The 1,153,433-nt window shown below is 44.5% G+C and overlaps 7 protein-coding genes, 2 long non-coding RNA genes, 9 other non-coding genes and 1 pseudogene across 25 annotated transcripts; 4 read left to right on the forward strand and 15 right to left on the reverse strand.

The window, feature by feature from the left end:
• Positions 1-82,285: 82,285 nt before the first annotated feature.
• Positions 82,286-637,250, reverse strand: MCF2L2 (MCF.2 cell line derived transforming sequence-like 2). Its single transcript, XM_040428287.1, is given in 33 exon segments — positions 82,286-82,733; positions 97,615-97,715; positions 100,386-100,498; positions 108,846-108,958; positions 116,723-116,794; positions 127,372-127,458; positions 143,146-143,243; positions 144,385-144,454; positions 166,069-166,147; positions 168,113-168,205; positions 168,393-168,614; positions 185,356-185,481; positions 212,772-212,864; positions 214,298-214,390; positions 225,208-225,277; positions 270,857-270,972; positions 302,970-303,036; positions 391,466-391,554; positions 393,626-393,706; positions 393,708-393,733; positions 408,236-408,413; positions 410,161-410,352; positions 415,158-415,349; positions 420,858-420,977; positions 438,580-438,694; positions 442,376-442,500; positions 445,929-446,078; positions 455,947-456,063; positions 463,362-463,481; positions 472,737-472,827; positions 537,480-537,594; positions 561,612-561,695; positions 637,172-637,250. Coding segments are annotated over 33 exon segments (3,591 nt in total). The 3' UTR covers positions 82,286-82,629.
• On the forward strand, positions 367,437-368,966 carry B3GNT5 (UDP-GlcNAc:betaGal beta-1,3-N-acetylglucosaminyltransferase 5). The gene has a single exon (XM_040428300.1). It carries the CDS (start codon positions 367,561-367,563, stop codon positions 368,686-368,688), a length of 1,128 nt encoding a protein of 375 aa, XP_040284234.1. The 5' UTR covers positions 367,437-367,560; the 3' UTR covers positions 368,689-368,966.
• On the forward strand, positions 531,318-534,738 carry LOC120997931. The gene is made up of 3 exons (XR_005778261.1): positions 531,318-531,446; positions 531,514-531,515; positions 534,610-534,738. It is a non-coding gene; the product is annotated as an uncharacterized LOC120997931 (long non-coding RNA).
• A 50,140-nt stretch (positions 637,251-687,390) lies between the features above and the next one.
• RFC4 (replication factor C subunit 4) lies at positions 687,391-729,813 on the forward strand. Of its 2 annotated transcripts, none has more exons than XM_040428301.1 (11): positions 687,391-687,531; positions 687,644-687,781; positions 690,108-690,186; positions 705,284-705,363; positions 705,860-705,979; positions 714,347-714,490; positions 723,357-723,477; positions 726,159-726,284; positions 726,610-726,690; positions 727,420-727,536; positions 729,516-729,813. In XM_040428301.1, exons 2-11 carry the CDS (start codon positions 687,654-687,656, stop codon positions 729,609-729,611), a joined length of 1,092 nt encoding a protein of 363 aa, XP_040284235.1. In that variant the 5' UTR covers positions 687,391-687,531; positions 687,644-687,653; the 3' UTR covers positions 729,612-729,813. The 2 variants fall into 2 exon arrangements, with proteins under 2 accessions (XP_040284235.1, XP_040284237.1); XM_040428303.1 differs by having other exon boundaries at positions 687,438-687,522.
• A 23,756-nt stretch (positions 729,814-753,569) lies between these two features.
• Positions 753,570-764,984, reverse strand: EIF4A2 (eukaryotic translation initiation factor 4A2). Of its 3 annotated transcripts, XR_005778260.1 has the most exons (12): positions 764,874-764,984; positions 762,835-762,880; positions 762,630-762,762; positions 762,276-762,415; positions 759,324-759,492; positions 759,127-759,236; positions 758,119-758,262; positions 757,904-758,041; positions 757,616-757,705; positions 757,302-757,381; positions 756,794-756,931; positions 754,146-754,285 (listed from the first exon to the last, which is right to left on the reverse strand). XR_005778260.1 is itself a non-coding variant. In XM_040428298.1 (11 exons), the coding sequence occupies exons 1-11, from the start codon at positions 764,900-764,902 to the stop codon at positions 754,141-754,143; spliced, it is 1,224 nt and encodes a 407-aa protein (XP_040284232.1). In that variant the 5' UTR covers positions 764,903-764,984; the 3' UTR covers positions 753,570-754,140. The 3 variants fall into 3 exon arrangements, 2 of the variants coding, with proteins under 2 accessions (XP_040284232.1, XP_040284233.1); XM_040428298.1 differs by lacking the exon at positions 756,794-756,931 and having other exon boundaries at positions 753,570-754,285; XM_040428299.1 differs by lacking the exons at positions 756,794-756,931; positions 758,119-758,262 and having other exon boundaries at positions 753,570-754,285.
• LOC121000190 lies at positions 757,002-757,130 on the reverse strand. Its single transcript, XR_005778816.1, has one exon. It is a non-coding gene; the product is annotated as a small nucleolar RNA SNORA63 (small nucleolar RNA).
• On the reverse strand, positions 757,757-757,880 carry LOC121000187. Its single transcript, XR_005778813.1, has one exon. It is a non-coding gene; the product is annotated as a small nucleolar RNA SNORA63 (small nucleolar RNA).
• LOC121000189 lies at positions 758,551-758,679 on the reverse strand. The gene has a single exon (XR_005778815.1). It is a non-coding gene; the product is annotated as a small nucleolar RNA SNORA63 (small nucleolar RNA).
• Positions 762,486-762,553, reverse strand: LOC121000224. Its single transcript, XR_005778848.1, has one exon. It is a non-coding gene; the product is annotated as a small nucleolar RNA SNORD2 (small nucleolar RNA).
• Positions 764,393-764,462, reverse strand: LOC121000222. Its single transcript, XR_005778846.1, has one exon. It is a non-coding gene; the product is annotated as a small nucleolar RNA SNORD2 (small nucleolar RNA).
• A 44,538-nt stretch (positions 764,985-809,522) lies between the features above and the next one.
• On the reverse strand, positions 809,523-820,244 carry LOC120999116 (eukaryotic initiation factor 4A-II-like). The gene is made up of 10 exons (XM_040429987.1): positions 820,178-820,244; positions 818,171-818,216; positions 817,966-818,098; positions 817,601-817,751; positions 816,450-816,522; positions 814,579-814,755; positions 814,362-814,499; positions 814,074-814,163; positions 813,760-813,839; positions 809,523-809,952 (listed from the first exon to the last, which is right to left on the reverse strand). The coding sequence occupies exons 1-10, from the start codon at positions 820,204-820,206 to the stop codon at positions 809,784-809,786; spliced, it is 1,086 nt and encodes a 361-aa protein (XP_040285921.1). The 5' UTR covers positions 820,207-820,244; the 3' UTR covers positions 809,523-809,783.
• Positions 813,462-813,590, reverse strand: LOC121000191. Its single transcript, XR_005778817.1, has one exon. It is a non-coding gene; the product is annotated as a small nucleolar RNA SNORA63 (small nucleolar RNA).
• Positions 814,215-814,338, reverse strand: LOC121000188. Its single transcript, XR_005778814.1, has one exon. It is a non-coding gene; the product is annotated as a small nucleolar RNA SNORA63 (small nucleolar RNA).
• On the reverse strand, positions 817,822-817,889 carry LOC121000225. The gene has a single exon (XR_005778849.1). It is a non-coding gene; the product is annotated as a small nucleolar RNA SNORD2 (small nucleolar RNA).
• On the reverse strand, positions 818,961-819,030 carry LOC121000223. Its single transcript, XR_005778847.1, has one exon. It is a non-coding gene; the product is annotated as a small nucleolar RNA SNORD2 (small nucleolar RNA).
• Positions 820,245-834,314: 14,070 nt separating the features above from the next.
• Positions 834,315-838,794, reverse strand: LOC120999117 (annotated as a pseudogene).
• A 41,891-nt stretch (positions 838,795-880,685) lies between these two features.
• Positions 880,686-976,220, reverse strand: LOC120997925 (T-kininogen 1-like). Of its 3 annotated transcripts, XM_040428291.1 has the most exons (11): positions 975,941-976,219; positions 966,965-967,072; positions 957,698-957,785; positions 951,703-951,872; positions 942,410-942,520; positions 926,074-926,161; positions 918,414-918,559; positions 900,978-901,082; positions 898,768-898,846; positions 892,843-892,852; positions 880,686-881,377 (listed from the first exon to the last, which is right to left on the reverse strand). In XM_040428291.1, the coding sequence occupies exons 1-11, from the start codon at positions 976,124-976,126 to the stop codon at positions 880,861-880,863; spliced, it is 1,608 nt and encodes a 535-aa protein (XP_040284225.1). In that variant the 5' UTR covers positions 976,127-976,219; the 3' UTR covers positions 880,686-880,860. The 3 variants fall into 3 exon arrangements, with proteins under 3 accessions (XP_040284225.1, XP_040284227.1, XP_040284226.1); XM_040428293.1 differs by lacking the exon at positions 966,965-967,072 and having other exon boundaries at positions 975,941-976,220; XM_040428292.1 differs by lacking the exon at positions 892,843-892,852 and having other exon boundaries at positions 880,686-881,376; positions 898,757-898,846; positions 975,941-976,220.
• Positions 953,806-965,392, forward strand: LOC120997932. The gene is made up of 3 exons (XR_005778262.1): positions 953,806-954,218; positions 954,905-954,907; positions 965,380-965,392. It is a non-coding gene; the product is annotated as an uncharacterized LOC120997932 (long non-coding RNA).
• Positions 976,221-1,041,922: 65,702 nt separating the features above from the next.
• Positions 1,041,923-1,112,150, reverse strand: LOC120997924 (T-kininogen 2-like). Of its 3 annotated transcripts, XM_040428289.1 has the most exons (12): positions 1,111,900-1,112,149; positions 1,080,130-1,080,240; positions 1,078,498-1,078,585; positions 1,076,545-1,076,574; positions 1,072,864-1,073,039; positions 1,071,181-1,071,291; positions 1,066,466-1,066,550; positions 1,059,016-1,059,164; positions 1,055,685-1,055,792; positions 1,048,379-1,048,468; positions 1,042,054-1,042,633; positions 1,041,923-1,042,018 (listed from the first exon to the last, which is right to left on the reverse strand). In XM_040428289.1, the coding sequence occupies exons 1-11, from the start codon at positions 1,112,092-1,112,094 to the stop codon at positions 1,042,097-1,042,099; spliced, it is 1,680 nt and encodes a 559-aa protein (XP_040284223.1). In that variant the 5' UTR covers positions 1,112,095-1,112,149; the 3' UTR covers positions 1,041,923-1,042,018; positions 1,042,054-1,042,096. The 3 variants fall into 3 exon arrangements, with proteins under 3 accessions (XP_040284223.1, XP_040284222.1, XP_040284224.1); XM_040428288.1 differs by having other exon boundaries at positions 1,041,925-1,042,633; positions 1,111,900-1,112,148; XM_040428290.1 differs by lacking the exon at positions 1,076,545-1,076,574 and having other exon boundaries at positions 1,041,925-1,042,633; positions 1,111,900-1,112,150.
• Positions 1,112,151-1,153,433: the final 41,283 nt, after the last annotated feature.

Here is a 1,153,433-nt window from a genome sequence, read left to right on the forward strand (position 1 = left end):
CATTATAATTGAAAAAAAACGGTGTCTGTTTTATTTCCGACACAATGATGTTCCAGACCTTATTTGAAAGTATTTGTATAATTTCATTTTGTATTCTAGGACTTAAGTATTTTACTGATTTTTGGGGTAACTGGAGGAGTTGCTTTAAAACAGGGTCATACTCTGCGAGCAGCTCTATAATGGAGAGAAAATTCCCATTGTTGACCTCTGCAATTTTTTCTCTATGACCGCGGAAGGCAAGATTAGCCATTGACATTGTCAATGTTACATTAATAATTCTATGTAATACTTGCCTCCAATAGTTTTTTTCCTGTCGAATTTGCTTTTTATTTTCCTCATCTATTGTTTTGTTCTTCCTCCACTGTTCATACACTACACAGGCTTCTATATGAGTTTTGGAAGACTCATGAACCAGAATTCTTGCAGAAAGCCTTTGCCATTTCTGAATTCCTTTTGCCCATGCAGAATCAAATCCTGCCTTTTTACGGTCCCCAAACAGCCAGCATGGTTCACAGTATGCTACATTCAGTTTAGCATAGCCACATCACAGGGATCTTAGGCTGGGTTCAGACCTGAGCGTTTTGGATATGCGTGTTTTACGCGCGTTTTTGACGCGCGTTTTAGGCGCGTTTTTGTGAGCGTTTTTGCCCATAGCCAACGTTTTACGCGCGTTTGTATGATGGACAGCAGTGTTGACCTCTGAAAATCAGGCCCTGGCTATATGAAGAAAGGTGTCTAATGATAGAGATATGCAGCTGTGGAATTTCATGGGTTTTGGGAGAGTGGATTGTTTGCAGTCATGGAATTTTCCCAAAGGCGACCAATTGCGGCAATTGTTGCAGCAATACATCTTGGACGTTTGCGGCGAAGGAGAGAGAGCAGGAGACGCTTCTGGGTCCATCCTGTCATTGCCAATCGAACTGAAAGGGGACAGTTTTGGGCACTGTACGTGGGCCTCCGGGCCCATGAGGACAAATTTTTTTCATACACGCGGATGTCCATCACCAGGTTTGTACATATACAATACTTATAGTAGTGTGGTTGCAATTGTGAAGGTACCAGTTGTAGTATTTTGTGAATGTTAACCCTCGCCATTTGGGTTTGGAACAGCTTTGATGAGCTCCTGGGGTTGTTGGGCACCCATTTAGAACGTGAGGACACCTTCATGCTGGACAGTATCCCACCCGCGGAAAGACTGAATATTACTTTGCGGTAAGTAGACTCTAATAATAGTGGCTTTATAAAAGCATTTGCATTGTGTGGTGCCTGGATATTAGTGTGGCCTTTGTTTTTTTCCACGGTTGGTTGTGACGTTTGTTTGTTTTAACGGGGGGTGGATTTGATGTGTATGCTTTTGAAATTTGACATATAGATACCATACTTACCTAGTTTACGCACATTTTCCCATACGGACCCACTCCCTTCAAAATAAGAGTCACACAAACTTGGCAAATGAATTTAATTTTGGAAAATGGTACCAAACATGGTCCCGTTCCTCAAATAATGCACATAGTGTGTTTTAACAGAAACCACAAAACTGTTTGGCTAACGACCGTCAAATTAGTCGGCAAGTTTCAAACACCACAAAAAAAAGGCCAACAAACCCGACCCACAAAATCATGACCGAACAAATTTACAAATTGTGGTAATGGGGAAAGCTCAAATGTGGCTCCGGATCCCGCATGGCCTCTCTGAGTCCACCCGAATGCTGGCCAGATAGCATTGGAGCGGTGGTGGAGGGGTTGTTGCCCATGCTGGTGGAGGGATAGCTGTAAGAGGAGTGGGGTTGTGTGTGCCATGTGTCGTGAGGGTGTGGGATGTTAGTTTGGGGGTATGTTTGTGAGGTGTATGTGTGAGTGGGTGGTGGATGTTGTGGTGGATGTTGTGGTGGATGTTGTGGGGCATTGCTGGCCTGTGTGATCTCTGAACCTGGGATGAAGCTGTCAAGCACCCGAGTTAATGTGGCCCTAGCTTCGCTGATGCGATTTCTGGGGACTTGCAGCATTTTCTCCTCCAAACTCAAGAGGAAAAGCTCATCACACGAGAGTTTGGGGGCAGGATGGGCAAGCGCATCCAGGCAAGCTATCAGCCGGTCCTCCTGGCGTGATGGTCTTCTCCGTTTTTGGCGGTGAACCCTGATGTTTTCCGGTTCCGCGACAGGTGGTGCAGGCTGTGTGGGGGTTTGGAATGTAGGGGTGGGATCGGGTGGTGGAGGACTTAGTGGCCCCGTTGATGCACAGGCCTCACTGTCTCGGTTGCCCTCACCGGCTTCCTCCTCCTGCTGTTGTGGCTGGGACCAGCTACTATCGGTGCTGTGAACATGAAAATATACATAAGTATGTGCAAGATTTGAAAGTGAATGCATGTCATACCACACCCTCTCCTGCATGTGTATGCACTGGACTCACCTACGCATTTCTGTGCATGGGATCAGAAACGACATTTGGTCGGCGTGCACATAGCTCGACCGTGCACCTGGCGAAGCTCCACTCCTCTGCTCCCTCTCCTTTCGCCGATGGCGAACAAAAGCATCTTTTAGGCTCTTCCACTTGCTTTTCAACAGGTTGACTATATTAAAAAAAAATGCATCATACTTTATTTTAAATACATTTTAACTACCTTTTTTTTACAGCTATCTAGCTACTGGCCACTCTTTGATCAGTCTTCACTACACCTTCCTGATTGGGAAATCCACAGCCAGTGTAATCGTGAAGGAAACCTGCATCGCCATTTGGCATGTCCTACATGCTGCTGTCATGGGCCAACCAAACAAGGAGGAGTGGCTGAAAATTGCGGAAACTTTTCAGCTAACATGCAATTTCCCAAACTGTGTAGGAGCAATTGACGGCAAACACATCCGCGTTCTGAAGCCAATGAAGAGTGGCAGTCAGTTCTTTAATTAGTGGCAGTCAGTTCTTTAATTATAAAAAATACTTTTCTATAGTTCTTTTTGCAGTATGTGATGCTAACTATTGTTTCCGTTACATCGATGTGGGTTCCTATGGCAGCAGCTCGGACTTCCCGGGAACACCACACTGCCTGGCACCACTTCTCCGTCTATGCCATTTGTTTTTGTTGGGGATGAGGCATTTGCTCCCTCATGAGGCCATACTCCAGCCGTGGTCTCTCCATTGTGCGCCGTGTTTTTAATTATCGTCTGACAAGAGCACGCAGGGTGGTGGAATGTGCATTCGGTATCTTAGCCAACAAATGGCGAGTTCTGCACTCACCCATACATCTTAAATTGGAGACCGCCATCTCGGCTGTGAAGGCAGCATGTGCTCTTCACAATTTTGTCAGACAAAGGGATGGCTTCAATTTTGAGCATTCTTTGAGCCATTCCATGGAGAGTACTATTCGCAGCGGTGTTCGTGGGACCACACATGGTGCTGCTATTCGGGACCAGTTCACTGCATATTTCATGTCACCACAGGGGGAGTTACCTTGGCAAATGCAAGCCATATAATGTTCAAATATGTTGTTTTATCACCCAGCAAAGACTGATTCGTTTTCAGTTATTATTCCATTTTAGTTTATTGGATTAGTGTAATGCCTGCATTAAAAAATTTGAAGAGTGAATGTGTGCAATGCCCTTTTTTGACCTATATAGTGGCCCTTGTAGAAGCCCCAATAGTGCCCACCAATACTCCTACATTAACAAGGGAAATCAATGTGGGCGGAATTAGGGGTCCCATTTATGGGCCCAATACTCGGCCATTAACAAGGGAAAACAATGTGGGCGGAATTAGGGGTCCCATTTATGGGCCCAATACTCGGCCATTAACCAGGGAAATCAATGTGGGCGGAATTAGGGGTCCCATTTATGGGCCCAATACTCGGCCATTAACCAGGGAAATCAATGTGGGCGGAATTAGGGGTCCCATTTATGTGGCCAATACTGGGACTGAACACATACACTCACCTATAATGTGCCAGTGCTGCAATAGCCCACAAGCACAATAATGTGTAACCGGCGACAATATCCATATCAAATTTATACCACCAATCCGACCCACAAATGTAGGCCACAATTTGATTTTCCAATACATTTCCAGATTGGAACAGCACCATCTGGCGAAACACAGTGGAACAAGTGCAAATTGAGCATACTGCCCCACTACATTGTGCCAGAATGTGGGTGACGGGAAACATTGACTGCCCATATACTAGAACAGGGAGGGTGAAGCTGCAGCCCTCCAGCTGTAGCAAAACTACAACTCCATGCATGCCTGGACAGGCTACAGCAAGTCAAATACAGCACAGCATATTGGGAGTTGTAGTTAGACCACAGCTGGAGGGCTGCAGGTAGAGCTGGGCTGGACTATTACATATATAGTTTTTACACCAGTGCACACAAGGAGTTCCTTTTTACACTCCGAACACACATGTCAATACCTTGCCCTTCTTTTGCAGTTTTTGATAAGCTCATCCACTGTGGCCAGATGGTACGGCCAATGTCCTCCCATGCCCGTTTCCTGCTTATCCTGTTTTTGAAATTGGCATCCTGGATGTCATACAGGCAGCGTTTGGAACGTACAAGCCTGATCACAGTCTCACTATCACAGCCTGCTTCCTCCATGTTGCTCATGCTGCACATTAGCCTCTCACTAGGGGGTGTGTCCTTTTATGGCCTGTTGCTATGTGCCAAACGCGCGTTCGTAGGCGCGTTTGTATGGTCACAAACGCTCAAAATAGCATATATGCGCGTTCCTATGCTATCCTATGGGCGCAAACGCGCGACAAACGCTGTAAAACGCCCCAAAGAAGCTCAAGTACTTGTTTGAGCGTAGGGCGTTTTACAGCGCGTTTTTCAGCGCTGTAAAACGCTCAAGTGAGAACCAGGGCCATAGGGAAGCATTGGTTTTCATGTGTTGAGCGTTTTACAGCGCGTTTGAACGCGCTGTAAAACGCTCAAGTGTAAACCCAGCCTTAAGGTCTGTTTATGTAATTTGTTCATAATAGCTTTCAGAAAAGCACCTTCTCACTTTAGCTTGCGGAAAAGGTCCTGGAGGTCGGCACGGGCTATGAGCTATTATACATCTCTTTATATTGAAATCCATGATTGTGACAGGTAAATGTCCCCTATCAGTAACATGTTTCTCTCCCACAACACTACTTTCTAGAGAAGCCTCTGTAGATTTCAACAATTCAAAATCATCACCTGATTTGGTGCTTTCGGTTGACTGAACAATTTCTTTAGTTAGTAGACTTGTGCTACTACCTTCATCAGGGTTATCATCGCTCGCTATATCTAAAGAACTGTAGTAAGTGCACTCTCTGATTTTCACCTCTGTGACATCAACAGCACTTTCCACAGACATTTCACTTTCAGTGTTACTCTGTACAGGAGGAACACTAGCAGCTGTTGGAGTGGAAAAGTAGCTGCTAATCTTTGGAAGTTTCCCAGTTTTCAAATTCTCTTCCCTTTTCTGTTTACGTTTCTGAGCACCACTCTTATGTTGATAGGATGACATACTTGGAAAAGCTATTTTTCTGTAAATAAAGTACAAAAAAAACTTAACCTAACATTACATGCAAATTTTTCTTATATTTCCACCATAAACTACAGCCCTGAATTTGCGTCCCCAGCTCCTCCATGTGTCTCTCCACCCTCCCCTACGGCTCCAACTTTTTGTAGCATGGCCGAGCAGACTGATGTACGCGGTCTAAAAGGAAGTGCTTGTTGCTCTCAGTGAGCACTTCCAGTCAGACCACGGTCTACTTTGCCAATCTACATGCAGTAACTAGCAAGAGGGGAGCATTGTGCCATGTGGTCCCCTACTGTCGGTCACCTACCGACTGCTCATCCCCACCTGTTGCGGCTGAGAACCAGCCCTGAAGTTATGCAGGCCTACCGGGATTTCTGGCCCTGTGCATCGGCATCACCGCCGCCAGCAAAAAAGGTTCGTGCAACTTCCTGCTGGGGGAGGGAGGGGCTTATTTACATTTTTATAAAACTAATCTGTATACCCTAGTATGTACACTCCTACTATATACACTATATACATGGGGGTATGTGCAAACTGGGAAGAGCATTGTATTATAGTGTCTGTAGTACAGACTCTGTACTACAGACACTAAGGTGCAATGCTTTGCACATACCCCCATGTGTATAGCAATGTGCAAAGTCCGGGGACACTGTGGCAATGCGGCAGTAACAGTGGCAGCATGAGCCCTAAGCAGGGCACATTATACAGCGGGCAACTGGCCTCCCGACAGCAGGTGGGCTTAGCGTCGTACGGGTGAGGTCCTCCAGGGCAGGCTGAGGCTTCATAAACGTACGCACGACGTAGCATTATGCACAATGTAGAGTGCCAGGTGCCGGGGGGGGGATTGGTGAGCGGAGGGTCAGAGGAAGGTGGGACTGAAAGTCAGGGGTCAGGCACTTAACCATAGGTGTGCGCAACCTATTGCACTAGGGTGTGCACCCTAAAGCACAAACACACATGCCGTGCGCGTGCATTTATGTATGTATACACTATATACAAGATGATGATATACAGTATAACATCTTCTTGTATATAGTGGACCACGCTGATGATATAACCTGGTTATCTCCTTTATATAATTATATATGTACAGCTGGTATAAGTTATACATCTTCTTATATATAGTGATATGGACCATGCTGGTATAACCTGGGTATCTCCTGTATTTCATTATATATGTACTGCTAGTATAAGTTATACATCTTCTTATATATAGTGATATGGACCATGCTGGTATAACCTGGGTATGTCCTGTATATCATTACGGTATATATGTACAGCTGGTATAACCTGGGTATCTCCTGTATATAATTATATATGTGCAGCTGGTATAAGTTATACATCTTCTGTATACAGTGATATGGACCATGCTGGTATAACCTGGGTATCTCCTGTATAAATTTATATATGTACAGCTGGTATAAGTTATACATCTTAATATACCAGAAGATGTATAACTTATACCAGGCCAGCTCACATATAATAATATACAGAACATACCAAAGTCAGATAGTAACTCTTACCTGAGCTGGCTCTGGCTGAAAGCTGCTGAATCGACCGGCTGAAAGTCAGTGGCAACTTGCAAGGCTGAATGCTGGAGACTGGCTGGGCTCAGTGTGGGCTCTGGCTGGCTGAATTAGTGCTTCTCCTGGGCCTTGCTCAGGCTGGCAGAAATGTCTGGCAGAGAGAGAGAGAGAGAGAGAGACACCATTTTGGAAAGAAGACACCCCAAGGTATTCCGTGAGGGGCATGGCGAGTTCATAGAAGATTTTTTTTTTTGGCACAAGTTAGCGGAAATAGATTTTATTTAGTTTTTTCTCACAAAGTCTCCCTTTCCGCTAACTTGTGACAAAAAGTTCAATCTTTCATGAACTCAATATGCCCCTCAGCGAATACCTTGGGGTGTCTTCTTTCCAAAATAAGGTCATTTGTGGGGTGTTTGTACTGCCCTGGCATTTGAGGGTCTCCACAATCATTACATGTATGGCCAGCATTAGGAGTTTCTGCTATTCTCCTTATATTGAGCATACGGGTAATGAGATTATTTTTTTTTTCGTTCAGTCTCTGGGCTGAAAGAAAAAATGAACGGCACAGATTTCTTCATTCGCATCGATCAATGTGGATTAAAAAATCTCTGCCAAAAAATGTGCAAAAAAAAATAAAAGAGGGGAAAGGCGTCTGCCAGGACATAGGAGCTCCGCCCAACATCCAAACCCACTCAGCTCGTATGCCCTGGCAAACCTGATTTCTCCATTCACATCAATCGATGTGGATGAATAAATCATTGCCAGAATTTTATTTATTTTTCATAAAAAATGTTTGCCAAAGCATATGAACACCGCCCCTCAGCTCATAAGCCTCGCCAAACGTATCTTTTTTACTGCAGAGGAGAAATCTCTTCTTGCAGCGCCGCATACACCGACCTTGTGTAATCTGACAGCAGCGCAATGCTTCTGTCAGAATGCACATCAGTGCTGCAGCTGGTTGATCGCTTGGTCCACCTAGAAGGTAAAAAAAAAAACAGGCCGCAACGCAATAAATTTATTAACATTAACTTTTATAAACTTTATATAACATTTGAAACAGAACATTAACTTTTTCGCTTACCTGTGATTTATTTTTATTTTTTTTACCTTTAGAGAACAAACCTCTCCTTCCCCATGGGACAATGTGCAAAGCGCAAATCGCCCAGAGATGTGGCGAAGTACATTATGCACTTTGTCCCAGGTGAAAGGAGAGGTTTGTGGCAGCTCTGTGTGAAAGGGCCCTAAGATCCCTGTGTGCCTGTCCTGTGTCACGCAATCCCTACACTAATAGTGTACCTGTGTGTGGTACTTGCGGAAACACTCCCCTATGCATAGGGCAGGCTGGTCAGGACAATCAGGACAAAAAAAGGTGGTGTCACGCCTTATTCCAGCCCTGCTACAGACACGACATCTTTTTCTTGGGGAACGCTGAGTTGGGGTACCAGGATAGACACTCGGGAAGTGACTGCCATGTAGCCGGCTAACTACATCAGGAACTTGGGGCACGGACCCTCCTGGATACAGGAGTTCCGAAATGATCTCTTCCTGGAATTTTAGGAAGGATCTCGTTCTCCCAGCCTTACTGTAGAGAACAAAACTATTATAGGCAGCCAATTGAATTAAATAAACAGACACCTTCTTATACCAGCGTCTGGTGCGGCGGGACACCAAATAGGGAGCCAACATCTGGTCATTGAAGTCCACCCCTCCCATGTGAAGGTTATAGTCGTGGACAGAGAGTGGTTTCTCAATGACTCTAGTTGCCCTTTCAATTTGTACTGTCGTGTCTGCGTGAATGGTGGACAGAAGGTAAACGTCCCTCTTGTCCCTCCACTTCACCGCGAGCAGTTCTTGGTCACACAAGGCAGCCCTCTCCCCCCGTGCAAGTCGGGTATTAACTAGTGATGAGCGGCAGGGGTCATATTCGAATTCGTGATATTTCGCGAATATTTTGTACAATATTCGTTGAATATTCGCAAATTCGAATATTCGTTATATTCAACGATTTTTTTACTCGGAAAATCGGCAAGGTAATGATCGTGTAATATGCGAATTTTCGTAATGCGAATTTTTATTGCGAATTTTTCAACTTACAACTATTAGACAAAGAAGATTATAGCACTATATTAGCTAAATTGCTCTATATTCTTTTTTTTTTTAATATTCGCTATATTGCTATAACTTCATTTTTTCGAATATTCGTAAAATATTCTAAAACAAGAATATATAGCAATATAGCGAATATTCGAGAAAAAAAGAATATAGAGCAATTTAGCTAATATAGTGCTATAATCTTTGTCTAATAGTTGTAATTTTTTTCTCATCTGAAGTTCAGATTGGAAAAAAACTACAACTATTAAAAAAAAACATTATAGCACTATATTAGCTAAATTGCTCTATATTCGTTTTTTTTTCGCATTCCGAAAATTCGAAGCACCTATATTCGCGATAAAAATTTGAAATTCGAATATTCGTGATCAACACTAGTATTAACGAGCCGTTGGGGGAAGCCCCGGCGACTAGGTCGCGCGGTGCCACAGCATTGAATTCCGACTAGAAGTGCCAAAAGAGGGCCACGCTTGTGTAAAAATTGTCCACGTATAAGTGGTACCCCTTGTGGAGTAAGGGTGACACCAAGTCCCAGACAATCTTGCCACTGCTCCCCAGGTAGTCAGGACATCCGACCGGCTCAAGTTTTGAGTCTTTTCCCTCATAGACCCTAAAACGATATGTATAGCCTGTGGCCCTTTCACAGAGCTTATACAGTTTGACCCCCATACCGGGCGCGCTTGCTGGGGATGTACTGTTTGATGCCAAGGCGCCCGGTAAAATGTACTAGGGACTCGTCTATGCAGATGTTCTGATTGGGGGTATACACATCTGCAAACCTGAATGACAAACGGTCTATGAGGGGCCGAATTTTGTGGAGCCGGTCATAAGCAGGGTGGCCTCTTGGATGACAGGTTTTATTGTCAGTAAAATGCATAAAGTGCATGATGCCCTCAAAATGTGCCCTGGACATAGCAGCAGAGAACATGGGCATGTAATGTATTGGGTCTTTAGACCAATAGGACCGCAATACATTTTTTTTAGTTAGACCCATGCTGAGGATAAGGCCCAAAAATAATTTAAATTCGGAAACTGTGACTGGTTTCCACCGGAAAGGCTGGGCATAGAAGCTTTCCGGATTGGCGGTTATATACTGTGTGGCATAGCGGTTGGTTTCTGCCACAACTAAGTCATAGAGATCCGCGGTGAAGAACAGCTCAAAAAACTCGAGGGCTGATCCTAAATGAGCTGTCTCCACGTGAACTCCAGACTGGGCGGTGAAAGGGGGCAATACGGGTGCGGCGGAAGCAGGGGAGTGCCAATTTGGGTTTGCCAGCACCTCTGGGAGACTAAGGGCTCTACGGGCCTGTGAACGTGGTGGCTGCGACGGGGGAGTTACTGCACGTGCCACCGTACCAGCTTGAACTGCCTTTCTGGTGCTCCCCACTTCACCAGGGAATACGGCAGTGCTGGTAGAAGGTCCAGGATGTGCTGCGCTGCTGGTGTATGCTGCACCATAAAAAAGTTCAGCGCTAGCACCACTCTGCTGCAAATGAGGCTCATCACGCGGGGTATGCAGAACACTGACATGGGATCGGGTACGCCTGACCATAGCAGGGACCTCAACCTCGTCATCTTCACTAGCGGTTAGAGTGCCACTGCTGTCTACGGGTTCATATTCTGAACCACTGGATTCAGCGGGTGAGGCGTCCCCATCGCTTTCATCCATCACGGCCAGAAATCTGTAGGCCTCTTCAGCGGAATACCCCTTGTTTGACATTTTGGGCTAACTAAATTTATGGGGTATTCCTCTGAGACTACCCAGGAAAAAGAGCAAACCTGCCTAGTAAAAAGGAGTGCTTGCGAAGTAAATCTGCGATCGCTAATAAAGATCCAAAAAGCTCAAAAGTGATCTTTATAGCGGCGTAGCGATTTTACAGTGTTTTTGCAGTGATCAGAAAAAAAAAATTCTGTCACTGCTGTGGGGCGGACTGAACGCAAGTGTGCGCACAAGATCAGGCCTGATCGGGCGAACACTGCGTTTTTTGTAGAGCCTAAGGTGACCCTAATGTACTGTCACTTACAGATACTATATAGTACTAGTGCTGTTTAGCGACAGCGATGACGCTAATCAGCGACTAATCAGTGACTGCGGTGGGCTGGGCGCTAACTACCTAACAAGTAGCTAAGTAACTGGCGGTGATAAGGGACCCTTACAGGGGGGTGACAGGGGTGTGATCAGGGAGTCTAATATGGGGTGATCAGGGGTTAATAAGTGACAGGGGGGGTGTAATGTGTGTGTGTGGTGATTGGTGCTACTTACAGAGCTGCCTGTGTCCTCTGGTGGTCGATCCAAGCAAAAGGGACTACCAGAGGACCAGGTAGCAGGTATATCAGACGCTATTTACAAAATAGCGTCGGACATACCCATTTCATTGGTTATTTTAAAAATCTACAGCCTGCCAGCCAATGACAGGCTGTAGTTGAACTTCTGAACTGCGCGATCCTGTGAACGCGCACTCCTGTGAACGTGCGTTCACAGGAAATCCCGGCTCACACGAGATGACGCCAAAAAAGTTACATTTTGAAATTGTTTTGAATACCTTGAGGGGTGTAGTTTCTTAGATGGGGTCACTTTTATGGAGTTTCTACTCTAGAGGTGCATCAGGGGGGCTTCAAATGGGACATGGTGTAAAAAAAAAACAGTCCAGCAAAACCTGCCTTCCAAAAACCGTATGGCATTCCTTTCCTTCTGCGCCCTGCCGTGTGCCCGTACAGCGGTTTACGACCACATATGGGGTGTTTCTGTAAATGACAGAATCAGGGCCATAAATATTGAGTTTGGTTTGGCTGTTAACCCTTGCTTTGAAACTGGAAAAAAATTATTAAAATGGTAAATCTGCCAAAAAAGTGAAATTTTGAAATTGTATCTCTATATTCCATAAATTCTTGTGGAACACCTAAAGGGTTAACGACATTTGTAAAATCAGTTTTGAATACCTTGAGGGGTGTAGTTTCTAGAATGGGGTCATTTTTGGGTGGTTTCTATTATGTAAGCCTCGCAAAGTGACTTCAGACCTGAACTGGTCCCTAAAAATTGGGTTTTTGAAAATTTCAGAAAAATTTCAAGATTTGCTTCTAAACTTTCAAGCCTTGTAACATCCCCAAAAAATAAAATATCATTCCCAAAATGATCCAAACATGAAGTAGACATATGGGGAATGTAAAGTAATAACTATTTTTGGAGGTATTACTATGTATTAAAAAAGTAGAGAAATTGAAACTTGGAAATTTGCAATTTTTTGCAAATTTTTCGTAAATTTGGTATTTTTTTATAAATAAAAATGAATTTTTTTTACTTCATTTTACCAGTGTCATGAAGTACAATATGTGACGAGAAAACAATCTCAGAATGGCCTGGATAAGTCAAAGCGTTTTAAGGTTATCAGCACTTAAAGTGACACTGGTCAGATTTGCAAAAAATGGCTAAGTCCTTAAGGGGTTAATGTGCTCATTAAAACTAATAACTGGTTGTGTGTTATTAGATTAGTTAGATTGTGTTTGTCTATAAATATGAAATAGATAAAAATCTGATCACATTTTATTATTAATTAATTCAGAAATCCAGGAAATTCCAATGTGTTTGCTTTCTTTTTCTTGCAACTATATAGTATGTACAGAATGTATGCACCAAATGCATACCTCCCAACCCTCCCAGATCCGGCGGGACAGTCCCGGATTTCAGTGGCTGTCTCGCTATCCCAGTACAGGGGAGGTATATCCGCTTTCTGGCAGCTGTCTCTGCATCCATAGGAAGCAGAGACAGTTGCCCCTTAGTAGATGCCCCCATAGTGCTCCTCTCCCCCATGTGTGCCAGTATAATGCCCCCTAGTAGATGCCAAAATACAATGAGCATTGTCTGAGACGCAATTAACTAACACACTGGCATTGTCTGAGACGCAATCAACAAAATAACTTATATCACTCACAGACAGAAAACACACATTTTTCCCCAAAACACAGAAAACACCCGAAAACCCCACATATCCCCATAATGTATACATCCATGGATAGCTCTGATCTGGGTGAACAACATATCCAAAAATCACCCAGATCCGAGCAGGGGTTCCCGAATTCCATGGAAGTCACATTTGGCCGGCCGCAAGCATGGCTTTCCTGCCCAAAACAGTTCCACAGATTTAAGCTGTGCGGCCGGTCTGTCTTCTCCTTCAAAGTTAGTATGGGCCATAATCCTGGGGCAGGAGGCTGACAAACAGCCCCCTCCAAAACACTGTGGCGAGGTTGGTTTCGCCACACATCTCCCCCTCCCAGGGAAGACTAACCAGATACCTGACCTTACGGTCAGTACCTGAGTTAGTCTGGCAGTCCAACCACAACCCAATACTGGACCTGTTGAATTTTGGGGCCTGGCTCTGTTCTGTATGTCCCCAGCTGTTGAGTGGGCATCTGCGACTCCTTGCTTCCTTGTGGTTCTCTAGCTTGGAGCTGTAGGTACTTGGTGGGCAGAGGCCGACTGCGATCTGCCCAGATGCCAGCTCTTCCGCTGGGGTAGCCTGTGGGAAGTCCGGCTCTGAAGAAGAGGATAGGGGAGGGCAGAGGCCAGCGGCGCTCTGACCTGATGCCAGCGCTTCAGCTGGGGTGCATGGTGCCAACTCCTGCTGGGTAGTAAATGAACGGTTAGGGCAGAGGCCAGCGGCGCTCTGCTCTGATGCCAGCTCTTCTGCTGGAGAGGGGTCAGTGGGGTTTAAAACCTTACCCACTACCCTCAGTATTGGGCTGGGAGATAGCTGTGGAGGGGGGCTATCACTTACCCCCTCCTCTGGATACCCCATCTGCCTCTGGGGAGAAAGACCAACTATCTCCTCTCCCTGTAGAGTATACTGCCGCTGGGTAGTGAGACCGACTGTCTCCACTACCAGTGATTCTGGTTGTTGCAGAGATGAGGGACCGACAATCTCCTCTCCCTGTACTCCCAGTGGCAGTTGGGGATCTGCGCCGCCTGCCCAGCCACCCTGTTGGGCCGGTGGAGTGACTACAGTCCCATCTCCACCTGGCGACTGGGGTTCCTCCCAGTACCAGTCTATGAAGTCCCCTTCCTCCACAGTTGGTGAGGAAGTAGGGGATACCTCAGCTGTGACTTGCCAGGGGAAGGGATGCAGGTCTGGGCCTGGTATCCAACTGTCTTGTATCTTGCGCTGGGCTTGAATGGAGCGAAACAACTGTTGATAATCCTGCTCCAGCTCCCACTCCCTTTGGACCAGAAAGGTCAGATCTGCCCTCACCCCACTAGTTGTAGGCCAATTGTGCAAGTCCCCCCTGTAGTCAGTAATGTCCCAAAATCTAGACTCTTCTGTGCTCCCAAAGTCAATGTCTTCAAAAGACTCCCACAATAAACCAGGGCAATTATATTCCTCACCTTCGGGCTTGGCGTACTCCTCCATCCATGGAGACTGTTGTACTGTGTCCCACCGTAGTGCTTGGTAAGCGTCATCCAGCCAGGTTTCCTGCCATACCAGTGTCTCAAGCTCTGACACCCACTCCATCAATGGTTGCTCTCCCAGTAGAGGTAGTCGCAGCGCCAATCGCATTCGTAATCTCTGCTCCTCACTGGGAAGACTCTCACCCCTCCGATGCTGCACGTCCTCCAGGGACTGGTGCCATACGCCTTTCTGCTCGGCATCCCTGTAATCCGGGTGATCTTCCTCATGGAATGCTGTGCAGGAACCAACGGCATCCATATTGCTGTAGCCAGGGGCGCTGTACGGATACTAGCGTTGCCCTCAATTGTAAAATCCACGAACGGTGTCTCCGAGCTGCTTCTCCTCTCACTATGATGCCATCCCACTGCTTGCCACCAATGTAACGGAACGCCTAGCACCCCGACCGGGTACCTCCGTTGATAGATGCTCCTAGTGCTTCCAGAGGACTCCAAGCACTCCACTTGACACCGGCAGCACTGCAGACCCCACGAACCGCCGAAGCTTGGTGGAGGTCTCGCCGTCTCCTACCCACCCTGGACCTACAACAAGGCTCCAGGCTCCAGTGGGTGAACCTCTCCTAAATGCAGAGAGCAGGAACCATGAACAAGCTCTTACAAGAGCTTATACTCAGGGGAGTATTGTGATATAGCAATCCCCAAGAGTGTAGTTATCCCATTCCCCAAACATGAGCCAAAACTTCATGAAGGTATAAAAACAGGAACTCTCTTTATTTGAACACACAAGCATTGATTTATACACATCTTCCAACAAGGTTACCACCCACAGGGTTTTGTAAAAACAGCCAATCACATGCATTTACAGTATTCAAACCTTCCCAGCAATTGTACACAAAATCCCCTTCCCTCTGTCTGTAACGCAATCAACAAAATACAATGAGCATTGTCTGAGACGCAATTAACTAACACACTGGCATTGTCTAAGACGCAATCAACAAAATACAATTACCAAACGTAATGGGCTAACTAAATCACTCACAGACAGAAAACACAAATTTTTCCCCAAAACACAGAAAACACCCCAAAACCCCACATATCCCCATAATGTATACACACAGGGGTTCCCGAATTCCATGGAAGTCACATTTGGCCGTCCGCAAGCATGGCTTTCCTGCCCAAAACAGTTCCACAGATTTAAGCTGTGCGGCCGGTCTGTCTTCTCCTTCAAAGTTAGTATGTGCCATAATCCTGGGGCAGGAGGCTGGCAAACAGCCCCCTCCAAAACACCGTGGCGAGGTTGGTTTCGCCACAGGCACAATGTGGGCATATTACTGAGGGGCACAATGTGGGCATATTACCGTGGGCACAAATAAGGCATATTACTGGGGAGCGCAATGTGGGCATATTACTGGCAGGCACAGTGTGGGCATATTACTGGGGGCACAATGAGGGCATATTACTGGGGGGCACAGCTGGGCATATTACTGGGGGCACAGCTGGGCATATTACTGGGGGGCACAGCTGGGCATATTACTCAGGGAACAATGTGGGCATATTACTGGGGGAACAGCTGGGCATATTACTGAGGGCACAGCTTGGCATATTACTGGGGGCACATAACTGGGTATAGTGCTGGGGCACATAATTGGGCATATTACTGGGGGAACTGCTGGGCATAATTCTGTGAAGAGAATGAAGGGGGAATAATGACTATGTGGGGGCATTAAGGGGACTGGGTGGGATTAGGTGTATATTTATGTTTTGGGCGGAGTTAGAGGCGTGGCCTAGTGCAGAAAAATGTGGAGCAAATCACGCCGCACAATGTGTCACTCTTTGTTCGTTTACAAAGTTGGGAGGTATGCAAATATCTCCATTACACCTCTGCAGAGGTTGTTACCAGCTTTCCCAAAATGCTGAACTGAAAAGTTGCCGAGATAAGTAGGGTAGATGTAAATAAGTAGTTTAAAATGTTTATAAAAAGTTCAGTTTACTGCTGCAGCAATCACTCGTCTCAGGGATTTCGGGCTGTACACTATGGAGGCCTGTAATATGGCATGCCACCACTTCAGCTACAACAATATGTCACTGGCCGCAGCTCGGGGAAGAGGAAGGAACGGAGGCAGTAGCTCAGAGGGGCTGGTGAAGGTAAGTTAATTTGATTATTTTACCGTCCTCACAGCAGTTTTCATTTTAAAAATTAAATTCGGAAAACCCCATTAAAACACATGTTACAGTTATGTACTAATAAATTCTCCATACTGTAGCAAAGCTATACAGGGTAATGGGTAAAAATGGTGCCCGCATTGTAATTAGGACTTTATAGAACACTAGACCCATACCCCAGGGAAAGGTTCGGTGTGGGGTCGCCCCTGTCGGGGCGGGTGCTCCATGTGTGGTAGGCAGGTCCATTTTACAGCCCCCTACCCCTAGACAGGCAGGAAAGCCATTATAGGGTGGCGTAGGAGTGGATGTAATGCCAATACAACACAAGCACCCTGGTCACACCGGTCATAGGCACAACTGCCAGGACCTACCTCCACGGATGTGGATCCAGCTCGGACGAGGTGAGATCTACCCTTTTTGCATTTTTTCTATGACCGTATATAATGTGATATAGTGGAGGTAATTTACTGTTACTGTCGTCTCCCACCCAGTGTGAAACAATATTTTAAATGACCTAGTAAAGGTTACGTTTTAACTAGTCCCACTCTATTGAGTGGTCCCTAACACTAGTTCCTACCTGTTCATGGGCCATGACAGCCACACAAAGTCCAGGGAATGCAGGTCAGCATGCACGCCAAGCACACTCTGCTTTTAACCCTGTCCGGTGCCATTACAGTTTTCATCGGATCCAGGGATGCAAGTACCAACATGCACGCTGAGCCCACCATATACTTCTCCTGGAGCCAAATGGCTACTGGTAGGTTCTATATAAGCAGACTCAGTTTTATACTGACTTTAAAACCCGCCTCCAGGACAGATTGACTGGTCAGGTGTGCATGACTCCAAGGAGATCGCCACGCCTCCAATATATACTACAAAGAAAAAATGTGGGGGATTGAGTCAGCACAACCTGTATGTAGGTGCACATCACTATGGTGAAATACATATACAAACGGAAAATACAAATGTGATAGCACTCTGCATCCAGCATTCTGCCCTGCCTCCATGCTGGATGAGGCATTGGTGTACATTTTGGCCAAAGCGTAATAAGCCACTCACCACGTCAAGGTTGCCTCTATTGAGTGGTCCCTAACACTAGTTCCTACCTGTTCATGGGCCATGACAGCCACACAAAGTCCAGGGAATGCAGGTCAGCATGCACGCCAAGCACACTCTGCTTTTAATCCCGTCCGGTGCCATTACAGCTTTCATCGGATCCAGGGATGCAAGTACCAACATGCACGCTGAGCCCACCATATACTTCTCCTGGAGCCAAATGGCTACTGGTAGGTTCTATATAAGCAGACTCAGTTTTATACTGACTTTAAAACCAGCCTCCAGGACAGATTGACTGGTCAGGTGTGCATGACTCCAAGGAGATCGCCATGCCTCCAATATATACTACAAAGAAAAAATGTGGGGGATTGAGTCAGCACAACCTGTACGTAGGTGCACATCACTATGGCGAAATACATATACAAACAGAAAATACAAATGTGATAGCACTCTGCATCCAGCATTCTGCCCTGCCTCCATGCTGGATGAGGCATTGGTGTACATTTTGGCCAAAGCATAATAAGCCACTCACCACGTCAAGGTCGCCTCTATTGAGTGGTCCCACAGAATTATGCCCAGCAGTTCCCCCAGTAATATGCCCAATTATGTGCCCCAGCACTATACCCAGTTATGTGCCCCCAGTAATATGCCAAGCTGTGCCCTCAGTAATATGCCCAGCTGTTCCCTCAGTAATATGCCCACACTGTTCCCCCAGTAATATGCCCAGCTGTGCCCCCACTAATATGCCCACATTGTGCCCCCAGTAATATGCTCACATTGAGCCCCCCAGTAATACGCCCATATTGTGCCCCCAGTAATATGCCCACATTGTGCCTGCAGTTATATTCTCACATTGTGTCCCCCAGTAATATGCCCACATTGTGCCCCCTCCGTAATATGCCCACATTGTGTCCCCCAGTAATATACCCACATTGTGTCCCCAGTAATATGCCCAGCTGTGCTCCCAGTAATATGCTCAGCTGTGCCCCCAGTAATATGCCCACATTGTGCTCCCAGTAATATGCCCAGCTGTGCCCGCAGTAATATGCCCACATTGTGCCCCCCAGTAATATGCCCATATTGTGCCCCCAGTAATATGCCCACATTGAGGCCCACATTAATATGCCCGCATAGTGCCCCCAGTAATATGCTTACATTGAGCCCCCCAGTAATATGCCCATATTGTGCCCCCAGTAATATGCCTACATTGTGCCCCCAGTTATATGCTCACATTGTGTCCCCCAGTAATATGCCCACATTGTGCCCCCCAGTAATATGCCCAAATTGTGCCCCCAGTAATATGCCCAGCTGTGCCCCCAGTAATATGTCCACATTGTGCCCCCCAGTAATATGCCCAGCTGTGCCCCCCAGTAATATGCCCACATTGTGCCCCCCAGTAATATGCCTACATTGTGCCCCCCAGTAATATGCCTACATTGTGCCCCCAGTAATATGCCCACAATGTGCCTCCTAGTATTATGCCCACATTGTGCCCCCCAGTAATATGCCTACATTGTGCCCCCCAGTAATATGCCTACATTGTGCCCCCCAGTAATATGCCCACATTGTGCCTCCTAGTATTATGCCCACATTGTGCCCCCCAGTAATATGCCCACATTGTTCCCCCCAGTAATATGCCCACATTGTTCCCCCCAGTAATATGCCCACATTGTGCTTCTCACAGAAAGTAAAAAAAATAGACACCACATACTTACCTTCTTCCAAGCAGCAGCAGGACATCGGCTGCTCTAGTATGTGAAGGAGGCGAAGCCGAGGCTGACTGCCGTCCGGCCCCACCCCCCGCACAGACCAGAGGAGTGGAGAGTCGGCAGGGGGGAGGGATGATGAAGCAGGGAGCCGATGCCGGTGTTCTGTCAGAAAACCTTAAATCGTCAGATTCCCTTACCCCACGTGACTTCCGGGGGTGTGCGCCTCCGCACAAGCACAGTACCATGGCACGGCGCCTCCATGCACGTGCAGTACCAGGGCATGGGTAAGGTAAATTTACAGTGAGCGTTGACTCATGGACGCACGACTTGCCCAACCACACGTGCGCTCCCAGGGGTAAGGAGATCTGACGGTCTTTTGTCTTGTTAAATCTCCTTACCCCCTTGGCGCATGCGCGAGGCTCGCATGGCGGACGTGTTCCCCTGAGCTCCGCTCCTAGCGCCGAACTTTTCCCACATTTAGCGCTGATTCGTCAGCTCCACGGGCCTGATTCTACATGAAAGGGACCCCTATGAAGACCCGCAACAAAGGGAGGACAAAATCGATGGGAACACCCATGCTTTCCCAAACCTTGCCGGAACTATTCAGAAACTCCGGCCGAAGCAATATGGCGGACTCTGCTCCCACACCCAGAAGTCCAGCGTCCTCAGAGGTCAGCACTGCCTCACAGCCGCCGGAGATACATGATCCAGGTCAGGCTGAGCTGTATAAGAACATTGCATCCCTGTTCCGCTCAGAACTGTCCCAAGCTGTGGACGAGTTTTCCCGCCAGATTAACGACCTGGGCGCACGGGTCTCAGACTTGGAGACACGCACCGATGATTTGGCGGACGCCCTACATGCTGACAAGGCGGATATCTCAGCGCAAGCTGCCCAGATTACAGCTCTGGAACTCAAATTAGAGGATCTGGAAAATAGAACCAGGAGGGGCAATCTCCGGGTCAAGGGCCTACCTGAAATTTTCACTGATCTCCAGGTCACTTTGATGGATCTGTTCCAGGCCCTGCTGCCGCAAATAGAACCAGCAAAACTCCTGATGGATAGGGTTCACAGAGCCCTAGGGAGACCTCGTTCTGATGCCTTACCGAGGGACGTTATACTAAAATTCCACCACCCAGGTACTCGGGACTTAATTTTGGCGGCCGCCCGCAACCTTACTGAACTCCCTGGTGTACCCTCATCAGTTCACCTATACGCCGACCTGGCCCCCTCCACTCTCCGCAGACGCAGGGACATGAAACCGGTGACTTCGGCTTTACAAAATGCGCAGGTGCGATATAAATGGGGGTTCCCTTTTTCCCTCTCATTCCGATTGAATTCGCGGGATCATACAATCCACTCACCAAAAGAAGGATTTGAGATCCTCCGGAAAGCGGGAATTCCATGCGACCATGATCCTGCCCCAGAAGCCGTCCCGGAGCCGCAGCGTCCGGCCAGGATCTGGACGAAGGTACCTTCATCCTCGCGGAAACCGGCCTCACCACCATCTGTTTAGATTTGGGACTTATGTTCCTGATCTTCAGGCCTGCTATAAGGCCCAACCTGTTGTTATTCCCCCAACAACTTTGCTCCATACTAATTACTCTGTCCCTAATGTTGCAGAACACTTCTCTACCTTTATGGCCCCTTCACTACTGGCTGATATTTTCACATCATTGTCTTTTAACAGGGAATCGGCGTGAAGGACTGTCATGTTAGACCCCATGTTTGGGTTCTTTGGGTTGGGTTGGGTGACTTTGTCCTCTCCCCACCCTACAGCACCCACCTACTCTTCTCAAGCCTATTTAGGCTTTATTTCATTTTGTTTAATGTGTTTGAAATTTTTTGTTATTTTCACTTCTTTTACCCTTTTTGTCTTTATCATTATATGTGTCAGGGGAATTGAATATGCTGCATTGGTGTTCAGGAGGCGACCTGAGGTGGCATTCCTGTGGCGGATCGCATGGGCTAATTCCATACCCTTCTGGTTATACTGACATGTGTAAGTTACTTTCACATAATGTGAGGGGATTTAACTCCCCCAGAAAACGTAAGTCAGCCTTTTCCACCTATGTTAAACATACACCTGATGTGATCTGCCTGCAGGAATCCCACTTCACGCCCACCTCCCATCCCAAATATTTCCATCCACAATATTCACGTTTCTATTCATCTACTTATGTTTCTAAGAGTAGGGGGGCTATAATACTATTGCGTAATTCCTTCCCTTTTACATTGCAGAGTTCTATGGCTGACCCCAATGGAAGATATGTCATTCTTCTAGGCACCTATAGGGAGGAAATCCTATGTATAGTGAATGTATATGCACCCACTGAAGACCCTATTCAGTTTTTTGCTACTATGCATTCTATTATTGAACCCCTCACCTTCCACAAGATACTATGGTGTGGTGACTTCAATTTTGTACCCAACCCGGTTCTCGACAGATCCGCCCCCCCCGGCCCAATCGCGCCCATTATCCCATAATGTCAAAATTAAACAGGTGATGGAATCTCTGTCCTTGGCGGATTCCTGGAGGGAGCACAATGGCCCACAAAGGGGATACACCTACTATTCTCCTTCTCATCAACTCTACTCCCGGATTGATTTAATCCTAGCTTCCTCTTCATGTCTCCCTTCACTAACCCACTCCAGACATATTGTGTCCTCTCTATCGGACCATGATATGGTTTTAGCAGACTTTGCATTCAACAATAACCCTAGTACTCCCCCTGCCTGGCGCCTGAATGAGTCATTACTGACCCGTCCGGCTGTGTTTGATTCACTATTAGATGAACTTAAACAGTTCTTTTTGCTGAATGACACGCCAGATACTGACCCTATGAACCTGTGGTTGACTCACAAGGCTGTCATGCGGGGTAAGCTCATTCAGGTGGCATCGCGGCTTAAAAAGGACAGGTCTTCAGCTCAGACTACCCTGGAGTCTAAATTGGCTAAACTAGTAAGAGCTCATCAACAAACCCCATCCCTATATTTACTGAAGGAAATAAGGGACGCTAAGTCACAACTGAATACCATACTTTCTAACAATACAGAAAAAGCACTCCGCTGGACCTCCTCCTATTACTATAGGTATGCCAACAAACCAGATAAAATGTTAGCTCGCCAACTTAAGGCTAAGCAGAAAGTAAATCTAGTCTACCAGATCCGTACACGATCTGGTAGAACTACTACTCACCCGGACATCATTTATGACACTTTCCAATCCTACTATAAACAGCTATACTCAGACCACAATAATAGCCCCAGCAATAGGACTGATAACTTCCTTTCATCCATTCCTCTCCCTAAGGTCTCTCCTACTGCACTAGTAGAACTTAATAACCCCATTACAATGGAAGAAGTGACCTATTCAATCAAAGCCCTAAAACTGGGAAAAGCCCCAGGCCCAGACGGCTACACAGCACTTTATTTTAAAAAATTCTCAGACCAATTAATCCCTTTCATCACTAAATATTGTAACCATTTGCTGCAGGGCTCCACACCCCCAGCCGAGTTCCTAGAGGCCAAAATCACAGTAATTCCCAAACCACACAAAGATCCTCTTCTCCCTTCTAACTATAGGCCCATCTCACTCCTGAATATAGATAACAAACTATTTACTTCCATCCTGGCGCGTAGACTAAATAGACTTCTCCCTGATCTGATTCACAAAGACCAGGTTGGTTTTATCCCGGGCAGGGAGGCTCCAGATAATATAAGAAAAGTGTTGGGTCTTGTCCAAGAGGCAAACAGAACCGTAACCCCAATTGCTCTATTAGCTTTGGATATAGAGAAGGCATTTGATACGGTGTCTTGGACCTACCTCTGGCAGACTCTTTCCCATTTTAACATTAAAGGTCCCTTCCTTTCTGCCATCCAAACTTTATACTCTTCACCACAGGCTAGCCTCAAATTACCCTCATCACATTCGTCATCTATCCCAATCTTTAGGGGAACACGTCAAGGATGCCCCCTATCCCCAGCCCTCTTCGCCTTAGCCATGGAACCGCTAGCAATTAAGATCAGATCTCATCCGGATATAAAAGGGATCTCGGTTGGGGGTGTGGAATATAAACTAAGCCTTTTTGCTGACGACTTTTTGTTGACACTCACCAACCCTGTCATTTCATTCCCCTGCCTTTTATCAGCTCTCAAGTCCTTCTCGACCACATCTGGCCTACTAGTTAACCAGTCCAAATCTGAACTTTTGTTAAGTAATGTCCCCACTAGAGATTCCGAAATTCTCCAAAGAGGATTCCCATTTCAACACAATCCACATCTCCTCTCATACTTAGGTATATCACTGACCAAAACGCTCGACACCCTATATAAGCACAACTATCTCCCCATGTTTGCTCGGATACGGAAAGACCTACAGTCATGGGAATCCCTTCCAGTGTCCTGGGTGGGTAAGATACACATAGTACGAATGGTAGTCCTCCCTCGACTTTTATACATGTTCCGTGCCCTCCCTGTATCAATCCCAGCGTCTGATCTGAGGGCTCTTCAGGCGGACATCCTTAAATTTATTTGGGCCCATAAACGTGCCCGTATTTCAAAACTGGTAATGTGCCGTCACAAGGCTCACGGAGGCCTTTCAGTACCAAATTTAGCTCAATACTACAAGGCAGCCAGATTAGCGCAACTGTTCCTGACACATCTATCCGAGCAAGCTCAACCTATATGGGTCACCCTTGAGCAGTCGCTGTTTGGCCCGTTCTCCTGGAGAGCCCTCATTTGGACCACATCCACCCTGCCCTCGTCTCTCCGCTCCAAATCCCAACTCTCATACTATGCTTTACTCCTATGGAGATCCATCAGATTCAAATGTATTCTCCAATCCAAACCATCCCCCTTAGAATACATGTGGGGCAATCCTGCCTTCCCCCCTGGACTTCAATCTAGGACCTTCTCATGGTGGGTTGGGAAAAAATTGTGCTCCCTCCGGGACTTCCTAGAGCGGGGTAAACTACTGACTATGTCAGCCTTTATTGAGAAATACTCCCCCCCAGCTTGTGAACAATTCAATGTCCGGAGAGTATTCTCCTTCCTTCACTCCCTGAAGACTAGCCTCCATAAAGTTGAATATACACCTTTTGAAAGAACAATGTCCTTCTCTCTATATAAACAGGGTCTATTATCCCGGATATACTCCATCCTCACTGCACCTCCAGAGGACACCAAACTCCACTATATGTTGGAGTGGGAGGCGGATCTGTCGGAAGAATCAAGCGTATCTAGGTGGCACCAGCGCTCCCAGACATTAACCAAAGGGTCATGGCAAACTACCTTGGCTGAGGCTTCTATTAAAATACTCCACCGGACGTATTTAGTACCAGCCAAATTACATCGCTTTTACCCAGAGGTTCCCTCTACTTGCTTTCAAGGATGTGATGAGGAGGGCACGATGCTCCATACCTGGTGGACTTGCCCAGTGGTGGCCAGGCTATGGGGTCGCATCTGTGACCTGCTCTCTTCTCTGCTGGGGTACGTCCTCCTCCCCACACCCTCGGTCTTGCTACTTGGCGACAAGCCGTCGAAATTAACAAATGCCAAATTCAAATTGACCCAATTTATCCTGCTTGCGGCTAGAATCTACATTGCCTCCCAGTGGCGTTCCTTGTCACTAAGCTATCAAGCAGTAATTGATAGAGTCAACAAGATATACCAATCTGAAAGGATGTCGGCAACCCGCTCAGATACATTTGCTTTGTTTGAAATAGTCTGGGAGCCCTGGTCGTCCTCTTCACACTCTATTGACCTCTCCCTTTACAGGGGGCTCTGATAATTTGTCATGGATGTACTGCACACTGAAGGGGGGTTATGCAGTTATGAACCTTTCTACTCTTGATCGCCTCCTGACACCAGACCTATGTACCTTGTAAGTATAAGTCTAATACCCCTGATTTCCTGACGCTTCCCTTTTATTTAAATCTTATTTTATGTATGTCTTTTTGTTCTATTTATTTCTTATTTTATTTTATATGTTTGGAATGTACAAATAACTGGACTCCAAGTCCCCTGTATTAAGTACATTTTACTGTACACCTTATTATTGAAAAAAAAAATCCAATAAATACTATTGAAACATAAATCTCCTTACCCTTACACTGCGCATGCGCGGATTGAAGCCAGCCAGCAATGAATCTGAAGCACGCTGTAAGAAGATTTTACAATCCGCGCATGCGCAGTGTGAGGGCAAGGAGATTTAACAAGACAAAAGACCGTCAGATCTCCTTACCCCTGAGAGTACACGCGCGGTGTCCCATTAAAAGCATTTTCCAAGATTTTGATATTGATGACCTATCCTGAGAATAGCTCAATCAATTTCAGATCTGTGGGAGTTAGATTCCACAGATCAACTGTTTGAAGATGCCACAGGGCTCCGTTGAGTGCTGCAGACTCTCCCTAGGCCATTGATGTCACATTCCTGGTCACATGACCTAGGCACAGCACAGTCCCATTCAAGTGAATGCGATATCAAGCACAACCACTATCCGCAAACAGCAGATCGGCGGAGGTTCCAGGTGTCGGACCCCTGCAGTCTGATATTAATGACTTATCCTGAGAATTGGTTATCAATATCAGAATCTCGTAGAGCCCCTTTAAGCTGTCATGTGATGCAACAAATCTGGAGCCTCAGTCTGGTTCAAGTTGTTACATGTAAGTTCGTTCAGATCTACATTTTGTAATGCTCCTCTGCTGGAACAGACTATGGGATTTTTAAAAAATGTAAATGTGATTCTAGCATCAACCAAGTGTTTGACCACTTCTACATTTTTTATAAAAAATAAAAATAAATTACTCTACATGCAAGGTATTTTGCTGACATCTGCTGGTAAAATATGTTATTACAGCGTTGTTGCAGATTTTGAAGATAAAAACAATGTAAAAAGGAGGGGTCCAATGAGTAGTTAAGAATAGCATTGACAGTGTTACAAAAAGTTGTTTTCAGATTTTAATGAACAAAATGGCTTAAAGATCTAAGCAGCATGGTTTGATTAGGGCAGTACAGTGGTTAATACTTTTGCCTTGCAGTGCTGGGGTTATGGGTTGGGCTCATCGGCATAGAGTTTGTACATTCTCCACTTGTTTGCATGGATTTGTTCCCACAATCCAAAAAAACTATATTGACAGGTTCATTTGGAATTAAGATTGTGAGCCCCAATCGGGAGAGTGAACATTGACAATCGGTATACTGTGCTGTGGACTATGTTGGTGCTATTTAAATAAAAACATTACAGAAGCCCTCACAACTAAAAGAGCTGCCATTCTGTAAGTTATGCATTGCATATATTTACCTCTTATAAGTAATTAAAGGGACAGTAAAAATTTCCCACTGCAACTTGTATTGTATTAAGGGCATATTTTAGAGCATTTCCATTTTGTAAGCCAAAGCCAGGAGTGGGTTCAAAACATGGAAGAGGTAAAAATCTTTCCATTATATATTTTATCTGCATAAAATACAACAGCAACTCTTTAACCCCTTAAGGGCTGTGTCAATCTTCATTTTTTTGTTTTATTCCCTGCATTTCCAGAGCCATAACATTTTTACTTTTCTATTCACATAGCTGTATAAGTTGTACTTTCTGATGGAACAATTTAATATGATTCCATACAGCTTATTGAGAAAAAATTATTAATGGAGTGGAATTTGAAAAAACTAAAAAAAATATCAATTCTGCCATTGTTCTACAGGTTTCGTATTTATTGCATTCACTGAGCAGTACAAATGACACGTTACCTTCATACACCAGTTCACTATGTAGAAAGCGATACCAAATTTATGTTGTTTTTGTTATGTTTTAATGCTTTAAAAATGTCTTTGAATTACAATATTCTTTTTTTTATCAATTGTCTTTTTATTGACGATTTTTACAAGAATAAACATGTACATACATAAAAGAAAACATGACTTTGGTGTACATTATTCCTGATATAAAGATATAACTGAAGTCATTTGAACAGAAAAGAAAAGATTAGCATACATCATATTTTTGTGTATGTATATCTCTATATTGAGTAGTTTTGAAAAAGTACACACACGGTGATCATAGATATACTAAAAGCCTATAGGCTACTAAAGTAGCAAAGTTTCTATTTTTCACTTTAACTATGCAAAGCTATATAAAATTTACTATATAAAGGATTCAGACATACAAAGGGGAATGACAAGACTTGACACATTAGGGTTAGGATGGGTAAGGTAAGGTATAGATTTATTCAATTTGAGACATCAAACACCATGTCCCACTGCCTCCAAACCCGGTCAAACTTGTCAACCGAGGCAAGCAATGTAGCCGACATATGTTCTAGGCGTCTAACTTCTAATACACCATTCATGAGTTCAACCCGTGATGGGCAATCTATTCTTTTCCAGAATCTTGCCAACAAACGTCTAGCCGCAGTCAGGACGTATAACATTAGCTTTAATAAATGTTTCTTCAAAGGTATGTGTGGAACATTTAATAAGTATATGTAAGGGTCCAAGGGAAATCTTATTTCAAACAAGCTGTATAGAATTTCCTGTACCATACTCCAGAATCGATTTAAAATCTGGCATTCCCAAAAAATATGGATATGTGACCCCACCTCCGCGCTACATCTCCAGCAACGATCCGAAATATCAGGGTTAAACTTATGTAATAACTGGGGGGTGTGGTACCAAAACATCATTGTTTTGTAAGTATTTTCCCTATGAATAGCACACGTTGATGTCATCGCAGCTCTTTGCCAAATTATCCTCCATTCATCTACTGAAATAGAACGGTGCAAGAGCGATTCCCACTTAGACATATATGAGTGACGTATAGATGCTGGAGAGGCCGGGGAGGAGAGGAGCACATATATTTCACATATAAGACCTTTAGTAGACTCCGAAAGTTTACATGTCTTCTCAAAAGACGTGGGGACAGATACCTGTTTTGAGTGAAACAATGTAGTGAACAAATGTTGGATCTGCAAGTATTGATACTCAGTGACTTCCGTAAGTGACCTAGAACTTCTAAGCTCATCTAGTGAAAGTAGTTGTAACGTTCTATAGTCGATCATATCCGCAAACCTAAATATCTTCTTGGAAAACCAAGGTTTAAAAAAGGAGACTTGCAATCCAGCATCGAAAAGCGGTGTAAACAGAAAAGATGTCATGGAGGATTTCTCAGAAACCAAGGAGAAACGGTGTTTACAATGCTGCCATATTTTGTATGTATGTAACATTGGTCCTAATAACTCTGGTAATTGAGTGTGTGGAATTGGAGACCATAACAAAGAGTTAGGATGTAACGGAGCAATCCACAATTTTTCAATTTCCATCCACCTAGAATAGGCATAGAGTTTAGACCATGCTGGTATCCGTCAATAATATTTGGTAATGTCCGGAACTGCCAACCCCCCTTGAGATTTCAGGGCCATAAGGGTACTACTAGCTATCCTATGTCTCTTCCCATTCCATATGAATTTAAATATACCAGCCTGTAATGCTCGCAATTCCGTCCTTGGCACATGTACCAGGAGGGTCTCAAATAGGTAGAGTAATTTTGGCAAAATGGACATTTTAACTGCCGCTATGCGGCCAAACATGGATATGGGGAGAGACATCCATTTAGCCATCAGACGCCTAAGCTCTCGAAAAAGGGCGGGGAAGTTATGGGAATATGTAGAAGAATATGTTGCTGCTAAATTCACACCTAAATAATGCAGGGCAGCATCTTTCCAACGAAAGTGGTAGTTAGATCGTAACGGAGCTAATACATCTACTGGTAAGTTTAAGGGAAGAGCTTCTGTTTTCGAGGAATTAATCTTATATCCGGAAAGTCGACTATACAGTGTCAACATGTTAAATAAGTTGGGCAGAGTAATATGTAGGTCTGATAAGGTAAGCAAAACATCATCCGCAAATAATGATATCTTATATTCCACTTGGTTAACCATGATTCCATGAATATCCGGGTGGGACCTAATTGCTGCGGCTAAGGGTTCAATGCAAAGCACAAACAGGAGAGGGGAGAGCGGACATCCCTGCCTGGTGCCGTTTTTAATCGGGAAAGGAGCTGAATTTGCATATGGTAATTTAATTGTCGCTGTAGGATGGCTATATAACGAGTGAAGGGCTGAGATAAAGGGAACAGAGAATCCAAAGGCCCGCAGAGTGGAAAACATAAACGGCCAGCTTAAGCGATCAAACGCTTTTTCAGCGTCTAAACTCAATAGTAGTGCCTGTTGATGTTTCCTATTGACAATATCTATCAGATTAATAAGTCTTCTCGTGTTATCCCCACCCTGCCGGCCCCTCACAAAGCCAACCTGATCCGAGTGTATCAATCGCGGGAGCCAATACGCCAACCTATCCGCCAATATCTTGGTGAATATTTTTAAATCAGAGTTTAGAAGAGCAATAGGGCGGTAATTTGCGCAGTCTAGGGGATCTCTTCCCGGTTTCGGAATGAGAGTTATATGGGAATGGAGCATGGTCTCTGGTATAGCTGAACCTTGTAGAGTTAAAAAGTGTACATAAATGAGGTGTAAGTAGAGATGAGAAAGTCTTATAATAAGAATAGGGTAACCCATCTGGCCCAGGCGACTTGCCATTAGGTAATTGGGAAATTACACCCTGAATCTCCTCAGCCGTGATCTGAGCATTAAGTGCAGACCCTGCCTCTGGTGATAATTTGGGTATATTACTTTGAGCCAAAAAAGAGTCAAATCGTGCTTGGCGGTCGACTGGGTCAGAGGGTGCCTGTGGTGTAAGGGAATATAAGGAAGCATAGTATTGCTGAAATTGGTCAAGTATCGCTTTGGGGTCATATACCATGTCTCCACTGCTCATTCTCAGAGACATTGGAGTAGTAGTCGCGGTTGACTCCCGCAACTGGCGAGCTAAAATAGTATGTGATTTATTCCCCCACATATAAAACCGTTGGCGTGAGTACAATAGGAGTTTACCAGTTTTTTCAAAAGCCATTTCACGTAAACGGGCACGGATAAGTACTATACGTCGTAATAAGTGACAGGAGCGATGAGTCCCTAAACGGGTTTCTAACTGTTTTAATTGGGCAAGGGTGTTATTATATCGGAGATTGTAATCCCTTTTCAATCTAGTGCTAACACTAATACATTTGCCTCTGAAAACGGCCTTATGCGCCTCCCACAATATAGCTACAGATGGGGCCGAGGGTTGATTAAAGGTAAAATATTCCTCCAAGGAACCTCCCAACTCCTGTCTGGTCGGTAATTTAGTTAATAAAGATTCATTAAGTCGCCAGTGGCATATCCTAGGACGAGCACTCTTTGGGTTAAACGTGACCGAAATTGGCGCGTGGTCTGACCACGTGATATTTCCTAATTCCGCATCTGTCAGCATCCTAAGGGCAGGTGTATTCCCAAAGAAATAATCTATGCGAGTATGAGTTCTGTGAGGGTTTGAATAAAACGAATACGTCCTAGCCGAAGGATTATTGACCCTCCACAGATCATACAGGGCATATTGTCTAATGAGCTTTCTAAAGAGACGTGATAATTTTCGCTGGGCTCTAGACGGTGGCACTTCTCCGAGGGTCAATCTATCCCAATACTCTGAAAAAGCGACATTAAAATCTCTGCCTATAACAAGCGCTGCCGGTAAGTATTTTTCCAATTCTCGAAAGACCTTCTTCAGGAATGGAATCTGGTTTGAATTTGGGGCATAAATATTGCATAAAATAAGTGGAGCACCATGGAGAGAGGCCTGAAGTATTACATATCTACCATGATCATCAATCTGTGCAGATTCCACTTGTACAGGACATGTAGTAGATAAAAGGATAGCAACTCCAGCAGTTTTTGTATCAGCACTAGCTGAATATATTCGTGGATAGGATCTAGCCGCAAACTTAAAGGAGCCCTCTCTGTCAAAATGTGTCTCCTGCAGGAAAACAACGTCCGCTCTGTGAGATTTACACTCAGTGAGAGCTAGATGTCGCTTTGCGTTAGAGTTGAGTTCTTTAACGTTCAAGGAAATGCACTTAATCATGAGTGTATGTGGTGTAACAGTACTTGCCAATGACCAGAGAGGTATCCCCTAACGAACATCCTTCTCCATATACTGAAATTCGTCCCAGTACAACAGCAGTAAGGAACCTAAGAGGAAGATACATAAGGGAAAAGGGGAAGACAAAGGACAACATATACGACAAAGAACATGATATACAATTCTGAACAATGGGTGTGATCACCCAGTCAAGACTCAATATAACGTGAGCAGAAATGAAAAGTAAAGCCCACGTCTGTCCCACCTCAAGATCTAGAGTGAGGGATAGAGAGAGCGCAACAAATAGAGCCCTGTTGGTAGGGACCTGACTGGACGCCATAGCAGGCGAGGCCAGAATGGTAACTCAGAGAATATCTGAGACAAGAAAGATCAAATAAAAGAGAGAAATAATGCAATTAAAACAATTGCACCAATTGTAAGAGCTGCTGCTCAAAAAAATAGTTATCTGAAGGCCTCAGAGGGATTCAATCCCTCAAATATAAACTTTCAAGGAGGCGCGTCACGTAGGGGAGATCCATATGCTCCCGGTTGGGATGGAGGTCGGTTTCTTTTCCGCTGGACTGTGTGCCATGATGGAGCTGGAGCTGAGGGAGGGTCTGAGATCTCCCAATTATCAAGGGCCGGAGTGTTAAGGCCCAAAGAGGAACAAAAACGGGATAAGTCCGCGTGTGTGCGTAATATAGAGGTCTTGCCATTCTTCGTAGCAATCAAGGCAAAGAGGAAGCCCCAACGATATGGGATTTTGAGATCCTTCAAACATGCTAATAGAGGTTGAAGGCTTCTCCTTTTCTGTAGGGTCAGCCAAGATAAGTCCTGGTACAGGTGGACACTTGAGCCTTTAAAAGAAATCGTACGTAAGGTACGCGCCTTGGCCATAATGGATTCTTTCAGGCGGAAGTCATGCAGACAACAAATCACATCTCGTGGTTGTGACGTAGTATTTTTCGGCCTAAGCGCTTTGTGGGCCCTATCAAGTTTGATGGCCAGTGGTGTTTGGGGCGCCAAAATCAGATTAAACAGTTCGTTCAATATAATGTCCAAATCCTCATCAGACTCCGATTCTAGCAGACCCCTAACCCGTATATTATTACGGCGTCCTCTGTTGTCCAAATCCTCCAGATGATTAGTATTTTCTTTAATAGCTTGGGATTGAGTGGCTATAATAGACTGTAATTTGGACACATATCTTCTGGTGTCATCATGCTCCGTTTCAATCTGATCTACTCGGGCAGACACTTGTTGAAAGTCCACTCTTAGAGAGGAAATTTCAGCTTTAAAGGCATCATGTAACCCGGCTACCATTACTTTAAAATCTTCTTTTGTGGGCATCTGCTGCAATGCTTGCTGTAAGGATTTCATATCCTGGGAGGCACAAGGGGGCTCATCCCCATTCTCATCCCCTGACACTGAGCGTTGGCTCCATATATTTATTTCTTCAGGGGGGTGCAAAGTGGCAGAAGCTGTGTCTGCCTCAACTTCAGGGCTGTCTCCCCACTCACGGCGGCGTGCCGGTGTAGCCGCAGGGTGTTTAGCCTGTTTAGGTGCCATTTTAGGCGGCATGTTAATGCGTATACCCTGGGAGCCCTGTAGCCAGCAAGGGAACTTCAGGCCTAGGTCAGGGGTGTCTGTGGGCCGCTCCGGTATGAAATCTGCAGCCAGGGGGCAAAGACAGGGTTCCCCTGCTATCTTGTTGCTGCGCTCACCTGCTGTGGCAGAAGATTCAGGGGCCGTCTGCACTGTAATGGCACCTGTTGCTGACCGTTGGAGAAGGCCGCTCTGGGAGGACGGAAGCTGGGAGCCGCGAGTAAGGTAGGTGTCCAGTGTTCTTTCCCCTCGGGAGGACGGGTGGGTAATGGGCTTCTTTAGGGGTATCTTTTTCCCCATGTGACGCGCCGCTGTTAGCTGAATCGGCCTGATTTAGTGGCAAGAGCAGCGGAGCTCAGGGATCACGCCGCCATCTCTGCAGACGTCCAGGCCACGCCCCCGAATTATAATATTCTAACACCCATCTGCATATATTTTTATATTTTCATCTGCAGAATTATCTAAGGGCTTATTTTTGTGGGGTGATCTGTGGTCTTTAATGATACCATTTTTGTTATGTACAGCATAGCTTTTTGATCTCTTTTTGTTAATTTTTTTTGGGGGGTACAAAGCGATCAAGTTACAGTGCTAAGGCCTTTTTTCATTACACCTTTTATTTTATGGGATAAAACATACCTCCCAACCTTTCTGGATCCGGCGCAACAGTCCAGAGAGGGCAGTTTTCTTTGTATCCTAAGAACGCAGAAGCAATTGATTGCAATAGTGATGCAGGGAGCTGTTTGCTTCCTGCTTCACCATTCAACTGCTGGTGTTCTCCCCAGAATTCGGTAACATCATCATGTCTACAGGACTGAATAACAGGGAGCTGAGGAATGATGATCATTCCCTGGTAAAAGAACAATAAAAAAGCCAGGTTCACAGCTCACCTTCTCAGTCAGCACTCCCTGTGTAATGCACCACTGCACGGCAACTCTGAGCTGACTCCCAGATGCAGCGGATCCAATAGTTGCACAGGCAAAAGATCCAGGCATCAGTAGTAGTAAAATCAAGTAAGGGTGGGTTCAGACTAGCGTTATGGCTTTCCGTTATAACAGGGTTATAACGGACCATAACGGAATCCATGGGATGGAATGCAAAACGGAAACCTTAACCCCTTAAGGACCTATTTCCCCTTAAAGAGAACCTGGCACCAGGATTTTGTGCATAGAGCTGGGGACATGGGCTGCTAGATGGCCGCTAGCACATCTGCAATACCCAGTCCCCACAGCTCTCTGCGCTTTTATTGTGTTAAAAAACCGTTTTGATCAATATGCAAATGAACCTGATATGTGTCCTGTATCCGGAGATGAGTCCAGCGGAAAGGAGCCCAGCACCGCCCCGCGTCCTCCGAATCTCCTCCTTGCTGGCTGACGTCACAGAGCTGGAGCGCCAAAATCTCGCGATGCGCGAGCTAGCGCATGCGCAGTGTCGGCATCATGTTCATTCCCTGTGCTGGCATCAGCACAGGGAACGAACTACGCATGCGCTAGCTCGCGCATCGCGAGATTTCGGCGCTCCAGCTCTGTGACGTCAGCCAGCAAGGAAGAGATTCGGAGGACGCGGGGCGGTGCTGGGCTCCTTTCCGCTGGACTCATCTCCGGATACAGGACACATATCAGGTTCATTTGCATATTGATCAAAACTTTTTTTAACACAATAAAAGCGCAGAGAGCTGTGGGGACTGGGTATTGCAGATGTGCTAGCGGCCATCTAGCAGCCCACGTCCCCAGCTCTAATCACAAAATCCTGGTGACAGGTTTCCTTTAAGGACTTGGCCATTTTTTGCAAATCTGACCAGTGTCACTTTAAGTGCTGATAACTTTAAAACGCTTTGACTTATCCAGGCCATTCTGAGATAGTTTTTTCGTCACATATTGTACTTCATGACACTGGTAAAATGAAGTAAAAAAAATAATAATTTATTTATGAAAAAATACCAAATTTACCAAAAATTTGTAAATAATTGCAAATTTCCAAGTTTCAATTTCTCTACTTCTATACTATATAGTAATACCTCCAAAAATAGTTATTACTTTACATTCCCCATATGTCTATTTCATGTTTGGATCATTTTGGGAATGATATTTTATTTTTTGGGGATGTTACAAGGCTTAGAAGTTTAGAAGCAAATCTTGAAATTTTTAAGAAATTTTTAAAAACCCAATTTTTAGGGACCAGTTCAGATCTGAAGTCACTTTGCGAGGCTTACATAATAGAAACCACCCAAAAATGACCCCATTCTAGAAACTACACCCCTCAAGGTATTCAAAACAGATTTTACAAATGTCGTTAACCCTTTAGGTGTTCTACAAGAATTTATGGAAAATAGAGATACAATTTCTAAATTTCACTTTTTTGGCAGATTTTCCATTTTAATAATTTTTTTCCAGTTACAAAGCAAGGGTTAACAGCCAAACCAAACTCAACATTTATGACCCTGATTCTGTAGTTTACATAAACACCCCATATGTGGTCGTAAACCGCTGTACGGGCACACGGCAGGGCGCACAAGGAAAGGAATGCCATATACGGTTTTTGGAAGGCAGATTTTGCTGGACTGGTTTTTTTGACACCATGTCCCATTTGAAGCCCCCCTGATGCCCCCCTAGAGTAGAAACACCATCAAAGTGACCCCCATCTAAGAAACTACACCCCTCAAGGTATTAAAAACAGATTTTACAAACGTTGTTAACCCTTTAGGTGTTCCACAAGAAATAATGGAAAATAGAGATACAATTTCTAAATTTCACTTTTTGGCAGATTTTCCATTTTAATATTTTTTTGACTTTTACAAAGCAAGGGTTAACAGCCAAACAAAACTCAATATTTATGGCCCTGATTCTGTAGTTTACAGAAACACCCCATATGTGGTCGTAAACAGCTGTACGGGCACACGGCAGGGCGCAGAAGGAAAGGAATGCCATACGGTTTTTGGAAGGCAGATTTTGCTAGACTGTTTTTTTTGACACCATGTCCCATTTGAAGCCCCCCTGATGCACCCCTAGTGTAGAAACTCCAAAAAAGTGGCCCCATTTTAGAAACTACGGGATAGGGATAGGGTTTTGGCACCGTTTTTATTTTTTGTTATTTACAACATTCATCTGACAGGTTAGATCATGTGATATTTTTATAGACCAGGTTGTCACGGATGCGGCGATACCTAATATGTATACTTATTTTTTATTTACGTAAGTTTTACACAATGATTTCTTTTTTGAAACAAAAAAAATCATGTTTTAGTGTTTCCACAGTCTGAGAGCCATAATTTTTTCAGTTTTTGGGCGATTACCTTGGGTAGGGTATGATTTTTGCGGGTTGAGATGACGGTTTTATTGGCACTATTTTGGGGTGCGTGTGACTTTTTAAACGCTTGCTATTACACTTTTTGTGATGTAAGGTGACAAAAAATGGCCTTTTTTACACAGTTTTTATTTTTATTTTTTTACGGTATTCACCTGAAGGGTTAGGTCATGTGATATTTTTATAGAGCAAGTTATTACGGACGCTGCGATGCCTAATATGTATACTTTTTTTTATTTATTTAAGTTTTACACAATGAATTCATTTTTGAAGCAAAAAAAATCATGTTTTAGTGTTTCCATAGTCTGAGAGCCATAATTTTTTCAGTTTATGGGCGATTACCTTGGATAGGGTCTTATTTTTTGTGAGATGATGGTTTTATTGGCACTATTTTGGGGAGCGTGTGACTTTTTTATCGCTTGCTATTACACTTTTTGTGATGTAAGGTGACAAAAAATTGTTTATTTAGCACAGTTTTTATTTTTTATTTTTTTACGGTGTTCATCTGAGGGGTTAGGTCATGTGTTATTTTTATAGAGCCGGTCGATACGACGTGGCGATACCAAAAATGTCAACTTTTTATTTATTTATGTAAGTTTTACACAATAACAGCTTTTTTAAAACAAAAAAAATGATGTTTTAGTGTCTCCATATTCTGAGCCATAGTTTTTTTTATTTTTTGGGCGATTGTCTCCTATAATCGATAATTTTTTGCGGGATGAGGTGACGGTTAGATTGGTACTATTTTGGTGGGCAAACGCCTTTTTGATCGCTTGCTGTTGTACTTTGTGTGATGTAAAGTGACAAAAAAATAGTTTATTTAGCACAGTTTTAATTTTTAATTTTTTACGGTGTTCATCTGAGGGGGTTAGGTCATGTGATATGTTTATAGAGCAGGTCGATACGGACGCGGCGATACCTAATATGTGTACTTTTTTTTCCCCCCTATTTTTCCCCAATTTTTTTTTTTTACTTTATTTGGGGAAAATGACGTTTTTGTTTATTTTTACTTAAAACTTTTAATTCTTTTTGGGGAAAACTTTTTCTTTTAAGCTTTTTTTTTCACTTTATTTTTAATCCCACTTTGGGACTTCAACTTTTGGGGGTCTAATCCTTTACAATGCATTCCAATACTTCTGTATTGGAATGCATTGGCTGTATGAGTAATACTGTGTGTATTACTCATACAGCTTCTGGCCTGTGAGATCCAGGGGGCTGGATCTCACAGGCTCTTCACCGGAAGGCAGCACGATGCCTTCCTTAGGCATTGCGCTGCCTTCCATGCCATCGGGTCCCCTCTACAGTCCATGGGGACCCGATGGCACCGCCGCACAGCCGCCGCAACCGCAGGTAAAAGCCGCAAACTGCAGGTCTGAATTGACCTGCGGTTTGCGGCGATCGCCGATACGGGGGGGTCACATGACCTCCCCCGGCGTTGTGACAGGATGCCCGCTGAATGATTTCAGCGGGCATCAGGTTACTATTAACCCCCGCCGCGCCGCAATGTCTGTTTAAAGTTAGGACGTACCGGTACGCCCTGAGTCCTTAAGGACTCGGGAAACAGGGCGTACCGGTACGCCCTAAGTCCCTAAGGGGTTAAAGAGGCTTTCCATTTTGCTCAGTCCTAATAGAAGTCTATGGGGAAACATAACGGATCCGTCTGGGTCTCGTTATGCAAGACGGCAGGCAAAGTCCTGTCGACAGAACTTTGTTTTCCGTCTTGCATAACGGGAACCAGATGGATCCGTTATGCTTTCTCATAGCCTTTTATTAGGACGGAGAGCAAAAAGAATGCCTTTTAAAGGCGTCCGTTTTGCAGTCCATCATAATGCAAGTCTATGGGCAGCAAAACGGATCCGTCCTTCCGTCTTAAGGATTCCGTTATGTTTCGTTATAACCCTGTTATAACGGAAAGCCATAACGGACTCCATAACTCTAGTGTGAACCCACCCTAAGCTTTATTTCTCCCATAATTCAAATCCAGATCTGCCTATTGGTTAACAGTGATGCGTTTTGGCCTGTAGCGTAGTTCTTAGGCCAAGTTCACACTTCAGTTATTTGATCAGTTATTTCCATCAGTTAGACCTCATGCACGCGACCGTACCGCTTTTTGCGGTCCGCAAAAAATGGAAGCCGCCCGTGTGCCTTCCGCAATTTGCGGAACGGAACGCGCGGCCCATTGTAGACATGCCTATTCTTGTCCGCAAAACGGACAAGAATAGGACATGCTATATTTTTTTTGCGGGGCCTCGGAACGGAACAACGGATGAGAACAGCACACTGTGTGCTGTCCGCATCTTTTGCGGCCCCATTGAAGTGAATGAGTCCGCATCCGAGCCCCAAAAACTGCGGCTCGGATGCGGACCGTAACTACGGTTGTGTGCATGAGGCCTTATTGTGAGCAAAAACCAGGTGCGGGTCAAAAACACAGAGCTGGTGCAGATCTTTCCTTTATACCTGATCTCTGTGTAGGCTTCACTACTGGTTCTGGCTCACAATAAGGGCTCATGCATATGAACGTGCCGTGTTTTGCGGTCCGCAAATTGCGGATCCGGAAAACACAGATGCCGCCCGTGTGCCTTCCGCAATTTGCAGAATGGAATGGGCGGCCCCTTATAGAAATGTCCATTCTTGTCCGCAAAATGGACAAGAATAGGACATGATCTATAATTTTTGTGGAGCCACGGAACGGAGCAATAGATGCGGACAGCACACGGAGTGCTGTCCACATCTTTTGTGGCCCCATTGAAGTGACTGGGTCCGCATCCGAGCCACAAAAAATGCGGAACCACACGTTTGTGTGAATGCGCCCTAATTCCTCTTGCACACGAAAGTATTTTTTTTCCGTTTCCGTGCCCTTTTTTGTGTTGCGTATACGGTCCGTATACGGAACCATTCATTTCAATATGTGCGCAAAAAAAATGGAATATACTCCACATTCATTCTGTTTCCATATTTCCGTTTTTCCGTTCGATTCAAAGATAGAACATGTCCTATTATTGCCCGCAAATCACGTTGCGTGGCTCCATTCAAGTCAATGGAGCTGTAAAAAAAATGGAACGGATACGGAATGCATCTGTATGTCTTCCGTATCCGTTCCGTTTTTGCGGAACATCCACTGAAAATTTTATTCCCAGCCCAATTTTTTTATGTAATTACTGTATACTGTATATGCTAGGCTTCCGTTTCCGTTTGTGATCCGCAAAAAATGGAAACCAAACGGAAAAACTGAACTGAAGCGGAACGGAAATGGAAACACTACTGAAACAAAAAACTGATCCGTTTAAAACGGAGCGCAAAACACAGAAAAAGCCATACGGTCGTGTGCAAGAGGCCTAACTGATGGAAATAACTGACCAAATAACTGAAGTGTGAACTTGGCCTTAGGCTTCATGCACACGGCCATTGTGCGGCCGTTCCATGCAATGGGGACCGCAATTTGCGGTCCCCAATGCACGGGCAACGTCCGTGTGGCAGCCGGGACTGACCGGAAACAGTTTAAATAAAGGCCATATCTGTCCGAAACGTCACTGTATGTAAAGCCCGCACTTTTATAAAAGATTCACCTTTTTGCATCATAACTGCTGGAGTTCTCTTCATGTATATACACATAGGATAATTGGTGAACCACATCACATGTGAGCATCTGGGGAATACTGAATAATAATAATTGCACCAGATGCCACAGCAGGGAAGGAGTTAAAAAAAACAAAGCAGGATATTAAAATAAAAACACAGAAGCAAGGAGGCTCAGGAAAGTGAAGTAGCTAGCTGGGTAACAGTTAGAAAGCGGGGTAGAGGGAAGAGTGCCAAGGAAGCTAGCCCTGATCTGTCACACCCCAAGTTTGCACGGTTGGCAGATGAGGGGGATGTCAGTCCAGGGACGGCACTGCTGCAGCCGGACACTTCCTCTGCCAGTCAGGGGAATGTCAGCTCCAGTAAGCAGGGGACCAGGAGAGCAGGACAATGCAGACAGGTGCTGGTAGTGGGAGACTCTATTATTAGGGGTACAGATAGGGCGATCTGTAAAAAAGACCGGGATCGTCGAATGGTTGTCTTCCTGGCACTCGAGTTTGACACATCGATGATCGGATTGACAGATTACTGGGAGGGGCTGGAGAAGATCCAGCAGTCATGGTCCATATCGTAACCAATGACAGTTAGAGGTAGGTGGAGCGTACTTAAAAATTACTGGGTCGACTTCTCTCTTGGCTACAGGCTCTATCGTAGGGATAGGCTGCACCTCAATGGGGAAGGGGCAGCTGTGTTGGGGGAGAAGATGGCTAGAAGGTTGGAGGAGTGTTTAAACTAAGGACTGGGGGGGAGGGTAACTACGTTATAGGAGGGGAAGATAGTGCAGATAGAGACCGGGGGCAAGGTAGTGGGACTGGGGGAGGAATGGAAGGAGGGACTAGAATAGCTCAGAAGGAAAAGTGTAGGGTAAAAAATATACATGAACCTCTTCAATGTATGTATACTAATGCCAGAAGCCTGACTAATAAAACTGGTGACCTGGAATTAGTGATGTGTGAGGAGGACTATGACATAGTGGGAATAACTGAGACATGGTTGGATGATAGCTATGACTGGTCAGTACAGGGTTACAGTCTGTTTAGAAAGGATCGCCAAAACCGGAGAGGGGGAGGGGTCTTCCTTTATGTAAAGTCCTGTCTAAAGCCCACACTCCGTGAAGATATAAGTGAGGTACATGAACATGTGGAGTCACTGTGGGTAGAAATACATGGAGGCAAAAACAATAATAAATGACTAATAGGAGTTTATTATAAACCACCTAATATACCACAGAGTCCACAGAAAATCTACTACTAAACCAGATAGACCAGGAGGCAAATCATAATGAGTTGGTTATTATGGGGGACTTCAACTACCCAGATATAGACTGGGAAACTGAAAGCTGTACATCTCATAAAGGAAACAGGTTCTTGGTAATAACAAAAGACAATTACCTTTACCAACTGGTTCAGGACCCGACTAGAGGGACGGCCATACTGGACTTACTCTATTCGAAGTAGGACCCTTTAAAATATACCTTTTATTATTTATCCTTAAAATATATGCCCCATTTAGGTGACTGATAACATACAAAAGTGCAGACCTAGGACTGGCTACTTAATACTACACATATAGCAACCACCACGTTTGTGACCTATATACACAATACACATATAGATAGAGGGAAAGGTCATCGGCTAGTATCCTTATATGTGGGGAGTCTTTCTCTAATGCAGTCCTCCTCTAGCCTTTACCCAGGGACCACCCCTGATGGTAGGGTTTCCCTGTCCTCGTACCTTCCCTACTTTCCCTATATCACCCTAACAGTGAAAGTGAACAGTGAAACAATTAACATATAGCAATGATACTGCCGCAACAAAGATAGATGTTGCCCATAAGTCAGGTAACAATGAAGTACCCCACAACACAATACCCCATATTGGACTTAGTATTACATAGTAACATAATACATAAGGCCGAAAAAATCCTGCAAGTTGATCCAGAGGAAGGCAAAAAAAAACTGTGAGGTAGAAGCCAATAAAAAATTCCTTCCCGACTCCAATCAGGCAATCAGAATAACTCCCTGGATCAACGACCCCTCTCTAGTAGCTATAGCCTGTAATATTATTACACTCCAGAAATTCATCCAGGCCCCTTTTGAACTCTTTTAGTGAACTCCCCATCACCACCACCACAGTTCCATAGTCTCACTGCTCTTACAGTAAAGAATCCTTTTCTATGTTTGTGTACAAACCTTCTTTCCTCCAGATGCAGAGGATGTCGCCTTGTCACAGTCACAGTCCTGGGGATAAATAGATGATGGAGGAGATCTCTGTACTGACCCCTGATATATTTATACATATTAATTAGATCTCCCCTCAGTCTTCTTTTTTCTAAAGTGAATAACCCTAATTTTGATAATCTTTCAGGGTACTGTAGTTGCCCCATTCCAGTTATTACTTTAGTTGCCCTCCTCTGTACCCTCTCCAGCTCTGCTATGTCTGCCTTGTTCACAGGAGCCCAGAATTGTACACAGTACTCCATGTGTGGTCTGACTAGTGATTTGTAAAGTGGTAGGACTATGTTCTTATCACGGGCATCTATGCCCCTTTTGATGCAACCCATTATCTTATTGGCAGCAGCTGCCTGACACTGGTTTTTGCAGCTTAGCTTGCTGTTTATTAACATTCCTAGATCCTTTTCCATGTCAGTGTTACTGAGTGTTTTACCATTTAGTATGTACGGGTGACTTGCATTATCCCTTCCCATGTGCATAACTTTACATTTGTCAGTGTTAAACCTCATCTACCACTTATCTGCCCAAGCCTCCAATCTATCCAGATCCCTCTGTAGTAGTATACTGTCCTCTTCAGTGTTAATTACTTTACACAGTTTAGTGTCATCTGCGAAAATTGATACTTTACTATGCAACCAATAGACCTGACAGAACAACAGATGTGCAGGTTGGGGGACACCTGGGAAATAGTGACCACAAAGTAATAACCTTCCAATTATTATTCAAAAGAGTGTTTCTTCATGGAGGAACAAAAAATACCAAACTTCAAAAAAGCTAAATTTAGCCAACTGAGGCCATAGGCCTAACTAACTGGGGCAAAGTCCTCAAAAATAAAAATACAGCCACAAAATGGGATATTTTTACAAGCATCCTAAAATCTAATTGTGAGAGGTACATACCTTATGGGAATAAAAGGTTAAGGAACAAGAAAAAAACAATGTGGATAAATAGAACTTGTAAAAAAGAAAGCATTTAAATCACTAAAACCGGAGGAAGCGAGGAAGCACTGAAAATCTATAGGGAAAAAAATTGAATATGTAAAAAACAAATAAAAGCAGCCAAACTAGAGACGAGAAATTAATTGCCAAAGAGAGCAAAAATTACCCTAAAATGTTTTTCAATTATATAAATAGTAAAACGTATAAATCTGAAGGTGTCTGCCCTTTACAGAGTAATGAGGGGGGAGTTGCAGAGAGCGATGAGGAGAAAGCAAAGCTATTAATATTTTTTTTCTCCACTGTATTCACTGAAGAAAATAAACTGTCAAATGAAATGCAGAATGTAAAAGTTAATTCCTCATTAAAAGTGCCCTGTCTGACCCAGGAAGAAGTACAGCGGCGTCTTAAAAAGATTAAAATAGACAAATCGCCACGACCAGATGGCATACAACCCACTGTATCCTAAGAGAATTAAGTAATGTCATAGCCAGACCCTTATTTCTGATATTTAAGGACTCTATACTGACGTAGTAGGAGTATTCCACAGGATTGGCGCATAGCAAATGTAGTGCCAATATTCAAAAAGTACAAACTGAAAGAATGGTGTGGTATTAAACAGTCAGGAAGTGCTCAAACCCACATGCAGTTGTGCATATATATACAGGGGAGCAAATCCTGCACTTGTGGCCCGTTGCTAATGACGATCCCCAGCAAAAATGCATACAGTGGAGGATGCCCGCAGCGAACCACAATAGACATCCTACACAAGATAGCAATTATGTGGATCTGATAATCAATATAACAATATAATAATAGCAAAGACAGGTGCACTCTGCGGTCTTACTAAACCCTCAAACTGATTTTAAAATTGAGAGATTAGCCAACATGTCCTACGGTGTAGGACATGTCTGAGCCCGAGCACCGCGTCAAGGTTTCTCAAGTAGCTCGGGACCTAACACTCACCTACCTGTGCCGTATGGGCAATACCAGGGGCCAGTGGGCAAATTACAGGAGCATGGGGTCCGACTCACAGACAACTCACCAGTTACCTCCAGCATGTAACCATGCTAGCAATGGGAGGAGGGAGGAGTCTGCGAGTCCCACTCAAGGCTGGCTGATATGGCCCAGGCCTCGCAGGTGCACCTAAATGTAACCTGTGGATGTAAAGCAAGCACATTTAAATTGGAGTTTATACACCTCCAGGCATCTCTATATATACAAACTGAAAAGAATGGCGTGGTATTAAACAGGCAGGAAGTGCTCAAACCCACATGCAGTTGTACATATATATACAGGGGAGCAAATCCTGCACTTGTGGCCCGTTGCTAATGACGATCCCCAGCAAAAATGCATACAGTGGTGGATGCCCGCAGTGAACCACAAGCACCACAATAGACATCCTACACAAGATAGCAATTATGTGGATGTGATAATATTCAAAGAGGGTCCAAAAACAAAGCCCGGAAACTATAGGCCAGTAAGTTTAACATCTGTCATGGGTAAACTGTTTAAAGGTTTTCTAAGAGATGCTATCAATGAAAATAAGCAAATAGCACCATATCAGCATGGCTTCATGAGGGATCGGTCATGTCAAACTTATTTAATCAGTTTCTAATAGGAGGTAAGTTCTAGACTTGACAGCCGCGAATCAATGGATGTCGTATATCTGGACTTCTCCAAAGCATTTGACACTGTACCGCATAAAAGGTTAGTATATGAAATGTGAATGCTTGGACTGGGAGAAAATGTCTGTATGTGGGTAAGTAACTGGCTCAGTGATAGAAAACAGAGGGTGGTTATTAACGGTATACACTCAGATTGGGTCACTGTCACTAGTGGGGTACCTCAGGGGTCAGTATTGGGCCCTATTCTCTTCAATATATTTATTAATGATCTGATGCACATGGGAAGGAATAATGCAAGTCACCTGTACATACTAAATGGGTACTGACATGGAAAAGGCCCTCAGAATTTTAGTTAACAGCAAACTAAGCTGTAAAAACCAGTGTCAGGCAGCTGCGGCCAAGGCCAATAAGATAATGGGTTGCATCAAAAGGGGCATAGATGCCCGTGATGAGAACATAGTCCTACCACTTTACAAATCACTAGTCAGACCACACATGGAGTACTGTGTACAGTTATGGTCTCCTGTGAACAAGGCAGACATAGCAGAGCTGGAGAGGGTTCAGAGGAGGGCAACTAAAGTAATAACTGGAATGAGGAAACTACAGTACCCTAAAAGATTATCAACATTAGGGTTATTCACTTTAGAAAAAAGACGACTGAGGGGAGATCTAATTACTACGTATAAATATATCAGGGGTCAGTACAGAGATCTCTCCCATCATCTATTTATCCCCAGGACTGTGACTGTGACAAGGGGACATCCTCTGCGTCTGGAGGAAAGAAGGTTTGTACAGAAACATGGAAGAGGATTCTTTACGGTAAGAGCAGTGAGACTATGGAACTCTCTGCCTGAGGAGGTGGTGATGGTGAGTTCACTAAAAGAGTTCAAGAGGGGCCTGGATGTATTTCTGGAGTGTAATAATATTACAGGCTATAGCTACTAGAGAGGGGTCGTTGATCCAGGGAGTTATTCTGATTGCCTGATTGGAGTCGGGAAGGAATTTTTTCCCCCTAAATAGGAAAAATTGGCTTCTACCTCAGTTTTTTGCCTTCCTCTGGATCAACTTGCAGGATAACAGGCCTTATACAGTGGGATGCAAAAGTTTGGGCAACCTTGTTAATCGTCATGATTTTCCTGTATAAACCGTTGGTTGTTACAATAAAAAATGTCAGTTAAATATATCATATAGGAGACACACACAGTGATATTTGTGAAATGAAATGAAGTTTATTGGATTTACAGAAAGTGTGCTATAATTGTTTAAACAAAATTAGGTAGGTGCATAAATTTGGGCACCACAAAAAAGAAATGAAATCAATATTTAGTAGATCCTCCTTTTGCAGAAATTACAGCCTCTAAACGCTTCCTGTAGGTTCCAATGAGAGTCTGGATTCTGGTTGAAGGTATTTTGGACCATTCCTCTTTACAAAACATCTTTAGTTCATTCAGGTTTGATGGCTTCCGACAGCTTTGACAGCTCTCTTTAAGTCACACTACAGATTTTCAATTATTTTTAGGTCTGGGGACTGAGATGGCCATTCCAGAACGTTGTACTTGTTCCTCTGCATAAATGCCTTAGTGGATTTTGAGCAGTGTTTAGGGTCGTTGTCTTGTTGAAAGATCCAGCCCCGACGCAGCTTCAGCTTTGTCACTGATTCCTGGACATTGGTCTCCAGAATCTGCTGATACTGAGTGGAATCCATGCGTCCCTCAACTTTGACAAGATTCCCAGTCCCTGCACTGGCCACACAGCTCCACAGCATGATGGAACCATGGAACCACCACCATATTTTACTGTAGGTAGCAGGTGTTTTTCTTGGAATGCTGTGTTCTTTTTCCTCCATGCTTAACACCCCTTGTTATGGCCAAATAACTAAATTTTAGTTTCATCAGTCCACAGCACCTTATTCCAAAATGAAGCTGGCTTGTCCAAATGTGCTTTAGCCCACCTGAAGCGGCACTTTTTATGCTGTGGGCGGAGAAAAGGCTTCCTCTGCATCACTCTCGCATACAGTATCTCCTTGTGTAAAGTGCGCCGAATGGTTGAACGATGCACAGTGACTCTATCTGCAGCAAGATGATGTTGTAGGTCTTTGGTGCTGGTCTGTGGGTTGACTCTGACTGTTCTCACCATTTGTCGCTTCTGTCTATCCGAGATTTTTCTTGGTCTGCCACTTCGAGCCTTAACTTGAACTGAGCCTGTGGTCTTCCATTTCCTCAATATGTTCCTAACTGTGAAAAAAGACGGCTAAAATCTCTGAGACAGCTTTCTGAATCCTTCCCCTAAACCATGATGGTGAACAATCTTTGTCTTCAGGTCATTTGAGAGTTGTTTTGAGACCCCCATGTTGCTACTCTTCAGAGAAAATAAAAAGAGGAGGGAAACTTACAATTGACCCCCTTAAATACTCTTTCTCATAATTGGATTCACCTGTGTATGTAGGTCAGGGGTCACTGAGCTTACCAAGCCAATTTGAGTTCCAATAATTAGTTCTAAAGGTTTTGGAATCAATAAAATGACAACAGTGCCCAAATTTATGCACCTGCCTAATTTTGTTTAAACAATTATAGCACACTTTCTGTAAATCCAATAAACTTCATTATACTTCTCAAATATCACTGTGTGTGTCTCCTATATGATATATTTAACTGACATTTTTTATCGTAACAACCAACGATTTATACAGGAAAATCATGACGATTTACAAGGTTGCCCAAACTTTCGCATCCCACTGTATACTATGTTACTATATATCATAGGCTACTTTCACACTAGCGTTTTTGCTGGATCTGGCAGGGCTCAGTAAAAACACTTCCGTTACTGATAATACAACCATCTGCATCCGTTATGAACGGATCCGGTTGTATTATCTTTAACATTGCCAAGACGTGATGAACTCTATTGAAAGTCAATGGGGGATGGATCCGTTTTCTATTGTGTCAGATTGTGTCAGAGAAAACGGATCGGTCCCCATTGACTTGCATTGGGGGTCATGCCGGATCCGTCTTGCTCCGCATCCCAGGACGGAAAGCTAGCTACAACATGTTGCTGTTTGTCTATGAACAATGAATTGGGGGGAACACTGCAAGTAAAGTGGAGTGCACTGGCGGTTCAAATCTAGTGTTGATCGCGAATATTCTAATTGCAAATTTTTTGCACGAATATCGGCACTTCGAGAATTCGTGAAGGTGTAGAATATAGTGCTATATATTCGTAATCACGAATATTCTAGATTTGTTTTCATCATTAACCTCCCTTCTTTCTTGTGGGCTAATGAGAAGGCTACAATATCATTGTCAGAGCTTAGCATTGGAATCTCGTAGTGATCACAGCACTCTATCTATTCTGACTGGTTCGGGTGCACGTCCTGGTATGTTCCTAGCTCCACCTCTTGGAACTATAAATATTCATCAATTTAGACAGCACTCCAGATTTTGCTTAGATGATTTTTATTTGCTTAGCCGGACATAGTGGTCCTTTTGATAACAACGTTTCGGGCAGGTAGAATGCCCTTCATCAGGCTAGTCGTATACACATGGGAATGTTTCCCATGTGTATACGACTAGCCTGATGAAGGGCATTCTCCCTGCCCGAAACGTTATTATCAAAAGGACCACTATGTCCGGCTAAGCAAATAAAAATCTGGAGTGCTGTCTAAATTGATGAATATTGTCAGAGCTTAGCAACATCCCTAGCAACCAATAGGAAAGTTGCCTACCCCTTACTATATAAGAACCTCCCCAGCACAGCAGACATTTTCTGCAGTTTTTTTGCAGTTCTGAGAGAGAGAGAGCAGTGTCATTGCTGTGCTCTGTGCTTTCACCTGGATCCTATTCCTTATCCAATTACATTAGATAGATAGTTAGTTAGCTGATATATATATAAAATACAGATAGTTAGTGGGAGCTAGTTAGTGTAGGTTAGATAGTAGTGATGATCGAGCATGCTCGGCTAAACACCTGTTCGGCTCGAGCATCTCGATGCTCGGCACATGGCGGTACTCAGCCGAATACCGCATGTGCTCGAGCGAGATGCTCAAGTCTCCTCCCCGCACGTTTCTTGGCTGCTATGCAGCCAATAAACGTGCGGGTGAGTGCTGCCCTCACTGTAATGCCAGTAGCCATGTTGGCTACTGGCATTACAGTGATTGGCTGGACAGAACGCATCATCGGGTGCTATATAGCACCCGATGACGCATGTTCGGCTCATTTGTAGTCAGGGAGAGCTGAGCATAGGAAGGGACAGAGAGAGTAGGGAGTGTAATTGAATATTTTTTTCGTACCAAAACGTTTCAGAGACCCAAAAGTCCTTGTAAGGACTATTGTGTGTGACAGCAGCAATATATGTTTGTAGCACAACCTGCGCTAAATTGCTCAGTGTTAGGGCTTGTTCACACGACCGTGTGAAGCCCGTGCTGTGGACCGCAAATTGTGGTCCGCTAAGCACGGGCACCTGCCGTGTGTCAGCCGCATAGGGATCGCGGCACCATTCACTTGAATGGGTCCGCGATCCCTCCGTTCCGCAAAAAGATAGAGCAAGCTTCTGCTAAAGCAAGGATTTGTGGACCCATTGAAATGAATGGGTCCGCATCCGTGATGCGGAATGGCCACGGAAAAGGGACACGTGTATCCCGGATCCGGAAATGCGGTCTGCAATACGGGCACAGGCTTCACACCGTCGTGTGAACTAGCCCTTAGGGAGAGCTGTGCATAGGAAGGGGCAGAAAGTGTAGGGAGTGTAATAGGAAGATTTTTATACAAAAAACTTTTCAGAGACCCAAAAGTCCTTTTAAGAACTATTGTGTGTGACAGCAGCAATATATATTTTTAAAATGTGAAGAAAAAGAGATGGGAGGGGCACTCTCTACATATGGGATCACATGAAGAGTTAAAATGACCCAATTGGAGGGAAATACATTTTATTAAGAAATAATATAGACTCTAAAATACAATTCCATAAATGGCATAAAATGGAATAAAATAAACTTATCCTAAAAATATATTCACTAGAGAGGAAAACGTCCAGTATATCTATCTACTCCTTTGGATCGGATGTTTCAATACAGTTCCACAATACAGTTCAGTATTTTTGGTACCAAATGGATTGATAAAGTGCAATAGTGCAATTGTACAATGTGCAATCCAGACAAATTCAGGTGAACAGTCCGGCCATAGTTAATAATTGCCAGGATATACTGCTCAATTCCACAGCCAACTGGATACTATTACAATTGCACCAACCTGGTGGCCGCACGGTATGCTGGATGTCCGGGCCTGAAAGGTAAGTGGAGCGTCTCTTACCGGACTCTCGATGTGCTGCGTCTCCTACCAGCCCCCCAATGCACAGCGTCCCTTGCCGGCCTCCCGATGTACAGCGTTCCCCGCTGTCATGCGCCTCACCATTCACGCGGCGTCCCACGTGGTGTTACGGACATCAGCGCGGCGTCTCACATGACCCGGAAGGGGAGTTACTCGCCGGTCTGTTGATAGCGCTGGTAATGATAAGGGTCCTGGTGTCCGGATTGTACTGTAGTCGTTCACGAACAGGCCTGTCGTTTTATGTTATATATGATAATCTTTAGGTGTACATCAGTAGAATTGACTCACTAGCTGGGACCAAACGCGTTTCGGGGACAACCCCCTTCTTCAGTGGATATCAGTAGTGAGCATTAGTTCCGTTTTTTTTATAGGCTGTTGCCTGTCAATCAACCATATTGAGAATCTAATAAAGCTATTTTTGGAGACTGGTTTGAAAGGAGTACTACAGGTTAATTTGTTCCCATCAACTTTTATGTCCAAATCTAGGAATTCTACTTCCTTTAGACTTGCAATGGGGGAAAATACAAGATTCTTATCATTTTCATTGATCTGCTTTAGGAAGCTATCAAGTGCCCTCCGTTGCCCATTTACAAACACACCCTCGCCTTATATAATGTCTATGTTATAATGTCTATGGGGTAAAAAAATCCTCTTTATGATGAATTGCCACCAATGTCATTATAATGGTCTACGTATATATATATTTTTAAAATAATATATTTTTAAGGATTTTTTAACTATTTATTAAGTATTTTTAGTATGATGTCTATACAGTATTATATGCAATATCCTCTAAGGAGATTGAATGAGAAGTGATTTAATAGAGGAAAATATATTGCCAAGGGTTCCAGTCCGGACTTTGGATGTGAACCATCAATATGGTTGATTGACAGTCAACAGCCTATAAAAAAACGGAACTAATGCTCACTACTGATATCCACTGAAGAAGGGGGTTGTCCCCGAAACGCGTTTGGTCCCAGCTAGTGAGTCAATTCTACTGATGTACACCTAAAGATTATGATATATAACATAAAACGACAGGCCTGTTCGTGAACAACTACAGTACAATCCGGAAACCAGGACCCCTATCATTACCAGCGCTATCAACAGACCGGCGAGTAACTCCCCTTCCGGGTAACGTGAGACGCCGCGCTGATGCCCGTAACACCACGTGGGACGCCACGTGAATGGTAAGGCGCATGACAGCGGGGAACGCTGTACATTGGGAGGCCGGCAAGGGACGCTGTGCATCGGGGGGCTGGTAGGAGACGCAGCACATCGAGAGTCCGGTAAGAGACGCTCCACTTACCTTTCAGGCCCGGACATCCAGCATACTGTGCGGCCACCAGGTTGGTGCAATTGTAATAGTATCCAGTTGGCTGTGGAATTGAGCAGTATATCCTGGCAATTATTAACTATGGCTGGACTGTTCACCTGAATTTGTCTGGATTGCACATTGCACAATTGCACTATTGCACTTTATCAATCCATTTGGTACCAAAAATACTGAACTGTATTGTGGAACTGTATTGAAACATCCGATCCAAAGGAGTAGATAGATATACTGGACGTTTTCCTCTCTAGTGAATATATTTTTAGGATAAGTTTATTTTATTCCATTTTATGCCATTTATGGAATTGTATTTTAGAGTCTATAGTATTTCTTAATAAAATGTATTTCCCTCCAATTGGGTCATTTTAACTCTTCATGTGATCCCATATGTAGAGAGTGCCCCTCCCATCTCTTTTTCTTCACATTTTGCAACACAGGCCTAGGGTGAGGCCTATAGAGGTAAGCACCTCATATCTATAGCCGATTGGTGGGTGTAGCCGCTGTTTCCTCCTTTTTTTAATATATGTTTTTAGCGCATCCTGCGCTAAATACTGTGTAATAGGCCGTTGCGGACAGTTAAATTATTTGCGCCACATCTCCTGTGTAAAGTGTGCGCATCAATAAAATATCACTGACATCCAGTGTACTTTTTCCGTAGATGGTGTCCGCTGCGGACAGTTAAATTATCCGTGCCAGATCTCCTGTGTAAAGTGTGCGCATCCCTAAAATATCAGTGATATCCAGTGTACTTTTTCCGTAGATGGTATCCGCTGTGGAAAGTTAAATTATCCGTGCCACATCTCCAGTATAAAGTGTGCCCATCCAAAAAATATCAGTGACATCCAGTGTACTTTTTCATTAGGCGGTGTCCGCTGCGGACAGTGAGATTAGCTGTGCCACATCTCCAGTATAAAGTGTGCGCATCCCTAAAATATCAGTGACATCCAGTGTACTTTTTCCGTAGACGGTGTCCGCTTCTGACAGTGACCTTACCAGGGCCACATCTGCAGTGTAACGTTTATGCTTCAAAAAAAATTCTGTGACATACATTGTACTTTTTCCGTAGACGGTGTCCGCTGCGGACAGTTTAATTATCTGCGCCACATCTCCTGTGTAAAGTGTGCGCATCCCTAAAATATCAGTGATATCCAGTGTACTTTTTCCGTAGATGGTGTCCGCTGCGGACAGTTAGGCCTCTTTCACACGAGCGTGTCCAGATAAGGTCTGGATGCGTTGCGGCAAACCCACGCTAGTAGGTACGCAATTGCAGTCAGTTTTGACTGCGATTGCGTTCCGTTGTTCAGTTTTTATCGCGCGGGTGCAATGCGTTTTGCACGCGCGTGATAAAAAACTGAATGTGGTACCCAGACCCGAACTTCTTCACAGAAGTTCAGGTTTGGGTTCAAGGTTGTGTAGATTGTATTATTTTCCCTTATAACATGGTTATAAGGGAAAATAATAGCATTCTGAATACAGAATGCATAGTACAATAGGGCTTGAGGGGTTAAAAAATAAATAAATAATAATTTACCTCACCTTAATCCACTTGTTCGCGCAGCCAGCATCTCTTCTGTCTTGTTCTGTGAGGAATAGGACCTTTGATGACGTCACTACTCTCATCACATGGTCTGTCACATGATCTTTTACCATGGTGATGGATCATGTGACGGACCATGTGATAAACGTAGTGACGTCATCAAAGATCCTATTCCTCACAGAACAAGACAGAAGAGAAGCCGGGCTGCGCGAACAAGTAGATTAAGGTGAGTTAAATATTTATTTATTTTTTTAACCCCTCAAGCCCTATTGTACTATGCATTCTGTATTCGGAATGCTATTATTTTCCCTTATAACCATGTTATAAGGGAAAATAATAATGATCGGGTCTCCAACCCGATCGTCTCCTAGCAACCGTACGTGAAAATCGCACCGCATCCGCACTTGCTTGCGGATGCTGGCGATTTTCACGCAACCCCATTCACTTCTATGGGGCCTGCGTTGCGTGAAAAATGCACAAAATAGTGCTTGCTTCGATTTTCATGCAACGCACAAGTGATGCGTGAAAATCACCACTCATGTGCACAGCCCCATAGAAATAAATGGGTCCGGATTCAGTGCGGGTGCAATGCGTTCAACTCACGCATTGAACCCGCGCGGAAAACTCGCCTGTGTGAAAGGGGCCTTAAATTATCCGTGCCACATCTCCAGTGTAAAGTGTGCCCATCCAAAAAATATCTGTGACATCCAGTGTACTTTTTCAATAGACGGTGTCCGCTGCGGACAGTGAGATTAGCTGCGCCACATCTCCTGTGTAAAGTGTGCGCATCCCTAAAATATCAGTGACATCCAGTGTACTTTTTCCATAGACATTGTCTACTTCTGACAGTGACCTTACCAGGGTCACATCTGCAGTGTAACGTGTGCGCTTCAAAAAAAATTCTGTGACATACATTGTACTTTTTCCGTACATGGTGTCCGCTGCGGACAGTTAAATTATCCACGCCACATCTCCTACATTAGTGGCTGCAACCCCCCTCCCCCTTCTCCTCCTCTTCCACCTATGAAATTCTCATCTTGCAGCACCAGTCAGCCATCAGTCAGTAGCTGGAAGCAGTGTAGTACTGCAGTGGGGAAGCGACAACAGGCCGTGCTGAAACTAATTTGCTTAGGTGACAAACAGCACAGCGCCGCAGAGCTGTGGCAGGGTATAAGGGACCAGAGTCAGACTGAGCTGTGGCTCTCGCCACTCAACCTACAACCAGGCATCGTTGTGTCTGATAATGGCTGCAACTTGGTGGCGGCTTTGGAGCTCAGCAAGCTCACACACATATCATGCCTAGCCCACGTGTTCAACTTAGTGGTTCAGCGGTTTCTCAAAACCTACCCCAATTTGCCTGAGCTACTGGTGAAGGTGTGCCACGTGTGCCCATTTCTGAAAGTCATCTACAGCTGCCGCCGGTCTGGCAATGCTGCAGCAGCGCTTGCAATTGCCAGCTCACTGACTGTTGTGCGACATGAGTACGCACTGGAACTCGACATTCCACATGTTGGCCAGTCTTTGCGAGCAGCAGAGGGTAGTAGTGGAATACCAGCTGCAATATGGTCGTCGCCTTTCCAGTCAGCTTCCGCTCTTCACAAGCGATGAGTGAGCATGGATGTCTAACCTCTGTGAGGTTTCATGCAACTTTGAGGAATCAACACAGATGGTGAGCGGCGATGCTGCTATTATCAGCGTCACCATTCCACTTCTGTGTCTACTGAAATGCCCACTACTCACAATGAAGGCGGACGCTTTGCATGTGGAAGAGGTGGAAATGGGGGAAGACAGGGTGATAGCCAGACTACCCTCAGTTCATCTTCTCAGCACGAATTGGATGATGATGATGAGGAGGAGCAGGAGACGGTTGCCTCCGCTACAGAGGGTAGTACCCATAGCAGGTTTATTCCATCTGTTCAGCGTGGATGGGCCGAAGAGGAGGAAGAGGATTAGGAGATTGAGTCATCCTCCTGATGAGGACAGCAAAGTCTTGTCTGTTGGGACTCTGGCCAGGGGCGTAACTAGAAGTGACTGGGCCCCACAGCAAATATTTGTAAGGGCCCCCCAGCTCGCTTCGCACCTCCCTCCTCCTGTGTAAACCCCACTCCTTTGGCACAGTGTAGCGGTATACTGTATATTGTGGGGCACAGTGTAGCGGTTTACTGTATATTGTGTGGCACAGTGTATGCTATATGTGTATAACATAAACATATTTCATATGAAAACTTACAGTTACTTGACTTGGCCCTTGGGGATCTCGGACGCCACTTCCACACTTTGGTCGGGGGCTCGGCGGAGCTGATGTTGTGCTTTATCCTAATGAGAAAGATTTCATAATAAGGATTTGGAGAAGGGGCAGAGGAATAGCAGAGCAGGGAGAGGCTGGTGCTGCTACTAGGGGCTCATACCATGGGGGAGAAATAAAGCCCACCATAATGCCCCCCCCCAGTAGAAATAATTTTCCTTATAATGTGACAGTGCAAAAATCCCCCCTTGTAATGCCCCCAGTTGAGCTAATGTCCCCATAGTGCCCCCATAATGTCCCAGTATAAAATACCCCTATATAGTGCACCCAGTAAATTCCCCCATAGTGCTCCTCTCCCCCCTTCCTGCTAGTGCCCCCCATAATGTGCCAGTATAAAATGCCCCATATATTGTGCCCCAGTAGATGCCCCTCAGTGTCCGGCCTCTAATAGGCTGCCGGCCTAGTGTCCCCCATAATGCCCCCAAATATTGTGCCACTAAGTGTCCCCATAGATGCCCCCCCATCATGTGCCAGTATCAAGTGCCTCTCTCCCCCCCCACATGTCCCAGTATCATAGTGCCATCTCCCACCCCCCCAATGTGCCAGTATCAAGTGCTTCTCTCCTTCCCACCCCCCATGTGCCAGTATCATAGTGCCAAACCCCCCATGTGCCAGTATCAAGTGCCTCTCTTTCCCCCCCATGTTCCAGTATCATAGTGCCATCTCCCCCCCAAAAAGTGCCAGTATCAAGTGCCTCTCTCCCCCCATGTGCCAGTATCAAGTGCCAAACCCCCCTCCCACGTGCCAGTATCAAGTGCCTCTCTCCTCCCCCCATGTCCCAGTATCATAGTGCCATCTTCCCCCCCCCCCAAAAAAAAGTGCCAGTATCAAGTGCCTCTCTCTCCCCCCCCCCATGTGCCAGTATCAGGTGCCAGCCAACCCCTCTCCCCCCCCATGTGCCAGTATCAGGTGCCTCTCTCGCCCCCCATGTGCCAGTATCAGGCGCCAACCCCCCTCCCCATGTGCCAGTATCAAGTGCCTCCCGCTACCCCCATGGCAGTAACAGTCGGGTATTAACAGTAAAAAATTATAAACACTTACCTCCATGTCAGCGATGCGATGCAGCCTCTTCCTGTGTCCCGCCCTGTATGTCCATATATGGAGTCAGTGCTTGCATTTCAGAAAAGTTTCTGCTGGGATTCGAACCCACGACCTTCTGTATCAGAGGCAAAGCACCTAACCACATGGCCACAAGAGCTGCTTTGCTGCTGAATGAAAAAATATGAGACTTCTACTGTTATAGCTGGCTAAGTCTACATCTATACACAACACACCCAGCTGCCCCAACACACCCAGCACTGCTATATATGACAGCTGTCCCAGCACACTCAGCTCTGCTATATCTCTATATATGATAGCTGCCCCAGCACACCCAGCTCATCTACATCTAATACACGACAGCTGCACCAGCACACTCCGCTCTACTATATCTCTATATATGACAGCTGCCCCAGCACACCCAGCTCTGCTACATCTATATATCTCTAAGTACTACAGTAGATAGATATATAGAGATATAGCAAAGCTGAGTGTGCTGGGGCAGCTGTCATGTGTATAGATGTAGCAGTGCTGGGTGTGTTTGGGCAGCTGTCATGTGTATAGTTGTAGCAGATCTGGGTTTGCTGGTCAGCTGTCATATATAGAGATATAGCAGAGCTGAGTGTGCTGGGACAGCTGTCATATAGAGATATAGCAGTGCTGGGTATATTGGGGCAGCTGTCATGTGTATAGATGTACACTTAGCCAGCTATAACAGTAGAAGTCTCATATTTTTTCAATCAGTATCAATGCAGCCCTTATGGCTGTGTGGATAAATGCTTTGCCTCTGATACATGGTACATGGAGGTTGTGGGTTTGAATCCCAGACACTTCAGGAGACAGTAAGATTAGATCACATTAGCGAGGGGGCCTGGTCCGCTGCTGTGAAGGGGCCCTGAACATTAAGACAAGAATCGATCATATTTAACTAACTTGAAAATAAACTGTCACACACGCTGCCGAGGCCCCGAAGAAGCCGCTTCCCCGGTAGTTACGCCACTGACTCTGGCACACATGGCTGACTTTATGTTATGCTGCCTTTCCCATGACCCTCGCGTTATACGCATTTTGGCCAACACCAATTACTGGTCGTTCACCCTTCTCGACCCCTCTACAAAGAGAACTTCTCATCTCTCATTCCTCTGGTGGAGAGGACTAGCAAAATGGTGCAATACCAGAAGGTCCTTGTGGAAAAATTGATCCAGAAATTTCCAGCTGACAACGCTGGCGGAAGAGTACGTAGTTCCTTGGGCAACCGAGGAGGGGAGATGAGTGGAACACACAGCAGTTCCAACAGAGGCAGGGCAACACTCTCCAAGTCCTGGGACAGTTTCATGAAACCCCGCCAGCACCCTCACCCTGATGCGAGGCCTAGTGTCACAAGGAGGGAAAAGTTTTGGAAGATGGTCAAGGAGTACGTAGCAGACCGTGTCAGCGTCCTCAGTGATCCCTCTGTGCCTTACAACTATTGGGTGTCCAACCTGGACACGTGGCACGAACTGGCGCTCTACACCTCGGAGATGCTGGCCTGCCCTGCCGCCAGCGTTTTGTCTGAGTGGGTATTTAGTGCTGCTGGGGGCATAATAACTGATAAGCGTATCTGCCTGTCAACAGAAAATGCTGACAGCTGAAAATGAACAAGGCCTGGATTGCCCCTGACTTTTCTACTCCACCAGAGGGAAGCGGCTGAACATTAAGGCACTTTAAATGTGGCTTTTATGGTGTATTGAATACACTGTATTCCCATGCACCCCTTCAACCACAAAAAGAGTATATGGTTTAATCTTCCTTTTCTCGTCCTCCTCCTCCATCATATCAACATGCTTATTAGGCTGCCCTCGCTCCTAATGTTTTAGAGGGCCAGCTCAGCAGCAGACCCTCACCCCTAATGTTTTAGATGGTCAGATCAGCAGCAGGCCCTCGTCCCTAATGTTTTAGAGGGTCAGCTCAGCAGCAGACCCTCACCCCTAATGTTTTAGATAATCAGATCAGCAGCAGGCCCTCGCTCTAATGTTTTAGAGGGTCAGCTCAGCAGCAGACCCTCACCCCAGTTTTTTTGGAGGGTCACCAGCAGGCCCTTGCTCCTAATGCTTTTGAGGGTCACCAGTAGGCCATCAATCATAATTTGTCAAGGGTGTGTATGATGCCCTCCTTTATGTGTAACAAAGGGTGTATTGGAGTGCCGATTCCTTGTAATTTTTGGCATCCCTTTCACTTAGTGCATAGGCTTTATGAGTGTAGGAGTCCCACTACCTGAACAATTGTACCACAATGTGAATGAGGCCCTCCTTTATGTGATATACAGGAAAGAAGGTTTCCTATCAATGTTTCCTCTAAAATTGATTTTATCTTCGGTTTTGTGCGTATTATTGTCAGTCTGTAAAAGTGGCGTACTATTCGGACAACATCGTTCCCAGCAGCGACCTGGGAGTCCAAGATGCATCCAGACATCCTCCCCATGCTGTTACCGAACCATTTCAGTGGTGTTTCCATCAATTTATGACCTTTTCCTGTGAACCAGACACAGGGCCGGTGCCACCCATAAGCAAAGTAGGCCACCGCATAGAGCACACTCTTGCTGGGGGCGCCCACGGTTGCCTACTTTGCTTATGGGTGGCGCCGGCCCTGCCCGCCGCCCACCCCCTGCAACCTGTGGCATCCCCGTATTTATGGGGTACGGACTGCTGGCTGCACTAGGAAGGGACAGGGAAGTTGTCTCCTAGGCACAGTATGGGCTTTGTCCAGTAGAGGTCACTGTTTCTTCTCGTGTCGCACTATACATGCCTATCTGCCCGCAGCCAGCTCTCTCTGCTGTGTGAGGACTCGGAGATACTTCTGCAGCGCAGCCAGCAGTCCGTACCCCATAAGATGGGGATGCCACAGGTTGCAGGGGGTGAGCGGCGGGCACCATGGCAGGGGAGTGCACCAGAGCGTTCATGTCGTGTTCGTGTTTGGCGCCCTCGCCTTTCAGCATGTGAGCTCTGGCTCGGACACGGTAAGTAAGGCAGCAGGCTCCTGTGACAGGGGGAATAGGAGAGGACCCCTACTACTGATTGTGAGTGTAGTGTGCCACCACATGTGCCATGGAGACCATGGTCAGTTCTTCTATGTGCAGCTTAGTATGGTGCCCTACGCCTGGCTTCACCAGGATTACATTGCCAGCTCAGTCCCTGTACACTGGGGATGAAGGGGCACATTCCTGTCCCATGGAAAAGGGGCGGATCAAAGGGCGTGGTCAATAGGCGGAATCAAGGGGGTGGCAAAATTAGCTTTTGCCTAGGGTGGCAAAAATCCTTGCACCAGCCCTGACCAGACACCCTTCCCTCTTCAGAGCAGGAGGTGCCTGGTTTAATGCTCGGGTTCTCCCATTGACTTCCTTTGTGCTCTGGTGCTCTGTAGAGCACCCGAGCATCCCCGAGGTGTTCTACTCGAGCAACCGAGCACTTTGATGCTCGATCAACGCTAGTGCAGATCTTTCCATTATACCTGATTTCTGAGTAGTCCTCACCACGGGTTTTGGCTCACAATAAGGCCTCTTGCACACGACCATATGGCATTTTCTGCGGTTCGTTTTAAACGGATCAAATTTTTTTTGTTTCAGTACTGTCTTTCCTTCCGTTCCATTCTTACATTTGGTTTTCGTTTGTGATTCCTTTTTTGCGGAAACGGAAGCATACAATAATGTTTAAACAGTAAGTACATCAAAAAATTGGGATGGGCATAAAATTTTGAATAGATGGTTCTGCAAAAACGGAACGGATACAGAAGACATACAGATGAATTCCGTATGCATTCGTTTTTTTTTGTGGAACCATTGACTTGAATGGAACCACGGAACATGATTTGTGGGCAATAAAAGGACATGTTCTATCTTTGAACTGAACGGAAATACGGAAACGTAATGCATACAGAGTACCTTCCATTATTTTTGCGGACCTATTAAAGTGAATGGTTCTGCATACGGACCGCAAACAGAACACAAAAAAACTTGCAAGAGGCCTAACTGATGTAAATAACCGACTTAATAACTGAAGTGTGAACTTAGCCTTAGCCTACATGCACATGAACGTTTGTGTTTTGCGGTCCCGCAAAAAAAAAGGATGACGTCCGTATGGCATCCTTTTTTTTGTGGATCCATTGTAACAATGCCTATCCTTGTCTGCAAAACAAACAAGAATAGGATGTCAATTTTTTTTGCGGAGCTACGGAACGGAGCTGTCCGCATCTTTTGCAGCCCTATTGAAGTGAATGCGGCTCGGATGCGGAACCAAACAACGTTCGTGTGCATGTAATCTTACATGAATTTGGGATAGCAGTAGCCTGTTTGGATAGATGAGAATGGCAGTTTTTATCACGTGAGTGCATAAATTGCAGCGGACACCTCCACATCAATAAGAGTGGGTTCACATCACATTTTTCCCATCCGTTTAACACATACATAAAACGTATACATTAAACGGACGCCTCAGACTGATGCCAGACAGTGGCAACCGTCAACATAGAGTTCCACTGTAAAAAAAAAAAAAAGGTATACGTTTATTTTTACCATTGTAAAAAAAAAAAGGTATACCGGTACTTTTTTTTTTACTGGACTGTGTAGGATACAAGAACGTGATGTGCTGTATTTTTGTATCCTTTTTTTCTAACGTATACATGAAACCCAGCCTAATTACCTACATAATTTTGCCACTTCAGTTTTTTGTGTGTTGCTGGCGCACATGCTGGGAGACAAAATATTACCCAGGGAGACTCCCTTTTTTTAGCCCTGAAGCGGTGCCCTTCCGGTAGAAATCTGAAAAGATTCAGGTCTTGGTATAAAATTGCTAGACACTGGCGTCATTTATCAAACTAGTGTAAAGTAGAACTGGCTTAGTTGCCCATAGCAACCAATAAGATTCCACCTTTCATTTTGAAAAGCTCCATTGGAAAATGAAAGGTAGGCTGGTTGCTATGGGCAACTAAGCCAGTATTCCTTTACACCAGTTTGATAAAGGAGCCCAGTGTCTAACAATTTTATACCAAGACCTTCATCTTTACAGATTTCTACAGGAAGGGCGCCGCTTCAGGGATAAAAAAAAGGAGTCTCCCTGGGTAACATTTTGTCTCCCAGCATGTGCGCCAGCAACACACAAAAAACTGAATTGTCCCTGTTATATTGGTAATCATGTCTTGATTTGGCGCTGGCTATACGCTTGGCTCCATTAATAATTGTTGACCCATAACCTTGATTTAAAAAAAAAAAAAAAACTTTTTTTTTCCAATTATTTTGAATTCCCTATTCAGTGACTCAGAACTGAGCAAGTTCTATCTGTTCGAATGTGCTCCCCTATGGGTAAACTGTTAATGGTGTGTCTGCGGTGACTGCTCATGGCATGATGTGGAAAGGAAGGATCCCCAAGAATGTGCCCAATAGTACCCCCACCACCTAGTGCGTCGTCCGATGAGTTACAGATTATAAGCCCCCTTGCAGACGAGCGAGTATTCCGCCTGGGTGGAATGTTTGATGTGAGCGCATTGCACCCGCACGGAATCCGGACCCATTAATTTCAATGGGGCCGTGTACATGTGCGTTGGTTTTCTTGCAGCATGTTTTATGTTCTGCGATTTTCACGCAACGCTGGCCCCATAGAAGTGAATGGGGCTACGTGAAAATCGCATCCGCAAGCAAGTGAGGATGTGATGCGTTTTTCATGAATCGTTGCCAAGAGATGTTGTTTGTAAACCTTCCGTTTTTTATCATGCACGTGTAAAACGCATTAAATTGCATTGCACCTGCGCGATAAAAACTGAACAACTGAAAGCGATCGCAGGCAAAACTGAATGACTTTGCCTGCAAAATCGCGCATTTTTCACTAAATGCATTTGCAACACATCTGGACCTAATCAGGACATGCTCGTCTGCAAGGGGCCTAAATCTGTCAGATAGGGTACTTACGGAAGCAGATACTAGCATTCTTAAAAAGGGCCTTTCCTTTGTCCCCACTCATGCCTTTGACCTGTTTGGCTGAGTGAAAGATCTTTAATCTTTTTGTGAGAAAACTAAAGTGGAAAAAATTCTTTATGAATCATGACAGACGTCAATGTGTTGAACTGTTCATAGAAGATAATCCCAGCAGATGTACTTGCTCTTAATGGTATACTTTATTCCAATAACAAACGGTTCACACAACGCGTTTCGGCTTGTCCAGCCTTCCTCAACTGCACAATGTGAACTGACGCTTTGTCACATTTTATAGGCACAGATCACAATCACATGGTCATGACATCATCAATCAATTAGTAACATAGGAACTAACATCACTATATAATGGCAGAAAAAAACCTCATATCCTGATTCATGTCCATCCAGACTAACTTCGTGGCACTGCAGTCTGCAAAGAAATAGATAAATATGAAAAGCCCAAATTAAAAACACATGACCTCATAGTCTCTGTTAAGCTCTTTTGGGTATAGCGTATCCCAAGTATGGATCCAAAAGGCCTCCCTGCGCAATAACAGCCTCTTCAAATCGCCTCCCCTCCTTGGTTGACATACCTGCTCTATGACTTTCAGTTGTGCAATTGAATGGTTATGGTTGTGGAAGTGAGAAGGAATAGGTAACAGCAAATTTTGTTTGCGTATTGTAGATTTATGTTTGCATATACGGTCTTTCACCATTTGGATTGTCTCCCCCACATACAGCAGGCCACACGGGCACTTAATAAGATAAAGGACATTTTTTGTGTCACAAGTATAATAGCCTCTAATCTTATAGGCCTTCCCAATGCGTGGGTGATAGAAATATTGTCTTTTCTGTACATTACTACACTGCATGCAGTGGAGACAAGGAAATGTACCTCCCTTTTGGCTGACCAAAGTTCTCTGAATCCGTGTATTGATGGTGGTTCCTATATCTGAGAGGACTAAGTGGTCTCTCAGGTTAGGACTACGCTTATTGCATATGAGGGGTGGATTTTTGAACTCCTCCACCATAGGGTAGGATTTACCCAGGATGTGCCAGTGTTTGCGCACAATATTATCAAAAAAGTGGTTATATGGGTGATATTTGTGAACAAATGGTATGCGTACACCTGCATTCCTGTTTGTTGTCGTAATTACACCTTTGCTGGCACCCCTAGCTTCCCTGAGTATCCCCTCCGGGTAGCCCCTGTCCCTGAACCTGGAAGACATTTCTTCCATTCTCAAGGTTTGCGTTTCAGGAGTTGACACTATCCTTTTAACCCTTAAAAATTGGGACTTGGGGATAGCCTTTTTCAAGGGAAGTGGATGTGCAACTCTGGTAATGCAGTACACTATTTCTGTCTGTTTCTTTGTGATACAAATCTGTGGCCAAACCTGTTTGGATATTTGTACATCCAAAAAGCTAACAGTATGGCAATCATATGTCATAGTAAATTTTAACTCTTCCCAGACATTAAGGATAGTGTCAACTCCTGAAACTTAAACCTTGAGAATGGAAGAAATGTCTTCCAGGTTCCGGGACAGGGGCTACCCGGAGGGGATACTCAGGGAAGCTCGGGGTGCCAGCAAAGGTGTAATTACGACAACAAACAGGAATTCAGGTGTACGCATACCATTTGTTCACAAATATCACTTTTTGATAATATTGTGCGCAAACACTGGCACATCCTGGGTAAATCCTACCCTATGGTGGAGGAGTTCAAAAATCCACCCCTCATATGCAATAAGCATAGTCCTAACCTGAGAGACCACTTAGTCCACTCAGATATAGGAACCACCATCAATGCACGGATTCAGAGAACTTTGGTCAGCCAAAAGGGAGGTACATTTCCTTGTCTCCACTGCATGCAGTGTAGTAATGTACAGAAAAGACAATATTTCTATCACCCACGCACTGGGAAGGCCTATAAGATTAGAGGCTATTATACTTGTGACACAAAAAATGTCCTTTATCTTATTAAGTGCCCGTGTGGCCTGCTGTATGTGGGGGAGACAATCCAAATGGTGAAAGACCGTATATGCAAACATAAATCTACAATACGCAAACAAAATTTGCTGTTACCTATTCCTTCTCACTTCCACAACCATAACCATTCAATTGCACAACTGAAAGTCATTGAGCAGGTATGTCAACCAAGGAGGGGAGGCGATTTGAAGAGGCTGTTATTGCGCAGGGAGGCCTTTTGGATCCATACTTTGGATACGCTATACCCAAAAGGGCTTAACAGAGACTATGAGGTCATGTGTTTTTAATTTGGGGTTTTCATATTTATCTATTTCTTTGCAGACTGCAGTGCCACGAAGTTAGTCTGGATGGACATGAATCAGGATATGAGGTTTTTTCTGCCATTATATAGTGATGTTAGTTCCTATGTTAGTAATTGATTGATGATGTCATGACCATGTGATTGTGATCTGTGCCTATAAAATGTGAGAAAGTGTCAGTTCACATTTTGCAGTTGAGGAAGGCTGGACAAGCCGAAACGCATTCTGTGAACCGTTTGTTTTTGGAATAAAGTATACCATTAAGAGCAAGTACGTCTGCTGGGATTATCTTCTATGAATCGTATGGGGATTGCTCCTTTCCCATGCAGACATTGAAACCAAGCTGTCTGATTTGGAATTTCAATGTGTTGAACTGGGCATAGACATTGCTGATTTAGCAGATATGAGGAATTTAGTTGATCTCATGTGTGAGAATGAAAAAATTCCAGGTGAGCAACCTTTTACATCCATAAAAAATCGGTCTCAATTAAGCCCCCCTAATTAATGATACCACCTCGATGGACATCTTTGAAATTGGTCATAGATGATTTGATACAATTAGAGGGATTCAAATCTAGTAATAATATCACAAAAGATGAATTGGAGGGTTTATTATCGCTTGAGAGAGACACCTCTATGTTAAGGCGGCAGATAAAGGGGCCATATTGTAGTGTTGGGACATGAGCAATACCTTAAAATGTGTCTGGACATTTTGAAAGATAGTGACTGTTATGGGTTGCTCTCAGGAAACCCCACTGTGCAATATCTTCATGGGCTGGAAAATATCCTTACTCCAGCCCTGGCATCCAACCTCATTGATATACCCAAGTATCAGGCTCTTCTGCCCAAGTGCCCTGCTTTTATAGTTTGCCTAAAATACACAAGGGCTTACAGCCCTTAAAAGGCAGGCCAATTGTTTCGGGCATCAACAGTCTCGCACATGAAATCAGCAACTATGTCGAGGTCATACTCAGACCTTTTGTACTGTCCCTACCCTCCTACGCAAGAGATTCAATGGAGCTTGTCAATAAATTGGATGGCTTCTACGTCGAGGGCGAAACACTGCTTCCCAGCCTTAAATTAGAGGCCCTCTATAGTTCCACCCCCCACGAGGGTGTTATAGGGGCAGTACGCTACTTTTTGCAGGAAAGGGAGAGAGAGTTCATACCCCACAATGAGTTTGTCATTGATCTCCTAAAGTTTATTTTACACCACAATGTCTTTCTCTTCACTCGCCGCTTCTACCACCAGCTCAGGGGCGTGGCTATGGGGAGTCCATGCTTGCCATCTTATGCCAATCTGTACCTGGGCTGTGGGAGAAAGAAGTGGTCTTTGGGGATGAGCTTATGATGTGGTCTTCTCATGTTTCGATGTGGCTAAGGTACATTAAAGATGTCCTGATTTTTTGGACTGGGACTGAGAAAAAATGTAATGAGTTTATTAAAGGGATTCTGCACTTTCATTTAACTGATCTATCCTCTGGATAGATCATCAGCTTCTGATCAGCGGGGGTCCGACACCCAGGTAAACGGCGGTAAACAGTGAGCAGGCCGCGGCGCTGCTGGAGCGCTGCTGCCTTCTCAAACAGCTGATCGGCGGGGGTCCTGGGTGACGGACCCCGGTCGATCAGAAGCTGATGATCTATCCAGAGGATAGATCATCAGTTAAATAAAAGTGCAGAACCCCTTTAAAGCTCTGAACATTAATAAATGTGGCCTTTTCTTTACATCTTAGATCAATGCAGTTCAAATCATCTTCTTGGATCTAACTATTATGAAGACTGATGACAGCAAGATCCATACCAGTCTGTTTCGCAAAGAAACTGCGACTGACAGTTTTTTTACTTTGGGATAGCTGCCACCCTCTCCCTCTTAAAAGAGATTTACCTAACGGGCAGTATCTCCATGTTCGCCACAATTTTTCGTCCATCTCAGATTTCAATACAAAAGCTAGGGATCTTGTGAACAGTTTCCTGAGACGTGGCTATCCCCATAAGGTTCTTACATCAGCATACCAACATTCTTTGGCCTGCACACGCGAGTCTCTTCTTAATCCCAGAAGAAAAGAAAGAGACAATGAACAGATTTGCCTTATAGCAACCTTTGATGCGGCCAATGGGCGGGTTCAAAATATTTTGCGCAAACACTGGGGTATTTTAAAAATGGACACTGATGTTGAACACTTGGTGGGTGATCGTCTAGCCATTACTTATCACAGGGGACGCAATTTGAATGATCGGCTGGTTTACAGCCTTTTCCAGACCCCGCTTCCAAATACTTGGTTGACAAATTCTATGCATAGTACCTTCCGTTGTAGTGGTTGTGTTGCGTGTGACTCCATTAAACCAGGACGTACGTTTATCAGCACAACCACTTTAAAATCCTTTAACATCAGATGCTTTGTAAACTGCAGATCCTCTGGCCTGGTTTATTTGGCCACTTGTATTTGTGGGTTGCAGTATGTCGGGAAAACTACCTGTGAATTACGCAGTAACATAGTACATAAGGCCGAAAAAAGACATTTGTCCATCCAGTTCGGCCTGTTATCCTGCAAGTTGATCCAGAGGAAGGCAAAAAAAAAACCTGTGAGGTAGAAGCCAATTTTCCCCACTTTAGGGGAATAAAAGATGCCTTCCAGACTCCAATCAGGCAATCAGAATAATTCCCTGGATCAGCGACCCCTCTCTAGTAGCCATAGCCTGTAATATTATTACGCTCCAGAAACACATCCAGGCCCCTCTTGAATTCCTTTATTGTACTCACCATCACCACCTCCTCAGGCAGAGAGTTCCATAGTCTCACTGCTCTTACCGTAAAGAATCCTTTTCTATGTTTGTGTACAAACCTTCTTTCCTCCAGACGCAGAGGATGTCCCCTCGTCACAGTCACAGTCCTGGGGATAAATAGATGATGGGATAGATCTCTGTACTGACCCCTGATATATTTATACATATTAATTTAGATCTCCCCTCAGTCGTCTTTTTTCTAAAGTGAATAACCCTAATGTTGATAATCTTTCAGGGTACTGTAGTTGCCCCATTCCAGTTGAGTTGGCAAGCATCTGAATGATATTAGGAAGAAGGCGGACATTCCGAACGCATGTCACATTAATTTATATAATTCTGGTGATATGCGATCTATTCTGTTTCAGGGTATTGAGATCGCGAGACCATCCCCGAGGGGGGGCAATTTTGACCAACGTGTCCTCCAGTGGACATTTAGGTGGGGCAAAGTTTGCCCTTTCGGGCTCAATGATCATATTTCATATGCATGTTTTATTGATCAATAAATCACTCTGAGTCCAGGTGTTTATTAAGTATAACTGGTTATTGTATGGCTTTGACACAATGTTGGCAAAGGTACCTCATATTATGCCGATTCCATTTGGCATAATTGACACAGTGTTGTCATTCATGTGATATGACTTATACTGTGTTTGTGCATTTTTCTACTCTTCATGTACTTTGCAACCCATCTGTTCAAAAGTGAGTTGCATGTTTATATATGGAATATCTTGGATCCATCTGGCATACATCGTCTCGGTATGGTGATACATGTCATCAGTCTGATTGGCCGGTAATGGGGATTTTCCGTGATCGCTGTTACTTATACTTACCTGTCCCGTTCCCTTGTTTATACTGTACCTTAGTTCTGTTAGGGATTCACTGCCCATTTGATCCCTCCTTACTTACCTTTAGTTTTGGAGGGTGGATGACTTATCATGTGGGGCTATAGTAGTATAAGGTTGGATGGTACTCCAATCTGATTGCGTGGGAAACAGGAGATGGTTCCCAAACCAGATAATGATATAATTCAGATTCCTGTACTCCACTTGGTTTTCAAGATCAATGCTTTTATTATAAATTAAAGGGCGGTTCCAGTCAAAAACGTTTTTTGGCGTATAGACTTCTTCAGTACAACCGGTTTGAGCAGCATAGGTGAAAAGAAAAAAGCATAAAGTTGGAGGACCCTCAGTGGGTGGCAGGATGCTGCAGCGATGAGGGGCTCTATGGCCCTGTATGGCAAGCGATGTAGTAAGGCGTTAGCCTAAGGAGAGAGGCGCCATGTGGGGCTGTTGGAATGCTGACGGGTTAACGAGCGGAGAGTCCGCTTCCATTGGCTGCACGTCTGCCCAGCCTCCTGGGGGGGTCTATTTCCCCCACATATTCCGGCTTTTCATGCGGCCGCCTCACGGCAGTCATAGCAGCGGCTGTCACACACCATCAGTGTTTGCTACAATCTCAGCATGTGCACTGTAATGCTGCTCCTGATTATTCTTATTGATGAAACGCGTCCAGCATTTTTGTAGACGCTACATGTGGGAGTTCTAGCCTAGTGTGGGCAGGTAGTTAGGTATTGGGTTTTTGTTTTTCCCAGGCTGATTACTAGCAACATGTGACTATTAACCCTGGTGATACTGGTGTACATTGTCAGTTCCCTTATAGCTGGATATACCCCAGCTAGGGTTGTATATTGACTACTTTCTTTCCCATACCTTTTTATACTACCTACCTAGTTGTTTGTGTGTCCGCACAGGGTAACCGATTTTTGGTGACAGCTAACCAGTCACAATCGGGTTATCAGGTAATACTGAATCATTGTGCAGTACTTTTGACACATGCTTTGGTCTCTTTAGTGATAAAGTGATTTTTTCGAGGAAAGATTGGACTTATATGTTACAGTCTTCTTTCTTTCCTTTGACACTCTTCAGCCAGCAAGTGTCATTTTGTTTATTATATATTGTTACATTTTGAGGATTTGTGATACATCCCCCCCCCCCATTTTAATTATTTATTATTAAAGTATATAACTTTTAGCGCCTCTTTCTAAACCATGAGAATATGATGTGAGTTTACAGAACAGGGAAAAGTTAATGGTGCCTGAAGTACCGTCCACCTCTAATGTTGTCTAGGAATCTAATGGAAGAGGCTGAGCGGTGGTATGTAAACCCTAGGTTATTATCATTGTCATTCAGATTAGTGTCAGGTGTCTACTGTTTAAAACAGCTCCGTAGCAGTCACCAACTTTAAAGGCCTGATTTTCTCTAGGGATGAGCGAAATTCAAGTTTGGGTTTGGGTTGTGGTATAATCTGAATTGCGTTATGGATTCCTTTACCACAGACCATAACGCAATTCCATGACGGAATGCATAACGGAATGCCTTTAGAGGCATTCCGTTATTCATTCCGTGATAATAGAGTCTATGGCCTGCATTACGGATCCGTACTGTTTCTGTTATGCAGGGGAGGACTCCAGCATAACGGAAACGGGACGGATCGGTTATGCAGACCATAGACTTCTATTATGATGGAATAAATGACGGAATGTGGTAACGGAATCCATAACGCAATTCAGATTATACCACAACACGAACCCAAACTCGAATTTCAAAATATGAAATTCGCTCATCCCTAATTTTCGCCATACTTGTAGATCAGGACCGATGCGGAGGTGAGTAAGGGGTTAAGCAATTGACCACAGCATCTGATGGGTTAAATATAAATGCCTTTTCTTGTCCGCAAAGCGCGGACAAGAATAGGACATGTTATATTTTTTAGCGTGGCCGCGGAAAGGAGCCACGGATGCGGACAGCACAGCCAAAACGGCGGCTCGGATGCGGACCCAAACAACGGCCGTGTGCATGAGGCCTAAGACTTATACATTTTTGTTTTTCTTTCTACAGAGCTGTGTCGAGGTTTGATTTCAAACCTGTAGTTTTCACTGGTATCATTTTTGGGTACATAAGACTTTTAATTCAGTTTTTTTTGTGGTGTTCACCACGTGACATAAATGACATGATAATTTTATAGTGTTATTATGCATGCAGCAATACCAAATGTAGTTCCGGCACAACTACTGCTGTAGAATTCACATTCTGAACTGCAAAGTGTAAAATCCGCACTGGATGTCAAACTGTATGCAGATTTCTTGTGGATAAAAAATCTCATCCACTTTGCTGCTCCTGTAAGATGCTGTGGATTTTCCATATGGAAATCTGTTCAGGAAAATCCACACCATTTCCACCATGTTGACATGCCCTAGACAAGGTTTTCCAACCAAAACCTAAAAATGGCTATAATAACTATTGGTCATTAGTTATAGGGCAGCACAGTTTAGTAGCTACGTTGGTTCGGCTTGGTATTCTCGTTTGTTGGAGCAGTCATTTTTACAAAAGTGACAACAGAAAGTGTAGCCATATTGCTTGTCACCTTTGAATTAGCTTCTCAGTAAATTGTCTCTCTGGGCTCTATTCGAACAATGTGCAGTTAATTCTGCTAATTTACAAGGTCCGTTTATATTGGCCAATGATTGGGAATTAATGTTTAGTGATTTAATCTTTTATGTGGCATTAAATCAGTTAAAATAGTTTGAGAGCAGCACAATGTGCTGCCGACACATTGTATGGGAACAATGAGAGCAGGGGAATGTGCTGCCGACACATTGTATGGGGACAAACGACTGAATAACAATTGTTTGAATCACTTAAATGGCATTGAATAGGTGTTGATCACCATGTGTAACAGTCCTACAGGCTCACCTGAGTCAGAGGACCGCTGGCTGGAGGTAGGAGTGGAGCCCAGTGGCAAGGACCGCAGGCAGGTAGTAGGTGCAGGAAGTCTGGCAGAGGCGTAGTCGGTAGGCAGGCAGTGGGTCAGGGCAGGCGGCAGTAAGCGTGGTCAGACAATCTGGATGGCAACGGTGGTAGCAGTTCAGTAGGTAGGGACAAAGCAGAAGAGTAGTCGGTAGGCAATTTCTGGTCAGCAGTGGACTTCCACTAGTAGCAAGAGCAGCAGATGAGGAGAAGCTTGATCAAGGCTCAGGAGCTCAATAATCAGCAAACTGGAGTGCAAGGGGCTGGACTTATATAGGGAAGTACCAGGTGTGGGGAATCAAGGGTGATGAGCAAGGCTTGGCAAGACTGAGATTAACTAATAGGCTTCAGGGAGGAATGTCCAGAGAGGACAGTAGCCTAGTAAGCAGGGCTACCGCCTGGGATGTTGCTGGTCACGGGTTCGAATCCCGACAGTACTCCCCCCCCTTCCAAGGTGACCTCCAGGCACCGCAGGGGCAGGCTTGCCGGGGTGCCATTGGTGGAACTCTTTTACCAGTCTGGGGGCGTGGACATTTTCTTCTGGCTCCAAGGAGTTATCCTTGGGAGGGTAACCCTCCCACCCAATTAGGTATTGTAGTCTTCCCCGGTGGATCCTGGAGTCAAGAATCTTTGCGACAACGTATTCTTCTTCACCCTGTACCCTCACGGGTGGTGGAGGGGGCGAGTGGCGGCCTGTGAAGGTGTTCTCCACGGAGAGCAATGGAAGACAGGGTGCACCCTAATGGAGTCCGGAAGGTCGAGCCAGAACGTGACTTCGTTGATTTGTGCGGTGATCCGGAACGGACCCATGTATCTTTGGGCCAATTTTTTGGAGGGGACCTTCAATCTGCGGTTCCTGGTGGACAGCCACACCTTGTCTCCCACATGGAAACCCGGGGTGGGTTTGCGACGTCTGTCTGCTCCCTGTTTAAAGCGCCTCTGGGCAAGCTGGAGGTTGTCTGTAATGTTCTTTTGTGCCTCCTGTAGGGTTTTTAGGCGTTCGGCCACTGCTGGGAGGGTGGAGGCGACGAGTAGGTGGGAATGAACACCGGGTGCGAGCCTGTGTTAGCAAAGAAGGGGCTGAGCTGTGGTTGAGCTGTGCTCAGCATTGTTGTAGGCGAACTCGGCCATGGGGAGATGATCAAGCCAGTCATCCTGCAGGTGGGAGCTGAAACAGCATAGGTATTGCTCTAGGGTCTGATTAGTTCTCTCCGTCTGCCCGTTTGACTGAGGGTGGAAAGCAGAGGACAGGTTCACTTTAACCCCGAGCGCCAGGCAGAAGTTCTTCCAGAACGTCGTCCGGGATCCCATGCAGCCTGAAGACCTCTCTGAGAATAAGATCGGCCGTCTGTTTGTCGGTGGGTAGGCCTTTGTAGGGGATGAAATGGGCCATCTTGGTGAGACGGTCGACCACGACCAGGATGGTGTTCATCCCTTTTGAAGGAGGAAGGTCTACCACAAAGTCCATGGAGATCGAGCCCCAGGGGTGGGAGGGAATCGGGAGGGGTTGTAACAGACCCACGGGAGAGGAACGAGGAGTCTTATTGCGGGCACAGACCGTGCACGAGGAGATGTACCTCTTGATGTCCTCCTTGTATGTTGGCCACCAGAAGGAGCGGGAGAGAAGCTCCTGGGCCTTTCTTGTGCCAAAATGGCCGGCCACCTTGGAGTCATGGTTGAGTTTGAGCACTTCGAGCCGTGCGATTTCTGGTACATATAGTTGTAGGTCCTGATGAAACCAATGGCCGTTCTTAAACGTAAGGCTGACATTCCCTGTGGGGTGGGCAAGGAAGGGGTCATTTTCATATCCTTCTTTGATTGTGCCCAGGAGTTCTTTAGAGTAGGTGGCCCCTATGACCCTTCTCTCGGGTAGGATGTTACTTTGGCCCTTGTTACTCTGTGAGGGCTCGGAAAACATTCTGGAGAGGGCGTCAGCCTTGCCGTTTTTTTGATCCGGGGCGATAGGTCATGAGAAAGTTGAAGCGGGAAAAGAATAGGCTCCATCTGGCCTGTCTGGCTGAGAGTCTATTAGCGCTGCGGATGAACTCGAGGTTCTTGTGGTCAGTTAGTACGATTATGGGGTTAGTGGCTCCCTCCAGCAGGTGTCTCCACTCGGAGAAGGCATCCTTGATCGCCAGTAGTTCTTTGTTCCCAATGTCATAGTTCTTCTCGGAGGGGGACATCTGGTGGGAGAAATATGCGCACGGGTGTGATAGCATCCTCTCCCCTGTCCGTTGTGACAAAACTGCCCCCACCGCGGAGTCTGATGCATCCACTTCGACTGTAAATGGCAGCTCGGGGTTCGGGTGGATTAGGATTGGAGCAGAAGTGAAAAGGAGTTTCAACTTGGTGAAGGCCTCCTGGGCCTTGAGTGTCCAGGAGAAGGGGACTGCCTTCTTGGTGAGTTGGGTGATTGGTGCTATGACCTTGGAGAAGTTCCAGATAAACTTCCGATAGAAGTTGGCGAAGCCAATGAATCTTTGTATCTCCTTCTCGTTTCTCGGAACGGGCCAGTTCATCACAGCTTGGACCTTCCCCGGGTCCATACTTAGGCCCTCAGGGGAGATGATGTATCCGAGGAACTGAGTGGTGGTTCGCTCAAACTCGCATTTTTCTAGCTTGATATAGAGAGAGTTCTGTTGGAGTCTCTGCAGTACCCTGCGGACTTGTTTGCGGTGCTGCTCGAGGTCTTCAGAGAAGATCAAGATGTCGTCCAGGTAAACGACTACAAACAGATCCAGCATGTCCCTGAGGACGTCGTTAATGAAGTGCTGGAAGGTGGCGGGAGCATTGCAGAGTCCGAAAGGCATGACCAGGTACTCGAAATGACCATAACGTGTCCGGAAGGCGGTCTTCCATTCGTCCTCAGGGCGGATTCGGGCGAGGTTGTAGGCCCCTCGAAGGTCGAGTTTAGTGAAGATCTTCGCTGCCCGGAGTCTCTCGAGGAGTTCTGAAATTAGTGGGAGCGGGTACCGTTTTTTTACGGTTATGTTGTTAAGCTTTCTGTAGTCTATGCAGGGACGCAGGGAGGAGTCTTTTTTCTCTACGTAGAAAAAGGGGGCTCCCGCTGGGGAGGTAGAGGGCCGGATGAACCCCTTCCTCAGGTCCTCGTCCAGGTACTCTTTCAGAGCCTTGAGTTCAGGCTCTGAGAGGGGGTAGATACTGCCAAAGGGTATTTTGGCCCCGGGCAACAGTTCTATAGGGCAGTCGTAGGGACATTGTGGTGGCAGCTTGTCTGTGTTTTTCTTGTCGCAGACATCCTGGAACTCGCTGTATTGAGGGGGTAGCAGATCCTTGACGGATAGTTTTAAGATGGTGGTGTCTTCGGGTGGAATCGTATGCAGCGGGTTTCCCAGTCCACCGAGGGGTTGTGGGTGGCCAACCATGGGATGCCCAAGATCACCGGGAACTTCGTGGAAGCGATCAGCGAGAAGTGGATCGTTTTGTGGTGATCGGGTTCTATGAGGAGTTGTAGTTCGGTGGTCTCGTGAGTGGCTGGCCCCGAGGAGAGTGGGGATCTGTTGACCGTTTCCAGGTCAATGGGGGCTGCCTTGATTGTCAGTGGAATGTTCTTTTCGCGGGCGAAGGTTAGGTCCATGAAGTTGCCTCCCGCCCCGGAGTCTAACATCGCTGAACAGGGGAGTTGTCACCCCTCAATGTCGATGAGGATGGGAACGATGAAGTGGGATCCATGAGCCGCCGTGTTGTTATTTTACGGGGCTGCTGGCGGGGTTGGAGTCTGTGGTTGCTCCTTTAGTTCCATGACGGCAATAGTCTTTCGGATCTTATGAGGACATTTGATGGCAAAATGACCCGGCTCCCCACAGTAGAGGCAGAGGTTTTCGGCCAGCCGTCTCTCCTTCTCAGCTGTGGATAGAGACCTACGTAGAGCGTCGACCTGCATAGGTTCAGTTGCTGATTGGGGGTCACGCTGGGCGGTGGAAGAGAAGGAGTAAGTGGGTCTGTGGTCCGAGGACCAGAGTCTTTCTTTCTTCCTCTCGGAGAGTCTTTGATCTATCCGGATGCATAACTGAATGAAGTCATCCAGATCGTCCGGGCCCTCAACTAATAAAGGATGGCGAGTTCATCCTTTATTAATTCTGACAGGCCTCGCCGGAATTGGCTCCTCTGTGCCGCTGGGTTCCAGGTGGTGTCCGTGACCCAACGGCGAAACTCGGCGGTGTATTCGGCGACGGAGCGTCTCCCTTGCCGCAGACCATGTAGTCGCGCCTCAGCTGTCGCACAGCGGTTGGGGTCGTCGAAGACTTGGCAAATGGCGGTGATGAAGTTGTTTAGGTTGTCCAGGAGCTGACTGTTAGTCTCAACGTAAGGTGATGCCCATGCTAATGCTTCTTCCGTCAGGAGATTGACCATGAATAGCACCTTCTTTTTCTCGGTGGTGAAGGGGGCCAGGTACATCTGAAAATAGATGCGGCATTGGTTTAGAAACCCACGATACTGGCGTCTGTCGCCGCCGAATCTTGATGGGAGTGGCATGCGGGTGTCTGCAGCCGCGTCGCGGACGTCCAGGAGTTGCCTCTGTAGTTCAATAATCTCCCTTTGCTGGCTTTGGAGTACGCCTTGGAGCTGTGCAAATTTCTCCTGATATGTAATACCAAATTCTTGAAGTTCGGAGACCTGCTTACGCAGAGTGGCCATTGCGGACTCCATAGTGTGGCTGATTATTCTGTAACAGTCCTACAGGCTCACCTGAGTCAGAGGACCGCTGGCTGGAGGTAGGAGTGGAGCCCAGTGGCAAGGACCGCAGGCAGGTAGTAGGTGCAGGAAGTCTGGCAGAGGCGTAGTCGGTAGGCAGGCAGTGGGTCAGGGCAGGCGGCAGTAAGCGTGGTCAGACAATCCGGATGGCAACGGTGGTAGCAGTTCAGTAGGTAGGGACAAAGCAGAAGAGTAGTCGGTAGGCAATTCCTGGTCAGCAGTGGACTTCCAGTAGTAGCAAGAACAGCAGATGAGGAGAAGCTTAATCAAGGCTCAGGAGCTCAATAATCAGCAAACTGGAGTGCAAGGGGCTGGACTTATATAGGGAAGTACCAGGTGTGGGGAATCAAGGGTGATGAGCAAGGCTTGGCAAGACTGAGGTTAACTAATAGAGGAGGGTAGCCTAGTAAGCAGGGCTACCGCCTGGGATGTGGCTGGTCACGGGTTCGAATCCCAACACCATGCTATACAATCAAGCAGCGTCTTTAATGGCTGTGTACTTTTAATATGGCAGATGGAAGCATGCAACGTGTTATTACTGGAATACCCCTTCAAGTAGATCCAAAGGAAAGCACCACAGATAATTAGAGGGCTAGTGGGCTATTTTAGAGAGCAAACTTCAGAAAATCACTGGGGGGAGAGTCATCAATGCTGATGTAAATGGAAAGGTGGACAATTGTTTCTTTAGAGAGCAGCCTTCCCTTCAATGTTTACCTGCTCACCGTCGACATCGTAGCGGCGAGCAGGTGTAACTACAAGCCGCCCTATTCACTTCTACGGGACAACTTGTTCCTATACACTTGAATAGGAACGAGCAGTCCCATTGAAGTGAATAGGAAGGCTTGTAATTGCTGCAATGTCGACGGCGAGTAGGTAAACCAATGAAGGAAGGCTGCGCTCGCACGGAGCATGGCCTTCACTTCAACCAGGTGATTGGTGGGGGTCTGACACCCGGCACCCCAGCCAATCTGATATTGATGACCTGTCCTGAGGATAGGTCATCAATATTAAAATCCCGGAAAACCCATTTGAGGCTAGTATCACACCTCCAGTGTGAAACTCCAGAACGCTGGCCCGGCAGACAAACGGAGAATAGTCTAGACACAAACCGCAGCATGCAGCAGTTTGTGTCTGGCCGACTCTCCGCTTGTCTGCCGAAACAGCATATGGATCTTCGCTGGACCCTATTATATGGAGCCAGCGGACATTCCATCCACCTCCAGCAGTGCCAGATCTGCTGAACTACGGGAGGCTGTTCTCTGCCGGAATTTAGACCGGAGGTGTGAAGGTAGCCCAAGTTCTTTTCCCAGAGCCCAGCTCGGGAGAAACTGTTAGCTGGTTAATAGGGTGACACTAGTCGCAATATAATCCACCAACAGTCTAGGAACATATCTCCAGTCTTGGTCAGCTTAAAAAAAAAAAAGGAATGTATGCAAGATATAAAAAATATTTCATAAGCAATGAAGAATTTATCATTTAAAAAGTTTAAAAACAAATTTTCAGCATATTTACAGCATTCAAATAGTAAGTAACTGTAAAAACAATGGGGATATGTATGAAAAGTGTTCTAGGAGGCTGCAGAACAAAATGCATATTCTGAGAAGTATTAAAATGTCTCCATGTCATCTACATAGATGAGCTCCTGATGACAGCTCAGAGGAAACTGTGTGTCTAAATATATCTGTAAAATATTGGAGACATGGGGAGACATTTATTAAAACTCATGCAAGGGGAAAATGACTTAGTTGCCCATAGCAACCAATCAGATTCCACCTTTCATTTTTCAGAGCTCCTTTAGAGAATAAAATGATCAAGCTGATTGGTTGCTAGGGGCAACTAAGTCTCTTTTTCTTTACACTAGTTTTGATAAATCACCTCCATGGTTTTCTTTCTTGTGTGAACTTTCATACATGACCCCAACATGCATTTATACTTATGTAACAGTGATACATACGGATCATTAAAAAGACAATCATCTTCTGCACTTACAGAGTTCTGCAAGTAACATTCAAAGACATGAAGTCAGAAAATATAAAAAAGGAATAACAAATCATGTCATGTTATATTTAGATACATCAATGATTGAGTTTCCAGGCATCTTGCACAATTTTTGTATACTGTTAACATATTTTATGAACACTTCTGTATAAAGTGAATGCCACAGTTAAATTTGGAATGTTTGCAGGTTTTATATACTGTAGACATTGTGGTTCTGTAGTTGCACTACACTTCTTTTATCTACTGTATGGGGGTAGGCCAGCTCAAGTTATTAATATAGTCCACACCCTTCATAGGTTGAATCATATAATACTGATGGCTGGTCATCAGTGTCAATGAATGTGAAAGTGTTGTAGAGGGCATTGACAAGCTTACTGCAACTGATCCCGTATTTGCGCCCCATAAGACGCACTTTTTCCTCCCTCAAAGTGTGGGGAAAACACCAGTGTGTCTTATGGGGTGAATACTAACGAGCGCTTCCATTATGGAAGCACTCATTAGTACAAGAGGACAGGGAAGCGGTGAATGCATCAGTTGTGTGCATTGGGTCACAGTAGAGCACGCGGCAGGAAGAGATGGAGCTGGATCCTGGGAACAGAGGTGGCAGTGTCCAGAACAGGAGAGGTAAGTGTATTTTTTATTTTATTGGCTCTGAGCAAGGGGGTCTGTACTGAGGTCTAGGGGTCATTCACATTCAGGGGTCTGATCTGAGAGATTAATGGGGGGGTATTGATAATGGGGCTGTTATCTGAGGTCTGGGGGTCATTGACATTGGGAGTCTGATCTTAGGTCTGAATGGTGTGGTTCTTACTCACATTGGGGCTCTGATCTGAGGTCTGATTGGGGTCTGAGCTGAGGTCTGATTGGGGATCTGATGTGTTATTGGGGTCTTATTAACATTGGGGGTCTTATTTGAGGTCTTATTGGGGTCTTATTAACATTGGGGTCTGAGCTGAGCTCTGATTAAGGCCCCTTTCACACGGGCCAGAATTCCGTGCAGGTGCAATGCGTGAGGTGAACGCATTGCACCCGCACTGAATCCGGACACATTCACTCCAATGGGGCTGTGCAGATGAGCGGTGATTTTCACGCATCACTTGTGCGTTGCGTAAAAAATCGCAGCATGTTCTGTATTCTGCGTTTTTCACGCAAAGCAAGCAAGTGCGGTTGCAATGCGATTTTCACGCATGGTTGCTAGGAGATGATGTTAGTAAATTGATAAAAGTCAATTTACTATATTATTTTCCCTTATAACATGGTTATAAAGGAAAATAATAGCATTCTTAATACAGAATGCTTAGTAAAATGTTGCTTGATGGGTTAAAAAAAAAAAAATTAACTCACCTCATCCACTTATTCGCGCAGCCGGCATTGTCTTCTTTCAGGACCTGCCAAAGGACCTTTGATGACGTAATCGCGCTCACCACGCGGTGAGCACGGTGACGTCAGCACAGGTCCTGCTGAATGAAGATAGAGATCTATCTTCATTCAGCAGGACCTGCGCTGACGTCACTGCGCTCGTCATTAAAGGTCCTTTTGCAGGTCCTGAAAGAAGAAGAAAGAAGACTATGCCGGCTGCGGGAGCAAGTGGATGAAGTGAGTAAATATTTTTTTTTTTTAACCCCTCAAGCAACATTTTACTAAGCATTCTGTATGAAGAATGCTATTATTTTCCCTTATAACCATGTTATAAGGGAAAATTATAAAATATACAGAACACCTAACCCAAACCCGAACTTGAGGGAAGTTCGGGTCTGGGTACCACATTCAGTTTTTTCTCACGCGCGTGCAAAACGCATTGCACTCGCACGTAAAAAACGGAACATTGGAACGCAATCGCAGTCAATCCTGACCCATTTTTTCACCTATCAGTTCTGCGTTGAGTGAAAAACGCATCATGTTTTATATTCTGCGTTTTTCACACAGCCCTGGCACCATAGAAGTGAATGGGGCTTCAGTGAAAAACGCATTGCATCCGGAAGCAAGTGCGGATGCAATGCGTTTTTTACTGATGGTTGGTAGGAGATGTTGTTTGTAAACCTTCAGTTTTTTATCACGCGTGTGAAAAACGCATCAAAACGCATTGCACTTTCGCGGAAAAAAATGAACAACTAAACGCAAATGCAAAATGGTGCGAGTTTCACTGAACGCACCCTGAATGCATCCGGACCTAATCCGTCACGCTCTCGTGAAAGGGGCCTAAGGGTCTAAGGAAAAATATATTTTTCCTTATTCTCCTCCTCTAAAACCTAGGTGCATCTTATGTGCAAGTGCATCTTATAGGGCGAAAAATACAGTATTTCTTCAGCTTGAGGCTACTTTCACACTAGCGTTTTGTGCGGATCCGTCTTGTATCTGCACAGACAGATCCGCACGAATAATGCAAACACTTGTATCCGTTATTAACTGATTCGTTTGCATTATTCATTCAAAAAAATGTCTAAGTCAAAACGTTTTCAATTGCACCATATTGTGTCAGTGAAAAACGGATCCATCCCCATTGACTTACATTTTAAGTCTAGACGGATCCGTTAGGCTCCGCATAGTCAGACAGTCACAAAAACGCTGCAAACTGCGTTTTAGTGACCGTCTAAAAAACGTGACGGAGGCCAAACGCAGCCAAATTGATGCATTCTGAACGGATCCTTATCCATTCAGAATGTATTGGGGCTTCACTGATCCGTTTTGGGCCGCTTGTGAGAGCCCTAAAACGGATCTCACAGGCGGACCCAGAAACGCCAGTGTGAAAGTAGCCTAATGCTGCAAGGAAGAACTCCATGAGCCATCATAACTACCATGTGAACAAAGTGTTTCAACATTTTTAAAATAATCCTATATAATAAAAAAAAGAATAGTACATTAACATTACAACATTCAGTAATTTCTGCTATTGTGTCTCTCGGAGAAGCTTAGCAAGGATCTGTCATGAAAAACAACAAATTTTTTCAAGCCAGCACGCCCTGCAGCAAATGACCTGCTGTCCTGTTGTAACGTGAAAACAATGGAAGCCCTGAGGATCCCATTATACATTGTCTACTACATAGTTCCAGTGCCTATTTCCAGCGCTGTAGCTACTCTTGAACCAAAGAATGGGGGTGCAGGATGCCACTGCTGATCCTGAGAATGGGCAAATCAATATAAAAGGACTTGACAACCCTTTTAATGCCTTATCCCTACAGCTGAAATGTGGGCACATTCTAGATTCTGTATTATGGCCTAAATGGGTGGAAATGCTCCAAACCTAGACACTGTAGCGTGTCTATAACCGGGGGAGCAGATCCTCCACATGTGGTCCGCAGAACGGCAATTCCCAGCAAAAAATGCGTACAATGGAGGATGCCGGGGCGGACCTGATGCACCACAAGGACATCTTACACAAAACGTTGTGCATGAGGGGCTCCGATATGTTCCTGGCTGGAGTATATTGGCAAAGTTCTCAGCTTTTAACATCGGCTTGAGGAATTAGCTAGTATTGTCAGTTGCGTATCATTTTGGTGCATTTTTTGCAGTGAATGGCCATTAATCCCAGCCCGACGGTGGGTCTAATGACCCAAATTCGCAGCATCATAGATCCCTATGATGATGTTAGTTTTGATCAGTAGACTTCTGGTCAAGGTGGGATTTGTGGCAGTAATATGAACACTAGAATTTACCCACATTAGGGCTTTATGAATAAGGCCTTAATCTGATCCCACAGATGGTACCAGCCATCCATACAGTGAAACATTATAAGAGGTGGCAAGTCCTGAACAACCAAAAAGGATGGATTAGGGCTTTATTAGAAGAGTCAGCAAGTGAAACATTTACAGTAAGTGCTTATTTTCAAGTATGTGAAGTTAAAAATGGAAAAACATTAAGGGGCAGATATACTGAGATTTTGATAAGGATCCGGGACCTCCAGCAGCACAATGGTGTCTTTTGAGGCTCCTACAACAGTAATACAAGAAAGTTCATGGTGTACCATGACCGGAAGCCAACATTATTAATCCAAAATTTGGATCCTTATTTAAGAAAATGTATAAAAACTTACACAATGAAGTATGACACACAGAAGAAGGATGGGACCTTGCATATTGTGAAACAGTTCATTATCTTCTGTGAACATGTGTATACACATCACCAGCAATACATTGTCAATGTCTTATGGAGTCATATTTCATGAAAAAATGTTCTATACAGACAGATGCAAAACAAATTGCCTATGTCTATAAATGATGTACCGACATAGGTGCTTCTAGTCAACCCTTTCCTGACATTTAACAATAAGCCAGGAGGAGGTGGCCATTTTAAAGTACAAGTTGGTCATTCTGGCTTAAAAAGGAGAAAATGACTGTTAATCTACATTCTGTCCTGTTGTAAGATGATAATCCACCCGAATTATGACACAAAGAAGAGTCAATTCCTATACAACATACTCCTCCCCAGTTATACTGAAGATACAATACATTTGTCACTCCTGAACAGAGGAGCTGCACAGACTTGGTGTTTGTAGACATTTTTGGAAGGTGCTTCTTTAGTTATTCCTGCAGTAAAGCTTTGATCTGTGCATTTAACAAGCTATGTAAATCAAGTCGATAGGAAATGATCACAGTATACAAATAAAATAGTCTGTCAATGGAGGAGGCCAAGAAGCTGCACAGAGCCACGTGCATAGTTCAGATTTCTCTCTGCTGTAAGCCTAATATAGGCCATTTGTAGGGAAGAAGCGCTCCTGCAGATCTTCTCACAGCTACTCAGCAACTTCAAGCCATTTATCTGTAGCTCCATGACGGGTGAGGCAATGTTGGTGGCATTGTAGCTCACTGGATTAGAAAGATGCAGCTCACCCAAGTTCAACTTACAGCCTTCTGCTCTGCCACAAGACTTCTTTTATGTTCATTCTGCTTCTCTTTCATATTGGTAGAAACTGCTGTCATCTGATTCGTGTCACTGTAATCTTAAGAAGATATAACCATTAGTATATTAGCTGTAGTGGCATAGTACATGATCTGTTGTAGAGAGAAAGACAATAGCTGACATTTTTAACCCCTTAAGGACCCTACCATATTTCACCTTAAGGACCCGGCCATTTTTTTGCAAATCTGACATGTGTCACTTTATGTGGTGATAACTTTAAAACGCTTTTACTTATCCAAGCCATTCTGAGATAGTTTTCTCGTCACTTATAGTTGTACTTTATGACAGTGGTAAAATTGAGTAAAAAAAAAAGAATTTTTATTTATAAAAAAATTCCATATTCATCAAAAAAATAAAAAAATTAGCAGATTTCCAAATTTCTATTTCTCTACTTTTATAATAGATAGTAATACCTCCAAAAATAGTTATTACTTTACATTCCCCATATGTCTACTTCATGTTTGGATCATTTTGTGAATGCCATTTTATTTTTTGGGAACGTTAGAAGTTTAGAAGCAAATCATAACATTTCTAAAATCCACTTTTTCAGGACCAGTTCAGGTCTGAAGTCACTTTGTGAGGCTTACATAATAGAAACCACCCAAAAATGACCCCATTTTAAAATCTACACCCCTCAAGGTATTCAAAACTGATTTTACAAACCTTGTTAACCCTTTAGGTGTTCCACAAGAATTTATGGAAAATAGAGATAACATTTCTGAATTTCACTTTATTGGCAGATTTTCCATTTGAATAGATTTTTTCCAGTTACAAAGCAAGGTTTAACAGCCAAACAAAACTCAATATTTATGGCCCTGATTCTGTAGTTTACAGAAATACCCCATATGTGGTCGTAAATTGCTGTAAGGGCACACGGCATTGCGCAGAAGAAAAGGAATACCATACGGTTTTGGAAGGCAGATTTTGCTGGACTGGTTTTTTGACACCATGTCCCATTTGAAGCCCCCTGATGCACCCCTAGAGTAGAAGCTCCAAAAAAGTGACCCCATTTTAGAAACTACACCCCTCAAGGTATACAAAACTGATTTTACAAACTTTGTTAACCCTTTAGGTGTTCCACAAGATCTAATGGAAAATAGAGATGAAATTTCCAAATTTCACATTCTTGGCAGATTTTCCATTTTAATCCATTTTTTTCCAGTTACAAAGCAAGAGTTAACAGCCAAACAAAACTCAATATTTATGGCCCTGATTCTGTAGTTTACAGAAACACCCCATATGTGGTCGTAAACTGCTGTACGGGCACACGGCATTGCGCAGAAGGAAAGGAACACCATATGTTTTTTTTGTAAAGCAGATTTCACTGGGATAATTTTAAGTTGCCATGTCACATTTGAAGATCCCCTGATACACCCCTAGAGTAGAAACTCCAAAAAGTGACCCCATTTTAGAAACTAGACCCCTCAAGGTATACAAAACTGATTTTACAAACTTTGTTAACCCTTTTGGGGTTCTACAAGAGTTTATGGAATATCAAGATGAAATTTCAGAATTTCACTTTCTTGGCAGATTTTCCATATTAATCAATTTTTTTGCACTAACAAAGCAAGGGTTAACAGCCAAACAAAACTCAATATTTATGGCCCTGATTCTGTAGTTTACAGAAACAACCTATATGTGGTCGTAAACTGCTGTACGGGCACACAGCAGGGCGCAGAAGGAAAAGAATGCCATACGGTTTTTGGAAGGCAGATTTTGCTGGACTGGTTTTTTGACACCATGTCCCATTTGAAGCCCCCCTGATTGACCCCTAGAGTAGAAACTCCAAAAAAGTGACCCCATTTTGGAAACTATGGGATAAGGTGGCAGTTTTGTTGGTACTATTTTAGGGTACATATGATTTTTGGTTGCTCTATATTGCACTTTTTGTGAGGCAAGGTAACAAGAAATAGCTGTTTTGGCACCGTTTTTATTTACAACATTCATCTGATAGGTTAGATCATGTGGTATTTTTATAGAGCAGATTGTCACAGACGCGACAATACCAAATGGTTGTTTGTTTCAGTTTTATATAACAAAGCATTTAAAAAAAAAAAGATTTTTTTTTGTGTCTCCACATTCTGAAAGCTGTAGTTTTATTAATTTTTGGGGCGACTGTCTTGTGTAGGGGCTCATTTTTTTGGGGATGAGATGACGGTTTGATTGGTACTATTATAGGGTGCATATGACTTTTTGATCACTTGCTATTACACTTTTTGTTATGAAAGATGACAAAAAAATTGCTTTTTTTAGACCGTTTTTTTTTTTTTTTTTTTTTACGGTATTCATCTGAGGGGTTAGTTCATGTGATATTTTTCGAGAGCAGGTTATTACGGACGCGGCGATACCCAAATATGTCTACTTTTTTTATTTATGTAAAATGATTTTTTTATTTATGTAAAATGATTTCATTTTTTAAACAAAAGAAAAACATGTTTTAGTGTTTCCATAGTCTGAGTCATAGTTTTTTCAGTTTTTGGGCGATTATCTTAGGTAGGGTATGATTTTTGCAGGATGAGATGACGGTTTGATTGGCACTAATTTGGGGTGCGTATGACTTTTTGATCGCTTGTTATTACACTTTTTGTGATGTACAGTGACAAAAAATGGCTTTTTTTTACACTGTTTTTATTTAAATTTTTTGTTAACCTGAGGGGTTAGGTCATGTGATATTTTTATAGAGCAGGTTCTTACGGACGCGGCGATACATAATATGTATACTTTTTTTATTTAGTTAAGTTTTACACAATAACAGCATTTAAAAAAAAAAAAACTATGTTTTAGTGTCTCCATATTCTGAGCTATAGTTTTTTTATTTTTTGGTCGATTGTCTTAGGTAGGGGCTCATTTTTTGCGGGATGAGGTGACGGTTAGATTTGTACTATTTTGGCGGGCATACGCCTTTTTGATCGCTTGGTGTTGTACTTTTAGTGATGTAAGGTGACAAAAAATTGTTTATTTAGCACAGTTTTTTATTTTTTTACGGTGTTCATCTGAGGGGTTAGGTTATGTGATATGTTTATAGAGCCGGGCGATACAGGCGCGGCGTTACCTTATATGTCTACTTTTGATAAAGTTTTTTTTTTACTTGAAACTTATTTATTTTTTTGAAGGGGAAACTTTTTTTTTTCAACTTTTTTTTCACTTTAGTTTTTGTCCCACTTTGGGAATTCAACTTTTGGGGGTCTGGTCCCCTTTACAATGTATTCCAATACTTCTGTATTGGAATGCATTGGCTGTATGAGTAATACAGTGTGTAGTACTCATACAGCTTCCTGCCTGTGAGATCCAGGGGGCTGGATCTCACAGGCTCTCCACCAGAAGGCGGCCCGATGCCCAAGGAAGGCATCGGGCTGCCTTCCATGCCATCGAGTCCCCGTCACAGCAGCACGGGGACCCGATGGCAGCTCCGATCCCCGCCCAACATCGCACGTGCCGCGGTCAGTGCTGACCGTGGCACATGAAGGATTAATGCGCCGTCATCAGTGATTTCATGGATGCTGGCGCATGCAGCAGGAGTCCGGCTATCAGTGACTGCTGGATCCCTGCCATGGATAGGGCGGGTGCAGCTTCTGAAGTACATGTACGTCACGGGTCTTTAAGTCCCGCAAAGAAATAATGTACATGTACGTCATGGGTCCTTAAGGGGTTAATCCTGGATTTTAGTATTGATGGTCTAGCCACAGAATAGGTCTTTGATATCTGATTGACGGAGGTCTGACACTCCGCCCCCCGCAGCACCGGAACTACACAGCTCCATCCATTGTGAAGTGGACGGAGCTAGTTATTGTCGGGCTGCTCCCATTGAAGTGAACTGAAGCAGCACAGCAGTAACCAGCTCCCTCCATTACACAATGTAGTTCTTGTGCTGGAGCTGCTGTGTGGTACAGGGTGTCAGACCGCCACTGATCAGATACCAATGGCATATCCTGACGATAGTAAAATTCAGGAATACCCCTTCAAGCCTCAAATGCTTAAAATGTAAAAAGTGTGTACTTTCAGTGACTGCATCAAATTTAGGGTATGGCTACACAGCAACACTGGTGGCGGCAAGGATCACAGAGTGGCGGTATTCCCATAGAAGCAAATGGAAATCCAGCAGTGTTGGATTTTTTGCAACTGGCGCTGTGAACCCATTCATTTCTATGCGATCACCTCTACTCTGCGTTCTGTCTGGTGATCACCTTGTAGCCGCCCCTTATAACAGTGGTTGCACACATAAGGGGGAGATTTATCAAACTGTTGTAAAGTAAAACTGGCTTAGTTGCCAATAGCAGCCAATCAGATACCACCTTTCATTTTTCACAGCTCCTTTAAAAAGTGGAATCTGATTGGTTGCTATGGGCAACTAAGCCAGTTCTACTTTACACCGGTTTGATAAGTATCTCCCATAGTTCTCTTTTCTCCCAAAACACATCTTATGTAGTTGGATTTTTTATTTTTTTGCAAAAAGCATTGTGTCCAGATATTATACACAGTTCAACAGGAAGCACCCTACAAACTTTTCTGTTTTTGTAGTTGAGTTTTTTGCTCCCTTGAAGTTGGGTGTGAAACCTTCCCATTTACTTCTGTATAGGAAAAAAATTCTGTTAAAACACAAGTAAAACATTATGCTACAAATAAACACTTGGCACCTTTTACAAGACAAAAATCGCAAAAAATAGGTAGGAAGAACCCATATTGTATATTCTATGGTTGCAGAAATTCACCCTCATGTTGCAGAAACAGCAGGGAAGAGGGGCCCTGAGAGCAGTGAGGCAGCCTGCAAATAGGGAGGTGAGACAACCCCTTTAAGACATGTACAGATTTTTAGTAAATCATGCATTTACATGTATTTTAATTAAAAGAACTGAGGAGACATAATATTACGTCTAGAAAGAGGAAATAAGAAGTCCATTATGTTTAGATGTGGAAAACAAAAAAACAATAGACAATTATTGCCACTATCTTGGACCTCAACTAAGGCTACTTTCACACTAGCGTTCGGGGCTCCGCTTGTGAGTTCCGTTTGAAGGGTCTCACAAGCGGCCCCAAACGGATCCGTCCAGCCCTAATGCATTCTGAGTGGATGCGGATCCACTCAGAATGCATCAGTTTGGCACCGTTTGTCCTCCGCTCCGCAGGCGGACACCTGAACGCAGCTTGCAGCGTTCGGGTGTCCGCCTGGCCATGCGGAGGCAAACGGATCCGTCCAGACTTACAATGTAAGTCAATGGGGACGGATCCGTTTGAAGTTGACACAATATGGCTCAATTTTAAAACGGATCCGTCCCCCATTGACTTTCAATGTAAAGTCAAAACGGATCCGTTTGCATTATCATGAACAAAAAAAAAAATATATATATATATTTTTTTTTGTTCATGGTAATGCAAACGGATCCGTTCTGAACGGATCTAAGCGTTTGCATTATAGGTGCGGATCCGTCTGTGCAGATACCAGACGGATCCGCACCTAACGCAGGTGTGAAAGTAGCCTTAACAGTAAAGTTAATGAAGCAGTATTCTACACAGAAAGATAAAAAAGAGAACGTATAAAACAAATGCTACAAACTACTCGTTTGTAGCATTATATAAGGAAAGGATAAGCTTTTACAATCACCTATTGTGAATGGTGGATCATGTCTTATCTATACACAGAGGTGATATCATTACAGGCAGGATTAGAATAACAGATAAGCAGGTAGCTGCAGTAAAGTCTGTACAGACCAAAAAGTGGCGTCTAGTGGCCAGTGTAACAACAGCAGGATTTTATGTTTTCCCTGGACTTTGTGTGGCTGTCATGGCCCATAAACAGGTAGGAACTAGTGTTAGGGACCACTCATAGAGGCGACCTTGACGTGGTGAGTGGCTTATTACGCTTTGGCCAAAATGTACACCAATGCCTCATTCAACATCCAGCATAGAGGCAGGGCAGAATGCTGGTTGCAGAGTGCTATTGCATTTGTGTTCTTTTCTTTGTATATGTATTTCGCCATAGCGATGTGCACCTGCATATAGGGTTGTGCTGACTGAATCCCACACATTTTATGTTTTTGTTTAAATATATTGGCATGGAAAATTAAAAATAATATAAAAAATTCTTTCAAAATATGTTAAGCATAAAAAATATGTAAACTGTTTATTTTCTGATTATACATTCCCTTTAAAAGGTTATTTATTGAGACCCCTTCAGGACATGCAGGTGTAATAGAGAAAGGAGATAAAGTAGTCACAGTAGAGGGTTACTGCAAAGAGAGGTTCTCCTTATGTCTACACATTACAGAATGAAATCATGACTACCAGACATTCCTCCAGGCAATAACAGCCCAAGTAGAATATTAATAGTTGTTTGTTTGTTTTTTTTAAAACATGAATATGCACTCTGGTGGGAGTTTATCGAGCTCTGCACTCCAGAATTCTGTCTTTAAACAGTCACAAAATAGGGCCAGACGGATCCGCTCCGAACGCAAGTGTGAAAGTAGCCTTACATTTAAACCATTTTCTACGCCTAAAACAAGTGATGAATGAGACAGGTCTGCCAGCCCATTCCCTTCCCCGCTTACATTTTTAGACCTGGGACCCTAAGGTCTAGCGAAGGATAATTTTGATCTGAACTTGGAACCAATAACCATGAAATATCCTACTAAACCGTACTGATAATAAACCCTGAAAGTGCAATGAGAAATAAGTGAATTTGTTTCTTTAGGCAGAGCAGATTCTAGGCCACATTCTAAGCCCAAGTCCAACAGTTCAATTGTTGATGCATCTTTCTTTTATACTATTATTTTACTTTGTACCTTTACTCATGTTAGGCTTTGGCTAAAAAATATACACTAAATTGTCCTCTAGGCTTATTTTACTCTAACAGACAAGATTGTGGAAACACCTCTACACAGTATCTACAATCACAACAATTGTAAATGATTGCTAGCAGTGTTTAGAAAAGACTTCTTTTGGAGTATTCATAAGCTGACTGTGGATAGATGTCTATCAGCTGGACAGAGCAGTTTTTCTTCATTTTTCCTCAGCCACAAAATCTGAACTATCTTGAGTTCTTAACCCAGACTTGGCTACTTCAGGAGTCAGTGTATGGGCAAATTCACATCATTATATTCAGTGTGGGAAATACGGTCCATGTGACAGCAGTATTTCCAGGATGAACACTATTCCTGTAAAACAGGCTTATGGCATTATAATGAATTATAATGCTGTGAAGTCTGACTGTGGCTCTACTGAATTGTACTTACGGCATTATATGAGTACAGTTCAGTCGATCCTAGGTGAGGCAGGAACATGCAGCATTATAATGCCGTGAGTCCGTGTCACAGGAGCATTGTTTAGCCTGGAAAATACTGCTCTCCCACGGAGCATATTTTCCACTCTGAATGCACTTGTGGGCAATTGCCTTATCAATATTTTATTTCAGGGCAGTTTCTGTGAAGTTTCAGCTATATGTTGGGGTTTCGTTAAAGCCTGCGGTCTTCTCTGTATATTCACTGCATTGCTTTCACCCTGCAGACACAGTGTGGTGCTGCTACTATAGTTTGGGACTGCATAATTTCACTGTATTCAATCTTTGCCAAACTGCTGTTTTATGCCACATCACTTTATATTGGTCTCACTAGGTATCAGGCCCTTTTTTCATTTGTCTTCATAGACTCCTACATTGAAACTGGCAAGCTATAGCTGAGATGTCACTAATAGGGATGAGCAAACTTCAAGATCGATTTCGGTATATGCTGAATTGCATTATGGATTCTGTTACTGCAATGAGCCGTACCGTGGGTAAAGTTACACGGACGCCAAATTATGCAGAGGGTCAGGATATGGGTATAATAGTCTATAGTTTGTTGGTGACACCAATTGCAGCATGCGCAAGGTACTGTCACAGGGCCCTTTAAGGTGTTGTAACTCACGCCCCAGGTTAGGAATGCCAGAGTGGTGTAATGTCTCTGTATGGTACCGGTAGTACGGCTGGACTCCTGTATCCTGGCTCACTTGCAATAAAATGAAGTATAGTGCTAGTAATAGAGGGATTTGCAGCAGTAATTGAGATCCAGACCTTGGGTAAAGTTTAAACTTGTCTTTACTGGTGGTAACTTTCATCCAAGCAAGATAACAGCTTTAGTCTTAGGTCCCAGCAGGTATTGGCAATGTGTGGCAGGAATATATCTTCTGCTCCATCATGTACCTGGAGCTTTGCAGGAAAGGACGTCTGCTTTGTAGCTCTAAACTGTGACAGGAATTTGGATTCTGCGCTTTCTATCTTCTGCTGTCTGGGGACTAACTAGCTGAGGAGGAATATGGCTTCTCCTGGGTCTCTGGACTTTGACTCACAGTTAGCTTCACAGGGTATGCTTCCTCCTGGAACTGGAGTGGTCTGCTTGCTTCTTCCAGCTGAGGCTGCAAGGCTCAGGCTGGGGATGATTAATGTCTCAGCCGAGACAAGATCCTGGCTTTGAATCCCTATATCTGGGAGCTCCTAACATGCACACCCTACCCCTAACAGGGGGTGGGTTACACTCACTTCTAACTTACTTCTCTCCCCATGAGGCAGGATGTGGGCGCAGCCCACTTTGCTCATAGAGGGGGACGCTAAACTGGAATGAACTATTCCAGCTCAGAAACACTAAACTGGCTCTAACTCCTTGCTAACACATTGCTGCCACCTGCTGGTGAACATGGAAATTACAGCAATATACATGTAACAAGGCTTTCAATGCACATTTGTGAGAATATTATGTGAAATGACATTGGATGACAAGGCAAATACTCTTAACAGGTTGTAGCGGGGTAAAAGAGTTTCGTAACACAACTCTGGGTTGTTACATTCCCCCTTACTTCGAGTTAAGCTGCCCTCGGCTTATGCTTAGGAGGGAGAAGAACCAGCTCTGGGGTACCTAAATAAATACAAAGTGCTGCATGTATTACATATATAGATATACAAAGACTAACATATAACGGCTACCCGAGGTTCCTGCCCGCATGAGTAGGGTGTCCTAAGTAAAAGTTTCCCTCTCGGTATAACCAGTGAACCAAAGGTCTGCACTAAACAATCACTACTGACTAACTTTGAAGTGTTCTGGCCTCTAAACACCAAAGAAAGCATGGGGGTGTCTTTACTCTGTAGTCCCGCCATTATGTAATAGAATACCCACAAATGGAATGGTGGCTTTATCCTGTATTCCCTTCCCTGCACCAAAGTCAAAATATATGGCTTATAGCACGATCACTATGGTGACTATGGGTAGCTAAAAGGCTCTAAGGCTTGAGGTACCATACCTTAGGCAAAGGCTCAGAAGGGGAGGTATTAGCGTCTCCATGCACTTCTGGCAGTCACAGGAGGAGGGTATGATAATCCCATGAAACTCGTGGAAGAAACACCTCAGGATAGGAGCAATCCTGAACACATAACAAGCGGGAAGGAGGGGTCAAAAACTCCTCTAACTATTCCCGAAGCAGCGGGGTTACCTGTGTAGTTACTAGACTTGCCAGGACTTACCACTTGGTCCTACCCTGGGTACCCGGGATATATGACTCCAGATGTAGGCCATTAGTATTAAGCGTCCGTATAGGCAGTCCGTATAAAGGGGATAGAGTACAAGAGCTGTAAAGTAAGGCACACTGAAGTAAGTTGCTACATATCTGGTTAAGTGCAAAGTTAAGTGCAATTATCACAATAAGTGCATGAGGTCACATTGCGGCACCTGGAAAAAAATACTCACAATGGGCATATGATTCTTAAACGTTACATAACCTGTAAACATTAGGCAAAATTATAGTACAATAATATCACATAGAGATCACAAAGAGCTCAGGTATACGTTTGAGTCTTTTCTTTGGGTGCAAGCTTTTTACGTTGCAATAACCATTTTGGTAAAACAGTGCAATTTTATTAGTACTCAAATAAGGTTTGAGTCCTTTTAGTTGAAGTAGAATCCTCTGGAAACAGGCAAAAGTCAATTGTAATCCACAGGAATAGTAAAAGTTAATTGTAATCCCATGGGAGATATAAAATGTCATATAAAAACACATAAAAGCATCATATTAAGAACCGCAGTTCCATAAGGTTATCAAGTAACCTGAGAAAGGGGATAAAACAATGTGAACTTGGATGCAAGGGGTTAAATGATGATGGGGGGAGTCCTTACTGTACATGACCATCAGGGTGAGGACGAAATAGGGCAACCTGTAAAAGAAAAACATTTAAACAATGCCAACGGGTCCTCAACCGTCAGGAACAGTCCATGACGGGGCTCCCATTAGTCCTTTATTTTTAGAAAAGGATCATTTTTAGAGGAGGACGGCCAGGTCCTCCTCGCTGCTTGAGCTACTAAAGCGCATCAGGGGGCGCTCTTGCTTCTGGTAGCTCAGAGTTGCAGCAGTAGTGGTACGCCACTGCCCTCTAGTGGTGTCTTTGGGTGGTGGCTGAGCAGTCAGCCTGGTGAATGCAGCTGTGACATGCTGCAAGCCGGGATCCTTAGCCGGTGCAGAGGCGGTTAATACCTCCGGCTGAAGGGGTTCTGGAAGGCAAACAGAGGGTGCCTGGGGCTGCTTCCATGGTAAAACATATGGCTGCACCCTGGGGTTAAAAGTTAGAACCGAGTTATTTATCTGGCCCACCTGTAGGGTTGGTGGTGCGGCCAGGTCAGGGATGAGTGGTTCAGGTGCAGGCTGAGGCGGTTCCTTAAAACGTAATCTGCCATCCTTGGTTTCTTGCAAACATCTAACTTTCCCTGCAGAGACTGGATCTTCCTGCCAGGAATCTGGGGTAACTATAGGGGACAAAGGTTTGGCCAGCAGGGTCACACTGGCAGCAAACGGGCCTTGGATGGAGCGCATAGGGGTATACTCCACTTAATCTCCTGCGTACAGGTTGTGACGGGCCTGTGATAGGTAGTGGCGCTTAACAGAGCGGCGGCCTACAAATAATTCCTCCCCACTATGATTGTCCAGCAAAAATCCGACGCCTTTCTCCACTGAGAACCAGAGTGCTGTCCCAGTGCGTCTGATAAGCTTAGGGTCTCCTGGCCGGGGATCATCTATGACCTGCTTCACCTATTCTTCAACAGCCGATTTATATTCCAAGGCCATCTGGGCATGAGTAGTGAGTTCCAATGGGACCTCAGGGTTAAGGTGTCCCGCTCTGGAGGTGTTGGCTCTGGGCGGCAGAGTGGAAGTTACGGCAGCCTCCGCCGCACCAGCATGTGTGCTTGGCGGAGCCGGTTCAGGCCTACTAGCCGTGTAGGGACCCACCGGGCGCGGTGCAGGGGCAGCTTCGGACCGGGCCTGGGCCTCAGGGAGCGCGACTGCTCCTAACTGATGTTGCGGTCGGTTCCGGTGCCTCCTGGTGGTCATCTGGGGCTTCAGGTGCCATCTGCGGTGCAGGCTGGTCCAAGGCCTGGGCGATCTAGTCGGCGGTGTCTTCCGCGGGAGCAGGCTTAGCGTCGGCGGCCATCTTGGGGGATGTCTGGTCGGCGGCGGCTGTCTCTCCACCAGTTGCGGCATGCGCAGGCTCCAGGGATACTCCAAACGTGCAGGGGCCAGCTCTCTTCACGAGCTTGGAGACCCGGATCTCAGGTACGGTAGCCTCGTAGACGAGTTCTCCCTGTATTGCCATCCATCTGGTCCCACTTAGGTGATGGGAGCGCCATATTGCTTGCGTCTCCCTTCTCACTCGGTACAGGGCATGAGGGTAGAGCTCAGAGGGAGGAGTCTGCACTCCCTTGGCTCGCATTGCAAAGTTCTTGGTGGGCAGGCTTGAGAGTTCCCGCTTCTAGGGGGGCGTATTCGCCATTTTCACGCTCTTGAGAGGGCGTTCTTGAGTTTTCCCGCTTCTGAAAGGCATGAAGAAGCAGCGCCATTTTGCGAATATGGCGAATTAACCCTTTGAGTGCTGGTGCGCACGTTTTATCGCTTTCTGGCACAGCAACAAAGCAATAAAGTCAATTCTCAGGGTTTTGGCACAATTCTCAGGTCTTGCAGTACTGTTAAACATGCAGTTTGATCATGTTGGCACACATGCAGTTCTGTTGGCACACAGTTGGATCCGGTTGGCAGGAATAGGCACACAATTCAATCTGATCCTGTTCCCGTGGAGCCAAAAATGCAATAGACCGGACTGTGGGTAAAGTTACACGAACGTCAAATTATGCAGTCGGTCAGGATATGGGTATAATAGTCTATAGTTTGTTTGTGACGCCAATTTCAGCGTGCGCAGGGTACTGTCACAGGGGCCTTTAAGGTGTTGTAACTCATGCCCCAGGTTAGGAATGCCAGAGTGGTGTAATGTCTCTGTATGATAGTAGTAATGGTGTCAACGGTGTCTCCTACCTGAGTACGGCTGGACTCCTGGATCTTGGCTCACTTGGATTAAAATGAGTGTAGTGCTAGTAGGAGTAATAGAGGGATTTGCAGCAGTAATTGAGATCCAGACCTTGGGTTCAAACTTGGTAACGTTCATCCAAGCAAGATACAGCTTTAGTCTTAGGTCCCAGCAGGTATTGGCAATGTGTGGCAGGAATATATCTTCTGCTTTATCAACCTGGAGCTTTGCAGGAAAGGATGTCTGCTTTGTAGCTCTAAATTGTGGCAGGAATTTGGCTTCTGCGCTTTCTATCTTCTGCTGTCTGGGAACTGACTAGCTGAGGAGGAATATGGCTTCTCCTGGGTCTTTAGACTTTGACTCACAGTTAGCTTCACAGGGTATGCTTCTTCCTGGAACTGGAGTGGTCTGCTTGCTTCTTCCAGCTGAGGCTGCAAGGCTCAGGCTGGCGATGATGATCAATGTCTCAGCCGAGACAAGATCCTGGCTTTGGATCCCTATATCTGGGAGCTCCTAACATGCACAGCCTACCCCTAGCAGGGGGTGGGTTACACTCAATTCTAACTTTCTTCTCTCCCCCATGAGGCAGGATGTGGGTGCAGCCCACTTTGCTCATAGAGGGGGAAGCTCATTCCAGCTCAGAACTATTCCAGCTCAGAAACACTAAACTGGCTCTAACTCCTTGCTAACACATTGCTGCCACCTGCTGGTGAACATGGAAATTACAGAAATATACATGTAACAAGGCTTTCAATGCACATTTGTGAGAATATTATGTGAAATTACATTAGATGACAAGGCAAATACTCTTAACAAGTTGTAGCGGGGTAAAAGAGATTCGTAACACAACTCTGGGGTGTTACATTACCACGGACCATAACGCAATTCCATAATGGAATGCCTTTAGAAGCATTCCATCATAATAAAAGTCTATGGCCAGCATAACGGACCATTCTGGTTTCCGTTATGCTGGAGTCCTTCTATTATGACGGAATGCCTCTAAAGGCATTCCGCAATGCATTCCGTCATGGAATTGCGTTATGGTCCGTGGTAATGGAATCCATAACACAATGCAGCATATACCTCAACTCCAACTTCAAAACTTGAAGTTCGCTCTACCCTAGTCACTAAACCTTAGATAAAACGGATGAGGTCTGAAGAAGATTTTTTTACCACACCTGTGATGTTTCTTTAATTCTGATAGTCTCAATGCTCAGCATTATTCCTTCACAGATATTACCTAAATCTGGTAACAGCAAAAGCACCAGACTGCTAGTGCTGATCATTACAGTTACTTGGCTTCTTCATGAAAATCTGCCAGAGTTCTCTTAGTGGCCTCTATGACTAGTGTCCTACCTGCACACCAGACACAGTCTTTTTTTATTTGTAATCAAATGTCAAGAAATTCTGGTGTTTCTTTCCAACCACTTTTTATGGGTGGAATTTTTTTTATCACATGTTTTTCTTGGAGCTATTTCAAAGTGTTTTTCCCCTATAGCCTATGGGAAACACTTTGAAAAAAACAACACACTCTGAGTATGCTGTTATCAAAAAACACCACTGACCCAACTCTAGGTTGAAAAAATGCCAATACAAAAAACTAAGTTTATCCCTCATTAAATATTTTCCATAGAATGCCATGCAGAATTAGGAGATGGTGTATTTTCTTTAAAAATCACTACTAACGTCAGCTGCCAAAAAACACATCCTATGTGCAGAACCTGGATTTGCTGCAGTTTTTGGGGCCTTTTTTTTCTAAACAGTTGCTTGAACTACATTTTTCCCCCAAAAAACACCAGTGCATAAAATGTGTTTAAAAATGCCTGCAAAAAATAATACGTGAAATCATCCTGAGGCATCATGCACACGACCGTATGTATTTTGCGGTCCACAAAAAACGAATCCGCAAAAAATTTGAATGGCGTCCATGTGCATTGCGTATTTTACGGAACAGAACAGCTGGCCCCTAATAGAACAGTACTATGCTTGTCTATAATGCGGACAATAATAGGACATGTTCTATTTTTGGGCGGAACGGAAATATGGACATATACGGAAATGGAATGCACATGGAGTAACTTACGTTTTTTTTTTGTGGACACATTGAAATGAAGGGTTCCGTATATGGTCCGCAAAAAAAACGGAACGGACACGGAAAGAAAATAAGTTTGTGTGCATGAGACCTAAGGGTGCTTTTATCCATGGGTTTTTAATGGCATTTTTCTGCCACACCTTTTTGCACTGGCATCTTTATGTGGTAAAAGCTCCAGCTGTTAGCTGAAGGTCTACGGGAAATATAAAACGCAGCCCACACAATCGCTTTTTTAGTAGTGTTCAATTTATTTCCATACGGAAACGGAATGCACAAGGAGTAACTACTGTTTTTTTTGTGGACCCATTGAAATAAATGGTTCCTCCTACAGTCCGCAGAACCGGAACGGACACGGACAAAAAATAAGTATGTGTGCGCGAACCCTTAATTAGATGGCCTTTTTTCCAGGCGTTTTAGCAGTCCCCTTGATCAGCAGAACAATGTAGCAATGCAATATGCCATTCAATAGTGTCTAGTAGTGAAGCTGCCACAGCTCAGCCTCATTCACCCGAGTGTGACCATTACCTGCACTGTTATCTTTCAGACAGACGTTGGCAGATGCTTTCGGTATCAATATACTGGATGGTACCCAGGCTTTTTGTTTTGAAACAATCTCTTTCACTAACCTGAAAGTAAGAACAAATCATTATCTACATTACACTACATTTATTAGTATTTAATCTTAAATATGTTGACACATAAAAAGTTACTTAACTGTGCAGATACATTACTCTGATTATCTCATACTGATCCTAACAGCCTATATTATAATCCAGAGCTGCATTTACAGTTCTGCAAGCAGCACTGAAATCTTCTACCATTTTATCTTCACTTGAAAGAAGGGATGCAAATGAGGTCTAGGCAAGTTCTACTTATCTTGCCACCATATGTAAGGCAGCTATCCGATAAGTCAATGTCTGACCCTTTAAATAGGCCTTGAGAGATGACTTGGATAATAAATAAGCCAGCATCTCATCTGCATGGTGATTTGCCTCTCATCAGTGCAGAGCAGAGAGTACTGACTTAACTGGGTAAGAATTTGGAGGGTAGTATCACTCCTTAGGGAGAGCGCCTTAATCGGCATGAGGAGACTTATAGGCCATACATGCTCCTCTGGAATTCTGGGAAGAAAGGGATGCAAACAGGTGACCTAGGCCTCTCACCCAGCTGCAACTGGGTGTAAAGTAAGGTTGATCATGGTCAGAGACTACTACAAAATAAAAATTGCTTGCTTAAATAAAGCACAAAAGGTGGGTAAACCAGTGATTATACATTGTGGGTGATGTCATAGTTTAATCCTTTCATCCCTTAATAATATCATGTCAAAAAATCTTTCAAAAGCTAAAAGTTGCTTGTTGACTCTCTCTAATTAACCTGAACCAGTCTGACTAGTTTTTCTAATTTAGTAGAAGAGATCCCAGGGGATCACCGGGTTACAAAAAAAGCTCACTATATTTACACTAGTGCCATGCTTCCATTTTAATAGATATGCTTTTAATATCAACATGTTAAAACATAACATGCAATAATAGCTTTTTAAATCATTATCTTTACTTTCATTTGCCAGAAGAAAAGTACAATTGAAATAAAGAGTCCAGGTAATGGAATAATAGAAATGGCTAATTTACAAGCACTTTATTTATCTATTAAATCTAAGGGTAACCAAAGGAGGCAATTTTTTATGATTATCATTTTGGGCTAAAAATTATTTCTTCAATTGGTCTTTAATTGAAAAAAATATATATTGAGCCATTCTGTCAAAAAGGGTGTCTGTCTAGCTTTGTGACTAGTACTTTCACTTTGTGTAGGTCAGCTAATAAAACTTAAATAAAAATGAAGCACCACATTCCTATCAATAAGATAAGAATTGAGCTATAATGAGTGTTTAGGAGGTCAGAGAGCAGAGATAAGGAGCCCTCAGCTGAGCTGCCTGACAGAACAAAGTAAAAATTCAGAGCCTGCTACTAGAGAATCTCAAAGCTGCACCTTGAGACCCAAATAAAAAAAAAAGATTTTTTAGCTCAAAAGGAGTACAAAGCAATCATTTAAAAACATTGTCCCCAAAGATGTACATAGCTTTTAAGTGTTTAGTGTAAAATTCTAGAACTATCCCACTGTCAGAACTTTATATATTCAATATCATTGCATTAGCAATCTAACTCTTCATTGGGGGAGTTAAGGCTTTTAGGCCTTTTCTGAGTAGAATCTTTCCACCATGAGAGGCCAAGAAATTAAAGGGGTTTTCCAAGACTTTTTAATTGGGGAGCTATCTGCTGGAGCATGTATGTGAATTTGGCCGAGCTGGTATACCAAGCATAGCCGCTTATACAATGTAAGCCGCGAGAAGGCCACTGCTTTCACAGGCGCGCTGGTGCTGATCCAGAGGTTCAGAGGATAGTTCATCAGTTAGAAAGTGTTGTAAAACCCCTTTAATTATTATTCATTATTTAATATATGTCACATGGGCAACATTAGAGAGGCAATAGGGGGATACTTATGGTATATATCTTTAAGGCCAGGGCTCCACGGCGACATAATGCACGTGATAAGCATTGTGAAGGAAATAGGCTTTCAAATATGAAATGTACAGTGAGTTCGGGATTAATATAAGTATAAATTTACAATGAGTAGGTGCCAGCAAGGTAAGCCACATTATACTTAGGTTATAGTGTAATGTGGTGGTCATCTTTCTAGGGGGATATAATGTCAATACAAATATTACTGCCTCCCTGTTAGGGAACATGCACACAAGTGTACTTTTGATCCACATCTGATCCACATTTTTTGTGGGTCAGATGCAGACCCATTTACTTCAATGGGGGCTAAAAAGATGCGGACAGCACACCGAGTGCTGTCCGCATCCATATGTCCGTTCTGTGGCATCGCAAAAATATAGAACATGTCCTATTCTTGCCCATATAATGGGTAAGTATAGAACTGTTCTATAGATGGAAGGACGTTCTGTTCTGCAAAATACAGAACGCACGCGACCGGTATCCATGTTTTGCGAATTTACAGACCGCAAAAACAGGCTACGGCCATGTGCATGAGCCCTTATACGTAGGCCTCTCTCATCCTCACACAGCATTACACAAGGAATGCAGCAACTTACTGACAGAGCGGACAGTAAGCATGACTGGAAGTGACATATCTTACTGGAAGAACAAGGGATTGTATATCAGTATGCAACTATTAACCAGAATGAAGGAGGGTAATTAAGGATGATACGAGCCACAATATAAAATTACAGTATTATTGGAATGAAGACATGACCTCACACAATTTGTTATACTTACCACTGTCCATTCTCTCCACATTGCTGAAACTGTACTACGTCCCCTGGTCGAAGGGAAAAGGCTGTTGGTGAGCATGTCTCAAAGCTACTTTCAACACAGAAAAGGCTGGAAACCTGCAATAGTAAAATAATATTGCGTAGTTGCAGAAGACTGCATAGGGAAGGACAGTAGTCACCATTTAATTGCATAACTAGAGCTATAGATTTCAAAATACCTAGGGTGCCAATGGATCATATATATCAAATTAAATACTTTCCAAATATGAACTGCAATTAAGGATGGTTTTAGGGTATGGCAAACTGGGCAGTTTCCTAGAGTCCCTGTCTCAAAGTGGGCTTCTAAAGTCAGGAACCCCAGGAGAGGAGTAAAATTAGCCAGTACTATTTATCAGTTTATGAATGTATTACAGTATGTGGTATCTACATGGCAGTATTATGTGTGCTCTGCAAGAGAGTATTTAGATACTGCACATTACTTGAGCAATGTATGCTGCTACTACAGTAGTGTTAAAAAATTGTGAGGTTAAAAAGCAAATAAAGTGCAAAATCATTATAACAACTATTATTTCCATAAATGCAAATGCACAGGAAATACTGTAAATTCAATTCCAAATCAAAACAATAACAAAATGTATCCAGTTTGTGTTAATTCTTTACAGAAAGTAAAGAAAAAGAAATATTAGGCTGTTCAAAAAAATAGCAGAGCCAGCATTTTTCTTTAAAACTCAAAAATGTAGGGGGACATTTATTAAGACTGGTCCACGCCAGTATTAAGTCCCTCTGCACTGCTAGAGGAAGCGCTAAAATTATGTAGAGGTCAGTGCCCCCACTAATCTCGGAGTACATAGCCAGATTAAATATAGTGGTTAGCCTTGAGAGGGGTGTTTATCAAAAAAGGAAATGTCTGTCTAAATTTGAGGCAATATGGGGTAGTTGGATTGATAACTCTGGATGTTGTAGCCCCTGGTTAGCGCTTACAAGAAGCCTACTGAGTGCTCGTTGAGTATGTTACTGGAGGAGGTTGTATGTAAACCTGAGGTGTGATTCTGAGGGTGGAAAAAGGGAGAGGTAACCCACAGCTGGTGATGTTTATGACGTATATACACTGCGTGCAGAATTATTAGGCAAATGAGTATTTTGACCACATCATCCTCTTTATGCATGTTGTCTTACTCCAAGCTGTATAGGCTCGAAAGCCTACTACCAATTAAGCATATTAGGTGATGTGCATCTCTGTAATGAGAAGGGGTGTGGTCTAATGACATCAACACCCTATATTAGGTGTGCATAATTATTAGGCAACTTCCTTTCCTTTGGCAAAATGGGTCAAAAGAAGGACTTGACAGGCTCAGAAAAGTCAAAAATAGTGAGATATCTTGCAGAGGGATGCAGCACTCTTAAAATTGCAAAGCTTCTGAAGCGTGATCATCGAACAATCAAGCGTTTCATTCAAAATAGTCAACAGGGTCGCAAGAAGCGTGTGGAAAAACCAAGGCGCAAAATAACTGCCCATGAACTGAGAAAAGTCAAGCATGCAGCTGCCAAGATGCCACTTGCCACCAGTTTGGCCATATTTCAGAGCTGCAACATCACTGGAGTGCCCAAAAGCACAAGGTGTGCAATACTCAGAGACATGGCCAAGGTAAGAAAGGCTGAAAGACGACCACCACTGAACAAGACACACAAGCTGAAACATCAAGACTGGGCCAAGAAATATCTCAAGACTGATTTTTCTAAGGTTTTATGGACTGATAAAATGAGAGTGAGTCTTGATGGGCCAGATGGATGGGCCCGTGGCTGGATTGGTAAAGGGCAGAGAGCTCCAGTCCGACTCAGACGCCAGCAAGGTGGAGGTGGAGTACTGGTTTGGGCTGGTATCATCAAAGATGAGCTTGTGGGGCCTTTTCGGGTTGAGGATGGAGTCAAGCTCAACTCCCAGTCCTACTGCCAGTTTCTGGAAGACACCTTCTTCAAGCAGTGGTACAGGAAGAAGTTCTGCATCCTTCAAGAAAAACATGATTTTCATGCAGGACAATGCTCCATCACATGCGTCCAAGTACTCCACAGCGTGGCTGGCAAGAAAGGGTATAAAAGAAGAAAATCTAATGACATGGCCTCCTTGTTCACCTGATCTGAACCCCATTGAGAACCTGTGGTCCATCATCAAATGTGAGATTTACAAGGAGGGAAAACAGTACACCTCTCTGAACAGTGTCTGGGAGGCTGTGGTTGCTGCTGCACGCAATGTTGATGGTGAACAGATCAAAACACTGACAGAATCCATGGATGGCAGGCTTTTGAGTGTCCTTGCAAAGAAAGGTGGCTATATTGGTCACTGATTTGTTTTTGTTTTGTTTTTGAATGTCAGAAATGTATATTTGTGAATGTTGAGATGTTATATTGGTTTCACTGGTAAAAATAAATAATTGAAATGGGTATATATTTGTTTTTTGTTAAGTTGCCTAATAATTATGCACAGTAATAGTCACCTGCACACAAAGATATCCCCCTAAAATAGCTAAAACTAAAAACTACTTCCAAAAATATTCAGCTTTGATATTAATGAGTTTTTTGGGTTCATTGAGAACATGGTTGTTGTTCAATAATAAAATTAATCCTCAAAAATACAACTTGCCTAATAATTTTGCACTCCCTGTATGCTGGTAATTGCTGAAGACTGTTCTGCATGTAAACAGGGTATGGTGCATGAGTTGCATAATAATATCGTATGGATATATAGGTGACTGGGAATTGATGCTGATTGTTAATATAAGAGTCAATAGTACAGTGCCGACGCTCCAGGAATGGGGAGCTTAAGAGAAACCACCATGATTGTGTCCTGCTCTTGAGGGGTCTTTTGGGGGGTGGGATTGTAGGGTTACTTGTTGTTGGGTGGTTACGGGTTAATGTTAAAATTGTATATTCCATTTTATTCTATGCATAGATATATGCCATGTCTTTTGTAGTCATATGGTGCGTATTGTACTTACTATATATGACTGATATTGTATATGCTCATCATTTGTGAACAATGTTTTATTGATGCTTGAGAAAGACAAAAAAAAATGATAATAAAAATTTATCTGATTAAAAAAAAAAAATTATGTAGAGGTGCAGGCCTCTGCATAAGTTTGGTGCTTCCTCCAGCAGGCCATGCGACAGACTTGAATCTACACCAGCTCCCTTGCTGACATAGATTTATAATGTTTTCCACGCTTAAAACTGCCGTGGAAGGTGATAAATGAGCTGGGCCTACCGGTCTGCCTGCTTCCTGGCCCACGCCATGACCCCTTATCTCTGCACTATGAAAAAATGGTATATATGTTATGATAAATTACCCACTTAATATATAAACTGAAAAAATGTTTGAGATCTCGCTTTACTTTGAACTCCTGAAGTAATATTTAGTGGTATACCCATTGCTTTTGAGAACTGCTTGAGATCTGTGTTGCATGGACTCGACCAACTTCTGGCACCTCTGTTCAGATATTCCAATCCAGAATGACTGGACTACATTTCACAGTTCTTCAGCATTTTGGGGTTTTGCCTCATAAACTGCATTTTTTACTTCACTCCACGAGTTCTTTCTTGGATTGGGGTCAGGGGATTGGGCTGGCCAGTCCATTACCTTAATCCAGTTTGTCTGTAACCAAGATGTTCACTTCCTGGTGTGTTCTGGGTCAGTGTCATGTCATGTCGCATAGGGCAACATACGTAATATCCTCAAGTATGTTGATATATTCAAACTGATCCATGATCTCTCGCATGTAAAATCCAACACCATGTTATGAGAAACATCCCCATATCATGATTTTTGCACCACCATCCTTTACTGTATTCACAGTGTACTATGGCTTACTGTACTGTCTGTGACCACTAGACCCAAAAAGGAACAATTTTGCTTTCATCAGTCCACAAAATGTTGCTCTATTTCTCTTTTGGCCAGTCAATGTGTTCCTTGGCAAATTTTAACCTATGCAACAACGGGACTTTGCGGGGAGTTCTTGCAGGTAACTTTGCTTCTGATTGTAGCAGTACGTCTACGGGTAACTTCAGATCTTCTTGGGGGTGATCTTTGGCTGAGCTTTTGCCATTTTAGCTATTTGAACAGTTGTTCTCTGCTTCCTTCTGCGGCTTTCAGGTTTTCGTTGTCACTTCAGGACATTTGAGAGCATCCTATAATTTGCTGCACTTCTGTACGGTGGAGATTTATCATTTCCAGTGTTTCAGAAGGAAATGCACTATAACCAAAATGTGCAGCATTTGTTACCCTTCTACCTTAAATGGGTTGTCTGGCATTTCCCATTTTCACCCAGGCAGCCCCCCTTAATATGAATGCACCCACACCAATTTGTACTTTAAGGCATACGTATCTATTTGCACTAGAGGAAGTAACATACTCTAACAGACAACACCAAATAGTAGACAAACCTCTGTAGATTATCAAAATTGTATCTTTATTAATAACACAGAATAAAATATACAATACATAAAATAGCAGCAGATGATATCCTAAATGAGAACAAGGAGGAGAACTTCAGAGTCAATCAGCCATCAGTGGTAATTGGACAAATAATTAATTAACCCATAAGACCCAAAAGCATAGTAGTAAAAAAAACAGGGCAATAAAGCCACAAGGTTGTCAAATATGGGTGTATACCTTGTGGCTTTATTGCCTTGTTTTTTTGACTACTATGCTTTTGGGTCTTATGGGTTAATTAATTATTTGTCCAATTACCACTGATGGCTGACTGACTCTGAAGTTCTCCTCCATGTCCTCATTTAGGATATCATCTGCTGCTATTTTATGTATTGTATATTTTATTCTGTTATTAATAAAAATACAATTTTGATAATCTACAGAAGTTTGTCTACTATTTACTGTTGTTGTCCCCTTAATATGAGCATGTTGTTTACATTTTTACACTGCTAGGAGGAAGCCTTCGTCTAGCTTTACCCATGGAGAGTCACCGGATCTCCAAAAAAAAGCCTTTGTCCTGCACGATTCAGCGCAGGGCAAAGGAAAGCATCGGAGCATGAAATGCTCCGATGCTGATATCAGAGGGCCTGCCTAGGTGAAAATGAGGATATGTCCGGGTTCAGCTCTGAACCTGGACAACCCCTTTGAATAAGGGCCAAAATTAGCATGTTATTCCACAAAATGAATGACTTCACCAAGTTTAACTCCTCACTGCTATTATTTTGAACAAGCCCCTTTCAATGAATGATTCAATTACTTAAAATAAGTGCCATGCACGTCCTAATTGTTGGATCTGCTTTTTTCTATCACTCTACCACACTTACAGTAAGTCATTTGCTATGTAAAAATAATACTTCTACCAAAAACAGTGATTTATCAGGTTAATGATGTTGAACTGCTATTTTTTGAATACTACATATATATGTTGGCAGTATATAGCAGTATGGGGGCATTACACAGACTGAATTTACTAAGAAAAGTGTATAAAATAGCAGGAGGGCTTTGTTTTCTATGAAACCTGCCCTCACTGTCATTGTAGCACACAGCAGTTGCTCACATTTATCCATCTGTGTAGGAAAGATACAATGTTTGCTTTCCTCTCTTTAGCAAGACATGGGGCAATTTACACTATTTGCATGGACATCAGTGAGCCTTTTGTACAGATGGAAAGGAACTCCTCTTTCAGCTTCCGTGGGTTTTTGTTTTACATTCTAAATACTGCTTATTAACTACGTATGAAATTAGCCCTATTGTGAAAGCTGTGTACATTGTAAGCTCCATTGAGACACAAGTGCGTGTGCATCCACTGTGACAAATAAAGGAATGGAAATTTTTGGGCATATCGATAAGATATGCCATTAATGTTCGATAGGTGCAGCACCCAAGACCCATTCCTATTTAAAGAATGGGACCCTAAAGTGAATAGAGAGAAAGTAGTGTAAGCACAATCAGCACCATAGGACTTCTGAAAATAGGTGAGCACTGTCTCAGCTATTTTCAGAAGGTTTATAGCAGTGAACCGAGGGGTGGCCGCACATGCGCAGCTTGTTCTCCATACACTGTGGGGCCCTGTTCTTGAGAGAGGGGTGGATCCCAGAGATGAGATCTTCACCTATATTGGACATTTTTGGCATATTCTATTGATATGCTATAAATGTCCCAGGTGGATTAACCTCTTTAATATTTGTGAATAATTTCTATGTGTAAAACCACAAAGAAGCTGTAGAAAAACACTGTACAGCGAACTGTGCATATATAGTGGGGCAAAAAAGTATTTAGTCAGCCACCAATTGTACAAGTTCTCCCACTTAAAAAGATGAGAGAGGCCTGTAATTTTCATCATAGGTACACTTCAACTATGAGAGACAGAATGGGGGAAAAGAATACAGGAAATCACATTGTAGGATTTCTAATGAATTCATTGGTAAATTCCTCGGTAAAATAAGTATTTGGTCACCTACAAACAAGCAAGATTTCTGGCTCTCACAGACCTGTAACTTCTTCTTTAAGAGGCTCCTCTGTCCTCCACTCGTTACCTGTATTAATGGCACCTGTTTGAACTTGTTATCAGTATAAAAGGCACCGGTCCACAACCTCAAACAGTCACCCTCCAAACTCCACTATGGCCAAGACCAAAGAGCTGTCGAAGGACACCAGAAACAAAATTGTAGATCTGCACCAGGCTGGGAAGACTGAATCTGCAATAGGCAAGCAGCTTGGTGTGAAGAAATCAACTGTGGGAGCAATTATTAGAAAATGGAAGACATACAAGACCACTGATAATCTCCCTCGATCTGGGGCTCCACGCAAGATCTCACCCCGTGGGGTCAAAATGATCACAAGAACGGTGAGCAAAAATCCCAGAACCACACGGGGGGACCTAGTGAATGAACTACAGAGAGCTGGGACTAAAGTAACAAAGGCTACCATCAGTAACACACTACGCCGCCAGGGACTTAAATCCTGCACTGCCAGACGTGTCCCCCTGCTTAAGCCAGTACATGCCCGGGCCCGTCTGAAGTTTGCTAGAGAGCATTTGGATGATCCAGAAGAGGATTGGGAGAATTTAATATGGTCAGATGAAACCAGAGTAGAACTTTTTGGTAAAAACTCAACTCGTCGTGTTTGGAGGAGAAAGAATGCTGAGTTGCATCCAAAGAACACCATACCTACTGTGAAGTATGGGGTGGAAACATCATTTTTTGGGGCTGTTTTTCTGCAAAGGGACCAGGACGACTGATCCGTGTAAAGGAAAGAATGAATTGGGCCATGTATCGTGAGATTTTGAGTGAAAACCTCCTTCCATCAGCAAGGGCATTGAAGATGAAACGTTGATGGGTCTTTCAGCATGACAATGATCCCAAACACACCGCCCGGGCAACAAAGGAGTGGCTTTGTAAGAAGCATTTCAAGGTCCTCCAGATCTCAACCCCATAGAAAACCTTTAGAGGGAGTTAAAAGTCTGTGTTGCCCAGCGACAGCCCCAAAACATCACTGCTCTAGAGGAGATCTGCATGGAGGAATGGGCCAAAATACTAGCAACAGTGTGTGAAAACCTTGTGAAGACTTACCGTACATTGCCAACAAAGGGTATATAACAAAGTATTGAGATGAACCTTTGTTATTGACCAAATACTTATTTTCCACCATCATTTGCAAATAAATTCTTTAAAAATCAGACAATGTGATTTTCTGGATTTTTTTCTCTTTCATTATATTTTTCATAGTTGAGGTATACCTATGATGAAAATTACCGGCCTCTCTTTTTAAGTGAGAGAACTTGCGCAATTGTTGGCTGACTAAATACTTTTTTGCCCCACTGTAAGTTGCTGTAGGACAGGTAGACTAGATTTCTAAATAAAGCTTGCAAATACAAAGTATAATTGTTCATCTACATTAATAAAATAGAGCTAAAAATTGTCGATTGTGAGTCTATAGTGAAAAGTCCCAATCTGAACAGGAATCCTCTACCATTAAAGGGGTTGTGCACTGGTGTAATATTGATGACCTATCCTCCTATCCTCAGAATAGATCATCAATAGCAGATCAGCAGGGGACTAACTCCGGGCACCCCCACTGATCACCTATTTGAAGAGGTTGTGACGTTGTACAAGTGCTGATTCCTCTTAAGAGTTTACTTGCAAGTCATTCTCTTTGTAGTGGCAGTGCAGTGTGATACAGTTGCTTATCCTACTGACTTGAAATGAGACACACTAGTTAGAATTACACTGCGCTGCCTCTACAAAGGAGATGACATGAAAATAAACTCTTAAGAGTAAGCAGTACTTACACAACTGCTGTGACTCCTTCATACAGATGATTGCCAAGTGTGATGGGAGTCAGACCCCCACCAATTCGATATTGATGACCTATCCTGAGAATAGGTCCAAAATATTATGCCACCGCACAACCCTTTAAGAAAACATGACCTAAATCATGACCCAATGTGGAAAATCCCTTTGTAGAATATAAATATATTACTTTGGTTGTAGTGGTTTCTTCATCAATATCAGAATTTGAAAGTTCATCATTACTCGATGGAATAGCAGAAAAATCTTCATATGTTTCAAGAGAATTAAGATGCTTTGGCCAATCTATAAAATAAGAAAAAAATCATATGGTTGACATCTTAAAGTTTTTACCAAATCCAGCAAGTTATAGCTTTGGATGACTAGGATATGCCATAATTTACTGTTTGCTGGGGACAGGGGGGGCCCTTTGACATTTTCGTAACTAGTAAATGATTCTTAGTTGTAGTACCTGCACATCACTGGGTCAAGAAATGCAAAGTGGCCACTGCCATACTAGTAACGAAGGCCCATCATGGTAATGATTAGTGGATACAGATCAGCAAGTTATTTCTGTACAAAATGTATATTTTTGCAATATACCATAACTTGATGTAACAAGTTAAGTGTGTGCTTTAAGGGTGACACTCTTAATAATGTAGTTAGGAAAGAATAGTGTTGTTAGGTTTTGTCTCAAATAAATATGACATAATCTTTGCATGTATAAATTCTTAGTACTCTGCAAAAAAAAAAAAGGGGGCATTTGCAGTACCGTCATCACAGTACGTTACAGAGGCCCAGTGAATGATTCCAGTTACAGAAAACAAGTCAAGTCAGCAACGATTGTCATGACACCATAGCCGCAGTATATATAAGCTCTCCAGCCATAAAATAATACTATACTGATATAGAATAGCAAAAGTTGGCTACTTCAGATATGAAGTGTCTTTTTTTCAGTTGTAGTAGGTCACATATCATTTTATTGGAACATACATGTCATGTAAATAATACTGTACAACCATGCATATAATATATACAGTACATATACATTTTGGGCAGCAGGATCTTTAAGTTAAAAGGGTCATCCAATTCCCCACCACCCACCCAAATAGTGGGCATGGGTGAGAAACTGTTTAAAAGAAAAAAACCTCACCTATTGAATGCCACTCTGGCCCAGCAGTGATTCTCCCGTCCCTGTTCCTTCCAGTCCTTGGTTCAGTTTCCATTCACTGGCCACAGTGGTGGCATTTTCCTGAGCGGCTGGAGCAGGGATGGGAGCCTCCGCACTGGAACAGATCGGCATTCAGTAGGTGTTTTTTTTTAATATCCTTCAAATATGTTTCCAGCCATCACTAAACTTTTTTCGGGCTTGGATAACCGCTTTATAAATTATGCCTCTGAGAACAATAGTATACAGTTTATATAAATCAAACACAACATTTTCAACATTCATAATACCAAGTATACAAAAGCATGCAACAGACACTAACAAAGTCACAACGTTAATCTATTTCCAAATCATGCACTCCCAGGAACAAGATGTTTTTTATTCATTGGTTCTAAAATATATTGTTTATACTCATTCAGATTATAATCTCTCTATATAAGTAGAAAGCATAAAATAAAAATACAACTAAGGCTACTTTCACACTAGAGTTTTATGCGGATCCGTCATGGATCTGCAAAAACGCTTCTGTTACAATGATACAACCGCATGCATCCGTCATGAACGAATCCGGTTGTATTATGTCTTCTATAGCCATGACGGATCCGTCATGAACTCCATTGAAAGTCAATGAGGGACGGATCCGTTTTCTATTGTGTCAGAGAAAACTCTCCTAGGACGCTTGCAGCGTTTTTCTGTCCACCTCCAGAGCGGAATGGAGACGAAACGGAGGCAAACTGATGCATTCTGAGTGGATCCTTATCCATTCAGAATGCATTAGGGCAAAACTGATCCGTTTTGGACCGCTTGTGAGAGCGCTGAACGGATCTCACAAACGGAAAGCCAAAACGCTAGTGTGAAAGTAGCCTAATATATAACATATAATTTTTTAGGTAGTTAATTAGATTACTATTTCTGTACAAAATGTATGTGGTCGAGTTGAAACAAAACGGAAGCAGAGGAGAGAAGGTGTCAATTTTGTCAGGAAGTTCATTTAAGACACAAGATATGAATGTGGTCAGGGCTGCAAAATGTAACATCTGCGCTAGTGAACTCTGGTAATCTGTTTCTTGCAAATAAACAGATTACTGGAGTTACTATATCCGGCATAGCCAGACACCCCCGCATCCTTATTGACAATAATCAGATCTGACAGGGATCTGGCAGGTTTTTGGCATAAGTGCCACAGCGGTATTTGACCAGCCAAAAGCAGGATTTATGCCGGAAACATAATGGATCCCTGTCCCATTCCATTAATCCCACTATAGTCAAAGGGGATCCAGCAGTGTGCAGCAGCATCTAGCTATGCAGACTACAGTAACTCCAGTAAGACCACTGGATTTATGTACCGGAGATGTAAATGTAGCCTAAAGGCGGAATTTATGGAGAGGGTAACATTCAAAGTCAGCTTGATTCTGCCTTGTTGCACATTGTCAAATATAAAGAATCTTTAAAACTTACAACTTTTGTCTCAAAATTAGCGACTGTGCAACTTTGATTACGGCTTCTTTTTTTTTTTAAGTTGGAGTGGTAACTGTGGAATGAGACTAATAAACTGGAAAAATGTAGCTCAGATGATGGTATCCTATTTTACATAGTATACAATCTTTTAATTATGACCCTGCACTGGCAACTCTGGTGTGTTTATATCTGATCCCAGGGCTCACAGGTATAATCTATTAATTAAAAGTTAATTGAAAAGACTTAGGGGGTCATTTATTAAGACCAGCATTTTAGACATTGGTCTTAATAACCCTGTGCACTGGTGGTGGATCTGCCGGCCTCTGCATAACTTTGGCAAAACCACGGCCGTTCTAAATCTACCCCAGCTTCCTTGCTGACTTAAATTTAGACCATTTTCTGCGCCTAAAACAGGAGAACAAAATGATAAATAAGATGGGCCTGCAGGGCCCGTCCCCTTCCTCACCCACGCCACGCCCCCTATTTTAGACCTGAAATCTGTGCCAGAAATACGCCAAAAATGGGCAAATTTCTGTTAGTAAATGACACCCTTATTTTTTTATTTGGATCCAATAGAAAATGCATGAACACTACACTGTGCGAATCTAGCCTAAATTTAGTATCCCTCTTCCTTGTGTTTACTGTGGTAGTCCTACATGGATCACCTTTTAACAGCAGTGAAAGATGAAAGCGGGTGAAATCTCTCACCTGCGCCATGCCATTCAGCATTCGGCGCGTGCGCAGTAAGGAAGTCGGCAGCGGAAAGCGTCCTTCTTTCACTACGCCTGCGCCGAATACTAAATGGTGCAGGGGTGAGATTTCACCCGCACTCAGGGCCAGACAGGAGTATGTGAATGCTGCCTGGTCCTGTCAATTAAGTCTTGGAGGACATGGACAGAGGTGGGAGAATGGAGCCTCTAGCAGCAGGAGCAACGTCCCCCCTTGTTCCTAGAGGCTAATTTGCATATAATGAAATGTACACTTTCTGCAGGAACGGGTGCATGTATTAAAACAGGACTAGGCTAGATAGGTTCAGCTTACATTAGCGCATCGTTAATGTCAGCCAGGTTGTTATTTCTGCTGAAAGAAACCCTTTATGGTGTAAATGTTGTTTCAGTTTAAAGAGTCTTCTATCAAAGCAAAGCTTTCAGACGAGCGAGTTCCACGAATCGGACTTGCAGCTCCTGTCCTGACCTCCCAGCAATGGCGGGGTCGCATAGCATTAATATTGATTTATGTTTACAGTTCTGGAATGTATTGGTTAACACCTTAGGTAGTGACAAGAGGCGGCTGGGAGCCTCTGCATGTTACACACAGGCCTCTTCTGTGAACTGAAGACAGATTCTCCTTAGCAACGCTGTTACAGCGTTGAAGACACCCTGTTTTCTCGTATAAAGAAACATCTTTCCCTAATTAAAGGGATTCTGTCACCAAGTTTTGGGCTATAGAGCTGCGGACATGCACGGCTAGATTGCCGCTAGCATGTCCGCAATATACCGGTCCTATAGGGCTGTGTGCTTTTATTTTCTTTGAAAAAGGATTTTAGAGATATGTAAATTAGTCTTGTAAGGTGACCAAGGGGCTGTACGAACCTTCCTGGAGCCCAGCCACGCCCGCCTGTGAAGGAGCCCAGCACCGCCTATGTCCTCTGAATCTCCTCCTTTCATCACCGATAGATTGCTGTAATCTCGCAATGCGCGAGCTCGCGCATGCGCAGTGCCGGTATAGTGTTCCTTCCCTGTGCTGGCATCAGCCTCTGGGAAAGAACTGCGCATGCGCAAGCTCGCGCATCGCGAGATTACAGCAATCTATTGTTGATGAAAGGAGGAGATTCAGAGGACATAGGCGGTGCTGGGCTCCTTCACAGGCGGGCGGTGCTGGGCTCCAGGAAGGTTCGTGCAGCCCCTTGGACACATACAAGACTAATTTACATACAGTCATGTGAAAAAATTAGGACACCCTTTGAAAGCATGTGGTTTTTTGTAACATTTTTAATAAATGGTTATTTCATCTCCGTTTCAACAATACAGAGAGATTAAAGTAATCCAACTAAACAAAGAAAACTGAAGAAAAGTCTTTTCAAGATCTTCTGTAAATGTCATTCTACAAAAATGCCTATTCTAACTGAGGAAAAAGATAGGACACCCTCACATGTATTCCCTCTTAAATTGGCTCAGATCTCACACAGGTATATCACACCAGGTGCACATAATTAGTAGATCGTTACTCTGCATGTTGAATGAGGCTTGCCCTATTTAAACCTCAGACATTTAGTTTGGTGTGCTCCTGACTGTTGAAGTGAGAGTGAGCACCATGGTGAGAGCAAAAGAGCTGTCAGAGGACTTCAGAAAAAAGATTGTAGCAGCCTATGAGTCTGGGAAGGGATTTAAAAAGATCTCAAAAGATTTTGAAATCAGCCATTCCACTGTCCGGAAGATAGTCTACAAGTGGAGGGCTTTCAAAACAACTGCCAACATGCCCAGGACTGGTCGCCCCAGCAAGTTCACCCCAAGAGCAGACCGCAAGATGCTAAAAGAGGTCTCCAAAAACCCTAAAGTGTCATCTCGAGAACTACAGCAGGCTCTGGCTACTGTTGATGTAGAAGTACATGCCTCTACAATCAGAAAGAGACTGTACAAGTTTAACTTGCATGGGAGGTGTGCAAGGAGGAAACCTTTGCTTTCCAAGAGAAACATCGAGGCCAGACTGACATTTGCCAGAGATAAAGTTGACAAAGACCAGGACTTCTGGAATAATGTTCTTTGGACAGATGAGTCCAAAATTGAATTATTTGGACACAACAGCAGAGGACATGTTTGGCGTAAACCAAACACAGCATTCCAAGAAAAGAACCTCATACCAACTGTGAAGCATGGAGGTGGAAGTGTCATGGTTTGGGGCTGCTTTGCTGCAGCAGGACCTGGTCAGCTCACCATCATAGAATCCACGATGAATTCTACTGTGTATCAGAAGGTGCTTGAAGAACATGTGAGACCATCAGTTAGAAAATTAAAGCTGAAGCGGAACTGGACCATGCAACATGACAATGACCCAAAACATACTAGTAAATCAACCAAAGATTGGCTGAAAAAGAAGAAATGGAGAGTCCTGGAATGGCCAAGTCAAAGTCCAGATTTGAATCCCATTGAGATGCTGTGGGGTGACTTGAAAAGGGCTGTACGTGCAAGAAACCCCTCAAACATCTCACAGCTGAAAAAGTTCTGCATTGAGGAGTGGGGTAAAATTTCCTCAGACCGATGTCGAAGACTGGTAGATGGCTACAAGAACCGTCTCACTGCAGTTATTTCAGCCAAAGGAGGTAACACTCGCTATTAGGGGCAAGGGTGTCCTATCTTTTTCCTCAGTTAGAATAGGCATTTTTGTAGAATGACATTTACAAAAGATCTTGAAAAGACTTTTCTTCAGTTTTCTTTGTTTAGTCGGATTACTTTAATCTCTCTGTATTGTTGAAACGGAGATGAAATAACCATTTATTAAAAATGTTACAAAAAACCACATGCTTTCAAAGGGTGTCCTAATTTTTTCACATGACTGTATATCTAAAATCCTTTTTTAAAGAAAATTAAAGCACACAGCCCTATAGGACCGGTATATTGCGGACATGCTAGCGGCGATCTAGCCGTGCATGTCCGCAGCTCTATAGCCCAAAACTTGGTGACAGAATCCCTTTAAGTATATTTAAAAATGTTTAGCATCCCTGTCCCTCATCTATATTAAAAATGAACTGAAACTACATTTAGGCCTCATGCACACGACCGTTGTGTGTTTTGCGGTCCGCAAACCGCGGATGGCGTCCATGTGCAATTTGTGGAACGACACGGACAGCCTTTAATATAACTGCCTGTTCTTGTCCGCAAAGCGCGGACAAGAATAGAACACGTTGTATTTTTTTTGCGGACCACGGAATGGAGCAACGGATGTGGAGAGCCGCCAAAACTGCGGCTCGGTAGCGGACCAAAACAACAGCCGTGTGGCATGAGGCCTTACACTGAGAAAAATTTTCATTTACATTGGTAACTGAATCTAAGATTTCAATGCAATGCTGGTTGGTGTTTAGATCACCAAATCAAAACTACAAGTAAGGGCTCATGCACACGAACAAATTTTCTTCCCATGTCCGCTCCAATTTTTTTGCGGACCGTATGCGGAACTATTCATTTCAATTGGTCTGTAAAAAAAAACGGAAGTTACTCCGTGTGCATTCCGTTTCTGTATGTCCGTATTTCCGTTCCGCAAAAAAATAGAACATGTCCTATTATTGTCCACATTACAGACAAGGATAAGACTGTTCTAAAAGGCCTCATGCACACGACCGTATGTATTTTGCGGTCTGCAAAAAACAGATACGCGGAAAATACGTATGACGTCCGTGTGCATTCCGTATTTTGCGGAACGGAACAGCTGGTCCATAATAGAACAGTACTATCCTTGTCCGTAATGCGGACAATAATAGGACATGTTCTATTTTTTTGCGGAATGGAAATATGTACATACGGAAACGGAATGCACACGGAGTAACTTCCATTTTTTTGCGGACCCACTGAAATGAATGGTTCCGTATACGGTCCAGAAAAAAAACTGATCGGCCAGCTGTTCCGTTCCGCAAAATACGGAATGCACACGGACGTCATCCGTATTCTTTGCGGACCGCAAAATACATACAGTCGTGTGCATGAGCCCTAAATGTGGAGTTTCTTTTTAGCAGTGTTGTAGGCCCCAGCCTCGGGTCATTTTAGAACATCACCAATAACAATCATTTAATTCACTGCTTTCTGTCATCAACTTGCATGTCAGAAAGTTTACGGTTACCAAAAAAGTATAGTAAAAAGAACAAGTAAGGCTACTTTCACACTAGCGTTCGGAGCGGATCCGTCTGATGTTTCATCAGACGGATCTGCTCCGATAATGCAGACGTTCGCATCCGTTCAGAACGGATGCGTCTGCATTAAAACTTTTCTAAACTTTTCTAAAAATTTTCTAAGTGTGAAAGTTGTCTGAGCGGATCCGTTCAGACTTTACATTGTAAGTCAATGGGGAACGGATCCACTTGAAGATTGAGCCATATGGTGTCATCTTCAAGCGGATCCGCCCCCATTGACTTACATTGTAAGTCTGGACGGATCCGCTCGCCTCCGCACGGCCAGGCGGACACCCGAACGCTGCAAGCAGCGTTCAGGTGTCCGCTCACTGAGCGGAGCGGAGGCTGAACGCTGGCAGGCGGATGCATTCTCAGTGGATCCGCCTCCACTGAGAATGCATTGGGGCCAGACGGATGCGTTCGGGGCCGCTCGTGAGCCCCTTCAAACGGTGCGCACGAGCGGACACCCGAACGCTAGTGTGAAAGTAGCCTAAAAATGCTACATATTCTGTACATGACAGAAAACAAGAAACCACACATGCATGCACAATCACAACACTTATACCTTCGAGACCCAGTGGTGTTGGGTCACTCTTAATTTCATGTCTTTTTGCTTTAACATCTGGACCAAGTGGACCTATTAAGTTTATAAATGTGGAGAATTTGTAATATAGTTAAGTGCTTTCAAATAAGCAAAATATACCAGTAAATCACAATGTAAATTTCTCTTAGTATCAAAAATATATCATACTTCTAGTCTTCTGAATTAGTAGAGGAACACATCATGCCTTGCTAGCAACAAAGGTGGACAACTTTTACAATGGCTTAAATAGGTTTTCCAGATTTATTCCTCATTCACATGTCAGTGTTCGGTCAATGATTTCCATCTTTGATTTTGAGCCAAAACCAGGTGCAGCTCTAAACACAGAACAGGTGCAGATCTTTCCTTATACCTTATGTCTGTGGAGGCTCTAATCCAGGTTTTATCTCACAATCACTGACCAAAACATTGCTGTGTGAATGAGGCTTTAACATGCTCTTCTATATATATTCTCTTCCCCCTGCTTTTCTATTTCAATTTGGACTCCTGTCCTGCTTTCTCCATGTAGCACTTCCTGGTGCTGTATCCAACCAAACCCATGATGCACTTCTCCTTTTCTGCCACAGCTCCAGCACCGCCCCTAACAATGCCCAGCTTATAGCTCCTCCCACCCAGCTCGTTACATAGACACTCCTCTATCACTACCGCTGATGCTGCATTGATACACCCATGGACATAACATCACAGGAAATCGGAACAAGCTGCATGGACATGGTCATGTGACCACAGCCCTGAAAGGAAGATAGGAGCAATAAAGGTAAAAGAAATACATCACAAAATTACAGCTAATTTCTTAATTGATTATTTCAAAGGATGTTGATACAAACCAGAAAACCTTTTTAAAGATGATTTACTGTGAAGTCCTCAATAAATTTTGTGCTTTTTGCACCATATAACTACTGTATATGGACAGCCGAGGATTCTTACTAGACTGAAACATTTCAGGTCCTCTTTAAGATGTTTAAGGTATATGATCTGTTAATTATTTAGGAATACCTATGTAAGCAAAATTATGTATAATAAATACCCCGTTACTGAAGCTTTACTGCTAACCTAGGTATAAAATTTTGCTTCATTTCACATAAATTTCTACAGTTTACAGAACAAAGTGATAATGTTTGTGAAGCATAAAAATGTGGTCGAGAAATATTTTGAAATTCGTTCACACTTTGTTGGTAAAAGGTGAATTGCGTTATGGATTCCGTTACCACGGACCATAATGCAATTCTATGACGGAATGCATAACGGAATGCCTTTAGAGGCAGGAGAGGACTCCCCTGCATAACGGAAACGGGACGGATCTGTTTTGCAGCTCATAGACTTCTATTACCCAGGTTTCATTCCAAATGCTTCATCAGGGGCGTATGCCCGCCCTCCATTTGGAGCAAAACCAGGGTCAGGCATGAACATTTGGCTGGTTTTACGTGATTTATATCTATGCTTGTGAGTTTAATAAATATTTATATGATAAGCACCAATAATAAATGACTCACAAAAATGAGTACCCGTGCAAAGCCAGCACGTATAGTAGTACACCAAAAAGAGAAAGACAGGGCTCGCACTCAATAGTATTAAATATGTATAAACTTTATTAGCGTCTCCATACGAGACAAATCACAGTAAAAACACATAGAAAACAATGGATGGTGGAAAAAGAGCACACAAGATGACATGGAGCACGACTAAAACCTGAAATGGCAAATAAATACAAACAATAGATGTGTAAATATAGCACATATGTGCATATAGGCCAAGCAGGATGTCAAAAATACATATAGTAAGGCAGAACTATAAAAGCTAAGTAAAGATATAATACATTGTAACCAGGATATAAATATAAAGTGCAAATATCACAGAGTACATGGATAACTAAAGCTAAATAGTTCACTATGACGCCATGAACAAAAATACCTGTATAATGCTCCAGCAACCCCAACGGCCTATATGCACATATGTGCTATATTTACACATCTATTGTTTGTATTTATTTGCCATTTCAGGTTTTAGTCGTGCTCCATGTCATCTTGTGTGCTCCTTTTTCCACCATCCATTGTTTTCTATGTGTTTTTACTGTGATTTGTCTCGTATGGAGACGCTAATAAAGTTTATACATATTTAATACTATTGAGTGCGAGCCCTGTCTTTCTCTTTTTGGTGTACTAAATATTTATATGGTAGAATTGCCTACAGGACTTCACTATTTGGAGCACACTTCCTTTGCTGCGGTGACTAAAGGGTGCAAAGTACAAGAGGAATAGAGAAACGAATACTCTTTTTCTTCTACGCCTGTGAGTACAACCTGTGCAAGTGTGAGTGAATAGTGACCACAATACTTGGCTATCAGTGTGGTTTTTGGCATTCCACAGGGTTCTTAGTGGTGAGAAGACATCTGTGGGAATCGATGTTTTACCCGTGTGTATAAAGTTGGATGACTCTGGGAGGAAGTGGTTACTGGTAGAGACTGTGCCGTCCACTGAAATAGATTGGCTGTTTGTGAATACGACCCGCTTCACATTTGGGACTCGCTGCACTTCAGGATTAAGGCAATATATTGGAAGGGAAAAAAAAGTTTTATATTGTTGTAAAGGGGGAATATTAATTACCAATATTTATGCAAATATCAATAATTAATATTCATAAATAGGAGGAGCCGTCTACCGATGACTCCGCCTATTTATACATTTATATTAATAACACTATACTTTCACCTTGCCTTACGCTAATCACTAAACTAGCTGCATGCTCCTTACTGAACTAACTACCGCTAGTAACCACACGTTACACAGTAGGTACAAATAACACACAATATTTATTATCCTACAGTACACAACGTACGCAAAGCACTAACAATACAGTACTATAAAAACAGCACTAAATACACTATTCAATCCCAAGTTCCACCCATAAACTAACTATACAGTACACACACATACATACATTAGCAGCCCATCCCACCTGGACTAAAAACTATCCCTACAGGGAAATGAAGGGTTAACGGTGGCGCTGCAAGGGCAGATGCAGGCCACAAACACAGGGTACTGGGGTACAGAATAGGGAGCAGGGATACTCCTACAGGGTTAGGGTAGGGTATAGGGGTGGTAGGGATGCATCGGTGGGATAGGGGTATGGTTGGTGGGATGATAGCATCAGGGATAGGAGTGTAGCAGGGAGTAATGGTGGGATGGATTGTAGGGGTTAATAGATAGGGGTGTAGCAGGGAGTGATGGTGGGATGATTGTAGGGGTATAGGGGTATGTTGGTGAGTTTGGGGTATGGTATAGGGAGGGTTAAATCGTTGGTGGTATAGGGTATAGGGAGGGTAAATGAATATAGGGGTCCGTAGGGGCTACAGGTAATCGTTGGTGGGATAGGGTAATATGGGGAGGTAGTAGGGGTTAATCGTTGGTGGGGTAGTGGATACTCAGCCCATCCAGGGAATTAACGGCTTGTCATCTAGGGGTTTATTCCCGCTTCTTATGCTCATTTCCAGGGGTCTTCTATAGGGGGGGGGGCGGCTCGGCTCTTCTGTCCAGTGCAGGGGCCGCCAGATATTTATGTTCGGCGGCCCGCACTGCCGCACCGCCCACACTGTGGCGCGCGGGCGCGCGCCACCATCAGGGGCACGGGGGCCGGCGCAGTGAGATGACGTCACTGCGCCAGCCCGCACATCCCTGCACGAGCGCGTGCCGGAATGCACATAATAGAAGGAGGGGAGGTTTCTCCCCTCTTCCTATTATTCATAATTATCTCCAGCGGCGCTGGAGATAATTAATACAAAGGACTCCGATTCTATTGAATCGGAGTTCTTTGAAGCATACAGGATGACCGGACTCTTGTCCGGTCATTCTAATGCAATTAACCAGATGGCATCAGTGTGAATGCTTGGGGCACATTCACACTGATACCTCTGGTTTTAGGTGACATATTTCTCATCAATGGGGCCTATGGATGAGGGGATAATATTATAAGGGGACAAATACTATAAGGGGACACATGTGGGGGCACATATTTATAACAGGGACATATAAGGGGCACATATTCCCCACAGGGGCCAACAATGATCCCCCGTGGAATGCTAAGGATAGATGTGCGCAGATGTTGGGCACATCTGCGCACATCATCCTATAGTGTGTATGCATATATATCATACATGCACGGACGTTCACATGCATATATATATATATGTATGCATATATTTCAACCCTTCCTCAACAATTGTAATGAGTAACATGGTCTGGTAATCAGTCTGCATCTTTGTCATATCGAAATAAGCAGTTCTTAGCTTTTCTCTTATACTTTGAACAGGTACGTACACTATATAGACAAAAGTATTGGGACATCTGGACATTACACTTACAGGAGCTTTTATAACATCCCATTCAGCTATATCTTAATTCTTCTCCTCCCGCTTCCTTAAACTCAACATGGAGAAAATTGAATTCAACATCTTTCTCCCATGTTACTCCACCCCCTTCCTGACCTATCCATCCGTTAATAACACCATGCTTTCTCTGGTCTCACAGGTTTGCTGCCTGGGGATAATATTTGATTCTGCCCTATCCTTCAAGCCACACATCCAAAATGCTAGTGCACGGCCTTGTAATGTCCTGTCTGAACTACTGCATTATCTTCCTCTGTGGCCTCCGCCAAATTACTCCATCTCTCCCCTCGGTTCTCCTCTGCTGCTCCCCTCTGCCAATCCCTTCACTGACTCTATTACCCAGCAAATTCAGTTTAAACTACTAACCACAACATGTAAGGTAATTCACAATTTGTCTACTCCACATCTTTCATCTGCTTTCCCGATATATCCCCACATGTAATCTCTGATCCCCGCACAACCTTCTTCTTTGTTCTTCTCTTGTCTGTTAATCACACAATCGACTACAAGATTTCTCACGTGCATCCCCCATACTCTGAAAATACACTTCTTAAGGAAAGCCTACCACCTGCAATAGGCATGCTGCCACCACACAGCCAGATGAGCCACTTTTACCCTACTTTTCACCTACTGTGTTCTTGCCCCTTGTAGATTGTAAGCTCTCATGGGCAGAGTCCTCTCTCTCTCTGTACCAGTATTTTATTAGTTTAGTGTTTATCATATTTGTATTTTTATATTGTATATGTTTAACTCTTTCTTGATGTACAGCACTATGGAACTAATGGTGCTTACAAATAAATAATAGTATTAGTAAAGCCATATGTATTATTAATCGGTCAAGCCATATGTATTATTAATCGGTCCCTGCTTGCAGCTAAATCAGTTCCCAATCTTCTGGGAATTTTTGCTCATTCACCCAGAAGAGCATTTGTGAGGTCAAACACTGATGTTGAGGACTTGGCTATCAATTTCTGTTCTGGTTCATCCCAAAGGTCTTTGATTAAGATATATATATATATATATATATATATATAAATAAAGCTTCTGGGCAGCACCACCAGGACAAAATACAGCCGGAGTGCCAGAGGTTGGAGAGGTGATCCTACCACCCGTACATCAATAAAAATAAGAATACCGCGGCACTTCCAATAAAGTGACATGTGCTTTATTCACCAAAGGCGCGATGTTTCGGTTCACTCCATGGAACTTTTTCAAGCAGGGATAACACTTATTTTATATATATATATATATATATATATAAAAAATAAGGAAAATGTATGGCAGCACCAATTCACAGCATAAATAACGGGTGCTATGTCCAAGGGTGTCACTGCTTACCCACAAAATATAAACGGAAACAGACAGCACTTCCAGTAGAAAAAGTTGTGGTTTATTAGGCCACAGTGGCACAGAGTGCTGCCCTTTTTCATTTTGTTATGTGTGGGTAATTGCTTATTCCCATTGGGCTTTGCACCCGTACATCTTCAACATTTATGTCTGTGCTGCTATATATATACATATATACAGTGCTGCCCATAATTATTCATACCCCTGGCAAATTTTGACTGAAAGTTACTTTTATTCAACCAGCAAGTAATTTTTTGACGGGAAATGACATAGGTGTCTCACAAAAGATAATAAGACGATGTACAAGAGCCATTATTGTGGGAAAAAAAAACATTTCTCAGCTTTTATTTACATTTGAGCATAAAATGTCCAGTACAAAATTATTCATACCCTTCACAAACTGTCACAGTCTGTTGGAAAATCAAGAGTTCTATAACATTCCAAATAGTCCAAGCTGTTCTAAAGCATCCTAATTACCCTGATTAATTGGGAACAGCTGTTTTAATCAACTCAACAGGTGAAAAACAGCGGCTGCGCATTGTGGCTGCTCACAAGTCAGGAAAGGGCTACAAGGCCATTTCTAAATGTTTTCAAGTTCCAGTGGCTACAGTGCAAAGTATTATTAAAAAATACAAGATGTTCCGCACTGTGGAAAATCTCAGAGGACGTGGTCGGAAGCCAAAAGTGACACCTGTTCTGGCCAGGAGGATAGTTAGAGAGGTGAAAAAGAATCCAATGTTCACTACCAAGGCCATCCTGGTGAATCTGGGCTATGCTGGTGGCAATGTCTCAAGGCAGACAATCCAACGGACACTGCACACTGCTGGGTTCCACGGATGCAGACCAAGGAGGACACCACTTCTCCAGATAAGGCACACAAAAGCTCGCTTGGCCTTTGCAAAAGCTCATCTGGACAAAGAAGAAGACTTCTGGTCTTCTGTGTTATGGTCAGATGAAACAAAAATTGAATTGTTTGGTCACAATGATGTTTCCTTCATTTGGCGTAAAAAAGGAGATGCCTTTAACCCAAAGAACATCATCCCCACTGTCAAACATGGTGGTGGGAACCTAATGCTTTGGGGGTGTTTTTCAGCCAATGGACAAGGGAACCTAATAACAGTAAACGGCACCATGAAAAAAGAGCAATACATGAGAATTCTCAACGACAACATCAGGCAGTCTGCAGAGAAACTTGGCCTTGGGCACCAGTGGACATTTCAGCATGACAATGAGCCAAAACACACAGCAAAAGTGGTGAATAAATAGTTAGCAGACAACAACATTAACGTTTTGGAGTGGCCCAGCCAGAGTCCAGACTTGAATCCAATTGAGATTCTGTGGACGGAGCTAAAGATCAGGGTGATGGCAAGAAGACCCCCCCAACCTGAAAGATTTGGAGCTCATTGCTAAAGATGAATGGGCAAAAATACCTGTGGAGACATGCTGTAATAGCCAATAAAGGCTTTTCTATTGATTATTGAGAAGGGTATGAATAATTTTGGACTGGATACTTTTTGCTCAAATGTAAATAAAAGCTAAGAATTTTTTTTCCCCCCACAATAATATATATATAGCAGCACAGACATAAATGTTGAAGATGTACGGGTGCAAAGCCCAATGGGAATAAGCAATTACCCACACATAACAAAATGAAAAAGAGCAGCACTCCAAAAAATTTTAAGAAAAACCTTTTATTTACCCAGTGGGTGAATAAAAGGTTTTTCTTTTAATGTTTTGGAGTGCTGTCCTTTTTCATTATATATATATATATATATATATATATATATATATATATATATATATATATACAGTTGCAAGAAAAAGTATGTGAACCCTTTGGAATGATATGGATTTATGCACAAATTGGTCATAAAATGTGATCTGATCTTCATCTAAGTCACAACAATAGACAATCACAGTCTGCTTAAACTAATAACACACAAAGAATTAAATGTTACCATGTTTTTATTGAACACACCATGTAAACATTCATAGTGCAGGTGGAAAAAGTATGTGAACCCCTAGACTAATGACATCTCCAAGAGCTAATTGGAGTGAGGTGTCAGCCAATTGGAGTCCAATCAATGAGATGAAATTGGAGGTGTTGGTTACAGCTGCCCTGCCCTATAAAAAACACACACCAGTTCTGGGTTTGCTTTTCACAAGAAGCATTGCCTGATGTGAATAAAGCTTCACACAAATGAGCTCTCAGAAGACCTACGATTAAGAATTGTTGACTTGCATAAAGCTGGAAAGGGTTATAAAAGTATCTTAAAAAAGCCTTGCTGTTCATCAGTCCACGGTAAGATAAATTGTCTATAAATGGAGAAAGTTCAGCACTGCTGCTACTCTCCCTAGGAGTGTCCGTCCTGTAAAGATGACCGCAAGAGCACAGCGCAGACTGCTCAATGAGGTGAAGAAGAATCCTAGAGCGTCAGCTAAAGACTTACAAAAGTCTCTGGCATATGCTAACATTCCTGATCTACGATACGTAAAACACTAAACAAGAATGGATTTCATGGGAGGATACCACAGAGGAAGTCACTGCTGTCCAAAAAAAACATTGCTGCACGTTTACAGTTTGCACAAGAGCACCTGGATGTTCCACAGCAGTACCGGCAAAATATTCTGTGGACAGATGAAACCAAAGTTGAGTTGTTTTGAAGAACACACTATGTGTGGAGAAAAAGAGGCACAGCACACAACATCAAAACCTCATCCCAACTGTGAAGTATGGTGGTGGGGGCATCATGGTTTGGGGCTGCTTTGCTGCGTCAGGGCCTGGACGGATTGCTATCATCGAAGGAAAAATGAATTCCCAAGTTTATCAAGATATTTAGCAGGAGAACTTAAGGCCATCTGTCCACCAGCTGAAGCTTAACAGAAGATGGGTGTTGCAACAGGACAACGACCCAAAGCATAGAAGTAAATCAACAACAGAATGGCTTAAACAGAAGAAAATACGCCTTCTGGAGTGGCCCAGTCAGAGTCCTGACCTCAACCCTATTGAGATGCTGTGGCATGACCTCAAGAAAGCGATTCACACTAGACATCCCAAGAATATTGCTGAACTGAAACAGTTCTGTAAAGAGGAATGGTCAAGAATTACTCCTGACCGTTGTGCACGTCTGATCTGCAACTACAGGAAACGTTTGGTTGAAGTTATTGCTGCCAAAGGAGGTTCAACCAGTTATTAAATCCAAGGGTTCACATACTTTTTCCACCTGCACTGTGAATGTTTACATGGTGTGTTCAATAAAAACATGGTAACATTTGATTCTTTGTGTGTTATTAGTTTAAGCAGACTGTGATTGTCTATTGTTGTGACTTAGATGAAGATCAGATCACATTTTATGACCAATTTGTGCAGAAATCCATATCATTCCAAAGGGTTCACATACTTTTTCTTGCAACTGTATATACAGGGTGGGCCATTTATATGGATACACCTTAATAAAATGGGAATGGTTGGTGATATTAACTTCCTGTTTGTGGCACATTAGTATATGTGAGGGGGGAAACTTTTCAAGATGGGTGGTGACCATGGTGGCCATTTTGAAGTCGGCCATTTTGAATTCAACTTTTGTTTTTTCAATAGGAAGAGGGTCATGTGACACATCAAACTTATTGGGAATTTCACAAGAAAAACAATGGTGTGCTTGGTTTTAACGTAACTTTATTCTTTCATGAGTTATTTACAAGTACAAAGATAGTGGGGCCATTCTTCATCAATGGAAACCTCAAGGCCACTGGATATGCGAAATTGCTACATGATGATGTGTTTCCCTCTTTATGCACTGAAGCTGGCACGTTCCCTGAGTTTTTCCAGCAAGATGGTGCACCACCACATTATGGGTGTCAGGTCCGAGCATTCCTAGATGAACAGTTTCCTGGAAAGTGGATTGGTCGTCGTGGGCCGGTTGAATGGCCCCCAAGGTCTCCCGATCTGACCCTCTTAGACTTTTATCTTTGGGGTCATCTGAAGGCAATTGTCTATGCTGTGAATATACGAGATGTGAAGCACCTGAAACTACAGATACTGGAAGCCTGTGCTAGCATTTCTCCTTGCTATCAGTGTGTGAAGAGTGGGAGAAGAGGGTTGCATTGACAATCCAACACAATGGGCAGCACATTGAACACATTTTATAAGTGGTCAGAAACTTGTAAATAACTCATGAAAGAATAAAGTTACGTTAAAACCAAGCACACCATTGTTTTTCTTGTGAAATTCCCAATAAGTTTGATGTGTCACATGACCCTCTTCCTATTGAAAAAACAAAAGTTGGATTCAAAATGGCCGACTTCAAAATGGCCGCCATGGTCACCACCCATCTTGAAAAGTTTCCCCCCTCACATATACTAATGTGCCACAAACAGGAAGTTAATATCACCAACCATTCACATTTTATTAAGGTGTATCCATATAAATGGCCTACCCTGTATATATATATAAAATGGACAGCTCTCACTGAGGATACTTATTATCAACTTAACAAAGTGAAAAAGTAGCACTCACCCAGGTTGTATTCTGTATATAACGTTATCCTTATTATAAATGACACAAATTCTCAACGCTACATCTCTGATCGGCCATGTTATTGTTCAACCATTCAGAGCAATCCCAAGCATCTAGCACTGAAATGGCAACTGGTAAATGACTTTATGTAGTTTGAATGCCATACACTCAGAAAGGTATACATTAATGTCAGTGTACATGGAATGTGCATTCACTGAACTGCAGCTACTCATTTTGAAACCTTCAGATAAATTTCAGTGCTATGACACATAACATAACAGAAAGCCATTGGAAGAGGTACAGGCACATCTATAAAAGAGCAGTATATATGTAGATATTAGAATGGATGCAAAGGCTTATGTTTACTACCTTTTGTGCGAGCTGGAACTTTAATAGCTGTTGAACTGATAGAAGAAGCTAATGAAAAGCGACGAGCAACTTCTTTCTCCTTAGATTCTGACTCTAATGGACACAGATGTATAGCAAGAATTTGTCAAAATACAGTAGGTAAATAAAGTAGATAAAGCTTCACGTAACATGGACAAACAGATGCATCATGTTAACTGTCAATGTGAAAGTGAAGGACAATGATGTTCATCAAGGCAATGTCCACCCTGGCAACAGCCCTACAATTTGCTTTACTGGGCTGCTAGACGGAGAGCTGTAATTCACTTTGATATGCACAACACCTGGATGTGGATTTCAATATTAAAAAAGTCCTATTAGCTAATTCGAGCATGTGTAGTATAATTCCTCCCACTATTCCACACTCAGCTGAGACACTGGTCTATTAATACAAGTCAATAAAATATATTTGTTTTATAGCAATAGCTAGAAAAGACTGAAAAACAATCATTTAAATGCCATCTGTTTTAGGAGTACAAAGTTTAAATCTAATTTGTTTATGAAAATTATGAGTATTATAGGTTGCCCTTTCATAGAAATCAATTTGTATCCTCTGCTTGGGAGCTCAGTGTCATGTGGCTGGTGTTTGTACATCTATTATTAGATTTTTGCTACCACTGTTATCAAGTAGCAATATACCGGTACATTTTCTAGATGTTTAGCTCAAACACAAGAAATCATTTAAACTGCATAAAAGTCTTTTCAATGGGACTAAAGGGCTTATTCACGTTGTTGGGGTATCTGTACACGCAGCGGTGTGTGCCACACGGCCAAGAGCTGCACATGGCTGCACCATTTGCTATTATATACTTAACTTTCAATTCCAATAAAATATAAAATCAGACTTAAACCCTTCCCTAAAAAATCCCTCCAATGTCTCTGCCTAGGGAGTAGAATAGCCAGCCCGAAAAGGTGTGACCTAGATCCAGCTTCTAGATCACATCTATGTCCGCAATATCAACCGTCATCTTGGCTTCTTCAGATAAGCAAATCTTCAATATATTTTGAATGCTATTGTGTCTTTTCTGAACAATTGATCACATTTTGTAAATTCTAGACATCTTTGGTATAGTGGTCTTGCCCACAGTGGCATTGTGGTCGTGTCAGGATACCTATTGTTTATGGTGGTGGTGTCTGCTATATCTGTTTCTTGATTGTAACCAGTCAACATCACTTTAGCACCTAAAATACCCCATTTTTGTATGTATGGGGTGAAACGAACTGGGCTTTAATAACACTGAGTACAAGTAGGTACTAATGGGTGTATATCTAACTTATGTAGGGGTGTAATTTTAGTAATACTCTACTCTTTTTTGCCATAAAATAAAAATAACTTTAAAAAAGTGTATAATTGATTTTTTTTCCTGAAATTTTGCCAAAATAAAAAATAAATATAAATGAAACACTAAATTATATGTACTAAAACATGGTAACTAAATAAGTACAACTCATTCTACAAAAAAAACAAGACCTTTATAAAGGTACGATAAGTCAAACAGAAAAAAATAAGTTATGATCCCTGAAATGCAAAGAGGTCAAAAACACTATTCATGTTCTTAAGGCCAGAATTGGCTTGGCTAATTCTAGTGGTTAACTCTGGCACACTTTGCATTTTACAGATTACAAGGTTTTGTTTCAAAATATTATTGGCGTGATCTATGTTTTGCTGAATACATACCGTTAAAACTGCATAACCTTGGTGTTCACTTGCTTGTTCCAGTCATGTAACTTGCTATTTTATAGAGTATCCTCTTTTTATATACCGTATTTTTCACCCCATAAGACGCATTTTTCCCCCCCAAATGCCCCTGGGGGGCGTCTTATGGGGCGAATACTAATGACCGCTTCCATTAAGGGAGCATTCATTAGTACCGGAGGACCAAGAATCAGTGAAGGTCTTTACTCACTGCTTCCTGGTCCTCAGCTGTTGGCTGTGCAGTGGCTGCGCACAGCGTGAGGGCGCTCTGTGACAGCAGGAGGAAGAAGGTTGCGGGCGGTGAGAAACGGCGGTGTCCAGGAGCAGGAGAGGTAAGTGGGTTTTTTATTTTATAAAACATGAGGCAATATGAGGCTGCTGGGGGGTAATCTAAGGCAATATGGGGCTACTGGGGGGTAATCTGAAGCAATATGGAGCTGCTGGGGGATGATCTGGGGCAATATGGGGCTGCTGGGGGATGATATGAGACCATATGGGGCTGCTGGGGGCTGATCTGAGGCAATGAGGGCTAATATGAAAGGCAATGGGGGCTGCTGGGGGATAATATAAGAGGCAATGTGGGCTGCTAGGGGCTAATATTAGAGGCAATGGAGGCTGCTGGGGGCTGATATGAGGCAATGGAGGCTGATGAGAGGCATGGGGCTCTTATCTGAGGTCTAATTGGGGGTCATTAACATTGGGGTCTGAGCTGAGGCCTGATTGGGGGTCTGATCTGAGGTCTTGTTGGTGTCTTATTAACATTGGGGGTCTGATTGGGGCTGTTAGCTGAGGTCTGATTAACATTGGGGGTCTGATTGGTGGTCTGACCTTAGGTCTAATTAAAAAAAAAAAATTCTTATCGTCCTCCTCTAAAACCTAGGTGTGTCTTATGGACAAGTGCGTCTTATAGGGTGAAAAATACAGTACTTACATTCTCATTATTTTACAATATTTTCCTATGAGGGCAGAAATTTATTTCTAGTATTTTTTTCAGTTAGGCCATATATTTGCATTCGCTTAACTCAAGTTGGTATCAGAGAAATTGTGTAGTACAAGAAATATAGCAACATTGATGATGACAGCACGTGTTAACTTGTACAAATTGTACATACTGTAGGTAGCCCAAGGCAGCAATCTCTAAGCACAGAAATGGCAAGAAAATATCTATTAAATGATTTGTTCATTGGAAAACAAATTCAGAAAAATGGCAGAACTGAGTTACAAAATAAAACAAGCAATACTCACAAATCAGCGTCTGATGCCATTCCAACACTTACCTGGTCTCTGCGTCCTAGTGTCTTATGAGGCACAGGAAATGCCTACTTAGTCACTTAAGCATTTAACCTGAATATTGAATACTATTTTATTGTATCTCTATAGAAGTTGGCCCTCCATTATTGTAATACACAGCTTCAAAAATCCTGCGTGGACATAGATGTAAAAGCTAACAGCCAGCAACCACCACTTGAGTCAGTAGGCAATATGCTCCGCCTCCAATGCTCCTTTTAGTGGTGGCTGCAGATAGGCACCATGTTATCTTTTACACCTATGTCTATGCAGGGGATTTGGTGTGCTGTGTAAAAAAAATAAAAAATCAAGGTTCAGCTCAGATCTGTGGCCCTAACAATTTGCATAATTATGAAAAATTATTTAGATTTACCTTACGAGTACATGCACTTAGCAGTGTTGTTTATGTCGATTTTCCATGCAGATTTTCATGCATTTCCACACCAAATTGGCACCAAAATCTGCATGTGTTACTTGCAGATTTTTCCACAGATTTTGACGGAGATTTACCCCAGATATCACCCAATGTATTCCAAATCTGAACTGAAAGTCCACACAAACAACTTACATTCTGAAGATTTCAAAATCCACAATGCAGATCAATTTGTGGACCATGTACATGAGACTTGGAGAATCTTATCTATTTAGTGGGTACATATACCAAAGGATTATTTTTGTCAACATACTCTCATATGTTTTTTTTACTGGATGCCTCACTATTAAAAAGTGTAGCAGACTGTACTATTCCATACAGCATAACAAATAAGCATATCGAAGTATCATGTAAGGACACTCCTTTTGACCCCTGTCAGGTAAATGGTTACATCTGATGTACTGTGAGCTTTTTACCACATATGGCAAGCGGGCACTACAAAACTCCTACCTGCTGATTTTTATATGCCAGATATACTTAGAATTTTTTTTGATATTTTGGAACAAGGTTGGAGTAATGCTAAACCTTTCTTTTAAAAATGGTACATTTCTATTATTGTATTGTTTAGACAGACAGAAGTACCGTATTCACTGAGATAGCAATGAAAGCATCTGGAACCCGACTGTGTCTCTGTGTGCCCTTCTTTCGTCATTAAAAGTGTTATCCTAGACTAAACTTTTTAACAGTCCACTTCAGAGTGGCTGGACCCACGTTGGGGTTCATACTAACCTGGTCCCCTCTGCTGGATCCCAGCTGCATTAGTCCACAGCTGCATCCACAGGTTCTGGGTCGCTGGGTATCAACATCCTGTTGATGGGCATCATGTGAACTAGTAATGTACCGTGTGGGTGACAGGTCACCGCTGCAGCCTGTCAACAGGATGTTGATTCCCAGAAACCCGGGACCTTTGAAGGCGGCCATGGAGTGATGCAGCCAGAATCCATCAGAGGGGACTAGGTAAGTATGAACCCCAACACTGGTCCAGCCACTCTGAAGAGGTCTGTTAAAAAAGTTTAGTCTTTGATAACCCCTTTAGGGTAATTTTATCAATTTGCTAGTGCAAATGTTAAAATTAACGTATCTAGACAATAATATGTTACCTAAAAGCTATCTACATCTCATGTCACTGTATATTAAAGGGCACCTGTCAGCAGATTTGTACCTATGAAACTGGATGACCTCTTGCATGTGAAATTAGATGACAGATGCCCTTTAAATTGCATTACCCTAAAGAAAAAGACACCTGAAAATGCATAATCCTGAGATCTCTTCATGTGAAGTCTTTTCACACTAGTTTCAGCTATTATTTTGATGTCCTGGTCAGGTACCTGATGCTGCGTGACAACCACTTATTTCTATTATAGGGCTTATATTTTCTGTGACCTATGTAGGCCTTAGACATAGGAACAAATGACTCTGCTGCGGATAAAAAAGCAGTTATAGACACACATGCAGTGTAATGGTTATGCTATAGTGTTTACAGTGCATACTTGATTAGTGACTTGGACATAAATAATGAGAAGACAAGAAGATGAAAAGTGAATGCTGATGGAACACGTTCATGAGCTTGTGGAGGACAAGACACCACAAAGTGCAAATGCTCAGGTTACCTTTGGGTGGAGTTCTGCGGTTCGAAAGACCCTGCAATGTGAACCTTTTTCTAGCAAGCGCTGAGCGCTCAAGATTATGACTGGCAGGATTATCAGCTAGGAAAGAGGGAGAGGGAAAGCAGTAAAGCTGGAGGGGAGTGAGGTTAGTTAGGATAACCAGCAAGCACACAAGGGAAAGGATGGTAATGGGCCTCACTTTCTATTAGCAGAGAAAATTCCCATCAAACTTAAAATAATGAAAAGTGGTTCATCTATCAGAAACTGTTGAATGTACATGCTGTGGTGGAGCCTTAAGGGTACATGCACACGTTCAGGATTCATGTGCGGAGCATCCGTACTGAAATCCGCATCAATTGGTGCAGATTTGCATGCGGATTTTACTAAGTGAATGAAGAAAATCCGGTCAGGAAAAATAAAATAAATTGACATGCTGCGGATTTTAAAATCCGCACCGCAGGTCAAAATCCGCGCGGAAATAATCTGCATCGTGTGCACTGAGAATTTCAAATTCTCATAGAATAAAATGGACATGACCTACAGTGCGGATTTTCTGCACGCAAATAAGAGAGCTCTTCATAAATGAACAAACCTCAGTGAACTGAAGCAATGTTGTAAAGAAGAGTGAGGCAAAATTACTCCAGAAGTGGAAGAGACTGATAAAGTTATATAGAAAATTAGTTTTTCACACATGGCTTTTCCATTTTGGCTTAATTTTTGTTGAAAAAACTGAGAATTCAATATACAGGGTAGACCATTTATATGGATACACCTTAATGAAATAGGAATGGTTGGTGATATTAACTTCCTGTTTGTGGCACATTAGTATATGTGAGGGGGGGAAACTTTTCAAGATGGGTGGTGACCATGGTGGCCATTTTGAAGTCGGCCATTTTGAATCCAACTTTTGTTTTTTCAATAGGAAGAGGGTCATGTGACACATCAAACTTATTGGGAATTTCACAAGAAAAACAATGGTGTGCTTGGTTTTAACGTAACTTTATTCTTTCATGAGTTATTTACAAGTTTCTGACCACTTATAAAATGTGTTCAATGTGCTGCCCATTGTGTCGGATTGTCAATGCAACCCTCTTCTCCCACTCTTCACACACTGATAGCAACACCGCAGGAGAAATGCTAGCACAGGCTTCCAGTATCCGTAGTTTCAGGTGCTGCACATCTCGTATCTTCACAGCATAGACAATTGCCTTCAGATGACCCCAAAGATAAAAGTCTAAGGGGGTCAGATCGGGAGACCTTGGGGGCCATACAACTGGCCCACGACGACCAATCCACTTTCCAGGAAACTGTTCATCTAGGAATGCTCGGACCTGACATAATGTGGTAGTGCACCATCTTGCTGGAAAAACTCAGGGAACGTGCCAGCTTCAGTGCATAAAGAGGGAAACACATCATCATGTAGCAATTTCGCATATCCAGTGGCCTTGAGGTTTCCATTGATGAAGAATGGCCCCACTATCTTTGTACCCCATATACCACACCATACCATCAATTTTTTTGTTCCAACAGTCTTGGAGGGATCTATCCAATGTGGGTTAGTGTCAGACCAATAGCGGTGGTTTTGTTTGTAAACTTCACCATTTACATAAAAGTTTGCCTCATCACTGAACAAAATATTCTGCGTAAACTGAGGGTCCTGTTCCAATTTTTGTTTTGCCCATTCTGCAAATTCAGTGCGCCGATCTGGGTCATCCTCGTTGAGATGCTGCAGTAGCTGGAGTTTGTAAGGGTGCCATTTGTGAGTAGCTAATATCCGCCGAAGGGATGTTTGACTAATGCCACTCTCCAGTGACATGCGGCGAGTGCTACGCTGTGGGCTCTTGCTGAATGAAGCTAGGACAGCCACTGATGTTTCTTCATTAGAGACAGATTTCATGCGTCCCCATTTTGGCAAATCCAACACTGAACCAGTTTCACGAAACTTAGCAAGCAGTTTGCTAACTGTAGCATGGGAGGTGGGTGGTCTCGTAGGGTGTCTTGCATTGAAATCTGCTGCAATGACCCGGTTACTGCGTTCACCAGACATCAACACAATTTCTATCCGCTCCTCACGTGTTAACCTCGGCGACATGTCAATGGCTGTAAACAAAGAGAAACTTGTAAATAACTCATGAAAGAATAAAGTTACGTTAAAACCAAGCACACCATTGTTTTTCTTGTGAAATTCCCAATAAGTCTGATGTGTCACATGACCCTCTTCCTATTGAAAAAACAAAAGTTGGATTCAAAATGGCCGACTTCAAAATAGCCGCCATGGTCACCACCCATCTTGAAAAGTTTCCCCCCTCACATATACTAATGTGCCACAAACAGGAAGTTAATATCACCAACCATTCCCATTTTATTAAGGTGTATCCATATAAATGGCCCACCCTGTATATAGTATTGATAATAGCGCTGACGCTCGTTCCCATGTCACACTACGATTAACTATATGTTGCAGAGGTATTGCAGCAGTACCGAACTACCTGCTGTACCCAACTAAGGCCTTCAGTGAATCGGCAAAGGAAGAGTTAAAGCAATGCTGACAAGTATATATATAGAAGGTATCTAGTAGTACCAAACAGAATCCCTGACGAAGGACAGCGATCTATCCGAAACGCGATGGAAGTTATCCAGCCACCCGTAGCTCTTACAGTGACGTCACTAGGTGCTCTAGTGGAGCGCGAGCTTTGGATTGGAAACTGAGTTGAGCCACGGGCCGGGGGACACACTCCTAAATACAGATACCGACCCACTTTATACTGGAGTTGATAGCTACATACAAAGTAAGAAAAACGCTGTGGAATAGTTTTCCCACCTACAAAGGATGGAAAGGTCTGCAATTTGTATCGTAGGTACACTTAATCTGGGAGAGATAGAATCTAAAAAGGAAGAATCCAGAAAATCACAATGTATGATTTTTAAATAATAAATTTGCATTTTATTGAATGAAATAAGTATTTGATACAATAGAAAAACAGAACTTAATATTTGGTACAGAAACCTTTGTTTGCAATTACAGATGTCAGACGTTTCCTGTAGTTTTTGACCAAGTTTGCACACACTGCAGCAGGGATTTTGGCCCACTCCTCCATACAGATCTTCAGGTTTCGGGGCTGTTGCTGGGCTACATTGAGTTTCAGTTCCCTCCAAAGATTTTCGATTGGGTTCAGGTCTGGAAACTGCCTAGGCCACTCCAGGACCTTGAAATGCTTATTACGGAGCCACTCCTTAGTTGCCCTGGCTGTGTGTTTCGGGTCATTGTAATGCTGGAAGACCCAGCCATGACCCATCTTCAATGCTCTTACTGAGGGAAGGAGGTTGTTGGCCAAAATCTTGCGATACATGGCCCCATCCATCCTCCCTTAAATACGGTGCAGTCGTCCTGTCCCCTTTGCAGAAAAACTCCCCCCAAAGTATGATGTTTCCACCCCAATGCTTCACGGTTGGGTCGGTGTTGTTGGGGTTGTACTCATCCTTCTTCCAAACACGGCGAGTCGAGTTGATACCAAAAAGTTCTATTTTGGTCTCATCTGACCACATGACCTTCTCCCATGCTTCCTCTGGATCATTCAGATGGCCATTGGCGAACTTCAAACGGGCCTGGACATGTGCTGGTGTGACCTTCTGTGCCCTGCAGGATTTTAATCCATGGTGGCATAGTGTGTTACTAACAGTAATCTTTGGCTCCAGTTCTCTTCAGGTCATTGACCAGGTCCTCATGTGTAGTTCTGGCTGATTCCTGACCTTTTTCCGAATCATCCTTACCCCATGAGGCGAGACCTTGCATGGAGCCCCAGACCGAGGAAGATTGACAGTAATCTTGTGTTTCCATTTTCTAATAACTGCACCAACAGTTGTTGCCTTCTCACCAAGCTGCTTGCCTATTGTCCTGTACCCCATCCCAGCCTTGTGGAGGTCTACAGTTTTGTCCCTGGTGTCCTTAGACAGCTCTTTGGTCTTGGCCATGGTTGGAGAGGTTGGAGTGTAATTGATTCAGTGTGTGGACAGGTGTTTTTTATACAGGTAACAAGTTACTAAGGTAATGAGTGCAGAGTAGGAGGGTTTTTTAAAGAAAAACTGAATTCTTGCTGGTTGGTAGGTGATCAAATACTTATTTCATGCAATAAAATGCAAATTAATTATTTAAAAATCATACGATGTGATTTTCTGGATTGTTTTTTTGATTCTGTCTCTCACAGTTGAATTGTACCTACCATAAAAATTACAGACATCTCCATTTTTTGTAGTTGGGAAAACTTGCAAAATCGCCAGTGCATCAAATACTTATTTTCCCCACTGTGTGTATATATATATATATATATATATATATATATATATAAAATTTGTTACATAGTTTGTGATGTTAAAAAGGAAAATACAAACCCAAGTGGTCCAGATATAGGAACAATAAGATGGAACAATCTGATGGACAGACCAACATCCAACGCTGTTAAAGGGGTTGTCCACTTTATTTATATTGATGACCTATCCTCACGAGCCCAGCCTTCTCTTCAAACTGCTGATCGGCGGGGATGTGATATTGATGATGATGTATCCTGAGGATAGGTCATCAATATAAAAAAACTGACAATTCCTTTAATATCATTCAGGGGTCATGCATACTAGGGCATTGAAACTCCGCACATGAGCTGTGTATTTAGATCTAGTGATGGGATCATATTCTATTCTGTGAGGCCAAACCCTGTATGTGTTTAAATCATGAAAAATGTCCAACTCTTTCTTAATCTTTTTCTGCCATTAACAATTCCTGTGGGTGCTGATTCCATAACTTTACATTTCTGACATTTAAAGAGACACTTCAGAAAGGGGTATTTTTATATACTCTGCATTCATAGAAAACATTTGTTTTTGAATTTTTGGTTTCTCTTTTTCATTTTGGCACTACTATTTAATTAAAAATTAAAGGGGTTTATCCAAGTTCTAGAAAAAAAAATAACACAATGCAAACCTGATTGTTAGGAATTTCTACATTAGATAAGTAAGTCTTAATAAATAAAAAAAATCTATTTACACACTTACCTAGTACTGCTCTGGCCCTTTTGTTTACATGCAGTTCCAGATCTGTGGGGCAGTATAACTACAATCTATGATGTTCTTCTCATGAATATTTTTGGGTGCCAGGTAAGTCTTTTCCCTACCCTGCCTGTCTTGGTTCTCTTTGCACAATAATGTTGATGGTTATTTACTCCCATTGTCAGCCTTACTGGCACAAAGAAACAGATTGACCTTATACTGCAGCTCTTCACAGTGGTTACCGGCATCACACAGACATTTTTTTTCTTCTGTTTGCTCTCCTGGCCCTTTAAATCCTTCATTTATACAGGCACGGTTTCACCTGTTCTAGTCCAATAAACCATTACCTCCCACCCTGCTGGGTTTGATTGTAATTTCCCTTTTGCTCATCAGGTTGTGAAAGATAATGCTAAGCTATTCCACATTCAGGAAACAATAAAGTACAGTGGATGTGGCTTCTCACTCTGACAAGCTCCACCCACATATTGGAAATTGGCACTGGTGTGCGCTACACATGACTATGACTGGTACACATTGGCAGCTGGCAAGCACTGTTCATTCAATCTCAGCCTCTTTGAGGATGCCCATTAACCAGGGTGTGGATTGTCGCTCAAACCAGCTCAGCCCACAGATTGCACATCAGTGACGTTCCATGCACAGAGGCAGGACTACTCGCTCCCTATGGAAGAAGTAAGTCAACTGAAAATCCATTTGTTTTGTTTAGACAAACATACAAAGAATAAAATAATGACTTGGAAAACCCCTTTAAATACAAAATACTGGCCTTCTGTAGCAGAAACAGGACATTCTATATAGGTAGGTAATCCATTGTCAATTTTCTGCTGCTATGAGGGGAATATGATATCTGAAAAGGTAATCTTCATAATAGTGTTAGAGTTGGCACAACAGTGTGACTACTGTTCTCCTAATAGACCTATACCTATAACCCAGACCTATAAAGATGCCCACAGAAGAATACTGTATTGATTAGTATAATGTGCAATGCTCTGATTTAGGCTACTTTCACACTAGCGGCAGCCTTCTCCGGCAGGCTGTTCCTGTTAACAGCCTGCCGGATCCGTGCTGCTGCTAGTGCACACGTGCCGCCAGAGGTCCGCTCCGGTCCCATTGACTATGATGGGGGCGGGCCGGAGCTCCGGGGCAGCACGGCAAACATGCCGAGAGGCGGCTGGAATAAAACTACGACATGCCGCTTATCAGTTTAGTCGCTCTCCTCTGTACTTTTTCCTGCTGCAGTGTGTCCTTTCTATGGACTGGTGCCCAGAACTGAACTGCATAATAGGAATTATTGACCACAACTCTCTGGATGCGGTCCTTCAGCCAATTTTCAATCCAATTACAAACTATACTTTCCAAGCCTATAGACCTTACTTCACCTATGAAACGTCTAGGGACAGTATCAAAAGCCTTTGCAAAATCCCTAAACATTACATCCACAGGTGCCCCTCTGTCCAGGCTACTACTCACCTCCTCATAAAAACAAATCAGGTTAGTCTGACAACTTCTGCCCTTGGTAAACCCATGCTGGTTAGCACTTATAATAATATTTACAGTCACATACTCCTGTATATAGTCCGTTAAGAGTCCGTCAAACATTTTTCCCACAACAGAAGTTAAACTAACTGGTCTATAATTACCTGTGAAGGACTTAGATCCTTTTTTTAAATATGGGCACCACATTTGCCTTGCGTCAATCACTTGGCACTGTACCAGTATGAAAAGAATCTTTAAAAATTATAAACAGGGGCACAGCAATGACTGAACTGAACTCTTTAAGCACTCTTGGGTGTAATCCAACTGGACCCAGAGCCTTGTTCACATTTACCTTATTTAACTTATCTTGGACCATATCTAAAATTAGCCAATTGAGTATATTACTGGATGTACTAGCAGCCCCAGCACCACAGATATCAGCTCCTTTCTATTCTTTTGTATATACAGAGCTAAAAAAAAACATTTAGTAACTCTGCCTTTTCCTTATCTTCAGTGACTACTCACCCTTTACCATTATTTAGGGGACCTACTTGCTCGGACCTTGGTTTTTTAGCATTTATATATTTAAATAATGTTTTGGGATTTGTTTTGCTCTCTTTTGCTACCTGCTGTTCATTTTGTATTTTTGCAAAGTTTTATCTCCTTTTTACAGATTTTATTAAGCCCTTTGTAATCTTCAAACGCTACAGCTGACCCCTCAGATTTGTATTTTTAAATGCCCGTTTTTTGTCTTTTATTGCCCTTTTAAATTAGCTGTAAGCCATGGGGGGTTTAATTTTAGCCGTTTATATTTGTTACCTAAAGAAATACACTTTTTTAGTGCAATTACCGTACTCAATGTGGATTTAAGTTTCTCCCATTTATCCTCAGTATTATTATGTGACAGTAGCTGCTCTCAGTCTATGCCCTGAAATGCTGCCCTCAACCCAGGGAAATTAGCCTTTTTAAAATTCAGTGTCTTTGGTCTGCCTGACAAAGTTTGCTTCTTATAGTTTAGGGGGAATATAATTATATTGTGGTCACTATTACCTAGTGTTTCTCGAACAGTAACATTTCCAAGAAGCTCTGCATTATTAGAGATTACCAGATCCAAAAGAGCATTGCCCCTAGTGGGAGCTTCTACAAACTGGCCCATAAAGTGGTCCTGCAGCAAGTTGAGGAATCTTCTCACCTTTGCGGTTGAGGCAGAACCATGTCCCCAATCAATGTCTGGGAAGTTAAAATCTCCCATTACGACCTCTGTAGCAGCCTGTGCAACCCACTCTATTTGGTTATACAGTTGAGCTTCTATCTCCTCTGTGATGTTAGGGGGTCTATAGATTACACAAAGTATTATTTTTTCAGCGTTTATATCCCTTTGAACTTCCACCCATAAGGTTTCCACATCCTCACCATCCTCACCCACAATTGCCTCTTTCACACTTGTCTTCAGATCACTCCTGACATACAGGCATACACCCAGTCGCATACCTACCATATAGGCAGACCATGCAGCTGCTATGGGGTCCGTGAGGAAGGGGGGCCCGCAGTGGAGGAGTCCCTGCCCTGTCTATCTTCCTAACTGTCTCCTGTCTGCTAGCCCTACCTCCCGCCTCCTAGCCCTGCCTCCCTCCTGCTAGCCCCGCCTCCCTCCTGCTAGCTCCACCACGCCTGATTCCTCTGGATTGCCACAACCCCGCAAGTAATGAAGTAAGTGACAACTTGTAGGTGAGGACAGTGCAGAGGTGTATGTGTGTGGAAGGAGGTGGGGGGTCACTCAGCTTTCCTCAGCACATATGCCATTCAGAACAGGAGGAAAGCTGGTTGTCACTACATTATGTAATGTGATTCAGCTTTCCTGATGTCCTGCATGGCACAAGTACAGAGGCATGAGAAGATATGAGGGTAGGTGGAAGTTGTGTTACTCAGCTTTCTCAGACTATACTCATGTCTCTCCACATGTGCCATGCAGGACAGCAGAAAAGCTGGGTGCTATTACATCATGTAATGTCACTCAGATTTCCTGCTATCCTGCAAGGCATAAATGCAGATAATAAGAACATGGAAAGACAGGGGGGAGGGGTTCACCCAGCTTTCCCAGAGACTCCTGTCTTTGCACATGTGTCATGCAGGATAGCGAGTAATGTCAGTGTCTCCCAGCTGTCCTGCATGACACAGACGATGGGGGGAAGGGGGGCACTCACTTCCTCAAACTTTTCTCATGTCTCTGCGCATGTGCCATGCTGGACAGCAGGAAAGTTGGGTGGTATTATATCATGTAATGCCCCATATTCATGTCAAAATATGCTATTAACCGCCAGAACCTACCAGATCCCATTCACTATAATGGGTCTATTGGGTTCCGGCATGAGTACTGCCATTTTGTAGAACAAAATACTGCTGCATGAGGTGGGGTAGGGGAGAAGTTAGGGAGGGTAGTGAGAGGAGTCAGGGCGCATAGTGGGAGGGACTTGGAACAGGCATGGGGGCCCAATCTAAATTCTTGCTATGGGGCCCAATGATTTCTATGTATGCCCCTGCACACGCCACCGCCTTTTCTATTGACAATGTCTTTCCTAAATAGTGTAAAACCCTCAATATTTACAGCCCAGTCATGCGAAGACACAGGAGTCTGGCAATGGTGGGGGTATTTTTTGCCACAAAGGTCAGAATAACTGCTTTCCTTTTTTTTATTTTTTTTGCCCACCTAGGGTTTCTGCTGCATTTTTTTGTGGTGGTTTTCCTGGCATGTTTTGCAAGCAGTGTGTCTTACCACAAGTATTTTCTTAATGCCGCTTTTCTCCTACACAGAAGGTGATGTCAAAACACCTAAAAAACGCCATCTAATCAACAAATATACCAGTAACAAAAAAAGATTCCCCCACTTATTTATTGCAAAGTGCCAACACGGTATCCTGAATACTACAGTCCAATACAGTATATCTTCCTTGTAGTTTATCATTTAGCTGTAATAGCCTACCTACATTCAGTGCGCTGCCTGTGCTGTTCATAGTGCGCCCTGCGCTGATGAATGGCAGGAAAAGTCTAAGGCATATTGGTGCATCATAGAGAGGGTTCTGATTGCCGTCTCGAGCACCCGTGCCATAGGTTCGCCACCACTGCCAAAGACTTTCAAATAACATTGGGAGCAGGGTTTTTTTCACGCCAAAAAGGCTGCAAAAAACACAGGGGCAAAAAATGCCATTAAAAATCCAAAAGTGCAGAAAAATGCCAGCAAAAGCTATGTATGAAAGTACCCTAAGAAAGCAAATTGTCCTTCCATGCCTCTTTCCATAATAAGCCTCATTCAAACATACGTGGATTTTCACGGACCACGGTCCGTGAAAACCCGTCCTGCCATCCTGCTGAGTGCACGGTGTCATTGGTTTCTATGACGCCGTGCGCTTTGTGCCGCCGCCGCTGTACACTACTACACTTGTAAAGATCATATGAGTGTATTACTGTACAGCGGCGGCACGAAGCGCACGGCGTCATAGCAACCAATGACGCCGTGCGCTCCTGCACTCAGCAGGACGGGTTTTCATGGACTGTGGTCCATGAAAATCCACGTATGTGTGAATGAGGCCTTAGTCTCAAAATGTCTTATTCACACAATGTGCACATGTGTAAAATGAGAATTTGAAAAAAGTCTATATTACAGATTGGTATGTGCCTCATATAGGTCTGTACCTAAAATGTGTACCCATAGTCTATTACAATAGTATCAATTGCAAACTCAAACTTCCATCATTATTTTGCGATATATTATGGTATATCATTTTACTATTGTTAAGAAGACTCGACTGCTCAATTTCCGAGAAAGAATTTAAACTTTTTTTATAATTATATATAAAAGAAGTAAAAGAATGTGGTCATGGGATCATGAACCACTAACCTTTTAGCTTCTGTTGGTTTAAAACAAACTTCCTATTTTTTTCCACAGCTTTCGTGTTTCTATGTTTCTGTCTCTTAGTACATTTGTTTCTTTTTCTATAATTCACACTGCACTGCAGAACTATGAGAGATCTGTAATCATCCCCACTACGCTGCACAACAATGTATAATGCATTTGAACTTCTTATCGTAAAAGTCAATATAAAACAAAGCGATGGATTATGATGATGGGTTTATTTTCTCTTGAGTTAAAGTTAGGTCATCAAGAAGTATCCAGAAACTCTTACCTTTCGCTTGTCTCCCAACTGGACTTGAAGTTCTGTTCTTGTTATTATTGTTGGCGGATTCTGCCTTGTTTTGATTGTTTAATGACGTTTTATTTGGCCTTTTTAATAAAGCAGAACAGGACAATATATAATTTTAACATTAATCTATTCAATCAAGCAAAATACAATTATGTCTAAATAAAACGGCAATGATTCATGAATTTAAACAATTTATTAAATAAACAATCCTTTGGCTCAAGCAGGAAACCAAAGCTATCAAATGGGGAAATGTCCATCTAAAATTTTAAAGGGGTTTTCCGAATGTGTTTTATACTAATGACCAATCCTTAGGATAGGTCATTAATATCGGATAAGTGGGGGTCCACCTCCCGACACCTCCGCAGATCGGCTTTTTAAAGAGACTGCTGTGCTCTGACGTCTTTCAAGGCCAGTGAGATCACGTTCATCAGTCACTGCAGAAGCCAGACGTTGACTTGAACGGTGCCAGAAGATGCAGACAACAGGGGCAGCAGGGAATAGTGATGAGCGGCAGGGGTCATATTCGAATTCGCAATATTTCGCGAATATTTTGTAGAATATCCGTTGAAAATTAAAAAATTCACGATTTTTTTTTCTTGAAAAATCGGAAAGGTAATGATTGTGTAATATGCGAATTTTCGGAATTCGAATTTTCGTATTTAAATTTTTTATTGAGAATTTTTCAATTTACAACTATTAGACAAAGAAGATTATAGCACTATATTAGCTAAATTGCTCTATATTCGATTTTTTCGAATATTCTCTATATTGCTATAACTTAGTTTTTTCGAATATTCGTAATATTCTAAAACAAGAATATATAGCAATATAGCGAATATTCAAAAAAAACGAATATAAAGCAAAATTCGCAAACACGCAAAAAGTCAAGTATATTGCAGCCTTCTTATTGGCCCACAAGCTAGAAGCAGTGAGGGATCATGTGTACTGATAAAAAATAGAAAAAAAATTGGAAAATAAATTGGAATATTCGAATATTACGAATATATATAACTATATTCGAAATATTCGCGATAAAAATTCGAAATTCGAATATTCGTGATCAACACTAGCGGGGAAGACCGGAGCAGCGTGGAGCAGGTAAGTACAAATCTTTGGATTCAGTGCCATGCTGAGGGGACTTAATAAAATAATCATTTTTACTGGAAAACCCCTTTAAGCCTTATAAGAAGCCTGTGATATGACAAATACATTGCATCTCACCTGCCAATATTAGAATTCATAGGAGCATGGTACACACTCTCTGTGATCCTCTGGTGTAATTGGCTTGCCTCTACAAAACAGAATGAATTGGATATTTATTATTCTTGGCAAATTTTTTTTTATTGAAAATTACGATTTTGTTTTAAATACAAATAACAGCAAGCTGTATTTTTATGGTGTGAACACATAAAATGTTGTCATTTTTATTAATACATATACAAATCAAGCTAATCATAGTTTTGTATGTACACATTAAAAGAATAATAAGACACTATGGGGGGGCATTTATCAAAACGGGCGTTAAAACCCTTTCACACGGGTGAGATTTCCACGTGGGTGCAATGCGTGAGGTGAACGCATTGCACCCGCACTGAATCCGGACCCATTCATTTCTATGGGGCTGTGCACATGAGCGGTGATTTTCACGCATCACTTGTGCATGCGTGAAAATCGCAGCATGCTCCTCTTTGTGCGTTTTTCACGTAACGCAGGTTTGCCGCAATGCACCGGGACGCATCCGGACCTAATCCGGATATGCTCGTCTGCAAGGGGCCTAAGGAAAACTGCCTTTAGTTGCCCATACCTTTCATTTTTCATTTTTTTTTTTTTTTATCAAATCTTTCTTATTGACAAGAATAATGTTACAAATTCACATTGGGTATATAAGGTCATATCAAAATAAACCTATTTGATACAATCCACTTTGTACTTTCGAGTCATTTTATAGATAGGTAGACATATGAAAACCTACCACCCCCTTCCCCACCCACAGTATTCCCTACCCCCCTCTCTTACCCTTACTCACTCCGGCAATGGTTCGTCTCTTTACCCTATACTCTTAGATCATAATGTGGTTATGAGACAGTCAGTTACTCCATAGCTTGTCGAACTTACACTGCGTGCAGAATTATTAGGCAAATGAGTATTTTGACCACATCATCCTCTTTATGCATGTTGTCTTACTCCAAGCTGTATAGGCTCGAAAGCCTACTACCAATTAAGCATATTAGGTGATGTGCATCTCTGTAATGAGAAGGGGTGTGGTCTAATGACATCAACACCCTATATTAGGTGTGCATAATTATTAGGCAACTTCCTTTCCTTTGGCAAAATGGGTCAAAAGAAGGACTTGACAGGCTCAGAAAAGTCAAAAATAGTGAGATATCTTGCAGAGGGATGCAGCACTCTTAAAATTGCAAAGCTTCTGAAGCGTGATCATCGAACAATCAAGCGTTTCATTCAAAATAGTCAACAGGGTCGCAAGAAGCGTGTGGAAAAACCAAGGCGCAAAATAACTGCCCATGAACTGAGAAAAGTCAAGCGTGCAGCTGCCAAGATGCCACTTGCCACCAGTTTGGCCATATTTCAGAGCTGCAACATCACTGGAGTGCCCAAAAGCACAAGGTGTGCAATACTCAGAGACATGGCCAAGGTAAGAAAGGCTGAAAGACGACCACCACTGAACAAGACACACAAGCTGAAACGTCAAGACTGGGCCAAGAAATATCTCAAGACTGATTTTTCTAAGGTTTTATGGACTGATGAAATGAGAGTGAGTCTTGATGGGCCAGATGGATGGGCCCGTGGCTGGATTGGTAAAGGGCAGAGAGCTCCAGTCCGACTCAGACGCCAGCAAGGTGGAGGTGGAGTACTGGTTTGGGCTGGTATCATCAGATGAGCTTGTGGGGCCTTTTCGGGTTGAGGATGGAGTCAAGCTCAACTCCCAGTCCTACTGCCAGTTTCTGGAAGACACCTTCTTCAAGCAGTGGTACAGGAAGAAGTCTGCATCCTTCAAGAAAAACATGATTTTCATGCAGGACAATGCTCCATCACATGCGTCCAAGTACTCCACAGCGTGGCTGGCAAGAAAGGGTATAAAAGAAGAAAATCTAATGACATGGCCTCCTTGTTCACCTGATCTGAACCCCATTGAGAACCTGTGGTCCATCATCAAATGTGAGATTTACAAGGAGGGAAAACAGTACACCTCTCTGAACAGTGTCTGGGAGGCTGTGGTTGCTGCTGCACGCAATGTTGATGGTGAACAGATCAAAACACTGACAGAATCCATGGATGGCAGGCTTTTGAGTGTCCTTGCAAAGAAAGGTGGCTATATTGGTAACTGATTTGTTTTTGTTTTGTTTTTGAATGTCAGAAATGTATATTTGTGAATGTTGAGATGTTATATTGGTTTCACTGGTAAAAAAAAAAAATTGAAATGGGTATATATTTGTTTTTTGTTAAGTTGCCTAATAATTATGCACAGTAATAGTCACCTGCACACACAGATATCCCCCTAAAATAGCTAAAACTAAAAACAAACTAAAAACTACTTCCAAAAATATTCAGCTTTGATATTAATGAGTTTTTTGGGTTCATTGAGAACATGGTTGTTGTTCAATAATAAAATTAATCCTCAAAAATACAACTTGCCTAATAATTCTGCACTCCCTGTAGGTGGGCAACCTCTTTTTAGGAATATAGCTTTTTCATACACCAGCAAGTTATTAATTTTTAAGTGGAATTCCTCAAGTGTCGGAGGACTCGCCTGTATCCAGTGTAAGGCTATCAGTTTCCTGGCTACATACAAGAGCCTTCCCAACTTGACCTTTATAGCCTCGTCCGTTTCTACCTTCAAGACATAAACCAATATACATATTATGGGGTCCCTATCTATTCTTAGGCCTCTTTCACACGGGCGTCACGTGTGAGGGCTGGACAAGATGTGGGTGCTTTGCGGGAAAATGCGCGATTTTTCTGTGCGAGTGCAACGCGTTTTGCACACACGTGAGAAAAATAGGCATGTTTGGTACCCAGATTCGAACCCGAACTTCTTCACAGAAGTTCGGGTTTGGGTTAGGTGTTCTGTAGATTTTATAATTTTCCCTTATAACATGGTTATAAGGGAAAATAATAGCATTCTGAATACAGAATGCTTAGTAAAATGTCCATTGAGGGGTTAAAAATAATAAACAAATTTAACTCCCCATCCACTTAATCGCGTAGAGGATCTCCTCTTCTTTCTACTTTCTTCAGGACCTGGCTAAAGGACCTTTGATGACGGCACTGCGCTCATCACATGGTCCATCACCTGATGAGCGCAGTGACGTCACCACAGGTCCTTTTCATAAAAAAAGAAAGAAGACATGCCAGGCTGTGCGTTCAAGTGGATTAAGGTGAGTTTATTAATTGGTTGTTTTTTTTTAACCCCTCCATCACTATTTTACTAAGCATTCTGTATTATTAATGCTATTATTTTCCCTTATAACCATGTTATAAGGGAAAATAATAAAGATCAAGTCCCCATCCCGATCGTCTCCTAGCAACCATACGTGAAAATCGCACCGCATCCGCACTTGCTTGCGTATTTTCACCCCCACGCATCTATGGGGCCTGCGTTGCGTTAAAAAAATGACACCAGTCATTGTTCACTCAATGACACCAGTGGCACCGCCTCTAAAATATCATCCCATTGATCCTGCAATATCTCCCCCACATCTCTCTCCCATTTCTTCATCTGTGTCAATGGGTGGGAATCCAGGAATTTATCCAGTAGCATTGTGTAAAGTACAGATATCAGGCCTCTCTTATCCCCCCCCTGAAAGCACTCATTTTTGGGCTGTCTATTTTAATAATACTAGTGCCTTTTTAGTATCATATGCATGATGCAATCGGAGATATTGGTAGAAACTCATGCGCAAGATTTGAAATACACCCCATTATCTAATAAATCACATATCCTAAGAATCCCCTTGTTCTTCCAATCATTCATTCCTGTCAATGAGAGGAACTCGGATAGAAGGAAATTGTTCCATAACGGAGCCAATTCACTAGTGCCCGTAACACCTCTCAGTTGCTTAACCTTATTCCACACTTTTCTCATGAGCCCTATCAAGGGAAGGTTTTCCTCCAGAATAGGGATCCCTGCTCCTTCCAGAATCCACATAAGATCTTTCCCACCTATTTTTTGTTGCAGAATCTGACTAGTCATATCAACTAGTGTGTAGTCAGAGCAGCCTTTAAAATGTTGACACTGCGCTGCTAAGTAATAGACCCAAGGATTCGGTACAGCCAGTTCCCCCGCCATCTTGGCATGCTGCAATGTCTCCAATTTTATCCTAGGCTGAGCCCCTCGCCATACTAAATCCCTGAAGATGGAATTAATTGTATGGAATCTATCCAGGGGCAACCAGACAGGGGCATTGTGGAGTATGTATAGGAGCTGAGGCATCATTACCATCTTGAGGAGATTAACTCTTCCCACTACTATTCTATGGAATCTATCCAGGGGCAACCAGACAGGGGCGTTGTGGAGTATGTATAGGAGTTGAGGCATTATTACCATCTTGAAGAGATTAACTCTTCCCACTACTATTCTATGGAATCTATCCAGGGGCAACCAGACAGGGGCGTTGTGGAGTATGTATAGGAGCCGAGGCATCATTACCATCTTGAGGAGATTAACTCTTCCCACGACTATTCTATGGAATCTATCCAGGGGCAACCAGACAGGGACGTTGTGGAGTATGTATAGGAGTTGAGGCATCATTACCATCTTGAGGAGATTAACTCTTCCCACTACTATTCTATGGAATCTATCCAGGGGCAACCAGACAGGGACGTTGTGGAGTATGTATAGGAGTTGAGGCATCATTACCATCTTGAGGAGATTAACTCTTCCCACTACTATTCTATGGAATCTATCCAGGGGCAACAAGACAGGGGCGCTGTGGAGTATGTATAGGAGTTGAGGCATCATTATCATCTTGAGGAGATTAACTCTTCCCACTACTATTCTATGGAATCTATCCAGGGGCGTTGTGGAGTATGTATAGGAGCTGAGGCATCATTACCATCTTGAGGAGATTAACTCTTCCCACTACTATTCTATGGAATCTATACAGGGGCAACCAGACAGGGGCGCTGTGGAGTATGTATAGGAGTTGAGGCATTATTACCATCTTGAGGAGATTAACTCTTCCCACTACTATTCTATGGAATCTATCCAGGGGAGTTGTGGAGTATGTATAGGAGCTGAGGCATCATTACCATCTTGAGGAGATTAACTCTTCCCACTACTATTCTATGGAATCTATCCGGGGGCAATCAGACAGGGGCGTTGTGGAGTATGTATAGGAGCTGAGGCATCATTACCATCTTGAGGAGATTAACTCTACTGCCACCTTTCATTTTTCAGAGCACCTTTGCATAATGAAAGTATAAATCTGATTGGTTGCTGTGGGCATCTTAGACAGTTTTCCTAAGCACCAGTTTTGATAAATGTCACCCTATATACAGAATATATATGGAATATTGTACAGAAATTTGTCCCATGACAGAAAGATTTGAAATGTCATCTTTGTCACACTTAAAGTTGACAAATTTTCCATTTTAGACACATCATTAATTGGCATAAAATGCTTTTCATGTACTTATTAAAAAGTACATAATAGAAGATGGTTATGTTGTTAGGTACCTATGTGTCCTTCAATAGTAATCAGCAGAAGTGTGAATGCTGCAGATTGTGTCAAATAAAACATAGATTATGTTAAAATGTGGTGATTGACTTGATTATTCTATTTTTCACATATGATTGTATACTCTTATGTAATCTTACACCATGTTACAAAATACGTTAAATACTTAGAATTTATCCATTTGTTTTACAGGACGGGTCCTTAAAGGAATATTTCACATTTTCTGTCCACAATTCATATTTACCTCCAGTGCTGTCTTAACTATTACCCTTATCCACCTATACCAACCTATACCAACCTAAATGGAACCCAAACTGCAAAACAGAACATTTAAAATGATCAACTCTGGGGTCCCGTCTCCCCAATTCTAGCAGTAACTTTACAGCTCAGAACAGCAAACAGGAGCATTTATACTTCAACTATATTGTGTGATTCTTTCATTCAAAGGGGTTGTCTCACTTCAGCAAATAGCATTTATTATGTATAGGAAGTTAATACAAGACACTTACTAATGTATTGTGTTGTCCATATTGCCTGCTTTGCTGGCTGGATTAATTTTTTCATCACATTTTACATGTTACGTTTTCATGGTTATGACCACCCTGCAATCCATCAGTGGTGTTATTGCTTGCACACTATAGGAAAAGTTTGCAAACACGACCACCACTGATGGATTGCAGGGTGGTCATAACCATGGAAACGAGCAGTGTATAATGTGATGGAAAAATTTATCCAGCCAGCAAAGGAAACAATATGGACAATCACAATACATTATAAAATGGCTTATATTAACTTCCTTTACATAAAAAATGCTGTTTGCTGAAGTGAGACAACCCCTTTAACAATATTTGTCTTCACAGTCCTTATACCTGCCAATTCTCAAAATCCTAGGAATATCCCAGCAAGTAATAACTTACAAAAATCAGGGCAGGCAGATGGATTATTTTAATTTTTAATTAAATTTAATAAATCATGACCATGAAACTTATAATACTGTAAGAAAAGATTAAAATACACAGTTTTAAGGGCGTTATCTCATCTTGCTGTTACTATGGACATCATGGACAGAGACCGGACCTTCCATCTAGATGGCCATCACTGCACCACCAATGCTCCTGTGCTGACCCAGAATGACCTAATTATCATACCCTCTCCAGGCCTGGCATTTCAATTGGGATTAAGGGAAGTATGACCATATTCTCCCCACTTTCTGCTACATCGATTGATTACTTTGATTAGCCTTTCCTGCTGTTTTGCCAATTGTATTTATAAAGCAAGATTATTACTATCAGTATTTAACTGGTCTGCGGTATGCTTTAAAAGGGGCTTATTCGTACCAGCTTTGTGGACATTGTTGGGTGTGATGCAGATGCGTTATATTTGGTCCCAAATTTGTGGGATTTGTTATTCTTTTTGGCCATGAGATTGATCATTATCATATGGGCACTATTACAATAGTTTAATCTGATTCGCACATATATCATTGCCTCCATTTTTGTATTGTTTGTTTTTTGGAGTTTTTTTGTGTTATATGTGGTCCCCTGATGAACTGACCCCAGAGAACGGTTCAGAGAAACGCGTCGGGACAAAGTTTGCATTCCGGGGACATATGGTATGTGCTCCTTTTTTCCACTGGTGATCAAATTAAGACACCACTGGGTTATATGGGAGCATATATGTATTATGTGTGACTATTTATTTATGTTGTAACTTTATTATTTTCTGATACATGCATTGACCAATGACATTACTGTTCGACTGTAGTCATGCTAGGTCTCTTCTCGGGTGGCAGTATCTATCCCTTGTCAGGGATTTATATGGCCTATCAGGAGGCTCCTGACACGGGATTGCCCCTTTTACTAGACAGCGCCTGTAGTTTAATAGGGCAAGTGTCAGGGTGAGATATTTTTCCTTTCCTTGTCTCGCCCAGCCTTATTGACAATTGCTTTTTATGGGCACAATCTGGGTGAGTTTTAATGATCGTCAGTAAAGGTTACGTTTTACACTAGTGAAGGTACTCGGTGATTACACAGAATCAGAAAGGACATTAACCCCTGCAATGCTGCAGGGAAAGGTCTCTCTGATACACACACAGGAAGAATCCTTACAGCCAGGCTGCGGCCTGCAGCGGGGGGACACAGGAGTCTGGTAGTTGTGCAAAAGGTAGGTGAAGGATGCAGCGCCTGTGCCCATAACTGATAACAGAATGGTGGTGGACCTGCAACATTATCATGACACTGGCTTTGGTGAATGTCAGGAGAATGTTACCTACCTAACTAAATTGTGCCAACTGTAAAGCTGGGTGGAAGAAGGTTTTTCAGGTGTTGGTCTAGGCCCCTTAGTGAAGGGAATTGCTTTAGAATATCAAGACATGTTGTTTAGAAAGTTTTTATTAGGATTTAGGGATGGTGATTCTCTGAAACTTTAGCCTAGTAGAGTGAGGAGTGGGACACGTCACAGCTCTCTGACTGAGCTAGGGTTGGACTTAGATCCACACCTAACTTCCTGCAGGGCCTGGGTCAGGATGTTTAACCTAGACAGATCCATACATAACTAAACTGGGTACATTACAAAGCATTAAATAACATTATATAACAAGAACAATTTGCAAGTGCCCTATCCTGGGGCACTGCACATTACATTTTGTTGTTTTCTGTACACCTATTTTGCAAAAACAATCTAACAAGCAAACAAACCTTGGGAGTAGATTACAATCAATTTATGAGAAAAAAAACTGTAAAACCTTTTACCAATTACCAACATGCCTTTTAAATGTTATTAAATTCATTTTAAGGTACAAGGAATGTTCTGCCCAGCAGGGTTAGAAAATGATTCTAGTTCATTCTGCCTCAGTCTTGGTATTTCTGAAGTGTTTAGTGTGGTTATAGGACCATCTATCAGTGTTTTCCTGTTACAATACTACTGCATTGTGGGTGGTGCACTGCATTGTGGGAGTGAAAAGCATTCAGGGAAAGAGAAGGACACAATTCAGAGCTGTCCTATGCATGTCTCCTTCTCAAACTCCACCATCCTTGTAAAAGCATATCTGGTTAGAGATCTACCTTTGTTTCAGGGACATGATGTTATGCAGAGCTGTTCAGCTAGTTGTAATTGTTCATTAGGGAGTTGTTACTGTTAGCTAGCCATGCAATCTTATGTACAGGCAGCCATTTTACCATGAGCTTCATTGTTTAAGGGGTTGTCCGGGTTCAGATCTCCATTTTCACCCAGACAGCCCCCCTGACTTGAGCATCGGAGCAGTTCATGCTCCAATGCTCTCCTTAGCCCTGCAAAGGCATTTTCTGGAGTTCCGGTTATGAACCGGGCTCTCCATAGGGCTGCCAGGCGGAGGCTCCCTGATGGGCGGGCTTTAGCGCTGTCCTAGCCTGTAAAACGGCTAGGGCAGCGCTAAAGCCCGCCCATCAGAGCTGGTGACGTCACGAACACACTGCTGGGCGGAAGCCTCCGCCTGGCAGTGTGTTATTGTAAATAAAAGAGCCCTTGCCCTGCGCGATCCAGTGCAGGGCAAAGGAGAGCATTAGAGCATGAAATTCTCTGATGCTAACATCAGGGGGTGAAATTATGGGTATGTCCGGGTTCAGCTCTGAACCCGGACATCCCCTGTAAGGTAATGTTATAGTACATGCTATGCTTAATACTTATTCATGTTAAAAATTTATGCAAATAAGTCACAGGAGCCTGATGGGATACACCCAAAGCTATCAAAAGAGCTTAGCGGTGAATTAGCAAAACCATTAACAGATTTATTTAACCAATCACTGGTAACAGGAGTCGTCCCAAAAGATTGGAAATTAGCAAATGTTGTGCCCATTTACAAGAAAGGTAGTAGGGAGGAATCGGGCAACTATAGGCCAGTAAGCCTGACATCAATAGTGGGGAAATTAATGGAAAACATACTTAAGGAGAGGATTGTGGAACATCTAAAATCCCATGGATTTACTTCAGGGAGATCATGTCAAACTAATCTTATAGATTTTTTTGATTGGGTGACTAAAATAATAGATATATGCAAAGAGAAAAAAGATTTTGAAGACGGGGTATTCTGCACGGAATGTACAAAAATAGGGGGGTAGGGGTAAAGGAGATGAAATAGGCGCCAAGGGATGACCACAATATTGAAAAGAATGTATATAAAATGTATATAAAATATATATATAGAAAAATATATATAAAATAGAGAGAAATAGGCAGCTCCCCAAGGACCCCCGAGAAAAAAAGGGGGGGGGGGGGGGAGAATCAGTACCAACTGGTGGACTGAAATTAGAATGAGGTTGCTGGTGAGGCGGGTATCACAGATGTCTTAATGATACCCAGGGGGCGCCACAGAGTCTCCAGTATTGGCAATAAAATTTTGCAGTTATAGTGGAATACACTATGAAAAAGTTACACTTACTTCACCGGGGAGGAGGATATAGGATAAAGCTCAAGACACCTATACCTCAACCTCCCCCGCCGAGGTCGCTTCAAATGATGTAGTGATAGCTTCCTGGTCCCCAAAAGGATGACACCGGGGCTCCAATGTAATTAGGAAGTCTTTTATTAATTCAGCTCGACGCGTTTCGGGAATATATCCCTTTTTCAAGAGCATATACATATAACACAAAGACACAAACTTATATAGGGGAATACAAACACATGGTATAGGGTCATCCTCCTTAGGGGAGATTATCTCTGGAAGTTTTTTCCTCATTACAAGCAGTGGATGTAACAATAGACAGGAAGTAACCCCATTTCTTTGACCTTCTCCCCTCCCCTAAGGAGGATGACCCTATACCATGTGTTTGTATTCCCCTATATAGGTTTGTGTTATATGTATATGCTCTTGAGAAAGGGATATATTCCCGAAACGCGTCGAGCTGAATTAATAAAAGACTTCCTAATTACATTGGACCCCTGGTGTCATTCTTTTGGGGACCAGGAAGCTATCACTACATCATTTGAAGCGACCTCGGCGGGGGAGGTTGAGGTATAGGTGTCTTGAGCTTTATCCTTTATCCTCCTCCCCGGTGAAGTAAGTGTAACTTTTTCATAGTGTATTCCACTATAACTGCAAAATTTTATTGCCAATACTGGAGACTCTGTGGCGCCCCCTGGGTATCATTAAGACATCTGTGATACCCGCCTCACCAGCAACCTCATTCTAAAATAATAGATGGCGGAGGTGCAGTAGACATCGCTTATCTAGACTTTAGTAAGGCTTATGATACTGTCCCACATAGAAGGCTTATAAATAAATTACAGTCTTTGTGCTTGGACTCCCATATTGTTGAATGGATTAGTGGCTGAAGGACAGACAACAGAAGATTGTAGTAAATGGAGTATATTCAGACCATGGTCTTGTTACCAGTGGGGTACCTCAGGGATCTGTTCTGGGACCCATATTGTTTAATATCTTTATCAGAGAAATTGCAGAAGGCCTCGATGGTAAGGTGTGTCTTTTTGCTGATGACACAAAGATTTGTAACAGGGTTGATGTTCCTGGAGGGATACACCAAATGGAAAAGGATTTAGGAAAACTAGAGGAATGGTCCAAAATCTGGCAACTAAAATCTAATGTTGATAAGTGCAAGATAATGCACCTAGGGGGTAAAAACCCAAGAGCAGAATATAAAATCAGTGATACAGTCCTAACCTCAGTATCTGAGGAAAGGGATTTAGGGGTCATTATTTCAGAAGACTTAAAGGTAGGCAGACAATGCCATAGAGCAGCAGGAAATGCTAGCAGAATGCTTGGGTGTATAGGGAGAGGCATTACCAGTAGAAAGAGGGAGGTGCTCATGCCACTCTACAGAGCACTAGTGAGACCTCATTTGGAGTATTGTGCTCAGTACTGGAGACCATATCTGCAGAAAGAGTGGCATCAGCTGGGCAGATCCGCTTCTAGGATCTGGGCTCCATGGGCACTCTGTAACCCTCACATGCTTCTTTATGCATCACAGCAAGGAGATTGGAGCAGTTGACAGCAGGGCTCTGGCTGGAGGTAGCACTTTGTGAAAGGGTGTCACACAGGTTGTCAGGGGCTGGGAGTGGAGAACATCTTGGTGTGTAACCTGGTGTCACTGTGCTGTACCAAGGTTCTGCTGGGCATGGTGCCTCCACAGAGGGCAGGGAATTAGATTGACTGAAGAGGGCTTGTACTCTGGAGAAGAATATGTGGCTTCATGTAGGGTTGAGCGATATACCGGTATCCATGATATGCCGCGATAATAAAAAGCGGCGATATGGCGATATCACCGTTTCCGAAAAACCTTATGTTCCCCGGTCACTGGCCTCTGCCTCCTGCATTACTACTAGCACGCGGAGGGCTGAACCTGGCTGCAGGGATGAGCAGGCTTTTTTTTTTTTTTCTTCACTTTATTTAAACCTGTGATGGCAACTTTACCAAGACTTTGTACAAACATTAAAGAATATGAACTTAGTAGCAGGCTGCATACAGCGGCGCCCAGGGATCTAAGTGCACTTACTATTATTCCTGGGCGCCGCTCCGTTCGTCCGCTGTGGCCCCCGGTAATTTCTCAACATTCGGTGCAAGTAGGAGACGCCAGTGTCTCTCCTTCTCCCCGACAGCAGCGCTGTCCAATCACAGCGCAGAGCTCAGAAACAGGGAGGCGTCTCCTCCTACTTGCACCGAATGTTGAGAAAAAAACGAGGGCCACAGCGGACGAACGGAGCGGCGCCCAGGAATAATAGTAAGTGCACTGAGATCCCTGGGCGCCGCTCTATGCAGCCTGCTACTAAGTTCATATTCTTTGGACCCAATATGTGTCACCAACGCATGTGTCTTGACTCCAGTGTCCACCTGTGATGTGATACGCATATAAATAGAGATGTCATTGTGTACATACATGACGTGTATATATCGTGTGTACTGGGCTCCGGTAGACTGATGGTTTACATTGATGGTGTTTTCTGTGTTTTCATCTGCGTCACCCTTTGTGACCGACAGCCCACTACTGACTGCTAACATAACCCCTGGCTATTTCACTACTCCTTCAGGTAATGACTGCAGTCACTGTCCATGGGGGTGATTTATAGGGGTAGGAGGACTTCATATTTGAAGTCAGCTTCTTATGTAGTGCTATTTTGGGGGTGGAGAGTGACATCACCACGGAATGACCTCCACCCCCATACCAGTTTTTACTTCTAGCCCATGTGGAGCCCTGTCCTTTTCTTTAAAATCTCCCAAAGAAGACTTCCTCCACGAACTATCCTAATAGGATTTTACCCCAGTTAGATGGATCGTAAGAGGCGTCCCTACACTACCACACACCGCCCCATACAGTATAACGTCTCCTTGTGGCCCACCGCCCCATACAGTATAATTTCTTCTTGTGGCCCACCGCCCCATACAGTATAACGTCTCTTTGTGGCCCACCGCCCCATACAGTATAATGTCTTCTTGTGGCCCACCGCCCCATACAGTAAAACATCTCCTTGTGCCTGCCCCATACAGTGCAACGTCTCCTTGTGGCTGCCCCATACAGTGCAACGTCTCCTTGTGGCTGCCCCATACAGTGCAACGTCTCCTTGTGGCTGCCCCATACAGTATAATGTCACCTTTTGGCCCCAAGTGTTTTTTCTGCAAAATGGGTATTTATCACGATATATATTGTTATCGCGATAAATTTCTTAATATCGTTATCGTGGGAATATTTTTGATATCGTCCAACCCTAGCTTCATGTGACAGAGCAGAGGAATGGCACAGAAGAGTGTGTGGATGAGGATACGTCGTGTCTCAAGGAGCTCTGCCCCTGACATCTCCAAGTGACAGACACTGGACCCCCCTGGCACCCTGCACACAGAGCCTTCCTGTATGTATGGCTGGTGCCAACTTGTGATCTGATCTGACAGTCCGAAGCCAGGAAGCGCTGCCACCCTGTCCCCAGGTCTGCTCTGTGCATGCACCCGGAGCACCTCGCTCTGCCCTCTGTGCGCACGCCAGTGATGCCATGCCCCGCAACCATAGTGGAGGCGATGAGGGAGGCTCTGGGCTCTGGATAAAAAGCAGCTCTGGAGGGAAAGGCAGGGGTAGGGACCGTTACTACAGCATAAAAGATGTGGGGTCGGGGCAACAGGGTGCTGCTGAACTCCAGTAGAGGGGATGGGCTGCTTCTCCTGGGCACTAGTGACACTGGCAGGGGCAGCGGTGTGGGACCGGGAGGGGGCTTGCAGATGAGCCGCCTGGGGAAGCCGCTGTCGTACAACAGCAGTCAGAGCTGCCGGAGGAACGTGAAGTACCGGAGGCTGAAGAACTACCTGTACAACGTGCTGGAGAGACCCCGTGGCTGGGCATTCGTCTACCACGCCTTCGTGTGAGTACCGGACACCGTGCTGCTTTGTATAATGCACCGCCACTCGCCACATGTGGGCACGGCCCTGGCATCTAATACATATCAGGGAAAGCTATACTGCGCATTATAAGACTGTATGTACACTAATATACACTACATAACCCTGACAGCCTGCACAGTCACATGTGGGCACAGCCTTGGCATCCAACACATATCACGGAGAGCTATACTGTGCATTATAAGTTATAATGCACAGTATAGCTCTCCGTGATATGTGTTGGATGCCAAGGCTGTGCCCACATGTGATTGTGCAGGCTGTCAGGGTTATGTAGTGTATATTAGTGTACATACAGTCTTATAAATTATATGTAAACTAATATACACTACATAACCCTGACAGCCTGCACAGTCACATGTGGGCACAGCCTGGCCCCTTCTTACCCCCAGTTCGGGACGTGCGCCTCGTAGTCCCAGTATTCGCGGCTCCTCAGGCTGTTTACATCCGCGACGGCATACACGCGGGCTCTGCTTCCGGTCTGCGGGCCTGGCATAGCTGCTGAGAATCTGGAGGTTAGGCCCCGCAGCCCCGGGCAAGGGAGGCGGCGGGAGACCAATCGCAGGAAGAGAGGGGCGGCCACAAACAGGACCGCCAGGCCGGGCCAGGATCACGGGCTTCCGGGACTGAAAGGGACGAGTGAATGGGCGGCGCCTGCAGATCACAGCGACACCAGGTGGTCGGAAGGAGGCAGCGCTGCTCCCACTACACCAGAGCTTTCGGCCTGCCGAAAGTGCAGGCACATCTTAAAGCGTCCCCAGAGCCGGCGGCCTACCGGGAAATTTCCCGGTATCCCGATAGACCAGTCTGGCCCTGGCCACCACGCTGTAATAGATGACCTGAAAGTTTATAAGCACACCCCTGTATCTTTTTAGATGCAGCCAGAAGTCGCACTACATTTTCTTCCAGAAGAGTAAAAATACTCCTCTGACCATTTTTAAGGAGTATTTTTAGCTGAGGAGGAGTACGAAAATTGTAGTTATTCATATATATATATAATACATAGGCTTATATAACATTAAGGGGTTGCTATTCATGCAGGGAAATCATTACTAGTCTCCTCTATAATGTCTTCCATGCAGAAATAGCTAATTTTGACCATTTTAAATTTATCTCTCAGAAGACTGAATCCCTAGGGATCGGAGGGATCGGAGCAGTGGACTGTGCAAAACTCAATGCAATAAGAATTGAACATGGACGTCTGGTGGTTGTGGCAGGAAGCAGTAGTTCTGGTGGCAGTGGGTGGGGTCGGGGACGAATGTACAGGAGGCAGTTATAGGACAGTCTTGTACACAATATATCGGACTGCACAGTATAATGTACCCTATAGTCTTCTCTGTGATCTCTGGAAAGTGTGCTCCATATGGGAAAATAGACCTCTGGTCCAGGGTACTTACATAGAGAAACTAATAGCCAAGAGGCTAAAGAAAACCTTGCTTCTGATCCTTATGTTAAATCATAACTTTCATTTGATTGCTCTGATACCTAAACCCCTAAAGGAAAAAAAAGAATGTTAAAAACCTGATGTTTCTCTAGATGACCTTATGTTGATAGTAGTGTTAATAGAGTCTCAAGGGTCTATAAAAGCAGGTACCCTACTTTTATGAACAGTTGAGACTCTATTAACACTACTATCAACATAACACTACTATTTTAAAAACCTGCTGTTTCTCTAGGTGACCTTATGTTGATAGTAGTGTTATTAGAGTTTCAAAGGCTTATAAAAGTAGGGTACCTGCTTTTATAGATCCATGAGACTTTATTAACACTACTATCAACATAAGGTCATCTAGAGAAACAGCAGGTTTTGAAAATTCTTTTTTTACTTTTGGTGTTTAGGTATCAGAGCAATCAAATGAAAGTTATGATTAAACATAAGAAGCAGGCTATTAGTGTTCAGCGCGCGGAAGAAGGGGGTGTGATAAGATTGGCCAATGGCACGGCAGCCCGTTGATACTGACAAATCAGCAGCCCCCTCTCTAATAACAAAGCTCTGTGCTGTGAGGAGCTTTGTGATTGGATGTCTGTGCTGCCTGTGTCGTTCACAGCGCTCAGCGCGCTCATGAATGGCAGTGAAATCATTGTGCGTATTCATACGCATCAGACGTTTTTTAGGGAGTAAAACCGCCTGTACAGGCGTCTATGACGCTTGTACAGGCGTTATTGCGACCTCTGGATGCAGCAAAATCAATAAAATCAAGTTTCATTACTGTGCCACACGTGTTAATCCTCTTCTGGCAGTCCCTCGTAAACCAACTCCTGAAATTTACGCCAATGATGCCAAACAACTATAAAGGTGTGTATGTATGAAGATGTGTGCAAACATTTACTAAGCGTGTCTACTTATCCTCATAACTACAGATACCTCCCAATGAATACCTGCCTGCTAAGTAAATAAGATGTTACAGGGCATGCAGATGGATAATGCCATAGTAAATGGAGATCCGCAGGGCATGTATATGTCTAATAGTCACCAATAGTAATTGGCAGCACTTTAAAATGTTGAAATCACACTGTAATCCTTTATTGTATTTATTGCCATGTAGATGTTTGGGATGCATTTAAGGCTTATTGTCTGCTGCCTCCAGGATTGCTTCACCCAGGCTGCGCGCTGGCATGTGTTTGTGGACATGATCTTCAGCAGTTCTGCTAAATGGCATAAGATCTAATCTGATGCTCTGATTTTACGGAGATGAGTTGTGCTAGACAAACACTGTTCACCTCTTACAGTACCTGTGGTACAGTTCTGTCGGAAATCATTTTTGAAGGAAATTGTCAACCACTGATTTACTGTCAAGTTGTCCTGCCCAAAACAAAGTTTTATGGCAGCTGTACTGTGTATTAAAAAGTTCTGTTGGTCCATCTACATCTAAAAGTTCAGTTGGTCCATCTAATAACTGTCCATTTAGAGGCACTACAGCAGACAAGGTGTCTATTATAAGCATTAAAGGGAACCTGTCATCTGGATTTTGTGTATAGAGCTGAGGACATTGGTTGCTAGATGGCCGCTAGCACATCCGCAATACCCAGTCCCCATAGCTCTGTGTGCTTTTATTGTGTAAAAAAACCCAGATTTTATACATATGCAAATTAACCTGAGACGAGTCCTGTATATGAGAGGAGTCAGGGACAGGACTCATCTCAGGTTAATTTACATATGGATCAAATCGGTTTTTTTACACAATAAAAGCACACAGAGCTATGGGGACTGGGTATTGCGGATGTGCTAGCGGCCATCTAGCAACCCATGTCCTCAGCTCTATACCCAAAATCCAGGTGACAGGTTCCTTTTAACCCTCCACTGCCTGTAGTCTTGTGCTTTGAATATGGTCATGTAACTTCTCTGAGACGTCTTATCATTTTCAGTAGATGGTGCATCATTCTATATATAATAATTTATTGACAGTGAATTTGTCACCAGTTTATAAACTAGTGACCGATCCTCTTAGCAAAATGCTGGGTCACTTTCTTTAATTTACCCAGCTGTTTTGCTAAAATCTTGTATCGAACAGCTCCAGAGCATGCTGATGATCCCTGAATATTCATGAGCTCCTGACTCTTCCAGTAGGAGGAAAGCTGTCAATCAGCGGCAGAGGGGTGCGGAGAGCCAGGAGCTCATGAATATGAGACCTCATCAGCATGAGATGGAGCTGTTAGAAATAAGGGCAGCGTAACACTGCTGACAGATTCCCTTTCTGGTTCACAATAAAATTTTCACAAATATGATAATGAATATAAGAACGAAAATCCAGCACTGCCGTCTCTGATAAAACCGGATATTTTATTTAGAAGATTACATGCAGGAACAAACTTGACGCGTTTTGCGCTGTGCGTGCCCTTTGTCAAAAGTACGTAGTTACACAACACACAAAGGTAAAAATAGACATATGCTAAAATACTGAGCCATCAGGATCCTGGTATATAATTGATTGCATGATTGGATACATACTAACTGAAGGAATGAACAGTTATGCAATCAATTATGTACCTGGATTCTGATTGATTCACTATTTTAGTATATGTAATTTTGACAAAGGGCACGTAAGGCCGAAACGCGGCAAGTTTGTTCCTGCATATAACCTAAATAAAATATCCGGTTTTATCAGAGACGGAAGTGCTGGATTTTCGTTCTGCCTCACTAGGCACTCCAGTCTAGGAGAAGTTAGCTAAGCCCTGCAGAGTGGAGCTGGTAATGGGGTTTACCCATTTGCTTATCATAATGGATAGTAAAAATACCTGGTGCCCTCTTTCTATTTTTTCTGCCACAGTTCCTCTGATTCCCAATCCCCTCTTCATTTCTGTAAAATGGCCACCAGCTTCTCAGACAAGTCTATGCACATTGTGGTTTGGTAGTCCAAGACACTACCCTTCCACCCCGCACTTGGATGGACCAGCTAAGGGCAGGGGGAGTGTCAGACTACCACAGATCACTGGGCATAAAGTAGTGGCCATTTTACACAAATGAAGAGGGACTGGGAATCGGGGAACCATACCAGAAAGTTTGAAAAACCAGCTCACCAGGTACTTTAACTATGATTTATTATAATTTTGTATTGTGAATCAAAGGGTTGCGTTAAAGGGGTTTTGTCACTTCATCAAATAGCATTAAAAATGTAGATAAAGTTAATATAAGGCACTTACTAATATAATGTTATTATCCATATTGCTTCCTTTGCTGGCTGGATTCATTTTTCCATCACATTATAAACTCCCCGTTTCCATGGTTACGACCACCCTGCAATCCAGAAGCAGTGGCCGTGCTTGCATGCTATAAAAAAAAAGCTAACTCAAAAATACTCCTCCCTCCCTTGTTTTTCGTTACGGAAAAGTACCAGTGGGTAATAAAAGATACAAATTTACAAAGTGATCTAAGGTGGCTGTTAAATGCCCTAATTAGGGACAAAGCGCCAAACAGTGAGGTTATAAAATCAGTGCTCTCAGTCTTGATCACCTGACAGCCATCACATCACCTAATGAATCAAAGGGGAAATACAAAGAAAAAAAAAATATATAGAGGATATTGCTATAAACACAGTGTGTCGCAGCTGAAAATGGGCATATAAATACAGATGCGGCCCAAAGAATAGGATACATATTCCATCAAAGTTAGATGTATAGGAATACAAAATATACATTCATACGCCATGATGGTCAAAAATCATCAGGCGCTATGCAAATGCACGAAGGGAGGGGGGCCGATAGATGACTATATACCCTCACCATATCTGATTAGAATACTTATATAAAACAGGTGTATGAAATGAACTCATCCAAACCATTTGCTTTGACAGTTTGAAGGCTGAAAGTCCATTCTGGCTCTTTCCGCAGTAAAAGGTTATCCGTGTCCCCCCTCTTGGGGACAGCTTCACATGTTCAATCACCTGGAAACTGATGCAATCAGATCTCCCTGAATGATATTTCACCACGTGTTGTGCTATCGGGGTATCTGAACTCCCTCTTGGTCTTGCCCACGTATTGTTTTAAACAAATACATGTGTCCACATATACCATGCCTACATTTTTGCAATTAATGAATGATCTGATACTGTCCCGTCACAGAACTGGCCACTGTACTGCCTTTTTTAATGGCGACACAGTTGCCACACTTAAAGGTGCCAGACGGTCTATTGGGGAGCCAGATGTCCTTAACAGAGGTCCTAAATGTACTGTAGACCAACCTATCCCTGAGATTACTACCTCTCCGGTAGGTGACCAGAGGAGGGTCACCCACCAGGTCACCCACATCAGGGTCTGATTTCAGGATACCCCATGAGTCTTGGAGAATCTTACATACCTCTTTGTGTGCCAAATCAAATGTCCCAATAATCCTTATTTTGTCACCACGTCTCACGTTTCTTGGGATAAAGGAGACTGTCCCTATTACAACTTGCCGCATGCTGATATGATTTCTTGAGGGAGGACGTAGGATAGCCTCTCTGCATGAAACTCCTTTGGAGGTCATTTGCTGTCATCTTAAAATCCGCCCATTCAGAGCAGTTCTGTCGGGCTCTTAGATACTGGCCCTTGGGAATACCACGTTTGAGTGGGATCGGATGTCCACTGTCCCACTGTAATAGGAAGTTCGTGGCTGTGGGTTTGTGGAACATCTTGGTGACTATTTTTCTCTACTGATTGACACTAATGGAGAGGTCAAGGAATGTGAGGTGGGTATCACTGATCTCATGCGTGAAATATAATCCCAAATCATTCACATTCAATGAGGATACAAATCCTGTGATGGTCACGTACACTACACACAGGGGGGAGGATAGTGACCACTGCGCTCCACCCTTACCCCTGGCCCTGCCTACTTGCCTCGCAAGTCCTAATGTCAGGGGACAACTAGACGGCAGTCCCTAACTTAGGATACGTGCTGGGAAGACAGACAAGACAAATAACGGAACGGACCGGGTCAATACCTAGAGAGCTACGCAGTACTAAGGAATGAGCAGAGAATAGTCAGGAAAAGCCGAGGTCAAATACCAGGAGGGAAACAAAGTACAACAGGAGTCAGGTGGAAGCTGGGGTCAGGATACCAGGAGAGATGCGCAGTACAGGAGGAGCAGGCAAAGGATCGTCAGGGAACAGGATCAGGTGAGTATTAAGTAGTCCAGCAAATAGCCAGGAACCTAGAATTAACAGGCAACCTGTGGCCAGCAGGCTGCCTGTATTTATAGTGGGGTCTGAGGGTCATGTGACGTGGCCAGCGTCACATGACCCTCAGACCCCACTATAAATACAGGCAGCCTGCTGGCCACATGACCGACAGACAGACAAGTCGAGCACCGAGTGATCAGCTCGGCGCTCAAGGCAGACCTGGGAGCAGGGAGCCTCCCAGCTAGCAAAGCCGCCCTGGGAAGGGGGCCAAACACAGATCCTCGCTCCCGAAGCTAAGCACCAGGTCTGCGGCTGATGGGAGACCGAGTGCGCCTTTGGTGCCCCGGGACAAATCCCTCATAATCCCCACTCGTGCCTCTCCAGAGGATAACTATATCGTCAATAAACATCATCTGTAACAAGATGGATGAGGTCCATCGATTCCCCAAATACAATCTCCTTCTCCCACCAGCCCAGGTAGAGGTTAGCATACGTCGGGGCACATGGACTCCCCATTGCCATCCCCCTGTGTTGGTGGTAGATATCACAATCAAAGGAGAATATGTTGTGTCTCAGGATAAATTGTAGTAGTGTCTCCACAGACTTATTATGCAGCGAGAGATGTATTCCTCTTTCCGTCATGAATGCTCTCACCGCCTCACATCCTTTTTCGTGCGGGATCGAGCTGTATAGAGCCTCAACATCTAAGCTCGCTAATAGTGTGTTCGCATTGCAATGTACGTCATTGAGGCGCCTTATAAAAAAAAAGCACCAGCCTATGTGAGCTTCCACGGTCCTGGTCACCAGAGAGGCCGGCATTTTTTCCCATAGTGTGCAAGCAGGAGCACCACTGGTTGCAGGGTGGTCGTAACCATGGAAACAAGCAGTGTATAATGTGATGGAAAAATTAATCCAGCCAGCAAAGGAAGCAATATAGACAATCACAATACATTAGTAAGTGCCTTGTATTAACTTCCTCTACATAATAAATGCCAGTTGCTGAAGTGAGACAACCCTTTTAAGCTATAACTAAATATATAGGGGGAGATTTTCAAACTGGTATAAAGGAAAACTGGCTTAGTTGCCCATAGAAACCAATAGATTCCACCTTTCATTTTTCAGAGCTCCTCTGAAAAAAGTGAAATCCGATTGGGTGATACAGGCAACTAAGCCACTTTTCCTTTATACCCCCATAGTCTTGTTTTATAGATACACATATGCATGGAATGAGATTCAAATTACCTCTGCATGCTTCAAGCTGTCCAGTCAAAACTTTTCGAATTTGAGACACCCAAAGACTTTTCAATTCAACAGTTGATGCCTGCAAGATAAAAAGCTTGTAAATGCAGAAAACAAAGGGAGCGTGTTTTGAGCCTTTGAGTTTTCATTTTGATATGGGGGTATGATGTGAGGTCCTGATATGGGGGTCTGATGTGAGGCCCTGATATGGGGGTCTGATGTGAGGTCCCGATATGGGGGTCTGATGTGAGGTCCCGATATGGGGGTATGATGTGAGGTCCTGATATGGGGGTCTGATGTGAGGTCCTGATATGGGGGTATGATGTGAGGTCCTGATATGGGGGTCTGATGTGAGGCCCTGATATGGGGGTCTGATGTGAGGTCCCGATATGGGGGTCTGATGTGAGGTCCCGATATGGAGGTCTGATGTGAGGTCCTAATATGGGGGTCTGATGTGAGGTCTGATATGGGGGTGTGATCTGAGGATCTGATATGGCAGTCTGATCTGAGGTCTGATATAGGGGTCTGATCTAAGAATCTGATATGAAGGTCTGGTTTGAGGGCTGATAAAAAAAAAAATATCTTATTTTCCTTCTCTAAAACCTGGGGTGTGTCTTATCATCAGGTGTGTCTTATGAAGCGAAAAATACTGTACACTGCACCACTGCTACCATCTAGGTGGAATGTAGTTAAACAGTGAAGGGGCTATAGCGGTCACATGAGCGCTGCAGCCTCCTCAAACAGCTGATCGGCAGGGGTCGGACTCCTGCCTATTTGTTGTAAAATTATTTTTATTGCATTTTACCACGAACAAGTCGCTATATCACATATGCCGATATGCTATGCATTATAGAAAATAAAAAAATAACTATATAACGCAACTACAAAGCATTATTACAGTAAAGTGTCAAAATACAGTTTCAGTAATCTGTACAGTACTGCGTAGCAAAACAAAATTGCAATATAATAACTCAAACCGGTTATGAACAGGAGGGGAAGCGTTTCTGGGGAGGGGGATGGGGTGAGGGGGAAGAGGCCAGTCAAAGGGAAGAAAGGTCGGGAGGTGAGCTGTGACCTCAGGTAAGGCAGCACATCAAGTACGGCACTACATGTGTTATCTCGCTGGGGTGATAAGACATTGCATAAATGTAACATATTAATTAAAGGGTGACTCGTAAAATATTGGACTCCTGCCTATTTGGTATTGATAAGCTACCCTGAGGATATATCATTGATATACTAGTGTTGTACAACCCCTTTAATCTGCGCATATACATGAGATTACCTGTTGGCAGAACAATCATTTGACCAACAGCTATCTCTCCAGATCCTCCTCTCAACATATGTAGTGACTAGGCAGTAGTGAGAAAACTGTGGCCAGACACTTCTGGTAGTGGCTTATCTCTCAAGAACAAAATAATCTGGCATTTTAATTCCAGCATGCCAAATTCTAATCTTCACCAACACCAGCCATCAGGAGTCAGGAAGCCAAATACAGATAGGATGGTTGGTCGAACCCGCCAAAATCAACAGGTTTGGCCAACATACTAAAGATCTAATGTGTATGACCTCTACAAAACTGTCACCTCTACAAAACTTTGGCGATCCATTGCCGGAGCAGGGGCTTTATTCAGACCGGCGTCTAAAACGCTGATCTTAATAAATGACCCCCAGAATGATTACAGCGTACAGACTATTAAACCCTCTGTGATAAAAGGAAGCTTATTAGGCAATTGCTCCTAACATAGTAAGGCAAATCAAATAAGCCTTAGTAAGAGGAGCTATGGAGAGTCACTTTAAATGATTACAATGTAGCTCACTGTGCGTGGTTTACTATATAGTTTATTTGATAAAATACAATTATGTGCGCAGCTTTTCATAAACAAGGTAAGAAATAACTGGAAAGGTACTGTATACAAAAGAGTTTTAAGAAGATGAAGGAAACACTAAATGATGTGCACTTAACAATATAAGTCTTGCAAAGATGTGGTTTTAGTAAACTGATTGTAATGCTCATGTAGCTACTGCTAGAGGCACAGTTCATTACCTGTATAATGTACACTTCTTCTCTGCCATTAAACCAAACTTCAAACTTCTTGTTATCTCCTTTTACATTTTCAGTGATACCAACAGAACTCATCTGATGAATCATCAGCATAAGAAGAAAAAGAAACAACATAAATAGAAGTACAAAACACATTTGTCAGCATATCAAACTCAGTGAAGTTAGACTATTTTCCAGTAATCATTTATAACATACCATCATAAAAACCTGACCTTAAAAGTCAACTTTATGACACGTACAAGGAATCAAATGGGGACATTACCTTCAATGCATGCTTGAAGCTGTAGGAAGGAGATTTCTCATGTCCTTCTGTGCTCTCCTCCCTTTTCTTGCAGAAGAGAAGAGTTTTAGCATACAGAAAGAGATGCCTTTGCATGGGCTTGAATCTGGCTAGATCTTTTACTTTATTATGGCCTTTCTTGTGATCAGTCCACACATTAAACGAGCCCTGCATAAGCAGCTTCCCAAGCTCTCTTAGATCCCCCTGCAAGCAAAAGACTCAAATGAAGTAACACCTACAGTAGGATGAGATCAAATGAGGCGGATTCTGCACCACAAATCAGCAACAATACATGTATACACAGATGGGGTTTTAAATATGTCATCCACATGTAGCAGAAAAATTCTGTGTGGAGTATCAAGCATGTTGCACGCATTTCGCATCTGCAGTCTGACAATTCTGCTGATGATTTTTTTGTGAATATGTTCAGAAAACTAGTATTTACAATAAACCTGCATTTGTGTGACAACTGAGAATTTTCTGTGTGCCCTCAGAAACTTGGCACATACATTAAAACCTGTTAAGTTCTGGGGGGCGTGGCCAGCTATGCAGGAGTGAGGACGTGTGTGCTACGAGCTCCTGGACAGCAGCGGAGAAAAACCACATCCTGCTACCCACCACCAATGGGCAAGGTGACCAAAAAGGGCAGGGCCCGCTCTGTGGCCCCCCTGACATCCTCACAAGGTGACTTACCAAGGCTCTTTGCCAGACAGCCTGCGACTTTGGGCCCCGACATGGTTGAGCGCGCCGAGCGCTTCCAAGATGGCGCCACCTGCCCGGACGCAAATCCGCCTGCAACAACTTTAGCGGCACCAGGATCTCCCCACCACTCACTGGATCGGCGCAGATCCCGGTCCGCATCAGTGCCGACCCTGCGCAGCGATCCTGGTCAAGCCCAGATGCCCCATAGCCTGGAAAAAGGAGGCCCTGGACCGCGCCCTGAGCTCCCACCTCCGCCTCAGAGAGAAAGCCTGACAGCCGCCGCGCTGTCCCCGCGCCCTCCAGCAACGCAGGTCAGTGCAGAGGACTTTCCCCCGTTACAGAGGGCTCCTCAGACAGCCTCTCACCCCATTACCCGGGGACATGGAACCTCCAGCCCATCAGCGGCCTCACTGCGCCCGGGGACAGGATCTCCTACTGGGTCCCCCTGGTTATGTGCTCCAGCCAGCCACATGGGACATTCCCTGATGCAGGGTGAACCTTCTTACCAGGGGCAGCCCGGAGAGGCTGACAGGGAGGCCCCGAACTCACCGCGGATTATGGCCTCTCCCCCGTACCTGTTGCGGGAACCCCTCTCGCCCCACTCTCCTGGGCCATCCCTGGCGGCATCCCAGCACTGGTCCACAGGCTCATCATGGGACAGATCCCATCCACGCCACGATGGCGCTGCTTCACCAGGCACACAGACCCCAGCCGCCTTGGCAGCGATAGCCCCCCAGAGCTTCCTACAATCATTCCAGAGACCCTCGTCCCCTGCTCCTCAGTTTGATGTGGACTCTCTGGGCACCAGGGGCGGGCTGGGCCGGGGGGGCAGGGAGGCAATTGCCCCCCAGGCCGCCCTAAATAAACGGCCGCTGGGCCGCACGTCTTTAAAAAAAAATGTTTTTTTTTTTTATTATTCTTCAGGGCCGCACCGCCGATCACCACAGGCGGCGCGGCCCTGGATGTAATTGCGGCCGTGCTGTGTGCTGTGGGGCATGGGAGGGAGATGCGTGTCCCTCCCCTGTTCTTCTGATAGGCCGCAGGCACTAATGCCTGCAGCCTATCAGAGGCCGGCTCAGGCGGCGCGATGACGTCATCATCGCGCCGCCTGAGCCGGGCAGCACACAGCAGGGACACAGGCCGGAAGAGGCTTGCATCGCTGCTGATGGAGGTAAGTATTTTTTTTTTCTTCTTTGCGGGGGGCTGGCACTATGGGGGGGCTTGCAGTAATCTATAGGGGGAGCTGGCACTATAGGGGGGGCTGGCACTATGGGGGGGGATCTGGCACTATAGGGGGGGAATCTGGCACTATGGGGGGGATCTGGCAGTATGGGGGGGGGGATCTGGCACTATAGGGGGGGATCTGGCACTATGGAGAGGATCTGGCACTATGGGAAGGATCTGGCACTATGGGGGGGGATCTGGCACTATGGGGGGGATCTGGCACTTTGGGGGAGCTAGCACTATGGGGGGGGCACTATAGGGTGAGCTGGCACTATAGGGGGAGCTGGCACTATAGGGGGGGCTGGCACTATGGGGGAGCTAGCACTATGGGGGGGGGTTTGCACTATAGGGGGACCTGGCACTATGGGGGGCTGACACTATGGGGGGGGGCTGACACTATGGGGGGGCTGACACTATGGGGGAGCTGGCACTATAGGGGGGCTGGCACTATGGGGGAGCTGGCACTATAGGGGGGGCTGGCACTATGGGGGAGCTAGCACTATGGGGGGGCTGGCACTATAGGGGGAGCTGACACTATGGGGGGCTGGCACTATGGGGGGGGGGCTGACACTATGGGGGGGCTGGCAATATAAGGGGGCTGGCACTATAGGGGGAGCTGGCACTATGGGGGAGCTGGCACTATGGGGGGGCTGGCACTATGGGGGGGCTGACACTATGGGGGGCCTGGCACTATAAGGGGGTTGGCACTATGGAGGAACTGGCACTATAAGGGGGGTGGCACTATGCGGGGGCTGGCACTATGGGGGGGGGCTGGCACTATGGGGGGGGCTGGCACTATGAGGGGAGCTGGCACTATTGGAGGAGCTGGAACTATGGGGGCATTTCTTACTGGCACATTATGGGGGGGCACCATGGGGGAGAGGAGCACTATGGGGGTATCTGGGGGCTCTAAAGGGGCTTTTTTTAATTATTGGCACATTCTGGGGGGCACTATAGGGGAGAGCAGCACTATGGGGCATCTGGTGTTACTATAGGGGCATTATTTGGGGGCACTATGGGGAAGTGGGGGCTCTAAAGGGGCCTTTTGTATTGGAACATTATGGGGGGCACTATGGCATTTGGTAGCACTAAGGGGGCATTTTTTACTGGCACATTATGGGAGGCACTATAGGGGAGAGCGGCACTATGGGGCATTATTTGGGGGCACTATGGGGGAGTGGAGCACTATTGGGGCATATGGTGGCACTAAGAAGGGGCATTTTTTTTACTGGCACATTGTGGGGGAGAGGAGCACTATAGGGGCATCTGCTGGGGGCACTAAGGGGCAATTTTTTACTGGCATATTATGGGGGACACTATGGGGAAGGGGGAGAGGAGCACTATGAGGGCATTTACTGGGGCACTATATAGGGGTATTTTATACTGGCATACATTATGGGGACATTAGCTCAACTGCGGGCACTAAGCGGGGGTATTTCATGTACTGTCATATTATAGGGAAAATTAGTACTACTAATTACTACTATGGGGAGCTTTACTACTACTGGGGGGCTATGAGGAACATGATTACTAGGGCAATATAGGGGCATTATTACTACGAAGTGTGCTCTGGCAGAGAATTATTTCTATTGGTGGGATTTTGGGGAGCACTGTTACTTTGGGGGCACCCTGGCATAGTATCAGCTTAGCACAATTATTTTTGGGGGACATTATCTTTATACTATTAGTGTCTGGGCGCAGTTATTTTTTAGAGCACTGTGTGCCAATAATTGTTTAAGGGGGCACTATCTGTGTGGTAGTAGTATTTCCAGGGGGACTGTTTCTGCAGTATAGTATTGGGGGTGGCAGGAAACTAATGTCTGTTTCTCAATCTCTGCAGAGACGGGAGATGGCAGAAAAATCATCATGGCGGTCTGGTCTGAATGGAGAAGATGAGGAAAGAGAACGTCTACATCAAAGGTGACATCACTGGATGTAAGAGGTATGTGGTGCTATGTAGGAGAGGAGATGCTCCGGCTCCTCCTCCTGCCATTTACAGAAGGAGGATTCAGAGCTGGGTGAGGACGACGAAAGGGGGCAGCAGGCCACGGGCGGGTGGCAGATGGTGGGGGAACCACAAGCCTTGAGCAGGATCAGGGGAGGGAGGAGCTTCCTGGCTGTAGCTTGTTATATAAGGAGGCAGTGCAGCCAGGACAGACCCTCCCCTCTCCGTATGATGTGTAGACAGGCCTCAACAATAGAATGTCAGCTGTACAATGTGTGTTGGGAGTGGCCTATTATATGTAGGAGGGGCTTTTAATAATGGGCGGGGCTAAAAATGGGCCACTTGACTGGATTTGCCCCCCAGGACTAAGGCTGCCAGCCCTCCCCTGTCGGCCACCCACTATGGCGGACCCATGCAACCTGATGTGTTCGCTACCCACTAAGGCGGACCTCTCCAGCTTTGCAGCTAACATCTTACAAGAATGTAAAAGAGAATTCACACAAGTACGCTCGGAGATGGCCCTGATTGATACAAAGGTGGACGCCGTTCAACAGGACCATGCTTCCTTGTCTGCAGATGTGCAAGCCTTGAAAGACAAAATACAGTCCCACGACGCGCAACTGCACACCTTGCAATATCACCTGGATGATGTTGAAAATAGAAGCCATCGCAACAATATTCGGATCAGAGGCCTTCCTGAGTCAATAACGCAGGCGGTACTTTTACCCACCATTGTGAAAATCTTCAATGATCTCCGGGGACGTCCACTTCTATGCTATCAAGGATCAGATCCTGCTCAAAGCCCGACAGATGTCGTCCCTGTCCTATGAAGGTGCTCCCTTTATTTTACTACAGGACCTATCCCGCCATACACTGGCCCAGCGTGCTGCCCTGCGTCCACTCTTGAACCTCCTCAAAGAGCGCGACATTCCTTACCGCTGGGGCTTCCCTTTTGCTCTACTTGCGGGCCCCAAGGAGCAAGTTGTCACCCTCCGGGACCCTACAGATCTTCCCCACTTACTGCAGCAGCTGGACTTGCCGCCGGTGGACTTGGGGCCCTGGCCGTCTCTTCTTCCGCCTGTTCCTGAGTCGTCGGGACGACGTCGTCCATCACCTGCTGACGGCGCTTCTAGATCCTCTGCACCGTCCTCAAGAGGACGACGCCAGAAAAGACCAGGCAGCCTGAGACACAGATCCCCACCCCACCTCACCACCTGAGGGGCTCTCTGTGTAACCTGCCTGGGACTACTAAGGCCTCTATATACAAAATGTTACATGCTGGTTCTTAGATACTTGCCTATCCTCTTTCCCTACCTTCATGCTCTCAAACTGCTGGTGATCATAATTTTCAATCTGCATCAGCCGGTGTTGTGGTGGGTCAGCTCTTGTTTGGCTGCCACTTTCTCCCCCAAATAATTAGAGACTCTCCCTAGGGGTGACATAACCCCGAGTGATAGCCTCTTTGGATCTTTTGGTCATTCAAACCACTTTACCTTTCTTTATCTGTCTTTTCCTTTCCTTTTCTTACTCCTAATCGTTTCGTCTCTTTGTTTTTGTCGGTCGTCTCCCCTCTCCTCCCTTGTGTTTTTTTCCCCCCTCTCCCCACAGCAATGGGGTCATTGAAGATCACATCATTCAACGCGAAGGTCTCAACACTCCCCAAAAAAGGGCCCAGGTATTTCACCATTTTCATCGCCAAAAGGTACATGTTGTTTGCTTCCAGGAAACACACTTTAAGGAGGGTAGCGCCCCGAGCACACGACATCGACACCACACAACCTGGCACTTTGCAAACAATCCGGTAAACAAGACAAACGGAGTCGCCATAGCGATCCACAAGTCTTTACCTCATCAAGTGCTGGGATGTACTGCCGATCCAGATGCAAGATACCTGGTCCTTGCACTACTTATTGGGGGACAAGAACTAACCTTCCTTAACGTGTATGCTCCCAACCAAAATCAACCTCCCTTCATCGTAAACCTAATTGACAAAATCATACCGTTGCTCCGGGGGACTGTTATACTATGTGGTGACCTCAACCTGACTCTTGACCCCACACTTGACAATTCGACTGGACGTGCTTTGCTCACATACTCCACTATTAAAAGGATCAAACGGGCGCTGCTTCAACTACAATTACGTGACCCCTAGCGTCTCCAACACCCAGCTGACAAAGATTACACCTTTTACTCTGCCCCTCATGACTCATATAGCCGCATTGACCATATTCTTATTCAGCAACCGGCCCTATCCTGGCTTGATTCCACACAAATAGGAAACATCCTATGGTCGGACTACGCTCCCATATACTGTTCCCTGAATCTGCCCTTTCTTACCAGACAGGAGTGGACGTGGCGGTTGAATGAAAACCTCCTTCTTGACGCGGGATGTGCTGCTGACCTCACAAGCAGTATAACGAACTTCTTGTCGGATCACAAGGAGGATATTACCCCATTACCGATCCAATGGGAGGCCTTGAAATGTGTTCTTCGAGGTGTTCTCATTAAACATGGCTCCCGTCTCAAGAAGGAGAAAGCCCACTCTCTTAAACTTGCTCTACAAAAAGTCACTTCCCTGGAACTTGCCCACAAACTAGCACTTACCCTGCAAACTCTCCATGATCTCCAGAATGCACGCATGGAAGCTAAACGCCTCCTAGAAGCATCCTATAAACGTATGATACAAATATGCAAATAAGTAAATTCTACGAATATGGAAACAAAAGTGGCCGTATGTTGGCAAGGGCTCTAAGGGGAAGACTGGCATCCTCCCACATTCCCGCTATCAAAAACTCCCAAGACCGTATGGTACATACCACCACGGACATCGCGGCCGCTTTCCACTCCTTCTACTCGAAGCTCTACAACCTACCCCAAACATCCATTCAAGCAGTGAGTAAATCTCCCGACCCTCCTCTCCTACTTCCCAAATTATCCACGCTTGACTCTTCCACTCTGGAGACCCCATTCACGGACGCTGAACTTCAAATAGTTCTTAAGTCGCTCCCGGGTGGTAAGAGTCCTGGCTCCGATGGGTTTACAGCTAGGTTCTACAAATCCTTCACTTCCACCCTCTCCCCTATCCTGCTCCAGATCTTCAATGGAGTGTCTCCTGGGCTCCCCTTCCCGGCGCAGACCACCGAGGCTCATATCACTGTTATCCCGAAATCGGGAAAGGACCCGCACTTGTGTGCCAGCTACCGTCCTATCTCTCTTTTAAATGTAGATCTTAAGATTTTTGCCAAATTAATGGCAAATAGATTGAATACTTATCTACCTTCACTGATCTGCAATGACCAGGTCGGGTTTGTGCCGGGGAGGGAGGCCCGGGATAACACTCTTAAAGCCTTAGATATCATCCATTATGCCAAATCAAAGAAGATCCCCCTCATGATACTTTCCCTAGATGCAGAAAAGGCCTTTGACCGGATATCTTGGCGCGCCATCCAAGAGGCGCTCTCACACATAGGCCTGGGCTCGATATTCCTGTCAAAAATCCTGACATTATACCAACACCCCACTGCTAGAGTTAAAGTAAATGGAGCCCTTTCCCCCCCCCTTTGCAATCCACAATGGGACACGGCAATGCTGCCCATTATCCCCCTTGCTATACGTCCTGGTCATGGAACACCTGCTGGCCTCCATACGCGCCAATCCAGATATCTCAGGAATAAAAACCCACGCATTTCTCTGCCATCTTTGCTTCGGGAGATCTCACTTTGGTGCTTGGTCCAATTTCAAAATTAACATGTCTAAATCGGAGGCCCTGGATGTCTCTTTGCCAAACAACCTGACCCCCGCCCTTAAGGCTTCTTTTCCCTTTGCTTGGCCACCAAGTGGTATAACATATCTGGGGATAAAGGTGACAGCAGATCTCTCACGACTCCATAAACTGAACTTCACGCCCCTTCTCCTACAGTTCCAAAAAGACCTAGATGGATGGCGCAAACTAGACTTCTCCTGGTTTGGTAGGTTCAGTATATTAAAGATGACCCTCTTACCAAAACTACTGTACCTTTTACAAACCATCCCCCTTCAGATCCCGTCCACATTCTGGTCCCAACTTTGCAGATGCTTTACGCAGTTTGTGTGGGCTCCTGGCCGACCGCGGATAAAATGGGAGATAATGACTCGCACCAAGGAAACTGGAGGGGTGGGTCTCCCAGACTATCGACTATACTATCACTCTGCAGCCTATGCCTGACTGTTGGACATGACACATACTGACACATCCAAATCATGGGTGCAAATTACACAGGACACCTCACCGTGTTCTGTAACAACCCTCCCATGGTTGGTGGGCTCTCCACGCCATACGTTATCGAACTGTCCTTCTCTGCCTATCATACCCTTGCAACCTTAGCATCCATAGGTCGCCCAACTTCATTGATTGACCCCAAAGGCCCTCTAGTACCAGTAACTGACCACCCCAGATTCCCTCCAGGCCGCTCACCCAGACCCTTTCTTCAGGGCACAAGAATCCGCCCGATCAGGTTCTACCATGTCCTTTCCGGTCCCACACTGAAACCTCTACTAGAAACTCCATTAACTCGTAATTCCTTAGAGTATCTGCAGCTTCAGCTGCTTCTTACACCCCATATCTTCTGTGTACAAGCTGCTGATACACCAGCGATCCTCATGCCTTCCTCCATATTGTCTGGGATCTGGGAAACTACTATACCCCAGCCCAGTGGAACAGATGCTTCCTTCTATCGCACAAATCAACAATTTCGGCCAAAGCTCAAGAAACGAGCTACAAAATTGTATCTAGATGGTACAGAGTACCAGCGTTACTCCACAAATGGTTCCCGACAGTATCGGACCATTGCTGGAGTTGTCTCACGGAGGAGGGCACGATGATCCACGTGTGGTGGAATTGTACCGGCTTACGGCCTTTCTGGAACTTTGTTCACAAAACAATCAAGGAAGTCACAGGTGTCCCCATTCAAAATTCTCCAGAAGCCCTCTTGCTGTTCGACTGTGTCCTGAATGTCCCAGCATATAAGAAATTCCTCCTAAAATACATGGTACAGGCAGCGAAGGCGGTGATTCCCAGGCATTGGAAATCCACCTCTCCCCCCTCGCCTGAGGAGTGGTTTGATGAAATCGCCCTGTATCAGAGACTAGAAGACCTCATTAGTATTACACCCGCTGACACCTTACGATATGTGAAGACATGGAGCCCCTGGGAAGCCTTTCGCTCCTCAGCCTCATTTCGGGATGTGCAGGTCTAACCTCTTCAAAAGAAACTGCAACCCCTTTCCCTTCTCCCTCCTTCCCTCCCCCCTGCCCCCTTGTCTAATGTCTCGTCTGTTTGTCTACTATCATAATCTACATGTCCACTTGGGCATTTCTACCTCATATTGTTCCGTGGTTTATATTGTCTGATGTCAGGTTTTATATACCGATTACAGTTCTATAGACCAGTGTTTTTCAACCACTGTGCCGCGGCACACTAGTGTGCCGTGAGATATTGTCTGGTGTGCCGTGGGGAAAAATTCCAATTTGGTCTATTTGTGAGCTGAAGCCGCATGTTACGGACTATATAGCTCCGGTGTCACTGTCCTGTTACAGTCTGACAGGAGGAGACATCGCAGTAGATCACCGATGCGCAGAAGAGCGCCGATGGATCTGATTATCGCGTCGCAGCGCAGAGGAGCGCTGAGTGATGGATCTGGAGGAGACATGAGCAGAAGAGTGCTGATTGATGGATCTGATGCGCAGAAGAGCGCCGATTGATCTGATTATCGCAGCGCAGAGGAGCGCTGAGTGATGGATCTGGAGGAGACATGAGCAGAAGAGCGCTGATTGATGGATCTGGATGGAGAAGAGCGCCTTAGGTGTGACGGACAGTGGCTATCTGGAGGAGACAAGCACAGTAAGTACTGAGTGACAGTGAGACAGGAGCAGATACAGTGATGGACAAGTTTTTGAAAAGGAAAGAACTGGACCCTGAACAAAATTCGGAGCCAGATGAGAGCCCAAGTATGAGTGGGGATCAAAAGAAAGCAAAGATGGTTAGCTCAAGCAAATTCTCTGGCCAAGGCAATATAGCGAAAGCTATATTTCATTTGGATTTACTTTCACCGGAGATGCAAAAAAAAAACCAACTCCACTGTGCTTGGTGTGTGGTGAAAAGCTATCTAACAGTGCTATGGTCCCAAGTAAACTTAAACGCCATCTCCAAACGAAACACCCTTCGCTTCAAAACAAGAATGCGGACTATTTTGTTCGCCTGCGTGAAAACACGGAGAAACAGGCAACTTTCATGAGAAAAACCACAAAGGTAAATGAAAGAGCTCTTAAAGCTAGCTATCACGTTGCTGAACTTATAGCTAAGTCAAAAAAGTGGTGGTGTGCCTCGTGATTTTTTTCATGAAAAAAGTGTGCCTTTGCACAAAAAAGGTTGGAAAACACTGCTATAGACATCATACTTGAAATGTTCATATCACGTGAATTTGCAAAAGTTTATATTGTTATATTGCAAAAAACTCAATAAAACCTATATGAAGAGAAAACCTGTTAAGTTCTGTGAGTTGGTTACTATAAACCTTTTTTTCCACTATTAAACTATTTCCTTGTAGGTGTAAATATGAAACAAAGGCCAGTGAAATGTTTACGAGGTACATTTATTACGGTGTCAGTTCTTGATTTATGTATTCCTTGGCTGAACTGCAGAATTTCTTCAAATACTGCCAGAACATTTAAAGGGATCCTGTCACCATGGAAGTGCAATGTACCGTAATCTGACAGCAGTATATTATAGAGCAGGCGGTCCTACAGGTGATTGACAGCCTTCCCTCTATGACTGTGTATACAGAGACAGCTGTCAATCACTGATAGGACCGCCTCCTGGACTTCAAAGCTTAGAGTCAGTAGGAATTTAAATGTATAAATTACAAGTTTTTCGCCACATTTCCCACAAAATTATATATCAATCTTCTCGGCTACTCCGACTCTATAACATACTGCCTGCAGATTACATTGCATTTCATTGTGATAGGTTCCCTTTAAAATAATGTGATGTGCCTGGCGGAGCTTGCCTGAAGCTTGGATGTGACCGTTCAGGTAACACACAAACAATATTGTAAAAGTCTGTTTAGGCTATTTTCACGCTAGCGGTGTTAGAATCCGGCAGGCAGTTCTGTTGCAGGAACTGCCTGCCAGATCTGGCAAACACTATGCAAACTGATATCCGTTTTTTCCGAATCCGTTAGACGGAATAACTGATCCGGTATTTACATTTTTTTAAAGATCAAAAGCGAAACCAGCTCCTCCTATATCCCGGCGCATGCGCAGACCGGAAAACCGGCTCCAGTGACACGGAAATTTCCGGAAATTAATGCCGGCAAGTGCGGTATTGTTTCGGGATTTTGCCTGGAAAAAATACCGCAGCATGCACAGCATGTACAAGGGACGGAGCGGAAGACATCCTGATGCATACTGAACAGATTTCCTTCCATTCAGAATGCATTAGGACAAAACGGATGCGTTTTTTCCGGTATTGAGACCCTTTACTGGATTTAAATACCGGAAAAGAATAACGCTAGTGTGAAAGTACCCTTAACCAGGTTTCCATGATTCCTTTTCTAAATGTTGCTATGTAAATGGAGATCTCCTAGCTTCATGTTTAATGTATTTGTAGCTACACAGTAAAACCTGTGGTTAGATTGCATAACTGCTTGAATACCTCTAGGACATTTAAAACAATGTGATGCACTGAACTGGTCTGATGTCTGGATATGACCATTCAAAAGTTTGTCTGTTTAAAGGGGTTGTCTGGTTTCCCAGTTTACATAGTAACATAGAATATAAGGCCGAAAAAAGACATCTGTGCATCCAGTTCGGCCTGTTATCCTGCAAGTTGATCGAGAGGAAGAAAAAAAAAACTGTAAGGTAGAAACCAATTTTCCCCACTTAAGGGAGAAAAAATTCCTTCCCGACTCCAATCAGGCAATCATAATAACTCCCTTTATCAACAACTCATCACTAATAGCTATAGTCTATAATATTATTACACTTCAGAAATACATCCAGGCCCCTCTTCAATTCCTTTATTGTACTCACCATCACCACCTTCTCAGGCAGAGAGTTCCATAGTCTCACTGCTCTTACCGTAAAGAATCCTTTTCTATGTTTGTGTACAAACCTTCTTTTCTCCAGAAGCAGAGGATGTCCCCTCGTCACAGTCACAGTCACAGTCCTGGGGATAAATAGATGATGGGAGAGATCTCTGTACTGACCCCTGATATATTTATACATATTAATTAGATCTCCCCTCAGTCGTCTTTTTTCTAAAGTGAATAACCCTAATTTTAATAATCTTTCAGGGTACTGTAGTTTCCCCATTGTAGTTATTACTTTAGTTGCCCTCCTCTGGACCCTCTCCAGCTCTGCTATGTCTGCCTTGTTTACAGGAGCCCAGAACTGTACACAGTACTCCATGTGTGGTCTGACTAGTGATTTGTAAAGTGGTAGGACTATGTTCTCATCACGGGCATCTATGCCCCTTTTGATGCAACCCATTATCTTATTGGCCTTGGCAGCAGCTGCCTGACACTGGTTTCTACAGCTAAGTTGCTGTTTATTAAAATTCCTAGGTCCTTTTCCATGTCAGTGTTACCCAGTGTTTTACCATTTAGTATGTACTGGTGACTTGCATTATTCCTTTCTATGTGCATAACCTTACATTTGTCAGTGTTAAACCTCATCTTCCACTTATCTGCCCAAGCCTGCAATCTATCCAGATCCCTCTGTAGTAGTATACTGTCCTCTTCAGTGTAAATTACTTTACACAGTTTAGTGTCCTCTGCAAAAATTGATATTTTAGTGTGCAAGCCTTCTACAAGATCATTAATAAATATATTGAAGAGAATAGGGCCCAATACTGACCCCTGAGGTACTCCACTAGTGACAGGGACCCAATCTGAGTATGTACCGTTAATAACCACCCTCTGTTTTCTATCATTGAGCCAGGTACTTACCCACATACAGACATTTTCTCCCAGTCCGAGCATTCTCATTTTATATACTAACCTTTTATGTGGTACAGTGTCAAATGCTTTGGAGAAGTCCAGATATACGACATCCATTGATTCGCCGTGGTCAAGTCTAGAACTTACCTCCTCATAGAAACTGATGAAATTAGTTTGACATGACCGAACCCTCATGATGCCATGCTGATATGGCGTTATTTGCTTATTTTCATTGAGATCCACCAAGATAGCATCTCTTAGAAAATCTTCAAACAGTTTACCCACAACAGATATTAAACTTACCGGCCTATAGTTTTCGGGGTCTGTTTTTGCACCCTTTTTGAATACTGGCCCCACATTTGCTATGCACCAATCCTATGGAACACTCCCTGTCAGTATAGAGTCTTTAAATATCAGAAATAAGGGTCTGGTTATGACATTACTTAATTCTCTTATGCATTACTTATGCCACCTGGCCCTTCTGGCCCTAGCGATTTGTCTATTTTAATCTTTTTAAGACGCTGCTGTACTTCTTCCTGGGTCAGACAGGGCACTTTTAATGGGGAATTTACTTTTACATTCTGCATTTCATCTGACAGTTTATTTTCCTAAGTGAATACAGTGGAGAAAAAAATATTTAATAGCTTTGCTTTCTCCTCATTGCTCTCTGCAACTCCCCCCTCATCACTCTGTAAAGGGCCGACACCTTCAGATTTATACTTTTTACCATTTATATAATTGAAGAACATTTTAGGGCTAGTTTTGCTCTCTTTGGCAATTAATCTTTTGGTCTGTAGTTTGGCGGCTTTTATTTGTTTTTTCAGTGCTTCCTCACTACCCTCCTGTTTTAGTGATTTAAATGCTTTCTTTTTGTCATTTATTGCCTCCTTTACAGTTCTATTTATCCACATTGGTATCTTCTTGTTCCTTAACCTTTTATTCCCATAAGGTATGTACCTCTTACAATTAGATTTTAGGATGCTTTTGAAAATATCCAATTTTGCGGCGGTATTTTTATATTTGAGGACTTTGTCCCAGTTAGTTAGGCCTATGGCCTCTCTTAGTTGGCTAAAGTTTGCATTTTTGAAGTTTGGTATTTTTGTTCCTCCCTGAAGAAACGCTCGTTTGAAGGATAATTGGAAGGTTATTACTTCATGGTCACTATTTCCCAGGTGTCCTCCAACCTGCATATCTGTTGTTCTGTCAGGTCTATTGGTTAATATTAAGTCCAGTATGGCCGTCCCTCTAGTCGGGTCCTGAACCAGTTGGGAGAGGTAATTGTCTTTGGTTAGTGCCAAGAACCTGTTTCCTTTATGAGATGTACAAGTTTCAGTTTCCCAGTCTTTATCTTGGTAGTTGAAGTCCCCCATAATAACCACCTCATTATGATTTGACGCCTTGTCCATCTCGTTTATTAGTAGATTTTCTGTGGACTCTGGTATATTAGGTGGTTTATAATAAACTCCTATTAGTAATTTATTATTATTTTTGCCTCCATGTATTTCTACCCACAGTGACTCCACATGTTCATGTCCCTCACTTATTTCTTCCTGGAGTGGGGGCTTTAGACAGGACTTTACATAAAGGCAGACACCTCCCCCTCTCCGGTTTTGGCGATCCTTTCTAAACAGACTGTAACCCTGTACTGACCAGTCATAGCTATCATCCAGCCATGTCTCAGTTATTCCCACTATGTCATAGTTCTCCTCACACATCACTAATTCCAGTTCCCCAGTGTTATTAGTCAGGCTTCTGGCATTAGTATACATACATTTAAGAGGTTTATGTATATTTTTTTTACCCTACACCTTTCCTTCTGAACTGTTCTAGTCCCTTCTTCCATTCCTCCCCCAGTCCCACTACCTTGCCCCCGGTCTCTATCTGCACTATCTTCCCATCCTGTAACGTAATTACCCTCCCTCCCAGTCCCTAGTTTAAACACTCCTCCAACCTTCTAGCCATCTTCTCCCCCAACACAGCTGCCCCTTCCCCATTGAGGTGCAGCCCATCCCTACGATAGAGCCTGTAGCTGACAGAGAAGTCGGCCCAGTTCTCCAGGAACCCAAACGCCTCCTTCCTACACCAGTTCTTGAGCCACTTGTTAACCTCCCTAATCTCCCGCTGCCATTCTTGTGTGGCTCGTGGTACAGGCAGTATTTCGGAAAACACCTTGCCCTAAGCTTTTGACCTAAACCCCTAAAACAATTTTTAAGGACTCTCCACCTACCTCTAACTTTGTCATTGGTTCCGATATGGACCATGACCGCTGGGTTTTCTCCAGCCCCTCCCAGTAATCTGTCAACCCAATCCGCGATGTGTCTCTAGCGCCAGGAAGACAACACACTGTTCGTCGATCACGGTCTTTGTGACAGATTGCCCTTTCTGTACCCCTAATAATAGAGTCTCCCACTACCAGCACCTGTCTGCCCTGCTCTCCTGGTCCCCTGCTTACTGGAGCTGACATTCCCCTGACTGGCAGAAGAAGTGTCTGACTGCAGCAGTGCTGTCCCTGAACCGACATCCCCCTCATCTGCCAACCGTGCAAACTTGTTGGTGTGTGACAGATCAGGGCTAGCCTCCCTGACACTCTTCCCTCTACCCCGCTTTCTAACTGTTACCCAGCTAGCTACCTCACTTTCCTCAGCCTGCTCTCTTTCACCCTCCCCCTCAATTACCTTTCCTCAGAATAGGTGATCAATATCAGATCAGCGGGGGTCTAACTCCCAGCACTCCAGCTGATCAGCTGTTTGAAGAGACACAGCACTCATACGAGCACTGCATTCTCTTCACCGTTTACCTGCTCATAGTCGACATTGCACCGGTGAGCCGTGTAATTACAGCTCCTCTATCCCATTCACAGAGCAATTTTAGTTACACTCCGTCCTATTGAAGTGAATAGGACGGAGGAGCTGTAATTACACTGCTTGCTGCTGCAACATCAATGGCAAGCAGTGAAGAGGACATAGCGCTCGTATGAGCACTGCGTCTCTTCAAACAGCTTATCAGTGGTGTGCCGGCAGTGGGGCCCTCACCAATCTGATATTGATGACTAGTGTTGAGTGCATCAAACTCCACGAAGTCGAATTCGATCCGAATTTCAGGGAAAATTTAATTTGCTGCAAAGCCGAATTTCCTTGCACTTTATGGTAGCGATTTTCCCTGAATGGTGGTAAAAAAATAAAAATAAATAAATATATATATATATATACTTATGTACCTCATCCATTTGAGCGCGAAGAACCAGCACTGCACTTGATTGGAGATCTCACACAAAATCCTGTGGGCGGTGCGTATGACATCTCTTTGCGATTAAATGGATGAGGGTAAATATGATTTAATAATTTTTTTTGTATTTTACACTGTATTATTGCTGTCAGATGCTGCAATCAGCTATGAACACGGCACCTGAGGGGTACAATGATGGGAAAGGCGCAATCGACGCTCCCTGTCATTGCACCCACTACTAACAAAGAAATGTACTTCGTAACGAAGTAATTCGTCACTAAGCAAATTTTTTTGTAAGAATCGACCAAGCAGCCAAATCAAATTTTTTAATACTTCGCTCATCATTCTTGATGACCTATCTTCAGAATAGGTCATCAGTATCGGACACCGGACAAACCGTTTAACCTGATTTGTTTTGCAGCTCTGTGCTCGTGCAGTTTAAAGGGAATCTGTCAGCAGAAATTGTTGACAGATACCCTTAGCAAAATGCAGGGTCATTTAATTGAGTTGACCGAGCTGCTTTTAGCCAACTGCTTTAGTCTACTCAATACACAGTGCACGCCAGTAAGTCCTCATAGTCAAGAGCTCCTAATACAAAAAATGTCAATCAATGGCGGGGAAAGCTGGGTGCTCACAAAAAGGAGGACTCTCCAGTGTGTGCCGAACAGCTCTAGAGCTTAGCTTGCCCTGGAGCTGTTTAATACAGATTTGAGCAAAACAGTTGGGTCAATTCAGGAAAGTGACCAAGCATTTTGCTTAGGGTATCTGTCATCAGTTTATGCATAAAACAGGTGACAGATTTCCTTTGATGTACTTGTAGCTACACATAGCGTAAGGTGAGTTAAAAAGTCGAATGCCATATGTGGTCCGTTACCTCATATCCAGTAATAGCTATTTGGTGCATAGAGTCATTCACAGATTTTATTATATCCAACACAGTTGCGAGGGCTTCTTCTAACTCAGCTGTCCCTTCTGAATTCTTGCTACACTTCAGCATTTCCTATTAAGAAAAGCACAAAAAAAATCTATAATTATATCTTACAATTTGTGTGCATTTCACATATTGTATGACGTTTACAGTTGTAAAAGTAAGCAGATTGAAAGAGAAAAGTGACACCGCGCTCTAGCAGGGTCATATGTGAAGGTGCTTATTGCTTCTTGACTATACATATTGATTGTTGCCTTGGAGCTACTGACTAAAGAGGACCTGTCACCACTCCTGAGATGCCCGTTTTAATAGCCTCATGCATTCCCTGTGTAATAACAATTCTTATGACTCTATGTTGTGCTATTCCTTTATTATTTCTAGAAGAAGTTATAAATGAACTGCTAGCAGTCTGCAGTGAAGCCTCATTCACATGTCCTTGTCTGTGCTCAAATCCGTGAGGTAATGATGCATCCGTGAAGCTGTCTGTGAAGGATCCGTGTTGGGTCCGTGTGTCAGTTTTTTGCTGTCCGTGTTGCATCCGTGTTTCACTGACACTGAACAGCTGAAAAATAATTTTCAAAGCATCTCTTCCTAATGATCCGTGAAACATGGATGCAACACGGATGACATCCGTGTTGCATCCGTGGTTTTCACGGACCCTTAGACTATAATGGATGTGATGGATCCGAAATAGAGCATGCATCCGTGCTAAAAACACTGTGTGTGACGTGTGAATGAGGCAGAGGGGTGGTAACCAGTTTAGGGGGGGGGGTGTACCTGCACAGTGTGAAAATGGCAGCACTCATTGGATAGAGTGAGTCTGTGCAGGTACACCCCCCCCCCCCCAACTGGTTACCTCCCCTCTGTACCCTTACTGCAGACTGCTAGCAATTCATTCATAACTTCTAGTAGAAATAATAAAGGAATGGCACAACATAGAGCTATAAGAAGAGATGCTCCAGAATTGTTATTACATAGGGAATGCATGAAGCTATTAAAACATGCACGTCAGGGGGGGTGAAAGGTCCTCTTTAATTTGCTATTTTATATAGAGTTTTCTATAGATTTTTTTTGTGTTGTTGGACTTGCAGTTGGCACCTGTATTAAAGGTGTTACCCTATAAATTTGTCCGTGAAGCTGTCCGTGAAGGATCCCTGTTGGGTCCGTGTGTCTGTTTTTTGCTTTCCGTGTGCCATCCGTGTTTCACTAACACTGAACAGCTGAAAAATAATTTTCAGAGCATCTCTTCTTAATGATCCGTGAAACACGAATGCAAAATGGATGGCATCCATGTTACATCCGTGGTTTTCACGGACCCATAGACTATAAAGGATGTGATGGATCCGTGAACACGGACAAAATAGAGAGTGCATTAGTGCTAAAAACACAGACCCACGGACCGTGCTAAAACACTGATGTGTGAATACAAACATTCAAATGAATGGGGACGTGAGCTGTCCACGGAGAACACGTACAGCACACGTACGTGAAACACTGACATGTGAATGAGGCTTTAGCATGGCTTCTTGTCCCTTCTTGTGCTGTGTCTAGACAGACTGTTGGAAGCCGTAGTGGGTGTCCATCCGTGGCTTAGCTCCATTCAATGGGGCTAAATTGTGAGCAGGTCCGGGGTAATCAAAGTGAAAAAAATAAATATGTAGCAGAAACTGTGGCAGCTGCCACTGCATTAGGCTAGATTCACACGACCGTATGTCATCCGTAAACGGACAAGAATAGGACACGTTCTATTTTTTTTCTATTTCATGTTCTATATTTTTTTGAGGGGCTACGGAACGGACACACGGATACGGATAGTATACGGTGTGCTGTCCACATTTTTTGCGGACCCATTGAAATAAATGGATCTGCATCCTATCCGCAAAAAAAAAAACGGAACAGACACGGAAATAAAATATGTTCCTGTGAATGTAGTCTTATACTCAGTGGATTTGGAAAGCGTCAAGGTCCACTACGGGAATGTGGCTTCACGCATAACTTTTTTAATTTATTTTTTAAATAAAGCCACAGTGTTTGTGGTAGTTTTTAATGCAGTCTTTTTAGAAGTGGATTGAAAAGTAATAGCAAATATAAGGGGAGGACCTATCTTTCCTGCTGGATCCACTTCTGGCTTTGACAAAAAAATTAAAAATAGCATCAAAAACTACCACAAAAACTGTGCCTTTTTTTCTAAAAAGAAAAAGCTGTGTGTGAAACCACCCTTACTTCAGCCTTCAGCAAGTTAAGTGGTAGTATGTCAAGGATCCTTGTAGGCCTGGAACAGGGGAATGAAAAAGTGAAAAATTTTAAATGCACTTTTTTTGCATTAATTCAGAGCTAAAGAGGCTTTATGACAATAGGAAATTCTCTTTTAAGTGACTTTCAAAACATAGGGGGCCATCTACTAACAGATATACAACACTTTTTGGGGTATAACTGTCGCAGATTTCGGCACAAAGCTTATTTGCACTGTAATCTGTGACTTTTCCCCACTCACGCCAGGTCTAAAGCAGGGGGTCTGATGTGGACGGGGAAGGGGATGGGCCGGCAGGCCCGTCTCATTTATTATTTTTTACGCCTGTTTTAGGCGTAGAAAGTGGTCAAAATCTACGCCAGCAATGGAGCTAGCGTAGATTTAGACAGGCGGTGGATACACCAAAGTTATGTGGGGGGCAGTCGGCCAGCTAAAGGGGTATGAAGAACGGCATCTAAAATGTTGGTCTTAGGCCTCATGCACACGAACGTTTTTTTTCACGGTCCGCAAAAACAGGGTCCGTAGGTCCGTGATCCGTGACCGTTTTTTCGTCCGTGGGTCTTCCTTGATTTTTGGCGGATCCACGGACATGAAAAAAAAGTCATTTTGGTGTCCGCCTGGCCGTGCGGAGCCAAACGGATCCGTCCTGAATTACAATGCAAGTCAATGGGGACGGATCCGTTTGACGTTGACACAATATGGTGCCATTTCAAACGGATCCGTCCCCATTGACTTTCAATGTAAAGTCCGGAGTCCCTTTTATACCATCAGATCGGAGTTTTCTCCAATCCGATGGTATATTTTAACTTGAAGCGTCCCCATCACCATGGGAACGCCTCTATGTTAGAATATACTGTCGGATATGAGTTAGATCGTGAAACCTCATTTCCGACAGTATATTCTAACACAGAGGCGTTCCCATGGTGATGGGGACGCTTCTAGTTAGAATATACTACAAACTGTGTACCTGACTGCCCCCTGCTGCCTAGCAGCATCCGATCTCTTACAGGGGGCCGTGATCAGCACAATTAACCCCTCAGGTGCCGCACCTGAAGGGGTTAATTGTACTATCATATCCCCCTGTAAGAGATCAGGGCTGCCAGGCAGCAGGGGGCAGACCCCCCCCCCCCTCCCCAGTTTGAATATCATTGGTGGAAAGTGCGGCCCCCCCCCCTTCCTCCATTGTAATAAATCGTTGGTGGCACAGTGTGCGCCCCCCCCTTCCTCCCTCTATTGTAATAATTCGTTGGTGGCACAGTGTGCCCCCCCCGCCTCCCCCCCCCTTCCTCCCTCTATTGTAATAATTCGTTGGTGGCACAGTGTGCGCCCCCCCCTTCCTCCCTCTATTGTAATAAATCGTTGGTGCAAATCATTGGCCCCCTCCCTCTATAGCATTTTCAACATTGGTGGCCAGTGTGCGGCCTCCCATCTTGCGCCCCCCCCCCCCCCCCCCCCGATCATTGGTGGCAGCGGGTTACTAGCAATAGTACAAGATTCATACTTACCTGGGAGCTGTGATGTTCGTGTCCGGCCGGGAGCTCCTCCTACTGGTAAGTGACGGTTCATTTAGCAATGCGCCGCACAGACCTGTCACTGTCACTTACCAGTAGGTGGAGCTCCCGGCCGGACACGAACATCGCAGCAGCAGGTAAGTATTAATCTTCTACTATTGTACTATTGCTAAGTAACCATGGCAACGAGGACTGTAGTAGCGTCCTGGTTGCCATGGTTACCGATCGGAGCCCCAGCGAATAAACTGGGACTCCGATCGGAACTCCGCTGCCACCAATGATGATGGGGGGGAGGGGGGGGGGAGATGGGAGGCTGCACACTGGCCACCAACGTTGTTAATGCTATAGAGGGGGGGGGGGGGGGGGGGGGGGCGCACACTGTGCCACCAACGATTTATTACAATAGAGGGAGGAAGGGGGGGGGGGCGCACACTGTGCCACCAACGAATTATTACAATAGAGGGAGGGGGGGGGGGGCCGCACTGGCCACCAATGATATTCAAACTGGGGAGGGGGGGGAGGGTCTGCCCCCTGCTGCCTGGCAGCCCTGATCTCTTACAGGGGGATATGATAGTACAATTAACCCTTTCAGGTGCCGCACCTGAAGGGGTTAATTGTGCTGATCACGGCCCCCTGTAAGAGATCGGGTGCTGCCAGGCAGCAGGGGGCAGTCTTGTACACAGTTTGTAGTGTATTCTAACTAGAAGCGTCCCCATCACCATGGGAACGCTTCTGTGTTAGAATATACTGTCGGTTCTGAGTTTTCACGAAGTGAAAACACAGCTTTGAAAAAGCTTTTATGCAGACGGATCTTCGGATCCGTCTGTATAAAAACTAAACTACGGCCACGGATCACGGACACGGATGCCAATCTTGTGTGCATCCGTGTTCTTTCACGGACCCATTGACTTGAATGGGTCCGTGAACCGTTGGCCGTGAAAAAAATAGGACAGGTCCTATTTTTTTCACGGCCAGGAAACACGGATCACGGATGCGGCTGCAAAACGGTGCATTTTCCGATTTTTCCACGGACCCATTGAAAGTCAATGGGTCCGCGAAAAAAAACGGAAAACGGCACAACGGCCACGGGTGCACACAACGGTCGTGTGCATGAGGCCTTAATAAAATGACCCCCATAATTTCAATATTTTTTTGAATATTTTTTTCTGAACATTTTTTAATCACAGAATACTTTAGGTTTGGAATTTTCTTCTGGACTTCAAGGTATATAAATGCATAATGAATTCAAAAGTACAAAAAAGCAGCGCTCACCTGTGTTGTTCTTATGGAGGCGCGGACATAGCCCAGACTCGGCCATAAGTCAACTCAATTGAAAAATGCCTGTGGTGTTAAAATGTTAAAATATTGCATGCAGCAAACGGCAAAACTGAAAAAAAAAAAAGTCAAAATGGCCGTTTGGTCCCTTTACCTCACACAAAGCATTGAAAAGAAAGTGATCAAAAAGTCATACACACCCCAAAGTGGTATCAATGAGAACTACAGATCGTCCCGCAAAAAATCAGCCCTCATACAGCTCCATACAGAATAAGGTGATGTAAAAAAAATATTAGGGGGTCATCTACTAACGGATACAACCCAGTTTTTTGGATATTGATGACTTATCCTCAAGAGCGCCGCGGCCTCTTCCTAAGCCAGTGATGTCAGGTTCATCGGTCACATGGCCAATGTGCAGCTCAGTCGCTTTGAGGTGAATGGACCTGAGCGGCAATACCAAGCACTGCCACTTTAGAATATATGGCGCTGTGCTATGTAATCTGTGAGGAGGCCAGAGCTCTCACAGAAGCAAAGCAGCCTTTTCAAACAGATGGATGGTGGGAGTGCCAGAGTCGGAGCCCACATATCGGAAATTGATGACCTATCCTGAGAAAAGATCATTAATTTTCTACTCCTAGAAAACCCCTTCAATTGACTTGGAGTTTATATGGGGGTATGTTACAGCTCTATGCATGGTGCCATACTGTAATCTTGCATATTTTTTTAGCTTCTCTTTACAGAAGTGCTATGTGTGAGACGTCGGACTGGAAATTTGCCAGAACTTGTTTCAGTTGTTGGCAACACTGACTTTACAATGCTACATTGTCACCAGGTTACCCATACAGCCACAGTTACCAGTAGGTCACTATAAACACACAGGGAAGCAAGCATTGCTGAGACTATATTTCTATCATCGGCCAATTTTTAGATCAGAATTTTCCCTTTAATATGTACAAACTTGAAAATAACATACGGTACATCTTATCCATAAGGGCTCGTTCACACATAGGTGGGCATAGGTATAGAATGCAATTTTTAAAAAATAAATAACAGTTCCCTAGATGTGTATATGTTACAAAAAAGTTTGTACATTCATTATGCATTTCAATTGAAAAATGTTAAAGTCCAGCTTCCAATAAAAAAAACTGTAGCTTTATTGCTATGCGGTAAAATCCAAACGTGTATCACCTACACAGTCTACACGTTTCGGACCATCAAATTTCAGTCCTTACTCATGACATGTAAAATTGCGACTGTTCACATCCCTTTAGCCATGTGTTGCACCAATCAATCAAGATACCGGCATCACATGGTCCATGGGGAAGGAGAACTTACAAAACACCAGAGAAAACCAAAAAAGTAATAAATAAAAAAACATAAAAATAAATCCCTTTACTGATATTGTAAAATCAAGCCATGGAGTTTTCACTTATGATGATCACCCCCTCTGATTGGAAAAGAAACTCTTTCTGCTCCCTGAACTATAAACGCTGTTGTATCGCCCTTGTGCACGGTGGCAAAATGCAGGCTTGCAGCAGAAACATTTCGGGTTTTATAATGGGGAATGTCTAAAATACAGTCAGGTCCATAAATATTGGGACATCGACACAATTCTAACATTTTTGGCTCTATACACCACCACAATGGATTTGAAATGAAACGAACAAGATGTGCTTTATCTGCAGACTGTCAGCTTTAATTTGAGGGTATTTACACCCAAATCAGGAGAACGGTGTAGGAATTAAAACAGTTTGCATATGTGCCTCCCACTTGTTAAGGGACCAAAAGTAATGGCTCATAATAATAATCATATAATCAAACTTTCACTTTTTAATACTTGGTTGTGAATCCTTTGCAGTCAATTATAGCCTGAAGTCTGGAACGCATAGACATCACCAGACGCTGGGTTTCATCCCTGGTGATGCTCTGCCAGGCCTCAACTGGAACTGTCTTCAGTTCCTGCTTGTTCTTGGGGCATTTTCACTTCAGTTTAGTCTTCAGCAAGTGAAATGCATGCTCAATCGGATTCAGGTCACGTGATTGACTTGGCCATTGCATAACATTCCACTCTTTTCCCTTAAAAAACTCTTTGGTTGCTTTTGCAGTATGCTTTGGGTCATTGTCCATCTGCACTGTGAAGCGCCGTCCAATGAGTTCTGAAGCATTTGGCTGAATATGAGCAGATAATATTGCCCGAAACACTTCAGAATTCATCCTGCTGCTTTTGTCAGCAGTCACATCATTAATAAATACAAGAGAACCAGTTCCATTGGCTGCCATAGATGCCCACGCCATGACACTACCACCACCATGCTTCACTGATGAGGTGGTATGCTTAGGATCATGAGCAGTTCCTTTCCTTCTCCATACTCTTCTCTTCCCATCACTCTGGTACAAGTTGATCTTGGTCTCATCTCTCCATAGGATGTTGTTCCAGAACTGTGAAGGCTTTTTTAGATGTCGTTTGGCAAACTCTAATCTGGCCTTTCTGTTTTTGAGGCTCACCAATGGTTTACATCTTGTGGTGAACCCTCTGTATTCACTCTGCTGAAGTCTTCTCTTGATTGTTGACTTTGACACACATACACCTACCTCCTGGAGAGTGTTCTTGACCTGTCCAACTGTTGTGCAGGGTGTTTTCTTCACCAGGGAAAGAATTCTTCGGTCATCCACCACAGTTGTTTTCCGTGGTCTTCCAGGTCTTTTGGTGTTGCTGAGCTCACCGGTGTGTTTCTTCTTTTTAAGAATGTTCCAAATAGTTGTTTTGGCCACGCCTAATGTTTTTGCTATTTCTTTGATGGGTTTGTTTTGTTTGTTTTTTCAGCCTAATGATGGCTTGCTTCACTGATAGTGACAGATCTTTGGATCTCATCTTGAGAGTTGACAGCTACAGATTCCAAATGCAAATAGCAGACTTGAAATGAACTCTGGACCATTTATCTGCTCATTGTAATTGGGATAATGAGGGAATAACACACACCTGGCCATGGAACAGCTGAGAAGCCGATTGTCCCATTACTTTTGGTCCTTTAACAAGTAGGAGGCGCATATGCAAACTGTTGTAATTCCTACACCGTTCACCTGATTTGGATGTAAATACCCTCAAATTAAAGCTGACAGTCTGCAGGTAAAGCACATCTTGTTCGTTTCATTTCAAATCCATTGTGGTGGTGTATAGAGCCAAAAATGTTACAATTGTGTCCATGTCCCAATATTTATGGACCTGGCTGTATATGTTTGCGTATCCTATTTTTTATCTGTTTTGTGGTACAGCCTACATATTGTACCAAACACCCCTTGCAGGTAATCAGATACTGTAAATTCCGTGTTGCAATTTAAGTGCGTAGACTGTGGACTGTGTAGGTGATACGTTTTTTTGATTTTACCGCATAACAATAAAGCTACAGTTTTTTTATTGGAAGCTGGACTTTAAGATTTTTCAATTGAAATGCATAATGAATGTACAAACTTTTTTTTAACATATACACATCTAGGGAACTGTTATTTATTTAAATAAAAAATTGCATTCTATACCTATGTACCTATATACCTATGTGTGAACGAGCCCTTATGGATGAGATGTATGTTATTTTCTAGTTTGTACATATTAAAGGGAAAATTCTGATCTAAAAATTGTCCGAAGATAGAAATCAATATAGTCTCAGCAATGCTTGCTTCCCTGTGTGTTTATAGTGACCTACTGGTAACTGTGGCTGTATGGGTAACCTGGTGACAATGTAGCATTGTAAACAACTGAAACAAGTTCTGGCAGATTTCCAGTCCGAAGTCTCACACATAGCACTTCTGTAAAGAGAAGCTAAAATAAATATGCAAGATTACAGTATGGCACCATGCATAGAGCTGTAACATACCCCCATATAAACTCCAAGTCAATTGAAGGGGTTTTCTAGGAGTAGAAAATTGATGACCTTTCCTCAGGATAGGTCATCAATTTCCGATATGTGGGCTCCGACTCTGGCACTCCGCCATCCATCTGTTTGAAAAGGCTGTTTTGCTTCTGTGAGAGCTCTGGCCTCCTCACAGATTACATAGCGCAGTGCCATATATTCTATAGTGGCAGTGCTTGGTATTGCCGCTCGGGTCCATTCACCTCAAAGCGACTGAGCTGCACATTGGCCATGTGACCAATGAACCTGACATCGCTGGCTTAGGAAGAGGCCGCGGCGCTCTTGAGGATAAGTCATCAATATCCCCAAAACTGGGTTGTATCAGTTAGTAAATGACCCCCTAATTTATATTTTTACATCACCTTATTCTTAACCCCATAACATTTTTATGTGATTGGAGCTGTATGAGGGCTAATTTTTTTCGGGACGACCTGTAGTTCTCATTGATACCACTTTGGGGTGTGTTGGACTTTTTGATCGCTTTTTATTCAATGCTTTGTGGGAGGTAAAGTGACCAAACGGCCATTTAGACTTTTTTTTCAGTTTCACCATTTGCTGCATGCAATATTTTTACATTTTAACAGTACAGGCATTTTCGCATGTGGCAATGCCCATGATGTTTATTTTTAAATTGTTGTGCCTTTTTATTTTAATTTTGAGGAAGGGGTGGGTGATTCGAATTTTTATTCATATTTTTTTAATGGTTCCCCTAGGGAACTATAACAAGTGATCATTAGATTGCTTCTCTCATAGACACTCCGGAGGACCAAGGCTGCCACACACTACATCCGGCTGCCCAGCTCCTCGTCCGGTCCCTGTGCCAGATACCGCGCGTGCGCACTAGGCATAACCTGAGGGACCGGACGATTGCAGAGGCGGCGCTGAGGTGAGGAAGGCGGCACTATAGACAGGGAGGGCGGCGATTTCTAGTGGGAAGGCGGCGCTGGGCACCAGACGGAGATGGCTGCAGCCGGGCACACTGTATGAAGCGACGCCCCCTTGGGCACCTTAGGCAGGTGAATGATAGGTTATAAAAACCTGTTTTATATGCTAATAGAGCCACAGGCACATTTAATAAGTACCGTTTCGGATTCATGCTATTTGGACGGACCTGGCCATATGTTTAGGTAATAGGCCTAAAATGTCCTGACAGAATTCCTTTAATACAGAATGCTTAGTAAAATGTCTATTGAGAGGTTAAAAATAATAAACAAATTTAACTCACCCCATCCACTTGATCGCGTAGCGGATCTCCTCTTCTTTCTACTTTCTTCAGGATCTGGCTAAAGGACCTTTGATGACGTCACTGCGCTCATCACATGGTTCATCACCATGGTGATGGACAATGTGATGGCCCCATTGAAGTGAATGGGTCCAGATTCAGTACAGGTACAATGCGTTTACCTCACGCATTGCACCTGCGCGGAATTCTCGCCCGTGTGAAAGGGGCCTTAGGCATCATAGCTGCCTTCCGTGACAGCCTGTGAGATTAAGCTCACTGGAGTGTGTAATACACTTACAGCCAATGCATCACAATACAGAAGTATTGTAATGCATTGTAAAGGGGATCAGACCCCCAAAAGGTGAAGTCCCAGCGTGGTAAAAAAAATAAAAATATAGAGAAAAAATAAGTAAAAAAAAAAAAAAAACATTTACAAAACAAATTAAAAGTTTCAAGAAAACAAAACAAAAAAACTTCCTTTCCCAAAATAACGTAATTAAAAAAATAAAAAAAAAATAAGTAGACATATTAGGTATCGCAGTATCCGTATCGACTGGCTCTATAAAAATATCACATGACTGTCAAAATAAAATAAAAATGGTGTCACCTTACATCAAGCGATCAAAAAGTCATACGCACCCCAAAATCATTCCAATCAAACCATCATCTCATCCCGCAAAAAATTAGCCCCTACCCAAGACAATCGCCCCCAAAAAAACTATGGCTCTCAGAATATGGAGACACTAAAACATGATTATTTTTGTTAAAAAAATCCTGGTTTTGTGTAAAACTTAAATAAATAAAAAAAAGTATGCATATTAGGTATTGACGCGTCCGTAAGAACCTGCTGTATAAAAATATCACATGAACTAACCCCTCATGTGAACACCGTAAAAAAAAAGAAAAACGGTGTAAAAAAAGCAGTTTTTTGTCACCTTACATCACAAAAAGTGTAATACCAAGCGATCAAAATGTCATACGCACCCTTAAATAGTTCCAATCACACCGTCATCTCATACCGAAAAAAATTAGCCCCTACAAAAGATAGTCGCCCAAAAATAAAAAATAAAATATGGCTTTCAGAATATGGAAACACAAAAAAATAATTTTTTTTAAAAATGCTTTATTATGTAAAACTGAAACAGTTTGGTATTGTCGCACCTGTAACAACCTGCTCTATAAAATTACTACATGATCTAACCTGTCAGATGAACTTTGTAAATAACAAAAAATAAAAATGGTGCCAAAACAGCTATTATTTTTTACCTTGCCTCACAAAAAGTGTAATATAGAGCAACCAAAAATCATATGTACCCTAAAATGGTACCAACAAAACTGCCACCTTATCCCGTAGTTTCATCCTGAAATTTCATCTACATTTTACTTTAATTCTTGTGGAACACCTAAAGGGTTAACAAAGTTTGTAAAATTAGTTTTGAAACCCTTGAGGGGTGTAGTTTCTAAAATGGGACCATTTATGGGTGGTTTCTATTATGTAAGCCTCACAAAGTGACTTCACACCTGAACTGGTCCTTAAAAAGTGGGTTTTGGAAATTTTCTGAAAAATTACAAGATTTGCTTCTAAACTTCTAAGCCTTCTAACGTCCCAAAAAAAAGAAAATGTAATTTACAAAATGATCCAAACATGAAGTAGACATACAGTTGCAAGAAAAAGTATGTGAACCCTTTGGAATGATATGGATTTCTGCACAAATTGGTCATAAAATGTTATCTGATCTTTATCTAAGTCACAACAATAGACAATCACAGTCTGCTTAAACTAATAACACACGAAGAATTAAATGTTACCATGTTTTTATTGAACACACCATGTAAACATTCACAGAGCAGGTGGAAAAAGTATGTAAACCCCTAGACTAATGACATCTCCAAGAGCTAATTGGAGTGAGGTGTCAGCCAACTGGAGTCCAATCAATGAGATGAGATTGGAGGTAGGTGGCCCTGCCCTATAAAAAACACACACCAGTTCTGGGTTTGCTTTTCACAAGAAGCATTGTCTGATGTGAATGATGCCTCGCACAAAAGAGCTCTCAGAAGACCTACAATTAAGAATTGTTGACTTGCATAAAGCTGGAAAGGGTTATAAAAGTATCTCCAAAAGCCTTGCTGTTCATCAGTCCACGGTAAGACAAATTGTCTATAAATGGAGAAAGTTCAGCACTGCTGCTACTCTCCCTAGGAGTGGCCGTCCTGTAAAGATGACTGCAAGAGCACAGCGCAGACTGCTCAATGAGGTGAAGAAGAATTCTAGAGTGTCAGCTAAAGACTTACAAAAATCTCTGGCATATGCCAACATCCCTGTTAGTGAATCTACGATAAGTAAAACACTAAACAAGAATGGATTTCATGGGAGGATACCACAGAGGAAGCCACTGCTGTCCAAAAAAAACATTGCTGCACATTTACAGTTTGCACAAGAGCACCTGGATGTTCCACAGCAGTACTGGCAAAATATTCTGTGGACAGATGAAACCAAAGTTGAGTTGTTTGGAAGAAACACACAACACTATGTGTGGAGAAAAAGAGGCACAGCACACCAACATCAAAACCTCATCCCAACTGTGAAGTATGGTGGTAGGGGCATTATGGTTTGGGGCTGCCTTGCTGCGTCAGGGCCTGGACGGATTGCTATCATCGAAGGAAAAATGAATTCCCAACTTTATCAAGACATTTTGCAGGAGAATTTAAGGCCATCTGTCCACCAGCTGAAGCTCAACAGAAGATGGGTGTTGCAACAGGACAACGACCCAAAGCATAGAAGTAAATCAACAACAGAATGGCTTAAACAGAAGAAAATACGCCTTCTGGAGTGGCCCAGTCAGAGTCCTGACCTCAACCCGATTGAGATGCTGTGGCATGACCTCAAGAAAGCGATTCACACCAGACATCCTAAGAATATTGCTGAACTGAAACAGTTCTGTAAAGAGGAATGGTCAAGAATTACTCCTGACCGTTGTGCACGTCTGATCTGCAACTACAGGAAACGTTTGGTTGAAGTTATTTCTGCCAAAGGAGGTTCAAACATTATTAAATCCAAGGGTTCACATACTTTTTCCACCTGCACTGTGAATGTTTACATGGTGTGTTCAATAAAAACATGGTAACATTTAATTATTTGTGTATTATTAGTTTAAGCAGACTGTGATTGTCTATTGTTGTGACTAAGATGAAGATCAGATCACATTTTATGACCAATTGTGCAGAAATCCATATCATTCCAAAGGGTTCACATACTTTTTCTTGCAACTGTATGGTAAATGTAAAGTAATAACTATTTTTGGAGGTATCACTATCTGTTTTAAAAGCAGAGAAATTAAAATATTGAAAATTGCCAATTTTTCACAATTTTTGCATTTTTTTATAAATAAAAAAGAAATATTTTGACTTAAATTTACCACTGTCCTGAAGTACAATATGTGACGAGAAAAACTATCTCAGAATGGCTTGGATAGGTAAAAGCGTTTTAAAGTTATCACCACATAAATTGACGCATGTCAGATTTGCTAAATAGCCTGGTCCTTAAGGTGAAAAATGGCAGGGTCCTGAAGGGGTTAATAATGTATCAGACTGGAAGATGAGTATTTGTTTACATTGACTATTTCACCCCTGTATCTGGTCCTCCCTTGATTAGGCCAAATGTAGCCCCCTCCCCTCTTGGTCACACCTGATTGAACACTGAGTGGTATAAATCTAAGTTCCTAGGTCTTCCAGACCTTGGTCTTTCCAAATGCAACCTCTTTCAAGTGCACATACTGAATTATACCAGAATTGAAACAGAAGGGGACCAAAGGTAATTACATACATAGTTAATGCAAACAATGTTTCAATCTTTCATCTTACTCTTCCCACTTTTCCAAAACCTCCTGAAATACCCCCACATCCGTTCACCCAGCAAGGAATTATTCATCTCTCCCTCCATTCTACTTTCTCACCCGACTGCTTGCACAAACCCAAACTCACACAGATACCTCATGGCCTCTCTTATTTTCAGCTACTAACACTTTCTCTGCTTCTCCTTATTGCTGGTGATATCTCTCCAAATCCAGGCCCCCCTCAGCAAATCCCCACTATCACCTCTACATCCCACTACAAATCTCCTTCTACAAATTTCTGCAACCCCTTAAACCTAATAACCATTCCTCTGATCCCTGCTTCTTTGGTTCCTCTTGCAGGAGTATTGTGGAATGCACGCTCTGTTTGTAACAAACTGTCCTACATTAATGATCTTTTCAGCTCTCAAAAACTTTCCTTTCTGGCTCTTACAGAAACATGGCTGACACCCTCTGACACCTCCTCCCCTGCTGCACTCTCATATAGTGGATTTCACTCACACCCCCTGCCTCGGCTGCAAACATGGTGAAGGAGTTAGTCTTCTCCTATCAGACACCTGCTCCTACAGCCCAACTCCACTGCCACCCTCCATTACGCTCACTTTATTTGAAGTACAATCTGTTTCGCATCTACTCTCCCTCCAAGTAGCGGTCATTTACCGCCCCCCAGGCCCAGCCACCATCCTTCTTGACCACTTTTACACCTGTCTCCTACACTTTCTTTCTGCCGACATCCCCACTATCATCATGGGTGACTTCAACATCCCTATTGACACCTGACACTCAGCCGTCTCTAAACTTTCACTCTCTTCCTCCTTCGGCCTCTCACAGTGGTCTTCCGCTCCCACCCACAGAGATGGTCACACTCTGGATCTTATCTTTACCCGCCTCTGCTCCCTATCTAACCTTTCTAATTCACCTCTCCCCCTATCCGACCACAACCTACTCACCTTCTTTTCATTGGTCTCTTCTGCTGATCCCCCGGTCCACACATTAGCACACCCCCACAGGAACCTTAAACATCTCGACTTTCGCTTGCTTTCTGACTCTCTTCTGCCACTCTCTACACTCTCTATTTTTTCCCTCCCTGTATAACACCACAATAAGTACAACTCTGGACTCAGTTGCCCCCTCACACACAAAAAAACCCCAAAATCAACAGACAACCCTGGCACACCAACCTGACCAAAGAACTCAGACAAGCTTCCAGGGCTGCTGAGCGGCGATGGACGAAATCCCATTCTAAATATCAATTTACCGCATACAAGAAATCCCTCCTCATATTCAAATCCTCACTCACTGATGCAAAACAGGCCTACTTCTCATCTCTCATATCTTCCCTGGCCCACAGTCCTAAGAAACTTTTTAACTCCCTTTTCTGTCCCCCAGCTCCCCCACCCTCTCCTCTCATCTCAGCCGAGGACTTTGCCGCATACTTCAAACAAAAGATAGTCAACATCAGAGAAAGCTTCAGTACACAGTCCCCACAGACCCTCTACACAACTGCTCAGTCCTCTTCGCCCAAAACCCGCTTCTCCACTATTACAGAAGAAAAACTCTCCACTCTACTCTCCAGATCACATCTCACCACCTGTGCACTTGACCCTATCCCATTCCACCTCATCCCTAACCTCACCATAGTGTTTATCCCAGCCCTAACTCATCTCTTTAACCTATCATTAACCTCTGGTGTCTTCTCCTCTGGTTTTAAACATGCTACCATTACATGCTACCATGGGTGCATCCTCAAAAAGCCTTCACTTGACCCATCTTCTTTGTCCAGTTATCGCCCCATATCACTTCTTCTGTATGCCTCAAAGCTACTTAAACATGTCCATTCTGAACTGTCCTCTCACCTCTCCTCCTGCTCCCTCTTTGACCGGCTACAATCTGGCTTCCGAACCCACCACTCAACTAAGACTGCCCTTACCAAAGTCACCAATGACCTACTAACAGCCAAAACCAAAAAACATTACTCTGTCCTCCTTCTCCTTGACCTGTCCTCTGCCTTTGACACTGTCGACCACTCTCTTCTGTTGCAAACTCTCTCATCTCTTGGCATCACTCACCTGGCCCTCTCCTGGATCACATCATACCTCACAGACCGGACGTTTAGCATCTCCCACTCACACCACCTCCTTGTCTCATTCCCTCTCTGTTGGTGTCCCGCAAGGCTCTGTCCTAGGACCCCTGCTCTTCTCTATCTACACTTTCGGCTGGGGATATCTTATAGAGTCCCATGGCTTTCAGTATCACATTTATGCTGACGACACACAAATCTACATCTCTGGTCCAGACATCACCACCTTATTATCCAGAATCCCACAATGCCTATCTTCCATATCATCCTTCTTCTCTCGCTTTCTAAAACTTAACATGGATAAAAGGAGATTTTTGTATAACTTACCAGTAAAATCTCTGTCGCTCTTCATTGGGGGACACAGGAACCGTGGGCTATGTCCTCTAGGAGGCGTTGACACTAGTAAAAGCTGTTAGCTCCTCCCCTGGCAGCTATACCCCCTCCAGCCTGGAGAGAGAGCTTCAGTTTGTGTACAAGCAGTAGGAGAAGCAAGCCAACCAAGAAAAACACGTGGAACACCAACCATGTCAAAGGACCCAACAGGGTTTAAACCAGCAACTGCCCAACTGTGGTCGAACAACAATACTAAGTGGGTGCTGTGTCCCCAATGAAGAGCGAGAAAGAGATTTTACTGGTAAGTTATACAAAAATCTCCTTTTCTCGCCCATATTCATTGGTGGACACAGGAACCGTGGGACGTTCAAAAGCAGTTCACAGGGAGGGAAAAACCACAGACCCATGGAAGCAATTATTCCTGCAGGCATCCACAAAACTGCCGCCTGCAAGACCATGTGGCCTAAGGCAGCGGCCGCCGATGCAAGTATGCACCTGGTAAAATCTATCGAATGTGTGTAAGGAGGACAATAGCCACCCTACACGACAGCACAGCCAAAGGGTGATTCCTTCGAGCCCAAGATGCGCCCACCACTGTGGTGGAGCAAGCCGTGACACCTAAGGGCGGAACTTTGCCTCGGGCGCGGTATGCTTCAGCAATTGTAGACCGAATTCAGAGTGCGATTGCCACCAAGGAAGCCGCCAATCACTTTCAAGGACCCTCCGGAATGACAAAAGGGGGGTCTGTACGGCGGAAGGAACCGGAGGCTGCCAAATAGATCTTCAGAGCTCTGACAACATCCAAATGGTGGAACTCCCTTTCTTTAGGGTGTGAAGGAGATGGGCACAGAGAGGGAAGGACAATTTCCTCGTTAAAATGGAAGTCAGAGACCACCTTGGAAGAAAAGAAGAAACAGGCCGGCGAACCACCTTGGCAGAGAGCGCTGCCAACTCAGACACAGTCTGATGAAAAAACTACCTTCCAGGACAGAAGTCGGAGAAAAACTCCCGCAAGGGCTCCAGGGAAAGCCTGGAGCGTTGAGAAGACTAAAGTCAGGTCCCAAGGCGGTAAGAAGGATGGTACGGAGGAACCGTATGTGCCACTCCCTGAAGAAAGGTCCTTACAGGCCCCAGGGGGGCCAGAGGGCGCTGGAAAGGATAGAAAGTGCCAGCACCTGACCCTTCAAGAACTAAGGGCCAGACCAAGGTCCCACCCCTGATTGTAAAAAAACAGGACCGTGGGGAGAGAAAAAAAAGAAGTAGCTGAACTTTTCGGCTTCCACAGAAAAAAAACAGGAAGGACCTGCAGGTCCTGGACGATGCAGGCTTGCGGATGACATCCGCCGAACAACCTCTTCGTGTAGAATGGTGGTCTAAATAGCCACGCCGGCAAACAAAGAGACCTAAAATACTAATGGAAGACCGGACACTGCGAAAGAAGGTCATCTCTGAGTGGCAGTGATCAAGGACGTCTCCCAGAAGGAGAACGAGGTCGGCGTACCACGAGCGACGGCCAATTACCCGGGCGACTAGGATAGTCAGAATACCCTCCATCCCGATCTTCCGTAGAACTCTGGGTAGGAGAGGGAAGGGAAGAAAACGCAAGGAGGGAGAACCCCTGCCAAGGGGAATCAGGGCACCCACGCCGCAAGCTTCCGGACCTCTTGCTCGGGAGAGAAAGGTGGGGAGCTTCCGAGTCAGTCTTAAAGCCATCAAGTCCACGTCCCGGCGACTCCAACGCAGACAGATCGCCTCGAACACCTTCCGCAGTCCTGGAATACAGAAGGGAGAGGCCGGTAGCCATTCTGTTCGAGGAGTAAGAAGAAATAGAAGGGTGTTCCGCTCCAGGAATGGAACCGTCTATTAGCGTGGCAAGACATGACAGCAACTTCGCCCCGTCTGGTGTGGGGAGTCTCGTAGCCTACCCACAGAATGGGCGGCGGAAAGAGGGCTAACGTGACCTAGACATTAGTCATGTCTTAAGGGAGGTAATGTACAGTCGTGGCCAAAAGTTTTGAGAATTACATAAATATTTGAAATTGGAAAAGTTGCTGCTTAAGTTTTTATAATAGCAATTTGCATATACTTCAGAATGTTATGAAGAGTGATCAAATGAATTGCATAGTCCTTCTTTGCCATGAAAATTAACTTAATCCCCAAAAAAACACTGCATTTCATTGCTGTCATTAAAGGACCTGCTGAGATCGTTTCAGTAATCGTTTTGCTAACTCAGGTGAGAATGTTGACGAGCACAAGGCTGCAGATCATTATGTCAGGCTGATTGGGTTAAAATGGCAGACTTGACATGTTAAAAGGAGGGTGATGCTTGAAATCATTGTTCTTCCATTGTTAACCATGGTGACCTGCAAAGAAACGCGTGCAGCCATCATTGCGTTGCATAAAAATGGCTTCACAGGCAAGGATATTGTGGCTACTAAGATTGCACCTCAATCAACAATTTATAGGATCATCAAGAACTTCAAGGAAAGAGGTTCAATTCTTGTTAAGAAGGCTTCAAGACGTCCAAGAAAGTCCAGCAAGCGCCAGAATCGTCTCCTAAAGAGGATTCAGCTGCGGGATCGGGGTGCCACCAGTGCAGAGCTTGCTCAGGAATGGCAGCAGGCAGGTGTGAGCGCATCTGCACGCACAGTGAGGCGAAGACTTTTGGAAGATGGCCTGGTGTCAAGAAGGGCAGAAAAGAAGCCACTTCTCTCCAAAAAAAAACATCAGGGACACATTGATCTTCTGCAGAAAGTATGGTGAATGGACTGCTGAGGACTGGGGCAAAGTCATATTCTCCGATGAAGCCTCTTTCCAATTGTTTGGGGCATCTGGAAAAAGTCTTGTCCGGAGAAGAAAAGGTGAGCGCTACCATCAGTCATGTGTCATGCCAACAGTAAAGCATCCTGAGACCATTCATGTGTGGGGTTGCTTCTCATCCAAGGGAGTGGGCTCACTCACAATTTTGCCCAAAAACACAGCCATGAATAAAAAATTGTACCAAAACACCCTCCAACAGCAACTTCTTCCAACAATCCAACAACAGTTTGGTGAAGAACAATGCATTTTCCAGCACGATGGAGCACCGTGCCATAAGGCAAAAGTGATAACTAAGTGGCTCGGGGACCAAAACGTTGATTTTAATCCCATTGAGAACTTGTGGTCAATCCTCAAGAGGCGGGTGGACAAACAAAAATACACTAATTCTGACAAACTCCAAGAAGTGATTATGAAATAATGGGTTGCTATCAGTCAGGAATTGGCCCAGAAGTTGATTGAGAGCATGCCCAGTCGAATTGCAGAGGTCCTGAAAAAGAAGGGCCAACACTGCAAATACTGACTCTTTGCATAATTGTCATGTAATTGTCGATAAAAGCCTTTGAAACGTATGAAGTGCGTGTAATTATATTTCACTACATCACAGAAACAACTGAAACAAAGATCTAAAAGCAGTTTAGCAGCAAACTTTGTGAAAACTAATATTTGTGTCATTCTCAAAACTTTTGGCAACGACTGTAGATACAGGTAGCAAACCCAGGACCAATGGGAAGGATTCACCTGTAGAAGGAGAGATGTGGAGTGCCCACAGCCCACCAGCCGGGTCCGGAACTCTGGAATAGAAGGCCACAAAGGAATACCCAGTGTAAACGCTGATGCAACCAGGCATGTAATGACTGTACCAAAACTCCGCCAGAGGAGGAAGTCAAGCAGGGGGAGCCACAACTGTATCGCTAGCCCATACCCCAGCGGAGGAGGGCCACACCGCAGAGGCCACCAATTCAGTGCTAGAAGAATCCGCTCCCTGATGAAGAAGCTGTGCAGTAATAACCATAGCATGCAGTGGTAACGCAAACACCACTCCCTCAGAAGCAGCCAGCGCCTGCCCCGTCGGCGCAAAAACTGAGAAGGAGGCATGAGGCTATCCCGTAGAAGCCATGGCACCATACTGCCCTAGTTAAGTAGAGCTAGCCTTAAACACTTGCCTTGGAAGGGCTCTGACCAGGAGCAACAGCAAACCAGCGTCAGGGAAGAACCCCCAGCTGAGGGGGACTACAGAGTCAGAGAACACTCGACTCAGTGGAACGAACTCCCCATTTATTCGCAATGGCGAATGCACTACGTATTGACGAGGACCATATCATGACTGACTGGAACCGAGGAGGCCCATGGAGATGGGTGGCCTCTAGGACACATAAGGGTTGCTAGGCAACCCCTCTGAGAAGGCAGAGGATGTCACAACCATACTCCAAACCAGCACCGAAAGATAAGAAGGAGCCCATGTGGAAACAGCTACCGTATCCACTGGCGACACCCATACACCACAGATGCAGAGCACCAGCACCCGCGGGTATCGACTTTTGCCACGCCCCACTGTGAAAGAAGCTAAGGCATCTAAAGCTGTGGCGTAGTTGAACTGCAGCAACCCAAGATGCTTAGGTATTCCCCTGTAAGCGGATCACTTGTGGAAGGGGGAATGCAACAGGAAGCATGTTGATGGGAGAAGGCTAATGCATACGGCAGGTACAGAACCCAGTGGAGATGCTATGCCGCCACCCACCGAAGGGGGGATGCATACGTCCAGCACTGAAACCAGTGAGTGTAATTGTACTTAGTCCACCTACTGCAGGGGGCAATATATAAGGCCAGTATTGTAACCGTAGTAGTGCAATTACTCCACCTATGGAAGGGGTAATGCATACAAAAAGGGGCACTGCTAGCGGAAGTGGTCATGCATACAGCAGGAACTGAATGCAAATACAGAGAGAATACGCCGTTAATGGAAGTGCAATGCATATGGCGAATCCAGTACACTGTGAGAGTGCAATTACTCCACCTGAAGGAGGGGTAATGACTACGGTAACCACCGAATCGGTGATAATGCCATAATGCCACCTATGGAAGAGGCAAATGCATATGGTACGGACCGTACCTAGCAGAAACTTAATTCCGTCCCCTATGGGAGGGGAAACACTTACAGGCATCACTGACAACAGCGCTCTAGCAGTTAGTTCACCTATGCAAGGAGGTAATGCCTAAGGTAGGTATTGTATGCAGCAGTGGTGCAAATACTCCGCCTTATGAAAGGGGGCAATGCAGACGACAAGAACTGCTGGCTACTGCGGACGCAATCTGGAAGATTGCAACGGATTAGAGTCAGAGCCCGAATCCTGATCCCCCTCCCCCGGACCGAACCTCTCCAGGGATGGAAGGGTGCGTCTGAGCGGGACCCTTGGGGGTGCGCAGGTGACCGAGGAGAAGTTCTGCTCTGGCCCACTTGCGCTCAGTTCTACCACTCAGAAACTGCCTGTGGCAGTTATAGGCCACGCCGATGGGGATATATCAACCAACTACCCAGAGGGTGTAGTGGGAATCTAGAGGTCCATCCACCGGATTGCGTAGGCGGAGCTTATTAACCAAACGACCCCGGAGGATGGAGTGGAAACTTCCGGAGATTCTCCATTGGATCGTGCAGGTGGAGAATTATCAACCAAGCGGCCCCGAAGGACGGATTGGGAATCCAGAGGTCCTGTACTGGAGTGCGTTGGAGAACTATCAATCACACGACCAGAGGGTGAATTGGGAATACTTCAGCTGTCCTTCCCTGGATCTGCGCAGGTGGAGGAATATCAACCAACAACCCAGGAGGACAAATTGGGAACTATGAGAGGTCCTCCTTAGTCCGATATAGGACACGGGCCCAGCCTGGTACCACACAGACAGGGTGGTCCTGCGGTGATAGGGGGTGGGCCGTATGACAGCACATTTTTATCAGCTTTTTTTTATGAAACAAGGATGCCCAGTGTCAGGTGGGCAGAGAGGCAGGATAGGGTTAACTGTGTTAACGTGAAGGCACATTGCACTGGAGATGGGATCTCAGATAATCTGGTGCCGGCTTCAGAGGCGGCTGACCAGAAGGGGTTAAAACTGTCTTGAGGACCAGGGGGCGGGGCCTAGCAGCTCGTGGAGAGGGAAGTGAGGCGGGAATGATTCACGCCACAGCGCACCCCCACCCCCTGTACAGAGATGTGATTAACCCCCTAAGTGCCCAAACGAGCTGACCGCATATAAGGGGGGGGCCTCCTCCGCTAAGCATGATTCCTCTCCGGGCGACTCCCCCTTTCTTGTCTGTTGACCGATGCATGGTCCCGGTCCGCAGCGGATGAAGCTGCGGCCGGGGCTAAGTTGTCACGCATGACCGACCTGAGCTGTCGGTCGGCCGGGGTGCAGAGGGACCGTGAACAGAGAGCGGAAGTTCCGCTTGCGGTCGCCGGCCGGGGAACGTTACCCCGGACTGGAGGATCGTGGGCCGAAAGTCCTTGAGGTGGCCGCATCATACGGGTGTTAACCCTTCCGGAGTGACGCTTGCTGGTGCCGGCTCCCAAAAGGGTGGATGGTGGCAGCTGCGGGACCGGCCGGGGACACCACGGTGTATGACCGTGGCAGGCCGAGTAAGCAGCGCCCAACGAGGATATAATTAACCCCTTAAGTGGCCGCAAGCCGACGGCCTAGAGTGGGAGTGAGGGGGGGTCCTGGTGCTGTTGGTACTTGGCTGGAAGCCATTCCACTGTTTCCTGGCAGAACCTAGTGAGGCCCTATGAAAGCAACAAGTCCGCCCCATATCCTGCGGCAGAAAAAACTCTAGTTCTACAATAAAGCCGTGTGTCTGTTTTCTGGTGCCTACCCTAGGAAACTTTGGAGGGGGAAGAGGGATATACTTACCTAATCCCGTGTACTCACCTCATGTTCCTCCTCTTCTCTTCACCCTCCCTAAGTGGGCCCATAAGGTCACCTTCTCCAGCAGGGTCACCTCCTCAGCAGCTGGCACCGGAGTGGCAGGAGTCTGGTATGGCGGGAGGGTCTTGTCTTTAGCGGACCTAGGTGACCCCTTGGCTGGCGGGAAGCAGGGGAGCGAGGCTGCCCTGGTCCACCTTGTCTTCTGTGGGGGAAGCAGCAGTGTGGGTGACCGGCACTGGCGCAACTCGACCCCGGGAGAACAGGGAGGCGAGGCGTCCACTGTTTTCCCATCTGAAAAAGAAGGAAAAAAATAAACCAAAATAAAAAATCTTCAGGAGCTTCCCTGCAGAGCAGGGAGGTCTTGCCTCCTATTGACACTAGAAAAAAACTGAAGCTCTCTCTCCAGGCTGGAGAGAGTATAGCTGCCAGGGGAGGAGCTAACAGCTTTTACTAGTGTCAACGCCTCCTAGAGGACATAGCTATACCCACGGTTCCTGTGTCCCCCAATGAATATGGGCGAGAAAACAGAATTCATCAACTTTCTCCCATCTTGCTCAACCCCCCCAACAGACCTATCTATAACGATCAATGGCTGCACACTCTCCCCAGTCAATCAAGTCTGCTGCCTTGGAGTGACCTTGGATTCTGCCCTCTCCTTCTGACCGCATATCCAAGCCCTTTCCACCACCTGCCACCTCCAACTCAAAAACATCTCCCGCATCCATGCTTTCCTCAACTTTGAATCTGCGAAAATGCTTGTACATACCCTCATCATCTCCCGCCTAGACTACTGCAACATTCTCCTCTGTGGCCTTCCACCTAGCACTCTCGCACCCCTCCAATCTATCCTCAATTCTGCTGCCCGACTAATCCACCTCTCACCCTGTTACTCCTCTGCCTCTTCCCTCTGCCAATCCCTTCACTGGCTCCCCATTGCCCAGCAAATTTTGTTCAAAATACTAACAAATACAAACAAGGCTGTCCACAACCTGTCCCCTCCCTAGATCTCTGAGCTACTTTCCCGATACATCCCCACATGCAATTTCCGATCCTCACAAGACCTCCTTCTCTCCTCTCTTATCACCTCTTCCCACAATCGCCTCAAAGATTTCTCCCGTGCATCCCCCACACTCTGGAACTCACTACCCCAACATATCAGACTCTCACCTACAGTGGAATCCTTCAAAAGAAACCTAAAAAGCCCATCTCTTCAGACAAGCCTACAACCAGTAACCCTGCTGCCCCTATTCCGCCATGACCAGCTTCACCCTCACCTACTGTGTCCTTCTCCTATACCATGTAGATTGTTAGCCCTCACCAGCAGGGCACTCTCTCCTTCTGTACCAGTTTGTAACTCGTCTTGTTTATGCTTAGTGCAATTGTTTGTATCATGTATGTGCACCCATTTTCATATGTACAGCGCTATGGAATGAATGGCGCTTTAATAATAAATAATAATAATAATAGAGAAGGTTACAAAACACAGTAAAGCCGGGTGTGAAACCACATGCACATAGGCGTGCTTTCCGCCATAGTGGTGAGGTTACCTGTTAGATCACTACTGCTAGTTACTTGTTAGACCACTACAGAATCAGGGCAATAAATATTGAGTTTTGTTTGGCTGTTAACCCTTGCTTTGTTACTGGAAAAAATGGATTAAAAAATCTGCCAAAAAAGTGAAATTCTAAAATTTCATCAACATTTTCCTTTAATTTTTGTGGAACACCTAAAGGGTTACCAAAGTTTGTAAAATCAGTTTTGAATGCCTTGAGGGGTGTATTTTCCAAAATGGGGTCACTTTTATGGAGTTTCTACTCTAGGGGTGCATCAGGGGGTCTTCAAATGTGACATGGCAACTTGAAATTATCCCAGTGAAATCTGCCCTCCAAAAACCATATGGCGTTACTTTCCTTCTGCGCCCTGCCAAGTGCCGTACAGCAGTTTACGACCACATATGGGGTGTTTCTATAAACTACAGAATCAGGGCAATAAATATTGAGTTTTGTTTGACTGTTCACCCTTGCTTGGTTAGTGGGAAAAAAATTGATTAAAATGGAAAATCTGCCAAAAAGTGAAATTCTGAAATGTAATCTACATTTTCCTTTAATTCTTGTGGAACACCAAAAGGGTTAAGAAAGTTAGTAAAATCTGTTTTGAATACCTTGAGGGGTGTCGTTTCTAAAATGGGGCCATTTATGGATGGTTTATATTATGTAAGCTTCACAAAGTGACTTCAGACCTGAACTGGTCCTTAAAAAGTGGGTTTTGGAAATTCTTTGAAAAATTTCAAGATTTGCTTCTAAACTTCTAAGCCTTCTAACGTCCCAAAAAAAGAAAATTTCATTTGAAAAATTATCCAAACATGAAGTAGACATATGGGAAATGTAAAGTAATAACTATTTTAGGAGGTATCACTATCTGTTTTAAAAGCAAAGAAATTGAAATTTAGAAAATTGTGAATTTTTCCAAGTTTTTGGTAAATTTGGTATTTTATTATAAATAAAAATGAAATATTTTGACTCAAATTTACCACTGTCATGAAGTACAATATGTGACGAGAAAACAGTCTCAGAATGGATTGAAAAGGTAAAAGCGTTTTAAAGTTATCACCACATAAAGTGACACATGTCAGATTTGCAAAAGATGGCCTGGTCCTTAAAGTGAAAAATGGCAGGGTCCTGAAGGGGTTAATAATGTATCAGACTGGAAGCAGGTGTCATAGAGATAGATACAAAACACAGTAAAGCCGGGTGTGAAAACCACATGCACATAGGCATTCTTTCCGCCATAGTGGTGAAGTTACCTGTTAGACCACTATTGCTGTCTTTGATGGCTTGTGGGTATACTTCGTCTAAAACTCTACTTCAGCATATTTACCATAAAGTATGATTATTTAACCCCTAATATAAGTTAATTAAATAAATAAATAAGTTCCCTGTTTTCCTGGATGACTTCTGCCTTTAGAGCAGGTATCCACATGGTGTTTCTTTTCATTTTTTTCATAGTGAAATCTAACTATGAGTGAATGGGAAGATATGTATTTTCATTCACAAACTGCTTTGGATGGTGTACTGTATATTTAAGTCATTTTAGTACACCTTTACTGTACTTGGAAAAGTGTATAGGAAATATTTATACCTTTCTCATTTTTTTTTTTATGTGTTCAAATGAGCTACTTATCATTCCAAACCACCTTTGGTCCAGCACCCCAGCTCCTGTCCTCGTCGCCACTGCAGCTGTGACTTGACTGAGGTTTTGGCTACAGCTATGATGCATGTAAAATCAATGTCCAGGAGCTCATTGTTTAATAAAATACTGGGTTATAAAACTTCCTACCAATCCTCTGTTTTGTGTGCAGATGTTGAGTAGTTTGGATGTCAAATGGTCCACTCTGTGTAGTATCACAGGTAGGTTACGGTATTTTTACAGTATGTATTCCTCCACTGAAACACAACAGGTATTGTTTGGCAAACTCTAGCAGTCCTACCTAGCAGTCCTACACCACTTCTTCATCCTCTGGTCTTCAAAAGTCCCTGGATTCAACCCAGTCTCAGGTCTTTGGTTCTACCCCAATCTGCACTGGGAGATCAAGGACAAAGAGCAGAGGATGAAGAAGTGCTGTAAAGCTGCTAGAGTTCACCGAACAATACCCGTTGGTTTCCAGTGGAGGAATACACATGAAGGATGACCACGTGAACAAAGCACTAGGAATGTGACACTGCCTCTTTAGCTCTACTGTATGAACATATAAAGCACATAACTACTGCAGCCAATCGCTGGCCTTAGCAATATATGGCATAAGACCCCTGAAGCCAGTGATTGGCTGCAGTGGTCACATGTGATTTATGGGTACATCACCTCTGTAGTCAGAACCACAATGTCCAACCAGAAGAAGCAGTGGCGCTGGAGCGGAGGGGGCTTTGGACAATATAGTATACTTTATTAAATTTGCTTCTATTATTGTAACACTATAATTGCCAATTTTAAAAACAATCTCATACAACCCCTATAAATCAGGTTAGATGTGTAAGAACATAGACCATTCCACTGCATAGTATGTCCTGGCCTCTGGGATGCCTAATAACCCGATCATGTGATGGTCATGCATTTTGATAAGACATAAATCAAGTCTAATTTATTTAAAGAGATACATTTTAAATCATAACTAATTCAATAAAAATGTCTAGAAAATATACCTTTAAAAGCAACTGATACTTGGTGATTCTCTGAACCGGTTTTAAGAGATAAGCATCTAAAGAAAGTTTGTGATCCAGTCTCCTTTTACATTCCTTTATGACAGCAAAGAGTAAAACAATAAAAAAGATTAAAAAAATTAAATATCTCGAAAAAAGATAATGGCATTACAAAAGACAGTAACAGAGATAATATATGACAGAACATGAGAGGAGCACCAAACCCATAAAAAATTAGAACAATTTTTGTGGTATCATTCATATATTTGTCAGACTTTAGTACTGAACATTATAAAAATCAAAAAGCTGTATATATCTAGGTCATGTCATAAATGAGACAAGTGACATATATACTGATGAGAAGTCAAAGCTGAAAACATAAAAAAATATATTAAAAAATCTGGTGCCTTGTGTAGATAAAAAATAAATAAAAAGAGGCAGGATTGGCCGACTGTCAGAGACAGTGACACACAAGATAAAGTCCAAACAAAGTTCCACTTTATTGTGGTTTAAACAGCAAAAATAAATGGCCTTTACATTTCAGGCAAAACACAAAACAAATCCTGCTCGTCTGAGCACTAACTTAACAGTTTCACTAACTGTCCTACACACAGTACTGTCAGCCCTGAAGTTCACCACAGCAAGCTACTCACAAGCACCAGCATATCAGTTCCAGACATCAGCCATCTCTCAGGCCCAGACTCTCTGCCCGGGTTCTCTATATGCAACTGCTGCAGGACCAGCTACTCAGGCAGCAAGCTAGACATCTACCAGAAGTGGGCTGTGGATTTGGGAACCCGCCCAACTCTTCCCCAATCCAGAACTCTAAGTCCTATACCAGCTTTTCCACAAAGCCACCTCAAGAAAGCTTGGGCTTTCCACTACAAAACTGGGCACTCCCTCGAGCTTAAAGGGATTCTGTCACCACATTTTACCCCCTACAGTAAAACATAGCTACTTGTAGGTCTCCCTGAGCTGTATTAAATGATGCCCTTATTAACTAATAGTCTTGATTTATTTCTTTATAAAATCGATTTTAGTGATATGCTAATGACTTACATAAGGTGCCCAAGGGGATGTCCTTTCCTAACTTGGTGCCCAGCCGCACCCCCCGGAATTTCAAACAGCCTCAGGGATTACGTCAGCACGCCGGCTCTTGAATATGATATATTAGAGGCTGCGCTGGACTCAGGAAGGCGACGCTGGGCACCGGACCGAGGGGTGCGGCTGGGCACCAAGTTAGGAAAGGACATCCCCTTGGGCACCTTATGTAAGTCATTAGCATATCACTAAAATCGATTTTATCAAGAAATAAATCAAGACTATTATTTAAGGGCATCATTTAATACAGCTCAAAGAGACCTACAAGTAGCTATGTTTTACTGTAGGGGGTAAAATGTGGTGACAGAATCCCTTTAAGCTGCATATGACAGGATTCTGGGGGAAAAGTACCTGCTATCAATCACTCGGCCTGTCACTGTCTCACAATACACATAAAACTCATATATGTATTATACAATGAACCTTACCTGAAAGAAAATACTTTCAGCACACTGTCTCCACAGGGCTTCAGATCTTGGCTTATTTTGGCAATATTTTTCATAAATTTGAAGGTCTTCCTTCTATGAAAAAAAATTTGAAGGTCAATATACTTTCAGCAAACTGTATAATTTAGGCAACTTTTCTTTACTTATTGCCCCCCCCCCCCCCTTCCCCCCTCCAAAAAAAACAACTGTTTACTCTCTGAATTCACTGATAAATCTGTCTTGGGAGACAAGACAGATATTCAGATTACTAAATAATCAGATTACATGGTGCCAGCGGTGTATCTTCAATAGAGGTATACCACGCAACTGCTATGGGGCCCATGCAGAAAAGGGGCACGCAGTGAACCAAAGGCCCCACCCCTTAATTTACTGTCCAGCTCCAGTATAGTATTCCTATGATCAGTGGAGAAAGCTAAAGGACCTGTGATGATGTCATCACAGGACCTGTATATCTAGTAAAGGAACTGCACAAAGAATGATGTAGGTCCCATGTGACCTGTGATGACATCATCTTCAGCATCACAGGTCACCCCATTGCCTATTTAACTCATATCTCACTCATATATATAGTACTCCAGACAGTTGCAACCACCATTACCTCATGTACCTCACACAATAACAATAAAAAGCACAGTGGCTCAGTGGTTAGCACTGGTGCTTGCAGCGCTGGGGTTCTAAGTTTCAATCCGACCAAGGACAATATCTGCATGGCGTTTGTATGTTCTCCCTGTGTTTGTGTGGGTTTCCTCCCACACTTTAAGGCATACGGATAGGGAACTTAGATTGTAAGCCTCATTGGGGACAGCTTGTTGCTAATATGTATGTAAAGTGCTGCAGAATATGTCAGCACTATATACTGATGTAGCAGGGTTAACACACATGCTTTATGAGACATGTTATCTAAACTAAATGCAACTAAATGAGCTAAGCAATTGCTTTTGAATGGGTTTTGTTTCAAGATAACGCGATGAGTTAAGAAATTTGAGTTAGGGCTCTTTCACACTTGCGTTATTGTCTTCCGGCATAGAGTTCCGTCGTCGGGGCTCTATGCCGGAAGAATCCTGATCAGGATTATCCTAATGCATTCTGAATGGAGAGAAATCCGTTCAGGATGCATCAGGATGTCTTCAGTTCCGGAACGGAACGTTTGTTGGCCGGAGAAAATACCGCAGCATGCTGCGCTTTTTGCTCCGGCCAAAAATCCGGAACACTTGCCGCAAGGCCGGATCCGGAATTAATGCCCATTGGAAGGCATTGATCCGGATCCGGCCTTAAGCTAAACGTCGTTTCGGCGCATTGCCGGAGCCGACGTTTAGCTTTTTCAGAGTGGTTACCATGGCTGCCGGGACGCTAAAGTCCTGACAGCCATGGTAAAGTGTAGCGGGGAGCAGCATACTTACCGTCCGTGCGGCTCCCCGGGCGCTCCAGAGTGACGTCAGGGCGCCCCAAGCGCATGGATCACGTCATCCATGCGCATGGGGCGCTCTGACGTCATTCTGGAGCGCCCCGGGAGCCGCACGGACTGTAAGTATACCGCTCCCCTGCTCCCCGCTCCTACTATGGCAACCAGGACTTTAATAGCGTCCTGGGTGCCATAGTAACACTGAAAGCATTTGGAAGACGGTTCCGTCTTCAAATGCTTTCAGTACACTTGCGTTTTTCCGGATCCGGCGGGCACCTCCGGCAACGGAAGTGCATGCCGGATCCCAACAACGCAAGTGTGAAAGAGGCCTTAAGAGTGTGTGTGTTACCCCTGCTACATCTGTAAGTGCATAAAATAAATAATATGTAACTGACCACATATATCTGTACACACTGCATCTATTATGCCTTCTACGTCTCACATCTAGTACACTGATATATATATATATATATATATATATATATACACTGCTCAAAAAAATAAAGGGAACACAAAAATAACACATCCTAGATCTGAATTAATTAAATATTCTTCTGAAATACTTTGTTCTTTACATAATTGAATGTGCTGATAACAAAATCAAACATAAATAAAAAAATGGAAATCAAATTTTTCAACCCATGGAGGTCTAGATTTGGAGTCACACTCAAAATTAAAGTGGAAAAACACAATACAGGCTGATCCAACTTTGATGTAATGTCCTTAAAACAAGTCAAAATGAGGCTCAGTAGTGTGTGTGGCCTCCACGTGCCTGTATGACCTCCTTACAACGCCTGTGCATGCTCCTGATGAGGTGGCGGACGGTCTCCTGAGGGATCTCCTCCCAGACCTGGACTAAAGCATCTGCCAACTCCTGGACAGTCTGGTGCAACGTGACGTTGGTGGATAGAGCGAGACATGATGTCCCAGATGTGCTCAATTGGATTCAGGTCTGGGGAACGGGCGGGCCAGTCCATAGCATCAAGGCCTTCGTCTTGCAGGAACTGCTGACACACTCCAGCCATATGAGGTCTAGCATTGTCTTGCATTAGGAGGAACCCAGGGCCAACCGCACCAGCATATGGTCTCACAAGGGGTCTGAGGATCTCATCTCGGTACCTAATGGCAGTCAGGCTACCTCTGGCGAGCACATGGAGGGCTGTGCGGCCCTCCAAAGAAATGCCACCCCACACCATTACTGACCCAATGCCAAACCGGTCATTCTGGAGGATGTTGCAGGCAGCAGAACGTTCTCCACGGCGTCTCCAGACTCTGTCACGTCTGTCACATGTGCTCGGTGTGAACCTGCTTTCATCTGTGAAGAGCACAGGGCGCCAGTGGCGAATTTGCCAATCTTGGTGTTCTCTGGCAAATGTCAAACGTCCTGCACGGTGTTGGGCTGTAAGCACAACCCCCACCTGTGGACGTCGGGCCCTCATATCACCCTCATGGAGTCTGTTTCTGACCGTTTGAGCAGACACATGCACATTTGTGGCCTGCTGGAGGTCATTTTGCAGGGCTCTGGCAGTGCTCCTCCTGTTCCTCCTTGCACAAAGGCGGAGGTAGCGGTCCTGCTGCTGGGTTGTTGCCCTCCTACGGCCTCCTCCACGTCTCCTGATGAACTGGCCTGTCTCCTGGTAGCGCCTCCATGCTCTGGACACTACGCTGACAGACACAGCAAACCTTCTTGCCACATCTCACATTGATGTGCCATCCTGGATAAGCTGCACTACCTGAGCCACTTATGTGGGTTGTAGACTCCGTCTCATGCTACCACTAGAGTGAAAGCACCGCCAGCATTCAAAAGTGACCAAAACATCAGCCAAGCATAGGAACTGAGAAGTGGTCTGTGGTCACCACCTGCAGAACCACTCCTTTATTGGGGGTGTCTTGCTAATTGCCTATAATTTCCACCTGTTGTCTATCCCATTTGCACAACAGCATGTGAAATTGATTGTCACTCAGTGTTGCTTCCTAAGTGGACAGTTTGATTTCACAGAAGTGTGATTGACTTGGAGTTACATTGTGTTGTTTAAGTGTTCCCTTTATTTTTTTGAGCAGTGTATATACTGTGGGGGTTTGCTCCGATAGGCAGGTTAGCGGACGCAGTATAGAGGCAACAACAAAGTCTTTAAATTAAACAGTTCAGTGTTTATTCACACATTAAGTACTGTATTTTTCGCCCTATAAGACGCACTTCCCCCCCTTCCCCAAAAGTGCGGGAAAATAGCAGTGCGTCTTATGGGGTGAATGCTGCAATTTACAATGATACACGGCTGCCGCGATGCCGCACAGCGCGGTCGGCGGGTATATCAACTGAGAGGAAGGAGGGGCTGGGGGCCGGCATCTGGATTAGGAATGACAACGGGGACTGGTGCAGTCTCTGTATTCTAATGCACCGGCCCGGCTCACTGTTGTATAATCTTCTCTAACCTGTAGGCATTTTTAAGATATAATAATCATGTGTAATCCAGCTGTATTACTTACAACTAAGTTCCGTAGCAGAGAGGATGGAGGAGGCAGGCCGGGAGGGCGGGTGGCGTGTCACTCACTACGTCATGTGCCTGCGCCGTCCACTTTATGAATGAAGCAGGCGGCACGGGTGCATGACGTAGTGAGTGACGCGTCACCCGCCCGTCCTCCCGGCCTGCCTCCTCCCTCCTCCGGAACTTAGTGGTAAGTAATACAGCCGGATTACACATGATTATTATATCTTAACAATGCAGGTTAGATAAGATTATACAACAGTAAGTTGTCATTCCTAATACAGATGCCGGCCCCCAGCCCCTGTATTGGGGGTCATTCACACTGCAGAGACACTGTTATCGGGGGGGATCTGTGGATGGCACATAGCATAAGATGCTATATATGTGTCATCCACAGATCCCCCCATAGCAGTGTCATCCACAGATGTCCGCCATCCAGAGATCCCCCATAACAGTGCCATTGTCACGGCGGGGAGTGGGGGAAACCCCCCACCGTGCGGTGTCAAAGGGTAAAGGGGATCAGCCTGGCCAAAAAGGAGTGATAAGGGAGCAGGTCACCTCCTACAATATTCCTAATCCTCTCCCTGACTCCTCACCGTATGAGCGGACCCCGATGGTAGGACGACTCATACTCAGAATACCTAAAGACCCTAAGTCGCCCTGGTAATCCCTCACCAAGGAGCAGGGAAGAGACGACCTGTTCATCCCAGTAATGGAGGAACAGGAGTCTCTATCTGAGGCCAGGCTGCAAGGAGAGGGGAACACATACAGCTATAGAGATGGCAGGTAAGCGAAACTAGTAACACACCTGCCACAGAAACACTGACCGAAACCCTCGCACAAGCGCCGGCGTCCACACCAACACCAAAAGGACACAGCACACACCACAAACCACACAGGAACCCAGGACACCCACAGCCGCAACAAACGCGAGACACCACAAGAACATCTATGACCACAAGGGTGGCCCTCGCTGGATAGATGGAATATGAAGACCAGGAAGCTAGCTCCAGCATACACCATGGCTGGAGTACCCCCCAGCTTCAGGCATCCAGCAGAGGCTAAATAGCCCAAGCAGCCACACCCACACACACATAAACCCAGTGTTAACAAAACACTAGGAAGGGAGTTAACCCTTCCAACACCAGACAAGGGAAGAAAGCCACTTAAAGGGGAAGTGCACACACAAGCATAGAAAGCTACACGTTGCCGCAGGCAACAACATGCGTGGCAACCATGTCACGGCAATCACCCAGAAGGCCGAGACACTGCCACCGCATGCACACACAGCAACACGTTGCCGCGGGCAACCGCAAGTGTAGCAACAGTGTCACAGCACACACCAGATCTCCCATAACAGTGTGTCATCCACAGATCCCCCATAACAGTGTCATCCACAGACCACCATTAGTTCAAAACCCACCAAAAGCACACCTTTTGGTTCAAAATATATATATTTTTTTATTTTCCTCCTCAAAAACCTAGGTGCTTCTTATGGGCAGGTGCGTCTTAAAAACAAAAGGTCAGTTTCAAGGGAAACCAGCACTTTGCCTACTCCCAGTAAGAGCCGCCCCGGATCAGCTATACAGCCATACTAAAATAGTAAAATGTCAATCAGCATTAGCTGCCACTGACACCTGAAAATACCGGCTCTTACTTCACCGAGGGCCAGGAACCTCGGTGACACATACCTTCCGTCAATGATGGACCCTTGCACCTTTCTACAATACACACACACATACCCACTATATATATATATATATATATATATATATATATATATATATATTATATACAGCAGTGTACTGACATATGGAACTGGGCTTTCTGATTGTTGGTATACTTTACAGAAACAAAATTATTACATATTGAAAACTTATATATCTTATACAGATTTTTTTTTTGTGACCAGAGCTTAATCTTTTTATGTTGGTTGGTGATGGCTACACAATTATTATGAAGACAACAATATAAATGCAAAGAACTGGAGGAGAAGTAACTTTTTCCTCATGACTATTTCCAGTAACTTTATGTGTATTTCACTGCTTTTCTTATGAAAGACAAATTTCTTTCTTTAAACTCTAGTGCTCTACCAGTAATAGTCGTTTCCGTTGTTAAACCCTCTTTGTAGGTATAGATGATAGAGATAAGAACCCACATGCACAAGCTCTGGCACAGACTGTCTGACATGCTTAGCATTTTATCTACAATTTAATATGTAATAGAGGTTATTAGTATATGCCTGTAATGATATTGTTTTAAAGCAATTGGGAAGGAATAGAAGTGTCATCTTTTCTTATTATATGTACGCTGTACATCTACTTAATTTATAAATGAAAAAACAAGAGGATGAAAAAGGCTGCCCCAAACAAGGATTCTGTAATCTACCTGGCAACCCTACATATAAGCGGCACTTTTCAGGTAAAATACTCATTTATGGCTTGTTTCACACTGACGGCAAGAGATCCAGCAGGCTGTTTCGACAGAACACCCTGATGGAGCTCTATAGATCCAACATTGCTGGACGGTACTCGAAGGTCTGCCAGCCCCATTGACTATAATGGGATCCGGCGTAGATCCAGACGCTACCCGGCAAATATGGAGGGAAACAATCAATACATGCACTTATTGAGACAAAAAAATAACGCACCCAGACAGAAATGTCAGACTGCTGCAAAACTCAGCATGCAGTTATGTCTCAGGCAGATATGTAAATGATTACAAGTGTGGTCTGATTAGACACTGGGTCTGTACACAAGAAGGCATAAAATTGCTTCCTCCTGCTGCTCTATAAAAAGGCTCTCAGAGGGTACTTTTGAGTAGTATACCTCTTAGTGATAGATTGCTCACTGCTGTACATGCCTCTATGACACACTGGAAGACATTTTGCCCAATTAGCACACTTTAAGAGCACATTACTAGACTTCAGAAGCAGGATGGTCGTTTTGACAAACTGCCCACCATCTAGGCCATTCTCACCTAGCTGTTAAGAGATGTTGGGATCACAGGTTAAGTGAGGGCATGCACACACGGCGAACAGGCTCCGGATGGCCCAGACAGACCACAAATAGAGAGGCTTGCTTGATCCGCCAACAAGCATGAGCAGTTCCCACAGTTTCATTGTCCACTATTCAGACAGGTGTCTCTGCCTGGAACATTTTTCGGGTCCATGCTCAACTGGATGTTATCTTGTATCCAGGTTAGAGGCAGCTCAGTAGGTTTGTACAGGTTTTACTTAACACGACCAAAATGGAAGGTTTGATCAAACCGATGCTATTATAGTGGGCTAAACCCTTTATCCAATAGAAATTTCACAATAGTGGGTTGCTGAATTAATACTTAACATTTATTAGTATCAAAAATTAAAATAATGGGCCCTTAGTATATAGAAAAAAATCTCTAGACTGAGTGCATAAGATGCTACATACAAATCTCCGCTGGCAGATGCCAATCCGGAGAGAGAGGTATGGACCAAAAAATGAGAAAGGATAGATATAAAGATAGTTTGAGATGAAAGGATGCGTAGTAAGAGGGACACACTGCTGGGTCAATAGCCCTAGGGGTCCCTTAACCTAACTTCTCAACACTCCATATAATCTACCACAGACCCTAGATGGCCCTGCCTAAACATGGACTGCCCAGCTTTGTCCGAAAGATAGAGTGTGGTCCCTAACTAGGGGAAAACAGACAATTATGAGAGAAAGGAGGGCAGTAAGGACTGACAAACAAAACATATAGCGACCTATAATTGAACAACTTTACTGTAATTATAGGTAAGAATGCTCAGGAATAGATGATAAGTCCCAAGTCAATGAGAAAATGTCCCGACGCGTTTCCTTGAAGGTTAGCAAATCTTCAGGGGACTAAAACCTTAAATTGTATCGGTCACTGAGTTGGCTGAAATATAAATATCACATTCAGTCAACCAATCAAATTCTGCAAAGAGGTAGCTCTAAAGTATCAAAGATATAGCTACACAGGTAGTGTACAGAGATCTGGTTTTTTACCAAAGAAGACTCAAGAGACCTCCTGTGTATCCACCTATTACAGGGTCACAGACTTAAAAGACATATAAGTGGAGGGGTCTCGAGTCACTCCGGTTCAAATGACTAAAGTAAGTTAGTGACCACCTGTTCCAGGATCACTAGTTCAGTTCATCAATCATAAACAATATATCAAGTGACTAACTGTTCAAAAGTCACTTGAAATGTACAGTGTATCAATTAGACTAATACTAATTGATACACTGTACATTTCAAGTGACTTTTGAACAGTTAGTCACTTGATATATTGTTTATGATTGATGAACTGAACTAGTGATCCTGGAACAGGTGGTCACTAACTTACTTTAGTCATTTGAACCGGAGTGACTCGAGACCCCTCCACTTATATGTCTTTTAAGTCTGTGACCCTGTAATAGGTGGATACACAGGAGGTCTCTTGAGTCTTCTTTGGTAAAAAACCAGATCTCTGTACACTACCTGTGTAGCTATATCTTTGATACTTTAGAGCTACCTCTTTGCAGAATTTGATTGGTTGACTGAATGTGATATTTATATTTCAGCCAACTCAGTGACCGATACAATTTAAGGTTTTAGTCCCCTGAAGATTTGCTAACCTTCAAGGAAACGCGTCGGGACATTTTCTCATTGACTTGGGACTTATCATCTATTCCTGAGCATTCTTACCTATAATTACAGTAAAGTTGTTCAATTATAGGTCGCTATATGTTTTGTTTGTCAGTCCTTACTGCCCTCCTTTCTCTCATAATTGTCTGTTTTCCCCTAGTTAGGGACCACACTCTATCTTTCGGACAAAGCTGGGCAGTCCATGTTTAGGCAGGGCCATCTAGGGTCTGTGGTAGATTATATGGAGTGTTGAGAAGTTAGGTTAAGGGACCCCTAGGGCTATTGACCCAGCAGTGTGTCCCTCTTACTACGCATCCTTTCATCTCAAACTATCTTTATATCTATCCTTTCTCATTTTTTGGTCCATACCTCTCTCTCCGGATTGGCATCTGCCAGCGGAGATTTGTATGTAGCATCTTATGCACTCAGTCTAGAGATTTTTTTCTATATACTAAGGGCCCATTATTTTAATTTTTGATACTAATAAATGTTAAGTATTAATTCAGCAACCCACTATTGTGAAATTTGTACAGGTTTTACCAGTAAAATTCTCCTTTCACTCTAATATTATAATCACTTACATATATCATCATTACATTCACACAGAAAAAGTTTCACTCAATTCCAACAACTCCTTATGCATTCTTTTTTTGTCAATGCGTGTAATTGAAGCAGGAAAAGTTAATTCATTAAGGGATAACGTAAGAAGACTTAATCTTTGAGGCCTCTTAGGGTTGATTTACACTGCCCAATTGTCGGGAAGATTATCGGGAACAAACTTTCCTGCAAACGCTCATTCCCGACAATCTACCCATCTAAATGTGCCGCCGATCACCCAATGAACGAGCGAAACACTCTTTTTTCGGGCGATCTTGTCATTCGTAGGCACATCAATTATCAACAGGGATCTGCTGCCCAGAAACAATGATTCTGTATAGGGACGAGGGATCCCATTAGAAATTAATCATCCTCATACTGTGAAGGAGATTGCTGCATGTAAATGCAGCATTCTCCTTCACTGGTTTGGCGCATGTAAACCTGACCTAATTACTACCAACAGAATTCGAGATTTTTTATTTGTATTTTTTTGCAAATGACACTGTGGTTTTATTGTGCTTTCTTCTGCACTTAACTTACCTTTCGCAACTCTCACACCTCTCTGTTTCCTCTCCCCTGAGATCTGGCAGGTGTCCTGATGAGTGGCAAAGGATTTAAAGGGCATCTGTCAGCAGATTTGTACCTATGAAACTGGCTGACCTGTTACATGTGCACTTGGCAGCTGAAGGCATCTGTGTTGCTCCCATGTTGATTGACAGGTCCAGACATGTTTACACTGTCTGGCCCTGTCAATCAAAATGCAGACGGTGTGGCAGTTGCTGCGAGAGCAGAGCCTCTAGGTGTAAACGGCAACATGGGACTGATACAGATGCCTTCAGCTGCCAAGCGCGCATGTAACAGGTCAGCCAGTTTCAAAGGTACAAATCTGCTGACAGATGCCATTTAAGAGGATCGGTCACCTCTCATGACATGTCTATTTTTGTAATTTTTGCATTCCTCTTACTCTATGTTGCACCATTCTCCTAATATTCCTGCTAGCAACTTTTGAATAAATTTCAACTGGGTATTAGCGGTAGGGGGAAGTCCCTGCAGAGTCGGCAACTATCCGATCAGTGCTACTGCTATCAGTGTCAGACTGCGCAGGGACACACCTCTAGCAACCTGCTGCTCATTTATTCAAAAATGTCTAGCAGGAATTATCGAGAAATCGCGCAACATAGAGTCATACAAATAGATGCTCCCTAATTGTTATTACATAGGAAATGTGCTTTTGTGCCTTGTGTCTGCCTCTAGTCCGACTCCTGATACTCTGCTCTTGTGAATGATGGTCTCAACCTTGGGGTCAAGACTTTGCAAACTGGGGTGCATAAATCTGATTGCCTTTACTGAGAATCCACCAGCAGAACCAATTAGCTAGATCATGTAGGCTTTTTGTATAGATATTGTACTCCTGCTAAGAAACTGCAAGTTGTGTGTATGCATAGTGACTTCCAATACTCACTTCTAACTTTGTTATCCGACTTCTGTGTGCAATAGCAAATATTATATATCACCGAAACCTACCAGACAAAACAGGGGTCCATCTTCTCAATCTATCTTCCAGTGCTCAGTAAGAGAGTAGGGAGATGGCACATGCGCACTATGCACGCCGTCTCCTCATACAGCTGATCGGCAGGGGTATCGGGTGTCGGATCCCCGCTGATCTGATATTGATGATCTATCCTGAGGATAGGTCATCAATAGAAAAAGCTCAGACAACCCCTTTAACCCCTTTAACCTTGAGTAAAAAGGATTTTGATTGATATAAACCCAGCTTACCCTTTTTAAAAAGCATCTTCCAAGAGAATCTGCATCTTCAATGCACTTTTCCAGCTCTTTTAAAAAGGTTCTACAAAAAGAAAAAAAAGAAAGAATAACAATGCAGTAGACTAGCTTTAACCCATTAAGGACAAATTTGGTATGTGACGATTTATTTTGTTTTTTCATCTTTCCATTTCAGAAGCCATAACTTTTTTATTTTTCTCCTGACATATAAAGAGTTCTTTTTTTGCTGGACGATTTTTTAAAAAAATGGTACAGTTTTAGGGTACGTCCAATGTATAACTTTTAAACATTTTTGGGGCAACAGTGTGAAAAAACGATGCAATTCCGTCATTGTATTTACAGATTAGTTTTTCTTCATTGCATGGTAAAAATAACATTTAACACTTCTTATGTGGGTCTGTAAGGTCATGGGGATTCAAAATTTAATATTTTTGTCATGTTTTACTACTTTTAAACAAATTTAAAAGCTTTTTTCACTGTTTTCCATAAATAGGAGCAAGAACTGAGTAATGACAGCTGATGCTGAAGGGGGAAGGGAAGGCAGTTGGGGCAGCAACAATGGTGGGAGATGCACTTCAGTATTATACATAGAAAGTCTTACGCATTTGATCTTCGCCATAGAGAGGCTCCGCCACACTATTTGTGGTCGTGCTGCACTAAAATACACAACCCAGATTGCTGTGCTGTTCTAAAATAATGGAGAAGACTCATGCACATGTAGGGCAGTCCTGACAATGCATTTCAAAGCAGTTCTGAGGGATGAAAAGGTGGCAGTATAAAAAAAAAAAAAAAGTGATCTGGACTCCATATCTGCAGTACTACTGTAGATCCTGGTCAAAAATTGGGGCGATAGATTCCCTTTAACTTGACCACCTGGTATACAATGCATTCGCAAAGTCTTCAGACCCCTTCACTTTTTTCACATTTTATGTTGTGGCTTTGTGCTAAATTAAAGCAAAATAACATTTTCCATGTTCATTCTGCTCTTAATACCCAATACTGATAAAGTAAAACAGAATAATAAAAAACTTTGTTAATTTACTGAAAAGGAAAAACTAAAGTAGTGCACTGACATAAGTATTCACAACCTTTACTCAGTACTTAGTTGTAGCCCCTTTGTCAGCGATTACAGATCCAGTCTACTTGGGTACGATGCCACAAGGTTTGCAAACCTGGAGCTGGGGATTTCCTGCCATTCTTCTCTGCAGATCCTCTCAAGCTTTGTCAGGTTGGATGGGGACTGTTAGTAGACATCCATTTTCAGGTCTCCCCAGAGATGCTCAATTGGGTTCAAGTCAGCGCTCTGGCTAGGTCACTCAAGGATATTCACATCGTTTTTTTTAAATATTCTCTTTTTATTAACATAAGATAACATACATTACAGAAATAATTTAAGCAAAGTGACAGACACAAAATCCAATACACAAAGTTGAGCATATTAGAGGTGGGATGGACTCTTTTTCAAGTGTAAAAGTAATGTGTCTGACCATAAATATAAGAACAGAATGTCGACTGACAAGGGTGGAAAGGATATATTATGGTATAGAAGGGGGATGAGGGAAGAGGAAAGAATAGGTGGGCAAGGAAGTGGAAGACATGGTAGTAAACCCAGTGAAGGGTCTGTCATAAGAACTCATCTGAGCCAAGAATAAAAGGAGCATTGTATCTGGTATATAGATATTGAGAGCCTGAACTAAGAGCCAATGATGTGGTTTGGCCATACCCAGAGAATCAGAGTATCCCTAAAGGTGTAGGTCAGTTGTGAAAACTCCTACAGTACAGACCAAAAGTTTAGACACACCTTCTCATTCAAAGAGTTTTCTTTATTTTCATGACTATGAAAATTGTAGATTCACACTGAAGGCATCAAAACTATGAATTAACACATGTGGAATTATATACATAACAAACAAGTGTGAAACAACTGAAAATATGTCATATTCTAGGTTCTTCAAAGTAGCCACCTTTTGCTTTGATTACTGCTTTGCACACTCTTGGCATTCTCTTGATGAGCTTCAAGAGGTAGTCCCCTGAAATGGTTTTCACTTCACAGGTGTGCCCTGTCAGGTTTAATAAGTGGGATTTCTTGCCTTTTAAATGGGGTTGGGACCATCAGTGGCGTTGAGGAGAAGTCAGGTGGATACACAGCTGATAGTCCTACTGAATAGACTGTTAGAATTTGTATTATGGCAAGAAAAAAGCAGCTAATTAAAGAAAAACGAGTGGCCATCATTACTTTAAGAAATGAAGGTCGGTCAGTCAGTCAGCCGAAAAATTGGGAAAACTTTGAAAGTAAGGGCTATTTGACCATGAAGGAGAGTGATGGGGTGCTGCGCCAGATGACCTGGCCTCCACAGTCATCGGACCTGAACCCAATCGAGATGGTTTGGGGTGAGCTGGACCGCAGAGTGAAGGCAAAAGGTCCAACAAGTGCTAAGCATCTCTGGGAACTCCTTCAAGACTGTTGGAAGACCATTTCAGGGGACTACCTCTTGAAGCTCATCAAGAGAATGCCAAGAGTGTGCAAAGCAGTAATCAAAGCAAAAGGTGGCTACTTTGAAGAACCTAGAATATGACATATTTTCAGTTGTTTCACACTTGTTTGTTATGTATATAATTCCACATGTGTTAATTCATAGTTTTGATGCCTTCATAGTCATGAAAATAAAGAAAACTCTTTGAATGAGAAGGTGTGTCCAAACTTTTGGTCTGTACCGTATATTCCTTCCACAGGCTCCAAAGTTTCAAAACTTTGAGCGGTTGTTGGATTCTCAGTGGGCTAGCTCTTCAAAACTGAAGATTTGAGAAAGGAGAAAAATTGGAGGTGATGGGGGAAGGGGTCGACCAAGAACCTCGTATGTATTAAAAAAAACACATGCTTACTTGTCATAACTATAAAATCAATAAAATGAGAATTGCTAAAAAAAACCTGAAGATTTGGTCTACTTTGTCAATCCAGGATGCAAATGGTGGGGGGTGATGTGCTTCTCTACAATGAGGGTATTAACAGTCAGGCAATGGTTATGAGCATGGTAGGCAAATTATTAGCAATTTGGAGTGAGGCTGGTGTTTGGACACCACAGTAGAAAACGTTTGGGATCTAGTTTGATTGAAGAGGAACATATTTGGTTTATGGCCATTTCTATCTCCTTCCAGAAAGGTATTATAATTGGACACGACCACCAAATATGAGATAGAGAGCCTTCTCCAGTGCTGCACCTCTAGCAAGTGTTGGAAATATCTGCATTGACCATGTGGAGGAACACAGGGGTTTTGCACCACCTCATTAATAGGTTGTACAAATTTTCTTGTATACTCTTATACAGGGTGGCCCATGAAAAAGTAGCCCGCCTCCAGCAAGGTAGTATGACAAGATTAACATGCAAGAGCAATTGTTTTTTTTTAAATAACCCAGTCATAAAAAGTCATAAAAGATGCTGAAAGACTGCTATTCACGTCTATGCATCTTTGGGCACATTGGATTATGTTGGCTGATACTGCTTGTGATGCTGCAGATAGTGTTTGTGATGTTTTCCTTGAATTCCTCCACGAGATGTGGATTGTTAGCGGACACTTTCTGTTTTTAAATTTCCCCACAGATAAAAATCGCATGTGGACAAGTCTGGGGAATGTGCTGGCCATAACCCCTTGCTCACAGTTCGCTCCTCCATAAACAGTTCATGAATCTGTGCCAGTGATTTACGTGAGGAGTGGCATGTTGCCCCATCTTGTTGGAAAAATCAGGACATTTTTTCTTCTGGAGCATCACTGCTGAAGAGCTGCAAGCAGTATCAGCCAGCATAATCCAACGTGCCCAAAGATGCATAGACGTGAACGGGAAACACTTTCAGCATCTTTTGTGCCTTCTGGGTGATTACAAAAAAATATTCACTTGCTTGCTCATCTTGTCATACTATTGATGGAGGCAGGGCTACTTTTTTGTGGGCCACCCTGTATAAAACATCTGTTGAACCCATGTAGTGAGTGAGAATGAAGGCTTTTTCTGGATCAGTTAAGGTTTTTCAAAGTTCTGTTTCCCATTTATATAGAAAATATATATTAGGAGGAAATGTAGACAGTTAAGAGCACTATAAAAGAGAAAGAATACGTTTAGGAAGGGAGAGGAGTGAGATATATTGTTCAAGCCAAGATAGCGATCTGGTAGGGTCATATGGCACGTATATCGTCCTCAAGTCGCCATGGAAGTTAAGTAAATGTAGAAATGGGGCTGAAGATACTTCCTGAATGGAGGATAATTTATCCCAATCAGGGGCCCCAGTGGTGGTAAAAGCATATGTCATAGGGATATCAGATAGTGTCATCCTCATACCAGAAGTTTTTATTATACGTGTTTCTTTTATAAGTGCGCCTGAAGGAAACCTAGTGGAGTGTCTAGGTGTGGAAAATAAAGGATATCCTGTTGCTTATACAAAGAGGACCATACAGCTAGTGTACCTTTCATAATGTGTGAGTGGAAGGTTGCATTTGAGATAAATGAGCGGAGTCCCGATAAGATGAACTTCTCCTGGGGAGAGAGCAGATGTCATTCTAAAGTAGAACAAAGAGTTGGGGAATTAGGAGAGAAAAGAGACAATCATCTGCCCACCTGCACTGCTTTAAAATACGAGTGAATTGTCTGCGAGACCGAAGCCCCCAAACCCCTTTTTCCTAGTAAGAATGAAGAAGGCGATCCTGGGCGATCCTGTACCCTAGAGGAAGGTAGAGAAGATTCGGCGTAATTGGGTGAAAAACGAGGATGAAGCCATATAGGAACGGTCTGTAGTGGATAAAAAAATCTTAGGGACTATGCAGGTTTTAAGAAAATTATTTATAAATAAAGAGAATTTTAGTAATTTTTAATTGGGTTCGGATACTTGGGGCGTAATTAAGTGTGTAAAGCTCACTAGAGTCAGCTGAGAACTTTGTTCCCAGGTAGCAGAGGCTCTTGATCGCCTAGGAGAAGGGGGTCGATGCTTTCAGGGAACGAATTATAGAGGGCTGACAAGAGACATTAAGGGCTTTGGATTTACCATAGTTCATCTTAAAATTGGAGAGACATTCACATAGTTGCCCCTAGGCCACTTCTGTGTTATCTTGGCTGTGTGCTTAGAGTCATGGTCTTGTTGGAAGGTGAACCGTCAGCCCAGTCTGAGGTCTAGAGCACTCTAGATCAAGTTCCATTCAGATTTCCCTCAACCCTGACCAGTCTCCTTGTCCCAGCCGCTGAAATCCTCCCCCACAACATGATGCTGCCACCACCATGCTTCATTGTAGGGATTGTATTGGGCAGTTGATGTGCAGTGCCTGTTGTCCTCCAGACATGTTGTTTAGAATTGTGGCCGAAAGGTTCAATCTTGGTTTCATCAGACCAGAGATGTGAGAGTTTCTGACAGTTAGAAAGTCCTTTAGGTGCTTTTTTGCAAGCTCCAGGTGGGCTTTCATGTGTCTTTTACTGAGGAAAGGCTTCTTTCTGGACACTCTACCATAAAGCCCAGATTGGTGAAGTGCTACAGTTATGGTTGACGTTCTGTAAGTTTCTCCCATCTGTACACAGAATCTTGGGAGCTTAGCCACAGCGACAATTGGGTTCCTGGTCACTTCTTTTACCAAGGTCCTTCTAACCCAATTACTTAGCTTGCTGGGGTGTGCAGCCCTAGGAAGAGTCCTTATTGTTTCAAACTTCTTCCATTAAAGAATCATGGAGGCCTCTGTGCTCCTGGGAACTTTCAGTGCAATAGAAATGTTTTCTAACCTTCTCCAGATCTGTGCCTTCACATAATTCTGTCTCTGAGCTCTACAGACAGTTCTTTCCTCCTCATGACTTGGTTTTTGCTCCGATATGCATTATCAGCTGTAAGATTTCATATAGACAGTAGTATATCTTTCCAAATCATGTGCAACCGACTGAATTTACCACAAGTGGACTTCAGTCAAGGTGTAGAAACATCTGAAAGATGATCAAGAGAAATTGGAGGCCCCCAGAGCTAAATTCAAGTGTCATAGCAAAGGGTCTGAATACTCACATCCATGCAACATTTTAGTTTACCTTTTTAATAACTTAGCAAAAATTTCTAAAATTCACTTTTTCATATTTCACTTTCTCATTATGGGGTATTGAGTGCTGATTGATGGGAAGTAACTTTTTTAAGAACAAAATGTGAAAAAAGTAAAAGGAGCTGAAGATTTTCCAAATACATTGCTGTAGAGGGAAGTCAGGTGGGCGTATGTATATGGATATATATATGTATCTGCCTCTTCTGTGATATGTGTATATATGTATATATATGGGCCCCTTTATATGGCCAATAGGGATATACTGTATATTTCCTGTATGGCCGTGTATATATTGGCCCTGTATGGCAAGTGGGGACATATGTATGTCCCCTGTATGTGATGCCCCAGGTATATGCGAGTGTGTGTGTATATATAGATATGTGTGTATGTATTTGCACACATGTCTATGTATATACACTTATGTCAGCATGACAGTATGTATGTGGGCTTATTGCTGTCCATTCATACCCCCGGTTTTGTATGTATGTATGTGTATGTGTTTATAAATGTGCCCCAAGCCAGGAACAGGGGTCTCTTGGAACTGGACTACAAGGAGAGACACATGGGAGAGAGCATCTCCATGACGTGCCCCTGGAGAAGGAGCCTGCAGCCCGGACCAGAAGGACCCCCCTAGAGCCGAGCCGCCCCACCTCTACAGAAGACCCCTGGAAACGAGCATAAGAAGCTTGAATCAACCCCTGGACGACGAGCCGCTAATTCCCTGGAGGGCTGAGTACCTACCCTATCCCACCAACGAACCCCTATATTAACCTCTACTTGCCCATATCCCCTATCCCACCAACGATTCCCATACTCCCTATACCCACTATATTAACCCCTACTTGCCCATATCCCCTAGCCCACCAACGATTCCCCTACACAACCCCTAAATTCTCTATCCCACCAACGTACCCCTACTACCCCTACTCCCATATTCCCTATACCATCCCTGCAAGAGCATCCCTGCTCCCTATTAACCCTTGCTGTACTCCCTGCTGTACAATCACTGCAGTACCCTGCTGTCCTACTATCCCACTACTCCCCTACTCATAGGGATAGTGTTAGACCAAGGTGGGGTGGGCAGCTAATGTGTGTGCGTGTAAGTGTACTGTATAGTTAGTTTGTGGGTGGAACTTGGGATTGAATAGTGTAGTTTAGTACTGTATTTTTAGTACTGTATTGTTAGTGCATTGCGTGTGTTGTGTACTGTAGGTGTTAATAAATACTGTGTGTTATTTATACCTATTGTGTAACATGTGGTTACTAGCGGTAGTTAGTAAGGCGCATGCAGCTAGTTTAGTGAAAGTGTGTTAATTTATAAAGGTATAAATAGGCGGAGTCATCAATAGACGACCCCTCCTATTTATGAATATTAATTATTAATATTTGCATAAATATTGGTAATTAATATTCCCCCTTTACAATTGCAATGCATCTTCTTTGAAAGGCACATTGGGAAGATGTCACCTCACTTAAAGGCTATGTACACCTTCAGGATAATTGGTCTTTATTAAAAATATTGAGCTATTCTGTCACAAAGGTGTAACTGTTTTTCTAGCTGTGTGCATCCTACTTTCATCTTTGTGCCGGTCTTATAACTAATATCTAATAACCCTTATCTCTAAATTAAAAACACTTATTTAAGCCACATTCTTATCAGTAAAATAAGGATTGAGCTTTGATGAGTGTTTATAAGGTCTGAGAGCAGAGATAAGGAGCCCATCAGCTCGCTGTCTGACGGTGCAGAGAGAAAATTCAGATTCTGCTAATAGAGTATCTCAGCTCCGTACATAGGAAATGACTCCATATTTTTAATGAAGAGCAAATGAAAATTTATTTTTTTGCTCATAATGACTACAATGCACTAATAAAAAAAATTGCTCCCAAAGGTGTACATAGTCTTTAACAGCTAGGTGCCCCATAGGTGCGGTCATGTGATTTTAGTTGGTGATTATTAAATGATGTTGTGGGATTTTTTGGGGTTACAGTATGACATAGCATCATTCATTCTCATATGGCTGATACTTGGACTATAATCTTGCACTTTTCCAGTTATCATATGTGCTGTATACAACCTATACTTTTTATGATTCATTGTAAGGAATATTGATACTTTCTCAAACATATACCATAATATGATTGTCTCAATGTATTTTTATTATTTTTTAAGTAAAAAAAAGCTTTTACAAAATGCTTGAACTGTAAAACAACAATACTGGTATTGGGGATTTTTTAATGATGTTCACTTCTGTTTTCCAGTGTACAGAGCATTTTACCAGCATTCTATTACATTCTTCCAGGCGCCGGGTGTAATAGGTGCGGTAACATGGCAGGCCTAGGTGCCTCCAGAAAACTGCTTGGCACCCCGCGATTGACTTGGCTAAGTGGTGAGTCTATGGCTAATTGCTGTGCTGGGGTCCTCAGACCAAAGAAAAGCCGAAATGTGAGTCGGGGGCTGTTGTAATTCTGTCTGTCATAAATATGTTCTTATTTATTTTCATTATCTATGCCGACTATTTTGTTACGATTTTCCCATGCTACCATAAGGCCTCACGCACACGGCCGTTGTTCTGGTCCGCATCCGAGCCGCAGTTTTTGCGGCTCCGGTGCGGACCCATTCACTTCAATAGGGCCGCAAAAGATGCGGACAGCACTCCGTGCTCCGTTCCGTGGCCCCGCAAAAAATATATAACATGTCCTATTTTTGTCCGTTTTGCGGACAGGAATAGTCATTTCTACAATGGGCCGCCCATTCCGTTCGGCAAATTATACCATTGCTTTTAGATTAGCTATATCAGGCCTTCTTGAGCTGAATCTTTGCGTTGTGTGACTAATTTTTAACTTTTGCTTGTTTTACTATCAATAAAATTCATTTTACAATAGTATCCAGTTTTAACTAATGTCTGGTGTCTGTTCAGTGCAGATAGTGAGAGCAAGCCTAGGGGTCCTAGTAGTAGAGATGCCCAATGATGAGACTCTGATGGCATATCTAATTGAAATGTCCTAAATGTGTATGCTGGAAAAAACCGTTAAAATGGACAGTTCCAAAATGGAACTGCCAGAAACAGCCAAGCAGCCTCCATCCTCAGTATTCCCATAGATTATAAATGGAGTGAAGTGTCTTATCCAGGTGGGGGAATGGGACCTCTGTTCTCAGGATCAGTGGGAGTCCCACCACTCCCAGCTTTCTCCTATCCAGTTTTTCCTCTGGGTACTCCAGTTTCCTCCCACACTCCAAAGAAATACTGAAAGGGAATCTAGATTATGAGCTCCACTAGGGACAATGAATGATGACTGACTGTAAAGCGCTGCAGAATATGCCAGCGCTATATAAGTAAAATAAATAGAAATAAATGAAGAATAGTGAAATCCTATTCCAGCAGAGGGGCAGATTTACTAATGTAAATGAGACAGAATTCTGACGCATTCGCTGTAAGCCATTTTCTGTGGCAAATTTTTGGCAAGTGGGTGTGACTTAAAGGAGTTTTCCAAGTAATTTTTTTGATGACCTATCCTCAGGATACGTCATCAATATCAGATCAGCTGGGGTCCGACACCCCAGCCGATCAGATGGTTGAAGAGAAGGCCTCGTGCCATGCCAGTGGCATCTTCCCTTTATTGTTTACCTGCTCGTCATCGACATAACAATGATGACCAGGTGTAATTACAAGAAGCCACCCTATTCACTTCAATTGGACGGCTTGTTCCTATACAAGATCTGATATTGATGACCTATGCTGAGGATATCAATATCTTGGGAAAAAGGGGGTTTGGCAGTCATGTACTTTCAATAGGATATGTCATCAATATCAGATCAGTGAGGGTCCAAATGCTGACACCCTGACGATTAGTTGCATGAAGAGAACGTAGTGCTTATACGAGCACTAAGTTCTCCACACTGTTTACCTGCTCGCAGACGACAATGTAGCGGCAAGCAGGTGTAATTACAGCTCCTTCGTCCCACTCACTTCAATCGGTTTTGTCCTATTCAAGTGAATAAACGGGAGTGGTCCCATTGAAGTGAGTGGGACAGCAGAGTTGCAATTACATTGCTCGCCGCTAAATTGTTGACGGCAAGCAGTTAAACAGTTAGCAGAACACAGCGCTCGTACAAGTGCTGCATTCTCTTCATGCAGCTGATCGGTAAGGAGTGCTAGGAGTCGTGTCCCAGATGATCTGATATTGATGACCTATTCTGAGGAGAGGTCATCAATATAGGAAAAGCGGAGAACCCCTTTTAAATTAAAATCTAGGCACGTTTCATGATTAGGAAAATGTAGATGGATGTATTATTAATTCCACAAGAAAAACCAAAAAGGCTGCATGTTACTAAACTGCACTTCTTACTAAGAGAACTAATGCCACTGGATGACGTTTCACCACAGACTTTCACTTCCCCCCTAACCTGTGTATGTACATAATACTGGTAGTACAGAAGGCTCTTGAATCCACTATAGTGCCTTCTTTAATCTGTGTGGTCCAAACTCAGGACCAAGCATATACAGATAGTTCTCAAAACATGCATGCAGCATGGCAGAATTTTATCGGGTTAAAGGGGTTTTCCAGGACTTTAATATTGAGGACCTACACTGACAAGGAAAAGGGTAACAATGTTTAGAACCATTGACTTTCAGACTTCATATCTCACCATCCACTACAGCTTCGAACGTGAGACTCCCATCATTTTATAGACAATCATCTTAGCTATCTCATACATAAATTGCCCACCAATCAGTTGTTTGAAGAGAAGGTTGCGCTTTTGCCAGCACAGCCTTCCCTTCATTGTTTACCTGCTCGCTGTTGACATCACAGCGGTGAGCAGCTGTAATTACGGGAAGCCATCCCATTCACTTCTATGGGACAGCTCCTTCCTATTCTAGTGTATAGGAACGAGCCATTCAATTGAAGTGAATGGGATGGCTTCTTGTAATTACAGCTGCTCACTGCTGTGATGTCGGCAAGCAAGCAAACAATAATGGGAGTACAGGGTGTTGGACCCCAGCCGATTCGATATTGATGACCTATTGATAGGATAGGTCATCAATATTAAAATCCTGGAAAACCCTTTTAAGAATCAGCCAACAGTTACAATGCAGGAAGTGATATTAGAGAGGATGGTATTGAGGATGGTGTTTAGGCATCCACTTGGCAAATGAGACTGAATGTCAATAAATGCACAGATATGAATCTGGGTACTAATAACCTGGAATATGCAGTTCAGCTCTGGGCACTAGTTTCTAGAAAGGAAGCCCTGGAGCTGGGAAAAGTACAAAGAAGAACAACTAAAGTGATAAGGGGCTTGGAGAGTCTTAGTTATGAGGAAAGATTATACTTAGTCTTCACAGAGGCGTCTAAGAAGTGACATGATTAACATATATAAATATACGTATAAATGGCCAGTACAAAGAATATGTTGAAAAATTGTTCCATATAAAATCCCTACAAAAGACAAAGGGGCACTGCCTCCATCTGGGGAAGAAAGAGTTCAGGCTCCTTCCCCATAAGAACTGTGAATCTGTGGACTAGTCTACCTCAGGTGTCACGGCCAATTTATGTTTGACCGTGACGCTGTTGCGTGCAGACTGGTTGCCGGGGGTAACGTGTAGTTTTCTGTTTGCACATACACTTTCCTTTATTTGGTGCTTTCCCCGTTTTGGTTGTCACGGGGTTAATTTCGGTGTGTCTGCTTGGTAGGGTGGGTGTGACCTCAGGCCTCTTTATATCTTGGTGTGTTGGAGCCTGTGGTCAGCCTTATTTATTATAATGTCACGGCGGGGAGCGGGGAAAACCCCCCAATGTGCAATGGAAGTGGCTGCAACGCAAGATAGCAGGGCACAAGAAGCAGACACACCTAAATTAACCCCGTGACAACCAAAACGGGGAAAGCACCAAATAAAGGAAAGTGTACGTGCAAACAGAAAATTACACGTTGCCCCCGGCAACCAGTCTGCACGCAACAGGGTCACGGTCAAACATAAATTGGCCGTGACATCAGGATGTGGTTACAGCAGGAAGCGTTGATTGTTTTAAAAAAAGCTTAGATGAATTCTTAGACCAGAATAACATTAAATAAATCACTGAAAGAAAAGAGAACAGGTGTACGTCTCAAAAGTTATTTATATATTCACTGCCTATAGAGACCTAAAAGCAAAATAAATACATGTTATTGGTAACATTAACTAACAGCAAAGAAACACCCTAACAGGCAACTTCTTATTTTTTGAAGTCTCATAAAGTGGTAGATTATTGGGAGGGCTAATGTTTATGTTCTAGGATACTTTCCTAGTCCCATGCAGACAGGTGCCTGTGATATATCAAAGGCGCCTTGCTCCTACCAAATCCTAGTCCCAGAAGTCTTTCTTGCAACCAGGACTGATTATCAGGAGACAGCAATGATAAAATATCATAGCCCCAACAGATTGAGGATGTGGTGTGAGAGTCAAAACTACACAGAAGAAAATCAGCCGGCACTCTGTGTATGCAGTGAGTGGTGCGCGCGTCCAGGGTCGGCGTTCAATCAATCCAGAAGCAAGAAGACCGACACAGCGACATTTCCTTATCCACATTTGTTTGCAGAACGGTTGCCATGCTCTTAAGCACATTTTGATGCCTTTTGCAGACCTCTAGTCCTTTCCAGGACTATTTTAGAGCCATTTTAGTGCCCAAAAGTTCGGGTCCCCATTGACTTCAATAGGGTTCGGGTTCGGGGTCAAGTTCGGGTCCCGAACCCGAACTTTTTTTTCAAGTTCGGCTGAACTCGTCGAACCCGAACATCCAGGTGTCCGCTCAACTCTACTCTCGAACTTGACCCTGAACCCGAACGCCATTGAAGTCAATGGGGACCTGAACTTTTGGGCACTAAAATGGCTCTAAAATAGTCCTGGAAAGGGCTAGAGGGCTGCAAAAGGCACCAAAATGTGCTTAAGAGCATGGCAACTGTTCTGCAAACAAATGTGGATAGGGAAATGACTTAAAATAACATAAAATACTGAAAAATTAAAAATAACAATCTGGTTCTAGGAGTAGGAGGTTGAGGAGGCGGTGGATGGGTGGATGTGGCGCTGTAGGTTGACATGGCGGTGTAGGTGGAAGCGGCAGTGAAGGAGGAATAGGTAACCAACACTGATTTGTGTTAATTTTTATTTTTAAATTGGGGTATCCCCCAAAATATTGGGACATATAACAAAATAAAACAAAGAATAAGTGCACTTGAGTACAAGAATGGATGGTTGAGGCTGGTATAAATGTCTATTCTGCACAAGGTATGGACAAGTCCTGTGGGATCCATGCCTGGTTCATTTTAATAAACGTAAGCCTGTCCACATTGGCTGCGGCCTGTGATAATGCTCCCTGCCGTGCTAAACACACGTTCACACTATACACTGGCTGCAGGGCAGGTCAGCACCTTCAAGGCTGACAAAGCTTTTCCACATTTTGGCCATGCTAACCCTGCCTTCTCAGGTGCTGGCGGTGCCCCAGCTGCGTTGTCGACCTCTTCCTCCTCCTCTGCTTTCGCCTTGTGCTTCCACTGTGCCCCCGCTGTCAGGTGGGAATGCCATCATCAGCGTGCGCTTGTAGTCGCGCATCTTCCGATCAGTAACAGATGTTTTCACGAAATTTTGTTCCCTGTCAGCAATGCAGAGCAGGGGTTCATTCACGGCAAAAGGTGGTTCATGTCACCCAGCAATAGAACAGACGATTTTGAGAGATTTAGGCCCATGTCACCCAAGCACAGCAGGGGTTTGTATACGCCAAAAATGGTAAAATGTCACCCGACAATTGAAAATAAGATTTTTTTCAATTTAGGGCACTAAAATTGGCACTTTTTTGCATTAAAATGGCTCTAAAATAGTCCTTGAAAAGGCTAGAGGGATGTAAAAGGCAGTAAAATGTGCTTAAGAGCATGGCAACTACTCTGCAAACAAATGTGGATAGGGAAATAACTTAAAATAAAATAACTAAAAATTACAAATTATTAACCTGCAACTCAGAGAAGGAGGTGGATATAGAGTCGGAGGTTGAGGAGGCGGTGAATGTGGTGTTGTAGGTGGAGGCAGCAATGGAGGATGAGGAGGTAGCCAACAATGTTTTTTTTTTTTTTTTATTGGGGTAGGTAGCCCCCAAAATATTAGAACAAATAAAAAAAAAAGAAAACAAAGAATCATTGCACTTGACTTGAGTACAAGAATGTATGTTTGATGGTGGTATAAATGTCTATTCTGCACAAGGTACAGACAAGTCTTGTGGGATCCAAGCCTGGTTCATTTTAATGAACGTGAGCTTGTCCACGTTGGCTGTGGACAGGCGGCTGCGCTTGTCTGTGATGACGCTCCCTGCCGTGCTAAACACACGTTCAGATAATACACTGGCTGCAGGACAGGCCAGCACCTCCATGGCGTAAAGGGCAAGCTCAGGCCATGTGCCCAATTTGGAGACCCAGAAGTTGAAGGGGGCAGACCCGTCATTCAGTACGTGTAGGCGTGTGCACACATACTGCTCCACCATGTTGGTGAAATGCTGCCTCCTGCTAAGACGTTCCATATCAGCTGGTGGTGCTGGTTGTTGTGGCGTGCTGACAAAGCTTTTCCACATTTCGGCCATGCTAACCCAGCCTTCTGAGGTGCTGGCGGTGCCCCAGCTGCGTTGGCGACCTCTTCCTCTGCCTTCGCCTTGTGCTTCCACTGTGCCCCCGCTGTCAGGTGGGAATGCCACCAGCAGCGCGTCTACCAGTGTGCGCTTGTACTCGCACATCTTACGATCACGCTCCAGTGACGGAATTAAGGACGGTACGTTGTCCTTGTAAAGGGGATCCAGCAGCGTGGCCACCCAGTAATCAGCACAAGTTAGAATGTGGGCAACTCGGCGGTCGTTGCGGAGACACTGCAGCATGTAATCGCTCATGTGTGCCAGGCTGCCCAGAGGCAACGAAAAGCTGTCCTCTGTGGGAGGTGTATCGTCTGTGTCCTCTGTATCCCCCCATCCACGCACCAGTGATGGCCATGAGCTGGTCTGGGTGCCACCCTGCTGTGAACATGGTTCCTCCTCCTGCATCTCCTCCTCCTCCACCTCCTCATCCTCCAGAACTGTGCCCTGGCTGGACAATTGTGTACCTTGGGTTTGTGGGTGCAGGAACCCACCCTCGGAGCCACTTGGGAATGACTGGCCGGAAACCCTACGAAATGATCCCTCTTTCTCCTCCTCCTCCTGTGCCACATCCTCTTCCATCATCGCCAGGAGCGTTTTTTCAAGGAGGCATAGAAGTGGGAAAGTAACGCTGAGGCGGAGTAGGAGGAGGAAGCAACAGTAGGCAAACTAAAGCGCCCTGCAATCCTCGGTGGTGGAAGGACATGTGCCAAACTGCTATCCGCCTCAGGACCAGCCGACCCTGCATTTACCCAGTGTGCTGTTATGGAGATATAACAGCCCTGACCGTGCTTACTGGTCCACGTATCCGTAGTCAGGTGCACCTTGCCACAGATGGCATTGCGCAGTGCACACCTGAATTTGTCCCCTACTTGGTTGTGAAGGGAAGGGATGGCTCGCCTTGAAAAGTAGTGGCGGCTGGGCACGACGTACTGTGGGACAGCCACCGCCATAAGGCCTTTAAAACTATCCGTCTCCACCAGACGGAATGACAGCATTTCAAAGGCAAGTAATTTAGAAATGCTGGCATTCAGGGCTAGGGATCGCGGGTGGGTAGGGGGGTACTTCCTCTTCCTCTCCAGCGTTTGGGATATGGAGAGCTGAATGCTTCCGTGTGACATTGTGGAGATACTTGGTGACCCAGGTGTTGGTGTTGCTGGCAGATCCTCTGTTTGTGGGGTGCCAGGTGGCACTGTCACTCCAGAGGTGGATGAAGAGACCGTGACTGCAGCAGAAGAGGAAGCAGGAGGAGCCAGAGACCTTTCTTGGTTTTTGAGGTGTCTACTCCACTGCAGCTCGTGCTTTGCACTTAAATGCCTGGTCATGCAGGTTGTGCTCAGGTTGAGAACATTTATGCCTCGCTTCAGGCTCTGATTGCACAGCGTGCAAACCACTGTCTTGTCGTCAGCACATTGTCTGAAGAATTGCCACGCCAGGGAACTCCTTGGAGCTGGCTTTGGTGTGCTCGGTCCCTTGCTGCGGTGGGCAGTAGGAGGCGTACTGTCTATAGGACGGCCGCTCCGCTTTTGCACCCTGCTCCCTCTTCTGCTGTGCTGGTGGCTCTGTGCGACCACCTCCTCTTCCTCCGAACTACATCGGTCACTCGCATGACTTTGATTCCATGTGGGGTCGAGGAACTCATCGTCTTCCACATCATCTTCCACCCAGCCTTCACCCCTGACTTCCTTGTCAGTCTGCACACTTTCGAAAGCCCCAGCAGTTGGCATCTGTGTTTCGTCATCATCCGAGACGTGCTGCGATGGTCCTCCCATGTACTCATCTTGAAAAATAAGTAATTGGGCATCGGTGCACTCAATCTCTTCCACTTCTGGGGCAGGGCTAGGCGGTTGGCCCTGGGAAACTCTGCTAACAGAGTCATCAAAAAGCAGAAGAGACTGCTGCATGACTTGGGGCTCAGACTGCTTGGCTGATTTGCAAGGGTGTGAGGTGAAAGACTGATGGACATCGGCTGCAGGTGCCAACTGTGGTCTTTCAGCAGGAGACTGGGTGGGAGACAATGTGAAGGAACTGGATCCACTGTCAGCAACCCAATCTACTATCGCCTGTACTTGTTCAGGCCTCACCATTCGTAGAGCAGCATTAGGCCCAACCAAATAGGTTTTGTTGCCTACTCGCACCTGAGGAAGGGGTTTCACTTGTGCGTGTAGCTGGCACAGATCGACCACGTCCTCTCCCTGCAACAGGAGCTCCACCAGCAGCACCACGACCTGGGCCACGTCCCTTATTTGACGCTCTCCTCATTTTTTATTTATTTAGGGTCTTGCCCTAAATGGGTGTTTAATTAATAGTAGAATAGAACGACAGTATGTAAAGGGTGTATCTCACACGGCCTGAACCAGACTAGGCCTCAATAAAAGATTTTTTTGCCCAAAATGCCTGTATTTCGAATGCCAAATTCAAAGCCCTGTATGTAGAGGTAGTATCTTAGAGGGCCTGAACCTCTGTAGGCCTGCAGTAAATACACTCACCTAAAGAATTATTAGGAACACCTGTTCTATTTCTCATTAATGTGATTATCTAGTCAACCAATCTCATGGCAGTTGCTTCAATGCATGTAGGGTTGTGGTCCTGGTAAAGACAATCTCCTGAACTCCAAACTGAATGTCAGAATGGGAAAGAAAGGTGATTTAAGCAATTTTGAGCGTGGCATGGTTGTTGGTGCCAGACGGGCCGGTCTGAGTATTTCACAATCTGCTCAGTTACTGGGATTTTCACGCACAACCATTTCTAGGGTTTACAAAGAATGGTGTGAAAAGGGAAAAACATCCAGTCCTGTGGGCGAAAAAATGCCTTGTTGATGCTAGAGGTCAGAGGAGAATGGGCCGACTGATTCAAGCTGATAGAAGAGCAACGTTGACTGAAATAACCACTCGTTACAACCGAGGTATGCAGCAAAGCATTTGTGAAGCCACAACACGCACAACCTTGAGGTGGATGGGCTACAACAGCAGAAGACCCCACCGGGTACCACTCATCTCCACTACAAATAGGAAAAAGAGGCTACAATTTGCACGAGCTCACCAAAATTGGACTGTTGAAGATTGGAAAAATGGTTTCTTGAACATGACAATAAGTTCACTGTACTAAAATGGCCCCCACAGTCACCAGATCTCAACCCAATAGAGCATCTTTGGGATGTGGTGGAACGGGAGCTTTGTGCCCTGGATGTGCATCCCTCAAATCTTCATCAACTGCAAGATGCTATCCTATCAATATGGGCCAACATTTCTAAAGAATGCTATCAGCACCTTGTTGAATCAATGCCACGTAGAATAAAGGCAGTTCTGAAGGCAAAAGGGGGTCCAACACCGTATTAGTATGGTGTTCCTAATAATTCTTTAGGTGAGTGTATATCTTTGCACAAAATGGCTGTATTTCAAATGGATGTATTTCAAATGGCTGAATCAAACCCCTGTATGTATAGGGGGGATCACACACGCCCTGAACTAGTGTAGGCCTGAAGTAAATATATCTTTGCACAAAAAGGCTGTATTTTAAATGGCTGTATTTCAAATGCCTAATTCAAACCCCTGTATGAATAGGAGGTATCACACACGCCCCGGAAATCAGTGTAGGCCTGAAGTAAAGATTTCTTTGCACAAAATGGCTGCATTTCAAATGGCTGTATTTCAAATGGCTGAATCAAACCTTTGTATGTATAGGGGGGATCTCACACACCCTGAATCAGTGTAGGCCTGAAGTAAATATATCTTTGCACAAAATGGCTGTATTTCAAATGGCTGAATCAAACCTCTGTATTTATAGGGGGGATCTCACACGCCCTGAATCAGTGTAGGCCTGAAGTAAATATATCTTTGCACAAAAAGGCTGTATTTCAAATGGCTGTATTTCAAATGCCTAATTCAAACCCCTGTATGTATAGGAGGTATCACACACGCCCTGAATCAGTGTAGGCCTGAAGTAAAGATTTCTTTGCACAAAATGGCTGCATTTCAAATGGCTGTATTTCAAATGGCTGAATCAAACCCCTGTATGTATAGGGGGGATCTCACACACCCTGAATCAGTGTAGGCCTGAAGTAAATATATCTTTGCACAAAATGGCTGTATTTCAAATGGCTGAATCAAACCTCTGTATTTATAGGGGGGATCTCACACGCCCTGAATCAGTGTAGGCCTGAAGTAAATATATCTTTGCACAAAAAGGCTGTATTTCAAATGGCTGTATTTCAAATGCCTAATTCAAACCCCTGTATGTAGAGGTGGTATCTCACAGGGCCTGAACCTCTGTAGGCCTGAATTCAATATTGGTGCACCAACTGGCGGTATTTAAAATCTCTGAATGTAACCCAAATGTATTAAGGGTGTATCTCACAATGACATCTGCATCAAAGGCTGCCAACTAAATTTTTTGTGCCCAAACAACTGTTTGTTTAACAACTGAATTTGACAGCAGTATATAAGCCTGTAATTTCACACGTGGTGATGCTGCAAGGCCTGAAAATTGTGTTTTTTGTCAAAAAAGTGTGTTTTTCTAACCCCAGAAAATGATGGGTGTATTTCTAGCCTAAATTGCACACTGACTAATACAGATGTTGTAGATTGCCCAAAAAGTCTTTTTTTGCTAACAGAATATGAATTCTGTATATATTAAACTTGAATTTAACACTTGCAGATCTGGAAAATACTGTTTTTTGGAAGAAAAAAAGTGTGTTTTTCAAACCCCAGAAAATGATGGGTGAATTTCTACCTTAAATTGCACACTGACTAATCCAGATGTTGTAGTTTGCCCCCAAAAAATGATGATTTGCAATGTCCCAAAAGCTCAGATGCAGTGCTGGTGCACTGAGCATGCATAAAATGGCCGCCGCCGCCACCCACCTAACTAACAGAATTATAAAAGTAATTTATTTTTTGGTCAATGGCTTCAGGGCAGGGTAAAACGATTGTGTCCTGCACCCACACAACTATTTCTAGGTAGATCGCTGAGGTAGATTCTCTCCTATTCTCTCCCTGAAATCACAAGTCCAGCAGCATCCTCTCCCTACACTTGTAACAGCAGAGTGACGTACAGCGCTACGTGACTCAAGCTTATATAGAGCCTGGGTCACATGCTGCTCTGGCCAATCACAACCATGCCATTAATAGGCATGGCTGTGATGGCCTCTTGGGGCAAGTAGTATGACGCTTGTTGATTGGCTGCTGTGCAGCCTTTCAAAAAGCGCCAAGAAAGCGCCCAACACCGAACCCGAACCCAAACTTTTACGGAAATGTTCGGGTTCGGGTCCAGGGTCCAAAAATCCTAAAGTTCGGTACGAACCCGAACTTTACAGTTCGGGTTCGCTCAACCCTACTAGAGAGTCAAAACTATTGAGTGTATCAACTATACTACTCTCTTCTTTTTTAGCGTCTTTATAAACAGAATAACATTAATGCTTAAGAATTCTGCCTTCCCACTCTCCTTTCCCTTAATTCACATCTCGCACATCCCTTGCTTGAACTTGATGACATATATATGTCTTTTGTCAACCGTACTATGTAACTATGTATTGGCAACTTTTCCTGTACAGCCCACTAGGGTGCAGACATTTTGTTATTTCCTGCTGTTTTATGAATTTATAGTGTACAGAATACCCTGGTTACTTGCATTCGAGGGACTAGAGAGAAGGAATTAAAGGGGTTATCCAAGTTATTTTTTACTAATGACCTATCCTCAGGATAGGTCATCAATATCAGATCAGCGGGGATCTAACACCTGGCCGATCATTGTTTACCTGCTTCTATATGTGTATACTACAGAGCAGTCCCATTGAAGTGAATAGGACACACCTGCTCACCGATGCTGTTGAGACGATAAGCAGGTAAACAATGAAGAGAACTCAGAGCTGGCATGGTGCGCCCCTTCTCTTCAACCTGCTGATCGGCGGGGGTGACAGGTGTCGACCCCCCTGCCAATCTGATAATGATGACCTGTGGATAGGTCATCAATAAAAACAACTTGGAAAACACCTGGTTTATGGCTTTGGTACCTCCATTTTGCGAATTATGGAAATTTGCCTGGAGTTTCACCTTATGGGCCAAAACGTGGCCAAATGTGTTTTTTATTTTTTTATTTCAACATGCCTGATCCTTTGTAGCCATGGGAGATAACCTGCTACCAGTGATTTACAGTATTTCTTTCCTCTCCTTTCCGTCGGCTGAACAAACATTAGGCCAAAGTTATTTTATGTCCTTCTTTAAAGGGCATCTGTCAGCAGATTTGTACCTATAAAACTGGCAGACCTGTTACATGTGCGCTTGGCAGCTGAAGTCATCTGTGTTGTGTCCACATTGCTGAGGAAAATGATTTATTAATATATGCAACGGGGGCGTTGCTGTTACACTTAAAGGCTCCACCATACCCTCGCCACTTTGATTGATAGGGCCAGGCAGAGAAAATGTCATCACGCCTGATCCTGACCATCAAAGTGCATAGGGAGCAGCAGTTGCAGAAAGAGCAGAGCCTCTAGATGTAATGGCAACGCCACCATTGCTCCAAAAGGCTAATTTGCATATATTAAAACATACTTTTTGTCAGCAATGTGGGCACATATGAACATGAGACCAACCCAGATGCCAAGCGCACAATCAACAGCTTAGCCAGTTTCATAGAACCAAATCTGTTGACAGATACCATTTACAGCTCTTGCTAAGTAATTGCTAATCTTTTTGTTATTTGTACTGCTTTAGGCCTCATGCACACGACCGTTGTTTTATTCCGTGCCCGTTGTCCCGTGATTTTCTGCGGACCCATTGACTTTCAATGGGTCCGTTAAAAACTGGGCTAATGCACCGTTTGTCATCCGCGTCCGTGATCCGTGGTTCCAGTCCGTCAAAAAAATATAACCTGTCCTATTTTTTTCACGGAAAATGGTTTGCGGACCCATTCAATTCAATCGGACCTTGAAAAAACGCGCAGGCACACAAAATTATCATTCGCGTCCGCGCATCTGCGTCCGTTTTTTTTCTATCATTTGCATGGCAAACTTGACTTAGACTTTTTTTTACTTTCCTTTATGTCTGGTGGTCCTCCAAAAATAAAGGAAGACACACGGAAACAAAAACGGAAACGGATCACGGAACGGAACCCCATTTTTCAGAGCGGAACGGAACACAACAACGGTCGTGTGCATGAGGCCTTAAAAAGAACAATTCTCTTGCCATGTCTGTATGTCTATTAGATTATGCCAAAGACACAGCCTAATAGACTGACACTGGTACAGTGATAGGCTATAATACATAGGTATTTTGACACATGAGACTTCCTTTGGTCTGGAGCGCTGTATCAGCGCAGTCTATCTAGTCTATTCAGTCCCTGCTGCCCGCACCATTAATCCTTGCATGGTTTGCAGGAATTAAAGAGACATTACAGACTGCTCTGATACAGCATTCTGGATCACTGTGGGAGCCCAGCATTGACAGAAGCCGGGCTCCCGCCATAACGATCGACATCACAGTTAACTCTGATCCTGGTCTCTTAATTCCTTAGATGCCACAGTCAATAGAGCAATAGAGTGAGAGGTAGAGGACTTTCTCTGTAATATCGGCAATGGCTTCCGGGGCCAAGGACTGCCATAGCTGTATGACTATTAGGCTACATTCACACGACTGCATGTGTCTTACGGTCCGCAAAACACTGATCTGCAAACAATATGGATGACTTCCTTTTGGTATCCTTTTTTTTTGCGGATCCATTGTAACAATGCCTATACTTGTCCGCAAAATGGAAAAGAATAGGACATGCTCTATATTTTTGCGGGGTACGCCGTAGCTCCACCTCCCCTCTCTGCCCGCGATGTATGAACCCGTCTGAAGCGCCCGGCGTGTTGGCGTGCTCTCCATGTGCCTTGATCCCCGGCGTCCCTCAAGCTTGGGATGGATTCTCCCGTTTCACAGCTGAGTTGTCCTCCTTCTGGAGAATATCCAAAAGCTACCTTCTGATCCTCTGCGGCTTCCCTCCTCGGTGGCAGCGTGGAAGGAAGCTAGTAGGTAGGAAGGAAGTAATAACTGGCTGGCAGTCGGCGTGAGAGATCCTCTTCTCTGGGTAAAGCTGTACCTTGATTGATTTACCGGACCGCCTGGATGAAGATAACTCCTTTTGTTGCTTTTTCCCTCACAAGCATGGGGGTGTTGTATGGAGTGGAAGGAACACAGGAGGCGCGTATGTTTGTTTGATTCACCCTTCCGAGTAATAAGGGAAGAGTGGAAAACAGGGGCACGGAGGGGTGGACAATGTTTTATTTTGTTGGATGGAAGAAATCTTCAAAATGGCTTAAACACTGCATGAAGATGGTATTCCCTATATGTGTATAATTGGTGTTTCGCACTGTAACATTCATTTTATTAATCATCCTATCTACTAACCGACTGGCAACATTTAACAGAAGTCTCTGTTGAGGAAGTATTTACGTACTAATGAAAGTGTATGGTTACACTGTAATAAAACTAACTGCTAATTATCCTATTCAATAACTGTCTGGAATCGCCTAAGGACCAGTCGCAATGTTTTTTTTTGTACTAACTAAGGCTAATTAGCCCTGGAACCCTGGATCCCTATAGCTTTTACAAGCCTTATATGTGTTAACCTGCATTTGAATGACTTCCAAATTCTTCATTATTGAACGATTAACTTCAGTTGTGGATTATCTACTAACGAACTGTGTGTTATAATTATGGAAGACAGAGGACTAATATTGATTTTTTTTTAACAGAGACAAACTAATGAAAGATTAATAATTGACCACGTGGATGAACTGTTAAGGCTACTTTCACACTAGCGTTCGGGTGTCCGCTCGCGCGCACCGTTTGAAGGGGCTCACGAGCGGCCCCGAACGCATCCGTCTGGCCCCAATGCATTCTCAGTGGAGGCGGATCCACTGAGAATGCATCCGCCTGCCAGCGTTCAGCCTCCGCTCCGCTCAGTGAGCGGACACCTGAACGCTGCTTGCAGCGTTCGGGTGTCCGCCTGGCCGTGCGGAGGCGAGCGGATCCGTCCAGACTTACAATGTAAGTCAATGGGGACGGATCCGCTTGAAGATGACACAATATGGCTCAATCTTCAAGCGGATCCGTTCCCCATTGACTTTCAATGTAAAGTCTGAACGGATCCGCTCAGACAACTTTCACACTTAGAAAATTTTCTAAGTTTTAATGCAGACGCACCCGTTCTGAACGGATGCGAATGTCTGCATTATCGGAGCGGATCCGTCTGATGAAACATCAGACGGATCCGCTCCGAACGCTAGTGTGAAAGTAGCCTAATGAATGCAATATTTTATTTTTTTTTAACTACTAAGATGTTCTGTTGGTGGCGAATCCTGGAGGTACACTAGTCTAAGAGTAAAAGTTCTAAAAGAAAGGAAAGGGGAAGAGAAGGGAAGGGAAAGAAAGAAAAAAAAAAAAGGTGAAGGGGAGGGTAAAGAGGAAAGGAAAGCAACAGTAACAATGGTTAAGAAAAAAGACGACAAAGAGAAGGTGGGGGAGCAAAGACAGTCAGGAGGGTATGGCTCCCCTAGACAAGAGATATCTAGAACAAAAGGAGATCGTGAGGGTGGATTGGATAGGTTCCTCCAGGCTTCGTCAACCATAGGGAATAAGGGGTATATTAAAACTAACTCTCAAACAAAAAATATGGTTTCAAGTAATGAGGATGCAGATAATTTGGGGGTGACGTTGCCATCTCCAACAGACATGTCACAATCCCCCACATTGGCGGACATTATGTCAGCAGTGAGTAAATCTAATAGTGTGTTGGAGATGATAACGAAAAAAATGGGGGAATTAAAATCCGAAGTACATCTGATTAGAGATGATCGTAAGAAAGTTAGTGAGAGAGTACATCTGACAGAACAAAGGATCAGTGAATTAGAAGATCAAGCTCTTGGAATGGTAAAAGATCTCAAGAATTGGAAAGTAGAGAATGAAACACTTGTCTGTCTTCCAATTAGAGATTTGGAAGACAGGGATAGGAGGTCAAATATAAGATTGGTAGGAATACTGGAAAAAATGGGAGGGGAAAACATTACACAATATATTCAGAATTGGATCATTGAGATGGTGGGTGGGGAAAATCTATCTCAATTGTTTACAGTCGAGAGAGCACATAGGATACCAATGAGGAACTTAACGGGTAATTTTCCGAAGACAATAATAGCAAAAATCATCCCGTTTAAGGATAAAGAAACTGTTATGCGGAAATTAAGATCCTTAGGGTTAGTAGAAATTAATGGATCAAAAGTTTCAATATACCCGGATTATTCAGCTACCACTCAAAAAAAGAGAGAGAAATTTATTGAGGTTAAACGAAGACTCTGCCAGGCGGAGATAACTTATTCCCTCCAATATCCTGCAAAATTTAGAGTTGTGTAAAAGGACAGGGTTAGTTTCTTTTCTTCTACCGAAGAAGTGAATAAATGGATGGAAAATATGGGTTTAGGATGAATTAATGGTATGTTAAGTAAAGTTATGTAAAAATCCAACACCATTTTAGTGGTATGGATAGGGTTGGTGGAGGGAGGTGGATTTCGTGCCACTATAGTAGGGTGTTAAGTCGCCAACATGGGACTGAAACACCATGGGACTGTTGTTGAGAAGTATTTTGATATAAGAGATGCCTATAATTAAAATCTTATCATGGAATGTGAGAGGACTGGGGGAGGAAGTGAAGAATTTCACTGTGTTTGGTGTTATAAGAAGATATCTCCCAGCTATGGTGTGTTTGGTGGTGGCAGGGATTTATATTCCCCCACCTTATAGACATGAGGTATTGTTAAAGCAAAATTAGTTTTTCAGGATAAAAATAACTGTCCATTATATATGTTGCTAGGAGACTTTAACTGTATGATGGATGAAGATCTGGATAGATTAACAAAGAAAGACTAGGTTAAAAAAAATAGGGCCTACACCGCTAAAGAAGTTAGCTCAAGAGTTTGGATGGTGGGATATATGGCGGACTCATAATCCGTCATTAAGACAGTTTTCCTGCTATAGTAAGACTTTTAAATCTCTCTTCAGGATAGATCTGGTATTTGGCAATCAGTCGACACTTCAGAATAAAGTGGTAGTCTCCTATGAGCCAAGGTGCATCTCAGACCACTCTCCAGTTTTAATAAAGGTGGGTTCAAAGACTGAGAATGTGAACAATGCTTGTAAACTCTATTTGGTTAATCCTATCTGGCTTAGTTTAATAGGCCAGGAGGAGCAACTAGAAAGAGAGTTAGTTTTCTTCTTTGAAATAAATAAGGGTTCAGCTGGGGACAATGTGATCTGTGATGCTGCCAAGGCTTATGTGAGAGGGTTATTAAATAAATAAATCATTAAGAAAAAAAAAAAGATTACAAAAAAAAAGAACAGGATTTAAAGTTTGACATGAAAAATAAGGAAGAACGGATGATTATTCAAAAAACTGAGGAAACGAGGAAAGAATGGTTTCTGGCAGCTAAGAAATATAACAATTATCTCAAGGAAAAAGCATAGAACTTGGACTGGGGGTAGACCAGGTAAGTTTCTCTCTAGCATAATTAATAGAACTGAAGCAGAGGCAAACATTGTTGCAATTCGTGATAAGATGGGTGTGGTACATAATAAACCAGATAAGATAGTGAGTGTGTTTAAGGAAATATTATAATGATTTATACTCAACACAGGCTCAAATATATTATTGTAGATGAAAGGAATTCTTGAGGGACATTGATATTCTAAAATTTAGTGTCATCCAACAGGGAGATTTAGATCGGCCCATTTCCCTAAATGAGGTGGTAGGAGCAATAGCTGAATCTACATCTGGGAAGGTGGCAGGCCCAGATGGATTACCTGTGGAACTATATAAAAGTAATAGGGAGTTTTGGGCGAGTAAACTAAAGGAAGTTTATTCATATTCAAAACTAGTGGCTTGCTTACCTACTAAGGGGGAAGCAAAGATTACCCTAATTCCTAAGGAGGGCAAGGATAGTTTACATCCGGGTTCATATAGCCCAATATCTTTGATGAATAATGATTGTAAGATTCTGGCTAGGATCTTGGCGAAAAGGTTGATTTTAGATTTATCCCTAGAAGATCTACATCCTTAAAGGGAACCTGTCACCAGTTTTATGGTGTCCTAACTAAGGGCAACAAAAATAAGTGACTAATTCTCTTAGCAAAATGCTGGGTCACTTTCTTTAATTGACCCAGTCAATCTGCCAACATCTTGTATTGAAAAGCTCCAGCTGATAATGATGAGTCATGAATATTTATGAGCTCCTGACTCTCCCCGCCTACCTGCTGCTGATTGACAGATTGAATCAGCAGCAGGTGGGCAGGGGAGTGGCTATAGCTGTTAATTAAATAAACGCTGGACTCAATGACATCACGCTGGACTCAAATCAGCTCATTAGCATGCGGCATGTGGCATCTTTGTGTGTATATTATGAGGTAACCATCTGTCACACTAGTAAGTGAATACATCTAAGGTACTTTTTAGTAGTTAATGATTGTATATAATTAGTTAGATTATAATCAAATATCCACAAGACAGGTTCCCTTTAAATTTATTCAGAATATTCGCCCTCATCCAATGGATGGTGAACGACCCTGGGCGTTGTCCTATTCTGTCATTAGGTGCAACAAAATCTTTTGATGGTGTAGAATGGGGATTTCTTTTGGGAAATTTTGGGTCAATTTAGCATTGACCCCGAATTTATAAAGTGTTTGAAGATCATTTATAGTGTCCCGACAGCACGTATATCTGCTAATGGCCAGTTGTCTGAAAGCTTTGATATTAAAAGGGGGGTGAGACAGGGATGTTCTCTCTCCCCCTTGCAGTTTTCCCTGGCTGTTGAACCTTTAGCAATTAAGATCAGACAGAACAATTGTTTTCAGGGATTTGGGTTTAGGGGGCGAGAGGACAAAATATCATTTTATGAAGATGATTTACTTTTCTTTTTGGGTGACACTAATAAGGACTTAAACTATGTTATGAAAAAGATGAATGATTTCGGCAAGATATCGGGTATAGTAATTAACTGGACTAAATAAACTTTGCTTCCGTTAAATGATGAGGTCGAGGTTATAGACAAGAATTTAAGGATATTGGCCCCTCATGAAAGCTTTAAATATTTGGGACTAGAAATAGCAAAGGACCCATTTAGATTTATTGATTTGAATCTTATGCCGCTGCTTCGGAAGATTAGAGAGAGGATTAAGATTTGGAATAAACTTCCCTTAAATAAAGCAGATAGGATAGGTCTTATTAAAATTATTCTGTTACCTCAATTACTATATGTTATTAGAAATTGCCCTATCTTCCTAGGAAAATCTATCTTTACGGAAGTGGAGAAAATTATTTAATGAACTATTATGGGCTGGTAAGAGGGTCAGGAAGAGATTAAGCTGGTTCACTAGGGCATATGATCAAGGTGGTTTGATAGTTCGGGATATGAGGCTCTACTACTTAGCGGCTAATATTGCTCTGATAATGAAATGGGAACAAGTTGAGTTTTTACAACATTTAGTGCATAATAGTGAAGGTTTTTTGCCAAATATGTTTGCATTACTTGAATAAGAACAATTTAACAAGGAAGCTTATAAGATCCCCATGGTAAAACCTCTAATGGAGTCATGGGTGGTGGTTAAGCATTATTTAGATTTGGAGGGAATTACTCGAATGACTCCCTTTTGGTATAACAGAGCACTGGGGGACACTACTTTTTTTTTTTGAGGGGGGGAATCTAAGTATTGGATATCAAAAGGTTTATGGTACATTTCACAATATATTAAAGATGGGAAATTGGAAACTAGGGAAAAATTATTAGGGAACGTAGAAGACGATAGAGAGACTTTTTTTTCGATATATTTAATTATCAGCAATTTTTAAGGGAGTTATGCACAAGAAATCAATGGTGTTATGCTCACATGAATTGATGAATTTTATCTTAGGGTGGCGGGGTAATTTTAGATTGGTTTCGACTTTATATAAAAAAAAAAAAGCTGTTGTAAATAATAGGGAGAGGTGTAATAGTAAATTTGCATGGGAAAGGGATGTAGGCCCCATAACTGAGGAACAATGAGTGAGCTTCTGGCGAATGAGTAAATATTTGCGGAATCCATCATAAAGAGTTACTCAATTTGTGATTTTACATTGACTATATGTAACCCCTAGTTGGCTTTATAGATTTTCACTTGGTACCCCAAATATATGCCCAAGATGTGAAAACCCAAAAGCGGATATTATCCATAAGGGGTGGCGCTGTCCCAAAATACAACCTTTCTGGCAGAATCTTATTGAACAGATCGGTGATATTTTTTGTCTTAAACTGCCTTTGTCGATTTTTATTAGTGTTTTGGGTGAAATTCCTTATAATTTAACAAAAGATGATGAATTTATGGTATATAAGTCCTTTTTTATGGCTCGTTTATTGGTAGCTAGAAAATGGATGAGAATTGAAGTACCCACGGTTAATGAGTGGATAAACACAATGAATTTACATAGATCCATTGAGAAAGCAGGCTATATTAAATTAAATAAATCGCATATTCATTTTTACTTCATAAAAAGTGGTAAAAAACACACAACATATCACCATGTTTGTTGCAACTCTATAATAAAGATAACATGCTATTTAAACTGCTCTGTGAACAACATAAAAAATGTGCAAAAAAACAAGAAAATGTTACAGGGGTTGTCTCACTTCAGCAATGATATTTATTATGTAGAGAAAGTTACTACAAGGCACTTACTAATGTATTGTGATTGTCCACATTGCCTCCTTTGCTGGCTTCATTCATTTTTCCACTGCATTATACACTGCTTGTTTCCAGGGGTTATGGCCACGACTGCAGTGCAGATACAAACTGGTCAGGACGGCAACTGCTGCACATGCGTGCCTATGTGCACTCACTCGATCACACTAGCGGTGGCCATAACCCCTGAAAACGAACAATGTATAATGAGATTAAAAAATGAAGCCAGCAAAAGAGGCAATATGGACAATCACAATACATTAGTGAGTGCCTTGTATTAACTTTCTCTACAAGATAAATGCTATTTGATGAAGTGAAAAAATGTTGTTAATCATTAAGTCCCATGTAAACCCAAAACTGGTACCAATGAAAACATTTTTCCCCGCAAAAAAAAACCAAGCCCTTAAACGGCTACAACACAAAAATGAACGCGTTTTGGCTCTTGGAATGCAGTGACATAATGAGATATGCTGCTATGCAAAAGTAGTGAAAAACACATAATACTACACATATTTAGTATCGCCGTAATCGTACTGACTCCTAGAATAACAGTAACACGCTAGCTACCCCACCCACTGAATGTTGTACATTTCCCCCATTACTACCCCAAAAAAGGTAATAAAAATTGTTCCCCAAAATGGTGCCACAAAGAAAAGATTCACCCTGCAAAAAACAAGCCTTCGTAAAGCTACATCAACAGTAAAAATAGAAATTCTTATTTCATATTGTTCCTTCAGAGAAAATACTCCACAAAAATATTCTTCCAGAAAAAATGTAGTGTGACCTCTGATGGCACAAAACACAACTTTGCAGAGACTAAGCAAGCTTGGAACTCTTTTGTTCAGGCACCCTCCCATAGAAGAAGGTGCCTTAAATACTAAATGAAGGCTGGACATAGGCTGGGGACAGATTAGGATGTGCACATTGGCCCTTCAAAAGTCAGAGAGCACATCTGCTCCCTATGGGTTGAGAGGGAGACAGGCAGAAAGTTAATAGGCTGCAGAGACCTAACGTGAAGTGGATAGAGCTAACAGAGCCCATCTTCTTGCTTCCTCTGGCAGGCCCAAAAACACTGATGCACCAGGGTGGAAGTGCTCGCCAGGGGCTGTGAGATGCCAGCATGCAAGGACAGCCAGAGCTATAGTACAACTGCTTTTTGTTTTTATTGCACTTCCACGTGTTCACACATTTATTTCTAGAAGCAAACTCCTAGAACTATGTCCCTTTTATATACTGTGACTGGGATCCATGCAATAGCATGGCGAATTGCCTCTGCTTTGTGGTGTGGAATTGCTACAGCTTTCTGGTGCACCATTACCACCATGTAGATATTCCCCATTATATTCTTTAACAAGTTAGAACTGTTACTCATAGCCACTAGTGTTGATCAAACACCATAGTGCTCGGGTGCTCGGGCCGAACACATCGGGATGCTCGGGCCGAACACATCGGGGAGGGTGCCTGGTTCATAGGAAAAGTTCAGAAATTGATGGAAACACCACTGAAATGGTTCGGGAACAGCATGGGGAGGAAGTCTGGATGCATCTTGGACTCCCAGGTCGCTGCTGGAAACCATGTTGTCCGAGTAGTACGCCACTTTTACAGACTGACAATAATACACACAAAACCAAAGATAAAATAGATTTTAGAGGAAAAATTTGTTAGACAACATTCTTTCCTTTATATTTACTTGTATATAAAGTGCAAGTGCTGCCAAAATTTTTGTTGGTTTTCGGAACTGGGGCCATGATTAAGAGGGACGGATGGGGGCATCTGTATTGCGCCACTAGAGGTGAAATTTTTGGACTGGCGCAAGACAAACCACAGCAAAAGCATTTGCCAAGAATGTTTTCATTAATCAAGAATGAAAGTCGGAAGTTCGAAGACGTTCAGATACCGTCGTAGTTCCGACCATAAACGATGCCGACCGGCGATCCGGCGGTATTATTCCCATGACCCGCCAAGCAGCTTCTGGGAAACCAAAGTCTTTGGGTTCCGGGGGGAGTATGGTTGCAAAGCTGAAACTTAAAGGAATTGACGGACGGGCGGCACCAGGGGTGTTCCTTCCCTGTGCTGGTATCAGTGTAACGGACCGTTCAGCACACAACTCCGTTCAGACGATATTCCCCTTTCCAATGCACAGGCAGCTACTGCAAGCACCAGTCTGCCGAACTGCAAACTACACGAATCCTGGAAACCGCGGAACAGGAAAAGCATACAATCGGCTTACACTCCTGGCAATCAGCATACAATCCAATTCCCCCAAGAACGAGACGACACTTCGCTTGAGGGTTAAGCAGAGCTCTTTAATGGGTTATTTTTCAGCCTTTTATGCAGGTCTCCTAGCAAGGGACACTCCCCCTGGGGCCCTTGTAAAAGACTGTGACAGTTTATATTTTAGCCAATCACATGCATTTACAGTATTGAACCTTCCCAGCATTTGTACACAAAATCCCCTTCCCTCTGTCTGTAACACAATCAACAAAATACAATGAGCATTGTCTGTGACGCAATTAACTAACACACTGAGACGCAATCCACAAAATACAATTACCAAATGTAATGGGCTAACTTAATCACTCACAGACAGAAAACACACATTTTTCCCCCAAACACAGAAAACACCCAAAAACCCCACATATCCCCATAATTTATACATCCATGGATAGCTCTGATCTGGGTGAACAACATATCCAAAAATCACCCAGATCTCAGCAGGGGTTCCCGAATTCCATGGAAGTCACATTTGGCCGGCCGCAAGCATGGCTTTCCTGCCCAAAACAGTTCCACAGATTTAAGCTGTGCGGCCGGTCTATCTTCTCCTTCAAAGTTAGTATGGGCCATAATCCTGGGGCAGGAGGCGGGCAAACAGTCCGCTCCAAAACACAGTGGCGAAGTGGCTTTCGCCACAATCAGCTTCAGGGAAGAAACTGCGCATGCGCGAGCTCGTGCACCGCGAGATTACGGAGATCTGACTTTCTGAGCAAGGAGGAGATTCGTGGATACAGGCAGTGCTGGGCTCCTTCACAGGGGGGCGTGGCTGGTCTCCAGAACGGTTAGTACAGCCCCTTGGGCTTCTTACCACTCTCTGTCCCTTCCTATTCTCAGCTCTCCCTGACTACAAATGAGCCGAACATGCGTCATCGGGTGCTATATAGCACCTGATGACGCGTTCCGGCCAGCCAACCACTGTAATTACAGTGAGGGCAGTACTTACCTGTGTGCAATACCTGAGTAATTTTGGATTTTTGTCAGAGCAGATGCACCAGGTCAGAATTACATCTGAGATATCTTTAAAATTCTGAATACCTTATAGGTAGTATTGCAGCACTTCTGGTCATGCAAAATTGCTGACATCATTGGGGTATTTATTATCAGGTGTAGTGAGAAAATTAACTTTTGTTCTGCCAGATTCCCGCCATTCCTCCCTTTCCCTGACTGACTCCTGCGCTCTGAACAGTAAGCGAAATCCAGCGCTGAAAACTCCTGCTAGTGCTCACCAAGGGACCGGATCCTCGCTGCCGGCATCTGTGAACGGAGCTTCGGAACGGGGGCTCTCACTGGCCGCCGTGGAGTTTCTACCAGCCACCGCTGAAAGGAGGGATCCCACCATGGCGACTCCTGGATTCACCCCTCAGAGGGAGACACCGCACAAAAGGTACTGTGGCTCCTACTTGGGGACGTGATGCTAACCCTGTGGCCCCTGCACCTAGCCTTTCTAAGGCCGCGCAAAGGTTCTGTGGCTCCTACTAGGGGACCTGATGATAACCCTGTGGACCCTGCACCTAGCCTTTCTAAGGCCCCCCTGCATGAGCCCTGGAAAAGTAAGCAGTCCCCAGCCCCCCCCCCCCCTTCCCCTTGATGGATCAAGGGGACAACAGCTCTCCTCTCCCTTCTGATATATGGGCCGGATCACCAAGCCCCCCATCACTTGCTGTTATGGACTTCCCTGCCCTGTCTGAACCCCCGCAGCCCTGGGCGAGTTATTTTAGACGTTTTCCTACAAAGGAGGACTTTCGGGCTCTTATTTCTGAAGTTACAGAGGCCTGCAGAGCTGAGATTGCAGCTGTCCGCACTGATATCAAACACGTAGTGGACCGGGTGGACTCCCTGGAAAATGCCCATGATGACACCAGGCAGTAGATATCCACTCTTCATAAATCCATTACTGCCCAAACGGCTGTACTCAGGGGCATGGGACGGCACTTAGAGGACTTGGATAACCGAGGCCGCCGGAATAATATCCGGGTACGGGGTCTTCCAGAGGCCAACGGAGATGAGGACCTCTTTGCCACACTGGAAGCCATATTTAATATGATCTTGGGACAGCCATCTTCGCATAAGATCAAGCTGGACAGAGCTCACAAAGCACTCAAGCCCAAGGGCTCTGCTGCACGTCCTAGGGACGTAAAATTTTGTGTGCACGACTTCACCCTTAAAGAAGCTATCATGGCTAAGGCGAGATCTCTACGCAACTTTGATTTTGATGGCGCTTCTGTGCAATTGTTTCCTGACCTATCCTGGTTCACACTTCAAAAAACCTCACATCACTCAGGGACCGCCAGATTGCCTATCGCTGGGGATTCCCCTTTGCCCTTGTGGTCCGTCATCAAGGAAGAACAGAGACTCTCCGTTCCTTCTCGGATCTCCACCCTTTTTGCGAATGGCTCGGAATTCCTATACCAGACATGTCTGATTGGGAGTTTGAGTCCCCAGCGCTCCCGCCACCATGCATATGGTCCCCTGTAACCAGGAAAAGAAGACCTGGCCTAAGTGCATCCTCTTCTTCGCGGTCACCTCCGTCATCGGGGCAACGTCCACCTGCCTGACCACCGTCACTGGCACGGAGGACTTGGTCGTCCTGAACTCTGCCCTTAATCCTTCACACTCCCTGGGGCGTTGGACTCTGATGGACCCCCATATTGGTCGTTCATTATTACTGTTTAGCCAGTTGTTGATACCTTGTTGCTACATTACGGTGCGGGCTATCTGAAGGGCCCACCTGTTGTTAATTGTTTTTGCAGATACCTGCGGTTAGCTCTTTGGCCGACCTCAACTTGTTGGTCTCCGACACTTACGCCCCCAGAGGGGCTTATTTGCCCCTAGCAGGGATTGCATCCCTGGGAATAGTTGTTTACTGCTGCCTGTTTGTCTATGTGTTGTCTTGTCCTGTCTCTCCCCCCCCTCTTGTGATTTTTCTCCTGTTGTAGATGCCTGAACTTCCTTACCTGTGGGGATCGTGTACCTCAGTCTTGCATTTGGTCCGTTATTCCGCTAGTGTAAAGCCACCGACACGTACGGATTCCCTTGGTGAGCTGTACCCTGCACATGTTATATATCATCACATACCCTCATGGTGCGGTGCATAACCTTTAATGTCAAAGGGCTCAACTCCAACGCCAAGAGGAAACTCTTGCTTTTGGAACTGAAATGCCTTAAAGCGGACATTGTGTTCCTACAAGAGACACATTTTGATGGCAGCTCTTCCTTCCGTTTTGCCTCTCATCTGTACCCTATTGCTTATTCGGCTACTCATAGCCGTCGGAGGGCGGGGGTTGCCATCTTGGTGTCTGCACAGTGTCCCCTCAAAATTGAATCCTCAATTCTAGACCCGCAGGGGCGTTATTTTGTTCTCCGTGGCCACTTAGCAGATAAACCCCTTACCTTATGTATTATCTATGCCCCAAATACTTCACAGATCCGCTTTCTTGGCGGAATCTTCCGCAAGGTTTTTGTTGAGGGAGTGGACTCTTCGGAGCCCCTGGTCCTTTTGGGTGGGGACTTTAATGCCGTGTTTTCTGAATCGATGGATCGCCTGGCGCTACCGGGCAGACCGGTACATTCGACACAGCAGCACTTAGCTAGGGATTTTCGTGAACTGGTACGGAAATACTCCCTATACGACCTCTGGCGCCTCACTTACACCACTGATAGGTCCTTCTCCTTTTACTCTGCCCCACTGTCGCGGATGGTGTACAGGAAACAAGACAATGCAATATAATCAATGGCTCACTGGATCCACAACTAAGGAACAAAAGGGAGAGCCCTGCATGGACCTGACAGACTCTCCCTGACTGCTCAGCCTATGCGAACACCCCAAAGGTGAATGGTCGCATATCCACGTACCTCGACTATCTAACACCTGAAGACCCTACAATAGTGAGGGGACACGACCACCGGCTCCCTACACAGACACGGAGGGAGACAGGGTCACCTGTATCCAGCAAACAGAAAATCACAAATACATATACAGCACTTATCTTGCAGACGACTGGGAACTGGGAACAGCAGGCATGCACACACACTCCAGGAAGTTGTATAAGCCGCACACTACTGCATTATGGGGAGGAATTTAAAGGGAAGCAATCAGTCCAATTGCATGACAGCTGAGATAGGCTAACGAGATGAGGAACTGAAACCAAAACGAGGAAAACTCAAGGAGGAGGTTCTGAACGGTTTCTGTCAGAGCTTCTCAGCTGTCTGGTTGTGACAGTACCCCTCCCTCTACGAGTGGACTCCGGACACTCAGAGCCCACCTTCTCAGGATGGGACCTATGGAAAGCCCTGATGAGACGAGTGGCCTTAATGTCCGTCACTGGGACCCACATCCTCTCCTCAGGACCATAACCTTCCCAATGAACGAGGTACTGGAGAGAACTGCGGACAAGACGAGAATCCACAATCCTAGAGACTTGAAATTCAAGATTCCCATCAACCATAATCGGAGGAGGAGGCAAAGGCGAGGGTACAATGGGTTGAACATAAGGTTTCAATAAGGACTTATGAAAAACATTATGGATCTTCCAAGTCTGAGGAAGATCAAGACGGTAGGCAACAGGATTGATGACAGACAGGATCTTGTAAGGCCCAATAAACCTAGGACCCAACTTCCAGGAGGGAACCTTCAATTTGATATTCTTGGTAGACAACCACACCAGATCACCAACATTCAGGTCCGGACCAGGCACACGTCTCCTATCTGCCACACGCTTATATCTCTCACTCATGCTCTTTAGATTATCCTGAACCTTTTGCCAAATAGATGACAAAGACGAGGAGAATCTGTCCTCATCAGGTAAACCAGAAGACCCCTCTCCCGAGAAAGTCCCAAACTGCGGATGAAACCCATATGCACCAAAAAATGGTGACTTATCAGAGGACTCCTGACGACGGTTATTTAAAGCAAACTCAGCAAGGGACAAAAAAGAACACCAATCCTCCTGATTCTCCGCCACAAAACAGCGCAGATATGTCTCCAGATTCTGATTGACGCGCTCTGTCTGGCCATTCGACTGCGGGTGGAAAGCAGAAGAGAATGACAACCGAACCCCCAAGCGAGAACAGAAAGCCTTCCAGAATCTGGAAACAAACTGCGTGCCCCTATCAGAGACTATGTCTGAAGGAATACCATGCAATTTGACAATGTGGTCAATAAATGTCTGCGCCAGCGTCTTAGCATTGGGCAAACCAGGAAAAGGGATGGAATGCACCATTTTGCTAAAACGGTCCACCACCACCAGAATCACAGTCTTCCCCGAGGAACGAGGCAGGTCCGTTATAAAGTCCATGGACAGATGTGCCCAAGGACGGGAAGGAATGGGTAAGGGAAGGAGAGGACCTGATGGCCGTGAATGAGGGACCTTGGCACGAGCGCAAGTCTCGCAGGCTGCCACAAAACCCTCAACCGACTTACGAAGCGCAGGCCACCAGAATCTCCGAGCGATGAGATCCAGTGTGGCTCTTGCCCCCGGGTGCCCAGCAAGGACCGTATCGTGGTGTTCCTTAAAAATCTTGTGTCTCAAAGCGAGAGGCACAAACAACCTCCCAGGAGGACAAAGATCAGGAGCCTCTGACTGGGCTGCCTGCACCTCTGCCTCCAATTCAGGAAAAAGAGCAGAGACCACCACACCTTCAGCCAAAATGGGACCCGGGTCTTCAAAATTCCCACCTCCCGGAAAACAACGTGACAGGGCATCTGCCTTCACATTCTTAACCCCAGGGCGGAAAGTGACAACAAAATTAAACCTTGAAAAGAACAAAGACCATCTGGCCTGTCTCGGGTTCAGACGCTTGGCTGACTCCAAGTAGGCCAGATTTTTATGGTCAGTAAACACGGTAATAGGGTGTCTGGCTCCCTCTAGCCAATGGCGCCATTCCTCAAAAGCCAACTTGATGGCCAACAATTCCCTATCTCCCACATCATAATTTCTCTCTGTGGAGGAGAGTTTCTTCGAGAAAAAGGCACACGGTTGCCATTTGGCAGGAGAGGAACCCTGAGACAAGACTGCACCCACCCCTACCTCAGAAGCATCAACCTCAACTATGAAGGGTAAAGAAATATCAGGTTGTACCAGGATGGGAGCGGAAGCAAAACTCTCCTTGATATTAGAAAAGGCCTTACGCGCCTCTACCGACCAGGAAGAAAAATCTACCCCCTTTCTGGTCATATCAGTGAGTGGTTTAACAACAGAGGAATAATTCAAAATAAACTTCCTGTAATAATTGGCAAAGCCCAAAAAACGCATCAGCGCCTTCTGATTCTCAGGAAGCTCCCACTCAAGCACAGCGCAGACCTTCTCGGGGTCCATGCGAAAACCAGAAGCGGAGAGAAGAAACCCCAGAAATTGAATTTCTGGAACCGCAAACACACATTTTTCCAGTTTCGCGTATAATTTATTCTCCCGCAGGATGAGCAAGACCTGACGTAGGTGTTCCTTATGAGTTTTGAAATCAGGAGAAAAAATCAAAATGTCATCCAAATACACTAATACAAATTTTCCCATTAAATGATAAAAAATGCTGTTCACGAAATGCTGAAAAACGGCTGGGGCATTCATCAAACCAAAAGGCATAACCAAATTCTCAAAATGGCCCTCAGGGGTATTAAAGGCCGTCTTCCATTCGTCTCCTTCTCTGACTCTGACCAGGTTGTATGCCCCTCTTAGATCTAATTTGGAAAAGACTTTAGCCCCAACAACCTGGTTAAACAGGTCCGGGATCAGAGGAAGCGGATAAGGGTCACGAATAGTGATACTGTTCAGCTCCCTGAAATCCAGACAAGGTCTTAAAGAACCATCTTTTTTCTTAACAAAGAAAAAACCAGCGGCAACAGGTGACTTCGAGGGTCGTATGTGTCCTTTTCTCAGACTCTCAGAGATATAAGCACGCATAGCGACCCTCTCAGGTTGGGAAAGATTGTATAAACGAGATTTAGGCAGCTTGGCACCTGGGATGAGATTAATAGGGCAATCGTACTACCTGTGCGGGGGCAAATCCTGAACTCCACTCTCAGAGAAGACATACGAAAATTCAGAGAGGAAAGGTGGTACAGTCTTAGTAGAAACCTCTGAAACAGATATCGTGAGGCAATTCTCTCTGCAAAAGTCACTCCAACCATTTATTTGCCTCGCTTGCCAATCAATGGTGGGGTTATGTTTAGTGAGCCAGGGTAGCCCCAACACTAGAGGAGTAGGCAAACCGCTAAAGGACGAAACATGACACATCCTCAACATGAGTATAACTCACAATTAAACGGATATTGTGAACTATGCCCTTTAATGATTTCTGAGAAAGTGGAGCGGAATCAATAGCAAAAACAGGAATATCCTTTCCCAAAGTGCATACCTGGAAACCATGAGTTATTGCAAATTGATTATCAATGAGATTGACAGCTGCTCCACTATCCACAAAAATCGCACAAAAAATGCTCTTGCTCTCTAGCGCCACCCTAGCAGGCAGGACAAAACGGGAACTACAAGCAAACGGAAAACCTTCAATTTCCGCCTCAACCCTGCCAATAGTAACAGACGGAACATTTTTAAAAGATTTTTTCCTTTTTGTTTCTTTATTACTCCCAGAAAACTGCCTGTATCTCCTAGAGGGACAAACATTTGCCAAATGATTTATACCTCCACAACAAAAACAAACCCTCCCATGCGAGCTGAATCTTCTATTGTCAGAGGCAATCAACCCCAGCTGCATGAGCTCCTGCTTAGAAGGGGCTGACAGCGACTGAGACCCCTGCGCACAGAATGAGACCGCTGCACTGTCCCGGGACTGAGCATGACAGGAAGGAGAGATCTCTCCTCTCTCTCTAAGACGCCTGTCAATACGAACGGCCTGAGACATAGCAGAATCCAAGGAGGTAGGTCTCTCATGAAAGGAAAATGCATATTTCAATCCCTCTGAAAGACCATGGCAAAATTGACTTCGGAGTGCAGCATCATTCCAACCAGTATCAGCTGCCCATCTCCGAAATTCTGAGCAGTATATCTCTGCGGATTGTTTACCCTGGCATAACAGACGTAGTCTAGACTCAGCCAGAGCAATACGATCCGGATCATCATATATCTGACCCAGGGCTAAAAAGAATTCATCCACTGAACGGAGGGGCCGTGCCCCCTCCGGCAGCGAAAAGGCCCAGGACTGAGCGTTACCCCTGAGCAGCGATATAATGATCCCCACCCTCCGTTCCTCATCACCAGAAGAATGGGGAAGAAGGCGAAAATGGAGTTTGCAAGCCTCTCTAAAACGCACAAAATACTCACTACCCCCGGAGAACGTATCCGGGAGCGAGATCTTAGGCTCAGAACAAACTCCATGAACGCAAGCTGAACCGGTCACTTGAAACTGAGAAAAAGTCTTACGGAGATCAGCTACCTCCAATGAAAGACCCTGGAAACGTTCAGCCAAAAGTGAAACCGGATCCATGCTTGAGACGGTTTTTGCGGCTTATAATGTCGCGGATGGTGTACAGGAAACAAGACAATGCAATATAATCAATGGCTCACTGGATCCACAACTAAGGAACAAAAGGGAGAGCCCTGCATGGACTTAACAGACTCTCCCTGACTGCTCAGCCTATGCGAACACCCCAAAGGTGAATGGTCGCATATCCACGTACCTCGACTATCTAACACCTGAAGACCCTACAATAGTGAGGGGACACGACCACCGGCTCCCTACACAGACACGGAGGGAGACAGGGTCACCTGGATCCAGCAAACAGAAAATCACAAATACATATACAGCACTTATCTTGCAGACGACTGGGAACTGGGAACTGGGAACAGCAGGCATGCACACACACTCCAGGAAGTTGTATAAGCCACACACTACTGCATTATGGGGAGGAATTTAAAGGGAAGCAATCAGTCCAACTGCATGACAGCTGAGATAGGCTAACGAGATGAGGAACTGAAACCAAAACAAGGAAAACTCAAGGAGGAGGTTCTGAACGTTTTCTGTCAGAGCTTCTCAGCTGTCTGGTTGTGACACCCACACGGTTCCCACACCCGTATTGATTATCTGTTTGGTACCATTTAGACCCTCTGGTTATTGGAGGGAGCGGACATGGGCCAAAACAACTGGTCTGACCATGCTCCTGTACTGGTTGACATTAGTAGCGGTTCGGGCCATGTTCGCCAATGCCACTGGAGACTTAATGACTCGCTCCTGAAGCAGCCCATTACTAGGGAGGAACTCCGCGAGCACCTGAAAACGTACTTTGAACTGAATGAGGGATCGGTAGGGGATGTCCGTCCTTTGTGGGAAGCACATAAGGCGGTCATGAGGGGACATTGTATTGCAATAAGCTCAAAACTAAAGAAGGACTCGACTGCTTTGGTCAAGACCCTTACCTCTAGAAGACAAGATGGCTGCTCACCCCTCACGCTGCACACTGAGACGAATTGTTGACACTAGGGCCCAATTGAAGAGTCTAGCTTTAGGTCGTGTCAATAAGTTACTACTTTACACACGACAGCGTTACTACGCCTGAGGGAACAAACCTCATACTTTGCTGGCCAGATAACTCAGGAACCGCAATCCCCAAACGGGTCCGAGTGCTATTAGGGGGAATGACGGAACGATCCACTATGACCCCAGAGTGATAGCAGAGAGGTTCTCGGCCTACTACTCTTCCCTGTACAATCTACCCTCCGATCTCCCCTCGGATGAGAGGCTTAGAGATAGTACACTCCAGTCATATTTGGCCTTCTGTCACCTCCCTACCATATCGGCTTCTGATCTTGCCGCCCTTAATAGTCCGATAACAACGGAAGAGATAGGGGAAGTGGTGGACCATCTGCCTGAGGGTAAATCCCCAGGACCTGATGGGTTCTCGTATAAATATTATAAGACTTTCAAGACCCAACTAATCCCTCACTTAGTAACCCTTTTTAATCATTTTCTAGCTGGCAACGCAGTACCTGCCCCAATGTCTCACTCTTATCTCACAATGATTCCGAAACCTGGGAAAGACCCCCACAAGTGCCAAAATTACAGGCCCATTGCCCTGCTTAACTCAGACCTTAAGATTTACACCAGGGCCCTGGCCTCCCGACTAAACGTTTTTCTCCCCTCCCTGATCCACAAAGACCAGGTGGGATTTGTCCCAGGCTGTCAGGGGGCCGATAACACACGAAGAAGCATTGACTTGATAGATGTCATATCTCGCTCGGGTGAGGAGGCGCTACTTCTTAGTTTAGACGCAGAAAAGGCGTTTGACCGTTTAGGTTGGCCTTTCCTTTTTGCTACTTAGCAGGCTTATGGCCTTTCTGGTCCCTTCGTTAGGGCCATTAGTAGCCTATACTCCTCCCCCACAGCGACAATCAAACTACATCATGCTCAATCTCGACCCATACGCATTGCTAATGGGACGAGACAGGGGTACCCCCTATCTCCTCTATTATTTGCCATGTGTATCGAACCCCTGGCGGCCAAAGTCAGGGCATGTCCAGACATCAGAGGTGTTATGGTCAGGGACAAGGAGTTTAAGCTATATGCAGACGACATCCTTCTTACCCTCACTAAACTTCATATTTCCCTACCAAACCTCCACTCTATCCTGCAGGAATTTGGTCAGCTCTCAGGGTATAGGGTCAACACTGATAAAACTGAGGCCCCTCCCTTTAATATTTCGGCCCTGAGCTCTCTTAGGGTTAACTTCCCTTTCCACTGGAAGACGGATTCCCTGCAATATTTGGGTGTTGACCTTACGCCCCGATATGGGGACTTTTACAAAGCTAACTTCCCACGCATATATTAATTTCCCACGCATATATGCAGAAATCAGGGGTCTCCTGCACAAGTGGCACGCTCTCCCACTCTCTCTCATGGGACGTATTGCAGCGACTAAAATTACGATCTTGCCCAAGCTTCTGTATCTTTTTGAGACCTTACCGATTGTAGTTCCCCTCAAGGATCTGAGATCCATTCAATCTCACCTCCTTACATTCATATGGGCGGGGAGACGTCATAGAATCCCAAGGTCAGTCCTTCTATCCAGTAAGCGCAAGGGTGGACTGGGGGTACCAGATCTGTCAAAATATTACTGGGCTGCCCAACTACGTTCTGTCACGGCTTGGGCTTCCTTGCACCCGTACTCTGTCTGGATGCAGATAGAAAGACTCTGGCTAGCTCCTACACATCCTAACTCTATGCTATGGTCCGGTTCTCACAAGACCCTACCAGTTAGGGACCTCTTAGGGCCCATGGCTTTCACTAGACTCATATGGCAACTGCGTAGTAGTAGGTTCCCTCTGGTTTCTAGCCAATCTGCTATGACCTCCTTTTTGTATCACCCTATGCTCCCTACTAGTCTTACCACGTCCACGACGATACCATGGTTTCAGCGGGGAGTGTTTTGGTTTGCAGATATTGTGGACCCCTTCACTAGAGACCTCTTGCCGTTTTCTACCCTCCAGACCAAATATGATCTCCCCTCCTCCTCTAATTACTTTTATATCCAGATCAGTCACTTTGCACAGTCCATTTTTTCAGGGGTCACAGTCTCCCTTTGAACGCCTTTGCAGGGAAGGAGTAAACGCAAAGGGTCTAATTTCTGAGATCTACTCCATATTGCTGACTCCCTTCCCTGATTGGGTTCAAAGGCACACCTACACGGAGGAGTACCTAGGGAAGACCTTACCGGACGCACTCTGGCACCTTAAATGGAGGAGGGCAGCGAAATCCTCTATGTCGGTACTACACCAGGAGAACCAATATGAAATTTTTATGTACTGGTACCACACTCCTGACCTCCTCCATAGAATGAACGCAGTAGTCCAGAGAGATTGCTGGAGGTGTGGGTTACATAGGGGTACATTGCCTCATATTTTCTGGGACTGCCCCAAAATACGCCCCTATTGGACTGGAGTAGGCACCCTCCTGAGTGATATTTTCGCACTGGAAATCCGACCTGACCCTATGTCCTTCCTGCTTAATGTGGTCCCCATTCAAGTTAAAAAAACACTCACTTAAGTTATTACTATTGATACTAACAGCAGCCCATTGTTTAATCTCCCGATCTTGGAAAAGCCCTGATCCACCACGGGTTTCTGATTTGTATGCTAGGGTGACAGAGGTCCGAACAATGGTATACTCCACGGCTATGTTTCAGGACAAAATTGTACTCTTTAACGCCATATGGGACCTGTGGGATAACTACTGGACCACGAGGCAACCTTAACGACCTTGTGAGAAAGATGTGTCGCCCCCCCCCCCCATTGTGTCATTGTCTTCTTATTTGTCTTGTCTTTTGGATATTAGTATGATGAATCATTACTTATTGAGAAGCTCTGGGCTCTCGGGCCTCTAAGACACCTTTACTACTACTTGATGTCTTATTGGTTCTAGGATTTGCTGCTCAGTAGTCCTATCTTGGACTGATTAAAGATAGACACAGTTTCACTTAGTTTCACTTTATTGTTATATTACTGCTCGGTTTTTTATTTTCCATCATCGCATATTATCGAGTGTTATACATGCTCAATCAACATGAATGGGATGCTTTACATGTTTCATCTTTTACCTTGTACTATTGTGCATAAATCTATTGTAGATGTGCATTGTCATTTATATATTCTTTAATAAATATACAATTATAAATTTAAAAAAAGACACACTCCTTTTAATTTTCTTACCCCCAGATTCTGGTGGGAAATCAATTGAGTGTATAAGAATGGAACTGGGTGTAATAGCCCTACATACCATATATTTAGCCAAGTTCATTTTCTCATGTATCTTTACTAACATAGCTGTATTGAGACATATAATATTGCAATAAGATACTAAGTAAACCAGATATTGCATCTTTTATTGCTCCTTTGAAGAAAATATGTAAATCAGTGAATTTAAACTAAATTTTTCTTTTACAGCCACATTTTGAAAACCATGTCTAACTAGTTCCAGACCACTCTTTGACAATTTAGTCTGGGCGGTCGTCTTCATTTTCATCCCTGCAAAGGCGTTTTAAAACATCCCTGAGAGGGTGCAGCTGGATGCTAATCATGCAGTTGCGGGAGCAGGGTTTTTCACCATCTCTGCCTTCTCTATATGCAGTGTATGAGGCGGTAGGGATCAGGAATCTGCAACGCTGCTTCTTGCTCTGGTCCCAGCACTCATGTGATTGCCAAGGTCCGTAAGTCTGCGTGAGCTGCTGGGTCTTAGCAGACCCAGATATGCTCTACATTGAGGTTCTATAGCCCTGTACAACCTCTCTGGGGGCTGTATCCCCCCTGTACCCGGGGCTACTATGTCAGCCTTAGTTACAGGAGTGTTTAGCAATAAAAAAAAAATAATGTTAAAGTGGTTCTCTGAGATTTTCATATTGATGGTCTATCAACATGAGATCGGCAGGGGTATGACTCCCAGCACCCCCGCTGATCAGTGTAAAAATAAGACAAAATTAAAAAAATATTAAAGGCCACTAGGAGCCACAGCACAACTTTAAGCCCCACTCCCAGGCTCCATAAACCATACATCCCATATATGACTATAACCATAATGGAAAGAGGACATTATTTTTAAAAAAGATTTTAGTTTTGCTATTTAAATTGTTTCCCTTTTTTATATTTTTCAGGTTCTAAAAAATAAAAACAAAAAATTACTAAAATAAAAATGACATAAAATAAAGGCAGAAATATATCACCAAAAAAAAGGCTAAAGATTTATTTAGATAACTGACCAGAAATTTTTTTTTGGGCTTTCAAAGATGTTTAAAAAAAAAATAATGAAACATGTGCCTGGTCAGGAAGCAGGAAGGGTGGAAAATGGTTAATTTGCACATACGAGAATAAACTTCAAAGGTTTTTATTTTACCATAATTCAGTTTTTGAACCAAATACTTTAATGCATAATTTCTCTGATATTTAGACTCTGTATTTTTTTTAAATGTACTTATATATACATATTCTTTCTTGCCTTACCTTTTATGGAATTCATAGATTTCAGGAAGGTTTCCAAAAAGGACATCTTTGTTGTTTTGTAAAACCACAGGAATCAAAGGATTCATGTCAGGATTGTCCAACGATGATACATACCCCTGCAGTCAACAACAAGTATATTAGTTATTTATACAGATTTTAACCACCTAACAGTTTTGCCTGAGCTCTGCTACGGCTTTGAGAAAAGCACTTAACAGTTCAGCCCGAGCAGAGCTCCAGCAGCAGGGTGAGGAGAAGAGGGCTGCCACTAGGCCCAAGGCTTATGAGAGAGTATAATGGTGCAGGCTGTTGCAGTGACATCATTGTGACCATCTGCACCAGGTCTCAGGCAGGGTGATGATGTCATCGTGCATGCCTGTGGTGCATTGACTTCTTCTTGACTGCCTGAGCACAGATGGTGGAGACTCAGGGTGCAGGTCTGCATCGGAGACGGTGGCGGGGAGTCAGGTGAGTACTATTACTAACGAGAGCACTCTGTGAGAGAATAACTATTGATGTGACTTATCAGAGCACTATTACTATGGTGGGACTCTGAATGGCACTGCTACTTCTGCTGTAGAGTATGTAGGGGCATTTGGGAGTACAGAGGATACAGTATTGGGCATAGCAGGAGGAGAAGGATGATAAAAAAATGTTAGGAACCTAAGGGCTGTATTACATTACACGATTATGCAGGCAATTGTCAGGAAGGAAGTGTTCCTTCCGGGCAATTGTCTTCTTGTTAGTGGAGAATTACAGGCATTACAGGCAGAATTACAAGCATTACAAATAGCAATCTCCTCCACAGTATGAGGAGGAGCGATCGCTAATACCATTGCTCATCCTCATACTGACTTTTTGTTTGCTGGCAGCAGGTCGTGATTAAACAGCATGATCTGCTGCCAGCAAAGAATAATTTTTAAGGGTATTACACTGCCAGATTATCGTTAACAAGCGTTCCTATGAACGTTCATTGGTGATGATCTGACCGACTATCGGCCAGTGTAATACAGCCTTAAGTTTTCTGTTTGGCAAACTCTGCAGAGATAAGACTTGGCTCAATGTCATCATGTCTTGTCTGGTCCGAATGGAGAAGATAAGGAAAGAGAACATCTACATCAGAGGAGATGTCACTGGATGTGAGAGGTATATGGTGCTGTATTCTCCTGTCCAACTATGCCTTTAGTACTGGGGTTGGGGCTTGGGTACCAAATTTTTTGAGACCCTAGCAACACCCCTGGTTTGAAGGCTATTTTAGTTAATCTAACTCTGCTGTGTTCGGGCAGTATGATTGCTGTGCACCAGTGGTACTATAAGATATCACTTCTGCTCTGAACCACAACACTGCAATGTCTTGGGGACTGCACACTCAATTCTCATGCAAGTTGTTTTTTTTTTTGTTTTTTTTTACATTTGGCAAACTCCCAGTACAATAGCATAGTCAGGCAAAATTTAAAAGAAGTGGGCAAATATAGTTATTGCAAAAAGGATTTTTATTGTATAATACAACTGATCCCCCAGGAGACAGCACCAGAGGTATATGGAAGATGTTCATCTCCTATGCTTCATTGGAACGACATGCATGTTCAGCTAAGCCAAACCCAAAGTGGAGCCGGGCTGTTAGGTCACAAGATGTTCAGCCAGACAGCTATCTGATACGCATGACCGATTCTTGTATATTTCGATTCTGTGGGTGAAAACACATACAGGTCCATCCCAGACTAGGCAATTCTTTCTGAGACAAATGCATCAGAAGCAAAATCTTCCTGTGAGTTTTATCACTCCGGAGTCTAAGCTATAAAGCACACAGAGGATTCTCTATCCTGGATACAGCTGTATCCACTTAATAGGTATGCAAGTCTTAAACAAGAATATTTTCAGCGATTTTCAGCAAACACAGATACTGAAAAAAAAATATCACTCTTTTTATACAGTAATATTTATTTTAATAAAAATTAGAAAATCGCTTTAAAGGGGTTATGTATGATCTATAATGCCCTCCCATATGCCCGGGCCCCTCACAGAGGTTGTATTTACCTTGCTCCCCTGCACCCGCGTCGCTTCTGATGCCGACATGGCAGCTGCTGCATCTCCCCATCACGCGGATGTAAACATCCGACGTCGGGGGGCAGCCAATAGCAGGCCACGACGGGAACGAGCCTCCCTAGTGTCACCAACGATGCTAGGGAGGCTTGTTCCCATTGCGGCCTGCTAATGGCTGCACCCACCCGTCGCCAAATGTTTTCATCCGCGCAACTTGAAGATGCAGCTGATGATTGTATGCAAACCTCTACAACTGTTTTGGTGTAATCATTTATCACCTGTTACCCAAAGTAGTTGTTTCTATACTAAGGGTTGATTCACAAGACTGTGCTCAGTTCGGGAAACGTAGTCCATGTGTCGGCTGTATCTCTCATACCAACCACGGCTCCTGTGACCAGAACCGACTGCATCATAGTGTGTTATGATACAGTCAGTTTCTATGTGATCATTGGGCTATTGTACTCACATCATCATGTGAGTACAGTATTATAGACCTGTGATCAGATTGGAAATAGGAAAATAAAGGTAATATTTAAGTATTTTCAGTAACTTTATTTTCTTAATATTAGGAGAACCCCTTTAAATGGGTTTTCTGGGACTTAGTTATTGCTGACTTATTCTCAGGATACGTCATCAATATCAGTTTGGTGAGGATCTCACCGGTCACACCTACAGATCAAAAGTTCCAATCAGCTGCCTAAAAAGGCTGATTGGTGTGGGTGGCGGGTGTTGGACCCTCACAGATCTGATATTGATGACCTATTCTGAGGATAGGTCAGCAGGATCTACAGTGCCTTGCAAAAGTATTCATCCCCCTTGACTTTTTTCGTATTTTGTTACATTACAGCCTTAAGTTCAATGTTTTGTTAATCTGAATATTATGTGATGGATCAGAACACAATAGTCTAAGTTGGTGAAGTGAAATGAGAAAAATATATAAATAAAACTATTGTTTAGAAATAGAAAACAGAAAATTGGCATGTGCGTATGTATTCACCCCCTTTGTCAGGAAGCCCATAAAAAGCTCTGGTGCAACCAATTACCTTCAGAAGTCACATTATTAGTGAAATGATGTCTACCTGTGTGCAATCTAAGGCTACTTTCACACTTGCGGCAGAGAGATCCGGCAAGCAGTTCCGTCGCCGGAACTGCCTGCCGGATCAGGCAAAATGTATGCTAACTGATGGCATTAGTAAGACTAATGTCTTAAAAATGCCTGATCAGTCGAAAAAATGCATTGAAATGCCGGATCCGTCTTTCCGGTGTCATCCGGCAAAAACGGATCCGGCATTTATTTTTTTCACCTTTTTTTCAGTCTGCGCATGCGCATACCCGGAAGGACGGATCCGGCATTCCGGTATTCTGAATGCCGGATCCGGCAATAATACATTCCTATGGGAAAAAATGCCTGATCCGGCATTCAGCAAGTCTTCAGTTTTTTTAGCCGGAGATAAAACCGTAGCATGCTACGGTTTTCTCTTTTGCCTGATCAGTCAAAACGACTGAACTGAAGACATACTGATGCAAACTGAACGGATTACTTTCCATTCAGAATGCATGGGGACCATACCTGATCAGTTCTTTTCCGGTATAGAGCCCCTGTGACGGAACTCTATGCCGGAAAGAACAACGCAAGTGTGAAAGTATGCCTAAGGCTACTTCACACTAGCGTTTTTTTCTTTTCTGGCATAGAGTTCCGTCACAGGGGCTCTATACCGGAAAAGACTGATCAGCATTATCCCCATGCATTCTGAATGGAGAGTAAATCCGTTCAGGATGCATCAGGATGTCTTCAGTTCAGTCCATTTTGACTGATCAGGCAAAAGAGAAAACCGTCGCATGCTACGGTTTTATCTCCGGCGAAAAAAACTGAAGACTTACCTGAATCCCGGATCCGGCATTTTTTTTCCATAGGAATGTATTAGTGCCGGATCTGCCATTCAAAATACCGGAATGCCGGATCCGTCCTTCCAGTCTGCGCATGCACAGACCTTTAAAAATGAGAAGAAAAAGAAATACCAGATCCGTTTTGCCTGATGACACCGGAAAAACGGATCCGGTATTGCAATGCATTTTTCTGACTGATCAGGCATTTTTCAGACTGATCAGGATTCTGATCAGTCTGAAAAATGCCTGATCAGTCAGAAAAATGACATGCGTTTGCATACAGTTTGCCTGATCAGGCAGGCAGTTCAGGCAACGGAACTGCCTGCCGGAATCAAACAACGCAAGTGTCACATGATCTGTCATTACATATATACACCTTTTTTGAAAGGCCCCAGAGGCTCCAACACCTAAGCAAGAGGCATCACTAACCAAACACTGCCATGAAGACCAAGGAACTCTCCAAACAAGTAAGGGACAATGTTGTTGAGAAGTACAAGTCAGGGTTAGGTTATGAAAAAAAAAAAAAAAAATCTTTGATGATCCCTAGGAGCACCATCAAATCACCTATCATAACCAAATGGAAAGAACATGGCACAACAGCAAACCTGCCAAGAGACGGCCGCCCATCAAAACTCACGGACTGCGCATAGAGGGCATTAATCTGAGAGGCAGCATAGAGACCTAAGGTAACCCTGTAGGAGCTGCAGGGTTCCACAAAAGAGACTGGAGTATCTGTACATAGGACGACAATAAGTCGTACGCTCCATAGAGTTGGGCTTTATGGCAGAGTGGCCAGAAGAAAGCCATTACTTTCAGCTAAAAACAATAAGGCACATTGTGAGTTTGCGAAAAGGCATGTGGGAGACTCCCAAAATATATGGAGGAAGGTGCTCTAGTCTGATGAGACTAAAATGGAACTTTTCGGCCATCAAAGAAAACGCTATGTCTGACGCAAACCCAACACATCACATCACCCAAAGAACACCATCCCCACAGTAAAACATGGTGGTGGCAGCATCATGATGTGGGGATGTTTTTCAGCAGGCGGAACTGGTCAGAGTTGAGGGAAAGATGGATGGTGCTAAATACAGGGATATTCTTGAGCAAAACCTGTACCACTCTGTGCGTGATTTGACGCTAGGACGGAGGTTCATCTTCCAGCAGGACAATGACCCCAAACACACTGCTAAAGCAACACTTGAGTGGTTTAAGGGGAAACATGTAAATGTGTTGGAATGGCCTAGTCAAAGCCCAGATCTCAATCCAATAGAAAATCTGTGGTCAGACTTAAAGATTGCAGTTCACAAGCGCAAACCATCCAACTTGAAGGAGCTGGAGCAGTTTTGCGGGGAAGAATGGGCAAAAATCCCAGTGGTAAGATGTGGCAAGCTCATAGAGACTTATCCAAAACGACTTGGAACTGTGATTGGCGCAAAAGGTGGCTCTACAAAGTATTGACTAGAGCGGGGGGAAAAGTTATGCACATTTACTTTTTCTGTTATTTTGTCCTATTTGTTGTTTGCTTCACAATAAAAAAAAAAAAAAACATCTTCAAAGTTGTGGGCATGTTCTGTAAATTAAATTATGCAAATCCTCAAACAATCCATGTTAATTCCAGGTTATGAGGCACCAAAATACGAAAAAAGTCAAGGGGGTGAATACTTTTGCAAGGCACTGTAAGTCCCACAAAATCCCTTTAAACATGAAAGTGTTTGTCCCATCTGGACAGTCGCTTTTCTAAATGAGAACAGCTGGTAATCCATGGCTCCTGTAACTCCTAGTAAGCAGCTGATATGCTATATTTTACCACTAGATAAACAGAATCATACCAACATTTTTGTATGTAAAGTGAACTGGGCGATGCTGCAATAGCCTGTACTGCTGCTACTAAGCAGATCAGGGGTCAGAAATAGTGATGGACGAACATCGGCCGGGATGATTCGCGAACGCGCGTAAGCGATCAAATGTTGGCGAACCGCGCGATCGCATCGCGCCCAAATGTTGGTGAACCGCGCGATCGCATCGCGCCCAAATGTTGGCGAACCGCGCGATCGCATTACGCGATCACAGGCGAACCTGAAAAACCTTCAGGTCATATTTGCAGCCACCAAATACAAACTATGAGTGCACAAATAGTCCCACAACATGGACAGTGACATACCAGAGGGGGATCATTGACAAAAATTCCCACAAAAAATATGTATTTTAATCAGGGGCCATTTTTATGCGTCTTAAAGGGAAACTCTCAAAAATGTGCCCTGCCGAAGCCTAGAAAAATGTTATTTCCTATCGCTTTGATGTATACAAATGTGCAGCACTCCACGTTTTTGTATCCTGCAGAGTCCATAAAAAAAATGCACACGTGAACGTGAAAAAAATTTCTACCCTGGAACTGTATGGTGAACGGACACCACTGTACGGCATCAGTCTGAGGCATCTGTTAAATTATACATTTTTGGTATGCATTAAATTGATGTGAAAAATAGGATGTGAACCCAGCCCTAGTGTCAGAATAAGCACCAATACACAGCGGAGCAGCGTGGAGGAGAGGGGAGGCCGCCATGTACTGATAGAGCGCTACCTGGTCCTGATGGTCAGGGATGAGGACTGTGTTTCCCAAGGATCATTTTCTTCTGGGAAATACAGGGCACAGTATAATACACTAAAATCTATATAATATAAAGATATTAGCCCTACCCCTGACTAATGATACAATTAGGTGGTCATTTATTATATAGAAATATGTCTATGTAAGGCCTCATGCACACGACCATTGTTTTGGTCCGCATCCGAGCCGCAGTATTGACCCATTCACTTTAATGGGGCTGCAAAAGATGCGGACAGCACTCCGTGTGCATTCCGCATCCGTTGCTCGGTTCCGTGGTCTGCAAAAAATAAATAACGCTTTGATGTATACAAATGTGCAGCACTCCACGTTTTTGTATCCTGGTCTGCAAAAAATAAATAACTTAATTATATTAATTATATTAATGTCTGTCTGCGCCGTTCCGCAAATTGCGTAACGCACATTGACGCCATCTGTGTTTTGCGGATCCGCAATTTTCAGACCGCAAAACTCACAACGGTCGTGTGCATGAGGCCTTAGGCGTATTTCTGACACAGATTGTGGCGCAAAGGTCCTTAGCACCGCAATCTGCATATTTTTTCCACTCATGCCAGGTCTAAAAAAGGATGGCGTGGGCAGGACATGACCCTGTGACATTAGAAGGTACAGGCCCCAAAAATTAGCCAATAGGCATTCACCTGATAGCAAAGAACTTTGGATTCTGTGGCTGGAGGTACATTAGGCGGTCACAGGATAAATATGAAACTGTCGGCCAGTACAGGCGCCAAAAATTAGCCAAAAGGCATTCACCTGACAGCAAAGAAATTTGGATTCTGTGGCTGGAGGTACATTAGGCGGTCACAGGATAAAAATTTAACTGTCGGCCAGTACAGGCCCCAAAAATTAGCCAATAGGCATTCACCTGATAGCACAGAACTTTGGATTCTGTGGCTGGAGGTGCATTAGGCGGTCACAGGATAAATATGTAACTGTTGGCCAGTACAGATACTCTTCGAGGGGCAAGCCAAGAGTTCCATGGCAAATTGTGTCAGCTCTGGCCACAGGTCAAGCCTGCACACCCAGTAGCCAAGGAGTTCCTCGCTTCTCAGAGCGTCCACATTGGCCGTTAACCAGATGTAGTCAGACCCCTGTCGGTCTAGGCGTTCCTTGAGGCTGGATCCGGAGGGCGGCTGTCGATGGGTTGGATGCAAGAATGATCTCATATCCGAAGTGACCAACACATCTTCAAACCGCCCTCCTTTTGCAGGAGAGGTACGATTGGCACCTGCACTTGTTTCACTGTGGGTGGAAATTACTCTGCCAGTGCTCACAACAGCAGAATGCAGCATCTCTCACAGCAAGGCCTGGAAATGCTGCATTCTGCCAGCCCTCTGTGATGCTGGTAACATGTCCGCCATCTTGTGTTTGTTCCGGGGGTCTAAGTACATTGCCACCCAGTACAGGTCCTTGACCGTTATGCTTTTTATACGGGGGTCCCTCTTCAAACACTGGAGCATGAAGGCCCCCATTTTCACTAAATTGCAAGCGGTGGAGCGCCCTGGCTTCTGCTTATCGCCCAGGAGAATGTCGTCCTCGGTCTCCTCCCGCCAGCCACGGACAACACCAGGGATCCCTGAAAAGTTTAAAGCCTGCTCTTATTGCTCCTCCTCCTCCTCCCCCCAGCCACCATACTCTTCAGACTCCTGCTGACTTGAAGCCCAGCGCTATAATAAGGCAGACCAAGCTGCTGCATAAGGGCGCAGAGACACCGAGTCAAGGAGGGGGGAATGAAACTTTTTTAAAAAAAATAAATCACTTGTGCGCCGATGTGTGGTCCTGGTATCTTCTCTCTGGGCTCCTGACAGGTTTGGGGACATTTCCCACTCAGCCAATCAGTGGCCGCAGCGGTGTCACGTGTCAGGCCAGTTATTTCCCGGTGAGCCAATCACTAGTCTGACACGTGACACAGCTGCGGCCACTGATTGGCTGAGTGGGAAAGGTCCTCAAACTTGTCGGGAGCCAAGAGAGAAGATATCAGGATCACACACAGGAGAAGGGGAGCTGCTGCAGACGGGACCTGGGCCAGATGAGCATAATGTTTTTTTACACAACATTAATAGAGGGGGGGTGACATGGGAGGGGGAGAAATGTGCCATGGAGGAGGAGAAATGTGACATGGGGGGGGGTGATGTGACATGGGGGGTTGAAATGTGACATTAAGGGGGGTGAAATGTGACAATAAGGGGAGAAATGTGACATGGAGGAGGAGAAATGTGACATGGAGGTGGATAAATGTGACATGGAGGGGGTGAAATGTGACATGGAGGGGGAGGAATGTGACATGGAGGGGGTGAAATGTGACATGGAGGGGGAGAAATTTGACATGGGGGGGTGATGTGACATGGGGGGTGGGTTGAAATGTGACATTAAGGTGGGTTAAATGTGACATTGAGGGGAGAAATGTGACATTGAGGGGAGAAATTTGACATGGAGGTGGAGAAATGTGACATGGAGGTGAATAAATGTTACATGGGGGAGGGAATGTGACATGGGGGAGAAATGTGACATGGGGGGAGAAATGTCACATTTCTCCCCCTCCATGTCACAATCAGTATTTGGTGGAAGAAGGTATATAGCAATAGCACCCCTCAATCAGTATTTTGTGGAAGAAGGTATATGGCACCCCTCAATCAGTATTTGGCGGAAACAGGTATATAGCACCCCTCAATCAGTATTTGGCGGAAACTGGTATATAGCACCCCTTAATCAGAATTTTGTGGAAGAATGTATATCGCAGCCCTCAAGCTGTTTTTTTTGGGGGCAACAGGTATATCACACCCGTTGCAATCAGTTACTCCAATAGCGTTTGTCCCTCTATCTAGCTGCAGTATCGCAGCAGAACCGCACACAACTGCTGCACAATACAAATACACTATAATATAATTTATGTTAGAAAGTATATTATAAGTATATCACACCCCTCTATATCACACCTATTGATAGCACACCTATACCAGTCCTTAAAAGGATTTTTGTGGCCCTATTAGCTAGTGTTTGGTGTCCCTAACTGTCCCTGCTCCAAAAGGCAACCTCTCCCTACACTGGCAAAACACATAATGTAAAATGGCTGCCAGATCGGGTTCTGTTATAAGGTTGGGGGTGTGTTCATGTGCTGAAAAGTCTCAATTGGCTGTCCTATCCCACCTGATGGATGTATCATGGGTCAAAGTTCGGCGCTATGCAAAAATATATGGCGCGTGCGAATATCGCCATATGTTCGCATGTTCGGCGAATCGCAAACGACCAAAGTTCGCCATGACTAGAACATGCTGGGAGTTGTAGTTCAATAACAGCTGGAGTGTTGGAGATTGATTACTCCTGAAGTAGACGGGGTGCAAGTGGACGGCCAATTACACAGTAGGCAAGTAGGAACCTTTGTTTAGAGAGGCAGGCTGCAAAAATTCTGTACTCCCGGAGAACCCGTTTAAGTACCAAACTAAGCTGTTAAAGTGGACTTTGCTGCCCTATACTCAGGATGTATTTAAAGTAGTTATTCATGAAATGATAATGATGATATAACCTCAGAATAGGTCATCATTATCACATTGGCGGGAGTGCTGATTCAGGGAGCCATGACACTCACCGGAAGCTCTGGTGAGCTGCGGCCTCCCAGGAGCTTACCAGATACAGCGCCGTACATTGAATGGCGCTTGTGTTTAATATTGGAGCTCAGCCCATTTGACTTCAATGTAGATCAGCGGCACCAAGGCCAAGTGATTAATCTACAATGATGTAACTGACCTAGATTAAGGCTGTGACGCTCACTGAGCACCCAGTCTCTTATAACATGTAATCTGCTGGGGTCTCGGGAGTGAGATGCCTGCCGATCAGATATTGATGGTCTATCCTGAGGATCAATAGGTCATCAATATTATTGCTGGATAAACCCTTCAATGTGAGGGTGGGCTGTGTACTGTATTATATCCTGGCAGGCATTAAACCTTATGTGTCAAAATATACAAGGAACTGTCTACAGCAACCAATATGTTCATGGCTTCCATTTTGAAACCTGATTTAAAAAAATAAAAGCATCATTTTGCTGTTTGAGTGTGTATATGGGCATTACTGTGAATCAGTGAGTATTGGTGGAGGGAGCCAGAATCAGGACTCTCTAACAATGTAACGTCAGCTCACTGAGAGATCAGGTTAAAGTACATGTTGCCCTTAGAAGTCTATAGAGAGGGAAAGGGGGAGGAGGAGTGGGCTGCTAGAAGGAGATAGAGGCACATATAAATTTTCTGCCTCACCCCAATACACGATTCATCTCTACACTGCTCAGTACTGCTGTATGTCTGCTATTACTATTATGTCTACTGCTGTATAATGGCTACTATGACAACCGTTTAGCACCCCTTCAATCATGGACACTGCCCGTGGGTGTCATCTGTGTAACAATGTTAGTGAAAAGGAAACAAACAGGTTGGGTACAGCAGGCTCGTGGTGACTACCTACTGAATACAACCTGCTCCAAACTACCCAAAGTACAGCACCAATTCACTATTTTAGGTTAGTTCAGATCATAGGGCCAATAATATAAAACCCGAAATAAGGGATCACCTCATGAGTAGAGTGGAAACGTTGACGTGCCCAAAGAATCCGTAGAGAAAGATCGAGCAGTAATAAATAACATAGAGAGATTGTAGATTGAACAGATAAAATATCATGGAATAAAAAATATATATAAAATGAATATAATGAATATATATTATATAATATATTATCGGCTTTTACTCACTTCACGGGGGAAGGGGGGGGGGGGGTTATCTGGATAAACTCAAGACACCAGTAAACCTTGAACCCCCCCAGCCTGGATCTCGCCTGCAGGATGTTTAAGAAGATCAACACCATTCGGGGATTCTATTAAAAAATCTTTAATTTGGAATCAAAATCCAGCTCAACGCGTTTCGGGACTAGGAGGTCCCTTCCTCAGGAGCAGCTTACATGAAACATACATAGACGGAACATATACAGTTGCAAAAAAAAGTATGTGAACCCTTTGGAATGATATGGATTTCTGAAAAAATTGGTCATAAAATCTGATCTTCATCTAAGTCACAATAATAGACAATCACAGTCTGCTTAATATAATAATAACACACAAAGAATTAAATGTTACCATGTTTTTATTGAACACACCATGTTAACATTCACAGTGCAGGTGGAAAAAGCATGTGAACCCCGAGACTAATGACATCTCCAAGAGCTAATTGAAATGAGGTGTCAGCCAACTGGAGTCCAATCAATGAGATGAGATTGGAGGTATTGGTTACAGCTGCCCTGCCCTATAATACACACACACCAGTTCTGGGTTTGCTTTTCACAAGAAGCATTGCCTGATGTGAATGATGCCTTGCACAAAAGAGCTCTCAGAAGACCTACGATTAAGAATTGTTGACTTGCATAAAGCTGGAAAGGGCTATAAAAGTATCTCCAAAAGCCTTGCTGTTCATCAGTCCATGGTAAGACAAATTGTCTATAAATGGAGAAAGTTCAGCACTGATGCTACTCTCCCTAGGAGTGGCCGTCCTGTAAAGATGACTGCAAGAGCACACAGCGCAGACTGCTTAATGAGGTGAAGAAGAATCCTAAAGTGTCAGCTAAAGACTTACAAAAGTCTCTGACATATGCTAACATCCCTGTTAGCGAATCTATGATACGTAAAACACTTAACAAGAATGGATTTCATGGGAGGATACCACAGAGGAAGCCACTGCTGTCCAAAAAAAACATTGCTGCACGTTTACAGTTTGCACAAGAGCACCTGGATGTTCCACAGCAGTACTGGCAAAATATTCTGTGGACAGATGAAACACCCAACACTGTGTGGAGAAAAAGAGGCACAGTACACCAACATCAAAACCTCATCCCAACTGTGAAGTATGGTGGTGGGGGCATCATGGTTTGGGGCTGCTTTGCTCCGTCAGGGCCTGAACGGATTGCTATCATCGAAGGAAAAATTTATTCCCAAGTTTATCAAGAGAATTTTAGCAGGAGATCTTAAGGCCATCTGTCCATCAGCTGAAGCTCAACAGAAGATGGGTGTTGCAACAGGACAACTACCCAAAGCATAGAAGTAAATCAACAACAGAATGGCTTAAACAGAAGAAAATATGCCTTCTGGAGTGGCCCAGTCAGAGTCCTGACCTCAACCTAATTGAGATGCTGTGGCATGACCTCAAGAAAGCGATTCACACCAGACATCCCAAGAATATTGCTAAACTGAAACAGTTCTGTAAAGAGGAATGGTCAAGAATTATACCTGACCGTTGTGCATGTCTGAACTGCAACTACAGGAAACGTTTGGTTGAAGTTATTGCTGCCAAAGGAGGTTCAACCAGTTATTAAATCCAAGGGTTCACATACTTTTTCCACCTGCACTGTGAATATTTACATGGTGTGTTCAATAAAAACATGGTAACATTTAATTATTTGAGTGTTATTAGTTTAAGCAGACTGTGATTGTCTATTGTTGTGACTTAGATGAAGATCAGATCACATTTTATGACCAAATTGTGCAGAAAACCATATCATTCCAAAGGGTTCACATACTTTTTCTTGCAACTGTATGCCTTATTTTTGTCAAAAAGACCGCCAAAAATAGTGGGAGTGTCATCAGATGGGCGAGGCGAGGACACCTGTTGGGCTTCAGCGCGCATGTCCGGAAGAAGGGCGCGCTCCGGAAGATCCGGAAAAAGAGCACTACAGTGCGCATGTCCGGAAGTTCCGATGCGATGCGCTCCAGACTGGAGTGCACTAGGATCTAATTTGCATATCTGGAAGTGGATGACCTTCCTATTAATATTAGACCGATGCTCATTCATCCGATCCCTAAGAGTTTGTGTAGTGCGGCCTACGTAATAAAGATTACAGGGGCATTGTAGTAGATATATTAAATTTTTACTTTCACATGTCATATGTTGTTGGAATTCTATTCTCCCTATGGGGTGTGATAGCTGAACTTCTTCCTGGGCTGTAGTGATCATCTTGCAGCATTTGCATTTCCGTGCACCACATTTAAAGGAACCCTTTGTCTCTGATATTATTTGGGGAATTTGTGTTTGGGGGTGTTTCTTTTTAGGACACGAAGGGGCCAACATGTTTTTGAGGGTTTTAGCTCTACGGAAGGTTAATTTGGGTAGTCTGGGTATGTCTTTGCCCAGAATGGGGTCTTTTAACAATACTGACCAATGTTTGGTTCGAATGTGTCTAATTAATTTATGATTACAGTTGTATCTTGTTATCTGAATGGATTCCCTGAAGTTTTTTTTACTCGTTTTTGATTGGAGACTTTGTTTTTTATTTATTTGTAGGGTTCTATTCTTTGATTCATTGATGAGCTGTGGGGGATATCAGTGAACCTTGTGCCAAGGATATCCATTTGTTTTTTCATGGTGTCGTTATCTGTACAGTTGTGTCTGATCCTTTTCATCTGGCTAAATGGTATGTTGGTTTTCCATTTATGGTAATGGCAGCTTCTAAAATCTAAAAAACTATTTGCGTCAACATTTATAAAATGTGTATTGGTTGAAATCATATTGTTAGTACTGTTAAGATGGAGATCTAAAAAAATGGCTTCTCTAGGGTTGACTCTACAGTGAAGTGTAAATTCCAGTCATTATTATTTATTGTCTTAATGTATTCCCTTAATTCGTCATTATTCCCCTGCCAGATAAGAATAATGGTGTATGGGGAGGGGGCTCGTCTGCACTGGGTTCATGCAGTGAGCGGGTGGACACAAGGCGCAATTCACAACCCAGTTGAGGATACAAAGTATTTTTTATTTTTTGATTAGCAAAGACTTTGCTAATCAAAAAATAAAAAATACTTTGTATCCTCAACTGGGTTGTGAATTGCGCCTTGTGTCCACCCGCTCACTGCATGAACCCAGTGCAGACGAGCCCCCTCCCCATACACCACAATTCGCACCAAAGTGGCGGCTTGGCTCCCGCCCATGGTCAACTTGGACGTTAATCGGCTGCACCAACCCACATCACTCCACGATTTTACCTCCACCAGAACTGCACTACCAAAAGTACAACCTAACCAAGGTGAGTAACAACCACTCACCCTGGCTAGGAACAAATAACAACATATCTGTCAACCACCACCTATGAGCGCCTTCTCCCCTTTTCTCTTTGGCCATTTAATCACTCAAGATAAGAATAATATCATCGATGTACCTGTAGAAATACATTCCCGGCCAGAGGTTTTAGTAAGACTATATTGCTGCGCCCCGAGAACCATAACACCGGAACTTCCGGACATGCGCACTGTAGTACATTCGAGGCTGGGACGCATACCGTCAGAGGCTCTTTTTCCAGATCTTCTAGAGCACGCCCTTCCGCCCTTCTTCTAGACATGCGCGCTGAAGCGCAACAGGTGTCCTCACCTCGGCAACCTCATGACACTCCCACTATGTTTGGCTGTCTTTTTGACAAAAATAAGGTGTATATGTTCTGTCTATGTATGTTTCATGTAAGCTTCTCCTGAGGAAGGGACCTCCTAGTCCCGAAACGCGTTGAGCCGGATTTTGATTCCAAATTAAAGATTTTTGAACAGAATCCCTGAATGGTGTTGGCTGCCTTCATCTTCTTAAACATCCTACAGGCGATCCAGGCTGCGTGGGTTCAAGGTTTAATGGTATCTTAAGTTTATCCAGATAACCCCCCCCCCCCCCCCCCATGAAGTGAGTAAAAACTGATAATATAATTTATATTATATATTCAATATATTCATTTTATATATATTTTTTATTCCATGATATTTTATCTGTTCAATCTACAATCTCTCTATGTTATTTATTACTGCTTGATCTTTCTCTACGGATTCTTTGGGCACGTCAACGTTTCCACCCTACTCATGAGGTGATCCCATAATTCGGGTTTTATATTATTGGCCCTATGATCTGAACTAACTTAAAATAGTGAATTGGCGCTGTACTTTGGGTAGTTTGGAGCAGGTTGTATTCAGTAGGTAGTCACCACGAGCCTGCTGTACCAAACCTATTTGTTTCCTTTTCACTAATATTGTTTTACATGCCGATCTTGTGTCAACCCATAAGCAGCCTCTTCACTAGATCTAATACATTCTATCTGTTTTTTCTTTCCTTCCTAATATGTTCTCCTAATCCACTGGCGCCTCTATTTTTTTCTGGTCTTCTGGATCACCTTTCCACAAGATCTGATTAACCCTCAACTCTATTTTCATTACATCTGTGTAACAAAGCAGTCACTTGCTGGCACCATAATTTTTTGTGGTCACCCAGTAGGGGGAGGTCTGGCCATATTAGGGGTTTGGCATCATTTGACACACTTTTTGTGTGGATTTCAATTGTTTCTAAAAAAAATTACTGCCAAACTCCCAAGCCATCCAAGAAAGAATAAACTGGTACAGAAACTTGCCCAGCATCACACAACTCTTTATTTTTCTTAACTGACTATAGGTTCACCTTTCCATGTCACTGCACATGATGTGATTAGCCTCAATCCAAATGTTGTTATTACACCCACTTCTGACTATTTTATATAAAGCTGTAGCGCTGTATGTAATGTTTTCCAAGTATGTCTTTAAGAGTCCATTCACACGTCCACAAAAGGGTCCACACCCGTTTCGCAATTTTGCGGAACGGGTGCGGACCCATTCATTCTCTATGGGCCCGGACGTGAAGCGGAGAGCACACTATGTGCTCTCCGCTTCCGCATTTGCGGAGCGCGGGCCCGAACTTCCGGTCCGCAGCTCCGCAAAAGATAGAACATGTCCAATTCTTGTCCGCAGCTGCGGACAAGAATAGGCATTTCTATAGTGGGTGCCGGCCGGGTGTATTGCGGATCCGCAACACACCACGGACGTGTAAATGGACCCTAAAGGGGTTGTCCATTTTATTTTTCGTACGAGTGCTGCCTCCTCTGCTCTGTTTACTTGCTCACCACTGCAATTGCTGCGGTGAGCAGGTGAACAGAGCAGAGACAGCAGCTCTCATATCAGCACTGCCCTGTCTTCAAACAGCTGATCTCCCGGCACCCCTGTCGGTCTGATATTAATGTCCTATCTTTAGGATAGGTTGTCAGTAGTAAAAAGAGGACATCCGTTTTAACAGTAAGACTGGAGGGAATGGGTTAGGTTGAGAATTTTGCATGGGGGGATGTTTTAATTTTTTCCTCCGGCACCAGAAAGGCTAGGTGCACCCCTGCCCCTTGCCATAAAGCACTGAGGGAAGGTGATGGTGGGAGAAGGTGATGGTGGGGGGCCCAAGCTGAACTCCTGCACCAGGGCCCATGAGCCTTTAGCTACGCCCCTGCTTGCAAAATGGTGCGAGTTTCAGTGAACGCACCCTAAACGCATCCGGAGCCAATCTGTATCGTTCGCGTGAAAGAGGCCTAATACAGCCCTAAGGCCTCTTTCACACGAGCATGACGGATTAGGTCCGGATGCGTTCAGGGTGTGTTCAGCGAAACTTATTCAGATAAAAACATAAAATAAGATGGAGGAGGAAAATTTTCCCCACCAAATGACAAAAGGAATTTTGACAACTATAGAACAGAAGCAGGGAGGAAAGACCGCAAACACTTCAGGGAAAATTAGATATTCAGAGGAAAGAGAGGAGGACAAATAAAGACAAAGCCCGCAGGCAAAGAAAGGCAGGGAAAACAACTAAGTATTTATAATCTGAGTACACATGAATTAACTAAAGAAGAAGAAAGTGTATTAAATAAAGGACTTCCCAACGAATATGGGAAACAGATTCCAGACCTATTTAGATGTCTACAAGTATATAAGAAAATTGAATATCCAGAAATACAGTACAGACCAAAAGTTTGGACACACCTTCTCATTCAAAGAGTTTTCTTTATTTTCATGACTATGAAGGCATCAAAACTATAAATGAACACATGTGGAATTATATACATAACAAACAAGTGTGAAACAACTGAAAATATGTCATATTCTAGGTTCTTCAAAGTAGCCACCTTTTGCTTTGATTACTGCTTTGAAAACTTACTTTCAAAGTTTTCCCAATTTTTCGGCTGACTGACTGACCTTCATTTCTTAAAGTAATGATGGCCACTTGTTTTTCTTTACTTAGCTGCTTTTCTTGCCATAATACAAATTCTAACAGTCTATTCAGTAGGACTATCAGCTGTGTATCCACCTGACTTCTCCTCAACGCAACTGATGGTCCCAACCCCATTTATAAGGCAAGAAATCCCACTTATTAAACCTGACAGGGCACACCTGTGAAGTGAAAACCATTTCAGGGGACTACCTCTTGAAGCTCATCAAGAGAATGCCAAGAGTGTGCAAAGCAGTAATCAAAGCAAAAGGTGGCTACTTTGAAGAACCGAGAATATGACATATTTTCAGTTGTTTCACACTTGTTTGTTATGTATATAATTCCACATGTGTTCATTCATAGTTTTGATGCCTTCAGTGTGAATCTACAATTTTCATAGTCATGAAAATAAAGAAAACTCTTTGAATGAGAAGGTGTGTCCAAACTTTTGGTCTGTACTGTACATCATAGGTAACCCTATACAACAACAAACATCAGACAATACACATGTGCATACCAGTTTAAAGAAATAATTTGTGTTTTATCCGAAGAATAAGGATAATGATTGCATAGAGGCATTCCAGAGAAGTGTATTAAAGGGTTTAGAGGAGATGAATTATAAGAAGAAAGTCAAATGTAATCTGACCAAGAAAGAAAAAGAAGCCCTGAGGGGTTTGGAGAAAAATGATCAGATCGTGATAAAGCCGGCAGATAAAGGGGGGATAGTCATTTTTGACAATAGAAAATATGAACAAGGGATGGTAGAGATTTTAAATAACCATACAACATATAAATTGCTAAAAGGGAATCCAGAAATTGAGTATAAGAAGAAATTGAAATAACTTTTAGACAGAGGATTAAAGCAAGATATTTTAAGTAAGAAAGAGTACGACAATTTAAATAATCCCCACCCAAATACACCCGTGATTTATTACTTACCTAAAGAACATAAAGACCCAAACCCCCCCCCATGAGACCAATTGTCTCTGGGATAGAGTCTATCACGAGCAGGGTGTCGGAGTATGTGGACATTTTATCTGAAGGATACAGGACAGGTTTTGAAAGTGCTGAGAGACATACAGGAATTTACTGATGACATGTTTTTGGTGACAGTTGACGTTACGTCACTATATACTATCATACCAAAAAGATTAGGTCTGGAAGCTGTGAGTTTTTTTCTGAATAAGATAGTTATCTGAAGGAAAATCCGAAAACCTATATAGTTGAGTGTATAGAATACTGTCTGGATCACAACTATTTTTGGTATGGAGATTCATTCTATCTCCAAATCTTTGGTGTGGTGATGGGTGTGAAATTCGCACCAAATTTCGCCAATTTGTTTATGGTATACTGGGAGTACAGTTACATTGATCCTCTACTTGAAAAGAAAAAAGGAGAAGGGAACCTAATGATGTGGAAAAGATACATCGATGACTGTTAGTTTGGAGAGGTGAAGAATTCTTTCTAAAGGAAAGGAGTTAATCTGTTACATTAATGATAATACGTGGAATATTACGTTTACTGAATGTATTTGTAAAGAATCTGTAAACTTCCTTTATTTAGAAATTATGATAATAGAAAGCGTCATACACACGAAAACCTACTTTAAACCTACAGATAGAAATAGCTATATAGATATTAATAGCTGCCACTATGACCCCTGGATAAAAAATATTCCTAAAAGTCAATTTCAGAGGGTGAAAAGAAATTGTTCTCAAGGATTATGATATACAAAGTGAAAATATATTAGAAAGGTTTGTAGAGAAAGGATATAAGGAAGGGGATTTGAGATTATAAAGAGAAAATGTGCGGCAAGAAAATACAGAAATTAAGAGCACAACTTAACAGGGAAATGATAGGTATAAGTTCTCCTTCTCCACTACATACTCTTCAATGTGCCCAAATCAAATCAAGTATATTATCCAGAAAAGTTGGGGAATGCTAAAAAATTATCTGATATTAGGGCCCTAGATACCTGCAAAACCCCCAATTATAGTACATAGCTGTTTGTAAAAAGAGAAACCGCAATCCGAAAAAGGCACATCCACATGGTGCGGTTTTTGTGTAGGATGTAGAAACAGGTCACAAGTAGACAAAAAGAATAGAACTAGAAGCAATATAGCTGTAACAGCAAACCATAAAAAAATTACAAGTGAATGGAAGTCTAACCTCTGAAAGTACGGGCGTTATATATGTCTTAGAGTGTCCTTGTAAAATGCAATATGTGGGCAAAACACTTAGAAAATTAAAGGTGAGAATTGGGGAACACGTAAGAAATATTAAAAAAGATTAGATTCCCACAGTGTTTCTGCGCACTTTAAGAAGGTACACCAAAAAAATCCTACAGGTTTAAAATTTATAGGAGTGGAGTATGTACAGAAAAAAATGGAGAGAAGGCGATCCAGTTATACAAATAAATAGGAGAGAGGTAGAATGGATATACAATATAGGAACTCGCCAACCGAAGGGGTTAAATATAGAATGGGATGTAAAGGCTGTGTGTATGGCGTGATGATATCAGATATAATGTGTGAAGAGTGAAATAGATCCAATGTGTTTAGTGGCGGTAGCACCGCATCCCGACGTATGAGTGGGATGTTGGTCCCAACCTAGTAGAAAGAGTTTTTGCCAGCTATTAGATGAGACACGGGACCTGCCTGTAGTTTTCTGTATATATACGGCCGGAAGCTATTAGTTGAGATACGGGACCTGCCCGTAGTTTTCTGTATATATATGGCCTGAAGCTATTAGATAAGATACGGGACCTGCCCGTAGTTTTCTGTATATATACGGCCTGAAGCTATTAGATGAGATACGGGACCTGCCCGTAGTTTTCTGTATATATACGGCCTGAAGCTATTAGATGAGATACGGGACCTGCCTGTAGTTTTCTGTATATATATACGGCCTGAATCTATTAGATGAGATACGGGACCTGCCCGTAGTTTTCTGTATATATATGGCCGGAAGCTATTAGATGAGACACGGGACCTGCTCGTAGTTTTCTGTATATATACGGCCTGAAGCTATTAGATTAGATACGGGACCTGCCTGTAGTTTTCTGTATATATATACAGCCTGAAGCAATTAGATGAGACATGGGACCTGCTCGTAGTTTTCTGTATATATACGGCCTGAAGCTATTAGATGAGACACGGGACCTGCTCGTAGTTTTCTGCATATATACGGCCTGAAGCTATTAGATGAGATACGGGACCTGCCTGTAGTTTTCTGTATATATATACGGCCTGAATCTAATAGATGAGAAACGGGACCTGCCTGTAGTTTTCTGTATATATACGGCCGGAAGCTATTAGATGAGACACGGGACCTGCTCGTAGTTTTCTGTATATATACGGCCGGAAGCTATTAGATGAGATACGGGACCTGCCTGTAGTTTTCTGTATATATATACGGCCTGAATCTAATAGATGAGATACGGGACCTGCCTGTAGTTTTCTGTATATATACGGCCGGAAGCTATTAGATGAGACACGGGACCTGCCTGTAGTTTTCTGTATATATATACGGCCTGAAGCTATTAGATGAGACACGGGACCTGCTCGTAGTTTTCTGTATATATACGGCCTGAAGCTATTAGATTAGACACGGGACCTGCCCGTAGTTTTCTGTATATATACGGCCTGAAGCAATTAGATGAGATACAGAACCTGCCTGTAGTTTTCTGTATATATATACGGCCTGAATCTATTAGATGAGATACGGGACCTGCCTGTAGTTTTCTGTATATATATGGCCGGAAGCTATTAGATGAGACACGGGACCTGCTCGTAGTTTTCTGTATATATACGGCCTGAAGCTATTAGATTAGATACGGGACCTGCCTGTAGTTTTCTGTATATATATATACAGCCTGAAGCAATTAGATGAGACATGGGACCTGCCCGTAGTTTTCTGTATATATACGGCCTGAAGCTATTAGATGAGATACGGGACCTGCCTGTAGTTTTCTGTATATATATACGGCCTGAATCTAATAGATGAGATACGGGACCTGCCCGTAGTTTTCTGTATATATACGGCCGGAAGCTATTAGATGAGACACGGGACCTGCTCGTAGTTTTCTGTATATATACGGCCTGAAGCTATTAGATGAGATACGGGACCTGCCTGTAGTTTTCTGTATATATATACGGCCTGAATCTAATAGATGAGACACGGGACCTGCCTGTAGTTTTCTGTATATATATACGGCCTGAAGCTATTAGATGAGACACGGGACCTGCTCGTAGTTTTCTGTATATATACGGCCTGAAGCTATTAGATTAGACACGGGACCTGCCCGTAGTTTTCTGTATATATACGGCCTGAAGCAATTAGATGAGATACAGAACCTGCCTGTAGTTTTCTGTATATATACGGCCTGAAGCTATTAGATGAGATACGGGACCTGCCTGTAGTTTTCTGTATATATATACGGCCTGAATCTATTAGATGAGATACGGGACCTGCCTGTAGTTTTCTGTATATATATGGCCGGAAGCTATTAGATGAGACACGGGACCTGCTCGTAGTTTTCTGTATATATACGGCCTGAAGCTATTAGATGAGATACAGGACCTGCCCGTAGTTTTCTGTATATATACGGCCTGAATCTATTAGATTAGATACGGGACCTGCCTGTAGTTTTCTGTATATATATACAGCCTGAAGCAATTAGATGAGACATGGGACCTGCCCGTAGTTTTCTGTATATATACGGCCGGAAGCTATTAGATTAGATACAGGACCTGCTCGTAGTTTTCTGTATATATACGGCCTGAAGCTATTAGATGAGATACGGGACCTGCCTGTAGTTTTCTGTATATATATACGGCCTGAATCTAATAGATGAGATACGGGACCTGCCTGTAGTTTTCTGTATATATACGGCCGGAAGCTATTAGATGAGACACGGGACCTGCTCGTAGTTTTCTGTATATATACGGCCTGAAGCTATTAGATTAGATACGGGACCTGCCCGTAGTTTTCTGTATATATACGGCCTGAAGCAATTAGATGAGATACAGGACCTGCCCGTAGTTTTCTGTATATATACGGCCTGAAGCTATTAGATGAGATACAGGACCTGCTCGTGGTTTTCTGTATATATACGGCCTGAAGCTATTAGATGAGATACAGGACCTGCCCATAATCCGCGGTATATAAACACCTATAGCTATTGGATGAGATACGGGACCTGCCCGTAGTTTTCTGTATATATACAGCCTGAAGCTATTAGATGAGATACAGGACCTGCCCGTAGTTTTCTGTATATATACAGCCTGAAGCTATTAGATGAGATACAGGACCTGCCCGTAGTTTTCTGTATATATACGGCCTGAAGCTATTAGATTAGATACGGGACCTGCCCGTAGTTTTCTGTATATATATGGCATGAAGCAATTAGATGAGATACAGGACCTGCCGTAGTTTTCTGTATATATACAGCCTGAAGCTATTAGATGAGATACAGGACCTGCCCGTAGTTTTCTGTATATATACGGCCTGAAGCTATTAGATGAGATACGGGACCTGCCCGTAGTTTTCTGTATATATACAGCCTGAAGCTATTAGATGAGATACAGGACCTGCCCGTAGTTTTCTGTATATATACGGCCTGAAGCTATTAGATTAGATACGGGACCTGCCCGTAGTTTTCTGTATATATATGGCATGAAGCAATTAGATGAGATACAGGACCTGCCGTAGTTTTCTGTATATATACAGCCTGAAGCTATTAGATGAGATACAGGACCTGCCCATAATCCGCGGTATATAAACACCTATAGCTATTGGATGAGATACGGGACCATTGGTTGTTAATACTGTCAACTATGGGAGTGAGAGAATAATACCCCAATACATAGAGATAGGAGTTAAGGTGGTTAATTTAGAATAGAACATAGAGCAAAACACTGCGGGGGAAGGTTTGTGCACAAATGATGTATTTAATTAAATTGAGTTTTATTGGTAAATTATAAACCGGTTTTATGTTTTGGAAATGAAAGTGTATATATATATATATAAATGATAACGAAAATTGTATTAGAGATATAAGGAAATAGAAAGATAAAGGATCTAGTCTGTAAGGTAAGAAGATTTTGAGATGTAAAGAGTTAAGTCATATGATTTTATGATGTGGCTATAAAACACACCCTGATTTGATAAAATGGAGAAACCCGGGTCGGGCAGCAATTTATTGTATTTGTGATGTTAAAAGAGAAAACCTTGTGAGTATAATAAAGCACACTGTGTACTTTTACCCACGGGTCTGCTCTATGTTAGTTTCCTCTTTCAAGGGGTATATGGAAAAAGGATATCGTTGGTCGATCCGTATACTGTGGATGAAATGAACAAGCTTGGTGCTGGTCGGTATAGAGATTGAAAAGGTGGTGATATTTGAAAGGAGATCAAGTGAAGGAGCCACCTGAGGAATTAGTAGTTTTTGTGCAAGTTTCTATTTTTAAAAAGTTTTGCGCGGACCTAATATTTCTATGTTTATTTGGACTATAGGACCTATATTCCTACTTTGAGCACTGCTGCGAAAAAGGAAAGCACGTGAGATTAACACTATTTTGACATTTTGAGTTACTAATATAACGTATTAGTAAGTGACAAGACAAGTCCTTCCATTCCCTTGTTTGTTACCGTCTTCTTCAAAGACAGAAGGATGCTCCAGTCCTAAACATGGCTTCTGATGGCAGGGAGTGTGACCCAACACATCCATCAGCAGCCTCCATGGGAAAACACTGTGCACAGCAGTGTACATGCACTACTTTCCCATACACAATGTTTTCTAATTTAGGCTGCTGATGGATATGTTGGATCTCAAGTCCCTCCATCAGCAGCCGGCCATGCTGTCTGTAGAGTAGACTTCACTAGACAAGGGTGTGGTGCTTCTCAGAGGAAGGCATCGGCGCTGGCCTGCTAATAGCAACATATCTTTACGTGGCTTATAGTACTGTTTGCAGCATATTTGTGAAAATAATCATAAAGTAATAATAATAATTTGTCACCAGTTTTATTCCGAGGGCAAATTGCGGATTCATGAAACACGGATACCAGCCATATGCATTCCGTATTTTGGAAACTGAACAGCTGGCCCCTAATAGAACAGTCCTATCCTTGTCCGTAATGCGGACAATAAATAGGACATGCTCTATTTTTTTGCGGAACGGCCATGCAGACATACAGTAATGGAATGCACACTTCCGTTTTTTTGCAGTCCCATTGAAGTGAATGCTTCTGCATATGAGCAACAAATAAAGCGGAATAAACACGGAAAAAAATAATGTTTGTGTGTATGAGCCTTTATTCATTTTGCTAAAATCAGCACTGAGCAGCTCTAGCGCAAGTACACAGCACAAGTTCATGAGCAGTCATCCCTCCCCAAGGCTGATTGCTATAGGAAGACAGCTGTCAATCAGCAGCAGGGAGCAGGAAGAAGTGGCAGCTCATGAATATGAGGACTCTCAGGTGTGTGCAGTGAATTGCGTGGAGTCCACTGCTTGGCTTCTACTCAATATCAATAATTTTGGGTCAGTTCAATAAAGTGACACAGCGATTTGCTCAGGGTCTCTGTCACCAGTAGATAGGGCAGAATTAGGGCTCATGCACATGAAAGTAGTTTCTTTTCATGTCTGTTTCGTTTTTTTGTGTGGACGGTATGCAGAACCATTCATTTCAATGGGTCCGCAAAAAATACTGAAATTTCCGTATGTCTGTTCCGCAAAACAATAGAACATGCCCTATTATTTTCTGCATTACGGACAAGGATAGGACTGTTCTATTAGGGGCCAGCTGTTCCGTTCGGCAAAATACGGAATGCACACGGACGTCATCCGCATTTTTTGCAGATCCGTGTTTTTCGGACTCCAAAATTCATACGGTCGTGTGCATGAGGCCTAAAACTGGTGACAGATTCCTTTTAAATACAGAGTGCAATGGATTTCTTCAATTAAACAAGATGACAGACATTTAACTAATGAAGCTCATGGTATCCGAAAAATGCAGTTTTATTCTGTCACCTGATGACCATAATGCAAATGGTCAGGATGAACATTCATGTTATGTCACTACATCGAGAGGAGATGAGTGGTGGTGGAATTGTAGCAGAAATTTCTACTGACAGAAATATCCAGGATGATCCAAATTAAATAGACATATCATAAATAAGCACAGGATTTACTCCTGGACGTCCACATACAGTACAGACCAAAAGTTTGGACACACCTTCTCATTCAAAGAGTTTTCTTTATTTTCATGACTATGAAAATTGTAGATTCACACTGAAGGCATCAAAACTATGAATTAACACATGTGGAATTATATACATAACAAACAAGTGTGAAACAACTGAAAATATGTCATATTCTAGGTTCTTCAAAGTAGCCACCTTTTGCTTTGATTACTGCTTTGCACACTCTTGGCATTCTCTTGATGAGCTTCAAGAGGTAGTCCCCTGAAATGGTTTTCACTTCACAGGTGTGCCCTGTCAGGTTTAATAAGTGGGATTTCTTGCCTTATAAATGGGGTTGGGACCATCAGTGGCGTTGAGGAGAAGTCAGGTGGATAAACAGCTGATAGTCCTACTGAATAGACTGTTAGAATTTGTATTATGGCAAGAAAAAAGCAGCTAAGTAAAGAAAAACGAGTGGCCATCATTACTTTAAGAAATGAAGGTCAGTCAGTCAGCCAAAAAATTGGGAAAACTTTGAAAGTAAGGGCTATTTGACCATGAAGGAGAGTGATGGGGTGCTGCGCCAGATGACCTGGCTTCCACAGTCACCGGACCGGAACCCAATCAAGATGGTTTGGGGTGAGCTGGACCGCAGAGTGAAGGCAAAAGGGCTAACAAGTGCTAAGCATCTCTGGGAACTCCTTCAAGACTGTTGGAAGACCATTTCAGGGGACTACCTCTTGAAGCTCATCAAGAGAATGCCAAGAGTGTGCAAAGCAGTAATCAAAGCAAAAGGTGGCTACTTTGAAGAACCTAGAATATGACATATTTTCAGTTGTTTCACACTTGTTTGTTATGTATATAATTCCACATGTGTTAATTCATAGTTTTGATGCCTTCATAGTCATGAAAATAAAGAAAACTCTTTGAATGAGAAGGTGTGTCCAAACTTTTGGTATGTACTGTATGTCAGATGATGCATGTTTGGACCACCTACAATCACCCTTGTTTCCCCTCAAACAAGTCAAGTACATGTCTATTGTCACTACGTTCTAAGTAATTACTCCCCGGAAATACCTGTAACACAGAACTGTGCTGATCAGACAACTACATCCACTTGTCTTGAGTGCCTTGTTAAGCCGGTTTCATCGCTATTGTCTCTATTCCATGTACTTGTTCCGCTTTCTGACAGTATTTTATGTGGTAGTGTACAGTAATGACATACCTTGCCCTGTTGCTGGGCAGGTACTGGTGGAAGTTTACCATCCCTTTAAAATGGCCACACATAAGTAAACTTGGTACCAAACTGGTTGAGGACTGGCCTAATTTTAAATAAATGATCAAATCTCAGATCATTTTGTCACGGGCATTGTGCATTATCGTTATAATGCAAAAATTTCCAGGTTGCTTCAAATCGTGTGCGTCATGGTCATACGGTAAACTGGAGTGTGGTAAAAACATCTGCACTCCATCACTGTCTAAGGCCTCCTGCACACGACCGCATAGTTTTGCGGTCAGTTTTAAACGGACCCGTTTTTTGTTTCAGTAGTGTTTCTGTTTTTCCGTTTGGTTTCCATTTGTGATCCGTTTTTTTTGCAGATCGCAAACAGAAACGGAAGCATACAATAATGTTTACACAATAAGTACATAAAAAAATTGGGCTAGGCATAAAATTTTCAATAGATGGTTCCGCAAAAACGGAACGGATAAGGAAGACATACGGATGGATTCTGTTTTTACGACCCATTGACTTAAATGGAGCCACTGAACGTGATTAGCGGGCAATAATAGAACATGTTCTATGTTTGAACGGAACGGAAATATGGAAACGGAAGGCATACTGAGTACCTTCCATTTTTTTTGCGCATCTATTGGTAAAAACGGGACGGAAATGGAAAAAAAAAGTTTGTGTGCAGGAGGCCTAACTTGTGGCTTTTTTTACAAGGTCCATATGTAGCACAAACCTCCAAAATATACAGTTGTAAAAAAAAATTGAAATTAGAGAAAAAAAAAAATTATTAAGATCATTTAGTAACCAAAAAAACCCCACTGGTGTCGAAAAACTGAGCACAGATACGATCTGAGATGGGCGTCACTGATCAGTACTCAGCAGCCGCAAGATGCACACCGGAAACATAAAAAAAAAAGGCATAAAGCAACAGTGCCAAAAAATCTGCACGGATTACTAAAAAATACCTCCTGCATACACACTGATCAGAGCTTGATGGCCACAGCTCACAAACAGAAAAATTGGTGCTGGTCTGAGAAATAAAAATAAGTGGAAAAAAAACATTCACTGATGGCTTGGCGTCCACTGAAAGAACATGGGGGGAGGGGGGGCATGGATTGAGAATAAGGAGATGGGATCAGGGATCTGAAACTGCTGTTATAAGATTATACCATTCTGATAACGTTGATAACAGAACCTGTCATCACCATTTTTGGCCACCTGCAGCCCCCTCACTGGCTTTTACAGTGAAGAAGCTGGGATTGGGGCTGCAGCGGTCCAACCCCCTGGGCCTTTAGCCAAGATGGCTGGTTGTTGTGGACACCAGCCATCTTAGCCTGGTCATGGTGCGAACGCTATGATTGCAGCGCCGTATATATATGATGCTCGTCCTTAAAGGGGTTGTCCGCTTTTCCTATATTGATGACCTATTCTCAGGATCAGTCATTAATATCAGATCAAAATAAATCCCAGCAGGCGTATCGATTTTTTCTTCAATGCTTTATTCCATATACAGATTGATCCATACACAGGACGCGTTTCGGCCCGTCCAGCCTTACTCAACTGCTCCAGTTGAGGAAGGCTGGACGGGCCGAAGCGCGTCCTGTGTATGGATCAATCTGTATATGGAATAAAGCATTGAAGAAAAAATCGATACGCCTGCTGGGATTTATTTTGATTTTAAAGTGGGAGCGATCCCTTCCCGTGCAAGCAAATTTACAAGGTGGTGAGCTATGTTTCTTCTATATCAAATTAATATCAGATCGGCCGGGGCCCAAATGCCAGCACCCCGACTGTTTGGCCTCTTTCACACGGGCGTCGCGTGTGAGGGCCGGACAAGATGCGGGTGCGTTGCGTGAAAATGCGCGATTTTTTCCACACGATGGCAAAGCGTTTTAATGCGTTTTGCACACGCGTGAGAAAAATCAGCATGTTTGGTACCCAGACCCGAACCCGGACTTTTTCACAGATCGGTGTTGTGTAGATTTTATTATTTTGCCTTATAACATGGTTATAAGGGAAAATAATAGCATTCTTAATACAGAATGCTTACTAAAATGTCCATTGAGGGGTTAAAAATAATAAACAAATTTAACTCACCCCATCCACTTGGTCGTGTAGCGGATCTCCTCTTCTTTTTACTTTCTTCAGGACCTGGCTAAAGGACCTTTGATGACGTCACTGCGCTCATCACATGGTCCATCACCATGGTGATGGACCATGTGATGAGCGCAGTGACATCACCAAAGGTCCTTTTCTCTCAGGTCCTCAAAGAAGAAGAAAGAAGACAAGCCGGGCTGCGCGAACAAGTGGATGAGGTGAATTTAATTTTAATCTTTTATTTTTTTTTAACCCCTCCATCCCTTATTTACTTCTGTATTAAGAATGCTATTATTTTCCCTTATAACCATGTTATAAGGGAAAATAATAAAGATCGGGTCCCCATCCCGATCGTCACCTAGCAACCATGTGTGAAAATCGCACCGCACCTGCACTTGCTTGCGGATGCTTGCGATTTTCACGCAGCCCCATTCACTTCTATGGGGCCTGCATTGCGCGAAAAACGCACAATATAGAGCTTGCTGTGATTTTCATGCAACGCACAAGTGATGAGTGAAAATCACCGCTCATGTGTCCCATTGAAGTTAATGGGTCCGGATTCAGTGCGGGTGCAATGCGTTTACCTCACGCATTGCACCCGTGCGGAATTCTCGCCCGTGTGAAAGGGGCCTTAAGCTGTATGAAGAGAAAGCAGCTCTCATATGAGTGCTGCCTTCTCTTCACTGTTTACCTGCACGACATTGACATTGCAGCAGCGAGCAGTATAATTACAGCTCTTCCGTACTATTCACTTCAATGGGATTGCTCCGTCCTGTTCAAGTGAATAGGCACTCCAAAGACATACTGATAGGGAACTTAGGTTAAGGCCTACTGCACACGACCGTAGGTGTCCCGTGCCCGTGCTGCGGACCGCATATGCGGAATGGTGCGGAAAGGAAGCACGGAACGGAACCCTATGGAAGCACTACGGGGTGCTTCCGTGGGGTTTCGTCCCATACTTCCGTTCCGCAGAAAGATAGAACATGTCCTATCTTTTTGCGGAACGGGCAAATTGCAGACCCATTAAAGTGAATGGGTCCGCAATCCGCTGCGGCTGCCCCACAGGGCAGGAGGCCTTATGCTAATGTCTGTAAAGCGCTGCAGAATAAGTGCATAAAATAAATTAAATAAAAAATTGTAATTACTCTGATCGCCACTACAGTGTTGGTGATGAGCAGGTAAACTGAGAACACAGCAGTCATATGTTCTCTTCATACAGCTAATCTGTGGGGGTGCCGGGAGTCAGACCCCCAGCAGATATGAAATATATCATTGGACAGTATCATGATCTTTCTAATGATCTTTTTATACCTAGGCCTGTAACCATGACAAGAGGGCATCTTCTACGTCTAGAGGAAAGACCCATCATCATAGACAGATATTCTTGGCTGCAAGAGCAGTGAGAGAACGCCCTGCCATAGCATGTTAGGTACTAGAATTCTGAACAAAGAACATGTATCCAGGGACTCATTCTGATTGCTATTAGAGATGAGCGAATCGAATCTCACGAAGAGAAATTTGATCCGAATTTCAGGATAAATTCGATTCGCCTCTAAGCCAAATTTCCTCGTGGTTCGTGTAAGCGAATCGATTTAACCTGAAATAGTGTAAAAAACAAAAAGAATCATACTAACCTCCTCCATTTGCTCGCGGCGGGCCGCCAGCAACCATCTTGATTGAAGACCTCAGCCGAAATCCTGTGCGTCTCGGCCGGCGTGATGACGTAATCTCGCGCCAGATCTTCAAGCAAGATGGCGGTGGCCGGCTCGTTACAAGCAAATGGAGGCGGTAAGTTTGAATTTAAAAGAAAATTATGTTCATTTTACACAGTTTTTACACTCAAATGCCGCGATTATGTATGAACGCGGCATCTGAGGGGTACAATGACGGGCACAGCTCCCTGTCATTGCACCCACCACTTACAAAAAAAATGTGCTTTGTGACAAAGTAATTAGTCACGAAGCGAATTTTTTTGTAAAATTCGCCGAATCAGCCCAATCGAACTTTCGAAAGATTCGCTCATCTCTAATTGCTATATTTGGAGTCAGGAAATTTTTCTCCCTTAAAGGGGTTGACTTATCCAGGACATTCATGGTATATCATTAGGATATGTCATCAATGTAATAAGACAGGTGTGGGTCCCACCTCTGTAACCAGCTCCCATCTCCAGAATGGGGCCCCAGAAGTGAAGAGAGAGCAGCCATGAACGCACAGTCACCCTCCGTTCACAGCTATAGGAGTTCTGAAATAACTGAACACTGGCTTGGCTATTTCAAGCCGTTCCAATAGCTGTGAATGGAGAGGCGGCTGCGTTGTGCTTGCATTTACCACTTTGGGACTTCTGAAAACTAGAGTTGAGCGCATGTTTAATTCGAAGTCGCTTTGTTTAAAACTTCGGAATAATACTGTACGGAGATTCGTCTCCGTACAGTATTAGAATGTATGGGCTCTGATGAGCCGAAGTAAGTTATTCATGAAGTCGCATGTGACTTCGTTAAATAACTTCGGTAATTGATTTTTAAAGTGGAAAACCACTTTAGAACTTGAAACCAAACTCGGCTTTGGTCCCGAGGTACTAGTCTGTACTGCTCTACTTCACTTCGGGGGTCCCATTCTAGAGATAGAAGCAGGTCCTAGAAGTGAAACCCGAACCTATACGACATTGACGGCATATCCTAACAATATGCCATCAATGTCCCAGACAGGTCAACCAAGTTTCTGTCATCCTCTGAATCAACACAGTAGAATTCTAGGTTGGACTTGATGGATCTGTACCTTTTTCCAAAGTTACAATTATGTACTAGTGAAGTATAAGTAGTGTAAACTACTATAATAACAATGGCCACCTCAATGCTGCAGCATGCATAAATATAAGAGAACGGAAAGTAAAGATAAAACAGAAGATGGATTAGAATGAACAGATCAAATGAATGAAAGTTGAAGGCAATGAGGAAGTATCAAGACATGAAGGTTTGACACCCCAACCTTATAGGATCTTACCTCAATAATACTTTGAAGCTCCTCTACATAAACACGTTCTGTTTCAATCAGTTCATTTATAATATGGCTGCCAATACAAAAACAGAGACATTTTTTAAGACCCGCATCATTTTCTTTATTATTACCAAGTGCAGTACTGTGTTATTTTGTGACCCCGCTGAACTCTTATGTGCCTGTCTAATATCATCATTTACTGTCATACAATGCAGTTTACAGAATCAGAAGAAGTAATCGGCATCATTTCTTCGAACTGGTCCACGGTTCTTACAATCAGTATAAAAAGACCAGTAGCAACCACATATTTCATTCATCCGGCATGCAACACTTGCAACTGTGCATTTCTCAAGAAAGCCAGTTTACACAAGTAGAGGAAGTAGAAGCCCGTGGTTCTAGCCCATCAGGTAGTTACACATCCATTTCATGGGTTTGCAAATGTGACATCGTTAATAAGAAAGAAAAGATTTCTGAATGCAGCTGTTAGACTTCTGCTTTTTTAGGACTCCCTGGGCAGGTTAAACAGCAGGTCACAATATCATTCAAGACCACTGGAGGCACTCATGAACATCATCTGAGCATTTTTGACAATGCTGATATTGGACAGGGGTGGACTGGGAAGTTAAAGTGGAATTTTTTATTTATTTTTAAAGTGGCCCCATGTTGTAGGGGGGTCCAAATTGACAGAAGGCAGGGCCAATATAAATAGGCATGACCAGCAATACTATAGTGTAGCACAAAATACTGCCCCAGCAAGACCAAATACACAGTGCAGCACAAAATACTGCCACCCCTGCCACAGCATTCAACTCTATCAGCGTCCAGAGGATGGCAATACAGTTGAATGCAGGAGGGCACTTTCTTCTGCTAGCCAGGTGCTCCTAGCATTAATTAAAGGGGTTGTGCAGCGATTTACATTGATGACCTATCCTCAGGATAGGTCATCAATACCTGATTAGCGAGGGTCTGACACCCGTCACCCTCGCCGATCAGCTGTGTTTGATTTGGAGGCAGCGCTTCCTGGTCTTTACACTGCTTAACAGCGGCATAGTGTAATTACAAGTACTCGCTCCATTCAAGTGAATGGAGCGAGTACTTCTAATCCCACTGCACTTACAAGACGAAGTGTAGTGTAATGAACAGGAAGCGGCGCTCCTCTTCAAACAGCTGATCGGCGGGGGTGCCAAGTGTCGGACCCCACAAATCAGATATTGATGACCTATCCTGAGGATCGATCATCATTATAAATCATTGCACAATCCCCTTATGCTGAGAGCATCAGATAGCTATGCATCTGACCGGCAGCCATAAGGAAACCTTGGGCGGCCCCCTGGTCATCGGCCCATCAGGAAATTTTTTCTCGTGGGGTCTATGGCCATTCTACCCCTGATATTGCATTAATCCATTTGTAGGAAATTTGCCTATTTAGGGTCCATTCACACGTCCGCAAAATAGGTCCGCATCCGTTCCGCAATTTTGCGGAACAGGTGCGGACAAGAAAAGGCATTTTCTATGAGAGTGGTGGCAAAATGCGGAACGTACATTGCCGGTGTCTGTGTTTTGCATATCACATACCGTGTCAATGGACCCTTAATATGTAATATTTATACAGACGCTGTAGGTGATAACATACAAATATTAAGTAGCACCACAACGTGAGAGCAATGGGCAAGATGTACTAGGCTAAATGAGCCAGAATTTTGACTTGATTTGGATCAAGAACTGGTGTACACCTTTTCTTTACACGTGCTAAGGGTCATGGCGTAGGGGCACATGCAAAAGGGGGATGGCTTATTAGTAAATGGCCATGGCTTCAGATGCGCCAACCAAAAGGTGGTGTAAACTTAGACAAAATTGTGTAATGGTGCATCTAGCATGAGCCACTGTAATACATTTGGTGCATCTTTACGCTGTCTAGTCAAAATTTACCCTGTCTAGATATTCAAAAAGATTACAAAATCTACAGCAATATGCTACCATGACACCTTTGGGAGGTGACTGCTGTATAAACTATATGTATTATTGTATTGGCGCCAGTATACTGTTGTGAAACCTTTCTGCTATGTTGCGACCACAGTGTTTCCTCAATTGTGTATCCAAAGTGTTGCATGAAGACATTGGGGGTCAGTCTCTGATACCCCTTGCACCGCCAAAGGAGGAGGCATCCACTGCCCATCCGTGCACCTGGAGTGAAGTCTACTCCGGCCCCAGACTGGAGTAGATTTTAAGTGTCATTTATGCCAGTTTCGTGGTGTAAATGATAGTGACGTTGCTGGGGCCACTCCCTGGTGTCACAAAAACAGAATATGTGACAGAATTTTGTTGCATGGGCTTTAAAAAGTCACAGAAAGGTGGATTGGGACTTTTTTCGCCAAACTGTTGTTAGTAAATGAGCCCTATTCTCTCTGTGAATGTAATGTGGATACTGGATGGGGAGTGGGGTAACGACTGGTTATAGACTGGAAACAAGGAAGATGCAGTATCTGCATGCAATTTATTTTATATTCTCTTCTCTCTATGCTTGAATGGGTTTACCCCAAGTACTCTCATTTTACTACCACACTTGAAAAAAAAATCATGGTTTAAGTGGCTTTTATTTCCAATTTAGATTTTCTGCCATACATGGTCAAATAGCATTATGCCAACAACATGTGCTGAAAATAAAATCAATTAACATGCTTCAATGGGTTGTCTCATCTGAGACGATCGCTAGGATATGCCCACATTGTCTAATAGGTGCGGGTTTGAACTTTGGGACCCGCACCTATCTCCCAAACGAGGCCGCGAAAGTGGTGGAGGGCGCATTGCGCATGCGTCGTCCCTTCATTTCTATGGGGCCGCCGAAAATAGCCGAACTCTGGCTCAGCTGTTTCCGCCCATAGAAGTGAAAGGGAGCGGTGGCCGGTCATGCGTGGTGTGCTCCCATTCACTTCTATGGGGAGAGCGCTTGGTGGTGGCCGGACCGGATCCCTCCAGCCACCACTTTGGCCTGCTATGTTCTTGATATAGCTGCAGGTCCCAGTGGTGGGACCTGCTCCTATCAGACATTGGGGGCATATCCTAGCGATATGCCCCCATTGTCTCAGATGAGACAACCCCTTTAACCACAGAAATTTTAAATGACATCCCTCAGCAGATTTGAAACTGGTTGACCTGTTTCATGGGCGCTTGGCAGCTGAAGGCGTCTGTGTTGGTCTCATGTTCATATGTGCCCGCATTGCTAAGAAAAATGGTGTTTCAGTATATGCAAATGAGCCTCTGGGAGCAATGGGGGCGTTGCTGTTACTCCCAGAGGCTCACTTGCATACATTCGGATCCGGTTGTATTATGTCTTATATAGCCAAGACGGATCCGTCTTGATCACTATTGAAAGTCAATGGGGGACGGATCCGTTTTCTATGGAAAATTGATCCGTCCCCATTGATTTACATTGTGATCCGTCTTGCTCCGCACCACATCGCGGACAGAAAAATGCTGCTTGCAGCATTATTCTGTCCGCGATGGGAGCACAACCAAATGGAACGGAATGCATTTTGGTGCATTCCGTTTCGTTCAGTTCAGTTTTGCGCCTATTGACAATAAATGAGGACTAAACTGAAGCATTTTCAACCGCTATTGAGATCCTATGACGGATCCCAATAGCGGAATTGAAAACGCAAATGTGAAAGTAGCCTAACCAATAAGTAGGTATTAAAAAAAAAAACTGTACATGGTATTACTACTGAAAGAATGCCAGTATGACAATAGGGTCAGTAACACACTGCTGACATTGTGCAGTCAGTCATACCGGAAACCTGACTCCTGAAATAATACTCGCTTTCTGCATTGATATTCTTACTGGAAATACCTGAAACGAGCAGATCCCAAAATGTACCTGATTATGCAGGCAGGGATGAATGTGAAAGGTGGAGACGGGATTGTTTCTGAAATAATGGGAGCACTATTACTGGGCGGGACAGTCCTGCCTTCCTCTAAAGTACTGTAACTATTCAATACTGTTTGCTGTGTGGGCTTTCCAGTGCTGGCAATATAAACGGGCACCCCGGCTAGTAACGTTAGGAAGAATTATGATTGGTTATGGTGGCTGACTGAATTATAAGGTTTCTGGGCATCAGAAATGACAGGCATGGGTGGGGTTCTTTGGTAGTCATTAGATAAAGAGTGATTGGACAGGCTCATGCAATGCATTGAATTTAGGACTCAGCTTGTGCCACAGAAATCAATGGAGGGGCTCAGCCTGTGCCACAGAAATCAATGGAAGGACTCAGCTTGTGCCACAGAAATCAATGGAGGGACTCAGCCTGTGCCACAGAAATCAATGGAAGGACTCAGCCTGTGCCACAGAAATCAATGGAGGGACTCAGCCTGTGCCACAGAAATCAATGGAGGGACTCAGCCTGTGCCACAGAAATCAATGGAGGGACTCAGCCTGTGCCACAGAAATCAATGGAGGGACTCAGCCTGTGCCACAGAAATCAATGGAGGGACTCAGCCTGTGCCACAGAAATCAATGGAGGGACTCAGCCTGTGCCACAGAAATCAATGGAGGGACTCAGCCTGTGCCACAGACATGAATGGAGGAACTCAGCCTGTGCCACAGAAATCAATGGAAGGACTCAGCCTGTGCCACAGAAATCAATGGAGGGACTCAGCCTGTGCCACAGAAATCAATGGAGGGACTCAGCCTGTGCCACAGAAATCAATGGAGGGACTCAGCCTGTGCCACAGAAATCAATGGAGGGACTCAGCCTGTGCCACAGAAATCAATGGAGGGACTCAGCCTGTGCCACAGAAATCAATGGAGGGACTCAGCCTGTGCCACAGAAATCAATGGAGGGACTCAGCCTGTGCCACAGAAATCAATGGAGGGACTCAGCCTGTGCCACAGACATGAATGGAGGGACTCAGCCTGTGCCACAGAAATCAATGGAGGGACTCAGCCTGTGCCACAGAAATCAATGGAGGGACTCAGCCTGTGCCACAGAAATCAATGGAGGGACTCAGCCTGTGCCACAGAAATCAATGGAAGGACTCAGCCTGTGCCACAGAAATCAATGGAGGGACTCAGCCTGTGCCACAGAAATCAATGGAGGGACTCAGCCTGTGCCACAGAAATCAATGGAGGGACTCAGCCTGTGGCACAGAAATCAATGGAGGGACTCAGCCTGTGCCACAGAAATCAATGGAGGGACTCAGCCTGTGCCACAGAAATCAATGGAGGGACTCAGCCTGTGCCACAGAAATCAATGGAGGGACTCAGCCTGTGCCACAGAAATCAATGGAGGGACTCAGCCTGTGCCACAGAAATCAATGGAGGGACTCAGCCTGTGCCACAGAAATCAATGGAGGGACTCAGCCTGTGCCACAGAAATCAATGGAGGGACTCAGCCTGTGCCACAGACATGAATGGAGGAACTCAGCCTGTGCCACAGAAATCAATGGAAGGACTCAGCCTGTGCCACAGAAATCAATGGAGGGACTCAGCCTGTGCCACAGAAATCAATGGAGGGACTCAGCCTGTGCCACAGAAATCAATGGAGGGACTCAGCCTGTGCCACAGAAATCAATGGAGGGACTCAGCCTGTGCCACAGAAATCAATGGAGGGACTCAGCCTGTGCCACAGAAATCAATGGAGGGACTCAGCCTGTGCCACAGAAATCAATGGAGGGACTCAGCCTGTGCCACAGAAATCAATGGAGGGACTCAGCCTGTGCCACAGAAATCAATGGAGGGACTCAGCCTGTGCCACAGAAATCAATGGAGGGACTCAGCCTGTGCCACAGAAATCAATGGAGGGACTCAGCCTGTGCCACAGAAATCAATGGAGGGACTCAGCCTGTGCCACAGAAATCAATGGAGGGACTCAGCCTGTGCCACAGAAATCAATGGAGGGACTCAGCCTGTGCCACAGAAATCAATGGAGGGACTCAGCCTGTGCCACAGAAATCAATGGAGGGACTCAGCCTGTGCCACAGAAATCAATGGAGGGACTCAGCCTGTGCCACAGAAATCAATGGAGGGACTCAGCCTGTGCCACAGAAATCAATGGAGGGACTCAGCCTGTGCCACAGAAATCAATGGAGGGACTCAGCCTGTGCCACAGAAATCAATGGAGGGACTCAGCCTGTGCACAGAAATCAATGGAGGGACTCAGCCTGTGCCACAGAATTTGGAGGGACTCAGCCTGTGCCACAGAAATCAATGGAGGGACTCAGCCTGTGCCACAGAAATCAATGGAGGGACTCAGCCTGTGCCACAGAAATCAATAAAGGGACTCAGCCTGTGCCACAGAAATCAATGGAGGGACTCAGCCTGTGCCACAGAAATCAATGGAGGACTCAGCCTGTGCCACAGACATGAATGGAGGGACTCAGCCTGTGCCACAGAAATCAATGGAGGGACTCAGCCTGTGCCACAGAAATCAATGGAGGGACTCAGCCTGTGCCACAGAAATCAATGGAGGGACTCAGCCTGTGCCACAGAAATCAATGGAGGGACTCAGCCTGTGCCACAGAAATCAATGGAGGGACTCAGCCTGTGCCACAGAAATCAATGGAGGGACTCAGCCTGTGCCACAGAAATCAATGGAGGGACTCAGCCTGTGCCACAGAAATCAATGGAGGGACTCAGCCTGTGCCACAGAAATCAATGGAGGGACTCAGCCTGTGCCACAGAAATCAATGGAGGGACTCAGCCTGTGCCACAGAAATCAATGGAGGGACTCAGCCTGTGCCACAGAAATCAATGGAGGGACTCAGCCTGTGCCACAGAAATCAATGGAGGGACTCAGCCTGTGCCACAGAAATCAATGGAGGGACTCAGCCTGTGCCACAGAAATCAATGGAGGGACTCAGCCTGTGCCACAGAAATCAATGGAGGGACTCAGCCTGTGCCACAGAAATCAATGGAGGGACTCAGCCTGTGCCACAGAAATCAATGGAGGGGACTCAGCCTGTGCCACAGAAATCAATGGAGGGACTCAGCCTGTGCCACAGAAATCAATGGAGGGACTCAGCCTGTGCCACAGAAATCAATGGAGGGACTCAGCCTGTGCCACAGAAATCAATGGAGGGACTCAGCCTGTGCCACAGAAATCAATGGAGGGACTCAGCCTGTGCCACAGAAATCAATGGAGGGACTCAGCCTGTGCCACAGAAATCAATGGAGGGACTCAGCCTGTGCCACAGAAATCAATGGAGGGACTCAGCCTGTGCCACAGAAATCAATGGAGGGACTCAGCCTGTGCCACAGAAATCAATGGAGGGACTCAGCCTGTGCCACAGAAATCAATGGAGGGACTCAGCCTGTGCCACAGAAATCAATGGAGGGACTCAGCCTGTGCCACAGAAATCAATGGAGGGACTCAGCCTGTGCCACAGAAATCAATGGAGGGACTCAGCCTGTGCCACAGAAATCAATGGAGGGACTCAGCCTGTGCCACAGAAATCAATGGAGGACTCAGCCTGTGCCACAGAAATCAATGGAGGGACTCAGCCTGTGCCACAGAAATCAATGGAGGGACTCAGCCTGTGCCACAGAAATCAATGGAGGGACTCAGCCTGTGCCACAGAAATCAATGGAGGGACTCAGCCTGTGCCACAGAAATCAATGGAAGGACTCAGCCTGTGCCACAGAAATCAATGGAGGGACTCAGCCTGTGCCACAGAAATCAATGGAGGGACTCAGCCTGTGCCACAGAAATCAATGGAAGGGACTCAGCCTGTGCCACAGAAATCAATGGAGGGACTCAGCCTGTGCCACAGAAATCAATGGAGGGACTCAGCCTGTGCCACAGAAATCAATGGAAGGACTCAGCCTGTGCCACAGAAATCAATGGAGGGACTCAGCCTGTGCCACAGAAATCAATGGAGGGACTCAGCCTGTGCCACAGAAATCAATGGAGGGACTCAGCCTGTGCCACAGAAATCAATGGAGGGACTCAGCCTGTGCCACAGAAATCAATGGAGGGACTCAGCCTGTGCCACAGAAATCAATGGAGGGACTCAGCCTGTGCCACAGAAATCAATGGAGGACTCAGCCTGTGCCACAGAAATCAATGGAGGGACTCAGCCTGTGCCACAGAAATCAATGGAGGGACTCAGCCTGTGCCACAGAAATCAATGGAGGGACTCAGCCTGTGCCACAGAAATCAATGGAGGGACTCAGCCTGTGCCACAGAAATCAATGGAGGGACTCAGCCTGTGCCACAGAAATCAATGGAGGGACTCAGCCTGTGCCACAGAAATCAATGGAGGGACTCAGCCTGTGCCACAGAAATCAATGGAGGGACTCAGCCTGTGCCACAGAAATCAATGGAGGGACTCAGCCTGTGCCACAGAAATCAATGGAGGGACTCAGCCTGTGCCACAGAAATCAATGGAGGGACTCAGCCTGTGCCACAGAAATCAATGGAGGGACTCAGCCTGTGCCACAGAAATCAATGGAGGGACTCAGCCTGTGCCACAGAAATCAATGGAGGACTCAGCCTGTGCCACAGAAATCAATGGAGGGACTCAGCCTGTGCCACAGAAATCAATGGAGGGACTCAGCCTGTGCCACAGAAATCAATGGAGGGACTCAGCCTGTGCCACAGAAATCAATGGAGGGACTCAGCCTGTGCCACAGAAATCAATGGAGGGACTCAGCCTGTGCCACAGAAATCAATGGAGGGACTCAGCCTGTGCCACAGAAATCAATGGAGGGACTCAGCCTGTGCCACAGAAATCAATGGAGGGACTCAGCCTGTGCCACAGAAATCAATGGAGGGACTCAGCCTGTGCCACAGAAATCAATGGAGGGACTCAGCCTGTGCCACAGAAATCAATGGAGGGACTCAGCCTGTGCCACAGAAATCAATGGAGGGACTCAGCCTGTGCCACAGAAATCAATGGAGGGACTCAGCCTGTGCCACAGAAATCAATGGAGGGACTCAGCCTGTGCCACAGAAATCAATGGAGGGACTCAGCCTGTGCCACAGAAATCAATGGAGGGACTCAGCCTGTGCCACAGAAATCAATGGAGGACTCAGCCTGTGCCACAGAAATCAATGGAGGGACTCAGCCTGTGCCACAGAAATCAATGGAGGGACTCAGCCTGTGCCACAGAAATCAATGGAGGGACTCAGCCTGTGCCACAGAAATCAATGGAGGGACTCAGCCTGTGCCACAGAAATCAATGGAGGGACTCAGCCTGTGCCACAGAAATCAATGGAGGGACTCAGCCTGTGCCACAGAAATCAATGGAGGACTCAGCCTGTGCCACAGAAATCAATGGAGGGACTCAGCCTGTGCCACAGAAATCAATGGAGGGACTCAGCCTGTGCCACAGAAATCAATGGAGGGACTCAGCCTGTGCCACAGAAATCAATGGAGGGACTCAGCCTGTGCCACAGAAATCAATGGAGGGACTCAGCCTGTGCCACAGAAATCAATGGAGGGACTCAGCCTGTGCCACAGAAATCAATGGAGGGACTCAGCCTGTGCCACAGAAATCAATGGAGGGACTCAGCCTGTGCCACAGAAATCAATGGAGGGACTCAGCCTGTGCCACAGAAATCAATGGAGGGACTCAGCCTGTGCCACAGAAATCAATGGAGGGACTCAGCCTGTGCCACAGAAATCAATGGAGGGACTCAGCCTGTGCCACAGAAATCAATGGAGGGACTCAGCCTGTGCCACAGAAATCAATGGAGGGACTCAGCCTGTGCCACAGAAATCAATGGAGGGACTCAGCCTGTGCCACAGAAATCAATGGAGGGACTCAGCCTGTGCCACAGAAATCAATGGAGGGACTCAGCCTGTGCCACAGAAATCAATGGAGGGACTCAGCCTGTGCCACAGAAATCAATGGAAGGGACTCAGCCTGTGCCACAGAAATCAATGGAAGGACTCAGCCTGTGCCACAGAAATCAATGGAGGGACTCAGCCTGTGCCACAGAAATCAATGGAAGGACTCAGCCTGTGCCACAGAAATCAATGGAGGGACTCAGCCTGTGCCACAGAAATCAATGGAAGGACTCAGCCTGTGCCACAGAAATCAATGGAGGGACTCAGCCTGTGCCACAGAAATCAATGGAGGGACTCAGCCTGTGCCACAGAAATAATGGAGGGACTCAGCCTGTGCCACAGAAATCAATGGAGGGACTCAGCCTGTGCCACAGAAATCAATGGAGGGACTCAGCCTGTGCCACAGAAATCAATGGAGGGACTCAGCCTGTGCCACAGAAATCAATGGAGGGACTCAGCCTGTGCCACAGAAATCAATGGAGGGACTCAGCCTGTGCCACAGAAATCAATGGAGGACTCAGCCTGTGCCACAGAAATCAATGGAGGGACTCAGCCTGTGCCACAGAAATCAATGGAGGGACTCAGCCTGTGCCACAGAAATCAATGGAGGGACTCAGCCTGTGCCACAGAAATCAATGGAGGGACTCAGCCTGTGCCACAGAAATCAATGGAGGGACTCAGCCTGTGCCACAGAAATCAATGGAGGGACTCAGCCTGTGCCACAGAAATCAATGGAGGGACTCAGCCTGTGCCACAGAAATCAATGGAGGGACTCAGCCTGTGCCACAGAAATCAATGGAGGGACTCAGCCTGTGCCACAGAAATCAATGGAGGGACTCAGCCTGTGCCACAGAAATCAATGGAGGGACTCAGCCTGTGCCACAGAAATCAATGGAGGGACTCAGCCTGTGGCACAGAAATCAATGGAGGGACTCAGCCTGTGCCACAGAAATCAATGGAGGGACTCAGCCTGTGCCACAGAAATCAATGGAGGGACTCAGCCTGTGCCACAGAAATCAATGGAGGGACTCAGCCTGTGCCACAGAAATCAATGGAGGGACTCAGCCTGTGCCACAGAAATCAATGGAGGGACTCAGCCTGTGCCACAGAAATCAATGGAAGGACTCAGCCTGTGCCACAGAAATCAATGGAGGGACTCAGCCTGTGCCACAGACATGAATGGAGGGACTCAGCCTGTGCCACAGAAATCAATGGAGGGACTCAGCCTGTGCCACAGACATGAATGGAGGGACTCAGCCTGTGCCACAGAAATCAATGGAAGGACTCAGCCTGTGCCACAGAAATCAATGGAGGGACTCAGCCTGTGCCACAGAAATCAATGGAGGGACTCAGCCTGTGCCACAGAAATCAATGGAGGGACTCAGCCTGTGCCACAGAAATCAATGGAGGGACTCAGCCTGTGCCACAGAAATCAATGGAGGGACTCAGCCTGTGCCACAGAAATCAATGGAGGGACTCAGCCTGTGCCACAGAAATCAATGGAGGGACTCAGCCTGTGCCACAGAAATCAATGGAGGGACTCAGCCTGTGCCACAGAAATCAATGGAAGGACTCAGCCTGTGCCACAGAAATCAATGGAAGGACTCAGCCTGTGCCACAGAAATCAATGGAGGGACTCAGCCTGTGCCACAGAAATCAATGGAAGGACTCAGCCTGTGCCACAGAAATCAATGGAAGGACTCAGCCTGTGCCACAGAAATCAATGGAGGGACTCAGCCTGTGCCACAGACATGAATGGAGGGACTCAGCCTGTGCCACAGAAATCAATAGAAGGAGTCAGCCTGTGCCACAGACATGAATGGAGGGACTCAGCCTGTGCCACAGACATGAATGGAGGGACTCAGCCTGTGCCACAGAAATCAATGGAGGGACTCAGCCTGTGCCACAGACATGAATGGAGGGACTCAGCCTGTGCCACAGAAATCAATGGAAGGACTCAGCCTGTGCCACAGAAATCAATGGAGGGACTCAGCCTGTGCCACAGAAATCAATGGAAGGACTCAGCCTGTGCCACAGAAATCAATGGAAGGACTCAGCCTGTGCCACAGAAATCAATGGAGGGACTCAGCCTGTGCCACAGAAATCAATGGAAGGACTCAGCCTGTGCCACAGAAATCAATGGAGGGACTCAGCCTGTGCCACAGAAATCAATGGAAGGACTCAGCCTGTGCCACAGAAATCAATGGAAGGACTCAGCCTGTGCCACAGAAATCAATGGAGGGACTCAGCCTGTGCCACAGAAATCAATGGAGGGACTCAGCCTGTGCCACAGAAATCAATGGAAGGACTCAGCCTGTGCCACAGAAATCAATGGAGGGACTCAGCCTGTGCCACAGAAATCAATGGAAGGACTCAGCCTGTGCCACAGAAATCAATGGAGGGACTCAGCCTGTGCCACAGAAATCAATGGAGGGACTCAGCCTGTGCCACAGAAATCAATGGAAGGACTCAGCCTGTGCCACAGAAATCAATGGAGGGACTCAGCCTGTGCCACAGAAATCAATGGAAGGACTCAGCCTGTGCCACAGAAATCAATGGAAGGACTCAGCCTGTGCCACAGAAATCAATGGAGGGACTCAGCCTGTGCCACAGACATGAATGGAGGGACTCAGCCTGTGCCACAGAAATCAATGGAAGGACTCAGCCTGTGCCACAGAAATCAATGGAAGGACTCAGCCTGTGCCACAGAAATCAATGGAAGGACTCAGCCTGTGCCACAGAAATCAATGGAGGGACTCAGCCTGTGCCACAGAAATCAATGGAGGGACTCAGCCTGTGCCACAGAAATCAATGGAAGGACTCAGCCTGTGCCACAGAAATCAATGGAGGGACTCAGCCTGTGCCACAGAAATCAATGGAAGGACTCAGCCTGTGCCACAGAAATCAATGGAGGGACTCAGCCTGTGCCACAGAAATCAATGGAAGGACTCAGCCTGTGCCACAGAAATCAATGGAAGGACTCAGCCTGTGCCACAGAAATCAATGGAGGGACTCAGCCTGTGCCACAGAAATCAATGGAAGGACTCAGCCTGTGCCACAGAAATCAATGGAAGGACTCAGCCTGTGCCACAGAAATCAATGGAAGGACTCAGCCTGTGCCACAGAAATCAATGGAAGGACTCAGCCTGTGCCACAGAAATCAATGGAGGGACTCAGCCTGTGCCACAGAAATCAATGGAAGGACTCAGCCTGTGCCACAGAAATCAATGGAAGGACTCAGCCTGTGCCACAGAAATCAATGGAGGGACTCAGCCTGTGCCACAGAAATCAATGGAAGGACTCAGCCTGTGCCACAGAAATCAATGGAAGGACTCAGCCTGTGCCACAGAAATCAATGGAGGGACTCAGCCTGTGCCACAGACATGAATGGAGGGACTCAGCCTGTGCCACAGAAATCAATGGAAGGACTCAGCCTGTGCCACAGAAATCAATGGAAGGACTCAGCCTGTGCCACAGAAATCAATGGAAGGACTCAGCCTGTGCCACAGAAATCAATGGAGGGACTCAGCCTGTGCCACAGAAATCAATGGAAGGACTCAGCCTGTGCCACAGAAATCAATGGAGGGACTCAGCCTGTGCCACAGAAATCAATGGAAGGACTCAGCCTGTGCCACAGAAATCAATGGAAGGACTCAGCCTGTGCCACAGAAATCAATGGAGGGACTCAGCCTGTGCCACAGAAATCAATGGAAGGACTCAGCCTGTGCCACAGAAATCAATGGAAGGACTCCATTTTCTTTCAGGGCAGTTATGCCATAAATCTGGAGTGGCTGTACAGATACATTGTAACCTATCAAGCTAAACTATGTAAGGAGGACGCGCTCAGCGCCACAGCAACCAATCAGATTGCTGCTTCCTTTTTCCACCTATCCTCAAACAAGTAAGAACTGTCATATGATTGGTCGTAGCATCAGCACCGTTCCTCTTAGCGACCAGTGCGTGCAGTGGTCTGTAACTTGCGGTTACGTGTCCAGGCAGCTGTCTCCGTTTGCTCAGAAAGCTGGAGCCGAGCCCGCACTCCTACATTGTCTTCAGTTTAGTACACACAGGTCGAACAATCGTCTGGTAGCTTAATGGGGCACAGTTTCGCATAGCTGCCAGTTGGTTAAGGAAACTCCATCACCCCCATTGTTATTTGTCCTAATGTACACACAGCAGGAGCCGCTTCAACCTTCCCGGACGTAACATTTGTCAGGCAGCTGCCCGCGCTCCATCTTGCGTCCCGTCCAGGGTTCAGTCAGTGCTGCGGTGTCAGCTCGCGGGGTCACGTGATTGGCTGCGAGCAGGAGTGAGGGGGAAACCTTCCACAGCTCAGCACTCCGCACACTGGCCGCCTGTGTGGAGGAGCGACCGCCGCCGTGTGCCAGCCTGCCTCTCCGGTCAGTCTACGTGTCCTAGTCTGTCTGTGTCCCATTGACACCCGTGTCTTACCCTGTCTGTGTCCCATTGACACCCGTGTCTTATCCTGTCTGTGTCCCATTGACACCCGTGTCTTATCCTGTCTGTGTCCCATTGACACCCATGTCTTACCCTGTCTGTGTCCCATTGACACCCGTGTCTTACCCTGTCTGTGTCCCATTGACACCCGTGTCTTACCCTGTCTGTGTCCCATTGACACCCGTGTCTTATCCTGTCTGTGTCCCATTGACACCCATGTCTTATCAGCGGGCACTGGAGTCTTGGCACCAGATTTACTTTCTGGCCGCTATCAACTCCTTTTTGGTTAAGGGTGGTCTCACATTACAGCTTATTTAGCAAAATGCGTTGTTTTGTTTTTGTTTGGTTTACTTTTTTTAAAAGAAATTTTTACTGTGTGGATATTCCATGATGTCAAACGGTAAGTTATAAAACATCCCTCATACTTTTCTTTATGTAGTGGTCTTTTTTTTTATTTTTCTTGCTCCCTTGGGTTTTTTTCAGACGGTATCATGTTCTGGGTGTGTCTATTTGATTAGTTTTTTCCCATGAACTTCTCTATAGGGAGGAAAAAGTTGTACAAAAAAAATCGACTCCAAGTCAAAAAAAAAAAAAAAAAGTACAACAGAATTTAATGGTTTATTATAATTACAAAAAAAAAACTAAGAACAAAAAGTTTTTAGTTTTTTTTTTCAAGATCCCATTCACATGATGCAGAAAAATGTGTAAATGCTGCAGGTTTGCTATTCCCTAGTGAAATGATTAAGGGCTCATGCGCACGGCCGGTTTTGTGGTCCGCAAAACACTCCTAACCAGCCGTGTCTGTTCCGGATTTTGCGTACTTGGACGTCCTGCCCTCTATAGAACTGTTCTAAAACGGACAAGAATAGGACATGTTCTATTTTATTTTTTATAGGGCAGCGGAACGGACATAGAGATGTGGACACGCGGTGAAGTGAACGGGTCCGTATCCGGATAGGATGCAGACCAAAAATGCGGTTGTGTGAATGAGCCCTAAATCCCCCAGTGCAGTGAGGGAGCGGGGGACTCAACGCCAGGTCGGATAAATAAGCGCCATGGACTGCAACACGGAAGTTGCTGGTGAATGCAGTGATCCCTTTTAGTCCTAAATCAGGAACGTACATTGCATCCAAGTGCATTTGGAATTTCCCAGACTTCCCGGGTTGCTTGGTATGGCGGGTTTTAATTGTTTTGAATCTGAAATGACCAGATACTTGGCTGGGTGGACGAGCAGCCCCCAGCACAGTATACAGCCCAGGCACCGACGTCGTCCTCACCGTGCTCCCACGCTTCCTTGCCTCTTGCTAAATATAATGTGACTGGAAAGGTTGTGTTGCCAGGTACCTGCCATGTAGTGCCCAGAAACCGATCCTCTGTGTGTGCTTATGCAGGATCACCCCTTCCGAGGCCTGATTTTATTTTATCTATTAATATTATTATTTTACCATTTGTAGACCATGTTAAGGCTACTTTCACGCCTGCGTTCGAGGTGGATCCGTCTTGTATCTGCACAGACGGATCCGCACCAATAACGCAAACGCTTGTATCCGTTCAGAACAGATCCGTCTTGACTTACATTGAAAGTCAATGGGGGACGGATCCGTTTTCAAGTGCACCGAATTGTGTCAGTGAAAACGGATCCGTCCCCATCATTGACTTACATTGTGTGTCAGGACGGATCCGTTTGGCTCCGCATCGTCAGGCGGACACCAAAACGCTGCAAGCTGCGTTTTGGTGTCCGCCTCAAAAGCGGAACGGAGACCAAACGCAGCCAAACTAATGCATTCTGAACAGATCCTTATATATATAAAATGCATTGGGGCTGGACTGATCCGTTTTGGGCCGCTTGTGAGAGCCCTGAAACGGATCTCACAAGCGGATCCTGAAACTCCAGTGTGAATGTAGCCTAATACAGTGTATTGGGGGATATGGGGATTTGTAGAGACATCCCAAAGGGAAAGTAACTATTCCTTTTCACTTCACGTTTTGGCCAATAAACACTGCAAGGCTAAGTGTACACGGCAGTGTCATTTAGGGCTCATGCACACAACCAGATTGTCCATGTGTTTTTTGCGTCCATGTGTCCGTTCCGCAAAAAGGTAAAACATGTCCGATACTTGTCCACAAAATGCAGACCACTGACCCATTGAAGTCAATGGCTGCAAAAACAAAACAAAACACACAGATGTCATGCAGGTCCGTGAATGACAAAATACATACGGTCGTGGGCAAAAGCCCTAATGCAGATTTAGGATTCTTCCACATCATATTCAAAACTGGTACAGGTCCATTCTTGGCGCAGTTACTGCGCAGACCCCTCGCAAAGCCGCATCGGTAGCCTGCAGGTAGTTTAGCTCCACACACTCTCGACATCGCAAAGGGTGAAATCTGCACTGAAAATTCCCACACAAGATTCAGAATCCGCACTGCAGATCAATGTCCACACATAAGTACATGAGGAAATCTCATTGACGTAGCCGGTGCTGTATGATGTTCTGCACATAATATGCCGTGTGTGCCTGCACAATGTGACCCGAGCTGTAGTAGGCATGTTATTGCTGACATAAGTTGAACCTTTTTTAGTTAGTAGGCTGGCACACTGTATCTGGTGACAGACGTGGGATTGATGAATAATGAAACTTATTTTATTCATGCTATTCATATTAAAATAATGTAAAATAAAGTAAAAATACAAACTGTGGTAGGAAGAAGGGGGATGATCGGTATAAGTCACAATAAGCGTAAAAGAAATACACAAAATTGTATGAAAAATATTTTAAAAAAGGGTATACAGAGGTATATAAAATGCAGTCTCCGCGGGGAGGGATTAATATGGCCCCAGTATTAATCCCTCCTTGCGGAGACTGCATTTTATATACTTCTGTATACCCTTTTTTAAAATATTTTTCATACAATTTTATGTATTATTTTTTTACGCTTATTGTGACTTATACCGATCATCCCCCTTCTTCCTACCACAGTTTTTTTTATTTTTACTTTATTTTACATTATTTTAATATTAACCCTTTCATGACCAAAGGTCATTGATGCCCCAGTGTCCAGGTCAAAATTTACAAATCTGACATGCGTCACATGCTTTGGAACACTTTTACTTATCCAAGCCTTTCTGAGATTGTTTTCTCGTGACACATTGTACTTCATGACAGTCATAAATTTGAGTCAATATATATCGCCTTTATTTCTGAAAAAATCCCAAATTTACCAAAAAATTGTAAAAATTTGCAATTTTCTAAATTTCAATTTCTCTGCTTCTAAAACAGAAAGTGATACCTCATAAAATATTTATTACATAACATTACCCATATGTCTACTTTATGTTGGCATCATTTTGGAAATGTTATTTAATTTTTTTAGGACGTTACAAGGCTTAGAAGTTTAGAAGCAATTCTTAAAATTTTTAAGAAAATTTCCAAAACCCACTTTTTAAGGACTAGTTCAGGTCTGAAGTCACTTTGTGGGGCTTACATAGTGGAAACCCCCCAAAAATTACCCCATTGTAGAAACTACACCCCTCAAGTTACTTAAAACCAATTTTACAAATGTTGTTAACCCTTTAGGTGTTCCACAAGAATTAAAGGAAAATGGAGCTGAAATTTCTAAATTTCACTTTTTTTAGCAGATTTTCTATTTTATAAAAAAAAATTCTTTAACACATTAAGGGTTAACATCCAAACAAAACTCAATATTTATTACTCTGATTCTGCGGTTTACAGAAACACCCCACATGTGGTCGTAAACTGATGTAAGGGCGCACGGCAGGGCGCAGAAGGAAAGGAACACGTATGGTTTTTGGAAGGCAGATTTTGCTGGATTGGTTTTCTGAACGCCATATGTTTTTTATTTTTCTACCGATCATCTTGTGCAGGGGCTCGTTTTTTGCAGAAAGAGTTGAGGTTTTTATTGGTACCATTTTTGGGTACATATGATTTTTTGATCATTCATTATTACACTTTATTGGGCAAGGTGGCCAAAAAATTGGCTGTTTTGGAACAGTTTTTTTTTTTTTTTTACAGCGTTCATCTGAGGGGTTAGGTCATGTGACAGTTTTATAGAGCAGATCGTTACGGATGTGGCAATACACAATATGTATACTTTTTCTTATTTATTTAAGTTTTACACAATAATACCATTTCTGAAACCAAAAAAATAATGTTTTAGTCTCTCCATAGTCTGAGAGCCATAGCTTTTTTATTTTTTGGGCGATTGTCTTAAATATGAGCTCATTTTTTTGCGGGATGAGGTAATAGTTTGATTGGTACAATTTTGGTGTATATACGCCTTTTTGATCGCTTGGTGTTGCACTTTTTGTGATGTAAGGTGACAAAAATGGCTTATTTTTTTACACCGTTTTTATATTTTATTTTTTATGGTGTTTATTGGACGGGGTTGATGATGTGATATATTTATAGAGATGGTCGTTACGGACGCGGTGACACCTAATATGTGTGGGTTTTTTTTTTTTTTTTTATAGGAAAAGGCAATTTATTTTTTACTTTATTTATTTTTACTTTTATTATTTTCACTTTTTTTATTTTATCAGTTCCCTCTTGTATCTTGAAGATCCAGTGGGGCTGATGGTTGTACTATACTTTGCAATGCTCTTGCATTGCAAAGTCTAATACAATCAGATGCCCTGTAGGTGGCAGCACCGGACGCCTATGCCATGGTAACCGGACGCCTTTGCAAAGCGTCCGGTTGCCATGGGAACCATCGGGCGCTGCGATCGCAGCAGCCCTGATGGTTGAGAGAGGGAGCCCCCTCCCTCTATTAACCCCATGGATGTCGCTACTGCGGCATCTATGGGGTTACAGCAGTGTCAGCATAGAGCTGACACACGCTGCAGATGGCGGCGGCTCAGGAATGGAGCTGCCGCCATCACACACAGAAGGGGGACCGATCGGGGGCAGCGCTGGAATGGGGGGAGGGGGGGCAGCATTTTACAAATTACAGATCGGGGCGGACCGCATCGGGGGCAGGATAAGAAGAAGGACAAGGACAAGAAGGGGGCACAGATCGGGTGCTTCAAGAAGGGGGCACAGATCGGGGGCTTCAGGACACATTACCGGATTTCAGGCTCTGATCTGCAGAGCGCAGATCAGTGCCTGAAACCGGCATTTTAACACTGCCGCGATCCGATTGGTTAGTCTGCACAGACTAACCAACCGGATCGATTGCCGGCAAGGGGCAGCGCTTGGATAAAAGAGCTGCCAGAACGTTTATATACGTGGTAGCTGCACAGGGCATGTGCAACTATCACGTATATATACAGATTGCAGTCGTGAAGGGGTTAATATCGAGAATAAAATTAAGTTTCATTATTCATCAATCCCATGTCGGTTCTCTGCTTGTCACCAGATACAGCGTACCAGTCTACTAACTAAACATTTTTACTTTATACATCCTTTCCTGACGGGGTGAGTCAGTCAGACTTTGAGCACCTTGCATGACAACAGACAGCTGAGCATCTATACAACCTTGTGTACCTTGCTTGACCAAGGTCCTATAAAGATACATCATCTGATTTTATAAATCGGGCATTGTTAGGGTACGCCCGGACATATAGAATATATTCCGCAGTGTTACTGCAGAATGGTGTTCCGCACGGACCCATTAATTTAATGTGTATAAGCACATCCCTGCTTCGCAGGCCTCATGCAAAGTATTTTTGGTCCGTGTCCGATCCACATTTTTTTGCGGTTCCCACACGGACCCATTCATTTCTATGCCGTAAATTATAGAACCTGTTCTGTTTTCTCAGTTTTTACAGTGGGTCCTGCCAAAATTGCAGGATGCACACGGACCGAAACCTTAATTTTCGGACCAAAACCAGATATGGTCGTGTGCAGGAGGCCTCACGGACATGCCGTATTTTTGTCCGTGTTGCAAATATGGCACACCCTGTGAAAAGCACTGACAGAACATGGGAGGCATTAGTGTTGTCAATGGCTTTCACTAACCATGGATAGGAGAGGCTACGGCAATCCGTTTTCAGCCTAGCAGTGCTCGTGGAATATGGACGACACACTGAGGGCAAAACGGATGTTGTAAAGGATGACACACTGACCGTCTTGGCCCAGGCATTGACAGGGACATGTGAATGAAGCCTCACATGCACCCATACATAGTTAATGGGAGTAATGCTCTGGGTGGTGTCAGGCAAGGTTTTAGGATGTCTCAGTTGTGTTGTGGATAATTCATAACTGTGTTTTATTCAGTTATAAGAGTACAATGACATGGTGCAGCCGTGCTGCGGTCGAATACCGCGCTGCCGTTAAACTAATAAAGACCACACTGTTTGGTTGGTTTGCATTGTTAATGGCTGCATGATATAATGGTTGCCATGTGGTGTTAGTTTAATTGGAGCCTGCAGCGGCCCTGACAGCCGCATGGTACGTGACCGCAGTGCACCACAGTGTGATTGTACCCAACGGGGGTCATTAATCAAAGACTGGCTTTAACGTTGGTCTTTGATAGTCCCTGCACAGCTGGAGGAACCACCTAATTTAGACCTCATGCACACGGCCGTTGTTGGCCAGTACCCATTTTGCGGCCCGCAAACAGCGGACATTTGTAGACTGCATCACAGATACGGACCAATTAACTTGAACAGGTCCGCAATCCAGAAGCTGCAGTGCGGAACGGAGGCACGGAAGCACTACAGAGTGTTTTCCGTAGGTTTTCTGTCCGTGCTTCTGCACCGCAAAAGAGTAGTGCATGTTGCGGTGTGGGCCGTCGGATGCAAATTGCGGGCCCCATTCAAGTGAATGAGTATCTGCAGACAGCAGCCACACGGTCACTGCCCTTGCATTACGAACCTCAGCACGGGCAAGGCCGATACATGGTCGCGTGCATGAGGCCTTATGATGCGTGGCAACCTCTGGCAGTCCGTGCACTTGGCGTGAAAACTACTTCAGCCCCTGACTGGAGCAGATTTCACTCCTCTTTTCCACGTGTTTCCACCTGTTAGTACCTTTGCCAGGGAAGATGTCCCAGCTGACCCCCACCACTCCCAAGTGGCAAGGACAGCGTAAAAACGCCATGCAACAAAATATTGTCACACTTCTGTTATGCCAGAAAATGACCCTCGATAAATCATGGCTGTGTTACATTGTGTTCAAGCCATCCATCAGCTGTGTACACTGAGAGGGTTTCCTGATGAAACGTGTAGGCATACATAGGCCGCAATGTTATACGTGTACTGTATACGTTTTGTGGGTTGCTGTGCATCAAGAAACGCGGTTGTCTATGCAGTACAGTAGAAAGAAATGTCTACCAGCCTCATCAGATGCATGGGGAAGTGCAGCTAAAAAATCACATGCGTGCAGGGAGATGGTGCAAACATGTGAACATAGCTGGACTTGCTCTTGTATAGTGTACCCTTTCAGTGAGGAAAAAACGAAGTAAACCTCTGAACAATCTGCCGTCCCTTGGATCCTAGCATGATGTGCCAGTTTTTTTTCAGTGACGGCTTATTTGATTGCACATACTGTAGACAGACGCTTGCGCCGAGTCTCCTGAGAACTGCTGAAGGCTACGCAGCACTGTGTGTGACACTTGACTCCTCAAACCTGTGACCTGCAGAAACAGATATTTGTCAGCAATGTTGCAGGGATACGATCTGGTGCTACGGGAAAACTCATTGGGGCACATTTACTTAGGGCTCATTCACACGGCGGTCCCTAATGCACGGGCAACTTCCGTACGGCCGCCGGGATGAATCCAGACCCATTCAACTTGAATGGGTCTGCATTCGTCCGTTCCGCAAAAAGATAGGACATGTCCTATCTTTTTGCGGAACGGAGCCCCACAGAAGCACTCCGTATTGACTCTGTTCCGTGCTTCCGTTCCGCACCGTTTAAGTGAATGGGTCCGCATCCGTGATGCCGAATGCACACGAAACGGTATCCGTTTTTTGCGGATCCCCATATGTGGTCCGCAATACGGAAACGGAACCCATACATTCGTGTGCATGAGGCCTTAGATCGGCTTTTTAACGCTTTGTGCCTCGTCATAAATGAGGCGCATCTGTGGCAGTCCTTGTGCCATATTCTGACCCCTCTAACTTTTTTGTAGTTACGTGTCTGAAGCTTTTTGAGGGCTAATTTTTTGCAGGGCGATCTGTACTTTTCATTGATACTATTCTGGGTTGTGTACGACTTCTTGATCACTTTTTATTTAATTGTTTGTGGGAAATGAAGTGTCCAAAAACGGCGAATCAGACATTTTTTTCCGTTTTGCCGTCTGTCGTATGGGGAAAATATATTTTATGGTTATTTTTTTTTATTTTGGTGAAAGGGGAGGTGATTAGAATTTTTATATAGGGCACTATAACAAGCAATCTTTAGATTGCTATTCATTGCTAATGCATTGGAGTCTATGAGAAATGTATTAGTTTCCTATGGAGCCCTGGTACAGACAGGGGCTCCATGGAAAACACTATGCAGCGGCCTCTTGTCATTCTCTACTGCATACACGATTGCCACCGGAGGGACCTGGAGAATACCCAGAAGTGTGCGCTCGGATGCTGTGGTCAGGATTGACCACGGCCTCCGAAGGGTTACATGAGCTGTGGGTGTCTGCTTTTTCAAAAAGAAGGCCTCCCTGCAGCTATGGCGCCCACTCCACAGAGGACCCCATCTTTAAAGACCCAACAAGCGCTGTACTAGTAGATCTACTTTACGTTGGCGTCATTTTGTAGATTATTTTTTTTAGGACGTTAGATTTTCAAGAAAACTTCAAAAAGGACCAATTTAGCTATGAAGTGACTTTGAAAGAATTACATAATACAAATCACACATAGAGAACCCCGTTTTATAAACTACTCCTCTCAAAATATTCAAAACTGATTCTAGAAACATTGTTAACCCTGGAGGCTGGGCCTCATAGCCTTCCGTAGATTGCACTTTGCTATGGCAACCATCGCGGGGAGCCGCTGGAGCTAGAGGGGGAGATCTCTACCTGTGTAAACACCCAGATGTGGCGGTCAGCATTGATCATAGCATTTAAGGAGTTATTCTGCTGGCAGTGGACCTGGGATAAACTTCTCCAGCGTGGCCGGGCCGGCAGAGGGAGTCATGCTAGCCTGATCCCTACTGCAGGGTTTTGGCTCTTTCGCAACCCCCACGCGCTGCTGTCAACATCTGGTACGACGAAGGTCATGTGGCCGCTGCAACCAATGATTGGCTGTAGTGGTGACGTGTCTCCCATGTGTCATGTGACCCAGTGACATGACACATGGGAGACACGTCACCGCTGACCACGTGACCTGAGTCAAACCAATTGTTGACGTGGGGAGACCTGAGTTTGGCTGGAACCCAGCAGCGGGGATCGGGTAAGTATGATTTCCTCTGCTGGTCTGGCCATGCTAGGGAGTCTGCCTGAGCGCCCCCCAAGAGGTGAATAACGCCTTGAACATGTGTCATTGTAAGTGCAGCAATCTCCAGGAAAAACAATAGAGGTTGTCACTAATTGGTATTGTGGACTACGGTAGTCAACAACAGAAGAGGATTTTGGAGACTGATTTCCTTCCAGAATTTCTGAAACATTAATGAGTTTCGGCTGACTACTAGTAAGTATAATTCCTGTTTAGCACCTCTCATACATAGAAATATAATGACGGGATCTGCATAATTTAACACTCCTGCTAGTCTCACTTCCTGACTGCTTCTATATACAATGAAACTGCAATATATCCTGGCAGACCATGTTAATCTCCTACTTTCTTCCATTCGTTTACTACTGTACATTTGGCAGGCTAGGGGTAGAAGGGAACAGGACTGAAGGATCACCCTACCCATTCTGTTTGCTCTCTCTGATCATGGAGAGGCATAGTCTGCATAGGAGCAGGAGAACCAAAACAAAGGGATATTTGTAATCGCAGCCTACTGCAACTTTTCGTGTGTTGAGAGAATACTAAAAAAAGTTATTTTATAACTGATAAGAAGTTCATTTGACTTCCAGATGCAGCGAGACTATCTCAGGTCTTCCAGAATGATGTTTCTGTAACCTCATACAGTGTAAGGGTTCATGCACACGAACGTGCGTGGCCCTCAAACAGCAGGTCCGCAATATACGGGCACCGGCCGTGTGCGCTCTGTATCACGGATGCAGACCTATTCAATTGAATGGGTACGCAAGACATGGAGCTGAGCGGAGGCATGGGGTGGAAACACTACAAAGTGCTTCAGTGGGATTTCAGTCTGGGCCTCCGCACCACAAAAAATTAGAACGTTCTATTTCTTGCAGTGCGGACTGAATCTTGAGGATCGCAGAATGGGTCCGCGCAGGGCCGGTGCCTCGTGCATTGTGGACTGCAGGGATTTTCCAGTTCAGTACTGGTGGCCTGTCCCCAGGATATGTCAATATCTGATCAGTGCGGGTCAAGCTCCCGGGACCCCCACTTAGCTGTACATGAAAATATTTTTCTTCCATTTCCGTTCCCTTTTTTTACAGGTCCTTATGCGGAACCATTCATTTTAAAGGGGCTTGAACAAAACCGGAAATGACTCTGTGTGCATTACGTGTCCGCATGTCCGTAAAAAAAAAATAGTAGTCCTATTCTTGTCCATTTTGCGGACAAGGACAGGCATTGTTACAATTAATCTGCAAAAAAAAAATGGATGCAACTCTGACATCACATGGATGTCATCCTTTATTAATTTTTTATTTTTTTTTCGGATCCATGTTTTGCAGACCGCAAAATACATACGGTCCTGTGCATGAGCCCTAAAGTGGATTTATCTTCTGAGAATTTAGAAGTGACAACAAATGCGGCTGCACGTCCTTTTCTCACATTTTCTAAAATGCCCAAAACAAACAAAAAATTTCTGTCTCTGTAAGTAAAACACTTAGCCAAATATTGGCTGCTGTTCTTCTGATTTAGGACTGATTCACACGTCCGTGTTCGGTCAGTGATTTCCATCAGTGATTGTGAGCAAAAACCAGGTATGGCTCTAAACACAGAACAGGAGCAGATCTTTCCTTATACTTTATCTCTGTGTAGGCTCAAGTTGTGATTCTTGGAAGGCAGGGCTGAAAAATGTCAGAAATCGCTGCAGTGGTAAGGGGTAAGATCAGACTGCAGAAAGTTCATCTGCGTGTGCCTGCTCAGAAACAATCCCATTTAGCTCTATGTAGGCTATAATCTGAATATATGGATGCTGCCTCCTAATGTATCTATGATCCCTGACAGCCAAGCTAGCAGACTACATTTCAACATTAGGAAAAATATGTCCAGCACCAACTGCAGTTCCATAAAAAATAATCCACTTTATTGTAGACCATTAAAATACAGCTGTCACGGATGGTGTACAGGAAACAAGACAATGCAAAATAATCTATGACTCACTGGATCCACAACTAAGGAACAAAAGGGAGACCCCTGCATGAGACCTGGCACACTCTCCCTGACTGCTCAGCCTATGCGAACACCCCAAAGGTGGATGGTCGCATATCCACGTACCTCGACTATCTAACGCCTGAAGACCCTACAATAGTGAGGGGACACGACCACCGGCTCCCTACACTAGACACGGAGGGAGTCAGGGTCTCCTAAGATCCAGCAAACAGAAAATCACAAATAAATATACAGCACTTATCTTGCAGAAGACTGGGATATAGGAACAGCATGCACACACACTCCAGGAAGTTGTATAAGCCGCACACTACTGCATTATGGGGAGGAATTTAAAGGGAAGCAATCAGTCCAACTGCATGACAGCTGAGAGAGGCTAACGAGATGAGTAACTGAAACCAAAACAAAGAAAACTCAAGGAGGAGGTTTTGAAAGGCTTCTGTCAGAGCTTCTCAGCTGTCTGGTTGTGACAACAGCGGTACTGACCAAATTCCCCATGGAAGACAGTCAACGTATTTTGGACTAGAACACAGTCCTTACTTGTGTTTTCAAGTTCGGCATACAAGGTTCGGGTTATCTAAGAATTCCGTTATGGATTCTGCTACCACAGACTATAAGTTATTTTCCGTGGTAGCGGAATCCATAACGGAATTCTTAGATAACCCGAACCTTGTACGCCAAACTTAAAAACACAAGTACGCTCATCCCTACTCATGAAACAACTCGTACACTTGGCGATATATAGGAGTTTGTGGACAGGACCTGGCGAATGGAGGACGCCCAACCACCACCCCCCCTACCTAACTGGCCTGAGGTGTGCCTTGGCCTCACTAGGTCGGTATGCCTGAAAAAGGGGGCATACCCTGGATGTGAAAGTTGGATGACTGAATGAAGAATGGGAATGGGTGGGCAGGGGATGTCCGAATGTCGACGTGCTGCCTGGGAGAAGTGGACCGCTTAAAACAGGTACTGGTCCCTCCCACAAATCCAGGCTAGCCTGCGGCCAGCCTTATCACTTGTGGACAGGACCTGGCGAATGGAGGACGCCCAACCACCACCCCCCCTACCTAACTGGCCTGAGGTGTGCCTTGGCCTCACTAGGTCGGTATGCCTGAAAAAGGGGGCAAAACCCACCAGTGAGGGAAGGATGGCCCCTGTGCTATTCTGCCAATGTACTAAATGCTTGGACCAATTCTGCCAGAGGCTCCGGGATATACCGGACAAAGCACCCCGAGCGCCAGCGCCCCAAGTGCTTGATGATGTGCGCAGGAACTCCATGTTTGGACGCTGCGGATGCCGCACCAATGCGGAAAGAATGCCCCGAGAATTGCGCCGGATTCAATCCTACACTGGCCAACAGGGTACGGATATGTTTGGTGAACTGGCTGGCCGTGAGTGGATCAACAGGGAATGGTAGTAACGGGTCGGTGGGGCCGTGGAGACTAAGGGCCAGCAAGAGGTTATCCAAGACTGCCACTGGACACCAGGCGTTTGTGGTCTGGAAGAATTTGACTACATGGCCGAGACCTACCTGCCTAGTTTTATTGTGAGGCAACTGTAGATGAAAGATACTGCCCATCCTAACTAAGTCTCCCTTGCGGAGAGCCACCGCCCCTCGTCTGGCCTGTGTCACCTCACCTGGTCTTAGAAACCCATAAAACGCCAAGTACATTGCTGCTTTGATCACCAGGCTGGGCAGGACCCCGAATGGTGACAACGAGAGGACGTCCGACAGGCTACGAAACGTGACCCCCGTAATAGGTTGACGGATCGACTTGACCGTGACCTGGCTTTTCTGGATGCCTCTGAGGATGGCCTTAATCGGGTGAGCTGCAAATATGGAGGGTCTATCTGGCTCTTGAAGTGCCAAAAAATGTTGCACCCCTGCCAAATATAGCCTGATGGTGTTGTAGGATAACGCCAGTACTGAGTGACAGTAAGACACGAAAGCCACCATATACTTGACCTGACCAGCGTCACCCCTAGGATATACCGACTGGAAGTCTACGAAAACTACCCACGCTCGGCGGTATGACTTCAATGTACTGGTCGACAAAGACTTTGTAATGAGAGAACTGGCGACCACCAACAGAGAGTCTAGTCCAAGACCAGCAGCCGCCAGTCCGGTACCGGGGTGCCCACCGCGTCTGCTTCTGGGTTCTGTAAGAAAAAGCGTGCAAAATCAAAACGAGATAAAGCATCAGCCGCCACATTGCTGACCCCGTCCAGAAACTGGGCATGGAAATGAAACCCCTATTCCAGGGCTACCCAGGTCAACCTACGCATGAAAGACATGATGAGTAACGATTTGGACCTACCCTTGTTAATGATCTCTGCGGTCGCCATGTTGTCAGTGTGGAAAATCACAGTGTGACCCGACCACCTATGCCCCCAAACTATAGCGGCTGCTACAATAGGATAGATCTCAAACAATGCTGACGTCTGAGAAAACCCCGGCATCTGTAGTACGTGCGAGGGCCATGAGCCGGCGAACCAGTGAGGGCCAAATATGGCCGCGAAACCTATCGAGGCAGCCGCGTCTGAAAATACGTGTGGAGAATCAGAAGTGGCCCTAGGAATAAACATGGAAATGCCATTCCACCCACTGAGAAATCCGTCCCACATGAACAGATCTGCCCGGGCGTTGGTATCAAGATGTACTGATGCGTCCAAATCACTGGTCTGTTGCAGTAAGACTAACAATCTTGAAATAAATGATCTACCCTGAGGAATGATCCTCATGGCAAAGTTTAACATGCCCAACAGAGACTGCAATTCTCTCTTGGTGCAAACCTGAGACATGAGCAAGGAACGGACACCTGACTTGATCCTGTCGAGTTTGTCTAGTGGTAAACTGGCCGACATGTCGCGTGAATCCAGGGAGATCCCCAAGAATGTGACAACCTGCGCAGGCCCTTCCGTTTTGTGGGCAGCCACCGGAATGTTTAACTCCTCGAACACCTGCAAGAGAACCTGCAAGTCAGCAGGCGCCCGTGAGGGTTCTTCTATCAACAGAAAATCATCCAGGTAGTGAATGACATTCTGGCAACCCTGAACCTCCAACAAAATCCATTCCAGGGCCTGCGCTAACTTGTCAAACAGACTGGGGCTGCTCTTGGAACCAAACGTCAACTTGGTGGCGAAATAGTATGCCTCTCTCCATCTGATGCCATGCCACTGCCAGAGAGATGGGCTAATAGGCAGCAGTTTGAACGCATCAGAGACATCTGCCTTGGACAGCCAAGCGCCCCTACCTGACTGTAGAATGACCTGGATAGCCTGATCCACGGAAGTATATTTCAACGAAAACTCTTCAGACGGAATCAGAGAGTTGAGACTAGGAACGTGGGAAGAATGTGGAGCAGACAAGTCATAATTTAAATGGAATTTATTTGAGTATTTACCCTGAACCACCCCCACCGGGCTCACCCTCCACGTGCAAAAAGGAGAGGACTGGAAAGGACCGATGATAAAGCCCTTCTCCAGCTCACTTGCCAGCAGCAGATCCACCAGATCAGCATGGTTAGAAGCCGACTGCAGATTGGGGCATTCATGCGTCTGCTGAGGCAAGGCGATGAGCCCAGTGTGGAATCCCTGTGAAAAACCTTCCACCAGAAAAGCGCGGAACGGCTGAACGGGATGAAGCCGCAGCAGGTGGTCTAGGACCTCGACATTCACCCGGCTCAGTCATGCCGGCTTCACGGTGCAGACCGTGACCGGATGTGCCCTGAAACATGTTGCACAAATATGCAGGAGCCTGCACTGGCTGAAGTTGCAGACAGCATAGTTAAAATTGTTGCAGAGCTGGGCTTTACCCAAGTAATGAATGGGTCTCCCCAGCTTATCAAACTGGGTAGACTGCTGGCTAGGACCCGGGTTGATCCCACCTCTGGAGGTACTGGGGGCAGCAGTGAGGTCGGCCAAAGGGCACCAGGCGGTAGTATGAGCAGGAGACTGACATGTTGCGCACACCGGGGACTTCAGACTGGCGAAGTGCCTGCAAAATAGCTCCATGTCAATGTCGCTCCAGTCCGTGACTACCTGGAACTGGGCCCAAATGGCTGCCGCTTTGGCCGAGAAGGACCTATGGTAGTCATAGAATGCTGTGCCCCCGTACTTATGCGCCAAGTCTACCACCCTGTAGAGGTAAATGTCCAACTCCTCTCTCCTATTGGGGCTGGCAGAGCACAACACGTCTCTGAAAAGACTGAAAGCCAGGGCGAATTCGGCCAGGGTCAGCTTGCGACTGAGCCCTGGGGTCTTTGGCCTTGAGTACCACAGATAACTCGCTACAACCGAAGGACTTGTTCTCCGTTACATCGTGGGATGTAATCAACAAAGATGCCAGATTGACATCCTTGCGCTCTAAGATGTCCTTTCTGATGCTGGGCCTGACGAAATATACCGGCGCCACTGAAGGCACTCTCCCGCCCTGTGACAGGTTAAGTGCTGGAAGTAGGGAAGGCACGGTACCTGTGACCACAGCCGGAGATGCCGCGCCGCCAGCCGGCCCAACTGCTGGGGGGGGGATGCGATGCTGTTCCATTACTTCCATCCGGGCTTGTAAATCCTGAATGGAACTAGTGAGCGAGTTTAAGACAGAGTGGATCTGTACCAGTGAATTGGTGATGGTGGTATTGTCACCGGAAGAAGCAGGCCTGGCCTGTGGTGTAGCGGGAAACAGCAGTTTGAAAAGTTCCGCCTTTCTGGCAGTAGCCGCGAACGGAATCCCTCTCCTGAGTAACTCAGCCGTCAACTTAGGCACAGTCCAAGCCCTGAGGGATGGAGTGCTGCCGTGTTCGGACCCTCTTGGAGACGGAGGCAATGACACAAACTCCTCAATATCTGATGGCTGAGACATGACGACTGAAACAAGACAACAAAAAAGAAAGAAAAACACCAAAAAAAATAAAAAAAAACGAGAGGAGAGAAAGAAGAGGGGAGAAAAACAAAAACAAAAAACAACCTGTTAACCCTACGACCTGCAGCCCGTAAGCCGACGGACAAACTGACAGAACCTAGCCCCCCTCCCCCGACAGAATGAACGTATGACGAGCAGCCGATGAGGCTCACATGGAGTATGATAGTCGTTTCCACTGACGGATGAAACGAGCCCGAGTTTGTCTGAATCTGCGGCGTGGCAGACTGATTAAAAACGAATACTGCGGGCTATTGAACCTACAGACGTGGTAGGTAATGTATGTAAGTATAGGAGTTGTGGAAAACAGACCGTATGACACTATTACGAGATGATGCGAGGTGTCTCTGACTGTCGTGCGAGAGTGTGGCTGTACTGGTGAATGTACCTGTGCTAGTGGTGTCTGCAAGACGCTTGGTGGAAAAGGTTTCCACCTAGCAAAAAAAAAAAAAAAAAATTCTTTTGAAATAATTTATTTTTTATTTTTTCCTTTTTGACCACGCCCCCTAAAGAATTTTTTTTTTTTTTTTCCGCCACTGTCACATGTGCGGACTACATGTATGGGGTAAGTATGTAGTATATGTATGTGAGGTCAACGTGTGCACAGACAGAAACCTTGCAGTAAATGCACAGTAATGACACCGGGACCCAGCCACTAGGCCTAGGCAGCTGTGCCCCGGTAACTTGCAGCCCCCAAGTGTATTTCGAATCAAATGAGCAGCGGAGCTGAGCAGACAATGGTGCGTGTAGCAATGCTGCCCCCCGGTGTCAAAATCTGAGACCGCACGTGCCTGATCGCACGAAAAAGCGATCCTGCCGCACACTACCCCCTACCCTCATAACCTCCTGCCCTCATTCGCTTACCCCACCTTCCTGAACAAAACCAGCGCTGGAAAAGCTTGTGGCAGAAACGAAAGGCACCACCCGGCGTCTAGGAGATCCAACTCTTGCGGACGCTTGGTGATGACGTCACACCCGGAAGTAGCGATGTCCGAATGTCGACGTGCTGCCTGGGAGAAGTGGACCGCTTAAAACAGGTACTGTCCCTCCCACAAATCCAGGCTAGCCTGCGGCCAGCCTTATCACATGTGTGTTTGTGTGTATATACATTTATATGTGTCTTTAACACACATCCAATGTCACATGACACATTTTCTATTATAATCTCCGCCCAGGGCCGGCGTTGGGGGGGGGGGGGGGGGCGCAAACTGGGCAATTATCCAGGGCCCCCATTGTCTAAGGGGCCCCCTGCTTCAGTGCTGCTGTTCAGCTGAACGTCCGAGGAAGCAATGCAGTGTAGGGTATGCTCCCTCACATATAAGAGAAATCATTACCCTAGTGCTGACAGGACCTACCATAATGACAGATGCAGGAGGCGGAGCTCAGCAGAGAAGAGGGGATGAAGGACCTGTGATGACCTCACCATCATGTGACCAGAACAGGAGGTGGAGCTCAGCAGTAAAGTAATGAAGAAGAAGATCAGCCATGCATGTGAAGAAGTATGGATTTAATGTAAGTGCAAGGGAAATGCTGGGAGTAGTTGTAATCTCCTGTTATGTAATATCAGAGTACTGTCACGGCCATGGCTATGACCGTGACTCTTCAACCGTATGCGATTGTCAGCGGTTTTGTTTTGTTGTCAATCACAGGTGAGGGCAGTGGTATTTGCCTCACCTGTGGTTGCCGCTGACAACGCTTGCTTGTGGCAGCTTTCCTGCTGTGCATGCGGTTGCACCTAGCAACCCCTATGTTAGGTGTGTGTATTGTGTTCACTATGTTATTGTGTGCACGTTCCCTTAAAGTGGTGTTTTCCCTTCCCTGGTGTTGGAAGGGTTAACCTCCTTCCTAGTGTGTGTGCGTTTGTGGGTGTGGCTGCATGGGCTATAAAGCCTCAGTTTAGACCTGATGTCTGAGGGGTACTCCAGCCTTGTTGTAAGCTGGAGGAACTCTCCTGGTCACATTTCCATCTGCCAGTGTGGGCCACCCTTGTGGTCATAAATTGTGATACACCTTGTTTGTGATGTTCAGTTGATATTTTCCTGTTGTATATTGGTGCAGCTATGGATCTGGGTTCCTGTGTGTGTTCATTGAATGTTGTGTGGACTTCAGCTTGCCTGCACAGGGATCCAGTCAGCAAGGCTGTGGCAGGTAAGTGGAACTAGTTCACATTACCTGCCATATCCATAGGACTGTTTGTGTTCCCCTTTTTTCCCAGCAGCTTGCCCAGTGAGACTCCTGTTCCTTCGTGTCCAGAAGGAACAGGTCGTCTTACCCTGCTCCTAGGTGAGGGCCATCTTGAGGGCTAGCAGGGACTTCTAGGTTCCGGAGCATGAGCCCTCCTACCATCAAGGTCGGCTCATGTAGCTAGGTAGGAGTCAGGGTCAGGTTAGGGATGCGTTTAGGAGGTGACCTGCTCCCTAATCCTGTCGTCCTGGTTGAGCAGCGACCATCATCTCTGTTCATCGCACGGCTGAGGGTTTTCCCCACCCTCAGCCGTGACAGTATGACCACAATAGCTCCTCACGTGGTTTTCCCTCGAAAGAGGGTAAAGCATGCACCGCTATCTTCGGATGGGGTGCATGCGCGTTCTCCGGAGGGAGAGCGTTATGGGGCTTTCACCATTTACGGCGCGGTGAGTGGCATTCCCCGCCATTCCTTGCTCACCGTTGTCCGTGTTGGTGTCCCCTTTTGTTTGTCTTTCCCCCCCCCCCCCCCTCCCATTGTTTCTTATGCCTCACCAACTTTCCCCTTTTGTTGTTGGGAGGGGCTTTGAGGGGTGGGAGTATGTATTCCTTTGAAAGAGGGTGAAGCATGTACCGCCGTCTACGTAGGCGTACATGCGCGCTCTTCGGAGGGAGAGCGTTCTGGGGGTTTCGCCTCTGACGGCGCGGTGAGTGGCATTCCCCGCCATTCCTTCACCGTGCTCTGTCTTGGCGTCCCCTGATATTTTTATAGCACGTGGTGTTTGTTTGGTGTGCGTTTTGCATACCTTCGCAAGAGGGTGCAGCATGCAGTGCCATCCCATTGTGGCCTGCATGCGCGTTCTCCGGAGGGAGAGCGTGCCGGGGGGGATCTCCCTTAACGGCACGGTTGGTGGCTTATTCCCCGCCACCTTACCTTCCGTGTCAGTGTTGGTGATCCCTCGTCCCTCTCCATGTACCCATGTCTGGTCGTTTGCTGGCAGCACTCCGTTAGTGGTCCGGCTGCGTGCTGGTTAGGAGTGTCTGCTGGCAGCGACTGGAGTGGGGACGTGAGTGGAGAGTCCCCTCGTCCACTCTCAGTGGTTCCATTCCCTGTCGCTGTGTCGGGCTGCAGGCCTCGCTGGACTGGCTGAGTGAGTGCTGGGAGAGGATGCAGCTGCCAGCGACTTCCTGGGAACCATGTCCTGAGAGTGGACGTCTCCTTCTCCCATCCCCTTGTGTAAGTTCCTCACCAGTTTCGTTTTTTTCGGTGGGGGGGCTTTGAGGGGTGGGAGTGTCACGGCCATGGCTATGACCGTGACTCTTCAACCGCATGCGATTGTCAGCGGTTTTGTTTTGTTGTCAATCACAGGTGAGGGCAGTGGTATTTGCCTCACCTGTGGTTGCCGCTGACAACGCTTGCTTGTGGCAGCTTTTCTGCTGTGCATGCGGTTGCACCTAGCAACCCCTATGTTAGGTGTGTGTATTGTGTTCACTATGTTATTGTGTGCACGTTCCCTTTAAGTGGTGTTTTCCCTTCCCTGGTGTTGGAAGGGTTAACCTCCTTCCTAGTGTGTGTGTGCACTGGGTGTGTCCGTTTGTGGGTGTGGCTGCATGGGCTATAAAGCCTCAGTTTAGACCTGATGTCTGAGGGGTACTCCAGCCTTGTTGTAAGCTGGAGGAACTCTCCTGGTCACATTTCCATCTGCCAGTGTGGGCCACCCTTGTGGTCATAAATTGTGATACACCTTGTTTGTGATGTTCAGTTGATATTTTCCTGTTGTATATTGGTGCAGCTATGGATCTGGGTTCCTGTGTGTGTTCATTGAATGTTGTGTGGACTTCAGCTTGCCTGCACAGGGATCCAGTCAGCAAGGCTGTGGCAGGTAAGTGGAACTAGTTCACATTACCTGCCATATCCATAGGACTGTTTGTGTTCCCCTTTTTTCCCAGCAGCTTGCCCAGTGAGACTCCTGTTCCTTCGTGTCCAGAAGGAACAGGTCGTCTTACCCTGCTCCTAGGTGAGGGCCATCTTGAGGGCTAGCAGGGACTTCTAGGTTCCGGAGCATGAGCCCTCCTACCATCAAGGTCGGCTCATGTAGCTAGGTAGGAGTCAGGGTCAGGTTAGGGATGCGTTTAGGAGGTGACCTGCTCCCTAATCCTGTCGTCCTGGTTGAGCAGCGACCATCATCTCTGTTCATCGCACGGCTGAGGGTTTTCCCCACCCTCAGCCGTGACAGTATGACCACAATAGCTCCTCACGTGGTTTTCCCTCGAAAGAGGGTAAAGCATGCACCGCTATCTTCGGATGGGGTGCATGCGCGTTCTCCGGAGGGAGAGCGTTATGGGGCTTTCACCATTTACGGCGCGGTGAGTGGCATTCCCCGCCATTCCTTGCTCACCGTTGTCCGTGTTGGTGTCCCCTTTTGTTTGTCTTTCCCCCCCCCCCCCCCTCCCATTGTTTCTTATGCCTCACCAACTTTCCCCTTTTGTTGTTGGGAGGGGCTTTGAGGGGTGGGAGTATGTATTCCTTTGAAAGAGGGTGAAGCATGTACCGCCGTCTACGTAGGCGTACATGCGCGCTCTTCGGAGGGAGAGCGTTCTGGGGGTTTCGCCTCTGACGGCGCGGTGAGTGGCATTCCCCGCCATTCCTTCACCGTGCTCTGTCTTGGCGTCCCCTGATATTTTTATAGCACGTGGTGTTTGTTTGGTGTGCGTTTTGCATACCTTCGCAAGAGGGTGCAGCATGCAGTGCCATCCCATTGTGGCCTGCATGCGCGTTCTCCGGAGGGAGAGCGTGCCGGGGGGGATCTCCCTTAACGGCACGGTTGGTGGCTTATTCCCCGCCACCTTACCTTCCGTGTCAGTGTTGGTGATCCCTCGTCCCTCTCCATGTACCCATGTCTGGTCGTTTGCTGGCAGCACTCCGTTAGTGGTCCGGCTGCGTGCTGGTTAGGAGTGTCTGCTGGCAGCGACTGGAGTGGGGACGTGAGTGGAGAGTCCCCTCGTCCACTCTCAGTGGTTCCATTCCCTGTCGCTGTGTCGGGCTGCAGGCCTCGCTGGACTGGCTGAGTGAGTGCTGGGAGAGGATGCAGCTGCCAGCGACTTCCTGGGAACCATGTCCTGAGAGTGGACGTCTCCTTCTCCCATCCCCTTGTGTAAGTTCCTCACCAGTTTCGTTTTTTTCGGTGGGGGGGCTTTGAGGGGTGGGAGTGTCACGGCCATGGCTATGACCGTGACTCTTCAACCGCATGCGATTGTCAGCGGTTTTGTTTTGTTGTCAATCACAGGTGAGGGCAGTGGTATTTGCCTCACCTGTGGTTGCCGCTGACAACGCTTGCTTGTGGCAGCTTTTCTGCTGTGCATGCGGTTGCACCTAGCAACCCCTATGTTAGGTGTGTGTATTGTGTTCACTATGTTATTGTGTGCACGTTCCCTTTAAGTGGTGTTTTCCCTTCCCTGGTGTTGGAAGGGTTAACCTCCTTCCTAGTGTGTGTGTGCACTGGGTGTGTCCGTTTGTGGGTGTGGCTGCATGGGCTATAAAGCCTCAGTTTAGACCTGATGTCTGAGGGGTACTCCAGCCTTGTTGTAAGCTGGAGGAACTCTCCTGGTCACATTTCCATCTGCCAGTGTGGGCCACCCTTGTGGTCATAAATTGTGATACACCTTGTTTGTGATGTTCAGTTGATATTTTCCTGTTGTATATTGGTGCAGCTATGGATCTGGGTTCCTGTGTGTGTTCATTGAATGTTGTGTGGACTTCAGCTTGCCTGCACAGGGATCCAGTCAGCAAGGCTGTGGCAGGTAAGTGGAACTAGTTCACATTACCTGCCATATCCATAGGACTGTTTGTGTTCCCCTTTTTTCCCAGCAGCTTGCCCAGTGAGACTCCTGTTCCTTCGTGTCCAGAAGGAACAGGTCGTCTTACCCTGCTCCTAGGTGAGGGCCATCTTGAGGGCTAGCAGGGACTTCTAGGTTCCGGAGCATGAGCCCTCCTACCATCAAGGTCGGCTCATGTAGCTAGGAGTCAGGGTCAGGTTAGGGATGCGTTTAGGAGGTGACCTGCTCCCTAATCCTGTCGTCCTGGTCGAGCAGCGACCATCATCTCTGTTCATCGCACGGCTGAGGGTTTTCCCCACCCTCAGCCGTGACAAGTACATTACAAGAGGAGGTATGAGGAGAGGACTACAACTCCTGGTATGTCCAGCTTGTTATGTAATATCAGAGTACATTACAAGAGGAGGTATAATGTGGTCACTTTTTGGGAGTTTCTACTGTAAGGGTTCGTCAGGGGGGCTTCAAATGGGACATGGCATCCAAAAACCAGTTCAGGTAAATCTGCCTTCCAAAAACCATAGAGCGCTCCTTTTCTTCTGCGCCCTGCCGTGTGCCCTTACATCAATTAACAACCACATGTGGGGTGTTTCTGTAAACCGCAGAATCAGGGTAATAAATATTGAGTTTTGTTTGGCTGTTAACCCTCGATGTGTTAAAGAAAAAAATTTATTAAAATAGAAAATCTGCCAAAAAAGTGAAATTTAGAAATGTCATCTCCATTTTCCTTTAACCTAGGGTTAACAAAGTTTGTAAAATCAGTTTTGAGTAACTTGAGGGGTGTAGTTTCTACAATGGGGTCATTTATGGGGGTTTCCACTATGTAAGCCCCACAAAGTGACTTCAGACCTGAACTGGTCCTTAAAAAGTGGGTTTTGGAAATTTTCTAAAAAAATCTTAAGAATTGCTTTTACAATTCTAAGCCTTCTAGCTTCCTAAAAAAATAAAATGACATTTCCAAAATGATGCCAACATAAAGTAGACATATGGGGAATGTTAAGTAATAAATATTTTGAGGTACCACTTTCTGTTTTAAACATTTTGGGTCATTTTATAAATAAAGGTGAAATATATAGACTCAAATGTACCACTGTCATGAAGTACAATGTTTCACGAGAAAACAATCCTCAGAATGGCTTGGATAAGTAAAAGAGTTCCAAAGTTATTACCACATAACGTGACACATGTCAGATTTACAAAATTAGGCTCTGTCAGGAAGGGGGAAATGGCCCGGATGTGAATTGGTTAATTTATCAAGCTATATTTTCAGTGGATGCTCTGTTCCTAGCAAAGGACTGTACCAACACTGGATTTTGTGGTTTTCTCTACTTTATTGGATATAAATAAGTTTGCCCGCGACTTAGGCTACTTTCACACTGGCGTTTCAGGGCTCTCACAAGCGGCCCAAAACGGAGCAGTTTAGCCCCAATGCATTCTGAATGGATAAGGATCCGTTCAGAATGCATCAGTTTGCCTTCGTTCAGTCTCCATTCCGCTCTGGAGGCGGACACCAAAACGCTGGTTGCAGCGTTTTGGTGTCCATCTGACGAAACTGAGCCAAACGGATCCGTCCTGACTTACAATGTAAGTCAATGGGGACGGATCCGTTTTCACTGACACAATATGGAGCAATTGAAAACGGATCCGCCTCCCATTGATTTTCAGTGTGAGTCAAAACGGATCAGTTTGCATTATCATGGTAATGCAAGCGGATCCGTTCTGAACGGATACAAGCGTTTGCATTATAGGTGCGGATCCGTCTGTGCAGATACCAGACGGATCCGCACTTAACGCAGGTGTGAAAGTAGCCTTAAAGGGGTTTTCTGTGATTTTAGCAATGATGACCTATCCCTAGGATAGAAAAGTAGCGAAGAGCAGCACCCTTGGGCCTAATCGACCTTTCCAGAATACAACAGCCAAACCACGACCGCAGATCCACAGCAGTCCATAGATTAGTAATCAAACAACAAATGATGGCAGTATCTCCAGATGTTCCTTTTTATTCTTCGTACTTTCAGGAATGTGTACAAACGGAGCAAAAATGCAACGTTTTTATATAGCGGACCATGTCAGTAATGCTGTTGACTACTGTATCTGATATTTATGAAAGAATCAGATTGTGGAGAAGATGGATACAAGCACACGTAGAGGCAAATTGTCATTAAAGGGCTTCTGTCACCCCATTAAACCGTTTTTTTTTTCTTTACTAATAATCCCTACACTGCGATCTCAGCATACATAAGCTAATTAATGATTTTCGTTCAGTAGAATTTGCTAAAAATCTATTTTTATAATATGTAAATTACCTTGCTACCAGCAAGTAGGGCGGCTACTTGCTGGTAGCAGCCGCATCCTCCGATGGTAATGACGCCCCCTCCGCATTGTGATTGACAGGGCCAGCGGATGGGATCTTTCTCTGCTGGCCCTGCCTGTTACCATTCAAAATCTGGCGCCTGCGCCGCGGCCGTACGTATCTTCAATCTGCGCAGGCGCACTGAGAGGCGGCCACTCACTCGGCCGCAGGCGCATTGAGGATGGAGCGGCCGAGTGAGTGGCTGCCTCTCAGTGCGCCTGCGCAGATTGAAGATACGTACGGCCGCGGCGCAGGCGCCAGATTTTGAATGGTAACAGGCAGGGCCAGTAGAGAAAGATCCCATCCGCTGGCCCTGTCAATCAACAAGCCGAGGGGGCGTCATTACGATCGGAGGATGCGGCTGCTACCAGCAAGTAGCCGCCCTACTTGCTGGTAGCAAGGTAATTTACATATTATAAAAATAGATTTTTAGCAAATTCTACTGAACGAAAATCATTAATTGGCTTATGTAAGCTGAGATCGCAGTGTAGGGATTATTAGTAAAGAAAAAAAAAAAAAAGGTTTAATGGGGTGACAGAAGCCCTTTAAGTGTATTGAAATTATGAGAATTGTTTGATCCTGTTGAGCAGTGAACACAGTTTGCATTTACTTTCACAGAGTTGTGAATCTTCTAATAGTGACATTGTGGCCATCATATTTACACCAGGGGATCCTGATTTCTATCCATTGGCATCACGATCTGACTTCAGGATCTTGTGGAATGAGAATTAGTCAGTTTAAAATTGTCTGGCAGAAAGCAGGACCCTTCAGATAATCTAATGTATTGCTTTGACTCAAATCAAAGAAAATACCAATATTAGGCCTCATGCTCACAGCCTTTACCCAGCCGTGGCCGTATTGTGGCCCGCAAACAGCTTGAATGGGTCCGCAATCCGGAAGGTCGGTGTGGAACGGAGGCACAGAACCCCACGGAGTGCCGCCAGAAACCCCCGCATGCACTACTTTTTTACGGTGCGGACCGTCTGATGTGGATCGCGGACCCCATTCAAGTGAATGGGTCCGCATGTGGCGGCCCTACGGTTCGTGTGCATGAGGCCTTATAGTGAGAGCAAGTGACGAGGGGCTCTTTTGTTCTTAAAGGGGTTCTCTCACTTCAGCAAATGGCATTTATCACATAGAGAAAGTTAATACGAGGCACTTACTAATGTATTGTGATTGTCCTTATTGCTTCCTTTACTGGCTGGATTCATTTTTCCATCCCGTTATACAAACTCGTTTCCATGGTTACAACCACCCTGTAATCCAGCAGCAGTGGCCGTGCTTGCACACTATAGGAAAAATTAGTCGGACTATGTACCCTCTCGCGGTCCTGACCACTGCTGGATTGAAGGGTGGTCATAACCCCATGGAAACGAGCATAATGTGATGGAAAAATGAATCCAGCCAGGAAAGAAGGCAATATGGAGAATGACAGTACATTAGTAAGTGCCTTGTATTAACTTTATCTAAAGGGCTGAAGTGAGACAACTCCTTTTAATGCTACATTTTATGCAAAGTGTTAGTGTGCTGGCACACGTTCAGATTGTTTGGTGATGGTGGTATGAAAAAAAGTGGAGAAGTTGTATCTACCCTTAATACTTTATTCTCCTATTATGATCCACACATGATTTGAGTTTCAAAAACTGCATCAAGAAACCTGACCGTGTGGCAGCACCCTAATTTGGATATATTAAGTGACTGGACCACCTATTGTTAAGTGGTTAATGGTCCTACAACTGTTGTACAAGCATGGTTGAAAGCATTAGGAGTTTGGAACAAATTGGTAGAATCTCTCTCTATTCTCCACGGAAGGTGCAGTTCCCACCCTCCTATAGTGGCAGGCTTTAGCTCATTGGGGGCCTGGGAGGATGAATACCTCCAACTCCTTGGGTGACGTGTAACATCTCTTTATTCATCAATACTGCACTCCTTGGGTGTGACGATTTTAAGAGATTAGCTGGATATGTTTAGTGTGTATACGGAGTTTCTCATACTTGCAGCTGATCAGGTTTTTCCATCGTTTGTTGATTACATCAACGATAATGACACAAATGTAGGTTCTTTCTTGGTTGTGATTCTGACGGGTGTAGAGTTGTGAGTATACCATATAGAAAAAGCACTGCAGGTAACTATATCGGTGGCAACATCCTCTTGGGGAACTCGTTCATATTAGACATAATTGTACTGATGATAAAATATTTGAAGAGGAAACCGAGCAATGTCTGGGAATGAGAGAATATTCTGAACAGGTTTTGAAGACGGCTATAGATGGAGTTAAAAATATCAAAAAGGCGGATATATTGATAGAGGATGCACGTAGAGATAGGAGGAGAATAAAGAGCAAGGGCAGGAGTTTTATTTGTAACTTTTATAGCAGACAATATCCACAGGTCAAAAGTATAACAAAGAAGTACCTACCTCTGTTAGAACAAACACTATATTAAAGGAGATCTTAAAAGAAGGGGTTAACTTTCTTTCTACCTTAGGAGACATTCTTTCTCATAGTCTGTGTAAGGCAGAAGAAAAAAAAACTGTTTTTCCGGGTTCATTACCGTGTGGCTACCCCAGGTGCAAAGCTTGCAATTATGGCCCGTGTACTGAATTCTTTTCAATCATGTGCCACTTCTCAGACATTTAAAGGGATTGTCCGGATTCAGAGCTGAACCCAAACATATCCTCTTTTTCACCAAGGCAGCCCCTCTGATATGAGCATTGTAGCATTTCATGCTCCGATGCTGTCCCTTGCTCTGTGCTGAAACGCGCAGGTAAAGGGCTTGTTCATTAGGTCTGGTGACGTACCGGCTCTCTGCTAGGCTGAGGCTTCCGCCTAGTAGTGAGCCTGGTGATGTCACCGGCAACACTGCTGGGTGAAAGCCTCCGCCGAGCAGTGAAAAATGTAAACAAAAAAACCTTGCCCTGCGCGATACAGCTCCGATGCTCCTATCAGAGGGGCTTCCTGGGTGAAAAAGGGGATATGTCCAGGACAAATCCTATAAACATTCACACGAACGTATGGCTGTATGAAATGTAATGTACAATACGTGGGACAAACATCTGGCCTTATGGCAGATGATGGCAAATGCCATGGGGCTTGGGGCTGATGGCACTGGCTCTGGGGGGACATGTCTGATGGCAAATGCCATGGGGCTGATGGCACTAGCTCTGGGGGACATGTCTGATGGCAGATGATGGAAAATGCCATGGGGCTGATGGCACTGGCTCTGGGGGACATGTCTGATGGCAGATGATGGAAAATGCCATGGGGCTGATGGCACTGGCTCTGGGGGACATGTCTGATGGCAAATGCCATGGGGCTGATGGCACTAGCTCTGGGGGACATGTCTGATGGCAGATGATGGAAAATGCCATGGGGCTGATGGCACTGGCTCTGGGGGACATGTCTGATGGCAGATGATGGCACTGGCTCTGGGGGAGTTTTGTAATTTGTATTTTTTTGTATATATACAGAAGAAAATAATATATTGCATATCGCACATGCTTCAAATTATATCGCAATATAGATTTTAGGCCTTATCGCCCACCCCTACTTTTTATTCCTTATTAATAAATTATGAATATTTTCACAAATATATTGGATGTTGTATTGTCATAACTTATTTGCTTTTTTACATAGTACAAAGATTCCCTTCATGTGATATGATCACATGACAGGATTTTTTTATATATTTTTTTCTCATATAAAGGGGGGTATTTGAATGGTAGAGTTGTCATGAGCAAGCACAGATTTCCAACGCGTTGACTGCCTTTCATGGGGAATTCTGTCTGTATCACTGTATTTTATGAGACTGCAATAAAGTGAATTCAGTTTTATGGACCCGCTATTACAGCGCTCCAGATGACGACCAAAATGGTCACCAATGCGCCTTAAAATTTGCAGATGGCGACAAGACTTTTTAACCTTGTCGCCATTTGCGACAGGGCTGCCGCGCTGTAGCTGAATGTTGCGGCGGGGCTACAGGCTATACACCTCATTGCTGTGCGTCCCGGCACAGGCGGGCGTGATGATGTGGCGGGACGCAGAGAAGTGAGGTGTGTGGGTCTGCGTCGCACCATAAAGGGGGCACTGGGGGGACATTACTGGCCATAAGGGGGGCACTAGGGAACATTACTGGCCATAAGGAGGGCACTGGGGGGACATTACTGGCCATAAGGTGGGCACTGGGGAGACATTACTGGCTGTAAGAAGGGCACTGAGGCACATTACTTGCCAGAAGGGGGGCACTGGGAGACATTACTAGCCATAAGGGGGGCACTAGAGGACAGTATCGGAGGAAATTACTACTGTGGAGTAATTACTATGTGTGGGGAAATTACTATATGGGGGCAGTGTGGGAGAAAGATAACTACGTGAGGGGGGAAGTTACTACTGTTCAGGTAGGTGTGGGGGGAAATTAATATGTGTGGACAGTGTGTGTGGGGGGGGGGATTATTATGTGAAGGCAGTGTGGGGGGGGATTAATCTTAGGTTTTATTATTATTACTGGGGGCACTCTAGTTGGCACTTAGAACTGCTGTAGACACTATAGGGACATTATTTCTAGTGGGGGGGGGGGTCTCTATTTTTTCAGCAGTATAGTACCTGAGGTCTGGGTCAAATGGAGAAGAGGAGGAAAGAGAAGATCTATTTGATAGATGTCACTGGATGTAAGAGGTATGTGGTGCTGTATTCTCCTATATGTAGCGCTGGCTTATTACTGTGACCTGCGTCTCATCTTCTCCAAGTCATTTTTTATTATTATATATATTTTAAATTTGGCGACTAAATATTTTATTTGGCTCTTAAATTTTTCGGTTTAGGAGCCAATGGCTCCTGTTTTGTAGTCTGGAGCACTGTATTAGCGCTGGACAACATGGTTTTCCTGTTTAAGTGGATAATCTCAACATTGCCCATGCACAATTACAGATGGACGCGTAGATAAGGCAGTGAGCTGATTAGTGCTTGCTACATTTCAAACATGATTGACAAACATTTGTAATGTGCTTTTCTCACATGGACTCCAAGTGCAGGGATAGTTGTGTGGCTGGAGCGACTCCCTGGGAAGTCAGTGGCCGCCGTATAGCTATTGGACCCCAACACACAACAAAAATGTAAGTGACGCAGTAAACCAATCTATAATGCTTTAGGCCTCATGCACACGACCGTTGTTTTATTCTGTGTCCGTTCCGTTTTTCGTGATTTTCTGCGGACCCATTGACTTTCAATGGGTCCGATGAAAACTCGGCTAATGCACTGTTTGTCATCCGCATCCGTGATCCGTGGTTCCAGCCTGTCAAAAAAATATAACCTGTCCTATTTTTTTCACTAAAAAATGTTCGCGGACCTATTCAAGTCAATGGGACCGTGAAAAAATGCGGAGGCACACAAGATTGTCATCCGCGTCCGTTTTTTTCCTATCATTTGCATGGCAAACTTGACTTAGACTTTTTTTTACTTTCCTTCATGTCTGGTGATCCTCCAAAAATAAAGGAAGACACGGAAACAAAAACGGATCACGGAACAACGGAACCCCATTTTGCGGAACGGAACACAACAACGGTCGTGTGCATGATGCCATGGTTACCGATCGGAGCCCCAGAGCGATTAAACTGGGACTCCGATCGGAATCTCCGCTGCCACCAATGATCGGGGGTGGGGGGGGGAAGAGGGGAGGCCGCACACTGGCCACCAATGATATTAATACAATAGCGGGGGGGGGGGGGGCACACTGGCCACCAATGATAATACAATAGAGGGAGGGAGGGGGGCCGGGGGAGGCCACACACTGGCCACCAATGAGAATACAATAGAGGGAGGGAGGGGGGCCGCATACTGGCCACCAATGATAATACAATAAAGGGAGGGGGGGCCGGGGGAGTTGCTGGCTTCCCTTTTTTTATCTTTTTTTGTTATTTTCCTATCCGAAACTGCCTTTTGGGGAAATATTAATTTCTTTCTGTCTAAAGAGAGCCCACTTTTTGGCCTCCTCTGTAGACCGTGTAACATAATTTCTCGCAAGCAATCTGCTACCAATATTATCTGCTTCCCTCATAAATGCAGTACTATCCGAACAGTTGCGTCTTTCTTGCAACATTTCGCCCCTTGGTATGTTCCTTGTCACATGAGGTGGGTGACATGAAGTCGCTAAAAGGGTAGTAGTGCCAGCCGTCTCTTTTCTATGGGTTGAAATTACTGAATTGGCGGCATCACCATATAAATGCAGGTCCAAAAATACTCTAGATTTCGGATCATGATGGATGCTAAATTTGATTGTATCTATCCCCTCATTGAAGTATTCACCTAAAGCTGGAATGTCCGCCACATCGCCGATAATCAACAGATCGTCTATGTAGCATCCATACCACTTGATATTATCTAAAAAAAAGGTTTGGCTTCTGTAAAGACAGTTTTTATTCATTGTTATCATTTATTGTTATTAATAAAGCTGAAAGTTTTTATGGGAAGCTGGACCATAAGTTTTTTTTTTTCTTTTGGATTAAGTTATTTCGTTTGTACACAGTCCAGTCCGGACTGGGCCTGTGCTTCCTTGAAAGCAACAAAGGTGAGAGCTGTCTTATATACATAGGCGTGCGCACGGGGTGTGCCAGGTGTGTGCCTGGGCACACCCTAATCAAGCCTGCTGGCCTGCGAATACTAATGAAGTGCTTCCATTTTGGAAGCGCTCATGAGGACCAGGAAGCGGTGAACGCTATGTACTTACCGCTCTTCCTACCACTACATCATATGCAATATTAAATGGTGACATTAGAAAGTACAATTTATCCTGCAATACACCACCCCACATACGGCGATGTCAACAGAATAAAGTTATGTCTTCAGGAAGGCAGGGAGTAAAAAATAAAAACAGAAAATTGCTGGGTCCTTAAGGGTTTAAATCCACCCTGTGGGTCGCTTTCTGATGCAGAATTTTTGCAGCACTTTGGTTACATCTCATCCACTTTGCATGTACAGTAATATGCTACAGAGTTTCTGCCTGCAGTTCCACAGCGTTACTTGTAATGGGCCTCCTAATATCTTTACTTTTCAGTATTAAAACGTTTCAGATCTGTAAAGTCATAGATCACTGTACAGCAAACCTCTTCAGGTCTTGTTCACATGCGTGCAAAACCATCAGGTGAAAGACCATAGATATACATTGTTCTGTGCGTCTAGCATAGCAGCCGAGTCCTCTGTACATGTATGGATATTCCCATGACTTACAAACTAGAATGCCAGCATTTTGTTTTTCATAGAAGTGAAATTGGTTTGTGCAGGAGGTGTGCATTTACTAATCCAAGGTAGACCTCTAATGGAGGGCAAATAATTGCTGAGCAAAATGTGTTCAGTTCAATCCAGCTAAGCCTAGAAATTGTACTCCGACATAATACTGTGACTCCGGCATTTGTAATGTGGATGCGAGATACAAAGAGAATGGCCTACCTGACTCTGCTAAATGCTGAGCCCTGAACTAATACAAAAGGGAATGCAATAATGAAATACTCAGCAACAGTCCAGCCGGGATCCTGTCCAGACACCAGCACAGAAGCATTGTGTGAGCCACGCCATGCCTTTCATGACAAGACAATGGCCTCTGGTTCTGGGGACAACTCCTAGAAAATCTGCCTTCTCATCTAGTAAACTAAATGCAGACCTAAAGATATGCATATATATTGACTTTAGGGTGTTAAAGGGGTATTCAGGAAATAACAGGTTACCCTCTATCCACTGGAGAGGATTAACTTTAAAATCTTTCACTAGACTAGCACAGTCAGTCCCAATGGGGTCAGCAACCTCTGGCACTCCAGCTCTGGTGAAACTACAATTTCCAGCATGCGTACTTGCTTTGCTGCTCTCAAAACTCCCACTGAAGTGAATAGAGCATGTTGAGGTTTGTAGTTTCACAACAGCTGGAGAGCCGGAGGTCCTACCTAGTGTGCAAGCTCGACCATTAGGTCATTTAAACGAGGGACCCCGCATCAATCTAGCAGGGGATAACTTATCAGATTTTCTCTTTAACCAGCAACATTATAGAGAATCTGTCATCAAGTTTTATGCTGCCTGAACTATGGGAACAGAGAGCTATGTTTTAGGCCTCATCCACATTTCCATTTTTTACTGACGTGTGCTGTCTGCATTTTCCACGGACAGCACACGTACCCATTGATTTAAATGTATCTGTTCACATTTCAGTATTTTTTTAAAAACTTTCTGTGGGTCAGTAAAAAAAATCACAGGGACGTGCACTACTTTGATCCGTGATGCGTACTAAGCACGCCCATTTGAGTCTACGGATCCGTGAAATTCTCTGGCACACATCCGTGTCGCATCCGTTTTTCACTAAATAAAGATAGCTTAAATGAACATAAATGCCATGCCCAACAAAATGTACTCCACCACACCAAATTACAATACACAGTATGTAATAAATAAAAAAAAATGTTTTATTTAATACATATTAGAAAAATACATAGATAAAAAATAGCAGCGGCATGTATACACAGGAAAGAAAAAGAACCATATAATGAGTCACATATTAAACATCTGGACTCCTTAGGCTACATGTACACGACCGTTGTGTGTGTGTTGCGGTCCGCAAACCGCGGATCCGCAAAACACGGATGGCGTCCGTGTGCGTTCCACAATTTGCGGAATGCCACGGGCAGCCTTTAATATAACCCCCCCCCCCCCCCCCCCCCCATGTGCTCTGCTGCGATCAGCAGCACGGATCCAGCTGTTGCTGACAGCCGGATCCGTGCTGCATCCACCAGCATTATTGATAACCCCGATGCCGGTGGATTAACCCCTCATATGCTGCGGTCAGCGCTGACTGCGGCATATGGGAGGTTCGTGCTCCCTCTCCTTAGCCATCAGGTCCCCGTGCTGCGGTGGCGGGGACCGGATGGTTGCCATGGCAGCCCAGATGCCTTATACATTCATCGGGGCCTGCCAGCTATGGAAGCCCAGGAGATCTAGCCTGAGGGCTGGGTCTCCTAGGCAACTGTCAGCGTCTTAGGCCTCATGCACACGACCGTATTTTTTTGCGGTCCGCAAAACAGGGTTCCATTTTTCCGTGATCCGTGACCGTTTTTTCGTCCGTGGGTCTTCCTTGATTTTTGGAGGATCCACGAACATGAAAAAAAAGTCGTTTTGGTGTCCGCCTGGCCGTGCGGAGCCAAACGGATCCGTCCTGAATTACAATGCAAGTAAATGGGGATGGATCCGTTTGACGTTGACACAATATGGTGCAATTTCAAACGGATCCGTCCCCCATTGACTTTCAATGTAAAGTCAGGAGTTAATATACCATCGGATCTGAGTTTTCTCCAATCCGATGGTATATTTTAACTTGAAGCGTCCCCATCACCATGGGAACGCCTCTATGTTAGAATATACCGTCGGATTTGAGGTACATCGTGAAACTCAAATCCGACAGTATATTCTAACACAGAGGCGTTCCCATGGTGATGGGGACACTTCAGGTTAGAATATACTAAAAGAACCGTGTACATGACTGCCCTCTGCTGCCTGGCAGGTGCTGCCAGGCAGCAGGGGGCAGCCCCCTTCCCCCCCCCTGTAGTTAACACATTGGTGGCCAGTGTGGCCGGCCCCCCCCCCTCCCTCCCCTGTAGTTAACTCATTGGTGGCCAGTGGGCCCCCCCTCCCCTGTAGTTAACTCATTGGTGGCCAGTGGGCCCCCCCCCCTCCCCTGTAGTTAACTCGTTGGTGGCCAGTGGGCCTTCTCCCCTCCCCCTCCTAATTAAAATCTCCCCCCTATCATTGGTGGCAGCGGAGTGTACCGATCGGAGTCCCAGTTTAATCGCTGGGGCTCCGATCGGTAACCATGGAAACCAGGACGCTACTGCAGTCCCGGTTGCCATGGTTACTTAGCAATTTGTAGAACCATTATACTTACCTGCGAGCTGCGATGTTTGCGTCCGGCCGGGAGCTCCTCCTACTGGTAAGTGACAGGTCCAGCCGGGAGCTCCTCCTACTGGTAAGTGACATGACCTGTCACTTACCAGTAGGAGGAGCTCCCAGCCGGACGCAAACATCGCAGCTCGCAGGTAAGTATAATGGTTCTACAAATTGCTAAGTAACCATGGCAACCGGGACTGCAGTAGCCCCAGCGATTAAACTGGGACTCCGATCAGTACACTCCGCTGCCACTAATGATAGGGGGGAGATTTTAATTAGGAGGGGGAGGGAGGGGAGAAGGCCCACTGGCCACCAACGAGTTAACTACAGGGGAGGGGGGGCCCACTGGCCACCAATGAGTTAACTACAGGGGAGGGGGGGGGGGCCGGCCACACTGGCCACCAATGTGTTAACTACAGGGGGGGGAAGGTGGCTGCCCCCTGCTGCCAGGCAGCAGGGGGCAGTCATGTACACAGTTCTTTTAGTATATTCTAACCTGAAGCATCCCCATCACCATGGGAACGCCTCTGTGTTAGAATATACTGTCGGTTCTGAGTTTTCACGAAGTGAAAACTCAGCTATGAAAAAGCTATTATGTAGACGGGTCTTCGGATCCGTCTGTATAAAAACTAACCTACTGCCACGGATCACGGACACAGATGCCAATCTTGTGTGCATCCGTGTTCTTTCACGGACCCATTGACTTGAATGGGTCCGTGAACCGTTGGCCGTGAAAAAAATAGGACAGGTCATATTTCTTTCACGGCCAGGAAACACGGATCACGGATGCGGCTGCAAAACGGTGCATTTTCCGATTTTTCCACGGACCCATTAAAAGTCAATGGGTCCGCGAAAAAAAAAACGGAAAACGGCACAACGGCCACGGGTGCACACAACGGTCGTGATTCACCATGGTAAAAGATCATGTGACGTACCATGTGATGACCGGAGTGACGTCATCCCAGGTCCTTGAACTATAGTTAATGCTCACCACAGGTCCTATACAGTAAAAAAAGACAGACGGAGATGCCGGCTACGCGAGCAAGTGGATTAAGGTGAGTTAAATGATTATTTTTTTTTTTTTAACCCCTCCAGTGCTGTTTTACTATGCATTCTGTATTCATGTTATAAGGGAAAATAATACTATTTACAGAACACCGATCCCAAGCCCGAACTTCTGTGAAGGAGTTCGGGTTTGGGTACCAAACACGCGCGATTTTTCTCACGCGAGTGCAAAACGCATTACAATGTTTTGCTCTCACGCGGGAAAATCGTGGGTGTTCCCGCAACGCATCCGCACATTTTCCCGCAACGCCCGTGTGAAAGGGGCCTAACAAAGTTAGTAAAATCTGTTTTGAATACCTTGAGGGGTGTAGTTTCTAAAATGGGGTCATTTTGGGTGGTTTCTATTATGTAAGCCTCACAAAGTGACTTCAGACCTGAACTGGTCCTTAAAAAGTGGGTTATGGAAATTTTCTTAAAAATTTGAAGATTTGCTTGTAAAATTCTAAGCCTTCCAACGGCCCCAAAAAATAAAATGGCATTCACAAAATGATCCAAACATGAAGTAGACATATGGGAAATGTAAAGTAATAACTATTTTTGGAGTTATTACTATCTATTATAAAAGTAGAGACATTGAAATTTGCAAATTTTTCAAAATTTTTGGTAAATTTGGTATTTTTTTATAAATAGAAATTACACTGGCCACCAATGAGTTAAATACAGGGGAGGGAGGGGGGGCCGCACTGGCCACCAATGAATTTAAAACTGGGGAGGGAGGGGGTCTGCCCCCTCCTGGCTGGCACCACCTGATCTCTTACAGGGGGCTATGATACGCACAATTAACCCCTCAGGTGCGGCACCTGAGGGGTTAATTGTGCGGATCACAGCCCCCTGTAAGAGATCGGGTGCTGCCAGGCAGCAGGGGGTAGTCATGTACACAGTTCGTAGTATATTCTAACATCACTATGGGAACGCCTCTGTGTTAGAATATACTGTCGGATCTGAGTTTTCAAAGCTTTTATGCAGACGGAACAGCGGATCCGTCTGTGTGAAAGAAGCCTACGGGACACGGATGACGGACGCGGATGACAATCTTGTGTGCATCCGTGTTTTTTCAGAGACCCATTGACTTGAATAGGTCCGTGAACCGTTGTCTGTCAAAAAAATAGGACAGGTCCTATTTTTTTGACGGACAGGAAACGCGGATCACGGACGCGGATGTACAACGGTGCATTTTCTGAGTTTTCAACAGACCCATTGAAAGTCAATGGGTCCGCAGAAAATCACGGAAAATGGAACAACGGACACGGATGCAAACAACTGTCGTGTGCATGAGGCCTTAAAGGGAGTCTGTCATCAAAGTTTCACCTTTTTAACCCTTCCAATAGCTTTCTAGCAGCCTTACAGTTAATAAAAACGTTACCTTTATGAGCAATCCTGGACTTTTAAAACCGGCAAAAAACAACTTAGTAGCATATGCAAATGAGGGCTCGCAAGTGCCCAGGGGCGGCGTTACCCTCGTAGGTGCCCAGCTAGCTCAGCCTTATTGTCGCTTCCCCCCGCCCATTCTTTCCCTCGCCAGTGCGAAAAAGCTGCAGGATTGTATGGTTTTTGTTTAAATATGTGGAATACATGGAAAATTAAAAATAACATCATCAAAAATTATTTTACAATATGTTAAACATAAAAAAAGTGATTTAAACAGCAGGTCATTTTCTGATGACATATTCCTTTTAAGAATGATGTACAGTCAGGTCCATAAATATTGGGACATCAACACAATTGTAAAATTTTTGGCTCTATACACCACCACAATGGATTTGAAATGAAACGAACAAGATGTGCTTTAACTGCAGACTGTCAGCTTTAATTTGAGGGTATTTACATCCAAATCAGGTGAACGGTGTAGGAATTACAACAGTTTACATATGTGCCTCCCACTTGTTAAGGGACCAAAAGTAATGGGGCAGAATAATAATCATAAATCAAACTTTCACTTTTTAATACTTGGTTGCAAATCCTTTGCAGTCAATTACAGCCTGAAGTCTGGAACGCATAGACATCACCAGACGCTGGGTTTCATCCCTGGTGATGCTCTGCCAGGCCTCTACTGCAACTGTCTTCAGTTCCTGCTTGTTCTTGGGGCATTTTCCCTTTAGTTTTGTCTTCAGCAAGTGAAATGCATGCTCAATCATATTCAGGTCAGGTGATTGACTTGGCCATTGCATAACATTCCTCTTCTTTCCCTTAAAAAACTCTTTGTTTGCTTTTGCAGTATGCTTTGGGTCATTGTCCATCTGCACTGTGAAGCGCCGTCCAATGAGTTCTGAAGCATTTGGCTGAATATGAGCAGATAATATTGCCCGAAACACTTCAGAATTCATCCTGCTGCTTTTGTCAGCAGTCACATCATCAAGAAATACAAGAGAACCAGTTCCATTGGCAGCCATACATGCCCACGCCATGACACTACCACCACCATGCTTCACTGATGAGGTGGTATGCTTAGGATCATGAGCAGTTTCTTTCCTTCTCCATACTCTTCTCATCACTCTGGTACAAGTTGATCTTGGTCTCATCTGTCCATAGGATGTTGTTCCAGAACTGTGAAGGCTTTTTTAGATGTCATTTGGCAAACTCTAATCTGGCCTTCATGTTTTTGAGGCTCACCAATGATTTACATCTTGTGGTGAACCCTCTGTATTCACTCTGGTGAAGTCTTCTCTTGATTGTTGACTTTGACACACATACACCTACCTCCTGGAGAGTGTTTTTGATGTGGCCAAGTGTTGTGAAGGGTGTTTTCTTCACCAGGGAAATAATTCTTCGGTCATCCACCACAGTTGTTTTCTGTGGTCTTCCGGGTCTTTTGGTGTTGCTGAGCTCACAGCTGCGTTCCTTCTTTTTAAGAATGTTCCAAATAGTTGTTTTGGCCACGCCTAATGTTTTTGCTATCTCTCTGATGGGTTTGTTTTGTTTTTTCAGCCTAATGATGGCTTGCTTCACTGATAGTGACAGCTCTTTGGATCTCATCTTGAGAGTTGGTAGCAACAGATTCCAAATGCAAATAGCACACTTGAAATGAACTCTGTACCTTTTATCTGCTCATTATAATTGGGATAATGAGGGAATAACACACACCTGGCCATGGAACAGCTGAGAAGCCAATTGTCACATTACTTTTGGTTCCTTAACAAGTGGGAGGCACATATGCAAACTGTTGTAATTCCTACACCGTTCACCTGATTTGGATGTAAATACCCCCAAATTAAAGCTGACAGTCTGCAGTTAAAGCACATCTTGTTCATTTCATTTCAAATCCATTGTGGTGGTGTATAGAGCCAAAAATGTTAGAATTGTGTTGATGTCCCAATATTTATGGACCTGACTGTATATATTACTGATATAAGAACATAGCCTTTGCATTTGAAAGAGTTATAATATATGTTATAAATTGGTTAAAGTTATGCCTGCATGTGTCTAAGGCTACTTTTATTATTTATTTTTTTATCAATTTGTTTTTATTAAAATTTTGCATATAATACTTAAGTACAACGCAAGTACAGCAGTATTGACATAGCCATCCAAGAATGTCAAAAGTAATCCAGTGCAGTATAATGTAGGCATATAATAAGACATGAACACAAATACAGTCAATATAACATACCACAATACCCCTCCCCTCCCCCCACCCGAACCACACCAGACCATTTACGATCCACCCCTTCCATTCCGCTCCATCAGCCAGTACTTAAACCCAGGATAGAATGCCCAGAGCAGCGAATATTATACACCTTGTGTGTCTTAGCCAAAAAGGCTTCTCCCCATATCGGCCAATAAAAGGCGACCAGATGGTATACCCGGCATTTGCATCCATGGTCCCCATATAGAAGCAAATTTCTTTGCAGTACCCCTTTTGGTATGTACCCCTCTTTCTAATTCAATCATTGCATTCATGCGAGCTATAAATTCTCGTTTAGAAGGCACGTCAGTGCTTATCCAGTACTTGGCTATTAGTTTTCTGGCATTATACAGTAACCTACGAATAGCTGTGGCTGTACCCTCCTCAGAGTCATCCTGCAAGAGACCCAGTACACAGACGATGGGGTCAGCTAGAAGCTAGAAGTCTAATCTTGTATATTGCATGAATAACATCTAGAGCATCCTTCCAGAAAGGCCCCAGCGCAGTGCATTCCCAAAACATGTGTAAAATGTGAGCATCTGGAACAGCACATTTCGGGCACTGAGATGTATCTCGCAGGCCCAGCTTGTGAAGGAACATGGGCGTGCGATATACCCTATGCACTAAGCACAATTGTGACAATCTCTGCGGTTCGCATAGAGATAAAGATGGGCCTCTCTCCAACATCTCTGACCATTGGGAGTCAGACAAAGGTCCCAGATCCGCGCTCCACTGATCTCGTACCTTGGGAAAAAGTCTTGATAAAATGAAAGCAGGATTTTATAAAATACTGATATCGTTCCTCTAGTATCTCTGCCTTTTCTAATCTGATCAGCTATCAATGATACCTTTATAGCAAGATCTTTCACTTTTCCTTGCATGCTAAGGCGTGGCGCAGTTGTAAATATTGATAGAAGTTAGAGTTAGCTAGGCTGAATTCTGCTTTCAGTTGATCATAGCTCTTAAAAATCCCATTGGTGTACAGTTGGGACAGCCAAAATGTTCCCCTGCACTTCCAAATCCCATTAACTTCTGCACCTCCGATGGGTAATCGTGGTACACCCTAATGCTCCAGTTATTTCTTTCACTTTCTGCCACACTTTACGAAATAGTCTAATGCTAGGGATGGTATCTGGCGGACGCGTGTCCGAGCTGAGTTCCAAGATATATGATGGTGATTTGCCCCCAAAGAGAAAAGATATCAGGGTCCTAACAGGGTTCATATTACCATTGACTTCCCAGGATTGAAACTGCTGGGCTTGCGAAGCTAAAAAATAGAGCCAGGGATTGGGTACAGCTAATCCTCCATTATCCTTATTTCTCTGCAAGGTTTCCAGTCTAATTCTAGGGGATTTTCTGTTCCAAATTAACGACCGAAATAGACCTTGAATTTTATAAAAGTATTTCATGGGGATCCAGATCAGGCTATTGTGTAGTATAGACAAAAATTGGGGCATGAGTACCATTTTAACTAAATTGGCTCTGCCAATAAGAGATAGCGGTAGTTTACACCAACAGTTTACTTTTTGTAGGCTTTTATCTATTAACGGAAGCAGATTAAGTGCAATGTAGTCCCGAATTGTGTATGAGACTACTATCCCCAGGTATTTAAAGGAGACGTCTACACGTAAGGGAGCTATTTTATCCCGTATAGCCTGCAGAATGGGATCCATGTGGAGCACAACAGATTTGTCCCAATTTACAGCTAAACCGGAGTAGGAGCCAAAATTGTCTATCAGCTGCATTATATACGGTATTGAGTGGGAGATATTATCCAAAAAGAGCAACATATCGTCAGCGTATAGTGCTATTTTTTCCTCTATGGTGCCATAACGGAAACCCGTCACCCAGGGATCCTTACGGATCAGCTGGGCCAGGGGTTCAATGGCTAAAGTAAATGGCAATGGTGATAGGGGACATCCCTGACTCGTTCCCCTCTCTAGGGCAAAGGGCTTAAGGCTACTTTCACACTGGCGTTTTGGCTTTCCGTTTGTGAGATCCGTTGAGCGCTCTCACAAGCGGTCCAAAACGGATCAGTTTTGCCCTAATGTAATCTGAATTGATAAGGATCCGCTCAGAATGCATCAGTTTGCCTCCGTTCCGTCTCCATTCCGCTTTGGAGGCGGACACCAAAACGCTGCCTGTCCGTCTGACAAAACTGAGCCAAATGGATCCGTTCTGACACACAATGTAAGTCAATGGGGACGGATCCGTTTTATATGACACAATCTGGCACAATAGAAAACGGATCCATCCGCCATTGACTTTCAATGGTGTTCAAGATGGATCCGTCTTGGCTATGTTAAAGATAATACAAACGGATCCGTTCTGAACGTATGCAGACGGTTGTATTATCTGAATGGATCCGTCTGTGCAGATCCATGACGGATCCGCACCAAACACGAGTGTGAAAGTAGCCTTATACTCTGATAGATGTATAGATAGTCGAGCACACCAGGGTTGCCAGCCAGGGTAGATGGAGTTACTACATCATTCCAGCCACCCGGGCCAGTGCTTACTGTGAGTTATTCTCGATTAACCTTTGTTTTTTGTTTTTTTGTTTTTTTGAGGGGGGGGGGGGGGGGGTTCTTGGAACAGGTTTTTGTCTTTTTTTTTTTTTTTTTTTTTGCACACCGTAGCCCAGATTTACTAATGGATCTAAGAAAAAAGACCTTTAAACCCTGTCTTTTGTGGTCACTGTTTTAGAGGGAGCAGTCATACTCTACAAATAAACTGTGACTAAGGGCTTTGATTCTTAGAGCAGCCTTTTGCGCTACTTCTAATCCCAAAAGTTAACCCTTTGATTGTCACAGTCAGTGACCACAGTATGATCACAGAGGATTTCCTCTTCAGATTGGGTCCCAGTGATCTTATCAGAGGCTTGCTAAGGCTACTTTCACACTTGCTTTTACATTTTCCGGTATTGAGATCCGTCATAGGATCTCAATACCGGAGAAAACGCTTCTGTTTTTTCCCCATTCATTGCCAATGAGGAGAAAACATAACTGAACAGAAGGGAATGCTCCAAAATGCATTCCGTTCCATTTGGTTGCATTCCCATACCGGAGAGCAAACTGCAGCAAGCTGTGGTTTTCTTTCTGTCATGGGATGCGGAACAAAACGTATCTGGCATGACCCACAATGCAAGTCAATGGGGACGGATCCGTTTTCTCACACAACAGATGGTGCAAATGATGGATTTGTCGTTGCTATGGTTGAGAGGAATGGGGTGGCACTCTTGTCCTGATTAGGTGGGTGTTGGAGTTGTGGGTTCCCAACCCTCAATGCCTCAATGATATCAATATAGAAACTCAAGCACTCCAGTAGATATAGTGATATCAAGATAATTTTTATTTTTTGTTGGTTTTTCTCTGCAGGCAACTCAGTGACAGTGTGATGTTTCGGTCAATTACGACCTTTTTCAAACACAAGTTGCCAATGGAGGATTAGAAATGAGCAAAGACACCATACAGTGAGGAACAGAAGTATTTGAACACCCTGCGATTTTGCAAGTTCTCCCACTTAGAAATCATGGAGGGTTCTGAAATTCACACTGTAGGTGCATTCCCACTCTGAGGGACAAAATAAAAAAATCAGGAAATCACATTGTATGATTTTTAAAGAATTTATTTGTCTTGCACTGCTGAACAGAAGTATTTGAACACGTGAGAAACAGCAAGAATTCTGGCTCTCAAAGACCTGTTATTGGTCTTTGAAAAGTCCACCTCTACTCCACTCATTAATCTAACTTAGTAGCACATCTGAGCTCTTTAAAGACACCTGTCCACCCCACAGTCAGTCAGACGCCAACTACTACCATGGGCAAGACCAAAGAGCTCTCAAAAGACACCAGAGATAAAATTGTGGACCTCCACAAGGCTGGAAAGGTCTATGGGGCAATTGCCAAGCAGCTTGGTGAAAATAGATCAACTGTTGGAGCAATTGTTAGAAAATGGAAGAGTCTAAAGACGACTGTTAGTCTCCCTTGGACTGGGGCTCCATGCAAGATCTCACCTCATGGGGTATCACTGATGATAAGAAAGGTGAGGAATCAGCCCAGAGCTACAAGGGAGGAGCTGGTCATTGACTTGAAGAGAGCTAGGACCACAGTTTTAAAGGTCACTGTCGGTACAACACTACGCCGTCATGGTTTCAAATCATGCATTGCACAGAAGGTTCCCCTGCTCAAGTCTTCACATGTCCAGGCCTGTCTGAAGTTTGCCAATTACCATCTGGGTGATCCAGAGGAGGCATGGGTGAAAGTCATGTGGTCAGATGAGACCAAAGTAGAACTTTTTGATCTAAACTTCACTCGTCGTGTTTGGAGGAAAAAGAAGGATGAGTTGCATCCCAAGAACACCATCCCTACTGTGAAGCATGGGGGTGGCAACATCATGCTTTGGGGGTGCTTTTCTGAGAAGGGGACAGGACGACTGTATTAAAGAGAGGATGAATGGGGCCATTTATTGTGAGATTTTGAGCAACAACCTCCTTCCCTCAGTCAGAGCATTGAAGATGGGTCGTGGCTGGGTCTTCCAACATGACAACAACCCGAAGCATACAGCCAGGATAACCAAGGAGTGGCTCCGTAAGAAGCATATCAAGGTTCTGGAGTGGCCTAGCCAGTCTCCAGACCTAAATCCAATAGAATATCTTTGGAGGGAGTTGAAACTCCGTGCTGCTCAGCGACAGCCCCGAAACCTGACAGATCTAGAGGAGATCTGTGTGGAGGAGGGGGCCAAAATCCATGTTGCAGTGTGTGCAAACCTGGTCAAGAACTACAAGAAACGTTTGACCACTGTAATTGTAAACAAAGGCTTCTGTACCGAATATTAACACTGATTTTCTCAGGTGTTCAAATACTTATGTTCAGCATTGCAAGACAAATAAATTCTTTAACCACCTCAGCTCCCCTAGCTTAAAGGGAGTCTGTCACCAGCATTTCACTTTTTTAACCTTTACCACTGTTCTCTAGCATGCTTACAGTTAATCAAAACGTTACCTCTGGCATCTTTCCTGCTCTTATAAATCCATCAAAAACGATCTTTATAAGATATGCAAATGAGGGCTCGCAAGTGCCCAGGGGCGGCGTAACTCTCTTAGGTGCCCTGCTTGCTCAGCCTTTTCATTGCGTCCCCCCGCCCCTTCCTACCCTCCGCCCGCCCATCCTTTCCCTCTGACCACCTATCTACCAACTTGTTATTCCGCCGAGATCCCGCGTCTGCGCACTCATTCCTTTGGCCGGCGCATGCGCACTGCGATGCCTATACCTTGTATGGCATCACAGTAACTATTGCGCATGCGCCGGCTGACGACGCGAAAACACAACAAAGGAGGCGGTCCTTCGGCGCATGCCGTTAATTACTGTGATGCCATACAAGGAATGGGCATCGCAGTGCGCATGCGCCGGTCGACGGACGCATGCGCAATAGTTACTGTGATGCCATACAAGGTATAGGCATCGCAGTGCGCCGGCCAAAGGAATGAGTGCGCAGACGCGGGATCTCGGCGGAATAACAAGTTGGTAGATAGGCGGTCAGAGGGAAAGGATGGGCGGTCAGAGGGAAAGGATGGGCGGGCGGAGGGTAGGAAGGGGCGGGGGGACGCAATGAAAAGGCTGAGCAAGCAGGGCACCTAAGAGAGTAACGCCGCCCCTGGGCACTTGCGAGCCCTCATTTGCATATCTTATAAAGATCGTTTTTTGATGGATTTATAAGAGCAGGAAAGATGCCAGAGGTAACGTTTTGATTAACTGTAAGCATGCTAGAGAGCAGTGGTAAAGGTTAAAAAAGTGAAATGCTGGTGACTCCCTTTAAACCCAGACCACTTTTTACAATTCTGCACTACACTACTTTCACGGTTTATTGCTCGGTCATACAACTTACCACCCAAATGAATTTTACCTCCTTTTCGTCTCACTAATAGAGCTTTCATTTGGTGGTATTTCATTGCTGCTGACATTTTAACTTTTTTTGTTATTAATCGAAATTGACCAAAATTTTCGCAAAAAAATGACATTTTTCACTTTCTGTTGTAAAATTTTTCAAACAAAACTACATTTCTATATAAAATTTTCTCTAAATTTATTGTTCTACATGCCTTTGATAAAAAAAAAAATGCAATAAGTGTATATTTATTGGTTTGCACAAAAGTTATAGCGTTTACAAACTATGGTACAAAAATGTGAATTTCCGCATTTTGAAGCAGCTCTGACTTTCTGAGCACCTGTCATGTTTCCTGAGGTTCTACAATAGCCAGACAGTACAAACACCCCACAAATGACCCCATTTCGGAAAGTAGACACCCTAAGGTATGCGCTGATGGGCATAGTGAGTTCATGGAAGTTTTTATTTTTTGTCACAAGTTAGCGGAAAATTATTTTTTTTCATTTTTTTTTTTTCTTACAAAGTCTCGCCATGCCCCTCAAAAATGATCTTTATAGCGCCGCAGCGATTTTACGGTGTTTTTGCAGTGATCATAAAAAAAAATATTCTGTCACTGCGGTGGGGCGGACTGAACGCAAGTGTGCGCACAAGATCAGGCCTGATCGGGCGAACACTGCATTTTTTTGTAGAGCCTATAGAACATGTCCTATTCTTGTCCGCAATTGCGGACAAGAAAAGGCATTTTCTATATAGTTCTGGCAATGTGCGGATCCGCAAAATGCGGAAAGCACATTGCCGGTGTCCGTGTTTTGTGGATCCGCAAAACACATACGGACGTCTGAATGGAGCCTTACAGGGGGATGATCAATGACGGGGGGGTGATCAGGGAGTCTATATGGGGTGATCACCCCCCTGTCATTGATCACCCCCTAGTAAGGCTCCATTCAGACGTCCGTATGTGTTTTGCGGATCCGCAAAACACATACGGACGTCTGAATGGAGCCTTAAAGGGGGTGATCAATGACAGGGGGTGATCAGAGAGTCTAATATGGGGTAATAAGGGGTTAATAAGTGACCGGGTGGGGGGGGGTGTAGTGTAGTGGTGTTTGGTGCTACTTACAGAGCTGCCTGTGTCCTCTGGTGGTCGATCCAAGCAAAAGGGACCACCAGAGGACCAGGTAGCAGGTATATTAGACGCTGTTAACAAAACTGCGTCTAATATACCTTTTTGGGGTTAAAAAAATTGCATCTACAGCCTGCCAGCGAATGATCGCTGCTGGCAGGCTGTAGATCCACTCGTTTACCTCCCGATCCTGTGTGCGCGCGCGTTCACAGGAAATCTCGCGTCTCGCGAGATGACGCGCCGATGCGTCCAGGAGGAATAACCCGGCCGCCCGCAGGACGCATCCCTGCGTTAGGCAGTCGGGAGGTGGTTAAAAATCATACAATGTAATTTCCTGTTTTGTTTTTTTTTGTTTTTTTTATTCTGTCTGAGTGGGAATGCACCTACAATGTGAATTTCAGACCCCTCCATGATTTCTAAGTGGGAGAACTTGCAAAATCGAAGAATGTTCAAATACTTCTGTTCCTCACTGTAAAAGCACTTTTATGGTGTGGATACACATATCTACCAAGCTCAACACACTTTCTTTGCTCATTTCTAATCCTCCATTGGCAACTTGTGTTTGAAAAAGGTCGTAATTGACCGAAACATCACACTGTCACTTTGAGTTGCCTGCAGAGAAAAACCAACAAAAAATAAAAATAATTTTGTCATTGCTATGTTAGAGATAATATAACCAGACCCGTTCATAACAGATGCAGGTGGCTGTATTATCGGCAACGGAAGCGTTTTTTGCTGATGCCTGCCGGATCAGTCAAAAACGCAAGTGTGAAAGTAGCTTAAGCCCTCTGCAGTCGGCCCTGGAGACCTAGAAAGGAGCAAAGGACTGTAAATTCAGTAATCTTGCTCTTAGGGCAGACTAGTGGTGCTCTAATCAAAACGTGTGCCATAGAGACACATATGGAAATGAGCTCTTAACAAGTTCTGCTCATTTGCATCTCTTTCTTCCCAGAATTCCAGGATCATGTATGGCCTATAAGTCTCCTCTCGCCGATTTAAGGCACTCTTTCGCCAAGGAGAGGTAGTACCCCCCAAATAGAGACACAGAGTATAATGTATTAGCATATAGGAGTAAGGAGTATGTCCTTCCTTAATGGGATTATAAAAAAAGTAATAAAAAATGTTAAATAAAAAAGCTAACAAGATAAAGAAGCGATTACTTTTCATAACATACATTTTATTGCACATAGTTTACATAAAAGCAAAAAAACAACACTTTAGGTGTAGTCACACACCTAAAATAACTCAACTGACTCATTTAACTAGATGTGAAATATGTACAGTATAAACAAAATAAAAAGAAAACTGAAAAATTGCTTTTTCTATATTTACAATGCAAATAAATGTATATATATATTTCAAAGCCATGAAGCTTATGAAGCCATGTCAATGAAAAAACAAAAAAGTTATAACTACTTAAAGGGCTTATCCAATAACAGCTCTCTTCCCCCCCCAACGTGCCGGGCCCCTCGGAGGGAATATACTTATCCCGCTCCCTACGCTGCTCCTGGTCCCCACACTGCTGCTGCTGCTTCTCCCTGTACACAGATGGCAGGCGGGGGTGGGGACAAGCCTCCCTAGTATCGCGAATAACGCTAAGGAGGCTTGTCCCCGTCCCCGCCTGCCATTGGCTGCTCTCCCTTCCCTCGACACCGGATGTTTTCATCTGTGTACAGGGAGAAGCAGCAGCACAGGGAGTGGGGTAAGTATTTTCCCTCTGAGGGGCCCGGCACATGGGGGAAGGGGGGCTGTTTATGATATTGGATAACCCCTTTAACCATAGAGAGGTAAAAACTGAAAAAACTGCTTGTCGTTAAGAGGTTAAAAAGTGGGACAATTTGGTGCATCTAGGGTTTCTATACTGTTTGTTACTGACAATAAGTATAGAGTCTGAGAAAAGAGTCTGTCCCTGCACCCACAGTCTTCATCCAGCCTGAGCTCCTGTGATAAATCTGGTGCAGGTCTGGACAGCCTAAGCTTAAAGGCGTTCTTCTTCCAAGAAACAGCACCACCCCTGTCCATGGCTTGTGTCTGGTATTACAGCTCAGCTCTATTTGAGTCAACGGGGTAAATCTGCAATACTGCACACAACCTGTGGACAGGGGTGGTGCTGTTTTTTTTTTTTTTTTTAAGAAATCAGTCATGTTTTTCTAATCATGGACAATACCCATTTAATTAATCTGGGACAGTGTGTCTTTCTTCTGCATTTCCCCTTTATAGAAAATGTGATGTAAAAATGCCAAGGGCACTATCTATCATGTTGCATTTTTTAAAAGAAGCAAGAAATACAAAAAAATACCTAATTACCAGAAAAAAGGCTAATGTTTCATATTTCCTATAGAACTTGTAGCAAAAAAAAACAAAAACACAGGTGCAAAAAATGCCATTAAAACTACAAAATTGCCAAAAAAAAATGCCAGGCAAGCACCCCCTAAGGGAACATGAGATAAAACACATTTTAAAGCTCCCCATCATGCACTCAACATGTAGAATTCCTGCTTGGTTGAATAGTACATATTCTTGGCACAGAAGACACTTTCAACCTATAGTATACGTTTAGTAGCATGCTAACGTAATTCTAGTTCTGCCTCTCTATGGATATATTAAGCTGCTTGTAATTTTAGCCTGTTCTGGAGATTGGAGTAGGTCCCGCACCTACCCGATATTGATGGCATATCCTAATAATACTCCAACAATGTCAGAGATGGATCTAACCCTAAAAGGGCTCATGCACATTTTGCGCGGGTTGGATGCGGACACTTTCACTTCAATGGGGCCCAAAAGATACGGACAGCACATAGTGTGCTATCTGCATCCGTACGTCCATTCTACGGCACTTGCAAAAAAATAAAATGTATCCTATTCTTGTCTGTTTTACGGACAAGGATAAGTCTGTTCTATAGAGAGCAGGACGTTCCATTCCACAAATGGAAAAACAGGCTACGTTTGTGTGCATGAGCCCTAAGGCTTAGTGATTGCCAATTACTGTAAAATTATACCCATGAGAGATAGAAGGTTATTTTGTTTCATGTTCAATGTTACCTATCCACAGCATAGGTGATAAATACATGATTGTTGGGTGTCCAACTGCTGGGACTCCTTCCAGTCACAAGATTGGTTGAATGAAGCAGTAGTGCAGACTGCTACCCACAGCACCCGGCTATCACCAGCATTCCCAAAGAAGTGAATGGAGGAGTGGTCGTACTTAAAGGGGTTATCCAATACTATAAACTTTCCCCCCCCCCCCCCAAATATGCCGGGCCCCTCACAGGGAATATACTTACCCCGCTCCCTGCCCGGCTCCTGGTCCCCGCACCACCATTGCTGCTTCTACCTGTGTGCTGATGAAAAAACATCCGGTGTGGGGGTGGGTGGAGCAGCCAATGGTGGACGGGGACGATCCTCCCTAGCATTGTGGGTGACGCTAGGGAGGCTCGTCCCTGTCCCCGCCTGCCATTGGCTACTCCCCCCACATCAGATGTTTTTATCCGCACATGGGGAGAAGCAGCAGCGGCGGTGCGGGGATCAGGGTAAGAATATTCATTGTGAGGGGCCTGGCATATGGAGGGGGGCAGTTTATAGTATTGGATAACCCCTTTAATGTCCATTCTCGTAATACTAATAAAGTTACTGCGAAAAGTATGATCCTCCTGGGCTAAAAATATTCCTTTTAAAAATGCTTGGAGCCGTAAATGTTAGTACAACCTCTGGGCACGACTGTTAAAGATCACAAATATGTTTATTGTTGATTGCAACCATGACCACTATCGGTTCATAACCACAACTGGCCAGTGTAAACTGTTAAATGTATTTTGACAACTAAATGAAATGCTGTAGTAAATGTTTTGTGAATAAAGTGCACAGAAAGTAATGTACTGTCGCTCTTTCAGGTGGCGTGGTGCTTCCACTGAATCGCTGCAGTCTGGATGGTTACACAAACCCGCAATACGGCTACTGTGGCACAGCTTCATGATGTCTTGATTTATGACCTGCACTTAAAATGAAAGGTTCTTTCAATCAGTTACAGAATTTTTCAGAATAAAAATTAATAAACTGATCAGACACTTTTCAGTCCCAGCCCCCAGAATGTTTATTAGTACCAGGCGGCTAAGAAGATGCCAGTCTCTGCAGGTTTTGGCAACTTGTTTTGTCATGTCCTTAATGTTAATGTGGGTTCAGCAGGACAATGTTGTTGTGAGCCACATAAAGTCCCTCTCGTACCGATACCTCATTAATAGCTATGGCTTTGTAAATGAAAGCCTGTCTGTCGTACGGGATAAATCCCACAGCTTCAATTACTTGATCAGCAACAAAGATAAATGCCGGAATGAAAATGTGCTCCTCCTACTCTTCATAAAGACATCGCCTGAGAACCGAAGAAGACGGGATGCCATCAGAAGGACCTGGGGTAATGAGGACTACATACGTTTTCAATACAATGCCAACATTAAAGTTATGTTTGCCGTTGGGGTAGAGAAAGATCCTGCAAAACGTAGTCTGCTCCAAAGGAAACTTGAAAGTGAAAACAAAGTCTATAATGACTTGGTACAGCAAGACTTCCTGGACACGTTCCATAATTTAACCTTGAAGTTCCTTTTGCAGTTTGGATGGATGAATGCATACTGTCCCAATGCAAAATTTCTAATGACTGCAGATGATGACATTTTTGTGCATACACCCAATCTGATTTCGTACTTGAAAGGGTTGGACCAAATTGGGGTACGGGACTTCTGGATTGGTAGAGTCCATCGTGGGTCTCCACCCGTTAGGAACAAAAATAGCAAGTATTATGTGTCTTATGAAATGTACCAGTGGGCCTCCTATCCTGATTATACCGCAGGGGCTGCCTATGTTGTTTCTCAGGACGTGGCAGCTAAAGTGTATGAAGCCTCTCAAACGTTAAATACCAGCATGTACATTGATGATGTTTTTATGGGAATTTGTGCCAATAAAATGGGAGTCGTGCCCCAATATCACCTATTCTTTGCAGGGGAAGGAAAGGCCCCTTATCACCAATGCATCTATAACCGGATGATGACTTCCCATGGACATCTAGATGATGTCCATTATCTGTGGAAGCAAGCCACAGACCCAAAAATAAAGGAGCTGACATCTGGTTTTTGGGGTGATGCTTACTGTAAAATAGTGAACATGATGCTTCTTTGCAGAATTCAATACAAAGATACATACCCATGTTCTGCAGCATGGTCCTAATACTTGAATAATGACATTTTGACTAAAATACTGTATTTTTACGGCCAATCTCACTATTGAACTTCAAGCTGTAACACAGTTTTGTATGTTTTGCGTTATCTTCTGTGTTACGATTCTGTGTCATATTCTTTATGTGGTCTTCATGCTGATTAAGTTAAAGCAGTAGTCCGGTAGTGAAAAGTTATCCTGTGTATAGGGGATAACTGTTAGATCGTTGGGGGTCTTACTGTGGGACCTCCACCAATCACAAGAACGGAGACCCTGGATCCCTCAGGCCCCCCAAAAAGAATGGAGTGGCAGGTCAAGAATGCACACTGCCACTCCATTCATGTCTAAGAGGGTCCCAGAGACAGCCAAGTAAAGCGCTTACCTATTTCCCGTAGAGCTGAATGGTGTGGTAGTGTGTATTCCTGACCTGCCGTTGTGCTCATTTTGGGGTTGTCTAGGATCTCTTTCTTATGATCGGTGGAGGTCCCAGCAGTTGGACCCATACCCATCTAAGATTTATCCCCTATTTTTTAGATAGGAAATACCTTGTCACTACCGGAATACCCCTTTAACTCGGACAGAGAGAAAACCTTTGAAAATTCATGTAATGTATGAAAGAAAAAAGGGGGGCACTGTACCAGACCACTTTTGAATTTTATCGGTGACTAGTAATGTAATGTTTTTATCCTTGGTTGACACTGAACAGCAAATGGTAATCTAGCCCAGGGATGCCCAACCTGCGGCCCTCCAGCTGTTGTAAAACTACAACTCCCACAATGCCATGCTAAAGACAGATAGCTGTAGGCTGTCCAGGCATGCTGGGAGTTATAGTTTTGCAACAGCTGGAGGGCCGCAGGTTGGGCATCCCTGATCTAGCCAATGAACTCTGTAATGGGTATGATTATTTAGTTGCCGATACCTTAAATGCATCCAACTAGATTGGAGGACTTTATTCAATTGCTAGCATGATTGCACAGATTGATCCGAAAATAAAAAATACTTCCTTCCAAAAACAGCAGCACACCTGTCCACAGGTTGTATGTGGTGTATTCACGGATATGGAGCGAAGCTTCCGGCAGGTGTGGTTGCATGCAGGAAAAGGCCCTTTAGCTAAAACATACCTCTAACACAGATCACCAGTATTCAAAAGTTGTGGATTTTGTTTGTTACTTTTTGTTACAAAAACTACAATAGAGTGGCTAAAATATACTGTGTATTACTGGAGACTATTACCATATTATTCCGTTTTCTGTTCCCTTGCTGACTTTCACATCCGTACTTGTGAATATTGTAAATAGCCTTGCTCTGTGAACGTGCTGTCCCTTTAGGTTCCTTTTCCTCGGACCACACATCAAAAGGTTAGGAGAGCGTCACTTTTGTGTCTCTTATAATTGGAACATTTTTTGTTATTCTCCAAACAGGTCATATCTAATGCGTAAGATCTCCTCCCTGGTGCCAAAACCACTGTACTCAAGCTAGGCTCTGTAGCTCCACACAACTTTCACCTGATGTGGTAGATCTTTTATTACGTGCTAGGACTTCACAGCAAGAGAACATAGTTCAGCATACCAAATGATGGGAAATTGATTTTAAAAAAAGCACACTATTCAACCATATGTTTGACATTTGCCATTTATCTTGAATCCTGTTCATGTTGCCATTGACTTTTATTTAACAAAACAATACGAACCATCTGGATCCAGTTATTTAGGCTAGGTTGACTGCTATTTTCTGACGGTGAAATGATGGACCTGGATACATCATAGTCACCGGTTTCTGTGGGGCATTGTTGGCTTCTTTCATGCCACGGACACTCCTGTTATTTTCATCTTTTTGTTCCCACAATAAAACCAAATAACAGAAGTATGAGTGCAGATGTGAACTGAGCCTCAACAGGTCAGAAAAAGGAGCCTGCAGCATTTGTGTGTCCTATTGCATCCTAGTTTTGCCCAATTTGGAAACTGAAGTGCGATGTGAACCTAGCCTAAAGGGATGGCAAAATGTGAAGTGAACCTAACCTAAAGAGATGATAAAATGCAACGTGAACCTTGCCCAAAGGGATGGCAAAATGTGATGCAAACTTAGCCTAGATGGATACTGAAACGCAATGGGAATCTGGCCTTTATTTACAAAGCTTTAGCTTTTACTTCACCGTTTGAAATTGCAACACACCCCCAGTTATTGGTCCCATCTAGCTTCTGGTACTGTGTGGTTGCAAATTAAATGTAATTAAAAGTAAATGCAAATACATACTTTATATTTTCACACCTTGTTAGCAAATGACAGTTCTTGATTTGATAGCCAAAGCAGTATATGGGGTATGAGTAATTGGTGAAGTTCTTTTGTGGTCTGCCTTCCGTAGTCTTTATCCACATGGCATAACAGTCATTTTCGCAGAACTTGTGCTGTATGTTGGCATTCAGCTTCCCTGCAGCTGCTTTCCACAGAGACAGACTCCATCTAATGCCTATGCAGAATGCTGCAAATGATGAAGTACGGTAGTGCTTCCAGAGGAGCACAAACATTTCCATATACCCCTGTGTGCAATCTGAGGTGCCCCAGGGCTCAGAGATTCCATAGGTTGAGGTATTGCAGCTTGTAAGAAGCCATAATATGGTCTTATATATGAGGCCTTAGAAATCCATACAGAAATAATTAACACGGTGTTGTTGTACTGGTTTTGTATTCTCTGACCCATCAGTCTCCAAACTAGCTTATAACGGGTTCTCCTGAGCGCATACGTCATTTCAAGGTATATGTATAGGTTTTTATCTATTCTTCAGAGGCTGAATCTTGCATAGATCTGTCTTCTTACAGTTTGTTGGGCAGTCACTGATAATGTTTAATACCATAAAATACTGCTCTGTATATGATGAGTTTTTTTGTTTTCTTATAGAGCTTTTTATATTTACAGTTGTAACCTGCTTATCACTGTGAGAGCAGCTTGAAATACAGCAGGTCTGTTCAAAAATACATTTATTTTTATATGGAAATTATTTATTCTTAAAGGTATGAAGGCAGTGTAAACTGGCCTGAACTTTCAGAAGTAGAACTCTTCTGCACCTTGTGGTCATTATCTCGGTGAGGGGGCCTTCGGCGTGCACTATGATCTGCCTAGGACCTCTCTTTGTATCCACATCTTCTGCTGTTGTTACCATGTTCATACTTTTGAGTACATTTTTTATTTTATTTTTATCCAAAACTAGATGCCTTCCAGCAATACTACTTTTTCCATTAGGCCCTGCTCCTGTTTTTGCAATAAGACTGCACCAAAATGTGAACACATTCAGGGTGCATGCTACAGTAGTGTGTTTCATGGGGGAGATCTAGAAGGCAAACAGTGAGTTACCACAACTGTGGCAACTCTCAGCCGTGTGACACACTACCACTACATCAGCAGGCAACCTTAGGCCAGTTTCACACGAGCAGGATCAGTCTGAGAAACACGCTCTGTGTGCAGCCTGAGAAGCACTGCTCCTCTCCAATGATGATTTATGATACTGTTAGTTCTTGCCTGCCCACAGGTCTACTGTACAGTACTCATAGCATTATGTAAGCACAGTTCAGGAGGCCTGAGGTCAGGCAAGAACTCACAGCATCATAAATCACTCTGAGCTCTGGTCAGAGGAGCAGTGTTCGGTCCAGGAAATGTAGCCATCACACAGAGCGTGCTTCCCAGACTGAACATGCTCGTGTCAAACTTGTCTTACTCTCCCAGCATCAACTTTGTGGTGTTGTGTAAAAAAGATACATGGATAGCTAGGAGCCCTTGTTGTCCTTCCCTGTAACTTAACGACATGGTGCTCAAATGTTGCTGCTCTTGAAGAGCACACAGTGATTTGCATGAAATAATATGGTGTAACGTGATGACCTACACTGTATACTCTAGAGGGTTATTTCCAGTTATGGGTAACATACATCTTTGCTCTCTACGTTATGTGTATATACAGTAAGACCAGTGTCCTAGCTTACATGTGATTTAGTTATTTCATTTTTTGTTTACTATTGATTTTTGTATGTTTATTTATGAATGCTTTCACTGTATTTAAGAATTAACTTTTGTTTTGTTTTTTGTAAAAAAAAAAAATCTTTCTAACCGTTTTCAATAAATGATCTGACTGGAAAACTGGCCTTGTAGTATTCAATATCAACAGATAAAGCAAAGCAGCAAAACGACGACTGCCTTTATTTTCAAGCTGCTGTCCAGGACTGGCTATCTCTTAGTATTCAGAAACCACCTCAGTCTCTGAATGTTTAAAGGGATTGTCTCACTTCAGCAAATAGCATTTATTATGTAGAGATAGTTAATACAAGGCGCTTACTAATGTATTGTGATTATCCATATTGCTTCCTTTGCTGGATTGATTCATTTTTCCATCACATTATACACTGCTCGTGTCCATGGTTACGGCCATTCTGCAGTCCATCAGTGGTGGTATTGCTTGCACACTATAGGAAAAAGAGCTGGCCTCTCTGGTGGCTGGGACCGAACATAGGCTAATGCTTTTTCCTACAGTGTTCAAGCACGGCCACCACTGATGGATTTTAGGGTGGTTGTAACCGTGGAAACGAGCAGTGTATAATGTGATAGAAAAATGAATCCAGCCAGCAAAGGAAGCAACATGGACAATCACAATACATTAGTAAGTGCCTCGTATTAACTTTCTCTACATGATGAATGCAACCCCTTGTCACACTGACAATATACAATAGTTAAATACATCACTGCCTATTATTTTGGCTTAATGATTATGGATACAAGGGGGGAGATTTATTATCTCCGTACGGCATTTTCCTTTCAAAAACGTTTTAAACACCAGGGCGACTAAATTTTCTTGCAATTGGCGTTTGTCTGCCGCCTCTGCCACTTTCTGAAAAGGGGGAACAGCCAGTGGACCTGGCACATTTATCTTCTCTTACGCTACTTTTCTGATGTAACTGAAGACTGAAATCTATGGAAGCTCGTAGCTTTCAGTTTAGGCTCATGGGTTGGATTCACCTAATTTATGACCAGGCCTACACTTCACCATAAATTAAGTGCATCCTCCAGCAGCACAGAGAATGGCAAGACCAGCATACCACACTCTGGTCTTGATGAAAGTCCTCAAAAATGTTTATTCAAGAGAAATCACCTTAATTTCAACTTCAATATGTATTAAATTCCCAAGATACAGTATATAAGTAATGCATTATAGTCAGGTAGGCAATCAAAACATAAGTGACACTGGACAAATGCTCCAAGCCAGGGTTGACAACTACTTTTTTCTTTTTCCTCACGGACAATAAAGCAAAAAATGTTAAGATTTACTGGGGCACCATAACTGAATGATAAAGATAAGTAATATACATCTACTGTCAAAAAATTAAAATGAATAACCTGCAAAATCTACTCCAACCTTAACGCTTTCTACACCAGAGGTTTTAGCATTTTCATCTTTGCGTTCCCCGCCTTCCCAGAGCCATAACTTTTATTTTTCCATTCATATAGCTGTATGAGGGCTTGTTTTTTGCGGGACAAGTTGTGCTTTCCAACGCCACTATTTAATATTGCATATGATGTAGTGGGAAGCTGGAATTTTTTTTTATTTACAATGTTTGATGTGCGATAAAACTGACTGGTTACTTTCATTCTACAGGTCAGTACAAATCGGTTTTACTTTCTCATTTCCATATTCTGACCCCTATAACTTTTTTGTAATTATGTGTACGGAGCGTTCATGTTTTGCGGGGCGATCTGTACATTTCATTGATACCATTCTTGGATGTGAACAACTTTTTGATGAAGCGACCAAAAACGTCAAATCTGCTATTTTGACGTTTTGTTTATTTTTGTTTGCCATATGGGTAAATTTTTTTTTATAGTATGGGCATTTTAACATGTGGCGATACCCATGATGTGTATTTAAAAAAAAAAAAGTTTTTGTATTTTTATTTTGGTAATCGGGGGTGATTTGAATATATATATATATATATATATATATATATATATAATATATATTACACACACACACACACACAGTGGATATAAAAAGTCTACACACTCCTGTTAAAATGTCAGGTTTCTGTGATGTAAAAAAAAATGACAAAGATAAATAATTTCAGAACTTTAATGTGACCTATAAACTGTAGAACTCGATTGAAAAACAAACTAAATCCTTTTAGTTGGAGGGAAGGAAACAAAAAAAATAATAATAATAATGTGGTTGCATTAGTGTGTGCACACCCTCTTATACCTGGGGTGTAGCTGTGCTCAGAATTAAGCAATCACATTCAAAATCATGTTAAATAGGAGTCAGCATACACCTGCCCTCATTTAAAGTGCCTCTGATTAACCCCAAATAAAGTTCAGCTTCTCTAGTTGGTCTTTCCTGAAATTTTCTTAGTCACATCCCACAGCAAAAGCCATGGTCCACAGAGAGCTTCCAAAGCATCAGAGGGATCTCATTGTTAAAAGGTATCAGTCAGGAGACGGGTACAAAAAAATTTCCAAGGCATTAGATATACCATGGAACACAGTGAAGACAGTCATCATCAAGTGGAGAAAATATGGCACAACAGTGACAAGAACTGGACGTCCCTCCAAAATTGATGAAAAGACGAGAAGAAAACTGGTCTGGGAGGCTACCAAGAGGCTTACAGCAACATTAACCCCTTCCCGACTGCAATCTGTATATATACGTGATAGCTGCACATGCCCCGTGCAGCTATCACGTCTATAAACGTCAAGACAGTTCTTTAATCAAAGCGCTTGGATTAAAGCTTCTGCCCCTGCCCTGCTGCTGTCACGGAGAGCATACAGTTCAGTAATGCCGGCAAGGGACCAATCAGAGTGGCCCCCTGCCGACAATCGATCCGATTGGTTAGTCTGTGCAGACTAACCAATCGGATCGCGGCAGTGAAAAAATGCCGGTTTCAGGCTCTGATCTGCGCTCTGCATATCAGAGCCTGAAAGCAGGTAGTGTTCCTCATGCCACCTGATCTGTGCCCCTCCAAGCCCTTGGTGCCCCTCTGTGCCCCCCGATCTGTGCCCCTCTCCTGCCTCCTGCGCTCATCTCCTGCCCTGATGCGGTCCGCCCCATACATTAGTCCCGCCGGCTGCCCCAGCCTCCCTCAATGGCATTCTGGCAGCCGAATCACCCCCCCCCCCCCCCCCCCCCCCCTTTCCAGCGCTGCCCCCGATCCCCCTGCTGTGTGTGATGGCGGCGGCTCCATTCCTGAGCCGCCGCCATCAGCAGAGAGTGTCAGCCCTATGCTGACACTCTGCTGTAACCTGTAACCCCATAGATGCCGCGGTAGCGGCATCCATGGGGTTAATAGAGGGAGGGGGCTCCCTCTCTCCACCATCGGGGCTGCTGTGCTGCGATGGCAACCGGACGCTTTCCAAAAGCATCCGCTGTTGCCACCTACAGGGCATCTGATTGTATTATACTTTGCAATGCAAGAGCATTGCAAAGTATAGTACAGCCATCAGCCCCACTGGATCTTCAAGATCCAAGAGGGACTTGATAAAGAAAAAATGTGAAAATAATAAAAGTACAAATAAATAAATAAAAATGTAAAATTAAAAAAATAAATTGCCTTTTCCTATTAAAAAAAAAAAACAACACATATTAACCACCTCCGGACCGCTGTACGCAGATTCGCGTTCCGGAGGTGGCAGCGCTGCGCACAATCACGCATATACGCGTCATCTCGCGAGACGCGAGATTTCGCTCAAAGCCGGCCAGCGCATGCGCATCGCGGGCCGGCAAAATTAAAAGAACAAGTTCGTCACCAGCCTGCCAGCAACGATCATTGGCTGGCAGGCTGGCGATTTTCAAAAAATCCAATCACAAGTCATATAACAGATCATATTAGTAAATATGATCTGTTATATGGCTTGTCTGCTCCTGTGCTGGTCCTTTTCGTCGGTTGGATCCAGCACAGGAGCAGACTGAACTGTGAGTACACCAAACACTACACCTTAGCCCCAGATCACCCCCCTGCACCCCAATTAACCCTTTGATCACCCCTTTGATCGCCCCTGTCAATCACTAGTGAAAGGAAAAAAAGTGATCAGTGTAAACTGTCACTTTTTTTTTTTCACTGGTATTGACTGTTAGGTTTTAGGGATAGTTTAGGCCCCTTGGTTAGGTAGTTAGCGTCAGTTAGCGCCCACCCCACCGCACCGCAGTCACTTTTATTCGCTGATTAGCGTATCGCTAATCAGCATTTGTACTTTTATAGTATCTGTAAGTGATCAAAACTGATCACGGTCAGATCTATAATAGTATTAGGGCTCATTCAGACGGCCGTATGCTGTCCGCAAAAATACTGAATGCTATCCGTTTTTTTGCGGATCCGCAAAAAAACGGATCTGCAAAAAAACGGATAGCATTCAGTATTTTTGCGGACCCATAGTCTTCAATGGGGCCATGTCCTGATTTTCACGGACAAGTATAGGACATGTTTCATTTTTTTTGCGGATCCGCAAAAAAACGGATAGCATTCAGTATTTTTGCGGACAGCATACGGCCGTCTGAATGAGCCCTTAGTGTCACCTTAGCTCGCCCTCCACCCAAAACGCAGTGTTTGCCCGATCAGGCCTGATCGGTCGCCCACACGTGCGTTCACCCACGCCCGCCCCACCGCAGTGACAAAAAATATATTTTTTTTTGATCACTGCACATTCATTTTACACGCACTGCGGCGATAAAAAAAATCAGTTTTGATATTTTTTATCAACCGCAGCGGCCTCTGGTACTTCACTAGCCTCCCCTTTGTAAGACAGGTTTGCTTTTTTTCTTGGGTAGTCTCAGGGAATACCCCTAAATTTAGTAGTCCAAAATGTCAAACAGGGGGTATTCTTCTGAAGAGGCCTACAGGATTCTGACCCAGTCGGATGAGGAGTGGGAACCCTCATCTGACGAATCTAGCGGGTCAGAATATGAACCTGTGGAAAGCAGTGGCTCTCTGACCCAAAGTTCGGACGAGGAGGTTGAGGTCCCTGGCAGCACCAGGCGTACCCGGCCCCGTGTCGCTAGACTACAGGTTACGCAGGATCCGCTTCAAGAGCAGCAGAGTGGGGCTGTCGCTGCCGGATCACGTGGTGAGGCATACACCAGCAGCGCAGCCCTCCCTGGACCTAGTACCAGCACTGCCGTACAACATGGTGACGTGGCGAGCACCAGAAGGGCAGTTGAAGCTGGTACGGTGGCACGTGCAGTAGTTACCCCGTCGCAGCCACCGCACAGACAGGCCCGTAGAGCCCCTAGAATCCCTGAGGTGCTGGCAAACCCTGATTGGCAGTCACCAACTTCAGCCGCACCTGTAGTTCCCCCTTTCACCGCCCAGTCTGGAGTTCGGGTTGAGACGGCTCAAATCGGTTCGGCCCTGGGATTTTTTGAGCTGTTCTTGACTGCGGAGCTCTTGGACTTAGTCGTGGCAGAGACAAACCGGTATGCCACACAATTTATATCCGCCAACCCGGGAAGCTTTTATGCCCAGCCTTTCCGGTGGAAACCAGTCCAAGTTTCCGAACTTAAATTTTTTTTGGGCCTTCTCCTCAACATGGGTCTAACTAAAAAGCATGAATTGCGGTCATATTGGTCCACGCACCCGATTCATCACATGCCCATGTTCTCTGCTGCTATGTCCAGGGCACGATTTGAGGCCATCCTCCGTTTCCTGCATTTTAGCGACAACACCACCTCCCGTCCCAGAGGCCACCCAGCTTTTGACCGGCTCCACAAAATTCGGCCCCTCATAGACCATTTCAACCAGAAATTTGCAGATTTGTATACCCCCGAGCAAAACATCTGCGTAGACGAGTCCCTAATACATTTTACCGGGCGCCTTGGCTTCAAACAATACATCCCAAGCAAGCGTCCCCGGTATGGGGTCAAATTGTATAAGCTCTGTGAAAGGGCCACAGGCTATACCCACAAATTTCGGATCTATGAGGGAAAAGATCAGACCCTGGAGCCGGTCGGTTGCCCTGACTACCTGGGGAGCAGTGGGAAGACAGTCTGGGACTTGGTGTCACCCTTATTCGGCAAGGGGTACCATCTTTATGTGGACAATTTTTACACAAGTGTGGCCCTCTTTAGGCATTTGTTTCTAGAACGGATTTGCGCCTGTGGCACCGCGCGAACTAGTCGCGTGGGCTTCCCCCAACGGCTTGTAACCACCCGTCTTGCAAGGGGGGAGAGGGCTGCCTTGTGTAACGAAGAACTGCTCGCGGTGAAATGGAGAGACAAGCGTGACGTTTACATGCTCTCCTCCATTCACGCAGACACGACAATCCAAATTGAGCGAGCAACCCGTGTCATTGAAAAGCCCCTCTGTGTCCACGACTATAATGCGCTCATGGGAGGGGTGGACTTCAATGACCAGATGTTGTCTCCGTATTTAGTTTCCCGCAGAACCAGACGCTGGTATAAGAAGGTGTCTGTATATTTAATTCAATTGGCGCTGTACAATAGTTTTGTTCTCTACAGTAAGGCTGGTAGAACACGATCCTTCCTCAAATTCCAGGAAGAGATCATCGAGAACCTCCTTTACCCAGGAGGTTCCGTGGCCCCATCCACCAGTGTAGTTAGCCGTCTACATGAGCGACATTTCCCCAGTGTCGTTCCTGGTACCTCAACCCAACCGTCACCCCGAAAAAGATGTCGTGTCTGTAGCAGGAGTGGAATAAGGCGTGACACCCGCTATTTCTGTCCTGACTGTCCTGACCACCCTGCCCTATGCTTTGGTCAGTGTTTCCGGAAGTACAACACACAGGTGCACCTAGCATAGGGATTGCATCTCACAGGACAGGCACACAGGGCTATTAGGGCCCTTTTACTCACAGCTGCTGCAAACCTCTCCTTTCACCTGGGATAAAGTGCATAACGTACTTCGCCACATCTTTGGGCGATTTGCGCTTTGCACATTGTCCCATGGGGAAGGAGAGGTTTGTTCTATAAAGGTAAAAAAAACTAAACAAAAAAAAAATTACTGGTAAGTAAAAAAGTTAAACGTTCAGTTAAAAAAGTTAAAAAAAAAGTTTCTATGTTCTGTTCAACAGTTAATAAATTTATTGCGTTGCGGCCTGGTTTTTTCTTTTTTGTTTTGTTTTTTTTACCTTTCAGGTGGACCAACCGATCGACTAGCTGCAGCACTGATGTGCATTCTGACAGAAGCATTGCGCTGCTGTCAGATTACACGCAAGTCGGTGTATGCGGCGCTGCAAGACGAGATTTCTCCTCTGCAGTAAAAGATACGTTTGCCGAGGCATATGAGCTGAGGAGGTGGCGGTGTTCATATACTTTGGCAAACACTTTGTATATATATATAAAAAAAAAAAAAAATCCCGGCAATGATTTATTCATCCACATCGATTGATGTGAATGGAGAAATCAGGTTTGCCAGGGCATACGAGCTAAGTGGGTATGGATGTTGGGCGGAGCTCCTATGTCCTGGCAGACGCCTTTCCCCTCCTTTTTTTTTTTTGGCAGAGATTTTTTCATCCACATTGATCGATGCGAATGAAGAAATCTGTGCCGTTCATTTTTTTCTTTCAGCCCAGAGGCTGAACGGAAAAAAAAAAATCTCATTACCCGTATGCTCAATATAAGGAGAATAGCAGAAACTCCTAATGCTGGGCATACATGTAATGATTGTGGAGACCCTCAAATGCCAGGGCAGTACAAACACCCCACAAATAACACCATTTTGGAAAGAAGACACCCCAAGGTATTCGCTGAGGGGCATATTGAGTCCATGAAAGATTGAAATTTTTGTCCCAAGTTAGCGGAAAGGGAGACTTTGTGAGAACAAAATCAAAAAAATCAATTTCCGCTAACTTGTGCCAAAAATTTTTTTTTTATATGAACTCGCCATGCCCCTCATTGAATACCTTGGGGTGTCTTATTTCCAAAATGGGGTCACATGTAGGGTATTTATACTGCCCTGGCATTTTAGGGGCCCCAAAGCGTGAGAAGAAGTCTGGTATCCAAATGTCTAAAAATGCCCTCCTAAAAGGAATTTGGGCACCTTTGCCCACCTAGGCTGCAAAAAAGTGTCACACATCTGGTATCTCTGTATTCAGGAGAAGTTGAGGAATGTGTTTTGGGGTGTCTTTTTACATATACCCATGCTGGGTGAGATAAATATCTTGGTCAAATGCCAACTTTGTATAAAAAAAATGGGAAAAGTTGTCTTTTGCCAAGATATTTCTCTCACCCAGCATGGGTATATGTAAAATGACACCACAAAACACATTCCCCACCTTCTCCTGAGTACGGAGATACCAGATGTGTGACACTTTTTTGCAGCCTAGGTGGGCAAAGGGGCCCACATTCCAAAGAGCACCTTTCGGATTTCACAGGTCATTTACCTACTTACCAGACATTAGGGCCCCTGGAAAATGCCAGGGCAGTATAACTACCCCACAAGTGACCCCATTTTGGAAAGAAGACACCCCAAGGTATTCCGTGAGGGGCATGGCAAGTTCCTAGAATTTTTTATTTTTTGTCACAAGTTAGTGGAAAATGATGAATTTTTTTTCTTTTTTTTTTCATACAAAGTCTCATATTCCACTAACTTGTGACAAAAAATAAAAACTTCCATGAACTCACTATGCCCATCAGCGAATACCTTGGGGTCTCTTCTTTCCAAAATGGGGTCACTTGTGGGGTAGTTATACTGCCCTGGCATTCTAGGGGCCCAAATGTGTGGTAAGGAGTTTGAAATCAAATTCTGTAAAAAATGACCTGTGAAATCCTAAAGGTGCTCTTTGGAATATGGGCCCCTTTGCCCACCTAGGCTGCAAAAAAGTGTCACACATCTGGTATCTCCGTACTCAGGAGAAGGTGGGGAATGTGTTTTGGGGTGTCATTTTACATATACCCATGCTGGGTGAGAGAAATATCTTGGCAAAAGACAACTTTTCCCATTTTTTTATACAAAGTTGGCATTTGACCAAGATATTTATCTCACCCAGCATGGGTATATGTAAAAAGACACCCCAAAACACATTCCTCAACTTCTCCTGAATACAGAGATACCAGATGTGTGACACTTTTTTGCAGCCTAGGTGGGCAAAGGGGCCCATATTCCAAAGAGCACCTTTCAGATTTCACAGGTCATTTTTTACAGAATTTGATTTCAAACTCCTTACCACACATTTGGGCCCCTAGAATGCCAGGGCAGTATAACTACCCCACAAGTGACCCCATTTTGGAAAGAAGAGACCCCAAGGTATTTCGTGATGGGCATAGTGAGTTCATGGAAGTTTTTATTTTTTGTCACAAGTTAGTGGAATATGAGACTTTGTAAGAAAAAAATTAAAAAATCATCATTTTCCGCTAACTTGTGACAAAAAATAAAAAGTTCTATGAACTCACTATGCCCATCAGCGAATACCTTAGGGTGTGTACTTTCCGAAATGGGGTCATTTGTGGGGTGTTTGTACTGTCTGGGCATTGTAGAACCTCAGGAAACATGACAGGTGCTCAGAAAGTCAGAGCTGCTTCAAAAAGCGGAAATTCACATTTTTGTACCATAGTTTGTAAACGCTATAACTTTTACCCAAACCATTTTTTTTATCAAAGACATGTAGAACAATAAATTTAGAGCAAAATTTCTATATGGATCTCGTTTTTTTTTGCAAAATTTTACAACTGAAAGTGAAAAATGTCATTTATTTGCAAAAAAATCGTTACATTTCGATTAATAACAAAAAAAGTAAAAATGTCAGCAGCAATGAAATACCACCAAATGAAAGCTCTATTAGTGAGAAGAAAAGGAGGTAAAATTCATTTGGGTGGTAAGTTGCATGACCGAGCAATAAATGGTGAAAGTAGTGTAGGTCAGAAGTGTAAAAAGTGGCCTGGTCTTTCAGGGTGTTTAAGCACTGGGGGCTGAGGTGGTTAAGTATCACCGCGACTGTAACGACCGTCTCTATAAATATATCACATGATAGACCCCGTCCGATAAACACCATAAAAAATAAAAAATAAAAACTGTGTAACTATGGAGACACTTAAACATAATTTTTTTGGTTTCAGAAATGCTATTATTGTGTAAAACTTAAATAAATAAAAAAAAGTATACATATTAGGTATTACCACGTCCGTAACGATCCGTAAACGCTGTGAAAATAAATAAATAAAAACTGTTCCAAAACAGCCAATTTTTTGGTCACTTTGCCCCATAAAGTGTAATAATGAATGATCAAAAAATCCTATGTACCCAAAAATGGTACCAATAAAAACCTCAACTCTTTCAGCAAAAAACGAGCCCCTGCACAAGACTATCGGCAGAAAAATTAAAAACCTATGGCGTTCAGAAAATGGACACACAAAAACATAATTTCTTTTTCAAAAATACTTCATTATGTAAAACTGAAACAAACCAACAAAGAAAGTAGACATATTTGATATCATTGCGTCCGTAACAACCTGCTCTATAAAAATAGCACATGATCTACCCTGTCAGATGAATTTTGTAAAAAAAATTAAAAATAAACTGTGCCAAAACAGCCATTTTTCAGTTACCTTGCCTCACAAAAAACTTAATATAGAGCAATTAAAAATCATATGTACCCCAAAATAGTACTAATAAAACTGGCACCTTATCCCCTAGTTTCCAAAATAGGGTCACTTTTTGGGAGTTTCTACTGTAAGGGTGCATCAGGGGGGCTTTAAATGGGCCAAGGCATCTAAAACCAGTCCAGCAAAATCTGCCTTCCAAAAACCATACGGCGTTCCTTTCCTTCTGTGCCCTGCCGTGCGCACTTACATCAGTTTATGACCACATGTGGGGTGTTTCTGTAAACCGCAGAATCAGGGTAATAAATATTGAGTTTTGTTTGGCTGTTAACCCTCAATGTGTTAAAGAAAAAAATTTAATAAAATGGAAAATCTGCCAAAAAAGTGAAATTTAGAAATGTCATCTCCATTTTCCTTTAATTCTTGTGGAACACCTAAAGAGTTAACAAAGTTTGTAAAATCTGTTTTGAGTTACTTGAGGGGTGTAGTTTCTACAATGGGGTCATTTATGGGGGGTTTCCACTTTGTAAGCCTCACAAAGTGACTTTAGACCTGAACTGGTTCTTAAAAAGTGGGTTTTGGAAATTTTCTTAAAAATTTTAAGAACTGCTTCTAAACTTCTAAGCCTTCCAACGCCCTAAAAAAATAAAATGACATTTCCAAAATGATGCCAACATAAAGTAGACATATGGGAAATGTTAAGTAATAAATATTTTATTAGGTATGACTTTCTGTTTTAGAAGCAGAGAAATGTAAATTTAGAAAATTGTGAATTTTTCTAAATTTTTGGTAAATTTGGGATTTTTTTATAAATAAAGGTGAAATATATTGACTCAAATTTTTGACTATCATGAAGTACAATATGTCACGAGAAAACAATCTCAGAATGTCTTGGATAAATAAAAGTGTTCCAAAGCTATTACAACATAAAGTGACGCATGTCAGATTTGTAAATTTTGACCTGGACACTGGGGCATCAATGACCCTTGGTCATGAAAGGGTTAAAGGAGCTGCAGGAACATCTGGTAAGTACTGGCTGTGTGGTACATGTGAGAACAATCTCCCGTATTCTTCATATGTCTGGGCTATGGGGTAGAGTGGCAAGACGAAAGCTTTTTCTTACGAAGAAAATCATCCTGTCACAGCCAGACAGCTGAGAAGCGCTCACAGGAGCTTCTCAGATCCTCCTCCTTGAATTTCTTTGTTTTGGTTTAGTTTCTCATCTCGTTAGTCTATCTCAGCTGTCATGCAGTTGGACTGATTGCTACCCTTTAAGTTACTCCCCATAATGCAGTAGTGTGCGGCTGATACAACTTCCTGGAGTGTGTGTGCATGCTGTTCCCAGTCGTCAGTCGTCTGCAAGATAAGTGCTGTTTATGTATTTATGATTTTGTCTTTTCTGGATCCAGGTGACCCTGACTCCCTCCGTGTCAGTGTAGGGAGCCGGTGGTCGTGTCCCTTCACTATTGTAGGGTCTTCAGGTAATAGATAGCCAAGGAACGTGGATATGCGGCCATCCACCTTTGGGGTGTTCGCATAGGCTGAGCAGTGAGGGAGAGCGGCAGGTCTATTGCAGGGGTCTCCCTTTGTTCCTTAGTTGTGGATCCAGAGAGACATTGTTTATATGGTATTGTCTTGTTTCCTGTACACCATCCGCGACATTATCAGCCGCCAAAACCGTCTCAAGCATGGATCCGGTTTCACTTTTGGCTGAACGCTTTCAGGGTCTTTCTTTGGAGGTAGCTGATCTCCGTAAGACTTTTTCTCAGTTTCAAGTGACCGGTTCAGCTTGCGTTCATGGAGTTTGTGCTGAGCCTAAGATCTCGCTCCCGGATACGTTCTCCGGGGGTAGTGAGAATTTTGTGCGTTTTAGAGAGGCTTGCAAACTCCATTTTCGCCTTCTTCCCCATTCTTCTGGTGATGAAGAACGGAGGGTGGGGATCATTATATCGCTGCTCAGGGGTAACGCTCAGTCCTGGGCCTTTTCGCTGCCGGAGGGGGCACGGCCCCTTCGTTCAGTGGATGAATTCTTTTTAGCCCTGGGTCAGATATATGATGATCCGGATCGTATTGCTCTGGCTGAGTCTAGACTACGTCTGTTATGCCAGGGTAAACAATCCGCAGAGATATACTGTTCAGAATTTCGGAGATGGGCAGCAGATACGGGTTGGAATGATGCTGCACTCCGAAGTCAATTTTGCTATGGTCTTTCAGAGGGATTGAAAGATGCATTTGCCTTTCATGAAAGACCTACCTCCTTGGATTCTGCTATGTCTCAGGCCGTTCGTATTGACAGGCGTCTTAGAGAGAGAGGAGAGATCTCTCCTTCCTGTCATACTCAGTCCCGGGACAGTGCAGCGGTCTCATTCTGTGCACAGGGGTCTCAGTCGCTGTCAGCCCCTTCTGAGCAGGAGTCCATGCAGCTGGGGTTGATTGCCTCTGACAATAGAAGATTCAGCCCGCAGGGGAGGGTTTGTTTTTGTTGTGGAGGTATAAATCATCTGGCAAATGTTTGTCCCTCTAGGAGATTCAGGCAGTTTTCTGGGAGTAATAAAGAGACAAAAAGGAAAAAATCTTTTAAAAATGTTCCGTCTGTTACTATTGGCAGGGTTGAGGCGGAAATTGAAGGTTTTCCGTTTGCTTGTAGTTCCCGTTTTGTCCTGCCTGCTAGGGTGGCGCTAGAGAGCAAGAGCATTTTTTGTGAGATTTTTGTGGATAGTGGAGCAGCTGTCAACCTCATTGATAATCAATTTGCAATAACTCATGGTTTCCAGGTATGCACAATGGGAAAGGATATTCCTGTTTTTGCTATTGATTCAGCTCCACTTTCTCAGAAATCATTAAAGGGCATAGTTCACAATATCCGTTTAATTGTGAGTGATGCTCATGTTGAGGATGTGTCATGTTTCGTCCTTAGCGGTTTGCCTACTCCTCTAGTGTTGGGGCTACCCTGGCTCACTAAACATAACCCCACCATTGATTGGCAAGCGAGGCAAATAAATGGTTGGAGTAACTTTTGCAGAGAGAATTGCCTCATAACATCTGTTTCTGAGGTTTCTACTAAGACTGTACCACCTTTCCTCTCTGAATTTTTGGATGTCTTCTCTGAGAGTGGAGTTCAGGGTTTACCTCCGCACAGGGAGTATGATTGCCCTATTAATCTCATCCCAGGCGCCAAGCTGCCTAAATCTCGTTTATACAATCTCTCCCAACCTGAGAGGGTCGCTATGCGGGCTTATATCTCTGAGAGTCTGAGAAAAGGACACATACGACCCTCGAAGTCACCTGTTGCCGCTGGTTTTTTCTTTGTTAAGAAAAAAGATGGTTCTTTAAGACCTTGTCTGGATTTCAGGGAGCTGAACAGTATCACTATTCGTGATCCTTATCCGCTTCCTCTGATCCCGGACCTGTTTAACCAGGTTGTTGGAGCTAAAGTCTTTTCCAAATTAGACCTAAGAGGGGCATACAACCTGGTTAGGGTCAGAGAAGGAGACGAATGGAAGACGGCTTTCAATACCCCTGAGGGCCATTTTGAGAATTTGGTTATGCCTTTTGGTTTGATGAATGCCCCAGCCGTTTTTCAGCATTTCGTCAACAGCATTTTTTATCATTTAATGGGAAAATTTGTATTAGTGTATTTGGATGACATTTTGATTTTTTCTCCTGATTTCAAGACTCATAAGGAACACTTACGTCAGGTCTTGCTCATCCTGCGGGAGAATAAATTATACGCGAAACTGGAAAAATGTGTGTTTGCGGTTCCAGAAATCCAATTTCTGGGGTTTCTTGTCTCCGCTTCTGGTTTTCGCATGGACCCCGAGAAGGTCCGCGCTGTGCTTGAGTGGGAGCTTCCTGAGAATCAGAAGGCGCTGATGCGTGTTTTGGGCTTTGCCAATTATTACAGGAAATTTATTTTGAATTATTCCTCTGTTGTTAAACCACTCACTGATATGACCAGAAAGGGGGTAGATTTTTCTTCCTGGTCGGTAGAGGCGCGTAAGGCCTTTTCTAATATCAAGGAGAGTTTTGCTTCCGCTCCCATCCTAGTACAACCTGATATTTCGTTACCCTTCATAGTTGAGGTTGATGCTTCTGAGGTAGGGGTGGGTGCGGTCTTGTCTCAGGGTTCCTCTCCTGCCAAATGGCAACCGTGTGCCTTTTTCTCAAAGAAACTCTCCTCCGCAGAGAGAAATTATGATGTGGGAGATAGGGAATTGTTGGCCATCAAGTTGGCTTTTGAGGAATGGCGCCATTGGCTAGAGGGAGCCAGACACCCTATTACCGTGTTTACTGACCATAAAAATCTGGCCTACTTGGAGTCAGCCAAGCGTCTGAACCCGAGACAGGCCAGATGGTCTTTGTTCTTTTCAAGGTTTAATTTTGTTGTTACGTTCCGCCCTGGGGTTAAGAATGTGAAGGCAGATGCCCTGTCACGTTGTTTTCCGGGAGGTGGGAATTTTGAAGACCCGGGGTCCCATTTTGGCTGAAGGTGTGGTGGTCTCTGCTCTTTTTCCTGAATTGGAGGCAGAGGTGCAGGCAGCCCAGTCAGAAGCTCCTGATCTTTGTCCTCCTGGGAGGTTGTTTGTGCCTCTCGCTTTGAGACACAAGATTTTTAAAGAACACCACGACACGGTCCTTGCTGGGCACCCGGGGGCAAGAGCCACACTGGATCTCATCGCTCGGAGATTCTGGTGGCCTGCGCTTCGTAAGTCGGTTGAGGGTTTTGTGGCAGCTTGCGAGACTTGCGCTCGTGCCAAGGTCCCTCATTCACGGCCATCAGGTCCTCTCCTTCCTTTGCCCATTCCTTCCCGTCCTTGGACACATCTGTCCATGGACTTCATAACGGACTTGCCTCGTTCCTCGGGGAAGTCTGTGATTCTGGTGGTGGTGGACCGTTTTAGCAAAATGGTGCATTTTATCCCTTTTCCTGGTTTGCCCAATGCTAAGACGCTGGCGCATGCATTTATTGACCACATTGTCAAATTGCATGGGATGCCTTCAGACATAGTCTCTGATAGGGGCACGCAGTTTGTTTCCAGATTCTGGAAGGCTTTCTATTCTCGCTTGGGGGTTCGGTTGTCATTCTCTTCTGCTTTCCATCCGCAGTCGAATGGCCAGACAGAGCGCGTCAATCAGAATCTGGAGACATATCTGCGCTGTTTTGTGGCGGAGAATCAGGAGGATTGGTGTTCTTTTTTGTCCCTTGCTGAGTTTGCTTTAAATAACCGTCGTCAGGAGTCCTCTGATAAGTCACCATTTTTTGGTGCATATGGGTTCCATCCGCAGTTTGGGACTTTCTCGGGAGAGGGCTCTTCTGGTTTGCCTGATGAGGACAGATTCTCCTCGTCTTTGTCATCTATTTGGCAAAAGATTCAGGATAATCTAAAGAGCATGAGTGAGAGATATAGGTGTGTGGCGGATAAGAGACGTGTGCCTGGTCCGGACCTGAATGTTGGTGATCTGGTGTGGTTGTCTACCAAGAATATCAAATTGAAGGTTCCCTCCTGGAAGTTGGGTCCTAGGTTTATTGGGCCTTACAAGATCCTGTCTGTCATCAATCCTGTTGCCTACCGTCTTGATCTTCCTCAGACTTGGAAGATCCATAATGTTTTTCATAAGTCCTTTTTGAAACCTTATGTTCAACCTATTGTACCCTCGCCTTTGCCTCCTCCTCCGATTATGGTTGATGGAAATCTTGAATTTCAGGTCTCTAGGATTGTGGATTCTCGTCTTGTCCGCGGTTCCCTCCAGTACCTCGTTCATTGGGAGGGTTATGGTCCTGAGGAGAGGATGTGGGTCCCAGTGACGGACATTAAGGCCTCTTGTCTCATCAGGGCTTTCCATAGGTCCCATCCTGAGAAGGTGGGCTCTGAGTGTCCGGAGTCCACTCCTAGAGGGAGGGGTACTGTCACAGCCAGACAGCTGAGAAGCGCTCACAGGAGCTTCTCAGATCCTCCTCCTTGAATTTCTTTGTTTTGGTTTAGTTTCTCATCTCGTTAGTCTATCTCAGCTGTCATGCAGTTGGACTGATTGCTACCCTTTAAGTTACTCCCCATAATGCAGTAGTGTGCGGCTGATACAACTTCCTGGAGTGTGTGTGCATGCTGTTCCCAGTTCCCAGTCCTCAGTCCTCAGTCGTCAGTCGTCTGCAAGATAAGTGCTGTTTATGTATTTATGATTTTGTCTTTTCTGGATCCAGGTGACCCTGACTCCCTCCGTGTCAGTGTAGGGAGCCGGTGGTCGTGTCCCTTCACTATTGTAGGGTCTTCAGGTAATAGATAGCCGAGGAACGTGGATATGCGGCCATCCACCTTTGGGGTGTTCGCATAGGCTGAGCAGTGAGGGAGAGCGGCAGGTCTATTGCAGGGGTCTCCCTTTGTTCCTTAGTTGTGGATCCAGAGAGACATTGTTTATATGGTATTGTCTTGTTTCCTGTACACCATCCGTGACACATCCAAGCCAGACTACATTGTGCAAAAACATCTGAAGTCTCCCAAAAGCATGTGGGAAAAGGTGTTATGGTCTGATGAAACCAAGGTTGAACTTTTTGGCCATAATTCCAAAAGATATGTTTGGTGCAAAAACACTGCACATCACCAAAAGAACACCATACCCTCAGTGAAGCATGGTGGTGGCAGCATCATGCTTTGGGGCTGTCTTTCTTTAACTGGAACTGGGGCCTTAGTTAAGCTAGAGGGAATTATGAACAGTTCCAAATACCAGTCAATATTGGCACAAAACCTTAAGGCTTCTCTAGAAAGCTGAACATGAAGAGAAACTTCATCTTTCAGCATGACAATGACCCAAAGCATGCATCCAAATCAACAATAGAATGGCTTCACCAGAAGAAGGTTAAAGTTTTGGAATGGCCCAGCCCTGAATCCGATTGAAAATCTGTAGGGTGATCTGAAGAGGGCTGTGCACAGGAGATGCCATTGCAATCTGACAGATTTGGAGTGTCTTTGCAAAGAAGAGTGGGCAAATCTTGCCAAGTCAAAATGTGCTATGCTGATAGACTCATACCCAAAAAGACTGAGTGCTGTAATAAAATTAAAAGGTGATTCAACAAAGTACAGGTATTAGTTTAAGGGTGTGCACACTTATGCAACCATATTATTTTATTTTTATATTTTTTTTCTTCCCTCTACCTAAAAGATTTCAGTTTGTTTTTCAATTGAGTTGTACAGTTTATAGGTCACATTAAAGGTGGAAAAAGTTCTGAAAAGATTTATTTTCAATCTCATTTTTTTTTACATCACAGAAACCTGACATTTTCACAGGGGTGTGTAGACTTTTTATATTCACTGTGTATATTTTTAGAAAAAAACTTACATCTTTATTTTTTTTCACTTTTTTATAGTTTCCATAGGGAACTATAAGAAACAATCATTAGATTGCTATTCTCATAGACTCCAATGGATTAGCATTGGAGTCTATGATGATTTTACTAGTTTCCTATGGAGCCCTGCTACAGGCAGGGGCTCCATAGGAAACACTATGCAGCAGCCTCCTGTCATTGTCTATGACAAGGGCTGTTGCATACAAGCTCCGGCTCCTCCGATTTCCGCCGAAGCCTACGCGAAAAGCTCGCACTTCCGAGTTTGCATGCGCTCAGATGCCGTAGTCAGGATTGACCACGGAATCTGAAGTGTTCAATGTCTGCTATCAGCATTATTGCCGGTAGCGGACATGAGCCACGGATGTCTGCAGGCGCCCGCTCCACTCAGGAACGGGCCCCATCTTTAAAGAGCCGGCCAGTGATGTACTGTTACAGCTCTGGTCGGGAAATGGTTAAAACTAGACCCCGTGTGAAAGTCCGTTATTTCAATGCAACTGTTTTAGCAGAAGAAAATTACATCCCCTTTCACTATATGCTGACAAACTGTTTCCGTTGTAAAATTGTGGTTTCTTGCTCGCATAAGGTATTATTGTGCAAGTTTATTGCTTGATACCTAAGTAGAAAATGACAGTCCACTTGTTGAGCTGAAAGAAGATAATTTAAGGATCTGTTCACACTACCGCTATTGATTTCCATCTTTGTGTTGTGTTAGAGCAACAAAAATTGAACTGCTGGATTCGGCACATAATTGACCTAAATAGAGCCAAACAGGTCCCACTGACTATAATGGGATCTGTTTCCTTTCCATAGAGGAGTCTGCTTTATTTGCAGAGAAAAAAGTCCAGCATTTTTCTCTTCACTGTCCTTAACAGAATCTGTGAATGGAGCCTCCAATGCAGATGCGAGCAATTCTTTACCTATAATATTGGCCTACCTTTTTCTAGTGCAGAGGTTCTCCTCACTTTCACTCATCACCAGGGATCGGCTTGTTCCTCCTTGACTTGCTTCATGCATGACTTCAATCTACAGTTTAAGGTAAGTGAGAGATGTGAATAAAAATGTAGTGAACAGTTGTATACTTCTGTAATCAGAGCCTGAGAATGCAGGAGAGTCGAGATTTGCAGCTATCCCAAGTACTTAGGGTTTGATCATCTGAGGACTGCCATAACGAAGTTCCTATGAAGCCCAGCCTGTGTCAGGGCTCAGTAGGAACATTGCTTCTCCATAGACGACAATGAATTAACATAGCAGTTTATGGGAGATTTGCTATCAGATTTATGTGCAAGTCCCCTAAAATATGTGAAAAAAAAAGTTTAAAATATTAAAATGAAACAATAAAAATACAGTACCAGGAGAGAAAAAATAAACCGTGGCGCTCACCAAAATCCAGCACTTTATTCTTCAATAAAAGTCACTCAAACTGTCTTAAGATGTACGTAACATACAAAGCCTATATAAATTATCCCTGAAAGTATGCTTTTGGGGATTATTTCTATAGGCTTTGTATTTTACCTATGTCCTAGACCGCTTGTTTGGCTTTTAATGAAGAATAAAGTGCTTGATTTTGGAATTTGGTGAGATTGTGGGACTATTTGGCTGCCACCTCCAGTAATTGTTTTGGTGGCGCACATGGCAGTGCTGACCTGTGCTTGTTTCTACTTATTATTGCAATTAAAAAAACATTGTAGGTATTACCGTGTCCCAGAATGCCGAAACTATTAAAGTATAAATGTATTTATCCGGTACGGGGAAACGATATAATGGAAAAAAATCTAAATGGATGATTTGCTGTTTTTTTCGTTGCTTCCACTCCCCCAAAAAAACAAAATAAAAAGTGATCAAAAACTCATGCACACTTCAAAATAGCATCAATAAAAGCTACATTGCTCTGCAGCTGTAACTATGGCAGTCAAAATATGGCAATGCAAAGAAAAAATAAATGTATTTTCAATATTTCATTTGTTTTAAGTATTAAAACAGAAGAAAACTGTACAAATGTGACATTGCTGTAATCGTACAGACCTGCAGAATAAGGGTTCATGCACACGACCGTAGCCTGTTTAGTCAGCAAATTGTGCATCCGCAAAACACCAGCCGCGTGTGTTCTGTAAAGCGGACAAGAAAAGGACATTTTCTATTTGTTTGCGGATGCAGCGGAGTGGACATCATGTGCTGTCTGCAACTTTTGAGGCCCTTTGAAGTGAATGGGTCCACATCCAACCAGCAAAAAATGCGAATGGGATGCACACAAAAAACAGGGTCGTGTTCATGAGCCCTAAAGCTAACATGTCACTTTTACTGCATAGGGAACAAAACCCAAAAAACTGTTCACAGAGGTGCTTATATGGAAAAGAATTGTGCTACGGTACTGTACTTCATGTTTGTAATGCCTTATGTTCTCCCTTGCCGACTTGGCGGTTAATTGCTATTACCTCGCAGCGCCAGATTACAGAGTTTGATGAACCATTGGAAATACTTGCAAAAACCCGTGAGGGTTAAGCCTCATTCACACGTCAATGTTTCACGGACATGTGCTGGACGTGTTCTCCACGGACAGCACACGTCCCTATTCATTTTAATGTGTGTATTCACACATCAGTGTTTTAGTACGGTCCGTGTTTTTTTTAGCACGGATGCATGCTCTATTTTGTCCGTGTTCACGGCTTCATCAAGCCCATTATAGTTTATGGGTCCGTGAAAACCACAGATGCCATCCGTGTTTCACGGATCATTAAGAAGAGATTCTTTGAAAATTATTTTTCAGCTCTTCAGTGTCAGTGAAACACGGATGCAACACGGACAGCAAAAAACGGACACACGGATCCTTCACAGACGGCTTCACGGATGCATCACGGACCATCTGCTCACGGATCTGAGCACGGACACGGACGTGTGAATGAGGCTTTTGCTTTAGAAAATACTGCACATATGAACCTAGCTTCAGCTTGCTAGGAGTTTAGATTGCCCTACAATCCATCACGAGAACAAAGGCAGCTATTTCCAGTAGTCTGTGTTCTCTAAATCTCTTGACCTAGTAATCAGAAACAAACATAAATTACCATTTAAAAAAATCTGGTAAAACCTATATCTTTACCTTTATACCACCTTTTGCCTTTTTGTTGTTTCGTTTTCTGGACAGATCCGCTTCAGACAGTGACTTTGGAGGTGGAGCGGGGTATGTCTGGAGCTCTTCGAGTAGTAGCTAGGAAAAAATGTAGTTTAATATTATCGCTGTGGCGAAACCAACCTCGCCACTGGGTTTTGGAGGGGCCTGTTTGCAGCCTCTTGCCCAGGATTATGGGCCCTCTCATCAGCCCATGCTAAACTTTTGAACCCCTGGTCTAATTCGTTGCCATTTTGGGATATGTAAATGTCTATGTGTACTGTAAAGGGTGGGGACATTGTATATTTGAGTAGTGATGTCTGTCTATTGTCTGCTACGTGCTGTATTGGCGATTTCCCTTTGTCCTGAGAGATAATTGAATTACTCCTCGGTTGTCTCCAGGACAGAAGACATTGTGTATTCTCCTGCCTGTGATGATTACATTAACCCGTGTAAGGTAAATTGTATCACAGGCAGAGGGGAGGATTTTGTGTGGGAGTGTTTTACTGTATTGTACGTGTTTATTGGTTGTTTTTACAAAACCCTGTGGGTGGTAACCTTGTTGGAAAATGTGTATAAGTCAATGTTGTGTGTTCAATAAAGAGTTCCTGTTTTACCTTCATCATGTTGAGGCTGGTGTTTGATGTAACTTATCGACACTGGGGATTGTATAGGCTGAAGATTTGCTATACTCCCCTGGCTATAACTACTAGTCTTGTAAGAGCTGTTCCTGCTCTCTGGATTTAGGAGAGGTTCACCCACTGGAGCCTTGTCGTAGGTCCAGGGTGGGTAGGAGACGGCAAGACCTCAACCAAGCTTCGGCGGTTTGTGGGGTCTGCAGTGCTTACGGTTGTCAAGTGGAGTGCTTGGAGTCCTCGGGAAGCGCTAGGAGCAATTATCGAGGAGGTTACCCGGTCGGGGTGCCAGAGATCCGTTACAATCGCCAGCTAACTTCATATTTTAGCCCAACCCTTTCTTATTGCCCATGTCCAGAGGAAACATAGGTCTCTCTTATTAGTTAAGAAGACTCTTTTCATTTACTTTCTTCATGTGGCATACTTCATTCCCAGTTACAGTGTACACGAAATCCATATAGACAAACACAGGAGGAGTCCGAAATACATTACAGCATAGTATGTGTTACTTCTTACAATGGCACTTGTAGAATATGGTATGTACAGCTTACACAGAGCTGGGCCTGTCCTGTCCTGTGTGGTTTAAAGGGGTTTTCTACTTAACATCTTCTAATGACACATGGCGATTTACTTCCAAACAAATAACTATTTCCTTGCCACATAAAAGTTGGTAATCACTGAATTGTTTGCTCAGGGTGTTGCAACAAGTGGCAGGGACGTTTATTCCTGATCATCGGGCCATTTAAACGTCTCTAATCCTAGCATCACTTGACACTTCTTGTGTGGTGACATTTTTGGGCATCAGGCCCTCTAATTTTCCCCTCAGTCTCTCTCAGCTTCACTAAAGAAAAGACATTGGTGCTCATTTATCAAACAGAAATACGCCTAAATTAGGCGTATTCTGGCGCAGATTGTGGCGCATAGGTCCCTTTTGGGGGTGTGGGCAGGGAAGGGGACAGGCTGGTAGGCCCATCTCATTTACCATTTTCTACACTTGTTTTAGGGGTAGAAAATGTAAGCTAGGAAGCTGTCTTACATTTAGAAGTGGTGGAGGATCCGCCAAAGTTATGTAAAAAACGGCACCTCTTCATAACGCCAGTGGATCCACCGACAGGTATAGGGGCTGTTAAGACCGGTGTCTAAAGGTCAGTGTTAATAAGTGTGCCCCATTGTTTTGGCCACAATGAATCCTTGCTGTTAATCTGCCTTGAATTCACCAAATGCAAGCAATCCTGCATATAGAGTCAGAAGAATCAATGGCATTTTCATTCCCGAACAAGCACCCGTTGATGACATAAAAGTGGATGGGCACTCATGTTTAAATAGTCCGATGCATGCTGTATGGGGTAGGGAGGGTGGGCTAAATGATGTAACATGTTTTTTTTGTCCTTTTTGTGGATCTTGGTCAATTTTTTGTTGTATTTTTTTAGGCAAAAAATTGCCAGTTCCAGATACTGCATGGAAGTTTTATGGAAAAAGGGGTCAATTATTTATATTTTTTTTTATAATCTCTATAGCATGTTCTGAGTCTGAAGTTTTTCTCCCATAAACTTCCACTGGTTTTCATTTGCAACTGGCCAATGTGTGCTGGCATAGTTCCCCCCCCCATACAGCTATACAGAGAGAGTGACATCACAAGAGGTCTAGAAAAAAGATCAATAGACATGCAAAAAACTGAATTAAAAAAAGCAGGTGATAAAACACACAATATGGGTAGAAATGCCAAAAAAACACTACAAATTAACAACAACCAAAAAAACTGGGAAAGAGCCCTAAGGCCTAATTCACATGCCCATGTCAGTAATTCATCCGTGAAGAATCCGTGTTTGGTCTGTGTGTCAGTTTTTCTCACTGTGTGTCACCCGTGTTCCACAGACATTGCATAGTTGAAAATTAATTTTCAGAGCATCACCTATAAATGGTCCGTGAAACACTGACGAACCACAGGTAGCGTTCATGTTGGGTCCATGTTTTTCATGGACCCATAGAATATAATGGACATGATGGATGAACAAAAATTGGTCATGCTACAGGCTAAAAATACGGACCCAAGACCAGGCTAAAACACCTACAGTATGTGTGAATACACATTAAATAAAAGGGTATGTGTCCTGTCCATGAATCACTGACGTGTCAGTAAGGCCTTAGGCCTCTTGCACACGAACGTGTGTCCCCCATTGCCGTATTATGGCCCGCATACGGCGGGTCTGCAATACACGGGGCACCGGTCGTGTGCATTCCGCATCACGGATGCGGGCCTATTCACTTGAATAGGTCCACAAATCCAGAGATGCGGAACGGAACAGAACCACGGAACAGAAGCACTACGCAGTGCTTTCATGGGGTTCCATTCTGCAAAAAGATAGGACAAGTTCTATCTTTTTGCAGAACGGACAGATCGCGGACCCCATTCAAGTGAATGGGGTCGCGATCCGCATGCGGCTGGCACACGGTCGGTGCCCGTGCATTGCGGGACAGCAATTTGTGGTCCGCAGTTACGGGCAGCACACGTTGGTCTTCAGGCCTCATGCACACGACCATTGTGTGCATCCGTGTCCGTTGTTCCGTTTCTCCATGATTTTCTGCGGACCCATTGACTTTCAATGGGTCCGTGGAAAACTTGGAAAAATGCACAGTTTGTCGTCCGTGATCCGTGTTTCCAGTCCGTCAAAAAAATATGACCTGTCCTATTTTTGGACGGACAACCGTTCGCGGACCCATTCAAGTCAATGGGTACGTGAAAAAACACGGAGGCACACAAGATTGTCATCCGCGTCCGTGATCCGTGTCAGTTTTTTTCCTATCATTTTCAAGGCAAACTTGACTTAGAATTTTTTTTCACTTTTCATGTCTGGTGATCCTCTAAAAATCATGGAAGGACAACACGGACCGTGAAAAAATACTGTTGTGTGCATGAGGTCCTTACTGTGATCATTTGTCCCCTATTCAGTCCGCATACTGTCTGCAGCACATCTCCCATTTATACAGGGTGATGTACTGGCAACTGGCTCCTATAAAGGGTCATAATCCTATAAAAGGGTCATAATGCTACATATCCAGTAATAAAATGAACATCTGAGCAGAAATGAGGGTGTCATAAGCCCTGTGCACACCCAGCTGTGTTTACTAAAAACTCCAATCCCTGTTTTCCACTTAGGCTACATGCACATGAACGTTGTTTGTTTCCGTGTCCGGTCCGTTTTTTTTTGCGGATAAGATGCAGACCTATTAATTTCAATGGGTCCACAAAAAATGCGGAAAGCACACCGCGTGCTGTCCGCATCAGTATGTCTGTTCCGTAGCCCCGCCAAAAAAAATAGAACATGCCCTATTCTTGTCTGTTTTAAGCATTGTTACAATGCATCCGCAAAAAAAAAAAACGGATGGCATACGGACCGCAAAACACATACGGTCGTGTGCATGTAGCCTTATTGTGTGAATGTGCACAACTGATTGTGTGTGGAGAACATGGTCAGATTCGTAGGCCTCATGCACACGAATATATGCCGGTTGTGTTGCGGTCCGCAATGCACGGGCACCCACTGTGTACCAGTCGTCTGTGGATGCGGACCCATTCACTTGGGGTCCACAATCCACATCCGACAGTCCGCAGCGCATGCGTATTTTAAACATTTTGTCTCCCCTAAGAGTCCCTGGCACATCCATGTATTCAGTGAGACCCATGTAGTGCTTTGCTTATACTGTATTTGCGCTAGAGGGGAATTAATCAGGAGAGATGACAGGTCCACTTTAAATGCCTGGAAAACCTCTTTAATGGGCTTTATGCACACAGTTCTTTTCAAATCTACTAGAATAAGTGGAACCTGATTGCTACAGTTGTACTGCATGAGGGCCCATTGTTGTTCATCACTGTTCTTTACAACCCAAATGTAAAACTGTATAATATTATCTCTGTTAAACCGCCATGTCTCACCATACCATGTAAGTATATAACATGCAATAAAGCCGATTACATACATGTAGCCAGGTCTGCAGTGAATTTGCCACTAAATGTTTGCAATTTAATAGTCCTATTCAGAAGTCAAGGACCAGATACAAAAGTTTTTATGTGCAGTTATAGTATGAAACACAGGTACCTATGTACAAGCTGGTCTTAACTGTCCTAAAACGAAATATCAGGACAACGGCTTTTAATTTATACATTTATTGCTCATTCACTGTCTTATACATTTTCCAAAAATACAATACTGCATTAAGAGAAAAAAAAGGGTTAAAAGTATTACGACTGACCAGATTTCTGCTTTGCAATCTAGACACCACTATATTCCAAGCAGCATTTCTGAAATATACTGCTATCCTAAAAAATACTGGAGATGCCACCAAACCTCGATGAAGTCCTTACAGAAAATGTCATTTTTATTATGGTGGAGGTGGTTTGAACAGTCTAACTCGGTAGACTTCCCGCGTTAAGACCCTTCAAAGGGTTACAGAAATGAGGTTGACAAGTGAACGGCTTCATCTCGGCTGCAGACAAAACTCCCACAGCAAGTTACTGTATGAATCAACATCCTCTCTACTTCTTTTCCCACTAGTGAGTACACATAGAAGAAATGTAGGTCACAGAGAAGAGCAGTTCAAAGAGCTGGAGAGAACCTAAATGTACTGTGGAGCTCAATTGCAGAAGAAGTCCCATTTTAAACATGGGGTTTGAATATTATTTTTTTAATATCAATGCCAAATGTGTATTAATTCTGAAGAGAGAGGAATGCACAATAACAGGAATAACTATACAGTTGCAAGAAAAAGTATGTGAACCCTTTGGAATAATATGGATTTCTGCACAAATTGGTCATAAAATGTGATCTGATCTTCATCTAAGTCACAACAATAGACAATCACAGTCTGCTTAAACTATTAACACACAAATAATTAAATGTTACCATGTTTTTATTGAACACACCATGTAAACATTCACAGTGCAGGTGGAAACAGTATGTGAACCCCATAGACTAATGACATCTCCAAGAGCTAATTGGAGTGAGGTGTCAGCCAACTGGAGTCCAATCAATGAGATGAGATTGGAGGTGTTGGTTACAGCTACCCTGCCCTATAAAAAACCCACACCGGTTCTGGGTTTGCTTTTCACAAGAAGCATTGCCTGATGTGAATGATGCCACGCTCAAAAGAGCTTTCAGAAGACCTACGATTAAGAATTGTTGACTTGCATAAAGCTGAAAAGGGTTATAAAAGTATCTCCAAAAGCCTTGCTGTCTATCAGTCCACGGTAAGACAAATTGTCTATAAATGGAGAAAGTTCAGCTCTGCCGCTACTCTCCCTAGGAGTGGCCGTCCTGTAAAGATGACTGCAAGAGCACAGCGCAGGCTGCTCAGTGAGGTGAAGAAGAATCCTAGAGTGTCAGCTAAAGACTTACAAAAGTCTCTGGCATATGCTAACATCCCTGTTAGCAAATCTACGATACGTAAAACACTAAACAAAAATGGATTTCATGGTAGCATACCACAGAGGAAGCCACTGCTGTCCAAAAAAAACATTGCTGCATGTTTACAGTTTGCACAAGAGCAATGTTCCACAGCATTACTGGCAAAATATTCTTTGGACAGATGAAAGCAAAGTTGAGTTGTTTGGAAGAAACACACAACACTATGTGTGGAGAAAAAGAGGCACAGCACACCAACATCAAAACCTCATCCCAACTGTGAAGTATGGTGGTGGGGGCATCATGGTTTGGGGCTGCTTTGCTGCATCAGGGCCTGGACGGATTGCTATCATCGAAGGAAAAATGAATTCCCAAGTTTATCAAGACATTTTGCAGGAGAACTTAAGGCCACCTGTCCACCAGCTGAAGCTCAACATAAGATGGGTGTTGCAACAGGACAACGACCCAAAGCATAGAAGTAAATCAACAACAGAATGGCTCAAACAGAAGAAAATACGCCTTCTGGAGTGGCGCAGTCAGAGTCCTGACCTCAACCTGATTGAGATGCTGTTGCATGACCTCAAGAAAGCGATTCACACCAGACATCCCAAGAATATTGCTGAACTGAAACCGTTCTGTAAAGAGGAATGGTCAAGAATTACTACTTCTGATCTGCAACTACAGGAAACGTTTGGTTGAAGTTATTGCTGCCAAAAGAGGTTCAACCAGTTATTAAATCCAAGGGTTCACATACTTTTTCCACCTGCACTGTGAATGTTTACATGGTGTGTTCAATAAAAACATGATAACATTTAATTCTTTGTGTGTTATTAGCAGGGCTTTTTTTTTCAGAGAAAAGGTGGTGGAACTCACCGCCCCCTAAAACCGCCCCTTTAGAGAACAGGGATGCAAGTAAAATTGCCAGTGACGATCGTGACAGCCAGGCTGCCAGTGCCCGCGGCAGTGGCGACTCTAGGAACAATATATAGGGGGGGGCACAAAGATACCACAGTCAAAAATGGGGGGGCAAAAACAAAATAAGTATATATAAATAATAAGATTACAAAATACGACAGAATTGCGGTATGCAGGGATACATTTATAATAAAGCAATTTACTTACAATAGAAGCTATTCAGTCGTCTGCTGTGCCGTCCTCTGCTTGCTTCCGCGGATTCTTTCCCCTTCTTTCTGTCTCTCGTCAGTGCGCAGGCGTACTGTTATGGTGGATCTGTGGAAGACACACTGTTATGGGGGCATCTGTGGATGACACATTATGCCTCTCATCACTCCCATATCAGCCCCCATGCCTCTCATTAGCCCCCATATCGGCCCTTATGCCTCATTAGCCCCCATTATAAGCAATTATGCCTCATTAGCCCACATTATGCCTCTTATTAGCCCCCATATGCCTAATTAGCCCCCATTATGTCTCTAGTCCCCATTATGTCTCTAATTAGCCCCCATTATGCCTCATTAGCCCCCATATGCCTTATTAACCCCCATATGCCTCATTAGCCCCCATATGCCTCTAATAGTCTAATTAGCCCCCATTGTGTCTCTAGCCCCATGATGCCTCTCATTAGCCCCCATTATGCATCATTAGCCCCCATATGCCTCCAATTAGCCCCCATATGCCTCCAATTAGCTCCCATAGCCCCCATATGCCTCCAATTACCCCTCATATGCCTCCAATTAGCCCCCATTATGCCCCCAGCAGCCACATTTTTTATAAAATAAAAAACCACTTACCTCTCCAGGCTCTCCTGCTCCTGGACGGACGCCGCCTGCAATTTTCTTTCTCCTCAGTCGACTGTGCTCTGAACTGGCGCGCACAGCGTGAGGTCACAGAGCGCCCTCACACTGTGCGCAGCCCTGCACAGCCGACAGCCGAGGACCAGGAAGCGGTGAGTACAGAGCGTTCACCACTTCCTGGTCCTTCGGTACACTAATGAGCGCTTCCATAATGGAAGAGCTCATTAGTATTCACCTGGGAAAATCAGCGGGGGGGGGGGAAACATAGGGGGATTGCCCCCCCTCGCCCCCCTCTAGCGACGCCACTAGCAGCGGGCCGGCGAAAATAGGTGGCGGAACGCTGTTCCGGCGCGTTCCACCAGAAAAAAAGCCCTGGTTATTAGTTTTTAGCAGACTGTGATTGTCTATTGTTGTGACTTAGATGAAGATCAGATCACATTTTATGACCAATTTGTGCAGAAATCCATATCATTCCAAAGGGTTCACATACTTTTTTCTTGCAACTGTATATAGTAAATCAGGCTATAACATCATAGCGGTCTGCGATGCACGGGTGCTGGCCGTGTGCACTCCGGTTGCGGATGCGGACCTGTTGACGTGAATGGGTCCACAATCCACAACATACAGCCAAAGATAGAACATGTTTTGTCTTTTTGCGGTGCATAAGCACGGAAGAGTTTCGTAGTGCCTCCACTCCGCAAAAGATAGATGAAGTCTTATGTTCAGTCATATCTTGCGGACTGCAGATCCATTCAAGTCAAGGGGTCCGCGCAACGGAGTGCACATGGCAGCAAAAATGTGCATGAGCCCTAAGAGCCATCCCTTCTCTCCCGCCATCCACCATTTCTTGTAAACAGGTGAAGTATTCTTTTCCTTGGGACTGTCCTGTGAGAACAGACGTTTTCCTACATGAAACAATGTCTGAAGGTGAAGGGCAGTTTTTGTGCAGTGATTCCACCTCGCTAGTATAGTCAAAATTTCAATTTGGTCCCAGACTGCTAATCTCAGGGTCTGTTTGCTTTTAAATCAAATCGTGACCGTGTGATAACAGTAGTTAGGTCTCTTGCACATGACCATAGTTTTGGTCCTTGCCCAATCCGCATTTTTTGCAGGTCGCACGTGGACCATTTCATTTCTATGGGTCAGAAAAAAATATGGACAGCGCACAGATTTCACCCTGTGCTGTCAACATTTGTGTGGCCGTTCCGCAATTTATAGAACATGTCTTATTCTTGTGTGCTTTGTGAACAAATGTGAAATGGCCACAACTGTACAATCTGCACTTTGGGATCCGTGGTTTGCGGACTGCAAAACTGATACCGTTGTGTGCATGAGGCCTTGTGCTGAGCAAGACAAACCTCTCTTTTCCATTTTTGTACTTTCAAAACAGAAATTCCGTGCTGAATCCTGCACCAAATTTGCACCAAAATCTACAAGTGTTACTTGCAGTTATAGTTGAGGATTTGATGTCAATTTGTCTCCGTACAAAAAAAGAAATCACAATTGACATGCTGCAGATTTCTAAATTCGCAAGCAGGTCAATTTTCGCATGGAATGAAAAGGCAAAAGTGTACATTGGATTTGTCTAATCTCATACACTTTGCTGTATTGTAATACACAGCGTTTTTTCTACACAAACATCTGCATGGAAAACAGGTAGGTACCGTAATGCCTCTGGATTGTGCAAATTCTCACAGGCTGTCACAGTGATATAGTCCAGAGTAGGGGTGCACAACCGTATTTCATGAGGCTGGAAAAAAAAAGTTGCACCAGCCTTCGTTTGCATCGTCCTATTACACAGGCCGATGCAAAGTGAGTGGGAAGGAATGATCACTACCGCAGTCATTCCTCCCTCATTCAGTCCTATAGAGTATTAGAAGTACATCACTGATTACACAGGGACATGTGCTGGCAATAATTGTGCATCTTTCATTCTGAGGAAAGATGTGAATCAGCCGAGTGATTGCTCCTTCATCAGCTGATTGACGGCACGATTATTTGAGCCAGTTATCAGGAATGGGCATTCCTATAAACACCTGTTCTCAGTAATTGGGCCGAAAATCGTGCAGTGTCCTTATGTGACGACATTTCCTTCCTGCCTCCTAGTCATAAATGAGCGCTTTCCTTCACTGCAGAGGAAGGCTCTCACTGGTTATTACCATCTTCTGCCCCCTAGTTATTACCGATGTCTGCAATAACCAGTAAGGACTTTCCCTTGGTAAAAAGAAAAGCGCTCATTAGTTTTCAATGACCAGGTCTGAAAAGGGCTTAAAGGGGTCGTCTCACTTCAGCAAATGGCATTTACCATGTGGACAAAGTTACTACAAGGCACTTACTAAACTGATTCTCCATATTGCTTTGCTAGCTAGATTCATTTTTCCATTGCATTATACTCTGTTCCTTTCCAGGGGTCACGACCACCCTGCAATCCAGCAACGGTGGCCGTGCTTAAAATGAGGTCCCTATTTTGTGCTAGTCGTTTTGATACACTGTATAATATGTATAGTTTCAAGCAGTGGCGTAGGGATCGCCATAGCAACCATAGCAGTGGCTATGGGGCCCTACGCCACTAGGGGGCCCGTCCGACCGCATTCAAATTATTATTATTTTTTTTATTAACACACACAGACACTACACACAGGCAGCCAGGAGGTGGCGTAACTACCGGGGAAGCAGCTGCTTCGGGGCCCGACAGTTTATTTTCAAGTTAGTTAAATATCGATGTCTTACTGTTCAGGGCCCCTTCACAGCAGCGGTCTTAATGTTCCCTCGCTAATGTGCTCTAATCTTACTGTATATACTAAAGTCTCCTGATGTGTCTGGGATTTGAACCCACAACCTCCAATGTATCAGTGTATCAGAGGCAAAGCATTAACCCTCACAGCCATAAAGAAGGCATTGCAACTAACTGAAAAAATTTGACACTTCTACTGTTATAGCTGGCTAAGTGTACATCTATACACATGACAGCTGCCCCAACACACCCAGCACTGCTATATCTCTATATGACAGCTATCCCAGCACACTCAGCTCTGCTATATCTCTATATATGAGCAGCTATGTGTATAGATGTACACTTAGCCAGCTATAACAGTAGAAGTCTCATAATTTTTCAGTCAGCAGCAAGGCAGCTGTTATGGTCTTGAGGGTAGGTGCTCTGCCTCTGATACAGAAGGTCGTGGGTTCGAATCCCAGCAGAAACCTTTTCTGAAATACAAGCAGTGACTCCATATATGGACATACAGGGCGGGACACAATACAGGGAGGGACACAGGAAGAGGCTGCATCGCATCATAAGTAGAAGTGTTTATTTTTTTTTTTTTTAATACCCGACTGTTACTGCCATGGGGGGAGCGGGGGGGGGGGGCACTTGATACTGGCACATGGGGGGAGGGGGGTTGGCACCTGACCTGATACTGGCACCTGGGGGGGGGGGTTGGCACCTGATACTGGCACATGGGGGGGGGGGGAGAGAGAGGCACCTGATACTGTGGATGGCACTGTTCAGGGGAGGGGGATCTGTGTATGGCACTATTTAGGGGAGTGTGGATGGCACTGTGGATGGCACTATTTAGGGGAGGGGGGATCTGTGGATGGCACTATTTAGGGGAGGGGGATCTGTGGATGGCACTATTTAGGGGAGGGGGGATCTGTTGATGGCACTATTTAGGGGAGGGGGATCTGTGGATGGCACTATTTAGGGGAGAGGGATCTGTGGATGGCACTATTTAGGGGAGGGGGGATCTGTTGATGGCACTATTTAGGGGAGGGGGGGATCTGTGGATGGCACTATTTAGGGGAGGGGGGGTCTGTTGATGGCACTATTTAGGGGAGGGGGATCTGTGTATGGCACTATTTAGGGGAGGGGGATCTGTGGATGGCACCATTTAGGGGAGAGGGATCTGTGGATGGCACTATTTAGGGGAGAGGGATCTGTGGATGGCACTATTTAGGGGAGAGGGATCTGTGGATGGCACTGTTTAGGGGAGGGGGATCTGTGGATGGCACTATTTAGGGGAGGGGGAACTGTGGATGGCACTATTTAGGGGAGGGGGGGATCTGTGGATGGCACTATTTAGGGGAGGGGGATCTGTGGATGGCACTATTTAGGGAGGGGGATCTGTGGATGGCACTATTTAGGGGAGGGGGATCTGTGGATGGCACAGAGGGGGGGGGGGGCCCATAATTTTTTTTTGCTATGGGGCCCATGCATTTCTAGCTACGCCCCTGGTTTCAAGTGATCTTTTTGGGGGACATATTATGTGTCAAAAATATATTAATAAAAATAATAAGATAACAAATAATAATTTAAAACAAAAGAAGAACTAAAAATGTCCATGCCAACCAAAACGAAAACACAGCGATGTAGGATGGATTCCTATCTTTGGATGAATCTTGCAGATCACGGACCCATAAAAGTCAATAGGTCCGCACTGTGACGCAGGGTGCACAAAGCACCCGTGTTCTGCAAGTTTGTGGTCCACAAAATGGGCATGGCTGTCACACATTCATGTGAATGCACTCTAATAGACATTTCTAGAATAGGGCCCAGGGAAGGTGAGGGATGCACACGGCCAATATCTGTATTTTGCGGATCCACTATTTGCAGACCGCCAAACAGATACAGTCGTGTGAATATAGCCCAATTTTGCACTGTGCGGTGCTCATGTAAGAAACACAGCTCTTTACACGATCAGCTGTGTTTGTCTAGCAGCACGTTACCAAAAACCTCAGCTCTGCAGCAGGTGGTAAATTGTGTGCCTGGGTGTGGTGGTAGTCCAAAACCTAATCTATAAACCACAAAACATACTGCTAGCCGGAAGCTAGTAAATACTATAATGCACTGATTATATATATATATATATAGCTTATATTATCTATAAGATGTATAGCTGGTAGTATTTGCATAGTAAAGTAACCGGAAGGATTTCTCGGAAGTTCCCTAGATAAAAAGATTAAAAGCTGAACTTGGGTATGCATCCATACTAGACGTGAAACATTTAAGGCAACAATCAGCAGTTTTGCTTGTATTCATTCTTTAGTAGCAAATAATATGCAAAGTGTATTTTAGCATATGGGGAACCAATGAGGAGACAGAAGATGTGACTACCTCAGATTTCCCGTAGGCAAGTGCGCGTAACTAAAGGGCCCTGGTGCAAGAGTTCAGCTTAGGCCCCCCCTTCCCTCAGTGCCTTGTCTTCAGGGGCAGGGAAGCACACAGCCTTCGTGATGCCTGAGGCAAAAATTTAAATGGCACCCCTTCCCCAATGCCAAATTCTTAACCTAACCCCTTCTCTCAAGCCAGAGGTGTAACTTGACCAGCATGCACTTTCTATAATACCAGCGTCTTCTTATGTGGCATAAGGGTCTTTGGGGCCCCTCAGGCTCCTGGTCCTGGTAGTGACTGCTAACTCTGCACCCCCTATAGCTACGCCCCTGCCTGTAGGCATAGTAGCTAACTGTAGTCACAGATCCCAGCTCTGCCCGAATGGAATTAAGCATAAAAAAATTAAAAAAAAGCAACAAGGAGCAAGGTTTGAGGAAATGAAAGGTAGGTACCTACTGTATTCGCATATCACCTTTGAGCTTCTGACTGGAGGAACACTTTAAGTACATTACTTACACAGCCCTTTCTGTTTTGGATTTGGCTGAGGTCTGACCGCGTGGACCAGCACTGATGGCATTATTGGAACGGAAACGTTGCCCCACAACAACCTTTATTCCAAAACTCTTCCAAACTGTTAGTGATGCTCGCAGAATGGACTAACAGGGAATATTATGGCACAAATGTACCTTTTTCATACATAACTGGGCTCCTTCCGTCCTGGGTGTGCAACACCAAACCGTAGAGATGGTGGGAGGGACCTACAGGAGGTACAGGTGATGGCGCTAGAGAAGCCACCTCCTACAAGCCCCATAATGCCTTCCATGTGCCTCCTCTCACAGCTATCTCATTGCTATGTGCTGTCTCTTTCCCCTTTGCTGCTGTATCTAGAACCTGTATACATAGTTGATTTCTTATTTGCAGCACAGACCTGCTCCAAACGTCCCTTTACTTACACTGGCGAGGGGGGTAGTCATTTGGATAAAAGCCATATATCTCTGCCATATATATCAGCTGCAGGTGACATCCAAATGTGATTTACTGTCCCCCAACTCTATAAGTGTTAACCCCTTTTAGCTGAGTGAATTTTAGCTTTTTAACACATTTTGGCAGTTATAGCACTCAGGTACTGGCCTGTATGTTTGGTGGGCAGTGTTTAAAGTTTGGCTGATGAGTCCCTGTTAGTAATTTATTCTGACCCTACTGGCAATAAATTCTGTCTCTCTTTCCAAGCCATTGAGAGTGTTGTACAGCACTGCATATCACTGCTGAGAGCTGGCTAAACAGATTTACTGCACATGTGTGTCCTACCACAGCCTTACTCTATGGACATGCATAAAAGTGTTGGGGAGAAACAGCGCACAAGTGAAATATCTGGTAATAGCAACATTTTTTTAAAAGCTTCCAATGGAGGATATTATTAACTTCATGAAAGGAATCATTTAATAAGCACTTGCATTCATGATACAACCCCTTTCAATAATGGACAACGAGGGGGAATAGTACACAAATTATTTCTTATTTACTGGTATAAACCTCAATATTAGTTCTAGGCAGAATTCTTCTATAGCTAGCACTAACAGTCAGTGACTATAATTGGTTCTGTCTGTTATAGAAAAGCAACCAGTTGGTGTTTGCAGTTCTCACCTATTTACAGATCGTTGTCCTTACACAAGAAAAGAGCACTGTAATGGAAAAATTTATCTCACCCAAAGATGTTGGCCTAGCCGTTTTAGGAGATGATCTTTTTGGAGATGACTCTGGATGTGGCGCCACTGGCTGGACAGGTCTTGTCTGTTTGGCTGCCAGCTTCTTCAAGCTTGCTTGTCTCTTCTCAAACATTTCCTGAACATCAGCCAACTTCTGTAGTACTTTCTGAGAACTTGCCTGGAGGTGATAATTGGTGGTTCAACAAGGTACAGTATCTCACAAAAATTAGTACACCCCTCCCATTTTTGTAAATATTTTATTATATCTTTTCAAACTGAAGATCTGACACTTTGAAACAATGTAAAGTAGTCAGCGTACAGCTTGTGTAAATTTCTTGTGCCCTCAAAATAACTCAACACACAGCCATTAATGTCTAAACCACTGACAACAAAAGTGAGTACACCCCTAAATGAAAATGGCCAAATTGTGCCCAGCAGTGCCTTAACTCTTTTAGGCATGAAGTTCACAGGTTACCACTGGAATCCTCTTCTACTCCTCCATAACGACATCACAGAGCTGGTGGATGTTAGTGACCTTGCATTCCTCCATCCTCCGTTTGAGGATGCCCCACAGATGTTCAATAGGGTTTAGGTCTGGAGACATGCTTGGCCAGCCCAACACCTTTACCCTCAGTTTCTTTAGAAAGGCAGTGGTCGTCTTGGAGGTGTGTTAGGGATCGTTATGATGTTGGAATACTGCCCTGAGGCCCAGTTTCTGAAGGGAGGGGATCATTCTCTGCTACAGTATGTCACAGTACATGTTGGCATTCATGGTTCCCTTAATGAACTGTAGCTCCCCAAAGCTGGCAGCATTCATGCAGCCCCAAACCATGACACTCCCACCACTATGCTTGACTGTAGGCAAGACGCAAGAGGTGCCATCTTGAACTTCCAGTGACCAGTATGAGAGAGTGTGAGAGCGATAACACCAAATTTAACACACCTGCTCCCTATTCACACCTGAGACCTTGTAACACTAACGAGTCACATGACATCGGGGAGAAAAATGGCTAATTGGGCACAATTTGGACATTTTTACTTAGGGGTGTACTCACTTTTGTTGCCAGTGGTTTAGACATTAATGACTGTGTGTTGAGTTATTTTGAGGGCACACCTGATATACAAGCTGTACACTGACTAATTTACATTGTATCAAAGTGTCATAGCTTCAGTGTTGTGTCCTATGAAAAGATATAATAAAATATTTACAAAAATGTGAGGGGTGTACTAACTTTTGTTAGATACTGTATAACCGGTAATAATTTACAATATATCACCCTGCTTTACACATTGTACATACAATGATCATGGCCTTTACTTGAACACAAGCTGACAACTATTCCAACCCCACCTTACCCTGTACACATGCATGCTTGGCTCAGCAGAGTGATCATGTATTCCCAACAGGGATAGGGGAATGCCAGACACCTCTGGCGGCAGTTTATCTCCCAAGATGAAAACAACAGACTGGAAATTTTGAAATGAGACATGACCAATCCTTATTGCCTCCGACATCTGTCTTTGTCTGTTGGAGTGGTGGACAGACATGTTCACTACCACTCCATTCAGAGAGGGCGTTCCGGGGATCTCTGCACATTCCAGTGGTTGGACCCTCAGTGAGAATCCTATTAAATTCAAGCACAAAAGGCATACCCTGAAGCCCTTTTCTGCTAATCGGTGAGGAACCAAGCGGTTATAACCGCCAGCGATCATACATTTATCACCTATCCAATGGAAAAATTATGTTTGTGGGCCCCACCTTTAAGGATATATATTTTGAACTTTATTGTGTGAAATTAAATTAAGATTTCAACCATAAATAAAAGAATCAGTCATATAAATGTCTCACGTGTATAATGTTTTATATTTCCAAATGGCGCACACAGTATGTAATATACCTAATAAGTATCAGAAGTTCTTTTTACCTTTATTTCAGCAGTGAGGATGACTTCATACTTGTGATAAAAGTCAGTAGGATTGGACAGCAGGTGCACCTTTGAACTACCAATGAATTTTTCAATGTCTCGTAGAGCTGACTCTGCACCATCCTGCGACTGACATTTATCCACTGCTTGAGAGGCTAGCAGGTAGATTCCATCTTCACACCACTGGTTAGCCTGTGACAAATCAGAGCAGAAATGTATGTGTAAAACATTATTTATCCACTTAGTACATAATCTGAAATGGTCACTAAATAATATTCAGCAAGTGCCCATGTTCAGTTTTTGGCTGCATCCACACATTGCAGTTTAGCTGTGTTTTTTTTTTTTTTTTGTGTTTTTGTTTTTTGTAATGTATGGAATGAATCCTAACCAGGGCAAAGGTATAAAATAAGAGCTTGTCAAAACCATCCTTGAAGTCAATGAAACATTATACAAAACTGTACAGTGTGAAGAAGGCCTCAGTTAGAATGACTGTAATAATCTTTATTTATATAGTGCCAACATATTCTGCAGCACTTTATAAATCAGAAAGTACATGTAAAAGACAAAGCCAAAGAGTAACAAAACTGGTGAGAGTCCCGCTTACAATTTATAAAGAAATAGGAGATGACAAAAAAATTATTCTTGGTCTGAAGGAGAGCAAGAGGAGCTGAGCAGGTTCATATGTGTGTGTGTATAAATATCTATCTATATATATATATATATATATATATATATATATATATATATATAAATAATAAAATTCTGCAGCACTCCTTGAAAAATGAAAAAATGTGCTATTTATTTACACATGTCATATAGCAACGTTTCGGTTCTCTCTCAGAACCTTTTTCAAGCCAAGTGGCTTCAAAAAGGTTCTGAGAGAGAACCGAAACGTTGCTATATGACATGTGTGAATAAATAGCACATTTTTTCATTTTTCAAGGAGTGCTGCAGAATTTTATTATTTGTTCATTATCCTGAATCGAGGGATTACCGCTGGCACCCATCTTTCCACCTATAAAGGAGTGCTGCCTGGCTTTTTATGGATATATATATACACTCACCTAAAGAATTATTAGGAACACCATACTAATACGGTGTTGGACCCCCTTTTGCCTTCAGAACTGCCTTAATTCTACGTGGCATTGATTCAACAAGGTGCTGATAGCATTCTTTAGAAATGTTGGCCCATATTGATAGGATAGCATCTTGCAGTTGATGGAGATTTGAGGGATGCACATCCAGGGCACGAAGCTCCCGTTCCACCACATCCTAAAGATGCTCTATTGGGTTGAGATCTGGTGACTGTGGGGGCCATTTTAGTACAGTGAACTCATTGTCATGTTCAAGAAACCAATTTGAAATGATTCGAGCTTTGTGACATGGTGCATTATCCTGCTGGAAGTAGCCATCAGATGATGGATACATGTTCTCATTCTGTTTACCCCAAATTCGGACTCTACCATTTGAATGTCTCAACAGAAATCGAGACTCATCAGACCAGGCAACATTTTTCCAGTCTTCAACAATCCAATTTTGGTGAGCTCGTGCAAATTGTAGCCTCTTTTTCCTATTTGTAGTGGAGATGAGTGGTACCCGGTGGGGTCTTCTGCTGTTGTAGCCCATCCGCCTCAAGGTTGTGCGTGTTGTGGCTTCACAAATGCTTTGCTGCATACCTCGGTTGTAACGAGTGGTTATTTCAGTCAACGTTGCTCTTCTATCAGCTTGAATCAGTCGGCCCATTCTCCTCTGACCTCTAGCATCCACAAGGCATTTTTGCCCACAGGACTGCCGCATACTGGATGTTTTTCCCTTTTCACACCATTCTTTGTAAACCCTAGAAATGGTTGTGCGTGAAAATCCCAGTAACTGAGCAGATTGTGAAATACTCAGACCGGCCTGTCTGGCACCAACAACCATGCCACGCTCAAAATTGCTTAAATCACCTTTCTTTCCCATTCTGACATTCAGTTTGGAGTTCAGGAGATTGTCTTGACCAGGACCACATCCCCAACTACCATGTGATTGGTTGACTAGATAATTGCATTAATGAGAAATAGAACAGGTGTTCCTAATAATTCTTTAGGTGAGTGTATATATATATATATATATATACACACTCAAAATTACTGTTACTGTGAACAGTTAAAGGGGTTATCCAACTCCTGTAATAATCCCCCCCAATTCCTGGCAACTCATATAGATTAAAATTACCCCGCCCGCTCCCCGGCACCCTTGGCTCTCCTGATCCCCGAATGGCAACTGCTGAATCGCTCCCCCTCCGTAGCTGGATGTTTTGATCTGCGCGACGGGCAGATGCAACGGCAGCCGTGTGGGGATCAGGAGCGGGCTAAGTATGACCTTTATGAGGTGCCTGAGCACTGGGGATGGGGGGGGGGGCGGTCATTATAGGGGTTTGATAACCCCTTTAAGAAGTTGAAGATCAAGGCTCATCTTTAATATTTTCATAATAACAAAAAAAGGGCCTGAAGCAAAAACTTTGGCCACCCTGCTTGGCTGGTACCTAGTAGCACCCCCTTTGGCAAGTATCAAAGCTTGTAAATTCTTTTTGTAGCCAGCCAAGAGTCATTTCATTCTTGTTTGAGGGATTTTAATTAGGGATCGACCGATATTGATTTTTTAGGGCCGATACCGATAATTTGTGAATTTTCAGGCCGATAGCCGATAATTTATAACGATATTCTGGGAATTTTCATTTTTGAGAAAAAAATAATTTCCTACACAAATCTGCTGAAAATGAATATGTTAACGTGTATTTTTTATTTTTTTTTGTAAATCTTTTTCATTTATACTTAATATTTTTGTGTTTTTTTTTTAATTTGTTTTACTAACTTTTAGCCCCCTTAGGGACTAGAACCCTTGTCCTATTCAGCCTGATAGATCTCTATCAGGGTGAATAGGATCTCACACTGTCCCTGCTGCTCTGTGCTTTGTGCACACAGCAGCATGGAGCTGAACATGGCAGCCAGGGCTTCAATAGCGTCCTGGCTGCCATGGTAACCAATCGGAGCCCCAGGCTTACACTGCTGGGGCTCCGATCAGAGGAGCAGGAGAGAGGGGATCCTGTGGCCACTGCCACCAATGAGTAAAACTGGGGGGGGGGGGGGGGCTTGGGTGGGGGGGCGCACCAATGTTTTTACTATTGGGATGGGGGTGGGGGGCGCACTGCGCCACCAATGATTAATACTGGGGGGCTTGGGGGGGCGCACTGCGCCACCAATGAAGATGAGTCTTTCATTAATTCATATACAGGAGGCGGGAGCTGGCTGCAGAATCACATAGCCGGCTCCCGACCTCTATGAGCGTTAGCTGCGATCCACGGCACCTAAGGGGTTAACTACCGCGGACCACAGCTACCGTTCATAGAGGTCGGGAGCCGGCTATGTGATTCTGCAGCCAGCTCCCGCCTCCTGTATATGAGTTAATGAAAGACTCATCTTCATTGGTGGCGCAGCGGCCACAGCCCCTCCCCTCCTCTTGTCTTCTCTCCTGTCATTGGCGGCAGCAGCAGCACAGGGGGAGGGAGACACTGCTTCCTTCTCCCCTGTGCTGCTGAGGGAACACGGAGAGCGCTGAGAGCAGCGCGTTCTGTGTTCCCAATACGTTATCGGTATATCGGCAAAATAGATGCCGATACCGATAACGTTCAAAATCCTGAATATCGGCCGATAATATCGGTAAAACCGATAATCGGTCGATCCCTAATTTTAATCAATTCTTACTTGGAAAAGCTTTCCAGTTCTGTGAGATTCCTGGGCCAACTTGCATGCACTGCTCTTTTGAGGTCTATCCATGTATCAGGGGACTGTAAGGGCCATGGTAAAACCTTCCATTTGTGCCTTTTGAGGTAGTCTACTGTGGATTTTGAGGTGTGTTTAGGATCAATATCCATTTGTAGAAGCCATCCTCTTTTCAACTTCACCTTTTTTTTTACAGCTGATGTTACGTTTGCTTCCAGAATTTGCTAGAGTTTCACTGAATCCATTCTTCCCTCTACTCATTAAATGTTCCCTGTGCCTTAACACCCCCCCCCCCCCCCCAAAGCATGATTGATTCCCCCTTCCCCTATCCCCTATCATTTTTTTTTTCAGAGGGAGCTGCTCAGAAGAACCCATGCCTGCTATTTCGAGATAAGGTTAGAGAAGTCTGGGTATTTATAAAGCTTTTAAATTTGCATCACCTGACCTTTCCTAACAAAGTTTTCTGAGAGCGCTCAAATCTCCTTGGTTTCCCATACTTTTGTAAGGCATTCCTTTCCTTTTTTTCACTCTAAAATTGTACAAATCAAAATAATGCCCTGATATTGCTTAAAATGTTGAAAAGTGTGTTTCATCTTTAGTTCACAGTAATTTTGACCAGGGGTGCCCAAACATTTGAATGCCACTGTATACACATTAGGCTACTTTCACACTGGCGTTTTGGCTTTCCGTTTGTGAGATCCGTTCAGGTCTCTCACAAGCGGTCCAAAATGGATCAGTTTTGCCCTTATGCATTCTGAATGGAAAAGGATCCGCTCAGAATACATCAGTTTGCCTCCGATCAGTCTCCATTCTGCTCTGGAGGCGGACACCAAAACGCTGCCTACAGCGTTTTGGTGTCCGTCTGACGAAACTGAGCCAAACGGATCCGTCCTGGCACACAATGTAAGTCAATGGGGATGGATCCGTTTTCTCTGGCACAATAGAAAACAAATCCGTCCCCTATTGACTTTCAATGGTGTTCAAGACGGATCCGTCATGGCTATAGAAGACATAATACAACCGGATCCGTTCATGATGGATGCATGCGGTTGAATTATTGTAATGGAAGCGTTTTTGCTGATTCATGACAGAGTATCAAAGTAGCCTAAAACGTAAATGTAGGTTCTTTTATTTATTTATTTTTATACACACAATGAGAGTATACTGATCCAGTACTCAAAATGAATTCTAGTTCATAGAATATTCTGTGACCTACAACCAAAACAGATGACTTACCTTATCAAGTTGCTGGTGCAGCTCCAATGATTTTCCCAGTATGTCGTACTTTTTCTTGGTTTCATTGGTGAAGTCATCACAGATGCGCCTCAGCTCTATGCATTTTGGTCTAATGGAGTCCACAGCATAGTGGTTATTTTGTATTAGCTGGTCTCCATGAAGAGCATGAAGCTGGGCTTTCTCCAGGATGCCCTGGTGATACAAGATGACGGAACATGAATGAATGAAGGAAACTAATCAAGTAAAAGGGTACTCTTGTAAATAAAAAGTTAAACTCTATTTGCTATAGATTGTAGGGGTCCAACAGATGACACACTCCCAGCATTTACCAGCAAAGGGTTCATGTGAATCCCCCCCCAGCTGCAAGACTTCAGCCAGGATGAGTTGAATGGAGCCGTGATGAAGCATGAGCTATCTTCATCAGTGCGTCAGTCGCTGTCTATGGCACTGACAAACATAGCCAGATAAGAACTTGGATATCTCTGGCAGAATCCCATAGAGCTTGAATGCAGCAGCAATGTGAATGCTCATCCGCTGCTCCATTCAACTCCTCCAGGCTGTGGTATTGTAGCTGGAAGAAACGAGGGACATGGGACCTCTTTTCTGAGGATCCATGGGTTTTCCATCAATTGGACCACACCAATTTAGCAATTATCCACTATCCAGTGGGTAACCTTTTAATCACTGGAATTTTGTTTTATTATTTTTTATCCCTTTGGAAGCTCTGTTTTTAATATTTTTAGACAGATATGAGCAGTAAACAGTTGTGAGCATTTCAACATCACGAATAAACAACACTGTGGGGCTAACGAAGGAGAATTGGATACAAGGGGGTAGTGGTGAAATCTTATTACGTCACTTGCATCTTCTGTGGGAACATCTTTGTTATGTCAGTTTATTCCCTGAATATTTCATATCACATGGTTTATTGACTGTATTATTTTTATTTCTGACTAACGTTCATCAAGTCGTGCCAATAGATTGTTTCTGATTAAATGTTCTATTTCTGGCAGTAAGGATAGGAAATCAATATTTTAATGGTAGGGGTTCAGTGCCAGGAATCACCCTTCCTCTTCTGATCAGCTCACAGTTTGTTAAAGATAAAAAAAACACTATACTAATTCTAACCGATCCTCCTCTGCTACTTCTCTGGCGCTGCTTCATGGCTCTCTGCTCTCCACTTTCATGTCACTGCTCGACATGCCAGAAATGCCAATATCAGTCACTGGCTGAGGCCGGTCATTGCCATGGTCATTAGTAGGCTGGTTGGGCCTTTTCTGGCATTTCTGGTATGTTGATCTAGGACCAGGTAGAGGTGAGCAGCAGGAACTTATGGTAAGTGCGTTGGAATGGCAGCTGAGGGCGATCGGTGAAGGTGTGTATGGTTTCTTTCCTATTTTCAACCAACTGTGAGCCATATATAAAATAATACTACATTAATGTTAACATAGACACAGTGTGTACCAGGCACAGCTGCTCTTAAAGATGCACACGCTGTTGATGAAAAGGTCAAATATCATATACATTGATAACTATTCCTAAATGTTCCTACAATGAAAGCTAAGTGATAAAACAAGAATTATCCTGTTTATAATTTTTTTAAAAACCAAATTAATAGTGGTGATTATAGTGATGTGTAGATAAACAGGATGCACTGAGACAATCGCAGGATACACATTTGTTCACTGATCTTTAACTTTTAGATACTGTATGTACCTAACTTAAGTATCTTGGCACACTTTTCTGGCAGGATGACATACAGTAGGCGGCCCTCTTTGTGGGGAAAAAGGACAGCAATGTGGGGCAATCTATGTAAAAAAGAGGAGGGCAAGGAGAGCAGTCTGTGTGATAAAGGGGGAAGCGTGGAGAGCAGTCTGTGTGATAAAGGGGGAAGCGTGGAGAGCAGTCTGTGTGATAAAGGGGGAAGCGTGGAGAGCAGTCTGTGTGATAAAGGGGGAAGCGTGGAGAGCAGTCTGTGTGATAAAGGGGGAAGCGTGGAGAGCAGTCTGTGTGATAAAGGGGGAAGCGTGGAGAGCAGTCTGTGTGATAAAGGGGGAAGCGTGGAGAGCAGTCTGTGTGATAAAGGGGGAAGCGTGGAGAGCACACTTTTCTGGCAGGATGACATACAGTAGGCGGCCCTCTTTGTGGGGAAAAAGGACAGCAATGTGGGGCAATCTATGTAAAAAAGAGGAGGGCAAGGAGAGTAGTCTGTGTGAGAAAGGGGGAAGCGTGGAGAGCAGTCTGTGTGATAAAGGGGGAAGCGTGGAGAGCAGTCTGTGTGATAAAGGGGGAAGCGTGGAGAGCAGTCTGTGTGATAAAGGGGGAAGCGTGGAGAGCAGTCTGTGTGAGAAAGGGGGAAGCGTGGAGAGCAGTCTGTGTGAGAAAGGGGGAAGAGTGGAGAGCAGTCTGTGTGAGAAAGGGGGAAGCGTGGAGAGCAGTCTGTGTGATAAAGGGGGAAGCGTGGAGAGCAGTCTGTGTGATAAAGGGGGAAGCGTGGAGAGCACACTTTTCTGGCAGGATGACATACAGTAGGCGGCCCTCTTTGTGGGGAAAAAGGACAGCAATGTGGGGCAATCTATGTAAAAAAGAGGAGGGCAAGGAGAGTAGTCTGTGTAATAAAGGGGGAAGCGTGGAGAGAAGTCTGTGTGATAAAGGGGGAAGCGTGGAGAGCAGTCTGTGTGAGAAAGGGGGAAGCGTGGAGAGCAGTCTGTGTGATAAAGGGGGAAGCGTGGAGAGCAGTCTGTGTGATAAAGGGGGAAGCGTGGAGAGCAGTCTGTGTGAGAAAGGGGGAAGCGTGGAGAGCAGTCTGTGTGAGAAAGGGGGAAGAGTGGAGAGCAGTCTGTGTGAGAAAGGGGGAAGCGTGGAGAGCAGTCTGTGTGAGAAAGGGGGAAGAGTGGAGAGCAGTCTGTGTGAGAAAGGGGGAAGCGTGGAGAGCAGTCTGTGTGATAAAGGGGGAAGCGTGGAGAGCAGTCTGTGTGATAAAGGGGGAAGCATGGAGAGCAGTCTGTGTGAGAAAGAGTCAAAGCTTAGGTCAGACAGCTCACGATCCTCCAATTACGTTGCACGGGAAGGGGCCATCCCCATCAAACAATTCAGAAAGTAATCCCAGCAAACGTTTGATTTTTCAATCCATGATATTCTTTTATTCCATGTAATAAGATGTATTTACAGGACGGGTTTCGGTCCGTCCAGCTTGTGTGAGAAAGGGGGAAGCATGGAGAGCAGTCTGTGTGAGAGGGCAGCAAGGGGGAGCAGGCCAGGGGATTACCCAGAAATCACTTGGCATTAGAATATGTCTTATCTGGCAATAAGAAACACTTCACCTGAGAGGTAAACAGTAATGACTGTTACATAATATAGGGATTTCAGCTCTATAGAACTGGGGATATCACAGTCATCCTTATTGTAGGTATAACTGTGGTCGGAATTTATTTTGGGGTGTGGTCTATGGTCTGAAGTTAATTGTGTTGCTATAGAGGCTGGGGATGAACTGCGGAATAGAGGAGACAAATACATGGTCATCAGCCGACATTGTCATATCGGTCTGGGCCAGATGGAGAAGACCTGGATTTAACTGTATTGTAGAACTAGGATCTACCTCTATATGGTCCCTTTATGGCCATATCACGCAATACATTCCCACAGTCCCTATTTATATAACTATGAGCATGCCTACAATTATGATGCTAATCGAATGGCTCTGCCTTCATTGCCTCAGACCCTTTAGCTCAAGTACTTTTTCTGGGGACTACACACCTGATAGTCTCTCCACATAACCTCTCCTCATGTGCTAGCAGACACACACACTGAATGTTGTTGGCTCCGTACTGCATTAACACAGGCATTACCATGTCCCAATGCTTCCCGGAGCATTGGTTAGCAGCTTTCCCCCTCCTCTGTCCCTCCATGTTGGTAAACCCTGGTAAGAACAGTGGTTATAGGGGTAGGATGATATCCACACGAAATGTTGAAAAAACCATGGCTCTTGAGTCAGAGCATATTTTATTAATCCTTCCAGCAACACACATCACGAAGTACAGTGACAGTGCTGCGTCCTGTTACCAGTGAGTGCAAGGAGGGGGGACATTACTGGGGGAAGTTTGGAAAGTTACTATGGGCACTTTAGGGAGATTACTGGGTGCAGTTTGGAAAGTTAATATGGGCACTATAGGGAGATCACTGGGGGCAGTGGAGGAAGTTACTATGGGCACTATAGGGAGATTACTGGGGGCAGTAAAGGGAAATTACTGTTGACACTATAGGGACATTATTGGGGGCATGAACATTATCGGGGACAAGACTGTGGGCGTTATAGAGACATTACTGGGAGCAGTGGGGGAATATTACTGGGGGCACTGTGGGGACATTATTATTACTAAAGACACAATAGGGGGCATTAATATTACTAGGGCACAATAGGAGGTATGATTATTACTTGGGCACCACAGGGGTTATTTTAATTTTTAGGGTCACTAAGGGTGCATTTATAATACTGGGGCACTATGGAGTCATTATTATTACTGGGGCACTATATGGGCATTATTATCACTGTGGAATATAGCTGGCACTATACTATTCCCTAATTATGGAGGGCATTACTATTAGTGAAGGCACTTTCAGAGTCTCAGGGGCATTATTAATACTGATAGCCCAACTGGGGCATTGCTATTGCTGGGACCACTATAAGGAAGTATTTTAAATACTAGTACACTGTAGGGAGCATTACAGGGGGCCTTATAACTGCAGGGGATGCATTAGACAGTAACCAATGGTGGTCTTATAGGGGACACTATAACTACTGGGGACACTATAAAGGTGGATAAATACTACTGGAGGTACCACAGACATCCTAACTAATACTATAGAGAGCCTTATTACTGATGGGTGCACTATGGTGGTCGTTATTATGGGGCACAATATGGAGGGCACTATCACTAACAGCGACACTCTTGGGAAGCGGTATCATTATTGGGGGCATTTTAGGGGGCACTATGAGAAATAATTATTGCTATTGGTAGGACTTTTATATGACTATGGAGGGACTAACTTGTATAGCAATATAATTTTTGCGGTATAGTATTTGGGGAGCACGGCAGGCACAGTACTGGGGGCATCAGCAGGATAACATTGTTGGGGCAGCAGGGTGGGAGGATGAAGATAATAGAAAAATGAGGAACCTAACATATCTGGTTGGTAAACTCTGAAGAGACAAGACGCTGCTGAAAGAAGTCGTCATGGGCCAAGGGGAGAAGATGAGGAAATAAAAATGCTACATCAGAGGAGACGTCGCCTGTGAGGCACTGGATGTAAGAGGTATGTGGTGCTGTATTTGATAGTGTCCATGCAGAAAGTAAAATATAATGTATGTTTAGTGCTAGGGTGTGTGTGTGGGGGGGAGGCAGGGCGGATACTTTGAGAATATGGTACATATGCATTGGGGCTTGGGCCCCAGATCTTTTGAGACCCTAGCAACGCCCCTGATGCAAAGGATGGATCAGATGAGCAAGTCATCAAATTTCAGATGGCGCATGTGTGATATAAGCAATACTGGTGAACAGCACATTAATTACTTAGAACCTTCTAAATAGTTCCTATCTAGTTCCTTTTTCATAATAACACTATTTGTCTTTTTTAACAGAGCTCATCAGAAAGTTGTTATAAAATTTCTTTCCTAGTGGATGGATGATTTGCAATAGTCACCTGTCCTTTCTCCTCCTGTTGCTTTAACTCTTTGAGAAGCTGTTCCACTCTTGACACGCTGTCTCCAATGTTTGTAAAGGAAGCCTGAGCATCCATCAGGGAATCCAGTGTAAGCTTCAGCTGTGGAGAAAAGACAGACGATGCTCATTATATCTCATACATCTTCTTTTAATATTAAGTTCCAATATTCCAGAACACTGGCACACTAAAATTATACACACATCATTAATGTCATTAATTTTCTTGACTATATAACAATGGTGGATTATAATAATGGCGGTATGGAGTCCGAGGTTCCTGATGGGCCCACAGCCACCCAAACATTTCTGAATCATGGCAGAAACCGCAACAAAACTGCCTTCTGCAATGATTCCTGTCCCCAATGTAAAGAGCATTGTGGTTTTATAGCAACAAACTTCTTTGTACAACTTTCTCCAGGACCTGCTAAAGGACCTTTTAGATATTCACATGACCTCTGAAAGTCCTTAAAGGTTTTTGTTCCATCTTAGACATATCGCTAGAATATGCTCCCATTGGCTGATAGGTGCGGGTCCTACTTCTGGGACCTGCACTGAGAACGGAGCCCTGAAAGTGGTGAAGGGTGTACTGCGCATGCGCAGCCGCCCTCCATTCATTTTTATGGGGCCGGCGAAAATAGCCGAGCACTGGTTTGTCTATTTCCATCAGCCCCATAGGGATGCATAGGAGCGGTGGCCACACAAGTGCGGTGCGCTCCCATTTGCTACTGTGGGGAGATCGCTTGTTGGTGGCCGGACCCGGGGAAACCTGGGGTTCTTCAGCCACCATTTTCCCAGCTCTGTTTTCCATATAGGTGCGGGTCACAGAGGTGGGACCCATACCCATCAGACAATGGGGACATATCCTAGCAATATGTCCCCATTGTCTCAGATGGAAATCCTCCTTTAAGATACAGGACAGAACAGCAAAGAGTAGAGGGGGAGCTGTTAGGTAAAAAAAAAATTGGGTCTGGTATCTGTTATTAGCGGGTATAGGGTCTAAATTTATTTGGCTGTTCTGTCTTGGGTCAGTATTTAGGGGGTCTGGGATCTGAATTTATTTAGGAGGTCTGGGGTTTGCATCTGTTTAGAGGTCTAACATGAGTCTGGTTGGGGGTCTATTTTTGTGAAGGTGGGATCTGGTCTGGGAAATTCAAGGGTGCATTCATACAAGGTGTATATGCTGCAGATTTTCAGCCATGGAATAATGGGTAGAAAATTTGTAGCTTTTTACAGAAGCCTCAAAGTGGATGAAATTTGAAGAACTCTCCACACTGCATAAAAAAATCTGTTCAAAAATTGATATGCATTTTTTAAATCCACAGTATTTCAACTTATGCTGTGAATCTGCACTGCTGATTTCACCCTTTGCTATTCACAAATTGAAATCTAAGGCAAATACAAATTTAAAATGGATTTGTTGTGGGTACTGCTGTTGATGTGTGGTTAAATCCACAGTGTAAAAGTACACCAAAGGTGGTGTTGGTTACAGTCACAGCATAGCAGTTAAAACCAAAAAGTTACACCATTTTCCAGTTAAAGAGTAGCTGTCACCACAAAATGCAGTGCAATCTGCAGGCAGCATGTTATAGAGCAGGAGGAGCTGAGCAGACTGATATATAGTTTTGTGGGAAAAGGATCTATAAAACATTATTTATTCATTTATATCTCTGCTCTTTTTATTGTTCACTAGTGTTGGGCGCGAATATTTGAATCACGAATATTAATCGCAAATATCGACACTTCGAGAATTCACGAATATTTAGAATATAGTGATTTTTTTTCATCAGTAACCTCCCTTCTTGCTTGTGGGCCAATGAGAAGGCTGCAATATCATTGTCAGAGCTTAGCAACATCCCTAGCAACCAATAGGAAAGTTGCCTACCCCTTACTATATAAGAACCTCCCCAGCAGCCATTTTCTGTAGTTTTTTAATGTTCTGAGAGAGACACCAGTGTCATTGCTGTGCTCTGTGCTTTACACACTACATTAGATAGATAGTTAGCTTATATATATATAATACAGATAGTTAGTGAGAGATAGTCAGTGTAGGTTATATCCTGATAATGGTGTACAGTCAGGTCCATAAATATTGGGGCATTGACACAATTCTAACATTTTTGGCTCTGATCAGCTTTAATTTGAGGGTATTTACATCCAAATCAGGTGAACGGTGTAGGAATTACAACAGTTTGCATATGTGCCTCCCACTTATTAGGGAACCAAAAGTAATGGGACAGAATAATAATCATAAATCAAACTTTCACTTTTTAATACTTGGTTGCAAATCCTTTGCAGTCAATTACAGCCTGAAGTCTGGAATGCATAGACATCACCAGACGCTGGGTTTCATCCCTGGTGATGCTCTGCCAGGCCTCTACTGCAACTGTCTTCAGTTCCTGCTTGTTCTTGGGGCATTTTCCCTTCAGTTTTGTCTTCAGCAAGTGAAATGCATGCTCAATCGGATTCAGGTCAGGTGATTGACTTGGCCATTGCTTAACATTCCACTTCTTTCCCCTAAAAAACTCTTTGGTTGCTTTTGCAGTATGCTTTGGGTCATTGTCCATTTGCACTGTGAAGCGCCTTCCAATGAGTTCTGAAGCATTTGGCTGAATATGAGCAGATAATATTGCTCGAAACACTTCAGAATTCATCCTGCTGCTTTTGTCAGCAGTCACATCATCAATAAATACAAGAGAACCAGTTCCATTGGCAGCCATACATGCCTACGCCATGACACTACTACCACCATGCTTCACTGATGAGGTGGTATGCTTAGGACCATAAGCAGTTCCTTTCCTTCTCCATACTCTTCTCTTCCCATCACTCTGGTACAAGTTGTTCTTGGTCTCATCTGTCCATAGGATGTTGTTCCAGAACTGTGAAGGCTTTTTTAGATGTCGTTTGGCAACTCTAATCTGGCCTTTCTGTTTTTGAGGCTCACCAATGGTTTACATCTTGTGGTGAACCCTCTGTATTCACTCTGGTGAAGTCTTCTCTTGATTGTTGACTTTGACACACATATACCGACCTCCTGGAGAGTGTTTTTGATCTGGCCAACTGTTGTGAAGAGTGTTTTCTTCACCAGGGAAAGAATTCTTCGCTCATCCACCACAGTTGTTTTCCGTGGTCTTCCGGGTCTTTTGGTGTTGCTGAGCTCACCGGTGTGTTCCTTCTTTTTAAGAATGTTCCAAACAGTTGTTTTGGTCACGCCTAATGTTTTTGCTATCTCTCTGATGGGTTTGTTTTGTTTTTTCAGCCTAATGATGGCTTGCTTCACTGATAGTGACAGCTCTTTGGATCTCATCTTGAGAGTTGACAGCCACAGATTCCAAATGCAAATAGCACACTTGAAATGAACTCTGGACCTTTTATCTGCTCATTGTAATTGGGATGAGGGAATAACACACACCTGGCCATGGAACAGCTGAGAAGCCAATTGTCCCAATACTTTTGGTTCCTTAACAAGTGGGAGGCACATATGCAAACTGTTGTAATTCCTACACCGTTCACCTGATTTGGATGTAAATACCCTCAAATTAAAGCTGACAGTCTGCAGTTAAAGCACATCTTGTTCGTTTCATTTTAAATCCATTGTGGTGGTGTATAGAGCCAAAAATTTTAGAATTGTGTTGATGTCCCAATATTTATGGACCTGACTGTAGCTGGTGCAGTGTGTTAGGTAGTGTGATAGGTTCTGCTGTCCATACATACATGCAGACCTGCTAAAATGTGAAGTTTCACGTATTACGCCAAAATATTTGCATCATAAGTGCCGATTAGCACAATTGCGAATATATTGAAACACTCTAACTGCATATAAAGCCATTTTGAATGTTCTGCCATGCCAACCATTTTCTCCAGTCTCAGGAAACTTCTAGCAGCTTGGAAAATGTAGCAAAAGTGACCCACGCCTGTATTTTGCACTCATTACGCGAATATTACATTGCCGATTTTTCGCAATCAAGAAAATAATCTCGAATTCGCGAATATATGATGAATATTTGCCCAAATATTCATGAAATATCACGAATTTGAATACAGCCCCTGCCGCTCATCACTATTGTTCACGTGGAAGGTGTTATCAGTGATTGATAGCAGTATGTGTAAGTGTCTATACAGGGATAGCTGTCAGTAACTGATAACACCATCCCTGTGGACAATTAAGCCAGAAAAATCAGAGCTATAAATGTATAAATTACAAGCTTTGCTAAATCCTTTTTCCACAAACCTATATATCAGTCTGCTCAGCTGCTCTTTAACATGTTGCTTCCTGATCAGACATTATCTTTCGCCACAAAACTACATATGAGGCTGTGTCCCCTAACTTTATGTTTATCTGCAAGCCCACCTTACATGTTAGCCAAAACTGCCACTTTCAGAAAGACTGGCTGACTAGGAGCTCCTGACTGTCCCCAAACAGAATGTCAGGGGGGAAAAGTATCTGGCACTTTAAATCTAAATGCCCACAGCCATCAGATTCCACCTTTCATTTTCCAAAGGAGATCTGAAAAATGAAAGGTGGAATCTGATTGGTTGCTACGGGCAACTAAACCAGATTCCCTTTGCAATAATTTGGGTAAATCTCCCCAACATGTATGTGGATTGATGAGCCAGGATAGCTGTCCACCAACAGCTATTAAATTTGCCCACTTACCGTATTCTTCGCTTGATAAGATGGACCTTGGAAATGTCAGTGTGTCTTATAAAGCAAATAGTAGAGTGCTTCCATTATGGAAGTGCTCACTTGTATGTAGTAGGTGCCAGGAGGTGCTGCAAATGCTGCCTGTACCCCCCCCTTCCCTGGTCTTCCTCCCTCGGACAGAGCCTCACTGTCATCACTACGTACTGCTATGACCAGACTCTGTACGCAGTCAAGTCACAGTGAAGTGCGGGTCGGAGAAGACCATGGAGTGTGCCTGCAGAAGAGACCGCTAGTCTGATCTGAGGTCTGATACGGGGGTCTGACATGAAGATCTCACATTCTTTGATTTAAAACTAGGAGTTTTAACCATTTTTGTTGTGAGGGTTCTTCTTTTAATAGTTAAAATTAAAAGTATTGTTTTGGCCGATTGTTTACTAAGTTGATACTGTATATCCCAAATCACACTAGAGGGTGTGAATTGTGTCGTAGGGTTTAGTATAACAAACAGCACAAAGCAATATTGGGAGGTTTAATAGAGGATTAAAGGGGTTGTCTACCTTTTTAATATTGATGACCTATCCTCAGGATAGGTCAATATCAGATCAGTAGGGGTTCAACACCTGGCACCCCCACGATCAGCTGTTTAAAGTGAGGCCTGCGTTTGTGAGAGCGCTGCCTTCCCTTCAATGTTTACCTTCTTGCCATCTAAATTGCAGAGGTGAGCAGGACTAATTACACCTAAGCCGTCCCTTTCCATTCACTTCTATAGTATACACTTGAATAGGAAGGAGCGTCCCATAGAAGTGAATGGGACGGCTGAGGTCTAATTACACCTTCTCGCTGCTGTGATGTCAACGGCAAGTACATAAACATTGAAGGGAAGGTAGCGCTCACACGAGCGCAGCCTTCTCTTCAAACAGCTGATCGGCGGGGGGTGCCGGGTGTCAGACCCCCGTCGATCAGATATTGATGACCTATCCTGAGGATAGGTCATCAATATTAAAAAAGCGGATAACCCCTTTATGCAGAATCTTTCTCCCTCATTGATGACTTGAGCTACAGTATATTAGCTTGTATACAGCTGTGACCATCAATAAATGCAGCGTACGGCAAACCTGATGAATGCATAATCCAGCGTCTGAGTATTCTTTCTATTCAATGGGACTTTATTTATCATTTGTGGTGGCTTTAATTTAAATAGGGCTTAATGAGAAGTACCCATTTACTAAGCCTGCATTAAAGGGGTTATCCAAGAGCTATAATGCCCCCCATATGCCTTGGCCCCTCACGCAGACTGTACTTACCTCGCTCCCCAGCACCCACCTCGCTCCTGATGCCCGCATGGCACACCGCTGCATCTCCCCATCGCGCGCATGAAAACATCCGGCGTCGGGGATGGGGGGCGATAGCCAATAGCAGGCCGTGACGGGAATGAGCCTCCCTAGCGTCACCTGCGATGATAGGGAGGCTCGTTCCCGTCACAGCCTGGTATCTGCTAGGATTGATTCTGGCACCATGCTTTTTATTTTTTTATATAATTTTTATTCACAATACAGAATCACATAATATAACAGAACAATCAATTATTATCAATTATTTTTCCCATTTTTCTTTCTTTTCCCACCTCCCCTCACCCAACCCCAACCAAACTTTGAGAGATGAAAAAAAAACCTCTATATTATATCCTATTTTTCAACCAACATTTCCAAAATTTAAGAAAAATTATCTTTCTTTCCCCTATTGTTATATATTATCTTCTCTATATTTATCATATTTTCAACTGCACTCTTCCACTCCGCTATCAAAGGATCCTTTTCAATCCATTTTTTAACTATAATTAGTCTTGCCTGGAACAGAAGTTTGCAAAGTACCTTCTTATCTATTATTGAAATCGGCAACTGTATTATACCTCCTAATATACAGGCCACTGGACTTCTTTGTATTTGTACTCCCAGAATTTTTTTTATAAAATCCGCTAACTCAGTCCAATAACGAAAGAGTTTTGGACATCTCCACACTAAATGAAAGAGACCTGCTTGTTCCATACCACATCTAGGACATTCATCAGTGGATTTCAGACCGATCCTTTTAAGTAACAGTGGGGAGTAGTACAGCCTATGGATGAAGAAAAATTGGGAGACCCCATGGGAGGCCCTCAATGAGACCAAAGACCCATTTCTCAATACAACTTTCCACTGTTCCTCCGATAAACCATCAATATATTTCGTCCATTTCTCTTGAACTAATATCTTGATCTTACTCTGATTCATTTTCAACAATAATCTATATCTTCTTGAAATACTCCCTTTTTCTTTTCTATTCTAAAGAAACTGATTGATATTTTCCATAGATGCTGAAAAATCCCTTTCAACTGGCCAGGAGATAAGACAGCCCAGACTGAACTCAGGTTGTCAATATCTTCTGGCCAGTGCAAATTGGATATTCATTGCACAGGGAAATATTCAAGGGTTGTCGGTCTGATGCCTCATCGTATAACCATCATAAACCTGCCTGGCGAAAAAGCAGATGCTTTTTTATTTCTCTGAGAATCTACCTCTGATGAACTAATTGCATCTCTTAATTGCAAATATTTAAAAAAACTCTTTATTCAAAATCCCAAATTCTTTTCTCAGTGTTTCAAAATCTTTAAAACACATCTCCATCAAACAATTGTGACAAATAATAAACACCTTTATTTTCCAGGTTTACATACTGCTTTATTTTCTGAATTTCTTTTAAGTTAATATTGGTCCAAATAGGTTTGAAATCTATGTAACCTTTAATATCCATATTTTTTTTATTTCTCTCCAAACATGGTCCATTAGATTATAAATATAATTACTAGTGTTTGTACTCCCAAGTATTCTAATACTGCCATCATGTTAAACTGATTATCTTTCCACCCTAAGTTCTCCAAGTGCCGACTCAACATAGGTGCTATATTGTCTCCAGCCATAAACCAAAATTGTGCCACCAAAAAATATAAATACCAGTTTGGAAGTGCCATTCCCCCCTCTTTAATTGGTAACTGCAAAATTTTCTTCTTTAATCTAGAGTTCCTACTGTTCCAGATGATTTCCCTCATCACCCAGTATCAATAATAGTGAAAACCCTAGGTGGCAACCACACAGGAGCACATTGTAGTACATAGAGAATCTTCGGGAGAAAGATCATCTTTATCAAGTTGATCCGTCCCAACATTGACATTGGTAACCTCTTCCAAATATGAGGTTTTTTTTTTCAATTCATCTATAACAGGGAGTACTTTCAACTTTATATAATCACCCAAGTACTTTGCAATATTTATTCCCAAATACTTAAATCTACTTCCTCTGCCCACAACGTGTACATGCAAACACCCATCTCCAACCACTTCACCCAGTGACATCAAATGTGACTTCCCCCAATTTATTTTTAAACCAAAATAGTACCCAAATTTTTTAATTATAGCCATTAATTTAACCAACTCCAAATCCGTGTTTGCCAAAAACAATAGTACATCATCCGCATACAACATTATTTTCTCCCTTATCTTTCCATATTGAAAACCCTTAATAATTGAATTCTCTCTAATAATAATCGCCAATGGTTCTATTGCAATTGCAAAGAGCAACGGGGATAGGGGACATCCCTGCCTAGTGCCCCGAGAAACGGCAAAAGGCAGGAACATAACCTCATCCGCCGCTACCCTCACTCTGGGATGTGAATAAATGAGCTTAATCCAACTTATAAAAGATCCTCAAATCCAAAACGCTTGAGGACCTCCAACAGATATTCCCACTCTACGCAATCAAATGCTTTTGTCTTTATTTCCTTCTATGTTCGTAAATAACCTTCTAATATTAGAATATATCAATCGACCGGGAATGAATTCTGTCTGATCTTAGTTTATTATTGTTTTTATTACTTTTGTTAGCTTATCTGCCAATACCCTAGTCAGCAATTTAATATAATTATTCAATAACTAAATTGGTCTATATAACTCTGGCTTTAATAAATCTTGCTTATCTTATGCGACTTTTTAATAAAACATGAGACTTTTTCATAAAGACGTGCGACTTTTGCAAAGCCGCTTACTGAAGGCTAAACTGCTACCGTCAAACCACATTTATCACTGTATTAAAGGACCATTAATAAATCTGACTTAGCCAAAAGTGACTTTGGACATATGTAAAAGTGGAGTAAGATGTAATGATAAATCTGGCCCCTTATCTTCTGGATTATATAGTCGCCAAACATCAACCCAACCAAATTCAGATATCAGTCTAGCCAGATTAGTATTACATTTCAAAGTCTTACTATTAGACAACTTATCTCTACTTGGATCCATTACAGCCTTATAATCCACAACTGCAATTAATATACATCCTTGTCTCTCAATTATATATTTCTGTAAGGCTACATGCACAAGACCGTATGTGTTCTGCGGTCCGCAAATTGCGTATGTCATCCATTTTTTTTTTGCGGATCCATTGTAACAATGCCTAAAACGGACAAGAATAGGACATGTTCTACCCCCTATTCTGCTCCCCATTTTGTAACAACATAGAGCCCCTTTTTCATGCATGATAAACTCCTTATATCCCACTCCACCCTCCTTCTTAAACTATTACTTTTCACATAAGCCCTTCAGATCAAAGCGATCCTCCGCCTGGAAGCGCCGGTACGTGCGGGCTTGTGCGGTGGCGTCATATCACCACGCAAGCCCACGTGTACTTGCTTGCAGGATTTAAATAGTCCGGCGGCAGAACGCTCATGAGTTAAGCCCAGCAGCCCCACTAAAGCGGGAACTATCCCCTGGACAACGAGCATACAAGCGAGAATCCTTCCCTGGAACGAGCAATAACCCATAGAGACGAGCATCTGGCTGAGTATCATTAACCCCTGCAATATTAACCCTTTCCCACTGCCACCAACCCCTGCAATATTATTAACCCTTTACCACTGCCACCAATCCCTGAACCCATTACCACTTCCACCAATCCCTGAACCCTTTCCCACTGCCAACAATCCCTGAATCCTTTTCCCACTGCCACATATCCCTGCAATATTTACCCCTACATTAACCCGTTCCCACTGCCATCAATACCCCTACCTTTCCCTGCATTTACCCCTACCTTATCCCCCAGCTACCCCAGCATTACCCTATACCACCAACACCATATCCCTTTAACCCCTGCCATCCTGTTAACCCTTGCTTTGCCTGTATTGAATTAACCCCTTTTATCCCGTTGGGACAGTTTATAGCCAGGTGGGTGGGTGCTGCTATTACGTGGGTTTGTTAGTGTATATATATAGATATATAGATATATTTTGGGGTTCAATTGTAGTTGGGATTGTATAGTGTTAGTATATGTAGATTTATTATAGTCCTGCTAGTGTATTACCGTATGTGTCTATATATACTGAACAAAAATATAAACGCAACACTTTCAGTTTTGCTCCCATTTTGCATGAGCTGAACTCAAAGATCTGAAACATTTTCTACATTCACAAAAGACCCATTACTCTCAAATATTGTTCACAAATCTGTCTAAATCTGTGTTAGTGAGCACTTCTCCTTTGCCGAGATAATCCATCCCACCTCTCAGGTGTGGCATATCAAGGTGCTGATTAGACAGCATGAATATTGCACAGGTGTGCCTTAGACTGCCCATAATAAAAGGCCACTATCAAATGTGCACAGTTTTGCCTTACTGGGGAGTAGGGGTCACAAAACCAGTCAGTATCTGGTATGGCCACTGTGACGGTATCATCTGTGTCACCGCCTAGTATTCCCTTCTTCCCATGTAATAGCACAGCCAAATAATCCACAGAGCAATAAATCGCTATTATCGCTGGTATCGCCAGTATCGCTGGTATCGCCCTATAAATCCATACATGAGCCAAAGCTGAATGCTGGAAAACGTTTACTGGAAGTACACAGGCACTCAAACATACAATTTCTTTTATCCCCTGCTCCCATGCAAGGGAGACACCCACAAATAACATACATTAACCCATAACACAAAGGTTACAACCCACATAACATCCTCCCCTCTGCCTGGGATATAATTATGGTACACAATGGTTAACATAATTATCCCAGGCAGGACAATACACAATGTCCTCTGTCCTGGAGACAACCGAGGTGTAATTCCATTATCTCTCAGGACAAAGGGAAATCGCCAATACACACGGGGAGACAGTAGGACAGACATCACTTACTCAAATACACAATGTCCCACCCTTTACAATACACATAGACTTTTAACACATCCCAAAATGGCACGAATTAGACCAGGAATTCAAAAGTTAGTAAAAGTCTCTTTGGCCTGGCTGTACTCATGGGTTTTCTGTCCAAAACCGGTTCTACACAATCTTTTGTCCTGGAGACAATTGAGAAGTGATCCACTTATCTCCCAAGGACAGGGGCAAGACTCCATTAGCCACATGGTAGCCAAAGACAGCAAAATACATGAACTTATATAACTATGCAGCTATTGCATAAAACCGGTGCATTCAACATGGGACCGTAATCACATGGTAAGAGGCTGGCAAGTAGTCCTCTCCAAGTACTTGTGGCAAACTCAAAAGAGGGGAGTTTGTCACATATCTTCCCTTTGGAGTTAAGACTAAACAGGTATCTGACCTCCTGTCGGTCAGTACCTAGATTAGTCGGGAAGCCCACCCACAAAGAAACATTAGCAGAGTTGCCCACCCACGGTAAATAGTTAACAGGGTAGCTCACCCACAAGGGACAGTACTGGTCTGTAGGTCCCAGGTTGTGGTGAAACAGTTCAGCATACTCCGTCTCCCTGGTGCGGCTAGGCAAACCGCTGGGGCTACTTGGGGGACAGCGGCCAGCGGCATTCTGCACTGATGCCAGCACTTCTGCTGGGGCGAGGGGGGTGCCAGCCAGTCCTGTAACAAGGGGGTCGGTGGAGCAGAGGCTAGCGGCGCTCTGCCCTGATGTCAGCTCTTCTGCTGGGGTGAGGGGGGTGCAAGCCAGCCCTGTAACAAGGGTGTCGGTGGAGCAGAGGCTAGCGGCGCTCTGCCCTGATGTCAGATCTTCTGCTGGGGTGAGGGGGGTGCAAGCCAGCCCTGTAACAAGGGGGATGGTGGAGCAGAGGCTAGCGGCGCTCTGCCCGGATGCCAGCTCTTCCGCTGGGAAGGGTTCAGTGGGTATCGCAGGCTCATCCCCTGCCCCCAGAACTTGGTTGGGAAGTAGCTGGGAAGGGGAGGGCTCGCTTACCTCCTCCTCCTGGTATCCCTGCAGAGATGGCTGGGGATCTGGACCAACCATCCAGCATCCCTGTAGGACTGGCACAGAGCCCGCGGTCTCATCTGCGCCCGTGTAGTGGGGTTTGTGTTCCCCTTTTCCCGGTATCTCCGGCTGCTGTTGGAAGGTGAGGCCGGTTGCCTCTCCTCCCCAGGACTCTGGTTGCTGTAGGGCAGAGGGACCCAGCATCTCCTCCCCTGGAACTCAGGTTGCCGCTGGGGAGAGAGACCGGTTGTCTCCTCTCCCTGTGATATGCACTGCCGCTGGAGATCTGGGCAGGCGGCCCAGCATCCCTGTAGGGCCGGTAGAGAGACCTCAGTCCCATCTCCATCTGCCATCTGTGGGTCCTCCCAGGACAAGTCTATGAGGTTGCTCACCTCTGAGGTTGGTTGGGCAAAAGAGGGTATAATTTCCAGGCAATCCTCTGGGCTGAGGTATGGTGGTTGAGCTAGGTTGAACAGTTGACGGTAGCTCTGCTCCAGCTCCCACTCCATGGTGACTAGATGAATCAGGTCTGGTCCAAGGTCGTCCGCTCGAGGAAGGTCCAGCATGGTTTCCCTGATGTCGTGGATGTCCCAGAACCGACATTCTGTGGGGCATCCACAGTCATCGCCCTCTTCAAAGGCTTCCCACAGTAAGTCCGGACCATCATAATCCTCTCCCTCCGGCAGATAGTGGTTAGTCATCCATGGGTTGCGCTGGGTGGCATACCACTTTAGTGCCCGGTACGCTTTGTCCAGCCACAACTCCTTCCAAACCAGGTTCCACAGTTCCATCACCCACTCCGCCAAGGGTTGCTTTCCTAGGAAGGGTGACCGCAGGGCCACGAGTACCTGGAACCTCTGTTCCTCACCGGGAAGGCTCTCTCTCCGCCGCCGCTGTACCTCCTCTAAGGCGTCATACCACAGCCCCTTTCGAGTGGCATCTCTCAAGTCCATTATGCCCTCCTCTGATACAGGCCTATCCTGTTGGGCCAAGTGCTGCTGCAACCTCCAGCGAAACTCCTCTTCCATGTTGCTGTGGATAGGAACGCTGCCCGGTAGCTAGCTCTGTCCCTTGAGCTCCTTCAAAGCCAGGGTCGCTGCACGAGTGCCAGCGTTGCCCTCCATACACCATACACTAGTGCCTTCCTTGAATCCTCTGTGCAGGGAAAAAGAAGGGAAAATCCCGCTGCTTGCCACCAGTTGTAACGGTATCATCTGTGTCACCATCTAGTATTCCCTTCTTCCCATGTAATAGCACAGCCAAATAATCCACAGAGCAATAAATCGCTATTATCGCTGGTATCGCCGGTATCGCTGGTATCGCCAGTATTGCTGGTATCGCCCTATAAGTCCATACATGAGCCAAAGCTGAATGCTGGAAAACGTTTACTGGAAGCACACAGGCACTCAAACATACAATTTCTTTTATCCCCTGCTCCCATGCAAGGGAGACACCCACAAATAACATACATTAACCCATAACACAAAGGTTACAACCCACATAACATCCTCCCTTCTGCCTGTGATATAATTATGGTACACAATGGTTAACATAAATATCCCAGGCAGGACAATACACAATACACAATGTCCAGTGGCCAGGGGAGGGGGGGTGAGTTCCACCACCTTTTCTCTGAGAAAAAAATCCCTGGTCAGAACAATAACGCACAAAAACGGATCCTGTCTGTTGAGCATCCACCTTCACTCGGTCAGCATTTGGTCAGCAATCCATCAGTATTGCTAATGCCAAAACAGGAGTGGATCCAAAACAGAGTTGACTGAGTCAACCTTTCAAGAACCGCTGGGTTGCTGGTCAAGACACAACCGCTAGATGACACCGGGAGCTCAGGCCTCTCGCTACGACTCCTGCTGCCAGCACCAGAAACATTAAGGCCTTTGCCACTGCCCTGTGCAGGGCCTGGCACTTCTCTGTCTGACATACAGTTAGATCAGATAAATAAATAAAAAGGAAATTAAAAGACCCCCCCAAAAAAACGTAATTTTCTTACTTCACCACACAACAGCTAATAAGCCCCCCCCCCCCCCCCACTAATACACGCCAAGAAGGGCTGTAATTTTCTCACTTCACCACACAACGGCAAATACTTTTTTTGTGCCACTAATGCACGCAAAAAAAACGGCTTTAGAACATATAACTGCACCGCTGAACGGCAAACATATTTTTCTTTTGCCACTAATACACGCCACAAAAGGCTTTACAACAGATAACGGCACCGCTGAGCAGGAGCAGGAGCACCGCTGCACCGCTTTTGTCACTAATACACGACAAAAAGGGCTGTAATTTTTGCACTTCACCACACAACGGCTAATAGGCCCTTTTTTTCCCACTAATACAAGCCAGAAAATGCTTTAGAACATATAACTGCACCGCATATGGGCAAATAAGACATATAAATATTTCCTTGTAATAAACCCTGTTAATGGCTGTATCAAACAGCACTTGCACCCTAATAAGAACGGTTTGCTTGAATTACAGAGATGTATAATGGGAATTTGGGTGCCCAGTCAGTGCAGCAAGGTGTAATAGGATTGTTCCTATTACCCAGGCTGTAACCACCCCTACTGAACCCTGTTCAACATAAATGCTGTGGAGTGATTCCTCCCTATCCTTTCCCTACACCTTGAATAATCTTTCCCTGCACTTGTAAATCGTTTTTTTAGCACAATGAAGTTTTTTCTAACACTGTCCCTAGCGCCTGCTGACGTTTCTCCCTGCACTAAGTACACTGATAGATGGCAGAATCCAAGATGGCTGAGGCTATTTATAGGGCTGTGACATCACAGGGCTGGCTGGCTGCTGATTGGCCGCATGCATGGCATTATGGCAAATATATATATTTTTTTACTAATGCACGCCACAAAAGGCTTTAGAACAGATTACTGCACCGCTGAGCGGCAAATATATATTTTCTTTTTCCACTAATACACGCCACAAAAGGATTAACAGATAACTGCACTGCTTAGCGACAAATATATATATATTTTTTTTTGACTAATTGTCACGGTACCTTCTGTGACAGAGGTTAGAAGATCAGAGAGACTGACTGCATGTGAGGTTAACTGACAGTCTCTTGATTCTCAGTGTTGTGTTTTGGTAATGACCATACCTCTTGTCAGGTGCAGCTGGTGGTCATTACTGCCTCCCTATTTAGTTCGGTTGCATCACAGGGCTGGCTGGCTGCTGATTGGCTGCATGCATGGCATTATGGGTAATCCTCACACGTGCAGCAGCCATTTTAGGAAAAAATTACCACAAAGCGCAAGGAAAATTGGCTTCGGTGTGAATCGAATTTTTCCTGAAATTCGGATCGAATTCCACTTTGTCAGCTTCGATTCGCGCATCTCTAGTGATCACCTCAGTGAAGTTACTGGGATCAACAGAGAAATAAGGGGAAGAAGAAACAGCAGGCGGCACTATACAGATACAGTTTATTCAATAACTCAGTCACTATACTAATATCTTTCATGGGACAACCTCTTTAATATGATCACTGAAGACACTTTGTAATCATGAACTAATATGCCAGCACAACCACATTTTTATGTATTCATCTTCAGCTGCTCTTGGACAATTGTTGTTTCCAATTATGAGGGAATGTATATTTGTGCATAATATTTATGGGGGGCGTTCCAGCAGGGAATATTTTTTAGAAAATGGCTCAGAGTGGGTTGAATATGCTTACCATGTTCTTGCTGGTCTCTGCCCTAGGTACCCTTTCATCACACAATAAATGCCAGGAAATACCTGCTCAGCTTATCACTGGCCTCAGTAATGACCCACCTCAGCCAGTGGATGGATGAGCAGGAATTTCCTGGATTTTCTGGGTAGAGATGGGACAAAGAAGCAGAGACCTGTGTGATCCTGGTAAGTGTTGGAATGATAGTGGTGGGAGATTGGTGAGTTAAGTATTTATTTTAGTTTAGTTTTTAACCCACTCTGAGTTCTCTCCTAAAAACATCTGTTGATGGTTGTTTGTGGGAAATGAGGCAATACCAGCAACAGAAGGATATGACCTATTTTTGCTTGAAATTATTGCAATATGTAGCCGTTATTGTCTTCTGTGTTCAGTTACTTATTGTCTTCTGTGTTCAGTTACATCACCTATATGTAACCGGCATGTACAGGTGAAACTCGAAAAATTTGAATATCGTGCAAAGTTCATTTATTTCAGTAATGCAACTTAAAAGGTGAAACTAAGATATGAGATAGACTCATTACATGCAAAGCGAGATATTTCAAGCCTTTATTTGTTATAATTTGGATGATTATGGCTTGCCGCTTATGAAACCCAAAGTCACAATTTTGAGGTACCCTTTGCTCAGGGGGTATGGATTAATTAGCTGACTAGAGTGTGACACATTGAGCCTAGAATATTGAACCTTTTCACAAAATTCTAATTTTAAGCTGCATTAATGCAATTCCTTTTAATTTGCATTACTGAAATAAATGGACTTTTGCACAATATTCTAATTTTTTGAGTTTCACCTGCATATGTACCGTAATTTAAATGATGGTCAAATATTGATGTGTCCACATAATGTGCACGTTTTACAATTTTTTAACATATGTGGATATTTAAAAAAAAAAACTGTTCTCCGCTGCATAACCCTTTTAAATTCAAGCTGGAAGTACAACACTGACACATTTATTAAGTAGTAGGCTGTTTTTTCACAAGATCTGTGCCATCACAATATCCAGATGAAATGTACCAGAGTTTGCCTGAGGATAATGTAACAGAAGATTAAAGCTCAGCCTAGGGCCTCATGCACACGGCCGTTGTTTTGGTCCGCATCCGAGCCGCAGTTTTGGTGGCTCGGATGCGGACCCATTCACTTCAATGGGGCAGCAAAAGATACGGACAGCACTCTGTGTGCTGTCCGCATCCGTTGCTCCGTTCCATGGCCCCGCAAAAAAATATATAACCTGTCCTATTCTTGTCCATGCTTTGCGGACAAGAATAGGCAGTTATATTACAGGCTGTCCATGCCGTTCCGCAAATTGCGGAACGCACACAGACGCCATCCGTGTTTTGCGGATCCGCCGTTTGCGGACCGCAAAAAACGGAACGGTCGTGTGCATGTAGCCTAAAGTGGACCTTGTCATAGGACAATGGCCCATAATATACCAGTAAATCCAATAAGTAAGGGCTGAAATTAAAAATATGGAAGTTTCTTGAATGACCAAGCCGAAGCTCAATCCCATCGAAATGCTGGGGGATTTGTAGAGCAAGCTATTTGTGCAAGAGACCCATTTACTCAAAGAAGTTTTAACAACCTGTTGGAGGTTGTTTGTGGTAAATGAGGCAATACCACACTTTACAGCAACAGAAGGATATATTTTTGCTAAATAAAGTATTGCAAAGTGTAGCCGTTATTGTGTTCTGTTTTCAGTTACATCACCTTTGCCGTTATACGTCATTTAAATGATGGTCAAATATTGACATAATGTGCACATATTTTACCATTTAAAAAAAAATATGTGGACACATAAATATTTACAGGGGGTGTCCTTACTTACAATTCAAAAGTACTTAGGACATCCTCATGTCCATATGGAAAGTGGCACTGTTATTAATGTTTGGTGTAAATCCCAGTATTTGCAGGAGTACAGCGTACAAATCCTTCATAGAACCTGTGTACAATATGAGACTATCCAGGAAGAATCCCATTTCACCGGAGATCTATTTAAATGTTTACACCCTATGATAAGCTACTGTGTTATATACATCTCGCTCTCATGCTTTTTAGCAAAGATCAAGTAAACCACAATGAACCTCCATTATTTTTCAAATACCTCTCTGAAATCATGCTCAAAGTGTCGCAGCTGCAAGCACTGTTCTAATTTCAGATGATGGCGGCTCCAAAACTGTCCGAAAGCTTTTTCCGTTTCATCCAACTGAGCCAGTAACCTGGTGACAATAGAGTAGAAGAGTTTCTAAGGTGATGCGGAACTGTAACAGAAAATGCTAAAAGCTTACTATCGCTTTAACTGTATATATATATATATATATATATATATATATATTGTGGGGACTCGCTCTGGTAGACAGGATTAGCGGACGCAGTATAGAGGCAACAACAAGTTCTTTGGATCAAACAGTTCAGTGTTTTATTCACACTTTAGGCAAGTGACAAAACAAGCAGTCTATTCAAAAAAAATGTACCTTGTGGTGTTGGTGGTAATTCACACCTTGCGGCAATTCTGCCTCAAACAGTCCTCGCTCATAGCAGCACCAACCTGTTATCAGCCAAACAGGTAGCAAGCCTTCATCCAGACACAAGGCTCCCAGTTCTCAACACAGAGGACTGGCTTCTGAGCCCAGCTTGCCTATTTAAGGACAGCCAGGTGCTGCCAAAACCCGGACCAGCATTTAAAATCCGGTCCAGTATTTGACCTTATCTGGATGTAAATCAGTCCAGCAGCACATGCTGGGAGGAAAATACCTGTTTTCCCAGACCAAACATCTCACTGTGTCACAATATATATATATATATATATATATATATAGTGCAGTGTAAAAAAATAAAAAAGTTTCATATTTTTCCCCATCATTCTGCACTCAATAAACCATAATGACAAACTGCAAACAGAATGTTCGAAATCCTTGCTAATTTATTGAAAAGTAAAAATTAAAATATTCCATTGAGATATTAAGATCATTTACTCAGGACTTGAAGCATCTTTGGTAGCAAATACAGCCTCCACTCTTCTTGGGTATGATGGCACAAGGTTTGCACACCTGGATCTGGGGACCTTCTGCCATTCTTCTCTCCAGATCGGACATAGACTGTTGGTGGGCAGCCATTTTCAAATTTCTCCAGTGATGTTCGATTAGGTTCAAGTCAGGACTCTGGCTGGGCCACTCCTATTTTGTCTTGGCTGTGTGCTTAGGGTTTTGTCCTGTTGGAAGGTAAACCTTCAGCCCAGTCTGAGATGCAAAGCATTCTGAACCAGGCTTTCATTAAGAATATTTCTGTACTTTGCTACATTCAGCTTTCCCTCAATTCTGATCAGTCTTCCTTTTCTAGCCGCTGAACACCTCCACAGCATAATGCTGCTACCTCCATGCTTTACTGTAGGGATTGTATTGGGCAGTGCCTGGTTTCCGTAAAATATGACGCTTAGAAGTGAGGGCAAAAAGTTCTATCTTGGTTTCATCAGACCAGAGAATCTTGTTTCTCACAGTCTGAGAGTCCTTTATGCTTTATTTCTTTGCAAACTTTCATGTGACTTTTATGGAGGAGAGGCTTCTTTATAGCTACTCTGCCATAAAGCCCAGATTGATGTAATGCTGCAGTGATGGTTGACCTTCTGGAAGTCTGTCCCATCTGCACACAGAATCTTTGGAGTTCAGCAACAGTGACCATTGGGTTTGGTCACCTCTGTTACCAAGGCCCTTTATCCCCCAATGACTTAGTTTGGTGAGGCAGCCAGCTCTAGGAAGGAGTCCTAATTGTTACAAACTTCTTCCATTTAAGAATTATGTGATCTTGGGAACTTTCAGTGCAGCAGAACTTTTTGTAACCTTCTGTGCCTCCACAAAATCCTGTGTTTGAGCACTACAGGTAATTATTTCCTCCTTCATGGCTTGTTTTTTGCAGAGATATGCATACACACTGGGGTGTGTCGTTCCAAATCATGTCCACTTAACTGAATTTACCACAGGTGGACTCCAATCAAGTTGTAGAAACATCTTAAAGACTCATTCGCACACGACAGTTGGATGTTTTGCGGTCCGCAAATTGCGGATCCGCAAAACACGGATATCGGCTGTTTGCATATCGGCGTTTGCGGAACGGAACAGACGGCCCCTAGAACAGTCCTATTCTTGTCCGCAATGCGGACAATAATAGGAAATGTTCTATATTTTTCCGGAACGGCTATGCAGACATACGGACACGGAATGCACATTCATGTAAATGGTTCCGCATATGGTTCACGTGCATGAGCCTTAAAGATGATCAATAGAAATGGAAGGCCTCCAGAGCAAAATTTTAGGTCACATAGCAAAGGGTTTGAATACTTATGTCCATGCAAAATTTTCTTTTTCATAAATTTGCAGACATTTCTGTTTTCACTTTCTCTTTAAGGAGGATTAAGTGCAGATTGATGGGGAAAAAACTTAATTTATTTTTTTATTTTAGTACAAAGCCACAAAATAACAAATGTGAAAAAAGTGAAAGGGTATGAAGACTTTTCGAATGCACTATATATACAGGTGAAACTCGAAAAATTAGAATATCGTGCAAAAGTCCATTTATTTCAGTAATGCAAATTAAAAGGAATTGCATTAATGCAGCTTAAAATTAGAATTTTGTGAAAAGGTTCAATATTCTAGGCTCAAAGTGTCACACTCTAGTCGGCTAATTATTCCATACAAAGGGTACCTCAAAATTGTGACTTTGGGGTTTCATAAACTATAAGCCATAATTATCCAAATTATAACAAATAAAGGCTTGAAATATCTCGCTTTGCATGTAATGAGTCTATCTCATATATTAGTTTCACATTTTAAGTTGCATTACTGAAATAAATGAACTTTGCACAATATTCAAATTTTTCGAGTTTCACCTGTATGTATATATATATATACTAAACAAAAATATAAACGCAACACTTTCGGTTTTGTCTAACTTTCTCTTTTGTATTGTACATTTGGGGGAGGGGCAGCCTTCACTTTGACTGTGTACTCATCTGCCTAGGGCATCGCTCCCTCACTGGGGTCTTTCGCCAATCTATATTTACTAAGCTGTAGTCATGCCATGTCATGCAGATGTACCATACTCAAAATGTGATAAATGCAACCACAAATTTGCAGTCTAGTAAATAAAACCTGGGAGAGGGGGGAAGGGGTGAAATAGGAATATTTTCCTATTTGGTATTTTTAGAAATGTACTTCTTATACTGGGCTTTCCCTCTTTAGTAACGTATAAATCCTGATCAGTTATTTCAAGATAGACAACAAAAATAGTACGATAGTACGCTGAGGGGTTAGAAGTGAGGAGTGGAGAGTGGATTTGCTTATACTTTTCAGTGATACATGCTAGTGTCCCAAAAGGATTATACACCTTCAGTGATCTATCAAAAAGTTTTGTAGAAAAGCTAGTATAAGGGTCCATTCACACATCCGCAATTCCGATCCTGAAAAAAATAGAACATGTCCTATTCTTGTCCGCAATAGCGGACAAGAATAGGCATATTCTCTTAGTGCCGGCAATGTGCGGTCCGCAAAATGCGGAACGCACATTGCCGATGTCCGTGTGTGAATGGACCCTTAGACTGGATGGACCCTTAGACTGAACTATTCCCACAGTTCCTAATACTGTATCAGAACAATAAGCCATGAAATACTGATGGCTTTCATAGTGACCGATCTGTGGCAGATGAAAGTACAAATGGGTTACTCAGTACTTACTTGCTGAAGGGCAGTTAACATGTTCACAACTACTTGGCTATACTCCATATGTAAGTCAGTCCTACAAATAGGTATCTGTTATATGTCTTCCTGGATCTCACACAGAGATTTGTCATTTTAGGATTAAACTGAATGGGACTCAGAATTAATAAGACCTGTGTGCTCTGTACAAACCTTTCAACAGTAGCCATGTTTTCTAGTTCATCCGGAGTCAGTTTGCAGTTTGGGTCTTTGGACACTGGCTCCTTTATACATGAGAGCAGAGTCCCACCTTGTTGCACTGCTAGCTTTAAATCATCCTGGAAGATAAATATCAAGCAGTTATAAAGAGGTTGATTATGTTGTTTTTCGTCTACACATTGCCGAGATTTACTAAGCTAATTATGCCTTTCCAATAACCTGGTGGACATGCTTTGCACCACATTTATTATGTGTTTTAAGGTGGATTTACATGAGCCAATTATCGGGCAGATTATTGGGACCGTTACTGCAAACGCTCCTTCCCGACAATCTGCCTGTGTAAATGTGCTGCCGATCACCAGATGAACTGTAACGGTCGCGTACACACACACACAGGGGGAAGGGAAGTGACCACTGCGCTCCACCCTTACCCCTGGCCCTGCCTACTTGCCTCGCGAGTCCTAATGACAGGGGACAACTGGACGGCAATCCCTAACTTGGAGTAAGTGCAGGGATGACAGACAGACAAACAACAGGACATGAACGGACCGAGTCAATACCAGGAAAGCTGCAAAGTACAAATGGAGCAAGCAGAGAATTGTCAGGAGAAGCCGGGGTCATAAATACCAGGAGAGCAGAGAAGTACAAGAGGAGTCCTAAGAGAGTAGTCAGGTGGGAGCTGAGGTCACAATACCAGGACGGATGCGCAGTACAGGAGGATCAGGCAAAAGGATGGTCAAGGAACAGGATCAGGTAAGTATTCAGCAGTCCAACAAATACCAGGAACCTAGAAATTAACAGGCAACCTGTAGCCAGCAGGCTGCCTGTATTTATAGTGGGGAGTGAGGGTCATGTGACGTGGCCAGCGTCACATGACCGACAGACCAACCAGTCGAGCTCCGAGTGATCAGCTCGGCGCTCAAGGCAGACTTAGGAGCAAGGAGCCACCCAGCTAGTAAAGCCGCCCTGGAATGAGGTCAAACACAGAACCTCATTCCAAAAGCTAAGCAACAGTTCTGCGGGCAATGGGGGACCGAGTGCACCTTCGGAACCCTGTGACATGAACAAGCAAAACGCTCGTTCATCAGGTGATCCTGTCATTCCTGGAGGCACTCCAACAAGCAACAATGAATCTGTACGGGGACGAAGGATCACAATAGCCATCCCTTGTCTTCATACTGTGAAGGAGATTGCTGCATCTACCGTAAACGCAGCGGTCTCCTTCACCGAACGAGCAGCCGACTGTTGGGAAGGAACGCTTCCTTCCTGTCATTCAGCTGCTACATCACGCAGTCTAAACCCATCTTTAGACACCTAATCCGACAAGGGCTTGTGGCTTAGCAGGAAAGGGTCATGGCCTAGCAGAGAATTAGGTTTAGTTTAAGACTCACCATTTTTGCTCACAGTAGGCCAACCAATAGGTAGTGAAAAATTAGACAAAAGTGTCTAAAAATGCACCAAATTTATCATTAGCCACCGTGATTAATCTGGTGCCTTTTTACACTTTCTAGTCTAATGGTGCATTTACATGCGCCAACTGAGCAGACAATGATTGGGAAGGATCTCTGCCTGCTCATCAGAAGTATAAGCTGCCTTTACACGCTGCAATCACCTCCACTGTATGGGGACCAGTGTTGGCTACTGCAGTCGCTCATCCCCATACAGATTCATTGTTTCTGGGCAGCAGACTGCTGCTCTCACAGCATGATCTGCTGCTCAGAAATGATGATTTAAGTGTCCGCATTTTAAACGCATTTCACTTGATGAGCGAGTGATTGATAATTCATAGGGTGATCAGCAGCACCTTTACACAGTCCAATGTTCGTTCCCAATAACCTGCCAGATAATAGTCCCGTGTAAAGGGACATTAAATTTACAATGTCTAGTTAATCAGCCTCATTGTTTCTGTATTTGATTCTGTAGAAAATGGGAAAAGTCAGCACATGTTTACTGGGAGAGCTCCACTTAGAAAAAGGTCACACTTTGTACTTCCCTTGTTACTATTTTATCTATATTAATGTACAACCTAAAAAAACAAGATAAAACACTACCATTCATGATAAACTAATTGAGCATCTTAACTAAAAATGATTGAAGGTCATGTTAGTTCCCATATGAACCAAGCACCCTCTAATGCCACACTCCTGACACAGGAAGTTCTGTTTTCCTAAAGACCATATCTGACTTCTGATTTATGAGTCATAGTTCGGCTTTCCTCCAACTGGTTCAAAGATTGTTTGATGCCTTAGTTTTCATACCCTGGCCAAGGCAAGAGTCACTTTTGATATCCCATGCCCCACATGCCCCTATATGTACTACATACTAAAATAGATTAAGGAGATATATACAACTTTTTGAAATCTTTTACAAACAACGGACAATTGCAGAAAAAAAACGCTACAAGAGAAATGCTCAACTTATGAATTCCCTGCTGCTCCAGTGCTGATGATTCCCTGGCCTGCATTTCTTTAGGGGCTCCAGTAATGATGTGGTGGGTTGACATGTGACCACTGCAGCCTTTCACTGCTGGCCATACCATTGATGTGTAGACGTCACTGGCTTCACTGCAATGGTATCTGCAATGGTCATGTGTCAACATACCATGTCATCACTGGAGCCAGGAAATGAGAAACTGGCGGGTGATCAGCAAAGTTCTCAGCCAAGGCAGCAGCAGGGAATTGGTAAGGTATCACTCCAACTGTTACTTTATACCACTGTTATCTGTTTAACAAAAATTTTGTGGGTTAAAAAACCTACTTAAGCCATAGAGTAACAGACTAAAAAAAAAAAATATTTTTTAATAAATTGTTTATCTCCTTGACCTGTGTACACAAGTGTTCTAATACTGAGGCTATAACATCTGCAATGGAAACAGTAGGTATGCAGAATCAGAAAAGGATAATATTGACATTAGAGCATTAAAACAAAAAGAATTGGTTGCAAAAGTACACATAGCCTTCAAGGCTAAGGTTAACTATAGGCTTTTGTCCCCGTTTAACTTATACACATGTGATATATATGTTAAACAGATGCCATACATTACTTCTGTCACCATAGGCTTCCACAGTAAAACGGATGCCTCACACATTCTATACAGTGGCCTCCATCACATAGGGTTCCATGTTCCATGACAGTAGTTATTTGAGTACATACTAGAAATTTTCATTACTACTGTTTTATGACATTTGCCCTCATGTGGTCCCCTTGATGGTAATCTCTTTTCAACACCTTTCTGCACCACACCACCCTATTACTATCCTATTCAAAGACATTCAGCAGCGGGTTTCAGCTGTAACATACAACTGATACCATGCTCCAATTGCTGGGATTGAAGATAATTCAGATCCCATTAGATAATGCTGTGAATAGCAAGTGCAGCAACCTAAGTGGTTTCACAAAGGGAGGGAGTCCTGGTGACAGGGACAGAGGGACTGATAATCACTCTTTTACGGTTCTGTTACAGTTAGAATAACTGTTTAGAGCACACACAGTAATTTATATAACACAGTGAGCGTGCTTCACAAGGAGGAACACAAGCAGCACCTACTTTGAGTTTCCTCTGATGCTCTGTATGTGATATGAGCAGCTCCTCTGTGCAGATGACATCATTGGGGAGTTCTGTCTCTGCCAGGCTGGTCCCAAACGTCTGCAAATTCTGGGCTGTAGTTTTTACAACTTGAGCAAAGCTCTCAATGGCCTGTTTCAGGGAATATATAGTATAACATAGTATGTCAGTTTACCTGGAAATAATACAGATGCTATTGTAACATATTTACATAGAATTTTATAGAATTTAAAAGGGCATCTGTCATCAGATTTGCAGCTATGAAACTGGCTGACCTGTGGAATGTGCGCTTGGCAGCTGTAGACATCTGTGTTGGTCTCATGTTTATATGTGCTTCCATTGATGAGAAAAATTATGCTTTAATATATGCAAATGATCCCCTAGGAGCAACAGGAGAGTGGCCATTACACCTAAAGGCTATGCTCTCTCTGCAACTATTGCGCCCTCTGCACTTTGACTGACAGGGTCAGGTGGTGAAAACATCATCACGCCTGGCCCTGTCAATGAAAGTGGAGAGGGCGGAGCAGTTACAGAGAGAGAAGAGCCTCTAGGTGTAACGGCAACGCCCCAATTGCTCCTAGAGGTTCATTTGCATATGGCAGCACATATGACCATGGAACCAACACAGATGTCTTCAGCTGCCAAGCGCACATGTAACAGGTCAGACAGTTTCATAGGTACAAATCTAATGACAGATGCCCTTTAAAGGGGTTCCTCGGGAATTAAGAAAATGAAAATACTTAAATATTACTTCATTATGAATATATTCCCAATTACCTTAGGGTACTTTTACACTTGTGGCAGAGTGTTCCCGGAAAGCAGTTCCGTCGCTGGACATATGCCAACTGATTTCATTTGTAAGACTGATCAGGATCCTGATCAGTCTTAAAAATGCCTGATCAGTCAGAAAAATGCATTGAAATGCCGGATCCGTCTTTCCGGTGTCATCCGGCAAAACGGATCCGGCATTTATTTTTTATTTACCTTTTGCGCAAACCGGAAGGACGGATCCGGCATTCCGGTATTTTGAATGCCGGATCCGGCACTAATACATTCTAAAGGAAAAAAATGCCGGATCCGGCATTCAGGCAAGTCTTCAGTTTTTTTGGCTGGGGAGCGATCATTAGGAACAGATTACTCTCCATTCAATATGCATGGGGATATACCTGAACAGATTACTGAACAGATTACTCTCCATTCAATATGCATGGGGATATACCTGATCAGTTCTTTTCCGGCATTGAGCCCTTTTGACGCAACTCAGTGCCGGAAAAGAAAAATGCTAGTGTGAAAGTAGCCTTACATTAGTTATAATGGCTTGTTTTGTCTAGGGAGCGATCATTAGGAAAAACAAAATTGCCAACATCCTATTAGTACACACAAAACCTGTCCTAATCACACAGCAGGATAAGTTACTTCACAACGCTGAGCTAAAGAGCTGCCTCATCCTCCTCTCTGCTCTGCTTGTCAGGGATTATGATCCTGAATACAGTTTAATATGGTCATCAGCTGAATCTTTGTAGGAACGGAGTTCATGAACAGATGTGGCTAATGAGCAGCAGCACTTGTATGCAGTCTCCATTACCACAGTCTGTCCTGTCCGTCCTCTCTGTACTTCATGTCTCTTCATGAACTCCATTCCTACAGAGATTCAGCTAAAGATCTTCTCAACTGTATTCAGGATCATAATCCCTGACAAGTAGGAGAGGACGAAGAGGCAGCTCTTTACCTCAGTGTGAAGTAACTTGTCCTCCTGTGTGATTAGGAAAGGTTTTGTGCGTACTAATAGGACAGCGGCCATTTTCTTTCTCCCATAATTGCTCCCTAGACAAAACGAGCCATTATAACTAATGAAAGGTATTTGGGAATATATTTACAATAAAGTAATATTTACATATTTTCATTTTCTTAATTCCCGGAGAACCCCTTTAACTTATTTCTGGCAGTTCACTATATAAAGCATACCTGTTGTTTCAGGAGACTTTTCAGAACAACCTGCCATGTCCGTACAAGAGGAATAACACTACATGTGGCGGATATAAGACTTTTATCTGCAGACTTTCTCTAATTGTCAGTACTTCCTGAGACACTGGATGGTGACCGCCATGAGGTCTCTTGTACACTGCACATACAGAGAAGAAGAGATTCTGCTCCCCTGTCTCTGTAGCATACCCCCAGAAGCAGCAGCAACATAAAGGACATAATACAACAGTGATAAGCAATGTTGGTATGAATCCAGTACTAGGGTGAGAGAGAATAGCACTTACTAGATTCAGCAGTAGGGTCTATGTGTGTCTCATAATCCATCTTCATCTTTGCTTCACTGAAATTTGATTTAATCAGCAATCAGTGCAGGAGGTTGGTGGCGGGGAACAATTTTATTTTTTTTAGAAAATGTATTGAAATGTTTCTTACCATAGCTTGTACTATTGGTCTATGGGAAAAAATGACAGAGCTACCCGAAGCTCTTGGCTATTTGAGTACAGACATATTCATGATGTGATCTGTTAAATATACCAATATACTCTATGAAGGTGTCTGGCAGCAACTCATATTTTTCTCTTGAAATTAAAATAAAATGCTCTGCCTGTTTAGAGGAAGGTTGAGATGGCCAAACTTGTAGAACTACCTTAAGTGTGTGGTTTGAATGATTTTCTATACTAGACATTATCTAAAAGATCCCCCCCTAATGCCCGGGCCCCTCATATACATTATAATTACCTGCTTCCTGGCACCTGCGTCACTCCAGATCCCTGAAACTCCCCTTCATGGGGAGGGTGGGAGCGTGGAGCAGCCAATAGTGGCCCCGACGGTCACCAGCCTCAAAGGGGCCCATCAACGTCGCAGCCTGCTATTGACTGCTCCCCCCGTCGCCGGATGTTTTGATCTGAGTACCGGGGAGAAGCAGCGGCGGCCGTGCAGGGATCTGGAGCGACACAGGTGCCGGGGAGCAGTTAAGTATAATGTAAACGAGGAGCCCGGGCATCGGAGGGGATCTTTTGGAATTCGGATAACCGTTCTAACATTCATCCAACACTATTTGCAGCAACTGCTGCTTTTCAGACATCTGCAATACTAGTTTCTGGTGTTTAATAGTATGAAGGGAAATTTTCGCACATAACTTAGCTTAGCAGTTTCAGTGAAGCTCCTCTCACAAGGGCTCAATTTACATTTCCTAAAACATGCTTGACAAAGACATCAAGCACTCCTCCATCATCCTTTCATTTGCTCTATATCTCTTATATTTGACTGCATAATACTCTTTACCAGTCATCCACTCTCCAATGTCTGTGCCTTTTATTTGAAATTCTGCCTGTAAGAGCATCATCTTGGAGATGACACTGGTATTAGCACTTTATAATTGGATATGATTGGTGATGGGAAGGATCAGTACAGTCTATCTCCATCAGTTACTTTTCTTTATGAAAAAGGAGAGTATGTATCTTGCATGCCAATTAAATACACTCCAAAAAAAATATGTTAATGTTCAAAGAACTCGGTCACTGATGGGGAAATCATCAGTTTAGATTTTGTGAAAAAGTATGTATGGTATACTAAAAGAATAAAAATTTGATATCTGAACCTGGTCTTACACTGTAAATACATACTTGACTGTAAGACCACAGCAAAAAAACACTTGTGCTTACAGTATATGCGTTTTTGCGATAGTGCTATAATGGTGCAGCACTTCACTGCACCATTACCGTTTCACGTGAATTTGCCTATTCATCAATAAAGGACCATCCCAATTGAGTCTGTAGGTAGCACACACTTCTCATCTTCAAAGTCATAACTGAACATTCTCTTTATTCGACAGACAGTAATTGCAAGTCACCCTGTGTGCAGTCACAGCAAGACCAACCCCCTTTCTGGCAGTCACAGCAATGTTTGCCCCAGAAACACAGAAAACCAGAAGTCTTCTTCTTTGTCCAGATGAGCTTTTGCAAAGGCCAAGCGAGCTTTTGTGTGCCTTATCTGGAGAAGTGGCGTCCTCCTTGGTCTGCATCCGTGGAACCCAGCAGTGTGCAGTGTCCGTTAGATTGTCTGCCTTGAGACATTGCCACCAGCAGAGCCCAGATTCACCAGGATGGCCTTGGTGGTGATCCTTGGATTCTTTTTCACCTCTCTAACTATCCTCCTGGCCAGAACAGGTGTCACTTTTGGCTTCCGACCACGTCCTCTGAGATTTTCCACAGTGCGGAACATCTTGTATTTTTTGCTCAAATGTAATTAAAAGCTGAGAATTTTTTTTTCCCACAATAATGCCTCTTATACATCGTCTTATTATCTTTTGGGAGACACCTATGTAATTTCCCGTGAAAAAAATTACTTGCTGGTTGAATAAAAGTAACTTTAAGTCAAAATTTGCCAGGGGTATGAATAATTATGGGCAGCACTGTAGATTGGGGGGTTTGATCTGAGGTCTGATGAAGATTGGGGGGTCTGATCTGAGGTCTGATGAAGAATGAGGGTCTGATCTGAGGTCTGATGAAGATTGGGAGTCTGATGAAAAACATTTTTTCTAATTTTTCTCCTCTAAAACCTAGGTGGTCCTTCAAAAATACGGTATATGCATAATACGAGATTTTAAAACATTCTAAATGTAGTATGCTGAGGGCCAAGTGATATTCACCTCAGTGTTTTACAGTATGCATGGATATATAGTACATAACAACATGATTGCTGGATAGGAGCTCAGTTTAATTCTCTTCTTCATGACTATAACATTGGCCTATCCTACATCAGTGTTTCATTACAAATCCAGATATGAATAGGCTGCATTAGCTATAACTTTATTACTTCATGTATATGTGGATGAGTAAAGAATGTTTTTCTTTTACAATTTGGGTTGTGCAGTGTCACACAGTTCATGTGTTGATCGAATGATCACCCCAAAAAACGGCTTTGCTCTTCACGTGATCTTTGTTAGGCTACTTTCACCTTAGCGTTTTCAATTCTGCTATTGAGATCAGTCATCGGGTCTCAATAGCGGAAGAAAACGCTTCAGTTTTGTCCTCATTCATTGTCAATGGTGACAAAACTGAACCGAACTAAACGGAATTCACCAAAATGCATTCCGTTCGGCAGTGTTTTTCTGTCCGCGATGTGGTGCGGAGCAAAACTGATCCGTCCTGACATACAATGTAAGTCAATGGGGACGTATCTGGTTTCTCTGATACAATAGAAAACGGATCCGTCCCCCATTGACTTTCAATGGTGTTCAAGACAGATCCGTCATGGCTATAGAAGACATAATACAACCGGATCCATTAATGTTGGATGCATGCGGTTGTATTATTGTAAGGGAAGCATTTTTGCAGATCCATGATGGATCTGCAAAAAACGCTAATGTGAGGTCTTGGGGAGGTCTTGAATTTCATCCACAAACTGCCTGATGGTGGAGTGGTGTCCAAACACTTTAGAGATTTGTTTTATAACATTTTCCAGGCTGATGAGCATCAACAACTCTTCTTTTGAGGTCCTCAGGAATCTTCTTTTTTTCTTGCCATGATACACTTCAACAAATGTGTTATGAAGATCATACTTTGATAGATTCCTGTTCATTAAAAAGGCTCTGTCACCAGGATCAACATACTGGCTGGTAGGGCTCATCATGCTGATTAAAATTATACCTTTCTTTTGTCTGTATGTTAAACAGCTACAGAGAAATCAGCATTTTTATTCATATACAAATGAGCAATTTGGGCACTAAGGGGTGGGGCTGAATATTCTGAGCACTGCTATGTAACTGTCATGCTTCGATGTGGGAGGGAAACCTGCACCGAACGTAGGAGGGAAAGGGGTGAGGGGGAAAGGCCTGGAAACTAGGGAAATGAGCAAATAACCTCCTAAAGAAACTCTAATCAAAGTCCTGACTGACTGCAAGTATGAACTGACCCCGGAAGTAGGCGAGTTCATACACAGGAACCTAAAGTCCTAACTCACCCTGTAGGACCCTGGTACTAATGTCAGGACAAGAGACAATCTGTTCCTCCAAACGGTAGGACGAACAAGAGTCTCCCTCAGGCCTAAACACAAATGACAGGGAAAAGAGCAACATAAGTAAACCCACACAATAAAAGAAAGAGGAAGAAGACACTTAACTTCAAATGGCTATGGAAGCATAGGAACTCCGCCGAGATCCAAACACCAGCAATCCACAACAAGACTGAAGCTATAAACCGCACAGCATGGTGGGAGAAGCCACAATAAATAGGGAAGGTTAACTGACCACATAAGCAACACCTGAAGCAAGGGGTGTGGCCATTACCAGAAACAACACAGACACGAATTGATCCACAAGGAACCTGTCAGATCAAACCATGTGTTGCCAGTCTCACTGATATCCTGCCACCTGTCACAGGAACGTCCATGACAGCAGTGTCGGACTGGGCTGTCTAGGGCCTACCACTAAAATTTATCATGGGGGCCCCCCGTATGGATACATCCAAATATTACCTGCACACACAGCAGAAGACAGCAGCAAGATGCTACAAGATCATTAATTATGGGGGTCCCTGCAGCAAATTTGCAAAGGCATGTCCCTGTGGTAGTAAGTCTACTGTGTTATGTGCCATTTGTGCAGGTGGTGGGGGCTAGGGGCCCACCTTGCTCAGGGGCCCACCGGGGGATCCACCTGTACCCCTGTGGGCCAGTCCGTGCCTGCATGACAGTAACACCCCCTGTGCTCTGCACATGCCCCCCTCCCCTTGATTGACAGGGCTAGACAGCAGGCTGAGGGGCAGAGCTGTGTCCTGGCTTATAAATATGTATTGTATACATGTGTATTATACACACTCTGCGCTATAGCTTCACCACACTGAGATCTGCTCAGAAAGCTAATCTACATAATACAGCTGTATTCACAGGCACAATGTATGATTAGAAAGACACCAGTAATATGTGTATTAGCTTATAAGCAAAGAAAAAACAAGCATCTCTAGGTGGTAATGCTGTGGCAGGCACAATATATGATTATACCGACACCAGTAATATGTGTCAGATTATAACTTATATTATATATAATTTATAAGCATAGAAAAACCATGCATCTGTGTGTAGTAATACTATAGTTGGGTGGTTTAGTGGTCTACCTTGCATGTAGACATCCCTGGGTTAAGTCCCAGGAGAGAAATATGTTTCCTTTCTATTATTTATTTTATTTTATTTTAATCCATATTAAAATGCTATACTATAATAAATAATATACAGGATGGGCCATTTATATGGATACACCTTAATAAAATGGGAATGGTTGGTGATATTAACTTCCTGTTTGTGGCACATTAGTATATCTGAGGGGGGAAACTTTTCAAGATGGGTGGTGACCATGGTGGCCATTTTGAAGTCGGCCATTTTGAATCCAACTTTTGTTTTTTTAATAGGAAGAGGGTCATGTGACACATCAAACTTATTGGGAATTTCACACGAAAAACAATGGTGTGCTTGGTTTTAACGTAGCTTTATTCTTTCATGAGTTATTTACAAGTTTCTCTTTGTTTACAGCCATTGACATGTCGCCGAGGTTAACACGTGAGGAGCGGATAGAAATTGTGTTGATGTCTGGTGAACGCAGTAAACGGGTCATTGCAGCAGATTTCAATGCAAGACACCCTACGAGACCACCTATCTCCCATGCTACAGTTAGCAAACTGCTTGCTAAGTTTCGTGAAACTGGTTCAGTGTTGGATTTGCCAAAATGTGGACGCATGAAATCTGTCTCTAATGAAGAAACATCAGTGGCTGTCCTAGCTTCATTCAGCAAGAGCCCACAGCGTAGCACTCACCACATGTCACTGGAGAGTGGCATTAGTCGAACATCCCTTCGGCTGATATTAGCTACTCACAAATGGCACCCTTACAAACTCCAGCTACTGCAGCATCTCAATGAGGATGACCCAGATCGGCGCACTGAATTTGCAGAATGGGCAAAACAAAAATTGGAACAGGACCCTCAGTTTACGCAGAAGATTTTGTTCAGTGATGAGGCAAACTTTTATGTGAAATGTGAAGTTAACAAACAAAACCACCGCTATTGGTCTGACACTAACCCACATTGGATAGATCCCTCCAAGACTGTTGGAACAAAAAAATTGATGGTATGGTGTGGTATATGGGGTACAAAGATAGTGGGGCCATTCTTCATCAATGGAAACCTCAAGGCCACTGGATATGCGAAATTGCTACATGATGATGTGTTTCCCTCTTTATGCACTGAAGCTGGCACGTTCCCTGAGTTTTTCCAGCAAGATGGTGCACCACCACATTATGGGTGTCAGGTCCGAGCATTCCTAGATGAACAGTTTCCTGGAAAGTGGATTGGTCGTCGTGGGCCAGTTGAATGGCCCCCAAGGTCTCCCGATCTGACCTCCTTAGACTTTTATCTTTGGGGTCATCTGAAGGCAATTGTCTATGCTGTGAAGATACGAGATGTGCAGCACCTGAAACTACGGATACTGGAAGCCTGTGCTAGCATTTCTCCTGCGGTGTTGCTATCACTGTGTGAAGAGTGGGAGAAGAGAGTTGCATTGACAATCCAACACAATGGGCAGCACATTGAACACATTTTATAAGTGGTAAGAAACTTGTAAATAACTCATGAAAGAATAAAGTTACGTTAAAACCAAGCACACCATTGTTTTTCTTGTGAAATTCCCAATAAGTTTGATGTGTCACATGACCCTCTTCCTATTGAAAAAACAAAGGTTGGATTCAAAATGGCTGACTTCAAAATGGCCGCCATGGTCACCACCCATCTTGAAAAGTTTCCCCCCTCACATATACTAATGTGCCACAAACAGAAAGTTAATATCACCAACCATTCCCATTTTATTAAGGTGTATCCATATAAATGGCCCACCCTGTATAATAATGCCTTACTATACTGAGAATAGTGTTTTTTTTTCCTAAAACCTATTACTTGTTAATTCAGACAAAATATATGGTTACAAAGAAGCCTGTAATATATTAGGTTTCCCAAAATCATTATTCTCAATATGATAAGGACAGACTTTTCTCATAGGATAAAAGTGGAAGAAAAAAAAAATATATGAAGGAAAAAAACTTCAAAGTCTCTCGCAAGATTCAAACCAGGCATCTCTACATGCGTAACCTCTAAGCTACAGCATTATCACATAGAGATGCTTGTTTTTTCTTTGCTTATAAGCTAATACACATATTACTGGTGTCTTTCTAATCATATATTATGCCTGCGAATAAAGCAGTAATGTAGATTAGCTTTCTAAGCAGATCTCGGTGTGGTAATGCTATAGTGCATAGAGTATATTATATGTAGATGCTAGTACACAGGTCTTGGATACATCTCTGCCCTCAACCTGATGTCTAGCCCTGTCAATCAAGGGGAGGGGGGGATGTGCAGAGCACTGGGGAGTGTTACATAGCAGTGCTCAGACGATTCAGCCCCGCCTCTTAAACAATGATTTCTTTGCAGCTATTTAACATACAGATAAAAGAAAGGTATAAGTTTATTCAGCATGATGAGCCCTACCAGGCAGTGTGTCTGGTTTAATAGAGTTAATCCTGGTGACATAGCCTCTCACACCTGATTGTCATCTCTTTGATTGAAAACATCTGACTCTAATTTTACATTCAAATTATCTAAGCCTAAATGGTCACATACTTTCAAGCACCACTGTAGCGGCGGCTGTGCTTTGTTCCATTTCAGCTGCACAGCTGCTCTTCAGACAGCTGATCAGCAGGGGTGCTGAAAGTTTGACCCACATTGATCTACTATTGATGGTCTATCCCGAAGACAGGTCACCAATTTTAGAATTCCAGATAACCCCTTTAACTATGATTACATTTATATAAGAAGGCTATGACAACTGTGAAGGAAAACTTTATATTAGTAAAAAAGAAATCACTGCATGTAAATCCTTGTTAAACTATTGAATATGTGATTTATTGCTAAAATGTTCTAATGAACATTGAATTTGGACAAAATTATAGCCAACAAACTCCTTGAATAATTATTACTTACCGTTCTGTGCTGTATCCATTGTCCATGGCTATATTCCAATGTACCTCCCAGTTCATTAGTTAACTGACTTTTTTCAATGTATCCAAGAAGATCCGAAACAGAATTTATCATAATTATCTGTAATTTTCAAACAAGGGAAAGACTTTACAATTAGAATTATTCTAAGAATTAATGCAAATTAATTTTGGAAACACATTGCATGTATGTTTGTGGGCAATCAACAAATGAGAGACACATATATACAGAAATCTTGGCGATGAAAAAATTAGAAAACCTTAATTTGGTGGTACAGACTGAATGCAGATGTTGTCCCCTGATTGGAACTAGGATCTCAGGACTGCATGGCAACAATGCTAGCCGATGAGCCAAGAATGCCAATAAAACAATACCTTCATCTAATTGGAAACACAGAAAATTATGGGCTCATTTATCAAACTGGTGTAAATTAGAACTGGCTTAGTTGCCCATAGCAACCAATCAGATTCCACCTTTCATTTTCCAAATTAGCTGTCAAAAATGAAAGGTGGAATCTGATGGGTTGCTATGGGCAACTAAGCCAGTTCTACTTCTACACCAGTTTGATAAATGACCCTTTTAGTGTTTCCTTCTTTAGGAAGTCTAATGGAAGATCATTTCATAAGTATCAATACCATCAGGTTGACTCTCTAGTGCAGAGGCACTCAACTGGCTGAGCGTGGTCTAAATCCAAACTAGGACAGACCTACAGACCTGCTGTTCCTCCCACTGTCAGTCTCCAGAACACAGCACAATGGTTCCTCCTCCTTTCTTCGGGACCTGCGCTATAGAAAAAAACTGCAGCAACCTCTTTAGGTTGTTACTGCTCCGTGCTATCACAGCCACCACTGCTCCACACTCCCAGTCATAAAGTCCCTAGTCGTTTGGCCACATGGAGAATATCTGCCAACTCTTGGAAAGGATGGCAAATTTCCCAGGTGAACCACGTATACACCTCAGGCCCATTTCTCACCTCTCTCCACTCCCAAGCACTGCAGTAGCATCTAGGCGCAGACAGATGTGCAGAAACAGCAGCAACCTATTCAAGTTGTTACTGCCCGTGATATCACAGCCCCACCCCTCCTAACTCCCAGTCAGACAGTCCATGCTAGTTTGTGCTCATGGAACATACTTGCCAATTCTCCTAAATGTCTCAGGCAGCCAAACGTATTCACCAATGCCCATTCCTACGCTTCCTTTACTCTCAAGCACAGTGGTGGCACCTTGGAGCACAGGGAGGTACAGGAAAGGGAGAGGTGGGTATTTGAATCTTCCCAGCCATGTCAATGGTGCATGATTCATGCTCACACACCCTCCACCCAATCTAGAAGCCTTACATTTTCTGGACCTAATATAGAGGCACTTATCTTAATGCAGTATTGTGAGTACCCTCTCATGAACAGAAGGACCTAATTATGTCTTGTATACACTGTACAATCGAAATTTCTCCATTCTGTTAGTGTCCATGCGCCAGGCACAGTTGGCCTCTAAGTTTCTCTGCCCCAGGTGCCCCATTACTGTCTCTAGCTGCAAGTATCTCCTATAGTACACCTCAGTTAGCATACATTATTTATTGCCTCTACCCACAGTTTAATGCCTTATTTAGTTCCTGTCACCGCCAGCTCTGTGAGAAGGTCTGTTAGACGTTCTTCTGTACCTCTTGCATGATGTTCTTTGTTTTGGTTTCACTTTGTTATCTCTTTTCCTTCTCCCAGCTGTCATCTATTTACACTGATTGCCTCCCTTTTATATTCCCTCCCCTACTGCCTCACTTTGCGGTTTATACTACTTCCTGGATTGTGTTCACTGCTAGATGCTGCAACTGCTGGTTCCTCAGATAAGTCTTTTCCTTTATTTGTGTTTCCGTGCTGGCTTGATTCTAGATGACCCTGACTCCCTCCGTATTAAGTGCAGGGAGCTGGTGGTCGTGTCCCCTCACTATTATAGGGTTTTCAGGTGTCACTCAGTCTAGGTACGAGGGCATGCAATTATCTATCATAAAGATCTTTGCATGGGCAAAGCAGTCAGGGAGAGCTCTAGGGGTTTTATAGCGTTCACCCATATGTTCCTTAGTTTGGGATCAAGTCAGTCGGATGTTTATTTATAACTTCCAGTTTTCTGCAACACCATCCGTGACAGTTCCTCTGCTCCAGGTGCCAAATTATGTCTCTGCCCCAGGCTCAGAACATGCTCTGTTGTTGCTCAAGGCTGGGATTTCAGATTGTACCACCACTCTGAGTAGATTTCAGTTCAAAGTCTGGGGTGGTGGCCTGGAACTGAGGGAAGTGCAAGAACAAGGAGCGGTGAGTATTGTACAGTAGCTGAATGGTTAGGAAATGCAAGGCTCACAAATGAAAGTTATGTAAAATGGTTATTGATGGTGTTCAGCTCAATCAGAAGAGTAGATTTTTATTCTGATATTACTGTGGAGAGGAAAAAAGGGAATAAAAATGTGAACAATTCATAACACTCATCTCTATGTTTTAATTTTATATTTTAAATCTCTTCATCATTGAAATCATGAAAAAAATGTGCAGGATCCCACCATCATCAGGAGGCTGGCGAGCATAATATAAACCAGTCAGATGTTCATCAGGCAAAGACTAAACACAAGGGACAAATAGATGTTCTTTTTATCTTCTCTTCCTTTTGCATAGAAAGCTGAACATAATCCCTGGACATCTGAAAGTTAGGCTACATGCACACGAACGTATTTTGTTTCCGTGTCCACACCGTGTGCTGTCCGCATCAGTATGTCCGTTCCGTTGCCCCGCAAAAAAAATAGTGCATGTCCTATTTTTTTCTAGTTTGCGGACAAGGATAGGCATTATTACAATGGATCCGCAAAAAAAAGGGGTGCCATATGGAACGTCAGCCGTTTTTTTTGCGGACCGCAAAACACATACGGTCGTGTGCATGTAGCATTAGTCAGTAATGCTGAGAGGGTATATCCCAATTCACCTATCAGTATTAGGCCTAGTTCCCACAATCGTTTTTTTTGCGAGTGTACGGGCCTTTTTTTGTGTTCCGTATATGGTCCGTATACGGAACCATTCATTTCAATGGTTCCGCATTAAAAACGGAATGTGTTCCGTAGGCATTCCGTTTCCGTTTTTCCGTTCCGTTGAAAGATAGAACATGTCCTATTATTGCCCGAAAATCACGTTCCGTGGCTCCATTCAAGTCAAAGGGTCCGCAAAAAAAATGGAACACATACGGAAATGCATCCGTATGTCTTCCGTATACGTTCCGTTTTTGCGGAACTATCTATTGAAAATGTTATGCCCAGCCCAATTTTTTCTATGTAATTACTATATACTGTATATGCCATACTGAAAAACGGAACGGAAAAACAGAACGGAAATGGAAACACAACGGAACTCAAAAACGGAACAACGGATCCGTAAAAAACGGACCGCAAAAAACTATAAAAGCCATACGTTCGTGTGAACTAGGCCTTAGGCCTTCTGCACACGACCGTATGGCTGTTTCAGTGTTTTGCGGTCCGTTTTTCTCGGATCCTTTGTTCTTTTTTTTTTTTTCATTGTGTTTCCGTTTCTGTTCCGTTTTTCCATTCCGTTTTTCCATATGGCATATACAGTATACAGTAATTACATAGAAAAAATTGGGCTGGGCATAACATTTTCATAAGATGGTTCCGCAAAAAATGGAACGGATACGGAAGACATACGGATGCATTTCCGTATGTGTTCCATTTTTTTTGCGGACTCATTGACTTGAATAGAGCCACGGAACATGATTTGTGGGCAATAATAGGACATGTTCTATCTTTCAACGGAACGGAAAAACGGAAATACAGAAACGGAATGCATACGGAGTACATTCTGTTTTTTTTTGCGGAACCATTAAACTGAATGGTTTCGTATACGGACCGTATACGGAACGCAAAAAAACAGTCCGTAAACGGGAAAAAAAAACGGTCGTATGAAAGAGGCCTTTTTTGGAGTTTTGAGGAAATTGGAGTATCCAGAGGAAATCCACATAGAAAGGCCTCAAGCACACAACCGTTTTTGTGGTCCGCATCCGAGCCACAGGTGCGGACCCATTCACTTCAATGGGGTCGCAAAATATGCGGACAGCACTCCGTGTGCTGTCCGCATCCGTTGCTCTGTTCCGTGGCCCCGCAAAAAAAATATAGCATGTCCTATTCTTGTCCGTTTTGCGGACAAGAATAGGCATTTCTACAATGGCCCGACCGTTCCACAAATTAAAGAAGACACACGGGCGGCCAAAGGCTGCATGCACACGACTGTTGTGTGTTTTGCGGTCTGCAAATCGCGGATCCGCAAAACACGGATGGCGTCCATGTGCGTTCCGCAATTTTCGGAACAGCACGGACAGCCTTTAATATAACTGCCTATTCTTGTCCGCAAAGCGTGGACAAAAATAGGACATGTAATATTTTTTTTGCGGGGCCACGGAACGGAGTCCTGTCCGCATCTTTTGCAGCCCCATTGAAGTGAATGGGTCCGCACCCGAGCCGCCAAAACAGAGAGAAAATACAACCTCCTATGTAGCACATAATGCCAAATTTGTTAAGAAGTACAGGCCTCTTAAGAAATTATGTGCATCTTCCAGCAGTCTGTGAACCAAAAACTCAAATCTATACTAGCTACTAGCTTCTAGATGACTTCTAGGCACATCCTCTAAGTCTATCCTCTCTTCCTAGCTCACATGGGGAGTAGTACAAGGCGAGAGCCAGTCAGGTGAATCCTGTTAGGGTCTCCAGGACAGAACAGTCTAAAGGCCTCATGCACACGACTGTTGTGCACGACTGTTGTGCATCCGAGCCGCAGTTTTGGCATATTCACTTCAATGGGGCTGCAAAAGATGCGGACAAAATATAATCTGTCCTATTCTTGTCCGCACTTTGCGGAAAAGAATAGGCAGTTATATTAAAGGCTGTCCGTGTCGTTCCGCAAATTGCAGAACGCACACGGACGCCATCCGTGTTTTGCGCTAAACACACAACGGTCGTGTGCATGAGTCCTAAGGCCTATTGCACACGACCATATGGCTTTTTCAGTATTTTGCGGTCGCAAAAAACGGATCCGCAAAATGACATCCGTGTGCATTGCGTTTTTTGCGGAACAGAACATCTGGCCCTTATTAGAACAGTATTATCCTTGTCTGTTATGCGGACAATAATAGGCCATGTTCTATCTTTGAATGGAACGGAAAAGCGGAAATACGGAAACAGAATGCATACCGTTTTTTTTTGCGGACCCATTGAAATGATTGGTTCCATATAATGACCATAAATGGAACGCAAAAAACGGAACATAAACAGAAAAAATTCACACGTCCGTAGTTTGCGGACAAGAATAGGACATGCTCTATTTTTTTCCAGAGCCGCAGACCGGAAGATCGGCGGTGTGCTCCGGAAATGCGAATGCGGACAGCACACTGTGTGCCGTCCGCATCCATTCTGTCCCCATAGAGAATGAATGGGTTTGTGCGGACCAAAATTGCGGACGTGTGAATGGAGCCTTAGGCAGCAGTGAAAGTACGTTTTGGCGCAGAAAATGTGTTTTGGCGCAGATTTATAGATTTTTAAATGGAATCAAGTAATATTTGCATGTGGCCGCACAGTGGGCCCCCGCAATGAATTTTTCTGGCTTTGAGTAAATATGATGAGGCCATACCGCTCCACTAAGCCCAGTCCACTTGATTTGCCAATTTTGAAAAGTGAAGAATTTTGCTGCAAATATGGAGTGCACCATAATTTGCAACAAAAGTTCTGGAATGCACTGGTTAATCTGTCCCTTTTTCGCTGTATTTATTTATTTATTTTTATATTTCTGTGTTTACTTATTGCTATTTATAGTGGTCGACCCTGGTTTTTAGTGGTTTGTTGGTCTATAAATACCAAGAAATATTCCATATTGTTGATCGTACATTATCATTTCCATTCCATTGAAGATGTGTGGATTGGGTTTTACCAGTAGAAGTACACTATAAGCACCACCAATTACTTCTTACATGACTCGTAAATTATATGCATAGGAGGGAGCAAAAACGTCCAAACAAGACATATTTTGGTGCCAAAAATCGATGATATATCTGTGGCAGAGTTGCGTCCAGATCTTGACAAGAATTTGGCTTTGGATTTCCCCATCTTATTACAAAGGGTGAAATCTGTGGCAGTAATCCATAGATGTAGTCAATTTCAAACCGGCACTGCAGGTCAAGATATGTGCACATTCCACTGCGGAAATTTTCTGCAGCCTGTGGATGTGATTTTTTTAAAACATCATCCGCATTGCGGCAACTGTATTCACTGTGGATTTTCCACGTGCAATTCCAGTGTGCACAATCCGCAGTCTATCTGCCACGTTTGGCCCTACCCTTAGGCTGGTTTCACACGGGCGTTGCGGGAAAAGGTGCGGGTGCGTTGCGGGAACATGCGCGATTTTTCAGCGCGAGTGCAAAACATTGTAATGCGTTTTGCACGCGCGTGAGAAAAATCGCGCATGTTTGGTACCCAAACCCGAACTTCTTCACAGAAGTTCGGGCTTGGGATCGGTGTTCTGTAGATTGTATTATTTTCCCTTATAACATGGTTATAAGGGAAAATAATAGCATTCTGAATACAGAATGCATACTAAAATAGCGCTGGAGGGGTTAATTTTTTTTTAACTCACCTTAGTCCACTTGCTCGCGCAGCCGGCATCGCTTCTTTCTTCTTTCTTTGCTGATTGCAGGAACAGGACCTGTGGTGACGTCACTCCGGTCATCACATGATCCATCACCATGGTAAAAGATCATGTGATGACCGGAGTGACATCACCACAGGTCCTTTTCCTCCACACAGCAAAGAAGGAGACAGAAGAGATGCCGGGCTGCGCGAGCAAGTGGATTAAGGTGAGTTAATTAATTTTTTATTTTTTTTTAACCCCTCCAGCACTATTGTACTATGCATTCTGTATTCAGAATGCTATTATTTTCCCTTATAACCATGTTATAAGGGAAAATAATAATGATCGGGTCTCCATCCCGATTGTCTCCTAGCAACCGTGCGTGAAAAACGCACTGCATCCGCACTTGCTTGCGGATGCTTGCGATTTTCACGCAGCCCCATTCACTTCTATGGGGCCTGCGTTACGTGGAAAACGCACAATATAGAGCATGCTGCGATTTTCACGCAACGCACAAGTGATGCGTGAAAATCACCGCTCATGTGAACAGCCCCATAGAAATGAATGGGTCCAGATTCAGTGCGGGTGCAATGCGTTCAACTTACGCATTGCACCCGCGCGGAATACTCGCCCGTGTGAAAGGGACCTTAGTATACTGCATTTGAACATGTAACAAAATGTGAGACAAGCTGATACACATGAGTACATGCAGGTGAACACAAGATGAAAACACACGCTTACCGGTACCTTCATTTTAAAGTCATCTCTGTAGAATTTAATTCCAATGTCTGCAATAGTCCTTTGTATAAAGCGAGATGGGCGCAAAACAAAAACCAACTGCAGATTCCCTGGGAAGGCTCCCTAAAGAGAATTAGAACAGATGTGACTAATAATGAAATGGAAATGTATACGTCATTTTCTTTACTTTTCATTGCGATGCATAGGTAATACTTTCATACATAATATAGCATAGAATATTAAATAATTATCAATCATAACATATGGACACCGGCATACAGCAAATATGAGAGAAAGCCAATATAAGGTCAGGGTCTATTCAGGGTCTATGCATCACATCTATGGAGATAGCTGGGGCTATCAAGAATTCAATTACTATTAAAATGTGGTGAGCTTAGGGATTGGTATAAAGTAAATGTTCACCCTTGAACTCGTCTTTTTTTTATCTAATACTCTGTGCTGGTTAAATGGGTTATCCAGTAATTGGAATTATAAATTATTCTCAGAATTGGTCATCTATATCAGACCGGCAGTTGTCCAGCTAGCGGCAGCCCCGCCGATCAGCTGTTTGAGCAGGCTATGCCTTTCCTGTGAACGCCACGGTCTCTTTGCAGCTTACCGAGGACAGTGCCTTCCATTGGGTAGTGGCTGTGCTTGGTATTGCAGCTCACTTGAATGTGACTGAGCTGCTCTTTGGCCATGTGACTGATGAACGGAGTGTTGCGGCCTCTTCAAAGAGCTGATCGGTGTGGGTGCTAGGAGTCTGACCCCCACAATCGGATATTGAAGTCAGTATCAAAATCGCCGAAAACTCCTTTTATGGGAAACTATATTGCCTATGTAAGTAAGTCCAGTGCCTGGAAGGGACTGAATAGATTGGTAAAATGGTAATTTTCTTATGTACAACTGTTGCTGCATTACACCAAAGATTACATGTATTTCAATATGCAAATTATCTGTTAAAGGGAACCTGTCACCAGGATTTTGTGCATAGAGCTGAGGACATGGGTTGCTAGATGGCCACTAGCACATCCGCAATACCCAGTCCCCATAGCTCTGTGTGCTTTTATTGTGTAAAAAAAACGATTTGATACTAATGCAAATTAACATAAAAGAGTCATATCTTACTTGTGTGACCAGAGAAGAGTCATATTTTCAAGCTCTGACTCATCTCAGGGTAATTTGCATATGTATCAAATCATTGTTTTTTTACACAATAAAAGCACACAGAGCTATGGGGACTGGATATTGCGGATGTGCTAGCGGCCATCTAGCAACCCATGTCCTCAACTCTATACCCAAAATCCCGGTGACAGGTTCCCTTTAAGTGCACTGAGGGTGAGCCATAGCCTCTCTGTACACCTAGCCCCGCCACTCTGAAGATAAGGCCCCTTCTTCTCTTATTTGATTGACAGGGCCAAGCACCTGAATTCTTCTCTTCCTGGCCCTGTAATCTCACACCTGCACCATTCATTACTTCATGTGCTCATGAGCAGCATACACCTTCTCTCCTGGCTAGGATCCAGGTCCTCTGCCGCACATGAAATTATGAAGTAACACATGGCACAGGCACAAGTTTACAGGGGCAGGCAGCATAGCATTCAGATGCCTGAGGACTTCATCCGCAGAACAGTGAACCTTGGATGCCCCAAGATGCTAGGGCACACCCTCAGTGAACGTAACAGCTAATTTGTATATTGGAAGAAATGTTATATTCGGCCTGGCAGAAGGCATCAATGGTTTAACACAAGGAAGGTAACATTTTGACAGTCTATACTATCTCTTCCAGGTATTTTGCTTACTTGCATAGGAAATATGTACTTGAAAGACTCCCTTTAACCGTCTAACTTTTGCATGGACTTGCAGGGTGAATTGGCTGATAGGCTGGTATTCAGCAATGGGGTACCTTTCACCTCAGTGGGAGGTCAATCACCACAATGTTAGAATCTGAGGCTCAGAAACCCACGTGTGCTTGATCGAGCACCAAAGTGCTTGTTTGCTCGGGTGCTCTGGCCGAACACATCGGTATGCTCGTGTGCTCTACCAAGCACCCGAGCACAATGGAAGTCAATAGGAGAACCCTAGGCACCCCCTGCTTGGAAGAGAAGAGGGTGTCTGGTTCACAAAAAAAGGTTAGAAATTGATGGAAACCCCATCAAAATGGTTTGGAAACAGCATTAAGAGGATAGCTGGATGCGTCTAGGATTCCTATTATCTATGACATACAATAGACAACCACACAAAGGCTATATGCCAAAAGCCAGGTATGTGCAAGCCATCAATATATCCATGAGACAGATAACAGCCAGCATACCTTACAATGGCAGCCTTGTGCACTATGAGATATTCCAAACCAGCTCTCATCTGACTGAGAACCAGTAAGCCTCAAAGTTACTTCAGATCTGTTGGATGGCTTGGGTGGACCTGCGCACCTAGATCAATATCATTAGGGTGACAAAAATGTTCTGAATGTTCTCCTGCATGCTTTGAACATTTTTTTGAATAATGACCTTCTCCTCCTAAGTAAGGCATTTGACTCTTGAAGGCCCTCAGATAATATTTACCTTTCTTCTCCTAGGGAAGGTACATGAGTTCTGATGGCCCTCATATAATTTCTATCCAGCCATTGTCTGTTAGTTTAGGGCAGAGGTGCACAACCTTTTTTGGTCTGAGGGCCGCATTGTCACATCGCTCTATTTCAAAGGGCCGATCGGCGCTCATTTGCATCAGCGTATTACACAAGCCAATGCAAAGTGATTGGGGAGGAATGATCACTACCACAGTCATTCCGCCTTCATTTAGTTATATTGATTATTGGTAGCCCATCCCTGATTACAATTATCGGCAGCACATCTCCCTGTGTAAACGTTTCATCCTGATAAAATATGCAAATCAGCCGACAAAAGAATGATTCCTTGTTTATTGACTGATCAGCGGCACAATTATACCGGCCAGATATAAGATATGTGCACTCCTATGAACACCTTTTTCCAGCAATTGTCCCGAATATCGTCCTGCAGCATGGCCCCTGAAACCAAAGAGTTATACTTACCTGCTCCCCGCAGCTCTGGTCCTCTGCACTGCCCCATCTTCTGGTCCCCGTGCTGTTTACACCTGTCAGTGCATGGCCATGGTCACATGCACCTCTCCTGCCAATGACTGGCTTCAGTGGTGATGTGGCCACAAGCAGCATGTCATTGCTAAAGCCAGTCATTGGCTGGAGAGGTGCATGTGACCATGGCCGTGTAAACAATGCGGGGACCGGAAGATGGAGGCAGCGCATAAGACTGGAGCAGCGGGGAGCAGGTAAGTATGCACCTTTTGTTTCAGGGTCCATGCTGAAGAAACTGGTTAAAAATAATTTTTACCGGAAAAGTGGCATCATTTCCTTCCATCCTGCCTCCTATTCATAAATCAGCGTTTTCCTTCACTGCAGAGGATGGCGCTCACTAGTTATTACCGCCTCCTGCCCCAGTTATAGGGGCCCTGCAATAACCAGTAAGCGCTTTCCTTCACTGCGGAGACTGGCGCTCACTGGTTATTACCGCCTCCTGCCCCAGTTATAGGGGCCCTGCAATAACCAGTAAGTACTTTCCTTCACTGCAGAGAATTGCGCTCACTGGTTATTATCGCCTCCTGACACATAGGACTTTATAATTTATTTTCTAGTAGTTTTTAAAAAGTATTTTTTTTTTTAAACTATAGCTCCTTATTCTAAATATGCAAACTGACACCAAAATAAATTATTATAATTAGTTCCCTATTTTGTGTAGGCCATTTTGTTATATAATATGTATAGTTTCACGTAAATGGCTGGTAATGGTGATGGTTTTGGTTGGTGTAGGTGTTTTTTCTTTTATGAATTTTATTCTTTTTTTTATCATTTTTTTACTTAATTTTTAACATATTTCTGCTACATGATGTGTCCCCCAAGAGGGGTGACACTGACCCTTTTTTTTTATTTGCACCTTTTCTTTTTATTATTTACTTTTATTTGTATTTTATTAATATTTTATTGTATTTATTTTTTATAATTGGTTTATTACTTATTTTTTTAAATATATTTTTGCCACATAATATGTCCCCCAAGAGGTCATAAAAAGTCTGTTGGGGGACAATGAACACTGTATTATTTTGAACTTTTTCCTTTTTCTTCTTTTCTTTTATTTGTATTTTCTTTATTTTTATTTTCTTAAATTCCTTTTTATTTTAAATTTTATTTGTATTTATTTATTTTTTAAACTTTCTATTATTTTTTTAAATATACTTTTGACACATAATATGTTCCCCAAATGGTCATAAAAAGACTGTGAGCACTCTTTTATTTTGCACTTTTTCCTTTTTTCATTTTTATGGTAGTTTTTATAATATTCAAATTTTTTGCCACGTTTTATTTCTTTTTTCCCTTTATTTGTATTTCATTTTTATTTAGTTTTATAATTTTCCTTTTTTTTTTTGTTTAACTGATTTTTTTATATATTTTTTTCCACATAATTTGTCCCCAAGAGGTCACTGAAAGACCTTTGCGAGACAATGAGAGACTTTTGTTTTGTTTTGTACTATTTCCACTGTAACTGGGGCATCTAAAGGAACCCCAGTTACAGGGGAAACCAGCCTCCTGTGGGTGTTTGTAGAAGGTAGAGCTGATCAGGGTTTCCTGAACCTGCAGCTCTGCCCTCCTCTGCCCCAAGCCGCTCATCGCGCTGCTTATCTAATTGAGGAGAAGGCAGAAGCGCTGATAAAGTGCTTCTGCCTTCTCCACGGCTTCCTTACTATCACTTCCAGCGGGGGGCCCGACCTGCTCCTGCTATAGTCCAGGAGCAGGAGCTGTTACCCATCGTCGTGCGGCGCTGCCAGCAGAAACACAGCTGATCGCACGATCAGCTGTGCTTCTGCCCAGGAAGACGGGGGCCGTAAAACTTGGTTCTGGGGGCTGCATGCGGCCCACGAGTTGTGCACCCCTGGTTTAGGGTTTATCTTGTACCCCTTATTTTATTTTCTCAATTGGTCCATACATCCTATACACTGTCACTAGTGTCACGTGAACCTAGTTATTGAGCCGCCTGCTAAATGATTGAGTTACAGTTATGACCATATCCCTCCATGACTCCCAACCGTGGAATCTTCTATTGAGATATACTTGGATTATGTATATAACAGGATATGTTACAAGATAATTACCCAGTGACATACTGTCATTTGCTTAATATAATATAAATATGATGAAGATAACGATTGAGCCTCACAAATATTCATATTATATATAATTAGGAACTATATACAGTCAGGTCCATAAATATTGGGTCATCAACACAATTCTAACATTTGTGGCTCTATACACCACCACAATGGATTTGAAATGAAACGAACAAGATGTGCTTTAACGGCAGACTGTCAGCTTTAATTTGAGAGTATTTACATCCAAATCAGGTGAACGGTGTAGGAATTACAACAGTTTGCATATGTGCCTCCCACTTGTTAAGGAACCAAAAGTAATGGGACAATTGGCTTCTTAGCTGTTCCATGGCCATTTGTGTGTTATTCCCTCATTATCCCAATTACAATGAGCAGATAAATGGTCCAGAGTTCATTTCAAGTGTGCTATTTGCATTTGGAATCTGTTGCTGTCAACTCTCAAGATGAGATCCAAAGAGCTGTCACTATCAGTGAAGCAAGCCATCATTAGGCTGAAAAAAACAAAACAAACTTATCAGAGAGATAGCAAAAACATTAGGCGTGGCCAAAACAACTGTTTAAAACATTCTTAAAAAGATGGAACGCACCGGTGAGCTCAGCAACAGCAAAAGACCCGGAAGACCACAGAAAACAACTGTGGTGGATGACCGAAGAATTATTTTCCTGGTGAAGAAAACACCCTTCACAACAGTTGGCCAGATCAAGAACACTCTCCAGGAAGTAGGTGTATGTGTGTCCAAGTCAATAGCCAAGAGAAGACTTCATCAAAGTGAATACAGAGGGTTCACCACAAGATGTAAACCATTGGTGAGCCTCAAAAAGAGGAAGGCCAGATTAGAGTTTGCCAAACGACATCTAAAAAAGTCTTCACAGTTCTGGAACAACATCCTATGGACAGATGAGACCAAGATCAACTTGTATCAGAGTGATGGGAAGAGAAGAGTATGGAGAAGGAAAGGAACTGCTCATGATCCTAAGCATACCACCTCATCAGTGAAGCATGGTGGTGGTAGTGTCATGGCGTGGGCATGTATGGCTGCCAATGGAACTGGTTCTCTTGTATGTATTGATGATGTGACTGCTGACAAAATCAGCAAGATGAATTCTGAAGTGTTTCAGGCAATATTATCTGCTCATATTCAGCCAAATGCTTCAGAACTCATTGGACGGCGATTCACAGTGTAGATGAACAATGACCCAAAGCATACTGCAAAAGCAACCAAAGAGTTTATTAAGGGAAAGAAGTGGAATGTTATGCAATGGCCAAGTCAATCACCTGACCTGAATATGATTGAGCATGCATTTCACTTGCTAAAGACAAGACTGAAGGGAAAATGCCCCAAGAACAAGCAGGAACTGAAGACAGTTGCAGTAGAGGCCTGGCAGAGCATCACCAGGGATGAAACCCAGCGTCTGGTGATATCTATGCGTTCCAGACTTCAGGCTGTAATTGACTGCAAAGGATTTGCAACCAAGTATTAAAAAGTGAAAGTTTGATTTATGATTATTATTCTGTCCCATTACTTTTGGTTCCTTAACAAGTGGGAGGCACATATGCAAACTGTTGTAATTCCTACACCGTTCTCCTGATTTGGGTGTAAATACCCTCAAATTAAAGCTGACAGTCTGCAGATAAAGCACATCTTGTTCGTTTCATTTCAAATCCATTGTGGTGGTGTATAGAGCCCAAAATATTAGAATTGTGTCGATGGTCCAATATTTATGGACCTGACTGTATACCATCTGGCTATCACTACAATCATGTACTGACTAATATGTAAGAATCATGTGGTAACTGTAATTGATAAAACCCTGCCCTCTCCCTTATAAATTCTCTGATATGATATCCAGGGAATCATGTATTATCTATAATCATTAGGACTTTGGACTCTTGGTAAATCAATTATGTTATGTTTATGTACACCAGCTTGATGAAGGGCTCCAAATGTTGAAACATCGCCACTCTGATGTGCACTAACCTGTTTGGTTTAATAAATCCTTCACTTTGATGTCATAAACTGGAGTGCTGTCTGAATATTGTTTATTTACCCAAAGTAAACATGTTCTGTGCAAAGAACGGGCACAAAGTCTATGTCCCCTTATTTTTTGCCGAGGATACTGTCACTGACCACTCCTACCTGGAAATATTAAAGTGGTTGTATCATCTTAGACATTGGGGGCATATCTCTAGGATATTCCCCCAATGTCTGATAGGTGCAGGTTTCTCTATTCATTCCTACGGGAGCACCGAAAATAGGCGAGCAGCGTACTCGGCTATTTTCGGCAGTCTCATTGAAATGAATGGTGAGGGCATCGCACAAGCGCAGCCACCGCTGAATTCACTTTAATGGGGTTTGACAGAAATAGCCAAGCCAGCACTCGGCTACTTTTGGCAATCCCATAGAAGTGAGTGGAGGGCGGCCACGCACGAGCGGTGTAACCTCCTTCACTTTGAGGGCCCAATTCTAAAGATAGGTACAGGTTTCACCACTTGGACCTGCACCTATCAGACATTGGGGGCATATCCTAGCGATATGCCCCCATTGTCTGAGATGATACAACCGCTTTAAAGGGGTTCTCTCACTTCAGCAATGGCATTCAACATGTAGAGAAAGTTAATACAAGGCAATTACTAATGTATTGTGATTGTCCATATTACGTCCTTTGCTGGCTGGATTCATTTTTCTATCATATTATACACTGTTTGTTTCCATGGTTATGACCACCCTGTAATCTAGCAGTTGTAGCCGTGCTTGTACAATATAGGAAAAAGCGCCAGCCTCTCTGGTGGCTGGGACCGCGGGAGTGCGCATAGTCCAGCACTCTTTCATATAGTGTCCAAGCATGGCCACTGCTTACGGTTGCCAACCAGAATTTGTCTTTTTTCTGGACAGTTGACAAATTGCAAAACTATAATGAATGAAAAAGATAAATAATACATGTCTATAGCTCAACATACTGATAACACCTCATTACTAGCATTTACTGTGAGCTGCAAAATGATGATAATTACCACCAAAATAATCTAGTCAAGCACCACCAACCTCAAAAAAAAATCACGGGCACATCTTTTTTTTTTTTCACGGACACAAGAAAAAAGTCGACTATTTTTACGGACTGATTAGAAATTTCTGGATGCTTGGCAACTTTTCCACCGCTGATGGATACGAGCAGTGCATAATGTGATGGAAAAATGAATCCAGCCAGCAAAGGAAGCAATATAGATAATCATAATACATTAGTAAGTGTCTTGTATTAACTTCCTCTACATGATAAATGCCATTTACTGAAGTTACACAACCCCTTTAAGGGAATGGCTTATTCCACCTAGAGAGGAAAATCAAACACAGTCATCAGCTGGATGGTGCTCCTCCTCATTTACAGATTTATGTTTGCAGATGTCTGAATGAAACTCTGCCCAAACAACCAATGTTGTGCTGGTCTCCACAATCACCAGATCTAAAGCCCTGTGCCTTCTTTTTGTGTGGCTACATAAAGATAAAGAAGAGATGGAGTCCATATCCAAGGATATGTGGGCACACATCTGGACAGGATTGGACTACTGCCTAGACATCTACCGCGTCACCACTGGAGCTCACATTGAACATTTGTAGTGTATAGATAAAACTTGGACAAATAGTGTCTTTTAATGTTAAGAAATGTGTTTGGTTCTCTCAGTTCTGAACACCGAGGCTATAATTTTTCACCATTTTCTTTACATCTATTACATTATATGGACAAAAGTATTGGGACACCTACACACATTACACCTACAGGAGCTTTTATGACATCCCATTCTAAATCATAGGCATTAATATAGAGGCGAATATTTGGAACTAGATTCTAAATATTCGCGAAATCTCGAAATTGCAATATTCGAGAAAAAAATTCGAAATTCGAATATTCGCGCTCAACACTAGTAAATAAGCCCATCTCACTCCAACGCTAGGGGGATCAAGACTGGTGTATGTATCAGGAGGCGACTTTTTGAAGTCAGCTTTGATTGCGTTGGCAATTGAGTGGATAGATTTCTGATAAATTTGGTACATCTTTATACTGTCTAAAAATACTACTACTAAAAAGCCACAATGATAAAGCTGTCCATAAACTCATTACTTAAAACGGCTTATAATACATGGGCTGAGACAAAGGGACGGAGCTACAGACAAATCGCATACTTACAGCTATACGAGTGAGTGATGCTTTTACTGAGCTCCATTTATCCTTCCGTCTGTCTATAATGATGATAAACCCAATGCTGGCAGCTTCAAGACTGTAAAACAAGACAAAAAACAAGCAGTGGTATTACATAGATCAAGGAGTATAATACTGCAGTTGATTTATGACAAAGAAAACTATAAAGGCTATGTAAACCTTTGGGGGCAATTATTTTTTATCATTGCATTGTACTGTACTTATTTTGAGTTAAAAATCTTTTTTTTAATTGGTCTTTATTAAAAATATGTAATCCTTTTTTGTGTACATAGCCATACCTCCCAAATTTTGAAAATCGGATTATAGATATTTTAAGGTCCAAATTGCACCAAATAATGAAGTTATAGTCTAATATACAGGTTGAAACCATACAGATAGTACAGTAAGGAGCAAAAAATTTATTAACCCACATTTATTAATTCCCCAGGTCAAAAAGAGGGACATTTAAAGGGGTTCTGTAGTTCTTTTTGACTGATGATCTATCCCGGGATAGATCATCAGCATGTGATTGGCAGGGGTCTGATCTCCGGAACCCCGTCGATCAGCTGTTTGAGAAGACAGCGGCACTACAGGAGCACCGGCCTTCTCTCTGTTTCCCCCAGGCCCAGTGACGTCACGACTAATATCACTGGCCTGGGCGGTGCTAAACCCCATTTAAGTGATCGGAACTTAGCCTCACCCAGGCCAGTGATACTAGTCGTGATGTCACTGGGTCTGAGGGAAACAGACAGAAGGCTGCGGTGGTCCTGTAGAGCTGCTGCCTTCTCCAGAGGATAGATCATTAGTTAAAAAGAACTACAGAACCACTTTAAGGATCAAAGAGGGGCAGAAGGAATAGGGTCAAGAAGAGGGACACTTGGGAGGCATGCATAGCTGAGATGCTGTAGTAGCAGCCTGTGGATTTTCTGTCTTTTCTGTCAGTTGGGGAGCTGATGGGCTCCTTATCTCTGTTCTCTGACATTATAAACACTCATTATAGCTCAATCCTTATCTTACTGGTAAGAATGTGGCTTAAATAAGTGTTTATGACTTCTTAGTAGTTTAGAGAAGAGGGATATCAGATGACTGGCATAAAGTGAAAGTACAAACAGCTAGAAAAACAGTTAACCCTTTGTGACGGAATGGCTCAATATATTTAATAAAGGCCAAGTGAAAATATGATTTTTAGACAAAAATGAGTAAAATGCAATTATAAACAGAACCCTCGAAGTGAACAGAGAGCAGCTGCGCATGCGCAGCCACCCTCTGTTCATAGCTATGGGTGTTCCGAAAATAACAGAGCTCTGGGTCCGCTATTTCCAGCAGTCCCATAGCGGTGAATGGAGAGGTGGCCCTGCTTGCACAGTGCTCTTTCCATTTACCGCTATGGGACTTCTGAAATTAGACAAGTACACTCCCTCGGCTATTTTCTGAACTCCCATAGTGATGGATGGAGAGCACGTTGCACGTGCGAGGTGTGCTCTCCTTTGCTTCAACAGCTCCATTCTCTAGATAGGAGCGGGTCTGACATTGACGGCATATCCTAGCAATATGCTATCAATGTCCCCAGATGGGAAAACCCCTTTAACTGGTAAAACATTACATCACAGTTGGATGATGTAATAGATATATATAGGAAGCAGGGTATGACAAGCCCACCAGAGTACCAGAGGATCCTCCGGTGGGTCAAGCTCTGACACTATAATGGGCCCTTTATAAAACAATGCCCCTAAGGCCTATCAGAAGATAATCTGGAGCTGACCTTGGAACGAATGACCACCAGATATCCTATGAAACCTTATTGATGATAATTCATCTAAGTTCAATGATAAGATTACTTAAAAGTGAATTTTCATATATCCTGTATACAAAGAAGTTTGGCCCTCTGAATACTTTTCTCTAGTGGAGTGGACCCAAGAAAATTCAGTCTGACAATGATAGGAGGCATCCCCAATTGCCCCCCAAAATAATTTGGATTTCAATATTCCTCTGTTGGTATGGAAAAAGTTTATTCTTCTGTCCTCATTGAAATAAACTTGATCGCTCAGCCATTTCGGGTATGTATGTTTGTCAGAGAATCGGGAGAGCTGAATATTTACATGGGTCACATATAAACTTTCTGTATAAAATGTCATAGTAACTGCACAAAACACAACAAAGCATTATTTGTGGCAGTAATTATTCATTTATTGTTGTTGTTTCAGTCTACTGTTTTATTGTAACTAAAGGCTCATACACACAGCCATAGTTTTGGTCCGCATCCGAACCTCATTTTTTGAGAATAGGATGCGCACCCATTCATCTCAATAGGACTGCAAAAGATGCGGACAGGACACCGTGTGCTGTCCGCATCTACAAGTTCGTTCCGTGGCCCTGCAAAAAACAGAACATATCCGTTTTGCGGACAAGGATTGGAGATTTCTGCAGGAGTGTAAAAAAAAATGGCCGCATGCACTCAGCTGGGATCTGTGTTTTGCGGATCAACAATTTTCAGACCGCAAAACACGGCCATGTGCATGAGCCCTAAGGCTGTGTTCACATCTGTGCTAGGCGTCTCTATAACAGATTCCATCAGAAAAGCTGGACAAAATAGCATAGCTTATAGTCAACTGTGTCCATCGGTCACCGTTTTTTTCTGTCATTTGATGGATCTGGTGCTTCTGTTATTTTCTTTGGTCTGCTTCTATAATGGAGTAAAAGAACAGAAATATTAGCACAGACATGAACACACCCTATGTCAATTATCAGGGGACTGTGAACAGTGATCAAGTTGGCCACCACGTTTAGTAAACTAATTATGGCACTATTGTGGCGTAAAAAAAAAAGGAGCAAATTATGGTGCACGCCATAATTTGTGACTTTTTAGGCTTCTCACCACTTTTCCGAAGTGGTGAGGGAAAAGGGGTGGGGTTAATGGAATGGGTGTGGCTTCACACCACCCACCGCATTTACTATAACTTTCGCCAGAAAATGGCTGAAGTTATAGCGGACGCAGACTTTAGTCTTTGGCGCACGGCAGGGCAGAGATGTACTTGATTTGTTAACAAATTAGGCGCATCTCACGCCAGTGCAGGGAGATCAAGACTAGCGAATAGATGCGCCAGCCTTGATATATCTCCCCCATTGACTTCAATGGGCCTTTTATCTGCGTGTTGCGACGAAGTATAGGATATGTCTGATCTTTTATGTTGCGGCCACACGGATGCAGAAGCATATGTCTACATATAGGTATACATTCTCATCAATCTTATGTTTAAAGAAGAAAAAAAAAGATTGATGCATGTCAACTATTCTATTCAAAAGTATGACTTAAAAGAAAAGACATAATAGACCTGTTCGGGGGAGCACTGAACCATCATACCATAGATGTCCAGTTTTAGATATGGTAAAATGTCAGGGCATGAAAATTTTAAAAGGACCACTCCGGTGAAAAATGAAATAGCATTATTTTGTATTTATGTTTCCTACTGTTACACTGTTCAGGCTTTCTGCTCCCTTTTAATTCTGGTTACTACATATTTTCCAGATTGTAGCACTAAGTGGCTACTGACTCCATAGAGGAGATTTATCATCTCCCTTGTGCCAGAAAAGTGGCTTTAAAAAGTCACAAGCTGTGTTTTGTAACTTTTTAAATGTGACTTTTTGAAAAATAAAGTTGCAAGTGTCTCTTTTTACTCCCCTCTCGCCACTTTTCCTAAATCCTGGCTGCTGATCAGCTGGTTGAAGTTGTGAAAGAGCAGCGTCCTCTTCAGTGCTTGGCTGGGGACTGCGTAACACGGGACAGCCACCGACATCAGGCTGCGGAAGGCCTCAGTGTCCACAAGTCTAAATGGCATCATTTCCAGGGCCAGCAATTTGGAAAGGTGCACATTTAGTGCTATGGCCTGTGGGTGGGTGGCTAGGTATTTGCGCTTGCGTTCAAATGCCTGGGGTAAGGACATTTGTACGCTGCGCTGGGACACGGAAGTGGATGTGGTTGCTGATGGTGCTTGCGAAGGTCCCGAGGCAGGGGGTAGGCATCCGGGCCTGCGCCTTCGACAGGGGATTGGCCAGCACGTAACACAGGGGAAGAGGAGGCAGTGGTGTGACCCGCAGACACAGATTGTGGACCCAGGCGTTCGGCCCACCTATTACGGTGCTTTGATGCCATGTGGTGGATCATGCTGGTGGTGGTGAGGTTGCTAGTGTTCACGCCCCTACTCATTTTTGTATGGCACAGATTGCAAATTACAATTCTTTTGTCGTCCACACTTTCCTCAAAAAAGCGGCAGACTGCGGAACACCTAGCCCTTGGCAAGGGAGATTGCCGCAAGGGTGTGCTCCGGGGAACAGTTGCGGGCTTGTTTGGTGTGGCCTGCCTTTTCCCTGTTGCCACCCAACTGTCTCTTCCAGCCTGTTGCGGTTCTGCGGATCCCTCCCCCTCTTTACTGCTGTCCTCGTTCGGCTTGCTACCTTCCCAGGTCGGGTCAGTTACTTCATCATCCCCCACCTTCTCTTCCACTTCCTCACTCTGCTCATCCTCCTGACTTGTTGACCTAAGCACAACCTCAATGATTGACAACTGTGTCTCATCCTCACCATCAACCTCTTGAGACAGTAATTACCGTTGACTTATTGGCAACTGTGTCTCATCATCATCCACCTCATTAAACAGTAATTGCCGTTCCCCACCGTCATCTTCTTGTGACTGTGGATGCTCAAGAGTTTGGGAATCAGGGCACAAGATCTGTCCCTCTTCGAGCGTGCTTGGCGAGAGGGCCAAACCATGGAATGGTGCTGAGGAGAGCTCCTCGGAATATCTGAGTGTGGGATCACTTGTTTGCCCAGACTCTCCATGGTGGGAGGAAGGAGGATCAGGGTGAGGATTGTGTTGAGCAGACTCTTGGCTACTGAGACCGGACTTGGTGGAAGACAGGGTGTTGCTTAAGCGTCTGGAAGCATTATCTGCTGCAATCCATCCGACCACCTGGTCGCACTGGTCTGACTTCAAAAGTGGTGTCCTGCGCCGCCCTGCAAACTGGGACATGAAGCAAGGTATCGTGGATGATTGTTTTTCCTGTGCTCTGGCAGTAGGCACAGTTTCACCGCGCCCAGAGCCACGGCCTCTGCGTGCACCATCAGCATCATGGCCACTTCCCCATCACTTACTGCTTGCCTTCTTCATATTAAATGTTATATATGCTTGAAAGTCTGTCACACGTACAGTAGCGTAGGATTTGGAAGTGCATGCACAAACAAATTAAAAAAGGTATTTGGGATGTGGAAACGTCACATAGGAGATATCCTGCAGATAATGTCGCTAATATCAGCAGCGGCTAATGTAAAATTACAGGGAATGTCACAGGTATTTGGGATGTGGAAACGGTATACAGGAGAAGTACACCAGGTAATGTCACTGTCCGCAACGGACACCGTCTATGGAAAAAGTACACTAGATGTCACTGATATTTTTGGATGTGCACACGTTACACAGGAGATGGAGCACAGATAATGTCGCTGTCTGCAGCGACCTAACTATTGCTGATTTCAGCAGCGGTTAATATAAAATTACAGGGAATGTCACAGGTATTCTGGATGTGGAAACATTACACAGGAGAAATACCGCAGATAATGTTGCTGTCAGCAGCGGCTAATATAAAATTACAGGGAATGTCACAGGTATTTGTGATGTGGAAACGTTACACAGGAGAAATACTGCAGATAATGTCGCTGATGTCAGCAGCAGCTAATATAAAATTACAGGGAATGTCACAGGTATTTGGGATGTGGAAACATTACACAGGAGATGTACCCCAGGTAATGTCACTGTCCGCAGCGGACACCGTCTACGTAAAAAGTACACTGGATGTCACTGATATTTTTTGGATGTGCACACGTTACACAGTAGATCTAGCGCAGCTAATGTCACTGTCCGCAGCAGACACCGTCTACGGAAAAAGTACACTGGATGTCACAGATATTTTTGGGATGCGCACATGTTACACAGGAGATGTAGCGCACATAATGTCACTGTCTGCAGCGGCCTAACTATTGCTGATGTCAGCAGCGGCTAATATAAAATTACAGGGAATGTCACAGGTATTTTGGATGTGGAAACGTTACACAGGAGATGTACCCCAGGTAATGTCACTGTCCGGCAGCGGACACCGTCTATGGAAAAAGTATACTGGATGTCACAGATATTTTTGGGATGCGCACACGTTACACAGGAAATGTAGCACTGATAATGTCGCTGTCCGCAGCGGCCTAACTATAGCACGCTATTTAGCGCAGGATGCGCTAAAAATAGATATTGCTGCCACAAACAGTCCTAAAAGGACTATTGGATCTGTAAAGTTTTAGCAATTTAGCGCAGGTTGTGTTAAAAATATATATTGCTGCTGCCACACACAACAATAGTCCTTTAAAGGACTTTTGGGTCTGTAAAGTTTTAGCAATTTAGCGCAGGTTGCGTGAAAAAATATATTGCTGCTGCCACACACAACAATAGTCCTTTAAAGGACTTTTGGGTCTGTAAAGTTTTAGCAATTTAGCGCAGGTTGCGTGAAAAATATATATTGCTGCTGCCACACACAACAATAGTCCTTAAAAGGACTTTTGGGTCTCTGACAAGTTTTTCTACTAAAAAAAAAGAAAATTTCACTCCCTACACTATCTTTCCCTTCTTCAGCAAAGCTCTCCCTGACTAACACTGAGGCGAACATGTGTCATTGGGTGCTATATATGATGCGTTCCGGGCAGCCAATTGCTATAATGCCAGTAACCAACATGGCTTCGGCATTCCAGTGAAGGGCAGTACTTACCTGCACGTTTATTGGCTCGAGCACATGCGATATTCGGCCGAATACCGCCATGTGCCGAGGATCGAGATGCTCGAGCCGAACTGGTGTTCGGCCGAGTATGCTCGATCAACACTAGTAGTATACTTTAAGTATGATGGAAGACCCAACATTAAAAGATGCAAGAAAAATTAATGCCTGATACTATTGGTCTCCCTGGGGGCTGTTCAATATTTTTATGTACTTTTGGGAGAAAATACAGGGTAGGAAGGAATTACTGGATGTTCCAACATTAAGTATGAATATTGTTTCGTAGATATTATGCTTTCATCAACTCCTTGACAGAGAATGAGATCAAGTTCTTTGGTAAATTTCGCAGTAGGGTCATAGGTACATTTTTTATATAAGTTTGAATCATTTCAAACTGGCCTCCATCCAGGCCTCCTTTTCGTACATTGACCTAGGACAGTGATCGGCAAACTGCGGCTCTCCAGTTTTTGTAAAACTAGTTTGCTCATCGCTGATCTAGGCCATATAACGATATTAGCGCCCTTATCTGCTGGTTTTATCACTACATCTGTCCAAGCCTTTATTTCCTTAAGTGCCATTCTCTCTCCTTTAGTACAATTATCATTTGTTATTGTATTAGGGATTTTTGACAGTTCCCCACATACCAATCGAACAAATAGTTTGATACTTGGAAATAGGGATAATGCCGAAAATTTAGAAGATTTTGTTATTAGACTCTTGGGAAACTCACCAGATCTGTTGGATTCCTCCTATTCTTCCAAGAGTGTAGTAAGGGTGGTTAGCGCCTCTTGTTCTACAGAGGTTGGGAAATTGGGGTCCATTTTTTGACTAAAAATCTTCTTAAAAACAAGTTTCCTCGCATGCGGTCAGACGCCAAGTATGTATCTAGAACAAGGCGGAAGGTCCTAGAGACATACTTGGCGTCTGACCGCATGCAGACCGGATCATCCAAGTGAACCATAACTGGATCAAACGCCTTCTGGAGGGGTAAAGTACTCATGGTACAAAGTATATACTATATATGTACACATGCTAATGTCTTCTTTCAGCTATCACATTGCCTACTATAGCACATGCCCCCTAGCGGAGCAACGTTATATAGGAAGCAGTCTGCATTAACCCTTTCTGACATATAGAACTATATCTCACATAAGAGATTTTTGTCCTACCTGGATACCCTGACCACCTGAAGTTCTTGTAGTTCACGGCATTGCGGACTCATACAGACTCATATGTCCTAAACAAGAGCCTTTGAGCTCCAACGATCAGGCTCCTTTGCACATTATCAACTATTAGGAGCATCCAGTGACTTTTTATTATTCTTTTTTATTATTTTCCTTTGGCGCCATTATGTGTGATGTAATGTTTTATTTATAACATTGTTTTCTATGATTGATTTTAGTGATCTATCGAAGTGGATCACATTACCACTATTACCAGTTTTATCCGAATAAATATTTGCTAGAATACTGTTCACAATATCCTTGTCCATCTGCTACCAGGTAGTTGAGTGCCCCCTACCATTTGACATATCTGCTATTAAATTCTACAATTAGTTGCATCAGATTCAGTGAGCATGATCCACACACACCTTCCCATTTTCTACAAAACTCTTCATCCTTTCTGCCATAGAATGCAAAGGTCTGTACTCATAGCCCTCTAGGAATGAGGCCTTTTATGATATATTTTTCAAGAGTGACTTTATTCCACCACATTCTCATTCTCCTATGCAACATATTTTTTAGCTTTGCCTTTAACTCCCTAGTGCTTCTCTGAACCAGATCATCACAGCGCCTCCTGCAAAGACTGCATCCACCTGGGATGACCAGGATATATCACGTGATCATGTACCTATAAGTTAAATCCCCCCAAAGTCGACATCTTTGGATTAAATATTTATGTGTATTTATTGCAGATAATGTGTGAAGGAATTATAGACTTTTTGTAGATGTTATATATCTCTATGATTGTCAACTGATGGGGTTAGGATAGGTCCCTTCATATATAGAGCCAAATTATGTATTTTAGTAGCAATTATATCTTTTGACGTGGCACTGTGTGGGGGGGGTCAGTGTTAAGTGGTGGGGGGCTGTGGAGGTCACTGTTAAGGGGCGGGGTGCTATAGATGTCACTGTTATAGTGGATAGTGTCGATATCTTTTAACGACAAACACAAACATTGATTGAAATAGATGAAATATACACGAGCGAAACCGGGTCCTTCAATTAGTGTACTTATATATCTGTATGAGTGTCAATTGATGGGGTAAGGATAGGTCCCTTCATATATAGAGCCAAATTACAGTATGTATTTTAGTATCAATTATATCTTTTCACTATGTTATTTATCTGATGTGGGCATAGTACCCTTTTTAAAGATGGCGGGCATCTGATCTATGGGGGGGGGGAATTGTTGTTGTCGTACTTTAATCTCCTCCCCCTCCGACACGCATGCGTAGTATATTTTATCTGATATATAAAAATCACACTTTGTATTATTGGACTTTGGGGGGATTTAATTTATAGGTACATGGTTGTTTTTCTACCCCTCTTTCATCATCAGATTAGATATTTGATCTAGCCTGATTTGGACACATTGCCCTGTTCAAAGATGGAGTCCGCTTTTGATTAAGGGACGGGAACCGCTACTGCAGTATGTTCAATGTGGTGCGGTAGCCAGTTTCCCCCCCCCTTCTGGTGCGCATGCGCAGGGTTGTGAAGACGGGAGTGAACCAGTTCGGTGGATGCCGCGAGATTTGGCTGTGGATCTAGCCTCTTGTAGGCGATCTTGAGATGTCTCGCATGATGTCGCCGCGATTCCACAGGACACTACCCGTGTCATGTGGGAGCTATTGTCTCCACAACACAGGTGAAGACCTGATGGTTGATTAAGTAGGAGGGGTGAATCGGATAGAATGGGGTATATAAGTATGGGTAAAAATCAAACTGACACGCCCCCAGAGGAAGCGCAGCGAAACGTACGTCAGGGTTTGTTCTGTCCCCGCAGCTCTCGGTCTGTATGTCTCACCTATTTTAGTGCTTGTCTACCAGGGAGGTACTTTAGATCCTCTTTGGATTAAGTGTGGTGATAGCTTGGTTTGCTGATCCCCTATTACTTTGATATGTATGATGATGTCATTGTATATTGGGGAATGTACTATAATACCATGCATTAATAGACAGGACACTGATAATGGTGGGTGACTCAACTCATATTTGTGTAAAATCCCAAACGAATAGATAGAAAAAAGCAGACGGCACTCACCGATGTAAAGTTCATTCCTTTATTCTTGGCATCATGCTGAATACAAGCCGGGTACATACATCAGGGCTGGGGTGGACTATTCCTACACAGGACGCTGAATGGCATATTTTTGTATTTGGGATTTAGCCTCTAATTACAGTAATGATACGCTGATAAGCAAGCGATACATGGGGGCCGAGAGATTTGGGTGTATCACTCTCTCAGCACCTATCTGCATTGATTTTTAAACTTCTTTTTGATATTCATGTCTTTGAATGAGACACAATAAAGATGTTTTTTTTGTATTACATGTGCAGTGTTTGTAACTTGGTCCTATAGATATGTTTCCACACATGACTTTTTGTCAAATGGTGATTTTTGTCTGGTTTTCTAATTATTCCTGTATTGTTACAGAAGGTTTACTCCGAGTCGAGATTATGGATTTTTGGTCAAGTGAATATATCCTGGTCATCCCAGGTGGATGCAGTCTTTGCAGGAGGCGCTGTGGTGGGTGATGATCCGGTTCAGAGAGGACCACCAGGGAGTTAAAGGCAAAGCTAAAAAATATGTTGCATAGGAGAATGAGAATGTGGTGGAATAAAGCAACTCTTTAAAATATATCGTAAAAGGCCTCATTCCTAGAGGGCTATGAGTACAGACCTTTCCATTCTATGGCAGAGAGGATGAAGAGTTTTGTAGAAAATTGGAAGGTGTGTGTGGATCATGCTCACTGAATCTGATGCAACTAATTGTAGAATTTAATATGAAGACAATGACACAGCTGGAATTAGAAATCACAAATATCGAAGACCAATTGACCTAAAAACTTACCTCTTCAGAGTTGGATGGTTTCAAAAAAGAGATGGAAGAAGCATTTTTGAATTAGGAAAAGCAGATCAAATCTACTAAAGTAAAAAAATTCCAACAAACAAGGAAGTAGATTACGATCAACATCTATTTAATCTATTTATATAACATCAGCTAGTGAAGAGGGAAGCACCTCTACTCAAGGATCAAGGAGATATCCTAAGAGATTTAACAGACAGAAATTTGGTGATTTCCAACAACCAGTGGGCAAAAAACGTCAAGAAACGACTCAACAGACACTACAGGTAATTCATTTGTCTGATCACAACCTCACCCAGGATAAAATATTGATCCTAGGAAAGGGTTTTTTCATTTTCACCTGTATGTAACTTTGACCGTTTAAAAAGCGACAAGAAAAGAAATACCACACTGCAGTCGCACATCCAAAAATAAGACATAATTTTATTTAAACAGACAATTGGACAAAGTTTAAAAGCATGGATGGACTAGGCAAACCCCAAGCATGGGAGAATAATTAAAGTGCAACAGTGCATAAATTTGCTGGGCTCCCCTCCCTGATGGGTTTGTGCTATTCTATGTGTTACTACTGTGCTTCATGATAAGTATATTTCCTAGGATTCTTTTGACATTTTTGTCATTTGGCATGATCATTTATGCACTGTTGCACTTTAATTATTCTCCCATGCTTGGGGTTTGCCTAGTCCATCCATGCTTTTAAACTTTGTCCAATTGTCTGTTTAAATAAAATTATGTCTTATTTTTGGATGTGCGACTGCAGTGTGGTATTTCTTTTCTTGTCGCTTTTCATGGTTGCTTTTTGATACCAGGTCTGCACTCCTCTTATTATATATATTTATTTCTCCGGTGTGCCCCTCATTGTATAATTTTTTAACTTTGACCGTTTGTCAACAGTGAAGGATGTGCATCTCTTTGCGAGGAAACTTGTTTTTAAGAAGATTTTTAGTCAAAAATGGACCCCAATTTCCCAAACTCTGTGGAACAAGAGGCTCTAACCACCCTTACTACACTCTTGGAAGAACAGGAGGAATCCAACAGATCTGGTGAGTTTCCCAAGAGTCTAATAACAAAATCTTCAGAATTTCCGGCATTATCCCTATTTCCAAGTATCAAACAATTTTTTCGATTGGTATGTGAGGAACTGTCAAAAATCCCTAATACAATAACAAATGATAATTGTACTAAAGGAGAGAGAAGGGCACTTAAAGGGGTTGGCCACTATATCAGTACTTTACACAACATTCTTGTAGGCAGGGTAAAAAAAAGATTCCAAATATATTTTATTTAAAAAAATCTGTCTGGTAATCTTTTTATAGTAAGCCACGCCCCCTGAGCCCCGCTCTGCCGTGCAGCCAGTTTGTCCATGGCTGCACGCAACATGGAGGAGCTTTAGAGAAAGCTCGTCCATGCTTTTATTGTAACTGCACATGCACTGATTTTCCTAATCTGCCTAAGAGCAGCACAAGCCGAGTGCACCCCCCAGCGATCTCTCTGATTTGCTAGTCTGTACAGACTAGTCAATCACACGATCCTAATGTCGGCTGAAAAGTTCTGATCCCCACAGTCCGTGACTGTGGGGGTCAGAACCTTCTAAAATGTGTACAGTACAGACCAAAAGTTTGGACACACCTTCTCATTCAAAGAGTTTTCTTTATTTTCATGACTATGAAGGCATCAAAACTATGAATTAACACATGTTGAATTATATACAAAACAAACAAGTGTGAAACAACTGAAAATATGTAATATTCTAGGTTCTTCAAAGTAGCCACCTTTTGCTTTGATTACTGCTTTGCACACTCTTGGCATTCTCTTCATGAGCTTCAAGAGGTAGCCCCCTGAAATGGTCTTCCAACAGTCTTGAAGGAGTTCCCAGAGATGCTTAGCAATTGTTGGCCCTTTTGCCTTCACTCTGCGGTCCAGCTCACCCCAAACCATCTCGATTGGGTTCAGGTCCGGTGACTGTGGAGTCCTGGTCATCTGGCGCAGCACCCCATCACTCTCCTTCATGGTCAAATAGCCCTTACTTTCAAAGTTTTCCCAATTTTTCGGCTGACTGACTGACCTTAATTTCTTAAAGTAATGATGGCCACTCGTCTTTCTTTACCTCAACGCAACTGATGGTCCCAACCCCATTTATAAGGCAAGAAATCCCACTTATTAAACTTGACAGGGCACACCTGTGAAGTGAAAACCATTTCAGGGGACTACCTCTTGAAGCTCATCAAGAGAATGCCAAGAGTGTGCAAAGCAGTAATCAAACCAAAAGGTGGCTACTTTGAAGAACCTAGAATATGACATATTTTCAGTTGTTTCACACTTGTTTGTTTTGTATATAATTCCACATGTGTTAATTCATAGTTTTGATGCCTTCAGTGTGAATCTACAATTTTCATAGTCATGAAAATAAAGAAAATAAAGAAAACTCTTTGAATGAGAAGGTGTGTCCAAACTTTTGGTCTGTACTGTATATATACATAATATTCCCCACCCCTCCTGTGGGCTCCAGCCCCATTGTGCCCCCCTAATTTCAGGATGGACGGTGGCAGCGCTGCTGATCCCCCTTCCGCCCCCCCCCCTCCCACCCCGATCTGTTTCAGGATGGCTGAGCGGTTAGCAGAGTGTCAGCTATAATATACAGCTCACACTCTGCTTGAAACAGCCATAGGGACCACTGTATGAAAGGGGTTAAGAGATGGAGGGAGCTCCCTCCCTCTCCCATCGGGCTACGGCTGTACCGATGCTTGATGGGTTAACAGAAAGAGGGTTAACAGTGTAAACCATCAGACCCACTGGATCTTCAAGAATCAAGTGGGTCTGGATCAAAAAATTCAAGAAAAAAAGTAATAAAAATAAAAATAAATCACATTTCTTCTTATAGCCACACATTTATAATTGATTAAAAATGTAAAAAGACACGGAACACCAAAAGGAGAAAAAAACAAAGGGATTTTTCCGTAAATGGCAAACCTTTATTGAAAAACATCTCCCACGGAGGGATATCGAGGAACTGATGGCATCCTTCAAATATACAGAGTGGTACTCAAAGGCGGTACTGAACGGGAGCATAGGGAGATTATCTATTGGTACTTGGGGGTCATATCCTGTGTCACCATCCACTTAAATTAAATAAATCCTGCTTAATATAATATAATACGAGAAGGGGATTGTAGGAACAGACATCCTTAAATGTGGGGTGAGAGGGCTAGGGAGGGAGGGGGGTTGTTTTTCGTTTTTGCTCTTACATGTATTGCACTGATTGTACTACCTCGATGTTTTTGCACTATATTTATTATATTTAAATTGTACAATGTACTCTTTATTCAAAATTATGTGACATGCAGTGAAAATGCCATGTAAGAGGATACATTATAAATAAAATAAAGAAAAATATGTTTAAAAAAATAAAATGTAAAAAAAACAATACACTACACATGCTTGGTATCATCGCGTCCATACTGACCTGATCTATAAAAGGATCACGTTACTTTCCCCGCACAGTGAACGCCATAAAAAAAAGAGAAAAACTATGATGGAATTGAAATTTTTCCCACCTCACTTCAGAAAAAAGGTATTAAAAGTGATTTAAAAATTCGTATGTACCCCAAAATAGTACCAATCAAACTGCCACCTCACCACGAAAAAAAAATAGCCCCTACATGAGACAATCGCCAAAAAATGAAAAAAATATGGCCTTCAGAAAATGGAGACACAAAAACATGTTTTTTTTCTAAAATGCTTTTATTGCACACTCTTGAACCCCACATGGTACCTGGGATATTTTGGCTTCCTACAGCAACACAAAATAGTCTTTTGCATACTCTTTGCTCTCCTCTACTCCAGACCCTGACTAAGCTATGGAGTAGATTTGCCTCCAAAATCAAGTTAATTTCCGCACCGGGTCCTTTGACACACATTGTGGCTCACCCTGGCCTCCCCCCACAGATCAGGAAACTTTCATTCTTCTGCACAGTTCCCCCTCCTCGGATCCTAATTAGGGATATCTTTAACAGCTCGGGGCTCTTGCCTCTCGAGGATCTATCACACATATTCCTAAATTCCCCGGGTCGCTGGTTTCACTACTTTCAACTTCGTAGCTTCTTGGGCTCCCTGGCCCCCGGATCGCAGTTGTCTGCCCCTCTGACAAATTTTGAAAAGCTCTGTGTTGCCAATACAGGCCCGGATCATGGTATTTCTTTGATATATGGCCTGCTGGGTGCCGGTGGGGATGGGGACCTATCTCTCGTTGAACAGATGAGAAGTGTTGGGTTTGCCTCTGGTTGGGAGAGTGAATTGACGTTCTCCCTGTCCTCTGAGCAATGGAATCGCCCCCTCTTATTTACACATAAGTCATCCATGTCTTGTCGCTTACATGAGTTGAATTATAAGATCCTTACACGTTGGTATAGGACTCCGGTTAAGTTGCACCATTTTTATCCATCGGTCCCCAACACCTGTTGGCGTTGCCATACAGAGGTTGGTTCCATGCTACACATCTGGTGGGACTGCCCTGGGGTCGCCCCTTTGTGGCAAGACGTTTTTGCTCTGTATAATGCACTTTACCGGTCTTCTATATCTCCTTCCCCTTTGATTGCCTTGCTCTCTATATTTCCGGGCAGGATAAAACATGTCAAAAAGGGAGTACTTAGAACATTTGTCCTTTCTATGAGACAGATCATACCACGTCAGTGGAGATCTTCGGACAGCTTGCAGAGAATTACGTGGATACGTGCCTTAGATGCCTTATTCAGGATGGAAGAAATGGAAGCCGAGGCCTTTAACCAAGTCCAAACATTTGCACTGACCTGGGAACCCTGGCAACAATTTAGGAGCTCTTCTCGTTTTCAAACCTGGTTGGACACAGGTGATTGTACCTGGTCTACTTGAAATGCTGTCATGACCTTTCCCCTACTCCCACCCTCCACCCCCCCTTCCCCCCCCTGTCTTTTGTTTCGTCGTGTTTTGTTTTTGTCTGTCCCCCCTGTCTGTGCTAGTTTAACGATTCAGTCTGTTTCACCTAAGAGTTACATATTACTAGCCCTTTGTTTAACCTGCCTTTATTGAGTAACTCAGGAATTTGTCCTAAGTTTCTAACGCCTTTCCTTTCAGCAGTCAAGGTTCTTCATGTCACACTTTATGTACCTCGTATTGCTGAACCTATCCTTTAGTACTTATTTGGTGGCAATTGACTTCTCTGGTCCTCATTGTTGTGACCCAGGGAAATATGTTGGCCTCTGAACCCATTTGTGTACTTTATTTTTTGTTTCACATGATCTTGGAAATGGAAGTGGAGATATATGCTTCATACAATGTCTTGGTTGCTATGTATGATTGTTATGTTCTTTTTCTTTTTCTATTTAATAAAAATAGATTCAACACTAAAATGCTTTTATTGTGTAATGCCAAAATAAATAAAAATAGACAAATTAGGTATCGCTGCGTCCATAACGCTTGCTCTTTAAAAATATCACACACTCTTCCGCCAAAAGGTAAATGCCTTAAAAAAAAAAAAGTGTGCCAAAACAACCAATTTTATTGGTCTATTTGTCCAATAAAGTGTAATATTGAATAAACAAAAAATATTATGTACCCCAAATTGGCATAAATAGTTACAAGAATAGGTGCACTACTGTGGTTGATGCAAACAGTAACATCTGACTAAGGCTACTTTCACATTGGCCTTTTGGCTTTTGGTTTGTGAGATCCATTCAGGGCTCACACAAGCGGTCCAAAACGGATCAGCCCTAATGCATTCTGAATGGAAAAGGATTCACTCAGAATGCATCAGTTTGCCTCCGTTCAGTCTCCATTCCGCTCTGGAGGCGTTTTGGTGTCTGATGAAACTGAGCCAAACGGATCCGTTTTGACACACAATGTAAGTCAATGGGGACAGATCTGTTTTCTAAGACACAATCTGGCACAATAGAAAACGGATCCGTCCTCTATTGACTTTCAATGGTGTTAAAGACGGATCCGTCTTGGCTATTTTAAAGATAATACAAAAGGATCCGTTCTGAACGGATACAGACGGTTGTATTATCTGAACGGATCTGTCTGTGCAGATCCATGACGGATCCGCACCAAATGCAAGTGTGAAAGTAGCCTAAACCCTCACACTGATGTTAAAAATGAGACATTAGCCAGTATATCCTTATATATAGGATATACCTGAGCCTGCGCACCACGACAAGGTTTCTCAAGTGGCACGGGACGTAACGTTAAACCTACCTGTACCGTATGGGTAGTACCAGGAGCCAGTGGGCAAATTACAGCAGCGTAAGGTCCGACTCACAGCACCGCTCCCAGTTCCCTCCAGTGTGACTAACCACACATACAATGGGAGGAGGGAGGAGACTTAGAGTCCCACCCATGGCTGGCTGAAATATTGCAGGCCTCACAGGAGCACCTAAAGGCTGCCTATGGATGGTGATCAAGGCGCATTTAGATTGGAGTTTATACACCTCCACATATAAATATACGATTTAAATGACAAAAATACGTGGTCTCAAAAGGCAGGAAATGCTCAACCACAAGTGCAGTTGTGCATTTATACTCGGGGGAGCAGATACTGCGCTTGTGGTCTGTTGCAGGCATCCTCCACTGTATGCATTTTTTGCTGGGGATCGCCCTTAGCAACAGACCACAAGCGCAGTATCTGCTCCCCCGAGTATAAATGCACAACTGCACTTGGGGTTGAGCATTTCCTGCCTTTTGAGACCACGTATTTCTGTAATTTAAACCCAAAATTGGGACCAATGAAAATGTCAACTCTTCCCGCACAAAATGAGCCCCCTGCCCAAGATGATCGGCAGAAAAATAGAAAAAATATGTCTTTCAGAAAATGGAGACACAAAAACATGATTTTTTTTCCCAAAATGCTTTATTATGTAAAACTGAAACAAAGAAAGTAGACATATTTGATATCATCGCATCCATAACAACCTGCTTTATAAAAATAACACATGATCTAACCTGTCAGATGAACACTGTAAAAAACTAAAATTAAAAACTGTGCCAGAACAGCCATTTTTGGTTACCTTGCCTAACATAAAGCAATCAAAATATACCTCAAAATAGTACCAAAAAAACATAATCTCATCATGCAAAAATTGAGCCCCTACATAAGACAATCCCCCAAAAAATAAAAAAAAATCTTTCAAAAAAAGGATACACTAAAACTAGACATTTTTAAAAAAAATTCTTTCATTTCATTGTGTCAAACAGATTTTATTAAAAAAAAGTAGACATATTAGGTATCGCTACATTTGCAACAACCTGCTGTATAAAAATATCACATGGCGTAAAAAAATAAAATAAAAACTGTGTCAAAACAACCAATTTGGTCACCTTGACCCATAAAGAGTAATATTGAATGATCCAAAAATCATATGTACCCCAAAATGGTACCAATAAAAACATCAACAATTACCCTGTGTACAAGATGATTGGCAGAAAAAAAAAAGAAAAAGCATAGCTTTTAGAAAATGGTGACACAGAAATAAACATGATTTTTTTTGTTTGGCCAGGGATGTCATGTGATCACTCCTCTGAAGATGCTTGCTGGGATTTTTACTTTCACTTTGAAACTGCTCTGCCCACACAGCCTCTCATCAATGGAAGCAATGCTATGCTTAACACATTAGAAAAATTATATGTACACAGTATATCTCTCATGATACAAATACCTTGTGGTTTTAGTTATTATCTGGGACCCTTTATTTATTTTTTATGCGTATGGTGGCCAACCCCTTTAAGGAAATGAAGGCTTGGACAGATGTAGTGATAAAACCAGCAGATAAGGGGGGTAATATCGATATATGGCCTAGGTCAGTGGTGGGCAAACTTTTTTGTCAACTGAGCCAAATATCGCCAAAACCACGATTGAAATTTCTTTCGAGAGCCACATTTTATTTTTATTTTTATTTATTTTTTAACAATAATTTTTATTGAAAAGGTTTTCATAGAAAATAGGTTACAGAATGAATGAATGACAATCACATGTACATGTTTGAAACAAGTAAGATTAAGGCAAATGTGAAGCTTCTAAAGAATTAGAAGTTATTACGCAGCATATGACAGAGAATATTAGCCACATTTTTAAAACCTAAAATATTGCGTCAACAGTACCAGTGAGGACTATTAGGGCTCATGCACACGACCGCGTGCCCTAGGGTTGCCACCCGTCCGGGATTGACCCGGACAGTCCGGGTTTGTAATCCTGTGCCCGGGTACAAGTCTTTCTTAGACCCGGGCACAGGATCATTCATTCAAACTGCAGTGTGGTCCGACCGAGACTCCGATCGCATATTTAAGCTGTCACTCCGGGTGATCAGCTGAGCGCAGCGCTCCCGAGCCTCCCCTCCTCCCTCCCCTCCAGTCTACACACTACAGTACAGTGATGCCAGGCAGCGCTGTGTTCACTCACTGTTCAGTCTCCGGGCTCCTCCCCTGCCTCCCAGTCCCTCCCTCTCTCTGATAAGGAAGTCAAGTCCACAGGAAGTGATGACATCAGAGAGAGAGGCAGGGAGCTCCGTGGGAGAAATCATTCTTCTTCTCCTCTCCTCTCCAGTCCAGCTCCAGCAGCCTGAGCCTGCCCATGTAGTGCCCAGCCCAGTGCCCACTGTGCCCTGTGCAGCATTTTTTTCAACCTGACCAAGACAGTCCTGACTCTGAGTCCTGACACCTGTCCTAGTCTGTCACTCACTCACTTCTAAAAAGGTAGAAATATAAAACATTTGAATTGTGTAATTGTATGTAACAGTGTGGGCTTCTGTCACCCCACTAAACTCTTTTTTTTTTGGCTTCTTATAATCCCTATACTGTGATATATGAATACATAATGTTATTAGTCATTTTGGTTCAGTAGATAATGAATAAAACAGACTTTTATAATATGTAAATGAGCTCTCTACCAGCAAGTAGGGCGGTTACTTGCTGGTAGCAGCCGCATCCTCCTCTCATAAAGACGCCCCCTCCTCATGTTGATTGACAGGGCCAGCAAACGCGCTCGTCCTCTGGCTGGCCCTGTCTGCATTCAGAATCTGGCGCCTGCGCCTTACCTGTCTTCAGTCGGTGCAGGCGCACTGATAGGAGGACGCTCGGCCGCTTCTTCCTCAGTGCGCCTGCGTCGGGTGTAGATGTGACGTCATCGGTGTAGGCGCATTGAGGAAGGAGCAGCCGAGCGAGCATCCTCCTCTCAGTCCGACTGAAGACAGTTACGGCGTATGCGCGAGATCTTGATAGCAGACAGGGCCAGCCAGAGAACGATCGCGTTCGCTGGCCCTGTCAATCAACATGAGGAGGGGGCGTCTTTATGAGAGGAGGATGCGGCTGCTACCAGCAAGTAACCGCCCTACTTGCTGGTAGAGAGGTAATTTACATATTATAAAAGTCTGTTTTATTCATTATCTACTGAACCAAAATGACTAATAACATTATGTATTCATATATCGCAGTATAGGGATTATAAGAAGGCAAAAAAAAAGAGTTTAGTGGGGTGACAGAAGCCCTTTAAACAGGTTTCTGAATCTGTCAATCATCAGAAAAAACTTTATGTTATGTAGCTGACTGACATTAGCGATGGGCTGATGTCAGCAGTACATAACTCCCTGCCGCCGCCGCCGTTCTCTTAAAATAAAGACTTATAATATGCTAATGAGCCTCTAGGTGCTATGAGGGCTATCCTGCAGCACCTAGAGGCTCTGTCTATTCACCCTTTGGCAGTGGCACGCCCATGTCCAGTTGATTGACGTCCGAGTTCTCCTCTTCATCCCGTAAATCCGGCGCCTGCGGTGCGACAGCGACCAGGGGTGGAGATGGGACATGGTTGGAGGCGGGACATGGGCGTGGCTGGAGGTCGGGCCTGGAAGGGGGCCCTCCCTCCCTTCTGTTCGGGTTTGGCTTGAAGAAAAGGTGGCAACCCTAGCGTGCCCGCCGTTGCCATATTGCAGGCCGCATACGGCGGGTCCGCAATACACGGGCATTGGCCGTGTGCAGCCCGCATCAAGGACCCATTCACTTCAATGGGTCCAGGATCCGGGATATGAGTGCTACAGAGTGCTTCCGTGGTGCTTCTGGCTGTGCCTCCGCACCGCAAAAAAGGTAGCGCATGCACTACTTTTTTGCAGTGCGGAGGCACAGCCAGAAGCACCACGGAAGCACACTGTAGCACTTATATCCTGGATCCTGGACCCATTGAAGTGAATGGGTCCATGATGCGGGCTGCACACGGCCGTGTGCAGCCCGCATCATGGACCCATTCACTTCAGCATGCGCTACTTTTTTGCGGTGCGGGCAGTCGGATGCGGATCGCGAACCCCATTCAAGTGAATGGGTCCGCGATCCTCATGCAGCTGCCCCATGGTCTGTGTCCGTGCATTGCGGACCGCTATTTGCGGTCCGCAGCACTGGCACGGCGCCCTTACATTCGTGGGCATGAGCCTAGAGTGAGTTTTTACATACTTTTATATAGGGTTGTCCCGATACCGATACTAGTATCGGTATCGGGACCGATTCCGAGTTTTATCGGCGGTACTCAGCCGCCGATACCCCGCCCCGATACATAAATAGAATACTATGGGCGTAACTATGGGCGGGGCCCGGTGCAGTCACTGTACTCTTACACCGGGCCCCGCCGCTCACCGAAGTATTTATAAACGTGAATCCTTATCCTGTTGTTAAGTTGAACTAACGCTGCCCTCTCCCATGTTCCCATGTATCCCCCTGTATCTCCACAGCACTTACTTAAGCTCCCATAGCAGGCAGAGCGGACGGCAGCAGTAACGTCACTCACTGACGTAGAGCGCCTGCTCTGCCCACTTTATGAGTGAAGCAGGCGGAGCAGACGCGCGACGTCAGTGAGTGACGTTACTGGTGCCGTCTGCTCTGCCTGCTATGGAAGCTTAAGTAAGTGCTGTGGAGATACAGGGGGATACATGGGAACATGGGAGAGGGCAGCGTTAGTTCAACTTAACAACAGGATAAGGATTCACGTTTATAAATACTTCGGTGAGCGGCGGGGCCCGGTGTATTGGGGGACACTGTTATGAGGGGGATCTGTGGATGACATATAGCAGTGTCATCCACAGATCCTCCCCATAACAGTTCCATCCACAGATCCCCTATAACAGCACCATCCACAGATCCCCCACCAAATAACAATGCCATCCTCAGATCCCCCCACCCCATAACAATGCCATCCACAGATATCCCACCCCATAGCAGTACCATCCACAGATCCCCATAACAGTGCCATCCACAGATCCCCCATAACAGTGCCATCCACAGATCCCCCATAACAGTGCCATCCACAGATCCCCATAACAGTGCCATCCACAGATCCCCCATAACAGCACCATCCACAGATCCCCATAACAGTGCCATCCACAGATCCCCATAACAGTGCCATCCACAGATCCCCCATAACAGCACCATCCACAGATCCCCATAACAGTGCCATCCACAGATCCCCATAACAGTGCCATCCACAGATCCCCCATAACAGCACCATCCACAGATCCCCATAACAGTGCCATCCACAGATCCCCATAACAGTGCCATCCACAGATCCCCCATAACAGCACCATCCACAGATCCCCATAACAGCGCCATCCACAGATCCCCCATAACAGTGCCATCCACAGATCCCCCATAACAGTGCCATCCACAGATCCCCCATAACAGTGCCATCCACAGATCCCCCATAACAGTGCCATCCACAGATCCCCCATAACAGTGCCATCCACAGATCCCCATAACAGTGCCATCCACAGATCCCCCATAACAGCACCATCCACAGATCCCCATAACAGTGCCATCCACAGATCCCCATAACAGTGCCATCCACAGATCCCCCATAACAGCACCATCCACAGATCCCCATAACAGTGCCATCCACAGATCCCCATAACAGTGCCATCCACAGATCCCCCATAACAGCACCATCCACAGATCCCCATAACAGCGCCATCCACAGATCCCCCATAACAGTGCCATCCACAGATCCCCCATAACAGTGCCATCCACAGATCCCCCATAACAGTGCCATCCACAGATCCCCCATAACAGTGCCATCCACAGATCCCCCATAACAGTGCCATCCACAGATCCCCCATAACAGTGCCATCCACAGATCCCCATAACAGTGCCATCCACAGATCCCCCATAACAGTGCCATCCACAGGTCCCCCATAACAGTGCCATCCACAGATCCCCACATGACAGTGCGTCATCCACAGATCCCCCAAAACGGTCACATGACATTTAAAAAAAGTATCGGTATTCGGTATCGGTGACTACTTGAAAAAAAGTATCGGTACTTGTACTCGGTCCTAAAAAAGTGGTATCGGGACAACCCTACAGTTTTATATGTACTTTTTTTTATTTGGATCTTGATTATTATTTCATTTTATCTTTATCATTTTTTACTTTTATTAAACTTGTCTGCAGATGTGGATGTAATGTGGATGACGCACTTATGGGGGATATCTGTGGATGACACACTTATGGGGGATATCTGTGGATGACGCACTTATGGGGGATACCTGTGGATGACGCACTTATGCGGGATACCTGTGGATGACGCACTTATGGGGGATACCTGTAGATGATGCACTTATATGGGATATCTGTGGATGACGCACTTATGGGGGATATCTGTGGATGACGCACTTATGGGGGATATCTCTGGATGACGCACTTACGGGGGATATCTGTGGATGACGCACTTATGGGGGATATCTGTGGATGACGCACTTACGGGGGATACCTGTAGATGACGCACTTATGGGGGATATCTGTGGATGACGCACTTATGGGGGATATCTGTGGATGACGCACTTATGGGGGATATCTGTGGATGACGCACTTATGGGGGATATCTGTGGATGACACATATATAGCATAAGATGCTATATATGTGCCCTCCACAAATATCCCCCATAAGTGCGTCATCGACAGATATCCCCCATAAGTGCCCTCCACAGATATCCCCCATAAGTGCCCTCCACAGATATTCCCCATAAGTGCCCTCCACAGATATTCCCCATAAGTGCCTTGTAGTAAGTAAAGTAATGTATTAGTGGGGGGAAGGGAGGAGGCAGGGACACTTGCGGCGGGGCCGGTGCAGTGCCCGGCGCTGGGCACACACCGGGGGCAGCTCCTACCTTTCTGCTGCAGGACATTTCGCTCCAAGTCTCCTGAGCAGCGGCCTCTTCACCACTCCTCACATGGCCGGCAGTGGGCAGCCGAACTAGAGATCCGCTGCCCGCCCTTCTGCTGCTTTGCGCAGCGTGACATCTCACCCTCCGTCATGCGCCTCCTGCCCCGCCTGCCTGCTTCATTCATAAAGTGGAAGGAGCAGACAGACGGGGCAGGAGGCGCATGACGGACATTTTGCAAGCAGCTTCTTGAGCGGCGCGATATGGCTGCGCGGCCGCCCACCCGCCAGCCCGCACCAAAGAGCCGCATTGAAGGTTCTAAAGAGCCGCTTGTGGCTCGCGAGCCGCACTTTGCCGACCACTGGCCTAGGTCAATGTACAAAAAGGAGGCCTGGAGGCAATTAAATTATTCAAACTGCTATAAAAAAAATTGACCTATAACACTACTGCAAAATTTACCAAAGAACTTGATCTCATCCTCTGTCAAGGAGTTGATGAAGGCATAATATCTACAAAACGATATTCATACTTAATGTTGAAACATCCAGTAATTCCTAACCTGTATTTTCTCCCAAAGGTACAGAAAAAACAGCCCCCAGGGAGACCAATAGTATCGGGCATTAATGGTTTGAATGATCCGATTTGCAAATATGTTGAGTTTTTCTTGCATCCTTTATTTGAAGGATACTAAGGATATACTGAAGAAAGTGGAGGAGAACCAACTTGAATCTGATAAGATTATTGCGACGTGTGATGTAGAGTCATTGTACACCTCAATTAGACACCAAGATGGTTTGAAGGCTGCAAATTTCTAATTACAGACTACCACAACATGGACAACAATAAACGTAAGTTTATTATGTCTCTACTTGAATTTGTCCTGACCCCTAACTTCTTCTTGTTTGGGGGTCTTTCTTCCTACAGTTCCAGGGAACTGCAATGGTGATGTCAAGTGCGCCCTCATGCAAATTTGTTCCTGGGGAAGTGGGAGAGGGAGATCCTCCAGACGGATCCCCTGCCGATGGCCAATGATGTACAATACTGGGGACGCTATTAGAGATGAGCGAATTTTTCAAAAATTCGATTCGGCCGGTTTGCCCAAAAAAAAAAAAAAATTTAGTTTCGCTCCAAATTTATTAGTGGCGAATATTGTTAAAAAACTGTTATTTCCTGGCTGCAGAGAGACTTTATAGTGGTGTAGAACACTGTGCCTTGCAGTAACATGCATAGGGAGTCTTCTGTGGTAGTGAAATAATACTGTGAGTCAGTATGACATGCAGATGACAGGCGTTGCTCTTAGAATCACTGCACACTTCACTTATTTGGGCAGTCACTGGGCCAAAACTGACCAAATAACTCAAGTATGAACTCAGCCTTACAGGTCGATGTTAGCGCCAAGAAGAAGCGCACTCCTTTTACACCGTCGTCAGCTGATTCCACATAGATGTCTACAGAATGCTTAAACAAGTAGAGCCCCCCGATAGAGTGGACAGGGTGTCAGCAGTAAGTTTGTGTTGACGTCACTGATTAATTTGCCCTTCCTCTGATCCGTCAGAACAATAACCCACAAAAAACGGATCCTGTCTGTTGAGCATCCGCCTTCACTCGGTCCGCATTTGGTCAGTAATCCATCAGTATTGCTAATGCCAAAAAAAACAGGAGTGGATCCAAAACAGAGATGACACGTGAATGGAATATTTGCATGTCTTCTGTGTTTTGTACCCACTCCTGCTTTTGGCTTCCTAATCATAAGCCAATTCTGATGGGACCATACAGGCCTTAGAGCTGCTACACAGACAGGATCTGTTGTGCGTCTCATAGAAACATAGAATGTGTCGGCAGATAAGAACCATTTGGCCCATCTAGTCTGCCCAATATACTGAATACTATGAATAGTCCCTGGCCCTATCTTATATGAAGGATGGCCTTATGCCTATCCCATGCATGCTTAAACTCCTTCACTGTATTTGCAGCTACCACTTCTGCAGGAAGGCTATTCCATGCATCCACTACTCTCTCAGTAAAGTAATACTTCCTGATGTTACTTTTAAACCTTTGCCCCTCTAATTTAAAACTATGTCCTCTTGTAGCAGTTTTTCTTCTTTTAAATATTCTCTCCTCTTTTACCGTGTTGATTCCCTTTATGTATTTAAAAGTTTCTATCATATCCCCTCTGTCTCGTCTTTCTTCCAAGCTATACATGTTAAGGTCCTTTAACCTTTCCTGGTAAGTTTTATCCTGCAATCCATGTACTAGTTTAGTAGCTCTTCTCTGAACTCTCTCCAAAGTATCAATATCCTTCTGGAGATATGGTCTCCAGTACTGCGCACAATACTCCAAATGAGGTCTCACTAGTGCTGTGTAGAGCGGCATGAGCACCTCCCTCTTTCTACTGGTAATGCCTCTCCCTATACACCCAAGCATTATGCTAGCATTTCCTGCTACTCTATGACATTGTCTGCCTGCCTTTAAGTCTTCTGAAATACTGACCCCTAAATCCTTTTCCTCAGATACTGAGGTTAGGACTGTATTACTGATTTTATATTCTGCTCTTGGGTTTTTACGCCCCAGGTGCATTATCTTGCATACACCTTTTCCATTTGGTGTATCCCTCCAGGAACATCAACCCTGTAACAAATCTTTGTGTCATCAGCAAAAAGACACACCTTACCATCGAGGCCTTCTGCAATTTCGCTGATAAAGATATTAAACAATATGGGTCCCAGAACAGATCCCTGAGGTACCCCACTGGTAACAAGACCATGGTCTGAATATACTCCATTGACTACAACCCTCTGTTGTCTGTCCCTCAGCCACTGCATAATCCATTCAACAGTATGGGAGTCCAAGCACAAAGACTGCAATTTATTGATAAGCTTTCTATGTGGGACAGTATCAAAAGCCTTACTAAAGTCTAGATAAGTGATATCTACTGCACCTTCGCCATCTATTATTTTAGTCACCCAATAAAAAAAATCAATGAGATTAGTTTGACATGATCTCCCTGAAGTAAACCCATGCTGTTTTTCATCTTTCAATCCATGGTATTTTAGATGTTCCACAATCCTCTCCTTAAATATGGTTTCCATTAATTTACCCACTATTGATGTCAGGCTTACTGGCCTATAGTTGCCCGATTCCTCCCTACTACCTTTCTTGTGAATGGGCACAACATTTGCTAATTTCCAATCTTCTGGGATGACTCCTGTTACCAGTGATTGGTTAAATAAATCTGTTAATGGTTTTGCTAGTACACCACTAAGCTCTTTTAATAGCTTTGGGTGTATCCCATCAGGCCCCTGTGACTTATTTGTAATAATTTTAGATAGCTGACTTAGAACCTCTTCCTTTGTAAATACACATGCATCAAAAGATTTATTAGTCTTCCTCCCTAACTGAGGTCCTTTTCCTTCCTTTTCCTTTGTAAAAACTGAACAGAAGTATTCATTGAGGCAGTCAGCTAGTTCTTTATCTTCTTCGATATACCTTCCTTCTTTTGTTTTTAATTTGGTAATTCCTTGTTTTAATTCCCTTTTCTCATTTATGTATCTGAAGAATGTCTTATCACCTTTTTTCACTGACTGAGCTAATTTCTCTTCTGCCTTTGCTTTAGAAGCTCTTATAACTTGCTTGGCCTCTCTCTGCCTAATCTTAGAACTTTCCCTGTCATCCTCGTTTTTTTTATTTTTATAATTACTAAATGCTATCTTTTAGTTTTTAATGATTTTGGCCACTTCTGCTGAGTACCACAGTGGTCTCTTCCTTTTTTTGCTTTTACTGACAAGCCTAATGCAATTATATGTTGCCTTCAATAGTGCCACTTTTAAGTAGTCCCATTTCTCCTGGACTCCATTGAAACTGTTCCAGTCTGATAGGGATTCGTATACCACTAATCTAGTTATAGAAAAGTCAGTTTTTCTAAAATCAAAAACTTTTGTTTTTGTGTGGTGTGACTCAGTCACTGTACTTTTAGTAAACCACACTGACTGGTGATTACTAGATCCAAAGCTTTCCCCTACAGTAATATCAGATTCCCATTTGTGAATACTAAATCTAAAATGGCCTCCTCCTGGGTTGGCTCCTCAACTATTTGCTGTAGAGATAATCCTAGTAGGGAATTTAGAATATCTGTACTCCTGGGAGAACTAGCTATTTTGGTTTTCCAGTTTACATCAGGAAGATAAAAGTCTCCCATAATGATAACTTCCCCTTTCAATGTCATTTTAGCTATTTCCTCAACTAGTAGATCATCTAATTCTTTGACTTGGCCAAGTGGTCTATATATCACACCTACACGAGTTACCTTATGATTATCAAGCTGCAACGTAACCCAAACTGACTCTAAATTGGTCTCGCTAACTTGCATTAGATTAGATTTAATGCTATCTTTCATATACAGGGCCAACCCTTCCCCTTTCATGCCTTCTTTGTCTTTCCTATATAGAGAGAACCCTGGTATTGTTATATCCCATTCATTACTCTCATTGAACTATGTCTCAGTAACAGCCACTAAATCTATATTCTCAGATGCCATTATAGACTCAAGTTCATTGATCTTATTCCCTAAACTGTGAGCACTTGTAGACAAGACTCTGAGCTTGTCATTTCTTAACCTATGTGCTACTGGCATCTTCTGGCATTGTTCCAGAATAAATAAATGATAAGAATAAATGATGATGTCAGCCAGGATAAGGAGGCATAGGCGGACATTGTCGCAGGACCAACAGGGTGAGACTGTGGAGGCGGAAGCGGCATCACCTGGCCAAGTTGCTGTTGTGGCTGTGCAGGAACCACATTCACCCAGTGGGCCATAAAGGACATAAATTGTCCTTGACCGTAGTTACAGCTCCACACGTCGGCGCTGCCGTGCACTTTGGCAGACACCGACAGGCTCAAGGACTGGCCCACCTTCTGTTCTACATGTGTGTACAGGGCTGGTACTGCCTTTTTGGCAAAGAAATGACGGCTTGGGACTCTCCACCTCGGCTCGGCACAAGCCATAAGTTCTCTGAAAAGTGCAGAGTCCACCACTTGGAAAGGGAGGGACTGCAGCACCAGAAACTTGGACAGTGTTCAGCTTCTGCTCCGTTGGATGAGTGCACGCATACTGTTGTCTCTTGGCAATCACTACGGTGATCGATTGCATATATTGACGCAGGGCCGTGGTGCCAACATTGGCATCCTGGCAACGCTTCACCTTCTGCCCACAGATTCTACATATGGCCATGTTCACCTCCTCCGGCGGCTTAACAAAAAACTGCCACACCGCTGAGTAGGTTATTTTACCCTCAACAGTACGCACTGACTGACTGCTACTGCTGCTGCCTCTGTGAACCCGTGTACCGCTACTTCCCGGGCAGGTAGGCTCCTGCGAAGCGGGTGGTCTATCTCGGGCACGTTTGGCTACCGACCTCCCACTGCTGCCACCTTGCTGACTCCCAGCCACGCTAGTGACTTGCTGGCTCTGCTGCTGCCTCAAGGGAAAGCTGCAACCCTCTTCTCCTGATGATAATAAAGCCCCTTCATCATCTGGCTCCCAAGTGCGATCAGCTACATAATCATCATCGAGTACTGTCTGCACATCACTGATGTCCTCCTGAACCGTCTCTGGGTCAGGAGCCTTACAGCTCGCAACACCAGCTCCCACGCCACTCTCCTCATCACTACTTGCCCGCCTAATGAAGGAAGCGGCGGATGTCTCCTCCACATCTTTGCTGGCCAGTAGCTGCTGACTGTCCTCTAGTAGCTCGTCCTCACTGTATAGTGGAGCTGAACCCACAGCATACAATACTTCTCTGGCTGATGGAAGTTCCAATTCGTCAGTTTTGGTTTGCTCATCTCTAGATGCTATATTGACAACCTTTTGATTATTTGGCAGGGGTCTGAAGAGGAGTTTGGGTCTTTTATACAACTCAATACAAATTATATGAATATCAAACTCACCTTTAAGACTAGCCTGTTTGGATTTCCTGGATGTGTACTTCCAGATTGATGGTGAGGGTCGGATTATTGCGGACCTCTATAGAAAACACACTTCAGTGAATGCCTTATTACATGCGAAGTCAGCCCACCCAGGTAATCTTATTAACAGTATACCGGTTGGTTAGTTCTTGAGAGTGAGGAGAATTTGCTCAACTGAGCGGGCCATTGAATTTCAGGCTAAGAAGCTCCACCAGAGATTCTATGAGAGAGGCTACAGCACACGATCGATAGAAGCAGGATATCAGAGAGCCAGTAGATCCAGAAGATCAGATTTACTTCACAAAAAGGAGAAGAAAGAGAGGTAAGAGATACGACTCATCACTGGATATAATACACAATGGAGGGATGTCCGCGAAGCATTAGGTAAATACTGGGAAATATTGAGGACTGACCCACAATTGGGCAAAATAATACCACCCTACCCATCGATTACATATCAAAGAGCAAAAAACCTGAGAGACCATCTAGTCAAAATCCATTAGGTTTAGTGATGAGCGGCAGGGGTCATATTCAAATTTGTGATATTTCATGAGTATTTTGTAGAATATTCGTCGAATATTCGCGAACTCTAATATTCATTATATTCTACATTCTTTTCTTTAATCGAAAATCAGCAAGGTAATAATCGCATAATATGCGAATATTACGCAATCAATACAGGCGTGTGTTAAAAATTAATATATAGCACTATAGAATATAGTGCTATATATTGTGGGGATTTGCTCTGGTAGGCAGCTTAGTGTACTTTCACACTTGCGTTGTTTGATTCTGGCAGGCAGTTCCGCTACTTTCAGTCTGAAAAATGCCTGATCAGTCAGAAAAATGCATTGCAATACCGGATCCGTTTTTCCAGTGTCATCAGGCAAAACGGATCAGGTATTTATTTTTTTCTCATTTTTAAAGGTCTGCGCATGCGCAGACCGGAAGGACGGACCCGGCATTCCAGTATTTTAAATGCTGGATCCGGCACTAATGCATTCCTATGGGAAAAAAATGCCGGATTCGGCATTCAAGCAAGTCTTCAGTTTTTTTCGCCGGAGATAAAACCGTAGCATGCTACGGTTTTCTCTTTTGCCTGATCAGTCAAAATGACTGAACTGAAGACATCCTGATGCATCCTGAACTGATTACTCTCCATTCAGAATGCATGGGGATATGCCTGATCAGTTCTTTTCCGGTATAGAGCCCCTGTGATGGAACTCTATGCCGGAAAAGAAAAACGCTAATGTGAAAGTACCCTTAGTGGACGCAGTATAGAGGCAATCACAAAGTCTTAAATAGTTCAGTGTTTATTCACACAAAAGGCAAAACAAAATAACAGTTCCACACCATGGAAAGTCCACAGAACACAAACGTTCACCTGGTTAGGAGTTTTTCATCAGCCATCCACTGCAGGCTTTAGGGGTCCTGTTTTCCAGCAATGCAGCTCTCAGCCCTTTAGCACGGCACACCTCATGCAGATCCCAAAACCACAGCGTCTCCACAGCTTCACTGTGAAGTGGAGGATAATCCAGCTGAGACTGCTGGCTGGGTTTTTATATCCCAAACAAAAACCCGGCCTGGAAAGTGGAGAGCAGCCACCCACCCTGCACTTTGGCTGCTCCCAGTAAGAGCCGGCCCAGATCGGCTCTACAGCCATACTAAATAACAAATAGTGTCAGTCAGCACTAACTGCCGCTGACACTTAAAATTACCGCCTCTTACCTCACCGAGGCAAGGAATCTGGGTGACACATACCTTCCATAAATGACCGACCCTTGCGCCTTCCTACAATACTCGTTTTTAGAATATTCATCATTTTTTTCCATCTGAAGTCATGATTCATGACTTCAAATGGAAAAAAATTACGAATATTCAAAAAAAAACTAATATATAGCACTATATTCAATATAGTGCTATATATTCGTATTTTAGAATAGTCATCATTTTTTTCTATCTGAACTGAACACTAAACACTGTTCACTTCAGATGGAAAAAATGAAGAATATTTAAAAATACAAATATATAGCACTATATTGAATATAGTGCTATATATTTGTTTTTTAGAATATTCGTAATTTTTTTTCATCTGAAGTCATGATTCCTCCCTGCTTATGTTGCTTGTGGGCCAATGACTAATTGACGAATATTCGATACAACGAATATATAGCACTATATTCTAAATATTCGCAAATTCTCGAAGTGCCGATATTCAAGATAAAAATTTGCTTTTCGAATATTCGTGCTCAACACTAATTAGGTTGTCCAGAAACCTGGAATATTTGGTACAAAGGGTCCTCCCTGGGGAAGTAAAGAATGCAGCAAATGTGTCGCATGTACCAACATGGACAGGGCTGAATACTTTTGGAATTCCTCATGTAGGAAACAATACAAAATAACATAAACAATAACATGTACAACCATTGGAGTTATCTATTGGGCTATATGCCCATGTGGTTTGATATATATATAGGGATGACATTGAGCCAATTTAAAAGGCGAATCAGAGAACATGTACTGGCAATACAAGCTGCCAAAGATTCGGAAGATACAGAGAGTTTACAAACCATCCCAAGACATTTTAAAGAGAAACACAACTCTGATGGCTCTCTTCTTTGCTTTAGAGGCATTGATCATGTGATGATTTCCCCTAGAGGTGGAAACTAGAAAAAACTTCTTTGCCAAAAAGAAACACAATGGATATTTCTGTTGGATACCATCACACCGTCAGGACTTAATGAAGGTAACAGCTTTACCCCCTTTTTATAACTCCCTGTCTCTGTTCCTCTGACCGGGATCGCTATCACGTGATAGCAAAACATTTTAACTGTTTGCTATTTTAATTGGGTATTTTTTACGTTTTAACAGTTGTATTCTTTACATTGTCTGATTTACCCATCTTATTATCCTTTTAGAATAAATGTCAAATGGAGACCACCATATGGGATTATGGTGGAAGATATTGATCCACAGATATACAGGCCAAAGGATTACGAAGACTTTGACAGCATCTATTTTTGGACTTATACAACTTTACTACTATCCCATGAGGTGCTAAGGCATCTAATTGTTGTTAAATGGTGGAAAAATACTTAGCATTTTAGAACCACATCTGTATTGTTAAAACAAAGTATACAGAGTGAAGATTTCATAGATAATAGTGGTGTCCTAACCAGAATAAAGTAATTACTAGAAAGAGAACAAGGACCCTTAAAACATCATATTTTACAGAATCAGTACTAAAAACGGGACCTATAGTTGAAGGTCACCAATAGGACAACCCATATGCCCAATCAATTAAAAACAGGTACGATATACAGTACAGACCAAAAGTTTGGACACACCTTCTCATTCAAAGAGTTTTCTTTATTTTCATGACTATGAAGGCATCAAAACTATGAATTAACACATGTGGAATTATATATATAACAAACAAGTGTGAAACAACTGAAAATATGTCATATTCTAGGTTCTTCAAAGTAGCCACCTTTTGCTTTGATTACTGCTTTGCACATTCTTGGCATTCTCTTCATGAGCTTCAAGAGGTAGTCCCCTGAAATGGTCTTCCAACAGTCTTGAAGGAGTTCCCTGAGATGCTTAGCACTTGTTGGCCCTTTTGCCTTCACTCTGTGGTCCAGCTCACCCCAAACGATCTTGATTGGGTTCAGGTCCGGTGACTGTGGAGGCCAGGTCATCTGGCGCAGCACCCCATCACTCTCCTTCATGGTCAAATAGCCCTTACTTTCAAAGTTTTCCCAATTTTTCGGCTGACTGACTGACCTTCATTTCTTAAAGTAATGATGGCCACTCGTTTTTCTTTACTTAGCTGTTTTTTTCTTGCCATAATACAAATTCTAACAGTCTATTCAGTAGGACTATCAGCTGTGTATCCACCTGACTTCTCCCCAACACCACTGATGGTCCCAACCCCATTTATAAGGCAAGAAATCCCACTTATTAAACCTGACAGGGCACACGTGTGAAGTGAAAACCATTTCAGGGGACTACCTCTTGAAGCTCATCAAGAGAATGCCAAGAGTGTGCAAAGCAGTAAAACCAAAAGGTGGCTACTTTGAAGAACCTAGAATATGACATATTTTCAGTTGTTTCACACTTGTTTGTTATGTATATAATTCCACGTGTGTTAATTCATAGTTTTGATGCCTTCAGTGTGAATCTACAATTTTCATAGTCATGAAAATAAAGAAAACTCTTTGAATGAGAAGGTGTGTCCAAACTTTTGGTCTGTACTGTATATCCGATTCCACTAGATACCAGATCAGAGTATCGCTGCCAACAAAACAAAACAAAAACAAAAAGAAAAAAACAAAAAGTGGGAGGGATAGGGGGCAGAAAGTGAAGGCATAAATGGGTGAGGTATAGGTCTGGGGGTATTTTCCCTATACAGACCCTAGTATAGCCTCAGCCCGGAGACAACCCCTGAAGGTGGGATTAATCCGTCCAGGTGACTAAACCTGATGGGCCCTGGATATCCCTACCACCTTAACTCCCCACTGTAGGTTCATCAGGGGGTTGGTGCAAATAGAGTAAGAGGTCAAACAATAGAAACAAAATGATAATAAATTATATTATTATACTTACGGTAGACTATCAAGTAGGCGCATACAGATTTTTAAAGAAACAAAGCCACAGACAAAGGTAAGAGCCCTATATAGGGAATAGTCGTTCAATAAGGATTTTAACAATCCCAAAAATAAAAAATGTGTTTTGGGGGTGACAGATGCCCTTTAAGTGTGGTGATAGCTTGGTTTGGTGATCCCCTATTACTTTGATATGTATGATGATGTGATTGTATATTGGGGAATGTACTATAATACCATGCACTGATAGACAGGACACTGATAATGGTGGGTGACTCAACTCATTTTTTATTAGGGATTTAGCATCTAATTACAGTAATGATACGCTGATAAGTAGGTAATACATGGGGACCTAGAGATTAGGGGTAACACTTCTCTCAGCACCTATCTGCATTGATTTTTCACTTCTTTTTGATATTCATGTGTTCTATGTCTTTGAATGAGACACAATAAAGATGCTTTTGTAAGTTGCTTCTATAGATATGTTTCCACACATGACTTTTTGTTATATGGTGATTTTTGTCTGGTTTCTATGGGCCACTAAGCCAGTTCTACTTTACACCAATTTGATAAATGACCCCCATAATTCTTACTGTTTTAACAGCATCCAGTTACTGTATACCACCTGTTTTTGGAGCAGATTCCTACCTTAGGTGCTACAAACTGATAACCTGACAGAAACACAGACGTCCTCCATTCTTGCAACCAAGATCAACACAGCCAGGGTCGGACTGGCCCACCAAAGTATCAGAGGATCCTCTGGTGGTCCCAAGCTCTGACAAAGAAATGGGCCTTTTATGAAACAGGACCCCTATGGTCTAGTAGAGGATCATTTGGGGCTGACCTTGGAATCAATAACCACCAGATATATCCTATTCAGTTGTACTGACGATAAGGATTCATGCACCCAGTCGTAGTCTCTGTCTGCATCTGATCTGCGTTTTTGGGGGATCAGATGCAGACCTAGTCATCTCAATAGAACAATAAAATAGAATATGTCCTATTCTTGTCCGTTTTGCTGACAAGGATAGGAAATTTCTGCAGGAATAAAAAAAAAAAAAAATGGCATGCACAAGGTTGGTATGTGTGTTTTGCGCATCTGCGATTTGCGTACCGCACAATAAGGCCTTTTTTCATGAGCCCTAAGTCCTGAATCAGTGGCGTAGGGATCGCCATAGCAACCATAGCAGTGGCTATGGGGCCCTACGCCACTGGGGGCCCGTCCGGACCGCATTCATTTATTTATAATTTTTTTTTTTTAATTAACACACATAGTAAAACACAGTAAAAACACACAGGCAGCCAGGCCCGACCACCCGCCCAGTGTAGTGGGCGGGGCACGGGCGGTCCGCGGCTCGGGCCTGGCTGGGGGGAAGGCAAGGAGGAGTAGTCAGGTCAGGACTGGAGGCTGAAGTATGCGGGCCTGGGGCGCACTGCCGCACGAGCAGAAGAAGAGGTAGGCGGTGGAGGGGGCCAGAACGGGGGCATACCTGAGGGATGGAGGCGGAGCCAGGCACCAGAGCCGCAGCGCAGGAAAGATTTCCTCCTAGTAACTAGAGGGAGGAGGATGCGGACTCAGGCGGTGGAGGGGGCGTGGGCGGGCCGTGGAGGGGAAGGTTACCTGTTGTGGAGGGACTAGGGAGGGAGAGGGAGTGCGGCCGCACTGACTGCCCGAAACCAGTCTGAGGCTGAGCAGAGCAGGCGCAGCTCAGACTCAGAGTGAGAGAGAGGAACCTTACCTCACAGACACAGTCACTAGTCCTACTCACTCCAGTCCTCAGTCAGTGGTCTCCAGAGTCCAGACTCCAGTCTCCGTCCAGTCCAGTCCAGTGACAGTCCTGCCGTGCCAGTGCCACTCCAGTCTGTGCCTGCTGTCTGTGTGACTACAGTGACAGTGACTGTAAAAGTAAGTGATGTGATTCACTTGAATTTAAAGAGACACTGACCGGCCCAATAAGCATATTTAGGTATATATATATGACAGTACAGGTCTTATAAAGTGTATTAGAATCATCTAAGTATCCCCCCTGTCCACCTTATAACTACAGTAAACTGAAGTTTTATAACCTGCTTGAATCGTGTTCAATCTGCCCAAGGGGCAGCGTTTCATCTCCACTTGCGCCCAGCCAGCCTTGCCCCAACTGCCGTTTTGAAGCGCCGCCCAGCTCATCAATATTCACTTCGCTGGGCGGCTACTCTGAAGCGCTGTTCTGAACTGTGCCCGGCGCATGCGCATAAAGCAGAGGCTGCATCGGCCTCTGAGAATGAGACTGTGCGCAGGCGCAATGTGATCCCGGCCAGTGAGGGTGCCGGGCGCATGCGCTGAAGATGAGCCGGAGGCCGATGCCCATAGGATTGTATTGGGCATGCGCCGGATCTTGCGTCGGGGACAGTAGTGGCCGCCCAGCGAAGTGAATATTGATGAGCTGGGCGGCGCTTCAAAACGGCAGTTGGGGCAAGGCTGGCTGGGCGCAAGTGGAGATGAAACGCCGCCCCTTGGGCAGATTGAAGACGATTCAAGCAGGTTATAAAACTTCAGTTTACTGTAGTTATAAGGTGGACAGGGGGGATACTTAGATGATTCTAATACACTTTATAAGACTTGTACTGTCATATATATACCTAAATATGCTTATTGGGCCTGTCAGTGTCCCTTTAAGGAAGTGAGATTATTGAGAACTTATGATGTCTGAGATAATCTAAATTCTTAAGTTAAAAAGAGCTGCCTGAAGACTCAGAGTGGGGGCCCCAAGTCCTCAGGATTCTCTTGGGGCCCAAGAGAAGCAAGGGGCGCCCTCCTTATCATTGCAGGTCTGCAGGCAGCTCTTTTTAACTTCAGAGTTCAGATCATCAGACTCTCACTAATTACTAATTACAGCACACACCCTGCGCCCTGGCCTGTAGTGTCCACCATCAGACAGGGGAGGGAAGAAACCCCAGAACTAGAGTGTGGCCCCCAACACATTGGGGGGCACACTGACACTCTAGTTCTGGGGTTTCTTTTCTTCCCTCCCCTGTCTGATGGTGGACACTACAGGCCAGGGCGCAGGGTGTGTGCTGTAATTAGTAATTAGTGAGAGTCTGATCATCTGATGTTAAAAAGAGATGCCAGCAGTGATAAGGAGGGCGCCCGTTCCTTCTTTTGGGGGCACACTCTTATATGACAGACATAAAGGTACTTTTACACTTGCGGCAGGATGGATCCGGCAGGCTGTTCAGCCTGTCTGATCCGTCCTGCCGCTATTTCGCTGGACCGCTGCTCCGTCCCCATTGACTATAATGGGGATGGGGGCGGAGCTCCGGCACAGCACTGCGCGGTGAGAGGCCACCGGACGAAAAAGTCGGACTTGCAGTACTTTTCGGCCGCCAGACTTTCACCGCACACTGCCGCGCTGCACTGGAGCTCTGTCCCCGTTCCCATTATAGTCAATGGGGATGGAGTGGCGGCAAGGCGAAATAGCGGCAGGACGGATCCAACAGGCTGAACAGCCTGTCGGATCCGTCCTGCCGCAAGTGTGAAACTACTTGCAAGTGTGAAACTGCTCATGGCGGTGGGAGATCTAGGATGGGTGTTTGGGTGGGAGCTCTGGAAGGGGTGGTGGGTGGCCCGATAGTTGTGGGGGCTGGGGGGGGGGCCCATAAATTTTTTTTGCTATGGGGCCCATGCATTTCTAGCTACGCCCCTGTCCTGAATGTGCAATGATAAAAAGAACAGACGTGGCTATCTGCCCCAGCACATTCACTATCATTTACGCCAGTAAACGCTGGTCTCTGATAGATGACCCCCAAAGTATGACAACTATTAAAGGGGTTGTGTCACTTTAGCAGGTGGCATTTATCATGCAGAGAAAGTTAAAGGGGTTATCCAAGACTAAAAATGTGCCGGGCCCCTCACACACAATATACTTACCTGGATCCCCGCTCTCTGCACCGCTTCTCCCCGTGCACGGATGAAAGCATCAGGTGTGGGGGGAAGGGGGCAGCTAATGGCAGATGGGGACGGAGATGAGCCTCCCTAGTATCGCGGGTGATGATGGATTCTAATTCATCATGTGAGGGCTTGACTAGGGAGTCTATGATGAGCCCCTTGCCCTGGATATATTAGTTGTAAACAGGGGCCCCCATATCCTATTTGTGCACAAGAGCAACCTTATACCTATCTCGGCGACTACATCTCGGGCTGTGATTCGTTCAGACTTTTAGCCACACATGAATTATTTTTTTTTATGTTTAAAGCGTACCTGAGTCATAACGGCTGTGCTTCTTTGTACAATCATAACTGTGAATAGGTCTTTTTTTTTTGTCTTTCCTAATTCTTCCCTTCTTCAGCTGCACAGATAGATGCATCCTTTCCCTCACTTCCAGCCAGTGGCATACTAAGAAAAGGAGGGTGTCCACCCCAGGTGCCAGCTATGAGCCTCTATTATTTCTACTAGAAGTTAATGAATTGCTAGCAGTCTGCAATAAGGGTACAGATGGGTGTTACCTGCACAGTCTGACTCTATCCAATCAGTGCTGCCATTGTCAGACTGTTCAATGACATACCCCCAACTAGTAACACCAAGCCGTACTCTTACTGCAGACTGCTGGAAATTCATTCATAAACTTCCAGCAGGAATAATAACAGAATGGCACAACACAGAGTCATAAGAATAGATGCTCCAGAATTGTTATTACATGGGGAGCGCATGAAGCTATTAAAATTGACATGTCAGGAGTGGTGACGGGTCCCCTTTAAATATAAAAATATTGGGGGGTATTGGTATGGCTAGAGGTACCAGAGAAAGGACACACCTCGTGTTCCAAGTACCTTAAGTATGCCACTGCTTCCCACTATGTATGTTTTCAGCTCCAGAGCGCACAGAACAGATAAGGAGGGAGAAATCACACTTAAAGAAAAACAGGAGGCTCCTGTTATCTTCAGATGCAATGTGGAAACTAGCTCTGACACGCCCCCACTTCAGCTAGCTCTGACACACCCCCCAACTTCAGCTAGCTCTAACACGCCCCCACTTCAGCTAGCTCTGACACGCCCCCACTTCAGCTAGCTCTGACACGCCCCCACTTCAGCTAGCTCTGACACGCCCCTACTTCAGCTAGCTCTGACACGCCCCCACTTCAGCTAGCTCTGACACGCCCCCACTTCAGCTAGCTCTGACACACCCCCCAACTTCAGCTAGCTCTAACACGCCCCCACTTCAGCTAGCTCTGACACACCCCCCAACTTCAGCTAGCTCTAACACGCCCCCACTTCAGCTAGCTCTGACACGCCCCCACTTCAGCTAGCTCTGACACGCCCCTACTTCAGCTAGCTCTGACACGCCCCCACTTCAGCTAGCTCTGACACGCCCCCACTTCAGCTAGCTCTGACACGCCCCCACTTCAGCTAGCTCTAACACGCCCCTACTTCAGCTAGCTCTAACACGCCCCTACTTCAGCTAGCTCTGACACGCCCCCACTTCAGCTAGCTCTAACACGCCCCTACTTCAGCTAGCTCTGACACGCCCCTACTTCAGCTAGCTCTGACACGCCCCCACTTCAGCTAGCTCTGACACACCCCCACTTCAGCTAGCTCTGACACGCCCCTACTTCAGCTAGCTCTGACACGCCCCCACTTCAGCTAGCTCTGACACGCCCCCACTTCAGCTAGCTCTGACACCCCCCCACTTCAGCTAGCTCTAACACGCCCCCACTTCAGCTAGCTCTGACACGCCCCCACTTCAGCTAGCTCTGACACGCCCCTACTTCAGCTAGCTCTGACACGCCCCCACTTCAGCTAGCTCTGACACGCCCCCACTTCAGCTAGCTCTGACACGCCCCCACTTCAGCTAGCTCTAACACGCCCCCACTTCAGCTAGCTCTGACACGCCCCCACTTCAGCTAGCTCTGACACGCCCCCACTTCAGCTAGCTCTGACACGCCCCCACTTCAGCTAGCTCTGACACGCCCCCACTTCAGCTAGCTCTGACACGCCCCCACTTCAGCTAGCTCTGACACGCCCCCACTTCAGCTAGCTCTGACACGCCCCCACTTCAGCTAGCTCTGACACGCCCCCACTTCAGCTAGCTCTGACACGCCCCCACTTCAGCTAGCTCTGACACGCCCCCACTTCAGCTAGCTCTAACACGCCCCCACTTCAGCTAGCTCTGACACGCCCCCACTTCAGCTAGCTCTGACACGCCCCCACTTCAGCTAGCTCTGACACGCCCCCACTTCACCTAGCTCTGACACGCCCCCACTTTAGCTAGCTCTGACACGCCCCCACTTCAGCTAGCTCTAACACGCCCCCACTTCCTCTCTTCCGTCTTCTGTGTCTCTGTTTCTAGGGATGGATCTTGCTTGACAAAAGGCAGTGGACTGCAAATTAGGTGGAAGTGAGACCCCTAGTGGCCATGATTTTACAGCTCTTTTTCAGGTGGATGCAGGCATATTCGTTAAATAAAGTGATTTAGAAATTTGCTAGTTACACCAGTCTCTATTAAATGTAATTGTATGAAAGTACAGCGACTCTTTATTTTGATGCAAAACTGCACGTCTATAAGGGTAGAGTGCACGTGTCTACTTTTAGAAAGATATGTGGTTGTATAATATTTTTTATTTGTGTACGTCCATTAGTGTAAAAGGGTAAATGACACACGCAATGAAAAAAAATATCTGCATCCTGTAGGCCACAGGATATTAGAAGGCAAATTAGATGTTTGGTTTTTGCTTACCCATGACTTTTGGACCAATATAATGTCCTGTAGGGGGGCAAGTAGGGTGAAATATAATCTTCCATGTTTCATAGCTGAGCTGTAGGAAACGCTGGCTGCTCTTATGACATCATACAGTATGAATACTTATAGATACACACAACATGTGAATGTTTCTCTAATGACCAGTACTTGAATCTGGCAGATGTCCATAAGGCCTCATGCACACGACCGTATGTATTTTGGGGTCCGCAAAAAATACGTATTTTGAGGAACAGAACAGCTGACCCCTAATAGAACAGCACTATCCTTGTGCGTAATGCGGACAATAATAGGACATGTTCTATTTTTTTTGCAGAACGGAAATATGGACATACGGAAACGAAATGCACATGGAGTACCTTCCGTTTTTTTTGAAGACCTATTGAAATGAATGGTCCGCAAAAAAAAAACACGGAACGGACATGGAAAGAAAATATGTTCGTGTGCATGAGGCCTAAGGAAGGTTTCTAATGAAACTTGCTATAAAATAATTATGCAAATAGCCATAAAATGTAGGACAGAAGGAAGGAATTAATGACAATACGGCATGCTTATGAAATGATTGATTGAAAAGATAACATACAACTAGACAAAAGAAGGAACGGCATGCAAACTAGGCATAAGAGGATGTATGATCTACATATTAGGGATTCCATTTTGACAGTATAATATAGGCATTATCTTCGAATCACCTTCGAACATTTATCGATAGGATATTTAGTACAACTGCAGTGTTATTATCCCAGTGGGACGCCGCTGGTTTGAGCATATAGCGGGACGCCGCTACATCTTGCCGATGCGGGACTATTTGAGGTCAATTGTTTTTTCATTTCCTCTATTGAGCTGCCCAGATGCCTATATTATATGACTGTATTTTATTTGTGATGTATGCCATGATAGTTTTAGCACTAATATATTATCCAGCTTTTATAATCTATACTATGTACTGTTGAATAGTTATAGAGTTTTATAACACGTGGGTTACAGCCCTCTATTGTTGATTTCAAGGTTGTTTTAAAGAATAATAAACTTCTGTATGGTTCCAATATCTTGAGAGTGCCCAGTTTATCTATTTCATTTCTCAGTTCTATTTTGAGTGGACAGGGTGAGTCCACTTTACTGAGTGCACCTCGGGTTGGTCAGAGTGGGTTCCTGTGCACCACATTTATACTATCTATGACCTTAAATAGTGTCTAGTATTTTCAGAGCATGTTCTCTATAACTCTTTAAAACCCATCATCACTTGCAGTACTTATTGAGTCACAGGACTTCTTCTTCCAGACCCTTGTCCTCCTTGATTGATAAGGTCAGGTGAAATGACTATGCAGCAACTTGGTTGTCACAATCAAGAAGGAGAGGGAGGGATGGGCAGAAGAAGCAGGAGGAGCAAGGTTGCAGAGAACGCTTTGGGCCCACCCTTGGTGCACCTAACGTTATATTTGCATATGGCTTAAAGGGGTATTCCCATCACATACAATGGGGGCATATCACTAGGATATGCTCCCATTGTCTGATAGGTCCGTGTCCCACCTCTGGGACCCGCACCTACAAGGAGAACGGAGCTGGGAGAGCTGTGGCTAGAGGACCCCGGGTTTCCCAGAGTCTGTCCACCATCAAGCGCTGCTCCCATACAAGCAAATGGGAGAGCACTGCGCACGAGCGGCCCCTGCTCCCATTCATGTCTATGGGGCAGACGGAAATAGCCGAGCCAGCGCGTGGCTATTTTCGGCGGCCCCATTGAAATGAATGGAGAGTGGATGCGAATGCGCAGTGCGCCCTCCATTAATTTCCCTGCTCCGTTCTTGTTGTAGGTGCGGGTCCCAGAGTTGGGACCCGCACCTATCAGACAATGGGGGCATATCCTAGCGATATGCCCCCATTGTATGCGATAGTAAAACCCCTTTAAAAGTACTTTTCCTCCAGGATGAAGTAAAAGGTATCATTACATTCAGCTGAGCTAGTCCTACTAGCCTAGTTTATCAGTGAATTGCCTGGTGACAGACTCCCCTTGAAAGAGCTGTCCTATCAGAAAACCCCCTGTCCCTGTGACCTGACACATTCTTGCATAGCGGGCTACAACGTCCCTCAGTAATAACAGCCAGAACCATGGTACTCAACTGATCATTGTGCCTTTGCTTTCCCTTCTCTCTGGAGAATCCTGCAGTTCTGCAAGCTCCTCTCCTGAAGCTGCTCGATTGTCCATGTAGGCCCTACCTGTCTGCACTTGTATAGAAAAATTGCTAAAGAAACATAAGTTTATTTTTAATAAAACTGATAATTACACTAAAATTGGCAAAAAATATTGCATGCAAACAGTATTCAACAAAAAAAGACATTTTCTTCTTCGTCCTGCAGCAGCACAGAAGGGATATTTCCCGTCCCAGTCACTCTATTATAGGACCGCCCACCTAGAAAAAAATCTAACAATTAATCAATTAACAATTAAAAGAATTGACAATACCCTAGGTACTCTATATAGGACGACAAGGCACTGCACCAATTGTGTTTTTTCTAGTCCTTACTCTAGCAGGTGATAGTCTCACCTTGCTGCCCACCTGGTGGGGGCGTGTCTTGGGCGGCAAATTCAAACTCTAGTTCCTATTTAGAGGCTCAGAAGCTGTGTGCACATGTCTGCTGTGCGGGGCAGCCGAGTTCTGAGTCTCTAAAGGTATTGCTAAAGGTTGCTGCCCTGTTTGCCTCCCTTATGCTCTCTATATATGTGCATCTAATAAAATTTATTTTTTTCTATAGATGTCGAGCCGGAAGAGCCATAAAAAGATAAAGCACCATGTTTGTGCAGGTTGTAAGTTGCCGCTTCCAGATGATTTACATGATGACATCTGTGATCTCTGTGCAGAGAAGTTACGCACGCCTGTTCCGCAGCCCGCAAGATCTAAACTATGCATCACTTGTCTACAGCCCTTATCACCAGAAGCGACATCCAATATCTGTATGGATTGTACCCCACAGGACTCGTTAGCAGAAGAAGCAAAAAAGTTTTTTTCCTGGTTCAGAGAAAATATGCAGAATTTGCCTTCTACTTCTGGTAGCAAAAAGGAAAAAAGCCATCATCATCATCATTCAGATGACCTGTCTCAATCGTCAGTTATTTTTTCTCAATCTGACCTATCTTTGGATTCAGATACAGGCAGTGAAGAATTTTTCCTATTGAAAAAGGATTCAGCAGAAAAACTCATCAGACGCGTAAAGCGTTGTCTGGAAACTAATGATGAAGAAGATTTAGTTCAGGATAAGGGTAACCTGTATTACTTCCCTAAGAAGAAATCCAGAGTTCTTCCTGCTCATCCGGTTTTAAAGACCATCATGGAAAGGGAATGGAAAAGACCCGATAAGCGCCTGGACTTAGGGCCTCGCTTCAAGTCTCTATACAAGTTAGACCTAGCAGCATCGGAGGAATGGGAATTGCCTTCTAAAGTTGATCCGGCGATCGCACGGCTGTCCAAAAGATCCTTTTTTCCGTCAGATGATTCCTCCCTATTAAAAGACCCTATGGATCGTAAAGCTGACACCTTCCTAAAAAGAGCTCATTGCAACCTTGCTTCCCTACAGAAGGCAGCAATGTCCTCAGTGCCTGTTGCAAGAGCTTTAAAAGTCTGGCTCAGCGAACTAACCAGAGACATTCAGACGGGGGTATCCAGGCATGAGCTTTTGGATCAAGTATCGACCTTAAAGACGGCTGTGGAATTTCTTTGTGATTTTCCTCTTGATGTTATAAACATGGCTTTAGCGAATTCTACAAGAAGATCGATATGGTTAAAACCTTGGACGGGAGATGCTTCCTCTAAATCCAATTTTTGCGCTCTCCCATTTGAATCGGGAAAGTTAATAGGATCCCAGTTGGATAAGATCCTGGAGGAAAATAAAAAAGAGAAAGCTTTAGCATTTCCGCAAACTTTCAGGCCCCGATCTACTAGGTTTCGTACCCAGAGGGGAAGATCTTCCTTTCGGGGTCGTAATAGACAAGAGCAGGGGAAGAAATTTCGCTTCCGCTACCAGGATAAGGAAAAGAAGAAACCTTCTGAAGCCCCTGCCTCCAGTTCAAAATTCTGACGTCAATCCTGCCCTCGCTGTTGGCGCAAGGTTGAGAAACTTTTATACAAATTGGGAGAATGTCACTTCAGACAATTGGGTTTGGAATCTCATCAAGAACGGCTATTCACACGAATTCGTTCATCAGCCAAGAGAAAGGTTCCTGTTAAATACCACGGAGGATCCAAGAATTATGCTTCTTCAGGAGTTCCTACAGATGGAAGCTCTGGAGAGGGTGCCAGAAGAAGAAGAATATTCAGGAGTCTATTCAAGAGTGTTTCCTGTTCCGAAACCAGACGGCAGGTGGCGTCTCATCATAGATTTAAGGTTTCTAAACAACCATTTAATAAAGATAAAATTCAAAATGGACAACATACGATCTGTTCTGAGCATCCTGCAACCGGGGGAGGTGATGGCATCCATAGATCTAAAGGATGCGTACCTTCATATACCTATCCACAAAGATTCAAGGAGATTTCTCAGGGTGGCGGTCAGGTCCCTAGGTCAGACTTGGCACTATCAATTCAAAGCTCTTCCCTTCGGGCTATCTCCGGCCCCTCGTATCTTCACGAAGGTTGTGGTCGTCCTAATAACAGCTCTGAGAATTCGAGGCCTAAGGATAGTGCCATATCTGGACGACTGGTTGCTTATAGCAGCCTCCGAGGAAGTTCTGAGGTCGGATCTACACAGTGCCCTGAATCTACAGGGTGGGCCATTTATATGGATACACCTTAATAAAATGGAAATGGTTGGTGATATTAACTTCCTGTTTGTGGCACATTAGTATATGTGAGGGGGGAAACTTTTCAAGATGGGTGGTGACCATGGCGGCTATTTTGAAGTCGGCCATTTTGAATCCAACTTTTGTTTTTTCAATAGGAAGAGGGTCATGTGACACATCAAACTTATTGGGAATTTCACAAGAAAAACAATGGTGTGCTTGGTTTTAACGTAACTTTATTCTTTCATGAGCTATTTACAAGTTTCTGACCACATAAAATGTGTTCAATGTGCTGCCCATTGTGTTGGATTGTCAATGCAACTCTCTTCTCCCACTCTTCACACACTGATAGCAACACCGCAGGAGAAATGCCTTCAGATGACCCCAAAGATAAAAGTCTAAGGGGGTCAGAGCGGGAGACCTTGGGGGCCATTCCAGGAAACTGTTCATCTAGGAATGCTCAGACCTGACACCCATAATGTGGTGGTGCACCATCTTGCTGGAAAAACTCAGGGAACGTGCTAGCTTCAGTGCATAAAGAGGGAAACACATCATCATGTAGCAATTTCGCATATCCAGTGACCCCCTTAGACTTTTATCTTTGGGGTCATCTGAAGGCAATTGTCTATGCTGTGAAGATACGAGATGTGCAGCACCTGAAACTACGGATACTGGAAGCCTGTGCTAGCATTTCTCCTGCAGTGTTGCTATCAGTGTGTGAATAGTGGGAGAAGAGGGTTGCATTGACAATCCAACACAATGGGCAGCACATTGAACACATTTTATAAGTGGTCAGAAACTTGTAAATAACTCATGAAAGAATAAAGTTACGTTAAAACCAAGCACACCATTGTTTTTCTTGTGAAATTCCCAATAAGTTTGATGTGTCACATGACCCTCTTCCTATTAAAAAAACAAAAGTTGGATTCAAAATGGCCGACTTCAAAATGGCCGCCATGGTCACCACCCATCTTGAAAAGTTTCACCCCTCACATATACTAATGTGCCACAAACAGGAAGTTAATATCACCAACCATTCCCATTTTATTAAGGTGTATCCATATAAATGGCCTACCCTGTATATCTATCTATTTACTCTATCTACTATATATCTATCTACTTTATATCTATCTATTTACTCTATCGACTATCTATCTATCTACTCTATCTACTCTATATCTATTTACTCTATCTACTCTATATCTATCTACTCTATATCTATCTATTTACTCTATCGACTATATATCTATCTATCTACTCTATCTACTCTATATCTATCTACTCTATATCTATCTATTTACTCTATCTACTCTATATCTATCTACTCTATATCTATCTATTTACTCTATCTACTCTATATTTATCTACTCTATATCTATCTATTTACTCTATCGACTATATATCTATCTATCTACTCTATCTACTCTATATCTATCTACTCTATATCTATCTACTCTATATCTATCTATTCTATATCTATCTATCTATCTATCTATCTATCTATCTATCTACTCTATATCTATCTACTCTATATCTATCTACTCTACAGGGAGTGCAGAATTATTAGGCAAGTTGTATTTTTGAGGATTAATTTTATTATTGAACAACAACCATGTTCTCAATGAACCCAAAAAAACTCATTAATCATCAAAGCTGAATATTTTTGGAAGTAGTTTTTAGTTTGTTTTTAGTTTTAGCTATTTAGGGGGATATCTGTGTGTGCAGGTGACTATTACTGTGCATAATTATTAGGCAACTTAACAAAAAACAAATATATACCCATTTCAATTATTTATTTTTACCAGTGAAACCAATATAACATCTCAACATTCACAAATATACATTTCTGACATTCAAAAACAAAACAAAAACAAATCAGTGACCAATATAGCCACCTTTCTTTGCAAGGACACTCAAAAGCCTGCCATCCATTGATTCTGTCAGTGTTTTGATCTGTTCACCATCAACATTGCGTGCAGCAGCAACCACAGCCTCCCAGACACTGTTCAGAGAGGTGTACTGTTTTTTCTCCTTGTAAATCTCACATTTGATGATGGACCACAGGTTCTCAATGGGGTTCAGATCAGGTGAACAAGGAGGCCATGTCATTATATTTTCTTCTTTTATACCCTTTCTTGCCAGCCACGCTGTGGAGTACTTGGACGCGTGTGATGGAGCATTGCCCTGCATGAAAATCATGTTTTTCTTGAAGGATGCAGACTTCTTCCTGTACCACTGCTTGAAGAAGGTGTCTTCCAGAAACTGGCAGTAGGACTGGGAGTTGAGCTTGACTCCATCCTCAACCCGAAAAGGCCCCACAAGCTCATCTTTGATGATACCAGTCCAAACCAGTACTCCACCTCCACCTTGCTGGCGTCTGAGTCGGACTGGAGCTCTCTGCCCTTTACCAATGCAGCCACGGGCCCATCCATCTGGCCCATCAAGACTCACTCTCATTTCATCAGTCCATAAAACCTTAGAAAAATCAGTCTTGAGATATTTCTTGGCCCAGTCTTGACGTTTCAGCTTGTGTGTCTTGTTCAGTGGTGGTCGTCTTTCAGCCTTTCTTACCTTGGCCATGTCTCTGAGTATTGCACACCTTGTGCTTTTGGGCACTCCAGTGATGTTGCAGCTCTGAAATATGGCCAAACTGGTGGCAAGTGGCATCTTGGCAGCTGCACGCTTGACTTTTCTCAGTTCATGGGCAGTTATTTTGCGCCTTGTTTTTTCCACACGCTTCTTGCGACCCTATTGACTATTTTGAATGAAACGCTTGATTGTTCGATGATCACGCTTCAGAAGCTTTGCAATTTTAAGAGTGCTGCATCCCTCTGCAAGCTATCTCACTATTTTTGACTTTTCTGAGCCTGTCAAGTCCTTCTTTTGACCCATTTTGCCAAAGGAAAGGAAGTTGCCTAATAATTATGCACACCTAATATAGGGTGTTGATCTCATTAGACCACACCCCTTCTCATTACAGAGATGCACATCACCTAATATGCTTAATTGGTAGTAGGCTTTCGAGCCTATACAGCTTGGAGTAAGACAACATGCATAAAGAGGATGATGTGGTCAAAATACTCATTTGCCTAATAATTCTGCACGCAGTGTATATCTATCTACTCTATATCTATCTACTCTATATCTATCTACTCTATATCTATCTATCTATTTACTCTATCTACTATATATCTATTCACTCTATCTGCTATATATCTATCTACTCTATATCTATCTATCTATCTATCTATCTATCTATCTATCTATCTATCTATCTATCTATCTATCTATCTATCTATCTCTACCATACTGGAATTTGGTTTAAACCTCATAGTTCCACTTTTTCATTTGACACACAGAACTCGGTAGATATTAAGGATTAATGAATTGCAGGAGTCCATATCAAGTAAACTGACCTGAACGCAGCCCAGGCCTTACTTGCTAACTGCATGATGTCAGGGTAAACAAAATAGAAAATGCCTAAGCAGGAAAGACTGTCTGAGAGGGAAGAACGCCACTACTTCTGCATATTATCAGTGCGGAATTTATCCTGTCAATATTGCTGGAAGCAACGTTGTCGGTATTTGCAAAAAATTGATCAGAAAGTCTAAATATGTTTCTTCAGCTTTTACACCATTCAGCTACTGGACTGAGATTATGCAAAACTTTTTAATATTTAAAAAAGTTGTAATTCATAAATGTGTCTAAATCCTGGAACCTTACACCCCAGCTTTACAAACTAAAGATGCAGTCATACATAACTGATTAGCTGCGGATCTGTCGTCGGAGATTTATATGCAGCAAATCTGCAGTGTTGTACAGTACCAGCAAAGTGGATGAGAATTTCTGAATTTCTGAATTCTGCAAAAGCCGCATCTAACTGCAACGTGATACACTGCAAAAACAGCAGCAGATTTTTCCACTAGGCTTCGTTCACATCACCGTTCAGCCTTTCCGTTCTCCTGCTCCGTTATAGGAGCAGGAGAATGGAAAGGACGGAGAAGGCACATAACTGAGCTGGATGGAGCCCATTAGCCCCAAAACTATAATGGGATCCATTAGGTTTCCGCTCAGAGGAAAATTTTGGAGTGGAGACAAAAGTTGTGCATGCAGGACTTTTGTCTCCACTTCAAAAATCTTCCTCAGAGCGGAAACCTAACGGATCCATTTATAGTCTATGGGGTCCGTAGGCTCAGTTATGTGCCATATCCGTCCTTTCCGTTTTTCCGCTCCTATACCGAAGCAGGAGAACGGAAAGGCTGAACAGTGATGTGAATGAAGCCTTACATGTGTTCCTGTCCTAAGGCCTCATACACACAATCCTATATTCAGACCACATCCGATCCCCATTTTTTTGGGGATTACGTGTGGACTCATTCACTTCTATTGGCCCGCAAAAAAAGACAGCACACAGAGGCAGCCGCGGGTGTGAAACTAGCCTAAGAATAGACATTTTCACAATAATGCGGGATAGGAAAGTAAGGGATACATGTGGGAAATATCCACAAAAACATACTTTTTTATGTGCATGTAGCCGTGTGCATGTAAAGTGTATGGCACATACAGTCAGGTTCATAAATATTGGGACATCGACACAATTCTAACATTTTTGGCTCTTTACAACACCACAATGGATTTGAAATGAAATAAACAAGATGTGCTTTAACTGCAGACTGTCAGCTTTAATTTGAGGGTATTTACATCCAAATCAGGTGAGCGGTGTAGGAATTACAACAGTTTGCATATGTGCCTCCCACTTGTTTAGGGACCAAAAGTAATGGGACATAATAATAATCATAAATCAAACTTTCACTTTTTAATACTTGGTTGCAAATCCTTTGCAGTCAATTACAGCCTGAAGTCTGGAACGCATAGACACCACCAGACGCTGGGTTTCATCCCTGGTGATGCTCTGCCAGGCCTCTACTGCAACTGTCTTCAGAATCTGCTTGTTCTTGGGGCATTTTCCCTTCAGTTTTGTCTTCAGCAAGTGAAATGCATGCTCAATCGGATTCAGGTCAGGTGATTGACTTGGCCATTTCATAACATTCCACTTCTTTCCCTTAAAAAACTCTTTGGTTGCTTTTGCAGTATGCTTTGGGTCATTGTCCATCTGCACTGTGAAGCACCGTCCAGTGAGTTCTGAAGCATTTGGCTGAATATGAGGAGATAATATTGCCCGAAACACTTCAGAATTCACCCTGCTGCTTTTGTCAGCAGTCACATCATCAATAAATAGAAGAGAACCAGTTCCATTGGCAGCCATTCATGACCACGCCATGACACTACCACCACCATGCTTCACTGATGAGGTGGTATGCTTAGGATCATGAGCAGTTCCTTTCCTTCTCCATACTCTTCTCTTCCCATCACTCTGGTACAAGTTGATCTTGGTCTCATCTGTCCATAGGATGTTGTTCCAGAACTGTGAAGGCTTTTTTAGATGTTGTTTGGCAAACTCTAATCTGGCTTTCCTGTTTTTGAGGCTCACCAATGGTTTACATCTTGTGGTGAACCCTCTGTATTCACTCTGGTGAAGTCTTCTCTTGATTGTTGACTTTGACACACATACACCTACCTCCTGGAGAGTGTTCTTGATCTGGCCAACTGTTGTGAAGGGTGTTTTCTTCACCAGGGAAAGAATTCTTCGGTCATCCACCACAGTTGTTTTCCGTGGTCTCCCGGGTCTTTTGGTGTTGCTGAGCTCACCGGTGCGTTCCTTCTTTTTAAGAATGTTCCAAACAGTTGTTTTGGCCAGGCCTAATGTTTTTGCTATCTCTCTGATGGGTTTGTTTTGTTTTTTCAGCCTAATGATGGCTTGCTTCACTGATAGTGACAGCTCTTTGGATCTCATCTTGAGAGTTGACAGCCACAGATTCCAAATGCAAATAGCACACTTGAAATGAACTCTGTACCTTTTACCTGCTCATTGTAATTGGGATAATGAGGAAATAACACACACCTGGCCATGGAACAGCTGAGAAGCCAATTGTCCCATTACTTTTGGTCCCTTAACAAGTGGGAGGCACATATGCAAACTGTTGTAATTCCTACACCGTTCACCTGATTTGGATGTAAATACCCTCAAATTAAAGCTGACAGTCTGCAGTTAAAGCACATCTTGTTTGTTTCATTTCAAATCCATCGTGGTGGTGTATAGAGCCAAACATGTTAGAATTGTGTTGATGTCCGAATACTTATGGACCTGACTGTATGACTCTAAACTAGTATAAATGGTTAATATACAGTATGTGTCCCACAGCAGATAAGCCACAGGGCGAAATTTATGAATCCTTGTACACCATTTGTCACAAAAAAGTTGCAAAAATATGGTTTCATGTGATTTTATGGCTCTCTTGCTACTTGAAAAGTGTGTGAGAAAGTGCCGTCATTTGCTAGGTCAGGAATCTGCAACCTCTAGCCATAGGCGTCGCTACAGGGGGGCAAGGGGGGCTTGGTTATTCCCCCCCGCTGATTCCCCACCCTTCCCCTTTAAAATGTAACGCTAGTCTGGCCCCATGGCCCGGCCGCCCCCGATCCGAATCATCACATACTGACACACACACGCTGCCTGCAGATTCGCGAGCCTGGCCGCTGCGCCGACAGTCAATTCTGGTTTGCAGATGGAGGCGCGGCGGCGGGAAGTGGATGGAAGCCAGGACTAGTAGGAACAGAGCAGGACTTGGAGCGCAGCACGGCAGCTGTGCTGAGGTAAGGCTGCTCCTGGCTACTGATTGCTCGATTAATGCTCTCTGTGGGAAAGTGGGAAACACACAGGCAGTTTAGTTTCCTGCTTAGTGCTTCCTAAGGGGAAGGGGAAAAACTGATCAGTGACAATGACCGTCAGAGTCAGCAGCACAGTGACTGCACTGGCTCATACAGAGGGGGTACTGTGCAGAGCTGCCCCCCTAACACTGTCACTGAGCTCTTGGATTGAGAGGAGGGGCCTTATTGCAGCTTGCAGGATGCCAGGTGGCATGCTGAGTACAGTGCAGTGCATTATCATGGTGAAGGGGAGGGGGTGGGAGTGCTACTAATTGCATTGTGTCTGGCAGGACTGTGGGGGGGGGGGGGGGGGGGGATACGGTTAGGAGATCGCTTTGCACCTGTCAGAACAGGTGCTTGCCTAGTAAACACAGGGCCATCCATCACTTATTAACCCCTCCCTTGCCAGCCCACCCAGTCTCATTGCTGTGTGTTATGCTTTGAACTTTTTTTTAGTCCATGAGGGGTTAATTAAGTGTTGGGGTTGGGGGGGGGGGGTTATTGTACATATTGTGTTTGGGAGTTTGGGAGCCATTTAACAAGTTTGACCAGTTGGGTTTGAGCGTGGTTGTGGTTGACTGTCATTCAAAGATGCCCCCATAACAGTGTGTCATACACAGATGCCCCCATAACAGTGTGTCATTCTCAGATGCCCCCATAACAATGTCATCCACAGATGCCCCCATAACAGTGTGTAATCCACTGATGCCCATAACAGTGTCATCCACAGATGACAGGACTTTGTTTTCCGTCTTGCATAACGGGACCCAGACGGATCCGTTATGTTTTCTCATAAACTTCTATTAGGACAGAGCAAAACTCAATATGCCTCTTAAAGGATTCCGTTTTACATTCCATCTGGCCATTTTGTTATATTCTGTTTGAAACGGAACCTATAACGTAATGGCATAACGCAGATGTGAACCCACCATTAGGCCTCTTTCACACTGGCGTCCCGGATTTGCTCCAGATGCGTCGAGTATGCATTGCGGGAAAACCACGCAAGTAGGCACGCAATTGCAGTCAGTTTTGACTGCGATTGCGTTCCGATGTTCAGTTTTTTCCGCGCGAACACGGACTTCTTCACTGAAGAAGGTGTTTTATTCATTTTATTATTTTCCCTTATAACATGGTTATAAAGGAAAATAATAGCATTCTGAATACGGAATGCTTAGTAAAATGTGGATTGAGGGGTCATTCAGCAGGACCTGCGCTGACGTCACCGCGCTAACTACGTCAAAGGTCCTTTTGCAGGTCCTGAAAGAAGAAGAAAGAAGACGATGCCGGCAGAGCGAACAAGTGAATGAGGTGAGTTAATTTATTTTTTATTCTTTAACCCCTCAAGCAACATTTTAGTTAGTATTCTGTATTAAGAATGCTATTATTTTTCTTTATAACCATGTTATAAGGGAAAAAAATACAGCAAATTGACTTTTATCAATTTAATAACATCATCTCCTAACAACCATGCGTAAAAATCGCATTGCATCCGCACTTGATTGCGGATGCTATGCGATTTTCACACATCCCCATTTATTTCTATGGGGCCTGCGTTGCGTGAAAAACGTAGAATATAGAACATGCTGTGATTTTCATGCAATGCACAAGTGATGCACCCGCATGGAATACTCGCCGGTGTGAAAGGGGCCTTATGACTGGATTGTTTCTGAATACTCAAGCATACCGAGGAAGAAAGGAAAACTCTTTGAAAGCTTGTCTTTTAAGTATTAGATTAGTACAATAAAAAGGTATCCCTCGTATACAGCAATACTCTCGTATTTTGTTATCTTATTTATATATACTTATTTCGGGGTTTTTCAGTAGTATGATTAAGTGGTGAAAATTAGGTACCCCCCATTTTTGACTGTGGTATCTCATGTGCCCCCCCACTGCCTCTAGCACTCTAGGTGTTGTGAAACTACATCTCCCATCATGCACACTTGCTTGGTTGTTCTCTGAACTCCCACAGAAGTGAAAGGAACATGCTGGGAGTTGTAGTTTTACAACAGCTGGAGTGCCGAAGGTTGCTGATCGCTGTGTTAGGTGAATAGGCCAGATTTAAGAGAAAAATTGTGGAAATTCACTCCAGTTGTGGAGTGGCGTAAAAACTGGTGTATCATCTATAGACACAGAGGTGCACCAAATCTGTCAAACAACAAGCGATATTTGATAAATCTGGCGCAATTTATAGCAACACAGGAGGTAATTCACAAAGAACGGCTTTTAACGCAATCTTTGTTTCCCCCCTGCGCTGCTGGGGGATTTGCCTAATTCATGACGAGGCGCGTGCCTCATCATAAATTAGGTGTACTTCTGGCAATCCGTGTGTCTGGAGTAAAAACTACTCCAGCACCTGACTGGAGTAGTTTTTGCTCCTCTTTTACGCCTGTTTTTACGCCTGCCCAAGTGGCGAGGACAGCGTAAAAAATGCCTGTGTGACAAAATATCATCACACAGGTATTTAAAAAGTTCCAAAAAGGGGACTTGCAACTTTTATTATGCTAAAAAGTGACGTAAAATGTTCGTAAATGACCCCCACGGATGACTTCAAACATTCCCCTCACTATTTTCGAGTACAATACACACAAATGTACAGTGTGGTAAAATGTGCATATTTTCCAGCTCCAGCATAAATCTCTATGTCAGGGTGTGGAGCCATACAGCAAGAATGCATTAAATAACAAAAGCATAAGTCAGCTATGACACGTCACATACGACTGGGAAAGTTCACGACACAAAAATAATGTGGGAATGTAACAGATGTGTCATAGGGTGTGCGTGCTCCAGGAACGTTTTATCTGATTTTCATGACTACATCTACATCTGCTAGGACTGACCAACTGCATATGGCTTAACTGATGCCAGTTGGACTTTTTGGCTTGTTTTATAGTCAGAGATTTTGGCTCAGAAATGACATCAGTATTAAACCTCTTTCACACAACCGTTTTTTTTTTCCGTTTGCGGGCCGTTTTTTGCATTCCGTATACGGTCCGTATACAGAACCATTCATTTCAATGGTTCCGCAAAAAAAAAACAGAATGTACTCCGTATGCATTCTGTTTCCGTATTTCCGTTCCACTGAAAGATAGAACAAGTCCAATTATTGCCCGCAAATCACGTTCCGTGGCTCCATTCAAGTCAATGGGTCCGCAAAAAAACAGAACACATACGGAAATGCATCCATATGTCTTCCCTATCCGTTCCGTTTTTGCTGAACCATCTATTGAAAATTTTATGCCCAGCCCAATTTTGTCTATGTAATTACTGTATATGCCATCCGGAAAAACGGAACAGAAACAGAAACACAACGGAAACAAAAAACTGTACAACGGATCCGTGAAAAATGGACCGCAAAACACTGAAAAAGCCATACGGTCGTGTGAAAGAGGCCTTAGGGATCATGCACACACCTGTTGCATTTTTTGGGGGTACGCAAATTGCGGATCTGCCCAACACGGATACCGGCCATGTGCGTTCTGCATTTTGCGGAACGGAACTTCCTGCCCTCTGTAGAATTTTCCAATTCTTGTCCGTATTACGGACAAGAATAGGACATGTTCTATTTTATTTTTAAGTAAATGGGTCCGCATCCGATCCGCAAACAGTCGTGTTTTTTTTTTTTTTTTTTGCTGTAAAAACACACCAGCTCCAGATGGTTAGCTGAAGGTTTATGGGAAATATGAAACACAGAAGACACAAGCGTTTTTTTGTTACTGGATTTTTATTAATTTGTCTTAATTTGTCTTTCTGGCTTCTTTTCAAAAATGCAGCAGGGATTTTGACATCCTTCTATGGGTAAAAAACGCCATGAAAAGAAACACTAATGGCAAATAGACTATTTGCAAAAAAAAAAAGCCAGAAAAGATGGCACAAAAAATGCATTAAGGGGGAGGTTTATCAAACCGGTGTAAAGTAGAACTGGCTTTGTTGCCCATAGCAACCAATCAGATTCCACCTTTCATTTTTGAAAGCTCCTTTGGGAAATGAAAGGTGGAATTTGATTGGTTACTATTGGCAACAAAGCCAGTTCTACTTTACGCCAGTTTGATAAATGACACCCATAGTGTATTATGCCTGTCAGTGTAAGGGCTGGAGATAGTCAGGAAGATCATCGCTAACAAGCGCTAGTAGTAACACCTGTTAGGCTAGGTCTACACGACGACATTTGTTGCGCGACACTAAGTCGCGCGACAGATAGGGCGCAACATTTGTCGCGCGACATTTTGTTGCACCAATGTCGCGCGACAATTTTTATAATGGAATTCTATGGTGTCGCACAGCAACATGCGACATGCTGCGACTGCGATGCGACAGTCGCAGAAAAATCCATCTCGAATGGATTTTCTGCGACTGTTGCGTCGCAGTCGCAGCATGTCGCATGTTGCAGTGCGACACCATAGACTTCCATTATAAAAATTGTCGGTCGACATTGGTGCAAGAAAATGTCGCGCGACAAATGTCGTCGTGTAGACCTAGCCTTAGCGATGATCTGCCTGTGTAAAAGTGCCGCTGATTACCCGATGAACGATTGGGCAATAACAATTTTTAAGCAGGCTGAAAAATCATTGTTTGCCGGAGGCAGATTGTACTGTCTAAATCACGATCTACTGCCAGCAACTAATGATTCCCTTTCGTCCTAACCAGCAGCACAAGTGGGGTATTCGCCCCTGTGAAGCTGGTCAGGACAGGCGGAATTTTTGCTGAATAAAATTCTGCATCATAAGTAATTAATTAATTAATTAACTCCCCCCTCCTTATATAGGCCGCCCTACACAGGGCTAGTTGCTTTTATTTTGTCCTGTGTGTTGGTCTGACAGGCATGACTCTATTCAGAGTCTCTCCCTTACTAGTTTGGGGAGAAATTTGCTAAATTTCTGCATGTTTATGTTGCCTTATGTTATAAACTTTCTTTTATAGGTTCAGGCAGAGGACGGCCGTCTCCTGCCTTGCTGGGAGCGTAAGTATGTGGATATCCTGGCTGTAGTAGCCGGTAAGTTAGACAGGGAAGTGCGCACAAGCGGAGCTGTGGAGCTCCCTTCCCCCTGTCCCCTCTCCACTCCGCTCCTTCCGCCCTCCTTCTACCTCCTCTGTAGTCTGCAGCCGGCCCTGGGATCGCGTCTCAGCTCCGGTGTGTCGGACGCGAAACCGGAAGTGCGTCACTGTCACTTCCGGTCCGCACTTAGATCGGCGCCGCTATAGAATACAGCTCAGATTGCTGTATTATGCTTGCAGAGCAAGGGGGAGGAGGGAATGTGGTTAAGTTCCAGCAAGGAACTTCTATTTTTATAAGTTAGTCCCGCAGTGTGGTGCCTGGACATTGCTGGAGGAGGAGCTGTTGCTTCCTCCTCCCCCCGCCCTCCCCTTCCTGCTATATAAGGCCAGGTTGCTGGCTGGGTCAGTGTTGCACTCAGTTTCTGTGTGCAGCTGACCTTGACAGTTGGCTGATCCAGTGTCTTACTCTGATCAGAAGGCTCAAGGTTGCTCAGAATTCTTAAAGTGATGACGTCACCTTCTCAGGGTAAGATCGACGTCTGGGCTGGGGCCTTCTTTGGGGGCGTTGGAACCATTTTTTTAATGATTACTTCTTTTCTTAGGAAAAGCTGCCCACAAACAGAAGCACCTGGCTTGTTCCAGTTGTGGCACCCCGTTACCGGATGCCTACGAATTTCATCGCTGTCCAGGCTGCCGCCCTAGGCCAGCCAATCCTGAGCCGACAGTCGTAGAGATGTTTTCTTGGATGAAAGAGTTCCTCGACACCTCCGTCGCGGAGATCAAGGGGGCGGTCTCCAGCAAGAGACCCAGGCAGGCCTCGTCTGGGCCTGTTCCAATGTCGGAAGACGTGATCTCGCTTGGCGAGAATTCTTCCTCTGAGGAAGAGGAGTCGGTCTTTTCCTTTCCGGCGGAGAAGACACAGAGATTACTGCGCTCCATCAGGTCAAGGGACCAGGATGTTGAGCATGGGGAAGCTCCACACTCCACCGCTAGGGGGCCAAGGGCCTTCAAAGTGGACGAGTCGCTTAAAAAGTTAATGGCGACCGAATGGAAACATCCTGAGAAAGGACCAGTTCTAACCAAGAGGTTCAAACTGATGTTCCCCCTACAGGAGGGGGACTCCTTGGATTGGGTCCCACCACCTAAAGTGGATATGGCAATAGCCAAACTTTCCAGAAGAACCTTGGTGCCTTCCGATGACGGGAGTAACCTGAAGGATCCCCTGGATAGACGCGCAGAATGTTCGCTCAGGCGTAACTATACTGCGGCGTCCGCCTCTGCCTCTGTGGCCATAGCCGGTACCGAGGTCTCTGATTTCATTCGCGCCCGTACGCTGAAGATCCAGGCAGACATAGATTCGGGAGTCGCCAGAGATGACATCCTGGATCAATTTAAAACCCTCCTTTTAGGCATAGATTTCATGGCGGATGCGTCTCAGCAGCAGCTAAGACTTGCTGCCAAGTCAATGGCTTTGTCTGCTGCCAGCAGACGGCCTTTATGGCTGAAGCCCTGGGTGGCGGATAACATATCAAAATTTAATTTGTGCTCCCTCCCTTACGAGCCTGGCAGGTTGTTCGGCTCCGAGCTAGACCTCCTCATGGAGAATCTTGCAGACAAGAAGGGAAAATCACTCCCTCAGCAATCCTTTCGAGGACGTGGGAGAGGCAGAGGTGGAAGATTCCAGGGAAGAGAGAGGAACCAGAGATGTTCCGAAAATAACAGGAGAGGTAGAGGTCGCGGTCGCGGGAACCGCAGGGCTGATCAATGACTCTCGGCAGCCCACCACCTCCCCATCCCCACCCCCCACACTTCCCCACGAATCTCCCTGCCTGAATCCTCCAGTAGGAGGTCGTTTATTTTTGTTCAGAGATTTTTGGGAGCAAATAATCCCAGATCCTTGGGTGCTGCAGGTCATCAGCACCGGTTACAGGATCGATTTCAGTTCCCAGCCTCAAGAGAGGTTCGTCCTTACAGGACGTCTAACACCCAGCAGACAACTGATCCTGGAAGACTCTGTACTCCAGTACATTGTCAAAGGGGCCCTAGAGGAAGTTCCTCCTCGAGAGCTCGGTCAGGGAGTGTATTCTCCCATCTTTCTTGTTCCAAAGCCGTCAGGAGACTGGCGCATGATTATCGATCTGCGTTACCTAAATCGGTTCATCAGAAAGAAGCGTTTCCGGATGGAAACCATTCGCTCAGTCCTAAACATCCTGAACCCGGCAGACGTGATGGTGACGATAGATCTGAAGGACGCTTACCTTCATGTTCCTATCTGTCCGGCCCACAGGAAATTTCTCAGAGTTGCTGTCTGCATAAAAGAGGTAGTGAAGCACTACCAGTTTGCTGTGTTGCCTTTTGGCATCTCCTCTGCTCCACACACCTTCACAAAGGTTGTGGCTCCTGTGGTCGCCCACTTAAGGCTCCTCGGCTTAGAAGTCGTCCCTTATTTAGACGACTGGCTTTTAAAAGCCGCGTCCGCAGACATCTTACAAGCCCAGCTTCAACAAGCTCTCCACACTCTGCAGAACCTGGGGTGGCTCGTGAATTGGGACAAATCAGAGTTGGTCCCCTCTACCACAAGGCGGTTTCTGGGGTTTGTGATAGATTCACAACTAATGACCCTATATCTGTCTCCACAGAGGAGAGACAAAGTAATAAAAGCTGCAGAGTTTCTCCTACCCCCCAGACGGGTGTCTATTCGGGTTCTCATGAGGATGTTAGGCCACATGTCAGCGTCTGCAGAGGCAGTACCTTGGGCCTTGTGGCATCTTCGGCCACTACAAGAGGAAGTCTTAGCGGTTTGGAATCGCAAACCCAGAGACCTAGATCGGAATCACTCCCTGTCTGTAGAAGTCCGTTCCTCCCTCAGGTGGTGGAAGAACCTAGTGGATGGAATGCCTTTATCCCAACCTACTTGGGTGATCCTGACCACGGACGCCTCCCTTCTGGGCTGGGGAGCCCATCTGGGACACAGTACAGTTCAGAATACCTGGAATCCTCAGGAGAGACTCCTGTCGTCCAATCTGAGGGAGCTAAGGGCGGTGAGGTTAGCCCTCAATCACTTCTCACCTCTCATCCAAGGTCAAGCCGTGAGAGTACGGACCGACAACACGACTGTGGTTGCTTATCTAAACAGACAGGGAGGATCGAGATCCCGGACCCTCCTGAGGGAGGTGGGATTACTTTTATCTTGGGCAGAGAGCAATCTATCTCATCTAGTGGCAGTCCACATCAGAGGGGATCTCAATATAGTAGCAGATCGTCTAAGTCGGGGCCTTCCGGTACCAGGAGAATGGTCCCTGAACGACAACATCTTCTCCAGGATAGTCCAACGCTGGGGGACTCCCGAGATCGATTTGATGGCAACTCGTCTGAACGCCAAAGTAAGCAAATTCTGCTCCTTGTACAAGGAGGACAATCCGGTAGCGATAGATGCTCTGTCCATAACATGGAGGTTCAGGCTGGCCTATGTATTCCCTCCAATTTCCATGATACCAAGGGTATTGATGAAGATCAAGCAAGACCAAACCTCAGTGATAGCCATCATTCCATTCTGGCCGAAGAGGTCTTGGTTCACCCAGCTCATGCAGATGAGTCAGGGCAATTATTGGAGACTTCCCCTAATACAGAACCTAGTGTACCAGAACACAGGTCCCTGTCTAGATCTGAGGAGGCTCAGTCTGACAGCCTGGAGACTGACCGGTCCCTTCTAGAAGCTAGAGGGCTTTCGGTGGAGGTCCTGAGAACAATCTCTCACTCCAGAGCGGATTCTACGAATCAAAAATATTCCCGCATATTCAAAATATTTATGCGATGGTGCACGGATAGAGAGGTAGTTTCCTCAGATCCTCCTCTCTCTGAGATTCTTCAATTCCTGCAAGATGGTCTAGACAAGGGTCTAAGCCCATCTACATTGAGAGCTCACGTTGCTGCCTTGTCAGCATGCCTTGGTAAGCCAATTTCTCAGGACCCCCTAATTAAGAGGTTCCTTAAAGGTGCTCAGAGGCTTAGGCCCAGCATCCAGAGACCAATCCCTGAGTGGGAGCTGCCAGTGGTCCTAAGGGGGTTGTGTTCCCCCCCCCTTCGAGCCTTTGGAACAGGTAGACTTAAAATACCTTTCCCTCAAAGTTACCTTTCTCTTGGCCATAACCTCAGCCAAGAGGGTTGGGGAGCTCCAGGCTCTGGGGGCAGCGGAACCATACTTAAGTTTTCTGCAGGACAAGGTCCTGTTAAGATTTCTGCCTACCTTTCTACCAAAGATGCCTTCGTTTGTGAACACCAACCAGACAATAACACTGCCGGTGTTTTCTCCTACCTCTAACACTCCTGAGGAGGAGAGATTACTTTCCTTGGACATCTCAAGAGTCCTTAGAATTTATTTAAATAGAACGGAAGAGTTCAGGAGATCAGAAAATCTGCTGATCTCTTATTCGGGGAACAACAGAGGGCTCAAGGTTTCCAAACCCACCTTGAGCAGATGGATTAAGGAGGCTATTAAGCTGGCGTTTACGTCCCAAGACTTACCACCGCCATCCTTCTTATCTGCCCATTCTACAAGGGCAGTTTCTACGTCATATGCGGAAAGGAAACTAATCCCTTTAGAGCAAATTTGTGCGGCTGCCTCGTGGAGCACGCAAAACACCTTTATTTCCCATTACCGCCTGGAGAATAGGCGTTTACAGGGAACAGCCTTTGGACGGTCCGTGTTAAATGCTGCTCGTCCATAGGTCAGCTCTCTAACTCCTGTGGATAATCCAGCTACTTAGTAGTAGTCCTTTAGCCCTCCCAAAATTTGTGCGAGGTTCCTTGCTACTTCCCCACTTGTGCTGCTGGTTAGGACGAAAGGGAAGCGTCAATTTTGACGTAAATTTGTTTTCCCTTAGTCCTAACAGCAGCACACAAATATCCCTCCCTCTATGCTGTTATGATTACTTGTTAAAAAAGCAACTAGCCCTGTGTAGGGCGGCCTATATAAGGAGGGGGGAGTTAATTAATTAATTAATTACTTATGATGCAGAATTTTATTCAGCAAAAATTCCGCCTGTCCTGACCAGCTTCACAGGGGCGAATACCCCACTTGTGCTGCTGTTAGGACTAAGGGAAAACAAATTTACGTCAAAATTGACGCTTCTGTATGGGGACGAGTGATGGCATTAGTGATCTCTCATCTCCATACTGTGGAGCAGATTGCTGCATGTAATAGCAGCGGTCTCCTCCACTAACAAGCAGGGGACTGTCGAGAAGAAACACTTCCCTCCCAACAATCGAAATGCAACTGGCACCCTGTGAATGGGGTGACAGCTGGAGCCCCCTCCTTCTTTTTAACTGTCTATATGTATTAGTCACCACTAATAGGCCATCAATATAAGATCAGAGGGGGTTAATACCAGGCACAGCCATTACTAAAAGAACAAATGTGTGCCTGGTTAAAGGGACTCTGTCACCACTTTCTAACCCCCCCTTTTAAAAGTATTGTTCTCTCCATGGCGCCCTTGTGATTACAAAGGTGTTGTTATAACATAAATTCGCCGTCTCGTTTTGATAAAAATACCTTTTATCTAACCTGTCAATCTTGTGGATAAGGTGCCCAGGGCGTTTCTGAAGGTCTGAAGCTGCCGCCCGCCGCCGCCGCCATTGGTGCCCAGCTCCTCCCCTGATCCTTTCAGCGCCGCCTGAATGTAAAGAAATCCGCCTCCGGCTCTTGCTCAGTGCCCCCTCCTCCTTTTCAAAGATCCCGCGCGTGCGCACAGCGAGAGCCGGAGGCGGATTTCTTTACATTCAGGCGGCGCTGAAAGGATCAGGGGAGGAGCTGGGCACCAACGGCGGCGGCGGCGGGCGGCAGCTTCAGACCTTCAGAAACTCCCTGGGCACCTTATCCACAAGATTGACAGGTTAGATAAAAGGTATTTTTATCAAAACGAGACGGCAAATTTATGTTATAACAACACCTTTGTAATCACAAGGGCGCCATGGAGAGAACAATACTTTTAAAAGGGGGGGTTAGAAAGTGGTGACAGAGTCCCTTTAAGCATAAAGGGGGCATGGCGATTACTCCAGTAACTCTTTAATGAGTTTAGGCCACATTCACATCTGTGTTTGGCGCAGGAACAGACTGCCAGAGTTCACTGTATATGGCACAGCCGGATACTACTGTGCCCTGCCATATTCCCATTCACTGGATGCTGCTGACGAGAAGAACATTTTCTCATTCACCAGGCTGACGGATTGCACATGCAGATGAAACTCTATTGAGTAATACATCATATGTTCTGCCTTTAAAATAGACTCAGTTTACCTATGGGGAAAATCTTTCCAGCCAGTAATTAGTCTTTGGGGTTCACAATTCACAAAAACATGGTGTTTCACACGGCTTTTAATAAATCAGTGGCATTAAATTAGTAGATGTCAAGTATAATGTGCACCGCATGGGCTGAACCGCGGAGCTCCTGCCATGGCCTAACTCCTCCCACGCGCTGTTTAGGCTGGTTTCACACTAGCACTAGTGAGATCCAACAGGCTGTTCTCGATTCTCGGCATATTTGCCTGTCCACATTATAGTTAATAGGGCTAGATGGCAATCATGTCGTTTCCGGCAATGTCGGATCCAGAGAGACACGTCAGGTTATTCCCTGCTAGAACAGCCTGCCAGATCTCACTAATGCGAGTGTGAAACTGGAAAAGTGGTGAGGGTACAAGAAAAACGGCACTTGTGACTTTTATATGCCGAAACATGGGGTAGAGCGCTAGTGCATAATCCAATTAGGTAATAATAACATTGTACAATGTAAATATGAATCCAATCTGGCTGGATTTTCCATCTGCACCATTTTACCAGTAAATTGACGGGCTTACCTTGGGATGCTTGTTAAATAGGTAACAACATTCAGAAAATCATCATCAGGAATCTCTGTGAAGTTAGGATATTCAGGGAAGGAAATAATGGGTGCTCCATCCTTTCCTCTGCCTCCTGATAATAGAAGACATTAATGATTAGGTAGGTGTTTTCTAATTGCATATTTACATACGTTTCATCCAATGTACATGTAAAGGAATGCTGCTATTATTGATTTTTCAGACATATGCAAACAAGCATCCACAGCCTTGAAGCCTTGGCCTCCCAACAAGGAAGAAATTGTCTTGAGTATATATACCCAGGGAGGAAAGCTTTTGTATTCGCATACAAATATCCTCCACCCTGCACACTTACTTCTGCACGCCTTATAGTGTGTATCTCCCTACACGGGCTCACGTCATAGGGCTCCATAGCTAAACTCAGTATGGGCCCCAGTGAGATTTTTGACAAATCTACTTTTTTTTTATTAAATGGAGGAATTTCTAAATAACAAAAAAAATCATGCTCCGTTTTACTCACTTTACCTGACTTGAAGTTGAACAGGTGCTCATTTTGAACACCATACAGTATTGTTCACTGTATTTACACCAGACAACCGAGATAAATACATTGATAAAACTTCCAATCACTGCTTCCCCTCACATAATATATTACAAAACTGTCTGCTTGCACTACCGGGGTGGGGGACAGATCAGTGCATAGGAATTTATAGTTACCATTACACGCAATGAAAGCTATCAGATATCTCTGTGCACTGAGCTCCTCCTAGTGGCGGCTGCAGCAAAATGCTTTGTATGTACAGTATCTCAGAAACAGGAAGAAGCAGTTCGGCAGCTGCACCCCACACCCCATAGCAGTCTCATGGTCTGCCTCCACGGTAGGTACCATGAGACTGCGATCCTAAGGCCCCTTTCACACGAACGCATTGCGCCCGCACGGAATCCGGACCCATTCATTTCAATGGGGCTGTGTACATGTGCGTTGGCTTTCACGCATCACTTGTGCGTTTTGTGAAAATCGCAGCATGTTCTATATTCTGCGATGGCCCCATAGAAGTGAATGGGGCTGCGTGAAAATCGCATCCGCAAGAAATTGCGGATGCGATGCATTTTTCACGGATGGTTGCTAAGAGATGTTTGTATACCTTCAGTTTTTTATCACGCGCGTGCAAAAGCATTAAATCGCATTGTACTCGCGCTGTAAAAACTGAACAATTGAACGCGATCGCAGACAAAACTGAATGAACTTTGTTTGCGAAATTGCACATTTTTCACTGAACGCATTCGCAACGCATCCAGACCTAATCCGCACACGCTCATCTGCAAGGGGCCTAAATGTACAGAATCAGACAAGAATAAAAAAAGCCTTTGTATGCTGGTACATGAAATCTGAGGCAAAATGAGGTACATGCCTCAGGATGCCTCAAATCTCATATGCAGGCATACAGAGGTTTTTTTTTCTGTCTGATTCAGTGCATATAAGACATGACATTTACGGAGGTATTCTCTCCTAGAAGCACTGCATATATACAGAGTCTGACAGAGCCTGGATGGCGGTGCACAGAGGCCCGCTGGCTGCAGGGGTGCACCTAGCCTTTCTGCTGCCTGAGGCAAAAAATGAAATGGCGCCCCTCCCTTCCCAATGCCAATTTCTTAATCTAACCCCGTCCCTTCAGCGCATGGCCCTTCGGTTGCCCTTCTCTTGCCCCAACCTGGTGCTGCCTGAGGCAAAAAATTAAATGGCGCCCCTCCCTCCCCAATGCCAATTTCTTAATCTAACCCCGTCCCTTTAGCGCATGGCCCTTCGGTTGCGCTTCTCTTGCCCCAACCTGGTGCTGCCTGAGGCGATCGCCTCACCTGTCCTCATTGGTGGTGCACCCCTGGCTGGCTGTGTACTAAAGGTGCTGCGCAGGCTCCATGTCAGTGTGCAGTGTGGCTGTCTTCACCCAAACATGTAAGCACAGATAGTCTGACTGCTATAAACTGTGCAGTAAAACTATGGGGCACATTTATTAGACCCCTGTGATGGTGATGGATCCGCCACAGTTATGTAGAGGCTCCGGCCTCTTCATAACTTCGGCTCATCCACCACTTCTAAATGTAAGACAGCTTCCTAGCCGTCTTACATTTAGACCTTTTTGTACGCCTGAAAAAAGCGTAGAAAATGGTAAATGAGACCGGCCGGCCATTTGCACGCAATTACACGTGAAACATACGTTTTTAACTACTGGTGTCTACAGACATGTTTGCCACAATTTTAGAGTTTTTCACATTTCTAGAGGTTTCTATTCATCTCACAAAATGCCCCTATACTACCTTCAAATGTCTGACAATATGCTGCCACCTGGTGTCAACTGGCGTCTTTTGCATTTGCTATGATTCATTTAATAAAAATAGAAACAAAATCACTAGGCAAATTCTCAGAAGGTTAAATTCCAGAGCACTACCAATCAGTGGCGTACCAAGGGGGGGGCGGCCCGCCCCGGGTGCCACTCACAAGGGGGGTGCCATGACGGAGTCACCCCTCCATCCACTGCTGCACCGCGACTCCGCCAGGCGCCGGCTTCTGTGGAAGGATTATTGCGGCGGCGCGCAACATGACGTCACGACGCTGACGCCGCCTTCACGGATCTTTTAAAGAAGCGGAAGGATCCATTACCAGCGGTCGGACGGAGCCTGAGGCATCATCAAAATGTGAGTAAATAATTGTGTAATTAAGGGGTGTGTGTGTGTGTAATTAAGTGGGGGTTTGTAATTAAGGGGGGGGGGTGGAATTAAGGGAGGGGTTTGTAATTAAGGTGGGGAGGGAGGGGGTGTAATTAAGGGGGGGAGTGTGTAATTAAGGGGGGGTGTAATTAAGGGAGGGGGTGTAATTAAGGTGGGGAGGGAGGGGGTGTAATTAAGGGAGGAGGTGACGTGTAATTAAGGGAGGGGGTGTAATTAAGGTGGGGAGGGAGGGGTGTAATTAAGGGGGGGTGTAATTTATTTCCAAGTTAATTTATTTTTCACAGTTATAGTTTTTTCAAGTTGATATAGAGCTTACAAATTTGTAATAAATATTATTGAAAACATTGAAAAAAGTTTGTGCATGTTTTCTTAACTTTCTTGGGGGGCAGGGGGGCGGGGGGGGGGGTGCCAAACAAAGGGTTCGCCCCGGGTGCCAAATGCTCTAGGTACGCCCCTGCTACCAATGCTTTAAAGCAGTGGTGCCAAACCATTTTTCGTCCGAGGGCCGCACTAGACAGGGTATACATTTTGCGGGCCACATCCAGGTAGCTTTACCAGAAAGAAATGCAAACACTGTGAGGGGGCACATGTGAGCATTACTACTGTGAAAGGGCAAATATCTGGGCATTTTTTCTGTAAAGGTGCACATATGGGCATTATTACTGTAAAGGGGGCACATGTGAGCATTACTACTGTGAAGGGGCACATGTGAGCATTACTACTGTAAAGGGGCACATGTGAGCATAACTACTGTGAAGGGGCCATATGTGGGCATTACCCCTGTGCAGGGGGCACATCTGGGCATTATCCCTGTGCAGGGGGCACATCTGGGCATTACCACTGTGCAGGGGGCACATCTGGGCATTACCACTGTGAAGGGGTCATGTGAGTATTACTACTATGAAGGGGGCGCATCTGGTCATTACCACTGTGAAGGGGGCACATCTGGGCATTACCACTGTGAAGGGGGCACATTTGGGCATTTCCACTGTGAAGGGGGCACATCTGGGCATTACCACTGTGAAGGGAGCATGTGAGCATTACTGTGAAGGGGGCACATCTCTGGGCATTACTACTGTGAAGGGGACACATCTCTGGGCATTACTACTGTGAAGGGGGCACATCTCTGGGCATTACTACTGTGAAGGGGGCACATCTCTGGGCATAGCAAGACTAAGGAGTGGAATGCAGGAAACTCTCTCTAGAAATGCCTTGTGGTGCAATATTATGAGTCCTCTCTCCCTCATTAATATTGCTAAGCGCGTCCTGCGGAGCAACCCAGGCGGCCCACACGGGCACCAGACATAGTAATCACATAGAAAGGCACAATGTAGTTCAAAATCTAGATGTTGTTTTGACAGAAAGAATAGCGCTGATGCAGCACTATTCTCCCTGGTAAATCTGACGGCTCGAAACGGATCCTTTGACACAAATGTAAAGATTTCCTAATATTGCCACGTGCACACTCCTTGTCTATGGACCACACATAATTATATAGATGGGATCCAATAACATTCGAAGGGCTCATGCACACGACTGTGATTGGCCCGTGGCTCCCCTGACTCAAACTGACTGTATCATAGTGTTTTATGATAGCATACTTACCAACGTTTCAGTTGGTAAAATCGGGACATATAAGCCCTGCCTCTGGAAATGCCCACCCAGGAACACTCATGGGTGGAGTTTGCCCCACCTATAATTATTGACTTGTCTATTGGACTGTTTGCAAATAAACCCCTGAACTGTAAAGCGCTGAGGAATATGTTGGCGCTATATAAATAAAGATTATTATTATTATTATTAGTTATAATCAAATCCAACATTTTGACAATGTTAAAGGGGTTGTCCAGCTTCATATAGTTTTTTTTAATACCCCCTGACACACACCCAGTGGGATCGTTTAGGGTAGCATACTCTCTACGCTCTGCTCTGTGCGTGGTCCGCTATCTTCACTGGACTTCAGACCCTGCATGTAAACTTCCAGCATGGAAAGGGTCATATGTGCCAAAGCAGCCAATGACTGGTCACAGTGGTGACATATCCCCAAGCGGCTTGGAGAGCAGGTAAGTATGATTCCCTCAAAAGGTTCCAGGGGGTTATTTTAAAAAAACTATATGAAGTTGGACAACCCCTTTAAGTCTACCTAAGTTTATCACAGTGGCTGATGCTGAAGGGTAAATTTGGTGCATATCTAGATACTTTTGTCTAACCTTATGCTACCTATCGGTTGGCCACAAACCTTGAGCCTAACTTTTGTCACATCTTATGCCATGCCCATTTTCAGCTAAGTCAGGGGACATAGGAGAAGCACAAAAAGTGTCTATATCACATAATAAATATGTGCAAGACATGACACAATTTTTTTCCCACTATGGGGAAGATTTATGAAATGCAAAGGAAAACTGGCTTAGTTACCATAGCAACCAATCAGATTCCATGACAACTGAAAGGTAGAATCTGATTGGTTGCTAAGTGCAATTCAGCCAGTTTTCCTTTGCACCAGTCTTGATAAATCTCCCCAAATAAGGCCTCCTGCACACAAACGTTTTTTTTCTTTCGTTTCCGTTCCGTTTTTTGCGTTCTGTATATGGAACCATTCATTTCAATGGATCCGCAAAAAAAACGGAAGGTACTCTGTATGCCTTCCATTTCCGTATTTCCGTTCCGTTCAAAAATAGAACAAGTCCTATTATTGCCTGCAAATAACGATCCATGGCTCCATTCAAGTCAATGGGTCCACAAAAAAAACGGAATGCATCCGTATGTCTTCCATATCCGTTCCGTTTCGTTTTTGCGAAACCATCTATTGAAAATGTTATGCCCAGCCCAATTTTGTTTTATGTACCTACTGTTTAAACATTATTGTATGCTTCCGTTTCCATTTGCGATCCACAAAAAACGGATCAAAAACGGAAACCAAACTGAAAAAGGGAACGGCAAAACGGAATGGAAGTGGAAACACTACTAAAACAAAAAACTGAAAAACGGATCCGTGAAAAACGGACCGCAAAATACAGAAAAAGCCATACGGTCGTGTGCAGGAGGCCTAAGTCAGTATTCTGGCATTTAGCTTAGTAAATTTCTATGTCCAGTGGGTGGTCCTACTAATTAACAGCTAGCTTTGTAAGCAGGACCACCCACTGGTCTCCTAACTTCAAACTAAGCAGAGACTTATAATAATAAATTACAAGTTTTACTGAATCTTTTCCTACAAGACTATCTATCAGTCTGCTCAGCTCCTCCTGCTCTATAACATGGTGCCTGCAGGTCAGACTGCATTTAAATTTTTAACATAACCTTAAGGCTGGGTTCACACGGGCGTTGCGGGAAAATGTGCGGGTGCGTTGCGGGAACACCCGCGATTTTTCCGCGCGAGTGCAAAACATTGTAATGCGTTTTGCACTCGCGTGAGAAAAATCGCGCATGTTTGGTACCCAAACCCAAACTTCTTCACAGAAGTTCGGGCTTGGGATCGGTGTTCTGTAGATTGTATTATTTCCCCTTATAACATAGTTATAAGGGAAAATAATAGCATTCTGAATACAGAATGCATAGTAAACTAGCGCTGGAGGGGTTAAAAAAAATAAAAAATAATTTAACTCACCTTAGTCCACTTGATCGCGTAGCCCGGCATCTCCTTCTGTCTCCTTTGCTGAACAGGACCTGTGGTGAGCATTAATTACAGGTAAAGGACCTTTGGTGACGTCACTCCGGTCATCACATGATCCATCACCATGGTAAAAGATCATGTGATGGATCATGTGATGACCGGAGTGACGTCACCAAAGGTCCTGTTCCTGTAATTAATGCTCACCACAGGTCCTGTTCAGCAAAGGAGACAGAAGGAGATGCCGGGCCGCGATCAAGTGGACTAAGGTGAGTTAAATTATTTTTATTTATTTTTTTAACCCCTCCAGCGCTGTTTTACTATGCATTCTGTATTCAGAATGCTATTATTTTCCCTTATAGCCATGTTATAAGGGAAAATAATAATGATCGGGTCTCCATCCCGATCGTCTCCTAGCAACCGTGCGTGAAAATCGCACCGCATCCGCACTTGCTTGCGGATGCTTGCGATTTTCACGCAGCCCTATTCACTTCTATGGGGCCTGCGTTGCGTGAAAAACGCAGAATATAGAGCATGCTGCGATTTTCACGCAACGCACAAGTGATGCGTGAAAATCACCGCTCATGTGAACAGCCCCATAGAAATGAATGGGTCGGTATTCAGTGCGGGTGCAATGCGTTCACCTCACGCATCGCATCCGCGCGGAATACTCGCCTGTGTGAAAGGGGCCTAACTCCTTCAAGACAAAACCTACTTTAATTTTAGTTTTCCACATTCCAAGAGCCACATAGTCGTGTGAGAGTTTATTTTTTGCGAGACAAGTTTTTTTTTTTTTGTTAATGGTATCATTTAATTTACCTTGTGCTGTTTTGGAAAATGGGAAACAAATTATTTGTGGTGAAGAAATCCACAATTCCACCAAGGTTTTTTAGGTTTTGATGTTACAGGGTTCACTATGCGCTAAAAATGACATGACATCCTTATTCTGTGGGTCAATACAGTTACGGCTATAACTTTTTATACTACTTTAAAAAAAATCTAAGCTTTGTTTGCATCGCCATTTTCATAACTTGTAAAAATTGGGAAAGGGGGTGATTTAAATTTTTTATATATATATTTTTTTTTAAACTTGTCCCATAGACCATATTAGAGTACAATTATGGTCTATGGGATTCTGACACTCTGCCTGCTGAGCCCTATCTCGTGCACAGCTTTATAGGCAGTTTACCATGACAGGAAGATACCAAAACAAATAAGCCTCAAAAAACAATATTACACAGCCCTTTCTAATTGAACAACAACCTATACAAAACCCCTATAACAGGAAAAAAAATAAGCAGGACTCAGAACCTTGTATATAAAAAGTATTATATTCTTTATCACAGCATATATAAATAAATATGTAGACATAAGTCATGTAAAATGGGGACAAAACATTTGTTTAGATATGGAGCAATGTCCACAAACACCGTACTGAGTATGGATCCCAAAGCACCCACATACAGTACAGACCAAAAGTTCGGACACACCTTCTCATTCAAAGAGTTTTCTTTATTTTCATGACTATGAAAATTGTAGATTCACACTGAAGGCATCAAAACTATGAATTAACACATGTAGAATTATATACATAACAAACAAGTGTGAAACAGCTGAAAATATGTCATATTCTAGGTTCTTCAAAGTAGCCACCTTTTGCTTTAATTACTGCTTTGCACACTCTTGGCATTCTCTGGATGAGCTTCAAGAGGTAGTCCCCTGAAATGGTTTTCACTTCACAGGTGTGCCCTGTCAGCTTTAATAAGTGGGATTTCTTGCCTTATAAATGGGGTTGGGACCATCAGTGGCGTTGAGGAGAAGTCAGGTGGATACACAGCTGATAGTCCTACTGAATAGACTGTTAGAATTTGTATTATGGCAAGAAAAAAGCAGCTAAGTAAAGAAAAACGAGTGGCCATCATTACTTTAAGAAATGAAGGTCAGTCAGTCAGCCGAAAAATTGGGAAAACTTTGAAAGTAAGGGCTATTTGACCATGAAGGAGAGTGATGGGGTGCTGCGCCAGATGACCTGGCCTCCACAGTCACCGGACCTGAACCCAATCGAGATGGTTTGGGGTGAGCTGGACCGCAGAGTGAAGGCAAAAGGGCCAACAAGTGCTAAGCATCTCTGGGAACTCCTTCAAGACTGTTGGAAGACCATTTCAGGGGACTACCTCTTGAAGCTCATCAAGAGAATGCCAAGAGTGTGCAAAGCAGTAATCAAAGCAAAAGGTGGCTACTTTGAAGAACCTAGAATATGACATATTTTCAGTTGTTTCACACTTGTTTGTTATGTATATAATTCCACATGTGTTAATTCATAGTTTTGATGCCTTCATAGTCATGAAAATAAAGAAAACTCTTTGAATGAGAAGGTGTGTCCAAACTTTTGGTCTGTACTGTATATAACATATTGACCTCGGTTTTTGTTATATTTATTTGTTTTGTTTTTTTTCCTTTTCCTTATGTCCTGCTTATTTTTCCTGTTAGAGTACTTTCACACTAGCGGCAGGACGGATCTGACAGGCTGTTCACTCTGTCGGATCCGTCCTGCCGCTATTTTGCCATGCCGCCGGACTGCCACTCCGTCTCCATTGACTATAATGGGGACGGGGGCGGAGCTCCGGCGCAGATCGGCAGTGCACGGCGAGAGGCCTGTTGGATCGGTCCGGCCGCTAGTGTGAAAGTAGCCTTATAGGGTTTTTGTATAGGTTGTAGTTTACCATGACAGGCCTGGGAACCTTCAGAATGCCCCAGGCTGTCATGGTATCCAATCAGAGTCCAGTGATTTAATTGTGGGGTCCCCATTTGGAAGATAGATGAAGTCCCCTTCCTCTGCCTAACTTCACAGATGCCGCAATCGCTATTGACAGTGGCATCTGACCAGGTTTGTTGACCAGGTTGTTGTAATTGTTCAGCGAAGCAGCCTGCTCCATACAATCCCTTACACACTATTACGTACATGTACATGCTAATGCATGAAGGGATTAATGCATGGACAATAACATTGTATTGGGCCCCACTGTACCTACATTTTTTTAATTACTAAAAATGTATTGTTTTTCCACTTTTTTGAATGTAAGCAGCAATATAATAAATGGATGATTTCATTCTAGGGAATGTATACTGTATATCTGCACTGCAATTCTGTAAAATTCTATTTATTACAAGAATGTGTCCACACAACCCCATATGCAGCAAGCTGTGGTGCAATATAGGAGAGATATATTAATGTATGTGCTCCTAGAATCTTACTTTATTTGCATCAAATATATTATGTGTATGTGCCAGAATTTGAACCTATTTGCAACTATCTGCGAGTCAACTTTTCCTCCAAATTGTTGCCTATTCCTACTATACGCCCCCTTTTGTCGCAGTCTTGGACAGATTTTGTCGCATCTTGTGGTCACAAACTATACTAGCTCCAAGGAGGTCTAAAATGTGGTGCAGAATTCTAGGGATCGACCGATTATCGGTTTTACCAATATTGTCAGCCAATATTCAGGATTTTGAACGTTATCAGTATCGGCATCTATTTTGCCGATATACCGATAACGTATCGGGAACAAGGATCGTGCTGCTGACAGCGCTCTCAGTGTTCCCTCAGCAGCACAGGGGAGAAGGAAGCAGTATCTCCCTCCCCCCTGTGCTGCTGCTGCCACCAATGAGATGAGGGAGGACAAGAGGAGGGGCGGGGCTGTGGCCGCTGCGTCAACAATGATTAATACTGGAATTTGGGGGGGCGCACTGCGCCACCAATGTTTTTAATACTGAGGTTTGGGGGGCGCACTGCGCCACCAATGAAGATAACTCTCTCATTAATTCATATACAGGAGGCGGGATCTGGCTGCAGAATCACATAGCCGGCTCCCGACCTCTATGAGCGTTAGCTGCAATCTGCGGTAGTTAACCGCTCAGGTGCGGCACCTGAGGGGTTAACTGCCGCGGATCGCAGCTACTGCTCATAGAGGTCTGGAGCCAGCTATGTGATTCTGCAGCCAGCTCCCGCCTCCTGTATATGAATTAATGAGAGCGTTATCTTCATTGGTGGCGCAGTGCGCCCCCCAAACCTCAGTATTAAAAACATTGGTGGCGCAGTGCGCCCCCCCAAATTCCAGTATTAATCATTGTTGACGCAGCGCGCCCCCCCACCCAAGCCCAGTATTAAAGACATTGGTGGCGCAGTGCACCCCCCCCAACCCCAGTATTAAAGACATTGGTGGCACAGTGCGCCTCCCCACCCAAGCCCCCCAGTATTAATCATTGGTGGCAGTGGCCACAGGGTCCCCTCCTCCTCAGTGGAACCTAGAATATGACATATTTTCAGTTGTTTCACACTTGTTTGTTATGTATATAATTCCACATGTGTTAATTCATAGTTTTGATGCCTTCATAGTCATGAAAATAAAGAAAACTCTTTGAATGAGAAGGTGTGTCCAAACTTTTGGTCTGTACTGTAGCTCCCACAAAAGATGGAAATACGGTAGGTAAGCCTACAAATAATATCAGGAAATAATGATATCAGATGTACACAGCAAACCTAATGCTACAGAGGGGATGAAGTAACATACCCACTCAAAGGATTAACCACCCCTAAGTCACTGTAGGACCAGGAGAAACATAAGGAAAAAGAAAAAAAATATATATATGTATACAGTACAGACCAAAAGTTTGGACACACCTTCTCATTCAAAGAGTTTTCTTTATTTTCATGACTATGAAAATTGTAGATTCCCACTGAAGGCATCAAAACTATGAATGAACACATGTGGAATTATATACATAACAAACAAGTGTAAAACAACTGAAAATATGTCATATTCTAGGTTCCTCAAAGTAGCCACCTTTTGCTTTGATTACTGCTTTGCACACTCTTGGCATTCTCTTGATGAGCTTCAAGATGTAGTCCCCTGAAATGGTTTTCACTTCACAGGTGTGCCCTGTCAGCTTTAATAAGTGGGATTTCTTGCCTTATAAATGGGGTTGGGACCATCAGTTGCGTTGAGGAGAAGTCAGGTGGATGCACAGCTGATAGTCCTACTGAATAGACTGTTAGCTGCTTTTTTCTTGCCATAATACAAATTCTAACAGTCTATTCAGTAGGACTATCAGCTGTGCATCCATTTGTATTATGGCAAGAAAAAAGCAGCTAAGTAAAGAAAAACGAGTGGCCATCATTACTTTAAGAAATGAAGGTCAGTCAGTCAGCCGAAAAATTGGGAAAACTTTGAAAGTAAGGGCTATTTGACCATGAAGGAGAGTGATGGGGTGCTGCGCCAGATGACCTGGCCTCCACAGTCACCGGACCTGAACCCAATCGAGATGGTTTGGGGTGAGCTGGACCGCAGAGTGAAGGCAAAAGGGCCAACAAGTGCTAAGCATCTCTGGGAACTCCTTCAAGACTGTTGGAAGACCATTTCAGGGGACTACCTCTTGAAGCTCATCAAGAGAATGCCAAGAGTGTGCAAAGCAGTAATCAAAGCAAAAGGTGGCTACTTTGAAGAACCTAGAATATGACATATTTTCAGTTGTTAGGGGTTAACTGCCGCGGATCGCAGCTACTGCTCATAGAGGTCTGGAGCCAGCTATGTGATTCTGCAGCCAGCTCCCGCCTCCTGTATATGAATTAATGAGAGCGTTATCTTCATTGGTGGCGCAGTGCGCCCCCCAAACCTCAGTATTAAAAACATTGGTGGCGCAGTGCGCCCCCCCAAATTCCAGTATTAATCATTGTTGACGCAGCGCGCCCCCCCACCCAAGCCCAGTATTAAAGACATTGGTGGCGCAGTGCACCCCCCGCAACCCCAGTATTAAAGACATTGGTGGCACAGTGCGCCTCCCCACCCAAGCCCCCCAGTATTAATCATTGGTGGCAGTGGCCACAGGGTCCCCTCCTCCTCAGTGGCAGTTCCGATCGTTGCCCCAGCAGTGTAAGCCTGGGGCTCTGATCGGTTACCATGGCAGCCAGGACGCTATTGAAGCCCTGGCTGCCATAGTTAGCTCCCTGGCTGCCGTGTGCACAAAGCACAGAGCAGCAGGGACAGTGTGAGGTCCTATTCACCCTGATAGAGATCTATTAGGGTGAATAGGACAAGGGTTCTAGTCCCTAAGGGGGCTAAAAGTTTGTAAAAAAAAACATCAAAATATTAAGTATAAATGAAAAAGAAAGATTTACAAAAAAAAACAAACGTTAACAATAAACATATTCATTTTCAGCAGATTTGCGTAGGAATTTTTATATATTTTTTTTAAATATGAAAAGTCACAGAATATCATTATAAATTATCAGCTATCGGCCTAAAAGTTCACAGATTATCATTATCGGCTCTAAAAAATCAATATCGGTCGATCCCTACAAAATTGTATTAGTAGAAAGCCCTGTGACACATTGTAGTGCAAATAGGCATCTTGTGGTGCATTGTGTCACATCTACCCTTCAGACATACTAAAATATACAACTTTCTAAAACAACATCACAACTTTAGACCAATTCAAACAAAAGCGAGCAGCACTCCAACACGTAATAATGTGAAAAAAAGAAAGTTTATTCACCCATATGGTGTTGCGACGTTTCGGCTCTATACCAGAGCCTTTTTTAAGCAAAGTCACAGAACAAAGTGAACAAGCTATATACCCACAAAACATTACATCATTGTGTCACATGACTAATACATCAATCAGTAATTTTAACCCTTAAATGTGTCAACAATACATCAATTGCAAAAAGTACAAAATGTCTGTGTCTACAATTCATTATTAAAATATCTCATATTCCATATCTAATTAATAAATTTTCCAAATACAATTCATAAACTATTGTGTCCAAGCGTACTGCTTTCTTAAAAATTCCTACATTCAGCATTGAACTAGTTAAAAATCTAAAGTGCCAGGTGCTAATGATTAAATGCGCTGAGGGGGAATAACATCTATGTTGTGTAAGGACACACTGACCCGGTGCAACGCGATCCCATGTGCGCTTCTATGCTGGCATTGGCATTAGCGTCTAGAGAACAACCTTAAAGGGCTTCTGTCAGCCCACTAAACCGTTTTTGTTTTTTTTGCTTAATAATAACCCCTACACTGCGATTTATCCATACATAAGTAAAATAAGAATTTTGGTTCAGTAGAATTTGCTAAAACCCTATTTTTATAATATGTAAATTACCTTGCTACCAGCAAGTAGGGCGGCTACTTGCTGGTAGCAGCCGCATCCTCCGATGGTAATGACGCCCCCTCTGCTTGTTGATTGACAGGGCCAGCGGACGGGATCTTTCTCCGCTGGCCCTGCCTGTTTTCATTCAATATCTGGCGCCTGCGCCGCGGCCGTATCTATCTTCAATCGGCGCAGGTGCACTGAGAGGCGGCCGCTTCATCCTTAATGCGCCTGCGCCGGGTGTAGATGTGACGTCATCGGCGCAGGCGCATTGAGGATGAAGCGGCCGAGTGAGTGGCCGCCTCTCAGTGCGCCTGCGCCGATTGAAGATAGGTACGGCCGCGGCGCAGGCGCCAGATATTGAATGAAAACAGGCAGGGCCAGCGGAGAAAGATCCCGTCCGCTGGCCCTGTCAATCAACAAGCGGAGGGGGCGTCATTACCATCGGAGGATGTGGCTGCTACCAGCAAGTAGCCGCCCTACTTGCTGGTAGCAAGGTAATTTACATATTATAAAAATAGGGTTTTAGCAAATTCTACTGAACCAAAATTCTTATTTTACTTATGTATGGATAAATCACAGTGTAGGGGTTATTATTAAGCAAAAAAAAAAAATACGGTTTAGTGGGCTGACAGAAGCCCTTTAAGGTTTAAAATTGTAGGATTTCACTAGTTCTACGACGTAAAGTCGTGATTTTAGTAAGACACGGAGGCGAGTATTGCTTTCTCTTTCTTTACTTAAAATATAGCAGCAACAGACACAGGAAGAGAAAAAAACACCTAGTGACCAAGGCAACAGGCCACTGCTTCCTGACCCAGCCAGTATAAGAACCAGCTCCACCTAACAGTCCTCCTCTTTCTTTGTAATAACTAAAGCGAACAGGTGAACCAAGATCCGGAAACTGTGGAACTCCAAACGACCCACTGGAACTGGAACCATAGAACCTGGAAACTGAATGACTCTGGTTTGACTTGCCAACGTAGAACTATCTGCATGGCGATGAAACCAAGGAAACCCTGAGAAAATGGATACCGAAGGCATCAACCTAAAGGGAAGAAAAGAAAAATGTGGCGAATCAAGACCGTCCTACCAACGAGGGACAATCTGCCATAGCTGGAAACATGTGCATACAACAAAATTGCAATTCAACATTACACTTGAGATAATGTACTTACCATACCCCAGAGGAATCAAGGGCGGGAGAAACCAAAGGGTGGGTCAATACTCGCCTCCATGTCTTACTAAAATCACGACTTTACATCGTAGAACTAGTAAAATCCTACAATTTTATCCCAGACACGGAGGCTTCGTATTGCAAGTTCAAAGCTGCATGACCACCGTAGAAAAAATATGAGGCGACGGGCGGAAGTAAAAATCCCGAAAAGTGGACTCCCGCGACCAATCGGCCGCCCTTAAGATGTCTTGCAACCGCGCCCCTGACGCCATCATGGAGGTGGCCGAAGCACTACGTGTGGAATGGGCCGTAAAGACGGAAGTGTCCACACCCGCAAGCGAAAGGATCCATTTGACCCAACGTGCCAAGGTGGTTCTAGACACCGGAGCAAAGGGGGAACGATACGAGAGAAAAAGATTGGGACAAGCGGAAGAATGGTGGACAGCTGTTCTGGACTCGTATTCACGAAGGCAGGCAACCGGGCACAGAGCTGGCCTCGTCAGAAAAGCCGGATAAGAGACCAAGCGTGATGACGTCTTAGTACGCCTAGAGATGTGAAAGGTCACCCCCTCCGGAGTGAACGACCTAGCGGTAAAATCCAAGGCTTGTACGTCAGAAACCCGTTTGCAGGAAACCAAACACAAGAGGGAAACCAACTTAGTTGGCGCAGGGAGAGATCCGTGTTGGAAGGCCAGGAAGAATAAAGTGACAGCACACAGGATACATCCCAGGTGGAAGAATACCTAGGTCTGGGAGGACGAGACAGGCGAGCCCCTTTAAGCAGTCGACACACTAACGGGTGTTGCCCAGCCGGGCAGCCATTAAAACCCTGGTGCGCCGAGTAAATGGCCGATCTGTACACATTAATGGTACGATAAGCCCGACCCTCCTCGAATAATGACAACAAGAATTGGAGGACGTCTGAAACAGGGGCTGATACAGGATTCAGGTTTCGTCCCATGCACCAGCCAGCCCATGCCTTCCAGGCGGACCGATATGATCGCCTAGTTCCGGGAGCCCAAGCGTTGGCCAATAAGCGTCTAGTCGAGACCGGAAGTCCCTGGAAAACCCAGGGGACCCCGAAATCCTCCAGGCCAGGAGGGGCAAGGAGCCCTCCAACAGGAGGGGGTGAAACTGACCGTGGGGACCCAACACGAGATCCGGAAGCTCCGGCAACAGCCTGGGGATATCCACCGCCAACTCCAGGAGTTGTGGAAACCATGCCTGAGACCTCCAGAACGGGGTTAATAGGACCAACTCTGCCGATTGGCGCCTGACCTGAAGGAGCACCCTGGGAATCAGGGCAAACGGAGGGAAAGCGTAGAGAAGCGAGTTGGACCAATCCTGGAGGAACGCGTCTACAGCTTCCTCCGCCGGATCCGGCCGTCAGCTGTAAAACCGCGGAAGTTGGGTGTTGAGCCGGGATGCGAAAAGGTTGATGGACAACGGGCCCCACAGAGAACAGATAGCCAAGAAGACTTCTACCTTGAGCTTCCAATCGCTGCTGTTCGACCAGTGACGAGAGCTCCAATCTGCCTCGAAATTGTGGAGGCCCGGAAGATAGTCCGCCCGGACGAGCAGGTTTCTGGAAAAACAATAGTTCCAAAAGTCCTTCGCTAAACGAGCCAGCAAAGCAGAGCGAGTGCCGTCCAAGTGGTTGACCTACCTCACAGCGGACACATTGTCCATGCGAAGGCTTATGCACGCATTCACGGTATTGCTCGTAAAACTCCTGATTGCGAAGGATCCGGCTAGCAACTCGAGGGCATTGATGTGGAGGTTAGACTCCTCCTGCGACCAAAGGCCCCCAGTGGACACCCCGTCGCAATGGGCTCCCCAGCCGAGGAGGCTGGCGTCGGAGTCCACCGTGAAATCCGGCCGAGAGCCAAAGATGGCTCTGCCGTTCCAGGCCGACAGGTTGTGGATCCACCAAGACAGTTTGTTTCGCGTCTCCACGTCCAAGGAGACCATGTCTGCATAGGAGGCTCCCCTGCGAAGATGGGCAATCTTCAGGCGTTGGAGAGCCCGATAATGGAGGGGTGCTGGGAAGACCGCCTGAATGGAAGAGGAAAGGAGGCCAATTATGCGGGCCAGGTGGCGAAGCGAAAGTTGGCGACAACGTAAAGTGCGTCGCAATTCTTTGCAGATCGCACGTACTTTTGCCAGGGGAAGGCTGAGGGATTCCGACTCCGAATCCACTAGGAAACCCAGGAATTCCATGCGCCTGGACGGGGACAGGCAGGACTTCTCCCGGTTGAGAAGGAACCCTAGCCGCGAGAGGAGGTCTGTAGTCCATTGAAGATGGGACAGTAACATCTCTCGGCTCCGGGCCATGAGAAGGATGTCGTCCAGATAGATGATAAGACGGACACCCCTGCCCCAAACCAAGACACTACTGGGCGCATGAGCTTGGTGAAACACCAAGGAGCCGAAGAGAGGCCAAAGGGTAGACATGCAAAGCGCCAGACCACCTTGTCCCAGAGGAACCTGAGAAGGTCTCTGGATGAATTCGCAATCGGCACCATAAGATATGCGTCTTGGAGGTCTAATTTTACCATCCAATCCCCCGGAAGCAGCAGTTCCCGCAGGAGGTGAATGCCTTCTATTTTGAAGTGCCGGTAACATGCTAGAGCATTTAGAGCGCGGAGGTTGATGACCGGATGCATCTGACCTCCTTTTTTCTCCACCAGAAAAATATTGCTTAATACCCCCAACGAAGAGGAGGGGGCCCGTTCTATGGCCCCTTTGCGGCACAGGGCGGTAAGCTCCTCCTGGACCAAAGCGTGGTCCGCCGAGGACAGAACTATCAGGTGGGGGAGCGGAATGTGGTCTGGGGAGTCTATCAGGTCTATCTGAAAACCCCTGACCGTGGAGAGGACCCAACTGTCCGCGGTGATGATCTGCCAGGCAGGTAAAAAATGACAGAGTCTGCCCCCTATAGGTGGATTGAAAGAAACATGAGGAAGCGGCATTCTTACCGTACGGGCGTCTAGATCCGGGAGTGCCTCTGAAACCTCGGGAACGCCATGGTCTTCCACGGGAAGGGAAGAACGGGTTGTGCTGGCGTGACTCCTGGAAGGAGGATCCCTGGAAGCCAGACGACTGAGAAAAGGAGCCTCGGCCCCCGGTACGGGCCTGGTTGGATGACCGGCCGGACAGACGGCCCCTGACACTGCCGGCCCTGTTAGAGACCCGGCCCTGAAAAACTCTTCTCATTGAAGATTGTGCCTTGTCCAGGGTTATGAAGGCCCCTACATAGCGAGCTAGGTCTTTAATAAAAGAGTCTCCAAACAAGAGACCCTGGACCTCTTTGCCCGGCTCAGTGAGGGCGAGATTTGCCAGTTTGGGCTCTATTTTAAACAGGATGGCCTTACGTCTTTCAATTGACAGAGAAGTGTTGACACTCCCAGCCATACAAATTGCCCGTTGCACCCAACCACGGAGTTCCTCCGGGTCGACTTGTGTATTTTCCGCTCTAGCGGATTCAGCTAAGTCAAATAATTTCGCCACCGGGCCGAAAATATCAAGCAGCTTGTCCTGGCAAGCTTTTAACGCGGATTCCAGTCCCTTACGGGGGTTCCAACCTAGTTTGGCTAAGAACTGCGTCATCTTAGGGTGCACCGTAGGGGTATCGCACACCTTATTGCGGACAATCGACCTAGGACATTCCGCTTTCAGTTTATTATGGGCCGCCTTACTGAGCGGGCGGCGGACCCAGGATTCTAGGTAACTGGACACGTGGTCTGCCGGGAGCCATTCCGCGGACCTAGGGTGGTGTAAGGCGTCCGGGTCAAACAAAGGATCCCCAAAAGGGTCAGTGAGCACCCCTTCTGCGTTCGCGGAGCGTACAGTGGGTGAGCTAGACATTTGCAGTGGTGGGTTAGACGGACCCGGGACCTCCATCTCCATGGCGTCCTCCGAATCGTGCACGTACTCATCAACAGCCTCCACGCGATTTCTGAGTCGGAGTCGCTCTCATGTTGTGCTCTGCGTTCTGCCTGGCGTGGTAAGGCTCTTTTGCGTGGACGAGACACGCTATCCTGTGGGTGAGACACGTCACCAATTTATAAGGGTTCTGGAGGTTTGAGCATCATTATGTGAGTCATCTCCCGCAGGGGGTACATCATGCCATGAGTGTGAACTCTGAGCTGCGCACTGAGCGCCAGAGGAGTGTGCTAGGAGTGCCTGGGACAGTGTGTGGGAGATGTTGGCAGAGACCGAACCCATGGCAGATGCAATCGCATCAGCCACTGCCTTCTGGAAAATTGATGGGTCCCCAGAGGTGGTTAGACTGGGGACAGATGGGGTACTGATTGTCCCAGACTGAGGGACAGCAAAGGCCTGAGGGGAAACGCCTGAGGGGAGGGGGGAGAGGAGTGGTCGGATCAGACATGATACCGCCACAAGATGGGAGACACTAAACTGACCTAAGGATCTAACCTGATAAAACGAGCAAGCGCACAGATGAGAGCGCGATACAGGGAGCGATGTCCGCAGGGCACGGCAGGCAGTGTGAGCAACAAGATGGATGCCGAAGTCGCGCGAGACTTCCGGCCTCCGGGACGCGCGCGCTGACGCAATCTCGCGAGACTTCCGGCGTTACAGCCGGAGTCATGGCGAGAGAGCAGAGGAAAGCGCAGCCAGAGCGGGCAGCGTAGAGGGACCCAGACCGGCGAAAAAACGCACAGCGGGTCAGGGACAGAAGGCGGTAGGTGTACCCAAAGGTTAAGCAATATAAGAGCAATCAATAAAACGAATCACAGTAAAGAATTCCAGCGAAGATACAAACACTAGAGGAATACTTATCTCCTCCTGTGAGCAGCAAAGAAAGAGGAGGACTGTTAGGTGGAGCTGGTTCTTATACTGGCTGGGTCAGGGAGGAGTGGCCTGTTGCCTTGGTCACTAGGTGTTTTTTTCTCTTCCTGTGTCTGTTGCTGCTATAATTTAAGTAAAGAAAGAGAAAGCAATACGAAGCCTCCGTGTCTGGGATAAAATCGAGTCAGAGGTGGGGAAGCCGTTTAAATGGAACAGAGACCTGGAGGATTACAAAAGGGGCCAGATTTACACATGGCACATGGACCATGTGGATAACCAATCGCAGCGCACAGCTCACAGCCTGGGAGGTTTTTTTCTCCCAGGCTGTGAGCTGTGCGCTGCGATTGGCCAGCGCTGCAGCCTAGGAGAAGGAGACGCCCACAGGACAAGGGAAGACCCGCCTACTATAACTTAAAAAGCAAAGGTACCGGAGCCTATAACGGTAGAACGGAGCGGCGCCCGGGGATAATAGTAAGTGCAGTGAGATCCCCGGGCGCCGCTCTATATGGCAGCATACTCAGTTCACATAGTTTATACAGGTCCTCTTTAACTGGTTTAAGTTGAATATTGATTTATTATCTTTTTTCCGTAGTATCAAACTAAAAACGTGGTTTAAGAACAAGGTACATGAGGATACATCCCGATTGAGTGACTTTTCAATGGGGATGGTTGGTGTTTCCACAAAAAGCTATTTCAATCCAATTGTGAATGAGCCTGCAATAGAAGCTTATACAACTGCTGTTAAATCAGATATTGATTTGCTCAAAGCCACATATTTGGATGTTGACTTTTAGCATCCCAATCTTGCCTCATTGGAAGTGGAGGCCTTAGTGCAAATAAATAAAGACTCCACTATAACTGAGAAGCCCCTGACAAAGGTGGTGCTGTAGTAGTCATGGATACATGTAAATATATAGCAGAGGACAACTCAGCGACACCGAGGTCTATGGTATCCTTGATTCTAATTACAAATTTGAGATAGGGAGAGTGCTAAAACAGAGTCTGACTGAAGCATTGGTGCCAGGTGTCATTGATAAAGATCTCATGGAATATCTCATAGTGACACATCCAGTCACTCCAGTTCTATATGTATTACCCAAAAATTCACAATACCCTTATTGATCCTCCTGGACCCCCCATTGTTTCGGGTTCAGACTCTATATTTGTCACACATTTTTTTGGATAGGATATTACGCAGTTATGCAACAGGTGGGAACTCTTACATATGGGATATCTCAGATTTTTTAATAAAATTGGGGGAAGTTGATATATCACAGATAAAAATGCCAATTTTGGAGTCATTTGATGTAACCTCGTTATATACGTCTATTGACCATGTTAAGGGTATAGCTGCAGTGACACGAATGTTACATTCATCCTCACTTTCTGATGCAGCTTGCAAGTTCATTGTGGAATTGTTGAATATCATTTTGAAATACAACTATTTTTTGTTTCAGGATACGTTTTATATACAAAAAAATAGGGTATGGCCATGAGGCCTAATATGGCCCCAACCTACGCAAATATGAATATGCGAGCCTTTGAGGAGGATGTCGTCTATCGGTCTCACCACTTCGGACAGGTTCTGAGGTGGTGGAGATATATAGACGACGTCTTCCTCATTTGGATTGGAGAGGAGAGTTAATTGCTTGATTTTCATAAAGCTTTGAACAGTGTTGAGAACACTCTACAATTTACTCTAGTTTATCCCACTATGGAATTACAATTCTTGGATACTAGGGTAGTTCTCATGGATGGTAAATTACATACTGAGTTATACACAAAACCTACCGATAAAAACACAATTCTTTCCTACAGTAGCTGTCATCCTAGGAAGATGATTAGATACCTGCCATATTCACAAATGCTCAGAGCCAGACGTATAGAGTCTGAGCCTGATAGAGTAGAGACCACATTGAACTCAATGGTGAAGAAGTTTACACAACAAGGAAATCCTAATAAACTGCTAGATGAACACAAAGAAGCAGTTAAAAACTGGATAGGAAAAATATACTTATTAATCAGAGACCCATACCCAAGGTTACTAGGCTTCCATTTATTTCTACATACACGGAAGCAACTGGTGCCATTAGTAACATCATTAGACGTCATTGGCATATTCTTGAAGGCTGTATTAAGGAAGTACCAGAGTTTAAATCCCCCCCTCTATTTTCCTATCGTAGGTCCAAGAGTTTACGGGACCAGTTGGTCAAAGCTGACATTGGTTCCACAAAAAATGTTAGACAGAGTACATTGACACAACCAGGGCTGGGTTGTTACCCTTGCCTTAGTTGTGTAAATTGCCGATACATGTGCAAGGGTAAAACCTTTGTACACCCAGGCACAGGGGTATCGTATCCCATTCGCTTCCATCTCATCTGTGATTCTGATTTTGTTATATATGTTCTATCATGCCCTTGCAATGTCTTATATATTGGTGAAACCTCCACAGATTTCAAAACTCGCTTGAATAACCATCGCACCACAATTAGAAAGAAACGTCTTGACTTACCTTTGTCCAAACATTTTACTGAATTGAAACATCTTGGGAGGGATTTAAAGTGCAGAATTATAGATCATATCCCCATGCCCAGTGAGGGGGCAACTGAATGAATTTACTTAAAAGGAAGGAGTTACAATGGATCTATATCCTCAACACTTTGAGACCTAATGGTCTCAATGTTGATTATAAAGTTGGGAATGTACAGTGAGGGTAGCTTGCCCTACTCTCTATTTGAATCCACTGCATGCGTGTAAGGTTGTATTTTTTGGGACAGACATAAATGTCTAATCCTTTAAGAATTGTTTACTAATTTCTCATTTTCTTTCTTTCTTTATTTTAGATAATGCGATGGGTATGGAATGACACAAGGACGTTTGTGGGATACACTGGTCTGATGGCTACATGATCCTATGGATATGCATAATAGATATATTTTTTGTGTTTTACTGTATGTACCCGGATTGCGTACTCTGGTTATGGACGGCTCTTCCGAGTGTGATATCTTTAGTGTATGAATACATTTCTGTAGAGGAGATCCCTCTTCCGCTGTGCTTTTTAGAATCCATAGGGATAACAGCAATAGATGCGGCAATTGTTTGCTAGTCTCCATCCGACTTTCCCTGTGTTGGTTAAGAATAGCATGCACCTGACGGTGAACAGCTGTCTCTTACGTTGATTCACTATTAAACAGCCCGTGTGTTTGAAAAGTATGAATTACATTGGCCGGATGGATATAATCGGGACCTACACGAAGTCCCGGCGCCTGTGCTGTGGCATGTGTGGTCAGCGACCTTTTCCAATATGGAAGCTGGATGGGAGAACCGGTCTGTGCAAACTCCAGTACAGCTCATTTTCGTCATGATGACGTGGGCATGCGTAGTGAGGTTCTCTAGACGCCAATGCCGGCATTGAAACGCACATGGGAGCGCGTTGCAACGGTTCAGTGGGTCCTTACATAACATAGATGTTATTCACCCTCAGCGCATTTAATCATTAGCACCTGGCACTTTAGATTTTTAACTAGTTCAATGCTGAATGTACACATGCATATGCACCTTGTAACATAGTAGATAAGGCCGAAAAAATACATCTGTCCATCCAGTTCGGCCTGCCATCCTGAAAGTTGATCCAGAGGAAGGCAAAAAAAAAACTGAGGTAGAAGCCAATTTACCCCACTTAATGAGAAAAAAATTCCTTCCCGACTCCAATCAGGCAATCAGAATAACTCCCTGGATCAACGACCCCTTTCTAGTAGCTATAGCCTGTAATATTATTACGCTCCAGAATCACATCCAGGACCCTCTTGAATTCCTTTATTGTACTCACCATCACCACCTCCTCAGGCACAGAGTTCCATAGTCTCACTGCTCTTACCGTAAAGAATCCTCTTCTGTGTGTATGTAGGAATTTTTAAGTTTATGAATTGTATTTGGATAATTTATTAATTAGATATGGAATATGAGATATTTTAATAATGAATTGTACACACATAGACATTTTGTACTTTTTGCAATTGATGTATTGACACATTTAAGGGTTAAATTCACTGATTGATGTATTAGTCATGTGACACTATGATGTAATGTTTTGTGGGTATATAGCTTGTTCACTTTTTCCTGTGACTTTGCTTGAGAAAGGCTCAGGTATATAGAGAGAAACGTCGCAACACAATATGGGGGAATAAACTTTATTTTTTACACTTTATTACGTGTTGGAGTGCTGCTCGCTTTTAGTATATATATATATATTTATATTACTAAAAGCGAGCAGCACTCCAACACGTAATAAAGTGGAAAAAAGAAAGTTTATTCACCCATATTGTGTTGCGACATTTCTCTCTATATACCAGAGCCATATATATATATATATATATATATATGTATATATATTTTTTTTTACTATACCGTATATTACAAATACATGTATGATTTTTATTTTTTGGGGACAACGAGATCATGATGAAAAACATTTGTTTTTAACATTGCTGACTGCAATATAACTAGGGCTTCTATCACACAATACTTCTTGTTTACACTCCTGACTAAAAAAGTTTAGACCCCCCCCCCCCTCTATTTAGTTAGTTGAAACACACAGTTATTAACTTCAAACGCTATTGATTCCCACATTATTTGGCAGAACAATGAAGGACTTACCTGGCAAAGTAGCAAACTGTCTGTGTAGCTGTTCCATGATATCGACAGCGAGCAGCGGCCTGATCTCTTGCTGCATAATTTCATCTGTAGATTTAATGAAAAATCCTAATTGAGTCACATCAGCACAATATCACTGACCAAACATGCAATGCAGAAGAGAGAGTGACAGCTCAGCTGTTTCCACATAATTTCTAGCTGTAAACAGCCTTCTTCTATCCCCTCTGTAGTTGTTTTAGTGTGTAAATGCATAACCCCAGTCTCACATATCGCAGTCATTTATTCATACGTAGCTATATCTCCTCTTCATGTTTAACTCTGAGAATAGAGCCTTGCTAAACTTTTGGATACAGTTCTCTGACCAGCCTTTGCCCCTAAGCACTCTACAGAAACCAGGCTTGGCTTGGTCGTGAATGGTTTCGCTGTGTGGTAGACGGCCGCCAGGACCTAGCTCCTCCATGAGGCTTCACGACTTACACTGGGTCCTCTTTGTTATACACTGTGCTCACTGAACTTTTCTGAAGTTTATTCTTTCATGATTGTGTTAAGTGAATAGTTCTGCAAAGGAATAAGGAATTGACTAATGCTAAAAATAAAGGATAACATCGTTTAACTAGAAAGCTGATGCTGGTCACATCTCGAAATGCATAGTCTAGGAGAATTTCACATCAAATTCCCAAGCTTTCAAAAAACACACACAAAGTAAATGTTCAGACCATGACTGTATCTCATAGGAAAAAGAAAATGATGCTGGATCAGCTGAATGGGACAGAAAATGAGGTGGATTTTCCCTTACACTGTTGTTCCTATTTCTTCTTCCAGACGACTTTATTAAATTTCAGAGCTGAAATATGAAACCCGCAAGCCTGAACCATATTGAAAGTTCAGACACAGGATAGGTTTGGATACAGTAAGAGTAGGTATGAAGGAAACACTACACTAAAAAAAATATAGTACAGGAACTGGGTTGGTATGATATATGGCAGGAACAAGACCATGTGTTTTTTATAAGTGCACAAACCTTTATCACGTATAGATATGTGTATTCTCCGTTATCTGTGGTGTGTGGATTAACTGACCCACTTTCAAGTGGTAGGATGAGACCGCATCTTTTTTGGGGTTGATCTTTTGGATGCAAATGAAAAGATCAAAATGAAATTGTGTGATTATTATTTTTTTATATCAACAGAGGTTTAGGCCTCTTTCACACGGGCGTCGAGTGTGAGGACTGGATAGGATGTGGGTATGTTGCAGGAAAATGCACGATTTTTCCGCGCGAGTGCAAAGCGTTTTAATGCGTTTTGCATGCGCGTGAGAAAAATCGGCATGTTTGGTACCCAGACCCGAACCCGGACTTCTTCACAGAAGTTCGGGTTTGGGTTAGGTGTTGTGTAGATTTTATTATTTTCCCTTATAACATGGTTATAAGGGAAAATAATAGCATTCTTAATACAGAATGCTAAGTAAATTAGGGATGGAGGGGTAAAAAAATTTATAAAAAAAATTCTCACCTCATCCACTTGTTCGCGCAGCCCGGCTTGTCTTCTTTCTTCTTCTTTGAGGACCTGGGAGAAAAGGACCTTTGGTGACGTCACTGCGCTCATCACATGGTCCATAACCATGGTGATGGGCCATGTGATTGCCATGTGATGGCTCAGCGCTCATCATATGGTCCATCACATGGTCCATCACCATGGTGATAGACTATGTGATGAGCGCAGTGACGTCACCAAAGGTCCTTTTCCTCCCAGGTCCTCAAAGAAGAAGAATAAAGACAAGTCGGGCTTCGCGAACAAGTGGATAAGGTGAGTTAAAAAAAAATATTTTTTTTTTTAACCCCTCCATCCCTAATTTACTTAGCATTCTGTATTAATAATGCTATTGTTTTCCCTTATAACCATGTTATAAGGGAAAATAATAAAGATCGGGTCCCCATCCTGATCATCACCTAGCAACCATGTGTGAAAATCGCACCGCATCCAGTGCGGATTTTCACGCAGCCCCAATTCGCTTCTATGGGACCTGCGTTGCGTGACAAACGCACAATATAGAGCTTGCTGCGATTTTCACGCAATGCACAAGTGATGCGTGAAAATCACCGCTCATGTGCACAGCCCCATTGGAGTAAATGGGTCCGGATTCAGTGCGGGTGCAATGCGTTCACCTTACGCATTGCACCCGCGTGGAATTCTCGCCCGTGTGAAAGGGGCCTTAGTGTCAGGACTGATAGTATGGGAAACATTTAAGGAGTATTATAAAGAAATTATTATTAAGGAACTTGGTTGGTATAAAAAAAGTATTAAGAAACAAGAGGTGAATTAAGAAATTGTATTTAAAAGAATGAAGTACAGTATATTATAGATACATCAGATGATTCCTATAAAGCAGGCATGCTCAACCTGCGGACCTCCAGCAAATCTACAACTACTAGCATACTCTAATAGCTGCAGGCTGTCCAGGCATGCTGGGAGTTGTAGTTTTGCAACAGCTGGAGGGTCGCAGGTTGGGCATCCTTGCTATAAAGAATGGCAGGAGGCTATTAAGGTTTATAAGAATTTTACATTGTCTGAATCCTTGAAAACCCAACAGTTCTTGAACTGAAATGGGCCTATGAAGCTAGTATCCTAAGTAAGATGCTTGCCAATATTATCACAAATCAACAAGGCAAAAAAGATATATTACCAATAAAGACAGGAAAATGAATGATACCCAAAATTGATCTGATTGTGGTGTTCTGGGGGAAAGTGGAAGGGGAACCCTTTCTTAAAGAAAATGGCCAGTAGGCATAGTAGTATATGGTGAAACTGATAACTGATTTAGTATATAAATAACAATTAGTCCTCATGCACACGACCGTGCCGTTTTTTGCGGGTCCGGGCGCCGGCAATATAAATGCCTATTCTTGTCCGCATAACCCGGACAAGAATAGGACATGTTATATTTTTTTTAGCGGGGCCGCGTAATGGAGCCGTGGATGCGGACAGCACACGGAGTGCTGTCCGCATCTTTTGCGGCCCCATTGAAATTAATGGGTCCACATCCGAGCCGCCAAAACGGCGGCTCGGATGTGGACCCAAACAACGGTCGTGTGCATGAGGCCTTAGAATGATATAATCGATTTATTCTATTACATTTATAGTAAGACCAGCACCATTGATGTAGAATAATATTAAATTATATTTAAAATATTGTTTAACGCCTGAATGGCTGGGATACATGTTTTCCTTTGTGTTATACTTTGCTTATCACATGAAAAGAGAAGGATTGTCAGTTAACTGTTCACATGTATGAAATGGTGATGCGCTTTATCAATGGGTACAGCAGCAAACAATAATGTACCCAAGAAAACGGAGGTTTAATACAGCCGTAATTTAGTATAACAGAAAGCATTAACAGAAAATGGTTACCAATGTTTTCAGAAATATTCCTAAAGACCCTTATGAAGGTGTAAATGCCCAAAGAACACATGAATCATGTAGCACTGTCTAAACACACACTACAGAGTATAAGAGAATATGTGTACATACACTTCCTGGCAGCATATTCAAGGTTAAGGCACCTTCCAAGGAAATAATGATATGATGCCATCTCTCCTTCTGTTATCCGAACCAAGGTGAATAGCTTTACATTTTTGGGCATCTGCTGGCCACATCTTGAACACCAGTATGCCATGGACAGAGGAAGAAGCAGCTGTGACACATAGCCTGCACTGCATACAAGGTCTTATCCCTGAGCCAGGCACTTATCTCTCTTAAGACTACAGGAGGATATATTCTTCAGAGACAACTCACTGGTGATACCAGTAAATACCTTGACAGCTTATTGACTATTGTGTTTTCCATAAATTGTCAGTGATCTTTCTAAAAATAGCACAAGCATTGCTATGAAGGTCCACCGATGGTCACTTGCTGGGCACAGCGATGAGAAATAAAAAAACAATCATTGGTGCTGATATCCTGACATGTCACAGCCACTGCACTTTCCCTGGGGACTATGGAAAAGGGTGAGAGCACCTCTTCCCCACTCCCCCTTCTCCATGGTAGCCTATTCAGTCATAGATTAAAAAGGACCCATAACCTCTACTGACATGTAGGTTTTATTAACTATTTGCATCCTGCTTGCAATAAGAATTCCCAAGCATCTATCCTTATGAATCTATCATGTGCCATTCCTTTATTATTCCTGCTTGAAATTATGAATAAATTACTAGCAGTTTGCAATGAAGGGGGTACAAATGTCCCTGCACAGTCTGACACTATCCACTCTGTGCCGGCAGTGTCAGACTGTGCAGGGACACACGCCCAATTGGTAACAACCATCTGGACTTTTATTACAAAATGCTAGTAATTCATTCATAACTTCTAGCAGGAATAATACAACGTAGAGACGTCATAACAATAGATGCTCCAATCCCCAATGGGGATTGTGAGTAGTTGCTATAATAAACATGTCAGGAGATGTTACATATTCTCTTTAAAGAAAATGTATATCTCAAAAGCATACAGTATGTGCCATAAGAAGAGCCACTGATGCTGCAACAAAGACCAGAAGGAACATACAGTTGCAAGAAAAAGTATGTGAACCCTTTGGAATGATATGGATTTCTGCACAAATTGGTCATAAAATGTGATCTTATCTTCATCTAAGTCACAACAATAGACAACCACAGTCTGCTTAAACTAATAACACACAAAGAATTAAATGTTACCATGTTTTTATTGAACACACCATGTAAACATTCACAGTGCAGGTGGAAAAAGTATGTGAACCCCTAGACTAATGACATCTCCAAGAGCTAATTGGAGTGAGGTGTCAGCCAACTGGAGTCCAATCAATGAGATGAGATTGGAGGTGTTGGTTACAGCTGCCCTGCCCTATAAAAAACACACCAGTTCTGGGTTTGCTTTTCACAAGAAGCATTGCCTGATATGAATGATGCCTCGCACAAAAGAGTTCTCAGAAGACCTACGATTAAGAATTGTTCACTTGCATAAAGCTGGAAAGGGTTATAAAAGTATCTTGAAAAGCCTTGCTGTTCATCAGTCCACGGTAAGACAAATTGTCTATAAATGGAGAAAGTTCAGCACTGCTGCTACTCTCCCTAGGAGTGGCCGTCCTGTAAAGATGACTGCAAGAGCACAGCGCAGACTGCTCAATGAGGTGAAGAAGAATCCTAGAGTGTCAGCTAAAGACTTACAAAAGTCTCTGGCATATGCTAACATCCCTGTTAGCGAATCTACGATACGTAAAACACTAAACAAGAATGGATTTCCTGGGAGGATACCACAGGGGAAGCCACTGCTGTCCAAAAAAAACATTGCTGCACGTTTACAGTTTGCACAAGAGCACCTGGATGTTCCACAGCAGTACTGGCAAAATATTCTGTGGACAGATGAAGCCAAAGTTGAGTCGTTTAGAAGAAACACACAACCCTATGTGTGGAGAAAAAGAGGCACAGCACACCACCATCAAAACCTCTTCAACTGTGAAGTATGGTGGTGGGGGCATCATGGTTTGGGGCTGCTTTGCTGCGTCAGGGCCTGGACGGATTGCTATCATCGAAGGAAAAATGAATTCCCAAGTTTATCAAGACATTTTTCAGGAGAACTTAAGGCCATCTGTCCACCAGCTGAAGCTCAACAGAAGATGGGTGTTGCAACAGGACAACGACCCAAAGCATAGAAGTAAATCAACAACAGAAAGGCTTAAACAGAAGAAAATACACCTTCTGGAGTGGCCCAGTCAGAGTCCTGACCTCAACCCGATTGAGATGCTGTGGCATGACCTCAAGAAAGCGATTCACACCAGACATCCCAAGAATATTGCTGAACTGAAACAGTTCTGTAAAGAGGAATGGTCAAGAATTACTAATGACCGTTGTGCACGTCTGATCTGCAACTACAGGAAACGTTTGGTTGAAGTTATTGCTGCCAAAGGAGGTTCAACCAGTTATTAAATCTAAGGGTTCACATACTTTTTCCACCTGCACTGTGAATGTTTACATGGTGTGTTCAAAAAAACATGGTAACATTTAACTCTTTGTGTGTTATTAGTTTAAGCAGACTGTGATTGTCTATTGTTGTGACTTAGATGAAGATCAGATCATATTTTATGACCAATTTGTGCAGAAATCCATATCATTCCAAAGGGTTCACATACTTTTTCTTGCAACTGTATGCAGTAGCTGAGCTTGTCCACATCCTCTTACTTCATGGTTGGTATTAACTGGTATTAACCAATACTGGAAAAATAGAATTATTATGTCCACTAAATCCTTATGCACACAGCCGTACCAGATTTTTGCTCTACAAACAGATCCTTGAAAAACAGATAGCGTCCATGTGCATTCCAGTTTTCTCTCACTCCGATCAATAGAAAAGGCTAGTCATCTCCGCAAAAATGGACAAGTATAGGACCTGCAGTGAGATTCCCGGATCAGGCACCCAGATCTGTTAACCACTTGCCAACCACCTGTAAACTATATAAGTCCAGGCAATAAGCATGTCTGTGCAGAGATTGTAGTTGCACACTAATCATGCAGATGCGGGATCAGGGGGGTCCGCAGACAGTGACAGTAGGGCTCCCTATAGAGAAGGCTCACTGTCCATGTCTTCGTCTTTGCTCTTTACACAGCGCTCAACGAGCACTGTGTTTAGAGATCAAGAAGCGGCAATGCGCCAGTCCCATGGGTCACGTGATCTCCGGGGGTCGGAAGTCTGCACAGCTGGCTGGGCCTTATCAGATCCAGCTCTCCAGTGAGGTTGTACAGCGCTGTCCACTCTCTCTGGGGGCTGCATTCCCCCTGTTACTGGGGATACTATGTCAGCCCCTGTTACAGGAGAAATATTAAAAAAAATGTCCCTTAAAGGTCTTGTATGACCTTATAGGGGCACAAAGTGTAAAATAAAATACCAAAGTAAAAAAAAACATACTACAATAAAAAATGACATAAAAGTAAAGCCCCATATATTATTGACAAAAGGTGCAAAAATTATTTACATAAACGGAAAAAAAAGTTATAGCTTTCCAAGTTGCATGTACTAAAAAAACAGCAAATTTGCCTGGTCAGGAAAGGGGGTAAATGGCCCAGTTTGGAAGTGGTTAAATAAACAATTGGGGTCATTTATCAAACTGGTGTAAAGCAGAACTGGCTTTGTTGCCCATGGCAACCAATCAGATTCCACCTTTCATTACTCACAGCTCCTTTGGAAAACGAAAGGTGGAATCTGATTGTTTGCTATGGGCAACTAAGCCAGTTCTACAGTACTTTACATCAGCTTGATAAATTACCCCAAATGTGTGCATGATCTAATTGACTTTTAAAGGTCTGTGTGCTATTGATTTTTATAAAAGAATAGCACGCAAAATAAAAATACAGTCATCTGCATGAGGCATAAAGTAGTAAATCTACAAATGGACATAACTCGAGGAGATTTATCAAAATAGAAGGTGATGTCCTAGACCAGACTTGATTCCTTGTGTGTTGGTGTGAGATGTACCTAATTATTAAGAGACATATTTCTTGATAAATTATGTGCATCTCTGGCCCTTAGGAGTCCCTGCTCTGACTCCATATATACATATATGGGTATTCCCAAGCATTTTCATTATGCTTAGGGACACCCTGTGTATATAAATCTAATTTAGACTCTATTTTTGAAATGTCTCTGTGCGGATTTGAACCCACAACCTTCTACATTAAGGGCAAGAACCTTAACCACTGGGCTATAGAGCTCAACACTAAACCTGCTGAAAAACCTCATTGAAGTTTCTCTTGTATACTATAAGAGAAACTTCTATGCTGTTTTTAACAGAAGAGAAACTTCTATGACGTTTTTCAACACAGACTTAGCATTGAGCTCTATAGCCCAGTGGTTAAGGTTCCACCCCTTAATATAGAAGGTTGTGAATTCAAATCCCTACAGAAACTTTTTAAAAATAGAGGCTAAATAAAACTTAAATACACAGCGTGTTTTCAACAGCGAAAATTTGGATCTTATTGAGAAAAAAATGGAGCAAAACGTAAAATAACATCCGTATTAACCTACACCAACCCTTTTAACTTGTGTTACCAGTATTTTTAAAATGTTTCTGTGGGGATTTGAACTCACAACCTTTTACATTACAGGTAAAAACCTTAACCACTGAGCTATAGAGCTCAATGCTAAACTACTGCTAAAAAAACCCTCTTAGAAGTTTGTCTTGTATAATACAAGAGAAACTGCTATAAGGTTTTTCAGCAAAAGCATAGCATTAAACTCTACAGCCCAGGGGTTGTTTTTGCCCTTAATGTAGAAGGTTGTGAGTTTGAATCCCCACAGAAACATTTTAAAAATAGAAGCTAAATGAAATACAAATACACAAGGTGTCCCCAACAGTGAAAAGATTTTATTGAGAAACAAAATGGACCAAAACGTAAAATATGATCAAATAACACATAACAAATAACACTTATTGACCCACACCAACCTTTTTAACTTGTGTAACCAGTATTTTTTGTTGAGAAAGGTGGCAACCCTAACAGCCCCCCCACTCAGGACCTCTATAGGCCCGCTCACTGCAGCAAGCTAAGCCTCATCAGGACTCACTTCATTAAAAAAAAATAGTATTTTCATCGCAATATTCTTTTAAAAAAAAAAATTTTCTTTATGTTAAGTCCCCCAAGTGGACCACAACTTACAATCATCAGATGTAAATTGCTCCATTATTCTGTATAGAAATCACTTTATCACAGTTCAATGCTGCCATCTAGTGGCCTGAACTGGGATATACTAACAATGAGCCTGGAAGTCTAGTACAGGCTGCGACTCATTTTTAGAACAGGGTGCTTTCCCTGATCTCCTCTGGGGGAAAGCGCGCCTGAAGAGGAATCCCGCGCTTCCGGTTTTTAACACTCTCAGATGCAGTGCGTAAGGGGAACTCATTGCTGTGAGGGGAGGGGGCATGTGGCATATTCTGGGGCCATGAGGGTGAAGAACTGTGTGAGGAGCTTTATGGGGTGTAAATCTGTGAGGGAGGGCCGGAATCCACAGAATGTAACTGTGTTGTTAGTACATTATTACAAGATTTGGGGCCCCACTTTTGATTTTGCCCAGGGCCACATTTTGTCTAAAACCAGCCCTGTGCACAACAATTAGTGTCCCATGCCATTGTTTCGAGTCCATCAGGCTGACTGATAGCCCTAGGCCTAATAAAAGCTCTCCCACAGGGATTAGTATTAGTGTCTGTTAGGGCACACTGCATATTTGTCAGTACATTATAGTTAAAAAAATTAAAATGTTAACAGGGTTTTCCAAGATTTTTATACTCATGATTCTCAGGATAGGTCATCAATATCAGAACAGCAGGGGTCAGACTGCAGTCACCCCTGAGAATCAACTGTTTGAGGTGGCCGCGCCGCTCAGGCCTCCTCACAGCTTGTGCGCTGTCCATTGGATAGTGGCTGTACTTTGTAATGCAGCTCAGCCCCATTCACTTAAAGGGGTTGTCCGGGTTCAGAGCTGAACCCGGACATACCTCCATTTTCACCCCAGGCAGCCCCCCTGATTTGAGCATCGGAGCAGTTCATGCTCCGATGCTCTCCTTTGCCCTACGCTAGATCGCACAGGGCAAGGGCTCTTTTGTTTACAATAACACACTGCCGGGCGGAGGCTTCTGCCCGGCAGTGTGTTAGGTGACGTCTCCGGCTGTGATGGGCGTGCTTTAGCTCTGCCCTGGCCATTTTACTGGCTAGGGCAGCGCTAAAGCCCGCCCATCAGTGCCGGTGACGTCACCGGGCTTCCTGGCAGCCCCATGGAGAGCCCAGTTAGTCACCGGAACTCTTGAAAATACCTTTTCTGCGCAGGGCAAAGGAGAGCATCGGAGCATGAACTGCTCTGATGCTCAAGTCAGTGGGGCTGCCTGGGTGAAAATGGAGGGATGTCCGGGTTCAGCTCTGAACCCAGACAACCCCTTTAAATGGGACTGAGCTGTGCCCAGCCTAGACCATGTGTTTGATGGACATAACGTCACTGCACTAAGAAGAGGCCACAGCGTTCAGAGAAGCACCGCAACCTCCTCAAACAGCTGATTGTCAGGGCTGCTGGGAGTCGGAATCCCGTCAATCTGATATTGATCACCTATCCTGAGGAAAGGTCATCAATATATTAAAAAAAACTTTAAAATAAGAATAACTGTATTAAATATAATTAACAAAGATAAAATTATACTGCAACACAAAAACATACGAATAAAAAAGTTTTTTCTTAAAATATTTCTATTTAATACAAGTCAAGCAACAATTAAAACATATCTGTATTAGGCTACATGCACACGACCGTATGTGTTTTGCGGACTGCAAAAAAAAACGGATGACATCCGTATGCCATCTGTTATTTATTTTTTTTGCGGATCCATTGTAACAATGCCTAAAATGGACAAGAATAGGACATGCTCTATTCTATTTCTTTTGCGGGGCTACGGAACGGACATACTGATGCGGACAGGTGTGCTGTCCGCATTTTTTGCTGACCCATTGAAATGAATAGGTCTGCATCCTATCTGCAAAAAAAAACGGAACGGACACGGAAACAAACAACGTTCGTGTGCATGTAGCCTTATTTATCTCTGTACTTGTAATGACGTACAGGCACAAGTTAGAGTATGTATTATTGTAAGAAAAAAGGCAGAATTGCTTGTTATTTTCCATTTCACCAAATGTATATAACAGTATTATATATGTACCTGAAAATCCAGCACTCGGATGTTTTTCTAACTGTCATAGATTTTAATGAAGAGAAGCACTCACAAGTGCAGTTTATGGAAAATGTGGCAGACGGAAAGCGCGAACAGGGTTCCCTGGAACCAGATGAGGTATGGAAGTTTGGACCTCAATCTATCAGACATTTATGGCACTTTATATGGATATTATTATTATATTTACCGTACTATTATAGCACCATATATTTCATGGTGCTTTACATATGAAAGGGGGTGCACATACATAAAAGCAAACAAGTACAGTAAACAAGAACAAGATAAGTTAAAAAGTACTACAGAAGGAGAGAGGACCATGCCCGCAAGGCCTTACAATCTACAAATAGGCCATATATGCATAAAATAGGAATACTCCCCTAAATCATTTGCATGGAGGTCAGCCATAGATGGTCATTGTTTACTACTGGATTTGTATGACCTGTTTTTATCTACATCATTTCTTTGTGTGACCTATAAGTGAAGGTACAACTGAAAAGCCACACAGAGCAGGTGCTCGCTGCTGTATAAATAGTTTGGATCAAGGCAAATCCTCAGCCGCTTTATCTCAGCATCACAGGGGGATTACCACTGAGGGAAATTGCACTTTGATGTGGATCACGTGGATGAATACAGGTGGTGGGAGGAAAGTCAGGTCTTTACACCAACCTTTACACTAATTAATAATCTTTTAAAGTCGGTCTCATATATTTGCTATGGACAGGACTTGTATGGAATATATGAAATTATTAGAAGGGCCTAGTAGGAAGCTTCTGAACCAGGGAGGAAGGACCAGGTATTGTAATCCTGGTGCATAGAAAAAACAACAAAATGAGCCCTAGGTTGGAGCCCTCGGGATGAAAATTCACTTATTACGCAAAAGGTCATCCAGACCAAAAAATCCCTTTAGGGGTCCCAACAAAAAAGTTTAATGTATATAAAACTAATTCTTTAATTGTACCTTTAAAATTAAACATACAGACGACAGATCATGAACAATTAAAACTACCAGGGACTGGCAATATGTCACTTATAGTCTTGGGATTGCTGGGAGGACTGAGTGGGTGCTTTATTTATCTGTGTGTTTATGGATATTATTACCACATTGTGTTATATGGAACAGACTCACGTCCATCTGTCACCATCCACAGTAGCCACTGGGGACGGTTAGGACTTATCACAAATTGGCGATCAGGCAGCCACACTGTTTATTATAAGTCTGCGCAACACTACTTGGCAGTTTTCTGCTCAATTCACTAGGTGCACACACAATGTGGCTGTCTGTATTACCACATATCAATTGTTCCCTGTCAGCGTTCATGCACTGTGGCTATTTGTATTACCACAATCAACAGCGACTTAAAAAGATTAAAATAGACAAATCGCCAGGACCGGATGGCATACACCCCCGTATCCTAAGGGAATTAAGTAATGTCATAGCCAAACCCTTATTTCTGATATTTGCAGATTCTATACTGACAGGGAATGTCCCACAGGATTGGCGCATGGCAAATGTGGTGCCAATATTCAAAAAGGGTCCAAAAACAGAGCCTGGAAACTATAGGCCGGTAAGTTTAACATCTGTTGTGGGTAAACTGTTTGAAGGTTTTCTGAGAGATGCTATGTTAGAGCATCTTAACGGAAATAAGCAAATAACGCCATATAAGCATGGCTTCGTGAGGGATCGGTCATGCCAAACTAATTTAATCAGTTTCTATGAGGAGGTAAGTTCTAGACTTGACAGCGGTGAATCAATGGATGTCGTGTATCTGGACTTCTCCAAAGCATTTGACACTGTACCGCATAAAAGGTTAGTATATAAAATGAGTGCTTGGACTGGGAGAAAACGTCTGTATGTGGGTAAGTAACTGGCTCAATGATAGAAAACAGAGGGTGGTTATTAACGGTACATACTCAGATTGGGTCACTGTCACTAGTGGGGTACCTCAGGGGTCAGTATTGGGCCCTATTCTCTTCAATATATTTATTAATGATCTTGTAGAAGGCTTGCATAGTAAAATATCAATTTTCGCAGATGACACTAAACTGTGTAAAGTAATTTACACTGATGAGGACAGTATACTACTAAAGAGGGATCTGGATAGATTGCAGGCTTGGGCAGATAAGTGGCAGATGAGGTTTAACACTGACAAATGTAAAGTTATGCACATGGGAAGGAATAATGCAAGTCACCCGTACATACTAAATGGTAAAACACTCGGTAACACTGACATGGAAAAGGATCTAGGAATTTTAATAAACAGCAAACTAAGCTGCAAAAACCAGTGTCAGGCAGCTGCTGCCAAGGCCAATAAGATAATGGGTTGCATCAGAAGGGGCATAGATGCCCGTGATGAGAACATATTCCTACTACTTTACAAATCATTAGTCAGACCACACATGGAGTACTGTGTACAGTTCTAGGCTCCAGTGAACAAGGCAGACATAGCAGAGCTGGAGAGGGTCCAGAGGAGGGCAACTAAAGTAATAACTGGAATGGGGCAACTACAGTACCCTGAAAGATTATCAAAATTAGGGTTATTCACGTTAGAAAAAAGACGACTGAGGGGAGATCTAATTACTATGTATAAATATATCAGGGGGCAGTACAGAGATCTATCCCATCATCTATTTATCCCCAGGACTGTGACTGTGACGAGGGGACATCCTCTGCGTTTGGAGGAAAGAAGGTTTGTACACAAACATAGAAAATGATTCTTTACGGTAAGAGCAGTGAGACTATGGAACTCTCTGCCTGAGGAGGTGGTGATCGTGAGTACAATAAAGGAATTCAAGAGGGGGCTGGATGTATTTCTGGAGTGTAATAATATTACAGGATATAGCTACTAGAGAGGGATCGTTGATCCAGGGAGTTATTCTGATTGCCTGATTGGAGTCGGGAAGGAATTTTTTATTCCCCTAAAGTGAAGAAGATTGGCTTCTACCTCACAGTTTTTTTTTGCCTTCCTCTGGATCAACTTGCAGGATGACAGGCCGAACTGGATGGACAAATGTCTTTTTTCGGCCTTATGTACTATGTTACTAAATTGCTCACTTGCGGCATTTATACACTGTGGCCATTTGTATCGCCTCATTCAAATAACTCACTGCCATCGTTCATACTGTTATGGACTATTGATACAAAATGGATACTTGCTTGTTGAGGACTATGTTTAGCTAAGATGGCGGCCAGGCATTCAGCCAACACCTATAAACTAGAATCTTACTTTGTGTTTTATCATGTGTTTCTTTGTGGTTTCCGTTCAGCTCAAGCAAGCAGTTACAAAGAAAGAAGAAGAAACGGTTTCACCCACGAGCAAGGGGGGAGGGGAGAGGAATTTCCTCTGGCCGTCAAGGTTACAGAAAAGTATAGAGTTCATAGCCAATAGAAAAGATATACTTTATCTTTCACTCCCCCCTCCCACTTCTTCCTGTCGTAAAACCTATGTATTGTCTGCTGTTTTCAGAAAATAAACCAGAGATACTGTTTTAACTCCGAGCTGTGGGTTGTCTCAGATTTGATCTCTCCGTGCACGTACATTAATTAATTTGGAGCAGTACATCAACCGAACTGGCAGCTTGGCCAGAACCAGAACAATTTTGGCGCCCAATCGTGGGGCTCGAGGATTGGACCCTCTGTTCCCATACCCCCAGACACCAGACGAGGAGAGGCGCACTAACGGACACCGGGATCGTAACCCGTGATATGAGGTAAGAAAATTGAGTCATCTTGCCCATAAAGTGTCCCCTGGTGTAGCCTCTTGGTGTTCGTCTGAGGGAGGGGTGCGGAAGCAGTCTGGGACGTCCTCGAGGGCATGAAAGTAAGAACCCCATATGTTTTTTTAAGGTCTTGATGTACTGTGTTGTGCCTATAAGTTGTGAAGACCCTGTTGACAAGTATCACTGACTGAGACACGGAGTTCTCCTGTGTGCCTGTATCGGAGTTCAGCCCGGTGTCTGACTCGAATCTCCATAAAGGGGACGATCACAGATGGGTGGAGAGCGGTTCGCGGTAGCCCAGAGTGTGCTGACCGGGACTCAAAGGTCTTCACGTCCAGTGATTACTCTATACAGAGGTCTTTAGGCGGCTTCAGTAGGTACGAGAGATAATGGGAAATGAGGAAAGTGTCCCGAAGGGCTACTGTTCACCTGAACAGTACGTGGCGGACAGGAGAGGCAAACGTTTCATAAAAGGATTAACTAAGTTGGAGAAGAGTTATAGTGTCTGTAAAGGAGGCATCCTATGTAGTGCCACCTGGCAAGTGTTGTTAAACGAGAAGAGGGGGAAGTTAGAAGATGATAAATTGACAGACATGGTCCGTGTGTGGTTGGACTGTAGTAAAGAATTTGAACAGACCGGGGGGGAACTAAATTTTGATGAGAAAAGACAGAGATATTTCTGTAAGCCTGGTGTTACATTGATACATGACTTGCCACCACCCTATAATGGCGCCGGGAAGAAAGCAGGTGGGTGGACCTGCAAGACATGTGGTCAACAGAATCCCTCCTCCCGTGATACGTGCCTTCCCTGTGGGGTTCCCCACCCACAAAACCACACCTTGGTAACTACTCCCCAGCACGTCCCATCACTTCCCGTGTTAGCTACAGCGCCATCTTGTCCCCAGGCAACGCCCATGAACGGACCTTTAATATCATTCGGTCCGGACCCCCCCGTCACTCCTATGTCACCCTTGCCCCTTCCTACTACCTTGTACCCCATGGTTAACCCGGACGGTACATTCATGCTACCCCACTCACTTGCCACCCTTACTCCTATAATGGTAGGAGGGAAACCTGATGAAGCAGAACAGGGGGATGCAGACGGTGCTGCAGAATCCACAATGGGCATACAAAATGCACCGGGTAATATGCAGACTCCTTCGCGGGGTACCCCGACAGACTACGGTGATCCGCCAACATTATCCCTGGCACCACAGTGGACTGTGCCCATGGTCGTGCGCCCATCACGACGTTCACAAGATCAAATACTGCAGGGTCAGATTACAGAGTTACAAAAGAACTTACAGAAAATTGAGCAGGGAAACCTTGAGACACTGAAAGAAGCCCTAGCACTTAACCGGCCACAGGGACCACCAAAATATGTGTCTTTCACCCCACAACAGTTATTCACCATAGTGAATTTACTGCCTGACCCTGAGACCCATCCCATGCCCTTTTTCAGGAAACTGTCCCAAGTGCATCAAACCTATGGGTGCACATGGTCGGACCTGCAAAGTATAGTGGAAAACAAGACAGGTGAATACTCCACACTGATAATGGATCAAATCCACATCCCTGAACTTAAAGGTGCTAACTTTGACCCCCGGTATCATGAGTCTGGAGAATTCTTTATAGAACAACTACAGAAATGGGCGAAAGCAAGATTAGCAGACCAATCCACGACATTACAGGATATGACACAGGAAAAAGTTGAAACTGTCGAGAAATTTGCTCAGAGGATTAAACAAAATTACAAAGACATGGGTTTTAGTCAGAATGAGCCTGTTCATCTCAGACTCTTGGCCCGCTCGTTTGTCGATGGTCTACGACCAGAGATAAACAAAGCCCTTGTGACCTGTCGCCCCGAGTGGAAATCCTTGACACTAGATATGTTGGAGCAGATTGCAAAGGGTCTAGAGAGTAACACAAAGAAAACCCGTGCTGCTGTGATAGCTGTAATGTCAGGAGAAGATGGTGGAGAACACCCACCCTCTTATGTCTGTTATGGGTGCGGCAAGCCCGGACACATAAAACGGCACTGCCGTAGCAAACATCTGTGGCCAACCAATCAACGGCGACATGGGGGCACTCAGCCCCCTTCATCGCAATAGGACGCTGGCAAACCAGTGCAGGGAGGGGACATTCCATATATGACAGTCTCTATCCCTCCTACCGGTCCCACCCCTCGAGTGACTCTCGAGGTTTCAGGGAAGGAACTTTAATTTCTTGTGGACACTGGTGCAGACGGCAGTGTATTATGTGAGACTGCCGTACCTCATTCTTGGCTCACTGACATTCAATTACCTTGTTCTGGACTAGAGGGGGTTGTGCAACATAACTCCGTGACCAAGCCACTCACAGTCACTTCCCCTAGATTCTCCCGGACTAAAACCCCCCAACTCCACCTCCCTGCAGGAGTCATGTCGCAGTTTGTTGTCAGCCAAACATGCCCCTTCAATCTGTTAGGCTCTGATTTTCTTCAGAAAATCCAGGCTAACATACAGTTCAAAGAGGATGGAACAGTCACCCTCGGTACAGCCCTACACCCGGAAGATACTTGCCTCCTTATGGCATTAACCACACTTCAGGACGCTGACTCATATGAACAAGGGGATTCGCTGCAAACCATTTTGCACCTCATCCCCGATACTCTCTGGACCAAAGGACCCCAGGATATCGGACGCCTCAATGTCCCACCGGTCACTGTGACCCTGAAGGATCCCAAGGTTCTGCCATACAAAGCACAATATCCGCTTTCTATCTCACAACAGGATGCTATTACCCTCCAGGTGCAGGCCCTCCTGCAGAATGGGGCAATCAAAATCACTACTTCTCCCTGTAACTCACCCCTTTACCCAGTACGGAAGAAAAGGGAGAAAGGACAGCCTTCAACGTACCGCATGGTGCAGGACCTCCGAGCTGTCAATGAGGCTACAGTTCTTGAGACACCTATTGTCCCCAATCCGCACACACTCCTTGTTGGCATTCCACCCACTGCCACTACTTTCACTGTCATTGTCAAACTTCTCCAGTTTTTAGCCTCTGCTGGATGTCGAGTCTCACAAGCCAAACTACAACTGTGTTTCGCCAAAGTTGTCTTCCTAGGTCATTGCATCTCTCAAGGTCACAAGCACCGAACTGAGGCGAGGAAGAAGGCTATCTCTGACATCCAACTCCCGGACACTCCTCATCAGCTGCAAACCTTTCTGGGACTCATCTCCTACTGCAGGCCTTGGATATCTGATGCTTCTGTCCTCATGCAGCCCTTATATGACTGTATACCTTGTAATGCTGCTACTCCTTTCCAGATGACAATGGAGGCCGGAGAAGCTTTTCAGTCATTGAAGGCCGCCATTGCATCTGCCCCTGCTCTTGGCATCCCCAACTACAACCTTCCTTTCCGGCTGTATGTCATGGAACGCCAAGGTCTTCTAAACGTCACATCTGACGTTGTGCTGGGTCATCCCCTCACTATTCTGGCTCCCCATGACATTTCTGCCATCCTCCAGCAGACTCAACCTAAACACCTCACTGCACAGCGCCACCTCCGGCTTCAGTGTAGTTTGCTTCTGCCAGATAATGTCACCATTCAGAGGTGCCACATCCTCAATCCTGCTGCACTCCTTCCTCTTCCAAGGGGGGAGTATAATGGAGATTCTGAAGATTTTATTGATCTACATGTTGAAGAGGATCTTCAGGAAGAAGAACTATGGGCCTCAACCGACTCTCTTTACAAGGAACAAGAACATGATTGCATCACAATGATGGAAGCTGAAGTAGGGACACCACCATCAGTCCAAGACACTCCTCTGACAAACCCTCATTAGATTCTCTTTGTGGACGGCTCAAGGTATGCCGATGACAAGGGGAAATTCCATACAGGCATGGCAGTCACTAGTGAGCATGAAGTGCTGTGTGCAAGACAATTGCGCCCAGACCAGTCAGCACAAGAAGCTGAACTCATTGCCCTCACTGAAGCCTGCCTCATGGCAAAAGACTCTACCGCCAATATCTACACAGAGTCTAGATATGCCTTTGGAGTGGTTCATGACTTTGGACTAATATGGAAGGCCCGGGATTACATCACAGCTGCAGGAACCCCGATTAAGAATGCTGCAGCAGTAGCAGCCCTAATGGCAGCAGTACTCCTGCCCAACCAAGTGGCAGTGATCAAAGTAAAGGCCCATACTCGAGCTGACACCCCTGAGGCCAGAGGAAACGCCCTAGCTGACCAAGCGGCCAAGGAAGCAGCAGTGAAAGAGGAAAGAGTCCAGTCAGACCAGATTATGATAACACAGGAAGACCTGGAACAAGAAGAAATCACATGGGACCTACTGAAACAAATGCAGAAACAGGCCACTCCCAGGGAAAAGGAAATCTGGCTGAAAGAATCAGCCCTCGAAGAAGAATCTGGACTCTGGACACAAGGAAAGAGAGTCTGCCTACCCAGAGCTCTTTATCCCCTAATAGCCTCAGTGGCCCATGGGCCCACCCACCAATCCAAAACCATCATGAAAGAACTAATTGACAAAATATGGGTGGCCCCAGGGATAACCCCTGTCCTGGTGAGACATACTCAAGCGTGTCTCATCTGTGCAGAGTGTAACCCCGGCAGAACCGAGCCCACTCCCAGAAAATGTCTCCCGAAAGCCTTATATCCCTTTCAGAGGATACAAATCGATCATATCCAGATGCCAATGTGCCAAGGGTTTCAATATGTGCTAGTAGTGATAGACTTGTTCTCTGGGTGGCCAGAAGCCTACCCCGTCCGAAACCAGACAGCAACCACTACTGCAAAAAAACTGATGCAGGAGCTTGTCTGTAGGTTCGGAGTACCTGAGGTCATTGAGAGTGATCAGGGCCCAACATTCACTGCTAGTCTAACCCAAGAGGTCTGGAAGGTGGTAGGGTCACACCTGGCGTATCATACCCCATACAGGCCCCAAAGCAGCGGCAAAGTCGAAAGATTGAACGGGGTGTTAAAATCTAAAATGCTGAAGATGACCAGGGAGACAGGGCTTAATTGGGTTCAGTGTTTGCCTATAACCCTCTTTTCAGTTAGGCATACACCAAGGCCCCCACACAAACTAACCCCATATGAGATCTTATTTGGAACAGGGCCAAGAATGGGACAGTATTTCCCACAACAGTTACAAATGCATTATGAATCTGTTGCAAAATATGTGATAGCCTTGAGCAAGCAATTGTCTAATATACATGCACAAGTTTTCTCTTCCATTCCAGATCCTAACTCCCTGGAGGGAAGCCACACTCTCAAACCTGGAGAGTGGGTGGTGGTCAAGAAACACGTCAGAAGCACCCTCGAACCACGATACGAGGGACCTTACCAGGTGTTGCTGACCACCCCAACCTCTGTGAAACTCGAAGGGAGACCCACCTGGATCCACGCTTCACATTGTAAAAGAGTGAAGGCTGTCCCACCGTCCCAGGAACCATAAGCCATGAGGATTCACATACTGATCATGACTTTGACAGTGGGCATATCTGCAGTATTCACGCCACTGGGTGATGAATGGGACAATTCACTGATACGGCACCATCAAATTTTAGTCCAGGGGTTGAAGGAGACTGAAACTCTGAGAGATTGTTGGATCTGTACCCACAGTCCTGTGAGTTCAACCAGTATGCCTTATTTTGCAATACCCCTGGACCTTTCTGAACTGATTGACCTGTCTAATTCTACCATCTTTCTCACTAGTATACACCAAGTTAAATCCAGTACAAACAAGGACAGGGAAGTAGCCTTACCTGTTGCAGGGTGGGCAGATGCCCCATGGCTCATGATAAACAGATCAGGACCCTCGGTAGATTATAGCTCTACTCCTTGGCAAGAGGGACACTGGGCTAATGTCACATGTTTTCCTAGCTGGACACACTGTTATTGTCTCCAAGTACAAACCAAAGGTATGACATTTAGTCCACACATACACTCAGGTTGCAATGATTCAAAAACAGACAGCCACGTGCAGTGTATTGGTGTAGATGCTGAGAACGGAAAGGATCTGCCCTGTAACAACCGTACTGTACAGGATCTCCGGACAGGTATATTAGCTAACGACACCGAAAGTCAGTCAAAAGGATATGAGTTGGCGAAAGGGACACAATTAGCCAAACTAATTACCCGATTATTCAATGGCACAGCAGTAGCAGTTCCAGACGACATATACTTAGTTTGTGGACACAAAGCATACAAATGGTTATCCGAGAATGTCACAGGACTGTGCACCATCGCCAGGCTTACTCCTGCTACCTTTATAGTACCACACTCTGAAATTGACATAAATGCAGTATCTAAACACACCTTGTATCGTAGGGCCAAAGATAACACACCCAGACCAAATGGCAAGCCACATGTAGTAGAGATGAGCATTACCAACAAAATTGTTAGTTCCATCTTCATATATCCCATGATAATGCAGATGTGGGATCATCTGGTAGTAGCAACAGACTACCTGGATGACCAAATATGGGAGGTGATGAGACTTATGAATACCTCAAACATTGTGCAAAACCAGTTAATCATTGTCACCAACCAACACACATTAGTTCTAGATTATGTTACAGCTAAAGATGGAGGTATGTGCCAGATTGTGGGACCCTCTTGTTGCCATTACATAGACCCGCAGGGTAATTTGCAAGTTAAGGTGGATATAGAGAAGATGGCGGATTTAAGAGATAAATGGCTGGATGCATATAAAGCTGATAAAGATACATGGTGGTCTGATACCTTCTCTTCCCTTAACCCCAATAACTGGTTCAAAGGTATTGGGGGTTGGCTCATGGGAATTGTCTAAGTAATATTGCAGGTAGCCCTAATAATATTGGTGATATATGTAGTGATTAAGCTCGTTCTTATTTGTGTGACCTGCTTTTCAAAAAGAATGAAGAAAACTGATGAACGACCTATTATGCTCCTCTACGATGAGGAAGGACAGAAGGAAACATCGTTCAACACAGCTCCCCCTCCTCACAATGATGCCTGGCTGAGATAGGGTGAGATGAATCCCAGGGTATTACCACAAGTCCGAGCAACCGGGAGCCTACCTATAAGGGGTAGGTTGTCGCCACTGCGGGTGAAGAGGATACGAATGGTATGCCCAGGGGATTCGCTAGGCGAAGGGAAAGTCTACAATCAAGTTTCCAAGGGGGGACTGTTATGGACTATTGATACAAAATGGATACTTGCTTGTTGAGGACTATGTTTAGCTAAGATGGCGGCCAGGCATTCAGCCAACACCTATAAACTAGAATCTTACTTTGTGTTTTATCATGTGTTTCTTTGTGGTTTCCGTTCAGCTCAAGCAAGCAGTTACAAAGAAAGAAGAAGTAACGGTTTCACCCACGAGCAAGGGGGGAGGGGGGAGGAATTTCCTCTGGCCGTCAAGGTTACAGAAAAGTATAGAGTTCATAGCCAATAGAAAAGATATACTTTATCTTTCACTCCCCCCTCCCACTTCTTCCTGTCGTAAAACCTATGTGTTGTCTGCTGTTTTCAGAAAATAAACCAGAGATACTGTTTTAACTCCGAGCTGTGGGTTGTCTCAGATTTGATCTCTCCGTGCACGTACATTAATTAATTTGGAGCAGTACATCAACCAAACTGGCAGCTTGGCCAGAACCAGAACAATTTAATGTGGCTATATAGCACCACCTGCAGATTATTCGCTGCCAGTGTTCATATAATGTGGCTATTTGTCTCACCACGTACAAATTCACTGCCAGTGTTCACACAATGTGGCTATTTGTATCACCATGTGCAGATTCACTGCCGGCGTTCACACAATGTGGTTAAATCTATCACCGCATGCAGATTGTTCACTGCCAGTGTTCATACATTGTGGCTGTTTGTATCACCATGTGCAGATTCACTGTCAGCATTCACACAATGTGGCTTTTTATATCACCACATGCAGATTCACTGCCAGCGTTCACACAATATGGCTTTTTTGTATCACCACATGCCGATTAGTCACTGCCAGCGTTTGTGAAATGTGGCTGTTTGTATCACCACACTCAGATTACTATCTGCCGGCATTCCAGCCCATCCACATATGCATCCACTCAGTCACTCTATCTATCCTCAGCTGATGCATTGTTTCTATTGCTCAGCCCTGTCTTAAATCACACATACATAATTACTGCCCCTCCCGACATGTTGCGACTTCGTCAGGGGAATAGGGGTAATAGTGATCATGAGCTGTTAGACGCCCTCTTACATAGTCATTCAGACCCCGCCCTGGAACTCTCCACCAATAACCTCCAGATCTACGGGACCTGACCTCTCCAGTGGGAGGAGCGTCACGCTCGTCACCAAGCGTTAGCCACTCCCCCCCCTTTTTTTCTTTTGCCTGCATCACTACAGCCTTTCAATGTGCATTAATTTTACAGCAGAGCAGCGGCACTTCTATACATCTCAATGATGGTAAGACTGCACAGTAGAAAATACATAATCACTTGTACTCACATCCTAACATTTGGATCAAAGGCACAGTACAATCGCAATCATTCTAACAGTGCTAGGATCGCGATAGATAGTACTTCTAGTTATCGGGATTAAACAGTAATGGTTCCATATATTTCTCTCATATTAGTGGCTGCCAGCATACCATCCACAAACACCGGCATTGCATCAGTCCGCATCATCAAGGGAACACCAGAACACAATCCACCCAACACGAGCCACCAACCGGGTGTCCAATGATATATCACTGTGCATAATGTACAGTACAGCCCAAAAGTTTGGACACACCTTCTCATTCAAAGAGTTTTCTTTATTTTCATGACTATGAAAATTGTACAGTCGTGGCCAAAAGTTTTGAGAATGACACAAATATTAGTTTTCACAAAGTTTGCTGCTAAACTGCTTTTAGATCTTTGTTTCAGTTGTTTCTGTGATGTAGTGAAATATAATTACACGCACTTCATACGTTTCAATGGCTTTTATCGACAATTACATGACATTTATGCAAAGAGTCAGTATTTGCAGTGTTGGCCCTTCTTTTTCAGGACCTCTGCAATTCGACTGGGCATGCTCTCAATCAACTTCTGGGCCAATTCCTGACTGATAGCAACCCATTCTTTCATAATCACTTCATGGAGTTTGTCAGAATTAGTGGGTTTTTGTTTGTCCACCCGCCTCTTTAGGATTGAGCACAAGTTCTCAATGGGATTAAGATCTGGGGAGTTTCCAGGCCATGGACCCAAAATGTCAACGTTTTGGTCCCCGAGCCACTTAGTTATCACTTTTGCCTTATGGCACGGTGCTCCATCGTGCTGGAAAATGCATTGTTCTTCACCAAACTGTTGTTGGATTGTTGGAAGAAGTTGCTGTTGGAGGGTGTTTTGGTACCATTCTTTATTCATGGCTGTGTTTTTGGGCAAAATTGTGAGTGAGCCCACTCCCTTGGATGAGAAGCAACCCCACACATGAATGGTCTCAGGATGCTTTACTGTTGGCATGACACAGGACTGATGGTAGCGCTCACCTTTTCTTCTCCGGACAAGCCTTTTTCCAGATGCCCCAAACAATCGGAAAGAGGCTTCATCGGAGAATATGACTTTGCCCCAGTCCTCAGCAGTCCATTCACCATACTTTCTGCAGAAGATCAATCTGTCCCTGATGTTTTTTTTGGAGAGAAGTGGCTTTTTTGCTGCCCTTCTTGACACCAGGCCATCTTCCAAAAGTCTTTGCCTCACTGTGCGTGCAGATGCGCTCACACCTGCCTGCTGCCATTCCTGAGCAAGCTCTGCACTGGTGGCACTCCGATCCCGCAGCTGAATCCTCTTTAGGAGACGATCCTGGCGCTTGCTGGACTTTCTTGGACGCCCTGAAGCCTTCTTAACAAGAATTGAACCTCTTTCCTTGAAGTTCTTGATGATCCTATAAATTGTTAATTGAGGTGCAATCTTAGTAGCCACAATATCCTTGCCTGTGAAGCCATTTTTATGCAATGCAATGATGGCTGCACGTGTTTCATTGCAGGTCACCATGGTTAACAATGGAAGAACAATGATTTCAAGCATCACCCTCCTTTTAACATGTCAAGTCTGCCATTTTAACCCAATCAGCCTGACATAATGATCTCCAGCATTGTGCTCATCAATTTTCTCACCTGAGTTAACAAGACAATTACTGAAATGATCTCAGCAGGTCCTTTAATGACAGCAATGAAATGCAGTTTTTTTTGGGATTAAGTTAATTTTCTTGGCAAAGAAGGACTATGCAATTCATCTGATCACTCTTCATAACATTCTGGAGTATATGCAAATTGCTATTATAAAAACTTAAGCAGCAACTTTTCCAATTTCCAATATTTATGTAATTCTCAAAACTTTTGGCCACGACTGTAGATTCACACTTAAGGCATCAAAACTATGAATTAACACATGTGGAATTATATACATAACAAACAAGTGTGAAACAACTGAAAATATGTCATATTCTAGGTTCTTCAAAGTAGCCACCTTTTGCTTTGATTACTGCTTTGCACACTCTTGGCATTCTCTTGATGAGCTTCAAGAGGTAGTCCCCTGAAATGGTTTTCACTTCACAGGTGTGTCCTGTCAGGTTTAATAAGTGGGATTTCTTGCCTTATAAATGGGGTTGGGACCATCAGTTGCGTTGAGGAGAAGTCAGGTGGATACACAGCTGATAGTCCTACTGAATAGACTGTTAGAATTTGTATTATGGCAAGAAAAAAGCAGCTAAGTAAAGAAAAACGAGTGGCCATCAATACTTTAAGAAATGAAGGTCAGTCAGTCAGCCGAAAAATTGGGAAAACTTTAAAAGTTAGGGCTATTTGACCATGAAGGAGAGTGATGGGGTGCTGCGCCAGATGACCTGGCCTCCACAGTCACCAGACCTGAACCCAATTGAGATGGTTTGGGGTGAGCTGGACCGCAGAGTGAAGGCAAAAGGGCCAACAAGTGCTAAGCATCTCTGGGAACTCCTTCAAGACTGTTGGAAGACCATTTCAGGTGACTACCTCTTGAAGCTCATCAAGAGAATGCCAAGAGTGTGCAAAGCAGTAATCAAAGCAAAAGGTGGCTACTTTGAAGAACCTAGAATATGACATATTTTCAGTTGTTTCACACTTGTTTGTTATGTATATAATTCCACATGTGTTAATTCATAGTTTTGATGCCTTCATAGTCATGAAAATAAAGAAAACTCTTTGAATGAGAAGGTCTGTCCAAACTTTTGGTCTGTACTGTACATTCATAAAGTGGCCGTTGCCTGTTTAGTTATTAGAATCACTTTTTTCATCCTAGCACATATTTATTAACTGTATAGTGGATTCCTGGATGTAGGTAAAGGTCCCCTTATTATAAATTCATTAGGATCTGGTGGGTCCAGGTTTGAATCCTGGGTTCTTTGAATCCTGGGTTTATGACATGACCAAACAGGGGGCGTACAGAGACATGATCAACCGTCTCTCAGTTTATTTAATGGGTCTATAACCTTATGACCCCATCTAACGTATATGATCCATAGTAACAGATATAGTGGCAATTTGTCCTATGGGTCAATGACCCTATGAATACATGCCAGTAATTATGTATGTGTGATTGTGAATTGAGCAGAAAACTGCCAAGTAGTGTTGCACAGACTTATAATAAACAGCGTGGCTGCCTGATCGCCAATTTGTGATAAGTCCTAACCGTCCCCAGTGGCTACTGTGGATGGTGACAGATGGACGTGAGTCTGTTCCATATAACACAATGTGGTAATAATATTCATAAACACACAGATAAATAAAGCACCCACTCAGTCCTCCCAGCAATCCCAAGACTATAAGTGACCTGGTGCACAGAGGCACAATCCCAGGAGATTCCCAAGAACCTATCTGGCAGATCTTTTGTGATTTTCATGACCATTTCCCTCAACAGGTTGATTCTTTCTATTGACAATGATGGCAGTATTTTGGTCAGAATTTTACATCATCCAAAACCAGAATTAGGACCAAAACATGGAATAGGTACAAAATGTAATCTTTCCATTATACTTTCTGTAAAAACTTCTGTAAAATACAGATCATTTTACTTCCGTCTGAAAATGGGCTAACAAGCCACTTTTATTTCTGATACAACACTGGTAACTATTTCAGATTGCATGTTTAAAGCACATTTGACAAGTGTTCCAAAATATCTGGGAGACTCCCGGAAATCTCCCAGGTAGCACACATACTCACCTCTCCTGCACTTTTCTCCACTCCTGAGACACACACGGAGTGACGTCAAGGGGGTGGCAACAATGCTCATGAGTGGAGCGAAGTGCAGGAACATTGAGAGGTGAATGTCTGACCATCTGGTTTGAGGTCTGTAAGAGGTTGTCTGACTTCTCTGTGTACAGACCCCTGACCAGATTTGTACTTAGACACCAATCTGTTTTGGGTCCATATAAAGGTCTGATCTGAGGTCTGTATACAGGAAGGTATTGGACGGTATGGAGACTTTATGTCTCTATGACATATCAAATGTTTTACTGAAATTTAGTGACCCTTTAAGGGGTTCTGGTCTGGAGTTATTTTGTTATTTAGGAGATCTGGGGTCTGCATTTATTTCGTTTTTTTTAAAATTTGGGACGAATCCAATTTATTTAGAATCTGAACCCGAATCCGAAAAGGTTTTCGAATATATCGAATCTTTCGAATCTCGAATCCTGTTATGGAGGGGGATCTGTGGATGACACTTATGGGGGGGATCTGTGGATGACACTTATGGGGGGGATCTGTAGATGACACTGTTATAGAGGCATCTGTGGGTGACACTGTTATGGAGGAGGATCTGTGGATGATACTTATGGGGGGATCTGTGGATGACACTGTTATGGAGCATCTGTGGATGACACTGTTATGGAGGGGGATCTGTGGATGACACTTATGGGGGGGGTACAGAAGAGAGAAAAAGAAAATAGAGTGTGTCAATCAGACAGATTGTCCCTTCTGGTAATTCACCTACAAGGGGATCGTGAGTGAAGGACACAGAAGGGCGCCAGAGATCGGACTAAGATTGGAGAAAAAATCTAGGGTCAAAAGAAATGGTAAACTGGTAGATATGGATTTTTCTGTAGGTATTATTGATAAGAAAGAAAAACAATTCCTGTCTCCAGCACATCCAACTGTAGCTAAATTTTATTTCCTACCCAAAATACATAAAACCCTCCATAACCCACCAGGGAGACCGATTATTTCGGGTATTGACTCTCTTACAACCAACTTATCAGCTTACGTGGATAAATTTCTTCAAAAATACGTAACACAGTTACCCTCCTATCTGAGAGATACAACTCATCTGATCAATTCGATAAGCCCCGTCGAATGGAAGAGTGATTAAATTTTTGTCACTTTGGATGTAAACTCCTTATATAGTAATATTCAGCATGATCTGGGCCTTGCAGCTGTTAGATATTTTTTGGGGAAGGACCCTTCTATGCAGGAACAGCAAAAAGAGTTTCTATTGGATGCCATTGAATTTATTTTAAATCATAATTTTTTTACTTTCAACGAGGTTTATTATATTCAGAAAAAAGGTACGAAGTTCGCCCCATTATACGCTAACCTTTTTATGGGCCTTTTTGAAGAATACCATGGCCTACTGTCTCATCCGAAAATCCGTTATTATCAGAGATATATTGATGATATTATTTTCATCTGGTAAGGGGATGTCGAAGACTTGGTATCCTAAATGCAAACCAATGGGGTCTTGGTTTCAGTCTGGAGCATAATTCCCGAGAAGCCATTTTTCTAGACATCCATTTAAGTATAGATAATGATAAGATTACAACAAAAACTCACTTTAAACAGGTGGATGCAAACAGTTACCTGAATTATAAAAGTTGCCACAACCCTAAATGGAAGAAGAATATACCATTTAGTCAGATGAAGAGAGTGAGGAGGAATTGTTCTGACAACCGGACCCTGAAACAACAACTAAACACTTTGTGTCAAAGGTTTGCTGAAAAAGGATACCCGAAAACTCTAATTAAAGAATCGGAAAAAAGATCCCTATTACTTCGACAAAGTGATACCCTTCAACCTAAATAAAACAAAAATAAAAATATTAATACCCAAGATAAGACTCAGTTCAATCTGATTACAAGATTTAATGTGAGACATGCTAAAATCCGGCAAATTATGAAAAAACATTGGGGAATACTACAAAAGGATCCTATCCTGAAACACATACTTCCCCCAGTTCCAGGCCTAACGTTCAGGAGGGCCCAAACCCTGAAAAATATGGTTGCACCCTCTTGCCCTAAAATTATAGAGAAAGGAAAGAGCATGAAGCCAACAAAATCAATAGAAAAGGGGGCTTTTAGATGTAAAATAAAGAAGTGTAAATGTTGTGGAATGATCAAAGATAAGACTAGAACCATCAATGTCCCACATTCTGGAGAGGTAATTACGTTGAGACACTTTATGAATTGTGGCTCTCGGAACATAATTTATTTGCTTACATGTCCTTGCAATTTGCTATATATAGGGAGAACCACCCAAACCCTCAGAGAAAGAATGAATGATCATCGCTCAAATATTCATCGTAAAGTACTAACTCATAGTGTCTCAAGACATTTCTTTGAACACCACAACAGCGATTCCACCCTTACGAAAGTTACCCCCGTTGAATGGGTCCCTCACTCATTTCAACAGTTGGCTCGAAAGGAAATGTTTTGGATCTATAAATTCAATACGCTGGTTCCCTTTGGCCTAAACGAAGCCCTTGAATATACGAATTATTAATTTATTCATAGACATGGCCCGACCCCTCGTTTGGGACTATGACATTAGAGTGCAGCAAGATTAGGCCCTTAACCACCTCAGCCCCCAGTGCTTAAACACCCTGAAAGACCAGGCCACTTTTTACACTTCTGACCTACACTACTTTCACCGTTTATTGCTCGGTCATGCAACTTACCACCCAAATGAATTTTACCTCCTTTTCTTCTCACTAATAGAGCTTTCATTTGGTGGTATTTCATTGCTGCTGACATTTTTACTTTTTTTGTTATTAATCGAAATTTAACGATTTTTTTGCAAAAAAATGACATTTTTCACTTTCAGTTGTAAAATTTTGCAAAAAAAAACGACATCCATATATAAATTTTGCTCTAAATTTATTGTTCTACATGTCTTTGATTAAAAAAAAATGTTTGGGTAAAAAAAAAATGGTTTGGGTAAAAGTTATAGCGTTTACAAACTATGGTACAAAAATGTGAATTTCCGCTTTTTGAAGCAGCTCTGACTTTCTGAGCACCTGTCATGTTTCCTGAGGTTCTACAATGGCCAGACAGTACAAACACCCCACAAATGACCCCATTTCGGAAAATACACACCCTAAGGTATTCGCTGATGGGCATAGTGAGTTCATAGAACTTTTTATTTTTTGTCACAAGTTAGCGGAAAATGATGATTTTTTTCTTTTTTTTTTTTTTTCTTACAAAGTCTCATATTCCACTAACTTGTGACAAAAAATAAAAACTTCCATGAACTCACTATGCCCATCACGAAATACCTTGGGGTCTCTTCTTTCCAAAATGGGGTCACTTGTGGGGTAGTTATACTGCCCTGGCATTCTAGGGGCCCAAATGTGTGGTAAGGAGTTTGAAATCAAATTCTGTAAAAAATGACGAGTGAAATCCGAAAGGTGCTCTTTGGAATGTGGGCCCCTTTGCCCACCTAGGCTGCAAAAAGTGTCACACATCTGGTATCTCCGTATTCAGTAGAAGTTGGGGAATGTGTTTTGGGGTGTCTTTTTACATATACCCATGCTGGGTGAGATAAATATCTTGGTCAAATGCCAACTTTGTATAAAAAAATGGGAAAAGTTGTCTTTTGCCAAGATATTTCTCTCACCCAGCATGGGTATATGTAAAAAGACACCCCAAAACACATTCCCCACCTTCTCCTGAGTACGGAGATACCAGATGTGTGACACTTTTTTGCAGCCTAGATGGGCAAAGGGGCCCACATTCCAAAGAGCACCTTTCGAATTTCACTCGTCATTTTTTACAGAATTTGATTTCAAACTCCTTACCACACATTTGGGCCCCTAGAATGCCAGGGCAGTATAACTACCCCACAAGTGACCCCATTTTGGAAAGAAGAGACCCCAGGGTATTCGCTGATGGGCATAGTGAGTCCATGGAAGTTTTTATTTTTTGTCACAAGTTAGTGGAATATGAGACTTTGTATGAAAAAAAAAAAAAAAATCATCATTTTCCACTAACTTGTGACAAAAAATAAAAAATTCTAGGAACTCGCCATGCCCCTCACGGAATACCTTGGGGTGTCTTCTTTCCAAAATGGGGTCACTTGTGGGGTAGTTATACTGCCCTGGCATTTTCCAGGGGCCCTAATGTGTGGTAAGTAGGTAAATGACCAGTGAAATCCGAAAGGTGCTCTTTGGAATGTGGGCCCCTTTGCCCACCTAGGCTGCAAAAAAGTGTCACACATCTGGTATCGCCGTATTCAGGAGACGTTGGGGAATGTGTTTTGGGGTGTCTTTTTACATATACCCATGCTGGGTGAGATAAATATCTTGGTCAAATGCCAACTTTGTATAAAAAAATGGGAAAAGTTGTCTTTTGCCAAGATATTTCTCTCACCCAGCATGGGTATATGTAAAATGACACCCCAAAACACATTCTCCACCTTCTCCTGAGTACGGAGATACCAGATGTGTGACACTTTTTTGCAGCCTAGGTGGGCAAAGGGGCCCATATTCCAAAGAGCACCTTTCGGATTTCACTCGTCATTTTTTACAGAATTTGATTTCAAACTCCTTACCACACATTTGGGCCCCTAGAATGCCAGGGCAGTATAACTACCCCACAAGTGACCCCATTTTGGAAAGAAGAGACCCCAGGGTATTCGCTGATGGGCATAGTGAGTTCATGGAAGTTTTTATTTTTTGTCACAAGTTAGTGGAATATGAGACTTTGTATGAAAAAAAAAAAAAAAAAATCATTTTCCACTAACTTGTGACAAAAAATAAAAAATTCTAGGAACTCGCCATGCCCCTCACGGAATACCTTGGGGTGTCTTCTTTCCAAAATGGGGTCACTTGTGGGGTAGTTATACTGCCCTGGCATTTTCCAGGGGCCCTAATGTGTGGTAAGTAGGTAAATGACCAGTGAAATCCGAAAGGTGCTCTTTGGAATGTGGGCCCCTTTGCCCACCTAGGCTGCAAAAAAGTGTCACACATCTGGTATCGCCGTATTCAGGAGACGTTGGGGAATGTGTTTTGGGGTGTCTTTTTACATATACCCATGCTGGGTGAGAGAAATATCTTGGCAAAAGACAACTTTTTCCATTTTTTTATACAAAGTTGGCATTTGACCAAGATATTTATCTCACCCAGCATGGGTATATGTAAAATGACACCCCAAAACACATTCCCCACCTTCTCCTGAGTACGGCGATACCAGATGTGTGACACTTTTTTGCAGCCTAGATGCGCAAAGGGGCCCAAATTCCTTTTAGGAGGGCATTTTTAGACATTTGGATACCAGACTTCTTCTCACGCTTTGGGGCCCCTAGAATGCCAGGGCAGTATAAATACCCCACATGTGACCCCATTTTGGAAAGAAGACACCCCAAGGTATTCAATGAGGGGCATGGCGAGTTCATAGAAATTTTTTTTTTTTGGCACAAGTTAGCGGAAATTGATATTTTTTATTTTTTTCTCACAAAGTCTCCCGTTCCGCTAACTTGGGACAAAAATTTCAATCTTTCATGGACTCAATATGCCCCTCACGGAATACCTGGGCGTGTCTTCTTTCCGAAATGGGGTCACATGTGGGGTATTTATACTGCCCTGGCATTCTAGGGGTCCTAAAGCGTGAGAAGAAGTCTGGAATATAAATGTCTAAAAAATTTTACGCATTTGGATTCCGTGAGGGGTATGGTGAGTTCATGTGAGATTTTATTTTTTGTCACAAGTTAGTGGAATATGTGACTTTGTAAGAAAAAAAAAAAAATTCCGCTAACTTGGGCCAAAAAAAAGACTGAATGCAGCCTTACAGAGGGGGGGGGGGGGGGGGGGGGATCAATGACAGGGGGGTGATCAATGACAGGGGGGGTGATCAATGACAGGGGGGTGATCAGGGAGTCTATATGGGGTGATCACCCAACTGTCATTGATCACCCCCCTGTAAGGCTGCATTCAGACGTCCGTATGATTTTTACGGATCCGATCAGTCTATCAGTGGATCCGTAAAAATCATGCGGACATCTGAATGGAGCTTTACAGGGGGGTGATCAATGACAGAGGGGTAATCAATGACAGGGGGGTGATCAGGGAGTCTATATGGGGTGATCACCACAGTCATTGATCACTCCCCTGTAAGGCTGCTTTCAGACGTCCGTATGATTTTTACGGATCCGATCAGTCTATCAGTGGATCCGTAAAAATCATGCGGACATCTGAATGGAGCTTTACAGGGGGGTGATCAATGACAGAGGGGTAATCAATGACAGGGGGGTGATCAGGGAGTCTATATGGGGTGATCACCACAGTCATTGATCACTCCCCTGTAAGGCTGCATTCAGACGTCCGTATGATTTTTACGGATCCGATCAGTCTATCAGTGGATCCGTAAAAATCATGCGGACATCTGAATGGAGCTTTACAGGGGGGTGATCAATGACAGAGGGGTAATCAATGACAGGGGGGTGATCAGGGAGTCTATATGGGGTGATCACCACAGTCATTGATCACTCCCCTGTAAGGCTGCATTCAGACGTCCGTATGATTTTTACGGATCCGATCAGTCTATCAGTGGATCCGTAAAAATCATGCGGACATCTGAATGGAGCTTTACAGGGGGGTAATCAATGACAGGGGGGTAATCAATGACAGGGGGGTGATCAGGGAGTCTATATGGGGTGATCAGGGGTGATCAAGGGCTAATAAGGGGTTAATAAGTGACGGGGGGGGGGGTGTAGTGTAGTGGTGCTTGGTGCAACATATTACTGAGCTGCCTGTGTCCTCTGGTGGTCGATCCAAACAAAGGGGACCACCAGAGGACCAGGTAGCAGGTATATTAGACGCTGTTATCAAAACAGCGTCTAATATACCTGTTAGGGGTTAAAAAAATCACATCTCCAGCCTGCCAGCGAACGATCGCCGCTGGCAGGCTGGAGATCCACTCGCTTACCTTCCGATCCTGTGAACGCGCGCGCCTGTGTGCGCGCGTTCACAGGAAATCTCGCGTCTCGCGAGAGGACGCACCGGCGCGTCCACCCAGAACAACAGGACCGCCGCAAAGACGCAATCCTGCGTACGGCGGTCCTGAGGTGGTTAATACACTGGGTTGCCCCCACTTATAGCAAGACTCCTGTCTATAAAAAAATTTTTTATATATATATATCTATATATTTGTATATTTTTATATATGTGTATATTTTTTTAATTATAGCGATATTTCATACCGAATTTATCCTCACACGGATTTTCATCTAGTCGTGTATATGTCCTTTTATATACATTCCTTTAGACATTTATCTATTTTATGTAGGCATACATGCGTCCCTTTTTTTTTTTTTCTCTATAGGTTTTATACATATTTATATTCATTCTCAACTTTAATTCTCTACGTATGCATTTTCTATAGGTTTAATTTGCATTTATATTCATTCTCAACTTTTTATGTTGGTAAATATATATATATCATTTAAATAGACCTTAACCTTCATATAATAGGTCTCTACCATTATAATTTTGGATTACTCCTGTCCCCATAGGGGAAGCTCTATATTTATGTATATTATCTTGTGCTCATCTTGTACATTTTCTGACAGGTTTCTATACACTTATACATTTATATATATATACCCCTATATTTCCCCTGGGAGAATTCATCATGTAACCTACCATCTAGCTATGTTATATATCCCTTTAGAAAAGCAGCCTTGTTATATCTATATTTTTATTTTTATATTTATATCTACATCTGTTTTAGAAATTCAGAATATCTCAAAAATCTAATTATTTATAGTCCTTTTTTTGCCTTTTTTCCCCGATGTATATCTCTCTCCCTTTCTTGCATAGCTACTAGTAATTGATGCCCTCTAGAGGATAACAGGGGTATTGGGATTACATAACCTTAGCCCCCCCCCCCCCCCTTCTAATTTTTTCTCTATATAATATGGCTAAGAAATCCACAAGATCCTGCTGATCGGCCCCAACTCAATAATGTAAACATGATGAATTGAAAATCCGCCAGAAACTCTTCATAAGGTTGCCAATTGAATGTTATCCTACCGGTTGCGTTCCACTGTGGAACGCATGGGCCCTTCCGGTTCAGTCCGATCCACAGATCCCACCCCATAACAGTGTCATCCAAAGATCCCCCTCCCTGCCGCTCACAGGAGTGTACATTTGACAGTCACATTTCTAAACTGTAATCCATATCCTGCAGTAACTTTAACTTTAAATAAGCGGCTACTCATCTCTACTAGTACCTTACACCACTCCTCAGCTAGCTTCGGTAACAGGGCAAGGCTACAGCCTACAGGCAGTGCGCAGGCGACGCTCACAGTGACGTCACGCGCCTGCACTGCCTAGTGGGAGGAGCAGGCGCGCCACCCGCACTGCCTGTTAGTTGTTACCGAGCGAGCGCTGATTTAAATTTACTGCAGGACCAGGTCAGAGGATACCGATTACAGTTTCGAAGAAATGTAAACTCCTGTGAGTGGTCAAAATGAATGGGGGCACATTTCAGTTGGGGGGGGGCACATGGGGGGGCACAGTGTGATGTAGGGGAAGCCGTGGCCCCCTCTGGCCCCCTCTTGGCGACGCCACTGGGGAAATAGCAGGCGTCTTGGGAGGCGCGGGGACGTGACGTCGCAGCAGGATTCGTCGGATTAGAATTTCGTAAATTACGTCGGGATTCGAGTCCATGAATCCAGCTAAATTCTAGGGATTTGTGGATTTGACGGATTTGTCGTCCCACCTCTAGTTTTTTTTAATAGGGTCTGTATCTATTTAGGGGGTCTGGTGTGCGCCTGATCAGTTATTTGTTTTTTCTTTCTCAGTAACTACTGTATGCCTCCAATTTCATACTGAGGTTTTATTCTATTGGATTCAATATTTAGCATCCTCCATCATACTCCATATGCATTAAGAGGGAATATCTTAAGAGTCTGAAGGCAAGTGTATGGCAAGGTATAGATTCTATATGGCTCTATACTCAGCACATACTCTGCCATGTGCATAAACCTTAATAACACACAGAAAAGATTGGGCAGTGTTAGAACTGTTTTGTTTCAATTTTTTATCCTTTTAAGTTCGAAATTTTCCAGAAAATAGGGTAAAAGTCACTTGCAGAAATTTGTTGGATTCATGTGAATAGGGTTATTTCAGCTCAAGCACATACATTTCTGCAAGCTCCATTCACATGAATGTGACAGTTGCTGAAATTTCTGAAACAAATCTGCCATGTCGGAATATAACCTTAGACACCATGGACTTCTATGAGGATACAGTCAAGCCTCTGGGACACCATGCTGTATACTTTAAAAATGGCTGCCAGCAATACAACCTAGAACATGAGTAGGATGGGTTGTGTCCCACTGCAGAGCCAACATGGGGTGCTGAAAAGGGGGCTCAGGGCCTCACTACACATCCTTCACAGCACGGCACTTTTCTGTAAACCTGATGGTATACCTCATAAAAAATCAGTACATTACTATCTATTATAGAGCAGGAACTCTACTCTATAATAAATAGCAATGATGCAATCCTGCTCCCTGCTCCTGTCAGGCTGCTCAGCCATGACAGCATATTGCACCCAGGATGTTACTATCTATTGTAGCTCAGAGTTCCTGTTCTACAATGACTAGTAATGATAGGATCCTGCCTGCCATAAACTGTTAAGCTGAGCAGCCTGACAGGAACGCTCAGCACTGTAAGATGGAGGCAGGCACCACAGCGCGGTGTCTAGTGAGGCCCCACCCCCTCTCACCACCACACAGCTCCTCTGCAGAAGGACAGAACCTGTCTTAGGCTGGGTTCACATCATGTTTTATGCCTCTGTTTGACGTATACGTTTAAAAAAAAAGATACAAAAATATATATATACACTTTTTTTTTATAATTAAACTCTATGGTAAATAGATACCACTGTATGGCATCAATCTGAGGCATCTGTGAACCCACCCTTAGTCACATTCTAGAAGGGGTTGCTGGCCGTCATTTTCAATAATTCTTGGAGAACCCCTATAAAACACAGGCAATTTATTGAAATATCTACATATAGAAACCAGACTATGAATAACTCCACTGACTAATGCAAGATTCTGCTTTAGAACGGACATACATTAGCATCTTGGTGGATCGTGCATTATATAATGACCCTGTAAATGGGAAACTAAGATGGAAAAGTCATTTAAAAAATAGCTGCACATAGTAGCATTTAGCATTTACTGTACAGTATATGCAATACCAATATTTTAAACACATGTAAAGGCTCTTACACACAGTCTCACGTGTATAGGGAATTCCCAACTGAGAAGGATAAGGCAAAGTGAATATTTTTGCCGGATCATTTTGTTTTCCCAGGAGATAAGCTGCTGCCAGAAGTGTCTGGCAGCTGCTTTCTCCTCTGCCCCTATTGGCAACACATAGATGTTCCGCCGAACTGAATGTGTTTGTATATGGGGGAGTTGGGAGGGAGTCAGAAGAGATGGTTGTCTAATTATTGACTGTGTATGGTCAGCTTTAGGCCTCCTGCACACGAACAGGAGGGCCGCAATGCACGAACACCCACCGTGGGGCAGCTGCAGCGGATCGTGGACCCATTCACTTTAATGGGTCCGCGATCCAGCCGTTCCGCAAAAAGAAAGGACATGTTCTATCTTTTTGCGGAACGGAAGTATGGGACGAAACCCTACGGAAGCACTCCGTAGTGCTTCCGTAGGGTTCCGTTCCGTGCTTCGGTTCTGCACCATTCCGCATCTCCGGATTTGCGGACCCATTGAAGTGAATGGGGCCACATCCGTGATGCGGAATGCACACGCAATGGAGCCCGTGTATTGCGGATCCGCAAATGCGGTCCGCAATATGGCAGCGGGACACCTATGGTCGTGTGCAGGAGGCCTTAGTGTCATTGTGTGTAATTACGAGATACAATTAGATATGTAAATGCTGTCTCCAAATTATGCAACCTCCAGGACTACACATGCTTCAACTCTTCATAGCATATGAAAGCTGAAAAGCGGCTGCACTTGACACTCATCACTCTCCACCCTCCTTCACTGATTGTATTGGAGAAATCGGGTATTAGAGGACAAGTCACTACTCCTAACCCTGACCTGTCTCTTTTAGTTAATATTTGTATTCTTCATGAAATGACAATTCTGGAACATCTTTTCTAAGGCTACTTTCACACTTGCGTTGTTAATTCCGGTATTGATATCCGGCAGAGGAATGAAATACTGGAAATAAATGGATCAGTTTCTGTAACGGAACGCCTAGCACCCCGACCGGGTACCTCCGTTTAATAGATGCTCCTAGTGCTTTCCGAGGACTCCAAGCACTCCACTTGACACCGTACGCACTGCAGACCCCACGAACCGCCGAAGCTTGGTTGAGGTCTCACCGTCTCCTACCCACCCTGGACCTACGACAAGGCTCCAGGCTCCAGTGGGGGAACCTCTCCTAAAACCAGAGAGCAGGAACAGCTCTTAAAAGAGCTAGTAGTTATAGCCAGGGGAGTATAGCAAATCTCCCAGCGTATAGCAATCCCCCGCGTCGATCAGTTACCCAAACATCAGCCTCAACATGATAAAGGGTAAAACAGGAACTCTCTTTATTTTAACACACAAGCATTTTATACACATCTTCCAACAAAGTTACCACCCCAGGGTTTTGTAAAAACAGCCAATAACCACGTACATTACACTCAGACACTCCCACACAAAATCCTCCCCTCTGTCCGTGATAGAATTACCTCACACTGGGTTGATGCAATCTTCACAGACAGACGAATACACAATATCCTCTGTCCTGGAGACAACCGAGAAGTAATTCAATTATCTCTCAGGACAAAGGACATCACCAATACACACAGAGAGACAATGGGACAGACATCACTTACTCAAACATACAATGCCCCACCCTTTACATTACACATAGACATTTAACACATTCCCAGACAGCTCAAGTCTGAGTGCATATTATTAGGTGAATGGCACTCAGACAACATGAATACAATAAAATGAGCTAACTGGGTGCCCTCACATAACATACAATACAATTACACAGACAGATGGTTCTGTCACACATCTCAAAACCCCACATGTCCCCATATGGCTTGGATCTGAGCGCTCAGATGCCCCAAACACAGTCAAATCGCCATGGGGTTTAAGTTTTGCATGGGCTGATGAGAGGGCCCATAATCCTGGGGCAAGAGGCTGGTAGCCAGACCCCTCCAAAACCCAGTGGCGAGGTTGGTTTCGCCACATATCTCCCCCCTCCCAGGGAAGACTAACCAGATACCTGACCTCACGGTCAGTACCTGAGTTAGTCTGGCAGTCCACCCACAACCCAATACTGGACCTGTTGAATTTTGGGGCCTGGCTCTGTTCTGAATGTCCCCAGCTGTTGAGGGGGCATTTGCTACTCCTTGCTTCCTTGTTGCTCTCTAGCTTGGAGCTGTAGGTACTTGGTGGGCAGAGGCCGACTGCGCTCTGCCCCGATGCCAGCTCTTCCGCTGGGGTAGCCTGTGAAAAGTCAGCCTCTGGAGAAGAGGATAGAGGAGGGCAGAGGCCAACTGCGCTTTGCCCAGATGCCAACTCTTCCGCTGGGGTACCCTGTGGGATGTCCGGCTCTGGAGAAGAGGATAGGGGAGGGCAGAGGTTGACTGCGCTCTGCCCAGATGCCAGCTCTTCTGCTGGGGTAGCCTGTGGGGAGTCAGGCTCTGGATAAGAGGATAGAGGAGGGCAGAGGCTGACTGCGCTCTGCCCAGATGCCAGCTCTTCCGCTGGGGTAGCCTGTGGGATGTCCGGCTCTGGAGAAGAGGATAGGGGAGGGCAGAGGCTGACTGCGCTCTGCCCAGATGCCAGCTCTTCTGCTGGGGTAGCCTGTGGGGAGTCAGGCCCCGGATAAGAAGATAGGGGAGGGCAGAGGCCGACTGCGCTCTGCCCAGATGCCAGCTCTTCCGCTGGGATGTGGTCAGGGAATCCTATCCCCAGGACCTTGTTGCAGATCGGCTGTGGAGAGGAGGAATCGCTAACCTCCTCCTCCTGGCATTCCTGAAGGCTTGGTGGGGGATCTGAACCGGCCGTCCAGCATCCTGGTAGGCCTGGTGCAGAGACCGCGGTCCCATCTGCACCATCGGAGTTAGGGATGCTGTCCCCCTGTGGTTGGGGAGAGAGATCGGTTGTCTCTTCTCTCTTTACAACACACTGCCGCTGGGGAATGGAGACGATGCTCTCCTCTCCCTGCAAAACATACTGCCGCTAGGGAGCAGGACCAACTGTCCTTACTCCCTGAAACTCTGGCTGCCGTTGGGGATTTGGGCCGACTTCCCAGCATCCCTGTAGGGCCGGTGGAGAGATCTCGATCCCATCTCCACCTGCCATATGGGTTTCCCCCCAGGACCAGTCTATGAGGTCCCCTACCTCTGTAGCTGGTACTGAAGCAGGGGATACTTCAGTCGGGTCTTCCCAGAACACCTCCACAATATCCTTCCAGCTGAAGGGCTCTGGACCTGGGTCTGACACTCTGCTCTCTCGCTGAGCCCTCTGAATGGAGTGGAAGAGATCTCGGTAGTCCTGCTCCAGTTCCCACTCCAGGGTTGCTAGGTGAGCCAGGTCTTTCTCTACCTCATGGGTGTCATCCCAATCCAGCCTAGCCTCCCTCTCGTAGAAGATGTTCTGAAGTTTGGACTGTGCAGGGCTCCCGAAGTCAGGCTCTGCAAAGGACTCCCATAACAAGCCCGGACCATAAAACTCCTCTCCCTCTGGCTTGTCATGCTCAGCTGCCCAGGGGGAATGTTGAATGACATGCCACCTTAGGGCCTGGTAAGCGTCCTCTAGCCAAAGCTCCTTACATACCAGGCTCTGGAGCATTGTTACCCAGTCATCTAGGGGCTGCTCTCCCAAGAGACCCATCCGCATCGCCACACGCTTCTGTAGCTGCTGCTCATAACTGGGGAGACTCTCACCTCGCCGCCGCTGGGCATTTTCCAGGGCATCATACCAGACTTCCTTTCTGTCTGCATCCCTGTAGTCTGCGGCTGCCTCCTCCTCCTCCTCCTCATAGAACGCTGTCCGAAGACTAGTTGATTCCATCCTGCTGCTGTAGCCAGGGGCGCTGTACGGATACTAGCGTTGCCCTCAATATACTCCACGAACGGTGTCTCCGAGCTGCTTCTCCTCACACTAGGACGCCATCCCACTGCTGCCACCAAATGTAACGGAACGCCTAGCACCCCGACCGGGTACCTCCGTTTAATAGATGCTCCTAGTGCTTTCCGAGGACTCCAAGCACTCCACTTGACACCGTACGCACTGCAGACCCCACGAACCGCCGAAGCTTGGTTGAGGTCTCACCGTCTCCTACCCACCCTGGACCTACGACAAGGCTCCAGGCTCCAGTGGGGGAACCTCTCCTAAAACCAGAGAGCAGGAACAGCTCTTAAAAGAGCTAGTAGTTATAGCCAGGGGAGTATAGCAAATCTCCCAGCGTATAGCAATCCCCTGCGTCGATCAGTTACCCAAACATCAGCCTCAACATGATAAAGGGTAAAACAGGAACTCTCTTTATTTTAACACACAAGCATTTTATACACATCTTCCAACAAAGTTACCACCCCAGGGTTTTGTAAAAACAGCCAATAACCACGTACATTACACTCAGACACTCCCACACAAAATCCTCCCCTCTGTCCGTGATAGAATTACCTCACACTGGGTTGATGCAATCTTCACAGACAGACGAATACACAATATCCTCTGTCCTGGAGACAACCGAGAAGTAATTCAATTATCTCTCAGGACAAAGGACATCGCCAATACACACAGAGAGACAATGGGACAGACATCACTTACTCAAACATACAATGTCCCACCCTTTACATTACACATAGACATTTAACACATTCCCAGACAGCTCAAGTCTGAGTGCATATTATTAGGTGAATGGCACTCAGACAACATGAATACAATAAAATGAGCTAACTGGGTGCCCTCACATAACATACAATACAATTACACAGACAGATGGTTCTGTCACACATCTCAAAACCCCACATGTCCCCATATGGCTTGGATCTGAGCGCTCAGATGCCCCAAACACAGTCAAATCGCCATGGGGTTTAAGTTTTGCATGGGCTGATGAGAGGGCCCATAATCCTGGGGCAAGAGGCTGGTAGCCAGACCCCTCCAAAACCCAGTGGCGAGGTTGGTTTCGCCACAGTTTCGATTCTGCAATATCAGGACGCATCTGTTTCGTTAGGAAGTGGTTGTGTGAAATCAAAACGGAGAAAAAATGAATCTGTCACTAATAACATTGAAAGTCAATGGGTGACGGATCAGTTTTTTTAGGCTCTATAAAAAATGGATCCGTCACCATTGAATTACATTATTTTCAGTGCCGGGTCCGTTTTTTTGCTGTTTTTATGACCGGACACAAAACCGCGGTTTTGGTGTCCCGTCACAAAACGGAATGCTGCATCCCGAACCAATCTCTTTCCATTCAGATGGACTAAATGGAAACATTATTTTCCGGTATTGAGATCCTCTGCCTGATCTTAATACCGGAAAACAACAACGCAAGTGTGAAAGTAGCCTTAGAACTCTGTCTTGCGCCGTTCCTCTATTATTCCTCGCAGAAATGTGTACATAAATTGACACTGGGTGTTATCAGTTGGAATAGGAGGGTCTGTCATCATCCAATCAGTGCTGAGAGTGTAGGCTGTATAAGGACACATCTCTTGGACAAGGGGAATGGAAACACCCAGCTGTCAATTCATTGGTAAATATGCAGGAGGAATAATAGAGGAACAACTCAATGCAGATTTATAAGAATGGATGTCACTAAAACAGACATGTCAGGAGTGGTGACAGGTTCTCTTTACCATACTTTAGAAAGGTACACCACTCTCTTCTATTAGGCAGAATGATTTACAAGGGCGGCCTTCTATGGGTGCCGCACACAGATGCGATTCCCCTGCCATGAAAAAGACAAGTAATGGTCAGCTAATCGCTGGGGTTCCAGCAGCAAAACCACAGATGATTACAGTGAACGATACAGAATGAGTCAGGATCTGTTCAGGGAAAAACTGATGGTTTTGCACGCAAGTTGAATCAGTTTTTTTTCTGCAACTGTGTTCAGTGCTTCCGTTTTTTTACTGTGCGGATGCAATCAGTTTTTGATGCATTTTTCACGTTTGTGAAGAAAAGCTGAAGAATAACAATCTACATCTTCTAGCAACTATCAGTGAAAAACACATTTCATTTCGAAGTCTTCCGTTTTTCACGCAAGTCTCATTCACTGGGGTCCAGGGCTGCGTGAAAAATGTACAATATAGAACATGCTGGATTTCCCCTGAACGCAGAGATGATCAATGATAAACGACGCTCATCTGCACAGACCCAACCTGTAAAGAAAGACTGTAGTGAATAACCTCTTGCAAACAGGCGAGTTTTCTGTTCGGATGCCACTCATGTTGCGAACGTATAGCATCCGGAATAAATCTTGATCTATTGCTTTCAATGGGTATGTGCACATAAGCATTGTTATTCCGGGGCAGTAGTAGCTCTGTAGCATAACCATACCTTTCCTGTGAAAATCCAGTCCTCTAATCCTGAGAAATACTTCTCATTTTTATGCAAATAAATTTTTTGCCGCATTTTGGGTGGGACTTCTCAGTTTGATACACTTGGCTTCTCCTACATAATCGCCACCGGCCCTGAAATCTCAGGGACAGAGGGAGGACTTAGAGAAGCTGGGCAGTGTTACTGGCAGGGGCGGATTGGCCATAGACCTTACAGGGATACTCAGGGGGCCGCCCAAGCCCTCCTCGCGGTCGGCCAGTGGAAGTTTTTGGGGATGGATTTTGTGCTACTGGCGGAAGTATTTTGTGATGCACTGTGGTATTTGGCTCTGTTGGGGTATAATATGCCACAATATGGTATTAATGGCACCCTCTACTTGTGTTGGCCCTGCCTTCCATCAATTTGGACCTAACTACAAAATAGGGCCACTTTTAGTATTTTTTCCAGGGCCACTTTAAAGAGGACCTTTCCTGTGATTTTATTAAGGGAGATATATATACCTGTACTTGCGGGGTACCCCCGCTGATGCTGCCACCCTGCTTGATTTTTTAAAATATGCCTCCTATACCCCGCTGTGCCCCGCCGGATTTCTACCGCTCAGTATGCTAATACTTAGCATCGGAGCAATGAGGTGGAGACTGAGTCTTTCTCCGTGGGCGTCTCCTTCTCCCTAACTGTAGCGCTGTCCAATCGCAGCGCAGAGCATCACAGCCAGGGAGAAGGAGACGCCCACGGAGAAAGACTCAGTCTCCTCCTCATTACTCCGATGCTCAGTATTAGCATACTGAGCGGGAGAAATCCGGCGGGGCACAGCGGGGTATAGGAGACATATTTTTTAGAAATCAAGCAGGGTGGCAGCATCAGCGGGGGTACCCCGCAAGTACAGGTATATATATCTCCCTTAATAAAATCCAGCGGGGCATAGGAGGCATATTTAAAAAAATCAAGCTGGGTGGCAGCATTAGCGGGGGGTGCCCCGCAAGTACAGGTATATATCTCCCTTAATAAAATCACATGAAAGGTCCTCTTTAAGTTCCCAGTCCACCCCTGGTTACTGGTGCATTCAGTGGAGGCACCCTGCCCATGTCCTTATTTGCATAAAAATAGAGAGAGGTTGAAAAGTAACCTAAACCTTTGCAAAAAAAATTTTTTTTAAATGCTCGGTCTTTTTTGAGCATGTGGAGTTCAAATCCATAGATAGTATGTGGAACCCATTTACACACTTGAAAAGCTGACCAAAGAATGAAAGCCAAAGACGTAGAGCAGCACTTCTGCCCCAAGTTTTATTTTTTTTTCAATAAAAAAATAATAAAATTGTAATTACCCTTGAATGACAGTAGGGAAGACTGACTAAGCTAAATACGCCAGACTTCTGGCCCAATTTGCGCCATAAAACTGTGGTACACCACATTTATTATGTATTTTAGTCACTTTGTGCATCTTACTAGACAAGGGGTTGTGGCTTAACTGTAAATGGGTGAGGCTTAATGGAAAGAGGCAAGGTTTAAAATGTTGCTACAATTCGGCATTTTGGCGCAAAGTAACTCAACTAGAGTGTAAACTTGTAGCAAGAGAAACCAAATTCATCATGTAGTGTGCAGCCGTGATAAACCTGACACATCTTCGGACTGCCCGGTCTAAGCTTACGTGGTATAAATATTAGACAGGATTATAATCTGCCCCATTGGTTTTTGTCAGTCTATTCTTGTAATTTTCAGAAAACACTATTGAATGCAATAAGAATTCAATTATCACATCCACCATAATGCTGAAAAATAAAGCCCCATTAAGCCTAGGAATGCATGTAATTATGGCAGACGCATGCAATGTGTCCTGTATCCATTACAGCTATGTTTACCGTTTCAGCAAAGCTGATTTTCTGGTCAATATAACAATCCTCAATTCCAATTGCAGACTTTCTGACCCTTGTACTAAAACTCAGGCATTCTGAAATGTACTCACTGGACACATAGGTAAATTGTATTATTACTGATATTGTAATAAAAGTATAACAATAGGAACAATAATCTGATGAATCATAGTGGGAGGACATTTTAGAGCAAACGGTATTAGCATTAAAGGGGATGTCGCACTTCAGCAAATGGCATTTATCAGGTAGACATAGTTAATACAAGGCACTTACTAATGTATTGTGATTGTCCATATTGCCTCCTTTTCTGGCAGGATTCATTTTTCTATCACATTATACACTGCTCGTATCCAGGGGTTATTGCCATTGCTGCAGTGCAGATACAAAGTGGCTAGGACAGGAGCTGCTGCGCATGCGTGTCTATGCGTGCTCCCACGGCCCGGGTCACCAGAGAGGCAGGCGCTTTTTCCCATAGTGTGAAAGCACGGCCACCGCTGCTGGATTGCAGGGTGGTCATAACCATGGAAACAAGCAGTGTATAATGAGATGGAAAAATGAATGAAGCCTGGAAAGGGGGCAATATGGACAATCACAATACATTCTCTACATGATAAATGCTATTTACAGTTTAGAGTTTCGCTCCTCCAATCATAATGATGGGATTTGTTGAACTCAGTTTTGCAGGAGTCTGTGTTGCCGTAATTTGCTACAAATTTATCAAATGTCACACTATATGTGTTATAAATTTGATAAATCTTTAAAGGAGTTGTCTACTCCTTTACTATAGATGGCCTATCCTCAGGGTCTGCCATCTTCAACCAAAGTAGTTCCAGCACTGGAGGTTGGCACTGGAACTACACAGCTCCGTCCATTGTGCAGTGGACAGAGTGTGTAATTCACTTCATTGGGAGACAGAGCTGTGTCGTTCCACTGCCGACTTCAAGCACTGAAGATACTCTGAAACAGCTGATTAAAGGAGGTGCAAGGATTTAGGACCACCGCTGATCAGATATTGATAGGCCATCTATAGTAAATGAGAAGACAACCCCCTCCAAACTGAAGGTGATTTATTTGATAATATGTCATCAAGAGTAGAGGAGTGGACAACCTCTTCAAGTCTAACACTTCTGTCTGGAACTGTTTCTCCACTTTCTACACCAGCCCTTTACTGGAGTAAGACCAAAAAAAATTGCAGGTGATAAATCTGTTTGACAGGTTACCCACGGTCACTTTCCAATCTACTTTTCAAAACTGGAGTTGTGTAAAATGAAAAACTTTGCAATGTTTTGCATAAATAGGCACAGAAAGTCCCAAAGCCATATTTTGTGACTTTTAAGCCTAAATTCTGGAGTGCAGGGCTTGATAACCACCCCCTCAATGAATTAAACTGTTTAGAAGCAGTTTAATGCCATGTTCACACAGCGGATAATACACGTCAGAAAAATCCATTGTGCATTTGCACACCAGAAGTCCAAGGCTGACCCTCGGATTTAGGCCACAAATGTGTAGTCTGAATGTCAGATCCAAACATGGATAAGCCCCATTCAATGTCCCTTCTTCATGAAATCCACATGGAAAAGAATCTGTGGCAGTATGAACCATGGCAGGCAGAATACACTCAGTTTTCCCATGGGTTCCCCTAAAATGTTTTTTTTCTTCGTGTGCAATGAGCGCCCCATAGTGGAGGTTGGAGGTAAAGAAAATGTTATTTCAGTCAATGAAGGAGAATTGGATGCAGTTTATGGTAGGAATGCACTGACTTCAGTTAGGTGATAGCACAAAATGTATGTTAAATAGATCGCTGCTGAGAATGAGATCCAGGAATACAATCAATAGCAGAGGTGGTCAACTATCTAGTGGTCCAGTTGTGCTGCTCTTATAGTCCTGGCCATAATGTTAAAAGCAACTCTAGCCATAACCCCAAGTCCATCCTGGACTGTAGAGCTAGTAATACAAATGATTCCCCTGAATTGTTCAAATGGTACAGCTGCAAATTATTCTCATATTACCGTCACATCGCGCACACAGTGGTGTCACCTTGCTGTTATTGTCTAATTTTTTTAAATGATTGAATGGGGTTAAACTGTACTGCCAATACAGGAATAACATCAACATAAAATATCCCATCGAATTCTCAATTTTCTCATAGATTTACCACTTATAATAGTGCCAACCACACAACAATGTCCAATAACCTATCTTTAATCACAGAATTATGCCGCCAGAGGTGCTGTTACAACAAAACCCATAATGCAGTGCATATAAAATGTACCAGAAGCAAAATAAAACCTATAAAACCAGTCTTTGCTCTCTACTCCTCTAACAGTAATACCTGCTTTAAGCTACTTTCACACTTGTGGCAGAGTGATCCGGCAAGCAGTTCCGTCAAAACGTATGTCAACTTATGGCATTAGTAAGACTGATCCGGATTCTGATCAGTCTTAAAAATGCCTGATCAGTCAGAAAAATGCATTGAAATGCCGGATCCGTCTTTCCGGTGTCATCCGGCAAAACGGATCCGGCATTTATTTCTTTCACCTTTTTTTCGGTCTGCGGACGGATCCGGCATTCCGGTATTTTGAATGCCACATCCGGCACTAATACATTCCTATGGAAAAAAAAATGCCGGATCCGGCAGTCAGGCAAGTCTTCAGTTTTTTTGGCCGGAGATAAAACCGTAGCATGCTGCGGTTTTATCTTTTGCCTGATCAGTCAAAATGACTGAACGGAAGACATCCTGATGCATCCTGAACGGATTGCTCTCCATTCAGAATGGGGATATACCTGATCAGTTCTTTTCCGGCATTGAGCCCTTTTGATGGAACTCAGTGCCGGAAAAGAAAAACGTTAGTGTGAAATTTTTTAGATACAGGGGTTAAAAGTCAGTGTGTTTATAGAGCATCCCGTCTCATTCTGGGCTCATGTAAAGCCTTATCTCTGATCTCATGACCTCATAAACACTCATTTAAACTATAGCTTTAGCTCATTTAGCTATAATGATTGTTTATGAGGTGAGCAGATCAGAGATAAGGCTTCACATGAGCCCAGACTGAGAAGTGATACTCTACAAACAGACTGATTTGAACCCCTGTATCTCAAAAACAGCAGAAAATTTTTAATAAAGACCAACTGAAAATATAACCATATATATATATATATATATATATATATATAAATAAAATGCATTTTGTTTGTCATTAGGATATATTCAGGAGTAGGGATGAGCGAACCCGAACTGTATAGTTCGGGTTTGTACCGAATTTTGAGGTGTCCGTGACACGGACCCGAACCCGAACATTTTCGTAAAAGTCCGGGTTCGGTGTTCGGCGCTTTCTTGGCGCTTTTTGAAAGGCTGCAAAGCAGCCAATCAACAAGCGTCATACTACTTGCCCCAAGAGGCCATCACAGCCTTGCCTACTATTGGCATGGCTGTGATTGGCCAGTGCAGCATGTGACCCAGCCTCTATATAAGCTTGGGTCACGTAGCGCTGCACGTCACTCTGCTGATACAAGCGTAGGGAGAGGTTGCTGCTGCGACGTTAGGGTGAGATTAGGCAGATTAACTCCTCCAAAAGACTTAATTCAGTGATCGATCTCCAGCTGTGGATCATTGAAGTGCTGATATTGAATTGCTCACTTTTTTTAGGCTGCCCAGAGCGTTTTTATATCACTTTTTTCTGGGGTGATCGGCGGCCATTTTGTGGCTTGTGGTGCGCCAGCACAAGCTACCACCAAGTGCATTTAACCATCAATAGTGTGGTTATTTTTTGCTATATCCTACATCAGGTGCAGGCTGAGCCTGTGTCACCCAAGTGCATTTAACCATCAATAGTGTGATTATTTTTTGGCCATATACTACATCAGGTGCAGGCTGAGCTTGTGTCACCCAAGTGCATTTAACCATCAATAGTGTGGTTATTTTTTGGCCATATACTACATCAGGGGCAAGTTGAGCCTGTCACCCAGCGCCTAAAAAATAGGCCTGACATTTCTATTCCTCCAAATCAGTACTGTTTTAGCTGGTCAAGTTATTTTTAGTGACCGTAAAAGCACAGTTTTTGTTCTGGGTTGAAAAACTATTCCCAAATTTGCCATTCTCAAAATTAGTAGTTTCTGCTATATCAGGCCTACTTTAAATCTATCCCAAAAAGGGTATATTAGATTCAAGGTGCTGATAGTGTCATTCTGAAAAACTTAACACACACGCTACAGTGCAGATACAAGTCTAATTCTGTGATTAAAGGTATACCTGTCACACAGCGCCTAAAAAATAGGCCTGACATTTATATTCCTCCAAATCAGTACTGTTTTAGCTGGTCAAATTATTTGTAGTGACCGTAAAAGCACAGTTTTTGTTCTGGGTTGAAAAACTATTCCCAAATTTGCCATTCTCAAAATTAGTAGTTTCTGCTATATCAGGCCTACTTTAACTCTATCCCAAAAAGGGTATATTAGATTCAAGGTGCTGATAGTGTCATTCTGAAAAACTTAACACACACGCTACAGTGCAGATACAAGTCTAATTCTGTGATTAAACGTATACCTGTCACACAGCGCCTAAAAAATAGGCCTCACATTTATATTCAGCTAAATCTGTCATTACTGGTGTGCCTGTATTAGTGTAATACGGTACCTAAATAGATAGCCAGACAGTGTTAGGTGTCTGTAAAAAAAGGCCTGAATTTTAATTCAATACATTGGCCCGAATAATATTTTTCTTATTGTGGTGAACGGTAACAATGAGGAAAACATCTAGTAAGGGACGCGGACGTGGACATGGTCGTGGTGGTGTTAGTGGACCCTCTGGTGCTGGGAGAGGACGTGGCCGTTCTGCCACAGCCACACGTCCTAGTGTACCAACTACCTCAGGTCCCAGTAGCCGCCAGAATTTACAGCGATATTTGGTGGGGCCCAATGCCGTTCTAAGGATGGTAAGGCCTGAGCAGGTACAGGCATTAGTCAATTGGGTGGCCGACAGTGCATCCAGCACGTTCACATTATCTCCCACCCAGTCTTCTGCAGAAAGCGCACAGATGGCGCATGAAAACCAAGCCCATCAGTCTGTCACATCACCCCCATGAATATCAGGGAAACTGTCTGAGCCTCAAGTTATGCAGCAGTCTCTTATGCTGTTTGAAGACTCTGCTGCCAGGTTTTCCCAAGGGCATCCACCTAGCCCTTCCCCAGGGGTGGAAGAGATAGAATGCACTAACGCACAACCACTTATGTTTCCTGATGATGAGGACATGGGAATACCAACTCAGCACGTCTCTGATGATGACGAAACACAGGTGCCAACTGCTGCGTCTTTCTGCAGTGTGCAGACCGAACAGGAGGTCAGGGATCAAGACTGGGTGGAAGATGATGCAGGGGACGATGAGGTCCTAGACCCCACATGGAATGAAGGTCGTGCCACTGACTTTCACAGTTCGGAGGAAGAGGCAGTGGTGAGACCGAGCCAACAGCGTAGCAAAAGAGGGAGCAGTGGGCAAAATCAGAACACCCGCCGCCAAGAGACTCCGCCTGCTACTGACCTCCGCCATCTGGGACCGAGCACCCCAAAGGCAGCTTCAAGGAGTTTCCTGGCATGGCACTTCTTCAAACAATGTGCTGACGACAAGACCCGAGTGGTTTGCACGCTGTGCCATCAGAGCCTGAAGCGAGGCATTAACGTTCTGAACCGTAGCACAACCTGCATGACCAGGCACCTGCATGCAAAGCATGAACTGCAGTGGAGTAAACACCTTAAAAACAAGGAAGTCACTCAGGCTCCCCCTGCTACCTCTTCTGCTGCTGCCGCCTCGGCCTCTTCTGCTGCTGCCGCCTCGGCGTCTTCCTCCGCCTCTGGAGGAACGTTGGCACCTGCCGCCCAGCAAACATGGGATGTACCACCAACACCACCACCTGTGTCACCAAGCATCTCAACCATGTCACACGGCAGCGTTCAGCTCTCCATCTCACAAACATTTGAGAGAAAGCGTAAATTCCCACCTAGCCACCCTCGATCCCTGGCCCTGAATGGCAGCATTTCTAAACTACTGGCCTATGAAATGCTGTCATTTAGGCTGGTGGACACAGACAGCTTCAAACAGCTCATGTCGCTTGCTGTCCCACAGTATGTTGTTCCCAGCCGCCACTACTTCTCCAAGAGAGCCGTGCCTTCCCTGCACAAACAAGTGTCCGATAAAATCAAGTGTGCACTGCGCAACGCCATCTGTGGCAAGGTCCACCTAACCACAGACACGTGGACCAGTAAGCACGGCCAGGGACGCTATATCTCCCTAACTGCACACTGGGTAAATGTAGTGGCGGCTGGGCCCCAGGCGGAGAGCTGTTTGGCGCACGTCCTTCCGCCGCCAAGGATCGCAGGGCAACATTCTTTGCCTCCTGTCTCCTCCTCCTCCTACTCAGCTTCCTCCTCCTCTTCTTCCACCTGCTCATCCAGTCAGCCACACACCTTCACCACCAACTTCAGCACAGCCCGGGGTAAACGTCAGCAGGCCGTTCTGAAACTCATATGTTTGGGGAACAGGCCCCACACCGCACAGGAGTTGTGGTGGGGTATAGAACAACAGACCAACGAGTGGTTGCTGCCGGTGAGCCTCAAGCCCGGCCTGGTGGTGTGCGATAATGGGCGAAATCTCGTTGCAGCTCTGGGACTAGCCGGTTTGACGCACATCCCTTGCCTGGCGCATGTGCTGAATTTGGTGGTGCAGAAGTTCATTCGCAACTACCCCGACATGTCAGAGCTGCTGCATAAAGTGCGGGCCGTCTGTTCGCGCTTCCGGCGTTCACACCCTGCCGCTGCTCGCCTGTCTGCGCTACAGCGTAACTTTGGCCTTCCCGGTCACCGCCTCATATGCGACGTGCCCACCAGGTGGAACTCCACCTTGCACATGCTGGACAGACTGTGCGAGCAGCAGCAGGCCATAGTGGAGTTTCAGCTGCAGCACGCACGGGTCAGTCGCACTGCGGAACAGCACCACTTCACCACCAATGACTGGGCCTCCATGCGAGACCTGTGTGCCCTGTTGCGCTGTCTCGAGTACTCCACCAACATGGCCAGTGGCGATGACGCTGTTGTCAGCGTTACAATACCACTTCTATGTCTCCTTGAGAAAACACTTAGGGCGATGATGGAAGAGGAGGTGGCCCAGGAGGAAGAGGAGGAAGAGGGGTCATTTTTAGCACTTTCAGACCAGTCTCTTCGAAGTGACTCAGAGGGAGGTTTTTTGCAACAGCAGAGGCCAGGTACAAATGTGGCCAGACAGGGCCCACTACTGGAGGACGAGGAGGACGAGGATGAGGAGGAGGTGGAGGAGGATGAGGATGAAGCATGTTCACAGCGGGGTGGCACCCAAAGCAGCTCGGGCCCATCACTGGTGCGTGGCTGGGGGGGAACACAGGACGATGACGATACGCCTCCCACAGAGGACAGCTTGTCCTTACCTCTGGGCAGCCTGGCACACATGAGCGACTACATGCTGCAGTGCCTGCGCAACGACAGCAGAGTTGCCCACATTTTAATGTGTGCGGACTACTGGGTTGCCACCCTGCTGGATCCCCGGTACAAAGACAATGTGCCCACCTTACTTCCTACACTGGAGCGTGATAGGAAGATGCGTGAGTACAAGCGCACGTTGGTAGACGCGCTACTGAGAGCATTCCCAAATGTCACAGGGGAACCAGTGGAAGCCCAAGGCGAAGGCAGAGGAGGAGCAAGAGGTCGCCAACGCAGCTGTGTCACGGCCAGCTCCTCTGAGGGCAGGGTTAGCATGGCAGAGATGTGGAAAAGTTTTGTCACCACGCCACAGCTAACTGCACCACCACCTGATACGGAACGTGTTAGCAGAAGGCAACATTTCACTAACATGGTGGAACAGTACCTGTGCACACCCCTCCACGTACTGACTGATGGTTCGGCCCCATTCAACTTATGGGTCTCCAAATTGTCCACGTGGCCAGAGCTAGCCTTTTATGCCTTGGAGGTGCTGGCCTGCCCGGCGGCCAGCGTTTTGTATGAACGTGTATTCAGCACGGCAGTGGGCGTCATTACAGACAAACGCAGCCGCCTGTCTACAGCCAATGTGGACAAGCTGACGTTCATAAAAATGAACCAGGCATGGCTCCCGCAGGACCTGTCCATCCCTTGTGCAGATTAGACCTTAACTACTTCCCCTTAACCATATATTATTGTACTCTAGGGCACTTCCTCATTCAATCCTATTTTTATTTTCATTTTATCATTATATTGCGGGGCAACCCAAAGTTGAATGAACCTCTCCTCTGTCTGGGTGCCGGGGCCTAAATATGTGACAGTGGCCTGTTCCAGTGGTGGGTGACGTGAAGCCTGATTCTCTGCTATAACATGAAGACTGATTCTGTGCTGACATGAAGCCAGATTCTCTGTTACGGGACCTCTCTCCTCTGCCTGGCTGCCTGGGCCTAAATATGTGACAGTGGCCTGTTCCAGTGGTGGGTGACATGAAGCCTGATTCTCTGCTATGACATGAAGACTGATTCTGTGCTGACATGAAGCCAGATTCTCTGTTACGGGACCCCTCTCCTCTGTCTGGGTGCCAGGGCCTAAATGTGTGACAGTGGCCTCTTCCAGTGGTGGGTGACGTGAAGCCTGATTCTCTGCTATAACATGAAGACTGATTCTGTGCTGACATGAAGCCAGATTCTCTGTTACGGGACCTCTCTCCTCTGCCTGGCTGCCTGGGCCTAAATATGTGACAGTGGCCTGTTCCAGTGGTGGGTGACGTGAAGCCTGATTCTCTGCTATGACATGAAGACTGATTCTGTGCTGACATGAAGCCAGATTCTCTGTTACAGGACCTCTCTCCTCTGTCTGGGTGCCAGGGCCTAAATGTGTGACAGTGGCCTGTTCCAGTGGTGAGTGACGTGAAGCCTGATTCTCTGCTATGACATGAAGACTGATTCTGTGCTGACATGAAGCCAGATTCTCTGTTACGGGACCTCTCTCCTCTGTCTGGGTGCCAGGGCCTAAATGTGTGACAGTGGCCTCTTCCAGTGGTGGGTGACGTGAAGCCTGATTCTCTGCTATGACATGAAGACTGATTCTGTGCTGACATGAAGCCAGATTCTCTGTTACAGGACCTCTCTCCTCTGTCTGGGTGCCAGGGCCTAAATGTGTGACAGTGGCCTGTTCCAGTGGTGGGTGACGTGAAGCCTGATTCTCTGCTATGACATGAAGACTGATTCTGTGCTGACATGAAGCCAGATTCTCTGTTACGGGACCTCTCTCCTCTGTCTGGGTGCCAGGGCCTAAATGTGTGACAGTGGCCTGTTCCAGTGGTGGGTGACGTGAAGCCTGATTCTCTGCTATGACATGAAGACTGATTCTGTGCTGACATGAAGCCAGATTCTCTGTTACGGGACCTCTCTCCTCTGTCTGGGTGCCAGGGCCTAAATGTGTGACAGTGGCCTGTTCCAGTGGTGGGTGACGTGAAGCCTGATTCTCTGCTATGACATGAAGACTGATTCTGTGCTGACATGAAGCCAGATTCTCTGTTACGGGACCTCTCTCCTCTGTCTGGGTGCCAGGGCCTAAATGTGTGACAGTGGCCTCTTCCAGTGGTGGGTGACGTGAAGCCTGATTCTCTGCTATGACATGAAGACTGATTCTGTGCTGACATGAAGCCAGATTCTCTGTTACGGGACCTCTCTCCTCTGTCTGGGTGCCGGGGCCTAAATATGTGACAGTAGCCTGTTCCAGTGGTGAGTGACGTGAAGCCTGATTCTCTGCTATGACATGAAGACTGATTCTGTGCTGACATGAAGCCAGATTCTCTGTTACGGGACCTCTCTCCTCTGTCTGGGTGCCGGGGCCTAAATATGTGACAGTGGCCTGTTCCAGTGGTGGGTGACGTGAAGCCTGATTCTCTGCTATGACATGAAGACTGATTCTGTGCTGACATGAAGCCAGATTCTCTGTTACGGGACCTCTCTCCTCTGTCTGGGTGCCAGGGCCTAAATGTGTGACAGTGGCCTGTTCCAGTGGTGGGTGACGTGAAGCCTGATTCTCTGCTATGACATGAAGACTGATTCTGTGCTGACATGAAGCCAGATTCTCTGTTACGGGACCTCTCTCCTCTGTCTGGGTGCCAGGGCCTAAATGTGTGACAGTGGCCTCTTCCAGTGGTGGGTGACGTGAAGCCTGATTCTCTGCTATGACATGAAGACCGATTCTGTGCTGACATGAAGCCAGATTCTCTGTTACGGGACCTCTCTCCTCTGTCTGGGTGCCAGGGCCTAAATGTGTGACAGTGGCCTGTTCCAGTGGTGGGTGACGTGAAGCCTGATTCTCTGCTATGACATGAAGACTGATTCTGTGCTGACATGAAGCCAGATTCTCTGTTACGGGACCTCTCTCCTCTGTCTGGGTGCCAGGGCCTAAATGTGTGACAGTGGCCTCTTCCAGTGGTGGGTGACGTGAATCCTGATTCTCTGCTATGACATGAAGACTGATTCTGTGCTGACATGAAGCCAGATTCTCTGTTACGGGACCTCTCTCCTCTGTCTGGGTGCCGGGGCCTAAATATGTGACAGTAGCCTGTTCCAGTGGTGAGTGACGTGAAGCCTGATTCTCTGCTATGACATGAAGACTGATTCTGTGCTGACATGAAGCCAGATTCTCTGTTACGGGACCTCTCTCCTCTGTCTGGGTGCCGGGGCCTAAATATGTGACAGTGGCCTGTTCCAGTGGTGGGTGACGTGAAGCCTGATTCTCTGCTATGACATGAAGACTGATTCTGTGCTGACATGAAGCCAGATTCTCTGTTACGGGACCTCTCTCCTCTGTCTGGGTGCCAGGGCCTAAATGTGTGACAGTGGCTTGTTCCAGTGGTGGGTGACGTGAAGCCTGATTCTCTGCTATGACATGAAGACTGATTCTGTGCTGACATGAAGCCAGATTCTCTGTTACGGGACCTCTCTCCTCTGTCTGGGTGCCAGGGCCTAAATGTGTGACAGTGGCCTCTTCCAGTGGTGGGTGACGTGAAGCCTGATTCTCTGCTATGACATGAAGACCGATTCTGTGCTGACATGAAGCCAGATTCTCTGTTACGGGACCTCTCTCCTCTGTCTGGGTGCCAGGGCCTAAATGTGTGACAGTGGCCTGTTCCAGTGGTGGGTGACGTGAAGCCTGATTCTCTGCTATGACATGAAGACTGATTCTGTGCTGACATGAAGCCAGATTCTCTGTTACGGGATCTCTCTCCTCTGTCTGGGTGCCAGGGCCTAAATGTGTGACAGTGGCCTGTTCCAGTGGTGGGTGACGTGAAGCCTGATTCTCTGCTATGACATGAAGACTGATTCTGTGCTGACATGAAGCCAGATTCTCTGTTACGGGATCTCTCTCCTCTGTCTGGGTGCCAGGGCCTAAATGTGTGACAGTGGCCTGTTCCAGTGGTGGGTGACGTGAAGCCTGATTCTCTGCTATGACATGAAGACTGATTCTGTGCTGACATGAAGCCAGATTCTCTGTTACGGGACCTCTCTCCTCTGTCTGGGTGCCAGGGCCTAAATGTGTGACAGTGGCCTCTTCCAGTGGTGGGTGACGTGAAGCCTGATTCTCTGCTATGACATGAAGACTGATTCTGTGCTGACATGAAGCCAGATTCTCTGTTACGGGACCTCTCTCCTCTGTCTGGGTGCCAGGGCCTAAATGTGTGACAGTGGCCTCTTCCAGTGGTGGGTGACGTGAAGCCTGATTATCTGCTATGACATGAAGACTGATTCTGTGCTTGTCACGGCTGTATGTGAGCAACGAGAGCATACACAGTAAATGGAGCTACTGACCGGACCCAAACTTGGGAGGATAAAGGGTGACCCCTGTCAGACCCTCAAAGCTCTCCCTATGCTGCTAAAGCACATGCCCGGATCCAAATGGTGGAACGAGGCATGCCCGCGTACCTAAGACTGATGACCACTGTAACCCCTACAATAGTGGAAGGGGCACGGCCACCGGTGCCCTGCTCAGTATATGGAGGGAACCGTGGTCGCCTCAGATCCAGTCAGAAAATAAACAGATACACTACAATGTCTGCACACTTAGCTGAAGGCGCTGCAGCAGAAGAGAAGACGGATCCAAAGACAGCTGGCAATATCCGGAGTACTTGCTGCAGCAGAACACAGGTCCAGTGAAATGATAGCTTACAAGTGAAGATACTCAAGCAAGAGCTACAACTCAAATGAGAAATATAATCCACACCCTACAAAAGGAGGAGGGGTGATTTAAAGGCAGGGAAATCAAACGCAGGAGAAACAGCTGGGAGGAAGGAAACAGAAAGTAAAAACCTCATCACAGGGGCGGAGAAACAGAGCAGTGAGAACTCCTCCAAGCTCTAGTAGTGACATCATCACAGGGGTGGAGAAACAGAGCTGTGAGAACGTCTCAAAGCTCTGGTAGTGACAGTGCTGACATGAAGCCAGATTCTCTGTTACGGGACCTCTCTCCTCTGTCTGGGTGCCGGGGCCTAAATATGTGACAGTGGCCTGTTCCAGTGGTGGGTGACGTGAAGCCTGATTCTCTGCTATGACATGAAGACTGATTCTGTGCTGACATGAAGCCAGATTCTCTGTTACGGGACCTCTCTCCTCTGTCTGGGTGCCGGGGCCTAAATATGTGACAGTGGCCTGTTCCAGTGGTGGGTGACGTGAAGCCTGATTCTCTGCTATGACATGAAGACTGATTCTGTGCTGACATGAAGCCAGATTCTCTGTTACGGGACCTCTCTCCTCTGTCTGGGTGCCGGGGCCTAAATATGTGACAGTGGCCTGTTCCAGTGGTGGGTGACGTGAAGCCTGATTCTCTGCTATGACATGAAGACTGATTCTGTGCTGACATGAAGCCAGATTCTCTGTTACGGGACCTCTCTCCTCTGTCTGGGTGCCGGGGCCTAAATATGTGACATTGGCCTGTTCCAGTGGTGGGTGACGTGAAGCCTGATTCTCTGCTATGACATGAAGACTGATTCTCTGCTGACATGAAGCCAGATTCTCTGCTATGGCATGAAGAGACTGATTCTCTGCTGACATGAAGCCAGATTCTCTGCTATGGCATGAAGAGACTGATTCTCTGCTGACGTGAAGCCCGATTCTCTGCCCAATTGATATTGGTTAATTTTTTTTTATTTTATTTTTTTTATTTTAATTCATTTCCCTATCCACATTTGTTTGCAGGGGATTTACCTACATGTTGCTGCCTTTTGCAGCCCTCTAGCTCTTTCCTGGGCTGTTTTACAGCCTTTTTAGTGCCGAAAAGTTCGGGTCCCCATTGACTTCAATGGGGTTCCAGGTGTTCGCTCAACTCTATTCAGGAGCTGCCTGGAAGAGATGCATGAGCCATGTGTGACCTCCCTAGCACAGTTTAAGACTGTCTAGTATAATTTTATACTGATTAATTAGTATTAGTACTAGGGGGTTTTCTGAGATCCAAAAATAAATGGGCACCAGGAAACTGTTTAAAACTAAAAATTCCCAAAACATTCACTTTTGAAAGACACTCTGATCCAGCGTTGAGACTCCCGTCCACATTATGTCCGGCCCCTGGTGGACCACAAGTGAAGTCCCATCCGTGGTCACATAGATTATCATATCAGTAGACCTGGTTTTCACTACCAACTATATACTTCATCCTGTGACATCGCCCCTGCCGTACTTCAGAACAGCAGTCACTGTCTGCCCGCTGTACATGAACCCTCTGATTATAAAGTGCCGCAGAATATTTTGGCGCTACATAAATAAAGATTATTATTATTATTAATTACATGGCCACCACAGCCATTCATTGCCCTCAAAGGTGATGCTTCCTTAGTGCACATGACCACTGAACCTCTGCAGTCATATGCTGCTCAGGGACACAACACTGCTGAGGCCAGTGATTGGCTGCAGCACTCACATGATGCAACATCATAATTTTTAGTCTGCCTTGGTGCTGGAACGGAGGGGCTTTTAAAACGTGAGTATTTTACTTTCTTTTTTTTTATGCAGTTTCCTGATACTCACTAAATTTTATAGAGGTCGAACAACCCATATAAAGTTTTAATTTCATTTGAAGATTTACACCTATTAGCCCAGACTTAGGCCGAATGCACACGGCCGTGAGCGGTCCGTAGTATCCCGGCCTGGCATCCTGCTGACAGGAGGAGCGCACGGGGTCATTGGTTGCTATGACGCCGTGCGCTTCATGCCGCCGCTGCACTACAGTAATACACTCGTATAGATCATGGCCGTGTGCATTCGGCCTTACTATGAGGCTACATGCACACGACTGTGTGCCCCCAGGGGCCGTATTGCGGCCCGCATACAGCGGGTCTGCAATACACTGGCTCCGGCAGTGTGCATTCCGCATCACGGATCGCGGACCCATTCACCTAAATGGGCCCGCAATCACGAAGATGCGGAACAGAGGCACGGATCAGAACCACACGGAAGCACTACGGAGTGCTTCCGTGGTGTTTGTGACCGTGCCTCCGCACCGCAAAAAAAGTAGCGCATGTGGAACGCGAACCCCATTCAAGTGAATGAGTCCGCGATCCGCATGCGGCTTCCCCACGGTCTGTGCCCATGCATTGCGTACCGCAAATTGTGGTCCACAGTACGGGCACGGAGCCCTTACGTTTGTGTGCATGTAGCCTTAGATAGACCGGGAATCTTCAAATGTACCAGAATTATCAGAATGGCTCAGGTTGTATGATAAATCTGTCGCATCTGTAGATTGCCCTTCTAAAAGCTTATTTTCAGGTTTTTATGCCAGAAATTTCAGAGCAAAAAGAACACATCTTAGGTCATGCCCTTTCACACTAAGCCACCCCATTTCAACTAGGCCTCACCCCACTCGCCAAAATCAAGTCCCAAACAAATGAATAAATCTGGTCCACTGAGTATAACTGCAGCTACGTATGTACAAACTCCCAACCATCAAGACCAGATTGTTTTGTGTCGAATTTTTTATTTCCCTAGGAATCTTTGGTGGTCATCTCAGAGAGGTTTTACTATGTTCCAAACTAAAATGGCGATACTCCTGATATTTTGATAGCTATTATAAAACACACAAAACATAATATGAAATGCATGAATTCATTTCATATTATAAAATCTACTCATTTAAAAGCGGGTAATATTCAAAGTTCTCATTTAATTATATGCGATGTCAAAGTACATTGTGAAGAAGTGCTTCAGTTCCCCACTAAACAGCACGCTTTACATTTCTTATGCAATATCTATAATGTAACCATGACAACTGACAATGCGTGACAGTGCTAGAGGAAACAAAATATACCCCGCTAATGATATATTTTAGTGAAAATCTAAAAAATTTAAGTGACAGATTCCATTTCTCATACGCAATAAATAAGTAAAGGCAATAAAAAGCAGATATTAAAATGATAATGTGTATCACGTGGGAAAAACAAGGCGCATGCAGTCATCTATATAGCCTCATACAGTCCCATTTTCATGGCACCCCACTGAGCAATATACAGCTAAACACTGGGCACATGTGCCCCTCTTGCTAACAGCAGCACATCTTGCACATATGAAAGCATTACTTTAAAGGGGGTATTCCAGCTATATTAACCCCTTCTTGACACAGTGATTTTCCATTTTTGCATTTTGGTTTTTTACTCCTTGCCTTCCCGGGGCCATCTGAGGGCTTTTTTTTTTTTTTTAGCAGGACATGTACTTTCTAATGGCACCATTTAATATTGCATACAAAGTATTGGGAAGCTGGAAAAAAATACAAATTGGGAAGGAATTGGAAAAAAAAACTGACCAGTGCCCCTCATTCTCTGGGTCAGTACAATTACAGCAATACCACATTTATTTAGTTTTTCTTGTATTTTAATAATGAAAAAAAAAATACAAAATTCTCTGACCATAACTATTTTATAGTCAAAGTTTATTCAAAATTTATTCTCTGACCTGTTAGAAAGGGTACATGATGTAATCTTACTACCAGTGTCTGAATTTGTGAGCTACCCCCTCCATTCTGATCCTCAGCTGTGTCATGTGACCAGCAATCAGACTTTCCAAATAACACAGCATCTTAGGCTACTTTCACACGGGCGAGATTTCCACGCGGGTGTAATGCGTGAGGTGAACGCATTGCACCCGCACTGAATCCGTACCCATTCACTTCAATGGGGTGTGCAGATGAGCGGTGATTTTCACGCATCACTTGTGCGTTGCGTGAAAATCGCAGCATGCTCTATATTGTGCGTTTTCCATGCAACGCAGGCCCCATAGATGTGAATGGGGCTGCGTGAAAATCGCAAGCATCCGCAAGCAAGTGCGGATGCGGTGCGATTTTCACGCACGGTTGCAAGGAGACGATCGGGATGGAGACCCGATCATTATTATTTTCCCTTATAACATGGTTATAAGGGAAAATAATCGCATTCTGAATACAGAATGCATAGTACAATAGGGCTGGAGGGGTTAAAAATAAAAAATAAAAAAATGTAACTCACCTTAATACACTTGTTCGCGCAGCCCGGCTTCTCTTCTGTCTTCATCTTTGCTGTGCACAGGAAAAGGACCTTTGATGACGCCACTGCACTCATCACATGGATCATGTGATGGACCATGTGATGAGCGCAGTGGAGTCATCAAAGGTTCTATTCCTCAAAGAAGAAGACAGAAGAGAAGCCGGGCTGCGTGAACAAGTGGATAAAGGTGAGTTGAAAAATGAAAAAAAAATTTTAACCCCTCCAGCCCTATTGTACTATGCATTCTGTATTAAGAATGCCATTATTTTCCATTATAACCATGTTATAAGGGAAAATAATACAATCTACACAACACCGAACCCAAACCTGAACTTCTGTGAAGAAGTTCGGGTTTGGGTACCAAACATGCCAATTTTTGTCATGCGCGTGCAAGGCGCATTACAATGTTTTGCACTTGTGCAGAAAAAACACGCATGTTCTCGCAACGCACCAGCATCTTTTTCCACAACGCCCGTGTGAAACCAGCCTTAAAGGATAACTGTCGTTTTTATTTTTTTGGGGAGTATTGGATTGTGGTGATTAATATCACCTTGGTGGTCCTATTTCAACTTTTCACTGTGTATTCAATTGCCCCTTAATTCCAAATTTTTGTTCCCTGTACTGCCTACTTTTACCTGTGCTTAAAATAGGGTTGCTAGGCATGTTCCGTCTATCTGTTGAAGGACGGAGGACGCAGAAGCAGGCTGCGTGCAAGGTCAGATTACTGACAGCCAGGGACTGTAAGTAAATGATTAAAGCCAGGTCCTCCCCAGCAGCTGATAACGGTGCCTGGGCTGTGTGCACTTCTCTCTGTCCCTGCGCTTGGCAGACGCTCCCTCACTCAGCAGACTTGGAGTATGCAGAGTTGGTGCAGCGCAGACCAGGGAAGGGAGATCTGCCATCTGCTCAGCATGGTTACTGACACTTTTGGGGGGCTATTGTTACTGGCTAGTGAGGGCAGGCGGGATTAGCCTCAGGGTGAGGGCAGTGGCGGCCATCTTAACTGAATAGTGAAATTGCAGTTTTATGCAGACTGGTTGCTAAGGGCTGAATCTTATTAAATATGGGGTAAGTCAGTCTAATAGTAACTGATTCTGGAATATCATGTTATTAGTAACTACATATATGAAAATTGAAATTAGGGTCTAAATGTGACAGTTATCCTTTAATGTTTTCCGGTATTGAGATCTGTCATAGGGTCTCAATACCGGAAAAAAAACGCTTCCGTTTTGTCCCATTCATTGTCAATGGGGACAAAACGTAACTGAACAGAACGGAATGCTCCAAAATGCATTCCGTTCCGTTCTCATACCGGAGAGCAAACATCAGCATGCTGCGGTTTGCTTTCCATCCTGAGATGCAGAGCAAGACCCACAATGCAAGTCAATGAGGACGGATCCGTTTTCTCTGACACAATCTGACACAATAGAAAACGGATCCGTCCCCTATTGACTTTCAATGGAGTTCATGACAGATCCGTCATGGCTATGTTACAGATAATACAACCGGATCCGTTCATAACGGATGCAGATGGTTGTATTATCAGTAACGGAAGCGTTTTTGCTGAACCCTGCCGGATCCAGCAAAAACGCAAGTGTTGAAAGTAGCCTTATGTGTGGACAGGCAGCCAGTTTCTCTATGTATTCCTATGGTAGCCTCAATGTCAGTCTCATAGGAATGAATAGAGAAGTAACTGACTTCCTGGGTCACATGACACAGCTAAAAAGGGAGCGGATAACTCACAAATACAGTCACTGATGAGAAGTTTTGATTCACTACAGATTACATCATGTACCTTTCTAACAGGTGGGGAATTCTGACAGAACCCTGAGGGTCCCTGAAACCCAGCTTGAGAAAGGGAACCTGTCATCAACTTTATGCTGGTATGTGTATATGGTAGGGGGCACTCAACTACCTGGTACCAGTTGGACAAATAGTATAAGCAGTAGTGAATTTATTTAAATATCATAGATGAATACAATATAATATTATAAAAACATTAAATCACACACCTATTGGCGCCATGATATGATAATAAAATACATATAAAATAGATATAAAATACATATAGTAAACTAAGGACAGTCAATGGATGCTCCTGGTTAAGGCACGTAAGGAGACTGGACGTTGGAGCTCAGAATCCCTTGTTTGGGATAGATGAATTCGTATAGGTCCGCAATAGCGTAACCAAAAACGTAACCAAAATCTCCAAGTGTAGGATGTCCAAGTGACGCTACCAACTCTTAATGTGAGGTGAGGCTAGTGACAGATGGGGGTCGCTGCAGCCTGCTTCCCATATGTCATTGTTCTGTTACAAGCATAAACTGTGGTGGGCATACGGTGCTCGAATAGGGCATAGGTGTAAGTACTTGTGCGCAGATAACTCTGTACTTTACCCCTCCAGAAGTCGCGTGGTCCGATTCATTCTCTCTTGGAAGGTCAGGTCTGCATGAGGTCAGACGCCAAAGTGAGTATCAAGGACCTTCTGCCTTGTTCACGTGATCCCCAGTCATGTGATCGGAGTCTATACACGTGATCAGAGAGGGGGAGGTTTCGGAGGCTGAGTCCGCTTCCAAGGTGTGTATTAGTTAGGCGTGCGCCTATTCAACTAGAAACAATGCTATATTTGAAGTGTTCGTAGCCACATATGATATGTGGTTCCCTAGGGTATAGTAGCTGCTACTTTTTTTTTTTTGCTCTGCGACCAGGGGTAGGCCGCAAGGGTTGTGCACCGCATCCAGTTGATGCGAGAGGTTGGAGCCACTGTAACATTTTGTATTTCATCAACTTTTCGCTGACCGTACTGAGGGCAGTATAAAGTAGTGACAGAAATGCTGATTTCCGAGGTGTGTCACTCATGAGCTAATAGTAAGTGGTTGCTGAGAACCAGCATCATAATCATTGCAGCCCAGGGCTTGAAAAGAGTCAAATCTACCTGAGAAGAGTCCTGGTTATTCATAATCTCCTGCTCTCACCCATCTGCTGATGGTTGGCAGTTCTCTCCTAGAGAGAAAGAGAGAAAACTCGGTAGAAGACTGTCAGTCATCAGCAGGTGGGCAGGAGAGCAGGAATTCATGAATAACCAGGACTCTTCTCAGGTGGTCAGGACTCTTTTCCAGGCCCAGTCTTCAATGATTGTGATGCTGGTTCTCGGCAACCACTTACTTTTAAATGACAGACCGCTGAAATCAACTCACCTGTCTCTACTTTATGCTGCTGTTAGTATGGACAGCATAAAGTTGATGACAGGTTCCCTTTAGGGTCCATTCACACGTCTGTGGTGTGTTGCGGACCCGCAAATTGCGTATCCGCAACACACCCGGCCGGCACCCCCTATAGAAATGCCTATTCTTGTCCGCAGCTGCCACGGATGCCAAATATGCAACAGGATCCTGACGAATCAGAAGAATGGAAAATGAACCGGGGATGTGAACTCTCCCTAAGGCCTCTTTCACACAGGCGTTGCGGGAAAAGGTGTGGGTGCGTTTGCGGGAACATGCGTTTTGCACACGTGTGAGAAAAATCGGCATGTTTGGTACCCAAACCCGAACTTCTTCACAGAAGTTCGGGCTTGGGATCGGTGTTCTGTAGATTGTATTATTTTCCCTTATAACATGGTTATAAGGGAAAATAATAGCATTCTGAATACAGAATGCATAGTACAATAGCGCTGGAGGGGTTAAAAAAAAAAAAAAATTATTTAACTCACCTTAATCCACTTGATCGCGCAGCCCGGCTTCTCTTCTGTCTTCTTTCTTTGCTGTGTGCAGGAACAGGACCTGTGGTGACGTCACTCTGGTCATCACATGGTCCGTCACATGATCTTTTAAAATGGTGATGGATCATGTGATGACCGGAGTGACATCACCACAGGTCCTTTTCCTGCACACAGCAAAGAAAGAAGACAGAAGAGATGCCGGCTGCGCGATCAAGTGGATTAAGGTGAGTTACAGCCCTATTGTACTATGCATTCTGTATTCAGAATGCTATTATTTTCCCTTATAACCATGTTATAAGGGAAAATAATAATGATCGGGTCCCCATCCCGATCGTCTCCTAGCAACCGTGCGTGAAAAACACACCGCATCCGCACTTGCTTGCGGATGCTTGGGATTTTAACGCAGCCCCATTCACTTCTATGGGGCCTGCGTTGCGTGAAAAACGCACAATATAGAGCTTGCTGCGATTTTCACGCAACGCACAAGTGATGCGTGAAAATCACCGCTCATGTGAACAGCCCCATAGAAATGAATGGGTCCTGATTCAGTGCGGGTGCAATGCGTTCAACTGACGCATCGCATCCGCGCGGAATACTCGCCCGTGTGAAAGGGGCCTAAGGCCACATGAAGACATATCACGAGTGGATTTGCCGCACAGATTTTTGCCTCAGGCCATGCAGAACTTTTTCTGACCTCTGAAGGAAGTGACACAAACTGATGCTCAGATTTTTCTGTTGAGATCAGAAGAACGGAAAGCTATATGGTGATGTAAACTGCAGTCCTTGATACCAAGGACTGTAATCTAAGTAGACATATGGCTTAGACCATTTCTTTATTGTCAGATAAGAAAATGGTAGGAAAAATAAAAAGGGTGAAACGAGAACAGTGATGTTCCCTATAGCAGGTATCCACATTTCATCTCTGAAGGCTAGAACATGACTCTAACCTCTGACTGATCGCTGAGGGCACAACACTGCACTTCCTAGTGTTATAGTTCCATTGTTCCAACATGACATGATACTTTGTGACAGGCAGACCGCCATGACAGACTTATTATATCTTATATAGCGAAATACATCAAACTGCAAACAGTCAGGTTGTTCACTAAATGGGTTGCAGTACTAGACTCCTTGTCTTATATGTCTTGTGTGATCTTCCTAATGTACATGTGAGCCGGAGGAGCGTACATACTGCACCCACTGTACATGATAGATGGAGTGTATACACACCGGTGTATCTGTAACATAAGGGCTTCCAAACCTCGCTTCTGAATAAACTAAATCCCCTCTATTGAATGTGCACAGCAGTGATTTCTGGAGATTTCTGCTGCCAGATCAGACATTGCCCTCTAATTGCAGAATGACATCCCCCATATGACATGTACTATGATGATTCATGTATTACTACGCTATGGTGCATAGACAGCAGTCATCCGCGCAGTCATCCATAATAGATTTCACACTATGACATTTTTAGTAGAATTTCTGCAGAGAGTATGATATATCCCTTCATCACTCTGCCGTCGTTTGGAACTATGCATCCAGCGCATTGAGGGGGTGGTGCTATGACATGGAAAAAGGGTGTGCCCACATCTAATGGGGCATGGTCTGCCAAAAAAGGGGGATGATTATGTGGGACTGGAGTAGTGCACTACAGTATTCTATTCCAAACAATTTTTTTTTGCAGTATACTAATGTATTACAGCGGACCGGACGCCATAGACAGATTAAGCATGTATATACTAAACGTACATCACAAACGCAATAAACAGTTTAAAAACTCTATTAAAATGCTTAGGGGATGTCCTGCCTTTCAGCTCATCAGCGGGGATCCAACACTGCGGTCAGCTGAACTACACAGGTCCTTCCACCTTGTGGTAGAGGGAGCTCATTACTACAGTGCTGCTCCTATTGAAGTCACTGTTCGAAAAATATTCATTTCTCCGGACAAGATTATGACCTGGCCTAAGGGCTGTATTACAGCAACAGATTATCTGACCAATCACTGGTCAGATGGCCAATTACACACACAGATTTTTGTTATACACACCAACTATTGGTCTGATTGGACAGAAATTGGTAAAGTAATCCGTTGGTGCAGTGGTCGGCAAAGTGCGGCTCGCGAACCAGAAGCGGCTCTTTAGAACCTTCAATGCAGCTCTTTGGTGCGGGCTGGCGGGTGGGCGGCCGCGCAGCCATATCGCGCCGCTCAAGCTGCTTGCAAAATGTCCGTCATGCGCCTTCTGCCCCGTCTGTCTGCTCCTTCCACTTTATGAATGAAGCAGGCAAGCGGGGCAGGAGGAGCATGACGGAGGGTGAGATGTCACGCTGCGCACAGCAGCAGAAGGGCGGGCAGCGGCACTCTAGTTCGGCTGCCCACTGCCGGCCATGTGAGGAGTGGTGGAGTGGTGAAGAGGCCGCCGCTCAGGAGACTTGGAGCGAAATGTCCTGCAGCAGAAAGGTAGGAGCTGCCCCCGGTGTGTGCCCAGCGCCGGGCACTGCACCGGACCCGCCGCAAGTGTCCCTGCCTCCTCCCTTCCCCCCACTAATACATTACTTTACTTACTAGAAGGCACTTATGGGGGATATCTGTGGATGACGCACTTATGGGGGATATCTGTGGATGATGCACTTATGGGGGATATCTGTGGGTGACGCACTTATGGGGGATATCTGTGGAGGGCACTTATGGGGGATATCTGTGGAGGGCACTTATGGGGGATATCTGTGGATGACGCACTTATGGAGGATATCTGTGGAGGGCACTTATGGGGGATATCTGTGGAGGGCACATATATAGCATCTTATGCTATATATTTCTGTATTTTACATGTAGTCATAGCTGTTAACTGAAACTGTTCTAGAAAAAAGTCTGCATGTTAAACCATATGGCGGTACCACATGCAACTCATAACAACTATGTAGCTTTTAAAGCATTTGTCTTTGGCCATAGTCAATACCGGAAGGAAGAACCCTTCTTGTCTTTTGGTACCTACTCCATGTTGTGGTTGAAAAAGGTTCCTCAAAAAAAGTAACAGTGTGAACCTGTTCTAATGCGGTGTTTGACTACACCACTACTTATAACTTTTTATTATTGCTGTATTGGTTATAGGACATCACAAGTGGTCTTCTACCTGTCTTGAAATTTGAAAAAAAAAAGTGTTTTTCCCCCAAAGTACAGGAAAATGTTGCATACAGGTTATGTCTGACGATCTGTCATCTGAGGCATAGTACAATGCAGATACTCTGCCAAGAGGGACCTTCAGGATCTTATCAGACAGTACACCACCTCTTCATCATTTTATCCTAAAAAACATTTTGCCAATGGGTCGACAGTGGCAGAAAAACATCTAAACTCACTGTACAGCTGATGTACACTTAGTACCATGAAAAACATAATATATCTGACAGCTAATTAGTAGATTAAGGCCCCTACACATATGTCTGGTGATCTGTTGTTGCCCTCTGGCGTGAAGCAGACAATGCAGGAGGAGGACTAAGCCAGAACTGATCCTATCATTTTGGATCATGCACATACAGTTAGGTCCATATATATTTGGACACTGACACACATTTTGTTTTTATTACCTGTTTACTAAAACATATTCAAGTTATAGTTATATAATGGACATAGACACACACTTTTAGCTTTCATTTGAGTGTATCCACATTAAAATTGGATGAAGGGTTTAGGAGTTTCAGCTCCATTACATGTGGCACCCTGTTTTTTTAAGGGACCAAAAGTAATTGGACAATTGTCTCAAAGGTTGTTTCATGGGCAGGTGTGGGTAATTCCTTCATTATTTCATTCTCAATTAAGCACATTAAAGGACTGGAGTTGATTTGAGGTGTGGTGCTTGCATTTTGAAGATTTTGCTGAGAAGTAGACATGCGGTCAAAGGAAACAAGCCATCCTTCACATGAGAAAACAGAAAAATCCCATCCGAGATACTGCTACACTATTAGGAGTGGCAAAATCTACAGTTTGGTAGATCCTGAGAAAGAAAGAAAGCACTGGTGACCTCAACAATGCAAATAGCCTGACTAACAATGAAATCCAGTACACCTGAGGGAAGGTGGACCCAGCTCAAACCCAAATCAAAACAAACAAAGAAGTCAGACATGTGCAGCCAGTCTGACAGATCTCCACACATTCACAGGGCAAGGCGTGACAGACGTACTGTGTGCTCAAATCCAGCCAAATGCAGCCAAACTGATTGGTCAGCGTTTTTTATAATACAGATGGACAATGACCCAAAACATAAAGCCAAAGAAACCCAGGAGTTTATTAAAGCAAAGAAGTGGAATATTCTTGAATGGCCAAGTCAGTCACCTGATCTGAACCCAATAGAGCATTTCACTTGATAAAGACTAAACTTCAGACAGAAAGGCCCACAAACAAACAGCAACTGAAAACCGCTGCAGTAAAGGCCTGGGCGAGCAATAAACAGGAGGAAACTCGGCGTCTGGTGATGTCCATGAGTTCAAGACTTCAGGCAGCTATTGCCAACAAAGAGATTTCAACCAAGTATTAGAAATTACCATTTTATTTACAATTATTTAATTTGTCCATCTACTTTTGAGCCCCTAAAATGAAGGGATTGAGTTTAAAAATGCTTTAGTTCCTCACATTTTTATGCAATCATTTTGTTCAACCCACTGAATTAAAGCTGAAAGTCTGAACTTCAACTGCATCTGCATTGTTTTGTTCAAAATCCATTGTAATGTACAGAACAAAAATGAGGAAAATGCTGTCTCTTTCCAAATATATATGGACCTAACTGTACATCAGTAGTGAGGCTGGATGTCGAAATGTGCCAGCAGAAAAAACCCTACATGTTCCGTTTTTCTGTCCGATGCTATCTGGATAGACGTCAGATCTGTGCACTAAAGTGCGGCACGTATATCGGTTGTGTCCGGCTCCTAGCGTAAAATGGCTGATATATATGAAGGCAGCCTAACAGGGTTTTCTAGGTTATAAACAACTCTTATTAAAATAACTAGTATAACTATTCAATACACTTTATAGGTCCTATGCTGCTGTTATCCACAGTCTCCTGCTGCTCTCTGGTCTACACAATGATAGTCATCCCATAGGAGAAGGGTGGAAAATCAAGAAAACGGGCAGCAAGGGAAAGATGGGTAAGATAAATATATGCCAAACCACTGATGTGTGAACAAACACATTACAATCAGCGGGTACGTGTGCTGTCCATCCAAAATGCAGATAGCACATGTCCGTGAAAAACAGAAATGAGAACGAGGCCTTACATGGACTGACAGTATCAACTATGCAAAAAACTGTACTCCCAATCTGTATAATTTTTGGTCTCAAGGAAAAAACCCTTCTACATATCAACCAGACAAGAGTCCACTTTTTATTCTCCATGCTTCACTTGAAAAATTAAAGATGAGCGATGATTGACTGCAAGGGACAAGGACACTTTTTCTCTGAAACGTACCAGTATACGATACCCGGGGCGGAATTAACCTCCTGCACTCCAGAATTCTAGCTTCAATAAAGTCACAAAAATAGGGATTTGTGACTTTTTGGCCTTACATGCATAAGGATTTTGTAACATTTTGACTTTTTACAACACTTACTTGAGGTTTTAGAAGTGGGTGAGAAAGTGGGCATGGTTGGCTATGTTAATTACTTACCCTCCAGATAAGTAACATCTCTAGGCAATAGGGTTTTGTGTCAAATTTTTCAAACTTGCAACATTTGCAGCATGCAACTCATCGCAGACTCGAGAAAAAAATGACTTTAAAAATTCTCCTCATCAGAAATAATCTAAGTTAGGCCTCTTTCACACTTGCGTTGTCCGGATCCGTCGTGTACTCCATTTGCCGGAAGTGCCCGCCGGATCCGTAACACCACAAGTGAACTGAAAGCATTTGAAGACGGATCTGTCTTCAAAATGCTTTCAGTGTTACTATGGCACCCAGGACGCTATTAAAGTCCTGGCTGCCATAGTAGTAGTGGGGAGCGGGGGAGCAGTATACTTACCGTCCGTGCGGCTCCCGGGGCGCTCCAGAATGACGTCAGGGCGCCCCATGCGCATGGATGACGCCCCATGCGCACTGACGTCCCTCTGAAGCGCCCCGGGAGCCGCACGGACGGTAAGTATACTGCTCCCCGCTCCCCACTACACTTTACCATGGCAAGCAGGACTTTAGCGTCTTGGCAGCCATGGTAACCATTCAGAAAAAGCTAAACGTCGGATCCGGTAATGCGCCGAAACGACGTTTAGCTTAAGGCCGGATCCGGATTAATGCCTTTCAATGGGCATTAATTCCGGATCTGGCTTTGCGGCAAGTGTTCAGGATTTTTGACCGGAGCAAAAAGCGCAGCATGCTGCGGTATTTTCTCCGGCCAAAAAAACGTTCCGTTCCGGAACTGAAGACATCCTGATGCATCCTGAACGGATTTCTCTCCATTCAGAATGCATTAGGATAAAACTGATCAGGATTCTTCCGGCATAGAGCCCCGACGACGGAACTCTATGCCGGAACAGAACAACGCAAGTGTGAAAGAGCCCTTAATAAGTAGGTCCAAAATATCAAAAAGGAGATACTCATACCTTTTCTCCAAGCTGCTTTCAGCACTGAGCTCAGTTGCTCCCCTCTGTCCTTTGGGGCTCATGCACATAGCCGTTGGATGGTTTGCTGTCCGCAAAACGCAGATACCGCCCGTGTGCATTCTGCATTTTGTGGAACGGAACGGCCGGCCCCTACTAGATCTGTCCTATACTTGTCCGTAATGAGGACAGTAATAGGACATGTTTTATTTTCTTGCAGAATGGCCATATGGACATGGAATGCACGCAGAGTATTTTTTTTTTTTTGTGGCCCTATTTAAGTGAATGGTTCTGCATACAGGTCGTAAAAAAAAAAAAAAACACGGAACAGACACACAAAAAAATACATGTGTCTGCATGAGCCCTTATACTGCTGAGGCCAGAGATTGGCTGCATGGTGACCTGTGTGCATGGAACATCACTGCTGCAGCCAGGAAGATGATGGCGGCTGGGAGCAGCTATGGAAGAAGCAGGGGAGAAAAGGGGTCAGTGTCGCTTCGTTTATTATTTTAGACCATTTACAGGGGCTGCCCTACTTGTTATTTAACTAAGACAACCCTTTAAGTATCAGGCAATGGCCAATTAGCAAGGCAGGATTTTTTTTTACTATATATAAACACCTACAGGAAGACAGGTAGCATTTTCTCTCCATTTATTGTGACAAAGACGTTTCTGCCATCCAACAGCTGACAATCTGGTCCTAGTATATCAATAACTAGAAGCATAATACAGCTGCACAACTGTTTAGTGACCATTGGTCCCAGTGGCGTAGCTAGAAATGACTGGGCCCCACAGCAAATTTTTGAATAAGGCCCCCCTCCCCCAGTCATTTTTTCGCAACCCCTTCCTTTCATGCCGCCCCCATTCCTGTGGCTAGTAAAGATCGCTCTCTCAGACCAGGCCCGGCAGCTGTTCCATCCATTTCCTACACTGTCTATACTCTCACTGTATATCATTTCATTGTGTAATACTGTTGAGGGGGCCCTGACCAAATCTTTTAGTCCTCCTCCTCCTGGATGGGCCCCTTCTGGGTCAGGGCCCCAAAGCAGCCGCTTCCCCTATAGTTACGCCCCTGATTGGTCCTGTCTTCCATGATTTCCTAGGGTATTAATTATCACTTTTGGTCACCAGTACAAGATTTGACTAAATTCAGACCAACCAATCACAAATTCACTTTCCACAACTAAATCTGGTATCAGATTTACTAATCCTGTCTAATATTTAGACAATGTAAAGCTGTGCCTGACGCTGGATAATAAATCTGCTGCATCTTTAGACGGTCTAGTCTAAATTGGCGTACTTTGTGCCAGAATTTTGCATCACTATTGTGGTACAATTTTGGTGTTCACTGTCATATCCTAAGGCTCCATTCACACGTCCGTATTAATGGGTCCGCATCTGTTCGGCAAATTGCGTAACAGGTGCAGACCCATTCATTCTCTATTGGGACGGAATGGATGCGGAGAGCACACTATGTGCTCTCCGCATTCGCATTTCCAGAGCGCGCCGCCGATCTTCCGGTCCGAGGCTCCGGAAAAAAATAGAACATGTCCTATTCTTGTCCGCAATTGGCATTTCTATGGGGGTGCCGGCCGGGTGTATTGCAATGCCCTACGGACGTGTGAATGGACCCTAAAGGGGTTGTGTCACTAATATAAATGTATCCCGGCCAACAGATATCGCTGTTATATCTCTTTCCCCAAATACCATTTATCAGAACTGCCTTATTGTAAAGTTATTCTCCTAATATTGAGCTCTGGGGCAAATCAGTTTTGACATTCAGTTGCAGTAGGTTACATCCTAAGTAGGATTCCAGCCTGGGGGATAAACATGGAAGAGGCCGCAGTGCTCACAAGTTAGACGCCACCGATCTGATATTGACAGCTTATTCTGAGCATGGGCCATCAATATCCTGAACCTAGAAATCACTTTAAGGGTCCATTCACACGTCCGCAAAATGGGTCTGCATCCGTTCTGCAATTATGGTCAATGGGGCCGCAAAAGACGCGGACAGCACACAGTGCTTCTGTTCCGCAGCCCCGCAAAAAAATAGAACATGTCCTATTCCAGTCTGCATAGTAGAAATATCCACAGCACTCTTCAATTTGTGCAAAGATTCTGTTTTTTTTATTTCATCAGCAGCAAGCAATCGAATAGAGTGGAATACATAGTGTGCTTCAATAGTAACCATATAAGTGGGTGTGGAAAGGGCCCCCCATCATTAGGTGTGTTCATACAATTAAACATCTATACATACATTACTACATAGATATAAGACACATATCATATATACTGATAGATATAAGACACATATCATATATATCGATATATCTATCAGTATATATGATATGTCTTATATCTATCAGTATATATGATATGTGTCTTATATCTATCAGTATATATGATATCTGTCTTATGTCTTATATCTATCGGTATATATGTGTCTTATATCTATCAGTATATATGATATGTGTCTTATATCTATCAGTATATATGATATGTGTCTTATATCTATCAGTATATATGATATGTGTCTTATATCTATCAGTATATATGATATGTGTCTTATATCTATCAGTATATATGATATGTGTCTTATATCTATCAGTATATATGATATCTGTCTTATATCTATCGGTATATATGATATGTGTCTTATATCTATCAGTATATATGATATCTGTCTTATATCTATCGGTATATATGTGTCTTATATCTATCAGTATATATGATATCTGTCTTATATCTCTCGGTATATATGATATCTGTCTTATATCTATCGGTATATATGATATCTGTCTTATATCTATCGGTATATATGTGTCTTATATCTATCAGTATATATGATATCTGTCTTATATCTCTCGGTATATATGATATCTGTCTTATATCTATCGGTATATATGATATCTGTCTTATATCTATCGGTATATATGATATGTGTCTTATATCTATCAGTATATATGATATCTGTCTTATATCTATCGGTATATATGATATGTGTCTTATATCTATCAGTATATATGATATCTGTCTTATATCTATCGGTATATATGTGTCTTATATCTATCAGTATATATGATATCTGTCCTATATCTATCAGTATATATGATATCTGTCTTATATCTCTCGGTATATATGATATCTGTCTTATATCTATCGGTATATATGATATCTGTCTTATATCTATCAGTATATATGATATCTGTCTTATATCTATCGGTATATATGATATCTGTCTTATATCTATCAGTATATATGATATCTGTCTTATATCTATCGGTATATATGATATCTGTCTTATATCTATCAGTATATATGATATCTGTCTTATATCTATCGGTATATATGATATCTATCTTCAGCAGCTCTGGATCCTGAGGGATTCACGGTTCAGGGATCCCACACATAGGAAGCAGTGGAAAGCATTCACATTTCCAGCAGCTATTACCGCAGTCCATTCATCATCATTATATAGGTATGATTTCTACATATACATAGATATATACCTGCACCCCCCCCCCCCCCCCCCCCCCTTCCCAGTGATGAGATGGGTGGTCGTGTTACACACGTACCCTCTGCCTGTCAGACATGATGTCATGATGGAACCCGAGCTCTTACCGACATGGGTGATGACTGTGGACAGCCTCTGGGTCAGCTCCTGATGAGACATCTCTTCTTCCTTCAGCCAATACAGCATTTCCCAGTGAAAGATGCTCCGCGCGCCCTGGCAGACTGCAATGTGCTGGTGCGTGCGGCGGACAAAACCGGGCTGCCACTCCCAGCCCGCACCAGGCTGACAGCCACCTGTCACTAGGCAACGCACGCCGGCAGCGCAGCACAATGCCGGATTACAATGGGGAGCAGGCTGTCCCAGAATGGATGCTGCTGCCGCCGCTGCTGATGCTGCAGTCCCCGGCCAGCTGTGAGGCAGTACATGGCTGCCGGCTCAGCACCTGCCTCCAGGGGCTATGAGGGGAGGGAAAGCCCGGATAGCTGGAGCCTGAGGACTGGAGCTCCTGCTCCTCACACTGCGGTGACGTCATGCATCTGTGATCCAGGGCCTGGCAATGTCACCTCACAGCAGACCTCAGCTGTCACTGCATGATCCACATATACACATCTGTCACCTATGTATTATCTATCTGTCTCATAGCTATCTTCTAACTATTGGATTATCTATCGATCTATCTATTTATTATCTATTATTTATCCATCTATTTATTATCTTTCTCTCTATCTATCTATCTATCTATCTATCTATCTATCTATCTATCTATCTATCTACAGTATCTATCTATCTACAGTATCTATCTATCTATCTATCTATCTATCTATCTATCTATCTATCTATTAATATCTAACTATCTATCTATCTATCTATCTATCTATCTATCTATCTATTAATATCTATCTATCTATCCATCTATTTATTATCTATCTATCTAATATCTATCTACTATATCTATCCATTTATCTATCATCCATCTATTTCATTATCTATCTATCTATCTATCTATCATCTATCTATCTATCTATCTATCTATCTTATTATGAGACATGATCAGTGCAGATGGTGCAATATTGGGATCACATCTAACAACTCTCATTACACATCAGCCATGGTTATTTCATACATGAGCATCATTTACATCTTGTGATGATGTGACACTGGAGTCAGGACTGGGCTGCCTAGAGCCCACCAGTAAAATTTATTTTGGGGGCCCTGTGTATAGATACATTCAAATATTACCTGCTCACACAGCAGCAAGACACTACAAGACGATTGAGTATAAGATACTGGCTGTCCTGTGTCTGCACCTATAAGACTGGCTGTCCTGTGTCTGCACCTATAAGACTGGCTGTCCTGTGTCTGCACCTATAAGACTGGCTGTCCTGTGTCTGCACCTATAAGACTGTCTGTCCTGTGTCTGCACCTATAAGACTGGCTGTCCTGTGTCTGCACCTATAAGACTGGCTGTCCTGTGTCTGCACCTATAAGACTGTCTGTCCTGTGTCTGCACCTATAAGACTGGCTGTCCTGTGTCTGCACCTATAAGACTGGCTGTCCTGTGTCTGCACCTATAAGACCGGCTGTCCTGGGTCTGCACCTATAAGACTGGCTGTCCTGTGTCTGCACCTATAAGACCGGCTGTCCTGTGTCTGCACCTATAAGACTGGCTGTCCTGTGTCTGCACCTATAAGACCGGCTGTCCTGTGTCTGCACCTATAAGACTGGCTGTCCTGTGTCTGCACCTATAAGACTGGCTGTCCTGGGTCTGCACCTATAAGACTGTCTGTCCTGTGTCTGCACCTATAAGACCGGCTGTCCTGTGTCTGCACCTATAAGACTGGCTGTCCTGTGTCTGCACCTATAAGACTGGCTGTCCTGTGTCTGCACCTATAAGACTGGCTGTCCTGTGTCTGCACCTATAAGACTGGCTGTCCTGGGTCTGCACCTATAAGACTGGCTGTCCTGTGTCTGCACCTATAAGACCGGCTGTCCTGGGTCTGCACCTATAAGACTGGCTGTCCTGTGTCTGCACCTATAAGACCGGCTGTCCTTTGTCTGCACCTATAAGACTGGCTGTCCTGGGTCTGCACCTATAAGACTGGCTGTCCTGTGTCTGCACCTATAAGACCGGCTGTCCTGTGTCTGCACCTATAAGACTGGCTGTCCTGTGTCTGCACCTATAAGACTGGCTGTCCTGGGTCTGCACCTATAAGACTGGCTGTCCTGGGTCTGCACCTATAAGACTGGCTGTCCTGTGTCTGCACCTATAAGACTGGCTGTCCTGTGTCTGCACCTATAAGACTGGCTGTCCTGTGTCTGCACCTATAAGACTGGCTGTCCTGTGTCTGCACCTATAAGACTGGCTGTCCTGGGTCTGCACCTATAAGACTGGCTGTCCTGGGTCTGCACCTATAAGACTGGCTGTCCTGTGTCTGCACCTATAAGACTGGCTGTCCTGGGTCTGCACCTATAAGACTGGCTGTCCTGGGTCTGCACCTATAAGACTGGCTGTCCTGGGTCTGCACCTATAAGACCGGCTGTCCTGGGTCTGCACCTATAAGACTGGCTGTCCTGTGTCTGCACCTATAAGACCGGCTGTCCTGGGTCTGCACCTATAAGACCGGCTGTCCTGTGTCTGCACCTATAAGACTGGCTGTCCTGGGTCTGCACCTATAAGACTGGCTGTCCTGGGTCTGCACCTATAAGACCGGCTGTCCTGGGTCTGCACCTATAAGACCGGCTGTCCTGTGTCTGCACCTATAAGACCGGCTGTCCTGGGTCTGCACCTATAAGACCGGCTGTCCTGTGTCTGCACCTATAAGAGGGTCTGCACCTATAAGACCGGCTGTCCTGTGTCTGCACCTATAAGACCGGCTGTCCTGTGTCTGCACCTATAAGACCGGCTGTCCTGTGTCTGCACCTATAAGACTGGCTGTCCTGTGTCTGCACCTATAAGACTGGCTGTCCTGGGTCTGCACCTATAAGACTGGCTGTCCTGTGTCTGCACCTATAAGACTGTCTGTCCTGTGTCTGCACCTATAAGACTGGCTTTCCTGTGTCTGCACCTATAAGACTGGCTGTCCTGTGTCTGCACCTATAAGACTGGCTGTCCTGTGTCTGCACCTATAAGACTGGCTGTCCTGTGTCTGCACCTATAAGACTGTCTGTCCTGTGTCTGCACCTATAAGACTGGCTGTCCTGGGTCTGCACCTATAAGACTGGCTGTCCTGGGTCTGCACCTATAAGACTGGCTGTCCTGTGTCTGCACCTATAAGACTGGCTGTCCTGGGTCTGCACCTATAAGACTGGCTGTCCTGGGTCTGCACCTATAAGACTGGCTGTCCTGTGTCTGCACCTATAAGACTGGCTGTCCTGTGTCTGCACCTATAAGACTGGCTGTCCTGTGTCTGCACCTATAAGACCGGCTGTCCTGGGTCTGCACCTATAAGACCGGCTGTCCTGTGTCTGCACCTATAAGACTGGCTGTCCTGGGTCTGCACCTATAAGACTGGCTGTCCTGGGTCTGCACCTATAAGACTGGCTGTCCTGTGTCTGCACCTATAAGACTGGCTGTCCTGTGTCTGCACCTATAAGACTGGCTGTCCTGTGTCTGCACCTATAAGACTGGCTGTCCTGTGTCTGCACCTATAAGACCGGCTGTCCTGTGTCTGCACCTATAAGAGGGTCTGCACCTATAAGACCGGCTGTCCTGTGTCTGCACCTATAAGACCGGCTGTCCTGGGTCTGCACCTATAAGACCGGCTGTCCTGTGTCTGCACCTATAAGACCGGCTGTCCTGTGTCTGCACCTATAAGACTGGCTGTCCTGTGTCTGCACCTATAAGACTGGCTGTCCTGGGTCTGCACCTATAAGACTGGCTGTCCTGTGTCTGCACCTATAAGACTGTCTGTCCTGTGTCTGCACCTATAAGACTGGCTTTCCTGTGTCTGCACCTATAAGACTGGCTGTCCTGTGTCTGCACCTATAAGACTGGCTGTCCTGTGTCTGCACCTATAAGACTGGCTGTCCTGTGTCTGCACCTATAAGACTGTCTGTCCTGTGTCTGCACCTATAAGACTGGCTGTCCTGGGTCTGCACCTATAAGACTGGCTGTCCTGGGTCTGCACCTATAAGACTGGCTGTCCTGTGTCTGCACCTATAAGACTGGCTGTCCTGGGTCTGCACCTATAAGACTGGCTGTCCTGGGTCTGCACCTATAAGACTGGCTGTCCTGTGTCTGCACCTATAAGACTGGCTGTCCTGTGTCTGCACCTATAAGACCGGCTGTCCTGTGTCTGCACCTATAAGACCGGCTGTCCTGGGTCTGCACCTATAAGACCGGCTGTCCTGTGTCTGCACCTATAAGACTGGCTGTCCTGGGTCTGCACCTATAAGACTGGCTGTCCTGGGTCTGCACCTATAAGACTGGCTGTCCTGTGTCTGCACCTATAAGACTGGCTGTCCTGTGTCTGCACCTATAAGACTGGCTGTCCTGTGTCTGCACCTATAAGACCGGCTGTCCTGTGTCTGCACCTATAAGACCGGCTGTCCTGTGTCTGCACCTATAAGACCGGCTGTCCTGGGTCTGCACCTATAAGACCGGCTGTCCTGTGTCTGCACCTATAAGAGGGTCTGCACCTATAAGACCAACTGTCCTGTGTCTGCACCTATAAGACCGGCTGTCCTGGGTCTGCACCTATAAGACCGGCTGTCCTGTGTCTGCACCTATAAGACCGGCTGTCCTGTGTCTGCACCTATAAGACTGGCTGTCCTGTGTCTGCACCTATAAGACCGGCTGTCCTGTGTCTGCACCTATAAGACTGGCTGTCCTGTGTCTGCACCTATAAGACTGGCTGTCCTGGGTCTGCACCTATAAGACTGGCTGTCCTGTGTCTGCACCTATAAGACCGGCTGTCCTGTGTCTGCACCTATAAGACCGGCTGTCCTGGGTCTGCACCTATAAGACCGGCTGTCCTGTGTCTGCACCTATAAGACCGGCTGTCCTGTGTCTGCACCTATAAGAGGGTCTGCACCTATAAGACCGGCTGTCCTGTGTCTGCACCTATAAGACTGGCTGTCCTGGGTCTGCACCTATAAGACCGGCTGTCCTGTGTCTGCACCTATAAGACCGGCTGTCCTGTGTCTGCACCTATAAGACTGGCTGTCCTGTGTCTGCACCTATAAGACTGGCTGTCCTGGGTCTGCACCTATAAGACTGGCTGTCCTGTGTCTGCACCTATAAGACTGTCTGTCCTGTGTCTGCACCTATAAGACTGGCTTTCCTGTGTCTGCACCTATAAGACTGGCTGTCCTGTGTCTGCACCTATAAGACTGGCTGTCCTGTGTCTGCACCTATAAGACTGGCTGTCCTGTGTCTGCACCTATAAGACTGTCTGTCCTGTGTCTGCACCTATAAGACTGGCTGTCCTGGGTCTGCACCTATAAGACTGGCTGTCCTGTGTCTGCACCTATAAGACTGGCTGTCCTGTGTCTGCACCTATAAGACTGGCTGTCCCGTGTCTGCACCTATAAGACTGGCTGTCCCGGGTCTGCACCTATAAGACTGGCTGTCCCGTGTCTGCACCTATAAGACTGGCTGTCCCGTGTCTGCACCTATAAGACTGGCTGTCCCGTGTCTGCACCTATAAGACTGGCTGTCCCGTGTCTGCACCTATAAGACTGGCTGTCCTGTGTCTGCACCTATAAGACCGGCTGTCCTGTGTCTGCACCTATAAGACCGGCTGTCCTGTGTCTGCACCTATAAGACCGGCTGTCCTGGGTCTGCACCTATAAGACTGGCTGTCCTGGGTCTGCACCTATAAGACTGGCTGTCCTGGGTCTGCACCTATAAGACTGGCTGTCCTGTGTCTGCACCTATAAGACTGGCTGTCCTGTGTCTGCACCTATAAGACTGGCTGTCCTGTGTCTGCACCTATAAGACTGGCTGTCCTGGGTCTGCACCTATAAGACTGGCTGTCCTGGGTCTGCACCTATAAGACTGGCTGTCCTGTGTCTGCACCTATAAGACTTGTCAGCCGCCTGATACACCTAGAATAATAAACTGGGGAGTTTCTTCAATAATGTGCTCAGTTTTTTATATGGACATGGGCTGGTTGAGGTGCTGTACATTGATTATCTACAGAATATGTAGGTAATGCAGTATAAGCAGTAAGTCTGAGTCCACCCTGTAGGTCATTGTTGAGGTCCAGCTTTTGTGCCAGGGCTCAGGATCTTCACACAATGATAGAAGGGACCATTTATAAATGCCGTTATACTAGATCAGTATGAGTGCCATAGGTAAAAGGCGTTGTGTGTTAGATACAAGCTGGTCTTCCATGTACACAAAACATGACTGATTTCTGACAGCTCTCTGAGGACATGGCCGGACAGGTTTTCTGCACCCCAGAAGGTGGAGCATAGAATTTCATTATGTGACATCCCAGTGGTGGAGAAAGCCTGGAAGCAGCAGCTGCTTGTGGTCACACAGAGACCAGACTCCCGTGGGGCCTGCCCATCCTTCTGCCTCACTGGATGACTGTCATAATGGTGCCTTCTGACATCAGGTCTGGCCCCAGATGGTAAAGAAATCAAGTGGAAAAACAGCTAAAGACCCTAGGCATCATCTGCTGGCAACGCAGGCCCTTACAGCACTGGATAAATGGGCAATCAGCGAGTGGCATGCAGGGAAGTGCTACCAGTCTAATCTGAATGCAATGGGTTAATGTATCAGCAATAACGTTTTACATACAGTCCTGATCAAAAGTTTAAGACCACTTGAAAAATGGCAAAAAAATGATATTTAGCATGGCTGGATCTTAACAAGGTTCCAAGTAGAACTTCAACATGCAACAAGAAGAAATGAGAGTGAGACAAAAAAAAATTGAGCATTCAATTTAATGGAAACAACGAATAAACTGAAACAGGCTGTTTTTCAGCTGATCAAAAGTTTAGGACCACACCTCCAAAAAAAAACTAAACCCCCCCCCCCAAAACAGAAATCCAACTTCCAAACATGAACTCAGTAATGAGTAGCTCCGCCGTTATTGTTTATCACTTCAAAAATTCGTTTCGGCATGCTTGATGCAAGCGTTTCCATGAGGTGAGTGGGAACATTTCTCCAAGTGGTGAAGACGGCCGCACGAAGGCCATCTACTGTCTGGAACTGTTGTCCATTTTTGTAAACTTCCCTTGCCATCCATCCCCAAAGGTTCTCAATTGGATTTAGATCAGGGGAACACGCAGGATAGGCCAAAAGAGTGATGTTATTCTCCTGGAAGAAGTCCCTTGTCCTGCGGGCATTGTGTACTGTGATGTTGTCCTGTTGAAAAACCCAGTCGTTACCACACAGACGAGGGCCCTCAGTCATGAGGAATGCTCTCTGCAACATCTGGACATAGCCAGCGGCCGTTTGACGCCCCTGCACTTCCTGAAGCTCCATTGTTCCACTGAAGGAAAAAGCACCCCAGACCATTATGGCGCCCCCTCCACTGTGGCGCTTAGAAAACATCTCAGGTGGGATCTGCTTGTCATGCCAGTAACGTTGTAAACCATCAGGACCATCAAGGTTAAATTTTTTCTCATCAGAGAATAAAACTTTCTTCCACCTTTGAATGTCCCATGTTTGGTGCTCTCTTACAAAGTCCAAACGAGCAGTTCTGTGGCGTTCAAGGAGACGAGGTCTTTGAAGACGTTTTTTGTTTTAGAAGCCCCTCAGTCTGATGGTTATAGGGCTGCAGTCAGCACCAGTAAGGGCCTTAATTTGGGTCGAGGATCGTCCAGTGTCTTGACGGACAGCCAATTGGATCCTCTGGCTCAGTGCTCATGAAATTTTTTGGGGTCTTCCACTTGACTTTTTTGTTCCATAACCCTAAGGATTATTTAAGAAATTCCAAATGACTGTCTTACTGCGTCCCACCTCAGCAGCGATGGCGCGCTGTGAGAGACCCTGCTTATGCAGTTCAACAACCCGACCACGTTCAAAAAGGGAGAGTTTTTTTGCCTTTGCCATCACAACGTGTGACTACCTGACAGAAAATGACAATGAATCCACATCTTTGCACAGATTTGGCCTTTTAAAGGCATGTGGTCAGTTTAATCGTTATTTTCAATTAATCGAATGCTCAAAAAATGTTTTGTCTCACTCTCATTTCTTCTTGTTGCATGTTGAAGCTCTACTTGGAACATTGTTAAGATCCAACAATGTAAAATTAGATTTTTTGCCAATTTTCAAGTGGTCTTAAACTTTTGATCAGGACTGTATTAGCAGTATGCATACACATTGACTTATATCTTTGTATCGGGATATTGCTCTGTGGTTAATTTTTTTCCAAATCTCCTGAAAGTTTATCATTTATCTAATCTGTCCTTTGCTAGGACAATACTATAAGATATCTCCCAAGGAAAAAGAACCATCTCGATAGCGCCTCCTTGTGGAAGAGACTCCCTATGAGTCAAAATAAAACATTTTAACAAGCCTTGGAACATGACAAGGGAAAATAGCGAAGCCAGATATCCATCCATAGACAGCTGTTTCAGGGTGCATGTCCCTCATCAGTACAGAGTAGGATTCTGGTTGGCGGAGTGATGCCTTGGATGCAGCTTAGGAAGGGTACTGGCTCTCCTTCCAAAGCTTGTTAAAAAGTCAGATTTTGACTAAGGAGCCACTTCCACAAGGTGATGCTAGCAAGATAGTTCTCTTTTCCTGGGAGATACCTCTTTCCATATTTCATATATTCCATGGAGCATTGCCAAAGGGTCTCCATATGATGCAGCACTTCCAGTAAGTCTCCATATAGGCCTGGTCTCTTTAGACGCCTGAGAGAGATATCTAAGGGCCCACTCTCTCAGGATGTTCTATTACATAACGTACCGTATTCTTTTGACTCTTTGGGTAAAGAGACTCCTAAGCTTATACCTGGGATGAACCCATGCATTTAGGGGGAGCGACTCCTGGATCTGCTGGCAAAAGTAGTAGTCGCAAGCAGGGAGAATGTTTTTTCTGCGGTCAAAGGGGACATTTTGTCAATATATGTCCAAACATTCAGCGGCAAAAAGAGAAACAAAAAGGGGCGTCTAAATCCTATCTGACTATCGGAGGTGGGATTGGGGAGTCAGAGAATGTGCATTTGTCCTTTGCTGGTAGTACCCGATTTCTCCTAGGTGACGCTAGAGTCAAAAACTGTGGGAATTGAAGTATTTATCGACAGCGGGGCTGGCGTGAACCTGATTGATGCTCAGTTTGTCCGCATGCAAGGGTTATTACCAAGTACATTAAAAAAAGACATTCCTGTATTTGCTATTGATTCTGCCCCTCTTAGAGGTGCTTGTTGCAAGTTTTGCATGATATCAGATTAGGAGTGGGTGACTTTCATCAAGAAGTTATCTCGTGTTTTGTCTTGGAAGGTCTCCATGCACCTATGGTTCTGGGTTTACTGTGGCTTGCCAAGCATAATCCAACTATCGATTGGCAAGCTAGGCAGATTATGGACTGGGGGGACTATTGCATTGATAATTGTCTCAGTTTATCCTTTTCTGTGGTTACTACTAAGGCTGTACCCTCTTTTATATCCGAGTTTGCCAATGTGTTTTCTGAGAGTTGATGTCAGGATTTACCTTCCCATTTCCTATATAACACTTATTTTTGGTTCATATAATTTTGGGGGTTTTCCTAAATCTTAGTCTATAAATTCACGGTTGGTAATGTCCCTTCTATTTTAAAGATACCTTTTCCTCACGTTTATTAATTTAGTTTTTTTCACATTTTCTATATCTCGTCCGAACTCTCGTCTTGATTTTCCATTTGATAAGTGCTCTGGTTAGGATCACGGAAGAGGATGAATCGAAGACGGCTTTTAGTACTCCTGAGGGGCATTTTGAGAACCTGGTCATGCCTTTGGGGTTGACCAATGCCCCAGCGGTCTTCCAACATTTTGTGAATGACATCTTTCATCACCTGGTGGGGAGGTTTGTGATCATTTATTTGGATGACATTCTTATTTATTCTCCTGACATGGAAACACATCAGAATCATGTGAGACAGGTGTTACAGAACCTAAGGGATAATAAATTGTTCGCACAATTAGAGGTGCGGTACACGAGGTGCAGTTCTTGGGCTACCTGCTGTCATCTTCAAGTTTTCAAATGGATCCTAAGAAAGTCCATGCTGTATTGGACTGGGATCGACCAAAAAATCTGAAGGCTCTTATGCGGTTTTTAGGATTCACCAACTATTAACGAAAATGTATTAAGAATTATTCGACAATAGTAAAACCCTTAATGGACATGACTAAGAAAGGGACGGATGTCTCTGTATGGTCTGATTCGGCATTGCAAGCCTTTTCTGCGATTAAGGAATGCTTCTCTTCTGCTCCCATATTGGTGCAGCCAGATGTGTCACAACCGTTTTGTTGTGGAAGTGGACGCATCCGAGGTGGGGGTAGGAGCAGTTTTGTCACAAGGCCCATCACCTGGTAAATGGCGACCATGTGCATTTTTCTCCAAAAAACTATCCCCCGCTGAGAAAAATTATGATGTGGGTAACAGAGAGTTGCTGGCCATTAAATTGGCTTTTGAGGAATGGCATCATTGGTTGGAAGGGGCGATTCATCTGATCACGGTATTCACTGATCACAAAAATCTGGCTTATCTGGAGTCAACGAAACGACTGAACCCAAGACAAGCCAGATGGGCCCTGTTTTTCACCAGATTCAATTTCACTGTCACCTATCGTCCTGGGATAAAAAATGTCAAGGCGGACGCCTTGTCACGTAGATTCCCTGGAGGTGGAGATTTTGAAAACCTGAGTCCCATACTGTCTGGGACTAAGGTTTGTGGTGATATCCGTTTTTTACCCTGACCTTCAGGTGAAGGTGTTAGAGGCTCAGGGGGACGCACCGGACTTGTGTCCCTCTGGGAAACTATTTGTGCCACCGGAATTGCATCACAAGGTGTTGGAGAAACATCATTGTAAGGTTCTTACAGCACATCCTGGGAGTAGGTCCACTGCCAACCTCATATCTCGTAGATTCTGTGGCCGGGGTGGCGTAAGTGTGTGAAGGACTGTGTGTCAGCCTGTAGAAGTTGGGTCCAAGGTTTATCGGCTCATATAAGATCACGGCCATCATTAATCCTGTAGATTTTCGTCTTGAGCTTCCTCAGGCCCTGAAAATTCATATAGGGCTTTGTTGAAGAAATATGTGGAACCTTTACGCCCATCTTACTTGCCACCCACTCCGGTCATGGTGGACGGTAATTTGGAATTCAAGATTGCGAAAATAGTTGACTCTCGAGTTCTGTCATGGTCTTACCTTCTTGCTGTTCTCCTTCGTTTGACATGTGCTGGCGGCTATCTTGGTTTCTGGGTTTCTTGTAGCCTTCCACCCTGCGGCTCCTCCTTCCCACTGGGAGGAGCTGGATGCCTAGCTCATATATATAGGAGGTCTGTGGCTTCAGTTCCTTGCTTGGTCCTCCTGTGTTCACATGCTTCTAAGACTGCTGCTGCTTCTGGTTCCTGATCCTGGTTTCGTCTGACTACCCTGCTGGTTCCTGATCCTGGCTTCGTCTGACTACCCTGCTGGTTCCTGATCCTGGCTTCGTCTGACTACCCTTCTGGTTCCTGATCTCTGGCCTCTCAAAGACTCTGCTTCGGTTTCACCATTCGTTTGGACTTTTGCTTTACAGCTTTATTTTCAATAAAGCCTTCTTATTTTCACTTATCTCTTGTTGTACGTCTGGTTCATGGTTCCGTGACATTAGGACCAAGCCATGAGTTCTGACGGTACAGGGCCATCCTCGCTACCCATGCTGGTTGCCAGACTTGATCAGCAGGATCACCTGTTGGGTCGGTTCGCTGTGGCGTTGCAAACCCTGCTTGAACGCACGGCTCATTTCGCTCCCGTTGCCGATGGGTCGGTTGTCGCTCCTACTGCCGCTCCGGTTGTTGCACCAGAGTCTACCCCGACACCTGTTGTTGCGCCTGCGGTGTTTCGGGGTATGACCGGTTCTGCCCCTCTTCCACAGCGCTTTGGGGGAGAGCCAACTCAGTGCCGAGGTTTCCTTAACCAGGTGGGCATTTATTTCGAGTTGCTGCCACATGCCTTTCCTACTGAGAGATCAAAGGTGGACTTCTTGATCTCGCTGCTCTCGGACAAGGCCCTTTATGGGAGAACAACAATCCGGTGGTTGCCGAGTTTTCCGGTTTTGTTGCTTCTCTTCGGAAGGTATTCGATGTGCCGGCTCGTGCTGCCTCTGCTGCGAAGCTCCTTATGTCCATCAGACAGGGTTCACGATCCGTAGCTGAATACGCCATTGAGTTTCGTACCCTGGCAGCAGAGGTGGGCTGGAATAATGAGGCTCTGGTCGCTGCTTTCTCTCATGGTCTCTCGGATGCCTTGAAGGATGAGGTTGCAGCTAAGGACCTACCAGTGGAGCTCGAGTCTCTTATTTCTTTCCTGATTTTGATTGACACCAGACTCAGGGAGAGACCTTCCTTTAAGGAGAGCCTGCGGAGGTCTGCTAACAGATTGGCGCCTACGTTTGCTGTCCCACCCGTGCCTCCCTCTCCTCCCACGCCTCCTGGGGATGACTTGTCTGGGGGTGAACCCATGCAGCTGGGGTTTGCTCGCCTGTCCGAGGGGGAGAGGGTACTCCGGAGACGCGAGGGTCGATGCATGTACTGTGGTCTCGGTTGGCATTTTCGGTTGGCATGTCCGAACCGTCCGGGAAACGCTCGTACCTGAGATCCTGTCGGGGGCAGATCTTGGGTGGAATCTCCTCGTCCCCGGTTTCCCGTGTTGACAAACCACTGATCACTGTTGTCCTCTCCTGGGTCGGGGGCTCGGTGACGACCCAGGCGTTGGTGGACTCTGGTGCTGGTGGTTTGTTCATTGATAGTGTGTTTGCTGCCGCCAATTTCATTCCTCTGCAGGCTCGAGGTTCCCCACTGGCTCTTGAGGCGATAGACGGCAGACCCCTTCTGTCGTCACACGTGACTCATGAGACCCTTCCAGTGGGGATAGCCATTGGTGCCGTTCACAGAGAGTCGGTCTGTCTCCAGGTTATTTCGTCTCCACACTACTCGGTGGTCTTGGGGTACCCCTGGCTCCAGAAGCATAATCCGACTTTCGATTGGAGATCGGCCGAGATCCTCTCGTGGTCACCGCAGTGTGGGGCTAGTTGCATCCATGGGTCTGTCAAGTTGCTGTGTACTTCCTCGGACTCTCTGTTGCCTCCTGAATATGAGGAGTACCGGGATGTATTCGATAAGGTGCGCGCGGTTGCCCTACCTCCGCACTGCCCATACGATTGTGCCATAGAGTTACAACCTGGTGCCGTTCCTCCTCGTGGCAAAGTCTATCCACTGTCGGTAGCGGAGAATGAGGCCATGGAGGAGTACGTGAGGGAGGCGCTTTCACGTGGACACATTCGCAAATCCTCGTCCCCGGCAGGGGCTGGATTTTTCTTTGTGAAAAAGAAGGGCGGTGAGTTGAGGCCTTGCATCGATTACAGGGGTCTCAATCGCATCACGATCAAGAACGCTTACCCGATACCCTTGATTTCCGAGCTGTTCGATCGCCTTAAAGGGGCCACGGTCTTTACCAAACTCGACCTGAGGGCGGCATATAACCTGGTAAGGATCAAGGCGGGCGATGAGTGGAAGACCGCGTTTAACACCAGGACCGGTCATTATGAATCCTTGGTTATGCCCTTTGGGTTGTGCAATGCGCCCGCAGTCTTTCAGGAATTCATCAGCTATGTTTTCCGTGACCTGTTGCAGCAGTGTGTGGTGGTCTATTTGGATGACATCTTGGTATATTCTGAATCCATGGAGGCCCACATTCTGGATGTCAGACGAGTGTTGCAACGATTACGAGAGAACAAGCTGTTCGGTAAGCTTGAGAAATGCGAATTTCACCGATCCCAGGTAACCTTCTTAGGTTACATCATTTCCGCTGAGGGGTTCTCCATGGATCCTGAGAAGGTTTCGGCTGTCTTACAGTGGCCCCAGCCCAGTGGTCTTCGTTCCCTGCAGCGCTTTTTGGGCTTCGCCAATTATTATCGGAAGTTCATCAGGGACTTTTCCATGCTGGCCAAGCCTCTCACGGATCTGACCAGGAAGGGCAGTAATTCCCAGGTCTGGCCGCTCGAGGCCATCCGAGCTTTTGAGGCCCTAAAGTCCGCTTTTGTGTCGGCTCCGATTCTGTCGCATCCCAACCCTGGGTTGCCCTTTGTCCTCGAGGTGGACGCGTCTGAGATGGGAGTAGGCGCCCTTCTGTCTCAGCGTAGAACACCAGAGGGTCCTCTGCTTCCTTGTGGGTTTTACTCCCGGAAACTGTCTTCCGCGGAGTGCAACTATCAGATTGGTGACAGGGAGTTATTGGCCATCGTGCAGGCCCTTAAAGAATGGAGGCACTTGCTCGAGGGTTCGGTGGTTCCGGTTCTCATCCTGACGGACCATAAGAATCTGACCTACCTTTCTGAGGCCAAGAGATTGACACCACGTCAGGCCAGATGGGCTCTGTTCTTGTCACGTTTTAATTACGTGGTCTCCTACCTACCCGGTTCCAAGAACATCAGGGCGGATGCCCTATCACGGCAGTACTCCGAGCTGTCCAGGGAGGAGTCGATTCCGACTTCGGTCATACCTCCGAATCAGATCCTGGCCGCCATTCGCACCAGCCTGACCTCTCCCCTGGGTGAGCAGATTTTGGCGGCTCAATCTGGTGCTCCCTCTGGGAGACCCAACGGCAGATGTTTTGTGCCTGAGGAGTTGCGCACTCGGTTGTTGCGAACCTACCATAACTCCAAGACCGCGGGGCATCCTGGAAAGAATCAGCTGTCCTGGGCTGTTTCACGTCTGTTCTGGTGGCCTTCCCTACGTTCCGACATCGCCGCATATGTAGCGGCATGCTCCGTTTGTGCCCAGAGTAAGTCCCCTCGGCACCTTCCGTTGGGCCTTCTGCAACCCATAGCCACCGGGGAGCGCCCATGGTCACACCTGGGGATGGATTTCATTGTGGACCTCCCTGCATCCCGAGGCCATACGGTCATTCTCATGATTGTGGATCGGTTTTCCAAAATGTGCCACTGTGTTCCTCTCAAGAAGTTACCCTCTGCACAAGAGTTGGCCACGATTTTTGCCAGGGAGGTCTTCCGGTTGCACGGTTTGCCCAAGGAGATTGTGTCGGATCGGGGGAGTCAGTTTGTGTCCAGGTTCTGGCGCGCCTTTTGCTCCCAGTTGGGGATTCATCTCTCCTTCTCCTCGGCCTACCACCCTCAGTCCAATGGGGCCGCAGAACGATCCAATCAGGCCTTGGAGCAATTCCTTCGTTGCTATGTCTCCGATCACCAAGACAATTGGGTTGACCTTCTGCCTTGGGCTGAGTTTGCCAGGAACACGGCGGTGAACTCTTCCTCTGGGACGTCTCCCTTCATGGCCAATTATGGGTTCCAACCTGCCGTGTTACCGGAGGTATTCTCTCCCCAGGATATTCCGGCGGTGGAGGATCACCTTTCCGTCCTACGTGCTTCTTGGGTACAGATCCAGAAGTCCCTTGAGGCCTCTGCGCAGCGCCAGAGACTCCAGGCTGATCGCAGACGAGCGCCTGCTCCTTCCTACCAGGTCGGAGACCGTGTATGGTTGTCCACCCGCAACCTCAACCTTCGAGTGCCCACTCCCAAGCTGGCGCCTCGCTTTGTTGGTCCCTTCCGAGTGCTTCGCAGGGTAAACCCGGTAGCCTATGCCCTTGCGCTTCCTCCTGGCATGCGGATCTCTAACGTGTTTCATGTCTCCCTGTTGAAGCCACTGGTGTGTAATCGTTTTACTTCCTCGGTTCCTCGGCCTCGTCCGGTCCGAGTGGGCAATCATGAGGAGTATGAGGTGAGCAATATCCTGGACTCACGCCTGGTCCGCGGTCGGGTGCAGTTTTTGGTCCATTGGCGTGGTTATGGTCCAGAGGAGCGTTCCTGGGTTCCCTCCGCAGATGTCCATGCTCCTGCCTTGCTCCGAGCCTTCCACGCACGCTTCCCTCAGAAACCGTTTTTTGCTCCGCGGAGGAGGGGCCCTTGAGGGGGAGGTACTGTCATGGTCTTACCTTCTTGCTGTTCTCCTTCGTTTGACATGTGCTGGCGGCCATCTTGGTTTCTGGGTTTCTTGTAGCCTTCCACCCTGCGGCTCCTCCTTCCCACTGGGAGGAGCTGGATGCCTAGCTCATATATATAGGAGGTCTGTGGCTTCAGTTCCTTGCTTGGTCCTCCTGTGTTCACATGCTTCTAAGACTGCTGCTGCTTCTGGTTCCTGATCCTGGTTTCGTCTGACTACCCTGCTGGTTCCTGATCCTGGCTTCGTCTGACTACCCTGCTGGTTCCTGATCCTGGCTTCATCTGACTACCCTTCTGGTTCCTGATCTCTGGCCTCTCAAAGACTCTGCTTCGGTTTCACCATTCGTTTGGACTTTTGCTTTACAGCTTTATTTTCAATAAAGCCTTCTTATTTTCACTTATCTCTTGTTGTACGTCTGGTTCATGGTTCCGTGACAAGTTCTCCGTGCATCCCTTCAATATCTTGTCCACTGGAGAGGTTATGGACCGGAGGAGAGGATGCGGGTGCCGGCATCCAACGTTAATGCCAGTTGTTTAGTGAATCCCTTTCATAGATCTCACCCTGTGGATCTTATTGTATCTGCGTTTGGTGAATGCCACACCGCTTGCTTCAGGTTTTGCTTGTTGGTAATTTACCTTTACCGTAAGTAGCCGCTTCTCACTCTTGGAGGTGCGGTTTCTAGATTTTTTTCGTGTCTTCTAACTAGCTGGTCGGTTGTACTCTGTGGCGTTTCTGGAGTTGCCAGTTTTCTACTTTCAGCTAAGTCTTGTCTTTTCTTTAGTATTGTGCTTGTTATATTCCCTGTTGTTTGTATCTTGGCCTGAGACAGAGACTTCCATTAGTCCATCTGGGGAGGAATGGGTTGTCTCTGGTCCTAACCTCATTCCAGGACCTTATAGGGATATAAGGGCCTAGGTATACAGCTTATGAATATTCCTACCTTCAAGATCTATTCAAATTGATAGGTAGTTAGGGCCCAGATTACGGTTGTTTAGGAGGTGACCTGTTCCTTCCCTAGTTTCCAGGCCCAGTTACTGTTCCCCTTCCCTCCTTTCTTCAGTGTGGAGTTTTCCCTACCCTACCTAAGCTAGGACAATGCTGAAAGGCTAATGGCAATAGCTGCTACAAACCTCAAAATGTACATCTTCTTACGCTTGCACTTTATATGAAAGGGCCTTGTTAGAAGAGTCACTTCTGTATTTGATATATTTATAATTTAGTTGTGACAAAAATATACTTTTCCTTTTATTTTGTTATTGATTTTTTTTTTTATTAAAGTGAACCTGTCATCAACTTTATGCTGACCGTACTGAGGGCAGTATAAAGTAGTGACAGAAATGCTGATTTCCGAGGTGTGTCACTCATGAGCTAAAAGTAAGTGGTTGCCAAGAACCAGCATCATAAGCATTGCAGCCCAGGCCTTGAAAAGAGTCAAATCTTCCTAAGAAGAGTCATGGTTATTCATCATCTCCTGCCCATCTGCTGATGGTTGGCAGTTCGGTACTAGATACAAAGGTAGAAAACTCGGTAGAAGACTGTCAGTCATCAGCAGGTGGGCAGGGAGAGCAGGAATTCATGAATAACCAGGACTCTTCTCAGGTAGATTTGACTCCTTTCAAGGCCTGGGGTGTAATGATTATGATGCTAGTTCTCGGCAACCACTTACTTTTAGCTCATGAGTGACACACACCGATGGAATCAGCATTTCTGTCAGTACTCTATACTGCCCTCAGTACGGTCAGGTTCCCTTTAATTGAAAAACAAAAGAAATCTATTGCAAACATTGTGCTGTGGTCTGTTATTAAAGGGGCTGTCCCACTAAGGACATTTATCTTAATTAAAGGGGGTCATTTACTATGACCCCCTTTGCCAGAAACTGGTGTAAAAAAGTAGCAAACCCTAGGAACGCCTGTGCACCTAAAGTCAGATGCATGTGGCATTTCTCCACTGCCCTCTTCACTCTCCAAAATCAGACATCATATAGTACATGACAGTCTCGTCCTGTACCTCACAAAATGTTTAACTACATGCAATTACAAAAGGATTCAGATCCAGGCGCTGGTTTGAAAACTGCAGAATATTTTTCGTGGAACAACCCCTTTAACATACTGTATAAAATGTAACCTTGCCACTAAAAGGGTATACCCATATGGAATATTCACAAGGTCTGCCATGTCTCCAATAGATGAGGCCTGCCCCTATGTCAAGGATGAGAAGGTGTTGGCTCCTTTATGGCTGTCTCTATTCACTTCTATGGGAGCTGCTTATATTTTATATTTTAGTTTCTTATATTGTACCAGCATATTCTGCAGCGCTTTACAGACATTAGCATCTAACTGTCCCCAATGGGGCTCACAATCTAAGTTCCCTATCAGTATGTCTTTGGAGTGTGGGAGGAAATCAGAGTACACGGAGGAAACCCACACAAACACGGGGAGAACATACAAACTCCATGCAGATGTTGTCCTTGATCGGATTTGAACTCAGAACCCCAATGATGCAAGGCACTAATGCTGACCATTGAGTCACCGTACTGCACATGCAAGGCTAGACCTCCATTCACAGCGGCCACAAAAGGGGGCCCCCTTCTTGAGATATGCGTGGGTTCCAGAAGTAGAACCCGTACCCATCTGACATTTATGGCATATCCTCTGCATATGCCATAAATTAAGAGATGGGAGTACCCCTTTAAGGCTGCTTGAACTTTGATCACTATAGGATCCAATGGTAAACTAAGTCCAGAATCTGACAAAATGCAAATCAGATGATGAATTATGGAGACATTCTATTGCTTTTAAGCCTCATCTACATGACCTCATTTTGGATCCGTGTCCGACCTGATTTTTTTGTGGATCGGACACGGATCATTCACTTCTATTCATCCGTGCACTGTCCACATCCGTATGTTCATCCAGCAAATTGTAGAACATGCCCTATTCTTGTCTTCTGTTTTGAGGACAAGAATAAGCATTTCTATTAATGGGACTAAGAAAAATGTGGATTGCCGTATTTTGAAGATCCGCGGTTTGTGGACCGCAAAAAGGTAATGATATAGTGCTGCGACACGAGGCACCATATAGCAGCACACACAACCCTTCCATGTGCATAAGCTCTTAGGCTGCCGGTACGGACAGACTGTCTGAGCTATATGTAGCAATTCTGTCTTCTGGCTCACAGAGAGGGTCCCAAGTGGGCGATTACCCTTATGATGTCCCCAACATGGGACTACTCTTTAACCCCTTCATGTATTTTGAAAAAAGACTAGAAAGATGATAAATATAATCTACACGTAACAAATTAATTTAGAAATAAGTAGAACCTAACGTGCTTATTAAAACAATACCTTTATTATTAGCTGGGTTATGGAGCAAAAAATTATTTGCTCAAGTGATATCCTATATACACTGCTCAAAAAAATAAAGGGAACACTTAAACAACACAATGTAACTCCAAGTCAATCACACTTCTGTGAAATCAAACTGTCCACTTAGGAAGCAACACTGAGTGATAATCAATTTCACATGCTGTTGTGCAAATGGGATAGACAACAGGTGGAAATTATGGGCAATTAGCAAGACACCCCCAATAAAAGAGTGGTTCTGCAGGTGGTGACCACAGACCATTTCTCAGTTCCTATGCTTCCTGGCTGATGTTTTGGTCACTTTTGAATGCTGGCGGTGCTTTCACTCTAGTGGTAGCATGAGACGGAGTCTACAACCCACACAAGTGGCTCAGGTAGTGCAGCTTATCCAGGATGGCACATCAATGCGAGCTGTGCCAAGAAGGTTTTCTGTGTCTGTCTGCGTAGTGTCCAGAGCATGGAGGCGCTACCAGGAGACAGGCCAGTACATCAGGAGACGTGGAGGAGGCCGTAGGAGGGCAACAACCCAGCAGCAGGACCGCTACCTCCGCCTTTGTGCAAGGAGGAACAGGAGGAGCACTGCCAGAGCCCTGCAAAATGACCTCCAGCAGGCCACAAATGTGCATGTGTCTGCTCAAACGGTCAGAAACAGACTCCATGAGGGCGATATGAGGGCCCAACGTCCACAGGTGGGGGTTGTGCTTACAGCCCAACACCGTGCAGGACGTTTGGCATTTGCCAGAGAACACCAAGATTGGCAAATTCGCCACTGGCGCCCTGTGCTCTTCACAGATGAAAGCAGGTTCACACTGAGCACATGTGACAGATGCGACAGAGTCTGGAGACGCCGTGGAGAACATTCTGCTGCCTGCAACATCCTCCAGCATGACCGGTTTGACATTGGGTCAGTAATGGTGTGGGGTGGCATTTCTTTGGAGGGCCGCACAGCCCTCCATGTGCTCTCCAGAGGTAGCCTGACTGCCATTAGGTACCGAGATGAGATCCTCAGACCCCTTGTGAGACCATATGCTGGTGCGGTTGGCCCTGGGTTCCTCCTAATGCAAGACAATGCTAGACCTCATGTGGCTGGAGTGTGTCAGCAGTTCCTGCAAGACAAAGGCATTGATGCTATGGACTGGCCCGCCCGTTCCCCAGACCTGAATCCAATTGAGCACATCTGGGACATCATGTCTCGCTCTATCCACCAACGTCACGTTGCACCACAGACTGTCCAGGAGTTGGCAGATGCTTTAGTCCAGGTCTGGGAAGAGATCCCTCAGGAGACCGTCCGCCACCTCATCAGGAGCATGCACAGACGTTGTAGGGAGGTCATACAGGCACGTGGAGGCCACACACACTACTGAGCCTCATTTTGTCTTGTTTTAAGGACATTACATCAAAGTTGGATCAGCCCTGTAGTGTGTTTTTCCACTTTAATTTTGAGTGTGACTCCAAATCCAGACCTCCATGGGTTGAAAAATTTGATTTCCATTCTTTTATTTTTGTGTGATTTTGTTGTCAGCACATTCAACTATGTAAAGAACAAAGTATTTCAGAAGAATATTTAATTAACTCAGATCTAGGATGTGTTATTTTTGTGTTCCCTTTATTTTTTTGAGCAGTGTATAAGAGATAGATACTCTAAAAAATACTCCTACTATACATAGGATAGTCATTAGATAGGACCAATAGAACCAATGTTACCAAAGGCAGGGGGTAGTTAGGTTAATATATAAGAAATGAATATTTTTCCCTGGATAACCCTCAAAAAATAAAGGGATAAATATAAAGATAGTACTTAGCTCCCATAGATAGCCTGTATGATGTACTGATGATGAGAGAAAAACTCTTAGATGATTAATCGATCAGAGGGGCCCTTTAGGCAACTAGAACAGGCATCTAGGAAGCTGTTCAGAGTTTTTCTCTCATCATCAGTACATCATACAGGCTATCTATGGGAGCTAACTATCTTTATATTTATCCCTTTATTTTTTGTTATTCCCTACGTCTATTTACTTTAGATCACCCCCTGATGAGCTGCCGTGTGCAGGTGAAACGCATTGGGGTTTCTGTTAACACATATAGACATCTTTATGTGTTTTGCTTTTCTGGATTTATATGTTATCCATCTATGTGAGTATGGCTTTACTAGGGCAATAAAGAGACCTAGGTACGAGGGCAGGGTACCTCCACCATCAGGGGGTATCCCTGTGCACAGGCTATTAGACCCATAGGGTTATCCAGGGAAAGATATTTATTTCCCATATATTAACCTAACTACCCCCTGCCTTTGGTAACATTGGTTCTATTGGTCCTATCTAATGACTATCCTATCTATAGTAGGAGTATTTTTTAGAGTATCTATCTCTTATATATAGGATATCACTTAAGCAAATAATTTTTTGCTCCATAACCCAGCTAATAATAAAGGTATTGTTTTAATAAGCACGTTAGGTTCTTCATGTATTTTCACATACATGTACCTGAGGGAATGCGGCTTCTTGCCGCATTCTCACGTGCATGTACGTGATGTGATCAGACGGGTGCAAGAGCTGCACGCGCCTGATCCGCAGCACGGGCCTGGCTGTTACTGCTAGCCGGGCCCCTGCTGCATCCGCCGGCATCACTGTATGTGGCAGTACTGACAGCGGCATTTGCAGGGTTTACAGAGGGAGGGGGCTCCCTCTGACTCCATCGGCCTTACACAGGCATCAGAGCCTGCCAACTACGGAAGCCCAGGAGATCCAGCCTGAGGGTTGGGTCTCTTAGGCAACTGTCAGCGTTTTACTGTGTAAGAATATAATGTACTGAATTGAAACAGGGATCAAACCCTGAAAAGGTGATGTCCCACAGTGGGATAAATATAAAAAGTAAAAAAAGTGAAAAAAAAATTAAGTTTCTAGTATAAAAAAAAAAAAAAGGCCCCCTCACTATAAAAGAGTGTTTAAAAATCCGTAACGCTCCATAACGCATCTGTAACGCTCTATAAAAGTGTCACATAATCTACCACCTTAGGTGAATGCCTTAAAAAATCTAAAATGAACAAAAAAATTTTTTGTCACCTTCCATCACAAAAAGTGTAATTCCAAGCGATCAAAAATACATATGTACCCCAAAATAGTACCAATCAAACTGTCATCTCTTCCCGCAAAAAATGAGATTCTACCTAAGACAAACGCCCAGAAGATTAAAAAATATGGCTTTCAGAAAATGGAGACACTAAAATATAATACATTTTTCTTCAAAATTGCTTTTATTGTGTAAAACTGAAATAAATGTAAAAAAAAAAGTAGACATACAGTACAGACCAAAAGTTTGGACACACCTTCTCATTCAAAGAGTTTTCTTTATTTTCATGACTATGAAGGCATCAAAACTATGAATTAACACATGTGGAATTATATACATAACAAACAAGTGTGAAACAACTGAAAATATGTCATATTCTAGGTTCTTTAAAGTAGCCACCTTTTGCTTTGATTACTGCTTTGCACACTCTTGGCATTCTCTTGATGAGCTTCAAGAGGTAGTCCCCTGAAATGGTCTTCCAACAGTCTTGAAGGAGTTCCCAGAGATGCTTAGCACTTGTTGGCCCTTTTGCCTTCACTCTGCGGTCTCACCCCAAACCATCTCGATTGGGTTCAGGTCCGGGGACTGTTGAGGCCAGGTCATCTGGCGCAGCACCCCATCACTCTCCTTCATGGTCAAATAGCCCTCACTTTCAAAGTTTTCCCAATTTTTCGGCTGACTGACTGACCTTAATTTCTTAAAGTAATGATGGCCACTCGTTTTTCTTTACTTAGCTGCTTTTTTCTTGCCATAATACAAATTAAAAGCAGTATAAAAAAGCTATTTTTTGTCACCTTACACCTTACATCACAAAAAGTGAAATACCAAGTGATCAAAAAGTCATATGCACCCCAAAATCATACCAATCACACCGTCATCTCATCACGCAAAAAATAAGATCCTACCTAAGACAATCGCCCAAAAAATAAAAAAATGGCTCTCAAAATATGGAGACACTAAAACATAATTTTTTTTATGTTTAAAAAATGCTGTTATTGTGTAAAACTTAAATAAAAAAAGTATACATATGAGGTATCTCCGCGTCTGTAAGAACTTGCTGTCAAAAATATCACATGAACTAACCCTTCAGGTGAACACCAAAAAAATAAAAAAATAAAAAGTGTGTAAAAAAAGCCATTTTTTGTCACCTTACATCACAAAAAATGTAATACCTAGCGATCGAAAAGTCATACGCACCCCAAAATCATACCAATCAAACTGTCATCTCATCCCGCCAAAAATGAAAACCTACCTAAGACAATTGCCCAAATAAAAAAAAAAAAATATGGCTTTCAGAATATGGAGACACAAAAAAATCATTTTTTTCAAAAATGCTTTATTATGTAAAACTGAAACAACCAACCAAAATAAGTCGTTATATTTGGTATTGTCGCGTCTGCAACAACCTGCTCTATAAAAATGCCACATGATCTAACCTGTCAGATGAACATTGTAAATAACAAAAAATAAAAACGGTGCCAAAACAGCTATTTTTTGTTACCTTGCCTCACAAAAAGTGTAATATAGAGCAACCAAAAATCATATGTACCCTAAAATAGTACCAATAAACTGCCACCTTATCCCGTAGCTTCCAAAATGGGGTCACTTTACTGGAGTTTCTACTCTAGGGGTGCATCAGGGGGTCTTCAAATGTGACATGGCAACTTAAAATTATCCCAGTGAAATCTGCTTTCCAAAACCATATGGCGTTCCGGGCGGAGCCTGGACGCCGGAGTGGATGGCAGTGTGAAGCTTCAGCTCCTCCACACTTAGGCAACAGAAAGCCAGAAAAGAAGCGTCACCCGATCAAAAATGGTCAAATACGGCAGAGATAGAGGTACTGACCACTCGGACACCCCAAGATCACATAAGGGGCAGCAGGAAATGCAGCGATTGTTCAAGAAGAAAGCGGCACACTCACCGGGCTTAAGTGCCAAGATGGCGGCGGCTGCAGCGCGGGCTGAAGAGGAAGATGAATCGGAAGCAGACAGCGCAATAGGTGAGGACACAGAGACCCAAGACGGATCACCTGTATCTAAAGCCTTTCTTACAAAGGTACTGGGTCAAGCCCTAGAAAGAGTTATTAAATCCATCCTTACCGAGCTGTCTGACATAAAAACCGAGCTCAAGCAAATAGGCTACAGAGTAGAGGCCCTTGAAACAACGGCACAAGAGGTAGTGGCGCACTCTGCGGGAATTGCGGAGCATGTAGAGCTTCACACAGCGGAGCTCAACAGGGTTATTATTTTAATTGAAGACCAACAAAACCGCAGTAGGAGGAGAAATGTGCGCATAAAGGGCTTACCAGAATCTTGGGCGAATGAATCGCTGCATAAGGTGGCAATGGAGATATTTGCAAGTCTAGTTGGCCAGGATGCAGCCTCGTCCATTAGAATTGAACGTATCCACAGGGCCCTGAAGCCGGCACCAAAGCCTTCAGAGAGGCCTAGAGACGTTATTTGTGGCATCTTATCATACGTTGACACAGCCCGCATCCTAGCTGCAGCAAGAGAAAGAGATCACATCTCATATGAAGGAGCAGAAATAACCTTCTTCCAAGATATAGCACCTTCTACACTAGCAAAACGCCATATCTTGAAGCCCTTGCTAGATATTCTGTGGAACCAGAAGATACCATACACCTGGATGTACCCTTTTGGACTCTCTATCCTCAAGAATGGGAAGAGAATAATGATTCACACACCAGAGGACTTAAACAAAGCGTGGTCAGTCCTGGGACTCCAACCTGTAGAGATACCCACTTGGATGCCCGTTGTTCAACCATCATCGCTACCAAGCCTACCAGTAATTGAACCTTGGAAGAGGATATCCATGAGCAAGGCGAGCAAAGCAATGAGAAACATAAGCAGATCCTCCTCACCTCCACCGTCACGGACGATCTTCAGTCCTCCACTTAAATGTGGCCGCCTTGATATGCCTTTTCCCCCCGACCTGAACAGGATAGGGGATAGTACAATGGGCCCGGGGTTTACTGATGCAATATAATGCAATAACCCAGTTTATTCTTAGGTCTTGTCACCAATAAAAAAAATAAAAATAAGGGGAAAAAAGAGAAAAGGGAGAAAAAAAAAAAAGTATATTCAGAAAATATACTCTATGTGGAGCTTAAAAATAGCTTATAAATACACGCTAGCCTCATATCCTCGCCCGGAGTCATATTTGGTAGCCGCACAATTGCTAATTATTCTTCCCCAAATTATATTACTCTAAGGGTACATTCACACGACCGTATAATTTTATCCGCATCCGTTCCACATCTGTTCCGCATTTTGCGGAATAGATGCGGATCCATTCATTTCTATGGGTGAATAAAATGTGTGGACAACGTTCAGTATGTTGTCCGCATCCGTGTTTCCACATTTCCAGTCCGCAAAAATATGCAGCTTGTCCTACTATTGTCCGCACAGATCGTTCCGCAGCCCCATTCAAGTCAGTGGATCCGCAAATTGCGGATGACATACGGAATGGTTTCCGTATGTCATCCGTTTTTTGAGGATCCGTTTCCGTACTTTTGAAGGCCTTAATAATTCTTTTTTTTTTCTCTATCTTTTTTTTTCCTTCCATTTTTTGCAGACCGTAAAAAACGGAAGACATACGGAACACAAACGGGAAGTCATTTGTCCGCAAAATGCGTACACATGGTTCCGTTATTTGCGGACCGCAAAACGGAAAGGATTACACACGGTCGTGTGAATGTACCCTAAATGTACATGTATCTATGACATTGAATTACTACTATATATGTTTTATAATTTTGTGACAAGACCATAACTGCCCTCTTTGTTTTTGGCTACATGGTAACATATAAATGTTACATCAGGAATCGGCAACCTCTGGCACTCCAGCTGTTCGGAAGCTACAGCTCCCAGAATCCTGCTTTCACTTCTATGGGAGTTACAGCAACAGTGGAGTAAGGCCTCATGCACACGACCGTTGTGTTCCGTTCCGCAAAATGGGGTTCTGTTGTTTCGTGATCCGTTTCCGTTTTTGTTTCCGTGTGTCTTCCTTTATTTTTGGAGGATCACCAGACATGAAGGAAAGTAAAAAAAAAGTCAGGTGTGCCTTGCAAATTATAGGAAAAAAACGGACGCAGACGCGCGGACGCGGATGACAATCTTTTGTGCCTCCGTGTTTTTTAGCGGTCCCATTGACTTGAATGGGTCCGCGAACCGTTTTCCGCGAAAATAATAGGACAGGTTATATTTTTTTGATGGACTGGAACCACGGATCACAGACGCGGATGACAAACGGTGCATTAGCCGAGTTTTCAACGGACCCATTGAGAGTCAATGGGTCCGCAGAAAATCACGAAAAACGGCACAACGGACACGGAATAAAACAACGGTCGTGTGCATGAGGCCTAAGTGTAGCCGATGGGGGTTGTAGTTTCACAGCAGCTGGAGTGACGAAGGTTGCTGATCCCTGTGTTGCATGATGATAAATTTGGGGTGGAAGGTTTTTGAATTCTAGAAGGTTACCGTGCTACATTCTAAGAGCAGTAGTCCCTGACATCATAACTCTGCCTAATTACAATGTTGGCAGAGCCGTGAAGCTACAAGAATGTCTTTAATCTGCTCCTGAGACTTGGCCAAATTTCTTCTACATTATTTCAGTTTAATTCCTTTAGGCTTTAAGAAAACCTCCAGTGAGACATTTTACTGAGACAGCAAGCAATCACGACCGGGGGGGCGGATTGGGGAATTACCATGGGCTAAGAGCCGGTTTCCATGGTAATCAGTGCGACAAAACTTGCAAAAATGTTAGTGTCATTAACATTGTAGAAGAAATCTCAGCAATGGTTTATATTATTTAAAACTCCAAGCAGTGTCCACTATATATCATGCGTTCTGCCTCCTCCTGGTGCATCATCATTGTCTTCTCTGAAAGATATTCTACTATGATTATCAACCAGGAAAGAGATGATTCTTAGTGTAAGTGATAAGATGAATATTATGTTTGAAATAAAGTATGTTATTATCATCAATGTTATTTATGTGACTGTGATGTATGAATTACGCCCAGAAAACCACTTAAATTAAAAAAAAAATCCTTTGAGGCAATATTAAATTTGCTGAAAGGAGTTCAATATCGAATAACCTGTTCAATTCTTTATTCTGGAGCACGCCATCATGAAAACAGCAATGTTTCAGCACGCTAGCCTTCTTCAAGCTGTATCAATACCATCTCCGTCCTTTAAAGGGAGTCTGTCACCTCCATATGGCCATGTACAGCGCTTACATTGTCCTATAGCATGCATATACATGAATTTAATGGTACCTTTGTCTTTTTCTTTAGACTTGCAGAAGCTGGAAAAAACTAACGTTAATTCAAATGCAAATGAGCCCTCGCAAGTGCCCAGGGGCGGCGTTCACGGTGTTGGAGCCCAGGCTGCTCTGCCTTTTTTCATTCTTTCCTTGCCCCAGCCTCTGCCAATGCCCGCCCTCCTATTCCCTTTCGTCATCCTTCGGTCTGGCCGAGATCCTGCGCCTGAGCACTGCCTCGCCGGGGCATGCGCACTGCGATGCCCATTGTTGGCACGGCATTGCTTTAACTACTGTGCATGTTTGCCGGCGCATGCGCAGTAGTTAAAGCAATGCCGTGCCCACAATGGGCATCGCAGTGCGCATGCTCCGGCCCGGCAAGGCAATGCACAGGCGCGGGATCTCGGCCAGACCGAAGGATAACGCAAGGGAATAGGAGGGCGGGCAAATGCAGAGGCTGGGGTGGGGAAGGCAGAGCAGCCTGGGCTCCAATACAGTGAATGCTGCCCCTGGGAAATTGCGAGTGCTCATTTGCATATTAATTAAACTTCGTTTTTCCAGCTTCTGCAAGTCTAAAGAAAATAACAAAGATACCATTACATTCATGTATAGGCGTGCTATAGGACAATGTAGGCACTGCATATGGCCATATGGAGGTGACAGACTCCCTTTAAATCCTGAATTTTGGCACCAGTCTGAGACCATACCTGTGCACAATCCATCTTACCAGTCTGCTGTGAGTGTAGGCTGCCAGAGGCCTCTGCTCTAGTGTGGCCTGCGATCTTATTCCATTATATGGTACTGACTGCCCAGTTGTGACATATAAAGGCTATGCACACCGTTGAGGCAGTTCTTTTTTATGATTGCATTTTACTCATTTTGGGCTAAAAATAATTTTTTTCAATTGGTCTTTATTAAAAAGGCCTCAGTCGTTTTTTGTGATACGTGCAGTTAAATTTCAGTTTATTTGCAGACTTTCCCTCTTGAGTCCTGTCAGCTGACAGCTCACGTGAAGCCTCAGTTTGTGTCACGGTCCCTCCAGTGACAGAGGTTAGAAGATCTGAGAGACTGGCTGCACGTTAGGTCATCTGACAGCCTATCTGTTCACTTATTGCAGTGTTGTTGTTGGTAATGACCACACCCAGGGGCATACACAGAAATCATTGGGCCCCATAGCAAGAATCTGAATTGGGCCCCCCTAACTCCACCCCTAGAACATTGCACATCTAAACTCCTTGCTGCTGATGCTTAGGGCTCATTCACACGACATAATTAATGGGTCCATATCCGTTCTGAAATTTTTCAGAATGGGTGCAAAACCAATTCACTTCAATGGGGCCACAAAAGATGGGGCCATGTGCTGTCCGCATCCGTTGTTCTGTTCTGCGGCCCTGTAAAAAAGAGCATGTCCTATTCTTGTCCGCAATTGTGGACAAAAATAGGCATTTTCTATAAAGTTCCGGCCCTGTGCGTTCCACAAAATGCAGAACGCACATGGCCTGTATCCGTGTTTTGCGGATCCGCAATTTGCGGACTGTAAAACACAATTGCTTGAATGCGCCCTTAGGCCTCCCCCCCACTTCATGGTGCCTGAGTTGGGATGGGCACACTCTATATGACCAATTCAACAGCAAGTAGAGTTCATGGGGGGGGGGGGTCTGGAGCAACAGGCTCAGGGGTGTATATCACATGTATATTACACAGCAGGCTCAGGGCAGACCACGCCATTGCTATGGGGCCCGGCAGCACAGGGGGGCCCGGAGCGCATGGAAGGCCCCGCCCCCTAAGTCTACTCTGCACAAGTTTTTATTCATAGTTAATTGAGGTGCTCAGGCTGTCGTGGCCCGCCCACTTGTGTTATTCCCGCCCCCCCTCCCCTTGGTTTACGCGCCCGCTCCCTATCTGACCTGGCTACAGGCTCCAGCTGCAGGCTCCCGGCGTCTGCTGCATTTCACACTGGCCAATCAGCATTTAGCAGCGCAAAGATCCTGCTGCTAATTGGCCAGTGTATCGCAGCAGGAGCAGGCTCAACAATCACAAACAGAGTGCGCTCGTAGTTGTCCTCCGCTCTGCGCTTACGCGCTGCCCGCCATCTGCCCATCAGCCAGTGAGTGCAGCCTCCCCGACACAGACAGAAGGACCGCTCCATAGTGTGCCTGCCACAGTAAGAAGACAGCAGTCAGACTTAATAAAAAGTTAAAGTTCATGTATGGTTGGATGGGTATTCTTGATGGGGGGAGGGCAGCAGCAAGCAGTGTTTGTTTTTTCTTTTGTTTTTTCTTTTTTGAGGGGGGGCCCTGTAAGATCATAGAGGACTCAGGAGGACACTGTCCTCCTGAGTCCTCTATGAGCCTACAGGGCCCCCCCTCCCAGCACATCAGTCACCTTGCGGGGGTGGGGGGGATATGATTAGTGGTGGAGAAGTATAAGTAACTCCATTTTGTCTTATTCAGCCACGTGTATTACATTTGGTCAGTGCACTACAAAATCTCCCTCCCCTTATGGAATGTGTGAAACTTCCTGTGCTGTTTCAAGAATATCCATACATTCCTTAGTTTGTAAGTTTGAACAGCCTTCTAACCATATAGGGTCATCTGGCTCAACTGTCTGCTGGCCTATGTGTATATACCTGATTGGTCAAATGCTGTTACTATGAGTCATCTATTATGTTAATGCAGAGCTCATGTGTGATCGATACAATAGGTCGAATACTAATGCTAACATATGATTGGATGTCAAGGAAGCTCAACCCCCTCTATTATAACTGTTTGCCAACTGTGGAATAAACCAGAATGGATTGGAAATAGACACGTGTTCAGTGCTCATCTGATTCATTAGACTTAATTCAAGCTGATCACCGAAATCAAGTTTATCGATTATCTAAAATATTCGCTCATGTCGAGTCCAGGGCTGGGCCTCCCTGACTATAATATGCCCTTCCACATGTTTGCACGCCAAAATTGTAAAACCATGGCGGGTGTACTGACACAAGAAAACGGAGGCAAGTTGCGTCCTTGTGTGTTTTTCTCAAAGGTTATGCCCACCTCTGTCCAGGGGATGCCGGCATGTCTGTGTTCTCTTGCAGCCTGTGCTATAATGGTAGAGTTGACAAATTCTTTCACAATGTGACATTACACCATTTTGCACACCACTCATGATGTTGTAGGCCTACTCAAGGACATCCACACTCAACACAGCAGGCAGCTGAGCTCATTGCACTCACTAGGACATGTATTCTACATACTGATAGACCTGTCACCATTCATACTGAGAGTAGGTACACACATGGGGTAGTGTGGGACCATGGTATGATCTGGCAGAGGAGAGGATTCACGGCAGCAGATGGTAAGGATCATGTCTCACAGGGCAATGCACTGACAGTTAAGGTGGCGAAATGAATGGCCAAATGCAACCTCACAGGTTTGTGTAACCATTGGGAGATGCCATGTTTGGCACCTCCAACCCCTGAGATGTTGCAAATGCTTACTGATCTTCAGTGGTATGCCACTGAACAGGAACAGCAAGACTGGTGTTATCCAGTATTGCAGAAAAATCCTGAGATAGGATTAGTCTGCGAAGAGGGGAAGTTGTGCATTCCCCAACACAGTGCTTCCATATTAATAGCACATTTCCACAGAGTAGGACATAAACAGCATTAAGATACTCATGGGGAGGCCTTTCCCCACACCATGGGCAAGACGCCCCCTGGTAGTGCAGGAAGGGGACTTGGACCTGATCAGAGAGGAGTAATAATCTGATCAAGGTCCTTAGTAAAACTGAAGAATAAGTTGCTTGTAAGTCTCCTTCTCTTTCACAGGAATCAACCCATCCATTCCGGATAGGCGACCAGGTGATGATCAAGATCTTAAAGAAGGGAAAGGAACCAGGAAGCTTCGCCTACGGACCACCCACCGAGGTAGTCGCGATCACCAGAACAGCAGTCCTCACTGAACAGTTACCCACGTGGATCCACGCCACAAGGATTAAGTTGGTGAAGAAAATAGAGGTACTAACGAGGGCAGATAGCCCTGACCTCCAACGAGGCCCAGAGGTACTAACGGAGGCAGACAGCCTTGACCTCGAAGAAGATACAGAAGGGGTACTAACGGAGGCAGACAGCCTTGGCCCCCAACGAAATGACGCAGTCGGGAAATTCCTCGAGATGGCTGAGATGCAGTGCCTTAATAATTGCAATTTTGTGTCTCCTACTTACTGTCCCATGGCTGTGGAACAGACAGATATACCTGAAAACAGAATGCAGAGGGGAAGACAATCTGTGGAAGACAAAGGAGAACTTATGGCTGTACCTGGCCAAAACTCTGAACTTAACTGACTTTTGTCTCCGAACCACTTTATCTGTATTTAACATTTTGGAGACGTGTCTGGTAGCAGTCCCCACCCCAGTAGATGTATGGACGGGGCTCCTACATTCCCAATGGAATGACACAGACTTGGAGGATCATGATGTTAAATATGGATATGTAAATCCTTATCATGCTTGTTACGACTGTCCTACATATGAGACTCTGCAAAGTAATATGATAGAAATAATTACAGGTCTTGTCACAGCAGCAGGAATATGTTATAACTTCACCTGTGATGAGACACTATTGCCTCCCTGCATACAAGCAAAAATGCAGAATAAGACTAAACCAAATATTTGTGATAGAGATTTGGGTAGTTGTAAAAAGATAGTATCAGGAAAAAATATGCAATGCAATATTACAAAAACAGTACAATCCCTAGACAAACATGTACCTCTACCAACAGGATGGGTATTGGCCTGTGGGAATACTAGTTACACGTACATACCGGCCAATATTACAGAGGGACCCTGTACAATAGCCAGGCTGACATTAACAATGATACCACTATTCCCAGCAATGCAGACACGACACACGAGAGACACTTCCCTACAGTTACCAGAAAATTGTGATTATAATGTGAATCTCCTCTCTAGATCAGAATATATGAGTTTAGGGGTATCTTTGATAGGAGTACCAGGTTTGGCCATATATAACCACAGGACAATATCAAAACTTGCCTGTTTTATGGTAAAACAGATAAATGTCACTAGTGCAGTTCTGCAAGATATGCTGCTGGATATACAATCGTATGAAAAGGCTATCTTGCAGAATAGGGCAACTATTGACTATTTATTGCTCCAACATGGTATAGGATGCTCAGCGTTCGCAGGAATGTGTTGTTTCAATCTATCAGACCACTCCCGTGGAATAAAAGATAAAATAGGCCAATTAGAAGAGATGAGAAAACATATAAAACAGGATGTTGACCAAGGTTGGGGGGACTGGCTTTTTGGCTGAATACCTGACTTTGGTCAAATAAGATATGTTTTAGGAGTGGCACTCGCCGTGGTCGCTGCAATAGTGTGTCTCTGCTGTTGTCTACAGTGTGTGCCCTCACTGCTAGCCATATGTCAAAAGGTGGCCGAAAGAGGGGTACACTCAATATTCCTCTATACTCCGGTAGAGGTAGAAGAGGTAAACACAACCCCAACAAAGCCTGAGGATTATACTCCTGAAGTGTATATGGAATACCTAAAGGCTTACAAGCAAACCAAGGAAGAGCAGAGAAAGAACCATATAGTATTAGGTATATATATAAGGTTCTTAGAGGGGATTGAAGGAGTATAAGTAACTCCATTTTGTCTTATTCAGCCACGTGTATTACATTTGGTCAGTGCACTACAAAATCTCCCTTCCCCTTATGGAATGTGTGAAACTTCCTGTGCTGTTTCAAGAATATCCATACATTCCTTAGTCTGTAAGTTTGAACAGCCTTCTAACCATATAAGGTCATCTGGCTCAACTGTCTGCTGGCCTATATGTATATACCTGATTGGTCAAATGCTGTTACTATGAGTCATCTATTATGTTAATGCAGAGCTCATGTGTGATCGATACCATAGGTCGAATACTAATGCTAACATATGATTGGATGTCAAGGAAGCTCAACCCCCTCTATTATAACTGTTTGCCAACTGTGGAATAAACCAGAATGGATTGGAAATAGGCACGTGTTCAGTGCTCATCTGATTCATTCTCCCGGTACCGGTTAGACTTAATTCAAGCTGATCACCGAAATCAAGTGTCAGAGACATGTTAGGCAAGAGAGTATATTGCCCAACAAGTTGCTATGTTCACACTGTGCTATCTAACCCCTATAATGCCCCCCAAAATGCCAGGGCACCGTACTTACCTCATTCTCCGGCACCCACATTGCTCCTGATGCCCACACAGCCGCCACTGCCTCCCTCCCATCATGCAGATGAAAACATCCAGCGACATGGGGGGGGGGGCAGCCAATAGCAGGCCACGATGGTAACGAGCCACCCTAGCATCGCGGGTGACGCTAGGGAGGCTCATTTCCGACACGGCCTGCTATTGGCTTCCCCCCTCCCCACTGGGCATATGTATTATCTGTATGCGGTGCCTGAGCATTTTGGGGGGCATAATAGGGGTTAGATAGCCCCTTTAACCCTTAGGCCTCTTTCACACGGGCATTGCGGGAAAATGTGCGGGTGCGTTACGGGAACACCCACGTTTTTTCTGCGCGAGTGCAAAACATTGTAATGCGTTTTGCACTCACGTGAGAAAAATCGCGCATGTTTGGTACCCAAACCCGAACTTCTTCACAGAAGTTCGGGCTTGGGTTAGGAGTTCTGTAGATTGTATTATTTCCCCTTATAACATAGTTATAAGGGAAAATAATAGCATTCTGAATACAGAATGCATAGTAAAATAGCGCTGGAGGGGTTAAAAAAAAAAAATTGAACTCACCTTAGTCCACTTGATCGCGATCGCGGCATCTCCTTCTTGATCGCGGCATCTCCTTCTGTCTCCTTTACTGAACAGGACCTGTGGTGAGCATTCATTACAGGTCAAGGACCTGTGGTGACGTCACTCCGGTCATCACATGATCCATCACCATGGTAAAAGATCATGTGATGGATCATGTGATGACCGGAGTGACGTCACCACAGGTCCTGTTCAGTAAAGGAGACAGAAGGAGATGCCGGGCATCGCGATCAAGTGGACTAAGGTGAGTTAAATTTTTTTATTTATTTTTTTAAAACCTCCAGCGCTATTGTACTATGCATTCTGTATTCAGAATGCTATTATTTTCCCTTATAACCATGTTATAAGGGAAAATAATAATGATCGGGTCTCCATCCCGATCGTCTCCTAGCAACCGTGCATGAAAATCGCACCGCATCCGCACTTGCTTGCGGATGCTTGCGATTTTCACGCAACCCCATTCACTTCTATGGGGCCTGCGTTGCGTGAAAAACGCAGAATATAGAGCATGCTGTGATTTTCACGCAACGCACAAGTGATGCGTGAAAATCACCGCTCATGTTAACAGCCCCATAGAAATGATTGGTTCGGTATTCAGTGCGGGTGCAATGCGTTCAACTCACGCATCGCATCCGCGCGGAATACTCGCCCGTGTGAAAGGGGCCTTAGGATACTGTATTTTTTTTTGTTTTTGTTTTTGCATTTTCTTTTTTCTTCCCTATCTTCCTTCAGTCATAACTTTTTTATTTTTCCATTCACATAGATATATGAGGGCTTAATTTTTGCGGGAGAATTGTACTTTAATATGGCATACAATGTAGTGGGAATCAGGCAAAAAAAAATCCAAATGGGGTGGAAAAAAAAAAAATTTCCACCGTTTTATGGGTTTTGTTCCTACGGTGTTCTCTTTGCGGCAAAACTGACCTGTGACCAGGCTCAGGGGTGTATATCACATGTATATTACACAGTAGGCTCAGAGGTGTATATCACATGTATATTACACAGCAGGCTCAAAGGTGTATATCACATGTATATTACACAGCAGGCTCAGGGGTGTATATCACATGTATAGTACACAGCAGGCTCAGGGGTGTATAACACATGTATTACACAGTAGGCTCAGAGGTGTATATCACATGTATAGTACACAGCAGGCTCAAGGGTGTATATCACATGTATATTACACAGTAGGCTCAGAGGTGTATATCACATGTATATTACACAGCAGGCTCAGAGGTGTCTATCACTTGTATATTCCACAGCAGGCTCAGAGGTGTATATCACATGTATATTACACAGCAGGCTCAGGGGTGTATATCACATGTATAGTACACAGCAGGCTCAGTGGTGTATATCATATATATTACACAGCAGGCTCAGGGGTGTATATCACATGTATATTACACAGCAGGCTCAGGGGTGTATATCATATATATTACACAGCAGGCTCAGGGGTGTATATCACATGTATATTACACAGCAGGCTCAGGGGTGTATATCACATGTATATTACACAGCAGACTCAGGGGTGTATATCACATGTATATTACACAGCAGGCTCAGGGGTGTATATCACATGTATATTACACAGCAGGCTCAGGGGTGTATATCATGTATATTACACAGCAGGCTCAGTGGTGTATATCATATATATTACACAGCAGGCTCAGGGGTGTATATCACATGTATATTACACAGCAGGCTCAGGGGTGTATATCACATGTATATTACACAGCAGGCTCAGGGGTGTATATCACATGTATAGTACACAGCAGGCTCAGTGGTGTATATCATATATATTACACAGCAGGCTCAGGGGTGTATATCACATGTATTACACAGTAGGCTCAGAGGTGTATATCATATGTATAGTACACAGCAGGCTCAGGGGTGTATATCACATGTATATTACACAGTAGGCTCAGAGGTGTATATCACATGTATATTACACAGCAGGTTCAGAGGTGTATATCACATGTATATTACACAGCAGGCTCAGAGGTGTATATCACATGTATATTACACAGCAGGCTCAGGGGTGTATATCACATGTATATTACACAGCAGGCTCAGGGGTGTATATCATGTATATTACACAGCAGGCTCAGTGGTGTATATCATATATATTACACAGCAGGCTCAGGGGTGTATATCACATGTATATTACACAGCAGGCTCAGGGGTGTATATCACATGTATATTACACAGCAGGCTCAGGGGTGTATATCACATGTATAGTACACAGCAGGCTCAGGGGTGTATATCATATATATTACACAGCAGGCTCAGGGGTGTATATCACATGTATATTACACAGCAGGCTCAGGGGTGTATATCACATGTATATTACACAGCAGACTCAGGGGTGTATATCACATGTATATTACACAGCAGGCTCAGGGGTGTATATCACATGTATATTACACAGCAGGCTCAGGGGTGTATATCATGTATATTACACAGCAGGCTCAGTGGTGTATATCATATATATTACACAGCAGGCTCAGGGGTGTATATCACATGTATATTACACAGCAGGCTCAGGGGTGTATATCACATGTATATTACACAGCAGGCTCAGGGGTGTATATCACATGTATAGTACACAGCAGGCTCAGTGGTGTATATCATATATATTACACAGCAGGCTCAGGGGTGTATATCACATGTATTACACAGTAGGCTCAGAGGTGTATATCATATGTATAGTACACAGCAGGCTCAGGGGTGTATATCACATGTATATTACACACTAGGCTCAGAGGTGTATATCACATGTATATTACACAGCAGGTTCAGAGGTGTATATCACATGTATATTACACAGCAGGCTCAGAGGTGTATATCACATGTATATTACACAGCAGGCTCAGGGGTGTATATCACATGTATATTACACAGCAGGCTCAGGGGTGTATATCATGTATATTACACAGCAGGCTCAGTGGTGTATATCATATATATTACACAGCAGGCTCAGGGGTGTATATCACATGTATATTACACAGTAGGCTCAGAGGTGTATATCACATGTATATTACACAGCAGGCTCAGGGGTGTATATCACATGTATATTACACAGCAGGCTCAGGGGTGTATATCATGTATATTACACAGCAGGCTCAGTGGTGTATATCATATATATTACACAGCAGGCTCAGGGGTGTATATCACATGTATATTACACAGTAGGCTCAGTGGTGTATATCACATGTATATTACACAGCAGGCTCAGAGGTGTATATCACATGTATATTACACAGCAGGCTCAGTGGTGTATATCATATATATTACACAGCAGGCTCAGGGGTGTATATCACATATATATTACACAGCAGGCTCAGGGGTGTATATCACATGTATATTACACAGTAGGCTCAGGGGTGTATATCACATGTATAGTACACAGCAGGCTCAGAGGTGTATATCACATGTATATTACACAGCAGGCTCAGGGGTGTATATCATATATATTACACAGCAGGCTCAGGGGTGTATATCATGTATATTACACAGCAGGCTCAGAGGTGTATATCACATGTATATTACACAGCAGGCTCAGGGGTGTATATCACATGTATAGTACACAGCAGGCTCAGTGGTGTATATCACATGTATATTACACAGCAGGGTCAGGGGTGTATATCATGTATATTACACAGCAGGCTCAGGGGTGTATATCATGTATATTACACAGCAGGCTCAGAGGTGTATATCACATGTATATTACACAGCAGGCTCAGGGGTGTATATCCAGGGCCGTTTCTAGGGGCGGGCGGAACGGGCGGCCGCCCGGGGCGCTGTCAGAAGGGGGGCGCCCTCTTGTCGTTTCTCTGCCGTGGTTATATATAATTGCCGGCCGGCGGCGCCCCTCATGCTGCGCCTCATGCTGCGCCTCCTGAGCGGCTGAGCGCTTGCCGCTCCTCTAAAGAATCTCCTGCCTGCGCCTGCTGTCTCTGCTCATGTTAATGTAGCGTGGCCGAGCTCTGTTCGGTCCGCGGTACAGGAGCATTTGTTTTCTGTACCCGGCCGGACTGACAGGAAGTGCTCACTTAGTGTGCACTTCCTTTCAGTCCGGCCGGGTACAGGAAACAAATGCTCCTGTACCGCGGACCGAACAGAGCTCGGCCACGCTACATTAGAGGTGACAAACTGACAATAGAATGGAAATGAGTGACAAGGGGGGGGGGGGAATTGAAATGAGTGACAAGGGGGGGGGGGAATGGAAATGAATGACAAGGGGGGGGGGGGAATGGAAATGAGTGACAAGGGGGGGGGAATGGAAATGAATGACAAGGGGGGGAGGAATGGAAATGAGTGACAAGGGGGGGGGGATGGAAATGAGTGACATGGGGGGGGAATGGAAATGAGTGACAAGGGGGGGGGGAATGGAAATGAATGACAAGGGGGGGAGGAATGGAAATGAGTGACAAGGGGGGGGAATGGAAATGAGTGACAAGGGGGGGGGGGGATGAAAATGAGTGACAAGGGGGGAAATGGAAATGAATGACAAGGGGGGGGGATGGAAATGAGTGACAAGGGGGGGGGTGGAAATGAGTGACAGGGGGGGGATGGAAATGAGTGACAAGGGGGGGGTGGAAATGAGTGACAGGGGGGGGGGATGGAAATGAGTGACAAGGGGGGGGGATGGAAATGAGTGACAGGGGGGGGATGGAAATGAGTGACGGGGGGGGATGAAAATGAGTGACAAGGGGGGGGGAATGGAAATGAGTGACAAGGGGGGGGATGGAAATGAGTGACAAGGGGGGGATGGAAATGAGTGACAAGGGGGGGGGAATGGAAATGAGTGACAAGGGGGGGGATGGAAATGAGTGACAAGGGGGGGATGGAAATGAGTGACAAGGGGGGGGATGGAAATGAGTGACAAGGGGGGGGGAATGGAAATGAGTGACAAGGGGGGGGAATGGAAATGAGAGTGACAAGGGGGGGGGAATGGGAGTGACAAGGGAGGGGGGGGGGGAGAAGGGAGTGACAAGAGAGTCCCCAGAGCCAGACCAAGAGCCAGACTGCAGCCAGAGACCAGATCATCTTATTGTCCTGGTGGTAAGTAGACAATGCAATATGTTTATTATGTAATTGTTAAGTTATTAATGCTACATTGGAAACTAATTTACCTCACATTTAGGGCCCATTCACACGTCCGTATGTGTTTTGCGGATCCATAAAACACGGACACCGGCAATGTGCGTTCCACATTTTGCGGACCGCACATTGCCGGGACTAAGAGAATATGCCCATTCTTGTCCGCTATTGTGGACAAGAATAGGACATGTTCTATTTTTTTCAGGATCGGAATTGCGGCCCCATAGAAATGTATGAGTCCGCAATTCCATTCTGCAAAAAGAGACAGCTACAAGAAGCTGGAATAACAGTAAAGGAAGCATAGCAGTTCTTTTAATTTAAAAGCTGAGAAAGGGGTGGAACATATGTGATGTCTGATAAGGGGGGGGGGGGGGGCGGCAATTTTTATCTTGCCTAGGGCGGCAAAAATCCTCGCCGTGCAATGTGGTTCCACATTTTTTACAATGGGGAGACACTTATTTCATCGAGCAGTTTTGAGGGGGGGGGGGGGGGGGAGTTTTTTTGACACTCGCCCTGAGAGAAATTTTACCTAGAAACTGCACTGTGTATATCACATGTATAGTACACAGCATGCTCAGGGGTGTATATCATATATATTACACAGCAGGCTCAGGGGTGTATATCACATGTATAGTACACAGCATGCTCAGTGGTGTATATCATATATATTACACAGCAGACTCAGGGGTGTATATCACATGTATATTACACAGCAGACTCAGGGGTGTATATCACATGTATATTACACAGCAGGCTCAGTGGTGTATATCATATATATTACACAGCAGGCCGCTGCCCCCGCTCACCTTCCATTCACAAAGTTCTTCCCTCTCCTCCTCCGTGTTTTTCCAGCAGATGGTTGGGGCGTGGCTTCACTGATACGGGGGTGTGGCTGCATGAGGTTTGAAAGCGTGGTTTTGGTCATTGTGGGAGTGGTTTGGTGTGTTGTGGGTGTGATTTGGGCCGTTCCGGCTTTCTAGGATGAAGCCAGTGGCCACCCTAGTCAAGACATAGGAACACTGTGGGCATGGTGATTGTGACACAAACACAGACACAGGGACAGACACACACATACTTACAATAAATATGATCACATCACTGCTCCTGCCTGTCTGCTTTGGTAAAGCCGGGCATAGATGGGCCATGTCAGGTTTAAGCAGAGTGGGCACAGGACAGTGGAAACAGGGCGCGATATGTATGCGAGCACAGCTTATTGAGTGCAGGGCAGGAGCCCGCATACACATCGCTCCTTCTGCCCTGCTAAAGCCAGACGTAGGTCATCCCCCTTCTCTTAACCCCTTTGCTACCAGCGCCATTTTGTCATCACTTCTCTTACCCCAAACGGTTGCAGTACGCCACTGCCAGGGCCGGACTGGGGATAAAAACCAGCCCTGGAAAAAGTTGCACACCAGCCCCACAGCATTGCATCATTATTTACTTGTTTATAATAAAATAAAGCATTTATTTTAAAACACGTGTGTAAACACAAATATGAACTTTGCCCCACGATAGCTCTTTTGTAGAACCCCCATAAAAACTTACAATTACTTGACTTGGCCCTTGGGCATCTCGGACACCACTTCAACACTTGGCTGGGGGGCTCGGTGGAGCTGATGTTGTGTTTTATCCTAATGAGAAAGATTTCATAATAAGGATTTGGAGAAGGGGCAGAGGGATAGCAGAGCAGGGAAAGGCTGGTGCTGCTACTAGGGGGTCATACCATGGGGGAGTAATGAAGCCCACCATAATGCCCCCCAGTAGAAATAATTCTCCTTATAATGTGCAAAACATACCCTTTTGTAATGCCCCCAGTTGAGCTAATGTTCCCATAATGTGCCAATATAAAATACCCCTTCTCAGTGCCCCCGTAGATGACCCCCATAGTGCTCCTCCCCCCTTCCCCATAGTACCCACCATAATGTGTCCCAGTATAAAATGCCCCTATACAGAGCCCCCATATAAAATACCCCTTCTTTTTAGCCTCAGTAGATGCCCCCAAATAATCTGCCAGTAAGATGTGCCCCCAATCATGTGCCAGTAATAAGAGCCCCCCCACCATCATGTGCCAGTAGCCAGAGCCCCCCATATCATGTGCCAGTAGCCAGAGTGCCCCCATATCATGTGCCAGTAGCCCCCCTTATGTGCCAGTAGCCGCCCCTTATGTGCCAGTAGCCACCCCTTATGTGCCAGTAGCAGCCCCTTATGTGCCAGTAGCCCCCCTTATGTGCCAGTAGTCCCCCTTATGTGCCAGTAGTCCCCCTTATCATGTGCCAGTAGCCCCCCTTATGTGCCAGTAGCCCCCCTTATGTGCCAGTAGCCCTCCATCATGTGCCAGTAGTCCCCCTTGTGCCAGTAGCCCCCCTTATGTGCCAGTAGCCCCCTTATGTGCCAGTAGCCCCCCTTATCATGTGCCAGTAGCCCCCCTATGTGCCAGTAGCCCCCCTTATGTGCAAGTAGCCCCCCTTATGTGCCAGTAGCCCCCCTTTTCATGTGCCAGCCCAGTAGTCCCCCCTTATCATGTGACAGCCCAGTAGTCCCCCCTTATCATGTGCCAGCCCAGTAGTCCCCCCTTATTATGTGCCAGCCCAACCCCTAATACCCCCCATTTTGGGGGGCATTAGGGGTTGGGGGGGACTCATAGAAGCTCATAGAGAACTCAGGGGGGCGAGGGTCATAGAGGACAGAGTAGGAGGAAAGCAGACTGTCCTCTATGAGCCCCCCTGCCTCCCTTGTCCGGTCAGGAGCGGTCCTTCAGTCTGGGCTGGGGGCTGCACTCACTAGTGCCACTGCACTTGTTGTCGGCAGGGCAGATGACTAGTCTTCAGCCAGGCGGGCGGCGAGGAAAGATAATACGCGGGGCCCGTGCAGGGAGCAGTACGAGTCGCTTCCCTGAGTCGCTGCTCTGTTTGGAGTTGAGCGGCGCCCGCTCCTGCTGCCTGTGCCAGCCCAGCAATACATTGGCCTCTTTGCGCTGATTGGCCGGTCCTTCAGGTCAGTGATTGGCCAGTGGCTCCGACAGGGGGTGTGTGTGTGTGTTTCGGAAGAACACACAAGAGCCGCTGTGCCGCATATTAACTAAGTGTGCAGAGCAAACGGAGGGGGCGGGGCCTTCCATGCGCTCCAGGCCCCCCTGTGCTGTGGGCCCCATAGCAACGGCGTGGTCTTCCTATATTGGCGGTATGCCACTGCTGCCAGCCACTCCAGGTGCACGCCTCTGTGTGTGCTTGAGCCTGCGCAGCTCCTGCTGCCTGCCAGGCCAGCGATACACTGGCCAATCAGCAGTAGGATCTTTGCGCTCCTAAAAGCTGATTGACCAGTGTGAAATGCAGTCGCAGTGGAGGGAGCACACAGTCCAGATCATGGAGGTCAGACAACAGGGAGGGGTCATGTCAAACAAGGGGCGGAGCCGGGGTTGGAGTTGGAGGGAGAACACAAGTGGGCGGGCCACGGGCCGCCTCAATGCCCTGTGACACAGTGAGGGGTTGTGTCTGGCAAGGCAGGTATTTTCCTCCCAACATGTCGGTCTTGGCTGGTTTCCAGCCAGGTGAGGTCAAATACCGGACCGGAGTTTAAGTGCCGGTCCGGGTTTTGGCAGCACCTGGCTGTCCTTAAATAGGCAGCTGAGCTCAGCAGAGATGTCTCTGTTTTTGGGATCTAAGACTTTGTGCCGCACACTGGGGAAACAGGCCTGCTGTGGACTACTGGAGGCAGAACTGCCAACAAGGTGACTTGTGTTATATGAACTTTCCATTGTGTGTGAATTAACACCAAGACTGCAAAGTTACGTGTTGTTTTGTGCAATTGCCTCAAGTGTGAATAAACACTGACGTTTTGAGTTAAAAACTTGTATTTTGCCTCTGTACTGCGCCCGCTTACCCTATCTACCAGAGCGAAAATCCACAGCCCTTACTATGAATGAGCTGTCTGTGTCTTGTGCAGAGAAGATGTAGGGGGCGGGGCCTTCCATGCGCTCCGGGCCCCCCTGTGCCGCGGGCCCCATAGCAACGGCGTGGTCTGCCTATATTGTCGGTACGTCACTGACCACACCTCTTGTCTCAGGTGTAGCTTGTGGTCATTATTGCTGTGTGTGGTGCTCATTTGAGTTCCTACTCATCCATTTTCTATTATAGTGTACTTCTCTTGGTATTTTGTTGCTCCCATTTGCTCATTGTTTACTAGGCCTCAGAGAGACACTGGTTCGTTCATCTGAGAAGGAACCAGTAGTCTTAGACCCTGTCACTAATCCTAGGGATTTTCAGGGTTACTAGGGCCTAGGTTTACAGCGTATGAATATTCCTACCTTCAGGGTCTATTAATACTGACAGGAGTCAGGGCTAGGTTTAGGGTTTCCTTAGATGGTCACATTTCTCTTTCCTTAGCCTTGAGGCCTAGTTCCTGATCATTTTCCTTCTGTTGTCATTCTGGTGTTCCTCCCCTCCCCCTACACTGTGACATTATCAACCGCCAATAAACCGCCATTTTGTTTGTGTCAGTGCAGCGATGGATACGATTTAAGCACTGATTGGACAACCGCAGGGGCTGTTTTTGGAGGTAGCTGACCTCCGCACGACCGTCTCACAGATCCAGAGACCACAGGTGGCTGGTTTTGGCAGCGGGAACCAGGCCTACCTTGAACCTAAGGTTGCTCTCCCGGACAGATTTTTTGTCATTTGCTGGTAGTACCCGATTTCTCCTGTCTGCTGAGGTGGTGCTAGATTCCAAAACTGTGGGAATTGAAGTGTTTATTAACAGTGGGGCAGGGGTTAACCTAGTTGATGGTCATTTTTTCCGTATGCATGGGTTGACAAAAAGTGCATTAGACAAAAATATTTCGGTGTTTGCAATTGCTTCCGTTCCACTCACACAGAAATGTTTGTCACAAATGGTGCAGGACATCCGTTTAAAGTTATTTGCATCAAGAATCCATTTCGGGTTTTGTGCTGGAGGGTCTGCCTGCTCCCTTGGTGCTAGGGTTACCATGGTTAAGCAAACATAGTCCTACCATCGATTGGAGTGATTATTGCATAGACAACTGTCTTAGCACATCGCTTTCTGTTGTAACCACTAAAGTTGTACCTTCTTTATTTCTGATTTTTCTGATGTATTCTCTGAAAGTGGAAACCAGGAGTTACCTCCACATCGGGAGTATGATGGCCCCGTCAACCTTGTTCCCGGAGCTAGGTTGCCTAAGTCTCGGTTGTATAATCTTTCTGAACCCGAAAGAGCAGCCATGCGAGAATATACTGTATCACAGAGAGTTTGGCTAAAGGTCATATTAGACCATCCAAATCTGCAGTGGCCGCAGGGTTCTTCTTTGTTAAGAAAAAGGACGGAACTCTTAGGCCATGTTTGGACTTCCATGAGCTTAATCACATTACTGTCTGTGATCCTTATCCCCTTCCTTTGATCCCGGATTTGTTCAGTCAGATTGTCTGTGCCAAGGTGTTCTCTAAATTGGATTTGAGGGGGGCATATAATCTGGTAAGGATCAAGGAGGGGGACGAATGGAAGACGGCCTTTAATACCCCTGAAGGTCATTTTGAGAATATGGTCATGCCCTTTGGGTTAACCAATGCCCCTGCGGTTTTTCAACATTTCATCATCTGGTGGGCAGGTTTGTGGTGGTGTATCTGGATGATATTCTAATTTATTCTCCTGACATGGAGACGCATCAGGATCACGTGAGACAAGTGTTACAGCTCCTAAGAGAGAATAAATTGTATGCTAAGTTTGAAAAGTGTGTATTTGCAGTTCAGGAAGTGCAATTCCTGTGTTACTTACTCTTATCTTCAGGTTTTCGTATGGATCCAGAGAAGGTACGTGCTGTGTTAGACTGGGATCGACCCGAAAATCTGAAAGCGCTTATGTGGTTTTTGGGGTTCACCAACTACTACTGTAAATTCATTTTGAACTACTCAACTGTGTTTAAACCTTTAACGGACATGACTAGGAAAGGTTCGGATGTCTCAGTCTGGTCTAATGAGGCATTACGAGCTTTTTTAGCGGTGAAGGAATGTTTTGCTTCTGCTCCTATACTGGTGCAACCGGATGTGTCATAGCCATTTAGGCTGGGTTCACACCTGAGCGTATTCAATAAGCGCTGTTTACAGGCGTTTTTATCGGGCGTTTTTGAGGCGTATTTTGTAATTGTGTATTTTGCTATTGACCACAGAGGCGTACAACGAAAAACAGAGGTGTTACGCGCGACAATACGCCCCAAAGAAGCTCCTGTACTTTCACAGGGCCCATCTGGATAAGGTCGGTCCTGGGTGGCCAGAGATCACCCGTAGAAGGGGGGGGGGGTACTGTCACGGTCCCCCCAGTGACAGCCTGTTTTCACTTGTTGAGTGTTGTTGTTGGTAATGACCACACCTCTTGTCTCAGGTGTAGCTTGTGGTCTTTACTGCTACTATATTTAGTCTGGACTCACACTTCATACCATGCGGCTGATATTATTTGCCTGGAGGTGGAATAGCTGGTGTGTGATGCTCATCTGAGTTCCTACTCATCCATTTTCTATTGAAGAAAAGTGTACTTTTCTTGGTATTTTGTTGCTCCCATTTGCTTGTTGTTTACTAGGCCTCAAGGAGACGCTGGTTCGTTCATCTGGGAAGGAACCAGTAGTCTCAGACCCTGTCACTAATCATAGGGATTTTCAGGGTTACTAGGGCCTAGGTTTCCAGTGTATAAATATTCCCACCTTCAGGGTCTATTCATACTGACAGGAGTCAAGGCTAGGTTTAGGGTTTCCTTAGGTGCTCACCATTTCCCTTTCCCTAGCCTTGTCACGGTCCCCCCAGTGACAGCCTGTTTTCACTTGTTGAGTGTTGTTGTTGGTAATGACCACACCTCTTGTCTCAGGTGTAGCTTGTGGTCTTTACTGCTACTATATTTAGTCTGGACTCACACTTCATACCATGCGGCTGATATTATTTGCCTGGAGGTGGAATAGCTGGTGTGTGATGCTCATCTGAGTTCCTACTCATCCATTTTCTATTGAAGAAAAGTGTACTTTTCTTGGTATTTTGTTGCTCCCATTTGCTTGTTGTTTACTAGGCCTCAAGGAGACGCTGGTTCGTTCATCTGGGAAGGAACCAGTAGTCTCAGACCCTGTCACTAATCATAGGGATTTTCAGGGTTACTAGGGCCTAGGTTTCCAGTGTATGAATATTCCCACCTTCAGGGTCTATTCATACTGACAGGAGTCAAGGCTAGGTTTAGGGTTTCCTTAGGTGCTCACCATTTCCCTTTCCCTAGCCTTGAGGCCTAGTTCCTGGTCATTTTCATTCTGTTGTCATTCTGATGTTCCTTCCCTCCCCCTACACTGTGACCGTTTGATAAGAGTTTAGCTATAATGAGTGTTTATAAGGTCAGGAGATCAGAGATAAGGATTCACATGTGCAGTCAGCTAATGGAACTCAGGAGGTACAGTCTGCAAATAGACAGATTTTTAACTGTATGTATCACAAAAATTGGTAAAAATTTTTAAATAAAGACCAATTAAAAAATTATTTTTAGCCCAAAATTTGTAAAAATGCAATCATAAAAAAAGAATTGCCCCAAAGCTTTCCATAGCCTTTAACAATATGACTTTTTTTTGTTTTCTTACAAATAGGGGGAGATTTATCAAACCTAGTGCAAAGGAAAGGTCTTAGTAACCCATAGTAAATAATATATATTTGTACCACGTTAGCCAGTAACTAGAAGATAAAAAAAAGATTGAGATTCCTCAGTGGCTGATACCTTTTAATGGCTAACTGTAAATTGATGACAAAAATGGAAGTTTTCAAGGCTACTTGGACCTCTTCATCAGGCATCTCTTAAGACAGTGTCTGAAGAATCCCATATTTATACACCAAAGTGCATAGGCAGTGGTGTAGCTAGAAATGACTGGGCCCCACAGCAAGTTTTTGAATGGGGCCCCCCTCCCCCAGTAATTTTTTCACAACCCCTTCCGTTCATGCCGCCCCCATTCCTGTGGCTAGTAAAGATCGCTCTCTCAGACCAGGCCCGGCAGCTGTTCCATCCATTTCCTACACTGTCTATACTCTCACTGTACAGGGAGTGCAGAATTATTAGGCAAGTTGTATTTTTGAGGATTAATTTTATTATTGAACAACAACCATGTTCTCAATGAACCCCAAAAACTCATTAATATCAAAGCTGAATATTTTTGGAAGTAGTTTTTAGTTTGTTTTTAGTTTTAGCTATTTTAGGGGGATATCTGTGTGTGCAGGTGACTATTACTGTGCATAATTATTAGGCAACTTAACAAAAAACAAATATATACCCATTTCAATTATTTATTTTTACCAGTGAAACCAATATAACATCTCAACATTCACAAATATACATTTCTGACATTCAAAAACAAAACAAAAACAAATCAGTGACCAATATAGCCACCTTTCTTTGCAAGGACACTCAAAAGCCTGCCATCCATGGATTCTGTCAGTGTTTTGATCTGTTCACCATCAACATTGCGTGCAGCAGCAACCACAGCCTCCCAGACACTGTTCAGAGAGGTGTACTGTTTTCCCTCCTTGTAAATCTCACATTTGATGATGCACCACAGGTTCTCAATGGGGTTCAGATCAGGTGAACAAGGAGGCCATGTCATTAGATTTTCTTCTTTTATACCCTTTCTTGCCAGCCACGCTGTGGAGTACTTGGACGCGTGTGATGGAGCATTGTCTTGCATGAAAATCATGTTTTTCTTGAAGGATGCAGACTTCTTCCTGTACCACTGCTTGAAGAAGGTGTCTTCCAGAAACTGGCAGTAGGACTGGGAGTTGAGCTTGACTCCATCCTCAACCCAAAAAGGCCCCACAAGCTCATCTTTGATGATACCAGCCCAAACCAGTACTCCACCTCCACCTTGCTGGCGTCTGAGTCGGACTGGAGCTCTCTGCCCTTTACCAATCCAGCCACGGGCCCATCCATCTGGCCCATCAAGACTCACTCTCATTTCATCAGTCCATAAAACCTTAGAAAAATCAGTCTTGAGATATTTCTTGGCCCAGTCTTGACGTTTCAGCTTGTGTGTCTTGTTCAGTGGTGGTCGTCTTTCAGCCTTTCTTACCTTGGCCATGTCTCTGAGTATTGCACACCTTGTGCTTTTGGGCACTCCAGTGATGTTGCAGCTCTGAAATATCGCCAAACTGGTGGCAAGTGGCATCTTGGCAGCTGCACGCTTGACTTTTCTCAGTTCATGGGCAGTTATTTTGCGCCTTGGTTTTTCCACACGCTTCTTGCGACCCTGTTGACTATTTTGAATGAAACGCTTGATTGTTCGATGATCACGCTTCAGAAGCTTTGCAATTTTAAGAGTGCTGCATCCCTCTGCAAGATATTTCACTATTTTTGACTTTTCTGAGCCTGTCAAGTCCTTCTTTTGACCCATTTTGCTAAAGGAAAGGAAGTTGCCTAATAATTATGCACACCTGATATAGGGTGTTAATGTCATTAGACCACACCCCTTCTCATTACAGAGATGCACATCACCTAATATGCTTAATTGGTAGTAGGCTTTCGAGCCTATACAGCTTGGAGTAAGACAACATGCATAAAGAGGATGATGTGGTCAAAATACTCATTTGCCTAATAATTCTGCACGCAGTGTATATCATTTCATTGTGTAATACTGTTGAGGGGGCTCTGACAAAATCTTTTAGTCCTCCTCCTCCTGGGTGGGCCCCTTCTGGGTCAGGGTCCCAAAGCAGCCGCTTCCCCTACATCTACGCCCCTGTACATAGGAATAATGAGGTAGATGAGACAAGTGATGCAAAGCAGATCAATATGAGTGGAGGAGGAAACAAACAGCCGTAACAATACATTATTGGAGCAATTATACATGAGGATTATAGATAAGAAGTGTTAACGTTTTATTGCCCTCTAATTGATGTCTAGTCCATGAATGTGATGAACCCAAAAGGCCCACATAAATCCATGAGACACATTCATTCCTGATCTGAGTGTGTCAAAGGTTATCATGAACTTGTATTCCCAGATCCTCCTGTCCGTCTGAGATTTGAAATTCCCTTTTAACAATACTTTCATGTCTGTGACGTGGTCATTGCTGCAAAAGTGTTTCGGTACAGGCAAATCTTTTCTTCTTTTATTGTGTGGCGAAGAGATTTCATTTTAGTTCTAAGTTTTTGACCGGTTTCACTGACATAGAGACCTCCAGCAGGACATTCAGTACATACAATCAAATAGACCACATCTGACGCAGTGGAATGTACCTGGGATGGTAGTTCTGATTTGTATTGGGGATCTGCACCTTGTCAGTGGTCATTATACTGTTTGCAGGGCCCATTGTGGAAAACAATTTGCTGCTTACGAATTGTAGAACAAAATGCTTAATATGAGCAGGAATCAAGGTGAAAAATAATAGTATCTTGTTTTTATTATGAATATTCAGGATCGGATCCCAGTAGGAAGAGAGAGGTGAGCTACGCTCCTTCCCAGAACGTTTTCTAGGTTCTATAAAACCCGCTTCCTCCACGTTTAGCAGGCGCGCCGTCCTTCTCTCCTACACTACCTCCTGCCAGCGCGCGCCAGCGGCAGAGGGTGGTCACATGACACGGTGACGTCACGGTCACGTGGCTGCAGTTTACCTACTGTCCTGTGCTCTAGCGTCTGGGCGCTGGGAGACCATGTGACCTGGAAGTGATTGGCGCGGTTTTGGCGCGCTGGATAGCGGAGTTGAACACTGAGCACATTGGTGCGTCATGTAAGTGCGGCGGACGGGCTGTCAGTACATAACCCGCAGTGCGCAGTGACTAGACTAGGTCCTCTATATTATGTGCATGCTCTAATGCGAAGTAATGTGTATCTCCTGGCAGAGGCAGCAGAATGCAGGCGTTTCTGAAAGGGAGCACGGCTATCAGCACTAAGCCCGTGAAGGAGAAGACGTCTGCCTCCACTTCTGGCAGCAGCAGTGACGGCAAGAAGCAGAAGCTCATTCCATGGGTGGAGAAATAGTAAGTGTCCCCCATTTCATCGTTTCCATGGTGATGTCAGAGGCAGGTTTGTCCCAGGGGTGCACCTAGCCTGAGGCGAAAACTGAAAGCACCCCCCCCTGTGAAGACATCTTATCTCCTATCCATAGGATAGAAGATGAGTGACTGACTGGAGGGGTCTGACCACCGGGACCCCCGTTAGGCTGGCGGGAGGGAGCAGCCCGCTGGAGATGTCTGGATCCGGCATTGATACACTACCTGACGCCCATCGGCTCCATTCACTATAATGGGGACCAATGGAGATCCGCAACCTGTCAAACATTGGCCGGAAGAACACCACTGAGCGCTGTGTTTTTGTCCGGCCGATTCTCTGCGTATTTGCCGTGATGAGGCTCGATATCCACCAGTCCCCATTATAGCGAATGGGGCCGGACGGCGATGCGGTAGCTTCCGCCAATTCTGGAATGCAGTGAGTCGGAACAGCCTGCTGGGTCTAGAAGCGCTAGTGTGAAACTAGCCTTACCCATTCACACTGACCCTCTATAGCAGTGTTCCTCTACTCCGGCGCTCAGGCCCCATCTGTCAGGATTTGAGAATATCCCACAGAATGAATACCTGGGGTAAGTCCTGATGCATGGACACTAATTATATCACCTGCTCAATACTAAGGAAATCCTGAAAACCTGACCGGCAGGTGGGCCCTGAGGAGCGGAGGTGAGGAACCCTGCTCTATAGGACTGTGTGAGATAGCTGACCACTTGTACTGTCTCCAGTAGTCCCATAGAGTTAATAGAGCTGCCAGCATGCAAGCGTGTGTAGACCCGTTCAGACACTTATCCCTTATTTTGGGCCTAAAGCACAATTTTCTTGTGGGAAAAAAGTGTCGATCCAGATCATCTCTGGTGAGAGATTATGCAGCCTCGCGGTAACGGGCTAATACGTCCGCTCCAGTTACAGGAGAAATCGGCAAGAAAAAACAGTTAAATGCTCCTCAAACATCTAGTATAAGAATAAAAGCTACCACACACTGCACCGCAGCTTCTAGCCCCACTCCCAGCCGTCATAACCTATACATCCCATATATCAAACCAACCATTGTGAAAAGGGGAATAATGGAAAAATATTTCAGTTTTCATTTTTTTTTTTGTTAACAGCAAACTATGTGAAAAACTGAATATTTTCTTCCTTATTTTAACATTATCTTGGTTATATAATTTAGGGTACTTTCACAATTGCAGCAGAGTGATGCAGCAAGCAGTTCCGTCGCTGAAACTGTCTGCCGGATCCGTCAAAACGTATGCCAACTGATGGCATTTGTAATACTGATCAGGATCCTGATCCGTCTGACAAATGCATTGAAATGCCAGATCCGTCTTTCCGGTGCCATCCGGAAAAACAGATCCGGCATTTTTTATTTTTATTTTTGGTCTGCGCATGCGCAGACCAGAAGGATGGATCTGGCATTCCGGTATTTTGAATGATCTGGCACTAATACACTCCTATGGAAAAAAAAATGCCGGATACGGCATTCAGGCAAGTGTTCAGTTTTTTGGGCCGGAGATAAAACCGCAGCATGCTGCAGTATTATCTCCTTCCTGAAAAGTCAAAAAGACTGAACTGAAGACATCCTGAACGGATTGCTCTCCGTTCAGAATGCATTGGGATAAAACTGATCAGTTATTTTCCGGTAATGAGCCCCTAGGACAGAACTCTATGCCAGAAAAGAATAACGCTAGTGTGATAGTACCCTTATACCAGGAATGGTAGTCCTAATTAGTCCTCTGCACTCTACAGGTTCCTATGGTCCATGTGACTGCTGTAAAGCATATCTGACTGCTGCTAACAATAGCTCAGGCAAGATGGCTGTCCCTGTAAAACATAAGCAGATTGGAAAAAAAACTAGATGATACATCTGCTCGTTGAATAGTGCAGTACAAAATGCTGGTTTGACCGTAAGTGGCAACAAAAAGCTGATGCATAAAAGAATAGGCAGCTTGAAAGGAGCCAACGAATACATCCATCTCTGGATTTGTCTGAGGTGTAATGTTTATCATTGTCCATTTGGCGGCGCCCTGGAGACACCATTTTTTTCTTCTATTCATTTATTTATGAAATTATCAGTTTTAATATTACGGATTATTACTTGTTTGTATGTAATTAATGGCTAGAAGCGCCTCGTTGACTAACCCTGGAATTGTCAGACCTAAGTAAAACCGCTGAAAAGTTAGTTCTGTGTGGTGAATTCCAGGGCAGCAGATAAAGGATACTGCGTGAATCCACAGGTTGTGTACGTCATGTCTTTTATTTTATTTTTATGGCTTTTATTTTAAATATGGTTTCTGTGCAGCCGGCCGAAATGTGTGGATGAAGTGGCTTTCCAGGACGAAGTGGTGGCTGTGTTGAAGAAGTCACTGGAAGGAGCCGATGTAAGTAGTCTATAGTAGTCAAATTTCTTTTGAGGTACCTTTTTTAAAATGCATTCACAAGTATATTGGTGGCAGTGGGCAGTTCCGATCGGTTACCATGGCAGCCAGGAGTAACATAGTACATAAGGCCGAAAAAAGACATTTGTCCATCCAGTTCGGCCTGTCATCCTGCAAGTTGATCCAGAGGAAGGCAAAAAAACCCTGTGAGGTAGAAGCCAATTTTCCTCACTTTAGGGGAATAAAAAATTCCTTCCCGACTCCAATCAGGCAATCAGAATAACTCCCTGGATCAACGACCCCTCTCTAGTAGCTATAGCCTGTAATATTATTACACTCCAGAAATACATCCAGGCCCCTCTTGAATTCCTTTATTGTACTCACCATCACCACCTCCTCAGGCAGAGAGTTCCATAGTCTCACTGCTCTTACCGTAAAGAACCCTTTTCTATGTTTGTGTGCAAACCTTCTTTCCTCCAAACGCAGAGGATGTCCCCTCGTCACAGTCCTGGGGATAAATAGATGATGGGATAGATCTCTGTACTGCCCCCTGATATATTTATACATAGTAATTAGATCTCCCCTCAGTCGTTTTTTTTCCTAACGTGAATAACCCTAATTTTGATAATCTTTCAGGGTACTGTAGTTGCCCCATTCCAGTTATTACTTTAGTTGCCCTCCTCTGGACCCTCTCCAGCTCTGCTATGTCTGCCTTGTTCACAGGAGCCCAGAACTGTACACAGTACTCCATGTGTGGTCTGACTAGTGATTTGTAAAGTAGTAGGAATATGTTCTCATCACGGGCATCTATGCCCCTTTTGATGCAACCCATTATCTTATTGGCCTTGGCAGCAGCTGCCTGACACTGGTTTTTGCAGCTTAGTTTGCTGTTTATTAAAATTCCTAGATCCTTTTCCATGTCAGTGTTACAGAGTGTTTTACCATTTAGTAACATAGAAACATAGAATGTGTCGGCAGATAAGAACCATTTGGCCCATCTAGTCTGCCCAATATACTGAATACTATGGATAGTATGTACGGGTGACTTGCATTATTCCTTCCCATGTGCATACCTTTACATTTGTCAGTGTTAAACCTCATCTGCCACTTATCTGCCCAAGCCTGCAATCTATCCAGATCCCTCTTTAGTAGTATACTGTCCTCTTCAGTGTTAATTACTTTACACAGTTTAGTGTCATCTGCGAAAATTTATATTTTACTATGCAAGCCTTCTACAAGATCATTAATAAATATATTGAAGAGAATAGGGCCCAGTACTGACCCCTGAGGTACTCCACTAGTGACAGTGACCCAATCTGAGTATGTACCGTTAATAACCACCCTCTGTTTTCTATCATTGAGCCAGTTACTTACCCACTTACAGACGTTTTCTCCGAGTCCGAGCATTCTCATTTTATATACTAACCTTTTATGCGGTACAGTGTCAAATGCTTTGGAGAAGTCCAGATACACGACATCCATTGATTCGCCGCTGTCAAGTCTAGAACTTACCTCCTCATAGAAACTGATTAAATTAGTTTGACAAGACCGATCCCTCACGAAGCCATGCTGATATGGCGTTATTTGCTTATTTCCGTTAAGATGCTCTAAGATAGCAACTCTCAGAAAACCTTCAAACAGTTTACCCACAACAGATGTTAAACTTACTGGCCTATAGTTTCCAGGCTCTGTTTTTGGACCCTTTTTGAATATTGGCACCACATTTGCCATGCGCCAATCCTGTGGGACATTCCCTGTCAGTACAGAGTCCGCAAATATCAGAAATAAGGGTCTGGCTATGACATTACTTAATTCCCTTAGGATACGGGGGTGTATGCCATCCGGTCCTGGCGATTTGTTGTACTTCTTCCTGGGTCAGACAGGACACTTTTAATGGCAAATTTATTTCAACATTCAGCATTTCTTCTGACAGTTTATCTTCCTCAGTGAATACATTGGAGAAAAAAATATTTAACAGCTTTGCTTTCTCCTCGTCGCTCTCTGCGACTCCCCCCTCATTACTCTTTAAAGGGCCGACACCTTCAGATTTATACTTTTTAACATTTATATAATTGAAGAACATTTTAGGGTTAGTTTTACTCTCTTTGGCAATTAATCTCTCGGTCTCTAGTTTGGCCGCTTTTATTTGTATTTTACATGTTCTGTTTTTTTCCTTATAGTTTTTCAGTGCTTCTGTGCTACCCTCCTGTTTTAGTGTTTTATATGCTTTCTTTTTGTCATTTATTGCTTTCTTTACAGTTCTGTTTATCCACATTGGTTTCTTTTTGTTCCTTAACCTTTTATTCCCATACGGTATGTACCTCTCACAATGAGATTTTAGGATGTTTTTAAAGATATCCCATTTTGTGGCTGTATTTTTATTTTTGAGGACTTTGTCCCAGTTAGTTAGGCCTATGGCCTCTCTTAGTTGGCTAAATTTAGCTTTTTTGAAGTTTGGTATTTTTGTTCCTCCCTGTAGAAACGCTCTTTTGAATGATAATTGGAAGGTTATTACTTTATGGTCACTATTTCCCAGGTGTCCCCCAACCTGCACGTCTGGTTTTCTGTCAGGTCTATTGGTTAATACTAAGTCCAGTATGGCCGTCCCTCTAGTCGGGTCCTGAACCAGTTGGGGGAGGTAATTGTCTTTGGTTATTGCCAAGAACCTGTTTCCTTTATGAGATGTACAGCTTTCAGTTTCCCAGTCTATATCTGGGTAGTTGAAGTCCCCCATAATAACCACCTCATTATGATTTGCCGCCTTGTCCATCTCGTTTAGTAGTAGATTTTCTGTGGACTCTGGTATATTAGGTGGTTTATAATAAACTCCTATTAGTAATTTATTATTGTTTTTAGCTCCATGTATTTCTACCCACAGTGACTCCACATGTTCATGTCCCTCACTTATATCTTCACGGAGTGTGGGCTTTAGACAGGACTTTACATAAAGGCAGAACCCTCTCCCTCTCCGGTTTTGACAATCCTTTCTAAACAGACTGTAACCTTGTACATTAACCGCCCAGTCATAGCTATCATCCAGCCATGTCTCAGTTATTCCCACTATGTCATAGTCCTCCTCACACATCACTAATTCCAGGTCACCAGTTTTATTAGTCAGGCTTCTGGCATTAGTATACATACATTTAAGAGGTTTATGTATATTTTTTACCCTACACCTTTCCTTCTGAACTGTTCTAGTCCCTCCTTCCATTCCTCCCCCAGTCCCACTACCTTGCCCCCGGTCTCTATCTGCACTATCTTCCTCTCCTATAACGTAGTTACCCTCCTCCCCAGTCCCTAGTTTAAACACTCCTCCAACCTTTTAGCCATCTTCTTCCCCAACACAGCTGCCCCTTCCCCATTGAGGTGCAGCCCGTCCCTACGATAGAGCCTGTAGCCGACAGAGAAGTCGGCCCAGTTCTCCAGGGACCCAAACCCCTCCATCCTACACCAGTTCTTGAGCCACTTGTTAATTTCCCTAATCTCCCGCTGCCTTTCTTGTGTGGCTCGTGGTACAGGTAGTATTTCGGAAAATACTACCTTTGAGGTCCTTGCCCTAAGCTTTTGACCTAAATCCCTGAAATCATTTTTAAGGACTCTCCACCTACCCCTAACTTTGTCATTGGTTTCGATATGGACCATGACCGCTGGATCTTCTCCAGCCCCTCCCAGTAATCTGTCAACCCGATCCGCGATATGTCGAACTTTAGCGCCAGGAAGACAGCACACTGTTCGGCGATCACGGTCTTTGTGACAGATTTCCCTATCTGTTCCCCTAATAATTGAGTCTCCCACTACCAGCACCTGTCTGGCCTGCCCTGCTCTCCTGGTCCCCTGCTTACCGGAGCTGACATTCCCCTGACTGGCAGAGGAAGTGTCCGGCTGCGGCAGTGCCGTCCCTGGACTGATATCCCCCTCATCTGCCAAACGTGCAAACTTGTTGGGGTGTGTCAGATCAGGGCTAGCCTCCCTGGCACTCTTCCCTCTACCCCGCTTTCTAACTGTTACCCAGCTAGCTACCTCCCTTTCCTCAGCCTCCTCTCTGTCACCCTCCCCCTCATCTACCCCAAAGAGTGCTTGCTCGGTGAGAAGCAAACTTTTTTGCAAATTGTCAATGCCTCTCAGTGTTGCAACTTGCCCATTTAGAGACTCGATTAGCGATTCCAAACGGGTAATTTGCTCACATCTTGAACAAAGATATACACCCTCGAACGGCTGTTCCAGGACTGCATACATCATGCAAGATGTGCACTGGACTGCGTTGTCAATTGTGCAACACATACTAAATGGGGATTACACCACAAAAGCAAAAAATACAATACACGCTACTGAAGTCCTGGCTGCCATGGTATGTTAGTGAGCAGCATTATACTCGCGTGCGCCGTGGCCGCCGGGCGCTCCTTCTCATATGTCTGTGCGGCGCACGTGAGTATCAGTAGCGTGACTCCTGGCTGCCATGGTAACCGATCGGAGTCCCAGCAGTGTAATGCTGGGGCTCCGATCGGTTATATGGCCGGCACATTCATTGGTGGCGCAGTGGCCACAGTCCCTCCCCCTCCTCCTCCTACTCTGTTCTCACTGGTGGTCAGCGGCAGCCGCTCACAGTGGGGAGGGAGGGACTCCCTCCTTCTCCACTGTGCCGCCTCAGGAGAACATGGCGCGTGCCGAGAGCGCGATCATATCGCGGTCCGGCACTATAGGCGATATGCACAAAATCCATATCGTGGCACAAATTTATATCGCATATCGCCCACCCCTAGTAGACACCAGCAATGACATGATCCTGCAGAAAAAACAATATGTGCCTCATATAATAAACCATGATGCCTGTGCATAAGGCCTAAGGTTTTTGCCTTTTATTTTTATTTTGCACATAGTTTTTTGTGCCTTTTGGCTGCAGTGCTAATTTACCATAGTTAAAGGGGTTGTCTAGTTTAGAGAACTGGTAAAATGAAGTTTGTGGTTAGCCAAAAGGGATATTCCAGTTGGTTAAAGGGAATCTGTCACCTAGTTTGAGCATATTAAGCTGTTACCATTGCAATGTTCAACAAACTACCTTCTTTCCAGCAAAGGTCTTTTCTTTTATTCATATTTCGGTTATGCTAATGAACCTTCAAGGTGGCCAGAGGGGCGTTATTCCTCTCCTCTAGAGCCCAGTAACGCCCCCCTGCAGTGCCCCGCCCGCCTTAATTTCAAGCCCAGCACGCCTCCTCAAAAATTAAATTTACTCCCACAGCCGAGCTGAACGGCGCCGCCCCCTCCGCTACGTCATATTAATTTATTCAACATACGAACCTTGCTTCATCCTTCTTGCACATGAAATCTCGCGTAGCTGCAGTATTGCCAACTGCCTGTGCCTGTCCGATCCTACGGCTCCTGAGGGCAACAGCGCTCTGATTACATCACTGGGCTCGGCGCATGCCCAGTGACACTATTGAGGCTGTTGCCCTCAGGAGCCATAGGATCGGACAGGTGCAGGCTAAGGGGCTTAACATAGAATGTGATTTTAAAATCATGTTTAGTGTGTCAATTTTTAAATATAACTTAGTGGGCCGTACTTACGGCAGTGTTGGTGAGGTAGGACCTTTGGGTGCAAGGGATGGTGTTTAGTGCTGGCTGGGTAGAACTGGTCATGTGACCAGGATCAGGTGACGTGACAGGAGGAGTTTTATAGATGATACTAACGTAATCCTCCTGAAGCTGTTTTAAAGTATTATTAATAAGTGCAGGAGATATGAAAGATAAGTGTAGGAATGGTTTTTGATGTATGATATCCAATGTGTTATAGTTTGACTGTATTTGTGGGAATGTGAATTGGATTGGGTATTGTCAATAATGGGTCAGACTGCGATGTGGTTTATAAGTGCATTCATTCGCTCCTGAAGAAGCGAGTAAGCGAAACCTGGGTCGGGTGATACTTTGTATGCCGTCCCATGATCTTATATGCTTTTAGCAAGAATTCGCTTGTGAGTATAATAAATCATTTTATAATGTATGGAGGAAGTCAGTGCTTCATTATGGTTGCGATTCCTTGATTACCTACAGGAGGGTCAGGTAGAGGAGAGACGCCTATCTGTGCAGCTTGATGGTTCTTTTCCATGTCCAGAGGAACGATTAGCCTTGTGCTGAGAAAAAAAGGAAACTCGGGAGTGAGCAGCAGCGCGGTCTTCCATAAAACAATATAGCTAAAATGAATGGTCTATCCTAAAACCCCAAGTGTATCCTCTTTTCTCAATCACCTTTGTGCTGTGGGCGTATAATAGACTTATGTTAATGGTGGAAGGCACTTACTGAACTTATTTGTTTCTATCCAAGACATGGCAGCAGGCAGGCCAGGATGTAAATGCCAGTTGTTATTTTAGGATTGAGATAGATTTACAAGGTAACAGCATATACCCTATTTCCAGGACGTCCATCCATGACAGCACCCATGGAGGTTGTCCTATTGGTCTCTGTAGGGACAGGAAGCGAGAGAGATTAAAAGGCACCCTCCCCTCCCACTCTCCAGTGTTCTTCCTGTCCCTACAGGGATAGGAGCAGAGAGAAGTCGTTCCCTGCTCTGTGAATGAGAAGGATTTGGGGCCAAATCTGGTCGGGGGTTTTTTACCTCTCTTCAGATTCTGGTGGCCTAACGCTAGCACCTCTCGGGGTAGAGGTCCCGTAGCTGTCCCCGATACCTTTTTTCCTGTACCTACTTTAGCCGCGGTATCGTGGGGTGCCGAGGCCGCTTCTTCCGGTTGGGAGCTCTGGGATCGGCTGCGCTCCGGCGCTCCTCCTGCTCGGCGTGCAGATCATGTGACCGGAAGTCGAGGTCACATGGTCGGAAGAAGATGGCGGCGCCCAGGGAACACTAGACCCGGTGCGGCGGTGGCATGCAGGGGGGGTTGACTCTTCGTTTGAATGAGTCGTCCCCCCCCAGGAAGTGAGGAGGCGGAGCCGCGTGGCAACAGGATGGACCAGGTAGGACATAAATTGAGAGTAATTATTATTATTTTTTTGTCTGGGTGAGGCATGGAGGTCCAGATGTCAGCTATGCAGGACACTAGCGCAGACATCCCTGTCCAGGTCATGTAAGTGCCTGAGGTGGCTCAGATCCCTTTTGTTTTTGTTATGCAGTACAATTCAGCTAACGGACTCTCTCTCTCTTCCTATGTAGGGAGAGAGAGACTCTACAGTTAAATCTCTGGGAGAACCAAAAAAGAAAGCCAGAAGATGTGCTTTATGTTCAATGAAAATGCCAGAGTCATATAAAAAAGCTTTATGTAGTGACTGTCTGGCGAAGATTCTCAGAGAGGAGCAATCGTCTCTCCTGTCGGACTTAAGAGTGATTGTGAAAGAGGAGATCCAGGCGGCCAGTTCCAGTATGGTTCAGAAACCGTGTGCTGGTTCCCCTCCCCAAAAAAGACTCAGAGTACGAAGGGAGTCAGTCTAAAGAAGAGGGATTATATCTTTCACAAGAGATGGATGATGATCAGGGTTCGTCTTATGGCTGATGATCAGAAGAGATATCTTTTTTCACAAGAAGATTTAGATCCCCTTCTGTCGGCTGTAAGGCAGACAATGGATATTGAGGAGGAAGAGCAGACTCGCTCAGTGCAGGATGAAATGTTCGGCGGGTTAAAAGCAAAGAAAAAGAAGTTGTTCCCGGTGAACGAAAACTTAAAGGATTTAGTGATCGACGAGTGGGCTGATGCTGATAAGAAATTATATATACCTTGTGAATTTAAAAACAGATTGCTGTTCAACCCTGAGGATACAAAACTGTGGGATGTGGTCCCTAAGGTGGATATCCAGGTAGCAAAAGTGGTTAGAAGAACCACACTACCATTTGAAGATTCGGCCCAATTGAACGACCCAATGGATAGGAAGATTGACGGATTACTCAAAAGAGCATGGGAGGTTTCAGCCAATACTAACATTGCTGCTACCTCTGTAGCCAGGTCTATGGCTTTATGGGTAAATCAGCTGGAGGAACATCTTAAGCAAGACACCTCTAGAGAAGAAATCCTGGGGTCGTTACCTCTATTTAAAATGGCCGCATCCTTTATGGCAGACGCCTCTGTGGAGTCCATAAGATTTGCAGCAAAAGCAGATTCCTTAACCACTTGCCATCTGGGCCATTTGCCCCCTTCCTGACCAGGCCAAATTTTGCAAAACTGACATATCTCACTTTATGTGGTAATAACTTTGGAACGCCTTTATTTATCCAAGTCATTCAGAGATTGTTTTCTCGTGACACATTGTACTTCATGATAATCATAAATTTGAGTCAAAATATTTCACCTTTATTTATGAAAAAATCCCAAATTTACCCCAAAAATTGGAAAAATTCGCAATTTTCTAAATTTCAATTTCTCTGCTTTTAAAACAGAAAGTGATACCTCATAAAATATTTATTATTTAACATTCCCCATATGTCTACTTTATGTTGGCATCATTTTGGAAATGTCATTTTATTTTTTTAGGACGTTAGAAGGCTTAGAAGTTTAGAAGCAATTCTTCAAATTTATAAGAAAATTGCCAAAACCCACTTTATAAGGACCAGTTCAGGTCTGAAGTCACTTTGTGGGGCCTACATAGTGGATACCCCCATAAATGACCCCATTGTAGAAACTACACCCCTCAAGGTATTCAAAACCGATTTTACAAACTTTGTTAACCCTTTAGGCGTTCCGCAAGAATTAAAGGAAAATGGAGATCAAATTTTTAAATTTCACTTTTTTGGCAGATTTTCCATTTTAATCAATTTTTTTTCTTTAACACATCGATGGTTAACAGCCAAACAAAACTCAATATTTATTACCCAGATTCTGCGGTTTACAGAAACACCCCACATGTGGTCATAAACTGCTGTATGGGCACACGGCAGGGCGCAAAAGAAAAAAGGAACTCCACATGGTTTTTAGATGCCATGTCCCATTTGAAGCCCCCTGATGCACCCTTACAGTAGAAACTCCCAAAAAGTGACCCCATTTTGGAAACTAGGGGATAAGGTGCCAGTTTTATTAGTACTATTTTTGGGTACATATGATTTTTTTGATCATTCATTATAACACTTTATGGGGCAAGGTGACCAAAAAATTGGTTGTTTTAGCACAGTTTCTATTTATTTATTTTTACAGCGTTCACCTGAGGGGTTCAGTCAAGTGACATTTTTATAGAGCAGATCGTTACGGACGTGGCGATACCTAATATGTATACTTTTTCTCATTTATTAAAGTTTTACACAATAATAGCATTTTTGAAACAAAAAAATTATGTTTTAATGTGTCCATGTTCTGAGAGCTAGTTTTTTTTTATTTTTTTGAGAGATTTTCTTATGTAGGGGCTCATTTTTTGCGGGATGAGGTGACGGTTTTATTGGTACTATTTTGTGGGACATACGCGTTTTTGATCACTTGGTGTTGCACCTTTTGTGATGCAAGGTGACAAAAATTGCTTGTTTTGACTTTTTTTTTTTTTTTTTTTTTACGGTGTTCACCCGAGGGGTTAGGTCATGTGATATTTTTATAGAGCTGGTTTTTACGGACGTGGCAATGCCTAATATGTCTATTTTATTTTTTCAATTTTTTTTATTTTTTATTCCTTACTTGAACTTTTTTTTTTTTTTTTTTTTTTACATGTGAAACTTTTATTTTATTTTTTCAACCCTTTATTTTTTTAATTTTATTTTACACTTTTCGTCCCCCATAAGGTCATACAAGACCTCTGGGGGACATTTACTTCACTTTTTCTTTTTTTTTTCACAGTTGATTTTTCCTGTAACTGGGGCTGACATAGTAGCCCCAGTTACAGGACAAATGCACCCCTATAGAGGCTGTACAGCAGCAATCCAGCGCTGTACAGCCTCACAGCAGGACTGATCGAGGTCTCTGAGAGACCTCACACAGCTCCTGCACACGGCGGTCACATGACCGCCGGGCCGGAACAGGAAGCGCTATGCGCTTCCTTCTCTGCAGACACAGCGCTCGGTGAGCGCTGTGTCTGCAGCGATCTAGAAGGCAGGGACACCTGGGCACTGTCCCTGCCTCCTCTCAGGGTTGCCCTGCTGTCACTGACAGCGGGCAACCCGATCAGCAGCTGCACAATTAGCGTGCAGCTGCTATTTCTGAAAGGACGTTCTAAAACGTGCTTTCAGAAATAGACGTCCACCCATAGGACGTTTATATCCTATGGGCGGACGTGAAGCGGTTAACTAACACAGCTAGGAGAGCATTGTGGCTAAAGTCCTGGTCAGGGAATATAGCCTCTAAAAATAAGCTTTGCGCTATACCCCTTAAAGGTTCCCACCTCTTTGGGCTGGTACTAGACGAAATTCTGGAAAAGACAGCGGACAAAAAGAAAGGGTTCCTGGAGGAGAAAGGCAAAAAACCTTTGCCCTTTCGTAAGCCGGCCAGCAGTTTTCAAAACGCTCCCCGAAGTAAAGGGAAGACGGGGAGGTGGAGCTACCCGAAAGGAGGAAGAGGCCGAGGGTTTCTCTTTAACCCCAATACCAAGACAGAGAGACAATGACGCCAGGCCAGTAGGGGGCAGACTCCAGTTCTTTTGGGAAAATTGGATCCAAATAACCAAAAATCTGTATATTCTGGAATTCATCCAGAAGGGGTTCAGAATAGAGTTTCGCCTTCCTCCTCCACGACTGTTTCAGACTACAGTTTTCCAATCGGCTTCCCTTCGGGATCAGCTTCAGACGGATGTCCAAAAGCTATTGAAATTGGGTGCAATAGTACAGGTCCCTCCTTCAGAGGAATTCAAGGGCCACTATTCAAAACTGTTCCTCATAACAAAACCAGACGGCTCCAAAAGGACCATCATCAACCTAAAATTCTTAAACGGATGGATAACACACTACCATTTCAAGATGGAGTCAGTAAAATCTACGATCCCACTGATCGGTCCAGGGGCGTTTCTGTGCACCCTGGATCTAAAGGATGCCTGTTACCACATCCCCATTCACCATCAGTTCCAGCAGTACTTGAGATTTGCGATCAAGAAAGACGGGAAGATATTACATTACCAATTTCAGTGCCTTCCGTTTGGAATATCATCAGCCCCACGTATCTTCACAAAGGTAGTGGCAGAAATAGTAGCCTACCTAAGACAGAGGCAGGTAACTATAATTCCATACCTAGACGACTTTCTTCTGGTGGCAGAGTCAGAAGAGGAGTTAGAGCTTCACAAAGGACGGACTCTATCTTTGCTCGCAAGTCTGGGATGGAAGATAAACCTGGAGAAGTCGGATTTGCAGCCGGCAACACAAAAGAAGTTCCTGGGAACTCTCTTAGATTCTGTAGCTCCAACATTCTTTCCTTCCTCAGGACAAGCAAATCAGCATAAGGAAAATAATAAACTCCTTCAGATTAAAGGAAAAGCGGACACTACGAGAGGCCATGCAAATCCTAGGCCTAATGACCTCGTGCATCACGGCCGTTCCCTGGGCCCAGCTCCATTCAAGAACTCTCCAGACTGAGGTCCTCTCATCTTGGGACAAAGACCACAGATTGTTAAACTCCAGGATAGCTCTCTCGGACAGAGCAGTAGACTCCCTCTCCTGGTGGTTGGTAACAGAGAACCTGTCAAGGGGGGTTTCCTGGAATATGATACCACTCAAGACAATAACCACGGACGCAAGCAGCCGGGGTTGGGGTGCTCACTTAGATGATCAGTTTTTTCAGGGCAGTTGGTCTAGTACAGACGCACTAAGTTCCTCAAACTACAAGGAACTAAAAGCGGTTTGGGAGTCTCTGAAAGCCGCAGAACATCTCCTCACGGGCCACCCTGTCAGAGTCCTGTCGGACAATATGACGACTGTCTGTTACATAAAAAGACGGAGGGACAAAGAACCCTCAACTTCAGGGCTTGGCGAATATCCTCTTCAGGTGGGCAGAAAAGGTGGTCTTGTCGATTACAGCCACGCACCTGAAGGGGTCTCTCAACTCCACAGCGGACTTCCTCAGTCGAACCAGGGGAGTAAGGGTTAAACAAGGAAGTTTTCCAGATGATTTGTCAGGAATGGGGAAAACCTCAAGTGGATCTATTTGCGTCCAGCAGAAATACTCAGCTGGACTATTTCTTCTCGCTAGACCCAAGAGGGAGAACATTGGCGGTAGATGCTCTTTCCCAGAAGTGGGACATGAGTCTAGCTTACGCTTTTCCTTCATTTCCCCTCATACCATTTAATCCTGAAGAAGTTGAGTGAGTTCAACCACGCTGATTTTGGTGGCACCAGCTTGGCCCAAGAGAGCCTAGTTTTCAGTTCTAAAGCTCATGTCCATCAGAGAACCGATGACCCTTCCAAAAAGACAGGATCTCCTGTCACAAGGACCGCTTCTTCATCCCAATCTGGACAAACTGAATCTTACAGCCTGGATCCTGAAAGGCAGACCTTAAAAAATAAGGGGCTCTCAGATAAGGTAATCTCAACTCTACAAGGCTGCCGCAAACCCGTCACGAGAGCTATGTATAATAAAATATGGAAGAAATTTTCATCCTGGTTGTCGCAAAAACAGGCAGACACCAGATCTCCTTCAGTGGATTGCATATTAGAATTTCTTCAGGAGGGATTTGATGCAGGACTAAAGCCCAGCACGCTTAAAGTACAGATCTCGGCACTCAGCTGTTGTCTAGATACACCCCTTGCAGAACATAGATGGATTAGGAGTTTCCTAAGGGCAGCTTCTAGGTTGAGACCCACCTTGAGACAGTCTATTCCCCCATGGGATCTAAATGTAGTCTTAGAAGGTTTATGTGACCCCCCCCCCCCTTTTGAGCCTATCGACCTTATATCTGAAAAACCTCTCTCACTCACTCACTCTCACTCTCTCACACTCACTCTCTCTTCTCCTGGCCATAACCACAGCCCGCAGGATAGGAGAAATTCAGGCATTATCTATTAAAGAACCATACTTAAGGATTCTGGATGATCGCATAATCCTGAAGCTAGATCCAGCCTTTTTACCTAAGGTGGTCTCAACCTTTCATAGAGAGCAAGAGCTAACACTCCCTTCATTTTGTTCCTCACCCAAAAATATACAGGAGAAGAGATTCCAGTGTCTGGATGTTAGAAGAACGATCCTAGCCTACCTTGACAGGACAAGTACTTGGAGAAGATCAAGTAATTTATTCATCCAATTTGGTGGGAAGAATAGAGGCCTGAAAACTTCAAAACAGACGTTGGCACGATGGATTAAAGACACTATTAAAGAAACATACAGACTTCAGGAGAAGACCTGTCCTTTAAACTTGAAGGCGCATTCTACTAGAGCCATGGCAACTTCCTGGGCAGAGAAGGCAGATGCTACAATTGACCAGATTTGCAGGGCTGCAACCTGGTCTAACTTCCTGACTTTTGCCACACATTACAGATTAGATGTGTTGGCCTGCCAGGACTTGGCTTTCGGGCTATAAGCACTAGCAATGCACCGCACAGACAGAAGGAGCGGCCACGGCGCACGTGAGTATAATGCTGCTCACTAACATACCATGGCAGCCAGGTCTTTAGCAGCATACTGGCTGCCATGGTAACCGATCGGAGCCCCAGCATTACACTGCTGGGACTCTGATCGGAACTGCCCACTGCCACCAATGCAGAGACTGAAGAACATTCCCGACCTCTGACAGGACGCTGTGATCCGCGCGATTAACCCTCAACTGAGGGGTTAATTGCGGCGGATCGCAGCGTGCAGTCATAGGGGCCAGGATATGGCCGGCACATGAACGCTACGTTGGTATTCAGGCATTCATTGGTGGCGCAGTGGCCACAGTCCCTCCCCTCGTCCTCCTACTCTGTTCTTATTGGTGGCCAGCGGCAGCCGCGCACAGTGGGGAGGGACTCCCTCCTTCTCCACTGTGCCGGCTCAGGAGAACATGGTGCGCGCCGAGAGCGCGATCATTCACTACTGCTCCGTGGTCATATCGCGGTCCGGCAATATAGGCGATATGCACAAAATCCATATCGTGGCACAAATTTATATCGCCTATATCGCCCACCCCTAATGTGTAGTGTTCCCAATGCATTTGTGTGTATGGAAATAAAAGCTATTAGAAGGATTTTTAGCTTTTATTAACTTTTTTTTTTTTTTTAAACACACGGCTATTATTTTGAACACCACTGTAGATAAGAGAAAACCCTGCTAAAGGTGGGTTTACACTACCAGATTGTCAGGGACGACAGTTCTTACAACGCTCGTTCTTGATAATACATGAGTGAAACGGTCATTCATACGTGCAACTAAATTATCGTTTCTGGGCAGCAGAATGTGCTTGTTTCTGACAGCCCTCTGCTGTCAGAAACAATGCAGCTGTGTGAGGACAAGAGACAGCAGCAGCCATTGCTCATCCTCATACTATGGAGGTGATCTCTGCATATAAATCCAGCATAAGTCTGCAGTAAACTGACAGCTATTCCTTCCATGTCCTTCATGCACTGGCACTATTAGCTTGGCAGAGTGTGAATGTGTTCATTGGGGACTGAGAATATATTCTCAGCTGCCAACTACCACCTTGACAGAAGGATTTGGGCATAATGAAATCCAACATGTCCGACCCTTCTTTCCCTTGATATCTTCTGTTGGGGGGAGAGTCAGGGGAGACACATTAGATGTTAGTCTTGGACCACATCATCAAATGAGTTTGGTCAGCTTTATTGTTGGCAAAACAAGCAAATTGACATGGGGGGAAAAAAGCACAGAATAAAGTTCCAAGAGTTAGTGTAATATGCTAAAGTTTTGATACAAGATACATTATTTAGCAAACAGAAGAACAGTGACACATAGGCACTGTGATGTAAGATGTAAATGAAATATCAGATATTAGGCAGTTTTCTATGATATGTGGACACTAACACCCATATTAATATGGAAGATGGCATGGCAGAGAACAAATTATATACTGCAGGGTAATGGTATGCTCAGGTCTCATGTAGTCATCCTGACATATTCCCTTCCAATGTGCACTTCATATGATGACTGAAGCAGGACGACTTTCTTCATGAATGTGAAGCCTTTTGTGTTTGTACGTCTTTGTACTTTCTGCTTTAGCTGTTTTAATGAGTCTGCTTACTGTGTTCTTTTATTTTTCTTCTTTTTTTCTCATTTACTAGCTCCCTAATCTTCTGTTCTACGGCCCACCCGGAACTGGGAAAACATCTACAATTTTGGCAGCAGCCAGAGAGCTGTATGGGTATGTAACAGTGAAAAAACAAAGGGCAAAGCTCCATTACCGGCTGAATCGCTGCTGATACTGCAACATTCTGGACATTTCATTTTATCCTGCTTTCTTTGTTTGATCCTTCAACATTATCTATAAAGATGTATTTGTTTAGCTGTGTAACACTAATGTCTTATGTAAACTGCTTATGATAGTCTGTTGCTTCCAAAATGACTGCCCCAGTAAAGAATACCACTGCTGCTGGTAAAGTTATAGCTATTATGGGTTAACTGGTTTGAACAAACTGTCTATTGCTGGTCCACAAAGTGTGAGAGACTGAGGAAAAGGTTTTCAATTGAAAACACAGAGGAGAACCATTGTGTGAATGCAAGTGTTTGGGCTGCAACACTAAAATATATATATATATATATATATATATATATATATATATATATATATATATATATATATATATATTTTTTTTTACTTTGCCTTTAGGTGGCTTTCAATTATTTTTAATTATTTTCAGGCCAGAATTGTTTCGACGGCGTGTTCTGGAATTAAACGCATCTGACGAAAGAGGAATACAAGTAGTTCGGGAGAAAGTGAAAAACTTTTCTCAGCTGACAGTTGGTGGATCCCGTTCTGAGTAAGCAGAATACTGTTCTCGTAACCTGATTGTACAATAAGTTACATTCAATAACAAAAATAACGCACCAAGAAGGAGTTTTTTTTTAATCAAATGAAACTTTGTGTGAAAGTAATGATGATATATGTAAGTAATTACAATATTAGAGCGAAATTTACGTTTATTGGGGAAAACTGTACAAGTGAAAGGAGGCTCTTGTACATTGTTGGGTCACCTCTCACCTGGATAGAAGATGAGATGCAGTTGGGTATGGAAGCATACAGGCTCTGTATGATATGCTGCTGCACATTTAGTTTCAGCTGGGCCTATAGGTTGTAAGCTGCTGTAGGTGGTGTCCCAGTTAGTTCCATAAATGCTCAATTGATAATAAATTTGGCGGCTGAGCAGGCTAAGAAAGTACTCCAATCTGGCGAAGACATTCCTGGGAACCCCTTACTGTGTGTAGACGAGCATTATCCTGATAAATACCAGTTGGAAGCCCAGTTATGAGCGGTAACACATGTGGCTACCGGATGTCCTGCATATATCACTGAGCTGTTAATGTCCCTTGTGTCACTACTAGGCAGGGCTCCAGATGGCGACCAAAATGGTCGCCCATGCGACTTAGAATTGCTAAATGGCGACAAGACTTTCTAGTCTTGTCGCCATTTGCGCCTAGACCCTCCACTGCTCTGCCTCTCACACACAAAGAAACTGACATGGCACGCGCTGCTGTCGGCGCATGCCATGTTCTTCTCAACAGCACAGGGGACAAGGAGGCAGTCCCTCCCTCCTGTACCGCTGCTTCCGCTTCCACCAATGGGCTGATAGAAGTGAGGAGGAGGGGCTGTGGCCACTGCACCACCAATGAATATAGTTTATGCCTGAAATACAAACGCAGGCTGCGCTGCGGGTGCCGGCCATATCCCTTACCCGGCACCCAGCCTCTATGACTGCGCACTGCGATCCGCCGCTATTAATCCCTCAGGTGGCGTATGGGATATGGCCGACACACGCAGCGCAGCCTGCTATTGTATTTCAGGCATAAACTATATTCATTGGTGGGCCCCCCCCCCCCCCCCCCCCCGTATTATAACTATTATAATCATTGGTGGCAGTGGCCACAGGGTCCCCCCCCCTCCCCTCCTCATTGGTGGCAGTGGCAGTTCTGATCGGAGCCCCAGCAGTGTATTGCGGGGCTCTGATTGGTTACCATGGCAGCCAGGACGCTACTCAAGCCCTGGCTGCCATAGTCTGCTCCCTGCTGCTGTGTGCACTATGCACAGAGCAGCAGGGAGAGTGTAAGTCCTATTCACCCTGATAGAGCTCTATCAGGGTGAATAGGACAAGGGATGAAAAGATCCCAGGTTCTAGCCCCTAAGGGGGTAAATAGTTATTAAATAAAAAGTAAAAAAAAAAAAAAACACACCAAAATATTACATTTAAATCACCCCCTTGCCCAGTTTTACATATAAAATATATAAACCAATAAATAAATATTACATATCGCCACGCCCGAAAAAAGTGCGACCTATTAAAATTATTTAAAAATATCTCCTATGCGGTGAACGCCGTATCAGAAAAAAATTAATAAAAAACATGCAATTTGCCATTTTTTTGTCACCTTGTCCTGACAAAAATTAGGATCGGACTGTTCTATTATGGTCCAGGCGTTCCATAAAATGTGGCATGCATGCGGCTTTTTTGGTGTTTTATTTTTTTTTAACGTGGTATCTAGTATCGCAATACTTTTTTTATGGTATCGAAATCGAGTCAAAATTTGGGTATCGTATCAACCCTAGGTAAGACATGTGGTTTTGTGCTTTTTTAATTATATGTATTTTAAATTTGGCGACTAAAAATTGTACGGTTCCTTGAAATTTTTTTTTTAGTCTGGAGCCCTACTAGGGTTGACTGATGTATGCAGTGGCTCCCCAGATCATCACACCAGCAGTTTGGGTAGTGCATTGCTCCACAGCTAAGGCAGGATTGAAGGGCTCTACACACAAACCTGACCATCATCAGATCCTGAACAGAACCTGGATTCTTCACTAGAGACTATATAGTTCCAGTCTGTATGAGCCCGGGTTTCTCATTATCGACAGCACTGCAGACGAAGCCGATGGTGGTTGGTTGTCAATGGCAGGACATGTAATGTTTGCTTTGACACTAAATTTCCTTCTGCTAAGCGCTTGGGAATGGTTGGGTAGAGACCGACCTGTGCAATGAAGGTGACACCTGTGGGGTGGTGGACAACAAAACTGTAGGAGCTGCTTGTCGGTGGATCAAATGAGGGGAAAAAAAACTATGGCTTTGGGATGGATGTTGTCAGTATGTGCCCTACCATACAGCAGCTTCTTCATTCACTTACTCCGAGTAAGCAGCTCAGTATGGAAATAAACCACATACAATTGCAGAGTAACGTAGTTTCTCGTTCATTCCATTGGGGGACACAGACCATGGGTATAGCTTAGAGATATTACTAGGAGGGACACTATGCAAAAAAAGAAGCTCCTCCTCCTCGGGCTATACCCCCAGGCACCTCCAGGAGAACTTCAGTCTTTGCTTAGTGTCCGTTCAAGGAGGTTGACATTTATTCTTCTCCTGTTTGTTATTTTTTTCTGGTTTCAGATGGGGACGCAGGTCAGCATTGCGCTTTCCTGGCCCCTGTGGAGGGTCTGCCACGGTCTTCTGAAGGTTCCTGGCTACCTCCCATTCCCCCACAGAAGAAAAGTGGATCCAGGCTCGACATGTTAGCTCTGGCATCCCACCAGCTGCTGGGACACCTGCTGCCTACCCTCCACCAGAGCACTGCTCTCCTTGATTGGAGTCAGACGTCTGAAGAGGTGAATCCCTGCTGGTCTGGACATCGAGGGAGCATGCTGTGCAGATAAGTATTGCCTGCTTCAATCTCCCTCCTTTTCCCCCCCTCCCCCCACCCCTTCATGTCGTCTGTCTGGCGCTCTGTGACCTGAGGTGAGCTAGAGAAGGACCGGCTGGGGGCATTTTTTCCCGTTGGGAGGGGGCCTTTCTGGGGAGGGCTGGTGATTCCACTGATACCTGCCTGCAGCTCAGTCTATGGCCGCATCGGCGGCAATCTTGGCACTGAAGGAGTGTATTTTATCTTATGGCCGCTGCGCTCTCTGCAGCTCCCGCCGGCCTGCTCCTCCCGATATTAACCCCCGCTGCGCCGTTTCTGGCGAAGGGGTGTATTTGAAATGCGCGCGCGCTTATTTCGCGCGCTTATTTCGCGCCGCAATGACGCGTCCAAGGGGGCGGAGCCTCGGCGTCCAGCTCTATCTCTCCCTACGCCGGAGACTCTGCTGGATTGCGGCCGTGCAGCTCCTCAGTTCTCGGTGCCGGAGACTTCTGCTGTTTTTTTTTTTGGAATACCATCATGCCTAAACCTGGGGCCCCTAAGCCTTCCAAGGCTTCCTCTCAGGCTCCACTGGAGTCATGTAAAATATGCCTTAGGCCTTTTTCTGTCACTGGTTCCTGTGACTCATGCCCTGCTCCCGGACAGGATCAGCCTCCTTCTCTTGCTCAGCCCGGTCCTCCCTCTGCCCCTGCGGATCCAGCGGTACCCGCCCGGGCCTCCGCCATGTCTAATGCGGCAGCTGATCTGGCCTTAGTTGCCAAGGCAGCCATGTCCTTCATGGAGCGCATGGCGGCTACTACTCCAGTGGCATCCACCACTCCATCCCCTCTCAGCGACTCTCACAGAGGGCGTCTGACTTCTAAAAGGCAGCGTGAGCGGCAGCATTCCTCCTCGGATGACTCCGCTTCTCCCCCTCGCCTTGAGGCATGCCCGGTTGACTCTCCCCCTCGCAGGGAGCGCAAATCCGATGGGGAATTGTCCGGATCGGACGAAGTCACGGAGCGGGAACCCCTGCCTAAGCTTTCCACCATGGTAACCGAGTTGGTGGCAGCTGTCCGTGACACTTTTAATATACAAGGGGATTCTCCTCCCTCCACTAGTCGGGAGTTCTCCCTTTTTCCACCCAAGAAACAGGAGTCCGCCGTGTTCCCTATTCACGAGGAATTCACTGCGGTCCTATCAAAAGCTTGGGATCGACCTAATCAAAAATTTTCGGCCACCAAGCGTATGGATACGCTTTATCCTTTTCCAGCTGACACAGTGGAAAAGTGGACTTCTTCCCCTAAGGTAGATCCTCCGGTGGCCAGGTTAGCCAAGAACACGGCCCTTCCCGTCCTAGACGGTTCCTCTCTGCAGGATGCGGTGGACAGACGTTTGGATTCACTTTCCAAGTCCATCTTCTCGCTGGCGGGCGCTTCCCTGCGACCGGCCTTTGCGTCGGCTTGGGTCGCCAGAGCCCTTACAACGTGGTTGCAGCGCCACCACCAGGATCTGTCAGAGCAGGACGCCTCTGCAGATACTCTGGATTTTATCATCCAGATGTCTCAAGCGTCTAAATATCTCTGTGAGGCTTCAATGGACATCGGCTCCCTCTTTGCCCGTATTTCGGCCCTCTCTGTCATTCAGCGCAGGGAGGTCTGGCTGAAGGTGTGGGATGCTGATGCCTCATCCAAGCGATCCCTCGCTAACCTTCCCTTTGAAGGGTCCAGGCTCTTTGGGGCTCAACTAGATGAATTCATTTCTGCCGCAACAGGGGGCAAGAGCACTCATCTACCCCAGCCCAGGACCAAGCGTCCCTTTCGGTCTCGGCCTTCAGGTTTCCGGGGCCAGTCCTTTCGTCGCTTCTCCACTGCCAGGACGCCGTCATCCTCATCGGCAGGGGGGTCCCAGGACTCCCGCAAGAAGCCTTTCTTCAAGCCCCAGCCTTCTTGGCGGCCTCGGGCGCAGTCAGCCCGTCCTCCTGCTCCCAAGCAACCCTCCGCATGAAGGGGTGCCCCCACCCCTCGTGGTGGGGGGCCGTCTGCTCTCCTTTCAACAGGTCTGGAGGGCTCACGTTCAGGACGCCTGGGCTCTGGAAGTGGTGACGTCCGGCTACAAGTTGGAGTTCGCGTCCAGCCCGCCGGAACGTTTTTTCCCTTCTCGCGTTCCGGGGGATCCAGCCAGGGCCTCGGACCTCTTTTTTGCGGTCTCCTCTCTTCTGGACCGTGGTGTCATTTCCCCCGTTCCCCCAGAAGAGCAAGGGACAGGTTTTTACTCAAACCTGTTCGTTGTTCCAAAGAAAGAGGGGTCAGTGCGTCCAATCTTGGATCTAAAACTTCTCAACAAGTTTCTACGGGTGCGGAAGTTTCGCATGGAGTCCCTTCGCTCCGTTATTGCTTCTCTGCTTCCAGGAGAATTTCTCGCGTCTGTGGACATTCAAGACGCCTATTTGCACGTCCCTATTGCAGAGTCCCACCATCGCTTTCTGCGCTTTGCCATAGGGGGGCGTCATTACCAGTTCGTCGCCCTACCTTTTGGGTTGGCAACCGCCCCTCGAGTTTTTACGAAGATTCTGGCGCCTCTCATGGCGCTTCTTCGCACCAGGGGCATCTCTTTGTTACCATACCTAGACGACATCTTGATAAAAGCTCCGTCTCTTCCACAGGCCGAGGACAGCATCCGAATCACGGTTCAATCCCTGGAACGGTTCGGATGGCTGATCAATCTCCCCAAGTCCTCTCTGCACCCCTCCCAGAGACTTTCGTTCCTGGGGATGATCTTGGACACCTCGATTTCTCGGGTGTTTCTTCCAGATTCCAAGGCTTCCCAGATTCGTCTGGCAGTGGTGCTCCTTCTACGCTCTCCACGTCCCACCATTCGGGAGTGCATGCGGGTGCTGGGCCTTATGGTCTCCTCTTTCGAGGCGATTCCGTACGCCCAATTTCACACTCGTCCGCTACAACAGATGATCCTTGCCCTCTGGAACAAGAACCCTCGGGGTCTAGACACTCCTGTTCGTCTGTCCCGGCAAGTTCGAGCGTCTCTCCCTTGGTGGCAGTCTCCCCTGAACCTATCGTCAGGAAAGTCCTTCCTTCCGTTCTCCTGGACGATAGTCACCACCGACGCCAGCCTCATCGGTTGGGGAGGTGTTCTCCGGAACCTCACAGTTCAGGGTGTCTGGTCGACGGAGGAATCCCGTCTCCCGATAAACGTTTTGGAATTGAGGGCGATTTTCCACTCCCTCTCCCATTGGACTCCTCTCCTGGCGACTCGCCCGGTGCGGGTTCAGTCGGACAATGCCACGGCTGTGGCTTATGTCAACCATCAGGGCGGGACTCGCAGTCGGGCAGTAATGCGGGAAGTAGCGAGGATCCTCTTATGGGCGGAGTCTCATGTTCCAGTATTGTCGGCAGTGTACATCCCGGGAGTCGACAATTGGACGGCGGATTTTCTGAGTCGCACCAAGGTGGATCCGGGAGAGTGGTCTCTCCATCCGGAGGTGTTCGAGGACATCTGCCACCGATGGGGCCGTCCGGACGTAGATTTGATGGCTTCCCGGCTCAACCACAAGGTGCCGGTGTATCTTGCCCGCGCTCGAGACCCACGGGCGGACGGGGTGGACGCGCTGGTATTTCCATGGCAGCGGTTCAGCTTCCTTTACGTCTTCCCTCCGATTCCTCTGTTGCCGAAGGTGCTGCGCAAGATCGAGGCGGAGGGGATACCAACCATTCTCGTCGCTCCGGATTGGCCTCGTCGCGCCTGGTTCTCCAGCGTCGCTCGTATGTTGGCGGACGTCCCGTGGCCTCTGCCCGACAGAGAGGATCTCTTGTCTCAGGGGCCGCTCTTCCACCAGAATTCACGGCAGCTACGTTTAACGGCGTGGCTGTTGAGACCGCCATCCTGAGGAAGAGAGGCTTCTCTGATGCGGTGGTAAGAACCATGATCAGGGCTCGAAAGCCGGCTTCTTCACGAATCTATTATCGCACCTGGAAGGCCTTCCTGGTGTTTTGTGAGAAATCGGGCTACTCGCCCCTACGTTTCTCTGTCCCAGTGGTGCTGTCTTTTCTCCAGTCCGGCCTCGACATGGGTCTGTCGCTCAGTTCTTTAAAGGGTCAGGTTTCTGCTTTGGCTATCTTTTTTCAGAGGTCCATTGCCTTTTTGAGACCTGTAAAAACCTTCCTGCAGGGGGTGGCGCATTCGGTTCCTCCGTATGTGCCTCCCTTGCCCCCCTGGGATCTCAACTTGGTTCTGCGCGCCCTTCAGGCGGCGCCTTTTGAACCTCTGAGGGAGATCTCTCTGGTTTTACTCACCTGGAAGGTAGTTTTTCTGGTGGCCATAACCTCCATCAGGCGAGTTTCGGAGCTGGCCGCACTTTCCTGCCGGGAACCTTTTCTGGTCTTTCACCAGGATAAGGTGGTGCTCAGGCCGGTGCCTTCTTTTTTGCCCAAGGTGGTTTCTCCCTTCCACCTTAACGAGGATCTTGTCCTGCCCTCTTTTTGTCCTTCTCCGGTGAACCCCAAGGAATGTGCTCTCCACTCCCTGGACGTCGTCAGGGCCCTGAAGGTGTACCTGGGGGCTACCGCTTCCTTCCGGCGTTCAGACTCTCTCTTTGTGATTCCTGAAGGGTCCCGTAAGGGCCTGGCGGCTTCCAAGGTCACCGTGGCGCGGTGGATCCGTTCCGCTATTGCTGCGGCATATCGCGCTCGCGGCCACGTTCCGCCGTCGCGGATTACCGCTCACTCCACAAGGGCAGTGGGTGCTTCCTGGGCTAGACGCAATCGCGCATCCGTTTCCCAGTTGTGTAAGGCGGCCACTTGGTCGTCCTTACATACTTTCACAAAGTTTTATCAGTTACACTCTCTGGCCTCGGCTGATGCTGCTCTTGGGCGCAGGGTATTGCAGGCTGTGGTTCCGGTTTGACTACTGGACGTTTATTCCTGGCGGTGTTGGATTTGTTCTTTTTTCCCACCCCATGGACTGCTTTGGGACGTCCCATGGTCTGTGTCCCCCAATGGAATGAACGAGAAAAGGAGATTTTTGTGAAACTCACCTGTAAAATCTTTTTCTCGTAATTTCCATTGGGGGACACAGCTCCCGCCCCCTTTTTTGGTTTACGCCTTAGGGTGTGCTGTGTGATGGTTTCCATAATGTTTTGTTTCCGTTCTCCTTCTCCTACTGCTTTTGCAACGACTGAAGTTCTCCTGGAGGTGCCTGGGGGTATAGCCCGAGGAGGAGGAGCTTCTTTTTTTGCATAGTGTCCCTCCTAGTAATATCTCTAAGCTATACCCATGGTCTGTGTCCCCCAATGGAAATTACGAGAAAAAGATTTTACAGGTGAGTTTCACAAAAATCTCCTTATTTCATATTCTGTACAAGACTCGGCCTGTATAAGATTCATGTTCTGTCAGTGTACATCACAAAGCACAATTTAAAAATAAATAGCAACTTGGTAGATTTATGGCCATATCAGCATGGGGCAGTTATGGCTTCTGTCTTTTCTGCATATGACTTTCTTTTCTTTTTGTTTGCAGTGGCAAACCGTGCCCCCCATTTAAAATCGTTATCCTGGATGAAGCCGACTCTATGACATCAGCTGCACAGGCTGCTTTGAGGCGCACCATGGAAAAAGAGTCTAAAACGACTCGATTTTGTCTCATTTGTAATTATGTCAGTAGGTAAGTTCTTTGTTTCGGACAGTTTCATTGGTACATTATAAACAACCCACTTAGGGTCCATTCACTCGTCCGCAATTTCGTTCCGCATTTTGCGGAACGGAATTGTGACCCATTCATTTCTATGGGGCAGCACGATGTGCTGCCCGGATCTGGAATTGCGGATCCGCACTTCCGGGTCCGCAATTCCGATCCCGAAAAATATAGAACATGTCCTATTCTTGTCCGCAATTGCGGACAAGAAAAGGCATTTTCTTTTAAGTGCCGGCGATGTGCGAACTGCAAAATGTGGAACGCACATCGCCGATGTCCGTGTTTTGCGGATCCTTGGATCCGCAAAACACACACGGACGTATGAATGCACCCTTACTCTCTAGTAATACTGCAGGACCTATTTAGGCCAACCAGTTGTCTTGAGCTGGCTATACACTAGAGATTTCATGGTTAGTCTGTAAAGGTCAGGTGGGCAGCACGATGGCTCAGTGGTTAGCACTGGTGCCTTGCAGAGCTGGGGTCCTGAGTTTGTATCCGCCCAGGGATGACATCTGCATAGAGTTTGTATGTTCTCCCCATGTTTGTGTTGGTTTCCCCCAGGTAGTGTGGTTTCTTCCCACACTCCAAAAACATGCAGATAGGAAAATTGGCTTCCTATGAAGTTAATCCTAGCGTGCGTTGTGGGTAGAGTTTGGCGACCACTGACTTCCCAGGGAGTCTTCCCAGTCACACAACTATCCCTGTGCTTTGAGTCCCTGTGAGAAAAGCGCATTACAAATCTTTGTCGTGTGTTATTACAAATGTTTGTCATTGTTTTTCTGGATGACAGTCATGAGTTAAAAAGACAAGTTTATTTAGGCCCTGATTTGTGACCTGGGATTGGGATGTAAAACTGTTTGAAAAAGGTCTTTTATTACTTGATCAACTTTAAAGGGGTTATTCTCAGGATAGGTCATTATTATTAGATTGGCAGGGGTCCGAATCCCAACTCCCCTGCCAATCAGCTATTTCAGGGAACCGTTGTGCTCACAGATATCTTGTGTGCAGCAGGCTCCCAACAGCTTTCCAAGCACAGTGCTGTACATTGTATAGTGGTTGTTCTTGGTTTTGCAGCTTAGCCTCATTCACTTGAATGGGGCAGGCTGAGCTGCAATGAAGCAATGTTACCAATGTACGGTGAAGTCACATAGCCTAGGACGAGGCTGCGGTGCTCACAAAGCTCCTAGCCTCTTCTAACAGCTGATCGGCAGGGGGTCCCAGGAGATGGACTCCTGCCAAACTGATATTAATGACCATAGAAGGTATTCTGACTCCGATTGTTGTGATGGCGATCTATCCCTTGTAAGACCTCTCTGCCTGGCCTGTATAAGCAGATATAATCACTGCGGACAATCATCATCAGATAGCTGAACTCTCCAATACCGTGTTCATCCACAAGTTGCTTTATTAAGTTGCTTTATTCTGTACATCAAACAGGATACAGCAGAATGAATGGATCTCAGTATTATGCGGTCAAAAGATGATACTTTCTTTAGCATACCATGAAGAATACATGTGTCCCTGTTACATGTGGCCTGTTAGCTGCATCCATGACACAGGACGCTCTGTACTCCAGAAGAAGGGTGGAGCATTACAAAGGAAATAAGTCATAGATCTCAGGGAAGGGAACATGAAAAACAAGTGCGTTACCAAATGGTACAAAAGAATAAACTATATAAATTCCCATCTACAATAATGTAAATATTAACTGTGTAACAGCATAGAGGAAGAGCAGCATATTTTCCTTTATGGATTTGTGTGTTGTAATTCATCACATTATACAGTAGCAGCAAAGTGGATGAAATGTTATCAAATCTCATCCAGACGCTGAGGAAAAAATTCCGCTAGTCACTTGACATGCAGTAGTCTTTAAATATGTAGTGTCAATTCTTTGGCTCCTACACAGGAAAAACTGAGAAGATTTGCACAGTTTACATAATTTGACTTGCAGATATTGATGCAATGTATGCCCATGGTAAAGTGGCCTAAAGCTGGTATTACATCATTAATGAATATGGCTGTGTACCGTGTTAATCCAAGGACTGCACACACCTTTTTTTTTCAGCTCAATATATTCCTATAGACGGTAACTGATACCTGTTGCTACTGTTGTGCAATGAAACAATGCGCACAAGCCTTTACCACACTGAAGCCAAGGTTTGTTGTATATGCCAGGAAAAGCTGCCAGTACAGACCCCAAACATCTCCATAACACTCTACCCAACAGTGGCTAAAAGAGTGTCCTTTGTTCCTCTCCAGATACAATGTTGGTGTTCCATTTTTATGTAGTATGGTATAGCATATACTGCAATATTCCATGTGAAGGTATACATAAAAAAGTACTGTATTTTTACAGGGAGAAATCTAGGGATGACACTGCTATGGGGGGGGGGGAATCTGGGGATGACACTGCTATGGGGGGGGGGGGAAATCTGGGGATGACACTGCTATGGGGGGGGGGAGAAATCTGGGGATGACACTGCTATGGGGGGGGGGGGAGAAATCTGGGGATGACACTGCTATGGGGGGGGGGGGATCTGGGGATGACACTGCTATGGGGGGGGGGGGGGATCTGGGGATGACACTGCTATGGGGGGGGGGGGGAGAAATCTGGGGATGACACTGCTATGGGGGGGGGGGGAGAAATCTGGGGATGACACATACAGTGCCTTGCAAAAGTATTTTTTGTATTTTGGTGCCTCACAACCTGGAATTAACATGGATTGTTTGAGGCTTTGTATCATTTACTTTACAGAACATGCCCACAACTTTTGAAGATATAATTATTATTATTTTTTATTGTGAATCAAGCAACAAATAGGACAAAATATAAATATTCAAATGTTTCACTGTGGGGATGGTGTTCTTTGGGTGATGTGATGTGTTGGGTTTGCTCCAGACATAGCGTTTTCCTTGATGGCTGAAAAGTTCCATTTTAGTCTCGTCAGACCAGAGCCCCTTCCTCCATGCATTTTGGGAGTCTCCCACATGCCTTTTCGCAAACTCACATCATGCCTTTTTGTTTAGCTGAAAGTAAGGGCTTTCTTCTGGCCACTCTGCCATAAAGCCCAACTCTATGGAGCGTACGGCTTATTGTTGTCCTATGTACAGATACTCCAGTCTCTGCTGTGGAACTTTGCAGCTCCTCCAGGGTTACCTTAAGTCTTTGTGCTGCCTCTCTGATTAATGCCCTCCTTGGCCGGTCCGTGAGTTTTGGTGGGCGGCCGTCTCTTGGCAGGTTTGCTGTTGTGCCATGTTCTTTCAGTTTGGTTATGATGGGTTTGATGGTGCTCCTGGGCATCATCAAAGATTTGGATATTTTTTTTATAACCTAACCCTACTTCTCAACAACATTCTCCCTTACTTGTTTGGAGAGTTCCTTGGTCTTGGCAGTGTTTTGTTAGTGATGCCTCTTGCTTAGGTGTTGCAGCCTTTCAAAAAAGGTGTGTATATGTAATGACAAATCATGTGACATTTAGATTGCACACAAGTAGACATCATTTCACTAATTATGTGACTTCTGAAGGTAATTGGTCGCACCAGAGCTTTTTATGGGCTTCCTAACAAAGGGGGTGAATACATACGTAGGGGTGGGCGATATAAATTTGTGCCACGATATGGATTTTGTGCATATAGCCGGACCGCGATATGACCACGGAGCGGTAGTGAATGATCACGCTCTCTGAGCGCACCATGTTCTCCTGAGCCGGCACAGTGGAGAAGGAGGGAGTCCCTCCCTCCCCACTGTGCGCGGCTGCCGCTGGCCACCAATAGGAACAGAGTAGGAGGAGCAGGGGCGGGACTGTGGTTACTGCGCCACCAACGAATGCCTGAATACCAACGTAGCATTCATGTGCCGGCCATATCCCGGCCCCTGACTGCACGCTGCGATCTGCCGCAATTGACCCCTCAGTTGAGGGGTTAATCGCGCAGATCACAGCGTCCTGTCAGAGGTCGGGTGCCGGGAATGTTCTTCAGTCTCTGCATTGGTGGCAGTGGGCAGTTCCGATCGGAGTCCCAGCAGTGTAATGCTGGGGCTCCGATCGGTTACCATGGCAGTCAGGACGCTACTGAAGTCCTGGCTGCCATGGTATGTTAGTGAGCAGCATTATACTCACGTGCGCCGTGGCCACTGGTCGCGCCTTCTTCTGTCTGTGCGGCGCATTGCTAATGCTTATAGCAATGCGCCGCACAGACCTATGAGAAAAAGGAGCGGCCACGGCGCACGCGAGTATAATGCTGCTCACTAACATACCATGGCAGCCAGGACTTCAGTAGCGTCCTGGCGGCCATGGTAACCGATCGGAGCCCCAGCATTACCTTGCTGGGACTCCGGAACCGCCCACTGCCACCAATGATGGAGGGGGACCCTGTGGCCACTGCCACCAATGATTAATACTGGGGAGCGAGGGGGGGTGGGTTTGAGTTAACAGAGGGGGCTGATAGGAGGGAGAGGCTGGGGGGGGCACATGAGAGGCTGGGGGGGCACATGAGAGGCTGGCTGCCATGGTCAGCTCCCTGCTGTTGTGTGCACAGGGCAGCAGGGAGAGTGTAAAGTCCTATTTTAATAGAGCTCTATTAGGGTGAATATGACGGGTTCTAGCCCTTAAGGAGGCTAATAGTTATTAAATAAAGTAAAAAAAATAAATAAAAAAAGTTTAAACACCCCCCCCCCCCCCCCCCCCCCCCCCCCCCCCCCCCCCCCCCCCCCCCCCCCTCCTCAAATATAGAAAACCAATATATTGCGATACAGGGGTGTGGAATTCCTATCGCCCGACGCCCGGGACATGCAGTTCCGGGCGCCGGGCAAGTAGCAGGGACATGTCGGTTGGGCAGTAATAGGAGCGGTGCCAGGGGCGGACTGACCGGTCGGCACTTCGGACATGGTCCGAGGGCCCGGCCGGGATGGGGGCCCGCCCCAGAATAACATTACACCAGGCCCCGCTCACTGTAATAGTAATATTCCTATGTGAACAACTTGAAATCCCCTGCGATCCTCTCCCTCTCTGTACTCACAACCTCAGTAGCATAGAGGCAGCAGCAGGCAGTGTAATAGGAGCCGACAGTGGAAGCTAGCCCCGCCCCTCCCTCCAACCAATCAGAGGCAACCAGAAGTCCAGCACTGACTCACAGCACAGGGGGAGTCGCAGGGACTCAGAGAATCGTCTGAGAGTTTATTAGTTAAAAGAATCGAATGAGTCACAGACTGTGTCACCGAGTCCCTGCCAGGCTTCCTGCTCTGCGGCTCCCTGTCTCCTGACAAGTCCGTCCGGGGGGGGGTGGTATAGTATTGCATGTAGCAGAGCTGTGTGTGTACAGTGTGCTTGCAGCAATGTAGCAGAGCTGTGTGTGTGTGTGTACAGGGTGCTTGCAGCAATGTAGCAGAGCTGTGTGTGTGTGTGTACAGGGTGCTTGCAGCAATGTAGCAGAGCTGTGTGTGTGTGTGTACAGGGTGCTTGCAGCAATGTAGCAGAGCAGGAAGCCTGGCAGGGACTCGGTGACACGTCTCTGACTCATTTGATTCTTTTAACTAATAAACTCTTAGACCGTTATCTAAATCCCTGCAATAACTATACAGTGTAATTACATCAGTCTGCTCCACTGCAGCAGAGCTGACTCGGCAAGTGAACCGAAGATTCGATGAGCTGAGCATGCGCATTGATCTTCAGTTCACTTGCTTCTGTGGGCTCAGGAAGTGAACCGAAGATCCGATTCATGAAAAAAATCCGAACTTCCCATCTCTAAAACTCAGTAGCAGGCCGGGCGGCAGCGCAACTCACTGACGTCACGCGCCTGCTCCTCCTACTTCATTTATAAAGTGGGAGGAGCAGGCGCGTGACGTCAGTGACAGCATTATGTCAGTGTTATCCAATACATTCCAGAACTGTAAGGGTTACATAGCATCATAAATCAGTATAATGCTATGTGACCCCAGTCAGCGCTTGCAGGTCAGGCCGGGAGCTGCGATGTGGACAGGCAGCGGGAGGAACGCTCATACAGTATAACGTCTCCCTGTGGCCCCCACCCCCATACAGTATAACATCTCCCTGTGGCCCCCGCCCCCATACAGCATAACGTCTCCTTGTGGCCCCCGCCCCATACAGTATAACGTTAGTATAAGTTCAGGACTAGTAGATGGTCATGAGGGACAAGTAGATTGAGCCCCCACTTTAGTCCTTCGACAAGTAGTTTTTTTTTTAATTTCCACACCCCTGCGATATATATCGCATATCGCACATGCTTAAAATTATATCGCAATATAGATTTTAGGCCATATCGCCCACCCCTAACATACGCACATACCAATTTTCTGTTTTCTATTTCTAAACAATAGTTTTATTTATATATTTTTCTTATTTCACTTCACCAATTTAGACTATTGTGTTCTGATCCATCACATAAAATTCAGATTAAAAAAACATTAAACTTGAGGCTGTAATGTAACAAAATATGAAAAAAGTCAAGTATATAGCATCTTATGCTATATATGTGTCATCCACAGATCCAATACAGGGGGTGGGGGCTGGCATCTGGTGTGGTAATGTCAGCGGGGCCCGATGCAGTCACTGTATTCTATTACATCGGGCCCAACTCGCTGTAGTATTAATAGGTAACGTGTAGGCATGGGCGCTGTTTTAAACCATAGTAGTACTCTGCAGCATAGAGAAATCCTTGTAGTATGATACTCGCTTAAAACTCCTGTAGACGGGTAGCGGCCTCATAACGTCATTCACTACGTCACGCGCCTGCTACTCCCACTTTATGAATGGAGCAGGTGCGTGACATAGTGAAAGAAGTTACGCTGCCGCCGCCCGCCCGCCCTACCTCCAGGAGTTTCAAGTGAGTACTGTACTACATGGATTTCTTAATTGGTGTAAATGGCAGTGTTCACCCCATAAGACGCACTGCCATTTCTCTCCCCCCCCCCCCCCCCCCACACTTTTGGGGGGGGGGGGGGGGAGTGCGTCTTATAGGGCGAAAAATACAGTATACTTCTTGGTGCATTGTATACTTTTCTTTTATTTTCCTCCCTTGTCGTTGCGCTGTCAGTCTAGTCCTATGAAACGAACAACACAGCTGCTATTACTGTCTTCGACCTACTATTATATTTAGACTACCTTACAACAGCAGTATACTTACAGTAGTTTCCGCTGGAATTCAGGTCGTTTAAGCTTGACTGCTGATTTCTTATAGTTTCTTCAGTTTATTAAAGACTATTCTATTTGGTGCATTTGCTTCATAAATAGATAAAACTTGACATAGTGTACCAGAAATGCACCAGATTTTGACAAGGTATATGCGCAATCGGGGGCGGATTAAGTGCATGATAGGCCTGACGCTGTCTACCCAACTCGGGGCCCCTCCTTCCATTTTAGTTAAAAATGTTTCTGTATGAAGAGGCTGCGATGCTTTGTGAGTGCCACAGTCTCTTCCTAGGGCATATGACATCACATTCATCATTCACATGGCCTAGGTGCAGCGCTGTCCCATATGAGTGATTGGGTCTGAGCTGCAATACCAAGCGCAGTGCTATCAAATGGACAGAACTGTGCTTGGTAAGGTGCAAGAGGCTGCGGCGCTCACTAGAACATCGCGGTCTCCTCAAACAGCTGATTGGCGGAGTGCCAGGAGTCAGACACCCACCATCTCATAACTCTCGGAGTACAGATGTCATAGATGTTACCTGCAGTCCTATGTAACGCCCCACATAACAGTGAATTATTGTGTTATGCAGGGTACTACATAGGGCTGCAGGGAACATCTACTACATTATCTGCACACAGTTAGCACTGTTATCTGGGCTGTTACAAATTTGCCAAATTTAAAATACATATGATTATAATAAAAAAAAGACTTGGAGGAGATGATGAGATGAAGGTCGCAGTAGTGAGCCAGCTCTACATATAGGGGAATATAGCACCACATACCTGTTACATCCAGTAACATCTCCTGTCATGTAGACCTTCTCTTTCCACTTCCCCTGCGCCTGACCCAGACCGCCATGACACATTCTTTAAGCCTCATCTCGTCTCTACAGAGTTTACTATTAAGTGATTTGCCCCATTGTAATTATTTGCCCCTACAGTAATATGTCCTCTTCTGCCCCCCAAAGTTGACACACAAAAAAATAAAAATATAAAGGCTAATACTTACCGGTGTCCGTGATGGTAAGGCAGGCGCGCGTACATCAAAGCCCTGCACCACGTCATGCGTGCGGGTCTGCACTGGGCTTTTACTACCACATAGGCTTCAGGCCTAGTAGGCCTGAAGCCTATAGCAGTGATCGGCGGGACAGGGAACTTAGAGCTCCCATGCCCCGCCGTAGTTTGGGTTGGTGTTGGGGCCCCCCAGCGATGCCGGGCCCAGGGCTACAGACCCAAACGCCCCAATTATAATCTGCCACTGTGCACTATCAATAGTGCTTTCTGATGAAAGTATTTTTAAAATAATTTTCTAGGGAGATGCAGTAAAAAACCCGGAAAGGGTTAAAAAAAACAAAAAAAAAACTCATTGGTCCGTTATTCTGATGCTCTGTTCTCAGCTGCTCTCCACTTTCTGGTACCAGGTCCACACACAGGAAATGGCTTGGAATGCCTGCTTAGCCATTTACTGAGGTGGATCACTTCTGCTCCCGCCAGGGTTTGGCTGAGCAGCTGTTCCATACCGTTTCCTGTGTTGAGCTAGGAACAGGAAGTGGAGAGCAGCAGGGATTGATGAGGTGAGTAATAATGGCCTTAGTTTTTTTTTTTTTTTTTTTTGTTTTTCTATTAAAAAAAAAAATAGCGCTCTGGGAAAAAAAAACTTTAACTTTTAATATGTTGGATCTTTCTTGTAGGATTATTGAACCTTTAACATCGAGATGTTCTAAGTTTCGATTTAAACCTCTGGCAGATGGCATACAAACCCAAAGAATTCTGGATATCTGCAAAAAGGAAAATGTGCAAATTACAACTGAGGTATGTGTCTTTTTTTTTTTTTTTTTGGTGTGGGGGGGAGGGGTAGTATTTATTTTTGATTTATTTTTTTATCTTTCTCACCACTGGAAAATTTCTACATTACTTGCTGAATGAGAAAATGTTGACCCTTTTAGTAGTCAGTTATTTGTCCTTAACCTCTTTAGGACAAAGGGCGTACAGCTGCGGTTTGCGGCTTTTTATGGTGCGGGCGGCGGTGCCATCGGGTCTCCATGGGGCTGTAAAGGGGACCCAATGGCATGGAAGGCAGCGCGATGCCTTCCTGTGACGTGCCTGTGAGATCCAGCCCCCTGGATCTCACAGGCCGGAAGCTGTATGAGTAATACACACAGTATTACTCATACAGCCAATGCATTCCAATACAGAAGTATTGGAATGCATTGTAAAGGATTAGACCCCCAAAAAAATTAAGTTTCAAGTAAAAATAAACAAACGTCATTTCCCCCCCCAAAAAGTTGAAAAAATAGGGGGGAAAAAATAGACACATTCAGTATCGCTGCGTGCGTATAGACCGGCTCTATAAACATATCATGTGACCTAACCCCTCAGATGAACACTGTAAAAAAAAAAAAAAACTGTGCTAAATAAACCATTTTTTTTTTTGTCACCTTACATCACAAAAAGCAATTATATTATTGTGTAAAACTTACATAAAGTATACATATTAGGTATCGCCGTGTCTGTATAGACCAGCTCTATAAAAATATCACATGACCTAACCCCTCAGATGAACACCATAAAAAATAAAAACTGTGCTAAATAAACCATTTTTTGTCACCTTACATCACAAAAAGTGTAATAGCAAGCGATCAAAAAGTCATATGCACCCCAAAATAGTGCCAATCAAACCGTCATCTCATCCCTCAAAAATCATACCCTACCCAAGATAATCGCCAAAAAACTATGGATCTCAGACTATGAAAACCCTAAAACATGATTTATTTTTGGTGCCAAAACAGCTATTTCTTGTTACCTTGCCTCACAAAAAGTGTAATATAGAGCAACTAAAAATCATATGTACCCTAAACTAGTACCAACAAAACTTCCACCCTATCCCATAGTTTCTAAAATGGGGTCACTTTTATGGAGTTTCTACTCTAGGGGTGCATCAGGGGGGCTTCAAATGGGACATGGTGTCAAAAAAAACAGTCCAGCAAAATCTGCCTTCCAAAAACCGTACGGCATTCCTTTCCTTCTGCGCCCTGCCGTGTGCCCGTACAGCAGTTTACGACCACATATGGGGTGTTTCTGTAAACTACAGAATCAGGGCCATAAATATTGAGTATTGTTTGGCTGTTAACCCTTGCTTTGTAATTGGAAAAAAAATATTAAAATTGAAAATCTGCCAAAAATGTGAAATTTTGAAATTGTATCTCCATTTTCCATTAATTCTTGTGGAACACCTAAAGGGTTAACAACGTTTGTAAAATCAGTTTTGAATACCTTGAGGGGTGTAGTTTCTAGAATGGGGTCATTTTTGGGTGGTTTCTATTATGTAAGCCTCACAAAGTGACTTCAGACCTGAACTGGTCCTTTAAAAAGTTGGTTTTTGAAAATTTCTGAGAAATTTCAAGATTTACTTCTAAGCTTCTAAGCCTTGTAACATCCCCCAAAAATAAAATGTCATTCCCAAAATAATCCTAACATGAAGTAGACATATGGGGAATGTAAAGTAATAACTATTTTTGTAGGTATTACCTTGTATTGTATTATAGAAGTAGAGAAATTGAAACTTAGAAATTTGATAATTTTTCTAAATTTTTGGCAAATTTGGTATTATAATATTTATTTTATTTTTTAAAGATTTATTTATTTTTTTACTCCATTTTACCAGTGTCATGAAGTACAATATGTGACAAAAAACAATCTCAGAATGGCCTGGATAAGTAAAAGCATTTTAAAGTTATCACCACTTAAAGTGACACTGGTCAGATTTGCAAAAAATGGCCTGGTCCTTAAGGTGAAATAAGGCTGTGTCCTTAAGGAGTTAAAGGGGTAAAAGATTAAAGGTGTTTTCCAACTCTTAAATATTGTGCAAACGGTTCACATGCAGTTAGGTTAGTCACTTAAAGACAGTGTGACATCCTATACACTGAACATGTGGTTATCTCCCCTCTCTACCTTGCTGTCACGGGAGGGCATCTCCACTGCTTGCTGTTTTTATATACTGGGCAGTAGAATATCAGAGTGGTTTCTTATAGCAGGTGTGTGTGTGTGTGTGTGTGTGTGAATATTTTACCTTGTAAATAGAGGGACAGATCCTGCCCCTAGCAGCATCAAAATGGGTGCTGTATAGAGATGGACAATATAAAGAAAATGAAAAATAACTTTGGATTTCTGTTGGAATCATCTAATAGGCATTCAGACACTATTTAAAAAAAAGATGGGATTTCCAAACTTGTTTTGTATCTTACCATATTTCTATAATAGTTTTATTTTTAAGGTTTACTGTCCATTAAACTGATGTAGTTTTTTCCCTAGTGTTCTTGAATTTGAAATATTGGCCTGGAGGAGACACAGAGCGACACCCACCTCTTTGACTTGCTCCCTCTTAAAACAAAACATAAGGGGGGAATAAAATAAACTTCGTATTATGATTTTCAAGGCAAACCTGAAGCCTAAATAAATATTTATAGGCTGCTATTTATTTATTTATTTTGTAGGCCGTAAGTCATCTGGTTGAGGTTTCAGAAGGAGACTTGAGGAAAGCAATCACATTCCTACAAAGTGCCACCAGGCTTACTGCAGGCAAGGAGATTACAGAACAAGTGGTAACTGAAATAGCCGGGGTAAGATGCGGCTTCTACTCTTTTTCTAGTACTGTTCCTCTCGGTGGTTCATTTGTTTAGAATTCCTACCTGGGTTATATGAGAGGTCTTCCTTTTTTGGTGACATATGTATATGTTGTGATTTGTGCATCTATACTTCGTGTGTGCTTAGACTTTTGTCCGTGAAAGATCCTTGTACTTTTCGATTAGAAATTTTGTCAATTTATCGTTATTAGTTATCTTAAAATGAAGCCAAGTATTAAATTGTTAAAATCTAGATACAATTTATATTTTAAGAAACATTTGATTCACCATTCCCCGTCTCCTATGTTTTCCTTTCATGTAGGTGATCCCTAAGGAAACCTTTGAAAGAGTCTTGGGAGCTTGTCAGAGCGGATCTTTTGAAAAGCTAGAAATTGTAGTAAAGGTAAGAAAATCTTTGCTATTTGGTCCATGCACTACACATAGTAAATTCCTTCTTAAAGGATAACTGTCATATTTTCACTCAAAATTCAATTTTCATATGTTGTTGCTGTGGTGGTAATCCATAATCACAAATTGTGTTCCCATACCACTTGTTTAATAAGATTCCGTCCATAGCAACCGCTCCTCACAAGACTTCTTCTTTTTGACTATCTTGTCAAGATGGCCGCCGATGCCCTTAACCTGAGGCTAAGACCTCCCTAACTACCCAGAATTCATTTGGCTTCTCTCGGGAACACGCAGCCTCTCCCCAACCAATCGGCTTTGTTCAGGCTTAAACACACCTTCTTCCTCCTAAGTAGTTGATTGCGAATATTCTAATCCGACGGTCTGACGGGAGCGCGGGCGGCATTTGGGACTGCCCACTACTACGTCCTCAGTCTTCTGTATATAGGAGACGGAGGACACCTAGCAATGCTGTTTTAGCCGCAACACTGAAATTTCTAGGGGAGGAAAGAACATGCTGCAATTACTAGGTAATTCAATACCTGTACAAAAGTATTAACTAGGGAACTAAGGTAAACTTTAGACCAATCCAATTATATAAAAAAATAAAAATTAGTTACCCATTAAACAATTGAAATGTGCTAACCCTGAAGATTGAAGTTATGTTCCTGTAACTGACTTTTTTTTATAACTTTAATTTTTTCTTTTTATGTATCCATCTACAAAGAATTTGATAAATAATGGCCATGCAGCAACACAGCTTGTAAACCAGCTTCATGATATTATACTCGAACGAGAAGATCTGACTGACAAACAGAAGGCAATCATTACAGAAAAACTTGCAGTAAGTCTGTTACCGCAGTGATGGTTTATTGTGAAATTACCATGCTAGAAAAGGAGCCTCTTGCTTGTTGCATGTATTTAGTCTAGATTAAACATTTAGTATCCATTAAAATACACGGGTTATCTGCGATTAGATAGTGTTTTTCAGTAAAGGCACAGCCGGAAAACCTCCATTCTATTTTCTCCTGCGGCTATTCTGTGCTGTCAGCTCGCTCAGTCCTTTCATAATGCCAGGCTTTGACCCAAAGGACCAGAGAGGTTTTGTCCTGCTCAAGACCTGTTGACTGCTGATTGATTGGATATTCTATATTCCAAAGTGTTATTGCCTGTGTTACACTGACAGGCAAGCGCTAAGGGCATCCTTTATGGCCAAATAGGCAGATATGGATGGCACACCGTAGGGACTTTATTAGGCCCCTGGCAGCCATGGTAACCCTTTGACACCCCATAGTTGCCCGACTGGGGGAGCCTCTGTCAAAAACCTTAGATGACACAAATATATGGACTAATCATGGGATAACCCCTGTAAGGGCTCATGTGTGCTAGATAGGGTTGAACGAACACCTGGAAGTTCGGGTTTGGGACCTGAACTTGACCCCAAAACCCATTGAAGTCAATGGGGACCCGAACTTTGGGGCACTAAAATAGCTCTAAAAAAGTCATAGAAAGGGCTAGAGGGCTGCAAAAGGAAGCAAAATAGGGGCAAGAGCAGGACAATTGCCTGGGATGAGAGGGCTGGCCTCACTACACTGCTATACAGTAGATAATTATGCAATCCTGCCTATGATATGCCATCATGGCTGAGCAGCCTGACAGGAAAACTCACCAATATGTAGTATATGAAAGTGTAGTGTGTGGTGAGACCCTGCCCCCTCACCCCCTAGGAATCTCTGCAAATGGTGGCATCCAGTCCTGCTCACATTCTATGATAGGATGCCAGTGGCCATTTTAAATTTCCTGAGAACCCATTTAAGGTCCCATAACTTCATTATATAGTAAAAATCCTGTTTTTTTTTTTAAAGGGAACCTATCATCAACTTTATGCTGACCTCACTGAGGGCAGCATAAAGTAGTGACAGAAATGCTGATATCCGCGGTGTAATAGTAAGTGGTTGCCGAGAACCAGCATCATAATCATTACAGCCCAGGGCTTGAAAAGAGTCAAATCTACCTGAGAAGAGTCCTGGTTATTCATAATCTCCTGCTCTCACCCATCTGCTGATTGTTGGCAGTTCTCTTCTAGAGAGAAAACTAGGTAGAAGACTGTCAGTCATCAGCAGGTGGTCAGGAGAGCAGGAATTCATGAATAACCAGGACTCTTCTCAGGTGGTCGGGACTCTTTTCCAGGCCTAATCTGCAATGATTGTGATGCTGGTTCTCGGCAACCACTTACTTTTAAATGACAGACCGCTGAAATCAACTCGCCTGTCTCTACTTTATGCTGCCGTTAGTATGGACAGCATAAAGTTGATTCCCTTTTTAATATGTATACGGCCTGTACTAGTTTATTGAATAATTTGGTAGCCATCTACTTTGTATAATGTACCTTTTGTATATTTTTAAGCCTTTTAGTTTGAACAGGTTGCCCCACTATTAAATATTCATTATATAGATCATAAAAGTTGTATTACATGGTGTGGTGCCACCTGGTGTTCGGAGTACTGGTGGATATGCACATTCAGTCTGCAAACAGGGCTTCTGCCCTGCTTGTAAGGGAAGGAGCAGTGCCTCGGCAGCGTCATGGCAGTACAATGTCTTCTGCAAGGAACTATATTGTCCGGTGAGCCCATCCCAGCAATACAAGTTAACAGCAGCAGCAAGATGGAGACATGGTAACCAAAATAAAGGATAAAAATGGTTTTATACTAAAAAACACTGAATTACTTTAAAAACTACTGTTTGCCCTTCAGAACTTCTTATATGAAAATGATTTAGGGGTTACCCTCTTAATTGGAAGTTTTATTGTACTTTATTTTACAGGAAGTGGACAAGTGTTTGGCTGATGGAGCAGATGAATACCTACAAATACTCAGTCTTTTTGCCGTTGTTATGCAACAGATGACTCAGAACAGCTAATGTAGTCTCTATTTCTTGGAGTCACTTTTTTTTTGTATAAATGCTAACTTTTTGCTAAAAGTGACTTGGAAGCTTGTTTTCTTTTGGAACGTGTGTAAATCTTATTATTTGTAAGTGATGTTTTTTCATATACAGATCTTTGACATACTAGTGATATTTGTTACTTGTTTGTGTCGAAGTTATCACTGCATCAGGAAGTAGGAAAAGGATGAACATTCCATTTAACCCCTTCCTACTCTTTGCCATAATAAATTGCGGCAGAAAGGTAGTTAACTTGCAGTGCTATACTGTTTTAGGGCAGTGATGGCTCGGGCTCAGGAGCTGTGCCTGCACCATCTCTTGACGGTGACAACTGTTGCACAGGTGCCACCCCCCGCTCTAAAAACCAGAAGTAAGATAACTCCAATTCCGGTTATTTAGCACCTGTCCCCCTCCCCGATGCAGGTCCTGAGGTTTCCATAGCTACCTGATGCCTGACATGTACAGATGCTTACTAGGTCCTGATTGACTTAATGTAACTAACCTAATACAGTGCAGTACAGAAGTATTGCAGTGTATTATACGGGCGGTCAGAGGATTAGAAGTTGAAGTTGCGTACTGAGCTTTAAGACAAAGTGAAAAAAGTTTGGGGGGAAAAGTAAAAAAAAAAATATTGCCTTTATATAACAAAAAAATCACAATTGAAATTTCTGCACATGCAATGATCTCATTATGTATTCTGCAAACACTTAAAAAAAAAAAAAAAGATGAAAAATGCAACTCGTCCCATAAAAAGTTTTTATTGTACAAAAATAGAAAAGGATAAAAAAAAAACATAGAAATTTGGTGTAGTCATACTGACCTGCAGAATAAAGTTGTCATGTCACTTAATGTAAACCTTGAACACCATAAAAGCAAACTCAAAAAAGCAGAACTGCTGTTTTTTATACCATTACCAACATTACTAAGATATGCAGTCCATTAGATGTACTCAAAATGGTGCCATTTAAAAATACAGCTATGTTGTTGGGGAAAATTTTTTTTTTTAAAAAGCTCCGTTGTAAAGTTCTTAACCACCTCCGGACCGCTGTACGCACAGACTCGTCCTGGAGGTGGTTGTTTAATTCCTCCTGGACGCGCCGGCGCGTCCTCTCGCGAGACGCGAGATTTCGGTCACAGCCGGCCCGCGCATGCGCATCGCGGGCCGGCAAAAGTTAAAGGACTATTGCATCAGCAACCTGCCAGCCAATGATCGTCGCTTGCAGGTTGCTGATTTTTAAAAAATCTAATCACAAGCCAGATAACAGATCATATTAGTAAATATGATCTGTTATATGGCTTCTCTGCTCCTCTGCTGGTCCTTTTCGTCGGTTGGATCCAGCAGAGAAGCAGACATCACTGTGAGTACACACCAAACACTGCCCTTAGCCCCTGATCACCCCCATCATCCAAATTAACCCCTTGATCACCCCCTGTCAATCACTTAGTGAAAGACAAAAAGTAATCAGTGTAAACTGACACTTTTTTTTTTCACTAGTATTGGCTGTTAGGTTTTAGGGATAGTTTAGGCCCCTTGGTTAGGTAGTTAGCATCAGTTAGCGCCCACCCCACCGCACCGCAGTCACTTTTATTCGCTGTTTAGCGTATCGCTAATCAGCATTTGTACTTTTATAGTATCTGTAAGTGATCAAAACTGATCACGGTCAGATCTATAATAGTATTAGTGTCACTTTAGTTTTCCCTCCACCCAAAACGCAGTGTTTGCCCGATCAGGCCTGATCGGTCGCCCACACGTGCGTTCACCCACGCCCGCCCCACCGCAGTGACAAAAAATATTTTTTTTTTGATCACTGCACATTCACTTTACACGCTCTGCGGCGATAAAAAAATCAGTTTTGATATTTTTTATCAACCGCAGCGGCCTCCGGTACTTCGCTAGCCTCCCCTTTGTAAGACAGGCTTGCTTTTTTTCTTGGGTAGTCTCAGGGAATACCCCTAAATTTAGTAGTCCAAATGTCAAACAGGGGGTATTCTTCTGAAGAGGCCTACAGGATTCTGACCCAGTCGGATGAGGAGTGGGAACCCTCATCTGACGAATCTAGCGGGTCAGAATATGAACCTGTAGAAAGCAGTGGCTCTCTGACCCAAAGTTCGGACGAGGAGGTTGAGGTCCCTGGCAGCACCAGGCGTACCCGGCCCCGTGTCGCTAGACCACAGGTTATGCAGGATCCGCTTCAAGAGCAGCAGAGTGGGGCTGTCGCTGCCGGATCACGTGGTGAGGCATACACCAGCAGCGCAGCCCTTCCTGGACCTAGTACCAGCACTGCCGTACAACCTGGTGAAGTAGCGAGCACCAGAAGGGCAGTTGAAGCTGGTACGGTGGCACGTGCACTAGTTACCCCGTCGCAGCCACCGCACAGACAGGCCCGTAGAGCCCCTAGAATCCCTGAGGTGCTGGCAAACCCTGATTGGCAGTCACCAACTTCAGCCGCACCAGTAGTTCCCCCTTTCACCGCCCAGTCTGGAGTTCGGGTTGAGACGGCTCAGATCAGTACGGCCCTGGGATTTTTTGAGCTGTTCTTGACTGCGGAGCTCTTGGACTTAGTCGTGGCAGAGACCAACCAATATGCCACACAATTTATAACCGCAAAACCGGGAAGCTTTTATGCCCAGCCTTTCCGGTGGAAACCAGTCTAAGTTTCCGAACTTAAAATTTTTCTGGGCCTTCTCCTCAACATGGGCCTGACAAAAAAGCATGAATTGCGGTCATATTGGTCAACGCACCCAATTCATCACATGCCCATGTTCTCTGCTGCTATGTCCAGGACACGATTTGAGGCCATCCTGCGTTTCCTGCACTTTAGCGACAACACCACCTCCCGTCCCAGAGGCCACCCAGCTTTTGACCGGCTCCACAAAATTCGGCCCCTCATAGACCATTTCAACCAGAAATTTGCAGATTTGTATACCCCTGAGCAAAACATCTGCGTAGACGAGTCCCTAATACATTTTACCGGGCGCCTTGGCTTCAAACAATACATCCCAAGCAAGCGTGCCCGGTATGGGGTCAAATTGTATAAGCTCTGTGAAAGGGCCACAGGCTATACCCACAAATTTCGGATCTATGAGGGAAAAGATCAGACCCTGGAGCAGTGGGAAGACAGTCTGGGACTTGGTGTCACCCTTATTCGGCAAGGGGTACCATCTTTATGTGGACAATTTTTACACAAGTGTGGCCCTCTTTAGGCATTTGTTTCTAGAACGGATTTGCGCCTGTGGCACCGCGCGAACTAGTCGCGTGGGCTTCCCCCAACGGCTTGTAACCACCCGTCTTGCAAGGGGGGAGAGGGCTGTCTTGTGTAACGAAGAACTGCTCGCGGTGAAATGGAGAGACAAGCGTGACGTTTACATGCTCTCCTCCATTCACGCAGACACGACAATACAAATTCAAAGGGCAACCCGTGTCATTGAAAAGCCCCTCTCAGTCCACGACTATAATTTGCTCATGGGAGGGGTGGACTTCAATGACCAGATGTTGGCTCCCTATTTAGTTTCCCGCAGAACCAGACGCTGGTATAAGAAGGTGTCTGTATATTTAATTCAATTGGCGCTCTACAATAGTTTTGTTCTCTACAGTAAGGCTGGGAGAACACGATCCTTCCTCAAATTCCAGGAAGAGATCATCGAGAACCTCCTTTACCCAGGAGGTTCCGTGGCCCCATCCACCAGTGTAGTTAGCCGTCTACACGAGCGACATTTCCCCAGTGTCGTTGCTGGTACCTCAACCCAACCGCCACCCCGAAAAAAATGTCGTGTCTGTAGCAGGAGTGGAATAAGGCGTGACACCCGCTATTTCTGTCCTGACTGTCCGGACCACCCTGCCCTATGCTTAGGAGAGTGTTTCCGGAAGTACCACACACAGGTACACCTAGCATAGGGATCACATCTCACCAGGACAGGCACACAGGGCTATTAGGGCCCTTTCTCTCACAGCTGCTGCAAACCTCTCCTTTCACCTGGGATAAAGTGCATAACGTACTTCGCCACATCTTTGGGCGATTTGCGCTTTGCACATTGTCCCATGGGGAAGGAGAGGTTTGTTCTATAAAGGTAAAAAAAACAAAACAAAAAAAAAATTACCGGTAAGTAAAAAAGTTTAAAAAAGTTAATATGTTCTGTTCTAAAGTTAATAAAGTTATTGCTTTGCGGCCTGGTTTTTTGTTTTTTGTTTTTTTTACCTTCCAGGTGGACCAACCGATCGACCAGCTGCAGCACTGATGTGCATTCGGACAGAAGCATTGCGCTGCTGTCAGATTACACGCAAGTCGGTGTATGCGGCGCTGCAAGACGAGATTTCTCCTCTGCAGTAAAAGATATGTTTGCCGAGGCATATGAGCTGAGGAGGTGGCGGTGTTCATATACTTTGACAAACACTTTGTATATATAAAAAAAAAAATCCCGGCAATGATTTATTCATCCACATCGATTGATGTGAATGGAGAAATCTGGTTTGCCAGGGCATACGAGCTGAAGTGGGTATGGATGTTGGGCGGAGCTCCTATGTCCTGGCAGACGCCTTTCCCCTCCTTTTTTCTTTTTTTGGCAGAGATTTTTTCATCCACATTGATCGATGCGAATGAAGAAATCTGTGCTGTTCATTTTTTTCTTTCAGCCCAGAGGCTGAACGGAAAAAAAAAATCTCATTACCTGTATGCTCAATATAAGGAGAATAGCAGAAACTCCTAATGCTGGGCATACATGTAATGATTGCGGAGACCCTCAAATGCCAGGGCAGTACAAACACCCCACAAATAACACCATTTTGGAAAGAAGACACCCCAAGGTATTCCGTGAGGGGCATGGCAAGTTCCTAGAATTTTTAATTTTTAGTCACAAGTTAGTGGAAAATGATTGTATGAAAAAAAAAAAAAAAAAAAAATCATCATTTTCCACTAACTTGTGACAAAAAATAAAAACTTCCATGAACTCACTATGCCCATCAGCGAATACCTTGGGGTCTCTTCTTTCCAAAATGGGGTCACTTGTGGGGTAGTTATACTGCCCTGGCATTCTAGGGGCCCAAATGTGTGGTAAGGAGTTTGAAATCAAATTCTGTAAAAAATGACCTGTGAAATCCGAAAGGTGCTCTTTGGAATATGGGCCCCTTTGCCCACCTAGGCTGCAAAAAAGTGTCACACATCTGGTATCTCCGTACTCAGGAGAAGGTGGGGAATGTGTTTTGGGGTGTCATTTTACATATACCCATGCTGGGTGAGAGAAATATCTTGGCAAAAGACAACTTTTCCAATTTTTTATATACAAAGTTGGCATTTGACCAAGATATTTATCTCACCCAGCATGGATATATGTAAAAAGACACCCCAAAACACATTCCTCAACTTCTCCTGAGTACGGAGATACCAGATGTGTGACACTTTTTTGCAGCCTAGGTGGGCAAAGGGGCCCACATTCCAAAGAGCACCTTTCGGATTTCACAGGTCATTTTTTACAGAATTTGATTTCAAACTCCTTACCACACATTTGGGCCCCTAGAATGCCAGGGCAGTATAACTACCCCACAAGTGACCCCATTTTGGAAAGAAGAGACCCCAAGGTATTCGCTGATGGGCATAGTGAGTTCATGGAAGTTTTTATTTTTTGTCACAAGTTAGTGGAATATGAGACTTTGTATGGAAAAAAAAATCATCATTTTCCGCTAACTTGTGACAAAAAATAAAAAGTTCTATGAACTCACTATGCCCATTAGCGAATACCTTAGGGTGTGTACTTTCCGAAATGGGGTCATTTGTGGGGTGTTTGTACTGTCTGGGCATTGTAGAACCTCAGGAAACATGACAGGTGCTCAGAAAGTCAGAGCTGCTTCAAAAAGCGGAAATTCACATTTTTGTACCATAGTTTGTAAACGCTATAACTTTTACCCAAACCATTTTTTTTTTACCCAAACATTTTTTTTTTATCAAAGACATGTAGAACAATAAATTTAGAGCAAAATTTATATATGGATCTCGTTTTTTTTTGCAAAATTTTACAACTGAAAGTGAAAAATGTCATTTTTTTGCAAAAAAATCGTTAAATTTCGATTAATAACAAAAAAAGTAAAAATGTCAGCAGCAAAGAAATACCACCAAATGAAAGCTCTATTAGTGAGAAGAAAAGGAGGTAAAATTCATTTGGGTGGTAAGTTGCATGACCGAGCAATAAACGGTGAAAGTAGTGTAGGTCAGAAGTGTAAAAAGTGGCCTGGTCTTTCAGGGTGTTTAAGCACTGGGGGCTGAGGTGGTTAAAGGTGCTTGCCATGAGGCCTCCATAGTCAAGCCTGCCTGTCTTGGGATCCCAATCAGAAACTGGATTTGTTGCAAAATAAACAGTTCCAGTTCTAAGCAGTCCAGGTTTCTCATTCACAACACCACTGTAAATGAAGGTGACAGTGGTTGGCTGTCAAAGGTAGGATACTCTGATAAGTGTCTGGGGAGAGACAGACATATGTAATGAAGGTGACACCTGTAGAGTGGTGGATAACAACTGTACGAGCTGCTCGTGGTTTTCTGCAGATCAAATGATCCTCTCTACTGGTGGTCTGGCTAGAGCTTGTTTTTCCATCATGTAACCCAGGCATTGTTAAACTACAATGCCCTGCTGTAGGCTGATAGGGCATGCTGAGAGTTGTAGTTTTGCAACAGCTGGAGGGCCGCAGTTTGAGGATGCAGGATAACCACTGCTCCCAACAGCTAGGTCAGAATGGCCTAGATGGCAGACATCTGGTCTTAGTCTAGATACACCTACTCAAAGTCTGTCAACTGGGCATGTCTAGCAATCAATGATCTCATACTAACAGGTACACTACCTAAAAGTCTGAGAGCCTTTTTTTTTTTTAAATAGGGCAGCAGGGGAGGCACTTTTAGACTGTCTTGTGGCAAGACCCAGTGTCTAATCAGACAACACATCTGCCTGAGCTATACAGTAACTGCATGCAGCAATCTGACATTTCTACCTGTGTGTTCTGTCTGAGTACCTCCTAGGGAGAGGGGTGTGTACAGCCACCTTTTATGTTGGGTGGATGCAGTATTTATTACAAGTATGGGGAGAGTTAAGGAATTTATATATTTCTCGCACTTTTTTCCATTGGGGGACACAGACCATGGGTATAGCTTAGAGATATTAGTAGGAGGGACACTATGCAAATGAAAGAGCTCCTCCTCCTCGGGCTATACCCCCCGACTCCACCAGGAGGAACTCAGTCTTTGCTTAGTGTCTGGTGAAGGAGGTTGACACTTTCATTCGTCTCCCTTTTTGTTATTCTTCTTCCAGCTGGGGACGCAGGTCGGCATTGCGCCTTCCTGGTTCCCCATGGAGTGCCCGCCGCCGTTTGTTGGACGTTGCCAGGCTGCCTCCATTATCCCCCCAAGAAGGCAAGTGGATCCGGGCTCGACCTGTCAGCTCCGGCATCCCACCAGCTCCTGGGTCACCTGCTGCCACCCTCCTCCAGAGCACTGCACTCCTGAGCAAGGAGTCAGATGTCTGAAGAGGTGCATCCCTGCTGGTCCTGGAGTCGAGGGAGAAGATCTGCAGGAGCAGATGAGTATGAAGCTGCAAGGCAGCCATGTCCTCTGTGTCTCCCTACCTCCCTCCCTACCTCTCTGCTCTGAGACCTATGGGCCTCCTGGGTGAATGGGGATCTAGGTGGCATTGTTGTTCTGTCTGGGGCGCAAGGGTCATGGAGGCACTTAACTGGGCAGGTGTCTCTGGATGTCCCTGCTCCTTCTCTGCCGGCATATCATGTCTCTGAGCACTTCCCCCTCCGGTCTCCGCTTCTCTGGGCTTGCCATCCTCCTTGCTGGGGATGCCTTACTTTAGTTTTTTCCACGCTGAGCGGCGCTGGGGGCACAGTGAGCTCTTTTCCCGCGCCTAATCGCGGCCGGGGGGCGGAGCCTAATCAGAACTCCGGCTCCTTCCTGAAGCTGCTGAGAAGCTCTCACACTGAACGGCTGCTCCCCCGCTCCTCTCTGGATGCCTGAGCGGTAGGATTTTTTTTCTCTCTGTACTGATTCCAGTCACTTTTGTGAAGAGACCATCATGCCTAAGACTAAGTCCGGTAAGACCTCTTCTCAGACCCCAATGGGGTCCTGTTGGAGTGTCTGCTCCCACTTTCTGTCACTGGTGCCTGTGCCTCCTGCCCTGCCTCTGGACAGAATCACCTTTCTCCCCCTTCTCTTGCCCAGTCCAGCCCCGCTGATTTGGCCCTGTTCGCCAAGGCAGCCATGTCTTTCATAGAACGTATGTCCGTTTCCAATCCTGCAGCGTCAACCACTCCGTCCCCTCACAGTGGTTCCTGCAGAGGACGCCTGACTACTAAGAGGCAGCGTGAGCGACAGCATCCCTCCTCGGATGACTCCGCTTCTTCCCCTCGGCTAGAAGCTTGCTCAGACTCCTCCCCCCCCTTAGGGAGCGCAGGTCTGAAAGGGAATTGTCCGGCTCGGATGAGGTCACGGAGCGGGACCTTCCGCCAAAGCTCTCCACCATGGTGGCTGATCTAGTAGCGGCTGTCCGTGACACCTTTAATCTCCAAGGGGATTCTCCTCCTTCCACTAGGAGGGAGTTCGCCCTTTTTCCTCCCAAAAAACCGGAGGCTGCTGTCTAATCAGAAGTTTTCCGCCACAAAATGCATGGATACTCTCTATCCTTTCCCGGCGGACAGCGTGGAGAAGTGGTCTTCTCCCCCTAGGGTGGACCCCCCGGTAGCCAGGTTGGCCAAAAACATGGCCCTCCCTGTCCTGGACGGCTCCTCTCTGCAGGACGCTGTGGACAGGCGCCTAGATTCTCTGGCAAAATCCATATTCTCACTGGCGGGCACGTCCCTGCGACCTGCCTTTGCCTCGGCATGGGTGGCCAGAGCTCTCTCAATGTGGCTGCAGCGCCATCACCAGGACCTGGCGGACCAAGGTGCGTCGGCGGACACGCTGGATTTGATTCTCCAGATGTCTCAGGCCTCCAAATTCCTCTGTAAGGCTTCCATGGACATTGGTCCCTTTTTTTGCCCGCGTTTCGGCCCTCTCGGTCATTCAACGCAGGGAGGTCTGGTTGAAGGTATGGGATGCTGACGCTTCCTCCAAGCATTCCCTTGCGTACCTCCCCTTTGAGGGTTCCAGACTTTTTGGGGCTCAACGGGATGAGTTCATCTCTGCCGCTACTAGGGGCAAAAGCATTCACCTTCCCCAGGCTAGGGCTAAGCACCCTTTCGGGCGAGGACTTCCGGTTCTCGGTACCAGTCCTTTCGCCGCTTCTCTGCGAACAAGTCGTCGCCTGCTTCCTCTGCAGGAGGGTCACAGGACTCCCGCAAGCAGCCCTCTTTCAAACCCCAGCCTACCTGGCGCCCGAGGACACAGTCGACCCGCCCTTCCGCTCCCAAGGAATCTTCTGCATGAAGTGGCGCCCCCACCCCTCGTGGTGGGGGGCCGCCTGCTTTCTTATCAGCAGATTTGGACTCATGTTCAGGACGCATGGGCTCTAGAGATTGTAACGTCTGGTTACAAGATAGAGTTCGCGTCCAGACCACCGGAACGTTTTTTCTCCCTCCGCTCCGTTATTGTTTATTTTCTTCCAGGGGAGTTCCTCGCGTCCGTGGACATCCATGACTCTTATCTGCATTTTCCGATCGCAGAATCTCACCAACGATTCCTGCACTTCGCCATTGGGGCTCGTCACTATCAGTTTGTCGCCCTTCCTTTCGGGTTGGCAACCGCCCCTCAGGTCTTTACCGAGATCCTGGCACTGATCATGGTGCTTCTTCGTACCAGGGGCATTCCTTTGCTGCCCTATCTGGACGATATCCTGATAAAAGCCCCCTCGCTTCCGCAGGCCGAGGACAGCGTCCGGATCACTGTTCAGACTCTGGAACAGTTCGGCTGGATAATCAATTTTCCAAAGTCCTCTCTGCTCCTATCCCAGAAGCTCCCCTTGCTGGGAATGGTTTTTGGACACCATGTCCGCCAGAGTGTTCCTGCCACCCTCCAAGTCCTCCCAGATCCAGGGGGCAGTGTCGAATCTACTGCGATCCCAGTTCCTCTCCATACGGGAATGCATGCGGGTCCTGGGGTCTTATGGTGGCCTCTTTCGAAGCCGTTCCATATGCCCAGTTTCACACTCGCTTGTTACAACAGGAGATCCTTTCCCTCTGGGACAAAGACCTCTCGGGGTCTAGACGATCGCATCCGCTTGTCTCAGCGGGTTCGGGCAGCTCTCCGTTGGTGGCTATCCCCATTGAACCTGAGGTTGGGGAGATCTTTTCTCCTGGACGGTCGTCACCACCGATGCCGGCCTCCTGGGTTGGGGCGGCGTTCTCCAGTCTCGCACGGTTCAAGGGATTTGGTCGGCGGCAGAGTCTCGCCTTCCAATCAACATTCTGGAACTGAGGGTGATTTCTCTCCCTCTCCTCCCAATGAGGATTCAATCGGACAATGACATGGCCTACATCAACCATCAGGGCGGGACCCGCAGCCGGATGGTGATGCAGGAGGTGACGAGAATTCAGACGTGGGCGGAGACGCACGTTCCAGTGTTGTCAGCAGTTTACATTCCAGGAGTGGACAGCGGACTTTCTAAGCCGCAACAAGGTGGATCCAGGCGAGTGGTCTCTGCATCCAGAAGTGTTCGAAGAAATCTGCCACAGATGGGGCCGTCCGGATGTGGACTTAGTGGCGTCCAGGTTCAACAAGCTCCCAGTGTTCATGGCTCGCGCCTGAGATCCGAAGGCGTACAGATGGACGTGCAGGTGTCTCCGTGGCACGACTTCAGCCTCCCCTATTTTTTCCTCTCCTACCAAAGGTTCTACGCAAGATCGAGGCGGAAGTGATCCCGACCGTTCTCATCGCCCCAGGGTGGCCTCGCCGCGCGTGGTTTTCGGATGTGGCTCGGATGCTGGCAGACGCCCCATGGCCTCTACCCGACAGACAGGACCTACTGTCTCAGGGCCCGCTCTTCCACCAGAATTTACGGTCTCTTCGTATAACGGCGTGGCTGTTGAAACCGCCATCCTGAAGAAGAGGGGTTCTCGGATTCAGTGATTAGGACCACGATCAGAGCGAGGAAGTCTTCATCCTCCCGGATTTACTATCGTACTTGGAAGGCCTTCCTGTCCTTTTGTGAGAGTTCAGGGTTCCCTCCCCTTCGCTTTTCCATCCCGATGGTACTGTCTTTTCTTCAGTCTGGGCTTGAGCAGGGACTGTCGCTTAGTTCCCTGTAAGGTCAGGATTTGGCGCTGGCTGTCTTTTTTTTGCAGAGGTCCCTTGCTCTTATGGGTCCTGTGAAGACCTTTCTTCAGGGGGTTGCACATTTGGTTTCCCCGTATGTTCCCCCTTTGTTTCCTTGGGATCTCAATTTGGTCCTGTGCGCTCTGCAGTCGGCCCCCTTCGAGCCTTTGAGGGAGGTCTCTCTGACTGTTCTCATCTGGAAAGTGGTTTTCCTTGTGGCCATAACTTCTAATACAGCTACATAGCGTAGTGATTAAAGTTCTGGGCTATTATGCAGAAGCTGTGAGTTCAAATCCCATCACAAGCTTTTAAATCAGACTGGTGTCGGAGCTGGCCGCTTTTTCCTGTCAGGAGCCTTTTCTGGTTTTCCACCAGGATAAGGTTGTGCTTCGTCCGGTCCCCTCCTTTTTGCCCAAGGTGGTCTCTTCCTTCCACCTTAATGAGGATCTTGTCCTGCCTTCCTTTTGCCCTTCTCCGGCTAACCCAAGGAACTGCATTCCCTGGATGTCGTACGGGCCCTGAAGGTGTATCTCGCGGCTACTGCTTCCGTCCGCCGTTCATGACGCTCTGGATCTGCTCGGCTATTTCCGCGGGTTATCGCGCTTGTGGTAGAGTTCCCCCGGCTAGGATTACCGCTCACTCCACTAGGGCGGTGGGGGGCTTCCTGGGCAAGACGCAATCGTGCCTCTGCGTCTCAGCTGTGTAAGGCGGCCACCTGGTCGTCCTTACATACTTTTACGAAGTTTATCAGTTGCATCACTGGCTTCGGCTGATGCGGTCTTTGGCCGCAGGGTTTTGCAGGCTGTGGTTCCTGTTTGACGTTCCTCCTGGCGGTGCTGAGATTTTTTTCCCACCCCATGGACTGCTTTAGGACGTCCCATGGTCTGTGTCCCCCAATGGAAAAAAGTACGAGAAAAGGAGATTTTTGTGAAACTCACCTGTAAAATCTTTTTCTCGTCTTTTCTATTGGGGGACACAGCTCCCACCCATTCTGCCTGTTGCAGGAGGGGTCTTCAGTTCAGTTTCTGTTTATGGTTGGACCTTTATGGCTTGGTCCGATTGTTTCCATAATTTTTTCTTGCTCCTTCTCCTACTGCTTGTGCAACGCCTGAGTTCCTCCTGGTGGAGTTGGGGGGGGGGGGGGGGGGGTATAGCCCGAGGAGGAGCTCTTTCATTTGCATAGTGTCCCTCCTACTAATATCTGTAAGCTATACCCATGGTCTGTGTCCCCCAATGGAAAAGACGAGAAAAAGATTTTACAGGTGAGTTTCACAAAAATCTCCTTTTTTATTTTATTTAGTACTACAGGATGAATTGGCCATTATTGAATGTGATTGTGACAGAAATATAAAGGAATGGAGAATAGATTTACAGGCCAAGTATTATAATGTTGGACACCCTAGTAAAGGCACTTGAATGCCTTTTTGCAGGGTTGATGCAGACGGCACCATATTTGTTTTGTGGCATCTGCAAAAATATAAAACAGTCCTATCCTTGTCTGTAAGAATTGGACATGTTTTATTATGACCCACAGATTCTGTGAAAATGCACACCACTGGCAATGTCCAAACTAAGCAACAGTTGAGTACATGAGCCCTAAAGGTGTATAGTAAGATGTGTGCCAACTAAACCGCCACATGAGTGTTACCAAACATTAGGAAGTGCTGTCAAAAGCAGTATGGCATCCATGGACTATGCAAAAGCGTGAACATTAACTGCCATTCTCAAAATGTAGGAAGCAGCCAGATTGCTTTACACTGACATCAATGGGATTTGCAGAGGAGTGGCAAAAATGAGTGTTTCACCCCAGCAGCCTCCCTGACATGAGCATCGGAAAAGTTCATGCTCCGATGCTCTCCTTTGCCCTGCGCTAAATTGTGCAGGGCAAAGGCATTTTTAGGAGTTCGGTGACGTACCGGGGCTCTCCATGGGGCTGACAGGAACCCCAGTGACATCGGCACTGATGGGCGGGATTTAGCTCTGCCCTAGCCAGTAAAACGGCTTAGGGCAGCGCTAAAGCCTGCCCCCGAACACACTGCTGGGCGGAAGTTACTGCCCGGCAGTGTGTTATTGAAAACAAAAAAGCCTGTGCGATTTAGCACAGGAGCGCATCGGAGCATGAGATGCTCCGATGCTAGCCTCAGGGGGGCTGTCTGGGTGAAAATAAGGGTATGTCCAGGTTCAGCTCTGAACCTGGACAACCCCTTTAAGCCACATGCACGCTACAGAATGTATTTTAATGTCCTCAAAACACAGATGGCAGTTGTAGCAGTTTTTGTGGATGCATGGGGTTCACTTTTTTTAAATTCTTTAAGAATACACATTTTCCATAGCAAATAAAGATGTCATGTTCATTGTCATTACATTTAAACACCATGGGCCAGATCAATCATTAGCTCAGGTCAGAATAATGGAGTGAAAAAGTCCCAAACGCTAAAACTGCGCATAAATTTGCGACTTTTTTTCTGCTTGTGGGCGTGTTTTCTTATGTAAATGAATCTCTAGACAGATTTACTATTGGGACTATTTAAAAAGTCGCAATTTCACTCCAGTGAGGAACATGCGACTTTTTCGTAAAGATGTGTGACTTTTGTAAAGCTGCTTACTGACGGATAAACTGCTACCGTCAAACCACATTTATTACAGTCTTAAAGGGCCGATCATAAATCTGACTTGGCTAAAACTGACTTTAGCCATATGTTAAAGTGGAGTGAGCAGTCAGTCATGATAAATCTGGCCCCATGTGTAGACATCTAGTACATAATCCATACATAACACCCTCTCCCCAATATGGGGGTTCACATTTTGATGAGTGTAAGTATAGGCCATTCTATCCCTTAGGCTACCGTCACACAGTCTTGTTTCCATGTCTGTTAGGTTTATTTTGCAGGTAGGATGCAGACAGCACACAGTGTGCCATCCACATCCATAGGTCTCTTCTGTAGCCCCACAAAAAATCCTATTCTTGCGCGTTTTGCTGGCAAGGATAGGCATACGTTACAATAGATCTGCAACAAAAAAAAAGCCATGGCTTTGTGGACCGCAAAATATACAGTTGTGTGAATGTAGCCTTAACCCCTTAAGGACACAGCCTTTTTACACCTTAGGACCAGGCCATTTTTTGAAAATCTGACCAGAGTCCCTTTAAGTGCTGATAACTTTAAAACGGTTTGACTTATCCAGGCCGTTCTGAGATTGTTTTTTCGTCACATATTGTACTTCATGACACTGGTAAAATGGAGTCAAAAAAAAAAATTTTTTTGCACCAAAAAATACCTAATTTAACAAAAATTTGAAAAAAATTTGCAAATTTCAAAGTTTCAGTTTCTCTACTTCTGTAATACATAGTAATACCCCCAAAAATTGTGATGACTTTACATTCCCCATATGTCTACTTCGTGTTTGAATTGTTTTGGGAATGATATTTTATTTTTTGGGGATGTTATAAGGCTTAGAAGTTTAGAAGCAAATCTTGAAATTTTTCCGAAATTTACAAAAACTCAATTTCTAGGGACCAGTTCAGGTCTCAAGTCACTTTGCGAGGCTTACATTATAGAAACCACCCAAAAATGACCCCATCTAAGAAACTACACCCCTCAAGGTATTCAAAACTGATTTTGCATACGTTGTTAACCCTTTAGGTGTTGCACAAGAGTTATTGGCAAATAGGGAGGAAATTTGAGAATTTCATTTTTTTGTCTAATTTTTCATTTTAACCCATTTTTTCCACTAACAAACCAAGGGTTAACAGCCAAACAAGACTGTATCTTTATTGCCCTGACTCTGGCATTTACAGAAACACCCAATATGTGGCCGTAAACTACTGTACGGCCACACAGCGGGGCGTAGAGTGAAAGGTGCGCCGTTTGGTTTTTGGAAGGCTGATTTTTATGGACTGGTTTATTTACACCATGTCCCATTTGAAGCCCCCTGATGCACCCCTAGAGGAGAAACTCCCTAAAAGTGACCCCATCTAAGAAACTACACCCCTCAAGGTATTCAAAACTGATTTTACATACGTCGTTAACCCTTTAGGTGTTGCACAAGAGTTATTGGCAAATGGCGATGAAATTTGAGAATTTCATTTTTTTGCCTAATTTTCCATTTTAACCCATTTTTTCCACTAACAAAGCAAGGGTTAACAGCCAAACAAGACTGTATCTTTATTGCCCTGACTCTGCTGTTTACAGAAACACCCCATATGTGGCCGTAAACTACTGTACGGGCACACAGCGGGGCGAAGAGTGAAAGGTGCGCCGTTTGGTTTTTGGAGGGCTGATTTTGCTGGACTGTTTTTTTGGCACCATGTCCCATTTGAAGCCCCCCTGATGCACCCCTAGATTATAAACTCCATAAAAGTGACCCCATCTAAGAAACTACACCCCTCAAGGTATTCAAAACTGATTTTACAAACTTTGTTAACCCTTTAGGTGTTGCACAAGATTTAATGGAAAATAGAGATACAATTTCAAAATTTCACTTTTTTGGCAGATTTTACATTTTTAATATTTTTTTTCCAGTTACAAAGCAAGAGTTAACAGCCAAACAAAACTCATTATTTATGGCCCTAATTCTGTAGTTTACGACCACATATGGGGTGTTTCTGTAAACAGCTGTACGGGCACACGGCAGGGCGCAGAAGGAAAGGAACACCATATGGTTTTTGGAAGGCATATTTTGCTGGACTGGTTTTTTTGACACCATGTCCCATTTGAAGCCCCCCTGATGCACCCCTAGAGTAGAAACTCCAAAAAAGTGACCCCATTTTAGAAACTACGGGATAGGGTGGCAGTTTTGTTGGTACTAGTTTAGGGTACATATGATTTTTGGTTGCTCTATATTACACTTTTTGTGCGGCAAGGTAACAAGAAATAGCTTTTTTGGCACAGTTTTTTTTTTTTGTTATTTACAACATTCATCTGACAGGTTAGATCATGTGGTAATTTTATAGAGCAGGTTGTCACGGACGCGGAGATACCTAATATGTATACAATTTTTTTTATTTATGTAAGTTTTACACAATGATTTCATTTTTAAAACCAAAAAAATGTTTTAGTGTCTCCATAGTCTAAGAGCCATAGTTTTTTCAGTTTTTGGGCGATTATCTTAAGTAGGGTCTCATTTTTTGCGGGATGAGATGACGGTTTGATTGGCATCTATTTTGGGGTGCATATGACTTTTTGATTGCTTGCTATTACACTTTTTGTGATGTAAGATGGCAAAAAATGGCTTTTTTTACACCGTTTTTATTTTTTTACGGTGGTCATCTGAGGGGTTAGATCATGTGATATTTTTATAGAGCCGGGCGATACGGACGCGGCGATACCTAATATGTATACTTTTTTTTTTATTTATGTAAGTTTTACACAATGATTTCATTTTTGAAACAAAAAAAATCATGTTTTAGTGTTTCCATAGTCTAAGAGCCATAGTTTTTTCAGTTTTTGGGCGATTATCTTGGGTAGGGTATGATTTTTGCGGGATGAGATGACGGTTTGATTGTTACAATTTTGGCGTACATGCGACTTTTTTGATCACTTTTATTACCTTTTTTGGGAAGTAAGGTGGGCAAAATTTCAATTTCATCATAGTTTTTTATTTTTATGGTGTTCACCGTTCGGGTAAAGTAACATGACCGTTTTATAGATCAGGTCGTTACGGACGCGGCGATACCAAACATGTGTAGGGAATTTTATTTTTTTATCAGTGATAAATGTGTTTTTTGATTTTTACTTTTTTTTTTCACTTTTATTCACTTTTTTTTTTGACCCAGACCCACTTGGTTCTTGAAGATCCAGTGGGTCTGATGTCTGAATAATACAGTACAGTACAATATATATTGTTCTGTACTGTATTTTACTTACACTGAACAGATTTATGCCTTTCAGCACAGATCTGTTCAGTGTAAGTAAAATACAGTACAGAACAATATATATACAGATCTTTCAGCACAGATCTGTTCAGCACCATGGACAGGACGCCTGAGAGGCGTCCTGTTGCCATGGGAACCTTCCCCGTCTGCTCAGAACTTCGCAGATGGGGAAGGGTAAGGAGGGGATCTCTCGGGGGGCTCTCTCCCTCCTCATCGGGGGGCTGCAAAGGCACAGCAGCCCCCCGATGGGAGGAAGCTCCCTGCGCTGTTAACCTTTTTCATACAGCGGTCCGTACGGACCGCTGTATGGAAAGGGTTAAACGGCTGACATCGCATCGCAGATGTCAGCCGTTTATACCAGGGTGCCAGCAATGTGCTGGCACCCTGGTATCCCCACTAGACACCAACGATTATACCAGGGGAGGCGGGCGGGGGATCGCGATCCCGCCTGCCGCACCACACACCGCCCGCAACCCTCCCCCTGCACCTCCCGCCACCATAAAAATCATTCGGGGGTGCAGGGGGGGGGTGAATAAAACTTTTTTTTTAGGCATATAAAGTTTCTGATCCCCGCGGTCAGGGACCAGAAACTTCAGAAATCGCAGGTCTGAATTGACCTGCGGTTTGCCGCGATCGCCGACATAGGGGGGGGGGGGGGTCACGGGACCCCCCCGCGCATTTAGCCTAGGTGCCTGCTCAATGATTTGAGCAGGCACCGGGTTCCGATCACTGCCAGCCGCACGGCAGTGATCGAAAATACACAGGGCGTACATGTACGCCCTGTGTCCTTAAGTACCAGGGCACAAGGGCGTACCTGTACGCCCTATGTCCTTAAGAGGTTAAAGGAGTATTATGGCTTCATGAAATTGATACACCCTCAGGATCGGCCATCAAAGTCCGATCAGTAGAGGTCCAACTCTTGGCACCCCTATTGATCAGCTTTTTGAAGGAGCTGCATGGTCTTCAATGTAGAGGTGGTGTAATTAACAGTCATATCAATAGAATAGTAATATTTAGACTGCATAAAAAAGGGCCAAACAGTGATTTTTATAGCCCACCTGACAGTCACATGAATATACCCTTCATCTGACTAGGTTTGCAGAAATCCATCTACATGCTGCAGAAGCAATCCCATTCAGATGCATACAATGGATTTTTTTTTTTAGTAGTGAATTTGCAGCCTGTTTTCAACCTCAGCTGGGGTGGTCCTATTTGACCATGGCATCTGATGGGTTAAATGTGTATAATCAACATCACATACATTAGCCTCAGGTGCCTGTTGAACACAACAGGTAGCTATGGCACCTGCTGTGGTCAATTTCTAACCACTGACGAGTTCACAATAGATGTACCTTAACCCATTCCCAACAGTCTATGTGTCAAGTTGCAACATAAACCAGGCTCATGCACAGTGCCACTTGACCATGCCCATATTGCTGCCCGCAATCCAGAAGGTAGGTGCGAAACCGCAAAAACAAAACAGTCTGGATCCATCGCACAGATGGTGCCCATGCATTGGGGGACTACAAATTGCAGCCCCAGTGCACAGAATGACTGATTGAGCCCTTAGCTTGTGATTTCAGCTTTTCTATTGCAGTGTGAAGTCTGAAGTCAAACTACTGACCAGATAAAAGTTAGCACTGAAGGTAAATTTCTGCAGCATCTGGGCATTTGTAAAAATCTCTTCTCTGGTACTGTAATGTTACAAGTCTTCCACCTGTAGTGTATCCAGCCTTAAAGGCAGTCTACTGAAGCCACTACAAAATTTGGTCAGGTTATGACAGCAGTGTTGAGACCTGTGAGTGCCCACTGCGACCATGCCTACCACTTGAATAGCATACATGGGTGCAGTTAGTGGCTTCAGGTAATGCATAGCCAGTCAGGCTACTCCAGTGCTTCTCAATTATTTTCTGTCAACCCCCCCCCCAGGAAGAAACCATTTCATGCCCCCCCCCGCGCAACTGTAAATAGTATCATTTGTCTATAAAATTGTTATAAGTACACCTCTGCATAACACTATCCTTAACATAAGAATAAAAAGAAAGAAATGTGGATCGGACACACTTATGGGGGGGGGAAATCTGTGGAGGACGGACACTTATATAACAGTGCCAGCCACAGATCCCACCATATGTGCCATCCACAGTGCCCCCCAGCCCATAACCGTGCCATCCACAGACCCCCACCCCTTAACCCCTTAAGGACACAGCCTTTTTACACCTTAGGACCAGGCCATTTTTTGAAAATCTGACCAGAGTCCCTTTAAGTGCTGATAACTTTAAAACGGTTTGACTTATCCAGGCCGTTCTGAGATTGTTTTTTCGTCACATATTGTACTTCATGACACTGGTAAAATGGAGTCAAAAAAAAAATTTTTTTTGCACCAAAAAATACCTAATTTAACAAAAATTTGAAAAAAATTAGCAAATTTCAAAGTTTCAGTTTCTCTACTTCTGTAATACATAGTAATACCCCCAAAAATTGTGATGACTTTACATTCCCCATATGTCTACTTCATGTTTGAATTGTTTTGGGAATGATATTTTATTTTTTGGGGATGTTATAAGGCTTAGAAGTTTAGAAGCAAATCTTGAAATTTTTCCGAAATTTACAAAAACTCAATTTCTAGGGACCAGTTCAGGTCTCAAGTCACTTTGCGAGGCTTACATTATAGAAACCACCCAAAAATGACCCCATCTAAGAAACTACACCCCTCAAGGTATTCAAAACTGATTTTGCATACGTTGTTAACCCTTTAGGTGTTGCACAAGAGTTATTGGCAAATAGGGAGGAAATTTGAGAATTTCATTTTTTTGTCTAATTTTTCATTTTAACCCATTTTTTCCACTAACAAACCAAGGGTTAACAGCCAAACAAGACTGTATCTTTATTGCCCTGACTCTGCCATTTACAGAAACACCCAATATGTGGCCGTAAACTACTGTACGGCCACACAGCGGGGCGTAGAGTGAAAGGTGCGCCGTTTGGTTTTTGGAAGGCTGATTTTTATGGACTGGTTTATTTACACCATGTCCCATTTGAAGCCCCCTGATGCACCCCTAGAGGAGAAACTCCCTAAAAGTGACCCCATCTAAGAAACTACACCCCTCAAGGTATTCAAAACTGATTTTACATACGTCGTTAACCCTTTAGGTGTTGCACAAGAGTTATTGGCAAATGGCGATGAAATTTGAGAATTTCATTTTTTTGCCTAATTTTCCATTTTAACCCATTTTTTCCACTAACAAAGCAAGGGTTAACAGCCAAACAAGACTGTATCTTTATTGCCCTGACTCTGCTGTTTACAGAAACACCCCATATGTGGCCGTAAACTACTGTACGGGCACACAGCGGGGCGTAGAGTGAAAGGTGCGCCGTTTGGTTTTTGGAGGGCTGATTTTGCTGGACTGTTTTTTTGGCACCATGTCCCATTTGAAGCCCCCCTGATGCACCCCTAGATTATAAACTCCATAAAAGTGACCCCATCTAAGAAACTACACCCCTCAAGGTATTCAAAACTGATTTTACAAACTTTGTTAACCCTTTAGGTGTTGCACAAGATTTAATGGAAAATAGAGATACAATTTCAAAATTTCACTTTTTTGGCAGATTTTCCATTTTAATATTTTTTTTCCAGTTACAAAGCAAGGGTTAACAGCCAAACAAAACTCATTATTTATGGCCCTAATTCTGTAGTTTACAGAAACACCCCATATGTGGTCGTAAACAGCTGTACGGGCACATGGCAGGGCGCAGAAGGAAAGGAACACCATATGGTTTTTGGAAGGCATATTTTGCTGGACTGGTTTTTTTGACACCATGTCCCATTTGAAGCCCCCCTGATGCACCCCTAGAGTAGAAACTCCAAAAAAGTGACCCCATTTTAGAAACTACGGGATAGGGTGGCAGTTTTGTTGGTACTAGTTTAGGGTACATATGATTTTTGGTTGCTCTATATTACACTTTTTGTGCGGCAAGGTAACAAGAAATAGCTTTTTTGGCACCGTTTTTTTTTTGTTATTTACAACATTCATCTGACAGGTTAGATCATGTGGTAATTTTATAGAGCAGGTTGTCACGGACGCGGAGATACCTAATATGTATACAATTTTTTTTATTTATGTAAGTTTTACACAATGATTTCATTTTTAAAACCAAAAAAATGTTTTAGTGTCTCCATAGTCTAAGAGCCATAGTTTTTTCAGTTTTTGGGCGATTATCTTAAGTAGGGTCTCATTTTTTGCGGGATGAGATGACGGTTTGATTGGCATCTATTTTGGGGTGCATATGACTTTTTGATTGCTTGCTATTACACTTTTTGTGACGTAAGATGACAAAAAATGGCTTTTTTTACACCGTTTTTATTTTTATTTTTTTACGGTGGTCATCTGAGGGGTTAGATCATGTGATATTTTTATAGAGCCGGGCGATACGGACGCGGCGATACCTAATATGTATACTTTTTTTTTATTTATGTAAGTTTTACACAATGATTTCATTTTTGAAACAAAAAAAATCATGTTTTAGTGTTTCCATAGTCTAAGAGCCATAGTTTTTGGGCGATTATCTTGGGTAGGGTATGATTTTTGCGGGATGAGATGACGGTTTGATTGTTACAATTTTGGCGTACATGCTACTTTTTTGATCACTTTTATTACCTTTTTTGGGAAGTAAGGTGGGCAAAATTTCAATTTCATCATAGTTTTTTATTTTTTATTTTTATGGTGTTCACCGTTCGGGTAAAGTAACATGACCGTTTTATAGATCAGGTCGTTACGGACGCGGCGATACCAAACATGTGTAGGGAATTTTATTTTTTTCATTTTTTATCAGTGATAAATGTGTTTTTTGATTTTTACTTTTTTTTCACTTTTATTCACTTTTTTTTGACCCAGACCCACTTGGTTCTTGAAGATCCAGTGGGTCTGATGTCTGAATAATACAGTACAGTACAATATATATTGTTCTGTACTGTATTTTACTTACACTGAACAGATCTATGCCATTCAGCACAGATCTGTTCAGCACCATGGACAGCAGGACGCCTGAGAGGCGTCCTGTTGCCATGGGAACCTTCCCCGTCTGCTCAGTACTGCTCAGAACTTCGCAGACGGGGAAGGGTAAGGAGGGGATCTCTCGGGGGGCTCTCTCCCTCCCCATCGGGGGGCTGCAAAGGCACAGCAGCCCCCCGATGGGAGAGGGAGGGAGCTCCCTGCGCTGTTAACCTTTTCCATACAGCGGTCCGTACGGACCGCTGTATGGAAAGGGTTAAACGGCTGACATCGCATCGCAGATGTCAGCCGTTTATACCAGGGTGCCAGCAATGTGCTGGCACCCTGGTATCCCCACTAGACACCAACGATTATACAAGGGGAGGCGGGCGGGGGATCGCGATCCCGCCTGCCGCACCGCCCGCCTCCCGCACCGCCCACACCCCTCCCCCTGCACCTCCCGCCACCATAAAAATCATTCGGGGGTGCAGGGGGGGGTAAATAAAACTTTTTTTTGGGCATATAAAGTTTCTGATCCCTGCGGTCAGGGACTGCGGGGACCAGAAACTTCAGAAATCGCAGCAAACCGCAGGTCTGAATTGACCTGCGGTTTGCCGCGATCGCCGACATGGGGGGGTCACGGGACCCCCCCGCGCATTTAGCCTAGGTGCCTGCTCAATGATTTGAGCAGGCACCGGGTTCCGATCACTGCCAGCCGCACGGCAGTGATCGAAAATACACAGGGCGTACATGTACGCCCTGTGTCCTTAAGTACCAGGGCACAAGGGCGTACCTGTACGCCCTATGTCCTTAAGAGGTTAACTGTGCCATCCACAGATTCCGTGTGCCCGCCGCTGTTTAAAGTTATTAAACATGCCCCTCACTCCTAATCGTACCGTATATCAAAATTTCTTCTGTATAATGCCGGCAGGCGGGCCGGCGCGTCCCTCAGTGACGTCACTTGTCTGCGTCGCCTGCTTTTCATAAAGCAGGTGGCGCAGGCACGTGACACTGAGGGACGCGCTGGCCACCCGGCATTATACAGAAGAAATTCAGATATACGGTACTATTAGGAGTGAGGGGGGCATGTTTAATAACTTTTAATTCAATAATACATTTTATATTAGTATACCGGAGGGAGTGGTGGGGCTAGGCTATAGTATTGACTGCACTGCCCCACCGCTATTGCCGGCCCCCAGCTCCTCCCCCGCTCCGTACATCACATCCAGCGCCTGCCTCTGATCAGATGGGAGATGAGCGCTTCCACAATGGAAGCGCTCATCTCCCTGCCGCATATTACACTGCGAGCTGTCGGCCGCCCGGCGTCCCTGTTGCTATGGTGCCCTGTGCGGCTGCACAGCCCGCACACCCCAAAGGCTGGCCCTGAACAAGCCCCCCTTTAATGGAGCCGGGTGCCCCACTATTTGAGAAGCACTGGGCTACTCCAACATGAAACCACTATTCCAGGGGAAGCCCAGCAAACCACAAAACATGGTATTACCCATGTTCACTTGAAGTATGAGCAGGGGTGACCTTCCTGTAGGGCACCACATCTTGCACAATGCATTGACACTTACATGTCATAACATTTTTGAAAAATATTGAAGGGGTACTGCAGAGCTTTTATCTTTGCCTGTATGCAGTGATCATAAAGGCCTGACAGGTGGAGACCAGAGACTGCAGCCAATCACGTGGCAGTCATGTCTCCCTTATAATAGAGCAGCGCTCTTCCTCTACATGGGTGCCAGCAGTTAGAATGGCAGAGAGAACATGTCTGTCTGCACAACCCCACATGTGGCCAGCATCACTTACACACCATTAATATAGCACAAACCAGGTACACAGTAAATATACTATTTATTAAACATCTATATCCATGTGCAATGTGGCAACTTTACAATTAAGCCAAACACAATATAGATTGTTGGGGGTTCAGGGTCTAGCACAAGTGCACTTTATTCAATAAATATATTTAAAACAAAAACATATAGGCTTTCATTTAGTAAACTCTACATCTGTAATGTACAATAAAGGTGCATATGCTAATTTAACATAATTGGCTGATTTTATACAGCACTTATATTTTTTAGTCCATAAGTAAGTTATTAAATGATAAAGAACATCAAACACCACCACTTCTCTAGAACTGCTAAATAAATGTCGAACACAAAAATGTAAAGACCCCATTGCTTTACAACCCACCCCAACAGTCTAAACTCTGGAAGGAGGAAAAAGCCCACAGCTTTCTTTCCAGAGAAGGCGACTAATGTCGCTTTGCTTATCAAAAAAATCTGTATTTCTGATCAGTTGTGAGCATTGAGACAAGATTCAATATATTTTTCCAAAGAAAAGCACAGAGCGCTGTGATTCGCCAATTCAGCAACAGCGAGTACAGCATTCAAAAGATCTCATCCCAGGGATCAAATAAGATCAGCCACATTCATCGGCATCTCCTCCACTGTAGTATTGTAGAAAGTCTCAATATCACGAAGAATTCGCTTATCCTCCTCTGTAACAAAGTTTATGGCCACACCTTTTCTACCGAACCGACCTCCACGACCAATCCTATGAAGGAAAACAAAGAAAGTTTAGATGTGTGCAAACATTTAATGAACGTTCAGTGTCCATTTGATCTCTCCATGCATGTGCATGGCTCATTAGTGGTAGAGTCCCCCTTTACATGGCCCGATAGCATTCCTTTGACTGACCTAGTCGTCCATGACGAGAGCTGTCATTTACATGTGGTGATCCCCCTCCACAGCATGGCAAACAATGGGTACAACCATTATTTATCCCATACAAAGTAGTTTGCCAGCAGCAGAGTGCCGTTTAGACCCCATAATCCGCTGCTGGCAAATGGTTAACGTGTCAACTCGAGCAATCCCATCAGCACCTTCACAGGCAGACCACCAATGAGCATAAAAGGCCTTTTAAAGCATGTGCATGATGGGACGATCTTGTCCCCTGAAAGACCATTTTCATTTGAGCAGCGATTGGAAAACTAAATGTTTTATACAATAAGCAGGCACTGGAATTACTTTATACCCAATAGAGAATTTTGCTTCTATGAACCCCAGGTTCATTGGAGACTAGTTCATATACCCTACACAATATGGAGGCATCTGCAAGGCAGTCATGAGCCACTTCCAGCCAGTGGCATGCTCAGGAAGTTCAGATGTTACCATTTCCCCTTCATGTACACAGCACTTCTGAAAGTACCCTTAAATCAGACTTGTGTTGCGAGGATCCAGCTGACTAATGCATTGAAATTCTAGATCAGTCTCCAGACAAATGAATCCAGTATTTATTTTTTGCATTTTTAAAGGTCTGTGCATGCGCAGACTGGGAAACCAGATCCAGCATTAATACATTTCAATGGGAATTAATGCCGGATCTGGCATTCCGGCAAGTGTTCAGCTGTATTTTCTCCGGCCAAATACCGTAAAGGGACTGAACTGATGCATCCTCAACGGAATGCTTTCCATTCAGAATGCATTAGGATAAAACTGAAGCTGTTTCCGGTATTGAGCCCCTGTGACGGAACTCCATACCAGAAAACACCACTAGTGTGAAAGTACACTTACACAGCTTTGAATATACAGCTATTGCCAGAAACTAACAGCTTATGACCTTATTTGGGGCAGTATGAAATACTGACCCGTCAATATGTCAGTGTTCCCCACAAGTTCTGGAGCATCTTAGAACTGTAGCCCCCTCTTAGTCTTGTCTGTACACACCAATCAGTACCAAGTAACTGTAGGTATATTATGTGTACACAGAACTCTGGCCTAACTGTAGTCCCCATGTGAGTGCAACCAGCATAGGGTGGAGTTCTCTGTACACATCTTGATTTGGGTTGGCAACTTACTCCAAAACACCCCTGCCATGATATGGCAGCTGGAACCTTAGTCAATGGTGCTCATGCTTCAAACCCTTTCCATACACTAATATGCATACAGATGTTTGAGGCGTTCTCCACATTGCAAAATCCCTTGCCCTGGCAAAACCAGCACATGAAACATTCCCTTGGACAAGTGTCCATGTACTTGAAGACTTTGCTGGGAATTTCTGAAGCCAGACTGCAAGATTCCATATGTGGAACCAGACAAGAACTGGCAGTGCTCTGGTAGTCTAAGGGACTGCTCTGTGGTTGACACTACAAGTTGTCACGTCCAACAAGTATAGGTTTATAAGTGCATGACCACCTTTGCAGAAAGTCTTACACCCAGCTACTCTTTTATAACAAGCGGCACACCTCCTTCCAAAGCTGGTAACATCATAGCCGGAAGTGACGAGGATAGGGAATTTTATAGAATACTGGTGCAGACTGCCTGATGCTGCACCCAATTTATGACTTGGCGTACACAAATCAGGCGCAGCATCCTTGGTTATCAGCCTTTTGTACGTCACAGGGTCAGGTCCCAAGTGCACGCTGTAAAGTTCAAAGGTGATGATTCCTGATGGCCACTGTCTACATGCATCAGCTGCTCTCCAGCAAGTCAATAAAATAGTTGTCAGGAATGTACGCTATATGCTGCTTTACCAAGAGGACAACCAGCAGTTATTCATAACCATCCCTTTAACGCAGTGAAACAAAAGCTATTAACCCCCTAGTGACCAATACTCCTTTTTACTGAGAGGGTTTTAGCTAAACAGCGGGCTTTAATCAAATTGACCCAAAATGGTGCATTAAAAATTAGAACTTGTCCTGCAAAGTTTAGCTCTTGGAATGCCATTTTTTTAAAAAGTGGTCACTAAGGGGTTAAGAAAAATAAAAACCCCATTCTGAGAACCAGAGGGTGCCAGTGACCATACTGCAGCAGGTCACGAGTTAAGGTGCAGCCATCTCTTAGCCTGTAGCAGCAGGACAACGTGTCACAGCTACCACTGCATATTACAGCACCAGATATTTAAAGAACCCAGCAGCTAATATAGCCACTTGATATTCATTGCAAGCTAAATCTGTTTCATCTAGAGCAGACATAACAGCAAAGGCCAAGGCATTAATACCAAGAACTCTCATTTCCAACTGTTGCTATTACACAACAGAATACAGATATTAAAAAGCATTACCTTTACAAGCATTAGTCCATGCTCCACTGGCCGTCCTCACATCACGACCAGATGTGCAGTTTCTCTGTTTGAGAACGCACACCACTTCCACAGGCCATTCTCGGCAGTGTCCTGGAGCAACTGTAGTCTGCTCCTCAACTATTTGAACATAAAAGGTTCATAAGAATTTTGCCTGAGGAGTTAGTGAAATCTCATTTTTAAACTAAAATTGTTTGAGACCAAGCGTCCCCATCTGCTGTGAGGGTCAAGACAAACAGGGATAGTAGGAAGCAATTTATTGTTTGCAGGGGGAACGACAGAACAGCACTTAACAGCTGTACTGTAACTTATCCTGCAGAGCAAGTGCTTCCCCGAGCCGTAGTCCTCCCCACAGATGGCATTTAATGCTTTGGCACAGACCTTGCTGCATTTGTTTCCCAGCTACAGGAACTGCATTAACGCAATAAGCAACCAGCTATACAGCTGCATGCCACGCAAATAGAAGTTAGCAGTTTTATCTTTAACAGACCTGTGGATGTAGTTCTCCCGGTTGGTTGGTAGGTCATAATTGATTACTAGGGAAACCTGCTGAACATCTATCCCACGTGCCTATAAAACAAGGATAAATGTTAGGAAGTTCAGGGGCATAGCCAAATATATCCAATATAAAAATAAATACTGAATGTAGTTGTCAGCCATATAATAGTGGTGAACTACAACTGTGTAGTCCACTGTGGAATATGGCTCTTGCTCTTCCAAAGAGCATTACTGCTAGGTACAAGTCACCTTTGCAGAAGTAAGAAGTCTTTGGTTGGAGGGGAGGGGTGGGTGGTCACCACTTACCAGCAAGTCTGTGGTTATCAACACACGACTAGATCCAGATCTGAACTCCCTCATAATGACGTCTCGTTCCTTCTGGTCCATATCACCATGCTGTCAAGATGAGGAATTAGTTACAAGTGAAAAGCCATTATTACACTACAACTGTATGAGACCAAGCGTCCCTGCCAGCCACAGAGAACAGTCAGGGATAGTAGGAAACATGTTACTATCAGCAGGGGGAACGACAACACAGCACCAAACTGCTATATTGTAACTTATCCTGCTAGTGTGATTTATTCTACCACTTACCAGAGCAGATACGGTAAAGTCTCTTGCGTGCATTTTCTCAGTAAGCCAGTCAACCTTTCTCCTGGTATTCAGAAAAATAACAGCTTGAGTAATGGTCAAAGTCTCATACAGATCACATAGGGTATCCAACTTCCACTCCTAAAAAAAAAAAAAGTTAGTTTAGACCTAACTTAAGATGTCTGAACACTGATGAGCATGCTGCTGCGTGAGCCTACCTCTCGTTCAACATTAATGTAGAACTGCTTAATACCCTCCAAAGTCAATTCCTCCTTTTTAACAAGGATACGAATTGGATCCCTCATAAACTTCTTTGTCACTTCCAACACATCAGTTGGCATGGTGGCAGAAAGCAGGACAACCTAAAATGTGAGAACATGTCAGGGTAAGAGGTAGGTACACATGGTGCAAAGCAGAACATCACTGACTGATCAGTAGCTGGACAGGACTTGGCTGCAGATTTGTAACTGGTATTTTTACAAGATTTGAACTATTTTTGAATAGTCAGATTACCACTTTTCCAGACTGGGTCCCATTATGGTTTTTCCCAATTAACTCATCTGAGAAACTGCCCATAAAGGGAGTGGAACATAAAAGGGTCATAAGAATTTTGCCTGAGGAGTTAGTGAAATCTCATTTTTAAACTAAAATTGTTTGAGACCAAGCGTCCCCATCTGCTGTGAGGGTCAAGACAAACAGGGATAGTATGAAGCAATTTATTGTTTGCAGGGGGAACGACAGAACAGCACTTAACAGCTGTACTGTAACTTATCCTGCAGAGCAAGTGCTTCCCCGAGCCGTAGTCCTCCCCACAGATGGCATTTAATGCTTTGGCACAGACCTTGCTGCATTTGTTTCCCAGCTACAGGAACTGCATTAACGCAATAAGCAACCAGCTATACAGCTGCATGCCACGCAAATAGAAGTTAGCAGTTTTAGCAGCGGCTTTCTTCCAGACACAGACTATTGCCTGATACTGCAATACCAGATAAGCCATGCACGGGTGGTGCTATTTTTGGAAGAACTTGGTCCATATTTTCAGTTGTGGACAACCCCTTTAATGCACTTTGTTCAGACATCTACCTGTATAACAAGACCCCTCTTCAAGTGCTACCATAGCTGTTCAAATAAGCATTGTGCTCCCCTCAAAAAGTGAAGAGCTGCATACACCGATATACAAGAAAATTCTCCATTCCCCACAAATCTCTGCATTGTGCCACCATTACCTGAATGTTTGTGCTCAGCTTTTGAAAGATCTCATATATTTGATCCTTAAAACCACGGCTCAACATCTCATCAGCTTCATCCAACACAAACATTTTTATCCATTTGGGGGCTGGAAGGAAGCAGTAGTCTAGTTAGCGATCCTCTGAATTGCAACAGTCTGCCGGTTTAAGTGACAAACATTGTAAAGGCTACTTACACAGATAGCGTCTATTCAACATGTCAAATACACGGCCAGGAGTCCCCACAACAATGTGAGGCGCTTCTGCCTGCAGTTTCTGCATTTCATTGCGAACATTTGTGCCTCCAATGCAAGCGTGACATGTTGCACCCATGTAGTCACCCAGGGCCAAAATTACCTTTTGAATCTAAGAATGAATAAAACTAGTAAGTGTATGAAAGACAAAAACCATAAGTTTACAGGCAGATAAATTACATGCATTTGCTCTCTAAATAGATCATTGTATATTTCCAGGTAACAGTATAATGGATGAAGCTTCCAGCCGGCACATGTCACCACAGGGCAGCAAAGACTACCATCCTCATGCAGATACCCAGAACAGCCTAGTCAAGATGAAAGGCTATGGATGCCTTTGGGGGTAATCGTTCAGTTCTTCTCTGTACAGATAGTCTATTGGCGTTCTGTCAAATAGAAGCCCTGACCACTCATGTGTAGCTGTAATGACTGAACTCCTGACAGCTCAAACACAAAAGCTAGATGCATGCCAGGTTGCCATGTTGCTTTCATTAGCAGTCAGGAGTTCAGAGATTAGGGCTACATATGAGCAGTCAGGGCACCATGCAAATACAGACGACATCTGTACAGAGAAAGGGCTGAACATTTTTAATTAGCAATGTAAGAAATTGTAACCCACAGTGAGTAGAATGCACAAAGGTTTCCCCAGCCTTTAAAGACGTTAGGCTTAACTTCACCCCAGTTTACACAGCCACTGGCAAAGCACCATATCCTACCCAGAACTGACACTTGAAGGTCCTCGAGTATTTGCAGCTTCAGTGGCCTTTATCAATCACAGCAAGTTACCCTAGTATAAAAGCCTGCTGGGCTGAAGACCACAGCTAGTGCTATGTGGAGCCACTGGAACAGTTCTCTCCTGGCTTCCCTGGTCACATACCTATGGAACTGTTTATAATTTGGTTCCATACCCTTGAACAGGACATGCAAGTTTAGGATTCATTGCTGTAAGTGATAGAGGTGACTGGCTGCAGCAGTCACATGCCATATCCAGGCAGTTTGTAGACAGTGGCAGGAAGACTGGACCAGTGCTGATTAGGGGCAAGTACGTCAGGGCTTGTCCAATACTTTAATAGGGTTAAATCTGGTGACTGAAACACTTTAAACTGACATTAGCGATGAGCTAGTGTCAGCTAAACCTACTTTTATCTATGCCGCTGTTACTCCAAAAATATAACTTGCGCCTGCTCCTAGAGGCTCCGTTCTCTCACCTCTGGCCACACTCTGCTACACTAGATTGACATGGCCCGGCAGCGTTGGTCTCCTACCTCCGGCCCTGTCTGCCATGTAAATCTCACGCCTGCGCCGCCCAGTTCAGTATTCAGCGCAGCGAGCTCGCTGGCTTACTCACTGTGCCGAATACTGAACGGCACGAGATTCCCCCAGCGCACAGGGCCAGCAGTTGGAGGTGAAGGCTGCCTGGCCCTGTCAATCTAGTGTAGCAGGGCGTGGCCAGAGGTGGGAGAACAAAGCCTCTAGGAGCAGGGGCAACGCCCACCTGCACCTAGAGGCTAATTAGCATATTATAAAAGCTATATTTCTGGATTAACCGGGGCATAGATAAAAGTAGGAATAGACTAGTTAGGTTCAGCCGACATTAGCACATTGCTAATGTCAGCCAGTTCAATAGGGTTTTATTCTGGTGACAGAAACCCTCATCTCAAACAACCCATTGAAAGGGGGGGGTTGAAATAAAACCAAAAATACAACTTATTAGTACTCATTAAATGTTGCACTCCTGGACGTGTAACATGCATATAAGGACCAGGAGAGTGCTGGCCCACTAAGCAACATTTAATATGTACCAATGGAAATATGTTTACTGTAATCAAGGAAGGAGACCTGAAATATTGGATAACCCCTTTAAGCACTTCACTAACCATCCCCTGCTCACAGCACATTCATAAAGTCTCTGCAGCTGCAAAAACTACACCTGCCTTATAGGGACTGCAACCCTCAAACACCCCCATCCCAAACGGCTGGTGTACACTAGCTGTAGGAAGACCACTACTGTATGTAGCATACCCTAATGTGAGGCTACACAAACAGGACAGTGCCAGAGGATGAATGAGCACCATCAAAGGAACCCTTTCATTTGTGTAATCAGTACATATGGTCATTACTTTACACTGCATGTAACCATACTAGGGGAAACGCTAGAGACTCAGTACAGCTATTCTTCACCTGCCAACATACATGTAACTCTCACTAAGGAGAACCTGCCACCATGGAATGCAGTACAATCTGCAGGCAGCAGGTTATAGAGCAGGAGGAGCAGAGCAGTATATACAGTTATAGGGAAAGTGTCAGCAAAACCCAGTTTATACGTCTGCTCTGACTTTAGTTGTCCACGTGGCTATCTTAACAGCGATTTTGTTTACACAATGCTACCAATAAGATGGTCCTGTGGACAACTGAAAAAACAGGCAAGTGTACTAAATAAGTTTGGAATTTTGCTCATTTTCCCCATACAGAACTACTTACCTGCTCAGCTTCTCCTGCTCTACAGAATGCTGCCTGCAGCTTCCAGTGCATTTCATGGTGGCAGGTTCTCCAACTGTACATCCATAACCCTAACCCAGGAGAGCTGAAGATCCAAGCCCCTAATCACGTCTGACACTAGAACAAGCATTTCACAAGTGACATGCAAAGCACCAGAAGACTAAGACCATCTTCACATTTTGAACACTGCAGTTTCCATATTACACAACTGCATAGCAAGTCTTGGAGCACACTACAGCAATGTTAAGCCATATTAGAAGTATACTAGTCTAATCAAACTCAAGCCGTTGGATTAAGTGGTGAGGTATTTATGACCGTGCGGCTAGTGAAGCCATCTGCACACAGTTGTGGAATCTGAAAGGCGTGCAGAACAATTGCAAGCTACCCTGTCAATACCTGTTGAGCCAGTTCTCTTGTGGGAGCCAATACTAGAGCTTGGGTCTCCTTGAGCTCAATCTCCAGTTGCTGCAGGATGGAAATGGCAAATGTGGCTGTCTTGCCAGTACCTGACTGAGCTTGGGCAATCACATCATACCCTAAAAAGAGTAGGGAGACATTTAATGTTCCCAAATATTACCTGCTTGTGTTACCCAAGACAATTTTAACAAGCGATCAGAAAGAAAGTTCTCTCCATTTCAGGTCAGTCCCGAAAGATGGTTACCATCATTTCACTTGTCTAGGATCATACAGGCAATCTGGGAATGACTCATTTCCCATGTCTACAAGCTCTACAGACAGAACCATACAAACCTTTAATGCAGGGAATGATTGCCCTTTGCTGAATAGCAGAAGGTTTCTCAAAGCCATAAGCATAGATTCCTCTCAGGAGAGATTCTTTTAGGTTCATATCATCAAAATTGTCAACAATTTCATTCCAGTTGCTCTGTAGGAAGAGAGACTCATTTATCCTTCAGTCATCACCCATCTTAGGATGAGAAATATGTATTTTACCAACCTCAATGACACCATCGGGGTCCATTCCTTCAGGGCCGCCATGGTCTCTAAGGGAAAAGACGTTACATGAAGTGAATAAGACCTCAATATTGACCGCCATCCCCTACCATCAACTGATGAAAGGCTGGTACTACACAACCATGTGCCACCAGATGCCCAGCACTAGAGTGCCAGGAGACTGACAAATGTCCATGAAGTTTAAGTAAAAAAAAGTTTGGACTTTTTTTGGAAGTTTCAGCTTTCAAGACGACCAAAAATGCATCAATGTTAAAAACTGTTAGGTCTGTATGGGGTGGTGTTCACATTATGCAGTTTACCTTTTTCACACTAAAGGGCTTATCTGCACGCAGATAAACACATCTGGTTTCAGGGGGAGGGAGTGTTTGTTGTGGCCATGGCAGACTAGATCAGGGCAGGGGGGGGGGGGGTTGCTAATCTGGCCTGTTACAGCAGGAAGTCAGCTACCAATCACTGCCAGGCACCCACAGATCACATGGGCACAGACTCAGACCATGAAAATAGAGACCTTTATGACATCGTCACTAAAATGAGTCATTTCTCTCTGCAGTCTATCACCAATGCTTACTGGTTATACACAGATGTGCTCTGAGCACTGAGGGGCTGGCCTATCCTCTCAGAGCACTGCTACACTGCTCCCTCCCTGTGAGACTGAGCGCCAGACATTTCACTGCTCTAATGCCTGGCCCATAAGTCTTCACCGTGAAAGTTTCAGAGTACACCTCCCCACTCAAATCTTCACTGACACCTGGCCCTGCCCATCTCAATAAGGGGGGCGGGGAGATGAATAAAATAAATAAAGGACTGGAGTCCATGATACAGTGGCTACCGCCTGGCAAACGTGGCCACCATGGAACCATATGGCTGGCCATAATAGAAATATTAGATGCAAACAGCCATATGTTAACTTCACATAGGGCTGTTTACCAGGCAATTATTGGGACTGGACCAGACATTTCATAACTAAGAGGCTGTGTGAACGGCATTTACTTACAGCAGCCATCTCATAAGGCTTATTTCTGGCCAGCAGATCCAGGGTTACTCTGGATGGCCTGTGGGTCAGGATTTTGCATGGCAGCTGAAAGATCCTCACCTGATAATTGAGTTCATTATCCACTGGGGAGGGGAAATCTCATCACACCCATTACCAATGAGAGATGGGATCATGCGATGCAAAAAGCAGTCCAGCAAGGTATAGCAGAGCCCAGTATACTACAGCTCATGCACTGCAATGGGATCTACTGAAACTGCAGAACGCCCTGTTCCCTGTCCACTTTATGTACAATTAGGGTACTTTCACACTAGTGTTATTCTTTTCCGGCATCGAGTTCCGTCACAGGGGCTCAATACCAGTAAAAAATAAAAAAAGTTTTATCCTAATGCATTCTGAATGGAGAGCAATCCATTCAGGATGTCTTCAGTAACAGTTCAGAGATAATACTGCAGCATGCTAGTTCAGTGTCTGCATGGAACCAGACTGCCTGGCAGGGCATCTGTGTGGCACATGGCACAGCCCAACCCTGTACCTAGAGGAATGGCACAAGTGATCAGTAAGTTTATATTCTCAGCATTTCAGGTCAGTCCCGAAAGATGGTTACCATCATTTCACTTGTCATGCCGCCTAGTGACAGGCCCAGCTAACGCCAGCTGTTTACGAGGGGCCTGCGTTTTACTCCCCAGCCCCCCTGTAAGCACAGCACGGGCGCCCCCTTTCCCTCAATGTCCCGCTCAGTCTCGACCCCTCCCCCGGCCTCCAGAACTCCCTGGTTTCAGTTCGGGCGGCAACCAAGGCCACAATCTCTACTGACGTGCCCCAAGCGCAGGGTCTGCCCCGAGTACCGGATTCCTACACAAAACCCGAGGCAGAACTAAGAGCAGCTACATAAGCCCTCTAGTGTGCACAGGGGAGAGCGCGGGGCCTACACAAGCCTAGGTGACCGGGCAAAGGGCCAGCCAAAAGCAGCAGGCACGTAGCCCCAGTAACTAAACGGACTACGTATAAGCAGCAGGGGTGTAAATTACCTTGAATAATCCGCAGAGCCACCAGACATGATCCGCACCACGTTGCAGAGCTCAACTGAAAAGGACTTGCTGAGGGGGCGCCCGCCATTTATATATCCGGGACTACATTTCTGAACGGCGCAGGAATACCGCGACTGTGATTGAAAGTCTATAGCGCGTTTTAACTGAATATCCTTGCTTGTTGCTATTGTATACCGAATAGCTTGACCGAAAAACTATTTTCCCGTGTGTTTCTTGCTAAAGAACGTATTCCTTAAGGGAAAATTGAACTTTTTTTTTTCTCCCTACACCTTTTTCCGTACCGCGGAAAGATATTGCAGCAAATGGTGAGTAGGTTATAGATCGGTGAGACGCACAGGGTTTCTCTCCCCGGCTCCTGCAGAAGCTCCGCCTTCCTTGCGGCCGGCCGGTGACGTCACTCACAGGGCTGGTCAGGAGAATTCTAGTGGGAGAATGTGACCCTCGGAAATGACTGTCCTTCTTAACCCCTCAAAGACCAGGCCCATTTTAGTTTTTTCCACATTGCAAGAGCCATAACTTTATATTGTCTATTCACATCGCCATATGAGGGCTTTTTTTGCGTGAGAAGTATGTATTTATTATTTTTTCTCATTGCACCATTTTAACCCCTTTGTGCCCAGCCTGTTTTACATCAGCACCTTCCAAGACCTGTAACTTTTTTATTTTTTCATCTATGTAGCTGTAGGAGGGCTTGTTTTTTACAGGACAAGTTGTAGTTTTAATGGTCCCAATTTGGGGTACATATAACTTACTCATTAACTTTTATTAACTCTTTCTGGGAAGGGGGCAGCAATACTGTCATTGAGTTTTTTTTATTGTAAATTTTGTGGCGTTTCTTTGGCATACATAACACAATAACTTTATTATCAGGGTCAGTACAATTACAGCAATGTCAAATACATATGTTATACATTTTTTTTTTACATTTTACTACTTTTGCACAATAAAAACCTACTTTTGCACACAATACATTTTTTTTATTTTTTTTGTATCGCTGCATCCCAAGACCTGTAACTTTATTTTTCTTTCTCCTGATCTGTGTGAGGGCTTGGTTTTTGCGGGATGACTTGTAGCTTTCACTGGTATAATTTTGGGGTACATAACCCCTTTTGCAATTTTTTTTATTCCACTTTTTTGTGGCGAATAAGCAAACAGCAGCAATTTTGGCATTTATTTACAGTATTGGATTGTGGTGATTAATATCACCTCTGTGGCCCTATTTCAACTTTTCACTGTGTATTCAATTACCCCTTAATTCCACAGTTTTGTTCCCTGTACTGCCTACTTTTACCTGTGCTTAAAGGGCTTCTGTCACCCCACTAAAGTCATATATTTTTTTTGGGCTAGTTAAATTCCTTATACTGCGATATATGAAAATATAATGGTCTTACTTTCATTCAGCAGTTTCTTATAAAAACGAACTTTTATAATATGTAAATTAGGTCTCTACCAGCAAATAGGGCGTCTACTTGCTGGTAGCCGCCGCAAAAAACTGCCCCCTCGTCGTGTTGATTGACAGGGCCAGACGCCCTCAGAACAACCTCAGTGCGCCTGCGCCGATGACATCACCGAAAGAGAAGACGTCATCGGCGCAGGCGCACTGAGGGAGTTCTGAGGAGGCGAGCCTCCTCATCTCAGAGCGCCTGCGCCGAATGAACACAGGAGCGCGATTTTTGAAATGCTGACAGGGCCGGCCGGAGTGTCACGTCTGTATGTGAGCAACAAGAGCATACACAGTGAATAGCTACTGACCGGACCCAAACTAGGGAGGATAAAGGGTGACCCCTGTCAGACCCTAAAAGCTCTCCCTATGCTGCTAAGCACATGTCCAGATCCAGATGGTGGACGAGACATGCCCGCGTACCTAAGGCTGATGACCACTGTAACCCCTACAATAGTGGAAGGGGCACGGCCACCGGTGCCCTGCTCAGAATATGGACGGAACCGGGGTCGCCTCGGATCCAGTCAGCAAACAAACAGAAACACACAATGTCTGCACACTTAACTGAAGGAGCTGCAGCGGCAGTGAAAACAGATCCAAAGTCAGCAGACACTATCCGAAGTACTTGCTTCAGCAGAACTCAGGTCCATAGAAAGATATCACACAAGTGAAGATACTCAAGCGAGAGATACAGCTCAAATGAAAAGTATAATCCACACCCTACAAAGGAGGAGGGGTGATTTAAAGGCAGAGAAATCAAACACAGGAGGGACAGCTGGGAGGAAGGAAACAGAAAGTAAAGACCTCAACACAGGGGCGGAGAAACAGAGCAGAGGGAACTCCTCCAAGCTCTAGTAGTGACATCATCACAGGGGTGGAGAAACAGAGCTGTGAGAACGTCTCAAAGCTCTGGTAGTGACAGTACCCCCCCCCCCCCCCCCTCTACGGGTGGACTCCGGACACCCAGGACCCACCTTCTCAGGATGAGCCCTATGAAATGCCCTGATGAGGCGAGTGGCTTTAATGTCCGACACCGGGACCCACATCCTCTCCTCAGGACCATAACCCTTCCAATGAACGAGGTACTGAAGAGAACCGCGGACAATGCGAGAGTCCACAATTCTGGAAACCTCAAACTCCAGATTGCCATCAACCAAAATCGGAGGAGGAGGCAAAGAGGAGGGTACCGTGGGCTGGACATATGGTTTTAAGAGAGATCTGTGAAATACATTATGTATCTTCCAAACCCGTGGAAGATCAAGACGGAAGGCAACAGGATTGATGACTGACAAGATTTTATAAGGCCCAATAAACTTGGGACCCAATTTCCAGGAGGGAACCTTCAGTTTAATATTTCTTGTAGACAACCACACCAGATCACCCACATTCAGGTCCGGACCAGGCACACGTCTCTTATCAGCCACACGCTTATATTTCTCACTCATCTTTCTAAGATTACTCTGAATCTTTTGCCAAATGGTAGACAAAGACGAGGAAAATCTCTCCTCCTCAGGCAAACCAGAAGGAGCCCCTCCCGAGAATGTCCCAAACTGCGGATGGAACCCATATGCACCAAAGAATGGTGACTTATCAGAAGATTCCTGACGACGGTTGTTCAGAGCAAACTCAGCCAGAGGGAGAAATTGTCACGGAACCATGAACCAGACGTACAACAAGAGATAAGTGAAAATAAGAAGGCTTTATTGAAAATAAAGCTGTAAAGCAAAAGTCCAAACGAATGGTGAAACCGAAGCAGAGTCTTTGAGAGGCCAGAGATCAGGAACCAGAAGGGTAGTCAGACGAGGCCAGGATCAGGAACCAGCAGGGTAGTCAGACGAAGCCAGGATCAGGAACCAGCAGGGTAGTCAGACGAAGCCAGGATCAGGAACCAGAAGCAGCAGCAGTCTTAGAAGCATGTGAACACAGGAGGACCAAGCAAGGAACTGAAGCCACAGACCTCCTATATATATGAGCTAGGCATCCAGCTCCTCCCAGTGGGAAGGAGGAGCCGCAGGGTGGAAGGCTACAAGAAACCCAGAAACCAAGATGGCCGCCAGCACATGTCAAACGAAGGAGAACAGCAAGAAGGTAAGACCATGACAGTACCTCCCCCTCAAGGGCCCCTCCTCCGCGGAGCAAAAAACGGTTTCTGAGGGAAGCGTGCGTGGAAGGCTCGGAGCAAGGCAGGAGCATGGACATCTGCGGAGGAAACCCAGGAACGCTCCTCTGGACCATAACCACGCCAATGGACCAAAAACTGCACCCGACCGCGGACCAGGCGTGAGTCCAGGATATTGCTCACCTCATACTCCTCATGATTGCCCACTCGGACCGGACGAGGCCGAGGAACCAAGGAAGTGAAACGATTACACACCAGTGGCTTTAACAGGGAGACATGAAACACGTTAGAGATCCGCATGCCAGGAGGAAGCGCAAGGGCATAGGCTACCGGGTTTACCCTGCGAAGCACTCGGAAGGGACCAACAAAGCGAGGCGCCAGCTTGGGAGTGGGCACTCGAAGGTTGAGGTTGCGGGTGGACAACCATACACGGTCTCCGACCTGGTAGGAAGGAGCAGGCGCTCGTCTGCGATCAGCCTGGAGTCTCTGGCGCTGCGCAGAGGCCTCAAGGGACTTCTGGATCTGTACCCAAGAAGCACGTAGGACGGAAAGGTGATCCTCCACAGCCGGAATATCCTGGGGAGAGAATACCTCCGGTAACACGGCAGGTTGGAACCCATAATTGGCCATGAAGGGAGACGTCCCAGAGAAAGAGTTCACCGCCGTGTTCCTGGCAAACTCAGCCCAAGGCAGAAGGTCAACCCAATTGTCTTGGTGATCGGAGACATAGCAACGAAGGAATTGCTCCAAGGCCTGATTGGATCGTTCTGCGGCCCCATTGGACTGAGGGTGGTAGGCCGAGGAGAAGGAGAGATGAATCCCCAACTGGGAGCAAAAGGCGCGCCAGAACCTGGACACAAACTGACTCCCCCGATCCGACACAATCTCCTTGGGCAAACCGTGCAACCGGAAGACCTCCCTGGCAAAAATCGTGGCCAACTCTTGTGCAGAGGGTAACTTCTTGAGAGGAACACAGTGGCACATTTTGGAAAACCGATCCACAATCATGAGAATGACCGTATGGCCTCGGGATGCAGGGAGGTCCACAATGAAATCCATCCCCAGGTGTGACCATGGGCGCTCCCCGGTGGCTATGGGTTGCAGAAGGCCCAACGGAAGGTGCCGAGGGGACTTACTCTGGGCACAAACGGAGCATGCCACTACATATGCGGCGATGTCGGAACGTAGGGAAGGCCACCAGAACAGACGTGAAACAGCCCAGGACAGCTGATTCTTTCCAGGATGCCCCGCGGTCTTGGAGTTATGGTAGGTTCGCAACAACCGAGTGCGCAACTCCTCAGGCACAAAACATCTGCCGTTGGGTCTCCCAGAGGGAGCACCAGATTGAGCCGCCAAAATCTGCTCACCCAGGGGAGAGGTCAGGCTGGTGCGAATGGCGGCCAGGATCTGATTCGGAGGTATGACCGAAGTCGGAATCGACTCCTCCCTGGACAGTTCGGAGTACTGCCGTGATAGGGCATCCGCCCTGATGTTCTTGGAACCGGGTAGGTAGGAGACCACGTAATTAAAACGTGACAAGAACAGAGCCCATCTGGCCTGACGTGGTGTCAATCTCTTGGCCTCAGAAAGGTAGGTCAGATTCTTATGGTCCGTCAGGATGAGAACCGGAACCACCGAACCCTCGAGCAAGTGCCTCCATTCTTTAAGGGCCTGCACGATGGCCAATAACTCCCTGTCACCAATCTGATAGTTGCACTCCGCGGAAGACAGTTTCCGGGAGTAAAACCCACAAGGAAGCAGAGGACCCTCTGGTGTTCTACGCTGAGACAGAAGGGCGCCTACTCCCGTCTCAGACGCGTCCACCTCGAGGACAAAGGGCAACCCAGGGTTGGGATGCGACAGAATCGGAGCCGACACAAAAGCGGACTTTAGGGCCTCAAAAGCTCGGATGGCCTCGAGCGGCCAGACCTGGGAATTACTGCCCTTCCTGGTCAGATCCGTGAAAGGCTTGGCCAGCATGGAAAAGTCCCTGATGAACTTCCGATAATAATTGACGAAGCCCAAAAAGCGCTGCAGGGAACGAAGACCACTGGGCTGGGGCCACTGTAAGACAGCCGAAACCTTCTCAGGATCCATGGAGAACCCCTCAGCGGAAATGATGTAACCTAAGAAGGTTACCTGGGATCGGTGAAATTCGCATTTCTCAAGCTTACCGAACAGCTTGTTCTCTCGTAACCGTTGCAACACTCGTCTGACATCCAGAATGTGGGCCTCCATGGATTCAGAATATACCAAGATGTCATCCAAATAGACCACCACACACTGCTGCAACAGGTCACGGAAAACATCGTTGATGAATTCCTGAAAGACTGCGGGCGCATTGCACAACCCAAAGGGCATAACCAAGGACTCATAATGACCGGTCCTGGTGTTAAACGCGGTCTTCCACTCATCGCCCGCCTTGATCCTTACCAGGTTATATGCCGCCCTCAGGTCGAGTTTGGTAAAGACCGTGGCCCCTTTAAGGCGATCGAACAGCTCGGAAATCAAGGGTATCGGGTAAGCGTTCTTGATCGTGATGCGATTGAGACCCCTGTAATCGATGCAAGGCCTCAACTCACCGCCCTTCTTTTTCACAAAGAAAAATCCAGCCCCTGCCGGGGACGAGGATTTGCGAATGTGTCCGCGTGAAAGCGCCTCCCTCACGTACTCCTCCATGGCCTCATTCTCCGCTACCGACAGTGGATAGACTTTGCCACGAGGAGGAACGGCACCAGGTTGTAACTCTATGGCACAATCGTATGGGCGGTGCGGAGGTAGGGCAACCGCGCGCACCTTATCGAATACATCCCGGTACTCCTCGTATTCAGGAGGCAACAGAGAGTCCGAGGAAGTACACAGCAACTTGACAGACCCATGGATGCAACTAGCCCCACACTGCGGTGACCACGAGAGGATCTCGGCCGATCTCCAATCGAAAGTCGGATTATGCTTCTGGAGCCAGGGGTACCCCAAGACCACCGAGTAGTGTGGAGACGAAATAACCTGGAGGCAGACCGACTCTCTGTGAACGGCACCAATGGCTATCCCCACTGGAAGGGTCTCATGAGTCACGTGTGATGACAGAAGGGGTCTGCCGTCTATCGCCTCAAGAGCCAGTGGGGAACCTCGAGCCTGCAGAGGAATGGAATTGGCGGCAGCGAACACACTATCAATGAACAAACCCCCAGCACCAGAGTCCACCAACGCCTGGGTCGTCACCGAGCCCCCGACCCAGGAGAGGACAACAGTGATCAGTGGTTTGTCAACACGGGAAACCGGGGACGAGGAGACTCCACCCAAGATCTGCCCCCGACAGGATCTCAGGTACGAGCGTTTCCCGGACGGTTCGGACATGCCAACCGAAAATGCCCACCGAGACCAAAGTACATGCATCGACCCTCGCGTCTCCGGAGTACCCTCTCCCCCTCGGACAGGCGAGCAAACCCCAGCTGCATGGGTTCACCCCCAGACAAGTCATCCCCAGGAGGCGTGGGAGGAGAGGGAGGCACGGGTGGGACAGCAAACGTAGGCGCCAATCTGTTAGAAGACCTCCGCAGGCTCTCCTTAAAGGAAGGTCTCTCCCTGAGTCTGGTGTCAATCAAAATCAGGAAAGAAATAAGAGACTCGAGCTCCACTGGTAGGTCCTTAGCTGCAACCTCATCCTTCAAGGCATCCGAGAGACCATGAGAGAAAGCAGCGACCAGAGCCTCATTATTCCAGCCCACCTCTGCTGCCAGGGTACGAAACTCAATGGCGTATTCAGCTACGGATCGTGAACCCTGTCTGATGGACATAAGGAGCTTCGCGGCAGAGGCAGCACGAGCCGGCACATCGAATACCTTCCGAAGAGAAGCAACAAAACCGGAAAACTCGGCAACCACCGGATTGTTGTTCTCCCATAAAGGGCTGGCCCAGGCCAAGGCCTTGTCCGAGAGCAGCGAGATCAAGAAGCCCACCTTTGATCTCTCAGTAGGAAAGGCATGTGGCAGCAACTCGAAATAAATGCCCACCTGGTTAAGGAAACCTCGGCACTGAGTTGGCTCTCCCCCAAAGCGCTGTGGAAGAGGGGCAGAACCGGTCATACCCCGAAACACCGCAGGCGCAACAACAGGTGTCGGGGTAGACTCTGGCGCAACAACCGGAGCGGCAGTAGGAGCGACAACCGACCCATCGGCAACGGGAGCGAAATGAGCCGTGCGTTCAAGCAGGGTTTGCAACGCCACAGCGAACCGACCCAACAGGTGATCCTGCTGATCAAGTCTGGCAACCAGCATGGGTAGCGAGGATGGCCCTGTACCGTCAGAACTCATGGCTTGGTCCTAATGTCACGGAACCATGAACCAGACGTATAACAAGAGATAAGTGAAAATAAGAAGGCTTTATTGAAAATAAAGCTGTAAAGCAAAAGTCCAAACGAATGGTGAAACCGAAGCAGAGTCTTTGAGAGGCCAGAGATCAGGAACCAGAAGGGTAGTCAGACGAGGCCAGGATCAGGAACCAGCAGGGTAGTCAGACGAAGCCAGGATCAGGAACCAGCAGGGTAGTCAGACGAAGCCAGGATCAGGAACCAGAAGCAGCAGCAGTCTTAGAAGCATGTGAACACAGGAGGACCAAGCAAGGAACTGAATCCACAGACCTCCTATATATATGAGCTAGGCATCCAGCTCCTCCCAGTGGGAAGGAGGAGCCGCAGGATGGAAGGCTACAAGAAACCAAGATGGCCGCCAGCACATGTCAAACGAAGGAGAACAGCAAGAAGGTAAGACCATGACAGAAATGAACACCAATCCTCCTGGTTCTCTGCTACAAAACAGCGCAAATATGTCTCCAGATTCTGATTGACACGTTCAGTCTGACCATTCGACTGCGGGTGAAAAGCAGAAGAGAAGGACAGCCGAACCCCCAGGCGAGAACAGAAAGCCTTCCAGAATCTGGACACAAACTGCGTGCCTCTATCGGAAACAATATCAGAGGGAATGCCATGCAATTTAAGAATATGGTCGACAAAAGCTTGCGCCAACGTTTTAGCATTGGATAAACCAGGGAAGGGTACAAAATGAGCCATCTTGCTAAAACGGTCCACCACCACCAGGATCACCGACTTCCCTGAGGAACGAGAAAGATCCGTGATAAAGTCCATGGACAGGTTTGTCCAAGGACGGGAAGGTATGGGTAACGGGAGAAGGGGACCTGAAGGCCGTGAACGAGGGACCTTCGCACGAGCGCACGTCTCACAAGCAGCCACAAAACCCTCCACCGACTTACGAAGAGCAAGCCACCAAAATCTCCGAGCAATGATATCTACCGTGGCTCTACTCCCGGGGTGACCAGCAAGAACAGTATCATGATGCTCCTTGAAGAGTTTGTGACGTAAATCAGGAGGCACAAACAACTTCCCAGAAGGACAACGGGCAGGTGCCTCAGTCTGGGCAGCCTGGACCTCGGCCTCCAAATCAGAATACAGAGCAGAAACAACTACCCCCTCCGCCAAAATGGGACCCGGGTCCTCGGACTTTCCTCCTCCCGGAAAACAGCGAGAGAGAGCATCAGCCTTCACATTTTTGATCCCAGGGCGGAATGTAACGACAAAATTGAATCTGGAGAAGAACAGAGACCATCTGGCCTGTCTCGGATTCATACGCTTGGCCGACTCCAAGTACGCCAGATTCTTATGGTCGGTAAAAACGGTGATAGGGTGCCTGCCCCCCTCCAACCAATGGCGCCATTCCTCGAAAGCCAACTTGATGGCCAACAACTCCCTATCTCCCACATCATAGTTTTTCTCTGCCGGGGAGAGTTTTTTAGAGAAAAAGGCACAGGGCCGCCATTTGGCAGGAGAAGGGCCCTGGGACAATACCGCACCCACACCCACCTCGGAAGCATCCACCTCAACAATAAAAGGTAAGGAAACATCGGGATGCACCAAGATGGGAGCAGACGCAAAACTCTCTTTAATCTTAGAAAAAGCTGCAAGCGCCTCCTCCGACCAAGAGGAAAAATCCGCCCCCTTTTTTGTCATGTCAGTGAGGGGTTTGACAACAGAGGAATAATTCAAAATGAACTTTCTGTAATAGTTCGCAAAACCCAGAAAGCGCATCAAAGCCTTCTGATTCTCAGGAATCTCCCACTTAAGCACAGCCCGGACCTTCTCCGGATCCATGCGAAAACCAGAAGCAGAGAGGAGAAAACCCAGAAATTGAATCTCCGATACCATAAAAACACATTTCTCCAGCTTGGCGTACAATTTATTTTCCCGCAGAATCCGCAGAACCTGAAAAAGATGATCCTGATGGGTCTGAACATCAGGGGAAAAAATCTAAATATTATCAATATACACTAATACAAATTTCCCCATTAAATGGTAGAAAATACTGTTAACAAAATGCTGAAAGACAGCCGGAGCATTCATCAGGCCGAAAGGCATAACAAGATTCTCAAAATGCCCGTTAGGGGTATTAAAGGCCGTTTTCCATTCATCCCCCTCTCTGACCCTGACTAGGTTGTAACGCGCCTCTCAAATCCAATTTGGAAAAAACCTTGGCCCCAACAATTTGGTTGAAGAGGTCCGGGATCAGAGGAAGGGGATAGGGATCGCGAATCGTGATACGGTTCAGCTCCCTAAAATCTAGGCAAGGTCTCAGAGAGCCATCTTTTTTTTTAACAAAAAAAAACCCAGCGGCAACAGGTGATTTTGAGGGACGAATATGCCCCTTATCGAGACTCTCAGAGATATAGGTTCGCATTGCGATTCTTTCCGGTTGTGAGAGATTGTAGAGGCGTGCTTTTGGCAGCTTGGCGCCGGGAATGAGGTTAATGGGATAGTCAAACTCCCGGTGAGGAGGTAGCTCCTGAACACCGCTCTCAGAAAACACGTCCGAGAAATCAGAGAGAAATGGTGGCATAGTTTTAGTAGACACCTCTGCCAAAGTCGCTGTTAGACAATTCTCTCTACAAAACTCACTCCACTCATTTATTTTGCCTTCCTTGCCAATCAATAGTGGGGTTATGTCTAGTGAGCCAGGGTAACCCCAAAACTAGAGGATAAGGCAATTCGTTAAGGACAAAACAAGAAATATCCTCCACATGAGTGTCACCTACAGCTAACCGGATATTGTGAACAATGCCCTTCAGGGATCTCTGTGAGAGTGGAGCAGAGTCAATAGCAAAAACAGGTATATCCTTTTCTAATGTGCAAACCTGAAAACCATGCATGGCTACAAATTGAGTGTCAATAAGATTGACGGCCACTTCACTATCGACAAAAATTTCACAAGAAATGACTTTGCTCTCTAGCGCCACCTTGGCAGAAAGGAGAAAACGGGAACTGCAGGTCAGAGGAAAAGCATCAATTCCTACATCAACTTTGCCCAAAGTAGCAGATGAAGCAGAGTTTGATGATTTACCTTTTGAGGTTTTTCTCTTATTATCACTCTTAGTACAGTTCATGAATTTCCTAGACGGACAAACATTTGCCAAATGACCTATGCCCCCACAACAAAAACACACCATTCTCTGAGGATTAAATCCTCCTTTATCAGGGGCAAGTCGATTAGCTGCATGGGCTCCACCTCAGAGGGGACCGAGACAGGATGAGGCCCCTGCACACTGAATGAGTCCGCACCAGGCGTTCCACAAGAATTAAAGGAAAATGGAGATCAAATTTTTAAATTTCACTTTTTTGGCAGATTTTCCATTTTAATCAATTTTTTTCTTTAACACATCGATGGTTAACAGCCAAACAAAACTCAATATTTATTACCCAGATTCTGCGGTTTACAGAAACACCCCACATGTGGTCGTAAACTGCTGTATGGGCACACAGCAGGGCGCAGAAGAAAAGGAACTCCACATGGTTTTTAGATGCCATGTCCCATTTGAAGCCCCCTGATGCACCCTTACAGTAGAAACTCCCAAGAAGTGACCCCATTTTGGAAACTAGGGGATAAGGTGCCAGTTTTATTAGTACTATTTTTGGGTACATATGATTTTTTGATCATTCATTATAACACTTTATGGGGCAAGGTGACCAAAAAATTGGTTGTTTTAGCACAGTTTCTATTTATTTATTTTTACAGCGTTCACCTGAGGGGTTCAGTCAAGTGACATTTTTATAGAGCAGATTGTTACGGACGTGGCGATACCTAATATGTATACTTTTTCTCATTTATTAAAGTTTTACACAAAATTAGCATTTTTGAAACAAAAAAATTATGTTTTAATGTGTCCATGTTCTGAGAGCTATAGTTTTTTTATTTTTTGAGAGATTTTCTTATGTAGGGGCTCATTTTTTGCGGGATGAGGTGACGGTTTTATTGGTACTATTTTGTGGGACATACGCATTTTTGATCACTTGGTGTTGCACCTTTTGTGATGCAAGGTGACAAAAATTGCTTGTTTTGACAGTTTTTTTTTTTTTTTTTTTTACGGTGTTCACCCGAGGGGTTAGGTCATGCGATATTTTTATAGAGCTGTTTTTTACGGACGCGGCAATACCTAATATGTATACTTTTTTTTATTTGTTTTACTTTAACACAATAATAGCATTTTTGAAACCAAAAAAATGATGTTTTAGTGTCTCCATGTTCTAAGAGCTATAGTTTTTTTATTTTTTGAGAGATTTTCTTATGTAGGGGCTCATTTTTTGTGGGATGAGGTGACGGTTTTATTGGTACTATTTTGTGGGACATACGCGTTTTTGATCACTTGGTGTTGCACCTTTTGTGATGCAAGGTGACAAAAATTGCTGGTTTTGACAGTTTTTTTTTTTTTTTTTACGGTGTTCACCCGAGGGGTTAGGTCATGTGATATTTTTATAGAGCTGGTTTCTACGGACGCGGCAATACCAAATATGTCTATTTTATTTTATTTTTTCTATTTTTAATAATTTTTTTTATTCCTAACTTGGGAACTTTTTTTTTTTTTTACATGTGAAACTTTATTTTATTTTATTTTTTCAACCCTTTATTTTTTTTATTTTTTTTATTTTTTTTTACACTTTTCGTCCCCCATAAGGTCATACAAGACCTCTGGGGGACATTTGCTTCACTTTTTCTTTTTTTTTTCACAGTTGATTTCTCCTGTAACTGGGGCTGACATAGTAGCCCCAGTTACAGGACAAATGCACCCCTATAGAGGCTGTACAGCAGCAATCCAGCCTCACACAGCTCCTGCACACTCCGGTCACGGCGGTCACATGACCGCCGGGCCGGAACAGGAAGCGCACAGCGCTTCCTGCTCTGCAGACACAGCGCTCGGTGAGCGCTGTGTCTGCAGCAATCGTGAAGGCAGGGACACCTGGGAACTGTCCCTGCCTTGTCTTAGGGTTGCCCTGCTGTCACTGACAGCGGTCAACCCGATCAGCAGCTGCACGATTAGCGTGCAGCTGCTATTTCTGACAGGACGTTTTAAAACGTGCTGTCAGAAATAGACGTCCACCCATAGGACGTTTATAGTCTATGGGCGGACGTGAGGCGGTTAATGGCGATGCCCCTCTCCGTCAGTGTTGCATACCAGGATGGAGATGGAGGCACCGTGATTTGCCCCTGAGATAATACCCCTGGTGGGTCCTTACCAACAGAATTGCTCTGAGTCAGGCGATGGATATGGGCCGCGACTTGGATTCCCCCAGAAATCGCGCACGAGCGAGCTCCCGGGAAGGTTAATTGCTGTACTCGCCGGTCAGAGGGCGTGATTTGGAACACGCCCCTAGGTCTGATTGGTGCGGATACTGGCACACCTCTCCCGGAAGGCGGGGCTTCTGCCATATGGATTCGGCGTTTCCTCGGCCTCGTACGGCCATCATAGCGCCGGAGACCTAGCACACAACAGTGCGGGGCACTTGTCTTGATATAGGCACTTTCTAATTAAGCTCCTGAAGATACGTGGCGAATATATGTCACGTGGAAACGCGTAGAGCTGATGTCAATTTCCAGGACACGGCTCTCTAGGCAGGGTGTGCATGAGATGTGAGAATATACCTCCTAGCCACAATATACTGACCGCAAGATAGTGGCTGTTTGAGAGGCTGGCCTAAACACTGAGGGTATGCATGTGTCCACATATATTGAACGTATATTACACGGTGTGGTGCATTCTGGATGAGTGATGCTACAGTCAAATTGTTCCAGACATAGCCGTGTAGTGTGTATGAGTGCTGTCTATTGATTGAAAAAGCAAGAGTTGGTAGCAGGAAGTCAGACGCAGAAGGAGACACTGTGTGTGAACCACACTAGAGTAAGCAGGTAAGACGTCTGACTTCCTGCTACCAACTCTTCCTTTTTCAATCCTGCGGCATAGTATCTGTAGAAGGCCTGTGTGCCGAAACGTTATACGATATGAATATTGCCGCAAGTCAAATAAAAACCTGAATCAGCATAATTGCAAACCAAACAAGCTGTAGTTGTATACTTCATTTGAAACGGGTTTGGAACCTTACTTACAGCTCCTCACAAGAATGCGACAAAGATTTATTTAATTTCTCCACCACTCTGCCACTTAGGCCTCATGCACACTGCTGTTGTTTTGGTCCGCATCCAAGCCGCAGTTTGGGCGGCTCGAATGCGGACCCATTCACCTTTTGATGACGCGTGCGTTCTTTGGGACGCACTTCCGGTGGTGTGCGTTCCACTAGTCATTTTTCCGTCCGGATACGCCGAGGTGGATCTGGGTAAAGTGCGTTCAGTCTTAGATCGCTGAAGCAGTGACACAAGGTGGTCCTATCTGCTGATCCCTGTATGCTGTCTGCCCTCCTGCTAGGTATTTGGCGTCTGGAAGATTAAGAATTGTCGGGTTCTCCTTGTCTGGACTGGCATACTTTGCATCCTTTTAATGTGTATTTTTTTCTAATAGTATGGAAGAAGAAAAGAGACCCGACCCGGCGGAAGGAGAAAACCCTGAGCCGGTATTTCATCTCAGAGGCTAGAAATCATAGGGGCAAGTACCCAAAACTATGCGATAGAGATTGATGGGGTCGTTTATCTGAGTTTTTTTTGTAGCGAAGACCCCGGAAAGTTTAGACAAAACGCAAAAACAAAGAATGTGCCCTCTGTAGATACCCCTTATCTTCCTCCTACACTAAAAGGTTGTGTCAACCTATAGTCTCTGAATTTAAGTACCTAGGGATCCATATCACTAAAGATGCGGCCTCTTTTCATAGCCTTAATATACAGCCTCTCCTGAACTATAGTGCAGACAAGTTTAGGGTCTAGGGTGGTCTCCCACTGTCCGTGCCGGGACGAATAAATCTGATCAAGTTAATTATTTTACCCAAATGGCTATACGTGTTGGAGCATGAACCCTTTATTGTTCCCCAAAAAAATTTCCAACGTTGTAAGTCGCTAATGTCTCCATTTATCTGGGGCAATAACAGACCGAAGATCTCCATAGATGTACTATGTCACCCTAGAGGGAACGGAGGTATGCCCCTCCCTGACTTACATTTATATTACATAGCGGGACAGTTAAGACAGCTGAAATCATGGGTCCCCCCTGGTGGCGGACTGGATAGGGCAGAAAAACAACTTGCTGCGTTTTTGAACCTTTCCTCTTTGTGGCCAGTGCTGGAACAACCATGACTCTTCCACCGAGCACTGCTGCCCAGACATAAATTAGCTATTCAGGTTTGGGACACTAGTAAACGGCTACATTCTTATGTAGGAATGGCTCCCAATATACCCTTATGGGAAAACCCTATGTTCCCCTCTCTCCAAGCTGGGACGGATAGGCAATTTTGGAAGGATCATGGGATTACTGTTCTGGGTGACCTATTTACTAATAATGTGTTTAATACCTTTGAACAACTGAAAGTCCGCCATGACCTACCTAGAACCACATTTTACAAATATTTACAACTACGACACACTATGGATGCACACTTTAGAGGTACTCCAATAATAATTTCTGACGACCCACTGATAGGTGTTATGCAATCCCAAGGCCCCAGGGGATTTATCTCCGCTCTTTACACTCACTTACTGAGCACCAAGATGCACAAGGCTCCCCTCTTAGTACTCTCCAAATGGGAAACTCTGATACCTGGTCTTACAGATGAGGAAATTAGTGAAGTACTGGAATCTCCTGTACTGGTTTCCCCGTCCATTAAAAACAAATTTATACAACTATGTATTATCCACCAAAAAAGCTATCTCTCTCCCGTCCGGTTACAAAAGATGGGCAGGCTGTCACACTCTAGGTGTCATAGGTGTGACTCAGAAGGGGCAGCTTTTTAGCATCTTATATGGTAGTGTCCACACATACAAACCTTTTGGTGTGACATCACAAGCTTTCTCTCTGTACTTATACACCTCCTGGTACCACTAACTCCACAAATATGTCTGTTTGGTATAGTTGATGAAGAGGTATATCCTCATCATGTTAGAATTTTCCTGAGAGAGACATTGTTTCTCGCACGGAAAGCAATTCTCTCAATCAATGGAAAGTATTAGTGAATAATGTTGTATCCTATGAGAACATTGTATTCAAAAACCGAGGTTGCCCCCAGAAGTTTGGTAAAGTGTGGGGGAATTGGTGTTCGTCTATGCAAACTATGTACTCAGCTCCTAGATTTTCTGATAATCTCAACGCACCGTTAGGATAATCTGGATATGTGCCCACCACTCACATGTGTTATGTCAAATATGTTTGATTCGTACATGTATTACAAATGTGAATTGTCATCTCACCTTTATTGATAATAGTATGTATATGGTACTGTTATGTTCATGAATGTCTTATCGAATTCCATGTATACTGATGTTCTCTGAACTTTTCTGATAATTCGTTCAATAAAACGAGTAAAAAAAAAAAAAAAAGGTTGTGTCAAAACAGTGGCTGAAGAATCTCCTTGTTTTCTCAAGAACATAAAATCCCTCATTAGGATGGAAGTGAAATCCTCCTTAAAATCCTGTAAAAAACAGAGAAGATCGACGGGGGCTTGGTCTTTAGAAGCAGATTCCTCAGATAGTAACCAAGAACAGGAAATATGTAATTCTGACTACTCCTCATAGGGAAGATCTAGATAAAAGTAACTTATTTCCAGCAGAAGATACAGATAAGTTATTAACCACTTCAGCCCCCAGTGCTTAAACACCCTGAAAGACCAGGCCACTTTTTACACTTCTGACCTACACTACTTTCACCGTTTATTGCTCGGTCATGCAACTTACCACCCAAATGAATTTTACCTCCTTTTCTTCTCACTAATAGAGCTTTCATTTGGTGGTATTTCATTGCTGCTGACATTTTTACTTTTTTTGTTATTAATCGAAATTTAACGATTTTTTTGCAAAAAAATGACATTTTTCACTTTCAGTTGTAAAATTTTGCAAAAAAAACGAGATCCATATAGAAATTTTGCTCTAAATTTATAGTTCTACATGTCTTTGATAAAAAAAAAATGTTTGGGTAAAAAAAAAATGGTTTGGGTAAAGTTATAGCGTTTACAAACTATGGTACAAAAATGTGAATTTCCGCTTTTTGAAGCAGCTCTGACTTTCTGAGCACCTGTCATGTTTCCTGAGGTTCTACAATGGCCAGACAGTACAAACACCCCACAAATGACCCCATTTCGGAAAGTACACACCCTAAGGTATTCGCTGATGGGCATAGTGAGTTCATAGAACTTTTTATTTTTTGTCACAAGTTAGCGGAAAATGATGATTTTTTTTTTTTCTTACAAAGTCTCATATTCCACTAACTTGTGACAAAAAATAAAAACTTCTATGAACTCACTATGCCCATCACGAAATACCTTGGGGTCTCTTCTTTCCAAAATGGGGTCACTTGTGGGGTAGTTATACTGCCCTGGCATTCTAGGGGCCCAAATGTGTGGTAAGGAGTTTGAAATCAAATTCTGAAAAAAAATGACCTGTCAAATCCGAAAGGTGCTCTTTGGAATATGGGCCCCTTTGCCCACCTAGGCTGCAAAAAAGTGTCACACATCTGGTATCTCCGTACTCAGGAGAAGGTGGGGAATGTGTTTTGGGGTGTCATTTTATATATACCCATGCTGGGTGAGAGAAATATCTTGGCAAAAGACAACTTTTCCTATTTTTTTTATACAAAGTTGGCATTTGACCAAGATATTTATCTCACCCAGCATGGGTATATATAAAATGACACCCCAAAACACATTCCCCACCTTCTCCTGAGTACGGAGATACCAGATGTGTGACACTTTTTTGCAGCCTAGGTGGGCAAAGGGGCCATATTCCAAAGAGCACCTTTCGGATTTGACAGGTCATTTTTTTCAGAATTTGATTTCAAACTCCTTACCACACATTTGGGCCCCTAGAATGCCAGGGCAGTATAACTACCCCACAAGTGACCCCATTTTGGAAAGAAGACACCCCAAGGTATTCCGTGAGGGGCATGGCGAGTTCCTAGAATTTTTATTTTTTGTCACAAGTTAGTGGAAAATGATGTTTTTTTTTTTTTTTCATACAAAGTCTCATATTCCACTAACTTGTGACAAAAAATAAAAACTTCCATGAACTCACTATGCCCATCAGCGAATACCTTGGGGTCTCTTCTTTCCAAAATGGGGTCACTTGTGGGGTAGTTATACTGCCCTGGCATTCTAGGGGCCCAAATGTGTGGTAAGGAGTTTGAAATCAAATTCTGTAAAAAATGACCTGTGAAATCCGAAAGGTGCTCTTTGGAATATGGGCCCCTTTGCCCACCTAGGCTGCAAAAAGTGTCACACATCTGGTATCTCCGTACTCAGGAGAGGTGGGGAATGTGTTTTGGGGTGTCATTTTACATATACCCATGCTGGGTGAGAGAAATATCTTGGCAAAAGACAACTTTTCCCATTTTTTTATACAAAGTTGGCATTTGACCAAGATATTTATCTCACCCAGCATGGATATATGTAAAAAGACACCCCAAAACACATTCCTCAACTTCTCCTGAGTACGGAGATACCAGATGTGTGACACTTTTTTGCAGCCTAGGTGGGCAAAGGGGCCCATATTCCAAAGAGCACCTTTCGGATTTGACAGGTCATTTTTTTCAGAATTTGATTTCAAACTCCTTACCACACATTTGGGCCCCTAGAATGCCAGGGCAGTATAACTACCCCACAAGTGACCCCATTTTGGAAAGAAGACACCCCAAGGTATTCCGTGAGGGGCATGGCGAGTTCCTAGAATTTTTTATTTTTTGTCACAAGTTAGTGGAAAATGATGTTTTTTTTTTTTTTTCATACAAAGTCTCATATTCCACTAACTTGTGACAAAAAATAAAAACTTCCATGAACTCACTATGCCCATCAGCGAATACCTTGGGGTCTCTTCTTTCCAAAATGGGGTCACTTGTGGGGTAGTTATACTGCCCTGGCATTCTAGGGGCCCAAATGTGTGGTAAGGAGTTTGAAATCAAATTCTGTAAAAAAGGACGAGGTGAAATCCGAAAGGTGCTCTTTGGAATATGGGCCCCTTTGCCCACCTAGGCTGCAAAAAAGTGTCACACATCTGGTATCTCCGTACTCAGGAGAAGGTGGGGAATGTGTTTTGGGTGTCATTTTACATATACCCATGCTGGGTGAGAGAAATATCTTGGCAAAAGACAACTTTTCCCATTTTTTTATACAAAGTTGGCATTTGACAAGATATTTCTCTCACCCAGCATGGATATATGTAAAAAGACACCCCAAAAACACATTCCTCAACTTCTCCTGAGTACGGAGATACCAGATGTGTGACACTTTTTTGCAGCCTAGGTGGGCAAAGGGGCCCATATTCCAAAGAGCACCTTTCGGATTTGAAGGTCATTTTTTTCAGAATTTGATTTCAAACTCCTTACCACACATTTGGGCCCCTAGAATGCCAGGGCAGTATAACTACCCCACAAGTGACCCCATTTTGGAAAGAAGACACCCCAAGGTATTCCGTGAGGGGCATGGCGAGTTCCTAGAATTTTTTATTTTTTGTCACAAGTTAGTGGAAAATGATGGTTTTTTTTTTTTTTTTTTTTCATACAAAGTCTCATATTCCACTAACTTGTGACAAAAATAAAAACTTCCATGAACTCACTATGCCCATCAGCGAATACCTTGGGTCTCTTCTTTCCAAAATGGGGTCACTTGTGGGGTAGTTATACTGCCCTGGCATTCTAGGGGCCCAAATGTGTGGTAAGGAGTTTGAAATCAAATTCAGTAAAAAATGACCTATGAAATCCAAAAGGTGCTCTTTGGAATGTGGGCCCCTTTGCCCACCTAGGCTGCAAAAAAGTGTCACACATCTGGTATCTTCGTACTCAGGAGAAGTTGAGGAATGTGTTTTGGGGTGTCTTTTTACATATACCCATGCTGGTGAGATAAATATCTTGGTCAAATGCCAACTTTGTATAAAAAAATGGGAAAAGTTGTCTTTTGCCAAGATATTTCTCTCACCCAGCATGGGTATATGTAAAATGACACCCCAAAACACATTCCCCACCTTCTCCTGAGTACGGAGATACCAGATGTGTGACACTTTTTTGCAGCCTAGGTGGGCAAAGGGGCCCATATTCCAAAGAGCACCTTTCGGATTTGACAGGTCATTTTTTTCAGAATTTGATTTCAAACTCCTTACCACACATTTGGGCCCCTAGAATGCCAGGGCAGTATAACTACCCCACAAGTGACCCCATTTTGGAAAGAAGACACCCCAAGGTATTCCGTGAGGGGCATGGCAAGTTCCCTAGAATTTTTTATTTTTTGTCACAAGTTAGTGGAAAATGATGATTTTTTTTTTTTTTTTTTTCATACAAAGTCTCATATTCCACTAACTTGTGACAAAAAATAAAAACTTCCATGAACTCACTATGCCCATCAGCGAATACCTTGGGGTCTCTTCTTTCCAAAATGGGTCACTTGTGGGGTAGTTATACTGCCCTGGCATTCTAGGGGCCCAAATGTGTGGTAAGGAGTTTGAAATCAAATTCAGTAAAAAATGACCTATGAAATCCAAAAGGTGCTCTTTGGAATGTGGGCCCCTTTGCCCACCTAGGCTGCAAAAAAGTGTCACACATCTGGTATCCCCGTACTCAGGAGAAGTTGAGGAATGTGTTTTGGGGTGTCTTTTTACATATACCCATGCTGGGTGAGATAAATATCTTGGTCAAATGCCAACTTTGTATAAAAAAATGGGAAAAGTTGTCTTTTTGCCAAGATATTTCTCTCACCCAGCATGGGTATATGTAAAATGACACCCCAAAACACATTCCCCACCTTCTCTGAGTACGGAGATACCAGATGTGTGACACTTTTTTGCAGCCTAGGTGGGCAAAAGGGGCCCATATTCCAAAGAGCACCTTTCGGATTTCACTGGTCATTTTTTACAGAATTTGATTTCAAACTCCTTACCACACATTTGGGCCCCAAGAATGCCAGGGCAGTATAACTACCCAAAAGGTGACCCCATTTTGGAAAGAAGAGACCCCAAGGTATTCGCTGATGGGCATAGTGAGTTCATGGAAATTTTTATTTTTTGTCACAAGTTAGTGGAATAGGAGACTTTGTATGAAAAAAAAAAAAAAAAAAAAAATCATCATTTTCCACTAACTTGTGACAAAAAATAAAAAATTCTAGGAACTTGCCATGCCCCTCACGGAATACCTTGGGTGTCTTCTTTCCAAAATGGGGTCACTTGTGGGGTAGTTATACTGCCCTGGCATTTTCCAGGGCCCTAATGTCTGGTAAGTAGGTAAATGACCCTGTGAAATCCGAAAGGTGCTCTTTGGAATGTGGGCCCCTTTGCCCACCTAGGCTGCAAAAAGTGTCACACATCTGGTATCTCCGTACTCAGGAGAAGGTGGGGAATGTGTTTTGGGGTGTCATTTTACATATACCCATGCTGGGTGAGAGAAATATCTTGGCAAAAGACAACTTTTCCCATTTTTTTTATACAAAGTTGGCATTTGACCAAGATATTTATCTCACCCAGCATGGGTATATGTAAAATGACACCCCAAAACATATTCCCCAACTTCTGCTGAATACGGAGATACCACATGTGTGACACTTTTTTGCAGCCTAGGTGGGCAAAGGTGCCCAAATTCCTTTTAGGAGGGCATTTTTAGACATTTGGATACCAGACTTCTTCTCACGCTTTGGGGCCCCTAAAATGCCAGGGCAGTATAAATACCCCACATGTGACCCCATTTTGGAAAGAAGACACCCCAAGGTATTCAATGAGGGGCCATGGCGAGTTCAATTGAAAAAAAAAATTTTGGCACAAGTTAGCGGAAATAGATTTTTTGATTTTGTTCTCACAAAGTCTCCCTTTCCGCTAACTTGGGACAAAAATTTCAATCTTTCATGGACTCAATATGCCCCTCAGCGAATACCTTGGGGTGTCTTCTTTCCAAAATGGTGTTATTTGTGGGGTTGTTTGTACTGCCCTGGCATTTGAGGGTCTCCGCAATCATTACATGTATGCCCAGCATTAGGAAGTTTCTGCTATTCTCCTTATATTGAGCATACGGGTAATGAGATTTTTTTTTTTCCGTTCAGCCTCTGGGCTGAAAGCAAAAAATGAACGGCACAGATTTCTTCATTCGCATCGATCAATGTGGATGAAAAAATCTCTGCCAAAAAAAGAAAAAGGAGGGGAAAGGCGTCTGCCAGGACATAGGAGCTCCGCCCAACATCCATACCCACTTCAGCTCGTATGCCCTGGCAAACCAGATTTCTCCATTCACATCAATCGATGTGGATGAATAAATCATTGCCGGGATTTTTTTTTTTATATATACAAAGTGTTTGCCAAAGTATATGAACACCGCCACCTCCTCAGCTCATATGCCTCGGCAAACGTATCTTTTACTGCAGAGGAGAAATCTCGTCTTGCAGCGCCGCATACACCGACTTGCGTGTAATCTGACAGCAGCGCAATGCTTCTGTCCGAATGCACATCAGTGCTGCAGCTAGTCGATCGGTTGGTCCACCTGAAAGGTAAAAAAAACAAAACAAAAAAGAAAAAACCAGGCCGCAAAGCAATAACTTTATTAACTGTTGAACAGAACATAGAAACTTTTTTTAAACTTTTTTAACTGAACATTTACTTTTTACTTACCGGTATTTTTTTTTTGTTTAGTTTTTTTTACCTTTTATAGAACAAACCTCTCCTTCCCCATGGGACAATGTGCAAAGCGCAAATCGCCCAAAGATGTGGCGAAGTACGTTATGCACTTTATCCCAGGTGAAAGGAGAGGTTTGCAGCAGCTGTGAGTGAATGGGCCCTAATAGCCCTGTGTGCCTGTCCTGGTGAGATGTGATCCCTATGCTAGGTGTACCTGTGTGTGGTACTTCTGGAAACACTCTCCATAGCATAGGGCAGGGTGGTCAGCACAGTCAGGACAGAAATAGCGGGTGTCACGCCTTATTCCACTCCTGCTACAGACACGACATCTTTTTCGGGGTGACGGTTGGGTTGAGGTACCAGGAACGACACTGGGGAAATGTCGCTCGTGTAGACGGCTAACTACACTGGTGGATGGGGCCACGGAACCTCCTGGGTAAAGGAGGTTCTCGATGATCTCTTCCTGGAATTTGAGGAAGGATCCTGTTCCCCAGCCTTACTGTAGAGAACAAAACTATTGTAGAGCGCCAATTGAATTAAATATACAGACACCTTCTTATACCAGCGTCTGGTTCTGCGGGAAACTAATACGGAGACAACATCTGGTCATTGAAGTCCACCCCTCCCATGAGCGCATTATAGTCGTGGACACAGAGGGGCTTTTCAATGACACGGGTTGCTCGCTCAATTTGGATTGTCGTGTCTGCGTGAATGGAGGAGAGCATGTAAACGTCACGCTTGTCTCTCCATTTCACCGCGAGCAGTTCTTCGTTACACAAGGCAGCCCTCTGCCCCCTTGCAAGACGGGTGGTTACAAGCCGTTGGGGGAAGCCCACGCGACTAGTTCGCGCGGTGCCACAGGCGCAAATCCGTTCTAGAAACAAATGCCTAAAGAGGGCCACACTTGTGTAGAAATTGTCCACATAAAGATGGTACCCCTTGCCGAATAAGGGTGACACCAAGTCCCAGACTGTCTTCCCACTGCTCCCCAGGTAGTCAGGGCAACCGACCGGCTCCAGGGTCTGACCTTTTCCCTCATAGATCCGAAATTTGTGGGTATAGCCTGTGGCCCTTTCACAGAGCTTATACAATTTGACCCCATACCGGGCACGCTTGCTTGGGATGTATTGTTTGAAGCCAAGGCGCCCGGTAAAATGTATTAGGGACTCGTCTACGCAGATGTTTTGCTCAGGGGTATACAAATCTGCAAATTTCAGGTTGAAATGGTCTATGAGGGGCCGAATTTTGTGGAGCCGGTCAAAAGCAGGGTGGCCTCTGGGACGGGAGGTGGTATTGTCGCTAAAATGCAGAAAATGTAGGATGGTCTCAAATCGTGTCCTGGACATAGCAGCAGAGAACATGGGCATGTGATGAATTGGGTGCGTTGACCAATATGACCGCAATTCATGCTTTTTTGTCAGGCCCATGTTGAGGAGAAGGCCCAAAAAAAATTTAAGTTCGGAAACTTGGACTGGTTTCCACCGGAAAGGCTGGGCATAATAGCTTCCCGGGTTAGCGGTTATAAATTGTGTGGCATACTGGTTGGTCTCTGCCACGACTAAGTCCAAGAGCTCCGCAGTCAAGAACAGCTCAAAAAATCCCAGGGCCGAACCGATTTGAGCCGTCTCAACCCGAACTCCAGACTGGGCGGATGAAAGGGGGAACTACTGGTGCGGCTGAAGTTGGTGACTGCCAATCAGGATTTGCCAGCACCTCAGGGACTCTAGGGGCTCTACGGGCCCGTCTTTGCGGTGGCTGCGACGGGGTAACTATTGCACGTGCCACCGTACCAGCTTCAACTGCCCTTCTGGTGCTCGCTACTTCACCATGTTGTACGGCAGTGCTGGTACTAGGTCCAGGAAGGGCTGCGCTGCTGGTGTATGCCTCACCACGTGATCCGGCAGCGACAGCCCCACTCTGCTGCTCTTGAAGCGGATCCTGCGTAACCCTGTGGTTCTAGCGACATGGGGCCGGGTACGCCTGGTGCTGCCAGGGACCTCCACCTCCTCGTCCGAACTTTGGGTCAGAGAGCACTGCTTTCCACAGGTTCATATTCATGACCCGCTAGATTCGTCAGATGAGGGTTCCCACTCCTCATCCGACTGGGTCAGATCCTGTAGGCCTCTTCAGAAGAATACCCCCTGTTTGACATTTTGGACTACTAAATTTAGGGGTATTCCCTGAGACTACCCAAGAAAAAAAGCAAACCTGTCTTACAAAGGGGAGGCTAGCGAAGTACCGGAGGCTGCTGCGGTTGATAAAAAATATCAAAACTGATTTTTTTTATCGCCGCAGTGCGTGTAAATGAATGTGCAGTGATCAAAAAATATATATTTTTTGTCACTGCGGTGGGGCGGGCGTGGGTGAACGCACGTGTGGGCGACCGATCAGGCCTGATCGGGCAAACACTGCGTTTGGGTGGAGGGCGAGCTAAGGTGACACTAATACGATTATAGATCTGACCGTGATCAGTTTTGATCACTTACAGATACTATAAAAGTACAAATGCTGATTAGCGATACGCTAAACAGCGAATAAAAGTGACTGCGGTGCGGTGGGGTGGGCGCTAACTGACGCTAACTACCTAACCAAGGGGCCTAAACTATCCCTAAAACCTAACAGCCAATACCAGTGAAAAAAAAAAAGTGACAGTTTACACTGATCACTTTTTTTCCTTTCACTAGTGATTGACAGGGGCGATCAAAGGGGTGATCAAAGGGTAATTGGGGTGCAGGTGGGTGATCTGGGCTAAGGTGTAGTGTTGGTGTACTCACAGTTCAGTCTGCTCCTGTGCTGGATCCAACCGACGAAAAAGGACCAGCACAGGAGCAGACAAGCCATATAACAGATCATATTTACTAATATGATCTGTTATATGACTTTGGATTGGATTTTTTGAAAATCGCCAGCCTGCCAGCCAATGATCGTTGCTGGCAGGCTGGTGACGAAATACTTCTTTTAATTTTGCCGGCCCGCGATGCGCATGCGCGGGCCGGCTTTGAGCGAAAATCTCGCGTCTCGCGAGATGACGCGTATATGCGTGACTCTGCGCAGCGCTGCCACCTCCGGAACGCAATCCTGCGTTAGGCGGTCCGGAGGTGGTTAAAGGATAACTGTCGTATTATTATTTTTTTTGGAGTATTGGATTGTGGTGATTAATATCACCTTGGTGGCCCTATTTCAACTTTTCACTGTGTATTCAATAACCCTTTAATTCCACATTTTTGTTCCCTGTACTGCCTACTTTTACCTGTGCTTAAAATAGGGTTGCTAGGCATGGTCCTAGCCTGCGTGCAAGGTCACATTACTGACAGCCAGGGACTGTAAGAAAATGATTAAAGCCAGGTCCTCCCCAGCAGCTGATAACAGTGCCTGGGCTGTGTGCACTTCTCCCTGTCCCTGCGCTTGGCAGACGATCCCTCACTCAGCAGAGCTGGAGAATGCAGAGTTGGTGCAGCGCAGACCAGGGAAGGGAGATCTTCCATCTGCTCAGTGTATAAATGAAAGCAACATGTGGTAAGAAAACCCCTTTGTGCTGCAGGAGATTAACCCTTTAGGGGGGAGGGCTCTGGTTACAGACACTTCTGGGGGGCTATTGTTACTGGCTAGTGAGGGCAGGCGGGATTAGCCTCAGGGTGAGGGCAGTGGCGGCCATCTTAACTGAATAGTGAAATTGCAGTTTTATGCAGACTGGTTCCTAAGGGCTGAATCTTATTAAATATGGGGTAAGTCAGTCTAATAGTAGCTGATTCTGGAATATCATGTTATTAGTAACTACATATATGAAAATTGAAATTAGGGTCTAAATGTGACAGTTATCCTTTAAAAGCAATCCGATATACTTTAGAATTGGAGGATATTAAAGGGATTGTGTCACCTCATTTTAGCCTATAGAGATGCGGACATGCACGGCTAGATCGCCGCTAGCATGTCCGCAATATACCTGTCCCATAGTGCTGTGTGCTTTTATTGTGTTTAAAAAAAGATTTTATATATATGTAAATCAGCCTGGTAAGGAGCCCAAGGGGCTGTACTAACCTTCTTGGAGCCTAGCCACGCCCCCTGTGAAGGAGCCCGTGCATGTCCGCAGCTCTATAGGCTAAAACGAGGTGACAGAATCCCTTTAAAGAAGATAGGTCGGTAGTAGATACGGTTTTTGAAGGTCTTCAGCAGAAGAAACGAAGATGTTTTCTTTTACATAAAAGCGTTATATCCCTCATTAAGAAATGGTGGAAAAAACTGACAAAAAAGTCTTTATTCCCAAAAATTTTAAAAGGAAATATCCCTTTGAGGAGGATGCTACTTCTTCCTGGGGCAAAGCGTCTAAGATTGATGTGGCCATTTCTAAAATATCTAAAAGATCCTCTCTTCCATTCGACAACTTGGGGTCCTTAAGGGATCCATAAGATAAAAAGATTGACTCCTGCCTAAAGAATACCTGGGAAGCCTCCTCCTCCGCCTTTAGACCTGGTATAGCTTCAACGGTGGCAGCTAGATCCATAGTTGTTTGGCTAGATAGTTTAGAGGCTCAGATTCGTGAAAAATGTCCCCGAGATCACATTCTGTCCTCCATTCCTACCTTACAGAAAACAGCAGATTTCTTGGCAGATGCCTCTGTAGATTCTATCAGACTGTCAGCCCAGGCCTCCTCCCTTTCTAATTCAGCAGGCAGGGCCCTGTGGCTAAAGAATTGGAGAGGACCTAGCATCAAAGCAACGTTTATGTGGCATTCCCTGTCAGGGTGAATTAGTATTTGGGCCTGATTTGGATTCCTTACTTGAGAAGGCTGCAGACCGGAAGAAGAAATTCCCAGATGTATCTTCAGGATTCCCTGTAAATTCCTTTTCAAGACCCAGACGTTCCTTTCGAGCCTCAGGGTTTATAAGAAACTGTGGTAATGAAAGAAGCCAGAACGCTAAATCCAGGACATTAACCGGTGTTGTATTTTAAGGAAATCAGGACATTAACTACCATCCCTTGAAATATAGTGCTGTATCTGTACCTAAGGATATACATTCTGTACCCAAGGACATATTAATCCCAAAGGAGTGATATATATATACAGTGGGATGCGAAAGTGTAGGCAACCTTGTTAATCGTCATGATTTTCCTGTATAAATCGTTGGTTGTTATGATAAAAAATGTCAGTTAAATATATCATATAGGGCGCATGCGCGAAGCCGGAGGAGAAGGACATGCTTCTCTGAGCTCCGTGCCGCGGGCTATAAAAATTCCTCCTTAAGCGCTGTTATACCGGCTCCACAAGCCTCCAGATTTCGTGACAAGTTGCACGAGGATGTCCCGTCACAGAGGAAAGGCGAGAGCGGAGAATACGTCGACTCCTTCACAGACTTTGCCTGAACTTTTCAGAAGTGTCAGGCGATCAACAATGGCGGACCCCTCTCCAGCTCCGTCTAGCCCCGCCTCCTCCATAGCCAGTGGATCCATCCTGGAGCCCCAAGAGCAGCAACCAGGTCAGACGGAACTTTTTGCTAATATTGCAGCGCTGTTCCACACGGAACTCTCACAGGCAGTGGCCGAATTTACTCGCCAAATTCAAGACCTGGGGCAGCGGACTGATGATATAGCTGACGCTCTGGGGACAGATAGAGCGGACATTGATGCGCACACAGCGCAACTAGAGGCGCTCAAATCCAAGATCGAGGACCTTGAGAACAGGTCCCGCAGAGGGAACCTTCGGGTGAGAGGTCTGCCGGAATTATACACAGACCTACCTGCTACCATGAAAGCGCTATTCAGCGCCCTTATTCCACAGGAGGATCAAAGCCGCCTGAAAATGGACAGAGTCCACAGGGCCTTGGGCAAACCGCGCTCCAGTGATCTACCCAGGGATGTTATATTGAAATTTCACCACCCTGAAACCAGGGATCTGATCCTGGCAGCAGCCAGAAACATCTCTGAATTACCGGGCCTCCCGTCATCTGTACATCTTTATGCAGACTTGGCGCCATCCACCCTGCGCCGTCGCCGCGAGCTGCGGCCTGTTACTCAAGCACTACAAAAGGCTCAAGTCAAATACAGATGGGGTTTCCCTTTCGCGCTGTCCTTTCAGCTAAACTCCCGGACCCATGTGGTTCGCTCACTATCGGAAGGCTTGGATACCTTGCAGAAAGCGGGCATACCGCACGACCAAAGAGATGATCCGGATCCGGCTCCCAAGCCTCAAAGACCAGCTAGAGTTTGGACCACAGTGGCTCTGTCATCTGGTTCCGTGAGTCGGTCGCCAAGGACCTGAACTACGCTGATCAGGGTGTCCTGATACTCTATAGATTTGAACTTACTGTTCTAACGTTCTTGGTGATCACCGTTGCCCCTGTTATGCTGCACCACACATCAGGGATTCCTCAGCGATACCTGAGGTCCCCCCTCATCCAGCCCGTTAGAGTTAGCTGACCCGAGTCAGTCAATGTTAGACATTGTTTCTTATACAATAGTCATAACTTTTCTTGTTTTACTGTTTGATTTTTATGTTTTGGATCAATTATTCTATGGTACCAATGAGAGCTTAGCAATAAGTGTGGAGGTGGTGGTTTGGGTAACTGAACCAGAGAACGTTGTTACCTCTAGCATACACTCGATCCCCTTAGTAACCACGGATCATGTATAAAGTTCTGTCACATAATGTAAGGGGTCTAAACTCCCCTAGAAAACGGAAGACTGCATTTGCAGTTTACTTGAAACATAAACCAGACGTTCTCTGCCTTCAGGAATCTCACTATACACCAGGGTCCCACCCGAAATATTTTCACCCGAAATATTCCAGGTTCTATTCATCTACTTTCCAGTCTAAGAGTAGGGGTGTGATAACACTACTAAGGAATTCCTTCCCTATGACAGTCACACAATCAATTCTGGACCCCAACGGGAGATTCGTCATTTTGTTAGGAACATACCAGGAGGAAACTCTCTGTCTGGTTAATGTGTATGCACCTAATGAGGACCCCGTCTCGTTTTTTAGTGAGATGGGCTCTATCATTGACGCACTTACATTTCACAAAGTGATTTGGTGTGGAGATTTTAATTTCACTGTTGACCCTGTTTTAGATCGCTCATCCCTTCCCGTCCAACCACGTCCTCGTACCCATGACATTAGAATCCGCAAGGTTCTTGAATCCGTGAACATAGCAGACACATGGAGGGAACATAATGGATAATTTAGGAGTTATACTTATTACTCACCAATACACCATGTATATACTCGCATTGATATGATACTATCCTCCGTAAGTCTTCTCCCGTTTTTGTCTTATTCAAGACATATCCCTTCCTCCTGGTCAGATCATGATATGGTACTGGCCGAGATAGATAGTCCAGGCCGGGCACCTAGGCCTTTCCACTGGAGGCTGAACGAGTCCCTGTTATCCAGACCGGGCTTGGTAGATCAGTTACAAGTGGACATTCGTGAATTTTTCAGGGACAATACTACAACTGACTCCGATCCATTAAATGTATGGTTAGCCCATAAGGCATTTATAAGGGGGAAACTTATTAATGTAGCTTCACGTCTGAAACGTGAACGTACTGAAGCCCAGAGAGCTTTAGAGGCTAAACTAGAGAGACTGGTCAAGGCTCATCAACGCTCGCCTTCCCTATATCTACTAAAAGCGGTAAAGGATACGAAATTACAGTTAAATACCATACTCTCTAATAACACAGAAAAAGCCTTACGTTGGACAGCCTCGTATTATTATCGCTTTGCCAACAAACCTGATAAAATGCTGGCCTCGCAACTTAAGGCCAAACAGAGATTAAACCAGGTATTCCAACTGCGTACGGCCACAGGGCACCTTACTTCCAATCCCGACATGATTCATCAAGCATTTCATTCCTTTTACCAAAAGCTTTATTCCACCCCTAACCCTCCTCCAGAAGCCCATCTACACGACTTCCTCTCCTCGGTCCCTGCCCCCGAGTGACGCCGGAGATTTCTGCGTCGCTTGGCGGACCGGTATCTGAGGAGGAGGTCGAAGTGACTATAAAAGACCTAAAGTTAGGTAAAGCCCCTGGCCCAGACAGGTTTTCAGCCCTATGTTATAAGAAATTTGCTCCATTACTTTCCACCCACATTGCAATGTATTGCAATCTCCTTCTGCAGGGAAGGGCCCCTCCAACTGTATTTCTGCAGGCCAACATCACAGTTATCCCCAAACCCAACAAAGACCCTTTGAACCCCTCGAACTATAGGCCAATCTCACTCTTTAATTTAGATAACAAAATCTTCACTTCCATATTAGCCAGGCGGTTGAACGCCATTCTATCCGATTTAATACATAAGGACCAGGTGGGGTTCATCCCTGGAAGAGAAGCCCCAGACAATATAAGAAAAGTTCTGAATTTAGTGCAGGGAGCTAATCAACGTAAAATACCTCTAGTGCTATTGGCTCTAGACATAGAAAAGGCATTCGACTCAGTCTCGTGGGCCTATTTAAACAAAGTACTATCTAAGATGGGGATAAATGGTCCCTTCCTTGCAGCGGTGAATTCATTGTATTCCTGTCCTGAAGCAAACCTTAAACTTCCCACCTCTAGTCCTTCCCCTATAAGGATTTACAGAGGTACACGACAGGGCTGCCCCTTATCTCCTGCCCTCTTTGCGTTAGCAATGGAGCCTTTGGCCATTCATATTAGAGGCAACCCTGACATTAGCGGAATGACTATAGGTGGGACGGAATACAAACTGAGTTTATTTGCGGATGACTTGTTAATGTCCATTACAAATCCCACAGTGTCCCTCCCTAACCTGCTGCTTCTGTTAAAGTCCTTTTCAGAAGTCTCGGGCCTTAAAATTAATCACAATAAATCAGAACTCCTGCCTTGCAATGTTCCACCCCAGCAGAAAGATCAATTAATAGGTAACTTTCCATTCCAACTTATGACACATTATATTTCCTATTTAGGGACGTCATTGCCGACCAAACTAGAACTGGTTTACAAGTTTAACTTCCCCCCCGATGTACAATAAAATTAGACAAGATTTGAAATCTTGGACCTCCCTGCCGGTTTCATGGATTGGCAGGATTCATATAGTCAAAATGGTGGTGCTTCCAAGATTATTGTACTTGTTTAGAACGCTACCAGTCCCAGTCCCTTCAGCCGACTTAAAATCTCTGCAAAGGGATGTTATGAAGTTTATATGGGCTAATAAGAGACCTCGCATTTCTAAATCCACGATGTGCAAACATAAATCCCAAGGGGGGTTATCTGTACCAGACTGCTTGAAATACTTTAGAGCTGCTAGGTTAGCTCAGCTCTTTCTAACACAACTGGACAAGAGAAAGCAGCCATTATGGGTCTCTCTAGAAATGTCTAACATGGCGCCTTATACTTGGAAGGCCTTGATATGGACGGCTTCATCTTTGCCGTCGGCCGTCCGTAGCACATCCCTCCTATCACATTATTCATTGATACTCTGGAGGTCAGTACGTTTCAAATATAAGTTGCAGTCCACTCCATCCCCACTGACCCCGATTTTTGGCAACCCATTGTTTCGCCCGGGTTTGCATCCCACGTCTTTTCACTGGTGGATCAGCAACAACCTTTGCACACTACACAAATTTCTCCTTAGAGGCACCTTAGATTCTAAAAGGGGTTTCTTGGAGAAACACTCTCCTCCTGATGGAGAACATTTTAATGTTAATAGCATCTTCTCCTTTTTGAAGTCATTAGTAGGGTCAGCCCAGAACATAGACTTCACCCCTTTTGAAAGAATGGCCACATATTCTCTGTATAAGCAAGGTCTCCTGTCCAGAGTGTATGGATACCTTGATGCACACCCAGGAGGGATAAAACTGCCTTACATGTTGGCTTGGGAAAGCGACATGGGGCGGGAGTCCTCTGCTTCCACTTGGTTCCAGCGTTCGCAAACACTTACAAAGGGTTCCTGGCAAGTTACCCTAGCTGAGACCTCTATTAAAATTTTACATAGAACATACATGGTTCCAGCCAGGTTACATCTTATGTACCCAGAGGTATCCGAGAAGTGTTTTAGGGGATGTGATGCGGACAGTACGATGCTACACACTTGGTGGAATTGCCCGGTGGTGAGACGTTTTTGGGATCAGATTTGCTCAGTAATCGCTTCCACCTTAAGCTGTAGTTATTTGGCCACGATCTCCCAATGTCTATTGGGCGACAAACCCTCTGGGTTATCCATGGCTAATTTTAAGTTATCACAATTTATCTTGCTGGCTGCAAGAATTCATGTCGCTTTTAAATGGCGCACACCCTCGCTTAGCAAACAAGCGGTTATAGATAGGGTCAACAAATTGCTTCTCTGTGAAAGACTCTCTGCAATCAGGTCAGATACTGTTGATGTTTTTGAAAAAGTCTGGAACCCTTGGATGTCATCTACTTTCTCTGTGGACCTCAGATACACATTCACGTTATAATGCATATGTATGCGATTGTATAGCCTCTCATTGTGCTTGCTTACTTCTGATATTGATTGATCCGAGTTGTTTATTTTCTTTTCTTTTTATTGTTAGATCTTATCTAATATCGCATATTGAAGATAATTTATGATGCAATATTGGTCTGTAATGTATCTTTATGCTGTATTCTTATATGAATCATAAAATAAATAATTTTTTGGAACTAAATATATCATATAGGAGACACACACAGTGATATTTGAGAAGCGAAATGAAGTTTATTGGATTTACAGAAAGTGTGCTATAATAGTTTAAACAAAATTAGGCAGGTGCATAAATTTGGGCACTGTTGTCATTTTATTGATTCCAAAACCTTTAGAACTAATTATTGGAACTCAAATTGGCTTGGTAAGCTCAGTGACCCCTGACCTACATACACAGGTGAATGCAATTATGAGAAAGAGTATTTAAGGGGGTCAATTGTAAGTTTCCCTCCTCTTTTTATTTTCTCTGAAGAGTAGCAACATGGGGGTCTCAAGACAACTCTCAAATGACCTGAAGACAAAGATTGTTCACCATCATGGTTTAGGGGAAGGATACAGAAAGCTGTCTCAGAGATTTCAGCTGTCTGTTTCCACAGTTAGGAACAAATTGAGGAAATGGAAGACCACAGGCTCAGTTCAAGTTAAGGCTCGAAGTGGCAGACCAAGAAAAATCTCGGATAGACAGAAGCGACGAATGGTGAGAACAGTCAGAGTCAACCCACAGACCAGCACCAAAGACCTACAACATCATCTTGCTGCAGATGGAGTCACTGTGCATCGTTCAACCATTCGGTGCACTTTACACAAGGAGATGCTGTATGCGAGAGTGATGCAGAGGAAGCCTTTTCTCCGCCCACAGCACAAAAAGTGCCGCTTGAGGTGCCGCTTGAGGCAGAGAGTGATTCAAGCGACCCAGAGTGAGTGACAGTCCCTGAGTGCAGAGTCCCACCCTGTGTAATTAGGTGAGAGGAGGGGAGAGGCGGCCATTATATTAATAACAAAGGGGGGACATTATATTAATAATAAATAGGGGGCCAATACATTAGTATTAATGTAATGGCCCCCTCTTTATTACTAATGTAATGGCCCCCTCTTTATTATTAATGTAATGACCCCCTCTTTATTATTAATATAATGGCCCCCTCTTTATTATTAATATAATGGCCCCCTCTTTATTATTAATGTAATGACCCCCTCTTTATTATTAATATAATGGCCCCCTCTTTATTATTAATGTAATGGCCCCCTCTTTATTATTAATATAATGGCCCCCTCTTTATTATTAATATAATGGACCCCTCTTTATTATTAATATAATGGCCCCCTCGCCACTGGGGGAGGGAGAGGCGTGTCCTTTCCCTTTCCTCTGATAGGCTGCCGGCCTAGTGCCTGCAGCCTATCAGAGGCCGGTGCAGGTGGCGCGATGACGTCATCGCGCCGCCTGAGCCTTACAGCGCGGGACACAGAAAGAGTCTGCATCGCATCGCTGACACTGAGGTAAGTATAAGTGGGTTTTTTTTGTTTGTTTTTTTACAATAGCGTTACTGGCACATTATGGGGGCTTATTACAATGGGGGGGGGGGGACTTAATACTGGCACATGATGATGGGGGGACTTAATACTGGCACATGATGATGGGGGGACTTAATACTGGCACATGATGATGGGGGGGACTTAATACTGGCACATGATGATGGGGGACTTAATACGGCACATGATGATGGGGACTTAATACTGGCACATGATGGGGGGGACTTAATACTGGCACATGATGATGGGGGAACTTAATACTGGCACATGATGATGGGGGGACTTAATACTGGCACATGATGATGGGGGGACTTAATACTGGCACATGATGATGGGACTTAATACTGGCACATGATGGGGGGGACTTAATACTGGCACATGATGATGGGGGGGACTTAATACTGGCACATGATGATGGGGGGGACTTAATACTGGCACATGATGATGGGGGGGACTTAATACTGGCACATGATGATGGGGGGGGACTTAATACTGGCACATGATGGGGGGGACTTAATACTGGCACATGATGATGGGGGGGACTTAATACTGGCACATGATGATGGGGGGGACTTAATACTGGCACATGATGATGGGGGGGACTTAATACTGGCACATGATGATGGGGGGGACTTAATACTGGCACATGATGATGGGGGGGGGGGACTTAATACTGGCACATGATGGGGGGGACTTAATACTGGCACATGATGGGGGGCTTAATACTGGCACATGATGGGGGGGCTTAATACTGGCACGATGGGGGGCTTAATACTGGCACATGATGGGGGGGGCTTAATACTGGAACATGGGGGGCTTAATACTGGCACATGATGGGGGGGGCTTAATACTGGCACGTAATGGGGGGCTTAATACTGGCACGTAATGGGGGGCTTATTACTGGCATGTAATGGGGAGGCTTATTACTAGCACGTAATGGGGGGCTTATTACTGGCACGTGATGGGGGCTTATTACTGGCACGTGATGGGGGGCTTATTACTGGCACGTGATGGGGGGCTTATTACTGGCACGTGATGGGGGCTCTTGTTACTGGCACGTGATGGGGGCTTATTAATGGCACATTGGGGGGCTCTTGTTACTGGCAGTGGCACGTTATTGAGGGCACTTATTACTGGCACATTATTGGTGAGCACTATAGCGGCATCTACTGAGGCCACAAAGAAGGGGTGTTTTATATGGGGGGCTCTGTACAGTAGCATTTTATACTGGGACACATTATGGTGGGTACTATGGAGAAGGGGAGACAGGAGTACTATGGAGTCATCTACGGGGGGCACTAAGAAGGGGTATTTTATACTTGCAAATTATGGGGGACACTGAGGGCATCTACTGGGGCACGATATATGGGGCATTTTATACTGGTACATTATGGGGGCACTAGCAGGAAGGGGGGAGAGGAGCACTATGGAGGCATTTACTGGGGCACTATATAGGGGTTTTTTATACTGGCACATTATGGGGGACATTAGCTCAACTGGGGGCATAAGGGGGTATGTTTTGCACATTATAAGGAGAATTATTTCTACTGGGGGGCATTATGGTGGGTTTTATTACTCCCCCATGGTATGACCCCCTAGTAGCAGCACCATCCTCTCTCTGCTCTACTATCCCTCTGCCCCTTCTCCAAATCCTTATTATGAAATCTTTCTCATTAGGATAAAACACAACATCAGCTCCACCGAGCCCCCGGCCAAAGTGTTGAAGTGGTGTCCGAGATCCCCAAGGGCCAAGCCAAGTAACTGTAAGTGTTCATGTGAAATATGTTTATTTTATATATGTACACTCCTGTGAGAGGCGGGGAGGGAGATCTGTGGATGACACTGTTATGGAGGGGGAAATGGGGATGACACTGTCATGGGGTGGATCTGTGGATGACACATATAGCATAAGATGCTATATACGGTACGTGGCATCCACAGATCCCCCCCCATAGCAGTGTCATCCACAGATCCCCCTCTCTATAAAGTGTCATCCACAGACAGCTGGACTTTTCTTCCCTGTTGCGGTTTTAGGTATTGGGTAAAGTATTGCAGCATTTCTAAGCATACTTGTGTAAATGTATCGTTGTTATAGCTGCCCCCCCCTACTTTTGTCCTGGCCCCCAGTGTGCCCCCCCAAAATTTGAAAGCTAGAGACGCCACTGTTGGCAGGGGTTTGAGCCTGGCACCCCTGCTGATCACCAGTTAGGCTACTTTCACACCTGCGTTCAGGTGTCCGCTCGTGAGCTCCATTTGAAGGGGCTCACGAGCGGTCCCAAACGCAGCCGTCCAGCCCTGATGCATTCTCAATGGAGGCGGATCCACTGAGAATGCATCCGCCTGCCAGCGCTCAGCCTCCGCTCCGCTCAGTGAGCGGACACCTGAACGCTGCTTGCAGCGTTCGGGTGTCCGCCTGGCCGTGCGGAGGCGAGCGGATCCGTCCAGACTTATAATGGAAGTCAATGGGGACGGATCCGTTTGAAGATGACACAGTATGGCTCAATTTTCAAACGGATCCGTCCCCCATTGACTTTCAATGTAAAGTCTGAACGGATCAGTTTGCATTATCGTGAAAATTCATGGTTATGCAAACGGATCCGTTCTGAACGGATGCAAGCGTTTGCATTATAGGAGCGGATCCGTCTGTGCAGACACCAGACGGATCCGCTCCTAACGCAAGTGTGAAAGTAGCCTTACAGGTTGCTTCTACACTCACCAGAGCTCCTGGCAGCTTACTAAGCACAGTGCTGTACATTGTATGGTGGCTTTGCTTGGTATTGCAGCTCTGCCCCGTTCACTTCAGTTGGGGGCTGAGCTGCAACTAGGCCATGTGGCAAATGTACAGTGACATCACATGGCCTAGGAAGAGGCCAGGCATCGGACTCTTCTAACAGCTGATCAGCGGGTGTCAATATTAATTGATAACCCCTTTAAAGATAACTGCCCATGCATGTGGCTCTTTCCTTTGTAGTTTATAAGAGTTGTGAAGTGCTGAGCTTTTACCACAACACCCTTTACTCTATGAATGAGAGAGCCACATGCATTCCTGGTCTCCTACTCTCTGAAGTGCTTATTGGAGGAGAAGGGGACCCCCATCATCCCAATAGGTATGTCCTGGAAGTAGAACCTGTACCTGTTGGCTAAATAATAAATTGATATGCCATAAATGTTTCAGATGGTAACACCCCTTTAAGTTTTAGGGTGCGGTTATTTGGTATGAAGATAGCGTGCGATGTTGCATTGCATGACGTCAGATGTGATGTGACCTAATGCATGGCATGACCGTCACAAACATCTAACCCGCTTTGGACTAAGATCCTTTTAGCTGAGATAAAATGTAAAGGTATTTAAATTCCTGGTGAAGGCAGTGAATGAGAACTGGACGGATGTATACTTCAGTTATTCAGAACTGCTGGTCATGTTGCTGGCTCTTGTGCAGTTCTCTCTAGAACGCTTGCTGAGTTCTTCTTTTCTATGGTAACTGTATGTAAAGGCTCTGCCAAAATGCATATTTTAATGCAAATAAAGTTCTGTATCTCCTGTGAAATCTCCAAGCAGTTAGTCATTCATTTCTGTGCAGAGACGATTTGTAAGAGCCAATATAAACAGCTGAAATGGGAAAGAACGGAGCAAACAGCCGGATGCACAGTGTTATTTGTGCTGCTGGAATCTTCAGTGGATGCTTGTCCTAGAACCACCTTTATATGGGATCAGAAATATATAAGCACTTCATCCATTACAGAAGATACGTTTTTATTTCGGCTAAGTCTTGTATAGCTGTTAGATTCTTTTTTTGTTGGGCCTTTTCAATATCGCCCTCTTTAAGACTACTAAATTATTATTTTCTGGTCTAATTGTGGAGGCAGCAATTTTACCTCTGCTGCTACTCAGATGTGTCACCAGCCATTGAAAGTTTTTCCTAAGCGTATCCACAAATGTCAGTCCAGCAATGGCCTATTTACCCTCATAGATAAAATGCACCAAGAACTTTATATTTGTGAATGTGATGATATTACAATCTTACAGAGAAAGTAGTTTATTGGGGGACAACTGAAAGGAGGATCTAGTACCTGTTGGGCTGCATCGAGCCGGGATACAAAATGATCCGTTTAGGCATGGAGACATACAGGCTCTATATGGCATACGGTGTTGCAGCTGTAGATACTGTACACTTATAGGTTACCAAAACTGGTGCCCCAGCTGGGCTCATTAATACTCATTTGGTGAACAAACTGGGGACTGGACAAGCCAAGAAAGTGTTGCAATTTGTCAGAGACATTCCTAGGAAACCCTTGCAGTGTGTATGTGCAAGCATTATCCTGCTGAACAATGCCAGTTGGATGCCCTGCCATAAGGTGACACATGTGACTGCAGGCTGTCCTGTACATAGTGTGGAGCTGTTAGTGTCCCTCGTGTCACTACTAGGGGCAGCATGTTGTGTCACAGGAGAGGCAAGATTTTAGTGCTTGCCATGAGGCCTCCATAGTCAAGCCTGCCTGTCTTGGGATCCCAATCAGAAACTGGATTTGTTGCAAAATAAACAGTTCCAGTTCTAAGCAGTCCAGGTTTCTCATTCACAACACCACTGTAAATGAAGGTGACAGTGGTTGGCCGTCAAAGGTAGGATACTCTGATAAGTGTCTGGGGAGAGACAGACATATGTAATGAAGGTGACACCTGTAGAGTTGTGGATAACAACTACGAGCTGCTCATGGTTTTCTGCAGATCAAATGATCCTCTCTACTGGTGGTCTGGCTAGAGCTTGTTTTCCCATCATGTAACCCAGGCATCCTCAAACTGTGGCCCTCCAGCTGTTAAACTACAATGCCCTGCTGTAGGCTGGGAGTTGTAGTTTTGCAACAGCTGGAGGGCCACAGTTTGAGGATGCCTGATAACCACTGCTCCCAACAGCTAGGTCAGAATGGCCTAGATGGCAGACATCTGGTCTTCTTAGGGCTCTTTCACACTTGCGTTGTTCTTTTCCGGCATAGAGTTCCGTCGTCGGGGCTCTATGCCGGAAGAATCCTGATCAGGATTATCCCCATGCATTCTGAATGGAGAGAAATCCGTTCAGGATGTCTTCAGTTCCGGAACGGAACGTTTTTTGGCCGGAGAAAATACCGCAGCATGCTGCGCTTTTTGCGCCGGTCAAAAATCCTGAACACTTGCCACAAGGCCGGATCCGGAATTAATGCCCATTGAAAGGCATTAATCCGGATACGGCCTTAAGCTAAACGTCGTTTCGGCGCATTACCGCATCCGACGTTTAGCTTTTTCTGAATGGTTACCATGGCTCCCAGGACACTAAAGTCCTGTTTGCCATGGTAAAGTGTAGTGGGGAGCGGGAGAGCGGTATACTTACCATCCGTGCGGCTCCCGGGGCGCTTCAGAGTGACGTCAGGGCGCACCACGCACATGGATCACGTCATCCATGCGCATGGGGCGCTCTGACGTCATTCTGGAGCACCCCAGGAGCCGCACGGATGGTAAGTATACCGCTCCCCACTACTACTATGGCAGCCAGGAGTTTAATAGCGTCCTGGGTGCCATAGTAACACTGAACGCATTTTGAAGACGGATCCGTCTTCAATGCTTTCAGTTGAACTTGCGTTGTTACGGATCCGGCGGGCACCTCCGGCAAATGGAGTGCACGACGGATCCAGACAACGCAAGTGTGAAAGAGGCCTTAGTCTAGATACACCTACAAAGTCTGTCAACTGGGCATGTCTAGCAATCAATGATCTCATACTAACAGGTACACTACCTAAAAGTCAGAGCCTTTTTTTAATAGGGCAGCAGGGGAGGCACTTTTAGACTGTCTTGTGGCAAGACCCAGTCTAATCAGACAACGCCAGTAATCCTTAAGATATCTGCCTGAGCTATAGAGTAACTGCATGCAGCAATCTGACATTTCTACCTGTGTGTTCTTTGTCCGAGTACCTTTTATGTTGGGTGGATGCAGTATTTATTACAAGTATGGGGGGAGTTAAGGAATTTATATATTTTTATTTAGTACTACAGGATGAATTGGCCATTATTGAATGTGATTGTGACAGAAATATAAAGGAATGGAGAATAGATTTACAGGCCAAGTATTATAATGTTGGACACCCTAGTAAAGGCACTTGAATGCCTTTTTGCAGGGTTGATGCAGACGGCACCATATTTGTTTCGTGGCATCTGCAAAAATATAAAACATGTCCAATTCTTACAGACAAGGATAGGACTGTTCTATTATGACCCACAGATTCTGTGAAAATGCACACCACTGGCAATGTGCAAACTAAGCAACAGTTGAGTACATGAGCCCTAAAGGTGTATAGTAAGATGTGTGCCAACTAAACCGCCACATGAGTGTTACCAAACATTAGGAAGTGCTGTCAAAAGCAGTATGGCATCCATGGACTATGCAAAAGCCTGAACGTTAACTGCCATTCTCAAAATGTAGGAAGCAGCCAGATTGCTTTACACTGACATCAATGGAATTTGCAGAGGAGTGGCAAAAATGAGTATTGCACCTCAGCCAGTGTCATTGTTTTTCCATGCTACTTAGGCTACTTTCACACTAGCGTTCGGGGCTCCGCTTGTGAGCTCCGTTTGAAGGCTCTCACAAGCGGCCCCGAACGGATCCGTCCAGTCCTAATGCATTCTGAGTGGATGCGGATCCGCTCAGAATGCATCAGTCTGGCACAGTTTGTCCTCCGCTCAGCAGGCGGACACCTGAACGCAGCTTGCAGCGTTCGGGTGTCCGCCTGGCCGTGCGGAGGCAAACAGATCCGTCCAGACTTACAATGTAAGTCAATGGGGACGGATCAGTTTGAAGTTGACACAATATGGCTCAATTTTCAAATGGATCCGCCCCCCATTGACTTTCAATGTAAAGTCAAAACTGATCCGTTTGCATTATCATGAACAAAAAAAAAGAAAAAAATTTTTTTTTTTTTGTTCATGCTAATGCAAACAGATCCGTTCTGAACGGATCTAAGCGTTTGCATTATAGGTGCGGATCCGTCTGTGCAGATACCAGACGGATCCGCACCTAACGCAGGTGTGAAAGTAGCCTTAAAGGGGTTGTCCGGGTTCAGAGCTGAACCCGGACATCCCTCCATTTTCACCCCGGCAGCCCCCCTGACATGAGCATCGGAGAAGTTCATGCTCCGATGCTCTGCTTTGCCCAGGGCAAAGGCATTTTTAGGAGTTCCGGTGACGCACCGGGGCTCTCCATGGGGCTGACAGGAACCACAGTGACATCGGCACTGATGGGCGGGATTTAGCTCTGCCCTAGCCAGTAAAATGGCTAGGGCAGAGCTAAAGCCCGCCCCCGAACACACTGCCGGGTGGAAGTTACCGCCCAGCAGTGTGTTATTGAAAACAAAAAAGCCTGTGCCCTGTTGCGATTCAGCGCAGGGCACGGGAGCGCATCGGAGCATTAGATGCTCCGATACTAGCCTCAGGGGGGCTGTCTGGGTGAAAATAAGGGTATGTCCAGGTTCAGCTCTGAACCTGGACAACCCCTTTAAGCCACAAGCATGCTACAGAATGTATTTTAATGTCCACAAAACACAGATGGCAGTTGTAGCCGTTCACCAAGTTATGGTAGGCGGAGTCTTTCCTTGTTCTTCTGTAGCGCTGGCCAATCGCATTGCAGAGCTCTCAGCCTGGGAGGTTATTTTCTCCCAGGCTGTGAGCTCTGCAATGTGATTGGCCAGCGCTAGAGCAGACTCCGCCTACCATAACTTAGTGGCTAGAATCTCCACCTACTATAACTTAGTGAGCGGAGATACTAGAGGACATAGCAGGAGAACGGAGCGGCGCCCGGGGATAATAGTAAGTGCAGTGAGATCCCCGGGCGCCGCTCTCCATGTCTGTATAGTTAGTACTTAGTTCATAGTGTAATAATTTGTGAAAGGTCCTCTTTAAGAATACACATTTTCCATAGCAAATAAAGATGTCATGTTCATTGTCATTACATTTAAACACCATGTGTAGACATCTAGTACATAATCCATACATAACACCCTCCTCTCCCCAATCTGGGGTTCACATTTTGATGATTATAAGTATAGGCCATTCTATCCCTTAGGCTACATTCACACGAACATCTTGTTTCCATGTCTGTTAGGTTTATTTTGCAGATAGGATGCAGACAGCACACAGTGTGCCATCCACATCCAGAGGTCTCTTCTGTAGCCCCACAAAAAATAAAAAATGTCCTATTCTTGCGCGTTTTGCTGGCAAGGATAGGCATACGTTACAATAGATCTGCAAAAAAAAAAAAAAAAAGCCATTTCTTTGTGGACTGCAAAATACACAGTTGTATGAATGTAGCCTTATTAGGGATATTATGGCTTCATGAAATTGATACACCCTCAGGATCGGCCATCAAAGTCAGATCAGTAGAGGTCCAACTCTTGGCACCCCTATTGATCAGCTTTTTGAAGGAGCTGCATGGTCTTCAATGTAGAGGTGGTGTAATTAACAGTCATATCAATGAATGGGAGAGGACGCTGTAATGTCCCTATACCACTACAATCATCAGTGCAGGTAAACACTGAAGAGCACAGGCCCCTTCTAAGGGCTCGTTCACATGACCGTGTGAAGCCTGTGCTGTGGACTGAAGGATTGCTTGAATCAATACATGACTATACACTGCATACCATCAGGCAGCCATATAGATTTAATGTATTGTATGCTGCTGGTCTTTCATATAGAATAGTAATATTTAGACTGCATTAAAAAAAAAAATAAGGGCCAAACAGTGATTTTTATAGCCCACCTGACAGTCACATGAATATACCCTTCATCTGACTAGGTTTGCAGAAATCCATCTACATGCTGCAGAAGCAATCCCATTCAGATGCATACAATGGATTTTTTTGTAGTGAATTTGCAGCCTGTTTTCAACCTCAGCTGGGGTGGTCCTATTTGACCATGGCATCTGATGGGTTAAATGTGTATAATCAACATCACATACATTAGCCTCAGGTGCCTGTTGAACACAACAGGTACCTGGTAGCTATGGCACCTGCTGTGCTCAATTCCTAACCACTGACGAGTTCACAATAGACTGTCGGGAATGGGTTAAGGTACATCTATGTGTCAAGTTGCAACAGAAACCAGGCTCATGCAGTGCCACTTGACCATGCGCATATTGCGGCCCGCAATCCAGAAGGTAGGTGCGGAACCGCAAAAAAGTCTGGATCCATCGCACAGATGGTGCCCATGCATTGGGGACTACAAATTGCAGCCCCAATGCACAGAACGACTGAATGAGCCCTTAGCTTGTGATTTCAGCTTTTCTATTGCAGTGTAAAGTCTGGTTAAGTGAAACTACTGACCAGATAAAAATTTGCACTGAAGGTAAAATTTCTGCAGCATCTGGGAGTTTGTTAAAATCTCACTTTTCTGGTACTGTAATGTTACAAGTCTTCCACCTGTAGTGTATCCAGCCTTAAAGGCAGTCTACTGAAGCCACTACAAAATTTGGTCAGGTTAGGACAGCAGTGTTGAGACCTGTGAGTGCCCACTGCGACCATGCCTACCACTTGAATAGCATACATGGGTGCAGTCCAGCAAGGGCGTGCAGGAGTGAAAGGTGCAGTTAGTGGCTTCAGGTAATGCATAGCCAGTCAGGCTACTCCAACATGAAACCACTATTCCAGGGGAAGCCCAGCAAACCACAAAACATGGGCATTACCCATGTTCACTGGAGGTATGAGCAGGGGTGACCTTCCTGTAGGGCACCACATCTTGCACAATGCATTGACACTTACATGTCATAACATTTTTGAAAAATATTGAAGGGGTACTGCAGAGCTTTTATCTTTGCCTGTATGCAGTGATCATAAAGGCCTGACAGGTGGAGACCAGAGACTGCAGCCAATCACGTGGCAGTCATGTCTCCCTTATAATAGAGCAGCGCTCTTCCTCTACATGGGTGCCAGCAGTTAGAATGGCAGAGAGAACATGTCTGTCTGCACAACCCCACATGTGGCCAGCATCACTTACACACCATTAATATAGCACAAACCAGGTACACAGTAAATATACTATTTATTAAACATCTATATCCATGTGCAATGTGGCAACTTTACAATTAAGCCAAACACAATATAGATTGTTGGGGGTTCAGGGTCTAGCACAAGTGCACTTTATTCAATAAATACATTTAAAAACAAAAACTTAGGCTTTCATTTAGTAAACTCTACATCTGTAATGTACAATAAAGGCGCATATGCTAATTTAACATAATTGGCTGATTTTATACAGCACTTATATTTTTTAGTCCATAAGTAAGTTATTAAGTGATAAAGAACATCAAACACCACCACTTCTCTAGAACTGCTAAATAAATGTCGAACACAAAAATGTAAAGACCCCATTGCTTTACAACCCACCCCAACAGTCTAAACTCTGGAAGGAGGAAAAAGCCCACAGCTTTTCTACCGAACCGACCTCCGCGACCAATCCTATGAAGGAAAACAAAGAAAGTTTAGATGTGTGCAAACATTTAATGAACGTTCACCAGTGTCCATTTGATCTCTCCATGCATGTGCATGGCTCATTAGTGGTAGAGTCCCCCTTTACATGGCCCAATAGCATTCCTTTGCCAGTGACCTAATCATCCATGACGAGAGCTCTGCATTTACATGTGGTGATCCCCCTCCACAGCATGGCAAACAATGGGTACTACCATTATTTATCCCATACAAAGTAGTTTGCCAGCAGCAGAGTGCCGTTTAGACCCCATAATCCGCTGCTGGCAAATTGTTAACGTGTCAACACCTTCACACAGGCAGACCACCAATGAGCATAAAAGGCCTTTTAAAGCATGTGCATGATGGGACGATCTTGTCCCCTGAAAGACCATTTTCATTTGAGCAGCGATTGGAAAACTAAATGTTTTATACAATAAGCAGGCACTGGAATTACTTTATACCCAATAGAGAATTTTGCTTCTATGAACCCCAGGTTCATTGGAGACTAGTTCATATACCCTACACAATATGGAGGCATCTGCAAGGCAGTCATGAGCCACTTCCAGCCAGTGGCATGCTCAGGAAGTTCAGATGTTACCATTTCCCCTTCATGTACACAGCACTTCTGATTTAAAGGGAATCTGTCACTAGCAATTTACCAATTTATTTTTTTCATGAATCCATGTTTAACAGAGTACCTTTATTCCCATCAGTCTTGTTCTTTTGATTGTCCGTCTTGTCATTTCTTCAAAAAAAATCGATTCCTATGATATGTAAATGACGCTGTAAGGAGCCCAGAGGGGCGTTTTCTCCATGGTGCCCAGGAACGCCCCTCTGAAGTGCCGTGCCCAGCAAAATTTGAAAATTAATAACGCCTCCAAGTTCGTCTAAATCGCCTCCCAGAGGTGCGGCTAAGTGCTCAACAACGCCCCCCCCCCCCCCTCAGCGCCGCGCTCTGCGGCAAACACCCCGATCCTCCTCTCGCCGGCATCCCAAATCCCGCGCAGGCGCAGTGCCGACAGTCATCTTATCATAGCGCAGGCAGTCGCCGGGCCTGCGCGGGATTTGGGATGCCGGCGAGAGGAGGATCGGGGTGTTTGCCGCAGAGCGCGGCGCTGAGGGGGGGGGGGGGCGCGTTGTTGAGCACTTAGCCGCGCCTCTGGGAGGCGATTTAGATGAACTTGGAGGCGTTATTCATTTTCAAATTTTGCCAGGCACGGCACTTCAGAGGGGCGTTCCTGGGCACCATGGAGTAAGAAGAACGTCCCTCTGGGCTCCTTACAGCGTCATTTACATATCATAAGAATCGATTTTTTTAAGAAATGACAAGACGGACAATCAAAAGAACAAGACCGATGGAAAAAAGCTACTCTGTTAAACATGGATTCATGAAAAAAAATTTTTGGGTAAATTGCTTGTGACAGATTCCTTTAAGGGTACTTTCAGACTTTCATTAGTCAGCCGGATCCTCGCAACGCATTGAAATTCTAGATCAGTCTCCAGAAAAATGAATCCAGTATTTATTTTTTGCATTTTTAAAGGTCTGTGCATGCGTAGACTGGGAAACCCAATCCAGCATTAATACATTTCAATGGGAATTAATGCCGGATCTGGCATTCCGGCAAGTGTTCAGCTGTATTTTCTCCGGCCAAATACCGTAAAGGGACTGAACTGATGCATCCTCAACGGAATGCTTTCCATTCAGAATGCATTAGGATAAAACTGAAGCTGTTTCCGGTATTGAGCCCCTGTGACGGAACTCCATACCAGAAAACACCAGTGTGAAAGTACACTTACACAGCTTTGAATATACAGCTATTGCCAGAAACTAACAGCTTATGACCTTATTTGGGGCAGTATGAAATACTGACCCGTCAATATGTCAGTGTTCCCCACAAGTTCTGAAGCATCTTAGAACTGTAGCCCCCTCTTAGTCTTGTCTGTACACGCCAATCAGTACCAAGTAACTGTAGGTACAGTATGTGTACACAGAACTCTGGCCTAACTGTAGTCCCCATGTGAGTGCAACCAGCATAGGGTGGAGTTCTCTGTACACATCTTGATTTGGGTTGGCAACTTACTCCAAAACACCCCTGCCATGATATGGCAGCTGGAACCTTAGTCAATGGTGCTCATGCTTCAAACCCTTTCCATACACTAATATGCATACAGATGTTTGAGGCGTTCTCCACATTGCAAAATCCCTTGCCCTGGCAAAACCAGCACATGAAACATTCCCTTGGACAAGTGTCCATGTACTTGAAGACTTTGCTGGGAATTTCTGAAGCCAGACTGCAAGATTCCATATGTGGAACCAGACAAGAACTGGCAGTGCTCTGGTAGTCTAAGGGACTGCTCTGTGGTTGACACTACAAGTTGTCACATCCAACAAGTATAGGTTTATAAGTGCATGACCACCTTTGCAGAAAGTCTTACACCCAGCTACTCTTTTATAACAAGCGGCACACCTCCTTCCAAAGCTGGTAACATCATAGCCGGAAGTGACGAGGATAGGGAATTTTATAGAATACTGGTGCAGACTGCCTGATGCTGCACCCAATTTATGACTTGGCGTACACAAATCAGGCGCAGCATCCTTGGTTATCAGCCTTTTGTACGTCACAGGGTCAGGTCCCAAGTGCACGCTGTAAAGTTCAAAGGTGATGATTCCTGATGGCCACTGTCTACATGCATCAGCTGCTCTCCAGCAAGTCAATAAAATAGTTGTCAGGAATGTACGCTATATGCTGCTTTACCAAGAGGATAACCAGCAGTTATTCATAAACCATCCCTTTAACGCAGTGAAACAAAAGCTATTAACCCCCTAGTGACCAATACTCCTTTTTACTGAGAGGGTTTTAGCTAAACAGCGGGCTTTAATCAAATTGACCCAAAATGGTGCATTAAAAATTAGAACTTGTCCTGCAAAGTTTAGCTCTTGGAATGCCATTTTTTTAAAAAGTGGTCACTAAGGGGTTAAGAAAAATATAAACACCATTCTGAGAACCAGAGGGTGCCAGTGACCATACTGCAGCAGGTCACGAGTTAAAGGTGCAGCCATCTCTTAGCCTGTAGCAGCAGGACAACGTGTCACAGCTACCACTGCATATTACAGCACCAGAAAGATATTTAAAGAACCCAGCAGCTAATATAGCCACTTGATATTCATTGCAAGCTAAATCTGTTTCATCTAGAGCAGACATAACAGCAAAGGCCAAGGCATTAATACCAAGAACTCTCATTTCCAACTGTTGCTATTACACAACAGAATACAGATATTAAAAAGCATTACCTTTACAAGCATTAGTCCATGCTCCACTGGCCGTCCTCACATCACGACCAGATGTGCAGTTTCTCTGTTTGAGAACGCACACCACTTCCACAGGCCATTCTCGGCAGTGTCCTGGAGCAACTGTAGTCTGCTCCTCAACTATTTGAACATAAAAGGTTCATAAGAATTTTGCCTGAGGAGTTAGTGAAATTTCATTTTTAAACTAAAATTGTTTGAGACCAAGCGTCCCCATCTGCTGTGAGGGTCAAGACAAACAGGGATAGTAGGAAGCAATTTATTGTTTGCAGGGGGAACGACAGAACAGCACTTAACAGCTGTACTGTAACTTATCCTGCAGAGCAAGTGCTTCCGAGCCATAGTCCTCCCCACAGATGGCATTTAATGCTTTGGCACAGACCTTGCTGCATTTGTTTCCCAGCTACAGGAACTGCATTAACGCAATAAGCAACCAGCTATACAACTGCATGCCACGCAAATAGAAGTTAGCAGTTTTATCTTTAACAGACCTGTGGATGTAGTTCTCCCGGTTGGTTGGTAGGTCATAATTGATTACTAGGGAAACCTGCTGAACATCTATCCCACGTGCCTATAAAACAAGGATAAATGTTAGGAAGTTCAGGGGCATAGCCAAATATATCCAATATAAAAATAAATACTGAATGTAGTTGTCAGCCATATAATAGTGGTGAACTACAACTGTGTAGTCCACTGTGGAATATGGCTCTTGCTCTTCCAAAGAGCATTACTGCTAGGTACAAGTCACCTTTGCAGAAGTAAGAAGTCTTTGGTTGGAGGGGAGGGGTGGGTGGTCACCACTTACCAGCAAGTCTGTGGTTATCAACACACGACTAGATCCAGATCTGAACTCCCTCATAATGACGTCTCGTTCCTTCTGGTACATATCACCATGCTGTCAAGATGAGGAATTAGTTACAAGTGAAAAGCCATTATTACACTACAACTGTATGAGACCAAGCGTCCCTGCCAGCCACAGAGAACAGTCAGGGATAGTAGGAAACATGTTACTATCAGCAGGGGGAACGACAACACAGCACCAAACTGCTATATTGTAACTTATCCTGCTAGTGTGATTTATTCTACCACTTACCAGAGCAGATACGGTAAAGTCTCTTGCGTGCATTTTCTCAGTAAGCCAGTCAACCTTTCTCCTGGTATTCAGAAAAATAACAGCTTGAGTAATGGTCAAAGTCTCATATAGATCACATAGGGTATCCAACTTCCACTCCTAAAAAAAAAAAAAAAGTTAGTTTAGACCTAACTTAAGATGTCTGAACACTGATGAGCATGCTGCTGCGTGAGCCTACCTCTCGTTCAACATTAATGTAGAACTGCTTAATACCCTCCAAAGTCAATTCCTCCTTTTTAACAAGGATACGAATTGGATCCCTCATAAACTTCTTTGTCACTTCCAACACATCAGTTGGCATGCTCATCAGAAAAAAACCTCCCAGGCTGTGAGCTGTGCGCTGCGATTGGCCAGCGCTGCAGCCTAGGAGAAGGAGACGCCCACAGGACAAGGGAAGACACCGCCTACTATAACTTAGTGAGCGGAGATACTGGAGGGCATAACGGGAGAACGGAGCAGCACCCAGGGAGAATAGTAAGTGCAGTGAGATCCCCGGGCGCCGCTCTACATGGCAGCATACTTAGTTCATAGTTTTTACAAGTAAAAGGTCCTCTTTAAAGACGTTAGGCTTAACTTCACCCCAGTTTACACAGCCACTGGCAAAGCACCATATCCTACCCAGAACTGACACTTGAAGGTCCTCAAGTATTTGCAGCTTCAGTGGCCTTTATCAATCACAGCAAGTTACCCTAGTATAAAAGCCTGCTGGGCTGAAGACCACAGCTAGTGCTATGTGGAGCCACTGGAACAGTTCTCTCCTGGCTTCCCTGGTCACATACCTATGGAATGGTTTATAATTTGGTTCCATACCCTTGAACAGGACATGCAAGTTTCGGATTCATTGCTGTAAGTGATAGAGGTGACTGGCTGCAGCAGTCACATGCCATATCCAGGCAGTTTGTAGACAGTGGCAGGAAGACTGGACCAGTGCTGATTAGGGGCAAGTACGTCAGGGCTTGTCCAATACTTTAAAGGGTTTTTGTCACCAGATTTAACCCTATTAAACTGACATTAGCGATGAGCTAGCGTCAGCTAAACCTAACTAGCCAATTCCTACTTTTATCTATGCCGCCGTTACTCCAAAACTAACTTTACCCCTGCTCCTAGAGGCTCCGTTCCACGCTCTGCTACACTAGATTGACATGGCCCGGCAGCGTTGGTCTCCTACCTCCGGCCCCCTCTGCCATGTAAATCTCATGCCTGCGCCGCCCAGTTCAGTGTTCAGCGCAGCCGCAGCGAGCTCGCTGGCTTACTCACTGTGCTGAGTGCTGAATACTGAACGGCACGAGATTCCCCCAGCGCACAGGGCCAGCAGTTGGAGGTGAAGGCTGCCTGGCCCTGTCAATCTAGTGTAGCAGGGCGTGGCCAGAGGTGGGAGAACAAAGCCTCTAGGAGCAGGGGCAACACCCCCCCTGCACCTAGAGGCTCATTAGCATATTATAAAAGCTATATTTCTAGATTAACAGGGGCATAGATAAAAGTAGGAATAGACTAGTTAGGTTCAGCCGACATTAGCACATTGCTAATGTCAGCCAGTTCAATAGGGTTAATTCTGGTGACAGAAACCCTCATCTCAAACAACCCATTTAAAGGGGGGTTGAAATAAAACCAAAAATACAACTTTATTAGTACTCATTAAATGTTGCACTCCTGGAAGTGTAACATGCAGATAAGGACCAGTCATTACTTTACACTGCATGTAACCATACTAGGGGGAAACGCTAGAGACTCAGTACAGCTATTCTTCACCTGCCAACATACATGTAACTCTCACTAAGGAGAACCTGCCACCATGGAATGCAGTACAATCTGCAGGCAGCAGGTTATAGAGCAGGAGGAGCAGAGCAGTATATACAGTCATGGGGAAAGCGTCAGCAAAACCCAGTTTATACGTCTGCTCTGACTTTAGTTGTCCACGTGGCTATCTTAACAGCGATTTTGTTTACACAATGCTACCAATAAGATGGTCCTGTGGACAACTGAAAAAACAGGCAAGTGTACTAAATAAGTTTGGAATTTTGCTCATTTTCCCCATACAGAACTACTTACCTGCTCAGCTTCTCCTGCTCTACAGAATGCTGCCTGCAGCTTCCAGTGCATTTCATGGTGGCAGGTTCTCCAACTGTACATCCATAACACTAACCCAGGAGAGCTGAAGATCCAAGCCCCTAATCACGTCTGACACTAGAACAAGCATTTCACAAGTGACATGCAAAGCACCAGGGCGACTTAGGGCTCTTTCACACCTGCGTTCTTGTCTTCCGGCATAGAGTTCCGTCGTCGGGGCTCTATGCCGGAAGAATCCTGATCAGGATTATCCTAATGCATTCTGAATGGAGAGAAATCCGTTCAGGATGCATCAGGATGTCTTCAGTTCCGGAACGGAACGTTTTTTGGCCGGAGAAAATACTGCAGCATGCTGCGCTTTTTGCTCCGGCCAAAAATCCGGAACACTTGCCGCAAGGCCGGATCCGGAATTAATGCCCATTGAAAGGCATTGATCCGGATCCAGCCTTAAGCTAAACGTCGTTTCGGCGCATTGCCGGAGCCGACATTTAGCTTTTTCAGAGTGGTTACCATGGCTGCCGGGACGCTAAAGTCCTGGCAGCCATGGTAAAGTGTAGTGGGGAGCGGTATACTTACAGTCCGTGCGGCTCCCCGGGCGCTCCAGAGTGACGTCAGGGCGCCCCAAGCGCATGGATCATGTGATCACATCATCCATGCGCATGGGGCGCTCTGACGTCATTCTGGAGCGCCCCGGGAGCCGCACGGACTGTAAGTATACCGCTCCCCCGCTCCTACTATGGCAACCAGGACTTTAATAGCGTCCTGGGTGCCATAGTAACACTGAACGCATTTGGAAGACGGTTCCGTCTTCAAATGCTTTCAGTACACTTGCGTTTATCCGGATCCGGCGTGTAATTCCGGCAAGTGGAGTACACGCCGGATCCGGACAACGCAAGTGTGAAAGAGGCCTAAGACCATCTTCACATTTTGAACACTGCAGTTTCCATATTACACAACTGCATAGCAAGTCTTGGAGCACACTACAGCAATGTTAAGCCATATTAGAAGTATACTAGTCTAATCAAACTCAAGCCGTTGGATTAAGTGGTGAGGTATTTATGACCGTGCGGCTAGTGAAGCCATCTGCACACAGTTGTGGAATCTGAAAGGCGTGCAGAACAATTGCAAGCTACCCTGTCAATACCTGTTGAGCCAGTTCTCTTGTGGGAGCCAATACTAGAGCTTGGGTCTCCTTGAGCTCAATCTCCAGTTGCTGCAGGATGGAAATGGCAAATGTGGCTGTCTTGCCAGTACCTGACTGAGCTTGGGCAATCACATCATACCCTAAAAAGAGTAGGGAGACATTTAATGTTCCCAAATATTACCTGCTTGTGTTACCCAAGACAATTTTAACAAGCGATCAGAAAGAAAGTTCTCTCCATTTCAGGTCAGTCCCGAAAGATGGTTACCATCATTTCACTTGTCTAGGATCATACAGGCAATCTGGGAATGACTCATTTCCCATGTCTACAAGCTCTACAGACAGAACCATACAAACCTTTAATGCAGGGAATGATTGCCCTTTGCTGAATAGCAGAAGGTTTCTCAAAGCCATAAGCATAGATTCCTCTCAGGAGAGATTCTTTTAGGTTCATATCATCAAAATTGTCAACAATTTCATTCCAGTTGCTCTGTAGGAAGAGAGACTCATTTATCCTTCAGTCATCACCCATCTTAGGATGAGAAATATGTATTTTACCAACCTCAATGACACCATCGGGGTCCATTCCTTCAGGGCCGCCATGGTCTCTAAGGGAAAAGACGTTACATGAAGTGAATAAGACCTCAATATTGACCGCCATCCCCTACCATCAACTGACGAAAGGCTGGTACTACACAACCATGTGCCACCAGATGCCCAGCACTAGAGTGCCAGGAGACTGACAAATGTCCATGAAGTTTAAGTAAAAACAAGTTTGGACTTTTTTGGAAGTTTCAGCTTCCAAGACGACCAAAAATGCATTAATGTTAAAAACTGTTAGGTCTGTATGGGGTGGTGTTCACATTTTACAGTTTACCTTTCACATCACACCCATTACCAAGGAGAGATGGGATCATGCAATGACCACATGGCCAAGCCATAGAGCCAGGTTGGTGCTCTGCTGTTACAGTAGTGCACGGGGGGGGGGCAACAAAAAGCAGTCCAGCAAGGTATAGCAGAGCCCAGTATACTACAGCTCATGCACTGCAATGGGATCTACTGAAACTGCAGAACGCCCTGTTCCCTGTCCACTTTATGTACAATTAGGGTACTTTCACACTAGTGTTATTCTTTTCCGGCATCGAGTTCCGTCACAGCGGCTCAATACCAGTAAAAAATAAAAAAAGTTTTATCCTAATGCATTCTGAATGGAGAGCAATCCATTCAGGATGTCTTCAGTAACAGTCCAGAGATAATACTGCAGCATGCTAGTTTAGTGTCTGCATGGAACCAGACTGCCTGGCAGGGCATCTGTGTGGCACATCCCTACCCTGTACCTAGAGGAATGGCACAAGTGATCAGTAAGTTTATATTCTCAGCATTTCAGGTCAGTCCCGAAAGATGGTTACCATCATTTCACTTGTCATGCCGCCTAGTGACAGGCCCAGCTAACGCCAGCTGTGTACGAGGGGCCTGCGTCTTAGGGCTCTTTCACACCTGCGTTATTGTCTTCCGGCATAGAGTTCCGTCGTCGGGCCTCTATGCCGGAAGAATCCTGATCAGGATTATCCTAATGCATTCTGAATGGAGAGAAATCCGTTCAGGATGTCTTCAGTTCCGGTACGGAACGTTTGTTGGCCGGAGAAAATACCGCAGCATGCTGCGCTTTTTGCTCCGGCCAAAAATCCGGAACACTTGCCGCAAGGCCGGATCCGGAATTAATGCCCATTGAAAGGCATTGATCCGGACTTAAGCTAAACGTCGTTTCGGCGCATTGCCGGAGCCGACATTTAGCTTTTTCAGAGTGGTTACCATGGCTGCCGGGACGCTAAAGTCCTGACAGCCATGGTAAGTGTAGCGGGGAGCGGTGTACTTACCGTTCGTGCGGCTCCCCGGGCGCTCCAGAGTGACATCAGGGCGCCCCAAGCGCATGGATCACGTCATCCATGCGCATGGGGCGCTCTGACGTCATTCTGGAGCACCCCGGGAGCCGCACGGACTGTAAGTATACCGCTCCCCGCTCCTACTATGGCAACCAGGACTTTAATAGCGTCCTGGGTGCCATAGTAACACTGAAAGCATTTGGAAGACAGTTCCGTCTTCAAATGCTTTCAGTACACTTGCATTTTTCCGGATCCGGCAGGCACCTCCGGCAACGGAAGTGCATGCCGGATCCCAACAACGCAAGTGTGAAAGAGGCCTAACTCCCCAGCCCCCCTGTAAGCACAGCACGGGCGCCCCCTTTCCCTCAATGTCCCGCTCAGTCTCGACCCCTCCCCCGGCCTCCAGAACTCCCTGGTTTCAGTTCGGGCGGCAACCAAGGCCAAAATCTCAACTACTGACGTGCCCCAAGCGCAGGGTCTGCCCCGAGTACCGGATTCCTACACAAAACCCGAGGCAGAACTAAGAGCAGCTACATAAGCCCTCTAGTGTGCACAGGGGAGAGCGCGGGGCCTACACAAGCCTAGGTGACCGGGCAAAGGGCCAGCGAAAGGCAGCAGGCACGTAGCCCCAGTAATTAAACGGACTACGTATAAGCAGCATGAGTGCCAGCAGGGGTGTAAATTACCTTGAATAATCCGCAGAGCCACCAGACATGATCCGCACCACGTTGGCTGCAGAGCTCAACTGATTAACTGAAAAGGATTAAAGAAGGACTTGCTGAGGGGGCGCCCGCCATTTATATATCCGGGACTACATTTCTGAACGGCGCAGGAATACCGCGACTGTGATTGAAAGTCGTCAGCGCGTTTTAACTGAATATCCTTGCTTGTTGCTACTGTATACCGAATAGCTTGACCGAAAAACTATTTTCCCGTGTGTCTCTTGCTAAAGAACGTATTCCTTAAGGGAAAATTGAACTTTTTTTTTCTCCCCACACTTTTTTCCGTACCGCGGAAAGATATTGCAGCAAATGGTGAGTAGGTTATAGATCGGTGAGACGCACAGGGTTTCTCTCCCCGGCTCCTGCAGAAGCTCCGCCTTCCTTGCGGCCGGCCGGTGACGTCACTCACAGGGCTGGTCAGGAGAATTCTAGTGGGAGAATGTGACCCTCGGAAATGACTGTCCTTCTTAACCCCTCAAAGACCAGGCCCATTTTAGTTTTTTAGTTTTTCATCTATGTAGCTGTAGGAGGGCTTGTTTTTTACAGGACAAGTTGAAGTTTTAATGGTCCCAATTTGGGGTACATATAACTTACTCATTAACTTTTATTAACTCTTTCTGGGAAGGGGGCAGCAATACTGTCACAGAGTTTTTTTATTGTAAATTTTGTGGTGTTTCTTTGGCATACATAACACAATAACTTTATTATCAGGGTCAGTACAATTACAGCAATGTCAAATACATATGTTACATTTTACTACTTTTGCACAATAAAAACCTACTTTTGCACACAATAAATTTTTTATTTTTTTTGTATTGCTGCATCCCAAGACCTGTAACTTTATTTTTCTTTCTCCTGACCTGTGTCAGGGCTTGATTTTTGCGGGGTGACTTGTAGCTTTCACTGGTATAATTTTTGGGCACATAACCCCTTTTGCAATTTTTTTTATTCCACCTTTTTGTGGCGAATAAGCAAACGGCAGCAATTTTGGCATTTATTTATTGTTTTTTTTAATGGTGTTTACCGTATGGGCTAAATTACATGATAATTGCGTAGTGCAGGTCATTACGGGCGAGGAGATACCAAATATGTGGAGATTTAATTTTTGTAATTTTTTTTCAATGGAAAAAAGATTTATTTTTTAACAAAAAAAAATTTATAACTTTTTTTTAAAATCATTTACTAGTCCCACAAAAGGACTATAATAGGTGATCTTTTGATCACTTCTAAAATACTATACTTTGCACTATTCCTGTAGTGGAATATATTTTATTGTCCATGCTATACTGACAGTCACCAGCAGGCTGCGCCAGAGATATCAAGCGAACAGCGCTAAATTGATCATTTTCCATGGACCAAACAGATATGCCTGAGGGCTCATGCACACGAACGTGTGCCGGCCGGGTCCGCAATATATGGGCCCTGGCCATTTGTGCACCACATCACAGATTTGTCCGCACTCCAGAAGGTGTGGTGCAGAACGGAGGCACAGAACTTCACAGAAGCACTATGGAGTGCTTCCATGGGGTTTCTCTCCGTGCCTCCGCACCGCCCAAAAAATATTTTTTCGCTGTGCGGATAGATCGCGGACCTATTCAAGTTGAATGGGTCTGAATCCGTCTGCGGAAACCGCACAGATGTTGCCCGTGCATTGGGTACCGGAAATTGTGGTCCCTAGTGCACGGAACGGCTGGCACATGTTCGTGTGCATGGGCCCTGACTAAAAGATTACCGTTAGTTGCCACCGCATTCCTTATCTAATCAGAAACCTGCCAGTCCTTAGCAGTGTAAGGCCTCATGCACACGACCGTTCCGTGCATTGGGGACCGTAATTTGCGGTCCCCAATGCACGGGCAACATCCTTGCAGATTCCACAGACTGATCCAGACCCGTTCAACTTGAATGGGTCCATGATCCAGTGGCGTCGCCAGGGGGGGGGCCAGAGGGGGCCACGGCCCCCCCTACATCATGCTGTGCCCCCCCAACCCCCCCTAAGTGAAGTGAGCCGCCAGCGTCTTCACACAGAGTCCGGCTGCAGAGCAGAGTGAGGAGGGGAGAGGGGGCGGGGCATGCACGGCAGTTCCCGATAGGCTCCGCCCACCTTCCAGGCAGGAAAGGCAGTGAGTGCAGAGCCAGCCCAGTAGCCGGAACATGAATGAAGATGCAGAACTGAAGTCCAGACTCCAGGCAGAGAGTGACAGTCCCTGAGTGCAGAGTCCCACCCTGTGTAATTAGGTGAGAGGAGGGGAGAGGCGGCCATTATATTAATAACAAAGGGGGGACATTATATTAATAATAAATAGGGGGCCAATACATTAGTATTAATGTAATGGCCCCCTCTTTATTATTAATATAATGGCCCCCTCTTTATTATTAATATAATGCCCCCTCTTTATTATTAATATAATGCCCCCTCTTTATTATTAATATAATGGCCCCCTCTTTATTATTAATGTAATGACCCCCTCTTTATTATTAATATAATGGCCCCCTCTTTATTATTAATGTAATGACCCCCTCTTTATTATTAATGTAATGGCCCCCTCTTTATTATTAATATAATGGCCCCCTCTTTATTATTAATATAATGGCCCCCTCTTTAATAATAAAGCGGGGACATTATATTAATAACAAAGAGGGGCACATGATGATGGGGACTTAATACTGGCACATGATGATGGGGGGGACTTAATACTGGCACATGATGATGGGGGGGACTTAATACTGGCACATGATGATGGGGGGGACTTAATACTGGCACATGATGATGGGGGGGACTTAATACTGGCACATGATGATGGGGACTTAATACTGGCACATGATGGGGGGGACTTAATACTGGCACATGATGATGGGGGGGGGACTTAATACTGGCACATGATGATGGGGGGGACTTAATACTGGCACATGATGGGGGGGACTTAATACTGGCACATGATGGGGGGGGACTTAATACTGGCACATGATGATGGGGGGACTTAATACTGGCACATGATGGGGGGCTTAATACTGGCACATGATGGGGGGGCTTAATACTGGCACGATGGGGGGCTTAATACTGGCACATGATGGGGGGGCTTAATACTGGAACATGGGGGGGCTTAATACTGGCACATGATGGGGGGGGCGTCTACACCCCTTCCCGAAACGCGTCTGGTGATTGGAAGAAGCGCCCACCTAACACACTGGATTCTGATGAAATACATTGCAAGGCCATGCGATAAGGAATCTTACTAATACATCTCCAGGACACAGGAGTCAACTACAGGTTCCAATAACGATCTACCATCCATACCAGCCGAATTTTCTTTTCCCGCGATATTGTGACGTCAGTGACCCGAGATCTGTGACGTGAGACGCCGAAGCGGCCGGCATCACTCGCTGCTCGTGGCAGGACGGCCCAGCGTGGAACAGTCTGGTGTAACTTGGGATAAGGTAGGAACCTGAACTGTGTACGTATTATCTATAGCCCTGTGCGGTTATACCGGATCAATTGTGGAGAGACTGCTATATTGAGAGACTTCTCTATGCACGTGGACACTTTAATAATCCGGAGTCATACGAATCTTTCACCGGGACATTAGAGCTGCCGATCGCGGCCTGCGGTATCACTGACTTTTGCTACCATACAACTCTACGTGGTGTAAAGTGTTAGCCTTGAACACCAATTGCGCAAGGTTTGCACAACCACCATTCGTCAGTGTGATTTTATGTTGGTACCATTCACTATTTTATGGAATTTTATTGGATTTGAGTGTTGATGTAAATTACCATTTATTAAATATCATTTATTCCCTATGGTCCAGATAGTGTGAGTGCTCACTCCTCTCTTTTTCTATTGTTCACTAACTTTTTGGGTTCGGGCACCCAAGTTGTGAGTTTGTAGCACCTGCCCACAATCACCTGAGTGTGAGCCAACCACCAATCTATTCTACTTTAATGGTTGTGTTTAATGGCGATGCCCCTCTCCGTCAGTGTTGCATACCAGGACGGAGATGGAGGCACCGTGATTTGCCCCTGAGATAATACCCCTGGTGGGTCCTTAACAACAGAATTGCTCTGAGTCAGGCGATGGATATGGGCCACGACTTGGATTCCCCCAGAAATCGCGCACGCGCGAGCTCCCGGGAAGGTTAATTGCTGTACTCGCCGGTCAGAGGGCGTGATTTGGAACACGCCCCTAGGTCTGATTGGTGCGGATACTGGCACACCTCTCCCGGAAGGCGGGGCTTCTGCCATATGGATTTGGCGTTTCCTCGGCCTCGTACGGCCATCATAGCGCCGGAGCCCTAGCACACAACAGTGCGGGGCACTTGTCTTGATATAGGCACTTTCTAATTAAGCTCCTGAAGAGACGTGGCGAATATATGTCACGTGGAAACGCGTAGAGCTGATGTCAATTTCCAGCACACGGCTCTCTAGGCAGGGTGTGCGTGAGATGTGAGAATATACCTCCTAGCCACAATATACTGACCGCAAGATAGTGGCTGTTTGAGAGGCTGGCCTAAACACTGAGGGTATGCATGTGTCCACATATATTGAACGTATATTACACGGTGTGGTGCATTCTGGATGAGTGATGCTACAGTCAAATTGTTCCAGACATAGCCGTGTAGTGTGTATGAGTGCTGTCTATTGATAGCAGGACGACTCTAGCCCAGTCTTTTAGTGTGGAGCACTGGTTGTAATCATAGACCAGACGTTGATTGCCCAGTACAGCCCCATCCGGCCAGTAACCAGCAGACACAGCTGCATTGGTCAGCAACAATCTCAGAGGTTCACTTGCGGCACACCTGTGTCTAATAATAGTTTGGACCGTGTCCTGTTATCCTGCTTGCAGTCCAGTAGCAGCAACTTGCTAGCAAGTCAGGAATTTAGTCCAGACCTGTAATAGTGCAGAGGGTTCTTCAAGTCTGGTTGCCTGGTGGTCACAGACTGTGACATATAGGCTTTTTGCCCCCTTTTATGTTCCTTTGTGTCAGTTATCTAGGTGTGGCTGCCATCGATACTCGGGATTCTGTGCTTTTCCTTTCCTCTGCTCTCTATTCATGTCTACTGCCGTTGAAGACTCCACAGATGTTTCCACGTCTTGGTTCATTGGACCATGGTCTTGCATTTGCACTTTATGGTGTATTTACACCTATATCATATTCGTCACACTCATTAGTCTACTATGTATTTTACTTCAATGTTTTTATTGCACTCACACTTCTTCCATTAGTGAAGGTTATTCATCTATACACATTTATGCACTTTTCTGTGTCTGTGTGCGTGTGCCATCACGTGCGCATATGCGCAACCTTTGTTCTGCGCCCATGCTCTAGTGCGTCCACATGCACCCATTCACACCATATATATTCACTATATATATATACATATATTGTTTAGGCATCACTGTGGTAACACTATTTTGTTTTTATTTAATTTATTGTTATGATTAATATTGTAGCGCTTTATGTGGTCTCCTTTGTGGCCGTTCTTCATTGTGTCATGTGATGTGTCACCTGTTGTCATTCTGCACTTTGGTGCTATGTACTCTGTTTTGTTTCATAACATGAGCCCTATTTGCCCCTCTACGTCATAGTTAGGCTCCACGGCCCCATTCGAGCGTGACATGTCATAGATTTATCTTTGCTCTACTTTATTTGAATCCCGGAAGTAGCGCTTTGCGTTCCACCATGCGGTTCACTTACAGGAACCGGAAGTGACGCGATGCGCTCGAGCTTGGAGCGCACTCGTCTCCCTTCCTTGTGTGGCCACACTTTTCCTGTTTCCCTAGTGTTTTCAGCTGCTCTCCATCTACTAGTCATATCCTTGGCTATATAAGTCACCCTACCAACCCCCTCCTCACACACACCTCCCCCTGAAGGAGCCTTGCGTGAAACGTACGTTGGGGTTGTTGGAGCACTACACAGGTATTTTGTCTATGGCTTTACAGTGAACTATTTAGCTTCTGCTATCCATGTACTCTGTTATATTTGCACTTTATATGTATATCTTGGTTGCCATATATGAGTCCTTTACCTAGCCTCTATAGTTTTGCCTGACCATATGTATTTTTGATATCCTGCTTGGCCCACATGCACACAGTGCTATATTTATGCATTCATTGTCTGTATTTATCTGCCATTCTAGGTGTCAGTCGTGCTCCATGTCATCTTGTGTGCTCGTTTTATCACCATCTATTGTGTTTCATGTGTTTTTATTGTGATTTGTCTCATATGGAGACGCTAATAAAATGTGTATGTGTGTGTATATATATATATATATATATATATATATATATATATGGTTAAGGCTGCTGGGCAGCCTGTATTTGTGGGAGGGGCCGAGGCCACGCCCCCTCTGCCCTTATAAGCTCGGCGGGAGTTACAGACGGGACGTGCAGCCAGTTACCCCTCCCTCCCGTCCCTTTTTCTCTTCAGTTCTATTGGGGTAGGCCCCCTTTTAGGCCTACCCTCGCTCCGGGCTCCTGGCATTAACCAGCCTTCGGTAAGCTCCGGGTAGTACGTTCGAGGGCCGTCGCCCTGACCACAAATATATATATATATATATATATATATATATATATATATATATAATACTATTGAGTGCGAGCCCTGTTTTTCTCCCTTTGGCGTACTACCCCCTTTTAAACAGACTTTAATAACGTTTTTCTTTTTTTTCTTTTAGACGTTCATCAGGCTGTGACAATGCAGTAATTTCCGCAACTGAAAATCAGTTCCATTCATTTCAATGGGGCAGCAAACCCATGGATTTTTGCAAGCCCCATTCAGATGAACGGAACTGATTTTAGAGTTGCGGAAATTTCTGCAACAAAATCTGCAATGTATGAAGGCTACCTAAATGCTCTAGGGGGGAATGAGCGTCAATTGCTGTAATAAACAAACGGAAAAATATTTAATGATTATTGTTGCGTGCAATTGAACAAACAACCCGCTAAATCATTGCTTGGGGCTTGTATATAAAAAAATTTAAATAAAATTCTGCCCACCTAATTAGACTCTAATTAACATAGCTAATCATGCCCGCTTTCCCAACCACTTGTCATAACTGTAGTGAGTGGTGTAAAAACCAAAAAGTCACAGAATTTTTGCGCAAGTAACCTCAAAAATATTGCAAAAGCCCTATTTTGTGACTTTTTGAGGCTAGTATTCTGGCGTGCAGGTTGTGATAAATTCTGCTCCAAGTATTGCCAGGGATAGCTGGGTACAGCACGTGCCTAATTCTGGCAGATCTATAAAGAATGAATGGAGCTGTAGCACTCAAGCGCGATCTTCTGCTCTGTTCATTTGGGGAAAAGGGACTTCTATTCCTGAGCTCAGTGGGGATCCCAGCCAATCAGATAGCTCTGCCCTATCCTATGGATAGGAGATATATTACAAGGAATTTGTCACTGGATTTATGCGACTAGGTTCTAACAGCTCCAGCGCATGCCGAGTCCTGATATTCATGAGCCTCTGGCTTCCTCCACCACTGTGATGAAGTATACAACTACAGCTTGTTTGGTTTGCAATTATGCTGATTCAGGTTTTTATTTGACTTGCGGCAATATTCATATCGTATAACGTTTCGGCACACAGGCCTTCTTCAGATACTATGCCGCAGGATTAAAAAAGCAAGAGTTGGTAGTCTCCTTGTCTGGACTGGCATACTTTCCATCCTTTCAAATGCCATCCGTACTGCCCTAATGCATTCTGAGTGGACGCGGATCCGCTCAGAATGCATCAGTCTGGCAGCGTTCAGCCTCCGCTCCGCTCAGCAGGCGGACACCTAAACGCTGCTTGCAGCGTTCGGGTGTCCGCCTGGCCGTGCGGAGGCAAGCGGATCCGTCCAGACTTACAATGTAAGTCATAGGGGACGGATCCGTTTGAATTTGACACTATATGGCTCAATTTTCAAACGGATCCGTCCCCCATTGACTTTCAATGTAAAGTCTGGACGGATCCGTCTGAAGCTACTTTCACACTTATAATTTTTTCTACAATATAATGCAGACGGATCCGTTCTGAACGGATCCCAAGTCTGCATTATATGAGCGGATCCGTTTGGGCAGACATCAGACGGACCCGCTCTGAACGCTAGTGTGAAAGTAGCCTTAGGGTCTGGGGTGGTCTCCCACTGCCCGTGCCAGGACGAATAAATCTGATCAAGTTAATTATTCTACCCAAATGGCTATACGTGTTGGAGCATGCACCCTTTATTGTTCCCCAAAAAAATTTCCAACGTTGTAAGTCGCTAATGTCTCCATTTATCTGGGGCAATAACAGACCGAAGATCTCCATAGATGTACTATGTCGTCCTAGAGCAGTGGTTCTCAACCTTTCTAAAGCCGTGACCCCTTAATACAGTTCCTCATGTTGTGGTGACCCCCAACCATAAAAAAATTTTCCTTGCTACGTCATAACTAATTTTGCTACTGTTATGATGACCCACCAAAAACACGCACAGACACCAATACACCAAATGTTAATTCAAATACACAAGTATTCATTCATAACCACAGAACTTTAGCATAAATACAAAATATTTGTAAACCAAATAAATAACTTTAAAATAAATAATAAACAACAAATACCCCCTAAAAAATAAATCAGTGGTGCGCACAGTACCCCTCAAATAAATAAATCAGTGGTGCTCAGGGTCCCCCAAATAAATAAATCAGCGGGGCTTCAGGTCTCCCCCAAATAAATAAATCAGCGGTGCTCAGGGTACCCCCAAATAAATAAATAAATCAGTGGTGCATCAGGTTTCCCCCAAATAAATAAATCAATGGTGCTCAGGGTCCCCCAAATAAATAAATCGGCGGTGCTTCATGTCCCCCCAAATAAATTAAGCCTTGCTCAGCCAAATAATTAAAATAACATTAGCCAGGCTCAATTAAATCATTGGTGGCAGTGGTGCTCAGCGGCGGTGTCATTAACGAAAAAACTCGGACCTCAGCAGACAGGCGGCCCGACTTACCCGTCCAGACGTCAGGCTCCTTCAAGCACAGGCAGTGATAGGACATCACTTCCTGTGCGCGAGGATAAGGGGCCGCTGCCGTTGTGCGGGCGACCCACAATAGGAAGCCTCAGGCGACCCCCCGGAAAGGGCCGCTCGACCCCCAGGTTGAGAACCGCTGTCCTAGAGGGAACAGAGGTATGTCCCTCCCTGACTTATATTTATATTACATAGCGGGACAGTTAGGACAGCTGAGATCATGGGTCCCCCCTGGTGGCGGACTGGATAGGGCAGAAAAACAGCTTGCTGCGTTTTTGAACCTTTCCTCTTTGTGGCCAGTGCTGGAACAACCATGACTCTTCCACCGAGCACTGCTGCCCAGACATAAATTAGCTATTCAGGTTTGGGACACTAGTAAACGGCTACATTCTTATGTAGGAATGGCTCCCAATATACCCTTATAGGAAAACCCTATGTTCCCCTCTCTCCAAGCTGGGACGGATAGGCAATTTTGGAAGGATCATGGGATTACTGTTCTGGGTGACCTATTTACTAATAATATGTTTAATACCTTTGAACAACTGAAAGTCCGCCATGACCTACCTAGAACCACATTTTACAAATATTTACAACTACGACACACTATGGATGCACACTTTAGAGGTACTCCAATAATAATTTCTGACGACCCACTGATAGGTGTTATGCAATCCCAAGGCCCCAGGGGATTTATCTCCGCTCTTTACACTCACTTACTGAGCACCAAGATGCACAAGGCTCCCCTCTCAGTACTCTCCAAATGGGAAACTCTGATACCTGGTCTTACAGATGAGGAAATTAGTGAAGTACTGGAATCTCCTGTACTGGTTTCCCCGTCCATTAAAAACAAATTTATACAACTATGTATTATCCACCAAAGCTATCTCTCTCCCGTCCTGTTACAAAAGATGGGCAGGCTGTCACACTCTAGGTGTCATAGGTGTGACTCAGAAGGGGCAGCTTTTCGGCATCTTATATGGTAGTGTCCACACATACAAACCTTTTGGTGTGACATCACAAGCTTTCTCTCTGTACTTATACACCTCCTGGTACCACTAACTCCACAAATATGTCTGTTTGGTATAGTTGATGAAGAGATATATCCTCATCATGTTAGAATTTTCCTGAGAGAGACACTGTTTCTCGATTGGAAAGCAATTGCGATCCGTTGGATGGGTGAGAGAAGCCCTTCTCTCAATCAATGGAAAGTATTAGTGAATAATGTTGTATCCTATGAGAACATAGTATTCAAAAACCGAGGTTGCCCCCAGAAGTTTGGTAAAGTGTGGGGGAATTGGTGCTTGTCTATGCAAACTATGTACTCAGCTCCTAGATTTTCTGATAATCTCAACGCACCGTTAGGATAATCTGGATATGTGCCCACCACTCACATGTGTTATGTCAAATATGTTTGATTCGTACATGTATTACAAATGTAAATTGTCATCTCACCTTTATTGATAATAGTATGTATTTGGTACTGTTATGTTCATGAATGTCTTATCGACTTCCATGTATACTGATGTTCTCTGAACTTTTCTGATAATTCGTTCAATAAAACGAGTAAAAATAAAAAAAAAAGTTGTGTCAAAACAGTGGCTGAAGAATCTCCTTGTTTTCTCAAGAACATAAAATCCCTCATTAGGATGGAAGTGAAATCCTCCTTAAAATCCTGTAAAAAACAGAGAAGATCGACGGGGGCTTGGTCTTTAGAAGCAGATTCCTCAGATAGTAACCAAGAACAGGAAATATGTAATTCTGTCTACTCCTCATAGGGAAGATCTAGATAAAAGTAACTTATTTCCAGCAGAAGATACAGATAAGTTATTAAAGGATAACTGTCGTATTTTTTTTTTTTTTGGAGTATTGGATTGTGGTGATATCGCCTTGGTGGCCCTATTTCAACTTTTCACTGTCTATTCAATTACCCTTTAATTCCACATTTTTGTTCCCTGTACTGCCTACTTTTACCTGTGCTTAAAATAGGGTTGCTAGGCATGGTCCTGGCCTGCATGCAAGGTCACATTGCTGACAGCCAGGGACTGTAAGTAAATGATTAAAGCCAGGTCCTCCCCAGCAGCTGATAACGGTGCCTGGGCTGTGTGCACTTCTCCCTGTCCCTGCGCTTGGCAGACGCTCCCTCACTCAGCAGAGCTGGAGAATGCAGAGTTGGTGCAGCGCAGACCAGCGAAGGGAGATCTTCCATCTGCTCAGTGTATAAATGAAAGCAACATGTGATAAGAAGACCCCTTTTTGCTGCAGGAGATTAACCCTTTAGGGGGGAGGGCTCTGGTTACTGACACTTCTGGGGGGCTATTGTTACTGGCTAGTGAGGGCAGGCGGGATTAGCCTCAGGGTGAGGGCAGTGGCGGCCATCCTAACTGAATAGTGAAATTGAAGTTTTATGCAGACTGGTTGCTAAGGGCTGAATCTTATTAAATATGGGGTAAGTCAGTCTAATAGTAGCTGATTCTGGAATATCATGTTATTAGTAACTACATTTATGAAAATTGAAATTAGGGTCTAAATGTGACAGTTATCCTTTAAAAGCAATCCGATCTACTTTAGAATTGGAGGATATTAAAGGGATTCTGTCACCTCGTTTTAGCCTATAGAGATGCGGACATGCATGGCTAGATCGCCGCTAGCATGTCCGCAATATACCTGTCCCATAGCGCTGTGTGCTTTTATTGTGTTTAAAAAATGATTTTATATATATGTAAATCAGCCTGGTAAGGAGCCCAAGGGGCTGTACTAACCTTCTTGGAACCTAGCCACGCCCCCTGTGAAGGAGCCCGTGCATGTCCGCAGCTCGATAGGCTTAAACGAGTAGATACGGTTTTTGAAGGTCTTCAGCAGAAGAAACGAAGATGTTTTCCTTTACATAAAAGTGTTATATCCCTCATTAAGAAATAGTGGAAAAAACTGACAAAAAAGTCTTTATTCCCAAAAATTTTAAAAGGAAATATCCCTTTGAGGAGGATGCTACTTCTTCCTGGGGCAAAGCGCCTAAGATTGATGTGGCCATTTCTAAAATATCTAAAAGATATTCCTCTCTTCCATTCGACAACTTGGGGTCCTTAAGGGATCCATAAGATAAAAAGATTGACTCCTGCCTAAAGAATACCTGGGAAACCTCCTCCTCCGCCTTTAGACCTGGTATAGCTTCAACTGTGGCAGCTAGATCCATGGTTTTTTGGCTAGATAGTTTAGAGGCTCGGATTCGTGAAAAATGTCCCCGAGATCAGATTCTGTCCTCCATTCCTACCTTACAGAAAACAGCGGATTTCTTGGCAGATGTCTCTGTAGATTCTATCAGACTGTCAGCCCAGGCCTCCTCCCTTTCTAATTCAGCAGGCAGGGCCCTGTGGTTAAAGAATTGGAGAGGAGGTGACCTAGCATCAAAGCAACGTTCATGTGGCATTCCCTGTCAGGGTGAATTAGTATTTGGGCCCGATTTGGATTCCTTACTTGAGAAGGCTGCAGACCGGAAGAAGAAATTCCCAGATGTATCTTCAGGATTCCCTGTAAATTCCTTTTCAAGACCCAGACGTTCCTTTTCGAGCCTCAGGGTTTAGAAGAAACTGTGGTAATGAAAGAAGCCAGAACGCTAGATGCAGGGGATTTGGAGGCACGGGTTTCCTTTTCAAATAAAATACTTCCTTTCAGCTTGGGAAGACGTTAGGGGAGTTTGGGTTCATAAAATAATAAAAGAAGGTCTGAGACTAGAATTCCGTTCTACACCCCCCCCCCCCCCCTTCCCCCAGATTCAGGGTCACAGATCCTCAAGTCTCAGCTTTAGGTCAGTCGGCAATGGTGAAGGAAGTATTAAGTTTAGTGGAGAAACAGGTCCTAATTCCGGTGCCAGTGGGGGAACGGGGAAGAGGATACTATTCTCTTCTTTTTTTGGTAAAAAAAAACAGATGGAACCTTTCGCACAATTATAAATCTCAAACATTTAAACAATCATCTTGTTCAGAGAAAATTCAAGATGGAGACAAAAAAATCCGCAGTTCAACTTCTTTTTCTAAATTGTCACAGGGCAGTACTCGATTTGAAAGACGCGTATTACCATGTCCCCATTCACCATTCTCACCAGCAGTTCCTCAGAGTGGCTATAAAAATCAGATGCCAGATTCATAATTTCCAGTATCATGTGCTTCCATTTGGTCTTTCCATGGCACCAAGAATTTTTACGAAAATTATCTCAGAAGTGGCATCCTTCATAGGGAAAGAAAACATACTGTTTCTACCATACCTAGACGATTTCCTCATCATTGCAGACTCTCATCGGAATTGTGTAAATGCAGTTCAGAAAGTATTGGGCATCCTGAAACATTTAGGTTGGATTATAAATCTAGAGAAGTCCCGGCTGCAACCAAGAACGCATCAGTTATTCATAAGTCTCCTCCTGGATTCCAGATCCCAGAGGGTGTTTCTTACGGAAGAAAACATTTCAAGGATACAGGGGAAGCTTCAGATGTTAAGATCTTCAAATCACCTGTCCATTCGGAAGGCCATGTCTCTGCTGGGGTCACTGACATCTTGTATCCCAGCAGTAGCGTTCGCTCAATACCACACTCGAGCCCTACAAATGGAGATCTTGTTTGCCTTCAAAGTCCGCGGAAACTCCTTAGAGACAAAAATAAAAATCTCATCAAAAACTCTGAAGAGTCTGTAATGGTGGCGGGAGAAGTCGAATCTAGATCAGGGAGTCCCTTGGAATGTCTCCACTTCCGTGGTATTGACCACAGATGCCAGTCCCCTTGGGTGAGGAGCTCACTGTCTAGACCAGGTCTTTCAGGGGACATGGTCTCCAGTTCAGCAGACCTTCTCCTTGAACAGGAAAGAATTGTTGGCAGTCAGACTTGCCCTACAAGAAGCAGTCCCCCTAATCTATTCAGATCACATAAGAATATTATCAGACAATCGTGCAACAGTGACATATATAAATCACCAGGGGGGCACAAAATCCAGATCCCTCATGAGGGAGAGTTCTCTTCTGTTTCAGTTTGTGGAGGGGAAGATTGGACAGATCTTGGCTCTCCACATAACTGGGAAAAACAATGTCCAGGCAGATTTCCTGAGTCGCCATCAGCTAAGACAGGAGGAATGGTCTCTAAATCAGGTTATCTTTGGAGAAGTAGTCAGTGCATGGGGTCTTCCATCCATCAACCTGTTTGCCACTCGAGCAAACAGGAAAGTGAAATGCTTCTGCTCGGTCAACCCAAAGGAATCCCCATTTGGAGTGGATTCTCTTCTCCTGAGATGGAACTTCTCTTGGGCTATGCATTTCCTCCCCTTCAGTTAATTCCGTCAGTGCTAAAGAAGATCAGGGACGATCATGCGAGAATTATACTCATAGCCCCATTCTGGCAAAAGAGAGCTTGGTTCTCTCTCCTAAGATCTATGTCAATTTCTAACCCGTGGATCCTTCCGGAGATCCCGGACCTTCTCAAACAGGGTCCTTTTTTCCATCCAGACGTCAGAGGTTTAAATCTGACGGCCTAGTATTAGAAAGGACGCTATTGATCAACCAGGGATTTTCCGAAGCGGTAGTGTCCACCTTGCTAAAGAGCAAGAAAGAGGCTACCGTATCCATTTACTCAAGAATCTGGAGGAAATACCTTGAATTTCTAGGGATCAGATCAGGGTCTGTCCCTTCAGAAACATCTATTCTTCAGATTCTGGAGTTTCTACATATCTGGAGGGTTAGCTAAAAGTACCCTAAAGGTCCAAGTTTCTGCACTTTCTGCCCTTTTCCATAGGAATTTTGCTTCCAACCCTTGAGTAATAAGATTTTTTAAAGCAATAGACAGAATATTGCCATTAAAGCCTCCTAGTTTTGCTCCATGGGATTTGAATTTAGTTTTAAATTCCTTAACCCGTGAACCCTTTGAGCCATTATCCTCCTGTTCTATAAAACTCCTCTTGTTCAAGCTGGTTCTGTTGGTAGCCCTTACTTCGGCCAGAAGAGTAAGCGAAATACAGGCCCTGTCTATTAACCCTCCTTTTAAGTCCATCGCTGAGGATAGAGTAATTCTGAGAATTTCTGCCAAAAGTCCCATCCAGAGTTAATAGGCTTCAGGAAATTGTGCTGCCTACCTTTTTGCTGACCCCAAGACTCAGGAGGAGAATAGATTACACTGCCTGGATGTCAAAAGATCCCTTTTGCAGTATCTTAAAGTAACAAGGGAGTGGAGAAATTCCACTTCTCTCTTTGTCCTCTTTTCAGGAAAGAGCAGAGGGAAGGCAGCCTCTAGGAGTTCTTTGGCTAGGTGGATAAGGTCTGTTATATCTCTTGTCTACACGTCTCATAATCCTCCTCCTATCACACTCAAGGCACATTCTACTAGATCTATCTCTGCCTTCTGGGCGGAAAGATCTAATGTTTCCATTGAGCATATTTGCAAAGCTGCCACTTGGTCCTCTCTTTCCACCTTCTATAGGAACTATCGTCTTCAACTAAATTCCTCCTCCGATCTCCTGTTTGGTACCAGGGTTCTTCAAGCGGTGTCCCACCCATAAGGAAGGGTGTTCTCTGTAATCTCTCTGTGGTGCTGTCGTGGGGGAAGGGAAAAAGGATGATTACTTACCGGTAATCAGATTTTCCAGACTCCACGACAGCACCCTTCCTTATTCCCTTCCTTAGGGGTTTTCCTGGTTCTTCTTATGCACTGGGTGTAGCAGCAAAAAAAAATAAAAAATTATATATGTAGATATTATGTGTGTTGGATAAACTATCTTGGGTTGGAGTCTCTCTCATGCTCTGTAAACCACTGAGGTGGGAGAGAGGCTCCACCTTTTTATTCTGCAGGTTTCCTGTCCCTGGGGGCGGAGTGGAAAATCCGATTACCGGTAAGTAATCATAATTTTTTAGCAAACCCATTGACTTCAATGAGCCTGCGGTTGACATTTTGCAGACAAGTATAGGATCATCCATGTGCCTTCCTTTCCATCTTTTCCTCCTGCAAAAGGTTAGAATATGTCTGCAAAATGCAGACCACTGGGTCGGCAAAGAAATTGCGGACGGCACACGGACCACATCCATATTTTGTTGATCAGAGATTTGCGGACTGCAGAATAGATGTGCATGTGCATGGGACCTAAAAAAAAAAAAAAAAGAAATGTGGGCCAGACAATGAACAGGTAAAAAAAAGTATTACTCCCCTCCACAGACCCACGCTGCAGTTCCAGCACTGCTCCGGCCCTGCTGTTTTCCTCTTAGGCCAGTGTCAGAGGAGCAAGTGGACTGCGACAAACATGCTCCATTTTGGAGCGTGATTTTCCCGTCCTGAACACTGCTCTTGTAACGAGACCTCGCAGCATTATAATGATTTATAATGTTGTGTGTCCATGCCCAACATAATCTGTAATGAATTATACTGACATAATGCCGTCACTGTAATGCAGCAATGCCAGAACATGAAATTCATGCTCCCACACGGAGCATGTTTCTCACAGTCAACTCCCTCTTCTCAAACTGGCCTTATTCTCCCAGCTTGACATGCCAGAAATTCCAAGAAAGGCCTGCTTAGTCATTCCAGGCTGAGGCAGGTCACTAAGCGGCATTTCATTGTATTGACTGGACAGGAAGTGGAGAGCAGCAGGGATCGGAGCAGTATTGGACTGGCAGCAGCAGGGGTTCGGTGGAGGTGAGTAATGCCTCTTTGTTATTTTTAACATTGTCAGGCCCTTTTTCTTTATTTTAAAGTTTCTCCCTGAAAAAATCTGAGTTGTACGGCCTCCGTGCACTGGTGCGCTCTGCAGTGTGCACACTTCCTTAAGTCAATATACCCTTAATGAATGACAAAAACTGTTTGTGCTGGCTTTGGGCTCAGTATCAGTCCAGTGCCAGCAGAATGTCTTTATCAGCATTGCTTTGACATTGCGTGCAGAACGTACCAGTTATAAATGTACAGATTAATATATCACTTAACCTTCATATGCCAAAATTCTGCCGGCTGAGGCCCAAAACCATCAATGCCTTTACCACAGTGACATCACACAAGTGGTGACTTTGATGATGATAGTTATTATTATTTTTCATGCATATTATTACTTGAAACCGTTCCTTGGATCATGTTGCTGATCATAAAAGTTGCATTCATCTGCAAAGAGTTTCTTAACCCCTTCTACCCCAGAGTTTTTTTCATTTTTTCGTTTTGCTCTCCCTGCCTTTCCCAGAGCCGTAACTACATAGTCCACGTCATTTAAGCATTTATGAATGGGATACGGGCCTTCCCATGCCGCCTGGAGTTTGTTCTGGGTCACATGGACCAGTACCCATACCTTCTGACCCACCTTGTACACCCTCTCCCTGGCATTATTATCGTACCACGTCTTTTGATGGACATGTATCACCTTCTAAATTATTGTTAGTTATGCAAACTTCACCCAATGCATTGGTTACTAATTTTAGGTTATCACTAGGCGCAGTATCATTATGCAAGCACATTGGTAAACACAGAGTTATCACATGTAGTAGGCACGGTCTCAATATCACCATATGCGACTGGTGCCAACTCACATGGGGCTGCACGCCTGCCGGCGTCCTCCTCAATGTCTGAGGGAATATACCTGGAGACTAAACGTCCCAGATAAGTTCCTAGTAGCACATTAGTGGGAATCTTATCTGTCACCCCCACTTCCATCATCCCTCTTCCGGCCCCCCAATCCAGGTAAACTCAGGCCATGGGTAAAGCAGGGGTTAGACCTCCAACTCCAGCAACGGTTAAAGTTCTTCCGGGGATGAGGTCTTCTGAGTTGACAAGCTCTGGGTGCACGAGGGTCATCTCGGCACCACTGTCCCTCAGTGCCATGGTGACTCTGTTGCCCACAGTGACCGCTTGTAAATTGTCACAAGATGCCCTCTGTTTCCCACCCACAAACAAAACTGCTGGGGATAAAATAGATGGTTTGGGCAAAGGAGTGTTTTTTCTCTTTTCTGTGCAAGCAGTGCTGATATGCCCGACTTGGTTGCACACAAAACAACTGCGGTTATCCACAGCAGGCCTGGGGACTTGGGCAGGGGTAACTCTGGAGACCTGCGAGTAGGGGTAAAGGTGTTTTACAGGGGTTTTTCCCCCCTTCCAACCTGGCACAGCATGCTTCCGTGCCTCTGGCACTCGACTGGCAGCATATACATCCGCAAACTGGGCAGCTTTATCCAGGGTCCTGGGCTCCCGTTCCAGAATAAACTGTCTCACTTCCATGGAACAGGTGTGGAGGAACTGGTCCAGAAGCATCAGATCCTCCAGGTCTTCCAAAGTGGTAACACCCCATCCCTGGGTCCATCGCCTGAAATGGTTCCTTAGTCCAACAACCAGGTCTGAGTAGCTGTCAGTACCTGTGCGCTGCAAAGTCCTAAACTGTTTTCGGTATACCTCTGGGGTGAGGTTAAACCGTTGGATTAAGGCCTTTTTAATAGCCTCATAATCTTGATCCATAGTCGTGGGCAATGCTGCAAACACTTCCAGTGCTTTGCCTCTTAGTCCTGGAGTCAGATACTTAGCCCATTCTGCAGGGGGTAGCTAGAATTGCCTGCAGACTTTTTCAAAACTTTTGAGGAAAATATCCAGATCACTGTCTTTCTCCATGACAAAAAAAGTACGCTAGACCTTAGGTAGAGCGTGTGGACCACAGAGGGCGCACGGAACAACCGGTCAAAGACAATATTTTGGTTTCAGCAGTATTCCATTTATTCGTAAGACAACACGTTTCGGGGTGCTGGAGTCCCCTTTATCAAGTCTAAAATAAAAATTAAATAAAAGACGTCTTTTATTTAATTTTTATTTTAGACTTGATAAAGGGGACTCCAGCACCCCGAAACGCGTTGTCTTACGAATAAATGGAATACTGCTGAAACCAAAATATTGTCTTTGACCGGTTGTTCCGTGCGCCCTCTGTGGTCCACACGCTCTACCTAAGGTCTAGCGTACTTTTTCTTCATACCGTTACCCAAGTGGCAGGGTGGCTCCTGCCCAAGGCGATCGGACGAATCTAGGCTGCACCAACCGTCATTTATCTACACTCGATCTCCATTGCAGTTGCATCCAATTGATGCAACCACAATAGGTGAGCAAACCATTTCTTTCATTAGAAATTTGATTTGCTGAATTTACTTACCCTATGAGCGCCTTCTCTATCCTATTGGCCATTATCTTTTCTCCATGACAGGGAAGCGATCTAGACGAGGTTTAAGGGATACAGTGTCAGTGGACTCACCCTGGGGTAATGAAGAACTTTGTAGCTGCATTTGTGTCAACCTTAGCTGGTACTCCTGCTCTGCCTGGAGTTCTGAAGCTTCTCACTCTGCTTGGCGTTCTTCACGCTCTGCTTGGCATTCTGCAGCTTCTCGCTCTGCTTGGTGCTCTTGCAACCACAGCTGCGCCCTCAGATTAGGATCACAGGCACAAATCTGCTGGAGAATTAGAGGAAGAGAAGATTCCATACCGCTTTGAGCACTGGCACTGTCCTGCCCAGCCAGTTCCTGAATAGGATCTTCTGTCTGTTCCTTAGAGGCTGAAGGTCCCTGCTCTGGTTCCACAGAACGATGGGACTATGTTTCAAATGCCATCAATGCTTGTATCCGCTCCAGTTTGGTCTGGTTTGTTGTGTCCAGCAGATCCGCTTTGTCCTGTTCCTATACACATCTGCCATCCTAGCAGCGGTTTTCTCAAATAAAAGACTGGAAAGAAAACAAGAAAAGTGTGTGTGTGTGGAAGGGGGGGGGGGCCTGTTCTGCACATATGTATGTTAACTGACAATTAGTATGCACTGAGTCCTTCCTTGTGAACTGTCGTATCCTTCTCAAGGATACTCCAGCCCTTAAGTGTAAGGGTAAATTTATTAAACCAAACACTTAACGTCTTTAACAGTGCAAAAACAAGAACCCTATCCCACCGCTTGCCACCAATCTGTCACGATCCCTACTCTCGGGTCACGTCACTGGGGTGAATAATACTAGTGAGCTCATCAAGTTACCACAGAAATTCCCACCCACCTATTCTAGATGACAGAATTATGCTAACTTACTCCCCTAGATTCTAACACCCCAATATTTTCTATCACAATAGTTGCCGCCACCTATACTATAAGGCAATAGGGGCCTATACTCAGATATTCTATCAACCCAAATTTAACACCATAACACAAGTTATCTATATGGGACCTAAAATCCTCTGAAACACTACTGGTAACGTTATTCCCCCCGAAAGAGCAAGTTCTATAAGACCACAAGGAAGGGACTTATCAAATTTTTTAATTTAATACACAATAGTGCAGTGCAATACAAAAAGAAAGTGTCAGATAAAAATACACATACAATAACAATGCAGTAAAACAGATAAAAAAAAAAAATACTGAATATTGGCTTACTGCGATGCAGCAATTACAGTGGGATGAAAAAGTTTGGACAACCTTGTTAATCGTCATGATTTTGCTGTATAAATCGTTGGTTGTTACGATAAAAAATGTCAGTTAAATATATCATATAGGAGACACACACAGAGATATTTGAGAAGTGAAATGAAGTTTATTGGATTTACAGAAAGTGTGCTATAATTGTTTAAACAAAATTAGGCAGGTGCATAAATTTGGGCACCACAAAAAAGAAATGAAATCAATATTTAGTAGATCCTCCTTTTGCAGAAATTACAGCCTCTAAACGCTTCCTGTAGGTTCCAATGAGAGTCTGGATTCTGGTTGAAGGTATTTTGGACCATTCCTCTTTACAAAACATCTTTAGTTCATTCAGGTTTGATGGCTTCCGAGCATGGACAGCTCTCTTTAAGTCACACCACAGATTTTCAATTATATTCAGGTCTGGGGACTGAGATGGCCATTCCAGAACGTTGTACTTGTTCCTCTGCATAAATGCCTTAGTGGATTTTGAGCAGTGTTTAGGGTCGTTGTCTTGTTGAAAGATCCAGCCACGGCGCAGCTTCAGCTTTGTCACTGATTCCTGGACATTGGTCTCCAGAATCTGCTGATACTGAGTGGAATCCATGCGTCCTTCAACTTTGACAAGATTCCCAGTCCCTGCACTGGCCACACAGCCCCACAGCATGATGGAACCACCACCATATTTTACTGTAGGTAGCAGGTGTTTTTCTTGGAATGCTGTGTTCTTTTTCCTCCATGCATAACGCCCCTTGTTATGGCCAAATAACTAAATTTTAGTTTCATCAGTCCACAGCACCTTATTCCAAAATGAAGCTGGCTTGTCCAAATGTGCTTTAGCCCACCTCAAGCGGCACTTTTTGTGCTGTGGGCGGAGAAAAGGCTTCCTCTGCATCACTCTCACATACAGCATCTCCTTGTGTAAAGTGCGCCGAATGGTTGAACGATGCACAGTGACTCAATCTGCAGCAAGATGATGTTGTAGGTCTTTGGTGCTGGTCTGTGGGTTGACTCTGACTGTTCTCACCATTCGTCGCTTCTGTCTATCTGAGATTTTTCTTGGTCTGCCACTTCGAGCCTTAACTTGAACTGAGCCTGTGGTCTTCCATTTCCTCAATATGTTCCTAACTGTGTACAGCTTTCTGTATCCTTCCCCTAAACTATGATGGTGAACAATCTTTGTCTTCAGGTCATTTGAGAGTTGTTTTGAGACCCCCATGTTGCTACTCTTCAGAGAAAATTAAAAGAGGAGGGAAACTTACAATTGACCCCCTTAAATACTCTTTCTCATAATTGGATTCACCTGTGTATGTAGGTCAGGGGTCACTGAGCTTACCAAGCCAATTTGAGTTCCAATAATTAGTTCTAAAGGTTTTGGAATCAATAAAATGACAACAGTGCCCAAATTTATGCACCTGCCTAATTTTGTTTAAACAATTATAGCACACTTTCTGTAAATCCAATAAACTTCATTTCACTTCTCAAATATCACTGTGTGTGTCTCCTATATGATATATTTAACTGATATTTTTTATCGTAACAACCAACGATTTATACAAGAAAATCATGACGATTAACAAGGTTGCCCAAACTTTCGCATCCCACTGTACAGTCGTGGCCAAAAGTTTTGAGAATGACACAAATATTAGTTTTCACAAAGTTTGCTGCTAAACTGCTTTTAGATCTTTGTTTCAGTTGTTTCTGTGATGTAGTGAAATATAGTTACATGCACTTCATACGTTTCAAAGGCTTTTATCGACAATTACATGACATTTATGCAAAGAGTCAGTATTTGCAGTGTTGGCCCTTCTTTTTCAGGACCTCTGCAATTCGACTGGGCATGCTCTCAATCAACTTTTGGGCCAATTCCTGACTGATAGCAACCCATTCTTTCATAATCACTTCCTGGAGTTTGTCAGAATTAGTGGGTTTTTGTTTGTCCACCCGCCTCTTGAGAATTGACCACAAGTTCACAATGGGATTAAGATCTGGGGAGTTTCCAGGCCATGGACCCAAAATGTCAACGTTTTGGTCCCCGAGCCACTTAGTTATCACTTTTGCCTTATGGCACGGTGCTCCATCGTGCTGGAAAATGCATTGTTCTTCACCAAACTGTTGTTGGATTGTTGGAAGAAGTTGCTGTTGGAGGGTGTTTTGGTACCATTCTTTATTCATGGCTGTGTTTTTGGGCAAAATTGAGAGTGAGCCCACTCCCTTGGATGAGAAGCAACCCCACACATGAATGGTCTCAGGATGTTTTTCTGTTGGCATGACACAGGACTCATGGTAGTGTTCACCTTTTCTTCTCCGGACAAGCCTTTTTCCAGATGCCCCAAACAATCGGAAAGAGGCTTCATCTGAGAATATGACTTTGCCTCAGTCCTCAGCAGTCCATTCACCATACTTTCTGCAGAAGATCAATCTGTCCCTGATGTTTTTTTTGGAGAGAAGTGGCTTCTTTGCTGCCCTTCTTGACACCAGACCATCTTCCAAAAGTCTTCGCCTCACTGTGCGTGCAGATGCGCTCACACCTGCCTGCTGCCATTCCTGAGCAAGCTCTGCACTGGTGGCACTCCGATCCCGCAGCTGAATCCTCTTTAGGAGACGATCCTGGCGCTTGCTGGACTTTCTTGGACGCCCCGAAGCCTTCTTAACAAGAATTTAACCTCTTTCCTTGAAGTTCTTGATGATCCTATAAATTGTTGATTGAGGTGCAATCTTAGTAGCCACAATATCCTTGCCTGTGAAGCCATTTTTATGCAACGAAATGATGGCTGCATGCGTTTCTTTGCAGGTCACCATGGTTAACAATGGAAGAACAATGATTTCAAGCATCACCCTCCTTTTAACATGTCAAGTCTGCCATTTTAACCCAATCAGCCTGACATAATGATCTCCAGCCTTGTGCTCGTCAACATTCTCACCTGAGTTAACAAGACGATTACTTAAATGATCTCAGCAGGTCCTTTAATGACAGCAATGAAATGCAGTGGAAAGTTTTTTTTGGGATTAAGTTAATTTTCATGGCAAAGAAGGACTATCCAATTCATCTGATCACTCTTCATAACATTCTGGAGTATATGCAAATTGCTATTATAAAAACTTAAGCAACAACTTTTCCAATTTCCAATATTTATGTAATTCTCAAAACTTTTGGCCACGACTGTATATTCCGGCTGTGGGGACAGTTGAAGATATGGGCAGTCACTCCAAACGATGTGGATCCCTAAAATGGCTGACAAATACCTGTTCCCAAACACCCATTTTTATCCCCCCTCAGCCAAGGGGTGGGCTGTGAGGGAACCTCCCTCCTTTTGGTCCGGCCTTCTTGGACGTCTGATATTATTCAGGTTTTTGCCCCACCTTCCCACAAGGCTGACCGATGTCGCAATATGAATCACAGTGATTCCTCTCTGTATGACAGGGACTGCGGGTACAGGTAAGATCCCATAATCCAAGTCGCCTCGTCCCGGTCATACAGACACCAAATATGATCGAGTTATGATTTCAAGAAGGCCAGATCCTGAATACCGAGAAATGCCTCATGTTCAGTATGGCGTGTATAGACTCTCCCCGAAGCCCATGTCAGGCTGAACACAATTATTAGGGTTCCGAGGATGTGGGTGTTATGAGGTCGGAGTTATGGCTCCTGATATTATTTCATTCATCTATTGAATGGGCTAGACCACCCCCTGGTCTAGCAGACAACATGTCTGGGGTTGCTCCGCATTTTTAATATCTCCCTTCCAGGTCTTCGTTAGTGTGCCCAAATGGATTGTAATTAGCAGGCCAGTGTTAAATAGAGCTTCCTCTGAGAAGGTGGAGTGTCTCACCTAGTTTTCAGACTGGCTGGCACCTGGAGGTACAATTTGCATTTACTTAACAGATCAACAGCCACTGCTATACAATCAACTATTAATAATACATTTAGGAAAATATAAAATCTATCTATCACCTTGGATTTCGTTACACATTACAATACAGAAGTATTGTAATGCTTTGGAGAGGGAATCAGACTCCCAAAAGTTGGGGGGAGGAAGTAAAAAAAAAAAAAGTTAAAATAAAGTTTTGCATAATATAAAAAAAAAATATTCAAGTAAAAAAAGCTTCTTTTCTCATAATTAATAAAAAAAATAGGAAAAAAAAGAAAAGTAGACCGGCTCTATAAAAATATCACATGATCCACCCCGTCAGTGCCAAAACAGACATGTTTTGGTCACTTTCCCTCACAAAAAGTGTAATACCAAGCTATCAAAAAGTCGTATGTACCCCAAAATGGTACCAATCAAACCATCATCTCATCCCGCAAAAAATGAGACCCTACATAAGACAATCGATCCAAAAAAAAAAATCTCTCAATAAATGCCAACACAAAAGCATGATGTTTTTCTTTTGAAAAATGCTTTTACTGAGTAAAACTTACCTAATGTCTATTTTTATTTTTGTTATCGCCGCGTCCGTAACAACCAGATCTATACAAACATTGCATAGTCTACCCCCTTACGTGAATGCTGTAAAAAATAAACTTAAAAACTTGATCCACCCCGTCAGGTGAACGCGGTAAAAAGAAAAAAAAACTGTGCCAAAACATTTTTTGTCACCATGCCTCATAAAAAGTGTAATACCAAGTGATCAAAAAGTCATATGTCTCCTAAAATGGTACCAATCAAACCGTCATCTGATCGCACAAAAAATTTGATCCTACCTAAGACAATTGCTCAAAAAATAAAAAAAATATGGGTTTCAGAAAATGGCAACACAAAAGCAAGATTTCATTATTTTCAAAAATGCTTTTACTGTGTAAAACTTAACAAAAATAAAAATAATAAACACATTGGGTATTGCCTCATCCGTAACAACCTGCTCTATAAAAATATCACATGAGATGCCCCCTCAGGTGAATGCTGTAAAAAATACAAATAAACTATGACAAAACAGCCATTTCTGTCACATTGCCTCACAAAAAGTGCAATACCACATTAGCAAAAAGTCATATGTCTCCCAAAATGGTACCAATCAAACCGTCATCTCATTCTGCAAAAAATGAGACCCTACCTAAGACCATCGATCAAAAAGTAAAAATTTGGCTCTCAAAAAATGGCAAAAAAAAGATATTTTTCTTGTCAAAAATGCTTTTACTTTTTACTTACTTTATATGCCTATTATTTTTATTTTCGGTATCGCCGCGTCAAAACGGTGTAAAAATAAATAAATTAAAAACTGTGCCAGAACGGTCATTTTTTTTTGTCACCTCGCCCTACAAAATGTGTAATATCAAGTGATCAAAAAGTCATATGTACCCCAAAATTGTTTAAATTAAAACGTCACCTCATCCCACAAAAAATTAACCTTGATATAAGACAATCGCTTAAAAAATAAACTAATGGCGCCTGTAAACCAATCTATAAAAATCTGCATTGCAAAAGCCATGTGGCGCTCATTCCGTTCTGAGTCCTGCCATGTGTCCCCACAGCAATTTGCCACTACATATGGGATGTTGCCATATTGAGGAGAAAATGGGTAACAAATTATGGGGTGCTTTTCTCCTGTTGCTCCTTGTGAAAATGAAAAATTTGGGACTAAAGCAACATTTTATTGGAAGAAATGAAACTTTTCATTTTCACAGCCAAGTGTTTCCAAATTCCGTAAAACGCTTATGGGGTCAAAGTGCTCAGTACACCACCCCTTAATAAATTGTTTGAGGGGTGTAGTTTCCACTGTTGGGGCACGTCAGGGTCTCTTAAAATACAAAATGGGGCCTAAAAACCATTCTAGCAAAATTTGCCTCCAAAATCCATATGGCGCTCCTTTCGTTCTGACCACTACCACGTGTACATAGAGCAGTTTACCACCACATATGGGGTATTTCTGTAAACGGAGTAATCAGAGTAATGTATATTGAGTTTTATTTTGCTGCTAACCCTTGCTGTGTTGCAAGAAAACATTGATTAACATGAAAAATCTGAAAAAAAATGAAATTTTGTAAATTTCGCCTCCATTTTCCTTTAATTCTTGTGGAACACCTAAAGGGTTAGCAAAGTTTGTAACATCAGTTTTGAATAATTTGAGGAGTGTAGTTTCTAAAATGTGGTTATTTATGGATGGTTTCCATTATGTAAGCCCTCAAAATCACTTTATATCTGAACTGGTGCTTAAAAAAATGATTTGGGAAATTTTCTTGAAAATTTGAAAAATGGCTTCTAAGGTTCTAAGCCTTCTAACTTCCTAAAAAACTAAAATGACATTTACAAAATGATCCAAACATAAAGCAGACATATGGGGAATGATGACTGATAATTATTGTATGAGGCATTACTATCTATCTTACAAGTAGAAAATTCAAATTTAGAAATTGTAAATTTTTGGTACATTTGGGATTTTAGTTTTATAAATAAAGGAAAAATATATTGACTCAAATTTACTACTGTCATGAAGTACAATCTCAGAATGGCTTGGATAAGTAAAAGTGTTCCAGCATTATTACCACATAAAGTGACACATGCCAGATTTGCAAAAAATATCCTGGGCCCCGGGGTAGAAAGGGTTAATTAGAATGGACTCTGTTCCCTTGTGAAATGGACTGTTAAGCCTCATTCACACATCAGTGTTTCACGGACGTGTGCTGTACGTGTTCTCCACGGACAGCACAAGTCCCCATTTATTTTAATGTGTGTATTCAGACATCAGTGTTTTACCACGATCTGTGGATTCGTGTTTTTAGCACAGATGCATGCTCTATTTTGTCCTGTCGGGGGGTAATAATTCAATTAAGAATTATTAATTATGGTCATAAAAATAATTAATCATAAATTTATTTTTTATTAAATTTGTCATAAATTCTTAAAATCATGACCTGGTGAATTGTAGACAACCTAATTGATACAATTCACATCTGAGTCCGACTATTTCCTCAGATAAATAAGTTCTTTTTGACGTGAGATGATGTTAATGATAAAATGTAGTTCTGCATTATACAATGATACACAGGTATTATAAAAATATGCAGATTTATTGGTTACAAGATTATAAACATATATAAGTAAATAAACACAAAGATACATGCAAATGAATATATATAGCGTTAATATAAAGCATTATAAGCTTAACAATACATGTGAGTGGAAATAACTTGTCACATTATAACCAAGCTATTATTAGGTTAGGATATCAAAATAGGAACATAAGTTATATACATTACTTCTGTTCAGAGAAAACCTCATGATATCAGGATGGGCATGTCTAATCCTAGACATCACTATAGAATGCTAAATACATTCTACCCCCCTCTAACCAACTACACATCACATGGCTTCAGGCATGGGCAAATCCATCCAAGGATATAACTTAGAAGAGACAACTGTATCCTTCCGCCCCATCCTGGACTATTTTCACATATATAACTTTTTGGTAAGACTATTAAGACAAATAACAGGGATCTAGGATCTTAAATGGGAAGGATTTGAAACAAATCTTCCTTGTGGGAATCCATCACTTAGCTTGGCGAAGAATGTTCTATCAATATATATATATAAAAGCAATCATTTAATGCTTTGCTAGATTATGAGTCTAGATTCTTCTGCAGGTAGAATGAAGCCTCACAATATCCTAAGACTACATCTCAATATGGAGATGATCAATTATTTAATCATGTATTTATTCGCCAATCTAGATGGTATAATTTTCACCCACACTATCAAATTAGTCTTAATAAAATGAAATATCATTTTCTGTGTCTCTTACCAAGTCGTAGTAGGAATCTCACTTCTGCTCCTAGGAAAGCTGGGTGGTCCATCATAGCGCATCTCATTATGGCTTCCATCTTGATAGACCTCAACTTCTCCTCTACTAGCTAGCTCTCTTTTCTCTTGATAGCCCCCATGCTACTCCGCACACAAATAATTATTCCCCCCCTTATCTAAGAATCATCCCCTTTAGATTAGGGATTCCCAATCAGGTAAGGTGGGTGTATTCGTATGCTAATAACCTCATGACGTAATCTCAACTCCTAAAATGGTATAGGACAAATAATGAAATAATATAATGTTGCCCATCTGCCTCCAGATGGCACTGCGGTACTGTAGGTGAACATCACAACTTTTAAGCATTAAAATTAAATATCTAATAATATGTTCACATGAACTTTGTTGACCTTTCCTTACCATAAATCATTGAGGAAGGTCTTTTCCTTACACTTTTAATTACCTATATCCTGGACTTGTTGGAGTTGACTGTCTTCTCCTATCTTTTTGAAATATGGGTTGACTTGATGAAAATTTTATGTAGCGGCTTTGATGCTTGGCATCGGAACTTGTACATTTCATTTATGTACTCCCATGAATAACTATTGTTTTGAAATCCAATTAACTTAAACTTACTTGTTTTTGTATCTTCTACAATTCCTTCTAAATGGTAAATACATAGTATGACATATATATATATATAAATCGATACATTGTTACACATAGATAACACATTATATGAATTATTGATTAACAAATGTTGTAAACTAAATATACCATGCAGAGATTTATATATATATATATATATATATATATATATAATTATGAATATATAAATTGAACCTCATACACCAGGTGTGTGATACGGACATGAGTCCTTATCAAGTAACCATGTTCCCTCCAGACAGATATGTCTTAGGGAGTTGACTTACTTCTTACAGATGGTCTCATATCTTTAGTAATAACTTTTTAAATACAATGTCCATTTATGTTCACAATTATTATTTTTTATTATTTTATTTTTTATATAGACTGAACTTGCCATGAACTCATCTTGGCTTTTTCAACCACATGACAAAATTTTGGTTCAGGCTGAACTTATTCTTAAAGGCAATGAGATGAGCATTCATTTTGAATATAATGTCATTAGATAATATTGTATACTTATGAAAATGCCCAACAGTCCGTGTTCACGGCTCCATCACATCAATTATAGTCTACGGGTCCGTGAAAACCACGGATGCAACACAGATGCGGTGCGGACGGATCACGGACCCATTCAAGTTGAATGCACGGAACGGACCCACAATGGCCTTGTGCATGAGGCCTTATGCTGTACCAACTAGGGTTGTCATGATTCCAAAATTTTGATTGGATTTCGATACCACACGAAAGAAAAATAAAACACCCCAAAAAAGTGTGCATTCTGCATTTTATGGAACGTCCTGTTACAGCATTTGGGGGGAGGAGGTGGCAGCCTGTGGCCACCGGGCCTCCAATGAATATAACTCCTTCTGTGGCCACTGCGCCACCAACGAATATAATTAACTCCTTAAAACAAATGTAGGCGGCGGGTGCCGGCTGTATCACATAGGCGGCACCTGGCCTCAATGAAGGGTTAATTGACGCGGTTCGGCAGGATCCCTGTCATTGAAGCCGGGTGCCAGCTGTGTGATACAGCTGGCATTCGCCGCCTACATTTGTATTAAGGGGTTAATTATATTCATTGGTTGCGCAGTGGCCAACAGCCCCTCCACTTCTCCTCAGTGTTATGTTCGTTGGTGGCTGGCGGCAGCTTCACAGCCACCTCCCTTTAATCTTTTTATTGGTGGCAGTGGTGGCCAGGACTCTCTCCGTCTCAAAAAATAGGGTGCGTGCTGAGAGTGGCGCATGCCATGTTATCTAAAAGATACTAGGCTGCACAGTAGTGCAGCATAGTATCGGAAAATAGCAAATCCACGTATCGGATCGATCCGGGTGCAAAAGTATTCATTGGGTATCAAAAGTTCGATGCCCGATGCAACCCTGGTACCAACCAAGGTAACTCTATGCCAGTTCCTTGTATAAGGAGGAATTGCTATATATTAGCTAGTGGCTGGACGGCCGAGGTTTTTATTTGTGCCTGAGTTCAGACTTATATGCAGGTGCACATCGCTATGGCGAAATACACATACAAACGCAAAAACACTAATGCAATAGCACTCTGCAACCAGCACTCTGCCCTGCCTCTATGCTGGATGTTGAATGAGGCATTGGTGTACATTTGGAGGCTGGTTTTAAAGTCAGTATAAAACTGAGTCTACTTTTACAGCGCCTACCAGTAGCCATTTGGCTCCAGGAGAAGTATATAGTGGGCTCAGCATGCATGTTGGTACTTGCATCCCTGGATCCGATGAAAGCTGTCACGCCACCGGAGGGGGTTAAAAGCAGAGTGTGCCTGGCGTGCATGCTGTACCTGCGCTCCCTGGACTTTGTGTGGCTATCATGACCCATAAATAGGTAGGAACTAGTGTTAGGGACCACTCATAGAGGCGACCTTGACGTGGTGACTGGCTTATTACGCTTTGGCCAAAATGTACACCAATGCCTCATTCAACATCCAGCATAGAGGCAGGGCAGAGTGCTGGTTGCAGAGTGCTATTGCATTTGTGTTTTTGCGTTTGTATGTGTATTTCGCCATAGCGATGTGCACCTGCATACAGGGTTGTGCTGACTGAATCCCCCACATTTTTTCCTCAATATATATATATATATATATATATATATATATATATATATATATAGTAGGGATTTTCTCTGGTAGGCAGGGTAAGCAGACGCAATACAGAGGCAAGACCACGGTTGAAAAACTAAAGTCCAGTGTTTATTCACACAGAAAAGGCAGAAAAGAAAAAACAATGCTTTACAGGGTCCTGGTGTTAATTCAAACAGCAAGCGTCCCCAGAACAATATAAATCACCTGGCAGACCACAGCAGACTTTAGGGTGCCTGACTCCCAGCAGGCGGCTCTCATGCGGCTCCCAGCCTTGCAGCATGGCGGATCTCCTTAGCTCCCAGAAACACAGAGCTTCCACAGCTCCACTATCACTTGGAGGATCATACCACACCTAGCTGAGCTGCTGGCTGGGTTTTTAAACCTAGCCCAAAACCTGGCCTGGACGTGGGGAACAGCCACCCACCCTGCTCTTTGGCTGCTCCCAATAAGAACCGGCCCGAATTGGCTTTACAGCCACACTAAGTAAAACAGTGTCAGAGAGCACTAGATGCCGGTGACACACAAAATTACCGGTTCCTATCTCACTGAGGCCAGGAACCTCGGTGACACGTACCTTCCGTCAATGACGGACCCTTGCGCCTTCCTACAATATAGATATATATATATACAGTGGATCTAAAAAGTCTACACACCCCTGTTAAAATGTCAGGTTTCTGTGATGTAAAAAAATGAGACAAAGAATAAATCATTTCAGAACTTTTTCCACCTTAATGTGACCTATAAACTGTACAACTCAATTGAAAAACAAACTGAAATCTTTTAGGTGGAGGGAAGAAAACAAAAACAACTAAAATAATGTGGTTGCATAAGTGTGCACTCCCTCTTATACCGGGGGGTGTAGCTGTGTTCAGAATTAAGCAATCATATTCAAAATCATGTTAAATTGGAGTCAGCATACACCTGCCATCATTTAAAGTGCCTCTGATTAACCCCAAATAAAGTTCAGCTGCTCTAGTTGGTCTTTCCTGAAATTTTCTTAGTCGCATCCCACAGCAAAAGCCATGGTCCACAGAGAGCTTCCAAAGCATCAGAAGGAACTCATTGTTAAAATGTATCAGTCAGGAGAAGGGTACAAAAGAATTTCCAAGGCATTAGATATACCATGGAACACAGTGAAGACAATCATCATCAAGTGGAGAAAATATGGCACAACAGTGACATTACCAAGAACTGGACGTCCCTCCAAAATTGATGAAAAGATGAGAAAAAAAATGGTCTGGGAGGCTACCAAGAGGCCTACAGAAACATTAACCCCTTCACGACTGCAATCCGTATATATACGTGATAGCTGCACATGCCCCGTGCAGCTATCACGTGTATAGACGTCATTGCAGTTCTTTAATCCAAGCGCTGCAAAGCGCTTGGATTAAAGCTTCTGCCCGTGTCCTGCTGCTGTCTCGGACAGCATACAGTCTAGTAATGCCGGCAAGGGACCAATCAGAGTGGCCCCTTGCCGGCAATTGATCCGATTGGTTAGTCTGTGCAGACTAACCAATCGGATCGCGGCAGTGTTAAAATGCCGGTTTCAGGCTCTGATCTGCGCTCTGCAGATCAGAGCCTGAAATCAGGTAATGTGTCCTGAAGCCCCCGATCTGTGCCCCCTTCTTGAAGCCCCCGATTTGTGCCCCCTTCTTGTGTGCCTCCAACCCCCCACCACCACCATCGTGAGCCCTGCCTCTGCCATCGGTCCCCACCCCCCCATCCATGTATCTTGCCCCCGATGCGGTCTGCCCCCTCCTGCCCCGATCTGTAATTTGTGAATGCTGCCCCCCCCTTTTTCCAGCGCTGCCCCCGATCGGTCCCCCTTCTGTGTGTGATGGCGGCGGCTCCATTCCTGAGCCGCCGCCATCAGCAGTGTGTGTCAGCTCTATGCTGACACTGCTGTAACCCCATAGATGCCACAGTAGCGGCATCCATGGGGTTAATAGAGGGAGGGGGCTCCCTCTCTCAACCATCAGGGCTGCTGCGATCGCAGCGCCCGATGGTTGCCATGGCAACCGGACGCCTTGCAAAGGCGTCCAGTTGCCATGGCATAGGCGTCCGGTGCTGCCACCTACAGGGCATCTGATTGTATTATACTTTGCAATGCAAGAGCATTGCAAAGTATAGTACAACCATCAGCCCCACTGTATTTTCAAGATCCAAGGAAAACTGATAAAAAAAAGTGAAAATAATAAAAGTAAAAATAAATAAATAAAAATGTAAAAAATAAATTGCCCTGTCCTATAAAAAAAACAAAAAAAACCCACACATATTAGGTGTCACCGCGTCTGTAACGACCATCTATATAAATATAGCACATCATCAACCCCGTCCAATAAACACCATAAAAAATAAAAACGGTGTAAAAAAATAAGCTATTTTTGTCACCTTACATCACAAAAAGTGCAACACCAAGCGATCAAAAAGGCGTATATACCCCAAAATAGTACCAATCAAACCGTTACCTCATCCCGCAAAACATGAGCCAATATTTAAGACAATCGCCCAAAAAATAAAAAATCTATGGCTCTCAGACTATGGAGACACTAAAACAATCATTTTTTGGGTTTCAGAAATGCTATTATTGTGTAAAACTTAAATAAATAAGAAAAAGTATACATATTGGGTATTGCCACGTCCGAAACGATCTGCTCTATAAAACTGTCACATGACCTAACCCCTCAGATGAACGCTGTAAAAAAACAAACAAAAAAAAACTGTTCCAAAACAGCCAATTTTTTGGCCACCTTGCCCCATAAAGTGTAATAATGAATGATCAAAAAATCATATGTACCCAAAAATGGTACCAATAAAAACCTCAACTCTTTCTGCAAAAAACGAGCCCCAGCACAAGACGATCGGTAGAAAAATAAAAAACATATGGCGTTCAGAAAATCAATCCAGCAAAATCTGCCTTCCAAAAATCATACGGTGTTCCTTTCCTTCTGCGCCCTGCCGTGCGCCCTTACATCAGTTTATGACCACATGTGGGGTGTTTCTGTAAACCGCAGAATCAGAGTAATAAATATTGAGTTTTGTTTGGCTGTTAACCCTTAATGTGTTAAAGAAAAAAATGTAATAAAATAGAAAATCTGCTAAAAAAGTGAAATTTAATCTCCATTTTCCTTTAATTCTTGTGGAACACCTAAAGGGTTAATAACGTTTGTAAAATTGGTTTTAAGTAACTTGAGGGGTGTAGTTTCTACAATGGGGTCATTTATGGGGGGTTTCCACTATGTAAGCCCCACAAAGTGACTTCAGACCTGAACTGGTCCTTTAAAAAGTGGGTTTTGGAAATTTTTTTAAAAATTTTAAGAATTGCTTCTAAACTTCTAAACCTTGTAACGTCCTAAAAAAATAAAATAAAATTTCCAAAATGATGCCAACATAAAGTAGACATATGGGGAATGTTATGTAATAAATATTTTATGAGGTATCACTTTCTGTTTTAGAAGCAGAGAAATTGAAATTTAGAAAATTGCAAATTTTTACAATATTTTGGTAAATTTGGGATTTTTTCATAAATAAAGGTGATATACAGTACAGACAAAGTTTGGACACACCTTCTCATTCAAAGAGTTTTCTTTATTTTCATGACTATGAAAATTGTAGATTCACACTGAAGGCATCAAAACTATGAATTAACACATGTGGAATTATATACATAACAAACAAGTGTGAAACAACAGAAAATATGTCATATTCTAGGTTCTTCAAAGTAGCCACCTTTTGCTTTGATTACTGCTTTGCACACTCTTGGCATTCTCTTGATGAGCTTCAAGAGGTAGTCCCCTGAAATGGTTTTCACTTCACAGGTGTGCCCTGTCAGGTGTAATAAGTGGGATTTCTTGCCTTATAAATGGGACCATCAGTGGCGTTGAGGAGAAGTCAGGTGGATACACAGCTGATAGTCCTACTGAATAGACTGTTAGAATTTGTATTATGGCAAGAAAAAAGCAGCTAAGTAAAGAAAAACGAGTGGCCATCATTACTTTAAGAAATGAAGGTCAGTCAGTCAGCCGAAAAATTGGGAAAACTTTGAAAGTTAGGGCTATTTGACCATGAATGAGAGTGATGGGGTACTGCGCCAGATGACCTGGCCTCCACAGTCACCGGACCTGAACCCAATCGAGATGGTTTGGGGTGAGCTGGACCGCAGAGTGAAGGCAAAAGGGCCAACAAGTGCTAAGCATCTCTGGGAACTCCTTCAAGACTGTTGGAAGACCATTTCAGGTGACTACCTCTTGAAGCTCATCAAGAGAATGCCAAGAGTGTGCAAAGCAGTAATCAAAGCAAAAGGGGGCTACTTTGAAGAACCTAGAATATGACATATTTTCAGTTGTTTCACACTTGTTTGTTATGTATATAATTCCACATGTGTTAATTCATAGTTTTGATGCCTTCATAGTCATGAAAATAAAGAAAACTCTTTGAATGAGAAGGTGTGTCCAAACTTTTGGTCTGTACTGTATATTGACTCAAATTTATGACTCTCATGAAGTACAATGTGTCACGAGAAAACAATCTCAGAATGGCTTGGATAAGTAAAAGTGTTCCAAAGCTATTACCACATAAAGTGACGCATGTCAGATTTGTAAATTTTGACCTGGACACTGGGGCATCAATGACCCTTGGTCATGAAAGGGTTAAAAGAGCTGCAGGAATATCTGGCAAGTACTGGCTGTGTGGTACATGTGACAACAATCTCCCATATTCTTCATATGTCTGGGCTATGGGGTAGAGTGGCAAGACTAAAGCCTTTTCTTACGAAGAAAAACATCCAAGCCAGGCTACATTTTGCAAAAACACATCTGAAGTCTCCCAAAAGCATGTGGGAAAAGGTGTTATGGTCTGATGAAACCAAGGATATGTTTGGCCTAAAAACAACACTGCACATCACCAATTCACCAAAAGAACACCATACCCACAGTGAAGCATGGTGGTGGCAGTATCATGCTTTGGGGCTGTTTTTCTTCAGCTAGAACTGGGGCTTTAGTTAAGCTAGATGGAATTATGAACAGTTCCAAATACCAGTCAATATTGGCACAAAACCTTCAGGCTTCTGCTAGAAAGCTGAACATGAAGAGGAACTTCATCTTTCAGCATGACAACAACCCAAGCCTACATCGAAATCAACAAAGGAATGGCTTCACCAGAAGAAGATTAACTCCTTACCCTCTTCCGGACACATGACGTACCGTACGGCATGTTGTCCTGGTACTTGAGGACACATGACGTACCGGTACGTCATGTGTATTTCCGATCACCGGCGGGCGGTGATCGGAACAAGGTGCCTGCTCAAATCATTGAGCAGGCACCTTGGCTAAGGGCTGTTTCACACGAGCGGATGCCGTGCGTGACATCCGCTCCGTGAATGACAGCCAAGACCCGATGCAGACTGCAGAAGCACGGAGCATTAACATGATTGATAATGCTCCGTGCCTCTCTGTGATCTCTTTACTACGAAATCACAGTGAGATAAAGTTGTCATTGTGATTTCGTAGTAAAGAGATCACAGAGAGGCACGGAGCATTATCAATCATGTTACTGCTCCGTGCTTCTGCTGTCTGCATCGGGTCTTGGCTGTCATTCATGGAGCGGATGTCACGCACGGCATCCGCTCGTGTGAAACAGCCCTAAATGCGTGCCCCCCCCCCCCGGTGTCGGCTTTTCAATGTTGCGGCTGGCGGCGGTGCCATCGGGTCCCCGTGGGGCTGTAGGGGGGACCCGATGGCATGGAAGGCAGCGCGATGCTTTCCTGAGGCATCGGCGCTGCCTTCCTGTGACGAGCCTGTGAGATCCAGCCCCCTGGATCTCACAGGCCGGAAGCTGTATGAGTAATACTCACTGTATCACTGTATTACTCATACAGCCAATGCATTGCAATACAGAAGTATTGGAATGCATTGTAAAGGATTAGACCCCCAAAAGTTGAAGTCCCAAAGTGGGACAAAAGATAAAGTTTAAAAAAAAAGTTGAAAAATAAAGTTTTCCCCCCAAAAAATGTAACGTTTCAAGTAAAAATAAACAAAAACGTCATTTTCCCCAAATAAAGTAAAAAAAATTGGTAAAAAATAGGGGGAAAAAAAGTTGACATATTAGGTATCGCCGCGTCCATATCGACCGGCTCTATAAAAATATCACATGACCTAACCCCTCAGATGAACACCGTAAAAAAAAAAAAAAAAAAATTGTGCTAAATAAACCATTTTTTTGTCACCTTACATCACAAAAAGTGATCAAAAAGGCGTATGTCCACCAAAATAGTAACAATCTAACCGTCACCTCATCCCGCAAAAAATGAGCCCCTACCTGAGACAATCACCCAAAAAATAAAAAAACTATGGCTCATAATATGGTGACTCTAAAACATCATTTTATTGTTTTAAAAAAGCTGTTATTGTGTAAAACTTACATAAATAAAAAAAGTATACATATTAGGCATCGCCGCGTCCGTATCGACTGGCTCTATAAAAATATCACATTACCTAACCCCTAAGATGAACACCGTAAAAAATGAAAACTGTGCTAAATAAACAATTTTTTGTCACCTTACATCACAAAAATTTTAATAGCAAGCGATCAAAAAGTCATATGCACCCCATAATAGTGCCAATCTAACCGTCATCTCATCCCGCAAAAAATTAGACCCTACCTAAGATAATTGCCCAAAAACTGAAAAAAACGATGGCTCTTAGACTATGGAAACACTAAAACATGATTTTTTTTTGTTTCAAAAATGAAATCATTGTGTAAAACTTATGTAACGGTCACGTCCACACACACACACAGGGGGAAGAATAGTGACCACTGCGCTCCACCCTCACCCCTGGCCCTGCCTACTTGCCTCATGAGTCCTGATGACAGGGGACAACTGGACGACAGTCCCTTACTTAGGATATGTGCAGGGAAGACAGACAAGACAAAATACGGAACGTGAACGGACCGGGTCAGAACCAAGAGAGCTACACAGTACAAAGGGTTAAGCAAAGAATGGTCAAGAGAAGCCGGGGTCAAATACCAGGAGAGTAGAGAAGTACCAGAGGAGTCCGCAAAGAGTAGTCAGGTGGGAGCCGAGGTCACAATACCAGGAGGGATGCGCAGTACAGGAGGAGCAGGCAAAGGATCGTTAGGGAACAGGATCAGGTGAGTATTCAGTAGTCCAACAAATAGCCAGGAACCTAGAATTAACAGGCAACCTGTGGCCAGCAGGCTGCCTGTATTTATAGTAGGGTCTGAGGGTCATGTGACGTGGCCAGCGTCACATGACCGACAGACAGACAAGTCGAGCACCGAGTGATCAGCTCGGCGCTCAAGGCAGACCTAGGAGCAGGGAGCCTCCCAGCTAGCAAAGCCACCCTGGGAACGAGGCCAAACACAGATCCTTGCTCCCAAAGCTAAGCAGCAAGTCTGCGACTGATGGGAGACCCAGAGACAGTACCCCTCCTTTTACGAGGGGCCACCGGACCCAAGACTTCAGGCGATGGCCTTTCAGGGTGTTCTAAATGAAATTTTCTAACAAGTCTAGGAGCATGAGCCTCCCTGGCGGGTACCCAAGGTCTCTCTTCGGGTCCATACCCCTTCCAGTGAATCAGGTACTGTAAGGAATTACGCACTCTCCTGACATCCACTATCTTAGACACCACATACTCGACAGCATCACTAACAAGAACCGGCGGAGGCGAGGCTTTCAACGGTACAACAGGTTCAAAATACTTTTTAAGTAGAGAATTATGAAATAAATTATGAATGTGGAACGACTCTGGCAGCTCCAACTTAAACGATACCGGATTAATCACCTCCGTGATCTTATACGGTCCAATAAAACGAGGATCAAATTTTCTAGAAGCTACCTTGAGAGATAGATTCTTGGAGGACAACCATACTTTATTCCCAACCTGTAAGTTCACCCCCCTTGAACGTCTCCTATCGGCCTTGAGTTTTTGAGAACTTTGAGCCTTTTCTAGGTTCGATTGAACCCGGGCCCAAACTGTGCACAGTTCGGAGAAGAGTTTATCAGCTTCAGGGTTAGAGGAGGAGACGGACGAACCTAAATGAAAACGGGGATGAAAACCATGGTTACAAAAGAAAGGGGAGACCCCAGCAGAAGAATTGACACGGTTATTCAAAGCAAATTCAGCCAACGGAAGGAATTTGACCCATAATTGCTGGTCATCAACAACATACAACCTCAAGAATTGTTCCACAGACTGATTAAGGCGTTTAGTCTGCCCATTACTCTCAGGATGGTAGGCGGAAGAAAAAGACAATGAAATTTTACATCTTTGACAGAAGGCCCTCCAGAATTTAGACACAAACTGCACACCCCTGTCAAACAATATTTTCCGGGATGCCATGTAAACGAACAATCTCTCTCAGAAAAATAGACGCCAGGGTTTTTGCATTCGAAAGTTTAGACAGGGGAATTAAATAAACCATCTTGCTAAACCTATCGACCACTACCCAAACCACAATCTTACCCTCCGCCAGCGGTAGGTCAGTTATAAAGTCCATCGAGATATGGGACCAGGGTCTACTGGGAATGGGTAGGGGTCGTAGGTTACCAGCAAGGCGAGTCCTAGGTGTCTTACACCTGGCACAAACCTCACAGGCTGACACGTAGGACTTGACATCCCTGGTCAGAGTGGGCCACCAATAAGATCTAGAAACCAGATCCTTAGTGCCCTCAAAACCCGGATGTCCACAAAAGGCAGAATTGTGACACTCCCCCAACAGCTGGAGACAAAATTGTACGGGAACAAACAACTTATCTGTTGGGGTGGATGTCGGTGCCAGATGTTGTTCAGCCTTAATGCGAGCCGAGATATCCTGGGTTAGAGCCGCTAAGAAGATGTTTGCTGGTAGGATGGATTCAGGCGGTGCCTCAGTGGGTTGAAAAGCATGGAAGCTCCGAGATAATGCGTCTGCCTTCACATTTTTACTTCCCGGCCTGAACGTAATGGAGAAATCAAAACGGGTAAAAAACAGAGCCCATCTGGCTTGCCGGGGATTCAACCTCTTAGCAGACTCGAGAAACATTAGGTTTTTATGGTCAGTGACAACAGTTACCCGATGCCTTGCCCCCTCCAAAAAATGCCTCCACTCCTCAAATGTCCAATAGCCAGCAGCTCCCTATTCCCTATGTCGTAGTTTCTCTCCGTGGGAGAGAATTTCCTGGAGAAGAAGGCACACTGTCTCAGGTTAGTGAGGCTAGCAGGACCTTGTGAAAGGACTGCTCCTGCGCCGTCCTCGGACGCATCCACCTCCACAATAAAGGGTCTCTCCTGATCAGGCTGGATCAGAATAGGAGCGCTACCAAATGCCTTTTTTAATGTTTCAAATGCAGAAATGGCCTCAGTAGACCAATTCTCCAAATCTGCCCCTTTCTTAGTAAGGTTGGTCAATGGTTTAGCAATTACAGATTTATGATAGTAATTGGTGAAACCCAAAAACCGTTGTAAGGCCTTTAAGGATGAAGGCCTTACCCATTCCCTAATTGCCAAAACCTTACCAGGATCCATCTTAAAGGCGTGAGGAGTCAGAACATGCCCTAGAAACAGTATCTCCTGTACACCAAAGACACATTTCTCTTGCTTAGCGGATAGCTGGTTCTCCCTCAACACCTCTAATACTTGTTTGACATGAGACACATGAGATTCGAAATCAGGAGAGAATATCAAAATGTCGTCAAGATAGACAATAATAAATTTACCTAAGAACTCCCTAAGAATATTGTTTATTAAGTTTTGGAACACAGCTGGGGCATTGCTGAGTCCAAAAGGCATCACCTGATATTCAAAGTGTCCTATCGGAGTATTGAACGCTGTCTTCCATTCGTCCCCCTCCTTGATTTGGATTAGATTTTATGCCCCTTTCAGGTCAATCTTGGAAAACCAGGTTGCCCCCAGAACCTGGTTAAATTAATCCGGAATCAATGGGAGAGAGTATCTATTTTGGACAGTGATTTTATTTAATCTCCGTTAATCAATACAAGGCCTAAGACCACCATCCTTCTTCTTAACAAAGAAAAACCCTGCTCCCATAGGAGAGACTGAAGGTCTAATATGCCCTTTAGCAAGGCTCTCCTTAATATAATCTTCCATAGCCTTGCGTTTTGGCTGAGAAAGATTATAAATTCGCCCTTTAGGAAATTTGGCACCCTCTATTAACTCTATGGGGCAATCATAAGGTTTATGGGGGGGGGGGGGTAGAACCTCTGGAGAAGGGGATGAGAATACATCAGAATATTCCTTAATAACTGAGGGTAATGTATTAGACCTTACTGAAACCCCAGCCTGGACCACGGACAAGCATGAGTCACACTTAGGTCCCCATTTCACCAACTCTTTTGTGGGGTTATGTAAACGGAGCCAAGGCAACCCTAGTACCACCTCAACCGGTAGGTTCTCCAGGACTAAAAGAGAACATCTCTCAGAGTGGCACACACCCACGGTGTCACGAGGGTGTCAAGAGCCACGTCTGACTCCGTAATACCCGGGGTCAGGAAGTCGCAGCGGGTGGCTGCGCGCTCTATGTATAAAGATAGTGCTGTTTCTTAATGGTAGCTTCCTGGGTTTGCCTTGCAACCCTTTTTAGCTCACTCAGGGATCCGTAGCTTCTTCTCCTGACCTGTTTAATCAGATTGCGGGTGCTAGGTGGTTCTCCAAACTTGATCTTAGGGGGGCCTACAATCTGATTCGTATCAAGGAAGGGGATGAGTGGAAGACAGCTTTTAACACCCCTGAGGGGAGTTATGAAAATCTAGTCATGCCTTTCGGTCTGACCAATGCTCCTGCTGTCTTCCAACATTTCGTTAATGACATTTTTAGTCATCTTATCGGCAGGTTTGTGGTGATACATATACCTAAATGATATTTTAAAAAACAATGTAATGAATAGACCGCGCTGACTGTCCAGTGTACAATTGTAACTGATGGTCAATATCTCAATACGTAGCGCATAAGGTGGTTACTGTGTTCACCTTAGCTTATAAGATAGTGACCGAAGTTACTGTCAGTAGATTATCCCAATAGTTCTTCAATTTCTATAGGTGAAGAGGAGTGTATGTATATATAGTCACTTGCCTGTATTACGCTGGCTTTGAAAACTCCTTCCTAATCTTCCTGGTACTTGTGTTGGAGGGTGGTTGTGACGGCTGTATCTTCAGTTTTCCTCTTACAAACGCGCGCGGTCCCGGCCGGTGACTCGTGCACGTGAGGGAAACCCAGGCTGGTGATCCACGAGGACGCTGCTTCCTTGTGACGTCACACTGAGGATGGATGCTCTCTCGGACCAAAACACTTCCAATGCGTTTCGAAATTACCGAATTTCTTCATCAGGGATGAGTATCTGTTGATCTCTCTGCGAGTAAATAGGCGTCCGTCTCCATGATCACCAGTTAACCCATCACTCCCCACATCATAGTGTACCAGCACAACCACCCTCCAATTGTCAAACCCCTTACTGACATGACTAGGAAGGGGACTGATTTTTCTAAATGGTCTGACGCCGCTAAAATTGCTTTTTCCTCTCTAAAAGAGAGGTTTACCTCGGCACCTGTACTAATCCAACCTGATGTCTCCCAGCCTTTTATTGTTGAAGTAGATGCGTCAGAGGTGGGAGTGGGGGCTGGACTGTCTCAGGGTCCGTCTCCTGGCAAATGGCGTCCTTGTGCTTTCTTTTCTAAAAAACTATCTGCAGCGGAGAAGAACTATGATATTGGCAATAGGGAACTATTAGCTATTAAACTAGCGTTTGAAGAATGGCGTCACTTTTTAGAGGGGCAATCCACCCCGTCACGGTGATTACAGACCACAAAAACCTTCTGTACCTCGAATCAGCTAAGCGTCTCACCCCTAGACAAGCTAGGTGGTCGCTATTTTTTACCAGGTTTAACTTTTTTATTACCTATCGTCCTGGGGCAAAAAATACCAAGGCAGATGCATTATCTCGTTGTTTCCCTGGAGGGGGTAATGTGAGTGATCCGGTACCCATTCTACAAAGAGGAGTGGTTGTCTCTGCGGTACACTCTGTTCTGGAGGGGAAGGTGTTAGAGGCCCAGGGGGACGCCCCGGTCTCTTGCCCCTCAGAGAAATTGTTTGTACCGTTAAACCTGCATCTCGAATTATTAAAGGAACATCATAATTCGGCACTTGCTGGGCACCCGGGTAGTAAAGCAACCTTGGAACTATTGTCTCGTCTTTTTTGGTGGCCAAGGTTGCGTAAGGATGTAATGGATTTTGTGTCTACTTGTTCTACTTGTGCGCGCGCGAAAGTCTCTCATACATGTCCTGCAGGGTCTTTATTGCCACTTGTCATTCCCAATAGGCCATGGACACATCTGTCAATGGATTTTATTACTGACTTACCTTTGTCTGCGGGTAAAACAGTTATCTTGGTAGTAGTAGACAGGTTTAGCAAGATGGTACACTTCATTGCGTTACCCGCACTACCTAATGCTAAGACTCTTGCTCAGGTATTCATCAGTGAAATCGTGAAGCTTCACGGGGTCCCTTCCGATGTTGTTTCGGATCGGGGAACCCAGTTTATTTCTAAGTTTTGGAAAGCTTTTTGTTCCCGTTTGGGGGTACACTTGTCCTTTTCCTCAGCTTTCCATCCTCAGTCGAATGGACAGACTGAGCGTACCAACCAAAACCTTGAGACATATCTAAGGTGTTTTGTGTCTGAAAACCAAGAGGTGTGGTCATCATATTTACCATTAGCCGAGTTTGCCATAAATAATCGCCGTCAGGAATCCACTGGCAAGTCACCATTTCTTGGTGCATATGGTTTTCATCCCCAATTCTGTACCTTCAAAGAGGGGGGGTCTTCTGGGGTTCCCGAAGAGGAACGGTTTTCGTCATCTCTTTCATCCGTATGGCAGAAAGTGCAAGCTAATTTGAAAAATATGGGAGGTAAATATAAATGCATGGCTGATAAGAAACGGTCGCTAGGTCCGGACCTAGGTGTGAATGACTGTGTGGTTATCTACTAGTAATATTAAATTAAAGGTTCCCTCTTGGAAACTGGGTCCTAGGTTCATTGGCTCTTACAAAATAGTAGCCATCATTAACCCTGTGGCTTTTCGCCTGGAGCTACCTCAGCCTTTTAAAATTCATAACGTCTGTTCCACCTCTAGAACCATCACCGCTGCCACCCCCTCCTGTTATTGTGGATGGTAATCTAGAGTTTCAAATATCCAAAATTGTTGATTCTCGTCGAGTCCGCCGCTCTCTTCAATATCTGGTGCATTGGAGGGGTTACGGTCCCGAGGAAAGAATGTGGGTTCCAGCGTCTGAGGTAAACGCCGAAAGGTTAGTTCGGGCTTTTCATGCCTCTCATCCTGAGAGACCTAGTCCTGAGTGTCCGGAGGCCCCTCGTGGAAAGGGGGGTACTGTCACGAGGGTGTCAAGAGCCACGTCTGACTCCGTTATACCCGGGGTCAGAATGTTGCAGCGGGTGGCTGCGCGCTCTATGTATAAAGATAGTGCTGTTTCTTAATGGTAGCTTTCTGGGTTTGCCTTGCAACCCTTTTTGGCTCACTCAGGGATCTGTAGCTTCTTCTCCTCAGCTGTTTCTTGTCCAGCACTCCCAACCTCCATATATTCCCCTCTCCCACTTCTCTGGTTGCCAGATATAGAGCTTCCTGCCTGGACTTCTATACTGACCCACTGGAGCTGAGTAGCTGTGATCCCTGGTCGTTGTTCCAGAGCATTACCCTCCGGATCCCTGTTGGGCCTTGGTGGTCTGCTGTTGTCGCCCACCTGGGATTATATGTTTTGTCTGTATTGTCTGTCCTCTCCTTGGTGTTTTCCTTTAGTGTCAGTGGTGCGGACTAGTGATCCCACCGCCCTGTTCACTATGTAGGGCTCATCTTAGGGAAAGCCAGGGTTTAGGCACGTGATCGGCGTACGGGTGAGGAACCCGTCTAGGGACGTCAGGGCAGTCAGGTGCCAGCCTCAAGGTGAGTCAGGGGTCACCACCTTTCCCTCTCCCTTGGACAGGGCCTTCCCATTTCCCTCCCTTTGCGTGTCGCCGGTCATGACACACGGTTAGAGAAATTTCAGAGGTACATGACCTCACCGTACCACCAATCAGGGGAGTAGCATCAATAGCCATGACATGGATAGGTGTAGGTAAAGCAAACATTGGAATACCCAATTTACTAGCATATTCAAAGTCAATAAAGCTGGCCGCTGAACCGGAATCAATAAAGGCCTTACCCGGCCACTTATTAACCCCCAGAGAAATTGTTATGGGTACCAAAAGCTTACATTTAGAAAAATCAGGGTGTACCTGGTCTTTAGGTTGTCTTGCCTTAGGATGGCCAGGATCTCCACAGTAGAAGCACTCTCCGCGTCTGCGACAAAGATTACCCCGGGTCATGCGAACCTGCAGGGGTTCCTCAGTGGAGACCTCAGTGTTGTTCCTGGAAAAGGCCTCTAGCTGGACCACCATCTGAGAACAGAACTGTCGTTCTTGTCGTCTCTCTCTAACTCGTCAGTCAAGTCGGACAACTAGGGTCATCATCTCCTCTAAGGTCTCTGGAATTTGATAACTGACTAATAGATCTTTTAAATTATCAGACAGACCAGATCTAAACTGACTCTTCAGGGCCGGTTCATTCCATCCTGAGGGGACACACCACCGTCTGAATTGGGTGCAATACTCCTCCGCAGGGAGATGGCCCTGAACCAGTGCCCTAAGAGCCATCTCGGCTACCAGGGCCCTTTCTGGTTTGTCATAGAGGGTACCCAGGGCCTGAAAAAAAACCTCCACAGAAGTTAGACAATTGGCCACAGGAGGTAACGAGAATGCCCAGTCCTGGGGATCACCCTGTAGTAGAGAAATGATAATACCCACACGTTGGCTCTCGGGACTAGAGGAAACAGGGCGCAAACGGAAGTAGAGTTTGCAACTCTCCTCAAAGGAGAGAAACCTCTTCCGGTCTCCAGAAAAGGGTTCTGGGAGCTTGATCTGGGGCTCAAAATGTGGACTGGAGGGCTAAGGAGTGGAAGAACCTTGCCCTAACTCAAAAGAACGGAGTTTCTCTCCTAGCTCCTGCACTATCTGTGTCAGGTTAGAGACATGGTCAGTCAGGGTCACAAGAGGGTTCATGATACAGTGGTTATTGGGCCTGTTAATCTGTAACGGTCACGTCCACACACACACAGGGGGAAGGATAGTGACCACTGCGCTCCACCCTCACCCCTGGCCCTGCCTACTTGACTTGAGTCCTGATGACAGGGGACAACTGGACGACAATCCCTTACTTAGGATATGTGCAGGGAAGACAGACAAGACAAAATATGGAACGTGAACGGACCGGGTCAGAACCAAGAGAGCTAAACAGTACAAAGGGTTAAGCAAAGAATGGTCAGGAGAAGCCGGGGTCAAATACCAGGAGAGTAGAGAAGTACCAGAGGAGTCCGCAAAGAGTAGTCAGGTGGGAGCCGAGGTCACAATACCAGGAGGGATGCGCAGTACAGGAGGAGCAGGCAAAGGATCGTCAGGGAACAGGATCAGGTGAGTATTCAGTAGTCCAACAAATAGCCAGGAACCTAGAATTAACAGGCAACCTGTGCCAAGCAGGCTGCCTGTATTTATAGTGGGGTCTGAGGGTCATGTGACGTGGCCAGCGTCACATGACCGACAGACAAGTCGAGCACCGAGTAATCAGCTCGGCGCTCAAGGCAGACCTAGGAGCAGGGAGCCTCCCAGCCGCCCTGGGAACGAGGCCAAACACAGATACTTGCTCCCGAAGCTAAGCAGCAGGTCTGCGGCTGATGGGAGACTGAGTGCGCTTTTGGCGCTCCGTGACAACTTACATAAATAGAAAAAAAGGTTACATATTAGGTATCTCCGCATCCGTAATAACTTGCTCTATAAAAATATCACATGACCTAACCCCTCAGGTGAATACCCTAAAAAAATAAAAATAAAAACTGTGTAAAAAAAGCCATTTTTTGTCACCTTACATCACAAAAAGTGTAATAGCAAGCGATCAAAAAGTCATATGCACCCCAAAATAGTGCCAATCAAACCGTCATCTTATCCCGCAAAAATCATACACTACCCAAGATAATCGCCCAAAAACTGAAAAAAATATGGTTCTCAGACTATGGAAACACTAAAACATGATTTTTTTTGTTTCAAAAATGAAATCATTGTGTAAAACTTACATAAATAAAAAAAATGTATAAATATTAGGTATCGCCACGTCCGTGACAACGGATCTAACCTGTCAGATGAATGTTGTAAATAACAAAAAATAAAAACGGTGCCAAAACAGCTATTTCTTGTTACCTTGCCTCACAAAAAGTGTAATATAGAACAACCAAAAATCATATGTACCCTAAAATAGTACCAACAAAACTGCCACCCTATCCCGTAGTTCCAGAAATGGGGTCACTTTTTTGGAGTTTCTACTCTAGGGGTGCATCAGGGTGGTTTCAAATGGGACACGGTGTCAAAAAACTAGTCCAGCAAAATCTGCCTTCCAAAAACCCTATGGCATTCCTTTCCTTCTGCGCCCTGCCGTGTGCTCGTACAGCAGTTTACGACCACATATGGGGTGTTTCTGTAAACTACAGAATCGGAGCCATAAATATTGAGTTTTGTTTGGCTGTTAACCCTTGCTTTGTAACTGGGAAAAAAATATTAAAATGGAAATTCTGCCAAAAAAGTGAAATTTTGAAATTGTATCTATTTTTCATTAATTCTTGTGGAACACCTAAAGGGTTAACAAAGTTTGTAAAATCAGTTTTGAATATCTTGAGGGGTTTAGTTTCTAGAATGGGGTCACTTTTTTGGAGTTTCTACTCTAGGGGTGCATCAGGGGGGCTTCAAATGGGACATGGTGTCAAAAAACCAGTCCAGCAAAATCTGCCTTTCAAAAACTGTATGGCATTCCTTTCCTTCTGCGCCCTGCCGTGTGCCCGTACAGTAGTTTATGACCACATATGGGGTGTTTCTGTAAACTACAGAATCAGAGCCATAAATATTGACTTGTGTTTGGCTGTTAACCCTTGCTTTATAACTGGAAAAAAAATATTAAAATGGAAAATCTGCCAAAAAAGTGAAATTTTGAAATTGTATCTCTATTTTCCATTAACTCTTGTGGAACACCTAAAGGGTTAACAAAGTTTGTAAAATCAGTTTTGAATACCTTGAGGGGTGTAGTTTCTAGAATGGGGTCATTTTTGAGTGGTTTCTATTATGTAAGCCTCACAAAGTGACTTCAGACCTGAACTGGTCCTTGAAAAGTGGGTTTTTGAAAATGTCTGAAAAAGTTCAGACATTTTCTCCAGTAATCCATTTTCTACAGTAACCAAGCAAGGGTTAACAGCCAAACAAAATGCTATATTTATTGCCCCGATTCTGTAGTTTGCAGAAACACCCCATATGTGGCCGTAAACTACTGTACGGGCACACGGTAGGGCGTAGAGGGAAAGGTGCGCCGTGTGGTGTTTAGAAGGCAGATTTTGCTGGACTGGTTTATTTACACCATGTCCCATTTGAAGCCCCCCTGAGTCACCCCATGAGTAGAAACTTCATAAAACTGACCCCATCTAAGAAACTACACCCCTCAAGGTATTCAAAACTTATTTTAAAAACTTTGTTAACCTTTTAGGTGTTGCACAAGAGTTATTGGCAAATGGAGATGAAATTTGAGAATATCAATTTTTTGGTAAAATTTTCCATTGTAATCCATTTTCTCCAGTAACCAAGCAAGGGTTAACAGCCAAACAAAATGCTATATTTATTGCCCCGATTCTGTAGTTTGCAGAAACACCCCATATGTGGCCGTAAACTACTGTACGGGCACACGGTAGGGTGTAGAGGGAAAGGTGCGCTGTGTGGTGTTTGGAAGGCAGATTTTGCTGGACTGGTTTATTTACACTATGTCCCATTTGAAGCCCCCCCTGATGCACCCCTAGAGTAGAAACTCCATAAAAGTGACCCCACCTAAGAAACTACACCCCTCAAGGTATTCAAAACCGATTTTACTAACTTTGTTAACCCTTTAGGTGTTGCACAAGCGTTATTGGCAAATGGAGATGAAATTTAAGAATATAAATTTTTTGGCAAATTTTCCATTTTAATCCATTTTTTGTCCAGTAACAAAGCAAGGGTTAACAGCCAAACAAAATGCTATATTTATTGCCCCAATTCTGTAGTTTGCAGAAACACCCCATATGTGGCTGGAAACTACTGTACGGGCACACAGTAGGGCGTAGAGGGAATGGTGCGCCGTGTGGTTTTTAGAAGGCAGATTTTGCTGGACTGGTTTATTTACACCATGTCACATTTGAAGCCCCCCTGATGCACCCCTAGAGTAGAAACTTCATAAAAGTGACCCCATTTTGGAAACTACGGGATAAAGTGGCAGTTTTCTTGGGACTATTTTTAGGGTACATATGATTTTTGGTTGCTCTATATTACATTTTTGTGAGGCAAGGTTACCAAAAATAGAAATTCTGAAATTTCATCTCCATTTGCCATAAACTGTTGAACAAATAAAGGGTAAATAAAGTTTGTAAAATCAGTTTTGAATACCTTGATATATTGACAATACCTAATATGTCAACTTTTTTATTTATTTTAGTTTTACTAAATAATATTTTAGAATTTTTTGTTTTTTTTTGTTTTAGTGTCTTAAGTCTGAGAACCATAGTTCCGTTACCGTGAATTGTGGACAGTACAAGGACATCCCTCTTGTCCTTATATCTGACCAGCAACAGATTTCCACTGGTAAGGGCACGGGTCTTACCCCTGGGGATAGGTACCTGGAGGGGGTGGGTAGGAAGGCCGCGTTTATTTTTCCGCACGGTCCCACGTGGATCTGGCGGCGAGGGACTGGAACAAGGGGATACTAGTATAAAAGTTATCCACGTACAGGTGGTAACCCTTATCTAGCAGTGGGTGCATAATGTCCCACACAAGTTTCCCGCTAACACCCAGAGTGGGGGGATATTCTGGGGGGTTGAATACGGGAATCTCGCCCCTCGTACACACGAAACTTGTAAGTGTACCCTGAGGTACTCTCACAAAGTTTGTACAGCTTCACGCCATACCTCGCCCGCTTACAGGGAACATACTGGTGGAAAAGGAGTCTCCCCTTGAAAGCAATGAGAGACTCATCAACCGCGACCTCCCTTCCAGGTACATAGGCCTTCACAAATTTGGCCCCAAAGTGATCGATGACCGGCCTGATTTTGTACAGGCGGTCATAGGCAGGATCACCTGGGGGGGGGGACATGCTGCATTATCTGCATAATGCCGGCATTTCCGGGTGGCCTCAAACCGGGAGGGTGTCATGGCCGTGCTGTAAAGTGGGGTCTGGTAGAGGACGTCCCCACTCCAGTAATGCCTGACACGAAGTTTCTTGACTAGGCCCATGTGCAGCACGAGGCCCCAAAATGTCCTCATCTGGGCTGCACTGACCGGAGTCCAGCCACCGGGCCTAGCCAAAAAGGAGCCCGGGTGTTGAGCAACAAACTGTTGGGCATACAGGTTTGTTTGCTCCACCATTAGATTTACAAAGTGGTCACTGAAAAAAAGACTAAAATAATCGTATTCAGTGAAGCCCACTGTGGAAATCTGGATTCCTGGTTGGCCTACAAAATCAGGAATCACGGGCTCAAAAACGCTCTGGGGTATACCATGCAACTTCACCGGCAGGGGGCTAACTGGTGGGCTGGAAAACTAGTACGAGCCCCAGTGCTGCTCGTACTAGTGTGGGCCACAGGGTCCCTAGCATGGCGGTCCCCTTGCTCCGCCTGGCGGCGTCTCCGCCGCCTTGGGGGCTCATCATCATCGCTAGATGATGAGGAGGACGCGGATGACAAAAGGAAAGTGGGGTCATCCTCGTCCTCACTGGGGCTTTCGGACTCGGAGGCAAGCTGGGCGTATGCCTCATCGGCCGAGAACATCCGGCAGGCCATAGGGGAGTGTGTGTGTGTGCGTGATAAACTTTATTTGGTGTGCGTGTGTGTGGGGGCACGGGTGTTCGCGAACTTACCCTAAACTTAACAGACACACAAAATAAAAAATAAATAAAAAAAAGGCCAAAAAATGTGAAAAAATAATAATAATATTCAAACTCACTGATCAACCGTTGATCAGCGGTGGGGTGTGCGTTGCGCTAACAGTGGCCGGATGCTAAGAGTGCCGGCCACAGTCGGCGTACGCAGAAAAAAAAAAAAAAAACTGCTTGCGCCCCAAAAAAAGTTGTGGGGGGGCAAGCTGCAGCACCCCGGGGGGGGGGGTCTAGGGTCACACAGCTGTGCTGTGGACCCCAGACATCTGATTTTACGGTGATGCAAAAAAAATGTCTTTTTCAATTTTTTTTTTTACTTTCCCTGAATATCCCTGCCTAACCTAACCTGTCCCTAACTTTTCCCTAAATACCTGGGTGAAGGTGGTGCTGGGCACAGATGGGGGTTCTGGCTGATGATCCCTGCAGCTCTGGAGATCGACGTGCAGCACTCCTCTCTCCTCGGCTCCCGAACACAAAAGGAGGAGGAGAGGAGCGCTGCAGTAATTTGAATGGCCCGCCCAGCCGACCAATGAGAGCCGATCCTGAGAGGTGATGTCATACGCCTATATTAGTAACTACACCTTATATTAGTAACAGATTGCGGTGCAATGGTTAGTGACTAGAGTTGAGCGAACACCTGGATGTTCGGGTTCGAGAAGTTCGGCCGAACTTCCCGGAAATGTTCGGGTTCGGGATCCGAACCCGACCGGAACTTCGTCCCGGACCCGAACCCCATTGAAGTCAATGGGGACCCGAACTTTTCGGCACTAAAAAGGCTGTAAAACAGCCCAGGAAAGAGCCAGAGGGCTGCAAAAGGCAGCAACATGTAGGTAAATCCCCTGCAAACAAATGTGGATAGGGAAATGAATAAAAATAAAAATAAAATATATAAAAATAAACCAATATCAATTGGAGAGAGGTCCCATAGCAGAGAATCTGGCTTCACGTCAGCAGAGAATCAGTCTTCATGCCATAGCAGAGATTCTGGCTTCACGTCACCCACCACTGTAACAGTCCATTGTCATATATTTAGGCCCCGGCACCCAGGCAGAGGAGAGAGGTCCCGTAACAGAGAATCTGGCTTCATGTCAGCAGAGAATCAGTCTGCATGTCATAGCAGAGAATCAGGCTTCACGTCACCCACCACTGGAACAGGCCACTGTCACATATTTAGACCCAGGCAGAGGAGAGAGGTCCCATAACAGAGATTCAGGCTTCATGTCAGCAGAGAATCAGTCTTCATGTCATAGCAGAGAATCAGGCTTCACGTCACCAACCACTGGAACAGGCCACTGTCACATATTTAGGCCCTGGCACCCAGACAGAGGATAGAGGTCCCGTAACAGAGAATCTGGCTTCATGTCAGCACAGAATCAGTCTTCATGTCATAGCAGAGAATCAGGCTTCACGTCACCCACCACTGGAACAGGCCACTGTCACACATTTAGGCCCAGGCAGAGGAGAGAGGTCCCATAACAGAGATTCAGGCTTCATGTCAGCAGAGAATCAGTCTTCATGTCATAGCAGAGAATCAGGCTTCACGTCACCCACCACTGGAACAGGCCACTGTCACACATTTAGGCCCCGGCACCCAGACAGAGGAGAGGTTCATTCAACTTTGGGTTGCCCCGCAATATAATGGTAAAATGAAAATAAAAATAGGATTGAATGAGGAAGTGCCCTGGAGTACAATAATATATTGTTAAGGGGAGGTAGTTAATGTCTAATCTGCACAAGGGATGGACAGGTCCTGTGGGATCCATGCCTGGTTCATTTTTATGAACGTCAGCTTGTCCACATTGGCTGTAGACAGGTGGCTGCGTTTGTCTGTAATGACGCCCCCTGCCGTGCTGAATACACGTTCAGACAAAACGCTGGCCGCCGGGCAGGCCAGCACCTCCAAGGCATAAAAGGCTAGCTCTGGCCACGTGGACAATTTGGAGACCCAGAAGTTGAATGGGGCCGAACCATCAGTCAGTACGTGGAGGGGTGTGCACAGGTACTGTTCCACCATGTTAGTGAAATGTTGCCTCCTGCTAACACGTTCCGTATCAGGTGGTGGTGCAGTTAGCTGTGGCGTGGTGACAAAACTTTTCCACATCTCTGCCATGCTAACCCTGCCCTCAGAGGAGCTGGCCGTGACACAGCTGCGTTGGCGACCTCTTGCTCCTCCTCTGCCTTCGCCTTGGGCTTCCACTGGTTCCCCTGTGACATTTGGGAATGCTCTCAGTAGCGCGTCTACCAACGTGCGCTTGTACTCGCGCATCTTCCTATCACGCTCCAGTGTAGGAAGTAAGGTGGGCACATTGTCTTTGTACCGGGGATCCAGCAGGGTGGCAACCCAGTAGTCTGCACACGTTAAAATGTGGGCAACTCTGCTGTCGTTGCGCAGGCACTGCAGCATGTAGTCGCTCATGTGTGCCAGGCTGCCCAGAAGTAAGGACAAGCTGTCCTCTGTGGGAGGCGTATCGTCATCGTCCTGTGTTTCCCCCAGCCACGCACCAGTGATGGGCCCGAGCTGCTTTGGGTGCCACCCCGCTGTGAACATGCTTCATCCTCATCCTCCTCCACCTCCTCCTCATCCTCATCCTCGTCCTCCTCGTCCTCCAGTAGTGGGCCCTGTCTGGCCACATTTGTACCTGGCCTCTGGTGTTGCAAAAAACCTCCCTCTGAGTCACTTCGAAGAGACTGGCCTGAAAGTGCTAAAAATGACCCCTCTTCCTCCTGGGCCACCTCCTCTTCCATCATCGCCCTAAGTGTTTTCTCAAGGAGACATAGAAGTGGTATTGTAACGCTGATAACGGCGTCATCGCCACTGGCCATGTTGGTGGAGTACTCGAAACAGCGCAACAGGGCACACAGGTCTCGCATGGAGGCCCAGTCATTGGTGGTGAAGTGGTGCTGTTCCGCAGGGCGACTGACCCGTGCGTGCTGCAGCTGAAACTCCACTATGGCCTGCTGTTGCTCGCACAGTCTGTCCAGCATGTGCAAGGTGGAGTTCCACCTGGTGGGCACATCGCATATGAGGCGGTGAGTGGGAAGGCCGAAGTTACGCTGTAGCGCAGACAGGCGTGCAGCAGCAGGGTGTGAACGCCGGAAGCGCGAACAGACGGCCCGCACTTTATGCAGCAGCTCTGACATGTCGGGGTAGTTGCGAATGAACTTCTGCACCACCAAATTCAGCACGTGCGCCAGGCAAGGGATGTGCGTCAAACCGGCTAGTCCCAGAGCTTCAACGAGATTTCGCCCATTATCGCACACCACCAGGCCGGGCTTGAGGCTCACCGGCAGCAACCACTCGTCGGTCTGTTGTTCTATACCCCGCCACAACTCCTGTGCGGTGTGGGGCCTGTCCCCCAAACATATGAGTTTCAGAACGGCCTGCTGACGTTTACCCCGGGCTGTGCTGAAGTTGGTGGTGAAGGTGTGTGGCTGACTGGATGAGCAGGTGGAAGAAGAGGAGGAGGAAGCTGAGTAGGAGGAGGAGGAGACAGGAGGCAAAGAATGTTGCCCTGCGATCCTTGGCGGCGGAAGGACGTGCGCCAAACAGCTCTCCGCCTGGGGCCCAGCCGCCACTACATTTACCCAGTGTGCAGTTAGGGAGATATAGCGTCCCTGGCCGTGCTTACTGGTCCACGTATCTGTGGTTAGGTGGACCTTGCCACAGAGGGCGTTGCGCAGTGCACACTTGATTTTATCGGACACTTGGTTGTGCAGGGAAGGCACGGCTCTCTTGGAGAAGTAGTGCCGGCTGGGAACAACATACTGTGGGACAGCAAGCGACATGAGCTGTTTGAAGCTGTCTGTGTCCACCAGCCTAAATGACAGCATTTCATAGGCCAGTAGTTTAGAAATGCTGGCATTCAGGGCCAGGGATCGAGGGTGGCTAGGTGGGAATTTACGCTTTCTCTCAAATGTTTGTGAGATGGAGAGCTGAACGCTGCCGTGTGACATGGTTGAGATGCTTGGTGACGCAGGTGCTGGTGTTGGTGGTACATCCCATGTTTGCTGGGCGGCAGGTGCCAACGTTCCTCCAGAGGCGGAGGAAGAGGCCGAGGCGGCGGCGGCAGCAGCAGAAGAGGCCGAGGCGGCAGCAGCAGAAGAGGTAGCAGGGGGAGCCTGAGTGACTTCTTTGTTTTTAAGGTGTTTACTCCACTGCAGTTCATGCTTTGCATGCAGGTGCCTGGTCATGCAGGTTGTGCTAAGGTTCAGAACGTTAATGCCTCGCTTCAGGCTCTGATGGCACAGCGTGCAAACCACTCGGGTCTTTTCGTCAGCACATTGTTTAAAGAAGTGCCATGCCAGGGAACTCCTTGAAGCTGCCTTTGGGGTGCTCGGTCCCAGATGGCGGCGGTCAGTAGCAGGCGGAGTCTCTTGGCGGCGGGTGTTCTGATTTTGCCCACTGCTCCCTCTTTGTCTTTTGCTAAGCTGTTGGCTCGGTCTCACCACTGCCTCTTCCTCCGAACTGTGAAAGTCAGTGGCACGACCTTCATTCCATGTGGGGTCTAGGACCTCATCGTCCCCTGCATCGTCTTCCACCCAGTCTTGATCCCTGACCTCCTGTTCAGTCTGCACACTGCAGAAAGACGCAGCAGTTGGCACCTGTGTTTCGTCATCATCAGAGACGTGCTGAGGTGGTATTCCCATGTCCTCATCATCAGGAAACATAAGTGGTTGTGCGTTAGTGCATTCTATCTCTTCCACCCCTGGGGAAGGGCTAGGTGGATGCCCTTGGGAAACCCTGGCAGCAGAGTCTTCAAACAGCATAAGAGACTGCTGCATAACTTGAGGCTCAGACAGTTTCCCTGATATGCATGGGGGTGATGTGACAGACTGATGGGCTTGGTTTTCATGCGCCATCTGTGCGCTTTCTGCAGAAGACTGGGTGGGAGATAATGTGAACGTGCTGGATGCACTGTCGGCCACCCAATTAACTAATGCCTGTACCTGCTCAGGCCTTACCATCCTTAGAACGGCATTGGGCCCCACCAAATATCCCTGTCAATTCTGGCGGCTACTGGGACCTGAGGTAGTTGGTACACTAGGACGTGTGGCTGTGGCAGAACGGCCACTTCCTCTCCCAGCACCAGAGGGTCCACTAACACCACCATGACCATGTCCACGTCCGCATCCCTTGCTAGTTGTTTTCCTCATTGTTACCGTTTACCACAATAAGAAAAATATTATTCGGGCTAATGTATTGAATTAAAATTCAGGCCTTTTTTTTACAGACACCTAACACTGTCTGGCTATCTATTTAGGTACCGTATTACACTAATACAGGCACACAAGTAATGACAGATTTGGTTGAATATAAATGTGAGGCCTATTTTTTACGCGCTGTGTGACAGATATACCTTTAATCACAGAATTAGACTTGTATCTACACTGTAGCGTGTGTGTTAAGTTTTTCAGAATGACACTATCAGCACCTTGAATCTAAGATATCCTTTTTGGGATAGATTTAAAGTAGGCCTGATATAGCAGAAACTAATAATTTTGAGAATAGCAAATTTGGGAATAGTTTTTCAACCCAGAACAAAAACTGTGCTTTTACGGTCACTAAATATAACTTGACCAGCTAAAACTGTACTGATTTGGAGGAATAGAAATGTCAGGCCTATTTTTTAGGCGCTGGGTGACAGGCTCAACTTGCCCCTGATGTAGTATATGGCCAAAAAATAACCACACTATTGATGGTTAAATGCACTTGGGTGACACAGGCTCAGCCTGCACCTGATGTAGTATATGGCCAAAAAATAACCACACTATTGATGGTTAAATGCACTTGATGAAAGCTTGACCCTGATGTAGGATATAGCAAAAAATAACCAGACTGTTGATGGTTAAATGCACTTGGGTGACAAAGGCTCAGCCTGCACCTGATGTAGGATATAGCAAAAAATAACCACACTATTGATGGTTAAATACACTTGGTGATAGCTTGTGCTGGCGCACCACAAGCCACAAAATGGCCGCAGATCACCCCAGAAAAAAGTGATATAAAAACGCTCTGGGCAGCCTAAAAAAAGTGAGCAATTCCATATCAGCACTTCAATGATCCACAGCTGGAGATCGATCACTGAATTAAGTCTTTTGGAGGAGTTAATCTGCCTAATCTCGCCCTAACGTCGCAGCAGCAACCTCTCCCTACGCTTGTATCAGCAGAGTGACGTGCAGCGCTACGTGACCCAAGCTTATATAGAGGCTGGGTCACATGCTGCACTGGCCAATCACAGCCATGCCAATAGTAGGCAAGGCTGTGATGGCCTCTTGGGGCAAGTAGTATGACGCTTGTTGATTGGCTGCTTTGCAGCCTTTCAAAAAGCGCCAAGAAAGCGCCGAACACCGAACCCGAACACGGACTTTTACTAAAATGTTTGGGTTCGTGTCACGGACACCCCAAAATTCGGTACGAACCCGAACTATACAGTTCGGGTTCGCTCATCCCTATTAGTGACCCAATTCTAAGGCTACTTTCAGAGCGGGTCCGTCTGAGGTCTGCTCAGACGGATCCGCTCCTATAATGCAGACGTTTGTATCCGTTCAGAACGGATCCGTCTGCATTATAGTTTGAAAAAAAAAACGAAGTCTGAAAGTAGCCTGAACGGATCCGTCCAGACTTTACATTGAAAGTCAATGGGGGACGGATCCGTTTGAAGATTGAGCCATATGGTGTCATCATCAAGCGGATCCGTCCCCATTGACTTCCATTGTAAGTCTGGACGGATCCGCTTGCCTCCGCACGGCCAGGCGGACACCCGAACGCTGCAAGGAGCGTTCAGGTGTCCGCTCGCTGAGCGGAGGACAAACGGTGCCAGACTGATGCATTCTGAGCGGATCCGCGTCCACTGAGAATGCATTAGGGCTGGACGGTTGCGTTTGGGGCCGCTTGTGAGCCCCTTCAAACGGAGCTCACGAGCGGACACCCGAACGCAGGTGTGAAAGTAGCCTAAGCTGAGTTGATTATTGTGTCCAACACTTGGATACAATAATGGATCCCTAATCAGGGCACCAGAATCCAACATAAAGGGGTTATCCCATGTCTAATGTAAAAAATGAAAATCAGATCACATAGTGCCAGACAATCTCTGTCAAAGCTAGAACCAGCCCTGCACCTCACAAAGATCTCCATATTCATTGCTCTGCTAGATTTATATCAAGCTGACAGCTGAAGGGGAGTGTCTTTTCTGCTGTATCTCAGGGGGCGTGTCCATGCTCTCCCTATCACAGCTCAGGAGGCAGTTGAAGGATGAAACTGAGCATGTGCGGCCATCTCAGTGAGCGGACATAGAAATAAGAAAAAAACTAACAGCAGGTGACGCTATACAGATACACTTTATTGAATAACTCAGTAGCTATGCAAAACTTTTAATTACATGAAATTTTAAAAGTATTCAGATCCAGTAGCTGTTTTGAAAACTGGAGAATATTTTTTGTGGGGCAACCCCTTTAGGCCTCCTGCACACGAACCTGTGCGCCCCGTGGTCGTGTTGCAGGCCGCAATCCACGAACACCGTCCGTGGGGCAGCCACAGCGGATCGCGGACCCATTCACTTTAATGGGTCCGCGATCTGGCCGTTCCGCAAAAAGATAGGACATGTTCTATCTTTTTGCGGAACGGAAGTACGGGACGAAACCCCGCGGAAGCACTCCGTAGTGCTTCCGTAGGGTTCCGTTCCGTGCTTGCGTCGTGCACCATTTCACATCTCCGGATTTGCGGACCCATTGAAGTTAATTGGTCCGCATCCGTCATGCGGAATGCCCACAGAACGGCACCCGTGCAAATGTGGTCCGCAATACGGCAATGGGGCGCACACGTTTGTGTGCAGGAGGCCTTAATCTGACTGTGCCTCTGCACAAGGGTCCAGTAGGAAAATGGGCCCACCACCATCTGATCAAGAAAACACCAATGCTAATGTCTTTTTCAGCACCTGTAAGGTTATCTATTGTTGGTTTTATCGCTACATAAGGCGCCTATATACCTTTCTTGCACCAGAGCCCATTGCATGCTGTGTCTACCGGGCAGTACGTTGTCTCAGTGGTTAGCACTATTGCCTTACAGCACTCTAGAGTCTGAGCCCCACTGGGGACAGTGAGTGATGATAATGGCTGTAAAAGCCCTGTGGAATATGTTGGTGCTATATAATAATAATAATCTTTATTTCCATACCGCCACCATATTCGGCAGCGCTTTACAATTCAGAGGATTCATGTACAAAACAACGTAACTGGCTAATAGACAACTGAAACACTAGGCGTGAAGGCCCCGCTCTTACAATATAAGCAAGAGAGAATTGATAAAAAATGATGATATGTCCTGCATGTGCAGTGTTAAAAATCGTTGTGGATGTGCACTCAAAAATAATAGGTGCACTGAATTCCAACACTTAATCGTTTTGTTCTCCAGGGAGGTTCTCCTCACTTCCCATTCAAAATATATACACTGTAAATGCTTGGCCAAGCTGAGTATGTACTGTATGTGTATATGGGATTCGGGAGGGTTAGCCCTTTCCTGAGAGCTGTTGAGGGTATACAGACATCTTATAGGCATCTGCTGCACTTTCATGGATGGGTCACTTGAGCAGTAGATTGAAAATTGGCTAATTTGTTCCTTTTTAATGCTATAATTAGAGATGAGCGAGTTTCATATTTTGAAATTCATTCACGCTTTGTTTGGTGGTAAAAGGTGAATTGCGTTATGGATTCAGTTACCACGGACCATAACGCAATTCAATGACGGAATGCTTTTAGAGGCATTCCTTTATTCATTCCATCATAATAGAAGTCTATGGGCTACAAAACGGATCCTTCCCGTTTCCATTATGCAGGGGAGTCCTCTCCTGCATAACGGAAACGGGACGGATCCGTTTTGCAGCCCATAGACTTCTATTATGACGGAATGAATAACGGAATGTCTTTGAAGGCATTCCGTTATACATTCCGTCATAGAATTGCGTTATGGTCCATGGTAACGGAATCCATAACGCAATTAACCTTTTACCACCAAACGAAGTGTGAACGATTTTCATAAGCGGAAATTCGCTCATCTCTAGCTATAATGCTAGAAAAAGTGAGCACTATTTGCTAGAAATATATGCTCTTACACCTTGACAGAAATGCTGGATGAGATCATATTAGGGTGCTGCCACATCACAGTCATGTAGCGTTTTGGAGGCGGTAAAAAAAACGCATTTACCGCATCCAAAACTAATCACCAGAGGATACTGGCAGCTTTCCTCTATACCTAGAAGTCCTCTCAGCTCTGATCGTGTCTAGAATAATAAACTGAGGAGTTTCTTTAATAATCTATAAAGTTTTTTATATGAACATCGGCTGGTTGAGGAGATGTACAATGAATATATGTAAGTAGTACAGTAAGTCTACTGTGTCATGTGTCACATGTGCAGGGGGTGGTAGACTAGCGACCCACCTTGCTCAGGGGCCCACCGGGGGATTCACCTGTACCCCTGTGGGTCAGTCCGAGCCTGGCGCTATAAGTACCTGAAATAAACACAATTCTGGTAACACAATGTGGGTGAAGCACTGTGGTACGCAATAAGCAAACTTTACTTTTGTAAGCATATTTTCAAACTATAAAAGTGACAGTAATACAGATAACATTTCTGCTTGCATGCATGTTGAAACATTAATTGTTTTTTTTATTTAACTCATTTTTTTATTTTCATCATTAAAACAATGGGTTTTAATCTGAGGTGCTGAGCTAATTTTTTTGTATAACTTGATTTGGTGGAGTTAAATCACCATTGCTATATGTTTTAGCTGTAGGAATCAGGCTTTTTGGCTGCCACACTGTTCCAGGACATCTTGGGACAACATCAGTGGGACGTCCTGGAAAATCTAGCACAGATGTTTTATTAGTATTTGGTGAAGTTTCCTGACTGTTGGACACATCAGGTACTTTAAGGACAGCAGGCATTTGAATGGCTGGTTTAGTTAGGTGCAGAGGAGGAGCAGGAGTGACTTTGTTTTTGTTGTTTTCTTCTAAAGAGTCTTGATGTGGATATTTCTGCCCACTCTTTTCTTTATTGTGTTTTATCCCTTTTTTGTCTTGTTTCTGTTCTTTTCTATTATCCCCATGTCCCCTTTGTCTTGCTTGATCGGTTCTTTCAACAAGATTGATGGATTTTGACAGGCTGTTACTCTCATTTATTTTGTGCTTAATGTTGCTACTAAAGCGTAGAGGGGACAGGCCACTATAACCATAACGTAAAGAAAGCTAGAAAACACATAAAATACTAAATTAAATGTCATCATACCTACTTTGAACTTTTCACTAGATAAAAAAAAAACTTTACATCTTTAGCATTAAAATAAAGATAAGTTTGATTTACCTGCTTATCAGCGCACTTGCACACACAGCTCAAGGTGTTTCTTACACCGGTCTGGATCTAGCCATACACATAGATTTGCCACATATTGGGAGGTCTGTGCGCCAGAAAATAAACTCTATGTGGACTAGGAGCTGGCAAGGACAGACTTGCCATAGACTCTACAAGTGAGCTGATGCTCAAGGAGCCGTCCTTCTTACAGTCACCAGCCAGCTACATAATGATGCTTCCAGCTTTAATTAATGCGGGGATTGTCAAGTCCTCATTAACCTGGTTGGTCTGGGAGGCGCAGGTTGTCCTTTTGTATTTAAGGGCAGTGATGGCCAGTTCACCGCGTTCGCCCGAACACATTCGGGCTGCCATCTTAACTCACAAGTCCGGCGATGCACAGGTAAGTCCTTACCTGTGCGCGAGCCGGTCTGAAACAAATGCGGTCACCGGGAGCAGGCAGTTCCGAGAACAGCCGCCGGGGGCCTTCATCGGGCTGTTCTCGGAACTGCCTGCTCCCGGTGACTTACCTGTGCATCGCCGGACTTGTGAGTTAAGATGGCAGCCCACATGTGTTCGCCGAACACGGCGAACTGGCCATCACTGTTTAAGTGTACTTTCACATTTGCAGCAGAGGATTCCGGCAGGCAGTTCCGTCGCCGAAACTGCCTGCCCGATCCGGCAATTCTGACGCAAAGAGATGGCATTTGTTAGACGGATACGAATGCGGATCCGTCTTACAAATGCATTGAAATACCAGATCCGTCTCTCCGGTGTCATTCGGAAAAACGGATCCAGTATTTATTTATTTTTGCATTTTTAAAAGTCTGCGCATGCGCTGACCGTAAAACCGGATCCGTTTTGCCGGATCACTTAATGCCGGATCCGGCACTAATACATTTCAATGGAAATACATGCTGCGGTATTTTCTCCGGCCAAAAAACGTAAGAGGGACTTAACTGATGCATACTGAACGGAATGCTCTCCATTCAGAATGCATTAGGATAAATCTGATAATTTTTTTCCGGTCTTGAGCTCCTGTGACAGAACTCAACACCGGAAAAGAAAAACGCTAGTGTGAAAGTTCCCAAAGGCCTCTTTCACACGGGCATCCCGGATTTGCTGCAGATGCGTCGTGTGTGCATTGTGGGAAAACCGCGCGAGGAGACACGCAATTGCAGTCAGTTTTGACTGCGATTGCGTTCCGATGTTCAGTTTTTTCCACGCGAGTGCACGCGTGAGAAAATACTGAATATTGTACCCAGACCCGGACTTCTTCACTGAAGTTCGGGTTTGGGTTAGGTATTCTATTCATTTTATTATTTTCCCTTTTAACATGGTTATAAGGGAAAATAATAGCATTCTTAATACAGAATGCTTACTAAAATGTGGATCGAGGGGTTAAAAAAAAAAAAAAATTAGCTCACCTCATCCACTTGATCGCGCAGCCGGCATCGTCTTCTTGCTTCTTCTTTCAGGACCTGCAAAAGGACCTTTGATGACGTAATCGCTCTCACCACGTGGTAAACGCGATTACGTCATCAAAGGTCCTTTTGCAGGTCCTGAAAGAAGAAGAAAGACGACTATGCCAACTGCGCGATCAAGTGGGTGAGGTGAGTAATTTATTTATTTATTTTACCCCCTCAATCCACATTTTAGTAATCATTCTGTATTAAGAATGCTATTATTTTCCCATATAACCATGTTATAAGGGAAAAATAATACAGTGAATTTACTTTAATGGGTCCGGGTTGCTCATCCCTATCATCTCCTAGCAACCATGCGTGAAAATTGCTTGCGGATGCTTGCGATTTTCACACAGCCCCATTCATTTCTATTGGGCCTACGTTGCGTGAAAAAACGCAGCATATAGAACATGCTGCGATTTTAACGCAACGCACAAGTGATGCTTGAAAATCAGTGCACAGCCCCATTGAAGTGAATGGGTCCGGATTCAGTGCGGGTGCAATGCGTGATGTGATGTAAAACTCGCCCGTGTGAAAGGGGCCTAAGGCTACTTTCTCATAGAAACATAGAATGTGTCGGCAGATAAGAACCGTTTGGCCCATCTAGTCTGCCCAATATACTGAGTACTATGGATAGCCCCTGGCCCTATCTTATATGAAGGATAGCCTTATGCCTATCCCATGCATGCTTAAACTCCTTCACTGTATTTGCAGCTACCACTTCTGCAGGAAGGCTATTCCATGCATCCACTACTCTCTCAGTAAAGTAATACTTCCTGATATTACTTTTAAACCTTTGCCCCTCTAATTTAAAACTATGTCCTCTTGTAGCAGGACCTCTTTTACTTTGTTGATTCCCTTTATGTATTTAAAAGTTTCTATCATATCCCCTCTGTCTCGTCTTTCTTCCAAGCTATACATGTTAAGGTCCTTTAATCTTTCCTGGTAAGTTTTATCCTGCAATCCATGTACCAGTTTAGTAGCTCTTCTCTGAACTCTCTCCAAAGTATCAATATCCTTCTGGAGATATGGTCTCCAGTACTGAGCACAATACTCCAAATGAGGTCTTACTAGTGCTCTGTAGAGGGGCATGAGCACCTCCCTCTTTCTACTGGTAATGCCTCTCCCTATACACCCAAGCATTCTGCTAGCATTTCCTGCTGCTCTATGACATTGTCTGCCTACCTTTAGGTCTTCTGAAATAATGACCCCTAAATCCCTTTCCTCAGATACTGAGGTTAGGACTGTATCACTGATTTTATATTCTGCTCTTGGGTTTTTACGTCCCAGGTGCATTATCTTGCACTTATCAACATTAAATTTTAGTTGCCAGATTTTTGACCATTCCTCTAGTTTTCCTAAGTCCTTTTTCCATTTGGTGTATCCCTCCAGGAACATCAACCCTGTTACAAAACTTTGTGTCATCAGCAAAAAGACACACCTTACCATCGAGGCCTTCTGCAATTTCGCTGACATCTGCATTTTTAATTCAGGTTTTGAGATCCGGCAAAAGGATCAGTTCTCCCCATTCATTGTCAATGGGGAAAAAACAGATCAGGATGCATCAGTTCAGTTCAGTTGCATTTTGGGGCCAGACACAAAACCGCTGTAAAGGCTACTTTCCCACTAGCGTTTCTATTTTCCGATATTGAGATCCGTCATAAGGTCTCAATACCGGAAAAAAACGCTTTTGTTTTGTCCCCATTCATTGTCAAAGGGGACAAAACGTAACTGAACAGAATGGAATGCTCCAAAATGCATTCCGTTCCGTTCTCATACCGGAGAGCAAACATCAGCATGCTGCGGTTTGCTTTCCGTCACGGGATACGGAAACAGTTTTCTCTGACACAGATAATGGCTATGTTACAGATAATACAACCGGATCCGTTCATTGTGTTATCAGTAACAGAAGCGTTTTTGCTGAACCCTGCCGGATACAGCAAAAATGCTAGTGTGAAAGTAGCCTAAGGCCTCTTTCACACGAGTGAGTTTTCCGCGCAGGAGAAATGCGTGACATGAACGCATAGCACTCACACTGAATCCTGACCCATTCATTTCAATAGGTCTGTGCACATCAGCCTTGTTTTTCACCCATCAGTTCTGCTTGCATGAGAATCGCAGCATGTTCTATATTCTACGTTTTTCACGCAGCCATGTTTCACAGCCGTGAGCGGTCCGTGGTATCCCGGCCTGGAATCCTGCTGAGAGCAGGAGCGCACAGCGTCATTGGTTGCTATGACGCCGTGCACTTCATGCCGCCTCTGCACTACAGTAATACACTCTTATAGATCATACAAGTGTTTTACTGTACTGCGGCGGCGGCATGAAGCGCACGGCGTCATAGCAACCAATGACGCTGTGCGCTCCTGCTCTCAGCAGGATTCCAGGCCGGGATACCACGGACCGCTCTCGGAACTTGAAACATGGCTGTGTGCATTCGGTCTTACAATGCGTTTTTCACTGAAGCCCCATTCACTTCTATGGGGCCAGGGCTGCGTGAAAAACACCTAATCCGGATGCAAAGTGTTTTTTACCGATAGCTGCTAGGAGATGTTGTTTGTAAGTCTTTCGGTTTTTTTTTCATACGTGTGAAAAATGTATTAAATGGATTGCACTCGCGTGGAAAAAGAATGCAATTGCAGACAAAACTGACTGAACTTGCTTGCGAAATGGTGCGAGTTTCACTGAACGCATCCTGGCACAATTTGTATCGTTCATGTGAAAGAGGCCTAAGTCAATAGGTGGCAGATCCTTTTTTTCCTGTAATGAAAAAAAAAGGATCAGGCACCATTGAGTTAGGGCTTGTTCACACGACCGTATGTGTTTTGCTGGCCATTTTTCACAGATCCGTTCCGTTTTTTGGATCCTTAGTGTTTTCGTTCCGTATTTCCGCAAAAAATCTCCGTATGTGATCTTTTTTGCGGATCGCAAACTGAAACAGAAAATTTGTAATCATTACTGTAATCTACTGTAATGTTTGTAAACAGTAAACACATGGAAAAAGTGGGCATGGATCCGCAAAATACAGATGACATACGGATGTGTTCCGTATGCATTCTGTATTTTTTGCAGACCTATTTACTTGAATGGAGCCATGGAACGTGATTTGCGGACAATAATAGGACAAGACTCAAAATGTTGCGGAACGGAAATATGGAAACGGAATGCACACGGAGTACCTTCTGTTTTTTTTGCGGACCCATTTAAAATAAATGGTTCCGCATGCAGTCCACAAAAATACGGAACGGGAACGAAAAAAATATATACGGTCATGTGAATGAGCCCTTAGGCTACTTTCACACTTGCGTTGTTGTTTTCCGTTATTGAGATCCGGGAGAAGAAAAAAACGCTTCCGTTTAGTCCTCTTGCATTCTGAATGGAAACAGATCCCTCAGCATTCTGTTTTGTGACTCGACACAAAACTGCTGCACGCTGCAAAAAATGGGGAAAAAAACCTGATCCGGCACTGAAAACAATTTAAGTCAATGTTGACAGATCTGTTTTTTGAGGAGCCTAAGAAACCAGATCCGTCACCCATTGAAATTTTTTTTTTCCTTTTTGATTTCACACAATCGCGTCCTAACGGAATGGATGTATACTGATGTGCAAAATCAAAACGGATCCATTTAATTCCGGTATTGAGATCCTCTGCCCCATTTCAATACCGGAATTAACAACGCAAGTGTGAAAGTAGCCCAAGGGGACTTTCACACTAACGTTAGAAGAATCCGGCAGACAATTACGTTGCCGGAACTGCCTGCCAGATCCGGAAATCCATATGCAAACGGTAACCTTTTTTTCCGGATATGGATCCATTAGACTTTTGCATTGAGATACCAGATCCGTCTTTCCGGTATCATCCGGAATAACGGATCTGGTATTTACTTTTTTCAAAGCTTAGAAAGAACTGCTCATGCGCAGACCAGTATACCGGATCCGCTGATGTGGCAATTTTTGGAACACTTGGTACCGGATCCGGCATTAATACATTTCAGTCGAAATTAATGCCGGATCCGGCAAGTACGGTAATGTTCCATGCTGCAGTATTTTGTCCGGTCAAATACCGTACAAGGGACGGAACGGAAGACATCCTGATGCATAGGCCTCATGCACACGACCGTTGTGTGCATCCGTGGCCGTTGTTCCGTTTTCCGTGATTTTCTGCGGACCCATTGACTTTCAATGGGTCCGTTGAAAACTCGGAAAATGCACCGTTGTTCATCCGCGGCCGTGATCCGTGTTTCATGTCCGTCAAAAAAATATGACCTGTCCTATTTTTTTGACGGACAACGGTTCACGGACCCATTCAAGTCAATGGGTCCGTGAAAAAACACGGATGCACACAAGATTGACCCCCCTCCCTCCCCAATATTATATTCATTGGTGGCCAGTGCGGCCTCCCCTCTTTCCCCCCCCAGTTAAAATCACGTTCCGAATCCCCCATCATTGGTGGCCAGTGCGGCCTCACATTTCCCCCCCCCCTTAGTTAAAATCACGTTCCCCCATCATTGGTGGCAGTGGAGAGTTCCGATCGGAGTCCCAGTTTAATCGCTGGGGCTCCGATCGGTAACCATGGCAACCAGGACGCTACTGCAGTCCTGGTTGCCATGGTTACTTAGCAATTTTTAGAAGCATTATACTTACCTGCGAGCTGCGATGTCTGTGACCGGCCGGCGCTCCTCCTACTGGTAAGTGACAGGTCTGTGCTATAGGCAATGCGCCGCACAGACCTTTCACGTGCGGCACCTGAGGGGTTAATTGTGCGGATCACAGCCCTCTGTAAGAGATCGGGTGCTGCCAGGCAGCAGGGGGCAGTCATGTACACAGTTCGTAGGATATTCTAACTTGAAGCGTCCCCATCACTATGGGAACGCCTCTGTGTTAGAATATACTGTCGGATCTGAGTTTCACGATCTAACTCAAATCCAATGGTATATTCTAACATAGAGGCGTTCCCATGGTGATGGGGACGCTTCAAGTTAAAATATACTATTGGATTGGAGAAAACTCAGATCCTATGGTATATTAACTCCTGACTTTACATTGAAAGTCAATGAGGGACGGATCCGTTTGACGTTGACACAATATGGTGCAATTGCAAACGGATCCGTCCACATTGACTTGCATTGTAAGTCAGGACGGATCCGTTTGGCTCCGCACGGCCAGGCGGACACCAAAACGACTTTTTTTTCATGTCCGTGGATCCTCCAAAAATCAAGGAAAACCCACGGACGAAAAAAATGGTCACTGATCACGGACCTACGGACCCCGTTTTTGCGGACCTTAAAAAAAAAAAACGGTCGTGTGCATGAGGCCATACTGAACGGATTGCTTTCCACTCAGAATGCATTGGAACAAAAATGATGCGTTTTTTTTTTACGGTATTAACACCCTTTACCGGATTTCAATACCGGAAAAGAATACTGCTAGTGTGAATGTACCCTTACAATTTTTTTCATGCCTGATCAGATTTGTTCAGTTTTGATTTAATACAACTGGATCCAGCCAAAACTGAGCCATCAGGATGTATTAAATGCAACGGATCCTTTAAATTCACGCTTTGACATCCTCTGCTGGATCGCAAAACCTAAATTTAAAACGTACATGTGGAAGTAGCCTAACTGTGAAATCGTCATTATGGCCATACAGTTGAATTGAATACCCTAATAGGCCACAAGGCACTAGGCCTAAAACCTACAAGATTTAAAGATGGCGCCCACTCCTGAGCGGATCGGGCGCCATAGCTGCGGGTGGCTGCCTGCTCTTTCTAGCAGACACCCGCAGCTAATGTCCGCAACCGGCAGTAATGCCGATCTCGGACATTTAACCCCTCAGATGCCGTGGTCAATCCTGACCACGGCATCTGAACACGTGAAACACCGGAAGCGCGTGCTTCCGGTGATGCTCTGGCTCCCCCGTGTGGCGAACGGATGAGCCGGATCGTGTATGCAGCAGCCCCTGTCTTTGTGAATGACAGGAGGCTGCTGCATAGTATTTCCTATGGAGCCCTTGCCTGTAGGGAACAAGCAATTTTCTCATAGACTCCAATGCTAGTGCATTGGGGTCTATCAGAATAGCAATCTAATGATTGCATGTTATAGTTCCCTATGGGAACTATAAAAAAGTGTTACAAAAAAATAAATAAAAAAAATTCTAATCACCTCCCTTTTTCCAAAATATAAATAAAAGAACTAAAGCATTTAAAAAAAAATACACAATGTGCGACAACGCCCATAGTATAAAAATATATTCCCCATACAGCAAACGGTAAACGGAAAAAGCGTCCAAATGGCCGATTCACCGTTTTTGGTCGCTTCATTTTCTACATAAAAATGAGCCCCCATACAGCTCCGTACACATAATTACAAAAAAGTTATAGGGGTCAAAATATGGCGACAAAAAAATAAAACAGATTTTTTTCCCCCCACTTTTTAATTCTTTATCACTATCAAAACGCAAGAAAAACTATACATATAAGGTATCGCTGGATTCTTACTCACCTGTAGACTAAAAGTAACTGGTCAGTTTTATCGCACATCGAACGTCGTAAATAAAAAACCCGTAAAACTGTGGTGGAATTGCATTTTTTTTGCAATTTCACCCCATTTGGAATTTTTTCCCCGCTTCCCACTACATCATATGCAATATTAAAGGGCTTCTGTCACCCCACTAAAGTATATATATTATTTTTTTTGGCTACTTATAATCCCTATACTGCGATATATCAATATATAATGCTATTACTCATTTTGGTTCAGTAGTTAATTAAAAAAACTGACTTTTATAATATGCAAATTACCTTGCTACCAGCAAGTAGGGCGGCTACTTGCTGGTAGCAGCCGCATCCTCCTTTCCTAATGACGCCCCCTCCTCTTGTTGATTGACAGGGTTAGCGAACTCGCTCATCCTCTGGCTGGCCCTGTCTGCATTCAAAATCTGGCGCCAGTGCCATACCTGTCTTCAGTCGGCCCAGGCGCACTGAGAGGAGGACGCTCGCTCGGCCGCTCCATCCTCAATGCGCCTGCGGCGATAACGTCACGTCTACACCCGGCGCAGGCGTACTGAGGAAGGAGCGGCCGAGCGAGCGTCCACCTCTCAGTGCGCCTGCGCCGACTGAAGACAGGTACGGCGCAGGCGCCAGATTTTGAATGCAGACAGGGCCAGCCAGAGGACAAGCGAGTTCGCTGGCCCTGTCAATCAACAAGAGGAGGGGGCGTTATTATGAAAGGAGGATGCGGCTGCTACCAGCAAGTAGCCGCCCTACTTGCTGGTAGACAGGTAATTTGCATATTATAAAAGTCTGTTTTTTTTAATTAACTACTGAACCAAAATGAGTAAAAGCATTATATATTGATATATCGCAGTATAAGGATTATAAGTAGCCAAAAAAAAAAAAAAGACTTTAGTGGGGTGACAGAAGCCCTTTAAATGGTGGCGTTGGAAAGTACAACTTGTCCCGCAAAAAACAAGCCAGCATATGGCTATATGAACAGACAAATAAAAAATGTATTGCTCTGTGAAGGCAGGGAGTGCAAAACGAAATCTCAAAAAAATATAAAACCTTGGTGGTGAAAGGGTTAATGGTGGAATCTGATTGGTTGCTATGGAAAACTAAGGCAGTCCTACTTTACACCAGTTTGATAAATGACCCCCTATATGTGTATCATCGTGATATTGCTGGCTGTTACCTGATTTTTTTTCTGTCCAAATTGAAAAAAGCATGGGTAAGATGTACATGTGGTAAGTACCGTATTTTTCGATTTATAAGACGCACTCCCCCCCCCAAAATGTCTGTGCGTCTTATAAAACGAATACTAGTGAGCACTTCCATTATGGAAGCGCTCACTAGTATGTATTAGGAGCGGGCAGCGAAGCGCCGCAAGCGCAGGTAAAACTTACCCTCCCTGGTCTGCGCCACGGCTCCTCTTCAGCTGTCGCGCTACCATCTTCCCAGCCTGCGCTGCACTGTCCTGACCCCGTACAACATCAGAACGTAGTGCGTGCACTATGACCTGATGCTGCACGTAGTCATTTGATTTTTTATTTTAGTCTGATCTGAGGTCTGATGGGCTATTCTGAGATCTGGGGGTACTGATGGGCTAATCTGAGGTCTGGGAGTACTGATGGGCTAATCTGAGGTCTGGGAGTACTGATGGGCTAATCTGAGGTCGGGGGTACTGATGGGCTAATCTGAGGTTTGATGGGGTTCTCATGGGCTAATCTGAGACCTGATGGGCTAATCTGAGGTCCGATAAGGGTCTGATGGGCTAATCTGAGGTCTTATAAGGCTCTGAGTGGGCTGATAAGACGTCTGAGGAAAAATATTTGTTTCTTATTTTCCTACTCTAAAATCTGGGGGGGGGGGGGGTCTTATCCTCTGGTGCGTCTTATAAAGTGAAAAATACGGTAACTACCTGAGCATATCTGTTAAAAACCAAAGTAGTCCCAGAAAGCCTATTTAATGGTTACATTTTTTCACTATTGTGTAATACTTGATGTATATAATTGTGATATATGCAATATTTTGCTATCTGATCCCTTCTACTGGGAATATTTGCTATTTAAATAGTTTTTTTCTGTCTTCACCATGTGTTAACAGTATGGTCTGCAGTTTCTATAGAATGTTATACTCACACGAGGCCCTGAAAAGGTACCACTGACCCATAGGAGACCAGTGCAGAGATTTTCCAGGTTTTTAACAGATCTGCTCATGTAGTTGCTTACCTCATGTACATTTTCCCAATGTTTTCTTTTCACTTTAGACTCTCCTGACCTATTTTCACCATCTAAACCAATCACTACGGTATGTTTCCATCCTGTTTGTAGCACTTCCTGTTGCTGTATCCAACCAAACCCATGATGCACTTCTCTTTTTTCTGCCTTAGCTCCTGCACCATCTCTAACACCCAACTAGTTTATAGTTCCTCCTACCCACCAGTAAAAGAAATACATTACAAAATTATAGGTACCTTCATACATAATTATTTTAAAGGATGTTAACGCAAACTGGAAACCCCCTTTAAATTACTTCTCAGATAATCTGTGTATAATGAGATTGATTACTAAAGCTATATCTTTTCCATTATTGTTACATATATTTTCAGAACTGGTAAGGAAGTGTTACAGGAAAGGTTTGTTTTCTGTCTTCTTATTTTTATAGTTAAAATACTGACCCGGATTTACTAATCCGTGCCAAAATCTGTCTAGAAAGTGGAGCAATTTTGTGCACCTTGGGGGAGATTTATCAAACTAGTGTAATGTAGAACTGGCTTAGTTGCCCATAGCAACCAATCAGAATCTACCTTTCATTTTCCAAAAGGAGCTGTCAAAAATGAAAGGTGAAATCTGATTGGTTGCTATGGGCAACTAAGCCAGTTTTACTTTACAACAGTTGGATAAATCCTCCCCCCCCCCTAGTGTTTTTGCACTTTTTTCCATCATGCTCGACAAGGGAAAGTGGAGGGCCCAAAATGCTTCATTTTATTCCAAAACTGTGCCTCAATTCTGGAGTTAAAATGTGGCTCAAAGTAAGGGCTCATGCACACAAAGGTATTTTTCTTCCATTTACATTCCGTTTTTTTAACAGGTCCATATGCGGAGCGATTCCTTTCAATGGGTCCACAAAAAAATGGAAGTTGCTCCGTGTGCATTCCATGTCCGTATGTCCGCTCCACAAAAAAAATAACATGTCCTATTATTGTCCACATTACGGACAAGGATAGTACTGTTCTATTAGGGGCCAGCAGACCAAGGGACTGCAAAATACATACGGTCATGTGCATGAGCCCTAACCCAACCATTATATGGTATAAGAAAGAAAAGTGTCTAACCTGCACCAGATTTCTCATCCAGCCCGAGCCACTGTGATAAATCTGGTGCAAGTCTAGACAACCTGTTTTTGCCATCATTAGGTTTAGAAAATAGGGACCTGTATTCAAAATCTGTGTTAGAGGCTTTGGAGCATCTATAGAACCTGGCAATCTCCAAGTCAGTGGTACCTCTTGTCTGCTGAACCGAGCCTCATTTGCTCTATGAGAGGAATATTTAAAAGGCAACCTCTCTAAAAAAAAACTCTCAGGCTATGAGCTGAGCGCTGCGATTGGCCAGCTCTACAGCATGGGAGAAGGAGACACCGGCAGGCTCAACTGGGTGGAGCCGAACATAGGAAGATACCGGAGGCTATACCTGGAGAACGGAGCGGCGCCCAGGTATAACAGTAAGTGCAGGGAGATCCCTGGGCGCCGCTCTTCATGTCTGTATACTTAGTTTAGATTTTCTATTCTAGTGAAAAGTCCTCTTTAACCACCTCAGCCCCCAGTGCTTAAACACCCTGAAAGACCAGGCCACTTTTTACACTTCTGACCTACACTACTTTCACCGTTTATTGCTCGGTCATGCAACTTACCACCCAAATGAATTTTACCTCCTTTTCTTCTCACTAATAGAGCTTTCATTTGGTGGTATTTCATTGCTGCTGACATTTTTACTTTTTTGTTATTAATCGAAATTTAACGATTTTTTTTGCAAAAAAATGACATTTTTCACTTTCAGTTGTAAAATTTTGCAAAAAAAACGAGATCTATATATAAATTTTGCTCTAAATTTATTGTTCTACATTTCTTTGATAAAAAAAAAATGTTTGGGTAAAAAAAAAATGGTTTGGGTAAAAGTTATAGCGTTTACAAACTATGGTACAAAAATGTGAATTTCCGCTTTTTGAAGCAGCTCTGACTTTCTGAGCACCTGTCATGTTTCCTGAGGTTCTACAATGGCCAGACAGTACAAACACCCCACAAATGACCCCATTTCGGAAAGTAGACACCCTAAGGTATTCGCTGATGGGCATAGTGAGTTCATAGAACTTTTTATTTTTTGTCACAAGTTAGCGGAAAATGATGATTTTTATTTATTTTATTTTTTTCTTACAAAGTCTCATATTCCACTAACTTGTGACAAAAAATAAAAACTTCCATGAACTCACTATGCCCATCAGCGAATACCTTGGGGTGTCTTCTTTCCAAAATGGGGTCACTTGTGGGGTAGTTATACTGCCCTGGCATTCTAGGGGCCCAAATGTGTGGTAAGGAGTTTGAAATCAAATTCTGTAAAAAATGGCTGGTGAAATCCGAAAGGTGCTCTTTGGAATGTGGGCCCCTTTGCCCACCTAGGCTGCAAAAAAGTGCCACACATGTGGTATCTCCGTATTCAGGAGAAGTTGGGGAATGTGTTTTGGGGTGTCATTTTACATATACCCATGCTGGGTGAGAGAAATATCTTGGCAAAAGACAACTTTGTATAAAAAAAATGGGAAAAGTTGTCTTTTGCCAAGATATTTCTCTCACCCAGCATAGGTATATGTAAAATGACACCCCAAAACACATTCCCCAACTTCTCCTGATTATGGAGATACCAGATGTGTGACACTTTTTTGCAGCCTAGGTGGGCAAAGGGGCCCATATTCCAAAGAGCACCTTTCGGATTTCACTGGTCATTTTTTACAGAATTTGATTTCAAACTCCTTACCACACATTTGGGCCCCTAGAATGCCAGGGCAGTATAACTACCCCACAAGTGACCCCATTTTGGAAAGAAGACACCCCAAGGTATTCGCTGATGGGCATAGTGAGTTCATGGAAGTTTTTTATTTTTTGTCACAAGTTAGTGGAATATGAGACTTTGTAAGAAAAAAATAAAAATAAAAAATCATCATTTTCCGCTAACTTGTGACAAAAAATAAAAAATTCTAGGAACTCGCCATGCCCCTCACGGAATACCTTGGGGTGTCTTCTTTCCAAAATCGGGTCACTTGTGGGGTAGTTATACTGCCCTGGCATTTTAGGGGCCCAAATGTGTGGTAAGGAGTTTGAAATCAAATTCTGTAAAAAATGGCCGGTGAAATCCGAAAGGTGCTCTTTGGAATGTGGGCCCCTTTGCCCACCTAGGCTGCAAAAAAGTGTCACACATGTGGTATCTCTGTATTCAGGAGAAGTTGGGGAATGTGTTTTGGGGTGTCATTTTACATATACCCATGCTGGGTGAGAGAAATATCTTGGCAAAAGACAACTTTTCCCATTTTTTTATACAAAGTTGGCATTTGACCAAGATATTTATCTCACCCAGCATGGGTATATGTAAAATGACACCCCAAAACACATTCCCCAACTTCTCCTGAGTACGGCGGTACCACATGTGTGACATTTTTTTGCAGCCTAGATGCGCAAAGGTGCCCACATTCCTTTTATGAGGGCATTTTTAGACATTCGGATACCAGACTTCTTCTCACGCTTTGGGGCCCCTAAAATGCCAGGGCAGTATAAATACCCCACATGTGACCCCATTTTGGAAAGAAGACACCCCAAGGTATTCAATAAGGGGCATGGCGAGTTCATAGAAAAAAAAAATTTTGGGCACAAGTTAGCGGAAATTGATATTTTTTATTTTTTTCTCACAAAGTCTCCCTTTCCGCTAACTTGGGACAAAAATTTCAATCTTTCATGGACTCAATATGCCCCTCACGGAATACCTTGGGGTGTCTTCTTTCCGAAATGGGGTCACATGTGGGGTATTTATACTGCCCTGGCATTCTAGGGGCCCTAAAGCGTGAGAAGAAGTCTGGAATATAAATGTCTAAAAAATTTTACGCATTTGGATTCCGTGAGGGGTATGGTTCATATGGTTCATGTGAGATTTTATTTTTTGACACAAGTTAGTGGAATATGAGACTTTGTAAGAAAAAAAATAATAATTTCCGCTAACTTGGGCCAAAAAAATGTCTGAATGGAGCCTTACAGGGGGGTGATCAATGACAGGGGGGTGATCAGGGAGTCTATATGGGGTGATCACCCCCCTGTCATTGATCACCCCCCTATAAGGCTCCATTCCGTATGTGTTTTGCGGATCCGATCCATGTATCAGTGGATCCGTAAAAATCATACGGACATCTGAATGCAGCCTGACAGGGGGGTGATCAATGACAGGGGGGTGATCAATGACAGGGGGGTGATCAGGGAGTCTATATGGGGTGATCACCCCCCTGTAAGGCTCCATTCAGATGTCCGTATGTGTTTTGCGGATCCGATCCATGTATCAGTGGATCCGTAAAAATCATACGGACATCTGAATGCAGCCTGACAGGGGGTGATCAATGACAGGGGGGTGATCAATGACAGGGGGGTGATCAGGGAGTCTATATGGGGTGATCACCCCCCTGTCATTGATCACCCCCCTATAAGGCTCCATTCAGATGTCCGTATGTGTTTTGCGGATCCGATCCATGTATCAGTGGATCCGTAAAAATCATACGGACATCTGAATGCAGCCTGACAGGGGGGTGATCAATGACAGGGGGGGGATCAATGACAGGGGGGTGATCAGGGAGTCTATATGGGGTGATCACCCCCCTGTAAGGCTCCATTCAGATGTCCGTATGTGTTTTGCGGATCCGATCCATGTATCAGTGGATCCGTAAAAATCATACGGACATCTGAATGCAGCCTTACAGGGGGGTGATCAATGACAGGGGGGTGATCAGGGAGTCTATATGGGCTGATCACCTCCGTCATTGATCACTCCTCTGTAAGGCTCCATTCAGACGTCCGTATGTGTTTTGCGGATCTGATCCATCTATCAGTGGATCCGTAAAATTTATACGGACGTCTGAATGCAGCCTTACAGGGGGGTGGTCAATGACAGGGGGGTGATCAATGACAGGGGGGTGATCAGGGAGTATATATATGGGGTGATCACCACAGTCATTGATCACTCCCCTGTAGGCTCCATTCAGACGTCCGTATGTGTTTTGCGGATCCGATCCATCTATCAGTGGATCCGTAAAATTCATACGAACCTCTGAATGGAGCCTTACAGGGGGTTATCAATGACAGGGGGGTGATCAATGACAGGGGGGTGATCAGGGAGTCTATATGGGGTGATCTGGGGTGATATGGGGTGAATAAGGGGTTAATAAGTGACGGGGGGGTGTAGTGTAGTGTAGTGGTGGTTGGTGCTACTTTACTGAGCTACCTGTGTCCTCTGGTGGTCGATCCAAACAAAGGGGACCACCAGAGGACCAGGTAGCAGGTATATTAGACGCTGTTATCATAACAGCGTCTAATATACCTGTTAGGGGTTAAAAAAATCACATCTCCAGCCTGCCAGCGAACGATCGCCGCTGGCAGGCTGGAGATCCACTCTTACCTTCCGTTCCTGTGAGCGCGCGCGCCTGTGTGCGCGCGTTCACAGGAAATCTCGCGTCTCGCGAGATGACGCACGGATGCGTCCAGGAGGAATGAATCAACCACCTTCCGGACGCATCCGTGCGTTAGGCGGTCGGGAGGTGGTTAAATAAGTGTTTATGAACTCTTAGTAGTTTAGAGATAAGGTTTATTAGATTACTGGCACAAAGGGAAAGTACCAGTCACACAGTTAGAAAAACAGTTAACTCTTTGTGACAGAATGGCTCAATATTTTTAATAAACGCCAATTGAAAATATGATTTTTAGCCAAAAATTGCCTCCGAAGGTGTACATACCCTTTAAATTCATTTTTTCTTGAGTCTTTGGTGGGGTACATTATGCCACATACATTTGTCTCATTCTTAAAAGGGTTGTATCATCTTGGACATTGGGGGCATATTGCTAGGAAGTTCCCCCCAATGACTGATAGTTGCCCACCTATCCTTAAAAAGGAGCCAGCAAAGTGCAGGAGGACACACCACGCATCAGCAGCCGCCCTACATTAATTTCTATGGGACTGCCAAAAAAAGCTGAGCTGTGTGCTTGGCTATTTTCAGAAGGCCCATTGAAAAGAAAGGGAAGAGCCCTGCGCAAGCGTGGCCACCACTTCTATGGGTCTTACAGACATAGCCAAGCACTCTGCGGCTTTTTTCGGCAGTCCCATAGAAATGAATGGAGGGCGGCTGCGCATGCGTGGTGCACCCTCATGCACTTTGTTGGCTCCTTTCTAAGGATAGATGTGCACCTATCAGACATTTGGGGCATATCCTAGCAATATGCTCCCATTGTCCAAGATGATACAGCCCCTTTAAACCGTTTTGTCTAGAAAATCTACTCCACTTTTCCTACTCCACCCTCCTACTGGGGTGAGATTGTGACTTTTTTTTGCAAATTTTTAAAAAGGTCTCAGTGATAAATCTGGACCGAAGCTCATTAACATGGGCTTTTTAATTATGGGCAGCACGGTGGCTTAGTGGTTAGCACTGGTGCCTTGCAGTGCTGGGGTCCTCGGTTTGAATCTGACCAAGGGCAACATCCGCATAGAATTTGTATGTTCTCCCTGTGTTTGGTGTTTGCGTGGGTTTCCTCCCACACTCCAAAGACATACTGATAGGGACCTTAGAATGTGAGCCCCATTGGGGACAGTTGGATGCTAATGTCTGTAAAGCGCTGCGGAATATAGTAGCACTATATAAGTGCATTAAATAAATTAAGAGGTGCAAAAAGCCTCAAAATGTTTGTGCAAATGAGCCCCGAAAAGTCACAAAAAAGCCCATTTTGGAACTTCATGAAAACAGAATTCATGAGTAAAGGCATGATAAATCAGGGCCTATATGTTTTTTTACATGAACAATAAGCAGCATACACCTAAAACTAATAAGCCCTTTGCATATTTGCAATACAGTCTACTGCAGATTTGACAAAAAGACAATGGTTTAAAAATCAATGAAGTGCTACGTAGCTTGTCAATGGTGGCAAATGTAGGCTTAAGCTATTAATCCGACACAAAATCAGTATAAATATAGGATTTTAGTACTGAAAACAATGTTGAAGAAAAAAAATAATAATAATGTGCTTACCATCGGCGCCGTTGGCCCACACCGAAGTCCTGAATGAACACTGACGGTCTTATCTGTTACGTTTATCTGAGTTCTACAATGCAGGCTAGGCTAGAATTAAGCAGAAAGTAGGAAGTATTAAGGAAGTAGCAGTTATTATGAAAAAGATTATTATAACTTTATTTCTACAGTGCCAGGAGTATATTTGAGAAAGATACACCATTCCCATCATTTAAGAAAACTGGCAGATGATGGGAAAGTGGTATCCAACAGTTTCCTTATTCTAGCTTGCAGACAAAGAGAAAATTACAAAATATCATATTTTAAATGATGTCTGCAAAAAATATAGTTAAAGGGAACCTGTCACCATGAAAATACAAAGTAATCTGCAGGCAGCAGGTTATAGAGCAGGAGGAGTGAAACAGACTGATATATAGTATAGTTTTATGGGAAAAGATTCATTAAAACCTGTATTTTATTCATTTAAAGGGGTTGTCCACTTTTTACTATTTATCGGATCGGCAGGGGTCCAACTCCTGGCACCCCCGCCAATCAGCTGTTTGAAGAGAAGACAGTGCTCATATGAGCACTGCCTCCTCTTTAAACAGCTGATCATCAGGACTGACGGGAGTTGGACCCCACCCCCCCCCGATCTGATATTGATGGGCATCAATAGTAAAAAGCGGACAACCCCTTTAAATTAAATTATAACATGGTTATAAGGGAAAATAATAGCATTCTTAATACAGAATGCATAGTACAATAGGGCTGGAAGGGTTAAATTTTTTTTTTTAAAAATTAAACTCACCTCATTCACTTGTTTGCGCAGCTCGACTTCTCTTCTGTTTTCTTCTTTGATGACCTGGGAGGACAAGGACCTTTGGTGACGTCACTGCGCTCATCACATGGTCCATCACCATGGTGATGGATCATGTGATGGACCATCTGATGAGCGCAGTGACGTCACCAAAGGTCCTTTTCCTCCCAGGTCATCAAAGAAGAAGACAGAAGAGAAGTCGAGCTGCGCGAACAAGTGAATGAGGTGAGTTTAATTATTTATTTATTTTTTTTAACCCCTCCAGCCCTATTGTACTATGCATTCTGTATTCAGAATGCTATTATTTTCCTTTATAACGATGTTATAAGGGAAAATAATAATGATCGGGTCCCCATCCCGATCATCTCCTAGCAACCATGCGTGAAAATCGCACCGCATCCGCACTTGCTTGCGGATGCTTGCGATTTCCATGCAGCCCCATTCATTTCTATGGGGCCTGCATTGCGTGAAAAACGCACAATATAGAGCTTGCTGCGATTTTCACACAACATACAAGTGATGCGTGAAAATCACCGCTCATGTGCACAGCTCCAAAGAAATGAATGGGTCCGGATTCAGTGCGGGTGCAATGCGTTCAACTCACGCACTGCACCCGCGCAGAAAACACGCCCGTGTGAAAGAGGCCTAAAACAGGCTTTGAAAATGGTGAATGAGACCGGTCTGCCGGTCCGTCCTCTTCCCCGCACACATCATGCCCTGACACGAGCGGGGCGAAGTCGCAGATTGCGGTGCAAAGGACCAACCTCATGCCCACTTTTATAGACCCGACACGAGCGGGGCGAAATTTAGGCATATTTCTGTTTAATAAATTACCTCCTTTGTCTCTTTATTCCATGTCCAGGAAAAGCACTTTTATTCTGCTGAAAAGCAGCTCCCAAATGCCAGCTGGGTGGACTTTGCTTTTGGCACCTGGGAGGTGTTTTTCAGCAGAATAAATGTGCTTTTCCTGGACATGGAGTAAAGATCCAAATACACACAGCTATGTCTGGAATGGGTTTGCAATAGTGTTGAGCGAACTTGTGTTTTCAGTTCGGCGTCTAAAGTTGGGGTTCGGGTTATCGAACAATCGCGTTATGGATTCCGCTACCACGGACCATAACGGAATTTGGAATCCATAACGCGATTCTTCGATAACCCGAACTTTAGACGCCGAACTTAAAACACAAGTTCGCTCAACACTAGTTTGCAATCTTCTGTGGGGCAGTGCTGTTAGTTATATTGGTGAAAAGATGTGACAGACTCACTTTATTACCACAAATAGAACCTTTTAAACTCAAATATTTGGCTAATCCATCACATCATCATTTTCTGCCCGTTAGTTGTAAGCCACATTTTGAAGGGTAGACGTATTCTTATGAAAGCATTTACGTATGTCAATGTATGAAAATCTGCAGGTTCACTTACAGACGCTTGAATGTGACATTCATCTCCCAAAATGGTATAGTCAGGCTTGGAACAGTTGGTTGGTTTTATTCTAAAATTTACCTCGTATAACTCTCTATGAAAACCCTATAGTAAAGAATGGATATAGATAACTCATTATATGAATGCGTTTACAATAAATAGTTATTTCAATTACATCAATTATAGATAGGTTGACACTTGCACTCCATATGGTGCAAGGGGTAGGTGAAGAGCCACAATATCACAAGTATTATACCATGGCACTTAAATCTGATCTCATTTAGACGAGAATTTTATTATTGCATAAAATTCCAGAAAAAATCTCAGAAAAAAAATGCAGAAAATATATTAAAATAAACTTTTTCTATATTTGTTTCTACGAACCATTTTTATCTTCTCGTTTTTTTTTTTTTTATATAGACTCATATAGATGAGGAAGGTCTGTCCAGACCGAAAAGTTATATTTGTATGAGCAAAACTGGCAAGCATTATCATGTTTTTGTCTGGATTCTATGGAATTTTATGTAATAATAAAATAATAATTGTCTAAATAAGAAAAAATCTATTATAGATATACATGCAGAATAATTCTTATTTTATTATGTTTAGATTTATTTAATTTTATGCTCTTCACAGTATGGCCTTCATTTAACGTATACACCATTGGAATGGCATAGTCTACTACACTATTCCTTACCTTTCCCCCCCCCCCCCACATATCAGGTGGATGCCAAAAGGACATGCCTTTTGGTCTCCATCAGGTGAATATAACCCTATGGACCCTATGACGTTTGTACGTCAAGAGATTTTCGAGCTTACGCTCTAAATGTTATGTAATTGCAACTTTATACTCTCCTCATATAGGCTATATCATGCACTTCATAAGCATTAAGGGTTTGTATGGAGCAGACTCACACACTGGGTGTGACACTGTCAATAACAATCGTGTTATCTGTGGGATTAGATAGAGGGAGGCAGCTCCTCCTCTAGTCAGAGCCCTTGTTGCGAAATCACAGGGCTGTGAGCGATTGCTGTGACAGCCCGGGCAGCCTGTCAGAATCCCATAGTCTGCAATAGTATTCTTTTTTGTTTTTGTTTTGGCTGCTGTGTCTCACAATAAGCTAACACCTCCTCTTTAGTGTTGAGCGAACTTGTGTTTTAAGTTCGGCGTCTAAAGTTCGGGTTCGGGTTATCGAAGTATCCCGTTATGGATTCTAAATTCCGTTCTGGTCCGTGGTAGCGGAATCCATAACGGGATACTTCGATAACCTGAACTTTAAAACACAAGTTCGCTCAACACTACTCCTCTTCTGTAGCCACCACTTCTCAGCAATCATGTCCTTATAATCACAAGCAGGATTACAATTAAAGATAACAACTACAGTCAGGTCCATAAATATTGGGACAGCGGCACAATTGTAACATTTTGGGCTCTATACACCACCACAATGGATTTGAAATTGTGAGAAACCAATTGGGAGAAGCCAATTGAAATTGTGAGAAGCCAATTGTCCCATTACTTTTGGTCCCTTAACAAGTGGGAGGCACATATGCAAACAGTTGTCATTTCTACACCGTTCACGTGATTAGGATGTAAATACCCTCAAATTAAAGCTGACAGTCTGCAGTTAAAGCACATCTTGTTTGTTTCATTTCAAATCCATTGTGGTGGTGTATAGAGCCAAAAATGTTAGAATTGTGTCGATGTCCCAATATTTATGGACCTGACTGTATATGTAGACAACACGGGAACAGCCATTCACAATAGGTGGTGGTTACAGGTCACCTCCTCCCCCTCCCTTCACAATGACCTCTACACAAGATCACAAATCATGCACACAGAACCCTCTTATAAAAGTGAATGAGACATCTCAGGAATTTTAGCTTCCTATGTCTGTGTGGCTACTGTAAGGCCCCTTGCAGACGAGCGTGTCCGGATTAGGTCCGGATGCGTTGTGTCTGCGATCAGGGAAAATCGTGCGAGAAGGTACGCAATTGCAGTCAGTTTTGACTGTGATTGCGTTCCGATGTTCAGTTTTTATCGCGCGGGTGCAATGCATTTTGCACGCGCGTGATAAAAAACTGACTGTGGTACCCAGACCCAAACCTGGACTTCTTCACTGAAGTTTGGGTTAGGTGTTCTGTATATTTTATTATTTTCCCTTATAACATAGTTATATATAATGTGGCTTTAGGGGTTAAAAATTAAGAAAAAATTAACTCACCTCATCCCGTTGTTCGCGCAGCCGGCATCATCTTCTTTCTTCTTTCAGGACCCGCAAAAGGACCTTTAATGACGTAATCGTGCTCACCACGTGGTGAGTGTGGTGACGTCAGCGCAGGTCCTGCTGAATGAAGATAGAAATCTTCTATCTTCATTCAGAAGGACCTGCGCTGACGTCACCGCGCTCACCATGTGGTGAGTGCGATTACGTCATGAAAGGTCCTTTTGCAGGTCCTGAAAGAAGAAGAAAGAAGATAATGCCGGCTGCGCGAACAACAGGATGAGGTGGAACCCCTAAAGCCACATTTTAATAAGCATTCTGTATTAAGAATGCTATTATTTTCTCTTATAACCATGTTATAAGGGAAAATAATACAGTGAATTGACTTTTATAAAATTTACTTACATCATCTCCTAGCAACCATGCGTGGAAATCGCACCGCATCCGCACTTGCTTGCGGATGCTTGCGATTTTCACAGAGACCCATTCATTTCTATGGGGCCTGCGTTGCGTGAAAAGTGCAGAATATAGAACATGCTGCGATTTTCACGCAACACACAAGTGATGCGTGAAAATCAACGCTCATCTGAACAGTCCCATTGAAGTGAATGGGTCCGGATTCAGTCCGGGTGCAATGCGTTCAACTCACGCATTGCACCCGCACGGAATTCTCGCCCGTGTGAAAGGGGCCTAATTAAATCTCTAAACTGCTATTCACAGAGTAGCTAAGACAAGATGACTATCCACATAAACGCTTACATGTTAGGCTACTTTCACACTAGCATTTTTCCTGGATCTGGCAGGGTTCAGCAAAAACACTTCCGTTACTGATAATACAACCATCTGCATCCGTTATGAACGGATCCGGTTGTACTATCTGTAACATGGCCAAGACAGATCCATCATGAACTCCATTGAAAGTCAATGGAGGACGGATCCGTTTTCTATTGTGTCAGATAGTGTCAGAGAAAACGTATCTCATGACGGAAAAAAAAAACACAGCATGCTGCAGTTTGCTCTCCAGTATGAAAATGCAACCAAACGGAACGGAATGCATTTTGGAGCATTACGTTCTGTTCAGTTACGTTTTGTCCTCATTGACAATGAATGGGGACAAAACGGAAGCGTTTTTTTTCCGGTTTTGAGACCCTATGACTGATCTCAATACCGGAAGATAGAAACACTAGTGTGACAGTAGCCGGATTAAAAATGACAAAAAAAAATTAACAAGATCATAGAAGAAAACAATGTGTCAGAGTCTGTTTTTAATTAACCCTTTTAGGACCAAGCCATTTTTAGCAAATCTGACGTGTCACTTTATGTGGTAATAACTTTGAAATGCTTTTACTTATCCAGGCCATTCTGAGATTGTTTTCTCGTCACATATTGTACTTCATGACAGTGGTAAATACCAAATTTACCAAAAATGTGGAAAAATTAGCAAATTTTCTAATTTCAATTTCTCTACTATAATAATAGATAGTAATAACTAAAAAAAAATAGCTATTACTTTACATTCCCCATATGTCTATTTCATGTTTGGATAATTTTGTATATGACATTTTATTTTTTGGGACGTTAGAAGGTTTAGAAGTTTAGAAGCAATTCTTGAAATTTTTCAGTAAATTTTCAAAACCCACTTTTTAAGGATCAGTTCAGGTCTGAAGTCACTTTGTGAGGCTTACATAATAGAAACCACCCAAAAGTTACCCCATTTTAGAAACTACACCCCTCAAACTTTGTTAACCCTTTAGGTGTTCCACAAAAATTAATGGCAGATTTTCCATTTTAACCCATTTTTTCCAGTAACAAAGCAAGGTTTAACAGCCAAACAAAACTCTATATTTATTGCCCTGATTCTGTAGTTTACAGAAACACCCTATATGTGGTTGTAAACTGCTATATGGGCACACGGCAGGGCGCAAAAGGAATGGAACGCCATATGGTTTTTGGAAGACAGATTTAGGCTAAGTTCACACGAACGTGTGTGATCCGTGGCCGTATTGCGGCCCGCAAATCGCGGGCCGCAATACACGGCCACAGTTCCGTGTGCATTCCGCATCACCGATGTGGACCCATTCACTTCAATGGGTCCGCAAATCCGGAATCGCGGAACGGCTGCACGGATAGGGACCCCTCGGAAGCACTACGGAGTGCTTCCGTGGGGTTACGTCCCGTACTTCCGTTCCGCAAAAAGATAGAACCTGTCCTATCTTTTAGTGGAACGGGCGGATCGCGGACCCATTAAAGTGAATGGGTCCGCGATCCGATGCGGCTGACCTACGCCCGACGATCGTGCATTGCGGCCCGCTATTTGCGGGCCGCAGCACAGGCACGGGTCACACACGTTCGTGTGAACTCGGCCTTAGCTGGACTGGTTTTTTGATACCATGTCCCATTTGAAGCCCCCCTGATGCACCCCTAGAGTAGAAACTCCAAAAAAGTGACCCCATTTTGGAAACTACAGGATAAGGTGGCAGTTTTGCTGGTACTATTTTAGGGTACATATGATTTTTGGTTGCTCTATATTACACTTTTTGTGAGGCAAGTTAACCAAAAATTGCTCTTTTGGCACGTTTTTATTTTTTGCTATTTACAGTGTTCATCTGACAGGTTAGATCATGTGGTATTTTTATAGAGCAGGTTGTTACAGAGGCGACAATACCATAATACATAATAAAGCATTTTTGAAAAAAATTATTTTTTTTAGTGTCTCCATATTCCTAAAGCCATATTTTTTTATTTTTTTTGGGCGATTGTCTTATGCAGGGGCTTATTTTTTTTGGTATGAGATGACGGTTTGATTCATACTATTTTAGGGTGTATATGAATTTTTGATCGCTTGGTATTACACTTTTTGTGATGGAAGGTGACAAAAAAAATGGCTTTTTTGACACACCTTTTATTTTCATTTTTTACGGTGTTCATCTGAGGGGTTAGGTCATGTGATATTTTTATATAGCAGGTCGTTACGGATGTGTAAATACCTAATATGTATACTTTTTTCAATTTACGTAAGTTTTACACAATTATATAATTTTTTAAACTAAAAAATATAATGTTTTAGTGTCTCCATAGTCTGAGAGCCATATTTATTTTTATTTTTTGGGCAATGGAGGTAGGGTGTCATTTTTGCGGGATGAGATGGCGGTTTGATTGCCACTTTTTTGGGGTGCATATGACTTTTTGATCGCTTGCTATTACACTTTTTGTGATGTAAGGTAACAAAAAATTGCTTTTTTACACCGTTTTTATTTAAAAAAATTTACGGTGTTCACCCGAGGGGTTAGGTCATGTGGTATATATTTTTTTAAACTCTCTTTATTAAGGCAATGAAACAAAGAAAGCATATAATACAATACCGTACATATATAAGTCATAGTGTCAATAAAGTACTGTAAATAATGCCTTATAGAATAACATGTCATTTACATATCATTTTACTTTTTATTTCAGAATCATCCCCTTCCCCCATTCTTTTCCTCCACCCTAACCCAACCGGTATCCCTTATCCCTATGCTCCAGATTGCCAGACCAGAGATGACTCTATCTAAGAATGTCGTGTTCCGTAAAGAATGTTCAGACTTCCAATTTTCCTAGGCTCCCTCTCATTTGGGCTTCCAAATACCATTTGGTTTGTACCAAGGGGAAAATTAATTTGCTTATCTCTGCCTCTGACAGAACAGCTTCAATAAATTTCCTCAATTTTTTTATGAATTTGTGTGTTGTCTTGTCTTTATTCTTTTCTACTTCTAGTCTTTCCATATATACCACGTTATATACCGTTTTATTAAACCCGTGACTTCTTCCCAGGTTGGGACTGATGGCAGTAACCAATGTCTCAATATGCATTTTTTGACTGCCATAAGTGCCACATGGACACCTCCCTCTGCTATTGTCGCTCCGGTAATGTCATATTGATTTCTTGGAATATATTAGAATATATATTGTTGTGGAACGAAAAGAATTCTTATATTCCATATTTTTTGTATATTATGTATCGTTTGTTCCCATAATGATTTCAGACTCGGACAAGCCCATAGACCATGCAAAAGACCTGGCTTTGGGAGAGTGCATTTAGGGCATTGTCTTAGGTAATGAGCAGGCGCGTCTTTATAGGAAAGATCAAATGCATATGTGGCCTTGTGCATAAGTCTTAACTGTGTTTCCCGCCATTGTTCACTACTAACTGCTATATGTTCCAGGCCTTCCCTCATCTTTCGGGCTAGATCATCGTCTTTAAATTCTTTTTCCCATTTTACAAACTCTCCTGTGACTAGACTTATGGAGGATATATTTTGAATCCTGTGGTACAAGTTAGATAAAGATGACATCTACTTGTCTCTACCCACTAAGACTTCAAACCATGTTAGCCTGTCTGGGTCTCCCAGTGTTGCCAACTGTTTCTTACAATCTGATTTTATCTGTTGAAAAGGTAGGTAGTGTGAGGTCGTCAATTGATATTTAGTTCTGAAATCCTCCCAACTTAGTTCTGAAATCCTCCCAACAGTCTTTGGCCTGGGGTGTCTAACAAATCTTGTAATCTATTAATCCCTTTCCTCTTCTATTCCTTATACATTTTATTTTGTCTCCCCTGAGGATAAGCTGGTAAAGTCCATAGCGGCATTTTTGGCGATAAGTATATTGGGAGTCTAAATAATTTTCTTGTTGCCTTCCAGGCCATAATCGTATCTCTAAGAAGCATAGATCCTTTGATTTGGGGAGGTATATCTTTCAGTCTAGTATGTAACAAAGACGTTAGTTCCCAGGGCTGTGTCAATTCTTGTTCTACCCTACCTGCCGAAAAGTACGAAGTGCCCCATATCCAGTCCTTGATATGTCTTAATAAAGCTGCTAAATTACACAATCGTATGTCTGGCAACTGTAACCCCCCTTCCCATTTTAGCATACATAGTTTTTTATTACGCTATGCGGGGTCTCTTTTTTTTCCAAAGGAATGAGGCAAATGCTTTTTGAATGCGCATAATATCTATATGTTTCAGTAACAGAGGGATTGTTTGTAGGGGATATAACAATCTAGAAAAGCTTACCATTTTCAAAAGATGGGCTCTCTCACATAAAGATTGTGGCAAATCCTTCCATTTCTCGAGTTCAGATTCAATTTTGCGTATCAATGGGGGATAATTTAAGGCATAAAGCGATGATGGGGTTCTACCTATCTTAATCCCCAGATATGTCATATATTCCTTTCGTGCTTCTATCTCTGCCATGAAGTGTCATTTTGACTTTGGGATCGCAAAAATAGTAACTGACTTTTTTTCACATTTACTTTCGTATAATACTTAAAGGTGTCTAGAATTAGAATTGGTTTCAGATGTATTTCCGGGGTCTTAACGTACATCAATAAGTCATCCGCGAAACATGTTAGTTTTAACTCTGTCTTGCCTACTGTTATCTCCTCATATAGGTCCGATTGTATGAATAATTGTACAAATGGTTACAGTGCCATGTCGAAAAGTAAAGGGGACAGCGGGCACCCTTGCCTAGTTCCCTTTTTTAGTTTTATGATATTTGATAAATGTCCTGGTATATATACTCTGGCTTGTGGAGTTTCATAGAGTGCCTGTAAATAAGAGTGATAAGGCCCTTTCAATCCTACTGTATCCAACACCTTGCCAAGCCACTCCCAGTTGACATTGTCAAATGCCTTTTTGGCATCAATTGCTAGGAGTGCTGGATTAGTCGTCTTATCCATCCCGTGTTGGCAATCTTGAGCCAGTAACACCTTCCTAATATTGGTAACTGCTGATCTTCCTTTTATGAATCCTACCTGGTGAGACCCTATCAAATCTGGTAGGAAATTGGCCAATCTATTTGCCAATATTTTAGACATCAGTTTTATGTCTTGATTAATGAGCGAGATGGGTCGAAAAGACTCGGGACATGTTAAATCTTTACCCTGTTTCGGCAGAACTTTGATGTAAGCCATATTACCTGATGGTTGTAGCCTTCCCCCATGCAAAATAGATTTGTATAAGGACGTAAGCGGAGATGCCAATTCCTCTCCTAATGTCTTATAGAATTCCGCCGGATACCCATCAGGACCCGGGGCTTTCCCATTTTGCAGAGTTTTTATTGTAGATTTTAACTCTTCCACCGAGATGTCAGCATTAAGGACATTTAGTGAATCCTGTGACAGCTGTTGGAGTTTGACCCTTTGCCTCAGTTCTCTTGCTCTGGTTCTATCAAAAGGATCCTGTGTGTATAAATCCGCAAAATAATTACCTAGTATTTCTATAACTTTTTTCGGGTGGGTTTGTAATGTTCCAGAATCGTCTTTCAATGGGTAGAGTTGTGATTGTCTAGTGTAAGGACGTGTTAGATGTGCCAGCATCTTGCCCGCTTTATTTCCATATTTAAATAATTCTGCCTGTTTGCGGTTTGCCGTCCACTTGGCTTTGCCCTCCTGATAATAATCAAAGGTGTGTTTAGCGGTCACCCATTTTACTTTAAATGACTTTGATGTTTAATTTATGTAATTGGTATAGGCTTCACGTACTGATTTTACTACCTTGTCATATTTGTCATTTACTTCCTTTTTTTCCCCAATCGTGTAGGCTATAATGCGTCCCCTTATAACTACCTTTGCCGTTTCCCATAATAATTCAGGGTTTTGCATATGTTCTACATTATCCTGAGAATATTCCCACCACCATCCCCTCAGTTTATCAGAAAAATCCTCATCCAGCAAAAGGTGAGTTGGTAATCTCCAAATGAAATCCGTACCCCTTGGAATAGTATCAGCGATATCCACCCATACTGGGGCATGATCAGAAATAACTAAATCTGTAATGGCCGATCTCTGGGCTTTCAGGATTAAGTCTGAGGACATAAGTAAATAGTCTAATCTTGACCAGGATCTCTGCGCATATGAGTAGTGTGTGTATTCTCTCTCTATTGCATGATGTTGCCTCCAAACATCTGTCAGATTGGTCGCGGACAAAAAGGGGGATAATGTGCGATTGCCTTGTGGATTATACTGGGATTTTGTTCCCTGCTGGCGTCTATCTTCTAAAGTGTTATGTACTCTATTAAAATCTCCCGCTACAACCATTGGAGATGTTCCGTCTTGTATTATTGAGGATTCCAGCTTTTGAAAGAACCCTCTCTGGGACGTGTTGGGCGAGTATAAATTATATATAACAATTGGACCTACTGGTGAGTCTAGCTCTACCTTCAGCAATCTTCCCTCTTCGCCCGGTGTCACTGACTTCAAGGTGTATTTCAAGCTTTTATGCAAGAGAATAATCACTCCTGCCTTTCTCCCCTTTGAAGGAGATCCCAATACTCGTCCCACCCATAATTTCTGGAGCCTCCAGAAATCGCCCTCTTCTAAATGTGTTTCCTGTAACAGGGCCACATCTGCTCCTAATTTGCTAAGGTGTCTCAGTACCATTAGACGTTTGTGCTGTGAACGCAGGCCTTTTACATTCCAGGTGATAACCTTCATGTTATGTCTAGAAAATTTGAGGTTATAAAGATCACATCCCTACTAGTAGATCTCTTATCCCAGGTTAGCAGCTCATCTAAAGCCCAATCAATTTGGAGCATTAACGTAACTTCCCCAGTGATCATCACCAACAATAATACATTCATTATTGACTTCTCTTTTTTCATACATTCCTGGTGGCAGTTGTTGTCCCCTGCCCACCCAGGACATCCTTCTTTCATTTCCAAACTTGTTAAAGCGGCCCCAGATCCCCTCAGCCCTATATAACCAGGCCCGCTGCTATAATAAGGCAGACCAAGTGGCTGCCTTAGGGCATAGAGACAAGGGGGGCGGAAAAATGAAACTTTTTTTTTAAAATAAATCATTTGCGTCGCCGGCCGTCCGGCCTCTATGAACAGTTACGCCGTCCCACCACCCCTGGCCCCGCCTCCACCCATCCCGGTGCTGCTTTCTTGCTGTGATCTCAAACCGGGTCTCGCGGGATCATGCGACGCACGCCGGAAGACGGGATTGTGGGAGGCTGTGAGCGAGAGCAAGACGGCGGGGGCGGAGCAGTCTCACTCTCAGAGCGAGGTAGGTATTTTTTTTTTAGATGTGCACACCGCTGCCTGGCTTCATAACTCACACAGGGGAGCACCGCAGCTAGCATGGCACCATATGGCAGGCACCAGCAAATACTTCACAGGGGCCCGGCATCGGGGGAAAAATATATGGCACTGGCAATAAGTAAACTAAGCAAAAAATGAAAAAAATGTAATAGATACAGAGGGGGCAGAAATGAAATATATACACAGGGGACAAATGATTATGGAATATATACAGAGGGGGCAAAATGGATATATCCAGGGCCCCTGTATATATATCCATTTTGCCCCCTCTGTATATATTCCATTTTTCTCCCTGTATATATATCCATTTGCCCCCTCTGTATATATTCCATTTTGCCCCATTTATATATATACATTTTTTCCCCTCTGTATATATTCAATTTTGCCCCTGTATATATATCCATGGGATGCTGGTGTTAGAGGAAGTTCTGGGTGAAGGGGGCGCCAAAATGTAGATTTGCTTGTGTTGGCAAAAATCCTTGCACCGGCCCTGTATATAACCATATACATATCGCTCATCTATAAAAAATAACAACTTTCCTTTTCTGTTTTTATCCTGTTCATCTCCCCATAAGATTAAATTCTCTTATGAACATTTTTCCTTTGAACAACCTTATAACATTTTCCCGGCTATTGAGTTGCAAAGTAATAACTGTAACCCCCTCATTGCATACCCTTTCCCAGCACACATAAACCAGCTGACATATAGGTAATAACTTGCTTGAGGGTTAGCAAACTTTTGCAACACTTCCCTTCAGTACCGTCATAATAGTCCTGCAAGATTGCTCAGGTGTCTGAGGACGTAGGTGATCTGTGCGGGCCGCGTCTCTCTGTCATCCTGTCACGTAATCCTCTACCCGCAAATCCACCTCTTGTAATGTTGCTCCTATGACGTGGTGAGAGGTACTTTTCCAGGTTCAAGGCATCCATTGCTTCGTTTGGGGAGAAAAGTTTCTGTGCAGCCATCTGATTGGAATACCCTCAGTGTCGCTGGATATATTAAAGCAAATTTGATTCTTTTTTGAACCAGTGCGGAACAGACTTGTGAAAAGGTTCTTCTTCTCTTTGTGACCTCGGCTGAATAGTCGCCAAAGATAAGTATTTTGTGATCTTGTACCAGTAGCGGTTGCGAGCTCCGCCTGTATTTTGTTAATATTGCCACTTTGGCTGCATACAGTCTTGTGAAAAAATTAGGACACCCTTTGAAAGCATGTGGTTTTTTGTAACATTTTTAATAAATGGTTATTTCATCTCCGTTTCAACAATACAGAGAGATTAAAGTAATCCGACTAAACAAAGAAAACTGAAGAAAAGTCTTTTCAAGATCTTCTGTAAATGTCATTCTACAAAAATGCCTATTCTAACTGAGGAAAAAGATAGGACACCCTTGCCCCTAATAGCGAGTGTTACCTCCTTTGGCTGAAATAACTGCAGTGAGACGGTTCTTGTAGCCATCTACCAGTCTTCGACATCGGTCTGAGGAAATTTTACCCCACTCCTCAATGCAGAACTTTTTCAGCTGTGAGATGTTTCAGGGGTTTCTTGCACGTACAGGCCTTTTCAAGTCACCCCACAGCATCTCAATGGGATTCAAATCTGGACTTTGACTTGGCCATTCCAGGACTCTCCATTTCTTCTTTTTCAGCCAATCTTTGGTTGATTTACTAGTATGTTTTGGGTCATTGTCATGTTGCATGGTCCAGTTCCGCTTCAGCTTTAATTTTCTAACTGATGGTCTCACATGTTCTTCAAGCACCTTCTGATACACAGTAGAATTCATCGTGGATTCTATGATGGTGAGCTGACCAGGTCCTGCTGCAGCAAAGCAGCCCCAAACCATGACACTTCCACCTCCATGCTTCACAGTTGGTATGAGGTTCTTTTCTTGGAATGCTGTGTTTGGTTTACGCCAAACATGTCCTCTGCTGTTGTGTCCAAATAATTCAATTTTGGACTCATCTGTCCAAAGAACATTATTCCAGAAGTCCTGGTCTTTGTCAACTTTATCGCTGGCAAATGTCAGTCTGGCCTCGATGTTTCTCTTGGAAAGCAAAGGTTTCCTCCTTGCACACCTCCCATGCAAGTTAAACTTGTACAGTCTCTTTCTGATTGTAGAGGCATGTACTTCTACATCAACAGTAGCCAGAGCCTGCTGTAGTTCTCGAGATGACACTTTAGGGTTTTTGGATACCTCTTTTAGCATCTTGCGGTCTGCTCTTGGGGTGAACTTGCTGGGGCGACCAGTCCTGGGCATGTTGGCAGTTGTTTTGAAAGCCCTCCACTTGTAGACTATCTTCCGGACAGTGGAATGGCTGATTTCAAAATCTTTTGAGATCTTTTTAAATCCCTTCCCAGACTCATAGGCTGCTACAATCTTTTTTCTGAAGTCCTCTGACAGCTCTTTTGCTCTCACCATGGTGCTCACTCTCACTTCAACAGTCAGGAGCACACCAAACTAAATGTCTGAGGTTTAAATAGGGCAAGCCTCATTCAACATGCAGAGTAACGATCTACTAATTATGTGCACCTGGTGTGATATACCTGTGTGAGATCTGAGCCAATTTAAGAGGGAATACATGTGAGGGTGTCCTATCTTTTTCCTCAGTTAGAATAGCCATTTTTGTAGAATGACATTTACAGAAGATCTTGAAAAGACTTTTCTTCAGTTTTCTTTGTTTAGTTGGATTACTTTAATCTCTCTGTATTGTTGAAACGGAGATGAAATAACCATTTATTAAAAATGTTACAAAAAACCACATGCTTTCAAAGGGTGTCCTAATTTTTTCACATGACTGTAGTTGAGGTACTTAACTATAGTGGGTCTTGGTCTGCTTTTGCCCAGACCCGGATACGATACTCTCGCTGGCCCGATCCTGTGCGCCCTTTCCACTGTAAAGGACCCTTCAAGCCCTAAAGCTTGCGGCAGATCCATAGCACATATTTGTGACAGCTGATTTGGGGGAATCGACTCTGGGAGACCCACTATTCTCAGGTTACTTCTTCTGGAGCGATTCTCTAAGTCCTCTACTTTCTCTTTGAGGGCTTTATTAGTGCTCAGGGCTTCTCTAACTTGAGCGTGAGCTTTTTCCAGCTCTTCTTCCACCATATTAACCCTTTTCTCCAAATCTGCAATCTGGGTGGAGTGCTGGGAAACTTCCCTCTGGATTTGCTGAAGCGCTGCAGATACAGTGGCTTCTAGTGAGGATTTAATATCAGGTGCCAGCAGCTTAGCTACCTCGACCGCCATAGTGCGGCAAGAAATCTTCAGGTCAGACGCTGGCAATGTACTGACCTCCTCTTCTTCTGCCCCTGTGTTAGTAACCTCCTCGTGCCTCTGGGGAGGTTGCGAGGCTGATCTGGTAAGCCTCTGAGATTTCTCCTGTGCCGCAGGCATCTTGCCACGCGGCTGCCTGTTGTCTCTCTGCGAGAGCGAATGAATCATGTCAAAGGAGCCGTGCTTCTGAAGGTATTTCTCCATATGGCACCCCGTCAGCTGTAGGGGGTTATTTGTCTTTGTGATCGGCTTGTGAAGGATTTAAGGGCTGTGGGTCCCGGAGCGCTCTGTTCCTTCACCTCCTCATGTACGCACCGGAACCGGAAGTCCCGTGTGGTATTTTTAATAGAGCAGGTTGTTATGAACGCGGAAATACCTAATATGTCTACTTTATATTTTTTTACATTTAACACAATAAAAGCATTTTTGAAACAAAAATCATGTTTTTAGTATCTCCATAGTTTTTTTATATTTTTTAGGCGATTGTCTTAGGTAGGGGCTCATTTTTTGCGGGATGAGGTGATGGTTAGATTGGTACTATTTTGGGGGCATAAGCCTTTTTGATTGTTTTTTTAGCACAGTTTTTATTTTATTTTTTTGACAGTGTTCATCTGAGGGGTTAGGTCATGTGATATGTTTATAGAGCCAGTCGATACGGATGCGGCGAAACCTAATATGTCTACTTTTCTTTTTTTCCCTATTTTTTCCAATTTTTTTTTTTACTTTATTTTGGGAAAAGGACACTTATTTTTTACTTGAAACTTCAAGTTTAAAAAAACAACTTTTTTTTCCACTTTATTTTTTGTCCCACTCTGGGACTTCAACTTTTGGGGGTCTGATCCCCTTTACAATACATTACAATACTTCTGTATTGTAATGCATTGGCTGTAAGTGTATTACAGAGTGTGATACAGTTACAGCCTGCTTCCTGTGAGATCCAGGGGGCTGGATCTCACAGGCTCCCCCGGAAGGCATCAGGCTGCCTACTTTGCCATCGGGTCCCCGTCACAGCAGCGCGGGGACCCGATGGACACCCTGCACACGTCTGAAGCCCGCACATGACGTGGTCAGCGCTCAACACGGCTGTGCAGGGGTTAATGCGCCAACGCAAATAGCAGGAGTCCGGCTATCAGTGACTGCCGGTCCCCTGCCGCGGATCGGGCGGGCACAGCTCCTGCATCCGCCCGATCAGCGTGCCGTACATGTACAGCGCTGGGCGTTAAGTCACGTCCAGTTGCGCCGTACATGTAGGGCGTTGGGCGTTAAGGGGTTAAGAGGTTCTCTGGGCATTACAGTTTGCATGATTTAAAAGATCTTCCTTCCACGGGTTATCACAAAATACTAATTAACTGAAATGCCCAAAAAACGCCTTTAATAAAAACCGTAGATAATATATTCATTTTTAGGACACATAATAATCATTTTGTCATTAATAAGGTTGGCCCATCTTATACATTGGGGCATATCGATAGGATATGCCCTCAATGTCTGATAGGTGCGAGTCCCATAGGTGGGGACTTCTACAACAGGGCCCGCAAAGTGAAGGAGAGGGAACCGCGCTCCATTAATTTCTATTGGAGTTTTGAAAATACCCCAGTGGCGCACTGTGAGAGATGGATTTTATTTCTCTACATTCTGTAGTACACATTTTTGTCCACTGGATGGCAGCAAACTAGATGTATGAGCCATGTGTGCATTCTTTGTTTTAAGGTCAAGGGGGAAGGGGGGAGTTAGATTGCAGTTTTCAAATCTACCTATGAACTCAGAGTTGAAGTTGCTGAAATCACTCCTATCAGGTTAAGGAGCCAATAGTCTTTTCTTAAGGAACACCCCTTTTGTGATGCCATGTCTGGTATTTAAGTTATGTAGTTTTGAATAAAGCTCTCTTCTACCATTGCTCAGGGGGGAATGATAAGATGCTTTCATGGAACCAACTGTATGTCTGGTCTCATTATGAAAGCAGTATGGTGTACACATACTTATACTTCTAATTGATTTGGCACCACACAAAGAAGAAGGAAATCGTATGAATTGCGATGACAGCACTCTGCTATTTTTGAAAGTCTGCTATTTTCAGAAGTCCCAAGGAAATAAATGGGATGTACACCGCACAAGTGCTGCCACCCCTCGGCTATTTTAAGCAGTCTCATAGAAATGAATGAAGGATGGACGTGCGCACGTGGTCAGCTCTCCTTCTCTTTGTGGGCTCCATCTTAGAGTTATGCCCCCAATGTAGGAGATGGGCCAACCCCTTTAAAGAGGACCTTTTACCAGACCTGACATTACCATATAAATATCTGGCAGGGTAGGGAATACTGATGGCATGGGATATCGCTTACTATTTTTTCTATGCAGCATGCTACAGTTTTTGTCCGGCCGCCTCTTGGCATGTTTGCCGTGCTGCTGCCGCATCTCCTGCCCGTCCCCATTATAGCAAATGGAGGCCAATAAGATAGAGAAAGGCGCTCATAGGGTGAGTAAGTTCAGCAAATCGAATTTCTACTAAAATAAATGGTTTGCTCACCTATTACGGTTGCATCAATTGGACGCAACCGCAATGAAGGCCAAGTATAGACGAGTAACGGTTGGTGCAGCCTAGATTCGTCCGATCGCCTTGGGCAGGGGCCACCCTGCCACTCGGGTAACGGTATGAAGGAAGGGACGCTGAACTTTACGTTGAGTGTATGGACCATAGAGGGCGCACAAACACAACCGGTCGTGGGCAATGTTTCAATTTCAGTAGTATTCAATTTATTCGTAAGACAACGCGTTTCGGGGTGCTAGAGACCCCTTTATCAAGTCTAAAAATGGAGGTTAATAAAAAAGAAACATGTGGGATAAACACAAGATATGTGCTCATCTATAAAAATATATGTAACAAATATATAGTGATAAGTATGGAAATATAAATATATATAAAAAAGATTTTCTTTTTAAATAAATATATATATATAAAAACATTAATAAAATAATAAATATATACCTATGTATAGAATAATATATATATATATATATATATATATATATGTGTAAGATATTGTAATATCAGGAAAGACAATAGTATGAAATGGATGATAAAACAAGAAGTGTCCATACACTATACAGATACTTTGTAATAGTATCTCTACTGTGAGACTGTACTTTACCACGGCATAAAAATAATATTATAATATAAAAATAAGGAAAAGATGAACATATGTATTGTATATTATATATTGATACCACCAAGGCAAACCAATAGGATACAAAGACCATATACAGATATAGCTCTTTGATGCGGATGAGTGTGCATGAAGATCAACTACAACCCCCTAATGTACCATGTGCTCGTGATATAAAAAGCCAATTGATTCTAATCCATAATGTAAAGGCATGGAAACTATGAAGTTAATAACTTCAATAGGGTAAAAGAGAGGCACTATGGAGTGTAAAAGAAACTGTAGCAGATATAATGTGATATATACACTAGCAGACAGGGGGGTGTTAATGTCCTGAAAACTCCAAGTGAGCTATGATTATTGAATGAATACATGATGGGGTTAAAAAATTCAATAATCATAGCTCACATGGCTAGTGTTAGTACGGATCCGGCAGGCTGTTCCCCTGCTAACGCTAATGTGAAAGTAACCTAAGTTATTTTCTCAGTACAATGCTTATGTACGGACAGTGAAGGATCATTTCACACTATGGAAATTCTAAAAGTTTTATTGATGGCAAGAATGGTGTTGCACACATGTAGATCTAGCCTTATTGACGCTCCACTCTGGCTCATGGATGGAAGTCCAAAACAAGGGAAACCCCTATGTGGTGAAAAGGATTGTCAAAATGAGAGATGAAATTCAGTATATCAACACTTACCTTTTTAGTAGCTGGTTCAACAAAGCTGACCTTATAAAGTTCCTTGTGATCGCTGTTGAAGTTGTATTCATCCATGACTTGGGCTAATAATGTCAGTAATTCAGGATCCTCAGGCTCTACCACCACTGGGCAATTCAAACAGACCCCTGGGGATAAAAAAAAGTCACATATAATTAACATATAATAGTCCACTCAAAACATCAGGCAAAACACCTCTGTAGTCAATTTACTTGCGTCTTGTTTTCTATGACATGGGGGATTTTGATGCTATGAAAATTGTAAGCCCTCACGGGCAGGGCCCTCTTTCCTTCTGTACCAGTCTGTAACTCGTCTTGTTCATGCTTAGTGCAATTGTCTGTATTATGTATGTGCACCGCTTATCATATGTACAGCGCCATGGAATGAATGGCGCTTTAATAATAAATAATAGTATTGAAAAGACACTTTGCGGTGATTGACTCTTTCTGGGTTTGAGATATTATTTAAACTAGATATAACAATATTCATATTCCAATCTCTAGACTGAATTTAGTGGGAATGCAAAAAAAAATAAAAAATAATTCCAAAATGCTAAAGAAAAAAATTGGACCTATAAATGCAACTGTTAATATCAGCAACAAACATGAAAGTATTTTTGCCATCTTTCTGGGCTGATCACCAACATGAGTACAATTACAGTGCATTCAGAAAGTCTTCAGACTCTTTCACATTTTGTTATGTTGTGGCCTTGTGCTGAGATAAAAAAAAAAAAAGGTAAAATTTTACTCCATCCTTCTGCACTCAGTACCCCGTAATGACAAAGTGAAAGCAGAATTTTAGAAATCTTTGCTAATTTATTGAAAAGGAAAAACTAAAATCTTACATTGACATAAGTATTCATACCCTTTAGGCCTCATGCATACGGCCGTTACCGGCCGTGGCCCGTATTGCGGCCCTCAAACAGCGGGTCTGCAATGTGCGGGCACCGGCCGTGTGCTCACCGCATAACGGATGTGGATCCATTCACATGAATGGGTCTGCAATCCGGAGGTGCGTTGCGGAACGGAGGCACGGAACCACTACAGTGCTTCCGTGGAGTTTCTCTCTGTGCCTCTGCACTGCAAAAAAATAGAACTTCAAGTTGAATGAGTCTGGATCCGTCGCAGCAGCCAAATGGGTGGTGCCTGTGCATTGGGGACCGCAAATTGTGGTCCCCAATGCATGGAACGGCCGGCCAACGGCCGTGTGCAAGAGGCCTTATTCCGTACTTAATTGAAGCACCTCTGTCAGCAATTACATCCTCCAGTCTTTTTGGATATGATGCTACTCCTGGATTTAGTGATTGCCTGCCATTCTTCTTTCCAGATTCTCTAAAGCTGTCAGGTTTGATGGGACCGTCAATTTCAGGTGTCTTCAGAGATGTTAGATTGGGCTCAAGTCAGAGCTCTGGCTGCGCCACTCAAGGACATTCACAGAGTTCCTAAGCCATTCCTGTGGTGTCTTGGCTGTGTGCTTAGGTTCATTGTCTTGTTGGAAACCTTAAGGCCTTATGCACACGATCATATGTATTTTGCGGTCCGCAAAAAACCGGTCTTCAAAAAAATATGGATGACATCCGTGTGCATTCCGTATTTTGCAGAACGGAACAGCTGGCCCCTAATGGAACAGTCCTATCGTTGTTCGTAATGCGGACAATATTAGGACATGTTCTATTTTTTGCAGAACGGAAATATGGACATACGGAAACGGAATACACACGGAGTAACTTCTGTTTTTTTGTGGACACGGAAATAAAAATACGTTCGTGTGCATGAGCCCTAAGTCTGAGGTCCAGAGCACTCTGGATTAGGTTGTGATTGAAAACACCTCTGTACTTTGCTCCATTTAGCTTTCCCTCAACCCTAACTGGTCGCCCTGTCCCATGTGCTGAAAAACACCCCCACAGCATGATGCTGCCACTAATATGCTTCACTGTATGGATGGTATTGGGCAGTGCCTGGTTTTACCCAACAAACATGACACTTAGGCTAAAGCACACGAAGATAATTTTTTCCCCCCTGTCCGTACCTTTTTTTGCAGCCTGTATATGGAACCAGTAACTTCAATGGGGCTGCAAAAAAACGGAAATGAAATGTGCATTCCATGTCCGTATGTCCGCAAGACTATTCCGCCAAAAAATAGAACATGTCATATTATTGTCCGCATTACGGGCCGGCCGTTCCGTTCCGCAAAATGTGGAATACACACGGTCAGGCAACAGTTGTGTGCATGAGCCCATAAAATTGAGGCCAAAAAGTACAATGTTGGTTTCATCAGAGACTCTTGTTTCTCACAGTCTGACAATTATTTAGGTGTTTTCATGTATATTTTAATGCAGAGAGGCTTCTTCCTGCTGGCCACTCTGCCTTAGAGCCCAGATTGGATGACAGTGATGGTTGACCTTCTGGAAGTTTGTCAACCGATGTGCAGAAACATTTCAAAGATGATCAAGAGAAATGGGAGGCCGCAGATCTATATATCAAGTGTCATAATAAAGGGTCTGAATACTTATGTCCATGTGAAATTTATTTTTTTATTTAATGGATTTGCAGGCATTTCTAAAATGGTGTTTTCACTTTTTCATAAAGGGGAATTGAATGTAGACTGATGGGGGGAAAAATTTTTTTTTTTTAATTTTAGTGCAAGGCTACAACATAAAAAAAATGGCAAAAGCTACGACATGCTGCATTTGTGTGTCCTGCATTTCATATTTCCCATAGACTTTCAGTTAACATCTGGAGTTAGCGTATCTACTAAAAAATGCAACAAAAATGCAGAGAACATCACTAAAACTGCAAAAGTGTTAAAAATGACACTAAATACCCATGTGTATTTTCAGCCTTAAAAGGAAAATAAGTTTTCCAGAAATAGCTAACTTTAACCCTTTTTCGCCTCAGAGGATTTTTTGCATTTACATTTTTGACATGCTGCCTTCCCAGATTTTATTTTTCTGTTCACATACCGTAGCCGAGGGCTTATTTTTTGCTGGAAAAGTTGCAATTTCTAATGATACCCTTTAACATATTTATTTTTTCTTTTCATCACCATATTCTGACCACTATAATTTTTTTATATTTACGTCTACTGATCTACAGTATGTGAGAGCTAAATTTTTCTGGCTTATCTGTAGTTCTTATTGATATCATTTTGGAGTGTCAAATGGAGAAAAACAGAACTGGATCGCACATCCACAAGCTATGATTTGATCTAATTAACCTCGCTTCTCAGTGCAATATTCAGTGTACTGCCCCCAATACTGCATGCTTATACAAGAGGCATTAGTGTACATTTTGATCAAAAGGCATAAGCCCACTCACTGCATCAAGGTTGCCTCTTTGAGTGGGACCTACTCTAAACTTGGCGCAGCACTGCGCGGCGACCTCCAAGCCCGGCGCGGCACTGCGCGGTGACCACTGGCACCACAGCACCACACCAGCAGGAGGCGGGACCCAGCAGGCAAACAGCACCCCTGCTGCCTGGCAATGCCACCTCGGCACTGGGCCCCACTTACCTACCAGCATTGCGCCAGCTGAGATCATAGCATAGCTTGTGGATATGCGATCCAGTTCTGTTTTTCTCCATTTGATATATGTATATAGAATCTTTCTTCTTTATTCCTGGTATCAGCACTCATCCCATTTGGCACAGGTGATTTTAATCAGCAGGAGTATATGAGGGAGAATGGACCTGCCAGCTCTCAGTTGGAGTTCCTGATAGCTTAGGACATGTTGTGTTAGACAACTGTTCAGATGGTTCAGTACTGCGTGGTGGCATTTTTTCACATGGTGCGATGCTGTGTGGTGGCCATTGTTGCTGTGGTGCTGTGCTGGTGGGTAGGTGGGGCCCAGTGCCAGGCAGCAGGTGGCTGCTGGGTCCCGCCATCTGCTGGTGCGGTGCTGTGGCGCTGGTGGTGTTTATCTTGATGATATCCTGATTTTCTCTCCAGATATCAGTTTACATCGCAGACATGTCTGTACAGTGCTTTAGAACTGACTATATGCCAAATTCAAAAAATGAGTTTTTGAAAGAAGCTCCCTTCCATTTCTAGGATGTATAGTCTCTGTACAGGGTGTTCAAATGGATCCCGACAAAGTATATGCTGTACTAAACTGGCCTTGTCCATCTGGTTTATGTGCAATACAGTGATTCCTGGGTTTCACAAACTATTACAGGCAGGTCATCCCTCACTTCTCCACCTTAACCGCATCTATATCTACCCTCATCCGTAAAGAGGCTCATGCCAAGCGGTGGACTCCAGAAGCTGTAAAGCCTTTCAAGCCTTGAAACAAGCCTTTTCTTTAGCACCCATTCTTCACTGGCCCAATATCTCCAAGCAGTTCATCCTGGAAGTAGATGAATCCTCCATCGGGCAGGGGTAGTTCTTACACAGAAAAGTGTTTCTGGAAAGATGGTGATGTGTGGCTCCTCTCCCAAGTTCTCTACTTCTGAGAGGAAGTACTCTATACGAGACTGAGAATTGTTGGCTCTGTTAAGATCCTTTAATCCCACTGATCAAGAGCAAGAGCTGCAGTACATCACTGACCCTGCTTAAATTTTAACTGTGGCTCCTGTTTGACTGGAGAGCGTTCCCCCTGGAAAGTCATATGTACCTGAGTCTAAAACAAGACTGGTTTTGTCTTGGGGACATGGTTCCAAGGCAGCTGGGCATCCTGGTCAACGTAAAACTGCAAATTTAATCTCGTTATTATTGGTGGCCTTCTGTGATTGAGGATATCCAGAATTTTGTTTCTGCTTGCGCCCCCTGAGCTTATAACAAGAGCCTGAAACAAAATACTTCTGGTCTTCTTTGTCCTTTACCCATTCCTGAGGCTCCGTGGCAGCACATAGCTATGGACTTTATCACGGATTTGCCCTGATCCAGCAGATGTACAGTCATCCGGGTAGTAGTTGACCAGTTTTCTAAAATGGCTCATTTTGTCCCTATGTCCAGATTACCTTCACCCAGTCAGCTAGCTAAGAAGTTTATTGATCAGATCTTCCGGCTCCATAGATTTCCACGGCATATAGTGTCTGATAGAGGGGTCCAGTTTACTTCTAAATTCTGGAGCGCCATTTGCAAACTCATGGATTTCCCTCTGGACTGTTTTTTCAACATACCATCCACAGTTGAATGGGCAGGTTGAACAGACCAATCAGATATTAACTAATTATCTCTGTCATTTTACCAGCAAATATCTTGATGACAGGGCTGATCTGCTTTCCTGGGCAGAGTTTTCTCATAATGATCATACCAATGAGTCCACAGATAAATCCTCATTCTTCATTGTTTATGGTCATCAACTCACGATTCCTCTTCCCATCTCATCCATGTATGACATTCCAGCAGCAGTTTTTTCTATGGAGAATTTTTCCAAAGTCTGGCAGAAGACCAAGACCGCACTGGAGAGAGCCACAGTCCAGATGAAGAAGTTTGCCAATCGCAAGCGCAGATCTCCTCCAGAGTTTGCTCCAGGTGACAGAATATGGCTTCCTTCTAAGTACATCAAGTTAACGGTGCCTTCCTATATACTACCGTAGCTCCTTGATATTGTGGACCCTTCGAAGTTATAAAAAAATTGAACCCTGTAGGCTACAAGTTGTGGCTCCTTACCTCTTTGGGAATACCCAACTCCTTTCACATCTCACTTCTCAAGCTCCTGGTCTTCAACAAATACTCCAAAGGTTCCAAGTCTGCTGCTGCTGCTCAAGTTAATTCTGAACATATTTATAAGGTCAAGGACTATCTCGATATGAAGAAAATCTGACAAAAAAACTTACTTTTTGGTGGATTAGAAAGGTTTTGGTCCAGCGGAGAGATATTAAGAGCCCCCGGAAAATATTGATGCACCTTTTCTGCTAGAGAGGTTCCTGAAAATAACTGGCATAAAGAAGAGGGGTCATAAGGGGGGGTACTATTAGAATGGCGACTCATGTCCAACACTGTCCTGCTGTCCTGGGCAAGTGCAGGCATCGGTCCATTCTCCCGGTGTGTACTGGGAATAGTGCTCAGTGATCTTCTTCCAGCACTATGAGAGCTAATCCTTTCCCCCTGCCCCTGTCCAGGTGCTTGTTTAGTTGCTACTCAGCTTCCCTATTTAGCTGGGCTGTGGATCCACCTTCTTGCCTGAGCTTTGAGGTTTTCAACTTGTTAGTAACCAGTGAAGGTAATCTCGTCTGAATTCCTGTGTGCCAAACCTGGTTTGCCTTCCAATGTTGCTCCTTGCTGCCTGCTGTTGGAATTACGACCTGGATTACGCTCGTACTCAGCCTACCCTGATCTTGGAACTTTCTATTTGGAATACGCAAGTACTCAGCCTGCCCTGACTATTCAACTGTGTTCAGACTATGCTGAGACACCTTGATGCTTTGCATCGGTGTCTCTGGCTTCCGTGGCTCAGCAGCCAACTACTCCAGAATGTAGCAGCCTGGTTGGTTCCTTGTGCCGAAGTCCAGATCCCTGTACAGGGGTTAAAGGGTTAATACCAGAGAACCACCAGGACAACGTCCTTAGGTTTAGCCCAAAGCCAAAACTGGTTGGGGTACTTTCACACTTGCGTTAGAGCAGGGATGCTCAACCTGTGGCACTCCAGCTGTTGCAAAACTACAACTCCCAGCATACCCAGACAGCCTACAGCTATCATCCAACAGCAGGGCATTGTGGGAGTTGTAGTTTTACAACAGCTGGAGGGCCAAAGGTTGAGCATGCCTGCATTAGAGGATTCTGGCAGGCAGTTCCGTTGCCGGAACTGCCTGCTGGATCCGGAAATCCGTATGCAAACAGATAGCATTTGTTTCCAGATCCGGATGCGTTGGAATACCGGATCCGTCTCTCCGTTGTCATCCATAAAAACGAGGCCGGTATTTATTTTGCATGCGCAGACCAGGAAACCGGATCCATTTTTTCCGGAACACTTGGTACCAGATTCGGCATTAATACATTTAAATGGAAATTAATGCCGGATCCGGCATTCCGGGAAGTGTTCCGGAATTTTGGGCGGAGAAAATACAGTAGCATGCTGCGGTATTTTCCCTGGCCAAATACCATAATAGGGACTGAACTGAAGACATCCTGATGCATACTGAATGGAATGCTTTCCATTCAGAATGCATTAGGATAAAACGGAAGTGTTTTTTTCCGGTATTGAGCCCCTGTGACGGAAGTCAATACCGGAAAGCTTTAACGCTAGTGTGAAAGTACCCTTAGTTGGCACAGTGGGACCACACCTACTGACCGCAACAGGCTCCCCGATTGCTGAAAGAAGCGCTCTCGGGGAAAGACTAAATGTTTGCGGTAAGGTGTCTGACATTTTTAAAGTCCGCCATACATTTACAGCAGCTGTCAGGAAGGGGTTAAAGTGATGCCCGCAGCCTGCATCTGCTAAAAGATTTTCTTACCTGCTCTCTGCACCGTGGTCTAGCCAATGACTAGCTTCAGCTGTGATATGTCCACAGATGACACATCACCCCTGATGCAACGGAGCAGATGACTATGCTCAGCCAGAAATAAAGTTAGTATGCCGTGAGTATGAATTTTTCAATAGTTGCAGCAGGCTATGGGCATCACTTAATAGTTAGTTATTTCTGGAAACCCCCTTTAAGGCGGCATTAGACTGAGCATTGCTTCTCCTGCATTGACTGTTACCAGTGTCTGATTTGTTGCACTTCACAAAATAATAATAAACATTTCCATCTGAAGTCAAGGACACCAGGGCAGTGCATGGAAAGGATTCCTGGAAAAAAAAAAAGTCAGGTGTTACAGTGTGTTTACATGAAAAGATTTACAAATTATTGAATTCATGTAATGATAATCACCCACTATAAATGTACAAGTATCATTGTCATGGTTGAAAATTGGTGTTTCATACATAAAAATAACCATTATCATTTGTGGAATGGCAAAATAAGTCTACTCCAATGTTAAAATAAGTCTTCTCCTACTGAACTACATGTCAAGTACGATTACATTGATGGTGGTGTAAGTGCTGTGGTGATTCTTTGGGCTTTGATTCTTTTTGCTGGTAAAACATACTGTATTTTTCGCTTTTTTGGCAGTGCGTGGCCGAAAAATGGCTGGGCGTCTTATAAAGCAAATACTAGGGAGACCTTCCATTATGGAAGCGCTCACTAGCATACATTAGGTGCAGGCAGTACGGAGTGAAGCTTTGCGAACGCTTCCGGTACTCACCCTACCAGGTTTTACTTTCTGGGGCCGGTGCTGCGTACAGCGTCAGGACGTAATGCGCGCACTATGACCTACACTGCACGCAGTCAGGTGAGAGTGCAGCGCGGGCTGGAGAAGACTGTACAGCAGGATAGGGACCCAAAGTCCTGGTTTCTATCATGTCTTTAAATCCTCATACAGAGCTGACTTGTCAGCGCTGTACTGCCAATATAGGCAGACCACGCAGCTGCTATGGGGCCTATGGCACAGGGGGGCCCAGAGCACAAGGAAGGCCCCACCCTCTTTTCTTATGTTCTGGGCCCTGCTTACTTCCCCTATGCTCAGTCAGGGCCCCTGAGTGGGGAATTTCCCAGCTTAGGAGTCCCTGCATTGACTCTATATATGGATGTGTTCATATATGGAGTGTTATGAACCTGAAAGGGGTATTCCCAAGCATGGTCACTATGAGTCTAAATTAGACTCTATTTTTTAAATGTTTCTGTGAGGATTCAAACTCACAACCATCTACATTAAAGATAAGAACCTTAACCACTGGGCTATAGAGCTCAGGGCTAAGTCATTACTGAAAAACCTCATAGAAGTTTCTCTTGTTTCATAGAAGAGAAACTTCTATGAGGTTTCTAATACCAGAGAAACTTCTATGGGGTTTTTCAGCAATGACTTAGCATTAAGTTCTATAGCCCAGTGGTTAAGGTTCTTGCCTTTAATGTAGATTGTTGTGAGCTCAAATCCCCACAGAAACATTTTGAAAATAGAGTCTAAATAAAACTTAAAGGGAATCTGTCACCAGGATTTTGTGCATAGAGCTGAGGACATGGGCTGCTAGATGGCCGCTAGCACATCCGCAATACCCAGTCCCCCCATAGCTCTGTGTGCTTTTATTGTGTAAAATAACCGATTTCATACATATGCAAATTAACCTGAGATGAGTCCTGTCCCTGACTCATCTCACGTACAGGCCACATCTCAGGTTAATTTGCATATGTATCAAATCGGTTTTTCGACACAATAAAAGCACACAGAGCTATGGGGACTGGGTATTGCGGATGTGCTAGCGGCCATCTAGCAGCCCATGACCTCAGTTCTATACACAAAATCCCGGGGACAGGTTCCCTTTAAATACACAGGACTCACCTCATAAAAAATAATTTTTTCCTTTTCATTGCGATATTCTGACCCTCATAACTTTTTTTATAGTTATGGCTACGGAGATGTATGGGGGCTAATTTTTTATGGGACGATCTGTCATTTTTGACAATACCATTTTGGGGTGTGTATGACTTGATCACTTTTTATTCAATTTTCTTGGGAGATAAAGTTATGAAAAAAACGCAAATCAACCTTTTTTAAAAATATTTTCTGTTACACCATTCACCATATGGGCTAACTTCTTAAAATATTTTAATAGTATGGGCGTTTTCGCATGCGGCAATGCCCATAATGCTATTTCTTTATCGTAGGGATGGGCTGCACCTCAATGGGGAAGGGGCAGCTGTGTTGGGGGGAGAAGATGGCTAGAAGGTTGGAGGAGTGTTTAAACTAGGGACTGGGGGGGAGGGTAACTACGTTATAGGAGGGGAAGATAGTGCAGATGGAGACCGGGGGCAAGGTAGTGGGACTGGGGGAGGAATGGAAGGAGGGACTAGAACAGTTCAGAAGGAAAAGTGTAGGGTAAAAAATATACATAAACCTCTCAAATGTATGTATACTAATGCCAGAAGCCTGACTAATAAAACTGGGGAACTGGAATTAGTGATGTGTGAGGAGAACTATGACATAGTGGGAATAACTGAGACATGGCTGGATGATCGCTATGACTGGTCAGTACAGGGTTACAGTCTGTTTAGAAAGGATCGCCAAAACCGAAGAGGGGGAGAGGTCTGCCTTTATGTAAAGTCCTGTCTAAAGCCCACAGTCCGGGAAGATATAAGTGAGGGACATGAACATGTGGAGTCACTGTGGGTAGAAATACATGGATGCAAAAACAATAATAAATTACTAATAGGAGTTTACTATAAACCACCTAATATACCAGAGTCCACAGAAAATCTACTACTAAACGAGATGGACAAGGCGGCAAATCATAATGAGGTGGTTATTATGGGGGACTTCAACTACCCAGATATAGACTGGGAAACTGAAACTTGTATATCTCATAAAGGAAACAGGTTCTTGGGAATAACCAAAGACAATTACCTCTCCCAACTGGTTCAGGACCCGACTAGAGGGACGGCCATACTGGACTTAGTATTAACCAATAGACCTGACAGAACAACAGATGCGCAGGGTGGGGGACACCTGGGAAATAGTGACCATAAAGTAATAACCCTTTCAATTATCATTCAAAAGAGTGTTTCTTCAGGGAGGAACAAAAATACCAAACTTCAAAAAAAGCTAAATTTAGAAAAATCTATAAAAATATAAATAAATAAATAAAAAAAAAGCTAAATTTAGCCAACTAAGAGAGGCCATAGGCCTAACTAACTGGGGAAAAGTCCTCAAAAATAAAAATACAGCCACAAAATGGGATAGTTTTAAAAGCATCCTAAAATCTCATTGTGAGAGGTACATACCGTATGGGAATAAAAGGTTAAGGAACAAGAAGAAACCAATGTGGATAAATAGAAATGTAAAGAAAGCAATAAATGACAAAAAGAAAGCATTTAAATCACTAAAACAGGAGGGTAGTGAGGAAGCACTTAAAAAAATAAAATATGTGAAAAACAAAGGCGGACAAACTAGAGACCGAGAGATTAATTGCCAAATAGAGCTAACCCTAAAATGTTCTTCAATTATATAAATGGTAAAAAGTATAAATCTGAAAGGTGTCGGCCCTTTACAGAGTGATGAGGGAGAGTTGCAGAGAGCGATGAGGAGAAATAAAAGCTACTACCCTTATTTCTGATATTTAAGGACTCTATATTGACACGGAGTGTTCCACAGGATTGGCGCATAGCAAATGTGGTGCCAATATTCAAAAAGGGTCCAAAAACAGAGCCCGGAAACTATAGGCCGGTAAGTTTAATATCTGTTGTAGGTAAACTGTTTGAAGGTTTTCTAAGAGATGCTATCTTGGAGCACCTCAATGAAAATAAGCAAATAACGCCATATCAGCATGGCTTCATGAGGGATCGGTCATGTCAAACTAATTTAATCAGTTTCCATGAGGAGGTAAGTTCTAGACTTGACAGCAGCGAATCAATGGATGTCATATATCTGGACTTCTCCAAAGCATTTGACACTGTACCACATAAAAGGTTAGTATATAAAATGAGAATGCTCGGACTGGGAGAAAATGTCTGTATGTGGGTAAGTAACTGGCTCAGTAATAGAAAACAGAGGGTGGTTATTAATGGTACACACTCAGATTGGGTCACTGTCACTAGTGGAGTACCTCAGGGGTCAGTACTGGGCCCTATTCTCTTCAATATATTTATTAATGATCTTGTAGAAGGCTTGCATAGTAAAATATCAATTTTTGCAGATGACACTAAACTGTAAAGTAATTAACACTGAAGAGGACAGTATACTACTACAGAGGGATCTGGATAGATTGCAGGCTTGGGCAGATAAGTGGCAGATGAGGTTTAACACTGACAAATGTAAGGTTATGCACATGGGAAGGAATAATGCAAGTCACCCGTACATACTAAATGGTAAAACACTGGGTAACACTGACATGGAAAAGGACCTAGGAATTTTAGTGAACAGCAAACTAAGCTGTAAAAACCAGTGTCAGGCAGCTGCTGCCAAGGCCAATAAGATAATGGGTTGCATCAAAAGGGGCATAGATGCCCATGATGAGAACATAGTCCTACCACTTTACAAATCACTAGTCAGACCACACATGGAGTACTGTGTACAGTTCTGGTCTCCTGTGAACAAGGCAGACATAGCAGAGCTGGAGAGGGTCCAGAGGAGGGCAACTAAAGTAATAACTAGAATGAGGGAATTACAGTACCCTGAAAGATTATCAAAATTAGGGTTATTCACTTTAGAAAAAAGACGACTGAGGGGAGATTTAATTACTATGTATAAATATATCAGGGGTCAGTACAGAGATCTCTCCCATCTATTTATCCCCAGGACTGTGACTGTGACGAGGGGACATCCTCTGCGTCTGGAGGAAAGAAGGTTTGTACACAAACATAGAAGATGATTCTTTACGGTAAGAGCAGTGGGACTATGGAACTCTCTGCCTGAGGAGGTGGTGATGATGGTGAGTTCACTAAAAGAGTTCAAGAGGGGCCTGGATGTATTTCTGGAATGTAATAATACAGGCTATAGCTACTAGAGATACGTCATTGATCTAGGGAGTTATCTGATTGCCTGAATGGAGTCGGGAAGGATTTTTTTCCTCCCTTAAGTGTGGAAAATTGGCTTCAACCTCACAGTTGGTTTTTTTTGCCTTCCTCTGGATAAACTTTCAGGATAACAGGCCGAACTGGATGGACAAATGTCTTTTTTCGGCCTTATATACTACGTTACTATGTTAATTTTTTTTACTTTTTGTTAGGTCCCCCAAGTGGACCACAACTTACAATCATCAGATGTAAATTGCTCCATTAGTCTGTATAGGAATCACTACAGTTGCAAGAACAAGTATGTGAACCCTTTGGAATGATTTCTGCACAAATTAGTCATAAAATGTGATCTGATCTTCATCTAAGTCACAATAGACAATCACAGTCTGCTTAAACTAATAACACACAAAGAATTAAATGTTACCATGTTTTTATTGAACACACCATGTAAACATTCACAGTGCAGGTGGAAAAAGTATGTGAACCCTTGGATTTAAAAACTGGTTGAACCTCCTTTGGCAGCAATAACTTCAACCAAACGTTTCCCGTAGTTGCAGATCAGACGTGCACAACGGTCAGGAGTAATTCTTGACCATTCCTCTTAACAGAACTGTTTCAGTTCAGCAATATTCTTGGGATGTCTGGTGTGAATCGCTTTATTGAGGTCATGCCACAGCATCTCATTTGGGTTGAGGTCAGGACTCTGACTGGACCACTCCAGAAGGTGTATTTTCTTCTGTTTAAGCCATTCTGTTGTTGATTTACTTCTTTGCTTTGGATCGTTGTCCTGTTGCAACACCCATCTTCTGTTGAGCTTCAGCTGGTGGACAGATGGCCTTTAGTTCTCCTGTAAAATGTCTTGCTAAACTTGGGAATTCATTTTTCCTTCGATGATAGCAATCCGTCCAGGCCCTGATGCAGCAGAGCAGCCCCAAACCATGATACCCCCACCACCATACTTCACAGTTGGGATGAGGTTTTGATGTTGGTGTGCTGTGCCTCTTTTTCTCCACACAGAGTGTTGTGTGTTTCTTCCAAGCAACTCAACTTTGGTTTCATCTGTCCACAGAATATTTTGCCAGTACTGCTGTGGAACATCCAGGTGCTCTTGTGCAAACTGCAAACGTGCAGCATTTTATTTTTGGACAGCAGTGGCTTCCTCTGTGGTATCCTCCCATGAAATCCATTCTTGTTTTGTGTTTTACGTATCGTAGATTCGCTAACAGGGATGTTAGCATATGCCAGAGACTTTTGTAAGTCTTTAGCTGACACTCTAGGATTCTTCTTCACCTCATTGAGCAGTCTGTGCTGTGCTCTTACAGTCATCTTTACAGGACGGCCACTCCTAGGGAGAGTAGCAGCAGTGCTGAACTTTCTTCATTTATAGACAATTTGTCTTACTGTGGATTGATGAACAGCAAGGCTTTAGGAGATACTTTTATAACCCTTTCCAGCTTTATGCAAGTCAACAATTCTTAATCGTAGGTCTTCTGAGAGCTCTTTTGTGCGAGGCATCATTCACATAAGGCAATGCTTCTTGTGAAAAGCGAACCCAGAACTGGTGTGTGTTTTTTATAGGGCAGGGCAGCTGTAACCAACACCTCCAATCTCATCTCATTGATTGGACTCCAGTTGGCTGACACCTCACTCCAATTAGCTCTTGGAGATGTCATTAGTCTAGGGGTTCACATACTTTTTCCACCTGCACTGTGAATGTTTACATGGTGTGTTCAATAAAAACATGGTAACATTTAATTCTTTGTGTGTTATTAGTTTAAGCAGACTGTGATTGTCTATTGTTGTGACTTAGATGAAGATCAGATCACATTTTATGACCAATTTGTGCAGAAATCCATATCATTCCAAAGGGTTCACTAACTTTTTCTTGCGACTGTATATCACAGTTTAGTACTGCCACCTGGTGGCCTAAACTGGGATATACTAACAATGAGCCTGGAAGCCTAGTACAGGCTGTGGCTTAGTTTTAGAACAGGGTGATTTCCCTGATCTCCGCTGGGGGAAAGCGCGCCTGAAGACGAATCCCACACTTCCGTTTTTTAACACTCTCGGATGCCGTGAGGGGAACTCATTGCTGTGAGGGGAGGGGGCATGTGGCGTATTCTGGGGCCATAAGGGTGAAAAATTGTTGCATTTTTGGGGGTATAATAGGGATTGGATAACCATTTTAACCATTAAGATACTGGAGGTTTTTTCATTTTTGCATTTTCATTTTTCTTTTATATCTTCACTGAGCCATAACTTTTTAATTTTTCCGTTCACATATCCATATGAGGGCTTATTTTTTGCGGTACAAGTTGTACTTTAATATGGCATACAATGTAGTGGGAAGCAGGCAAAAAATTGCAAATGGGGTGAAATTGAAAAAAAAAATAATCCTCTACCGTTTTACAGGTTTTGTTCCTACGGTGTTCCCTTTGCAGCAAAACTGACCTGTGCCCTTCATACTCTGGGTCAGTTGGAATACAAAGGGGGTGTGGCAGGGGAGGAGCCAGGACAGGTGGTGGGATTGGCCAGTGTGGGTAGTGGGCTGAGTTAGGGTGGCCCAATTCAGAATCTTGCTATGGGGCCCAATGATTTCTTTGTATGGCTGTACTGGTATACAGATTTCACAGGGTGCCACAGCGAACACTGCACAGTGGGGGGGATAGGTCATCAATATAAAATAGCAGAAACCCCTTTAATACATGCCCTTATAGAGTCCATCCTTAGGTTGCAATTGTTTGCTAACATTTAGGCTAAGAGAATATTTATATTTCGCTACGTTTTGACACTTTGGCCTGGATTTATCGAGACTAGAGTGTGCTACGTCGGTCTGGATAGGGCCTGCACTGCCGAAGGAGGCATGTATTTTATGATCAGGCAAAGGCCTCGTCATAACTTAAAGAGCCTCTGTCAGTATAATCAACCCTATTAATCCAGCCATACTTCCTGGTAGGATTGACCATGCTGATTAAAACGATACTTTGTATGTTAAAAAGCTGAAGAGATTTCTGTGTTTTATTCATATGCAAATGAGCACGTTGGAGCACCAGGAAGAAGGGATGAATCCTTGGAGCAAGCTTTTTTAAGACCACTGTGCTCTCCACCCTCCCCTTGATTTACAGAGATGTGACCTAGCATGTACATATCATATACTCTACTTACTATAGCCATACGATGTTGAGAATAGAGATGTTCTATGCTTACAAAACTAATACATATTACTGGAGTGGAAAACCACTGTACTAAATATGATAAGGCTATAGCCTGTATGTAAGTGGTCAGCCTTGCATAAAGATGTTCCAAGTTCAAATCCTAGGAGAGACTTCTAGTTTTTTTCTTCGTTTATTTTTTTCTCACCCTAATATAATGCTTAATAAAAGGCTATAGTCTGACTATATTGAGAATAAAGGTTTTCTATACTTAGAAAGCTAATACCGATTTCTGGTTTATTCACAAGCACAATATATTATTCTAAAAATACTAGTAATATGTATTATCTTTCTAGGTACAGAAAACCTCCTTTCTCAATATAGTAAGGCTATAGCCTTTTATTATGGGTTAAATGAGAAAGAAAAAAAAATGACTGAAGAAAAAAACTAGAATTAAAACCTGGGACATCTGCATGCAAGGCTGACCACCTACCTATAGGCTATACCCTTATGATATTGAGTAGAGTGGTTTTCTATACTTATAAAGCTAATACATATTACTGGTTTCTTTGTAATCATTTATTGCATCTATGAACAAATCAGTAATATGTTTTAGCTTTCTAAACATACGAGGGTGTCAAGAGCCACGCCTGACTCCGTTATACCCGGGGTCAGGAAGTCGCAGCGGGTGGCTGCGCGCTCTATGTAGAAACATAGTGCTGTTTCTTTATGGTAGCTTTCTGGGTTTGCCTTGCAACCCTTTTTGGCTCACTCAGGGATCCGTAGCTCCTTCTCCTCAGCTGTTTCTTGTCCAGCACTCCCAACCTCCTTATATTCCCCTCTCACACTTCTCTGGTTGCCAGATATAGAGCTTCCTGCCTGGACTTCTATACTGACCTACTTGAGCTGTGTAACTGTGTTCCCTGGTTGTTGTTCCAGAGTGTTACCCTCCGGATTCCTGTGGGCCTTAGTGGTCTGCTGTTGTCGCCCACCTGGGATTATATTTTTTGTCTGTATTGTCTGTCCTCTCCTTGGTGTTTTCATTTAGTGTCAGTGGTGCGGACTAGTGATCCCACCGCCCCGTTCACTACACAGGGCTCATCTTAGGGAAAGCCAGGGTTTAGGCACGTGATCGGAGTACGGGTGAGGAACCCTTCTAGGGACGTCAGGGCAGTCAGGTGCCAGCCGCAAGGTGAGTCAGGGGTCACCACCTTTCCCTCTCCCTTGGACAGGGCCTTCCCACTTCCCTCCCTTTGCGTGACACCGGTCATTACATTATATCTGGCCCTTATTTTGTGTAGGTAAAAAAAAAAATTCTTTCTACCTACTTAGAATCCAGTATGGATCCAGTTGCTGCTTTGTCAGAGCAACTTCAAGGCCTGTCTTTGGAGGTGGCAGGATTGAAGGCGTCTGTCCTCTAGCGACAGCAGCAATTACAACAGACCGCAAACCCAGCGGTTGCTACAGGTAACCAGGTTGTTGCGGAACCCAAGGTTGTTCTTCCTGACAGATTTTTTTGGGGAAGGGACAAATTTGTGACGTTCCGTGAGGCCTGTAAATTATATTTTAAGCTGCGCCCTTACGCCTCTGGTAATGAAGAACAGCGGGTGGGGGTTGTTATTTCCCTGCTGCAGGGGGACCCGCAATCCTGGGCGTTCTCTTTACCCGCTGATTCCCAGGCTCTCCGGTCAGTGGATGAATTTTTTGGGGCCTTGGGTCTCATATATGACGACCCTGACCGAGTCGCACTGGCTGAATCAAAATTACGGAGACTCCTACAGGGAGAGCGGCCAGTAGAGGAGTATTGCTCAGAGTTCCGTAGGTGGGCTACGGATACCCAGTGGAACGACCCGGCTCTCAGGAGTCAGTTCTGCTCTGGGTTATCCGAAAGGATTAAGGATGCGCTTGCGCTGTATGAGACTCCCTTTTCCCTTATGCGGTTATGTCCCTTGCTATCAGAATAGATAGACGTCTTAGGGACAGATTGAAAAAAACGGAGCAATTGGTAACCCCTCCCAAGCAGCAGTTAGTCTGTATGGACTTAGACGAGCCTATGCAGCTAGGAGGAACTACTCGTCAGGTCCGTCCTCCTGAGGCTCGCCGTAGGCATGGGGTTTGTTTTTTCTGTGAGGAGAGGGGTCATTTTATTAATGTCTGTCCTTCCTTCCTCAAAAACAAAAAAAAAACGTCGGAAAACTACTAACCCCAGGCTGTGTGGAGGATGTCAGCCGGGGGGTATACGTTTCCTCCATACGAACATCGCAATTTGTGTTGCCAGCGGTTGTTGTTTTTGGCGTTAAGATGGAGACTATTTCTTTTTTTCTAGACAGTGGAGCAGGAGTAAATTTGATAGATGCCCATTTTGCCCACACTATGGGTTTGTCTCTCTGTACACTACAGAGACCTATTCCCATATTCGCTATTGATTCTGCTCCTCTGTCTCAGAGAAACCTCACTCACATTGTCCATAACTTACACCTTCGGGTAGGGGACCACCATAACGAATTGCTTTCATGTTATGTTCTGGAGGGGCTTCCCACTCCGGTGGTGTTGGGTTTTCCCTGGTTGGTAGCGCACAATCCAGTGGTGGATTGGCAGGCCAGGGAGATATTGGAGTGGAGTGAGCATTGCAGAGAAAATTTCTTAAATAGCAATTGCTTAGTTGCCTCCATAGCTACCCTACCTACATTTATTTCGGACTTTGAGGACGTTTTTTCTGAAAAGGGTTGTCAGAAGTTACCACCTCACCGTCCTTATGATTGCCCGGTTAACCTGATTCCTGGTGCAAAATTACCCAAGACCAGGTTATATAATCTTTCGGGTCCGGAGAGACAAGCCATGAAAGATTATATCTCCGAGAGCTTGGCTAAGGGACACATCAGACCCTCTTCTTCACCCGTGGCTGCAGGGTTTTTCTTTGTTAAAAAGAAAGATGGGGGCCTGCGTCCTTGCCTAGATTTCCGCGAACTAAACCGGATAACCATCCGAGACCCATACCCTCTTCCTCTCATTCCTGACCTGTTTAATCAGATTGCGGGTGCTAGGTGGTTCTCCAAACTTGATCTTAGGGGGGCCTACAATCTGATTCGTATTAAGGAAGGGGATGAGTGGAAGACAGCTTTTAACACCCCTGAGGGGCATTATGAAAATCTAGTCATGCCTTTCGGTCTGACCAATGCTCCTGCTGTCTTTCAACATTTCGTTAATGACATTTTTAGTCATCTTATCGGCAGGTTTGTGGTGATATACCTAGATGATATTTTAATTTTATTCGTCTGATCTGAAAACACATGAGGTGCATGTCAGACAGGTACTGCAGGTCCTACGGACGAATAAATTATATGCTAAAATTGAAAAGTGTGTCTTCGCCGTTCAGGAAATACAGTTCCTAGGTTATTTATTATCTGCTTCAGGTTTCCGTATGGATCCTAGGAAGGTCCAGGCAATTTTAGATTGGGATCTTCCTGAGAACCTCAAAGCACTGCAACGGTTCTTGGGCTTCGCTAATTTCTATAGAAAATTCATTAAAAATTATTCGGTGATTGTAAAACCCCTTACTGACATGACTAGGAAGGGGACTGATTTTTCTAAATGGTCTGACGCCGCTAAAATTGCTTTTTCCTCTCTAAAAGAGAAGTTTACCTCGGCACCTGTACTAATCCAACCTGATGTCTCCCAGCCTTTTATTGTTGAAGTCGATGCGTCAGAGGTGGGAGTGGGGGCTGTGCTGTCTCAGGGTCCGTCTCCTGGCTTATGGCGTCCTTGTGCTTTCTTTTCTAAAAAACTATCTGCAGCAGAAAAGAACTATGATATTGGCAATAGGGAACTATTAGCTATTAAACTAGCGTTTGAAGAATGGCGTCACTTTTTAGAGGGGGCAATCCACCCCGTCACTGTGATTACGGACCACAAAAACCTTCTGTACCTCGAATCAGCTAAGCGTTTCACCCCTAGACAAGCTAGGTGGTCGCTATTTTTTACCAGGTTTAACTTTGTTATTACCGATTGTCCTGGGGCAAAAAATACCAAGGCAGATGCACTATCTCGTTGTTTCCCTGGAGGGGGTAATGTGAGTGATCCGGTACCCATTCTACAAAGAGGAGTGGTTGTCTCTGCGGTACACTCTGTTCTGGAGGGGAAGGTGTTAGAGGCCCAGGGGGACGCCCCGGTCTTATGCCCCTCAGAGAAATTGTTTGTACCGTTGAACCTGCGTCTCGAATTATTAAAGGAACATCATAATTCGGCACTTGCTGGGCACCCGGGTAGTAAAGCAACCTTGGAGCTATTGTCTCGTCGTTTTTGGTGGCCAATGTTGCGTCAGGATGTAATGGATTTTGTGTCTTCCTGTTCTACTTGTGCGCGCGCGAAAGTCTCTCATACACGTCCTGCAGGGTCTTTATTGCCACTTGTCATTCCCAATAGACCATGGACACATCTGTCAATGGATTTTATCACTGACTTACCTTTGTCTGCGGGTAAAACAGTTATCTTGGTAGTAGTGGACAGGTTTAGCAAAATGGTACACTTCATTGCGTTACCCGCACTACCTAATGCTAAGACTCTTGCTCAGGTATTCATCAGTGAAATCGTGAAGCTTCACGGGGTCCCTTCCGATGTTGTTTCGGATCGGGGAACCCAGTTTATTTCTAAGTTTTGGAAAGCTTTTTGTTCCCGTTTGGAGGTACACTTGTCCTTTTCCTCAGCTTTCCATCCTCAGTCGAATGGACAGACTGAGCGTACCAACCAAAACCTTGAGACATATCTAAGATGTTTTGTGTCTGAAAACCAAGAGGTGTGGTCATCATATTTACTGTTAGCCGAGTTTGCCATAAATAATCGCCGTCAGGAATCTACTGGCAAGTCATCATTTCTTGGTGCATATGGTTTTCATCCCCAATTCTGTACTTTCAAAGAGGGGGGGTCTTCTGGGGTTCCCGAAGAGGAACGGTTTTCATCATCTCTTTCATCGGTATGGCAGAAGGTGCAAGCTAACTTGAAAAATATGGGAGGTAAATATAAATGCATGGCTGATAAGAGACGGTCGCCAGGTCCGGACCTAGGAGTGAATGACTATGTGTGGTTGTCTACTAGGAATATTAAATTAAAGGTTCCCTCTTGGAAACTGGGTCCTAGGTTCATTGGCCCTTACAAAATAGTAGCCATCATTAACCCCGTGGCTTTTCGCCTAAAGCTACCTCAGACTTTTAAAATCCATAACGTCTTCCATAAGTCGTTACTCAAGAAATATGTTCCACCTCTAGAACCGTCACCGCTGCCACCCCCTCCTGTTGTTGTGGATGGTAATCTAGAGTTTCAAATATCCAAAATTGTTGATTCTCGTCGGGTCCGCCGCTCTCTTCAATATCTGGTGCATTGGAGGGGTTACGTTCCCGAGGAAAGAATGTGGGTTCCAGCGTCTGAGGTAAACGCCGACAGGTTAGTTCGGGCTTTTCATGCCTCTCATCCTGAGAGACCTAGTCCTGAGTGTCCGGAGGCCCCTCGTAGAGAGGGGGGTACTGTCACGAGGGTGTCAAGAGCCACGCCTGACTCCGTTATACCCGGGGTCAGGAAGTCGCAGCGGGTGGCTGCGCGCTCTATGTAGAAACATAGTGCTGTTTCTTTATGGTAGCTTTCTGGGTTTGCCTTGCAACCCTTTTTGTCTCACTCAGGGATCCGTAGCTCCTTCTCCTCAGCTGTTTCTTGTCCAGCACTCCCAACCTCCTTATATTCCCCTCTCACACTTCTCTGGTTGCCAGATATAGAGCTTCCTGCCTGGACTTCTATACTGACCTACTGGAGCTGTGTAACTGTGTTCCCTGGTTGTTGTTCCAGAGTGTTACCCTCCGGATCCCTGTGGGCCTTGGTGGTCTGCTGTTGTCGCCCACCTGGGATTATATGTTTTGTCTGTATTGTCTGTCCTCTCCTTGGTGTTTTCCTTTAGTGTCAGTGGTGCGGACTAGTGATCCCACCGCCCCGTTCACTACACAGGGCTCATCTTAGGGAAAGCCAGGGTTTAGGCACGTGATCGGCGTACGGGTGAGGAACCCGTCTAGGGACGTCAGGGCAGTCAGGTGCCAGCCGCAAGGTGAGTCAGGGGTCACCACCTTTCCCTCTCCCTTGGACAGGGCCTTCCCACTTCCCTCCCTTTGCGTGACGCCGGTCATTACAACATCTATTCTCAACATGGTACGGCTATAGTAATTAGTGTTTGATATGTAAATACTTGGACACAGCTCTGCCCTCAGCATGCTCATATCTAGCCCTGTCAATCAAAAGGAGGGGGAGTGTGCAGAACACAGTGGTGTTATAAAAGCAGTGCTCCAAGGATTCAGTCCCTCATGACAGTGCTCTAGTATGTTCATACAAATAAAAATGCAGATATCTCTGTAGCTGTTTGACATAAGGATAAAAGAAAGGTAACAATTTAATCACCATGCAGTAAAAACAATGGAAACTCTAACTTATTTGTTAAATGTACACTGCAGATGCAGTGTGAAAAGACTCTTACATTTAAGGCTACTTTTACCACAGCGTCCTGTGCTGGATCTTAAAACCTGAATAAAATGCTTCTGTTTCATTTAATACATCGGGCTGAATCCATTTTGTCCGGATCCGGTTGTATTAAATAGAAGCTGAACAAACCGGATTCGTAATGAAAATCATTGCAAGTCAATAGGCCCCGTTTACATTTTCTTTGTTACCGAAAAAGACGGATCCAGCACCATTGACTTATATTGATTTTCATGCCAGATCCGGTTTGTTCAGTTTCGCAGACCAGACACAAAACTGCTGCTTGCGGCGGTTTTGTGTCCAGTCAAAAAACTGAACGGAATGCATCTTGATCTGGTTTGTTTTGTTTTGTCCCTATTGACAATAAATGGGGACAAAACATAAATGTTTTCCCTGGTTTTGAGATCCTTTGCCGGATCTCAAAACCGGAATGCAAACCGCTGAAGTCAAAGTATCCTAAGCTAAATGTGACACGTCAGCATCTTCTTCTGGACATAACGTAATTAGAGGTGGTTCCAGAAGGAGGACACCCATCGTCAGCTTCAAGAAAAGGTGTTGAACAACTCCTTTACAGCTGGGTTCACAACTGCATTGTTATTTCCATTGTTCTGCTCTGTCATAGAAGTGGAACAATGAAAATAATGTGGGTGCATTGGTGGACTGTGTTATCTTTTTCTGCATTTTTGATGGAACCTGTGAACGAAGCCAAACATTGTACAATCCACACAGAGACAAAGTCACAAATACTCAAGTCGGAATATTTATCAAGCCATTAAGTTCAGAATTCTGCCTTCAAAAAGTAGCAAAATAGTGTTTTGCAACATTTTGGGGGTCATTTGTGTAAAACAATAATATCATTGTGGTCAGGGCCGTCTTTAATATTGATTGGACCCTGGGCAAGAATTTACTTGGGCCCCCTGGATCCCGCCTTCCCACACCCTAGCATCACACCCTCCACCACAGCCTCATAGCAGCACCCATTAGCCTCATAGCAGCCCCTATTAGCCTCATATCAGCCCCAAGTAGCCTTATAGCAGTCCCCATTAGCCTAATATCAGCCCCCATTAGCCTCATATCAGCCCCCATTAGACTCATATCAGCCCCCATTAGCCTCATATCAGCCCCCAGTAGCCTTATAGCAGCCTCCAGTAGCCTTATAGCAGCCCCACTTACCTCTCCTGCTCCTGGACGCCGCCGCTCCTCTCCTCCAGCGCGATCTGCATACTCCTGCTGTCGGCTGTGCTGTGAAGGCTGCGCACAGCGTGACGTCACAGAGCGCCTCACGCTGTGCGCAGCCCTGCACAGCCGAGAACCAGGAAGCGGTGAGTACAAAGCCTTCACCGCTTCCTGCTCCTCCAGTACTAATGAGCGCTTCCATAATCAAAGCGGCTCATTAGTATTCGCCCCATAAGACGCAGGGGCATTTCCCCCCCACTTTTGTGGGGGGAAAAATGCATCTTATGGGGCGAAAAAGAGGCAGCTGCCTTGGGCCCCCCAGGAGCAACTGGGCCCGGGGCAGCTGCCCCTTTTGTCCTGCGTTAAAGTCGGCCCTGCTTGTGGTCGGTTTTTACACCATTCACTCCAGTATTGAAAACTGGGTATGCAAATTAGTTTTAACTGTGACTTTTTAAAAATGTTGCAAAAAAATTCTTAAACTCACTCCAGCAAGGGTATAATGAAGCTGGAAAAGCATTTATAGACAAAAGTGTTAGGTTTAAAGGTGCAGAAAAAATACCCCTGATTTATAAATTGCCTCCAAGTTGTGTATTTTTTTGGATCTGGATATATATACACATTTAAAAATACTCAATGACAGATATAAGCACTTACCCCTTCATTGTCTATTTTGCATTCCTTAGCATTTTTGCTTGTGAAATACATTTTTGAGCAGTTTGTTTGCCTTATAAGAAATTGGATGTCATATTGCCATCCATTATTTGCCTGAAAACATTGAGAAGGGAAAAAAAATGAATACAGACAATTTGGAAATAATCTGGTAAGAAATAATCATCAGTTCTTCATTCTCGGTTATATTTAATGCTTAAAGGGTTTCTACCACCAGAATTACTGTTATGTAGCTGACTGACATTAGCGATGCGCCAATGTCAGCACTACATAACAGTATGTTTCTAACGTTAGTGCCTGCAGCCGTTTTTGTTAAAAAAGCACTTTTATTATATGCTAATGAGCCTCTAGGTGCTATGTGGGCGTAAAATCAGCACCTAGATGCTCCGTCCACTCACCCATTATCCCGCCCAGGTCCAGTGTTGTGCCCGCCCAGCTCCTCTTGATTGATGGCATGGTCCGCCGCATCGCTGGCAAAATCCTGCACCTGCGCGGCTGCGCCGTTCACTTCTGTCTTCGGCGCAGGCGCAGTGAGTGAAGGCCGCTCTCCTGATGCCGACTTCCTCACTGTGACGTAGTCGGCGCCGGCGCAGTGAGGAATCCGGCACCAGGATCGTATCATTCACTCACTGCGCCTGCAGAAGTGAACGGCGCAGGCGCGGGATTTCGGCAGCGATGCGGCGGACCATGCCATCAATCAAGAGGAGCTGGGCGGGCAAAACACTGGACCTGGGCGGGATAATGGGTGAGTGGACGGAGCCTCTAGGTGCTGATTTTACGCCCACATAGCACCTAGAGGCTCATTAGCATATAATAAAAGTGCTGCAGGGATTAACGTTAGAAACATACTGTTATGTAGTGCTGACATTGGCGCATCGCTAATGTCAGTCAGCTACATAACAGTATTTCTGGTGGTAGAAACCCTTTAATACTTAATGCATGCAATACTTAATACTTTATTACAATCTACCAACTACATTAATGAACAAAGCGGTTTTTGCAGTACATGACACCAGTTGTGAGACCAGAATCAACCACCAGAGGCTGCTAAAAGCATATTTATATTTTCTGACCTATTAGGTGTAGTTGATCTAGAGGAGAAAAAAATTTTTCTTCAATTTCACGTTTTACCAATTTGCTAAATCATTCAAAATTCGTAAGGCATAGAATACAATTGGAGCTTTAGGCTACACTCACACGTCAGTGAAAAACAAGTGTCATACGACCGTTTTTAGAACCAATTAAAGTCTATGCGGCTATTTACATGGCTGTTTTTAAGGACCAGTGAATTGTGGCTGTCAAAAAATAGGACATGTCCTATTTCTGTCTGTTTTCAAGGCCAGACAGATACCATTGAAATCAATGGGGCCATTTTTAACAGCCGTTTAGATAGGAGTGGACCCATCTAACATTAAAAACAGTACACTGAAGCCTTTCAGGGGTTAAAAAAAAAAACTCATCCACTTACACGTGCAGGGACACTACCTCCTCACAGGATGCAGCAGGACCTGTGCTCCCAGTGTGATGACGTCTCAGCGCTGGGAGTAGCGTCAGGTCCTGTTGTCTCTACTGGGCAGTACGCACTAAGGCCTCCTGCACACGACCTTATGGTTTTGCGGTCCGTTTTTTGTTTCAGTAATGTTTCCATTCCGTTTTGCCGTTTGGATTCCGCTTGTGATCCGTTTTTTGCGGTTTAAACAGCAAGTACATAAAAAATTGGGCTGGGCATAAAATTTAGATGGTTCCGCAAAAACAGAACAGATATGGAAGACATACGGATGCATTCCGTATGCATTCTGTTTTTTTTCGGAACCATTGACTTTAATGGAGCCATGGAACATGATTTGCGGGCAATAATAGTACCTTCCGTTTTTTTTGTGGATCCATTGAAATGAATGGTTCCGTATACAGAAAGCAAAAAACGTAACGGAAACGGAAGGCCTAAGAAAGTGAATTGTTCCTAAAGCAGAGCACAAAGAGAGGGCATTAATCCTATTGGGGAACTCTGAGAGGGGTCATTGGGGAGCATAAACGGAGCCATTATTCATACTTGGAGAGTGGGGGCACTATGTGGGCCATTTGATGTCCAAAAAGCAATATGGGGACATTATGTATAAGGTGAGGGCACTACAGGGGCTAGGATATTTTTATAAAAACTATGAAATTGATCCATTTTAAACAGCCTTTCAAAACGGCCAATAAAAAACGATAGAAAAATGGAAGATATTCAGATGCAATTCGTTTCTCATTGATGGTTGGTAGGAGAGGCTACAATTTGGACAGAAGAAATGCACACACTGAACGCAGTTGCAGACAAAACTGGTTCAACTTGTGTGCAAAACCATCAGTTTTTTCCTGAACAGATCCTGACACAATTTGTATTGCTCGTGTGAAAAAGCCCTATAGAACAGCTGTGAATTTTCCTGAAAGCAGAGATAATGCGTGAAAAACGCATGTGCCCAGAACCATTAAAATGAATGGGTCAGGGTTCCGTCCGGATGCTGTGTGTTCACTACTTGTGCCTTCATTATTCACTCAAAACCAACATGGAAAATCAACTTTTCGATCAACATCTGCCACGCTTGCTCATGTCACAAAAAGGCCACCACGTTCAGCAGAATATCTACCTTTTTGGCTGTTCAAAATGTTAACCCCTTAGTGGGGTCCATTGTACTGTATATATACAGTGGAAAGTGTGGTTTTAAACATGGTGTCCACTCACTATAGCCGCTGGCTAACTGCTGTTTTACACGGATTACAGTCTTTTAACCCGTCCGATGCTGTGGTCAACTGTGACCATGGCATCTGAGCTGCAAAATCCCAGGAGCTCTGCACTCCTAGGGTCCAAATGGCTCCTGCACAGAGATTGAGGAGGTATGGTTGTTATGGCAGGTCTTCTGAAGACTCCGGGGCCTGCCAAAGCGAAGCTCCTATGGCAGGACTCCATAGGGACATAGTGAATCTCCCATAGGCTACAATGTTAAATCATAGCAGTCTGTGCGAAAGGAGATCAAAAGATTGCATGTTAAAGTCCCCTGGGGGAATGAACCTTTTGCCTACCACTGACTGCTTTTTATGCTTTTAGGATTAGGTTCTTGAACATAACCTATAACATAAAGATATAAAAGCATTGGGTTACATTGTGATCTGCGGGCACTTTGACCACACTGTCATTAGACACCTGAGGTCACAGTAAAGATCCCTGACACCAGGCAAAGTGGTCTCTCTGTGTGGAGAGCTATAACGATCCATTGCAGTGTAAAGTGTAAAAGCTCGTAGGGGAGTGCTCTTCTTGATGTGAAGGCGCTACTACTGGCTGCAAAATTAATTGCAAGCCTGCAGTCTGTGAATTAAAGCCTTCCTACCCTGCTTGTAAAATGAAGAAGCAAAATAAAGAAAATTAAAAAGTTATAGTTACTAGTTTTAGCAGTAGTATAAGGCTACTTTCACACTAGCGTTTTGGCTTTCCGTTTGTGAGATCCGTTCAGCGCTCTTACAAGAGGTCCAAAATGGATCAGTTTTGCCCTAATGCATTCTGAATGGAAAAGGATCCGCTCAGAATTAATCAGTTTGCCTCCGTTCAGTCTCCATTCCGCTCTAGAAGCGTTTTGCTGTCCTCTTAACGAAACTCAGCCAAACGTCCTGGCACACAATGTAAGTCAATGGGGACGGATCCGTTTTCTATGACACAATCTGGAACAATAGAAAACAGATCCGTCCCCCATTGACTTTTAATGGAGTTCATAACAGATCTGTCTTGGCCATGTTACAGATAATACAAACAGATCCGTTCATGACGGATGCATGCGGTTGTATTATTGTAACGGATCACTTTTTGCAGATCCATGACGGATCCGCCCAAAACGCGAGTGTGAAAGTAGCTAAAAGACTATGTACACACACACATTTTCCCTCATTGCCAATCATAACAAAATAAGAAAAAATATTTATTAGTTTTAGCTATAGTATAGCAGACTTTATGCATGTAAAATATACAAACGTACACACTTTTTTTGCTTTCTTAAAAAATTCTAAAATATTTTGTCTTGAAATATTGTGTAACAGTTAGAAAGAAAATTGATAATAAAGGAAAAATATACGTTACATTTGTTTAATAATTTTCAGTTTCCAGGCCATTTTCCTTTTTTTTTTTGTTTTTACTCCCAGCCTTTCCAAAGCCAAAACTTTTTATTGTTCCATTCATATAGCTGAATGAGCGCTTTTTTTTTTTTTTTTGGAGGACAAGTTGTACTTTCTATTGGCACCATTTACAGTTGCATACAATGTAGTGGGAAGCTGGAATTTTTTTTCCAGTGGGGTGGAATGATAAAAAAACACAATTCTGCCACAGTTTTATGGGTTTTGTTTTTACAGTGTTTCCTATGCGGTAAAACTGACCTGTTAACTTCATCCTCTAGGTCAGTGGTCGGAAAAAGTGCGGCTCGCGAGCCACAAGCGGCTCTTTAGACACTTCTATGCGGCTCTTTGGTGCGCAATAATCAAATTGCGAATAATCGAATTGCGAATAATCGAATTGCGAATAATCGATAAATGCAATTTTGCGGACCCGAAAATTATATATGAAGGGGCACATAACTGGCTTTGTGTGTGAAGTTTGTTTACTACTGTCTGAACTCTGAAACAAGCTCTCTCCTATTGATAATATGGCCAGCCTCTGTACTCACTGTCACTATGAATGCACTGCAGCGAGCGGCTTCCGGTGCAGCTACATCACTTCCGGGTATAGACTTTTGTCCGGGTATAGAAAAGTGGCAGAACACCGGCCCGCTCGCTGCAGTGCATTCATAGTGAAAGTGAGTACAGAGGCTGGTGATTTTATCAATAGGAGAGAGAGCTTGTTTCAGAGTTCAGACAGTAGTAAAAAACTTTACACACAAAGCCAGTTATGTGCGCAGTTTAGGACACATGAGGGGACACATAGGGCCATGAGGGGGACCAGCATAAGATGCTATATATGTGTCTTATGCTGGCCCCCCTCATGGCCCTATGTGTCATAGCACACATCCCTGGCCCTGCCTATAACAGTGCCATCCACAGATCCATCCCATAACAGTGCCATCCACAGATCCACCCCATAACAGCGCCATCCACAGATCCACCCCATAACAGCGTCATCCACTGGTCCCCCATAAGTGTCCTCCACAGATCCCCCACATAACAGCGTCCTCCACAGAACCCCCACATAACAGCGTCATCCGCAGATCCTTCACATAACAGCGTCATCCACAGATCCTTCACATAACAGCGTCCTCCACAGATCCTTCACATAACAGCGTCCTCCACAGATCCTTCACATAACAGCGTCCTCCCCAGATCCTTCACATAACAGCGTCCTCCACAGATCCTTCACATAACAGCGTCATCCACAGATCCTTCACATAACAGCGTCATCCACAGATCCTTCACATAACAGCGTCATCCACAGATCCTTCACATAACAGCGTCATCCACAGATCCTTCACATAACAGCGTCATCCACAGATCCGTCGCATAACAGCGTCCTCCACAGATCCTTCGCATAACAGCGTCCTCCTCAGATCCTTCTCATAACAGCGTCATCCACAGATCTTTCACATAACAGCGTCATCCACAGATCCTTCACATAACAGCGTCATCCACAGATCCTTCACATAACAGCGTCATCCACAGATCCTTCACATAACAGCGTCATCCACAGATCCTTCACATAACAGCGTCATCCACAGATCCTTCACATAATAGCGTCATCCACAGATCCTTCACATAACAGCGTCATCCACAGATCCTTCACATAACAGCGTCATCCACAGATCCTTCACATAACAGCGTCATCCACAGATCCTTCACATAATAGCGTCATCCACAGATCCTTCACATAACAGCGTCATCCACAGATCCTTCCCATAACAGCGTCCTCCACAGATCCTTCACATAACAGCGTCCTCCACAGATCCTTCACATAACATCGTCCTCCACAGATCCTTCACATAACAGCGTCCTCCACAGATCCTTCACATAACAGCGTCCTCCACAGATCCTTCACATAACAGCGTCATCCACAGATCCTTCACATAACAGCGTCATCCACAGATCCTTCACATAACAGCGTCATCCACAGATCCTTCACATAACAGCGTCATCCACAGATCCTTCACATAAGGCCTCTTTCACACTACAGTATGTCCATTTCAGTGTTTTGCGTTCCGTTTTTCACGGATCCGTTGTCCCGTTTTTGGGTTCCGTTGTGTCTCCGTTTCCGTTCAGTATGTCCGCAAAAACGTTTCAGTATGGTTTCCGTATGCGGTCCGTTTTTCACGGATCAAAAACGGAAGCCACCTGTATTTGTGCTCAGCCAAAGTTTGGCAACAAGAAACACATGGCCACAGTGGGCTGGGCCTAGCATTTGTTAATGACAGATCCGCAAAAAACGGATGACATACGGATGACATACGGATGACATACGGATGCCTTCCGTATGCATTCCGTTTTTTTGCGGACCCATTGACTTTAATGGAGCCACGGACCGTGATTTGCGGACAAACATAGGACATGTTCTATCTTTCCACGGCACGGAAATACTGAAATACTGAAACAGAATGCACACGGAGACACTTCAGTATTTTTTGCTGAACCATTGAAATGAATGGTTCAGTATCTGTTCCGTATACTGAACTCAAAAAACGTCCAGTATACTGAACGCAAAATACTGTAGTGTGAAAGAGGCCTAACAGCGTCATCCACAGATCCTTCACATAACAGCGTCCTCCACAGATCCTTCACATAACAGCGTCCTCCACAGATCCTTCACATAACAGCGTCATCCACAGATCCTTCACATAACAGCGTCATCCACAGATCCCCCACATAACAGCGTCATCCACAGATCCCCCACATAACAGCGTCATCCACAGATATCCCCCATAAGTGCGTCATCCACAGATATCCCCCATAAGTGCGTCATCCACAGATATCCCCCATAAGTGCGTCATCCACAGATATCCCCCATAAGTGCGTCATCCACAGATATCCCCCATAAGTGCGTCATCCACAGATATCCCCCATAAGTGCGTCATCCACAGATATCCCCCATAAGTGCGTCATCCACAGATATCCCCCATAAGTGCGTCATCCACAGATATCCCCCATAAGTCCATCATCCACAGATATCCCCCATAAGTCCGTCATCCACATTACATCCACATCTGCAGACAAGTTTAATAAAAGTAAAAAATGATAAAGATAAAATGAAATAATAATTAAGATCCAAAAAGAAAGTACATATAAAAGTATTCAAAAACACACTCTGGGCTCATGCCCACGAATGTAAGGGCGCCGTGCCTGTGCTGCGGACCGCAAATAGCGGTCCGCAATGCACAGACACAGACCATGGGGCAGCTGCATGAGAATCGCGGACCCATTCACTTGAATGGGGTTCGCGATCCGCATCCGACTGCCCGCACCGCAAAAAAGTAGCGCATGCTGAAGTGAATGGGTCCATGATGTGGGCTGCACACGGCCGTGTGCAGCCCGCATCATGGACCCATTCACTTCAATAGGTCCAGGATCCGGGATATGAGTGCTACAGTGTGCTTCCGTGGTGCTTCTGGCTGTGCCTCCGCACCGCAAAAAAGTAGTGCATGCGCTACCTTTTTGCGGTGCGGAGGCACAGCCAGAAGCACCACGGAAGCACTCTGTGCCCGTGTATTGCTGACTCGCCGTATGCGGCCTGCAATATGGCAACGGCGGGCACACGGTCGCGTGCATGAGCCCTAATAGTCCTCACTGGTACTGTTGACGCAATATTTTAGGTTTTAAAAATGTGGCTCTCGAAAGAAATTTCAATCGTGGTTTTGGCGATATTTGGCTCAGTTGACAAAGTTTGCCCACCACTGCTCTAGGTCAATATGATTACAATGATACCATATTTATATAGTTTTAATACTGAAAAAAATACTTAAAACAAAACAAAACATTTTTCTTTGCATCACCATGTTAAGGCTCCCATAACTTTTTTATTTTTATGTCTACTGAGCTATGTGGGAGTTCATTTTTAAACACTTTTTATAAAAAAAAATTTGGGAGGTGGTGACAAAAACATGGCAAATCGCTGATTTTGATGTTTGTTTTCCATTATGCCATTAGCAGTATGGGATAAATATTTTTATATTTTAATAGTAAAGGCATTTTCGCACGCAATGATGCCTATGATGTTTATTTTTTAATTGCTTATTTATTTTTATTTTAAGTTTGAGGAAATGATTTGAATTTTTATTATATTTAAACAAAAATGTTTTCTTTCTCTTAACAGTTACCCTAGAGAACTTGAACATGCAATTATTAGATTGCTTCTCTCATAGACTCCAATTCATTAGCATTGGAGTCTATGAGCATCTCACTATGTTCCTATGGAACTCTGCCATAGGTTCCTATGGAGATCTTGCCTATCTGCAGCAGGCTCAGATCATTCAGGAGAATCGAGGCTGCCACACATACTATTCAGCTCCCCCAAACCCCACTAGGGGTAGCCGTTGCATGCCTGGGAGTGTACGCTTACATTTAACCATGGCATCTAAGGGGTTAAATGTGTGCAGTTGCATACATTAGCATTGATCGCATACATTAGCCTTCGGTGTTTAACACAGCAGGCACTCGGCGGCTATGGCGCCCCCCAAGAGTGGGCGCTATATTTGAATACCTGATTTCGTCAAAAATTTACTTTGAGCTGTCGGGAAGGGGTTAAATAGTTTTTATTTTATTTTATATTATATCTGTGATCTAATGGCACAATAGAAATGTCTAAGGTGTCCCATGAAAAATAATATCAAATACATGTAAGGTTGGCTCAGAAATGAATTACTTATTTCCAGTTAGATAGGCCCATTGCTAAAACTAAAAAAAATGGCATGGTAAGGAAGGGAGGTAGACACTCCAGTAATGAAGTGGTTAAAATACGTGTAACAAAAAACAAAAAAGGTTTTGAAAATATAAAAAGAAATCAAATCAACCCCCTCTCACCCTATAAAAATAAATAAACAATAAAAAATAAAGATCACAGGCATCACGACATCCCAAAATGTCCGAACATATTTGTCCCATATGGTGGACAGTATAATGGGGGGAAAAATCAAAATGGCCGATTTACCATTTTTGGTCTCTTCACCTCCCCCCAAAAATGTAATTAAAAAATGATCAAAAAGTCATACACATTCTATAGTATCATAAAAAAAAACACAAATAAATAAACTGAAAATTGCTTTGTCATGAAGTACTGTACAAACCTGGCGTGTGGCATTCACAATAGACTCCAAATCGAAGTAGAATGGATGATTTGCATCCGTGTTTATTTTCTCTATACTTGAATGAATGAAACACAGCAGCTGCTTATTTTCTTTATCTATGGACTGGGGACATCCAGGGCACGGGTAGTGAACCGCTGTCCCAGGCATCTCTGTGGTTGAATGAATGCAAATTAATAAATAAAATAATAATACAATAGTAATAAGCGTTATGATGTTTTCTGTGCCGGGCCATGTCAATTAAAGAAATCTGTCATACTGAACATGATGTCTGAGCTGCAGGCAGCATGTTATAGATCAGGAGGAGCTGAGCAGACTGATATATAGGGGGGCATTCATCAACTGATGTAAAGTAGAACTGGCTTAGTTGCCCACAGCAACCGATCATATTCCTCCTTTCATTTTGGACAGCTCCTTTGGAAAATGTAAGGATGAATCTGATTGGTTGCTATGGGCAACTAAGCCAGTTATTATTATTTATTATTAAAGCGCCATTCATTCCATAGCGCTGTACATATGATAAGCGGTGCACATACATAATACAGACAATTGCACTAAGCATGAACAAGACGAGTTACAAACTGGTACAGAATGAGAGAGGGCCCACAATCTACATAGTATGGGAGAAAGACACAGTAGGCGCGAGTGAAGTTGGTCATGGCGGTATAGAGGCAGCAGGGTCACTGGTTGTAGGCTTGTCTGAAGAGGTGGGTTTTCAGGATTCTTTTGAAGGATTCCACAGTAGGTGAGGGTGTGATATGTTGGGGTAGCGAGTTCCAGAGTGTGGGGGATGCACGGGAAAAATCTTGGAGGTGATTGTGGGAAGAGGTGATAAGAGGAGAGGAGAGAAGGTGGTCTTGTGAGGATCGGAGAGTGCGTGTGGGGATGTATCGGGAAAGTAGCTCAGAGATGTAGGGAGGGGACAGGTTGTGGACAGCCCTGTATGTTTTTGTTAGTATTTTGAATTGAATTCGCTGGGCAATGGGGAGCCAGTGAAGGGATTGGCAGAGGGGAGAGGCAGAGGAGTAATAGGGTGAGAGGTGGATTAGTCGGGCAGCAGAATTGAGGATAGATTGGAGGGGTGCGAGAGCGCTAGATGGAAGGCCACAAAGGATAGTGTTGCAGTAGTCTAGGCGGGAGATGATAAGGGCATGTACAAGCATTTTCGCAGATTCAAAGTTAAGAAAAGCGCGGATGCGGGAGATATTTTTGAGCTGGAGGCGGCAGGTGGTGGAAAGGGCTTGGATGTGCGGTCGGAAGGAGAGGGCAGAATCCAAGGTCACTCCAAGGCAGCGGACTTGGTTGACCGAGGAGAGTGTGCAGCCATTGATCGTGATAGATAGGTCTGATGGAGGGGGTTGAGCAAGATGGGGGAAAGATGATGAATTCTGTTTTATCCATGTTAGGTTTTAGAAAGCGAGAGGAGAAGAAGGATGATATAGCAGATAGACCTTGTGGGGTTCTGGATAATACGGTGGTGATGTCTCTGGACCAGAGAGATAGATTTGTGTGTCGTCAGCATAAGAGTGATACTGAAAGCCATGGGACTCTATGAGATGTCCCAGGCCTAAAGTGTAAATAGAGAAGAGCAGGGGTCCTAGGACAGAGCCTTCCGGGACACCAACAGAGATGGAATGAGACGAGGAGGTGGTGTGAGATTGGGAGACGCTAAACGTCCAGTCTGTGAGGTATGATGTGATCCAGGAGAGGGCCAGGTCAGTGATGCCAAGTGATGCCAGTTCTACTTTACACCAGTTTGATAAATGACCCCCATAGTGTTGTGGGAAAAGATTGAGTATAATTGTATTTCATTGATTTTATTAAAGCTCTGTGTATGTCATTGAGAGAAGGCTGTCAATCACTAAAGGTCCTCTTTAAAAAATTGCTGTTCACAAACGCTCTCTATCCAATCTGACTTAGTTTGAGCTACTTTGCAAAGAAGTGTGAGATTATGAAACAGCTCTTATTGCATGAACACTGTTATTTTGCTGTTTGGCTACAAGAGGGCGCTGTTTCCCCACACAGCTAAACACACTGATCAGATTTAAATATTCATAGGAGGTGGAGCTGTGTGTCTAGAGTTGCAGACTGGAAAAGTGTGTGAGAAAAGAATTCCATTAACATCCTAGCATGGAATCACTCTTTCGTGACCAGGATTGCAGCCAAGTGAAGCTGATCGTGTCAAGGACCCGGATCCTGTCCAGGAGAAGGAGTACAGCTGCCAGGATCGCTGATGAGAGCTGAAACGGACCCTACGGTGCCGCGCGTGTGTTGGATCAGCCTTTGTTCAGTTCGCAGTCACCAGCTGAGGCAGAGCAGACCCGGGTCGGTGAGACAGAGCGTGCCTAAATACTTGAGACTGAGATCAAACCTGCCGGTAGTTAGTTAGTGTTGCTGAGGCTAGCAAGAATTGCTGTTTGTTTATCCCAAAGACTTATCAGTCAAAGTTTTAGAACCGGAGAACAGAGAGGACTTCACCATAATCACTGTATAGGCCGGTAAAATTGTAAGCTGCTGTGTCGCACCGCGGGCTACCCTGAATCTCACACACACACGATTGTTCCTGTTCTTCAGGGTAATAACAGGTATGGCGAGGCAGAGTTAGCTCTGCTCTCAGTAGGTAAATTGCGCAAGTGTTTTCCAGCTACCATCGTAGGGCACCGTGCTGTGCGACACAGGGGTCTCAGCTTCCGGGCTGAGTGTATATAATATGATTTTAGGTTCACTGAATTTGGGAGTGTGTTTGATTTCCCGTAACAGTAAAGCAAAGTCTGCTCTACAAGATCTGGTATCAGAGTCGTTTTCCTTGTTCGTGACTTCACTGTATCCTGGGGAGCCCACCCCGGTTCACGGCTTACAGAAGAATGGGCAAAAATTGTAATTGCAACGAAAGATGGCCCAACAAAGTATTGACTCAGGGGGGCTGAATTCAATGCACACCACACTTTCCAGATTTTTATTTATAAAAATTTTGAAAACCATGTATCATTTTCTTTTCACTTCACACATACTTGCTACTTTGTGTTGCTCTATTGGCCCCCCTGGAGTAATGGCAATGCCCCCATTGCTCCTAGAGGTTCATTTGCAAATATTAAAACTTTATTTTTCTCAGCAATGGGGGAAAATATGAACATGGGACCAACACAGATGCCTTTAGCTGCCAAGCGCACTCGAAACAGGTCAGCCAGTTTGCTGACAGATGCCCTTTAACTGGGTTCCTTGAGTGTGTTTGAGACAGAGAATTTAGATTATGAACCCTATTGGGAAGCAGGACAGATGTTAGGGCCACCGTGGTACTACGCTATGAAATATGTTGATGCTAAATCAACAACAGGAAATAACATAAATAAATGCTAGACACATGCCATGGACAAATGTAACCGTTTCTTTGTGAAAAATACCTTTTTGCTAATCTAAAGTCTATGCTCTGTAATATAACAAGTGAGAAATGCCCACTTTTCATTGAAATTCACTAGAAGTTATTTCCCAATCTATTCTGCCTTTGTCAGCTGCCCTAGGCAAATAACTGAGATAACGCTTCTCTTCTTATCTTTCCCAGTGTATAGAGAAGCTGTAGAGCTCAGGGTTGTGTAATGTGTTGTAATATTTACAGAAAAAAGTCCATACTGATCCGTACAAACATGGCACGTTGCCAATTTTCATCTGTAGATGCTGCCAAACCATAGATAGGAAATGCATATGCCTTTATCAATGGAATCCTGCATGGCCACATGGTTTGGCAATATCTACAGATGAAAATAAGAGAAATAGAAGAGAAAATAACTGAGATATCTGAATATTACACAATATTATACATGTGGTAGACCTGACAGCTTTCCCGACATGTTTAAAGTTAAAGGGTAACTGTCATGTTTTCATCATCAATTTTAGTATATGTTACTGCTGCAGCAGCATTATGCATAATGCAGTCTTTAGTTTCTTCACATACCACTGTTTTCCTTTATTTTTTCCCTAAGTTACTGCTGTTTAAAGGGTAACTGTCATATTTTTGTTTATTTGCTAGTTTATTAGAGCTAGGCATGATTGTGAAAAGATCTGTAATTACCTTATAATAACATCTTTCATTAATGTCCTCTGTCCCTTTCCACTGCTCCCTTAAAAGACCGTTGCTAGGTCTTGTCTGTCTTCCTTTTAGTATAAACAGAAGACAGAGGGGCAGCCTTCCACACTGCATGCCTGCATTAGGCTTCAGAGTGAGGAGGCGTGTCTATCAGTAATCCAATCTGATTGGCTGGCAGGGAGCTGCTGGCTACAGCAAGTGTGTATGGGAAGTGAGGGAAAGCAGTTTTGGCCTCAGAGAACTGGCAGAGGAGCCATCTTGAGAAGGTCCTCATATTGTAAATGTTTAAACAGCCGTAACTAATGGCAAACTCAAGGAAAACAGTGGTATGTGAAGAAACTAAAGATTGTTTTATGCATAATGCTGCTGCAGCAGTAACATATGCTAAAATAGATTTTTTTTATGAAAACATGACAGTTATCCTTTAAACATTTACAATATGAGGACCTTCTCTGAGGCCACAACTGCTTTCCCCCACTTCCCATACACACTTGCTGTAGCCAGCAGCTCCATGCCAGCCAATCAGATTGGATTACTGAGAGACACGCCTCCTCACTCTGAAGCCTAATGCAGGCATGCAGTGTGAAGGACCGCCCCACCTTCTTCCTGTCTTCTTAGCCGAAGAAAGACAAGCCATAGCAACTGTCTTTTAAGGGAGCAGTGGAAAGGGACAGAGGACATTAATGTAAGCTGTTATTATAAGGTATTTACAGATCTTTTTACAATCATTGACAGACTAACTCAGGTATACATGCCTAGCTCTAATAAACTAGCAAATAAAATAAAAAAAATGCCAGTTACCCTTTAAAGAGGACCTTTTACGGTCCTGACATTACAATATAAGTACCTGGCACTGTAGGCCATGTTGAGATGTCCATGCGCTTATTTTTTTCTGAAGGGCTGCTTTGTTCCCCCATTTTGCCTCCTGTTCTGTTCTCCCACCCTGTATGCTAATCCTTGCCATTGGTACAGGGAGAAGACGGCCCTGTTTCTCAGGGGGCTGTGAACTGTCCAATCACAGTGGAGAGCATCACAGCCAGGGAGAAAAAAAAGCTCACCTTCTGGCTGTGATGTGCTCCGCTGTGATTAAAGGCTCACAACCAGAGAGAAGGAGACGCCCAGCGGCGGACTGGTAATTTTAAAGTGGTATGGAAAAAAAAATATTAAAGGTGGGCTCATGTTGTAGACGGGGCAACACAAATAGGCGTGGGAAGCAATACCATAGTACAGAATACATATACCACAGTGCAGCACAATATACTGCCCCAGAAGCTGTCCCTTTGTGGTGGCCATTAATAGATGCCATATTCTGTCCTTCTCCAGTTGTCTCTGATTAGGATATGGAGCAGGGGGCATAGGGGGCGAAATTTGGGCCACAGTTGAATTCAGGAGGACATGTGCGATCGCTGTCCAGGTACATGATTACCTGATTCTCAAAGCTTTGATTAACCATGAGAGCTCATTTTGTACCTGGCCAGCGGCAGAGAAATGGGCTTGGGTGGCCCCTGGGCATCATCCCACTGGTAAATTTCCCTGTAAGGTCTATGGCCAATCCGCCCCTGGAGACGTGGCCATCTCCTCCTCCCTGTACCTATAATATGGATTAGCATAGAGGGCAGGAAATCAGAACGGGGGGCACAGCGGGGGAACGGAGCAGCCCATCGGGAAAAATAAATTGGGTGGGGGGGCGACGGGGCGACCCATAGATCAGTTTCGCACCGGGGCCCCATGGATTGTGTGTACACCACTGTTACCAACACTTATTTCTTTAAAATGTTGTGGATCAAGGGATAAAAGGTTTAGTTTTAATCAGCAGGGTCAGTCCTACCAAGCATTATGGCTGGGTTAAAAGGGTTGATCCTGATCACAGATGCCCTTTAAGACTAAATGATGTACCTTTAGGACTGCTGCAATTTTGAGACTCCACACCTCTGAGTTTCAGATCTTTGTTGAATAGAACATGTGCTGAACACTTAGCTTGATTCTACAAAAGAAACATGTTTATATACAATAATACAAAGTATATATTTAAACCAACCTTATATGCAGCAAGTTTTAATTTTGATTTTATTACAGATTGCATTCCGTATGCCATCCAGTTTTTTTTGTAGAACTCAATGACTTCAATGGGTCCATAGTCCAAATTCTGAGGCTAAGTATAGGAAATGTTTAATCAATTTGCGGAACCGACTTAGGCTACTTTCACACTAGTGTTCGGGTGTCCGCTTGTGAGCTCCGTTTGAAGGGGCTCACAAGCGGCCCCGAACGCATCCGTACTGCCCTAATGCATTCTGAGTGGACGCGGATCCGCTCAGAATGCATCAGTCTGGCAGCGTTCAGCCTCCGCTCCGCTCAGCAAGCGGACACCTGAACGCTGCTTGCAGCGTTCGGGTGTCCGCCTGGCCGTGCGGAGGCAAGCGAATCCGTCCAGACTTACAATGTGAGTCAATGGGGACGGATCCGTTTGAAGATGACACAATATGGCTCAATTTTCAAACGGATCCGTCCCCCATTGACTTTCAATGTAAAGTCTGGACGGATCCGTCTGAAGCTACTTTCACACTTAGAAATTTTTCTACAATATAATGCAGACGGATCCGTTCTGAACGGATCCCAAGTCTGCATTATATGAGCGGATCCGTCTGGGCAGACATCAGACGGACCCGCTCTGAACGGTAGTGTGAAAGTAGCCTAACAGATTACCCTTGTGCTTTCCACATCCATATGTCCATTTTGCAAAAAGATTAAACATTTCCTATACTTGGCCGCAGAGTTTGGACCATGGACCCATTGAAATCAATAGGTCTGCAAAAAATGCAGTTGCAACATGATGGTATCTGCATTTGTAGATCCAGAATTTGCAGACAACAAAATACCTGTACATACGGTCATGTGCATGAGGCCTGGCATTCCTTCCACTCTTGTGAAAACATATCTGGAAAACTTTACAAAATAACATATTTAAAAGTATGCCAATCCTGCTAGGAAAAAACAAAACGAGATAAAACAATGATGAGCTGAACAATGAACGCTGAGTAAGAAAAACTGCCTAATTTTAAGGTGGCCATACACCCACCATTTTTAAAGGAGATAAGCAGGAGGTATCTGGCAGTGGCCTATTTGCCTTTCCCTAGAGGCCACATACACACTTGGCCTCTTAGCCACTTGCCAACTACCTGTTAATTATTAACATCCAGGCCTTCCAGCATTTATCTCATTAAGGCCTCATGCACACGACCATTTTTTTTTGCGGTCCGCAAAAACGGGTTCCGTTTTTCCGTGATCCGTGACCGTTTTTTCGTCTGTGGGTCTTCCTTGATTTTTGGAGGATCCATGGACATGAAAAAAAAGTTGTTTTGGTGTCCGCCTGGCCGTGCGGAGCCAAACGGATCCGTCCTGACTTACATAGCAAGTCAATGTGGACGGATCCGTTTGAGGTTGACACAATATGGTGCAATTGCAAACGGATCCGTCCCCCATTGACTTTCAATGTAAAGTCAGGAGTTAATATACCATAGGATCGGAGTTTTCTCCAATCCGATGGTATATTTTAACTTGAAGCGTCCCCATCACCATGGGAACGCCTCTATGTTAGAATATGCCATCGGATTTGAGTTACATCGTTACTCAGATCCGACAGTATTTTCTAACACAGAGGCGTTCCCATAGTGATGGGGACGCTTCAAGTTAGAATATACTACGAACTGTGTACATGACTGCCCCCTGCTGCCTGGCAGCACCCAATCTCTTACAGGGGGCTGTGATCAGCACAATTAACCCCTCAGGTGCCGCACCTGAAGGGGTTAATTGTGCGTATCATAGCCCCCCTGTAAGAGATCAGGGGCTACCAGGCAGCAGGGGGCACCCCCCCCTCCCTCCCCAGTTTGAATATCATTGGTGGCCAGTGTGCGCCCCCCCTCCCTCCCTCTATTGTATTATCATTGGTGGCCAGTGTGCGGCCCCCCGGCCCCCCCTCCCTCCCTCTATTGTATTATCATTGGTGGCCAGTGTGCGGCCCCCCCGGCGCCCCCTCTATTGTATTATCATTGGTGGCCAGTGTGCGGCCTCCCCTCTCTCCCCCCCCTCCCCCCGATCATTGGTGTCAGCGGAGAGTTCCGATCGGAGTCCCAGTTTAATCGCTGGGGCTCCGATCGGTAACCATGGCAACCAGGATGCTACTGCAGTCCTGGTTGCCATGGTTACTTAGCAATATTAGAAGCATCATACTTACCTGCTGCGCTGTCTGTGACCGGCTGGGAGCTCCTCCTACTGGTAAGTGACAGGTCTGTGCGGCGCATTGCTTAATGATCTGTCACTTACCAGTAGGAGGAGCTCCCGGCCGGTCACAGACAGCGCAGCAGGTAAGCCACCTCCTCAGACAAGCTCCACTCCGCCCTTCGTTCTCCACCTCTGCTCACAGGATGCGGGTTAACCCTTTCAGCACTCTAATTAGTAAGAGCAGTTCCTTTATTCAATAGAGGGAGGGGGGGCCGGGGGGGGGGGGCCGCACACTGGCCACCAATGATATTAATACAATAGAGGGGGGGGTGCACACTGGCCACCAATGATAATACAATAGAGGGAGGGAGGGGGTCCGGGGGGGCCACACTGGCCACCAATGATATTAATACAATAGAGAGAGGGGGGGCCGGGGGGCCGCACTGGCCACCAATGATATTAATACAATAGAGGGAGGGAGGCTGGGGGGGGCCGCACTGGCCACCAATGAAAGTAAAACTGGGGAGGGAGGGGTGTGTGCCCCCTGCTAACCTTGCAGCCCCTGATCTCTTACAGGGGGCTATGATACGCACAATTAACCCCTTCAGGTGCAGCACCTGTGGGGTTAATTGTGCGGATCACAGCCCCCTGTAAGAGATCGGGTGCTGCCAGGCAGCAGGGGGCAGTCATGTACACAGTTTGTAGTATATTCTAACTAGAAGCGTCCCCATCACTATGGGAACGCCTCTGTGCTAGAATATACTGTCGGATTTGAGTTTTCACGAAGTGAAAACTCAGCTCTGAAAAAGCTTTTATGCAGACGGATCTTCGGATCCGTCTGTATGAAAGTAGCCTACGGACACGGATCACGAACACGGAGGCCAATCTTGTGTGCATCCGTGTTTTTTCACGGACCCATTGACTTGAATGGGTCCGTGAACCGTTGTCCGTCAAAAAAATAGGACAGGTCATATTTTTTTGACGGACAGGATACACGGATCACGGAGGCGGATGACAAACGGTGCATTTTCCGAGTTTTCAACGGACCCATTTAAAGTCAATGGGTCCGCAGAAAATCACGGAAAACGGAACAACGGCCACGGGTGCACACAACGGTCGTGTGCATGAGGCCTAAGAGATGTCATTGCAGAGATGGCAGCTGCACGTTAGGGAGAGTTCACGTCACCATTATTTTTCCGTTCTTCTGATCCATCAGAACAGAAAAAAAAGCAAATCCTGTAAAAAAAAAAAAAAAAGGATCCTGTGCACTTTTGGCATAAGTCAGATATCAGTTTTTTTTAGACGGGAAAAAAAGTGCTACATGCAACACTTTTTTTTTTCTTCTAAAAAAAGAGGATCTCTGATGTATGGGGGTGTATGGGGACTATATCCATACCTAACTGGCTCGTTTTTAACTGCCTAAGGCCTCTTGCACACAAACATGTGCGCCCTGTGGCTGTCATTCATTTTAACGAATAAGACATGTTCTATCCTTTTGCGGAACGGAAGTACGGGCCGAAACCCCATGGAAGCACTGCGTAGTGTTTCCGTAGGGTTCTGTTCCGTGCTTTCGTTCCGCACCATTCCGCATCTCCGGATTTGCGTCCCCATTCAAGTGAAATTGTAAGTTTTTTGATGTGGTAAGCTGTCAGGCCCCACATGTCTTAAGTGATGTAACTAATTTTAGCTTTAGGGTACAGTAACATTCCCCCCCTATGGGTTTCAACTTTTGTATTTTTCTTCAGTGTAGCTTAATGAGACCATACATTTTGCAGGAAGTGCATTCACACGACTATGCCATGTTTTGCGGTCCGCAAATTGTGAATCTGCAAAACATGGGTACCGACTGTGTGCTTTCCACATTTTGCAGAATACACATGGCCGGCGCTATATATAAAATGCCTATTCTTGTCTGTGATTGCGGACAAGAATAGGACATGCTCTATATTTTTTGTGGAGCATGTCCGCAAAAATTGCGGAATGGATGTGGACCCATTTATACGGTCGTGTGAATGGGCCCTTATTTTGCAGCACATATAATGTATTAAGTAACTTTTTTGATGGGGGATCCAGCAATTTCATAATTGCTTTGAGCAAATATCTAAACCTATTTAGGGAAAGTAAGTAGGTTTGTTATCTTCCTTCTTTACCTCCATGGTCGCCCTCCAGCCCCCCTCTCAACAATACAATCCTTCAGTTTTTGCACTGGCCACTAAGCCTAATAATCACTTTACTTGAGTTACCTGCTTATCTGTCATTCTTATCCTGCCTGTAAGGATAAGGAGATATAATTTCTGGGTATAGATAAGACAGGATCTACCATTCACACTTGGTGATTGTAAGAGCTTATCTAATCCTTCCTTCTACAATGACCTCTGCACAGGTCACAGAGCATGCCCAGAAAACTCTGCCATGTAAGTCAATGAGGTCCTCTCCTGTCCAATGTGTCTATGGCCCATGGGACTGCTGTAAAAAAAAAAAATCTTAATGCTTTCTAAATGCAGTTAAGAACAGCTCAGGCAAGATGGCTGCCCCCATAATCATGTTCAGTAATAGGATAATTAAATAAATAAATCTGCAATTGGAAAATAAAAACATTAGGAAAAAACATAAGTGTTAATATCTGGTTTTAATTGGCGGATAAAATATTTGCCGACACATTTCCATTAAAAAGGTTTTCCAAAATTGTATAACTGATGACCTATCCTCTGGATAGGTCATGAATATCTGATCGGTGGGAGCCCGACAGTGGGGACCCCGCAGATCAGCTGTTTGAGAAGGCACCGGTGTTCCTGTGACTGGTGACAACATGTTCATCAGTTATGTAGCCTAGGAGCAGCTCAGAGGCATTTAAGTGAATGGGGCTGAGTTGCAATGCCAAGCACAGCCACTATACAATGTATGGCATTGTGCTTGGTAAGCAGAGAGAAGGCTGTGGAGCTTCGGTGCCTTCTCAAATAGCTGATCAGGTGGTCCCGGGTGTCAGATCCCGACCAATCAAATACTGATGACCTATACAAAGGTGTTATACTCAACTCTTACTCCAGCGCTGTTCTCGGTGGATCTTGTCTGGTCCTCCTGAACCCCTTTAAGTGCATGCCTACATTTCTGACGTAAAATAATTCTACGCCTTCACAAGTTACATTGTAAAGTTATTTTTTTTTATTTACGGTTGGGATAAATGAAACGTTACATACAGTGAGGAACAGAAGTATTTGAACACCCTGCGATTTTGCAAGTTCTCCCACTTAGAAATCATGGAGGGGTCTGAAATTCACATTGTAGGTGCATTCCACTCTGAGAGACAAATTAAAAAATAAATAAATCAGGAAATCACATTGTATGATTTTTAAAGAATATTTGGTACAGAAGCCTTTGTTTGCAATTACAGAGGTTAAACGTTTTCTGTAGTTCTTGACCAGGTTTGCACACACTGCAACAGGGACTTTGGCCCACTCCTCCACACAGATCTCCTCTAGATCTGTCGGGTTTCGGGGCTGTCGCTGAGCAACACAGAGTTTCGGCTCCCTCCAAATGTTCTATTGGATTTAGGTCTGGAGACTGGCTAGGCCACTCCAGAACCTTGATATGCTTCTTATGGAGCCACTCCTTGGTTATCCTGGCTGTATGCTTCGGGTTGTTGTCATGTTGGAAGACCCAGCCACGACCCATCTTCAATGCTCTGACTGAGGGAAGGAGGTTGTTGCTCAAAATCTCACAATAAATGGCCCTATTCATCCTCTCCTTAATACACTGCAGTCGTCCTGTCCCCTTCGCAGAAAAGCACTCCCAAAGCATGATGTTACCACCCCCATGCTTCACAGTAGGGATGGTGTTCTTGGGATGCAACTCATCCTTCTTTTTCCTCCAAACACGACGAGTGAAGTTTAGATCAAAAAGTTCTACTTTGGTCTCATCTGACCACATGACTTTCTCCCATGCCTCCTCTGGATCATCCAGATTGTCATTGGAAAACTTCAGACGGGCCTGGACATGTGATGACTTGAGCAGGGGAACCTTCTGTGCAATGCATGATTTGAAACCATGATGGCGAAGTGTTCTACCGACAGTGGCCTTTGAAACTGTGGTCCCAGCTCTCTTCTTGTCATTGACCAGCTCCTCTCTTGTAGTTCTGAGCTGATTCCTCACCTTTCTTATAATCAGTGATACCCCACGAGGTGAGATCTTGCATGGAGCCCCAGTCCGAGGGAGACTAACAGCCGTCTTTAGCCTCTTCCATTTTCTAACAATTGCTCCAACAGTTCATCTATTTTCACCAAGCTGCTTGGCAATTGCCCTGTAGCCCTTTCCAGCTTTGTGGAGGTCCACAATTTTGTCTCTGGTGTCTTTTGACAGCTCTTTGGTCTTGCCCATGGTTATAGATGCCGTCTGACTGACTGTGGGGTGGACAGGTGTCTTTAAAGAGCTCAGACAGGTACTACTAAGTTAGATTAATGAATGGAGTAGAGGTGGACTTTTTAAAGGCACAGTAACAGGTCTTTGAGAGCCAGAATTATTGCTGTTTCTCAGGTGTTCAAATACTTATGTTCAGCAGTGCAAGACAAATAAATTCTTTAAAAATCATACAATGTGATTTCCTGAATTTATTTTTTAAATTTTGTCTCTCAGAGTGGGAATGCACCTACAATGTGAATTTCAGAACCCTCCATGATTTCTAAGTGGGAGAACTTGCAAAATCGCAGAGTGTTCAAATACTTCTGTTCTTCACTGTAACACATTCTAATGTGAATGGTGTATTCACCATATCTAAATAAAGTTTTTGTTAAAAATATTTTTAAATAATTTTTGGTAACATTATTTTTAATTTTCCATGTCACTATCTATGCTTACAACAAATCCTAAAATGCCAGTTTTTTTTCTCTGCCCAGTAGACCTTATAATAAGTGCCACTTATTGGTCTGCACAGATTGATTCAATTCAGTGATCTCCTTATCAATACAGACAGGATTAGAATGACAGATATCACCTATATATCAATAACTGTTATGGATCCACTGATTACAGATCAAGACAGATCAGTGGTATTGTGGAACTACTGTGCCAGGTAACCAGTTTGACATTGGGCCAAACCCTAAAGGCATTATTGTGGCGCCTCCCTGGTATTCACCCTTTAACCCCTATACAGGGATGTGGACCTCGCCGCGGGTTAGCGACCAAACCACTACCTCCTGGGATGGTCCCAGTGTACTTGGCAGCTGACCCTAGGACTCAAGAACACCGGTAGAATCAGGAAACACATAAAACCACAGGCACAGTTTGAACAGGAACTAAGACTAAAACACAGGTCTCTGAAACACCACAACAGGCAGACTGGAACAAGAGCAGAAACACCAGACTAGATGACAAAACATGAACAGAAGTAAATTGATACCAAACAAGCAAGGTACAGATAGACCACGGCAGGTACACAGACAGGGTAAGGTCAGACACAGATCAGACATACAGACTGGTAAGGACTGGACAGAGAACAGAGGAATAGAAGCAGATACAGAAACTATTGCTGTTACTCAGCCAAGGGGTAGGATACACAGACTGAACATATAGCTGACCTTATGAGACCAAAACAATTACAGGTGCACACGACCATAAAGAGGGATTAAAGGGGTTGGCTACATTTTGGTAACCATTGGGCAATTTTTTCAAACTCGCCTTTTTTTGGGCCATAAAATTAGACAGGCGTATTTAATTCGGCTGTGTTTCTTTTGCTGAGCATTTATTAAAAGTCGCACAATCAGGTTCATATTCACTTAGACTGGTCTAATTTATTAGCGCATGAAAAAAAATCACATCTGTGCGGGGGGGGGGGGGGGGGGGGAATTGCATGTCTCCATTAAGGCTACTTTCACACTAGCGTTCGGGGCTCCGCTTGTGAGTTCCGTTTGAAGGCTCTCACAAGCGGCCCCGAACGGATCCGTCCAGCCCTAATGCATTCTGAGTGGATGCGGATCCGCTCAGAATGCATCAGTTTGGTACCGTTTGTCCTCCGCTCAGCAGGCGGACCCCTGAACGCAGCTTGCAGAGTTCGGGTGTCCGCCTGGCCGTGCGGAGGCAAACGGATCCGTCCAGACTTACAATGTAATTTGAAGTTGACACAATATGGCTCAATTTTCAAACGGATCCGTCCCCCATTGACTTTCAATGTAAAGTCAAAACGGATCCGTTTGCATTATCATGAACAAAAAAAAAAATATATATTTTTTTTTTTTCATGGTAATGCAAACGGATCCGTTCTGAACGGATCTAAGCGTTTGCATTATAGGTGCGGATCCGTCTGTGCAGATACCAGACGGATCCGCACCTAACGCAGGTGTGAAAGTAGCCTAAACTGCGACTTTTAATGCAAGAATAGTTGCAACTCACCACTGAAAACAGACGAAGAAAAGTATGCTAGCCCTGGGGTAGAGTAGAACTTTTTTTGTGACAAATTTAGGTGCAATAAAAGGCGACACTACATAAAAAGATCACAAAAAAGTCACAAAAGTTAGAAAACTTCACAATTTCAATAATAAATGTGAATAAAAAATAAGACTGTCTAGAACAGCTTTACTTTGAATGAAAACAGGTGCAAACACTTTAGTAAATGTGCCCCGATGTGTTTGTGGGATAATTATATGGCACTTACTAATAGTCTTTGTTGAAATGCTGCACCATTTTCTATATTTCATAAGGTATGCCCCCTTGTTTACAAAGTCTTTTGTGCTGTCCACACACATGGGACCAGGCAAATCACCTCTATGTGATGTCTCCTCCATTCAAAAATATTTGAATGAAGGAGACATCGCAGGGAGGGGATCAGCCCGGTCACATGACTATGTTAGTAAGTGCCATATAATCTTCTTACAAACACAGTGATCAACAGTAGCCAGAAAGTGGGCAACCCCTTTACCCTCTACATGGAACACAGAAAACACAACAGAATCTTACTGCATAAGTTGGAGCACATTCCTGCCATGATTTGCCACTCTTCACTTCACAGGAACTTTCATATGTTTCATACTCAACAAAATGATGAATTTGACCATCTCCTTCATTCTGGATGGAAAGGGAAATTTAAGGTGTAAAAATAACATTTCACATTAAATGTTGATATTCATTTATCATTTTTAAAATGTGCATATTATTATTATCATCTTATTTATCAAGTAGGTTTCCTAGGACCTAGAGTAAGAGACATGACTGTGAGCAGGTAGACACCATCTGTGTAAGAAAACAAACCAGAGAGCAAGTGATAAGTACAATAAGCAATTGGTCAAGTATGAAGTTGTCCAAAAGTGGTCAACTGGGGAAGTTGTTTAACCCCATTGCTGCAAATGAACAAAACTGTACATCCAGATTGCATGTAACTTGCTGCAATCAGATGTACAGTACAGCTTCGTCCAAACTGTTAGGCTAGGCTCACATCACGTTTTTCCTATATATTGGATACCTCAGACTGATCCATACAGTGGCATCTGTCACTATAGAGTTCCATTGTAAAACAAAAAAAAACAACATGTATTAAGGCTGATTTCAGCCTGTATTTGTGGGCAGGGCGTTGGCTCCCTATATATACCTGCCAATTCCTTCCCTCAGGTGGTGTGTCTCACTTACTTTGTAGGAGGAGCCACATCTAGCTGCCATGCAAGCTTCACGTCTGTTTTTTTTCCAGCTTCACGTCGGGTTGTTCAAGTGCGATTCGCTACACAGCGCCACGATATCAAGAGAGGTCGTTCGGTTACACGTAAGTTCTTGGAGCATGAGCTCCCGCCTACTCACGGCTACGGGCAGTAGCACTCCTCCACAAAGGTTCTGTGGTTCAAGGTGGAACGCATCCACTTCCGCCTGCCCTCCTCCAGCCGAGCACTGATCGCAACACCTCCCACACACGTCCGTCCACTCCAGGCTCGCACTTGGGGACCGCACATCCCAGTCCAAGCAGGGTAGCAAGCACGGGGGTCCCCCTTCCCCTCCCTGCAGCGGCCATGAGTGCGCCACATGCCCACTCGGAAATATCCACCCCAGATAAAAAAAAAAAAAAAAAGGGGGATAATAAATCATTGCCCCAGCAGAGACGCTATATAGCAGAGGCGGCACAGATGGGAAGCAGTGGGCATTGTTGCCGGCGTTACGCCAAACTGCGGCAGCCCAGCTTCCAGCCTGTGTCAGGGGCAATTTTGGTGTGCGTATTTGCATATATTAATCAACAGCACATGGGCCAGTAAGTTACTTGGTCCCTGCAGGTCAGAATTGTGTCACGGCATGGAAGCAGGGATTCACACTGCCAGCAGGTGTCAGAGGTCCAAAATTGCGCGTGGCAGGCTCCCTGTTTCCAAACGCAGGTTTGGCTGGAAAGATTCGTCAGCGGCGCGCGATCAGTTCAGTTATCACATATACCGCGTACTTAAATTATCTGTCGCCTGGACCACTCAGGCCAAGTTCAATGTTGTACGTCACCTGGATCGTCCAGGCCGTGTTTAATGTCATGTCACCTGGATCGTCCAGGCCAACTTTAAACGTTGTATGTCACCTGGATCGTCCAGGCCGAGTTCAATGTTGTATGTCACCTGGATCGTCCAGGCCAACTTTAGCGTTGTATGTCACCTGGATCGTCCAGGCCGTGTTTAATGTTATGTCACCTGGATCGTCCAGGCCAACTTTAGCGTTGTATGTCACCTGGATCGCCAGGCCGAATTTAATGTTATGTCACCTGGATCGTCCAGGCCAACTTTCAATGTTGTATGTCACCTGGATCGTCCAGGCCGAGTTCAATGTTGTATGTCACCTGGATCGTCCAGGCCAACTTTAGCGTTGTATGTCACCTGGATCGCCAGGCCGAATTTAATGTTATGTCACCTGGATCGTCCAGGCCAACTTTCAATGTTGTATGTCACCTGGATCGTCCAGGCCGAGTTCAATGTTGTATGTCACCTGGATCGTCCAGGCCAACTTTCAATGTTGTATGTCACCTGGATCGTCCAGGCCGAGTTCAATGTTGTATGTCACCTGGATCGTCCAGGCCGAGTTCAATGTTGTATGTCACCTGGATCGTCCAGGCCAACTTTCAATGTTGTATGTCACCTGGATCGTCCAGGCCGAGTTCAATGTTGTATGTCACCTGGATCGTCCAGGCCAACTTTAGCGTTGTATGTCACCTGGATCGCCAGGCCGAATTTAATGTTATGTCACCTGGATCGTCCAGGCCAACTTTCAATGTTGTATGTCACCTGGATCGTCCAGGCCGAGTTCAATGTTGTATGTCACCTGGATCGTCCAGGCCAACTTTAGCGTTGTATGTCACCTGGATCGTCTAGGTTCAGCTACCACTTATACCATGTCACATCATTTATCTTGCCTCTGGGTCACGCCAGGATGAGCTAAATGTTGGACGACAACTGGACCTTCAATTTAGCCATTGTTGTGACACGCAGTTAGTTTTTCAAACGAGCCAATGTAACACGTCACCTGGATCGTCCAGGCCGAGTTTTTTATATGTCCCCTGGATCATACGGGGCCGAGTTTTACGTAGTATGTTACCTGGATTGTCCAGGCCGAGTCTAATGTTGTGCGTCGTCTGGATCATCCAGGCCGGGTTCAATGTTGTATGTCACCTGGATTGTCCGGGCTATGTTCAATATGGTATTTCACCTGGATCGTCCAGGCCAAGTCTAATGTTGTGTCACCTGGATCGTCCAGGCCACGTTTTTAAGTAGTATGTTACCTGGATCGTCCAGGCCACGTTTTTAAGTAGTTTGTTACCTGGATCGTCCAGGCCATGTTTAATGTAGTATGTCACCTGGATCGTCCAGGCCATGTTTAATGTAGTATGTCACCTGGATCGTCCAGGCCATGTTTAATGTAGTATGTCACCTGGATCGTCCAGGCCATGTTTAATGTAGTATGTCACCTGGATCGTCCAGGCCATGTTTAATGTAGTATGTCACCTGGATCGTCCAGGCCATGTTTAATGTAGTATGTCACCTGGATCGTCCAGGCCATGTTTAATGTAGTATGTCACCTGGATCGTCCAGGCCATGTTTAATGTAGTATGTCACCTGGATCGTCCAGGCCATGTTTAATGTAGTATGTCACCTGGATCGTCCAGGCCATGTTTAATGTAGTATGTCACCTGGATCGTCCAGGCCATGTTTAATGTAGTATGTCACCTGGATCGTCCAGGCCATGTTTAATGTAGTATGTCACCTGGATCGTCCAGGCCATGTTTAATGTAGTATGTCACCTGGATCGTCCAGGCCATGTTTAATGTAGTATGTCACCTGGATCGTCCAGGCCATGTTTAATGTAGTACGTCACATAGGTTGTCCAGGTTCAGCTACCACTGATAACATGTCACACCATTTGTCCTGTCCGGGTTACCCCTAGGATGAGCTAAATGTTGAGTGACAACTGGACCTCCAAGTTAGCCACTGCTGTATCCACATCATATGTCATATTGGGTTCGCCACACCCCGTTCTAGTCTGTCCAGGCTCGGCTTTTAGGAGCCTTCCGGACAATCAAGGGGTTTCACGGTCCCCATCCTTTTCTCACGGCTACGTTATTCAGTTTACTTAAATGTTTTCCCTCAGATTCCTAGAAGTGTCTCCAGCCACTATCATTCTCAAAGTAGGCTAAAAGTCCCGCAAGGTAAGTCATACGCAACGAGGGTAATAGCACTGGGAGGTTCTATCCTTGCATATCCCAGTCTGTATATACCTTATTTAGCTCTTATTGTTGGTTTTTTCTGTTCGCGGCAATCCAGATCAAGTCATTCATCAAAGTCAGGTTCAGTCAAAGGCGGATCCACGATGTCTCAGGGTCAAAGAAATGTAGCAGCAGATGCACTGTCTAGATTTAATTTTTTGGTTTTCTTTCAGGAGATGCCCGACGCGGACCCCACGGGAGCCTCAATCCCGACACACAACACTCTAGTGATGGGCTAGAGTCTTTGATTTCGACAGCAAAACACCTCATAAGTCAATCATTAGCCCCAAATACGGCCAGGAATTACAGAGCCGGGTTGAAAGCGTTTGATAGTTTTAGACTCCTTTTACCCTCAGGGCGGCCGTGACGAAACATCATACTTGCTGGCGTTCATAGCTTTCTGTTATTCCCAACTTAAACTCTCTTATAATACCATCAAATTATACCTAGCGGGCCTCCAACATCACTTCATGCTCAGTAATCTGGGTCGATCTTCTATTTTTTTCAAACCAGGCAATCAAGGCGGCCCTCAGGGGAATACAAAAAAATGCAAAACAGGCTCCCACCCGTAGACAACCGGTGTCCAGCAAGCTGTTCAGAGATTTGTCTTCTGCCCTAGATGGCTGTCCTTTTGGGCCCTTGACCAGCACGGTAATACAAGCAGCCATGTTTTTAAGTTTTTACGGCTTCCTCCGGCCAGGAGAATTCACTGGCAGCTCTCCGGGACATGGCTGTCTCCGCAAAGAACAGCTGTCGTGGCATAATGACTATTTCGTACTCAGCCTTTCACTGACCAAAACAAACCAAGCAGGGCCACCCACGGAGACTAAATATTTCCCTACCCAAAATAACTGGTGCCCAGTTCGGATCCTCAACAAATTATTATCCCTGTTACAGACAGCGCCTCGTAACAGTCCTCTCCTGCCCTTCAAAGACAAACCCCTCTCTTCAAACCAATTCACGTCCCATATCCGTTCTCTGGCAGCAGGCCTTGGGTACGACCCAGGAGTCATCTCGGGTCACTCGTTCCGCATCGGAGCGGCACTGGAGATCATCTTGTTTCATTAGATACATTCCAAACCCACACAGGGAAATATCCCAGGCTTTTCAGTCATTGGCGTTATAGGTCATGCGAGTTGGAAGTATATGAATAAACCGGTTTAGACAACATAGTGTACTTGTCTTTTTGCCCTCTCCAGGCTTACCCACGCCCGTGGCTCCCGGCACAACTCAGCCATAGTTGAGGTTCGGCATGCCTTACCCACGTCCAAGACGCATTCAGCCCTGCCCATAAGTATTAAGGCTGATTTCAGCCTGTATTTGTGGGCAGGGCGTTGGCTCCCTATATATACCTGCCAATTCCTTCCCTCAGGTGGTGTGTCTCACTTACCCCTCCCTCCCACCCCTTTTTTCACACACTCCAATAGGGTACGCCCTCTCCAGGCTTACCCACGCCCGTGGCTCCCGGCACAACTCAGCCATAGTTGAGGTTCGGCATGCCTTACCCACGTCCAAGACGCATTCAGCCCTGCCCATAAATATATATATATATATATTTTTTTTTTTTACCGGACTCTACTCTACTTTTTTCCCCAAAGTATATGTCAAACGGATGAGAAAAACACGATGTGAACTGAGCCTTAACTGGTGCTGTGACTCTATAAAGTGTCACAGCCCCAGGGTCTCTGCAATCAGAGTGGTCCCTTGCTGGCAATTGCTCTGATTGGTTAGTCCGTACAGACTAACCAATCAGAGAGTAGCTGCTGTAATTCTTCAGTTTTCAGACTCTCATCTCCACTCTGGAGATCAGAGCCTGAAATCAGGTATACCTCTGAAGCCCCCATTCTCCCACAATGCTCCCTGCAGCCCTCCGTGTGGTCCCCGTTCTGTGAGGCTGTATTGTATGTAGATGGCAACGACTCAGGATGGAGCCGCCGCCTTCAGCTGCAGGTGTCAGCTGTAACATACAGCTGACACTTTGCTGCAACGGCCGAGGTTGGTGCCAGACATTTAACCCTTTACATGCCACGGTCAGTAGCGGCCACTGATTTAACGGGTTAACAGAGGTAGCTCCGTCTCTCCCCATCAGGCTGCCGCTTACAAAGGCATCCAGGCTTGCCATGTACCAAAGCCTAACAGATCCTGCCCAGAGTCAGGGTCTTATCAGGCTTAATGTCAGTGTAAGGGCTCATGCACATGACCATTGTTTTTGTCCGTATCCAATCCGTTTTATGGACAAGATAGGACATTTCTATAGATGGCAAAATGCGGAACAGACACGGCCGGTATCCATATTTTGCGTATCCGCAATTTGCGGACAAAAATACAAAAATGGATATGGCCGTTGTAGGAAGTCGCAAGGGTCCGTCATTGACGGAAGGTATGTGTCACCGAGATTCCTGGCCTCAGTGAGGTAAGAGCCGGTAATTTTAAGTGTCAGCGGCAGTTAGTGCTGACTGACACTATTTGTTAGTTAGTATGGCTGTAGAGTCGATCTCGGCCGGCTCTTATTGGGAGAAGCCAAAGAGCAGGGTGGGTGGCTTCTCCCCACGCTCCAGGCCGGGTTTTGGCTGGGATATAAAAACCCAGCCAGCAGTCTCAGCTGAGTGAATTATCCTCCACTTCACAGTGAAGCTGTGGAGACGCTGTGGTTTTGGGAACTCTCTGCGCTGAGGTCTGAAGACCGTGTGTCAGGCGAGCAGGCCGCCTTACAGCCTGCAAGTGGACTTTCTGAGGCTGAGCATTCAGCCGGGTGTGAACTAACACCCAGGATACCAGGTGAATGTTCTTTTGTTTTTTCTGTGTGTGAACAAGCACCAAGCCTGAAAAAGGACTGTTCTGTTATATTATGAGTGTGAATAAACACTGAAGATTGATTTAAAACCTGGTCCATTGCCTTTATATTGCGTCTGCTAACCTGCCTACCAGAGAGAATCCCCACACAGTGTACATGAGCACTAAAACTGACAGTGCTATACTCTGCAATAGATGAGTATTGCAGAGTATAGTACAGCCATCAGCCCCACTGGATCTTCAAGATCCAAGTGGGATTTGAAAAAAAAATAAACTAAAAAAATATATATTTTAAAAATAGTAAAACGGGTGCTGCAGTATGCAACTCACTCGTCTGAAAGTGGTCTTTCCTTTCATTCCTGTATAACAGCTAAAGGGTTAACAAAGTTTCATAAATCAGTTTTGAATAATTTGAGGGGTGTAGTTTCTAAATTCATAACTGAATTGGTTCTTAAAAAAGTGGGTTTTGAAAATTTTCTTCAACATTTAAAAAATTGCCTTTTAAATTCTAAGCTTTCTAAATTCCTAAAAAAATTAAATGACATTTACAAAATGATGCCGACACAAAGTAGGCATATTGGGGGTCATTTATTAAGCCCCTGTGCTGGCGGTGGATCAGCCAGAGTTATGAAGTGGCGCCGGCCCCTACATAATTTTGGCACATCTAGCGCCACTTCTAAATGTAAGCCAGCTTCCTTGCTGACTTACATTTAGACCATTTTCTATGCCTAAACCAGGTATAGAAAATGATGAATAAGATGGGTCTACCGGCCAGTCCCCTTCCCCGCCCACACCATTCCCACTTTTTTAGACCTGGTGTGAGCGGGGAGAAGTCACTAACCGTTGCGCCACAATCTGCACCTGAAATGCGCCTAATGTAGGTGTATTTCAGGTTAATATATTACCCACATGGTGAATGTAAAGAAATGACTATTTTATGTGGTATCACTCTCCATCTTGAAAGCAGAGAAATTAAAATTTCAAAAATTGCTAATTTTTTATCAGATTTTCTCAAAATTTTTGGATCTCTCTGGTTACTTTGTTACTATGCCAGGATTAGCTGAGCAGAGCGGGCTCCTGCTTCTGCCTGCTCCGCTAAGCTAAGAGAGTTGACATGCTGACTAAACTATGCCAGGAGTTAGTAATCCTCCGGGGAGCACAGCAGGAGCAGCATGGTGCCTCCTGCCGGTACTCCCTGTGCTGCTGATGCTCATTCATAAATTTCACAATTCGTACTCCGTATACCTCTGACTTGTAAGCGGTGTACGTAGAACTGAGTTTTAAGCGCATGTGAATGGTGCGCTTTAGGGAAGTAAAAGTATAAGAAAAATACAAAATTTATAAATACTGTATATTGGAAAAAGTTTTTTTAGGGCATTAGGAACATCATATTAAAATGTAATTCAAAGGTTTAGTTACTCTTTAAGGCCCCCTGCACACGAACATGTGATTCCCATTGCCGTATTGGGGACCACATTTGCGGATCCGCAATACACGGGTGCCGTTCCAAAATTCGGAGATGCGGAATGGTGCGGAACGGAAGCACGGAACGGAACCCTACGGAAGCACTACGAAGTGCTTCCGTGGGGTTTCGCCCTGTACTTCCGTTCCGCAAAAAGATAGAACATGTCCTATCTTTTTGCGATCCGCTGCGACTGCCCCACGGACTGTGTTCATGCATTGCGGCCTGCATTTTGCGGGCCGCAGCACGACCACGGGGTGCACACGTTCGTGTGCAGGGGGCCTAAGGCCTAAACTGTCTGCAGATGCAAAGGCTTAAAGGTTTAAAGGTTTTTCTGACTGTTTTATCCCGATGACTTATCCTCATTATCTGATCGGTTGGTGTGCTACACCCAGAACAACTAACCGATAAGCTGTTTGAGGAGGCTGCAGCTCTCTATAAGAAAACCTAATGCAGCTGAAATATCGTTCTCCTATAGAAAGTGACCAGCAACAAGATATATCGATTCAAAATTGGAAAACATGACCATCATTCTGAAGGAACATGGTAGCAACAATAATAATACATGACCTCTAGCAGTCAGTGATGTGACAAACATTCATATGCATGCATGCACATTTATATTCAATTCTTCTTTATAAATGCAGATGTTTACTATGCTAATCTAAGAATGATGATGGGAAAAGGGTTTGGTGCATGTCATAAACATGTCATAAACACAATGCAGGTCATTAGCAAAGGCTTTACGCCTGTTTTTGGAATAAAAGTCACTCCTGTCAGTTTTATAATGCACGGATCTCACAGATGTGATAACTTTATTAACAGGCCTGCTCCTCCTAATAAATTGGTTGCATCTTTTGCTTTTTACTGAGACTGCTGTGTGAAATGCCAGTGTTTAGTAAATGACCCCCATTGATGTAATAACAAATTATAAATTTCAGTTAAAATATAATTTACATTTACCAACCTTTATTTTGGCGTCTGTAATTCTGTATAAAATAAACTGGTTCCCATCTTCTTTTTCATTATTGAAGGACTTCAGAGCCTCGTCTACCGCATTGAACACAGTTTGGTCATTACAGTCGGCATCAATAACGATGGCAGAGCCTAGGAGACAATGACAGCAGAGTAGAAGAATGGGCAGGAGCTTCATCTCTGACACTGATTCCCCTAACCTGTGATTAGAGTGGATTAATCAGAAGATTGTGAGGATGTGTAGTCCAGGCAGTAGTGGGGAACTTAGAAATAACCTTCTACGATTCCAGAGCAAGGTAATTGAACTTCGATGATAAATATTTCCCAACTTACACCTTGTAAATAGTTGTCAACCTTTGCACCAACAGACCTGTGCTTGTCTGTGTAACCCATGATGCTTGTCTTTTGAGGGGATGTTAAAACATGCACACTGTCAGTTTTTCATGAACATTCTGCATCCACGTGTGCATTTATCTTCTGGATGTTTGCCCATTTCCAATGGCCGTCTGTTTTATATGGCCTAAAAAACAGCACTGAAAAATGGATGAATGTTATAGATTTTTTTTTTTTTTGGGGGGGGGGGGGCATATCCCAACCCCTGCAGTGCCCTCAGTATATTTTTTACACCCCCATAGTGCCCCCAGTATAAATAATGGCAACAATATTGCCCCCAGTATCTATAATGCCCCCCCAGTGTTTATAATATAGTGGCCCCAGTATATATAAGGCCCACCCAAATGTGCTCTCCATTCTGCTGGGTGCAAAAAAAAACGAAAAACACCTCATCGACCTGCACTGGAAGGAGCAGGACCTGATGCTTCTAGCATTCTGACCTCACATGTGATGATTCTGCTGCATCCAGTGAAGAGTAAATGTTCCCTTGTGTGCAAGTGGATGCAGTATACAGTCGTGGCCAAAAGTTTTGAGAATGACACAAATATTAGTTTTCACAAAGTTTGCTGCTAAACTTCTCAATGGGATTAAGATCTAGGGAGTTTCCAGGCCATGGACCCAAAATGTCAATGTTTTGGTCCCCGAGCCACTTAGTTATCACTTTTTCCTTATGGCACGGTGCTCCATCGAGCTGGAAAATGCATTGTTCTTCACCAAACTGTTGTTGGATTGTTGGAAGAAGTTGCTGTTGGAGGGTGTTTTGGTACCATTCTTTATTCATGGCTGTGTTTTTGGGCAAAATTGTGAGTGAGCCCACTCCCTTGGATGAGAAGCAACCCCACACATGAATGGTCTCAGGATGCTTTGCTGTTGGCATGACACAGGACTGATGGTAGTGCTCACCTTTTCTTCTCCGGACAAGCCTTTTTCCAGATGCCCCAAACAATCGGAAAGAGGCTTCATCGGATAATATGACTTTGCCCCAGTCCTCAGCAGTCCATTCACCATACTTTCTGCAGAAGATCAATCTGTCCCTGGTGTTTTTTTTTGGAGAGAAGTGGCTTCTTTGCTGCCCTTCTTGACACCAGGCCATCTTCCAAAAGTCTTCGCCTCACTGTGCGTGCAGATGCGCTCACACCTGCCTGCTGCCATTCCTGAGCAAGCTCTGCACTGGTGGCACTCCGATCCCGCAGCTGAATCCTCTTTAGGAGACGATCCTGGCGCTTGCTGGACTTTCTTGGACGTCCTGAAGCCTTCTTAACAAGAATTGAACCTCTTTCCTTGAAGTTCTTGATGATCCTATAAATTGTTGATTGAGGTGCAATCTTAGTAGCCACAATATCCTTGCCTGTGAAGCCATTTTTATGCAACGCAATGATGGCTGCACGCGTTTCTTTGCAGGTCACCATGGTTAACAATGGAAGAACAATGATTTCAAGCATCACCCTCCTTTTAACATGCCAAGTCTGCCATTTTAACCCAATCAGCCTGACATAATGATCTCCAGTCTTGTGCTCGTCAACATTCTCCCCTGAGTTAACAAGACGATTACTGAAATGATCTCAGCAGGTCCTTTAATGACAGCAATGGGGGTCAGTCTTGTGAAAATGCACAAATGTAGGACATTTCCTATTTTTTGACAGCCGTTATTCACTGACATGTGGATAGCCCCATAGACTTCTATGGGTTCTGAAAATGGCTGTGTGACAGCTATTACAAAAACAGCCATCACATGGCCATTTTCCCCCGTTCATGTGAATGTAGGTTTTAGTTCACAAATTTGTCAGTTCTGGGAATTTTTTCCATTTTTATTCTCTGTTTAACGTCTTTATTCTTATGCAAGCAAAAATCCATGCTTTCAATTATAGCACTTAAATGCTTAGCACAAAATTGTGTTCCAAATGTGACCCATTATCTAGACCCATCAGAGCAATGCAATGTGTGCGACCGTATTGAATAGTCACTACAATCCCAACATCCACTGTATTATTTTTAATATGACAGAAACAATGTTTGTACCGTAGGTCTATTCTTTTTAGGGAGTATTCACACGACTGTTGCCCTGAGTCTGCATTTTAGTCTGTTGTGCTTCTGCAACCGTTCAGCAAGTCCGCAAAATATGTTTCTGTGTGTCATCCTTATTTTGTGGACCGCAAAAAAAAATGGAAGGAGGAAATGGTCACAGTTTTAGCACAAACCCCATGGTAACACTGATAGGAGTGTAAGTGTTTTCAGTGACGTGATTTCTACTGCTTTCACAGTGTAGAGAACTAAGTTAGGTTCCTCTGCTTGGCTGGCCTTGGTTTCTGACTATTTCCTCCTGTTCATCATGTCCAAAATGATGTGGTTCTTCTGTACAGGCTTTTTCCTAAGCGCTATGGACAACACTTACTGCTGGATGAAGACCCGACTAGGAGGCAAAGGGGTTCATAGGAAGGACCCCTTCCACACCCTGTACTCCAACCTGCGGCAACGCTTCTGTTGCATGTCGATGCCCACTTGATCTTGATCTTTATTTGATTTTCACATACTTTAGGGTTTCCTGGAGTTCACATACTTTGGGTTCACTGGGGTACATACTGTATTATTTGCCCTATAAGACGCCCTCCCCCCCCTCCCCCCCCAAAGCTTCATCACATCCACCCACCGCATGCTGTTTTGGTGATGCAATTTTTCACGGTGGCCTAGCAGTGCTCATCCAGGACCTGGCATAATTTCTCCTACCAATGACTCACACTGTGCTGTCCTTGAGGTTTTCAGCCGACGGGTTTGCAAACCGCTGATGACATATAAATGGCTTCCGTGTCACATCCCTTTTATTTGTGGTCCCATTGACTTGATCACAGACCGCAGTTTGCAACCAAGAATAGAACATGCTCTATCTTTTTTTGTGGGATGGATATACAGAGATACGGATGTGAAAGGACATGGATGACATCTGTGTGCTGTATTTTTTTTTTTTTTTGTGGATTCCATTGAAATGAATAGAAAAGGTGTCTGATCTTCAAAAAATATGGTTTGTACACAGATCCCTAATACCGTTGTGTAAATGCTCCCTTGTTCTGCAACTTATTGAGATGAACATTCAGACTGAACAACATATTTCAGGTTTTTGATATATGCTAATATGTCTCCACAATATCTGATAGCAATAAATAGTGTCTCAGATATTGTAGATGGTAGTCACCAGGCATGAATTGATGATGTACCGTACACGGAAATAGATGGGCACTAGCAGTTAGCATTAGCAATTAGGGTACCTGCATACTGGGCCTGCATGAATTTCTGTGCGTTTCTTTGGTGCAGATTTGATACGTTTTTTTTTTTTTTTTTTTGCAATAGATTTCACCCTTCATTTTAAAAGGGTGAAATCTTCAGCTAATACACAATTATAAATGACATTCTACAGATTTGTAAATCTGTACAGCAGGTCACTTTCTGCATGGAAAACATCCGCATTTGCGGAAATCCTCAAGCAAAAAACTCACGTATTCTGCTATGTGTGCAGGTAGCTAACAGCACAATACACTGTACTGTACAATAAGAAGGGTTACTGTGAAATTATGGACCATTGATGCTCTGTGTAGAGTGCCACTGCGGCATTACACGGCTCTCCTTGAAATCAGTGGTTGTCTCAGCTGCGTTTAGCTCATAGAGATGCCTTTGCTAGTTTATGCAGGTTTTACCATTCCCTAATTGGGCTTAGAAGTAGGACTGTATACAGCAATAAAGTCCTGAATGGAGTAGATGTGTCAGTTTTGGCTGCTTTGAGGGAGGAAGAGTATGTACAGTATGCAGTTTTACATTGAGTAATAGCTGTTCATCAGTTTAACTAAACAAGAACCGAAGACTGGTAGGTTGGTGGGGGTCCTACACAGGGGCGGACATACTGCCTGTGCAGCCGGTTCAGCTGCACAGGGGCCCAGCGTGGCAGGGGGCCCTCCAATTAAGCTGTCTATGCATCTACAGGACGCACAGACAGCTGATTGTAATGGTGAAGCAGAGAGCCGCACGCTTCACCATTCATCATCACACCATCCAGCATGTAGAAGGGGCCCACCTTACTATCTGACCTCAGTCTCAGGACGTACTGCGTCCGCAGCTCTGAGGAGCAGGAGCAGGGCCAGGGCAGCACATCCGCCCCCACCCCATACAGCTCAGTCCTGCTGTGTAGTGGGCAGGGTCAGCCAGGTCTGTGCTGAGCCACTTCACTGTGTCGTAGCTCCGCCTCTGTGTGGTAAGGTCAGTAGCCCCGCCTCCTGATGGTAGCCCAGTCCCCTGGTGGTAGCCCCGCCCACATGCGGTCCTCTCCTAGCGCTTCTGGTGCTTAATGTGTGAGGCCTGCAGCAACTTAGGAGGAAGTGAGTGAGGACCGGAGGCTGCCCCAGTGACCACTGTCTCTGCCAGACACTGAACTTGGCTTGGTATGTTGTTGTTGTTTTTTTTACCCCACCCATCCCACCTGTCCCCCTCTGGCCCTCCTGTGACTGTCCCTTACCCACATACTGTGAGGCTACATTAACAATGTATTTTGCAGTCCGCCTATTGGCAAGATATGTATGCCGTCCATATGCGGTCCATATGCGTCACATTTTCCATCTTGTGCAGAACGGACATACAGATGCAGAAAGCACATGGAAGTCATTTGCTTTCCGCATCCGTATGTCTGTTCCGCAAAGGATAGAAAATGTGACATGTCCTATACTGGTCCGCAACATGCAGGCTAGGTAATAGGTCTGCAAAAAAATGCAGATGGCACATGGGCGTCATCCGTAATTTGCAGATCATAAAATACATATGGTCCGTGTCGTGTAAATGGGTTAAAAGTGTTGCCCAGACATGCAAGGGGTCATTTATTAGGACCAGTGTTTTAGACACTGGTCCTAATAACCCCTAAACTGGAAGTGGTTCTGCTGATGTTATGAAGAGGCGCCGGCCTCTCCATAACTTCAGCGCATCCAGCGCCAGTGTAAATGCATATCATCCAGACTGAATCCTGACCCGTTCATTTCAATAGGTCTGTGTAAGGAGGCATATGTCTGGCAATAACTACTGTGAGGGGCACATATCTGGCCATAACTACTGTGAGGGGGGCACATATCTGGCATAACTGCTGTGAAGTTGGCACATATCTGGGCATAAATACTGTGAGGTGGCACATAATCTGTCACAATTACTTTGAGGGGGCCCATAATCTGGCATAACTACTGTGAAGGACACATAATCTAGCATAACTACTGTGATGGGCAAATAATCTGGCATAACTACTGTGGTGGGCACGTATCTGGGCATAACTACTGTGAGGGGCACATATCAGGGCATAATTACTGTGAGGGGGAAGATATCTGGCATAACTACTGCGAGGGGGTACATATCTGTCCATCGCTACTGTAGAGGGGGCACAATGTGGATATTACTACTGTGTGCTGGCACAAAGGGGCAAAAATTACTATGTAGGAGCATTAAGAGGACATTAATACGCACCACAGTATCTGAAGGGTTTCCCCTATCTTTGATGCGACTGATCACCCCTTCCTCTCCCTGTAGGATTAGGGGAAGAGGACAAATTGGGGTCCCTACTGCTGCCACACCTCATTGTATTAATCTTTACCTATGGCCTATGTTTATTTCTATATGTGTGGTTGGGGGGCCCAGGCACATTCTTTGCACAGGGGCCCTCTGCTGCCAATGTCCGCCCCTGGTCCTACACCCAGGACCTCCGCCAATCAGCTATTTGAGAAGGCAGCAGTGCTCGCAGTAGCGCTGCGGCCTTCCCGCTGTTTTCCTCAGGCCCAGTAATGTCACAACTATTATCACTTCAATGTGGCTGAGCCGCACCCAGGTGAGTGATAATAGTTGTCACGTCACTGGGCCTGCGGGAAACAGTGAGACGGCCATGGTGTTACTGTAAGCACCGCTAACTTCTCAAACAGCTGATTGGCCACTGAACAGATGCAGTAATATAAAAGGTGTCGAACCCTTAAATACTTATATGATGTCAGAACAAAGACTAATGCCATATTCAAATCTGTATGATAGGCTCTGAGCCTTCATCACATAGTCCATCAGTTTTGATGTGAAAAATAGTCAGTAGGGGCTGCCGCTGGTGTCTGCAGTGCGCTGGATCCTCCAGAGTGTAACCGCTTCTATTTAAATGCAAGCCACAATGCAGATGTGAACAGAGCCTAGTACCCTCTGTTAAATGTACAGGGTGGTCCAAAAATATGGAGACACCTGAATAAATGGAAAATGATGGTTGGGAACGCCATCCTGTGTGTGACATGTTGCTAAGGGAAAGGGGGCAAAACTCTGAGGGATGATGTCCAACATAGACAGCCATTTTGAAAGTTGTTTTCTTGGAACCATGTCGATTTTCAAATGGAAAGGGTGTATGAGACCTATGTGGTGGAGAATTTGATGAGGAATCCAAATCTGTGCTTAAATTTGACGTACCTTTAGTCCTGCCAAAATTATTAACCGTTTTATCTTTGTTACAGATACGGCAGCAAGATTAACATGAGGGGAGAGTTATGCTGATCTTTGGGGAGAACAAAATGCGGATCACTGCAGAGGATTTCAGAGCTTTCATCCTAAAAGACCACCCATCCTCCATGGCACAGGTGGCAAATTGCTTGCCGAATTTCGCCAAACAGGTTCTGTTTTGGATTGCCAAAAAGTATAAATGTTACATAGTTAATAAGATTGTAAAAAAGATAGAAGTCTAGCAAGTTTAACCAAGGAAACGAGCTTTCCCTGTAATCACACTGACCCAGATATAGAAGTAGCAGGTCAGTTTTCCAGCATAGAAAACACTGTAAAAACAAAACCCATAAAACTGTGGCAGAATTTTTTCCATTCCATCCCATCCCTTTTGCAATTTGTTACCAGCTTCCTATTAAATCAAATACAATATTAAATGATATGCTTAGAAAGTGCAACTGGTCTCGCAAAAAAAACAAGCCCTCATACGTCTATGTGAATGGAAAATAAAAAAGTTATGGCTATGGGAATGACGGGAGTGAAAAATAGAAACACAATAACAGAAAGCCGCTGGAAGGGGTTAAGAATAGGTACTGCCATTGGGCAGCCCTATGACCTGGGGTTATCTAAGCATACAGGAAAACCAAGTAAATTACATTAAATGGAAAAACATCTATAGTCTCCTGCCAAAACACCTTGGTCGGCAGTTTAGTTGGTGGGATTATTTATATGGTTATCTCAAATGTATGCCCAGCTTTAGTATATTTAGATACATTGCATGTGAATCATATTATCAACATTTAGCATACGTTATGGCTTAAGTAATTAAAGGTCATCAATATCTGATCAGTGGAGGTCTGACTCCCAGCCCCCCCGCCAGTCAGTTGTTTGAAGAGACTGCAGCACTCCCTTAGGTGCCATGGCCTCTTCTTAGGCAGTGTTCCCTCTAAGTTTTGCAGCTTCCCCTACTCAGGGCCTCTATAGACCCAATCACCATTGCAAGCTCGTCCTCAGGTTACTGCTCATAGCGTCCTGTTGCTGGCGTCAGGACTTTCTGTGTGGGATTCAAAGCTGCATCTGCCTCCTGGAAGAGGTCACAGCAGCAGAGCGGCAAGAAGGAGATTTTGACGCCAGTTTTGAGCACTGCACATAGGATGGAAAGTATCTCTACTATCTGATCTGCACACAGAGAATTATCACTGTGTTCTCTTGGTCTTACATAGGACTACAGGTAACATCTACTACATTATCTGCACTGAGTTATCACTATGTTATCTGCCGTGTTACATAGGGCTGCAGATAACATCTAATAAATTATCTGCACTCAGTTATCACTGTGTTATCTTTGGTGTTACATAGGACTGCATGTAAGGGTCCCTTTAAGGCTGTATTACTTTTTATTAAAAGATTTTGCAGGCGATTGTCAGGAAGAAAGCGTTCCTTCCCGGTAATCTCCTGCTGGTTAGTGGAGAAGAGCGCAGCTATTACATGCAGTCATCTCCTCCACACTAATGCCATCACTCGACCCCCATACTGAGTCAATGTTTGCCATCAGCAGATTAGACAGCACAATCTGCCGCCAGCAAATGATAATTCTTGAGCATGCTTAAAAATCACAATTTCAAAATCAGGTGCACTTTTAGGGCAGTATTACACAACAAGATCATCGTTAATGAGTGATCCTACGAATGCTTGTTAGCGATGATCTAGCCAACCATCTGCCAGTGTAATACAGCCTTTTCACTGCCCAATAATCGGGCAGATAGTCGCTGACAAGCGTTCCTAGTACAGTGTAAAGGTGCCACCGATTACCCGATGAACGAGTGAAATGCTTGTTCAAAGAGTAATAGATCGCTTGTGCGGTGACCTAAATCATCGTTTGCCGGCAGCAGATTGTGCCGTCTAAACAAACTTTGCTGCTGGCAAACGAGTCTGTATGGAAACGAGATATGATAGTGATCACTGCTCCCAATACTGTGGAGAAGTATCAATTGCATTGTGTGTAGGGACGGATCCCTCTTGCTCCGCACCACATTCCGGACAGAAAAAGCTGCTTGCAGCGTTATTCTGTCCGTGATGGGAGCGCAAACAAACGGAACGGGATGCATTCTGGTGTACTCTGTTTCGTTCAGTTCAGTTTTGTCCCCATTGACAATAAATGGAGACAAAACTGAAGCGTTTTCACCCGCTATTGAGATCCTATGATGGATCTCAATAGAGGAATTGAAAACGCTAGTGTGAAAGTAGTCTTATCTGTACTCAGAGAGTTATCATTGTCTTATCAGTGGTGTTACATAGGACTGCATACATCCCGATCCTGGATCCAAAGGAACAGTCCTGGAGTTCAATTGCTGTCACATGATGGCTGTGGCATGTCCCCCTCTCAACTGTCTCTTAATCCTTAGGACGCAGAGACAGTTGAGTGCAATGGTGAAGCAGGGATCCGTTCGCTCCCTGCTTCGCTATTCAAATACCAGAGCTCTCTTCACGCCTGCAGGCAGGAATCAGAGTACTGAGAAATGATGATGATTCCCTGGACCCTGGGCTTAGCAGAGCAGGCATGATGATGTCACTTCATCACGCCTGCTGCTTAGAAGAACGTGTGCTCTATTTGCCGGGGGGACAGGGCGAGGTGAGTGTTTTTATTTTATTAACAATTTAAGAGCCAGCACTACTGTAAGGGTGCCTTCACATGCGTCAGATTTTGTGGCAGGAAATTCTGCGACTGAAAATCAGTTCCATGCACCTTAATGGAGCTGCATGTGCTTTCTGCCCCATTCAAATGAAAGGAAATAAATTTCAGTTGTGGAATTTTCTGCCACAAAATCTGCCGCGTGTGAAGGCTCCCTAAGGGGGGCCACTGAAATGGGTGGGTTTAACTAGTTTTTTTTAAAATCTATTCTAAGGGATTTTGAATCTGACAACCTGCAATGTGTAGAGAGGACTAGTCCTGGAGTTCTCTACATTATGTGCATGTGCTTAGGAGTAGAGATGGCCCGAATAGTTCGGTCCGCCCCCTATACATCATCATTGAGTAAACTTTGACCCTGTACCTCACAGTCAGCAGACACATTCCAGCCAATCAGCAGCAGACCCTCCCACCTCCTGGACAGCATCCATTTTAGATTCATTCGGAATCTGCATTCTCAGTGAGAGGAGGGACAGTGCTGCTGCTGCTGATTCAATAGGGAAAGCGTTAGCTAGGGCAGTGTTCTGTGTCCACAGACTCATCTGCTGTAAGGACAGCGTCCTGACAGCACCCCAAAAAGCCCTTTTCAGGGCTGGTACATCAGTCTGTTTTTTTTTAATATCTACATATATTGCAGTTGCCTGCCCGTGTGTGAGAGGCTGCAGGCTCAGTCACAGACAGTACTGTGTGCACACCATTCATACAGGGTGTGACAGAAAATACCTTGCAGATAAAAAAAATTCTATTTAATATTTTTCTGTGATCTAATCCCATTTGCAAGCCAGCGTGTGTCAGGCCCACACAGACTGTTTGAGAAAAAAGTAGTAGGAATAGCTCACTCTTATGTGACAGGGAACAGGTGCTCTAGTCCAAATGGCTGTATCACCCGTACAGAGAAAAATATTGAAATTACTTGTAAATTGTGGACTGGCACTCTGTATGCGTGGCTTCAAATGAATACACAATAATTATGGTGATCACACTTAAATTTAATAAATGAAAAACAATCGTAATGACACTATAAAACTATAAAAAATTTATAAAAACATCAAACAAACATATGCATGCTCCCACATATTAAATATTGTAGGAAAAATACGTCATAAATCGTATATGCAAGTAGTTCATAAAATAAATGAGGGTGGTTTTCTGATGAGACTGAACTAAATCTTTATATTTGATTTAAAAGTTTGCATAAAGTGCATTCAGCTGTTATTGTGGCTTGCGGCTTGCAGGCCAAGATGTTCTTAAAGGGGATGAAAAGCAATCCTGAATACTGTTCACCAGTTACTGCTTGATTATAGTTTGTTTGCGGTTTAAATGTCCAGACCTTAGTTTATGTCTATGATGGAAAAACAAGTACTGGTATGTACTATAATCACCGCCTATACAGGTCTTACCTGCTTCTAGGTGGATAAGAATATTCGTGTTCCAAGATATGGCATTACATACCCGACCTAAGAGTTGCTGCTGTGTTCGTTTCTCCACGCTATTCAGGCAGACGCCGGTATATCACGTGGTCTGTATCAAGAAACAGGTTTGTATCTCGCAGCAAGGTATCGCAGGAACTTGGTGTTGAAAATGGGATCCGAATTTTTTTTGGGGATCCGAAAACTTTTTTCTTATTTGGAGCGCTCCAATTTTTAGTAAGATTGATTTTAATAGATCATCCGTATAAAGGCCTTTTCTTAGTCCAGTGGGAGTTCTCAGCTGGTTACGCCAGACGCGTTTCGGGGACCTCTTACCCCTTCCTCAGTGGCAGCTGATCTCCCATTTTTGGACTGGCTACTTATAGGCTGCCCAGGATAGCCCACAGGTGTAGGGCGGATTGGGCTGCTCAGGATAGCCCACAGGTGCAGGGCGGATTAGGCTGCCCAGGATAGCCCACAGATGTAGGGCGGATTTAGCAATCAAAAATTCAAAGGTTTAGCTCTGTTATTAGACATGCGGTTTTACTTGCGGTTCTGTTGCGATTTTTTCACTACTGGTGCGTTTTTTTGTTATAATGTGTGTTGTAATGTAATCTCTCTATTTAATAAAAAATAAATATTGCAACGTGTTGCAATGCATTAAAAATTCAAAATATTAATAAAATATCATATGATGACATAAAAATTTTAAAATTTACATATGATAACATAAAAAATCATGAAAAATCCCATATGATGAACATAAAAAAACAAATGGGACATAGATATTGCAGTGGATACATGTATATAAGACATCCTGATCAACTCTTGATATAATAAATATATTCTTTTATATCATCATTCCTTGCTTTATTTTATTTTGTCTGGTGGTATAGGAGTGCGTGTTTGTCCCCAAGGGAGAGTCTCAGTGCTGATAAACAGCCAAACATGAGACTCTCCGTCGGATGAAAAACACGCAATCCCAAAAGATCACAAGAAGCCGAAAATTTCCAAATCAGCATTTAGGCCCATTGGGATGAGGCTGCCGAAATCGAAGATAAGTCTTGATTCAGCTCTAGACATCTTTTCAACGTGTTTGCCCCCACGCCAATGCTTATCGATTTTTTTTTTTTTTTTTTTTTTTTTGTAGCGCCATAAAAAACATGCCTTTCGGATCCTTATTGTGGAATTCTTTAAAGTGCTTTGATAGTGAATGTTTAATATAACCATTTTTAATGTTTCGTACATGTTCACTTATTCTAGTTTTCAAGCACCGTTTCGTTCTACCAATGTACTGCTTTCCGCAGGGACATTGGATCAAATAAATTACACTAGAGGTGTTGCAGTTGAGGAAGCTTTTAATGGTCATGGAAAAGGTGTTTTGAGATGAGCAGATTTTTTGGAAATTTGGTTGTTCTGTGCTCTTGTGTACGTGATTTGGGGTTTAATGGGTAGTGATGGACCAATTGTTTTATCCTGTGATAACAAGTGCCAATATTTGTTGATTATTAATTCAATTTGTTTATATTGTGTAGAAAAAGGGATTATAATCCTGAAATCTGCACCCACTTTTTTTTTACTATTTTCATTATCATTTTCTGTGAGTTCTTTTTTTTTTTTTTAAAAAGGGTTTCTCTAGATATTTCATTAACCTTTATGAGTGCTTTTTCTAGCACCTGTGTGGGATAACTTTTTTCCACAAACCTCTCTTTTAATTTTTGTGTTTCCTGTTTATGCGACGGAATTGTCCAAAAGGTATGTTTATTAGCCAGTATGGCAAGTGACAGCTTGAATATAGTATATATCCATTTTTTGCTGTTGTTTTTTGGAAGGTTCGGCATACATATTTATTTTCTTTTCTTGTGATATTTAAATCTAGGAATTCTGTTTCTATTTTATTAATACTGGCTGTGAAAGTTAAATTATAAATATTATTATTCAATTCACAAATGAATGCTTGTAAGGTAGCTTCACTTCCCTTCCAGATCAGGATAACATCATCGATGTATCTCCGCCAGAGCACCAGGTTGCCCCCATCTTTTTTGGGACTGATTGTTAAATTTTCCCAGTATGCCAAAAATAAATTAGCATAACTGGGGGCAAACCTGGTGCCCATGGCGGTAGTTCTTCTCAAAAAAGAAGTAATTGTGCTCTAATATATGTCTAACTCCATCTGTTATAAATTCCAATTGTTCTTGTTTGAAATTTTCTTTTTCCAGATGGATTTTTAGAGCATTTATACCTTGATCATGATTGATCACTGTATACAGTGATTGTATATCTAATGTTGCTAAGATCCAATCATCTTCCACTGTTAATTTTTCTAAAACTTTTATAATTTCTGTGGTATCTTTTAAATACGATTCGTTTTTTTTGACAAGGACTGTATTGTGGCCACCCGTTACAGGGTGTCACTCACTCACAAATACCTCGCAGATAAAAAAAAATTATATTAAATTTTTTTCTGTGATCTAATCCCATTTGCAAGCCCGTGTGTGTCAGGCCCACACAGACTGTATTGTGTCCGCTGGCTAGTGACTAGACCTCCACTTATACCGTTACAGGGTGTCATTTACTTACAAATACCTCGCAGATAAAAAAAAATTCTATAAAAATTTTTTCTGTGATCTAATCCCATTTGCAAGCCCGTGTGTGTCAGGCCCACACAGACTGTATTGTGGCCACTGGCTAGTGGCTAGACCTCCACTTATACCATTACATGGTGTCATTTACTCACAAATACCTCGCAGATAAAAAATAATTCTATAAAAAAAAAATCTGTGATCTAATCCCATTTGCAAGCCCGTGTGTGTCAGGCCCACACAGACTGTATTGTGGCCACTGGCTAGTGGCTAGACCTCCACTTATACCGTTACAGGGTGTCATTTACTCACAAATACCTCGCAGATAAAAAATAATTCTATAATTTTTTTTTCTGTGATCTAATCCCATTTGCAAGCCCGTGTGTGTCAGGCCCACACAGACTGTATTGTGGCCACTGGCTAGGCCTCCACTTATACCGTTACAGGGTGTCACTCACTCACAAATACCTCGCAGATAAAAAAAAATATATAATTTTTTTTTCTGTGATCTAATCCCATTTGCAAGCCCGTGTGTGTCAGGCCGACACAGACTGTATTGTGGCCACTGGCTAGTGGCTAGACCTCCACTTATACCGTTACAGGGTGTATTTTACTCACAAATACCTCGCAGATAAAAAAAAATTCTATTTAATATTTTTCTGTGATATAATCACAGTTGCAAGCCAGTGTGTGTCAGGCCCACACAGACTGTACTGTGCCCACTGCCCACCACTTATATAGGGTGGCACAGTACCTTGCACGCATAGTAACACTTATCTAATAAAAAATGACAGGCAGAGGCAGGCCACGCCGCAGGGGCCGTCGTGTTCGTGGTGCTGTGATTTCCACTGGCCCTGGAATAATGCCCAGTGTTCACAGGCCACGTACCCTGAACCCAAAAAATTCAGAGAAAATAGTTGACTGGCTTACACAGGACACCCAATCTTCAACAGCTTCCGCTAAGAACCTTGACGCACCATCCTCCTCCAGCTCAGCTTTGGTCACCTGCTCTCAAGTTACCACTCTCCCGCCCACCACCACCACCACCACTACCACCACAGCCACCACAGCCGCTTCACTTGATCCCTCAGAGGAGTTATTTACACATCATTTGGATGAAATTAGTGATGCGCAACCATTATTGCCAGAGGATGGAGATAACAGGGATATGTCTCAGTCAGGCAGCATTACACACATGGACGTACAGTGTGATGATGGTGATGTTGTACCCGCTGCGGCTTCCTTTGCAGAGGTGTCAGATACAAGTGAAGTGGTTGATGATGACGATGTGTCCGTGGATGCCACGTGGGTGCCTGCTCGAAGAGAAGAAGAAGAGGGGGATCAACACATGGGGGGATCAACACATGATGATGAGTAGAAGCAGCAGACAACCTCAAAGCCACCATCCTCCTCCTGGTCCAGCATCTTCAGCCACGTCAACCACTGCTGTCCTCCTTGCCCCCTCTCAACCACCCGCCACTCCGCCTTTCACCTTCAGCAGTTCCATCTCATCTGCCCGCTGGCTAGTGACTAGACCTCCACTTATACCGTTACAGGGTGTCATTTACTAACAAATACCTTGCAGATAAAAAATAATTCTATAATTTTTTTTTCTGTGATCTAATCCCATTTGCAAGCCCGTGTGTGTCAGGCCGACACAGACTGTATTGTGGCCACTGGCTAGTGGCTAGACCTACACTTATACCGTTACAGGGTGTCATTTACTCACAAATACCTCGCAGATAAAAAAAAAATCTATTTAATATTTTTCTGTGATATAATCACAGTTGCAAGCCAGTGTGTGTCAGGCCCACACAGACTGTACTGTGCCCACTGCCCACCACTTATATAGGGTGGCACAGTACCTTGCACGCATAGTAACACTTATCTAATAAAAAATGACAGGCAGAGGCAGGCCACGCCGCAGGGGCCGTCGTGTTCGTGGTGCTGTGATTTCCACTGGCCCTGGAATAATGCCCAGTGTTCAGAGGCCACGTACCCTGAACCCAAAAAATTCAGAGAAAATAGTTGACTGGCTTACACAGGACACCCAATCTTCAACAGCTTCCGCTAAGAACCTTGACGCACCATCCTCCTCCAGCTCAGCTTTGGTCACCTGCTCTTAAGTTACCACTCTCCCGCCCACCACCACCACTACCACCACAGCCACCACAGCCGCTTCACTTGATCCCTCAGAGGAGTTATTTACACATCATTTGGATGAAATTAGTGATGCGCAACCATTATTGCCAGAGGATGGAGATAACAGGGATATGTCTCAGTCAGGCAGCATTACACACATGGACGTACAGTGTGATGATGATGGTGATGTTGTACCCGCTGCTGCTTCCTTTGCTGAGGTGTCAGATACAAGTGAAGTGGTTGATGATGACGATGTGTCCGTGGATGCCACGTGGGTGCCTGCTCGAAGAGAAGAAGAAGAGGGGGAAAGTTTAGAAGGGGAGACAGAGAGAAGGAGTAGACGAGTTGGAAGCAGGGGGAGGTCGTCGCAAGGAGCTAGTGGCACAGTCAGACAGCATGTATCGGCACCCGGGGTCAGCCAGACGGCACGCCAATAAACACATGTTGCTGCCACCACCAGAATGCCGTCATTGCAAAGCTCAGCAGTGTGGCATTTTTTTTGTGTGTCTGCCTCTGACAACAGCGATGCCATTTGCAACCTGTGCCAAAAGAAACTGAGTCGTGGGAAATCCAACACCCACCTAGGTACAACTGCTTTGCGAAGGCACATGATCGCACATCACAAACGCCTATGGGATCAACACATGATGACGAGTAGAAGCAGCAGACAACCTCAAAGCCACCATCCTCCTCCTGGTCCAGCATCTTCAGCCACGTCAACCACTGCTGTCCTCCTTGCCCCCTCTCAACCACCCGCCACTCCGCCTTTCACCTTCAGCAGTTCCATCTCATCTGCCCACAGTCAGGTGTCTGTAAACGAAATGTTTGAGAGTAGGAAGCCAATGTCCCAGAGTCACCCCTTGCCCGGCGTCTGACAGCTGGCTTGACGGAACTCTTAGCCCGCCAGCTTTTACCATACCAGCTGGAGGAGTCTGAGGCCTTCAAATTTGTCGCTATTGGGACACCACAGTGGAAGGTACCCGGACGAATTTTTTTTTCAAAAAAAGGCAATCCCAAACCTCTACTCTCATACAGTGTTGGGGGAAGGGTCCATCTGACCACTGATACCTGGTCTTCAAAGCACGGTCAGGGCAGGTATATCACCTACACTGCGCATTGGGTCAACCTGCTGACGGCTGACAAGCATGGAATGCGTGGCTCTGCAGCGGAGTTTGTGACACCGCCACGACTTGCAGGCAGGCCTACTGCCACCTCCTCTACTCCTCCTACTCCATCCTCTTCCATAACCTCCTCGGCTGAGTCCTCTTCTGCTGCGGCGTCTGGCTGCACATCAACTGAATCCCCCCAGCTCCCCAGGGGCTATTCCACATCCCGGATACGACAGTGTCACGCTGTCTTGGGGTTGACTTGCCTGAAAGCAGAGATCCACACCGGACCAGCACTCCTGTCCGCCCTGAACGTACAGGTGGATCAGTGGCTGACCCCGCACCAACTGGAGATCGGAAAAGTGGTGTGTGACAATGGAAGCAATTTGTTGGCGGCATTGAATTTGGGCAAGTTGTCACATGTGCCGTGCATGGCACACGTGTTGAATCTCATCGTACAACGCTTTGTGTCTAAGTACCCAGGCTTGCAGGACGTCCTCAAGCATGCCAGGAAGGTGTGTGGCCATTTCAGGCGTTCCTACACGGCCATGGCGCACTTTTCAGACATTCAGCGCCGAAACAACATGCCAGTGAGGCGCTTGATTTGCGACAGCCCGACACGTTGGAATTCAACACTTCTAATGTTCGACAGCGTGCTCCAACAAGAAAAAGCCGTCAACGAGTATTTGTATGACCGGGGTGCTAGAACAGCCTCTGCGGAGCTGGGAATTTTTTTGCCACGTTACTGGACGCTCATGCGCAATGCCTGTAGGCTCATGCGTCCTTTTGAGGAGGTGACAAACCTAGTCAGTCGCACCGAAGGCACCATCAGCGATCTCATCCCATTTGTTTTCTTCCTGGAGCGTGCCCTGCGAAGAGTGCTGGATCAGGCTGTAGATGAGCGTGAAGAGGAAGAGTTGTGGTCACCATCACCACCAGAAACAGCCTTGCCATCATCGCTTGCTGGACCTGCGGCAACGCTGGAAGAGGAGTGTGAGGAAGAGGAGTCAGCGGAGGAATGTGGATTTGAGGAGGAGGAAGACCAACCACAGCAGGCATCCCAGGGTGCTCGTTGTTCTCACCTATCTGGGACCCGTGGTGTTGTACGTGGCTGGGGTGAAGAACAGACCGTCAATGACATCAGTGAGGACGAGGAACGGGAAATGAGTAGCTCGGCATCCAACCTTGTGCAAATGGGGTCTTTCATGCTGTCATGTCTGTCGAGGGACCCTCGTATAAAAAGGATGAAGGAGAAAGACCTGTACTGGGTGGCCACGCTACTAGGCCCCCGGTATAAGCAGAAAGTGGCGGAAATGTTACCAACTTACCAAAAGTCAGAAAGGATGCAGCAGTTCAAAACAAAACAAAACAAAAAAATATGCTTTACACAGCTTATAAGGGGGATGTCACAGCACAACGGGAATCTAACAGGGGAAGAGGTGAAAGTAATCCTCCTCCTACCACGACCACGGTGGCAAGGACAGGACGCTTTACAGATGTGTTGTTGATGGAGGACATGCAGAGCTTTTTCAGTCCTACACATCGCCACAGCCCTTCGGGATCCAGCCTTAGAGAACGACTCGACCGACAGGTAGCAGACTACATCGCCTTAACTGCAGATATCGACACTCTGAGGAGCGATAAACCCCTTGACTACTGGGTGTGCAGGCTTGACCTGTGGCCTGAGCTATTCCAGTTTGCGATAGAACTTCTGGCCTGCCCCGCTTCAAGTGTCCTGTCAGAAAGGACCTTCAGTGCAGCAGGAGGCATTGTCAGTGACAAAAGAAGTCGCCTCGGTCAAAAAAGTGTTGATTACCTCACCTTCATTAAGATGAATGAGACATGGATCCCGAAGGGACTGACAGTGGGGGATACGTTTGACTAACAAAGGGCCTGATGACATGCCTTGGCCTCAAAATGGTCCCCACGCTGCTGTATTTAATGTCTGCATACCGGATGACTTTCGTGAATTCTCCGCCACCAACTAGGGTTCAAGCCGCAATGTTTTAGTCACCTTTCTGCCTTGAAAACATCAATTTTTCCGGCCGCTGCTACAACAGCGGCTGCAACAATAACATTATTTTTCAGGCATGTGTACATGCCTAATTTTTCTGGCCTCTGGTGCTGCACTGTGGCTGCAAAAAAAAAAAAAAAGGCACATACAAGTGTCAATTCCCCTTCGTGATCGTTACCTTGTTGTGGTGAAGGGGCTTGCATATCACAATGAAGCGATCATCACCTCTATGAGTGTGTTGGCAATGTTGGCACACCCCAGATAAGGCCGTTGCTTCATTATGATCAGACCAAAAGCGATCGGCTGGATAATTTTTCATAGAAAAAACATACATTTTTTTATATTTTTTTTTAAAGTTGTATGGGTGGGTTTTTAATACATAAAATAAAAAAATCATAATAAAGTCTCTTAATAGTTTATTAGAAATAATGCAGACAATTTAGAAAAATCCCCATCAATTCCAATACAAAGCAAGTACAAAGCTCAGAACTAAATTATTCCAGGATGTCGTAATGGTTCGTTAATTCGACAATGGTTAATCAATTCGACACACGTCCCCGGATAGGGGACGTAACAGGGATTAAACTGATAGGAATAGTACTAGTTAAGACACCACTCATATAGGGTGTCACAGCACATTGCTCCGTGCACGCGCAGTGCCCCAACTTGGGACTGAGTAAGAGGACCGACCAAGCTGCTTTTTCCATCTCCCGGTTCCTAAAATCAATTCATTTTGGTGTATCAGAGTTTGGTCTGTCACTGTGAAGGCAGTCGAAGGTACCCGGCCTAAATTTTTTTTCACAAAAGGCAATCCCACCCTGATATGGGACGTAACAGGGATTAAACTGATGAGAATAGTACTACAGAAAATACCACTCATATCGGGTGGGGCAGTAAATTGCACGGAGCAGACGCAGTGACCGTGGCGTGGATTCAAACAAAGGGGAGGGAGCCAGCATTTTGTTTTAGCCATCTCCCCGTTCGAAAAATCAATTTAATAATTTGACCCCAGATTGGGGACGTAACAGGGATTAAACTGATGAGAATAGTACTACAGAAAATACCACTCATATCCGGTGGGGCAGTAAATTGCACGGTGCAGACGCAGTGACCGTGGCGTGGATTCAAACAAAGGGGAGGGAGCCAGCATTTTTTTAACCATCTCCCCGTTCGAAAAATCTATTTAATAATTTGACCCCAGATTGAGGAAGTAACAGGGATTAAACTGATGAGAATAGTACTACAGAAAATACCACTCATATCCGGTGGGGCAGTAAATTGCACGGTGCAGACGCAGTGACCGTGGATTCAAACAAAGGCGAGGGAGCCAGCATTTCTTTTAACCATCTCCCCGTTCGAAAAATCTATTTAATAATTTGACCCCAGATTGGGGACGTAACAGGGATTAAACTGATGAGAATAGTACTACAGAAAATACCACTCATATCCGGTGGGGCAGTAAATTGCACGGTGCAGACGCAGTGACCGTGGCGTGGATTCAAACAAAGGGGAGGGAGCCAGCATTTTTTTAACCAACTCCCCATTCAAAAAATCTATTTAATAATTTGACCCCAGATTGGGGACGTTACAGGGATTAAACTGATGGGAATAGTACTACAGAAAATACCACTCATATCCGGTGGGGCAGTAAATTGCACGGTGCAGACGCAGTGACCGTGGATTCAAACAAAGGGGAGGGAGCCAGCATGTTTTTTAACCATCTCCCCGTTCGAAAAATCTATTTAATAATTTGACCCCAGATTGGGGATGTAACAGGGATTAAACTGATGAGAATAGTACTACAGAAAATACCGCTCATATCCGGTGGGGCAGTAAATTGCACGGTGCAGACGCAGTGACCGTGGATTCAAACAAAGGGGAGGGAGCCAGCATTTTTTTAACCATCTCCCCATTCAAAAAATCTATTTAATAATTTGACTCCAGATTGGGGACGTAACAGGGATTAAACTGATGAGAATAGTACTACAGAAAATACCACTCATATCCGGTGGGGCAGTAAATTGCACGGAGCAGATGCAGTGACCGTGGATTCAAACAAAGGGGAGGGAGCCAGCATTTTTTTAACCATCGCCCCGTTCGAAAAATCAATTTAATAATTTGACCCCAGATTGGGGACGTAACAGGGATTAAACTGATGAGAATAGTACTACAGAAAATACCACTCATATCGGGTGGGGCAGTAAATTGCACGGCACAGACGCAGTGACCGTGGATTCAAACAAAGGGGAGGGAGCCAGCGTTTTTTTTAACCATCTCCCCGTTCGAAAAATCAATTCAATTCACCTTTCGGGGACCCTTGGTGTTGTACGTGGCTGGGTGGAGGAAGAAACCTTCAATGACATCAACGGGACATGGCTAGCTTGGTATCCAACCTTGAACAAATGGGGAGTTTGCGGTTGGGCAAATGGACTGTTTGCGGTTGTTTGCGGTGCATTAAAAGGGGAGTTTGGTCTGTCAATGTCTGTGAAGCGGGCGTAACCCTTACACTACCTGATCGATACAACATCATACCTGATCGTATACACACACTGGATGTTTTAAACCACGTTGTTAAAAAAAAAAAATTGGATTGTTAGGTGATTTATGCCCTTTATGGATTAAAATCCAACTCTGCGTCAACTACATAATTTTCCATGGGAGTTTTGCCATGGATCCCCCGCCTGCCTATTGAAGTCTATGGCGGTTCGCCCGGTTTGCCCGTTCGCAAACATTTGCAGAAATTCGCGTTTGGCGTTCGCGAACGGAAAATTTTATGTTCGCGACATCACTACTTAGGAGTTCTCTCATTTACAGAAATGCATATGCAGAATGGCTGTGAAATCACAGCGCCAAGTAACCGTTTTGATTGTCGGCAAAGTCCTAAGGGTGTTATTCTGGCACCTACCAGATATTTACCCTTTAACCCCTGTACAGGGATGTGGATTTCGCTGCGGGTTGGTGACCTGACTGCTACCTCTTGGGATGGTCCCGGTGTACATCGCAGCACCAGAGACACAGGCCGAATACAGGCGAATCCAAAGCAAACACGAATGCAGGCATAAGACATGACATGGAGCGCTGGCAGAAATCAGAGCAGGAACCCAGACATACAGACTTCTTGCACATGGAGAAACAGACTTTAGAAACTGAAAGGATTTGGACCTTTCTGGACCTCTACGACTGTCATGCCCTGCTCTGACTATGTGCGGAGGTCGGCCAGAATAGCAGCACGTGTTTAGTTTTTGTTTTGTTTTGGAGTCGTGCTGAACCCGCCTCCCATCAGGTGCACTGGGTGGGGTCATTGGTTTAAATATCACTCTAGTCCAGTGTTCTGAGCGGGTTATAGAAATCAGTCTGGCCTTGGAAGCAAGGAAGGAATTAAGGAAGGTTGTCTGTTCCAGCTCAGAAAAGATAAGTGTGGTTTCAGTTTTTGTTGATTGCTGTCTAGGTTGTGTTTGTGTCATCTTTCCCATCCATTTTCTGTGCGAGCAGGCTGCTCCTTTTCCCCTTTTCACCATCTCAGGAAATCTAGGGTGTTTTAGCCCAGGCACGAGGACACATCATTCCTATCTTCAAGGTCTGAATGTGGGCTGAGCAGTGCAGGTTAGTGGATAGGTTTAAAAAATGAACCTTATAAAAAGCGGCGCTGCTGCAGAAGACAGGACTCAAATAGATAAAATAAAGTGGGTCTTTATTTATATTGGTCTACGCGTTTCAGGGGCGGACTGCCCCCTTCATCAGGACAATATGTCATTACATTGTGGGTGTGAACATTATGACTTTTTATTCTGTTTGTTTGGGCGCGATAATTCGGCCTCTGGGGGCGTGGGGGGGGCGTGGGGGGGGGGGGGGGGGCGGAGACATGAATGCACGTGTTTCTCTTGTTGATATGCCGCCCACAAGAGGTCTGCTGCGTGCCTTCTTTAGTGATGTGTTGAAGGACCTTGCTGACGTCTTTCTTGTGGGTGCGGTCTTCGTGACGTAATCTGTGGGCGGAGTTACGACTCTTCCAGTGGTGACATCCACCGATCACCTCTGATGTTTTGTGGGCGGTGTATTTTGTTTGTATAGCGCTGGTTTGGTCTCTCAGATATATTCTTTTTCAGGTATGGTATTTTTGGTTTAGTTTGTATGGTTGCTATGCCGACCCTAGCTGGTCTGTTAGGTGCCGCTTTAGTGTAGCGTTTGAGGACCTTCCTGACGTCACGTTTGTGGGTGCGGTCTTCATGACGTAATACAGGGGCGGAGCTATGAACTTCTAGCCATAAGAATTACGTTTCAATTGCGATGTCTTGTGGAGGGTGTGTATTGTTAGTGTTGCGCTAGTTCAGCCACTACAGTGTGTTTTTATGCGGGCATGGCAGTGTGATCACAGGAGTATATAAGAGAGTGCAATGGCCTACAATAGGAATTTATGTATATAGATACAAAAAAGTGCGGGGCATGCAGAATGCGGGACATGTGGGAATGAATAAAAGGATGTGTATGTATATATAAGTGTATGTGTGGGGTAAAAAACCCACACGTACAGGTTCATATAAATGAGAGTGAGCATAAGGTAAAAAATGGTTTAAAAATGGAAAATACCAAATAAATTAATTGGGTAATTAGATAAAAAAAAAAAAAAAAAAAAAAAAAAAAAATAATAATAATAATAATAATAAAATAAAATAAAAATAAATAAAAAATTGATGAAAAATAATTGATGAAAAATAATAAAATAGATAAAAAAATATAAAAATAAAAATAAATAAAATAAAAAATGATAATGTTAAAAAATAATAATAATGAACAATAATAGATAATAAATAATAATAGTGGTAGTGGACAGCCATCTGGCGGGGATGTAACCCTTTATCAATAAGAGTAGGAGACGGGGGCTGTATCACCTCGTATGAGTCTGTGTATATAAGATAATATATTTATTTATTTATTTATAGGATAATATATTTATCGATTTTATTTATTCATTTATTTATATATATAGTCACTGGTAGGTCTACTCATAGGGCCTTGCGACTAAAGGGGTGGGTCTCGATGGCCTGTTTATGGTGGTCCAGAAGCACAAGTATTTTTTATATATAAAAAAAAGAGAGATTCGGGTTTGCAAGAGAATTTTTTGGGATCTGAGAAGAACGAGTTGTGGTGGTAAAAATATATTTATCTAGTAGCCAATATTTTTGCGCACGTCGTACATATACGCTCACGAGTGTGTCCGTTATTACTGTGAGGTGTGAGTGGGGTATTTGGTTTTACAGAATGGTTTCGCTGATCTCATTTAGTCCGAAGGGGGTTAGGGTATCCAGTTGGAATATCCAAAAGACCTCCCTTCTTTGGAGGCTGTTGAACCTATTATAGGGATTTGTGGGTATATAATCAATAGGTGTGATTTTTATTGCATGTTTTGTCTTTTTCTGTTGTGGTCATACAGTGTCTAGAGATGCTATGTTTTATATTCTGTTTCCGTATATTGTATCTGTGTTGGTTCACTCTGCAGTGTAGTGGCTGTGTGGTACGGCCCACATATTGGAGGCCACATTGGCATTCAATCAGATAGATGACATAGCTGCTCTGGCATGTCAGATGGTGTTTGATTTTGAAAGTGGCACCGTTTTTTGTGGATGAGAAAGTTGTGTTTCTATGTGTAATAATATTGCAACAAAGGCATCGTCTTTTGCCACATTTATAACTGCCTATTCTATTCTGTATAGTGCCCTTTTCTTCTCCCATGCTATGTTTTGGTTTGTTTGGGGCCACAGTGCTCTTGATTGTGGGGGCTCTTCTGTATGTGATTATTGGTTTGTTGGGTAGGTATTTTTCGAGATAGGGATCTTGTTTTAGGATGTGCCAGTGTTTTGTGAGTATTGTGCGTATGGCGTTGTTAGATGTATTGTATTGTGTGATGAGGTTGAGATGTCTTTCTATTTGGGTCCCTTCATTTTCAGTTTTTTTGCTGCTGGTCAGACATTCTTTTTGGGTATTTTTGATGCTTCTTTTATATGCGTTTGTGATGAGTCTTTTAGGGTAACCTTTTTCTATAAAGCGTTTTTGTAAAATTTTTGCTTGTTTTTTGAAGTCTGAATCCTCTGTGCAGTTGCGTCTTACCCGTTTATATTGGCTATATGGCACGTTCTGTAGCCATTTTTTATGGTGGAAGCTTTTGTAGTGTATGTAGCTGTTTGTGTCAACTTGTTTGAAGAATGTTTTTGTTGTGAGGATGTTGTTTGTAATAGAGATAGAGATGTCTAGGAAATCTATGTGAGTTCTATCAAAAATTGGTGTAAGGGCAATCCCCCAGTCTGTTTTGTTTAGGCTTTCGCAAAATTCTAGTGCTGAGGGTTCATTTCCGTCCCAGATGATGAAGACGTCATCTATATATCTTCTGTAGTATATGATTTCCTTCCTCTGGTTATCGTAGATATGAGTTTTTTCAAATTGGCCCATAAAAATGTTAGCGAAGGCCGGTGCCACTTTCGTACCCATCGCGGTACCCCGGCGTTGATGGTATGTGTGGCCATTATAGATGAAAAAATTGTTCTCTAAGATAAAACGCAGACTTTCAAGCAAAAACAGAATTTGTTGTGGTTTTAGTGTAAGGTCCTCTCTCAGTGTATTTTCTACACATCTAATACCTAGGTCATGTTGTATGTTGGAGTATAATGCTGATACGTCCATCGTGAGTAGAGCATATGAGTCCTTCCAGGGGATGTCAGTTAGCTCTTGGATTAATTGTCTGGAGTCGTGAAGATAGCTGTCTAGATTACGTACATAGGGTTGTAGGAACAGATCAAGATAGTGTGATAAATTACTTGTTGCTGAGTTGGTGTTTGATACTATGGGTCTCCCTGGAGGGTTTTCGGTGTTCTTATGTATTTTTGGCAGATGGTAGAAATAAGGATTAGAGGGTGATTTTGGAATGAGAAAATTCTTTTCTTTTTTGTTTATGTATTGATTCTCGTGAGCACTTTTTATAAAGGTGGTTAGTTTTTTTTATAATGTTAGGGAAGGGGTTCTCCGTTACTTTCTGGTAATAATTTTTGTCATTCAGAATGTTCAGTGCTTCTTTTTCATAAAATTCTGTATTTTGTAGGACTATTGCCCCTCCCTTATCTGCTGGTCTTATTTTAAGATTTTTATTGTTCCCGAGTTTTTTTAGGGCAATTTTTTCTTGGTTGGTTAGGTTGGCCTTATTATGGTGGCTAATTGAGGGGTTGGCGTTTGTGGTGATCTTTTTAAGGTCTGCTGCCACTAGATCAAAAAAGGCTGGTATAAGGTGTCCTTGACTCTGAAGTGGAAAGAAATTCGATTTCGGGCGTACTTCTTGGTGTTTGTATGTTTGTATATCCTCTGGGTTGGTGCTCTCTAGTAACTTTTTTGTTTGGTTCTTTTTATGTTCGTATTCGAAATGTCTTTTTATTGTCAGGTTTTTACGAAATTTTTGCATGTCGAGGTATAGTTCGAAGGCATTCACTCTGTTGTGTGGACAAAATGAAAGGCCCTTTTGTAGGAGACTTTGTTCTGAGGTTGTGAACTGGTGTGCTGATAGGTTGAAGATTTTTATTGTTGGTATAGGTTCATTCTCGTTTTTACTTTTGTCGTTTTTCTTTTTTGTTATATTGCCTTGCCTTTTTTGTTGTTGCCCTCCTCTACATCCTCGCATTCTAATTTTCTTTTTCCCGGGGTCGGTTTGAAGAACTCTGTTATTTGTGGTGTGATTGATATGTGTTGTTTGGTACCTATTTGTTTCGTGCTCGGTTGGGATCGAATATTGTTTGCATGGTCTAAAAAAGGAACCAGGGCTGAGGTTCCTGTGCGGGTATTGTCAATGGTAATGCAGTGGGGGGGTGTTACGGGTTTGTCTGGCGGAGAGGTGTGATGTACCGTAAGGATGGATGTGTCAAGAAGTGAGCTGATATTCAGTGGTGTGTGGCATAGGTGGGTGTCCGCTGTGGTGCCAGATCTCTTGGGAGATATATCTTTTTTTGGGGGTGGGCTAAGATGTATGAGTGGGGAGGAGTTAGCCGTGTAATCTTTGAGTGGTGTACGGTTCTTTTTAAAGTCTAAATATTTAGATTTTAGGACTCTGAATTTTTCTAAGAACTCGTCGGTGGATGAGTCTAAGTCGTGTTTTTTATTGGGAGGGTCGGTGTTTGCGCTTGGCGAGTTGCGTACCAGACTGGTATTGGTAGTGTCATTCAAAAGTATTGTTTCCTTTAAAATGGCGGTGATGGGTGTAGGGGTTATGGGGGGTTTAGGGTTGGGTGGTCGCTCATGTTTTGGTGGTATGTTAGGTGGAGCGCTGGTTTTACTGGACGGTATAGTGTTTTGGAATTTGTATACTGTCGGTGCCGCTTTCTCGGTTTCTCTATTTTTGGATTTTTTGTAAGCATTATTGGTAAAAAAACGTGTTCTCGTCTCATGGTTGAAACTGGGTTTTTGGGGTCGTGTGGTATTGGTCATATTTTGAGGACCCGTGTATTTCTGGTTATGTTCGCTAGGGTTTATGATGTTATGTTGGTTCCCTTTTCTTCGTGTGAGTCTATAGGTTCCCTGTTCTTTGTCCATTCTATCTCGTTGCAATTTTTTTAGCTTTATTGGCTATAATATTTTGCTCACTCTGGTAAATTCTATTTGTGAGATTTTGGTTTATTGTTGGGTAATCTGGGTGAAGTTCATAGTGCTGTAGGGATTTTATGATTATTTCAATTTTTTCTGTATGGTTTTTAATCAGAGCTTCCCTTTTGTTGGAGATGATTCTTATTAGGCCCGCCGCACATTGATCCAAATAGTCATTCCATTCATATGCGAAGACAGGGTCTTCTGGAAAGGTCGGGGCATTTCCTAATCTTAGACCTCTTGGTGCTAGATTCTCAAGTGTATATATTTGTAAAAACATGGCATCTAGTGAGTGTATCAGTTCATTTCTCAGGTTATCCTAGCAACCATACAAACTAAACCAAAAATACCATACCTGAAAAAGAATATATCTGAGAGACTAAACCAGCGCTATACAAACAAAATACACCGCCCACAAAACATCAGAGGTGATCGGTGGATGTCACCACTGGAAGAGTCGTAACTCCGCCCACAGATTACGTCACGAAGACCGCACCCACAAGAAAGACGTCAGCAAGGTCCTTCAACACATCACTAAAGAAGGCACGCAGCAGACCTCTTGTGGGCGGCATATCAACAAGAGAAACACGTGCATTCATGTCTCCGCCTCCCCTCCCCCCCCACGCCCCCCCCACGCCCCCAGAGGCCGAATTATCGCGCCCAAACAAACAGAATAAAAAGTCATAATGTTCACACCCACAATGTAATGACATATTGTCCTGATGAAGGGGGCAGTCCGCCCCTGAAACGCGTAGACCAATATAAATAAAGACCCACTTTATTTTATCTATTTGAGTCCTGTCTTCTGCAGCAGCGCCGCTTTTTATAAGGTTCATTTTTTAAACCTATCCACTATTCTCCATACCCCGGATATCGTGCTCCACGAAAACGGGTAAGAACCTGGGCAGCAGCAGCAGTCATCCCCGCAAGCTGGACGGGCTTTTACCAGCATAAGCGATTCATAGGAGTTGTGACTCATCACAACCCAATACGGTAAGCACAATCAGTGCATTGTTGTTTTTAATATTATCATACGGTTCTACACACGAGGCGCTGCCTCCTGTCTTTCTCCTTTTCTTACTGAGCAGTGCAGGGAAAGAGGTCAGGGTTTAGCTAGGAGGTGACACTTCCCCTGCTTCTCGCCTAGAGCCTGGTTGTTGGTTTATCTGTGTGTCTGAGTTCCCCGTCTGCCGTGACAACGACCACCTTGGTTTGATCTTACTGACGTCAGGAGAGATATTTCTCAGCCGGCAATAACATGACACACACTCAGGTATCACTGAGAAATACTCTAACTTTATTATGCTATAGCTTGGTCTTATATAGGCAGTGGAAAAGTTTGCATAACAGCAGCGTTAAACCAATCATAAAGATACACATTGTTGCTCATACACATACTACCGGAACATCCTTATATGGTATGTGTACGTGCAGTAAGCAAAAAGAATAGGTTTTAATTAGTCACATATAAGAATGTATGCAGTTGTGCCGAATGACCCCGAATAAGGCAAGGACGTTTGTACTAGTTCTGGGGGATTCCCAGAATCTGTCCTGGGACAGATAAGCGAAACTTAACTCACAGCGGGGGAACTTGAAACAGTGCGTGGGTGAGATGTTATCACAATTCTTTACATATTTAGGGCAAACAAGATGGAGTCACATTTCTCTTCAATCCCCTCTTAGAACCAAATTTCTTAGATAATATGGTTCTTACCCTTGCCCTTTTCCCTGTATACCGCCAGATATTTTCTATATGACAGTCCCCTCTGTTGATAATTGTCATTCTACTAATCAAGGATTTACCATTCTTATCCTTTCGATTAAGGGTATTCTGTGGTTTATTCCCCCAGTCTTCTCCTGTATTCCATCCTACTGACCCCCAGTATGCGCATCTATTACCCCAATAAGGGTCAGTAATACAGATATAAGCCTGTCCATTCTTATAGTGGTTGCCGCATCTCGTGGAAAGACTGCACTTCATTATGCTGCATAAACAGAAGGTGTAAGTTGCAACCTGAGTACTGGAGGAATTGTACCAGAAGGTAGTGATTCCACCTTTCTGAGTTATATTAAGTTCAGCTTTGTTATCCTCCGGCAGAGTCATTAGGATCATCAGTAATCCCACAGTCCAAGTAGACCATCTGTGCCATCTTCCAGAATTGAGGGAGTGCATCCTGGTGGAGGTCAGAGCTGTCTGCTCCCGTTAGTACCTCACTTTGTCCTTTTTCGAGGTCAGGACTGTCTGTCCCCGTTATTACCTGCTTTTGGGGTGCCTCCTTTACCAGTTTTACTCTGGTGGCGTGGACCCAGGTAGGTGCTTCTTCTGTAAGTACAGCTGTGCGGGTCACGGCTACCACTGTAGTCGGTGGTCCGTAGGTGAAGTCTCCTGCGAATTTTCCTTTCTTTAATTTCTTTATCAGCACGATATCTCCCACTTGGAATGGGTGAATTGGTTTCTGTGGAAGACAAGGAGACTTACAAGCAACTTTTTCCTCAATTTCATTTAGGGCTTTAATCAATCTGGTTACATATTCTTCTCTAATGAGGTCGAGGTCCCCTTCCCTGACTACCAGGGGGTTCTTCGCCCATGGTGTGGGAAAAGGTCTCCCCATAAGTATCTCAAATGGTGATATCCCTAGTTTTTTTTATTAGGGGTCATCCTGATCTCAGCTAAGACTATTGGCAGTATATCTTTCCATTTCTCAAATGTGCCCCCTGTTGCCTTTCTCAATTTATCTTTTAGGGTTCTGTTCATGCGTTCCACAATGCCAGAGATTTGTGGGTGGTATGGGATATGAAATTTCCATTAAACCTTAAGGAGTCTTGTCAGCTCCTTGTTTACCTTTGAGGTGAAAGCTGGCCATTGGTCAGATTCAATTACCAATGGACAGCCCCACCTTGGAATGATGTCATGTGTCAGTATCCTTGCTACTGTTTTGGCATCTTCTGATCTTGTAGGGTAGACCTCTGGCCTTCTTGAGAACATGTCAACTATGACCAAGGCGTATTCTTGTTTACCTTTCTGTCTAGGTATGTGTGTGAAGTCTACCTGCAGATGTGTAAAAGGAGTGGTGGGGTAATCAAGGTGTTGATGTGGGACTTTGACATTGGTGTTTGGGTTGTTCCTCAAACATGTGATACACCTTCCCACATAATCTGACACTAACTGTTTAATGCCTGTAATATAGAAATTCTGTGCTAGCAGCATGTGTGTTGTTTGAATGCTGTTGTGTCCTACTCCATGAAAATGTGCAATGAACAGAGGGGAGCTGTTCTGTGGTATGCATGGTTTCCCCTCTTTGCAGATTAATCCTGTCCTAGGATTCTTCTGCAAGATTGGATAACACCAATCGGCCATTTCATCGTCAGTAGCTGAGGACTGGATATCCACAAGCATCTGAGTTAACTCAAGTGAAGAAGGTACTAAATTCACCATTTGCAATCTGGCCGGGGCCATCAGTGCAGCCTTCTTGGCCTCCGCATCTGCCAGGGCATTGCCTTGGGACACATGATCTTTACCACCAGTATGCACCCTGCAGTGGACAATTGCAGTCTGTGAGGGCAATCTTATGGCTTCTAAAAGTTGTATGACAAGTTGTGAATGTGAGATGTGCTTACCATCAGCTGCAGTGAATCCTCTCCTTTGCCAAATGACGCCGTGGTCCCAGACCACTCCATGTGCGTACCTGCTGTCAGTGTAAATGGTGACTGGCTTGCCTTCATGTAGTATGCATGCTCTCGTGAGTGCAATTAATTCTGCTGCTTGTGCAGATTGGTATGTGATGGTTTGGCTTCCAGGACAACATCGGGTAGCATAACAATAGCATATCCTGCATGATAAGTGTTGTCATTTGGTCTGCTGCAGGATCCATCAACAAAAACATCAGGAGCCCCTTCTACTGGTACAGATTGTAAATCGGAGCGGGGTGATGTCTCATGTTGTATGGCGTGTATACAATCATGTGCCTCTGTCAAGTGATCCTCAGGTCCTTTAAGTCCTAATAGGGCATTCCAGATAGGTGCTGGACCTGAGGTGTGTGTTGCGTATTTGATTTGGAGGGAGGGATTGCTGAGGAGTAGAATCTCATATCCAGATAGTCTTTGTGCGGACATGTGCTGTGTGTGTATGCCTTTGAGACGGATGCCGGAACCACCTTTGAGAAAAAGGCACAAGGACGTAACTTGCCTCCATGATATTGTGTCAGCACACCCGCCATGGTTTTACAATTTTGTCGAGCATATACCTGGAATGTGAGTTTGTAGTCAGGGAGGCCCAAACCCGGACTTGTCATTAAAGAACATTTCAAATAATCAAATGCATTAAACATTTCCTCAGACCACCTGATGAGATCTGGCATGTCTGCCAGAGTGGCTTTTCTCATTACATTGTCATAGTAGGAGCATTTAGGAATCCATTGTCTGCAGTAGTTTATCATACCAAGGAAAGATAACATTTCTTTCTTGGTGTGCGGGGTGACCAGGTCCGCAACAGACTGGACTCTTTCTGTGCTGATTCTCCTTTCTCCCTTTGTGAGAACAAAGCCCAAGTATTCAACTTGCTTTTTACACCATTGCATTTTCTTGCGTGACACCTTGTGTCCACATTCAGACAACCATTTCAACAAAGATAAAACATCTGTTACATTGGCCTCCTCTGACACACTGCACAATAACAAATCATCCACGTATTGCAAGAGTACAGAACCCTGGGATGGGGGGGGGGGCATGGTTTTAAGCTGTCTTGGAGGACAATGCTGTACACTTCAGGTGTATTAGCATATCCCTGGGGCATCCTGCACCAGGTGAGTTGACAACCCTCAAAGGAAAAAGCAAAAAGGAGTCTGGTCTGCATGTCAACCGGGATAGAGAAGAAAGCATTCTTCAGGTCTATCACGCTGAAACAGACAGCATCTGCAGGGATGGTTGAAAGCAGTTGTGTCACATCAGATACAATGGGCGCAATAGGGATGATGAGACTTAATTGCCCTTAAGTCTTGTACAAATCTTACCGTACCATCGGCCTTCGTCACCGGATTGATGGGTGTACTGTATGGTGAGACAGTGTCCTCTAGGATTTCGGTCGGTAGGAATTCCTGTATCATGGGTCTTAACCCTTCAATTTTCTCTTTCGATAGTGGGTATTGTTTTTGGTACACCGTGGCTGCATCTGCTCTGAGTGTGGCCCTATATGGAGTACAGTCAATGAATCCTGTGTCATAGTCTCCGGATGACCACAGGTTAGGGTCAATGTCCTCCAATTCTTGTGACTCAAATGTGGTGAGTGTAGGAAAAAATGATGATGATAAGGGTTTGGCAATGGGTATGAGATCTGATCTCACATCCAGTCCTCCCTGAGATGCAAAAACCTAGAGTTTCAACTTGCAGAACAAATCTCTACCTAAGAGGCTTACTGGACACTCAGGGATGATGCTCAAAGTGTAATCTCCGTCTATGGTTTCAAGTGTCAGTGGGTCAGTTTTGTACAAACCGGATTCCAAAAAAGTTGGGACACTAAACAAATTGTGAATAAAAACTGAATGCAATAATGTGGAGATGGCAAATGTCAATATTTTATTTGTAATAGAACGTAGATGACAGATCAAACGTTTAATCCGAGTAAATGTATCATTTTAAAGGAAAAATACGTTGATTTCAATTTTCACGGTGTCAACAAATCCCCAAAAAGTTGGGACAAGTAGCAATAAGAGGCTGGAAAAAGTAAATTTGAGCATAACGAAGAGCTGGAAGACCAATTAACACTAATTAAGTCAATTGGCAACATGATTGGGTATAAAAAGAGCTTCTCAGAGTGGCAGTGTCTCTCAGAAGTCAAGATGGGTAGAGGATCACCAATTCCCACAATGTTGCGCAGAAAGATAGTGGAGCAATATCAGAAAGGTGTTACCCAGCGAAAAATTGCAAAGACTTTGCATCTATCATCATCAACTGTGCATAAAATCATACAAAGATTCAGAGAATCTGGAACAATCTCTGTGCGTAAGGGTCAAGGCCATAAACCATACTGGATGCCCGTGATCTCCGGGCCCTTAAACGACACTGCACCACAAACAGGAATGCTACTGTAAAGGAAATCACAGAATGGGCTCAGGAATACTTCCAGAAACCATTGTCAGTGAACACAATCCACCGTGCCATCCTCCGTTGCCAGCTGAAACTCTACAGTGCAAAGAGGAAGCCATTTCTAAGCAAGATCCACAAGCTCAGGCATTTTCACTGGGCCAGGGATCATTTAAAATGGAGTGTGGCAAAATGGAAGACTGTTCTGTGGTCAGACGAGTCACAATTCGAAGTTCTTTTTGGAAATCTGGGACGCCATTTTATCCGGACCAAAGAGGACAAGGACAACCCAAGTTGTTATCAACGCTCAGTTCAGAAGCCTGCATCTCTGATAGTATAGGGTTGCATGAGTGCGTGTGGCATGGGCAGCTTGCATGTCTGGAAAGGCACCATCAATGCAGAAAAATATATTCAGGTTCTAGAACAATATATGCTCCCATCCAGACGTCATCTCTTTCAGGGAAGACCCTGCATTTTTCAACAAGATAATGCCAGACCACATTCTGCATCAATCACAACATCATGGCTGCGTAGGAGAAGGATCCGGGTACTGAAATGGCCAGTCTGCAGTCCAGATCTTTCACCTATAGAAAACATTTGGCGCATCATAAAGAGGAAGGTGCAACAAAGAAGGCCCAAGACGATTGAACAGTTAGAGGCCTGTATTAGACAAGAATGGGAGAGCATTCCTATTTCTAAACTTGAGAAACTGGTCTCCTCGGTCCCCAGACGTCTGTTGAGTGTTGTAAGAAGAAGGGGAGATGCCACACAGTGATGAAAATGGCCTTGTCCCAACTTTTTTGGGATTTGTTGACACCATGAAATTCTGATTCAACATATTTTTCCCTTAAAATGGTACATTTTCTCAGTTTAAACTTTTGTTCCGTGATTTATGTTCTATTCTGAATACAATATTAGAAGTTGGCACCTCCACATCATTGCATTCAGTTTTTATTCACGATTTGTATAGTGTCCCAACTTTTTTGGAATCCGGTTTGTATGTTTTTGTAAGAACCTCATTGATTCCCATGGAAGGATCGGACTTTCTTAAAGGACCTTTGTAAAAATCCCTACACAGGACACTTGATGCGGCTCTGCTATCTACCATGAAACCTACCTTTCTCCCCGCTACTGTTAAGAGAATGACAGGTGAGTCTTTCCAATGTTTTGCGACCTGTGTGAAAGTGGGGGTACCATCCTCTGGGCAGCATCAGTGTTGACCCTGTTGGTTCCAGTCAATGGGAAACCTTGGGTTCTGGCTATCCCTTACCTGGGGCTGAGTGCCAGGGTTTGAGTAGCGCTGTCATCTGGGCAACGGGCATTGCCTCACCCAGTGTCCCTCTTTACCACAATTAAAACATACAGTGGCAGATGGTGGCTGCTGCTGCTCAGGGGTTTGATTTGGGCTGTAAGGTTTCTGCTGAGACTGGGGTGGACCTCTGTTACCTTGACCTTCATAGCCTCTGTTCCTGTTCCCCCGTCCCCTCTGGTTTCTGTTGCCGGCATACCCATGAGTAGTTATAGATTTCCTTACCTCGAAACAGCCTGCTGCCTCTTTCTCATATAAATGCTTTTCAAAATCCGCAATGTCATCAGAAGTCCAGGAGGATACGTTCTGTTTTACAGTAAGCATCAAACTAGGCAATAGGTTGTTTACAAAGGTTAAGATAACCAAACTATCTTGGTTAGTCACTGTGAGACCTGCTTCGTGTCTCCAGCAATCTATGAACTGCTTCCAGAAATCAGTAACTGACTCATTGTTCTTTTGTTTGCATGCTACGGCTCTGGGGAGGACCTCTGTTTGAAAACCTCTTTCATGTGTTCCGTCAGTTCCTCCCACATCTTGTTCCTGCCCTGTTCTGTGTTCAGGCTGTATGTAGTAGCATCGGGGGCTGTCTGAATAAGGTTAATGTTGGGTATTTTAACCCAATCCCACCCTGAGTGCATCCCTATTATACCATCCACTATCAGCTTCATATCCTCCTGTGTGTAATTTCTCCCCTTACATGCCCTTTTCAGATAGGTGATAGTACCTAATGGTGCTGTAGTGGGTTTGGGACAATGTTTTATAATCCAATTGATGTCCTCTATTTCTATGGGTTTCTTCATTAACTGATCTCCTATTGTCATAAAGGGGAATGAATCCTCATGTCCCTTCGAAGAATCCCCATGTCCCTTATCCTGTTCTTTACTCCTAGTGTGTAGGGTGACGGGACTGGTTAACCTATCTTCCTCCCTTTGTGTCTTTTCAGTGAAACGTGTGGTTTTTTGTACAACCTGGGGGGGGGGGGGAAGGGGGTAGGTGGGAGATGTCAGGTGATGAGACACTAGGGGGTGATTTGTTTAACATATCAATTTTATCCCGAACACTGGGTGATTCTATTGGTGTGGACGTTTTGGAAGAATCAGGTTGTTGAAAGGCAGACGCTGATATCTGTTCCACCAAAGACACAGGCAGGCGGGGTGCTGTGGGCACTGGTTGCTGGACAATATGATCCGCAGCCAATATTTCCTCCTCTGAGAAAGAAGGGTAGAGCTTCTGAATGCTCGATTTCTTTTCATTCACCGTGTGGTTTTTGGTTACACTCGGGGCTTTGTATGGCGGTGGTTTTTCTAGGATTTTGTTCTCTCTTCCCTTTCTGAGGTCCGCCTCAAGATCGTGTTTCTTTGAGTCATTGGGTACATTTTTAGGTGATTTGGCCTTTTTTGTGGGCCTATCATACCAATGACATGCTATTTCTAACCATTGTTCTCCTCCTTTTTGCGTATGTTTTGTCCCACTGTGGGTCTGGGTCAAAGTGTGGCCAGGCGACTTTGTCTCCCAAACACAGTCCTTTGACCATATCCATGTGATAGGGACTATTGTCACCGTCACGTGGAAATGGACTACATGCGTCCATAAACTCTGGCCATCCTGCCAAGTTATCTACCCACGGATTGATGAGGTAGTAATTTGTGGGACTAACCCTTGCAACATATTCTTTACATGTTTCTCCTACATTTGGAGGAGGAAACTCCACTTTTGAACCTTGTCCACCCATAATAATATACAGTGCCTTGCAAAAGTATTCACCCCCTTGACTTTTTTTGTATTTTGTTACATTACAGCCTTAAATTCTGTGTTTTGTTAATCTGAATTTTATGTGATGGATCAGAACACAATAGTCTAAGTTGGTGAAGTGAAATGAGAAAAATATATAAATAAACTATTGTTTAGAAATAGAAAACAGAAAATTGGCATGTGTGCATGTATTCACCCCCTTTGTTAGGAAGCCCATAAAAAGCTCTGGTGCAACCAAATACCTTCAGAAGTCACATAATTAGTGAAATGATGTCCACCTGTGTGCAGTCTAAGTGTCACATGATATATCATTATATATACACATCTTTTTTGAAAGGCCCCAATGGCTGCAACACCTAAGCAAGAGGCATCACTAACTAAACACTGCTGTGAAGACCAAGGAACTCTCCAAAACAAGTAAGGGACAATGTTGTTGAGAAGTACAAGTCAGGGTTAGGTTATAAAAAAATATCCAAATCTTTGATGATCCCCAGGAGCACCATCAAATCTATCATAACCAGGGGTCAAGTCCTGGGAAAAAAAGTGTGGGAACTCACCCAAGATCCACTGCAAACCCGGACCCCCCCCCCCCCCCCCCCCCGAAAAAAAAAAAAATATTTCGCTGAAAATTCAGTGCAACATTTATTGTAAAGTGCCAGTTTACACAAACAACTGCAAAATTAACATGAAATAAACAAATATATATATAGGGACCCTCACCTATCAGACAATGGGGGCATATCCTAGCGATATGCCCCCATTGTCTGAGATGGAAAACCCCTTTAAAATACAATACATGTGAATGGGCTTTTGAAAGCTACGTGTAGTGGGGGAAAAAAAGCACAGAAAATCTAGCATGCTGTAATTTGTGTCGCTGCGGACTGAGCCAAATGTACACATTGTGATCAAAACAAAACAAAAACTCCCCTTATATATAATTTACTTACAGTTCTGAAGACTCAGGGGTGTTGGCTGGTTTTGCCTCAGGGGTGCTGGCTGGCTTGGCCTCAGGGGTGCTGACAGGCTTGGCCGAGCAGAAGGAGTGTGGGACTGTGAGGCCTTTTTTCTCCAAGCTGCTCCGGATCAGTGCTCTAGGCAGCTGGGCTCAAGGTTGGAAGTGGGCACCGCACAATAAGAAAAAAATATTTTTCATTACACCTCAGGTCAGACCACCAATCAAATGTTAATAAGACCCCAATAATACCCCAATAAGACCTCAGATCAGAACCCAATATGAATGACCCCCAATCAGACCTCAGATAAGACCCCCATGCCTCATAGCAGCCCCCAGTGCCTCTCCATCAGCCCCCCGTCAGTGCCTCTCCATCAGCCCCCCCGTCAGTGCCTCTTCATCAGCCCCCCCGTCAGTGCCTCTCATCAGCCCCCCCCCGTCAGTGCCTCTCATCAGCCCCCCCCGTCAGTGCCTCTCATCAGCCCCCCTGTCAGTGCCTCTCATCAGCCCCCCCGTCAGTGCCTCTCATCAGCCCCCCCCCGTCAGTGCCTCTCATCAGCCCCCCCCCCATCAGTGCCTCTCATCAGCCCCCCCCCGTCAGTGCCTCTCATCAGCGCCTATAGTATAAATAAAATATTGGGGGAAAAAAACACTTACACTTACCTCTCCTGCTCCTGGACGCAGACGCTCCTCTTCTACTGCTGTAGGCTGCGCACGGAGTGACGTCACAGAGCGACTCACTGGGCTCCTGTGCGCAGCCCTCACAGCCGACAGCCAAGGACCAGCAGGAAGGCGGCGGTGAGTACAAAGCCTTCACCGCTTCCTCCTGGTCCTTTTGCCCTGAAAGGGAACGGCGTTCCTGCCATGAAAAAAGTGCAGGAACGCCGTTCCCACGCGTTCCCCCTCGACTCGACCCCTGATCATAACCAAATGGAAAGAACATGGCACAACAGCAAACCTGCCAAGAGACGACCGCCCACCAAAACTCACGGACCGGGCAAGGAGGGCATTAATCAGAGAGGCAGCAGAGAGACCTAAGGTAACCCTGGAGGAGCTGCAGAGTTCCACAGCAGAGACTGGAGTATCTGTACATAGGACGACAACAAGCCGTACGCTCCATAGAGTTGGGCTTTATGGCTGAGTGGCCAGAAGAAAGCCATTACTTTCAGCTAAAAACAAAAAGGCACGTTGTGAGTTTGCGAAAAGGCGTGTGGGAGACTCCGAAAATGTATGGAGGAAGGTGCTCTGGTCTAATGAGACTAAAATTTTACTTTTCGGCCATCAAAGAAAACGCTATGTCTGGCGCAAACCCAACACATCACATCACCCAAAGAACACCATCCCCACAGTGAAACATGGTGGTGGCAGCATCATGCTGTGGGGATGTTTTCAGCAGCCGGGACTGGGAAACTGGTCAGAGTTGAGGCAAAGATGAATGGTGCTAAATACAGGGATATTCTTGAGCAAAACCTGTACCACTCTATGCGTGATCTGAGGCTAGGACGGAGGGTCGCCTTCCAGCAGGACAATGACCCCAAACACACTGCTAAAGCAACACTTGAGTGGTTTAAGGGGAAACATGTAATTGTGTTGGAATGGCCTAGTCAAAGCCCAGATCTCAATCCAATAGAAAATCTGTGGTCAGACTTAAAGATTGCTGTTCACAAGCGCAAACCATCCAACTTGAAGGAGCTGGAGCAGTTTTGTAAGGAGGAATGGGCAAAAATCCCAGTGGTAAGATGTGGCAAGCTCATAGAGACTTATCCAAAGCGACTTGGAGCTGTGATTGCCGCAAAAGGTGGCTCTATAAAGTATTGACTTTAGGGGGGTGAATAGTTATGCACATTGACTTTTTCTGTTATTTTGTCCTATTTGTTGTTTGCTTCACAATAAAAAAAAAAAACATCTTCAAAGTTGTGGGCATGTTCTGTAAATTAAATGATGCAAATCCTCAAATAATCCATGTTAATTCCAGGTTGTGAGGCACCAAAATAAGCAAAAAAGTCAAGGGGGTGAATACTTTTGTAAGGCACTGTATGACAATACACAGCAGTAGTAACAAGGAGGTATGTCTGTACACTTACCACCCAGACAAGACCTCCACAAAACAAGACAGATAATCAATAATTGATCATATCACTTTATAGTAATAGTAATCTTATCTATATGGATCAAACCAAGGTAGGTCAGTGCGTGGCACTCCAAGTGCCGGCCTCATTCATGAAAGTACTCCAAGTATTTATTATAAACTCCCTGAGTTTATTTTTAAGGCTTAACAATGTATCCCGGATACATAAAGAAAACTCACGGGTAGAGATGTGGCCAGTGCCCTCGGACCGGGCAGTGGACAAAAGTGATGTCTCTCTTACCGGACACGAGGATGGCCTTCTCTATCCCGGACGGAGCCCCCAGACTGAAAGGATTTGGACCTTTCTGGACCTCTACGACCACCTTGGTTTGATCTTACTGACGTCAGGAGAGATATTTCTCAGCCGGCAATAACATGACACACATCAAGTATCACTGAGAAATACTCTAACTTTATTATGCTATAGCTTGGTCTTATATAGGCAGAAAGAAAAGTTTGCATAACAACAGCGTTAAACCAATCATAAAGATACACATTGTTGCTCATACACATACTACCGGAACATCCTTATATGGCATGTGTACGTGCAGTAAGCAAAAAGAATAGGTTTTAATCAGTCACATATAAGAATGTATGCAGTTGTGCCGAATGACCCTGAATAAGGCAAGGACGTTTGTACTAGTTCTGGGAGATTCCCAGAATCTGTCCTGGGACAGATAAGCGAAACTTAACTCACAGCGGGGGAACTTGAAACAGTGCGTGGGTGAGATGTTATCACAATTCTTTACATATTTAGGGCAAACAAGATGGAGTCACATTTCTCTTCAGAAACCTTGACACAGTTCAGACAAAGGAGAGCTTGGCAAGATGGGTTTCAGGAGCTTGGACATACAAGGGGTAATTTACAAAGACCCGATTTTTACACCAGTCTTTGTTTCCTCCTGTAGCTAGCCAGCAAAGACCTGTCCTAGGTTGCTAGTATAGCTTATATGTGTATACAGCTAAATCTGCTAATAACCTTAATACAGTTCCTAGGTTTATGTGTTGAAGACAAAAGCAGAGTTATGTTTTGGATGTCCTATAACTGTTATATTTTGTTTTCACAGAAGCAGAAAAAGATAATATGCCTTTAAGATTCATTTTGTAATGTAAGGTAAGCTCAGTGACACAGCAGAAACAACAGAAAGCATAGTGTTAATCTATTGTTGCTGGGCAGAAGTCTAGACCAATCACATCCAGCTTCTCACACAGCAAGAGTTTTCACCAATCACAGCCAGCCTCACAGACAGCCTGTCTGGGAATTCTCCTAGCAGGATCTGCTGGAATCATTATTCACCAGAGACAGGAGCTGAAGAGACATTGACTCCACTGAGAGCTGTGTTTTTATGGGAACAAAAGGCCAAAATAGGTATTTAGAACCGTTAAATAATGTTCATATTGTTAGTATTGTGATTAGAACTGTATACTGAACCAGTTATATATGTGTTTACTTACAGTTCCACCAAATTGCAAGCATACAAACCAGATTCCATACAAATTGCATACAAACTGTTCACTGCTCATACCAGATCATAAGCAATTGCATACTGCAAACTGCAAACCAAGTTGAGCAAACAGAACTATTAGTTAGACCTCAGATATACCTCTCAGAGAGGTCATAAAGTGCTTAAATAACTTAAAGTGAGAGTACAGATACTCAAGAGAGAAATATATCCACCATTTTATGTTGAATGACAAGATTGAACAGTTAAACCACTATCTTATGCATACCGCTATTTTGTGATATCTTTTCAACATGTGTTATGTACATAAACTATCTGCTGCGGAGGCGGCAGTGTTATATATGAAGAAAAGTTGAAGTTAATAAAGAAGTTATTTCAAACATTTGGTTTGCTCTTTAAACCTAATGTTTCCATATAACGGCGCTAGAGGAATTACAGAGTAATAGACAGTCTGGTTAGACTAAAAGTCAGAGATATCAAAATTCTTCTAATGCCACAGCACAAAACGCACTTCATAGTGCTGCGCCTGCCACAGTGGAACTATTGCCCTCAGAGGGCAAAGTGATAGTGCTCCTCAACTTGCACAGTAAAGAGCGCATTAGAGCAGCAGAGCGCCAGCATATACCCCTGCGCAGCAACTGTTTCCTGAGTGAGCAAGCAAAGACATCTCAGCGGAGCTACCATAACGGACATAGAACGTGTGCATTAGTCAAACTACAGCCGACTCTTAAAGTGGCAGAACAGCAATGGCAAGATAGTCAGAGAAAGAGCGCCAACCCTCCTGCGATCCCTAGAGAGAAAGAGACGGATGGTGGGAAGCCAAAGTCCAGAGCTAGAGTGCCTGCTAGAGTTTCCCGCCACTAGGCCCAAAGCCTGCAGCAGCCAGCGCATCACAAGTCATCACAGATCATCGCAAGTCATCACAAAGCATCGCAAGTCTGCACAGAGCATCGCAACTCAGCGCAGAGCATCGCAAATCTGCACAGAGCATCGCAACTCAGCGCAGAGCATCGCATCATATCAAGAAAGGACACGTCTCCCTTAAAATTGACATTTGTTCCTGCTCTTCAGAATAAGGTCAGAGCTTTCCTTTTATTACTTATCATTGCATATAGGCTTTGGCATAAAGAGACAATTTTTGTGTTCAGAAATAAGAGACTTTAAATAAAAACAGAGGACAGTTTGTATTACACGGACTCTATTGCATTTAAAGTGAAAGTCATTTATTTCTGCATTTGTCAATATTGCATTTAAAGTGAAAGGACTGTTAATATTCGTATTGATTGTCAGTGTTGCATTTAAAGTAAAATGTCTGAGCCTAGTATTACCATGCCACTGTTAGAGAATGCAAAGATAGATAGAGTAGAAGTTGAAGAGCAAGGGAACCTGTCTGCGGTAGAAGAGTCTGATATAGCATTAGTCTTGCCTCAAACAAATATAGCCCAAACAGATGAACTAAGACGTTCATCACTTGCCAGAAAACCGACCCCAAAGATGCTGGAAAATTTGGAGCAAGAAGCAGCACTGAAAGGAAAAAAGTTCGCCAGAATGTATGATAAGTGATAAGCAAATGTATATTTGCTGTATTTGTATGAGGGAAGGTGGGGTCTAGCGTTTATAAGACTCTGCCTTCCCCTCTCCTTACCAGCGTCAGCTCATTTGCGTCTGGTGGTGAATGTCTGCGTCACTTCCGGCATCGATACCTCGTTTTTTCTCAAGCAGCAGCAAATTCGGCATCGGCATTTTCCTACCTTAATTCCTCGGCAAGATATCGGTAAGATCGGGGCCATATGGCCAGCGCACAGGGGAGAGAAGGGGGGTGTTCAGCATGCGATCGTACGAACCTTCTGCTGTTTCATTGTTGGCGTTTCTCTGCTGTATCATGCTCTGCTGACTAAACTGTAACCATCTACTGGTCAAAGTCAGTATTGCTACTTCTATACAAAATCATTACAAGCATTAGTTTTCTTGGTTTTTGCTTAATTGGAATGTGTATTGACTTGTCAGTTGGGATAATGGTATATATATATATATATATATATATATATATATATATATAAAATAAAAAAAAGGTCAGTACTTACTTATAGCACTACTGTACTTTTTCTAGATCTACGGGTTTCCCATCCCCAACATATAAGGATCTCTGCGATTAGAAGCGGCTGCGTATTATCTGACATGCAGGCATCCGGGTCATGTAAGCTACGATTTATCTTAGAGTAAGGTAGTTTGGGTTATAGCCAGTAGGAGCTAACACTCTGTTTATATTTAGTCTTATAGCTGTTTTTGCATCCACAAGCAAACAACTTCAGTACTATTATGGTAGTCTTCCACAACTCACGTGTGATAAAAACAAAAAAATACATTTTTCAACACATAGCTTTACATAGGACTTGAAGATGTCTGATAGGTCCACAACTACGTTATAGCATGTCACGACTACAGGCCACACGCTTCGATACCCATGTTACGTCCTAGATACACATAGCTGTCCACATGTCTGTCACGTCCACAGATACGCTAAGTCCTGTCACGACTACAGGCAACGATTCGATACGTCTGTCACGACTACAGACTAATTAAGTCCTGTCACGACCACAGGCAACGATTCGATACGTCTGTCACGACTACAGACTAATTAAGCCCTGTCACGACTATCGGCAAAGATTCGATACGTCTGTCACGACTACAGACTAATTAAGTCCTGTCACGACTACAGGCAACGATTCGATACGTCTGTCACGACTACAGACAGGTTCAGGTCCTGTCATCACTACAGTTGACGACTTGCATGCCTTAGTTCACCGTCATGGGTCAGCCGGTACTCGCTGGGTGCTTCACAGTAAGTTCTATGGTATCCACATCTTCCGGTTCTGCCACTGGGGGGTTGTAGGGTGATTTGTGTGCTGGGTACGAGTCACGTGTGCAGATACGATGGTTCTTAGCACGTCTTGGCTTAGGTGAATTCAGGTGGTGGGTTTTTCTGTTCTACATTAACCATGTCATGTTTTAGTTAAGATGTCTCAAGAATCCATGGTGGGCGACACATTATCTTCCCGTGCAAGCGTGGCATTAGGTTCAGCAAGAGACTCCAGGCAGTCGTTAAGATCGTGGACAGTGCCCAAGTTGATGGAAGAGCTGACCAAAAGAGGCATCCCATTCCCAGCATCCGCAAGGAAGGCTGAACTCTTTCGTTTGCTGTCTTCAGATCCGGCGGGCCAGAGTCAGGAGACGTTTTCCATGGCTACCATCCAGACCTCGCTCACCCAACTGCACGCGGCCATCAACTCTATGGCATCATCTATGTCGGACTTTCAAACTAGATTAGAGTCCGTCGAAGCTGGCAATACAGCTACTCGTTTGATGGCACAGAGTGCGGCGCGGTCTTCTAATTCCCGCAATAGTATGACTGGTGGGTCAGGTCTAACACCCTCTATAGCACCTTTTCATTTTATTCCTGCCAACATTAGGCAGGATATAATTGATGGCAAGGATGTTAATTTAGTATCCTTGCTAATAGCAGCACATGAGGCACCGGACAACAAAACCATAGTCTGTGGTGAGGTTTCGGTTGTGCTCAAATCCAAAGACGTGCAGTTGAACAGGAAACTCAGCATCCCAGAGTTTGTTTTAGCTTTCAGATTATATAGGGATGTTGTTTGTTCAGGTAATCCTCAGCGCAGGGAAGAGTTAGACCTGTATATGTACAAGGTGGTGGATTTGGCCTATAAGTATGGTGGGTCAGCTTTTTACGACTATCACCGTTCTTTCTCAGCAAAAGCTGCAGCGGCGTTGGCTCAATTCCAACATACGGTGGATTGGTCTAATATTGATACAGAGCTATTCTGTAGACACTTTGCCGGTCTCAAAGCCTCAGCCTGCTCCAAATGTAATTCATACTCGCATATGACGGACTGGTGCTCAGTCGGTGATAACCCAGCTCTGTCACAGGCTAGTAGTACTCCTGGGCCGTCAGTCAGCAGGGCTGCATCGGGGGTGGACAAGTTGGGGCGACCCATGAAGTATTTGGGCAAATCCCAAATCTGTAATAACTTTAATTTCGCGGTCTGTCATTTCAACCAATGTAGGCTATTGCATTTATGTGCGATATGTTTCAGAGCCCACCCCCGGGCATCTTGCCCACAGAGAAACCAGGAACCGTCATGACTAGGCGTGGTGAATGTCGGCCTCCTTCAGTCTTTTCTAGGTTCTCATCCAGATACCAACTGGGTGCAGTTCATCATTAAGGGTTTGTCAGCAGGTTTCCATACAGGTTTACTGGCTCTTCCTCAGTCCAACTATGAATGTAAGAACCTACTGTCAGCCTCGAAGGATCCCGAAGCCGTTTCTCAGCTTATTCAGGCTGAGCTGAATAAAGGGTATCTCATTGGGCCATTTGATCAACCACCCTTTGATTGTTGGAGGATTAACCCAGTTGGTGTAGTGGCTGGCAAATTTAGCAATAAAAAGCGGCTAATCTATGACCTGTCAGCTCCACATTCTTTACCGGTACCTAGCCTTAACTCATTAATCCTTTCAGAGGAATTTTCAATGAAATATGCATCCATTGATGAAGCTATTCAGGTTATTCTCAGTCTGGGTAGGGGAGCTTGGCTATCTAAGGCCGACATTACTGATGCCTTTAAGTTGCTCCCTGTCCAACCAGAGTTGTGGCAATGGTATGGGATTAAGTCGTCAAATAAGTACTACTTCGCTAACAAATTGACCTTTGGTTCAAAATCTAGCCCCTGGATTTTTAACCAGTTTTCCATAGCCGTGCATTGGATACTTCAAGAACTGTTCTGGGTCAACCACGTCATTCACTATCTGGATGACTTTCTGTTAATAGAATGCCCGAACCATGCGCCTCAGGACCTACAGGTGCTGCAAGCGATGTTTTCAGATCTCAGGGTCCCTGTTGCCCCACACAAGGTGGAAGGTCCTGATACTACCATTACGTTTCTCGGCATTTGCTTAAACACTATTAGTATGGAAGCTAGTCTCCCGCAGGACAAATTGATTAGAGTTAAGGAGACAGTTCACAGGTTATCACGCGTCAGGACTGTCACCAAAGCAGATCTCCAGTCACTGCTTGGCATGCTCAACTTCGCTACACGTATCATTCCACAAGGCAGGTCGTTCATTGCTAGACTATTGAAGCTGTTGAAACATGCTCACGATCAAGATAGCCTGGTAGTCATAGATCAGAATGCGATGGTGGATTTAGTCATGTGGGATGACTTCCTGTCACAGTGGAACGGCATATCATTATTCGTTCCGTCAGTTTCAAGTGTATCTCCAGTAGTTCATACGGATGCCTCATCCTTAGTAGGCTTTGCAGCTATTTTCGGTCATAGGTGGTTGGCAGACCAATGGCCAGCGGAGGTGGTCAGGTTGGAGGGCTTTACCAGGTGTTCCTCATTATTCGAGATATACCCGCTGGTGGCGGCAGCTCGGGTGTGGGGCCCACTATGGAGGAATCAGTCAGTTCTCTTCCTGACAGATAATGAGGCCTTAGTAGAGATACTCACTAAGGGTAGATCGGCCTCCGCTCAGATTATGTCGTTTGTGAGGAGACTCGTATGGTTATCACTTCAATATAATTTCCATATTATATGCGATCACATTAGGTGGCAAGCTAACGTAGCGGCGGATGCTTTATCTAGGGGTAACCTGTTGCTCTTCTTTCAGCTCTCTCCACAGGCAGACCGCACACCGGCAACCATTCCCGAGTTTGACCAATTAGTGATGGACTAGTGGCTCACCTTACCACTGCTAGGTCTCTTATGACTAGATCGCTATCCGATAACACCTTGAGGATGTATAAGAAAGCTTGGGTGTCATTCTGTAAATTTAAGAGAACGCACCCGTCAGATGGAGCAGGATATATATCTTATCTACTGGCATTTGGTGCATTTTGCCACTCACACCTGAAGCTGTCTTATAGTACTATTAAATCATATCTGGCTGGGATACATCATTTGTATTTAAAGCATCCCCATTTACCATCATTGTTTTCAGCACATCCTATCAGAATGTTACTGAAGGGTATACAGAAAGGCTCTGCTGTCACCCGTCCTTCCTGGCAGCCATTTACGGGGAAGATGTTCAGGTCCTTATCTGATATGTTGCAAGGATATCCTTTTGGTGAATATACTAGCTTACTGATAAAGACAACCATGTATCTGGCTTTCTATGGTTTCCTCAGACCAGGCGAATTTACCTGCGCTGCAAGGTGTAAAAATTATCTGAGGAAGAGTCAGCTCTCTTGGGACGGGTCATGTTACATCCTTGCGCTAACCTCCACAAAGACGACACACCCAGGACAGCTGACTGAAGTTAAATACTTTCCTACTGGTAACAAATGGTGTCCTGTGAGAACCATTCGAGAGTGGTTACAGTTTATTAAGGAAACCCCGGGTGAGGCACCTCCGCTTCGGTTAGGTTCTGCTCCTTTGAGTTGCACAAACTTTCTCAAATTCATTTGTATTCTGTTGAGGAACATTGGTGTCGACCCCAGCTCGATTACTGGGCATTCTATGCGCATCGGAGCGGCCTCTGCCGCATCTAAGCACAAGGTCCCGGTACATGTAATTAAGAAGTTAGGCAGGTGGAAGTTGGCTTGTTATGCCCGATATATACCAAACCCGCAGGTTGAAATGTCTAGTGCCTTCAGTAATCTAGTTTTGTAATTGTAAATAAACATATAACATTTAAGCTATGTTTGTGATTTTTGGCCCCTTTAGCCTACCCTCCGTACAGCAGTCTCGGCACACCTCTACTGCTTTATAAGTAGGTAGGTAGGTAGGTCTCACACACATAGAGGACCCGAATACAAGTGATAAGCAAATGTATATTTGCTGTATTTGTATGAGGGGAGGCGGGGTCTAGCGTTTATAAGACTCTGCCTTCCCCTCTCCTATACCAGCGTCAGCTCGTTTGCCCCACCCTCCCAATCCCATTATTACAACAACTCATTGGGGGTGGTCCCCTTTAGCCTACCCTCCGTACAGCAGTCTCGGCACACCTCTACTGCTTTAGAAGTAGGTAGGTAGGTCTCACACACATAGATGACCCGAATACAAATGGAAATTATACATTAAAGACATTAGTAAAAAGCTAAAGCAAGAAAGTATAAAAGGGAACTTGAGTGATATGGTAGAGACGGTAGAAGAATCTGAATCAGAGCTTATGGCAGCATATGTCAACCTGCGGTCATTTACGACACCTTCCCAGGATATTGTAAGGAACATGGACACATGTACTGCGGTCACTAAAGATTTGGTAAAGCTCATGAGAGAACTATCATCTGCAGAAAACTATGATGAAGTTAAAGCAAGAAGTAGAATGAATGAGCTTTTTATGAGAGACTATGCTAGGTCCTTAGGTGGTTCCACAATCTCAAGTGTGACTTCCTTCGCTAGCAGAAGTGCCACCCATATATCAGAGTCCTCAAATACTTCAGCCAAAAGAAAGGAATTAGCTGAACAACTTGCTGTCAAGAGAGCAGAAATTGAAATGGAAGCTGCCATTGAGGAGCAGCACCAACTGATGGCTGAAAAGGAAGCTGAAGTGGATGCACAACGCCATCAGATGGAAGCTGAAATGGATGCACAACGTCATCAGATGGAAGCTGAAATGGAGGCACAGCGCCATCAAATAAAATCTGAAAAGAAAGCACAGCGCCACCAACAGATGAAAAGTCTGGAAAGGCAGCAAGAAGTTAAGATCATAGAAGCCAGACTCAGAGTACATGAGGAGGATATGAGTCAGAGTAGTCATAGGTTCAAACCTGTACTAAGTGAAGAAACAGACTCCTACTTTCCTTCATATGCCCAGGAGAATGGAAGGAAATCTCCATCATGTAGTGAAGAAATAAGTTATTATCCTTCCATCCCTGCTCATAAAAACAAAGAGAGGCCTAGACCAGTGTTAGAAAAAAGGTGTGTGATTTTACCCTCTATCTCTACCGGAAAAGATGAAGAAAAGGACTCACCTAATTCAGAACTAAGTGAGAAAATAGAACCGTATGATTCTATTCCTAGATGCCATGGCAATGCTCAGGAGAGTCTTACAACTATTATCCCAACAGGACAACAGAGAACAGTCCTCGCTAGACTTCCCGTTCCGGAACCCACTGTATTTTCAGGAGATCTACTGAAGTTCATAGAGTGGAAGGCAAGATTTGAAATGATCATTGGGCATCATTGCTTCAGTCCAGTTGACAAGTTATTCTACCTTCAGAGATATGTTGGTGGAGAAGGCAAGGAAGTTCTTGAAGGTAACTTCTATAGAAAAGACGAAGAAGCCTACAAACAAGCTTGGGAAAAATTGAATGCAAGATATGGTCATCCCTTCTTAGTACAAAGAGCCTTTAGAGAGAAAATGAATAACTGGCCTAAAATAGGTCCTAAAGAACACTTCAGACTCCAAAAGTATGGTGACTTCCTGCAAGCATGCAGCAATGCCATCCCACATGTTCAAGGACTGGAAGTACTGAACGACTATCTAGAAAACCACAGGATTCTAACTAAGCTACCTGAAGAAGTGGCTTCTAGATGGAATCGCTATGTGACTAAACAGTTAGATCTAGGTAAGAACTTCCCAAGTTTTAAAAAGTTCTCTGAGTTTGTCAATGAGGAAGCACGGATAGCCTGTAACATCATCATACGTCTTAAAATCCTTAGAAGAAAGGCCTGCAAGAGAGATAAGACGTGCAAGAGCAACTAGCTTTGCAACCAACACAGCAGCTAAAGGTCCAGATACCTACGAGAGCAAGTTCAAAGTCACTACTGGGATCAGTAGAGAGACAGAACCGACAAATCTTCAGACTACCTTCAAGTGTGTGTTCTGTGGAGAGAACCACTCCATACATAACTGCCAACAATTGAAGGCGAAATCCCCAGAAGAAAAGAAAAAATTTGTGCTGGATAACCAACTGTGTTTCGGATACCTAAGAAAAGGCCATGTTACTAAGGAGTGTAAAAAAAAAAAGGCCACATGCAGCGTTTGCAAAGGATGCCATCCTACACCACTACATGAAGAACGTCCAAAGAAAGATAAATCCTCAATATCTAAAGATCCTGAGGAAGAAAATAAAGTATCGGCTTTCCCTTGCAGAGTGAGGGAAGGAGAAAGCAATGGTACATCAATGGTTGTACCAGTGTGCATATTAAATCCTAAAAGGAGGAAAACGAAGGTATACACCTATGCGCTACTGGATGCCCAGAGTGATGTCACCTTCATTGATCAAGAAATCTGCAAGAAATTACAAAATTACAAGAAATTACAAGTGGCTACAGAACCAGTGAAGCTCAAACTCACCAAACTCAATGATGGGGAGATACACATTAGTGAACAGTCAAAGGGTCAAAGGACTGAGAGTTAGAGGACTTCATTCAAACTGCACATTGGATCTACCTCCAGCTTATACAAAAGGCGATATACCTCTAGATCGAGATCACATACCTACCTGTGAAACAGCCAATGAATGGGAGCACCTATCTGTCATATCTCATGAAATGTCCCCGCTGAAGGAGTTTTGTGTTGGATTGTTGATAGGCTACGATTGTCCCGAAGCCTTGGTACCACGAAAGCTAATCACAGGAGAAAACGGTGAACCCTATGCTGTTCAAACTGATCTAGGATGGGGTGTTGTTGGAGGAAAACAGCAGATCGCAAACTCAAGACAGGTGACAGGATTGTGTCATCGAATATCTGTCCAAGAGTTACCAACTGTTAGTCCAGCAAAAGTAATCAAGATCCTTGAATCCGACTTTGCAGATATAAGTTCTAAAGAAAAGAGTGTATCCCAAGAAGACATAAAGTTCGTACACACTCTAGAAGAAAATATTCAGCAGAATCAACAATCAGCATCTTGCAATGCCTTTACCTTTTAGAGAGTGACCTCGTCTGCCAAATAACAGAAATCATGCCCTAGCAAGATTGAAATTTTTGAAGAAAAGGTTGGGAAGACATCCCAAATTCAAGCAGGATTATTTGAAATTCATGGAAGGCATCCTCGAAGAAGGACATGCAGAGAAAGTTAATAATCAACCTAAAGAAGAAGTGTGGTACATCCGACATCAAGGTGTATACCACTCAAAGACACCAGATAAGATTAGAGTAGTATTTCATTTCTCAGCAAAGTACTATGGTGTTGCATTAAATGATCATCTACTAATAGGACCAGAGCTTACAAACAATCTGCCTGGAGTACTCTGTAGATTCAGACAGTATCCCGTAGCGGTCATGTGTGACATTAAAAAGATGTTCCACCAGTTTCATGTGAAAAATAAGGATAGAGACTTCCTGAGGTTTCTATGGTGGGAGGACGGAGATACAGATTCAGAGTCGGCAGAATACAGAATGAAAGTGCACTTGTTTGGAGCAGCAGCATCTCCAGGTTGCGCCAATTATGGTATGAAGTACCTAGCTAATCAGAATGAAAAGAAACGCGAATCGTCCGCAAATGTTCGCGAACCGGGCGAACCGCCATAGACTTCAATAGGCAGGTGAATTTGAAAACCCACAGGGACTCTTTCTGGCCACAATAGTGATGGGAAAAGTTGTTTCAAGGGGACTAACACCTGGACTGTAGCATGCCGGAGGGGGATCCATGGCAAAACTCCCATGGAAAATTAGGTAGTTGACGCAGAGTCGGGTTTTAATCCATAAAGGGCATAAATCACCTATTATTCCTAAATTGTTTGGAATAACGTGCTTTAAAACATCCAGTGTGTGTATACGATCAGGTATGATGTTGTATCGATCAGGTAGTGTAAGGGTTACGCCCGCTTCACAGTGACAGACCAAACTATGACAGACCAAACTCCCCGTTTAACGCACCGCAAACAACCCCAAACAGTCCATTTGCACAACCGCAAACTCCCCATTTGCACAAGGTTGGATACCAAGCTAGCCATGTCCCGTTCCTTGTCCTCACTGACGTCATTGAAGGTCTCTTCCTCCACCCAGCCACGTACAACACCAAGGGTCCCCGAAAGGTGACAACAAGCCCCCTGGGATGCCTGCTGTGGTTGGTCTTCCACCTCCTCAAAGCCACCTTCCTCCTCTGACTCCTCTTCTTCAGACTCCTCTCTCTGCGTTGCCGCAGGTCCAGCAATCGACGACGACAAGGCTGCTTCTGGTGGTGATGGTGACCACAACTCTTCCTCTTCATGCTCATCTACGGCCTGATCCAGCACTCTTCGCAGGGCAAGCTCCAAAAAAAATGCATATGGGATGAGGTCGATGATGTTGCCTTGGGTTTGACTGACCAGGTTTGTCACCTCTGCAAAAGGACACATGAGCCTACAGCCATTGTGCATGAGCGTTCAGTAACGCGGCCAAAAAATACCCAGCTTTATTCCTCTATGCGTCAATCTTGGTGCAGTGATGACTGTGCTCGTGCGCACTTTTGGGAAATTGCAGGCGATGGCGGTTTTTCAAAGCCTATGGTCGTGCTGAGGTAGTTCAGTGACAGTTAAGTGACCCAGAAAACAATGATTCTGCAGTGTGGGCCCATTGTTGGCCTAGTAGGCTTTAATGATCACCTTAGATGATCACAAAGAAAATTAATGTTTTTTCTATGCAAAATTATCCAGCCGATCGCTTTTGGTCTGTTCACAATGAAGCAACGACCTTATCATCTGGGGTGTGCCAACATTGCCATTGCCAACACACTCATAGAGGTGATCGCGTCATTGTGATACGCAAGCCCCTTCACCACAACAAGGTAAAGATCACGAAGGGGAATTGACACATGTATGTGCCTTTTTTTTTGTTTTGTTTTTGCAGCCACAGTGCAGCACCAGAGGCCAGACAAATTAGGCATGTAGACATGCCTGAAAAATTAGGTATTGTTGCAGCCGCTGCTGTAGTTGATGTTGATGTTTTCCAGGCAGAAAGTGCACTAAAACATTGCGGCTTGAACCCTAGTTGGTGGCGGAGTAGTCACACAAGTCATCCGGCATGCAGAGATTAAATACAGCAGCGTGTGGCCTGTGCATCTCATCAGGCCTTTTTTAGTCAAATGCATCCCTCACTGTCAGTCCCTTCGGGATCCATGCCTCATTCATCTTAATTAAAGTGAGGTAATCTAGACTTTTTTGACCTAGGCGACTTCTCTTCTCAGTGACAATACCTCCTGCTGCGCTGAAGGTCCTTTCTGACAGGACACTTGAAGCGGGGCAGGCCAGAAGTTCTATCGCAAATTGGGATAGCTTAGGCCACAGGTCAAGCCTGGACACCCAGTAGTCAAGGGGTTCATCGCTCCTCAGAGTGTCGATATCTGCAGTTAAGGCGAGGTAGTCTGCTACCTGTCGGTCGAGTCGTTCTCTGAGGGTGGACCCCGAAGGGCTGTGGCAATGCGTAGGACTTAAAAAGCTCTGCATGTCCTTCATCAACAACACGTCTGTAAAGCGTCCTGTCCTTGCCGGCATGGTCGTGGTAGGAGGAGGATTACTTTCACCTCTTCCCCTGTTAGCTTTCCGTTGTGCTGTGACATCACCCTTATACGCTGTGTAAAGCATACTTTTTAACTTGTTTTGGAACTGCTGCATCCTTTCCGACTTCCGGTAATTCGGTAACATTTCTGCCACTTTCTGCTTATACCGGGGGTCTAGTAGCGTGGCCACCCAGTACAGGTCGTTCTCCTTCAGCCTTTTTATACGAGGGTCCCTCAACAGGCATGACAGCATGAAAGACCCCATTTGCACAAGGTTGGATGCCGAGCTACTCATGTCCCGTTCCTCGTCCTCACTGATCTCATTGAAGGTCTGTTCTTCCCCCTAGCCACGTACAACACCACGGGTACCAGATAGGTGACAGCGAGCACCCTGGGATGCCTGCTGTGGTTGGTCTTCCTCCTCCTCAAAGCCACATTCCTCCTCTGACTCCTCTTCCTCAGACTCCTCTTCCAGCGTTGCCGCAGGTCCAGCAAGCGATGCTAATAAGGCTGTTTCTGGTGGTGATGGTGACCACAACTCTTCCTCTTCACGCTCATCCAAGGCCTGATCCAGCACTCTTCGCAAGGCACGCTCCAGGAAGAAAACAAATGGGATGATGTCGCTGATGGTGCCTTCGGTGTGACTGACTAGGTTTGTCACCTCCTCAAAATGATGCATGAGCCTACAGGCATTGCGCATGAGCATCCAGTAACGTGGCAAAAAAATACCCAGCTCCGCAGAGGCTGTCCTAGCACCCCGGTCATACAAATACTCATTGACGGCTTTTTCTTGTTGGAGCAGGCGGTCGAACATTAGAAGTGTTGAATTCCAACATGTCGGGCTGTCACAAATCAAGCGCCTCACTGGCATGTTGTTTCGCCGCTGAATATTGGAAAAGTGCGCCATGGCCGTGTAGAAACGCCTGAAATGGCCACACACCTTCCTGGCCTGCTTGAGGACGTCCTGTAAGCCTGGGTACTTATGCACAAAGCGTTGTACGATCAGATTCAACACATGTGCCATGCACGGCACATGTGTCAACTTGCCCATATTCAATGCCGCCAACAAATTGCTTCCGTTGTCACACACCACTTTGCCGATCTCCAGTTGGTGCGGGGTCAGCCACTGATCCATCTGTGCATTCAGGGCGGACAGGAGGGCTGGTCCGGTGTGACTCTCTGCTTTCAGGCAAGTCAACCCCAAGACGGCGTGACACTGTTGTATCTGGGATGTGGAATAGCCCCTGGGGAGCTTGGGGGGTGCAGTTGATGTGGAACAAGACGCAGCAGCAGAAGAGGACTCAGCCGAGGAGGTTAGCGAAGAGGATGGAGTAGGAGGAGTAGAGGAGGTGGCAGCAGGCCTGCCTGCAAGTCATGGCGGTGACACCAACTCCTCTGCAGAGCCACGCATTCCATGCTTGGCAGCCATCAGCAGGTTTACCCAATGCGCAGTGTACGTGATATACCTGCCCTGACCGTGCTTTGCAGACCATGTATCAGTGGTCAGATGGACCCTTGCCCCAACACTGTGTGCCAGACATGGCATGACTTCCTTTTCCACAATAGAGTACAGGTTGAGGATTGCCTTTTGTGAAAAGAAATTTCGGCCGGGTACCTTCCACTGCGGTGTCCCAATAGCAAAAATTTTTTTGAAGGCCTCAGACTCCACCAGCTTGTATGGTAAAAGCTGGCGGGCTAAGAGTTCCGACAAGCCAGCTGTCAGACACCGAGCAAGGGGGTGACTCTGTGACATTGGCTTCTTACGCTCAAACATTTCCTTGACAGACACCTGACTGTGGGCAGATGAGCAGGAACTGCTGAAGGTGAGTGGCGGGTGGTTGAGAGGGGGCAAGGAGGACAGCAGTGGTTTTTATTTCACCAGCAAAAAAATGCGACGTTTCGACCGTAAACCACAGGAGAGTGCTGCGGTTTCTTCTATATGACGCATCCAAGGGGGAACTTCTGACTGGCTCCCAACACGGCTGGCACCACCACAAGATAAGACTTTAATTTTTCGTTGTGCTGCTATACGCATTTTTTCCTAGGACAGCAGTGGTTTACGTGGCTGAAGATGCTGGACCAGGAGGAGGATGGTGGCTTTGAGTTTGTGTGCTGCTTGTACTCATCATGTGTTTATCCCATAGGCGTTTGTGATGTGAGATCATGTGCCTTCGCAAAGCAGTTGTACCTAGGTGGGTGTTGGACTTCCCACGACTCAGTTTCTTTTGGCACAGGTTGCACATGGCATCTCTGTTATCAGAGGCAGGCACACAAAAAAAATGCCACACTGCTGAGCTTTGCAATGACGGCATGCTGGTGGTGGCAACAGCATGCGTTGATTGGCGTGCTGTCTGGCTGACCCCGGTGCTGATACATGCTGTCTGACTGTGCCACTAGCTCCTTGCGACGACCTCCCCCTGCTTCCAACTCGTCTCCTCCTCCTCTCTGTCTCCCCATCTGAACTTTCCCCTTGTTCTTCTTCTCTTCGAGCGGGCACCCACGTGACATCCACGGACACATCGTCATCATCAACCGCTTCACTTGTATCTGAAAACTCAGCAAAGGAAGCAGCAGCGGGTACAACATCATCATCATCACACCGTACGTCCATGTGTGTAATGCTGCTTGACTGAGACATATGCCTGTTATCTACATCCTCTGGCAATAATGGTTGCACATCACTCATTTCTTCCAACTGATGTGTAAATAACTCCTCTGACAGATCAAGTGAAGCGGCTGTGGTGCTAGTGTTGGTGGTGGCGGCAGGTGGGCGAGTGGTAACTTGAGAGGTGCCCGAAGCTGAGCTGGAGAAGGATGGTGCGTCAAGGTTCCGAGCGGAAGCTGTAGAAGATTGGGTGTCCTGTGTTAGCCAGTCAACTATGTCCTCAGAACTTTTTGAGTTCAGGGTATGGGGCCTCTGAACACTGGGCATTATTCTAGGGCCAAAGGAAATCACAGCACCACGACCACGACGGCCCCTGCGGGGTGGCCTGCCTCTGCCTGTCATTTTTTTTTAGATTAGTGGTACTATGCGTGCAAGGTACTGTGCCACCCGATATAAGTGGTGGGCAGTGGGCACAGTACACTCTGTGGGCCTGACACACACTGGCAGGCAACTGCAATTATATTACCGAGAAAAAATAGTTTTACTGTTTTAAATGAAAGCTACTGTGCCACCAGATATGAGTGGTGGGCACAGTACACTCTGTGGGCCTGACACACACTGGCAGGCAACTGCAATTATATTACCGAGAAAAAATTGTTTTACTGTTTTAAATGAAAGCTACTGTGCCACCAGATATGAGTGGTGGGCACTGGCAGTAGTGGGCACAGTACACTCTGTGGGCCTGACACACACTGGCAGGCAACTTCAATTATATTACAGAGAAAAAATTGTTTTATTGTTTTAAATGCAAGCTACTGTGCCACCAGATATGAGTGGTGGGCACTGGCAGTGTGCACAGTACACTCTGTGGGCCTGACACACACTGGCAGGCAACTGCAATTATATTACAGAGAATTTTTTTTTATTGTTTTAAATGCAAGCTACTGTGCCACCAGATATGAGTGGTGGACACTGGCAGTGGGCACAGTACACTCTGTGGGCCTGACACACACTGGCAGGCAACTGCAATTATATTACAGAGAAAAAAGAAAAAAAAGCAGACTGATGTACTAGCCCTAAAAAGGGCTTTTTGGGGTGCTGTCAGGACGCTGTCCTTACAGCAGATCAGATGAGTCTTTGAGGACTGGAGTGGACACAGAACACTGGCCTAGCTAACGATTTCCCTATTAAATCAGCAGCAGCAGCAGCAGCAGCACTCTCCCTGCTCTCACTAACACTGCAGCTTCAGAATGAATCTAAGATGGATGCTGTCCTTGCTTTTTGATTGGAGGTGGGAGGGTCTGGGAGCGAGGGTATGCTGCTAATTGGCTGGAATGTGTCTGCAGACTGTGAGGTACAGGGTCAAAGTTTGCTCAATGATGACGTATAGGGGGCGGACCGAACATCGCATATGTTCGCCCTCCGCGGCGAACAAGCGATGTTTGCCGGGAACTGTTCGCCGGCGAATAGTTCGGGACATCTCTACTTATAAGTCTAGAGTACACAGAATCTGCAATCAAACTAGTGAAAGAAAGCCAAGAGTTATGCGCAAGAGGAAACCTGCGCCTTCACAAATTCATCTCAAACAACAGAGAGGTACTGGAATCCATCAGTGACTCTGAACGTGCAGCAACAATGAAGAATGTAGATCTCAATTATGATCATCTTCCAGTTCAGAACGTACTTGGATTGGGATGGAATGTAGAAAACGACAAGTTCTTCTTTGAAGTATCTATTAAAGAGAAAGTTGCAACTAGACAAACCATTCTTTCCGCAGTGACTTCTATATTTGATCCATTGGGATTCTTGGCCCCAGTAATCCTCAGAGCAAAATAAATACTGCAAGAATTATGCAGACAGAAGTTGGGATGGGATTAGCCCATAACTGAAAATTTGAGGCCAAGGTGGGAGAGTTGGATAAGAGACTTGCAAAATTTGGGAGAAGTTCGAATGCCCAGATGTTTTGTGCCTCATGATTTCAGAACATACAAGAAAATAGAACTTCATCATTTTTCAAATGCCAGTAGTTATGGTTATGGTCAGTGCTCCTACATCAGAGTAATATGAGAAGAAAAGATAAACTGTGCCCTGGTTATGGGGAAGGCCACCTACCTACCAGTATTCAGACAATACCAAGACTTGAACTGACGGTAGCCGTAGTTTCAGCATCAGTAAGCAAGTTTCTGAAAGAAGAATTGGAATTGAAAATAGATGAAGAATATTTTTGGACAGACTCACAAGTTGTCCTAGGATACATAAACAATGAAGCTCGAAGATTCCATATCTTTGTCGCCAACAGAGTTGAGAAAATTCGGGAAATAACAAATCCGGAACATTGGCATCACATTGACACAAAGCATAACCCAGCAGATCATGCTTCAAGAGGCCTGAATGTAACAGAATTAAAAAATTCAAACTGGTTCACCGGTCCAGAGTTTCTTTGGGAAAAGGAAATCACACCCAGTAAAGGTTACACAGAATTGTCTATGGGTGATCCAGATCCAAGTAAAAGTTGTACAAACATTGAGCACTGCTGCCAAGTGTCAAGATGACATACTTGAAAGACTAGCCAGATGTTCAAAATGGAATACAGTCATAAACCTATTAGCTCGAATTCAACATTTGGCAAAGGGAATCAGATAGAAGGAATTGTTGAATGTAGAAAAAAGAATGAAAGCTAAAGAAACAATCATAAGACTCATTCAACAGAGATTCTACAGTGAAGAGTTGAAGAGACTTAGTCGAGAACCTAAAAGGCTTCCAAACAACCACCCATTGTACAAGCTTAATTTTGTTCTGCAAACTGGTATACTGAAGGTGGGAGGGAGACTGGAAAATGCATTGTTACCTAGCAGAGTGAAGCATCCAGCAATTCTATCCAAAAACTCTACCTTCACAAGATTGATTATTGATCACTACCACAACAAATCCTTGCATCAAGAAAGAAGCTTTACCCAAAGCTGTTTGAGAGTAGGTGGTTACTGGATAGTGAAAGGAAGCAAAGTTATAGCAAAGTATGTAAGTAAATGTGTAGTCTTCAAAAAGGCACGTAGACCTACAGAAGAACAAAGAATGGCAGATTTACCGGCAGATCATGTAAACCCATCACCGCCATTTCTTTATAGCGGAATGGATTGCTTTGGCACATTCATCACCAAACATAACCGCAAGAAGTACAAGAGATATGGATTAATATTTACATGTCTGAGTTCCAGAGCGATTGACTTGGAAATGTTAGAAGATATGTCAACTGACGCATTAATCAACCATTAGAGGTACTGTCAGAGAGCTTAGATCTAATTTTGTCGGAGCAAAGAATGAATTGAAAAAAGCTCTAAAAGAGATCGATAAAGAAAAAGTAACTGAGTATTTGTTAGAAAAACAGTGTGATTTTCATATGAATGCTCCACATGCAAGCCATACAGGTGGAGTTTGGGAAAAACAAATCAGAACTGTGAGAAATGTGTTAAGTTCAGTGTTGAAAAAGAACGCCGGAAGAATAGATGATGCTTCACTTAGGACCGTATTCTATGAAGTAATATCTATTTTTAACAGTCGTCCACTTACAGTTGATAACATCAACGATCCAACAAGTTTGGACCCTTTAACTCCCAACCATCTACTTCACCTTAAGTCGGATTACATACAGCCACCGCCTGGCAAGTTCACCAAAGAGGATTTATATGCCAGAAGGAGATGGCGAAGAGTTCAATATCTATCAGAACAGTTTTGGAATAGATGAAGGAAAGAGTACTTAGTCAATCTTATGCTAAGAAGTAAATGGCAAACACCCGGAAGAAATGTCCAAGTTGGTGACATAGAAAAAGAAGATTAAACTAGAAGTCAATGGAAATTGGCCAAAGTTCTAGAATTTCAAAAGGATGAAGACAAACTAGTAAGAAGAGTGTTGTTACAAATATGAGACTCAAAACTTGACAAAAAAAGGAAAACGTCTCACTACTCCACTCAAGTTGGAACGTCCTATACAGAAGTTAGTTGTTCTACTTAAGTGATAAAAGACACTTGGAAGTTGAGAACCTGATGGAAAGTTCCTCAAATTCATGTTCAAGTCCTACCACTAAGAACATAGAATTATAGGTAATTTTGGTGGGAGTGTAGCTGGCCAGCTAAGACCTGTCCTAGGTTGCTAGTATAGCTTATATGTGTATACAGCTAAACCTGCTAATAACCTTAATACAGTTCCTATGTTTATGTGTTAAATACAAAAGCAGAGTTATTTACTGTGACATCATGTTTTGGATGTCATATAACTGTTATATTTTGTGTTCACAGAAGCTGAAAAAGATAATATGCCTTTAAGATTCATGTTGTAATGTAAGGTAAGCTCAGTGACACAGCAGAAACAACAGAAAGCATAGTGTTAATCTGTTGTTGCTGGGCAGAAGTCTAGACCAATCACAGCCAGATTCTCACACAGCCTGTCTGGGAATTCCACTAGCAGGAGCTGCTGGAATCATTATTCACCAGAGACAGGAGCTGAAGAGACATTCACTCCACTGAGAGCTGTGTTTTTATGGGAAGAAAAGGCCAAAATAGGTTTATAGAACAGTTATATAATGTTCATATTGTTAGTATTGTGATTAGAATTGTATACTGAACCAGTTATATATGTGTTTACTTACAGTTCCACCAAATTGCAAGCATACAAACCAGATTCCATACAAATTGCATACAAACTGCGAACTGCTCATACCAGATCATAAGCGATTGCATACTGCAAACCAAGTTGAGCAAGCAGAACTATTAGTTAGACCTCAGTCATACCTCAGTATATATTTTGTGATATATTTTCAACACTTGTTTTGTACATGGACTATCTGCTGCGGAGGTGGCAGTGTTATATATGAAGAAAATTTGAAGTTAATAAAGAAGTTATTTCAAGCATTTGGTGTGCTCTTTAAACATACTGTTTCCATAGAACGGCGCTAGAGGAATTACAGAGTAATAGATAGTCTGGTTAGACTAAAAGTCAGAGATATCAAAATTCTTCTAATGCCACAGCACAAAAGGCACTTCCTAGTGCTGCGCCTGCCACACCTCCCTGCGCTGGTGGAAAAAGCTCCTAATTTATGACGAGGCTCAGTCCTATTGAAATCCGCTCCATTCACTTCTATGTGGGCTCCATTCCCTAGAGGTGGGACCTGCACCTATGAGACATAGAGGGCATATCCTAGCGATGTCCAATGTGGGAATACCCCTTTAACAAACTCAGTAGTCGAACATGTGCAGTGATACACAAAAAAGGAAGGGTTAACCCATGCAATACAGACCTAAGGCAGAGTACAAGCACATAGGCAAAATTCACACCACAAGTAAGGTGGGTTCACATCACCGTTATGAATTCAGTTTTTGCTTTCTGTTATAACATGGTTATAATTGAAAATAACGGAATTCATAAGACGGAATTCAAAATGGAAACCTTCAGAGGCATTCCGTTTTGATCTGTCATAGTAGAGGACTTTTTTTTCCGTCCTGCATAACAGAAATGCTTGGTCATAAACCTCTATTATGACGGATCAAAACGGAATGCCTCTAAAGGTTTCTATTTTAAAATTCCATCTTATGAATTGCATTATTTTCCATTATAACCATGTTATTACTGAAAGAAACAATGGCATTCATAATATGTTATATGAACCTGCCCTAACCAAGAGAAGTATACGCAGTGCAATAGCACTAGTGAATAGCTGTACCAGGAGATGCCACCAGTTCACTCCGACAAGCAGCTGAAGCTGGAGCAGATGGTACAGGGAAAGCACGATTGGAACACTCTATGCATCACTCTGCCGGATTGCGTCTGCACAGTGGAGGAACAGCAGTGAGCATGTGTTAGGCCTAGGCCAGTGGTCGGCAAAGTGCGGCTCGCGAGCCACAAGCGGCTCTTTAGACCCTTGAATGCGGCTCTTTGGTGCGGGCTCCCACAGTGAAACCAACCCATCCTGCACTACAGAGGAATCTTGCCTGTGGGACGCATTTGCGTCCCACAAAGCAAGAGAGGGCGTGTTGCTCCTGCACTGGGTCCAGAGTCCTGCCCTTGCACCTCTGTCACTGACCTGACATCAGTGACATTGCTCCACCTCTCCCTCTCCTCAGTTGGACAGTGACCAGCAACCGGACGGCCCGATGTGGGCGGAGCTATAATAGCCCCACCCCCTTTTCTACCCGCGATTCCAGCAGCCTGAACCTTCCAATCTTCTATGCCCAGCAAGCTGAACATCAGTTGGATTGCCACAACTGCACCATTGATGTGAGTAGCAGGGGAATTATTGCGGTTCTATTCAGCTTTCCCAGACTGTGCACATCATGTGACCTGCAGCACAGTAGGAAAGCTGGGTGAATTTTATCATGAAATGTCATCCAGCTTCCCTGCTATCCTGCATGGCACAAGTGCAGAGGCATTAGAGAATGGGGGAGAGGCACAGCAGGAAAGCTGGGTGTCTATATATGTGTATTGTATATGTGTGCGTCCATGTATGTGGTGACTGTGTGTATGAGTGCGCCCCTGTATGTGAAGAGTATGTGTATGAGTGCGTCCATGTATGTGTGGAGAGTGAGTATATAAATGTATGTATGTATATGGTGAGCGCATGTATGAGTGCGTCCATGTATGTGAAGAGTGCATGTATGAGTGCATCTATGTATATGGTGAGCACATGTATGAATGCATCTATGTATATGTTGAGTGCGTGTATGAGTGTGTCCATGTATGTGGAGAGTGTGTGTATGAATGCATCTATGTATATGTTGAGTGTGTGTATGAGTGCATCTATGTATATGGAGAGTGCGTCCATATATGTGGAGAATGCGTGTATGACTGCGTCCATGTATGTGGAGACTGCGTCCATGTATGTGAAGAGTGTGTCTATCACTGCGTCCATGTATGTGGAGAGTGTGTCTATCACTGCGTCCATGTATGTGGAGAGTGCGTGTATGACTGCGTCCATGTATGTGGAGAGTGCGTGTATGACTGCGTCCATGTATGTGGAGAGTGCGTGTATGACTGCGTCCATGTATGTGGAGAGTGTGTGTATGACTGCGTCCATGTATGTGGAGAGTGCGTGTATGACTGCGTCCATGTATGTGGAGAGTGCGTGTATGACTGCGTCCATGGCTGCAGTATGAAAGGTACAGAGGCTAAAATACTTGTGGATATGTAGAGGTAAATCAGATATGTCTATTACAATTGCAGCGCATGCACTACTTTTTTGCGGTGCGGAGGCACAGACAGAAGCACTCTGTAGCACTGATATCCCGGATCCTGGACCCATTGAAGTGAATGGGTCTGTAGTGTCCCACTAGATAGGCGTGGGCACTACACAAGGGTCAATTGGTGTGCGCGTTACTCCTACTCACAAGGGACAGAAATGTTATATTTTATTATGCATTTTATGTATTTTCTAATGTGTTTTATATGCAATGTTCCCCTGTATGATGCAATAGCAGGCCTAGCTGGGTGTAGTTAGACATCCCAGACACTAGAGGGAGATAGGGAGCCCCTAGTATAAATGTCCAGGCCCAGACAGGGAGAGCTAGTTCAGAGTTCAGAGTCAGGAGTCTGCAGAGACTGCAATAAGAAGGCACCAGCCAGGGACAAGCTGAGGGCCTCCTCCTGACATGCAGCTAGACAGCCCAGGCTACTAGTTGTTACCAGGAGGCTAGTAGAGGGATAATAGCCTACCTGCGGATCAAGAGAGCCGCAGTTAGCTCTGAAGACACCCCGGTTGCAGGACGTCACCTCCTGGGAGAAACCACAGCCCTGCAGCAATAAAGCCAACATACTACAGGCAAAGATAAGTAACCCTGATAGGCAGATGCTTTAGGAAGAAAAGCAAGGATTTAATACGAGAGGAAGATATATATATATACCAAGGATATAAGCCACCATTTAGGCATTTGGGCCTTGGGATTGAAACCAGACAGGAGTTCTAGAAAGGAACAGTGTACACTATTTCTGAGGAAAGGTACAACCTGATTCTGAGTGCATTGTGGATTTACCCTCTGAGTATCTTGCATAACTTATACCTGCCATCTTGTGGAATAAGCCTGCTTGCAAGCTGTAATACAAAGGACTGTATAACTACCTTACTGTATAAAGTTGGACTGTTCAGTAAAGAAACGTTTGGTTCACTATACCATCTGTGTACCTCAATTATTCCCACTACAAATCGGTGTGCCACCGTCACAGGCACTGGCGTCACGAATCCAACAGGGACCTTGCCCCAGGCACTCAAAATACCTGTAACATCCAGGGCACCTCATCCACCATCAGGCCTGGTCCCTACATACAGAGTGTGCCCCAGAGGAACTGTGTCTACCTCTCCTTCACTGCCGCATGCCTGCCCAGGGTTCTCCAATACAGTGAGCAACCCTCGATTGCCCAAAACCGTGACCTCACATCGCAATACCCTGCAGGTCTGGCGTGCTGCAGGTCCATGATGCTGGCTGCACACGGCCGTGTGCAGCCCACATCATGGACCCATTCACTTCAGCATGCGCTTCCTTCCTATATATTTTAGGTTTTAAAAATGTGGCTCTCAAAAAAAATTTCAATCGTGGTTTTGGCGATATTTGGCTCAGTTGACAAAAAAGTTTGCCCACCACTGGCCTAGGCCTTCTGCCATAACTTCTGCTGGCTCACCTGTCATATCCTCTGCATCTCCTGCCTCGCTGCCCTCTGCTGTCTCAGTCACTCTGCCAGATGTTGCAGACGCATGCTTGCCATACGCATCCTCTAGCCACGCTGTCTTTGTGATCCATGCTATGTTGGCGTCCCAAAGGGCGTGCACCCGCCGCTTCCATTCATTTATGCTTCCAGGGGCATGTGCTTTCTGCCTCCCAGCACGGCCCCTGAGCGGGGTTACAAGGTTAAATAGCAACTTCCACTTCCAGGAAGTTGCCTGAGCGTTGAGTTACTATCAATAATAGCAAAGGTCTTCTATTCTGATCTCCTGTGTTTAACCCAGCCTGTTTGACCATTCTGTTTGCCTGCCGCCTGCTTCGACTACTGGAACTGTCTGACCCTGAGCCTTTCTGATGCTCTGTACCACACTACAGTCTGATGCCAGCTTCTGACCTCTGGCTTGTCTCTGACCATGCTTCAGCATCTTCCTCTGACAATCATCATCATCATCAATCATCAGCTGCTGCCTTTATTCCAGTCTATTCTGCAATACCACTTCTCATCACGGTGTCTGCTTTTGGGCTCAGTTCACACTGAATGCAGTCGTAACAGTATGAAAATAAGAATTACTCAGTCGAGCTGAGTGTTCTTTATACTTTTCATCACTTTAAGGAGAGGCATAGGGAGAAGTGTTCACTGGTTGACTCGTCTTCGATTTCCTCCCTTCAGCTCGGCTTCATTAACAGGTTTCTTAATAAATACAGGTAGGGAAAGACCTGTCAGTCAAGCTGGGCTGGGCTGAGAGAAGTTGCAGGAGAACTGCAAATACTTCTCTATGTGCTTGACTCTTTTTAAACAGTGGCTAAAAGGTCAAAAAGTTACAAATTGTGGAGCGCACAATAATCTGCAACTTTTTTAAGGTGGCATAAACTATTGATAATTCTCCTCTTTTGTAATCTGTGAGCCTGTCAGAGTTTCATACTGCCCGTGGTCTACTGACAGGTTCCCATTAATGGATTTTAGTACAAAGCCATACCTTATTTCAGTTTTCTTCCCAGATTGTAATGATATACCATATGTGTTTCATATTTATTATAAAATATTATAAAGGAGTTCATGTTGCTATTTATGTATCGATATATATAAAAAAGTGGCACACACTTTCAATATATTGATTAACTTTTATTACAGCCTATCAGGGGTGTTAGTTTTGAACCAGCCTTATATACAGAAATAATTTTATTTTATTTTTTATTTTTAAAACTCTTTTAACACTAGAAATCCTGGTCATTATCGACTGGTCATATCAGCTGTGTCTGAACTGGGAAATTTTTGTTCACTTTATGGTAGCAGATCTGAATCGTCAAATGAGAGACCGTCAATAATAAATGGTTTATCAGTAGGAATTTGTACAGTAGGCAATAATGGTTGCCATAGCTTTCCTGGACACTTTGGGATATCGACTGTAATTATCTCATAATTAGTTTTTCGTTCTGGAGGTTCAACTATATATGGTATGTGTGAATAGGGGGGTATGTATGGTATAATAGGCTCTGCCATTTGACAAGGAGCCACATGTACGTCTGTTGGGTTGACTTGTTGGGTTGTTGCTACAAGCACACTAATGTCTATCTCTGGGACTTGAGGAATTGCTTGCTGTGTAGGTCTAGGAAGGACTTGTGGCTTTTTTCTGTCTTCTGCAGATTCCTCAGAAGACTGATAATCTTTGCCATTATGTTTTTTACCCTTTTTGTTTTTCTTTTCTTTTTTTTCATGATTTGATTTCTTAGATGAGCGAGATATCCTTCTTTGTGATCTAGCAAGAATTGGCATCGCTGAGCGGAGAGGTGATAAACCTTTGATAACTATACGTGTACGCTGTGAAAACAAAACATGTTGAATTTCCATTGTTACACATATACTAATTAGAAATACAATAAATACAGGGAAAACACAATTTCGAGTAGGAGAAACTTTACTCCCCCAGACTGACATCAAAGACTTTTCGACAGCCATTCTAGTATTGTAACCTTCACTTACAAAGGGCAAAAACACACCAAAACAGCTTTCTGTGGATGGGTCTATTTTTTAGATGGAGAAGGTTTTGATTTTCATCATTTGTCATGTTACCAGGCGTGTTAATAGATTGGACATAGACTTAGGTCAGGGGGGCACAACCCACATGCGGCCCACAGAACCACTATTTGTGGCCCCTGTCCTACTGAACAGAAGTAAAGCTGATCGTGTGATCAGCTGTGTTTCTGCCAGGAGTGCCGCACTGCGCTGGATTACAGTTCCTGGTCCTGAACAAGAGCAGGTCTACTCATGCAGTTTATGTTAATATGTGTTTGGTTCAGATTATATTGCTGTGGGAAAAAACAACTTAAGAGGATGAAAGAAAGGGAGAAACGCTTAGAATTAGCAGCGATAATTAAACATGAACCAGAATATGTGTGTATATATATATATATATATATATATATAAATAAAGAAATCGGACTGCACTCCAGTTTGAATCTTCAGTGAAAAAAAGGTTTATTCACCCATGGGTGGCACAAGCAACGTTTCGACTCGCATATGAGCCTTTCAGAAAGGCTCATATGCGAGCCGAAACGTCGCTTGTGCCACCCATGGGTGAATAAACCTTTTTTTCACTGAAGATTCAAACTGGAGTGCAGTCCGATTTCTTTATTTCCGTATTAGTGGGTAAGAACCAGTTACCATACTCGGACATTGCACCCTCTCTACTTGTTTTTTGGCCTGGTGGTGCTGCTTGTAAATTTTCTTCCAAATATATATATATATATATATACCTAGCAATGAAAGTCCGCAGCACTCCTTGAAAGATAAAATGTGTTCTTTATTCACACATATCAAGTGACCTGATATGTGTGAATAAAGAACACATTTTATCTTTCAAGGAGTGATGCGGCGTTTCATTGCTGTTTACCGTCCTGAATCGAGGGATTACCGCGGGCGGGAGTGCTGCCAGATTTTTTCTATGGATATATATATATATACCTATATACACTGCTCAAAAAAATAAAGGTAACACTTAAACAACACAATGTAACTCCAAGTCAATCACACTTCTGTGAAATCAAACTGTCCACTTAGGAAGCAACACTGAGTGACAATCAATTTCACATGCTGTTGTGCAAATGGGATAGACAACAGGTGGAAATTATAGGCAATTAGCAAGACACCCCCAATAAAGGAGTGGTTCTGCAGGTGGTTACCATAGACCACTTCTCAGTTCCTATGCTTCCTGGCTGATGTTTTGGTCACTTTTGAATGCTGGCAGTGCTTTCACTCTAGTGGTAGCATGAGACGGAGTCTACAACCCACACAAGTGGCTCAGGTAGTGCAGCTTATCCAGGATGGCACATCAATGTGAGCTGTGGCAAGAAGGTTTGCTGTGTCTGTCAGCGTAGTGTCCAGAGCATGGAGGTGCTACCAGGAGACAGGCCAGTACATCAGAAGAGGTGGAGGAGGCCGTAGGAGGGCAACAACCCAGCAGCAGGACCGCTACCTCCGCCTTTGTGCAAGGAGGAACAGGAGGAGCACTGCCAGAGCCCTGCAAAATGACCTCCAGCAGGCCACAAATGTGCATGTGTCTGCTCAAACGGTCAGAAACAGACTCCATGAGGGTGATATGAGGGCCCGACGTCCACAGGTGGGGGTTGTGCTTACAGCCCAACACTGTTCAGGACGTTTGGCATTTGCCAGAGAACACCAAGATTGGCAAATTCACCACTGGTGCCCTGTGCTCTTCACAGATGAAAGCAGGTTCACACTGAGCACATGTGACAGACGTGACAGAGTCTGGAGACGCCGTGGAGAACGTTCTGCTGCCTGCAACATCCTCCAGCATGACCGGTTTGGCATTGGGTCAGTAATGGTGTGGGGTGGCATTTCTTTGGAGGGCCGCACAGCCCTCCATGTGCTCGCCAGAGGTAGCCTGACTGCCATTAGGTACCGAGATGAGATCCTCAGACCCCTTGTGAGACCATATGCTGGTGCGGTTGGCCCTGGGTTCCTCCTAATGCAAGACAAGGCCAGACCTTATGTGGCTGAAGTGTGTCAGCAGTTCCTGCAGAACGAAGGCATTGATGCTATGGACTGGCCCGCCCGTTCCCCAGACCTGAATCCAATTGAGCACATCTGGGACATCATGTCTCGCTCTATCCACCAACGTCACGTTGCACCACAGACTGTCCAGGAGTTGGCAGATGCTTTAGTCCAGGTCTGGGAGGAGATCCCTCAGGAGACCGTCCGCCACCTCATCAGGAGCATGCACAGGCGTTGTAGGGAGGTCATACAGACACGTGGAGGCCACACACACTACTGAGCCTCGTTTTGACTTGTTTTAAGGACATTACATCAAAGTTGGATCAGCCTGTAGTGTGTTTTTCCACTTTAATTTTGAGTGTGACTCCAAATCCAGACCTCCATGGGTTGAAAAATTTGATTTCCATTTTTTAATTTTTGTGTGATTTTGTTGTCAGCACATTCAACTATGTAAAGAACAAAGTATTTCAGAAGAATATTTAATTAATTCAGATCTAGGATGTGTTATTTTTGTGTTCCCTTTATTTTTTTGAGCAGTGTATATATATATATATATATATATATATATATATATATATATATATTTTTTTTTTTTTCTTCTTCTTCTTTTTGTTTGATGAATCAATTCAGATCTGAAATGATTCAAGTGGGGTAGTATTGGTATATTACATATTTTTATATACTGTATGTTATATATGATATTCACATATGGCACATTTATCTAACATTGGAGGACATTTAATCAGGTTACAATCAGTTACAATCAGAAGCTATGTACAACTCCAAGGTGATGTCTAGAGGGTAGATTAGAAGGATAAAGATCCCTTTGTTTGAATCAAATGCAAAAATGTAGACCTAAGGGTTTTCTAGGCCAGAAGAGACGCTGTGGCTGAGAGAACATAACGTTTTCTGTCCAGAGCAATTTCTGTTTATGGTAAAGGTGACTATTATCTGTCATCTAGGTCTGCACAAGAAGTGCCCGGACAAGAATCTTCCCTCCGCATTTTAAGTTATACAACTGCCTCCACTAATACAGGATTAGACTTATGATTAGGGTTGAAATTTTGTTCTAGCCAATTAGATCTCCTCCACAAGTTAGTCAATGGGTAAAAATGGTATAAGAAGGAAGGCTGAGGGAAGGTTAAGAAATGAAATCAACTGAGGATAATGGACTGTGAGGCATGAACTGGGAAGGATGAACTGAGGAAACATCATTATGGGTTTGTCCCATATGCTTTGTATCAGCTTGTGTAATAGACCATTTTTTTAGGCCCCTTGAAATAGAGCAATGCGACAATGTGGCCCCCAAACCAAAAACGATTGTGCACCACTAACTAAGGCTACTTTCACATTAGAATTGTTTGCGGATCCGTCATGGATCTGCAAAAACGCTTCCGTTACAATAATACAACCGCATGCCTCCGTCATGAACTGATCCGGTTGTATCATGTCTTCTATAGCCATGACAGATCCGTCATGAACACCATTGAAAGTCAATGAGGGACAGATCCGTTTTCTATTGTGTATTGCTCCCCACCACATCGCAGACAAAAAAACGCTGCTTGCAGCGGTTTTCTTTCCACGATGGGGACACAGCCAAACGGAACGGAATGCATTTTGGTGCACTCCGTTTTGTTCAGTTCAGTTTTGTCCCCATTGACAATGAATGGGGACAAAACTGAAGTATTTTCTTCCGCTATTGAGATACTATGACGGATTGAAAACACTAATGTGAACGTAGCCTTAGGGTACTTTCACACTTGCGGCAGAGGATTCCGGCAATCCGGACGCAAACTGATGGCATTTGTCAGACGGATCCGGATGCGGATCCGTCTGACAAATGCATTGAAATACCGGATCCGTCTATCCGGTGTCATCCAGAAAAACGGATCCGGTATTAATTTTTTTAGCATTTTTAAAGGTCTGCGCATTAATGCCGGATCAGGCACTAATACACTTCATGTAAATTAATGCCGGATCCGGCATTCCGGCAAGTGTTCAGTCTTTTTGGCCGGAGAGAAAACTGCAGCATGCTGCGGTATTTTCTCCGTCCAAAAACGTAAGAGGGACTGAACTGATGCATCCAGAACAGAATGCTCTCAATTCAGAATGCATTAGGATAAAACTGATCTGTTTTTTTTTTTCGGTATTGAGCCCCTAGGACGGAACTCAGCACCGGAAAACAAAAAATTTCAAGTGTGAAAGTACCCTTAGCTGGTACTCTAGTGAGTTTTCCCTCCTCTTGGAGAACTACTTTGCATGCACTAAGTAGGCTTTACATAATGCTTATATTTCCAGTTGCATTGTGTAGGTGAAATGAGGACTTATTGGTGGCTAACTTGGCGATAACCGCTGATTACGGTAATATAATAGGTTGTATGGTTTACACTTGAAATATTAGGACATCAAATTTATACAACACATCTCTGAATCTCCAAAATGAAAAGACACTGGGGGAATATATTCAATTGTTTGGACATTTGGAGTTAAAAAGTCAAGTTTTCGGTTTCATTTTATGGTGCACTGAAGGTTAGAAATACGTCTAACGCAAACTAGATCAAGACTGGTGTAAGAAATGCCAGTCTTGACACATTTCTCCCATAGTGTGTGCTGCTGATTACAAGTTGTGGAAACCACTGAAAGAAGTAAAAGCACTACATGTATTTAATTATGAAGACAAAGAAAACGTTTAGTGACTTTTGCACCTACAGTGTCTTTTCAGGTAATTTTTTCAAAATATGTTGCCATGTGCACTACATGAGGAAGATGACTATTTCTGGACATCATATGACTTGTATCTGGCATTTTTAGCAACACCTAGATGGTATCATGTCTGTCCATACACTACACATGGAGAAACAGGGGATCCTACTCCTAACTCTACACAGCAACCTAAGAAGCAGCAGCAGTAAGGAGGACACTAGAAGGTTTAGATGTAAATCCAGCAGTGAAGTTAGACAGCAAGTCACTTACAAACCAGCAGCGGTTTCTTTGTCAGTATCTCTGCCTCTGTCTCCAGCAGCCCCTCCCTTCTCCTCCTCCCCTTCCCCTCTCTGTAGATATGTATCTGATCTACTCCTTCAGTGAGCAGGCAGCTCAGTCAAGATGTATCTGAACAGTTAACTGAGTGTTAGGGCTCATGCACACGATCGTGGGTCTGTCATTCCGTGCATTGGGGGCCGCAATTTGCAGTCCCCAATGCACGGGCAACATCTGCGTGGATTCTGCAGACGGATCCAGACCCATTCAACTTGAATAGGTCCGTGATCCGTCCACACCATAAAAAAATGGTGGGGGGGGGGGGCTGGTTTGATCCTTGCTATGGGGCCCTTACTTCTCTATGTACGTAACTGGCATGAGCTCTTAGTGAACAGTGGGGGGAGGGCAGGAGACTGAGTCTGATGAGAGGAGATTGAAGCATTTTGTAATAAAAATATATTACAATTTTTTTTATATTTGCCTGTACTATTAATTTATGCAAAAAAACTAACAAAAACGGATTGAGGAAAATTGTACAGATGCTAAATGATACATGCAAAAGAAACAGCTTACTAGAGATGCAGCAGTATCACATGTGTAGTCTGGCAAAATGTTCACTGTTTCATTTCCAACATTGATGTTTGCATTACAAGACAGGTTTTGCTAAAATAGAGAAGGACAAAGAAAATTGATATCAAACATTGCAGTTAATAGCGGTTGAACAAGAATGTGTAAGACATCTGTTACTGTGCTTCCATGTATGAGGCATGCTCAAGAAGGACGAAGTCATCACATGGGAGCCCTATGACGTACTAGAGACACAATGGAGCAGCAGGGCCAGCGCCAGCCATAAGCAGAGTAGGCCACCGCGTAGAGCGCACTCTGCCTGGGGGCGCCGGCACTCTGGAGTCCGAATCCCAAGCAGTAGCACCCGGCCGCCGCCTGCGCCCCGCCCCCTACTTGTAATCCATCTGACATCATCCCTTGACTCCTTCTGTTCCTGCAGGCCGGATGCGCTGCGAGTGCGAGCATGAGTTTGTTCAGTCACTTCGGGCAGAGCGAGCGGCACGCAGCTGACACACATCTACGAGACCCTGGTGTATTTAAATCTCATTTAGGCTGTCTTTCAGAAAAGTTTCTCCTGGGATTCAAACTCACGACCTTTCACACCAGAGGCAAGGCATTTACCCACACAGCTATGAAAGCTGTATAACCAATTGCTTTTAATAAAAAAATTAAAAAAAATATAAGACTTCTACTGTAGGTAACTTTGATACCTAGTGCACATCCATACACATGACAGCTGCCCCAACACACCCAGCTCTGCTACATCCATACACAGTGTACTGGGGCAGCTGTCATGTGTATGGATGTACACTAAGTATCAAAGTTATCTACAGTAGAAGTCTTATATTATTTTTTTTAAGCAACTGGCTATACAGCTCTCATAGCTGTGTGGGGAAATGCCTTGCCTCTGATGTGAAAGGTTGTGAGTTTGAATCCCAGGAGAAACTTTTCTGAAAGTGTTTTTTTTTTTTCTTTTTAAATACCACACTGCTACTTTACTTTCTTTTTGTTGAGTAACTGGCTATACTGCTCTCATAGCTTTGTGGGTAAATGCCTTGCCTCTGATGTGAAAGGTTGTGAGTTCGAATCCCAGGAGAAACTTTTCTGAAAGTGTTTTTTATTTATTTTAAATACCGGACTGTTACTTTACTGCCACGGGGGGGGGCTATTGGCGCCATGATACTGGCACATGGAGGGGGGAGGAGAGAGGCACGTGATACTGGCACATTAGGGGGCAGGGGGAGAGGATGGCACTATGATATTAGCACATGAGGGGGCAAGAAATGGACATGAATCATGAGGGGCAGAAATGTGAACTGATGGGGGGGTCAAGAAATGGATATGAATCATGAGGGGCAGAAATGTGAAATGATGGGGGTGAGGGGAAGACAAAATGTAGATTCGCTTGTGTTGACAAAAATCCTTGCACCGGCCCTGACTTCGGGCACGCAATCCCGCGAGACCAGTGACCTCCAGAGGTGGGTCTCGTGGGATCACGCGCCGAAGACACATGATCTTGGCAAGAGCCAAGGCAATGTGGACCTGGAGCACAGCGAGGAGCAGAACCTGGTGAGCACCCCCGGCAACCGCACTCTGACAACCTGCACTAGGGTGTCAGAGGCTGCAGGACAGTGACTGGCAGCAGGGTGGCACACACTTGTGTACAGGGGTCAGGGCACACCTGCTGCTTGACTAGGGGCCATAGATTATGACTGGCACAGGGTGCCCAGCAGTGGCACATGGAGCCTATTAGGTGGCACAGACTGTCTAAAGGGCTATGAATGGTACAGGGTGCAGGACAGTGCCAGACTGGCAGAGGGCACAAGGCAGCATACTGTTTTATGTTGCCCTGGTGGCACAGGATTTCAGACAGTGGCTGAATGGCGCCTGGCAGTGAATAGGTAGCACTGCTCGTGTTTGGTGTGCCAACCTGCTGAACAGCGCAGAGTGATTGGCATCACTGGGATGGTACTAGGTGGCAGACAATGGCTGGATATTATATATACATGACCATAGTCAGACTGGCAAAGGGTACGCGACCATAGTCAGACTGGCACAGGGTACATGACCATAGACTGGCACAGGGTACACAACCATAGTTAAATTTTGCATGCAATAGGTGGCTGAAAAAGGGGCGGGTAAAAGGGTGTGGTCAAGGGGGCGGCAAAATTAGCTTTTGCCTAGGGTGGCAAAAATCCTTGCACCAGCCCTGTGGAGCAGATTTATCAAAGTAAGTGCAATGCAAAAGTGGATTTGTTATCTGAAATAACCAATTAGATTTCAGCTTTCATTCTCCAAAGGGATTCTGAAAATAAGAGCTGGAATCTGATTGCTTGCTGTAGATAACTGTCACGTCTTTGCACCAGTTTTGATAAATCTCCCCAATGTCAGTTTATCTGCTAATGTTTGCATATAAACTGGCATGCAATGGTTTTTAAAATGGCATGAACCTAATAGACAAGTAAGGCCTCATGCACACAAACGTTTTTTTTCACGGTCCACAAAAACGGGGTCCGTAGGTCCGTGATCCGTGACCGTTTTTTCGTCCGTGGGTCTTCCTTGATTTTTGGAGGATCCACGGACATGAAAAAAAAGTCGTTTTGGTGTCCGCCTGGCCGTGCGGAGCCAAACGGATCCGTCCTGAATTACAATGCAAGTCAATGGGGAAGGATCCGTTTGACGTTGACACAATATGGTGCCATTTCAAACGGATCCGTCCCCATTGACTTTCAATTTAAAGTCTGGAGTCCCTTTTATACCATCGGATCTGAGTTTTCTCCAATCCGATGGTATATTTTAACTTGAAGCGTCCCCATCACCATGGGAACGCCTCTATGTTAGAATATACTGTCGGATATGAGTTAGATCGTGAAACCTCATTTCCGACAGTATATTCTAACACAGAGGCGTTCCCATGGTGATGGGGACGCTTCTAGTTAGAATATACTACAAACTGTGTACATGACTGCCCCCTGCTGCCTAGCAGCATCCGATCTCTTACAGGGGGCCGTGATCAGCACAATTAACCCCTCAGGTGCCGCACCTGAAGAGGTTAATTGTACTATCATATCCCCCTGTAAGAGATCAGGGCTGCCAGGAAGCAGGGGGCAGACCCCCCCCCCCTCCCCAGTTTGAATATCATTTGTGGCCAGTGCGGCCCCCCCCCCCTTCCTCCCTCTATTGTAATAATTAGTTGGTGGCACAGTGTGCGCCCCCCCCCCTTCCTCCCTCTATTATAATAAATCGTTGGTGGCACAGTGTGCGCCCCCCCTTCCTCCCTCTATTGTAATAAATCGTTGGTGGCACAGTGTGCGCCCCCCATCGGCCCCCCCTCCCTCTATAGCATTAACAACATTGGTGGCCAGTGTGCGGCCTCCCATCTCCCCCCCCCCGATCATTGGTGGCAGCGGGTTACTAGCAATAGTACAAAAGTAAAAGATTCATACTTACCTGGGAGCTGCGATGTCTGTGTCGGGCCGGGAGCTCCTCCTACTGGTAAGTGACAGTTCATTTAGCAATGCGCCGCACAGACCTGTCACTTACCAGTAGGTGGAGCTCCCGGCCGGACACGAACATCGCAGCAGCCAGCAGGTAAGTATGAATCTTCTACTATTGTACTATTGCTAAGTAACCATGGCAACCAGGACTGTAGTAGCGTCCTGGTTGCCATGGTTACCGATCGGAGCCCCAGCGATTAAACTGGGACTCCGATCGGAACTCCGCTGCCACCAATGATGGGGGGGGGGAGATGGGAGGCCGCACACTGGCCACCAATGTTGTTAATGCTATAGAGGGAGGGGGGGCCGATGGGGGGCGCACACTGTGCCACCAACGAATTATTACAATAGAGGGAGGGAGGGGGGGGCGCACACTGTGCCACCAACGAATTATTACAATAGAGGGAGGGGGGGCCGCACACTGTGCCACCAACCTATTATTACAATAGAGGGGGGGGCCGCACTGGCCACCAATGATATTCAAACTGGGGAGGGGGGGGTCTGCCCCCTGCTGCCTGGCAGCCCTGATCTCTTACAGGGGGATATGATAGTACAATTAACCCCTTCAGGTGCCGCACCTGAAGGGGTTAATTGTGCTGATCACGGCCCCCTGTAAGAGATCGGGTGCTGCCAGGCAGCAGGGGGCAGTCTTGTACACAGTTTGTAGTGTATTCTAACTAGAAGCGTCCCCATCACCATGGGAACGCTTCTGTGTTAGAATATACTGTCGGATCTGAGTTTTCACGAAGTGAAAACAAAGATCAGAAAAAGCTTTTATGCAGACGGATCTTTTGATCCGTCTGTATGAAAGTAACCTACGGCCACGGATCATGGACACGGATGCCAATCTTGTGTGCATCCGTGTTCTTTCACGGACCCATTGACTTGAATGGGTCCGTGAACCGTAGTCCGTCAAAAAAATAGGACAGGTCATATTTTTTTGACGGACAGGATAAACGGATCACGGTCTCGGCTGCAAAACGGTGCATTTTCCGATTTTTCCACGGACCCATTGAAAGTCAATGGGTCCGCGAAAAAAAACGGAAAACGGCACAACGGCCACGGATGCACACAACGGTCGTGTGCATGAGGCCTAAGTGGCATAACTTTATTCTGTTATTGGTCTCCAGTAAACGGCATCGGTCAGCAGATTTGTACCTATGACACTGGCTGACCTGTTACATGTGCGCTTGGCAGCTGAAGACATCTGTGTTGGCCCCATGTTCATATTGCTGAGAAAAATGATGTTTTAATATGTGCAAATGAGTCTCTAGGAGAAACTGGGACAACAGGGACATTGCCATTACACCTAGAGGCTCTGCTCTCTATGCAACTGCTGCGCACTCTCATTGACTTGGCCAGGTGTGATGATGTTTTCACTGCATTACGTGCAGAAACTGTTTAGAGCTTTGAAACTGTATGGTTTAACCCCTTCACACATTATGACATAAACGTGTTCCAATAAGACGTGGTAAATTAAATGATGGCATTAAAAATGCAGCTTGTCTAGCGAAAAAAAAAAAAAAAAGCCCTCATATGGCTATTTAATTGGAGAATTTAAAAAAATTATGACCCTTGAATTGTGGGGAGGAGAAATGCAAATTTGCTTAATCTTTCAGGGGTTAAAGAAAATGCATTCAAAACAGCATAAGGCCTCTTTCACACGGGCGTCATGTTTTTGGCCCGGATAAGATGCGGGTGCGTAGCGGGAAAATGCACGATTTTTCAGCGCGAGTGCAAAACATTGTAATGCGTTTTGCACGCGCGTGAGAAAAATCTGCATGTTTGGTACCCAAACCCGACCTTCTTCACAGAAGTTCGGGCTTCGGATCGGTGTTCTGTAGATTGTATTATTTTCCCTTATAACATGGTTATAAGGGAAAATAATAGCATTCTGAATACAGAATGCATAGTACAATAGGGCTGGAGGGGTTACAATTTTTTAAAAAAATAATTTAACTCACCTTAATCCACTTGCTCGCGCAGCCCAGCTTCTCTTCTGTCTTCTTCTTTGAGGAATAGGACCTTTAATGACGTCACTGCGCTCATCACATGGTCCATCACATGGTCCATCACCATGGTGATGGATCATGTGACGGACCATGTGATGAGCGCAGTGACGTAATCAAAGGTCCTTTTCCTGTGCATAGCAAAGATGAAGACAGAAGAGAATCCGGGCTGCGCGAGCAAGTGGATTAAGGCGAGTTAAAAAAAAAAAATTCTTTTTTAACCCCTCCAGCCCTATTGTACGTTGCATTCTGTATTAAGAATGCTATTATTTTCCCTTATAACCATGTTATAAGGGAAAATAATAAAGATCGGGTCCCCATCCCGATCGTCTCCTAGCAACCGTGCTTGAAAATCGCACCCATCCGCACTTGCTTGCAGATGCTTGCGATTTTCATGCAGCCCCATTTATTTCAATGGGGCCTGCGTTGCGTGGAAAACGCACGAAGAGAAGCATGCTGCGATTTTCACACAACGCACAAGTGATGCGTGAAAATCACGGCTCATGTGCACAGCCCCATAGAAATGAATGGGTCCGGATTCAGTGCGGGTGCAATGCGTTCACCTCACGCATTGCACCCGCGCGGAAATCTCGCCCGTGTGAAAGAGGCATATGGCATTTTCAGTATTTTGCGGCCCGCAAAAAACGGATCCGCAAAAAATACGGATGACGTCCGTGTGCATTACGTTTTTGCGGAACGGAACAGCTGGCCCCTGATAGAACAGTCCTATCCTTGTCCGTTATGCGGACAATAATAGGTCATGTTCTATCTTTGAACGGAACGGAAATACAGAAACGGAAGGCATACGGAGTACCTTCCTTTTTTTTTTGCGGATCCATTGAAATGAATGGTTCCGTATACGGAACGCAAAAAAATGGATACGGAAAAAAAAAGTTTGTGTGCAAGAGGCCTAAAACGGTATTCTTTGAATAAATCCCTAGAGCTATTTTCTAGTTGAGAATGGAAACTACTGCTGTGGAAAAAAGGGATATTGGAAAGTTGCCACTGTGTGGAGAATGGTAAGAGACCGCTATGATGGAAAGTGCAAAGTACATGTATAAACTACCAGTGAAAATGGGCCTTTTAGTAGTAATAATAAAGGGGGGAAAAGTCTTCAGAAACAGGAGAATAGGGTCAAACAATGACAAAACAGCATGTGAACTACTCATGCACTACACTACATGCTTGTTTAGGCTACTTTCACATCTGCGCTTTTCCTTTCCGGTATTGAGATCCGTCATAGGATTTCAAAACCGGAGGAAAACGCTTTGGTTTTGTCAATAGGGACAAAACTGAACAGAATGCACCAGAATGCATTCTGTTCCGGTTGCGTTCCCGTGCCGGACAGAAAAACGCTGCTAGCAGCATTTTTCAGTGTGTTATGGGATGTGGAGCAAGATGGATCCATAATGTAAGTCAATGGTGCCGGATCCATTTTCTTGGACACAAAAGAAAACAGATCGTCCCCTATTGACTTACAATGGTTTTAGAGACGGATCTGTCATTGCAATTTTAGAGATAATACAATCCATTGATAACGGGTGAACATTATCCTAACGGAAGCGTTTTTGCTGATCCATGACGGATCCAGCAAAAACGCAGATGTGAAAGTAACCTTCGTATGTAGCAGAACATCTCAGCAGGCTTCTAGGAGGCTGGTGATTAAATAATGAGGACTTTTGAACACATTTTGAAAAGATGAATCAAGAAATTTTATTATATAGACATGTCAGGAATTCTCATGAATCTCTCTAATATATAATGAACAGTAATGCACTTGTTTTTTATTAAAGTTTTTAAACTTACACTCGCTGGTTCAATGACACACTCTTCTCCCAGGTCGCTATAGTCTGATTTTGAACAATTGGTCTCTTGAATTGTGAACGTCGCTTTGTATTGTTTTTCATTTTGAACCTACAGAAATAATATAAGTAGTTAATAATAGTCTCAGTTTTGTCCTCAAAATAAAAACCTATTTATGATTCTGGTGTCTATGGTGCCTTTATTTCTGTTTTTGGATTGCTTTCATTTGTATTTACGGAAAGATTGTGAATACGTTGGGCGAGATTCATCAAAACTGGTGTAAAGGAAAACTGGCTTAGTTGACTACAGTAACCAATCAGATTCCACCTTTCATTTTTGACAGCTCCTTTGGGAAGTGAAAGGTGGAATATGATTGGTTGCTATGGGCAACTAAGCCAGTTTTCCTTTACACAAGTTTTGATAATTCTCTCCCGCTATCTTGAGAGGATAGCTTGTCGTATCTGCTATCATATGTCCAGCTTGCTTGGCATGTCTCTTTTAGTAAATGCTTGCATCTTCCATAATAAAACAGTGGTGGATCACCTTTACCTTTTCTTTGGGCCAGTTCACATGACTGATTTTGAAAAACACGCTTAAAAATCAGCGCAGAATCCTTGTGTTATTTTTCAGCGGTTTTTATGCGTTTTTTGACAGGTCTGTTTCTGAACCAATGGGCATTCACTTCAATACAAAGCTGAATTTTAAGCTGGAGGTTTTTGAAGCAGATCTGCACACAGAAAACGCATGGACATACGTGAAGCATATTTTTCAGCTTCCTATTCATTTTAATGGGAGATTCGGCGCTGATTCTGTCCCAATATAGGGCGTGCTGCTTCCCATTGAAATGAGAATATATGAATAAACTAAGCACTGACATTACCCTTCGCAGTCTCTCGTCCATGCACAGTCTGATCTGATTGTGTCATAGTGTGTAGGGGCACAGTCTATCCGGTTATTTTATAGGGGAAATACAAGATCTGATCTGGTATCTAAATGAGTTTAGGGGTCTGAGATAAAAATAATGTTAGTAATCTGAATGAGGTTAGGAGACTGGGCTCTTAATCAATTTTGGGGTCTAGTCTGAATTAAGTTAGAGGTCTAGTCTGATGTCCGTCTTATCACTATTAGGCCCCTTTCACACGAGCGAGTTTTCTACGCGGGTGCAATGTGTGACGTGAACGCATAGCACTCGCACTGAATCCTGACCCATTCATTTCAATGCCTCTGTGAACATGAGCCTTTTTTTCACGCATCAGTTCTGCGTTGCGTGAAAATCACAGCAGGTTTTATATTCTGCGTTTTTCACGCAGCCCAGGCTCCATAGAAGTGAATGGGGCTTCAGTGAAAACGCATTGCATCCGGAAGCAAGTGCGGATGCGATGCGTTTTTCACTGATGGTTGCTAGGAGATGTTGTTTGTAAACATTCAGTTTTTTATCACGTGCGCGGGAAAAACGCATTGCATCAAAACGCATTGCACTCGCGCGGGAAAAACTGAACAACTGAACGTAATTGCAGACAAAACTGACTGAACTTTCTTGCAAAATGGTGAGAGTTTCACGGAACGCACCCTGAACGCATCCGGAGCCAAACCGTCTTGCTCGTGTGAAAGAGGCCTTAGGGGTGCCGACATAAGATCCTAAACAGAACCTGCATTAGCTGCTAAAGACGATATGATTCTATTCCGTAGCATTCTGGGTTTCTCGTTCATGACAGCAACGGTGGCTGTTAATGGCAGGCCATCCTGTGACACCAAACCTCCATTTGCTAGGTCTGGACAGAGGCAGAGGTGTGTAATAAAGGTGCCACCTGGATGATTTGTATGGATTGTATATGGACCATGCACCCTTTTTATATACAGTACAGACCAAAAGTTTGGACACACCTTCTCATTCAAAGAGTTTTCTTTATTTTCATGACTATGAAGGCATCAAAACTATGAATTAACACGTGTGGAATTATATGCATAACAAACAAGTGTGAAACAACTGAAAATATGTAATATTCTAGGTTCTTCAAAGTAGCCACCTTTTGCTTTGATTACTGCTTTGCACACTATTGGCATTCTCTTGATGAGCTTCAAGAGGTAGTCCCCTGAAATGGTCTTCCAACAGTCTTGAAGGAGTTCCCAGAGATGCTTAGCACTTGTTGGCCCTTTTGCCTTCACTCTAAGGTCCAGCTCACCCCAAACCATCTCGATTGGGTTCAGGTCCGGTGACTGTGGAGGCCAGGTCATCTGGCGCAGCACCCCATCACTCTCCTTCATGGTCAAATAGCCCTTACTTTCAAAGTTTTCCCAATTTTTCGGCTGACTGACTGACCTTCATTTCTTAAAGTAATGATGGCCACTCGTTTTTCTTTACTTAGCTGCTTTTTTCTTGCCATAATACAAATTCTAACAGTCTATTCAGTAGGACTATCAGCTGTGTATCCACCTGACTTCTCCTCAACGCAACTGATGGTCCCAACCCCATTTATAAGGCAAGAAATCCCACTTATTAAACACGACAGGGCACACCTGTGAAGTGAAAACCATTTCAGGGGACTACCTCTTGAAGCTCATCAAGAGAATGCCAAGAGTGTGCAAAGCAGTAATCAAAGCGAAAGGTGGCTACTTTGAAGAACCTAGAATATGACATATTTTCAGTTGTTTCACACTTGTTTGTTATGTATATAATTCCACATGTGTTAATTCATAGTTTTGATGCCTTCAGTGTGAATCTACAATTTTCATAGTCATGAAAATAAAGAAAACTCTGAATGAGAAGGTGTGTCCAAACTTTTGGTCTGTACTGTAGGTATATCCACCATTAAACTCACATATATCTTTTATATATATATATATATATATATATATATATATATATATATATACACACACATACACACACAGTATTTATTATAATAGCTTTATTATATAGTTGCACTCTGTTTTTTTAATTGTCCATGATTTTGCTGTACATATTTATAGAGAACACAAAGAAACATTTTTTTCTACTTTGGAGCGTTGCTATTCTTCAGCCTTTTACTAATTTACACCAAATTCTGGCACAATGTTTGGCGAGTCCATTCAAAATAGCCTGCCAAACATATGCACCAGACGTACATATGAATCTACAGCCACAGATAAGTTAGATAACTACTATTGACTTCTATATATGTAATACACTTTTTTTACAGTTGAATTGAAAAGCTTAGACTGTTTAAAACCGTAAAACGTATACTGGCTAATGAGTCTATGGGCATGTTAGATATACATTGGGAGTAATTTCCATAGTATTAGCCAAACATGGGCTGTGGTAATGGTGTTTACCAAGTCTAAAGGAATACTTTACCAATTTCCTTGACGCAGTCTCAACACTCTGAACTTTATAAAGCTCTGTGTGGTTACTGTGGGAATTATATTCCTCAATGAATTTTTCCATCAAATTCAGCAGTGCAGGATCATTCCTTTCTACTTCATCAGGGCAACTGAGACAAAATCCTAAAGACAGATAAAATGTTGGGTGGGAAACCAATTGGTTCATGTAGATACATGTACAGGGAGTGCAGAATTATTAGGCAAGTTGTATTTTTTAGGATTAATTTTATTATTGAACAACAACCATGTTCTCAATGAACCCAAAAAACTCATTAATATCAAAGCTGAATATTTTTGGAAGTAGTTTTTAGTTTGTTTTTAGTTTTAGCTATTTTAGGGGGATATCTGTGTGTGCAGGTGACTATTACTGTGCATAATTATTAGGCAACTTAACAAAAAACAAATATATACCCATTTCAATTATTTATTTTTACCAGTGAAACCAATATAACATCTCAGCATTCACAAATATACATTTCTGACATTCAAAAACAAAACAAAAACAAATCAGTGACCAATATAGCCACCTTTCTTTGCAAGGACACTCAAAAGCCTGCCATCCATGGATTCTGTCAGTGTTTTGATCTGTTCACCATCAACATTGCGTGCAGCAGCAACCACAGCCTCCCAGACACTGTTCAGAGAGGTGTACTGTTTTCCCTCCTTGTAAATCTCACATTTGATGATGGACCACAGGTTCTCAATGGGGTTCAGATCAGGTGAACAAGGAGGCCATGTCATTAGATTTTCTTCTTTTATACCCTTTGTGGCCAGCCACGCTGTGGAGTACTTGGACGCGTGTGATGGAGCATTGTCCTGCATGAAAATCATGTTTTTCTTGAAGGATGCAGACTTCTTCCTGTACCACTGCTTGAAGAAGGTGTCTTCCAGAAACTGGCAGTAGGACTGGGAGTTGAGCTTGACTCTATCCTCAACCCAAAAAGGCCCCACAAGCTCATCTTTGATGATACCAGCTCAAACCAGTACTCCACCTCCACCTTGCTGGCGTCTGAGTCGGACTGGAGCTCTCTGCCCTTTACCAATCCAGCCACGGGCCCATCCATCTGGCCCATCAAGACTCACTCTCATTTCATCAGTCCATAAAACCTTAGAAAAATCAGTCTTGAGATATTTCTTGGCCCAGTCTTGACGTTTCAGCTTGTGTGTCTTGTTCAGTGGTGGTCGTCTTTCAGCCTTTCTTACCTTGGCCATGCCTCTGAGTATTGCACACCTTGTGCTTTTGGGCACTCCAGTGATGTTGCAGCTCTGAAATATGGCCAAACTGGTGGCAAGTGGCATCTTGGCAGCTGCACGCTTGACTTTTCTCAGTTCATGGGCAGTTATTTTGCGCCTTGGTTTTTCCACACGCTTCTTGCGACCCTGTTGACTATTTTGAATGAAACGCTTGATTGTTCGATGATCACGCTTCAGAAGCTTTGCAATTTTAAGAGTGCTGCATCCCTCTGCAAGATATCTCACTATTTTTGACTTTTCTGAGCCTGTCAAGTCCTTCTTTTGACCCATTTTGCCAAAGGAAAGGAAGTTGCCTAATAATTATGCACACCTAATATAGGGTGTTGATGTCATTAGACCACACCCCTTCTCATTACAGAGATGCACATCACCTAATATGCTTAATTGGTAGTAGGCTTTCGAGCCTATACAGCTTGGAGTAAGACAACATGCATAAAGAGGATGTTGTGGTCAAAATACTCATTTGCCTAATAATTCTGCACGCAGTGTATATATCATCAATTATCTAGAATCACAAAGTTTTGCTGAACTTTAGGAGCAAATTATCTGTCAGCATCAGATCAATGTCTAATCTGAACCACCATGCTCTTAAAGAGGTTGTCCAGGTTCAGAGCTGAACCTGGACATTTCCCCATTTTCACCCAGGCAGACCCCCTGACTTGAGCATCGAAGCAGTTCATGCTCCGATGTTCTCCTTTGCCTCCGGTGACGAACCAGGCTCTCCATAGGGCTGCCAGGTGGAGGCTTCCGCCCAGCAGTGAGCCCGGTGATATCACCGGCACTGATGGGCGGGCTTTAACGCTGCCCTAGCCTGTAAAATGGCTAGGGCATTGCTAAAGCCCGCCCATCAGATCAAACACCTGTTGTGAATTAGTCGACTTATTGTCTGCTGAGACATGGCATCCCACTCTTATTGAAGGACGGCCCTCAGGTCATTGTGGTTCTGGGGTACAGAGTTACAAGCCTCTACACGGCGACTCAGCTGATCCTATAGGTTTTCAATGGGATTCAGGTCTGGTGAAAGTGCAGGCCACTCTATTTGAGGTACCCCAGTCTCCAGCAGCCATTCCCTAATGATGCGACCTTGATGAGCTGGCACATTGTTGTGCATGAAAATTAAATTAGGGCTGTGTTATTCATGCAGAGGCACAATGACTGGATTAATTATGTTATTCAAGTAGTATGAGCTTGTCACTGTACCATTCACAAAGTGTAGGGCAGTTCTGTATTTACTAGACACACTTGCCCACACTGTAACACCTCCACTACCAAAGGCTTGTTTGGTGACAACAGTGGCTGATGCATAGCGCTCTCCTTAATGTCTTCAACATCATTGGCAGCCATCATTTCTGCTCAGCGTGAATCGACTTTCATCAGTGAACAGCACTGAGGCCCACTGGTCCCTCGTCCAGCGTAGATGCTCCTTGGCCCATGCAAGACGAAGATGCCTGTGGTCAGGTACCCTTGCAGGTAGTCTAGCACGCAGACCACGCTGATGTAAATGGTTTAGAATGGTCTGGCGTGACACTTGGGTGCCTCTAACCTCCCTTAAATAGAGTTGTGTGGCATTCATCATCCGGTTATGTAGGGCATTGTTCACAATGAAATGGTCATCAGTATGGGATGTGGCCAACAGACGTCCACTTTTATGCCTTTCTTTTACTCTTCCACTCTCTGTATCTCTGTTGCAACCTGCTGATGACACTCCTGCTTGAAGCCTCACAATGGCGAGGTACTGTTGATTAATTGTTTGGTGTCATCTTATCTCATGATTAGTGATGAGTGAACATGCTCGGCCGAACTGCTGTTCGGCTCAAGCATCACTATGCTCGGCAGATCCGAGTGCTTGGCCGAATAATTTGGGTGCTTGAATACAATTTAATACAATGGAAGATCCCCAGGCACCCCCTGCTTGGAAGAGAAGAGGGTGTCTGCTTCATAAAAAAAGGTTAGAAATTGATGGAAACCCCATCAAAAAGGTTTGGCAACAGCATTAAGAGAATAGCTGGATGCATCTTAGAATCCTATTATGTACGACATACAATAGACAACCACACAAAGGATGTATACCAAAAGCAAGGTATGTACAAGCCATCCATCCATGAGACAGATAGCAGCCAGCATTCCTTAGAATGGCAGCCTTGTGCACTATGAGATATTCCAAACCAGCTCTCATCTGACTGAGAACCAGTAAACCTCAAAGTTATTTTGCATCTGTTGGATGGCTTGGGTGGACCTGCACACCTAGATCAATATCATTAGGGCGACAAAAACTTTTCCGATTGTCCTAATATTTAATAACCTTTCTATACAGTTTTGTCATGTAAAAACTAATTTCATAAACATGGGCATATGGGAAAGACATGCAAATGAGCAGAATCTGCCTTGTTCTTCAGCTGTCATAAGACTATGAAAACCAATAGATGCTATTGAGTTATGAAAAGCGCCCTCTATTGGTTTCACAGTCTTAGGACGAGACAAATATTCTTGTCAGAAGACTATGAAACCAATAGAGGGCGCTGTTCATAACTCAATAGCGCCCTCTATTGGTTTCATAGTCTTTTGAAAAGAATATTAGACTGAGTCTTTGTCACGGCCATGGCTATGACCGTGACTCCTGAACCGCATGCGGTTGTCAGCGGTTTTCATTGGTGTTCAATCACAGGTGAGGGCTGTGGTATTGGCCTCACCTGTGGTTGCCGCTGGCAACAGTATGTTTGTGGCAGCGTAGCAGGCTGAGCTGTGCCATGCAGCTCGCTACGCTGCGCATGCGGTTTTGTGTGTGATGTGTGGATGTGTGCACTGTGTTTTATTGTTATTGTGTGCACGTTCCCTTTAAGTGGTGTTTTCCCTTCCCTGGTGTTGGAAGGGTTAATCCCCTTCCTAGTGTGTGTGATCACTGGGTGTGTCCGACTGTGGGGTGTGGCTTCTTGGCCTATAAAGCCTCACTGCTTTTGCAGGCCTTCAGGTTGCTTCAGCCATGCTTAGCTGAGTGCAGCCTCATGTATTTATTACCTGCCAGTAAGAGCCACCCCTGTGGTCATAAACCTTAATGTCATAACCATAATGTCGCTTTAAGTTATTTCTAGTTATGTGTGATGTCCGTGTGATTTTGTGCAGCTATGGATCTGGGTCCCTGTGTGGGGATGCGTTTGTGATCTGCACCCTGCTAACACAGGGATCCAGTCAGCAAGGCTGTGGCAGGTAGGTGGAACTCTTTGTTCACCTGCCATATCCATAGAGCTGTTTATGTCTCCCCTTTTCCTGCAGCTTGGCCGTTGAGACTCCTGCTCCTCCGTGTCTAGGAGGAGTGGGCTTGTCTTACTCAGCTCCTAGGTGAGGGTCATCTTGAGCGCTAGCAGGGACTTTTAGGTTCCGGAGCATGGGCCCTCCTACCATCAAGGTTGGCTCATGTAGCTAGGAGCCAGGGTCAGGTTAGGGATGCGTTTAGGAGGTGACCTGCTCCCTAATCCTGTCTTCATGGCCAAGCAGCCGTAACATCACCGGGCTCCACACGGCTGAGGATTTCCCCCATCCTCAGCCGTGACAGTCTTATGACAAGCTTATTAGTGTAGCCTTTTGCATGGAAAATTCACGATTAAAATATTTGCGATCTACACTAGGATGGTATCTGACACTGGGAAAGCTGGGTAATAACTCAGTGATAAAATCTGACACTGGGAAAGCTGGGTAATAACTCGCGATCTACACCGAGTTATTACTCAGCTTTTCCAGTGTCCAATATTATCACTGACTTACTACATAATTATTACATAATATTCGCTATATTGCTAAATATTCGTTTTTTAGAATATTATTATTGTTTTTTAGAATATTACGAATATTCTAAAAAATGAATATATAGCAATTTTGCGAATATTATGTAATAATTATGTAGTAAGTCTGGAAAAGCTGGGTAATAACTCAGTGTAAATCGCGAGTTATTACCCAGCTTTCCCAGTGTCAGATTTTATCACTGAGTTATTACCCAGCTTTCCCAGTGTCAGATATCATCCTAGTGTAGATCGCAATATTCTAATCTCGAATATTCTAATCGTGAATTTTCCATGCAAAAGGCTACACTAATAAGCTTGTCATAAGACTCAGTCTAATATTCTTGTCAGAAGACTATGAAACCAATAGAGGGCGCTATTGAGTTATGAACAGCGCCCTCTATTGGTTTCATAGTCTTCTGACAAGAATATTTGTCTCGCCATAAGACTGTTTCTGTCTTTCAAGAATATTTGTCTCGCCATAAGACTGTGAAACCAATAGAGGGCGCTGTTCATAACTCAATAGCGCCCTCTATTGATTTTCATAGTCTTATGACAGCTGAAAAACAAGGCAGAACCTGCTCATTTGCATGTCTTTCCCATATGCCCATGTTTATGCAAATTAGTTTTTACATGACAAAACTGTATAGAAAGGTTATTGAATATTATGTTAGGACAATCGGAAAACTTTTTGTCGCCCTAATGATATTGATCTAGGTGTGCAGGTCCACCCAAGCCATCCAACAGATGCAAACTAACTTTGAGGTTTACTGGTTCTCAGTCAGATGAGAGCTGGTTTGGAATATCTCATAGTGCACAAGGCTGCCATTGTAAGGTATGCTGGCTGTTATCTGTCTCATGAATAGATTGATGACTTGCACATACCTGGCTTTTGGCATACAGCCTTTGTGTGGTTGTCTATTGTATGTTGTACATAATAGAAGTCTAAGACGCTTGCAGCTATCCTCTTAATGTTGTTTCCAAACCATTTCCCATCAATTTCTAACCTTTTTTTATGAACCAGACACCCTTTTCTCTTCCAAGCAGAGGGTTCCTGGTTGTCTCCCATTGACTTCCATTATACTCGTGTGCTCGGCTGAGCACACGAATATAGCAATGTGTTCGAGCCGAATACCCAAATACTTTGGTGCGCGCTCATCACTACTCATGATGTTAAACTGTGAACAGCATGATGAGGAGGGCTGTTTAAATAGCAATTCGAATTAAACCAGGAAATTTATTCGGCGATTCATGGATCAAACACCTATTGTGAATTTTGCCGTTAAGCTCCTTGTTAGACTACAGCAAGTTGTGCAAAAAGTAATGAAACATTGAATAGTTGAACATGTGCATTCAAAAGTTTAGAGAAGGTCACATTAAGTTCACCTGTAAAGGTTAGAGTGCATTTTAGGTTCATCCTGAAATTTTACCCACAATCCAAATATCCCAAACATTTTGTGAGTAGTGTATATAGTATCTTTTTCATCATGACCCATTTACTCAACATTTTTAAAGAATTTTTAAGGAAGGTGTATAACAAAGACACGTTATAAATTTTGTACACTATGTACTCCAATTTGCAACAGAATTCTAGAAAGCTAGAATTCTGTTAATGTTCCCTGTTAATCTTTAGGTTTTTTTTTAGAAAGCCATGTCCTTGCCACCAGAACGACTTAATTCAGATGTTGAATGGACCTGATTTTCAGTCAGAGAAATTCCTGCAACAATGTAAATGACCTCTTATAATACCCCGTCACAATTTTATCATATTACTGTGTAGATGCTATCATAAAATGAATGCACCCAATACGAGCACCCAGATCATGGATTTACCTGGGATTTAGGTGACTTTTACATGGTCAGTGTTTTTTTACTTGGTCAGTATGCATCAGTAGCTGTTAGCCAAAACCGGATTTGAACCCGCAGAGATAGCGTATAAGACAGAAATTTGTTCCTCGTCTGTGTTTGGGACACATTCTTGGTTTTGGTTTCCAAATACTGATGAAAATTACTGACAGTATGTGCTAACTTTTTCCTGAACCTGCTCACATTGTGGTCCCCATTGTGTTGTATAAAATGCACCATCCAAAAAAGAAATGCCAGTTGTAAATGTCATCTACTACAACAGAAATATAATACACATTATTTTACTTATTCCAAACCTACATTTATATATTACCATTACATGCTACTAGGGTTAAAACCATATTAGTGGCAGTAAAAACGGTATCATTGTAATTCTTACATTTTGCTGTTCATTGTGGCTCCATGCCATCTGTCATATTTAAAAGTGACATGTGAGCTGCAACATTTGGGGATCACTGTTCTTATGAATAAATAGATATTCACTTGTTCTTAAATATGTATATGAGGTGATATCTTCTTGCATATTTTTACCTGTGCTTGAGTGACAATTTAACTGTATATCCCTGATTTCTTCATTTGGTGTCACAAACACATTGGTAGTACATTGACCTCCTTGCTGAAAAAATAGATTTGATAGAAAAATGATTAAATATCCTTGCCCAAAATCCTTGTCACAAAGCATTTTCTACATTTTTTTTAAACCAGCATCTAGATCTGAATACTTTTGAAATTGCATGTAATTAAAAAAAATTGTATAGACAGTGAGCTATTCAATAAAATGTATCCATATATTCCCACCTGCTGTTTTTTATTTATTTTTTGGTCCAATGTGCTCAGTTAAAACCTTCAATTGTCACCAGCGATATGTTCTGTTAGAAGCTGTGGCAGCTACAGGGAGAGAAAGCTGCAGCAGAAAGGACACATCCCCTGAGCTGCCAGGCTGAAGAGAATCTAGCAGAGCAATTGGAGAAGTGAATATAGAGATCCCTGGATCCATGTGATGTACAGGGCTGGTTGTAGCTTTGTTAGGGTACTTTCACACTTGCGTTATTCTTTTCAGGCGCTGAGTTCCGTCCTAGGGGCTCAATACTGGAAAATAACTGATCAGTTTTATCCTAATGCATTCTGAATGGAGAGCAATCTGTTCAGGATGCATCAAGATGTCTTCAGTTCAGTCTTTTTGCCTTTTCAGGATGGAGATAATACCGCAGCATGCTGCAGTTTTATCTCTGTCCAAAATTCCGGAACACTCGCTTGCATTGAAATGCATTAATGCCAGATCCGGCCCCGAGTGTTCCAGCAAAACGGATCCGGCACTGCGGTCTGCGCATGCTCAGACTGCAAAAAATGTGAAAAAAAAATGATTGCCGGATCCGTTTTTCCGGATGACACCAGAGAGACGAATCTGGCATTTCAATGCATTTGTCAGGCGGATCAGGATCCTGATCCGTCTTACCAAAGCCATCAGTTTGCATACGTTTTGACGGATCCGGCAGGCAGCGACGGAACTGCCTGCCGGAATCCTTTGCCCCAAGTGTGAAAGTACCCTTAGAAAGGTATTATTACATACTATTTGATGTCTGATCAGTCATGGCATAACCCCTTTAATGGAACTGCCAACTTGCAGTAAATAGATAGATGTTCTGTCACACACCACAGAAGAGTAAGTAATGATAAAATAAGGCAAACTGGACTGAGGTCCCCTAAAGCTGTCCGAACCCATTGATTTCTGCTACATCAGTAGAGGATCCAATGTCCATGGGGCAATATCATGGGGCTATCTGTAAAGTGTAAATCAAGGCAACTGGACTTAAAAACGTTTCACTCGTTCTTCCAACGAGCTTTCTCAATTCACTCAGAATTGAGAAAGCTCGTTGGAAGAACGAGTGAAACGTTTTCAAGAAATCTACAGTAAGTCCAGTTGCCTTGATTTATTCTTTACAGATATACCATGACCTGGATAAATGAGAACCTTCACAAACAATATCATGCGGCTGTTCTGAGAAGCTACAATACATGAGCAGAGACATATGTGGGGGTTGGGATTAGATGTAACCAACTAACCATCATTCTTCCACTCTGCTTTTGATTTTACCCAGTAATCATCATGAAGCGGCCTTAGGGTTCAGTATTTTCAATGTCACATTATTCTGGTACATTTTTTTTTATTTCATATTCACATTTGCTTTAGAGATTTTGCACAGGGTTAGAAGGATACTACTGCTTGTTTATTTGCAGGGGCATGGCTAGGGCAGGAGGGGGCAACTAGGGCATGTGCTCTGTATGCTGATTGACAGGAGAGGGACCAAGCTACTTTGACTGGGTCAGGGTGAGGGCAGTGAATGGAACCTTTGCCCCAGATTATGGAAAACCTAGCCCAGCTCGATTTGTATTACATAGCTAAGGATAGGTGCACACTGCATTTGGGCATTAAACCCACCTGATGTATACATCTAATGTACCATAGACTTCTGTCACAAAGTAGAGAAAAAGTTAAATCAGCATTACCGCATAAAAAGATTTTATTAAAAATTAATTAAAAGCGTGTTTCAATATACACTGAACAAAAATATAAACACAACACTTTTGGTTTTGCTCCCATTTTGCATGAGCTGAACTCATTTTCTACATACACAAAAGACCCATTACTCTCAAATATTGTTCACAAATCTGTCTAAGGCTCCATCCACACATCCGCAATTCTGTTCCGCATTTTGCGGAACGGAATTGTGGACCCATTCATTTCTATAGTGCCGCACAATGTGCGGCCCCGATCCGGAGATGCGGACCCGCATTTCCGTTCCCGAAAAAAATAGAACATACCCTATTCTTGTCCGCAATGTGCTGTGTATGCTGATTGACAGGAGAGGGACCAAGCTACTTTGACTGGGTCAGGGTGAGGGCAGTGAATGGAACCTTTGCCCCAGATTATTATTAGTGCCGGCGATGTGCGGTCCGAAAAATGCGTTACGCACATTGCCGGTGTCCGTGTTTTGCGGATCCGCAAAACACACACTGATGTGTGAATGGACCCTAAATCTGTGTTAGTGAGCACTTCTCCTTTGCCGAGATAATCCATCCCACCTCTCAGGTGTGGCATATCAAGGTGCTGATTAGATAGCATGAATATTGCACAGGTGTGCCTTAGACTGCCCACAATAAAATGCCACTCTGAAATGTGCACAGTTTTGCCTTACTTGGGAAGGGGGGGGGGGGGTGCGAAAACCAGTCAGTATCTGGTGTGCCACCATTTGCCTCACGCAGTACAACACATCTCCGTTGCATAGAGTAGATCAGGTTGTTGATTGTGGCCTGTGGAATGTTGGTCCACTCCTCTTCAATAGCTGAGCGAAGTTGCAGAATATTGGCAGGAACTGGAACACGCTGTCGTATACGCCAATCCAGAGCATCCCAAACATGCTCAATGGGTGACATGTCCGGTGAGTATGCTGTCCATGCAAGAACTGGGATGTTTTCATCTTCCAGGAATTGTGTACAGATGATTGCAATATGGGGCCGTGCATTATCATGCTGCAACATGAGGTGATGGTCGTGGATGAATGGCACAACAATGGGCCTCAGGATCTCGTCACGGTATCTCTGTGCATTCAAAATGCCATCAATAAAATGCACCTGTGTTCGTTGTCCATAACATACGCCTGCCCATACCATAACCCCACCGCCACCATGGGCCACTCGATCCACAACGTTGACGTCAGCAAACCAATCACCAACACGACGCCACACACGCTGTCTGCCATCTGCGCTGGACAGTGAAAACCGCTACTCATCCATGAACAGAATGCCTCTCCAACATGCCAGGCGCCATTGAATGTGAGCATTCGCCCACTCAAGTCGGTTACCACGATGAACTGCAATTAGGTCCAGACCCCAATGAGGACGACGAGCATGCAGATGAGCTTCCCTGAGATGGTTTCTGACAGTTTGTGCAGAAATTCTTTGGTTATGCAAATCAATTATTGCTGCAGCTGTCCAGGTGGCTGGTCTCAGACTATCATAGAGGTGAACATGTTGGATGTGGAGGTCCTGGGCTGGTGTGGTTACACGTGGTCTGCGGTTGTGAGGTCGGTTGGATGTACTGCCAAATTCTCTGAAATGCGTTTGGAGACGGCTTATGGTAGAGAAATGAACATTCATTGCACAGGCAACAGCTCTGGTAGACATTCCTGCAGTCAGCATGCCAATTCCACGCTCCCTAAAACGTTGCGACATCTGTGGCATTGTGCTGTGTGATCAAACTGCACATTTCAGAATGAACTTTTATTGTGGGCAGTCTAAGGCACACCTTTGCAATATTCATTCTGTCTAATCAGCACCTTGATATGCCACACCTGTGAGGTGGGGTGAATGATCTCGGCAAAGGAGAAGTGCTCACTAACACAGATTTAGACAGATTTGTGAACAATATTTGAGAGTAATGGGTCATTTGTGTATGTAGAAAATGTTTCAGATCTTTGAGTCCAGCTCATGCAAAATGGGAGCAAAACTGAAAGTGTTGCGTTTATATTTTTGTTCAGTGTAGATATCTGAATGCTGAAGATTATATATTTCAAACACAACTGTGCTTAACGCCATAACAAGCCAGGTGTCTTGGGCAGAGCAGAGCTGCTGGCTCTTAGCACACCATGTTCATCTCTGCCTGTGTACAATGCCCCAACTGTGGCCTGTTTTGCCCTGTAAGTGGGACTTATTTAGATGCCCCAGTTACAGTGGAAAAGTGCAAATATAAAAAAAAAGTATCAGAGTCCCCAGAGGAATTTTAATGACCTCTTGGGAGGCATATAATGTGCTGGGAAAAAAAAGTAACTGTATGAGTAATAGGGGTAAACACATATGCAGATTTTTGTGTTTGGTTATTTTTGCACTTAAAATTTTTTGTGCAGCAGACACTATTCAGCTATTCTCCAATGATATCAGTGGGCAAAGGATTCAGCATAAAACACAAGTACATTTTTGAATATTCCACAGTGGAAACATTGTAGCAGGATAATTTACACAGCAGAAAGCAGTCTATCATTTATCTCGGAACAGTTGCCCTAAAGGGTTTTTGAGTTTTTGAAACAATAGAAAAATCTTAAGAAATCATTGGACATTTTTCTGCTAGATATAGTGTGTAGCAAACTGTGGAATATAATAGTCTTACCCCCATGAATTTCCAAAAATGAAGCAGAAGATACATAGAGATAGATATAAACAGGAGATATATAATTCACTAGACCACTTACCCCATTTTTGTCAATTGAGCATTCTTCTGGAGTCCAATTAGGAACTAAACTTTTCGAACAATTAGTTTGTCTGATTTCGTACTCCAGTATGTAGTTCCACCCACTAACAACCTAAATCAGATATTAAATGGATAAGAATATATAGTATAAAGTAGGCAGATACTGTATTTATTAAACATAACTATGCTATTTGGATGTCTAATTTTTAAGTGTTTTTTTTTTTTTTTCATGTTTGAAGTGTGATGACGAGTGAAATTTTCAGTAGTAAAGGTGCTAACATGTTTTTCTGGTGTTTCACCGAATTATCATCAGTGTGGATTTCAGGTGAATTGTGTAATGGCACTGACCACTAATGCAATGAGCCATTGCCACTACAAAATTCTGTATAAATTTATGATGTTGAATATCTCCCGACCCTTAAGATTTGGTAAAAGACCAGAGAAATGTGTATGTGGATCACTAGTAGATGCATTAGATTTGTCCCATCTGGGACATTTAAGAAATATTGCTACGATATACCATAACTCTCAGATAGGTGTGGGTCCCACCCCTGAGACTCACTCATATCTCCAGAACAGGGCCTTGAATTGAATAGGGAGCAACTGCACATGTGTGATGTACTCTCAATACACTTTCATTGGACTTCCGAAAACGGCCGAGTACACTCGGCTATTTTCAGATGACCCATAGCAGGGAATGGAGGGTAAACACGCATATGTGCCTTGTTCTCTGTTCACTTCGGGGCTCCATTCTGGAGATAGGAGCGGGTCCCAGAGGTCCTATCTGACAATTATGGTATAGCCTAATAAATGATATCCCATATAAGTGCCATACAGGAATACCATCTTATGGGCAAGTTAGACAGGATAGGTAAAGCTCCCTGTGTATCTAGTTTTTTTATTTTATTAGGATGGGTGTTCCACGATGATACTGTGAGGGTGAGACTGTGGTGTAATATCGCCAGACAGGGCTGATCAGGCGCCACTGTTCAGTGTTCTGGAAGGAACAGTTACATCCTATAATAGTCAGCAATACATATCTCTGGAAAATAAAGAAACGCTTACTAATGAGGTTTTAAATAACACACATTAAAGGAGTTTTCCAAGGTTTTAATACTGACGGCCTGTCTTCAGGATTGAAGTGAATGGAAGCAGCACTGCAGTTAGCAACTCAGCCCACTACAGAATGGGAGGAGATGTGTAGTTCTGGAGCTGTAGCAACTCTGAATCAGCTGGTAAGTGGACGATCAGCTGGATCAGCTATTGATGTCCTATCCTAGGGATACGCCATCAATATTAAAATCCCAGAAAACATATTGCTATTCACTAAAAAGTGGATGCGAGTAAGAATAAAATCTAAGAACTTTATTGGTATACACTAAAAGCCCCAAAAATGTCAGTGATAATTAATTGAAAAAGACACTGGTCCTCAGAGGGGAGCAATCATAGTATGGATACAATAACATCAATAAGCTGCATGAAACACAACTATGTATCAGGATGCAATAGCAGCATCCCAATTACAATTTTCATGTATCCCCATCCATATGCTAGCTTTTCTAGTCTATTGTTGGATTGTTGCTCCTCATAAAGGGATTGTTCTATATATGGGAGAAATTTTGATGCTTTTAACCTTCCAATGTTGTCCAGATACAAAGCGCATCGTGGAACAGTTGTTACTCACCTGTTGTTTGGCCGTTGTAAAATTTTCAAGGTCAAAGTGGAATTGGTGGTTTCCTATTCTGTTAATTTTTTCGATTGCCGACTTCATTATTGGTACCAACAACTCACTGTTTGTGTCTATGTCATGATAGCATCCCAAGCAAGGGCGACTGACAGCCGGAACAATCGGCTCTATAACTGCAAGTATTGTAAATACATGAATTAGCTTATAAGAGTTAGATGTCTTCTACACTTCCCCATGTACCCAATACAGCACTTGACATTACTTATAAGTAACAGGGCTGGAGTAAGGCTTTGCATGGCCCTGGAAAACATGTTTTGTTCAAGCTCCCTTCCACATGCCATAAAATATCTAATATTAACACCTACATATTGACATACAATTCCCACATAATACTGGCACGAAACTATAATGATTCCACTGCATAATGTCTAAGTAACAGACCTATATGGTGCAGTGTTAAATATTAAAGTGTAACTGCCATTCTGTTTTTATTTGTGTAATGTGAAGGGGCAGTGATACTGACCATTTTTATAATATACTTTAATTACTGAAATCATACATTTATATTAGAAAAATTGCTCTAAAGCGGCCCATTGAGCCCTAGCAGCGCTCCTCTGTCTTCTGTTTACATAACACAGTCAGTGCACTTGCGTTATTCTTTTCCGGCACTGAGTTCCATCCTAGGGGCTCTATACCGGAAAGGAACTGATCAGTTTTATCCCCATGCATTCTGAATGGAGAGTAATCCGTTCAGTTTGCATCAGGATGTCTTCAGTTCAGTCATTTTGACTAATCAAGCAAAAGAGAAAACCGCAGCATGCTACGGTTTTCTCTCCGGCGAAAAAAGACTGAAGACTTGCCTGAACGCCGGATCCGGCATTTTTTCCCATAGGAATGAATTAGCGCCGGATCCGGCATTCAGAATACCGGAATGCCGGATCCGTCCTTCCGGCCTGCGCATGCGCAGATCGGTAAAAATGTGAAAAAATGTACAAGACGGATCCGTCGGTCCACATGACAAGTGGAGAGACGGATCCGTCCTTGCAATGCATTTGTGAGACGGATCCGCACCCGGATCCGTCTCACAAATGCTTTCAGTCAGCGGCAGATAAGCGGCAGACGGAACTGCCCGCCGGATCACACTGCCGCAAGTGTGAAAGTAGCCTCAGCAAGTCTCCTCTGTTATGTACACAGAAGACAGAGGAGCGCTGCTAAGGCTACTATCACACTAGCTTTTTTACTGGATCCGGCAGGGCTCAGCAAAAACGCTTCTGTTACTGATAATACAACCATCTGCATCCGTTAGGAACTGATCAAGTTGTATTATCTTACTCCGCATCCCATGACGGAAAGAAGACTGCAGCATTCTGAGGTTTGCTCTCTGATATAATAACGTAACACATTGCACTTTGGAGCATTCCGTTCTGTTCAGTTACGTTTTTTCCCCTATTGACAATGAATGGGACAAAACGGAAGCATTTTTCTCCGGAATTGAGATCCTAAGATGGATCTCAATACCGGAAAATATAAACGCTAGTGTGAAAGTAGCCTAAGGCTCAAATGGGCCACTTTAGAGCTATTTTTCTAATATAAATGTATGATTTTAGTAATTAAAGTATATTACAAAAATGGTCAGCATCACTGCCCCTATACATTACACAAACAAAAATAGAATGGCAGTTTCACTTTAATTTAAAGGGGTATTCCCTTCATTTATATCCCCAGGAGGAGAAAGAATAGAGAGGTAGTGTCACGGCTGTGTCATTGTCTGGTGTAGTGAACCATGACACTTTTGCCGTGCATGCTTGTTGCTGGTGGCAACATGATGTTTTGCATGTTTTGACACTTCCCCTTTAAGTTGTGTGTCCCTTCCCATCCTGGTGTGTTCGGGGTTAAGATGTGTGCTTGGTGGAGCTGGGTGTGGCCTCTGGCTCTTCTTATACAGTGTTGTGAGCCTGAAGGTCAGTTGGTTGTTTGCCTGTATATGTGTAGGAGCTCTGCTCCTTTCTGGATGTGTCATCTTGAGGGCATCCTAGTTGGACATTGTTTGTCTCCCTTTGTCTCCTTTCCCCTTCTCACCTGTTATGTTGTTTGGTGTGGTTTATGTTGGGATTTAGTTGTTTATGTCATGTCTTATGTTCCATGTCAGGTCGGTTTGGTGTTGTGATGTGCATGGATGATAGATATTTTCCCCTGTCTGTTGTTACCTCCGAAAGGGGGTCCCATTAGTTTCCCGGAGGGAAATTTGCAGCCTTGCCTGAAGCCACCTTGCATCGGTGTCTGCATGGGGGTTCAGGTTGTTTTGGTGTTTTTCCATCTTTGCTGCGGCAGGTAAGTGTTTGATGTTTTGGTGTGCTGTTGTTTCTCCAGGTGCTTACCTGCCGTTCAGTTGCTGCTGATTCTATCTTTTCCCTTCTGTTACTAGGCCGTTGGAGACTCCGGTTTGTCTGTTTCCTTGAGGAACCAGTTGTCTCCTATCTCTGACCTCTATGCAAGGGACCGTTAGGGTCAGTAGGATCGAGGTTCGAGTGTATGAGCCCTCCCACCTTTAGGGGGCGTTCATATGGTCAGGAGATCAGGGTCAGGATTAGAGCGGCTGTAGGAGGTGACCAGCTCCCTATCCCTGTTTTTGGGCTTAGTAACAGCTCTAATTATACGGTGGGGGTTTCCCCCACTCCCCACCGTGACAGGTAGGTGCTCTCTCTATTCTGTTCTCTGGGAGTTAACGTGCGCTTATGTTTCTGCTCCTATAGAAGTAAATGAAGAAAGCTGCACATATGTGCACCCACCTCTTCATTTATCCTATGCCTGGATTTGGCTCAACAGGAGGGTCAGGGTTTGGGGGACCAACATAGGTTTGGCCCCAGAAGTGTGATGCACACTTAGGCCTCATGCAAACGACCGTATGTATTTTGCGATCTGCAAAAAATACGGATGACATCTGTGTGCATTCCGCATTTTGAGGAACGGAACAGCTGGCCCCTAATAGAACAGTCCTATCCTTGTCTGTAATGCGGACAATAATAAGAGATGTTCTATTTTTTTGCTGAACAGAAATATGAACATACGGAAACGGAATGCACACGGAGTAACTTCCATATTTTTTTTGCAGACCCATTGAATTGAATGGTTCCGTATACGGTCCGCAAAAAAACTGGAACGGACACTGAAAGAAAATATGTTCGTGTGCATGAGGCCCTAGGGATCGAATACTTTTCTACAGTGAAAGGATTACAGTTGTGGAGATCTTTTCTTCATGCTTTAAACACGTCTTGACCTTAAAATGAACACCAAAGTGGCCTATACACATAAATGTCATTTCTGCTGGATTGGAAAACCATCTGAGAGTTACTAGACTGCCTTTCACACCAGATGTCGGAGAAAGGATTGGGCATGTTGGATTTCAGTATGCCTGGTTCCTTGTTCCCATGGGATATAAGCTGCTGCCAGAGATGTCTGTCAGCAGCTTATTCTCTTCTTCATATAGAAAATGAATGCAGTGAGGGATGGCTAGGATGAACCGAAGTGTATGACTAGCTTTAGCCTCGTACAATCAGCACTCTGTCCCTCTTTGTGACATATGTTTGCAGTCTTTTTGTGATGCATTATATAATCTGTTGGTTCTCTGTACTTAATGTAACCAAACTTAGAATACAGAATAATAATAAAGATGTTCACCTCGTTCTTCTGGTAGTTTTGGCTTCTCCCCTGAAAAAAGCACACAGTTATTTTCTCACTTGATAACCAAACTGAATCTTGTTTTATAGTTTACTGTGAAATTGCAAGTTATCATCCCATCATTTCTAGCAAGTCTATGGAACTGCCTGAACAAGAAAGCACCAAGGAACAAACTTTCTTTTGATCATCGCCCACTCCAAACAACCCACCGATCAGCCAACAAACAAGCTTGTCTGATCGCATCTTTTATACACACATAAAAAAGCTCTCCGGTTGGTAGCACATAGCCTTATGAGAAAAAGTGTGCTGTCAACAGTATGCAAACTAAACGGTGACGAATGCTTGTACCACTAATCGCTACTTCCCCTTTTAGTTTGCATCAACTTCTTATATTGGCACTCATTTAGGGCCAGGATCAGCATGTGTAAAACCACCCTAAAGTAAGGGCCAGGGTTATCTGGGTAAGGCTGGTAATGCCACTGGTCATCTCTGGTTGCATATACTGTCTTCTTCAGTGAATAGACAGAGGAGAGCTGGACCACCAAGGAGGTAAATAGCACAAAATGCATAAATATGACGTAAAAAAGTGAAAAAAGAAAATGTCAGAGTTGTTTAAAGGGGTATTCCCATCTCAGACAACGGGGGCATATTGCTAGGATATGCCCCCATTGTCTGATAGGTGCGGGTCCCAACTCTGCGCGGGTCCCAGCGCTTGGCTATTTTCGGCGGCCCCGTAGAAATGAATGGGCCCTCCTTTCATTTCCCCGCTCCGTTCTTATTGTAGTTGGGACCCGCACCTATAAATCAATGGGAGCATATCCTAGCGATATGCCCCCATTGTCTGTGATGGGAATACCCCTTTAACTCCTATTTTGGGATGTCAGGATGCAGTGATTTTTCTGTCAATGTAGCTGTAGGAGGGATTGTTTTATTGTGGGAGGGATCAATTACTAACATTGTTACCATAAATAATAGGATAAAGGGGCTTTCAGGAAGTACAATATTGATGGCCTATCCTCCGAATTGGTCATCCATATCAGATCTATGGGGGTCTGACTCCTGGCACCCCCAACAATCAGCTGTTTGAAGAGGCCACAACGCTCTGGAGAGTGCTGCTGCCTCATGCTAGGCCAGGGACATCATGTATGTTCATTGGTCACATGGCTTTATGTGTAACTCCGTTTCATTCAAATGAATGGGCCTGGGCTGTAGGACCAAGCACAACTACTATGCGATGTACGGGGCTGTGCTTGGTGTGCTATGAGGAGGATGCAGGTGCTCGGCTTCTTCAAATAGCGGGTGCCAGGAGTCAGACCCCACTGATTAGATACTGATGAGCTATCTGGAAGATAGGTTCTTAATGATGTACTCCCAGAAAACACCTTTCATTTTATTGTATGGGCTGTTAAAATGGCAGTAATTATGTATGTTTGTGTTTTCTGGCAAAAAAATAAACTTGCAAGAGGAAGAAAGTTGTTTTTTCTCTTTGAATTTGTTTTCAGTACACTTAAACATAAGAAAGTCACAAATGATGGCAAATGCGCCTCCACTGCTTGCCAGATTTGCGATAATTTACACCAAAAATGTGTATAAATCAAAGCTCAAGTCTACACCAAACTCGAGCTATCATAGATTCGAGTTTCTGGTGCACGGAGGGAGAGACACGGCTCTAAGGTGCATCTCGTTCCAGTGGTCTTGATGAATCCCCTCCCCACTTGTGTAGTCATTTATAGTTAACTGTCTCTGTTGTACTAGGAATGGAGTTAAATAAAACCCTTGGAATACCCCCATTAGAGCATTTGTGATGACTGAGGTGTTCTCTGAATTAGCGATGACTGCAATGTTTTATGAGCAATTATTTTATGGCTGCCCTGGCTAGAACCCCTGATTATGGGGATTCTCAGAAGCAGGACCCAATTATCCATATCATGGTTGATGCCGCATTGTACATACCTATTGCATCAGAACAATGGTGGTTAACGATACCCCCGCGTTTTAGTTCCGTGTGGACTACAACATGTGCTGAGCATTCACGATAGTCCTGGACAGAGAAGAAAAGATGCCTTAACGAGACTGTATGTGATTAGTCTTGTCTGTGGATGGTGCCTGCTGTTGCCTCACCATCCCACTGACTAAGGCCCCTTTCACACGAGCGAGTTCCACGCATCGGACTCGCAGCATGTGTCAGTGAGAGGCCCCCCCCCGTCCTGACCTCCCAGCACTGACAGAGTCGCATAGCATTATATTGTTTTATGATGCTATATAACCCTTAGAGGTCTGGAATGTATTGGATAGCACTGACAGCATTATGTCAGTATTATCTAATACATTCTAGAACTGTAAGGGTTACATAGCAGCATAAATCAATATAATGCTATGTGACGCCATCAGTGCTGGGAGGTCAGGAGCTTCCGCATACTCATGCTGCAAGTCCGGAGCGTGAAACTCGCTCATGTGAAAGGGGCCTTGAAGGGGTTATCCAGGAAAATATATTTATCACTTAGAATAGGTCATCAGTATCAGATCTGCAGGCGTCTGAAATCCGGGACCTTCACCGAACAGCTGTTAGAAGAAGCCTTGAGCGCTGCAGCCTCTTCCTAGGCCAGTGACATCACTGTACATCGGTCACATGGCCTAGTTGCAGCTTAGCCCTATTCAAGTCAATGGGGCTGAGCTGCAATACCATGCACTGCCACTATATAATGTACGGTGCTGTCCTTGGAAAACTGCCAGGAGCCTGCATCGCTCACCAGAGCTCCGGTAAGTGCAGTGTCTCCCTGAAACAGCGGATGCCAGGACTTGGCCCCTGATGTCATAGTGATGACCTATCCTGAGGATAAGTCATCATTATCTTTTCCAGGATAACCCCTTTAAAGGGTTTGTGAGGTTAAAGAGGACCTTTCACCAGAATAAAACCTCTAAACTGACTATACAGACGTGTAGAGCGGCGCCCAGGGATTCCCCTGCACTTAGTTATCCCTGGGCGCCGCTCCGTTCTCCCGGTATAGCCTCCGGTATATTAGGCTCCACCCAGGGGAACCTGACGGCATCTCTTTCTCCTATGCTGTAGCGCTGGCCAATCGCAGCGCTCAGCTCCTAGCCTGAGAGTTTTTTTTTCCTCTCAGGCTAGGAGCTGAGCGCTGCGATTGGCCAGCGCTACAGCATGGGAGAAGGAGACCGCGGCAGGTTCCCCTGGGTGGAGCCTAACTATGAAGATACCGGAGGCTATAACCGGAGAACGGAGCAGCGCCCGGTAATAACAGTAAGTGCAGGGGGATCCCTGGGCGCCGCTCTACACGTCTGTATAGTCAGTTTAGAGGTTTTATTCTGGTGAAAGGTCCTCTTTAAGCTGCAATAGGAGACATATCCAATGGATAGCAATAATACGGTTTGTGGAAAAAACACACACATCATTTTTCTAATCTCATACGACTCTTTTAAATGTGCTATAAATTATACAACTATTCATATTTTCTACTTCACATAAAATGTGTATGGTTGTTTATTACATACATTCAATATATATATATATTGTAAATTACAAATAATAAAAAAATAAAAGCTGATGAAGTGATCCAGACTTACCGCTCCATTATCTTTGAAGGCACATATTTTCCAATTTATACCATTATTCACTTGACACACACTTTCCTGTATCTTGAATTTGATGAAAATGTGTATCTTGCCACCTTCCTCCTATATGTAAAAAAAAAAAAGGAAATTCATCAAACATGTCATGCACTGTTCTTTCTTTATACTGGAAAAAGTAATAAAGACATATGCCGCTTTCTGCACCCTGTTCTGACTGTAACACAACTCCCATTTTCTCACTTAAAGGGGTTGTCTTCAGCAAATAGCATCTATCATGCAGAGAAAGAGTTACCCTTTAAAGGGCTTCTGTCACCCCACTAAAGTCATTTTTTTTTTGGGGCTAGTTAAATTCCTTATACTGCGATACATGAAAATATAATGGTCTTACTTACTTTCCTTCAGCAGTTTCTTATAAAAATGAACTTTTATAATATGTAAATTAGGTCTCTACCAGCAAGTAGGGCGTCTACTTGCTGGTAGCCGCCGCAAAAAACCGCCCCCTCGTCGTGTTGATTGACAGGGCCAGCCGCGATCTCCTCCTCCGGCCGGCCTTGTCAGCATTTCAAAAATCGCGCGCCTGTGTTCATTTGGCGCAGGCGCTCTGAGATGAGGAGGCTCGCCTCCTCAGCACTCCCTCAGTGCGCCTGCGCCGATGACGTCTTCTCTTTCGGTGATGTCATCGGCGCAGGCGCACTGAGGGAGTTCTGAGGAGGCGAGTCTCCTCATCTCAGAGCGCCTGCGCCGAATGAACACAGGCGCGCGATTTTTGAAATGCTGACAAGGCCGGCCGGAGGAGGAGATCGCGGCTGGCCCTGTCAATCAACACGACGAGGGGGCGGTTTTTTGCGGCGGCTACCAGCAAGTAGACGCCCTACTTGCTGGTAGAGACCTAATTTACATATTATAAAAGTTCATTTTTATAAGAAACTGCTGAAGGAAAGTAAGTAAGACCATTATTTTTTCATGTATCGCAGTATAAGTAATTTAACTAGCCCAAAAAAAAAAAAGACTTTAGTGGGGTGACAGAAACCCTTTAATTGTTGCATTCCTCATAAAATAACAGGGGAACAATTTTTTCTTAGAAGAATGGAGCACAGAGTTATGTTATTCCTACTAGAAATTTATGACTAAATTGACAACTGGATGTTAGCAGTTGTGGTTGTCTCCCTACACAGTCTAATACAGGGCTGACACTGTCAAAGTGTATAGGGGCAGACCCACGGGGCCCCATAGCAAAACTTTGAATGGGGCTCCACAACAGCATGACCACCTTAGGTAGCAAGATTATGAAAAGCCTATGTTTATGCTGGTTTTCTTATTGCACAGGGATAATGCACAAAGTGATGGTGGAAATAATATGCCCAGTGATGTTACAGCACAGGCATAATGTTCACAATACAGCAATCAGGCTCACAGTAATATAACAATAGTATGATAGAAAATATGTATAGTGATGTACAGAAATCAGTGATGTCACAGCACAGAGATAATGCATAAAGTAATGCAATCTTCCATTGTCCATATACATCCCTATTCCTAGGTAGAGATGCTCCCCCTTAGTTTTTGGGGCCCTATAGCAGCTGCTGTGCCTGCTACCCTGGTAGTTACACCCATGGACAGATCCCTTGCATCCAGTTCTTGTAGTAAATTGTGATAAAATTAGCGACTAGTTCACAAAGTGGGCGTGGCTTAGTGGGGAAGGGGCGTGGTATTGCTGGGAAATGCGGCAGAGCTATGGGAGGGGCAGAAATACCAGACACACACCAGCACCGGTGCCTGACAGGGCCCGGATGCCCATCTGTCACACAAGCAGGCATCACGGTGAATTCCCACCCGTGTGATTGCCATCTAAACAACTCCATTAGATGAGTCGACCTTATTTTCAGTTGCAGAAATTTCAGATCTGCTGCATTACTATCACTAGGCTTGAGCGAATAGAGCTTCAGATCATAGATCCGAAGTCGATTCGTTAAAAAAATTTGTTGTTTCCATACAGCATTAAAATGTAAGGGCTCTGCGTAGCCAAAATTCGTCTCAGATAAAGTTGCGCGAGACTTTGGTGAATGAATTTGGTATTCCTATCTGTGTATTTTACTTTTTTCTTTAATAGGAATCCGAAGTGGGTTTTGGTACCAAGGTACCAGCCAGTACCAAAGCCAACTTCAAATTCCTATTTTTAAATGTTTTTAAGGCCTCATGCACACTGCCGTTGCCCGGCCGTGGCCGTATTGCGGCCCGGAAACAGCACGTCCACAATATGCGGCACCGTCCGTGTGCTCCCTGCATCACGGATGCGGACCCATTCAATCCGTCTGTGCCTCCCCACCGCAAAAAAATGGAACATGTTTACAGGTTTTTTTACGGTGTGGACGGATCACGGACCCATTCAAGTTGATGTTGCCCGTGCATTGGGGACCACAAATTGCGGTCCCCAATGCACGGAACGGCCGCACAACGGCCGTGTGCATGAGGCCTAAATACGCAGATAGGAATACCATAGTATTTCACCAAAGTCTTGCACAACTTCGGCCGAGACGAAGTTTGGCTGCTTGGAGCCAATACATTTTAATGCTGTACGGAAATAGCATTAACAACTACGTTTTTTTTTTTTTATATAAATTTCTTTATTCATTTTTCTTAGTATAAAGGACAACATAACATTGGGCAATACGCCCCACATATTACAAACATGTAACATAATAGATATATTCGTGTTCATAATCAGTTATCGGGGTACACAGACCCCAGGTTCAAGTATTTTAAAACAACAACGGGATCCAATCACAGGGAAATTATCAGCATCTTATCAATTAAATGTGATTTGGTAAGTGGTACAGATAGTATAATGTGCATAGAAGAGTTCATGACATTTAAATTGAGGTCAGTAGCTAAACCAAGAGTTAGGTTGATTTTCCTCAAGTCATCGTTACCTGCAACCTGCCTAAGCTCCCCCTCAGCTGCTCCGTCAAGTACCATTCCGTTAGTGTAAACGGTTCCATGATGGAGTGCAATTCCGCAATGGACATGTACTTTACCAAGTATCTTTTCCATTTCTGAAACAATTTCTGCGTATGTTTTTCTTTTGTTTGAAAAATCATTGATCTTTCCATATAGAACAAAGTTTTTAACTGGTGGAGTATTTCTGCAATAGTGGGTAATTCTGGTTGCAGCCACCTTTGTAGTATCATTCGTTTAGTAATAATACAAAGTGAATGGAACAACTGGGGGGGGTGTTTTCCTCTTTCCTCCTCTGCATCGTAGTGGAATATGTACAATAAAGGATTCAGTGTAAATCTTAGTCCCCATATCTCAAATGCCACATCACTAACAGCAGACCATAGCTGAGTACATTGTGTACAGGACCATAATCCATGGAAAAGGTCTGTATATCCCAGTCCACACTTGGGGCAGTTTGTTACGCGATCAGGCCTAAGTGGATGAGGTGGAATGTTAAAACCGTAGATCGCTTTGTGCATGATACGTAGCTGGGTGTCTCTCCACACCTCATTAATAATGAACTTACGCACCTTCAGCCATCCTTTTATTATACATTGAGATACATTTTCAGTGTCTAATTGCTCCTCCCACTGGCTAAAGTCGCCCATTTTATTGTATCGTGAGTCTTCCTGCCTTAGACCATAATAAAGATGAGAGACTGACGTTTTCCCACCCCCCAAACCTAGTAGTTTGTCTATAGCATTCTGTCCTATTTCTTTGTGTACCATAACCAAATTGGAATGTATAGCCATTTTAATTTGTGCAAACTGGATCGTTTGAAATCTGGTTAAGGAGTATGTTTCTATTAATTCCTCACGGCTCAACCAACGGGGTTCTGAGGCGTGTAGTAGGTGTTTGACCAACCAGATCCCCTTATCTCTCCACTCCTTAAACAAGCTATTAGTACGACCCAACAGAAACTCTGGGTTCCCCCATAGCGGAAGGTGCTTTGAAATCCTAAACGGTAGCCAGTACGCCCTACGTAGTATGCGCCATGTTGCTATTGTGTCTTTAAATAGGATTGAAGACTTAATATAGGTTAGTAAATTGGGTAGCCTAGCATGTAGTAGGGCACTCAACGACCAAGGAGCGCAATATGCCCTTTCTAGTGATAACGCAGAGTAATAACTAGTGTTATTAACCCAGTCCGCTATATGCCTAGCCATACAGGCAAGGTTATATCGCCTAACATCAGGAAAGGCAATGCCACCTAATTCCTTGGGAGCTATTAACTTTTGTATATTAATCCTGGGGCGTTTGCCGTGCCATAAGAATCTAACAAAAGCAGAGCGGATTTTATTAATGTCATTATGCTTCAATAGTAGGGGGATTGTCTGCAAAGGGTAGAGAAGTTTTGCCATTGACATCATTTTTAACAGGTGATTTCTGCCCATCAGTGAAAGGGGAAGGTCGTGCCACTGTTTTAATTCCCTGAGAATCTTTTCTATTAAGGGGGTAAAGTTCAACCTATATATAGATTCCATATTTCTTCCTATTTTGATACCAAGGTACGTGATAAAGGTTCGGGCTATAGGTATTCCTTCTATTGCTATTATCCCGTTCACCTCCGTCCTATCATTCAGAAATAGTATTTCACTTTTGTCATTGTTGATTTTCAGTCCCGAAAATGATCCAAAGCTGGATATTGTTTGAAGCACCTTAGGAAGATGTCTCACCGGGTCTTCCATAAATAGCACTATGTCATCTACAAATAGGGCTACCTTCATGCTACGGGAACCAATCTCTAGCCCTTTATAGAGTTCTGGGGAGTCAAGATATCTGGCCAATGGTTCAATTGCTAAGTCAAATAGGAGGGGGGACAGGGGACACCCCTGCCGCGTTCCTCTTCCTAACGCAAACTCCGGGGACAGAAACCCAGTCATAGAAATCCTAGCTGTGGGATTGGAATAAATCGCCGTCAAATAGGTACGAAAACTACCTCGAAAACCCAACACGTCTAATATTTGGTTGAGCCACGACCAGCTTATGCTGTCGAAGGCTTTTTCGGTATCCAGTGTGACCACCGCTGGGGTTAGGTCTTTGTATCTAGGGGATTTCGCCACCGAAAGAGCCAGCAACACTTTTCGTATATTCGTTACCGCAGATCTCCCCTTAACAAATCCCACCTGCAATGGTGACACTAGGGAAGGGAGAATTTCTGCCATTCTATTTGCCAGAATTTTAGAGAGTATTTTCATGTCTTGGTTGATAAGGGAGATTGGCCTATAAGATGCCGGATCTTCAGCATCTTTACCTTTTTTATAAATAAGGGATATCAACGCTGTATTCATCTGATCAGGGATACTCTGTCCTTCCAGGACAGAGGAGTATAGTGTAGTTAAGGTAGGAGTTATTTGCTGGGTTAGTGCTTTGTAAAAATCAGATGTATAGCCGTCTGGGCCTGGAGCTTTCCCCGTGGGGAACGATTTTATGGTAGCTTGTATTTCCGCCGCTGTGATTGGGGCATTTAGTACTAACAAATGATCTTCTGTAAGTGTAGGCAATGACAGAGTTTCCAAAAACTGCCTTCCCAACTCCCTATTATTTTCCTTCTCTTCATAAAACCTGGCAAAGTATTCCCCCATAACCTTGGTTATTTGTTGGGGATTGTGTATCCTAGTATTGTCGCCCGTACGAATGCTGTGAATATGTGTCTTCTGTCTCCTCCCCTTCGCCAGTGACGCCAAAAGTTTGCCAGACTTATGTCCAAATTTATGTAAATCTCTATCTAGTTTAGTTTTTTTACAATGTTCTATTTTTTCTACCCAGTCCTCAAATTCTCTCTGGGCTGTGGACCATTGCTCTTTATGTATCAAGGTTTTATCTGCTAGATAAGTATTGTATGCGTTCCTCAGTTTTTCACTAGCAGCTTGATATCGTGCTCTCGCTAACTTTTTAATGGAGGATACATAGGCTATTAGACGGCCCCGTAGGACAGCCTTCCCTGTTTCCCAAAACAGTGCAGGCGTATGGACGTGTTCCTGATTGTCCCCAAAATACTCCATCCACCAACCCTGCAACATCTGTTGAAAGTTATCATCTGGCAGGAGAAAGCTAGGAAATCTCCAGATATAATCTTGTCCCCTGGGGAAAAGATCTGTAAGTTCGAGTAAGAGCGGGGCGTGATCTGATATAATCAGATCGCCTATGGTAATTTTGTTCACCTTACCTAAAATGCTCGGGGACAAAAACAGGTAATCTATCCGTGACCAGCTATCATGGACATGTGAGTAGTGTGTATACTCTCTGCCCTGCGGGTGTCGCAGCCTCCAGCAGTCCTTCAAACCTGTGAATGCTGCAAAGTCCTGTAGTGTGTGCACCTGTTTTTTATTTCCGTCATTTCTCCTGTCTTCAAGGGTATGCATCACTAGATTAAAATCTCCACCTACTATCTTATGCGGATGAGTATCTCTCGCTAATTTGCTGCTTACTTTTTCTAGAAAGCTTTTTTGATCTCGGTTAGGTGCGTATATATTATATATGCTATAATCTCCAAATGGACCTGAGATATGAGTGTGCAATAATCTGCCTTCTGAGTCCGAGTCAGTGGCATTCAGTGTATGTGGAATATGGCGTCCTATCAACGTCAGTACTCCTCCCTTCCTTCCTACTGCCGCTGATCCATAAACCGTACCCACCCAGAGCTTTTTCATTCTGGAAAAATCGTCTCCAGCAAGATGTGTTTCTTGCAGTAACGCTATATCGGCTTTCAGCCTTTTAAGTTGCCTGAGAACTTTCATACGCTTATTTGGAGACCTCAACCCCTTTACGTTCCATGAAATGACTTTCATGTAATTCCCCTACAAGTTGTATTGTGACTTTTGTTATTCGGTATAATATATAGGGAGAAGAGCAATGCCCATCTCCAACGGAGAGACCACCTCCCAGCAGAGCAATCCCTCCCTCGCCACATGATCTCTTTGCACATTTCTAATTTACCTGTAACAGGTATCCCTGTAACTTGAAGAAACAACATAAACTGTAAAAATATAACAGGCATAGATAGCAACAACATATATACTCTATCTGGATCACCACTCCAGTAGTATAGACCTTCCTTTTTTCTGGTATACACGGTTAACTAGTGCGCAACTGTATCTCACCGTCAGTGTAATATTCTTGTTAAAGTCCCCTTTTCTGTTTTACCGTCCATGAGAGGAGAGGTCAGTCCACCCGGTGAGTGACGTGCTGTCTGGCGTAGGACCGCTGTTCCTTCGGCGATCCACGGTTCGAGGATTTAGAAGAAGCCGGAATTCGACTCCAGCTGTTGTTCATGTTGGGATCCTCAGGTGTCTTTTGCCTCTGTCTTTTCGCCGGACCTTCTTCGTCTTCATCTTGATTCAAGAAGTTTTCTGCTTCTTGGGGTTCAGTGAAATGACAGAATGTGCCGTCTCCCTTATTAATTTTCAGCACTGCCGGGTACAACAATTGGAACTTGATTCCTTTTCTGTAAAGTTCCGTGCATATTGCGCTGAAAGCCCTGCGCTTTTTCGTAGTTTCTACTGAGTAATCAGCAAATAGCAATGCTTTATGGCCACGGATAATCAAAGGCTCCCTTCTCACCCTGTAGGCCTTCAGAATGTCCTCCTTGTCCGAGTAATCCAGGTATTTGCAGATGACTTGGCGGGGTCTTTGTCTATCAGATGGAGATGAGGGTGGCTCTCTTAGGGGTCCCACTCGATGTGCCCTCTCTACTTTTCGCCTCCCTTGTAGGCCTAATGCTTGCGGCAGGTCCGATTCAAATAAGCGACGTAGGTCTTGTGGCGGTATTAATTCCGGGATCCCTACTAGTCGTAAATTACTTCTTCTGGACCTGTTCTCAAGGTCCTCTACTTTTTCCTGTAACTTGACTACTAATTGTGCCATGTCTTTGTGCTGCCTTGCTGTATCTGCAGCATCCTCCTCAATGCATTCCACCCGCTGTTCCAGTTCTTGAAATCTGTGGTCATGCAGTGCCACTTCTTCTTGCAGCTTATTTAATGCTGACTGTATGGTAGAGGACAGCGAGGCTATGAGGTCTGGGGCAAGCTGTTTGGCTACTTCTATCGCCAGCTGTTTTAAGTCTGTAGATCCCCCTGCCCCTTCAAACATATCCACTTGGGTGTTTTCCTCACCCACCGCTTTCTGATCTGCGTCCGGCACCGCTGGTGATGGGGTCGGCGCCATCTTGAGAAGCTCCCTGTCTGCCTCGGGAGCAATGCGGTTGGGGAGAGTTGTTCTGTGCCCGCTCCGGAGCAGATATCTCTCCATGCGCTTCGTAGAGGCTGCGATCAGCAAACTTATGCCTCCGCTGATCGGGGAAGCCGGTGGAGCGGGTCTGCTATAACCGACGGTGAGGAGCTGCGGTTACCGCGTCCTCACATACCAGCGCCGGAACCGGAATCCAACTACGTTTTTTAACAAATCGACTACTTCGGATCTATGATCCGAAGCTCAATTCCCTCAAACCTATCACCTTCCAGATTTTGCAGAAAGCCCAGAAGCTTCAAGTTAAGGCTCATGCACACAACTGTGGTTTTTGTCCGCTTCGATTCGCTTTTTTGCAGGTCGGATATGGACCCATTCACTTCAATGGGTTTACAAAAGATGCTGAAAGCGCACCATATGTCCACTCTACGGCACCGCAAAAAAAAAATAATAGAACATGTCCTATTGTCTGTTTTGCGGTTAAGGATAGTACAGTTCTACAGAGGGCATGACGTTCCGTTCCCCAAAATGTGGAATGCACGTGGCCTGTATCAGTGTTTTGCGGATCTGCAATTTGCGGACCGCAAAAACGGCAATGGCCGTGTGCATGAGCCCTTTCCCTGCAGGCATTTAGTAAAGTAATGAATACATGGAGGTTGCTGCATGATACAAATACCCGTATACAGTATTTACATAGCTTTCCTAAACCAGTTTAAATATTGCCTGACAATGCCGCTACAGTATATACGTATTTCTGCAGAGAAAAAAAATCTGGATTTTAAGGCCTGGTTCACACTTGATATACTTGTTGCAAAGCTTTGTTTGTGGACGTCACGCAGAAATCCTGCAACAAAGTACAGTACAATGTAGGAAAAGGAAGCTTTGATAATCACTGTTCACTTACAGGGTAGATTTATCAAAACCGGTGTAAAGAAAAACTTGTTTAGTTGTCCATAGCAACCAATAAAATTCCACCTTTCATTTTCCAAAGCACCTCTGAAAAATGAAAGGCGGAATCTGATTGGTTGCTATGGGCAACTAAGTCAGTTTTTCCTTCCTTCCCACAGTGGATTATAGACAGCCACGGCATGTCTTATTTTGGTGTCATATTCTGCTGAAGTGCTGCAGATTTTCACCCTGGATTCACTGCAGCTAAATCTGCAAACTCCACAATAAGAACTGCTTGTCAGACATACAGATTTCTAAACTGGTTCAATGGCAAGGTGTGAACCCAACCAAAAGGGTATGGGTGATGTCTAATGATGTCCTCCCGACTAGACCAGAGATGTTCATGTAAAGTACAAGAGGTGATTTCTATTATGTTTCTTAGGTACACAGACAGCATGTTCTTCAGCAATGAACCGACCTAGGAAAACGCAATGAGGGACAGTTATCAATAATGGTGTCATTTTCACCAAAAAATTACTTAAAAAATACTAACATTACAAATCAAAATGGTGATTTATTTCACCTCATATATCAAAAGGCGCACGCCACTTTTAAAATGTGACTTTTTAAAATATAAACTTGATTATTCGCCTATTTAACTCGATTTGGGACATTTTAATTTGCAAATAGTACTAAAATGCAACTTTTTTAAACCGAAATGAACCATTTCAGCCACCCTGCCAGACCACACTTGCGACTTTTGAAACATATTTGCGACTTTTGGAGCATAGTTGAGACATTTCCTCTGGTAAACTGCGACTTTTGTCTCAGGACGTTTTTGTTATTGTTTTGTTTTTGTTGAATGTCAATTTACTGAGAAAACCTTGTTATTTAGCTCATTTATATTAGATAAAAATAAATGGGTCCTGTTTTACTACTTACCTATCACTTGTTCCCACGACGAGTTGGTTTTCTTTTCATAAAAGCCACTTTTTGACAAAATCAAATCAAAACGCCATTCTTTTTAGCGCATTTTACGCCATAATTCTGCCGCAACATGCTTAGTAACTGTCCCCCATTGTATTCCCTGGATATATATATTGTTTATCTTTTCAAAGAGAATGCATCCATACATCTGAATAGGGCAATGGATTTATATACAGTCAGGTCCATAAATATTGCCTTTTGTGGCGTGTATTAGTGGCAAAAATACAATATATTTGCCGCTAAGCGGTGCAGTTATATATTCTAAAGCCATTTGTGTGTATTAGTGTGAAAAAAAGGGCTTATTAGCCGTTGTGTGGTGAAGTGACAAAATTACATGCGGTATGCCAGACCGACAGGGGAATTACATGTGAGGTCACGGTGTGAGCAGTAGGTGGGCCGAGGTAAATACAGTTGTGGTTACTCACGGTTATGTCGTCCCTGGACAGGCTCGCATAAGTGATAAGGAAAACGACACAAGAATTATCTGGGGCATACTCTGGTGTAAGGGACACAGGCCAGATGGTGGTTCGAGGTGCCCTTGATGGTCTGTATTAATGTGCCTATGGCAAGGTCCCTTGTAGTCGTGACGCCAGTACCTTTTGTGGTGGTACAACCATTTACTGTAGTGTTAATTGAGGAACTGGAGACTGAGGCAAGAATGGTGCAATCCAACGTATAACTTTTACTGAACGTTGCGCCTGGTAACATTACATCCAAGGAATAAACAGTCTGTTGGTACATCTATGTATGAAATACAGTCTCATGCATACAGGGGTAGGGTAATGTAAGTCCTCAGAAGAAACAGGCTCTTAGTCCTATATATATGTGAAAGCTACTGCTTCAGACTAGTCTTTGAAGTACTTAAAGTCTTTGGCTGGTAAAAACTCTCGCCTGATTCTAACCTGAATGAAGGTGGTTTTCTGAATCCTTGAACTTCTATTTTCCAGTGTTTTCTGACAGATGGCCTATCTGTCCTCAGGGTTTAAACTGGAAGGTGTGGATGCCGGAAGCTGTGTCCTACACCTGCTTGCAAAGGTGCCTGGGAAGCCTTTAAGTATAGCCGTCTGCTATCCTTTGACTTTAAGACAATATAAAAATCCACTTGAATACTTGCTTTAGTAGCTGGACACTGGTCACCCCGGAAGAGTGAGCTGTAGAAGTGGACTTCTCACCTCTGTGTGGAATCTTGTGGCTTTAACCCTGGGCTGTGGAGCCAACAGGGAGAGAGCAGAGAGGCAGGAGGCCTCCCTCCAGCAAGCAGCTACTTCATGGCTGCTCTCTGACTAAACTTCAGGGAAAGACTCGAGCTAAGCGCACTCAACCCCTTATATATACACGGTAACACTGCTCTATCTAGTGGAGAAACTAGTGTAGAGCACCCTAGGCCTGTGTAAAGGATCTTACATGTAGAATCACATTGTGACATGGGAGAATATGACATGAGATGAATTACAGCATACAGGCATAATATATGATAATAAAACATAATAAAATAGTGGGACACTGCATACAGACTTTTTTTTTGGTGTTTTAATTTCCTTTTTATTTATTTATTTGATCTAACAGTATGTCAGACAGAGAAGTGCCAGGCCGTGCACAGGGGAGTGGCAGAGGCCTAAATATTTCTGCCGCAGCAGAGTAAGAGGCCATGGCAGCAGGGGTCACTTCAAGAGGCCTGAGCTGCCAGTGTTAGCCAGCGGTCGTGTCTTGACCAGCAAACCAGCGGTTCTTGAATGGTTGACTCGATCTTCGACTTGGTCGCAAGTGACATCAGACACCCCCATCCAAGAGTCAGTGGGTTCATCAGACACAACTCTTAGTTGGCATGTAGTATTGTATGCTGCGAGCTCAGCTCCACTATACAGTGAGGACAAGCTACTAGAAGACAGTCAGCAGCTACTGGCAAGTCAAGATGTGGAGGAGACATCCGCCGCTTCCTCCACTAGGAGGGCAAGTAGTGATGAGGAGAGTGGTGTCGGTGCTAGTGTTGTGAGAGGTCAGACCATGGTCAGAGACGGTTGAGCAGGACATCAGTGACATGCACACAGTACTCGATTATGATGATGTAGCTGATCACACTTGGGAGCCGAGTTACGAAGGGGCATCATCATCATCGGGAGAAGAGGGGGGCAGCTTGCCTGTGAGGCAGCAGCAGAGCTAGCAAGTCGCTAGCGTGGCCGGGAGTCAGCAGGGTGGCAGCAGTGGGAGGTCGGTAGCCAAATGTGCCCGGGGTAGATCACCCGCTTTGCAGGAACCTACCTGCCCAGGAAGTAGCGGTGCATGGGTTCACGGTGGCAGCGGCGGTAGCAGTCAGTCAGTCAGTGCGTAGTGTTGGGGGTAAAATCACCTACTCGGTGGTGTGGCAGTTTTTTGGTAAGCCACCGGAGGAGGTGAACATGGCCATATCTAGAATGTTGCCAGAAGGTGAAGCGTGGCCAGGTGTCAATGTTGCAGCGTCACCATAAAGTGGCCTGGGAGAACCGTGGCCCTGATGTGGTGGTCCAGCCTGCCGCAGCAACCGCTACTTCACCCAGTGGCACGCAGCAGATTTCAGACAGTCAAGGCTCCACCACCTCAGCCGAGGGGAGCTGTCTGTCCTTTCCATCATCTGCTGGTCCTGATGCTCCTGTTCCTCGCCCTCCTACTCCTTGTCAGTCATTCCATCAGCAATCGATCACCAAAGCGATTGCCAAGAGACAACAGTGCGTGCACTCATCTAACAGTGCAAAAGCTAAATGTGCTTCTGTCCAAGTTACTGGTGCTGCAGTCCCTCCCTTTCCAAGTGGTGGACTCTGCACCTTTCAGAGAACTGATGGCTTGTACCAAGCCGAGGTGGAGAGTCCCAAGCCGTCATTTCTTTGCCAAAGAGCAGGCTCGGACTGGCTCACCGGGAAGCCGGTGAAATGCCCGGTTGGCCCCTTGCCTGTCTGCTTATACTGCAGCCAGAGCCACCAGCAGGGGCAGGGCAGTTACTATACTTTCAGGCACCTGGCTGTTATCAGGTGCTGGACTGCAGCACTGGCACACATATCATTTTACTTTGGTGAAAGGGACAGCACAATACTTTGCAGCGCTTGTTCCTTTCTCCAAAGTAAACTTCACCGACCCGACATGAGCAGACAGCTCCCCCCCCCTCTCTGCAGTGTGATATTCCATCATGTGGGAGGAGGGGGCGGAGCCAGAGGAGCCGACAGCCGTCAGCCGAGACAGCAGCAGGAGATGATGGAGACGCTGCTCTCTCTGAGTCACTGTGCCTCCAGTGTAAAGTCCAGTCCTCTTCTCTGGTCCCACTACTCCACACAGCAGCACTGGGGTAAGTTACTGTGGGAGGGAAGTGGGAAGTTAGGAGAGTCCTGAAGCTGCTGCCCCTGCACATCTTTGTGTCCCTGTTCCAGCCCCTCACAGACCTTTGCCCACCATCTCACCTATACTTTATACAGGGCAAGAAGTTATGTCTCCCAGTGTCCCCCTCTTCCCTCTCATCAGTGGCATTTCACACTTTCCCAGCCCCTCACCCCCACATAATATGTAATGTCTCTGGAGCAGTGGCGTGCACACAATCCATGGGGCCCCGGTGCAAAACTGAACCATGGGGCCCCCCCCCAACCTCCCTCCACCAGCAGCTGAGTCAGGCTACTTTCACACCTGCGTTAGGTGCGGATCCGTCTGGTATCTGCACAGATGGATCTGCACCTATAATGCAAACACTTGTATCCGTTCAGAACGGATCCGTTTGCATTACCACGAACAAAAAAAAAACAAGATAATGCAAACGGATCCGTTTTGACTTACACTAAACGTCAATGGGAGGTGGATCCGTTTTCAATTGCACCATATTGTGTCAGTGAAAACGGATCCGTCCCCATTGACTTACATTGTAAGACAGGACGGATCTGTTTGGCTCCGCATCGCCAGGCGGACACCAAAACGAATCTGCACAGACGGATCCGCACCTATAATGCAAACGATTGTATCCGTTCAGAACAGATCCGTTTGGCTGCAAGCAGCGTTTTGGTGTCCGCCTCCGGAGCGGAATGGAGGCTGAACGGAGGCAAACTGATGCATTCTGAGCGGATCCTTATCCATTCAGAATGCATTGGGGCAAAACTGATCCGTTTTGGAGCGCTGAGCCCTGAATGGATCTCACAAGCGGACCCAGAAACGCAGGTGTGAAAGTAGCCTAACTCTGCTATTTTTCTGTAGCCTGCAACCTCTGACTGCCCAGTTGGGCTGAAACTACTACACCCAGCATGTTCTGGCAGTAATAGTAAATGGATATTGGTGCAATTCTGAGCTACTAGTCTATATAATACAATATAATATTATATAGACTAGTAGCTCAGAATTGCACCAATATCCATTTACTATTACTGCCAGAACATGTTGGGTGTAGTAGTTTCAGCCCAACTGGGCAGTCAGAGGTTGCAGGCTACAGAAATATAGCAGAGCTAGTTATAAAGCCAGCCCCCATCAGACCCCACTCTGAGTCTACTCTGAACTCACTCACCATATTGTGGTGAGCAATTATAAGGACCTTTTTTTTTTTTTTTTTACAAATCTTCACTTCCGGACCGGCACCGGCTTTTCCGGCGCCTTCTCCCTGCTGCGTCTCGGCGTTGTTGTGCGCCTGCGCAGCCTAGGGAAACGTCATGTCCGGTGCGGCCGCCCAACATGAAATGACCAGGAACGCCGCACCCGCATGGGGAGGAGAATCAGGGGGAGGAGACTCTCACTCAAGGAGGGTAGGCCTGGCCTGGCCTGGCCCTGCAGCGCAGAAACGCAACACTGGGCGGCAGGCCCCAGGTCGGCCGCCCGGATTAAGGCTGTTTCACACGAGCGAGTCCATTGCGGGAATCGCGCTCCGTGTGAGAGTGTGATCCTCTGCTCTGGACTTGCAGGAGTGCACGGCATTATCATGATTTATAATGCTATGTGCCTCTGCTTGACCTTATTTCTACAGAATCATACTGACAGCTTTATGTCGCTATGTCCAGAGCGGAGGTTCACACTCACACATGGAGCATGATTCTCGCAATGGACTCGCTCGTGTGAAACAGCCCTTATACAGGCAGGCACAGCACTACTGCAGGGCGGGGCCAGGGGTCCACAGGTGGCCGGGCCCCCTGGAGTGCCGGGCCCGGTCGCAACTGCGACCCCTGCATGTACGCCCCTGCTCTGGAGGTTATATCAGTACTGGAGCGATATAAGAGGAGCGGCTGATATCAGTCACATAGGATGTAATGTCTCTGAAGGTTATATCAGCGTTGGAGCGTTATAAGAGGAGCGGCTGATATCAGTCACATAGGATGTAATGTCTCTGAAGGTTATATCAGCGTTGGAGCGTTATAAGAGGAGCGGCTGGTATCAGTCACATACGATGTAATGTCTCTGGAGGTTACCGTATTTTTTGCGCCATAAGACGCACTCCCCCCCCCCCCAAATGCGTCTTATGGGGCGAATGCTGACATTTTTACATCGCAGGCTGCGATGTATGAGCGAGCGGGGAGGGACTGGGAGGAGGAGCTGGGGGCCGGCAATTGCGGCAGGGCTGGTGCAGTCACTGTACTCCGACCCCGCCACTCCAGTGCTGCAATATTCAAATATAAAATGTCTCATTCAATTAAAAGTGATTAAACATGCCTCCCCCCCACTTTTAATATTACCGTACACCCTAACAGCTTCTGTAGAATGCAGGCCGGGCGGGCGGCAGCATAACTCCCTGATGTCACTTGCCTGCGCCACCTACTTTATGAATCAAGCAGGCGGCGCAGGCACGTGACGTCAGTGAGTTGACGCGCTGGCCGCCCGGCCTGCCTGCCTGCGTAGTACAGAAGCTGTTAGGGTGTACGGTAATATTAGGTGTGAGGGGGCATGTTTAATCACTTTTAATTGAATGAGACATTTTATATTTGTATACTGCAGCACTGGAGCGGTGGGGGGGGGATCTGTGGATGACAGTTTTATGGGGGACATCTGTGGATGGCACTGTTAAGGGGTGGGGAGTCTGTGGATGGCACTGTTATGGGGTGGGGGGGGGTCTGTGGATGGCACTGTTATGGGGTGGGGGGGTCTGTGATGGCACATCCATAACAGTGCCATCCACAGCGCCCCCATAACAGTGCCATCCACAGATCCCCTATAACAGTGCCATCCACAGATCCCCCATAACAGTGCCATCCACAGATCCCCCATAACAGTGCCATCCACAGATCCCCCCCATAACAGTGCGTCATCCACAGATCCCCCCATAAGGCCTCATGCACACGACCGTTGTTGTGTTCCGTTCCGCAAAATGGGGTTCCGTTGTTCCGTTTCCGTTTTGGTTTCCGTGTGTCTTCCTTTATTTTTGGAGGATCACCCGACATGAAGGAAAGTAAAAAAAAATCTAAGTCAAGTTTGCCATGCAAATGATAGGAAAAAAACGGATGCGGACACTTGGACGTGGATTACAATCTTGTGTGCCTTCGCGTTTTTCCACGGTCCCTTTGACTTGAATGGGTCCGCAAACCATTTTCCGTGGAAAAAATAGGACAGGTCATATTTTTTTGACGGACTGGAACCACGGATCACGGACACGGATGACAAACGGTGCATTAGCCGAGTTTTCAACAAACCCATTGAAAGTCAATGGGTCCGCAGAAAATCACGAAAAACGGAACGGACACGGAATAAAACAACGGTCGTGTGCATGAGGCCTAACAGTGCGTCATCCACAGATCCCCCATAACAGTGCCATCCCCAGATCCCCCCCATAACAGTGTCCTTCACAGATCCCCCCCATAACAGTGTCCTTCACAGATCCCCAGTAATAGTGCCATCCACAGACCACCGTTAGTTCCAAACCCACCAAAAGCACACCTTTTGGTTAAAAAAAATTTTTTTCTTATTTTCCTCCCCAAAAACCTAGGTGCGTCTTATGGGCCGGTGCGTCTTATAGGGCGAAAAATACGGTATATCAGTACTAGAGCGTTATAAGAGGAGCGGCTGATATCAGTCACGTGATGTAATGTCTCTGGAGGTTATATCAGTGCTGGAGCGTTATAAGAGGAGCGGCTGATATCAGTCACATATGACTGTGGATAGGTCATCAGTATCTGATTGGTGGGGGTCTGACACCCGGGACTAGGGATCAACTGATATAGATTTTTTTTAGAGCCGATAACCTGTGAACTTTCAGGCCAATAGCCGATAATTTATACCAATATTTTGTGCATTTTCACAAATTCCTACACAAATCTGATGTTAAATGAAGAGATGCCATTATATATCTAAGATTAAATATTTATACTTAATATTTTGGTGTTTTTTTTATTTAAGAACTATTTCCCCCTTAGGGGCTAGAACCTGGATCCCTTGTCCTATTCACCCTAATAGAGCTCTATCAGGGTGAATAGGACTTCACACTCTCCCTGCTGCCCTGTGCATAGTACACATGGCAGCAGGGAGCTGACTATGACAGCCAGGGCGTCAGTAGCGTCCTGGCTGCCATGGTAACCGATCAGAGCCCTGCAATTACACTGCTTGGGCTCTGATCAGAAGCTGCCACTGCCGCCAATGAAGATAACTTGCTTATTAATTCAGATATAGCGACACCTGACCTCTATGAGAGGTAGCTGCGATCCGCGACAGTTAACCCCTCAGGTGCAGCTATATAATTCACCCGCCTCCTATACTTGAATTAATAACTGAGTTAACATCATTGGTGGCGCAATGGCCACAGCCCCTCCCCTTCCCCTCTTGCCCCTCACTGGTGGCAGCGGCACAGGGGGGAGGGACTGCTTCCTTCTCCCCTGTGCTGCTGAGGGAACATTGATCGCGTTGATAGCAGCATGATCCATGTTCGCGATTCGTTAGCGGCATATCGGCAAGGTTAGATGCTGATACCGATAACTTTGAAAATCCTGAATATCGGCTGATAATATCGGTAAATCCGATAATCGGTCGATCCCTACCTGAGACCACTGCCGATCAGCTGTTTGAGAAGGCACCGGGGCTCCCGTGAGCTCTGTGCCCTTCTCTGTGATTTTTCTGGGCCATGTGATGTCACGTTCAATGATCAAGTGGCCTAGGAGCAGCTCAGCCCCATAGAGGTGAAAGGGGCTGAACATGATACCAAGCACAGCCGCTATAGGATGTACGGCGCTGAGCTTGGTAAGCTGTGAGGAGGCCGGGGCACTACTGCGATCACTTCAATAAACTTATCCTTCTGAATATGCAGGAAACATTTCCTTCACTTTGGATATTGTTTAGGCTGGGGGACTGGGTGGTTCATCTAGGACATGGAATGTCCACGTGTGACCGCTGTCCACACTACTGACTGTAAATAACAGATACAGTTATCAACTAAATGAGTTGCTTAAAGGGAGTCTGTCATCACAGTTTCACCTTTTTAACCCTTCCCATAGCTTTCGAGCAGCATTACAGTTGATAAAAACGTTACCTTTATAAGCAATCGTGGACTTATAAAACTGGCAAATCATCTTAGTAGGATATGCAAATGAGGGCTCGCAAGTGCCCAGGGGCGGCGTCAACCTCGTAGGTGCCGAGATCCCGCGCCTGCGCACTGAGTCCATCGGCCGGCGCATGCGCACTGCGATGTCCATTCCTGGTACGGCATCACAGTAATTAATGCGCATGTGCAGGCGCGGGATCTCGGCAAAAGAAGAAGTAAGAAGATGGGCTGGCAGAGGGAAAGGATGGGCGGGGGGAAGCGGCGATAAGGCAGAGCTGCCTGGGCACCTACGAGGTTGACGCCGCCCCTGGGCACTTGCGAGCCCTCATTTGCACATCCTACTAAGATGATTTTTGCCAGTTTTATAAGTCCACGATTGCTTATAAAGGTAACGTTTTTATCAACTGTAATGCTGCTCGAAAGCTATGGGAAGGGTTAAAAAGGTGAAACTGTGATGACAGACTCCCTTTAACCACTTCCCGCCACGCTAACGCCGAAAGGCGTCATTTCTGCAGCGCTCCCAGGTCACACTAACGCCAATAGGCGTCATCTCGCGTGAGCCGAGATTTCCTGTGAACGCGCGCACACAGGCGCGCGCGCTCACAGGAACGCAAGGTAAGAGAGTTGATCTCCAGCCTGCCAGCGGCGATCGTTCGCTGGCAGGCTGGAGATGTGTTTTTTTTAACCCCTAACAGGTATATTAGACGCTGTTTTGATAACAGCGTCTAATATACCTGCTACCTGGTCCTCTGGTGGTCCCCTTTGTTTGGATCGACCACCAGAGGACACAGGTAGCTCAGTAAAGTAGCACCAAGCACCACTACACTACACTACACCCCCCCCCCCCGTCACTTATTAACCCCTTATTAGCCCCTGATCACCCCATATAGACTCCCTGATTACCCCCCTGTCATTGATTACCCCCCTGTCATTGATTACCCCCCTGTAAAGCTCCATTCAGACGTCCGCATGATTTTTACGGATCCACTGATAGATGGATCGGATCCGCAAAACGCATCCGGACGTCTGAATGAAGCCTTACAGGGGCGTGATCAATGACTGTGGTGATCACCCCATATAGACTCCCTGATCACCCCCCTGTCATTGATTACACCCCTGTCATTGATCACCCCCCTGTAAAGCTCCATTCAGACGTCCGCATGATTTTTACGGATGCACTGATAGATGGATCCGATCCGCAAAACGCATCCGGACGTCTGAATGAAGCCTTACAGGGGCATGATCAATGACTGTGGTGATCACCCCATATAGACTCCCTGATCACCCCCCTGTAAAGCTCCATTCAGATGTCCGCATGATTTTTACGGATGCACTGATAGATGGATCGGATCCGCAAAACGCATCCGGACGTCTGAATGAAGCCTTACAGGGGCATGATCAATGACTGTGGTGATTACCCCCCTGTAAAGCTCCATTCAGATGTCCGCATGATTTTTACGGATGCACTGATAGATGGATCGGATCCGCAAAACGCATCCGGACGTCTGAATGAAGCCTTACAGGGGCATCATCAATGACTGTGGTGATCACACCATATAGACTCCCTGATCACCCCCCTGTCATTGATTACCCCCCTGTAAAGCTCCATTCAGATGTCCGCATGATTTTTACGGATGCACTGATAGATGGATCGGATCCGCAAAACGCATCCGGACGTCTGAATGAAGCCTTACAGGGGCGTGATCAATGACTGTGGTGATCACCCCATATAGACTCCCTGATCACCCCCCTGTCATTGATTACCCCCCTGTCATTGATTACCCCCCTGTAAAGCTCCATTCAGACGTCCGCATGATTTTTACGGATCCACTGATAGATGGATCGGATCCGCAAAACGCATCCGGACGTCTGAATGAAGCCTTACAGGGGCATGATCAATGACTGTGGTGATCACACCATATAGACTCCCTGATCACCCCCCTGTCATTGATTACCCCCCTGTAAAGCTCCATTCAGATGTCCGCATGATTTTTACGGATGCACTGATAGATGGATCGGATCCGCAAAACGCATCCGGACGTCTGAATGAAGCCTTACAGGGGCGTGATCAATGACTGTGGTGATCACCCCATATAGACTCCCTGATCACCCCCCTGTCATTGATTACCCCCCTGTCATTGATTACCCCCCTGTAAAGCTCCATTCAGACGTCCGCATGATTTTTACGGATCCACTGATAGATGGATCGGATCCGCAAAACGCATCCGGACGTCTGAATGAAGCCTTACAGGGGCATGATCAATGACTGTGGTGATCACACCATATAGACTCCCTGATCACCCCCCTGTCATTGATTACCCCCCTGTAAAGCTCCATTCAGATGTCCGCATGATTTTTACGGATGCACTGATAGATGGATCGGATCCGCAAAACGCATCCGGACGTCTGAATGAAGCCTTACAGGGGCGTGATCAATGACTGTGGTGATCACCCCATATAGACTTCCTGATCACCCCCCTGTCATTGATCACCCCCCCTGTCATTGATCACCCCCCTGTCATTGATCACCCCCCTGTCATTGATCACCCCCCTGTAAGGCTCCATTCAGACATTTTTTTGGCCCAAGTTAGCGGAATTATTATTATTTTTTTCTTACAAAGTCTCATATTCCACTAACTTGTGTCAAAAAATAAAATCTCACATGAACTCACCATACCCCTCACGGAAACCAAATGCGTAACATTTTTTAGACATTTATATTCCAGACTTCTTCTCACGCTTTAGGGCCCCTAGAATGCCAGGGCAGTATAAATACCCCACATGTGACCCCATTTCGGAAAGAAGACACCCCCAGGTATTCCGTGAGGGGCATATTGAGTCCATGAAAGATTGAAATTTTTGTCCCAAGTTAGCGGAACGGGAGACTTTGTGAGAAAAAAATTAAAAATATCAATTTCCGCTAACTTGTGCCAAAAAAAAAAAATTTCTATGAACTCGCCATGCCCCTCATTGAATACCTTGGGGTGTCTTCTTTCCAAAATGGGGTCACATGTGGGGTATTTATACTGCCCTGGCATTCTAGGGGCCCCAAAGCGTGAGAAGAAGTCTGGTATCCAAATGTCTAAAAATGCCCTCCTAAAAGGAATTTGGGCACCTTTGCGCATCTAGGCTGCAAAAAAGTGTCACACATCTGGTATCGCCGTACTCAGGAGAAGTTGGGGAATGTGTTTTGGGGTGTCATTTTACATATACCCATGCTGGGTGAGAGAAATATCTTGGTCAAATGCCAACTTTGTATAAAAAAATGGGAAAAGTTGTCTTTTGCCAAGATATTTCTCTCACCCAGCATGGGTATATGTAAAATGACACCCCAAAACACATTCCCCAACTTCTCCTGAATACGGCGATACCACATGTGTGACACTTTTTTGCAGCCTAGGTGGGCAAAGGGGCCCACATTCCAAAGAGCACCTTTAGGATTTCACAGGTCATTTACCTACTTACCACACATTAGGGCCCCTGGAAAATGCCAGGGCAGTATAACTACCCAACAAGTGACCCCATTTTGGAAAGAAGACACCCCAAGGTATTCCGTGAGGGGCATGGCGAGTTCCTAGAATTTTTTATTTTTTGTCACAAGTTAGTGGAAATTTTTTTTTTTTTTTATTATTTTTTTTTCATACAAAGTCTCATATTCCACTAACTTGTGACAAAAAATAAAAACTTCCATGAACTCACTATGCCCATCAGCGAATACCTTGGGGTCTCTTCTTTCCAAAATGGGGTCACTTGTGGGGTAGTTATACTGCCCTGGCATTCTAGGGGCCCAAATGTGTGGTAAGGAGTTTGAAATCAAATTCTGTAAAAAATGACCTGTGAAATCCGAAAGGTGCTCTTTGGAATATGGGCCCCTTTGCCCACCTAGGCTGCAAAAACGTGTCACACATCTGGTATCCCCGTACTCAGGAGAAGGTGGGGAATGTGTTTTGGGGTGTCATTTTACATATACCCATGCTGGGTGAGAGAAATATCTTGGCAAAAGACAACTTTTCCCATTTTTTTTATACAAAGTTGGCATTTGACCAAGATATTTATCTCACCCAGCATGGGTATATGTAAAAAGACACCCCAAAACACATTCCTCAACTTCTCCTGAATACAGAGATACCAGATGTGTGACACGTTTTTGCAGCCTAGGTGGGCAAAGGGGCCCATATTCCAAAGAGCACCTTTCGGATTTCACTGGTCATTTTTTGCAGAATTTGATTTCAAACTCCTTACCACACATTCGGGCCCCTAGAATGCCAGGGCAGTATAACTACCCCACAAGTGACCCCATTTTGGAAAGAAGAGACCCCAAGGTATTCGCTGATGGGCATAGTGAGTTCATGGAAGTTTTTATTTTTTGTCACAAGTTAGTGGAATATGAGACTTTGTATGAAAAAAAAAAAAAAAAAATCATCATTTTCCACTAACTTGTGACAAAAAATAAAAAATTCTAGGAACTTGCCATGCCCCTCACGGAATACCTTGGGGTGTCTTCTTTCCAAAATGGGGTCACTTGTGGGGTAGTTATACTGCCCTGGCATTCTAGGGGCCCGAATGTGTGGTAAGGAGTTTGAAATCAAATTCTGTAACAAATGACCTGTGAAATCCGAAAGGTGCTCTTTGGAATATGGGCCCCTTTGCCCACCTAGGCTGCAAAAAAGTGTCACACATCTGGTATTGCCGTACTCAGGAGAAGGTGGGGAATGTGTTTTGGGGTGTCATTTTACATATACCCATGCTGGGTGAGAGAAATATCTTGGCAAAAGACAACTTTTCCCATTTTTTTATACAAAGTTGGCATTTGACCAAGATATTTATCCCACCCAGCATGGGTATATGTAAAAAGACACCCCAAAACACATTCCTCAACTTCTCCTTAATACAGAGATACCAGATGTGTGACACTTTTTTGCAGCCTAGGTGGGCTAAGGGGCCCATATTCCAAAGAGCACCTTTCGGATTTCACAGGTCATTTTTTACAGAATTTGATTTCAAACTCCTTACCACACATTTGGGCCCCTAGAATGCCAGGGCAGTATAACTACCCCACAAGTGACCCCATTTTGGAAAGAAGAGACCCCAAGGTATTTCGTGATGGGCATAGTGAGTTCATAGAAGTTTTTATTTTTTGTCACAAGTTAGTGGAATATGAGACTTTGTAAGAAAAAAAAAAAAAAAAAAAATCATCATTTTCCACTAACTTGTGACAAAAAATAAAAAGTTCTATGAACTCACTATGCCCATCAGCGAATACCTTAGGGTGTGTACTTTCCGAAATGGGGTCATTTGTGGGGTGTTTGTACTGTCTGGCCATTGTAGAACCTCAGGAAACATGACAGGTGCTCAGAAAGTCAGAGCTGCTTCAAAAAGCGGAAATTCACATTTTTGTACCATAGTTTGTAAACGCTATAACTTTTACCCAAACCATTTTTTTTTTACCCAAACATTTTTTTTTTATCAAAGACATGTAGAACTATAAATTTAGAGCAAAATTTCTATATGGATCTCGTTTTTTTTGCAAAATTTTACAACTGAAAGTGAAAAATGTCATTTTTTTGCAAAAAAAATCGTTAAATTTCGATTAATAACAAAAAAAGTAAAAATGTCAGCAGCAATGAAATACCACCAAATGAAAGCTCTATTAGTGAGAAGAAAAGGAGGTAAAATTCATTTGGGTGGTAAGTTGCATGACCGAGCAATAAACGGTGAAAGTAGTGTAGTGCCGATTTGTAAAAAAGGGCCTGGTCTTTAGGGGGGTATAAACCTGTGGTCCTTAAGTGGTTAAAGAGAAACTATTTGATATAGTGAAGTGCACAATACTGTTCTGTTTAGCATACTGTTACTGTATTGTGTGCTAAAATGCATACATTCATGTGTGCGAGACTGAAAAATGAACAAGTTATATCTCCAGCTCTAGGGTGGGCCCCCAAAATCAATTCCACTGGTGGGCCCTATGCACCCCAGTCCGACACTGCCAAAGAGGCAGTACTAGCACTGCACACACATGTAGTACAGAAGGTGGATAAGTTCTTGAGCCTGTCGGTGTCAACCAAAGTGCACGGCAGTGCCGACGTGTGGAGCTGTAACTACGGTCAGGGACAATACACGTCCTTTACGGCCACTGGATGAATGTAGTTCCTGCACAGCCACACCAGCAACTTGGCCAGGTGATGCCGCTTCCGCCTCCACATTCTCACTCCGATGGTCCTGCGACAATGTCCGCCTCTGCCTTCTCAACCTCCACCATGTCCTCAGCCTCCACTGCAGGGACAATTCACAGTGCACCTCCAGCATACCACAAGTGCAGGGCACGGCTGTGTTATGCTGTTCTGCACCTCGTTTGCCTGGGAACACCCTCCTTGAGCTGCAGGGGCAGAACTGCATCCCCCAACATAGGTTGATATGCAACGTTTCCACCCGTTGGAATTCCACCCTCCATATGTTGGACTGACTATACGAACAGAGAAAGGCCATAAACGATTTCGTCCAAGGAGACTGGAGTACTCCCCTGAATAACTTTGATGTCAGCCAGTGGCAGCTCATGCGTTCCACTTGCCGTTTGCTCAGGCCCTTTGAGGAGGCCACGTTATTTGCCAGTCGCCAGGACTACAGGATGAACAATGTCATCCCACTGCTTAATGTCCTGGAACAGATGCTGGTAAATCTTGCAGGGGGCTGGAGACGTGGCGCCTAGTTCTCACGGCCACATTAGCCCTGTGGGGGATGAACTTGAGGAGGAGGAGGACATTGGAGCACAAGCAATGTGTAGCGAAATGGATGGTTTTTATACACATGTGACAGGAGAGGAGAAGCAGCCAGAGGAGCTACAGCATTCGGCCGAGGGATGACTTCTGGCTCTCCACCTTGTTGAACCCTCGCTACCCGTCCAAAATGGGGGCCTTTTTAACACCCACTGAGAGGGAGGACAAACTGAACTACTCTAGAGACATCCTATGTAGTCAGTTGGCCGCTGCCTATCTGCGCCATCGTCCATCCTCTTGCAGGTCTGACCGGGGGGGCCCTCTGCGCTCACGTTCCCCTGCCATGGCTGCTGGGGAGGGGTGGGGTGGCAGGAGCAGTACCAGATCCATCAACAGCAGCCTGAGTCTAGAGTCGCTGATGAGCAGCTTTCTTCACCCACATAGTGAAGAAACTACTCACCAGTAGCTAGACATAGAGCAGGACTTGAACCAGCAGGTGGTGGCATACTTGGACAGCACCCTGCCACCCCACATTGAAGATCCTCTGGACTACTGGGCAGCCAAACTGGATTTGTGGCCCAACTGGCAAGTTTGCCCTGGAAAAGCTGCCCTGCCCGGCCAGTAGTGTGGCATCAGATCGGGTGTTTAGTGCGGCGAGGGTCATAGTTACCCCAAAAAGAACTCGCCTGTCCACCCAAAATGTGCAGAGACTGACCTTTGTCAAGATGAATCAGGCATGGATCAGCCACCCACCAATGCCTGATGCATCAGACTAGATCATCCATAGTGTCACACTAACGCTTTCACTGAAGAGACCGGTTTCTTTTGGCTACCTGCCTCAGCTACTATTTTGATGCTGCCACCCGCCTGATGCTACACATCTAATGCCAAGTACTTCTTCTTACACCCACCATTGTCAGCAGGTACTGTTATTGTCACCCATCTCCCCACTTTGTCACCTTGCCACTCTGTGGCCTCCTGATGCTGCAGCCACCTCCACACTATATCACCTTGCCACTCTGTGTTCTCCTCATGCTGCTGCAACTTCCACACTATGTCACCTTGCCACTCCGTGGTGTCCTGATGCTGCTGCCACCTCCACACTATGTCACCTTGCCACTCCGTGGCCTCCTGATGCTGCTGCCACCTCCACACTCTGTCACCGGGTCACTCTGTGGTGTCCTCATGCTGCCGCCACCTCCACACTATGTCACCTTGCCACTCTGTGGTCTCCTCATGCTGCCGCTACCTCCACACTGTCATTGTGCCACTCTGTGGCCTCCTCCTGATGCTGCTGCCGCCACCTCCACACTCTGTCATTGTGCCACTCTGTGGCCTCCTGATGCTGCTGCCACCTCCACACTGTCATTGTGCCACCCTATGGCCTCCTCATGCTGCTTCCACCTCCACACTGTCATTGTGCCACCCTATGGCCTCCTCATGCTGCTTCCACCTCACCACTATGTCATAGGGCCACTCTGTGGACTTCTCATGCTGTTCCCACCCTCCCCACTTCATGACTGGGCCACTTTTTTGCCTTTCAGCCTGGCTGACATCATCATTTATTTGACCCTTCTTCTGATCTGTCAGAAGGAAGTTAAAATGAGACGCACGACAGATCCTGTCTGTGAAGCAGCTGTAAGGCCTGTATGGTCCCATCAGAATTGGCTTGTGATTTGGTAGCCAAAAGCAGGAGTGGGTACAAAACACAGAAGACATGCAAATATTTAATTCATGTCATGTTTTTTTGGCATTAGCAATACTGATGGATTACTGACCAAATGCTGACAAAGTGAAGGCGGATGCTCCACAGACAGGATCCGTTTCTTGGGGGTTATTGTTCTGACGGATCAGAGGAAGGGCAAAATAATCTGTGACGTCAGCACAAACTTACTGCTGACACCCTCTCCACTCTGTCGGGGGGCTCTACTTGTATAGGCATTTAATAGAACAGGTTCTGTAGGCATCTATGTGGAATCAGCTAACGATGGTGTAAAAAGGAGTGTGCTTTTTCTTGGAGCTAACATTGACCTTTAAGGCTGAGTTCACACTTGAGTTATTTGATCAGTTTTGACCCCGTGACTGCCCAAATAAGTGAAGTGTGCAGTGATTCTAAGAGCGATGCCTGTTATCTACATATCATACTGACTCACAGTATTGTTTCACTATCACAGAAGACTCCCTATGCATGTTACTGCAAGGCACAGCGTTCTACACCACTATAAAGTCTCCGTGCAGCCAGGAAATAACCGTTTTTTAACTTGATTCGCCGCAAATAAATTTGGATCGAACCAAATCTTTTCAGAAAATTCAGCGAATCGGCCGAATCGATGGCCGAATCAATGTTTGAAAAATTCGCTCATCTCTAATTGTATGGGGGCTGTTGGGCTGTGAAAACAGATAAAATTGGACTATTTTTTGATGGCCAGTAATCACAGTCTATTAAAAAAACATAGCGTGTCATTGTTCTGAAAACAGCCTCGTGACATACAGCCGTGTGAATATAATCTTAGGGTACGGCCACACGGTCAGGTTTCCTGATGCAGTTTTGGAAGCCAAAATCTAGAGTGGATCATAAAAGGAGGGAGAGCATAAGGGCTCATGCACACGAGCGTGTGTGCCCCATGCACATATTGCGGACCACAAACAGCGGGTCTGCAATATAAGGGCACCGGCCATGTGCACTCTGTATCATGGATGCGGCCCCATTAACTTGAATGGGTCTGCAATGCGCAAGATACGGAGCAGTGTGGTGCAGTGCTGAGGCACGGATTGGAAGCAAAGCGCTTCCACGCACTTCCTTGGGATATTGGTCCGTGCCTCCGCAACGCAAAAGAATAGAACAACGTATCTTGTGGATTGCAGACCCATTCAAGTGAATGGGTCCGCAATGCACGCGTACTGGCCGGGTGCACGCTGTTTGCGGATGCAGGCTTCCAATCCATGCCTCAGCACCGCACCACTCCCTATCTTATGGATTGCGGACCCATTCAAGTCAATGGGTCTGTATCCGTAATACGAAGTGCTCACGGCTGGTGTCTGTATATGGCAGACCCGATGGTTATGGTCCGCAACTCGGGCATGGGGCACACACCAGTGGCGGATCCAGGGGGGGGCAACGGGCAATTGCCCCCCCCCCGAGCTGGCGGCGGCGGGGCACAGGGAGATGAGCGCTTCCATTGTGGAAGCGCTCATCTCCATAGTCATCTGTATCGCCATCCTCAGGACAGCGATACAGATGACTGTGCTGAGGCAGGGGAGGGAGAGGCGTGTCCCTTTCCCTCTGACTCTGATAGGCTGCAGGCACTAGTGCCTGCAGCCTGTCAGAGGCCGGCGCAATGACGTCATCGCGCCGCCTAAGCCGTACAGCGCGGGACACAGGCCGGAAGAGGCCTGCATCGCTGACATGGAGTATGTGTTTTTTTAGTTTTTTTTTAATATATATACAATACTTTTACTGGCACATGGGAGGTGGGCTGTTATTACTGGCACATGGGGGGGGCTGTTATTGCTGGCACATGGGGGGGCTGTTATTGCTGGCACATGGGGGGGGCTGTTATTGCTGGCACATGGGGGGGCTGTTATTGCTGGCACATGGGGGGGCTGTTATTGCTGGCACATGGGGGGGGGACTGTTATTGCTGGCACATGGGGGGGACTGTTATTGCTGGCACATGGGGGGGACTGTTATTGCTGGCACATGGGGGGCTGTTATTGCTGGCACATGGGGGGGCTGTTATTGCTGGCACATGGGGGGGCTGTTATTGCTGGCACATGGGGGGGCTGTTATTGCTGGCACATGGGGGCTGTTATTAATACTGGCACATGGGGGGCTGTTATTAATACTGGCACATGATGGGGCTGTTATTAATACTGGCACATGATGGGGCTGTTATTAATACTGGCACATGGGGGGGCTGTTATTAATACTGGCACATGGGGGGCTGTTATTAATACTGGCACATGGGGGGGCTGTTATTAATACTGGCACATGGGGGGGGCTGTTATTAATACTGGCACATGGGGGGGCTGTTATTTATACTGGCACATGGGGGGGCTGTTATTTATACTGGCACATGGGAGGTGGGCTGTTATTACTGGCACATGGGGGGGCTGTTATTGCTGGCACATGGGGGGGCTGTTATTGCTGGCACATGGGGGGGCTGTTATTGCTGGCACATGGGGGGGCTGTTATTGCTGGCACATGGGGGGCTGTTATTGCTGGCACATGGGGGGGCTGTTATTGCTGGCACATGGGGGGGACTGTTATTGCTGGCACATGGGGGGGACTGTTATTGCTGGCACATGGGGGGGACTGTTATTGCTGGCACATGGGGGGCTGTTATTGCTGGCACATGGGGGGGCTGTTATTGCTGGCACATGGGGGGCTGTTATTGCTGGCACATGGGGGGCTGTTATTAATACTGGCACATGGGGGCTGTTATTAATACTGGCACATGGGTGGCTGTTATTAATACTGGCACATGGGGGGCTGTTATTAATACTGGCACATGGGGGGCTGTTATTAATACTGGCACATGGGGGGCTGTTATTAATACTGGCACATGGGGGGGGCTGTTATTAATACTGGCACATGGGGGGCTGTTTTTAATACTGGCACATGGGGGGCTGTTCTTAATACTGGCACATGGGGGGCTGTTATTAATACTGGCACATGGGGGGGCTGTTATTAATACTGGCACATGGGGGGGGGGCTGTTATTAATACTGTCACATGGGTGGCTGTTATTAATTCTGGCACATGGGGGGCTGTTATTGCTGGCACATGAGGGGGCTGTTATTGCTGGCACATGAGGGGGCTGTTATTGCTGGCACATGAGGGGGCTGTTATTGCTGGCACATGGGGGGGCTGTTATTGCTGGCACATGGGGGGGGCTGTTATTACTGGCACATGGGGGGGGGGTCTGTTATTACTGGCACATAGGGGGGGCTGTTGTTACTGGCACATGGGGGGCTGTTATTACTGGCACATGGGGGGGGCTGTTATTACTGGCACATGGGGGGGCTGTTACTGGCACATGGGGGGCTGTTACTGGCACATGGGGGGCTGTTATTAATACTGGCACATGATTGGGGGGGTTGCTCTTGTTACTGGAACATTATTGGGGGCACTATAGGGGCATCTACTGAGGCCACAAAGAAGGGGTATTTTATATGGGGTGCTCTGTACAGTACAATTTTATACTGGGACACATTATGGTGGGTACTATGGGGAAGGGGGAAGAGGAGTACTATGGGGTCATCTACGGGGGGCACTAAGAAGGTGTATTTTATACTTGCAAATTATGGGGGACACTAGGAGGAAGGAGGGTGTGGAGCACTATGGGGGCATTTACTGGGGGCACTATATAGGGGTATTTTATACTGGCACATTATGGGGGCACTATGGGGACATTAGCTCACCTGGGGCATCACAAGGGGGTATGTTTTGTGCACATTATAAGGAGAATTATTTATACTGGGGGGGCATTATGGTGGGCTTTATTACTTCCCCATGATATGACCCCCTAGTAGCAGCACCAGCCTTTCCTTGCTCTGCTATCCATCTACCCCTTCTCCAAATCCTTATTATGAAATCTTTCTCATTAGGATAAAACACATCAGCTCTGCTGAGCCCCCCGGTCAAAGTGTTGAAGTGGCGTCCGAGATCCCCAAGGGCCAAGCCAAGTAATTGTAAGTTTTCATGTGGAATATGTTTGTTATACACATATAGCATACACTGTGCCACACAATATACAGTATACCTCTACACTGTGGAGTCTGTTCTATAAGCACCATTGTTTTGTGGAGGCGGACAGAAAATAATCTGGAAGTGCCCCTTCCGAGACCAGGCTCTGGATCCGCCACTGGCACACACACTCGTGTGCATGAGCCCTAAAGGACAGATAGGACTTCTCTTTTTGTTGAATTCACTCCTGGTTTTGGCTTCCAAAACTGCATCAGGAAACCTGACCGTGTGGTCGTTGTCATAGGGTCATATAGGAAACTAAGGCTACTTTCACACTGGCGTTTTGGCTTTCCGTTTGTGAGATCAGTTCAGGGATCTCACAAGTGGTCCAAAACGGATCAGTTTTGCCCTAATGTATTCTGAATGGAAAAGGATTCGCTCAGAATGCATCAGTTTGCCTCCGTTCCGTCTCCATTCCGCTTTGGAAGCGGACACCAAAATGCTGCTTGCAGTGTTTTGGTGTCCGTCTGACAAAACTGAGCCAAACGGATCCGTTCTGACACACAATGTAAGTCAATGGGGACGGATACATTTTCTCTGATACAATCTGCCACAATAGAAAATAGATCCGTCCTCCATTGACTTTCAATGGTGTTCAAGACGGATCCGTCTTGGCTATGTTAAAGATAATACAAACGGATCCATTCGGAACGGATGCAGACGTTTGTATTATCTGAACGGATCCGTCTATGCAGATCCATGATGGATCCGCACCAAACGCGAGGGTGAAAGTAGCTTAAGACATAGAATGTCTTTCTAGCGTTACATTTTGAGCCACCTTGCCAGCCTTTCCTACCTTTTTGTTGGCCTCTGTGATTCTGTACAGGACAAACTGGTTCCCAGATGCTTTATTTTCATTGATGAACTGCAGCACCTCATCCGCTGCTAGAAAGACATTCGGGTCATCACAGTCTGCTTCTTCAGTACTAGCCTGGTTCGCAGAACCTAGGAGACAGTAGGAGCAGAGGAGCACAACAGGCAAAAACCTCATTTCGGCCTCTGATTCCCTGGACTAATGGATAGTGCAGAGGAGATTGTGGAGTGTGGACATGTGGCAAACATTAGGAGGGGCAGAAGGCAAACAAAGCAGTGGACAGAGAGCAGTCAATGAACTCTATTGACAGATGTTACCCAATCCGCACAATGCAAACAGCTCTGTGCGGGGGCTGTGCAATCTTTGAAGGTTGTGTGGATCACGTAACAGGGTCCACAGTGTATGAAGTTGTGCAATATCACTACCAGTGCTGGAATAATATATACTGCTACGTACCTTCAAAGTTTAGAAAATCTCAAAGAGGGATAATGTGTGTAGCGGTCACAGCACACCGCCATGCCTCTAAGGCTACTTTCACGTATGCGTCTTCCTTTCCAGTGTTGAGATCTGGCACTAAGCACAATCCGGCAGTAAAAAACTATTCAAATCAATGGTGCTGGATCCGTTTTCAGTCAGAAAAAAGCCGGATCCAGCGCCCATTGACTTACAACAGTGTTAGTGCCAGATCCGGTGTGTTCATTTTCAATTTACTACAACCACATATAAATGAAACGGATGCAGCCGGTTGTATTAAATCAAACTGAAGCGTCTAATGCCAGATCTCAAAACCGGAAAGGAAATCACATATGTGAAAGTAGCATCATTCCTCCCATAGCATTATACACACCCAGTCCCCTTAATGTCCCCACATAGAAATTATTCCATCTTTGTGTCAGCACACATCAGTAATGCCCACACTGTGCACCCTTCACAGTAGTCATGCCCATATGTGCCCACTTCATGGTAGTTATGCCCATATGTGCCCCCTTCATAGTAGTTATGCTCATATGCACCCTTCACAGTAGTAATGCCCACATTGTGCCCCTTACAGTAGTTATGCCCATATGCCACCCTTCATGGTAGTAATACCCACATTGTGCCCCCTTCACAGTAGTTATGCCCACATCGTGCCCCCTTCACAGTAGTAATGCTCACATGTGCCTCTTTCACAGTATTTATGGCCAGATATGTGCCCTCTTTATGGTTGTTATGCCCAGATGTGTGCCCCCGTACAGAAGTTATGCCTAGATATGTGCCCCCTTACAACACTTATGCCCAGATATGTGCCCCCTTCACAGTAGTTATGCCTAGATATGTGCCCCCTCACAGCACTTATGCCCAGATATGTGCCCCGTCACAGTAGTTATGCCCAGATATGCCCCTTTCACACTAATGCCTAGATTTGCCCCTCACAGTAGCTATGCCCAGATATGACTCCTCACAATAGTTATTCCCAGGCATGTGCGACTTCACAAAAGTTCTGCCCAGGTATGTGCCACCTCACAAAAGTTCTGCCCAGATCTGCCCCCTTACAGTAGGTATGCTAAGATATGCTTCCCCTTCACAGTAGATTTGCCAAGATGTGCTTCCTCACAGTTTTTATGCCCAGATGTGTGCCCCCTTACAGAAGTTATGCCTAGATATGTGCCCCCTTACAACACTTATGCCCAGATATGTGCTTCCTCACAGTATTTATGCCCAGATATGTGGCAGCATGGTGGCTCAGTGGTTAGCCCTTATGCCTTGCAGCGCTGGGGTCCTAGGTTTGAATCCAACCATGGATAACATCTGCATGGAGTTTGTATGTTCTCTCAGCATCACCATTCCAATTAGCTGAGAGCGGGAGATACTTTAGCTGTTCTGGGACTGGGGAACAGCCACCGAAATCCGTGACTGTTCCACTGGAACCCGGGATGGTGAGGACTAGAGTTGAGCGAACCCGAACTGTAAAGTTTGGGATCGTACCGAACTTTAGGGTTTTCGGCACCCGGACCCAAACATTTACGCACAGCAGCCAATCAACAAGCGTCATACTACTTGCCCCAAAAGGCCATCACAGCCATGCCTACTATTGGCATGGCTGTAATTGGCCAACTGCAGCATGTGACCCAGCCTCTATTTAAGCGGGAGTCACGAAGCACCGCCCGTCACTCTGCTCGGATTAGTGTAGGGAGAGGCTGCAGCTGATGTGAGGGAGAAATTAGGGAGAAATCTTATCAAGAACTGTTTTTTGTACTCAGCGATCTACAGCAAAAGTGTTTTTTTAAGCCTGCCCTGAGACAACTACTGTTGAAAACAAACTTTTTTTTCTTCAGTTAGTCAATATCAATACATGATCGGCAGCCATTTTATGCAAAGATAGCGCACCAGCACAGGCTATCTGCATGTCTGCAAGTCCAGAAATACAGCTTTGGCATACTGGGGTGAAAAAAGCCTCTGATATACTGCACATCTGGGATTAGACAAGCATAAGTGACTGTCACATTTAGGACAGAAATACAGCTTTTTGGTTAGGGTGAAAAAACCCTCTAATATACTGCACATCTGGGATTAACCAAGCATAAGTGACTGTCACATTTAGGCCAGAAATACGGCTTTTTGGTTACTAGGGTGACAAAAACCGTCTAATATACTGCACATCTGGGATTACACGTGCATAAGTGACTGTCACATTTAGGACAGAAATACAGCGTTTTAGTTACTGGGGTGAAAAACGCCTATAATATATTGCACATCTGGGATTAAACGTGCATAAGTGACTGTCACATTTAAGCCATAAATACGGCATTGGCATTCTGGGGTGAAAAAAGCCTCTCCTATACTGCGCATCTGGAATTACACGTGCAATAGTGACTGTCACATTTAAGCCATAAATACGGATTTTTGGTTACTGGGGTGAAAAAACCCTCTAATATACTGCACATCTGGGATTACACGTGCATAAGTGACTGTCACATTTAGGCCATAAATACGGCTTTGGCATACTGGGGTGAAAAAAGCCTCTGATATACTGCACATCTGGGATTAGACAAGCATAAGTGACTGTCACATTTAGGCCAGAAATACAGCTTTTTGGTTACTGGGGTAAAAAATCCCTCTAAAATACTGCACATCTGGGATTACACGTGCATAAGTGACTGTCACATTTAGGCCAGAAATACAGCTTTTTGGTTACTGGGGTGAAAAATCCCTCTAAAATACTGCACATCTGGGATTACACGTGCATAAGTGACTGTCACATTTAGGCCATAAATACAGCTTTTTGGTTACCCGGGTGAAAAACCCCTCTAATATACTGCACATCTGGGATTAGACAAGCATAAGTGACTGTCACATTTAGGACAGAAATACAGCTTTTTAGTTACTGGGGTGAAAAAACCCTCTAATATACTGCACATCTGGGATTATACGTGCATAAGTGACTGTCACATTTAGGCCAGAAATACGGCTTTTTTGGTTACTGGGGTGAAAAAACCCTCTAATATACTGCACATCTGGGATTATACGTGCATAAGTGACTGTCTCAGTTAGGCCATAAATACGCTTTGGCATACTGGGGTGAAAAAAACCTTTTAATATACTGCACATCTGGGATTAGACAAGCATAAGTTACTGTCACATTTAGGCCAGAAATACGGCTTTTTGGTTACTAGGGTGAAAAAAGCCTCTCATATACTGCACATCTGGGATTACACGTGCATAAGTGACTGTCACATTTAGGACAGAAATACAGCTTTTTGGTTAGGGTAAAAAAAAACTCCAAAATACTGCACATCTGGGATTACACGTGCATAAGTGACTGTCACATTTAGGCTATAAATACGGCTTTGGCATACTGGGGAGAAAAAACCCTCTAATATACTGCACATCTGGGATTAGACAAGCATAAGTGACTGTCACATTTAAGCCAGAAATACGGCTTTTTGGTTACTGGGGTGAAAAAACCCTCTAATATACTGCACATCTGGGATTACACGTGCATAAGTGACTGTCACATTTAGGCTATAAATACGGCTTTGGCATACTGGGGAGAAAAAAACCTCTAATATACTGCACATCTGGGATTAGACAAGCATAAGTGACTGTCACATTTAAGCCAGAAATACGGCTTTTTGGTTACTGGGGTGAAAAAACCCTCTAATATACTGCACATCTGGGATTACACGTGCATAAGTGACTGTCACATTTAGGATAGAAATACAGCTTTTTGGTTAGGGTGAAAAAACCCTCTAATATACTGCCCATCTGAGATTACACGTGCATAAGTGACTGTCACATTTAGGCCAGAAATACGGCATTGGCATACTGGGGTGAAAAAAGCCTCTCATATACTGCACATCTGGGATTACATGTGCATAAGTGACTGTCACATTTAGGACAGAAATACAGATTTTAGGTTAGGGTGAAAAAACCCTCTAATATACTGCACATTTGTGATTACACGTTGTGGGGGGTTAGCTCTTCTCCGGGGGTCATTCACACAAGTATCGTCGCCAGACACCAAGTTTTAGGTCCAAACATCGCTTTATTTGGCACCTCAGCAAACCAAACATAAATGGTACAAAATAAACACCTGCCCGGCTGGGCTCTAACTAAACATATAATAACCTGACTCACCTAAAGGACCGTTCACACACGGTCATAACATGCGGCTTTCTCAGCCCAATAGTCCAGCAGCCTCCAGGCTGTAGCAAATGCAAGTCCCTTTGGGGGATTGTGGTCCAGCAGTCCTCCCGACTCTGACCTTGTGGCCCTTGTACCACGGGCATCACTGCATCCCCCAAATTCCAGGTTGTCACTTAGCCTCGTGGTCCCTCAGCCTAGCCCAGCTGAGACCACACAGATAGAGCCTCCAGGCCTCTGTCCACAGATAACACACACTCCCTTTCTGGCACTCTGGGAGGTGCCTTATGCCAGGCTGATTACCTCCAGCTTCTCTCACCTGTGGTGGAACAGGGGTGTGGACCGCACTATCCACCCCTTCCTTGCCTCTAACCTGAGTGAGACCTGTCACTGTCTCACATATCCCCCCCCTTTGTTCAAGCCCGTGAGGGTGAACACCTGCATAACCACGGGAGGCTGGTGAGAGGGTATCGACCTGGCCTGGACGTGGGGAACAGCCACCCACCCTGCTCTTTGGCTGCTCCCAATAAGAACCGGCCCAGCTTGGCTTTACAGCCACACTAAGTAACACAGTGTCAGTGAGCACTAGCTGCCGCTGACACATAAAATTACTGGTTCTTATTTCACCGAGGCCAGGAAACTCGGTGACGCGTACCTTCCCTTTGTTCTGCCAGACCGACGCCAGCAGAGCTCGGTTTATCACCCAAACTAGCCTCTTGCCCAATCTAATCTGCCTAAAGGCCTCATGTGCCCATCTCATGGTCAGGTACTCTTTTCCTACTCTTTCGTGGGTGATAATGATGCGCTCTCGCACTCTTCGATCTCTCTCTCGTTTTTGATCCTCTGGCTCCCGTACTTGCGCCTCATGTCCTTTCTTGGACTGCTGCCGCTCTTGACTGAACTGTTCCCAGTCATGGTCACGTCCCGACACTTCCTCCTTTGCTTTGCAGGGCTCCTTCACCAGAGCCTGCTTGCCCCTACTCGCTTCTTTAGTGGCTTTTTCCACTTCGGCCGCGGCCCCCTTTGGCTTAACTTTGGTCTCTGCAGCACCTGGAGACTTCACGTCAACCAACACATCGGCCTTAACTTTTTCAGCCTTTGTCTTCTTGGAGTCTCCAGTCTCTTTGACCGCCTTCTCATCCTTCTCGGACATGGCACCATACACTTGCCCTGTTAACCCCTCCCCCTCTTTCTCATCGAGGCAGGAGGCACCAGGGTCTTCAGCAGACTCCTTGTCTTCTGTCATTTTCTCCAGAGGCTCACCCAGGACACTGTTCTCCTTTTGAGGAGGAGTCAGGAGATACAGCCCATCGTAATAGCCCGGATCCAAAAACTGATCGTTCACCTCCTCGTACTTCTTCCCCAGCAGCCTGCTGGCTATTTGGAAGGCCTTGCATGCAGAGGGGACGTCTTCCAGGCCTAGGTTACACGCTACCACGGGTCTGTGGTCTTCGGCATTCACATCAGCCCCATCAACTGGTTTAGCAGAAGCATCTTCCATCTTCTCTGCCACAGCCAGCGCCACAGTGCCACCCTCTCCCGTCCCATTTTTAACAGGCTCTGGCTTCATGACGTCTTTCAGAGAACTCTCCTCAGGTTTCTCACCTTCCACCTGCTGCTCGAGAGCACACTTAGATTTCTCCAACTCAATTTTTAAGCTCATGAGATTTTCTGTCTCTGCTCTGAGTTGCTTGTTCAGCCTCTCCAATTCAGCACGCTCCTCAAGCGCTTCTTCAAGGGCCTTGGTCTCCTTTTCCCAATCATCAGTCTCTGCTTGGTTACATTTTTCATCATATCGAGCCGAGATGCATTTCTCTTTCTGGCTCTCCTCTTTTTCCCTTTCTGAAGCCTTCTTCCATTTCTTTGTGAAGACAGCTAGTCCTTTCTCTGATGTTTCTAGGGAGCGTGAGGAGAGAGAGAGATCAAACTCCTGTTTGCAGCTGTACTGTCGTGTCAGGTCACCTACAACTGTCTGGACATGGGCCTCAGACACTAGGCTGACGTCACCCGACTTAATTCCCATTTCGTCAGATATAACTGTCTGGTTGCTACTAGTAACCACCTTTGTTTCGCAGGACCTTGACATGGTAGCTTCACTCCCCGGGTTGCTATCGGTCACAGCACATACGTCACCCATACCGCTCGTGTCACTATCAATTCTGACCGCCAGGGGCACCGCTGAGCCAATCCCCACCTGGAACACCTCCCCAGTAACCAACCAACATTGTGGAGACTGCATTTCTACCTCTGGTACGTGTGGTATACCCTCTAACCCTATCATATTTTCCTGCACCTTCAAACACTGAGCTGGAGCTGGGCTTTGCTCCACACTACTTATATGCATGTCTTCAAACCTTTTGATCAAGTCATATAGCACTTCATGAAAAATAGCAGATGAAAATAAAGCTTCATCGAGATTTACATTTTTACCACCAGGGGGCGCTTCTCCCCTGACCACAATCTGCAACGGAAAAGACATGTTATCAACATCAGATATTTCACATGACATCCCCCTTTCATTATGCATTTCCGCCAACTTGGCACAATCACCTTGCACCTTATCTGCCCCATTGTTTTTAATGGTCACTTCACTTAACGGATTAGGTACCAGTTCTGCAGGAGTTTCGTCACTGACTGCAGAAGTGTTTCCACTTCCCCACAAGTCACGGAACAACAGGAAATCACGGCCCAACATTCCCTCATGTATTAGCATATGTATCACATCAGGTTCACAAGTCCCAGTTCTCACTGGAGTCTCACACTGAGTGAGAACCACCGGATAGTCCTCATTATCCGCATGACTGTCCCGCACCTCTATCATTTGCGGCTCAGTCTCCAGTCCTGGTGTCTCAACACCTCCCGGCTCGGCAGATAGCAACTGACGCCGATTCACACCAGAGTTCACGGCTTCTGAAGCCCCAGGGCACTGGTCAGCAACCTGCCCAGTCTCCAGAACCGTGCTCACTGTCACTTTGTCTTTTACACCAGAAAAACACGGAACAGTCTTACCCACAGACGTCACTGGTTCGGCAGTCTCAGGCGATGAGGGAGAGCCAGGAACATCTTCCCCGAGGTCACAGTCCTTCTCCTGGACATTAGGAACCTCCTGCCATGGATTCCTGGTTACCTGACTTCTGACCATAGGACAATCAGGTTCACACTTTGTGACTTGACGGCATCTCCAACAGCGCTCTCTTTGTTGCAGGACAGCGGCCTGCCGTCGTGGTTGGTTGCACCTAGCACCCGCATCATGGCTCCTCCGGACCTCCTTTTCTTCCCGACGGTTGCCCTTGGCAACGGCACACGTCACCTTTTTGACTGTTTTTTCAGCCGCATCCTCGACACTTTGGACTTTTACAAATAGTCCACTCAGCTTTGCAGTTTTTTTCTCCAGGGCCCACTGCAATGGCGTCCTCAAAGCATCAGCACAGCTGTTACCCTGGTAAACGCTTTGGGTTAGGAGTTCTCCTTGTCTTTCATACTCCTTCATGAGTTTTTCATGCTCCTGCTGCCACTTCAGGTGCCTTTGGTTAGCCTCCAGATTGGCCTGCCTCAGCTGCTCAGTGAGATCCTCCATCCACCCCATAGCAGCAGACAGCCCAGGCACCAGAAAAATTTTCAGCAACAAGTCCACTAACAGAGACCCAGCCTCCAGGTGTCTCACTCAAGAAACAATTTCAGCATTCACAGTCTCTTTCCCAGGGCTGCTGGCCCTTTAAATCCACACAGCAATTTCCTTTGCAACACAGCAGAATTCAGCAGCACCTGCTCTTGCCGTTGCCCCTAGCAACCAGTTGTCTCCTTTCAGCAGGGACGCTTGCCCGCATCCGACACCCATTGTGGGGGGTTAGCTCTTCTCCGGGGGTCATTCACACAAGTATCGTCGCCAGACACCAAGTTTTAGGTCCAAACATCGCTTTATTTGGCACCTCAGCAAACCAAACATAAATGGTACAAAATAAACACCTGCCCGGCTGGGCTCTAACTAAACATATAATAACCTGACTCACCTAAAGGACCGTTCACACACGGTCATAACATGCGGCTTTCTCAGCCCAATAGTCCAGCAGCCTCCAGGCTGTAGCAAATGCAAGTCCCTTTGGGGGATTGTGGTCCAGCAGTCCTCCCGACTCTGACCCAAATTCCAGGCTGTCACTTAGCCTCGTGGTCCCTCAGCCTAGCCCAGCTGAGACCACACAGATAGAGCCTCCAGGCCTCTGTCCACAGATAACACACACTCCCTTTCTGACACTCTGGGAGGTGCCTTATGCCAGGCTGATTACCTCCAGCTTCTCTCACCTGTGGTGGAACAGGGGTGTGGACCACACTATCCACCCCTTCCTTGCCTCTAACCTGAGTGAGACCTGTCACTGTCTCACAACGTGCATAAGTCACTGTCACATTTAGGCCATAAATATGGCTTTGGCATACTGGGGTGAAAAAACCGTCTAATATACTGCACATCTGGTGTTACACATGCATAAGTGACTGTCACATTTAGGACAGAAATAAAGCTTTTTGGTTAGGGTGAAAAAACCTTCTAATATACTGCACATCTGGGATTAGACGTGCATGACTGTCACATTTAGGCCATAAATACGGCTTTGGCATACTGGGGTGAAAAAAGCCTCTCATATACTGCACATCTGGGATTACACGTGCATAAGTCGCTGTCACAATTAGGACAGAAATACAGCTTTTTGGTTAGGGTGAAAAAGCCCTCTAATATACTGCACATCTGGGATTAGACAAGCATAAGTGACTGTCACATTTAGGACAGAAATACATCTTTTTGGTTACCGGGGTGAAAAAGCCCTCTAATATACTGCACATCTGGGATTAGACAAGCATAAGTGACTGTCACATTTAGGACAGAAATACAGCTTTTTGGTTACTGGGGTGAAAAAACCCTCTAATATACTGCACATCTGGGATTACATGTGCATAAGTGACTGTTACATTTAGGACAGATATACAGATTTTTGGTTAGGGTGAAAAAATCTTTTAATATACTGCACATCTGGGATTAGACGTGCATAAGTGACTGTCACATTTAGGCCATAAATACGGCTTTGGCATACAGGGGTGAAAAAAGCCTCTCATATACTGCACATCTGGGATTACACGTGCATAAGTCGCTGTTACATTTAGGACAGAAATACAGCTTTTTGGTTAGGGTGAAAAAGCCCTCTAATATACTGCACATCTGGGATTAGACAAGCATAAGTGACTGTCACATTTAGGACAGAAATACAGCTTTTTGGTTACTGGGGTGAAAAAACCCTCTAATATATTGCACATCTGGTATTACACGTCCATAAGTGACTGTCACATTTAGGACAGAAATACAGCTTTTTGGTTACTGGGGTGAAAAAACCCTCTAATATACTGCACATCTGGGATTACAAGTGCATAAGTGACTGTCACATTTAGGCCATAAATACGGCTTTGGCATACTGGGGTGAAAAAAGCCTCTAAAATACTGCACATCTGGGATTACACGTGCATAAGTGACTGTCACATTTAGGCCATAAATACAGCTTTTTGGTTACTGGGGTGAAAAATCCCTCTAAAATACTGCACATCTGGGATTACACATGCATAAGTGACTGTCACATTTAGGCCATAAATACAGCTTTTTGGTTACCCAGGTGAAAACCCCTCTAATATACTGCACATCTGGGATTAGACAAGCATAAGTGACTGTCACATTTAGGCCAGAAATACAGCTTTTTTGGTTACTGGGGTGAAAAAACCCTCTAATATACTGCACATCTGGGATTATACGTGCATAAGTGACTGTCTCATTTAGGCCATAAATACGCTTTGGCATACTGGGGTGAAAAAAACCTTTTAATATACTGCACATCTGAGATTAGACAAGTATAAGTGACTGTCACATTTAGGACAGAAATACAGCTTTTTGGTTAGGGTGAAAAAACCCTCTAATATACTGCACATCTGGGATTACATGTGCATAAATTACTGTCACATTTAGGCCAGAAATACGGCTTTTTAGTTACTGGGGTGAAAAAAGCCTCTCATATATTGCACATCTGGGATTACACGTGCATAAGTGACTGTCACATTTAGGACAGAAATACAGCTTTTCTGGTTAGGGTGAAAAAACCCTCTAATATACTGCACATCTGGGATTAGACAAGCATAAGTGACTGTCACATTTAGGACAGAAATACAGCTTTTTGGTTAGGGTAAAAAAAAACTCCAAAATACTGCAAATCTGGGATTACACGTGCATGTCACATTTAGGCTATAAATACGGCTTTGGCATACTGGGGAGAAAAAACCCTCTAATATACTGCACATCTGGGATTAGACAAGCATAAGTGACTGTCACATTTAAGCCAGAAATATGGCTTTTTGGTTACTGGGGTGAAAAAACCCTCTAATATACTGCACATCTGGGATTACACGTGCATAAGTGACTGTCACATTTAGGATAGAAATACAGCTTTTTGGTTAGGGTGAAAAAACCCTCTAATATACTGCCCATCTGAGATTAGACAAGCAAAAGTCACTGTCACATTCAGGCCAGAAATACGTTTTTTTGGTTACTCGGGTGAAAAAACCCTCTAGTATACTGCACATCTGTGATTACACGTGCATAAGTCACTGTCACATTTAGGCCAGAAATACGGCTTTGGCATACTGGGGTGAAAAAAACCTCTAATATACTGCACATCTGGTGTTAAACGTGCATAAGTCACTGTCACATTTAGGACAGAAATACAACTTTTTGGTTAGGGTGAAAAAACCCTTTAATATACTGCACATCTGGGATTACACGTGCATAAGTCACTGTCACATTTAGGACAGAAATACAGCTTTTTGATTAGGGTGAAAAAGCCCTCTAATATACTGCACATCTGGGATTAGACAAGCATAAGTGACCGTCACATTTAGGACAGAAATACAGCTTTTTGGTTACGGGGTGAAAAAACCCTCTAATATACTGCACATCTGGGATTACATGTGCTTAAGTGACTGTCACATTTAAACCAGAAATACGGCTTTTTAGTTACTGGGGTGAAAAATGCCTCTCATATATTGCACATCTGGGATTACACGTGCATAAGTGGCTGTCACATTTAGGACAGAAATACAGCTTTTTGGTTAGGGTGAAAAAACCCTCTAAAATACTGCACATCTGGGATTACACGTGCATAAGTGACTGTCCCATTTAGGCCATAAATACGGCTTTGGCATACTGGGGTGAAAAAACCCTCTAATATACTGCACATCTGGGATTAGACAAGCATAAGTGACTGTCACATTTAAGCCAGAAATACGGCTTTTTGGTTACTGGGGTGAAAAAACCCTCTAATATACTGCACATCTGGGATTACACGTGCATAAGTGACTGTCACATTTAGGCCAGAAATACAGCTTTTTGGTTACCGGGGTGAAAAAACCCTCTAATATACTGCACATCTGGTGTTACACATGCATAAGTGACTGTCACATTTAGGACAGAAATACAGCTTTTTGGTTAGGGTGAAAAAACCCTCTAATATACTGCACATCTGGAATTACACATGCATAAGTCACTGTCACATTTAGGACATAAATACGGCTTTGGCATACTGGGGTTAAAAAATCCTCTAATATGCTGCACATCTGGGACTAGACAAGCATTAGTGACTGTCACATTTAGGCCAAAAATACGGCTTTTTGGTTACTGGGGTGAAAAAACCTTGTGATATACTGCACATCTGGGATAAGACATACATAAGTGAGTGTCACATTTAGGCCAAAAATACCACTGTCAGATAGAGTTAAAAAAAAATAATAGAGTGCAATACCCTACATCAGTGTTTATATTGGAGGTCAATTATTTTTAACATACTGAACCACTTTTTACTTTGCTTTGTGAACTCTAACTATGAGGCAAACATCTAATACGGGACACGGTCATGGTGGTGGTGTTGGTGGAGCCTCTGGTGCAGGGAGAGGACGTGGCCGTTCTGCCACAGCTACACGTCCTACTGAACCTACTACCTCAGGTCCCAGTAGCCGCCAGAATCTACAGCGATATTTGGTCGGGCCTAATGCCGTTCTAAGGATGGTAAGGCCTGAACAAGTACAGGCGCTAGTCAATTGGGTGGCCGATAGTGGATCCAGCACGTTCACATTATCTCCCACCCAGTCTTCTGCAGAAAGCTCACAGGTGGCGCCTGAAACCCATGCCCATCAGTCTGTCACATCACCCCCGTGGATTTCGGGGAACCTGTCTGAGCCTCAAACTGTCTGAGCCTCAAGTCATGCAGCAGTCTATTATGCTGTTTGAAAACTCTGCTGGCAGGGTTTCCCAAGGGCATCCACCTAGCCCTTCCCCAGGGGTGGAAGACACAGAATGCACTGATGCACAACCACTTATGTTTCCTGATGAGGACATGGGAATACCACCTCAGCACGTCTCTGATGATGACGAAACACAGGTGCCAACTGCTGCGTCTTTCTGCAGTGTGCAGACCGAAAAGGAGGCCAGGGAGGAAGACTGGGTGGAAGACGATGCAGGGGACGATGAGGTCCTAGACCCCACATGGAATTAAGGTCGTGCCACTGACTTTCATAGTTCGGAGGAAGAGGCAGTGGTGAGATCGAGCCAACAGTGTAGCAAAAGCGGGAGCAGGATGCAAAAGCAGAGCAGCCGTCGCCAAAACAGTTCGCCTGCTACTGGCCACGGTCAACAGGGACCGAGCACACCAAAGGCAGCTTCAAGGAGTTCCCTGGCATGGCACTTCTTCACACAATGTGCTGACGACAAGACCCGAGTGGTTTGCACGCTGTGCCATCAGAGCCTGAAGCGAGGCATTAATGTTCTGAACCTTAGCACAACCTGCATGACCAGGCATCTACATGCGAGACACGGGCTGCAGTGGAGTAAGCACCTTCAAAACCCAGAAAGGGCTCAAGCCCCTCCTGCTCCCTCTTCTGCTGCTGCCTCGGCCTCTCCCTCTGCCTCTGGAGGAATGTTGGCACCTGCCGCCCAGCAAACAGAGGATGTGCCACCAACAACACCACCTCCGTCACCAAGCATCTCCACCATGTCACACGGAAGCGTTCAGCTCTCCATCTCACAAACCTTTGATAGAAAGCGTAAATTCCCACCTAGCCACCCTCGATCCCTGGCCCTGAATGCCAGCATTTCTAAACTTCTGGCCTTTGAAATGCTGTCATTCAGGCTGGTGGAGACGGACAGCTTCAAACAGCTCATGTCGTTTGCTGTCCCACAGTATGTCGTTCCCAGCTGCCACTACTTCTCCAGAAGAGCTGTGCCCTCCCTGCACAACCAAGTATCGGATAAAATCAAGTGTGCACTGCGCAACGCCATCTGTGGTAAGGTCCACCTAACCACAGATACATGGACCAGTAAGCACGGCCAGGGACGCTATATCTCCCTAACTGCACACTGGGTAAATGTAGTGGCGGCTGGGCCCCAGGCAGAGAGCTGTTTGGCGCACGTCCTTCCGCCGCCAAGGATCGCAGGGCATCATTCTTTGCCTCCTGTTGCTTCCTCTTCCTACTCGGCTTCCTCCTCCTCTTCTACCACCTCCTCATCCAGTCAGCGACAGACCTTCACCACCAACTTCCGCACAGCCAGGGGTAAACGTCAGCAGGCTGTTCTGAAACTAATGTGTTTGGGGGACAGGCCCCACACCGCGCAGGAGTTGTGGCGGGGTATAGAACAACAGACCGACGAGTGGTTGCTGCCAGTGAGCCTCAAGCCCGGCCTGGTGGTGTGCGATAATGGGCGAAATCTCGTTGCAGTTCTGGGACTAGCCGGTTTGACGCACATCCCTTGCCTGGAGCATGTGCTGAATTTGGTGGTGCAGAAATTCATTCACAACTACCCCAACATGTCAGAGCTGCTGCATAAAGTGCGGGCCGTCTGTGCGCGCTTCCGACGTTCTCATCCTGGCGCCGCTCGGCTGCCTGCTCTACAGCGTAACTTTGGCCTTCCCGCTCACCGCCTCATATGCGACGTGCCCACCAGGTGGAACTCCACCTTGCACATGCTGGAGAGACTGTGCGAGCAGCAGCAGGCCATAGTGGAGTTTCAGCTGCAGCACGCACGGGTGAGTCGCACTGCGGAACAGCACCACTTCACCACCAATAACTGTGCCTCCATGCGAGACCTGTGTGCCCTGTTGCGCTGTTTCGAGTACTCCACCAACTTGGCCAGTGGTGATGACGCCGTTATCAGCGTTACAATACCACTTCTATGTCTCCTTGAGAAAACACTTAGGGCGATAATGGAAGAGGATGTGGCCCAGGACGAGGAGGAGGAAGAGGGGTCATCTCTAACACTTTCAGGCCAGTCTTTTAGAAGTGGCTCAGAAAGAGGATTTTTGCAACAGCAGAGTCCAGGTACAAATTTGGCCAGCCAGGGCCCACTACTGGAAGATGAGGAGGAGGAGAATGAGGAGGAGGATGGGGATGAAGCATGTTCACAGCGGGGTCGTATCCGACGCAGCTCGGGCCCATCACTGGTGCGTGGCTGGGGGGATACGGAGGACGCAGATGATACGCCTCCCACAGAAGACAGCTTGTCCATACCTCTGGGCATCCTGGAACACATGAGCGACTACATGCTACAGTGCCTGCGCAACGACTGCAGAGTTGCCCACATTTTAACATGTGCTGACTACTGGATGGCCACCCTGCTGGATCCCCATTACAAAGACAATGTGCCGTCCTTAATTCCCTCACTGGAGCGTGATCGGAAGATGCGCGACTACAGGTGCACGCTGGTAGACGCGCTCCTGAGAGCATTCCCGACTGATGCCGGGGGACAAGTGGAAGCACAAGGCGAAGGCAGGGGAGGAGGAAGAGGTCGCCAACGCAGCTGTGTCAGCCCCAGCACCTCAGAAGGCAGGGTTAGCATGGCCGACATGTGGAAAAGCTTTGTCACCTCGCCGCAACAACCGGCCCCAACTGCTGATATGGAGCGTGTTAGCAGGAGGCAGCATTTGAACAACATGGTGGAACAGTACCTGTGCACAAGACTACACGTACTGACTGATGGTTCTGCCCCATTCAACTTCTGGGTCTCCAAATTGCCCACATGGCCAGAGCTTGCCCTGTATGCCTTGGAGGTGCTGGCCTGCCCTGCAGCCAGTGTACTCTCTGAACGTGTATTTAGCACGGCAGGAGGCATCATTACAGACAGACACAGCCGCCTGTCCACAGCCAACGTGGACAAGCCCACGTTCATTAAAATGAACCAGGCTTGGATCCCACAAGACTTGTCAGTACTTGTGCAGAATAGACATTTATACCACCATCAAACATACAGTCGTGGCCAAAAGTTTTGAGAATTACATAAATATTGGAAATTGGAAAAGTTGGTGCTTAAGTTTTTATAATAGCAATTTGCATATACTCCAGAATGTTATGAAGAGTGATCAGATGAATTGCATAGTCCTTCTTTGCCATGAAAATTAACTTAATCCCAAAAAAACCTTTCCACTGCATTTCATTGCTGTCATTAAAGGACCTGCTGAGATCATTTCAGTAATCGTCTTGTTAACTCAGGTGAGAATGTTGACGAGCATAAGGCTGGAGATCATTATGTCAGGCTGATTGGGTTAAAATGGCAGACTTGACATGTTAAAAGGAGGGTGATGCTTGAAATTATTGTTCTTCCATTGTTAACCATGGTGACCTACAAAGAAACGCGTGCAGCCATCATTGCGTTGCATAAAAATGGCTTCACAGGCAAGGATATTGTGGCTACTAAGATTGCACCTCAATCAACAATTTATAGGATCATCAAGAACTTCAAGGAAAGAGGTTCAATTCTTGTTAAGAAGGCTTCAGGGCGTCCAAGAAAGTCCAGCAAGCACCAGGATCGTCTCCTAAAGAGGATTCAGCTGCGGGATCGGAGTGCCACCAGTGCAGAGCTTGCTCAGGAATGGCAGCAGGCAGGTGTGAGTGCATCTGCACGCACAGTGAGGCGAAGACTTTTGGAAGATGGCCTGGTGTCAAGAAGGGCAGCAAAGAAGCCACTTCTCTCCAAAAAAAACATCAGGGACAAATTGATCTTCTGCAGAAAGTATGGTGAATGGACTGCTGAGGACTGGGGAAAAGTCATATTCTCCGATGAAGCCTCTTTCCGATTGTTTGGGGCATCTGGAAAAAGGCTTGTCCGGAGAAGAAAAGGTGAGCGCTACCATCAGTCCTGTGTCATGCCAACAGTAAAGCATCATGAGACCATTCATGTGTGGGGTTGCTTCTCATCCAAGGGAGTGGGCTCACTCACAATTTTGCCCAAAAACACAGCCATGAATAAAGAATGGTACCAAAACACCCTCCAACAGCAACTTCTTCCAACAATCCAACAACAGTTTGGTGAAGAACAATGCATTTTCCAGCAAGATGGAGCACCGAGCCATAAGGCAAAAGTGATAACTAAGTGGCTCAGGGACCAAAACGTTTACATTTTGGGTCCATGGCCTGGAAACTCCCCAGATCTTAATCCCATTGAGAACTTGTGGTCAATCCTCAAGAGGCGGGTGGACAAACAAAAACCCACTAATTCTGACAAACTCCAAGAAGTGATTATGAAAGAATGGGTTGCTATCAGTCAGGAATTGGCCCAGAAGTTGATTGAGAGCATGCCCAGTCGAATTGCAGAGGTCCTGAAAAAGAAGGGCCAACACTGCAAATACTGACTCTTTGCATAAATGTCATGTAATTGTCGATAAAAGCCTTTGAAACGTATAAAGTGCGTGAAATTATATTTCACTACATCACAGAAACAACTGAAACAAAGATCTAAAAGCAGTTTAGCAGCAACCTTTGTGAAAACTAATATTTGTGTCATTCTCAAAACTTTTGGCCACGACTGTACATTCTTGTACTCAAGTCAAGTGCAATGATTCTTTGTTTTCTTTTTTTTTTTTATTTGTCCCAATATTTTGGGGGCTACCTACCCCAATAAAAAAAAAAATAATACTTGTTGGCTACCTGTTCCTCCTCCATTGCTGCCTCCACCTACAATACCATATTCACCGCCTCTTCAACCTCCGACTCCATATCCACCTCCTTCTCTGAGTTGCAGGTTAATAATTTGTAATCTTTAGTTATTTTATTTCATTTTAAGTTATTTCCCTATCCACATTTGTTTGCAGAGCAGTTGCCATGCTCTTAAGCACATTTTACTGCCTTTTACATCACCTCTAGCCTTTTCAAGGACTATTTTAGAGCCATTTTAATGCAAAAAAGTGCCCTAAATTGAAAAAATTCTTATTTTCAATTGTCGGGTGACATTTTACAATTTTTGGCGTATACAAACCCCTGCTGTGCCTGGGTGACAGGGGCCTAAATCTCTCAAAATCCTCTGTTGTATTGCTGGGTGACATGAACCCCCTTTTCCCGTGAATGAACCCCTGCTGTGCCTGGGTGACAGGGGCCTAAATCTCTCAAAATCCTCTGTTCTATTGCCGGGTGACATGAACCCCCTTTTGCCGTGAATGAACCCTTGCTGTGCCTGGGTGACAGGGGCCTAAATCTCTCAAAATCCTCTGTTGTATTGCTGGGTGACATGAACCCCTTTTTGCCATGAATGAACCCCTGCTCTGCATTGCTGACAGGGGCCTAAATCTCTCAAAATCCTCTGTTCTATCGCTGGGTGACATGAACCCCCTTTTGCTGTGAATGAACCCCTGCTCTGCATTGCTGACAGGGGCCTAAATAATCTAAAAATCCTCTGTTCTATTGCTGAGTGACATGAACCCCCTTTTGCCATGAATGAACCCCTGCTCTGCATTGCTGACAGGGGCCTAAATCTCTCAAAATCCTCTGTTCTATTGCTGGGTGACATGAACCCCTTTTGCCATGAATGAACCCCTGCTCTGCATTGCTGACAGGGGCCTAAATCTCTCAAAATTCTCTGTTGTATTGCTGGGTGACATGATCCCCCTTTTGCCGTGAATGAACCCCTGCTGTGCCTGGGTGACAGGGGCCTAAATCTCTCAAAATCCTCTGTTGTATTGCTGGGTGCCATGAACCCCCTTTTGCCGTGAATGTGACTGGGCCACTGTGTTGACTACTTATGCATTTGCCACCCTCACCACTCTGTGACTGGGCCACTATGTTGACTCCTAATGTGGCTGCCACCTCACCACTTTGTGACTAACCACTATGTTGACTGCTCATGCATTTGCCACCCTCACCACCCTGTGACTAGGCCACTGTGTTGACTCCTCATGTGTTTTCCACCCTCACCAATTGTGACTGGGCCACTGTGTTGATTCCTCATGCATTTACCACCTATAACACTCTAGGACTGACCTTTATATTGACTACTTATGCATTTGCCACCCTCAACACTCTGTGACTGGGCCACTATGTTGACCCCTCTTGCCGTTGCCACCTCACCACTCTGTGACTAGGCCACTGTGTTCACTCCTCATGCATTTGCCACCCTCACGACTCTGTGACTGACCACTATGTTGACTCCTCATGCATTTGCTACCCTCACCAATCTAAAACTGGGCGATTGTGTTGATTCCTCATGCGTTTGCCACCTCACATCTCTGTGACTGGGCCACTGTGTTGACTCTGCTTCTGGTTGTCGCCTCAACACTCTGTGGCTGGGCCACTATGTTGACTTCTCATACGTTTGCCACCCTCACCACTCTGCGACCGGGCCACTGTGTTAAATTCTCATGCATTTGCCACCCTCACCACTCTGTGACTGGGCCACTGTGTTGAATTCTCATGTGTTTGTCACCCTCACTACTCTGTAACTGACCACTATATTGACTCCTTATGTGTTTGCCACCCTCACCACTCTCTGACTGGGCCGCTGTGTTGACTTCTCATAAGTTTGACACCCTCAACACTCTGTGACTGACCACTATGTTGACACCTCATGCTGTTGCCTCCTCACCACTCTGTGACTGGACCGCTATATTGACTACTCATGCATTTGCCACCCTCAGCACTCTGTATCTGGGAGACTATGTTGACTCCTCATGTGTTTGCCATCCTCACCACTCTGTGACTGACTACTATGTTGACTCCTCATGCTTTTGCCACCTTCACTACTCTATAACTGTGCCACTATGTTGACTCTTCATGCGTTTGCCCCTCTTATCACTCTGTGACTGGGCAAGTGTGTTGACTCCTCATGCGTTTGCCACCCTCACCACTCTGTGACTGGGCCACTGTGTTGACTCTTCATGTGTTTATTACCCTCACCACTCATTAACTGACTACTTTATTGACTCCTCATGTGTTTCCCACCCTCACCACCCTGTGACTGGGCCACTGTGTTGACTCTGTATGCGTTTGCCCCCCTTATCACTCTGTGACTAGGCCACTCTGTTGAAACATAGAAACATAGAATGTGTCGGCAGATAAGAACCATTTGGCTCATCTAGTCTGCCCAATATTCTGAATACTATGAATAGCCCTTGGCCCTATCTTATATGAAGGATGTCCTTATGCCTATCCAATGCATGCTTAAACTCCTTCACTGTATTTGCAGCTACCACTTCTGCAGGAAGGCTATTCCATGTATTTACTACTCTCTCAGTAAAGTAATACTTTCTGAGATTACTTTTAAACCTTTGCCCCTCTAATTTAAAACTATGTCCTCTTGTAGCAGTTTTTCTTCTTTTAAATATTCTCTCCTCTTTTACCTTGTTGATTCCCTTTATGTATTTAAAAGTTTCTATCATATCTCCTCTGTCTCGTCTTTCTTCCAAGCTATACATGTTAAGGTCCTTTAACCTTTCCTGGTAAGTTTTATCCTGCAATCCATGTACTAGTTTAGTAGCTCTTCTCTGAACTCTCCCAAAGTATCAATATCCTTCTGGAGATATGGTCTCCAGTACTGCGCACAATACTCCAAATGAGGTCTCACTAGTGCTCTGTAGAGCAGCATGAGCACCTCCCTCTTGATGTCATATTCTCCATAAAAATCCAAAAATTAAATTCCAACACATCATAATTAATTTTGAACAATTTTCTTTTATTGAATATTGTGATAAATTAAACGTTGGGATATATAGGCCGCGATGCTTATTATGTTACCATATTAATTAATTTTATTAAATCTCCAATTCCATTGTAATAAACTTCCATATGTATTTCAACAAATATTAAAACTCAAAGTCCACTCAACGGAGTGACTTAACCCCCACCGCCACATCGCAAAGCGACATGGCCAAAGACATCGCAGCCTAAAATAAATTTTAATTGAATACTTTTTCAATCATATTCTGAATATCAGCATTAAATATATCGAGACCAATATCTGATAACTGGTCTTTCAAAGGGTGGTAAAGACCTCTGGTGAATCCATTTAATTCCCAGTGCCTGTAAGAATTTTCACCAATCTTAGACATGCATTTTTCCATTTGCTTATTTATTCTTTTGCGTATTTTTTCTTTGAATGCCAGATCCTTATAAGACCATGTAAACCTTGGTCTAATCTCAGAAAAAATTACAAAAGTACATTGCGAATTTGACTTACCGTATTTTTCACCCTATAAGACGCACCGGCCCATAAGATGCACCTAGGTTTTTGAGGAGGAAAATAAGAAAAAAAATTTTTTAACCAAAAGGTGTGCTTTTGGTGGGTTTTGAACTAATTGTGGTCTGTGGATGGAGCACTGTTATGGGGGATCTGTGGGTGACGCACTGTTATGGGGGATCTGTGGGTGACACTTATGGGGGATCTGTGGGTAACACTTATGGGGGATCTGTGGGTGACACTTATGGGGGATCTGTGGGTGACTCTTATGAGGGATCTGTGGGTGGCTCTTATTGGGGTCTCTGGATGGCACTGTTATGGGGATCTGTGTATGACAGTTATGGGGGATCTGTGGATGACACATATATAGCATCTTATGCTATGTGTCATCCACAGATCCCCTCCATAACAGTGTCCCGGTAGTAAATGACCCTCAATACAGGGGGTGGGGGTCACATCTGCTTTTATAATGACAGCGGGGCCCGTGCAGTGACTGTATTCTACTACACGAGCCCCGCTCACTGTATATTATCGTATCTGTAATAGTTAATTGTTATGTATATAATTGGGTAATCAGCACCTGTGTACTTACAACTACAAGCGCTCGTAGCAGAGAGGAGGCAGGCCGGGAGGATGGGAGCTGGCAGCGCCCACGCCGCCTGCTTCATTTATAAAATGGGCGGCGCGTGACGTGGTGACTCACGCTGCCAGCGCCCGTCCTCCCGGCCTGCCTACTCCCTCCTCTCTGCTACGAGCGCTTGTAGTTGTAAGTATACTGGAGCTGATTATGCGATTATATACATAACAATTAACTATTACAGATACGATTATACAGTGAGTGGGGCCCCGTGTAGTAGAATACAGTCACATTATAAAAGCAGATGCCGGCCCCCAGCCCCTCCTCCCTCACAGCTGATACACCCACCGCGCGGCATCGTGGGGGGTGTATCATTGAAAATTCGGCAAAATAGCAGCATTCGCCCCATAAGACGCACTGCTATTTTTCCCCCACTTTTGTGGGGAAAAGTGCGTCTTATAGGGTGAAAAATACAATATATTTTCTTTTAATTCGCATATTATTTCATGTGTTTTTATCTTCCCTATTTCATCAGCACCGAACTGTAAAATAACTAAATTAGGTTTCGGCCAATTAGCTAAAAGGCATTTGCATTCATCTAACAGGTTGTTACATTTTAAACCTTTTACCGATCTCCAAAATAAAGAATAGTTCTCTGGAAATCCTAGATTAATTGATGACTTTCTGACTGTTGATCGTCTTTAAGCCAATGATATAGTGTCATTTCCTAGGATCCAAATTATTTTCATTGTTCCTAAAATTAATGAAAAATTAAATTAGGACGAATGTATAGCTTAAAACAATTGGATTTCCATCTACCTAGTTTCATTATAACACTATCATCGATTCCCAATTGTGAAGCATAAGTAGCAGCTCCAATCCTAAAAGAGTGAGCTGTTATTTTGTCGAGACCAATATTTTTTAAACACATTTTGAGAATATAATTAAATTGATAAATTGTCAATGGCGTCCCATCCAAATGAATAAATAATGAATCATTAAGGTTCTTTCTAAGCAAAAGCCATTTTTTCATGTTTTCTACCGGGCAAACTGATTTAATATGGAACTTATTAAGATGGATAAACGTTCCTTTGCCCATTTCATCTGTTTTGGACTTTTTTATATGAATTTTTAATGAACTATTGTTACAATTTACATCAGAAATTAATAAAGGAGAGTCTGTTTGTTTGTTTCTTGCAGCTAATTCGCTAATTATAAGCGCTGCAAAGAATGCTAGCGAATAAACCGAAGAAAAAAGGTAAGTTTCATAATCGGAATTACAAACTATGGACAATTGAATAAATATTTTTTGTAATAGTTGTAAAGAAATAGGCCTTGTTTTTTCCCCACTCACTGAATTCTTACTAATGCCTTTTATAACTTGTTTTATTTTAAAATTATTAAGTAATGAATTGAAACCTTCCAACTTCAGAAAAAATTTAATGCCGGATAATTTTTTCGAAATGGCACCAGCTTTTATACCTTTTTTATAGAGATATAAAATAAAAGATATGAAAATCTCCGTATGGAAATTAGAATTGTTGATATTTTGAAGTTTGCAAAAGGATCTCCACTCTAACCATGCGGCTGAATATGCAGCCCATGTATTTGCAGCTATTGAATTTTTTATTAATTCATTTGTTAATCTTCTGTCAGATTCCAAAGCTGAATCAGGCATGGAATTCCAATTATTGGAGCTTGTGGTACCATCTCGAAGAAATCCTTGAAACGCTGTCGAGGTAAAGCATCGGCAAGTATATTATATTTCCCTGGAATATGTTTAGCCTTAATCCAGATGTTGTTTTGTAAACAAATGAATGCTAATTTTCGTAATAAGAAGTTTACTATGTCTGACTTTGACGAAAGACAATTAAGGGCATATACTACACCTGCGTTATCGGTGTGTATAAGAATTCTTCTATTCTGGAATTCATGAGACCATATTAAGAGTGACACTGAAACTGGAAATAATTCTATGAAAACTAGATTTCTTGTATAATTATTTAAAAACCAATCCATGGGCCATTTTTTTGCTGACCAATTATAATTGAAAAAGGCCCCATACCCTACCGCTCCTGCAGCATCCGTGTATAGAGATAGAGTGTCAGAATTGATAAATTCTTTTTGCCATATTGTATGACCATTGAACTCATTTAAAATTTTTAGCCATATACGGATATAAAATTAGTTTTGTTATACGTATGTGAGAATTTTGAAAAAAATTTCCCTCTGTTGCTGCGTACATTCTTTTAGAAAAAACTCTCCCCATGGGAATCACCCTTGATATAAAATTTAACGAACCTAGAAGTGATTGAAGTTTCCTGAGTGTTGTTTTTTCTTTTTTATTTAATTCAGATAACAAATTAATAGTTTGAATAATTTTTTCCTCAGGAATGCTGAATTCTATGTTTACAGTGTTTATATGAATACCCAGAAATTTTAACTGAGTAGTGGGATAAACTGTCTTATCCATGGCCAATGGAATATAAAAATATTGTGCTATCTTAAAAAATGTATCTAGCAGCACCAAACAAGCATTTGAACCCTTATTCCCAATGAATAAAAAGTCATCCAAGTAGTGTAGTATAAAACCTTTCTTTGAATGCACTTCCAACATCCAATGTAGGAATGTTGAAAATGCCTCAAAGCAGTGGCAAGAAAGGGTGAAACCCATGGGAAGTGCCATATCATAAAAGAATTTACTTAAAAACTGAAAACCTAAAGAATTGTACCCTATTGGGTTAATTGGTAAAAGTCTAAAAGCTGATTTGATGTCAGCTTTTTCAAGTAGAGCATTTTTTCCTGTTTTTTGAAAATAAGACAATGCTTGATCAAAAGAAGCATATTTTACACTTGCTTTATTCTTATCAATTGAATCATTTAAAGAATCATTTTTTGGGTAAGATAAATTGTGTATTAACCTGAATGAATTTTGTTATTTATTCGGCACTAAACCCAATGGGAAAATCCTGAAATTTTTAAATGGAGGAGTATTAAATGGGCCAGCAATTCTGCCCGCAACAATTTCTGATTGTATCTTTTCTTTTACAATATCCAAATTATTTCTTACAGAAAGAAGATTGTCTACCATACAGGGAGTGCAGAATTATTAGGCAAGTTGTATTTTTGAGGATTAATTTTATTATTGAACAACAACCATGTTCTCAATGAACCCAAAAAACTCATTAATATCAAAGCTGAATATTTTTGGAAGTAGTTTTTAGTTTGTTTTTAGTTTTAGCTATTTTAGGGGGATATCTGTGTGTGCAGGTGACTATTACTGTGCATAATTATTAGGCAACTTAACAAAAAACAAATATATACCCATTTCAATTATTTATTTTTACCAGTGAAACCAATATAACATCTCAACATTCACAAATATACATTTCTGACATTCAAAAACAAAAACAAATCAGTGACCAATATAGCCACCTTTCTTTGCAAGGACACTCAAAAGCCTGCCATCCATGGATTCTGTCAGTGTTTTGATCTGTTCACCATCAACATTGCGTGCAGCAGCAACCACAGCCTCCCAGACACTGTTCAGAGAGGTGTACTGTTTTCCCTCCTTGTAAATCTCACATTTGATGATGGACCACAGGTTCTCAATGGGGTTCAGATCAGGTGAACAAGGAGGCCATGTCATTAGATTTTCTTCTTTTATACCCTTTCTTGCCAGCCACGCTGTGGAGTACTTGGACGCCTGTGATGGAGCATTGTCCTGCATGAAAATCATGTTTTTCTTGAAGGATGCAGACTTCTTCCTGTACCACTGCTTGAAGAAGGTGTTTTCCAGAAACTGGCAGTAGGACTGGGAGTTGAGCTTGACTCCATCCTCAACCCGAAAAGGCCCCACAAGCTCATCTTTGATGATACCAGCCCAAACCAGTACTCCACCTCCACCTTGCTGGTGTCTGAGTCGGACTGGAGCTCTCTGCCCTTTACCAATCCAGCCACGGGCCCATCCATCTGGCCCATCAAGACTCACTCTCATTTCATCAGTCCATAAAACCTTAGAAAAATCAGTCTTGAGATATTTCTTGGCCCAGTCTTGACGTTTCAGCTTGTGTGTCTTGTTCAGTGGTGGTCGTCTTTCAGCCTTTCTTACCTTGGCCATGTCTCTGAGTATTGCACACCTTGTGCTTTTGGGCACTCCAGTGATGTTGCAGCTCTGAAATATGGCCAAACTGGTGGCAAGTGGCATCTTGGCAGCTGCACGCTTGACTTTTCTCAGTTCATGGGCAGTTATTTTGCGCCTTGGTTTTTCCACACGCTTCTTGCGACCCTGTTGACTATTTTGAATGAAACGCTTGATTGTTCGATGATCACACTTCAGAAGCTTTGCAATTTTAAGAGTGCTGCATCCCTCTGCAAGATATCTCACTATTTTTGACTTTTCTGAGCCTGTCAAGTCCTTCTTTTGACCCATTTTGCCAAAGGAAAGGAAGTTGCCTAATAATTATGCACACCTGATATAGGGTGTTGATGTTATTAGACCACACCCCTTCTCATTACAGAGATGCACATCACCTAATATGCTTAATTGGTAGTAGGCTTTCGAGCCTATACAGCTTGGAGTAAGACAACATGCATAAAGAGGATGATGTGGTCAAAATACCCATTTGCCTAATAATTCTGCACGCAGTGTAGTGCAGCCTGGACCATTAAGTTCAGGTAAAAAGAAACCATAAGAAAACCCTTCAGTTAATAGAATGGACATCTGTGTGTTTGGGTAAATTTTTAGCCATAGAATTAATCTTGTTGTATTCAGAGGAGTTACTTTGTTTATTTGCTTGTTGTTCTTTGAAAGAATGCGAGAAATTAATGCCTTGTTTTCTGAAACATTTTGATACTGGATGTGCTCCAGAACAGAATGAGCATTCATGTTTGTATCTGCAATTATTCTGCCATTTACAAAAGTTGTCGTTAAATGCAAAGCAGATTCCTTTTCTATAGGTGTTGTAATTGTTTGTTTGTTGGCGAAAGGAATGACTCCTGCTGGATGCCAGACTCTGAGGGGTACTTCAGCCATGGTTAGCTGATGTCATCCTCCTGGTTATATACCATCTGCCAGTGAGGGCCACCCTTGTGATCATAAACTTTATGTCTGATGTTTGAAGATGTCTTTATGGTCTATCGGTTTATTGCAACTATGGATGTCCTGGATTACCTATGTGTTGTGTTCTGTGTCCCTCATATGTTTGTGGACAGCAGTAGTTATGCACGGGTTCCAGTCAGCGTGGCTGTGGCAGGTAGATTTGGAACTGCTTTAGTTCACCTGCCATATTCATATGTTGTATTTGTTTCCCCTTCCTTGCAGCTTGGTCTGTGAGACTCCTGTTCGTCCGCACCTAGGAGGAACAGGTCATCTTACCCTGCTCCTAGTTCAGGGCCACCCTGAGGGCTAGTAGGGACCCCAAGGTTTCCGGTGTATGAGCCCTCCCACCATCAGGGTTGGCTCATACGGCTAGGAGTCAGGGTCAGTATTAGGGACGCGATAGGAGGTGACCTGCTCCCTGATTCCTGTCCTGGCCTAGTAGCGACCAACATCTTCATTCATCGCACGGCTGAGGGTTTTCCCCATCCTCAGCCGTGACAAGACCTTTGAGGTTTCTTTTTATCGTCATCCACTTTTTTCTCTTTTTCTAATTCTAATCTCAAATTCTCTCTAGCTGAAGGTAAAAGAGTAAAAATGTCTATGTATTCTTTTTTCCATATTTTTCTCCTTTATATTTTGTGTTAAGTGGAATCCAAGTGGTGAAACTTGGCAAGACAGAGCTTCTTTAACAGAAGTCTCTTTTATTCCTGTGCCAAATTCCAACGCTGGGATAGTATTGCTCTCATTATTGATATTTGACTGGATCGCATCCGATAATGACAACATGGGGTTAACAATTTCTGAATTGTAATTGTTAAAGGTTTTTGAACAGTGTTTAATATCGGCAGAATCTGACCATACAAAACCTGCATGATCTGTCGATTCTTTCTTGGACAAGAATTGTAAGAATTCATTAAATAACAGGTCTTTGTCTAATGAAGAATATTCATTAACAATTGAAGAATTTTCTGTAAGAGTGCACTGTGGTATACAGTCACTTTGTTTCAATATATGAGATGTCTCACCTATATCAGTAGTTACCGTTGATGCAGTGACAGTTGAAGGCTGTGATGACACCTTTTTTACTGTAAGTCTGCTTTACCGTTGATCCGCGATGATATCCCTGTCAGCAGTAACTGTAGGATTTCTTCTGCCTTTCTTACTCTGTTGAGCTGAAGGAAAATGTGAAGGAGAATAAGCTCTCTTATCTTTTCTTCTGCGCTTTATAGTTGGCGAAGTTTCTTCTGTATCACCGCGTAAGCCTACGCCGGTGACCGATCGCAAATCGATGTTATCTGCTCTTGCGCTGGGTACTGCGCAGAGGACTTGATTAGTTGCTTGCCGATTCGTTTCTTCGGGTTCCTGACCAATTTGGAGGCATTGGCGGAGCCAAGCTTCACCTTGTCACGGCCATGCCCATGACCGTGACTCCTCTTACCGCATGCGGTTGTCTGCGGTTTTGTATGGGCGTTCAACCACGGGTGAGGGCCGCTTGTTTGTGGTCTCACTTGTGGTTGCCGCGGACAACCAGTGTTGCAATTTGCAGCAGAGCAGCCTGAACGTTCTTAGGCAGCTGCTGCCCTGGCATGCGGTCACACCTAGCAACCCTTTTGTTAGGTGTGTGTGTTGTGTGCACTGTGTATTATGTTTTGTGTGCACGTCTCCTTTAAGTGGTGTTTTCCCTTCCCTGGTGTTGGAAGGGTTAATCTCCTTCCTAGTGTGTGTGTGCACTGGGTGTGTCCGACTGTGGGGTGTGGCTTCTTGGCCTATAAAGCCTCACTGCTTTTGCAGGCCTGCAGGTTGCTTCAGCCATGCTTAGCTGAGAGCAGCCTCATGTCTTTATTACCTGCCAGTAAGAGCCACCCCTGTGGTCATAACCATAATGTCGCTTTAAGTTATTTCTAGTTATGTGTGATGTCCGTGTGATGTTTTATATGTGATTTTGTGCAGCTATGGATCTGGGTCCCTGTGTGGGGATGCGTTTGTGATCTGCACCCTGCTAACACAGGGATCCAGTCAGCAAGGCTGTGGCAGGTAGGTGGAACTCTTTGTTCACCTGCCATATCCATAGAGCTGTTTATGTCTCCCCTTTTCCTGCAGCTTGGCCGTTGAGACTCCTGCTCCTCCGTGTCTAGGAGGAGTGGGCTTGTCTTACTCAGCTCCTAGGTGAGGGTCATCTTGAGGGCTAGCAGGGACTCTTAGGTTCCGGAGCATGGGCCCTCCTACCATCAAGGTTGGCTCATGTAGCTAGGAGCCAGGGTCAGGTTAGGGATGCGTTTAGGAGGTGACCTGCTCCCTAATCCTGTCTTCATGGCCAAGCAGCCGTAACATCACCGGGCTTCACACGGCTGAGGATTTCCCCCATCCTCAGCCGTGACACACCTCCTTGCGATTCTGCTTTGAAGATCAGCTGTTTCAGGAGTTCTTCCATCGTAAAGTTAAGTGCAGGACTGTTTTTGTGAAAGATACTTACGTGAATGCGCATTTACCGTTGATTCTTCTCTTTTATAGGTCCTGAACGTCCGTTATTTCTTCATCCAATCAAGCTCCTTCAATCTACCTCCTGCCAATTATTGCAGTTACCTTGGAGCTGACCATCTACGCCTTTGAAGCAGGTAAGTCTATAATAATTTTGAATGCTTTCTATACAATGAGAGGTGTCATGACATCATGGCTCCCCTCATTGTATACACAATATGTATCGCTCCATTCTACTGGTAATGCCTCTCCCTATACACCCAAGCATTCTGCTAGCATTTCCTGCTGCTCTATGACATTGTCTGCCTACCTTTAAGTCTTCTGAAATAATGACCCCTAAATCCCTTTCCTCAGATACTGAGGTTAGGACTGTATCACTGATTTTATATTCTGCTCTTGGGTTTTTACGCCCCAGGTGCATTATCTTGCACTTATCAACATTAAATTTTAGTTGCCAGATTTTTGACCATTCCTCTAGTTTTCCTAAATCCTTTTCCATTTGGTGTATCCCTCCTGGAACATCAACCCTGTTACATGCATTTGCCACCCTCACTACTCTATGACTGGGCCACTATGTTGATTCCTAATGCGGTTGCCACCTCACCACTTTGTGACTGAACACTATTTTGACAGCTCATGCGTTTTCCACCCTCACCACCCTGTGACTGGGCCTCTGTGTTGATTCTTTATGCGTTTTCCACCCTCAACACTCTTTGACTGGAACACTATGCTGACTCCTCATATGTTTGCCACCCTCACCTCTCTGTGACTGACCACTATATTGACTCCTCATGTATTTTTCACCCTCAACACTTTTTGACTGGGCCACTGTTTTGACTCCCCATGCGTTTGCCATCCTCACCACTCAGTGACTGACCACTATGTTGACTCCTCATGCATTTCCCACCCTCGCCACTCTATAACTGGGCCACTGTTTTGACTCCTCATGTGGTTGCCACCTCACCACTCTGTAACTGGGCCACTGTGTTGACTCTTCATGCATTTGCCACCCTCACCACTCTGTGACTGACCACTATGTTGACTCTTCATGTGGTTGCCACCTCACCACTCTGTGACTAGGCCACTGTGTTGACTCTTAATGCGGTGTCCACCTCACCACTCTGTGACTGAGGCACTGCATTGACTCCTCATGCATTTGCCACCCTCACGACTCTGCGACTGACCATTATGTTGACTCCTCATGCATTTGCCTCCCTCACCACTCTATAACTGGGCCACTGTTTTGACTCCTTATGTGGTTGCCACCACAACACTCTGTAACTAGGCCACTGTGTTGACTCCTCATGCATTTGCCACCCTCTCCACTCTGTGACTGACCGCTATGTTGACTCCTCATGTGGTTGCTACCTCACCACTTTGTGACTGGGCCACTATGTTGACTTCTCATGCTTTTGCCACCCTCACCACTGTGTAACTGGGTGTCACGGTCCCTCCCATTACAGAGGTGAGAAGTTTGGAGAGACTGGTGGCACGTGAGGGTATCTGTAAGTCTCTCTGTTTTATCCTTTCATTGTTGTGTTTGGTAATGAGCACACCTCTTGTCAGGTGCAGCTTGTAGTCATTATTGAGGCCCTGTTTAGTTGTGACTCTCACTGCTTACCATGCGGTTGATATTTCCTCCTGGAGTTGATTGAGCTGTGTTGTTCCTTTGGATGTCCTGCTCCTCCATTCTGCTTTAAGCTAAGTGCATTTTGTCTTGCATTTTGTTGTTTGCTTGTGTGTGGTGTTGTCTAGGCCTCAGGGAGATGCTGGTTCCTTCATCTGGGAAGGAACCAGTAGTCTCATTCCCTGCCATTATTCCTAGGGCCTTCCAGGGTCTTCAGGGCCTAGGTTACAGTGTATGAGTACTTCCACCTTCAGGGTCTACTTATACTAGCAGGAGTCAGGGAGAGCTCTAGGGATTCCTAGGAGGTCACCATCCCTCTCCCTTAGCTTTGAGGCCTAGACTCCAGTCTATTCCTTCTGTGTGTCATTTGGTGTTATCCCCTCCCCATTACCCGTGACACTGGTCCACTGTGTTGACGCCTCATGCATTTGCCACTCTCACCACTCTGTGACTGGCTTACTGTTAAATTTTCATGCGTTTGTCACCCTTATCACTCTGTGAGTTGGCCACTGTGTTGATTTCTCACGCATTTGTCACCCTCACTACTCTATGACTGGGCCACTGTGTTGACTCCTCATGCATTTGCCACCCTCATTCCTCTGTGACTGGGCCACTGTGTTGACTCCTTATGCGTTTGTCACCCTCACCACTCTGTAACTGACCACTATATTGACTCCTCATGTGTTTGCCACCCTCACCACTCTGTGACTGGGCTACTGTGTTGACTCCTTATGCGTTTTCCACCCTCACCACTCTGTGACTGGGCCACTATGTTGACTCCTAATGCGGTTGCCACTTCACCACTTTGTGACTGACCACTAGGTTGACTGCTCTTGTGTTTGCCACCCTCACCACCCTGTGACTGGGCCACTGTGTATATTTCTCATGCATTTGCCACCCTCAACTCTCTATGACTGACCACTCTATTGACTCCTCATGCGTTTGCCACCCTCAGCACTCTGTGACTGGGCCTCTATGTTGACTCATCATGCGTTTTCCACCCTCACCACTCTGTATCTGGGCCACAATGTTAATTCCTCATGCGTTTGCCATTCTCACCACTCTGTGACTGACCACTATGTTGACTCCTCATGCATTTGCCACCCTTACCACTCTGTGACTTTGACACTGTGTTGACTCCTTATGCAGTTGCCACCTCACCACTCTTTAAGTGGGCCACTGTGTTGACTTCTCATATGTTTGCCACCCTCACCACTCTATGACTGACCACTTTATTGACTCCTCATTCAGTTGCCACCTCACCACTCTGTGACTGGGCCATTGTGTTGACTCCTCATGCGGTTGCCACATCAGTACCCTGTAACTGGGCCACTGTGTTGACTCCTCATGCGTTTGCCACCCTCACCACTATTTGTCTGACCACTATCTTGACTCCTGATGCGTTTTCCACCCTCATCGCTCTGTGATTGACCACTATGTTGACTCCTAATGCGGTTGCCACCTCACCACTCTGTGACTGGGCCACTGGGTTGACTCCTCATGTGTTTGCCACCCTCCCCACTCTATGACCGGGCCATTATTGTCCCTGTTTGGCATTATTGACATTACTAATTATTTAGCCTTTCTTCTGATCTGTCAGAAGGACGGAAAAATGAGAAACACAACAGATCCTGTCTTTAGAGCATCTGTAAGGCCTGTAACACTATTTTGCATCAGGATATGCTCATGATTTGGAAGCCAAAAGCATAAGTGAGTACAAAACACAGAAGACATGCAAACTTTTCAATCATGTTTCATCCATGTTTTGGATCCACTCCTGTTATATATTTTTTTGCCTTAGCAATACTGATGGATTACTGAGCAAATACTGCACATGTGAAGGCAGATGCTTAAAAGACATGATACGTTTTTTTTCAGGGTTGTTCTTATGACAGATGAGAAGAAGGGCAAAATAAATAGTGATGTCAACACAAACTTGCTGCGGAGGACAAGTGCCAAACTCCTTAGACATAGAGAACAGAGGTTCACAGACTGTTTAGGACTGTAAGGGACAGTGTGTGATAGCAAAGGTAACACACATTTATAGTTTTGGACTTATGGAAGAGGTATTTGGCGCTCACCACACTTTGGGAATGGACTGGTCACCTGATATAAGATCAGCAGTGTTAATGAGAACGGAGACTCTTGTGGTAAATTTGGGAAATTGTTTGGATTTAATAGAGAGAGACTATACAGATTGCTTTCCAATATACAGCCTTGGAAAGAGTGTGTGTAATTTGGAGAGACAGAACCTATCCTTACAAGAGGGACAATATCAGCTGCTCACATAGTGCACCATGGCAAAAATTTTCATACTAAGTCATGCCTCTTACTCCACCCAATGCATAACTATACTCCCCAATCCCACCCAGTGCCCTCAGGGTTATGGGTGAATAGCTTAAAATGTAACTTTTAATAATATCCTTACAAATATTTTTCGGCTGTTTTAGGCATAAAAATAGTCACAAGCCTACTTCGGCCTTGACACATTTACTATCTTTTACGCCTGTAAATAGGCGTAAAAGATGAGTAAAAATTACTTCAGTCAGGGAGGTGCACCTACTTCATAAATTAGGCTAATCATCCGGCAGTGCAGTGCATCTGGCATAAAAAAAACCTGCCTTTGTAAATGTCTCCCAATATGTACACCTATCATAGGGTACCATGCCTCCCAACTTTTTGAACATTCAAACAGGAACACTTATGGTTCATTGCGTGAAAGATCCATTTTTCCTGCATATTTATACATTTCAATAGTTTTCTCTTAGGTAATACTGCAAAAATTATCTGAATATAGAAATTTCTAAAATTCTAATTGCACCAAATAATGAAATAATAAACAAGGTGGGCCCTAATACACAGATAGGAACCAAACACTTTCTGAATCAATATAGTAAATGAAGTAATGAAAATCTATACCTCAGAGGGACTTTTATGGAGCAAAGAGGGACTTGGGTCAAAAAGAAGGACTGTCCCTCCAAAAGAGGGACACTTGGGAGGTCTGCTTACAAGTGTTATTTGCCAAGAATACCTCATTAAAGTTTGTTGAACTTGTTACCTTATACTGGCCTCCTTATTGCCTGCACCTAACATCTGCACTGCTGCCATCATAACATGGCCTACATCATCAGGGAGTCCATTTACCTAACATTAAGGGTCATTAAGTCCAGGGTGTGCCCTGAGGGAAGAAAGATATTTCATTGGGGATCCTGCCCTTAAAGGGGTTGTCCTATTACAGACACATCCCCTAAATGTGTCTGATCAGCAGAGTTCTGGCTGCTATGGACTTCGCTGATCACAAGAATCATACCTACCTGCTCCCAGTTGCTCTGGTCCTGCATGCTGGCTCCTGTGTTTCTATCTTTTCGTCTGTGGCATGTTTACTTTCTCCTAGGCATAGGCATGGTCATCTACTCCACTACAGCCAATGACTGGCTTAAGTGGTTGGCTGCAGTGGAGCAGGTGACCATGCCCATTTCCGGGAGAAAGTAAACAAACTGAGGACAAGAAGTTGGACATGCAGGATCCAGCAAGCAGGACCACAGCGGCGGAGAGTAGCTAAGTATGATTATTTTCATAACTGAGACAGGTTGCAGGCACCACTGAAAAGTTATATACTCCCAGAAAAGCCTTTTAACCCCTTAAGGACTCAGCCCTATTTCACTTTAAGGACTTGGCCATTTTTTGCAAATCTGACCAGTGTCACTTTAAGTGCTGATAACTTTAAAATGCTTTGACTTATCCAGGCCATTCTGAGATTGTTTTTTCGTCACATATTGTACTTCATGACACTGGTAAAATGAAGTAAAAAAAATTCATTTTTATTTATAAAAAAAATACCAAATTTACCAAAATTTTTTAAAACATTGCAAATTTCCAAGTTTCAATTTCTCTACTTCTATAATACATAGTAATACATCCAAAAATAGTTATTACTTTACATTCCCCATATGTCTACTTCATGTTTGGATCATTTTGGGAATGATATTTTATTTTTTGGGGATGTTACAAGGCTTAGAAGTTTTCAAAAACCCAATTTTTAGGGACCTGTTCAGGTCTGAAGTCACTTTGCGAGGCTTACATAATAGAAACCACCCAAAAATGACCCGATTCTATAAACTACACCCCTAAAGGTATTCAAAACTGAAATACAGAAACACCCCATATGTGGTCATAAACCGATGTACGGGCACACGGCAGGGCGCAGAAGGAAAGGAATGCCATACGGTTTTTGGAAGGCAGGTTTTGCTGGACTGTTTTTTTTTACACCATGTCCCATTTGAAGCCCCCCCTGATGCACCCCTAGAGTAGAAACTCCATAAAAGTGACCCCATCTAAGAAACTACACCCCTCAAGGTATTCAAAACTGATTTTACAAACGTCGTTAACCCTTTAGGTGTTCCACAAGAATTTATGGAAAATAGAGATACAATTTCTAAATTTAACTTTTTTGGCAGATTTTCCATTTTAATATTTTTTTTTCCAGTTACAAAGCAAGGGTTAACAGCCAAACCAAACTCAATATTTATGGCCCTGATTCTGTAGTTTACAGAAACACCCCATATGTGGTCATAAACCGCTGTACGGGCACACGGCAGGGCGCAGAAGGAAAGGAATGCCATACGGTTTTTGGAAAGCAGGTTTTGCTGGACTGTTTTTTTTTGACACCATGTCCCATTTGAAGCCCCCCTGATGCACCCCTAGAGTAGAAACTCCCCAAAAAAGTGACCCCATTTTAGAAACTACGGGATAGGGTGGCAGTATTGCTGGTACTAGTTTAGGGTACATATGATTTTTGGTTGCTCTATATTACACTTTTTGTGAGGCAAGGTAGCAAGAAATAGCTGTTTTGGTACCGTTTTTATTTTTTGTTATTTACAACATTAGTCTGACAGGTTAGATCATGTGATATTTTTATAGACCAGGTTGTCACGGACGCTGCGATACCTAATATGTATACTTTTTTTTTATTCATGTAAGTTTTACACAATGATTTCATTTTTGAAGCAAAAAAAATCATGTTTTAGTGTTTCCATAGTCTGAGAGCCATAATAGCTTTTGGTTTGTGGGCGATTACCTTGGGTACGGTATGATTTTTGCGGGATGAGATGACGGTTTGATTGGCACTATTTTGGGGTGCATATGACTTTTTGATCGCTTGCTATTACACGTTTTGTGATGTAAGGTGACAAAAAATGGTTTATTTAGCACAGTTTTTATTTTTTATTTTTTACGGTGTTCATCTCAGGGGTTAGGTCATGTGATATTTTATAGAGCCGGTCGATACGGATGTGGCGATACCTAATATGTATACTTTTTTTTTATTTATGTAAGTTTTACACAATAACAGATTTTTTGAAACAAAAAAAATGATGTTTTAGTTTCTCCATATTCTGAGCCAATACTTCTGTATTGGAATGCATTGGCTGTATGAGTAATACTGTGTGTATTACTCATACAGCTTCCGGCCTGTGAGATCCAGGGGGCTGGATCTCACAGGCACGTCACAGGAAGGCAGCGGCGATGCCTAAGGAAGGCATCGCGCTGCCTTCCATGCCATTGGGTCCCCCCTACAGCCGCATGGGGACCCGATGGCACTGCCCGGATAAGGTAAAACCGCAAACCGCAGGTCTGAATTCAGATTTCAGCGGACATCCTGTTGCGATTAACCCCCGCCGTGCCGCAATGCCGTTTTAAAGTTAGGACGTACCGGTACGTCCTGGGTCCTTAAGGAGTCGGCAGACATGGCGTACCAGTACGTCCTAAGTCCCTAAGGGGTTAAGGATGTTGGGGTGGTGGACTTGGGTCCTGAGGACTGTTTGGGGGCAGGGCTGTATTCTCCTAGGAGCCCATACATTTGGTACTAACCTCTATGTACAGAGGCAGTGTTGTTCTGTCAATAGAGGCAGACCACACAGTTGTTATGGGGCCCTTGGGTTGGAGGGGATTGACCACTGTAAAGAGTCTCTGCATTTCTCTAAAGAGTTATGGTTCAGCCACTCCCCCTTCTGTGTGTGCTATAAACTGGTTCCTGTTCTTTTCTAACGAGTCAGGTCATTCTAATAGTGCTTGAGATATCCTCTGTGTTAGCCCAGCGGTCCGTGCCGGCACTGCTGCCCCTTACCGTGGGCAAGGGCGCCGGGCTCCTTCTTACCCTCCTGCGCGCCGTGCTGACAAACAGGTAGCTTAACTATGCTATTTGTGTTCCATGCCAGAGTTTCCTTCCTGCTGGAAACTTGCACTGGTGTTTGAGCTTGGGAACTCGGGGACTGCTCTGGAGTAGCCCCTGGCAACTACCCTAACGGCTCAAGCCTATCCTCACCATTAGAGGTTCTAGTGAAGACCAGGTAGTGGCTTAGTTACGCCCCTCCAGAGTATACCCAGTCAGTGGTGCAGTGGTTCCACACCCGCTTGCATAACAGTTTGCTCAGGCCATGGACCCTGCTGAACCAAACCCTCCCAGTACCACCGAGTTACACCAGTAGTTGGCCCAGCAGCGTGAGCGTCAGGATTAAATATTGTCCTACCTACGCAATGTGAATATGCGTCTAAATGACCTGACATCTTCTAACCCAGCGTCATCAAGCTTCTCTGCCCCAGTTAATTTGGCTCCTGCTCCGTCCTCTTCCTATGTACCCGGATCTGGACCTCGTCTCTCAGCTCCTCCATGTTTCAACAGTAACCCTAAGCAGCGCCGGGAGTTTATAAATCAATGCAATGTATTTTTAACTTTTGCCTCATCAATTTGCCTTGGACCGAGCCAAAGTGGCTTTTCCTATGTCACACCTTACTGGGGAGGCACTGGTCTGGATCAATCCCCTCTGGGAAAGGAACGACCCAGTCATAATGGATCTACAGGCCTTCCTAGAGGCCTTCCGCAAGGTGTTCGACGAGCCCGGACGCACCACCTCTGCCACATCCTCCCTACTGCGGTTGCATCAAGGGAACCAATCCGTGGGTTGGTATGCAGTCCAGTTCCGTACGCTAGCCTCTGAACTTGGCTGGAATAATGAGGCACTTGTGGCTACCTTTTAGGAGGGCCTCTGTGGGAGAATTAAAGACGAGCTGGCCGGACGGGATGTTCCTTCCAGCTTGGATGACCTCATCTCCCTGGCTACTCTAATTGATTTATGGTTCCAGGAATGTTCCAGAGAAGTGGCACGTGAGGGGAGACCATTTTGCCCAGCGTCCTATTTTCAGCAAGCTCCTAACTCTCTGCCTTCCATGTTGTCTGCAGTTCCTGAGCCCACGCAGGTCGACCGAGTTAGGCTGACTGAACAGGAACGTGATCACCGTTGTGCCAAAGGACTTTGTTTCTATTGTGATGGTTCTGATCATGTGCTCTGTGGTGTCATCTGTCGATGGAAGGGCTCTATCAGAGTCCGTACAATCAAAGTTTGTAAAATCAGTTTTGAATATCTTGAGGGTGTAGTTTCCAAAATGGGGTCATTTTTGGGTGGTTTCTATTATTTAAGCCTCACAAAGTGACTTCAGACATGAACTGGTCCTTAAAAAGTGGGTTTTGGAAAATTTCTGAAAAATTTCAAGATTTGCTTCTAAACTTCTAAGCCTTGTAACGTCCCCAAAAAAATAAAATGGCATTCCCAAAATGATCCAAACATGAAGTAGACATATGGGGAATGTAAATTAATAACTATTTTTGGAGGTATTACTATGTATTATAGAAGTAGAGAAATTGAAACTTGGAAATTTGCTAATTTTTCCAAATTTTTGGTAAATTTGATATTTTTTTATAAATAAAAATGATTTTTTTTAAACTCCATTTTACCAGTGTCATGAAGTACAATATGTGACGAAAAAACTATCTCAGAATGGCCTGGATAAGTAAAAGCGTTTTAAAGTTATTCACACATAAAGTGACACTGGTCAGATTTGCAAAAAATGGCCTGGTCCTTAAGGTGAAAATGAGCCCGGTCCCTAAGGGGTTAAGCTTCCGGCCTCTCTCCGGGTATCGAATTCCTTACACGTCTCCCTGCTGAAGCCTGTCACCCTGAATCGTTTTTTCAAGAAACCTGTCTCAGCTCCTGTTGCGATCAGTGATGAGAACGTCTATGAGGTAAAAGCTATTCTGGATATGAAGAAGAGTAGAGGGAAAACCCTGTTTCTTGTGGATTGGCCCTGAGGAAAGATCTTGGGAACCTGGAGAAAACTTCAACGCACCTTCTGAAAAAATTGTTGTCCAGGACCAGGCCTGAGGAGAGGGGGCCTGGTTATCCCAGCGGTCTGTGCTGGCGCTGCTGCCCCTAACTGCAGGCAGGGGCACCGAGCTCCCTCTTTCCCTCCAGTGCGCCTTGCGGACAAACGCGGGCAGCAGGTAGCTTAACTATACTATTTGTGTTCCATGCCAGAGTTTTCTTCCTGCTGGAGACTTGCACTGGTGTTTGAGCTTGCTTGCGTGGGTGTGTTTCTCTTCACCTATGAGGCAGCACATACACGCCCTCTGTCTCACTAGCCTATGGCTGGATTGAAGCAGGTATTTAAAGGCGCTTCCTACTACAGGAAGATGCCTGAGCAACATCATTGTTTTAGCTTGTCTATCGCCATATGCTAAGGTGTCTCTCTTGTCTGCTTCGCTGTGTACCGGACCTTGCTTATTGAACTCCTGGACTTTGCCTGTTTGCCACCTGCCTCTGACCTTGGACTTCGTTTATGAACTTTGCCTGTTTTCCGCCTGCCTCTGACCTCGGATCTCGTTTATGGACTTTGTTTGTTTACCTCCTGCCTCTGACCTCGGACTTCGCTTACTGTCTTTGCTTGATTGCTGCCTGTCCAGATCCGGAACCTCCTGGCCACGCAAGTCCCCTGGGTGCTTGCATTGAGTACTCTGACCCCCTGGTCAGCTGCCACTGACTTGGGAAATGCTCTGGAGTAGCCCCGTGGCAACTACCCTAACGGCCAAAGCCTATCCTCACCATTAGAGGCTCTAGTGAAGACCAGGTAGTGGCTTAGTTATGCCCCTCCAGAGTATACCCAGTCAGTGGCGCAGTGGTTCCACACCCGCTTGCATAACACTCTGTGTATTTAAAAATTTCAGCTGATCATTTGCTGCCACGTCTTGAAGCCAGGACCTACCTTATGGGAGACAGAAACCTTGGTAGTTAAGCCAAAGACATTACTGTGGTAAATGGGAGGATTTTCTCTGACTAAAAACCTCACTAGTATTCCTTGAATGTACAATGTACTGATATCTATAGATAGAAGAAAAAAAAAAACAGTGCAACAGCACTATGCAAACCAAATAAAGTACAAGAAAGTATTCCGATGCTAATGCTACGCTTATTTAGTACATTTGAGAGTCTTGGTAAATACATGTTGTACAAAATGTATCGGGCCGGTCTGACAAACGTCAAGGCGATCGCTGTAAGACGGGAACCTAACACTAAATTCTACCTGTTATGTTGCCCCTTCCCTAGGTTATTTCTCCCCCCCCCCCCCCCCCCCGCGTGCCCCGGGACGCAAAATTGCAGGGGTCGCCAGGCAGCAGGAATTTCAATGTGGGCCATGGGAGCTTATGTCTCCCGTCCCCTCCGTTCAGCCTCATAGGCTTCAGGCTAGTGACCTGAAACCTATGAGGCAGTAGAGCGGTGCAGGAGATCGCGATTACCTCACCGGGACCTCCTGTGCTGGGTTTCGCAAGATGACGTGATGACGCGGACCAGGAGGTAACGGTGATGTGTTTGTGACTGCCTGCGCCGAGATGCTTGAAGACAGGCCAGAAGTGGTGATGGAGTAAGGAAGAGAGGTAAGTATTTATTTATTGTTTTAATAGGCAGGCCATGGACTGGGGGCACTATGGGGGTGGGGGACATTATAAAAAGAGGCAATCATATATGGAAAGGATGGGGGCCATGGACTGGTGGCACTATGGGGGTGGGGGACCTATAAAAGGAGGCAATCATATATGGAAAGGATGGGGCCATGGAATGGGGGTACTATGGGGTGGAGGACATTATACAAAGGAGGCAATCATATATGGAAAGGATGGGGCCATGGAATGGGGGTACTATGGGGTGGAGGACATTATACAAAGGAGGCAATCATATATGGAAAGCATGGGGGCCATTATTACAATAATAATACAAAGGGGGCCATAATTATTACAGTAATACAGAAGGATCATTATATATTAAAATAATACAGAGGGCATTATACATATGGGCACTATGGGGGGAGGTTAGGTCTTTTATCTAGTGGCACTACAGAGAGTCATTGTAACTACATGGGGCACTGCAGCGGGTCTTTATAAATACTTGAACCCCTATAAGAGGTATTATAACTACTGCAGACAGTATAGGGGACTTTATTACTACTGCATGCTCTTATAGGGGTATCTTATAGAGGGGTCTTGTTACTGCTGGGGGCATTATTATTGATCACATATTAATGGGGATACTATTGAAGGTACTGTGGGGCAGTGTTCCTCATCTCCAGTCCTCAGGGCCCACCTGCCAGTCATGATTTGAGAGTATCCCACAGAATGAATACCTGTGGTAAGTCCTGATGCACTGACAATAATTGTATCATCTGCTCAATACTCAGGAAATCCTGTGCACATGACCGGCAGGGGGTCCCTGAGGAC

This window comes from Bufo bufo, chromosome 4 (genome assembly GCF_905171765.1).
Source record: "Bufo bufo chromosome 4, aBufBuf1.1, whole genome shotgun sequence".
NCBI lineage: Eukaryota > Metazoa > Chordata > Amphibia > Anura > Bufonidae > Bufo > Bufo bufo.

Excerpts from the sequence above, each read along its gene's own strand:
- B3GNT5 (XM_040428300.1), top strand. The coding sequence starts at position 367,561 with ATGTTTATTAGTACCAGGCGGCTAAGAAGATGCCAGTCTCTGCAGGTT.
- RFC4 (XM_040428301.1), top strand. The coding sequence starts at position 687,654 with ATGCAGGCGTTTCTGAAAGGGAGCACGGCTATCAGCACTAAGCCCGTG. Across the intron at positions 687,782-690,107 it reads ATTCCATGGGTGGAGAAATA|CCGGCCGAAATGTGTGGATG; the intron begins GTAAGTGTCCCC and ends GTTTCTGTGCAG. Across the intron at positions 705,364-705,859 it reads GCAGCCAGAGAGCTGTATGG|GCCAGAATTGTTTCGACGGC; the intron begins GTATGTAACAGT and ends AATTATTTTCAG.
- EIF4A2 (XM_040428298.1), bottom strand. The coding sequence starts at position 764,902 with ATGTCTGGTGGCTCTGCGGATTATTCAAG. Across the intron at positions 762,763-762,834 it reads ACCCCGATGGTGTCATTGAG|AGCAACTGGAATGAAATTGT; the intron begins GTTGGTAAAATA and ends CTCTTCCTACAG. Across the intron at positions 762,416-762,629 it reads AATCATTCCCTGCATTAAAG|GGTATGATGTGATTGCCCAA; the intron begins GTTTGTATGGTT and ends TACTCTTTTTAG.
- LOC120999116 (XM_040429987.1), bottom strand. The coding sequence starts at position 820,206 with ATGTCTGGTGGCTCTGCGGATTATTCAAG. Across the intron at positions 818,217-820,177 it reads GGCTCTGCGGATTATTCAAG|AGACCATGGCGGCCCTGAAG; the intron begins GTAATTTACACC and ends CTTTTCCCTTAG. Across the intron at positions 814,756-816,449 it reads GAGCAGGAGAAGCTGAGCAG|GCTGGCCAATCGCAGCGCAC; the intron begins GTAAGTAGTTCT and ends CTAGGCTGCAGC.
- LOC120997925 (XM_040428292.1), bottom strand. The coding sequence starts at position 976,126 with ATGAAGCTCCTGCCCATTCTTCTACTCTGCTGTCATTGTCTCCTAGGC. Across the intron at positions 901,083-918,413 it reads TTGAACCAGCTACTAAAAAG|GGTTTTCATAGAGAGTTATA; the intron begins GTAAGTGTTGAT and ends TCTTTACTATAG. Across the intron at positions 881,377-898,756 it reads GTGGGCCAACGGCGCCGATG|CTTTCTTTACGTTATGGTTA; the intron begins GTAAGCACATTA and ends TGTGTTTTCTAG.
- LOC120997924 (XM_040428289.1), bottom strand. The coding sequence starts at position 1,112,094 with ATGAGGTTTTTGCCTGTTGTGCTCCTCTGCTCCTACTGTCTCCTAGGT. Across the intron at positions 1,080,241-1,111,899 it reads TCACAGAGGCCAACAAAAAG|GAGGAAGGTGGCAAGATACA; the intron begins GTAGGAAAGGCT and ends TTTTACATATAG. Across the intron at positions 1,066,551-1,071,180 it reads GCTCAATTGACAAAAATGGG|CAAGGAGGTCAATGTACTAC; the intron begins GTAAGTGGTCTA and ends CTATTTTTTCAG.